General features: G+C 45.5%; 5 protein-coding genes and 1 pseudogene across 17 annotated transcripts; 3 read left to right on the forward strand and 3 right to left on the reverse strand.

The window, feature by feature from the left end:
* Positions 1 to 202: 202 nt before the first annotated feature.
* On the reverse strand, positions 203 to 4,546 carry LOC141968873 (CMP-N-acetylneuraminate-beta-galactosamide-alpha-2,3-sialyltransferase 4-like; annotated as a pseudogene).
* An 85,683-nt stretch (positions 4,547 to 90,229) lies between these two features.
* ASTN2 (astrotactin 2) lies at positions 90,230 to 451,163 on the forward strand. 6 transcript variants are annotated; one of them, XM_074924050.1, is made up of 24 exons: positions 90,230 to 90,618; positions 146,755 to 146,942; positions 181,596 to 181,980; positions 182,516 to 182,518; positions 200,755 to 200,904; positions 209,225 to 209,332; positions 223,437 to 223,583; positions 235,438 to 235,605; positions 247,823 to 247,907; positions 248,077 to 248,151; positions 248,600 to 248,737; positions 284,291 to 284,441; positions 297,655 to 297,821; positions 299,807 to 299,995; positions 319,800 to 319,924; positions 320,355 to 320,459; positions 321,954 to 322,133; positions 345,272 to 345,537; positions 357,582 to 357,715; positions 358,878 to 359,026; positions 416,032 to 416,173; positions 441,418 to 441,518; positions 442,764 to 442,947; positions 450,254 to 451,163. In XM_074924050.1, the coding sequence occupies exons 1-24, from the start codon at positions 90,288 to 90,290 to the stop codon at positions 450,489 to 450,491; spliced, it is 3,909 nt and encodes a 1,302-aa protein (XP_074780151.1). In that variant the 5' UTR covers positions 90,230 to 90,287; the 3' UTR covers positions 450,492 to 451,163. The 6 variants fall into 6 exon arrangements, with proteins under 6 accessions (XP_074780151.1, XP_074780152.1, XP_074780150.1 ...); XM_074924051.1 differs by having other exon boundaries at positions 248,612 to 248,737; XM_074924049.1 differs by lacking the exon at positions 182,516 to 182,518.
* On the reverse strand, positions 329,941 to 335,943 carry TRIM32 (tripartite motif containing 32). Of its 5 annotated transcripts, XM_074924060.1 has the most exons (3): positions 335,704 to 335,721; positions 334,057 to 334,633; positions 329,941 to 333,015 (listed from the first exon to the last, which is right to left on the reverse strand). In XM_074924060.1, the coding sequence occupies exon 3, from the start codon at positions 332,946 to 332,948 to the stop codon at positions 331,005 to 331,007; it is 1,944 nt and encodes a 647-aa protein (XP_074780161.1). In that variant the 5' UTR covers positions 332,949 to 333,015; positions 334,057 to 334,633; positions 335,704 to 335,721; the 3' UTR covers positions 329,941 to 331,004. The 5 variants fall into 5 exon arrangements, with proteins under 5 accessions (XP_074780161.1, XP_074780158.1, XP_074780160.1 ...); XM_074924057.1 differs by lacking the exons at positions 334,057 to 334,633; positions 335,704 to 335,721 and adding an exon at positions 335,892 to 335,943; XM_074924059.1 differs by lacking the exon at positions 334,057 to 334,633 and having other exon boundaries at positions 335,704 to 335,799.
* Positions 451,164 to 459,774: 8,611 nt separating the features above from the next.
* PAPPA (pappalysin 1) lies at positions 459,775 to 642,844 on the reverse strand. Its single transcript, XM_074923417.1, has 22 exons — positions 642,045 to 642,844; positions 615,487 to 616,555; positions 589,993 to 590,138; positions 585,224 to 585,517; positions 580,967 to 581,159; positions 574,325 to 574,446; positions 568,266 to 568,773; positions 551,045 to 551,173; positions 549,351 to 549,442; positions 536,738 to 536,934; positions 518,488 to 518,601; positions 517,945 to 518,080; positions 514,116 to 514,329; positions 504,583 to 504,751; positions 497,849 to 498,032; positions 495,040 to 495,250; positions 494,307 to 494,478; positions 490,804 to 490,951; positions 488,055 to 488,164; positions 481,198 to 481,269; positions 477,284 to 477,382; positions 459,775 to 466,296 (listed from the first exon to the last, which is right to left on the reverse strand). The coding sequence occupies exons 1-22, from the start codon at positions 642,439 to 642,441 to the stop codon at positions 466,189 to 466,191; spliced, it is 4,884 nt and encodes a 1,627-aa protein (XP_074779518.1). The 5' UTR covers positions 642,442 to 642,844; the 3' UTR covers positions 459,775 to 466,188.
* Positions 642,845 to 1,026,877: 384,033 nt separating this feature from the next.
* Positions 1,026,878 to 1,099,528, forward strand: TNC (tenascin C). 4 transcript variants are annotated; one of them, XM_074923684.1, is made up of 27 exons: positions 1,026,878 to 1,027,035; positions 1,052,086 to 1,052,678; positions 1,053,633 to 1,054,946; positions 1,056,701 to 1,056,964; positions 1,057,816 to 1,057,931; positions 1,058,015 to 1,058,171; positions 1,058,788 to 1,059,057; positions 1,060,193 to 1,060,378; positions 1,061,100 to 1,061,189; positions 1,061,903 to 1,062,166; positions 1,071,944 to 1,072,216; positions 1,074,272 to 1,074,544; positions 1,075,657 to 1,075,929; positions 1,078,269 to 1,078,544; positions 1,080,844 to 1,081,116; positions 1,082,592 to 1,082,864; positions 1,088,297 to 1,088,419; positions 1,089,692 to 1,089,835; positions 1,091,001 to 1,091,120; positions 1,091,564 to 1,091,707; positions 1,092,529 to 1,092,659; positions 1,093,615 to 1,093,747; positions 1,095,607 to 1,095,758; positions 1,096,516 to 1,096,612; positions 1,097,326 to 1,097,487; positions 1,098,730 to 1,098,893; positions 1,099,392 to 1,099,528. In XM_074923684.1, exons 2-27 carry the CDS (start codon positions 1,052,216 to 1,052,218, stop codon positions 1,099,500 to 1,099,502), a joined length of 6,246 nt encoding a protein of 2,081 aa, XP_074779785.1. In that variant the 5' UTR covers positions 1,026,878 to 1,027,035; positions 1,052,086 to 1,052,215; the 3' UTR covers positions 1,099,503 to 1,099,528. The 4 variants fall into 4 exon arrangements, with proteins under 4 accessions (XP_074779785.1, XP_074779786.1, XP_074779787.1 ...); XM_074923685.1 differs by lacking the exons at positions 1,075,657 to 1,075,929; positions 1,078,269 to 1,078,544; positions 1,080,844 to 1,081,116; XM_074923686.1 differs by lacking the exons at positions 1,071,944 to 1,072,216; positions 1,074,272 to 1,074,544; positions 1,075,657 to 1,075,929; positions 1,078,269 to 1,078,544; positions 1,080,844 to 1,081,116.
* Positions 1,099,529 to 1,132,037: 32,509 nt separating this feature from the next.
* Positions 1,132,038 to 1,148,574, forward strand: TNFSF8 (TNF superfamily member 8). The gene is made up of 4 exons (XM_074924023.1): positions 1,132,038 to 1,132,232; positions 1,138,795 to 1,138,840; positions 1,147,562 to 1,147,633; positions 1,148,177 to 1,148,574. Exons 1-4 carry the CDS (start codon positions 1,132,038 to 1,132,040, stop codon positions 1,148,572 to 1,148,574), a joined length of 711 nt encoding a protein of 236 aa, XP_074780124.1.
* The last annotated feature ends 4,859 nt before the right edge of the window (positions 1,148,575 to 1,153,433 follow it).

Raw genomic sequence — 1,153,433 nt, forward strand, 5'->3', positions numbered from 1 at the left:
TCCACCCTGCACCACAGCAGTCAGCGGTGGAAACCAGAGGCCAACAGAGGAAAGAGCAAGTGTTCTGAACCTCAGGGGTTCATCTCCCACCCCACAAGCAACAGGACCAACTGTGACCTGCTCAGAACAACCTGGAACAAGGGCAAAGCCCAGATGGGATCATCAGTGGTGTCTGGAGGGGACAGCAAGCAGCACAGCCCTCTCAGCAGTTCTGGGCCTGGAAGGAAGGGCTGGCTGTGTCACCAATCATCCCTCACTCGATCATTTTCAGCCAGTTCCTCTCGGTGGTAGTATTGTGCTAAAAGAGCTGCAGGGACAAGAGAGGCAAAGTTATAGATTATTCCTTAGAGTCCCCCTCACCCTGCCCAAAATGCATCAGATCCTGCCGAACCCAACTTTGCCTGCAGCCACTTGCAGGACTTCCACTGCATAGGGCCCTCATCACCAAACTAGGACAGATGAAAGGCACCCTGAAGGTGCCAGCGTCTGTGCCCAAGCTGCTCTCTGAGAACAAAGCATATCCCAACATGTTCCCCTGGCATGTCCCAGCAGGAGCTTCCATGGGTAACACCAGCAATAGCTACCAGAGCTCTCAGCTGCTTGACTTCCAGCTTTGACCAGTAGGTTCCCCTATAGAGAACACCTTAGTTTGAAGAGGAGGTATTTTCTACCTCTTTTTTCCATGAGTGACCCATATTGTAATAATATATTGGCGTAGTATTGTCACGGTTGCCAGGGTAACCAAAGCCTGCAATATTGACCTCTTGGCACATATGGAGGGCTAAGTTCAAAGCACTGATTCCCGTGGTGGCATATCTCTAGGAAGGGAAAAGAGAGAACATCTGTGTAGGATTTCAAACTCATACTTGTACAATACTGACACCAGCAACACCTTTGCAGTGGGACCAGTAGCTTCTTCTACACTCGATACAGCAAAAAAAACCATAAATAAAATAGAATAGGTGCATGAACAAAACTCAAACGGGAACATCTTATGAAAAGAGGCTGCAGAAGATGAGGGCTCATGAACATATAACCTTTGGGTTCATAAAACACAGAGCTCCATGGAAATCAAAAAGCTCTGAATGAAAGAAATCAGCACACTTTTTAACATCCATGACAGAGTCTATACAAGGTCTCTGCATCTCTTTCTTTTCCATGTGTCTCTGTGTGTATTCCCTGCTGGCATCCCTCATGTGATAACCTCACTTTTAATCCATGCATTAAATTCCTGTCCCTGACCTGTGTGCTACAAAACTGCCTTCTGCTCACATAAAGCTAACGTGACCGAGTACAACTCAAATGCTGCCTTAAAAGCTTGTGACTAAGCAGCACAGCCACCACACTCAGGTCCCCCAAGCCCCCCAGGCACTTTGCACTCCTCTCCTGGATTGTCCCACTTTGCACTTTCCAAACATTTTAGCAAGGAAATGTACTTTTTTTTTACAGCATTGCCTCAGCAGTCAGGAGGTTTGGCATTTAATCTCTACACCAGTCAAGAGTCAGTACATGACCTTGGACAAGGTTATTTTACCATACCAGGCCTTCAAGCTTCTGCATTTGTTGCAGATTATAAACATCCTAGTAGTGCCTGGCAGGCTTAAAGTTAATTAAAGATTGGACAGCACCATCACAAAGATCGTCAGGACCAAAGATAAAGTATCATTAGATTCATTAATGAAATAATCCTCCATCGTGCAGTGAAGGGGAAATCTGTGCTCCAGAAGCAGTGGGCATAACAGCCAGCCTCAGGCCAGAGATCTGTGAGAACAGAGTGTTTTAAGGAATGCCAACCAAAATTCCTCCCATTTTACACAAGCTAATTATTAGTAATGGTCTTCAGACAGGGAAAGCACAGGCACTTCTGTGAAATTGTTTATATGGACAGCTGCTTGTCACAAGAACCAGGTTTTCTGAGGTCTAGAACTAGAGACAGAAATGTAACTCTAAAAAGGGATTTGAATGCAAAATGGCAAGAGGTGATGGGGCAAACTGGAATGAGAATAACACTGCAGTGCACTGGGGAAAAGTCTTCCTTTTATGGGTAGGAGCAGAGCTCTCAACCTGAAGCACCATGCTATAGGAAAAGACTGCATTTACTAGGGGTAGGTACTAGCTAATCTAATGAAAAGGTTTTCCTTCCCCTTGCATGGCACTGAAGCAGTAAGCTGTAAGGGAAGACACAGGACACTGATGCTCTACTCTCCAGTGCAGTATCATACCCTACTTGACACGTCCAGCTGCAGCAGTTTGTATATGGCTTCATGGGTGACATATGGGTTGAGAATTCGTAGCTGGGAGACATTCCCGTTCCACTCCCAGGGGGGCTGGTGCCAAAACCCCACCTTGATCATTAGGAGAAAGGCAGAGAGATACCTGACACATGCCCATGTACACCAAACAGTGTCATGATAAAGATCCCCGAGTTAGCTGTGGTCTGCTGCTCTGGCTGGGTCCTCAGAGGGACTCAGCAGAGTCTGGAGGAGCAAAGGACCTCCTGGTCTTTTCCACTTATTCCCATACACCCGTCTCCAATGTGGCTGAGACAGGGGTCTTTCTAATTAGTGAAAAACAAGGTCTCAGGTGCATTATGCAGCTCATTAAATATTTCAAAGATACATGATTATTAGAGCTACTGAATATGTCACCACAAATAACCTGGTTTCAACCTTCCCTTGTTAAAGACATCTCACCTTATTCCTTGTTTTCAGTAATACTTCCCTCAACCAGAGGAAACCCAGGGGCTTGAATGGGACAAACACCATCAGTGTACCATTGCCATGGTTTTCCAGAGGGTTGGGCAGAGCTGATTCAGGGAAGGAAAGGCAGATCGTGGTTCTCTCACCCATATCCTTCTTGTGCTCTTTTACTGGAGCATCATTTAATCTGAGAACCAAAGCCAGAATTTGCCCAGTTTCAGACTCACTTGTTCCCAGCCATGGAGGCAGCTGTGTGCTGTCAGATACATGACTGGCTGCAGGAACTCACTTGAGGGCGCTGACACACAGTATGGCCCAAGCTGGCAGCCTGGTTCCATGGTATGGGGCACCTCGCACAGGCACACAAATAGTTCCTTGTAGTAAAAAAGACAGACAACCACTATTTTTCAGACAGGGAAGCGAGGCACAGAGAAATTAAATTACTTCCTCTAGTCAGAGGAAAAATGCATGTAGTCCTGTAACACTGGGATTGCCTGCCACTCCACTGAGCTGGAGGTGGCTATCCAGCTCCCCAGGACAGCATCTCTGAACGAGTGGTACAAATTCCGGCTCCTGCAGTGCATGTGCTTGGCTATGAACTGCAAGAAAGTTATTTTTGATTACCTGAGCTGATGCATCCTAGATGTTATGTTTGCCAGGTGATAAAGTCACATGCACATTATCACTCCTCAGGCCCTGTTTACCTGGTAAGGCTTTAGTTAGGATTCAGTACCTTACAATAAAGTGGTGAGAGTCAATCACTTTCCCAAAGTGTTGGCCATGGATGGAGTAACTGTTGCTGACCACAATGCACCTTTGGCACCATAAACTGGCAAAAGAATAGACTGCAAGAGATGAAGCCCTTCTCTGTCAAGTACCTCCACCAGGTTACACCAGCATCCCCTAAGGCCCTTTTTGATGTTCCCATGTAACTGCTGGGGTGGCATCAGAGGAGGGAAGCCCTGACTAGTAGGACTCCAGCTGTATCCTGGATAGATGGGTCTTATCTTAGCAACCACAAGGCAATTCATTACCATTGACATACCAGTAAAATTGGGACAGATCTCTAGTTAGGCAGAGGACACAAGATGCTAAAGAAATGGAGAGAATGTCATGTAGATACCCAGCAGCCCACTAACTACGAAGGTGAACCTTTGCCTAAGGCATGCAGTATACAGTAGGGAGGCTACAGAATTATTCTTCTCATGAATGAGGGGAAAGAAGAAAGGCCCAAATGAAAGTGTTTGCCAACAGCTGCCACAGTCTACTTCACTTTCTGCTCTCCATGAATGTGGGTAGGCAGAACTGAGGGAGGAACCCAAATTTCCAAGCCCTGGACTGTCACACTTGGGATGGAGTTAGAGAAAACAGATGGGACGGGGCAATACTGAGAACAGACATCAGGGTGTGACAGCAGTTAAACGGAGGGAGCTACGATCTAGCAGCTTAAGTTTATCAGTACAAGAGTTGCCTGAAAGGACATGTTTAAAAAGGAGAGAAAGAGAAACCTACTGAGAGAGGAGATGAACAGTGACAGGAGTGAGAGGCAGAGAGGGCTGTGAAGTTGAACACTAAGAGAGAGAACTTTGAGTTGCTGCAGAAACCAGGGCTCCCAACACAACTGTCACTTCCCTCACATGCCTGCTCACCCAACACCCATCTCCAGCCAGCCTCATACCAGCAAAGATCCAGGCAACTCTTGCTGAGGAAGAAGCTGCAATGTGGTAAAAGCAGAGAGAACTGGAAGACAAAATGTTAAAGAGTCATCTTCAGGGAAGACACGTGAACCCACCACTGCCAATGAGCTCACTCTCCTTTTTCTTCTGCTCAAAAGAGATAGTTTTCATACTTCCATAATATGCCAGGACATTTTATGTGGGAGAGCCTGCTTGAACACCACTCTTGTCACATCCATCTGTCCAAAATTAGGCATTTTTCCATATAAAAGGCATGCATTTTATGACCAGCACTACCAGCAACTGAAGCAGGTCGGTAGTACCTCACACTGAAAAAGGCAAAAGGCACTGACCCACTCAGTATCTTCTCTCCATTGGCATTTGGTAACTTCCACAATGGTTCCTGCTCCATCCACAAGGGCATTGCTGTCAGCCTTCCCCATTCCATCCCTCCTGGCACAGCTAGAGCCTGGAGTTAAAGCACCGCCCTCTTCCTCCATCACCACCATCATGGTCTATGACCTCCTCTCAAAGGCATGCCATCCAGTCAGCCCAGATTTCCCCTGGCGCACTCTGGTGCCCAGCTGCATTTCCATCTCCTCTGCAGCATTCAAGGCTGCCCCATAAGGTTCTCCAGCTGCACAGTGTCCATCCAAGACATGACAACTCTGAGGGAAGAGCACTGCAATACCTGAGTTCTGCAGCCCGAAAGGCAGTTTATGGAACCACAGAACTTTTTCAAGTTCTCTTATGAAAGGTCTGTCCATGAGTGAGTATAAAGATTTGCTGGTCAGGAAAAGCTTCCAGTGAGATTCAAACTTACCAAGAGACATTCAGAGAGGCAGCAGTTTAGGGGTTTGTGGAGCAGTCACAACAGTGTCAGACACAGGGACTAGGGCAGCTGAAGCAGGCTGCGTAACGAAATGCTTTGGAAAGCTACTGAGGTACCCTGAGGTACTTCCCAGAAATGACCCACATCTTTTAAATACAGTCCTTGCTGCTGTTTTTAACTCAACATCTGAGCAGCAAAATCTCGTTTCTCTCCAGTTCTGGCCCCCACTTCCTCTCCCTTTTCCATCACTCCTCTTTCTGTACGTGTTTGGGGAATGCTTATTCATCCTTTAATTGTTTATCCACTAGAGGAGACAGGGGCAGAATTCCATTTACGTTTCCAATTTCATTTATTCATTCATTTAATAACAAAGCTCATGACACCCATGACAAAGCCTCGCTGCACACTGATCAGTTCAACAGCACATCTTTTCCTCTCTGATTGTCCTTCAGAGGACATTTTACGCACGCATCTGTATCTCATCATTCTGCTGGCCTGTTGACTCACTCGTGATGGTGTCAAGATGCCACTGTGCAACAGTTAGCTGAACTTAGCTCTATTTCCCTTTCTGCATATCTATCTGCACATGTACCCTAGGCTGACAGTCTTCACCCATCAGCAGCCACTAAGACACTGATTCATCTCTCAACAAAATTCCCCAAACAAATGAGACATGGCTAACAAACTTTCCAATAAAAGGCTTTCTCCACACAAACCGTCTCTGGCAAGCACCATGATGCTTCCTGTGGAAGAAACAAGGCTTGTTTCCTATAAATCTTTTCTAAGGCTTTCAGACTGTGGCTTGAGAATTAGTGATAGTTCAGGAGGTCTCTTAAAGAAGTCTACAAATGTGGGGTTTTGAGCTTGTGTCCATGTTGTCCTGTCTCCCAGCTCCTGACCACTTTGGTCCCATGAACAGCCAGTCCCCACCCCCCCACCCCCGGCGTTGAGCATGTAAAAGGCTCCTTTACACAGAGGAATTTAGGTGGAGACAGATGGACAGCTAATGCAAAAGTCATGTCAAGCTGTTCAGGACCTTGAACAGCTTGAGTTTTAGAAAATCATTGGCCTCATTCATTCCTTCAGATAGGGACAGGCAACGAACAGCACTGTGGGATGTCCACAAGGCACTCTGGAAGTGACTGTCAGCATTGGGGAATCTCTGCTGGAGTCTAGCTAAGACATCTCCAGGCTCACCAATGGTGCTTCATCCTGCTACTTTTCTGTCTGCCCTGCCTTCAAGTCACTGCCAGACAGAACAACAGTCCTCCAGTTCCCCAGATTCACATTACTGGGTGAGCTGTTTCTCACCCAGGTTTTATCCTGGGAGCGTGGTTGTCTCTTCTTTCCACAATAATGCATTGTGCCCCACCTCTAACCAAGACAATGTAGCACTGAGGTGAGAAAAGGGAAGGAAAGGTAACTCACTCAATGTGACTTTCATGTGAGTTCATCACAGAGCAGCACAGGCTCTGCATGCACAGACCCGCAGAGACAATGGAGCGGCTGACACAGGGGCAGCAGCCCCCCGGCCGCAGCAGCACAGCTGGGACCACCCCACTGCACAGCCCACAGGACCTCTCCCCGCCGCCAGCACCTCCCGAGCCCCTGCAGCCTTCAGACCTGAGGACGAGCAGACCCTGTTTCAGAGTTTGGAGCCTCCAAGTGGCTGTATTTGAGTTAGCCCCTTGCTAGACAAAATTAAACGGGGCCTTTTTGTGATGAGCCCTTGGAAATGCAGCATCCTTTTCCCAGCAGATAAGGACACTTGATCGCAAGCTCAAGCCTCACAGCACTCCAGCAATCACTCATATCAATCTGTAAAATGACACGATGGCAGTGCACAGAGGGGAGGATTGACCATGGCACTCCCTGAGCCGGTCAAGCCCTCAGCCCTTCAGCCTGGTCCCCATGAGGCTGGCCTGCCCCAAAGCCTGGCTCCCCTTCCCTGGCACCCGCAGCCCTCCTGGCCGTGCCCGCTGCTGGCGTGAGCCATGGAGTCCCACACAGACAGCGTGAGCTCCCTCACGCCTTTCTCTCCATAACTGTCAGCTGGCTGTTCCTCGGGATGTCACAGGGGACTTTGAGGGCCATCAAACTGCCCCTGTTGCACTAAGTGATCCATTATCCCACAGACAGGCAGTAGGATACAGCTGCAACCCACACCGTGGTTCTTCGGTACAAAGCCCAGAGTACAAAAGCCCTTGCTGAGATCAGCAGAGGCTCATCGCAATAAGAAGAAATGTACATGCAGGAGAAATCCTCCCAGGCTGAAATCAAGAGGTTCATGCCAGAGGAAAGATTACCCAAAAGCAGTTCTGTAACACGGACGATAGCTTGTCTGAGAAGCTCTTCACCTTGATCAAGGTGCTGTACTGATTTAAAGCATGGGCTCAGCTCACACCGAGTGCCCGGCTCTGCGCAGGTGAATTTGGGATTGCAGATGCAGAAGGAAAAACGTCCTCCATCATCTGCACCCATCTAAATAAAATGACACTGTTGGCATCTTGGTCATTAAGCAGCAGCGACTTTCTGTGACAACTAATCAGCCTTTCAATGATGGTTTGAAAATAGAATTGAGTTTCTTTTATTCTTGGAGGGAGATCACAAGCAGTTACATATGCTTGTACAGGCACTGTTTCCTGGGTCTTTCCTGGACCTCCTACACACACCACAGATGCTTTCATCAGCCGATTGCTTCTGGGCTGTTATACATACACACCACACAGGTAAACACCCACCTCTGGGCCCTAATCCTGCAAAGATCGCAGCAGCATTTATCAGAGGGTGACTGCTAGACCTCACACACACACAGAGGACTTTAATCTGTGTATCACAGAAGCACATTAACCCTGCTCTAGCCTCCCGCAGCCTCGTGCACACATATCACAAGGGGTGCAGGTCTTGCACGGATATTTGCAAATATTAACACTTTTGAAATAAGTTATTCCTCATTTGCCCTTGCTGCAGAGGCAGCATATTGGGTGGACACAGGGGAAAATTCACTTTACAATCATGCAAAACAACAAAAAGATTTTTACACTTTGGGAAACAAGTCGCCTTTTAGATGCTTTTCTACTCTCCACACACCCAAAGACATCCAAGATGACTTGATTTTCTAAAAATACACACAAAACAGGCACAGTTAAAGCCTCTCTGGAGAAGCCCAGCTTTGCTAGTGACAAATGAGAGTGCAAAGCCTGTGCACAGAAGAGCTGCATATGGCGGGGCTGTCTGCAGACGGGGGCTCAGCGTTTGGGAAACACAACTGCTGGAGCAATCAACACGCAGCTAAGGACGGACACCGTACCTAGGGCCTGTGCTGCCACTGCTGATGCCATGTAAGCCCTCCCCATCCAGTCTGTGGGGACATGCAGTAGGGCTGTGTGTGTCTGATTTACTGAAACATATCTCCTGCCTCCTCTTTTCTGCCACTTCCCATTTTGGGGTCTCTCCAAGTGAAGACATCAGTGGCCAGGAGGGTCCCCTCTTCCTGTACAGCCCCAGCTCAGCAAGACCCTAGGGCAGGGGGACACACTGGTGAATGGTGGCTGGGAGAGAGCAGGGCTCGGCATGCTTTGAGGTTTTCTTACCTACACAGAGTCAGATCACCAGCTTTTTCCACTGGAAGAAGGCAAAGAAGACTATCCCCACTACAGATCTAGCATTCATGCTGTCTCCACGCACATCCTGCGAAACAGTGGAGACAACACCCGTCAAAAACTGGGCTGACAAACTTGCACCTGGCACTTTTGCAGAGACAGGCAGGCTGAGCGTCCTGCAAGCCTAGACTTTCAAATGCCATGCCTCCGTCCCTACAGCACTGCTCCCCCCCATGCTCTGTCTGCTGGCCCACAAGACCCCCATGCACAAAGGGGAGCAGCTGTGTTGGGTTAAGCCCTTCTCTCACTATTTTGCTGTGTGCTCTGGCCAGCCAAGGCAGTAGATAAGCACTCAAACTCCCTGCCAGCTTAGGCAGGTCCCACCCGTACCCTGAGTCCCAGAAGCAGGCTCTGAACCAGAAACAGCAGTCAGGATCAGTGCAGCTCATCCCACCAGCTGCACAGGACCACAGTCACAGCTAGCGTATCCAGTCAGCACTGGAGGCACTTACCCGCTTTCCCAGGGATGTTTCCTTCTCATAACCCCACAGTTTGTTCCTCCAACAAGGGAAAAGAGAGTCCCGCAAACTGTCGCTTTGACTGTCAAGAATGAAGTCCTGTGATCAATCCTTGTAAGCCATGGAGTTTGTAGTGTTTAGGTGTCTGACTGACAGCCTTAATTATATAGGTACAGCGTCACAGCTCAAAGAGACAATTGCTGGTTCAGGCTGGTGAAAAACAGTAATAATGTTCTCCTGCCTTAGAGGGATGGTGCAGAAAGTGAGAGCTCAGTTTACCCATCTGATGGTGATCACCTAATTATCCTCAATGAGCTAGATACAAATCCCAGTTTAGCAGGGGGAAGCATGTTGTGATACTCCTAATCCATCCTCTTCCCCCTACACTCTGGCCTGGAAAAAGACCTTGACAAGGGTGATTAATCCATGTAAGCAGGTCCGTCTGCTCATTGCACCCAGCTGGAGCACCGCTGTCCTCTGAAACCCAGGGCTGGCAGCTGCTGCTCCCCGTGGCCATGCCAAGGAGCTCCAGTGATCCCCGGGCTGTGGGCCCTACCTGCAGTGCATCAGGGCTGGCCTTGAATGGGTAGCCCTGGCAGCCTGGTATGCTTTGGGATGTGGGTTTTTGGGTGGATGGATGTACTTTAAGGGAAGGGTATTGGGAATGTTTCCCTGTAGAGGGAGCTAGCTCACCTCTTCTGGCTGTAGACCTAGTGTGGGCAAGAGAGTGGGTTGAGTGGGTGCCCTTCACAGGCTGCTTCACCTGCTTAAAAATACAAGGAAAGACTTCTCTTACCGCTTACCAGCAGGCAAACCCTGCAGACTCACACTGAACTCTTACTTACAAATGGCGTCTCCCTTTCTCCTGCTCTGTCAAACTGCAGTCGAAACTAGATGCAATGTTTTCAGTCTCTAGCTAGATTTAGGGAGAAAATCTTCAGGTCTGAGCAGTTATTTTGTACCTGCAAGTTCCCATCCCTCTCATCTGTCCCTGGAATTAATATCAGCCTGGCACATTTAGGAGTTTCTTGCTGTTTGCTGCTGCTTTGCTTTTCCCGGGGGCAAGCTAAAGCCAGGGGAGAGAGAGCCGGTACAAGGAGTCCCATAATCAGATACAGCAACCACAGGGATTGATTTAACATTTTGCTCTTAAGTGAAGGAAAGAGGGAGGATCAAGGTAGGTAGAAGATCCTATTTCCTCCTTATTCTCTAGACACGATCATCTGAAATGAAGCTATTCCATCTGTCCTGCACCCAGACTGGAGCAGGAGCTGTAGGAGGTGGAGGACAAGCAGTCTGAGAAAAGGTCTCTTGTTGCTTGACAGAAATGCAACTGGGTTTCTTCTGCAGCTGAGGCTTTTACCAGCACCTCCCTCCTTGCACTGAGCAAAATAGTCCCTAAATCCTGTGTGCATATATGCAAAATATGTCCTGGCTGCCAAAGATCTTCATCTGCCCATTTTGACTTTTCGCAAGCCTTTTAGGAGTCTTTCCAAAGAGGCTTTTTTCTTTTTCTGTGTGATTTTTTTTTTCTCTCTCTTTCATTTTAATTAAAGTATTTGTCTCCACAGCAGGAAAAGTAAACTATGCAGCAGGCAATCTTGATATATATTTTAAAAGAGGAAAAAATATTTAGCAAAGCTATTATCTTCAGATATGCACAGCAGCAATCACTAGCCCTGTTCCTAGAACCCAGAAAAATCAAAGAAACAAGGGAAAAGAGGGATGCTATTCCTTAGGAACTAGAAAAAAAGTGCTGAACAAGTTTGTGCCTAGAAATGAAGGGTCAGATTTTTGGCAAAGAAAAAAAATTCCTTTTAGCAAAATGCGGGAGCTTTTCCCAAAGAAACTCCAACTGCTGAGGAGTATCTGAACTCTTTTGAAAATCTCCTGCTCGGTATTCTCACTGAAGAAGGGCTGGCTGCTAAACACTAGTGAAAATCTCATTTTGTCTAAGTCTAATTGGGAGCCGAGTGCTGCTGGAGATGTGATCTGGGTTGTGTGTGCTATATTCTGTGCTGTATGCTGCTCTTGGCTGTACAGGCGATCTGAAGGGGAAGGGGCCAATTTACTATTCTGTGCCTCAGTTTCCCCAATTGCAAAACAGATTATCACAGTTCAGGCTACAAACCTAAAATCACTGTCACAGAGTAGCTACGAAGAGTCCCTGCAGCAGACCAAGAATAACACAAAAATACAACAGAGATGACGCACTCTCCATTCTTCAGAGAGCAATTGATTAGTTGAGCTATACTGTGATTTTTGTCCATCAGAGATTGCAAACTTGGAAAAAAAATGGCCTAGAAAATGAAAGTGCATTCTTGATGATTTTCTCTCCTTCTTCGCACACCAACCCCAGCCTCTGCCTCCCCTGTTCCAGAAAAAAAAAAAAAAAAAAAAAAAAATCATCAACTTCTCTAAATATTGTTTCTCTCACATCAGCCCAGCAGGAGAGGCAGAAATCAAATTATAACCACTGAAATAACCATCAGCGGTTAAGTGCCAGGAGGGTGGGTGGAGACACTGGAACATTTTGCTTTAGGTTTCCAAAAAAAAAAAAAAAAATTATCTTTATTAAAATAAACAAGTGCAAAAGAAGAAACAGAAAGAAAATCAATCAGCTGCCTTTACAACAAGGAGATATCAAGCAAAGAGTGCTCCATAGAGACAGACGAGAGCTGCAGGAACCAGACTCCCTCTCTCCTTCTCTCTTGGAAGAGGTTTTTCTTCCCTCCTCTCCTGATTCTGTGCTTTCTCTCCTGGATATATGTCTTGTTGCTTATGGAAAAGTCCTAGAGAGAACTTTTCCCTACGGGGACAACAGGAGGAGGAAAAACAGAGCCATCCACCTTGTGTCCACCAGATAATTCAAGACAACCTCTGTGAAGAGGATCACAGTGTTTTCGATACCTACAGGATCTGTCAGTAATTTGGGCAGAACTTGCTGAGTTTATGCCTCTTCGATTCTTTGTAGATAAGAACAGATAAATGCAAGGATTCTCACATCCAGATATTTTTACAGAGTTTATCTCCTGCAGGGATTATTTCAGGAAAAAGCATGTGCTATATGGAAATGCTGTTGCAGCCTTCCTCTTCGTCTCTACGGCTCTCCCTGGTTTTTGGCTAGGGGATCGGTAACTTCAGGAACCAGCAAACTAACAAATCTGCTCGCTCTCTTCCAAAACCCAGATGCCAGCCAACAGGATATTATCATGCAAAACCTGCACCAGGATTTGATTCCAACCGGTGTGTATTTGAAGACCATCCCTCTGCCTGTGTGAGCTTAGGAGGTGAAGCCAGACGACAGACGTGGCAGCAACAGGGTCTGAGTGAGCCCTGGGCACGGGCAGCTTTCCCCAGTGCACCCAGGCAGATGCGTCTGGGTCACATTGGCTTACAGGCACCGCTGCCCAAATTAGCCCTATACCCACATCTGTCTTGCTGCCTGGGTAAGCACAGCTGGTCTCTTTGGGCAAGGTTGATTTGGGCCTATACAAAGAAGGGAATAGTCTCAGGTATGCCAAGACCAGGGACCCCGCCATGTACAGCTGTGAGGAACCACTGCAAAAGCATCTACTGTGCGTTTTGGAAGATGCCAGCTCCTGAATACACGCTCAGGCCCACGTTGCAGCACTATATGTGCTTGTGTCTCCTCTGGTCCCGAGGAGATGGAGCGATCCTGAGGCGGCAGCCAGCAGCTTGGACCAAGGCTTTGTCTGAGTTGGGGACAGCAGAGGACTGGGCATCGCCGTCCCCAAAACCTCCCTCCACACCTTGTCCCTGGAAAGCCACCCCACCTGCAGCAGCTTCAGCTTCATCTTCACGGAGGGGTTAAAAATCCAGTTTTGTTGCAGAGGAGGCTGAGGCGGTTTCACGCTCCTGCAGTGCCATCATGTGCTTTAGGTATGCACTGCAGAGACACTCCTGCCTGGCAAAACTTGCAGGGGCCAAGGAAGCAGAGGAACGGGTAAGCAAAACCTCAGTGTCCCTGGGGGTCCCTGGAGGTGGCATGTCCCGACTCTCAGCATGACCACCAGTAGTGGGAAGCCCTGCAGCCACCACCACATGCACACCGAGGGGCAGTTGCAGGGCAGCCCGGTGCCATGATGCTCTCTGAGCAACCAAATGTTTCATCAGTCTTAAATGTCCTTCAGCACAGGACTGAAATCAGCCCCATATCCTACGGAGCTGTTGAAGGCTACAGAGATCTCAGTGGGGAATAGCAGAAGATCCCCCAGCAAAGGAGCCATAGAGTGGAAAAATGGGGATTTTGCCATCTATTTCACCTGGAAAATTCCCCATCCTGGAGATTTCCCAGCAGGCCCTTCTCACTGCTTAATGAACCCTGCTCCAGCCATGCAGGTCCTCAGCTCCTGTCAGCGGGCACTGTGCTGCGTTGTTAAGTGAATCCATGGGAGTGAGCACTCATTAACAACACCTGCAAAAGGCATCATGATGCCTTGACAGCCCTATGGTGACAGCTGCAAAGTGCCCTGATCAGTGACGGCAGCAGCAACTGGCAAGTGCAACGTGGTCTCCTGCCACCTTGGGGGACCTGGGAAGGGGACGTCTGGCAGCAGAGCAGGGGACAGAGGATCCCTGCACCATGCACAGCATGAGGAGGGCAGGGCACATGGCTGGCAGCACTCGGTGTCACTGCATTCCCTTTGCTTGCTGCTGTCTGACTCCCTGGTGGGAGAAGATGCCTTGTGATGCTGCAGCCATGTCTCTTAGGAGCCAAACCCTGTTTGTATCTTCTCTGCGGTCCGCTTGGGTCCTGCCCCTCCACAGGGCTATCACTGTCCTTCCACAGCCTGTTGCTTCTTCCCATTCCCCTAGTTCCATCCAAGGCATGACTCCAAAATAAACCCTCCTTTGGTCCTCATGTTTTCTCCCATTGTCTGATGCCAGCTTTCCAGCCCGAAGCTTTGGCAATTCATCCTGACCTCTGCAGCTCTGGCCTTTTTTCCTCCTGACAAGCAGCAAGATACGCAAGCAGGCCCTGAAGCCTAACCAAGCCCTAGCTTATTCTTCAAGGAAAAAATGAGCTATTGCAAGAGAAAAATGAGCTAATGCAAAAAAAAAATCAAACCAAAACCCAACTGTTGGGGGCAGAAGCCCTGCAGGGCAGGTGGAAGAGGATGGATCTACATGCACTGTCAGGCTCAGGGAGAGAGGATGGCTCTCACAGCCCTGGGGTATGCACGTGCTTTCCCACATCTCCCCAGCTTGTGGTCCAGCCTGACACAAGCAGAGGGGAAGATGTGCACGTCAGGAAGGCCTGGTTTCCCCTCCAGTGTCCCCTGTTCTGGAGCTGGAGCCCAAAGCTCTTGCAGCTCTCCCTGACTGTCTTGCCCGCACGATGTCCTGGGGCAGAGGCTCTCCCAGCGAGCACTAAGCCCCTGGAAGGACACACTAGGAGGAAGCAGCTGGAGAGCAATGAGAGAGGAAAAGCCTCTGAGGGCTTGTTCTGCTTGTGCCCGGCAAAGGAGGCTGCAGCTGGGTCCAGCCCTACACACTCAGGGCTGAAAAGCAGATGCTGTGAGCAGCACCGCTGTGGGGACAGACATGGTGGCAGCACGGGGTGCTTCTGGCTTCACAGCCCTTGTTTCTCACTTTTGCAGTCATCAAGAAAATAAATAAAGTAAAAAGTTTTCAAAAGCCCCAGAAGGGAGGAGAGCGTAGTGGTCTGACGGGAGCCAGGGTGAACAACATAGGGCACGCCACTGGGTAGCCATGCTGAAGCTCTGGGTTGTGAAACCAGCTGCTAAAATAGCCATGGCCTGAGATAGATTTTCTGGTGTGGAAAGGAGAAAAATAAGTCCTGGTGGTAGTAGGTGCGGGCGGGCAGGGGCACAGGGCTGCTGCAGTGCGCAGGGCCTCCCCTCCAGGCCCGTGTTTTCTCCTCCTGCCCCGCCAGCCCGGGCAGCCCTGCAGAAGGGACCCCCTGCCACAGCTCAGGCCTGGCCTGGCCCCCCCACAGCGCGGAGCCGGCTCTGCTCTGCGGTTCCTGCCTTTGCCCTCCCCGCAGCAAGTGGTCCCGGAGGCCGCTCCCAGGGAGGGGTTCGCATTTGAGTGTCCACATGCTGCAGACCAGCCTGCAGCAGCTCTAACATTTGGGGGCTAGGAGGGCGCCTTGTCCTTCCTCGCCACCCAGCTGGCGTCCAGGTGACCTTAGTCATGGTGGCCTTTGTGTCCCCAGAGTGACAGCGCCCCCCGGCCTGTCACGGCTGTGAGGCACTGCGCCCAGCAGCCCCCACAGGCCTGGCAGCCATTTTTAGCCCTGTACCATGCAGGGCCATCCCCATTTCCCTGCCCTCATGGGGCACTGCAGACCCCGAGGCAGGCACGGCCATGGCAGGGATGAGCCAAGGGCCACCACGGTGGTTTGAATCCCTTCCCTGCCCCAGCTGCCGGCCATCCTCACCCCGTGCTGGCAGCACGTACCTCTGCCATGGGCCCCCCGCGCATCCCCCGGGCTGGGGGATGAATCCCTGGAGCTGATGAAATTGGCCCACAGAGATGGGTGGCTGGGCGGGGGGTGTGTGTGTGTTTTTCTGAGAAGCTGTTTTTTCATGCTGTGTAGGTGCTACAGCCTCAGCAAGGCGTTCCCTGGAAAAGGGAGAGTAAAGGGGTGACTCGTCACCCCACAACGCCTCGTGGAGAAGCAGAGGGGTGAGGTGGGATGTTCAGGGGATGATGTTCCCATGGAGCAACTCGGCCAAACACCTTCCTCTGTCAAAGCCTTTTTCACTGAAATTTTGACTTTTTAATCCAACTAACAAGGAATGAAACTATTTAGACCAAGTGTTATAATTAGCCTTGGCAATGCTCCCACCTCAGCACCCAATATATTCTTGCTTTCCTCTCACACTACAGCTCTCTAGCTGGTCTACCTTCACTACAATATGTGGCTTTGGCTGGCCATGTTCAGTTATTACTTTTTAATGAAAAAAAAAAGATATTTGGAAGAAAGTAGGTTCTTTGCAATCGAATAATAAAAAATAAAGGATCTGCCCCAACCAGATTCTGACAAAAATTTCTACTCAGACGAAATTTATGCCAGTGTAAATGGATGAAAAAAGTTATTAGAGTAGAATCACAATATTTTACATTCATTTTATAGCAGTCTAAATGACAGCAAAAACATAAGCATAATTAGGGGTGTTCATACATTTTAATTTCTTTCCTCTTTGCATTTCCTTACCTTTCCTAGCCTACTCCATCTGGAGGAAGGTTTCCAGCCAGACATGCCTGGCAAGGAGTCAAGGGCAGAGGGATGCCCTCAGACCAGCGTCCAGGGCTGATTTTGGGTAACAAGAGAGAAAGAAAAGCAGGATCTGCTCAACCTCCTGCTCTTTATTAAGGCTTTATAGAAAAGCACTGTGGTAGAGAGGATTGTGTCCATCCCATGGACACCCTTAACATGTGCCTTTTATCACTGCAAGCCAGAAACTTCCTACAGCTAAATAATTCTCTGCCCCTTCTCTACTCAAGCATATGTTTAATTTGAAATCACACTGACAATGGTAGGATGCAAGCGGTTTTGCTTAGATGCTCTCCTGACGTGGGTGTCTAGCTACTGATCAGCCCTATCCTTTTGCCTACTCCCACTTTGAGTCACACTTCCCAATTTTTTTTCCTGGTGGTGGTGTCTATTTTAATAGATGGGAAAGAGATGCCTCTTCAGACTTACTGTGCTGCAATCAGCTCCCTCCTAGCTAGGAGCTGCTGAATTGCTCCTTTCTAATTACTCCTTGCATACCCAAAAAACTTGCAGCCGGTGGCGCAGTGGGAAGAGACTGGTTTTCAGGTTCTCCCCATGACTGGAAAGGCAGCAGGCAGCCCCACGTCTTCTAAGCATCCACTACTCCCGCAAGGGCCAAGCCTGTTGCAGTGTTTTGGCCCAGAGGCAGAGAAAAACCAGCTTTGATTAGAGATAAGCAGGATGTTTTCCATTCAGAACTTCCAGAGAGATATTAGACAGGATCAATGGAGCAAACCTCTCTTTAAACACCATCTGCAAAAGACAGAGATCCAGAGTTAACAGGGAAATGAGCTGTCTGACACGAAAGTACTGTCCTTTGATTTCATCTTATCCCTATGCCAAAGCAACCAGCTTAGGAGCGCAGCGTGCTTTGGCGTGTATGGAAGCATCCTTCTGTGGTTCAGAGACTTTGCACAGGAGCTGGGGGAAAGCTTGTTCTGCCCTAGAGCAGACCCACGCCAGCAGGGAGGGGGGAGCTCTGAAGCGGCAGTTTGCCATCACGTACCAGCTCCTGGCGTTGATGGACACTGCTCTTAATTGCACTAACCCCTCTTGAAAGCAGGCTAAGCCCTCCCTGTACAAGTGGGAGCTTTTGTTTCACATATTTACACAGGATATCTGCAGGACGGCTAAAACAAATCCTGGGAGCAGACAGAGCTTGAGGGCTCTGCCAGATATCTCCTGGTAAATTGAGCTAAAATGCTGCATGACCCTGGCTATCTGCTGGACACTGCCATCCCACCGCAACCGGCTGATCCCACCTGGATCCATCTGCTGGAGCTCTTGCTCCCCATGCCCTGCCAGGAGAGGCAGAGGAGGAAGCACGAAGGCACCGCATGCGAGCTGCCAGCCACCCACTTACGTCTGCCAAACTTCCCAGCGCGCTCCCCCAGCCCAGATGAATAGTGTAGGTTTGGTCACGCCACTGAGGAGCGTCACCGCTTCAAATCATGAGACTGACTTAAAAATAATAAACGGGGGTAAGTGAAAAATGCTCACTTCCTCTTCATTTCCCCAGGGTTTAGGAGGGTTTTGTGAGCCTTTAGAACTCTGGTTTTCAGGTTTTTCTGTGACAGCTAGAAGTTTGTATTTGCTTTAGTGAAACTGTATGACTCTCTTGTAATTAAAAGGTCCCAAGAACAGGACTTAGAACTTAATCAAACAAAAAAACCAAATATCACTGTATTTGCAATAAAGCCCACCAGAACAGGCTGCAGTAAAAGAAACTCTTTGATCAGGCGGTTTGCTTGTCTGTGCATTTACAGGATTTACTGAGGTGCAAGAGGAATGGATGTAAATTGACATAGGGGAAGGGATGTGTTTTTAAGTTATGTAAGTAATTCATGTAACTTCAGCAGAGGGTCTTGCTTTCTGTATCATCCCCTTTCCACTGCAGCTCCATCAGCATCACCTTATGCATTTGCAAACAGATCATAATACAAGTAAGGACTCTGTCTCCTCTCCAAGCTCACAACTGTGGGTACTGGAGGCTGAAAGTATCCTTGGGCACGCACGAGCTGACATGCCCTGTGAAATCAGACTGTCCACTGCAGGCTTACCAGTTCTGATCTCCATTAGCCCAGGCATCTCTGTGCCGCTCCCTGTTTTGTGAGCCAAACATGTCCAAGGGATGGGAGGTGAAGAGAGAATGATTTTTCACTGTCTTTTTAATGCAAGAACTGGGAACATCGAGTTAAATTAGTAGGTGATATGCTGAAAACAAAATAAGATATACAGCTTCACAGAGGAGAACTATGGGACTATTTCATTGAAGATTTTGTGGATGCTCAAAGTTTGCATAACTTTAGAAAATGACTAGGCAAGCTCATGGAAGAAAATTCCAGTTGGAGCTAGAAACCACAAAGATCTCACTGTGCTGCAGATTGCTGGAGGCTGCTAGAGAAACAGCACTATATGATTGACCTATTCCTATACGTTTCCCAAAGCACACACTGTTGGTCACTGCAGGAGACAGAATACTTGGCTGGATGCCCTTGTGCTCAGACCTAGCCTGGTCATTCTTTTTCCTTATTTATACCAGCACATCAGCACTTGAGGGAGGCAAGATCGGTGCCATTGAGAAGCTGTTGTCCTGTTTTCTGAAAAAAATCCTCCTCTGAAGGCTGAGTCTCATCAGGAATCAGTGGTGGGACCCTAGGATGGCAAGTCAAGGGTCCAAAGACTGTCTGAGCAGGAACATCCCCAAAACAACTATCAGGGCTTTATTAATAGACAACACTGTCAGGTGGCTTGGATGAAAAACTCATTCCTGCTATCGGCTCCAAAGGCTCATCCTGGCAAAGAGTGTGACTGCAGATTGTGAGTGTCTGTTTCCTTTTCTTTGTTTCCTTGTTGTCTTTTTTAAACAATCTGCCAATTCATCATTAAGAAATTAAATATTTTATAGCTGCTGTGATGCTGATGACAGGTGCCAGATTGATTGGTTCTGGCAGAGGAAGTTTGCTGCTCATTTCTTCCCTTTGCAGCAATAAGTTATGTGCACAGGGGTAGAAAGAGGGAAGAGCTGAAGTCTCCAAGCTGTCCAGATCTGACCCAATAAAGAGTTTAAAAATAGGTACAATCTGGAAACATTTTGGTGCCAACAACAACAATAACAAAAAAAGCCCAGCTAGTGTGGCTGCATTTGCTAGTTCTTTACACAGTGGGTGGAAGGGGAGAGTCCTTGGCACGGCTAGCAGAGATGTCAAGGTTGCCCTGACTTACAGGGCCCCCAGGACCATGCTGTTTCAAACCAGCCACAGTGCTCCAAAAGGAATAATCATGTAATTAAGCCACTAGCCTTAGAGCCAGAGACCTTGATCTCTGTTCTGGCCTCTGCTACTGACTTCTCATACATCCCTGAGTCACTCACTTCATCTCTCTCCTGGGGAAATTAATACACCTCTCTTTTTGAGCCTGGCCTACCTCAGACAGTTTCTGATTAGGAATGACCTTACCTCTACAGCACTTGGCACATCAGGGAGGCATCAGCTGGTGTGGCCCAGCAGATCTCCCTTTCCCACATGCAACCTGCCTGCTCTTCCCTTAACGCCATCCTGAACCCCTCTCATGTCCTGGAAGACAGGGGATTTGGGAAGTCTGTGCCCATCTTTGATCACCTCCGCCTCCTCCTTCTCCACTGCCTTTCCCATAAGCCAAGTTCCCCTGGGGCAACCTGGTTTATGCAGCACTTGGCTGTGGAGACAGACGAGACACGTTCCCAGAGATGACACTAACAAGATTTACTACGTGACTAAGGCTTGCAATCGGTGGTGATAACTAGAGAATTACCCTGATAAATATTTGATATGATTTGGAGAGTAATAATAGATTTTTCTTGCCTACGATTTCCATCAGGAAGAAGCAAGGGGAAGAGCTGCTGAAAAGGGGAATGTAATTGTGGCATCCGTCTTTCTGGCTGAGGTTACCCGTCCTTTGCAATAGATCAGTGGGGAACAGGGCAGGGGGGATGTTGAGGGGCAGAAGGTGACAGGGCATCCCTCCGCCCCACCGCATTCAAGATCTGCTGGTAGGTCTGTGGCTGGGGGAGGTTTGAGTGTGTGACTCTGCGTGTGTGTGTGTGACAAGCCAAACCGAAAGATGGAGGGGGAAAAAGGAAGGGAGGCCAGAGAAAGAAAATGGGATTGAAAGATCCAGGGCAGCAGTGGAAAAAGAGCTGGGCTGGTGATGGAGTGGGGGAGCTGGAATGCAAAGGAGCTTTCTCCATAGTGTTGGGTGTGAAAGGATATGAGGGCTGGCTGCTGCTGCAAAGGCAGGGCATCCTTTTGTAAACCATCTCAGGGTGTGCATCCACGGGCAGGTGTAACCACAGTGTAACTACACTGTGCCCCTGGCCAGCCTTGCACCAGCCACTGCCAGGCCAAGGGAAGGATTTGTGCCTGTTTTAAGGAGCCCTGGTCTCAGGCTGCAGGGAACCCTGATCACCTGTAAGCTGCACCTTTTCTTTAATGAGAGCACCACAACACCACCAAGTCCCAATAGGATTTTAACACATCAAAGCCAAGATATTTTGTTAACATGCAGCTCAAAGCAGCAAATATCTCTGTTAGAGAGGGTCAGAGCAGCCAGTGACACACAACATGGCTTTGAAGAGTGTGAAAGCAAATCTTCCCCTTCTACCACTGGCACAAGATGGTCTCAGAGGCCCCTCAGTTTTTGCTGTCATTCGGTATCATGGGCAGCAGGACTGCAGTGCTGTGCTGGTATCAGGTCTCCCAGCACACCCTCAGCAAAGGCCAATAACTGGCACACAAGGGTTCAGTTTCCATCTTGCTGCATCCACCATAGAACTGTGCTTAAGACCATAGGTAAGTTTTCATTTCTGAGGACTCACATTTCCTCACAGGGTCATTCACACACAGGACGACCCTGCCGAGAATCTCCAGCTAAGGATCTGGGATACCCAACACAGTGGTCCAGTACAGAGAGACCCCTTTCCTGGCTCTGCCACCAACCCGCTGTGACACAGAAAGCAAGTCACTTCCTCCCTCCATGCCCTCATTTTTTTCCAGTGCTTCCTCTGCCTCATGTAGCTGTCCCCTTTGGAGCAGAGGTTTGACAGTGCCTAGCACAGTGGCACCTGGATCTTGAGTTTCCAACAGGGTATAAATTGCTGTGTCCTGATTCCCAGAGAAGCTGTCACAGGTAGAAGCAGCAGAAGCTATCTGCCTTTGAAACAGTGGGCCTCCTTTCACTTTGGTGCCCAATTTGAGGCCTCTGACAGTAAGTGTTCACCTCATTCTTTATCCCTGTCCTTATTTTGCACTCAAGTCATTACTCAGGCTGCATTCAGTGGCATCAGCTAAAGGAGATTTTAAGATAATGCAGGGAAAGCAAGTGAGAACAAAGATCACAGCAAGGAAAGTGGTACTTTGGCATGTTCACATAACAGCTACTCCGTCAGGTGGAACATGACAGTTATTGTAGGAATCTCTTCATAAACCCTAATACACACTCAATTATATACTCTTAAGATTCTCTTTTTGTTCTGTGTCATTCATCTAAAGAAGTGTCAGATGGAGAAAGGCAATAATCCATAGAGACACCAATTCATTTTATCCACACTCTCAGGGGTAGTTATTAATAGCAGAGCTGCTGGTTAATTGCACGTGTCCTGTTACAGGAGATCAATCACATATAGAAGAGCTTGAAAACAACTTAGTGTCATTTTACACAGAACTGTTTAGTCAGGGCTACAGTCGTGTCATTGCTGGACTTGTACAACCTTTTGTGAGGGTTAAGATTTGCTACGGTTGAACTGTCCTAGAACCATTGCTTCCTTCCCTGAGTTTACACTAACTCTGGTCTGTGTGCACAAGCTGGTGTTATTCTTTTGGGTTGTAAAGCAGACAAAATCTGAGGGGCCAGGGCTTGCAGTATTGATATGCACTGCCTTGATGTCTTCCATATTAAAAGATAACAGGAGGAAAAAGCCAAAGGTCTTTTCCTCTGCAAGAGGCTGCAGTCAACATGGTTGTCTCTTCAGCAAGTCAGCAGCAGGAGGAGGAAAGGGAATGCACAGCACATAACACTCTGCTATTGATAAATCACCCATCTTTTATTTAGGATCACATAAAGTTCCTAGGCAGGGATCGGGATCTTGTTGCATGAGATGCTTCACACACATACAAATAAGACTTCAGGCTCTTTTTTTTTTTTTTAATATAAATAATAATAACTCCACAATGAAATCAGATGTGAAAAAGTGGACAAGAGGAGCCCCATCAAAGACAAACTCCATTTATATCTCTGATCGTGTCGCCAAATCCTAGTCCAGTATCCATCACTTCCAGCTCCCAACAATCTTCATGGGCTCTTGAAATGAACAACAATTTCCATCATCACATAGTAAAGGTTAATCTCCCCTTCAAGCAATCATCTGCATAAGAATGAGTTTAATTTTAAGGGATAGGTCCTAGACAATAAAGCTACAACTTACGCTGCTAGGCTGAAGACAGATTCAGACAAGCAAGGCTCTGTCTACAATGATGGATTCATTCAAATCTGAAGAGCTGGAGTTGAAAGAAAAATTCGATAAAGCCTTCTTGATTTTTTCCTTTTCTGCCCATTAAGTTGTTGCCAGATGCCTTAATTAGATATTATTAACAAGAACATAACAGACAAATTAAACCTACTCCATGCTTCACCTCATTTGGCCAGTAAGGTAATTTTACCCAACTGTGTTCTCTGGAGGGTATGGGATCTGTCTTATCTGTTCTCCTCATCTCTGAAATAGCTCCAGATCTGGGCCCCAATTCTGCTACGTGTTTGAGCATGAGCCTTGCTCTAAATCTGTGGGTTGGTGGGATAGGCATTTCACTGAGTTCAGACAGTTAGCAAAGATTTTCCTGTCTCATCCTGAAACCAAGATGTCAAAAAATCACATAGAAAATGCGGCTGCTAGGACCCTGGACTAAGTAATTTTCTTTTTTCTAAGCCATACACCTGCAACCTGTTTTTACAATACTGATACAGAGGGGAGGTAATTCTTATCCTGATGCAGAGAGAGAGGTATACAGGCTCTGAAATGAAAATATAATTTAGCTTTTGTCTTCATTTCATGGAAATATGTTAGCAAAGCATCTTTTTGAGAGGGGCACCACTGTGCATCACCTGCAAGTTCAGTTCTGACCTTTCTCCATCCTCCCCAGCAGCGATCCCACGCATGGCACTTAGCAGCAGGCAGGCAGCTAAAGTCTATCCCCTCTGCTGTACAGCCTTGTGCCCGGCTTGGCTTCTGTGCAGCGTGTGTAATAAGACTGGATGGCCCAGGTGGAGAAGACAGACATGGCTCCATTTCTTACCCCTCCTGCGTGGGGATAAGACTCTCTAAGCACCAGAGAGAGGAAAGCCAGACCCTTGGAGCACAATGAGAGAATGGGTCGAGTGGCTTCGCAGTGTGTGGAGGAACTAGAGAAGTATCATGAAATAGGAGAGGGCTGACTGAACGCTGGTTCAAGCACTACAGCACCACTGAAGTCACTGGCGGTAAACCAGTTCAGAGCAGCTGAGGAGCTGGCCATAAATGTGTATGTGTTTGGGAAACTTGTATGTTCTGCCACTAAAACAGACTCCTAGAAAGGCTGCCAGCTGCCCTCCTGCCCTGGCCTTTCTCCACAGAGCCACTTCCATCTGTCTGTGCTTTGAAAAGGTTGCGGTGCCATGGCCTCGAAGTGCTGGGCATTGACCTTTTCTGGAGCCAACAAATATTGACACGCGGAGGTTTGCTATCAACCTGCCAACACGGTGATCCCACAGGAAGGGCGGGAGGTCTTCCTAACCTGGTAGCTCAATGCAGGCAGGGAGATAAATCATGACACTCCCCATAAGTATCTGTAAGAGGACTCGGGCCCTAGCAGAGCTGGCTTCCCCATACAGACCTGCTCTAGGGAATGCTCCTCAGCTGCCAGGGCAAGGAGAGGGGCAGGGGCAGGAGCGGGTGACACAGAAGCCACCAGGTACCTACCTGTGTGCTGGGCTGAGACACCTCTGATGGAGTGGGGAAAGGATGCTCCTGTCATTCAGATACAGGGATCGGATAACCTGAATCTCATGTCATGTTGAATGAAGCACCAAATGCTAAAAACTCCTGATTACATTTTACAGCTGTAGACATTGACTTTGGATCCTTTTAACTCCCTGTGCTTCAGTCTCCTGCTCTGACAAATACAGATTATGGCATTTTTTTAGGAGGAATGGCAAAGGTGGATCCAGGAGACACGTGAGCCACTCAGTGGACACAAGAGCACCACCAGCTGGGGCAATTGGCCAGGCATGAGAACATAGCATGGGAGCGAAGGTGCTCTTGCTGCCCTAACTGCTTGTCCCCATCCTCTCTGAAGCTCTCCAGGCCAAATCCTTCCCACCAGACTCTCTCATGTGATCTGTATGAAAAGAACTTTGGTTAAAAGAGCCGGGAGCTGCAGACAGGGAAAATAACAGTGACAATTACAATTTAGCAGAGTTCCCAACATACAGGGGAGCATGTACATCAAAAGGACAGGCTGCCCATGCAGCTCTGTTAAAGAGATGGGGCAGACAGACAGGCAGAGCCCATATCCAAGGCATGATGCAGTCCTCCACCCACTTGCATACAGGGAGGTTTGCATTTTTTAGGCGGCAACAAGTCACTGACAATCCCTAATCCACAGCTCCTGCTTCTTCCTTCCTCAGGGCCCAACAGGTTCCCCAATGCCTGGCACCTGATTACATAATCATCACAGCAGGGGAAAAAAACTTTGTAAAAATTTCTGTAAACAGCTTTTTTCCCACCATGCTGGCATCTACATGTAATTACAGCATGTGCGCTCCTGGTCCAAAGCTGAGAAAACCTGCAGGCTTACCAAAGCCTTCCCCTTTCTCCCTCCCAGTCCCTTCCAGGGACATATCACCTTGATTGCTCAAATCTGACTGTTTCCCAATCTCCTTTCATCTCACATTGACCTCCCAGCATGGCAGGCAGCAATAATCAAAGCTGTGACACGTGTGATAGCCCTGTGCCAGACAAGGCATTAACAGTTCCTTTAGATTTAAGCCCAGTTCATACTCACCCAGAAAATAGCCTTCCCAGCAAGCTCCTCAAATCCATAGTCTGTTCGTCAGAAACCACTTGTCCCAGTTTCACAAAAAGCCTGAAAATGAGGCAAATGTAAAGCCAAAGAAAAAAAGCATATGCTGGTTAAAATGACTCTCATGCAGGAGCAACAGACAGGAGGGGAAAACATGCGCTGTGCCAATTGTATCGGCACACCTGATTCCAAATGCCAGCTTACCCTCTTTGGGCATCTTTAGACAGCAAACTGCAGAGGGGATTGTCTCATATGTTGATAAAAGTTAGGAAGAAAGTAACAAGAAATGCTAACCCAGAGCAGTAAAAATATGATAGCACAGGATCGCAAGCAGGTTGCCAGGACCCCAGACAGATAGCTTGTGTTCTTCTGTTCTTACACCATGCTAACTCTTCTGCTGGCCTGATTTCCCTGATTTTGTTACCTGTTCTGGCAACATTAGCATTGAGATTTTCCTCAATTGTGTGCTACAATCATAATTTCATTTTCCCATGCAGATGAACTGATTCTGGCAGGAGCTTGAAGGCATTCTCAGGAGCATCAGGAATGAGAAAGCTCCAGAATACTAGGGAAGACTCAAGGGAGAAGGTGCCCTGCCTGGAAGCACATGAATGTCAGCAGACCTCCTGGGTTAGCAAGGCCAGCCCTTGTCATTGCAGGTATAAAAGGAAAAGCTCAGTTCTCAAAATGTTCTCTTTTGTCCCTGTATCTTCCACCAGCAGGCAGGGAACTTCTCCTAATTCTGGTCTGACTGTGTTTATGCCCTAGCTGCTTCAGGAGCTGTATCCCATCAGCTTATGGAGCCATTTTACCTCTCTGGAGCTTCTCCCACGTCAACCGGTGTTTTACCAAATTAAACATGCTGTTCCTGACTCTTCGGCTCTCCTCTCTGTGATATGTTTTCCATCTTCTATATGATCTTCCAGCCTTCATCTTCATTCATGCAAGGTTAAGCTTATCCATCTTGACCTTAAGAAGGCAGACACACAGTCATTGACACCATTTTTTGTCTACATTTGCCGCAATATCCCTCCTGATATATCCAAGAATAGCATTTACCTTTCTGTGCCTGACATCTCATCAGTCTGCAGTCACTTAGACCACACAGTCCTCATCATCTCCTGTGTTATATCTGAGGCTATCACAAGCTCTCAGATTTGTGACCTGTCATCTCAAACTTTTTGTTTTCCACCTCATTTCAATTATTCTTATTCTCATTTAAGTTCTTTCACACTTGTACTCTCATTCTCCTCTTCATTGCCATAACTTCCAGTTCTGTGTCACTGGGCAATTTTAGCCTCAGGATCCTGCTTTCACTGCCAAGACCATCCACAAGAAGAAAATATCAGTTCCAATACTGTTCTGTGAGAAACTCTTTTGGTAAATTCTCTCTAGAGAGTTGCGCCTCACCTTACAGTTTACTAATCCTCCTTTCCTCCAGCTTCACTAATAATTTCCCACATGGCACCTGTCAGATACCTTACTGAAGTATAGATAAAGGAGATCAGTAGCATTTCCTTTGTCTAGAAAATCAAGTATCTTATCAAAACAAAGCTATCATGTTCAGCTGACACAATCTACATTCCGTAAACCCATGTTGCATCTTATCTCATTTCCACTTTATCTCTGGGTATTTAATTGTTCTTTTCTCCAAAACTCACTTTGAAATCTCCAGTCAAGGTTAGACTAAGAGGCTTATTATTAACTGGATAACTTTTACTCCACACCTTACTACTTCTACTGTTCTCTGCTCATATGTCATGACGCCTACAAGACTTTATTAATCACCTTTTCTGCTGGACCTACACTTTAATGTGCCCAGGGAGCTCAGTTCACTCAGGTGCAGACCAGCATTAAAGCCTGGTTGGGAGTGTATCACAGGAGAAGGGAGTTGCCTAGGTAAACTCATGGGGGTGGTGGGATGTGATGAACAAAGACAGAGGTCTGTGGGAGGAGTATTTGGGAACCTGGGCTCTCATCATAAAAGTGAATAGAAAAGAGGCTAGTCCTGCTGTTCATGCAAACATGGAGTGTAGGGTATTAACAAGGTGCAACTGGGCTGTTTTGTTTGTGAGCAGCTTTACAAATGTTAGACTTATTAGCGATGGTTGTCAAAGTGCCACTTGCAAAGTTCCCCACTGTCGGAAGCGACTGCCAGAGCTTTAATGTTAATTGGACAGAATGTCTCTGGTTTTGAAGAGAAAGATGTGATTAATGAAACAACTGTTAACGAGGCTGGAGGAAAGCAGACCCTTCACCTTGCTTCCTTTGAGAGGAGGTAAACAGCAACTGGCTTTGGCTGCCCTTAAGAAGTAGCTGATTGAGGACCCTCCTTAAGAGCAAGGCCAAAACTAAGCCACAGAGATGAATTCAAGGAACTCAAGAGGCATAAAGGTGCTTCATGACTCCAGGTGGAAGCAAAACATTCTCAGCGTCTTCTGTAGTTTAATAACTGGGCAAATCTTCCTAGGTTTATCCAAGATTCAGAACTGACTAGAAAACACAATCCTGGACCTTAGGTATCTTTGACCCAACACAGGTTCTCCATGGTCTTTTACACTCCGTGACTTCATGCTGATCTAGCATGGGCACAATTTGCTCTCCTCATTCAGAAGTGGCTTTTATGCTTATACTGGCTGTTGGGTTCCATATTTACGTTCACACAATTGGCCGGAGGAATAGGTATAGTTCCTCCTTGGATATAAAAGCTGAAGGGGATGAAGTGCTTTTCTTAGTCATTCCTGATCATTGCCTTTCCCTATTCGTGGACCCTTGATCTCTGCCTATAAACCCTCTGGCACTGCCATCCTCCCTGAATTTCAGATCTGCTTCCTACAGATTTCTGAAGATGCCCATCACAGGACACAGAGCTGAAAACAGGCAGGACCTTCATGCACCCTTCCCTCCCTTCTAGCAACACAGTCCCTTAACATACACAGGCTAAAATATTTCATATTGGTTTCAGAGGGAAAGCACATGATTATGCACAGGAGTATCCAGCTCTCCTTTGACTTTTGTTTCCAATTTACCTTATCCTGAAGGGGAAAGTTGGAGCATTTGCTGCCTAAGCCCTACCTGAGTCTTCCTTCTTCCCCAGTGAATTCATTGGGGCATCTCTATGCAGTCATCAAGCCCCATCACCAGCACTCAGGTCTTAATCTTCCTCTCCCTGTAGTCAGCAGCAGAACTCCAGACTGACTTCAAGGGGACAAAGATCAGGCCTCAAATGTCTGCCTCGAGCAGTGAACTAAGAGTTCTCCCCCCTCTCATGATGTGCTCGCACTCTGAGGTCTCTGGTCATTACTCTCCTTGCTGCCTCATTACCAGAATGTGCCATTAAAGTTTCGCTCACTTGAAAATGATCTCTTATTATCTCTCCATGGAAATTGCCCCGGCAACAAGCTTCCTTCAATATCTATCAAGCCAAAGAAAGCCATTAGAGAAATTACAGCGAGCTGCATGGATGCTCACGCCCCTTCCCCGGCAGGTAGGCTCCCCTGGCACATGGTGCCACGTCTGCACGCTGCTCTGGCTCCATCATGAGGCCAGTGGAAGAGCAGCCAAGTGTCTCTGTCAAGGTCCCTGTGAGGATGTGGTGGAGGAGACCTGGGGCCCAAGCCAAAAGTGGTACCATCTGGGGCAAGACCACTCCCCACAGAAAAGGTCATGTGCTGGGAGCCTGGTCCTCTGTGCCCAGCACCACAAGCTAAAGAAGAGGGAATGGCCCAGACTATCTGTGCAAGGATGGATAAAGGTTCCCAAATAATCCTTTCTGCTTTCATTTTGAAGCGTGTCCCATGAAATACCCTGAGTGTCTCCCCTCTTCCTTCTAGATGTCCATAGTGCTGTTTGTCTGGGTTCGTCGCACCAGGCTGCCTTTCCAGTCCATGGGCGCAAGAGGCATGTCAAGGGCATGATTCATTTCACCTGCTTTAGACAACAGCACAGGATGAATTGCACCTTGGAGGTATCTGTTTCTCTCCCCTGTCTAGAAAAGAAGATGAAATAGCTCACTGCTGTAGGTATCTGTGTTGCCAGATGAAGCAAATTCACAGTGTGCTATTTCCAGAGATGCCAAAGCGTTTGGATTAGGGACCTTGAAAAAATCAGTAACACCAAGTGATTACCTGTTTCCAAACTATAACCCAAACCTGTGCAGAGGGAGGACTTTGTCTCGTGATATCTGAGTGTTTGACAGGGGAAGTATCAGGCTTCATCAGATTACTTGAGGCTGTATTTGATATTTTAAAATGTTATAAAGTCCTCTGAATTCACATGGGGTGTCAGCAGACCAGGTCTCAGGTCCTTCTTTATTCTGTACTCCCTCCCATGACTCCAAGTCACAGTGAAGGCACATGGTTATTATTTTTACTTCTATTTCTCTCCCTCAGCAGAATAACAGCACTGGCTTGTCTGCCACCTTTGACAACAGCCTAAGTATAAAACACTCGAGGCATTTTCAGAGAAACAAACTAGAAACAAACTGTGGGAATGGGGCCCTGCTCTGCCCTTTCTATCACCAAACTCTGCAGGTTGCATTTCCTCACTTAGGAAAAGGTTTGATTTGCTACTTGCTGCCCTGAAAATGGTGAAAGGAAAAAGAATAGGGGCATGTCTTCACTGTCAGTCGGAGGTCTGTCTTCAGTAAGATTTTTATACTAGGAGCTGCATTACAGCACCTCCTTGCCAGGCACTGGATAGCATAAGCAGTGTGTCTCCACCACCAGGGTTACATCTTGCCTTTAGCTAAGACATACTAGAAGGGAGGATGGCAAGAGGTTATCTTTCAGGCTAGTGACAAGGGCACTGGGTTTGAGTGATCATTATGCTAGAAGCGTAGACTGATCCCCAAGGGTGTTGAATGTTGGATATCTGTTTTCCTCCAGTCAGTACTGTAGTTCCTTCCCGTGCTACACAGCCCTCTGCTGCGTGTATTCTCCTGCCTCTCTGCACATCTCTCTATCATGAAGGCTTATGCCTCCCATGAAATTCTAGAGCTTCCTTGTCTCTTTGCCACCACCTTTTGCAAATATAGGCCATTGGGCTCCACATTAAGCAAGGGCTGACACATATTTGTGGGAGCAGCTGGCTCCAGAGAGATCTCCTGCCTGCTGATTTTCTGGATCTTATCTTGACTCTATTGTCATCCATGTCAGACATTTGCTCTGGTACTCACAGCCTTCCCCAAGCTGCTCTGCTTGGTGATACAGCCTAGCATTCCACCCAGGTCCCCAAGGGCTGTAACTATCCCACTAAAAAGTAGCTCAGATACCATGACCCCACCTTATTCCATTTGTACAGCTCCCCTCATCAAAATGCTTGAGCAAAGTGGTGTTATGGCTTAGCCCAGGAGAGGAGGGAAGAGTGAGAAAGAGATGGAGGAAAAGGGAGACTGAAAGAGAAACATGAAATGAATAAACAAAATCAGAGGGATGCCAGTACTGAAAAGCAAATTGGAGATACGGGCAGAGAGAAGCAAACCACGGGCATGTGTCATGTTCTTGGTCACATCTGTTAGGAGACAGCAGGTTTCTTGATAGAGCTTCTCAGAGCCTGCCTGGTGTGTAGGTCTCCAGGAAGGCTCATTTTTGGTGCTGGAGCTGACTGTACTGAAGTGGAAGGTGTATGCAGGGGGAGTGTTGGGAAAACACGTTTGCATTTACCCTCACAGGCTTGCAGCCCTAACAAATCTCATCTTGGTGGTTTCCCTTGTCAGTGCCACTGAGGTGAGTTCATAGGGGAAAAAAAAAAAAAAAAAAGGCTAATCTTATGCAAGAATGGACAGGTTTTGCTAAGCACAAAGCGGGTCTCTGGAGGCTCAAGCAGCATTTATGGGACTTGGTTTGGACTTCACAGCCTGCTCAGCTGCCCAAAAGGGATGTGGTCTGAGATTTTTGTTAGCTTACTTGGTCATAAAACAGCCAATTAAGTCTGAAACTCCCATGAGAGGATTTCATTTATTTCAGCTGGACCCCATATGTGTTCTCCTTCTCCAGCTGGCCAGCAGCCAGGTCTGCTAGAGCAGCCTTGGTGTTTCCTGTACCTGGAGAGGCTTGTAAGCACTCCGTTGGTTTCCACTTACACTCTGTAATGGGACTGGAAGTCAGGACTCCTGGGTTCCTTTCCTGCCTCTATCTCTGCCTTGAGGTATGACTTCAAATAAATCATTTCCCTTCCCTGTGCTTGCCATCTGTGAAACACAGCTAATGATACTCTCCTACCTTTTAAGATTGCTTTGAGATTCTCTATAATCGCAGGGTAGTATTATTGTAGCAGTCGTTCTGGACTTTCCCAGCTCAAAAATTATTTTCTGAGATCTGATTGTGTTGAAGGTTGATGTTTGCTGATCTGAGGCAGAGCAGTGGCCAGAGGGTAAAAGATCAAGTGATAGGACATGAGAGGTCTGGGATCAACAAAGATTATAGCATCTGAGGAGGGGTATGATCAACAAAAGGAAAGATCCAACTTGGTTAATATTATGTCAGGAATGGTCTTTCCAATGTGTTAGTCACCAACAAGGGGATGGGGTCCTTTTCTTCTTCCTGATACCTGTTGGGAGTTCTGGTTTTGATACTCCAGAGTGGTGAAACATCCAGCGTAGTACCCGGGCTCTTGATTGGTAAAGATAGATAGTCTAGCAACATATTCAACTCAAAGTAAATCTTTACTTATTGGATCACATTAGATCATCAAAATTATGATAGCAATGGGGCTTTAAAATGTTTTTCCAGGCATGAGGATATTGAGTAGGCAGTCACAGTACTGCTCTATCGCTTCAGGGAGCAGACAGAAATGTGATCTTTGGGAATTGGGATTTGAATATTCTGTGTTAGGTAAAGAGCCACTGCCCATGTCTCCCAGCTGTTGAAGAAAAGGTTTGGCCAAATTCAGCCTGGATACACTTAGGCTCTAGCACAGTATGTTCTGGGTCATTTCACACTGGGGAAGATGTCAATGTTTAATTGAGATTGAAAAATTGAAGGGAAACAAAGGCAACTGAAGGCCTAAATGGGGTTTGTCTATGACTACCCCGGGTGGCCAGAATTCTCAGAAGGTATTTAGCCTGGGGAGGAATGTTAATGGCAGGAGTATTTTAGAATTATATGAGTTATAGTGAAAAGGAATTTATTGCTCTCCTTACCTTATCTCATAATATGAAAACTATGGTCTTATTCTGTTAGATTAATGGTTAGGCAAATTTAATACAGGTTAAAAGAAAAAAAAAACCCACCACACCACACCTGATGTACTGTGTAGTCAGTTCATGTAATTCACTACTGCAGGAGGTCATAGAGTGATATGCCATAGTTGGAGTTAAAAAAGAGCTCTGTAATTTTACAGCCATTAAGAGCATGTCATTATACCTGTGAATGGGAGAATGAAAATCTCAAACTTCAGAATGCAGAAAAAGAATAGCCTTAGGAAAGAAATTTCCCCATCTTCTCCCATCACCTTTCACACTACTGGGGAGTAGTATTAGACTGGGTTATTGCCATTACCCTTGGAATTGCCTGCTGGCAGCCACCATAATGTATGCAGGTGTTCACCCGTGCAGTGAAGCACATCAATGAACATGGTCTCATTCAGCTTACTGAACAATGCTACGCTTCCTTCCAGGCTCTGAGAGCCCACTTGCTTATTGGTTTAAGGAAATGCTGCCTGTACCCTGGAAAGCGACAGCCACACCATTCCCCACAAGCAGATCTCCATCTCCAGCAGGTCTGGCCAGCAGCAGATGAAGAGAAAGGCAGTGCAGTTTTGGTGGTACTTGGTGCTCTCCAGCTGATAGTCCCTTTGTCCTGTAGAGGCTCTTTTGTAGTTGACATCTCAAGGACTGGGCCTCATGGTTTGAGAGGGAAGTGATGGGTATTCAGCAAGGCACTTTTCCCATGGGGAGTCAGTTCCACATAAGGCAATACTTACTGGGCTTCCTAAAAGCAAGCTGGAGGGGACTGTATCTCCATGGAGGCAGACAGCAACAGGAGCTGCCAGAGGTCTCCATGCAAGTAATTTTACCCTCTAGATTTTCACAAATCCATGAGATCACATAAGCTGGGAAATCTGGACCTCCTTTCACAGTTTCCTTTTTCCTGGAAAGAACCATAGTGTTTGATTCCAATGTCATACCCCTACTGTCTACACAAACAGCTCCTCACGTTTAGGTGAGGAAGGCTATCATAGAAGGGCATCCTGGGTCCAGGAAAGGTGCCATGCATGTAGTAAGAACTCTGTGAATAAACGGGACACTTTCTTGGGTGATGTATCTCCATGTCCCTTAGTTCATGGTTCATCTGCACCTTTGGGTGCCAAGCTGCAGTTTCCTCCCCAGCAGCTAAATGGAGACAGTTTGGTTTGTCACATTCCTAAGAATTAGCGACACATGGGAACTCAGTGCCTTTTCCGCCTGCCTTTACCTTCAAAAATGGAATTAATCTGGATATAAATTGGCATTGTTTTCTGTGTTGTGTGAGGAACTGGGGAACAGAATCATGTTTTAGTCAGGTTCTAATTTGGTGGAGAATTAAAGCCTCATAAATAAGGCACAGTATTTATTCAGCGTGTTTGATGAAGACGTGTTTCCTATAGCTCCAATACAATCCTTTTTGTTTTTACAAGCAGAGCACAGTGAAACACAAAACATTTTGTAAGCCATCAGCACACGAAACTCATGGCCCATGTGCTCAGCTGGTGCAAACTGGCACAGATTAGTGGCTGGCAATGTAAATGCATCCACTAATACTTCATGAAGAGGTGTCAGAGCTGACCTTGCTTTGCTCTCACACATCTCTGTAACATTGCTCCCAACTTGTGCAGTCACACTTTTATATCCCTACAGCTTCCCCATCTCCATGTGGAAGCCTTTGCCAGCATGCTGGCTGTGGGGGAAAGGGCTCACAGCACTGCAATAGTGCAGTGTGAATTATTTCCTCCCCTGCGTGGCTGAAAACTTGCTGTGCCACCTACTGCCTATATTCATGGGGAAATGCAGTTGGATGCTAAGTAGTAGAAATGTGCTGCAGAACATCTCCTGGGTTTAGGTGAGAGATTAGCCTCCAAACCACCAGAAAGGCCTTAAGCAGGAGCAGCCAGTAAACACAAGTAAAATGTGTTTCATCCAGCCTCATGGCTCAAACTTTCCTTCTTGCTTCCCTGGGCTTTCTGGCTCTGCTGAGACTGTAAGAGGGACACACACCTCCCTGCTCTGTGCGCTCCGGCTGCCGGCTCTCGGACTCTTCCGCCAGCCTCGCCAGCATCCCAGGGTCCAAATGGCCTTTCTCCAGCTCAACTAATCTGTCACTGCTGAATCTGTCAGTTGGCAGATAATGTATGTGCACGAGCTCTGAGGTGGGCAGGGAGGAACGGCACAAACCCAGGATTTACAATGCACATGTACAGGGGAGGAGGGGTAAAAGCTGCAAATGTGATGCTTTTCTCTCCCCATTTATAGCAGGCTCCCCAGCCCATTATAGGGGGAGTAGCCTACGGGAGGCTGGTGGGTTTGTAGAAGCTTTTGCTGATACTGAATTAATCCCAAATTTTCCCTGTCTCCCTGCAAAGTTCCTCTGCCCCCTGAGCAACCTGCATGGCTGACACCTGCCAGAAGATTAAAAGCAGGGTGTGTGGGGCAAAGCCATCTTATCAGGAGTTATCTTGTGCTCTCCTAGGTTGGTTTGGATAGCGCTTCCTCCCAGCTCTCCGTGCCCGCTGCTGCGGATGAGCAGATCTGCAGTCACGGGGTCCCCTTGTCAGATCGATCCAATGTTGTAAATCCACAAGCTGTGCGTGTGTGTGTGCACCCCAGAGTCCCCAGCTAAACCCCATCCACACAGTGCAGAGGAGCTGCAAGACTGGACCCTGTGTGGCAGGAGCCCAAGTTGGCACTGCTTCAGCTGGAGACCATCCACAGTGACAGGCCGTGTTAAGGCTGTGTTTCACAGCTTGTGAATCCCTGTCTGTGCCTGGATGCCTCTGGACTCAACATGGCAACCAACATCCCACTCACACCTCTAGCCTCACTGTTTAACAAAGCTCCTTATAATTAACTGTCTCCAAAAGTCCTGCCCCTTCACACGCAGGCCACCATCCCCTCCCAGCAGAGCAAGCTGTCCATTTCAGAAGACATGGATCAAACGCCAGGCAGGACTTTCAGTAAAACATATTCAGAACGATCCTACGGTAAGAAATTATGACAATCCCTGCCTCAGAGATCAGTGACCAGACTCACAAAGCAGTAAAGCTAATCTCTTTGTATCAGTGGTAGGATGAATCTGAACTCTTGCATCCATGTCCAGTTACCTGGGTATGTCCCATACCAAGATGCACAGACCCACACATGCCCCGAGAAAGCCCGGGAGCTTTCCTGGCTGTGCGTTGGAGCAAGCACTGCCTAGTGCAGGGGGCAGACCAGCTGAAAGGCTTGACACTGAGCTGATGAACAAAACAACACGCAGCATCACTGCAAGCACCATGTCAGACGGGAAGATGGAGCATGCCTTTGTAAGGCACACTTTAATTGCACGGAGATGTCACGGCTCTTGTGGTGCCATCTGAATTACTGTGTCAGCTGGACACTTATCACCAAGAAAATAATAAACACTTAGGAACAGGGTACATCAGTAGATGGCCTTTGAAACAATTTCAGTTCCCCCACCAAAGGAGCAGGTGTTTCTACTTGATGCTCTTCTTGTGAAGCCAGAGAGGCAGAATCCTGCTGCATGTTTCTGGTGATACAGAAAGTAAACAGTAATTTACCACCCACTCTGCTCTCAAGTCCTTGCTGAAGAATTGGGACCTGACATCACCTCCCTAAGACTGACAGAAATTGGGAATTACTCTATGTCGGTCTGGCCACTGTAAAGCTGGCCTGAGGACTCTCTTTCTTCTGCGGTGGCCCCAAAAGTTGTCAACCTTTGTGTTTGGATTGGAGGTCAGGGTGTTTTGCTGATCTACACCTGCAGATTTTTTGAAGATTTTAATATGGTAATTACAGACAAACCAAATTCTCCTGTCCTTTACACTCAGCTTCTCCAAGCACTTGCTCCCTCCCCAGTTCCAGCTCTTTGGAGCAGGTTGTCTGTGCATCTCCTGCAGGATTGCCTTCACACAGTTAGATCCTCAGTCAGCACAGGGACAGCTGACCCATCTGCTTTGCATGGTGGTGTTCCCTCATGGGAGACTCAGTGGGATCCCTCTCTGCTAACTTCAGCTGACCAGAAATCAAGCACTTGTTATAAACCAATTGTCTGGACTTTTTCTGTGGTCACTGGACAAAGATTGGCATGTCCCAGGATAAATTATTGCCATCATACAGTGGGTGTCTGGGGGAAAAAGAGTTGAATTACCACCTCATTAGAGCTATGCAAAACAGCAAGAACATGAAACTCCCTTGATTTGGCTAAAAAGCTTGATCTGCCCCTGGGGTAAGTTAGTAAAGCTCTTCTAAACCATGCCAACAGCACATTTGGATTGATCAATAGCCCTGGCTCAGCTATCCTTGATATGCAGGAGCACTCATCTATAGCAATTACCTAAAAGCCTGGGAAGGGGAGGAGATCAAGTAATTTAGCAAGGGGACGAGGCCTTTGCATTGATTAAAAAATGTAATGGGATCTTTGAGATGGCTTCAAAGTTGCCCCTTGCAGTACTTCATCAGCTGGAGGCAGAAGTCACAGCGCTGCTGGGGCTTTGCCTCTGTTCTCCAGCCCAGCAAACCAAATGTAGTCAGGGGACCTCTCTTAGGTGAAGACAGCGCTTTGCTAACTACAGCCGGGTTATGACAACAGTGGATCCGAGACTGAGAGAGAGAGAGAGATGTGCCAGGGATTAGAGAGCATTGGGATAGAAAGAAGGGTAGGGCCAGCATGTTTAAATCAATGGAACAATCAGTCGGAGGGTAAAGCAATTTCGAGATTAGGCCTCATTTATGGAAAGCAGTGATCTCTTTCTGATGAGAAAGCCATCCCAGCCTACTATTGTAATCTTACCTCTGCTCATGCAGTTTCCCTGTGTCTCGTGGCTGACCCACTTCCTTCAGCTCCTTTGCTTGTTTCCTTCAAATGCAGTTTTAGCTCCAAACCACATAAACACCTTGTTTAAATTGCTTTAATCTCCAAGTGCTCTTTCTATTGATTTGAAACAGTTAAGCTGTCAATCAGCCCTTTCTCTTCACACTGTGGACCAGGGAGGAAGATTAAAATAACAAACAAACAAGAGGCGGATGAGCAGGGAAGTTAGTCTGAATTTTGCAGCAGGTGCTAGCTCTCAGGAGCCTGGAAATGGGTGGAAATGAAGTCCTTCCAGATGCTGAAGTCTGTAGAAAGGCCCTATCCAGAATGCAGGGCAGTGCCCTGTTCTGTCAGCTAATGCATTCAGACACTCACACTGCTAATCTAGGACCTGGATATGTCTTCATGCTAAGTGTTGTGCAAATAAATACTTCTAGGAGACATCCTCACAGTCTTACGAAGTTTGTAGTCAGCATTGATAAGACAGATGGAAAAAAAAAAAAAAAAAAGATAAGACAGGTAAACAGATGCACAGAGAGAAAAAGTAGTTTTTCCAAGGGCAGTGCATGAATCCAAAGAAAGTCTCCTGATGAGGATCTAGCACCTCATAAAAAAACTCAGTAAACACATTCAGGGTGACTTTTTTGTTCAGCAGTGAGGGAGAGAATGAACCTGCACTCTTACAGGTACATACAGCATCAGAACCCCAGCCTGCCTGCAGCTCTGCCCCTGAAGGCTGTGCAGAAATGCCACTGAGGAAGGACATACGAGCTGGGCCACTGAAACCGCGGGAGCTCTTGCAGTCTGTGGATACATCCCTTGGCACTTTCCCTCACTTGGATGGCATACCAGGCCATCTGCACTCAGGACAATCCTGATAGCAACCTTGAAGCAGCAAGCTATTATTTCATCATTACAGCAAGGATAATGTCAGGGCCAAAGAGGCTGATTGCTGCTGGAGACGTCAACGGTCAAGGAAATAAGAAGGAGAATAAAGAAGAGGCATGGCAACATGTGGCTTTGCAAGAGGTATGCAGCTGGCTTAGCCTTGCTCTAGTCAGAGTATTGATCACTAAAATGAAGCTGAAGGTGTCCAGTTAGTCTCTTCAAAGTGTAAATGCACTGAAGTCCAGTCCAGTGCTAGTCACACACACTGAAAATCCATCAATTAATCGCATTATGCAAAGCCAATATTAGACAAAGCAGCACTCAGATACTACATGGGTTTACTCTGCTATGCATGGGCTGAGGGGAAGCCCCTCTGGTGACCCACTTCTTCCTGCTCCTCCCCATAAAAGTTTTTTTACAGCTCTCATGAGAGGGAAAACAAATTTCCCAGGACTCTTCCCCTTGCACCCAGTGCAGAGGGATTTTTCAGGGAAATGCTTCTCTGTCACTGGGTGCTGAAGCCCTCTGAACGTCGTGGCCTGGGAGGGACAGCAGATCAGGGAGATGACAACTTCGGAGGGGCTGGAGGGACCCAGGGGTGAGAAGCGGCGCTTGCAGCAGTGCTCTGCTTTCTCCAAGGCAGAGCTGCCAGTCCCGCAGCTGGAGCACACAGGGATTCCTGGAAAGGATTCACAGAACAAAGAGGACTGAAATTGATTGGGTCATTCATTTGAATGTTTAAAATAATAATAATAAAAAAACCCTCTTTGAATGGGTTTCTTTCCCCTCAAGCAATTCAAGCAGCTGCTCGATTTCCATTTGGCCTCAAGATCCTTTTATTGATATGCTATAAAAATTTGCATGTGGTGGAAAGGTTGCTGGAGAGCTTGTGGTGGGAGGGTCACACCTTTGTAGCTACAGGGGCTGAGCAGATTTTACTTTCTTCTTCTGACTTTTGGGAGCAGGAGTGGGAATAAAGACTAGGGCAGAGGGGTCACAGAGAAACTAGCACAGATAAAAAGAGAAAAGATCACTGCACAAAATGAAGAGACTGTCCTACAGACAACAGTCTCCTACAATACATTTCACTAGTCCACTCTCAAAAGGCACCAGTGTTAGATAAAGAACAAGGTGAAGGTCCTACAGGGAAAATACTAGGTGATGAGAAGAATAAAGATGGCATAATGAATTTAAATAAGGGGTAGATTTAAGGTTAGATGGACAGCTGGCCTTTTACTTCTGGCTATACAAATACCTCATTTTTAAACCCTTACTAGTATTTTTTGGTCAAATGGGAGAAGGGGAAGGAAGGCATCAGAGGGATTAATGTGAGTTTTGGCATGATAGGCAAGGCTGGGGGTGGCGGGGGGGCAAGCTGCTTCTGCACGGGGGAGCTTCAGAAAATCCTGACACCTCACAGAAAACCTTCTGGAGGCTGATAGAAGACAACTCTACACAGGGAGCAGTGTAATACAGAGAAGGAAGAATATATGTCAGCACTCCCTTTCTGATGATAGAGCAAAGTGTCATTCCAGGAAAACAAGCAAATTTCAAGGAGGGAAAAGAGAGACTATAAAACAAGTAGTCGGTTCTTTTTATATACAAAACACACAGACGGGATTGATTTCATGATTTTAGAGGACTTCAATCACATGAATAAAGATGGCTTTCCCCAGCTCCCCTCTCCCAGTTGTTCACAGCTGGCTGGCAGCCATCAGACAGCAGCAAGGGCCAGAGCACAGAACGGAGCAGCCAGACTGACACTGCTGGATGAAGACTACAAGAACAGGACAGAAAGAGGCCTGGGGAGAGGTATCAACTAAAATAGAAAAGGACAGCACCAGGGCCACAGCACAATGACTTAATTTGTGGGTTCGTTCTGCTCTGTAGGGGTGGGCTGATGTGACACCCACGCACTGAGCAACAGCTGGCAACATCTGCCACAGCTCCTCCTCTTCTTCAGCTTTCATACACTTGCTGTCCTCATCAGTTCTTCTTACTTCTCCTCCCCTTGCACTTCCTGACTGCTGCAGTTTGCTTTTTTTAATGAAGTCCCTTATCGGGGCTTCAAAGGGGAGGTGCACAGAAGTCAGGAAGAGGAGGGAGTGGTGCCTTCCAATCTTTCAGGTTAAAATTGCAAACACACACATATGCATACACATTGAAAAAGCAAAGCAAGGAGGGAAATCAATAGCCCTGGTCAAAATTCATTTTCAAATCTGAACAAAACTTGTGATTAGTAGAGCCCCACAGAAGCTACTCTTTCCAGTCTTGATCTGATCCTTAAATGTCAGCCTTGCAGAATCATAGAAAATTAGGGGTGAGCAGGACTTCAGATGCCACCTAATCCATCCCCTTGTCAAACAGCCCCATATGCATGAGATTCATCAGTAAATGGGAAATGCCAGCCCCTTTTTATGGTTTGGTGCTGTGTTTGGACTAGAAAAATGCAATGGGAAGAACCTGCTTTCTTTACTGAATTTATGTCACTCCTGAAGGCCAGTGTGTCCCAGGATCTGCAACGCGAGCAGGGCTGATCACATACTCGGACCCTCCTCATTGCTAGCTCTGCCAGTGGGCTTTAGCATCTTCCCCACTGGATTCAAAAGGAGTGGGAAGAGTTGAGAGGGAGGATCATGTATGGAGGAGGAGTAAATTCTGACAATTCTAATCTTGTCTCTAAAATCAGGTGTTGTTTTTTTTAACCTGTATTTCATTAAATGACACCTTGCTGCCACAGCCAATAAATAACTGGTGATGGGGTGGGATGGTGGAGAACCAGGCCGGGATAGATGGGAGTATATGAGAATGGGAGAGAGAGGAAATGAGGGAAATAAGCTCTGGACACCTGAGGTCATTTCTGAAGGTGGACATAACTGGTGATTAGCAAAGTCCAACTTAACCACTATTATCTCCTCCCTAGCTTGCGATGTAAATGTCAGCTCCCTGCAGCAGGGAAAGGACCACTAATGGCTGCAGCAAAGCAAGGAGAGGCAAGGAACTTCCAAATGAGCTTGACATTTTCTTAACCTGAAACAAATGGAGGCTGTGAAAGGCCAGGGAAGGAACCCATCGAGTGACTGAGAGGGCTGTAAATGAAGAGCAAGACCTCGCTTAAACACAGCCATTTGTAATGGGCTGTCGAGCTGTGACAGAGGGTGAGTTGTGGGAGTTTGTGTTGGGAGGGGGTGCCAAGAGGGTGGGTGGAGGAGCAGATGTGTTCACACTCCCTTTTGGCAAAGAGGATAATAACACTTGCCTTCTTTAAAGGGAATACTGATGACTAGTTAGTAAGCCTGGGCAGGGATAGGCTCACTATCTTCTCTGAGGGCTTTCCCTATGGCAGGATTTGAGAAGCAGGACCTCTAAGCTAAATAAAAAAGCTACACAGCAGGAATGATTCCCTTTCTTGCAAAACTCCAAAGAAATTTTTCATCCTCCTTGGGGCAAAAATGAGTTCTTAAAAATTTATGGGCTGAACTGGGAGGGGGAGGATAACAATCAGGTTCCTCCAGATGAGTCAATATATTGATGATCAGAACAGTCACCTAAGACTTGGTAAGTGCGGATCCAAGTCTTTGCCTCAGCCTGGTTCAGAGCAAGGCTGGTGTAAGTCATAGCTCAGTTTCTCTTTGGGTGACAGTCACACGTACCTCACCACTGTGACCCAGGTCAGCATCTCTCTGCCCATTAGACTTGTCCCAGTTAGGAATTCATCTAGCCTGGTTCATCCCCCCTGCAAAAACTGATGCCAACCCATGAGTATTTTCCAAATAAAATCCATTTCAGGGAAATGAAGGCATAATAAAGGCTCTGTGCTGCTGTGTCAGACCAAAGGTTCCTTCACCCCTGCTACAGAGCAAACTGTAAAGCTTCAGAGAGAGTCTAAGATCAGGACACATAAAGAACGACCCTTTATGTCAGCCAGTTTCCAAAAGTTACACCTCTAACTGCATGTAGTTTGTGCCACTGGAAGAATACTTGGGTTTGAGGTGCACCTCAGTTTACTAAGTCTCCTGGAACTTTCCTTGAATGAACACAAAGTCACCACGTTATTTTTGCTGCACATAGGTACGTGTATGGTTTTGAAAAAGCTGCATAGTACAGTTCAGTGGAGAAGGATAGACCATATTTTATCACAGATCCGCTTGTAAGGTTCATTATTGATTTTAATGTACCTGTGCCAAGAGGCAACGACGGGCACAGTTTTTTAAGGAGAAGGAAGGAAGATTAAATATACTCAATCCTTGTCACCTTAGCAAACATTTATCCATCCGGTTGTGTGTGATGAGAAGTCTCTATTCCAAAGAAGGAATTAAATTTTAATAGGACAGAAACATGTTTGTAGGGCTGTCATGGCCCAGGATTGGAACAGACTACAGCACTGCAGGGAAACACCAGAGGCTGTTGACAGAAGAAAATCAGGTGATAACTTATGCCTGAAATGACTTATAGTGGGGAAACAGGTGATGCAGGACAGGACTGATGTGGAGTGTCCTACCCACTGAGAGAAGGGAAACTCCCTGCTCAGGAAGGAGGCAGAGCAGCCCCTGTCATTACCTTGGCTGTAGCTAGTGCTCACAAATGTGATGCCAAAGTTACGCTGCAAGCCAGAAAATCCCAGTACAGACAGCAAGGCTCCTCACTGGTCTATGTATTCACTGCCATGGGCTTCCCCAGCAGCAGGACTCAGTCCGCAGGACTATGTTTACAAGTAAGCCTCCTCCCTTCATTGCAAATGGTCTTTGCTCCAGCTGGGGAATGTTTAATCCTTCAAGGTAATGCCAGCCAAGCTCAGTGCTAATGAGAAGGTTAATAATCTCCTTGCTTGGGCAGAGAAAGGCTAGCAGAGCAGGTGAAACCTTTCTGGGCTCTTCAGGTTAAGGCCAGGGTCTTTGGGGTCAGACTGAAGCGTGTGATGTAGCGTGTACTAATGAACTGGACCAGTGGAGGCTGGCAAACTGTTTGGGCAACTCGTACCTCCTCTGCCATGCTCAGTACCACAGAGTGGGCACAGCAGAGGCTGCTACTCTCCCACTGTCCCGCTGTACACCAGGGTTCACTCCATGCTCCAGCAAAGAACTCACTTTACCTCCTGCCCTTTAGTGGCCTCCACAGCTTCTTACTTCCAGTCATTACCAGCCACGGTCTGGATTTAATGAGGCCAGAGTTCACTGGATGAAATAAATGCAGGTCCCCGAACCCTCTAAACCAAAGCTAATGAAAAATATATGCTCACTCACTCCCGCTCTCATTTTCACATCCTGCAAATTATCTGTGCTAATGCACGCAACACTCTGCTCCTCCGCGGCTTCAGATGCTGAACTTTGAGTCTTTGTCACATCAGCCGGCACCAAGTAATTCCGTACAGAAGTCTGACATTTCCAGTTGAAAAAAATAAATTGATTAAAATTCAACAGGCATGTAGTGTTCAGCTTTTAAAGGTCGGCGAATCTAAGGAACTATCAACTGTAAAATAATTCAGCATTTAGAGAGGAGGGGCAGCTGGGGGGGTCCTGGGAAGAGGGAGGGAGCGCAGAATGTTAGGATCATTTACTGCCTGCATTTCACTGTCAAGAACATAATTGCAGGCAATTTAATTATAGTATAATGGAAAGGGTCCATCTTTCTGAGCATCACAGCCAGATCCTAGTTTGCCTCCCTGGGTCCTGTGCAGTGCAGGCGAGGGGAGGGGTCTCTGACAGTGACCAGGTGTTCCTGCGGGTGACTGCCTCCAAAGGGATCTTGGAGAATGAAGATGGGTGATATTGTTTCTGCTGCTTCTCATGGTGGAGACTGGATCAGGCTCATCTGAAGGAGACCTGCAGTCAACTCCTGGAAGGAAGAAGGATCCAACTGTTTGGTGCAATAGTGGCAGAAAATCCCTACTGAGAGAACTGCTTCCACATGGGAAGTATGAATTTACCCAGGCACAGGTCCTCTTTCTAGCACACTGCTATCTATTTGGTCCCGCATGTCTCCTGTGACTTCTCCATTCCTAGGAGGTTCCACTGAATATGGAAGCTAAGAGGGCCAAGCACATCCCTGTAAGTGAGCTGCAGAGATGAGTACTGATCCCAAAGGAAACCATGTCAGCGTTTCAAGAGCTGCCCCATCCATCTCACTTCATTGGAGGTCCACCAAGACCCAAATCCCAGTTCTGCCATCTGGATTTTGCTTTTTGAGGTCTGTACTACACAGTTTTGAGTAAGATCAGGTTAGACAAGCAGGAAGCAAAGCCTCCTTGCACCAACATCGATGGACCACCAACATTTACATGAACAAGAAACCTGGACAAGAAACAGAAGTCTTCAGCCTAAGCCTTTTTGACAGGTTGCAAGTTACTAATTAGGACACTTTCCCTTCCCTTGCCTGCACTGTACATGTATAAATCATGGTATCTAATGCACGGCTTCTCTTCCTTCTCCCTTATCCCACTCTCTAGTTACATTTTTTTGTTCTTCACACCCTTTTGTGCATGAACTTGAGACCAGCTTTTTCCATCCTGGAACATGTTTGGTTTCACTGTTAAGTCAAGAAATACATCCCATGGGAAACATCTCCTAGAGCTTAGTGGCAGAGAGAGCAGAGGAGGGGTTGGAGCCCACCTGGGTGGGGTTTGGGGTAGCAACCTGCGGGCAGTGGGCACTTGGCCTTCTACTGGCTTCTGACCCACAGTTTAGCAGGAAGCGGGCAGTGTGATGCTCTGATTGCCTTTCCCAAGGACAGGTTCACAGCCTGTTGTACAATCCAACTGTGACCCCTACAGGTCTCTGAAAGGAGAATACTGATCTCCTCAGAGGCAGGCACAAGGAGAGAAAGAGAAGGATCTCCCCTGTCCTTATCACTCAGTGAATATCAGGGTACCGTTGATATGCCTGTGATTAATTATTCCTTGTAATATCAAACTCTCCCCTCACACAGGTGTCACACCATTGATTTTAGTGGGGACAGGAGCACTGTGACTGAAGGGAGAAACATGGTCCATCAAGTTGATGCTGAATTGTGCCCTTCAGGCCAGAAACCGCGAGGACTCAGCTCCAGGGAGCAGAAATGCACATCAAAGAAGAGCAAAATGACTCCTGCTGCAAGTTGGCTGTAGGAAGCTTCTCCAGGGGAAACTGTGACTCAGCAACAGGCCAAACTAACCTTGAAAATTGAAGTAAGGGGAAAAGAAAGAGAATGGCCATCAGGCACTTGCTCCATCTATCGCCCAAATGCTGCTGTGTGTCAGTACAAAGGAGAGGCAGAGCAAAGGGAACACTGTGTTGTCTCCATTTAAAATGCTCCCAGCCTAATCTTTGTTAGCTCTATCCCCGGGCCTCTGTCTTGCCTTGTCTCAACAGGAATCCACTACAGTTCATCACTACAAGCTCCTGCTAAGCTTTTGACCTCACTGGCACATCACCAGAGAAGTCTCCCTGCCCCTTAGCCTGCCTAGTGAGTCCCTTCCACAAGCAGTGGAACACCCACACACCCACACTATCTCTGCCTGTTGTATTAGCTCAATAGAAGGATTTGGCTCCTCCATTTCCACATACAAGACCTGGAGCTCCCTTCTTCAAGGCCACACTCAGCCAGCCAGTCTCCAACGTACTACGTACTTCTCCTGGATCATGGTGAATCAAGTATCAGCTCGATTCCACATATCACAAGTATCAGCACACCACCAGGCTGCATGGGCATCTCCCCACCTGGTTAAGACCCTCTAGACCCTACCCCTTCTGGCAGGAAACCCTATGGCCTGAAAGCTGCGCCAGGGAAAGAGGAGGAACCCCTGCAGCTCCGCATCCCGCCACCGTGGAGCTTGCACAGCCTGGAGCTGGGGAAGATGGGTACCACAACTCCCCGCGGAGCAGGGCTTGCTGATGGCAACACCCAGGGCTCACTCATGACTCAAGCTAGCTGCTCTGCCTCCTTCCCCCTCCCACTGATACGCAGCAGCCAAAAAGCACCATGTTGATTATTCAAGAGTGGACTCTTAACAGCTCTAATCAGTTGATAATCCAATAACACACTCAGCTGAGCTGCACTCTCAGCTCCCAGGTCCCTGCCGCTGAGCGAACATTTACAGCTGCGTCGTGTTGATAATAACTGCCCAGCAGTCGGGAGGAAAGCTCAGCAAATGACTCTCTGCCCACTGCTGCCAGGTCAGGGGCAGACCTCCTCCCCATCTCACCCCTGCCTTCCCCCAGCCCCTCTCTGCTCGCAGGGACCGCAGGCTGCTGCCCAGTTGGCTGCTGGTGGGGGTCCTGTCTTTTGCCTTGTACACAACTGTGCAACAGCCCAGCTCCTGGGATCCTCGGGAAAATAAGTTGCCTGTTCTCTTGAGCTACCCCCCTGGCAAAACTGCTTTAAATGTAATAAATAAAAGGGGAAGCATCAAATCCATCATTCTGAGGGTATTTGAAATGCAAGATGCTAGGGATCAGCCAGCACAGCCTCAGGCCCTTTCAGTTCTCCAACACTTCAGCACAAACTGTGAGCGTTCAGCCTGGGTGGCCTGGAGCCAGCAACAGGGAGAGACAGTAAATGAAGAAATATCCCTTCCTCCTCACCACACCAGCTTTCCAGCCCCAGCCCCATCCTGAGGCAGGCAGAAAACCATTCACACCTGCTTCTCACTGCTTTCACAGCCTGATTTCTCTGGCAGAGAGGCTGGCTGAGGCTCCTGGCAGTGTCCTCTCTCAGCCTCACCTTCCAGTCATCCATTTTGCTTAACTCCTCCTGTCTGCCCAGGCCCCTCTGTGGGTCTTTGCCACATGCTGGGAGCTGTACTCAGCCCCCTCCTGCCCCATACAGGGTGTGCCTGGCCCTCCCTCATTAATCAATACCCCTCATTAGCCATATGATCGTAGATGGCTACTTATTTCCTCCACGTGTATTGTCAGGGCTGCACAAGCAAAAAGGTGTGGAAAGCCATTTCTGGGCCTAAATACAGATTTTTCCATTAAGAGATTAAACCAGTTTCCCTGTGCACTGAAATTAAGAGTTGCATCTGTGTGTACATGTGTATGTGCTTGCTTGTGTGCAGGAGTTTGTATGTTCAGAGCATATCACTCTTTATCTCCTGAAACACTTCAGTTGGTAGATTTACTAGACAGATGAAAGGGTGTGAAGAAAGCTGCATCCTACTATAACCCTTTCTTAGGTACCTGAAGAAAAAAAATAAAATTAAATAACACAAAGCAGGGGGGTTCTTCATCACCAGCTCGCATAGTCCCCGAATGCCTCCAAATAGTTATTTTGCACGGGCACCCCTATGGAGCAGGAAAATGCATTGCTTCTAGTAATATTAAGATGTTCAGGTCTAATGGAAATGAAAATGGGGTTGTTGTTCACTGGGGTGTGTGAAAGGGAGGAGAGCTGGACCTGGTCTCCTCTGCAGCAAGGGGACAGTGGCCACTATTGCACCCAGGATCCCCACACTCCTCATGGGTTTGTGCTGCTCTTTTCTCTCCCAATGCAAAACTTGACCCTGCTCAAACCCCACAGTGGGACATGCTAGTCTGCTCTCCTCCCCTTCCTCCTCTTCCTCCTGGCAGTGCTGCCACCCAACCTCAGGAACAGGTCTGGTTGCCCACCCTCACCACAGCCTCCTGCAGCCACCCAGGAGGGTTCCTAGAGGGGCTGTGGAGGCGGGAATCAGCCCACACACACACAAACCATCACGCACCTGCTTTGCTGCACCCCTTCCACCTCTCTCCAAAAGCCAGCTTGCTCCCCTCTGCCTCTTCTCCTGGCTGGCCCTGTCTCGTCCCCTTCCCTGCAGACCCCACTTAACCCTGATGTCCGTTCCCTGGACCTGCGTCAGGAATGCACTGTGCTCTCCTGTACTCAGCTGGTGGGGCTGGCTGCAGTGTCTCTCCCCTGTTTTGGCAGGTCTCTCTCCCATCTCCAACCTCCCCTCACTCCCTGCAAGGTCTTTCCTACAACAGGTCCCAACCAGCAGCTCTTTCTCTCCACTGCTTTTGTTCCCTGTCTCCTCTGGCACTGACCTCCATGCCAAGCTGCCAGTCTCAGGCACGAAGCGGTTGGTATTGCCTCTCACCCCCCAGAGGCAATGCCCACTGCTGCAGTATCATCAGTACAGGTCGGTGGGAGGGGGACACACACATCCTGATAAAATAGGAATGCAGCGGCCAAAAGAAAAACTTGTTAAAATCCAGAGCCCAAAGCTCCTTCTTGCCTGCATAGAACATGCAGCGAAGTCAGTTCAGTGTTTCCCCTTGTGCTGCTTATTTTGGGTAGAGTGCAGATCCTAACAGATTGCGATAGCTCTTGATGGGGCTGTTCTGCTCCAGCATGTGTGTAATACCCTCTCTAAAAAACAGTCCTGCCTGATTATATGCTTAGGCAGGAGGCTAGAAAAGCCCCAGGGACATTGAGAGATTCTCTACAGAAGAATCTGGGAAGAGCTCCCTTCTCCCCTCTTTGCAAAAATCTTCACAGCAGTAATGATGTGCAGGGGGGTGGCTGGGGCTGCGGCAGATGTGTCTGGAAGACAACCTGTCTGGGGGAGCAAGGGGCACGGAGGGACAAAAAGGAGAGGAGCTTGCACAGCACATCTCCAGGGGAGCACTTCCCTGGTGGGGGCTCTTCAGGGCTGCAAAGTGCAGCTGGCAGCACCCCAGTGCCAAGTCTGCGCGAGTGAGTTGAGGCCAGATGTGACCTCCCCACCAGTGGTTTTGTCCAGGCCGTTCACTCCTCTCCAGTCCTTTCCAATTTTACATTAACTGGGCCAGTGCACAGCAATTTAACATGGGCCATTTGCACTGGCCATGGAAGGTCCATGTAGGTCCTGACCAGCCTCGTTTCATGCTCCAGGCACAGGGCTAATCCACCGGGATATGATGAACTGCCTTCACCTCCTCTCTCCCAGGGCCAACCTTTCTGATGCTCCTGGGGTCCATAGGACCAGGACCTGAGGGAGGGGAAAAGACCCACCTGTGCATTAAGATCAGCCCCTGCCCAGGTACTTCCCTGTACTTGGATCCCCTTGGATCCCCTTTTCTGGGGCTGAGGAGATGTTTTGAAGCAAAGTGTGATGGGTGAGGATGGGCAGAGGGTATATGGACAGCACAAGAGCTGGGTGCATGTTCTGACTGGGGCTGGAGGAAACCATGCGTGATAGCACTTAAATATCTCCAGGGCTTCCTCAGCCCCTTCTCCACATTTGGCCCTTGATCTCTTCGGTACATTCACTCTGCAGCCTTGACGAGGAGGGGCCCAATTAGTGGAAACAGCTTTACAGCAGAAACCACTGGGCTGAGACTCCCAGCTCATTTCACATATGGCTGGACCCTGCAAAGCCATCAGCTGGTAATGGTTTCTCTCAGCACTGTGATCCAGTAGCCCTGAGCTGAAGGCTGTGTGGTCTGTTACAGTCCCCTGCACCACCCACCCCATCCCAAATACCATCCCTCTGTGCCAAGGGCATCCCTGCTGGGGTGTGGTGAGGGTGCACAGCGGTTTCTCCCCGGGCTTTGCAGAGAACTTCCTCGCACAGAGCCCCCAGTGAGGAGTTGCTGCACTGATTTTCCAGTGTGCTGAGGAATAAAGCCCATCTCTCCACGGCCGTCATTTCGGCTGAGCACTCTTTGGGGTATATTTGATTTGAGCTGTGATAATCAGGTGTTCCCCTGGTCCTTGGCAGACAGCGGCTCTTAATCAGGAGAGTTTCTGTTGCGAATAGTAAAAATCATGCAGGCATCTCCCCCGAGGGCTGTCACTCGCTGCCTCCTGCCCCTGGGCATCACTCACAGAAGTTGGGGCTGGGAAGGACAGTGCTGGTCAGTTTGGGGCAGGAAACATGGAAAAAGAGAGCACCAGCTGTCAGGGATCAAGCAGCAGCATGGAGGTTTTGGGGTAGTATCTCAAATATTTGGGCAGTACCTGGCACGATGGGGACCCAACCATCCTCCAGGAGCCCGTGACAGTGTCCCTGCTGCCATCTCCTGCACTGGCTGCACTGAGGAGCCCTGCAGGGACTCCCTGGCTGTCCCCTGCCAGGATCGAGCCCATGCCTGGGCAGGGGTTTGGCACGACCTGGCCCACTGGCACCACTGTGGTCTGCTCTGCCGCGGCGCATCCGGGGCTCCCAAACTGAGCTCGGCGTCGCATCCCCTCGCTGCTGCTCTGCCCCCTCCTTCCTGTCATTCGGTGACATAATGGAATCAAATTAAAGCCCCATTTACCAGTTTTATTGCCTATTATTTATAATACTCCAGCTCCAAAGTGCTGTTTTATAGAGTGCTTAAGCTGCCATTGCTGGATAGAGTTTGCCATAAATGTCTCCACATGCACAGAACATAATGTCCTCGCGTCGTGCAGGAAAAGGGAAGAGATTATTCTCAATTATTTCATATAGTCTGTTTTATTGTCTTATTGTAATAAACTGTCATACCCTACAACACTTTAAAATCAATAGTTTGCATTAAAAGTAATGAAAAGTAGTTATTAATCCCGCTTAGTGCTTCCGCTCTTCCGCTCACCGCGAGGCCCTGGAACAGGGAGCAGGTGATAATTATTCATTTCCGATCAATAGGAACATTTCCCAGCGCTCCTGTGTGTATCGCTGCTCTCGCAGCTGTGCGAGTTAATGATAATGGAGGGCAGGGGTGGAGGTTGGGGCTTCGCTTTGCCTCAGTTTCCCCCCATCATCCGTGCCCGTGAGACAAAACGGTTTTGTTTGAGAAGCAAGCTTGGGTTTAAATGCAAACAAAGCAGGGGGGTTATTTAGTTTTGTTTTGTCTCTCTGAGAGCTGCCAGATTTACGGCACATGAGGGATTTTTTCAAACGCAGAGATCAGATACACGGTATGGACTTGTGGAAGTTTTTTTGCTCATCACTGGCCCAACTCAGCTAACATCAGGCTCTTCTCCTTGACCAATCTGTGCGTCCTGGACATTTGGCCAGCAGTGACTGGGTTACTGCAGGGCATTTCTGAAGCCCCCATCAGTGCTGTCTCACAGGCCCTCAGTTTGAAGGGTTATATCTAGTTCTCCGGAGCCCCAAAACGCCCTCGAGAGACACTGGATCCGTTGTGGTGTCCACTCATTTACTGCACGTGTGTGCACAAAATCTGGGTGTGTCGTGACCCGAAAGAAACCCGTGCTTAGGGTTCCACGTGCATGCTCATATATGATGTTAGAGACCTTGTAAAGATTTAGAGGGAGCCTGGACTCACTTATCCCTGGAAATGTATGAATTACCAGCTGGACACAGACCCAGCGTCTCCCCAGCATAGAGAAGCATCCAAACAGCCACCACCAGCTGTTTCCAAACCTAGGCTTTAGGTCTCCCTCAGGTCAGCCCCTGGTAATCTCCAAAATCTTGGATTTATGTATAACTCTGAGGCATAGACCTTACATTCTGCAATAACAATCCACATCCTCCATCTGTGGTGCAGGCTGGACCTCCATGCTCCCTAAACACACCTCTTACATTCCTCTTATGTAGCAGCCAGGGAAGGCAGAGTTGAGCAGAGAGGCATGATTTTGCTGGTACTCATGGGCAACTCATGGTGATTTTGGGACCCTGCAGTGAGGTATGCAACACTGGGCAAGATGACCCAAAATTGACTTTCTGCACATTATCCCTCTTTGGTTCATGTCTCTTCAAACCATTGTTTGGGACATGTGAGTTCCTCCTAGCCGTTGTCCAGTGTTACGACAATGTGACACGCAGGTCATAGCACATACTGGTACTTTGGTAAAGCAAAATGGCCATTTCCCAAGGGCATGCTTTTATGTTAACAACTCACTGCATTTGCACCAAAGTGCAAATTTTCATTTTCCAAAAGCTGAATTTTGTTAAACCTACATGATGGGGTTGTCATACAGGCTGAACTCTCTGTCACTCCACATCTCCAAGGAAGCAGGAACAGTTATCCCTGTGCTCCGTACAGAAGCGTAGAGAGGAGAACTGGCTTATGCAGGAGTCAAATCCAGGAGCACGAGCCTGGGCACCTTCTCCCGAGGCAGTGCCCTGCTCCAGGCTGGGGCCTGTGCTGGTACACGTGGCACAGCTGGGAACAGATGCTGAGCAGAGCTGAATTTCAGCTAGGGAAGGATGGAGAGAGCAAACAAATGGATGAAGAAGCATGTTGAGCATCAAGACTATTCCATTATTTTTATTATTTTTTAATCACATTTCCAATTGTTTTTTCAATGGGAAAACCCAGCTGGTTCCTTGGATTGACTCTGTCTCTGATTCAATACAGTTGTAATGAAAAGAGTCCACTAGCACTTTAATTGTCGTGATAAACATCAAAATCACCCATCCACCTGCACACAGCTCCATGGCAGGCCCATTGTATCAATATCAGAGCAGTATTTCTTCACCACCGCTGTCTGCAATAACTAAGAAATAGAACAAACTACTAGTAAAACCCAGAAGGAGTTATCAGCGCTTGATCAGATCTCAAGAGATTTTTTTATTTTTAATAAAGTCCATCTTCTTCCTTGTTTGTCAGAAGCACTTTGCTTTAAATGTTGTATGAGCAGAAGCAGGAATTACCTGTATTTGTATCCTCTCAGGGAAGAAGATATAACCAGGCATTTCCACCCCTTCCATCCAAAGATCTCAAAGCAGTTAAGAGCGTCCTTACTCCAGACAAATGGTTCCACTTTTGTAGGCCCCAAAGCATTGATCTGCAAACCCAAAGAGCCACAGCTAGCAGGAGCCCAAGTCAAAGCGAGCTCCTGGAGCTCGGCAGAGCTGACTCTGACCAACATGCACAAGGGAGAGGCCAAGGGAGGAATAACATTAGACCGCCAAGGTAATGACTTCCAATAGAGGTAAAACATCCTCCGTGCATGCTGCTTCTCATTAGCTGTCAAGTACAGATATAGGTGTCTAATTTAGGGGTCTTTTTCATTTGATGATGCCATTCTAAGTGTTCCTAATTTCTGTATGTTTCTGGCAGAGCCAAGAATAAGCCCCCCAAATCAATAACCTGTTCTTGCTCTGTAGACATCCCAGGAAGGGGACTGGGGGACAGCCAGGCACAATGGGGAGCTCTACCAGTGCTGTTTCTGCTTTGCTCTTTAATGGCCGACCCAGCCATGCCTCACCTTGCCCTGCTTTTCGCACAGTCTCCTGCACTGGAACCTCATTTCCCAAGTGTCCATGAACAACAGTACACCTGTGCCTCCCAGGTCCCTTTCCTTGTCCCTAGGTAAAGCACCCTGGCACCATGCAAGCATCCTGGGTGTCATGCGTGGAGAATAGGGGGGCTCTGCTGCCCAGGGACAGGATCTCGGGAGGAGATGGGGAAGGGGGTCCAGCTTCCCATGCAGGAGCCTTAGCAGTGTGCCAAGACCCAAGTGTGTTTGAAGAGAGAGGAGGGAGGGATGGCAGTCACTCTCCTGGCAGCTCACTGAGATGGGTGGGAAGGATGGGTCTTTTTTCCTACCTAGACGATAGGGCTTTAATCTGGCTTTGACATTATCTGAAATTAAAATCGAACCTGACATGTGGACAGTGGCAGAAATGAATTACACCTCTCCTGCCGGTAGATAATCCCCTTCTAATTCCCCCGCTTTATTCAGATGGGAGATGGTTTAAGGAAAGAAGAGGCAGGAAATATTTTCCCTCTCCCCATCTGCAGACAACAGCTCTTCCAAAGCCTCTCCCTGGCACAGCCCTCCCAGGGCTTATCTGCCAGCTGCCAGGGCCACACCAAATCAGATCACCCAGCAAACTTCTCCCCCCGATGAGCAGCACCATCATCTCCACCGTGCGCTGATACAGCCGATCTCAAGACCAAAGCAGAGGAACTGTAGAGGGGTGATGCCTTGGTGCAAAAGGGAACAAAGAAACAAAGACTTGAATACTGGAACAAAGAATCGCAGAATGAGGACACACATGTTAATGCACAATAGCTTTATGTCTTCTTACCTACCTTTCCCCACCCTTTATCTGTGGTTCTCTCTTGCACAGCAACACCTCATAATTTTTTCATTTTCTGAATTACTGTGGCTGTGCTGGCTCATCGCTGCCTTCCCCGTAACTTCTGAACCTGCATGCTGGTTTCAACCAGTTTAACGGAGTAGGTAATGCAAATTTATCATGTTCCTACAGGTTGCATAAGAAATAGGTGGCCAAGTAAAGGAGAGAGACAGGAGCATGTCTAATACATCAGAGGAGCCACAAATGGCAGCACCACAGGAAACCTGGCTGCTTCTGTCCTGCTGCCCATGCAGTAAATTGCTCACTACACCCCTGTGCCATCCAGCAGAGTATTTTTACCTCCATCGACCAGCTGTGACCTCCAGACACCAAAAGACTCAAGGGTCTGCAAGGACAGACTGAAGCACTGACCTTTGAAAGCTGAAGGTCGGAAGGACAGGGATGCCCCCACCCCGTGCTCCACCCGTCATTGCCACCTTGTGAAGGCAACACCACCATGGTGAGGTGTCCCCTGTACTCTTCATGCCATCCCCAATTAGCACATGTGAATCTTCACTACCCCCAGGCAGCTCTGGCCTCTCACAGGAGCTATAGCAAGATGTTTTGGCCTCTGAGCCCCTTCATGCTACTCCCTGTGAGAAACTGTTCCTATCGTCCCTTTTTTTCCCTATCTCTGTGGAGCTGTTGCCTTGGAGAGAGCACACAGAGGCTGATGTTAGCCCTTATTTCTTCCCATCTCCTCCACGCCCTGGTTCTCCCTCATTAGACTCCCGAGTTGCTCATGCCCCAGTGTCCCTGTGACCTACAGCGACCCTGTCAAATGCTCTCTCCTTCCCACCATTGAGCATCTTCCAAGCAGGTGAAGGCGGAGGGTGTGAAAGCCTCATATCCCAAAAAAGCAAAGCTGGGAGACCTGAGAGCATACCCAGAGGAAAGGGCGATGTCAGCAGGGATGCTCTTACCCTTTGGCCCATCACTGCAGCTCCAGAAGGACATTGGGGCATGGAAGTAAGGAGAGACGAGATTGATGAGCTGTGTGCTCCTTGGTCACAGGCTCAAACCTATCTCAGAGCAGTATTCACTGAAAGCAGGGGCAAGTCAGTGCTTTTAATGGCTGTGTAGCATCTCTCCCTTCCTCAGCCAGTCTGTGGTGAGCAAATACACACTGAACTCCTCCACCACAAATGACCATTTCAGCAGAGGAGATATGATTAAGGGCAGCAAGATGTCCTCACTGTCCCAACAGCTGAATACCAGCCTGTGGTGCATGCACCAAGTCGGTTTGGCTCAATGGGGCGAAAAGTAATTTTTAATGTGAGTTCTTTGTCTGTTTGATGAGAGCTTCTGCACAGGAAGGAATTATTTACGGAGCCCCTCCTCCATCCACAATTTCCTCTTCCCCAAGTCTAATGCAATCCCTGACTGTGAGTGAGTGTGGGTAAAATTATCTAGGAATTTGCAGCACAATTCAATTTCAGAGCCATTCCAGCCAATAATGGCTGTAAACAAAATATAATATGTAATTCACATAGTAATATCACCTTAATTACATTTTTTGGAAGTCTTTTCTCTCTTGGACTCTCCACCCTCTAGCTCCAATAAGCATATCTAAAACTAGAGACAGAACGTCATACATCTCTTAAAACATCACAAGGGATGGGAGGGAAATTGCAGGAAGAATAGATTAAAATTGCAGGGAATTTTTCTCTTTTTGTGGAGCAGTGTTCTCGGCATCACCTTTGCGCGCTGGGTAATTGATTTTCCATGGAACTCTTAGAGGCTTTTTTTTTCCAATTTAGTTTTTGAATTTTAAATTAATTTCACACTAGTCAGCTGGACCTGCACATTGACATCTCCTTTGTTATCCTCAGAATAAGCATAGAAAAGAGACAGCAGAACTGAGTCCTAATCCACCTGTCCTACAGCTACGCCTGAATCCCACTGTATGCTATGTAAACACAGATGCTTACCCATTCTCATGTATCTGGTCCTAGAAATGGATAGGCCATACTGCCCTACATAGCTCTTTGTTGTGATCTTCTCAGAGAAACATAGATCCTAAGGCCAAAGGGACAACCTAGTTTGACCTCTGGTATAAGAGGCCATGGGATTTTCCTGCATCCATACCACTGTGGAGTATAAGCTTTGGAAAAAATAATCCAGTCTTGATGGGTGGAAAAATCAAGGGCTTCTACTGCACCATGGCAAGGAGGCAAACTTTGCAACAGGTACCTGATGTAGCTTTGTCATGACACCTCTCTCAGCAACACGCCTGTATCTGACCAGAGAGCATGAGCACAGTCACGTTCAACCCTTCACCGTAGAGTCCAATGGGCACCTCATCCCCTCTAGCAGGGTATAAAATCCTGAGACAAAACGGCAGCTCTGGGTGAACCGCCAGTGTATTGCTGACCTCTGCATCGCAAGTCTCCAGCATCTGAGCTAAAGGATGCAGTTCCCTTAGCAAAAGTTGTCACGGGTTCAGCAGCAGCTCCGTGTGACCCAGACGGCACAGCAAGAGGGTACAGATTACACGTGCACCTTCTGTTGGAACAGCTGATCCCATCCATGGTGGTAGGAAAACAGCTCACAGCACCTGTTGAGTGCGTGCTGGAAGGAGCAGTATTTGACAGCAGCTGCTGCGCACGGGCTATCTTCATAACACGGACACAAGTCATAATCTTGACTGAGATTCCCAGCAAGAGGCTAACCGGGAGGCTGTAGCTAACAATGCACACAGCTGTGACTTACCAAGTAAGAGCTGAGCCAAGAGCAAGAAGCCATTAGAAGGTAATAGTGTGAAAACACTAATGGCCTAGAGCCAGATTTGAATTAACAGTCCGGGAGAAAAGAAGCTTATCAACACTTCTTAGTTCCCCCTTTGGTTTGTTACAGGACTGTAATGCTGTCAGAAAGCTGGGAGAAAAAAAGTGGCTTATGCTGTCAAGGATTCTGCCCTGAACACTGCAGTGCATTTAACCTCTGCTCGGAAGATCCTCTGCTCACTGGTCTTCCAGGCTGGGAGAGTAATGAAGAGAGGCATTGAACGGTGGACCTAAAAATTAAAGACCATTAGGGCTTCCCGTATGAATTTACAGGCAACTTTGGAGCGTATCGCATCACAAAGACATATGAGTGACTCAGAGTGAAAGCAGCTTCTACTTAATTCTCCCCGTTTCAATTACACAAACTGAAAGCAATTACCCACTGAGTATGCAGGAGAGCCTGTGCAAACGTCAGTGACAGATGCACATGTGATGGAGTCCATTCCCGGAGACCTCCTCTGGCATGCACCTGAGTCAGCATCTACCACAACATGACCTACTTTGGGATGGGACACAGGAGCTGGGTTTGTGCAGCCTTTTCCTTCCCAGCTCCCGCACGTCTTTCTTTACCCTCTTCTCCCAGCCCTGAAGCCTGGTTTCCACAGTGGTAGCCCATTCCACATGGCAGGGAAGGCAGGGTGTTGGAGAGCCCCACACTGAGAACCCCCGTGGTTAGAGGCTATATTAGCTATAGAAACAAAGCACAATCAGCACACCTCCTTTTCGAATCCCTGACACCATCGGCCTGTACCTGCTGTCCCTTCACAGCCTGAGCTTCCACAGCTGCTCTCCGCATCTCTGTTGCACGGTCTCACAGGTACCAGTTATATGCCAGGTGCTTTCTAGCTCAGCCTCCTCTGGATGTGACTCTGCAAGGCCACATATTGGCCTGATTCCCTGACACAGATGGTCTCTCCCCCTCCTTTCCTTCCCTCCCCACAATAAATATGAGGTCTCTTTGCGATTCTGCATTCTGGTGTGACCGTCAGCACTGGGGTGAAACCACTTAGCGCAGATGGCAGATTATCCTTCCCAGCTGTTCCTAGGTGACGTAGACCTTTTCTAACTTCATCACTCTTCAGTCGTGGGCTCCTCTTCCTCCATGCTGCCAGTGAACCTCAGTGCCTGGATGAATCTGAGTTCCAGTCCTACTGGGTCCCAGTAACTCCCAGGGATGTCAGTAGGGGCTACATTCAGGCTGAAAGGACAGGTCCCACCACAAGCTGTCTTTTGGGGAGTTTCCATTCTCTAGCCTATGCTTTCATCTTTTAGTTTGTCTCTCTTGTCAGAAGTTCTTCAACCTCTTCAATGGAGGGAGTTCACAGAGGTTGTCACAGAGGACTACAGTCTTGTAAATACACATGACGTCTTATATCTCTCCTTTGAAAAATCTTTTTTTTTTTTGCTATCAAAACAAGTCAGTAAAACACAGAAAACATCTTCCGGAGATGCCCTCAGGGCCCCCTTATTCTGCCTGCTCTGAATGTTTCATCTCTTGCTGATGCTTTGTCTGCCATTCTCTGTTCTCCATCTACACTCAGTAGTTCCTCAGCTATGGTCCCAACAGAACAGCACTTTCTGAGAAGATACCAGACCAGCCTCCAGTGGCTTTACTTATAGTTAAAATAGCCCTTCTTTTTCCACTCCAGCAATGGTCCTCTTGTCATCATTTTACTTGGAGAAGGTGACTAGATCTCAAGCTGAAGAGGACTGATGAGAGGACAGATTTTCTTCTTCATGAAGGGATCCATCTGCTGCCTCTCTTCCAGTTAGGTGAGAAAGCCCAATATTTCCCCCAGGAGGAAAACTCCAAGTTTTGCAGAGGGGTTGCTCAGGTAGACCAAAAGTGAGGTCTGTTCACCCCTGTGTAGGAGCTGGCCCTGATAACTGCCATGGAGAAGCAACCTGATGACTGGCCTGTATCCACGAAGTGATGTTCTGTTACCGCTTTCTGCTGGCTGGTTCCCGTGACCCAGGGGCAGAGTGTCAGAATGCCAAAGAATGTCTCATCCACATTCAGCTTTTATCCGTCTTTCCTTTTCCAGTGCTGGATGCATCCCAGAGCCCAGGTCCGTGCTGGCTGTTCGCTCCTGCTCATGAACCTACATCTAACCTTCTGTGGCACATGGTGCTGATGGCTCCCTGGTGTGTGCTTGTGCTAAACATGAAACAGACTGCCCTTTGCTCATACCTCCAGCCTCCCAGATGAGGACAGAAATGTCCTTAACAGTCAGCTTCAAATAACCTTGCAAGACACAAAGTATGTGCCATTTCTCCAGGGAGACTCTACCTCCCATCCCCTATATATTGTGGGTCAAAGCTCCAGTCTACATTTGCTCAGATAAATGCAAACCTTGGGAAAACAATCAAGAAATGCCATTCATTATTGAGGGGGAACTGGGGAATAGATGGAAATTACTGGCAAAATGACTTGAAAGCCCTCCCGTTTTCTGAACATTTCTCTTTGGTTTCTTGCAGATTTAAAAGGTCGCTAGGAGCTAATGAACCTCAGATAGCAAAGCTGTCTCTTGTTTGTTTGTCATTTTGAGTTTTTCTGGTTGATTAAGATCCATGCTGGCAGTAAGGTATAAAATAGCAAGTTTCTGTGTGTATAGTGAGGTCACATTTCCTACCCTGAAAAACTGCCGAATTTACCAGGAAAAACTGCGAATCCCAAGAACTAACAAGCCAGTTCTCAGCAGAGGACACTTCTGTGTGGTTTTGTTACCAACTTTTACATTTTTATTCCTGGCTCCATAGCCTTTCAACAGCATCCACCAATAGAGTGGTGCACCAGACAGGTACCCTAAGACAGGCTCATTCTAGGGCTACCGTATATTTGGGAATGGTAAGGTGTGTCTTCTTTCTCTACCTGAGACCTTGCTCTGGGGTGAACTTGAAGACTTTCTTTGTTTTTCTGTCAGGTCACTCACTTGGAGTGGTGACAACAAAAGTCCAAATGCACAGATCACCTCCACAGCACAGGTGCAGAGAGCCCAGCACATCTGGACACATGCCCCCATTCACATTTGTGCTGTCCCGATGCCTGGTGCAACGCAGTGTAGCCATTGCTTCTACACATCAGCAGCCTGGTTGTAAGTGAAAAATGATGGAACCTGCAAAAATGCCCATTGTTTGGGAAGCAATTAGTTCTGTGAAAAAGTCCTGCCTGGTGAGGCAGATGGATGCAGGACATGCTGGTCTGCACATACTCTGCAGATGAACAAGAAATATGCCACAGCAGAGCTGCTGAGTTACGTGTACTAGTAATGCACTGGAGCACAGGAGGCTTGATGGCTCCTGGATTTGTCAGATTCATTCTCGTTTGCATTCATGCTAGCAAATGCTAGTCAAAAGTATGTTAATATCTCTATTCACTACCATGTCTGATGACTCATGTTAGTCCTGTCCCACTGGAGAGTCCTTGAAGGCCGATTCTCTTGCTTTTATCTGTAGAATCATGTCTCTCTTACAGCTCCAGCTCTGGACCCAAGTGACTATGCTAAAAAAAAAATAAAAAATCAAATTCCATTTACCCACTCCTGCTCCCAACCTACTCGGAGCTAAAGGACAAACACATCATTGTTCTCCTTCCTTTAACCTCCCTGTCGAGGAGAGCTCAGGGTTCGCAGCACAGCGCTGAGCAACACCCATTGTTTCTGCTGAAACCACCGGAGAAGCTAAAGGTGCCTCAGCATTTGCTGAACATCAGACTTCTCCCAAGGGCTGTTGACTGAAGTGGGAACTTGCTGTTTCAACTCATACCACAAGTAAAATAACCCTGGGGAAAAAAACGTCTTTTGTGATGGAACCTTTTCTATCTGTTTTTATACTAACTGCACCAGTTTCACAGGCACTTCAGGGGATCCTTCAGACATACCGGTGGGTGCTCATTGGTTTGTCAGTGACCGTGCCCACTGCAGAGCTAAGAGAAGCTTAAGCAAGTGAAAAGTGATGTTACAGACCCAGCTCAAAATGCTTCAAGGGTTAAGGTTTGCTTCCACTAAACAACTCAGCCTGCTCAGCCTCAGAGCTTGATGTGGTTGATATACGGAACCATTTCAGGCCCCAGCCACAAGGCCCTGTGCTCATTTCCCACCAGTGCCACCCTGAATGGACAGCACGCTTTTGAGTGCACCTACAATGCAGGTGTAACGGTGAATCTTTATCCACCCACAGTGCTACAGAGCTCATCATTGAAACACAGGGAAGGCTTGGACCAGAGCACAGCCAACATCTGGGCCAGCAAACCGTGACCACTTTGGATATATCTACATTACACTGCAAAGTACTGACTTTAATGGGCAGGGGTGGGTATCCTGAAGAGAAACACCACGAGGAGTCTGAGTTTCCCTGTTAAGCTCAGCATCTGTTTTTCATGTCATGGAAAGCCAAAACGGTTGTGCGTCTTCACAGCCTGCTCTGCACCCCAGCAAGAAGATTCCCGTTATCTTTCCAGCGAGCAGTCAGCCAACGTGAGGGTGTGTTTGCTCTCCAGTCCAGGCATGCCCAGAATTCTGGGCACACAAAATTTGGAGCTTCTTTTGAAATTCTTGCCTAGCCCAACACAGAACTGTCTTGAATTTCCAAAGCAGTGAGCGCCATGGAAAAGCAAATCCTTTTCCACCTACTCCATCAGCTATGGCCTCCACACTCACCTTTCCCTGCTGTGAGCAGACCTCTGTAGAGTGACATTACCTCACCAGCTCTGACCCTTCCACTGAAATGCATCCCTGCTCCCACAGGGAATGGGGAGCAGATGTTGAATCACACATTGCAGCACAGCAAAATGGTGCAGGCCAGGGAGAGAAGGTGGATTCCACACTCCAGTGAAGCTGCAGGATGGATTTTGGTAGACGGAATGCAATTATCCCAATCATAATTTACTCAAGACATAAATCTTTTGAAATAATAACAACATTTAGCACATGTACAGCATTACACATGTTCAAAGCACAAATGGTAATGTTTATGCCAAAAATGCTTGAACTTCTAATAATTAATTACGAGCAAGGAAATTGCATAGCTGAGAGGTTTTTTTTCCAGCTTTAATTCACAGGGGCAGCTTTTTTTTTTTTTCCAGGAAAACTTTGCTCAGACTTTTTCCCATCTTTTGCAAATCCCAGCTTTCCTCCCAAAGATCTGTCAAATAATTAAAAAACAAAAATCCCCATCCTATAAAAAAAGACTGCTGAGTCTTAGAAAAACAAAGAAAATGAAGATGTGATTCTGTAAGTGGACCACTTTTTAAAACTAAGTGGCTATAAATAAATTAGACAGCCACTTACACATATATTTTCTATATACATATATATGTATAAAACCCACAAAAACTCATACTTTGGATCGAACCTTTGGTCCAGTCCAGCTCCATCCACCTCAGATAGCAGTACCTAGCTCATGGTGACATTTCCTATTTCCCCAGATGTGAGATCCAAAAAGGAACAGGTTACATCACCCCATAGCTTAAAATACACATGGAGATGGCTCTAATATATACAGGTTGGTAAGCTTCCCCTTCAGCCTCCTGCTCCCACCTCTGATTTCAGGAAAGCATGGGTGTCATTTGAGAAGCACATAAGGGATCAAACCTTATAGTTATGGAGAGTGGAAGTGGAAGAACCCCAAACCCCCATCAGCTGGTCAAAATGGACACGCTCCTGAGGCTACCATGAGATTTAACCTGCCTATGCACAGCTTGTCTACAAATCCAGACCATTCATACGCAAAATTTGGTAAAGGGAAATTGCTTGCAAAAGAGTCTGCTCCATAGCCAAATGCATGCGATGAGCCCTGGTTTTCTGAGCCAGATTGGGATTGTGCTGAACAGCCAGCTCTCACTGGAGCAGCTGGGGGAGTTTGGGATGTTTTTTCATGAGAACAGTAGGCATTGTGATGAAAAAAAAAAAAATGAAGCCATGTCTCTGGACAACTCTTGGAGCCAGAATTCATTTCTCGCCCTCTGTTCCCCTAAAGCATCAACAATGGGCAACGTTTTGAGTGCTGGTGGCACATTGGCGAGCTCACCAGAGCTCCAGGGCCTGTTTATCATTTGTATATTTACATAAATTTCCATATGGCATGGAAAAACAATAAATAGAGGTGGGAATGTAATTTTGTAATTTTCCATGTATTTGAGGTTTTTTCCCTGCAAGTGACCGAGCACTCCCTGCCTGATTCGGCGCAAGGGCCTAAACCTTAGCTTTAAATTAAGCACGTGCTCAAGTGTCTGGGGCTGGAGTGCTGAGCCTTCTGCGCTCTCAGAGAAGCAGCCCAGGGTGACAGCAAGAGCACAGGCATTTTTTAACAGCAGGGTACATCATCTTATAGATGCTACGAGGATAGGAACCTTGGAAACAGGCTGGGATGGAGAGAGAAACGGCTAGAGGAATAGGCTGGGCCATGGTGCAGAAGCAGGTAGATGTCTTGTTGAAATGCAGTTCGTGCCTGGGCGCTGGACGTGCATAGTAAGAAGGCTGCAGCCTTGCCTCGATCTGGCAGGGAGCACACCCGCGTGCATACACACAGACACCACGTACACTCAACACACACCAGGCTGGTTCCCTGGGTCAGCCAGTTTTTATTAACAGGGGAGCTTGAAGGAAAACCTGAAGTATCTTAAGCCCACCTTCCAAACTGGGAAACAGTTTGGCCCTCAGCCTGCCCCAGGCAGGGATGCAGAAGGAGAGGCAACATGAGGCCTTCTGGAAGTGGGGAGTAAAGAGAGACACAGTAATGTCCTGAAATTATTATTTTTTAAAATTAAAATCCAGGAAAACAAACAAAAATTCCACCAACAATGGCACTATCAAAGTAGCAACTTTGGTTTAAATACCTTTTCTAGGCACAATTAAACTGAGCAGGCTGCTTGAACTTTTCCCGCAGCAGGATCCTGGTGGGGTTAAGGCTTTCTGAACTCCCTCTGCCCAACTTTCTCCCCCCTCTCCTGCTCAGAGCTAGAGGGGAGACTGACTCATTTGGTTAAAAATAAAAACACTGCTATCTAAACTTTAATGGCTTTGTTTCTCGTTGCTGCAGGCAGTGGTTCATATGCATTCCAAACAGCACTTTGACTGCAAATGTACCGTTTTGGAAGCTATTCCACCTGAAAAACAATATCTTCCATCTCTCTGCCTTGCACTGTTGGGGGCTGGGAGCACACCCGTCCTGGCTCTGGCAGACACCGACGAGGTGGTGGGGTGGAAAGGAGAAAAGCGGGCTGTGGCGTGAGGATGACCCTCGCTTCAGCCACTCTCTGCCGTCGCTGGAGAACCCGACGGCAGCCTGCGGACGGCTGGGGATGGCGAGCCCTGTGCTGAGGCACTGGAAGAGAAGGTGTTTGAAACGTTGCTGTGGGGAGTGATGCCAACCCCTGCTGCACCCAGGACTTACTGAGGGGCCAGACCAGCTCTATCAGAGACGATATTCTCCCTGCACACCTCCCACCCACGGGCTTCCACTGACCAGAGGCTCCCCTGCACACCCAGAGCAAACTTTTGACTGTAGCCCGCACTGATGTACACGTCCAGTTGAATCTTCCCAGCCCAGGGCTCAATGGCAAAAAAGAGGGGAAAGCTGGAGCTGGGGGTTGTTCTCCTCCCCAGCACACTCAGGCTGCACCAGCACTGGCTGCACACTCGGGGAGCCGCCGTTGAAGCCTCTCCCATGACATTTTCTGTTCTGTCAGGACAGTTGTGTCAGGCCACGTGTGCTATCACCTGCCCAAATGCTACAGCTCCATGTTGCTGCAGGACACAGCAGTCTTGCAAATCCACGCCTGGACGCGGCTGAGCCCACCTGCGGGGCTCCTGTGCCCGCTCACAAATGCAGATATATATTCCCCTTGCCCACACAAATCCCACACAGACCACAGGTCTGTCTGTGTTTATGAAGGGAGTGGCCATGGCCAGGTCTGGAATAGGTAGTTTGTGCAATTGTCATCACTCCAGCCCTGTGCTTTAAAAAGCAGCGTGGTTTTGCCGGTGGCCTCGCTTCTAACGTTGAGTTGCTCAATTTTTTAGGGTCTTTTTGTCAATCCTTTGAGTGGCAGTTCTCCGTATTGCTCCTGCTCCATGGAAATCAGTGACGAGCCTCTCACCAGTTTTTACTTTGTGGGATCTGGTTTAAAAGGGACAGACAAAGCAATATGAGTTGGGGGTCACAAAGGGATGGTCAAAAAACCGGTCCTCCAAGGGGGTAATGTATTCGTTTCATGCATATAATGACTTTCTGGTGTTACCCTAGCAACTAAAGCTCGGAGATGATGCAATCAAATTTGGGAACGATGTGATTAGAAATGACAGGCAAGGGGAAACAAAGGGAAGCAAAGTTGCTGTGGCAGCTGGGATGCAGCGCTCAGTGCGTAATGCATGTATCGGGGCTGTGAGACATTCTTCCAAGCAATTACACTAAATATCATATTCTATTTGCCAGCTAATTACAGAATATCATTCAGAGCCTGCCGTCCAGCCCATCCCTGCTCTTCCCACTTTGGTGAGGCCCAGGGAATGGTACTCTCATTAACCCGGCTGTGTTTGATCTGCTCTTACATTTTCACTTGGCACTTGCCCAGCACAAACTACTATTTGCTTTTTCCCCCCTCTTTGCATATTCTCTTCCCTACATCACTGCCCCCTCATTCAGGGTCCTGCTGCTCTCCCTTGGCAGTTACACATCCCTGTCTTTGCAAGGATCCCTCCAAGGGATCCTACCGAGGAGTGCTTTGCTTTGGGCTGTGTGTGCGTGACTGCAAGTGCTCAGCCAGCCTTTAGCCCCACATGCAACAGCCCCAGTGGCTCTGTGCACCACCTGAGGTCTAATAACTCCATAATATAAAGCTTAAATATCATTTAGGCCTGCACTGCTTGAGCACAGCTGCCCAGATGTTCTGCTGGCTTCACCCCCCCACATGATTTGATGTAGGATCCATTGCTAAGCCATGAACACACAGCTTCACTGCACAGCATGAGGGGACACTCCGCCTACCTGAAAGAGACACCGCAAAGAGGTTTGCTGTCACCTCCCTTCTTTGGAGGGGGCGGCGGGGCAGGGGTGCAAGATGCCCATGAGCTCTGTCAGACCCATGCTTCAGGCTTGACTTGTTTACCTGTGATGGGGATGCGCTCAGGGCTCTGCCCCTCTGCTCCTGGAAATAATTGCCCTGGAAAGGAGAGAGAAACAGGTGGAAATATAGGGAATAGGGATTTGCACTGTAAATATTACTGATGATTCATAATCCCTTTTTCTCAGAATTTCAGGTTTCTTAACTATTATCCCTCTCGCAGGAAGCCCCAGCTGTTCTTCTGACAGGTTTATGTGACCCAGCAGGCACTTTTCATTCATTTTCACTGTAAAAACAACAGGCTCAATTCTCTATAGCTCAGTACCTGGTGGTGTCATTAGCCTAGTGCTGAGGATGAGGAAGGGGAATGGGAAGAAAACACTGCTGCTCTGATCTGACACCTCTTTACAGCCATCCGTGCTATCCTCAGCCATCGGACGTATTTGACAGCAACCAAGAGTCACCTCAAGGGTGCAGAAACCAAATGTTTCTAAAGAAGCACTGAGGAGGACACAAAACAGATGCCATTTCTCTCCCAGACCCTCTGGCCTTGTCTCCACTGCTAGAAAAGAATAGGGTGATTTGAAATATGCATTATCTGACATGTTTTATGATCCCTGTGGTGACAGGGTATCTTGGTGGATGGTCAAGATGAACCCTGATGTTGTCTCTTATTAGCAAATGTGTCCAGAATAGAGCACGCTGCTACTAAGTTAGGATTCTAACACAGGAGTTGGCCACTTGGTAAATGTGATAAACTGCATTTTTTTCCACCCCATGTCTCTGTTTTGGGCATCCCAAAAAGATCCTTTCCCCTCCTCCCCAATAACTTCTCTCCCAGGCAGAGAGAGGGGAAGGAGGTCCTGACTCACCTTATTTCTCATATTTTTGATCTCTCTAGAAAGCCAAAGAAAGGGCTCCAGCTTCCATCACCCTGTAAGGGCTCTGTGACCCTGTGCTCACCAGGAGAATGGCTAGACCTCATCATAGCCTGCCACGTTCCCAAAAACCTCCAGCTTCCCTTTCCTCTGTTTTAATGAAGGTGATAACATCAGCAAGGTGCCAGAGGGGACAGTGAGGGTGGGGGCCAAGGACATCTCTTCAGTCGCACACCTACATCCCCGGGCGGGCACCCAGCCTGGCTCTCTTGGGCCGATGCCACGGGTACCACTTCCATGCCGCACGCTTCCATGCCCAGATGCACCGCTGCTTTCTGCCACCCCTGCAAAGCAGCACTTCCACACCAATCTCCTTCTCCGGCAGCCCTCTGCTGCTAGTCCCCACCTTGCATCCAAGAACAAGTTGTTTGGAATGGCTGGGACTGGGATGCAATGAGCCCCGGCAGGTGTCTGTGGAGCACTGTGGGTCTGCAGAATACGGACAGCTCGACCCACCTTAGGATGAGAGAGAGGAAGAACAGCTGAGAAGGCAGCAAACATAAACGGGGGAGCTGCTACTGCCAGATGGGGCACGGGGAGCCGAACTTAATTTGAATTGCTTGCAGGCTTAGCAGCCAGGCAGAAAGAAATCATCACAAATCCATCTAATGCAAACTAATGCTGGTCATTAGAAAGCAGGCTAGAAGAGCGCTGCCTGCATCAGGGAAAAGACATTAGGAAGAAAGTTTCTGAGCAGGTCTCTGAGCCAAAATAGATCATCTCTGAACAATTTACTCCTCATCTACTGTTGTTCTCCAACCTGGGGAAGGGAAGGCAAGGTTGGTGGTTTTTCTTCCCACAAAGAAAATGTACCCCAGGATGATCTCGCTTGTACCGTGGCCAGTTTTAGCAATGTTGGGCAGGAGGCAATGCTTGTGGCTGTCAGCAAAAGCCCAGTCAATCACCATCACTTAAAAGCAGAGTAGCCCTTCCCTCCGTACATGCATCAAGGGTAGTATCTGTAATTGGATTTGTGCAATTCTGGAATGGAAAACAGAACAGTCCTGTCTGTGACAGGTGCTGACCACAGCCCCCCTCCCCACAAACACAGCTGCCACAGTGGTGGTTTAACAAGAAACGAATGCTTTTTGATGACCATTTGTAACAAATAAACAAATCAATAATTCCCTCTCAGCTGCAGACCTTGGATGAGTTCTCCTAACCCTCCTGGCTGCTAATGGAAGGCAGAAGCACAGCTGAAGGGACATCATGCCATTAGAAAGTTATCTTTCAGAAATAACCTGTCTTTCCCCAAAACAGCCCCTTTGATTATTCAGAATGGCTTCAGCATCAAGGCAGTCTCCAGAAGTTTTTCCACACCTGCTGTCTTGTACTTCATTTCGCTACACAGGATGATTTCTTAGCACTTAGTATTGGGCATCAGTTGTCATGTAAGTTGTCTTACCAAAGACTGACAAGGAAAGGAAACTGATCTGTAGGAAATGGCCTGTTCTCAGTCTAACCCCTACACATGGTGGTGTCGGGAACGACTAGGAAGGATGGACACTCACCCTGCAGTCTGCTATCACAAGGTGGCTGGGAGCCCTGAGGGGGAAAAAAAAAATCACTGGAAAATGCTGATGGAATTTTGCAAAACTTTTGCCAAAACACATATCATCCTTTGATGGAAACTGCCATATTCCTTCAGCAGTCACCTTCAAAGCCTCCCCCTCCCAGAGACAACTTCACAGTGTGAGTCTTCCACAATTAGGGTATCTGACACCCTCCCATGGTCACAGGGGACAGGAGCTCCAGCTCAAGGACACTCCAGTCAACTCACAGGTTGAGAAAGAAAAAGGAAAAAAAAAAAAAAAATTCAGGCTTGAAATTGCTCAGCATGAATTTTTTGCTTTCCTGAATCAGGATGAAAACTTTCTGTAAGTCTCAAAGTATCAACCCACTGTAGGAGCCTGTGAGTGACATGCAAAGAGCATCTCTTCTCTCCTCATGCTTCAGCTGCAACACGTCTAATGAAGGCAGACAATGTCTCATTACTGGAGCTGAACTGAAATGGCTCTTGGGGAAATGGCCTCTTGTTTTGAGGTCTCTTCAGGGGCAGGAAGGCTCAGAGGAAACAGGCTACCGGATGGGAGGTCTTGAGAGCAAGAGCCTTCAGGAAGAGTCTGTAATTCTCCGTGGGACTGTTAGAAAATCACCCCCTGCTGTCGCTCTCTATGGGCTTTAAAATGAGATTTCAATAAACTCTGTTAATTTTCTATAAAACCCCATCAACTGAATTTGCATTGAATCCTATAGTACTCTCACAAACTGCTCCAGGGAATGATAACCTGGACTTTTGCCAAAAAAAGAAACTCAGCAAGTGAGACTTTCCACGAGAATTGATTCATAGACCACCAGGCTGGACAAGACCATCTCTTCCCCTGCCCAGCCCCTCCTATATTTTGAGCCAAAGACATCTATCTTTTTTCTCTACCAGGGCTCACTCAACATCCCACCAGCTAGCATGCTTTGCACAGGTCTGTTTGACCAGTATAGCTCTAAACTGGGTGAGCATTTCTTCTCTACTGACTCAGCAGACATGACACTCTTGCCCACCACTCCCAAGGAAGGAGGAATCTGTGGGGTGCTGATAGACTTTCCTTTCCTATGTTAAATCCTAACACCTTCATGGAGCAGCAGGCGCTCAGCAGGTTTTGCCTGCCTGATACTCAGCCTCTGGAGCCAAGAGCAACCAGCTAAGAGGAGAGGGACTATGGAGAAGGCCACTCAGTGCCATCAGTCCAGCACTGGCCTCTCTGCAGTCCATGGGGACGATGACAGCTGTTGTAGATCGAGCTGAGCCAGTTTTAAACCATCCGGCTTGGGCATGGGTGCAGCTGGAGCAGGAAGAGTTTCAGCAGGAGCTGTGGAAGTCAGTGAGGAAGACTAATAGGAAGGTGACTAACCTTTGCTGAGGGCCAAAGTGCCCTAATGCCCTGCTTACACCGCCCATATTAACAAATACAAAATCTTTGTGATGCTGGGGATAGACTCAGTCGGTATTTCACTGCCCAGAACAGGTGAGACTTGGAAGCCATTGTCTTGCCATAGCTCCAGGATTTTGTCCCCCATGTAGGTGTGGTTAATTATTAACCTGCGTTTTCAGATAATGCCTGTGCTGTATTTTAAAAGCAACCAGTTTTCTTTCCTGGTGTTTTGCTTTTTCTTCCTGCACTTGCACTTGTAGTTATTTCTATCCTCTCTCTTATCATCTTTAGCCTGCTTTATCATAATTTGCAAATTACAGGAGTTAGAGGTAGCAGAAGCATCATCTTTTGCTGCTTTTCAGTCCCAGAAATCCACCAAAGCAAATGCAGCACAGACCACGCACGTTAGCACACCGTGACCTGCACACCAGGATACCCTGTCCAGGCTCTCGGTGGGGAAGGAGTTAATACGTTTGTCTTGCACAACGGAGCTTGAAGCCAGACTGGGCTCAGCTGGAGAGAATCACTTTATCAGGAGAGGTTATGAGAAAAAGAAACTCTTAAAAAGACTCTCTAGCAGAGTGTAGAGCTGGTGGGGAGTTGTGTCATTTGGACCTGGGAGCAGGTACTTGTTGTGAAAGCCTCTGTTGATCTCTTTTAGGGACAGATTTCAGTGCTTGGCGCTCACCATTAAAGCTGGGTTTTTGAAGGCAGTGGCAGGCAGGGGCAGAGTGGCACAGAGAAGGGACTTTGCAGTCACGCAAAACTTTTGATGTTCTGATTGGGAACAGCTGAAAACCTCCATGTTCTTCACACAATCAGAAGTGATTATTTTTTTTTAAATTATTTTATAAAAGGTAAATATTTTTTCAAAGAGTTAATTAAATGCTTGTGTTTTGGGTCAGTCTGCAGGTTTAGCTTGAAATCAACAAAAAAAAGGAAACATCTGGGATCATGTAAATAATGTTTGACTTTTATTTCTTAAACTTTTCCTTTCTGGTGTGAGATGCATGAGTGATAGTTCTGCTAAACACAAGCTTCTTTTTTTCTTTTCTGATTTAGAAAAAGAAAACATTTAAATATAGGTTAAAAAAAATCACTGAGCTTGAGAAAGGAGTCAGACTGAGACCGAGGCTGCGGCAGAGTGCAGCCCGGATTGCCAGCCTGTTCAGTACGTACGGATGGAAAAGCCGGTGTCTCCGTGGAGGACCCCAACGCACACACGTTGTTTCCCAGGGTGAGCGCTGCTCCACCAACCTTCTACCAGGAAACCCACAATCCTACTTGCAGCCCATGGTTTCTCCTTGCAGCTTCTATTTAGTCACCCCAAAATGATCCTGTCTTATCTCTTGTCACATAACATGGCGGTCCCAGCACGGAAGGCTGTCACCAGTCACCATCTTCAAACCTCACCCTTTATGTGCAGGATCAGACTCACACTCACTAGCGTTTAATTTTGTGACTGCTATTTTGTGACTGTTTTGCCACTGCTATTGAACTCCCCCTCCTTTTTCCTAACATGCCAAAAAAAAAAAAAAAAAAAAAAAAGAGGAAAAAAAAGAAAGAAGCTTAAACATATTTTGCGGTTAAACCACTTTTTTTTCATGTTGGCTGGTTCCCACTGGGCTGAAAAGCAATAAAAAGTCAGGAAGAAGTATGGGCTCCCCTCTCAGCTTTGTCATATGGATGAATAGCACAGTAAAAAGCGCTGAATGCTATCGGTTAAAACGAACTCACTGCTCTTCCAAGTACATTTTGCAGTGCTCTGATGCAAAGGGGTGGGGGGGGATCAGCTGGTGAAAAACCTCTCCCAGAGATGGATCCTTTGTCGGGCTAAAGATTTTTGCATTAAAAAGAAATTCTGGTTATAATCACTCTACACACAGAAACATTTTCAGTCCTCCCTCCCTCTGCCCTCACCCCCCTCACTTTTCTGTTTCACTGCAATAAATCTCAAGGTAATGTAACTTGCAGCAAGGCTATCTTTGAGCATCTTGGAGGCTCTGTCAATAAGAGTCCAGCAAGTAGTGGTGGAGTGCAAAGATCCTCTTATTATCTCACTTTGCAGCCCTTCCTGGGCATTTCTGTTCCTTGTGCTCCTCATCAAGTCCCTGATCAAGTTGATAAGAGGGGGGAGGGGAAGAAAATATAGGGGGGAAATAGCAAAAATAGATGACAAGACCTTGTACTATTTCACAGTTTCACCTGGAAAATACTCTGGTCTAGAATGTTAATGTCTAATTGCAGATAAAAGTAGATGAGCAATTTCTGGAGAATTTCCCATTAAGATACTCAGATACTTAGAAATCGCTTCTTAGCGGGGTTTTGCTGGAGCAAGCTGAAAGCAGTTCACTTCAGGAGAAAGCAGGCTCCATTGTGTGAGATCCTTTTCCAGCATCAACAGCCAGACTGGAGCTTTCAATAAAATGAGTTTTTCTTTTCTCTCTCATCTTCTCTCCCCCTTCCCCCTTCCCTCCACCTTTTTGTTTATTAGAGTAAAGCCAACTTATCAAAACCCAAACCTTCCCGAAGAACATCTCCACTCTGATAAGATGGTTTAGCCTGGCCAAGAGGGATATATGGCTAAACCCTCTTACAAGGGGAAGGAGACTTCAGAAGAGCAGGAGATTATCCAGGACTATTGAGCATCTGGTGCTCAAGCCACCCTGATGACATGGATGCTGTAAAGGCCAAGTCTCTGTCAGGTCGATCAAGAGCAGGGATTTGAATCTTGGTCCCTCACGTAGCCACAGAGACCCTGACAACCAAGTGCTCTGGAGAGGACAAGTTTGTCAGTGATCTCCGGTTCAGAATGGGATGACATTTAAATTTTAACCAGCTTTAGAGGTTGGAGAAGCCATTTTCTGCTCAAACCTACCCAAATCCTTTCCCTTCTTTTGTCCTTTTTTTTTTTTTTTTCCCTTCCAAGAGATGAAGCCTAATATGACCACCTGTTTCTATGATAAGATAAAAAGAGTCTTGAACGAGGGTAAAACCAGCAGTTTTATAGACGTACCACCAGAGTTGTTGAAAGGGTCTGGCTACAGACACACTCCTGCCTGCACAAAGGCTTTAACCTGGGCAACTATGGCCAGCCTCAACCTACAGTTGAAGCAGAGAGCAGTGTGTCCCGTGGAGATGACGAGTGGCTCTCAGTGAAGAAGAATTCGATGCTTTTCCTTCCAAGTTTTTATCCCTTGTCTAAACATAAATTTTCACAGATCTGCTTTCACTGGTGGGAAATTAAGTGTTAGGGTTTGGGGGTTTTTTTGGTTTTGGTTCTGTCTTTATTTTTTTGATATTCCACTGTGGTTGGATTTGGTTATGCTTCACTGGGGAAATGCTGAGGAAAAATAAAAGAATGGAGTTTTATCCTTTGGTATCCTCATAGGATATTTTTATGCCCATCCCATTTCACCTATCATTACACTGGACAGCCAGAAATAGTGTTGGGGTGTTCTGGGTGGACTGGGGGTTTCTGAATAAGAGAGGCACATCACTGTACCCCGGTGCTGGATGCCGTACATGACAGCCAGTACAGGAGGAGGTGAAGGAAGCTCACCCTCCCCTTGGCAGCCCTTGAAAAGGAGACACCAAAAAAGAGGGATGTAGTGGGCCTCAGCCACTGCTCAAGGAAATGCTGCATTGCAGACCATGGGCTGAAGGGACCTTTGAAAGGTCCAAGTCCTGCTCAAAGCAGGTCTAACTTGGGTCAGGCTGCTCAGGGCTGGTCCAACTGAGCTGTGAACACTCCCAGGGTTGGAAGTTCAGCCAAGCTCTATTCAACCACCCATGTTGTGGACATTTATTTTTTGTGTGTATCTGGTTGAAATTTCCCTTGTTGCTACTTGTGACCAATGCTATTCATTCTTTGTTGCAAGAAGAGTCTGGCTCTGATTATGCTGGAATTCAGGTGGGAGTAAGTCGGACTTGTGGAACTTGGCGCTACAAAACAAACCACAGAGGGCAAGGGCTCTGGAGGATTCAGAGAGTGATAGACAGATAATGGACATCCATAGATAAGCGGATAAAATGCTTACAGCGGATATAATCCCTTCTGTTCCTGGTGATAAACCAGCTGCTGAGTGACAGAGGCAAGGAGGAAAACCCTTCTGGGAAGATTATTCCAAGCCTGGTGAATTTAAGCTATGGATACTTGCAGAACTGGTTGTGGCAATCTCAGAGTCATTAGTGGTTATCTCTGGAGGCACCAGAAGATTGGAAAGGTACAAAAAATGCTTAACTTTTAAGAAATATTGGGAAAGTGGGTGGAAGTGGGGAACTATATACTCACTGGTATGTCCATGAAAAATCCTGATAGAAAGATATGACTACATTTATTTACAGGTATCTGGGAGGTGCCAAGGAGAAGAGTCTCAGTGGATTTGTCAAGGACACCCATCTTCAAACACCTTTGTGACGAACCGGAGAAACGGACTGAAAAAATAAGAGGTTGAGATTCAGCTGGGGCAGCCAGAAAGTAATAAGCCTAGGGCTGATGAGCTGTGCAGGTGAGCTAGGCTTCAGTTCAGCAGGAAAAGATCTAAGGTTTATTTTGTATCACAGTGATATCAAGCTGGTACAAAAATGACAAACATCATCCCAGGTTGTATACGGTGGCAGATGATACAGGAGACGTGCATTAATCCTATGGACTGGTGACACCACAGCAGAACACCATGGCTAGACGAGTTACCACATGGGAAGGAAGAGGTGGGAGCATGGAACAGGTATCAGGGGGAAGCAACAGGAATGATGAGAGTTGGAAGAAATTATTCCCAAATTTAAAAAATAATCTAGAAAAGAAGGAAAGTGGAACATTAGTTTGGATGTTGCGAAGCTTGACCATAGAGCTGGTTTTGGAGGGAGAAGTTGCGGTCAATTTCTTTTATGCCTGGGTCTTGGACTGGACTGAAAGTTTTGCCAAAGTCAATGCCTGGGAAGGGCAGCTCAGAGGACACCTGGGAGAAGAGATTGCTGGATTTATCTGGGGTTTGGTGGGTGGGTGTAAATAAAGCTTAGGATATACTCAGGCTCTGCGTCACTGGAAACTGCGTGGCCCCCAGCATCTGCTGCTGCACTGCAACAGGATAGCAGACAGGCTGGGAAAATGTTTAATTTAATGGTTTTCCTTTTGTTAAATGGCTCCTGCTGCCTATGCAGTCCTGACAGGAGGAGAGAGGAGTGCCAGAGCCATGGTCACCTGGGAAGTGACACAGTGGAAGCCTGCTGGGGTGGGATAACTGGGTCCTCACTCTTGTCAGCGTCCCAGCGGCTGCTGGCTGCTCAGCAGCACTGGACGGGGAGGATGGGGAGGCTCGAGCAGAGAAGAAAGAACCCTTGCCCTTGGGTTCATCCGCTGCTATGTGGGGTCTTGTTTTTTTGGTTTTAAGGAAAGAGATCCTCCAGCACCTCTCATGACTGCCACATCTCCCTGGTTTTCTGGGTCAAAAGATGAAGAGGCACAAGAGAAGGCATTCAGCAGTCTGGCAGCAAGCCTGAAAGCAGCATCTCCACCAGAGAGCGGCAGATAGCAGAGAAAAGTCCTGTTGGACCATCCCAAATGGACTCCCAAAGTCTGAACAGAGAAGCCTTTGGCTGCAAGCAGTCTGCGTAGAGCTGATCCATCCTGGAGACCCTCTTTATTGAGTGTCTGGGGGGAAATAACTTTTTTTCCTTTGCAGAATCACTGATAGAGAAATGGGAGCATACAGTAGCTACTGAGAGATGGGCAGAAGCCCAGGAGAGGAGTGGAGAGAGGGCTCAGCCTTCCCCTGCTCCTCGGTCTGCTGGCAGGACCAGTGCCAGACAGCCCCGTGCTGCTTCCAAGAGCCAGGCAGCAGAAAATGATTCATGTCAAGTGAGTGTGAAATGGTGTGCAGAGAAGTCAGCCTCCTATTGTCTGTGTCCTCGGACGGCTGCCAAGCCCGGTGCCTTGGTGAAGGCAGGGAGAAGGAGCCCAGGTTGGTTGACATCTGCTCTACCCAAGCTACAGCAGAGAAGGAGGCTACAGGGCAACATGCTGTTCTCCTTCCCTCCCACCCCTGGTTGTTCCCGGGATGTCAGCAAGCTCCTCCATTCGTCCTGAGAGCTCTGGACTCTTGGTGGCAATTTGTCATCTCTGGTCATCCAGCAGATTGCACCACGCTTAAATCTTGACCCCAGCTGTCTGCACACCACTGCAAAACCCACCACGGGTACTCGTAATCAGCTCTGCAGTGGTGTGAAATGCAGAAAGGAAAGGCTTTATGGCTTGTGGGGATCTCCTCTCATGCCACTAGGCTGGTGAGAATGAGGCAGACCTTGATCTCACCTGGGAGTATGGCAGAAACCAGGAGAAACCTCTGGCAAGACTCAGAGCCTGTGTAAGACAAAGAGAGAAGAGCGTGGGGTTTCTACATTAATTAAGGGGATAATATCCACACTGATGAAAAATATGGCTTATAGCATCGTTAATGTATGCTATCCTAACATATGCTAAGTCATCAAAAACATGCCATTTTAAAAATATCCAGCATGCTTGCAGTGAATATCAGCCCATGTTATATACACGCTTTACCAAAGACTTTCAGTCTCATTTAAAGAAATCCAGGAAAGATTCTGCTTTCTGTAACCCAAGGGCAAGCCTCAGTATCAAAAGAGATAACATCCGTGGCTATAAAACATTGTGTATATTTATCCAGACTCTAAAGGCCATTTTTATAACTTCAATCTTGGTTTACTTTTCAATACTCTTATCTTTTTTGCCATGTTTTGGAAAATATATAAGGACTGGCTATTGGAACATGCAGCTTTGTGCAAAATATTTAATCGAAGCCCTTAATTGCAAGCTGTAAATGTAGTAGTACTGACAGATTGTAAAGCCAGAAACCATTTGGTCAACGCACAACAGCTAACAAGAGTGTTTCAGCAAAGACCAAAAAAAAAAAAAAAAAAAAGATAGCATACAGGATAGTATTTTAGCACAGACATGAGTTTTATTGCAAGAAAATAAACCTTTCAGAAAATTTAGGAAAAAGAGGAATGTAGGAATGTGTTATCAGATCCATAAGGCATATGATAAAAATCAGGCTTCTTTTTATGTAGGAAAAAATATCTATTTTAAGTCAGCCGAAAGAAGTGATATATTATTCTTACTGAAAGTAATTTTGTCTATAAACACTTTCAAGACTTCAAACAAAAACAAACCCAGGACTGGAAAACAGTCTCTGGAAGATGTTAGTTACTCCTGTTCAACTCGTTTCCTCTTGTTGCTGTAAAGCTTCGTTGATTCCTTAAATGTTTGAAATGACAAGCTTCTCCTGAGATGTGCAGTTGCAAGTATTGTGCATCTGTGTACAGACATTCGCAAAATAACTTACCCGCTGCATTTACTACATGACTGGTGAGATGCTTTATGTACAACACAGCAAGGTCAGATGATACTGCAGCTGGTTACTACTACAGCAGTAGCTGAAGCATAGAGTATTTATATTAATTGGGGAATTAGTTTTCTGTCAAGAGGCACCTCACTAAACATTGTTAAGAAAAAAAGGACAATAACTTTTTTAATGACTGCTCAAGTTTAAAGGCACTCCTTAAGAATTAATTAAATTAAGAAGACCATTTTGAATGCCGGAAGACTTTTTTACATAAAAGTAAGGTTGTTTGGACCTACTGGAAACAGAATTTCCCTATTAAATCCTGATGAAACTAAAAGAATGACTCAGAAAACGGACTGAATAAAAAAAAAAACTCTTAAGATGCTCTGAGAATTTCCCAGTGCAAGAACAAAGGCAATTAGAAGTGTACTGCATAGGCATTCAGCAGATTACATATTCATGAGCCGACGACATTACCAGGTCCTTCCCTCAACACCAGTGAAGGGATGACAGCAGTTAATTTGATACTGAATGTCATGTTACCCTTTCCACAAAGCAATGGGATCCAGTGTGGTCTGAAAACTCTGAACTGAGCTGAACGCCACGTTATTTGTCCCGTCCTTTGCTCTGTGTCCTCGCAGGCTCGGTGCGCAAGCAGGACAGTTCAGCAGAGCAAAGCACAAGAAGGGGCAGCCACAGCGTGGTCTCTTCCCAGCCATATTTTCACGGATGAGAAGAAGCCATAAAATACCACCGCAAAATTTAATTTGCATTTTTGAGCTGATTTAAGGGATTATCAAAATGCTCTTATAATTCACAATATTGAGAGCTTCTCCAGTAGACACCAGACTGGTTAGAAATGTTTTCTTGCAATGCAGAATCTGGCTAAATTTGTGATATGGGGCAAGATAGTGTGATTTTATTCAGATGTAAGAACTTCAGTATTTTTTTATATGCTTTTCTTAAGGTGGATTTTGCTATGGTTTCTTTTGAGTAAGTGACTTAAATATTTGCCCTGACTTCACAGGGTTTACTTAAGATTATTCACATTTGCTATTACTAGCTGTTTAGATTATCCCTGATATATCAAGACAGGATTTACAAGACTCCCCCCCATGTGCAGACAAGCCATGTCTGCACCTTGTTTTCTATTTACCATTAAAACAAGATTACAAATCATTTTAGGAAAAAGGTACTTAAATCCCCTCCAAGAGTAAATTCACTCTTGCCATATATAATCTCTGTTACAAAGTCTCCTCAGAGAGAAGTACAGCGGAAACTGTAACTGGAATAATCATCATTTATTGCTTATGATCTCCTTTGGTTCAGAGTTTGCTTTTGCTTTCTTTGGCAATAAAACAGCCACAAGTCATTCACAAAAATTGTTGTGTTTGTTCTTTATTGAGACAACTTTTGAGGATGTGGCGAATAGTGGCATCACACCTTTGAACTGCCATGAAAGGCAATTTTAAAGATGGGGCCCTCCTTGTGAACCTTCCTTTTAGCTTTCAGCAGTTCCTGAGGCAAAGCCCAGCAACCGTAGACATCATCTCTAGTCCTGACCAGCCTGAAAGTTCCCTTCCTACTGCATGTGGGAAAAGGGAATATTCAGCACCTACCACTTAAAAAAACTTCCCTTGCCATTGGGGTGAATGTCAAAGCACACCACCACTTGCCATGCTGGTGGGACCCTCAAATTCACAGAACAGTGCTACCCAGAGCCCCAGGACCATGCAGAGCCACAGAGCCACTTCCAAAGCCTGGCTGCACTCCATTACAGGAACAGTCTGTCCTTGGGAATGAATGGTCTCTTTCGTCACTGGAGACTGAATTACGGACATCATCTGCCATGGAGATGCATGTGTGCCCTGTCCCATGGTGTCAGGGCCTGGAGGACTAATGGGCTGTAACGGCCTGACCAGCCCCACCTACCCCAGCTATCACAGGCTATATTTAAGCCCAGACCCAGTACTTGAGCCTCCCTTAGGCCATGGGGGGGCTGTGTCTAGATCACTCATGGTCATGCTGCTCCTCTGTGCCCTGTCCCACCAACTGGCCTCCTGGAAGGATGCTGGACCTGCCCTGTCCCTACAACCTTCCCTGATGCTGTGGGTTTTCAGCAGCTGGTCCCACTGCCCTGCTCAGGTATAGTGGGATGGGTTGGGGGGCTTCAACAACACCTTGGCTTCTGGCCCTGAAGGAGCACCAGCCCTTGTGGCACCTGGATGTGGGAGCCAGAAGTGCCAGCTGTCTCACTGGTCATTGACCAGAGTGCCTCAGGGGGCTAGGGCAGGCAGGGAGAGGAGACAAAATCAGCAGTACTGCAACCCAGGAGGTGGGGGTGAGTCAGAGCAGGGATTCCCAGGTGGCTTCTTCTTTGTGGGTCAGTGTTGCACAGTGGAGCTGAGCCTTCCAGCCCACCTCTTCATGCACAGCCTTTCTCCATGGAGGTATGTGTCCTTTAACATATGTCATGGTGACCTGCAGATGCACTGAGTAGGTTTATCACAGTGCTATGAGCCCTCCCTGAAAGCTGTCTGCCTAACCAGGACCCTTCTGCTGTGCTCATCCTCCTTAGGCCGTGGGGTCTACGAGGAGGTCCCCGCCGACCTTGCTTTCTGGGGTGGATGGGGCAGGAGAAAGCTCCCTCATGGGAGAGCAGTTTCTCAACCTGTTGGCCTGTGTGGCAGCAGCAACAGCTGTGAAAGGTGATTGCTGTATGTTTTGGGTTTTTTATATATGTGCTTGAAGGGGCTTAGAGGAGAAAACCGTCTGCAAACTCAGTGTTTACGCATGCTGCAAGACCCTGCTTGTGCATCACTGCTTTCCTCTCCCCTTGCACTCCCTTTGCTTGTCTGCGACTCAGATGCTCTGCCTGGAGCTGCTGACAGAGCTGATCCCTGCAGAAAGCTGCTGCTCCAGCACCACAGAGCCTCTGCATCCACCCAGGACCATATGTACCCTGGTAAAGTGAGCCACGAGCATCTCCCTGCAGCTCCCAGCCAGAGCAGGAGAGAGGTGGGAAGGCTCTGCGGCTCCCTGCTCCGTGCTGTTCGCATTGCTGCGCTGCAAAGGGTGTGCAGATACTCTTTGGAGCGCGGGGGCATTGCTGGTGGCTGAGCAAGTGGGCACAGCGGGGCAGGGGCTGCCGTTTATTTTGTGCTCGTAGATCAGACCCAGCACTAAGGGCTGTTCCACACGGCGCTGGATAAACAGTGGGTGAATTGCACAGATCTGAGCTACCAGCTTGCGTATCTAATCATATTTCTAAAAGATGCCAACAGAGGGCATCCGCTGCCAGACACGCAGCCTGCAAATTCCCTGCTGCAGCCCCTGTGCCTGGCTTCAGATAAAGAGCATCTCAGGGGGTTTTTTTAACCCTCTCCCACTTAGGCTCAGGTTAAGCTTTGTCAGAGGTTTTAAGCAGATGAGCTTTTTTCAGTGGGTGTTTTCACTTTCCTTTAGAGAAAGAAGGTGGAGGGATTAACAATCCACTGCTGCAGTCTCTTGGTCAAGGCAGGACTTTGATAATTAGTGTCAAGGGCTCCACACAGCCTGGCAGAGCAACAGCCAGGTTCAAAGTGAAGGATGTTGTCCTCTGCAGCTGTAAACAAAATCAGAAGCACTGCTGTGCTGGCATTGGAGGAGAGCAGGACATTTCATGACAAACATCCTGGCTTTGGTGCATTTAAATAGCCAGTTTTATTTATAGGTGTTTATTCCTGGCATTTAATCTCCTTGTTTCATGTCTCTTATGGACAGACAAAAAAGAATTGAACTTCTAAAGCCTGCTGCTCCCTCTGGTAAATAGATATTGATGTCTGGGCTGCGGAGCAGGCTCACTCTGAGCACACTGTCACTCTTATTTTCTTAAGACCTCACACCAAAACATCTGAGATGTTCAAAGGTCAGGCAGCCTCTCTGATGGCAAGCCTGTGAATCCGGTTTTGACTGTGGCAGCAAAGGTCCCAAGGCAAGGGCTTGTGTTAGGCAGGGCTCGTGTGAGGGCTAGGGATGGAAGAAGTCTTGTCAGAGGCTTCCTTCCTGCAAATAAAACCAGCAGAAGGTTAATAGGTGCAGGATCTGGGCAATTGTGCCTCTAAGCCAGCTGGAAACAAGGGCCAGTCTGAGCTGGGTGAGAGCTTGAGTGTAAAGATTCTAAGTAATAGTTTTTAATGGAAATAGGACAGAGCACAGGACAGATATTCTGCTCCACTTAGTTGTGTATTTCTTTTGAATCAGTCTGGTTGGAGTGTGACCTCTTTGAGATCACTGAGGCTGGTGATTGTTGGGCTCCCAGAAGTTTATTCTGTTCTAGGGTTTCCAGCTGCTTTGCACACAAAATGGAGCAAACGCCTAAAAAATCAGGATGGCTGGTAGGCCTGGATAGGATAGTCATCTGTGCTTAGGAAAGACCTGTCTCTGCCTCATGAAGCTAAAGCTGATCCAAGCTGTGCCATGTCTAGCCTGGTCCTGTAGTATCTGTTCTGGGTCTGGTTTAACTCTTGGTGTGAGAACATACACCTTTCACTTTCCAAAAAGTGCCTACATTTTCATTGGTACAGCTTGAAATACACGAACATGATGTTTTTAGAAAAGGTGTTTGCTTGCTTTGATTATTTAACCAGGGTTTCCCAAATGGCCAAAAAAAAAAAAAAATTTGCTCTGTACATGTAGGTCATCTCTACTTCATATTATACATTGAATAAGGGCCAGAAACATACAGCCAAATTTGATTTATGGACTGCCATAGAGATTTAAGAAATTTATGATTTGATTAATCCATCCCATATATCTTTTTCTTTATTACCGGTAATTCATGCTATACATCACAGCCTTCTGAGCAGTAGCTTGGCTGCCTGATGCATGCCAGTGTTTCCTAAGGGTTAAATTATGTGGTGCACCAACCAGACAATAAACTGTTGTGATCTGCTGGTTAAATATGTATTCAGCAGTACTGGAGTCTGACTTACCCAATAGATTTGTTCCAGTTTACCAAGTGAGTATGTATTTAGGACACGTAGTATGTGCAGAAGAACATTATGGGGCGGGAGGGGGGTGGGTGGGTGGGTGGGTGGAAGAATCTTTGCAAAATACACTGATACGCCAGGGTGACCAAAGCTTGTAGAAAACGAACAGGCATCTGCAGTGCTCCTAAAAATATATGCTGTGCCTATAGACAGGGTGACCAGTTCTTCTGCAGGGGGGCTGCCTGGTGACAGTCTTTAGTAACAGGGTGAGGAGCCTTGGCAGCGGGCTTGGCTGCTGAGCACTGGTCCCTGCTGGCAATCTTTGTTTTCATTCAGAGGAGGTGGGGGTTTGGCATAGGGCAGGAAAAGCAAATCAACTAATTAATTCAATGAGGGAATAAAAAAATAACATACCCCAGACTGAATGAGGATGTGACCTGAGACTGTAGATGCTTTTGCTGCTGGTAAACATGTTTTCTGTTTTTTTCTTAACACTATCGACATTTTAAAATGATCAGAATATTTCAGAGCGCATTTAACAAGACAGAAGTACTGGATTTCAATACCGTCAACTCCAGAAAGCAGAAGGCGGGTCCTAAATTACCTTCAAAATCATAACAATTTAGGAAGTGGAATACTTTCTAATTTGCCTTCTGTGTCTCCAGCTACTCTAGGTCACCCAGCTCGCCTCCTCCCCTGGGAGCAGGGCTTTGAAAAGGAGACACGAGGGGTGATTCTGGCTGCACTGGGGGAAGCAGCAAGCGCACACCTGACAGCCCTGGAGCACATTCCCTGTGCTGGATCCAGGTGTGTGAGCTTCCCCTGCCTGGCCCTGCTGCAGCTGCCTGGGGGGCAGGGGGACCCCCCTCCCCAGCCCCTGCAGTTCTAGGTTGCTGCAGCGGGGGAGCGGGGATGCCAATTAGCAGGAGCCCCAGTTTCATTTTGCAATGAAGACTCCTGCCTGACAGGGACCGGTGGGAGTCGAGCATGGTTTCACCCAGCAGCCTTTAATGATGCCTCAGCTCTGTTAAGCTGCCCACGATTTCAGCCAGCCACCTCTTTCAGAAAAGCCCTGCATCTTCATTACCTTCCCCTTGAGCCATCTGGTCCCCCAACCTGACCTTTTTAAAAAAGATTGCTTAAAAAAACTGGAGCAGTCCCTGAACAGAAGACCTTGTGTGTCATGTTTAAGCCCAGAGCAAATTTTTATGTCCAAGCTGTAAAACCTTGAAAATAAAGATTTATAATTGAGATTCTGGCTGAAGCAGAGTGAACAGAGATGGTCTAATTAAATTCTGTGGTGGATATAATTAACCCATTTATTCATTTATTACCCTTTACACAGCTAGTGCAGGCTACACCATCACCATTTGTTTATGAAGAACCTGTTACCTGGCTGCTTGGCTTGGGCTGCAGAGCAGCCAGGCCCACTGTGATGCTCTGGAGGGGCTGGTGATTCTGTACAAGCAGGTCTGCTCTGACGGGTGCTTTTTCAGAAGCCAACCCAGTTCTTGAATGCGAGTCAGCTGAGAAGGAGCAGTGTGGAAAGCAAAGAGACTCTGGGTTCGGCTTTGGACTCTTGGGCAGAGCTGACAGGTGACTTTGATCAAGTGCAGTGCTTTGGGAGAAAAGGGTTTGGGGGGGTTTCAGAGCAGAGCGGTGTTGTACACACCCGGTACTGTGGCACTGAATTCTTGCTGTGTGCTGTCGAGGGCTGCTGTGATATCCATGCTGACATGTGTGGATTTCTGCTTTCTCTCCTTCATAGTTCAGTGTGGAAATGGTACTTGCAAACCCATAACACAGATAACTACTCACACATCCTTTGGGAGAGCCTCATCTGACTAAAAGCCCGTTTGCCTTTTCCAGAACAGAGCTGTTTCTTTTCACCAAAGACTCATTTTGCTTCACTTTCTTGCAGCCATCACAAGAAAAAACAATGAATCAACTAGAGATTATTTTTCATGAAAGTTTAATCAGGCACTGTCCCCTTCCTGTGCCTGTGTGAGCAAACCTTGGTGAGCATGTAGGACTTGAACGTGGAGTAAAAACTGCCTGCTTGCGAGGCAAGAAGTGCAGGGAAAAATCCTTTACTTGCTGGCATCTATCTGGGCAGACTGTCCTGGTGCTGATGCACTCTCTGCACTTTAGCCTCTGGGTCCCTTAGCCCATCTATTTCTTAAGCAGTGAAATCCAATACCTCCCCCCACACCACTCTCCCCTCTCTTTCCCCTCCCTTTGTTGCTCCTTAATATTTCATGCATCAAAGAAGTTTCACTTGTAATGCAAAATCTGATTAATTAAGTAGAGTGCAAGAGTTACATGCATTTAAAGTTTCTTTCATCTTGGGAAGGAGAGGAGCCATGCTGGAGGCTGTTATTGCTCATGAGAGAGTGTCGAAGGGCAGGCAGTGATGGAGTGGCTACGTGGTACTGACAGGGGGAAGGGATGGCCTCATTCCCTGGACTTCGGCTCAAGCAACAAGCTGCTTTCCAGTTGTTCCTGGGTTCCCCCTTCCTCCTCGAGTGTACTCACCAGCCAGGCCGGCCCATGCCTCCATCTGGCAAGGGGCTGTCTGGGGAGGGGGCCTGGCTCCAGGTGCTTGAGGAAGGGGCTTCCCTTGGGGTGTGCAAGGTCCCTGCGCAGTGTGGCTTTGGTCCTGACCGTGCCGAGCACGCTGCTGATACCACACACATGTTAACATCTGGCTAAAACCCAGCGTGAGTTGTAAAGAGGGAGGTAGTGCAGGATGATACTACTCGGAGGAGGAAAACTAGAAAATGTGCTCATGCCATGGCAATGGGCACCTCAACACGACCTTCCCACTTGGGTACATCAAGGCTGTTACTTGTAATGTAACTGTTTAGTCTGCACCTCAGCCCAAAATGCTTGGTGGCCTTTCCTAGCTGTACAAATCATGCAGCCCCCTGTTACCACTCCAGGTCCTTCTGAACGGAGCTGAGGGTCTGTTCCCAGCGCTCAGCGGTGTTTCCCAGCTCTCAGCGGTGTTTCACAGCGATCAGGTAAAAGGTAGGAATCAACTACTTGTATTTGAGAAGGGAGGAGGAAATTCAGCTGCTCCTGGCTGCTGAAGCTAGCAGGGTCCCCTCAGGGTGCTTATCTGGAAGTGGTCAGGAAGCTCCTAGTCTGATGCTGTGTCAGAAAGACAACATCTCCTGCAGCTCTGAGCACAGCGAGGGGTCTGTGGGCTCACTATTAACCTAGAAGCAAGAACGTCACCTACTGAATTGCAAAGGGCACTTTCCGCATCCCCTCGCTTGCTCTCCCAGGAGGCGTTTCTCTGAATTGCTGACCCAGCCTGTCTCTTGCTTTGCTTGTGAGAGCTGACAAAAGCACAGCTTGAGCAATGTGGTCGTCGACCACAGTCAGATACCATATGGCTGCGGACCAGCGTTTGTACACCGCAGCTCAGAAACAAAATTAATTTGGTGGTGTTTCCTTCAGAATATAAAAACCCTTCTCACTTCTTCAGTGGAGTTACTGATGCTGATGTGACTCTTGCAGGGTGAAATATAAGCCTCTGATTACATCATAGCTGTGTGACTGACTTTCTCCTCCACTTGCTAGCAGTAGGATTTGCGATATGCATTACAGACGTAAATTGTTCTTTATATTGTAAATACATAGTGCATTTTAATGATTGCTGCTGTATGTACATATCTTTGGTAATAGGGCCAATTGAAAACCACTTCAGAAAGCTGCTATTGATATCTTTGCAATAACTTCCTCCTCCTCTGTGCTAGCTAATAAAAGATGCATTAGTTCTGGGTGTCCAGAAATTCAGCTCACAGGATTGAAAGTCAAAGAACGCTTCATCTGTGACCATTTAAATGAGAATGACTTCTTTCTCCCCCTTCCCCATCCTTTTTAAACTTAGATAGTATAGATATTTTCAGCATTTTCCAGCAAAATGTCTGCACAAAGTTCTCCACAAAGGCATGAAATCATGAGTTTCCCTGAATCCCACTTGGGGTATTGTCATACAGAAGAAAATGACCCTGGGGCTGAGCTGCTCTGCCTGGGAATAAGAAATAAATTGAAGAGTGTCTCAAAATTCCTGCTAAAAAAATCCACTCAGGTGAAAATTGGGAATGAGTGTAGGCAGATGCAGACATAAGGTAGGCATAGTTCAGCGTAGCCAAGGTTCCCAGTCTACATGACACACAACATACGCTCTGTCTACTTCCAGAGGCTGCTCCACCTGATAACAGCCCACTATTGCCACTCAACAGCGAAGAAACTCCCAGCTCAAGCCGAGAGTGTCTGTGCTTTTTGTACCAAAACCCCCATGCTTGGGACTGTTACAGAGATGATTTCCACAGCTCTCAGTAACTCTTTTTATCTATTATGGTAACAACTAAATATTTTCTTGAGTTTCTGTAAGTAAGAGAGTCTACAAACCCCAAGGTGAAAAATAGAAGGGATTTGCCCCCAAACTGCACAGTCAGTTAGCAGCCGAAGTGAGAACAAAGCTGATGTCTCCTGACAACCCATCAGATCCCCCCATCACACCCTACCCAGATGGGTCTTGTCAATGTAATGTGTTTTCACTTGTAAGACAATTTCCATTTTCATGCCGGAGTTTCTGCTAGGAACGGCACTTTTTGCTGCTTTCTTGGCCCTGATGCTATTGAAATCAATGGTCGGGCAGTCGCCAACTTCTCTGAGGAAAGGCTGGATCCATGAAGCATAAGAAAAAGATATTAAAAATGGCCCACATTTAGAAATAGAAATTTGGGTTATGGACTATGCAGTTAGCCTGAAAATCCACAGTTTGTCTGGACTTAAAGTAACCCAAAATTAACAAGTTTAAGCAAACTTCCATAAGTGTTCCTAGAATGTTTTTCAAGTGAAACTTAGTGCGATGTGCTTTACCTTGTTTGTGCCGTTTACTTTTCTTTTGGAAGCTGCTCAGGTGGGGTAATAGAAATCCATTACTTCAGTTGTAAGCCAGGACTAACATATTTCCCTTTGGAAATACTATTGGTGGTTTTCCAACAGTGAAGTTCTGTGTTTAGCTCAGTTCTTTGGAACTAAAAAGCAGTGGAATCCTTTTCTCCCCAAAATTAGAACAGAGATTTGCATTTACACTGGGAAGAGTCTGACCTAAATTGATGCTTAATGTACCCATTTAAAGGCAGCAGTTTTCAGAACTTTGTTGCCCTTTATTGTCGTGTCCATGTTTGTACAGGAGGACTTTGCAAAAATCTCAGTGTGCTTCTCAGAAGATAGTTATTAGCAGTACTTTATGAATACAGGCAGGAAGGCAAAATAGGATTGAATGATGTATGTAGAGCTGCTCAGATCTTTGGGTGGGGGCACTGACAAGACAACCCCTGAAGGTCTCTCCCAGTTCTATTTTCAAATCTCTCAGGATTTGCCCGGAGTCAGACAGTAGCAAAGCAGGCATTTAAATCCGTGTCTTCTGATCGTTGCTTTCCAGCTCTTAACCCTGAAAACATTCACCTCATTGCTTGATGGAATGTGCTAGATCACAGAAAATTTAGATACACCTAAAACATGCGTCCTCATCTCCATTTCAGCTGGATCCATGGCAAAACTAAAGAAGAAACCCCCACACCCCAAAGCATGCTGCCCAGAGCTGTGACAGCAGCAGGCATCTCTGGATCCCGTTCCCACCCCGAGGACAACCCCTTACCAAAATCCTCTGGTGCTCGGCAGCAAGAAAAGTCTCTACTTAGGGCACACACACAGAGTTGTGCAGCAAGTGGCTACAGGGAGATCTAAGTTAACATGTATGGGGCCTTAAAAAGAAATAGGTATTTTTCTTTTACAGGATTTCCAGTTCTAAAAAAGTACAAAAAATGTACTTCACCTTTTAGACATACAGCCTACTAGTGTGTCTTTTTGCATATCTATGCAGCATTGTGTCTTTGCTCTTTTTGCCTAGAAGAATTTTCAAAGCTAGGAATAAGAAATCTGCACACACCCTGCTAATGCCTGGAAAGCAGTACACGTACTGACAACAGCCTAAGCCTGTCCAAAACTTACCCTTTCCCCCCTTTAAAAAAAAAAAAAAAAAAAGGAGGGGAAACAACTTTTACTGTTAGAGTTTTCCCAACCAGCAGCTGACATTTAGGACTGAATTTTTGCTTGATTATTTTTTTCCATCATGCCTAGAAATGTCATCCCTCCCAGTTAGGCGGACTTGGGGACCCACACTGAACATTTTGTAACTAGCTGCATTTTTGCCGGTGAGCACTTTTTGGTTTCTCTCTATTCCTGTAGCTGGAAATAGGCTCATGCTGACACTCTTAGGGCAGGGGCTGCAGCTTCTTAAGGCTGTGAGCTGGAGCTGTGGCTGCTCCTGGAGCGGGGACTGGCCCCCGGGAGTCGGTCTTGAGCTGTTTTGTTTGCTAGATTTCATGTTCTTTGCCATTCTGCCCTTGTGGTTTTAACATTTGATGACCTAGGTATCTCAGAAGGCTGTTTTGCCTCGATAGGCATGTGATGAATTGATCTTAATTAGCTTGTGGAAATAATATAAGCCTGAGCATTAAGCGTGCTTTGTTAGGGTTTTGACATCTTCTTTTATATGTACATCTACAAATAAAATCAGGTAGATTAGCAGTCACTAGGAAATTGTTGTTGTGAGTCACTGACTCATAACCGCCGTAGGCTGCCTCTCCTCGTCGGGGTTAGTCATGCCCGGCCGTGGGCAGGGGTTCAAGCGGCTCCGGGGCTGGGGTTAACCGTGTCCGGTTTGTCTGCAGAGCCAGGCTCTGCCCCCAGGCTCTGCCCCATCGTTCCAGTTTCCCTCCTGGAAGAGCCAGTTGGCTCCGTGTGGGCTCAAGGCAAAGCGTGGGCCAAAACCACGGCAGTGGAGCAAATCTGGTTCATCTTTGAGCACAAACTCCAGCCCTCAAGTGGCACCGGGCATCCCCGCCAGGGGCGGATGGAGGAAGCTCTGCTCAGACCTCAGCATCGTTTGTTCCTCTGCCCCCCCCCCCCCCCCCCCCGGTTGGTAGAAGACCAGGTCAAAACTCTTGGCTGGAAGTCACCGCTTTGTCATCACAAGCCATCTTCGGGTGCCCGGGATCTGGAGGATCTGGGGGTGCCTGTTCACTTATGGAAGGGTAGTAACGGGTAAAAGCTCACAAAAAGCCCATTCGTGTGCCGGCGCCCGCCGGCGGTTGCCTGACGGGGAGGGGGCACCCGGGGGTACGCGGGAGGGAGCCAGAGCCCGTGCCCCGGCCGGGGTGAGACGTGAGGGAAGCCTGGAACCGGGGACTAGAAGAGGGAAGAGGCGATCGGTGACGCCCGGGCGGCAGCGGGGGGGCGCAGGCCGGGGCAAGCGAGGCCGGGGCGGGCTGGCGGGCGGTGCCGAGCCCATCGGGGCGCCGGAGCAGCGGAGGGGCCGCCACAGGTAGCGCGGGACCGGCGGGACGGAACAGCGTCCGAGTCCCGGGGCGCGTTCGGCGGGGGCCCGTGTGCCTCCCCCGGCCCGCGGGCCCGTCGGCCGCCGGGGAGCGGCAGCGGGTCCCCGCAGCGGCGGTTCGGCGGCGGGAGCGGGCGGGGGGCGGCGGCGGGGCGGGGCGGGGGGCGGAGCCGGGCGGCGGCGGCGGCGGCGGGCTGGGGCGGCTCAGTGCGCCCGGCTCCGCTCGCCTCCCCTCGGCTCGGCTCGGCTGGGCTCGGCTCGCCGCCGCTCTCCGCGCCTGGCTCCGGCCCGGCATGGCCGCTCCGCCGCGCCGCCGCCTCCCCGCCGCGCCGCCCCCGCCGCCGCTGCTGCTGCTGCTGCTGCCGGTGATGTTGGGCGGCGGGCCCGGCGCGGCGGCGGCGGCGGCGGCGTCGCGGGAGCCCCCCGGTCCCTGCCGCGTGAAAACCGTCACGGTGTCCACGCTGCCGGTGCTCCGCGAGAACGACATCAGCTGGAGCGGCGCCCCGCCGCCCGCCGCCGCCGCCGCCGACTCCCGCTTGCTGCTCTTCGTCCGCAGCGAGCTGCCCGGCCGCGTCGCCGTGCAGGACGACCTGGACAACACCGAGCTGCCCTTCTTCACCCTCGGTAGGCGCCCGCACCGCTTCCCCCACCGCGGCCCGGCCCGGCCCGTCCCGCCGATTCCCTGTCGTCCCGTCCCCCCCCCTCCCCGCCATCCCCGGAGCATCCCGGCTCCGGGCTGTCACCCTGCTGCGCCGGGGTCCTTGCTCACCCCCGCCTTGTCATGGACAACCTGGTTGTGGTTTGGAGCTCTCTAACCCAGCCCTTGCTGCACCCTGTTGTTTTTTGCTGGTTTGGTTGTTGTGGGTTTTTTTTTTTGTTTTTTTTTTTTTTCTTCCCTGCTGGGGGGGGGGGGGGGGATTTTTTAGCCGGGCCTGAGGGCTTCTACCTTTTAAAAGCCCTGCGAGTAAAGCGGCTCCGCTCAGGCTGTAAAGTGATGGGTGCTGCCTCTTGGGCTCCAACTTGAACGCTTAGCCCCGGCGGAGGTACCACCGAGCCTGCGAGCACGGGAGAGGCTCTCTTTTCTAGCCAGAGCCTAATTTTACAAACGCTTCGTCTTAATTCTCGAGTCTCGCTCTTGCTTCACGCACAACTCCAGCGCCTGGGTCTGTGGCGAACGCCTGCAGACTTTCCTCCGATCTCGGCTTTTGTGGGGAGGGGGATGGGACTAGAAATAATTCTGCTGTCGTACTTCGGTCTTGATGCCGGATCCTCTTGTCGCAGATGGGGTGCCCGAGCTGCCTCTTGTCACTTTTTTCCTTTTCTGTGCCTCAGTCAGCCTGGAGATCCTCCGAGGAACTGCTCAGAATGCCGAGTGGGCAGCGCGGTGTTTACTCTGCCAGGTCACCGAAAGGTGCTTTGTTGATCTCTGCGTTATCCACTACAGCTTTCTGGCTTTTCGCTGGCTGAACCGGGGATAATTGGCGTACCCGCTTAACTCGAGATCCTGCTTGGCACGGCTGGGCTGTGACTTCGGTGCCTCGCCCCGTGTGCCCCACGCGTGTCGGGGTGTGCCGAGCCCGTGGGCACCACGGCGAGTCCCTTCCCACACCCTGTGGAAGGGGCTGCCTTTCGCTGGGTGCGATGTGCCAGCCTAGGAAAACGGCTGGCTGTGTCTCCCAGTCCTGTCATTTTACCTTCTGTGAAGCTTGATTGCAGCAAGTGCCTGTAACAAATAAGTTGATGTTACTTCTTGAGCCTCTCGGGTTCTGGCTTTGCAGTGTGACTTCCTTAGACACGGTTGGTCAACTGCAAAAATCCCAAACAAACCAGATACTCTGTTACAAGTAATAAAAGTGAAAAATCAAAGGTTTGATGCAGTAGGAATGACATTTACCTGGCTGTGATTAAAAGTAACAAGAAGTTTCATGGTTCACCGAGTTGAGTTTTCAGATCAGAGTACAGTTTCTTCAGGGACTGGGTGTGAAGTGAACACTGATCTAAATGTATCAGAAGGCAAAGAAACCCCTCTGTGTGTAGCTGAGGTAATAGCTCAAGTTGGAGAAGAGAAATTTGTCTTGATAGATCAGAGACATGATCTTGTATAGCAAATCCTATTTCTGTGAGTGACTGCCAGTAAAGAGACCATGTCTTGGTCTAAAAAATTCTCTTTAGCTTGCCTGGGATATTGGTTATGCATGCACTCTTGAATATGTAGCATGTCTTGTGCAAAATTGTGGGGTTTTTTGCTGCCCCTTCATGGACAAAAGATCCCAAAAGGTCCCCTCCTGCTTCCCTGAACCCACAGGCATCAGGCAGATTGGAAGATAAATGGAAGCTTTGCCCACGGTGGGATGGCTTCATCACGGTCCTGAAATTAATCAGCATGTTGCCTCCAGAGAAGGTAAAACACTTGTCCTTCCCCAAGGTCTAGCTCATGAATTGCTGTGGATGCTCAGATATTTCAAATTTGTTGCATTTCTTCCCGTCTCCTGGTGTGGCAACTGAGTCTCCCTCGCAGTTAACTCTTCTGGGTGAGTGCTACAGAGGCTTTCCGCTGGCTTGTTTGTCTAGTGCAGGAAGCCAGGCTGGAGTTTGCTGTAGTGGTTTTTTCCCCCTGAATCCTTTTCTAAGTTCATCAGTGGTTGGGAGCCCGAGAGCTGCTGTCGCCTTGTAATGGGCTCTTGGAGGTGAAAATCACATTACATGTGGGAGGTCAGTCGAATGGCTTTGGAGTGACTTGGGGGTGGGGATTGCTTTAAGCGGTGGCTTCTCTTTGCCAGAATCTTTGCTAGCCCTTATCGTTACTGGATTTCTGATGCTTACGTGTATTTATGCATGTTGCTGAGCGTGTTCAGCAGCTGTCTGGGCCAGAGCTCGGGAAGACAGGTAAGAGCTGATGTCCTGCCGATTGCAAATGTGTGGAGGGCTCCTAAACGTCTCTGAGTGCAGGCTCTTGCTGCTAGCAAAGACTGCTTTCTGGCCTCATGGGGGGGTAAGGATGGGGTGGGAAGCACACACCTCAGGACAGCTACCCTGATTGGCATCCTGGAGGGATTTTTGAAAGAAAAAGAAAAAAAAAGAGCATAAAGCAGGCAGAGATGAGTCCTGATGCTGGACTCTGTAGTGAAATAAGTTGAGAATAAATCGAGGCTGCCCTGTTATGCAGGGCTCAAAAGTCTTTCCAGGCCAGGAAGCATGAAATAAAACATTGCCTTGCTTGGTGGTGATGAGTTTGTTTAAGCGCTGTGTTTTAGCAGGCAGTCTGTAGACCTGGGCCTGCTCAGCAACTCCCAGTTTAGTAAATCTGATGCTGAGTGGTTCCTGTGCCTCCCATCACTCCTTTGTGCTAAAGGAGGGTGGGGGATCTGTAGCTACAGGCTGGCAGGTGCCAGAGCCTTGTCTGCAGCAATGCGAAACTTGGAATTGTGGAATCATTTAGCTTGGAAAAGACCTTTGAGACCATCGTGTTCAAGTGTAAATCTTAACTGCCAAGTCCACCACTAAACCAGGTCCCTAAGGGCCACATCTTCTGCTGGTTCTTTTTAAGGGCACCGAGCTAAAGTAGGCTGAGTAGATGTTCTGAGTCGGTGGCTGGTACAAAGCACACGCAGTGCTCTGTGTCCCTTTTCTTTAGATTCCCTCTTTAGGGAGGAAGCAACTTTTTCTGTTCCTGACAATATGGAATCTTATTCACTGAGGTCGGAGAGCATCAAGCGAGAGCTTCCAGGGTTGCACCGCTGCCTGCGGGGCAGCCTGGTCTGCAGGGGCGGCTGCATGGCAGGGGGGGGAGCAGCACTGGGAAACCCCTCACCCCACGGCACCTGCCAGCATCACCAGCACCACCAGCATCACCACCAGCAGCAGGAGCAGCCGCCGCTTGCTCTCCCGCGGGAGCCTGCTGCAGGGGCTGGGTGCCCGGCGGTGCTGAGCCAGCAGCCCCTGCCCCTGCGGGAGAGGCCGGGGGGGCATGATTTTGTCCTGTCCCAGCAGAGGTGGAAAAACTTTGTTCATTGTGGCCTCCCGGGCTGCAGCAGGGACCTGCTGCCGCGCACCCACCCTCTCCTCGGGTTTGGTCTTCAGCGGGGTGGCTCCATTTCTGTATTTCCGACGCCTCGGTTTATTTTTTCTCTCTTGCGTTGGAGACGAGAAGGATGTTTCTCCCCCTGCCCCCCAGTTACATTATTAGAAAATCACCCAGCAAAGCACAGTGGTGGCAGGAAATGACAAATGTAACTTTGCCCCCTGTGCATTATGAATTGCTGTGCATCCCCTTTCCTGAAAAAAACATCCTGCCCTTTCCTTAACCTTGGATACAACTGATGCTTTGCGGTATTTCCCCCCCCCCCCCCCCCCCTCTAATTCTTCTAGTGTTACGCTGGCAAATGGTGCAGCCTATCATTGACTTTATTCTTGTACAATGAGGTCTCTCTAAGGTATGTATCTTGATTTAGTCAGCAGCCATGTGTTCTGTACAATAGCTGCTCCACAAGCAGCGTAGCCTGCCTTAAGTGCAATTCAGGGAATGAAGCAGTTAGCTTCCGAGCTAATTTAGATGAGCTCTGTCTATGTGTGAGCAGATATATATAGAGGAGAGAGAAGGAAAGAGGCAGACAAATTTTCACCACTGCTCTTACCCGGTAGTGGCTTACATAAGAACAGTTTACTACACACTTTTCATAAATGGCTTTAATGGTTGCTGTGTGACGGGCGTCTGCAGTGCTACAAGGTGCTTTGTTTCGGTGGTTGTCAGGAAAGGTGCTTGTGCATCTACATTACCAGTGTCCCACTGTGGCCCCTCTGCGTGGCTGATGGTTACCCCCTGCTTCTCGAAGCTGTGTAGCTCCTCCATCTCCTTGGCAGTTCGGTGCCACTTCTTCTATCTTCTTTCTTAACTTTTCCTGAAGCCATCTTGTAACTTGAACTTCTTTTCCTCTTTAGCATAAGAATACCTTAAAATAAGGAAAAACACTTAGTTCCTAGCAGATTGTTTGAATTTACTGCTTTTTCTGAAAATACTTGAGTAGGGTTTTGCCACCCTCACTTTTGTCTGCGGCTCCTGTTTTTGCAGAGCAGGTCGGAGAGGCTGGAGGGTTACCTGGGGAGCGCAGGTGTGACTGAAGCTTTTTGATGCTGCTCTTCAGAAGCACCATCCTCTGCTTTGAGTTGGCCTGCAAGGTGTGGAGCAGCATCGTGCGGGTAGCAGAGAGAGAGCGTGCCTGGCGTGACACCCTGCTCGTCAGGGCCTGGCGTCTAACAGCTGGGTTCTCTTTGCAGAGAGAAGCTGATGAGCAGAGTTTTGGTTTCAACACCTCCCTCTTCTGTTAACTGCCTCCTGCTAGACTTGGAAGAGCTGCACTGCATATCTGGCCAGAGGTCTGGTTAATCAAGTGCTGGGATTTTTTTTTGTTTGTTTTTCTTGCTGTTCCCAAGGTGGTCCAAGGGGTGGAGAGTCACATCTTCCACCAGGCAGGTGGAGGGAGCCAGAAAGCCTCAGCGAGGCGGTACAGTGAAGATGAGCTGTGTCGGTGGGCTCCTTGGGATAGGGACTGGGAGGGATGTAGACCTGAGAGCGGGGGCAGCTTCCCTTCCCCTTCGTGCCCATCCACAGCTGTGCGTGGCCGTGTGGTTTGGCCCAGGTCCCTGGTGGTGGTGGCTGCCTGGGGTGTAAGAAAGAGGGAAAACCTTCTGGGAGCAATCTCCTCCCCTTGTCTGAAGCTATGTGATTACTTAAGCTTTCCAGGCCATTAGGCTCTTTTAGTTGGAAAGGGAAGGAAGGAGAGCCTGGCTTGGGTGGGGTAGTGCTGGGGATGTGGGTCCTGAGCTCGAGGTCTGCCCTTTGTAGTTGCAGGAGAGGTGAGCTCTGTAACACCCAAAAAGGCTGTAGGCACAAAATGTCTATGAAAATGGGTCACTCCTCACATGACTGCTCCCCCCACCCCAAAGGCAAGGTTGAACATGGCCTGTCCAGCACGGTGGGGTGTGGACTTGAAGGGATTTTGCTCTGTCTTGGGTATTTTCTGGGATGAAAATCCCAGTTACTGGGAATCTGAACTGAGTGGCAGGCTGTACTCGGGGAGTTGCTGCTTTCCAAGAGTACCCGCGTTGACCAGCTAGTGGCAACAGAAGATTATCTATAGAGAGAGGAGCCGATTTTCTGCAGCTGAACTCTCAGGCTGGAGTAGCCGGAGGAGGCTGACAGCTGGGGATCCCCTCTGCTCCCCGCTTCCTCCCGTGTTATGGCAGCCGGTCTTCCATGATGTCAGTGTGCCAGAGACCTTTTATTGCTCTTCTGCTGGAAGGAAAAATGTGCTTTTCTTTGGAATAAGGTGGGGAGCTTGCATTTCTCCGTGGGGGCTGGGGAGCTGAGTGACCTCCGAGTGCCACCATACAGATAGACATTACCTCCAAAACTTGCTGTCTTTTCCTTTCTAAGCCCTCAAAGTGTGAGCCCTTTGTTCTGCCTCAGTGATACGGTGCTGATGTGCAGTGTTGGCTGGCTGTGAAACCGGGTTGAGCCCTTGGGCTTTCTTGGTGTAACAGGCGTTCAGGCGTGGGACTGGCTGGGGCAGGAGGAGAATAAATTGATGCCACTTGTGGAAACGATGAGATATTGATCTTCTGCTGCCTCGACATATATGTTAGCAGTTGCAGGTGGCTTGAGAAACACCTACCATCACACCAAAATGCCTTGTAAAGTGTGGGGGTAGACTGGGATTGGAGACTGAAAAGAGAAGTGAGGAAAATAGAAATGCCTTGATTAAATCCTGTCAGCGTCTGTAATGCCCACAGTACAGCTTGTGTCGGGAGTGTTGTTCTCCAGTTGCACCCATCTGCAATGGGGAATGATGAGCCTCAGCCAGTCTTCCCAGTGTCCCCAGTCCTGTCCCTGTCACTACTTATGGGGTGGGTGACGGCATCGAGCAGAGATGATTCTTGTGCATAACCAGCTTAAGAAATGGTGCCACTTAGAAGAATTGAATGCTTGTGCCGCTGCTCGGGTCTCGGCTAATGCGGTTAAGGTTTCCAGTGTCCAGACAGTATGGAGACACTTAATGGTATTGAAGAAGCAGAATGACATGTGGAGGGGACAAGCAGTGATCTTGGCGCTTGCATCTGCACTGGCTGGGTGAGGCTTTCTATTTGTCTCCTGGGAAGGAGTCAGGTGGGGGAAAAAACCCAAAAAACCCAGCGTAAATTACTTTGGCCCATCAATCCCTTTGAGTGTCTGCTCTGTATGCCGTGGGAGATGCGCTGCTCTTGAATGCATCCAGCGTGCTTATCCTGCTGCCGTCCAGGGAGGAAGGAGGGATTCCTTGCAGGAGGAGGTTGGGCTGCCACTGCATGCAAGAAGATGGGGCAGATAAGATTTGGAGCCAGGGCTGTCTGTGGGCAGAGGTGGCTGGTGGGGAGGACGACAGAAGTAGGAGTTCCCCTCTGTTTCTTGTTATCTATTCCCCATCAGTATTGCAGCCCTCCCTCTGCGCTTCCACTTCTTCTGTCTCTGTGCAAGACAAAGTCTGTGTGAAACCACGACTGGCTTTGAAAGCAGCAGCAAAAGGGGAGAAATTTTCCATTAGCAGCATCAGCAGTAAAAGAGATTTTTTTCCCAGTCACCTGGTAACTGCTGTATTTAGTAAGATTACTGAGCTGATGGTGTTGCTCCCAGGCATATGCATGGGACTGATCCTGTTAAGAGGCGAGGCAAGGGCCAGCGTGCCTGGCCGCATGCACGGAGGTGAGCTGGTAGAGCTTGGCTGTGCATCTCTGTTGGGTGAGGAGAGCTTCTGTGTGGGAGAGGGGACCTGCTGGGCCCAGCACCCTGCACGCACCGTCATCTGCCCTTCCTGTGCACACAAATGGAACAGAAATTGCATCTCCAGCTGCACTAAGGAGCTGCAGCGGGGGGAGCGGAGCGTGGCTCCCCGGGGCTGGGTGCTTGCTCACCCTCGAGTGGTGGAAGGAACACCTGGCTCCACCTGTCTTTGGGGACAGACTGTTTATTATGGTGCCTGATACCTTTGTTTCCACAGGTCTGATGAGATATGCCTACAGAGGGGCGCTGCCCCGACTGCAGAGACCCTACAGACTAACTGGGGATGTGAACCTGCCCTCCCAAAATCCCACTGCAAAACTGGGGTGCAGGGTCTGGAGACCCCAGGTTTGCTCCCAGCCCTGCTGTTGGCCATGAGCATGCTCACAAGAGCTCAGCTGTTGCTGATGCGTTTGAGGTTTTGGTTCTTTTCGCTTTTTCCCCCCTCACTGATGTCTCTCTGTGGGCCAGCGGGGTGGCCTCGTCGGCGGCTGGAGCCCTAGCAGAGCTGGGCTCCCCGACCAGCCCCGAGGGCTGCTGGCTGCCGAGGCACTCGCCTAACATGAGCTGGCGTTGCAGAGTGCCTGCGGCTGCCGCAGTCGCGGCTGTGTCTGTCCCAAGGCTGTTCACAGCCCGTATCCTTCCCTTGCTGCTCTTTCTGGTTCTCGAGCGATTTGCGTTCCAGGGAGCACAGCACATCCCTAAAATATGGTATCAAGTGACAGAAAATAGGAGTTGGCAACAGCATAGGATTTTTTTTTTTTTGCCTTTAGCCAACTGCTCAGAAACATCAGCTTCTTGATGCAATGCTCCCATGTCAGCAGCATGCGGTGATGGCAAACGTGGGGCAGTTTGTGTGCAGGAGCAGGGAGGAGGGCTGGAGCAGAGCAGGTTCCCTCCAGCCCAGGACTGACACCTGCTGACACCAGGTCTGTGTGCTGAGACTGAAAAGTTCATGCTTCCCGTGTTGCTGTTGCTCTTGTTGCCTGGGGCTCTGACGGGAGCTGGGCTAAAAGTTGATGCTGCTAACCGAATGAATTGCTTGTGCACTGTGCACCCAGAGATCTCCCTGGGGCAGTTCCCCACTCAGATGGGCTTCCCAGGGTGAAGGGGCTCCCGTGGCAGATGCTGCCAGTTGTTCCCTCCTCAGTCGCAGTTACTCAGTGCTGCCTTGCACGGGCTGCTCTGTGGGGGGGGAGGGAGATGAAAAGCCCTTTACCTTGGCTTGCTGGGTCTGAGCCACCTCTGTGGTGGGTTCAGCATGGGTGGTGGCCCTGGAAAGCATTGGGGCTTCTTGGAACATCCTGATATGGCCCTTTTCTACTCTCATCACACTTCTTTCTTGTCCTTTTTAGCTCTCACCTGTTTGAACTAGAGGGACTTAAACTCTTTCCTGCCCTGTAACGTGCCCAGGGAATTCCTTCCAGGTATCCCTGAAAACCCTCCTGTTTGCAACATGCTCCCTGTTCCCCCACCTCTAATATCTAAGGAAATCCAGATGCAGAGAGGTGCCTGGGAGGAGCAGGGTATTGGAAGTGGTTCAGAAGGTGGATGCACATTCCTCTCCCTCCCTCCCATGCCATTCAGACTGGGCAGCCCACGGTCAGGCTGTGTCTACAGACTAATTGGTTTCATTTCAGGCATCAATTAGGCTTCCAAAAAAAAGTGAAAATAATTTTCCTTCCCTCACTCCCAGGAACAGATGAGTTTGCAGAAGAAACAGCCTGAGCCAGAGCAGGGTGCTGGGGTTTATCATCGTGTGCCTGGGGCTTTTGCCGGTTCAGGCTCTGGTGTGGCCTGGGATCCCCCGGCCCCAGGGCCACCCACTGAGTGCAGCAAACATCTCCCATCATCTCCTGACCAGAGGAGGTGCTCGAGGTGGGCAGCTCTGTGTCTTCTGGGGGATTCCGCTGCTGGGTACCACTTGATTAAGGTGGGCACAACTCATGGGAGCCTCCTGGCCCTTACAGGGGACAGCCTTTGGGGCAGGAGGCTGTGCAGTAGGTCCAGCTGAAGAGGGGGGATGCTGTAGAGGAGCCGATCACAGCAGTGGCATTTTGTGGATCCAACAGGTATATCTGGGAATAAGACAAGTTGCAGGCGGAAGGCACATCCAGCAGTGATAACATTGGCCTTATCTGTGCAGGCAGGTCCTCGCCCACTGTTGCTGGAAGGATGCTGGCTGCTCCGTCTACCGTGTTCACATCAGGGGCTTCAGCATTGTTCATCCCCCGCAGAGCGGAGGAAGGGCTGTAGGGGTGCATTCGTCACCTGAAGAGCCCCCAGGCTTCAGCTGAACTTTGTGTTCTAGCAATAAAACCGTGCTAGGAAATGTGTGCTGTAACAAAGCCCATGGATATAATACATCCGTATCATACTGTACCTTTCATCTTGAAGGATTCCCAAGGAGCTTTACAAACTCGGTGTGCTGCAGCCTGCCAGGGTGACTGAATGCTATCAGTAAAGGCTGCAGTCTAATCTCTGTGGTAGCATGTCCCCCCCGCTCCCCCTCGCAGGGGAACTTTATGAAGTCTGATCTCGGACTAGCTCTGTGCCGAGTGTTTACCTCTAAGCCCGAGTTTCTCAGGAGAAAAAGGAAAACCATGTAGCTGTTTGTTATGCAAAACCAGTGAAGAAATATTCTTCCTGGGGCAGTAGGTGTGGGTGGGAATTACTTTTGAGCAGCTTCAACAGCTTTGGATCTTGGCAGAAAAAGTGTTCGCAGGGGAATGTGCCCTCCATGCAGCCCAAGAAGGGGGATAATAAAGTTTGAGCACTTGAGAAATTGCTTCTGGGCATAAGCAGGGTGGCAGAGTTCAGCTGACGGGCTTCCAGGCTGCTGCTGGGGCAGCTCGTGGGAGGGAGACTGTCTGCCTGAAATGCTTGGTGTGTGTCTTTTGTCACCCAGTGTCCCCTTCTGTCACCGCAGAGACAGTTCCTGAGCCAGCTGATGGTGTGTCCATGTCCTGCAGCCTTTGGCAACATTTGGGCTGCTGCTGCCTTCCACCACCTGCAGGGTGGGAGCAGGGAAGGGCCATGCAGCCCTCTGCCTCGGTCACCCTTGGTGGTCTCCTGCTCCAGCTGGGTTTATTTTCATCTACTCTTGGCTTACCTGCAGCTGTGGGGACAGTGGGAGGCATCTGAAGTTGCTGTCAGTGGTGGCAGAGCCTAAAAATCAAAACTGAAAGTGGGATAAGGGGCACTAAACAAAGCTGTCAACAGAGGCATATGCTTGAAAAGCGGAGGTTAGCTCGAGTCTATTTTTGTTTGGAGTGGTACACACTTAGCCTGTTTTGTTTAGCAGTTTGTTTATGGGATGTATTTTCCCATCCTGTGTAGCTCCTCAAATGTAGTTATAAACAAACTGTAAAATCAAAAGCAGCCTTTACGTGTTCCTGTTAAATGCATCGTGGTGCACAGGAGATCCAGGGTGTGTGGTGCTGACAGGGCTGAAGTGCTTGCCAGCCCGAGGTCCTCAGTTAAGGTGGACACAACACACCAGTGTGGGAGGTTATTTTGTCATGTTTGAGTCTAGAAATTGCTATGGGCACCCCTGTGATGGAGCGGGGACACCTGAAAAGCACATCAGCCTTTGCATCCGTTTGCTCTTGCATTGGAGGCTCCAAGGTTTCTTGTGCTCATCCCTGCAGCTGCCTCCTTCCCTGGACCCTGTCGAGATGGTTCCTCAGGAACGGGATGTGGTGTTGCCAGTGTAGTTCATGGATTCTGGACGTTAAGAGTCTTCAATATCGATTGGATTTCAAAAAGGAAATAGAGGTTTTTGGTCATTTTTATTGTAGTTGTTGCAGTTGCACGCCTTGTGCTGGATCAACGGCTTTAATTTTTCTGAGTGTGATCAGAGGGGCTAGAACTGTATTTAATTAAATAGCAACAGCCTCGCCTTTTACACAATTCAAGAAACCAGAGCTGCTTGAAGACACAAACCCCATTACATTGCTTTGCATCTTATCACATCCCAGCGCTGCTGCTTCCTCCTCTTCTGTTCTTTGCTCTCCCAGACAAGCAGCACAGTTGTCCTTACTGTGTTCCTGGCTTCTGCTGCGTCGGAGGAGGAAATCCATTATCCAGTGGCATGGCAGCTGGGAGGGAGGTCGGGGACGCTGCCTGTAGGGGCTGCTCGTAGCCAGCTTGGGGTCTTGCCGGAGCAGCGGTTTGCACGACAGACACGCTGCTCCTCGTTGTACTCAATTTTATTCTGCTTTTGTAGCAGCCGCCTTTGCCGCTTAGCTGACAAGCTGTTCCTTAACATGCCGGGGCCCAGCGGCGTGTGGGAACAGGGACAAGAGCTGGGATTTGGGCAGGATGCAAGCTCTGGGAGCTGGAGGTGTGGGGATGCTGCCGGCCTCTGCTTCTGCTCCCTGGGAGTGCGTGCGCTGCCCAAAATCACATGTGCTGCCCAAAATTGTGTGTGCCGGGGGAGGTTTTCTCTGCTGCCTGGGCTTGCTTTAAAGACTGTTGTAAAACCTTTTCCCTCCTTGTCGATGAAGGGTTTTACAGCGTGTTGCGATGGGCCACTTAAACGCAAAACAGAAGGAAAAAGTCCTGTTTGGAGCATTCCTCCCAGCTGTGCCGGTGCGACAGCCCAGGGCCTGCGCTGGGGTGAGATACAGGGTGTGTAGGGGGTGCTGAAGAAAAGCAGAGCCTTGTGAGAGCGCTGAGCAACCTGTTGGTATTTTCCTGTGGCATCTCCCAGCTGCACTGCCTCCCCAAAACCACATTGCCTGCTGCTCAGCAGGCTTTTCTGCTGGTTTGAGGTGTGCCCCAGGTCATGTAAGCCTAGTATTTTAGTAGACCTTGGTCTCCAAAGCCTCTCTCCAGCAGGAACGGTGCAAGTTTGTCTGTGGATATGTGGCCCACGGCTGAAACAGCTGCTCTGTGGTCATGTCCCTGGGCAGAGTGTCCCGAATCATCCTGTGTCCTGCAGCCTCTTTCTGAGGGAGCTGGTGTGGGAAGGCAGCTCCCCATCCCTGTGAGCAGAGAGGGTTTTGGTTGGGAAGGAAGGTGATGTTTTTGCAGTAACTCAAAAGGCATGGGTTTTCTGTGGATGTGGGGCTGTGGTTTTTAATCACTACTTGCTCTGATCATCTCTGTACAAAACTGCTCTGAAGGCACCTAAGGGCAAATCAGCAGGTGTTAATATTCTTCTCCTTTTGCTGTTGTTGGGTGGGGGAAGAATTTGGATTCAAGAAAAGCTGTTATTTGAAATGGTGCTTCTTGCCTTAGCTGTGACAGCTGGAGGGCAGGTGAGACCTGGGCGAGAGGAGAGGTTCTCTGTTTAATTTGGCTGGTATTGGCCATGGAGTGTTTCCCCAGTCTTCTCCATGCTTTCGTTCTACCATCTCTATGCAAATATTTGCAGCAGTTAGGGAGCTGCCCAGGGAGATTTTTATTCCTCACATGAACTGAGTTAAAGTGAAAGGTTGGTCCAGGAGAATGGTCCCACAATGGGCAGAGATCCACCTTGTCCAGCAGCCTCTGCTGTGGTGCCAGCAGCTGGTGAGGAGCAGGGCACGGGTCCCTGGAGCATCCCATGGAGGTTTGCTCCTGTGTTCCCGCAGGATGCTTGGTTGCACATTGCTGTAATAAGCATCTGTGTGTCCTGACCGAGCCGAAAGGGTCCTGCAGCACCTCCCCACAGGCTCCTGCATCTCCCTCCTGCATATCTGTAACACTGGCCTCTTTGGGAAGTCCCTCAGCTGATGGGGATGCTGCGTTGTGCCGTGCACAGACAGACTGCAATGAGGGAAGAGGGAGGTTTTTCTTTGAGGTCTCACGGACACGCTGAGTGCTGACCAGAGGCCAGCACAGAGGGAGGGATGCTTCTGTTAATTAGCACTAGATGAAAGTAAAACTTGTCTTTATTCAGAGAGCAGCTTGTTCCAGTTTCATCGCAGCCCCTCAGTTCTGAGCTTTAAAGTTTGGTGTATGTGTGAACAATAAGTTTGGAAGGATGTTTTGAAGCCGAAATCGCAGCATTGTTATGAAAATGCTGAAGGGAAGTTGTGACACTGTTTTGAAGATGAAAGTATTTTTACAATCTTAAACTGACACATTAAAAAAAAAAAAAAAAAAAAAAAAAGTTTGCACAAAAGACACCTCTCAACAAGACTTACCCCGGCCAGAATCATATGTGACCTTCCCTGAAGACTGGTGAAGGCACTCTGAGGTGCTGCTGGCTTTAGTTGTCATGTGGTGACCCTGCATCCAGCATGGTGAAGGGAATGGTTCCTCTTGGTGTTACTGGTGTGTGCTGGGCAGGGCGAGCTCTGTGCAGCCCCAGTGGAGGGAGCGCTGGGTGCTCTCTGCCCCGTTGGGTGCTTGATGATGGATCAGTGGAGCAGCAGGAGGAGGGCATGAGATGAGGAGATGCTTGATGGAGCATGGACATGTGCCCAGCGATGGCCTCATTACTTCTGACCACAGCAGGCTTGCTGCAGTTGGAGTTGGTCTGTGAAAACAAATTTTTCACAGCAATTTAGCAAGCATCTGCAGAATGGATTAGCCAAACAGCACCCTCTCAATGAGGAGTGAGGGGGGAGGCTGGGGCTGGCCATCTCTGGTGCCAGCTCTGGGCTGCTCCTGCTCCTTGGCTGAGCCTCAGGGCTCCTTGATTTGTGCTGGCTCATCCACAGGCACTGGGGGAAGCTGGGCTGGGGGTAGAGGCTGGCCATGAAACGCTGTTATCAGGAGGGGGAATGGCCTGGTGGCTCTTGACTGGCTCCCCCATCCCAGTGTTGCATCTCACCAGTTTAAGCTGTGGTCACTTGGCCCTGCCCAGCTGCTCATTTGGTGCCTCCTGCATGGAGCAGCCTCTTGCACCCATGAAGATGTAGCATACAGAATGTGTCCGGGGTGTTTGATGAGGCTGTGCTAAGCACACCTGCCCATTGCCGGCTGCCTGCAACTCCTCTAGGCCAGGATGACCAACAGCATTGTTGGTCACTCACCAACTACCTTTTTCTTGGGATTTTCTTTTCCATGGCCACCTAAATGCACCAGTTTGTAGTGATGACTTTTTTTCTTTTTAATTCCCATTAAGCTCTAGTTTCCATTGTGCTCTTGCAGATACCCAGGGGCCTCTGAGAACCTGCCCTATAATTAAAAGCAATTTATTACGGTGTCTGAGGGGGCTGTGCGAGTTACAGGGCCATGAGCCCTGGTCTGCTGCATAAGAGCTGTCAGGCAGTTCCTTCGTTAGAAAATAGACACCAAAAATTCCTCTTCCGCCCCCAACTTTGTCTTCCTGCCAGCCCTGGATTCCAGATTTATTTAAGGGTCTTTTCTTTTGGGCTTAGGTGGGTGTGGAGCGTGTATTTTTTGCCATGTGAGTCTGACAAGCCCTTGGGGAGGATGAGTGGGTGTCTTGAAGCGTTAGGGAGGAACTTGGCAAGTGCTGCAGCTCCAGGGATCTCTTTGCATTTTTGGCTGCATCTGCTTTTTTATCCTGCTCTTAAACTTTTCTGAACCAGCAAAGTCACACCCCAACAGCGCTGACATCCAGGAATAACGCTGCTCCCGTTCCTCGAAGGCCTAGCCACAGAGACTGCATGGTTTCTGTGGTTTCTCCCAAGGGTGCCAGCTGCTGGATGGTGCTAGATGGGACAATCCTGGGCTCTCTCTGCCCAGCGCTCCAAAATCTGAGTGTTAGGTGTGGATGGGGATGGTCTTACCTTCTCGTCCTCTGCTCTTGGAGGTGGGCAGGAAGGTGCTCAGAGCTGGCTGCGCAGAGGGGCAGCCATACGTGGGACATGCGTGCCATGCTTGAGTGTTTCCCATAAGCGAAGGAGAGGCTCTCCTGAGCCTCCTCGAGGTGGTGTGTTTCTTGTTGTGTCTTGTTCCACGCTTCCAGCTTGGTTCCTGGCCTTGTATAATGGATTTGGGATCTGGTTTCAGGAGGTGAAAGCAATCTCTTAGCTGTGTTGGAGGTTAGGGGGAAGAGCTTCCCTCCATGATCTTTACTGTACTGTGGTTAGAGGAAGCATACATGAGTGTGCAGATCCATTTGGTGGAAAATACAGGGCTTTTGAGTCATTCTGTGATTTTTCTTCTTGGCTTTGCTATTTACGCATGAAAGGACCTTGACCGAGTGAGCACACCTCCCTATAGCTCTTCCTTGCCCACTGTTTGCAAGAGCCTGGAGGGGCTCCCTGTTTGCATTACTGAAGTGGTGTAAAATTTCTGTGTGGAGGTGGGAGGGAGGGATAGACCCTCTTGGCTCCTTTCCTGCTACCTTGCCTGCAGGCTGACAGTGCAGGGAGGGCTGAGGAAAGGAGGCCAGTGGAAGCACAAAGCCAGAAGTGGAGGAAATGGGTGGGTGGAGGAGTGGTAAGTGGAGTTGACAGACCAGGATCCACTGGTTCTCTGAGCTGGGGAAGGGCTGCCCCATGTGCTTCTCTAGCCAACAGCCCCTCCCATGGCTCAGCAAGTGGCTGGGCATCAGGAGAGCAGGATGCTGCTGTCAAGTCTGATGGCTGTAACATGCCATCCCATTAGGAGTTGGGGTTATCTCTCTGCTTTAGTGTGCTAAAAATGATCTGCACGATTGAAAGTTCCCCTCCTCTCCCCCATGTGCACACACATCTCCTGTGAGAGAGTGACAGCTTCTCTAATTAGGCAGTCAAGGAGGTAACCTTAGCAACTCCACGCTGGTGCTGGGGACCATCTCCAGCTGCCCTTGGAGATGGCGTGTCTGGTGTTCAAATGGCCTCTCACGAGGACAGGAGAGCTCTGTCTGCCTGCACGCCCGTCCTGCCTCCCTGACACCATTTTGCATGGCTGGTATTATCTGCTGTGCAAAGCAAGAGCCAGCATGGGAGGAGGCACCTATTATACATCCCATCACCGCTTGCTCTGTTCTTGTTGATGCACGAGCTGGGTGCTACCTCCCGCAGCTCTGGGGAGAAGTGTTCTGGTGTCTGTGGGCAGTACTGGAAGGGAACTGGTGCAGAAGGAAGTGCTGAGCCTGCTTCTGCACTGGTGATGCCTGTGCTGCAGTGCGGAGCTGCATGGGGGGAAGCTCTGGAGATCCAGGAGAGCAGGAACCTGCCCTCCAGGAGCACAGTGTGGGGCTTGCACTTGGCTTGTCTGTCTCCTTAGGTTGCAGGCAGCAGAACTGTGCTGGGCGGGGCTTGGGGGGTCATTGTGAGCGCAGCAGGGTCTGGGTTTGCTGCAAAAGGACCAGCGGTGTCCTGTACCCTGGGAGCCAAGAGCCTGCCCGTGCTGCAACATCCCCGTTCCTCCGTTCTCCCTGTCTGTCATGTTTTAGCCTAGCAGGCAGCTGAACACCACACAGCTGCTCGCTCGCTCCCCATCCCCACAGCGGGATGGGGGAGAGAATCAGAAAAAAAAAAAAGTAAAATTTGTGCGTTGAGATAAAGGCAGTTTAATATGACAGAAATGGAAGGTAAAATTATCACTAATAATAACAACAACAATTAATAATAACGATAAAGGAATTATTAGAATACACAAACCAAGTGATGCACAGTGCAGTCACTCACCACCCACCGACTGATGCCCAGCCAGTTCCTGAGCAGCAGCCCCCAGCCAGCTCTCCCCCTGGTTTATATACCGAGCACGATGTCATATGGTGTGGAATATCTCTCTGGCCAGTTCGGGTCAGCTGTTCCGGCTCTGTCACCTCCCAGCTTCCAGTCCACCCCCAGCCTGCTCGCTGGTGGGGTGTGGTGAGAAGCGGAACAGGCCCTGAGTGTTCTCACCCAGAACTGAATCCTCTTGAGGCACACATCGGACTTCCCCATCCTTCTGCATTATCCACCCAGTGCACCCAGGTCCTTGAGCAAAAATAATCCCATGGATGGGTTTGCCTTTACCTGAGGCAGAAATAAGCCAGACTGTCTTCCCCACCATATTTTTTATGTGCACTGCAGAAACTTTATCCCCTTCTATAGTATGTAAAAGTTTTGACCGGGCAGGGACAGTTCATTGGGCAGATCCCCTAGTGTTGACTAACTTGGTGGCTTTTGCTAAATGTGTATCCCTTGTTTGAAGGTCCCACCCCCCCATTGCTCTCTGTAGTCTGTAGCAGTCCATTATATCGTTTGATTTTCCTGGAGGCTGGCAATTGATAGGGGATGTGATTTACCCGCTCAGTGCCATGATTGTTGGCCCAGGTGCCTATGAGGTTGTTCTAGAAATGAGTCCCATTTGACTCAATTCTGTCTGGGGTGCCATGTCACCATCAGACTCGCTTTTCAAGGCCCAGGATAGTGTTCCGGGCAGTGGCATGGGGCACAGGATATGTCGTCAGCCATCTGGTGGTTGCCTCCACCAGTGTGAGCACATGGCATTTGCCTTGGCGAGTTTGTGGGACTGTGATATAGTCAGTCTGCCAGAGAGTCTTCAGCCGCTTGGCTTGCTTGATTGCAGTGCATGTTTCACATTCATGGATAACCTGTGCAGTAGTGTCCATGGTCAAGTCCACCCCTCGATCATAAGCCCATCTATATGTTGCTTCTCTTCCTTGATGACCTGAGGTGTCATGGGCCCATCAGGCTGTCAATAATTCACTCTCACGTGGCCAGTCCAGATCCACCTGAGCCACTTCAGTCTCAGCAGCTTGATCTACTACTAGTTGATGTTCTTCAGTGGCCCGACTCTTGGGTACATGAGTGTCTACATGACGTACTTTCACAACCAGGTTCTCTATCCAGGCAGTGATATCTTACCATAATTCAGTAGCCCAGATGGGTTTGCCTCTGCGCTGCCAGTTGCTCTGCTTCCATTGCTGTAGCCACTCCCACAGAGCATTTGCCACCATCCATGAGTCAGTATGGAGATAAAGTACCGGTCATTTTTCTTGTTCAGCAATATCTAAAGCCAACTGGATAGATTTCACCTCTGCAACCTACTTGATTCCCCTTGTCCTTCAGCAGTTTCTACGACTTACCCTGTGGGGCTCCACCCCTCAGTTTTCCACCTTTGATGTTTTCCTACAATACGACAGGACCTCCCCGTCCCTCTGTCCTCCCTGCCTGGGCTGACGTGGCACCTGCAGCACTGAGGTTCCCTTAAAATCTGAATGTGCCTCCTGCTCTGTGGGCTCGAAAGGGCCTTGGCTACTCGAAACAGTGCTCAGAAATACTTCTTTTTTTATAGCAGCTGGGAGCAAGCCAGGGCGAAAATGAGCTGAGGCCGCTGAAGGGAGATAAGCTGAGACGTAAACTGTGATTTTCTGCCCTGTGAGCCCTATGCATGGATTTCATCTTTTAATGGAAGTGCAGTAAATAAAAGCCATTTTCACAATAAGCTGAGCAACAGGTCATAAGCGTCTGAGCCACTGAAATTGATAGAAGGGAGCTAAGCGTAACAAATCTCCCAAAATTGCACCAGACTCCACTTGTATCTAGTCCCTTCCTGCATCTCACCAATTATAGCAAATGGCAATTATTTCTGAGCCAGAGCTTTCTCTGAATAAAACCTCAGTCAAACTGCAGATGCTTTATCTTCTTTTCAAATAGATTTGTACCGGAGGAAAAAAACCCAGTGGGGAGAAATCCCATTTGAAGGGGCTTTCCCTAGCAGTGTTTGCAGAGACACTAGATGCTGGACATGTATGGAGATGTAAATTTGACCGATCCAGTTTGCTGCCCCTGGCTGAGAGGGGGAATCAGGGAGATGTCAAGCATGTTCTCTTTCAAATGTCACTTGTGTCTTTGTTAGGATGAAGTGTGGGCTGGGGATGTGCTGGCATCAGCCGTTGTGGTGTGACCCACTTGCTGGGATGCTGCTGTTGATGGGGCCCTCGTGCAGCACTGACTTTTTCTCCTCCTTCCAGTTAGATCCAGTAAGCGGCTGTCTCTTCCCAGTGCCCACCCCAGGGCACTGTGCTGGTACCCAGCGATGCTTTTGGGGTATAAAGCAGATGCTCAAGTCCATGCTCAGAGTAGATGCTCATGCTTTTGTCCCATATAACCTCTATGCTTTTTTTAGAAGCATCTCTGCCGCAGAGCCTTGGGGATGCACCTGCAGTGAGGATAGTGCATGGGGTGAAATTTCCTTGTCTCTGCACCAGTTTGTCCAATTTGGGGGGGTTATCTGGGAATTTATTTGAATTTATTTGCAAGCGCTTTTAAAGAGGTGCTTATTTAATACATGGATATGTGGCACCACTGGTTTTACTTGCTCGGTCTCCAGTCCAAAGTCAAATAGCCTGGTCGTCACTGTTGCTTCTGGCTTTGTGGTGTTTGAGCAAGATGTCCCCAGTGCCACGCAGACTGTAGGGCTCACGGAGGACGGCTGTGCAGGTGGCTGTTGGCACGTGTGTGGTCACTTCTTGGTCGAATGGCTGTGCCGAGGCATGAGACATCTCAGCCCTGATGTTTTTCTGTACATAGGAATGAAGTGCATCGCTCAGGATTTGTTGGAAGTGTGCTCCTACTGTTAGATGCTGCTAGAGATGCTGACGAAGAAGTGCCACAAGATAGCGGGTGTCTGAAGCTCAACTGGCTTTCTGATTGATGTCATTAGTACTCCCTACTGAAAAATCCCTGGGAAGTTGGCCACTTTCTGTCTCTGGATTTCTCCAGAAGTTTTAGCTGAACAGTTTCTGGTTGTGTGTGTAGAGGCTGATAATGTGGCATCCTCCTGGGTCGCTGAAAAAATTGGCAAGGTCTTGAATTGCCCAAGGACTGATTTGTCTCTTGGGGTGTTGTTAGTGAAGTGCATCACTCGAGGTATTTTGCAGTGCCTGGAAACCTGTGGGACAGGGAAGGGAGGCTGCAGCGCCTGCCACGGCCCCGGGGCGGCTGCTGGGCAAGACTTTCCTAGCACGGGTTGAGATGAGAAATCACCAACGGGGAGCGATGAGCGTTGTTCAATGTTGCATCCTCCCCTGTCATGGGGGAGCAGGGTTTGATTGATTTACTCTGTGTTAGTTTCGCATGAAGAAAACTGTTCGGTTTGTTGTTGTTTTTTTTTTTTTTTTTCTTTTTACTTTAGACTTGGGAATTAATAGTTTTTTCTCCCCCCTTGGAAGGTTGTTAATGAAAAGCACTGAACCAACTTCTCTTCAATTTCATTTGCTTGCATGAGCTGGCAGCCCCCTCTAAACACCTCCCAAAAATATATGTCAAATATTTGCCGAGAGGCTTCCAGGGCTGCCTCCAAACTGGGCTGCACACACGATTCTGCCTGCAGATAGTCTCCAGAGGCTTTGCAGCTTGGTGCTTGCAGGCAAATACATGTCTGTGTGGCTGGAGTCCCTTTTTCAGTTTGGAGAAGGAGCATGTGCGTGTGCAGTGTCCTCGTGGGCACTGACTTTTTCTCCTCCTTCCAGTTAGATCCAGTAAGCGGCTGTCTCTTCCCAGGGCAGCTCACGGGGGGTGTTTCTGGGGAAGGCAGCCCTCGGAGTCAGTGTGAGCCCTATTTTTCCGATGAAGCAGCAGGTAGAGGGGAGAAACATGAAAAGCTGTGAAATGCCGTATTTCAGACCTCTCTTGGGCTTTCCTGGTGTGGGGAGGGAAGGGTTGGCTGGTGACAGGTCTTGGGGTGATGAGGAAGGCTGGTGCTGCAGATCCCCAGCTGGGAGGGGAGGTGAAGGGTCTGGATGGGCAAGATCTTGGCACTGGCCAGTCTGTGAGTGCCTGTTTCTCCAAACTCTGAAAACTACATGAAGTCTGTGCCTGTCTGTGCCTTTCTGTACCCCCATGCCTTTCTTCGGAGAAGTGTTGCAGATTATTAATTAGATTTCAGGTGTTCCCCAAGTAGCTTTCTCCTTCCCACGTGCCTGTGGGGAGCCCTACCGTCATCACCTCTGCTGCCGTGGGACAGCGCAGTCACTGGATTTGGAGCTGCTGAACACAGCCCTGCTCCCTGCGGGTACCACCGTGCTGGTTTATCTGTTATCAGAAGCAGGGAGATGATTGGGCTTTGCAATCTCCTTTGCCATCTCTCTGCCACCTGAGGCACATCTTGCTCTTCTCTCCCGGTCCGGCAGCAGCCAGGGCTCTCAGTGCATCCCGCTGCAGGGATGCAGCTTCATCATCCATCTTTGGAGTCTCCGTTATCGGCAGCATTAGAGGCAAGTCAACTAAAATACAGGATCAGTGTGGTTATTCAGTACATCCACCTTCCTCTGGCAAGCGGTTCAGTGTGCGGAACACGTTCGTTTACTCGCCTAAACAGAATTTCATCGTCCACCTCCTGCGGTGTGTAATGAATCCAGCTGAAGATGCCCGGCTCCTGTAGCTGCAGCAAACCGAAGCTCCCCAAGATTCTCCATAAACTGCGACTTGCTCTCTGCTTCTTGCAGAGTTTCTGTAACGCAGTTGGCCCCCATGAACCTCTTTTCAATTTGGGAAGCGCTGTCTTTGTTTCCTTTTGCCTAGCCAGCTGTAATCCCTGCCTGGCTGTGCCCCTTACGGGATAGCTGTTTATTTTCCTTAATCTTTTATGAAGCGCTTTTATCATAAGCTCTCTGAAAATCTGCTGAAATTAGACCCTCTAAATCACCTTCATCTATTTTAAAGGCTTTCTTTTGCAGATAATACTGCCAGGTTGCTTAGCATGCCTCTTTTCCACCATCCCTTAAGGAAGTTGCATTGCCTTGACCTGTTTCAGATTATACTTTGCTGGCTTCTGTACTGGCTGACCCCTAATTAGACTCTGAGTGAAGTTCCTGCTCTCCTGCAGTTTGGTATTTAGCTTTGCAGTCCTGGAGCCATGGTCTTCTGCTTTTTAAAGAAAGAGTAATACTAATAAAAAAACAAATACTGCAGCTGCTTTACTGTTTACACAACTTCTAGGAAAAGCATCCACAGCTTCGTGGATGTTGTGGGAATTATGTTAGTGTTGGGTACAACTCTGTACCTGAGCTAAGAAGCCTTTTCAGATCCAAAGGACTGAAATTAGCTTGGCAGCCAGGATGCACAAGCTTTGCTGAGCAGCTACAACTTCTGAGAAACCTCACCATATGCCTCTGAAGTAGCTTTTCGGATAGCTCATGCCTCGTTTGACTTGCAGGGGCATTTTTTCCTGGAGATGTTGACTCCCATAAGGTGGGGAGAGCCCTGGAGGAGCTGGCTGCCCATATCCAGTGGTCTTAGGTCAGCCCTTCTCTGCACAGGGAGGAGGGAGGCTGGTGCACAGCCCGGCACTGTGCCGGGAATTATTTTCTTTCTGTTTTTGTAAAAGAAGCCCATTCTCGAGGCACAGGGCTTGGTCTTTCCCTGGTGTGAAAGCTTGGGGAAAAATAACATTGGTTGACCAGCTTTCTGTTTTGGGAAAATAGGGCTATTCAGAGCAAAGCCCCCCCACCTTGCAGGCTCAGGCATAACTGTATCCAGCAGCTGGAAGCTGCAATTAGATAAATTCAGGCTGAAAATGAAGCACAAATCCCCAAATGAAATTAACTGGCCACTGTCAGGTGGGGGGTCGTGCTGCGTGATTGCTGTGATCTCTCCTGCCTGCCTGTGTCTTTGGGAGCGGCTGGTTTTGGGAAGAGCTGCTCATGTAGCAGCTCTCTCCTGCACTCCAACTGCTGCAGGGCTACAACAGGCTGTAATATTGCTTTTTTTCTTCTTTTTCCTACAAATAAAACAAGCTTCTTCCCAGACTTCTCAGGAAGGGCAGGACATGGGAGGGATGTCTTTGAATGGAAACATTCATCCTCCCCTGCATCCCTCCTTCTCCCCCATCCGCTCGCTCCTTTCTGCAAGGTTAAATGGCACAGCCAAGAAGAAAATTGAGTTTTGGTGTTTGTGCTCCCGAAGGCTGTTCTCAGTTGGGGAAATGTATCACCCTGCTGGGCTCTCGTGCTAATCCCTCCTGGGATCGCTTGGCAGCTGGGAGGCAATGACACAGACTGAATGGGTTGCAGCCGGTGCTCCTGGTGGCCTTGGGTCAATGGGATGCTGGTCCCATCACGCACTTAAAATGGAGGGGCTATCTCTAGAAGCAAGGATTTATTCACTCTCTTTGGCCTGGCAGGGATAATTTGGGATTGCAGGGAATAACTAACCAGATTTCCATTTTCTGAGGCAATGCCAGGTAAAAATGTATGAGTCTAATTTTTTTTAAAAATCATTTAAAAGAAAAGAAACCTCACACCCTGCACAACGGGGTGGGCTGTACATTAAAAATAGAGGTTAAAGCCTAGGAGCAGAGCTACAGAATCCTTGTAAGAAATAGTCCAGACATTTTCCCCAGTAACGTTAGGGTGAAGAGCCATTGACTCCAAGACAGGCTTGTAAAAAAGGGAAAATCGTGTTGTCCCCCATCCTATTACCCCAAGTCTCCTTTCTCGTAGGGCTCAGTGAATTCTTCTCTAATCGTACAGGGTGCCATCAGCTGATGGGAGACGATCTTCTGCATCCTTTTGGCAGGGTGTGGATCAGGCTATCCAGGAGATAGCCTCCTGCTGAAGTGTTGTGTCTTGTGCTGTGCTAATGAAGAAAGATGCTTCAACAGTCTCAGTTTTCATATGGGGGGAAATTGAGCCCATGTTGCCCATCAATGTGTGTATATATATATATATATACATATATATATATGTATGCGTATATAAAAAAGCATATTTAAACATGTTGGCTAATACATTACAAATAATTTTTATTGGTTACACAAATTACTCGCAATATTGCTATGGCTGTATTACAGCCTAAATTTTCACTTGATTGCTACCACATAATCTTCAGCAAATAACCAAAGCATTCTAACTTAAATATTGTCACAGTATCCTTTTAATAGGCAAATGAGGTAATTATAACCTCCTTGGATAATAGGATAGCTTCCACCTACCAACATGTATGTAATGCATTTTGCCGATTTCAAGCTGACTTTGGAGATCTGCATTTTCTTTAGTGGTGGTTCTACAATGCTTGAAAAAGCCCTTCAGCTGGGTCAACAGGGAAGAGATGAACACGTGTGTCCTGGTGCCATCCTTCCTGCTGAAGCTCTTATGAGGTTGCTCTTGTCTGGGAAGAGTTTGTCCATGGAGAGTGGATAAACTCTGAAATAATGTGCACGTTGGTGGCTCATTTAGGGATTAGTGGCTGAGTGGAGCTTGTGGCGAAGCAGATATTTCTGGCATGATGCTGGCTTTATAAAATGAAGTCAAATCTCTTGCAGCCCCAAAAACTGAGATCTTCTCAGGTTTGCTTTCCAGCTCTGCAAATTGAGTTATGTGCATGAGTGGCAGTGGGCAGCTCCAAGCTGCTGGAGTCCTGGGGGCTGCAGGCAGCTGGTGCTGGGCATGGGCAGGGGTTGGCATTACAGTGGTCTTTAGTGCCCACCAGCTCTGTGGCATCTGCTTTGTCATCTTCCCCTCTGAACGCCCCCCTTGAGTATTCATGCTCCCCGTGAACAGTGTGGCATATGGGGAAGGGCAGGAGCCGGAGGGGTTTTTGTTTCTAGCTTGTCTGTGTTAAAGTTTTCTTGGCCCGGTCTCAGGTTTGCAGAGAGGTGTTAAAAGTGGCTTTCAGCGGCTTGGATCTTGAACTGGTGGAGTGAAAGCTGGCAGCTCCGCGTTTGTTCAAATTTCCAAATGAAGGGATGGGTGCTGGCTTGGCTGCAGGAGCTGTCGCTGTTGGGTGCGTGTAGGGAGGGGAGCCTGGGCTCAAATTTTCCCCAAGTTACCTGCATCCAGGGAAAGGAGTTGGGATGCAGAAGGTGCCTGGGATGGAGGCGCTGCCTCTGTGTGGGATGGCTGGCTGCCCTCACGCTGCCTGCAGTCGCAGCCCAGGGGGATGTGATGCGCTCAGGGGAGCTCAAAAGTGGTCACACAGTGTGCATCACAAATTCATCCCCTGCAGCATCCCCTACTCCTCCAATCTTGGCGGTCCATGGCTTGTTGAGTCTCGGGGGCATCCAGCATTTGCCAGAGCAGCATTCTGCAAACCAGTGTCTCCTCTGTCACCATGGTCTCCCTGACGCTCCCTGCCTCCTGTGATGGATGCTGATGGGGAAGGAAATCACAGCTGCAGAATGAGCTGTGCTGCTGTACCTTGCCATCACCTAAGCTATACTTTTTTTTTTTTGTGCTCTCCTCACACCCTGCCTCTGATGATTGTAGTGGGGAGAACGCCTTGATTGCTGACAGCTTCTCAGGAGTTGTGGCACAATTGAATCAGTTCCCTTTCAGTGCATAGAAGCCCTTCAAATTGTAATCACAGGCCATTCTCCATCTCTGCATTGTGTTCGGCAGGCAGCTGCGAGCCAGCGCTGTCCTTTTCCTTCTTCTCATCCCTAGAGCCCCCTGGGCTGTTCTGGCACCGATCCCCTTGCTCTTACCCCCAGCCAGGCTCCTCCTCAGTGGGTAATTGCATGCGCCCTGTGAATAAAAATTGTGATGAGGTGGGTTGGGATGGCATGGCAAAGCCAGCAGGAGTGGGTGAAGTGGCTTCTGGGACAGCCAGTACCAGCTGGGTGAGGGGCTGTGGGTTAGAGATGTTGTGCTTATGCATCTGCATCCTTCTCCCAAGTGGAGGGGTGGAAAGTCCTGAGTTGGAGGCAAAGTGAGGGTGCTGCCAGGCTCCTGTCTCACCTGCCTTGCAGCCCAAGGCAGATGAACGTAGTGCTCAGAGCTGTAATGCTGGCTTCAGGGTGGATCTTCTCCTTGGAGCAATCCACTTTTTGGGGAGAAGCCCCAAGCATGAGGTGGGGACAACCACCTCTCTCTGCCCAGCCTGTCTGACCACACAGGAACTGGAAGAGAAAGTAGAAATGAGCCTCCGCAGTCCTGGGAGCAAATCCATCTGCATCTTCCCCTGCTGCTCTTCTGAGTGTCCCAGTGGGGCTGTGAAAAGGTGACCAGGAGCCAGGCAGGGCTGGACTGGTGACACCTAGAGCTGGGAGAGTTCCCCCACTGGGTGAGGCAGCAGCAGCCCTCGGTGCCTTGTGCTGGTGCCGTGGGGCTATTTTATTGCCACATGTCAGCATCGTGTTTCCTACCCCATCAGCCGAATTTCTGCTGCTTTTGCTGTCTTCTTTCTCTTTCCTTGACCCTTTGCTTTCTTTGTGCTGCATCATTTTTGCTTTCCTTGGCTTTCCTTTTGTTCACCATCTCCCCCTCTGTGTCTTTCTGCTCTCTTCAGAAAGTTCCCAGCCTCTTCCTTCCCATGGGGCCATGCCTGTGCAGGTATCGGCAGGACCAGAATGCCGACTCTCCTGCCCCTCAACTCCTGTTTCATGTGAGCAGGGGACTGAGCGCTGCCTGCTGCCTGCCCAGAGCTCACAGATGCAGCAGAGGGTCAACGTGTCAATGGAAAATTGAGTGCGGAGAGAATTAGGGCAGCAAGGCATAATAATAAAACCTATTGCTGTTGAAACCAAGCCAGTAGAAGCTATAGAGGAAGGGCTTGGTGCCAAGTCTAGGGACAAAAAAGTATGATTCAGTGTGGCCCTGAGCTCATCTGTCTGGAGGTTAGGACAGGGCTGGGATAAGGCTTTGGGCTTGGGAGCAGCAGGGAGCTGCTGCCGGCCGTGGCAGAGCCCCGGGACTGCGTCGCTCCGAGCTCAGCCTCTTTCCTTTCCCCACAGATCCCAATGCCCACCACCCAAGTGGTGTTTGCTGGTCTGGTTGTGGTCAGGAGTTGCTCTGTTCCTTCCCCGTGGAGGTAAATCTGAAAAGAAAAAAATATTTAGTAGGAAAGAACAGCTCGAAAGTGGTTCTGTGCTTTGGCGGGTGGAGGGCAGGTTTTGTTATTCTGCTTGTGCTCACATTGCATGCTTTCTTCAAGGGGAAAACTGAAAACTTGTTAAACTTGAAAGGCCTGAAGTCCCCAGTGTGCAGCATGGCTGGGGGTAATTGCTGTCATGTCCTGTAAGTGCAGGACATTTGTGTGTATTTGGTCTGGGAGCATCGGTCCCGATTCAGGAATGCAGCTCCGGCATGTGCTGTGCTTTAAGCACCAGTGTCACTCGTGGAGGCTTCAAACCAATGCTTTGCTGAAAAGGATCCAATAAGCTCAAGATGCTGTTTGCTTTGTTGTGATTTTTTTTTTTTTCCCCATGTTGGGAAGAGGAACTATCTCAAGGTGGCAGTCAATTAAAAAAAACAAAACTAAAAACCTGGCTGCTGTGATCCGTCGTTCTCCCCCCCACGAAGCCCCATCGGTTCCTTCTGCATACAGAAGCAATGTTAGCAATGCTAACAACATCGTTATCACAGACGGTGTCTTTAAGGCAGCCTGGTTTGTCTCCAAGGCTTTCAAACTTTCTTTTGTCCCAAGAAGTCAAAGTAAATTGTAGACAGCCAGCTAGAACATGCATTCCTGGGGGATCTGCTTTCCTTGACAGATAAGCAGGCTTTTTTGTTACACATTGAGGTCTCAGAGTGTTCCTGAGCCCTCTGACTGTACAACTGTCATCATTATGTGCTGCATAATGCACGATGGGACGTACTGGAAAACCAGGTCAACAGCCAGAAAAGCGCAGGCATCGCTGGTGCATCCCGCAGCATCCTGCTCGACATTGCATGGCATGTGGAGTAGCATCTTGAGGCTTTGGTGCCTAATAGTAGCACCCGAGCTGGAAACGTAGGGAGAGGGACCCTTTGCTATAGGACAGCTTGACCTCCAGCTTTACACATGGCTTTGTGCTGGCAGAAGCCTGGGTTTCCCCGGGAGGATGTCCAAGCCTCTTGGTTAAGCTAGACTTGGAGCTGGGGAGAGGAAGGACCCAACCCTCTTCCCATGCCATAGCTGGGAAACAAATGGCCCCGACTTCAGCTTAAAGATTGCGTCCTCACATTGACTGGGGTAGAGCAGCTCATATATTCTTGTTTCCCTAAATGAAGGATGCACTCAAGCAATTGAAAACAACTTCTGGGACAATCTTGTTCCATTATGTCTAATGGAACCGGGTGTACGTGGCGCGTCGTGCGTGCTGATATCTTAGAGAAACAAAGAGGGATTTTCCCATTATTCAGAGAATGGATGAGACGTGAAATGAACTCCTCAGAGGCGTTTCAGTTTGTCACAATAGAGCAAAGTGAGTCACGTTTGGAGGATTCGGGAACAAAATGTGTGCAATTTCTTGTATTCCCCTGTTTGTGCGCTCCCTCCCTCTTCTGTCCCCCTCCTCCCTTTCCCGTTAAAATTTGGTAGCAGAAACCCAAACCCAAAGTGCACTTGCTTATACTCTTAGAGTCATCAGTAGAGGTTAGTCTGCAGTCACTCTCCTCCCTGGACAGGGCTGCAGGAGAGGACCTCATCGGCTCAAGCATCAGCAGATGCTCCTGAAATGGAGCTTTATTTGCTGTTTTGTCAGTGAGCCCAGAGGAGGCATTTGCTTGTGTCTTGAAAGCTGACAGTGACCTTGAGGAGTAGCTGAGCCAGTGAGCCAAGGCAAGAGCATCTCATCTCTTTCAAATGTGGTAGCTGGAGCATTAAGAAATAACCAAATACCCTGTGAACTGGAATAATTAATCTCATATTGATATGTAAGCTAATGGATTCAATGAACTAGGGGATGTTGTATTTGCAGCCCTGGGACTGCTTCATGTTTCCCAGCCAGAGAGGAGCATCCAAAACTGTGAGAAAAGTTTTCCCTTCAGAAAATATAATTTCAGTGAAGAAAGTGGTGGTGGGGGGAAGCACTTAATTTGTACCCTCCGGTTGTCTGAACTAGGAATAAAACCACCATTTTACTTTGAAGTATTACTTTTCATGGCTGAATTGGAGGAGGTTTAGGATTTTGCTGGGCAGGTGTCCTGCTTCCAGCTCTGCACCATCATATATGAGGGATGGGGGACACTGGTTTGCTGTCATCTTCAGCATAAATCCAGTGAAGGCACTTGCTCAGCAGCGCTGCCTGTTTGAACGTCTTTGCTTTGGTGGCACTGAAACACTTCCAGAGGCCAAATGGTGCCATTGAGAAGGTCTGTCCCAGCTCAGACAGGGGTAGGTACCACCTTAACGCACGTGAGGAGCACCACAGAGCTGCATCCTCCCATAATGGGGGCCCTTGTGCCAAACCAGGCAGTGCTTCCAGGGGCAGTGACCAGCTGCCTTACCTGGGTCAGCACTTGCTGGGCACCCCCCCGCTTTTTGGTTATTTATGCTTCTGAAGTGAAGGTTTTTTTCTAAAGCAAGGCAAGGAGCCGGTGTCAGGATGGTGATGCAGAGGCCAGCATGGGCAGCAGTTTTCTGTGGTCTCTTGTACAGATTTTGAAGGGGTGTGGAGTCTTTGTTTTCTGGCTGGCATGAAATACTGCAGTTTGTTTCTCCCTAAGCGTGTCATTTAATTTTCTCATGCAAAAATGCTGTCCAGAAATAAATCCTTTACAGGAGAAACTTAATTAGAAAGCCTTGGACATAAATCTGTCGCAGGGCTCTTTGAGCCTCCTGGATCCCATCCTGGCCATAGGGGTCCCCCGCCAGGGTGAGGAGGGGGGACTTCCCCTGGAGTGGTTTCTGCCTCTTGTTGAGCTCCTCTTTGCTGCACCTGGGTTGCTGATTAAGAATTGCCTTGAAAGGCATCTTCAAACTCTTAAAGGACTGTTTCCCGACTTAACAAATCAATGCATTAAAATCTATAAATATTTAATCACTGTTTGCCCTCCAGTGAGGCTGGCCTTGTGCCTCTTCCCCTCCCTGCTCCCCCTGCCACCGGTAAAACCCCTTCCTGCAATGCCCAGATAATCTGTTTGCTAATGACCACTATATAACCGTGCCCCTTCTTCTCTGGTAGCAGGTGGTCCATAGATGAAACAGCCCCCAAAGAGCATGGCAAAACCCTGTCTGGGTTTTCTGCTACAAGCAAACCAGCAAGTGCAATGACAGGTTGAACCATACAGCTTGTAAGGGTGTGGGATTTTTATTTTTAAATGTTCTCCCTTCTCTGTGAAGCATCTGCCAGTGGTTTGTCTTGTGTGTAAGGGTTTGAAACTGCTCCTTCACTATATGTGGGGTAAGCAGGACGGGGTGTGTGTGACGTTGGGAAGTGAGGGTCCAGCAGGTAACTGAGAGGATGAGATATTTCCCCTGTTACACAGTGGCTGGTTGCAGTGCCAGACACTCCCGTGCTGTACCGGCAGGATGCTCATGGGCGACCAACTGCCCAGCCGTATGCCTATTTCTGTGCAGGCTGTGGCCCTGAATTGCAAAACACAAACCAACCCCTAAGCAAACTCTTGTAATTCTCTAGAAAAGAGAGACAAATAATGTGGCTTATGAAAGGGGTTCTTTATCACTCTGAACATTCCCCCCCCCCCCCCCCCCCGCAATTAAATTCAAGGTCTTGTATCATCTGCTGTCATCATTCCCAGGGAGAAGCCGTGGATGTGACAGCAGCAGTGTGCTGGGAGGAGGGAGCCAGGCTGCACCCTGAGCTGTAGCAGAGGTGGGAGGGCAGCCTGTGCTGGGTGCTGTGCCCGGACCCCTCTGGGGAAGGCTGCTGGGGGGCTCTGGGATGAACTGGGATGTCCTGCCCTGGTTGGGATGACATACAGGGAGCAGAGGTGCTGTTGTGGTGCTCTGTGGGTGCAGAGAACCCAGTTTCCCGGCAGGGCTGGTGAGGCTAACATTGCCAGTGCCCACACTAGATGGGGTTTTGCTGCGTGAAATTCTTTGTGGGAGGAAGAACGGGGCAAGTTTTACAGGGAAAAAAAAAAAAAAAGCATTTAGACAAATGCTGATAACAAGTTTTGTAGCAGAGAAGGAGCAAAACCTCCCGGCCTGAGCTGCAGTCTGTTGCTTGTAAGAGCCTTCCCTCTCCTCTCCCCCAGCTCGCGAGGTCGATGGTTTCTTGCTGCGCTGGTGCGTGCCTGCAGCGTTTGTGTTTTCCCTGTTACTTGTTTGGAAGATTTCTGGGGCTGTTGGCCTGAGTTACAGAAAGAGGCAGGCCTTGGAGCAGCTGTGTTGGTGGTGATACCAGGACTTGGCCAAGCTGGGCACAGGCTGCTGCTTTCCTTCGCTCTCCGGCTGCGCTTCCCGGGGAATCTCATTCTCCTGGCTCTCTTCTCAACACTTAGCGATTTCTTAGCCTTTGCCCATCTCCAGAGGTTTGGCTGTCTTTGCCTTCTTTCCTGAAAATGTGATATTTGAGGGTCTGGGAGATGTCAAAATGAAGCCTTAAACTGGGCAGGAATGTGGAGGTGGGTGCTGGTCCTTCTCCAGGCTGTTCCCAGCAGATGGGTGCCCCGACCAGCAGCCTGGGGGGTTGTGTAGGGAGAGCCAAGCCCTGCCTCGGGGGTACCAGAACTGCATGTTGCTGGCTCTGTGCTTGTGTGCTGTAATTTTGAGAAGTCCCAGCAATGTGGATTGGCTTTTCTGTGTGTTTGGGTGTAGATGTGTGCCCTGAGATGCAGTGCTGGATGCCTGTTAATGCTGGCCATCAGTGGCGGGTCCAGGATGAGGCTGGATGATGGCTTCCCCTGTAGGAGCCTCAGTAGGGTGCCCCCTTGTTGTGTGCTGTAAGTGGCTTCATCTGGAATTTGCTTTATTTTTATTTCTGAAAGTGAAAATGATAGAGAACCAAGTATGTGGGGCTGGCTGGCTCTGTTTCAGGGGCTTTTGTGGAGCCTGTGGAGAGCTCAGAGAAGGTGGAGGTTGGTGGCAGGAGCCATCCCATTTCAAAACAATGAAAGGCAAAATGTCTTGATTTCCCCCACCCCCTCTCCTGTAATGGGAAGGAAATTCCAAAAAATCTCATCATTACAATTGTGACACTTCAGTTCCCATTTGCTCCAAAATTATCTTTCAAATGTAGTTCAGATTTCTCCAGCAGAAGACCTGTCAGAGACACTCTTCCAGGACAGTTGAGGAAGGGAGAAAATACTGAAGCAGCATCCATTCCTGATATCTCTAAGGGAACTAACCGTGGCACATTTCAGCTCCGGGTGCCTGTGCTGTGTTCTCTTCTCCTGCAGCATGAATCCCAAAGGGGGACAATGTTCTGAGTATTGTAATTTGATGATAATAATTCAGCATTTACAGAATCTTCTATCTCTGAATAACAAAGCATGTCAGGAAAAAAATATTATTCCCTGTGACAGGTGGGGGGATGAGAAATGAAGTCAAATGAGTTGAGCTGAAGATCCGGATGTGAAACCTGGGATTTCTAACTTCTGAGTTGGCGGGTTTTACTTTCCCAATGCTCCCCCTGTACCCCAGCTGCCTTGCAGGGGGTGTCAGGCAGACAGCTGGGTGCTGATGGGATGCTCTGGGTGCAGAGGTGTTGGTGAGTTTGCAGCCCTGCATGCAGTTTGCTGGCACATCTCTGCGTTGGGCTCTGCTGAAGGCGAAGATGCCAGCAGCGAGGGGAGGGTGTCCCAAAGCTTTTTTTGTTTACTTTTGAAAAGTAAACAAATGCAAGCTTCCAGAAAGGATCTTGATGCCATTTCTGATCTTAAAAATATTGCAAAGGCTGGTTTTGCAGTCCTGCCCTTGAAGCAGTGTTCAGACATCTGTATGAAAGTGATGTCTGTATTATCGTTATACCTAATTGTTCAAACTCCTTATCTACACGACTTCTCATTAGGTCATTTCAGAAGTGAGGATGGGGGAGAGAAGGGAGGGGGGGTCTGTGGTAGTGAGTCAAACCCAGGGACTAGAACAGAAATTGTCTTATAATTAAAGTTACGGAGCTGCTGCTGCAGCAGTGTAATTACTAATGGGGATCAGTGAAGTGCAGATGAGGAAGCGTAAGCTACCTGGATTTTGGTTAGCATCCAAGCAGGACTGAGGAGGCAAATTGATGCTGCTTGGGGGGACAGTTGGGGATGAAGTTGAGGGACGAGCAGAATAAAAGGAATAGGGAAGTGCTGCTGCAGCTCCCGCAGATATTTCAGGCTGGATGCGTGGTGTGAGATACTCTGCCTGGGTTTACATTCACACCCTCGGGTACGGTGAAGGACCTTGCAGTCCCCCCCAGCTGCTGCTGGAGGGGCCACTGGCACGTGCATGTGTTCCACTCCAAGAACAGCCAACCTGTTGTTTGTGTGAAGGCGACCTTTTATTTGGTGAGCGTTGGCCTCTGCAGCTTCATTTCATGCTTGGTGCTCAGAGATCAAGGGCTGTTTCTTTCTAAGACCTTTACTAAATGCTCTTGAGTTAGTGGAGCTGAATAGTTAGCACTGGGAGGGATGAGGGGGAGATGTTTTTTTCCCGGCCCAATACTTGTGGCTGTTCTGTTGCATTTCTCTGCCCCTTCCATGTACATGCTGCCTGGTTTTTATTTATTAATCTTGACCAAGTGTTGGCTTTTGGGAGGGTTCTCAGTGGTGACACAATTAGAGCTGTGCATCCATAAGTGCTTAGAAATGAGCAGTTATCCATGTCTGCTCCCAGCAGAGGCCGTGGAGTCGCAAGCTGCCGAAATGAGCTTCAGTGACCCCAGTTTGGCTCTTGTGCTCGGGGTGAAAAGGAGTTGTTTTTATTTTCGCTTCCTATATGACCGATACCATCTCTTCTCATTTGGATGCTCTTTCTGCTGGTCTTTCTGCCCAGTTGCTGCCTGAAGAAAGGAGTAGAGCGGGAAGATGAAGAAGATGGAGACTCCCTTTTGACAAGGAGTCATATGGAAAAGACAAGGGGTAACAGGTACATGTTACTTCGGGAGAGATTCCAGTTGGACACAAGAGGAAAATTTTTCACAATGAGAACAACCAGCCACTGGAATAATCTCCCCAGGGAAGTGGTGGATTCCCCAACACTGGACACTTTGAAGATTCAGCTGGACAGGGTGCGGGGACATCTTTTCTAACAAGACCGTCCTCTTGCTAAGAAAGGTTAGACCAGATGATCCTTGAGGTCCCTTCCAACCTGGTATGCTGTGATTCTACCTGTGCTTGGATGTGACTATGTTAATGAAAGGTACCAAAAGCCTCCTCATCCTCCACCCAGGGCAGGAGCGTGAGATATGCTTCTCCACTAGCAGAAGTTAAACTGGTGAGAGCAATGACTGTTTCCTGGGTTAAGGTGGAGACGTTGTTCCTGCTGGCGTGTCCTCTGCACCCGGCAGGGACCGAAGAGGGCTGGGACACGGGGAGTGCCAGGCTGCAGTAACTAGTGCTAACGCGCTTCCCTGCAATATGCAAGACGCTTACAGGAGCAGTGGGAATTTCTGCCTGACCTCAGCTGGTGTGATCAACTGATGCCCTGAAGCATGAAAATAAATAGCTCTGACTCATAAGAACAAGTGGTGCAATTACTTTAGCTAGGATAAAATATTGGTAAGTATCTAATCCTTCTCTGTACCGTGTGCAGAAGCGAGTACTTATCTCCCTGCTGCTGCTGCTTCCCCACAGCCACACAGCTCCATGCAAACAAGGAGCCTCTTAAACTCCTCTTGTCTTGGTGCATCTGTTCCCGCAGCCCTTGCTCCGAGCCGGGGCACTGGGAGGGAGGCACAACCCTGGGGCTTGCTGCCAGTGGAAGTCCTGTCTCTTAGTTCGGGGTTATTTTGTGTCTTTGCCTTAAAAAAGCCGGGCAAGAGAGAGTGCCTGGAGAAGGCTTTTAGCAAAAGGCATGTTGAGAAGGACAGGAGGCAGTGAGGTGAAGCCTGAGGAGGGGTCCCTGGCTGTCGGCCAGCTGTGGAGCGTGGTGAATGCAGGCACCAGCAGCTTTAGAGTTTCTTCTGCGGTCACGGGTGTGAAGAGAAGGGGCTCATTCTGGCTCAAAACGGGGTGTTTGGTCTGGCCAAGGAGCTGGCTGGCAGCAGTGAGGGCTTGGGGCCGGCCAGCTTGCCTTGCCTCTTCAGCCTGGGAGTGGTGGAGGGGAGCTGGGACTCCCCACGAGCAGGAGGTTTCAGGGGTGACAGCAGTGAACCCCATTAAACAACACATAGAAAGTAGATTCAGATGTAAACGTAACTTTTTATTTATCCCCTTAATATTGTCCACTGTTGTGCCTCTCCCCTGGATTTGCTAGGCACTGTTTTGTGTTTTAATTTTGATTGCTAATCACTGCAGCTGATCTCGTGCTTGGCAGTGGGGAGCCCTCCGCATCCCCTTGCCCCACGCACGGGCACGCACCTAATCCCTCCTGACCCACAGGTGACAGGGGCTTTATACCAGTGCTGACCCCAATGCAGAGCTGTGATTTTTACAACTCAAGCATTTTCTTTCTTTTTTTTTTTTAATAGACTTGGCCCAACAGTGATTTAATGATCTTTTTCTATAATTTAGGGGGTTTTGGCTTTGTTTCAAGCATTCAGTATTTGAGAACTAATTGTCAAATGAAACATCAAGTTCACAGCAAAACATTTTAAGGTTTTTTTCCTTAACGTTTTCAGCAAACAGAAAAATGACTTAATCTCATGACTGTGCCCTGATGTCTTGGTAGCGCTATATCTAGACAAATGTACATGGCAATGTATTCTTTTTCTTTTTTCTTCCCCCCCCCCCCCCCCCCCAATTTCACAGTCAGCAGGAAAATAGTCCTGACTTCAGCTGTACTCTTAAAGCATTAGCATCTTGCAAGGACCTGACCCGAGCAGCTGGAGGTGTGCAGGTTACTGCTGCGGACTGCCCATGTGCTTGCTGGTGGCTGCATCTGAGCGTGTCTCGCGCTTTCCAAGGTTTCCTGCAAGGAAACCAAGGACTTGCTGTTGAAGGAAGGCTCTGTAGAATAGGACTGCCATGTTCAAACCACCCTGAGGCAGTCTGAGTCTAGTTTGGAGTAGACCTAAAACTGAGGTTAAGGATCCCATGGTCCAGTGCTGCCTCACCGATGTTCCCCATCCTCCTCTGAACCCTGGTGCTGTTGGGTGGCTCTGGGTTTGCCCTTTCCCCCAGGTCTCCAGGCTGTCATGAGCCTGGGGAGGTGGTGGTGGCACCTCAGACCAGATGAGCTCTGCCTGAGGAGAACAGCATCTCCTGGGGCTCGGAGAGGGGGATGAAGCACTCCCAGAATATAAGGATTTGCTTTTTTTGAAGGAGACTAAAATAAGCTATTTCTTATAACTGCTCCTCTCTGGAAGATGTTTGCCCATGGGAAAAAAAAACCAGCCTGGAGTACAGTGCTTTTTAGATAGCAAATAATTGGTGAGACAAGGGCAGTTTTCAAGAGCTGGAGGCCAGCGTTGTACCTGCTCAGCACCCACTGTCAGGCCTAGGTCTCACCAGAGCTCTTGCCACCCAGCAGCTTGAGTATTCCTGCCAGGTTCCCCGAGCAGGGCTTCAAACTGAAAATGTCTCCAATGCACACAAACTAATTACCGACGCCTGCCCCTGGAGAGTGTGTGTGATTTGAGCTGCGAGCCCTGTATCTTGATCGTTCCCTGGGAAAGAAACAAAAACAGGCTTGTACCCGCAGTCCCCATGGACTTAGGAAGATGTGCGACTCAGGCTTGATTGCATTTCTCTGTCTGCCACTGTGATATTAAAAACCTTTAATAAACACATTTGGAGCACAGATTGATGTGCCTCTGCTAGGCTCACTTTGGGAGACAAGTGCTGAAGTTCACTGGGACGGCTGTTTCTTGCTGTAGCCCCAACATCGTCCGGTCCTGGCTGTGAGCTGGGCTAACACTGGGAATAACCAGTTTCCCAAGGAATAATTTATTGGACCTTAATGCTAAGGCTGGCCAGGAGGAGATCAGGCTGTTCTGTGGCAAACCTCCATGCTTCAACGCTTCTGAGCCCTTAGGAGAGATAGATAGGTAGATAGATAGATAGATAGATAGATAGGTAGATAGATAGGTAGATAGATAGGTAGATAGATAGGTAGATAGATAGATAGATATTTTTCCCCATTCAGAATGGGGCTGTGTTGATCTGCCTGTCTTGTGCATCACAACAGTTATGTTTTGCAATTTAGTGGTTTTCTTTTTTTTTTGGATGTCTTTCTGATCAGAAATGACAAAAGCCTCCTCATGGCACCCTACAACCTTCTCACTGAAGTGCAGACACCCTGGGAAGGTTTTGGCTTGAGCAAAGCACACCCTTCTGATGGGAACTCATTAGCTGCTGCTTTTTCTTTCCTCCCTCCTCTCTTCCTTGCTAGAATAAAGTGGTTTGCATCATTTTTCCCCTTGTTTCAGCCAACATACATGTTTGTTTCTCCTTAATTACCTGGGTGTCAATGGGGTGCTTCATCACTGTCTCTCCTCAGCCGGTTCCTTTTCATTTCAATATGGAGCAGATAATCAGAAGCTTCAATTGCAAATTCTGCAAAATCCTTCAGACTTGAAACTGGAAAGTAACCCAAAAATGACCTTGAGATGACTTTCTGTGTCCGTGGAAATTAAAATTATCTGGACTGATTTGACTGGCCTGAGGGGAGGAAGGTATTTAAAAAAAAAAATAAATTGACAAATGAGCCAGGAAAGTTTCGAGTGTCTCAGGTGAATGAGAACATTAGAATATGTATTAGTTATAAATGCTCTAGTGCAGGGTGTCTGAAATTGTTATAGGAAAATAATCTGTGTGTATGCATGAGGAATGCGTGTGAGATGAGCATGACTGTGGTAGGAATGTGACCCTGGGAGCTGATATTCCTGCAGCTGGGAGAGAGCAGAAGCCCAGCATTCTGCGCTCACTTACTGGGAAGCTCGAGTGAGTTAGCTCACTCTCCTGCACTTTGCTGTCTGTATGAAGATTTATTTTGGTGGTGCTGGCAGCTCCGCTTGAGCTTGACCCTCACTTTTGCTGTGTATTGCACAAACGTGGAGAACTGCAGGGGTCTGCAGCTGGCAGAGTGAGGGGACGTGGCGTACTCTGGTAGGTGTGAAGCACAAAATGGCTTGTGCAAGGTTGTGTAGGCTGGTCCTCATGGAGGCTGTGCTTCAATCCAGATCCCCTGAGCTGCCGCTGCTGCATCTCACCCATGAGACATCTTCCATATGGACAAACAAGCTGACGGACACAGGAGGGAAGGTGGCTGGAGATGTGCATGGAGTTGATCCTCTTGGGATTTCCCAGGCCCTTGGCTTTTGCTTTGAGCAGCTGCATTCCCAGGGCAGTCACACACTGATGTGACACCATGAAATGTCACCCTTGCCCTCATGTCAAGGGGACTTGTGTCCCATGACAGCCTGGTAGAATAGCTGTCATCTTCTATCTACTGCTTGAGCTTGCTCCTTGTCTTAGCTGATGTCTGGGGAGGTGAAAGCAGACTAGATGAAGGCAAAGCAGCCAAAAGTATGTGTCTAGAGAAGGGGAGGTGTTGGGTGCATTGACTTGAAGGAACCTGCCACCTCACTGATGGTGAAGGTGCATTGGGGTTATGTGGCAACTCCCATTCCCTATCCCCCCTGCACTGCTCAGGGGGGAGGAGGTAGAAGAGTTGGGAATGAAGGAGCGCGAGAGCAGCTTGGTGGGTGTATGGCAGCAAGGTTAACCCCCCACGGGAGGCAAGAAACATGGGTGCAAGGATGAACTGTCACCCAGCCCAGGGCAGGGTGCCTATGTTGAGGTTCTGGCGGTTGCATGTTGGAGGCTGGTCCCAGTCTGGAGCTGCCAGAGAGGGGATCCCCGTGTTCTGCAGCATGAAGGGTCTGTGCTCTGTGATGGTCCAGCCCCTTGTTTGGTCTCCACAGCTGCTTTGTGTTTGCCTGTGGACTCATTTGTCGTTTCTGAGGTTGGGCAGCAGCATTATCTTGACAAGGGAGAGATATTTAGAGGTCTGTAATCCATGCTTGTCCATCCTAATTACTTCCCTTATCAGCCTTCAGGAGAGTAACTTTACAGTGGTAATTAGTCCCTTCAATCCCACCCTATCTTAATAATTAACACTGAGTTAGAATGGGAGGGGGGACTTTCTGGTTTCAGCTGAAAAGGTCCTTCTAGGGGGAGAGTGACATAAGATGTGTTAGCAGTCAAATGCAGCCTGTAGAGGACAGCCATGAGGATGGCACGGGGAGGCTGTGTGCTGAGAACCTGTGGGATGATAACAAGTAGCCAGCAATGTGAGCCAAAATTGTGTTTATATAGTGTAAGTTTGGATGTTTTATTAAAGGAAGCGCTTGGCAGGCGCCGGGGATGCGGTATCGGAGTGGTGAGCATCTGCGGTTTGCATGGGCTTCACCTGGAGCTCCGAGCATCCAGCTCTGCTGAAAATGAGCCCATTCATCATCTCTAGTGTTTGAGACACAGCACAAAAAGGGCAGTTTGACCTAATACTGCCCTGTAGCAGCTGCAATTACTGGAGTATAATTCATTTCAGATGGATCCAGAGATTTCTTTCCATTAACATCCAGAGTGAAAAAAAGAGCGAGTGGGCATGATTCTCAAGCCAGGCGATGATCAGCCTGACAGTCATCACAGGCAGGGGATAAGTTGCATTTTTTTGGAGGCAAAGGGCAGGATTAGACCTGGTGGGACTCCTGTGTGCTTCTCTGGGAAGACACTGGTTTTCATTTCTCGTGTCTAAATGAGGATCTTAACCCTGAGTACAGATAGCAATATAGTGTATGATAGCGTGTCAAGGGTGGCCACGGTGGCAAATCTCTTGCAGGAGAACTTAATTCTCAGCTTTTTCCAAGTAGAGTGGCTTTAGTTCATAAAGCTCAGATCTCTCTGGAGTAGTGTGTTGGGTTCAGTTATGTCCTTTCTCAGGAGGCGGCCAGCAGGAGAAGTTTGCAAGAGAGTGAAAAGTGGGGGCCCAGGAATTATTCCATTTTCATATAAATTTTAGGACATACTGCTGGTGTTAGTTTGGACACTCAGTGTTGCTCTAACTTGATCATTTGACTGTGCCTATTGAATTTTATGTTTCTTTGATATCAGTTAAGTCTCAATTCAATCTTGTTTTGTGCTGTTTAGAATGAAGCTGTTAATCAGCAAGGTGGGTCTGAGGAGCAGAAAGTGTTTTTGCATGCTATGCCAGTTCTGGGAATGAATGCAGCTGGGATACCACTGCTCCAGGGCTGACCTCCGTCTCTGAGGAGCCTGCAAGTAAATGTATGTAAAGAGAGGGATGGAATTGAAATCTTCTTTTACGCTGCTCCTTTCATTTTCAGACATCTTCTATCTAACCTGGCTCTGGGAAAAAACATCTTGGTTTTTATTACAAGCCCCAAAGGCTCATACTAATAGGTTGGTTTAGAGCTGACAGTAATACCTTCCAGAAAGCAAAACCATCTGAAGGCTGGACTCTTGCCACCACCTTCTCAGTATTCCTGTTGTCGCTGGTTTTTTTCACCTCTACCCCCAGTCTTTTCCCTTGTGCTGGAGCTCCAGAGCAGACCAACTTCTGCCAGGTCAGTCTGTCCAGGTTAACCATTGGACATGGCCAGGAGGGTCTCAGGTCCTGATTCAGCCCAGGGTTTTCAAGTAAGGGTGCAGGGATATGCAGGGGTAACCTGTCTGAAGAGCTTCCCTCTCTTCCTATGCCATTGACATGGAAAATATATTTTCCTTGGCTTCTCCCAAGATGAATTTGATCGCCACTGTACAGGCAGTGCCAGGAAGGTGTCAGGCTCTGATGGATGGACAGAGACACTAAGCTGTTGGGTAAGGATCCTGCTTGGTCATGCCCCTTGGCTCCCTGCACTGCCTCTGTGCTGGGGACACAGCTCCTCTGCGGTCCACGTTTCCCTTCCATCATCATCATGCTAAACTGAAGAGACAGCTCCATTCAATAATTCATAACCTTACACAGACTTTGTAATATTTAAAAGAGGGAAAAAAACCCTTTGGTTTTCCCTTCCTCTAGGCTGGAGGTAGAGGAGCAGAAGTGATGGAGGCTGTTGGGTTCCTTGGGCAATGCAGCGTGTCTGGCTGGATGCAGCAATGGATAGAAATGCCTCTTTGCAGCCAGATGCAGAGACTTTCAGAGCAGTAGGGATTTGGGGCAGGCAAAAGGCCTCTGAAGTTGTGAACGTGGTGCTGGTGAAGGCTTTGTGAGCGACCTGTGCAGGGGCCAGAAAGAAAGTGCTGGCTAGGATTTTACTGTTTTGTTTGGTTTTCAGTGTATTTAAATGATTCTGATACTCTAGTCTCCCTTTCAAATGGGATTTGACCATTCAGAAACTGTAATGTTGCTGAAGAACAGCAAAACTGGCTCTTAAGCAATCTTGTGATGAGTTTTGAACAGTTCCATTCCTATCTGTTTAACTTAGCCTCATGCAATGACTGTATAAACTATTCTGCTTCTTTTGACTATAAGGTAAGATTCTGAATTTATCCTCCACCTATCCAGGCTTATTTTCATTCTTGTACAGACTTTTCTGAAATCCGAATAGAGGGTGCTGTGCAAGTCCAAACTGTTTGATTGTTTAGAAGTCACTGGAGTATCTTGTGTTCATTATTTTAACAATTGGGGAGAGGGTTTTATTTTCTCCAGAATCATAAACACAATCTTCAGTGTGTTTTATGAAAACAATAAAGCTAAACTCTAATAACCACACATTTTCCTTGCTTTATGTGCACACATCCTTGGGGAACAGGGCCTCAAGGACTCGTCTTGCTCTGCTTTTAACAGAGTTTTAATGCGCTCAAGTTGGTAAGTGGTGAAGAGCTAGATTATGAATTTGCTTTGGTACCTAAAGGAATTTTCTTTGCCTTGAAAAATGCTCAAGGTGAGCAAAAAAGGCACCTCTGGAAGTTAAAGCCAGTGACGCAACACAAAGATTTTAGATCTGTGATCCGAAAATCGGGCTTCATTTAAATGATGTATATTGCAAACTCCTCTGTATGAGGACTGAGGACTAATTAGCTTTCTTGCATCTCTTTCCTGCCCTGTGAATAATACTGTTTTCTTTTAGAAGAGATCTGAGGCTCTCAGAGGTAATTTATAAAGGAGGATACTCTGCTACAAATGAAGAACCAAAGCGGGGAGATGAAGGGACTCAGTTCCTAAAGTATTTAGCCACCTAATGGAATTTTTATTTTTGAGTGCAGAAGTAGGTTAGGGCCCAAGCTCTGTCTGTGGTGAGTTCTCAATCAAAAAAAATCACTAACGAGATAGTTTTCATCCAGAAGTGTTGAGAAATGCAAAATACCATGGAGATGCTCCAGTTTTCAACACTTTTCAGGAGGTGGGGGTGAGAAAATCCCATCTTTTGGCTTTTCTTCAGAGACCGTGTGACCAGGTGGGTAGGTGGTCCATGTGTGCTGTGGTCACCCTGGGACAGCAGTGGCCATGGTCTTGGCCAGGCCATGCCTGGTGCTTGTTCCTTCACCCTTTGGTTGAAACCTACATTCACTGCTTCTGGAGAGGATAGATGGAGAGGTTATTTCCCCCCCTCCCTCATGGGGAGACTTCCATATGGTCTTTTTTTTCCGTCACAGACCAGGATAAGGTTCAGATTGTCAGAAAAGCCTCTTAGATCTTCATGGGAGCAGCTTCTTTGTTTGATTTCAGTGTGGTGCGAGTTGGACAGCAGGCTGTGCCTCTGCCTTCCAGAAGCCCCAACAGGGCCAAGCAGATCCATAAATATTGGAATTTATGTATTTCTCTGGGGTGAGTGGCAGAGCCAAGGGTTGAACCAGGGGGCTCTGCAGTCTCTGCTCAGTGTGGCAGAGATGGGCACTGTAAAGATCTCCAGGCTCATCCTTGCAAGCACCATGTGCTAGGATTAGGAACACTACTGTGGGGGTCATCAGGAGAGAGGATCTATGTTTGTAGATCCCAAAGCCTCAACACCAAAGGGCTGAAGGAAGGTGGACCTGTACACCCAGTGCACAAATGATCTTGGGAGGTGGAAAGTTGGCAGGGAGGAAAGAGGAGGAAATGTAAGGTGTTGCTGCTGCTGACAGGCAGAAGACAGTATATAGATGCAGACAATGCCTCCTTTATTGGGAGGTGATTGCTTTGAGCCAGCACTGTGAGTGGACAGGCTATGGGCCCCATGCTTACGGTCCTGGGCAGCAGGAGTTAACTAGCGTGGGCTTTAACATGGCAGGGCTGCTCAGCACCATTGCCTTTTCAAGCTAACGTGGAGTTCTCGCGTCCAAAGTCCTTTGATGCTTGTCTGAGAGTATCAGGGCTCTCTGGTTTCCAAAAGGAGCTCTCCGCAGAAGAGTGATAAATGTGTTTAATTTTTGCAGAGCTTGTAGCCTCGTTTTATCCCAAGATCCGTCTCTTGAGGTTTTATTAGCTGATGGTGTCTGTAGGAAAAAGTCAAAGCGACTAGACAGGAACAGCCATGGAATTGATGTAAGAAGCAAGAGCATGTTTTGGAGATAATGTTTCTCATTCTCACAGTTGCTACGTGCTGAGTTTAGGCAGTGCATTTCCAGTTCTGCCATAGTTTTACAGCTGCTGCCTGACAAATATTCCTCCGACTTGCCTCCTGCTTAGGCAGAGAGTGAGTAGCACACTCTGGTCGTGATGGGTCCCCTTCTCTGGTCCATGGGCGAGTCCCTGCTGGGTTGGAGCACAGGGACCAGTGACAAGACAGGTGACAAATGCCCTCCTCCCCTGTGTGAGGCTCTGATAAACCTGGCGCGGAGGAAAGCTTGGCTTGGCTTGCTGGAAGCTCCAGGTGGCAGGAGGGCCCCGTCTGCTCTGGGTGAGCTGGCGTGGGGACATGATCACCCTGCCTTTGAATCTGGGAGAGAGACAATTTGCAAACATGTGTTGATGCATTCCCGTAGGAAGCTAGGCACTAAATCATCACCTTGCAGCTTGCATGCAGATTCATCCAGGGAACCTATTTAATTAGGGGATAAATTTAGAAATCAATTATTATTTGCAGAAACAGTTTCTTTCCCTCTAATGAGGCTGCAAGGATTCATCCCCCTCTGCCTCTTTCCCATGACCTTTGTGTATGCAGATCAAGGGTGGAAATACTCCATGTCTCCCCTTTCTCAGTGTAGGTGGCCCTTTCTGGGCAGCTGCCATACAGCTTTCCCTGAGACTCTGTTAGGACGGCAAATGGGGGTACAGCCACAAAACCGTGCTGCGTTTGGATCTAATGGTGTGCTAATGATGGGGGCACCAGGTCCACTGTTAACGGGGACGTGGATTAGCCTTTCCTAATGGGGTAGGGGATGGGAAGTGGTCTGAACTTGATGGGAGGGGGAAAATAAGGGTGAAGGGCTGGAATGGGGTGGAAGGCCTGTCGTTAATGATGGGAGGGAAGGATGGGGGGCAGGAAGAGCCTCATGAAACATTTCCATTGTTGGAAAATTCAGGGCAACCTGTCTGGGGAAGGAGTGGGACCGTATGGGGTGTCGTGGGTTGATGGTGAGTTGGCATATGTCCTGCAAAGCTGAGTTAGGGCTGCAGTGGCAGCACAGCTGGCCCTCCTCTGCCTGTTTGGAAAGATGTGGCACTGGTGGGCTTGAGCTACCACCAGAGCTGGAGGAACTTCTGGGCAAGCACAGTGGCTGGAGACCTCCCCGTGCCTGGCTCAGGCTGGGACCCACGCGGCATCGCACCCTGGCACCATCGCAGACATTTCCCTGACCCCTGCCAAGGGCTGGCACCCCCCAAATTGTAACAGGGTGTTGTAACAGCCTGGCCACCCCTGGCAGCATGCAGGGTTTTCTAGCGACCCAGAATTGCTCTCATATTGCAGCAGGTGAAGCACTTGTTGCGTGACGTGGCTGGCACACCTGTGACTGCTTGTGTGGCTGGAGAGAGGGACCCTGCTTGTGCCAAGCTGGGCTGTGGAGACATTGCTGCTTTGGGCTTCGGTCTCTGCCACTTCGTTGCTTCTACACTCTGACAAATTGCTTAGCTTCTCTTTTGCCTTACTTACTTTTAAATGGGGAAAAATTATTTTGCCTACAGGCTCCAAAAAGCTTTAATATATATGGTCGCTTTTATTGTTTTGGATTTTAATGTCTCCTCATCTTACGATGCCATTCTGAGCTCTCCAGTGACTTCCCCGTGCTCTTAGATCAGCTGCTTTAAGTCCAGTTCATTTCAGCTCGAGTCAGTCCAGAGAGAGGTGAGGATTTTCACAGCTACGTCTCTGTAAACCCTTTTGCTTCTGGCAGCCTGATGGTTTGCAGCCACCCACCACAGCCCTTTGCTCTGGGGCTGAGGCTGCCCAGGTCGTCTGTCCTGCTCAGGGGGGGTCTGGCACCCCGGGATGGCATCCTCCGGGAGCAGCAGGCTGCTCTTGCATAGCCCTCGCTGTGCTTCTCTCCTTTCCTGCAGAAACCCAGTGGTGCTTGGCCAACGGGAGGCTGTCGATGTGTCCTGGGCTGGTGGCATCCCTCTGGGTGCAGGGGTAGATAAACATGAGAGGTTCTCCTGGGTTAAGGTGTGTAATACTCTTAGAGAGAAGTGAATTTTCTGTGAGGTTGTAAGAACTTGTTTCTGTAAGAGCTGAATTTGGGGTTTGTGTGTAGCCAAGACAGAACCTGGATACTTGGGTGGTTCATTAGGTACCTGGGAGGCTCGGGGACACTGAAGGCTTTCCAGGGAGCAAGCATTCAAAAGTGACTCCCAGGAAAGAGATAAGACTCTTAATCCTTTTTAACCACTGTGTATGTATGCCTTGACAGCAAGGGAAGGGATTTGCTTAGTTTAGGAGCCCTGTCATGATGCACATGGAGGGGCTCCAGCAAATGTTCAGTCCTGGTAACTGATATTTTTGGCTTTTTGGGCAAGGATGTGCCCAGAATTTTCAGGCTACTTGGCTTCTGATGCAGCCACCTGGTGCTCCAGGTGACACATAGGCTGAAGAGCCCAAGTTATCCACTACCTGTTTTTTTCCTGAAAATGCCCAGCCAGCAGCCAGCTCCTCCACTTTGCACTGCTGGCTCCTTCTCCTTGGAAAAGGATGTCCATCTCTCAGGAGGTAGAACCATCCTAGTGTTTGTCTCTCTAAAGGCAGAAAGGCCTCCTCTTTCCTTCCCTGCTTTCTTCTTCTCTGCCCATTCCATCCCTGTACGTGGGGAGTTTCTGCTGGGACCCCCCAGTGCTCAAGAGCTTATTGGGAGGGGAGGTCCATGGAGGAACCATGCTAGAAAAATTACTTTGCTTCACAGTTTGATCAGTGCCCTGAGCTATCAAACTACCTTATCATTTTAAGAGGTATGTTTCCCAAAGAGAGACATTTAAAAATGCACAGAGGTTATAAAGCACTTGGCTAGTTTTAATCAAGCTCTGAGCGATGCTTACCCCTTGAGGCCGGCACCGTTCACTTGCTCCCCAGCGCACGCTGTGCAGAACGGCAGATGCTATAAAATGAACATAGTGCTCTGCTTTGTTGTGAAGTCTGCCTGGCTTTGCAACGCTCTTCCAGTAACCTGAATAGGTCACGTTGTCCTTCTGCTCCTGTTGCAGCTTGTGGGGAAGAGAAGCACGGTCCCCGCTGCCTGGTCTGTCCCTTCGCCTGTGTGACAGTCCTCCTCTGCCCCTCAGTGCCCATCCTGCTGTGCCGGGCTGCCCTCTGCCCTGCTCCACTCCCAGCCCTCAACTCCTGCAGACACTCCCAAGTCAAAGAAAAAGTTTCAATCACCACTCTCACCCTGCATAGGGAAGAGACTGTAGGGGTAGTTATCCAAAAATTGTTTTTCTTTGCACAAGCCTCATCTAGTGTTGTAATGACTCCTGGGCCTGCTCAGCTGCCATGGCTTCTGTTTGAGGTGCTGCTGGCTGTGCTGGAATAAGGCATCACCACCCCAGCCTCACTAGCTAATGCCTGTGTCAAGGGAAAGAAAGCAGGAGGGATGTGAGCAGGCTGGAGCTGACTGAGCACCTTCTCTCGTTTGCTGTGGGACTTGAGTTAAAATATCAGCAGAACCCACCCGGCCCTGTCTCCACGTGCCAGCGTGTGCTGCCCACTCGGGGACCATGTGCTGTCACTGCAGGTGATGCATGGTGCCTTGCCTGCACGGCTGCCTCCCTCGTGCTCCCTTAGTTTCTGTGAAAAATCAAGCAAGTGGTTATCTCACACAGCAGCTCTTGCACAGTAGCCTCTGGTTGTGTCATTAGACATTTCAGATCCGTTCAGGCTCCAAGCGAAGCTCCAGTGTCACTGTGCAGGCAATGATGTGCGGTGGTAGGCAATGGCACCTCCAAGCACCAGCACCTCTTCTTAGCTGAACTGTGTCTGGGTTTGAGGATTAAACAGGGCCTTTTTTCTTGCCCACATACCTAATGAAGGCTTTCAAAGTTTGTTCCCCTGGATGTGCGTAGAAATAGACCCTCTAGTGCTTGTAGTGGTCCTGCAGAAGCCCAGCCGGGGTTTTCAGATGTTCTGGAGTCCCATGCAGGATGCGACAGTGATGGAGGGATGTCCCATGCAGCAGTGGATGCAGGCTGTCACCCAGAGCCCGGCAGACCAGGTCCCTGCAGGGCTTAGGGCTGAGCAGAGGTGCCTGCCCTGATGCAGCACATCTGCTGATCCCCTGCACATCACTGAATTTTCCGAGCCAGGACTTCCCTACTGTCTTTATGAAAACCTGCCTCATTTAATCCATCCTTGAACTAGCAACAGGCCAGGGCTGGCAGTGTTGTGTGCTCATTACCCACAGAAAAGCTTCCTCTTCAAAGACACTGGTTCTATTAATAGTTGGACCATCAAAAACTGGTGCTTATGCCTTTCAGATAGACTTTTTTCTCCCCATTTATCAGGTCTCTGTCTTGTTGGTTTTGAGTATCTGGAGTAAGTGGGGAACAGAAGACTTTTGCAGCTTTCCTCATTCATCTCTACAGCAGCAGCTTCTATGGTTTGGCAGCTCTTTCTCCTGTGACAGGAGGAAAGACTTGGCTCTTCCTTCTTTCTCACTTCTTCAGGTGCTTCTTCAAAACTGAGCCCTGTGTCTCTCTTGGGTGAGCCAGGAGGCTCCAGAGAAATGGCAAAGCTTGAGCTTTTCAGTAAAACCCTGAAGCACCTCCAAAGCAAACTCCCGTGACTTAATTGAGGGATTGGGGAAGGAGGGAGGGCAGCTAAACAAAACCTGTGCGTCGAGGCACCATGTTCACACCCATCCCTCTTACAAGCCTGGCCCTTCCTATCTGCAGGATATGAAAGAGAGGCTGTAATGCTTAAAGTCATTTTCCTTTGCCTTTTTTTGGGGCAAAGGCTGCATCAGCTGGGTGGATGGCACTGTTGAGGGGCTGCGGCTGAGCCCCCCCCAGGGCTGCTCCAAGCCAGGATGTCTCATCTCTCTGAGGAAGCTGCACCCAGGAGCGCTCTGCCGCCTGTTCTTCCAGACCTGGCATTTCTCGTTCAAACTGAGATGACCCTTCGTGTTGAGCTGTGTGTGAGTAATTTCTATTGGATTGGCTTAATGTGGAGTAGCACCGTCTGCCTGTATGCAGTTGGCTTCCACTGCTGGTCAATGGGAGCCTCTGCTGACAAGTAAAAATGGAATTGAATGGAAGGGAATTGAAAGTCAAAAGGGCCCTGTAATAATTTTAGAGTGCCTGAGGCGCCACGCTGAAGCCCTGGCATTATAAATAAGGGTAATGTACTAGAGTCTGAATTGCAATCAAAGCAGCTCTAAGAACGTGGAGCATGTGCTGAGCTTCTTTAAGGTGCGTAGAGTCAGATTATGATCTGTAGGCAGTGCAGGCAAATCAATATCCTCTCACTGATGTATATAGGGACCTTAAAGCCTGCGATTAGAAAGGCTGAAGGGATGTGGGGATGGTGCAGAGGGCTCCAGAGCCAGGAGTGATAGAGCTGTATTGGAGCAGCCTGACTCTCCGGTTGTCTTGAAGTGTTTCCAGGGGCTGAACCATGGAAGGAGCTGACTGTCCTCCCTGCTCACCCCCGTCTCCTCTCCTGGATCATCTGTGTGGTGATGCAGGCTGCTGAACTCTTCCTGCATTTCACAATAATTACATCTATGTAAAGTGCTATATTTAAAAAAAGCCAACCCCAAAAACATGCTTATCAATAAGGTTGGTGGGAAGACAGGAAGAATCCCAGTGTCCTGGCTGAGTTCACTGTTCCTGACATTAACTGGTGTAAATCCAGTACCATCACTGGGCTCTTGAGTGTGACACCAGCTCATGGCAAATTGCATGGCCTGCCCCAGAAGGGCTGGAGCAGAGTTGGAGGATCGGGCAGGGGAGTGTAAGGATTGATGTTGGTGCCTGCTGCAGCTGGGTATATGCTGTGGGTCACCCTAGGGACAGCTGGTACAATTGCGTGGCTCTAATAGCTCGATGGTGAAAGGCGATGGCAGCGAGGAGAGCCCTTCCTGATTGGGACTCACTGATATCAAGTGCCGGTGGCTGAATTTACCGGCTCAGTGCATTTATTCCCTCACATCCCTCTCAGACACTGCGCGTGTCCTACTTTGTGCCATGTGCAGGATGACAATCCCTTTTTCTGCAAAGGTGAATGGGCTTGGGAAGAGCACCAGCTGAAGGGGTGCCTGCGTTGTGCGTGCAGACGTACTGACAAATGATTCTCCCGCCAAACTGCAGCTGGTGGGGAGAGTTTTACTGATAAAGGGGTGTAAATCTTCAGGCCCACAAGCTGAGATGTATGTGGTAGGCTTCCAGCTCTTTCAGAAACAACGGATGCTGGTGTTTGTGAGGGAAGAGCTGCTGGGGTGATTGGGGCTCCTCGCTGTTGCCAAAAGCATTGACAAGCTCAGCCTGGGAGTCACCCCTGCACAGGGCAGAGTCTGTGCAAAGCCCTTCCTAGTGTTTTCTAAAAAGTCTCTAGGAAGGCATTTTGGCCAAGGCACTGTGAAGCTGGGAGCAACACCTGGTCACAGCTTTCTGTACCTGTGATGCCATACCGGCGCTGTGGGATGGGGCTGTGTGCTAGCTGGGTCTGAAGGTTGCATGTCCTGGGGCTGCACAGAGGCGTGTTGTCTGCTCACAGCAGTGACAGAGCAGGTGTTGGTGGTGTTGTGCTGGTCGTGTGTCTGTCACCTGCCTTCGACGGTGCAGAGGGTGAGGTGGTACTGATGATGCTGTCCCTGGCAGTGGAGGGGGTTGCTCTGCCCCAAGGCTGCCCCGTGACTGCCCTTGCCCTTGCGCCTCTCCAGCTTGGCTGTGGGGAGAGGCAGGCTCTCCATCTGAACTGAGGAGGCTTCCTCATTTCTTGAGTTCCTGCTTACCTTTGGATCTGCCCTCACCTTCAGTCATGTTGCTCTGGTTGTTAGGGACCCTTCTGTGGCAGCTCAGCTCTTACCACATCTATGTGGTCTTTGAGGTAGCTGGTCCCAGTAGCATGCCTGTAAACCTGGATTCTTGTTCTCCTTCCCGGCAGCTTGAGCAAAGCCTAAACAGCCAAACCCACTTCACTGCAAATCCCATCTTGCCCTGGGGTACCTGACATTTTCCCTGTCCAAAGTCAGGCGTGCAATGCTGCTCGCAGAGCAAACGAGATGCAGAGAGGGTGTCCCAGCCTGCCCACAGTGTTGGTGGGGTGCTCCGTGGACCACCCCAAGGGCAAAGCTCCCTGCAGCCCTCCTCCATCCAGCACCATCCCTGGACACGCAGCGTGTCCCAGCAGACACACGCATGCTGAAGCCGCTCCTGAAATGCCCAGCAGGTGCAGCACTGTGTTCCTCACAGATGAGAGACTTTGAAAAGAGATGATCAGAGGGAGCTTGTAATCTTTTTTTTCCCCTCTTCTTAAACTTCTGAGCTTCTCTATTACTTTTTACGATGTGCAGCTGCATTTGTTTGTTGCCCTGGGGAGTATTGCTGGGGGAGCAGGGGCATAGATGCAGAAGGGAAGGAAGTTAAAAAATGAGCAGAGGGGAAGGAGGAGGGGAGAAAAAAAAAAGAACTGAACTAATAATTGGGCTAAAAAACCCCACCACATATTGCCACCAAAAGACCCAAACCCTTAGAACTGTTAGGGCCTGTTTGACAGCAGAATAGTCCCCTGGGGAGCATGGGGGAAGCCCCATTACTCGAGTCGTTTTGGAGCTAGTCTGCACAGAGCGCGATAATCTATTCTGCAGGGAGCAATCCTGTGCTGGCAAGGGCACTGGGGAGAGCTCTCTGTTTATGACTTTCTGCATAAATTTGGTTTATTAGCATAAGTGGTAGCTAGCACCGAAGAATCTATAAACTAACACTTCACCGAAGGTTGGCGCCTCTGGAGAACATTAACTCAGGAGAGCCCCTGGACTAATAGCGGGAGAAATGGGGTTTCAGGATTAGGGGTGAAGCATGGGCATGAAGAGGATGACGCAGTCGTCAGTGCTGGCTTTTTGTGTGAGATGGGATCATGTTTCTGAGCCTGCCGTGAAAGGAAATATAATCGCTAAACAGATCTCCAGCTATTCCTCTGCCGGCAGATTAAGAGGATGAGTTGTGCAGGTGAGCTGATGAAGTCTGGCTGCAGGGTGCAGATCCTGCTGGGATGAAGCAGGTGGTGAGGAGAAAGGCAGAAGGAGCCTGGATCTGTGCACTGGAAGTTACTCACAGGCTTCTCAGGCATCACACCAAGGATTTGGTCCTTATAGTAAAAGTTGTCCAGCAGGTCCCAGGGTCTGAGCAGCGCTGGGGAGCGGAGAGGAGGGGAAGCGCAGGGAGGGTTTGGTTATCTGGGGGTGGGGAATCACGCAGGGATGAACTGCTGTAAGCAAAATGGCTTATTTTAATAATGACCTTCAAGAATTAAATAAAAATACAATAATCACGGTAGATTAGCAGGAACAAGCCAATTAAATACAAAACAGGCTTTGTAAAACGCCATGACAGATAAGGCAGGGCTGCAACCTCCGGAATAACTGATGAATGTTGAAGCATTGCGTAAGGTCGTGGGGGGGGGGGCTGGGGGAGCTGGTGAATATTTCAAGCCTGGCAGCCTGCCCCAGAGATGGCAGAGGTGAAATGGCTATCTCTGCCTGCTCTCTGCCTTCAGTAAAACAGAGTGGGAGGGGGTGGAGAGGAGGGAGGAGGTGGGTAGGGCAGCCAGGAGCCTGAAGGCACGGAGTAACAATCCTCCAACTTTAATATCTGCTGTTGCATTTTATATTCATCATGTCAGCATAATCTGCTTTTATGGGAATCGTCTTGGTTCCCAACCAAATGCATTTAGGTCCTTTTGCTTTTAAGTTTGATTGTAATACAAGCTGAAGACTTCAATGAAATGTTTATATGTAAGGGTTGTGGCAACAGTGAAAGGAAAAATGGAATTAAGAGAATCAGTTGGGAGGGATCTTGCTGCAGTTGCTGCAGTCCTCTGCCTGCCCCTGTGTTGTCCTGGGTGAGTGACCTGGTGGGCATGAGCCCAGCTCAGGGTCTGGGCTCCAGGAATGGTTTTGTTTGGATCGCTTGTTTGATTTCTAAGGAAAACATGGTAATTGTATTTTTCTGGAGACCCAGAACTTGAAGAAGGGCAGAAAAAGAGGAAGTGCTTTCTGTGCCCTTTCTTTAAATTCAGACCATGGTCAGGGGATGGGGGAGGTGGTGCTGCCTGTGGGCTCAGCTGAGCAGTGTGGTGGGAGATGAAGGGCAGGTGTGATGAGTTGGGGGCAGACGGTCCGGTGAGGCTGGAGAGGAGACGCCTCTGCTCTGGGATGGAGAAATACACTTGCCTGTGGGCTTTGTATGGGGAGGAGGGGTCTGGCTGGCTGCTGTGGGGAAGGAGGACCCTCGTCATCCCTTCTTTGCTGGTCTCTGTTGGGTGCAGTGAGCAGGTAGGAAGATAGCGTGACAGATATTTTGTGATCTGTTTGACTGTTTTACTCAGTATTTTACCCACGAAGCTGTGTTTGAACCCTGTCTGAGAACTCCCCATCTGCTAGATGCCAAGATTTTAAATAGCTATTGCCTACAAGTGCTTTTCCATTGCTGCCCGTTTAAAACCTTAACTGTATCTCATTCTGTTTTGGTGCAGGAATACCCTTAATTTGTTCCAAAAGCATTTGAAAGCTCTGATAACAGGCAATCTTGCTGCAGACTATTGCATCCTTTCTGATGGACGGGCTATCGCTCCTGTAACTACCGTGTAGATAGTGGAGTGACAGTGTGTGTCCAGTGAAACACAGGCAGTATAATATTCATGTCAAGTATATGAGGCCAAGAAACTTTCCTGTGTTTAGATATTGAAGGGTTCAGCAGCTAACAGGGCTTGAAAAGGCTTTTATTTTTTTTTGTGAGAAGCAAATCTGATTGAAGGCTCATGATGTCCTGGCAATGCTGTGAGTAGTAATGGCCAGGTTTCCTGCAACACGGGCTGCGGGGGTGAAGAACATACAGGTATTTATAAATGTATGGTAAATGGTACCCAGGCTTGGCAAGCCAGCTTTCATCAGAAATTGCCTCGCTGCTGGGTTTGCTTAAAATTGTGAAACGAATGTTAAATTGAAGTTTCTACTTTTGGAAGAGACCTTTTGAAAATGAAACAGGCTTATCTTCAGTCTAGGCTAAAATCCAAAAAATTGCCTGTATCTCAGAACTCTGCAGAAATGTTCTCTGTGATCCTTTTAAACATCCCATTCAAAAATGTATGTGCAAGGGAAAAAAACTGGGGAAACATTGACCCTGGAGGCTTTTTCCCTAATGTGATGTAGCCTTTGGGAGCCATAGCAGTGGGGTTCTGGTGGCACCCGCATCAGGTCTGTGCTGCGGGCTGGGCAATATAACCTCCTTGGCTGAGCTCTTCTGGAAAGGGCTGTCTGCTGCGGGGATGTGTGTGATGAGTGTGCAATGCTGTAAATCATCCTCTCCTACAGGTGATTGTCCCTCTGAACAGAACTAAGATAGCTTTGCATGAACAGAGTCCTGTCTCTTGATGCTTCTGTGCTGTCCCATGGGCTGTTTGCCTTGTGGAAGAGCTTGTGATATCTATCCCAAAGCTGGGTGAGTGCTTTTGCTCCTGCAAGTAGCATTTGTTGCAACTTTAATTAGACAAGGAGATGCTTTTCAGTACAGACCTTTGAAGTATTGCTAGGAAGACGACTGCAATTAAGCAGCCCTGATACTCCTCTCGCTTTGTTCTTACTTTTACCACTCTAAGAAACCTTCTCCTTTAGCCTCTTTGGAGGTGAGAGACACAAGACTCACTTCATTAGATTTCCAGGTCTTGTGCAGGCTGCTGTCTTGGCAGGGCTGGCCTGATTTACAAGGTAAAGAGTACAAGCAGCACCTCTTGCTACTGATTTGCTTCAGCAAAAGACTGTTTATATTAAAGGAGGGAAGAGATTATTAGGAGCGATCTCACTGCAGTGACAGGGAGTTCATGTGTCCCCTCCAACGTGCAAGTGTGGGCTCTTGCTGGATCCCATGCATGGTCAGAAGTTGTTTAGTTTTTCTCTTTTGAGTGCTCAGATGCGCCCAGAGATTGGTGATAATGACCGGCACTGTGCTGGGGAGGCAGCGATAATGAGCACAGCCCTCCAATTAGATTCAGGTGACAGTGCAGCTGCCTCAGGTATGTCAGTAGTGTAATTAGTGAGGTGCTGAATCAGGGAGTTGGCAGTAACGGGGTAACCTTGTCCATGCCCTCAGCTGGGTTGTGCGGTGAGGGGAGATCCTGCAGGACCAGGGGTGTGACGGGGACTTCTCTGTGGGCAGGGGGTGGCTGGCTCCGTTCTAACCCATGTTGGAAAGGGAGGAGCTTGCTGCTGGAGAATATACTGATTTTAGGGGTAAGAAAAATTGTTTCTGAAGGATTGAGAGGGTTTTTTTGCTGGGCTGGAATGTGGGTCTGTAGAAGTGGAAAAGTGCCTGGTCTTCTAGCCCGTGTGGCTGCTCATGAGCCAGCACCCAAGTGTCTTGAAGCATCTTGTCTTGAAAGGGGTGGGTAACTCCTCAGGACAGCTTCAGCCAGGCTTGCTCCTTCCTTTGTCTCCGCTGCGAGCTGGAACTGGATGTGCTTCTGTCCAGCTGGGTTCATGAAAATGAAAGTCAAAATGCCACTTTCATTCCCTGGACACTTTGCCTGCAGGGGAACAAGCCCTGTCCTCCCCGCTGACCCTCATGTGGGTAATGCTCTTTGGCCAAGGTGTGGAGAAGGACCTTGCTGTGATGCCAGGGGAACCTGAACTCATGCTGTTGGCCTTTCTGGAGCAGACATGCCATGCAGGCTGTACACAGCCTGTTACACCTGATTGCTCTTCCCGAATAGGAGAGAATTGGATTTGGATCACAAAGCGGGTGATTGCTGAAGCCGTGGGCCCAGTGACTAAGAGGACCTGACTTCCTTCCCATTGCTTATATTGCAAATGGAAAAACAAACACAAAAAAAAGAGGTGGTGGAAGGAGAAATATTTTGGCTCATTTTGTGCTAGTATTTTTTTTTCGCTTTTGATTCGGCTGCCAAACTGCCAAAGCAGTTCTTTGCAGAGCTCTGTTTAAAACTTGATGGGCAGCTGTGGAGCTGTCAGCGCCCCTGCCTGTGTCTGCTGCTGCCGGGCTGAGGCAGGAGCTGCTGCCGAGGCTCTGTCTGTGACAGAGGCTGCAGATCAGGGGCTGTGCTGTTGGTTACATGGTGCCTGGATTGTCCAAGCCCCTTATTAGTCAGGTGTGGTGCCCTAAATCAGGGGAAGCTGCCACAGTGGATGTGTGTGCTGGGATGCTGTAATTCTGGCTCCCAGGGTGCTTATGCTGTAAATCAGGATCAGGTGGATGTAAAACTAACAGGAGGCTGCAGAAGACAACTGACAGACATGCAACCCCAATGTCAATAGATATTTGTCAAGTCTTGTGCTTATCTCTTCTTGCTGGTGCTCATTAGTCTGTGCTGGGAATGTCCCTGTTAAATACAGCTGTAGTGCTACCTCGCAACCTGGGGGAAGGTTTCTGTTGTAAATGCCAGTAGAGCATGTGCTGGTGTCTGTGTTTTGGCTTGCTTGGCACCAAGTGTCCTCCCTCTGCCCTGTGCTGAGCGGCAAACCTCCCTCGGGCTTGGCTGCAGATCTCTAGGAGCTTCTTCCAGCCTTTTTTCTGGGAGAGCTCTAGGATGTTAGCAGCACCCTGTGCAACATGTTGTTTACAGTTGTTGCCTTTCTTGTCTAGAAATCCCAAGGCACGCTGTAGCCCCTTGCTTTTTATTAAGGAAGATAACTCTTACTGTTAATATTTGGGGGGAATAGCAGACAAATCCAAAAAACAAAGCTCGAGCTCATCCTGCAGATCAGAAGCAGTACTAGGGGCAAGACTCAAAAGTCCTGATTTCCAGAACCACTAGGGATACTGCCTTTTAGCATCATGGAGAAGACTGGTCCTCAGTGTCCTGTTTTGTCCCTGCAGAGATGTCGGGGACTGTGGCTGACATTTCGCTGGTGCACTGGAAGCAGCAGTGGCTGGAGAACGGCACCCTGTACTTCCACGTCTCCATGAGCAGCGCCGAGCAGCTCTCCCGGGCCACCCCCCCCAGCCTCCAGGAGCCTTCGGAGATAGTGGAGGAGCAGATGCACATTCTTCATATCTCAGTCATGGTGAGTCAAAGTTGCCAATGGTCTCAGAGGGGACAGAGGGCCCTCTGGGAGGGGACGGTGGCTGGCAGCCAGGTGGTGATGGGAGGGTGGTGACAAGGAACAGGTTGACGAGTCCAGGTTGCAAATGTCCGTGTCCCTTCTCAGCCGGGCCTCCAGAGAGATAGAAATGTGTTTGAATGGGCCAGTAAAAAAGAGTGGTTGTTTTTTTAAGAAAATTAAATAAAACAACATACTGGAGGAAAGAAGCTGTGGGGAGAGTGACAAGGGAGCTTGTGGTTCCTCCTAGAAACTGGTGAGGTGTCTTAGTGGAGTATTTCTCCTTGGTCTTGCATTTGGGCATGTGCAAAAGCAAGATTTTGGGCTTGGTCATTTCTTTATGAATCTTTCTGAAACTGAATTTTACCTATCTAATGAATATGGGCTGTAGCAGGATCCTTCTCTTGCAAAGGATGAGCTTGGCCTAAAAGTAGGAAGATGGGTTCAGATGCTTTAAATATCTCCATCTCAGGTGTTTATGTGACCTTTTATTAACAGATCATATATGTGCTCTGTTGCCTTTTAAAATGCTTACTGCAGCATCTTATGAAGTGGTTGCCTACGTATTTGGATCTGGTCCATCATTCCTCTGTGCTTTAGAGCTCCATCTGTAAAATGGGACTAAATGTATTGTCCTTTAACTCCCATTGGGATAAACTATCCCGTCAATGACAGAAAAAAAACAATGTTAGGCTTGTAGATCCTGTGTATATGCATGTCATCTATTTGCCCAAAGTATTTTACAGGATTGGGGGAATCCCATTGCAGCAACCCTCTGCAAAAGGTGATTCTGTACATCTCTTGCAACCTGTGTGTCATCTCCACAGTTTCTGTCCTTCATTTTGGAAGGAGGAGCAGAGATGCTGGCTGCAAGAAGCCTTTATTTTTCCATTTGAACATGTGGCTATTTTGCTTTTACAACTGAAATCTGTTTTTTTTGAGCACCTCAGCTCTTTTCAGTGGCGCTTTAGATTGGGCACTGAGTGCGTTTGAGCACGGAGAGAGGCTTTGCATTAAGGCTGTTGGGTGAGATGAGAGGCAGTATGATAGCAGGATGGCAGAAGGGAAAGGAATTGGGGACTGCAGCTTACTGGGCTGGATGGGGAGCATTTCTTATGTCCTGCTAAAAATGTGTGATGGAGTTTTGAGGGGGAAAAAGGTAAAACTGTTATACTTAGAAAATGAGCCTGAAACAATAAGTGAGAGACAGAGCAAAGAATGAAGACAACAAAACCCAAGTCTAGGGTGTGAAAAGCTGGATCCTGGGTTTGAGTGTGGGATTGGTTGGCTGTTGTGGACAAACCCGACCCATGGAGAAGAGGCCTGTGGCTGCAGGGGACAGTGGCTTTGGAGCTTGGTGATTACTGCAGTTGCTTGAAATTTAGATTTTTCTTTAGTAGGGAGAGATTCATTCCTGGTCCTCAGACCTTGCTGAAACTGATCTTTCTAAAAAACAACGTAATGATTGTAATGAATTGATGCTTTGGAGAGAGAAATTAGTTTCTTTGAGGAGTTCCTGCCCAGAGCCTTCATTTGCTGTATCTCAGAGTGCAGGAGCAGCGATGCCAGTGGGCTGGAGCTGAAGGCATCGCTGTGCATATCGCAGAAGAATATTTTTGCACTCTAATTCTGGGCTAGCTGGTGAAGGTATGCTTTGCCACATCTTGCTGAAGCTGATAGCATGGGAGCATCTCTGGCATTGTTGTGAGAGTTAACTCCTGCTCTGAGCCTCTCCTGCCCTGCTGCAAAAGCACGGGAGAGAAACAAATGTTCCTCCTGTACAGAATGAGCCATAATTCCACTTTCTGTATAAATCCTGATACCTTGCAACAGGTAGGGATGTGGGTCTGGGCTGCATGCGTGTCCCTGGGGAGGCAGAAGCCCTGCGTGTTTCTTCCCTGGGTCAGGATTGCAGCACAGACTTGAAAATTTGCCCAGATTTTTTAGAAGATTCATTAACTTTTTGAGTGAACCCGAGCCAAGCTTTGAGTTACTAACAGAAGATAAATGTGCATTTGGTTGGGGTTTTTTCCCCCCTCAAGACCACATGGAGTTCTGCAGCTAAACTAAAATTGGGCAAAAAAGTCTTTGTTTCTTGGGTGAAATATTTCATCTGAGACCCTGGGCTCTGTTCAGGCTGCTTTCCCACGCCTTTACTTTCCTTCCTGACCCCAGCTAAATTGCATCCCAGAGAGCCCCATCACTCTTGCCCTCCCCAGCAGCAGGATTCCCCGGCTGTGACAGATCCCAGCGTGGGGGGCTGTATGGTACCCCTCTCCTGTCCTCCCCTGCGCCCACCGTGTCTGTATCCCTTCTCCTGCCTCGAGATGCAAGTGGACATCTCTGTGTCCTCCTTTACAGGTTCTTAAACACTTTTCCTTCTGCTTCCTGCCATAAAGCCCGATGTCTCCTACATTCTTTCTATAGACTAAAACACTGTTCCCACTACACAGGAGGAGTTTCAGCCCACCCCAGCACTGCCTTGGCATTCAGGTTCTGTGTGCCCTGTTCATCATCAGCCCAGCATCTCGCTACGGGGGACAGGAGGAGACACGGGAAAGTGCTTCCTTCCATCTCCTTTAAGTGGCTGTAACACTTACTTTTACCTGTCTCCTCATCCTCTGGCTGAGTTATAGAAAGCCGGGGAAGGTTTGCCTGGGGGATCTCACTAATCCCACGCTTAGGGAGTACTCTAGCAAAGCTTTATTGGGCAGCAAGACATCTCCAAGCTGAGCTCCCTCTGATGGGACCGTTATTTTGGATTTGTCTAGATGTTTATGACTTGGCTGGTTGTTCCTGCTCTGCTTTGAAAGCCAAGACCCTCTCTGTGCTGTGTGGGGGCTCCAGGGGGGGTGTAAATCTTGGTTTTACTCTTCCTTCTAGTGATTTTGGCTGTCAGTGGGTGGCTTTCTGGTTTGGGGAGGGTTTGCCTCCAGTGCAGCAGGAAAGGGACCATGAGTGTCCATCGCCCTGTGTACATGGGGCCGCTCTGTGCCCCTGCAAAAGCCCTGGCCAGCCGTGACACACCTTCACACCTCCCTTCCCAAGCTCAAGGGCATCTTTGACAGCAAAATAATACTTGATTTTTATTTTTTTTTTCCTTTCCTCATTGCTTTTTCTTAATCTCTCCCCAATGAGACATAACATTAATTACTGCAGTTAAAGGGAATTCAGTCTCCATTACTGTCTGCCACCCCTTTCCTTTTGGCTTGAGCATCTGAAATTTGTCTCCTAAATGAAAAGAAGGGAGAAAGGGGGGGGGACACGACACCAACAAAAAAGCAAATGCTAGATTTTATTTATTTACCTTTATTTTTTTTCTCAGTGTCAAGTAGAAAGAAATCAATATTTTTGTCATTATGCCTGTTGTGTTTTTTCCCCATAATCTTAGCTGTCATTTGGGTTTAATTGTGTTGTTTCCTCTTGTGTGGAAGTAAATCTTATCTGTTTTGGATTAAAATTCAATGAAGGTCACAGCAGCTCGAAAACTTACCAGGCTGCAGCAATTAATGTTCATTTGGCTTTGATAAATTGGAATGTTCCCCACAATAGGACTGGAGTGGATTTCAGAAGCAATAATTCTTCCATTAACTCAATGATTCCCCATGTGATGGAACGTCTTGTCACTGCTCTGTTTGTCATCTGTCACTTCAAGGATCTGGGCATATGCCTGATATGATTTATCATGATTATTGGGGCTGCTTGTGTCAAAACATTTTAAACCACTAATTATTCCAGCCTTGTAAATTGCTGAATTTAACAAAACATAAGAGATATTTGGTTTTGTGTTGTTCCCCACCATCTTGTGTCTGTTTAATTATTGCTCTGTGTGTTGGTAAATTCAGACCCAGGGCCGTGTCCAGCAGCATTCGCTGTAGATGGAGGTTTATTTGCCAGGCTCTGGAGAGGTGGAGGGGGGGTATGTGTAGGACAAGCATGTCTTGTCTCTGTGTTGTCCGACCTCATGGACCTTTGATAGGACCATTGCACCCAGCAGCACCTCCACCCTGCTGGCGAAGGGATGGGTGGTTTTGCTTTCCTTACACTTGTGTGAGTGGTGCCAGTAAAAGCCCTGGCTGGGGGAGATCAGAGTCGGGACTGTGCCTGGGTGGTGAGCGGGTGTGCGAGCTGTGTGCAGCCTCTGCTCCATCTCCAGCAGAAATAAGGTGGGCTTTTCTGAGAATGGCAACAAGAAAAAGCCTTGTTTCATCTTGTACCAGAGCCCTGCAAGGAAGCATTTTGGTGTCTGGAATGAAAGGTGACCAGACCTCATCAAACTACTTTTTTTATATTATTATTTTTTTTATTTTTAACGCCTATTTCTGCTGGCTGTTACTGGCAGTAGACAAGTTAGCTGTTAGTTTCTAGGTCTCCCAGTGGATTTTTTTTAGCTCTTACTTACATGAGTTTCCTTTTTTTCCTCTTGCTCTTATGTATCCTGATGTTTCTGTTATGATCAGGCATTGGTGCTCTGCTCCGTCAGCTTCTGAGCTGGGTATAAAGAGTGCTTTTAAATGCTTCCCTCTGGTTTAGCCTCCTGCTCTGAAGTGGGACCAGGGAGGGGTCCTGTGGGCTCGACGCACCGTGCAGCGGGGTCCCCGTGAGCACGGTTTCTCATGGCTGCCTGGGCCTGGGGCAGCTCTCTAGTTTCTTAAGCACTGCAGGAATATCCAACAGCAAGTGAGGTTTTAGGAGCTGCTACTGTCTCCTTTCTGAAGCTTCCATCAACCAGTGAGGGCCATGACAAATGCATTCATTTGCCTTCTTTTTTTTTATTTTATTTTTGCTGCCGTAACCCATATCACAACTCTCCCTCCCTTCGTGCTCCGCTGCTTGTTCTTCCTCGAGGACCCTGTGTCTCATTAGGCTCTCAGCTTTCAGCTCGGCTGCACAAAGCACCGTGTGTGAGTGGCATCGTGCCTGTCCGCAATCATTGGGGTGTGATGGCAGCTGTGCCCTGGCAGGATGAGCCCCTCGGTGCCTCAGCTCCCTGACACAGCATCCATCCAGTGTGTTGGAGAGGATGGTGGGGTCTTCTCCAAGCAGCTGTGCAAGCCCAACTGCCTTTCTATCTGCGTGTGCCAGCTAAGAGTTATTCTCCCTCCCATTAATGCGTACAATATCATACCAGGGCAACAGTGCTTATCCCAGCGTGCATGGGAGGGGAGAGGAGGCTGAAACCCTTTGCAGAGCTGGGGCTATTCCCATCCTCCCTCAGATCCATCTCTGGGGGGGATCGCTCCAGGGCAGGGCCCCCAGGCTTTAGACACATGCACATGTGGGCTCCTTTAGCTCCGATGTTCCTCTGCTTGCACGACATTTGAGTGGTGCCTTGTTTTCCTACCCAACAGTATTTTGTCCTCCTTGGTGCAAAACCCCCCAATGGATTTACTTCCCTCCTGACTGTGTGCTCACAGCTTGCATGGTGGCGTGTCCTGTGGCATGGCTGGCGGCTCCAGTGGAGCCCAGTGCTCCAGTGGATCCAAAATGTTGTTTGAGCCTTACTCTGCCTCCTTGCACTGTGGCTTCCTGATGGCAGCATTGAAGCTTCTATCAGCCAGCTCAACTGGAGGTGGAAAAAAATATGGTGTAACATGAGTAATGAGGTAGTGAAGAAGGCACAACATCTGTGCCATCATTTCTGCACCAGGAGGTCAACCAGATTCATAAAACATGCACTTGCAGCCTGTGATATGTTTAGGAATTAATTAAGGTAGGGAGAGAATTGCTGCTGCAGCAGATTTCCTTATCTGAAAGGTATTAAAAAGCTAAACTGATCTCCAATGAGCTGTTTTTATTAATAAACAAAGCCAGAAAGAAAAGCCCTAAAGCCCCAGAAGTTGGGTTCAGTGTGTTCCTGTGTGCGAATTGCATTCCTGCTCCTCACATGTGGGTGCAGATGGACCAGGGAGCATCCCCAGGTCCCTGGGAGGCAGATGGGAGCCGCAGGTTCTGTGCTGATGACAGACCAAGCCCTTAGCACCTTGCCCAGAGTGGTGTCCCATCAGCAATCCTCCCTGGTCTGCTAAAGGTGGCCCTAAACTCATCCCTGAGCTGCTTTGGGGTGGCCAGAGCTGCTGGCAGGACTGAGGCGGTGGGGCTGAGCACTTCCAGACTCTCTCGATTTGGGGACTGGAGCTCAGCACAGCTGCAAGCTAAGCTTCACCCTTACAACCTTTACCTGCCCTGTGCTGTCCAGAGACCTTGGAGGTGATGGTAAAGTCATGCAGGTGCTGGGGGAGGTTGCTGGTGGGTGAAGCTAGAAGCAAGCCTTCCAGCCCTCTCACCCCAATACTGTTGGTGTCTGCTCTTTCCCAGGGTGGGGACGTTCTTTGGCTTCAAGTTTCATTTCCATAATGTGCCATTAACCAACTTTTTGTAGGCTGGGAGAAGCAGCCTCTTTCACTCCCCCTCCCCTTCTTCTCTGCTCTCCTCCTCCTTTGCAGAGACGATATAAACCGGAGACTAAATGTAGGTAATGATGTGCTCTTGTATTTAGGGAATTCATTTGGGGGGATTTGTCTTTAAAGTGTCACTTTTGTGACAATGGCACCTGTTATGTTAATAATTTTTCACTAACCTCTCTGTTTTCTACCTTAGCTACTGTGAATACATTAGACACTTTATAGCTTTCTATCTAGCAGATTTTTTTTTCCCCCCACTGTGTTAAAATATGTAACTGGAGTCCTTGATTTGCATCTCTCATAAAGCAAGGCTGAATAAATACTCTTAGTTCATCCAAACTGAGCAGCAAACTAACTTTTTTGTGTCATCCCCAGAGCAATCAAAGTTGGTACTGGGGGAAAAGCAGCTATAGGAAGCGTCTGGGAGGGGTTTGGTTTTTTGCAGATGGCATCGAACGCGTGGGAGGGATCCACAGCCTTAGAAAATTCCCAGCCTCAAATGTACTGAGAAAAGAGGATGGAGGGGAAAAAGTAAGAGCTCACTTTGGAAAGGTGGCCCATACGGTCTGGGTGTGCTAGAGCTGGAATGGAGATAATGTGGTGAGGAGATGGAGGAAAAAATGTGGAAGGAAGGTTTTGGAAATGAGGTGAGGAGCGTCAGAGCAGCGTTAGCTCGTGGCTCAAGGTGGGACACGCAGCAAGGCGTCGTGCGCGTCTGCCTTCGCCCCCGTGGCGGGTCCCTCTGCTGCTGGCGACAGCACGCAGTGTATTTTTATCGCGCGGTGCGCTGGGCTGCGCGGGGAGTTTGCCGATTTCAGATTCTTGTCTTGAACTTGTTCCTTTCCTTCCTCCTCCTTGCTTTTCCCCTTCCCACCATCTGTCTGGGAGAAATACTTGTGCATCTACAGCGCCGCGGGGCGTAGCTGGTAGCTTGACCTTTTCTCAGTGCTTTTTCTCTCAGCCTGAGCGAAGCAGATGGAAATGCTAGGCTTTGGTGGGGTAGCTCTGCCTTGGCTCCGGGTTTGCAGAGCAGTCGGAGAGGAAGGAGGATCCCTGTCCTGTGCAGGTCAGGTCTTGCCAAGCTGCTGGGCTCCTGGAGAGAGCAATTCCATGCGGGAGCCCAGTGCTAATCCTGTGTGTAAAGTGCCGGGAGTATTTGATCGGTACTTTTGAAACATTGACGTAAACACAGAAATGCTTTGCAGTTACCAGCCTAGATTTAATCGCTTTAAACTGCCAGGCTAAAAACCGCATATGGCATTAAAATTGTCACGAAACGTTAATCCAGGAAAACTCCTGTGGCTGCCGACTTCTCTGGGAGGTGCGGTGGTGGCTGGGGGCGGACGGGCCCTGGCTCCAAGGTAATTGCTTATGATGGAGAGTGTTTTCCCAGGCTGCAGACATCGCACCACCTGCCTCGGGGTGCTTCTTGGCCGGGTGACAAGGATGCTGGCAGGGTGCAGGGTGCTGTCCCCTTGCCGGCGAGGCTGTGCTGTGCTGGGGCACAGTGGGGACGCCGGGCACACTCCTCACCTCCCTCCAGGACTAGCACTCTCTCTGGCTTTCTGTTGGTACAGCACAGGCTCTGACCCTGGGGATGCAGGGAGCAGGTGCTGGGGTTTGCTTTTTCTGTTTCAACTGCAAGGAAGAGCCTGTGGGGTTGAAGGCAGGATTGTCTTCAGACAAGGAGCAAAATGTCTTACTTTTTTCCTTTAAACCTTGTGTTACCTGCAGATCTTGCTTCTCTCAGTAGTTATTGTTGTTTGAATGCAAGTTAGAAATGTTTGCATCAGTTAAAATGTTGTCAGTATTAGGCCCTCTCACATGTAAAGGTGAACTGTGATGAACCTCATGCAGAATAGCTTAAAGGTGGTTGTGAAAGATTTTACATTTCAGCACTATGAAAGACTATTTTCATTTGGTTGGCAAATCCCAAAGATGGGAGTAAGTGTTAATGACAGGATGAAATGCAATATCATATTTGTCCCTAGAAATAAGATGTTTGCTTTCAGTTTGGTTTTTTTTTTTCCATTTAAAAATAAATTGAACTTGGTTTCGCAAGGTAACGTTATACTGTGAAAAGGCAGAGTGCTTTTTGTTCAGGAAAGTGTCAGAATGAAATGTTTCTACTCTTCAACACTTTCCGTATCCTCCCCAAAACCACTTATGCTTTAGTTTCAGCTGATGTGAAACTGTCTGAGCAGATAAACCATCCCTTGAAGAATCTTGCCAAGCTCTTCGTGGAGTAACTGTGCCTAACCCAGAGAGGATGTGCTGCCGTGGGGGAAGGTGGTGTGGGTCTGTGATCACCCACCATGTGTCTCCAGCCTCTGCAGCACCTGGCCCCGGTGAAGGGGATGCTCAGATATCCACCAGCACGAAACAGGAGGAAGAAGCTCATGAATATGTGATTTTCTCTGATCATCATAAGGGTGATAATATAGCGGACGACTTTTTTTTTTTTTTTTTTATGAGCATGTCTGGATCTTGCTGCTGTAGGAAGTTGGGCAAAATTCCCACTGGCTTAATTGGGAGCAACATCAGGCCAAGTGTGGTTATTTTTACCTGTCACTGCTCCCACTCCGCCTTCTCCCTCCCACCTCCATCCCCCCAGACAAGAGGGAGCGAGCTCCATTTCAGCCTTCAAAAGGTTTCTTCCAGCTCTGAGCAGCAGCCTTGCATTCAGGATGTGCAGCAAAGGAAAACAGAGGGGGAAAAAAAGTAATTATGCTTATTTTTAAAATCCAGTTATCTAAAACTGCAGGAAAATAATTATTTTTTGCAGGGAACTGTTAGGGCTGGCTGGGCTTTGCCCTGGGTGGGAGCTCCCCAGGGCCAGGCTGGATTTTGATGACAGTGGCTGGAGAAGGGAGCGAGCGGGAGTGTCAGCCCCAGCTCTGCTGAGAAACGCTCAGCTTTCAGGGGTTTGGCACTTCATTTGTTGTGTTGCTCTTTATCCAACAGGGAAACTGGTTGTTTTCCCTTCTAGCTTCCTTCTTTCTAGCTCCTCAGGGCAGAGGGAGCCGACTTTTTTTTTTTTTTTTTTTTTGGTTGAGGAGGCAAGAAACCCGCCTGCAGGAGGATGACAGCAGAGCTGGCTGATGCTTTGGTGATGTCAGGTATCTCCATTTCCGTTCCCAGAGGCATATCTGGTTAGGAACTCATCGCCAGGCACCCCTTAGGCAAGCTTGAGCTCTCCTGCTGTCCTGGGCATTGTTTTTCTCATTGCACCAAACTCATGAGCTCAGTGTGAAACTAAGGTGGTGATGGCAGCGATTGCTGGGGGAGCAGAGAGCAGCCTCAGTGTTGAATTTGCTGATGCTTTTGCAAGCGTTGGAGCATTTTGGGAGCATCGTTCTGCAGAGGTCTGTGTTGGTGGGTGGGTTTGATAAGGCAGAAGTAAAGGGACGGGCAGCCCCGCGTGGGTGCTGTGAGCTGTGGTGGCGTGGCAGCCGTCAGCAGCGTGAAATTGCAATGAGGGGAACGGCTGGATGGAGGGCACTGGTTAATGCCCCAAAGGGAGTCTCTCGCTACGATTAAGCTGCAGGTTTTGCTTGGCCTCTCCTGGAGATCCATCATTATTCACGCCAGCACCAGGCCTGTCAGACTCCCTCTGCCGCAGAAATTAATGATTTGAACTCACCAACCAGCTCACATGCTGGATTCAGCTCAGCGAGGCAGGCGAGGGCTACGTGGGGTGACAGCAGAACGGGGTACCGGGGTCCTGATCCCATACTGCATCCTTGTGACGGCTGGGACCTCGGGGATGGTGAGGGCAGGGCAGCTGCTTCTCCCACCGCCCTTCCTCTTGGCAGGGGCTCAGGATGTGTAGCTGTTCGACACTGTCCCTCTGGGGACCCTGTGGGTTCAGGCGCATCTGCAACCCCCTTCAGCTGTGTGCAGCCTCACGTCGTTGGGCGATGAAGGGTGGGGGGTGTAACTATTGGGGTGCTGGTTTCAGAGAGTGCCGTGGGATGGAGTGGTGCGCTGCCAGCCATCCGTGGTATGGGATTAAATAAGAAAGAGGCTTATTTACAAACTGCAAACGAAAGCAATGATTGCTGCAAGGCTTATAGAAACAAACAGAAATGAGACAACAGAGCCAGGTACCTCAACCTATCACTGGAATTAGTGCCAAGGATTCCTCTCGCCCCAAAGCATCCAGCTACCAAGCTGTGAGCTGCCTTTGGGCTGTGCGGCTGAGGATCCACTTATCAAGGAAGGTTTGTGCCCTTAGGCTGAGGTTATGGGAGCGGATGTAGATATGACCGTGCCCTCTCTGGTCGGGGAAGAGTGTAAGCTGCCAGTGAAAGCTTTTCTGCCCACCTTACGTGCCCTGTGAGGAGGGGCTGGTGCTGTCACTGCCTGCAGCTCCTGGAGCCTGGGGTGACACAGCCAGCTTGTCACTTGTCCTGTTTTGAACCAAATATCTTGCAAACCAGTTGCCTGATGTGGTGGTTGGGCCTTGGCATGCTGGTGGGGCGGACAGATCTTAGCTGTCTCTTTGAGAGCTACCTTGACCTTGTCTCAAGGCATCCTCAATACTGGTTTGGGGCCACCCTTTCCCCGCTCCACCTGGGATGCTCGTGACTTCTGCTAGTATGAATGCTGCAGCACTAGCTGTAGTGGAGCAGTTTTCAATTCTCCTCTCCGTGTACTTGAACCACCTTTGCCACGCAGCCCAGCTCATCATCCTGCTGTCTGGGGGCCAAGGAGAGGAGGAGTCAGCCAGGTTGTTCTAGTAGCTGCTGCTTAGTCCTGGGAACTGGGGAATAACCTTGCCAAACCAGAGGAGTGAAGTGACCTGATTCTTCTCCCGGCTCAACCTGTGCTCCCTGGGAGGGAGGAATGAGATGGGCTGTTTGCTGGCTCGTGTTTCCCCTGCCCCCCTCCCGGCAGGGAGCTGGGGGTTTGCATGAGCGTTTCAACAGCCTGCACATGGTCTGCAGGGACGGCTGAGGCTGACGTTAGGCAGACACACAGATCCAGACAGATTTTTTTCAACCAAACTGCTCCTACTTTACGATACTGACTGCTTTGGATTTGCCTATCACAGTCCCTGTGTACCCCTGCCCTGGACTTCATACCCCTCTGCCAGCCCCAGCACCCCACACCACCGCCAGGCAGAGCCTTCGCAGAGGACTGAGGGTGAGCTCTTTCCCAATGGTGTGGCAGTGGTCATCCTCAACCAAGATGGGGAAAAACATGGGGGAAATATTGACCTTGGAAGCTGCAGACCCTTGAAAGGTGTGTGACTGTGTGCCCACCGCTGGACTTGGCTGCATGACTGGTGCCATGTGGCAGGAGGTAGTCCTGGCTGGAAATGACCCACGTTGGCTTTGGGCCACTTGTGCTCCACAGGCAGGATACCAACATCCTGGCTTTGCTAACAGAGCAGATTTTTGTGGTGGGGGTGCTGTGTGCATGTGAGCAGTCTGCTCTGCTCCCTGGGCTGGCTCGAGCTTTCCAGGCACTGCACGGGGTAGCTGAACCTCGAGAGATACATGATGCTCAGCTTGCCAGCATGATGCACAACGATGGGAAGAGCACCTTTAATAATAAAGTCATGTGTATCTTTGCCAACCACCATTTTAAAGTGATCACACTTCAGCAGACCATGCCTTGCCTGTGTCTGGGTGTCTCTGCTGGCATACTATCTCTTGCTGGTCTCCCTTTCCATGCTGGGGTGCTTTCCCATCACCTGTTCCACTGCAGTGGCTGGGTGGGGGTTATACATCCCTCCCTGGGTAAAACCATCCTGTTTGATGGCAGGTGCTGCCCTGCAGCTGGAGGCAGAGCTATCACCTGGAGGGAGGATCTGCACGTGGGTGCTGTGCTTGGATTGTTCCTGGGCTGGATGACTGGGGTTGTCATGGTTGCTCTTATAATTGGTCTCCTTCCTTTTTTCTCCCTTGTAAAAAAAAAAAAAAAAGCAATTAAACGTTGGACTCATCCTGCCTGTCCTCACCTGAGAAGCTGCTGCTCCCACCTACGATGCTGTGGCCGCAGAGGCTTTTGCCCTCTCTACCCTCTGGCTGCTGGCGAGATCCTTCCTGCTGCAGCCACCTCTGTGGGGATTGCTGTGTATGCCAGGGAGGGGAGAGGAGGCTTCTCACCACCCCACCTTTTTGGAGCATGAAATTTTTTGGCAAAATATCTTATTTCACCCCCATGCATTCAAGTCTGTCAGCAGAGCAGTGCACCCAACAGCACTTATCTATGTGGGCTCGCTGGGGTGAGGACACTGGAATGGGTGCAATGCCTCCTTGGGAGGTGGAGGTCCTGCTTTTGGGGGCTCTGTACAGCACTGTGGGGTGCAGGGGGGGCTGTGCAAAATGCAGCTGCTCCCTCCTGCCTGTGGAGGAGGCAGTGGGAGCCCTGCTTTCCCTGTGCTGGCTGGAGGATGTGGGGAGGGTGATGACTTTGCCCTGGCCACCGAGCATATCGATGGCCCCAGGTTGTGTCTGCTCACCTCCTGCCACAGCTCCATCCCCTCGGCTTGGCCATGTTTCCCTTAGCAAAACAAGTAGTGTGGGTTTTTTCTTTCCTTTTTAAAGGGCCACTTTTCACTTTTTTTTCATGCTCTTCCTCCTTGGCATGCAGGTCAGCAGGGGGAGGGAGCCTTCAGCCAAGCTCTCCATCACATGTCCCTTGTTTTTTGTGTGTTATTTTTTCCCCACTGCTGCCCTTGCCAAGGGAAGGACATTGTATAGCTGCTGAGACTGGCAGGGGCTGTAATGCTGCCTGCCAATAGCCTCGATGTCTGAAAAGGCTTAGGAAATCCAAGCTCTAAATTAGCTCCCAAATCTTCTTCTTTCCTTTCTCTGGTTGGAGCGCCCTGCAGAGCAAGCCTCAGCTCCCCTTTTGTCTCTGGGCTCCCCGGCGAGTGGCTGGCTTTGCAGCGGGGCTGGGGGGGCTTTGCCTGGGGAGAGCGGTGAGATGGCCCCGTGGGGATATCGGCAAGGTCTTCAGCCCAGTGCGGCTCAAGGCAAGGTGGTGGGAGGCAAATTTCTGGCATCTCTCCTCCCAACCTTTGCCACCCCATGGCCCTGCCTGGCTCCCTCCCTGCATCATCGCTTCGCAGCGCTCGTTTGGCGAGTGCGTTGGGGTTCTCAGCTGCAGCGCTGGAGAGAGCAGGAGGGGCAGCACGGAGCTGATGGACGGCTGCCGAAAGCCTCCCCGGGGAGGTGGGAGGCCCAGCCTATGCTCACCCCGAGGATGCTGCCAAGAGCAGGCAAGGTCGTGGCATCACTGGCAGCGCATGCAGCTGGGACATTTGGGGCCAGATGAAGCTGGAGGAGGGGAGCGGGAGGTGTGCTGGCTGCCTGCCTGTTGAAGAAGACAACTTGTATCGTGTCCAGCTGTTCCGCCCCAGCACCTCATTTCTGACTTTGCCAGGTCAGTCAGTGAAGGCAGCGACTGCTTCTGCTGTGTTGTGAGATGGGAACAGGCAGCAGCTCCATGTCCCTGTGCTCTGCCGTAGCAGGTTGTCTGCAGGGCAACTTTTTTCCCAGGCCCTTGGTGAGAGGTGGTTTTGTGGCAGCCAAGCCTGGGGGAGCAGCTTTGTGGGGCAGTGCTGTTGTGTTTTGGCATGGGGGTTTGTCTTTTGCTTCTGCTTTCTCTTCTCTTGAGAGAGAAACAGGAAGGGCTCTGCTTTGCTGTGTCTCCTGGAAATTCAGGCTTCAACTCTGCAAATGCCTGGTGGTTCAGCATCCCCACTGACACTTCAAGCTTTGCCACCAAATACAAAATGTTCTTTAAATGTTTCCAACAACTCTCTGTAGGTAGCTTTTGGTACTCAGGTGCTGGGAACAGAGCAAAGGCATCACATCTGATATCCTCTCCTAACCCCAAACTATCCCATCTTGTACCTTGTACCTTTGCCTTCGGGTGAGGAAGGTGATTCTTCCCTGGAGGGCTGAGCATCGCCAGGGCATGTCGAGGGAGGTGGTGAGGCTGGGCTGCTGCCATGAGCATCACTTCTTCTTGGGGCCCTTGGAGGTGGCACGTGTGTGGGAGAGCGCGAGCTCTGCAGAGCAGCCTCGGGCACTGAAGTCTGCCTGCTTCATCCTAGCAGAGGGTGCCCTGGGAAATGGCGGAGGAAAATTCCACTTCTACAGGCATGTAACTTGGTTTTTTTATATATATATATATATTTTTTTTTTTTTTTTAAAGGCTCTGTCAAGCTCCTATTCTCTCTCCCCCCTCCCCATGCTGTGCAGCCAGCTCTGAAGCAGAAGTGATATTTTCTGCCAATGCAATGATTAGCCTTTCTGCTAATGACCCAAGAACGGTGTCCAAAATAAATGAGCCCAACCTGCTCATCTTATTAGCCAAATGATTGCAAAGAAAGAGGAAATATCTGCAAAAACCGCTTAGGCAGCTGGAATTTGGAAGCATGGCGGAGTCATTGCTCGTAGTGTGGAGTGGAGCCATATGTCTTCGCAGAGCTGGTCCTCTCCTGGAGCAGGGAGAGCCCCTGTGCTATCAGGGTGGTTCTGCTCATTCCCTGCTCCCCCTTTTGCAAGGACCCCCAGAGGGTCCAGAGCTGTGGCTGTCTCTGAGCTCTGCTGGTTCCCAGGGCTGAGAAGCTGGGGATGGGCAGATATTTCTCCTCTTGTCTTTCTTGTCTGGTTTGTGGCTTCCCAGATATTTTTGATGAAAGGCAGCAGCGCTGGGATGTTGGTTAGGAGAGCAGCTAATGTGGTAACTGGTACTAAGTCATTCTTCAGGAATTCTTATGTCCTTTAGGCTCTGCTCAGCACACTTGGCAAGGTCATGAAGCATCCTTGTTACACATGGGGAGGGATAAGGAGCAGAAAAGGATGGTTTCTGTAGAGAAGGGAGGTGAAAGGATGCTCTTGTGATGCACCTTGTAGATCATGGTGATGCTCAAGTAAAACAAGAGCTCACCTTGGGAAGGGTTTTCAGGCTTTGTGTAAACATAGGAGAGAAATGGGGCTGGGTGCAGGAGAAGGGGTATGTCACAAGGAGGGGTGAATATGAGGAGAAGCTGAAGGGCTGGGTGTGACAAAGGCTTGACCTTTGCTGTGGGACAAACTCGATTTGAAAGGTGGATTGTCCACCCAGTTGCTATTCATGCATCTCAGTAGGTCTCTCACCAGCTAAGAGGCCTGACCCCATGTGAGGTTCTGCAGGGTTTGGCAGTGATGTGGCTGTCCTGGAGAAGGGCCCTGGGGGCCTGGGCTCGAGGCTGAGACAACCCCTGAATATGTAACCCTGTAGCCTTGAGGCTGTATCACATCAGAGGATGTGCACAAGTCTTGCGTCTTATTTGATAGCAGAAAAAAATGCCCTTGTTCCTCTTGTCCCCTGGAGCAAGGGCAGCTGGAGACCTGGCTCATGATGCATGAGGCCTTAAAAATTGCTGAGGAGGTGGAGGAGGAGGTCATCCTCCTTCCAGCACCTGGTGTGCACACCATATGCTTCCCTGACCTGTTTGGTAGCACGGCGGATGCCAGCTCCCGTGCGCCTGCTGGCTCGCTCGGCATCACAGCTCATGGGCTGGAGCTGAGGGCTGCTCGAGGGGTCCCGTCACCCCCTCGCCATGGTGGGGCCGGGCATCCCACCGGGACTCTTCAGCAGGCAAATACACAGAGCTGGCGTGTGAGCAAAAGCACTTCATGCGTCTTATATGTCTCTGTGTGTGTACATATATGTGAAACACAAATTTCATGCAGATGTGTGTATATAATTTTTACTGATCTGGGATCTAAAGGGTGTAATGTACAGAAATAGGAACCATGACTTTTTAATTTTTTAATTTAACTACATTCATATCTAGCCAGTTCTTTGCTCTTTTCTGGTTTATACAGACTTAAATTGTGCCTTGCACTTCCTTCTACCTTTCCAAATTGGTGAGGGAATTGCTAATTGTATGTTTTTGTTCTGAGAAGTTTCAGGTTTAAACAATTATCTGTGCTGGAAAACATCTTGACAGTGCAAATATTGAAAACTCAAACATGAAGTGGATAAGCAAATGACCTTTGCTATCTTTGCGCCTGTCAATGTCTTTTATTGCACTGAATGTCCCTGGAAGGCTGCCTCCCATCCCTGGGGTTTGGAGGTTGGCAAGAGCGGAGCAAATGGAAGTTTCACCTGTATGCCCCAGGCTGCACAAGTGGAGCCATGCTAATTTTTCACTGTCGTTTCTTTAAACAAGTTTTTCAGGTTAATGCTGAAGTAGTTTGGCTTTGGAAGGTGCAGGGTTTTGTGACTGCAGGGTGGGTTTTGTTTTGTGTGGGTTTTTTTTCGAGTGGGGGAGCTGCTTTTTCAGTACCTCAGACCTTCCACGTGTGCCTACGCTGTCGATGGCACTGGCATCTGTTGGGATGCTCTGGAGAGTACTGCCTTTCTCAAGGGTTTTGCAGGGTGAAGGTTACTTTTCCACAAGATCTCCGAAGTGGAAGGGATTCGGAGAGGTCATTAAAATCCCTCTCTCTGCCCTGGGGCAGGATCAATAACCCTTTGTCACTGGTGATGGATGTTTCTCTGTCCTGTTCTGCAAGACTTCCCCGTCCCCTCAGGCAGTTCTTCCAACCTGGGCTGTCACAGATTGGGGCTTGGACTGTGGCTGACCCAGGGAGGAGCACCCTTAAAACCCAATCTAAACACGTTTCCCATCCAGTATTCTGCCTTCAGCCCAACCTTACAACCGCCTAGTATTTCCCATAACTTTTACAATGTTTGGACTGATTTAAATAAGCAGGTGGTTTGAAGTGATTGATGGAAATCCTTTTCCTGTAAATGTTTAGCTCTGAGGATTTAACTTCAAGCATCTCACTCATGATAGCGAGCAGGAATGCAGGCTGGCATCCTCCCATTGCCCCAGCATTGCCTGCGGCTCCTCGGTCAGAGGTTGCAGACACACGTGTGTGGACGACTGCTGCTGCTGCTTTTTATGAAGAGGGGTCTAAGCACTTTTATTTTCCTTTTCATGTTGTCCCTTGAAAAATGGAACATGCCCATGCTCCACATAGCCACGTCTGTTCCACTTTCTCCACGGACTGGGATGTTTGGTTCCTGAGGCAGGGGTGGTGGAGAGCTGCAGCCGTTGCCCAGTCCCTCGGTTGTGGGTTTTCATTCCCTAGGGCTCCTTTTTGTCTGTGAATGATATGTTCAGCGTCTTGGTTTTAAAACAGACCCCCCCGTTTGGCTTGTGCAAGGGCATCTGGCCTTAGATAAGTAACTGAGCTGCTCTTCTGTGGTTCCCAGCACGCCCTACTGAATTTATCCTTGGATTTATTCTCATCCCACAAAACAGGGGCAAGGCTGTTCCTGAGTTGCTTGAAGGACACTGGGGTGCAGGGAGTGCATGATTTTGAGGCCAGATACGGCTGTGGCAGGATCTGGGCACTGAGCACACATCTCCACAGCCATTCAGTGCCCTGACCCAGCGGCTGCCCTCCCTGAGCCTGCCTGGGCAGAAAGCCCTGAGCTTCTGATGTGCTTTGGGGAAGGGGTGACTCTGGGCAGCCCTGTTACTCTTCCTCCTAAGGGGTCTCTGGTGCATAGCAAGGTCCTTGGAATGGATAGCTTGGTGTCCTGATACCTGGCAGCCCTAGCCAGCAGTGAGGGCTCTCTTGGGGTTGTGGTAGAAACTACTGTGTCCCCCTCTCTGCCCTGAGCTGACAGACACGGGTGGTGGCATGTCACCTTAAAGCGGGGAGAGCTGCTGTGGTGCAGGGCAATGCTACGGCGCAGTGAAGCATTTGGGTTGCTGAGCTCTTCAGTGTCAATGGGTAGAGCTGATGCTCAGTGGCTGTTCTGCCAACGCACAGCTCACCTCCGCGTGGGGGAAGCCCAGAAAGCATGTCCAACATGGCAGGGTGATCACCGAGAAGAGGGGAAAGCTGAAGCCTGGTGCAGGTTATTGACCCTCTTGTGGGACTGTAGGTCTTGCTGTTTTTATCCCCATGTGTTTGAAGCTTGGGACTGTTGTGGGGTCGCTTGGTCCCTACCAGTGGCATGTGTCATCTCTTTTGGTGTAAGGGTGGAAACTGTTCATGGCAGAAGCTAATGGTAGAATTGTGTTGGCTAGGGAGGATCTTCAGGCTCAGTTGCACTGTTAAAGATCATCACTGACATGTGCGAGGAGGAGAAGAAGGAAAATGAAGGTGGAAGTGAGGAGTTGTGGTAAACTATCTTCAGATCCCCTAAACCTTGAGGTCCTACTCTGGCAAGACACCTTGAGGTCCTACTCTGGCAAGACACCTTGAGGTCCTACTCTGGCAAGACACGGTGGACACATGGTGCTGCAGCTCAAGGCCTTGTGGCACATCTCCCCAGAGCAGCCCTGCCTGCTGCTGGCCCCGTCAGCCCTCCACTTCGGGACTGCACCCGTGCTTTAAATACCCAGAAAGGGGTCTTTAAGCACCCATTTGCAGACTGGCCTTGTTCCATGGTGAGCATTTACGGGCCAGGCAGGGACACAGTCGCTGAGTGTGTGACTTTAATCACCCAGTGCTCCTGGGACAGGCTTTCCCTCTCCTCTTGCTATCCGGGGCTATCACGTTAAATTGCCTGCTGCAATTGCTTGGCTGTCACACAGATTTTTATCTCTAGTGTCCTTTGGAAAGGGAAACCTGGGCTGTCACTGGGAATGTTAAAACGATCAATGTTTTGTACCTGGCAATGGGAAGGAGCAGCTTTAGGGCTTGTGACAGTCTGCTGCCTGCACTGGCTGTGTGTGGGCAGCTCTGCCTCTTCTCTGGAGGGCTGAGCATCCCAGAGGGCCAGGAGGGGACCAGCAAGTCTGCTGTGGCATGGCCAAGCCCTGCTGGTGGCTGGAGGTGGCTCAGGTCCTTGGCTGTACCCTGGGATGAGTTAAGGGAGAGGGGCTGTGGTGGAAGCAGGACCTGGAAGCAGAGGGGAGGGTGTGCTGCTGCTTGTAATGGGGACGCAGGAGAGGGACCAGAGTCCTGGGCCTTATTCTTTTAATTGTTTTCTTGCATGTAGTGGCTCTGGCCCCATGTGGGCTCCTGAGTTCCCGTTTGTGTGCTGCAGCCTGTCCCAGCCCTTTGCTGAGGCTGTCAGGAGAGAAGAGCTTGTTTTGAAAACTCCTTGATGGCGAACTTCTGCCTGCCCTGGAGGGAGGGTTTCCCTCGTTTCCCTGGGCAGGGCTGGCTGTTCTCTCTGTGGTGTCTCAGATCCTAGGCTTGGTTGTGTGAACTAGCCCTGCCACCCCTGGAAAATCCCCACTGGTGTGGAAATTCTGGCTGCAAAGCCCCGAGGGAGGCCAGGATGGGCTGTGCAGCAACAGGGGTTGGAGGACTGTGCCTTCTTGGCCACAACTCTTGGTGAATGGCATCCCAGCGTAGGGTGCCATTGCTCAGGGTGGTGTCTAGCAAGGAACTAAACAGCTTCCTTGTCCTCTCAGGTACTGCTCTGCTGCGGTGGCATGTGAGGCACCGATTTCACCTGATTTTGCATCCAGGTGCTCTCCAGCCATGGACTGGAAGGTTGCCTTCACCCACTGACTGGGTATCCTGGGCTCCCTGAGTTGGGTGCTTGCCCAAGAAACTGTGCAGGCATGGACCAGAGAGGTTGAACCAAGCTTCCAGTGCTCTGTCTATACACCATACTAAAGCACTCCGTTCTTTTTTTGGCTTCCTTTGTCCTGTGGGAAATTACTCTGATGAAAGCCTGAAAGGAGATCAGATTGAGGACATCAGCTGGGCGCCTGGGGACTGAGAGGATCTTTTTGTTTGGAGCAGGGGGAGGGTTTAAAAGATGGAGGAGCCTGTGCAGATCTGTGCTGCCTCTCAAACGGATGGTTCTCTCTACCCCGGGGTCTCTCTCCTGCCTCGCCACCCACCTTCACCTTGCCACCTAGGCAAGCTTCTCTGGGAACATCCGACTGTACTTCATCTCCCATTAATGGTTTCTCCTCAGGCAAAGCTGTTTCTTCTGCAGGAGGCCAGGCCTCCTCTGAAGATGGGAGCACTGTCTGGGCTGTGCTTAATTTAGATTCGATGTGCACTTGTGAACTCAGCCCAGGTGGCAGGACAGGCACGGTGTTGGGCTGAGCTGTGATGGAGCTGAAGCTGGATGGGAGGTGATTTTCCTGCCTCGTACAAGATAAAAACAAACTGCTGGGGAGTGCCTGTGTGTGACAGGATGGGTAAACAAACCAAAGCTCAATGCCCACCACCTGCACCAGGAGCATCAAATCAGGAGTGGAGAGGTGCTTTGTGAGTCCAAAGGTGTGGGTGGAAGGGCTTTATTAGCTCCATTTGAAATATTTCATCCTGATTCCCATTCAGCTATGGAATCTAACTTTATTTTAGCTTTAAATTTAGATTTTCAAAACAGGCCTGTCAAATTAGTAAAAGGAAATTTGATTAGAAAATGGCAGCAGTATTGAGATCTTTGTTTTTCTCTGTGCACGCGATTTGGCTCAGAGATTGCTCTTAACCAAAAATACCCTATTGGAGAGTGTTTTGAAGCTAATCAACACTTTCCAACTGGGGGAGGGGGGGTTTTGGGGAAGCAGTTGGAAAATTCCAGCCACTGATTCCCCAGCCAACGGCCACCCCTCGACAGGGACCTGGAGGGTTGAGCTGCGGGGCCAGGGCTGCGGTGGTGTTTGGGATGACTCGGGGTCTGGAGGGAACAAGGAACGCAGAAGAAGGTGGGATGGATTTGTGCCTTTCCCCGTCCTCTCCTGCTTGCTCCCATCCCTGTGTCTGGATTCAGCTGTTTGAAGTCTCTGAGGACACTGGTGGTCAAGCCTTGATGCGGCTCCTGGAGCTGCCTGTCCTGCGCCTGGGGGATGCTTAAACTGGGGGGGGTTGTAAGGCTGATTTGGGGTGGAGGTGCAGAGCTCTTCCCTGCCTGTTAACACCAGCCCTCTGTCCCTGCACCAGGCAGCGGGGGGAGCCCATCCCAGAGGGCGGGAATTGAGGGGGAAGGATGAGGAAATTAATTGAACAGTGGAGTTAAATATCAGCTAATTAGAGCCATGGGTAGAGAGGAGGGCTGGAGAGTTGGGAACTGCCATGCCCAGGGCTGCCCTGCAGAGCCTTCCTGGGGGGATAAAGGAGATTTTGGGGGTCGTGGGGAGCAACTTTCCTTGCACAAAGCCTGGTTTGAAGCCTGTTTGCATGAATGAATTACTGCTTGTCAGCTGTACACTCAAATTATATGGCCGTGGTTGGCCCTAACAAGCCCCCACTGGTGTCACTCAGTGGGTGAGCAAGGTGGGGTGCTGCAGAAAGGGGGCCCCAGTGCCACAGGGCTCGTGCCATGATCAATGCTGCTGTTGGGGGCAGAAGGCTGGGAGCAGGTAATGGGGTGTCTGGCTGGGTCCGAAGTGTCCGTGCTTGCCCAGTCCCTGCCTGCTGCTGGGGACGGTGCCACCTGCCATTGATGGCTGAATTCACTCCACGATTATTCACAGATGCTGCAATTACGCTGGCGACACCGTGTCAAAAACCTCACGGCAGCATCGGCGTGCATGCGGGGATGGGAGGGGGTTATTAGCCTGTTATTATCCATTTACCCAGATATCCCAGCTAATCAGCTTTCAGATGGAGAGAATTAATTGGTTTCGTTTGGAGCACCAGGCATGTTTAATTGAAATGAATTCTTTCGCATTTCCAAATGGGCACTTTCTCAGCCGCTGTTGGATGGGGAGGGGGGGAATGCAGCCTTCCCACCACGGACCCTCATGGTGCAGTGCAGCTGGGCTGCAGTGAGCCGGCTGTAATAGCAGTGCCCTTCAGTCCTCTCCCCATCTGGGAGGGAGCTCTCATTTCTCCCTGCACACACCCCACTTGGATGCGCTCCAAACCCGCTGCTTACAGCTGGGCTGGGAGCGCGTGTCCCAGATCGCTTCGGTCCCCTGAAGCGTGTAGAGTGGTGCATAGTGGGGAGCTGGGCAGCTTGGTGGCACCCAAGTGACATCACTGTGATGCTTGCTGTTTTCTGGGGGCAAGGGTGCAGCTGAGGGATGGAGTCAGGAGATGAGGGTCCCCAAGACTGAGTGGGCACCTCTGCGTGCAGGATGCTCAGGGCTGTTGTGAGCTGTGTGCCTGGAATAAACTGTCTCTGTACCTGTGCTGCTGTGTACCCTGCTCCTGGTCTCACCCAGGATTTGCTGCAGCACCACTCAGGCTGCGGAGCTGGCCATACAGGAGGAGATGTCCAGGTTGAGTGGGCTCAGATTCGGGGGGCTGAGCAGTGCCCTGCAGCCCTAGCAGAGGTGGAAGCAGTGGCAGCCAGTGATCTGTCCTGCAGGAGATGGCATCAATTCCGCCTGTGAGGATGCAGGGAGAGAAAATCCAGCACCTTGGTGTGTGTGTGTGTGGCACTGAGTGAGCCCATCAGCTCCCCCAAACGCTGCCCACCCCTCTGAGCCACTGGCCTCTACCTGCTCTGGTGTTAACTTCTTCTAATTAAAGGTCTGTCTCTTTGCAAAAACATGGCTGTAATTAATGCTGGTGTAAGGACTGCTGCTTGCTTTGTGGAAGCACAGGTGCTCTGTAGAGGTGCCCTTGGGTAGGAGGGATGCTGCCCTGCCCTGGAGAGGGCTGCATTTGGGTGGTCCCCATGGAGTCCCTTCAGGTCCCATCTTCCCAAGTCCTACTCTATCAAGGGTGCAGGTTAGCTTGGTGGAGGCTCAGAAATAGTCAGAGGCTTTCAAATTGTGATGCTTTAAATCCAGACTGCTGAGAATGGGAGGACTGGACTGCCCTAAATCACTGCTCCTTCCTCAAAATGTACGGGTAAATGTCCTTTTGGAAGTGTTGGCATCTCGGTACCTATTCGGAGTCGCCCTCCTACAGAGGAAGGATGTAGGTAGGAGCCCTGGTTTCTGCCACCTCCTCTGCTCTACTCCTGTTGTCTTTGATGTCCTGTATCTATACAGAAAATAGATGGACTTGAATTGCAAGTGCTTTGGGATGGGGACTGTTCCCCGGGTGTGCAGAGTTCTCCAGAGCTGAAGGTGCTCTGGCTGCACCCTTGGGGGTGCACAGGGCCCCTTGGCAGATGCAAACTCGGCTTTTCCCCTCCCAGACTGGTGGTTGGCACTCCCTGCTTGCAGCTCAGTCTCTCCTGTGGCCTCGTGCCACTTGAAAACAAGTGAGCAAAATAAAGCGGGTGCATTCCTGTTCTTTTGTATTCTTGGCTTTCAATCAATACAGCGAGAGGGCTGAGTTAAGGAGTAGCAGGGTTTCAGCAAGACAGCTTAGCGTGGTGTGACATGCTGTGGAACAAAAATGTTTCTGTGGACCCATGGGTGTGTAAGCGCTGAGTGTGGGAGCTGTATGGCAGGAAAACTCCTGTGCCCATAGATCTGCTTTTCCACTGCGCTGTGTCCCGAGGTCTTTTAGAGGCACCAGACCAAGGGCTGGGTAACAGGAACTCTGTTCTTGGGCAAGAAGACAAAAAAGCCCTGAAATACTTGATAAATTTTATATATGTGCGAAATCCTGGTGAAGTTAATGGGAGTTAAGTGTATGGTTAAATGCTGTACTTAACTGGACTCTTAATAACCCGGTAGGAATAGCTGTGGTGTTTTGGGACAGGAGGAGGTTTGTGGACTTGCTGAGCTTTTTTGATCTTTTCTTTAAATCGAAGTCTTGGATTTGCCTGCTGTGTGATGCATGGAGGGGGTCAGTGCATTTTTCAAATTGTGTGTGTGTGCAAATGGATAAACTTTCTTTTTTTTTCCTGGTGTGAAGTGCCCCAGGTACCAGTAGAGGCTCTTCTCTGGCGTAGGGGGGTGTGCAGTATGTGACTCCTGTAGCGTGAGTTACGATGCCAGAATTGCAAAGATGCCAAATGCTCCACAAAACACGTGCATGGAGCTTTTATCCCTGATATTTTGTTTGAATACCCTCCCTCTCCCCCTGGAAAGCAGTGGTTTGTGTTGCAGCTTTTCAGAAGGATGTTCATTATGCTGAAATATTTGTGCTTTAAATATGGTAAGGCAGGGGTTTTTTTACACAATAGGCTGGATCATTCCCAAAGAAGCTGCCAGCTATGGGATCAGTAATAAACCTTTACAAACACTACCACCACCACAACCAGCTCATTCCCTCCATTCTTATGTGCACAATAGCACCTTCCCATCAGTTCCTTGCTCCATGAATTGTCTGGAGATGTCTATAAATAAACTCTAAACCCCTTTTCCAGTCTCTTGTGTGTCTTTGCTCCAGCCTGCGTAGAGCAGCAGCACACACCAACACAGAGACCTGGCTCATCAACAGAGCTTGGAGATGTGGGCTACTCTGAGTAGTCCTTATTCTTTAATGTTGTGGCGAACTTTTTCTCCCTGTTTTGCCACCTTTTCTGGACAACTGTCCAAGATCTGGCAGCCATGAGAAACTGGCTGGTTAATTGAGCAGAAAGGTTGTTGTACCGTGTCACTCACCAGCACTTGGAAGCTGGAGGCACAATGTGAATTGTGTTCATGTTCTCTCATCCGGAGACTTGCATCTCTTATTAGATTAATGTTTTTTTAATATATGCAGAATATACAGTGGGAACAGCATTAATTCGCACTAATGGTTGTGAGATCCACTGAGAATTAACTGCATTTTTTGTAAATTAGTGAGGAAGCGGATAAACACAATTATTAAAAAAACAAGAAAGGTACTTTTGCAACAGCAGTACATGTTACTCATTTATCTGACAAGTGTTCTTTACTTTTAATTATATTTCATCACTTGCTAGCAAATGCTCTGCTGGTAGAGATTGTAATAATCCTAGTAATTTGAGACCTTGTTTTAGTATTTGTTAAACCTTTGGAAGGGGCAAGAAGCAGCCGGGTAGTTCAGGTATCCCGCAGTGGCTGTGATTTTGGGAAACCCAAGGCAATTGCCACTCAAGCCTGCGGTGGCTCCCAGAGGCCCCAGCTGATGCTTGGGTACATGAGCTGTGTACATGTGCTCCAGGAGATGCTCTTGCCTCTTGCTGTCCAAACAAAACGGATAAACACGGGGCAGGAGCAAAGGTAGGACCTGCACCACAGTTTGTGGTGGGAACTCAGTGGTGGAGGTTTGTGGATGGGTCTGAAATCAGCCTGAGGCAAAGGCTCCTGAAAGATGTGCAGTTTCTCTTGAATTACATCCCTTTTCTAAATTAGTGAGTTTGGCCACATCCCTTCTTCACTGTGCCACTTCCACAGGCCTTTTGCTGTGACTGATACCACGCTGCTCTGTCCGTTGGGGCCAGCTGACCAGCAAGTTGGCTTCTCCATCAGATGCTAAAATGGATGTTATATTTTTTTTTTTTTTTCCCTGGAGGAAAAGGCACCAGCTCGAGCAGAATCTGTGGAAGTGTTTCGGCCTCTGCTGAGCAGGGGGTGAAGCATGAACGTGACAAAAGAGGCTCCAGAAAAAGAGTGGTGTGGCTTGGCCGGCACAGCCAAGGACATCGTGCTGGGATGCTCTGCCATGCTGGTGGATGGAGCGCCTGCACGGGCAGAGCTTAGTCCACATCTCAGGGCAGAAAAATCTGTAAAAACCCCATGAGATGTTCCCATAGGCAGCACCATTTTCCCCAAAACAGGAGCAGAGTGACACAGGTTTGGGTTCCCATGGGACCGGCTGTCCCTGCACAGGGCTGTGTGGGTGCAAGGTGCAAATCTGCAGGTTTGTTGGAGGGGTCTTATTAAGAGGGACCCCCAGGTGACCATCTCTGCTGCAAGACGGGAAGTTCTGGAGGGAGGAGAGGTAGGGCAGGGATGTGTTTCCCACTAGCATCAGGCAAAGCAAGCATGGTCAAATTGTTGTTACTGGTGATTTGAGTAAATCCAAGCCTAAACGGAGACTTGGAGGACTTCACTGCTCTTCTCTTTCATTTGTGAAGGTATTAGGGCCACAGACAGTCTCTTTGGTGGTCTCCCTTGTTATTGGATGGATCCCCATTTGCCCTTCCCCTGGCAGAGGCTGCCGTTGCTGGGATGCACCTGCAGGGCAGCTCCGCTGGCCTTTGGGATGCTCCTTGCCTGAGCCGGGTTGCCTTGAGCAGCTGGGGTTTGGGCTCTGGTCTGAGACAGTGTCAAGAGGGACATTGCATGGGTGGTGGCTCTGCGATTGCTGGGTTTGAGGGACTTGCCTTTAGCCCCATGTTTAATTGCAAGGTGCTTTGTGTGTTGGCACAGCCCTGGGCACTCTCAAACTGCAATGCGTGGTGTTCCTTGCCTGTGCTGGGAGAGACTTACCATGGATGTGGTGACCTTTTTTTTTATTTAAAAGCAAGGTTGGTTGTGCTTAGCTCAAGTGATTTTTTTCCTCCCTTTTGGAATATAGCTAACATGCAATTCATGTACTGGGTGTAAATGAGCTGAGCGGGGTGAACATGTGCAGGGGTCTCTAGCAGGCTTGGCAGGGAGGAGGGATGGGGCTTGGTAATTGAAACTCCTTGGGAAAAAAAAAAAAAAAAGCAGCTTTTGTTTTTTGTCTCAGCTTTGCACTTAGCCAGCCTGCCTGCATTAGGGAAACATGAGCGCAAACGCACGAGACCTTATGCATTTTAAAATCTTCCCTCTCTGAGGGCAAGCTCTGGGTTAGCGGGTCAGCCGATTTAGGTGAACCGTTTAGCGCGCATTAAAATCACAATTTATGCAATCTGTGCTCTGGCTTTAGAAAGAGCTAGCAATCAGGTGCTTAATAAAATCACCTCCAGTTCTCCTCTTTCAGTTCACTGCAAATAAATGTCTTTTTTTTTTTACATCATAAAAATGGATTAGGAGTCATTTTGAATTGTTATCCTAGCAAGATGTGCAGCTCGGGATATGCAAGCATGTTCAGTGTGATTGAGGGTTGTGTATTTTGGTGCTTGCATACAGCCAGTGCCTGGGAGACCATTCAAATAAACATTTACCGGAACATTACATTGCATGTCTGAACAGCGCAGAAAGGCTGATTGGCAGGTTCACTCCTCCTTTTTGTTTCCGTTCTTGGATGAAACAGCAAAACAAAATTCAGCGTGGCTTAAAAAAAATAAAAAAATATATGGAAATGTGACTTTTTGTCTGACTCATTTTTTATTTTTTTGATTCGGAAGAGTCAGAGATTTTAAAGTTATGGTTCCCACAGCAACTGTAACTCTCATCTCTTGTGCATGTGTTACACTTTGCAGGACTGTATACGCTATTATATTTATGCCCCGTGCGTGTACATACGGCATGGCAAGCAGAGCAGCTGCCTATGAGGGATCTGCGTGGGCCTGATGGAGGGATCCTGCAGGAACCCTTCCTTTTAACCCCCTGGGCCCGATCCAGCGCTCCTTTGCACCTGTGTAAGCCCATTCAGAGAGGGTGGCTCGTAGGGGCTGTCGGCTCTGGGCAGGGTTAAGTGACACAGTTGTGATAACAGCAACAACAGAGACAGTGCCCCATCGTTGCTGGAGCTCAGTGATGCTGCAAGAGCCATGGAAAGAGGGAAAAAAAGACATAATAGAGTTCTCTTTGGGCCACAATTCAAGCAGCCATCCCTGCTCGGCAAAGCGCTGAGGCGTGTGCTATAGTCTCATGGACTGTAATGGGAATTAAACACATACTTAAAGTTAAGCGTGTGGTTAAGCACCTTGGTGAAGCAGTGCTTGAATGGGGATTTGAAGCGTACAGGGAGAAAATGCTGTATTTTTTAGTAGATTTGCCCTGTATCATTGCTGTCTTTTATGGAGAGGTGAGGTCGAGTGGTTTTGAGATCAGGACCGGGTCCAGATTTCTTTGGAGTACTTTTTTTAATTTCTTTTTTTTTTTTTTTTTTTAATCCTGGTGTTCATCTCTTTCTTGCCAGCCTTCATGCTGGCTTGCTGTCTGTCCTTGGTCTCATCCTCATGCTCTACCTCAGTTTCCCTGCCTGATGCTCACCTGCCCATGGGCCCGTTTATGACAGTGTGTGGGGGCACGCACTGTCAAAGGGTGGTTGTGGTTCATGGACAGGGGCAGGCAGTGCACACTCCAGACAAAAGCTGCCTGCTCTCAGGGAGGGCAGTTGGCAGGACCCCCGCATCCCCATGGCATTTTGGGCAGGAGACCTCCAGTGACCAGGATGTCCCAGCTCTCCTGGGAGCATCGTGCTTTTTGCCATTATGTTTCTTCTTCAGTGCTGCAGGTCATGCTCCCAGATTATTGTGCCACCTATGCAGGAAGAGAGTAAGCATCTTTCCATCCCTGGTTTTCATTGTCACATCCCTTCTGCTGGCAGAGGCTGTGTGAGGGCCAAGCAGGCTTGGCCAGGTCTGTGCCTGCGGGAGCATCTCCTGAAACAGGATCCCAGCACCTTCCCAAACTCCAGGTGCTGCTGCTCCATTTCTGTGCATGAGTGCTGCTTGCCTTCTTGTAGGACATGTGACTGCTTCCTACAAAGTCTGTTTCCCAAATCACCGTTTCTCTCCTTTTGTCTCCCTGTGCTCGTTCTGTTGGTTCCGATGACTCCTCCCTGACATCGAGTGTGGTGTGTGTTGGTGGACCGTGTGATCCGGGGCCTCTTTCCCCTGCCTGTTTCCTCTCGCCACAAAGCTGAAGGGATGATGATATTTCTGGGACATCTTCTGCCTTTTTAAACTTGTTTGGGACGGGCCAGCATGTATGGGTACAAGAGAGAGAGGATGGAGAGGCAGACAGATGTGCTGTGGGTGCAGAAACTTTGATTTTGCAGGAAACAGCCAAAACTCTCCCATCACAGTCATGACAGCCAGAGGCTGGTGTTATCCCTGCTCTGGGGAAGAGCACGCTATATAACATGCTTTCCCCATCCTGCTGTTTCTTTAAAGCTGGAGGAATCGTGTGCCATGTCCAGGTATGTCCTGTGTCCCGGGAGGGCAAGGGAGCAGCAGAGGGGTCATGCTAAACAGCGGCAGTGCGCAGGAGAGGGAAAGCTCTGAGAGATGTCTGCAGAGATCAGCCTTATTTTTCATCATTAATGATCTGAAAGAAGGTGCAAACAGCATGTTAATTAAGATTTGCAGAAGAAATATTTAAATTGAGAGGTGCAGCAAAAAGAAAAAGAGCAATAAGGCACAGGAGTCCTAGGGAGAAGCTGGTGTGGTGCAGAGGTTTGATCTGGAAAGGGAAGCAGCAGACACTGCAGTCCAGCGTGTTAAATGTGGTGTTTTTCTTCCAAAAGCGTGGCTTTGTTGAGGTGTGGGGGTGCCTGGCACAGGGTATGGCCTGGTGAAGGGAACTGCTGGCAGAGCTGGGAGGGAGAGGCTGCCCCCAGCCAGCCTGGGCACCAGTGGGTGTCCTTTCTGAGTTGGGCTGTGGCTGGGAGCACTGGTTGCCAATTAGCAGACAGTGTTATAGCAGCTAACACGGATGATCCCATCTCCACTTCTGGTTGCGGTCTGCCCTGGGACATGGCTGTGGAGGATCTGTGCCCAGGAGCAAGCCTCTGCCTGGTGAAATGGCATTTATAGGGTCTCCGTGCTGCCATTGGCCATTGCTTTTAGTTAAATTAATTAGAAATCTGTTAGCTCAAATTACAGCCTGGCTAAAACCTAATGCAAATGTTTGCTACACCCGTTCATTGAGCATTGCTTTATTATATCCCTCAGCAAAGGCGGAGGCGAGCCAGGAGGGGTTTGCGTACCGAGCTGCAGAGGTCCGAGACTGGGTCCATGCTGGTGGCGTCTCCCCCTTCGGTGCTGTCAGGTGCACGTGCCTTACCTGCCCGCCTGCAGCCAGGGTCTGGTGGTGCTTTCTGCCTCTGGGTTGACCTGGGGAGGGATGAAATTCTTGAAAGAGAGGTAGGATGCTATGGTGCTGAAATGTGGGAAAGACAAAATTGGGGGAGTGGAAGGCTGGAAGGGACTTTGGGGTCATCTGCTCTATCCTCCAGTGCTGTACAGGGCGCAAGAACTCCCTGAAGCCTTTATTTCTCATTTGAAATAAAGCATAACTTTTCAAAAAGCATCCAGGCTTGATTTTAGGGGAAAAAAAAAAATTGACAGTGATGGATAATCCACTACAACCCTTTGTAAATTGTTCTAGTGTTTAATTACCTTCATGACCAAAAAGAAAAGAAAGGAGTAAGTACACAGTGTGAAGAGCTCTGAGAATTATGTGGTTATTGCTGATACCTATTTGCTTACTGTGGTTCGCCTGCTGGAACGCAGGGCGATGTGATGCTCCAGTACCGGGGTCCCGCTCGCCCCAGCTCTCTGAAGCTGCAGGGTGCAGTGGGGGGGGTCTTTGTGCAGGGTTTGTGCTGGGCAGAGCCCAGCTGTCCCGTGGGACTGCACTTGGAGCGATGGCCCCAGGCTGTGAGAGCCCTGTTTCACCCAGCAGCAGGTCAGTAGCGATGGGGCTGATAGCCAGCACAATGTGGGACAATAGTTGGTTTTGGATGTCGTGCGGGAGCAATAGTGGCTTCCAAGTTGGAAAAGAAATAGGGATATTTTTTCCCCCAGGGCAAAACCTTGTATCGACATTCAGAGGAAGCAGCAGAAGGAGTTTGGGGTGGCGCCGGGCTGAATGCTGTGCTGTGCTGCTCCGGTTTTGCTTTGACCTGTGGAAGGCATTATTTGGTGTAACCAGTCTGCCCAGCCCAAATCGTGTTCTCCACCAGCCTGGGGCCTTCTTCTGTGATTTCAGCCCTTTTTGGTGTGGTGGCTGGCAAGACTCTTAGGGCTTTCGTAACAGCTGGGCTGCGTCGCTGCGGTTGTGCTGTGTTTGACGGCAAAGGTGTGGGGCTGGAGGAGTCCTGTGGGCAGCCACGCCACATCCACCCCGCTGTGGGGAGCAGAGCTGACAGGGCAGTCAGGAGAGGCAAGAGCCTCTGGCAGGGAACTTTGCCAAGACCCCGGAGGAGCAGCAGGACTCCTTTGTCTTTCCACTGCTTTGGCACAGTAGGGTGGTGGCTTGTGTTCAGAGAAGCACATGCATCCTCTTATGCTCAGAAATTGTTCAGCACCTCAGATGGATGCCCAAACAGTGATCGCCCTCCAGGTCGGCAGCCTGGCAGCCTTCATAATTTATATGAGTGCCCAATCTCTTGTGCTTTGAGGTGGCTTCTTCCATCAGTTTTCCTTCTGTGCTTCAAGTAAGTCCCAGCCTTGCTGCTTTCTAGCTACAGCTGAAGTTTGCTCCAGTGCCACGAGTTCTGCAGTTGTGCACATGCATGGGTTGTCCCCACCAGCCTTCTTCTTCCTCTTCCTCCTCCTCCTCTCCTGTGGGTCTCGGCAACCCTCCAGCCCTGGCGGCTCCCTCCCGGCCGGTGCAGGGCACGCCGGAGCGCGGCGGGAAGGACATTACACGGGAGAATATGCATGTTCACAGCTCAGAGGATTAAAGGCCCGTGTTCTTATCACTGCAGAACAGAGTATTATAAATCCAGCCTTAGAATACCAAATCCCCGTGCGGCTTGGCCATTGTTTGGGAATATTAAAAAGCTCAGAGACAGAAATAATCAGTTTCCGAATGACACATTGTCAAATAAAACATTTCTCATATTATCCCTTCCTTCCCCTTTCTCTCTCCCGCTCCCTCAGTTGGATAATTTAACATGAAAAATAGATTAAAATGAGGCTGGCTTGAATGCCTCCTAAGTTTGACTTTTTTTTTTTTTTCCCCCTTTTCCCCAGGAAGCTCTCCCGGCGTGTGCAGCGTGGTTAAACAAGCAGCTGCTGGCGTGGGGTCAGGGACGAAAGGAGCATGTTGAAACTGAGCTGCCTGCTATGAGCCCATGAGTCTTCACCCCAGGGGTTGGCACAGGCACCCCAGCGTTTCCCAGGCAGAGAGGGGGTGTCTCACTGGCTGGCAGAGCACAGATCTCAGGCTCGTTGCCAAAGGGTGCAGGAGCCTGGGCTGGGCTGGGAGCTCTTGGCTTCCTTGAGCCAACCCTGTTGTTCCTGAGCCAGAGGGGGGGGAACAGCATGCTAATAACCTCTGTGTTTTTACACCTTTTTGTAATTTCTCCCAAGCAGAGAGATCTTTAATTTAACATGCTGACAGGTTTACCTGCTCTAAGCCATTCCCAGGGACAGACACAAGGTGAGCCCTGCCAGGCAGATGCATGGCCCCAGCACTGCCGCGGGTGCCTGTACCCCTTCCCTGGGTCCAGCTGGCAAAGCTGCTTCTCGTGCAGAGCTCTCTCAGTCACCGTGGCCTTTTCTGAGCATCTGGGCTATCTCCAGCTGAGCTTTTTCAGGAAGTCAAGTGCTCGTGTACCTCTGGGTGTGGAGTGCTCTGCCCTGCAGCCACTTCACAGTTGCAGAGCACCCAGTGGTGACATCCAGTGGGGTGGCTTGGGGGCTTGGTGGTGAGGCCTTGGAGAAAGCTTTTCTCAGTAGTTATGTCCATGAGTGTTGTTCTGAAACCCTTCTGTTAACATGAGATCCCTCGCTTTGCTGGAAGGATGCTGGCACACAAGCCAGACCTGATTTTGCAGTGTGATTCATCATGATTTAGTTCATGACCCTGCTGTGTCCTTGTCACCAGGCCTCCCTTCTGGAGGGTCTGGTGTGCTGTGGTTCCTCTTCTGCAAAGCAGGCTTCCGAGGAAATGGCCCCTATTTGGTACCGAGGGGTGTGGGTGGCTCACACTGGGGAGCTCCTGAAATGCTCTGGGTTTTCCGTGCATCAGGTACTGTGCAAACCTGAGGAAACATGATTCTGCTCTTCCAGGCTGAGGTGTCCACACTGACTCTTGTTTCTGAGCATGGAAGGCCAGGGAAGGTCCTCAGCCTCCTGGTCCTTCAGTTGCTCTGGTACTGCAGGGCATGAACCTGGTTGGCTCAGTGAGCTCTGCCCTTCTCACACAGAGATCCCCGAGCATCTCTTGGATGCTAAACCACCTTTCCTGATGCTGTGTATCACCTAAATTAGGGAAGTCGAGCTGAACAATGTCCTCCTGAGTCCCTGAGCCCTTCTCTCATTAGTGCCAGTTTAGGGGGAGAAGTTGGGGGGTTCCTGATGGGAGGTGCTGGGCTGGGCTCCTCTCTGTGGTGGGTCGTGGTGCTGGTGTGGTCCAGGGAAGCAGCTCTCCTCTGCTCCTGCTCCCGAGTCCTCTCCCCCAGCTAACTCATCCTGTGCGCTGCAGTTTTCAGTGCTGCCTCTTTACAGCTGATCCTGTCTACATGTCAGAGCCATGCTCCAGGTACAGCATGGTGCTTTGTATTGAATGCAGATGAAATATTTGAATGTCTCCACTTTGGTTTTGCACGCTCTGTAAAGTTCTGGGCTGTGGCATCCCCTGTGCCAAAGAAACGCCTGCTCTGCCCTGCCTGTTCCACATCACGCTGCAAAGCCCTGATTGCTCACGCTGCTCTTGATTTACATGCCCTGCTTTGTTTGTCTGCCACGGGATAAAATTGCTCCGACACTGCAGAGATTAAGAGGCTGGAAGCTGGCACACAGACGGTTCCTGCCTGCCTGGGACTGAGCAACTGTGGCCGAGCTTAACCTCCAGTGCAGCCAGAGACAGGGCTGGCCCCTTCGGTGCTTCCCAGCCTGGCTTCCCTGGGAGGAGAGCCTGCTTCCATGGACATATAGATATTTAGGAAGTACATTTTTTTGGTAAATATTTTTTTTTTTTATGGTAATGTAGTTGGGAGCTGTACTGAATAAAATTTGGAGGTGGGGGAAGAGGATCGCTTTGCAGGGAAGGTCTTGGTCTGGAATACATTGCGCGGTGCCCCCAGGTCTGCAGCTGAAGTGTTGTTGAAACCATAGGCAAATCCCAGCCAGAAATGATGGAGATGGGGTAACTGTGCCCTGGGGAGCGGCGGTTGCGTGGTGCCATTCGTTGCACCGTTGTTTGTGTGAAATGTTGTGTGTCTCTGCTGAGACTTTACTGCTCCCATGTTGGTGGCGGGGTTGTTTTGATGAGGTTTTTTTCTCCCACGTGGTGGGATGTGATTGTCTCTTTTCCCGTCTCCCCATGCAGGGCAGGAGGGGAAGCTTGCCCACCTCAGCCCCTGTGTGTGGGGGTGAGTTGGAGGGCTGGGTGTGTGGTAAGAACAAAGTCCCTGTGAGAGCGGGCAGAGCTGAGCTGGAGATGTCACTGTGCTGTCCCCAGCTAAAGGCCACCTCTGGCACCCTGCTCCACCTGCCCATGACGTCCCACCCCAGAGGTGGCTGCTCCATGAACCCACCTGTGTGCGGTTCATGGAGTGTTGCTGAAAGGGTGCTCTGGGGTGAAGAGGACAGGGTCCGTGGACGCTGGCTGCAGCACCCCCTGACCCACCCCTGCGCCCCATGCACCCCCTGACCCGTGCCCTTTGCTCTCCTGCAGGGTGGGCTGATCGCGCTGCTCCTGCTCCTCTTGGTCTTCATGGTGGCTCTGTACGCCCAGCGGCGTTGGCACAAGCGCCGCCGCATCCCACAGAAGAGTGCCAGCACGGAGGCCACCCACGAGATCCACTACATCCCCTCAGTGCTGCTGGGCCCCCAGGCCCGTGAGAGCTTCCGCAACTCACGCCTCCAGGCCCACAACTCGGTCATTGGGGTGCCCATCCGTGAGACCCCCATCCTGGATGACTACGAGGATGAGGAGGAAGAGGAGACCCCACGGCGGGCAGAGCCCAGCACCAGGGAGGATGAGTTTGGCAGCCAAGTGACACGGACGCTGGAGAGCCTGGGCCGGGGAGGGGAGGAGAAGCCTGACTACGAGAAGAAAGGTTTGTGGTTTTTCTCTCTCCTCTTTCCCTCTCCCCATCCCCTGCCTGGGTGTCTGTCCTGTGTAGTATCACCTAGAGAGGGTGGCTCATCCCTATACAGCTCCTGTGGCTGGCGCGTGGCTCTCCAGGATTTGGTTCTCAGCTGCCATCTACAAGACAGTTTGCAGACCTTGTCCTGGAGCTGCCCTTCCTGAGAGGGGAATCGCCTCTGGGTGGTGCTGGGGAAACTGAGGCACAGTAAGCTGTGAGCCTTCAGCTGTTGTTGCTAGGCCCGAGGACCAGGTCCCTCTGGCTGTGCTTTGCTGGTGGTTCAGGTGGTGTAGGAGCGTGTGAGCTGTGTGCTTGAGAGCTCCACAGAGATCTGGATTCATAGGATTTGACCCGTCTCCTTTGTCAACATCCTTTTCCAAAACCGGTCTCCCATTTTCAATGTGTACCTGCCCGGCATGATGAGATGTGAGGCTGATGGCTCTGTTCTCAGGCTTGGTGGGATATCTGGTCCTAGCGATGGCGGAGACTGCTGTGAAACCCGCAGCAGGTTAGGGGCTGCCTGCCTGGGGAGCTGGCATTTCCCCAGGGAGGGGAGCTGCTCTTTTGCCATGGGCTTGTGCAGCGCCGTGCATGGGGCAGCACAGTCACTCCTGCTGCTCCAGCAGTGCTGGTGAGCGCGTGCTCCCACTGTGCGATGGGCTCCTCAGCAGGGTGGCAATGCTGGGATTCATCCTGACTGCTTGCTGTGGGTGAGTGCTAGCACGTGTGCATCAGCCAGGCCAGGCTTTACTCCCCAGGTGGCAGGAGCGTTCATTGCCTTGCTGTTGAGTTGGGCATCACTTCTCATGACTGAACATGTCGGTGTGCTGGGGCTCTGCCAGCCTGCTGAGGTCAATGATCCTCAGAGAGCTGCTCCATAAAGTTGTATTTTCCACTGGTGGCAAAAGATCCCCTGTGCTTTATTCTCTGGGCAATCAGACAAATGAATCTGTAGTCACCTGCAAACAAAGTCACCAGGGCTGTAGGTTTAAGGCAAGCACACAGGAGCCATGTGCGGAGTTGGAAACGGCAGATCAGAAAGTTCTCACTGCGGGAAGAAGCACAGAGCTGAACCCATGTGGATCCAATGGATCGACACAGACCTCGAATGTGACCCGTGACCCGTTTCCTGCCCGTGGTGTTTGGAACAGCAGGTAGAGTGTTACGTGGCATCTGTAGGTCAAATTAGAAAGAAGCCTATACAATTCCATAAGCGTGTGTTCTGGCTGCTGCCTGTCCCTGTGGTGCTGACTGCTTGTAAGGTGTAGCAGTGGATAACGCTGCTGTTGTAAGGTATAAATCCCCTGGGAGTAGCAGTGGGGAGCTGGGCAGGGAGAGGCTGGGCTGGGGTGCCTGTTCCTGAGTAGGCGAGGTGCTGTGAATGCTTTGTGCCTTCCCTGAAGGCACTGGGCTGGGATTTGGAGGAGCTCTGGTCCCTAAGGGTTTCCCCTCTCTAAAGCTCTGCCCAGCTCAGAAAAAAAGTAGCAGTGGGGGTCCCTCTGGGTAAAGTGGTCCAACAGGATAGATGTCTTATTGGGTCCAACACGGCGAGTAGCCACAGGTTGGTTGCAGGCAGATGGAGCAGAGGGGAGGCCGTGCAGCCAGGGTTTGGCAGTGCTCCCACAGGCTGAGCAGTTGGGGAGGCGTGTTACCGGCTATCAGCCTGTGTGGCTTCTCCTGGGAGAGGGGGAGACACCAAACCCTGGGTGACAGGTGCTGGGGGTGACTTCATGCACTACTGAAGCACTCAGGAGCTCTAGGAGGACGCCAGTGCAAGAGCCTCTATAAGGCAGTCTAGACTGGCTGCTCTTTATTCAGTTGTTCCTTTAACCGAAAATAAAACTTGTGCTGCCAAACCATCTTGTTCTGCTCTCTGCACTTGGAGGACCGTCATGGAGAGGGCCAGACAGGGCCTGGGTGCCCCCTTGCTGCCTGCACGTGGGGATGAGGGACCAGGGGCTGCATGGGTACAACTCCTGACTCGGGGGGGATGTTTCTCCTGCGCGGAGAAGAGCAGCTCTTTCCCCAGAGTGTTTCAGCTAGTGCACACTTGATTGCCTGCATTTTTAAAGTCTGTCTCAGAAGCTGCAACACCCACCTCTGCTTATTGAAATGTCATTAGAAGCCATTTAATATTGTTCACCTGCAATGCACAGTAAAATGCTTTTGAATAAACAAAAACAAAGTACATTAGTGCTGATTGCTGAGTGACTCCAGCAGGAGCGAGGAAGGGATGCTCTGGCTCATTCTGTGCAGGGAAGGGGCTCCTGGGGTGATGCTGGACCATCCCTCCCTTCTTCCCGTGGGCGTGTGGGATTCCCATAAGGACTGAGTGGTCCCTCTTGGAGCACCCACGGTGGCAGTGCTGGGGGACAGGGGCTTTCTCGGCTCTGCGGAGGAGACTGCAGCTCTGAGCAGCAGAGCCAGAGAGAGCCCAGATGATGCGCTGTGTCTGGAAAGCAGGTCCCTGCACTTGCAATGGTCGTAAATGGTGGCTGAGGTGGTGTTTCTTCCACCCTTAAAGTGCTTTTTACTCATCCCTCTTAAAGAAGGTGATTATGATGGTGATCGTTATTGTTGTTCAAACAAACATGGAGGTGCCCAGGGATCTGTCTGCCGTGCTCAAGTGCTGATGGGAGCATCCCTGTTGGCATCCCCCTTTGTCTATGGCTGGCTGTTACCGGCCTGTGGTGTTGAGATGTTTCTCCAGCCCTCTGCTTGGTGAGAATCAACAAATGAAAGCCTTCATATATCGTAACTGAGCTACCTTTTTTATTATTTCATATTCTCTTCTTTGTTTTGCTTTTCTATAAATTATTTAAAGTTGTATGAGTGGGGAAGATGGCAGTAACTGCATTTCAGTCCTCTTCAGAACATAATAGTAAACAAGATCTAGGGCAGAATATTAAACTATCTGAGGGCTTCAGGAACTGGCAATAAAGATCTTCTTATACTGACTGAAAAATGCCCCCAAGCCAGGGCTGCAAGCTGCCTGCAGGGCCAGGGCTACCCCACACTGTGAGAGATGTTCACAAATGCTCCCACCAGTTCAGCTCGTGATGCTGCCGGGCTTAGCACCTTGGATTGAGGCAGGTTTGTGCCTTGCCTGGTCTCATCTCCCAAACCATGCCGGTTCTCTGTGTGTTTCCTCCAAGATGGCCACTTTTCCCCCTTGGATGAGGCTTTGCTCAAGGAGTCAAGCTATGATACGTGCTAGTTACTCCTCTCTGCTGAAGCTGGTCAGAGCCTGGATTGCCAAGGTTGAGGTAGCTGTAGTTCAGATCTAGGATTTCTAGACTAGAAATATAAATATAGGTGCTGTGGGCTTTGTGCTCTGGCCTGGTTTGCAGACATGTGGGAAGCATGGTGATTTGGGAGGCGCAGGACGTGCCGTGCACGCAGGCGCTTCGCCTCGCCTGCGGGCAGCAGCTGCAGCCGGGATCCCGTGGGATGTGGCAGGTGGGGTGGAGAAACTTGGCAGTTGGTATGAACAGACATCACATACCTGGAGATCCCCAGGGGCTGGACATCAGTTCTTCTCAGGCAGGGTTTTACGGTTGAGTTGAAGACGGATGCGCCCAGGGAAGCCCAGTTGGAACATGGCCCTGGCCTGAGGATGGGGTCAGCCTTCCCCCCAGTGCCAGGCTGCATGGTTTTGGTGCGATCACCAGGGCCAGGCAAGGAGTTGTGCCTGTGTCCTGAGGAGTCTGTCAGCACCCAAGGGAAAAGCTCTCCCTGCTGCGCTTGCAGTTTAGTTCTGTGCTAAGGCATCAGCTGGGACTTGTCAGCGGACTCCAAACGGTATCATCGCTGGGGCTGTCACTAGAGGCTCTTTCAAGTGTCACTTCCCAGCATTAATTACCAGGGATGGCAAATCCGATGAAGATGGAGCATTTCGGCTCGCCCTCCACCTGCCTGCACCACTTGCTTTCCCCACATGCCGGGCAGTGATTGATTTGCAGGTGCTGGGTCGTGCCGGTGGCGGGTGTTTTTCATCATTTGGGATTTGTGCACCCTGTGCTGTGTGGCTGTTGGGCTCACTGGTCCTTCCTACGAGGAAGAGTGTGGGGTCTTTTATTCCCCATGTGGAGCTTCTGGATGGATCAGATCAGGCAGGGAATTGCACTGGATGATTCTGCTACGTACAGCCCTGCAGAATGGGAGAGAAGTCCCTGCCCGGGAGGTTGAACAGCACAAATGTTTTGCAAATTATGGGCAAGCAGAGCATGGATCAGTGAGCCAAACTTTCCTCCCAAGTCTCAGGCAGTGCTCTGCAGCAATGCGGATGGGAGGGCTGCTCCCGCATGGTGCTGGAGCATCTGAAGCGAAGCCCTGCACAAACAAAACACAGGAGCAATGTGCTGAATAATGACATCTAGCAACAAGCGCGTCTGAGTGATAAAGTTAATGAAATTACAGGTTCTGACCTGATACCAGGCTCTGCTGTGGGTAGATAAACAGCAGGGCAAAGATGAGATGTTTATTTCTCCCTAGCTGCAGTTGTAATCTGGATGCGCTGTGCAGGGCCATTAACATTATTACTGTTATGCAAAATTATTTTTGACTTGGGGGGGGGTGAAAAAAAAATAAATAAAGAAAGAAAAATCCCCCAACTCGCTAGAAAATGGAAAGCTGACAAAATTAGAATTGCAGCAGGAGCATAAACTGACCTGGTGACATTGCACAGAGCCCAGATGAATTTAGACAGAAGAAAAATCTGAGGCAGTTTAAGAAGAAAAGTAGTCTTTTTCTTTATTAATGTAATAAAATGAAATGGAGCAAGGGAGGCAATAGCCAGGCAGTCCTAATTAGCCAGAAGGACCCTTTTGTGCTGGTGTGGAAAGGGATCTGTGCTGTCTCCTCGTGGTTTTGGGTTCTCTCTGGCAATCAGGTCTCCGGAGGTTTCATGTCCCATGGGTGTGCATGTTGCCAACTGGGGTCTGCTGGTGTGCGGTGCGGTTTCTGGGGTCTTGGTCTTTGCTGGGGAGCCCCCCATGTTCAATCCCAGTCCCCACGTGTACACAGCGTTCTGCGATTAATGGGATTTGGTAAATTTGTGCAGGTGATGTTGCTGTCCTCACCGCCTCTGTCCTCACTTCTCTGAGTAGTTTCCAGTCTGTGCTCCCGATGATTTCTGCTCTCCTGCTTTTCCTGAGCAGATGGCCTCAAGCTCCAGCCCTTTGGGAATTCCTAACTTGCTTTTATCTTTTAATATACCTGGCTCTCATCTTTACTGACATGGTTTAATCCTACAGTGGCAGGAGCCCGTTGCTTCTGTCCATGGAGTGCTGTTAGAGGGGGTTTGGTCCCCAGTCTGTCACAGGCAGCACCTCTACATCCCCAGATGGGGTGTGCTGGATGCACAGAGATGGAGTTAGTAAATGAAGGCAGATGAAAGTCCAGCAAGTCTGAATATGGGGTTACCGACAAGTTCCCCAACGAGAAGATTTTGCCAAACCAAATCTCCTACGGATTAGTGAGAAGCAGAACTTCTGCCTGGTGAAAACTGAGGAGAAAATAGATGTAAGAGTTGAAAAATCGAGTATCTGCAATTCCAGTCCTGCAACAAAGGACCCATCTTTATTTTCTCAGTTTCTTTCATGTTCAAAAAAAGAACTTTTCAAGCGGGCCTTTTGTGTTGGCTTCACAGACTCTGCAGTCTGGGTATGGCCTCCAAGTCTAGACAGGAGACAGGACTTATTACCGATGGTACCGATGATTAATACCGGAGGCATATCAAAGGTGTGGTTGTGCAGTCATCTTGAATTCATATCTCTTGGACTTTCTTCTCACTGCTGTGTTAACTTGGGTAAACCTCTGAAGTTTCTTGTACTTAATCCATGGATGCTTTTCTCTGTAGCAATAGCGAGAGTTTTTTGAGCATGCCTGAAAGATGGTCTGGCACCCAGAGTGAACATGGAGATGTAGATCCAGCTCCACTCTGCCACTGGCTGCTTTGGTAACTCAGATCATGTCACTTAATGGTCCAGTCTTCATCTGTGAATTTGAAAGGGGAGCCAAGCCAGACAGAAGACAGGGCAGCATGAAGAAATGTGGAGAACTGCTAATGTAGGGCATTGTTGTCCCAGCAGCCTCCCAGCCAAACTGTGTTGGGTGATGCAGTCCAGGAGAACTGTGGGAGAAGGGTTTTTGGCAGGGGAGACAAACGGCTTAGCTTTGAGATAACAGCAAAAGACAGGCAGGGGAAGTGTCCTGGTCATGAGGAGAGGGAGCTTCCTATGCCACCCACCAATGCTGGAGCATCATCTCAGTCATTATATTCACCTAGCAGTGAAGGCTCCTCTAGGGGAGAGGTCAGGCAGTGCTCTGGCCTGAGGTTGAGGTGTCAGGACATTTTGGGGGCTGAGATGTGGAAGAGGAGGGCAGGTAGTTAAGCTGTGCCCTAGAGCTGCTCATCATTGCAAACAGATGATCTCTTCAGTATCTCGGAGGTGAGATCTAAAGACAGGGTGTGAGTCAGAGGCGATGCCCTCATAACGGCCGGGATGATGGTGCTGTCCTGCGTGATGGAGAAGGGAGAGCCCATGGGCAACAGGAGCGAGGTGACAGGCCTGATGTTGCTGTCCCCAAGCTGACAGCCCAGCATCTTTGATGGGTCATCGTTATCTGGCCAGGCTCGTGGCTGTCTGTCAGCTGGGAGATCCCATGTGCTGGGTCGGGCTGTCCCTGTGCCGCCGTGCCAGGGCTGGGAGCCACTCTCTGCAGCTGCTGTTCACTCCGGTAGGCAGATCCAGTGCCATCCTGAATCTGACCATTAACCAGAGGCTCTCGGAGCCTTTAATAAATAAAATGATGGCTTAATGTTTGCTGGGGCTGGAGGCTAAAATGGGACAGTACGTCAGGCTGGCATCTGATATGTCTTGGGGCTCTGTCTTCTTTCCAGTGACCTGATGGGATCATGACCCTCTTTGTACGTGATCAGCTTTTCCTAGCTCTAATCCCCGCCAACTCCTTGTGCAATTTACAGAGACCTTTGAAAATGTATATTCACGTAGTCTGACAGTGGAAAGTGGTTTTTTGCAGTCCGGTATTCCTGGCTGAAAAACCCGGCTGCAAATTTCAGCTTTAAAGAAATAATAATAATAAAAAAAAAAAAAAAAAAAAAAGACGCCCAACAGGGTAGGAATCGGGTCCCAATTCAGAATTCAGGAAGGCATTTAAGCATGTGCTTAGCTAGTGTCTCTAGTTATTAGAGAAATTAAGCATGTCTTTAAGTCCAACATGCTTAATTCCAACTGATTTGAGTGCATTAATGAAGAGAATAGAGGCCCCAGTTGCAGAGGTTACAATGGATACACCATTGGGTCCTTCAGTTTTATGGTGATGCCAGCTCTGACTTTAATGTTGATTTGAAAATGTCCATCCCTGCCAGGGAAAAGCTTTGGTTTCCAGAGAGATAAACACAGTCATAATTAATATGACTAATTGCCTTTTGAGGTCTGAACAGAGAGCTACCAGGCTGGAGTTTTAGGTTTGATTTGATGACTCCATCACATTGAACTGGTTGCCTCCATCCCAAATTTGTCCTCACCAACATGGGGGGAGGGAGCAATTGTCTCTTGGCCTGGTGGTCCTGTGGGACATGTTCCCTCTCCCTTACACCCCTCAAGAAAGTGGCTTAAGGCAGCATCACGGACATGTGGGACCATGCCCAGGAGGTCTCCCCAAATAAGGCCCATGTACATTGTCCCTCCTGCCTCCCAGCAGTAGGTCAGAAGGGATGGAGAAGCGCCAGGGGGCCAGTGGCCTCTTCTGGCCTTGCATCCCCCCTGGCTGAGGGTGGTGCTCTGCTGGCAAATGCTTAATGACTAATTAAGGCTTAAACATCTCAGACCAACCAGGGCTCTTCCTGGCCCACAGCAAGTGTTGCTGTGGAGAAAAGACTGGTAGGTTGGATTTCCCGATGTGGTTTTCTCATTTTTCTCCTCTCCGTTTGCCTTTGCTATATCCCCACTCACTAATTTCGTGAGACAGAGGAGCGAAGAAGCAGATGGAAAAGCAGCTTCTGATGGTGCCTTAGGGAATAGAAGAGAAAAGGGGTGTTTTAATAAGCCAGTATTTTGCTGAGCATCTCGAAGGGATGACAGTTTCATGAAGTCTCACTGGCCTATCACTGCTTTGCAATGCCTGGGCTGGTCTCACTCTCATGCTACACGACATCCCATGTGAGGACAAAATACCCTTGGTCATCCCCTCTCCCGGCCACAGCTGGGTGACTTGTGGCTCCTCAAGTCAGCAGCAGCTCTTTTAACGAGGGCTTTTGCTGGGTTTTGCGGAGCTGCTGATGTCTGGTGGAGGTGTGTGTTGTGGCAGTTTCGTGAGCAGTAGCCCTGATTCCCCAGATGTCCAAAATGCTTTTCGTCCAGGCGAAATCACAAGCTCATGGAAAATAAGCTGTGAAGTTTTTGACTGTCCAAGAAAACAAGCCATCAGGAACTATATTTATATAAATGCCAGGCACGCATTGCTCATCACTTTGTGTATCACTATGAATGTTTGATAAAGCACTACATTATTTAAGGTGTAGCTGGGTTGTAGGCCAGTTGTTGACCAGGATTAGCTTTGAGATTCTTTTACTTTTTTTTTTTTTTTTTTTTTTAGATTTTGCATCATGAAAAAAAAATAATATGGTGTCTGTTTTATTCCCCTTGGGAGACCCTGGGGGATATTGAGCGCCCTCCCCTGGGTTTCTGTGCTGGGTTGCATCTTGCAGCTGCCTTGTGTGTAATGCAGAGGACCTGGGAGAGCTTCAGCTCTGCCCAGGGCTGTCCTTCCATGGCGTCAGCATGGAGCAAAAACCTGTCACCGGTTTCTGAAGTCAAGCTGACCAGGAGAAGAGGGCGTGGGGCCTGTGTTGAAGGAGAACAACCCCACAATATTCCTTATTTCTACTGGAAATACATAGATGCTAGTAAGCGCTCAGGCAGCCCCTGGGATGCGTGGCTCAGAGCTGAGGCTGCGGCAGATCCTGTCGCCTGCGTGAGAGTGATGGGTTCCTCTCAGTCCGTGACACTCAGCTCTTCTTCACCTTGGCTTTTAGTGGCACTGCGGCTCTGCCATCGGCGGCGGCGAAATATTCTCCCCATTGGTCCTTCCCAGGCTTATGGTTTTTATGAGGAGGGGAGCAGGGAGGGCAGCTGCAGTGCCAGCTCTTCGTTCTGTTTGCATGTCCTTTTCCTATCAGTTGTGTTTTACCTGGCTACAGTGCCGAGACAGTTAGCTTTGTCAGCTGGCTCCTAAGGAAGATGGATCGAGGCCGGGCACCTGCACTGATATTAGGTCTGCAGGCACCTTCCAGCCCCATTTATCATTAGGCAGTGACCTACCCGAAGGACCAGCAGGAGAGGAAACTTATTAAAAAGGTGCTTCAAATCAATCCTTTCTGACGGCCCCGCTGAGTTACAGCGTTTGCTGCAACTCACCCACTGGGTCCTGCTGGGTCTGACTGTTTTCAGCCTCACTTCTGTGCTTACATGGCTTGGAATTGGTTTGCTTTTGATAGCCTGGGCTCTCCAGGTGTTCCCTCAGCTCCAGGTCTTCCCCTGAGCCAACAAACGGGCTCTAAGCTCCTTCTTTCCTGCCTGCTGCCTGTACCCACCTGCTTCCCGGCGTGGGAGGTGTTGGTGCCTGCCACCACAGGGCAGCTCCTTTTGGTGGCTCTTTTTGGCGGCTCTTTTTGGCATGGCTGAAGATCCTTGGCCCCATTTCAATATGGGTCTTTGGTGGTTTTCCCTCTCCTCTGGGTTGGCATCATTCCCTTGTTCCTCCCTTGTATGTGACACAGAGTTGCTGGTACTGTGAAAAGGTTCCTGCTGGGCAAGGGAAGTTTAATTTCCAACTGATAAATTTGTTCTGCACCACGCTGCTAAGCAGGGAGTTGGGTGGTGGTTGAGACTGGAGAGGGGCCCCCATGTCATGTTTCCCACCCACATTTGCTGGCTGTTGCTGTTCCCTGCCCATGTGGATCCCCAGGGGTGCTGGGACTTGCTCGCACTCATTTTACAGATGCTGAAGTGCTGCTGCCTCCAGGTTCATCAACCAGCTGCAGTTCCTCAACGAGGTGGGATGGGGCTTTCTCCTACCCTCGGTGGTCTCTGCCCCAGCTGGCTCCATGGGGCAATTTTTCCTCAGTATCTGTGGAGTTGTAGGAGATGTGCGGTGCAGAGAGGGAGCTGGAGGACAGCACTGTGCTCACGAGCCCGCGTCTCTCCTCCACGCAACATTAGCCTGGGCCTCTTCGTGTTCCCATTAGCACCAAATCGGGAAGCTTCCTCCAGAGTGTTCTTATTTAACTTTTCAATTATTTTATAACTTGAAGACCATTAGCTGCTGCCGAGGGTCTGCCCATCTTCCCCGCTCTTCTCTGCTTGCTGCGTAAGCAAAAAAGTTACGGTTTCTCATTTAAAAAAAAAAAAAAAAAGGTAAGTTAAGGGCTTTATTAGAGTGGAGATGATGGGAAGCGGAGTCTCTGGTGTCCTGGACCTTCTCAGTGCTGGGGCAGGGGGAGATGTGACAGCATCCCATGGCCAAAGGCTTTTCGTTGCAGAAGGAGAAATGGAGTAAAGGGACAAATCATAGAATGGTTTGGATTGGAAGGGAACTTTAAAGGACATCTAGTCCAGCCCCCCACACTGAGCAGGGACATCTTCAACTAGATCAGGTTGCTCAGAGCTCCGTCCAACCTGGCTTTGATTGTTTCCAGAGACATCTAACACCTCTCTGGGCAACCTGTGCCGGTGTTTCCCCACCTTTATTGTAAAAATTTTCTTCCTTAGATGTAGTCTAAATCTACCCTCAATTAGCTTAAAATCATTACCCCTTGTCCTATCAGGCCCTACTAAGTCTGTTGCCATCTTTCTTATAAGTCCCCCTTAAGTGTTGAAAGGCCACAGTAAGGTCTCCTTGGAGCCTTCTCCTCTCCAGGCTGAACAACCCTAATCTGAAAATTGGTGTTAGGGGAGAGATGTGCTAGAGAAGTCTTTGCCCTGTACAAGACCTGAGGGTTTCCTAGTCAGAAACAGCTCCTAGAAACGTCAAACCTAGCTGGTAGCAACCCAAGGAGCGCAGAGACCCATCTGCTTTTGCAAGGTGTTCGCAATGCAAAGGTGCAAGGCAGAGGCGGGGACCGTTGGACTGCTGCTCTTAGGTGTTTGATCTTTCGCGATGTGTTTATAATTATATTGCATTATCTTAATTACCAATGTGGGAAGTAAGGATTGTGGTGGGGGGAAGGGAAAGGAGGAAAGTAGAAAGGCAGGGAAAGCGTGGGGTGACAAATAACTTGCAGCCTCTCGATGGGGCTGCGATTGTGGTTGGAGTTGGAAACGATGCTATTAATACAATGCTTATTCATTTCCTATAATAAAAAAAATGGAAGTGCTTTGCAATTACCCAATTCCGAATGAAATTAACATTCCGTGGCATTTTACAGTAAACGGTTAGTTTGCACACATGAGTGGAGGCAATTAGCTGGGAAGCGATTGAGCGCCGTGACTGGAGAGAGGATGAAGAAGGGTCAGGGCAGCTGGTGTTGGGTGGGCACTGCTGTGGGCTCGGGCTCTGGATGCCCCTTTCTGGTGGGTGGGTGGGATGGGTGTTTCCCTGGGTCCTGCCAGTTTGAGGAGCAGCTCACCCAGCTGCAGCAAGGACAGGAGCTACAGATTATTTCCTGCTCTCTGTAGATGGGGGGGAAATGGCAAAGCTTTGTAATAAAGAGGAGAAGTAAAGAGTGAGTGCGTGGTCAGAGGGGTGGGGTGGTGCCCTGATGCTCCCAGGGTCCCCATCCCCATTCTGGGGTGCTAAGACAATGCAGGTCTCCATCACCCTCCTATGCTGCATGCCAGCCTCCCCCACATCCCCCTTCCCCGTCACGTGCCCCAGGCTTTATTAAAAACCAATGGCGCTTTTTTTTTTTTTTTTTTTTTTCAGATTTGTTAAACTACTGAAAACTTATGATCCTATCAGGGTTTTTTTTCTTCCCCTGCCTCATACCAGATAAGGACTGTGCTGGCTCTGAGCCCGGAGCTGAGGGTGGTGGAGAACAGGGTAGGGAAGCAGTCATCTCATGAATATATGAAGGAGGAAAGTACATTTGTTCAGTTTCCTTCAAAGGAGACATCTCAAATAAAGTTTTATCTCTGCTTCTGCTAGCCTCCCCCTCCAATTTACAATTAAAATCAGATTTTTACGTATAAAAATCTATTTTTATAGTGAGAGATTTATTAATGTGTATAATAATCTATTGATGTATTAATACCGATGTTAAAAAAAAATTTATACATTCTCTATTTTAAAACTGAAAAAAAAAGGTCCGGGGGAAAAAAGAAAGCAAAAGTCGAGAAGGAATACAAGCCTGTTTTCAAAATAATGCTGCGTTCCCATATCCCTCTGTTGCTTCATCTGAAAACCCCTCTGTGTAAAACCGCTTCTTGGAGAGAGATGGATCCTCCCTGGCGCCGTGTCGGCAGGCTGGGCTGGGGGCCAGCTCTGGCAAAGTGCCGTGCCACCTATGTCATTTCCCCTGATGGGTTCACCTAAGGATGGCATGGAGATGTACACCTTGCAGGAGGTGCTTGGTCCCCTGATGTATGGGTATGTGTGGCTATTTGTGCTTTGTTTTGATGTTTACATACACATATTTTAAATATATATATATCCGTATCTATATATCTGTATTTCCTGAGCTGGTTGTGTAATGCAGCCAGCAGTCTCCCAGTGTTTCTTGGACACGCTGTGCCTGCACGTGGCATGTGACATGGACTGGTGGAGAGGAGGGGACCAAAGGAGACAGAGACTCTCTTGCTCGAGAGGTGTTTGAGGGGTTTGGTGGCTGGAGAAGGAGATGGAGAGGTGAAATTCTCAGTGTTTCTTGTGTCTTTGCCGTATCGACCGTGCTCTGTGGCAGAATATCTCTCTCCAGATATGTTTGCATCCCAATATGTGTGAAGTTGTTGTACAACTCTCTCCCACTGTCATCTCCTAGGTATCGGTGTAATTACCTAATTTTATGCTAGTAAAGCTCTCTGCTTTCTGGAGCTTAGTACCTTCAGGGTGGCACTGTTGAAAATCAGTCCACATCCCAGTTTCAGAACAAACACCGTTGCTTATTTCATGCTTCAAAAAGCAACAAACACCCATTATTTAGAGCTGGTGAGAAAACAGGGTTTCCACCATTGAAAACTTCCAGTATTGTGAAATTTATGCTTATCCCAAGTAGAATCAGAAAGTTGATTTCTTGAAGTACTCTGCAGAATAGAAATTTCCAAAATACCAATCCAGAAACAAAGGAATGTGCTTACTGAAACTCAGGGGTTTTATTTGGAGAAAACAATTACCGTGGTATTAAACCATGTTACACAAAGCTGATGTTTACATGGTGTGTTATGAACGTGATGATGCATTAGACCTTCCAAGCCAGTGTCACTGATTCCCAGGAGAGCACCTTCCCCTGTGCCTAGAAAAAGCAGATTATTTGAAAAATACTGGAAGCAGTTGGTGAGAGGGCAGGAGATGGGCATGGAGAAGAGCTGGTGTCTGAGAGGAGGGGGCTGTGTCCTACGTGGCCGTGGGTGTTGTCATGAATGCATGCACATGTCAGGAGGTAAAAATCCCACCAATTTGACTTCTTATTGTACCCAGACTTTTTCATTTAATCCTTGATTGAGTTTGATGTATTCTTGCAAAACACTGATTCTAGCGAAGCAGCATGCTCCGTCGAGCAGCTTTTGAGCTGCTTTGTGAGTTACTCCTCTCTCCAAAACTTTAGGAGCATTTTAAGCACTGGTAATGTTGAGGAATTGATTACCTGCCCTCTGACACTCAGAAATCAAAGAGAGGGATGGCAAAATGAGATGGTTAAAAACCGGTATTTTTAAAAAATATGTTTTACTCAATACCTAGTGTGGGAAGCTCTAATAGAAGCTGCTTTGCCTTTCTGCAGTCTTCTTCCTTCACCTGCAGGAATGCAGATGTGTGTGAGGAGCACAGAGACCACTGTGGCTCCAGGGACTGAAACTTTAAGCGAAACACCAAAGGCTGTGAGACTCAGAGGAGCTGGCATTGTTGAAGACCTTAAGCATCACTACTCTGTTTTAATATGCTGCAAAAACCAAGCTGTGAGGCTCTCCAGCTCTCCCAGCTGCCCAGCGGCAGCACGAGGTGTTGAGCCGGGTTTGGGGAGAAGCTGCTGCCCTTCCCCTGCCCCACCGGGGTCTAACGTAGCATCGAGTGGGGCTGCCAGATATAGGGGGGGGGGATCTAGGATCTCTGCGGGGTGCAGAAGCGTTGACTTAGGCTGAGGGCAGTTCTCTGGTGTGTGGTACAGCATTGGAGTCTTTTAAGGCTATGTCTGAAGACCTTAAAACATCTCTGCGAGGTTGAAAGCTTGTTTCCAAGGGCTGTGGGGCACCTTCATTGCCATCAGCTCCATCTGGGCTTCCCAACCTCTGCTGGCAGTGAACAGGTTGCACAAAGGGGTTTTGCAGTTCCTTGTCCCTTGTGCTGGACCCTCAGGAATGTCCTGGGATGGCGGAGGCACCATCCAAGCGCAGCCGGTGGAGGTGGAGGCACGCAGCCAGCGCACCTTCCAAATACAGGTTGTGGGTAGTTGCGCTGCTCTGAGCCTGGGACTGCGTTTTGGAGGATCCCTCCTAGGCACTGAAGCTGGAGAGATGCTAGTTTTGGTATCTCCCCAAAACAACGCCCCAAACCCAGCCTATGAGTCTGGGAAAGGTATGGTTCTCCTGACTATGCTGGGAGTCCCTTGAGGACTGAAGAAAGTGCTGCCGCTTCCCATCTCTGTTGCAATGTATTTTTACCCAAACGTCGCTCATATTGTTCAGTTGATGACTTTTTTTTTGTTGTTGTTGTTGTAATTTTTAAGCCAAACAACATATTTTCCCACTGCAATTTGTGCCAGCGAAAAGGAAGAAAGGCAGGCTATTGGTATGAATTGTTTTGTGTGAGATGTGCAAACGAATAGGGGAGCCATAAGGAGAGAAAATCGCTTTCAAAATAGTGTATGGGGGTGGACAGGAGGGAAGTGTACGAAGGGAACATGTAATGTGCTTTACAAAGGTATGGTGACCTTCAGCTGCATCCTTAAATTGCTGCTGGAGATGGAAGCTGATTTTGCGGAGGATGAAGAGCCTTGTGCTTCCTCTGCATCAGCTTGTTCCTGGGGTTGTTATGCTGCCAAAGGCCCTCGCTATAGGATGGGGTGAGATTGAGATCATAGTGCTGTGCCAAGACTCGGGGTGGATCTCACCAGCTCTGCCAGGCTGGAGAAACTCTCAACGTGATGACGAAGATGTGAGCTCAATAGCCATGATGGATTTATCTCCTGGAAACCAGGGATGGAAGAGAAGGCGGCTTGGCAAGCTCAAGGAGAGGACGGTCCCATCGCCTCTAAATCTGCGTCGGGTTCGGCGGTTGTTGGGAGGAGCTGGTGCCCGGGTGCTGGCCATGCGGCTGTGTTGTGCTGGGGAGGGGATTGTGTGCTGGCAGCTCTGGGAGCCGCTGCCTGAACCCGTGCTGGGCACACGCAGCCTGGGTGGGTCTGTGGGGCAGAGCTGGGGTATTGGAAGCTGTAGTGTGTGTTCCCAGCCTTTCAGAGCTATTAAAAGCTCCGTGGGAGATGGGAAGGCTGAGCATGTGTGCAGTGCATGCGTAGCATGGCAGCGCGCGTGTGTGAACTCGTGTTTCCCGTGTGGTTGTGTGGTGACCACAGAGGCGTCAGGCCGGGTGGTGGGTTCCTGCCCCTGGCTACCGAGGCTCGGCTGCTGGCTATGGAGATCCCTCCATGGCAAAACCCGGGTGGCAGTTTGCGGTGGACTGTGTCTCTTTTATGGATTTGATGGACAACCCCATAGTCGACAGGGTCCCGGCAGCCTCGGTGAGTGCCGTGCCTCATTACGTTACGGTGTGTTGGTTTCTTCTCCCTCCCTTTTGCCACGGTTGGCAGCGCATGAAGAGTCTGTCCTTCATCCTTGACCCCTGCTGCTCGTTCCACTGAAGCCCAGCTACCTTTGATTTGTTAGTGAGGGTTTTCTCCATGCTGGCCATGTCGAACTCCGCTTGCTGAAATCATGTCAACAAGGTTTTATTCTTCTTTTTTTTTTTTTTTTTTTTTTTTTTTAATTTTTTTTTTTTCATTGCTCAAAACCCCCAAGCTTAGGGGTACAGAGAGCCCAGTGATGTCCTGGCGCACACAAGCTGTGCAGAGCGGTGAGATGCACCAGGTTTTTGCTCCCATTCTTGGAATAAGTATTTGTAACATCATCTCAAATAGCCAGTGACTACCGGGACCTCTCCCCATGAAGGTGCTGCTCCCCCCTTACTTTTGACGTTTGCTTCACTGATGAGCGTGCGAGCAGATGCCTCTGGATGGATGTGCCAAGCGTGGTGGCCAGATGGGGTACGATCATCGTGGCACTGATTACTCTCATCAGCCGAGCAGGGACCACGAGAGAGCTGCGACCTCGCTGTGTTCTGTTGCTAGCTGATGGCATGGCCCCCTCCTCCTCCCCTCCCGCGCTCTCCTTCTGGCCTCCTTTCGGTAAATAAGCCTCAGCCGCACGGTTCCCAAGCTCCCTGCTCTACTTGCACACATTATCTATCACACAGCCCCGAGGTTCAAATAACTTGCCATCTGTTCATGGGGAGGCCCTGCCACGCTTGTTCCTGGGTGAAGGAGCTGTGGGGACGGGCTTCCCCCAGCAGACACACCGGTGGGGTGCTGAGCTATGCTGGTGCTGCCACAGCATCCTCTCCCAGCACCTCAGAGGAGCCCTGCAAAGAGGGGGTTGGATGTGTGCTGTCAGGGCTGGGAGTAAATGCTCTTTGGAGACCTTTGCCCACTCTTGATTTCTATTTTTTCCCCCTGCGATGCTGCTTGCTGGGGCATCTGACACCGCAGGATCTGGCTGCGCCTGCTGTAAGTGTCGGGGGCTTTGGGGAGCTCTGCCTTTGATCTGTGGTGCCTGGGGGAGCCTGGTGTTGAATAATTGGAAGCTGTAACATAGCTGGTCCTGTAGGCCACCTGCTCGTTGGAGCTCTCCTGAAATGGTTCCCACCTTCAGTGCTTTATGCAGACACAGGTTTGATCCTTGTCCCTCCATCACCTGGTGCAGCAGTGCGGGCTGGTTCCTCTCCTGAGCCCACCCGATGCGCCTGTGCCCAGGGGCACAGCAGCCAGTCTGCTCTTCCCCTGTGCTCCCCTCCAGTGGCTCCATCAGATTTCGGTACCTTCTCTGCAGCCTGTAAGGGTAGAAAAGCACCCTGGGGTGGGCTAAAGCCTGTCAACCCTGGGGAGGCTGAGGACATTGCCCCTGGGGAGAAGGAGGGGGGGAACTGCAGCATGAGGTGGCCAGGGCTCTCCCCTCCCTTCAGCATGGGTGGCTGTTGGAGGAGTCTGCTGCAGACTCCACGTTTAAGTCAAATCCTTGTCTAGGATTACAAATGTCTTGTCCTGCATGGCCAGCTTCTCATTTTGCACTGAAATGGACCCTGCTACATGCTGTGAAGGGAATTAGAGTCCATGGTCCGGAGCATTTATGCACCCTGAGCTCACAGGGTGCCCAAGGAGCTCCACACAGATCTGATAAGTCTCTGGACCCAGAAGATGTGGTGGGGTGATACATCATCCTGTAACTGCTGGCAGGATGGGGAGTTCCAAGGTGCTTACTTATCCCTTACCCTTATCCCATAGCGGGTAGCTATAGGGCAGTGATCCCTGCCAGCCCCACATGGGCACACTGTGGGCAGGGTGAGCTTCAGGAGCTAATCGGAGGGACTTTGTCACTCTCAAAATGAAAACAGGACAGAGGTTATGTTCTGCTAATGAGTTTATTCAAGGATCTGACAGAGGCCAAACTGTTTGTTAAACCTGGGAGACCTCTGTGGCCTGCAGGAAGAGAAACCTTTTGATCCTGAATTTCATCTTTGCTCTTTGCGAGTGGTTTCATGATTTTCTGTAACTGCATATTGTGCAGGCGGGTGGGGAGTTTCGTAGGACAGTTCTGGAGGTGTATTTTTCATAGTACTGGGTAGGGGGTGTGTGAGAGCAAGGAGGGAAGCTGCTTAAACATCAGTAAGCTGTGATATGCTGTGGGGTGTTGTAGCAAGCCGATTCCTGAGCTCAAGTGCTGCTGCCTGGTGTGTGAGCACAACCCCAGGAAGACCCCAGGGATTCCTGCTGCAGCTCGGAGCACACCTGGACTGGCCATACATCATTCACCTGCCTCCCACCCCAGTCTCGCCGTTGTTCCGTAATCCCCAATTTGCCTGCTGGGGAGTACCTGACCCCGCAAAAGGCTGCCAAGCCTGGGGTTTGACTCCAAGCCCCTGAGACAGAGTTAAACTTGACCTGAAGCCAGCTCAGTTGTGTTTTGAACCTTTCAGGCTGTACGTTTGATAAGGGCACGATGCTTCCAAGTGCCCTGTGTGCAGATGGGGGAAGAAGCAAGGAATAACACAAAATACTGGAAAGCAGTGTGAAAAATGCAGCTTCCATAAACTCACAATTTTCTAATTTCTGTGGCTTTGGTAAGACTTGGGAAGTGCTGGATGGGTCCCTATGGGTGACTTCAGAGGGTCTTGGCAGATCTCCTGCCCCAGGACTCAGCTCTGGCTCACGCTGTCCTCTGCAAGGAAGGGGTTGTACGGGCAGTGCGGACATGGTGGCCTGATCCTCTTTTAACCACAGTCCCTTTGCCGGTGTTGCAGCTCCCGAGGTGACGCAGGAGACGGTGGAGTCCCTGATGCAGAAGTTCAAGGAGAGCTTCCGCACCAACACGCCCATTGAGATCGGGCAGCTCCAGCCTGCGCTGCGCAGCACGTCCGTGGGGAGACGGAAACGCCGGAGCCGGCCCCGAGGTAGGCTGCCACGGTCACCGGCTGCTCCTCTGGTGCCCTGGGTTTAGCCACGGCTGGAAGAGTTTGGCTGGGGAGGAAGGCAGGAGCTCCTCACCCTCGCTGCTGAGTGTGGGGACTCTGAAGTGCCCCTCTGTGATGGGGTGCAGAGGGGCAAACCCCACACAGCATCCTCTGGATGGTCTGATGGAGGTGCTTGAGAGTGGTATCACCTTGTGTCCCCTCCCAGGGATTTATCCAGGTCTGGTGCAAGTTCAGGGTCCCTGACAACTTCCCTGGCTAACTGGGGTTTGTTAGGAGTGAAATATGGTTTCTTGGCATGTTTTTATTTCGGAGGAAGGGGTGAAGTTCATTTTGGTTGTAACATTACTGGGACTTGTCTTCCCACTTTCCCAGTGCTTAGGGCTTTTTGGATTTTTTTTTTTTTTTTTTTTTTTTTAGGAGCCACAGAGAGGGTTCATGGCTCTAAAGGCTGTACTGTGCAAAAGTGCACTGGGGGGGTCCTGAGTTTTATTTGCAACCTTGATGGCCATTGCCAGCTATACCAGAGCAACAGGAGGAGGTTGGCTGGAACGGCCGCATGAGCAAGACTTGGTCCTTGTGTTGCCTCTCAGCAAGGGAAACTGTCCTCCTGTGGCTATTGCTGCTTAAAACCATAATGGCTGTGGGTTAAGCGGTGAGTGCTGAGGCTGTGAGGAGGGTTTGGATCCAGATTTCCAGCTGGGGAGAAGGAGGCAGCATCTGGGTTCGTTCAGGGATGATGGGCAGGAAGGTCCCTTGACCATGGTCTGCCCAGCGCACTGTGGGTCTTTGTGACAGCGCTGGGAGCTGGGAAGAAAATACTTTTATTTCTATTTACTGTTGGTTTTAGTTTTAATTTATTTATGAGTCTGAAATGTGATCTTTTATTCTGGATACGTTTTCCTGCAATACAGGCCTGGAAAGGGCTTTTTTTATTATAGCTTCACCCATAAATTATTCACTTAGTGTGAAGAAAATGTTCTGACTCTTTAACTGGTTTAAATTATTTGGTTTGTTTTCTAGTAGTTATTCAAATACATCTATCTGGATTTTAGCGTACGTGTGTGGGTGATTTGGGGCCCACAGTGACTGTCTAGTGAAGTTTCCCTTAACTTTTGAACTACCTGAAGGTAAGAGGCTTTTTAGTCACTAACGGAGCAAGTCAATTAATTGTTGCAGCCGAGCTTAGGAGACATGATGCCCAGCTGCAGGCAGAGCCTCTGGCTCTGGGAACAGAGTATGACCCCAGGCCAGCTTAGTTTGTCCCCCATCTCTAGGGACACGCACCCTCCATCTCCCACCTTCCTGGGCTGGTGCTCCCCTGCCTCCCTGCAAATCCCCATCTGAGCCATGCCAGGGCAGGGGGAGGCCTTCCCTACCCTCAGCCCATCACCTCTTCCCAAGCCCAGCATCCCTCTGCCCATCAATGGCCACAGAAATAGTGGATACCGGGACAACAGAGCCCTTGGTTGCTCTCTATTTCTGCCCAGGCTTGTGTTTCCTCAACACAAGAATTGGAGACCAGCTTGCCCCCAATATCTGCTTGAGATGAAGAGCCAAATGTCCCCTCTGGCTGCTGTGCCCCACTTGGTAACCCACTGGTGGTGCTCAGCAAGGTCGCTCTCCATCCCTCCTTGCCACGGCCACCAGCACAGGCTGTCCTCAGCCATGCACAGTTAAATCTGGGCTGGCCAGCAGGTCCCCAGCAGCAGGCTTGGCCAGGACCATGTTGGAGAAACCAAGTTCACAGAATCATCTAGGTTGGAAAAGACCTTTAAGATCACCTAGTCCAACCATTAACCTAACACTGACTGTAAATTGTCTGCCTTGGGACTCTTGTGCTGCTCCTGGTGGGGAAGGGACCACCCTGGGTGCCAGAGCATGCCCAGCTGCCTCACCACAGACCTCCCCACCGTGCCTGTTGTTGTATTTTGTTCTCCTGCTGTCTCCTGGGTCATGGGTGTGCATCTCGGATATGCTGGGGTGCCTGCTCCAGCAGCCCCGTGCCAGGCAGGCTCTCGAATGCCTGAGTTGTGGGGCTGGGAAGGGCTTCAGCAGCAGGATGTGGGTGAGTGGAGGTGATGGGGAGGAGCTGGGCACCAGCACCTCGAGCTGCTCTGGTCCTGAGCTGGTTGTAGTGGTCCCAAAGGTGCTGCAGGGAGGGTGGGGATGTCTCACTGCAGCCCTGTTTAGCAGGTCTCAGCTCTGGTAGAAGTGAAGAGGGTTGCGGAAAGGGAAGGGCCCAGACAAGCTGGGAAGGTGCCGCTGTGGCAGTTCCCTTCTCTGCACCAGGAGCAGGGTGAGTCCCCATGGTGCTGGTGCCCAACCTACCGTGGTTGGGTCTCTTCCTCCCAGCAGCTCCTCCGCAGATGGTTGCATGGGCTGTTGGGGATGGTGAGGAGCTGTGTCTGGCCTTCATTGCCCGAGGTGTAAAGTAGCCCACAGACTTCAGGGGGGGACTGTGACTTTTGAGTGTCTCCACGTACAGGAGCCCTCACTGGCACACGCTCAGAGTAAGATTTCAAGGTCTCAGTCATCAGAAATCAGTGAGCAGTCCCAAAAAACAAGCCAGTTCCAGTGTCTCCAGTGGCAATCATGCTCCCCACAGCCCCATCCCATCCTCTTTTCCTTTTAATTTGAATTTCTTTTCACTTGTGGAAGCCATGCTGCTGCTGGTGAGGCCGGATCCACACCTTTCCCTGCACCTCTCCTGTGCTGGAGGTTTTGTTTTAACAGCCCGTGGTTAATTGTCCCTCCGGTGGGTGAGCGGTTGGAGTGCTATCAAACGTTAAGGTTAAACGATGATATCACAACTCACGATGTTTGCATTTTACATCCAATTGCAAACACAAACCCTTTGCCTCATTAATCCTTTGCAATCTGTGGTTTTTTTTTTTTTTTTTTTCCTCCCCCTAAATGAAATTGTCCGTTTGGGATGCATTTATTTCCTTCTAACAGCCGTGTGACAGTTCCGCTGATGGAGTTTGCATCCAACTTTGTTACTGGGTAGTGACAAGTCAGCCTGACGGATGCATGTGTGTAATTATTTTCTTGCGGTTCGATTTAATTAATGCTTAACCTCATCAGAGCCCTGCAGCTGGAGCGCTCTCCCTGCAGGAACGTGCACAACAAAAAGGATTTGCTCCTTTATGAAAGGCTCCGAGAGGGCGCCAAGTGCTGCTCCTGCAGAAGGACAGGATAAACCAAACCAGAAAACAAACAACCTGATGCCCCAGCCCAACAAAAACAAATCTCGGATAAGCTTTGCCTTGTTTCGCTTCCCTGCACTAAGTGCATTTAAACTGCTGCCTATTGCTTGTCATTAAATCTGATTCTGCGCTAAGTGTTTCTAACAGCTCTACAAAAGGTCGCATTTTGCAGAGAAGATCGACTTAAAAAAAACCCAACAAAACCAAACCCAACAAAAAAAGCCCCAAAAAACAAACTAAAAAAAAACCAAACACAAAACCAAAAACCAAACACCAAAACCCACACCATCCTCTCCATTTACAGTACTATATAACTTTATTTTGGCTAATGCCTGAATCACACAAACTTTCTCCCCGAACACTTTTATTGAGTGAAGCACATTTAGAGTTTATAAATAATGGAGAGTGATGATGATAAGAGCCGAGGTGCAGGACGACTGGGCTGTGAAAGGATGGTATTTGCTGAGGCCTGACAGTGTGGCAGGGAAGGATGCTGCATCCGAGAGGGCCTGGATTTACTGATTCCCAAAATGTATCCAGGCTGGTACCCAGAGCACCCCAACGTGGCTGCGCTGGAGCGGGGTTTAAACCGGGAAGCGATGCCCAGGGAAACGCGGGGAGAGGCAGTGGTGCCGCGCCCGAGGATGCGGCTTTGGCCAATGGACCAACCTGCGCTCCCACCCCGAGGGCCAGGTGGGGTGTTGGGGTGCAGGCCTGGGAGGTGGCCTTGGGGGAGGCCAGTTTGCACAGAGAGGGGGTCTGGTGCCCTCTCCTGGGGCAGGCCTTTAAAAGCACCCTGGCTCTGAGAGTAAATAAGTGATTAATACATTCTTCTGCCTGAGACGCAATGCGCTGTTTATTGGGGCTGTGACTTCTTGTGCTTTAGAGGTCTTGGCTGTGCCATAAGTTGCCCATAGTTACCCCAGGGAGGAGAGCTGTGGCTCGGCTGGGCTCGCCCATGGCCTCTGTTTTTGCCAGGACGCCTCTGCCTCCCGCCGCACCTGTCCATCTGTCCCACGGTGTCCATGGGCCATCATCGCATTTTGCTGGCGAGGCTTTTTAGGCGTTCATCTGGGAGCTTTCACCTCATCCAAGTCAAAGCATCACATCCGGCTCGTTGAGTTGGTTCTTGGTGAAATGAACCCCTTCATAGCTGCGCAAAGGCTATCATCTGGGATCAGCGCGGTCCCAGATTTCCATGGTGGAAGGCGTGGGCCATCACCTGGTTGCTGCACCACCCACCCTGGGGTGGTTTTTTGGGTGTAGGAAGAAGGAAGGTCAATGAGGAGAAAGGATTTTCATCAGCTGAAGCCAGTGTGTGTTCGTACCCCTGCTGCAGTGACAAACTAGAGTGTTTCATTTTTAAAGGGCTTTTTTTCTTTATCCTTTTTTTTTGGTGTTGATTGGATACATTTCAAAAGAAAATCTTTGAGTATCTTTTTTTCCTCCCCAAAACTGCATCCAATGTACCTTTCCCTTGCCATCTTTGGTTTTTCAGTTGATTGGTGCTGGTTTTGTTGGTTTTTTGGTTGTTTTTTTTTTGTTTGTTTTTTTTTGGGGGGGGGGAATAAATAAATTGAAAATTTTCACTTGGCTAATTGCATAGCTCTGCATCACCCTGCCAGCTGTCAGTGCATGGACCTCACTGCAGTGCTGGGGAGGGGACTCCTCATCTGGTTTTTACTGGGAAGTCCGGGAGCAGAGGAGCCTGTGGAACACTCAGGAGACTGCGTTGCACAGGGCAAGTGAGTGTGGAGGCGGAGTGAACCGAACACAGCCAAGCAGGGAGGTTGTGGGTCTTTAACACTGTGGCATGTACAGGATTTGGCCCTTTTTCTGGAGAGGAGTGGTGCAAAAAATCCTTTTGCATTGGAAGTGGGGCTGTGCCTGTGGGGCAGGGGGATGCACAGACATAGGTGCCACCCCAGGTGGCACTGCTGGGGACAAATATGAGAACCCACTCCTGTTATAACATCCAGCTGGGAGGGATTAAGTATCTGAGGTAAACCTGGCCTCAGACAGGAGTTATCCAAATAGCTTCAGTTACTTATTTCTTTATTTTAACTCAGTTTTGATTCATTTTGCATTCACAGTTGTTTCCCTGAGATACTCTGTAACCTTTGGGGAATGTCAGGGTTTTTATCTTTGTAATGACAAAAACACATCTTTAAAAGAATACACATGGTTTTAGCTAACAAAAAGCCTTTGGGGATGGCGGAGCCTCTAATTCCTGTATTTTATTTCCTTAGTCCTGCTACCATCTTTAATTATACCATAAGGAGAGGTGTGTGCCTTGGCACCCCGCCTTGCTCCCTGCTAAATAAATGTCGCACTCAAAATGAGTGTCCTGCCTCGGTATGTGGCTGAGTTGCGATCTATTTGAATGGATTAACAAGCTTGTAAATCTGCAAACAGGATTAGAAGCAAGAGCATCTTCCTTGAGCTCCCACTCCTTGCCCATACCCCCCTCTCCCAGGGTGTAGGTGAGGGGGAGCTTTAGTTTTTCTCAAATATAAATAGCAGGAGTAAACTAGGTCTAAAGGGGGTGTAGCTTCTTGTGGAAGATGCTGCAGAGAGCTGCTGGTGTGTTACAGGTACTCAATGCTGAAAAGGTGCTGTTTCCCTGTCCTCTCTCTTTTAAGCATCGTATTCTGCTTTGTAGTTGTTCCCAGCGATTAGGATCTTTTTTCCTCTTACTTGTTTTTTTTCTCCTTTTTAAAAAGAAAATGAGTGCTGACCAGGCAGGGCTGCTTGGCTTTAATTGGGTGCTCTCCCTGTTTCTCCCCATCAGCAGCTGTGTGCGGGTGCTCTTTGCTGTGAGCGTCCTTGGCCCCTCATGCGCATCCTCATCCTGCCACGAGCATCCTCAGCCCCATGCCTTGGCGAGCAGCCTGCCCCGGAGGCTGGCTGGTGGAGCTGGTGCAGGAGGTGTTGTCCCAAGCACAAGCATCTCACAGGGATGCTTTGGCAAGATTTTGGGACCAGTTAAACATGAAATCAGTTTCATGGTGGCTACAGGCTGCCTCAACTGGGCTTTGGGACCCCCAAAACCATCGCCAAGATGAGTTTCAGCATCCTTAATAACATGAAGGGGTAAAAGCTCATCACTTGGAGTCATTTAACTGCCCTGGGCTCATATTTCCAGTCTGAACTCTGCCACGGCGTGTTGGGTCAGAGGAGATGTTTCCGCTGTGGGCTGGGGACCTACGCCGGGTCTCCCAACTCCTCCTGTATTTATACATCCTGCGCAGTGCTGGGTAATCACAAAATGCAATATCGCTGTCACCAGCTCTCCGAAGACATCCAGCCTGAGTAATTTAACATGTCAGCGCCATCCATCATGGAAACGCAGCCGGCAAACAAACATGGGGCAGCCAGAGGGGGCTGGGCCGATGGCTGGTGAGCGGCCGCTGCCTGCACCGGCTGCCTGGTCACCTCGACAGAGTGTGAGAGTGGAGTGAGCACCAGAGACCATGGTCTGTGTCCACCTCAGGCCATCTGCCTGCACAAAAAGGGACCAGGTCTGGCTCATGGAAAAGTGGTGGAGGGACGTGCCATGTCCTGCCTGCGCAGCCACCACCTGGTCCCTCTCCCAGGCAGAGGAAATGGCTCTGCCAAGCTCCAGCGGTGGGAGAAACCTTCCCTTAGCTGGTGTCTGCCTCGCAGCCCAGCCCCGGCAGCACCCACAGCAGAAGAGCCCATGGCACGCCCTGCTCGGTGGGAGAAGGGGATGTGCTGGGCTGCTCGCCCAAGGGCCTGTATTAGGAGCCTGGGTTTATTAAGATTTTCCTTGCTGATGAGAACAGGCCCTATTGGGTTTATCACTCCTTTGTGCCCTTCAAAACCCCAGTCCCTGGGTGTGGGTGTATCATGACATCAGATGTTCGCTGTGATACAGGGGTCTGAAGAGGACCAGTGGGAGGTTATGGTTTGGGGTACGAGTCTCTTAACCCCCTAGGCCCTATGTCCAAGCACTAAATGCTGCTGTGCGCAAGCGCTGACCTCTCCTGCTGCTTTCAGGAGGAAGAGAGCTGGCAGAGCCTCTTCCTGCGCTTCCCCATTGAAGCCCCCCCTCCCTCCAAGGGCACAGCATAGCCAGGTCAGGGCATGGATGAGCCAGGAGCCACGTGCCGAGCTCCCGGCGTCCCTCTGGCTCCTGCCAACCACCTCTCATCGTGGTGATTAAGGATTTCAGAGGGCAGAAGGCACCACTCGTTTTCTGTTCTACTGCCAAGAAGTGGGGAAATTGTGCTTCTGCCTAGAATAAAGGATTTTTTAAAAACAGTAAAATATTTTAATGGCAGTTTAAAGGGCCACTGACAACCCTCAGAGGCCTCTTTGCTTTAAACTCTGCAAGGATTGAAGGACTTCTGCCAATTAGAGTCTGTGTCGCTTTTTTAAGCATCCATTGCTCCTTGGTGGGTCCAGCTGCTCAAGCGAGCCGGGCTCCTCCGGCATTCCACACCATCCCCAGCTCTGGGAGGGAGATGCCCAGTAAACCATAGGCCAGCCCTGCTCCTTGCCCCAGCTGTCAGTACTGGCTGCTGCAGGGATGCATGTTGCTGGCCAGAACAGCGAGCTGGTGGAGCAGATGGGCCAAAGTGATGCCGAGGGAGGGAAGCCAGACCCTCGCTGTGTGGTGGGGTCCTGAGTGCCCCCCAAGGGCTGTATTGCCATTGTGCCACTTGTCTCTGATGGGTTTGCTTCGAAGCAAACACCTAAAATCCACTGTACTTCACCAGGTAGGTGTCTTTGGGGAGAACAGCTTCTACAGTCAGAGGTTTCCTTTGTAAATGCATTGCAATACATTTGTAAAACACATTCCTGGGGGTAGAAAGCATCTTTGTATATTCACATCGCAGGTGGCACCACGGAGGTCTTGATTCTTGATGAGGGCAATAAGAAACCGAAGAAATCACGAGTGGCAAAAGCCCCTGGTTGCTTCTGGTGACCCCAAGCACCTGGGCTGGGAGCAGTGGATGCTGGCCAAATCTGGCAGCTCTGCTAAGGAGCCCCCTGCTCCCTCCCCTCCCCTCCCCGCTGCTGCACATCCCAGCTGACAAGGCTGATTTTTTCCTCTCTACTGTTTGCAGGTGGGATCGGGTTTGGACGTGCCAAAGGAAACTCTGGTTCAGAGGCAGATGATGAGACCCAGCTAACCTTCTACACTGAGCAGTACCGGAGCCGGAGACGAAGCAAAGGTACAAAATGACATAGGCACTGGTGATGCACATGTGTGTAAGAGTAAAAAAATAGTTGAGCACTTCAACGGTTTCCATGGGTGATGTCGTCTGATACTGCATGAGTTTAGGTAAGGACCACAATACAAGTCTGTAGTGGTAAGAACATACCAAGATGTGCTGAGTGTCACGCAGCACCATGCAGGAGCCATAAACAGCATTTCCTGGTGATGTTGCTGATGTTCTGGGTTTCTTTGCTGGTTTCTACTATGAGTTACATTGCATACACCCTGGCGCTTCCCTAAAGCTGCACCGGAGGATGGTGACTACGTCTGTCACCATCCCAGCGCCAGTGCAGCTGTTGGGGATGATCGCCTTGGCAATTACTTGCTCAAAACTTCTGTTTTCTGCCCTGTATTTCCCATATAAAGCATCCGTCGGATGGAAATTACCCAGCCTCCCTCTCAGCACAAAGGCAATTAAAAGGAACAAATTCAAAATGAGGCCTGGGGCAAGGATTTATAGACTAGAGTCCCTTCAGGCTTTTTTGTGAGCTAGAGGAGCTGAGAAACTGAAATATTATCCGCAGTTTGAAATTAGCGTCCACGTTTTCTCCGCTTACGTCATGCTGGATTGTTTTTGTTCAGGACCCTTAGACCAAGCTCTTTGGTGGAGGACAGGGCGAGCCTTGCTGCTGCATTTGAAAAATCACTGTCAGGAAATAACTATGTTGGGAAGCAATTTAAAAATTGCACAGTGGGTCTGCTCCCTCCATTTGTTTTCTGTATTAAGCCGGGCATCGGCAGAGCACAGCACGCCAGATAGATACTTGCTCCCACCACAGCAAATGCAGCTCCATTTGTTTCAATGATTAGGTATTCCGATAAATGCTCGCAATGTGTTTATTTGAATGTGAAATTACCTCAACACCTCTGATCAGCTTGAGATTGCATATGGGAATAAACACACACATGCACAAGGGTGTATTACATTTGTTCCTGCCCAAAGGAAGGACATTCAGGTGGGTTTTTTTTTCTTCCTTTTCCATGTGGTTTAGAACCATGAGAAGTTCTCGCCGAGTTTAAAATGAGCTTCTGATGAAAAGCAGGGAAGGAATTTGCGTTGAAGTTACCTGTTGAAGTATGAACACAACTGCGTTAAGGGGAAAATGATGTGTGAGAGGAGGAAGAAATTGGTTGTGTTGCAAACGGGGACAAAAGCAGTGGTCCTGAAAAGTCGATGGTGCAGGGGAAAAATTTCCCAAATGCTGAAGTAGTTTTTTCAATGAGCTATTCTGAAATATTGAGCTGGGTGTGAAAGTCCTTGGGTACTTTGGAAAAGTCACTGCATGAGCAAGGTGTGGAAAACTGTGTTTTAATGAAAAGCGGATAAATCTTTTCTTTCCCGCTGCCTTGACGCCATTCCCCGTGAGGTCAAGTGCTCTGTCAGTCTCTCGAAACATGCTCGTGTTGGATGCCAGGTACAAAGCTATTCTTATTGACATATATGTTGGCTTTGGGTTGTTTGTTTAAGATTCCTTGTAGGGCAAATATAAAGGAATAGATAAATGAGAAGAATTCCTTTCTTTTCCTTTGAATAAGCTGTTGTTCACCTGGGTGACTTTGATGACTGGGTTTGAAGGGAATTCAGGGGGAAGAGCTGCCTTGCACGGTTGCACAGAGCTGACTGTTAGATCTACATTAGCGTTTGAGTGATGCTGTGAGAACCTGGTTTGTTCGTGTTCGGTGGTGGCTAACCAAGGGAATTGTCTTGCATAAAGTCCCCATTGTATTTTCCCTCCTGTCTAGCTAAATTTTGCCATCACTGCGTCCTTGAAAGGAATTTTCCATTATCCTTTCATTGACTCTTCTCTCCCTTGTGGAAGGCAAGCAATAGCTTAGTGGGAAGTCACAGTACCAAACTCATAATTACAAGTTCAGCAAAGATCCATAATTGGACAAGATCATAACTCTAATAGAGAAGGATGCATCGTCAGATACGGTTAATTCTTACAATGATGTTCCCGTATCGATTTCACCGTGGTTGTGTGTCATTGCAGGTGCCGTGTGTTAGTTATCAGGTCCAAGGAAAGAGATTCCTCAGGGTCTCTCTCAGATTAGGTTTTGCAGGATTGAGCCTAATTACTGATACTGTCAAGGCATTGATCCCAGCCGATGCGATGGGAAATTTCCGCTTAGGTGGTGGGTAGGTTCAGTTTTACTTTGAGCTTTGTTGAAGCCAGCTGGTTAATTGTTCGTGGGCTTTGTCTCCTGTAGAAGAAAGACTGCAAGTTTCATAGTGCCTTGGCAAGGGATCCTAGAGGGGCATTCCCCTAGGTAAGTACTGAGTGAGGGAGAGCTTGTTCTGGGAGCTCAGGAGCAGCAGACCTGTTGATACCTAGTTTGAGAAGTAAATCTGATCAGTCTGAGCACAGAGGCAGAGACAGCCAAAGCATCACCTTCTGTGGTCCCAGCACACTGTACCACGTGTCTTCCCAGCTTCTAAATCCGTGGGATCCCCTTACACTTATGTTCCCTTGTCTTTGGAAAGTCTCCAGAGAAGTTGGGGAAGGGAGAGTGTAAGAAATAATGCAGAGGAGACTTTCCCATGGAGACTTGGTCCTTGTCTGCTGTTGGGCTCAGCCCCATGTCTGGGATTTGAGTTAGGAGAGGCAGTGCTGGTCACTGGTGTCTCCAGGGAGCTGGCTCGTGCCAAGAAGTGCTCTGTTCACACCCATCTGCAGCGAGGCATCCCTTTTCTTCCTCACAGCCCTGTGCCCATGCCAGCTCTCCACCCTCTGCTTCTTTCTAATGGATCAGGGTGACCTATGCTCTGGATGGCAGAGCTGACAGCAGGGCTGGTGTGCAGTCCCAAGGGAGCTGGAATTTGGACTTAACGTCCTGCTTTTCCAAATGAAACAAGTCCTGAGAGAGGCTGTCAGGGCACGTGGAGCTCTGTGCTTGGAGGCAGGAGGGACACTCAGCTGGAGCTGGGTTTGGTTGGTTTGCTCCTTCCTGCCAATCCTCCTTGTAAGATTCTCTATAAATCAGATTTTCTTGCAGCCTGTTCACAACAGGGTGATTCCAGCCTGCACCCCAGGGCTCTGCTTGCTGTGGGGGCTGGCTCTCCCCTTTCCCACTCCCCTGGGAGAATTGGGAAGTGTGGGAACCTCCTCGCCTGCTGCTGTGGTACGTGGATGTGGATTGCTCTTGTCTTCAGGGCTGTCAGTCATTGCACCTTTCACCAGCGCTGAAGTCTCTTCGAGAGAGAACCTGCCAGTGTTATAGAGATGCTGATCCACATCCCCAGCTGCCCATCATGTGCAATAGCAAGCTCTGGTACTTCCTTGGTTCCTCTCTTCTCCTGAGCAGCGTGGGATGTGTTCAGTCAGGTCCCCCTCTGAGTTCGAGAGGAAAATATTAGTAGCAAAAAAGCCCCCCCAGACCAGGGAGGCACAAACCTTGCTTCCACAGTGCTTCTGCTCCATCCCCACTTCTCCAGGGTGGTGTCTGCCTCCTGCTCAGCAAGATATATTCAGCTCTGGCTCTGACTTCGCAGTCCTGAGCTCCCCAGGTCGCATGCAGTGCCCACCCAATGGATGTTCAAATAGAGAGAAAGAGGGGAGGGTTGAGGGAAAAAAGAAGCAGCATCATAACTCCAAGGCTGTACCAGGCTCCCTGCAGCAGTGGGCTGGCCCCTGTGCTCCCTGCTGCCTGGCTCCTCAAGGACTCGGTGACTCTAAGGAGCCTCTCCAGCTCGCTGGGGTGGGGGGAGCCGTGAGCGAGCCTCCCCCACCTCTGTCTGCTTCATCGGGCCCTGGAGAAGCTGCTCTGTAACACAGAAATGTTCCTGCTCTTTTAAAGCCCCTTCTAGGAGAAGGTCTCAAAGGGTTAAATGAAGAGTAAATCAGCATGGTATCTGGTCTGCAGGGCGGATGCTGTGCAGCTTCCTGGGTTAGGGGAAACCGAGGTGAGGAAAGTGTACGGAGACCCTGTGAGGGGCTGAGCATCCCAATCCCAATTGTCTGGGAGACCCTGAGAGCCTATGGCTCCTCCTGCAGCTTGTCCGATGTCTGAGCCCCTGGGACCCGCTGGGGGTCCTGTGGCTGCTGGCGAGCCCGGGGACCGGGGCTGATCTCGCTCCCCCCATCAGGCAGAAAGGCTGGGTACAGAGTTGCTGGAAACCTTGATACAAAGCAGAGCACTGGGTGCAAGCGCAGAGCGATGGTGTTGATATGATGATGGGTGAGAGGTGCTGGAGGGTGCCCCGCACTGTGACCCAGCTGGGATCTCTCCTTGAACATCCTCAGCTGGCTTCTCCTCTTCAGGGAGGCCCTGGCATCTGCTTCAGCCTGAGCCAGACCATGCCGAGCTCGTTCCTCCACACTTGTGTCTGGGATCGCTTCACCCCTCTCGGCATTGCCTCTTTTGCAGCCTGTTCAAAGAGGAGGGGGGAAATATCCCACCCAGTTTTCATGCATAGCTTTCATTCAGGGGGTACCGTCCCATCCCAGCAACCTGCTGCCATCCCAGGGGAGTTCCCCAGCACCCCAGAGAAGGGAGGACGTGGCTTTGGGATGCTCTTCAGCTGACATCGCCACGAACAAGGCATCCAATTGTTTCCATATCATGCGGTGATGGTTGAGACAAATTAACAGCGTCCAATTATGTACCTTGGATTGGTGTCAGCCGCGTGCGTGTGCGCACATGCGTGTGCCTTGCTGGCTGGCAAAGTCTTCTGAGGGCTGTTAGAGAAATGAGAAGCTGAGCTTTGATCTGCCTCTGTATTTGGTGTTTAAAACAAGGCCTTTTATAAGGGAATATTAGGTATTCGGAGTCTGTTACATATGAGGAAGCTTTGCTTTGATCCTCTCCTGTCTCCAGAGGCAGCAGACACTTATTATATCATGGGGAACTAAACGAAATACAGAATGAAGTTTGGGTACCGTTCTCCATGCTCTGCCGGTGCCCCCGGCCCTGTCCGGGCTGAGCGAATGGTGCGGGCAGCGCCTTGCCGCATCTCTGCCCTGCTCCTCGGGGAATTGCCCCCCCCAGGCCTGCGCTGGGCTTGGCTCCCATCCCAGCAGCCTTCTAACTGGGGGGCTGCTGTCAGGAAACAAATGGGAGACAAAACGTGATAAAGCAAATGTTGATTTGGGGCGCTTAGAATAGAAAGAGGGAGTAAGGGGTCTGTCTGGGCCTTGTGCTGTCTGTCTGTGCTTAGGGAGCCTTCGCCCTCCTGCTGGCACTGGCAGCCCCTGCCCGTCCCCTTGTTGTGCCTCGGCCCGTGGTGCCGCCGGCCCAGGAAGGGGATGCAGAGCCGCTTGCTGCAGGGACAGACGGAGGGGTCAGTGCTGGTGTCTGGTGCCCACCCAGCTGGTTCATGGCGTGTGGTTGCTCTGTGAGGCCAGAATGGTTTGGGTTGGAAGGGACCTTAAAGATCATCCAGTTCCAACCCCCTGCCATGGGCAGGGACACTTCCACTAGCCCAGGTTGCCCAAAGCCCCGTCCAACCTGGCCTTGAACCCTTCCAGGGAGGGGGCAGCCACAGCTGCTCTGGGCAACCTGTGCCAGTGTCTCACCACCCTCACAGGGAAGAATTTCTTCCTTATATCTAATCTAAATCTGCCCTCTGTCAGTTTAAAGCCATTACCCCTTGTCCTATCACTACATTCCATTGTAAAGAAGAGCACCCCAGAAGGGACAACCGGGGTCCCATGCAACCTGGACATCCCCAAATCCCTGGGGCTGAGATGCCTTCCTGATACAAGTCTTGTCTTTCCCTCCCATAGCACCAAGTTATATCACCCTGCAGCTGCACCCCTGCCGCCCAGCCCGCTGCCACCCCCGGGGCAGTGGTGCTGATGAGTGACACTGTTCATTTCCAGCCTTTCTCTCAAAAGCTCTGTCACAGATGCTGTTTTTCCAGCGAGCAAACAAACGTGGTGCTTTTGCATGATGGCTTATTTTGCTCGCAGAGCAAGCAGGCACTGCATCAGCACATAAACACCCCCCAGAGCTCCTCACTGTCCCTGTCAGATTCCGTCTGTGCAGGGAAGCTGGGCTGGGGTTGCTCCAGCTGCCTCCTCGGTATGTCCCTGGCGGCTGTAGGTTCGGTCCTGCCCGTGCCCGGGGTACTGAGGCTGGGGGAGAGGGGCCACTGGAGGAAGCTGGATGCAAGGCGTGAGCTGGGGAGCAGAGGGGTCTGCAATTAAAGCGGTCGTGGAGCCGCGGCAGCCACAGGCTCTTTAACTTCCCCGGACTGTGCTAGAGATAACAGCTTTTACATCTGTTCCTGGAGGCAGTGTGGGTCTTTATTTATTTATTTTTTGATTGTATCTGATACAGCCTCAGCGAGTAATTGAGTGTTTGAGAGTGAAAAATTATCTCTCTGGCTTGGCCCTTATCTTGACAGCAAAGCAGCACTTTTAATTTAATTTTGTTCAGAGCATGTGGGTAACAAATTCCACTAATCGCTGTGCTGTCGCCCTCCGCATGGTAACGAGCCTCTTGTTTCCCAGGAAGCGGAACATAAACACGGTGCTGGCTGCGGGCGGGAGGAGGGCGAGGGTTAGTGCCAGCTAGAAAACGAAGACGCGTTTTGGTGCCGATGCTTGGCATGTCCGTGACGCGATGGATTTGTCTTCTGGCTGGAGCAGGGGGAGGAGTGGGAGGAAGCAGAGGGTGGTGGATGTTGTGCTGTGCCAGTGAAGATCATCTTTGCGTGGTGCTTGGCTGTGGGGGAAACTGAGGCACAGAAAGAGAATGCCCTGACCCTGGGGAGCTGCTGCAGGGCAGAGATTTTTATTCTCACCCTGGTGTGTCGTTTTGCATCTATTCCAAAAATACTTGAGGGAGGAGAAAGATGGTTTGATTGGGGTTTTTTATTCGCATGTCTGGCTTTGGAGGTCCCAGCCCACTTCTCAGATCATGGGAAGCATGGTGGAGGTCCAGCAGTGATGGGCAGCTCGCTGGGTGCTGGGGCATCTCCTGCCAGGTGCTCAGACCTCCCTGGCAGCCTGGCCTCCACCACTGCTCTCTTCCAGTCTCTGAAATCAATTCTGCTGTCTGACCAGCCCTTTGCTCAGTGAGCAAAATCCTCCCTGGGCTGTGACTCAACACAAGCTATTTCGTAGATAATGATTACTTTTTTTTCTCTTTTTTCCTGTAGGAATAATGTTTTCATTACACTGTATTGAAAATTGCTTTCCCTCCTCCTTAAAATGAAGCCTTCCACTCACATTTGCCTTTGTGTTTGTATATTCTAAAATTGGGACTCATTTGGAGTTTAAAACAAAAAAAGATCAGGCCTTAATTCCAGGAGAAGCGTTTCCATTGATTTGCGTGAAAGAAGATTCCAGTGCAGGCAATCTCTGCCTTTAAATATGTAACTGTTTCTTTAATGTGATTTTATCTTTACCGATTCAGCACCGAGAACATGAAAGCAAAACTGACTTCATTGATTTTAATTGCTCATGCCCAGAGAAATGTGAAAAATTTAAGAGTGCCAGGAGAGCACATTGGGTTTGCACAAATTCTTACCCCTTTGCTGTACAGGGGTAGGTCTAAGACCTGTGGGCTGGAGAACTTGCCTGGTGGTGACCCGGTGGTGATGGAGCTGGTGGGTCAGCAAAGACCATCTCAACCTGTGACACCTTGGTCGTCTCCATTTCCCCCCTGCCCTCCGCTGCCCCTTTCTTGCCCAGCTTCAGGGCTTTTCTATCCTCTTCCCCCCTTCCTCATCCTCCTCCTGTTTGAAATTTGCTGGTGGCGTCTCCCTGTGAGCTGCAGGCACAGTGTTTCAGAGCAGAGGGGGAGCACCACCAGCAACTGTATAAATAGGAAGTAAACACATTTATTCAGTATGAGGCATTAAAACTCCAGGAGCACGTAAAGAGCTGAGGCTCAGGCTGCTGGAGGAGTGAGAGCTCGCCGGGGCAGGCAGTGCAGGCTGCTGTGCACACCAGAGCTCAGGCACCAAACCCTTGACCTCACCACAGGGTCCAGCAGCCCAACCCCGACCTCCCCGTGGTGGCTGTGCCACCCCTCGGCATCTTTCCCTCCCTGACCCACGTGCCAGGGCTGCATTTTCTTCAGCCCCCTGTGCCGTAATGGAGAATGCCTTGGCTAATTGCTAGTGTGTAATTCATAAATGTTAATAGTATTAATCTGATTCAGCGTATGGTTAGCAAGATCAAATCCTCTATAAATCTAGAAATGTCTGATCTCACCCTTCTGCTGCACAACGCAGCTGTCTTTCCTTCTCGCTTCCCACCCGACCCTTCTTACGTGCACCCCTTCTCCTTTCTTAGAGGTGAGAAGATTCTCCCTGGGGGTCTCCCCCAGTGTGGGGGGAGCAAAGCTGCTGCTTTGGGGCTAATCCCCATCCTGCTGACTCTGGGGATGAGGCTGGAGACGGCCCTGTGCCCAAGCCCTCACCCAGATCCAGACTGTAGCTGCCAACACCTTCACTTGGGATTTGTCCAAGGCAGCGATGAAGAAGGTGCCTACTCGAGGAGAGGCTGAGCCCAGGCATTGTAGAGAGAGCATGCAATGAAACGCCTGCTCGCACTCTCACCCCACTGCTCAGATGCTGGTGGGGGGGTCATTGCACCAACATCCACCCCCTTCCAAAGGAAGTGGCTCTGGGGCAGGGTGGTCCTTGAAGGCTTGATGGGGACCATGGTGCAGGAGAGCTGTGTCTGGCTTCAAGGAGGATATCCCATCCCATCCCATCCCGTCCCGTCCCATCCCGTCATGTGTCTGGTGTGCTGGAGAAAGAGGGACCATCCTGATGTGGAGGGGTTGGGGGGGCCCTGGTGTGGGGCAGGGAGGGGAGACGGGCAACACTGCTCCCCGGTGCAGGGGTGCTCCGTGGCAAGAGCCGCCTGCCAACACCGCTGCTCATCTTAATTGGTGTTTGATTTGATTCGACATGATCTCTCGCTTGTAAAACACCTTGAGATGTTTCTGTGTGTGAGGGTGTCCTGGAAACGCTGTTGTACCATATTAATGAGCCTCTGCTGGAACATAAAGAAGGATCATTAGGAGCGGCCAACTCCTCTGACACGCCAGCGAGAGTGGCGTGTGCTGGGAACAGCGCGGGGATGCGAGACGGGCTGCGGCGGGCTGGCTGCTCCCCGGGGGTGCTGTGGGTGCTGCTCGCCCTGCGCCGGGCGCTCCGGTACGACGGCCGGGCGCTGGCGGCTGCGCCGCGCGTTGCTAAGCAGTTCAGGCACTCGCTGTTCTACCGCTCGGTTTCCCCAGCCCTGTCTTCCTCGGGTGGTAGAAATACATTTTAATATCCGAATAGCCGCGAAATGTTCTGTATTATGCTATTATCTCCGGGGGGGCGGGGAAGATTGCAAAGCACTTGGCGTTTAACACCCACATATGGCTAACACCATGGGCTGTGTGCTGATAAAGATGGGGTAATTAAAGTTTATTTTTTTTTATAGACTAATCTCCCAAGCATGTATTTATGAGCCTGATTTAGAAACATCGTATTACCAAGAGCACGGGATATTTGTGTTGCTCGTAAATCCATACGTGTTCTGAACATACCTTATTTTTTTTTCCTTCCTAAATTTAGGCAGCACTGCCAATATTAAAAAGAAATGAGCTCGGAGTTTTGTTGGGTTTTTTCCCCCCCTTGTCCTCTAGGTGGGCAAGGGAAAGTGTACAAAGCAGCGAGTAATTAACTGCACAAGGAAATGATATTTCAAAGGAGACACGGTGCATTTGGAGGGGCTGTTTGCAGAGTGTTTACACCAGTGGCTTTGAATTTATCTTCATCTTGCAGCAGGTGCAAAATCTTCAGGGAAACGTGGTGCTTTGCAAGCTGTTTCTGAGCTGTCTGCAGAGGGACCCACATCTTCTCTGGGAGGCTGCAGCCGGGCTAATTGGCACTGGTGTTTAAGGAGAGAAGAAAAATCCTGGGTGGGAAAGGTGGTGGTGACAGGAGCTCCTCTGACCATAGTCCTGGCTGATGCTGCCGTTAATTGCATCACTAGCAGGAAGCATCTCGGGTATGATTCTGCCCTAAAACAGAGCAGTTTGCCTTTCTTTTCTACTTTTCTGTCCTTTGCTCTCATGCTTTTCCCCATTCAAAAAGAAGTAATTTCTTCTTATTCTTCGTCCTTGTTGTGTGTCATGCTTGCTGCTTTGCCCACTCCTTGGGCACAGGTTTCCCGGGTCTTCCTCCCCCGGGACCCCACATGGGCCATTGCTTTCTCCCCAAAACAGCATCACTGAGTGCTCGGACACCTGTGCTCACTCTGTTGCAACCATCCAAAATGCAACAGAAACATGTTTAATTAAAACTATGGAGAGGTCATCTCAATATATGAAGGATTTATTAGTGCAGAGGAAACAGGGGAGTGAGTTTGGTCTCAGCTGTGCTTGGTCACCACCTTCCTCTTGGGCTTTTCGGACCCCACAAGACCCAAATGAAGACTTGTGTTGGGTGCTGAGGGTCTCAAGTCCCATCAGCTGTCTATGTAGGTCTTGCGTTCCCCTCCCCCAAACTTCCTTCTCTTGGTAAAGGAGGTTGATTCCAGCTCATTTGGTGGGCCTGGCGTTGCAAATCTGTACTTCAGACACCTCTCTGAAAGCCTAGAAAAGACAAGGTGAGGAGGGAAAGAGCAGGCTTCAGCCAGGTAGAGCTCTTGTCTGCACCGTTGCTGTTTATTTTAGTGCTGCCCGAGTTACCTAGCTGGGCTTGGATCCCCTTCCCAGGCCAAGGAAGGAATGGATCATTTTCTCACCTCTTGAACAGGAGCATGAAGCCCTGGTGAACCTGCTGAGGTTGGTTTGGTTAGCAATGTCTTGCTAAGAATACATGTGGTTTTAGAGGCCTGGTATGAAGCTGTTTATCTCCAGATGGGTGTTTAAACCCAGCACAGGAGTGCTTCTGCTGGGGCATCAGTGGTGGGAAGAGCAGGCAGAGGGATGGAAAATGGGACCCATGTCCCTCTCTTTAAAGAATGAGGGAAGAATCTGCTTTTCCAGCAGCCTCCCTTCAAACCTGGTAGCAAACTGGTCGTGAGCAATAAAGAGCTGAGCTGGAAATCCAATTTCTGCTCAAGCAGAAGACCCGTGGTTTTGGTTCAGTTGGTCAAAGCCAACATCAGGCAGTTCTAGAGGTCAGTAAGTAGTGCTGTGATGGAAACAAGTGGGGAGCGGGAGGCAGGGGAGCAGGGAAGGTAGTTATAGGAGACTTTTTAGCACATTTTCCTTTTCCTTGGGCAGCCAAGCTCAAACTCATTGAGCTGTAATGGGCCTTTTTGCTGTTTCAAGCTCCTGTGCCCCTCTCTTCTTAGTCACGAGGGAAGAATCAGCCATGTGGACCGATGGGGATGGGAGCTCTCAGATCCTAATTCCTCCAGCTCCACTCCAGCTGCAGTATGGTGAAAGCTGCCATTGTACCTGTGATTCAGGCTCTTTGTGAAAAGGGGATAATACTCGTCTAACACGTAAGGGATTTGTGATTTAATGTTTGTAAAGCACTTTAAGACCCTGGATTGAAAGGTGATTTATAATGGTAAAATCCAGTGTTCTCTGGTCTATTGTATACTTGACTGTGTCCAATTATCCTGATGGAGGCTTTTTTCCTTGTTTTTTCTTTTTCTTTTTTTTTCCTCTCTTTTTACATTCTCAAAGTAACTTTAAGCAAACGCAGGGTTTGTGGCAGGCACAGTATGCCCAGCGAGAGGATGAGTTTGCCTCCCAAGGAGGTGCTAACTTATGCTGATGATACGAATAAAGATTGGGAAGAAAAAAAGGGGATCGCAAGGTGAAGGGCGCAGGAGATTGGCAATAAAGCTGTGAAATGGGGGTAGGAAGGGTGTTTAGATGATGCATGCATAAGGAAAGTAAAACATGCTTCATAAATAATCAATTGGCATACTCCTGTTGGTCGCAGTGATGGGGATATTTGCCAGCAGATCAGCCAGTTCCCCTGTCTTGCAAATGCTGGTTGGAGCATCCAGTTTGCAGGGGATGATTTGGTGAGACACGCTGCCCTGCCTGGAAAACGCAGGTCGTGCCGAGCATGAGATCCCTGCCCTGGCGCCAGCATCTCTAACAGCAACTTTGGTCAAATTACAGGGTATGCAAGTGCTAACTTGCTGGATGTATTTCCTGTTCAATTTTCAAAGTGATGCTTTTTAAATCTTGCTTTGCTGATGAGATGGTCAGGGCCAGGGAGCAAGAGGGGAGAGTCTGTATTGCCTTCCAAAAATAAATACATGTCATTGCCTGAATCCTGAGTGGAGACACGGTCAGGTCTGCCGGGAGCTCCATCATCTCAGCTGCATCATAATAGACTGTGCAGCAGCTGGGGTTAATTGCTGGTCTGTGCCCTCTCCTTGGCATTGCCATACTCCCCAGGTGGTTCTTAATCGGTGTCCCAAGCACTGGTGAAGTGAACTGGATGCTCTGCGAGGTGTCTGGCATTAGCTTCGAGCAAAGCAGAACACTGATGTGAAATGCCCGCTTAGGTGGCCGTGGGGGATGCGGTGCAGTTGGAGCAGTGGTGGAACAGCCCCCTGTGCCAGAAGGGCTGGGCAGGGAGGGACCGGTGGTGCCCCAAGGATGCAGACTCCGGGGCTGCTCCCTTCTTGGGCAGTGGAGACCTGGTGAGCACAGAATCACAGAATCATTCATGTTGGAAAAGACCCTTGGGATCATTGAGTCCACCCATCAGCCTGACTCTACAAAGTTCTCCCCTACCCCACATCCCCCAACAGCTCATCTAAACGACCCTTAAACACACCCAGGGATGGTGACTCCACCCCTTCCCTGGGCAGCCTATTCCACTGGTGATGGCATAGCGGTGGCCTGGGGACAGTTTCTCCTGGTCATCTCCATCAGTGGAGGGTATCTCATCTGGGCACGTGGGCACTCCCAGCCTGTATCCAACAAGAACATCCAAATCTCCTGGGACAGCCAGGTCTTTCCCAATGACTCTGTATTTCCCAGCTTCACCCCCTCCCTGCAGAGTTTGGGGGTTGCTCTATTCCACCCAACTGTAGTTGGCAGTAATTCAGTCATCTCAACACCACACTGCTCCATGAAGGTTTCCTGGTGGGTTTATACCTGTTGCTGGCCTCTGCAGATGCTCAGGCTCCTCATTGGCTTGTTGGCTTTTACCTAATGCTTCAAAAAAATTCACATAAAATAGAAGCCACCAACCAGGCCTGGCCAAGTGTGCACATCTGAGTGGACCCGTGGGGTGATGGGATCCTTCTAACCTCATGGGTTTATTCCTTGGTGCAGGCATCCCTTAGCCCTGGTGACAGACATATGGCCTTTGAGACAAGGGATGGCAGTGTGACAGTGACACACATGCCATGCAGGTGCCAGCTAGGGGTTGGGTGGGCTAGGTGCCTGCTTTGGTGCCTGACTTTTGTGTGTCAGAAAATACTGTGCTGCTTTGTGGGAGGTGCCTTGAGCTTCTGCACCTGACAATACAAAGCCTGTTTTGTAATAGCTCCTCCTGTCAAAGCAGCTGGCTCTGTACGTTGCTTTGTTGTTCAGCGTAGTTCCCCTGTGATGACTGAATATTTATATATATTTGTGTAAATAATTAACACTCGTCAGTGCTATGTAGCATCTACAGGTGTAGATTTCTCCTGACATTAAGGGAAAGCAAAAGATGCCATGGTCCAGGCAGTCCTCAAATTTGGCTTGATTATTTTTTGTGACTTGACAAGATTTGTCAAGTTAACCAAGGCTGACAAGAAGTGAGGGTGGCTTCACCAAGGGAGCCTGGCAGGGGTGGTGAGCGGCTCCAGGGAGGAGGGATATCCAGGGAGATGGTCTGCACAGGGTCCTGAGCAGGTTTTCTCCCTCTTCTAGGAAAACATAGTCCCCAAGTCTGACATAACTCTGTGAGTGAAACACCATGAATGTTAAAAACCCAGCCAAACAGGGCGTGGTGGGAATGATGGGGTTTGCCGGCCTCGGGAGCTCTTCCAGTGCTGCTGAGATGATGTCTCTGTTCTTAATGCCTGCCCTTCCCCGGGGTTGGGGCTTTCCTGCATATGCATGGGGAAGGGGGGAGGCTGAGCAAGCCTCTGGCACAGTTTGCCTTTTGGCCACCCATCCCTCTCTCTGCCTTCCAGGTTCGATGAAGAGCCCCATCAACAAGACAGCACTGACCCTGATCGCAGTCAGCTCCTGCGTCCTGGCCGTGGTGTGCGGCTCCCAGCTCTCCTGCCCGCTGACCGTCAAGGTGACACTTCACGTACCCGAGCACTTCATCGCGGATGGTAAGACCCTTCGGGGACTTGGACCCCCTTACCTCACCAGTCTGTTTGGGATGTGGGTGTCCCTCTCTTTGGGAATTGCCCCGGCTGTGTTTGGCTGCAGGCATCCTTCTTCCCAGAGGAGAAAAGCACATCTGAGAGCTTGAGGCCAAAAATCTCAATCTCATCTTTTATCAATATTATTATTATTATTATTACTACTAATTGTATGTGATGGATATTCCTGTTTTCCTCCAAACTCATTGATGAGCCCTGGGAACCTGCACAGATAGACGTCCTCCTGTCCTGCAGCAGCAAAGCTGCTCATATCCCAGCCACTTGAATCAGTGCGGAATGAAATTGCTAGAGTTTGAGCAAAGGCAGAGATGCTTTGAAAAATTAGATGAGGGCTGCTGTCACTATTTATTGCTTTCTCCAACTGGGCTCCTTGCGTTTGTTGTGTTTCACTGACCTTTTCTTTATAATGTGCAGTGAGCGTCGAGTGCAAGTTTTCAGTAACATGAGGGCAAATTTCATTTTCTTCCAGCAGACGGGACCCATTATTCAGTCGGTTCCAATTCCTCGTCTCACTGCTTGGGGTGTGCGGAGGGGGCACTTTTTATCTGCCAGAAATGTGCTGTATGGAGCCGATACATCACCAGCTGCCGGGGTGTCCCGGTGTGGCCAGCCCCTGTGTAGCCCCCCACTTTGGGGGCTGGGAGAGAGGACAGCTCTTGGGGAGATTAATATTTTAGGGAGGGGTAGATTGTTAAAGAGGTGCAGCAGCACGGCAGCAACAAGGGGTGATGGAGAGGGGCTTAAACCATCACCCCATGGTGGGGAGGGACTCACCAGCATGTTTGAAGTGGGATTTAGCCCTGCAAAGAGTGATTTCTTATTGGCCATGATATGCATTCGTAGGGTGTTACCTGCACTGCAACACTGACAGAGCACGTGCTCTCCCCAGCCCCACCACTGACCCTCTCTTCCTCCTTAACCCCACTTCTATGTCTGCGCCTAACAACGCTTATGGGATGGGTGTTGTGTGCAGTGGGTTGATGTCCCCGTGCTGGTGTGCAAGGCGGTCTCTGCTCTGATCCCCGAGGATGCTCCTTAGCCGCTGACTCTGGAAATAACAACTGAGTCTTGGAGTACGTCGGCTATCCCAGCGATCAAAGCTTGGTCCTTAAAGGGAAGACTCGGAGAGCAACTACTCTGTGGTCTCAGATTGGAGGAATCTGAACATCAGTGGAGTGGAGACACAAAAAAAGCATAACTTGAAATAAGGGACTTGTCTACACCTTGACCTGTTTTTAAAAGGTTTAAGGATTGTCCAGGCTGCACATAAACGTTCTGCAGTCTTCACAGATTGTTATTCCAAGTAGCAGGAGAACAGAAACTCTTTTTGTACTCGAATAATGAGGCTGCTCCAGTGTTAACTCATGTCCCTTTGAGATGGGCACTGGCCAGTTCATCACTGAGACTGGGAGTTCACAGTTGGTTTTGGTACTTGCTGAAGGTTGGCCAGGAAGGCAGTGAAGGGCACAGGACCTCGGCATCCTGCTCCCGCCCTGTGGGTCTGGCCCAGGGAAGACAGCATGTCCTCAAAAAAGAAAATAAACCAAAATGCAATTTGACTCTAGAATGCAAGTGAAAAGCTGAGCCTGTGCTTGTCACTGGGAAGGGGGTGGCAATGCAAATTATGCAAATACAGAGAACACTCGAATGGAAATGACAATGAAATACCAATAAAACAGATTAATATCTTTGAAACTGGGGGAAATGGGATGATCTCCAGTCCTGACTTAATGACTTTTCTGAAGAGAAAGTGGCAAGAGGACTGGTAAAAACGGTTTGGAGAAGAATTAAAATGAGCTTTGTAATGAAACTGTAAAATATAATTACAAACTGCGAAAACTTTTTTAATATTTTTTATGAGAAACAGTCAAATTCTTCACACAGAAGCAGCCAAGACATTTTGCAGTGACTATCACTTTTACTGAAATCTCATCATTTTATGTGATGGCAGAGTCCCTTGCCTGGGAAGAGAAAAGCTCTTAAAGTTGTCCCTTCTTTTTGAATAACAACAAATCCCAAGGCAGCACCCAACTGGCAGCAAAATATTATAAAACATTTAAAGGCATCACAGAACTGAGCCGGGTTGGGAAGTTTTAATGATACCCAGGAAAAATGTGTGTGGCTGTTTGCAGAGAGGCTTGGCGCCCAGAGTCTCACGCTGGTGGAAAATAGGGGACTTGCTCCTCCTGGTGATCTCCTGGGTGGGTTTAAACCTGTTTTTTGCCTGGGTGCAGAAGGGGCATTCCCATGCGAGCAAAGGGACGATGGAGCTGATGTCTTTGGCCTGGCCGAGGCTGGGAGCTTTGATCAGTCTTAAACCTGCCTCTCACGTGGCACCTCATGGTGTGCACCACGTCTTGTAAGAGCTGGCATACACTTAAATAGTCTGGTTCCTGACGCTGTTCTCTTTTGTATTTTGCATGATGATAAGGCAGGCTCTGTGAGAAGGCAGGGATGGTGCATTCACGGGAGATGTTCCTGTGTGAGAGAAGGATGCCCTCTCGTTCCTTTTTGAAATGCCGTATTTCAATAGATGCCAGTAGCCAAGGAAAATCTTAAAGCAGAGCAGCTACTAACACCTCTGCAGGAAAAGCCAAACAAAGACAGAGTCTGAAAGAAATCCCTCTCCTAGCAGATGAAAACTTGTCTTTGAAGGGAACTTTAAATAGACGCCAGCCAGCTCCAGAATGCCAGGAGCCAAAGCCAAGCAGCGGGGGGCGGGGGGGAAGCCCCACCAAATATCTCCAGCCTTGGAGGAAAGCAGCTCTCCCCTCTGCAGCAAGAAGTGGCATTAGGGAAGGAAGCTCACTGGAGTCGCAGGAGGGGAAGGACTGGGACCAGAAGCCAACTGGCAGCAAAGGCTGGGAGGATGTATTCCAAGCAGCAGCATTAATAACCAGCCTGTCTCTATTGCTCTTGTTTCTCTCTCTTGGTTAATTTTCCTCCTTTTGTTCATTTGATGGGGTTCCCCCCCCCCGCCCTGCTCCTCTCCCCTCTGAGCAATAATTGCCTGGTTTGTACAGCTGCTCTGCCTTCATTTCATGGGGTGGCCAAAGCCTGGAAAGCCTGGCAGAAGCTGCGGTGGCTGGCAGGGGAAGGCTGGGGGCTCCTGCCTCTGCGAAACGGGTCGGTGCCTCTGAATCTTCTCTTAGGGTGCAATGGTGGGAGCATCCTCCCCTCCCTTCTGTTGCTCCAGGACATTATGTTCTGGGGCAGCCTCTGCCCATGCTGAGTAGAAGGCATCATTCTGATTTTGGAGACGGCTCAGATTTATAGGAAGACTTGTAGTGGCTTTTATGAGGATATGGAAATGCAAAGCATTATTTAATGGATCCTTTAGCCGTGTCAAAGGGGGAAGAAAGCAAAGAGAACCCCTCCATCTGAGCAATAAAACCCCTTATGAATATGTGAGCCACTCAGCTCTACACATTCAATAGTTGTTTGGTTTTTTTTTTTTCTTTCTTGTAAGTAATCATTCAAAAAGTAGAGATACAGCAATGGGAGCAGCTTGCAGGGAAGGCAGGGCTGGAGAAAGATACCCTAGAGGACTCAGCCTGGAGTACGTCCTTGCTGCACAACAGTTTGAAATATAGTATCAATTAAAGCTTCCCATTTTTACAGCCTGCGAAGAGGTTATATATGGTGTGGGTGGATGTTTGTATGTGGATACTTTAGTGGGAGAGGTAGGTGAGATCCTTCCGTGCGTACAGAAGGAAGCAAGAGCTACATTTAGCTTGGGGCTTGTAGGGCTTCGTTTTATAAGTGGAAATAAAGTAAAGGGCATAAAGCAGGTTTCTGTCACTTCAAAGACATCTCAGGGCATTCACAACCTCCTTCCCTCCTCTTCTGTGCTGTGTGCCAGAGGAGATGTGATAATCCCTCAGTCTGAAGCCTCGCTGACCTACGGGCTGCTGGTTTGTTGGGGCTGGCGAGCAGAGGCACCGCTCGCGCAGGCACCGTCCCCGCAGTGGGCTCTGCTCCGAGCTGCCCGCGCTTCGGCTTCAGCCCTTCTGCAAACATGGGTGCATCCCCCAGGATGAACATCGCCCTGCAAGCAACAGGGAGAGGAAAGCAAACCCAGTCCCACCCTGTGCAAAGCCAGGAGAGCAGTGGGAGGTGGAATTGCCACTTGAGACTGCTTTGGGTTTGAGTGTCTGACAAGATGGCAGAGTTGGAGGAAGCTTCTTTGTGGCTTTTTTTCTTTTTTTACTTTTAAGCTTTGTGTGTCTGTCTGCCCGTCTGAACGATGACGTTCTGTAATTGTCACGCAGCTGATCAGTAATTGTTTCATTTTAAGATTATTTCCTACCTTCCCCCACTACTGTTTCCTCCAAGATGCCAGTGGTATTGGTTGCTGCTATATTTGCAGCTTGTGTTAATTTTCCCTGAAGATTGCTGGAGCTCTGCAGACTGCAATTGTTGGACTCACAACAACTTCTCATTTTAGTTTTAATTAAATGTGTTGCTTTAAATTGTTTGCTTTTGACACCTCCTGCTCCATCTTCTGCAGCCCTCAGAGGTGACCAGGCATTAGCTTGTGTCTTCAGGCACTCTCCCGCGCGTGTGCTCAGCACGTGCTGCTTATGTGGCTGCAGAGAAATGAGCAGCGGGAGGTGGGGGACCGGCTCCTTCCCTGTTCCTTTTTACATCAAGGAGAAGCTGGAGATGCTCTTTGATTTATGTATGAAGCACCCCAGGTTTATACCAGAAGGATGGAGAAAGGGATCTGATCTCAAAAGTATCTGAGCTTTCAGAGAGATACTGCCACTGGTGATGGAGATGGCCCATGTTCTCCAGCTGGTCCCAGCCCCACTGGCCCCATCTGAAATCAGTAGAGGGAATTTGCTGGCTTGAAATCAGGGTTTTTTTTGGTGCTGTTTTCTCCCCACAGAGTCATTGTGCTGCAGTGGTGCCTGTTTTGCTGTACAGAAACCTGGGTCAGGGCTTCAGCAGAAGCAATGCTTTCCTGTTGCAGACGCAGTGTCAGGTCTGGCTGACCCAGACCCCATGTGTTTCTGATAAGGTGGCTGTGTTTGTGGGGCAGCTTTGCAGATTGCATTTAATTCCATCAGCTCTTAATCACCAGGTCACCCCATGTCTGCACTACAGTTCACTCTTGTTCCTGCACCTCTTTGGCTGGCAAGAAAATGTGAGCAAATGGCTGCAGCGTTACCAGACGTGAACTCTTAAGTATTAACATGAATTTATAAACTGTATCAGTGTGGATCAAAGGGATTCCAAGACGGTTTTACGGCGTGAACACTCTTTGCATGAAGAACTAATAAGATTCCGGAGGCTGAAGTACATCATGTTTTTATCGTGCCTTTGACAGGCTTGTGATCCTGCGCTTGGCTCTTCCCAGTGCCAGCCCAGCTCCGCTGGCCACGTGCCTGCTGCAAGTGTGCCCGGCTGCCAGGGCAGCTCGGTTTGCAAGGGAAGGCAAATGCCCCGTCCTTTCTTCTTTGCAGGATTCATCGGAGTAAAGAAGGGGGGATTGGTGTTGATATTTGGATGGTGTCAGCCGGGGCTGGTTCAGAGCTGGGAGTTGTTGCATCCCGAGAGAGGCAGGATGTGCCCACCACTGGGGAGGTGGCATCCTCCTGAGCTTCTACCAACACCATTGCCCCTCTGATTTGGGAGGGATGGTGAGGGAAGACTGCTGTAAGGCACAGTGTCTTCAACCAACTAACCTGTGCCCTTCTTAGATGGAGAGGTGCAAACATTGACTTCTGCATCCGCAGGGTGAGACCCTGCCTGCTTGCAGCATGCTGGCGGGTCAGTCCCGGGAGGCTGGCTTAGGCCATGCCTGCTTTCGAACAAGAATTCGTGGGAGGGCTGCAGCAGTAGTGATGCAGCAAAGTAGTGAGGGTTTTTGGAGGCTGCAGAGCTAGGAACATGCTACTTCGCTTTATCATTCTCCCAACAAGTAGCATTGCTGATGTGCAATCTCTCGGTGAGTGGTTCCTGTGGCGTATTAACTTTGCATGTGCTGCCTCTTGGTTGTGTTTTCTGCATCCTGGGAGGATGTTTCGTCTTGGTGCTTGCTGAAAAATCTCCATTCTCACACACTTTTTTTTTTAAAGCTTATCATAGCTCATCTGTCACATACTTTGTGATGTGATTAGATTTAGGCTGGATTTCCCTGAACCCTTGTCCAATATCTAGAGAGCATCCCTGAGAAAGAGCCCCAGGCTGGAGTGTGGGAGTTGGGAGATATGGAGCATTAAGGAGAAGCTTTTCTTCAGGAGTCTGCTTTCAGTCTCAGCCACTGCTGGCCCAGATGCCTCCTGAGGACAGAGATGTGCTGTTGCTAACATCTGCGCAATGAAATTTTCTAATAATGCCATGGGAGATCTCACTGCAGCGTGAGTTTGACCACAAGGCAGGGGTGGGATGATGCCATCTCGCTTCAGTTTGGGAAAAGTTGGCCAAGTCACTGCCTGCTGTATATGGTTTCACATGCCTTTCTTGTGAGAAGTTCAACCCTGACAAACTCAAGATTGACTATCAAGAAAACCCAAAGAAAGAGTCTGTCAGAATTATCAAGAAAGTGCCATTTAACAATTAAAATGTAACCCTGCTCCTCCCACAGGAAAGATGCTTCTAGTCTGAGCTATAATTACATACAGATTTGTATCACTAATTTGCTACTGCTATGCCAGAGTGAAAGAGCTCTGGCAGGATTGACAGCGTTTCTAAGGGATGGGGGTCTCTGGGTATGATCATCAGCGGGTTGGGGAGCGCTGGTGTGAGCAGCCCACGGCCGTGCAAGTAGTTTGTGTGCTGAAAATACATCCTTGAGTCAAGCACTGTGTGTGATATAAACTGTATGTGCTTTGGCTGATGGAAGAGTAAATGAAAGGCGTGTCCATAGGCTTTTGTTGTTTTAAAACTTGTTATCATAACTTTCTGTTTAGGCATTTAATCTTGTTCAAGAGGGAAACCACTTGAAAGAGATGACATGGATAGCCTGGATTTTAAGATGGTGTGATACTATCCCTGGATTATAATTAGAGTATAGAATTAAGAGTCTGACTTTGAAGAATTCAGATTATTCCAAAATTGCCTAGTTTTGTGCTGAGCAGGAGAGGGGTGGTAACGCTGAGCACTGTGTTAGCCTGTGAGTGTGATCCTGCAGCAAGCCTGGTTTGCTTCCTTAGGTCAGTACATGTGTGTCCTGGGCATCCAACATCTGCCTGGTTCTTCTGCATTTTCTGAAAGAAATTTAAGAAGCAGATGTTTTCCTTCCCTGGGACCCGAACAGAAGAGCAGGAGCTGATGAATGGAAAGGGCTGATAGGGAAGGAGTTGTCTCTTTGGGAAATGTTCTTTCAAGTTTAACAAGGAAAAAAAACGGTCTCTGAAGAAATCACATAGGATTATTCTTTGTACCTATAGAATGGAGCAAGAGGGATAATCCTTCCTCTGGTGTTTAAAAAAAATCTGTAACAGAATTATGTATGATGGTATGATAGTATAGGGATGGATACATTAATAACAACCTGTAGTATGACCTCCTATAGCTTTCCAACACAAAATACTAATTTTAGATGAAAAGGAGTTTCGTTGGCCAAGAAACAGTGAATGGACCAAAGAAGACAAAAAGAGCAGAGGGAGGAAGAAAAAGAAATTCTTCAAGAAACATTATTTTTTGATCTTTTCCCTTGGGAAAAAAGAGAGAGAGGGAGAGAGGGAGAGAGAAAAGAAAAGCCAAACCCTTTTGGCTGCCTTTTGGGCGCTTTGTTCTTTCCCCTTGTTAGATATCTCATCTGAGCTGTTTTATCCTGTTGTGTTCTGGAAAATGATTTTTGAAATGTCAGAACTTCAAGCCTCTTTTGTCAAGGCTTAAGCATTTCCACTGAACTTTGAAGGAGACCCCAGCATGAGAGACATGAACTTTTGATGCTGCCTTAACTGATCTGGCTTTGATCAGCCTTGGAGAAGGAAGAGGGGGAAAACACACGCATACAAAACCCAAACAAATCAATCCCCTGAAGTGCTGGTGGACCTTGTGGAGCTGGGAGGCGGCTGTGTGGCTGTGTACTGATGTTCTCCATGGCACTGCAGTGATGCTCTACGGTGCAAACTGACTCGTAAAACCAACAGTGCTCAAGACACGTCCCCCAGCGGGGATTCCTGGGAGGAGGTGGCTGTGGTGGGTAGAAACCTGCTGTTTTGTTGTTGTATTCTCTTGTTTGGTTGACACTGTACTGATGGTTGCTTTACCCTGAAGCTTAAATGTCTCCGTTTAAGGGTGATTTCCCCAAGCTTTTGAGTGGGAAGCTCAAAACTTGTGCCTAGGAGGAGCCCTGGGAGGGGCTGGGGTTGACAGCGGAGGGCAGCGGGGTAGATGGGCTCTCTGGGTGTCTTTGGAGAGTATCTTCTCCCCAGGCTCTGTGAGCACTGACTGTAGGTGTGCTTCACACTGGGTGCAGGTGTGGGGGCAATTCGAAGGGGTCAGAGGTCCTCCAGGCAGGTTTTCAGAGGGTGTTTCCGAGTGGGGTCTCCCCCTCACTGCCCCAGTGGTGTGAGCCCCTCAGGTTCCCCATTCCCCCTTCCCTCCCCCTTGATTTCCCTCCACTGAGAGACTGTGCATTGGTGAAAACAAACCTGGATGATGTTCCCAGCAAGCTAAATATGTTTGAAATGGCTCTTGCTTAGAAAATGTTTGTTCTCGGTAGTTTCTAAGAGGATTTGATACTCAACCTGCCCTTTCCGAGCTTTTCAAGATGGTTTTGATAAAGTGCACACTGGTGACTTTTGAAAACTGTTTTCTGTGTGTGGATTATTTGAAAATAAAGAGAAAAATTGTGTGAAAAGGCTTTGAAATCTTCAGAATTTTAGCTTTTGAAATATTTGTAAAACGCCTTTTCCTGTTATTTTTTTCTCAGGCAAGCTATAAAGGAATCAAGGTTGGGATGTTTGTGTTTTCAATGGGAGTGAAGGTGATGAGAGTGTTTGTGAACACCTCTAAAAATCTTACCCAGCTGAGCAGTGACATACTCAGCTTCAAAGATGTGAGAATTTTCCTTGCTGGAAGTTGTCCCCTCCCTCCTAGGAAGGAAGGAAAGTGTTTACAATTAACTAAAATCTTTCATTTCCTCGGGTTTGTTTTGTTTTGTTTTTTCTTAGACTGAAGTAGGAAAACCTCCACTTTACAGTAAACTTGAATTCAGAGATTTTGGATTTAAATGTTTTCACTTCTGCTTTTTTTTTTAAACTTTTGATATTGAATTTGATTTCTTAGTCAGACTTACTAAGTTCAAAACAAGTAATTCATCTTGAAAATACCAGGACTTTTCTTTTTTATTTTGTTATGGTTGCATTATATTTGGGAAGGTCTTTCTCCATACAGAATATGGCAAACCTTGATCAATTTGCAAGTTACTGAAAGCTTCTCAGATTTATGATTTTTCATGGCCACCAAAATTCTGCTGAAAGAGAAGTTATTGGCTCCTGGCCAGGTGCCACATTTTCGTGTTGATTTAGGAGGTACTTCCATAAATAGGTAGTTCTTAGGTTTTTAGAGTTCCAGCAGCAAACAGGCTGGGTTGTCCAAGGAAAATGAAAATTTGGCTGCAAGGCCATGAATGTGCTTCCTCCTCCCCAAGTTCTCAGCACATGGGGCTGGTGGGAAGCTCCAGAGGTCACCCCTCCATCGCCCACCCCGACCCAACCCAGCTCCAGGGCCAGGCTGCTCTGCCAGCCTGAGTCACCTTTGTCTTTGTGAATACTAATTATATGACTATTTTATTTCTGATTTGCTTCTGTTACTTTCAGGCTGGCTGTATTTTAACTAGAAGTGGGGTTCATTAAGTAGGGATTTAATCGAGAGCTGGTGGTTTCACTCTTCAATCTTTGGGTGCAGAGGGAGTTGTTTGTAGCTGAGCCTCAAAATGTGCTTACGTGCCTCCCGAGCCTCGCTCTTTATTAGGGAACTACAAAAATAAAGAAGAAAGCAAGACTGACAAGTTACTACATAGGCACGTACACGTAAATAGTAAACACTCCCAATGGGTTCACGATGCATTTCTGTTTGGTAAAATAAACCAGCAATAGTTATCATTGGTATTTAAAGCTATCTTTAAATATTAATGGAAAAGAATGATAATTAGAAACAAAATTACGTGGCTCTAAGGTACTTCTTTGTGCTCAGCGTTTCAATGCTTTCCACTGGTGCTGTGGAGTTTACCCGGCAATTTTCTGCTGCCGTGTGTCTGATTGAGATGTATCCTGCAGCCTTGGTGATGCAGGCTCCTGCCTTGCTGTGTCTCTAGAGCAGCTGGATCCTGGTTGTCTAATTTTCATTTGCTTGAACAGTCAGTAGCTTGACAGCCTCCATTGGCTTTGAGTGTAGAGATGCGTCTGTGAATATGTTTACGGTGTATAAACAGTATAAGTGTAGAAGATTTAAATTCGTGTGAAATTAGGGCCCAGATTTGTATGGTGCTGAGATCTCAGGATGCCTGAAAATGGGGTCGCTCGCTGGGATGCTTGACTTCAAGCTTTGCTTTTTTTATCCTCTGCATGGATAATGTCGCATGGGATGAGGTTTAGAAGGGCTCCTTCTTGCTGAAGCATCAGTGATTCTCTTCAAAAGGAAATCAGGAATTTGTGTTCAAGCAGGTTCGTGTGGGGTGGTTGCTGCTATGGTTTTTTCATCCTACTTTTTTAGTCACTTGGCTTTTATTGAGCCTAAATCTTATTCCATGCTTAGAAAAATTATGTCCTAGTCCTTTACTAAATGGTACAAGCCCTAAGGTTTCATGAAAATACACCCTGGGTCTACAGGCTTGCCATCCTTGGGTGATCCCTAAGAAGGATTTGAATCTTCAGATAGTGGTTGCAAATTTCTGGTGCTTAGTGGAAGGATGGCTGTGGGTTTCTGGGCTACATGGCCGTTCCCCTTGCCCACTCCTCTTTGAAGGTTTCTTCTCCCCTGCTTTTAGAGGTTTTTAACCTGGTAACTTTTGCAAAACACCACTTAATGGCAGAGGTTTTTTGGCTCCCCTCTGATCTGTGCAGCACTATTATGGAGGCAGTCTTATAATCAATGTAATTGAAGATCAGAGTTAATGAGGACCTCTGTGCCTGCAAAATCCCCCAAGCGATGCTGGGCCTCAGATGTTAGATAAGGAAATGATTGGGCTGAACTGAAAATCTATTTGGCTAATTAGATGATGCATATTCCCAGATGCCAGTGGGGAAAAATACATTTCACAAAATAAAGAAATGTAAGATTTTGTAAGAAAGTGTTTTGGGCATGAATTCACTTCTCACTCTCAGGAGGAAGAGGGAGAGGGAGTGTCTCTGACATGAGACATATGTGAAGTTGTGTGTTGGGCCAGTTTCACTCACCTTCAGCTAAAGAACTGAAGGGGGAACAGCCCATGTTGCTGCTGCCCATCTGTGTCCTGAGCCTGGCATCCAGGCATCTCCCGGATACCACCTGCATGGGCTGGGGAAGCGATGCTCCGATCTGACAGATCAGAATAATTACATTGGTCCATATTTCTGCAGAGATCTGGGAATCAAATCCAGTATCTTGTGATGGTGAGTAGGGTAGGGTAGGGGACTGTGTGGGCAGAGAAATGTCCCAGCTGGTGAACCATGCATTGGGGCACATTTGTATGGAGAAGAATGGTCAAATAAAGTTCTTTGGGTCCAGAGTTTGTGAACTCAGTATTACTTTGCTGATCTTGACATCACAACAGCTCCTGGGAGTATTCTGATATTGGGCCAAAATGCACTTAAAAATAAATATTTACACTTAATTAACATACTTTTTTCCCTCCCTCCAGGCAGCAGCTTTGTTGTAAGCGAGGGGAGCTACTTGGACATCTCCGACTGGCTAAATCCAGCTAAGCTGTCCCTGTACTATCAGATCAATGCCACGTCCCCCTGGGTGAGAGACCTTTGTGGACAGAGGACCACTGATGCTTGTGAACAACTGTGTGACCAAGAGACAGGTAAGGGAGGCTGGGGAAGAGCGAAGACTTTGCAAAGCTTGGAGATGTGAGGCAGAAGGTTTGTCTCTGAGTACTTCCATGCCTGCTCAGCTCACCTCTGCATTAGCCTGGTGTTAGGCACAGAGGACCAAGAGGTACCAGCAGGGTCACACAGTGGTGACCCCCATCAGCAAAATGTAGAGAAGGTGGACGCAAGGCTGGGGATTCAAAATGGTGGTACTATCAGTTCTTTGGTGTGGCAGCTGCAGGCACGTGGAGTTTATCTGCTTCTGAGTTGTGCTGTTTTGCTGTCCAGTCTGGAAAACCTACTCGTGAGCTTGCCACATCTCCATCCCTTTCTTTTTTTGACCATTCCACTGCAGAGCACCATGTTTTCCATTAGTGCTCCTGCCTGCTGGTCACCTAGGTTGGATCTCTCCTCCAACCCTTCCTCATAGAGTTGTTACCTGCCATCTTTCCTCATCTGTAAGTGGCCTTTTTGCTGAGCATATTCTGCTTACACGCAAAGGCTGCCCTTGTGAAGCAGTAGCCAGCCCTGCTGGGACTCCAGGCAAAGGAGAAGTGTCACCTTTCCTTCTGGTCTGGGTGCTGCTGGGTGACAAACAGGGATCCTGGAGTCTGCAGTGGGCCAGGAACACAGAAAACAGCAAACACACAACTAGTGAATGAAGGCAGAGGGTCTGCATGGGTGGGAACTTATTTATGTGACCCCAGGCAATGGCTGGCCCTCAGAAGGTGACATTTCCTCAGCTGGTGTGGGTGACAGGACCTTGCACGGGAAGGTGGCCCGGGGACTGCTGGTTTTTCATAACGTGGGGTGTGTCGTGCCCTCTGCAACATCGCTCCTGCTCCCAGTGCCTCACCTCAGGTGGGATGCCTTCTTGGTGGCGTGGAGACAAGTGGCCCTGTTGCTCCTGGTATGCTCTGCATCTAAAGAGCACAGGACCCCCCCGTCTCCTCGCAGAGAAGTACTGCTGCCAGGTTAGCCCCAGCTCTCCGCGTGAGCTGCTTCCCTCCTCTCTTAGCAATGAGAGTTTCTCCACTGTGTGTTTGTGTATGAGACTCGTGGCTGCAAATAGGGGTGTTTGTTGCTGGTTTTGCCAGCGGTTTGAAGAGGGCTGGCTCACAGAGGAGAAGGATTTTCCTAAGCCTCCCACTGCCATGGACTGTGACATTTTTACCTGGCATTTTGAGAGGGAGAAATCCCTCAGAGTCATGAACGCACCATGGGCTGATGGCGGTGACCCTATTCTCATCCCTCCCTGCTCAGCTGAGATGCAAATACTGAACTTGGTCTCATAAATCCATTTTCCTGGTCAAGACAATGTTCTCTTCTTATGCTCCTGTTCCTCAAGGAATGTCTGTGCAGAGGCACTGACAGGCATCGCTGCAGCAGAATGATTACTCTGGGTGAATTCCCCGCGTAGGTGAGCCCTGGGCATCACCTACAGTCCCAAGGAGGGCTGGGGGGTGGCAGCAGCTGCCCTGGCAGATGGAGACGATGCAGGAGGAGGCTCTTCTCATCCAGATGTCACAGAACAGAAGGATTGTTTCAGGCATCAGCAAAATGCAGCCACCTCAGCAGGAGAGGGAAGATGCATTCAGCTGTCCCCTGCTTCAGGGCAGAAGGACAGAAAAAACTCTGCCTCCAGCAGAAACCATGGGGAGACTGCATGGAGCCAGACCACGACTTCGCTTTTGGAAGAGCCCTGTGGCTCCACTCACCAGCCCCACGCCATCCTTGGCACTGAGCAGGGCTGGTTTAATCCCTGCACGGCCTCCGCTGCGAGGAGCGGCTGTTTTCCAGGGCTGGCCCAGCTGCTGCTCCCCCTGCGTCGCCAGCTCGCCGGAGCGGCTTGTTGCTCTCGCTGGATATCCCACGCTTGAGCAGGATGTGTCAGATCTTGTTTGCAGGGAAGAGAGCAATGCTCGTTAGCCTGGGAAGTGCTCTGCTTTGGCACTGCACTGGATCCTAACGTTGCCAGCTGCTTTATGGCTTCCATCTCTGGTTCCCATCCTCCCTGCTTACCCATGATGGGGAGGTGAGGGCAAAGCAGCCTTGATCTGAACCTTCAGGTTCCTCACCCAAAATCTGTTGATTGGATTCTTCCCCCTCTCTCTAGCTGGGAGTTTGCATGTGGATAAAGCAAAATCTTTCTCCTGTCCACTCCAGCTGGATCCACAGGAATAGAGCAGGACTGGCCAGCGGGGCTGCTCATTTTCAGATCCTAAATCTAAGACCCCCTTAAGAGGTCCAAATTTCACAAGACCTCAGCAACCACCTACTGAAAATTAGACCTCTGCAAGTACATATTTGATACCCTACCCCAGGATGTAGCCCCAAGCATCGCTTATGTTCATCACCATTGACCAGCCCTTAGCTGGTGAGAAGTTTCTATGTCAGGCTAGGAGCAGACCGTAACTCCATGGTGCACTGCATGTATTTTTAGATTTATTTTTATTAATGTCATTCTATTTCTAAGGGTGATTTATTTTTATCACCATGAGAGACGCAGGTCTGTGGTTTTACTATGGGACATAAATCCTGCCTAGATTTCAACCTTTTCAGGTCAGGGATTTTATCATCTCTGTGAGCATCCCAGGCGATGGGTGCTGGGGGGTTTCCCCTGCCCTCTGTCCTCTTGGGCTAGGCAAATCATCCATGAGGAGGATGGACTGAGGTTTGTCCTGTCTGGAGGATTAAAGCCTTGAAGTTTTCCTCTGTGAAGAGCAGCAGAGCCAGCTTTGAGGTCCTTCAGCACCTTTATAGCTAATCTGATTTCAGCCTTCCCCTCAGAGCCACTCTCTGTGGCAGTGTGGGTACAACCTTGTCCCAAACTTTCCTTGCTCCAAGGTGTAGGCAGTCCTCTGGGCAGGACTCATCCTTGGTGGCAGTGCCACAGGCTCCTGGCAGATGTTTGGACAGAGGCCCCCAGGTCACGTATGGTCTGTCTGGTGAGACTCAAGCTGTTACCCCTTCCCAGTAGTGAAGATCTCCTTTGGGTTGGAGTTTTATGTAAGATCTCTCTGTACAATGTGCTGACTCATGACTCCAGCCACCAAGTACTACTTCAGTATGAATAATAATCTGCACTGAAAATGGAGGCTCTGAAACACTAAGAAATGCCAAAATACATTTTTGCTTGCCTGACCTTAATTTTCCTTCCCTTGTGTCTTTGCCGTGTGACTCACTCTTTAATTAAATGATTGCTGCCCCCTTGACAAATTTCAAACTCTCATTGCAAAGCATCAGCTCATCAGGGCTTTTCAGAGGGAGCACCAACATCTGCACATGAGCAAAATATCATCTTTCTCCTTCCCCCCTGCCTTGGAAATGGCTGAGCCTGTTGGTCTGACATGACTGCAAATAAAAAGTAAATAGATGCTGCTGAGGGTCTTCCCCCTGCAGATGTGACATGGTGGCTGTTCCCCAGCAGCCACATCAGATGGGACAGGTACCTCGCCAGGGTCAAGGTGTGGTCCTTGGCTGAAGACATTCAGCCAAAATGCCCCATCCTCTTTGGCAGGCGCTGACTGCGCTGCTTGAAGCAGGGATGAGGAAGTTTCTCATCTTCTGGGACTTGCAGTCACCTCTCCTCACTCTCTGTATGCTGGACAGGTGTGGAGTACATTGCCAGCTCATACCCCACACTGGGATACCTTCATGTAAAATCCAGGAGTGCTCGCTTTTTCGCTGGCCTCCCTTACCGGCACAGATAACGTTTGAGAGCCTCTGTTTTCAGCAGCATATGCAAATCCTGATTTGTGAGCACAATTACCTGCTTTGTATGCACAAAACCGATTCACTTGCACATTCTGCGGGCATCGCTTAAGAGATCTGCTGGAGAATCGGTCCCTTAGGGCCAAATGCTGGAAGAAACAGCCTCTGATTTTGTGCTGTCAGGCTTGCCGGAGCAGTGGCATAAATGAGATGGATAGCTACCTTGATTAGCAGGTGCAAATGCGTTGAATTTTTTTTCCTCCCTCTATAAATCAGGCACTTCTCCATTGAAATTCTCTCCTTTGCATCCACAAATGGCACTCCCCAAAGCAGTAGGTATGGGCTTGTAAGGACCAAATGAGATGTGGTAGTGAAGGGTCTTTTCTGGAAATTGGCAGGAGGAAAGAAAAAAAAAAAAAGGTTTCCATCATCTTCCAAATGGGCTAGTTTGTCACCAGAGCCACAGATGGTGTTCCTGTCCAGGTAGGACAGGGGTCTTGCTGGCAGGAGACGGATGAAAGTCATTTTTAAACAGAGCCATTTTTTAAAGGCAACCTGTTAAGGGAATTTGGAGGTTGCAGAGCTGAGCATGTAAATCAGGAGTTGACCAACCTTGGTGAGGGTGTATTTGTGTTTATGAAAACAGCCATTTTCTCCAATAGTTCAATTTAATATCATGCAGCTTTTGTGCACATCAAGTAATATTTGTTTGTTCTTGTGCACTTCTGCTATTTTCGCTGTTGGAGGATCCTAGTGTCTTTATTGACTTAGACTTTTATAAGATGAGGTTCTGTCTCTCTAAGGTATGGAGTTTAATAACTTGGTCAAAATCCATGTAATATATGATTTCTTTTCATGTGGCGGCACAGCTTGCCTCATGCACCAAGCAGGGCAGGAGGCAGTTAACTCCCAAGCTAATTTAGCTTCGGGCTGAAGTGTTATACATAAACAGCAATCAAAATGCATGCCTTCGAGGGGGCTGAGTTAAGGTTATCTGTGCTGGCTTTACACTCTCATTTTCTGCCATTAGACTGTTTAATCCCGCAGCTGCTAATGTTCTTGTAATGGCATTTCTGTGCTTGTCTAAAGACCATGGAGAGGTGGGAAGAGGAATGAGTTTTGCGGTGTGGAGCAGCTCCTGGGTTCCTCTCCCCAGCTTGACCCATCCCACCAGTGCTGCAGGAGGTGGATTCTCACCCTACCCTGGTCAGCTCTGGGGCAGTGTTCACCCCAGAAGATGATAGCCGTGGCAGGGCTGACCACCCCTGGTCCACCACCCTTGGGATCTCTCACTGCTTCCTTGCATCAGCCGTGCACTTGTGTCCAGGGAGATTTTCCTCGGTGGCGTGGCACAGGAGATGAGCAGATGATAACGAGAATAAAATCCACACAGAGTGTAAACCCAGACACAATCCTTGGAAACTAAGCTTGTGTTTAAGTGCTGTGATGGGTCTGTGTGAAGAGGGTGACTTGCAGTGGGAGGAGAGGAGGGTTAACTGTCAAATTAACTCCAGGTTTTCCCTCTGTACTGTGCCAGGTTTCTGGGCAGGAGCCACCTTCCATGTCTCATTCCTCAAGAGCTAAGCTGCTTTTACTGAAATTGCATTTTCCATCAGGATGAAGAAGAGACTCAGGTTTGGAAAATGCCATTCCTGAAAGCCAGGGAAAGCAGGTAGCATGGGCAGGAAGAGCTTTTCAGAGAGTTTCACCGGGAGCTGATGCTGCCACCTCAATTGCTGGAGGAGCCATGGCCTCGGCCAGGGGCTAATCCATATTCATGCAGTAGCTCTTGAAGACATCACTTGTTCATTGAAGTTGGGAATTTAATGAAATATTAAAGTAGAAGTGTTCAAGGCCAGGTTGGATGAGGCTTTGAGCAACCTGATCTAGGGAAGGTGTCCCTGCCTGTTGCAGGGGGGTTGGAACTAGATGATCTTCAAGGTTCCTTCTGACCCAAACCATTCTATGATTCTGTGGTTAAGATGCTTATTCATCCTTGCCTGTGTTTAATTTTCCCCAAATTTCCTCAAAAGAGGCCCTTGCTCTGCCATCCTATAGAGCACAGCAAACATTAAGGAAGGCTTTTGTTGGATTTTTAAACTTTTCTCTCATCCATATCTTCGTCAATGGGAAACCCTGGTGCCAACCCTTGTTCAAATGTGTGTCTTGTCCCATCCTTGGTGAGCTAACCCTCATCATTGCATTGCTGGGAGCTGCTGCTCCCCAGGGAGCAGCACTGGGGCGCCCGAGGAGCTGTGAGATGCTGTGCTCACACCTTCCGCAGCCGGTTTGAGGCTGGCACAGGGAATGCTGCTAGCAGATAGTTTGGTGTTTTCTTGGTTTTATTTAGGCCAGACTGCAGGCAGAGAAACTCCCATCTGTGGGAGGACTTGGTGGCTGAGATCTCTAGTAGGGTTCCCAGGGTTTGCATTTCTCTGGTAGAGTAAAACAGCCCTTGGGAGGAGGGTTGGCCACAAGGAGAGGTGTTGGTTTGGGGGGCCCATGGCACCTCCCTGTGGGTTATTGTACTCTAGGATGAGATGCAGGGGTGCAGCCAGCTCTGCCTGCATCACGGTTGCTGTAGGAAGGGAGGGAGATGGACAAAGGCAGTGAGCATCGCACGTGGTTCAGAGCAGCGGTGGGGACCGTTGGGACATGCCGTGCCCCAGAGAGAGCCCTGCAACCTCCTCATGCCCCAAGGGTCCAGGACGCTCTGCAGGGGTGAGGAAAAACAGCCTGTGAGATGTGCCCATGGGGTCGCAGTGTGCGCTTCACGTGGCTGAAGGACATGACATTTGATTCACCCATGTCTCAAAATTTCTGTGGATTCTGGATGAAGTTGTTGTTTCTTCACCAGGAGCTCAGAAAACTTTTGCAAAGGATAAATAAACACAGGGCTTCCTCTGGACGTGGTCAAGAGTGAGGTCTCAACAGCCTCATTATGGGAGGTTGATGGCCATGGCTGTTGGGGGGATGGGGTGACTTCTGTCGATCTGTCGGCTTGTGCCCACAGCTGGTGCTCAGGACTGGTGCTGGTGCTCCTGGGCATGGCCACCACCTCGGGAAGGACGTACTGAGGGACAGCATTGCTGGGGGCAGCACAGGGTGTCCCATGTGGTGGCAGGAGCCCAATGTGGGAGCATCCAGATCCCCTCTCCCCCAACGGGAGCTCCTGGGCAGTGGTTCCTACTGTGGGCAGTGGTGACAAGGGGACATTGCCCTTGCCATGCACCGAGCTGGTGTGTGGGGCAGCAGCACCCAGGTGGGAGATGCCTTTTGCAGCCGCCTTTGCTCTGGGTGAGAGGATTCAGGCTGTGCAGCTCAAGCTGCTGATGGGGGCGAAGGCTTTGCATCCCTGCAGCAGGGAAGGAGGGGGGACCCTCAAGTTCTGCCACTTCAGAGCAGGCTGGTAACCCTGGAGATGGCTCTGCGCTTGCCCAGAAGAGAGGGGCTTTGTGCCGTGGCCCTGCAGCAAACACTGGTGTAGTCAGGGCTGGTGGGGCGGGCAGCCGCGGTGCTCAACGGCTGCCTCTGTTTTCCAAAAAATGCTTGGCCTCGGCTTGCCGCCCAGCGCCTACCTCCCTCTGCGGACCCTTTCTCCACCAGTGCTGCGATGGGTGGAAGGAGGAGAAGCAGGAGGCAGTGTTGGGGAGAGAGCTGTGCTGGAGTTCACCCTGCTGCAGGGATGGGGGCTCTGCAGGGAGACCGACCCAGCTGGGCTGCAGATCCACCGGGGGAAGGGGTGCTGCAGCTTCCCGGCTCGCTGGCACTGAGGGTTCTTTGCTGGGGCTGGGGTGTCCCCTGCGCTGTGTGTGTCCAGAGAAGAGGGGACCCAAAAAGCTGGGCCCAGGCTGTGCATCGCTTTGGGTGGGAGAGGCAGCCTGGAAGCAGGTGTGAGCATGTACAGGCAGTGCTCACACAGGTCAAAAGGCATGTGTTTGTGTCCCTGCAGCTTCCAGGAACTGGCAGCCACCCCAACCAGGGTCCAAACTTGTCCCCAGGATGGTGCCTTTGTGTCTGGGGCATGGCCCCAGCAAAGCAGGGCATCCCTCTGGGATGAGGACGAACACCAGTGATGGAGGTATTGCCATGGAGGAGGGAATCACGGACACCAGCAGGGCCAGGAGAAGGTTGACAAGCTCCACTACTGCCCAAGCCCCTCTGACTCCTTAAATGAAAATGCCAGTGACAGCAAAAAGCAGCTTTCCCAGGAGTACAGGGACCCTGGGAGTCTCCACTTCGTGCTGTATGCTGGGCGGGTGCATTAGGGGGATCTTGCTGTGTTATCGCTGCGGATCGACTCTCACCCTAATGATGCTAACAGGATTTCCCTGGCACGCTGCAATTCATCCCACAGTCCTGCTCTGCTGCTTCCCAGGCAGAGCACGGGGATGACTATGGCAAGTGTGAGTGTAGCATGAGACCCTGTTTCTCCTTTCAGGAGGAGCAGCAGCACGGTGCAGCGGGCAAAATGGAAGAACAGTTCTGCAACTTCCAGCTATATAAAAAAGGGAGTAAATCTTCCAGCAGTGCTGGTCGAGATGCAGCAGGAGCCAGAGGGCTGTTTTCCTCCATGTAGTTGGCTGTGCACCGTGCCTGTGCCACTGGAGCTGATGCGCTCAGTTGTGGCTTGTGTTGGATTCATTTCCTTCAGGCACGAGCGAGCCTCAGCATGGGCCAACCATGAGCCAAAAGCCACGGATGCTAATGGTGGCTGCAGACTGCCCCAGCCCTGCCCTTCTGCAGCTCCAGCACTAAAGCCAGTGTGAAGCACTTTGCTCAGAAATGGGCAGAGGGAGCTCACATCTGCAAGTGGGAACCAGGTCGGTGTGTCCTTACATTGCCCCGTTACTCCAGGTGAGGCTCCAGATCCTTCTCACCTTCCCAGCTGAGGGCAGGAGCGATGCCTGCAGTGTCGTGTGGCCAAAGTGGGCTGGAGCTGCACGGCTGCTTCTCCAGGTCCCTCCCGTTGCCTTGCTGTGCCTGCCTCTGCCTGGCACCTCGGGCTGAGCTGGCACTGGTCTCCTCCACCAGCCTCCATGGGGATGAAGGCACAGCAGGAGCAAGGTTGCAGGTGAGATGTGTCTGCGGTGTTTGGGGACATATCCTGCTGCTTCAGACAAGGGTTCACTCTCCCTGAGCAGAAACTGATATGGAGGCTGTGTCACCTGTAATTAGTCATGGCAGCGTGTGATGAGATTTTGTGTAAGCGGGGAGACGGGGGGGGGGGGCGGGGGGGGATGGAGAGCAGTGCTGCTCTCCCCTTACCCTTCCACCTACCTGCATGGTGTCACATGAAAAAGTTTTCTGAGCCTTTTGCTAGAGTTACTGTGTTGCATTTCCTGGTTTATGCATCTTCTCTGCACAACAACTCCCCTCCCAGTATTTTGTTTAATAACACACTGGAAATATAACATGGGACCTCCAGAGTGGACCACCGGGACCTGCTTTCACTTAAACTAGGTGAGCAGTCATCCCTTTTGCTGTACCAGCTCAAAATTTGCTGTGGATTATCCGACCGATTTGTGGGTTATGAATCCAAAGGAAGAGGAAGGACCATACACGCCTGTGTTTTTACCATGGGCAGGTTGCGGGTTGGTGGCTACGGAAATAGGATGCTTGTCACAGTGGTTTGTAGATCCTGATTCATTTGTCCTCCCCAGCAGCTGAACGCTGCACAGAGGCGTGTGCAGGACCTGTGGAAATTGCATCCGGCTTCAGGTGCAGTTATTTGTCAAACTTGGTTATTTTGGTTGACTTTGGCTGTAAGCTCAGGTTGAATCCTAACTTAGCCTAAGTGATGCTGAGCAGATAACTGTGCCTGTCTCGGAGGCATGCGGGATTTAGTTGCTCTGAACAAAGGCACTTTTGTTTTGTCTTTTGGTAGTTTAATTTAGCAACATGTTGAAATCTGCTCCTTAGAAAATGCACTTACCCTGAAATGGAGATAGAGGTACAGGAACCCCTGTTCCTGCCACTCCGGAGTCTTTATCAGGTGTTTCTTGGTCTGTGGGGATTAGCCTGGCTGGCTCAGCATCCTCCCTGGCTCAGCATCACACCCAGGGAGGATGGGGACAGACTGAAAATAGGACTAGCTCAGGAGGCCAAAGAAGGAGGGTGGATGCTGATGGGGAGAGAGCAAAAGCTCACGAAAACCTGTAACAGCAAAATAGATTCTGCTGTGGTTTTTTTGAAACCCACTAACTGCCCATTCATGGTTCTAGATCCAGAAATAGATCCTAAACCATCTGTCCCAAAGAGGTGGAGTCCCATCTCCTCCAGCAGACTGTAGCACTCAGCTGATCCCGCACTGGGAGCCTCTCTATCCAATTTCTAAAACTGCCAAAGGAGTGCAGATGTCCCTGGAAAACCTGGTCCCAGCAGTCCTGGTGAGGGCAGGTACCTGTGCCCTGGGTGGCTTTCCCTGGTGTCCCGCCTCTCTGCCCCCCTGGATCTCCTTCCTCCTCAGCTGGTGCCACCGTTTGCCCTCTCACTTACTGAAATAAACTTCCCAATAAACCTCCCAATAAAGCCTCGAGCACTGGCTGTAGCTGTTGAAACTCCAGGATTGGAGTCAATAAAATCAATATTTCTGCAGGTTGATAGAGTTTCTCCTTCTGACACCAAACTGACGGAGCAGTAAACAAACCGGCGGACAAAATAAACCCTCCTGTGCTGCGGGAAGGGGGTTCACTGCCCCGGCACCTCCAGCCATTGATAAGGAGAGAAGCATTTGGGCCATTTGATGCCAACCTCTGTAGGTGGTTTTTCCCTATTTGCTCTAATTTCTGTGGCAGGAGCTAAGTGCGAGCCGGTGCCCCAAGACTCCCAGCTCTGCTTCGCAAGCACTTTGAGATGTCTCTCATTTGCAGAGCATATATTTGTTATGTAATAAGCGCCAGGAATTAATGATCCGCGGCACGGCTGGGGAAACTTGCGTACTAAGCACCCAAGATAAAAATAACTTTTCTTTTTTTAAAATCACTGATGGAGCCATTAGGACCCGCGTTTTCTTGCACCGAGACCGCCCCAGCCCCCAGGCACGGCTGAGACCGAGCAGGGGCTAGTGCTGCCGTTTCTCTCCCAACTCTTTCCTTTTGGAGAAGCAATGTTCCTGCTGCTCCCGTTATGAATCATGAGGTTAGCAGCTTTTGACAGATCATAAATCAGTGCTTCGAAGTCGCTAGGACAAATCCCAGGACATTTAATCTTTAATATTAGACGTGTTTAAGGCAGTGAATATTTCATGAAGGTGCTGTTGCATTTTAGCACATCATTAGCCGTCTCTTTCTTCCCCCTCTTTTTGTGCCTTTCCCTTTCCAGGCTGCTCTTCCTCAAAAATCTCAGCAGCTGAACCCCTGTCTCGCTCCCTCCTGACAATAAAGCTCTTTACTGTAATCCCCGCAAGGCATTTTAAGAACTGGCTTAGGATCCCAATGAGCACGCAGGTACCTGCCAGTCTGCATTACCACCATGATGGGGGTACCCCCCCCCAGGTCCCCACCTCTGCCAGTGTTTACAGCTCAGCCTGCTGCACCTTCAGGCACAATGGGGAGAGGAGGGGAGGGGGAAAGAAAACCACTGGCAGCAGCTTGCAACAGAAACTCCACGTGCAAATCCAATTAATCTTTTGATTTTGCTGTTTCTTGCTCCGGGTTATGTATTTCTACCAAACATGGAATCAATTTGGGCCAAGCCCAGTCAGGTTTCTGGTGCGGGAAATGCCTTCTCCTGCTGTCAAAAGGGTGTAACAGGGTGAGCCAGCACCCCGTAAGTGAAGGGGAGTGGGGCCGAGAGCCCTGTAGCTGCGGGCTGGGGGCACGGCGTGGGTGCTGCCTGCGGAGGATGGAGGTTGGGGGGTTTCTTCATCCTCCTGTGGGAGTTTGGGCTGCAGGAGACTCTGCCATCTCATCCTGGTGCTAGGTAGCAGGAGCAGAGGTGGGAAAGGGATGTGACCGGGGGGGGGTTGGGGGTGTCCCCGCACTTGGGAAGTGCATGGGAGGGGACGCTGGTTCTCCTCAAGCGAGGTCATGATTTCTGCTGAGCAGTGAACTGCGGGCCCAGAGCAGCCCCTCTGCCAGGGGTGTGGGCAGGGCTCAGCAGGACCAGGGTGGAGGCCGGATCCGTGCGGGCACGTCTCTGTGGGGATCATGGGGTGTTCTTGGAGGCTATCGGGCAGGGGTTTGCTGAGCCTGGAGAGCTGCAGGGCTGCACAGGAAGAGGGGTTAAGGACAGACCTTTTGTATCATGGAATCCCATCCCCGCCTACTGTGAGTGCTACATCATGTAACCCCCACTGGAAAAGCTACAGGTTTCTTGCAGCTTTCCACATCTTCTCATCTCCTCCTCTGCATCTGCTGAAGGTTGCAGAAGAGTCCAGAATGCTCCAGATCCACAGCAGGGACCAGGAATGACTGTGAACAAGCAGAGATGGGCAGCAGGGGAGGAGGTTGCTGATGGTGCAGAGAGGTCTCATCTTCTCCTTTTCTCTTTTAGGAGAGTGCAGCTGCCACGAAGGCTATGCCCCAGACCCTGTCCATCGCCACTTGTGTGTGCGCAGCGACTGGGGACACAGCGAAGGGTAAGTGGTGATACAATGTGCATTTGTTCTGTCCTGGCCCCCACATTGGTGAGGAGCCCAGTTCTCGTCCCCACTGGCCATCACCAGTACCAAGGAGCTGGGACCAGGCTGTGCTGCTTTCCCTGCCGAGTGATGTGCCATAGCTGCTCTTCCCCTCTCTGCCTCCCAGGCCGTGGCCCTACACGACGCTCGAGCGGGGATACGACTTGGTCACAGGAGAGCAGGCGCCAGAGAAGATACTCAGGTGAGTCAAAGGATTGTTCAGTTTGGACAGGTGGGAGGGGAGAGCCTGTGAAAACATCCCGGTGGATGCTACTTCTTGGTCACTCCCAGCTCCATCTTGTCATGCTGGCTGGGGGGCACGAGTGTCATTTGCCTTTGACAGACTGGAGAGATGTGTTCATATTCTGCAGACAGGGAAGTCTTTCCTCCTCATCCCCTCGGCTGGACACGGTTCAGCAGAAGTGAGGGCAGTGCACACAGAATGTCCCCCTGAACTAAAAAGAAGAGCTTGACTATCCCCATGTTCTCCCTGTCTCATCTCTAGCTCTTCCTCTCTCATTTGGCTTTCAGGACAAGACCAAATAATTGACTTATCCCATGGTGCCAGCACTGCTCTGGTTTCCAAGTAGTCAGACGCAACCATTTGCTGTGGACATTCTTGCTCTATGACATATTTGTCCTTATTCCAGGTCCACCTATAGTTTGGGTCAAGGCCTGTGGCTGCCTGTCAGTAAGAGCTTTGTGGTACCCCCCGTGGAGCTTTCCATCAATCCCCTCGCCAGCTGCAAGACAGATGTTCTGGTGACAGAAGATCCAGCAGATGTCAGGTAAGAAGCAGATTTCTTGTTTTCCTCATGCTTGAGTGACTACACTGCTCTTTAAATTGTTATTGAAGATGCAGTAATTTCTATGATAAGTTTGATTAGTCTTCTTCCAATAAGAAATCTGATGTGATAGTTCTCCAGGGTCTTTTGGTCCTGATGGGTCTAGGCTAGGCCTGTGTATATAGCTCTGAAGCATGCCAGTCCAGTCAGGTAAATTGGTATGAACCTGTGGCAAGGCAATTATAAAGTGGCTTAAATCTACTGTGAGATTGCATAGCTTAAATTGATGAGTTTGCTAGTATGGAGGTGCTATCATCTTTCAGAAACTCACACGTATATCACAACCACCCAGCCCTTGATAGTCTGCTGTGGTGCTCATCAAGGGCCAAGGTCAGAGCCATTGGATGAGCCATGTTGCTCATCCAATTATTAAACAATTAGAAGGTGGGGTTTTTTCCTTCCTCAAGTTTAGTAAATGCCTGGATATTTGGCTCCCCTCTTTTGGCTAGCTGGTATTTTAACCAGATGTCATTGGACTTGTGACAGTCTCATTCAGAAGTGGGACCTCAGAGAGCATTGCAGGAGGACAATTGCCCTAGTGAAAGGAGAGGCTGTTTGCTGGGAGATGGGGCTGAGGGTGGGCAAAGGGTGGTCCCTTGGAAAAGGAGCCAGGAAAAATGGTTGTTTTCTGTGCCCCAGCTGGAAGAAGACCAGCAGCCTTTGCCTTGGAGGAGAGTGGCGGTGGTGATTGTTCTCCTCTGGTTTACAAGGGTTTAATTCCTGAAGTATTTAGTGTGTATTTGCCTCTCCCCTGTGAAATTAAGATCGAGCATGTGACTGTTGGGTGTCAGGGAGACTGACTCCCTCCCTCCCTCCCTCCCTCCCTCCCTCCCTCCCTCCCTCCCTCCCTCCCTCCCTCCCTCCCTCCCTCCCTCCCTCCCTCCCTCCCTCCCCACTGCCTTCTGCGAGACTCAAGACACAGTTGCCTGACCTGCAAGTTCTTTGTGCTGTGAATCATCTTCCTGGGCACTAGTAGGATCCTTATGTCCCCCAGCCCCTTCTGTCTTGTCTTTTCTCAGAGGGATGGAATGGTGGATTTCCATTCTTCTGTCCCATCATCCTGGCAGGGCTGTGGTTGGAGCAAGTGCCTACAGAAGTTATGGCAGAGCCAGGACTGGCATCCAAGAGGTCCTCACTTCCAAGTGTGTTGTTGTTGCTAATTAGTGCTTGTTCCCTTTCCTGCAAAAAGAGTGATGATACATATCTATCCCAATTTGGCTTTCTTTGGAACATTTTCTTGTCAACAGAAGACTACTGCTTTCCATTTCAGAAGTTGAAGGGTCGCCTTATTTTATGTTAACATTTTCCAAGCCAAAATGCGAGGGGAATGTTATTTCTTTCTTGCCTCCCTACATCTTCATTAAAAGTACCTTAGTGGAAGTAGAGACTAGGAAGCTTGCTTTCTGCTCCGGTGCAGTAATTGTCTCAGGGCACTGATGCTTGTGGAAGGGTCTCGGTCAGGATGGATGAATGCCAGGCAGGAGGAGGGGAGTTTCAGTCATGGAGGCTGTTGCCTGCTCCCCTCATAAATGGAACCTGAACTGAGAATTCCAGGTATAAATATTGGAGTCACCCAGGTAGAATAAGGGAGACGAGTTCACGGCGCTTGTATCTTACATACAGAAGATGCTAAATTATTAAAACTTTAATAAACCTAATAATAAATATTTGATGTTGATTTATGGAAGGTTTCAGAGATACAGTGAAAACTGAAAAGCTATCTATTATTTCTGCATTAGAACTTAAACACTTCTCAGATAGGGATCAGGCTGCAAGCTTTGGGCTCCTGAGCACCCTGAGGTGGGTGGAAACCAAGGTGATACCACCTGAGCAGAGCATGATGGTGTGGAGGAGCTAATGCTGGGCTCTTCAGGTCCACTGCCGTTGGTGAGCAGGGGTGTTGCTGTGTTTGGTGTTCACGAGCATCGCATTGGCCTGTTCATGGATGCTTTCACACAATGACAAAGGTACTTTTAGAGCTGCTTATCTTGCAGCCTCTTTGCTTTGTCCCTCTGGACTGAGACAAGTGCTGGGAGCTTCTCAAGAGAGCAGTAATGCCACAGTTTTTGGTGGTTCAGACATCCAGGTGATGACCTGTAATGTCAGACCTACCACTGGAGGTGAATGTGTGCTGTCTGTTATGTAGGTGTTCAAACACAGCCATCCCTTGGCATGGAGGGGACCTGTTCCCCAGGGCTGTGGGACCATGGCAGCACTGCTGTCCCCCCATGCTGGCAGCTCCTGCGGGTGGTCCTGCAGCACTAGAGCTCTAATACAGTCACGTCCCCATGCCAAGGGGCAGGTCCTGGGCTGTATGACACCAGCTGCAACACAGCCATGTCTCAGCACCTGGAGTGCCGTGTTTGCTGTCCTGTAATGCTGTAATGGTAGCTCAGTCCTGTATTTCTTCTGTCTTTAATAACGAGCGTGCTGCATTCCTCCAGACCTTTCATTAGTCTGACACCTTTTGTCTCCGAGGTCATCCGTCTTGAAGAGTTTAATGGAGGGAAATTGCAGAAAGCATGGTTTGGAGAAAACGAGTGATGAAGTCTTTGCAACTCAGATTGTTAAAGGTTCAAACATGAAGATGCTTGAGTTGGTGGAAGGAACAGGTGGGGCTCTGCCTTTCAGCAGCTCTCCAGAGAAATCCTGACTCCCTGCTGCTTCTCCAGAGGGATGCTGTTCTCTGTGTGTCTCACTGCCGAGCGGTACAACGAGCTGTACGCAGCGCTTTGGTGGATGGGAACGAAGGGCCCAAGCCTCCTCCTGCTGCTGCAGCTGAATCATTAGAGAAACTTCCTACAGATAGGAGCCAAAGGTCTATGTGCAAACATCCCACTGGGAATGCTCCTGTGTATGCTGGGGCTTGAGCAGGGACAGGACTTTGCATGCAGAACTCGGTGGTGGAGGTTTTAGGGCTATGTGTCATAAATTAAGCACGAGGGTGCTTAGAGTTAATGAAACTTATATGTATAATTTATCAGTAACCATATTGAGCATCCCTTCCTCGACCCGAGTCAGATCCTCCGCACAATGATCACATTGGTCACACGTCTGGAATCGTGGCAGCCACACTAAACGGTGACGTCTTTGTTCATAGGAGGTTGGGCAGCAGTGCTGCGGGGCTCTCCCCCCACTGGGAAGCCTCTGGATTGGGCTGGAGGCCAGGTCCCAGGGTGGGCAGACTGCCTCAGCTGCATATCCCCTGCCAGGACAAAAAATACCTCCTAGTCCCACCATGTCTTGCTTGTTTTCAAGACCCATCTTTGCTTCTCTCTCCCCATTACTCCCATCCCTCTTTCTTATTTGCATTTCACCCATAACCTGATGGTAAATGCAGGAGTCCATTTTTTTTTTAAACAAATTACTATTAGGTGTTTAATCCTTCCGCTGGCATTTCCTAGACACTTTGCTGTCTCTTTTTGGCCCTTTAGGAGGTACCACCTGTCCTGTGGGACCAGGAATCGCTGCAATTCTGGCAGCATATGCTGCTCTGCCCCATCAGCAGCTCACAGGAGAACCCACACTCACAGTTCTCAGGTCCCACCACTGTCAGCACCGAGTGTCCTGCAGGGGATAATAAAAACAAACATCCCTGTGGGGGATAATAAAAACATCCCTGGGGCACAGCCAGCTGAAGGGGACCAAGAGGAGAGATAATATGGGGGGCAGAGCATGGCACTGGCAAGCGCCTGGTGGTCCTGGTTCACTGTGCCACCCGGTCTGCAGAAAAGTTGATAATTTCTGGTGAGTGGCTATAAATCAGAGGCGCGAGCCTCAGCTGCCGCCTGACATGACATATAGCTCTATCGTTATGGCAACCACAGAAACAAATAAAAGGCTTGCCTTCACTTGACAAGCCTTTGAGATGTCCTGATGGAGAGACAAGTGTTCAGCGGCAGAATGAATTCTCTTGAACTCGCTGTCGATTCATCTTCGTTTTGCTCCCAAGTGAGCCCCTTTGCTCTCTGAATTCTTTGCCAAAGTACAATCAACTGGACTTTTTTTTTATTTATTATTTGTTTGTTATTTTATTTGCACTTCTCTCAGTGGCAGAGAGCTCTGCTCCCCAGCTCTGCACCCACATGCATCCTGTCTTGTGTCGAGGACGGGAGCTGGGCTTTTGCTCCCTGCCTGTGGCTTTCTCTGGCTCAGCCTTGCCATGCCCTTGTGACAACACTGCTGCCTCAGTCTTACAGGCGTTTTGGAGGGATGTTTTGGGGCGGGTTGCAGTGATTTTGGCACTCATGATTTTGGAAGTCAGTGCTGAGCACTGCTGTGTGAGGGTCCCTTGGAGCAGAGGAGGATCAAGAGCGAAGTGGATGACAAAGGCAAAGCAGATCTGGGCCAGGAGAAGGAAAACAGTTTTGCTGTGGCTGCACCGTTGCAGCAGAGCTCATCTGCCCTGTGCCTTAGCCTCATGCCTTATCTGCAGCAGTGCAAGAAAATGGGTGCTGCTGCAGGGGAGCCTCACTGAGGCTCAGGAGATGGGCTGGATGGGTCCCCGTGGGCAGCATGCTGGCGGAGTACAGGCAGGAGCAGGTAGAGGGCACCCTGCCAACTCTTCTTGCCATTCGGTGTAGGAAATGCCATGGGAACTTGGTCTTTTTATCCCCCTTTTCTTTCTCCTACTCTCCTGGAACAGAGCAGACTGTGATTTCTGGATGTTTGATGCTGGAGGGACCCTCAGCCGGGAGGTCAGGGGAGAAGGGAAGCCCCTTTTTCAGGCTGTTCCTCAGCAGGGACTGGGGGAGCTTCCTGCAGAGCCTCTTGCTCTGTTGGTGCCAATAAAGAGGCCGCAAGTAGCTGGCAGTCGGTGCCCGTGATGAATGACTGGCTTCACATGATGGAGCAAATTGATCATTGCATCACCAGGCACAACTTACTCATTTCTGCAAAGAGGGCGATTCATTACTGTGCACATCACAGAGACACTGTCATCCCCACAGATAACGTCCCCGCCGCTCTGGCCTGGGCTTCTTATCACCCCAACATGCCGTCATCTCGCAAAAAGTGGTGGAGAAGCAGCTTGCAGTGCTTAACACCAGGATAAAGACAACCTTTGGCCTCATCCTCTGGAGGGAAAGGACAGATGCTTTACATAGAGGCAGCCACCAGCCCCTGCCCTGCATCTGTCAGCTTAGCATCATCCTGGCTGCTTACTGAGATTTTTCCTGCTCCCTGCCTCCTGCTTTGATTTATGAGAGCAGGTTAGAGGAGTCAGGTATGGCTCACTTGGCTATGGGGTGACTAAATGGAAACATAACCTTGTGGCAGCCACCAAAGGATGTGAACAGCAAAATGAGGGGCGAATTATGGGAGTGGTACAATGGGGAAGTAGGGGCATACAGGAAAGGCTGGGGAAAAAAAAACCTGGGAAATTGAGCTGAAATTGCCCAGGGAGTATCTAGGGTAGGTCAGAATTGAAATGCGGGTCACCTAGCACCTCTGGGAGGGTGCAGGGACCTCACTGACATCAGCCCGTCTCTTCCTGGTCCATTACCAGCTGTGGGTGATCTTTCATGCCCAGAATCCAAGGGACATTTCAGCCCTCCCTCTCTGGGGCTTTTAAATAATCCCTGCTATGGTAATGCTGAATTTCACTCTCTCTGTGCTCTGGTCCTTTGTTCAAACCTGCTGCATTTCTGAGGTCTTGATGCTGGGCTGTAAAACTGTACAGAAAATGATCAGACCTCTTAGGGATAGTGGATGTAAATTTGGACCTGGCTCGTAGGCAAATCCATCGTAGGGAACACCAGAAGCAGCTACAAGTTTGGCAGCTGAGTGATTGCGGTTCCTCTCGTCCATGGTGCCGCAGAGCCCAGGAGGGAAAAACAACCCAACGAGCGAACAGATTTTGTTTATATATTTATTGAGACAATTAAAAAAACCCCAACACCCGCCAAATATGCAAATGCTGTCTCACACCCAGACTGATTCCCTTTAATGTATCTGGGATCTCCCATCACAGAGCAGGGTTTGGCACTGGACTCTGTGGCTGCCCCTTACGCCAGACCTGCTGCTGGAGCTGTGTGTCCGTCCGTCCGACCGCCTGGAGCGGGATCCATGGTGGAGCAGGAGTCTGCTGGTGCTGACACAGACCGCGAGTACAGAGGGTTCGGAGGGGGAGGCAGAGGCTCTAAAACACTGTGCTGATGTGCACGCTTAACAGAAAGGATGATGCAAGGCAGTGAAATCAGACCTTGGGTTTTTCAATGAAAGGAGTTCTGTCATCCCTGTTTGATGATGTTGTTTGTTTTTATGTCCCTGCCTTTGCTTTCTGTTAAACATCGGGTGGAGTGTGCTTTATAGCTGCCTGTTCAAAGTGCAGCCCCATGGCCTCTCTGTTTATACAGCCTGTCTGTACTATTTTTCCTGAATTACTTTTTCCCCCTATTTGGGTTTTATTACCTTTGCCTTTTTGTACATCTCCTGCCTGTGAAGGTTTGCAGGTGGGAGAGGGACCAGGTGGTCCATCCCCTGCCCCAGACAGAGGTGGCTGTGTGGCAGCGTGGTGCTGGGACAGTGGGGATCAGTGCCAGGCTTGGGACAGGGAACCTCTGCTCTCTTCCTCCTCCTCTTCTTCCTCCTGTGCTGGGGAGGGAGCTGCGGTGCTTTTGGAAGGGGTCAGGTTGCTGGGGATGAACAGAGCGCTGCAGGGACAGTTTGTAGTGCAGGTACTTGAGCCCCAGCAAGTGCAGAGTATTTGGAGTCAGCTCTGCCCTCTCCCATTTCAGAGCAAGCTGACCCACATCACCTTTACCCAGTGCCAGTCATGAGTGTGCAGCTGCCAGTCTGGGGCTGGGACCTGTGCTGGTGTGTCACTGGGGACAGGAGAGGGACAGCAGAGGGATGAGGACAGAGGCAGGAGCAGGAAGGATGGGATTTCCTGAGCACCTGGGGAAGGATGCTCCGAGTCCCTGCCCTCTCCCCCAGGGCTGTGTTCCGCAGTTTTGTGTTTAAGACACCAAGATGCTTCAGGCTGGGCTGGGACGATGGCTCTGGTCCAGTCTGGATGCGCAACTGTCCTTCAGCTTAGCTGTGTCACTGCATGGTGCGGTCCAGGGTGGGGCAGTGACATTGGGAAAAGGTTAATACCTTTTCTTCAGCTATTTCTTAATGCAGCATAGTGGAAAGACCTGGCACCATTCCCCAACAAGTTCTGATGAGATTTCAGTTGCCTTAAACTTGCCTGATGTAGGACCATGCTTCCTTCCTCAATTTTATCTCCCGTAACTACTGTTGGATCACTTCATCCAGAGGACAAAACTCATAAAATTCAGCCAAGCCGAAACATTCCTGGGAGTGCGCCAGGGACCTGTGACGGGCTCCACAGCTGGTGTGGGAAGGAGAAATCATCTTGGTAGAGATGATGGGAACGGAGGTGGACATGAACAGGGGAGCTTTGTCCTTCTGCTTTAAGGGCGCCGTGTGAAGGCACTGGCACTGTCCCTTGCAGGCTTGAAAGGACTCTTGGAGAAGATGGACCCCTAGTTTATTTTTATGGTTTTTTTTTAATTCCTGAAAGGAAGGGGGGATGCACGTGTTCTGCAGAGGAACATCGTCCTCATCATGGAGAGATGAGGGAAGGCAGCATCTCTGTGCAAACCAGACAAAACTGAGGGGGAAAGCTCCCATTCAGCTTTCACCCTGGGGCAGGCAGTTCCCTGCTGCAGGCAGCGACCACAGGCAGCGTGGCTGCTGAACCCGGCAGCGTGGGCAGCCGGCGCTGGGCACGGGGACAGCCACAGCCAGCGAATAGGGATGGCCATGCTTTCTGAAGAGAAATGAAGTTAATTAGTTTTGTCTCCTGCTCCTGAGCAGCCAGGGCTGGGGTGATGTTTCTGTTGGCTCCAGTGGACTCAGTACAGTGCCCCACTGCCACAGCTGCTGCCCCGGAGGGGTTTGCTCTGCTCTGGGGTGTCACCCTGGCTCTCAGGGTGATTTATTAGGGCCAAATGCCCTCCATTCCTACTGCTGGCCTTGAGGCAGCTGAGGGACCCACGGGCACTGCACTTTGCAGGTGAGTCAGAGTAACTTCATTCGTGCCGTGATGGTCCATCTCCTTCCATGCTGTTTCCAGATGCAGCAGAGATGCTCTGCAGGCTCTCCTTGGTTCCCCGACATCCAGGCAAAGGAGCAAAAGCAGCTCAAATGAGGTTAGAAGCACCTAAAAGCTCAGCACGTGTCTTAGAGACAGCATCAGAGTTGTACAGAGCAGGGACGGTGTACTGTGTGTGGCATTACTCATCGCTCAGAAAACCTCTCTGTGCTTTGCCGCAGCTGGCCGGCAGGACCGCAGCTGGACCGGGGACTGTGCGTCAGCTGCAAATCATCTGCCCGTTGCCTTCGCTCTGCCCAGGTTTTGTATTGTTGCCCCTTTTTGCCTGTTTATTTGTTGCTTACTCAGCTTCTCCTTTTCTGATTTAGGTGTTTATAAGTACCTGTCAGGTCTTTTTCTGGTCATCCCCAAATTGGGCTGCTAGCTACAGGGCAAAAAGCAAAAGCTTTCTTGACTTATTCCTGCTGCTACATGTTTAAAGCCCAGAGGTTTGATGGGTGGTGGTACTTTTCTGGTCACTATGCTGGAGTGTTAAGCAGAATATTATTTTGAGGGACTAAATCAAGGAACAGTGTAAAGCTGGAGAGGTTTGGAAGGATAGCCAGGGAGTGAGCAGGGGAAAAAAAAAATCAAGAAAATTAGGTGAAGCCCTGCAAAAAAATAATCCCATCTTGGGAATTGCCCTGCTTTTACTGCCTGAAGAATTACTGTGCCATAATCAATTCAGCTCTAGACATTTCCTGCAGTGTTTTTGATATAATGAGGTGCTATTGGCTGCAACCAAGTGCCTTTTATCATAACGCAGATGGGTGAAGTTAGGGACCCGCTGCCACGCCGTGCTCGGGGCCGGGCTCCAGGGGGGCTGAGCAGCACTGGCCGTGGCTGGAGCAGAGACAGGGGAGGCCGTGCTGGGAGGAAGGGATGGGGATGATGATGTTGATGGTCTGTGTGTAATTTATCTAGTGCCTGTTTCTTCTCCACCAAAGGAAACGAAAGCGGCTGGTATTGAGCAGGCTTTGGAGGGGAGGCAGGTGGGAGGTGAATGGCCCCCTGTTGCATCTGGGGCACATTCGGGTCTGTTGGCACTGCGGCTGGATGGGTTTGGGGGAGAACATCTACCTGTCTCCTACAAACAGGAGGTCTGGGTGTTGCATAGCCAGGTCATTTGGTGCCAGCTGATGTTGTGACACCTTATACGTCAGGCAAAACTAGCTCAGGCTGGGGTAGTGTTCCTGATGCTGCTCACCCCCCTGGGTGGTGGCTCTGCTGTGGGCTGTCCCTTGCCACTGCCTCCCCACGTCCATCCCAGCCCTGCCCTGCCATGGGGCTCTCTCCCAGCAGCAGCTCATCAGGAGCCCTGCTGAACCCAGCAGCACACAATTAAACACCAGCTAATACTTCCCTGCTACTGCGGAGGGCTTAAAATGACATAAATGAAGAAGCTGAGAATTAAGGCAGGGTACTGTGTAAATATGCACTGAGATTTTGCAGTGAGAAGTCTCTTTATTCAGTTCAGTCCACATTTCTTTTTTTTTTTTAAAAAAAAAAAATTAAAAAATCTGTGTGTATCAAACACAGATAGGCCAGAGTTGGAGATGTTGGCTTTGAAATGTGGGTCCTCTGGATTTGGACCCAGGTGGGAGCCATAGCTGAGTATTTTTTAAGGGGTTAATGATAAAGTTGTGGGTGGTTTAATAAAGGGCTCCTTGACTCATAGAGTCCAAGGGGTGATTATGTTGCTTATAACCATCCATACCAGCCACCATCTATATGTGTAACAGGTCCTTGGTGTGTGTTAGGTCTCACCTATCTGAGCAAATGCTGTGGAGCAGCTGCTCTGCACTACCTCCTCAGGGGGATGCTCTGAAAACCCTGTGGGAACGGATGGAGTTAACCCACCTTGATCTTGATCTCAGCCCCACTTTTATTCAATGTGTGCCCATGCTGACAGCCCGTAGTCTGCCATCAACCCTTTATTAACTCCAAGCCTGCCCTTATTTTGAAGCAGGACCTTTTGGAGGCTGGTTTCCTGGGCGGCAGTGCCTGCAGAGGCTGAGTGCTGTCTGAGTGGGCAGGCTGGGCAGTGCTGCCTCTCGCCCACAAGTGTTGGTAGCAGCTGCTGACCTGGCTCACTGCCCGGCCATGCCCGAGGTCCCTGCGTTGGGGCATGGTAGGTGTTGAGTGGCGGTACCCAATTTCCTCCTCTTGTTCCGTAGCGATGCCTGCCTTTGGGGAAGCTGTGGGGTTTTGCTCACCTCCTGCCTACAGCCAGTCTCTGCGGTAGCACTTTATCTATAAGTGGTTGGCTTCTGTTTGGCTCCAAAGGACATTGACTGTTGTTCTACTGTCAGCTAAAATGTGCTTAGACCTGCTCTGAGTAGTTGTGATGGGGACCACTGCAAGTCAAGACTATTTATTCACTATGGATGGACTATTCCAGCATATCCATCTCCTTAGTTCTTCCTTGTCCTTTCTAAATAGGCAGCTCATGTTCCCTGTTCCTGCAGGGAGCTGTTGATGGCTCCGGTCATCATCCTGCATCTCCCCATGAGAAAGGAGACCTGGGGACAGCAGGGTGTGGTACTCATTTTATTTAAGCCCAGAAGCCAGTGCTAGGTGTGATCTGACTGCTGCTTTCCCTTGCAGGAGCTTTTCAAGGACTTAAGGTGGGAGCAGATTGTCCCTCACTGATGTGACCATAAGGCCAACCTGAGCTTGCCCTTGCCACCCTCCCATATGGCTGGGTGCAGGTGGAGGAGCCCTCCTGCATTTGTGTTAGTTTGACTCATTGTCAGGCTAGGGTGATGACGTGGAGTTTTTTGGGGTGAAAGCCATAATTTCTAGCAATGCCCAGTACCCAAACATAGCTGATACATGATCTTGATAGAGGAGAAGAATTAAGAATGGCTGCCATTGCCCTGAAGGGCTTTTCATGGCATCTCATTTGGAGCTTGGGGAGAGTTTCAGACTTCCCTTTTCCCGGTAAAACTGGGATATGCTGCATCACAGGCAATTAATTTTAAACGGAAACCTCCTCTTTTACTGAAGTCTGGTTTATAAAAAGAAAAAAAAAAGAGAGCTTTTAGTCTGAAAAACTTCATTGCAGTGAAAATAGCGCCTGGCTCACTTATAAAGCACAGGTGGGCGGCAGATGGGCTCAGAAGCAGCAAGGGTGGACGCACGAGGGGACACTACTTGTATTTGGGGAGAAGCCATGTTAACCTGCTGCCCGGCTCCAGGGTGGAAAAGAAACCACAGAAGTTCCTGCTGTCCTCTTGCCCGTTCTCAAAAGGATCCAAGAAACTGGGGGGGGGGATTGAGTGGAAATCTGGCAAACGGTGCAGGAAGAAGCCCTGTTTGTTGTGTGCCTTTTGTATTCATCAGCTGGGGCTTTGCAGGGATTTAAGGAAGCATGAAAAGATTTCCTGCTAAACATCTGGCTCCCTGGTATTTTGGCAGCCTGCTCAGAGAGCACTGTGTGTGCTCAGGTTGCAGGCAGAGGTAGGAAGGCAGCAGTGGCTTTGCCATCCCTTTGCTGTGGGGATGGTGGACCCAACCCCACCATTGCTTCCAGCACGGATGAGCGGCTGTTCCTGTGGAGGCTGTTGTCCTCCGTCTGTCCCTGTCTCTTGGTGTCATTCCAGCTGTGCAGCTGAGGGTGACAGGGCATGCAAAGAGCTGGGAGCATCTCCACAGATGCTCCAAACCCTGCCACAGATGCTCCACCCTCCCACCCCCACCCCCCTTTCCCTGCGTCACCCAGTCAGACAGATGGAGGGTGTTCCCAGAATAGCCCAAAATAATCTAATTTTTGGGGACTATGTGGGTTTGGCTGTGCAAAGCCCGACTGGAGTAGCTGCAGCAGGTAGCTAGAGCAAAGTCCCTAAGCTCTGACCTCTCTGCAGCAGCTGTGACAGTCTGACCTATGTCAGCATGTCGTCTGCTATAAAGGGTTTTCTGAGCTTTGTAAGGTTCATCTGGTCTCTCCTGGCTTTCCCGGTGGGAGTGGGACTGTGAGGGACGTTTGAGCTGGGAAGGGTTGAGCAGTTCAGAGGGAGCTGACCTGGTTTGCAGGGCCAGCATGGCATCTCCGTGTGTGGCATTGATCCTGCTGGGCTCTGGGTCAGGCGCCCACGTGGGCTCTTCCTTGGAGCAAAGCTGTAAAAATAAAACCCAGCACCAAGTGCTGGGCAACCTATTTAAGAAATTCGCATCTCTGCTCTGACTTGGTGCCACAGAGTCCTGGCAAAGTCAGTCCCATGTCCTGTGCCACAGCCCCCAAGAGCTGCTGCAGTCCCTCCTGCACAACCATGCAGCGTGCTGGCCTCGGCCCCACGTGTCTCGCAGCGAGGGATTTTCACCCACAGTGGTAGAAATGCTGCTGCTCTGGGAAGGGCTGGGATTTCTCGTAGATGATGTAGCTGCAGAAGGCAGAGGAGGACACACGTGTCATGCTAGAACAGCCTCCGTGGCTCAGGTGGAGCCGTTTCTGTGTGTGTGCTCATCCTTAGTTTTGGGGGCTGAAGCAGCGATACCTGTGGCATCTTTCAATCGAGCGTATGTGCATGCAACCTCTCACTCAGGGAAGCACAGGTCCCTGCCTGCCCGGGGGAGATGCCGTTAACAGGACAGCTGGGACATTGGTCATAGACCCATAAACCTCCTGGGTGGCTGCTGCTCTCTGTTTCAGTTCTCCTGTTATAAAATCAAGATTTTTTAAAGTAGGATTACCTCTCAGAGACACTGTTTGCAGGGAGATGGCTTTGGCACTGGGCATTGCACTGGGCATGGCCCCACAAGACTTGCTCTGGCTCTCTGAGCTGGGCAGTGGGAGCCTGGGTGGGAAGAGAATTCAGGTCCCATGATTTAGACGCTGGCAGATTTTGCTGCCAAACTCATCCATCCTCTGATGAGAGCACTAGTGCAAATATCAAATAGGATCAATCCCCAAAGGGCTTGAGAAATGGTGCTGAAAGCTCCCTGTCTCATCTTCCAGCACAACTCAAAGGCTGCTTTTGTACGGTCTCTAAGCCACCTCGCAGTTTCATGTCAATCCTTATCCACGGTTGCTTTGCTAATAATTTCCCTGCATCACTCTATCTAAAGTTATCTGTTGAAGTCCAGACAGATCAGGTATTTCCCTTTCCTTAAAAAAATAGTACAAATCCCTTTATCACAGAAAGGTAAGTGGTGAATCTGATACACTGTATAGTCAACAGGTAGACACAGAGGGAGGGAACAGGGACCAGCATGACACCTCGCTGCTCCCTGTCCCGGCTGCTGTTCATCGATGCCTGTTGATGGGGGTGACCCCCATGGGGATGTGCCAGCTCCCCCACCACATCCATGAGCTGTGCAAGCCACCATTTGCACACCCAAGAGCTTCTAGAGCTTCAACAAGCTTCAAGCCTTCCTTGGCTCTGCCCATCCCAAAGGTCTCTGGTCCCCTCTGTGATCCCTCCCAGTGCAGAGCCTCCCCTGACCTCCCTGGAGCCACCTGAGAAGGAAGCGTTCCTGCCTTCTCCCAGTGACAAAATCAATACCAACGGCCTCCATTAATATTCTAGGAATGGCAGAGAAGATTGACTGCCTCATTAGCAGGCATCGTGTGAAACTCTGACAATAATTAACAACTCAACGGTCTTATTTGCTGGCCTATCACAGAAGTATTCAATCAAAAATGTAATTTGCTCGACGCTCCCATTTACCATAAAGAGAATATTCCTTCAAAGTTTTAAATAGACTAATTAAGAGGGAAGAAATACAGGGAAAAAATTATTAACAGTATAGTTTTAATGGGAAATTACTGGAGCGTATTAATAATGCAATAACCATTTTTAACAGCTGTCTGTCAGTTTGTGGGCCGGGGTAATTAAATTAGTCACTAAAGGGTTAGTCAAATTAGGTGTCGGAGAACAGAGCTAGGGCTAACGAAGGCGAGTCAGGTTTAATGCTCTGGCACATGAAGAAGGACGAGATGCTGAAGGAGGATGAGATGCTGATGCTCACGGCAGGATCCCTCTGAGGTCCCCAGGGACCGTGCAGAGGTGGGGAGCCCCTGATCACCCCAGGCACGAGCATCTCGCCTCGCCTCTCCTCGGTTTAGACGAACCTGTTGTGATGCGAGGAGCAGGGCAGAGCTAGGCGTTGGTAAAGGCTGGGTTGTCTCTGGGAAAATAATAATAAGAAAGTCTTATCTGAGCATGAGCATGGCCCAGGGTGGCCTCTGTGACGTCTGCTTCAGCCTGATGCTGCTCAGGTTTTTAATCTCTTTCCAGGAGCCAGAAGGCAGCTATGCAGGGGCTTTTTGGCAGTTTCTTTCAAGGCTTTTATATTCTGCGGGTTTCAGGCTTGCGTTCCCCCTTCCTCCATCCCTTTGCCCCTTTTGAAATGAAGCGCAGTTAATTTTGGATGTTGCCGAGCCTGAAAACACATCTTTCTTGCTGCCAGCCTATTAAAAAATATATTTACAGCTCTATAAAGCAAAGCCAGCTGTCAAGGTAACATCCTGCTGGCTCCTGTGTGTTCTGGGCAGAGGGTGAGGATTTGGAGAGGTACTTGCTTGTGTGATTGTGGTGAAGATTTTAAGCCTAATGGAGAGATTCCTGTCTGAGAAAATCATTGTGTCCAGCCTGGGGAGGTGTTCATGAGAAGCACAGTGCCTGAGGAACCTGGGATGCTTGAGTTCCCAGCCAGGGGATGCTGCTGCCATTCCCTTTTTTTCTCCCCTCTGTAAATCAGGATGGGGCGATGCTGGCCTCTGGGTCTGAGAGGGAAAGGATTATTCCTTCCAGTGTGTTTTTTTGAGATGTCAGACATTTTCCCCATTTTGTACTGAAGTAGGACCTTTTCTATAGCCTCTGTGGAAAAACAAACCACCACAAAGCAGTAACCAAATCCCAGAGAAAAACCCTCACTCATCAAGATGCACGAAACAGTGTGGGGGTTGGGGTGTTTGGAGGGTGTAGAGGTCTCTGAAACCATGCGGAATTGTTTCAGAGATCATGCAGAGAAATTTCAGAAATCATGCAGAGCAGTGACATAAATTTCCATATATTGCCTAAATGTCTGGGCTTTTCTGGGCAATTTTCTTACTCTGATTTTACGTTTTTTGCTCTCAAGATCTGTAAGTGATCGAGGTAATGGCAAAGCCTGTACGTTCCCCTGAGAAGTTTCAGTTTTCATGAATCAGTGGGAGGTTTGTTCTGGAATTCTTTCTCCCATCACCCCGATTTGAAATTTAACTACAGAGACGTCCCTACCCGCCCGAAGTGCTTGGGACTTTCTGCTTCTCTTTTTTTACCATTAAGATAGATGTAAAGCAAGCAGTTGCTTTAACTGGCTGATTTGATGGGAAAATGTGCCCCGCATGGCATGCAGGAATCAAATAAATACCCAGTGGAAGCAGCTCTGGTTCAGCTGTTGGCTCCTCACATTGTTTCAAGAGGAGGATCACAAGAGAAGGAAATGGTAAAACCCACCAAAACACCTCAATATCCCAACAACTGTGAAAAAAAATGTTCCCACCTATATTGCAGCCCGGATGGGCAATTGGGTGAAGGCAGACCCTCCTCTTTCTCACATGTTGGAGAATTACAAGCAGTATAGATTATTTTAATGGCCGTTATTACTTCCAACTGTGCCTCCACCATCTGTTCTTCCCCAATTATGGTTGCAAAAACCCAGCATGTTTCTCCATTCTGGCAGTATAGGATGAAATATAAGTGTTGTAAAAGGGTGTATATTCTTTCAACAACATAGTTGGCACCTATGATATTTTGCTCACTCTTCTGCATTGGTCAGGATGCTCCACCTGGTTCCTCTGCACCGCTCCCGGCCAATGCCCGGATCCACGGTGGCAGAGGAGGCCACTGATAAAAGGAAGAGGCTGGTGTGCAACATGATTTGTCCAAGCTGTGTGGGGCAGCTGAATTATTAACACTGACCAAGTGTCTAAGTGCTACAAAACTCGACAAGCACCTCTTACCTCCAGCACAGTGATAAACAGGATTGAGACATGGTGGGAGGGAGTGAGTTAAGACAGGACATCAAAGACTGGATTCCATCAAGTAAATCATGCCATTGCTTCAGTAAAAGAGCCCCTAAATGTTTTATTAGGGATTTTCAACAACTACCAAAATTAAGATGGAAGGGATGAATTATTAAAAAATAGATTAACTAAACTAGCCTCTGAATTAAACATGAAAGGTACCTATCGGGAGCGGCGTGGCCACTGTGTGTGCAGGCATCCCAGTCCTTTAGCTGGGCACGGTGGAGGTGGCCTGGAGAGGGGGAGCAGCAGGGCTGGGGGGATGGATGGCTGCAAGCTGCTCCACCCGGTTGGGGTTGCACTGCCAGGGCATGGAGAGGCTGGCTGTGGGGTCAGGAAGGCAGAGTGCCCGGTGCTGCACAGGCATCACGGAGGGGGCTCTGCCTCGGGGAGATGCAGGCTAAAGAGGTGCAAGGTGCAGCAAAGGAAATAATGTTGGCCCTCAGTTAAATAATGTCGGAAACATAGGTACAAAAGGTTAACTTGTCTGAAGTAGTTGAGCCAGGAACTGAACTTTCTTTTCCGATGAGCTGGTCTGCTGTTACCAACTCAAAACTGTCTGTGGCAGGAGAGGGACTGAGCCTGAACACGACTCGGGGGTTATGGTTGGCACTGGTCACTCTGGACCTGCTCCACCAGATTTGATGCTCGCAGCGGGGTAAGGAGGTCTTGCAGGGTCGGAAAGCCCTGGGGTAGGGGCGTGCTCCTGCAGTCCCTCCTGCCTGTGCACCTGGGAGGACAGGGACACAGTTTGGGTGGTGCCAACAGCTGGGCACAGCTGGATCTGCCCTGGTCAGAGCAGGGGCTCTGTGCCTTTGAGTGATTCAGGCGTGTTGTTGTGCCCCCAGCTTGCTGTGGGCAACTTTGGTGTCTTGTGCTACATTTCTCCCACCTGTCAAATAGAGACAACATATTAATCCCGTACTAAAGTGGCCGTGTGATCCGAATTTGCTGTTTAAGTGCCCTTGCAGTCCTGACATTATGCATGCAGGGCTACATCAGCACGTGAAGGTGAAGCACAGGCAGGAATGGGAGGTGAAGAGGTGCTGTTGTGGTCTTTGGTTTGTTTTATTCCAGCCCCCAGGAGAGTTGGGAGCATTGTCTCCAGGTGCTAAGCACAAAATGTGGCAGAAATGCTATTTGTTTGTTCTCCCTCTCTTTCTTCTTCCCCAACATATTCAAAGCTGTTACTTGCAACTCTACAGTCAGACTCTGGTGAATGCAGCGGTAGTACGGCTGCTGGGAACAATTGGCAGTGGCTACAGTAGCACTGCTTTAAGGTACACTCTGATGGAACAAGTAGAGGATTCATTCATACTCGTATTAAACCACTGTTTTGTGGTTCTAGGCAGCTTTTCATCTTCACAACTCAAAGGAGCATTAATTAACTGCACGGCATGGTGGGAGGTAGGTGGCTGTTGTTGTCCCCGTTTTACAGATGAGGAGTCTGGAGTGTTGACACATCCTGCGAGTTGCCTGCGGTCGTGTGGTAATTCATCTGAGTCTGCAGCCGATCCAAAATGCCAGCTCCCACTGGAGGCTTTATTCCTGGTGATGCTCAATCCTTGTCTCCGGTGACAGAGCAACCCCTTGGGAGTTTTGAGGTCATCTTAGTTTCTTTAAGCAGAGTTTGGATATATAGAGGTGAATATTGCTGAAGTTGAATTTGAGCCTTCTAATGTGAATTAGGCTAAATGCTGAAAGCAGGTTCATTGCCCTCAGGCCAGTGATAGGGCAGCATTTCAGCTTTGCAGTGCTCCTTCCATCGAGAGAAAAACTTGGAGAAACAAGTTAAGCTCAGTCTTTGTTATAATCCCCACTTTTTGCAAATGCATATAGAGAAGCCTGTTTGGGTGAAATGGTAAAAATACAACAATCGACTGTTTTCTTGTTTGTAAATCCTCAGGTTTGCCTCTCTGATGATCTCTACTCCCAAAAACCTCCTACTCAACACTCTCTGAGGGTTGCATTCACAGAGGCTTGCTTGTGCTGCTGCATATTGGAAAAATCAATGTTTTAGCCCTCGTGTATGTAATCAGGAGTCTTGGCTTGTATTTTGGGAGAGAGTTTGTCTGAGAGGCTTTGGGTAACCCTCATCTCTCCTTGCACACGGCATCAGGTCAGCATCTCTCTCTGCGTGGCTGCAGTGAGAAGCGAGTCAGGCTGAGAGGTCACCCCATGAAGAGGAGAGGGGTGCACAGTGTTGGGGTGGGATCAGCCCTGCCTCACCCTCCGCCTCCTCTGAGAGCCCACGCCATGCTCCTGGCACCCATCAGAAGATCTTCATCCATCGCTCCCTGCCCTGGCAGAGGTGGTGTGTGGGGTTTGTGGTGGGACCATGGAGTGACACTTCTCTGCATGTCTGTCTCTGGTGCCTTTCAGAGGAAGCAAATTGTATTCTGGGCAACCTCCTCGGCCCCCCTTGGATTAGCATGAAAGCCTTTCCATTTAGTCTTAATTAAGATAGACACTAAAATAAAGGCTGTGAGTCAAATGTGATGGGCAGGAGAAGGAGGGTGGTCCTGTAGTGTGCGAATGCTCTTCTTGTCTTCCCCTCCTCCCCCCCCCCCCCCTTTTCTCCTGTCATCAATCTCCTGTTGCTAAATGTGCAGCCAGAGAGCAGGTTCCCCGGCAAGCTTCCCCTGATAGGTTTTGACAGATCTAATCAGGCAGGAGTAGTGACGACCACGTCCCGCACTCCTGTGAATTGCAGTTCAAACTGAATATCCTTCACCATGACACTGGCAACTGAAATGAACTTGATGGCTGAGATCTGGCTGGCCCAAGGGGAGGGATGCTCCCATCCCATGCACACCTGCCTGCAGCTCCCATCATTGCCCGCGGGCTTGAGCCCCCGGTGCATCCCTTGTAACCTCTGCCATAGCACAGCTCTTCTAAATGCCTTTATGTGAGACACTTAGTGCCAATAATTGATCTCAGGGAAGAGTCTGCCGGGAGGCGTAATCTCTTCTGCTTTTAATAAATGCATATATTCTTTATGTTCTGCTTAATAATGCAATAGCACAAAGGTTTACAGATAAAGGGAGGGTGGCTGTTCTGGGATGTGTGGTATCAGAGTGAGACTGGAGTAGCTCTGAGTTAAACTTTGAAATCAGTGTGTGTTTGTGTGTAAGCACAGTGCTGCCACTGGTTTAATGCCGTAATCTGTTCTTTAGAGGTGCTTCAGATCACGGGTTATTGTTGAGATGGGGTAGGCTTGTGAATAATAAAAAAACCCAAGCAGAACAAAATAAGGACGTAGATCTTCCAAAATGATGTTTCCTTTGGAAACCGGAGTCTGGGACTAATGAGCAACCCAGGGAGTCCTCACAGCCCTCAGCATTTCCACCCCCAGGCCCCATTAATAGCCCTGCTTGGCAGACCTAAACTAGGGTAGCTACAATGTCAAGTGACTAAAAGACAGGACAGCACAGCAAAGACAGTGAATCCTGTTGTAGGCACTGGGGCTTTGGCATCTTACAGGTTTGTGTCTCACGGTAGATCTGTGGTGTCTAAGATAGCTCAAAGTGCAAGGAATTTTTTTCATAGTTGAGGCTTCTGTCTCTCTCAAAAATGGTGTTTTAGCTATCCAGGGCTACAATTGAGCTCAAGACCTTCCCTTTCCTCAGGAAGGCCAGTAACAGGTTCCTTCTTTTATCCCTGGCATCTATTGAAAGTAGTTCCAAGGACCGTAGGCTGGGACTGATTTGACTGCGCTTAGGAGTAGTTTAGATTATCCCTAGATCTGTATCTCAGCTAGTCCCTCAAGCTGCCCTTTCTGATCAGTGGAGATCTGATCTGTGGAGGTCAGGGCACTGATCAGCTCTTGCTACAATTCTTGATCACCTTAGGGCTGGGGAATCATCCCCAACATGAGCTGATCTCCCCCCGGTGAGTCTGGAGGAGCCCAAGGTGACCAGTCCTATGCGTATTTTGGGTTACCTTGGGGTGGATGAGCTGAATCCCATCCTTGGCATCTCTGAAACCTGGGGCAGGGTTGGTCTGACCGCTTCTGGACCAGCAGCAGTCAGGTCTTAGCTCAGCTCAGGCTGCGTGTCCACTCTAGAAAAATACCATTGGCACCAGCAGATGCTGAGTTGCAGAAATGCAATCCCCCATTGTCTTGTCTTGAGATTTGGGTCTGGGGTCTTTTTTAAGCACATCAGACCCAGTCCCACAGCATAGTCCCAAGCCTCAGCAGAGCCAACACGGTTCCTGCCTCCCAGCACTGAGCTCCCAAGTGAAACGTCCTGTCCTTGTGGGAGATACAGCTGCGTGCCCTGCTTCAGCCTCTCTGCCTTTAACCCTCTCTCTTCCTCAGGTAAATGATGATGTTCCCAGTTCCACATTCAACTCCTGGCTCAATTTATCTTGTTTATTGACCCAAGCAGAAAGTCAATGTTTTCTTCATCTGCCATTTGCTTCGATGGCAGCCAATTTGGTGCAGCAGAAACAAAAATGGATGCAACAGAGTTCAGTGCCAGATTTTTCTCCTTTATTGCTTTTTTTAAAATGCTGATTATCCTTTTTTCTGAACACACCTGGCCCTGGACACAGCTTGGCAGCCTTCACTATATGATATGGCTGCAGGCAAGGCTAAAAATGTACAGCAATTACCCCACGAATTGGAGAGCCAGGAGGAAGCCTGCGGGTCAGCTCATTACAGACAGGCGATGCTGCAACCAGGGTTGCCCTCTCCCTCCCGGTGGGTGCTGTTTGTTTGTGAAACATTGGCCTCTGGGGGTTTCATGTGCATTTGAAGCTCTGTCTCTTCCTCAAAAGTCTGAAGGTGATGCTTTGCAGCTGTTGCCTGGATCAGAGATTTTCTGGCATCGCACCGTGGGCTCCCAGGGGCTGTGGTTTGTGATGGGGGTGTGAGAGAGGATGGGGAAAGGCTTGCTCGTCTCTCTGACAGGTTATTTGTAATACTCCAGATCAGGAAAGGTTCCTTGAACTGCATTGAAGAGAGTTGCCCCGAGTGCAGGTCTAAATATCGCTTCTGTCCCAAAGAGTTTGCAAGTTGGGGACAGCGTGTAGCTGCTTTGAGGTCTGTCCAGGCAGTGCTTGCTGCTGTGGTGGCACATCTTTGCAGGGGAGAGAGAAGACAAACCCTCCTGGCAGTGTGTGTGTGGTTTTAGGACATAGCCAAGGTGATTTAATGGGATGTGGCTACTGCACAGGGTGGTCCTGGCCTTCCCCCAGTCACCAATGCCCGTCACTTGCCCCATGCCAGCAGTGGCATCTTGCTGATCCTGGGCTGAGCTTGTTCAGGGATTTAAACTAAGAGAAAACCCTCTTTTTCTTCATGGGAGAAATTATTTGCTCAGAGGAGCAAATCTCCAGGCAGGGGTGAGATGAGTCTCTACCAAAGGCAGCAGCAGATTGGGGCGCTCCTCACCTTTGGGGACCAGACTCATGGAGGTGGTGTCCTTGGAAGGGCTCATGACTAGTGGCTTACCAAGAAGGGTGCTGCCCTTGTGACAAACATGGCTGTACTCTGAAGGATTGTTAATGGATGCTGGACACCTGGGGAAACACAGTCTGCATTGGGTGCCTAGATAAGAGCTGAGTCCTTTTGAAAAATCTGCCCATATGGATGGAAAATCCCTATGCAAATCTCTCCCCAGGTATAAAATTAATTGGATTCCAACTTCAAAGAGTACTTCTGGAAATGAGCTGTAAATAATCTAGTTGTGCCTCAGTTCCTCTGTCTGCGGACATTCACCTGGCGTTTTCAAAGCCAGTGAGCATTGCTGATAGAAGGTGCTATATATAGCAGCAAAGCTATGCATATGTGTATAGGTATGCATAAATGCATCTCTGGTAACTGACCCAGGTGTGTGATGTTTTCTCAAGTACACCTCATAGGTTTAGTTCTCCAAAAAGCTCTAGTTTCGCTTCTGATGGACTGTTACCCTCTTTCCGTGCAGCTGTACACACCCCCATGCCGTGGGACACTTGCTCACCCCGTGACATGTCTGGGAGCAACACAGGGAGCAGGGTAGGGTGGACAGAGTCTGGTGATCCCTGGGATGGGGAAAGGTTGGTGAAGGTCACCCATCTGTGTGGCTTTTGGGGGGTTCAGATGGATGGAGCTATACTGCAGAGCTTGGTGTTGTCCCTGGAGCCCCACGAGGATGCTGAGCCACTGCAGTTTTCAGGAGCTTGCTCCTGCATGGGCCATCCTGCCTACAGCAAGTGTCTCATCAGGGCAGGGACCTGCAGTCCCAGTGCTTATCCCCTGCCTAAGTGGAGATGGCCGATCCTTGGCACCCAGTTTTCCCAGGGCCCTGAAGCTCTATTCCCAGCGGATCGATAGGAACATCTGTGAAAAATCAGGGCATGGATATTTGATTCTGCAGCCCTGGCTGTTTCCTATTTATCTAATCTAATTCTATCGGCATTTCTAAAGTGCTTATCGCCACCGCATCTAAGCACTTTATACGTATCTTGAGAAAAAAAATCCCAGTTGCTGTGTAATGAAGAGTTGTCGAGTCTGGGATGTGGCTGGTCTTGGTGCCTGGGTGGAGGGTAACCCCCTCCCTCTCCCAGTTACCCTGCAAAGTCCAACTTTTCCTGGTTGAATCTCATGAATTGCTACAGAGTCAGGGCCAGAAGAGTGCATTAGGACAGAAAACTTGCCCAAAATACCCTTGAATGCTATAAAAGGGAAAGAAAACCCCAGAGACTCATTTGTGCCTAAGCAGATGCTGAACTCTGAGTACCAAGGTGGGATTTTCAAGCTTGCCATTGCAAAATGCGCCTGATGACCAAAGGCAGACGCAGACCACCCCAATGTTGACTCTGTCCCTGTCACCCATGGGGCACTGTAGGACATCTCTGCCTCTGTGGGGCTGGGGGACAAGCTGTGGCACTGGGGGAGCTGTGCAACTCCATGGGGCTGGGGCACAGGAGCAGGGGATAGAGCTGGCACGTGGACTGGGGTCCTTCCAGCTCCTCTCTGTCTTTCTGTCCCTGCTGAGTTCCCACCAGCAAGCAAATTCCCAATTTCTAGACTGGAAAAGAAGGGTGCAGAGATGGGAACTGCCACAGCCAAGCTTTTTTGGGGGGCTAGAATATGTCTGGTTTAAATGGGAAAATCCTTTAGCTCATCCCAGGTTCATCACTTTGGGATGGTGAACAAGCAGTGACCTGAAATCTTGGTTTGCTGATGGCTGATTATTTTGAAGGGCAAAGACAAGGGGAAGGTGTCCTTTCCTTTCTAGCATCCGATCAGGTTTGTGTCGGGAGCAGATACAGGTGAAATAGTGGTGAGATGCCCAAGCTCATCACAGCAGGGAGATTAATGGCTTTTTTCGCCACGCCACAGAGTCTATGAGAATCTATGTTTTATTTGAACCAGCCCAGGCAGGGCTGCAATCACTGCCTGATACTGGGGTGGCCTGACCCATCTCATGATGTTTTCAGCCTTTAATAATTTAGCATGAGAGATCCCAGGCCTTCTGTCTAGGCTTTAGCTTGATTGCTTGTTTTTCTAAGATTTCTTTTTCTCCCCCAGGCAAAACTATTGCAGAGGATTGAGGCAGATGTTTTGTGGAGGGTCTCTATTTTACAGGCAAAGAACCGCCTTAATTTGGCCAGCTTAAAAGTGCTTTGAAAAACTTGAATTGCTGCACACGGCGTGAAGTCTTGTTTGATTTTAGCAGCAAGAGTCAGCAGCCATCCTCTGTGCCTGAGCACAGCCGAGCATCCCCGCTCCGCAACGCTGGCCAAGGGCGTAAGGGAGTCCAAAATACCAAGTCTGGGTCTAGTGGAGAAGGGGAATGGGGGAGAAGAATGGGCTGTACTGGGACAAGAGGGGTAGAGGACAGCAAGTGGGCAGGTAGGAGTCTGCCCAGGTGATTTTTGCCCCGGGCAAAGTGATGCTGTGTTCTGCGCTGCTGCTGAAAAATATCCTCTTTTTCCAGACTGAATGTCTTCCCCTTCCTCCCTGCCCAGAATAAAACCCCTATTAGGCTCCTCTTCAGCAAACATTATCAAGTTTGCAAAACTCCAAAGCCAGGAGGTGCCAGGGTCAGTTTGCTGTGCAGCCTTCAGGCAGCCCCTCTGTGCATATACATTATGAAACAATCTTTAATGGCATGATCATATCCTAGATTTTCACCTTTGCCTCGCTCAGCACAGCCGATGAACCTGCTCTGGGAATGATCTGCATTAATGTGGAGCTGTAAAAACTTCAACTGAAGTCAATGAGAGCTGTGCTTTGAGCAAGGGAAGTGTCATTTAATGCTAAGCACTCTGAAAAATCAAGTCTAAATGTCTCAAATTTGGTGCGTGTAATGTAGTGGATGTTTTTTACATTACCGTGCCTGGGCCTTAGCTCCCCATCTGTAAAATGGGGATGATAACAGGGAGACTGGGAACTTAATCACTTTATTGGTTGTGAAATACTGCTGCTTTTTGGTGTTGAGTAAAGCATAGCAACCCATGAGGAGCTGAGTAATTGCGCATGCAGAACAGCATCTGAATAGAGTACAATAAAGTAGAAGCTATGTGTCCTCCAACCAAGAGAAAATAAGATTCTGAGAAAGCTGCAGAGGAAGTTGTTTGTAGGGTGCTGAGAAGCCTGCAGGTGTTCATAGGTACCTGGGGTGGTTTTTGGGATGCCTAAAAGCTGAGAACCAGCCTGTTTCAGGCACCCAGAGGCACCTGTAGCTCAGCACCATCACCTTTGGTGTTAGGGGAGAGATAGGCCCTTCAGATAACACTCCTGTATGTGGTCTTGCAATCAACACCTTCATCAAAGTGCATAATTACCAGAGACTGCATTAAGGTTGCCTTGGCAACCTTAGTTCTCCCATTTTCTTAAGTTTTGAGTATGTGACATTACAACCTTTATAATTTTCTTTATGATACTTTTTCTGCCTGCACAGACCTGCGCGTACCTGCGCTGCGTGGCAGTGGCTCCTGTTTGCAGGATGTCTGATAGACTTCGATGTCTCAGCAGCTTTGCAGTGCCCATCCTATCTGCAGCCCCGCTAACAGGGGCTTTCATTGGAGACTTGGTCTGGGTCTGCATTGCAGAGCAGATGCTCTGCAGGATCCCTTTGCCAGCAGAGATCCCACCACCGTCCAGGCAGAGATAGCTTGGACTTGGCATCCCCCATGGAGGGCGTTGCTCCCTGTAAATTTAACAGTGGGGTGCTGTGTTTGGCAGCTGCTCTGGGTTTGGGTGACTGGGCTGTGGGAAGGGCTGGGTTGGATCCAAGCTGTTGGTTCCAGGAGCAAGGGGGGGATGATAACAGAGCCCATGTCACTTCCCAGCCGAGCTCCTGCAGCACTGTGATCCCCGTGGAGGATCTGGCACCAGGTTGGCCTCTCCTGTCTTCCTGGGTCCCTGCCCTTGGTCATGGCACATGGTTCTGGGGTCAGAACTGGTGGTTTAATCAACATCAAACCAGGTTTCTCCCCCTACCACCCCCCCCTCTCTTCTCCTATGGCACAGTGTGGTTTTGCTCCATCCCTCTGGATAAGCCCACAGGCTGCTACCTGCATGGTGCCAGTGTCAGTGATTAGTTGGTAGGGTTGCTAGAAATATTTTTGGATGCCTCCTTTCATGGCAGCCTGCAGAAGGTCTTGCCAGCAGCATCAACCAAGTCTGCTCAGCTGAGAGCAGCTCGGCCGTGGCAAGCCACAAGCCCTCTTTGTGGTCTCGCGTTTCCCCTCTGAGCAGATTTTTTTCCTTCCTTGTTATTACCATGTTATCTCTGAGCATAAAAAAATACCCTCCAGTTGCTTTTTATTTCTAAACGGAAGCCAGAAAGTTCACTCTTACAAGTTCACTCTTTTGAAAATAATATTTTGAATGGATGGGAGGGAAGGAACTGCTGGACAATCTGAGCTAGTTAAAATATTCATTAGCTTAAAGAAATCATTTGATAATTTTAATTTATGTATTTTTTAATTATGCATTGCTGCCTTTACTGATAACCCCCATGCCAATAGTGTGATCTATTTTGCTAGATAAACATATTACTTTGTGAGTTAGTGTGCAATTGCTATCAATTATTACATACTACTACTGCTGATTCTGTGTTGAATAAGCAGATTCCACTACTATTAACTGTTTAATTTACTTATAGGTGAAGCTGCCTAGAACATCTCACTCAGAAGTGTTTATTGGTAATTGTGGAGGTGTGAGGGGCCAGGTGGCCTCTCACTGAGCCTGGAGCTTTCTGTTCCTGGTGGTCTAAATGCTCTATTTTTCCATTAGTTAATTTCTTAAGATGTTGAAACTGTGCTTTTCCTGGCTTCTGGTTTGCTGCCATTTCTTGAAATTTTATATTTCACATTATAAATTTTTCCTTTGCGGATGAAGTTTGGAGGAGCAGCGTAGGGAAACGGATGGGTCGGGCTCATCTTAGATAACTTTGCATGCTTCACAACTTAATAACTAAAGTTAATAAAACTGAATTAGGTATGTCTGGCTCTGGCTGGTGATATAGTCAACAGAGGGAAATGGTTTCCTTTGAGGCTGAAAACATTAGCTGGGGTGTTAGGAGCAGTTGTGGTAATAGCAGCAGGGAACCGGGGCTCTGCAGTTGCGTGGGAGAGGAGATGTAGTTCTGTCAGTGCTGGACACCTTCAAAACGGGGAGAGTTACATCCTCTCCTTAAAGAATTAGCTCCTGATGAAGCTCATTGAGGAGCAGGTGGAAAATGTGCAGGAGCAGTTTGCCCAGTGCAGCGTGGTGGGGCTGAGCCCCTGTGACCTGCTAGGACGTGGCTGTCGAGGCTCCAAAAAGATATGAAACAGGAAGATAAAGCCTGGGACCTTGACAATGGCTGGAAAAGCTGTATCTTAAATAAATGTATAATGGGGTGGTGGGGATCTAGGGCAATGCCCCTCCCTTTTGCCATCATGTGCTGGGGTGGGACATGGTGCTTGGCAGTGCTGTTTCATCTCCTGGCTGTTGTCTTATGTGCTGGGTTTTCTGTCCCACCAAGGTCACTTGCTGTGCTCCAAGCCCCTGTACAGTCCCATCCCATCCCATCCCATCCCATCCCATCCCGCCTTTTGATATTGAGGTGCCTCACACACAGGAGCATCCTGACAGTACTGCCACCACGTGGAAAATGCAAACCAATGAATTTGGGATTAATTACAAGCCACAGTGAAGCGGGCGCTGACACATGTAATTTCCAGCACGCTTACTGACCGTGCTTTATCATCCCTATTAAGGCTCGTGCACCTTTTCTTAAACCTCCCGGCACTGGGGTTGCCTGGGAGACTGAGCCAGCACCGCCTGTGTTTGCCTTTGGCTCGTGCGGAGTTGAAGCTGCAACCACAGTGCTTCCCTGAAAGAGGGGAAAAAAACACTCAGAATTAAAACTGTCTAGTTTATCTCATCTGTAACATCCTGGTCCTTCATACGGCAGAGCCACGCCACTTCCAAGGGGCCTGCAGTGTGATGGGGGCTTCTGGTGAGCCCCGGCATCCCCTGGGACGTGCGCTGCATGTGGTGGGCTTTCCAAGCTCGCTTTTATTCCTGTGTGTTTGGTTTCGCTTTGCTTTGCTGTAATTAAATTTCTGGCCCTTCTGGTTGCTGAGGTGAGCTTCAGAATGCTCTGGCGGAGTGATGGTTTTATTGAATCACTAGCAAATTATTGAAGCGTGGTAGGGAATTTTTCACACTTTCAACCTCAAGGTTCTTGGGAGAGTGTTTTTGCAAGTGTTTATTATAGTATTACCACAAGAAGTGAGACTACCCAGAAAATTTGTAGTAAGCAGCTCATCAGCTGTGGTATGTCAGCGTAGCTCCATTGAAGTGCCTTCTCCAGTGTCACTCAAGTAAGGATGATTTCTCCCAGTTTAGGATCTGGATGGTGAGTTTTCTTCAAACCTCCCGGCACTATTAGAGTGGCTGAAAAGTGTCCGTGGGTGCACTGGACAGAAACTAATTTTTTCTGCATAGAATTATAAATCTGCTGCATGCACGCACATCTTCAGGCACCACACTAAAGAAACGTGGTTGAAGATGTGAGCTCAGGTGTGCCAGAGTTTCAGACTGTGAAGCCCCCAAGTTAGAAGCTGCCACCACTTCATCAGGTTCTCCAAAGCTGGGGCTGGAGATTAAATTTTCCAGAGCATCCCAGCTTGGTCAACGTGCAGATGGACTTACTCAGAGATAGCTCATGGTGTAGTGCTGCAGGAGATGGTGGTTACATTCACTACAGATGTGGTAAATGGGTGCAGGAGAGGGCTGTAGAAAGAATGGTCTCTTGCTGCAGGAAGAATTTTTTAAAAAAGTGTTGAAATCCTGGAAAAAAAATATTCTGTTGCTTTTAAATTGGAGACCACTTTTCTTAGGTGACCATTTATTGCGTGTTCATCGTAATTTGGGTGTTTAACTGCATGGCCCTCTGTACAGAACAACTGAGCCTGTGGTGCAGTCAAACCCAGCTGGAATTGTACTGTGAACACGGGAAGTGCTGAAAATGCTAAAAATAACTTTAAAAGCATCTCTAGTTGGACATCCAGCAGCAGTGAGCACCTTTAATCCTGATCTCTTATTGTCTTGGCTCTTTGTCTTAAGTATGAAGAAAATAAAACCCACTACAGAAGCTGTGAGCATAAAGTAACATTGTGTATGGTGGAGGTCCTGGGCGGTGAGTCCCCAGGAGAGGAAAGCCCCAGGAGGAGGGACGGCTCTGCCTTTGCAGGCGGGCAGGAATGCCACATCCTGAGAGCAGGGCTGGGGCTGCGCGTGGTGGTACCAAGGGGTCCCGAGGGATCTGCCTGCAGCCAGGGTCCCAGCCCCATGTGCTGGTCAGATCTCGGCAGTTCGTTTCTGAATGCTGGGCCTTGCAGATGCAATTTGGTTTTTTATCAGTTTTGTGTAATGGTTTTACAAAAAATGTGATTATGAGTTTTGCAGTACACCCTCAGTGGGGGTACGCATGTCAGTCAGGCAGGCGGACCCTTTGTGCCCATTTCTGTGATAAATTTTGCTGGTCATTGCATGAACATACTGAGCTCTTCCCAGCCTTAATAAGCCCAAGCGCCGCAGTGCAGGATGCCAGGGATGAAGGGCTGAGTGAACTTTGCTTCTTCTATAATTCCCCCTCCAATTTGATGTTTCAAGCTTGCAGCTGAGAGCACCTACCCAGCTCACCATGTTCCACCCAACGTTTGCAATTCATGCCTGGTAAAGAAGTTTTCAACCCACGTGGCTGCAGACAAAACAGAGGCAGAACCATTTGCACAGCAAAAAGGCTCGTGCAGGTCCCACTTCCCCCAATCCCATTAATATCTCTGAGCGGATTACTTTGAAACTCAAGGAAGAGTTTAGCAACCTCACTAATGATTTCAGTGCTAGCTGGATTAGCAGAGGAAAGCAAGGGTTTAGTGGAGGAAAAAGAGATGTGAGGGAGAAGAGAAAAGGAGCAGAGGAAGACAGGAGTGGAATAGGTGAGAGCACAGGTGACGCTCAGACAGAGCATTTGCTGGGGAGGAAATAACCTGCCCATCACATGGATGGAGACTTCAGCTGTTTCAGGTCTGGGACTGTGTTTGGAGATGACTCAGAGGTGTTCTTCTCCAGAGCAGGCATCCAGCTCCTCCTGGAAACTGCCCCGGAGAGATGGGTGCTTGGTTTGAGCTGCACCCTTAGCACATTTTGGGGCTGGATAGGGCCATCATGGGGTCTGGAAGGAGGGGAGCAGCCACAGCTGCCATGTGAGCACCTGAGGGGCAGAGGGTGAATGTCAGCTATAGGTGACATGACCTGATGGGGCAGGGAAGAAGGGTGAAAGGCAGAGCATGTCCAGGTTTAATCCCTGGCCGGGCATAATGGGAAAAGGGAGAAAATGTGCACAGGGAGGAAACCTCTCTGGTGGGGTCTCAGCAGTGAGGAGACAAGCCGTTTCTCAAACCTTGCAGCATAGCAGAAATTTTGTGGCCAGAGCTTGTCAAAATTGCTCAGGGGAGCCACTGTCGGGCTGAAAAATGCAGCATCTGAGTGTAAATCCATAGAATCCTAGAACGGTTTGGGTTGGAAGAGACCTTAAAGATCATCACTAGATGATCCAACCCCCTGCCATGGGCAGGGACACTTCCACTAGCCCAGGTTGCCCAAAGCCCCGTCCAACCTGGCCTTGAACCCTGCCAGGGAGGGGGCAGCCACAGCTGCTCTGGGAAACCTGTGCCAGTGTCTCACCACCCTCACAGGGAAGAATTTCTTCCTCATATCTAATCTAAATCTACTCTCTCTCAGTTTAAAACCGTTACCCCTCGTCCTATCCCTACACCCCCTGATCAAGATCCCCTCCCCATCTCTCCTGCAGCCCCTTTCAGTCCTGGGAGGCCGCTCTCAGTCTCCCCGGAGCCTTCTCTTCTCCAGCTGAACCCCCCAACTCTCTCAGCCTGTCCTCACAGGGGGGTGCTCCAGCCCCCTGAGCATCTTGATGGCCTCCTCTGGATGCGCTTGAGCAGGTCTGTGTCCTTCTGATGTTGGTGCCCCCAGAGCTGGACCCAGCACTGCAAGTGGTGTCTCATGAGAGCGGAGCAGAGGGGGAGAATCCCCCTTCCCTCCAGTGTGTTGACTGCAACCACACAGCTTGGTGTCATCAGCAAACTTGCTGAGGGTGCCTCGATCCCACTGTCCATGTCTCCAGCAAGGATGTTGAACAGCACTGGCCCCATCACCAGCCCCTGAGGAGCGCCACTCATCACTGCTCAACACTTGGACATCGAGCTGTTGACCACAACTCTGAGTGTGACCATCCTGCCAATTCCTTATCCACTGAATGTCCATGCATCAAATCCATGTGTCTCCAATTTAGAGACAAGGAAGTTGTGTGGGACAGTGTCAAATGCTTTGCACAAGTTGAGATAAAATGCTCTGTCCTGGTTTGCAGGTGCATGAGCTCTTAAATTCCCTGTTGAGTGGGGTCTTGCCAATGGAAGTAGGAAGCAGTGTGAGGTGGTGGACACGAGGCATCCTGGCTGGGCTATGCTGGGTGATTTTGGGCCCTCTCTGTGCTCATCCCTCCTTAGGGATGAAGCTGCAGTTGACACAGCATCGTGCCTTTTGCTGCTAGTGGGCCCTGTCTCTAGAAACTCATGAACCCCAAATCCTTCCCCCAATCCATCTCCAAACACAGCTTGGGGAGCAGATGGTAGAGCAGCACTGGTTTAGTCCCCAGCTCACAGCCTTTTCTTTGTTTTTCTCAGTGATGGTTAACTTTGTGAGACACTGAAGTCTTTAGCCATTAGCAGGCAATAAAAAGGGGCAGCTGAGTTGACTAACACCCACTAATCCCCTTCCAGGGTGAGCTGGAGGGAAGAACCACGTGAAACTCAGGAGCTTATTCCAGGATGAGTGCTTTGTAGGCTTTAAGAATTGCATCGTGTTGGTATTTCATGAATAAATAGCCCTCACAGATATTTGTCACTGAACCTGCTTCGTTAATGAGGGCCTGGAGCAAAGGGAGAGGATGGAGAAAAGTATTTTTGAGGGAATCGAGGTGAACACAGGTGATGGGAGGTGGCGTGGGTCTGGGTGAGGATGGGTGCCATGGCCTGCACCCCGGGAGCTGTGCCCAGTCTGGTGGAGATCCCTGCTGTTGTGTATCGTGCTGATCATTTGTGGCAATAGAAGTTGTTAGAAAAAGGGCTTTTACTGAGGCTGCATCCTCAGTGGGTCCTGGTAGAGAAGGAAGTGCATTTCATTTCTAAGCATCTCATTTGTGCGTCTGCGTGTATCTTTGGGAGGGCTGGAGAGTTAAAGAATGTGCATGTGGAGAGAATCTGGCACCAGAAATCAGGTCTCTCGCTCCAAAATGCCCTTTTTGATGGGGCCTGGCATCTGCTTTAGGGCAGTAGGGAATTGCCCCTGGGTGCTGAGCTCTGCCTGGTCCCTGCAGTTTCAGTGCCTAGGTCTGGCCAAGGCCACCAGCAGCTTCCCCCAGCTCTCTGGTGTGCTCCAGGCCCCGCGCAAACTACGGAGCCCGTCGTCTTCACCCGGCCTTGTCAGAATGGATCCGGGGTTACTCAGGGAAACTCAGTATGGGTAGATGGACAACAAGAGAAAAGAGTTCTTCTTTTGCAGGCAGCTCATTATTGCAGGGAAAGCAATTCATTCATCAGGACTGGCGTGGTCTGGCGTGTCCAGGCAGTGGGGAGGGACATCTGCCACAGCAGGCACGGCGCAGCGATGGCCGGGAGCTGCCGTCGCTCCTTGGCACTGCTGCTCTGGGGCCGGCTCTGGGATTTGGGGGCTGGGGGCTGTGGTCCCGTGCAGTGGGCAGGATGGGCAGGGGTCACCCCTGGAGCTGTGTGGGTGGAAAGTCGTCTGCTCCGTGCCATGTGTCACCCCTCCCATTGCCACTGGGGAAGGCAGGTAATTAATTATTGCTCTTCATTCCCCAAAATTCAAAGGGGCCACTGAGGGTGGCAGTGCCAAAGGCTGGGCAGCGCCTGCCTGCACTCGGCCTGGCTCCACCAGCCCCTCTGGAGGCAGATGAAAGCAAAGTTTGCTCTCAGCTGGCTCTGAGCATCTCATCAGCCCTCTCATCTGCTGACATCCCCTTGTCAGGGCGCCATGTTGAAGTGATGCTCCTCTAATCTAACGACAGCCGACGCAGAAGCCATCCAGCTGAGCAGCCTCCCTCCATCTCCAGGCAGTGCTGTCACCCCGCTCCTCTCACAGGTGACATTTGAACACTTCCCTCTGGCTCTGCTGCCCCACCTTCCAGAGAGGTTAATATTTTAATACTCTTAATGGCTCATTCCAGCTCGGCAGCCCCTGCCCGTGCTTTGTCAGGGATCATGCATTATGCCAGGCACGATTTTGGAGAGCGAGGTTCATGTTCCCATCCTCCGCCCTCCCGAGGGCAGAAGGTCGGTTTGTGCTTCCAGGTTTTAATTAAAAGCATGACAAGCTGCCCCTGCCAGCCCTGGCCCTGGAGCACAGCACCGTACGGGACAAGCTGACTTCTCCCAGTAGCACTCCAGAGTGACCCCGACCAAGGATCCAGCCCCAGGGGCTCTTTCCCACCACCCAAGGCAGCTGTAGCTCCTCACCTTCTCCCTTCAGGGACGTGGGAGCTGCAGAAGGGCCTGGTTGTTTGGTGGCCAAATAGAAAAGCCAGGAGGGAGGACAGGGGCATGGTTCTCCTTGCAGTCCACCTACGATGAGCAGCCCCTCAGGAGGACCAGATGGGCCTGAGCTTTTCTGGTGGGTGGTGGAGGAGTTGTCATGTTTTGTTGTTTTCTTAAAAAAATAATTCTCCCTACATTAATAAACAGTGTTTTTGGTTAGTAAATAATATGCCCTTTCTCTCCCCTCATCTCTCCAGCAGAAATACATGCCCTGATCTAATATATTCTGCCTTTCTCACTCCCTCACTTCAGAGGAGCTGCAAATTCTGCTGGGAACAGAGTGCTAATAGAAAAGGGCCTCTAAAGATATTTGAAACATGACCAAGAAAGGACAGAGGGAGATTCAGCTCCAAATATGCTGGAAAATCTAGGAGATGGGCCAAGAAAGGGGGAATATCGGAAGCATGATTGTCCAGAGGGAAAAGTTAATTGTGAAGCATTAATTGGGGTGCAAGTGGGCAGTGCAGACATGAATTTGCTACGTGGGGCAGCGATGCTGCTGGAGGCACCACGGTGGGCACGGAGCTACCCTGGTGCTGGGGTAACTCGTCCACCATGATCCATGGTAGTGGAGAAGCTGCTCTCCACCTCCATCTGAGTGGGGATGTGCCAATTTAGCTCTTCTTGCTGGTTTTATGGTGTTTTCCTTGTTGAAAGTCCCAGCTTCTGGAATCCTGTGTTTTCCTGCAAATCTGCAATCTGCAAAATCATTACTTCAATACTGCATAGGGCTTTATTTCTTTGGGTTTAGTCTCTGGGTAGTTTCTAGCCCTCAATTATGCCCTAAAGACTCAGAAAGCAGAAGGCAAATTTAGGGGAGGAAAAAACCCAACCACCCAGTGATTGATTTATTTTTAAAATAACATCATTTTTTATGCCAATCTCTTTTTTTCTTTTTTTTTTTAAAATGTCTGACTCATGATTTTTGTGAGCGTTTGGTGTTGGCAGGGCTGTGTGCGTGAGTGTGACAGCGTGTGTGCGGGCAGGGGCCCGCAGCTGATAGATAATGCAGTGCTGGTTCCAAACAGCAGTGCTGTGGTCTTCAAGGGCTGATGAATATTCCTTCACCGCTGTTTCATTTCCAAGAAAAAGTTTTTAAATTAAAAAAAACCAAAAAAGGGCAACTAGCACTGGTCATTGAGTCATTTTGTGGCTTTTTAGGTGCAGATGGGAGAGCGGGGAAGATGCTACAGGGGAATAAATCCCCCTGTGACTGCTGGCATTGCCTTAGGGGGTATTTTAAGGTCAGAGGAGTCAGTGCTTATTTGCAGCCTCCTGTGTATAAAGATCTAATAAATAGCCTGTGGAGGTCAAGTCCATCTCCATCACTGACTTGTTCTGTGACCTTGGGTAAATCACTTTGTCTCTCTCCTGTCGGTAAGAGGGTGATGGGACCTGTTGCCCAAGATGGGTTGCAGGTATCAGTTAATATATAAAATGTGCTTGGAGGATGAAAATGCCTTGGAGACGCTTAAAGCTCTCGACAGGCATCTGTGTTCCCTTTGCAGGAACCCAGCAGAAAGCAAAGTGCCTGAATACTTTGTCACAGACAAAATCTGCTGTGTGTGCAGCTTGGAGAGGCAGGGCTGGGGGCTTCCCAAGGCTTTACATGGCCATTGAATTTTGTAGGCATTTATGCTTCTGGCTTGCTTAGGAGAAGGGTGTCACAGTGTCCATGTGGGGCTTTGCAGAGCCATCGTGGGCTGCAGCAGTGCAGCAGAGAGCTGTGCCTGCACCCATCACTGTGTCCCCTGCGCCAGCTCCCCCGTCCCCCAGGACCAAACAGGAATGAGCTTCCATATCCACATCCCAGCAAGTTTCATATGGATTTGAAGCTCTGGCAGCATCTGCAGGTGATGGACAAGATGTGGGTGTGTGGGCAGGCTTGGCCCAGCTCTGAAACATTCAGAAGGAGTTTTGCTGTTGTGGATTTGCTGCTGTCTAGTATAGGGTTGGATTCACGCACAACTCCAGGCTACTAATAAAGTATCTCTTAGCTGCCAGTTTGCAGGAAAATGGTTGATAGTATCTTTGAAACCCCATAACTAGTTGGTTTTCATCACGGATTTGACTTATGCAACAAAATTATTCTATATAGCATAATCACAAAGCCTTAATTTTTGTGGGAAGCCTCCTTTTACTCACTTTTGCTAACCAAAATGATGTGATTTTGCCAGAGCAGCTTTCTTTGTGGATTGCTCTGCCCTTGCTGTGTGCTGCCAGCTCCCTGCCAGCCCTAACGGTGCTTTTTCTCTCCAAGGGAAGAAGCGATGCTGTCCACCTACTTTGAAACCATCAATGATTTGCTCTCCTCCTTCGGGCCGGTCCGAGACTGCTCCCGCAACAACGGTGGCTGTACTCGCAACTTCAAGTGTGTTTCTGATCGCAAGGTGGACTCAACGGGCTGCGTGGTAGGTACCGTGGCTGCTGGCCCACGGGGCTGGCACCTGGTTTTGGGGATAAGCCAGAGAAGGACGTTGCCTGCACCCCTTCTGGGGATGTGGCCCAGGGGATGTGTGTGCTGGTGGTGGATTCCCCCCACCCCTGCAGCTTTCAGGGCAAATCACATGTGTCTTAAGGACCTCAAGGAAGGAACCCAGGGGCTCAGATGAGCAAAAAAAAATGCTTGAGGCTGATGGTCATTTTCCTGCTTGTCAAGAAAGCAGAGGCTGAAAACAGTCTCACTTCTTCTCCTGCCTTGTGCTTCCCAGCATGGGAGAAAGATGAAGCATCTCCCCATATTCTCCACCTCTGGACCCCTCAGACACCCTTAGAGCTTTGGTTTGTTTCTGAGCATGCTCACATCTTACCAGACAATCAGCTGAGTCCCAGGTTTTGCAATCCCGCCTCCAGAAGATTTCTTAGACCTTAGACGATTAGTTTTGGGCAGAAACTCTGAATCGTTCCCCGCTATTGACGCACAGAGGGGTTTTGCCATTCTTCCAGATGGGAGCAGCAGAGCTCAGCACCTCTCCCAGCTCTAACCCATCTGCCCCAACAGCAAAGTCACCACTTCCCTATGTGTGGCGCTTGTGTGAGGCCAGTACAACATGTGATGTGAGGGCAGAGCATTGGGAAACTGGGGGAGACCTGGAGCATCCCTTCTCATCTGTCTGTTGTAGGAGCCTCTGCCTGCCAGGCCGTGGGGGGTGACCCCTGATGGGGTCCAGAGCTCATCACCCACTCTGCCTGCCCACTGCCCCAAAGCCCCCTGAAACCCCTCTGCCCCTTCCCCTCCCTCTTGCTGCAGACAGATTGCCCATCACCCCATCCTTCCCATCTCAGCAGAGGCGGGAGTTAAGTGTCTCTTTATTTATTGAAGATGTTTATACATGGTAGCCGGGAAAGGTCAGGCTGGAGCGCTGCTGTCCTGGGGGTGGCATTTTCATTATCCCCTTCTCCAGTCACTTGTTAAGGCCATTTAGTGTGACAGCCTGATGTGTCACCCGCAGCGCCTGGTGCCATCTCCCCCTTGCTGCTCCTCACCCTTTACTCCTTTCTTTTCCTGTTGTCATTTTCTTTTGTTCCCTTTTCCAGGAAGCAGTTGCTTTTCTAGTCTTTTGAGCGGGTTCCCCCCGCTTTTTGGATGTTATTTTGCTCTGAACACCAACGTGCCTCTCAGACACCATCAGAAGCCATCAGGACACTGGTCGCCCCGTCCAGCTGGGAAGAGATGCCTCTTTTTAAAAGTCAGGATATATTAAGATATATTAAGATAGAAATTGTCAATAAATTACAGGCCCAGTGCTAGCCACGCCAGCACGTGGAGAGGCAAAAATTGAAAATGGTGTCACTCGAGGAAAAATAACAACCCTGTTTCTATAATACCTAACTGAGGCTTTATGCAAAGAGAACAAATCATGTACAGCGGGGGAAGAAAGGAGAGGCAGTGGGAGCTGTTCCCCTGGGGTGTATCCCCTCCCTGAGAGCTTGCAAGTGAGAGTGACACACCGGGACCATGGGACCCCCCATTCCCCCACATCATGCCAGGCTCCTGGGGCCGTGCATCCCACTGGGACAGGAGATGGCCATATTGATGCCTGTCTCTCCTCCCTCTGCTCTTTGCCCGTTTTTCTTCCCACTGCAGGAGCGTGAAGCTGCTCTGCCCCTCCCCACAGCTCCACATTGTGGGGTGCAGCCTCCCCAGCTCCCCAGTCCTAGCTGCAGCCTGAGGACAGCAGAGCTGAGCCTCCTGGGGGGGGGGAGTTTGGAGATGGCTGCTGCGCCCCTCCTCTGGTCCACATCTCTCCCTGCTTCTCATTGGAATGACCCCAGGAGCACAGTACTCCATCCCTCCCAGCTCTCTCAACCCTGTGCAACGTTTTACACTCATCACCTGCTTGTAGGTCCCCAGCAATGGCGGGGGAGCGAGCAGAGGTCTGGAGGACACTGTCTCATGTTTCTGACTGTGGTCCATGGCCGTTGTCTGGGGAAAAGCCTAGGGGCTGGGCAGGCAGCACAGTCCCCAGCCCCAGGTTGTGCTCATGGTGCTGAGTGGGGTCGCACATGATGGGAGTTGAGTTTTGGAGCTTGCCACAGCCCCTGCATGTGACCTTGTGGCACCTTCAGCACCAGTCCCTGCACTGGACAATACGTCCCCTCCTCATCCCACCCCTGCTCCTGGAGCCTGCCGGGTGGGAGCTGGCCTTCCAGCACGAGCAGGGATGGGGTCATTTGCTGGAAAATTGCAGGAATGTCAGTCAGTTTTAAAGCTGAACTGCTGTGAACTCAATTTGCCAATTTGGTAAGTGCTATGGGCAATATCGGGATGTAATTTAATTAAGCTATCCCCTTTTTATAGAGTTCAGGGAGCATTCACGTACTAATTTTAGCACTAGGTTTGCTTCAGCTTTACTCTGGACACTTGTTTCACAAATCATGACATGTTGTTAATCTTTAACAGTCAACAGTTTATTAATTTGCAGAGGACCACAGAAGTATATAATCAGTGGTTCATCAATCAAAGCTAAATCCAACAAATGTTCCAGGCAGGTACTGAGCATAAAATATACATGCAACCTTGTAAGCAATTAATACACAGCAGAGCAGGAGCCTAGCAGCTGAACCAGGGAACAGCACAAATCTCGGAGATTTCTCATTCCTTTTATATATAATCATCTGTTACCAGTTCCTTCGTGCCCTTAATACAGCTTACAGTAATTCTGCGAGGACTCAGGATGCATTTATCTTTGGACTTTTTAGCAGCGTGGGCTCTGCCATTACCTAATTGTTTGGCCTTAAAAGGACTTGGTTAAAAAGTCGAGGGTGGTTTGCTTGCAGCTCGTGGTGGAGTCTCTCTGAGGTCAGTCTCCTTGGGCTTATGAAAGAGAACAGAGGATGTCACTTTGCTTAGTTAAATGCTGCCTGAGAGGTGTCACCTGGAAGACCCCAAAGGCTCTGCAGTGGGGACCCCATACAGAGGGGTAACAGCTCCCCAACTTCCATCCCACACTTCCCATTGGGGTCTTTTTTCTCCTCATTTCATGGCTTTTCTGTTATTTTTACCTCTACCCAGTAGATGGCATTAGTGCATAAAGGTTTTCTGCAGTTCTTTTCTTATCGGAGGCCTTTTTTTATTTAGATGATTTTAAGAAGTATGAGCAACAACCTTGCTAACTAATCCTTACCTTGCAACGTAACAAAACAATCCCCAACCTCTAGAAAACCTGTTTCCTTGCTTCTTTTATTTGTTGCACCCTAAAATTGCTGTTGGATCTGGGGAAGCCTTGGGCATTTCCCAAGAAAACAAAATCCCAGTGAGCTTCTCTACATCTGGTGGCTCTGCACCTTGAGTGCAGTATGCATTACATGCCATCACAGCAAACCCAGAGAAACTGTGCTGGGGAAATAAGTGAGATTATTGCCAGTAAAGGAATATATATCACTGATCCCTTCTCCTGGCACAGTGGTAGCTGCTTAGCCCAGGGGGAGGATGCTAAAGGAGGGAAAGGACTTAACCCTCATGTATTGGTGATTTATAATTTGAGATGAAAACCTGTGAATTGGCCCTGAGGGACTGAAGGAAACACCTGTAATGTAGTTTAAATTCAGGTTTCCCCACCTGTCTCTCAGCTCAGTTTTGTTTGTTGATGCCAGTTCTCTCATCTGTAGAGGGGGAAAGTGGGGGGGTTGCTTGCATCTGCTGCCCCATGGCTGTGCCTATTTGCAAGCCCTGGCAAGGCAGGATTACAGCCCCAGGGAAAGTGAGCTTTGGTCTCAGCGTGTGAGCTGGATGAGGAGGTGGGCTTCCCACCCACCCCCCCCCCCACAGTGCACATTGGGCATCCTTGGCATCACTGTAGGAGGAGGTGGCAGCAGGTACAAGTGTGCAGTGAAGGTGTGTGTCTGAGCCTGGGCTGCCTCTTGGGATGGGGTTTCATCAGCGTGAGCACCTCCTGGAGAAGCAGAAGGCATGAGCTGCCCAGCTAGTGATGAGGAAGCAGCTCAGGGTCCCGTGCTAAGGTAGCAGCAGAATGAGGCCCCTTGTTTTGCTGCAGCAGGGTGTCAGTGGGTCGGTGCAGGTGGTGTGGTCTGATGGTTCTGCAAAGCCTGACTTTTAAGTCAGAAGAGAGTGAATTGTGCCACAGAGGCCAAAGATGTTGCGCATGTGGAAGGGCTCACAGCATGGCTGTGCTCCAGGATCTATCCCACCTTGGGAGAGGTGTTGGCAAGATGTAGGAGAGCCCACTGAGCCCAGGCAGTGGGCACTGCTGTTCTGCACAGACATGAAATCCTGCTGTTCATCACCATCTCCCTGCTCACAGGCTGAGGTTCCTCTAGCACAGATTTATTTCTAATCTGAGCAAGGAAAAAGTATAGTTTGCCTACAAGGATGATGTGAACTGCTCCTTTCCATGATCAGTCAGGCAGGAGGGAGTATGGCTCAGCCGTGTGCAGAAGGGAGAGCATCTACCAGAGAGTCTTTTAGTGAAGTTGGGACCCACGGTGACACTAGTGCAGTGTCAGTCCCAGCCTTTTTAGACAAAGAAGGAAGAGAAATTTGGCATGGTCCACAGTAGCATATAAGCCTTAACGCAGCTGATCTGGAGCTAATCCTTCTCTTTTGCTCTGTTCCACATCACAACGATGGGCTGCTCCTTAGCTGCCACAAAGTGGGGCAGAGAAACAGCTTAATTTAAGAGTGTAACCATTTCCGGGAGAAATGGGATTAAAAATGAAGGAGCAGGGCAGTGGCTACCTCTCCAGTCTCCTCCTTTGAGCACAAGTCACCCAGGGGTGGTTTGGGGTCTGTAGGGAGTGGGGAAGTATTTAAAAATGAAATAGGTAATTCTGAGAACTGATATTCTTTAGGGGAAACTGGGTATTTGGGAGTTCCAGCCCAAATCAAAATGCTATGCAGAAATCCCCCACATGTGAAAATTCTGATATTTTTTCATTCAAAACATCTTCTTTCTATGAAGGAGGGGGAAATGTTTAATTCCAACATTATCATCTGGAGTTTTATGTTATATATTGAGTTATTCCAGTGTACAGCCTGAAATGAAAACAAAATTAGGCAGTGGAAACCAAAACATTTCACCCTTGTCAAAATTAAATGCTTTCCTAATTTCCCAATGAATTTTGAGATGTAATTGATGGAATCCCACAAAGCACTTAAGCTTCATCAAATCTGCATTTTTCTGACAGACAATTGTTCATTGAAAAATAAAAACTCATCTGTCCCTGCCTTACGAGGCACCTAGATAATTATGTTAGAGATGCACACGCAAGGGGGGAGCTGGGAAGGAAACCATTCTCCTCGAAGCAGAATGCATGTTATGGTTGGAAGCAGAAGCCCCCTGAGCAAAACAGCAAGCCCCCTTCCCGAGGAGCCTGCAGTTACAGATGTACCTTGTTAAGGCAGGTAACTACCTGTGATGAGAATGGGATCTGAGGGAGAGAGAGAAGGAAAGGGTGGCAAAAGCTGCTGGGATCGGTAGCCAGCCACAACAGGGAGTGCAGGGGCAGGTGGGGACTGCCCATCTGCTTCTGATTTCAGTGCTGCAAAAGTGGTTTGCACCATTTCAGAAAGCGGTGGCCCAATTTAAAAGCATGTGAAGTAGCTCAGGAAGCATCAGTGTCTCTGCCAGCACTGGGAAGAGGTGGTCTGGGTGATAAAATCCCCATTTTCTCCAGCATTGGCTTTTTCATCAGCGTTCCTCAGAGGGCTTGGCTGGCACCAGCCCTTGCCCCTCTGCTCCCTGGTAGCCTTGAGATGCTTCATGTGTTGTGGTTGCAGCTCTGTTGGGTCTTTGGGTTTGGATTGGGTCATAGGATTTGGTGTGTAGCATTGTGGGTGGTCTGTACCCTGGATGTTGGGGGGGGGGGGGGGGGCAGGAATTGAATTTTTGGTTTTCCAAAGGTTTTTGGAGAGCCAGCCTCTACTGTGACTAGGAAGGGAAATGCCCTGATGGGCAGGAGATGCCAGCACACCCCAAAACGGGCTGTTGGTGACTCCTGGAAGGAAAGCAGCTGGCAGGTTTCCACTAGCTGGATTTCCTTGCTCTGGGAGCTCTGAGCACTTATGTCTATGTACATAGTGTCCCACCAGCTGCTTGAAACAAGTCCATCCCACTTTGAATTGAGATGCAAATATACACACAGTGACTCACCCAGAGGGTCCACGTGACAGCTGTGGGGTGGCCGGTGGCGAGGGCACCCTGCCTCATTGCCCAGAGCTGTGGTCTCCTCCATGCAGCCCCCAGCTCGATGTCATGGGGGGCACCAAGCTGAGGAGCATGAGATATCACAGTGTGTGCTCGGGAGCCTGGAAGACAGATGGGTTTGATTTTCTGAGGCTAAAATAATGATTGATGATCTTGAAAGGGGAAAGGAAACAGGGGGAAAGAAGGGGAGGGGAAAAAGAGTGGGTAGATAATGACTGTTATTTCAGAAAACAGTTGTAATGTTTCCCTCTGGGAAGGATGCTCCTCTGCAGGGGGGTGTCGGGGAGGGGTCTGCCACAGCTGGGGTGCTGGTGAGGACACTGCTCGGAGGAGGAGGTGAGGCAGGAGTGGCTCTGGAGAGAGACTGCCCTGAGCCGATGGGCACTTTAGCAACCAGCTTTTTGGCCTGTTTTAGTAGTATATTAGGAAAGAAGAGAGAAATCTCACCCGCAGAGACTGGGCTGTGTACAGCCAGACTTTGGTCTTGCTGCTGCTGAGCAGCGTTGCTTGCCAGGGGCCTTCTGGGCCGAGAAAGCAAAGGTAGAAGTTGTCCGAATATATAAATATATATGGACACAGAGGAGTTTACTGCATTTGTATCATTTCTGAGCTCCAACCAGCAAATAAAATACATGCCAGTGCATAGTTTGGGGCTCATTACAATGCTGGCACTTGCTTGTACCTCAGCAGTGCCTCGGATTAATGTTCTTGTCTCACGCTGAAGAGGTTCCTCGGTGAGGAGTGAGGATGGCTCTAAACAAAGTGGGGTCATTAGAGACCCCAGCACTGAGCCACCGGCCGTTCTGCAGCCTCAGGCCAGCGGGGCTGGGGATGCAGCTTGGGGAACCTGCACCAGGTCCTGGGTCTTGCCTCCAGTTACATCCAGACATGGGTGTGTTGGTGCCCAGAGTAGCACCAGGAGCTGCAGGTTGGTGGAAGCTTCCCTGTGCAGTTTTGAAGAGCCAGGGAGGAGCCAGGCTTATCTGTGCCCAGAACATCACCTCCCAACACCCAGTGTGGGAGAACTCTCTGACAAAAAGGCTGCTGTTGTTGAGAAAACAGAGCAGAATAGTAAAAAGGGCAGTTTGCTCTCTACAGAAATACTTTATTAAATATTCTTTTTTTAAAACATAATAACCAAAGAGAGTAGCTGAGCTGAGAAGCCCTGGCAGGCAGCTCAGATGGAGAGCTGGTGTCCTCTCATCTGGGGGATCCGTGTCAGTAATGAGACTCTGATTTTATTTCCAGTGACCCCCTCACCCGTCTCACTGCTAATGAGCTTTGTAAATGAGAAAGTGAGCAAACGCTCCTTTTTTCCCCTAACATAAGCAGGGACTTGTCCAGATACTTATCTTCCTAAGACACAATCTTGTAGGGGTTTTGGTGGATACTTGCTTTCTTTCCCCTTGATTCTCCTCCCGTTGCGTTTGCCCTGGCTGTGCTGAGGATGGTGGCAGTGGGCAGAGGAGCTGTGCCGAGTCCTGGTGGCAGGAGGCCATGCAGTGTCACAGGCAGTGTCACACACTGTGCCGGGGTGACAGCGGTGGGTGCAGGCATCCCATTTCATTCTGAACCTCAGTCCAGTGCCTTGGCAAGGCTGGCTCTGGTGGCCTCCTGGTGGTGGTGGTGGGCCTGTGACAGCAGGTCCTGGCAGCTCTGCCACTCCGTGTCACCTTGGAGAAGTCATTTAAAAGGAAAAAAAGCCCATTTCTCCAAAAAGCAGATAAAAATAGAACTTTCTTATTCAGCATATCCATTCCCTGTGCGTACCTGGAGTCTGTTTGCTGACTGCAATCACAAAAATAAAGACCTGGGTGCTCTGCCCAGCATGGCTGGGAGGGAACAACCTGGTGCCTGGCTGTGCTGTCATCCAAACCCCGCCGAGCTGCTCACCTTTCCTCCTTCACCTTCACAAACCTACCAGCAGCAGCAGGATCAAGGTGTTGTAGCTGTGGGTCATGCTTAGCCTGCAGGACCTGTATTGTCAGTGCTAACCACAAGAAGACAGGAAACTAAGTTTTCTTTTCCAATCCCAAGAGCAATTTTCAGGGCTGGCTGTTGTCACAGAGAAACCAAATCACTCCTGTGTAGATGAAGTGGATTTGCAAGTGGAATTACATTTGTATGGTAACGGATTCTCCTTGGCTTTTCAGAGCAGATCCTGAGCTGGAGTGTCCCCCTACATCCCTTTTCCTCACCTTGGTGTGGATTAAGTACCTCTTCCCAAACTCTGAGATATTTTTGCTGTCGGATCCATGGATGAAGGATGGTCTGGGAGTTTGAAGCGAGTTCCAAAACAGTGCAGGTCTAACGTGGCAAACCACAAACAGCTTTTTCTCTTGAATAGCTGACTAAGAGTTTGTAGGTTCTCTTTGCTTCCCTGGATAAATGGATCCATCCTGAATCTGGATGAGGGTTACACAGAGGTGGCTGGCCAGGGGCTGCTGGGTCACCATGTCTTGCCAGCTTTCCTCCCATTGGGGAGGGATGTGTCACCCCGATCGCCCAGACAGAGTTATTGACCAAGTTGCTTATTGATTTTCTAATCATTTTCCAACACAGCCCCCCATCCTGTGTCACTGCCAAAGCAGATCACAAATTGAACTGCAGCTGAATTGATGGGGGATTGATTAAACTTGCCGTAATTATTGGTTCTCTGCTGCCCGAGCCAGACGAATCAATGTCAGCAATAACAGATCTGGTCTTTTATAAAAGCCCAGCAAACGCAGAGTGAGCGCTGGTTTTGTAAGCCTACCCAAGAGCCCAGACCAACCCTTCAGCACAGCCCGGGGAGTTGGGTTTAGCACAAGCTGGCTTTTTTCTGGGTTGTTTCTGACTGCTGTGGGCAAGAACATAGTTGCATGCAAATGAGCTTTAGTTTTTCTGTTGGTGGGACATCCAGATTGCAAATCCTCTGCTCCAAGGGTGGGGAGATCTGTAGTAAAGTTTTACTGTGCCCAGTAGCTGCTCAGTCCACCTCTTCATCCCTGCAAAACCCTCTGTTCAGGGGGCTGGCGTTGTCTCTCCTGCCTTCTGCCTGTTGGTTTTGCTGGTTGGCACTAACTGCAGAGCTCACTGGCTCCCCTGGCTCGCTGTCCCTGGCATCTTTGTCCCCCCCAGCCCCACCAAGCAGGGACACCTCCCGTGTTTGTGCGTTGGCTACCAGAGCTCTCTGTCACTGGAGAGCTTCTTGCTGCAGCACAACAGCTGGCTGGGGAGCTGGCTCCACGCCGAGCCGGGGACGGATGCAAGCCGGGGATGGATGAAGAGGGGAGGGGGTGCTTCCTTTTGCAAATTTTGTGCTGAGCTATTTGCCTGCCATAATTAATGCATATTAGGATGCGTAATTACAAACAGAAAGGAAATACGTTTCGTGGTGATTAAAAGCCAAAACTGGAGGAATATCCCAAGGGCTTTGGTGACCTGCTCATTCAGTCCTGGGGAAAGAGCCATCATCTTCCTCTGTGGGCTGGGGAAGATGCTGAGCTCAGCACATGGATCAGTGCCAGAGCGAGAGGCCCAAGTGACAGCTCAGAAAGGCTGAGACTGATCCCCTGGCTGTGATCCTGTAGCGCCCGCTGACTTCAGGTCCCATCCATTTGCCTTCAGCGCCCTGGAAGGTCCCTTGGGAGCTCCAGAGGGGATTTTGGACAGAGTCCCAGACCTCCCCATCCTGTCGGCATGGGGAGAGCAGCAGAGAGGCAGATGCGGTACCATGGAGTGAAAGATGCTGTTCGCAGTCAGCCCTCTGTGTCCTCCAGGGAGACGCGTTTCTGCCAATTTGCACAGCTCTAGCAGTGGGGCCGGCCGTCGCGGAGGAGCCCACAGGAGATAAGTGTTGTATCTGCGGATTCAGAAACACACTTACCCTGGTCCTGTTTCCCAGGCAGCTGGGCAGTGAAAAGCACAGATTGTTCTAAGTGTCCTTTCCTCCTTCATATTTATTCTGTATATGCAGCAAGAAAGCTTCCTGCTCCCATGTCTTCTGCTGCTTCGTGCCTAGGCAGGGCTACTGTTTCCCAGGCTGTCTCTCCAGGGCCCTGCCTCTGCCCTGCCTGCTCTGAAGAGATGGGCAACGTCCTAATCCAGAGCCCTTTGCTGCCAGCATAGAATCACAATGTGATTTGGGTTGGAAGGGACCTTTTAAGGTCATCTAGTCCAACCCCCTGCAGTGAGCAGGGACATGTTTGGCTAGATCAGGTTGCTCAGAACTCCATGCAACCTGACCTTGAATGTTTCCAGGGATGGGAACCCTGGAAACATCTACCACCTCTCTGGGCAACCTGTGCCAGTGTTTCACCACCCTCTCTGTAAAAAATTTCTTCCTTATATCTAGTCTGAATCTACTCTCTTTTAGTTTAAAACTATCACCTCTTGTTCTAACATCCTTTGGCTAGAAAAGCCCTGTGCCTCCCACCCTTCCCGTGCCTCCCCTTCCCACCTTATCCAGTGCCTACAGGGAAGGTGTGAGGTTTGCAAGGTCCCTCGGAGCTGAGGGCACGGGAGCCAGTGAGGCATCTGAGAGACATCAGGCACGGGGCTGTCTGTGTCATCACGGTTGTGGCAGGTGGGGCAGAAGCAGCTTTGATGCTGCTGCACCATAGGGAAATGGCACAGGGTTTCTAGGAGATGGAAAGAAACTTCTCATCACTTGGATGGGGACTCCCTGAAGGATCTTTCTGCTGTCCCTTCTGGGCAGTTTGCTTCTTGAGGAGCCAAGAGTGAGCGAGGCTCAGCAGCCCATCTCCTGCCAGAACCCTGCTGGTGTCAGTGAGCGCAGGGTCCAGTGTCTCCTGAACTTTTATTAATATGTACAGCATTTTGCTCACACGAAAAATTGATTTTCTTTTTTAAGCACAAAGTATAGCCGTTTTATAACCTTTCTTCTGCTTGACAGAGGCCATTTATAACCTGCCTTCATCACTACCTGTACAAGTTCCAGTCTAACTCATCTTTAAGAAATTCCATAATGCATTTTTAATTGGGAGCTGCTCCTAGGCAAGATTTATTTGTTTTCTCAAGGACTGGCCTTTTTGTTATTGTTTGCGTGCATGAATGTTTGGCGAAAAGGGATAAATAACGCAAGTGGAATAGAAGAGTGCTTTAATCTGGGTGACAATTTATTGATGGCGTTTTCCGCCTGCTAGCTTTTATCTTTTGGGACAAGGAAAGCCAGCTGGGGAACTGGAATTAAAACCCAGAGCCAGATCTCCAGTTTATGTGAATCAGCATTGTTCCCTTGGCTGCAGAAAACTGATGAGCCCAGCCTGTGATCCTGTCTTCTCCCACCTCGGGCTGGCCCTGCCCGCAAGGTACAGTCAGCATGGGTTTAGGAAAGGCAGGTCCTGCTTGACAAACCTGATCTCCTTCTATGACAGAGCAACCTGCTTATTGGATGAGGGAAAGGCTGTGGATGTAATTTACCTGGACTTTAGCAAGGCTTTTGACACCGTTTCCCACAGCATTCTCCTGGCAAAAATGGCTGCTCGAGGTTTGGACAATCGCACACTTCGCTGGGTAAAAAAACTGTCTGGATGATCGGGCCCAGAGAGTTGTGGTAAACGGAGTTAAATCCAGCTGGCGGTTGGTCACGAGTGGTGTCCCCCAGGGCTGGGTTTTGGGGCCACTCCTGTTTAACATCTTTATTGATGATCTGACGAGGGGATCGAGTGGACCCTCAGTCAGTTTGCAGACGACACCAAGTTGGGTGGGAGTGTTGATCTGCTCGAGGGTAGGGAGGCTCTGCAGAGAGATCTGGATAGACTGGAGCGATGGGCTGAGCCCAACTGGGGGAGTTTCACTAAGGGCAAATGCCGGGGGCTGCACTTGGGCCACAACAACCCCCAGCAGCGCTACAGGCTTGGGGAGGAGTGGCTGCCAGTCAGAGAGGGACCTAGGGGTGTTGATTGACAGCTGGCTGAATATGAGCCAGCAGTGTGCCCAGGTGGCCAAGAAGGCCAATGGCATCCTGGCTTGTGTCAGGATTAGTGTGGCCAGCAGGGACAGGGAGGGGATCTTGCCCCTGTACTTGGCACTGGTGAGGCCGCAGCTTGATTCCTGTGTTCAGTTTTGGGCCCCTCACTACAAAAAGGACATTGAGTTACTCGAGCGTGACCAGAGAAGGGCAACGGAGCTGGGGCAGGGTCTGGAGCACATGTCCTATGAGGAGCGGCTGAGGGAACTGGGATTGTTTAGTCTGGAGAAGAGGAGGCTGAGGGGAGACCTTATCACCCTCTACAACTACCTGAAAGGACGCTGAAGAGAGCTGGGTTTGAGCCTCTTTAGCCTAGTAGAAAGCGACAGGACAAGAGGGAATGGCCTCAAGTTGCACGAGGGAAAGTTCAGACTAGATATTAGGAAGCATTTCTTTCCAGAAGGGGTTGTTGGGCGTTGGAATGGGCTGCCCAGGGCAGGGGGGGAGTCCCCATCCCTGGAGGGGTTGAAGAGTCGGGCTGACCCAGCGCTGAGGGATCTGGTGGAGTTGGGAACGGTCAGGGTGAGGTTCATGGTTGAACTGGAGGAGCTTCAAGGGCTTTTCCAACCGAGATGATTCTGTGATTCTCTGCATCTCAGAGGAACAACAAACACAGAGGGTTTGTTTCTCCAGCACTTTATGCAGCAGGTTGTCATGCTTTGTTCCACACTGGCTTGAGGCTTCATTGCTGTGTAAATTTGCTGCCTTGAGGATTTCACTCTCCTCCAGAGAGAGGATGGGGAGTGAGACTTTCACAGCAGACCATGTCCTTGCCCCTTCTCCAAAGGCTGTACGAGTGATGCCAGGCCCTTGGGGCTGCCCCTTCTGTCACTCAGGATGAACCCATCTCCTTTTGATGTAGCCAGAGTTCAGCAGCACTGACTCTTGGGTGGGCTGTGCCCTGGGAGGGCACCCACCAGGCCATGCCTCCAGGGTAGCTGAGGACCCACAGATGACCTTACCACATCCCATCTCTCACTGCAGTGCCCCGAGGACCTCCGGCCCATGAAGGATGGCACCGGTTGCTACGACTACTCAAAAGGGATTGACTGCTCGGATGGCTTCAATGGCGGCTGCGAGCAGCTCTGTCTCCAGCAGACCCTCCCTCTGCCCCACGACCCCTCATCCAGCACCATCTTCATGTTCTGTGGGTGAGTCCCCTCAACGCTCCTGCATCTCCCACTAGCAGATGAATAACCCAAGTCCCTTCCATCCCTGACAGCCCTCCTGGGCCACCCATCCCAAACTGGCATGCCCAGTGAGGCAGCTGGGTGCCCAAGAAAAAGCTTGTTAATGGAGAGAACTTCCAGCAGGGAATAGAGGCACCTGGTTTGCCTGTGGGCAAAAGCGTACAGGAGTGTGAGAAGCAATGTGAGCAGATGCACCTTCCTCCTCTTCCCGACTGTGTGACGGTACAGTTTGATGTGTGACTCACCGTGAAGGGACCCAAAAATTGTACATTGCGTGTTGGAGGGGGAAGGTGGAGGATTTGTTTAAAAAATACTACTTTTAAATTTTTTTTTTTCCTCCCCTGTGCCTCTCTTAAAATAGAGTTTCATCCCTGATTTTGGCTGGGATCCTATAATCCTACACAATTTAGCATTTTCTCTCAGGAAAATCTCCCCGGCTGCAGTATGTTCTAAAAGGAGCTCAGTGATTATCTGGCTTTATGCTGCACAGCTGCAGCCAGCCATCCATCGCCCGCCCCAGCCCCGGTGCTGGGGCTCTGCAGATTGCATCCTTTGGCTGGTTCACACTCTCAGGCACACAAGGCGCCTACTTCATGTCCCTGTGGGAAGGATTAGGGCAAAGAAAGGGAAAAGGAGCCCTTCTGGCAAGGAAAAGCCCACAAGTGAGAGGGGGAGCAAATTCCTAACAGAAACTTCCAGGAGCATCCATCAAGTCCTGATGCTGCGGGTGCAGCAGAGACCTCATGCAGCCCTGGTCGCTGGCTGCTCTCTGGGGAAGAAGAGCCCAGGGAGCTATGACCCTGTCAGCTTTTCTCTTTTTTTATCCCTTTTTACTGGTTTATTGGTTTCTCCCCACCGCCACCTTCTTTTTTTTATTATTGTTTAGTAGCACAGAGCAGTTGAGTCACTAAGAGAGAGCACGTTGCCTGCACCGTGCCTGCAAAAGGGGTTGGAAGTCCATATAGGCACAAGCAACCTTTCTGGGGAGGGTCTAGAAAATCCTGGGACATTACATGGTCTCCATCTGCACCCACGCAGGGGATCTGCATTTCAATCTTCCATCCCCAAGGGCAGAGACTGTTTCCCTTTCCTTTTTTTTTTTTTTTATAATCCCTTTTCAAGGCAGAGCTGCACTTTGGGAACAGGCAAGGAAAAGTGCGACAGACGGGTGGGAGTTTCACTTGCGGCAGTAAAATGCGGTAGAGGAATGAGAGAGGGGAGCAAGACCAGATAGGTATGGGACTGATGTTAGGAGAGTGCTGTGACTGTGGGGAGGAAGGGGCAGGCAGGGAATGGAGGTTTCCTTGTCAGCTGGGAGCCGCAATGCTGGGGAAAAGGCTGGAGAAAGAAGGAGGGGAGGCAGGATGAGCACATACGCAAAAGATGCCACTGATGTCTACAATGTCTGTCCTTTGATCATATCCTTGCTGCCTGCCTCAGTTTCCTTTCATGTCTGCTGAAGATGAGTACATGTTTCTTACCCACAACAAGCTTGAAAGTGAGACCAAGGAGCAAAGGAGCAGCCACATTGGAGCTGTTTCCTTGCAGGAGGAAAAAAAGGCAGGAGCTCGATTAAGCTTTGCTCTTGGCTGGGGAATGTTTGTGCCTGCACCACAGCAGCGTCAGAGGGCACGGGGTGGGCAGGGGCTGTCAGTGACAGCTGAGCAGAGGATGCGCAGTGGGCTCAGCTCTGCTCTCCACTGTGGCTGCAGGCAGGCAGGGTCACGCTGCTGCAGGAAGGATGGGTGCTGGGAGCCGAGCCCTGGCTGCTGCTCACCCAGCCGAGCTGCTGCAGAGCACATGGTCTCTGCAACCTCTGCACCTTCCCGGGTGGGCAGGTGTTGACAATGCTGGGCCGGGTGGGCAGAGACTCATCCCGCAGCAGGGCTCGTGGGGTGGCAGGCTCTGCGCCTGGCCCATCTGACACAGCTCGTGGTGCTCCTCAGGTGCGTGGAGGAATACAAGCTGGCCCCGGATGGGAAGTCTTGCCTGATGCTGTCTGACATCTGCGAGGGCCCCAAGTGCCTGAAGTCGGATGCCAAGTTCAACGACACCCTCTTTGGAGAGATGCTTCATGGCTATAACAACAGGAGCCAGCACGTCAACCAAGGGCAGGTGTTCCAGATGACTTTCAGGTATGGCCCAATTCTGCTCCTAGTTTTGGGAACATCGGGGTGGTGAGATGGACCAAGGTCCATTGGTACAGAGCCAGCACCTCTGACACGTTCACCAGGGGAGGAGAGCAAGAGGATGACAAGCATCCGTGGTTTTCCCTTGCTCATCCTTCCCGCAGGCAGCAGCATAGAACCCTCCTGGGCCAGTGTCTGTCTCATCAGATGAGTGTTTAATCGCCTTTAATGGGCTTTTCTCGGGAGTGTTTCCTCACCTCTTTCTCAACACTGATGTCCTTCATCTCTACTATATCCTGCAACAATGAGTTCCACTGTTTAATTGTGTGAAGGAGTTTAATTGTATGAAAGAGCATTTGCTTTGGCATGTTCTCAACCTATGCGAGCTGGTTTTATTCAGTGCCCCAGGTTTTAGTACTGGGAGGAGCTGTGGATATGGCATGAGGAGAAATAATGTAAGCTGAAGGTAGATACCCCAGAGTGCAAGTAGCAGATAGCAGGGGGGGTTGGGAGTGCCAAGAGTCAGATGCAGGTGGGGAGAGCAGGGTTCGAACTGTCCAGCTCTTCACCCTGCAGTGCTCCTGGAGAACTTCCTGGTAGTTGCTGAATTTAGGGCTGGAAAATGAGTTGATTTTAAAATTTTTCTTCAGTTCTCCTGAATGCAGCTGCATTTTTGGGTGTAAACCAAGGTGGGCCTATGAGTTTCAAAGCAGCAGTGCTGATCATGGTCCGGAGAGGATCCACCCAGACAGGACTCTTCCTTGCCCAGCATCTGCCAGTGCACTGAGGGTTTCTGTCCTAGTACGGCACCGAGACCTCATTACTGTCTCCGATTTTCGCTGCAGTTGTGGGTGTTCATCACTGCTGACCATGGTGTTTTTCTGGATGCTTTTTCCCCAGCTGAGTGCAAAGCCTTCCTAGCTCTGAATTCATGCCGAACTCTGGCCTTTTGCTCTATTGATGGCAGATGAATTACGAGCTCCACCAGCACAAAGGCGCTCAGAAAGCTGCAGCCAGCGAAGTGCTTGGAGCCAGCAGAGCCACAGCCTTTGCTAGAAGTGAGAATTGACAGTACACGAAGGCAATTTTCCCAGTAGGCTTCTCTTTGCTTTCTCTTCCTCCCACATTACAAGCATCAGTGCGTCTACCAGAGCAGAGCCAGGGCTGCAGAGCTGAAATTTTCCATGAGCTTGTGGGTTGAGCATGTTTGGGGTCTTCAGAAACTCCCCAAGCCCATCTCTTGGAAGTGCCAGACCCGAATGGGCTCCTCTCAAATAAGGTCCAGCCCCAGCTTGTGCCATCAGACCCTAAACACTGAATCTCCCTTTGCAGAGGCTTAAATTTTCTCTCCGGCTCATCCATAGCCTGCCCTTTGCTTGCACTGGAAAGCGGGAGGGTTGGAAAGCCACCCTTCCCCTGCTTCAGCCAGGGCTGAGGTCTAAGGGCTGCTTTGTCACTGCTGGGAAGCAAACACATCCCCTGTCCTCAGGGCTAAATTCCAGCTGGAAAGCACCCAGGGTTGCCTGTGGTCTGATTTATCAGGGGAGATGTGGCTTCTTCAGGTCATGCTGTCTGAGGGCATGCCGGGGATGGAGGGTTTGGGCAGTTCCAGGCTGGACCAGGAGTAGTTCCTGCCAGGGCTGCTCTTGGAATAAAACACCTGCGGTGTTGAGATTGTATCTTCCAGGGGTCAGAGCCCAAAGTGCGCTCCCTGGGGTTCTGGCTGATAGGTTTTCAGGTTAAAAAAAAAGTGATCTGTCCTCCTTCCCACGGCTGGCACAGCTCCTGCCTGCGGTGGCCGGGGTGCATGCAGTGATGGGAAGCTTTTCCCAGTGGGTTCTGCACAGCAAGAGCCTGGTCCTCTGTGCGGCCTCACCATAACAAATAGGGTTTTAACTGCCCAGCATTGGCTGTGGGACTAGCCCTGGGTCTAACAGCTATGAGGGGCAGGAGAAAGCAGGTCTGAAACAAGAGCAACCTGCAGTTGCTGCAGGTTGTAACATGTGATACGCTGGTTTGGAAGAGCTTGGAGCCTGGCGGGAGGCAGCACGTCTTGCTCCAGAAATGCTTTCGGCAGCCTGGAAGGTCACCACGGCTGCCCTTTCCTGTTTGAATGTAGCCTGTTGGCTCCGAAAGCGCCAGGCAGTGATGAGAAGGGCTCACTTCCCCACACGCCGCGTCCTTCCCCGCAGCCAGGCTGCCCGGTGTGTCGGAGGGTTACACCGTAGAAGCACCATTACATCATCTCCTAACAAGGGAAGAGAAAGAGGTTAATGGAGAAGAAATTATTAACTAAAAGATGTAATTTGCCTCTGATTTTCATAGATATTCAAGAACCTCTCTGAGCATTAAGACACCAGCTGTTAGAGAAGCCCTTAATTTGGTGCATTTGAAACATAGCAGGAAGCTGCCTAATACCAGGGATTAAAAGCCTGTTTCTGCAAAGTAGGAGCAAGAACCTGCTATCAGAACAAGGGGCTGAGTATTTTGGAGGGATTTATAACTGCTGGGATCCTTTAGCTATGCAGATGTGACAGTCCTTTGAATGGTGTCTGCTTCCCATGTTGCCGCATCTTCAGTGTCTTCAATAAATAGGATATTCTCAATCCGCCAGGCATGTCAGCATGGTGTTGGGAGGAAGCCTTTGTGCTGGGAAAAGCTGTCTCTCACACCCTGGTCTGGGCAATACCCACCAGTCACAGTGGTATTTCCATCCCGTTGGGGAGGTCTGTTTGCCACCCAATGGCCTGCAATGCTGATTAGAGCCTCTGCCCTCCTGATGGCTGTGTGCTTCTCCTGACCATGGCTTGGCACAGCACCAGGACGGAGCTGGTTTAGCACCGATGGCTTTGCTGTGTCCAGCCAGCTCGGAAGCATGGGGCTGTGCTGCCAGTACCTTTAGGACACAGAGTAAGGATGGTGTTTGATGTAACCATGTGGCGCAGCAGGCTGTTAATGAAATGGGAGAGCTGCACAGCTTGGAGGCCCCAGACAGGAGAGCAGCCTGCAGTTCTGCTCAGTGCTGCTTCAGGTTTTGGTTTCCCCCTTTAAACCTCATTGTTTTAACCAAGGGAGTCAGGCAGCACCTGAACACTTCGGTGGCATGACTGAGGAGATGGTAACGCCCAAGGGAAGGCTGGAGGTAGGAAATACTGGCTGCTGCAACCAGTGTACCCACAACAGGGGTTGACAGCAGCCAGAATGGTTCATACTGGTGTGTGCTGTCTGTGCCGCAGCACATTCACACCAGCACTGGTGCAATATCTTGTGTTGCACAGAGCCTGTCCCTGCTCACGCATCCCTTTGGGCTGCTGCCGAGGACCCTTTCCCCATCCATCAGCGACAGGGAAGCCACAGCCCAGCAGGACGTGAGCACCACGGCATCCCTGCAGCTCAGCTTGAGCCTCCATGAGTTAGAAGCTCTGTGGACAGCTTTTTCTGTACTGAGGTGGCTTAATAACAGCTACTTATCGCTGTGGTGGTTGGGGTGCTCGAATGACCTGTTGGGCAAGCTTGGAGGAGTGCACCACGTCATTACTGCTGCTGCTGTTTTATTGCAGGGATTTAAATCAAAGCACTCCTCTGGTGATGCTTCTCCTGTGCGGTCCCTCACGGGTGCTTTGGGTGAGGGGCAGAGGAGGGATCTTTCATCACACACCAGAAATCCCTGTTGCTCCTTCCACCGTTGAGCTGAAAGTACATTCAGAGCTGCTTTCTTCTGGGCATCCCTCTATTTTTTAACGAAAAGGTTCTTCCCTTTGGCAAAATGCTGTGCAGTGTTAATAAATGGATGGGATTGGAGCTGATTTATTCCAGTCACACCTCTCAGTCTAGCCAGGAGGCTCAGCGGTGGATCCAGCTCGCTAAAGACTAGATTAGAGCGATTTTACCCCCATTGCCTCACGATGGGGCAGAGCCCAAACTCCATGCCATCCCCAAATCACCTGGGGATTATTTTCCAAATGGGTTGTTTCTTAGTTCCTTATCTGTTTTGTGCCATCTCTTTGCCACAGGGGAATAGAGGTTTTTGTTTAAGAGCTGTTTGCAGCTTTAGACTGTTGCTTTTATGCCATTAATATGGAGAAAACTCAAATTACTACCCGATGAGCCAGCTTTACTCACTGGATTATTACTGCATGGCAAACGGGATGTCAGAGCAATGCACGGCAGAGCGCTCCCCGGGGAGCAGCCATCTGCCCTACCCAGGATCCCTTCCCATCCCTACCTCCAGCTCTGCCTCTTGTCCTGATTCTTACTCTGGCTTGGTGTAGTCCCAGGACACGGGGAGCACCTCGCTCACCCACACAGCCCCTGTTTGATTCCCACCCCCCCCAGCAGAGATGCAGAGAGTCTGGCATGTTTCTGGGTGTTGGGGGCAGGTAAACAGCCAAAATGCTTTGGTGGCTGGAGTGGGGAGAGGATTTGTGTCAGCCCTCCCTGCAAAAAAACCTGCTGAGCACTGTGTTCCCCTCTCCCTAACCAGGGAGAAGAGCTCTGGAGGATGCAGGGCTGCCGTGCTGTGCCAAGCACCTTCCTGCAAATTGGAAGCACCCTTCCCTCTGCAAATTGCTCCTCAGAGGATGCTGTTCCTCACACCCCCACCTCTGAAACAGGGTTGCTATCTCTTTACAGCCTTGGGAAAAGGAAAGGTTGGATTGGAGGTGGTTCTGAGTGCTGGCCAGTACTGCTGAGCACAGCACCGAGGTGACTGGGGTGCCATGGGCAGGGACAGGCACCCGCTCGCCCTGAGCACTGCCAGCCCAGCAGCTGGCTCTGCCTCCACACAGCTACGTTAATGCTGTCAGGCAGCGCGCTGGGTCGCTGAACTGATGCAGGGAATTGTCATAATATTGATGGGGAGTTTGGCAAGTTAATTTTAAATCTGTCACTCCTTCCCCTTGCTGCTTCTCAGCCCTTAATAAACTGTTGCGGCAACGGCGGGGCGTGCTGACAGCTCGGTGCCATCCCTGCCGGGGGGCTGCTTTGGGAAACAGCCCCACCCCATCTCTTCCTCCTGCACTGGGGGAGACCTCATGCAAGCTGCACCCGGTGCCCCCATAGCTGTGGGTGCTGCCCGGGGCCGGAATGGGTGCTCAGCCGGGGGCAGCATCGCACCTGGGTGCGGGAGGCTGCGGGGGGCTTCACTGGTGTCACTCCAGCCCCGGTGAGGATGTCCTGCCTGCCCACAGCATCACAAATGTAACATCTGTAACTAGTTAAATTAACGCTATTGATTTTTTCATATTTTTTTCCCTCTCTTCGAAACCTCCAAGCACAGAAGTTATAATTGCGCTGTTTATTATTCCTGTGCCGGTGAGCTCGGCGCCAGCCAGTACCCCAACGCCTTGTTTACCTATTACCCTTCAGGCCGGGATAACGGATGGATCTCTTTTCCAGTGGCTGCCTTCCATTTCATTCCTCTTTTTATTATTTGTTGCTGCAATTCTATTACCTGTTCACAATTCTGAAGCCTCAGACATACTAGTTGGAAGCAATGATGTCTTTCCAAGCCAGGCTAATGCCTCAGGCCTTGGTCCTCAGTAGCAGGTGAGGGGGTTATGAGCAGTTTAGCAGCTCTGGAGCTGTTGTGAGATTCGATGCGCCGTGCTCTGCCCTGCTCTCATCTGTGCTGTGCAGGATCGCTGCCTGCTCCCCACCGGGGATGCTGCCAGCAGAGCAGAGATGCCCGGTGCCCACTTACGGCCATGCCAGACGCAGTGGCTTTGCAGCCCCCAGAGGGCCCCCATCTGGGCCGTTTTTCCTCAGTCCCATTCTTTTCCACCTCTCAACATCCTGGCTGCTTTCTTGAGTTCATCCAGCCCTTTTCAAAGCCCACAACAGGTTGAACATAGACATACGCCATGTATTTTGAGCGCATCTTCACTGGCCAGGCTAAACATTGACATTTTATCAATCCAGTCTATAAATGACTAATGCAATTAGCACAGCACCCCGTCAGTTAGGTTACTGTTGCATCCTGTATGCATCAGCCCTGCTCCGTTTCAAAGTTAGCATCCGACCGAGAGGGAGAACAGATTGTGCGGCTTTGAGCTGGTATTTCCGACAGTCTGCAGCCACATGCTTCTAACTGGATTGGTAGCAGTTTTTTATTCTTGTAGCAAAACAAAACCAAGTCTAGGGCCAGTAATACCATAAAGACAATGTAGGGGTCCAGGGTGGAAGAATTTTTTTAAAAATACACTGATTAAGATGTTAGTAATAGAGGTATTTTATGTACTAAAGGTTTTCAGACTCGTTTTGTGCCTGGTGTGGGTAGGATTTAAGGAGTGGGCCAGCACATCCTCGGTGAGCGTGGGCACAGCCACCGCAGCCGCCTCCTGCTCCTCCTGCCCCATCCCTGCTTTGGCTGTGCCCCTGAGCTGCCCCGTTTCATTCCAGTCTGTGCAGGCAGCAGGATAACCTCTCACGGGGTTGATCTCTGCTGTTTGACCATTGTGTACGAGAACCCCATCGCTCCAGCATGTGCCTGAGCTCTGGGGAGTTGGAGGGATGGCCAGGGTGGAAGCTGCTGCCAGAACCGGAGCCCAAAACCAACTGAACAAACATGACTTGGGGCTTGCTCTCCTTCCCCAGCCCCTCCAGCACTGCCAGGCAGTGTCTGAAGATGTGCTGCTACAAAGAAATAGGTGGGTGTTAAAAAGTGCGACCAAACACACCACTGTTACGAGGCTAAGGAAAAGCCAAGCAGCTTTCACCTCGGTCTGTGCTCCAAAATCAGTCTTTGCAGCCATGCAGATTGGTGAGTTGATGTTTCAAAGGGTAGCTCGGGCTCCAGAGATGGGCAGCGAGGGGGCAGAGCTGGCACAGGGCCCTGGGAGATGTGGGTACCATGGGTACACACCCCAAACCCACTCTGCAGATGCAGGTGCAGTCTAGAGCAGAGACACTGCTGCTGGAGATGGTACCAGCACCCACTGAAGATGATGGAGAGTCGCCCACAGGCTTTTGCTGGGCTCAGGGACCAGCCAGCAGTGGCACAGCTTTCCTTTCCTCCAGCAGAAGAGCTGCTGCCCCCACAGCGAGGGGTGCTGGGGACCTGCTCCCCCACCCCAGGCCTCTGGCTCCCCACTCCCCCCGGGCCCTGGCAGCGCGTTTGTGTCTGCGCAGATGTTTGTATTCTCTGCAGCTGATGAAAATATTCATTATCTTGTTAGCTGCTGCGGCGGAGGAAGTTCAGATTTGCATTTCCACAGCTAATCACACAGCGCAAACAGAGCCTGTCACCCAGCAGCGCTAATTGGGCAGAGCAGTGCTGCACCCAGGCAGGGAGCCCTCCCTCCTGTCCTCCCCACCGCCAGTGCTGCCGTGCCAGCGGGGTGCCGGGGGAGAAGTGCCGGGAGCAAGGAGGATGATGGGGTTTCTGGGAGTGGGAGGTGGAGGAAGGCAGCGGGCGTTGGGCGTGGGCTGCATGTTAGTTGGGTTGGTCAACCAGCGAGGAGGAGTCTGGTCCCTGGGCAGGATGGGAGCAGGCAATGGGATCCCCGTCCAGGAATGCTGCTGGGCAAATCAGGTGTGTGTGGACATGGGATGGTCGTGACTCCAAGCCCTGGGGCTGACAGCTTCTTGTGGGATGGGAGGTGAAGATTCCAAGGGATGCTCATCCCTAGAGGAGCTGGTCTGGGATGCAGGCTCCTCCTGCAAGGAGCCTCCCATGCTGCCATCAGCCTGTGGCCCACAGGGGACACCCACATCCCCCCACGCAGCTGTCAGGGGGCTCAGTGAGCTCTTCAGGGTCCACCCTGTGAAAAGATGGTGACACCCTTGTCTTTAATCCTGAGCATGAGGAAAGGGTAAAGGTTTAAGAGAGGGGACATGGACCCACACAGGAGAGGAGGGACCAGAGGTTGCCATCAGGCACTTACAGAACGAGAGCAGGGCTCTGCCCCTCCTGGGTTTGGCAGAGGTGTGGTGATTTGTGTGCCATCCCCTCCTTGTCACTGCTCCCTTTGTGGTGCCTGGTACTGCCAGGCCTGCCTTCGCTTTTCCGAGCTCCCAGGGCACCCAGGAAGTTCCCCCTTGCCCCGTGCTGTGGGGAGCAGTCTGCGGGATGGACTCACTGACCTCCTGGCCTTTCCCGTCTCTGACTTTTATGATACTAATTATAGCTGGTGTTATTGCGTAGTTAATCTGCATTATTAAGAGATGCGGTGGAGATTGGTTTTAGAATAATAACAGCTCAGATTTATAGAGTGCCGTTCATCCCAGGGGGTCCTTATTGGCTTTACAGCCTTGCAGTGGTATGCAGGCTTGCAGAGAGGAATTGCTTCTCCTTCCTTCCTCACCTGACATGGGATGCAGCCGCTTCTGGGACGTAGGGACTCAGCACCCTCTAGGGACACGTGAAAATAAGGGTTATGTTCAGCTGAAAAGAAAGAAGAGAGTGAGGTGGGAGGGTCTGAGGCAGTAAATTGTAATCACCCAACTTTAAGCCATGATAGCAGGGGGTTTTTTTATCATGCTGTGAGCACTTCTTTGGTGGTCACCATTAGCATGCTCCAGCAGCACCTCCAGGGACAAGGCTGACACTTACCAGCCCATCACTGCTCTTCCTCACTAGTGCCAGCACTGGTCGATGGAGATTCCCCATCCAAGGACTAAATCAGCCTGACATTGACTTAGCAATGCGAATCCTTGCTCCAGGCAATGCAGTCATGAGCAGGCGCCGGCATGGGGATATCTGAGCGCTCCACAGATATGCCAGCTGTCGAGCCATACCTGCTTCCGAGTTAGCAGCAGGGCTTCGATGCAGTCCTCAGCGCAGCAGAAAATCTTGTCTTGCTCTTTCCTGTCCTGAGTGATCTCTCCAGAGATGGAGGATTTGCCCTTCTTCATGCGTCGGTCCTGTAACTCATGACTCTTGTCACAGGCGATTAGAGATAGAACAAGAGGGAATGGCTTTAAACTCCAACAGGGGAGGTTCAGACTGGACATTAGGAAAAAATTTTCACAGAAATAGTGGTCAGAGAGTGGAATAGGCTGCCCAGGGAGGGGGTGGAGTCCCCATCCCCGGGTGTGTTTAAGGGTCGTTTAGATAAGATGTTGGGGGATGTGGGGTAGAAAGGAACTTTGTAGAGCATGGCTGATGGTTGGACTCAATGATCCCAAGGGTCTTTTCCAACCTGAATGATTCTGTGATTCTGTGACTGTAAACCTGAAGGCAAGTGCTGGGTTTGGGCCCCATCAGCTGAACCCATTGTGCACCAAAGGTGGTGGACAAGCTATGCTGGGAGCGCTCCCATCCCCTGCTGCATCCTACCCGGAATGCACATGGGATAATGCAGGAGATCTCCTAAATCTTCCACCGTATCCAGTTCCTGGGCAGTGTGACCTGGCTTGGATGCTCAGCCATGGCTCAGTGCAGAGGAATGCAGGACCAGGTGGTGGGGACTGACCCAGCATCACTCGTCCTCCTCCTCGTCCCCCAGCGATGCTCCCTTGCCATTGTGCACTTGCCCTGCCCAGATTGCAGCTGGGCAAGGAGTCATCTCCCATGGGTTGTTGCCTTCAATAACAATTTTCTTGAGATGAAATCTCAGGGCCAGTTAATTTCTCCTGCCATGGCCCAAAGAAGCCTGGTGCAGGCAGAGAAGCCTGTGTGCCCGTGCCCCAGCTTTCCGGGGGATGGTGCCACTCGCCAGCTGTGCCCGTACCTGCAGGCAGCAGGCAAACATCTGCAAGGTGTGATGGCACTGCCACTTGTCACCAGGCAGCTGTGCAGCCTGGGTGCGATGGCCCTCAGAGCTGGGAAGGAGGAAGCAAACTGGAAAGTGCTCCAAGGCACCTCACTGAGCGCCAGAGTGGGGGCTGGCTCTCAGCACCCACCTTTCCCTGGGAGGATGGCAAGGGCTGAGCTCGCTGCAGGTGCCGTCACCCTGCCCCGGCTCGCCTCACGCATCGTTTGGTGGCTTCCTTAATTAACTTCACACACAGAAACATGACTTTGCAGATGCGGTCGCAAATCCCAGCTAATTCACCATATGCTCTGGCTGCCTGACAGCACTGGGGAGCTGCTGCTTACGGATGAGTCCCCAGCTCTGCCATGCCTGAGTGCTGCCTTCACCTTCCCTGCCTGTCCCTGGCCCCTGGGGGACACGGGGCTCTGCATAGCAGCTTGCTGCAGAGTGGCTGCAATGGTCCATGCTGGCAGGTTTGCCGCTGGGCAGAGCCGTGGGCTGGCCAAGCATCCTTGGGCGGGCACTGGGCACCACTGGGCTCACCCTGGGCTTGGTCGAGCCTGGCGCAGGGATGTGGGTGCAGCTGGAGCCCACACTGGCGTGCACCAGGCCTTGTGCAAGGGGGAAGTGGGAGCATTATCTGCGTTGAAATGACTTTGTCGGAGTGCCAGCATATGAAATGTGTGGTGATATTGCAGCCCTGCCACTGCCTGTGGCTGTTTTTCCTTTGCTTCTAATGACTAATAGAGAGAAGACAAAACAATTTCTATTAGTTTCTCCTACGCCGCAGTGGGTTTCTTATTTTCCAAACCTCATTAGAGTTTGTAATACCATGGTGGTAGTCAAGAGCAGTCCGAATCACCCTGGGGGGAAAGAAGAACCGAAGAGATATGATGTGCAGCCCAGTATTAACACTGCTCCTGGCTCATTTCCAAGGTCCCTCCTGATTCCTTTCCAAACTCTTACGCCTTATCTCCATCTTAAAGGTTAACGATGAAGCTTAGGAGAGAAAAAAAAATGCCCGAGATCCCAAATTGTTAAAGAGAATGTATGTGTGTGCTGAGCAGAGAGCTGGGTCTGCATTTACATTGGAAAGTCAAATATTATTTAAAGGCCAACACTTGTGCTTCCCAGGGTGTTTTGGCTGGGATGTGAGTTTCCCTGGAAGAGCTGCTGGTCCAAGGGGCTGCTGGTGTGTGGGGAGGGCACTGGCTTCAGGTTGCCATGCCCAAATCCTGTAGGAACTGGATGTAAGTCAGGCACCAGCTTCGTGCCAGTTCCTTGGGGAGTCCCAGCATGTAGTCCTGGCTCCTGTGAAGTCAGTGGGAGTTTTGCATTTGTTGTCTTGTTAGAAATAATAATAATGAAAGTGCCAGGCACGGAGCTGCTTGAGCAATGCTCGGGAAATGATTGCAAACAACACCCAAACAACCTGCACAAGAGGACCCGCAGCCTTGGCTCAGCTCATCACTGAAATAATCATTCAGAGGAGGTGCCAGCCCAGCTCTGGGTCGCTCAGGCATAGAAAAACCATCATGTAGAGAAACCATCCCCAGATCATCTCACAGTGGTGGATGGCACAGGAGTGCCCTGGTGGGCAGAAGCTCCCTGAGCTGCTCTAGGAGGTCTGTCTGTCTTCTTCTCCATCCAGATCGTTAAAAAGCTGAAAGTTGCTGAGCTTATGGAAGCCGACAAGGTCAGAGCCTTTGGCTGTCAGCAATGGTGAAGCTAATGGAGGGAGACACCTTGAAGAGCAGAAACATGGAGGAAAACACGGATCCTCCTGGCAGACACTGAGCAGCGCCAGCCCTTTGCAAACAGGCAGATTTCTCACCAGCCACATCAGCTTTTGGGCATTTCCCAGACCTTCCAGTCAGAGAGGGGTGGCACATGGCTCAGATGTGTCTTCCTGGCCCTGTCACTGGCTTGCAGGATCAGGACAAGGCTGCTGAGGCCCAAACCCAGCCAGATGTGGGCAGTGGTAGAACCACTGCTTATCTGGCTGGTGAGATCAGCCAAACCCTTAACACAGAGCCACACAGGGAGAGAGGTTTTGGCTACTTGCTTGTTTGCTTTGCCCCTGCAGAAGGAGGAGAGGAGCAGAGAGGCATGTGTGGAAGGGCTTGTTCTGGGTGATGGTGCACCTAAGTGACATGACTTGACCAGGACAGTAGTAAGGAGGTAGCAACTTGAAGATGCAAAGTGCTGGGTCAGGCATATGCTGGGTTGTATTTCATCAGCTTCCTTGCTGCTTCTCCAAGCAAACAGTCCATCAAACAAGGAGGTCTCCAGCAGTAAATGGAAAGAGCTTGGAGCCTGCTCCATCAGAGGGAACAGACTGTTGGTGGAGTATTCTGGGCTGTGGTCCTGACACAGCTAGGAGATCTTACCTGGGTTCGAGCATTAATGATGGCAGCTTCTGCTCCAGATCGTGTCTCCGAGCTCGTACACGCTGCCCTCCCAGGGGATTCACTCTGCCAGTTTGGGCTTCCAGGAGCAACTTGTGCCAGAGTTACAGGCAAACAAGAGACAGGTTGCCACTCTTTTCCCTTCCTCCAGCCACGGGCATGACAGCTTATTTTTTCCTTCACTCTCTAACCCAAACATAGGGGGTTTTGACTCTTCTTAAAACTTCTCGCAGAAAATCATGTTTAAGCTTAGGTTAAGCATGCGAAATTTCAATCCCAAAGGGAATAATATGTATATTTGCAAAGTTCTGTAAGGAGCTGAAAACTAGAGCTTGGCATGGGATTCCTCTTGCAGCCCTGACTCTGTAATTAAGGCATAAATCCAGCTTTGCGTGCCTGCGTGCTGCCTGCTGCACAGGCGCCAGGCGTTGCTGTGGGAACCGTAACTTTCCAAATTTGTTTTTACTCGGCACTCCGTTTCAGCCTGTTCCCAACAGGCACTCCAGAGGAAGAAAGATCCACAGCCTACCGCAGGATTTCACCCACAGGAGACATGCTTTACTGGAATAAATAAATAGCTGTATAATAGGAAGCAGGACGGGGAGGATAATAAAAGGTGATAAACGGGCACTGAAGATGTCTCCCGGACCCGGCATCTCAAGATCCAGCAGCTGGAGAGGCTGGGGAGTCTCTTGGGGTTCCTCCACATGGCCACAGGCACTCCACCTGAGCTGCGTTGCTTTTGCTGGCCAAGCCATGTGCCAGTCCTAGACCTCCTCCAGCAGCACGTCGCCCCACTGTCTGCCTGCTCCAGCGCTCACCAGGGTGCAGGAGGGAGATCTCTGCTCCTATTGCTTGCAGCTTCTCCATCGCCCCATCTCAAAGCAGATTCCTGTGTGTTTCCTTTAGAAATGGCTTCAGGAGAAGATGCACTTTTTCTCCGTGGTGGTTTTCAGCCACAGGGGTGGGCACCGCTGGCTGGGTTTCCCTGAGTGCTCAGTGGTGTCGCTGGGGCTGTGCGGACCAGAGGAGGGCTTTAGTGTTTGGGGGATATTTGGAGATTATCTGTGGAAAAATCAGGTTGGAATGGTCCAGCGTTGGAGTAGCATGGTGCTGATGGACATGCAACTCCCAGGGCGCCCGAGGGAGGGTCCTGCTGCTGACCCAGGCTCAGGCATGAGCAGCACTGAGAGTCAAGTTATCAGTTCAACAGCTGAACTAAAACCCCAGCAGCGGCATGCTTTGGATTACCGTGAAATGAGTTTGATGTTCTGGTATGCTAACGGAGAATGGGAAGACAGTGACAGTCTCTGCTGAGACTTGCCTTTAGCTACTGGGGAGATGCAGAAAGCCCCCTGGGAGCCATGGAGGTGGCGGCAGCACTGTGGTGGCAACTATTCATCTTTCTCTGTCTATTTTGTACTTAAAAGAAACAACAACCAAAAAAAATCTCTGCTCAGGTTCTGCAACAGGTTCAAGCAGAGTTGACAAATAGCTTTGGATCAACTCAGTTCCTGGTTTATGGTGAATAAACTATTCAGTGGGAAGGAGTCCCCTTCCCTGCCTCTGCTGGGGACCAACGCTGTTCCCACCACCCACATCCTTCTGTCCAGCTGTCACTGCTGTCCCAGGCCTTAAAGTTCCATGCCCGGATGTCATTAGCTGACTGTCACCATCATGGTGCCATGGCTGGGGTCCCTGCACAGCACCACATGCTGGTGGCACAGGCACTAGTGGGGTTTGCAGCTCCTGCTCCCAGCCGTGGTCACTGGTGACAGCCACCACCCTTTGCCTGGTCCTGTGGCTCTCGCTGTCCCCTCCCACGCTTTGGTGTCTCCAAATTGGGTATGACGAGGGAAGAGGAGCCCCGATAGTGCCACTGAGGGCTTCTCGCAGCAGTGCTGGCACAGCTTTACAATTAGTATTCCAGTGCCAGGATGAAAGAGCCGTGGAGATGGAGCTCACAGTGTTTCGCTGGCACTGGCTGAGCCTTTTTCAATGCCTCCCCATTACAGAGCAGGTGACTTTGCTGCTGCACAGCCCCAGCCCCATGGGAGAGAGGGAGTGGGGGCACAGGATGGGGGTCCTGGTCACCCCCAGCCCCACAGAGGGTTTGGGGGCAGGTCTGGGGGCTCTTTCCGAGGGTACGTGGAGGGGGATGGTGCTGAGCACTGCTTGTAGAACATCCCGCTGGCTCTGAGGAACACCGTGCTTGTCCACAGCCCAGCACTGGCATGATTTACCTCCCCAAAACACCTTAATTTAAATGCTAATTCTCCCTGAACTGAGGGGGTAAGGCAGCTGTTGAATATTGTCGGGCTGTTTATTGCTGGTGCTGAAGGGGGGCACGCTGGGGACGTGGCAGGGAGGGATGGGCAGTGTGGAGACAGGGCTTATCCACAGCATTAGGGCTGATGGAGGTGATGGCTGTGGCCACCCCAGGGAGATTCAGGGGGGCACAGGCAGCTCTGGGTTGGTGCTCTCCTTTCTCCCCGCAGCCTGGTCTGGCCACACATCGTTGCAAATGGTGTTTAGGGCTGACAGTGGGGGAGCTGGAGGGGGCTCCAGGGCCTGGCAAAACCTGACCGGTGTCTCCTTTTAAATCCTGCCTCGTTATACAGGAGTGGGACCTCACTAAAATTAATGACCAGTAAATTTGGAGTAAGTAACTGCTGCTTCAGAGGGTTTGCATTAAGCCTTTATAATTCACTAGTGCCTGAGGTCATGGAGACACGTGGGGAGAGATTTACGGTGTGATTACCTTCTCCAAAGTGGCTTTGGAAACAGGACACCCTCTTTTCTGTTCTCCCAGTGACTGTAGATCAATTTTTTTTTGGTGACGACAAGCTAAAAGGAAGCTATTTCTGAATGTCCCCATGTCAGATGCAGGCTGGGCTCTTGTGAGCTTACAGCCACCCCAGCAGGAAAGCTTCTCTGAGGGAAAGTAGGGTCAAAATCTGGCACTAAATAACCTCAAATCCATTGTGTTCTCTCCAAGCCATTGTGGGACAGAAAGAAGTAAGTTCAATGAATTATTTTTGCCAGAGAAGGCATCCTCTCAGACTCACACAGCAGAAAGTGCAGGCCTCGCATAGTCACTTTGCTGAACATAAGTACGCCAGATGATAATGTGATTAACATTTGTAGCTGTGCTAGCTCAGATAAGGGTAATTAAATCTCACACTTCAGGGCATCAGCTAATCACTTGTGAGGTCATTTTACAGGTTTTTTTGCCCCTTCATGAATGTATTTGCCCGGTTGCTGCGATGCCGGCTGTGCATCTGCTGTCAGTGGCGGATGGAGGCAGGAAGCTCCAGGCCAGCTGATGCTTGGATTTATGATGGGAGTTGTACAGGAGCAAGGAGGGTCTCTGAAAGGGTTGGCAGGCAGAATCTGGCCTTGAGGCTGTGTCCTTTGGGAGCAAAGTGCCAAGGGAGGAAGCCATGGCTGGCTGAGCTGAGGAGAAGAAGCTACTCCTTCACCCAGTGCTCTTGCTAATAGGAAGATGAAATGAATGTGAGTCTCCATCTGATCTTTCACTACTGCAGGCCAAGATCCCACCATGAACTTGGCCCTGTCTTTCAGCACCTCAGCAAAGGCACAAGGTGCCCCAGAACTCAGCAGAGTCATGCCATGGACCAGGACCTGGTGGCTGTGGCCCCATCCAGGAGGACCACAGCACTCTGGCTGCTCCCCAGTGCCTGCATCAGGCTCTCCTGCCCCCCCTAAAACCCCCTGTTGCTGAGGGATGCTGTGGCATGCTGGTCCTCTTTGAAGGCTTCCCATCAGCTGCGTGAGATGATAGCAGGACTGCGAAGCACAGCAATGCAGCCTGATGCTGCACCACGCCATGGCTGTATTGCATGACCTTGGGTGTATTATTTGTCAGATTTCTTTTTCCCTGAAAACATCTCTAGTTTGTTTATCTAGTTTCAGAAGGACAGGAAAACACGGGCACAGCAGGCTCTCGCTTCCTAAGCCCTCCTGGTGCCTGAGCAGCCTCTAATTGCCTTTACCCCACTAGTACCCCGAGACAGAAGGAGTTGCTGTGTGTTAAGTGTGTCACCTGAGGCAACGGTTGCATTTTATGACTCGGCCAAGGTTACATGAAGTGTCCATCAAAGCCAAGATTTTGAACTCAGTTTAATCCAGGTGACTGCCTTCCTCCTCAGCCCACCCTGCCAGTACAAGAGCTCAGTAAAGCCTTTGGCCATTTGACCTTTCCCAGCACTGAGACTCATTTATCTGGAAGTCTGCTCCTTCCAAAGGCAGGGACGTACTCAGGGTCAGATGCTACTGAGGGACCAGAGCTGCGAGGGAGAAACAGTATTTCTTTGTATAATGACTCAGTATTTGTAAAATTCCCCAAGAGATGTTCAGAGCCCCACCAGGAGAGTGCAGCGAGTCGATGGGCAGATTCAGTGTGTGTCACACTGGAGAGACCAGCACGCTCACTACTCCTGTGAGTATGGGGCATCTGTTCCGTGAGGGCTGGGGAGATGCTGGGGGGCAGAACAAGAGACAGAGGAGGATGCTGTGGGGCTAGCAGGTGCTATTCCCATCAGAATAAACCTGGTTGCACTGCTGGTAGGAACCACGAGGTCATGAAGGTGCCACTGTGCCGCTTGGCAAGAGCCCAGGTTGAACCCCTGGGGAAGTGCCAGCGGCTCAGCCGTGCCCCGGGTGGAGGAGACAGGTGTGGCAGCACATGCATCGAGATGCTGCCACATCCCTCCCTCATCTGTGTCCCTGCCCCTCACACAGAGCCTGACGGCTTTGATCAGAGCTTCCAGAGAGCACAAAAGCCTGGCAGAAACTCTTTTTTGTGCCTCTACGGCGAGCAGCGCTGCGAGCCGCAGGGTTATTAATAAGGGGCGGTGGAAGAGGAGCGGCAGCCCTCTGCCGGCTGCGGCTCCGTGGCACAGCGACCTCTGCGCCACCCCGCGCACCAGCCGCCTGGCACAAGTGGGTTTGGGGCTCCCCTTCATCTTGCCCTCCCAGTTTGCCTTCCTGCACCCACAGCTGCAGTGAGGACTCAGCACAGTGCAGGCTGGCAGGACTCTGCAGGGGGGCTGTTCTGTGCCCAGACCCAGCACCCAGCAAGAGCTTCCCCCTGCGCAGCCTTGGCTCATCCCCCCTTTGGGGTGGCAGGGAGCAGGGGGATGGAGAGGAGGAGGAAGGGAAGGGGTGCAGGAAGAGTTTGGTAGCAAAAATGCATCATCGAAGTGCTCCTGGAGTCTTGCCTTGTACTACTGCTCCCTCCCATTAAGGGAGCATGTTGTGGGCAGGCACTGGTGTGTATGCCCACGCCTCAACTCAGTCTTGCCCCTTGTTTTTCCTCGACCTTTTGACTGCGGAGCAGTTAAAGCAAATGTCATTACAGCAAGCAGCACCGCAGAGCGTGGCTTTTCAGTAAATACTTTTTCATAGAGGCGTCAGCTCTGAGCAGCAGCCACTGCATGCAGGTTCCCCGCACACCAGCGTGTGTCTCCTCCTTAGCTGCCCGCACTTGGGCCACCACCCCAGGGGCTGTCCTGGCACCCAGATGAGCTGGGCTCAAGCCCAGGGACAGCTGGTCCGCAGGCTTGTGGCAAGGGTGCCTGTGGTGAGATGGTCTGGGGAGTTCACGTCGGGGGAGGAGGAGAGGCTGCTTCCTCACATCTTCTCTGCCCCATGCTCAGGTGCAGGGTGCTGGGTTAACGCAGTCTTCTGGTGTCTGCCAAGCCACATGTTTCTGTCCCCCACAACTGAGTTGTTCTGGCACTGACAGGTCTGTCCCCTCCTGTGAGGTGATGGGAGAGGGCTTGGGAAGGTGCCACCAAGCCAGTGTCATTGTCTTGGGCATCCCCTCCTGGTCCTCTCAGAGGTGGATGAGGACCTGGGCAGGCCTCTGATGTCACCCACCTGTCCCTTGTGCTCCCCGCTGGCCTGTTGGGGAGGGGACAGTCCGCATGCTCTGGGGTGGCAGGCGGGGTCAGCACAGCTGCATCCCGCTTCCACAGTGCAGCATCGCACCTCTCCAGGGCTTTGGGATTTGGTAGCCCCGATGCTTTTCTCCCTTTCTGCTGAGGCAGAGCAGCAGAGACACCGACATGCTCCTTCCCGTGTTCCCTACCGATTTACCTAATTTTGCAGCCCCTGATTCCCACCACCCACACAGCCCCCGGCTCCAGCAGTAATTGCAGTTCCCTATTTGCATCTCTAAGACAGCAAAGGGCTCAGAACAGCAAAGCACTGTTCTGCCATGGGGATCCCGCACTCTGCGTGATCAATAGGAGATTTGTGAGCATATGTGTGAGAGAGAGGCTTTTTCCCTCAGACATATAAACCACTTTCTCCATCAGTACCTAGAGGGAAGCTCCTGAGATGCAATAAGGTGCCGGCAGCTTTGAGACACGGGTGCAGCAGGAAGGCAGGCTGCTGCCTGGTGCCTGGTGGCAGAGCTGCCTTGCACAGCCGTGCTTGGCCCCACTCGTGTGTCCCCACCTGCAACTCCATTCTGCCTTGGGGCCAGGAGCATCCCCAGGCTGTTTGCACAGGGCAACAGCCTCCTGCTCACCACTGGTGCAGGTTGCACTGGCCGTATCCCAGCCCTGGAGCAGCGCGAGGGCCCAGGGAAGTGCTCCACCAGCTTGGCATCTCACTGCAGTGGGACCCTTGGAGATGGCCAAGGTGGCCCCACTTGCAATATGATCATGGGGTGATGGAGCATTCCCCCCAGGGACAGGCTGTGGGGGGTAAATCAGGAAGGGGAGTGAAACCAGCAGCTGTTTAAAGGAAAAAAGAAAAATGCAGCTGGGGCAGGCATGAGCCTCCCCCCAGCTCCTGGGGCTGACCTGATTTTGCAGGAACCTCCCTTTTTTTCTGCTCTGCTGCCCTTTTGTCTCTGCACCCAGAGGATGTAGAGCCTCCTGGCCTATATTTTGGCTTTAAGATCAATATTTAAAATCCCCCCTCGTGTTTCCTTTGCGCAGGCGTGAGGCATTTCACTTGCTAGGGGTGGTTTGTCTCCCAGAGAACTGTCTGTTCACCATTTCAAATAATTTCCCCGGTATCGTTGTTCTAGAAACAATTCATTAGGGGCCTATTATACAATGTTATACCTGCCAAGGTTAGAAAAGATCCCGCATGTGTGGTAAAATCGCACTGTGAGCTGCACACACTGACTTTTTTTTGGTGTCTGTCTTTAAATGTACCTTTTCCTCCTTTTGGAGAGCCAGGGATCTGGGCACAAAGCTGCGGCGGTGATGCTCTGACTGGGGTGGGGAGCCACAGAGGGCCTTGGTCTGATGCTTAGTCATGGTCCTGTCCTGGGAAGATTCTGCATGCGGTGGAAAGGGGAAGTTTTGGGGTGTAGCAGCCATTCCTTTGTCCTTGCTGCCGTCTCACCCCTCTCCAGGGACATACTTTGCAAATCCAGGCCAAACCCAGTGGCCGAGTCCCCAGGCTGAGAGCAGCCCCGTGTTGCCGGAGAGCTAACGCAGCCACAGTCCATGGGGAACTCATTAAGTATCGCCTCAGAGGGCTGCACAGCCGGGGTGGCTGGCGGTGGGGGCTGCAAACCCCATCCCCTGTTAGGCCTCCTGCTCGTGGGAGATGTCCCTCGCCCTCCTGAGCCATCCCTCCCCGTGCTGCCGGGGCAGCTCAGCCCCCCTGCCTGGCCATGGCCTGCATCGTTGCTTTGCAGTTGTCTTTTTCTCTCTGCAGGGAGAATAACTTCATCAAGGACTTCCCCCAGCTGGCCGACGGCCTCATGGTGATCCCACTGCCCGTGGAGGAACAGTGCCGCGGCGTCCTCTCAGAGCCCCTTCCCGACCTCCAGCTTCTCACCGGTACGAGCTGCCCCAGGGCTCAGCCCCGCTGGGGGCAAGCGCAGGAGCGCGAGCCCCTTCTCCCACCCTGGATCCCAGCTGGTCCCCGAGGTGCGTCAGCACCTGCAGTGTCTCAGGGTCCTTCATGGCATCCCTGCGGTGTAGCTGGGGCAGCAGCAGCGTACAGGCTGCGCGCGTCCTCCCCAGTACAGCAAGGCAGGTCCCCCCTCCCTGCGAGCTCCGGGCAGCCGCAGCCATCCCAGTGCTGGTCCTGCCAGCCGCCCGGGGGCCCCATGGTGTGACCGCCGGAGGAAGTCACCATCCCTGCTACCATCCCGTTTCTCACCCCGGTGGCTTGTAGCAAAGCAATTGCTCCGTGTGAGTGTAAAAGCCTTTCCCGGATCGTGACTGCCGTGTCGGCAGGGGCTGAGCACCAGCTCTTCCTTTGCAGGGGATATCAAGTACGACGAGGCGATGGGCTACCCCATGGTGCAGCACTGGAGGGTCAGGAGCAACCTCTACAGGGTGAAGCTCAGCTCCATCACCCTCTCTGCAGGTGAGGGCTTCTAGCGGCAGGGAGATGCGTGCCTACGTGGTCGGGTGGGTGGGTGGTGGTCTTCTGCCCCAAGGCACAGCTGTGCCGAGCATCTCACCAGCATTTCCCACCTCCAGGCTCTGCTCAAGCAGTAACTGGCACTCCCAGCACTGCTGCAGAGGCAGGCAGAAAGATTTTTCTCCTTTTTACAGGGGGGAAACTGAAGCAGGGAGTTTGTGCAGCTCAGTCGCACAAGCCAAAAGCTGAAGTCAGAGCCAGGATCAAGCTAAGAGGCAACACTGCGGGGAGGATTTATGTGGGGGGGTCTGTGTGTATGTGTATGTACAAAACCCAAGAAGTTATTGAAAAAATGTAGTTTCAAAAGGACCCAAAGTGCTTGTAAATGCGGGTCATATAAAGCAGGGAGTCGCAGATGAAGAAGGGGTGGGCGGGAGGATCCTGCAAACGTCAAAACATTTCACTTCCACATTTTCATAGCTACACACTTTGTTTCAGAAATGCTGAAACATTTTGTTGCGACCTGAAATGTTTTGCCTTTTCATTTCAAAACAGCATTTTTTATTTAAAAATCAACCTGTTTTCGAATGGAGAAAGAAAAAAAAAGATTTAGTGCAGACAGGCTGCACAGCCCCAGGATGAAATAACCTGCTCGGAGCTGAACGAAATACTTAGGTTGAGCTCAAAATGAATTCTTCTATTTTTTTATTAAACCAACCTTCTCTTTCAATAACCAACCAACCAGCCAGATAACCTCATTTTGGTAACAGTTATGACGTATTTTCTTGCAGTATGTTTTCAGTTCCACCACTGAGCCAGAACGATGATATCAGCCAGCATTAAATGATGCCAAGGTGCTGTGTAGTCACCAATGCCTCCATGATACTTCATCTCCGTAGAGCAGTGAGGGGTCCATGTCCCGTGCCAGCAGTCCCCTCTGTCTGCACAGGCACTGCAGGGCACTGCTCAAGAGATGTCCCAGACCCTTGTGCACCCACAGAGCAGCACCTCAGGGCTATCTCCAGCTTTCCTAAAAACAGTTACCAGTTGTGAAGGATACTGGGGATCGTCTGCAGTGCAATCTGTAATAAATTTGTCCTTATACCAGGAGAACATATCTAGTTATGGTTCCAGCAAAGCAAAGGCCAAGCACATGCTCTGGGGGGACTGTTGATGCTGTCCCAGCAGCCTGAAAAACAGGTCAGAGCTGGTGGGAGGGTGTTTGGGTGTGTGTGTGCGTGCATACCTGGAGATTGGAGAAGTCTTTTAGGGAGAGGAACCATAGAAGGATGACAGAACTACAGCCTGGGGTAGATAGCAGGTTGTGGATTCCAAAGGATCATGTAGACCCTGGAGTCAAGAGAGGAGGAACTGCACTTTGCACCCACAGGGGGACTTGTATGTCTCAGGCAGGGGATCTTGTGGGTCTTCTTCCCAACGGGCTGTGGCTGGCAGCCCAGGCTGGCCAACCTGCTGATCCCTGCCTCCCTCCCACAGGCTTCGCAAACATCCTGAAGATCCTGAACAAGGACAGCAGCCGGGAGGAGCTGCTCTCCTTCATCCAGCAGTTTGGTTCCCACTACATCGCAGAGGCACTGTACGGCTCCGAGTTCAGCTGCACCATCCACTTCCCCAGCAAGAAGGTCCAGCAGCAGCTCTGGCTGCAGTACCAGAAAGGTGAGGAGGGCAGCGGGAACGGGCAGGGGCACAACTGCTGGTTATCATTCGTGCTGTTTTCCATCACCCTCTCTTCCCCATGCATACACCGTCACCATGCTGGTGAGTGGGTGCAGCCAGCAGACTTGTACCAAACTGGTGCAGGAGATGGTGACACGTGTCTGTGGGCAGCATCCCTGAGCCAGGGAACCCATCCTGCCTGCTCCTGCCCCAGCTGCTGCACTCTGGGTCCCTCCTTGCCCGGGGTGACCTACTTCACCACCAGCCCCCTGCCCCACTGTGGTGGGCTCCACATGCCGGGGGTGCTCGGGGTCGGGTGATGGAGATGTGACATAATTGAGCGGTCTCAGAATGGCTTCTTTTTATTGCTTGTGACAATGACAGTCTTTAAGGAAGTGTATTAAATCAATAGCAGACTCATTGTGCTACACCATAAATAACGAGACACATCATTAAACAGGGCAATAAACTTCAGGACTTTGAAGTAATACAATTAGGTTATGTTTATAAAAACTCCCTTATCGCTGTAGCCTTCCATTTGCCAATTCATCTCTCTCCTCCAGGGAGCTGGGGATATTCCTGGCTCTGATATTTTTCTGTTGAAAAACATCTGTGGTGTTTCATAGGGCCTGTCGTAGGGCTGATGGTAACGGAGGCCATCAAGGCACTTGCATCCTGCCCCGCAGGCGCTGCCGAGAGCAGCCTCACTTCATGTGAGCCAGCGGACAGAGGTGTGCTCCTGCCCGCCGCCTCTGTTCCTTTCTGCTCATTTTTTTCCCTCCGCCTTCCCAGCGCACTCGAACTCGTCTTGTAAGTGTATTTATAACACCCTGTACTCGTTTGTTTGGGTTTTAAATAGTGATAAATGAAGCTTGCTGTAGCAATGCCCCTGTTTAGCAGGACAAAGCGTCGTGGAGGTGTGTTGTTTACATGCTTGTGATGTTAATTCATCACCGGGGCACACTCCCTGCAGTCCCCAGGCAAACGTGTCACTGGGGAACAGACCCGGAGTGGCTCCACGGTCCAAGTGCTGTTGCTGCAGACACAGGGTTTCTTCTGAGATGCTGGGTGGGAACGAGAGGTGGATGCTGCAGTCTGGGCCTGGCGTGAGCATCGCCACTGTCTCACAGTCTTGGGGGCCAGATGGGAGATGAATGGTGGTAACGCTTGATCCGGTGGTGAAATATCTCCCATTTCTGAGCCCCCACCTTCCCCCTGGCCAGGGGCAGTGGTTCGCCCTGGAGCTCAACCACAAAGCCCTGTGGTGGCACAGGGCCTGAAGGCGAGCAGTTCCTCACTGAGAAAATAATTTCCTTTTTAGTCCATGGTATGCAGCTGACCGAGGCGGGCTCCCTCGCTCCCCACCCAGCTCCCGCACGCACCCCTGGAGCTGTGCCCCTCCCGTGCTGCTTGCAGGGCTGCCCCAGCATGCTGGGGAATCCAGGGCATCCTTTCCCACCACCGACAAAGCACCAAAGTGTTTATGGGACCCCAGGGGTCCCTGGAGGTTTTGCATGGATGTCCTTGGACATAAGCACTGAATTCCTGACCATGCAGCATTTGGCTGTGGGGTGCTGGCTCTGGCCTTGTTCTTTGTACGTGGCTCCATCTGTGACGTTGGTAGCTGGTGGGGTTGGTGAGGTTGAACTTTGGGGCTGTCAGTACTGCAGAGGGGATGAATGTTGTACTTAGCTCTTGGAAGGCCAGAATATGCTCTTGGAAGGACATCAAGGATGTTCAGGGCTCTTGGCGATACCAGGGGAGATCAGCTTTGTGGACAGAGAAGAAGGTGTCATGGGAAATCCAGGGCTCTCTCCTGGAGAAACCCCAGTTAGCTAAGAGAAAGAGCTTGCTGTTTATGGTAGACGGATTTTATTCCTATCTTCCCCACTGATTTACCCTCATTTTGCCAGTGACATAAGGAGGACTGGAATAAATAGTTCCAGATAGACTGTTCTGGATGCCTTCTCCACTCAGAAACAGCTCTGGCCTGCCGGGCTTCCCGCTGTTAGCCAGCCCGTTTCGGAACTGCTCAGAGAGCGCACATATGCATCATCTCTAATAAATACAAAAGTAAGGGCAGGATAACCATAATTTGTTAGTGAACAAAGCAGGTCAGAAGAGGAGGGGGAGAGGAGAGTCTCGGGCTAATTGGAACGGCACCAAATATGATAAAAATGCACATTGCAGCCTGTTTTCAGCATCGCACAGAATTATTTTAATATTTTAATCAACTTCATAAATCAATCGGCAGGCCTCAGGAGGAGGCCTCCGCCAATAAAATGCACAATCTGCGTGTCAAGCCCTAATTGAAAACATGGTCTCGAAGAAGAGACTGCGCCGCTGGCAGCCGGACTCCTTGTAAAGTGCCGGGCCAGGCGCTGGCTCTCTGCCGAGGCTGGAGCAGCCCAAACGCCGCGCTCGCAGCCGACACAGCCGCCCATGACGTGGGTTGGTGTCTGCAGAGCTCTGCCTTCAGCCAAACGGAGGAGAAAGCGATCCAGCTCTCGCCGGGAGCAGCAGAAAGTTGGTGCCTTCTCGCTGCCTGGACCCACCACCCTGCCGGGCTGGGCGGGCTGCAGGCATCGCCCACGTTTGCAGGCTGCTCTGCCTGTAGAAGGGCAAAATGTTCCCCTTCCTCCTGCAAGTAGATAAGCTGTGTGCTGGGGGAAGGTGAGGGAGCCTCCTGCCCTTGTTCTTAAGGATTTGCAGGAGTGAATCCTGTAAATGAGAGCAGCAGAGAGGCACGGAGGTGTGCTGCCTGCCTGCATGGCTGCGGCACACCGAGGACTGTGCTCCTTCCAGGGCAGGCGTGGAAACATCACCCAGGCTCACCCCCAGTGTCTGTATTAGCCCAAGAGCAAAGACAATCAAACCCCAATTTTCTGTCATGCAGAGTGATTAAAAGCCCCTGTTTTGGGCTTCTTGCTCTGGCTCTGTGCAGCGAAGCAGTGCTTTAACTCATCAGAGTGGCATCCAAGTAGGGACCTTGAAATCAACCTGGCCACTGATCTGTGCCACCCGCGGGAGCCCACATCAGTTTCCTTTCCCCTTAAAGCCAGCATTTAACACTGATGGCAGCTGATTATGTTCGTACCAGTGGTGTGAGCATCTTCATTTGGCAGCTGGACCAAACGTTATGCCCTCAGCCACCTCCAGTTGTGTGTAAGAATGTGGTGGGTCTGGCCGGGATGGAGTGAACTGGCTTTGTCGCAGCCCCTGGGGTGCTGTGCTTTGGATCTGTGGCTAAACCAGTGTTGATAACACCCCAGTGTGTTGGATGCTGCTGAGCAGTGCTTGCACAGCATCCAGGCTTCCTCTCTTTCCCACTCTGTCCCTGAAGCAAGTAGGTTGGGGTGAGCAAGCTGTTGGGAAGGGACACAGCCAGCACTGCTGACCCAAATCGGGCTATTCCACATCACTTATCAGCGATAAAACTGGAGGTAGAGGCTGGGGGTCAACTCACCACAAAGACAGTCACAAAATGTACAGGAGGAAAGAGAGCAATCCCTCCATCCAACAAATCCACCTGCTAGGGACTGCTTCAGTCCCTGCTAAAGGTCTGTCAGAGACTGGTTGCTCTGTGGCCGTTTGGTCTGGCTGGACGAGGAGGAGGAGGAGAGCTTGGGTAGGGGAAGGGAAGAGCTGCTCTTCTGATGGCAAAACTGACAGCCCCAGTGGGATTTCCCCAAGAGCTGTCCTAGCTTGCTCATTCCCACTGTGATACACAAAATGCAGAACAAATGTCTGTAAGTGCTCTGGCACTTAAGAGAAAATGGAGACATTATCAGCAGTAACACGGAGGGTCTCATCTTGTCAAGCATTTGAGTGACAACTTTCCCTTCACATGGTGCAGAATAGCTGAGCCTCGCTGTGGGAGACCTTTGTTCTCCAGCTGGGAGAAGTTGGAAAAAGAAACGGTGTGCCAGTGGCATGCTGCCGTGGAACAGCACACAGGCGTGTGGAGCTCCGCTCCCTTGCCACCAAGGACCTGGGAGATGTGCGGCTGGGGAGCGGGAAGGGTGCTGATCTGCAAGGCTGGAGCAGATTCAGAGGGTTTCACTACCCAGCTGCTAGGTTGAAGTAGTGCTTTATGCCTGCACTGAGTGAATTGTCTGTTTTTCTTGCATTTCCTAAGATCTCTAGAAAGAGGTTCCTTGGCTGAGGTTACCCAGCCACGCTGGGCACTCCACAAGCTGAGCTTTGAAAGTGGCTGCTACAATTGTGAAAGATGTTCCCTCTCAGTAACAGATCATTTATTAAAATAGTCCATGGAGGGGCTGTGCCCTGACACGTCCCATCACACTCCCTCAGGTTTTTGACCACCAGCCTCTCTGATACTTGCTGCTCTTCTCTTGGACCATATGTCATTGGTTGTATTTACCTTTAGGAGGTTACAGTTTTCGTGCTTTCTTGTGATCTCAGCAGTTTAGACAAAAGATCTCCAAAAATACAAGCCGCATTAAGGATACAGCCTCAAGCTCTGCTAAAATAGCAGTTCATATTCTTCTGAGTAGGGTCTGTGGATCCCTTCTGTCTCTCAAGGTCTCATTCATCTCCCTTCAGGTCTGATACTGCTTTAACACAATTAAGATCGAACTAGTCCACAGGAACCTTTTGTTTTCATTTCCTAGACACAATCAGGTGCATTAAGAAAGCTGTAAGGCAAGCTTTGCATCTATTAAATGAGATAATAACTTTCCCTTGTACCTGCTTGGTCAGAAGTAAAGCATATGGAATTTCCCAGTCCTTGAGATCTGTTCCTATAAACAACCACTCTATTATCTTTGTAACACTCTTACTTGCTCGTGGTTTATGTCATTATATTTATTTCAAAACCTTAGATTTTGACATTTTGTTCAAAGGAGGAAAAAACAATCTAGCTGGTTGCCGTGAAATTTAGTTTAGACTAAAATATGTGCTGTGACTCAGTCTGCTAAATGACCTTATGCACTGCTCATTGTAATCCAAAATTGCCAGGCAAGTAGAGTAATTAGTTGTGCAAAATGAAATAACTTTAAATCCTCTCATTGAGTAATGACCCAGAAAAATCACTTAAGCTATACAATAGAAAAGGCTCAAAGCATCTGGCTTTATTTTTACTTTTGTAGCTCTGCCCCCTTTGATTAAGAAACAGGCTCTCCCCCTCGTCCCTTTAGAAACCCTGGCTGTCGGTTGCTGCCCAGAACAAATGTTGGCGGCTTAGTTGCCGCTGCCCTAAGAAATCCTATCTTCTTGTAAAACGGCAGGGTAAATCTAACAGCACCAGCACGGCAGTTGTTCTGCAAGGATCGTATACGTTTGATAAACCAGCAGCTCGTATCTGTTTAAAGAGCTGCTTCATGTCATCTGAGATGAGGCCAAGTGATAAAAGCCCTCACCCAGATCAGCAAACCCAGCTGGGTAGCAGGACCAGGGGAGGACCTGCACATGCTGCTGACGTACTGATACCTTTGAATGCCGAGCGGCAAACTGCTGAGCTCTCCCTTGGCTCCACCTAAATACATTGTTTCTAATAGGATTTTTTGCAGCATTTATCAGAACGATCCAGAATAATAGGTGAAGCCTCACAGCAGCCCTCCTACCAGCCCCAGAAAATACATCACCTCTCAGCAGGGCAGAGCCGAGCCAGAAAGCCCTCGACGAGCCTGGGACGTGGGTGCTGCAGCCTTCAGCCAGGCTTCCACATCCCGTTACCGAGCGCTCAGTGCCAGTGAATTTGGGCCAGACCTTTAAAACATCAGGTATCAGCTACAGTGAAAAGTAAGATATTGCCCTTGTGGGAGTATCAGTGTGACTTAAGACACGAAACTCTACTATTTGTTTATGAGGTGGGTAGGGAAGTGTCAGATAAAGTTACATGAGACCTGCCAAGGAGATCAGATTTATCCTCTGTAACCTGATGGCATAAAAGGGGTCTCAAAGTCATCGTGTTCCCAAGTCTAATCCCCACTGGCCATAAAATCCAATCTGCCACCAAAGGGAGGAGATGAAGTGTTTTTAATAAGAAAATGAGTCGTTTGCTGCAATGTGCTTTTAATTGGATCAATTTTTCCTTTATTACACAATCTTTAAAAACCAAACACATACGTATAACCAGACAAACTCTTTCTCCAGGTAGAGAGCAGAAGCCAAACTATTTCATCACAGTCCTTAATTACTCCATTTCATCTTGTTTGGCAGACGATTACAACATTGTGTGGGGGCACCACAGCAAGAAATAGAGCTCTGCAAAATCATCTCGCAGTCACTGTCGAGTTTTGTCAGGGGACATGCGTACCCCAGGCGAGGGACAGCAGGTTTTCTTTTTCCCTTTTCTGCCTGAAACCCAAAACTAGAAAAGCTGCAGGCGACACACACCCCCAGGCGCCGATCGCAGTGTCCTGGCCCACCAGTGCATCGCAGGGTAGTGTTATTTTTCTTGAATCTGAGTGCGAAGCAGATGACAGACGCTTTGTTTGAACTGTGTAACCAGGAACAGGCTGGGGTAACCAACTGCTCAGTTTACTGGACCAGCTTTTATGTCCCTTCAAGCACTCCAGGAAATGTTATTGCTAGTAGTGTGATGTTTATTGCAAAAAAAAATAAATTCATTGGAACAGAAAATGACAGAGGTACATATTATCATAGATAATATTGCTTCAATTATTCAGGTCCATGGTAGCTTCCTGCTTGGAGCAGTTCTTAAAAACAGCAGAAATGTTTAAAAGAGATCAGTAGGAGAGGAACTGCTATTACCATAATACTGGAAAAAATGCCTTGAGTTACAATGTAATTAACTGCAGAAGGGCCCAGTAATAGTCATCATCTCCCCAAAACATAAACACAAGATGAGATTGGCTCCCCAAATTGCTGTTACAGACCTTAGGCGACTGCCCCCTCCCACCCAAAAAAGAGAAGCAGAGAATGTAAATAATAATGTGCAAGTTGGTGGCCTTGGTAAACACACGGAGCAGCTCAGGAGGAAGGGGGGGGGTTCAGTTCCCTTGGGGTCCCTCAGCACCTGTGCTAGAGTCTTAGCTCCTACTCCCTTCTCTGCAAGCTTTTCTCAGCAAACTCTAGCGAGAGAAATCAGAAGTAGCCGTGATGGAGGGGCACCTCCATCACACAGCTGGGTGTTTGTTGTGCTGGCCCTCTTCAGTGCTTTGGCTGAGCAGAAGAGGGAGAGAAAAAAAAAAACAAAACAACAAAAAAACCATCACCAAAATCTGCTCCCAACGTTTCTTCTGCAAACCCTCTAACTGCCAAACAAGTGGCCAGAGCAGCAGCGGCGCTGAAGCCTATTTTACTTTGCTGTTTCAATAGGGGAATATAGATGGGAGCTTAAAAAAAAAAAAATCACCTGTTGCATACATGTAGCACAAGTAGCTAACAATTTGCTGTAGCACGGCAGCCACCATAAAATCAGCTTTTATGTTGTCTGTCGTGCCCCAAAATTTGCAACTACGTTGTTGATAGCAACAAATAAATGCACTGCAGTGTAACTATTATTTGAGGCAGATTAACATGCTACCACTGTGCCCTATTTAAATGCATCTTTCCTTCAATAAACTATTCTAGGCGAGCAGCACCACACTGAGGTACACATTTATCAGCCAGGAGAGTAGCACTGTGGGGGCCTTGGTTCACACAGCTGCAGTTTTGTGCTTCATTTGGCCTAAAGCCGTGATGAACATGAACTCTGGTGCCTGCTGGTGCTGTGAAAAAAAAATCTGAGGAATGTAGTGTTTTGCTGTGCAAGGGAAAAAAAGGCAATGCACCGATGGACGTGCTTCCAAGTATTAAAATAAAAGTGAAAGTTCCCCCCCCCCCCCCCCCCCCATCTCAGCAGTAGCTTGCACAGACAAAGTGCAGATGAGTGGAAACCTATCGCTAAACGCAATGGCCTGGAATGCAGAATAGTGAAGTGCAGGTGAATGTACAATATGCTGCATTTAATCTCATTTACTACAACCTCCCAGTCTGACTCTTCCAGCCCTTCCCCCCTCCCCCTGAAGCTCTAGATACCAGACGTACCTTCCAAAGACAGTTTTCAGGATACATTTAATAATAAAACAACAGCAAGTATCAACCATAGGTTTCCCCTCTTCTTTTTTTCCTCCAGCCCCCTCCCTTTTTACCCCCTTCTACCTAGCAGAACTCCTAGTAGTACAATAAAAGCCCTGTTGCCATCAGAGGGAAGTTTTCTGGCTCAGCTTGGTCTCCCATGATTGCACAGTACTCACTTCACACTGAACAGACACGGTTCACAAATGGCACGACAGGGGCGATCTCCTGAATACCAGAAAAATGGAGAGAGAAAACCCTCCCTTGTCAGTTTGAAAGTAAAGCTCCATCTCTGTGCAGTTTAAGAGGGCTATTTCGTTTTATGCAGTGCTGCAATCAGAAATTGCTTTCTCTAGTAGTTGCCCAGACAACTGCTACCCGGTTCCTTGTGAGTACCACAGCAAGAAGAGGATTGCCTCTCTAGTCCTCCAAGGGAAGATGATTTAGAGCAGTCAGTCAGTGTTTATGGCACAAAGAAAGATACAACAGTTGAAGCTGGAAATCTAGGAGATGTGGCAAAAGGAGAAGGTTTATGGAGTGACCAGTCATTTAGGAAGGAACCAATACTCCAGAAGGATGGATCCTTTCACTCATGCTTGTTCTTTTTTACTGTATGGATTTTATGTAAAGAAGAAGAAAAAGCAGACCACCACCACCACGTAAGCTATTTTGTTTCTAAACACAAAGCATGATGGCCTCTGTGCCAAACCTCCTTCAGTTACAGCACAATCTTCCCGAACGCCTGACACCACTCACCACTTCCTGACAGATTAGAGGCTGGAAGAATCTCTGCTGCCAAAAGAGGCTTTCCCTAAAGACATGCCTTTAAGGAGTGGAATATCTTCTCAGATGGTAACTGTAGACCTTAATGCAATGATCCCAACAGTCCAGCACCAGCAGCTGCCCTTTGGGAGTAATGGCGATACCGATGGGACAGGTGAGTCCTTCCCGGATTAAGATATTATAGCCACCTCCTTTAGGAAAATGCAGGATTTCTTTACGGCTGCTGTCAGCAACAATGAGGTCTCCCCTGGCATCGACGCACATCCCAGCAATGCACCTGAAATCCTCATTCTCAGAGAAGAAGTGGCTAATCTGGCGTCCCAGCTGTCCATCAGGGCCAACGGAGCCAATTGAAAAGCCTCCTTCTAAATGGTGTTCGTACTGCCGGTTCTCCAGGTTAAGCCCCAGCCCTTGAGTAAAGTATATGGTCCCCTCAGCATCGCAGGTGACGAACTTTGGGCGCACTGCGCTACATAAGCAACTGTACTTCACCACCCCCACGCCGCGGTCCACCGTGAAACACCAGAGTTTGCCCCCTTCCACGTCGGTCACTACAAACTGCCCGGAAGGCAGAGCGGCGATGCCCCAGGGCTTGCTCAGCTGGCTCCGGTGACATGCCACGCAATGGCCATCCATGGTGTAGACCTTGACAGAGTTATCGTAGCTGTCAGTCACACCTATCAGGCCGTGGCAGTTCATGGTGACAGAAAGGGGAGTCAGATTGGGCAAGTCTGCTCCAAGGAAACTCAGTACAAAGCTATCAATTCCACTAGGGCTCCGGCGAATCTCCTTCAGAAAGCCCTTGCGAGTGAAAACCTGGATCCGGAAATTGCCTCGGTCTGCCACAAGCACCTCGCCTTGCAGGGTGACGTGTAGGCTGACGGGGAGGTTAAACATCCCTGGCAGGCTGCCCTTGGAGCCCATCTTCTTGATGAAGTGACACTGCTGGATGCTCGTGGCTGCTTCAGGCATCCGTGGCTTGGCTGGTGAGGAATTCGGTGTGCAGCTGGCCTCTTCTTGCACCAGGTCAGGCTCCCTAAACAATGCTGATGAGGATGCTGCAGTTTCCATCAGCGTTTCCTCTATGTTAACAGTTCGGGGTTTCTTCACCACCTGCCCGATCTGCAGTGGTCCCACGTGGCTCACCTTAAGGAGTTCAACCTCTTGGAGAGTCAGCTCCCTTGGGAGACTGTTTGTCAGTTCTGGTTCTTCCTCGTCTGCTGCCTCCTCCAAGAGAGCTATATCTCCCTGCTTTATTTTGGCAAGGAAATAGTCACAGCGAGACATTATCTGCACTTCTGCTAAGTTCAGCAGATACGCTTGCTCCTCCATTACCTGATTATTGACCTTTTCCACTTCAGACAAAGAGGTGGTGAAGAACTTGCGTGACCTGGCCAGTTCTTCCTGGATCTTGCGCTCTTCTTTGCTGTAATCTTGCAGAACTGCTTTGTATCTAGATTGCAGATCTCTCGAAACACCCTCCAGAGATGCTTTTCTTTTCTGCAGATCACCCATGAGCTCCCGAAGTCTGGCAAGCCTCGTCCCAAATTCCCTCCTACGCTCTTCAGCAGCCTCTTTGATAGCAATGACTCTATGTCCTTGGGGCATGTGCGATGTCTCCTTGCACGGCTCACATAAAACCAAGCTACAGCTCTTGCAAAAGTGTCTCGGCAACCTTCTCCCACAGACCTTGCACATGAGAAGACCCACCACTTCCCCCAGTCCCGCAGTGTCTATGATCTTCAGCACAGTAAGATTGTCAGTCAGCTGAGCTAGGCTTGTGATCCGTGTGATTTTGCTGCAAAAGGGGCAGCGTATCCCATTAATGCTGTTTGCTAGGAGTTTCTCCAAGCACTGCTTGCAGATGGTGTGGCCGCAGTGTAAGAGCTTGGGTCTCAGGTGCTCCTCAGTGAAGGACTCCATGCAAATGGGGCATTCCAGAACCTCTCGCAGCGCATCCGAGTTGAGGTGAGGAGCGGCAGCCATGGCTTTCCAAGGCAGCTCTAGCTGGTACAAAGTCTTGTACTCACATCTATTCCAAGGTGTTCCAATTCTGTCCAGAAAGAAAAAAAGAAATGATTTATGTTATCACCAGCAGTTACACATACACACAATTTATTTCTGATTTATCACCCAGCCCTGGAAAAGAGAAGCCCAGTTAGCTTTTCCACGTTTGGAAAGGATGGATTAGTCATAGCTAATGTCAGAGTGGGCAAATTCCACAACTAACTTGCAGCTCCTACTGCAATGATTATTCACTTGCAAAATTTATAAGTAGAACTGAAAGAAGTGTAATGGCAGCAATAAGGAAGCCCAATAGATATTGATGACTGAATCATCTCCTCATGGTGCCCATCTCCCGCTGCCAAGCCTCCGAGTTTACATAATTTACTGAAACCCAGGGAGATTAAACCAAGCATTCAAAATGTTGTGCATCAAAAGAGGAACCAGATGGTGCAACGCTTTAGGACATTAATATATCACCTCTGGAGACCTGCATTCAGATGTGACATCAGATACAAACGCGCTAAATGTGGTTGCTTTACTCTGCTTTTCCAGATAGCCAAAATAAATTTTCAAGGTTTCATGCATTTGCCAGAAAGTGAAACCAGAAGGAATGATTTGTCAGCTTCCACTCGTTCTGGGAGTGACTGTACATACTGAAAACACAGAGCAAAGATTTTACGCCAGTGTATTTCATTAACCTCTGCCATGCTGCATCATGCTTCAGCATGCAAATTAAACACAGCTCGACGCAGCAGTGTTCGAGCAGGTATTTGCAGTAATGGAGTTAACAGACAACTCCAAACATTCGTTAATATATACTACAAGTGTTCACTGTTAGTTCTTGAACTTAGCTTAATTGCATATAATTTCTCCTTATTTTACAGTCTTGCAGCGTTCTTGTATTCTGGTTCAGTTTTATACCACTCTGGTTGCCGTTCAGCTTCAATCCAGGTTTCTCCGTCCTCACATCGCTCACAGTGGGGAGCAGATCCCAGCAGCTCTCTTCGCTGAAGCAGCCATCCATTCAAAAGGAACAGAACAGGGTTCACATCATTAAGTTATTATTCAGTAGACTGGGTTTCAATACCTTTGCTATTGCATTGCTTGGCCATTAAAAGAAATGGGGAAGAAAACATTTCTTCTAGGGGGAGGGGAGGAGAAAGAAGTAGTTAGTCTTTAAAATTAAGAGACAGTCACAGAGGGATGTGAACAGCCAGCTTTTTCTGAATAATGGCTGCATGCATGCAGTGCTCTGGCTTCCCTGCTGGGTTTGCCTGCTTCATCCTCGGGAGCGTTTCAGACAGAAAGGTTCACGGTATTTCAGTCTGCCGTTTGCTCAAGTGGGAGAATACAACTGCAATGAAGAAAAGTTCTGTATGTTCATACAGAGAATGAAAAAAAATCATTGTAATTTATCAGCTGCATTTCACAGTCCTTTAAAGCCCATATTTCAGGAAGGAATTCAGTGGTGTAGCAGAATCTCCAAGTACCAAGCTGGGATCTGATCCTCGTCTCCACGATGGCAGGAGGAGCGTCACATCCCCAGCCCCCGGGCGCAGTCCAGGCACTCACCGCCGCTGGCACTGAATACGCTTCCCTTTTCTTCTTAGCTGTATGTCAGCCAGGGAAGCAGCAAACTAGGCACTGTTTCTTCTTCCCTTCCTCTGAGGGATAAAAAAATCTGTATTTTAAAACGATTTTTAAAAATGAAACACAGGATATCAGATCCGTTATTCTTATTTTCCTTGGAAATATGTCAAAAGACTTGCTTAGGGAAGGATGAGGGAGCAGCACAGACACCAGATACACCAGAGATTTACATAAAAAGCCACCTTTACAATAAGTATTTTCACTGAAGAACAGTGGCAGAGGGATTTTGTTTAGTTTTAAGTTAGGTTGGGTTTTTAGAAAGATGATTTGTAAGCATTCTTTTCATGTATAAACCTCTTTTATCAGAATGTCAGCATGTGCCTTAGTAATGTGAAATTATTTTTACTGCTGCACTTTTATCTTTATCTCACACTCGGTCGTGCCTTCATGGAAGTTTCCTTAACAGTTGTTCTTGCCTATCAGTCCCTCCCTAGGCAGTTCCTCTGACGCAGAGCAGAGTATTGGAGAAAGCCTCAGCTGAGGATTAAGCTATAAAACTCTGTAAATTATGTGAGTTTGGTTTCCTTATATTCAAAAAAATTTCCTGCCATAGTTTTTCTTCTCACTCTGTAGCCTTTAGCTGGCGTGTGCAGCGAGACAACTAGTTGCACTTGTAATTCACAGCTTGTGTCAGGAACAAGTTAAAACCACAGGGTAGAGCTGCGCAACCCGCCTTGTGCCTCCTTCCCCCCGCGTTTACGGCAGCCCCCGCCCGCAGGCCGCGAACCGCCCCCGCCCCGCCCGGCTCCGGGGGCTCCTGCTCGGGGCAGAGGCTCACGGCCGCTCTCGCGTGTCGCCCGCGCACCCGAGCGGGGTGATGTCGCGGACCGAAGCGCAGCCGCGGGCCCGGGGCAGCGGGAGGGCTCCCGGCGGGCAGACACACGGCTTTAACGGCGGACGGACCGGCGGGACGCCCGGGTCGGGGCAAACCGCCGTTTTCACCGCAGGACGAACCCGCTCCTGCCCGCCCCTCCGCAACCAACCCCGCCCTCCCCGCCGCCGCGGCCTCCGCGGGCTTCGGGCAGGTGCCCGGGCAAAGCCCGGACCGGCCGCGGCCTGAGGGGGCTCGGCGGGGCGGACCCACCTCAGCGCGGCCGCCGAGGGGCTCCCACCGGTGGGGAGCGCGGAACCCACAGGCCGGCAGCGCCCACCCCGCCGCGGCCCAGGCGGGGCTGCCCGGCCGCCCCCCCCCAGCCCCGGGCCCGCGGCTCTGAGGGGTCCCCGCCCGCCTGCAGGGGGCGGCGCCGCGGCGGGGCCCGGGCCGCGCCCTACCTGCCCGCCGCTCCCGGGCCGCGCGCCGCCTCCCGGCATGCCCCGCGCCGCCGTGACGTGTGCGCCGGGCCGCGGAGCATGCCGGGAGGGGGAGTCCCGGGAGGGGGAGTCCCGGGAGGGAAGGGCCGGGGCCGCGGGGCTGCGGGCGGCGGAGCCGAGCCGAGTCGAGCCGGGCCGGGCCGGGCCGGGCCGGCGGGGTGGTCCCGACCAGCGGGAGGGAAGATCGGTGAGGGCGGCGGGAGCAGGGACCTGCCCGCGTGGGGCGTTCCCAGGTCGGTCCCTCCTCCGCGCTTGTGCTGCTGCTGTTTCTATCGAGGAAGGTGAAAAGAAAACAAGGAAGCAGAAACATGTTTTATTTCGGGCTTTGTTTTATTACGTGCAGTGGTTTATTTCCGTGCCGTTTCCCTGATCAGCCGGTACTGCAGCCCCTTCCCCCTGCCCTTCCCTCTGACGGGGTCCGGAGCGTCTCTTGGGTTTTGCGTCACCTAATGAAAATTTGTTTTTCTCGGTCCATTTCATAAACTGCATTGGAGCAGCCTGTGGAGTCCCAGGAATAAAAGGACTATTTTTAGGTAGAGAATAGCAAATGTAATCAGTTGATTGGGTGCTGTGCATAAATACTGCCAGTGGATAGAGAGGCAGCTGCAGTCGCTTACGCAAGGACTTGCTCAGGGCACGTCCTGGTTAATTTAATTCCTTCCCCACAGTGGCCCCAGTTCTGGCACTGGTGGCCAGCGGTCGGTGCAGCTGCTGTGGCACAGGCAGGAAATTACCAGTTTGTGGGGAATCGAGCAGTTACAGGGTTTGCTCTCGATCAGAGGAGAGCTTGCGTTGGCCGGTCATTCGCCTCATCTGCTCACGCCCGGGAGGTAGTGAAGGATGTCATCTCCCTTACACCCGCGCTGGGCTAATGACCGGAGTCATTAATCATAGAATCAGTCATTTCCCTCCTGCCTCTTCCCTCCTCCACCTCGTCCCTCCAACCTTTATTTCTGACCTCTCCGCCCCTCAAACGGACTCTCACGCTGCCTGCAGGCTAGCAGCGGCAGCCAGAGGCAGGGCTTTAGCCACTGGACCGTGGCTCTGCTCTGCCCTGGCGTTTCTTGGGGTCGTGCTGGTGCAAGGGATGTCAATAACACGGATCCCGTTCCAGCTCGGCTTTCACTTCAGCCATCATGAGACTGCTTGACAGATGGCAGAGAGACCAGTTTTACTGTGACCCTGTGGCGCTGCACAGATTAGGAAATGTCAGGGCTTGGGGCTTCCTTTGTGGGAGCAGGGAGAAGCCCAGGCCTGGGCAAGCGGGTCCAGGGGAGCCATGTCCTTCACCCACCAGCCATGCCACTGCTCCAGTGCCACCAGCAGTGCCGCTGGTGCCAGCAGCGTGCAGGCAGCATCCTGCTATCAGCCCTGCTCACGTGCTGATGTGCAGGTGGAGGTCCTGAGGCTCAGAGGAGTTCGCTGCCTAGAGAGGAGATGAGATGAGCCTGCGGTTTAACCATTTCCCATAAACCCTGTGGGTGGTTTCTCCAGCGTGCGGCGCAGCCGGCACTGTGCCGGCAGCTGTGGGGCTGTGCCCAGAACTTTCAGCAAAAGCTGCAGCACGTTTCCAGTGCTGCTTGCTGACCTGCGCCAGCAGCTACCAACCAGCACTGAAGAAAGCACTAGCATAATGCAGCAACTCTTGCCACCATCCGGTTTTGGTATTTTTTCTACCTTTTTAATACTAGGATAGGGTAGGGTAGGGTAGGGTAGGATAGGGTAGGGTAGGGTAGGATAGCATAGCATAGCATAGCATAGCATAGCATAGCATAGCATAGCATAGAATAGAATAGAATAGAATAGAATAGAATAGAATAGAATAGAATAGAATAGAATAGAATAAGAATAGTTCAGTTGGAAGGGACCGATATTCACGCAGTGATCAGGAGCAGCAGGGATCAGTAACGTGGGCAGCATATGCACTCAAAGGCAGAGAGAGCAGATGTAAAGCCTCATCAGGGTTGCAAAAGCAAATGAGTGAGATTTACCGTATCCTGTTTTGTGCCGTGCTTCAGGCCCTGAGCAGCAAATCTCAGTGGGACCCCCTGCAAGCACCAGCGGTTTTCTGGGGGTATTGCTGTGCCCAGGGAGGGCACAAGGGGTAAAATCCTGGTTTCTGACATCACCAGGGAAATGCTCTTTCAGGCCCTGATGCATTTCCCAGTGAATAAAAGTGGACGTAAGCATTGAAGCAGAGTGGTCTGGTGGATTTTGTAAGGGTGCCTATACCTGAAAAATGAACAGTGTGAGAAAAAAAATAATGGTAGGAATAAGGAAATAAGCTTTTAATGAATCTGAGGGAGATTCATTAAATCTCCAAAGGACTCTGGATTTGGTTAGAGGTGATATGATGAGCCAGTAATGTTACCCAGCATGTCAGAGTATGTGCCATGACAGGGAAGGATGGGGGGGGAGGCTGTTCAGCCCAGGACTCCGGTCACCCGAGCCCCTGGCAGGGTGGTGTGTCCCGAGGGGCTGCCCCACGCCAGTAGGTCTCAGACATCCCATGGGAAATGGATGTGCGGGTGCATTGGAGCAGAGAGGGAGCCAGTGGCCAATATGGGTCTTACAGAGCAGCACATGGCTGGTGGCAGCAGCAATCTGAGAGGTCCTGGAGCTGCCCTTGTGAGGCTGAAGTGGCTCGGAGGAGGGGGGTGAGCACTGAGATACTGCCAGTGATTGCATGAATAGAGCAGGGCTTCTGCTGCTCTCCTGGGAGGCAGTGCAGGCAGCAGGGTGGCAGTGGGGACCGTGCAGGGCTCTGCAGAGGTAGTTCTTTGATAAAGCAAGCTCCCTGATGATGCCTGCACAGTCCTATTTTATAGAGGTTTATCAATGGTCTCTAAAATATTTTCTTAATGCCACAGGCTTGAAAGTCTGTAAAGGTCTCACCTGACGCTGAGGGTTAGCACAGAGCCTGCCTGTCCAACCTGCGGGCAGAGGAGATGGTCTGCCTCGGGATTCTCTCAGCCGGTACCTTCGGGATCAGCCCCAGGGCTGCGGGGCTGCTGTGGGCAGGTGGGGGTCTCGGTGCAGCTGAGCACAAGCACTGTGGTGAGGCTCTTCCTGCTCCTTCCAATTGGGTGTCAGGGTACTAAGAGTCTGCAGGGTCTGTGTTTAATTGAGTTGGATTAATGGGCTGGGAGCAACGGGCAGAGCATCAGCAGGGAGAGGGGGGTTTTCAGCAGGATGCTGCTGGGGGGGCAGAGGCAGCAGGCAGCTGGCAGTGTGGAGCCCTCCGAACATAATGGGGGGACAAAAGGGGTCACAAACCGACGTGGTCAGGAGATTATCCCGTGTTGGCACTCAGAGATGTTACACATTTGGGTTGCCAGGCTCGTCTTTCCGAGACGGGGGGCTCCCTGTTGGATGATGCCCCGGAGGTCCCGGCGGAGGGGGCCGTGGGGTGACAGCGACAGAGCGAGCGGTGGCGGGATCTCCAGCCCGAGAGCCATCCTCCCGCGGTGCCACGAGAGGGCAGCAGGTCCTCACGGACCGCCGTGGCCACAAATGCCCCGCGGTGGCCCCGCCGTGGCCAGCCCCACGCTGCCCCTCGCCACCCCACGCCGCCCCTCCGGCTGCTCCGGGGGGCTCGGCGGAGGCGTCCCACGGGTGCGCGCCCCTGGTTGTTGCAAGCCCCAGCGTCCACGCTCCCGGTGTGTGCACTCGTGTGCTGCATCCCTTTCGGACAGGCTTTAGTCACACCTTCACCCAGGCTTCCCACGCGAGGTGCTGTGCCAGGGGGTGGCTGCGTTGCCCAAAAGTCGGGTGGCGGTTCCTGGGGGAGCCCCCCCTCGCCCCGGCCCACGTGTGACTGGCTGCGTGGCGGTTTGGCACAGCCGGCCTGAGCCGCTGCCGGGACGGCGTTTCCTGGGCAGCAGCCGGGGCTGGCACCGTGCTTCTTGCAGACCTGGATACGTGTGACAGAGGAGCACTGCTGGCTCCCCTGGACATCGCGCCCACACCTTCCTCACAGGTTGAGTTTGCCCGTCACTAACAGTGCGCGGCATTAAATCTGTCCAGACTCTTCATGGACCTGTTGGTTACCGCACTGACAATATCTCACTGCAAGAGAAATTCTCAGGCAAACACAACTATTGATTTTCTTTCTAACTCCCTTTCGATGTATTTGCCAACAAATGGGGTATTACTCCGCCAAGTAATAAACGGTCAGCCTGTGCCAGCAGATGTGTATTGGCCATAAATCCCCACTGCCCTGCCCCTGGTGGCACTAGTCTGTCCAGCTGGAGGGTGGTGTAAAGGGGAGGTGGATCAGAATTACCACTTCTTTGCATGAAATGCAAAACCCAGGTCCTAAATCAGGCCCAGCTGAGCAGCAAGTTGGTGTCTGTGGTGTTAACCTGGTGAGCCTGAAGGAATCCCTACCTGGGTCTGTTCCTGATGTTCTTCATTCTCTACGTTCTCTACGGCTTCAACTGGAGAGCCTTCTCCTCTCCTTGTTCCAAGCATTTCTGCTGTTGAAGAGCTACCACATCCTACCCCTGATGTGGCTGCATTCTTGTGGCAAGTGGAGTGATTCCCAGTTTTGGAATTACTTGGGATCTTTTGGAAGAGGTGCTGTACAAAATGCTGGACCACTAGCAAACCCATCATCTCCTGGGAGCTGTCAAGACAAAACAGCACTCCAATACAAAAGAATTAGGTAATTATGCTTTTGTTATTGTTGTAGTAGTGGTGTTATCGTGCTTCCCTCTTGTCCAAGCACTAGGAGGTGCTGCCGGTAATGCTGGAAGCATTTCCCCACATCTGCAACTGGTACATCCCAAGCAGGGACCCCTTCACGCTGTGCAGGCAGTCACCTCGTACTGTGGGGTTATTAAATCCTGGTGGAGCAGAGAGACAGAGCCAGGCACCCCAGCAGGCGAGCGGTACCTCTGCACACTGCGCTGCTCATCCTCCCTTTCTTACGCAAGGCTTGACGCTTGGCGGAAGGCTGTTATTTTATTTGTTTTGTTGTGGTGTTGTTGTTCTTTTTTTTAAAAATACATATTTCAGACAAACAAACAAACTAATAACTCCCACAAGTTGCCGTGATGCGTCTAACCACATCCGCGACGCTGTGCTTCCAAACAGATGTTGCCAGGATTCAAGTGAGTTGCCAGCAGCATTAGCGAAAGCATGTTCAGATGCGAGGGCTGATAAGGAAACCCTCTCTCCTCGCTGCTGCCGCACTGCAGCCCCTGCAGCCAAGCCTCAGCCTCCTGCCAGAACGGGGCCTTTGGAGCACCCTAGTAGCAGTCACCTGCAAAATCCTTCACTAGGAGCAAAGCGGAGGCTTTGCAAGAGCAATCTGAGTGCCCTGGGAGGTTATCCAGTTCTTCATGGGGTTTGTGCAATGTGGACCTGAATGCTAAAGCTGGATTTACTTTGGACCAGACCTGGCTTGCCGTGAAGACAACAGGAGGGTTTCTGTTGGCTTTGCTGGCAGCTGGAGATGGCATTGCAATGGTATGTTGCAGGGTCTGGTTCTGATTCTCTCCAATCCAACAGCAAAAACTTCCTTTGACTTCATCAGGAATAGGCTTGGGCTGCCCCTATTTTTGTTCAAGAAGCAGCCAGTCAGCTGGGCCTCAGCACTGACGAACAACTAGGTAATAAAAGCCAGACCGAGCCTCCAGGAGCATGCGGGGGTTTCTCCAGTTCACTGTCCGGTTTGCTGTGGGGAATGTGGGCTGGCCCCCGAGCCCCCTTCTTGTGTGCATCTGAGCAGACAACTGAAACTCAGCTCAGATGTAGGAGAGAGGGAGATAGAAGGACCCTGATCCCTTCTCCCTCGGCTACAGTTGCAATGGCAGGTCCAGGAGTAAAGGAGTGTGTTTTGGGAGAAGATACCTCCCAGATCTGAATAACTGCTCTGTGAGATGCTGTGAGTGGTGAATGATGTGGGTGCAAATAGAAGGAAGCACAGTCTCTGTCAAGGAAATTACCAGCTTTCTAGGGATGAGGCACCTGGAGCTGATGCTTTCTACCCCCTGAGCAAGCAGATGAGAAGCAGCAGTTCCTTCTTGCTGCCTCTCCCTGCTCTGGAGGAGCTGGCTCACAAGCAGGTTGTGCAGCTAGCACTCTCGGGTTTTAATAGCAGAAATGGGGTGATTATTTTGTTAGGACTGTAATTAAGCCCCCAAAGCTCGTTCCACAAAAGCTACCAGGAATTGCTATCCAGTGCTGATGACTTCCAAGTGCTTGTCTGGATGAGAGCTGGCAATTTGGCAGTGAAGCCTGTCTCCTTTTGCTGAGCCACGTCCTATTTCACTTTCCTCTTTTGGAGTTGTACCCAGAACCTTTTCGGTACAAGGGAACACTGTGGATCCCTTCCCAGCAGGCTGAACCAGTAAGCTCGGCTACAGTAACCCCTTACATCCCCAAGAAGCTGGTCTGCAAAGTGATCCTTTTCCCCAGAGTGTCTGGGGTTCAACTGTTAGAACACGGATCAGACAGCCGTTTCTACCTTACCTGTGAAGTTTGCTCTGCTGACGACTGTCCCATGAGTAGGCTCTGTGGTTAATCTGTTGCTGAGTGCATGGCTGCTATGGAAGGGGAGCTGTGCTATTCACACAGTTTTCTACCCTACTTTGTTTGCAGACCTCTATGCTTTTCCCTCTGTAGCTCCATTTGACGGCTGCTGCTCCTGAAAGGGCTTTGCTCCATCTGGGTTTCCTTCAGGAGGAAGGAGGAACCCTCACTTTCATGTCAGTCCCTTTGGAGAACTCTTGAAACCACCACCTCCACCACCCCCGGCTAGAGTGCCCTTTCCTGGGAGCGACAGACGAAGGAGGTGGCGGGTGGTGCGGGATATGTCGGATGAGCTCATGTTCATTTTCTTTGCTTGCTAAAAGGGCTGTGTTGTCCGGGTGGATGCTGAGGGACGGCTCTCCATGTCTAGCCCACCATTTGCCGGGAAGCTGTGTCCTTTCCTTCCCCACGGTGATGTGTCTGGTGGAACACCACTGCGTGGAGCTCCATCTGTATTCCTGTATGGGGCAGTTCATGCAAACACTTGAATCTAAGCTCTTACATCTGCATCAGTTGGGGGCGTCCCTCAGCATGGGGCAATGCAGGGAGACTGGAGTTAGCACTGTCCTGCAGATGGAAATTCTTACTCAGAGGTTTATTTTGCTCCTTACTTGCCTCAGCTTGCTCCTTGCAAACAGACCGTAACTGAGGAGGACCAAGGGAGGTTTCTCTTCCTGCTTATTTGTCCCACTGCTTACTGCTTGTTTGTACTTGAAGAGCACTTGAGCCCACAAGCACTGTGTGCCCATGCATTGTGTGCCCTGTGCTTCAATGCGGAGAGGGTGGGTGACACAGGGGGAGAAGCACAGAGCAGATGGCTTGGAACAGAGCCTCCCACGAGGCATTCCCAGAGCGGTGCTCTAGCAGCTGGACCGTGCTGCCCATCCAGCCTGGGCTGTCTCCAGGTCTTCCAGGTGTTGGTGGAAGCCTATATGAGCGATTTGAACAATGATTTTTCAGAAAACCTTTTAGAAAGGCTTGCTGTGCGCCACATCTCCAGACAAGCCTTAGCTAAGCTTAGGCTAAGCCATAGCGTGTGTTAAGGACACATCCAGACATTTGATGCTAGTGGTCTCTAATTCTTAGCTATAAAGCCACTGATTCAGGAAGGCAGGTTTGATATCCTATTGCCAATCATGAGATAACTGATTCCACTTTCTCTTCAGCTCTGTGTTCATGTTGTCCCTCAAAGCATGGCTCCAAAGCTTCCTTCCCCATCGAGGATCTCTGAAATCACTGCTTCAGGTCTGGTGAAGAAGTTTTTTAGCCTGGAAGTGGCATTGTCATCTTCTTTCTCTTCCACATGTAATTTAGTAGTAATGTTAAAATATGTTACTCTTATCCAGAAGTGAGAAGAGGCTCATGGTATCTCCGGTAGCTTCCCTCTTTCTGAGCCACACAGTTTGTCATGGCTTCATGGTTTTCCCTTATGAGACTTGAGGTTGCCTGGAGCTGCTCTTCTAGAAAATTATATCTCCCAAGAACCAGCTCCAACTCTCATTTTCCATGTCTGCGTACACCACTGTCTCCCTAGATGTTGAGACATCTCCCCACAGCCATGTTTTAGTTTATCTTAGCAACTGCCCCCCTTTTATTACACTGAAAGACGGGTTGGTTGGAATTTGCTCGTTCTTTCTGTGACAGCTTTGATCCTGCACACAGAAGTGTTCCCTGACAGCCAGACAGCAGGGAAGGGCTGTCCCTAGCCTGAAGGGCTTTGGGAGTCATGAATGAATACTGTGTTTACTTGTATTTCTAATTGACTAGCGCCTTGCCAGATCAGCTACATGTTACTGCAAGCATTGAGACAATCCTCCTTCTTCTACAGCTCCTTCTTGGGACCGGGAAGTTGTTGCTGGAGGCAACAGCCATCCAGTTCATGGTGTTGGGAGCCTCATGTGGGCACAGGGTAGAGAAAGGCTTTTCTTCTGTAGGTCTATCACCAGGTTATGAAAGTTGGGCCTTACTTCTTGGATCAACCCAAGAGGAGTGTTTATAGATAAGGAGTTTAAATAGAAGTGTACAGGACAAAGATGGGAGTCCTGTCTCCTTTGCTCTGGGTATCACCAGGTGCAATACTTCCCTTGTCTTAGTGAGCACTTGGATGAAGGCAGAACAAAGTAAGGCTCTCTGGGTTTATGGCCTTGTGGTTAAGGCCACAAGAAAGTTTCACAATGGATTTTAAAGGACTGAATATTTCCTGAAAGCCAAGTGCTGACAGTTTGGTTTTGGTAACGTTTCCATCTGTTCCCCATACAGTGAGTTTGTTCTGGTACCTGCTTAGCCCCTCTGTCAAGAGGGGGTGATAACTACATCCCACAATGTAGTCTCTGCAGCCTTCTTTGGGTCCATCCCATGCCCTGGATAATGTGTCACCTAAAAGAGAAAGCTAAGGACAACAGGGACTAGAAAGGGCTGGTGTTGGGTGGGGGTGAGGGCACTCAGCTCTTTGACCTGGTCGCTTTGGAGAGGTTTCTCTTTGGCAGGGAAGATACACTTGGGTGGTTTTGTTTCATTTTGAAGTGCAGAAAGTGAATATGCAAGTTGCAAAAAAAAGGAGAACATGGTCAGTTCTGTCACTCTAGAAGTGCTTGTCTGAAAATGCTCACACTTTGTACCCACTCCCAAGCAGTGACCTGCAAATCCTGTTTTTCTCCTTCTTTCCTTGACCTTTCTGGTTTTCTGCTCCCACCTGGCCTTCAGCACTCACATTTATCCTGGCTGCAGCAAAGTTTGAGTTTGGGAAGACGACTGTGCTGAAATTTTTTTAATGTTGTTTGGTTTCTTCCCTTTCCCCAAACCAGAAACAACTGAGCTTGGAAACAAGAAGGAGTTGAAATCCATGCCCTTCATCACCTATCTCTCAGGCCTGCTGACAGCACAGATGCTGTCTGATGACCACCTCATCTCAGGAGTGGAGATTCACTGCGAGGAGAAAGGGCGCTGCCCATCCACTTGCCATTTGTGCCGGCGCCCCGGCAAGGAGCAGCTCAGCCCTATGCCGGTTCTGCTGGAGATCAACCGAGTGGTGCCTCTGTATGCTTTGATCCAGGACAACGATACCAGGGAGGTGAGTGAGCCGGTGATGGACCAGCTCCGCCACTATGATCCCGCCTTAGTCCCCTCTCAAGTCTGCCATCCTCTGCATAGATGTTGGGTTCCCCAGAGCAGGGCACTGGTGTTGTGTCTATGTTTGGTGGGGAACGCCTCAGGATGGGGTCAGCGATGGAGCTGTCAGATCCTGCTGCCCACCACCTACAGCCCTCACAGACCCATGTCTCCTTGCCTTCAGTATGGTGAAGGCAATGCCATAAGAAGCCGGGGCCACGGCTATTCCTGGTGTCCCCCCCCAGCAGACACCAGTGGGCAGGATGTGCCCTGCGGAGGGGTCTTAGGAGCCAGGCACCAGATCAGTCTTTCCCTCCTGGCTCTGAGATCTCAGCCATAGCTGTGCCAGGGGTGGCCAGAGCCCTGAAGGGCTCCAGTGTGGCTTTGCAAAACACTGGTGCAGAGGGAAGGAATAAGCAGCCCCTTGGGACAGTCCCGCAGCCACAGGAGGTCACTGTTACTCCAGGAGGGACCAGCCGAGCTGGAGGTCACCCTTCCCTGGGGCTGGGCTCCTCTGCCTCCTGCAAGAACTTAATCCTTATGGACACTGATTTCTCACTTTCTTGGTTCACTGCCACCCACCACCCTCCTCCGTAGCCTTCTAACTCCAGTCTCAAGTCCAGAAACGACAGATCTGCTTCAAGTCACTTATTAGCACTGAGCCTGCACTTGATTAAGATGCCGGGAGTGATCCAGTGCGCAGCAGCTGTGGGTGGGATACAGAGGGAAGCAATCCTAGCACCTGGAGGTGTGACCACCAGGAGTGGTACTTCATACCCTTCCCAGATCCACTGACAAAAGAGCCCCCGTGCTTCTCCTGGCACCCAAGTACTTTATGAGAACTGTCCCTCCTTGTCTACCTCTTGATCTTGTTCCTGCTTTCCCATCTCATCAACCCTCCTGGTTCTTCCATACAGCTGAGCCTGACTTCCATACCTCAGTTCCTCTCTCTTTCCAGCTATTTTCCTCAAACTCCCTTTCTCCTGCTATTGTCTCATCCTGCATCGTTTCCCCACCTGTGTCTACCCTTCCCACTGGGTAGTTCTTGTGTAGACATTGATCTGCCCGTGCCAGCACGTCCAAGGCATTGCTGGGTTGGGACATTACAGGTACAGGGATAGCAGTGGGAAAGTTGGTTTCCCTCAGGCAAGAAAGATGTGCTTCCCAGCAGCAATCCACAAGATGTTCCTTTTGGGGTACAAGAGGTAGGTCAGCCAGTGGGGAGGGGGTAATAGCAAGAGCAAGTAGAGTCCAGCAGAATCTGGGGGATCTCCATGGACCCTGCTCGCCACCAGTTCCCCTTCCAAGCCCTGTGCCCAGGTGGCAATGCCACCCTGCCTCTCTGACTCTGGCTGCAAGGCCCCCTCCTTCTCCTCACCTGTCCCCCCAACCCTGCCGACACTGCCTGCTGTGCCAGGCTCACTTGGGGGTCCTTCTTGTCCTGGGCAGCTGGAGCCTGTGTTTCACCAGCAGCAGCCTCCTTCCTTCCCCTCCTCCTTCCCCTGGCTCCTGCAGAGGGCTGGCCCCATCAGCTGCAGCTGGAGGACAGCCCACATTGTGCTTTCTGCTGAGGTGCCGGGAAAACCAGCAAACACGCAAATAAACAAAATCCCAATGAGCAATAAACAAGAGAAGCCCCAGACATCTTCCAGAGGGTTTCATTTGATGCTTCATTCCTCCTCCTTCTCCTTCTACCTGCTCACCCAGAGCATCTCTCACAAGATGCTCTCGTGGCATCGTGAGCTTGGGGATGAGGGATACCCGTGGGGACAGGGGCATGGCCTTCCCCTTGCCTTCTCCCATTGGTGGAGAGGGAGGGTGACCATGAAAAGGAAAGGGGTCTAGGGGTGGTGGAAAGCTGCCACCACCACAGGGGCATCACCCTGTCACTGAGACCCAGCAGTGTGCCCTGGTCCACTGCGAGCGTGCCAGCAAGCCACTGGCTTGAATCGCTACCTCGCTCTGCGCACTGGGATAGGCTCCCAAAGGGCAGGTGCTGTCAGGAGCGTCTTGTGGATGGTCTGGATGATGAAATGTCTTTTTTCAGCATCAAGTAGGAAGCCTGGGGGGAGATCCCAGGCACTATCAGAGTGGCGTTTGCCTGTGGCATAAACAAGATTTGCAAATGCCTGGGCTGAGTCAAGTCCTGAACCTCTGAGGAGCATTCATGTGGACAATACTGAACTGATACAGCAAATGCTGACCTTACAGGAACTGCAAGCAGTTTCCAATTCCCCCATAGTATTAAAAAAATAATAATTGTAAACAATGAAGGTCTTTCTCTTTGCATATATGTCCACATAGGTAATTATATATGTGTATGGAGAGAAAGCAAAGTCAAAGTAAGGTGGATACTAACATCTATAAAGTTCGCTGAAAATTTTCCCATATAAGTGTAGCAGCAGAGATGAGGCAAGATACAGGTAAAGGCATTTTGCCCACTTCAGTACATGTAGGTTTTTTCAGTAGGTTTGGCTTTTCATCTGACTCAATGCAGTGAGTTATGCACTTTTTAAAATTTACAACTACCACACGGTACAAGGCCATGTTCTCAGTTGCTGATGACCTTGCCAGACTCTTAAGTGCTGGGGTTTAAGTTTCCATGCTGGGTGTCTGCCTTGGACTGATTTGTGATTTTTTTCTATGTGTGCATGTTTGATTTCAGCTAAAACTGACCATTTCCAAGAGGGAGATTAGGTGAAAATATATTGCTTTGTCCATATAAAATAAGTTAGAAAACTCTTTATTTCTATGTCATTGGGAACTGGTCTTTTCTTCTTGTTTGAACCAAGGGCTTGAAATTTAGAAGGGCTCCAGGAGTCAGGTTTTGCCTTTTGCTGCCCACGGAGCATTTGTCCTGAGACATTTGTGCTGTGAACTTAAGGTAACTCTCTGCTGTGTGTGATCAGCAGGGGCTTGGTCTGTCTCCCTAGTTCTGCTCAAGCATCGCTCTTGCTCCCAGCAGCGGGGAAGAGCAGCTTATTGGGGCACTGCCAGTTATTGATGGCCCCTCTTTTCCTTCTTTCATACAATGAAAACTATGGATTGACCCCCTGCTAGGAGATGTTTCTGTTTCCCCCCTGTGGTTCAACAGTGTTAATCAGAGAACTGGTACGGTCACTGATAGCTGCAGCCTGGCTGGGGACTTTGGCAGCGCTGTGCTTGAAAGTCTAAGCACCTTTTGAAAGGCTTTGTTGAATGGCTATTTCATAGCTGTCATGGCTTATGTGGCTGTGGGTGGAAGGTTTCACAGAGTAAGGATTGCTTGCTGGAACAGAGGCAGTGCTGGAGTCCTCTCTCCACCAGTCCTGGTCAGCTGGTGAGATTGAATTGGTCCAAGTAGGTCTATAGTTCCATTGCTCTTCAGTCTAAATGCTCATGACATGAGTTCAAAGGATGTAAAGAAACAGAGAAGCTATGACCTTGGCAGTGACTTCTGGGATCTGCATTATGTTTTGATTGATACCGTCTCCCCCCATCTCTATTCTGCTTCACTTGGTCTCTGCAGCAGTGCAGACACCAGAGCAGTCCCCTGTTGCCATGTCCAGATGAAGCTGGAGGACATTCTCCACTACAGAACTGTGGAAGAAACCTCCACCAGTGTCAGTGGCTGACCAGACCCAACTTCTATCCAATGTGGAGCTTTCTGCTGGCAAATTGCCCCTGACACCTTGAGGGCAGGATGCTTTTGGGTGCATGTGATGGAAGAGAAGAAAGACATGGTGACCGTGGCTGATTTCCCTCTAGCGAATATCCTGGAGCCAAAGAAGACGAGAGCCAGACATCACTCCAGCCAGAGTGCCAGGCTGTGGTGGCCTTCCTCCTCCACCATCAACACAGTCCTGGCTGCCTTCACCCCATGGGATAGGCAACATGCTTCTTAGTGCCCAGCATGGACCTGGAGTCCACCAAGGGTACAGGCTGAGAGAGTGAGACCCCAACTTTGCATACTCTACAAACATCCATATCCCCTGGCTGGGCTGCGGGAAGGCAAGCCAAGCAGCTCACCCTGAGAGGCACCAGGAGGAGCGGGGATGCTTTGTGTCCCCCATCCCTCCCACTGCCAGCACCAGCCTGGAGAGTGGCACCAAGACCTGGAAGATTCAGTGCACCCAGGAGCACCTTTGACAGAGATGCACGTGTGCATGGCCGGAGCCACAAAGCAGCTGTGGCCAGCGGTGGGGAAGAAAGAGGCAGATGTGTTCAGCAGTGTAGTCCCTCCTGGTTGTGGTCTGTTCCTTTCCCCCCCCCGAAACCCGAAACAAACACAGAGCTGCTCCCGCAGAGCGGCTCCGCCAGCTGCAGAAGTGCTTAGAGGGTGGCGTGGTGAGGGGGGTGCGGAGAAGGGAGGCAGGAGAGATCAATCTCTCTCCTGGTGGGAAATGGACTCAAACCCCTGTTGTTTGTATTTAAGGAGACAAATGGATGTGGAGCCTGGATTTTTAGAAGACCCCTAGGACCTTGATTTAATTCAAAAATTGAGTTATCTCAGCATTTGCCTGCAGCCACAGCCTCCTTGCAGCACACATGATCCAACCTGCGGTGTGGAGGCTTGCTGGGGGGCACGTCCCCTCACTGCCCACCCCGTTGGCCTTGGCAGGAGCCTGGCATGTGACTGGGACCTTGGCAGGTCCGTCAGTGAGAGCTGCTTCACTGCCTGTGCATGGACCACGGTGTGCTTGTGCCAGCAGTGCTGCACGCTGGGCACCTGCAGAGCCCCCACTGGGTCACCGGCTGGGACAGCAGCTCTTGAGGTTGTAGTAAAATTCCCCATCACTCCTTCCCACCCCTTGCCTGCGAGCACCCGCTGGCCCCATGGAGCCATCTCTTTCTGAGTAGAGGATGGCCACCACTGACCACTTCAGTGTCCCCAGGGTGGCCTTGGCCAGGGCGCTGGGAGTGAGGACCAGGGGAGCTGCAGGCAGTGAGTGTGCCATGCTCGTGTCCCAGGGGAGCGCTGCGCCGGCTCCAAAGACTGCCTGGGCCCAGCCAGACGGGCAGATGGGTTATCACGGACCAGAAGGCTAGCTGGGATGAAGAGAAGGAAAAGCACCTTTTTCATTGTCCCATCCTCCATCTTTCAAGCTTCTTACTCTCAGCTCACTCTGAGGATGTGCTGGTGATGATGGAGCATGTGTCCATCCCCTCCCTGGAGGGGCGTAGCTGCTTACAGATGATGGCAAAGTGGTGGTGGCTGTTTCAGAGGGAGCTGCACAAACTGGGGTTGCTTTTCCTCCTGGATCCAGCCGATCTCTGTGCCCTTGCTGCTTGCTTGCTCTGATCTGCTGTAGGGGAGAACTTTGTAGAGCATGGCTGATGGTTGGACTCGATGATCCCAAGGGTCTTCTCCAACCTGAATGATTCTGTGATTCTGTATTTCAGCAGAAGTGCAAAGTGTAGCTGGTTTTGATGGTGGTTCAGGTCTGGGGGGTCAAGGTTTTCTTGCACTCACTGTTTTAAGGCACAGTGTGACGGAGCCATGCCCTGACTATGTACTTGGAGCCCTTCTGTGCATTTTTACCAACCCTGATTCACCAGGATAGAGGGTCTAAAGGCCCCACAATGGGGTGGAATTGTTCATCATACCTCCATCGCAGCCTGTCCATCAGGGCAGTGGGGAGTCCACCCTTATCTGTGTGGTCTGGGCTCACTGTTGCAGCTCTCCAGTCCCTGGGCAAGGAGCTGGAGTATCCAAGTGTATCACTAGTGCTGTGACCCCCCCACTTTGGTGTTGACATTGCCCTCAAAGGGCAGAGCAGATGAAAAAGAGCACATCTGAGAAATCCGGTGCTGCAGGAGCCTGGCACTGTTGCCCTGAGACCCCATGGTCCTGCAGCAGGACATTGCCTTGTCGGGCATTGTCTGGGCTCTGCTGCTGGCTTTGAAATCATGATTGTGCCTTGGAGAGGAGCCCTTCACTCCACTGGGTAAACATTGCCCATGTGGCCATCCCGGTTCAGCCTGTAGGGAAGCAAACCTCTGTAAGTGAAGGCCAGAAACATGCCTGGAGGAGATTGGTCCTAGACTTGAGCAGGACTAGGGGAACCATGAACCTGAGGGGGAGGGACAGAGGAATTGAACCTGGAGAAGTCAAATCTGGACTAGTTTCTCAGGGAAGAGTTTGGCCATACCCCTCGAATCCCATTCAGGAGGGCAGATACCTGGGCCCTTCCATTGCCCTGTATCTCGGGGCTGGTTCTCCTGACGTCCTCTGTCCACCTGGGCCAGGCAGGAGGAGGGTGAGGTTTTGCAGGATGCTATGGGGACAGGGTGAGAGGCATCCCTGAGGCCATGGGCTCACTGTGGCCCCCCTATAGCACCCGATAGCAGAGCCACTGGAGAACAACGATCCTCCCTGCACATAGGCAGCCTCCACAGAGCAGCCTCTGAAGGAGCGGAGGGCCGGTGCCAGGGATTTCTTTTTCCACCGCCAAAACTGAAAGGGAGGCAGGGCGAGTGGAGACAGTGTTTGTATTGTTGAGGTGATTTTTTTGTTTTGGTCTGGGGTGCGGGGTTTTTTGTTTGGTTTTGCTTTGTTTTAATATCTGCTAATTGGCTCTTCTCCTCCTTGTGCACTTGAGCATCCTGCTGCAGCTCTAGCCCACATCCGACTCGCGTTACCAGGGGAAGAATAGCCGCATTGTAACCGCCCTGATGGTGCTATAATGGGGAGCTTTGTAGCCGAGGTGTGAAAACGGAGCCGGCTCCCCAGGATGGGACTCTCACTGCAGCGTGAAGTCTTTTATTTCCCCTGCTGCCAGGTTTTACAGTGTCCTCTGCTGCTCCCTCAGATCCCATAAATAACAGAAACCAGGATGCTGCCCACCCTGGGTCCCTTCCAGCACCCTGACCTTTCCGGCAAACCGCTGATGTGCCTTCCCAGGATGAAGTGCTGGTGATCCTGCTCCCCAGGGACAGGCAGCCGGAGGCAGGGAGGGTGTGAGCAGCACAAGATGAGATCACCTGCCAACAGCAGTAGGGAAACTTCATCCTCCTTTGCTGTGAACCTGGAGCAGACTTTCAGACGCGAACTGCATGATCCTGGAAAGAGTCTCTGGCCTGGGAAATCCTTAGGTTTCCTCCCCTTCTATTTTTTTTCCCTCCCCTCCTCCCAGAGATGTCTAGTCTTAAGGAACAGCATTTATCTCCTGTGAACAGCACTGGCATGGAAAGCTTTTCCTCCAGCCACCCTGTCATCATGGTAGCATCCCATTCACACTGTGAAAACCCTGCTTGAGCCTGCATCCCACAGTCTTCTTTCCCTTGATGTCAGTATTGCTGTTGCTATCTACAGACTACTTGGAGCACAGCAGTGTGTGGGAGCTCCGGTCAGTGGCCCTGTTGTGTCAGGCACTGTGTGGGGTGGCATCACTGGGTGACTGGATTTGCTGGTGAGCAGAACAGGGCTGCACCTCACCAGGCACCCTCTGCCTCCTGCCTGCCCACGAGGGAAGGTGGTGATGATGTTCAGGAAACATCATTCTGCAGATAGGAAGGGACAGAATGTCTCCCTTGACTGCTGTGTCCCTGGACTTGGGGATGAGCCTGTCCGCTGGCATGACCCAGCCTGCTTCCACTCTTCTTCCTTTCCTTCTACATTGAGAAAACAAACAAGCCAACAAAGACCAGGGAAACCAGTGCAAAACCCAAAATGTACCAAATTTTTAGCTTCTAGATCATCTCCACTGTTTCCAACACATCTCTGTCCAGCCTGCATGCTCATTTGTGGTTGTTTTTTTGTCTCCCTGTATTTCCTTAATTTCTCCAGAAACTGAGGTGTGCATACCAACCACAAAGAAACCTAGACTCAGAAACAATTGAGCCAGACTTTTATATCCCTGTCAGCCATGGAGAAGACCAGGTGTTCACAGATAAGCACCCAACACATGTCCTTTCCAGTACCCTGTTCGGAAACACCAGCCCCTGTGGTGTGTGCTGAGTCCTGCATATGCTGATCTGAAAGGTTTCTTCATGTCCTATAATTTACCTCTCCAGGGATGTCAACAGAAAACCCACGGTCAGAAATAACTTAATGCTTCTCCCTCCATCAGCCAGGTCTGACAGAGGACAAAGGAAATGTTCTTCTATATTCTGTTGCAGAGTGTCTAAGCTATAAAACTGGGCCAAATGGCCTCCCCCTGAGCACAAATAACAACAGGAGAAAGATCCATATGCAATTGAGTGTAGGATAAATGTGCTTAGCTGATCATTCGTTTCCCTAATATTTTTTTATGAATAGGCTTAACTTATGGTAAGATGGGACTTTATGGTCCTGTAAGTCTTGCTTGTGTCAAAACAAATGAACTAGCCATCCTATGGGGGAACTATCAATCCAATATATGTGTGTGTATGGGTGTGGGGAGTCAGACCTATTATACCTTTAAGAGCAAATTAGATGCTGTTCCTATGATTCATAATGCTATATATCTAATGGCATGACTCGTCATCTAGAAAATAAACGTTTCGAGCCAGTTTCTCATCTCATAAATTTCCCCTCTGGCACTGAAGGACATAAACTAAATGGGCTGACTCACAGGGAAACAATACAATTTGGATACTTTTAAATGAAAGATAAAATTGCCTTAGGGCACAGAGGGGCGTTGAGATCCTGGGGAGTGGTTGGCAAGCGCAGGACGACGCGTTGGGGGCGACTCTGCCATCCCCAGCTTGCAGAGCTGGTTGAGTTTTCCCAGCTCAGTAGCTTGGCATGACCACCATGGCAAAGCATCCGATGTGGAGATAGTCATGTTGGAGATGGTCTTCTTGTTGGACGTGGTGTCTCCTGGTAGGGAGGAGAGAGTTTGCTGCACATTTCTGAGCATGGCGGGAGGGAAGGTCAGGAGATATGGAGGTGCCTGCTCCCGGGCAGGTGATCCTCAGCTGTCACAGTCCAGGGAGGTCCCTGTGCATTCCCACCTGCAGCTCTCCCAAGGGCTGCAGCTGCCCATGGGGCAGGTCTCAGCACCTTTGCTGCAGCCTTTGTCCGTTGCTCTTGGTCTTCCTGTGGTGTTGGGCTCCTGGTTTGGGTGGCAGCTGCTGTTCAGGGTTTGTGAGCAGTCCTGTACCTCCTGGGCTATGCTGTCAGAAGGAGAAAGGGGAGGAGAGGTTTTCCCATGGTTTCCACCTGTGAGGAGCATGTGCCTGCAGCGTGCCTTTGGGGCTGGGCTGGCTAAAGCTTTTCAAGGAAAGGTGACTTCAACTGCTGGACTCTGCCAGGGTCTGAGAGCAGCCTCTGCCACTGCAGCCAGAGCCTGGAGTGGTCTGGGGGAGGCAAGGGAAGATGGAGTGGGCTGTGTGTGAACTACAGCAAAAGTTGTACCTGGCTTCAGGGCTGGGAGGACCACAGAGTCCTCGAAGCTCATGGAGACCCTCCATTTGTCCTGAACTTTTAGTGGAGCCACTGTGTGTATCACAGAGCAGGCTGGTGTCTCCACAGAGGGTGTGGAGCCTCCCAAAGCAATGGTGAACATCTTCCTGTGGGGAGCTTCATCACTTTCTGCATGATCTTATCCATTTCCCCCCATGAGTTCGCTCTTGCCACTTCTCCACCCTTTCAACACACACTCCTCGGTATTGATGGGAAAATCCTGGAAACCACTGGCTCAAAATCCTGCTGGAAAGCAAGGGAAGTTGAGTCCTGATTGCCTGACCACCCCTAGCCTGACCCTGATGTCAGCTGGCTCCTGGAGATGGGAGGCAGGCAGCAGCCAGCACTGAGGGCTAAGCCGTGCTCTCTGTAACCCAGTTAGTGTGCGTAGGTGCGCTCGCCTTAATGAGCCCAATTGAAGGACGCATCGATTAGCTAACCTCGTTTGTGTGAAGGTTGACACAAGGCAGATGACGGCTGGGTACCTGCAGGATCTAATTAAAATGTATGCGAGGCTGGGCAGGCAGAGCAGAGGGGATTGCTCATCCAGCCTTGCACTTGCCAGCAGAAAAAAGAAAACAGAAGGAAGGAATTGGCTATTGGATTTGGCTAAAGGGCACGGATGGTGCGGGTGGGATTTCTTCCCTGGGCTGGGGATGCGCAGGGAGGAGCCAGGTTAGGGATTAGGGAGGGAGTGTGCAGAACACGGGGGTCAGGGCTGAGGACGGGGTGACAGCAGAGAGGTGCCATTGACGTGACAGTGCAGCTCTTCCAAGGGTCACCCAACATCTGTCTTTGTCCACAGTGCATGTCTGTGCCCACAACATACCTATTTGTCCTGCTTCCTACAGAGAGAACATGCTTCACCATCCATCTACATGCATCATTTTCTGGTTTTATCCTGCACAGACATGCTGCTCTCTACAGAAATGTACCTGCACCCTCTTATCCATGTGTCAGATAAACTCCTCTCTGTCTTCCCTGCTCACCAGTTACTTTGCGACACCCTTTCCAGCCCCGTGCTTCAATTACATTCTAAAAAACAAAGTAAAATAACATCACATTTTCTCTCTTTCACATATTTTTTCCTTCTTCTTTTTTTCCTTTTTTTTTTTTTTTTATTCCCCTTCTGGAACAGTCCCACTTTGTAAATGCCTGGAAGCAGAAAATGTTTCAGACGTGAGAGCCTCGAGGCGCCTGTTAAAGGTGCTCAGGGTGTTTGGGGAGAGCAAAAAAACCCTGGACAATGGGAGCCCTGACGTCAGGCTCTATTTATACCTTCTCTTTTCAGAAACCTCCCCGGGATGGCGCTTTTCCTAGAGTTTTCTGCTAAATGCCACAGCCACTGGAGCCGTCCCTGTCCTCCTCAAAGGGCACGTTTTTATCTTTAAGGCGTAACCTGGCAGCTCGGGCGGTATCGCTGGGGCCAGGCATCCGCAGGCGGCTTTGAATGGGCGGAATAGTGCTGCTGTGAGCTGGGCTGCGTGGAGGCTGGCAGCGAGGCTGCTGTACGTGGATGAGGACCCATGAAGCATTTCAGCCCCAAAATGTGCCTTTTAAAAGGTCAAAAGCATTACAAAGAGGTTTGTTTTAGTGGATGAAGTTTTGGTGTTATGATTATTCTAGCAGGGTGTTGTGGCTTCACAGGCTTGGGTTGAATATTGGCTATGTGTGTGTGCAGGGAGAGATGCTGTCTTCCAAGCTGGAGGTTTAATTAGATATAATAGGCAAAGGATAGCAGGAGAAACCACCGTAAATCCATGCAGTCTGAACTACAGCAGGGTACAGAGCGAGGGGTGCCCCATCCTGCAGCATGGGGACTGATGCCGAGTATCCTGAGCTGCGGGTTGAGCCCAGGGAAGACACCGTGGGGTTAGAACTGAAGGCTTTGGGAATTCAAAGTGTTTCAACCTCAGACCCCAGCAGATAAATAGCAGTTATTCTGGGGATCTATTGGCATCACTAGGAGTGGTCAGGAGGGCTCCTGGTCATGCTGAGGACAGCCTGCAGAGGGGACACTGCCCGGCTGGGGAACACCCTGCAAGTATTTTACAGTTTTTTGTTTTTTTTTTTCCTTCCAGATACTGCTATTTGGCTTGTGAGTATTCATTATGCAAATGAATAAAGCAGCAATCTCCTTGCAGGAGGGCAGCTCATATGAATAACAAATCTGTGAGAAGGATGAAAGTGGTCTGTGTTGTTGGGGATGCAGGAATTACTTTAGTCTTAGTGGGGATAGAAACAGGCATGGAATGGGCATGTGGAAGAGTTTTAGTGTGCACAACAGCCGTGTAGAGGTACCCTACGTATGATGTCCAGTGTCACAAATGGGCCTGAGTGTTTGTTTCTGCAGGCAGCTGAGTCCCCACCCCAGGAGAACCCCTCTGTAGGGTTGTGCAAACACTCCCCATCCCCAGGGATGAACCAGCATGCAGGAGCTAAAGCACGGGGAGGTGAAGGGATTTGTCCAGGGCCATGCAGAGAGTCCATGGCAGAGCTGGGGAGGACATCCCTGTATTTCCAAGTCCCAGGGCTCTGTGCACGTGCACCCCTCATGCTCAGCACCACGGGGCCAAGCCACTGGCTGGATTTCACTGAGTCTTTAGCACAAATGTTCACGCTTTTTGTTCTCATGTCAGGCTTTCAAGGGAGCCCTGATGAGCTCATACTGGTGCTCGGGGAAAGGCGATGTTATTGAAGACTGGTGCAGGTGTGACCTCAATGCCTTCGATGAGAATGGACTCCCGAACTGCAGCCCTCTCCCTCCGCCTGTGTACGTATCAGTGTGAGCCCCTCCCACGGGTCACGGCCCCCTGGCACCAGCCCCTTTCCCTCAGGCTCAGCCCACGGGCACATCCTTCCTCTCACCTTTGAGCCCCGGGGCCGCAGTCCAGCACTCCTTACTGTGTGACTGATGCCTGTAGGATATCCTGGCTCCGGCTGTGGCCCTGGAAGGTTTCCTTATAGATTTTCATCACCTGATTAGCACGGGCTTGTAGAATGGGATTTCAAATGCTGAAAGAAATGGAATTACGGTGCAATTCATTGTGGCTTGTCAGAGCAAGAGCAAATCAGGAGCAAACTGATGGGGAATTAGCTGAGAAAGCAGGAAGACTGGCTCCAGAGAGCCACAAGGAGCAGAACACCTTCTTAGTGAGCCAATATCCTCGGAGAGGATTAATTTCCCATCCTGAGTTCAACAAACATGCTTGTATGTTTGGAGCCAGACTCTCCACAGCCCTGTATTTTGTGTTGTCATTTACCCTGGTGCAAAGAGAGCAGATGCCTTTGCACTAGCATGGCCAGGAGCACAAGGCTGCTCTGCCTTCACCACAGGGTCCCTGATCCGGGCAGAGCTCCTGCACAGCTGCTCTGCTTTGACTTGCACTCACACCCATCAGAGCCTTGCTCATTTGCAGCTGGGTAAATTCACAGCCACATCTGCCCCTTCTCCCCACCGTGTGCCTTGGCTTGCCAGTGATGCAGACCGGACCCTCCTCTCCTGTAGACTGCCTCGCTGGGTTACATGAAGGCTAAGCTGGATCCTCCCTTTCTGTGTTGCTCCTGGGCAGTTGGTCCTTGGTTCCCTGTGGGGCTGCCAAAGCTTAGCAGTTCTCCCAGAAAAAGCAGTTCTCCTGCTTCAGATGGGATATTTGGGGTTGCGTGGTTGTGATTGCATGATCTAGGCTTTTCCAGGAGCAGAGGGAAGTAAGGACGCCCATTGCAGTAGGCTGGACCCAACTAATCTTCAACTGGAAGTTCTTCTGTGCTCACCTACCTGCTCTCCCCTTGTGTCCCCCATCTTTGTGGGTCTATGTGCACATCCCTGGGTATGGGTGTGAGCCCTGCCTGGGGTTGTGCTGCTTGTAGAGGTGGATTCCTCCCCAGAAAGGGAGCTGATGTCTTATTTGGTTTGTTTCCTGTCTCCTGCCCAGCCTGCGGCTCTCCCCCAACGTGGAGCCCTCCAGCACCGTGGTGTCTCTGGAGTGGCTGGATGTGCAGCCTGCCATCGGGACGAAGGTGTCTGACTATGTCCTGCAGCACAAGAAGGTGGATGAGTACACGGACACAGACCTCTACACAGGTAGGTGTGGCGGCCGAGGGCGGGATCCTCTTGGCGCAGAGAGCGCACAGTGACGCGTCCTGTGCCCTGCCTGGCCGGGAGCTGCTGCTTGTGTGGAGAACGGTGCATAGAGCCAACGTGCTAGATGAAGTATCAAACCTGCTCCATTCACGAGAGATTTCTGAAGAGTTCTGTAGACATAGGTATTTGAGGGGAAGTGGAAATACAAGAATGCAGTGTGGCAGAAGGAAACGATTTGTTCTTTTTGGGTAGGAGAGATGTAAGTTGGAGTTTCTGACTGAAGTGACTGTTTGGTCTGATCGGTCTGAAATGCTGCAGGATGGTGGGTGTGGGAGGAAGGTCAGTCCTCAACAGCTCAAGGGCTTTACTAGCCTGTTCCAGTGAGTACTGCATTGTGTGCCAACCTTTGAAAGGTCACTTAAAGTTGCCTTGCCCACCTATCAAATTAACTCAAAGCCTACAATATTTAAGAAGATCATTTAAGAAGCACAAAACTTCTCCAGGGGAACCTGAAACTTCCCTGGATTGGAGTTTTGTTCCCAGATCAGGCTTTGACTGAGTGCTCTGTGCCTTGCAAAGGCTTTGTCAGCAATTCAAGCCATGCTCCAGGAGCTGCTGAGCAAGGTGCAGGGGTGTGAAGGAGGGCATTTGACAGCACTTGAGACCTCAAGTGATGCTACTGCTGCATGGAAAGCCAGGAGAAACCTCCTACTCCTTTTTCCTTAGGGATTTTAGATGTAGTTTGTTAAAGAAACTCATGTGACATGTTAGGGGCAGCCAGTGTTGTTGACCAAAGCAGAGATTTACCTGTATGTGAAGGCTCCTTCCCCCAGATGCCGGCTGTAATTTCATCCCCCCCTAGGTAAGGGAACATGGGAAGAAGGTTTCCACCTGTCATGGGAGCAAAGCTCTGCAACAGCTGCTGCTTTGGGTGATTAAAAACCTCATTTGTTTTAAGGTGGGACCTGGTCAACTTATGCAAGGCATGAATATCCAGGCTGCCTGTGAGGACAAGGGACCAAACTGGAGGTAGGGACAGGGCTGGCAGTGGAGGTGGAACCTGGCTGTGCTCAATGCAGTCTTACAGCTTCCCAGACACCCTGGCAAGACAAACGGGCAAGGGCAATCTCAGGAAGGTCATTCAGAGCAAGATAGGGACTGCACCTCAGTCCTGAGGTCTTGGTCAGAAGCTTTCTCAGCTTGGGGTGGTGACTTTTTTCTTCTCCTCACTCACTTTGTAAAACCCTCTGAGCCAAGCCCTTCGCTGCCTTGAGCTGCCACAGAGCAAACTGCTCCACCTCATGGCCACAGTGAAATTTTCACCCTTTCTATTCATCTCAGGCCCATCAAAATTTTTGTCCTATAGGAGCTGGATTTTTGTCAGAGAGAGCCAGAGCCCCACATCCTGAGAGGCTCTGGCTGTTTGTGGAGACCCCTGTGAGAAGGAGCTCTGGTTCCTGGCTCATAAACCAGTCCTGTCCTGCAGGGGCTTTCTCCTACACCTTGCCAGCATCCATTTCCAGAGCTGCCCTATGTGGCCATGGCCCCTGGGTTATGTTTCTAATTTCCCAACATGGAAGAAGGCTTGTTCTTTATCTTGGAGGGGCACCCTCCAGTAACAGAGAAAGAAAACAAGCCACCAAAGGAGGGGCTTTGTTTTGGATGGGGATTCCAGATTGCTCACACATCGATCAGGTGAGACCAGACTGGGGAAACATGGGGTTTCTCCTTTGAAGTGGCTGGATCTTTGCCTGGCAGACAGAGTAGGAAATACAGATTATTATTATTATTTTCCTTTTATGACTGCCATGTGTTTGACAGGCGATTGAATTCATTGTGGGGAGCTGCCCTCCCCTCTCCCTGCTCTGGGGCACTGTTCGGGACAGAATGACCCCATTAACAGTTAAAGAGAAAAGCCAATGCTAAATCTCTCCCTTTTTTCTATGTTGTTTATAATCAAACAACATTCCTTCCTTCATTCCTTTCTTACCCTGCAGGCCCCTAATGCCATATGACTTGATTCTTGAAAATACCTTGCATAGGTTTGCAGCGATGCTGACTGCTACAGCTCTCAAAGGCTTCACCCAGCCAAAAATCCTGTCATGGGCATCCCCTCACCATCATCACCCACCCGTCATGCTGCAGCCCATCTCCATCGCATCTGAGCAGCAGCCACAAAAACAATGTCAACCCAGAAGGAGGAAGCTTTGGGATGGGGGTGTGGGATATGAAATTTGGGTGGCTCTTGATGGATATTGGCAGATTTTCCTTCCCTGTTGGTGTCCTGGCTGCTGGTAGGCAGGAGCAGGTTGCTCCCATTGCTGGGAGGTGCAGCATGGGTGTTTGCAGTGTGGCAGTGCTGGGCTGGGAAGTTTGAGGGCTCTTGAGGCTGCTGCCATTCATCCATTGGATCTCTTGAGTTTAAATGTGTGGGTTATTTGTTCTTGTACAGGGGGTTTTGTTTGTTTTATTGCAGTTGTAGATAGTTCTTGTTGGGATTTCTGGCATTTGCTGGGGCTAGAGCTGTGCCAACCTGCTCTTCAGCCCCATAGCAAGCTGGATGGTTCCTGGCTCCTGCTTAACCTGTCTTCTGCCTTCCTCCTGCCCCCAAAAGCCTCCAGTCTCTCACTCTTGCAAAACTCCTTGGCCTCCCCTTTGCTTTGCAACTGGGATATGTAGTCTTTCCCATGAGCCAGAAAATATTTGCTCCTCTTCTTCTTGGAGCAGAGTCAGGAGGGAGTTCTGAGGCTGGTCTAGTATGCATCTCCTCTGGTCCCTGCTGAGCTCTGTGTGGGGCGGTGATGCTGTGGGACGGGGTGGAAGGAGCCGGGAGCTCACATGGGCTGGCTGCCCCCGGCTGTACATGTTTTTTAAAGAGGCTTGTTACTGGTGCTTAGAAAAACACAGCCTTTGGACCATCTGAGGCTAATAGGAGGTGAACTTGTGTGTGAAACAAACCACGCTTTCAACACCAGCGCGTGGGGAGCGAGCGTCTCTCCACTCAGGAGCCAGCGGAGAAGATGGAGAGCAATTACATCCCAAACTGTTTATTAAAACTTGTGGAAATTACTCATAACTCCATGTGTGCGACAGCTTTGTAGTTGAGTGATGCTCTTTGTTTGAACATGGGGCTCTCGAAGAGGGCACGAGCATGTGTGTGTGTGTGTGCGCGGCCGAGCCCGCCAGCGCATTATGTCATGGACGAAGCAGGCGCTGCACTTGAGAGAGGGAGAGGGAGAAATGTGTTTTACAGGGTGAGGTACAAACTGAAATGGCTGTGAACATCTGGAACTGATATTAGGCTTGGAAAATGTTTTCTGTCACTCCAACACTCCTCTGGAGGAAGGTTTCTGAAGTTAAGAAGCTCCGAAGGGGATGAGGGGGAGGGACAAGGGGATAACATGACCGTGGCGCAAAGTGCTTTTTATGTTTCAGTTCTGGTTGCTATAGCCAGGCCATGTCCCTGCCTGTGCCGGATGGTGGACCTGGGCTATCACCATTGCTCGTTGTGGTGGTCCTGGCTTAGAAGGTCCCCTGCATGAGCTAAGCTCCACTGCCTGGGATGGTCCTGCATGGGGAGCACTATGTCCTCGAGCCTGTGGTGGTAGAAGGACAGAAGGATCCTTGCCCTGATTTTAAGGTTGGGAGCTAAGAAGCTGAGGTAGGAAGCCTCATCTGAAAGATGAGTGGTGAAATCCTTGGGTGGGAACAGACCTGTGCCTGCTTTAACATGACCTGGACCATCTCTAGGGCCCACCTGGGAGGTTGGACCCACCGGGGCACCAGTGCAGGTTAGGATAGCTGCTGTGAGTGTGCAAAATGCAAAGTTTAAAAATAAAAAAGTGCTTTGAATGTGTTTGTAGTTCACACACAGCATGTCTGGGGATGCTGGGGGAGGACAAAGGGTTGGACTTCCACTGTGTGATGAATTGGGGTCCATGGGCTTGGCAGGGAGTTGCGTCGCTCCTGGGGCGGTGGCCATGTCACTGCTGTGATCCTTTGTAGCTCTGGGAGTCCCTTGGTCCCTTTCTTGATGTCGGTCTCCGTGGTGCATTTTTCTTCCCCTCCTGCCCACATCTCTGCTGCTGAGTCTCTGAACACACATCTGTGAGGGACTTGGGGGGTGGCCACCACGGGCCTGCGAGGAGATGGTGAGGAGGCCTGGGGAGGTGGCGGTTTGAGCGTGTGAGCTGTGAGAGTATCTCAAAGTACTTTGCTGGTGATAAGTCAGACCTTGCACACTCTCAGGTAGGAATGTGCTCTCCCTTGCTGTGCAGATGGAGGAGTAAAATAAGACACAGAGATAAAATGCTTTCCCTGAGGTCACAAGCACAGGACCCTCAGCACTGAACGGTACTCACCTCTGAGGGAAGAGAAGGGTGCAGGTCCTGGATCCCCCAGCTTTGTGCCCTGCCCTGCGCTCACTGCTCTGTCAGGGGCCACAAGCGGGCCACTGAACTATGCAGCCCCTCCCAGTCATTCCCCACCACCACAGTGGTCAGCCCTGTGGCCATGCAAAGCACATGCAATAGCTGTACTCCTTGGGTGTGCAGCCATCTCCTCCTGCTTGTGCTTCAGTATCAAAGCAGGTGGAACTGGGAAGATACAGAGAAACAAAGTGTCACTTTCTGTCACTATGGTTGAGGATGACAGCAAGTGCAAATGCGACATTGCCACAATGTGCTGCTTTCTCCGTGTTGCTGCTAGCAGAGCACAAAAGGATTGTGAGGCTCTACCTCTCCCCCAGCCCATCGCCTTCTGTCCTGTTCTGCGTAGGCTCTTACGCTGTGGTTTCCTCCCTTTTCTGTGGTACCACTTCTACAGCTCCATGTGTGTCGACAGCTGGGTCAGTGTAGTTGGGGATACTGTGTGGTATTAGCTGAATGAAGTATACAGCAAAGTAGTGCACTGCTCATTTGCTTTTATACAGCAGTGCTGCTATTGGTCACAAGATAGCCTGTCCCACAAGGACAGGTGAGGTCTAAGCAGAGACTCCCAAGCTTTATTATTTCTCATGACATCAAGGGATCCTGGCTGCTTCTAGGTCTCTTTGGGCAGTGATCACATTTGTAAGAAGAGGTAGCCCTCATCCAGAACAGCTGGTAATCCTCAAAGAAAGGAGGAGAACAGAAACACAGACTGCTGCATGAGCTTGTTGGAGATCATGTAGACCTCCGAGCAGGAGAATGCAGATCTGTCAGCTTGGTCAGAGTCCTCTACTACACCAGGGCCTCCATAGCCAGGACTGTGGCGGGGAGAAGAGCTAGCTGGTACGCTGGGGAGGGTGGCTGGAGAATAGACTGGGTAGAACGATGTACAGAAGTTGAGGGTATGGTTATATAAAACCTGTGTGCACCACCACGCCGCTGTTGCAGGCTTCTCTGGAGCAATGCTGTTTTGCAGAGGAGTCTTTGAATACACATCGTGTCTATAAAAGAAAGCGAAAGAGGTCAAACCAGAAGGCTTAGTGTTTTGTACGCTTGCAAGTTGTGCTCTGACTGGAGGCTTGAGAGTATCTTATTTATAACTTAACTCCGTTCTGTAGAGCATCGTTCTGACGTGTCTGGATGGCCAGGACTGTATAGATATAGCTATGGCAACTGTCACTTCCAGTACACCCTCTTGTGTGCAAGCTGTGCTGCTACTGTCATGTGAAAACCAGTGATAGTCTGGAAGAAGAAGAGAAAAAATGCTCTGGCCAGAACAAATACTGTGCCTGTCAGTAATGAGTCAGTGCAATCTCCATACAACACTCTTGTTACATGCCTTAAAATCATTTTCAGAATCCTGACTTCCAAACATGCTGGGCACCACAGAGAGTAGTAGGAGTTGACACTGCCTTTAGGAAGCTGTAGGAGCTTGAGGTCCAGCCAGGAGTTGTGTAAATACATGAATGTCCAGAGTTCTAATTAATGCCAACAAAGTGTGGAGGATATTCAAACATGAGTGTTTAAACCAGTTGTTCTTAAAGATGCTGATGATCCTGAGTGTGGGTGATGGTATTGACTACCTCTGTAAAGCCCTGTGAAGGCCAAGCTCTCTCTATAGAGAGCTATGGCACCTGTTATTAATACAGGTGCCATTTTTATAGATGATTTTTGATTTGTAAGTTGACTCAGGGAATGTAGGCTCTGCAGCTGGTGGATCACAAACTGAGTCTTGGAAAAGAGACCACAGTCTCCACTGGTTTCGGGAGAGCAGCTCTGCTCTCCCTAGCTGTGATACCAGACTGCTGCCCTCGGCGCAGCGATGCTGGTGGTCAGGAAGGTTAGTGCTCAGCCTGGGAGCAATAGACAGCTCCCAGGGCAGCATCTCTGTGTTTGACTCGATTTCAAAAGAGATCCCTGAACATCACCAAAGTAGAGGTGGACCTGATGATGGTTTTAGCTGGTGACCCACTATTGCCAGTCCTATACTCACTACTTGGTTGTCTCTACCTGCTCGTTCCTTGGTGATCTGCCTGGTGGATTGCAGCTGGTTTCTCAATGCAGGTGTCTGGCTGATCACAACCACCATTCAGTGGGGACCAGCTCACTTACGTGCTGGGAATGGAAATGCAGCAGAGCTGCATCTGCAAACACCTGTGTGCGGGGAGCCTGGCCAGGACGTGGCTGTTGCGTGGAAGCTGTCATTGCTGCTGCCTCTCCTGTAACTAGCGTGCGGGTAAAGATGTTTTCAACACCCAGAGTACCCTTCTTGAGTGCTGAATCCACTTCACTTGTTAGCGAAAGGAAAGAGGTTTGGAAAGGAGCCTTTGAAGAGAAGGTCAAGTTTTTGGAAGCTGTTTCTTGGGATGTGTTGTGTAATAGCACCAAGCAAATGCTTAGTTTTGGCCATTACACTCGCTGTGAAGCACTGATTTCTCTCCCACTGGGACAGCTGTAGTTATTTCCACCTACCAGTGTCATTTTTGTATCCTGGAAAGCAGAAGGGAGGTGGAAGGTTCTCAGCTCTCAATTAGTGTTGAGTCAGTTGCTGAAATATTTTGTTAATTCACATTTCCATATGGTTGTTCCAGGTTTTTTATTTTTATCTGCCCAGACACCTTTTGGACAGAACTGGACACTGTCTTTGCATTCTCCCAAATCACTTCATAGGTGGAGAGCTGGGACTGTCTGCCCATTCCCTGCTGACTGCGGAGGATGGAGCAGCCTGGATGGTGCCACAAGTATGTCATGCACTTTAAGAGCACAGTGTTTGCCAAGGGCTTTGTGCTGTCTGTTCAGAGCTACCTCTCCCTCAAAGCAAAGGACAGCTGTAGATGCTTCCTTCTAGCTTAGAAGGCTCTGAACTTCTTACATGGCAGTTAAAGAGGCCAGTTATGTCGGGTTTTTACTGGTCTGTAATTTTATCCTCTAGGATTAAGTTTCTCCTGATCTGGAAAAGTCAAGGCCACAAATCCGTCTTGTCAGAAAGCATCAAAAGCAAAGGCTGCTAACACAGTCGGACGGATCATGGCATGTGAGTGCAGTTCGGTGGAACTTTTTCATAGGAGCCTGTATTAACTAGACAGGCTTTTCCAATCAATAAACTGTGGCTGGGATTTGGAGGGAAGCTCAGTCTGTGTTTGCAGAGCTGGCGCTTGGCAATGTAGCCATGAGGCTGTGGGGCAGTACGGCCCTGCTCTGGAAGCAAACTGAGCGAAGTACATGGGGTCTTCCCTTTGGATGGGCTCTGAATGACGCCCAGACTGTGATTCCCTGCCAGGTTAGGATCTTCTTGGAGATTTTGCATGTTCCTCTCATTCTAGCCAAAGCCTGAGATGAGATCCTGAACGGGATGGGGAATCTGCTTTCCAGTCCTCTGGCTGCTGTTGAGGTTTCCCATGTGTTCAGCTTTGTCAGGTGGCTGAAGTACAATCCAAAAAGTTAGACAGCGTCCCTCCACACTTCTCTGGAAGGAAATAAGGATAGGAAAGGGATCCAAGGAGGCATAAAGACTGCATTGGAACAGCCTATTCAGTCCTGTCTGAAACTTCTCAACGCCAGTGCAGGAGGTACTCTGGGGACATTGCAGTCGTTCTGGGCTGTGATCCTGTCTGTTGCCTGCTCTGCCCTGACAGCATCAAGGCTGCTGTAACCTGCACCATTCCTCAGATACATCTGTGTTAGATGGCACATGATGGTACCTGACCTTTGTCCCTGCTGGGCTGTGTACACTGTGTCCTGAGGACCATCGTCCTCCACCTCCTTCCTCACCAAGACAATGGGGGCTTCTTTTGTTGGGCTCAAAGTGGGGCAGGTCAGCCATTCCCCATATTGCTTTGGTGTGAGGGAAATTAAGTGAAAATGGAGAGGGATTAAACCTTGAGTCAGGGGATTTGCCAATTAAAATAGCTGCTTCTCCTGCAGGTTTCATGTGATACAAGAGCAGAGAGAGACCCTCCCCATTTCCCCCGTGACCCCATCCCAGTTTGTTCAGCTTGCTAGGGATTGAGATCTCTCTCTTAGGAGCGAGGGGGAAGCTGGGTCTAGGTTACATTTCATGCTGTTTAGACAGGATAAACCTTTCCTCCCTGTAATTGGGTGATTGGACTTGTGAGCTTTCTCAGATATTAATCTGGAGACCCTAGAGGGGGTCAGATTAGGTTATGGAGACATAATAGGAAATACTGCTGTGGCTAGTTTGGGTTATGGAGGATAGAGTGGCTATTCTGCAGCATTCCCCTGCTGAGTTTCCACTGGTGGGGCCTGCGTGGTGGGGTCAAGGAGTGGTCTTATCTCAGCATCAGGTTGACTTGGTCTTTGCTGGGAGCGACTGTCTCTGAACTCTTTCCACCCCTGTAATCCTGTTCTTCCCGAGGACAGGTCCATGACCTCTCCTTTGCCAGAGGGAGGGGTGGGTGGTGCTGACCTGCCACTCGCAGAGGAGAGAACCTGTTTTTTCAAACGGGCATCATATGTCCAGGAACCCTGGGACAGGAAAAGTTTCCTATTCTGAACTGGTGGTGTTTGGACCAAGTAAGATCTTCCTCCTTGCTAGCCCATGTCATACCAGTCATGGGGAGGGGAATGGATAATCCTGGAGGGGATCGTTGAGAGCAGTGAGTGGTTAAGTGCATGTTTTCGTCTGTCCCATGGGAGAGATGTATCTGGGGAAGGGTGTCATGTTGGTTCAGTCAGAGCCAGTGAGATGAGCTCGTCCCTGTGGCCAAATGAGTGTTTCACAGCTATACTGGTTAGGGATGCTGCACTGAAACAGCATCCCGAGGGGTACTGGAGAAGGGAAACCCACCATGTTTATGCCACAGACCTGTTTGGTGTGTGCGTTAATACCTCCTCCTGTTCCTGTGTGCTGTGTCCAGGAGCAGCTCTGCAGTGTTGCTGGACACGAGTTCTTCTGATACAAGCCTGGCTCCAGGCACCGGTCTGCAGCACTCCTTCCAGCCCTCGTTTCTATTTATTAACAGTGAGATGACAGATAGGGGATGGTCATTAATTTAATAAAGGAAGTTTCTGATCACAACTACAGAAAAAAGGTCCTGAGGTTTTTTGTGGTGGTCTGATGACTCACCCTGATAAAATAGGGTGACACTGGGATAGGAAATACCTCAGTGGAGCTCAAGGCATGGCAATGGCTCTTCCTACGTAGCAGCCAGGCTCCTACAGTGATCCTTAGCTGGGCTGTCCTTGGGACTGACCTCACCAGTACGAGCATTGCCCCCGCTGAGAAGACCTGAATTTCAACTCTAGAGGCCCATGGTCCTCTGCAGCTAGGTCACTTCGCTGGCTTTAATGAGTCCCACTCTTTGTTTCCCTAGTGTTGGCCCTGAACACCTGCCTGGGGTGACAATGGAGTCAGGAGTGTTGAGATTTGGCTGAGGAACCCTGCTCTCCATCTCCCCCTTTGTGGCACACTCACATGTGTGCACACTCGTGCAGACACTGAGAGCAGGAGTGCAGGTGCTAGCAGCATGGCTGTGCTGTGAGAGGAGAGCTTGTACACAATCACAGATAATACTTGGTTTTCCTTTATTCTGTGCTGTCATCTGCAGAAATCAATAAATCTCACCAGCTTCATTGTTCAGCCTGGGAAATTGAGGCACTCAGCAGTAACAGCCAAAAATTTTCTGTGGACTTTAAATTCAGAAGAGCCAGTTAAGAGCAAGGGGTCTAAATTCATGTACAGTTAATATTTATTGTGCTTGATGCTCTCAAGCCTCAAAAGTTCACACTTGGCTGCAGATAATTTTCAGATCTCAGTTTCCAGTTCCTCTCAAACATTGGTCTTGTCTTGGTAGATGGAGAGTGTCAAGCCCAGGTGCATGTGCCTGTCCTGCTGGGGCCCAGGGCAAGCAGGAGCCATAGCTACCCCCAGGCATCGAAGAAGCCACTGGGTCTGCGCCGTCCTGGTGCACAGCTCTCATGGATGGGGAGGTGGCCATTCCATCTGGGTGCCCTGGGCTCTGCCAAACCCTCTGGAGACAATGTGCAATGGCTGTGGGGACTGTACCCCCTTGGCACCCTGACTTCACCGGGGTCCCTGCACAGCCCTGCAGCAGATGGAGCTTCCTCTGCCAGACAGCCCCAGGCCAGTGTGATGGTGTCTGGCAGCACAGCCCTGTCTTGGCCGCCTGCTTTCTGGGGACAAAGCCATGAGACTGTTGTCTCCCTATTTAAGCTAAGGAGCTTTCTCTGAAAGCTCCCCGACCGTTTCCAGTCCTCAAGGATGAGCTCAGAAGCAGCAATAGCTGCTTAAAATTGGGTGCAGGGGCCCCTAGACCTAGCGAAAGACTCTGTGTTCCCCTCCCGGTGGGGCTGGGAGGACTTTTGGCTCCTGATGTGCCTGGCCCCAGCTCCCAACCTCCCTGCTGTCTGCTGTCCCACAAGCGGGCGGCTGCGGAGAGGCATGCCGGGGCTTGTTGGGAAAGGAGCGTGTGAGCTGGAGACATGGCCTGTGATGGGAGGGGATGCAGGAAAGTCTCCTGATTCACCCAGGCAAGGCTGGGACAGCGCGGGAGCTGGGTGGCTGGACAGGCGCTCCTGGCTCGCCCCAGCTGTGCGCCGCCAGGGTCGGCTGCTCGGCATCTGCTGCATCCTCCAGCCGCAAACAGCTGGCGTGTTCATCGGGGACACGCCAAGCTGCACCGGGACCGACCCCGCTTCAGCACGGCTGGGTCAGCCAGCTCCCTTCGGCTTTCAGCCGTGGGCTGATCCTGCACCCTGGGTGCTGCAGTGCCTGCGGGGAGGGTCCTCTCCGCTGGGGTACCCCACAAGCAGGGTGCTGGAGTGCACCTCTGCCCTCCTCTCTGCTTGTACAGCCGTGAGCAGACAGTGTGGTGACACTGAAGCTGGGCAGTGGGGTTGGGGTGGGAAATGCCTTCCTCCCTGCCCCCCGTGCTCATCAGCTGACCTCCTTGAGCACGTGATAGATTCCCTTTATCTGCTAATATTAGTCATAAAACAATCCAGATCTGTCGATAATCCTGTTAGAGCCTTTGACTCTTGCTTCTGTGACTCCCAGGAGCTCTAATTACGGATACTCATGCTGCTGATTAATGACTTGATTCATCTTCAGTGGCACCAGTTTTACATGTGAAGTCCACTTTCCCCCCACAATGATTTGTGCAAAGGGGAAATAATCCCCGTTAAAAACCAAGAGCATAGAAATGTGGCGTTGGCGTTTTGCCTTCATCTGGCCTTTCTGCATCCTGTCCATCCTTTCACTCATCTCCCCCTGGCCTTTCATCTCTGAGAGAACGACCCTAATTGCTGCATGCTCTAATTCTGCTGCACTGTAACCCATAAATCATTCCGACGCATGGAGCATTTTCATGCTCCTTAACAAAAGGAGCGGGATTTTCTCCTCTGCTGCGTGTTTTACAAGTGACTAATTGCATCAAGGCACTTTTGAAGCAATGACTTCATCAATTGCTCATCCTGCAGACGCACTGCTGGTTATGTATGCTTGATCAGAATCCTACATTTGTTAGGATTAATTTATTCTCCAATCATTTTTCTTCCGCCACAAGGACAGGAAAGTTGAGTGATGTTACTTGCTCAGCTACGTAAGCACGATTTCTTGCCTCATTACTGAGCCTGAGATATTTTTGTTACACGCTGAAACTTCTCCAAATGAAAATGAGTAATGTTACGTCGCAGACAGAAGTGCTCCCGGGACACTAGAGAAATCAAGTTATTTCAGGGTGCCTACAAATTGGCTTTCTATCTTCATCATCTTCCTTTCTAATTTTGCCCCCCTCCCCCCATTTGTCACAGGGCACATGTCTGCATGAGCGATAGCACATCCTAGGGCTTCGTACAAAGGGGGCCAGGTGGGGGTAAGAGTATATATTTCTCCCAACTAAAGGCCACCCAGAATGGGGGGTTCTTGCTCTAGGTTAGCAAATCTTTACGAGGCTGCTGGCAAATACACTGGGTGTATGGCTGAGCGGGAGGGGTGTGGAAGGGCTGGCCGTATGAGAAAAAGGATGTAGTGAACAGAGGCTGAGCATCTCCAAGGAGGAGGCACTGTAACTGGTGAGGACAGAGAGCAATAAACACGGGCAAGTTCACACATATTTGTAAAAGCTGTGGTCAAACTGTTTTGAAAAAGTAGTGGCTGATAACAACTGCCAGAAGCCCTTGACTCAGCTGCTAACCTCCCAACCCCTGAAAGACTTCTCTTTTGGGAAGGACAGAGCTTGTTTGCATCCAGGCAGGAATTTTGCCTCAGCTACTTCCAGTCTGGTGTTCATCTGCCCTTAATTCACTGCTGGCCTCAGCAAGTGCCTGGGGGGGAGGATTTTGCAGCGTGGCTAGTGGACCAAATGGGGTCATTTTGAACCAGAGTTGGGTTGAAGGCTGTGGTCTGGGGGTGCTGTGGCAATACTGGAGAGCCTCACCTGGATGATGGGCAGTGCTGGGATGAGGAGGTGTAGGAGAGAGGATGGAGAAGGAGCACTGGGGGTGGGTGGTTTCCTTCTGTTGTACTGTGAAGGAGTGCACCAAGGCCCATGTAATGTGGAGCTTGTGCAGCGCTGGGGAGCTTGGGTTTGGCAAGAGACCAGAGAGAAGTCGGTGACTGTTCTGGAGAGGTTGGAGAGAGGGCAGCTCTGGACCTCAGAGACGTACCAAAGCCCAGAGCTGTACAGAGGTGTGCTTGTTTTATTTTGCCAACAGCAAGCTGGCAAGACATCAGCTGTTTTGATGGCAAATCTGCTGTCCTGCTGGATGTCCAGCCTCGGTTCATGTCACGTGTAATAGGTCAGCTACTAATGAGCAGTGGAGCAGAGACCTGATCCCCAGCTGGCACGGAGCCCCGCAGCCCCGCACTCCCTCCGGCCCCACGTCTGGGGCTTGGGTTGGGGTGGACGAAGAGGGGTTTTGCTGAAAAAACGTGTCAAGAAGCAAGGGATGCTGGTAAATATGGGTATTTGCCTACAGAGGGGGCTCCTGCACTGCCCAAGGCCGTCCGGGCTGGGAAGGCAGGAGAAGGGATGCAGCGGCTGCCAGCTGACCTTTCTCAAACAGTTCATGGGTTTCCAGAGCAGCCGAGGTGTCAGCGGTGTAGAGCAGTCACAGCTTCCCAGTCGCTGGAGGAGGAAGGCAGGGGGCACTCGAAAGGGGAGGAAAAGGCTCCGTCCTGGAAGGGTGGAAACCTTGCAACCTATTAACCGTTTCTCGGCGGAGAGAGATGGAAAGCAAACAAGGGTCTGCTTTTCTCCTGTGCCAAGCTTGCCTGCTCCCATCCTTTCTGCCCTTGTCTCCTGCCCCTGCCTGCCTTCCCCTCCTGGCTCCTGCGAAGGCAGGACTTAGGATGTTGAGGATTTAGGTGAAAAATCAGATCTGCCCCACCAAGCTGAGCAGACCTAAACCGAGCAGCATGCTGGAAAGCAAAAGTGTGCCTCCACACCCAGAGCCCCAGCCGAACCCATGGTTGTGTCTCTATGCAGAGCCCTCACCTTTGATGAAGTCTCTGCAGTCAGACTTAATTAGTAGCCAGGCACCCACAGGAAAACCTCTTTCAGCCTTTCTTTAGCCAGCATGTAGCAGGGTGCTCTGTATTGTAAAATCTTTACTTGCTGAAAGTGCATTTGTCTCAAGCAAGGGAAGAGGCTGAGTGGCTCCGCGGCAGCCTAAAACTAAGACACTTTGGCTTACGGATGACAAAGCTTGGGAGTAAATTAGCAGGCAGAGTCTGTGAAAGGAAATGTTTCCTTAAACGTTTCCATAAAAGCTAATTGGCCTGTAAGAGCAGCGTACCTGTGGGCGCGCTGCCTCCCGGGGTTCAGGGCTCGGGAAATCTATTCCTGGCTTGACTAATAATTTTCAGTGTGACTTTGAGCAGGTCATTTCAGTTCTTTGTGCCTTGTTTTCCCTCTCTCTGAAGTGAGGAGAATACTCCCTTCCAGAGCACTGATAAGGTTTAAGTACTAAAATTTTATTACTCAGTTGAAGATCCTTGGCAAAGGGATATTATGCAGATAGAAGGTTAATGATGATGATAGGGAGAGAATAAAAAAAGAAATTGCTGTTTTATTTTTATTTTGTTCTTTAAATGATGTTTAATAGCCAGTTTTCAATTCAGGAATAAAACCCAGTCCTCTGTGACCACCAAATTATCTTGCAAACACTGTTCTTTGTGCTCTTAAAGCTTGCAGAGAAAGTGAGGAGCATACCCCTTCCCTCTGCTCTTAGGAGCAATAAGCAAAACGTGTATTGAGCAGCTGATCTCCAGTGAGATTTTTTCTTTTCCCAATTAGAAAATTTGTCTTGATTCATGAATAATGAAGAGAACACTTCCTGAGAGTCCTCCACCCGGTGTTGTGGGTCTGTAGGGGTTGATGCTCCCCACTGGGGTGACACCCCATTGCACTAGGCATGGTGGGTGTTGGGGCTGCTCCTTGCCCGTGGGCTGAGCAGGTGGAGGAGGATGGAGGGACCTGCCCGAAGTTGGTAGGAAGTCAGGCAGAAAGGACAAACAGGACTTCATCTCTGCCAGAGGGAATTAAAAGCTGAACTGAGCCATTATCCCCACAAATTAACATTGTGCCTTTCCAGAAGTATCTCTAGGTCAGCACGTCCCACCACTGTGGTGACCTGGAGAGCAAAGGTGCCCCTTCCAGGAAAAGAGCCTGTTAGTGTTTGCAGTGATGCTGCGGGCTGGGAGGGATGCCCGCAGGGTGGGTGCCCACCCAGCTCCTTGCTGGCCCTGCCCATGGCGCCTGGCCCGGCTGGCCACTGCAGCAGTACTGCTGGCCACCCCAGTTTGTCATCCTCACCACAGCCACCGTAGGCTGTAAATGTCAGCCACAGCGAAACTGAGCACAGTCTGCGGCTGGGTGTTTGCTTACTTATTTCTTTTTTCATTTGTTTTTTTCACAAACATTAGCTACGTCAAGAATGCCATGTTCGTCACCCCCAAACTATTACAAAAGCTAAGGTCAAATTCATGGAATAGTTTTGGCTGGAGAAAAGAACAATATAGGCCAGTTGGTCCCCAGTGGGTGAAGGGCGGGGGCTGGAGGATGCTGTCTCCTCTTTTTCCGCCGGTTGTGGACGAGGGTTTCCCATCCCAGTGGCATTGTCCAGCCATGGGGTGGAGGCCACATCTGTGAAGATGCACTCTTGGAGCTTGTGCTCTTCTTCATGCTGAATCCCACTTTGAAGAAATAGTGAGATGTGGTTTGTTAGGGGAGCTACTATCTCTTGTTAGGCCAACTGCTATACCTGGAGAGGGAAACCAGGAAAAAAGAACCACCTTTGGGACACACAGTCCTCCATCAGTCACACGCTAATCCCAGACACCATCCTCCTACCCTTCTTATGGCTCATTTGAGAGGCCTGAGACCTCTGCCCATTTTGCCTGTCTCCTCATGTCCTATCATACCCCTCTGGTTGCCCACACAACCTTCCTCTGATCCATCCTTCTGCAGGACCCCATCGCCTTCCACTGAGCTCGTTGTCCTGTTTTCCTTCCACACAAATTTCCACTTCAGAGATTCTATTCCCCCACCTGGATCTTTGTGTCTCTCACAGTGAGCTCCACTCACCTCATCCCACATGCACAGTGGCAGCCTTGCGTCTTCCCTGGGATCCCCCATGGTTCTGCTAAACACAAATAGCTCCAGCCAGAGGTCTGCAAGACTTCTGTGGGTGACGGTGCAAAATGCACTCGAGGCACTGCTTTTTGGTTCTCTGTGCAGTTGCATTTAATTGCAGACAGTTTCTCCCCCAGCTTGTCTTTCACAGAATCATAGTATAATTTGGGTTGGAAGGGACCTTAAAGACAATCCAGTTCTCCCCCTGCCCCCTCTGCCTTGGGCAGGGACACCTTCCACTAGCCCAGGTTGCCCAAAGCCCCGTCCAACCTGGCCTTGAACCCTTCCAGGGAGGGGGCAGCCACAGCTGCTCTGGGCAACCTGTGCCAGGGCCTCAGCACCCTCACAGGGAAGAATTTCTTCCTTATATCTAATCTAAATCTGCCCTCTGTAAGCTTAAACCCATTACACCTTGTCCTATCCCTACACCCCCCGATCAAGATCCCCTCCCCATCTTTCCTGTAGCCCCTTTCCGCCCTGGGAGGCCGCTCTCAGTCTCCCCGGAGCCTTCTCTTCTCCAGCTGAACCCCCCAACTCTCTCAGCCTGTCCTCACAGCGGGGTGCTCCAGCCCCCCAGTCACCTTTGTGGTGTCCTCTGGACCCTCTCAAGCAGGTCCGTGTCCTTCTGCTGTTGGTGTCCCCAGAGCTGGACCCAGCACTGCAGGGGGGTCTCTCTCACAAGAGTGGAGCAGAGGGGGAGAATCCCCTCCTTCGACCTGCTGGACACACTTCTCTTGATGCAGCCCAGGGTATGGTTTGCTGTCTCTCCTCTTGGGAGGTTGGGTAACACAACTGCAGCATTAGTCCATTTTTTGTGAAATGGCTTATCCCTAGAACAGACAAGAACCTTTAGCCATGGGTTTCTAGAAGAGTGTTTCTCCACTCAGGTTTTGTCATTGAACACAAGTCCTGCAGGGAGCTGGGTTGCAGAACGTGGTGATGCTTTCTACCAGCTGGCCAAAGCATCTGGCAGAGAGAGACCAGAGCCTTGAGCCAGGTCTGAAGACCTTATTGGACCCTGTTGGAAATTAATATTCAATTATTGGAAAATAATTTTCTATGGCTCCCATTGGAAAATAATCTTCAATGGATCTAAAAGCTTCCCCAGTGAGGCAGTTCAAGATCTTTTTTTGCACTTGCAAGCAAACCAACACCAAAATTGCCACGGCCACACCAGCTGCAAGACATTAGTGATTCATGAGCCCTTAATCCAACTTGTGTCAGCACAATAGGAAAAATCACTGTAGGGAGATGAAGGAAGAAACCAAATGGTCTGTCTTTATCCTCCTTTTCAGCCCTGTGATGTGGGGTTATCCTGGCATGTGTCTCCCCATGGAGACTCTCGCTGGCAGAGTTAGTGTGCCAGTTCCCTCTGCCCATGGCAGAAGCTGAGTACTGAGGAACAGCAGGGCTTGAGGCTTTGTACGGGCTTTTCTTCGGGGCAAGAATACAACCCCACATCCTGCATTCAACCCTAAAGTGTTGGTCCGTCACTTTTTCCCTTTGCTGTTCACCTCTTGAATGTCTCTGAGATTTTCCCAGCACTTTAGATTTTATCACCTATATAACAGGGTTCTAAACAAGGATCCTTGCATTGTCCCCATCCCCTCATCATGTTTACTCAAAGCTCTTTCTCAAAACTTTCCCAAAAAGCTGCTGTTTCTCCTCATCCCCATGCCCCTCTCCCTCATTCCTCTATCTCCATCTCCATTTTCCTGGCCATGTCTGGGAGGGATTGAACTCTGAGTGCAGTGTCTGTACTAGAGAAGGGAAGGGGCCATGCTCCCATTAACTCTTCCACTTCAATAAATACAGTCATGATGAATTCGTTGAAGATATGGGTTGATTTGGAGGGTTTTTGCCAACTGTTTCACTATGATGGTGACAGTATTTCATAGGATCATAGAATATCTTGAGTTGGAAGGGACCCATAAGGATCATCATGTCCAAATCCCTCAAGCAGGAGTTGTCTGCTTATATGTATGTGTATAAAATCTCCCCCAATCCCTCTTGGGATGTTGAGGTGCTACTGAAAAATGAAATGATTGAATACTATTGCCTAGCAAAAGGTCACGTTGTATCAGTAAAACTCATCTTTGTAAAGAGAGAAGCTCCGTCTACCTCTCTGTTTAAGAGCCAGGCTGCAAGCTGTTGCCAGATGAGCTGTTTGGGTATTCGGTTTGTGTAATGGAGGATGGGGAATCACAGCGAAAGGCTGGAAAGGAGATCCCGCAAGGTGTGGGTTTGCCTCCTGCAGCCTCCCTGCCTGTGCCCTGGCTCCTGGCACTTGCTCGGTGCTTATTCATACCAGGAAGAAACCCAGCCCTTTTTTGACCTTAAGTGATGTTTTAGGATTTCTTTTATTTGTGAACCTTGGCTTGGCCTTCTGCCGCTATTTGTCTCTCCAAAAAAAAGGATTCTGCTCTTTCAATTTCTGTGTCCAATTTGTGGGGGGTATTACCTATCGGGATCAGTAAATAGCTCATCTGACTTCGTAATACTTAGCATTTAGATAGTGCTTTCCACCGTCAGAGCCCTTTGCAAACTCACAGTAATCCTTCCAGCACCCCTCAAGTTAGGTAAGTATAACTAATCCCAAACAAATAGCTTCAGTGTGGAACTAATGTAGAGAATGCATAAGAGTAATTTAAGGTTTAAAAGAAAACTAGTGGGTAATCTTGCAACAAAATTATAAAAAAAGGGCAGAGAGAAAGGAAAAAGCCCAAGTTATTGAATGTGAAAGTTAAATCAGACTTGAACATGCTGATAATTTGCATTTCAAGTAGCCAGAATAGGATGTAGACATTACAGTTACTTCATGTAGGTCCTGCCATTTGGAGGTATGAAATACATCAAAGCTTCAATAATACATAAAATAATTAAATTAAATTAAATATGCCCTCAAGTTTAGCCTTTTTGTACATGTTAGACCTTACCAGATTTTTCATATAATTTTTTTGAGTCTTGCAAACATTACTGAATTCCATCTTTTCTGTGTGTTTAATAACTGTATTTGCTTACTAGTTTCCAAATTTCATCCCCCTCCTGCCTTTTATCTCTGATGACTGGGAACATGAGGAGGTTTGCAGACCTTTATTAGTAGATTCGTTGAAGTGTCTTGTGATTTGTGTGTCTTGGTTCACTTTTTTTCCAAGTCCGTTTGAATAGATGCATTTGGTCACCAGGCAGAACTCATCAATCCATGTTCCACTGGGGATAAATTTCTGAGAGAAAGGCCTCAAAATCAGATTCCCTTTGGAACCTGAGGACCTGATCTGTGTTCTAGACGATGACCTGCCTTCTTGTGCATCCTGCACCATGTGCCAGAGACTACATTTGAGGGGCATGTAAGGACGAAAGCTGCGATTAGAGGCTTAGATTTCTGAGTCTGATGACTCAACAGGCCACCTCCCATCTGCGTGGATGCTGGACCAGACCTAGGGCTCCAGCAGACCAAGTCTGCTGTGAAAACCTATTTGCCTGTGCAAGTATTTGCCCATCCAGGAAATCTTGTGGACTGAGTGAGCTGGCAGTTTCCTTGTGTGTATCCTCTGAATGGGTCTTCTCATTTAGAAGATGACCCCTGTCTAGAGGCACCTCTTTGCTTTTCTTGCACCCCTGCATTGCAATTGCAACGGACCCCTGTGTTGTGTAAGATGTTGTGTGATCAATCAGGGCTTTACAGAGCAATTTAGCTGCAGATGCTATTGCAAGTCACAAGTAGCTGTAGAACATTGCAAGGACTTTTTGCAGCATTTTTGTTGCTCTTGAGCATTGCCCACTGATCCAGGTGCCTGCCACAGAACCAGCACTCACAGCACTGGTGTGTGCCAAAGCCCCAAGTGTTTCTGCTGCCTTGGCTTGGGTTGGAGTGGGCTGTGGTCACCAGGTGTGATGATGCTGATGTGTGACCCTGGAGGAGGGCTGCCAAGGCTGTGGGCAGTGCAGGGCAGGACTGAAGTGTGCTTGTGGGTCCTGGCGTGGGAGAGGACTTAGACCTGTGCGTGGGGCAGGGGGTGTGTGGGGACTGGGTGTCCTGACTGGGGCATCTCAGGAGTGGAGACTAAGCACGGGGCAAGCTGTGGTCCAGGCCAGGCTAAGCTACATTAGCAGAACTGCAGAGGATGCTCTCCAGGTGCTTTTCTCCCTTACACTCCCCTAAATCCAGAATCCACTGCCTCCTACCCCAGGTATTTCTAAGCCATTATGTGTTTGTCTTAGACTTTTCTTCCCTGCCATCCTCAGCCCCACATTTTGAAAAGAAAGCAATGAAACATGCCTGAAGAGTACCAAGCATGACCATTTATTGCAGAGTTCAGGCGAGTCAGGAGAGAGTCCACCCCTCCCTCGTGCCCCCAACTCTCCGCTCTGCCTTCTGTACCCCTCTGCTGCTAACTTCTCAAGAAGAAAGAATAATAAAGGTTTGGCAGGTCTATTCACACAGCGTAAAATTGAATTAGCGGAGGTATGTGAGGAACATGGCTCAATTTCCATGGGGATGAGGAGATCTTTATCGCCACCCCCCCAGGATTATCCTGAGCAGCACAAAGCCACTTTTGGCACTGGCAGGGGGCATCCCCTGTGAGGCTCATCAGGGTAAAATCAAGGTGACATCCAAGTTGGGCTGGCCTTGCTGGGCTGGGGACTTAGCCAGGATAGGGAAGTGAAAGGGGAGAACCAAGCTCAGGGGAAGCTGAGATGAATGTCTGCAGAGGTGCAGGCTGGAGATTGGTCAAGCGATAGGAGCCGGGAACCCCCCCATTGTTTTCTGCACCCTCTCCTTTGACGAGGTTCATCACTTGTGATACTCTTTGAGAAAACCATGGGGATTGAGGTCCTGAGCCATGACTGGGCCAGGAGGGACTGCAGCAGGGGCAGGGGAAGGCAACTGGAGGAGATTACATCCTGATCCCAGAAATAACAGCACCGCTTTCCCTATCCACTGCTGATGAGCTCCACCTCCCCCTGCATTCAGTGTTAGCTGAGAAAATGTCCAAGAGATGACCTGTGGAGGTGTTAGCCCAATTGCAAAGAGATCTGTCTGTCCCAGAGAGGTCCCTGCAACCCGTCCAAAAGCTCATCAAGCCCAGTGCACCCCCATCAAACCTCAGGGAAGGGCTGAGGCTTCAGCCTGAGCGTGGGTGGCAGCACCACAGACCGGACGTTACGGTGCTAATGACAGGGGAGCAACGGGAAAGCAATCCCAGCTTTCTGGGCTGATGGGCTCCACGTTCGCCGCCCTGGACGGTGAAGTGCAAAATGGAAAGGAAAAGCGGGAGGGAAGAGCCCTGCTTGAACACACGCCCCTGCGCAGACAAGCCAAGCTCGGGGGCCAGGCGGCTGGGAGCAAGCGGCCTCTTTGCTTCCTCCCTCTCCACCCCGGAGGGATGTGGCTGGGTGGAGATCTGGACAAACCTCTTGTCCTCTCGCTCGCCAGAGCAGCTGAGCTGGGGCAACTGGTATCTAACGCCGGCGCAGTTCTGGCACCAGCAGCAGCGACAAGCATTGTGCATCCCTGTAGTGCGATGAGGGCCAAGGAGAAAGTCCTTGTGAGTGGGATGGGAGAGTGTATGGGATGGGCATGCTGTGGCTTTAGGATGTGCAGGGCAGGGTTTAAAGCAGAGTCCCATCACATCAGGTGACAATTTATCTTCTCATTCCATAGACAGGATGGGAAATGGTACAGGGCCAAAGGAAAGGGGCTGCTCGTATCAGAAGGACACCCTAAAAGGTGCCATGCAGCATCCTCAGGAGAGCGAGCCCGCCAAGGGGTGAGGAGCGGCAGGGTCCTGTGTGGGCAGCTGATGAAGCAGGGAGGCTGGAGAAGCCGCCCAACCCTTTGGTCCTCCCTCCTCCATCAGCTGGATCTACCATTTGCAGTGTCTTTTTCCCACCTCAGAGCTATTTGTCCTCTGCTTCCTGTGGGAGGGCAGCGGCCCAGTTCTCATGAACAGCCCTGCCAGATCTGCTCGCCGAGACCTGCCCATCCCAGACTGGGAAAACCAGGCCCAAAATACCATGCGATGAGCAGATGTTCCCTTTGGGTTACTGCCCATCCTCAGTATCGCAGGCCAGGCTCCATCAGCACTGACCCACGCGCTGCACGCTGACAAGCTTCATTTTTATAATTCAGAAAAGCCTGTTTCCTTTAGGTGTGACCCTTCACCATCTTAAAAGTTAAATTTCTTATTTTCCAGAGACTTGGGCACAATCTCTGTGGCTGAGACCCTTCTTGATCAAGCCTGGCCCCTTAGGGCTTCTTTCACACCTCTGTTGTTCCCTGAAATGGCAGCCAAGGACTCTACACACTGATGTTTTACTTTTGCAGTGAGGAGCTGCTCCCTTTCCAGCATGTGTAGTTGCTGGTAACCATACGCTATTCCTGTACAGAACCCGTGTGCAAGGATCATGCAGAAGTTGACATCCAAGCATCCTCCAAAATGGGTGGGAGGGCTGCAAAAGTCATTTGGGGAGCTGCTGGGGAACCCTGTGCTGTGGCACTTCACCTGTTAACCCCCTTCAGCAAGATGGGGTTACAGTAAACTGGTCTGGCACTGCACATTTGGGGAATGGGTGCTGGGGAAAGGCAGAGCAGCATTTCACCCCGCTCAGTGGTTTGCATAGCACTGCGGGCTGCATCGGCAGCAGAGCCAGGAACAAAACTCATTGCTACCTTTGGGTACTGCTGGTCTTTCCTGCTCACCATCCAAGGCAGCCTCCCCCCCATCCCGCGTCATCGCAGGACCCCTTTTTGATGCCAACACACTGGATCAGGTAGTGAAATGAGCTTCAGTTTCCAGACTAGCAAAGGGTTAAAAACATCTGGGTGCCTGGGCACGGTGCTGCTGCCCAGCGGCCCCTCGGTGCTGAGCCGGGCAGGATGAGGAGCACAGGGGCTGTCTGGCCACAGTGCCAGCTCAAGCCCTTGGCATTTCCCCACCACACGCCTTCCCTTGTCCCCGGGAAGCAGAGCCCACAGCCCGTTTGCTTGTTTGGTTTCATCCTGTAACCAGCCTGTTTATTGTTCTGAAAAGGTTAAATTGGTCAGGCAAAAAAAAAAAAGGGATAGATTTTTTTTTCTTCCCCTTTCTAATGAGAGTCTGGGGACCTTTTCCCTGCTGACGTCAGAGTCATATCCAATAGCCTTTGCAGTGAGGCCTGATTTGCAAAGGACACCCTAGGGAAAAGCAAAAATCTTGGTGAAACCTTTAAAAAGAAAAAGCACCCTTTGAGACGATTTTCTGCTTCTTTTATGTCCTGATTTCACCTTCTAATTACTAATTCCTTATTTCTTTTTCTTTTTTTCCCCTTGCTGAGGGAAGGCGGGAGAGGAGGGCGTTTGCAGCCCCCCATGCACGCACACGCTCCCCGTCTCTCCCTGCGCTTGGCTCTCCCCCCCAGCTGCCATGCAAGGAGAAGCCAAGCCTGAGCAGCTGGGCTGCTCCGTCCTGCCTTGGCCGGGAAGCCGAGGGGGCCCCGTCTGGGTCGCTCTGCTCTCAGACAGCCCCAGCCCTGCCATTCGCCGTGTGCGCCCTGCCTTGCCGTGCTGCGCCGCGCCCTGCCTTGCCTTGCCTTGCCCTGCCCTGCCCTGCCTTGCCCTGCCCTGCCCTGCCCTGCCTTGCCCTGCCCTGCCCTGCCCTGCCTTGCCTCGCAGGCAGGACAGCACAGTGCCCACTGGGCAGTGGTTCAGCATCAGTCGGCATGGGGGACCATCACCTCCCCCTTCTCACCCGAGGCAGGTAGGCAGGAACAGGCAGTGCCAAGGTGGGGTTGTGACTCTGCCTGTGCTCCTGTCCATCCCAGCTTTCAGAGCGAGTGTCCCATGTCATGCCCAAGCTGTGCCCTGCAGCCCCGCTCCTCCCCCCGCAGCCATGCCCTGTCCCTGCAGCGGGACCAGCGAGGGTGTAGGTGGCAGGGATGTCATTTTAGCTTGCTGAACACCACGCTGGGGAAAGATGCCAGAACGTCTCAGCTGGAGACTGATGTCCTGTGTTTACAGCGAGGCTGTGGGAGATGCCCACGCACTCGCTGGGCACTGGTGGGGGGCCTGGGGGGAGCTCTTGGCCGGAGGTGGCATTTCTGAGATGCTGCTGTGGGCACCGTGGCTCCCTCAGAGTTGCAGCCCACGGGCAGCTGTGGCCGTGGTCAGGAATTTGACTCAATGCTCTTAATTACCACCCCGTCACAAATGGTGACTTGTGATCCCATGTGCCCAGGCTGGCCTGAAACGTTCTCCCCAGGGGTGAGGGGCTCCTTATGCACAGCTGAATCATTCCATACCCTCTGAGTGGAGGTTCTGTTTTTGTAGAAACACTTTAGATTTACCATTAAAAGTTCAGCTGTCTCTTTCCCCCCTGCCCGTGCTGCCCAGGGGTGGAGGATCCCAGCAGCCTTGCAGCACCAGAGCTGCTCTGCCCACCGTGCCTGCGTGCAGGGGAGTGAGAGGGAGCCCACCACCCCTCCACACCACAGTTGAGAGGTGCCCTCAGGGTGCTTGTCTCCCTTTCTGCCTGAGAGAGGGAGACTGGGATGTGCGGGTGCCCCCAGGCCTCCCAGACATGTTTCTTCAGTGGTTTTCTGGGTGGCTTGTTTGCTGGTTTTGAGGACATTAAGAGGAAGATGTGTTTCATTCTGTTTATAGGTAGACTCAATGAGGTTTGCTGGGCTCAGAGGTTGCTTATTTGGAGACTGCAGGCTACTGCTGGGTGCAGGGCGATGGCATTTGATTGCACTCCTGTGTCCTGGAGGTGAAGACAATCTCTTTCCCCTGTGTGTTGAAGCAGCCGTGGTTTGGGTGGGCTGTGGTGTGGGTACAGAGGACCTGGCTGCCCTGGGATCCCACCTGCGAGCAGCCATGGGTGCTTCCTCAGAGGACAGGGACAGCAGCGTTTACGAGTCCAACAAAAAACCTGAAATGCAAACAGTGCAAATTAAATAGAAGTTTAGTTCTGGGTCCAGACTTAATGGCTATTCTCTTCCTAAGGAGTTGAATCTTTTCCCGGTCCGAGTATTTCCAAACTTTGAGCAAGCTGAGCTTCTGCTCTGGCTCTTAAGCTTTGCAGATTCAGTCTCTTTCCTTCTTTCTCCTGCTTTGCTCTGGACACGGTTCAGCACTAAGTAGAAGATCTGGGTCCAACAGCCATGCTTTCCTCATCCTCCCCAAAGCTTTTTCTGAGAGGCAGCAGTCAAACTGCTCAGGTTTTATGTTCTGAGCCCAGTTTACCTCCTTTGCTCTGCTCGGGTGTGCAGGGCTCCAGGCATGCCAGGCTGCAGGGCGAGGTGCCCGGGTGTCTGTACAGACACCAGTGTAGGGGGACAGTTGCACCTCACTGATGCAATTAGCAGGACTTGCTATGAACCTCTCTAATAAGTATCTCATTGCCTACTAAGTGCAGGCCATGACCAGGCACTCAACCAACTGCAAATGTCATCGGTTTGACAAACCTGCTTGTTTCTCTGCTGAGTGCTGGCAGTGGGGAAATCCTGCTGGGGAAAGGTATCTCCTGGAAAAAAAAAATCCCTCTGTGCCCTGATATTGGGAATGTTTGTATGTGGGACTCTGGGTGTGGCTCTCCAGAACTCTCTGCACTGCAGACCAAATACCTCTGCAATAAAGCAGGTATCTCTGCAGGGTGGAAAGAGGCTTCACAAGACACAGAGGACAGGGTTTTATTATGAAAAAATGCTCAGGGTCTCATGTGTCTATCTTAGGGCAAAATTTCTTTCATCACTCTTTGGAGTGATTAAAATAGTGACTGGCTGGCAGTAGGGGTGTGATAATGAAGGACCCAGAAGTGATTCCTGCATCTTTCATGCTGTGTGCAGTCCTGAGGATGCTCCTTTGGGAGGAGGTCAGGTAGCCATAGCCCAAGAGTGGGATCTGTGGGGAAAGAGCCAGTGGGGAAGGGCAATGCAGCCCTGCAATGGTTTCGGTGCACGATGCGCCGTGCTTTGCCACCGCAGCAGCTCTGCAGCTGGTGGCAGGTCTGGGGACAGCCCCATTTACATGAGGGCTGTCACGACACAGACTGGTGAAGCAGCAGGGTCACAAGTCACGGCACCAGCCCCCCGGCACCGAGCTGCTCACCGTGGCAGCCCCAGCCGCCGGCAGCACAGCCTGCCCCCCGAACAACTGCAGTGCCCGCCTCCTCCAAGAAAAACATCCCGGCTGCCACAGCCATTGAGCAAGAGGCTGGAGGGGGTGAGTGTGGCGGCGTGACACAGGCGTGGCAAGGAGGTCCCGGCGATGGCTCACGCTGGGCTGCAGCCCCGGCTGTCCTCACGCTGCGCTCCTCACTGGAAACCTGCTGTCCAGCCAAGTTTGTCACAGAACAGACGCAATACATTGGGAAGGTTGGGAGCATCCTCCAGCTGCCCCTCCTCCTCGTTTTCCCTCATGTCCCTTTTTTAATTCCTCCCCTCTGGCCCATCGTTGATTTTTGCTGCTTCTTCTCACTTTGGAGTTACCTTCAGCAAACACCGCTGCATCCTACCCGAGCCAGGCAAAAAAGCAGCTCCAGCCCCGTGGCCAAATGTAGGCTTAGAGGCACAGCACAGACACAGCTCCATTAAGCCAGGCTGAGCCTTACGGGAATCGTTCCTGGCCCAGGCTTGAAAAACAAATATAGCACGTTGGTTTGCTTTGGCTGCGCCAGGAGGGTCACACAGGGACACAGGTTTTCTGTTCTGATGGGAGGCAAGGTCCAAAGAGCAGCGTAATAGGCTGGAAAGCTGTGGAAATGGTATGTCATTATTTACATGTCAGGGACGGAGCCAGCAAAAGCTGAGGATGGGCTTGTAGGAACGGTCTGGGTTTGTGCTCGTGCTCGTCACGTGCATGGGAGACGCAGGGCAACACGGAGGCTGGTGGGGTCTCAGCCACACGTTCAGCCAGAGCAGGTCCTGCAGAGCGGGGACAGGTGAAAGCCCAACCCTGTCCTGCAAAGGGAAGGCTGAGTCCCGTCCATCCGTGCTCACACCGCTCCTCTACACCCGCTTGGCCATCTCAAAGCACGATGGCTCTGCGCTGAGTTGAAGCATCTGAAGGTTTGCTGGGTTCTAGCAGAGGCTTGGCCATCGTGAGCCTGCCCCAGGTGTGTCCTGCCTTGGGTGCAGCAAGGGGCAGGTGCAGAGGCGCTGGCAGCACCGGTTCACTCCAGGGATCTTTCCTGAGCTGCCCCGGCCATGGGCTTTGTTCTGCCCCTTGCCACACAACCTGGGCAATTAGACTTTCCTCCCAGTTTTGCTACATCTAAACTGTTTAAATTGCCAGTTCTTTGGGATAGGAATTATTCATCCATAAAGCATCCAGCATGTGTTGGTTATTATTTGGATACGTTATTATGAGTCAAATAGGCAGTAATAATTTATGCTGGAGCTGGAGCTGACCTTTGTACACCAGGGAAACCAACCTGAAAAAGGAAAACAGTGACGACATCCACTGTGTTTACTGACATTTTGGCTTTTTACTGGCATGTTTTCAAACACCAAAAATAGTCAGTAAGTATATTCTCTATAAGTACACATAGATACAGTGTATAAACATGATATATAAGCACAGGGTTTAGTTCTGTGTCTTGGTTGTGTGTTTATATATATATTTATATACATATAAAAATGCAGGCATCAGGTTTGCAAAATTAATATCTAAATGATTTTCTGTTTGCGTGCTTTCTGTTTATGACCAAAACATGACTTCCTGTTCTTTCATAACCCAGCATTTAACTGAAAAACAAAAAAGCCATAAATCTAGATTATATATAAAAACTTCTCATATCATCTGCAGTTTACACTAGACTAAGAGGAAAAAAAAATGCCTTAAAGTTAATTTACCATTTTTATTGCTGTGTTTAGGGTTGGGGGGGGAGGCAGAGAAATACGGGCTCGTACCAAGATTCAGTCTTTGATTTTATTTCTTTTCTTTACACCTCCTCTCAGTAATTTCAGTGCTGGTTGCTAGCCCCGTCTAGGAGGTGGGCATAGACGTGCCTATGGGCACGCACGCATGCACACACAATCTCTCTCCTCTCTTTCATGCTCACATCCAACCCAGCCCATGTAGACGGCTCTTCGACGGTTCAGTCATCACCTTATAAATAGCTTTTCCTTCATGTACTTGGCCAAGTGCATAATGCAGTGAGTGATACCCAGAGCTCCTTGGATTCTGGTTGCAGGTTTGTTGCTGAACCATTGGGGGAGTTTAAGCTGTTGCTTCATCCCTTAGATCCTAATTCATCCTTTGGTTTGCTCTTTTGGGATCAGGAATTATCCAGGACAGGGTTCATGTCTACATACCCAGCACAACCAGGTATTAATTAAACCCAGAGAGGGCCTGGATATTCAGTCTGAAGGGAAAAGAGGTGTGTATGTATATATACATGCATATATATACCCAATATGAATGTATTTAATTATGACCAAAGGGAACAGTTCCCCTTCTTTCCCTCCTATAGTCATTTGAAATATTCCATTAAATAAAATCTCCCCTTTACAGCCCCCTACCTCCTCTCCCTGGCCCCTCATAAAACCCGCTTAAGGTTAATTTAGAGGCTTTGTTGTGCGAAAGTGAAAAGTTTTTTTTCTTCCTGACCTTTTAAAAACTTAATATTTTTAACTACCAGTGATTGTCTTTAAAAAAGTCACTTTGAAAGCTAAAATTGCATTGTTCCATTCCAAAAATGTTGTAATGGGGCAGTTTTCAACACTATCAAAGGGATTGCCTTACTTTGTTTCCCCCAACCCAAAATTTCTTTGAGCTGTACTCCTGTTTCTAAGCCTGTTATTTTTAACCAGGACTTTTTTTTCTGAACAACTGGTTTTGACCTAATATTTCTAACCAGTCCTGCTCTTAACTACAGCCTGGTCCTTTGGGAGATGCTGTAGTTCACTGGAGGTGGCCCAAGCCTTTTGATGGAGTGAGGGGCACCAATTTTGGGACCCTCTGCATTTCCCACCAAAGCTGCAGAGGTGAGCAGGAGAGGCTCTCAGGCTTGGGCATGTCCCCTGGGTGGGTCCCAGAGAGCTGGTGGCCCCCCAGGCACAAACTGGGAGCCCCCCTCACTGTTGGGCATGAGTACATGTGTGCAGGTACACACTCGTAGCCTTGATTTATTATTATAAGTTTTTGCAAGCCCTTAGCTTCCCCAGGTCAGCCAAGAACATGTCCTTCTCCTTCTGTACCACAGCTCCCCGTTGGCTTGGCTCACCGGAGGGTTTTCATGTTTGCTCCTGTGGTCTCTCAAGACAAAAGGGCTGGGATTTCTCCAAGCTCAGGATGTTTTTATTTTGTTTTACTGTCATTTGGTTTTTTTGCATCGTCCTTGCAAGGTGAGCCACTCCAGCTGACATGACATGGCTACAGACCTCTCCTCCTTCCCCCACCCATTTCTCACGCGGAAAACCTGACAACATCCCTCCCTGGGTGTCTGGAAGCCGCAGGAGCCCCTCTTGGCTGCCCTGAACCCTGTATCGTGAACGTGCTCAGAAATAGCTCCAGCAGCACCTTTCTTAAATCATGTGTATTACATGCAGCCTCGATGTTTGTTGGGAGGCCACTGGAATGGCTGGGAGGGATTTACCAGGTCCAAATTCACTTGACAGAAAAACAAAATTCCAGCGTAATTTTAACCAGCTGTGGTGGGAGAATGAAAGAGAGAGAGAGGCAAGGAGAAGCAAAGCTCGGTGTGGGGGGGAGCACGTGGGAGGGGAGGTGGGAGAGGAGTGGTGCTGCGAATGGGCTTTGAGCAGCATTTGTGCAAAGAGGAGCCTTGGGAGGCCACCGCATTGTGGACTGGTGACGATGGGGACTCAGTGTCTGCCCTGCCCCATGGTGGCTGTTGCCTCTTCACTGTCTGAGGAGGTGATGCCAATGGCAACGAGGCAGCGCTGGGGTTGCTTCATCCTGCCGCACTCTCGTGGCATTGCTGGTGTTTGCCTGGCTTTGCCGAGGGGAGATGCTCTTTCCCCTGCTGTACAGGACAAATCCTATTGCGTTCATACTGTCTTTGGTACCTCAGTGAAGAGGGTGTACATAATGTCAAAGAATTTGCCTAAAAATCCAGTTGATGTTTAAAAAGAGAAAAAAAAGTTTAAAGACAGAAGTGCTACATGAGTTCGGTATTGTTTGATATTACAGAATGAGCATAGCATGTCCTCCAAAGACATATGGCAAACAAATACACTTAGTTTCAGTATGATTTTAATTTTAAATTTAATTTAAATAATGTAAATATATATTTTATAGTGTAATAATGCATTTTATACATGTATACGTCGTATGTATTTTGTAAGTATAATTGGAACTATGCAATCTTAAATTAAATATGAGCTACTTTTAAGTCTGACTCTGTGAGAATACATGTTCATGATTTCAGAAGGTAGAACTTACGAAGAGAGATTTTTTCAATAACCTGAAATGTTAAAAGACATTTTTATTACTTTTTATTATGTTTCCCATCCCCTGTTTCCATTTTAGACTGCATGTACCAAGTGAGTCAAACGTCTGATGAATCCGGGGACTCCTGTTTGAACCCTATTGCTACGTAATAATTTTTCCACATACATAAAACATAAGTTTCAACCTCTTCAGCAAGCTGCCAATGAATAGCACATTGAAACCAGGGAGCATACACAAAGCTGTGCCCGTGTCGAGATTTTTCAGGATCAGGGCTATGTGTTATGATGCCTAAATGTTGGTGAAACTGGGTTCTTGTAGGACATAAATAGAGGAGAACATTCACACCATTTACAAGAAAATGCTGCAGTGCTCTTGCTGGTAAAAGTACCCAGATGAATGCTGTCCTGTGGGGAGGGAAACCCTGCTGAATTGAGAAGAAATTCCTTGGAGATAAATGAGCTGAGCATCCTGAGTTTCCCAGTGATAATTTCTATGGAAGTATAACAAGTATTTTTATTTTATTTTGGTTTACTTTGAAAAAAAAAAAGTAGCACAGCATTGTAGCTCCATGCTGGGTTTTGTGAGGGCTTCCGTATGCACCAACCTGAATGCAGGCAAGAAATACAGTGTGGTGGGGTTGGGCTGGAGCAGGAGGGCCATGCAGCAAGGGCAGGCGGTTGGAGAAATTTGATGGTGCAAAAGAGTCTTTTAGGGGGCAGTTGTCCTAGATGTTCTACAACACATGAGGATGGCTGAGAGTCCTTGTTTCTCCTGGTCTGCCCCCACAGCAGTGGTCTCCTGCTGCCCCGGTGCTGTTAGGGAACATGAGGTCTGAGACAGTTGTGGCTGATGTTCTTGGAGCTTCTGAAAACCTCAGAAGATACTGCTTGTCCCATTGGCTATGTGCCCATAGTCCCCTTGACTATGTGCCTGCCCTACTTTCTCTCTCAAATCCTTTGCCCTTAGATGTTACAGTTTTGTGAAGGCAATTATATGACACTGGGTTCTGCATCTTCTGGAGACGGACACCTCTTCCTACCCACGTGCAGCCTGTAGATCAGCTCTGTCTAATCCATAACTCCAACCAGTGATAGAAACTTGACAGAAGTCAACTGTGTGAAAGAGAAACCCTGCTAGGTGGAAGGCAACTGGTTGGGGTATGGTTAGACAACCTTCAGTGGTGTTATCACTCCCCATTTGTGTATTTATATGTTGAGTGTTTTTTGAGAGCCTGATTCAAAAGAGGCAAGCGTTTAGAGGAGCTGTGTGACTGCTCCAGTGTCACACAGGTGAAAGTGGTACCTCCTCTTCCTGGGAGCCAAAGGCTGCTCATTCAGTGTGGCTTGAGAGCTCTAGGAGAAACATCTCTGCATTAAAGATGCCAGCAGTGACAGGTGACATTTAGCACAAAGCCTGGAAGGTGATCTCTGGGCCCACTTGCCATAACAGCTCTGCTGACCAGATAACATCCAGCTGCCTGTTGACTACTGCATGTTCCCCTGGACCACAGCACTCTCACTTCTCTTTGCAATGAATGACGTGTTCACTGTCAGACCAAATGGACAAACCAGGCCTCATATGATTATTTTTTACCCCAATCAGCATGAGTTACTTTGCTTCCATCTGCTCCTTCACAGCTGGGGAGGTCATGAGTGAACCTGGGGGACCTGGGGAGGGCAGCTTTGTCATACACCAAATGGTGTTTTACCTACAGCAACCTCTATTCAACTCAATCCTATTTGGTACCCAACAGCAGGGAGACTGAGAAATGTCAGCAAATTAGTTGGGATGTTGATTTCCCATTGATTTCTGAGGTGCCCCTTTCCTTTGGCTGTCCTGAAGATGTTGACATCACCACTTCTGGAGATGCTGCTGACTTAAATATGATTTAGCGTGAAACAACCGAGCTTAGATGTAACATGTGTCTAAAAGGATCTACCCTCCCCTGAGAGCCTGGAGGTGTTGACTCTCTCTGATCACTCAGTCCTGGGCTCTCACCCATGGATAATTATGTTCTTCCATGGACGATCCTGAAGGCCAAGTTCTGCTGGAGTGGGACGACTTGCAGGTGGGCAGTGGTTAGCTCTTCACCTCATGCTTCCTACAGCTGTTGCTGCAGCCACTCTTCAGTTTTCTGTCTAGGGAGGGTTGGAGACAGGGAAAAGAAAACCTTGACGTAACTGTTCCTCCCTTCCCTGTTCGGTAGCAGCAGTGAAATTCATGATCCATTCCTGTTGGCACTGAGCTACCCTTGATGGCCTCTCACAGGAGCGCTCAGGACTTTGACTCAGTCCAAGGGGTAATATAAAGCAAAACACTTTGTACCTCAGTCCATAGTGATCTCTGGACTTGGAGCTGGGCTGCTATGGTGACAGTCTCCCTCGAGATGCCTAAATCAAATAGACAGGGACACATCATCTCTGGTCTCTCAACTTTTTCCCCGTTGCCCTCCCCCATCCCATCTAGCTGCATGTTCTTTGCAAGATACCTACCACTCCCAGCCGGTAATGACTTCCACATGGGGCTGGACCTTGTGGACAAATCCCCTGTAACAATAGGAAATGTTCCTTGGTCTCTCATTGTGTCTGTCTTTGGGAAGGAGGAGAAGGCGTTGACGACAAGCCGAAGAGCTCTAATATTCCTCCCGGACAGCTGATTAATTCCATCCTCTGTATCCGCTCTGGACCATCCCGCCCCGCCCCGCGCCTTCTGCTTTTTATTGTTCTCTCCACCTGGCTCCCTCTGGCAAGGAAACCGATGGGATTTCGTGCCACGTGGAGCTCCAAATGGAAAACCCTGACAGCAAGAGCCTTTGCTCCCCCCGCGGTCCAGGCCCAGTGGCTCTTGCTGGAGGAGGAGAGGCTGCACCTTCCTCGCAGCCAAGACTGAGCGCTGGAACGGGGACGCAGCATTCCTCCCCGGCACGTCTGCTCCCGCCTGGGAGAGACAAGACCTTGCCTTTTCCCACTCCTTCCCCCACCATCGGGATAGCTCCTCTCTTCACAGATAGCTGCAGCTTTGCTCTCCCACTCAGACCTTCTTCCTACATATATGGGCACATTCATGCTTAGAAACAGTCCAGGCCTCTGCAGGGATGTGCCCACCCTTGCCCTGAAAATTGCCTGCCCATTGCATGCTGCAAAGCCCCCCATGCTCATTCCTTCCCCCGCTCCTGTCATTCGTTCACCCACACACTGATGTAGCAAGTGCTTCTGATGGCTCCCACACCCAGCTGTGGTCACACGCGCACGCAGAGGTACGCAGGTTTGCACGCTCACTTGCATGTGTCCCCTCACTCTTTTGCTGCAACCTGGTTTTGTCTCAAGCACTTGCCATTCTCTCGCCAGATGCACTCTCCAGCCTCGTTGCTCAGCTGTGATCCATGGAAGAGGGGGAAAAAGAGAGACAAGGGCATTTTGATTATGATTATGGAGTTGATTTATTAGAATCATTTTAAAACACAAAGCCATCTGTGTGCCTTTTCCCCATCCAAGATTTATAAAAGACGAAACCATCCATCTGACCCCCAGCTCTCCCTCCCCTCCTCTTCCCCCGCCTCATCCTCGCCTTCCATTCTCCTCTGTGGTTCTCTTGCCAAAACACTTGCCCATACTTAATTCTCCTCCCAGAGAGACAATGCTTTGCATTCTTGTATTGGAAGCCAAAAAAAAGACAATTCTATTCTGTCTCTGCTGTGCAGCTTGGTCTGCTAAGTTGCTTTCCCGAGAGTCTGTGTTTAAAACGAAATAAAGGTAGAGGAAAAGACAAGTTGGTGCTGAAAGGTGCTGGAACATCATTGCGTGGGGGTAACGTTTTCATTCACTCCACATATCAAGCAGCCACTGGCAGGCCATCCCCAGGCGGGTGAATGGGACTCAAGCCTGTTCCAAAGGGCTCACCTTTAGGGCGGAAAGACACTTTTGGACTCTGTTTCCCATCCTTCCTTTGCTCCCCTTTGAGGGCCTTGGCTCAAGCCCCAGTTTTTGAGGGTTGAGGTGTGCTGACGGATTCTCTGAGCAGGATGAGCCAGTGGCTGAAGTCCAGAGCAGGAGGAGAGCCGAGGTCTGAGTCTCCTGGAATCACGTTGTGACAAGCAGGAAGAGGCTTAGCCCTCCTCTTCCTCACTGCTCCGCTTGATGCAGGTCCAGCCTCCCTGGGGTGCTGACATCAGAAGAGCTGTAATGATTTGTGTCTCATGAGGATTTGCCTCTCCCTGCCATGGCCGAGTCTTTTCACCTCTCCATGCCTCCATTTTTTCCAGATCTGTGATGCCTTAGGCATTTCTGTAGTCACCAGAAAAACTAAATCAGCTTTACCAACTGGCACTTAAGGATTTTGACATTATAGTGCCATCATCCTTCTCGTGGGGCTGGAAGGTAGGGAGCAGATCTAAAGCTCTGGAGCTCCTGTCTTAGATGGAAGGAGGGGTATTAGCTAGAGGGAGTATTAGCATGCAGATTGTGTGAACTAGAAGCGATCAAGTGAAGTCTGAGATTACCTAATGCATATTAGCCTTTTCTTATTTACATGAGGGAAGCATTTTCCTCAGTTTCAGCAAATTAATTTGTAGCCAGTGTCCAGCATTGGAAATCGCAGTGACGGTGGGAGAAGGTCACGGGCGATGGCGATTGCAATCCTGAACAGCAGTGTTTTGACTTTGGTTTTATTTGTGTGTGCTTGGGTACAAACAAAACCTTTCTGGGTTTTGTAACTGTTCTTTTGAACTTCATCTTTCCATATAAATCTTATTTTTATGTTGTTAGTGATTCCCATATGAGATCTGACATTTGTTATTTGATACTGGCAGAGGAGAATGAAACCTATTAGTGAAGGCCCATGGGTTCAACAGGATCCTGGGGAATAAGAGCAGGACTTGTGAAAAGACCTGAGGATTTAGTGTCACTGTCATCCACTGGAGCTCTTGAATCTCTTTACTGACCTCTTTCTATCCACAAAATTGTCTGTTTTCAGTTTCCCTGGTTCCAGGTGTATATTCATCCAAGTTAATGACTTACCCACTTTGTTGTACAGTAAATCACCCAAGTGCTGAGTGTCCTCCAGGACCTCTTCACAATTCCCTTATGTCTGCTTAGAAAACATAGGTATAACCTCATGCATTTCTTTTGGAAAGAATGAAAAAGGAGTTATACTTAGAGCACAAAACTGCTGTGGTTTGTGTGGCACCTCTTTTCACCAAGGTCCTTCTCACTCCTCCTCAGGAAAGACATCTTGTAGAGGAAAGAGATTACTCAGCTGGCCTAAAATCTATCAAGAATCGTAGGAGAGAGCTGGAAGCGAGGGTCCTCCAGGCCTAGAGCCAAATAACCCTGCTTAAACCAACCATGACAAAGGTCCAACCATCAGCCTTCCCAGAGCATCCACATCTGCACTGAAACACCCGCCATGAAAAGGCCTTAAAGATGACCCTTCAGTTTGTGTATCCCAAAATGACTGAGGACAGTGAACACCCACATCTCACAGATTCTTCTTCTCAGATGAGAGTGCAAAGATCCCTGGTTGCTCCACAAATGCCGACTGAAGAAAGGGAATTTCCAGCCCGTATTCCCAATGCTCTCAGCTTCTCCCTGTTGATTTCTTTTGAACGCGCCGTTCATCTCCGCTTCCCGTCCAACGCTGCTGTATCATGGTTTAAACAGCTGCCACGTCCCACCCTCGAGGCAGCTGCATCTCAGGGCTGCCTGGGGAGCGCAGGGCTCTGCACCCCGATGCTGGTCCCCCTGCCCGGGCAGGAGGCTGCACTGCAGCACTGAGGGCCTTGGGGTGCAGGTCTGGCTGGAAGGACGGGATAGGACCATGCCAGGCCATTGCCCAATCTTCCTTCACACTTTGTAGTCTGGTGCAGAGATGCCTTTTCTCCTCGTTTTTTTTCCTCCCATTTTTTTCTTTTTTTTCCTTTTTTTTTTTTTTTTTTTTTCCTTTCCATTGGTTGTTTGGATTAAGGGGCCTTAAAGGGGCCAGACATTTTTTGTGTTCTCTCATACCCTATAAATAACCGGCACCTCTCCAGTGCTCCAACTCCACCCTTCAGTTGCAGATTCCACTGTCTAGCTGCCACCACTCCGCATGGCCTTTCACACTCTTCCTTTCTATTTAATATGGAAATATTAGTAAAAAAACTTGCTGTCACCAATTCTCCAAGAGGAGGGGGGTGAAGGGAGAGAGAGGTGGGAGGCGGGAGGGGAGGACACAACCAGCCAAAAAAAGTATCTGAAGGAATGTTCTTCTCCCTCCCAGGTTTACAGCAATGCCTTTCCATCCAGAGTCATCTGTTTTGTTTTCCTTCTCCCTCAGCCTGAAAGTGCTGCAGCATTATCATGTAATGTTGCTTAATGTGACCAAAAGCTTCAACGAGTCGCCTCGCGGACCGCAAGCATAGCCCAAATTCCAAGGCAGCAATGCCTGCGGCATCTCATTAAAGTGGAGGACTTGCAGCCCTCTGTGTGTCCCATGAATGGTTGTTTGGGGTTTTGGTTTTTGTTTTTTTCCTTTTCTTTTTTCCCCCCCCCCACCCCCTTTTTTTTTTTTTTTTCCCCCCAACTGCATGCCACCACCCCAAGTGCCGGGCAGGGATTTTGTAACTGCGCCGGCATATCTGGGAGGTATGTGTGGAATCTTTCAAATGCTTGGTCAGTGCTCTGTGGTTTCCTTTGAGCAACTGCCCACCCTGCCAGCTCCCACCATCCATTCCCAAGCCCCCTGACATGCAACTGGTTGCGCCATTCACGCCGGAGTTTCACATGACAGTTGTCTCCTCCAGGCTTCTTTTCTATTCCTTCCTCTTGGCACATTTCCTGATGCTGGTGAAGGATCAGAGGGTAGTAGCCCTGAAGACAGAAGCAGTCTTGAAGACCGTGGAGCAGACAGAGATAAAGGAGAAGCACTTACCTACCAAGTGTCTCAATCCAATTTAGGAAGTGAGATGTGAGACCCTCTTGGCGCTAGATGGTGCTAAGAATTTGAGTGAAGGAAGTGGGATACTCCAGCAAATGGTGATCTACATGAGATGTTATTCCATCAGTATTTCATAATGTCTTGTGATTTATTTTTCTCGTCAACCCTCTGTGGGGCAGGGAACTTTTGTTATTCCCTTTTTGGGGAGGTAGATTTGAAACACACAGCCCTGGAGGTTTGCTTGAGCATTGCTAGTTGTCTGGGCATTCCAGCCCAGTTGGGGCATAGTGGCCAGGGTGATGGGCTCTTAACTTGTGGGTGCAAGCTCCCATGTACTGATGTCCATGTGGTTCTGCACAGATGTACTGGTGGGTTGTATTGGCTGCAATTTTGATCAGAGTAGTTGAGACTACGTGGATGGAAATGTGGACCTGTGGGATGGTGTCTCACCGTCTTCCTTTCTGAAGCTCAGTCCACATCCCCATCTCAGTTGTGCCTCCTTGATGGTGTGTACAATAGAAAATTCTGACTATGAGACTGGTTGTTTCCATGCTGGTTTATCTGTATCCTTAGGCCTGGGCACTTCCTCGTTAACATCATCTGCCTAAGCTGCCTGGCCAGACCCCCACAATGGTCAGTGAAGCTGCACAGGTTTCCTCTATGGGAAATCCATTTCACATGTCTTCATTAAGGTTTTCTGGGTGTGAGGAATCACTGTCAGGAGATACCCTTACGTTTCTGTTGACTAAAGGAAGAACCTAAATAGATGCCTGGTTTGGAAAGGGCTAAAGGGAAGTAAATCCCAGCCAAAGTGATTTATTTGGCAGCCTAAGAGCTTCCCTGCTTTCTGCTTGCATGCCACACCAGTGGGGTTACCTGCTGAGCAAATGGCAGCATGTGGTTATTGTTACCGCCTGCAATTAAAAAAAATTAATAGAAGAGAAACCCCAGTGCACTAAAACAAGCAAAGCAGCAAGGCCTGTTCACACAAAACAGGTCATAACTTGCCAAGAAGCTTCTGTATCACTTTATTACTAGATTTTATTGTTTCCTTTTATCTGTTTTTCTTTTGTAAGAGCTGAATCCTGCCCCACAAAAGTCATTGAAGTTCCAAGTGCATTTCTGCAGGTGGGTGAAGCTCTTTAATTCAGGCCCTTCCCCATGCAGTGAGATCTCTGTGCATTCCCCTGCATGGCCCTCTGCCCTTTCGGCATTACTGTTGCATTGGTGCTCGATGAATGCGTTGCCTCTCCCCTGGGCTGCAGCAGGCATCAGGCAGTTGGGAAGTGTTAAGCAATGTTTTTCACTGCCTGAGTAAGTAGTGATGAAGCTATGGGCTGCCTTTTGGCTGGGGCACCCTCATCCCCCCCTTTGGGAGGGGTGTACATGGTGCGGTCCAGTGCAGGAGCTGTGAGGGGCTGAAGCATCTCTGAGAACTCAGGAGAAGCCAAATAACCTCTCCGTGGAGTGTATGCAAACCAAGTACTGCCGGCCTTGCAAGGCTGCCAATTTGAATTAAATTTCTAATGACAAAATTGTGTCATTAATGCAGTGACCACCCTGTCTGCCAAATGCCAAGTCCCTGCTCTGAACACTGGGGCTTCACAACAGAAGTTGTAAGTTGGTTCTGGTTTTGTGACTTTTTTTTTTTTTTTTTTAACAGGAGGAAAACTATATTTTTTCCCGAGCTGCCTTGTTGGAATTGGCTGGACTTTTTTTATCTGAAACTTTCCAAAAAAAATTCAGCCTGAGGCAGATACCCAGTGTGGAAAATTTCAACCCAAACAGTTAAAGTTTGGCAGCGTGGTAGGAGCTGAGCATACGGAAAGTGCTAGGCCAGTGTGCTGAGGCCATGCTACCTGCTCTGCTTGGGGGCCTGTTTTCATGGGTGTCCCCGGGCAACTGAGCATGGGTCTGGCCTCATGCAGTGATGCAGTAAGGGACAGAAACACCTTTACTGGCTTTGGGGAGTCTGCACGCTAACCATACAGTCACTGTTCATGGTGGGAGCCTGCCCAGTCGCCTTCATAGAAACGCTGCAGTGGGATGTGCCGGGCAGCTGGATTGCACCTCGCTGCTGTCAGGGCAGGGCTCAGGTCAGTGGGAAGGATGGGTAGCTTAAACCAGGAGATGAATCCTCTCTCCCTCTGATCCCTCTTAGCAAACTGAGGGTGACACCAACTGCTGGCTGGTGATGTTAACCCTTCAGAGCTTGCATCCAAGACGTGTGCTCATATCCCAGTTGCACTGGTACGTATCTGCTGTGCTGGCGAGAGGCTCCCAGCATGGGCACCACCTGGAAGGGGAGCAGTTGTTTATCTTCCCTCCATGGCATCAGCATCAAGACAGAGCCATGTTTTGTCCTGGTGCCTGAGCAGGGCGGGCACTGGGGGCGAGTGCAGGGGAGTGCCACTTCTGTGCGAGCAGCTTCCCAAAACCCTGTGGCCTTCCACCTTTGCAAGCCCCAAGACTCCTCTTCTTCCACTCCTCCTGTTGGGTTCAGAAAGGCTTTTGTGCATCTAGGGTTGTTTTTTCTTGTTGTTGTGTTTTTAATGAAGCGTGCAGCCTTTTTGAGAAAGTGGCTAGTCATTTAAGAATCTGTTTGGATTTCTCAGGGGGGCAGCATGCATCAGGCATTTATTTCCCCCAGGTCACCTGTGGTGGAACAGGATGAGGGGCTCTGCTCTCCCCTCTGCCTCCCCTCTCAGTGCCCCGGTCTCAAAAACCCCAAACATAACCTAGAACCAAGTGCCAAGCCAAGCCTTCAGCTTTTCTTGTCCCTGCCCACTCGCATCCTCGCACACAGATGGACACTGTCCCTTTCACTGTTCCCTCGGTGGCCACCAGGAGCCCCATCACCTGCCCTTGCCAGCCACATGGGGATGGCCGCACACACAGGATAATGTGCTACCACTGGTCAACCTGGGTGATCGCTTTTCTTAATTAATCTGGCTTTCCTTCCCCCTCATTTTTCATTTCCATCCCCAAAGGGTGACAGAAAACACCAGACACTGTCAGCTGTGCTGCGCAGGCAGGCAGGGTGACATCAGCTCTTTCCTTTGGGATGATGCTTTACAGTCTAGCTGAAATTTTTAGAGCCGGCTTTCATTAAAAGTGGCTTTTGAAAATGGGTAAGTAATAATTTGCTAAATCAGGCCCTGAAGTACTCAGTTTAACAAATTCTTACTTTTTTTTTGTTTGTTTTGGTTTTTTTTAGAGAATATGTGTAAAGGGAAGCCCAGTTTAATGAAAAATGGCCAGGTTGGATCAGGCTGGATGTTAATTCCAGTTCAGTGTCACCATCATCTTCATCATCATGGTTTAGTCATGGTCTTATTTACATGTTAATTGAACTGATGTGTCAGTAAGTGTTATAAGTACAAAATTGGGTAGTGTTTGTTTTTTTGCTTTTGCACTGTTGCTTTTGCAACATTTGTTTAGTTTTCATTCAATGCATAAAATATGAAGGGAACAAAAAACTTATGCACATTGTATCATGTAATTAGACGGGTAACCAGATGTTAATTAATATATGAATATCGTTTTTATTTCCAATCGTCTGGCTGTGGTTTGAGCAAACCTATGTCCCCCAGCTGTTGCTACATGAGACACAGTCAGAGCAAAAACAGAGCTAGAGTTCAGCTGCTCTATTCCCAGAGCACAGACTATTACCCCAGCTGAAAGAGAAGATGCTTTTAGGATGTGCTGTCCCCAGACATGACACAGCAGTGTGACATTCTCCTTCTATCCAGTGGAGGGCAACAGGGGACATGCTCACAGCCATATACCTCCCGACCAGGTTGGGGAGCCAGGATGCTGGGCCTTTGAACCCTGCAGAAAGGCATCCAGGTCTTTTTTACCGGACACCACAGTCCAGTGGGAATTCTGCTACCAGGCAGTCATTATTTATACACCAGCTATGTGGCTCTTGGAGGAGTCCCTGGAGATTTTCAAAATTCAACTGGATAAAGCCCCAAGCAACCATACCCTGGCTTTGAAGCTGGCCTCACTTTGAAGCAGTTTAACTGGAGACTTTCCGTGATTCTCTGATGATGAGGCAGGTAGTGGGCCACCACATTCAGCCTTTTGCTGTCAAAGGATTTGATTCTTCTCTGTTTCAATTGGAAGACCCTTTCTAAGCTGATCCAAAAATTTTCTTTCCTTTTCTCCAGCTCTCATCCAGCAACATGTGTTTGTGCTGTGACCAGCCAGTGCATCCAGGCATTTCTCCTCATTCTTTGTTTCTACTTGCAGAAGTTTCTGAAAACAAAAGAGCTATTTATTGTCCATCTTTAAGTTAATTTGCATTTTTAAATATTAAAATTCATTCCACTTGCATTGCTATAGCCATCAAGATCTTTTAATTTCTTTTGACTGATCCTCTGATCTCCTGTGCACTAATAACACATTCTACTTCATCAATGCTAAAATCATTGCTGTATTTCCAGTGAGAAATAAGGTTGATTACAAGCCTGATCATTGAGGAACTCTTCTAGTTATCACTCAGTTCCCATCACTCTCTTTGCAGCACTGCCTGTTTTCATTTGTCCATTACTTAGTTCCTTACCTGCTGTATAATTCTTCTACTAATTCCCATCTTTTCAAGCTTACCTAATAATTACCCATGTTGTGTCATGGCTGGTGTCTCTTGATACCCAGATAAATTAGATTGTACCATGCTTCTTGTGTCTAGGGAATGAACTGTCTCATTGAAGAAGTACATCAGGTTCATCTCACACAATTTGCTAAACCCGGGGTTGCAGTTTATTCTCCTTGCCTCCATGTCATTAACAATTCCTTACTTTAAAAGACAAAAAAAAAAAAAAAAAAAAAAAAGAGGGCTTGATAATGAGATAATTTTCCCTCTCAAAGCTACACCTGTGCCTTGAATATCAGCAAGGAAGGCCAAGCTATTCAACCTCTTTGACCCATCACATCATCCATAGGTGCATTGACTTTCTCAAGGCATCCCATCTTCTGCTAAGTCAAGACAAAAGTCCGTGACTTTCTCTAAATTGCTTGTGAACTCCCTGACACTGTCTTTGTCTCTGTTTTTCCTTCTCTCCTCCCTCCCCACCAGTAGCTGGCATGAGGAGAATAACAGTGGAATCTCCCACATTGCTGTGGTCTGAGCAGGTTTCCCTCACATTATGTCTGAATAAATATTAATAAGAAAAATGGAATAAGAGCTCATTGACAAATTCGGCAAATATTTGCCTCTGCCTTCCCTTTCCAGCCACCTGGCTCCCAGAGGAAAGTTTTGCCCTTTCTCAGACCAGAGCATTCAGGAAATAAACACTCGGTTTATTTTCTTGGAGGAGGAGGAAAATGAAAATAGCATGATGGGGCCTGAAGCCCACATCTCACATTTTGTGTGGCTGGAAGCAACTTTAAACTGCTGGCTTGAGCAACAGCTTTTGTCTGTACCTTCAGGTGACAAGTTATCACAGAACTGGCCAGGATGGGCTTGAGTCATATAATATCACAGAGGGATTTGGGTTGGAAAGGACCTGAAGGATACCTAGTTCCAACCCCCTGCCATGGGCAGGGACACCTTCCACTAGCCCAGGTTGCCCAAAGCCCCGTCCAACCTGGCCTTGAACCCTTCCAGGGAGGGGGCAGCCACAGCTGCTCTGGGCAACCTGTGCCAGTGTCTCACCACCCTCACAGGGAAGAATTTCTTCCTTATATCTAATCTAAACCTACCCTCTGTCAGTTTAAAACTGTTACCCCTTGTCTTATCCCTGCACTCCCTCCCCATCCTTCCTGTAGTCCCCTTTAAGTACTGAAAGGCCACTATAAGGTCTCCCCAGAGCCTTATATGATATATAATATATATCTATTATATATAACGATGCCCATGATTTCTCCTTGATGACCCCTAGTGCTTTTCCACACCCTTGGAGGGACTGTGTACCAGAAATCTCCAAGAAAAAAAGACTGAGTCTTCAAGCAAATCTTTGCACTTGAAAAATTGAAGCCTTTGTTTTAACAGAAGCAACGGGCAGAAGGAATAAAGAGAGAGAAAATCAGGGATGGTAACGATGCTAGCTCCCTTGGGGATGTGGTTCAGGAAATTGTAGCTGTGGTTGCTAGCAGAGACCCAGAGCATGGTCTTTGGCGACAAACTCCCACCTGGGAGGTGGATTTTGTCCAAGGCTGCTCGAGGACTTAAAGGATGCAGGGGCACCCTGACTTAAAAATATTACTTCAGGGGTCAACTCATTTTTACTTACTGGGATTTGGCTTACTCACAACTTGAGTAGATGCTGTTTTGGAGAGTGAGAAGACAAAACTGAGGAGATTAAGTTGTGTTGTTGCAGTGCAGGTTTCCAGCTGACCCGGGTCTTTTGGTGGGGGTTATATTTGTTCCTGCTTTTTCTTTTATTTCTGAATAGAAGAGTGGTTGGGGCTGGGGTAAACAAACAGGGATGAGGAAAAACAAGATGATGGGAGGTATGACAGTGAGTCAGGAAATGAAAATAAGTTAATTGTCACTCTGATTTCTCTGCTGGCTAATTGGATGCCCTCTGGGAGAGGAAAGCCCATTGGGAATACATGGGGTTCAGGGCAGTGGACACCATAAATCAAATACTGCAAAAAGGCTTTTCTGGAGAACCACACAATCCCGTGTCTGGGACATTTTCCGAGTGTTTCTCTTCTTGTCTTCCTGCTCAGAGGAGCTGCACTGCACCAAGCACAATTTAGAGCTGGGCTCTCGGCTGACACAGATCCCTCCATTCTCACTGGTGCCAGTGGAGCTGCTGCAGTTTGTATCAGCAGATGCTTCAGCTGTGTCACTGACACAGTTGTCTCTCTTCTTCTTTCCTCCGAGGTCTTGCAGAGGTATAGCAGAAATGATACTTTGATCACTTGCAGTTATTCTCTATGACAGAAGTATCAGACTGTACAAGACGCTTGGTTTAATTTAATAGCAGACTGCTGGGGGAAACAAGCAGGAAAACCCAAAACACAAAAGCTAGAGAAGCCACCTTCTTTAGAGCATCGGTAGAGGCAATTCCTTAGTCAATAGCCTTAAAGATCTCTTATCGTCACATTACAGCCAAGTTCAAAGCCACTGGCATGCAACTCAAAATGTTTATAAGGTTTCTTTCCCCTCTGCAGAGTTTGGGAGTGTCATTGCTGAGTTTTTGGTCTGATGTGCACAGCTAGATTAAAAGGCTGAAGAAGCAGAAGGACCTGAAGCAGAGCCCAGGTCTAACTGGGTGAATTGATCAGCGATCAGCTCGGCTTCTGGGAAAGTAAAGACAGGAGGTCCTCAAACAGCCAGAATGGGAGATTGAGGTTCAGGTAGTTCTTTGGCTTTAGTGCCATCTACAACCCATTGCGACTGGCCTCCACGGTCCCAAGCAAAGGTGAAGAACATGGTTCCACCCCAGAGGAAGAACTACCTCTCCAGCAGCTCAGTGCAGAGACTGACACAGGGCAAGACATTTGCAGCTTCCCATGGGAGCTGACCCTAACCCACAGCTACGTGAAGGAGTTTGGTGTGAGGGCTGCCTGCCTTCCTCCAGAGCAGTAACTGGTGGTGTTCACACCATAGGCCATCTTCTGACTGAGTGCCCACCTTTGGGTTTTCTCTAATCACTGCCAGCAGAGAGCTGTCTTTCAGACAGATGCATCCTTGCCTGGTTCCTGGCCATGGCCACACGGTAGCTGAGCATCCCACAGCTCCTTCAGCCCAGCCTCAGCCGCCTCCCTGCCACGAGGCTTAACTCCAGGTGCTCACTGGGCAGAAAATGGACAGAAATTGTTCCCGGGATACCACGTGGTGGCGTTCCTTAGTTCTCCAAGGATGGAGTGGTGGATTCTGCCATTCCCTTAACAAGACTGGCTAATTATTTATTACAAAAGAGGCTGCAGGAATCTGGAGCGGAAACTACTCCCCAGGCCAGCTAACTCACACCTAAACACGCCAGGCTGCTTTCATAGCAGAGCACATGACGGAGCAATCAGACCTGCTGCTGGGAGGCTTGTAGGAGTGGGACCAGTGCTATTTTATGCATATGTGTGAGTGTGTGTGTGTGTGTGTGTGTATATATATTTATGTATAAAAAGTGTGTGTGTGTGTGTATATTTTACTATGTTAAGCTATAAACTGTATGGGTTAGGTATGAATTAGAACCTTATAAAATGTGTTTACTCATTCTGTGTAACTCAAAGCAGGGATTAAACAGTAGGAAAAACTGAGCGGGAGAATTTTCCAAGCAGAAAAAGTTTTACAGCTCTCATTGTGAACTTGAGAGGGAGGATTTTTTTTTTTTAATTTTTTTTTTTTTTTTAGTATTTAGGGTTTTTTCAGAGCAAGTGCTTTGTGTTTGAATTTTTATGGTTATTAAGTAAAAGTTGGGGGGTGGCTGAGGAAGAAGGATGAATGGAGGAAGATCAGGAGAGCATTCTGGCAGGCAGAGTTCTCCTCAGGCACCTGAGCCCCATCCTCCTCTCCATCTCTTGTGACAATGTGCTTTCTGTGCCAGTGGCATGCACGACGGCCTCCCCATGGCATGCCGTGCTCCTAAGCAGGCCCTGCTTTTCTCATCTACTTGAAGGCATCTTTTATGGGGAAAACAGAGTCCTATAATGCTGCCATGGTTAAAGGGAATGGATGCAGGAAAGGAGTGGTGGCAGTGGAGAGGTGAGGCTCTGCTGAGCATCTCAGGCAGGGAAAGAAGAGAGGGAAGAGAAGGGGATGGGGATGGATTGAGGTCTTACAGCCTGTTTGCCCTCCTTATAAACAAAGGCTGAACAAAGAACTAAGGGAATAATCACATCGCTATCAAGTGAGTCATCCTGGGTCAGCTTCAGCTGTGCTGTTCGATAAAGAGCAAGGTGCATGAACCCAGAACCATTTCATTTCTTATTTCCTTCTCTTCTTGGATACAACTTTCTTTCCGCACCTTCTTTTACCTTCTAGTTCTTGCTGCCTTGGTGAATCATCTCTGCCTGCAGGACTGGTGACCCATGTGCAGTTAGCAAAGCCTGACTCACTCTTATCCTCTACTTGTTATTTCCACAGCCTTAGGAAAGTTGGGGTTTGGTTGTTGGGGTTTGGGTTGGTTTTTCTTTTCCACTTCACTTTATGAACATTTTCCAGGGGACCAAGGGAAGGGAGGGAAGAAGAGAGACCTGAGAGGAATCATTGTTTGGGTTATTTTCCCTGCTGCTAAATGTCAACATTCTATGCTTGATGCTTATGATAGGGAGAAGCAGGGCTTCTATTTCAGGCTTTGCAAGGGATGGGAGAGACTCACCTTATCTCTCTAACATGGCCCAAGCAATGTTTGGGTTCTATTTACGGATTTGAAGAAAAAAGGGAAGTGATAACCTTGCCGTATGAGCCAACAAGGGTTGACTACCCAGCACTGGCTTCCCTCGTCAGCACAGATCCTGGAACAGCCCTGGAATCCATTTACCACTTGGCTTAATCCTGCTCTGCTCATTCTGGGAATCTGTCTTTCATCGTCTTGAGTGGTAAGATGTTGCACAGTTGCTGGCGATGACATGTCTCCAACTAACCATCCTAGAGTGATCGGTGATCTCGGGGATGGGAAGCATGCCCAGATACTTTGCTTCACCAAGGACATCTAGGAGTCAAACAATTGTTCCCACCAAAGGCCCTTGTCTTTGATGAGATCGGTTCCCATTGACATTGTCCATCAGAGCTGTCCTGGCTAATAACAACTCTCCTTTCCTGTGGATGCCAAGATTGATTTGTCTTGGTTTCTGGGGAACATGGCTGAAACTCAGAGCAGAAGGCATTTGTTCCATGCCAGCGTCCTGCTGTGCACTTACGACAGATATCCTCAGTGCTTGGAGTGTGCTCACTTGTGAAAAAGGGTTAATAGTCTTTCAGAGATGAAAGCCAACTATTAGTGGTTAGAGACCTGGGCTGGGGCTCTGGGTTGTAGCCTCAAATTTGCCTTTTGCCTGATACCTTGAAAAAGTAATTTCCTTTCTTTGTGTCCCTGCTCCTTTGCCTGTCACCTCTCTTGGCACTGCAGCCTTCTGTGATGCAGGTGTGTATTGTAACAGAGCTCATGTCTTGGCTGAGGGATGTAAATGCTGCCACCTTTCTGGAGATATTAATGGCTTTTGTGAAGTGCATTGAAGTCTCTGGGTGTCAGGGACCTTGTTGACACGTGTTTTGTCCTCAAGGAGACAAAATCAGATCTATTGAAGAAATTATAGGTTGTATTCTGCCCTTGTGAGCAGCAGGACTGTGCAGTGGTGCAGAAGATCCTGTCTTACCTTGTAGTCTTAGTGGGAAAGATGAAGTGATTACTGATATGATGATGGATGCTGAAGTAGACTCCTCATGGCCAAGAGATTCCCAGCTCTTTCTCCTCTTCACTGACTTGTGTCTTCTAATGAATCAAAACTTTGAAGAAACATGTTAACTTCATTATGGGGAAATCAATAAGTGAATGATTCATTAGCTGTGTTAAGAAAGTTGTTGTGAATATAGTAACGCAGTTCCTTGTTCAAGAACTGATGTCAACTCTTGCATATGTTAGTCCTGACCAAGCGGGCGTTTTCTAGCTTATGAGTTTGGTCAGATAAGTGCTTCTTTTCTCAGCTTTATCCTGATACTGCAATTGGCTTCTCCTGTGATACCTGCTTGGTTAAATGGAGAGTTATGAAGAGGCACAGTCAAATGACATGCTGTCTAGTCTGAATCTGAGGTAACTGAACATATCTACAAAAACATTTAGAACTCACTGTGTTTGGACAAGTTTTAACCTTGGTCCTGTGAGCATGTACATTAGTTTATCTGGCACACGAGTGTAATGCAACATCTCACATGGATGAAGCTAAACATGTGTAAATATTTGCAAGATATGGGTCAATAATTCTTTGGAAATCATAGCAAACCAGCTCTCTATTTTCTTATGCAGTGTGGTATTCTCCTATCCGTCTTAGACAAGTGATCTGAAATGTCTGTAATAATCATTATGGTGTAGTTGTTCCAAATAGCTCACAGCCAGGATGCAGAAACTCAGCTAGTGTAAATTGTTATTGTTCCATTGACTTCAAGGGAGCTACAGGAGATTTTATGAACTGAGGATCTGCCCCCACATTCTCAAATGTCCAAAACTGCATATTAGGGCCAAACAAGAGGTCTGCTTCCATGCGGGTCCCTCCATCAGGACCAATTTTTAAAGTGTTCGTTGGCTAACAGGCTGCAGATCTGGCTGCAGTTGTGTGTGCTGAACCCTTCAGAAAATACTGGTCCAAAGTCTTATCGCTAAGTCACCAGCATCTTCACCTATTACCTCTGTTTAGAATAAATGGGACCCAACAAAGAATATTTTGTTTAAATTGGTTGCCACTACAGGTAGTGGTTTGGTCAACTTTCCAGCACTGAGCCATGAAGTGTAAGAATGGACCAGGAGCAGGGTCAGGCAACAGTGGTAATGTAGAAGAAATTGGCTGATCTAAGAAGTCAAAAATTTCTACTTTCCCAGTAAGTGCAAGGAGAAGTGAAGCACAGACCAGCTGATGGCTTTTCTTCAGATTTAAATTAATCTTATTTGACACAAGATAATTATGGTTTGAGTGATTAATTGCACACTGAGATTCTTTCGAGGAAATGCTCTTTTCCCCTCCTGCCAGTCTGGTATTTGCATATGTGTGTAAGGCTTGGTCTCCAGTGGGTGCCAGTCAGCCACTGCGGTTCTGTGGGGCATTAAACTACTGGAGCATTTGGTCATAAAGAGCTGAAAATAAAAGAGACTGCTCAGCAGAGCTGGAAATGAAGGACCTGACCCTATTGTTTGTCAGGTCTCCCCTGCTTTCTTCACAGACCGTCATGTACTAGGCAGGTTTGTATGTCAGACGTGTTGTAGGTGTGTCACCAGGGCCCACTTGGACTGGCCAGAATCACCTTGTCATAGGCATCTCTTTAAGAAGGAGCCCAGGATTTGTCCTCTGACATGTCTTATGGTGAAAACTGCTCCCCTTCATGGTTAGACATCTTAATCCCAGCAGAAGATGGAATGTCCCAGTGCTCTGGACTGATGGAGCCCAGATCCTTGGTGCCATCTTTGCATCCAAAATTTGGGAGTCATTTTCGGTCAGTAGCTCATTCCCCTAGGAACTGCAAGAATGCTGTAGCTTTGGTCATTTAAGAAGAAAGAGGTTAAGGTATGGATTTTGTTGCCGTTTCTGAAGTATCTGACACATCAGTTTATGCTGTAGAAGAGCGGTTCTGGGGCTGTAGCATGGCTGGTGGGATTCCTGGTGAACATAAGACTCTGTGCAGTCCCTGGATCTGCTACAGACTGCTTACTATGGGACCACCAAGTGGTCTGGGCCACTGGTCCAGTGTTTAGGAATCTCTAAAAGAAGGTAAAAATGAAAGGAAAGCAAGAATGAGGGTGAGAACTACAACTGTGGTGATGAGAGTGAGAACCAGATCTGTAGTGGACAAAATCTTCTGCCAGACAAGAAGTATCTGAGGACAAAAGTTGTGCTTTGTCTGCACCACTCCCAGCACAAATGGGTTCCCACTTTGCCTTGAAATCAAGTAACTATTTAACAAGCTGCAGAGCCCAAAACAAACTCCAAGGGAATTGATAAATTCACTTGGACTCTCCACCATGCTAATGTGAATACGTGGCTTTGAGATTGGAACTGGCTCATGCCTGGATGACTCCAAGCATAGCAGAGTCAGCTTGCGTCTGGCTGCGGTTGACCCTTAGCAACCCAGTGAACCTTGAGAAATACTGGAGGGCTCACAGCACAGGATGAAATGCATTAATTCTCACTCTCCTCCAGCAGCATACTGCCTTGGGGGAGATGGAGAAGGTGATGCATTTTTACATGAGTTGAAGCAGTTTTTCTGAGGTCTTAGATATTGACTGTGAAAGAGCTGTGATAAGCAGTCTGTGGAGAGCTCAGGTGAAGGAGCAGTGAGTCCTGTTGATGACCCTAAAAGAAGAATACACTCATCATTAGCCTTGTGTATCATGTTTTTAGAACATTGCAGCTCATCGAATTTAAGACCATTTCCTTCTGTTTGACTGTCTGCTTTTGATGAGAACAGTGCAAGACAGTCCATCCTTCAGTTCCACATGGTCACTCCATATGCAGCAAGTTCTAGCCCCGGAGAGCACCAGCAAAGCCATTCAAGGAACTTTTGTGGCACTTCTTTGCTCAGCTAAAGCTTTGCTCCTTAAATTTAGCCATCTACAAATGCAGTCTTCCATCAACAGAGGAACTGGGAAGCCCAGAGGAGAGATCTTCTTCATTATTCATGTGTCTAATAGCATATAGACATAGAAAGCAAATTCCTCCAAAATTCATAACTTAGGCAAGGTGAAGTCATTCAGAGAAGTACTGCAACCTGCACCTTTGTACAAATTGGCAAGTGAGGCACAAACTGTGCCTAAAGTTGCACAGAAAAGTCAGTGACTTTTCTGTTTCAGCCTAGATAACCTGTGCCCAGCCAGAAGGATTCCCAATGGATGTGTCTTTGAGAAAAGTCAAGACAAGGAAATTAGTTCAGAGGCTGCAGGCTTTTGGGGCATGGGGCTTAGGTTCCCATCTAACACGAGAGGCTGGCATGCATGGATGCTCCCAGACTGTGGGCAGGAGATTTTTTTAGTAATAACTAGGCCTTTTTATTTCTTTTATAATCTGGCAAGCCATGTAAGGAAGGAGGTTTTGACATCCTTCCACCAGGATCAGTGGGGACGGTTTTAATGATCTTCTAGGCAGCGAGACAGACCATCTGCTGATGTAAATCAGAACAGCTCCGTCGCCTACAGTTATGTTACGCTAATTTAAATCAGGCCGTCATCTCCAAGACAAATCACCTTTCGCTGCCTATTCCCGCCAAGCGCCAGATCCGAAGCACATTAAACCCAGGTACAACCTCATTGTGGAGGAACCGCCCTGCAAGCCTGTGCTCCCCATCTACCCGTCCAAAAACCTGGTCCAAGCCTTCTGCTCACAGCCCTCCTCTCAACCTCCCCTCCTCTTCCACAGAGCCCCAGAGGAAGAGGAGGGTGGGATGAGGACCCCCAAAAGGTGACAGACTTGGAGGACTGAGCATGCCATTTGTTTCTTCATTTCAGGAACCAAAACCTGGCAACAGCAAAGTGGAGTAAGGTCTCTTTTTCCATCTGCTTCACTGGCATTGCTCTGGAGGTCACTGCTGGGGATGGAGGGCCTCGCTGGGCCCCATCTGCCTTCCCCAGTCTCCCTCGTTTATGCCCACTTGGGCCTCTGACATTCTACTCTGTTTTTCTTTCCTTGAAAATGGATCGGGAATTGGGAGCCGCTGCGCTGGAACGCGCCTGTTCCCCATTACAGCTCCACCGGGGCTGTAACACGATCATGCCTGCTCCATACCCACACAGATATTTATTTATCCATACAGGCTTTCTCCTTGTTTTCATTAAGTTAGGCAGAAAAGGTTAATCTTTCTTCTGCTAAAGCTTCAAAACCAACCAAGCTAAATAAAATATGATTTCTTTCATTTCTTTTTTAAAGGACACTCTCTCTCTTTTATTTTTCCCCCCCTTTAAGTACCAGAATGAGGTCACAGTCAGAGATGCCACAAGAGTAAATTGAAAACAGGTTGAAAAAAAGCAAAAGGGAGAAAGACGGAGAGAGAAAACCACAATCAGAAGAAAGTGTCTGGTAACGTCGCAGGGTTGGTTTCATCCAGTCTAGTAAAGAAGCTGTCAAGACAGAAACATCGGTGCCTTCCTACATTCCCCTTTGTGCTCTTTCAAGGAATCTCAAAGGTGAATCGCAGCAGGGAGGTCTCTCGTCTTCATTTCCACTTTGGTTTGCACCACCTGGGTTTTGTCAGTGCTGCTCGGCACAGGGACACAGGCTGCAGGTGTGGGAATGGCTGTGAAGGTCCCAGAGCTTCCTTTTGCATCTCTAACATCCTGGAGGTTCCTGGCCTCGCTCTCTTGTTTAGTCTGGTTGAACTCAACGCAGTAATTCTTGTTGTCTTTGGTGGGATAGTTGATAGGTGATTCATCCTGCCAGCCATCCACAACCACTGGGCACTGGAATGGGTCACGGTGGAAGGACTGAGGCAGTCTAAGACCGCTGGATGCTGCAAACAAGCAGTCTGAGCCTGCTCCCACCCATTTTTGTTTCTCAGTCCCTATTCCTGCCCATCTGAGCCTCCTACCACTAGAAATGTCCTCGCTCGAGAGCAGGTTGCCAGCTCAGCCTTGCAGACAGGCAGCTGGGTCGGGAGTGTCCTCCTCCTCCTCCGGACCAGACATCAAGTTGAGTGCCCAGGTGGCTATCCCAGAGCCATCACCAGGGGGTTGACCTATATGTCTTGGTGTGGCTAGACCTGGTGTGGCCAAAAGTTTGCAAAGCTTCACAAAATGTGGCTAATGCCCCTGCAAGCTTCAAGCATTATTTTCCTCTGTTTTAGGGAGAGCTCTGACTCACCACACCAGAATCAGTATAAGATACATGTTTACAAAACCAAATTGAGGAGGAGGGCCAAACTCCACAGCCTTGTCTGCAAATGAGAACGAGGCAGGAGTGTGGGGTTGCACTGGAGAGAGAAGGAAAATGCCACCTAGAGAGAGCTGCATCTTCCTGATAGAGCAGAGATTGATTTTCAAAAGCTTCCTGGGGAATTGGATGGTTTGGGGCAGAGCAGTTCTGGGAAGGTATTGGCAGGGAAATAAAGGGGAAGAAAGTCTTGCAGGGATTTGGTGTACAGCTGGCAGTATCAGCATCCCATTGCTGAGCACAGCTGCTCTGTTACTTGTAATCAGTGTGAAGCAAGTAGCATCTTTTGCTCTGTACACAGCACTTACCATAGTGATGTTGAGCTCTGGTCTGGATTTTTTACTACTGAGAAGTGAGCACAGGTGAGGCATCCTCACAGGAGCTGGTCATTTGTCCTTGATATCTGTAACAGCTTATTGCTTTATTTAGCGTGACATCAATTATTTATTACTATTAATGAAGGACACAGATGGCTGTCTGGTCAATAAAGTATCTCCTACTCCACAGAGATGATCTACTTAGCTATCATTTACTCTGCAGAGAACCTTTGGATTTTTTCTGAAATTTAATAACACGAGCAAAGATACTACAGCAATCTAGAAGGCTTGTGCTTTGGGGCTGCTTTGGGAGACTGAAATCCTTCTTTATATTTGCTGGCGGGGTGTGCGAGAACACAAGTCTAGATGGGAAAGAGAAACCCCTTTGCTTTCCATCACAAGCTACTTATCCATATAATCCCTTTTATAAAGTGATCAAACTCCTTCTTAAGAGATAGTTAGGTTATTTGCCCTTCTCAGGAGGAGACCGTTTATTCATATCCGATTTACTTTCTCTTGCCATTACTGCCCATTAGCCTAAATATTTCTTTTCCATCTGAGTGCCTGCCTGTTGATGTATTCACAGAGTCATGTATCTCTGATTGGCCTTTCTGTGTCTCTGCTTGTATGGCAAACTTGTGCTTTTTGTTATTTCCCTGTGAAACCTTCTCTCCTGCTTTTCCTGTGCCGTGTTCATAAATGCAGATGAGCTAAACCATCCACTGAGCTTTCACCGTGGCCTCGTGCAGTTAGGTCAGTATTCTTCTATTGCTACAACCTCCCAAGACCACTTTTCCTCGGAAGGGCATTGGAACGCACCTGTTGCATTCCAATGACAAGGTCCCAGTCGAAATCTAGGGAATAATTTGTTTTCTGATCCTAGGGCAGGATTTGGAAATTTCATTTCGGCTGCTCTCAGAACACCATAGACTGAACAAAGAGAGACTTCTCTTCTGTGAGATGAACAAATAAGGTTGCTGTGTGCTCTACTTTGCCCCGAGGAGAGCACAGAAAAGCAGCTCCCTGCATTCGCTGCGGATTGACAGCTCTGGGTAGTCAGTTTGTCCCTGGGGTGTCCCTCACCCCACCCCGCCTCTGCTCCATGGTCCGTGAAGTCTGGCACCACCAGCAATCTCACTGCTGCTTATACAGGTGCAGAAAGACTCCCAGCCTTGGAGTTGAGGTTTCAGCACCTTTGCTCGCATCTGTTTTACTATTTTCATAGCAACCTCTTTGCTTTTGTTTGATTGTAGTGGGGCCAACGAGAGGGGAAAGTTCCCCAGAGGCTCAGGACTGAACACAAAGCACCCTCTTGCTGTAGGGATTTTATTGCAAGGGTTTTGGCTTAACCCAGGTTGACACTGTGTTGGCAGACCCTGAAGGCTTCATCTCCTCCTGTACAGCGAGACAGAAACACACTCCACAACCTAGGCGGGTCTGGTCAGACTCCACGGGACACCAGCCTGTTGTGTGACCCAGCCAGCGCTGTGTTTTGAGGCATTGCTCATTGCCAGCCTGCCCCTCTCCCCTCCCAGCCACACGGAAAGACCGTGAATGTTGTTGCAAAGATGAACACTCTGAAGTTAGTGGGTGCCTTAAGGAGAGATATCTGTGCAATTTTAATACACACTTTAATTCAGTGGTTGTACCTGACGCTTTCCATCCCATTTCCAGTTTCCTGCAAATCTGCTTGCATCCTCGGCACCTCCTGTGTCAGGCCTGGGTTATTCTCTCCCATCCCATCTCTTGTGTTCTCTGGCACAGCTGCCCCGACTGATGCTCCCTGTACCCATGGACTGCCAGTCCAAATCTCCCCCCGGTCTTGCCCGGTTGCTCATCAGAGTCTCTCTGTGCAGCTGTTTTCTTGGCTACCCCGCATCGGCTGGCTCTCAACCTGAGTGCTCTGCAGGAAGGAGACAGATCCCACAGTAGGGACCCATGGGATGATCTGTCCTCCTGTGAAGTTTCTTCCTCGTCAGAAGGGATGTTGCTTGTGATCTGAAGAGGCTTAAAAGCTCTTGCTCTAGTTCAGCAACACAGTCTGGTCCTGCTTCTTTATTATGTGTTCGTGATTCATCTGGTTTGAAAGTCACGGCAGTGTCTGTTTGCAGTGACTTCTGGTGACGGGGAGTTCCGCAATCCAGCTTGATGTCATATGAAAAGGGACAGAAATGAAAGTTGGAAACGAGCAATAAGGTTTTGTTTGTTTGTTTAAACCATAAACCCAGAGCTAAGGGGCTTGCTCAAGGCCATTCAGTGCTCATGACTTCCAAGCAGTGATTTTACCACTGCCAACCCAACCTGCCTGTTGAGTTGACTTGGGGTTTGCTTCAGACCCGGGGCTGGGAACTGGGTTAAACTACAGAGACTGGTGACAGAGCTGCCTGAAAAAAAGTTTGGAAAGAACAAGTCATGCTGGGAGCATGAAAATGAATAATTAAGGCTTGGATTCCTTTAGGGAGGAAAAGAATTTACTGCAGCTCTTTTCTCTAGCCAAGGGGGACATTTGTTACTGAGTTGTATATTTTGAGACAAGATGCAAATGTGGTTTGGGGGCGCTGGGACGGAGGGGATTTTTTCTTCTACCTGGGTAATCCAGCCACACAGTGAGAAGTTCTGGGCTGGTTATACCACTGGGTTATTTCTTATGGTCTGTACCAAGAACCTAGACTTGTGCTTCATCTCAGTAGTCCTCAGTCACTTTTGCTTTTAGAAAATAAAGAAAGTGCTGAGAAGGGAATTCTCCTCCTCCCTCTGCTGTGGTGTCTTGACATTTACACATGCACAAGGTTCCCAGCACAGCAATCTGGGCCCAGGTTTGCTTATACCGGCATAACTCTATCAGCAGCAGCAGTCCTTTCTCTGTTTCCCATCAGTGGGAATGGGGGCACAAGCAGGGCAGCTGCTCTGTTTTTTTTACTGCTTGGTACCTTGGGCTTTCAGTCACACTGATGTAAAGTGGGAATTGAATGCAATGAGCTCTAACTGATAGACAACCTGCCCACTGCAAGGAGACAGGTTGCACAGCAGTGGATAATCAGGCCCAAAAAGCTTAATAAATGAAGTGTTTTTAGATTCAGCTGGGTCATGATCTAAGTGTTTAATAAGCTTTATAAACCAGAAGACAAAAAAAAAAAAAAAAAAAAAAGTTTTTCAACATTTTCAATTAGTTTTTTTCTCTTTGAATCCTTGTAAAAGGGCAAGTGTCAGAGCTCCAGGAGCTGGCAGAGTGCACATAAAAGGGAATGCAAAGTTACTAATTTTCATTGAATAAAAAAAAATCCTCACAAAAAAATCCAGCACATTGAGAACAATTTCATCTAAGCTTTAAAAATGTTTCCTTTCCTGATAATCTAACATAGCAGGAGCACATTTCACTGTGACAGTTGATTTTGGAAAAAGACCACATCCCCTTTCAGAATGGATGTGCAGTAGGGACAGAAGAGCCCTATCTAGCCATGCTTCCAGCTCTTCCCGGGACCTGGAGCACGTCCTTGGATGGTGGCCTCACAATGTGGTGTTTACAGTTTACTGTACTCTCTGTGAGTGCATCCTTCCACTGTCCAAGCCATGGCTCAGAACCGACCCTGCTTTCTGCAGTGGGTCCCTACTACAGCTGTGGCCCAGGTGTGTTTTCTACTTGCTCTGTCCACAGGCCATACTCTCTGTATAGATGTGGGGCCATTCCTACCAGCCACAGCCACCTGTAGTTTGTTGAATGCCTGTCCTGTGTAGACGTGTTCCTGCAGTGTTTTTTAAATGGTCAGCAATAATTTTGCACCTGTATTGATGTTTCGGTCTTGCTCGTCTCTTTGCTCTCCAGGAGAATCCTTGAGCTTTGCGGACGATTTGCTTTCTGGCCTTGCAACATCCTGTGTGGCAGCGGGTAGGAGCCATGGAGATGTCCCTGAAACCAGCCTCTATTCAGTCATTTTCAAGTGCCTGGAACCAGATGGTCTGTACAAGTAAGGAGAGGCATGTGGGGAGGTGCTGGGGGCAAGAAGGGATCTCCAATGCTGTCTTTTAACTGTTAGTGACATTTTTGGTCAGCACTATGTTACACCAGACACTGGGCAAATGATGAGACTCTTTGTGTTGCTTTGCGTGTTAGGCTCAGCTAGTGAAGTGGAAAACCAGTATCTCCCAGTACAGCACTGGAGGCACTGGGAGTCTGTGGGAGACTCCACTGGAATAACTCACATTTTCAGTATTCTGGGCTCTCAGGTCCATGCCTGGTAGACAGTGTTGTCTCTTACGAATGAACTGAGCTAAGGTTGTCACGCTGAAACACGTTGCCAAATGCCTGGTGGACTGAAATAGCCAGATGTCAAAAGTGTGATAGGTGTTGTTTGTGTAAGTCAGTAGAACCCATACAGCAGATCAGAGAGACATGAAGCCCATCTGCCCACTACCCAGTTACTTCTGCAGGGAAGGCTGGCCATGCCTGTGCTGATGCACTTGACTCTTCTGAGATATTCTTTGAGCACATGGGATTGGATTTTCTGTTTGAATCCTGTGGCTTAATTAGTGTCCAAAGCAAAGGGATAATTTCAGGATATTAATATTGACCTTTCCTTCAGTATCATTTGGAGGGGGTCTGGGCTTTTCAGTCTGTCTCGTTAACCAATGCATCCTCTGTCTTGGGGGGGATATCAGGAGTCAGGACAGTAAGAGAGAAAAAAAATAGAGAAAAAAGGCAAGGAGATGGAGGAAAGACAGAGTAAGCAACAGAGAAACACCCAGGGCTTAATGTCAGAGTGACTGTAATAATTAAAACACATTTTGCAGTGAGTAATGAAACTTTTTATGGGACCACAAAAGCATTTAAAGCAAGAGCTGGCAAATGGTCTGTCAGCGAGAACTTTTTAAGATCTTGATTAATACTTTCCCTTTGCCTCCCCTTCCACCACCCCCCAGTTAAGTATGTTGACAGACTCCAAAGGAGGAGAAGCTTTTATTGCACATCTCTTGAGCAGGGCTGTGTCCAGGAGTAGGCTCCAAGTGATACCTCTTGCCATTTAATAAATTTATAGGTTTTCTTGTTAAATATATATAATGCATAAATATAATTATTAATATCTCTGGGAACTGAGTTTGTTCTGAAAAGGTGCCAGGGAGAAGCTGGAGCAACCGCAGAGTTGCTAATAACCTGCCGCCCATAAAATCAGCTGGTTGTGAGCTCCCAGCCGTTCAGCTTACGGCTGCCAGGGGCACCGGGCGAGGGAAGAGCCGCTGGGTTTGGTGGAGAGGGTGCTGCTGAGGTGAATGCACGGAGCTGGGAGCCAGAAGGTCTGGCTCTTGGGCAGCCTGGGCTGACAGATCATCTTCCCATCTGCTGGGCAGGGCTAATTGCACTCACCCATTGCTTTAGGGGTTCTGTGATCTATTTCCCAGTGTCTACAAAGGACTGCGAGAGCTTTGAGTGGAAGGTAGAAGATTTTTGTCCAGGGTTTTGTCATCCCTATTGTCAAAGCCAGCCTTTTGCTTCACAGCCATGAGGCACATTGCCACGGAGGGGGTAAGCAGAGTTGGTGATGCCCCACATCCTGGGGGTGGCTGCGGGCAGCTCCTGCTCTCTGTGGGTGCCCCTGGGTGAGGGACAGAAGCTTTTTGTGGGGAGCCAGCAGGCAGCAGTCCCCTGGCACTGAGGAGCTTTGGACCTCATGCTTCTGTGGGGACAGGCCCTGGGGTGACGCATGGTGTTGGCTCCATCCCACTGCTAATGCTCAGCAGGGCTTGGCACGCCATTCCCAGGGCTGTGCACACTTACTCTCACGTGTGTGGACACATGGTCATGTTGGCATCTGTGGGACAAGGACCCACACTTCTGGGCATCAAAAAAAAATGTGCATGCCGACATGCACACCCTCCTCGACATCTGCTGCTGCTTGCCCCAGCACACCTGCGTGGACCAATACCCTACTGCTCCACGTGTCTGCACGCACTCCATGGATGCAGGCATATCCAGCACACACATGCACACATTTGCTCCAACCTGAGACTAACCAGCATGTGTTTACTGAGCATCTGTGCATCCTCAGATACATAAGCACACGCATTAAGTATTCCTTTGTTCAGATGTCCATACAGTTGCAACACAGCATGAAGGAAGCCAGAATAGTGAAATGTGAGGCTAACACTCTGTTCTGAGCCGGTGCAGATGTAACAACAACAGAAACATGGGCATGGGGTCATTTCTTAAATTGAATTTCTTCTGCTGGTTTCATTTGTTTCTGTGGAAAAATATCTACCTTGGAATTCTCTGGCCTGGGTATAATCCCGATTATAGCCACTCAGCGGGGACCTGTGCTTTTCTCCTGGCTGTTAGGTGAGCACACAGAGTCTGCAGCATCAGAACTCTTCAAAAACAAATGCTTTTGCTTGTTTAGTAGTCTGAGGGTATCACTGTGATCCACAGAGGGGACTCTGAGATCATGGAAGTCTCCTCTGCTCTGTAAATGTGTCGGATATCCTGTCCTTTTTCTTCTGTAGTACCTACAGCAATTACACTCTGCTGTTGCTGTTTGTTTGGAGTATTACCAGCCTGAGATCAAAGCTGGGCTTGAGTATGGAAAACAAACCCAAAAAATACTCTACAAGCAAACAAATAAACAAAGTCTGATTGATTCCTCTGCTTTTGAGACTTCTGTCATTTCAATACATACTAACAAAAGAACAGATTTCTTTGTCCTTTGCAATTGCAGTGTGATGAATATATGTTACCTATCAGCCCTTTTCTTCCCCTTGCCTGTAGTACGTTGGGGTTGAGATGCTAGTCCCTGCCAGAGGGTTTTCAGAGGGCAGGTAGTTCATGTCAACAAAGATGTGTGTGCTCTGTAGGCGTATGGACACGTGTGGACGCTCCTGCTGGCCTGTCAGACATGGGTACCTGTGCGTGGGGATCCATGCTGCAATCATGTGAATGCACTCGTGTGCATACACATGGGGACACTAAGGATGGTCCTTGAAGACTGTTTGGCTTAAGTTCTTAAAAACCAAAAGTCTTGTAATTCTTGCAAAATGCATCACAGGAGAGGGGATTGCTCTCCCCCGAGGTCAGCTAGACCAGAGCAGTCTGTCAAGCTTCCTCCCAGGTGGATCTGGAAGAGGATGGGGTGAGAAAGACAGAGGGAGAGACGTCTACGTGTCTGTTACATGCTCATCTTGCATGGGCCAGACAGCCCAGACAGCGGTTAATGCCAGTCAGACTGATGGTTTGGGAGCTTGGGAGCACATGCTGTGACAGGCAATTTGTGATGCACCAAGCACCAAACACTAGTCAAGAGAAGGGGCTCTGGCTTGTCTCAGGGGTCAAACTCAGCCTGGAGGACTGAGCTTACATTGCTCATGGCTCTTACATAGCTCAGCACCCTACAAACCAAACTGATCTCCTTACTGTGGAGACAGGAGCTTCCCTCAGGCATCCCATAGCCTCCCTGAGCCTTCAGCCCAGCTCATTCATCTCAGCTTCTCAGCCCGTTGTTCCTTGAGTGCCTCAGGATGCCTCTTTGCTGAGCTGTACCTGATTGGCTGCTGGAAAGCAGCTTTGCCAGCCCAGCACGTTTGTTTCAGATACTTGGGGAGACACCAACTATCCTTCAGCCAAAAAGGGAAATTTTGGAAAGAGAAATGAAAACCCCCTCCAGCTCCTCAATAGAGCTGCAGTGCAAACACACCAACTTCTTCCCTGCACCACAGATACTATAATTATAGATTAGATTAAATCCCAGTGTTTCACTTTATTTACATTCCTGACCTAGCCTATTCATTTCCGGTGTTTGTGCCAAGAATCAGCACAAAATTTACTGGAAATAATATGGAAGTCATCAGGATCCCTTCCAGAGCCTTTCCTTGGAGTGTGTTCATGTGCTGAGAAGGAGCCTCGGGTTTGCATTCCCTTTGCTGGCTCAGATAGGCTTTCCCCAGGGTGATCCTGAACCAGCCCAAAGGCTCTGGGAGATCACATTTTAGGAATGTTGGAAAGGTGGAAACACCTTCCTAGGGGATGAAGCTTGGGCACTGCCATCAGATGGGAGGGGGATTCAGTTAGACCTCAGAATGACAACACAAGGCTCCCATCCACAGCCAAGACCCACCAACACCTTTAGGGTCTGGAGGCCATCACCAGCATGGCCAGGCTTAGCCTCTGTCATCATATGCTGGCTAACAGTGAACTATTTTATTTTTTTTTTATTTTTGGCGAGCTTAAGCAGAGAGGCAAAGGTGTTGAGTAGGGGGAACCCATCACAGCATGGAGAGACAGCAATTGCAATTCAGCAAGCTGAATGCGCTAAAGGAGCTGGCCCAGAGCAAGGCTGATTAATGTTGACTGACCTCTGCCTTGTGCATAGCTGGGATAAAAAGTGGAATGGAAACCCTTGGTGCTCAAGAGTGTGCTAATGCTGGCAGCAGTCCGCTGCTCCTTATATGATACTAATTGTTATTGTTGGTCTTCCGTCAGGAAGACACGTGAATTAGCACTGGAGCAATCGGAGACAGATCCCAAATAGCTCAGTGGCATGGGTTAAAACACATCTGTTACAGCCCTTGGCTGAGTCCCCTGTGTGCACAGGAGCTGTGCTGCTTCATTGAATCCACCTCTTCTATTCCGCATGCTCTCCAGCTTCCTGAAGCCGGGCGGTGTATGGTTGTAGTTTCTTCTCAGGCATTCCTGGCTTGCGGAAGTTCAAACGAGGCAAGTCAGGAGTTGAACAAGTGTTTGCTAAATCCCAGGCTTGTGCTCTAAATTCAGGCTCGTCCTTCCTCAGCAATTTAGGATTGCTTCAGAACCAGGCTGCCCAAATGCTGGCTCAGGTGTGTGGTTGTTTTTGCTGAAGAAAGCCCAGCACCGAGCTCTCGGGCCCCGTCTGTGTGCAGATCACTGCAGTGGAGGTGTATTGGCCCCACGAAAGATGGTCTGTACGGGGAGGTCAGGGGCTCAGCAGAAGGAGGTACTCTCTGCTGATACTAATGAAGTTCCATGCATGGAGAAAGGTTGGGCTCCTGTTGAAGTTTCCAACATTAGAAGGGTACACTGGCCATGGAAAAGACGTTCATGCTTTCTTCATGGCCAGTCAAGGTGCTGGAGGCCCTTCCCAACTTTACCATTTACTCTACTGAGTGTTTGACGCATATCATTTTGTCTCACTTTCACCTTCATCTCTTTGCCTGTCCCCTTCATAAGCTCAGGTTTTAAGCTCTTTCTCGCTATCTCTGCGTACAGCCCAGCAGGGTGAATCAGGTCAGGGCCTCCAGGTGCTGCTGCAGTGTTGCTATACCGACCATTTGCCATCACTCTTCTAAAAGTTGGGTTTGTGCCTGAATTCTTCTTTTGATCTGTCTCTGCCACCAGTATTCAGCCACCTGGGACAGATCTGGAGTCAGAAGGTGCCTTCCCACTGACCTCAGTGGAACATTCTTCCCTAGGATCTGCAAAGTGTATGAGCATCTCCCTCCTTTTCACTGGAAAGGCCAGGTTATCCTCCCCAAATTCTCTGCTTCTGCTCATACCTCATGCCGTAAAGAGAAACAGAACAGTCTTTGTTGCCTCTCACAGCCAACTCCTCACGCCCCTTCTTCAGGACATCCATACTGAAATAACATTCTTGGTTTTGTACTAAAAACTCACAGCATCCAAATCCCACACTTGGCTGCATCCAGGTCCAGGTCCATTTGCATTGCTCCTCTGGGGTGGCTGGAGGAAGGCTGGCAGTGGGGGAGCGAGGAGGAGGTGGAGACATGGACAGGTTGTTGTATAGGGTATTGCAGCTGGGGGAGTGTGTGAACACAGGATTCTTCCTGGAAACGATAATGGGCTGGAGAGAAGGAGTTTGGCCACTTCGTCTGTTGGTGACAAATGGACCTTTGCAGTTTCACCTTTTCCCCATCACCAGTCCCTTATCACCAAAGCTTTACAGTTACAAACTTGGAGAATATTCTTATTTCTGAGTGTCTAGAAACCTAATGCTACTAACAGATCCGTCCAAGTCTTATCTCATTGACTAATGGGAGAGCGAGTACAAGAGCTGCAATACATATATCAACACAGGCGTTGCTGGCTTTGATTTGCCTCTAAGCCAGCAAAAGCTGCATTGTGCTACTGCGTTGGAGTAATTTGTTTTGTTCATCAGTTCTCTGTGGTATAGAGAACATTTTTCCTGAAGGCTGGAAGGCTGAGGGCCATGTTCATTTGATTCTTACAGTGGGGTTTGAACACTCCTCCCTTCCAGGAGACAAGGAATCCACTGCTTGCCATGGATGTTTCTTTTATCTTGTAGGGAAGAAGTGGATCCGGAGAAGGGCAGATGTTTATGTTCTTGTTGGCCATGTCCTAGCTAGGGAAACTGAGGCAGAGAGAGGTGGTGTGACATGCCTGAAGCTCTTCAGTGGGCTGGAGCTGAGCAGAGTCAAGGGACGCCCTTGCTCACACTTCATATAAGCCCCACTTCAGGAGAGCACTTAAGAGACTTGCTTTTTTCTTCAGGGAATTAAGCAATGAACCCTGTACAAAAATATGGTCTTGTCTTCCTGATTTCCTTGTGCTGTACGGAACCCAGGTACCTGAGAGTGCACATCAAGGAACTCGAAGCATGCCCTCGAAAATGCTGCTGGCTGGCTTGCTGTCTTACACTCTTCCCTCTCTCTTCTTGTTGTTCTTAGTGTGTTGGTGGTTTGTTGTTTTTTGTTTGGTTTTTTTTTTTTTTTTTCCCAGCAAAGCCAATCTGGCAGCAAAATTACTTTTTTGCACAGTACTAGAGACAGCGGGAGATGCCACTTTGCCAGCTGGAGTTTCCCCTCTGTTACCAGAGCGCAGATGAAGCTCCTGCCACTGCACCTCCATCCTGGGTGCTTGGCAGGAGCAGTGCTCACTCGCCTTGTGGCGGGCAGCACCAGGGCTTTGACACCAAGAGGCAGTGTTACATCACATCTGCAGCTCCACGTCCTGCTTGCACTCTTGCTGGGGTGCACACAGCCCAAAACAAGTTCTGCCCATGCTGATCCTGGAATTTAAATTATGGGCAAGCGTGATGCAGAGGGATCCAAGCAGGCTGTGTGCAAGCCAGCCCAAGCCAAACGTGTTTGCTTGGCAGTCCCACGGCTTTACTTCTGCTCTGCCAAGCCAAGAGGAGATCAAGGGGGTATCAGACAGGGTGCAAGCCTGGGCTGGAAGGGCTGGTCTGCAGCAGGATTGGAGCTGGTGCCTTAGTAGTCGAAATGCTGGGGTTTCAACCCCAAGCCCCAAATGAAGGTTGACATGTGGGTGATTCCCACAGCCCTTCCCACAGGGGGGTGAGTTTCCCTTTAGGCTTCCCTCCAGGGTGCTCTGGCCTGGCAGACAGAGCCATGGGGTAAAGGAGCCCCAGGGGTCTGCAGTGAGTAACCCAAGGTCAGGGGTCCCACGGAGGGATAACAGCTGGGACCCCTTGCAGGAGGGGCAGTGTCTGTGTGTGAGGTGGGTGCCCTGTGCAGAGTTCCCTGTTGGGGAAGGACCTCCCGCCTCCCTGGGACTGGGCTCCAGTCAGCTCTGGCCTTTGTAAACGTGGGCTGTGCAGAGATTCAGGATGTGGCTTCCTTGGTCTCATGTGTTTGGTTTGTTGACTCGGTTGTCTCCCGTCCCTTCTATGGGAGACTGCATGTCACCATTTATTCCACCCATTGTTGGTCGTGTGGTGTCGTTGTTGGGGTCAGGGGGATTGATGTTGATTATGTATAACCTGACTGACTTGTTTGTACCCCCAGCGCTCACCCATGTACTGACCCTTTTGTATCAAATACAATTTGGTTATTGGTTCATCTTTATGCTGGCTGTGTCCTTTATGCTAGGCCTGATAACTGGCAAAACAGTAGTACAGTGCTGGTGATGTTTTCCTGCTTGGGTCTCTGTTAGGGTGATTGTCCCTTCACTGTGTGTTGTTTTGTGGCTGGATAGCTCTTGTACACCCCGGGCAGAATTTGTCTCTGTAAAATGATGGTCAGATTTGCCACATGGGGGTTCATGTGTCACTAGCCAACACTTTGATGTTTGGGTGGGAAGTTTCTGCCTCCTCCTTTGACTGCTTCCCTGCATCTGTAGCAGCTCAACCTGGTATTTGCAGACAGCTCAAGATTTTAATAGGCTAATTCTAGACTTAAGGAGTGGCCAAAAGCAGCTCAGCTGTATCCGTTAATACTCCTCAGGAAGGATGTAACAAGCTGCTCTGGAGCCCAGGTGTTCAGATACTACTGCACCCACAGGGCTTGTCTGAATTTAGAGCCATATCTACAGTCCATGGAGCAAATCAGCTCGGGCAGACTCTGGCTGGGACCCCAGGTCCCAAAAGCTGGAGATATTTGGCTCAAAAGGTGATGCTTATCCAAATAAAAATCTAAGTCACAACATAATCCTACTTGCCCATCTTTTTCTCCTCGCTCTAGAGGTGAAGTTTGGGTGCCATTACCTACAAGATCTGTCCCAGCTCAGACCAGGAATGTGTGTATATCTCATATATGGCCTGCAAGTCCATAAATCTAGTTAAATATTTCTTGTTTGTTTTTTTCACCTGCAGCACATCCCACCCCATCTTTTTCTTGTAATAACGACAGCACCCAACAGTCCCTCACCAGACTTGTATGCCAGAGAGTGCTTTGTTATCTTAATTTTTTTTTTTTGGCTGTGTATTTTAAAAACCAAATAAAATCTCTTTTAATCTTTGACTTGCAGAAAACATTACATCTGTAAACACTCACCTCCTGATCATGCCACACTGGAGTTTAGGAGCACACAACAACCCCTCTAGCTGTGCCACCCTTCTTCCCCTCAGGGTTGCAGGACAAAGCTGTTTCCCAGCGGAGGGAGCTTGTCATGGGGGAGCTGTGAGGGTGATGGAGCCCCTGAACAGGCAGCTCCTGAACTCAACTGCTTTCCAGGAGAACTTGAGTGACTTTTAACTTATCCCTTGGGTTTTGGGACTGTTTTCCCCCTCCAGAAGAATTTTACTTGTATTTTCCTGGTTTGAGGATATTGAGTGCATCTGGGCTTGTCCATACTCACATTTTAGACCGTGAGGTCTGGTCCAGACCCTGCTGCAGTCGACAGGAGCTGTTATTTCCCTAGACCTCCGTCAGCCTTGGGCTCTGGTGATGGAGCAGGAGTGGAGAGGCATGGCCTGCAATTGCTGTGCTGCAACTCCTGCTGCTTAACTCTTTTGCTTGTCAGGACTAGACAGGAGTGCCCACATCTTGGGACCTTTGTTAGCTGTATGTTCTGAGACTTGAAATCCCTCAGCTTCACAGGCTCACAGTCCTCGTTGCCTGTCTCAAGTTCTGTTAGTGCTTCTGCTCCAGAACCCATGTTTGCAAAAGTAGCCAGTAAATTCAGACATATCCATTTTGGGAGCATCATCTTCAAGGCTTCACTGTCAGAGCCACAGCTCCCATTGGCTTCAGTCGAACTTGTGTCGGAGTAGGGCGGTGTAAAATGGAGACACTCAAGGTTAGCAAGTAACCTCAAAGTAGCTGCTTCTTCCTGAGTTTTCCCACCTGTAGAATAAATGTCTTAAAACTTAGCTACAGCCTTTGCTAGCTTTCCTATGCAATGAGAACAGCATAATAAAATGGGAGGGAAGCTGAGAAGTAGCTTCTTGATTGCAGAGGTGGCACCTACATGGTGAGGTGGGACTTGCCATGGGTGGTGCTCCCTGCTGGACCTGTGGCCCACTTGGTCTCCCCATTCTGATGCCACCTCGTACTGCCAAGGATATTTGCCCTGAGTACTTTTAGAGTGATTGCTCCCAGCACACATGCCCTCATCGCTCCTGGTCACCTCACACACACACTCGCTTCCCTCATCAGGAATGAGATAGATCTGATTATACAGCAATATGGTTTCTGTTGTGAAAAGGGGAAAGAAAATACCCTGGATTTCATTGAAAACCTTTGCAGCCAAAGCTTATGTCATAATTTAAATGTTTCTAAAAAAAGAAGTAGGGTCTGAGGGTTGCTTTCTGTTCAGGACGTGGTGGGGCAGGGTCCTGTCTTCACTAGAAGAGCTGATGGAGCCGGGTGTGGGGACTTGCTGCCGAGGCAGGAAGGGGTGCGAAGGGAGCCCCAATTCAGGGAGCTAGGTGCCGGGTCACTGGGAGGTGTTTGCCCATATGCCTGGGGCCACTGGCTAGGCAGCCCAGTGAGGTAGTCTCAGGTGCTTACCTTAACTCAGCTTTGGGCTGTCATACCCCTAAATCAGGGTCTGTTGCTTTTCTTCTCTTGATTTCTGCTGGGGAAGCTGCAGGGCAGTGCATGGCAGCAGCAACCTGAGCTAATCTCATTGCACAACCCTAAACAGAAGGGCCTGCAACCAGGCCGGGGTACTTTCATATTTTCTATCTCGTTTGTGTCACTGCAACATCTCAGTCTTCCAGCCTTTCTGTGACAGGGTGTGGGGCGAGTACGTCTCCTGCACAAAGGATACTCTACACCTGCCAGTGCCAGTTTTTTGCATGGCGGGGGGGGGGGGGATGCTGGGATGTGCTGCTGGGTCTCTGGAAGACCCAGCCCAGGCTGCCGGGGGAACCTCTAAGGAGAAGCACCCCAAACCAAAAGGCTTCTTCAGTGCCCTTTAACATGTCACCACTGGTGTAAGGGAAAGGATTTCAAGCTGTTACACTGCCACAAGTGGTACTCTTGCCCCTGCATTGCACTTCCCTTCTTGCAGGAGCATCCATCCTGTGTGGGCAAACATTGATGCATGTCCCTGGCTTGGGCAGCCTGTTCTCCAGTGGAAGCTGCTGTCTTAATAACAGCATCTTCTTGCTAAATTGTGATCTTAGTCGTCTCAGAGCAAGTCTGGGATAATGCCTGAGTCACATCAATGTGGATCTCCCTACTTTATGTCCATAAAGTAGACCAAGACAGAAACAGGGACTCTGTCTCATTCCCACCGTCTGTCTTTCCTGCCCAGCTGGCCTCATCCCCATCAAGGCACTATGCTGGGGACTGGTGGGGACCTGAAGCTGCTCATGGTAATCCTATAAATCCAAACTTTGCGGCACTGCCACAGGCTGTGGTGTATCTACCTGAGTGACAGGATGCCTCTGGGGAGCATCAGCACGACCAGTGTCACCCTCTCTGTCCTCACGGCCTTGGGGTTTGGGGGGGTTGTTAAGTTTGTGTACATTTTGTGGTGCTGTGACCCCATGGGTTCTGCCTCTTGTCAGCACTGGACCTGAGTGCATGGAGATGTACAGATGAGGACCTGTGTGATTTCTGTTCATACTGTTTATGGGTTTGGATCTGGAGGGGGGGGACGGGACACCTCACTTTGCTGGGGGCCTTTCCCATACCAGCAGCAGAGGCAGGTACCTTAGTGCTGCCCAATAGCCCCATAACTGACCATCCCATAACCCTTATCCCACAGCATGTCTGAGGTGAAATCATGGCCAGCTCTTGCTTTAAATGACCTCTGGCTGTGCAGGTGTATTTTGAGGTGTCTGATGCGGACACCTGTGGCTGTGTGTGCATGGAGCAGCGTGTGATCTTGTGGCTGGTTCACCCCACGCTCTGGCAGGTGAAGCAAACCCTTTACACAGGACTTTCCACATCGTTGCAACCAAGAGAGCTGCAGAGAATGGAATATCCTGAGTAGTGCTGAAGCCCAGCACAGTGCTGCACCTCGAGTTCCCTTGGCAGTGTACCCTGTGCTATGCTCCCCAGGCAGCAGCTTGCAGTGACATCCCTGTGGCTCTCCCCTTGCCTATCCAAACCCCCTGATCGCTGCTCTGGCAGAGCTGCCTCAGTGCAGCCCACCCCATGGCATGAAGCCCACCCCATGGCATGAAGCCCGCCTGCATCACCCCACACAGCTCCTGAGCTCTTGCAGGCCACCTCCAGCCTTCAGGAGAGCCCTGGCTCGTACCTGCTGCCCTGCCACTGCTGAATTGTTTTCCAAGTGGAAACATGAGTTGAAGTATTAACTCCACAAGGGCCTTTCTGTGCAATGCACCGGGATTAAATATTTATGTTGGCAAAAAGCATGTAATAGGCTGCTCAAGATCAGAGATAATGAAATTGAGGTGTGTGGAGAGAGGCGAGGGCGGCGGGGGGCTTGAAGGAGCAGAAGGGAGAGGGACCCAAGTGGGTTGAAGTATGTGTGCATGGGCGATTGCTTTTGATTTTATTAATACCACACCTGTTTGTGGGGGGACTCTGGTCCCATCACTGGGAGCTCTGCAGTGCACGAGGGAGTGCAGAGATCAGCCATCACCATTTCTTGCGTGCACACCAGTGTCAGGCAGGAGTAATTGTCACCCAGGTGACTTTAACTTGGAGCCATCTGAAGTGAGGTGGGGCAGGGACTGTCCTGGAGAAGATGGCTGGGTGGGGAGTAGCAAGGGATGAGACCCTCTCTGTGTCATCTGCAAACAATGTACAATCCTAAATCATTAATAGCAGTGATATAGGATCCCTCGCTCTTCCAGACCGCTGCAGTCAAGGTTATTTACCGGTGACTGTATCCGATCAGGCAGCAATGTGGTTTGGATTATACGGAGGGTTCCTGATCGGGTCAGGAGGGTGGTCATTACAGAGACTGCAGCTCACTGAGCGGGGAAGGCTCATGCAAGGTTCCATGGTGGGTGTTAACTAAGAGTCCCCTGAGGATGGGCAGCAGGGGTGCCCAAGGGGAGCAGACAGAAGCGAGGTGTGTGGTGGGGAGGGCACTGGGCGGTGCAGGAGGGACTATGCGCTCCTCTGTTGTGGGAGGAAAACATGGAGCGTATGCAACAGCAAAGGGCGCTGCTCTTTCTCAATTTATTATCTTTATGAGACAACAACATCTCTCTCTTTCCACCCAACAACAAATATCGCGGAAGGCGGTGCACGGGGGGTGCACTGTGCTGTGGGACCGTGGCCAGTCATGGACCCTCCAGGGAGGTATGAAATGAGGCATGAATGGAGCGTTAGGAGAGAATGGAAACACCACTGGCTCCCAGGCCAGCTCTCTTGCGGGGGGTCCCTTGCTCACGACGACAGCGCTGCCTCTCATAAACACGCATTTCCTCATCCCCATTTGTTTCTCTCTCTTGTGCAATCTCTTGTACCAGACGGGATTGGGAGTAAGTCCCAATGGTACGTGAATGTGTTACAAAAAACCTTCCCACCCTGCCACCAACGAAGTACTGAGAAATAACAACAGGGTTTGAAAGAAAAAAAAAGAAAGAAAGAAAAGAAAGATGGGGGAGCTGGATGGATTTGCTACTGGCCATGAGTTATTATTCTGGGTGTAAACTTGAGGGCATGGCTATGCTGGTAGTTTGCAGCATCAACCAGCACTCGGAAGCCCCCACTGTGCTTGGTGCTGTGCATCCCTCTAGGAAAGGAAGTTCTTTCCCCAGATTACTTTCCTGGGTGAAAAATGTGAGACAAAAATAGGGGCAAAGTAATTTGGCTGAGAACACATAGTGCTTAAACCAAGAGACAGTCCCAGCTCCAGTCTGCCTGCGCAGTGCCATCCCCTGTGCTGGGTTGTTTCACCTGGGGTGTGTGAGGAGCGTGGCTGCACCCTGCTGCCAGCCTCTGCTGTCCATGGGGATCGGCCAGCCTGCCCTTGAACGACACTACTTGGATAGAGCACAGCCAGGAGGAGGTGCAGGAGCAAGGGCAAGTCCCACTATCAGACACAGGAAGGCTCCTAAGCCAGCAGTAGAGGGAAGAAGTCTCTTGGACCTGGGCTGGTGGAGCAGGGATGAAGACTCTGTGTAAGCTCTAGCGGCAGAGGAGGAAAAGCCGCTGGGAGTTGCAATCCTTCCATGCAGAGGGAAAAGCAAAGGAAGAAACCTGCAGGGAGGGATGCCTCCAGAGCAGTGTTTGCAGGAGAGCGGGGCTGGCTCCACACCTCCAGACACTTGCAAGCACGGCCACTGCAATGACGAGGTCCTCTCCCAAAATGCAGGGCAACAGGGCCCTGGTCCCAGCGGAGGCCTGCTGGGGGTAGCAGGGCTCTCACTCCGGGCTGGTTGGCTGTATAGCCATCATTTCAATAAAGAAATGATTAAAAGGGGGTGGGGGGCGGGAAAACCCAAAACATCTGTTTTACTTCAAATCAGGGAAGATTCCTTTGCTTCCAAGGAATGTGTAAATCACGCCGGGCTGGGAGATGTACATAACCCTGCCTGAAAGCTCCTCTGCACTTCAAACGAATTCTAACGTGCTTACTGGGATTTTGTTTTTATTATTTGTTTCAGGCCCCCCTTCCTTGTCCTACCCTCCGCCCTCCCCTCTCTGTCTGCCGGAGCTGTGAGAACCTCCCGCCCGCTGCCAGCCCCTCGCCCCGTCCCCCCTTGATTCGGGGCCCTCGGGGCATGGGGGCAGCGGCCACCAGTGACCGCGGGCCTGGCTGGCGTCCTCCTGCCGGGGCTCACTGGCACGCACTGCCCCTGCCTTGCCACTGTCCTCCCCCCATGCTGTCCCCATGCTGATGTTGCGGGGCCGCTGCAGGGACCTGTTGGCTTCCCTCACCGCTCCCGCAGCCCGGCACAGGGCGCGGGTGCCTCTCACTCAAGGGCTGGCACATTTGGATCCTGCCTGGGATGCTGCAAGCGTGGCAAGAAGAGGCGTCCCCCTCCTCTGAGCTGTTCCCTTGTGTGCTGTTATTGTTGTCGCGCTTTGTTTTGCTTTGTTTCATGTGGAGGGTGAAGCTAGGGCTGGCCAACGTTGCTGGGGACAAACCCAACGGAGATAGATGATAGATAGATAGATAGATAGATAGATAGATAGATAGATAGATAGACAGACAACCTCTGCTTGTAGAGGGGCATGTCCACCTCCCCATGTCAACCTACTAAGGGGACTCTCCCTGTGCCAGAGGGACCACCCTGGGGGCCTAGAAGAGGCTCCGCTCCTTGTGGTTCATGCAGCCCTTTGCCTTTCTTCTGAGGCTGTCGAGCAGGAGGCCCTATTGTGGCGGCTTATATAAGAACAGTCAGCCATCGACTCGCTTGACGTGGACCACCCACTACTCCTCAGATGACACTGTCTTTTGAAGTCGTTACCAGCCTGGGCTGGATTTCAACCAGCAGCCCAGATGGAAGCCAAGCCCCCAGGAGGATGAGAACAAGCCCTACCATGGGGATCTCCAGGGGTAACAAACTGTGGAGTGTCTGGTTCTTGTTTACAGTGACTGTGAGGTTGGGAGGGGCAAACATTTCCCAATTTGCCAAGGGTCACAACCTTCCTCTCCCCCCATCTCCCCAGGGCTGGTAATGGCCAAGCTTTGCAGAGCATTGGTAGGTTGAACGGCTGGTATGGTTAGCTGTGAACATTTCCATTGTGGAGCTCACTGCAGGGGTCCAGGGCCTCGCTTGTCTCTCCTTTCTCCCTGGCACAACTGGAGGAAGAGTTTGATTTATTCCCTCTTTCCTTCTGAGCAGCCTTCTTGTCTCCTGCAGCCGCAGCCTCCCTGAGCCCTGCTGTCTCTTCACGAAGGAGGACTGCAGCTGTCCAAGGAGTAGCCCAAGGAAAGTACTAAAGTGATGTGTCTCTCTTGGGAGACCCACCCAGCATACAGGACTAATGCTTTCAGATGAGGCTGAAAGCCACCCACCCACAGATCCATGCAAAGAAGACACGCAAAACCTCAGAGTAATGACTGAACACGTAACCTTTGCAGAGCTGGGGCTGGAGTCTTCGGGGTGTCTGTGGCTGAGGGAAGAGGGGCAGGGCTGTCCCACACCTAAGGGGAGAGCAGAAGGTATTGCAGCAGGAGGGAGAGAGGATGCAGGTGCTGTGTGGGGGTACCCCGTTCCTGGAGCAGAGGGGGTGTTGGTGGAGGGGGGCTTGTGGAGAGCTGGAGGGATTGATGGGCATTGCAGTGCCCTTGTGAAGGCTGCAGCAGGACCTGAGGAACATGTGGGATGCAGAGCCTGGGGAAAGCCCTCCTTGGCCATGCTGCACCCAGGACAGCTCAGTCTATCACCAGCTCTCGCTGACGTTCTGCAGCTGGAGCAGGACGAGCCCCTGCGGTTTGCAGCCTCCAGCATCAATCTGAGCGGTGGCATGGGGGAAATTGTTCCAGCAGCACCAGGAGTCAAAGACAGCTTGTTTGACCTTTGTCCGAGGGCTTTGTTTGGGATCTCCTGGTGAGTCCCAGCAGAACAGGGTCTCTGGTGCTCAGCAGACTGAAATGAGCTGCTTTTGCTTCACTGGAGACAAAAGCACCAGCCCGTAGTGCCTCAGCACCACCTCCTTCTGGTTCTTCACTCCACCAAAGAATATTAACATTCAGATTCCAGGTGACCTGGGACCTTCTCTGGCCTTGCCAGGCAGAAGGGAGCAACACCTTGCCCCAAGCCCTGAGCTGGGCAGTGGAGATAGTGAATTGCTGGGACAGTTCTTGCAGCATTGCTTTTATAAGTCCATTCTGCAAATCTTCATCCTCACAACCAGCCGGATGAAAACAAGCACACAGCTACCAAGAAATACAGACCTCAGATACCCTCTATCCATCCTCCCCAAAGCTGGAATGACCATAATGATCCTGCTTTTTCTGCCATCGTCCTGTCCTCAGAGTTTAGGGACCGTTCCTGTGGGACACCCTAGAGAATCTACTGAGCACCTTCAAGATAATAAGACTTCTTGCTCCTTGGAGTCGCCTAGGAGCTGAAGCTCCAAGGCTACAACATAGGCTGTGTTAATGTTATCTTGTGTCAGGGCAGCTTTTTTGGGTGGAAGGGTGAGGGATGAAGGAGTAATGATCTGCTCCTTGCCAGTGGTTACAAGAAGCAGAGGTGACAAAGGAGGAATGTGGGTCAGGGAGCACTTCTGGTGCTCCCAGCCCTGGGATGGTGAAGGCACCCTGGGGACGCAGTGGCTAGGAGGGCTGCACTGACTGTGCTGCACCTCCCAGGTGAAACTGTGGCCCTGCTGAAACAGGCTGGCATCTTTCCCTCGACTGCAGTGAAACACGTTTTTGCCCAAGGCAATATTGGCACTGCCTCCTGCAAGGTGTCCTGCTGGCAAAGGGGCTCCTTGTGGGATCTTGGCCCTCTAACACAGGTATCATTCAGGAGCAGGGCTCCAGGGAACAGAAGGTGGCCTGTTTATCAAGGCCCTCTTTCACAGCCATGGCAGGACTGGGAATCGCTCCTCTGGTGGGGTTTATTGACAGGGTTTTGAGGGAAATCTTGGGAAACTGAGAGATTGCAGCTGAGGCTGGGGAGGTGAGTGTCCTACTGAGGATTTCTCTAGCATGGAGGCAATGGATCCAGGCAGTAACAAGAAATGGTCATGGGTTTTAATTTTTTTTTTTCTTTCCCTTTCATCCTTTTTTTTGGATCTTGTTCGACAGGGATCTGAAACAAAAAGAGATTGATGAAGTGGTGTAAGGAGCGAGAGCTGAGCAAATCTGCATTGTAGCTTGGCTCAAGGCAGGCAGCGCCTGCCGCGTGTGCAGAGGGGGCTTGGGGGACCTGTGCTCGCACCTTGCCTACTGCAAGTTTTGGCTCTCCATGGCCTCGTAACTCAGAGACAGAGGGCAAGCCTAGGAGACCTGGAGCAGCATGGGATGCCAAGCCAGTGCCATGCAAAGACAGCATTTCAGTGCCAAAAGGCATGAAGCAGCATTTTCCCCTTCCTTGGCTCTCAAGCTGGTACGACTGTAGCCAGGCTACCTCATTCGTGTTACCTGGGGATTGACCTTGTGTGGAGACATGCTCAACAGTCTCCTACAAGCCTCTCCTCCCCCTTGTCATCTCCCCAGTGCCACCCAGCTTCCAGGGGACAGCAGCCACTGCCTCAGAGAAATCCAGCTGCCGTGTTAGAAGGCCACTAATAGTGCTTTAGTTTCTGTGTCCCTTGTCGTGCAGGGGTGCATGGCAGCTGTGGCGTTTGTGGTACGTGCAGTGGGTGCTGCAGAACACCTCTATGAGCACAGTGGTTGGATGCTGTGACACCAAAGTGTCACTGTCCCACACTGCGCCCCTGTAATGCAGCAGCATTAAGTGGCCCTGCCCTCTGCCCTGGCAGCTTCTGTGAGAAGTACTGCACTCTCAAGTCAGTGGGTTTGAGCATGGATATGACATCAGCTGTGACTCAGTCTAATCTTGCAGTGCAGATAACACTGGGTGACTTTCCCAGGGTTGCCACAGAGCCACAGATGGACCCATGGCTGTGCAAGGCTGTCCCGAGCCCCACAGCTGCCCTCACTGTCTCAGAAATCAGGTCTCCTCTGCCCTTTTCCAGAGGTCTTCTTGAACAAGCAGCCTCTTACTCTGCAGAGCAGCCTGTGCTCTTCCTCCTGCCAGGAGTATTTGATGGGCACTGTTCTATACGCTTCCAAAAGGCATCAGACACCTGAGGCATGTTGTGGCAGGTACATTTATTTCCCTCCATCTGACAACTGTGGTCTCGTATTGTTGGGAGGCATCTGTTGAAGGATAACGATTAGTCTCGCAGCATTTGCTGTCCTGGAAAAAAAGGTGTGAATTGTGAGAACAGTTTACTGACAGCCTCATGTATTTGTGTAACGGCAAAGCTTCAATACTCTGGTGTGGCGCCAGCATTGCTGCTAACCTGTTCCTCCATCACGCTGATGGGAGCAAGGTCAGTTGTCACAGATGGTTAAAAGAAGCCCAGTTATAAAAGGTATTTTTCTTGGGTGGTAGAACTGTGCGGAGAGCTTTCTAAAAGATGTTATTTTCAAGATGGCACTATCCACTGTCTCCTTATTGCAGTATAGGCTCTGTGGAAAGGCAGAGCCAAAAACAGTGGCAATGCAAAACAGAAGACATCGGTCCTTTTGCGGGAGAGGTATGATATGTAATCAGCAATTCTCTGGGTGGTGGTAGCAGGTTGGTGTCACCTCCCTTGGTGCCTCTCCCCAGCGTCCAGCAGGCACTGGGCTGCTCAGAGCCTCCTCTTCCAGCAGGAGCTGCTCCCACCACACTGGCACAGCCTGAGGTCACAGCACAACCCCTTGTCCCCAGCCCTGCCCTGCATTCCTGACAGGCTTCAAATGCCCTAAAAGGAGCATCTGATTGCTGTAATACTTGTGACAGTGCCAGGTCCAGGGAAACTGCACAAGGATTTCCACTGCCCTGTAAAGCTTAGCCTAAATCCCAAGCCTCTGGTAGGGTCTCTGGTGGAGATGCAGAGTGGTCAGTCCTGTGCCAGGGTACCAGCCCACCTCGCTATCTGGCACCACGGACGTGGGCACGACATGAGTGATCAGCCTGAAGTCAGGACCTAACAAATAGACCAAGAAATCCTCTTCTTCCAAAAACCACTCCCTGCTCATTGTCTGTTTGGTATTTGACGCAGAGACTGCGGGAGGTTGTTCTCATTTACCTTTCTTAATTATTTGAAATCACAGAGTCGCCAATAAGCTAAACTGCATTCTTGTGCCTTGTGTCGATGGGCTGCTTTTTATATGATTTGATTTATTTTTAAATTGTAATGGTTCTGAATTAGGAATGCTTGCACTAAACACACACCCCCCTTTCCATGCTTACCCAGATTGCTGCTGGCAGGCGAGCCCCGCTCCTGTTCCATGGCTGTCAATGAAGGTGTCTGGGAGGCTCAGCAGGAGATGTATGAGCCCACCGTGGGGGGACGGGGTGGGAGAGTGCCCAGTGGCCCTGTGGACCACGCACACCCCATTGCATGTGACGGAGGGTAAAACACCCCTCAGCACCCCTGGACTCCCTGATCTTTCAAGAATAGTCTTTCGGGGAAAATATTTGTGTGAATTCATTGACATTTTTAGCAGCCAGGAGATGCTGAGGTGAAGGTCTGTTGCTGCTCACCAGGTTGATGCTCTGCTGTGGCTATCAGGACAAAGAAACACACATACCATCTCAGCCTCCCTGCCTCCTCCTCTCATCTTGGTGTCTGGCAGCTGAAGGTACTAAAAGACTGGGAGAGAGCAGTGCTTGTCAGTCCCCCGAGCACAAGGGTGTGCACAGTGCTGGGTGCAAGGTTCACACCCGCCTGTGTTTGTGGCACCGTTCCTGGCTGTGACACTCTCACGTGCCTGAGTGCAGGCACAGCCCGAGCCTGGCTGGTCCCAGGTCCCTCGTGCCCGGTCCCCATGTTGAGATCACCAGGAAGGGGGGAGGTACGGATTGCCAAGAGCTGGTCCATTGAGGGCTTTTCAGCGGAGGTCTCCAAATTGTTTTTCAGCTGGAACAGGAAGCGAGAAGGACTGGCAAAGCCAGGGTGTGATGTGTGTGTGTGTCAGCACGCTGGACCAGCCTCAGCAGTGCAATACTGGTTGCGTGCGAGCCCAGAGAGCCCGAGCTGTGCAGAAGGCAGGGATAAGTCATGACTGCCCAGAGGGTGACGGCAGGACATGCCCATAACACTGAGGGGATGCAGCCTCAGCCAGGTCAGGATTTGTGTTTTCATGCTCAACATCACGGGTGGTGGTACCCATGCTGTCGGGAGAGACAATCCATCACACCCTGTGTGTGACAGCAGCCAGGTCTTCCCCGGAGCTAGCAGCAAAAGAGAGTCCCGTGCCTGCAGGACCAAGGCGCCAAGCCCAGGCTTATCAGCCGAGCTCAGTCCAAGCCCTACTGGGAAGAGCATCTTGTGGTTGCACCAGTTTGGAAGGCATTAGACTCAGCACAGCCTGGGTTTGCCACACAGCCGCTACTTTTGGATGCAGCCAGCTACTCGTAGGCACCTGGTTTCTTAGTGTGGGTGTTTGGCAGCTGCAGAAGTGCTTATTGGACACCTTATTGGACCGTTTTCTCTGCAGCCCAGGCAGCCCATTTGTGGTACGGCATCTCACTGAGCAGCTGCACAAGCCCAAAGGCTTCAGGAAGAGCAGCGCACAAGACAGAACAGAAATGCCTGTGGTATCTCTGTAGGATATAAAGGAATCAGCTGTCGAGCTAAAGAAGGTCAGACACAGAAGTCTTTATCTCCCTTCCCGCAAATAAGGATCATGAGTAAAGCACTCAAACATCATGAGCAACATGAGTGGGAGTTAAAAAAACATGAGCCAACGTTGTTGTCTATAAATAAATAACATGTTCTGGGGTTTCATTCTTAGCCTTACAGTTTCGTGCCTTTAGAATTTTGTATTTCGGGTTCTTTTTCTCTGCACTGAGAAAGAATAGAAACACATTTTTCTATTTTGGGGGTTTTTTTAAACACAACTGTCAATCTTCCACAATCATTGGATTACAGGAACTGAAGCTTTAACAGCCCCCTCCGCTTTCTCTTCCTCCCCCAAGAAGCATCTTGAGTTTCTTCTGCCAACATTGGATGGGGTAACTACAAGGAACGTGTTATTGACATTTCGTGAGGCCATACATGAGTTGCTTTGTATCTCTCTCTAAATGTTTCTTCGGGTCCCAATAGATTTCAATTTAATAGTAAACATTTAAGCAGCATTACTTTATAGGACTTCATATGCTGTGTTTTGCTGCAGAGGTGGCAGTGTTTCCAGGCATGGAGGGGCTGATCTCTTCCAAGAGCATATGTGCTTCTAGTGGTCAAATGCTCTTTGGAACCTCTTTGGGGAAAATATATCTTGAGTATTTCTAGAAGAGCAAGTGTTCATGTATGATCTTGCTGAAGGCATGGGTGAAAAAGAGGGTCATCTGTGAGACAGTAGCAGGTAGCCTCAAGCTCCTTTGGAAGGCACAAGGAGAACATGAGAAAACATTGTGGGGAAGGTTTATTGCTAAACAAAACACCTCCAGGTTATGAAGGAGGCTCTGCCAGATTGTAGCTACCATATGGCCTTCCAGGTTGTCTGACGTGGTTTCATGCACTGAGTGTGGGTCTGGAACCTTTTCATTTCTGGCTTTGACTATACCCCAGAGATCTTCTGCCATGGGCAAAATAGTCAGAACTACTTTGGCCTCATTTTTTTTAAAACAAATTACCAGGGTTGGCATAATCAGGTGCAGCTCCATCATCATCAGTGGGGATGCTGCCTGTTTTGGTCCTCAGCCCAAAACTCTGTAGATGGACATGTGGCAGGAGGATCTCCACATAGTGTTGCAGGGCTGGACTCCAGCCCCCTACATGCTCTGTGTAGCTCTCTCAGTTGTTCTGACTTGAGTTTTCCCATTATTTACTGTGCAGACATCCCCATCCCTCCTGTGTGGTGGTGGTAGTCCCTCTCCCCCCGCTGGCTGCCCTCTTTGGGCCCTTTGGGTCCCAGCCTGATCCTGTCCTTGCCAATGGCTCATCTCCTGCATCTGCCAGAGGTTTCTCTTAGACGCAGCAAGCAAAATCTGCCTGTTAATGCCGGGTTTACTCTGAGCCGCAGATCTTTGCGCTCTCTTCTCTTAATTGTCTGCTTCCGGGAATAAAAGAAGAAAATAAACCCCAGCACTCTGCACAGTGCCATTAACTGGCCATAAAAGTGTTTTGCTACAGAGAGGCTGGGTGGTCAAGTGGTTTGAGAACAAGATTGGAAACCATCATCTCCCAAGTTTCCAAACTGTTCATGTCACCGAGCCTCTCTGGGGCACGAAGCTTTACCCCATATGTCTCTGTTTACCATTGATAAAACAGAGCTATTAATACTGCTGTGCTTCAGGGTGATCTTTTGGACTGTAATTAATGTTAAAACCTTCTGAGATCACTCGTTGGAAGGAGCTAGAGAGGTGCAGAGGGCCTCATATTGCTGGGGCTGCCAGCTTCCACCAGAGCTGAGTTTACTGGTGCTGATTCCAAAACATTTCTTTCAGAGAGAATGGAAATGAAAAGATTTCCTCTAAGGTTGTTGAAAGAAGAGCGGTTTCAGGTGAGGTAAAGCAATTTTTTTTTTTTTTGTCAAAAAATAATTTTTTACCCGATGAAAATCACTTTGATTCTGATGTTTTTCCATTTACGGTTTGTTGTGGTTTTTTTTTTCTTATATCATCTAAAACAAAATGATGAAATGAAGGGCTTCTTTGTTGATACATATTTTTTAACTCCGGCCTGACCAGTACAGATGTTCTTGCTCTTGGCAGATGAGTGACTTTGTTTCTGTGTGTGCTGGGCAGAGGGGAAAAGAGCAGGCAAAGGTCTAACACAGGTCTTTAACGTCGCCCAAAGGGTGGATGTGCTTTAACACCCTGCCAAGCAAAGATGCTTCCTCCTGACCCCACTGGCAATGGAATAGGTGATGTGGGCACTAATTGCTGAATATTACAATTGTGTTTTGATAAAAGTCTGCCGTTTTTCAAGGAAAGTGCTCTGGCACTGATTGCCTCAGAGCTAATGGAGCCTTACTGACTGAGCCGCTACGGGCAGAGCAGAGGTTACACATTAGCTGTGCTCATCCATTTAAAACCGAAAACAACACAGCCACTGTGGCTAAGCAAGTGACCCCAGGATGGGGATGGAGATCAGCTCACAGCAGTAACCTGCTTGTTAAGCCCTCTTACTGCTTGTTGTGCTTATGTTGATGAGCAAGAAGAGCATTTCCCACTGCTGAGCTCCTGGACAGGTGACAGGACTCCTGGGGTATCTGCCCAGCTCTCCTGCTGCAGAGCTCCTTGTCTTGCTGGGGCTGCGGTCCCCCCACCCAATACTTGGTGCCCCTATTTCTGTTGTTTTCTGGGTCTGGAAAGAGGGGGATTCATGCTGCCAAGCTGCACAGTCATGTACCTTACCTGCTCACAGCAGGAGGCTCCTTACTCACCTCAAAGCCCTTGTCTGCTGAAGGGAGGAGGAGGGATGGTGACTTCTTTGGGATGGGATGCAAAGCCCTGAAGTTAGACTGCTGCCCTGAATTTGATATTACCCTATTGCTCTGTTGCAGTCCCTTAATTATAGCGGGAGAACAGCCTGTGTGTGGTACTTGTGAAGTAGCACAGTGTGGATGTCCTTCCTGAGATGCTCCCACTCTGAGCAACGTTCCTTGTAAATTAAGGAAAATGATGTCATGCCAAAGAATTAAATAGCATCTCCTTGGGTGAGCTCAGCATGTGGATCCCCTGCATGCCCCACCTTTGTCAAAATGGGAGTTGTCCCTACACACAAGTGGGTTCCTCGGCAGTCTGCTGGCATCCTTTCAGACACTGAGTATTGTTAAGAAACTAATGCTAATTGCTTGGAGAGAATGTCTCCTGTGCTGGGAATTGCTACCGTGCAAATGTCAGCTCTTATCAGCCACATGTGGGGTGTGCAGGGCCAGCAGGAAGCATAGAGAGGGGCTGGTAGTGCTTATGTGTGGGGTGAGGAAAAGGGAGACATTGCTTCTGTCCCCATTAAGGATGCTAAGGAGTTAGGACCATTTCTTAAGTAAACATACTTCAGGGTCTCAATCCCATTTAATCTGCAGCTGCTTTTATGACACTCTTTGCACTCACTTACAAGAGCTGCTTGGTTTTACCTTAGGATAAGGAGCGGGGCTGTGTTATTTCTTGGGAGCTGGGTACCCTGCCACCAGGCATCTCAGACCTCTGAGGGGTTCAGGCCAGCTCCTGCACTTTGTCAAAGCCAGCTCGAGTTTCTGTGCTTGGCTCAGAGTGAATAAATACGAACTGATGCCTTTTGGGAGAGTGGACTGCAGATTGTTGCCCCTGCTGCAAAGAAGCATTCTCATTTTGGAGTTTTGATACTCTGGACCAGGACTCCAAGCTCAGCATCCAGGGATGTCCCATGCAGCCACAGCCTGTTTTTTCAATGCTTCATCTGGCACAAAAGCCATATTTTACTGTCAGATGCTCTCCATTAGCTTCAAGTGTGAAATTATCATTCCCACACTTTTACCAACCCCACCCTGGTGAGGAAATGAGGGAGAAAACAACCTCGAGGGCCGTTCACAGGATGTGTACGAGCTGTCACTTGTCAGCACAGAGCCCACTTACGGCAGGAATTACTGCTCCGTTCTCAGGAGGGCTGGACAGGAGCCCAGCTTGCAGACCCCACAGTGGTATAATGTTTGCGTCCGTGCCTGGCAAAGCAACCCCAGAGATGTTTTTATCCTTTCACAGTCAGGCAGCTGTGGGGTGCAGCCCTACAGGGCTCCCAGGGAGGGGAGTGAGAGGAAACAGCTCTGCAGACATGGGGACATAGTGGCCTGTCCCCTGGCCCTGTCTTCTTTCTCTGGGTACTCTCCTGGTCTAAGCCCAAGATCGTCTCACGCCTCCTTGAGATGCCAAAACTGACTGATAGGAGCCTGGACCACATTTTTCCTTTCTCTTGTGGAGGCTGGTTCCCATAACAACCTGGCGGTGTGGGACTGAGGGATGAAGACATTATTTTCCTTTTCCTTCCTGCCTTCCAGATTTACCCTCTACGCGGTGGATACGCGAGGGAGACACTCAGAGCTGAGCACAGTCACCCTGAGGACAGCCTGCCCGCTGGTAGACGACAGCAAGGCAGAAGGTCAGTGCTCAGGCGCCTCATTTTCCACGACAGAAGATATTTCCTGCTTATTTTGCTTTTCCTTTATTCATTGTACTCCTGCAAACCCCTCCTTTCCCAGTGTGAAGGCTCCTGTAAATTCACCCATGGGCACAGGGACATTAATCAGGGTAGGGGTGACAAACTGCAGGAGTGTCCAGTAGCAGAGTCCGCTCATCTGGGCAGCTGGTGGCTCCTGTGGTCCTTTGCCACGCAGCGCCACGGCATCCTTCCCTGCGCACGGCCATGGGAGTTGATAACGTGCATTTGACACACGTCCCCTGGAAACAGAGCAAGCTCATCTTGCAAAAGTGAGAGAGGCAGCCCTCGCTGGGCCTGGGGCGGTGAGCAGCATGGGACACTGCTGGCTCCTGGGGTTTAAGGGGGTGCTGGTGGCAGCTGGTTCGGTTCTGAAACAGAAATACCCATAAAAGCCCAACCACTTTTGCACATTTGCATTCTTCAATTTTGAAACCAACCCCATTTATTCTTATGCCCAGAGCACTTGGCTGCTTTTAAATTTAAGAAGATTCCTCTAAGTGAAAGTCAGGTTACCTGTTTTCTTACTTGCTTGCTTTCCATTTTGAAAACCATACAAAAGAAAGTGTTGATTAATGCTTTGTTCCATGTGATTGATAAGCATTTCCAGGAAAAATGAGCAAATGGGAGACTAAAGAAAAGGAAGGAAATTGAGTTTTGTGCATTTTTCATTTCCAAAAAGAGATCCTCTTCTATAGAAGAGAGTGTACTCTCAATACATCTGAGTTTCTCTAGTAGATACCCACAACGATGATGCTCTGTATTTATGGCTAAAGTACCATCTTGTTATCAACAGTGTTGTATTTTTCCTACCCTTTAGCATCATAGCTATGCAATTGCTTTTGGTTTGGTGAATTAAGGAAGAGCTTGCTTGCCCTACCTGTGAGGATAAGGCTGCATCTTCCTGTTCTGGCAGCCTTTCTCCTCTCCTTCTCCTGTTCCTTCATGGAGTGTTGCTGGAGTCTTTGGGGCTGCTCCACTCATGCTGGGCACTCGCTGCAGTATTAGCTTGAACAATTACTAAATGATCCCCAGGTCGTTAAACCCTGCTGCAGGCAGCCCCAAGGGACAGGCAGACATCCCAGATGCCCGCCTCTCCTGCCAGCCCTGCCAAGGGCTTCGCTCCTCCTCCTCCTGTGTTAGCACTTTCTGGCTGCTCATTAATCCCGTCCCCCTGATCCTTTCCAGAGATAGCTGACAAAATCTACAACCTCTACAACGGCTACACCAGTGGGAAGGAGCAGCAGACAGCCTACAACACACTGATGGAGGTCTCCGCTTCTATGCTCTTCCGAGTCCAGCATCACTACAACTCCCACTACGAGAAGTTTGGAGACTTCGTCTGGCGCAGTGAGGATGAGCTGGGGCCCAGGTACCTGTCCCTTCCCTGCGTCCTCCCCTGCCCCTCTGTGGATGTGTCCCTCCGTTGCCTTCTCTTTGTAGCTGAGAGAAGTCCCCTTTTGGTGTTCACCAACCTGTCGTGGCCTCCCCTAAGACCACCAGGTCCCACTCAGTCTTTGGATGAATGTTTGTGGAACACCTAGCAACCAGCCTGAAGCAGGCGGGTGATATTCCAGATGAGCTGGGCGTGTTGGAAAAGCTGGGGGGTGGAGGGAAAGGGTGTAAATTAGGCCTGGGACAGAGTGTAAACGAGGACTGACTCAGATCCTGTTCAGTTGTAGAGCCTTGGTAGATGAGGCAATGGCTGCCCTGGGGTTCAAAGATGCAGGGTGGGTGGCTGGAAAGGGTGACTGAGGGAATGAAGTGAAAATGCAGCAGGTACGTATGTGTTGAGTCATGTGTACAGTGACAAACATTAGGTATTGAGAGCTGCAGTACAGACACAGTTGTATACCTCGACGGTATTTGAGTAATACGGGGCAACTCCATCCCTGTATTGTAGTATTTGTGCACATCAAGTAGCCAGGTAATGTGGAGCAGCAGAATCCCTCCTGGGCAATTTTTGGTGGAGCCCACAGGTGTCAGGGAACATGATGTGTCCTCCAGGACTGCCCCCCCATAGTGAGATGGATTCCGCACCCAGGACAGATCCGTGCCCCATCCTGCATTCAGACTAGCTTCCTCCACACCTAGACAATACTACCTGTGGACAGCCAAGGAGACGACCGCTCACCCCATGTGTGGCTTTGGGCACCTGCTACCTCCTGGTGTGGTTGGGGGGGTGTGTGGCAATGCAGACGCCCTGCTGCAGGGGGATTAGTTGTATGTGAAAACAGTTTTGAGCCCCCAGAAGGGCAGAGCTGAGGTGCTGGTGAACAGATTATTACTCTTGTGTGCAGGTTGACTATTTGATACCATCAGAGAGGTCAGTGGTTGAGCAATCTACATGCAGAAAATTTGGCTCTTCTAAATCATATGTTTCATGGACATTTCCTACTATTTATTTCTCTGTCTATCAGACTTGACATATATTTATTCTCACAGTGATATATGGTTGCCATACAAACTGTAAATATTTCCAAAATTCCCTTTTCCACCTTCCTACTTTCCTAAAAGAAGAATTCAGCTTGCTGATGTAGGCACTAGAAAGGTCCTCCTAAATTTTAGCCCTGTGGTGCCCCTGACACCATACAAGAATGCCAGCGAGCGCACAGCACCTCATCTGTAACCTATATACAGCTTTATGCTAGAAATATTTTCTCTTTATTCTACAATTCATGCTCTGAGGAGGGCTGGGAGAGAATTGTTTCTGAGAGTATAAAGAGGAACCTTCCCAGAGGGACTGCATCCGCAAACCCCCAGTGTACGGTGAAAGGAGTGGTAAGACTCTAAGAGATCACAGGTACATGAACAACATTGCATCCAGGGGGCTGGCAGTGTCCCCTCAGTGTCCCATCAAAGGCCAGACTGCTCCCAGCCCCTTGGGAACCACTCAGCAAGAAATGCTCAGAAGTAGCTGTATCCCTGTGGCCATCTTGAGATCTCTTACAGGATTCAAATAGCCTTGACCTGCTTGAAGCTTTTAGAGACACAGTTCATCCAGTGTCATCATCTAACATGTTCCCTGGGAAGCTGGAGCAGAGAAAGATGGAGAAATGGGGTTCTTCAGTCCATGAATAACTGGAAAAGATTTTCCTTCTCTCCCTGACACTCCTATCTGCTTGTTGGGCATGGCTGAGGATCCATCTGTAATACCAGGATGACAGCTCCTCACAGCCATTTACACCCATCATGGACATAAATCCAAGCTGGCCTGAAGCTTGCCCTCCTCCAGAGATGACCTTGGTCATAGTTGCTCTGGTAGTTCATTAGCCTCTGGCACAGAGCCATTCTCACCCTTCCCACTGCCTTCTTCCTTCTTTGATGACACTGCAGACTTGTTTGTCCTTTTTAATTGTTCTTCTCTCTCTAAATCCCTGGGAACCATCAGCCTCTTCTTACACATCCTTATTTCCTCTGTTACTTGAGATCCAGCACACTTATTGAAGGATGCTGTCTAACCTGATACCTGCATCAAGCCATGAGATTTGCAAGGTGACATTTAAATTGTCTGTATTGCCCAAGTCTGTACTAAGCTACATCTGGAGTCAGTGGTCGATTCGGCTGCTGTCTGCCTTCCTCACCAAGCCAGATGAGCTCCTAGCAGTGCTCGCATGCCCCTGTTCTGTACTTGAGAAATATGGGACTTGCAGCCAAGGGGAAGCATCTATAAATGTCGTGACAGCCAGTGCCAGGCTCTTGACAAGAGCAAAGCTCTGCCGTCCAGCCTTGCTTCTCGGGGAGCTTGGACAGAAACGGAGGCACTGATGTAGCAGGAGGCAAGTGAGGATTTGCCAAGGGAGGCCATCTCATAACACAATTTTAATTGATGAACTGTTCTCCTTCTCAGGGGGACATTCATTTTCATACCTTGCAATGTTTATCAGATGAGCCTCAGCTTCACAGTAAATGTTCGCTCATAAAACTGAGCGACAAGAGGGAAGTTGATTGCCTCCGTGTAATAAATACATCACACCGGAGTCCTCGTGAGCCCAGTTTCCATGAAACTCACAGGTTACTGCAAACAGCTGCTTGCGAGAAGGCACACTGACAGCCAGATGTCCCAAACAGACCGTTTACATTAAGGAGACGTTAAAAACTTAGCTCATAGGTGGCCCTAAACCAGGACTTTCTGTAGTCATCAGCGTCTTGGCACCTGGCTTGCCTCATCCTGATAGTCTCCTTTAGCAACAACAACCCCTTTCCTGCCCCCCCCCATGCCTCTTACAGACACCAAGCGATCTCACAATGTTTTGTTCCAACAAAACAGAAGAATCTGTCTAAACCAGTGAAGGTTTAATGCTACTGTGCATTCAGACCTTCGGAGCTGCGCAGCCAGAGAGCTTCCTGACACAGTGATGGGGAGATTTCTCTATTATTTTCTCTTCCTGTGTTTTCAGGATAATTCTTATGACCACTGCAAACAGAGCCTGGCTTTTAGGGGGAGACAGGACAAGTAAGTTAAAAATTTTCCTTCCATGCCCCTGCTTGTGGCTACCAGCAACAAAGGGGTCAGGATGTGGCATCAGCCCAGGGCTCACAGCCTCTCCTTTGCTTGAGCAAGTCGCCCAGGCAGCCGGGATGGCTGCAGGAGACGAAGTGCATGTCCAGAGCAGCTGCCTTCTGGTCCGAGAGGGAATGCAATGTACTGATGGGAGGCTGTGATAAGAGGCCATTGAGTCCTGGACTCATTGTCCTTCCACACGAGGGTCTGACAGACCCAGGTCAGTTCTCAGTAGAGTGGAAAAATCTCAATTTATGACAAAATTGCCCTATATGGGAACAGAGCAGCCAGGCAGCCACCCTCTCCCCACAGCAGTCCTGGGAATCTGATCTTTCCCTCCAGCCCAGGTATCATTTCTTCTTTGCTTCTTCAGTTCATTCTCTTAGCACCTTCCTCCTAAGTGAGCTAGGGCAGTGTTTTGCTGGCTCTGGATGTGTTTTCATCCCACACCAGCCATCAAGGTGAGTGACCACTGTCCCCTGTGCAGCTGGGGGACAAATACCCCTGTGGGAGCAACCCCCAGGGCTGGGCGGAGCAGGAGGTAGCGTGTCTCCTGCTCTTGGACATGTCCTTGCAGTGCTGGGACTGGCAACCAGGGACCTCGGTGCCCAGTCCCCTGTGCAGTCACTGCACTGCATGCCTTTGCAGTGGGGCCACTGGTTCATGCACAAGCCCTCGGAAAGTGCCCCAATAGCAGACACCCTTTCCCCTCCCCTCTCCTCTCCCCCACCATGCCATGAGGTACTGCAGAGGGAAGCAGCCACGTAGAACCGTCACTGTTTTTTTAATCCCCCTCTTCATCATTTATGACTGTGGCTGTGACCTCCTAAATCCATCACATAAGTGGAGACCAAAATCAGTCCCTGGCTGGCGCCAACTTAAAACAACAGCCCCTGTGGCAGGCACGTGGCAGGTGGGAGGGCACTGCTGGCTCGTGCCAACATGGGGGCACCCCTCGGCTGGGCTGTGGGGTGAGGGGAAGGGGGTTTGCTTCATCCCTTTGGGAGCTGAGAGCTCAGGGTCTGGCCACAGGCAGTCATGAAAGTGACTCCCCCCTCGCTCACTCCCCTGCCGTCCTCTTCTGATTCCTGCCCTTTAATAAGGCAATAAATTACCGTTTCTGGCAGGGATGAGGTTGGTCAGCATTTAGGAAGATTTCATTTCCAGTATTTGAAAAGGTGGTCGTTCTGACCCGACAGCCCTCCACAGGGAGCACTTGGGTAATACCCAGGGCTTGATTTATGGTGTTAAATTGGCAGCCCAAGAACTGCTCCTGTAATTTATTACCCAGCCCTCACCAGAAAGCCTCTCTCTTTCACAACCCTCCCCTTACCCGCTCTGTCTCTTTCTCCTTATTTTTTTAAAGAGGGAACAGCTGACAGCCAAAAGCTAAATCTAACATTTACACATGACTTCATTACTCCACTAAAATAAATGACTCAAATCAGTGAAACCCATCAAAACTGGGGCTTTGGCACTGGACACTGAAAGCGAGGGGCCTGATTCCCTCCCTCCCTATCACCCTGTCTCCTTGACTTGCTGTACAGTGTGTTCTCAGCATCCTCGTAGGGCCAACCCCTTTTGTGCTGCATCCCACCCTTAAACATTGTCTTTTTCCTGTGACTGACTGCACTGAGCACGACTGCAGATGCAGCAGGGATATGGAGAGCAGATCCATGAGGAGCACAGCCTCTGGCACACAAGACATCAGCGGGTCTGGATGGTTTGACCCCTGGACATCTTGGCAACTTGAGCTGCTCCTCACATGTAGGAATGTTTGCCTAGATGAGAGACCTGAGTATGTATCAGGAAGCAAGGACAACATGGTGATTTTTAGCAAAATCTGGAAGATCATGGAAGTCTGGTGGAGGAAGTAATGAAAATGGAAAGGTAAAGAAGGCTGAGGGAAATGGAGGCAAAGGCAGGTTGTATGGGATAGAAGTAAGAGAACGGCAAAGAAAGCTATGGAGGGTAGGAGAAAGGTGAAATGGTGAGAAGGAGGAGAGGAAGAGAAGAGCTTGGCCAGCAGACACGTGTAAGTGGGTGCTGGGGAATCCACTCCTTGTGTTGTTAGTGACCCACCAACTGGGTTTTGCCTCAAGGGCTGGTCATGGCCACTCATTGTCATTCCCCTATTGCTGTGGCTGGGAAAGGCCTTGTGGCAAGTTGGAGTGGGAACCAGTCTGGGGGGAAATCCAAGGATTGCTTGGTTGTCCTTCAGAGGGACAATTCACCTATGTTAAGTGCAGCATTCAGGTCCACGGACACCGGCACAAACACAAGAAAATGGGCTGGGGAAGGGCCAATACCCACTTTTGGCAGTAGAGCTGATTTACAATAAATGAGGGTGACTATGGAGCTATGGCCTTAGGGAGGTGATGGTTATCCTTTTTGATGAGGAGGGTATTCCTCAAATGCTCTCCCAATCACTGTCAACTCACATGAAATTCTGACCATGGCCCTGTGCTTGCTCAGCCTTCCTTGAAAAAAAAGGGAGAATCAGCGCTGATGTTAAGAAACGATTTCTCAGCGTTAGGATGGGTGAGCACTGGAAGGATCATCAGCGCTTGGCTCTAAGAACAGGTTAGGCAGATATTCATCAAGGCAGGTTGATCCCATCAAGGAAATGACACAGATGATGTGTTTTGGTCCCTTCTAGCACCAGTGACTGTGATTTGCTGAAGTAACTGTAGTGACAGTCACTACAGACTTTGATTTTCAGCTGAGCTTAGCTTTATTCAATCAGCCTTTACTGAAAGCATCTAATGCCATCATAGAATTTCATAACTTCTTGGCGGCAGGCGTCCAGCAGCAAAGGACCTGTTCTTGGCAGTGTGTCAGGTCTCAACATGCAGTGGGAGTACCAGATGCTGTAGAAGGTCAGATGGCTGCTATGGAGAGTAGCATCAGTATTCTGTCAGAGCTGGGCACAGCTCAGCCCACAACATCATTATTATGTGTGTGTGTGTGTGTACAGCTAACGAGGCTCAAATTGCCTAGTCAGGCTTGTCTTTATAGATCAGATCGATACATGGATACCATGTAGTGTTGTCCAAGGAGGGCCAACTCGCTTTGCTCTTGCCTTCCCCTGGAAAGCTGACCCTGAGCCCATCACCCCCAGGGAGGAGCGGGGAAGCTTTCCGCCTGCAGCCCTGGAGGAGCAGTGGTTTCCTACGGCATTTCATCCAGTCTTTCCACTCCGGAGGGAGAGGTCTGTAGCCAGCGGGGGATGCCGGGATGCCCTCTTGCCTCCTGCCACCGTCTGTGCCCTCTGCTCTGGCGCTGGGGTGACTGGCCAGCCCTTCCCTGGTGTCCCATCCCCGGGTGCCTGCTGATGTGCAGCCGCATCAGGCTCCCGGACCCCCCCGGCTGGGAGCTCACAGCCCAGGCTGAAACACCGCTCAGCTTTCATAATCAAATAATCCCCATGTTTATGCCTCACTGACTGACAGTGCTGCCCTGACATATCATTATCGGGAATTTACATTCCTGCAGGAACTGTGAAATCCCCTAGCCTCGAATCCAGAGCTTTCCTGTGGCACCAAAGGGAGAGGAAATAATCTGTGATCTTGAGACTTTCAGACCACTGAAGTAAACTCTCTTCCCCTCCCTTTGTTTGATTTAGCACTTTGCAGACTCCCACAAGGGGATTCTTGGTTTCTTATGGGTTTATTTTGTTTTGTCTTAATATGTTGTGCTTTTTTTCCTCACTCGTCTAGTGTCAGTCCTTTTGGGCCATTTGCCTCCTGGAGACTTTAGAAAACAGGAAAGGAAGGGCTGGGCTCATCAGGCAGGAGCACTAAGGTGCTGGGGGGCTCACCAGGGTGCACGGGGGCCAAGACATGGGCTGGAGCCTGCCAAGAGCACATGGTGGTGGTGATGATCATCATCTAGCCAGGGGCAGACAGTGTCCCTAGGGCACCGAAACTGTTTTAGTGGGTCAGACCTGGGGTCCCTCCAGGCCTGTTGACCTGGTGCTGTGAAATAGTAGATATACCAAGAACTTTGGGGCAAAACAGAGCTTCTCTCCACTTGAAACAAGGAAGACAATGTGTTAGGCAATGGGTCTTGTCATTCTTGTCACAAGACAGAGCTGGTGTGGAAGTCCCGGCTCTTAGTCTCCTCTTTGCATTGCCCGCACTGCTCTGTCTCTCTCTCTGTTTGCCCCCTCCAGGAAGGCACACCTGATCCTGAGGAGGCTGGAGAAGGTCAGCAGCCACTGCTCGACCCTGCTACGCAGTGCCTACATCCAGAGCCGCACCGAGACCATGCCCTACTTGTTCTGCCGCAGCGAAGAAGTCCGGCCGCCCGGCATGGTGTGGTACAGCATCCTAAAGGACACCAAAGTAACGTGCGAGGAGAAGATGGTCTCCATGCTGCGCAACACGTACGGGGAGTCCAAGGGGCGGTGAGGGAAGGTGCGGGCCTGGAGCTGTGGGAAGCAAAGGGACTCCGAGGAGTCGAGGACTCGTGATGTGCTGAGTGGCTGGTGGGGTTCGGGGTCGGGTGGTGTTTGGAGGGGGTGGAAAGGGACAGCGAGGCCAAACAGGACTTTCTCACGCAGACGACAGAGAAACAAGAAATCAGCAAGTTGGACTTTAATTTCTTTTCCTTTTTTTTTTTTTTTAATTTTTCAAGAGGAAGAAAAAAAAAGAAATTACCTAATTTGACTCAGCATAAAAGCCTCTCCTTTTTAATCTTTTCTTACTGAATTTCCTGGACTACATGCTCCAAAACCCTGGGAGAAGGAGATACTCGCTCGAGGCCAGGGTGAGGCAGAGGGGAGCTGCTGGGCCCAGGGTGACCCTCTCTCTCCCTGCCTGCCCTGCCTGCCCTGCCGCCAGGCAGGAGCTGAGGGGCAAGGGGCCCCGGTGCCGTGGTGGCCGAGGACGCCAGGAGGAGGTGGAGCGGGTGGCCAGTGACACTGTGCTGCTGGCAAAGGTCCCGGAGGGGGATGCCAGGCAGGTGCCGGGACGCTGCAGGCAAGCTGGGCTTTTGTACCACTTCGACTCGACGGACCGGCTCCGTGCACAGCCTTCGATCGCAAGGCTCCCGGCAGCTTGTTCTGTGCATTAAAGATTCATATTAAGTCCATCTTTGCTGCCTCCTTGGTGTTTCTTCCTGAAACCGTCTTACCACTGCTTGGGCATCCATAAGGTTTCGGGACTGGAGAGGGCATCACCGATGGCTGTCCCCACGCTGGGATGTTGCTGAGATGAGGGGCTGTATCTGGAAACCGACGCTGACCCCAAGAGCTGGACGTGCAGAGAGGAGGGGAAAGTGCAGCCTCTTTGTGCAGGGTTGTCTCCTTCCCCAACACCCAGCTCGGCCACCAGCCCCCGTGGGGGATGGAGGCGTGTGGGAAAGCCCAAGAAGGAAGCCAGGGGCTACAAAGACATGGAGAATCTGGTTTCTTTTACTGTCAGATGTGGGTTAGGCTGGCACGAGATCCCTGTGGGTAATGGATTTCTCAGCCTGGTAGCCAAACCAAGAAGTGCGGGAGGGTGAGAGGGGAAAAAAACAAAAATCAGATCAGCTCAAAACTATTGCTTTTTCTTTTTAAAGCAAAACAACAAACCTGGAGGGGGGAAAAGGGAACAGTGTGAATTGAATGAATCAGTTTCGGTTTTGCCCAAAGAAAATAGTTTTGTTTAGTTTTTTTCAGGTCATTTAACCCTTTAACATAAAAGCAAACAAGCAGAATGTGACTTTCCACATGAAAATGTTTTGAAACCAAACAAAGGTGCAGGATTTGATGTGGAGGAAGTTCAGCCAGAGACCTTTTTCTTCTTGAGCTAGACCTATTTGCCTGATTTGCACCCACTCAAATAATTCTGATCATTTCTCCCAAGCTGCTCTTTTTTCTTCCCACTCTTTGATTATGTCTCTTCATCTGTCTTGTGCCACGTTGATGTTGCACACTGGGAAGCCCTCCGGTACCTGGTCAAAGTCCCACTGCAGTTCACAGAAAACTTTACCTTGATGTAGCTGTCTGTGGAGCATTGCAGGTTGCTCAAGGTCTTAATTTTTCAGCTAATTCCCTTTTTCTGATGGAATGGGAGAGGACAGTGACACTCAGGGATCTGGGCTATGGCCACTGTGTCACAGAGGCTTGTACAACACTGAACACAAGGGTCATGGAGGGACCATGATGCCACGTATGTTAAAACCTGTCTCAGCCCCCAGCGCTGCTGTGCATGATGACTATCCCTTTGCCCTTCCGAGGTGGCTGGTGGCCACAGGGTTTGGCTGTGGGGATGAAGGAGATGACTGTGACTTGCTGCAGACAAATGTGGACTTTGCATTTGCTTGGCAGGAGGTGCTGAGCCCCAGCGTGGCTCTCAGCACCCATCCAGCATCCAGCACCAGCCAGGCCTGGAGCAGGTCTGCAAGCTGCAGAGAGACCGGAGCTCACAGATCTTGCACCTCCCAAAACGGGAGACACTGGTGTGGGAGGAGGTGAGGCAATATTTGTTCAGCTTTGCTATTGTGTAAAACAAAACACAGCAAAACCCTTGAAGTGCAAATGCGCAGCGTCCGGGCCGGTCCCTGGACTGGGGTTTCTGGCACCACTGAGCCGCTCACTTCATGTGCTGCCGTGACACTGGATATGCACTGCTGGGCTGGGTGGGGGCTTTAAACCTCTCTTTGGAGACCCTGGTGCAGATTGACAGGTGGGTGGTGGCAGGACGGGTCCCTGGACGCGGGATGGCCAGAGCCAGCAGCAGCCGCACAGAGCCCGGCTGGCCCCGGCCCGACGGCGTCTTGCTGCGGGCGCCGGGGGCACCTCCAGGTGCTTTGAAGCCGTCTTGTTTTCTCAGGGCTCTGGCTGGCAGCTGTGCCTTTCCCTGTATTTTACAAACATGGTGTTTTATTTTGTTTTTGTTTGTTTTCGCTCGGAGATGATTCATTTCTCTTGAAAGCCCCGTGCGGTGTGTGCTGCGATGGGGAGCAGCGCTGCGGTTTCGCCGCAGGCGAGAGCTGGTGTTGAGCGACCTGATGGACAAATTGTTTGTGTTTTCTGTAACGCCACTGACAGGACTGGAGGCAATTGTAGGTGTGATGGGGCTAATGCTACTCGTGGGATTCTTGACCATCCTGAGTGTGGTGCTAGGCGTTAGGAATAGATGCCAGGCAACGTACAGGGCGGCTGGCTGGATGCCCTTCAGCACGTTTTTCTTCCCCACGGTGGTATTTTTTGCACCTGGGGTACCCATCCCAGCAGCCTCTCTCGGCAGAGGGAAAGGGCAAAGCACACAGCATGGGGCTGTTTTGCTGCAGACAGTGGTAAAAAGGAGACCTTCAACTCTGGTAGCCCCAACCTGCTGGGAACAAGACAGGAGAAGCACAAGGACAAGCTGACTGTCCCCCTGGCTCGGTGCTGCAGCTGTGTCTGCTGCAGAGACCAGGGGCTTAATTCTTGCTGCTTACCTTGGAAGGCTGCTGAAAAGCTTTGCTTCGCATCCTTGGTGAGGCTGGCTATTGCATACAGGTACATATACAGAGCGAGTTGTGTGTAAGCCTGTGTTAATATGTACACAGCAGGTGGAAGAGTCTAGACTCCCAGGCAGGAAGGCTGTGGAGTTTGACGGCTATTAACCTGTCGAGAAGCACACCTAGCTCCCAGATCAAAGCCAGAAGAGCCTCTGGCTGGTGATGCTACCCGGCACGGCGTACCCAAGCCAAACAAAACCGAGGAATTCATCGAGGTTACACATCCTCCGGCACGCAGCTGAAAGGAAGGGTCTGTATTTTCTCCCTGGAAACTTTGGAGAATGTAACCCTCTGGCTTTCAAGATAAACAGTTGTAGTCACAGCCTAGCAATGCTGGCAGAGGGACCCGTGCCCTGCAGTGTGTGCACACATGCACACACACACATCCCCCTGCCATTCCTCTGCCTCCTGTATGGAAAAGAGATCCTTGCATCAAAGCAAGTTGCTGCTGCCCGTGGAGCTGGTTCCTCTTGCCAATCTGTACCCCAACTTTGCTCTGACACCAGCCAAGGCTTTGGCAGACCAGGTGCCAGTGCTGTCCTGCGTGGGGAGAGCACCAAAGGGTAGATGAAACATGAAAAGTGAGTGGGGAGAGGGGCAAAAAGATTCAATCATCCAGGTTTAATAGATAAACTACCCACGTCCTTTTGCAAAGCTGAAATTATTTGCCTGATAGTACGAAGCAAGGGCAGGGAAGAGAAACCTGGCATCAATGATTCCTGGATGGAGTCACCAGCTTTAGGATGAGTTGAGGTCAAAAGGAGCAATCCCCTCCATGTGCTTCTGCAGTGAGTGCAAGTACAGGTAACAGCATCCATAGTGCAGGCTTCGGTGCATGAAGGGTGTCCACTGCTCCCTGCACAGCCTGGCCCCACTCCCACCACCCATCCCCCCCCAGCACCCTGTGAACTCCGAGTCAGCACCAGGAGGTGCTTTCTCTGCAGAGGCTGCTCATGCTTCACCGTATGTGTGTTCACACTCTTCCTTTTTACAAACATATTCACTGCCGTTTTCAGCATCCCTTGAACATCCCAGCGGGCACACATCCTTCTTCAGGGCACCCCAAATCTGCCACTTGTTTGGCAGCGCAGAGCTGGTGACAGCCGCCGGTCCCCTCCCAGGGCTGCAGGGGACTGTCCCCTCCCCAGGGGCAGAGTGGCCCTGAACAATCCCCATTGTCCCCACGGCCATTGTTCCCCACCGCCCCCATCCCGGGCCAGGCTGCAGCTGGCACCATGCACAGAGGGGCTGATTGTTTGGGTTGCTGTGCCACTGATGACACACTGCCTTGGGACAGCTCCTTCCCACGGCAAAGGCCTCCGGAGTCAAGTGCTGCATTTGCTTCTTTATTTATTTGTTTGGTTTCTGCTTTTCCACTTTTTTTTTTTTTTTTCCTTCATTTTTTCTTGGTTGGAGGTGTCAGGCTCGGCTGAAGCTGGGGAAGAAGCCAAGGGAGTGCCAGGGGCTGCTCAGCGTGGGCAGCCCAGGTCCTCTCCACCACAGGGGGTGCCTGGGATGGACAAAACCTGGCAGTAACACCAGTGCTGAGCCATGACAGATGTGACAGATGCCTCAGTAGCCTGTGTGCTCACATCTGGTTGTGCTGGGAGGATGTAAACTGCATGTTGTACTTGCTGAGACAGAGGCAGGATTAGCTCTCCAGAAACTGAGCATCACCAGCGCGAATCAATTTGTGAACTTCAAGGCACAAAGGAAAAGATTTGTGTCTTTTTCTAAGCACACTTGACCTGTCTGCCTCCCCCAGTGTTGGTGGCCGTGACATTAAGCCAGGAGGGACCATGGTGGGGGACATGCCTTGGGCAGTTCTGGCCTTGCATGTGCCATTCACAGTGCTGGGGTGGGCAAGGCTGTGCCCAAAGGGCTCTCGGCAGCTCCCAGGCACCAGGACCTGCAAAGGCTTCGAGGAATGGTTTGAGTCAGGGTGGCGTGATTCAGCTTCAGCATCTCATATGGTGCTGGGGAGATTGGAGGCTTTAAAAGCTTGGGTGGAAAGTTTGAGCACTGCAGTATTAAGGAAGTGTGCAATAAAAGGATTCCCTTCCCTGCTCCTGCCCACCCTCCCATCTCTCCAAGCCCATTTAGCAGCCACTGTGGTGTGGCGCCTTTGAACCTTATGGAAACACAGAAGTGTCAGGGCTCAGGCAAAACAATGTTATTGGGGTCACATGTTGAAACGATTTATTATTTTAAGTGTGTCTGTGCTACAAGGTGAGTGCCCAAAGACGGCACTGGGGTTTGAAGTTCATCCAGAACCATACCCATATTTCATCTCTCTCATCAAAAACGCCAATGAACCTGAAGTGGAAGTTGGTTCATCCCTGTGGGCTGGATGATGATAAAGGGGAGCAGCCATGAGCTTAGATATGGGGCCCACAGGCTTCTTTAAAGAACTGTATGCATGCGGGAGTGATTTATAAACCGGTGAACTGGCAGGTAACATGTTAAGAGCCTGGGGCAGGGGGGGAATAGCTAGAAGCGACCATGTTGCTGTTTGGACTAGTACTTCATCGTAAGTAAAGCAATCAAAAAGTTGTGAATAACTTTTTATCTGAAAAAAAAATAAAATTATTTCCATGAAAGCTGTTTTTAACCACTAACAATCCTCCCCAGGCCTGAGAGAAGTCAGCCAAAAGATTCTCAAGACCTTTAAAACTATTTTGACACAGTATTGCCTCACTTGTACTTAAAAAAATTTAAGACCCTGTCCCTTTGGCTGCATTTTATCAGAGAACTTAGGCCAGTTGTTGACTTGAATGATGTAGGCAGCTGTTATTCCAATTCAGGGCAGAGGGAAAATGTGGGGCCACCGCAGTGTCGTGGTAGTTAATGCGCAGCAAAAAGGAGAATTCTGGCTTGGGAACTGCTCACTTTTATTCACCTCCCAGGTGTATCTGAGAAACTGAAAAGCTGAGGAAGTGGGCTGGAAAAGCCCAGGAAAAGATAGTGCTGGACCTCGAATGTTTGCTGGGTTTGTGTGTGTCAGCGAGCACACGGGCACACATCTGCAGCGTATGCACCAGAACGTCCATTTGATCTTCAGATGCCCTTGCTTACATGGAAAAAAGTTTTGTTCTATACTTGTGAGAAGTTTGCTTTATATTCCAGTCTTTCTACAGAAGCTTTTTTTTAAGCCTTTGTGTCTTTTTTGTCCAAATTGTTCAAAGTTGCTAACAGCTTCATTTTCCCATTACCACAATTACCAATGCCATACTTGTTTGAGAAGCTGTGGCTTTCAGCTGGGAGAGGACTTTGCCGTATGAATTCAGAGCAATTTCCCCAGCTTTCATATATAATTAATGCAGTCAGCTCCTTTTGATTTAATGCAACCAACAGGAACCACATCTTCTGTCACAAGTGCCTCACAGTCACTTCAGCACGTGGGCCTCTTGGAGAGGCTGGTGGCCCAGGCTGGTGACTCTGAGTGTGTCATGAGACCTTTTGGGCTGGTCACTGCACAGCAAGGTGACTGGCATTGCTGCTATGGGGCTGAGATATTCAAGCTGCCTTCCTTGCCAGGACTCAGCCAGATTTAACATTTGCTGGTGGCCATGAGCCCTGTTGCCATCTTGCAGGACTTTCTCAGTGCATGTATTGATTTAGTTTTTTTACCCTCTTCCTCTCTTTAGTGATTGATTTCCAGACAGACACATAAACTGGACATAGAAACTGTTGTTTTGACTGTGCATTTCAATTGATTGTGCTCCAGTGGTTGAGCACATGTGGGAGGAACAGAGCTGAACACATCTCAGCAAACGCAGCCCAGCGCAGCAGGGGAGAGCTGCCCGCTGTTTGCTGGCTTCATGGGTTGCTCCTGTCTTAAGATCCTTATTAATGCTTAATAGATAGTTCAACACACAGCCAATTGATTTGTATATTGCTATAGAATCACAGAATCATAGAACGGTTTGGGTTGCAAGGGACCTTTAAAGGTCATCTAGTCGACCCCCCCTGTAATGAGCAGGGACATCTTCAACATCACCAGGTTGCTCAGAGCCCTGTCCAATACAGACACGACCTATTTAATACGTTGTTTATGGGCCTTTTTATCTACAGTGCGTTCTATTGATAGGGCTGTCTGCGACGTGCTTATACCCTATTAATAATGCATCGGCCATAGACAAGGATGGTATAGAAAGCGTGATGTGCTCCTTTTGTCTTTCTCTCCCTGCTCAATATATTGCAGTGGATTTTGACAGTTAAAATGCCAAACATTTTTTTTACTGACTCACTTATGCCTGTGTAAAAAAAAAAATAATTTATTCTCATCCTTCAGTCTATTGTCCCCAAATGTCCCATGGATTGTGTGGTGTGGAATTAATTTATTATTCAATCCACAGGACAGTTATGCACTATGCTATTACTGCCACATTTTAAAGGGGGCCAAGATGGTACCAGCCAGGACCGTAACTACATCAGGATGGCAAATGGAGTGAGCTGGCATTACAGCCCATTGCTGACTAAAGCAGATGCAAAGAGAAATGTGTGACAGGGAAAGTATAGTTGGTATTTAACACTCCTGCCCCCATGCACTCCCTCCTTCTCTTCTGCCTGTACGCCCAGCCTCCGTATCTTACCAGGGCTTTCCTAGGGAGTTAAATCATTAATGAGTTTGGGAGTTAACTGGGTTAAAAATGACTCACTTTACGATCAGGGGTCAATAACTGTCAGGGTTAAATGGCACCTATCCTGGCTGCATGCGCATCCATAAGGTTTGGAGATGTTAATGCTGAATCAATTCACATTTGGAAGCTGAATCGATACAGATTTCTCAGTATAACAGTGTAGAGTCCCTTTCCCTGCCTGCCAGAGCAGGGTCTGAGCAGGCAGCAGGCTGGGTCTGGCACCACAGCCCTGGCCCTGGTGTGGGGGTCCCGCTGGAGTAATAACGTGGGGGGGCAGCATTGACAAAGTGGGACAACACATGAGGACCAGCATAGCTGGGACCAAGGGGAGGCAAAGCCTCAGAGGGAAGAAATTCTGCCAAGCTGGTGGACCAGAAGAGGGCCAAAGGACTTCGCCATTAATGATTATCAACTTAATTGCCCAGGGACGCTGCCCTTGGCTGGGGCAGGTGGGCTGCACAAGCTGTGCAGGGCTGAGCCCGGGGCTGCTGCAGGCTTTGCTGGACCTGCAGCTCCTCCAGCCCACCGTCCTCTCCACTAACACCTGCTGTGGCAACAAAAAGCCACACTTTTGGTGTTGAAGAACCAAAAGTTTCTTAATCCAATTCAGGTTGTTCCACACAATAGCCAGAACTGACAGCCCTGTAGTCTGAGTCCACCCCCTTCTTTTGGACTGTGGGCATCAACTGAGGTGTGTCCATCACTGCACGGACCAAAGCGATGTGACTGGGTTGCAGAGTCTCGTTCTTCCTTCAGGAGAAAGACGTGTGTCTTCACTGCAGGTGAGCCAGCTCTGACACTGCATGTGTGTGTAGGTGTGTGTGTATTTATACAGGGCACGGGGCTTTATCACCGCCAGACGTGCATGAGCTCACTGTGATACCTTACAAGGCCCTGGTCTGGCGTGGGGGGACTGCAGCTATCTCTTGACCACTGGAGACTGCCTTATCTTTATCTGTATGTTTTCTTGTGTGTCCAAAAGCCACGTGCATCGGGATTTCAGCTCTGTGGCACATAGCTCTCAGCCTTCCTTCCCTCCTAGGTAATACCCCTGAGTCAAGGCAGATTTCCACTGGGACTTGTTTTCTGCATGACCATGTTCTACACGTGATGGAGAGTGTGAGCAGAGACCACGGACAGCTATAAAGAAGTAATTCTTTTTAAAATGAGAAGCATCCAGCCTTCAAATTTTTAAGCATCTCTGACACCAAAACCTGCCCCAAGTATCAGCATGCCCCAAGTGAAGCAGGACCTGAACCGCCTTGGCAGAACCAAACCCTCTGGAGGTGAATTGGGCTCTTGGGCTGACACGTGGCTCTGGCCAGCGCTGCCTCCCTCCACCCACTGCAGCCCTTTCTCCTCAGGGCTGGCAAAACACCGTGATTTTGCAAAACCCCTGCCCAAAACCGAAACGCTGGAGCTCAGCAGGAGCGTGTGGACAGGCACAGCTCTGCAGCCAGATGTGGGACACCACGGCCACACTTACCACCCCCCGGTACCTGGTGATGCTCGGGTCCGGCTCAACCGAAAGCAAAGGAGACATGGCAAGAGCAAGCGGTCCAGTTCAGAACTCTTTAATACAAGCTTATATTGTTTGTGTTTCTGATTCTCTGTTCTCCCAACATCTGGGGACATTAACCCTCATATGTGTGTGAGCATGTGTATGAAGATATATACAAAATCACACAGTTAAATATTTAAGCATACAAGGTATTATATATTTATATAATATAGAACTTTAGGGTATAGGAATCAACAATGGCAAAATATTTCTGATGAATCTGACATAACTTTTTTTGAGTGAAACATGACCTGTTTTTGAAAGACCAGAGGAAGTTGTTGCTTATTAAAAGAAAGAGAAAAACCTGTATAAAGACATTCTGTGAAAATGATTTAAAAAACATCATGAACCAAAAAAAGGACAACTGTTAAAAACTGTATTGAAAAAAAAAATAAATTAGATGAACAATTGTGTAAATATAAATTAAAAAAGATGACAATCTTAATAAATAAGCTTTACTATTTACATCTTTATATATTGCTTGGAGACTTAAATTAGATCCGTTAAAAACAAACGAACGCAAAATAAAACCCAAAATCGGAGCAGCAAACGTACAGGCGTGAGGTACAGAATTAAGGGTTGAACTGTATTTTGCTTGTTTCTTTTTTTTTTTTTTTTCTTTTCTCTTTTATACAGTAGACCAGTAGAATTCTTGTGAAAATAGATCCTCAGCACTTCATTGGAGTATTGGTTGACGTGGCTTCCAAAAGGTGCCAAGAAAGATTCCATAATAATAATAATAATAATAACCGTAATAATCATAATAATTATAACAATAATAAAAAGATACAATATGATACATAAATATGGAAGAGCAGTTGGTAATATGAATACATTTTTCTCTAGACGAGATCACAGTTTTATTTGTAAATATTACACTGATATATATATATAATATTACACATATAATATTATATATATATCATATATATATTTATATATATATTTATATATATAGTATGGCTCAATCCTGCTCCCAGTGAAGTCAACAACAACAACAAAAACCCCCGTTGACTTGATGGGAGCAAAATTCAGCCTATCTTCTGCAGACAGGTAAGTAATTACAGAGGCCGTACAATGCAAACTCCGCAATGGTTCCAATTCCCTCTTTAATTGCTGGTGAAATGTTTCGTTAAAGCCCTGGTTCTTTGCACTCAGAAGATGGAAACTGGTGGCTGAATTGTGGCCTCACCAAATGAAGGAAAAACCAAAAGACCAAACCAAACCAGAATGGGAACCAAAGACAACTTGGACTCATTAGCTCCGCATCTCAACCTAACAGGACTAACACCACCAACAAGTAGCACCAAGACTCCTCGTACAACTCCTGAAGCCAATCTAAGCTGTTGTTTCTGGCCTCAGAGGAAGCATTTATTATTATTCTTAATGAATCTTGGATGTGTAGATCAGGCAAAAGGGGAAAATTCAGTTTGCCAAACTAAGACAGAAAGAAAACGTTAAGCCCCACTTTACTCCTGCTAAAATGACCAGGGTTTTGAACACTGGTTCCCTGGGTGGCTGGAACAGCCCAACACCAAACCCCTACTGGCCAAATTGACCATAGCTCCAAGGAAAAATATCTTGGGCCACCTGGACCTGCTCCTGCTGATGTTTTGGTCATGCTCCCACTGAACTCAGTGGTCAAGGTCCTCCAGTGGAAAGGGGACTGTCCCCAGGGATCCGGTGCATACAACACACGAGGTCAGCTGGAGGCATAGACGCTTCCGCGTCCCCGGCAGGGAGATGGCTTTCCTCAGAGGATGGGATGACATGGAAAAATGCAAAGCAAGTCAGCTCAGTTGCACCACTGAGACCAAGATGGGGCCCACAACCATGAAGACATCACAGGAGTATCTAAGCCAGGCATATGGTCCTCTCCCAGTGATACAAACATGCCTATTAACACTCACTGGGGCATCCAGGGATCAGGCAGGGGAGGGCAAGACGCTGCCGAAAGGCTGGGAATTTCCATGGCATCCAGAAAAGTTCAAAGGCCAAATCACCAGCTCTGAAACCCCTTTGAGCATCCCAGCCTCGGCTGACTTGATCCCATCCCCACCTGTCTTCTAGCTTGGCCTCAAATGGAAACAATGGGCTGGAGTGCAGGAAGGGGACCGTCAGCACCCCCTTCCCCGCTCATGGGAATCACCTGTCTGCTCACGTAGCAGCTTTCTCCTTCCCTATCTCACTCCCAGTCTCTCGCAGCTCTTCGGGATTCGGACTGTGCAGTGCTTCTGAGTGCAGTAATTAGAGCACAGTGAAATACTGGTTAAATGCGTATGTACAGTTGGATAATGTAAAAATAAGCACAAATACACACTTAAAAAAATAATCTGGAAAAAAAAAAAGAATAAACTCTGCCCCCCTCCCCCCACATACAACAATATATCGGGGAAAAAAATACCTTAGCCTTAGTTCCTGGACTTATCACAAAGCACAAGGAAAACAAATCCAGACAATGTTATAAAACCTCACGGTACTTCTAGGGAAATCTACACTTAAGTATCTAGCTCTCTACTCAGCTGGCAGAATCAGTGTTTTCCTTTCAAACACAAAAATAGGCTTTGCTCTTCTTGGATTTGGATTATGCGGGTTTTCTTTTCTCTTTTTTTTGTGTTTTTTTCTTTTTTCTGTTTTCTTTTCTTCCTCTCTGTAAAGCCTCACTTGTTGTTAATTTTTTTCCCCACTTGAATCAGTTGCAGCAAGAAACTTGTTGGCTATTGTTTTTTTTTTTTTTCTCTCTTTTTTTTTTTTTTTTTTTTTTTTTTTCTTAAACACAGGTAAAACCTAGAACAAACCGACAGTTACAACCAAGTGAAACCGAAACCGGAAGGGAGGTAGCTGGAACCTGACTCCCAGAGTCCTCTGATGCCATCCTCCTTTCTCAGCCTGGGGGAGGGGACGGCAGAAGATGCAAGAAAAGCAGCAGGACACCAGCTCAGCCCATTTGCGAGAGGTTGGGGAGGGAGAGGGGTAGCAGCTGATAAGAGTTTCCCACCCCACCATGCACCATTCACTGCTTTCTGCTCCAGCTTTCCCTCCTGCTGGCCATGGACACCACCCACAGCCAGGAGGCTGGCTGGTGGCCCCAGGTAGGGTGCAGCCTTGGCTAACTATCTGTGACAGAGAAGATCTTGGCACTAATGTGACCTGGACTTCATGAGCAGCTAAATTACATCAGCATGAGCACCCTCTCCTGTTGCCCCAAGCTTCTTGTTTGGTGTTGTCCTACACCACTTTCTTGGTGGGTGGAGGTGGTGGGTAATGTCCCTCTCACCTTCCGCCCTGTGGCCATCACGGCCATGGAGGGCCTTTCCTAGGGACTCCACTGGGCATTCAAGGCCCTTACAGTGGTAGATGTTGCAAGACCATCCAGCTGGCCTTGCCCCAGGGTGGGAGCACAGGGGACAAGAGCTGAGCAGGTGTCCATGGCCCATGGCTCCCCTCTCTGCATCCCCCCAGGTACACGGTACAGCACCTGAAAAGCAGAGGGCAAAGCTTTGCCCCAATGCGATTTTTTCCCAATGGAAAAAAACCCCAAAAACATGCCATTGGATTTAACATGACTCAGAACAGATCTCCTTCTGCTCCTGGTTCTGTCAGCCCTGTTGGAGGACATGGACAGTGCCAACACGGCAGTTGGAAAAAAAATCAAATAGCAGCATTGAAAGCCTGCCCGTGGGAAAGGGAGTTGGGTCACGCCTGGTCTGCAGGAGTGAAGCTGAGGTGTGAGGCTGTGCTGGCAAGAGGCGACTGTCTCCTTTGAGCTGAGAAGGACTCCAAATCGGCAAGCAGAGGCCGGCCCTGGCTGGGCAAAGGAGCTCAACAGGCCCCGAGCTTCTGCGAGCCCACAGCAGCAAGTGGCAATAATGCTTATACAGATCTGTCTCCCCTGGGCAATGTCCTAGGTGGGAAAAGCAGATGGAAAATCTCCTCCATGCTGAGCTGCGTAACTGAGAAGGGGATTTTGAAAACTCAGCTACAACAGGATGAAGCAGGACCTGAAATGAGGCTCCTTGCTATGGTGAAACCCAGGTGGGGTGGAGGGGGGACATCATGCCAAGATGCCTCAGGCATTGAGGACATGATGCATTGGCAGCCTGAAAGGCTTTTGAGGTTGTGAGCTCTTCTGCTGGGCTGGATGGCACATGAACAAACTGCCAACACAAAAGGGGAGGACAAAGGGACCAGAAGGAAGCAACCTTTTCACAGGTATTTACTTTCACTGGTAATTAGATGGCAAGGGGCAAAAGTGGAAGGTTTCCCCGGGCCCAGTTTTCACCACTGCTCTCTACACTGCAGGACGTTCAGCCTAACTCCACAGAAGGAGCCCTGATCCCACCACGCCTCCCCTTCCTCTCCACCCCTGCACAGTGGGGGCAGAGCCATCTGCACAGCCCCCGTGGCCAGCTCTTCTTCAAGAATAACTAGGAGCTTCACAACAGAGAGCTCCTCACCTTCTTATGACAATCACCTCTCCAGGCCTCTACATTTTATTTCTTGACATTTATCTCTGGTTTAATGTGATAGAAACAACCCCAACAGTGGGTGACAAGAGCCTGGCTCCTTGCACCTACAACTCTGTCAGTTTTCCATTTCTAGTTCTCCCACCCATTTTTACATCCATCTTCATGAGCTAAATGACCCCGTCCCTTACCCTTCTGCCTTGCTAGTGTGCCTAAATGTTCAATCAAGCAGGAGTAGGGAAAAAAAATCTCTCCAACTTGTCTTTACCCGGTAGATTTTACAAGTCAGGAGAATCCCAAGGAACAGACTTAACACTTGGAAGGACGCTCTGTCAGATGTGCGTTCTTCCTAGCAGGAGCCTGAAGCAGCAGGAGACAAGCCCAAGCCACACTGGAACGATCTCTGGGATTTCCATGGGATGGGTTGTAGCAGCAGTGGTAGCACGAGATGCACTGGGCATCTCAGTGACTCAACATAATGCACCCTATGATGAAATGAATCCTCAGGGGTCTGGCACAACATGTTCCCCTCTGGGCTGAAACAGGAGGATGGAGCTATATGATAGGGAAGTGTGAGGTCTGCTGCAGCTAATGCCCTTCCTTCTGGAAGTTTACAAGCAGCTAAGCTCCTGGTCTATCAGAACTCTCTGACCCACTGGCCTGGCAGCTTAATACTGACAAATATGGCCAAAATTCTAATACTGTCTCCTGTGGTCCTTTCCCCACAGCATGTGCCTCCTCCTCCTCTTCTCCTCTCCTGAGGAAACAGGAGCATGAAGCGGTTGCTGGATACAGACCACAGGAAGAGGAGGGTGGAGGAGGTCTAGAGAACCACTTGGCTGGGTGGAGACCAGAAAGCAGATTCCTTTGGCTGGCTGGTGTCCTGTTTTCTTGCCCCAATGCTGAGGAAGAGACCAGAGGGTTTGAAAGGCAGGTTGTAGGTAAGCTTTAAGGCAGACTGTTTGGTTGCATGGGGTTGTTTTTCACCCTGTCCTGACACAGTAAGGAAACTAGTTGTATGGGACATAGCAGCAGGAGTAGCAGCAGCAGACATGCTCAAATGACAAGTGCGGGCGCGAATTACCCTCTCTGCTCCTCAGAAGCAATCATCCACATTCCTTGATGCCAGTCCTTAGACTCCCCACTCCTTGACTCCACCACGGGACCACCTGCCCATCTCCACACAGAAATGTCCCAGCAGCCCTGCAGCTTGCAGGCAGGCTACTAGGGGACTTTTTGTTGGCTTTTTGAGGGCAGGGGGAGAAGGAGGAGCTATACAGAAAGGCCACTGCAGTCTGCTGAGCTCCCTGGCTGGAAGTAGCATTCCTGTGAGGAGCAGATGCATCCCATGTCTCGAGCTGGCTGGGCGTCTGGCAAGTCACCTGCCAAGAGGCACAGCCCTGTGGAGATCCCACCCCAACATCAGTGCCCCGAGCATGCGATACCTTGGCATTCAGCATCAGAAAAGGCTCAGCTTGGAGTCCTCCAAGAGCACAGCCTCTTCCATGAATGGTCTGAGTTGTGAGTGCTGGGGAGGGGAAAGTGTTTTTGCGTTGATCATAATCTCTCACTCTTTCTCTCTTTCTCTACTTATTTCTATAAATATGTGTACATAAATAGCTTGTTTCTCGCCTTGAATCTAGATATGAACTGTTCAAATTAGGTGGGCATAACATGCTGTTTTGATACATGAAAGTCTTCTCGACTTGACTCTTGGTTGTTTGTTTCTTGTCATCACTATTTAAGATATAGTTAATACATAAACCCCTACTTTGAGTTCTCCTTGGACAAAAATTAAAGGCAGACTGGTTGAATTCTAAGGGTCTCTGGTGCAGAAATGCCATCCAGTTGAGCAGCTAAATGTTAAAAACGATACCAAAAGGGATGTGGTGTCTCTCCTAGCCTGCCTTGAGCAGTGTGGTCCTCCATTCCATGTTGCTTGGCATTACCCAAGACTGAAGCCACGCAAATCTTTCTGATTGTGCTCTTGGGCGTTGGGGTCCCGGCAAGCACACTCTCCTTGTAGGTCACAGGACATAGGGAAAGGAGTAACCTGGGGAAGAAAACCAGAGACACAAAGATATGAAGGAGGGAACACACTCTGAAGAACAAACAAGACCTCTGAGTGATACCTCCAGAGATCAGCTGCAGTCTTTAGCTATGTTATGTTTTACAGAGATTTATTTTAGTGCTGAGATGGTGGTGTACTGACACCTCAGGTGAGAGCTACCTGTCCATAAGAAAGGCTGTGAAAAGTGTAAAAAAGAACCTGTTCAACTCATGCAGTCAGCAGATACTCCCTTAACAGTTCACCTCAGGCACATGAACATAGATGGCTGGGGAGACGTGTACTTCTCAGGCAACTCTGGGGCTTTTTGGGGTATTCACCACAATGCTTGGATCACATCACACTGTCAGCTTCTTCTGAAAAGCTATCCTTACCCCAAAGGTTACAAACGCTAAATGACAGCAAAGTTACAAACCCCTCATCTCACAGGACCAGTTCAAATGCTCACCAAACACTACTGGGTCCAGCAGGTCCCAACTCCAGCCTCCCCATAGCACTCCTACCCACCTCCAGCTTGGGGGTTTTGGTCAACCCTTCTCCTGGGCCATAATCTCCCCTCTGTAGGGTATCATTTTGCAGTTGGGCCCTATGGCTTGGGTGCTGCTGCTGTGCCCAAGTCCATTTGTGCATTTAACTATAAATGTTCTTGCTTTCAATTCCCCAGGAACTGAACCAAACACTACCTAGATCAGTGAAGCTGCAGTCCAGCAGAGACTTCTCTAAATATCTGTTGTGTTTAAGGTCAAGAGATGCAGCTAACGGGCACTGAGGAGCAGCAAAAGAATGCAACTGAGACTGCTGCATGCACGATCTGTCATCTGTCCATGATCTCTCTGGAGAAGCGTGGGAAGGAGCTGAAACAATTGCCTGCAGTGCCTGGCTAGCGAAAGTTGATTTTGGCCTATTGCATCATAGTATTTACATAAAGAAAAGGGGGTGGCACTGGAACAGTGTCTTGCTTGCCCTGAAGTGCATTCCCAAGAATTTCTCCCATCTGCACAGTCTGAGCAAATGACCTCATTCCCCTCCTTTACACTCCTTCCAAGTCAGTGCCACAACCTGTTCAAATGTTCCCGGCGAGGGCTGCACGCGTGCGCTCTGTCTGCTTCCCTTGGCTTTGCTGCCACATGTTTGCTCTCTCTTTCATAAACACTTTTCTCCAGGCTATGAAGCCTGGGTCTGCCTGTTCCTTATGTATCATCAACAGCACATCTAGGAATGTGGACCAAGCACTATGCGTGAACACGTAGCTGTCATTTCCACCTAGGCCTTCCCTACGTGTCCCTGCATGTCCACCTCTAGCGTGCCTTTCTCCTGACGCACACAGGAGATGGGATGGAGGGGTGTGGAGCTCTATTTCACAAGTGGGGAGCCTAAGGCAGGGACATGCTGACAGAGACATTAAATAGCCAATGCTCATCACCAAATCAGGGTTTAGAGATCCTCCTCCCCTTGCTTTTGACTTCATTCCCAGAAGACCTGACCCTCCAGGTAGAATAGGGTGATGACTCTTCATCTAGACATGGCCTTCGTGACTTACTAAACAACCAACCAGTGAATACTCTGAATCTACAGTTCTGCAAATGTGGAGGTTGTAAAGAGAAGGGATTGTCCAAAAAGTTAAAAGCAAATTAATTCAAATAATTGGAAACTAAAGAAATTTATAAACTGCAGAAAACAATAGGAGCTCAAGGGTCACTTGATCCAACAGCAGCCAGCCAGAGCAGGACTGTCTCGTATCACAGTGTTATGAGTATTCTTAGATAGGAAAACAGAGAAGTCTGCAAACAATGGGGTTTGGGGAGGAGGCTGAGGAAGAATTGTTTAATGACTGAATTAAAATACTGGAAAGGAAAAAAAAAGATGCATAAAAAAATTTACTTTTTTTGTTCAGTGTAGAAGGAAACATTTTGGTTTAGATTATCTCCCACAGTTCAAGTCTGACCTTTCCCTCCAAGACATACAAATAAAAAAAGTATTTCAGAGCAAAAGTTATGTCTTGAAGTAAAAACTTATTTCACTTAGAAAATGCTCAAACAAAACATTTAAGTATGTCTGGAGTTTTCCCCTATTTTTATTTTTTATCCTGAATCATTCAGTTCAGTCTGGATTTGGCAATGATTTTGACTTTAAAAGTCCTCCCTGTTGTACAACAAAGCTACTGGTTGGAGGCGAGACCTGGGAACCCGATTCTTTCATTTGTCTTGATCAAGCTTTTTCCTCTCCCTGGCGTGGATTCACTGTGTGTGTCTGTAACAGTCTAACAAAGGCGGTGAAGTGGCCCCTGCATTCAAAGGAGAGACAGGCTCACAGAGGAGTGGATACACCTTTTGCATTGAACACAGGACAACCACACACCCCGCTCAGGCATTTCAGTAGTGACTGAAATTAGTTGTGACATCCTACTGCACTTTGTCTCTGCTGCTGGCCATGCATAAGTGGGACAGTGAAACGTGTTGCAGGCCCAGAGGTCCCAGAAATATCCTATTTCACCTGTGGGAGCATCAGAGCCAAGAGTGAAAGCCCTGCACAGCTGTGTCTCCAAACTACCAGCTCACGTTCCCTTAACCTACCCTGTGGGTTGTGCCTTCGAATAGTGGCCTTCGAAACCCAGACCGGCATGAGTTCAATGTTGCCCTCTCCTCCCATTTCTACTTGTGAATCTCTCGTTTTCCCCTTTGCTGTCTTACAGGTCGCTGTAAGCATGTGCTCAGCACTGGAGCAACCTGAACAAAAGGTGCACACAAGAGACTAGATCATTACTACACTGCAGCCAATTTCTGGTGATACGGAGCCACTAGAGAAGAATGTCTTGCCATGTGTTGTCCTGTAGAAACCTTCTGCTCTCCTAATGGTCATGGACAGAGAGCAGAAGCTTTCTATCTGGGGCAGAGCTGTGGCCCCAAGAGCAGTTTCACGGCTCAGCAGCAGTTCACAGCAGTGGGTAGCCTGAGCATAAGAGTGTAATACTGATCAGATTAGCCTTATTCACTTTATGTCTCTTACAGATTTTTTTTAATGCAATTTGGTTTTTACAGTGCTATTGTCCAGATAGATGAATTGTTTTGACTTATGGCAGTGAGCTCCAGAGATCAGTTTTCTATTCTGTGAAAAGGCAGAGATTTCTATGGGTAATGAGCACATCCACAGTCATATTAGACAAGACAAAATTCTCCAAACAGCAGTAATACAGGACACTTTAAAAAACATCTACAACAAATAGACATTTGAGTTCCCCAAGGACCTGATTTCCACAGGTATTTAGGGAATCTAACCCACACATGGCATCTACTAGGAATCTGACAAATACCCAACTCAGAGAAACCATAAAACCCCTTAGACGAAGGACTGTCTATTGCCTTGGGCTCATACGGTGATAGCCCTCTGGAGTACAAAGCCTTGAATAAAGCTGCTGGATGTGCTAGAAATAATAAATGCTGAACCTTTTTCTGAATGATAGCCCATTTAGGTGTGGAGCCCAGATATACATACTGCAAGATTAACTGCTTCTTTTCTTTTTAAATAGGTCTGTGAAAGCCCAAGTCATTAACAGAATATATGACCTATACTGAAATTTCCAGATATACCCATTGTAAAGCCAGTATTAAGGAATTGGCTCCTCTTTCTTCCACCCGCCAAGTCCTGCATTTCATCTACATCTATCTCCTCCTGTAGAAAACTGGGTAATACCTAGGAGGGCAGAGAGAAAAAGCTAAAAATGAAGCTTAGGGCCTGACTTGGTCATTTGATGAAGTAGTGCATGATATTGTCTCCTCAGACTAACTAAAATAGGTTGAAAAAGGCACAACTGAAGAACACAGCTCCACATACCTTCATGCACCCTCTACACACACACACACACACACATATTTCCTGGAGATGATCCAGAACAGAGCCATGGCGTGACCCAACAGCACTCAAGGGAACATGGGTCTTACCTGAATCACACTGGGCCACAGACCTATATATCTTCAACAGAAAACAGACATCACCTAAATCACGCCCATCACCACAAGAGTGTCCACTGCATGACACACGCCGCTCTGAACCTAAAGGAGCAGTTGCAGCAGGTGTGGGTTTATGGGCTAGGCCAGAGGCTAGCACAGATGTTCAGGGTGCAGTGCACAGGAGATCTGAGACACCCTCACCTTGACCAACCCACTGCGATGCTAGGAACCCATACTTCTATTCTTCACCAAGGTACAGGAGCCCTAAGCATTCTCTCCTACACTAGGCAATGAGACCTTGGACAAAACCCAAGCTCCCTCTTAGAAACACGGTCACATTTGTCCTTGATGGTCCTGACTATGGGAACAAAGACAATGATACAACAGACCAGTGCAGAACTAGGATCCAGGTCATTAAATGAGTGAGAGCCACAAATACTCGCTACACGGCACCTATCTGAAGAGGCTGGTGACATTCCAAGACAGATCCCTGCTGAGAAAGGCCAGTCTGTAGGGAACTGGTGGGCATGTTGACAGGAGAAATCCCAGACAGGTACAGGGAGGGATGGGAAAGGGTTCTGTAAAGGGTCAGAGCTCATCCCTCACACAGGCTCGTATCAGGCTGCCCCAGCTGTACCTCCCGTCCAGCACACTTGGGGCTGGTTCACAGCAGCACTGGGCAGGCAAAATCAGGCCTGGAGAAGGGCCTGGGTTGCAGGCGAGGAGGGGGAAGCATGGGAGGAGGGCTGCAAAGTGTTGGGAAACAGCCTGTTGTTAGATTTCAGCCCTGAAGTGTTTGCGAAATCTCCCAGACAAGCCTAACTGGAAATATGAAGGTCCCACTGCAGACAGAGCCTCTGCGGGCGAGCGTGGCATGTCGAGATAAGCGTGGCAGGTCGTGCTGAGTGTCACAGCCCCGCGCCTCCCGAGACACTGCGGCTCAAACGCTGGGGAGCATTTTGTTCCCTGACAAGGCCCTTGTGGGACAAAAATGCATCTTGTAAGGGTCTTCTCAGTGGTTTTCAGCATTTAGGTCACCAGGGCTGTTTTGAGATAACAGAACAAGAGTGAGCCCCCTTTAAACTGTGGGGGCTGGTATGCAGGTTCACACCTAGGGCACTGCTCCACAGGGCCTGGGAAAGGCAAAGATGAAGCTCACAGGAAACCTCCTCTCCAGGCAGTATATACAGTTTTAAAAACTTGAATTTTTGTTAACTGCCCTGCCATAAACCAGGCTTCCCCCCATTGAAACCAGCAAACGTGGTGTAACAAGATGTAGCTCAGCTGAACCCAACAGATGCTCATCTCTCTCCATTGGGTACGGATCAGGAGCAGCCCCAGCAGAACTGGTGGCAGCAGGATGGCCCAAAGCCAGCAGGGATCCCCGGGAAATCCCTGCCCCCATGGTTCCCCGCATCCCCGCCTGCCTGCTGAGCCGAGCGAGGGAGCCCCTTTGCCAAACCACACGGAGCTCAGTTGCTCAGCAATCAGCTGCACTTCCTACCCTCGTGCTACTGATTGTGCAAACATGAATGTAATTAGTCTAAATAATCACCAAAGATTTAATAGGAGCCAGACCACCCAGAGGCCAAATAGCTGGCAGTGGAGCAGGGAAGGTTTGTTCGCTCGCTTTTGTAACACTTGCTAATGAAGTGAGGTTGGATAGCAAAGCAAACACCCTCTGCTAGCACGTCCCCTGGGAACGCTGTATGTTGTGGGAAGCCCCACGTCCCTTGAAGCCAAGAACGTTCTCTCAGGATAGGCAACATGTGCTACTACCATCACTGCTTTTAATTTATCGCCGCCTGGAAAGCCTCCCTGAGTGATTATGAAACCAAGCTCTGAGCCCCAAAATAAGCTCCCATCCCAACCAACCATGACTGAAAATGCTCCTCACATGGCAAGCAGCTAGGCACTGAGGCTGCGACCAAGAGCTCATGGCTAAGCGAGCTCACCCACACGCCCGGGTGAACCAGCGGGCTTGGAGCGCGCGGCAGCGCTCAGCCGCTTCCAGAGGCTCGAAGCGACACTCCGCACTGTAGCCTTCCTTCCGCCATGCTCCCCCACCAGTCATTGCATCTTGCCCGCTAATTATAGAGCTGACAAACACACCCAGCTGGGGACATTCAAGTTGTTGGGAGCAGCATTGTGGCAGGAACATCCGTTTTTCTGGATGAGCAGAATTTCCTCAGTCAGGGTGGTCACTTCGGCTGCTGATTGCGCGAACTGCCACCAACCTGTGTTCTGCCGACAGAGCAAGACCTGAGATTCCCCAAGACAGGTCTGTGTTGCAGTTAGAGACCTGGGAGAAAGCGCTTATTTCTCTAAAATACCAAGAAGTGGTTACTTCTGTTGTCTTAGGGGTAGGAGTGCAGCAGACCCCTGTTTCTGGGAAGACAGGGACAGTCTTTGGAAATCCCTGCTGGAGCCAGCAGCAGCCCCTCAGTTCAAAGCTCCTTTCTTTAGGTCTTGAATTCTCAGCCATAAAGTCTCTGAAGAGGTTTTGATAACTTGCCTATCTTTTAGATAAGCAAAGCTTTGGATGAATCCCACACAGTCCTCTATCTACTGCAAGTACTCATTTGTTTTCCGCTGAGGCACTTGCTGGTTTTCCTCTCCAAGGTGTTGGACAGAAATGTCAAGAGGCTGAAGGGGCGGGACGATTTTCTTTTTCTTTTCTAAGTGCTATGGGGCAAAGCAGTTGAGGGAAAACCTGAGTGATAACTGAGTGAGACAGGTTTTTCTCATGGGAGCTGTAGGTTTACCCCTTATGCGACGAAAAGGAAAGGCAGAGAGGAAAGACAGATGGAAGTTCACCCTTTCAAATGGTTTAAGTTGGGGGAATTTTAAACCAGCAAATTTTGTGTATTTAAATCTGCAGGGACCGGACTGCAGGATCTTCAACTAAGCAAATCTGCAATCTGAGTACATAAGCGGAGCCTAAAGAGAGACATTTCTGATTTCTGCGAGCTCTTTCTAGACAGCCTTGTCCAGGGAAAACTGCTAAAAAGGAAGGGGAAAAGCAAAGAAGTGGAGGAGAACAGCGACTGGAGGGAAATTTCCTGAAACAAATCAGAAGGAAATAGCCATAGTGTCTCTCCCTGCAATGCCACACATCACAGGAGGTCCTCACAGGTGGCCACCAGCCCAGAGACAGCCAGTTATGCCCAGGTTATTTATTTTTCTCACTTTAGCAGTGTCACGTATTTAATGTTTTAAAAAATAGTATCTCCTTTTATCTGTGGCAGGATACAAAGCAAGAAGCAGCTTCCTAGATCAGCCAGGCAGAAGGGAGCTGGCAACCTGTGCTGGGTCAGGAGGGTAGGAAGATTAAAAGGAGATGGGATTTTGCTTTGTCCTTCACGGAAGACTTTATCCCCTCCAGATACACAACAGAAGCTTGGAGGCTGGCTGACAATGGCCTTCCTGTCTCTCAAAGCTGCTCCTGGGTCATGCACAGGGCAAGCTGTGCACAGTGCAGCCCCGTCCTCTGCCCCAACTGCAAACCCTGCCGCCGGCCCCTGCTCCCCTCCCAGCCCACCCACCCGGGGCAGCACCGTCAGGACACACGGCCCTGCTTCCCGGGGTGGCACTCGCCCCTGCGCCAGCCCTGCCTTCCCACCACTGCACGGGGATGCTGATCAATTAGCGCACAACAAATAATTAAGCTGATGAATGTCTCTTTTTCCCGCTTGCTGACTGCAGTTGCCTCGAATTTATGCCCAGAATATGACTGAATTTATTCATTGCCATTTGTAGCATTGAAAAGAGGTCTTTAATGATTTCTTTTAAGCTCTCTAGCCTGATTGTGAATAGTGCAGGGCAAATAATACTCATTATTTCCTATCTAAGCAGCAGCACTGATTAGTCGGCGGTTGGTCAGATAAGTCACACTGCTCTGTTCCCCCCTCGCTGCAGAAAAGCACAAGGTCATTTGTTGCTAATGCTCAAATGCAAAGGGAAAACATGGCCTAAGCGAACACTGCATGGAAGTCTCTTGTACATTTTCAGGGCAACAAAACAGGAGCATGCAATGTCTCACATTAAGTAAGAGAGCTCAGAATGAAAGTGAATAAAGGTTGAATAATTTTGCTTTCACACAGCCTGATTCACAGCACTGTGTGCAGCTGAAAGTGCGTTTGGGAGGGTAGTGGGGTTGCAGTGAAACTTATGTCTTGACAGTTTGCGGACATTAAAGATCTGAAGCCAGCTCTTACTTGCCTGTTAACTCCTGAATCTTCACATGATGCAATGTTAATCTTCACCCCTTTCCTAAAATAATGTGTGGAGTTGCTATGTTCTGTTAAATGTGAACCATGTGTCACCTCAGCAATGGCTGCAACGGTGAAAAGATGATAAATCTTAAGCTTGTAAAATGTCCTGTGACATTCTGGGAGAAAAACAGGTGTTGCATAAATGTTAGACATTTATGGATAAACTTGCATGGGCCTTAAAAGACTGACACATCTGCCACATAGTATGTAACCCTGAAAGAAAAGGAGCAAAGCAGCCTCTTTCATGTGTCTTGCTCTTTCTACAACCGTATGAAAATACATCCTCATCTGGTATTGGAATTAACAGAGCTGGACTCACCCCTCCCTATGTCTCCTCCAGGTTTTTGGCTTTTACACCCAATGTGTATTTTAAAACTGTGCCTTTTTAAGTAGGTGGCAAACTGTGCTGGAAGGATTTGGTATGCGGAGTATTTTTATTCAGCTCCCTTTTCTCTCACCTTTCATTGTTTTTCCCTTTGGAATATCTCCTGTAACGCTCCACTCATAAACCTCTTCAAAGGGAGGGCTGTATTTGAACAGCCTTGCCTGAAATCTGGTCTCAGTCAAAGGCCTCAGACGGGAAAATAACTCGCAGAGCTGAGACTCGCGGCCCCACGGCTGCTGCCGCAGGTGTCGGCGGCCGCTTTGCAGGCAGAGAGGTGCTGCCTGCCACCTCTTCGGCTTTGACACCACAGGCCCGCCGGCTGGCTTATTATTCCCCCCTTTACCCTATAAATGTAATAAACTGGGACTTAGCATCTTGCTTTTGGCATGGAAGGTCTAAGGAGAAGGTGGTTTTCTCACTCCTCCCGAGTGCCTTGTTCAGTTCCTGGGATGTTGTTGGTGTTTTGGGAGAGAGAAGATTTTGTAAGCTGAATGTGAGCCGAGGAAGCGATGGGGTCTGTGGTTAAGCCCTCAAACTGTGTGATCTCTAGGATGGTTGTTTCTAAAATATAAACTAGGGCAAGTCTAGTTCCCCCAGTCACAAAGACAGAGTTCCCAGTGAAGCCGGTGGAAGCAGACTTATCTCCAAAAAGCTACAAAACCTCCCCCTCCCTGGGGGAAATGCATCAGATGTGTGACCAGCTGCCTGTCTCCGAACCACTTACCCTTTGCATCGGGGAGGTTTAGCAGAGAAACCAGTAACTGACTGGGCTACAAAGTGCTTTCCCCCTCTTGGGTGGTCACTTCATTTCTAGGTGGCAGTGAAGCAGCAGATATTTTGAGCGTGATTCGCCTGGCTGGTAAGTGCTCACAAATCTGTGCAGATCCCAGTCTGTCTCAACTCCCTGCCCATCAATAAATTCTGCTCCCAAACATTAATCCTATCCCTCTCCCCCTCAATTTGGCACTCACATCCCTTGTGTTTCAGTCCTGTCCCCACCCCAGCAATACATTGTGCCCTTAGCTCCCATCTTGATGGGGCTGGTTTGGGTCGGTCCCCTCCCAGCCACCTCACTTCCATTCCTCTGGCACCTCCTGGGATTTTTCATCCCCCGCTCTGAAGCCTGGAGGCAGGGAGATAAAGTTTCTCAGGCAGGCTGTTGTAGGAGGAGAAGATCTATGCCATGCTGAGCTACTGGGCACTTCCAGCTCTGTCCGCCCAGCTGGTGAGGCCAGCAAGCAAGCTGTGCTTGCCCTTGGGCTGCTCCTCCCAGTCAGATGGAAAATCAGCCAGAGATAGGAATCTCTTCTTGGGGATGACACTGAAGACTGAAGATGACACAGACAGCCGCTGCCTGTCACCCCGCTTGTCTCTGCAGTGGTCATTTCAGCAGGGAGCCCCGTATGGGCTCTCCATGTCCACTTCACCCTTGGGGGCGTGAGAAGATCACCTGCCCATGCTTCCCTCCCAGCACATGGCTCGCAGGGCCACTTACAAAAGGAAACAGCAATACAGGGGAAAATTTTTCCCAAAAAAGCACCTTTAGGAAAACTACCTCTTTCCCCACCTCTTCCTCAATTGAGAAGTTAACTCCTTCCACTTGCCAAGACGTGTCCACCTCCCTTCCCCAGTGTTCCCAGATGAGGCAGAGACAGCCCACAGTGCTGTACTCATCAGAGATCTCTGGGTGAACCAAGGAAAAGAAGCCTCCAGCCAAAGCTGTCTTGGAAAGGACTGTTCCCTGCAGAGAAGTCTTTTGTCCCTCAGCTGCAGTAGCAAGGACCTTCCCCCTCAGATGGGTGAAATGGATGATGTCATACGCTGAGCCCAAGCTCCCTTGAGCTTTGTTCTTTATTAATGTATATCAGATACTTAACACAGATGGATTTTCATTCTGATCTACACTCACATTTTGAAGACAAGGTAAAAATCTCACACAGCAGAGGTTAAAATTTTCTTTTCTTTTTTTTGGGAAGCAAGCTCAAAATTTGTCCTGGTTAGAAACAAATGAAATGTTGTACTGCTTCAAACACAAACAGTGGGCAGAAATGGGTGTTAAAGAAGCATAAAAGTAGGGGGATGTGTGGAAACAATGAGAATGAATGAACGCCTCTGACTACCTTATTTAAGAACCTGCCTTGCACAGGTATAAGGCAGGTTATGATGAGAAATGCACATGCAAATCAAGAGAGAATTTCAAAACGAACCAGTGCCTGTGGCGAGCTGGTGCCTGGACTGAAGGTCCTTCTGAGACCTTGGAGCAGCTATTCTAGCAATACAGCTATTCTAGCAAAAATAAATTTTTTCCAGGTGCAAAGCAGCACTCACCAAGGAATTCCCAGTGAAAAGATGAAGGGGCATCCTACCTTTTTGGTCTTGACTGTTGAGGCACAGCAGTCCCCACCATCATAGTTGCAGAAGGCTCGGTTGTTGATGGAATCACAGTAGTTGTCCCCCATGAAAGGCTGAAAAAAGGAAAAGCAGAAAAAGGCTGAGAGCGTGAACATGGATAAAATCTGAAACAGTATGTCAGAAGGAAAACATGAAGACTTGAAGGAGCCATACAGTTTGTAACATTATCAACTGCCCTGAAAAGCAAGAGATAATTATTCCCCTCTCCCTTCAAAGCAGACAGAAAAAAAAGGACATTAGATGGAAGGGAAATGAGCCCTTGTTGGCTCTTCACATCCCACATAAGATGATGCTTCAGGAATATTAATTGGACTAGGCCCAGAGACAGCATCAAGGCATCTAAAATTGTGGCACCTTTTGATAATTTTAAGCTAACCTTTCAAAACTATGTGGGATAAGAACAAGGTTATGTATAGCAGCAAAACTGCCTTACTTTTAATAGCTGTACTTTTCACAACAGTTCTCCTAACTATGCAACAAGTGTCAGAAATGAGGGCACAAAACCTATCACAAAGAGAAATGGAAGTGGTCTGAGCTCAGCACAGGGACCACATGCTCTTGTTCTCCGACCAGCAGTGACTGTGTGCGACCTTGGCCATGACACGTAATCTTCCTCCGCTCCACAGCTCAGAGCTAGGATAATGGCAATTATTCAGAGGGACGCTGTAGAGAGCTATTAAGTAAAATTCATAAATCACCTTGAAAAAGAAAATGTGGTCACTAGTCTGTGCAATGTGATCACTAGTCTCTGTGCTGCACAGGACCTGAATAATAATCACGATTCTGAAGAAAAGGTTGAAGTTTGATTTTTTGTTACACATTGGAGCCCTCTTGGTCAGTAAGTATAGAAGTCTTCCTTGGAAGTCAAAATTGCCTGGTGCTAAAAAAGGCCTGTGCCAGGTATCAGAATCACAGGCAGCAATGAAAGCTCAGAAAAATGGATGCTCAGAAGAGAGCACGGCCATTTCTCTGTAACACTACTTACATGCACAGGCTTATGGGGCCATTCCCCTTTTATCTGCTCTTTGGAAAATTCATTTAATCTGCACTGATAAAAACACACCAGGGACTTTCCTACAAGAAGGCATCATTGCAGAGCAGGTGGGGAGGCTTGTGAAGGTTTCCTGGGAGGATTTTGCATCAATTTCAGTACCAGACTCTCCCTGATGATAGGTACCTGAAGAACCAGCCATGAGAGCTCGTCGTGCTCTCCCCAGACAGAGCCACGGCCATGCTCATCAGTACTGAAATGGAACTTGTGGAGTCATCCAGACTTTTTTGCAAATTTTAATATTTCTGTCAGGTTGTAGGAAATCCAGGTAATGATGGTAATATTGGGCCACAGCAGGACTACCAGGAGGTGACTGGCTCATTGCGTGTCACTTGTTGAGCTGCATGCAAATACTGCAAATGCTGACAAGGAAATCAGAGTTACAGGGTGAGGCTCCTATGCCTGTAAACTGGCTTAACTCCATTGACTTCCACAGAGATTGGCTTATTTATACAAGCGAAGACTTTGACTTGCAAATGCCCTTCCAATTTAATTAATATGCTAACAGTTAATAAGTAGATGGAGAGATATTTTTATGCCAAACTGGTCATATTCAAAAACGTGCACTTTGTGCAAACTCCCAGGAAGTTTTGTAGGCTTCTCCGTGTTTCCCTTGTATTGCGGGCTTGTCAAGAAAGGCTTGGCTTTAATTTTCCATGCCTATGCCTGTATCCACCTATGAACACTGGAAAATCAGTAAAAGAAACTTGTGGAAGAATTTCCCTTTTGCTCACACTGGCACAGAGTATGTAAGTCAGTCCTTTGGAGGAGAAGAATGGGACAAATAGCATCTATTCTCATTTGGTACCAAAATCCTCATTTTGGAGGCCTGGCTGTGGAGGGTGAGGTCTTTATAGGTCTTCATTCATATCTTACTGCTCCTATATTTTTTGGAAGACTATACAGGTACTCCAGAGGGACTAGTTTTCTACTGAAACACATCAGTTAGCTGCCGAGAAGTACGGGGCTGACTCATAAACCTCTATTCCTGCCACTAGGGAGCGACAAAAAATCACATTGCAGCAGCAGTCTGGGTTACCACTGCGATCGCCAAGAGTAAAATAATGCCCTGCTTACAGCCTTCTGTTCAGGGAACCCTCCCTAACGCTAAGGATATTAATACATTGGGGATTGTTATCAGCTTAATGGCCCAGTATTATTGACCTACTGGCTTATTAGTCCCTGTTTCCATAGTCATGAAAAAAGGCTTGGTGAAGATGGCATTTCTTCTGAAATCTTAATGCCAGAGAACGAGCTCTGGCCCATCTGTGGATCCTGGAAGCAACATGCTCTAAAAACGATGCTGGAGGCCATTATCAGTCGTCTGGGCAAAGCCTTCCAAGATGATAGATTGCGATGCAGTGACACTGCTGAATGAATGATGAAAAGAAGAAAGTTCCTATTGATGCAGAGGGGTCTGGCAATTAACAGTGATGGAAGGGAAGAAAATGCTGAGAAAAAGCATGTCAGTAATAATGGCTTCTGGTAAATTATTACATCATTGCAAAGTTTGCCTCAGTAACAACTGTCCTTAAACAGCAGGAGAATGGATACCCAATGGCGCATCAGCACCTGAATGGCATTTCTTAATGGTCGCTGGATGTTATTTTAGCTGTCTTTGGAGAATAGGGGCGCCCAGCCAGCCTGCATGAATGCAATGCGTGAGATGGCTTATGACATTCAAAGCACTGACAGCAGAATGCTTTTCATTTAGGGAACAACTAGACAGAAACTATTACATTGTTGGAGAGTTATTACCCTCTTGGGCCCAGCATTTGTATGCGAAGGAAACCTGTCTTTCACTTCAAGACAAATCACATCGCACAGCAGTGTGGTATAGAGTTTCGTGTCAGATTTAGGGATTCTGTGCCACGTTCTGCCACTCCGGGCAAATAACTTCAATGCGCTTTGAAAAGGCGGGTTACTGCGTGCTAAGAGGCCAGTGCTGCAGAGAGTCAGGAGATGTGGGGTCAAGTCACAGGTCTTCCACTGCCCATCCATGTAAGCACAGCAGCCATCTATCTATCCCTCTGCCTGGGAGCTACTCCATTTCTAAAATGGGCACGAAGCTTCCCAGCCTTACAGAGGTACCACAAGGATTGACTTCTTGATGGAGACTGTATGTGTGCCATGACCCACAGAGAAGTGCTCCAGCCCTCTTTAAACACTGGTAGCATCTTAAGACTTCTCAGACTTTTCAAAGACTGTTACTGGCAGAAACACATAATTCAAAGTACTTGCTTTATTCAAATAACACACAAGACCGTAAAATGTATCACATCTGAAGTGTAACTGGATTTTTCTGATTTTTTCTTCTGGTTCAGATGGAGGTGCACAGGGGAGGGATGCGTGATTTGCTCACTGTCCAGCTGTGCTGTCCACTCAGTGGTATCATTTCAGCCTCTGGCTCTCCTAAAGTTTATCTGCACACACCTATGCCCAAAGCCTTGCTGGCCTTGGAAAGAAGTGGCCTCCTAATAAGATATCACAATCAAGGAAAAACAACTGAAGGTTTTCTGCAACTTCTCAGAAATTGCCAGATCCTGGGAAATTCTGACAGTCTACCAGTGTTGTTGAGCTAATTGATCATTTATCTCCTGTGAGAGTCACCCACCATTGGCTCTAGGAAAACCACCGATTTCACCACTAAGTGTCAGAACTACACAGGAGATCACAGTCTCTTTGATAGGATATTCAGGGCAAAAGCCTCTTTGCCCCCTTGAAAAACAGCATTTACAGTCCACGTGACTGCAGCAATTATTACCATAACATTTAAAAGAGCAAGCACGGACCACCTGAGCTAATGTGAAAGCTCACCTCACAGCCTTTGACACAATGAATGAGGGAAGGGTGAGGGTACCACTTGAGTCCCGCCGTGCAGACAACGCTCTGGAGGGCAGAAGGAAAAAAAAAAAACACAACAGGTTAAGACAAAGAAATCAGTGTACAGAAAGTCAGTGTGCTGGCTCCTATGGCTCTCCTGTACTTAACCAATGAAGTTCAGTTCCTAACACCTCTTGTGTTCTCAGGACCTGGCTGTCCTCCAGGTATTTACAAGAAGTGTTGGACTTGACACTTGCAATAACAGAACATTTGAGATTAAAATAATATTTAAGGTTCTCCTAAAATGTCATGTCCAATATTTCACTCATGGTGGGGGAACGTGGCAGGGAAAGGCAAAGGCACAGGTCCACTGTCCTGCTCTTGGGTAGGGGGGAGACAGTTCAGGAATTCATTTAGGGATTTCTTTGGAGCTGTGAAGCATTGCTCTTTCGCTACCCATCGTACCTGTGCTTCTTGAAGATGGAAACAGCTAAAGGTGGACTATCGGATACATTTTCACACCAACTCAAATAAAAGCACCTCCCACTACACACCCTCAGAAAAAACACTAGATAGGATAGCATTATCCACTACATTTTACAAGCTTTATAATACTTCCTGTACTGACCCTGTTTAGGGATTTTCCACAAGAAAAAAGTTGGAGTGCCTAGTTTTGGGCAAAAATTATGTCTTGCCTACTCAATGATGACACATCCAGGGCAGCCATTGTTTGCCTGTAGACGTAGAAACTTAGATTTTAAGAGTGGATGAAAAGTTTGGCCGGTGTGTGGAGATGGCTGTTCAATACCATGGAGGTCTAGGAGACACCAGAACGTCAGGAACAATGTTCATCTGGGGTTATTGTCCATTGATAATGGACACTACAACTCCAGTGGGGCAAGACGAACACATAGGCGCTCACCCAAAGACAGGGGTCAGGGTTGGACGGAGGCCTGGGGAAGGAAGGGATTAACATTTGGGAAGACCTGATGCACAAGCCATCCCTTCCCCTGTTTATTTGAGGGCTAATTTAATCCATCTGCAGGGGAACCTCAGCATGTTTTTACAGTTTCTGTCATTTGAGGCTTACCTGGCGTGTGCTAGAAAAAGGACTTTTATACTATCTGACTTGGGCTGTTTATCTTTCCGATGCTCTCGGATTTTCCACTATTAGTCAAGCCCGGCTTGCCCCACCTGCCTCGCAACAGGGCCTGTCTGTGTGAGTGAAGAAGTGGCCGGGCGAGGGGGGAGGACGTTGTTTATCCCCTGGGAGGGAGGCTGCAAGGTGCTGGGGCCCTGCGGTGTCAGACATTCCCCCATAGCACTCTTGACAGACAGCTGGAGATTTCCAGGCTGTTGCCTGCCACAAATGGTGAGATTTATTTTTTTTTTTTTTCCCTCTTCTGTTTATTGCACTTCAGAGGGAGAAGAAAGGAAACTTTTCTAGGTTTCAAAATAAACAAGGCCAGTCAACAGACTGGGAGGGGGGAGAGTACAGGAAACAGTTCAAGAGCATTTGAACCCAAGAATTAAACCAAAGTAGAAAAACTCAGGCATTTGCCTCCTGTATTCAAGGCCAGCCAGACAATAAGTAGAAGTACACTTCCAAAGAGCATCTCATATTCCTCTGGTAAGAAGCATCAAACCTCTCAATATGTGTGAATGTGTGTGAGCATGTGGAGCTAACAAAAGAAGCCAAATAGCCCTGAAACAGGCTCTTAAGAAAGGAGCTTTCCAAGTGAGAGCAGCCCCTTGCAGCAGATGCACTGACTACTCTCCCAGTCCTCTCAGTATTAAAAACCTAGCACCCTCCCTTAGAGGAATGGATGGAAGGTGAAGTCTCTGCTAGGACAGTGCTCTCCTTGGAGCTCTCACTTAAGGTCATCTTCAAACCCAGGGGCTGCACAGCCTTGGGCTGGACATCCTCCAGGGAAAGGGAGCACAGCCCCAGGCCGCTCTCCATAATGTAGGAAAGCCAGCTGACCTTGTGCTAGACTGGGACATGCACGCTGCTCTGGAGTGGTACCTGCCAGCGGCTTAGTCCTGGTTATTGCGTCCTCTCCTTGGATCAAAATTTGCTAGCAGAGACCATTAGAGCTACTCTGGCTGAATTTAATCCTGCAAACATTCATGGAGCTGGAAGCAGAGTACGCCCAGAGAAGGGCCCTCGGCCATGGTCCTGGCTCCTCTTGCTGTTTTTCCAAACCCTGAATTCCCACCGCCTCAGGCTGCTGCTGTGGTGTGTGCGGTGCAATGGGATGGGAGAGGAGGTGTGGGGAGAGACTGGGTTGGGAAACTGAGAAATTGGGGATGATTTGGGTTGTTGGGCATCGTTCCTGCCTCTTGCAGTACAAACGGGCACACAGATGCCATAGGGTTTTGCATGGGGCAACTGAGATAAACAAATGTATAAAAAGCAAGCAAGGAAGGGTATAGGCAGCACTACTGCAGGATGTGACCAGGATCTGATGGCATCAGCATGCACAGAAAGGAAGGTGGACTCACAAGGCCAACAAAGGATGCAGTAGGAGGGGAGTGGAAGGACCACATCCCACACGTGCCAGGCGGTGCACAGGGGATAAAGCCCATCGGGCCGCTGTCTCAGTGAGCCCCATCCCTTCCCTGTGCTGGCATGTCCTCCCAGTCGCTGCGGTGACATAAGTTGCCCTCATGGCCCCAGCTCCCCTAGTACATTGGCTTCTGCAGCGCAGCTGCCCTCCGCGCAGGCCATGCTGTGCAGCTGGGTGTATTGACTTTGGTCCTGTCCCCATCCCAGAAACACCATCCAGCCACATCTGTGGTTTGCTGGCCGTGACTCCATCTGCTGCGAGGGGAGAGGAAGCTGGGATGCACTCCCACAGTAGGTAACAAAGAGCCAAGAAAGCAAATCAAGCTGTCATTTTCTCCTTGTGAGGGAAGACCTAGTGCCTCCGGTCACAGCGCTTCCCTCCCATGGTGGGACTAACACAATGATGTCAACCATTTGCGGGCTGTGGGGGGGATTAGGTTTCCCCAAGAGAGGCCAGTGGACAGCTCTCCTCCACCTTAGATGGGTCAAGTGTCCCCCAGGGCTAAAGCCCAGGGACTGGCATCTACTGGTCTCAGCTAACTCTCTTCTCAGGCACTAAATGAACATGACAATTAACCGTGGGCTTAATGTGGCGGTGGTGAGGGGATCGGCCGCTGCCACCATGGGAGGGGAGACACGGTGCTTTGCGGCTGTTTCCTCCTGTAGCTACAGATGGGGTGGGAATCCTGCCTTCCCAGGCGCTGAGCTGCAATAAGTCATTCCACCACTCTGTGACTCAATTTCCCTGACTGCAAAACGAGCCCAACACTCACAGAAAGGGGAGAGGGAAAGGAAGGAAGGAAGGAAGGAAGGAAGGAAGGAAGGAAGGAAGGAAGGAAGGAAGGAAGGAAGGAAGGAAGGAAGGAAGGAAGGAAGGAAGGAAGGAAGGAAGGAAGGAAGGAAGGAAGGAAGGAAGGAAGGAAGGAAGGAAGGAAGGAAGGAAGGAAGGAGGAAAACTGCAAAGCTTAAATGAATAAGGGAGTATTTAAGACGAATTCCCATTAATGACTTCTGGACATTCAAAATCCCAGGTCTTGCAATGCGTATGGGAAAACACATCACCAGCAGTCGGGCAGCATCCCAGGCGTGCGGAGGGGCCATGGCCCTGATGGTATGCAGGGTTGGGGCATGCCAACCCTTTCGCAGCTGTCCCAGGCATGCACGTGCTTGCACAGTATTTGGCCTGTTCCTGCTCAGCACAAAGGCAAGGACCCAAATTCAGACAACCTAAGAAATTAGGTGTCTGCCTTGTTTCTCTGCAGTCAATGGGAAAGAGCTGTCAAGCTGTCTTGCTGAGATATTTCACTTTTTTCTCTCCACTGCCTGCATAGTCAGTCTTGGCAGCTCTATCTATAGGTGTCTGCAACAGCTCGCTGCCCCTTGCACATGCACGGCAAATGGGAAATTGTGGGAACAGCAATGGTTGCTCTGAACACAGCCCACTGCAGAACAACAGACACACAGCAGATTTCAGGTGATTGTTTTTTTCCTGCTGAAAATACTGATTTGGAAGACACTGCCAACTTACACTGACTTTGGCAAACTGTTTCAGACCCAACAAAGCAACTCAGCCTAAACCAATTGTGAAAAACACAGTAATATTTAGACATTTTTTGAAATGAAATATCTGTTGTTGTTGTTCCTTTGAGAGGACATTTCATTTCTAAGTTTTTTTTCATTTTCATTAAACGAAAAGTTTAAAAATTCCTTGGAAATGAAATGTTATGTTCAAACCAACATGTTTTTCCTCCAATTTTTTGGTTCACCAAAAATCACAACAACAAAGTCACTTTGATTAAGAGTAAACATTTTTTTTTTAAATTTGACAGAACTTCGAGTGAACTGAAAATTCAAATGATTTGCAGAGCTCTGCTCTAAACAACCTCCAGAGGAAGGATGGTTCCGTCTTCCCACTTTGCTTCCATAACAGCTGTTGGGTGAGCAGCTACACACAAATAATTTTTTTTCTTGCCGGCTCTCCCTGTGTTTTATCTGTGCCTGTCCTCCCAAAGGTGAGCTCCACAGATCAGTCCTGCCTGTATCTGCTTCTTATACAGCACTCATTTGTACATTACTTGTGCCTGAAATTAAGTAACTAGAAGTGTTTCCTCTGCATCGCTTTAATACTTCGAGATCCACAAAGACTTGCTGTGCAAATGCAACCAGGTGCTTGCTTTACTGGTATGGCACAACAGCAAGCTCTCACTGACCATAAACAGCAACACATATTATTAATGCTATGTAACACATTGCCATGGGGACCTTTCCCTAAGGCATCCCAGTCCCATCTCTCCAGGGTCTTCCTGGACCCACCAGCAGCAGCATTTCCTCCAGTGGCACCCCACGAGGCACCGCTCCCTGGGGGTGACATCCCCTTATCTGCAGGGTTGACTAAGATGGATGTTTTACAGCTACCAAAAATACTCCCTCCAGCATGTCTCAGCATCATCCCACTCATCTCCTAAAGGCTCCCCTCCATCTCAACACAAGTTTTCAAGCCCAAATCTCACCCTCTAGTTGCAAAGTGTTTGTGGGGTCGAACTTGTATCTGCTCACAGCCTCAAGCTCTTGCAAGATCCTCAACATCAGGGCAAAAAAGGTCTTATTTACCACTGTACCCTTGGAAATCATGATTTCTCCTCCATCCTTCACTCCCCTCATCTCCCCCTTTACTACTATATGTTTTCCCTGCTGCCTAATGAGCCCTCCAGAGACCTGCAGGTATAAAACTCGTTACAGCTCCCTCTGCGTACCCGCATCAATAAACGACGGAGTACAGCAGAGAACGGGAGGGAAGCTGTCACTTTATTTCACCATGAATTACAAAACCACTTTAAAGTCTAGCACTTGGGAAAGGGCCACTGAGAAATTGCCCCTAATACAGAGATAGGGGTTTTCTTTATGTTTCATGCCAGAAACTTGGCAAAGCCTAGGCTTAGGCAGTAATATAATCTTGGCGTCTGGAGTGAATGGGAAGCTGGGAAGGACACTGTGAGATTGTCGTATTCTCTGGATTTAGGCTCCCCACCCCTTTCCAGGATTTATTCTATTGCTCTGTGTGAAATAGGGAAGTATAAAGGGGCGGAGATTCTTGGAGCAGCTTGCTGTCCACAGCCAAGACCAGACTGCAAAAATCCCAAACCCTGGGTACATATTTAGGCATGCAGAGAAGCAAAAGGACTGTCAGAGCTGCTCCGGACATGCTGGGGCTGTGTTGGCTGCCTGTTCTCCTCCTGAATGGAGTTCAAGTGTGTAAAACAGACTCCTGCAAAAACAGGGCCAAGTATGTAAAAGCTGACCGTGTTTGCTCAACCACCACCAGCAACCTGCACCCTGGTGACACGCCATGTGCCAGTGTCTTCTGATGTGCACTTGAGCATGTCCAGCTAAACGTCTACACCTGCAGAAATACTGCGGAGGCACGAGCACCTGGTTACAGGTGCAACCTGGTTGCAGGAGGGCACATTTGTGTAGATGGCACAGGGGTTTTCAGGAAGAGGTAGATGTGTGTGTCTCCTACTGGTATCCAAGCGTAGACATGAAACCAAGCAGTTATTTGCTGCAAGTGGCACGTGTGTGCAGGGGCGAGCGTGTGTGCAAGGTGCTGTACTTGGGTGTGCATGTCCCCATCCAGGCAGACCGGTGTGGCGGGCGCTGGAGGACGCGCAGGACGGGGTGTCGTGCGTGGTTAATGCTGCCTGTGCATTTGCAGCAGGCAGGAGGAAGAAGTGGTGACCTCTGGAAGGGGCTGTGCTGAGCAGGCATCTCTCGCATGCGGGCGAAGGGGTGGGGGGAGGACTCAGCCAGCTCTGCTGGTTCGAGAAATGAAATACCCTCTGTATCAGCTTCTTTTGTCATCCAAAAGCAGTGCAGAAAAATCCACCCCTGCCACCCGAAGAATGTAAAATACTGAACATGAGGAAGAAAATAAAACCTGGCCAGTGCCCTTTCCCTCCCTGTCCATCCCATCTTCCTGTGTAATGAATCATGTTTCCAGATCAGACCCACTGTGGGTGCAGGGTGGATCTGAGCACACTGATTTGGGGCCTTTACCTTGAACTGACTTTCACTGGGATATCACAGAGAGAAAACAACTCGGAGAGAAATCCACCACGTTACCAGAACAACATGCAGAGACACATTAAAAAATCAGGAATTCTTTTCCGAAGGGCAGAATTCCCCATGTATTCCCCTCATTGAATCAACCATGGGTAACACTATACACTCACTGCACATAAACATGCAACAAGGGATATAGTTCATGAAATTGTCAGGCACTGACCTTCACTCTTTGAGGGTTCATCCAGTGCTGGATGTCTTGCACAGTCTCGTTCACACGCAGTAGGATGGGCTCGTGACTGTGATCCAGACATGAGGTGGTACACTCCGTGCCTGCATGAAACATGGAGAGGATAAAGCTAAAGCATAAAGCAAGCAGCTTCTGACCCTTTCAGCATCCTTCCAGCTGAAGGACAGGATTAGGGCTCATTTTTCCTAAATTGCAATTAGCAGTCAACCATAACTATCACATATCTTCTAGCCACACATGAAGTGCTGAGTACAACCTTGCATCTCAGCAGGAGATCGTGGGGGTGGCAGATATTCCAGGGCCTCTTTGTATGAGCTGCATATCTAGGTATTTCTCTGGCTATTAACTCCAAGAATGGGGTCAGGTTTTGCACTTTCAGATCATCAAGAAAATGTGAAGGTTTTTCCATTTCTACCGCTTTTTCAAGCAATGGCACTGATTAAGCAGAGGCTGTCAAACTCATCTCACCTATGACATAACAAAAACCTACTGTTTGATCTGTCAGATTTACAGACCTTCAATAACAATCTTTCAGAGGGTGACCAAGCCTAATGATATTGCAGACGAGCTATCACCTAAGTCCCACAGTCGATAAGAAGTACACAGAGAGGTAATGATGGCTTTGTTCACACATAAACCTGCTTTTTCTCTGATTAACTGTCATGCCCAGTGGGAATCCTGTCCCTTCTTTATTAAAACATGCTGTGATACTCTGCAGCAATATCCCAGAGCCCTGTGGTGACACAACCGTAAGCCCTAGTGTGTTGGACCATTACCATTTCCCCCCTGGAAAATCACTCTTGAATGGCACAGCTGCTGCAAACATGTCATTAGGATTTCTGCACTCCAATCAGCGCTGGGGGAGGAATTAATCTCTGTACTGGTTTGGAGAGCTGAACCTTTGGCTCAACACACACCTCAGCCTGGAAGGGCAGATTAGGTGTCTGAGGAATTACCGAAGGTGTGTGGGATTCATAGTGACCACGACTGGATGCTATTATTTTCCCCACCTGCTTCTGCCTCCTCACGTACTCCCACATGGAGGAGTCAGCGGGAGCAGAACAGACCTGGGCTGTTGAGCCAGCAAGACAGGGAGAGCTTGGGGTTTGTTTTGCTTTCCCAGCGCAGGTGATAGTGGCTCCACCGACCCACTGGATGAGGCCCACTGACACCAGCCCCATTGAGAGTGAGCGGCAGGAGAGCACCTTCTCAGAAAGATGTCAATACAAAGAAGAGAAGAGAACCCCAACAACCCAAAACGTGGTGCTGGGCGAGCCTCACAAAGTGTGTGGTATGTCTCCATCTGCTGAGGATAAGAGCCAACGGCTGCTGTGCCCTTGCCAAGCTCTTCCTCCCTCTCCAGTGAGAGCCACACTCTCACAGAGGATCTGGCCCGTTAAGTCCCTCACCTCCATGACGGCTTCATGGTCCCATCCCGGATCAGGCCCACTGGACCTTGCATCTGGGAGAAACACGTGCTGCTGGCCACCCCAGCAGGGCTGGGAGCGGACTGAGGGCTGGCAGGCACCCGCCGCGTGGGTACCTGCAGACCCTCCTGCTTCCAGCACTGAGATGCTCCCCTCCAAACCAGGAATTGGTATTTGTCTCCTTGCAAAAAACCTGGCCAGCCCCAGGAGGTAATCTCGTCTCAAGGGTAAAACGCCTCGCCACATTAAGAGTCGCCAGAGTCTGCTTGCTGCTCGCTCTCCCGCGCTCCACCACGCTATTTACGCTTACGGAAAGGAGCGGGTCGGAATTGTTTTGATATATGATCTGTAATTGGCATCATTACAGAGCGGTGATCTCATCCAGGTCGTGTTCTCCTCCCCAGGGAGGGAACACAAGGAGGCTCGTGGTCCCTCACATGGCTGCAATATAATGAGGGAGCCACGGAACGAGGAAATTTCTCCAAGTTCAAAGGGACAGGCGGAGGGAGGAGGGGGTTGTCAGGGGCTGGGAGTAGGGCTGCAGGAAGGGGCCTCACAGGTCTGTGCGGGCTGCAGCCCTTGCAGCAGGGAGACCTCAAAAGCGGGGGCTGAAAATACAATATAGTGTGTAGAATTCAGTGTGTAGTCTATCCAACCCTCTGCCTGGGTGACACAAAGCAAAGCTGAGCGCAGGAAGCCATCACCCTTTGCAGAGTGACCAGGCACCCCAGAAGGAAGGGAGAAAACAAGTGTCATATCAACAGGGATACTCAGCTGGTCTTATATTCTTTCTGGAGAGACCTGAGTTATCCTGGTGCTGCACTCCCCTGCCAGCTTCCCGCCTTTCAGCCTCTGGGACATGTGTGTGTGCATGTGGTTGAAGGAGAGGGACATTACAAAAGTATAAGAGCAAAGGCAGGTACAATCTCTCCCTGTATTTTGAGGACTGGATGCGTCTCTGGCATACTCTGGCGTGCTGGCTGCCCATTAAAACCAGCTGGCCAAGAAGGGACACGATGAAACTGTGAGCACTGCAAGGAGCAGGCAATCAGAGTATGTTACGTGATGCCTGGCCTCTCAAAGTTTCATGTTTCTTAAAAGCAGTTCCCTGAAAAGCCTCCCGCAGCAGGCTCTCACTCAGGCAAACAGGTCCACAGGAGAAGGTGACTTCAAGGACTGCAGGCTCCTTCCTTCCTCTCGCTCATTGCCATCCTCTTCCTCATGTCCTGTCCCAGTGCTCCCCGCTCCCCCCTGAGCTGCATCCCGGGCAGAGGCCGGGGTTGATGCACACAAACCTATGCCGTAGCCGCCGGCGCACTGCAGCTTCAGGTGGCTGTTGAGCTGCGTGGGCAGCGCGCACTGGCCCTGCATTTCCCTGCAGAGATGAAAGGAGCCGCTCCAGGTGCCATCCTTCCGGCAGTGAATCACGTTGCTTCCACGGCCCTGGGAATGAGAGAAGAGGATGAGGATGGTCACAAAAACAACAGCAAGGACAGGCTGAGAAGTGAGAACTGGACAGAACTGAGCTGGGAGCAAAGTTCTGCTGCAGCTGGAAGAGTCCCCGCTTGGGACTGCCAGCCCTGGGGGGCAAGACGGAGGTTTTTTCCAAAGAATAAAAAAAGGGAAACCTGCATTGCATACAGAGACACACCTCTTCTGTGCAATGTAAGGTCTTTACATGGCCCTTGCAGGTCTCTACCTTAAAATAGACCCACTCCAGTAGCGATAAAGTTGCATTCAACCCATTTGCCTTCTTTCTTGTTGAGAGGTTTGTATTGAATGCAGACAACCTTTTCCCTCTTCCCATTTTCTAACTAGTTGTATCATCTTTGTCTCGAAAAAGAAAGAATCCCCAATGGCCATCTGAAGGAGGAAGGAAAGCAGGACACAAGCAGGGATGCTAAGCAGGGCAGAACGTGCTCTTTAGAGCTTGGCTGCCTTGAGTGACAGCAAACGAAGAAGCTGAGACAGACACGCACAGAGGCAGGTGGAAAGGAGAAAAAAATCCTCTGGTGTGGGAAGGGGCAAGGAATAGAATATGACATTTCTCTTATAGAAAAGATTCTCTGTATGATATTGAAGAATGAATACCAAAGTCCGAGGGGAAATATCATGCCCTTTAGAAACAACAAAGGAGTGCACAGGCAATCTTTTGTCAGATCTACCCTTGTGGCATTGGGGATTTCTGCACAAGCTGTTCTGCGGGATCTGTGAGCCTAACTGCCATGGGGTAATGTGGGACATTCAACAGGAGGATGTCTGGTGTGGCTGGGCTCCAAACCTCCCGCGGGGGCCTTGCTGGGTGGGAGAACCATGCAGGATCTCTGCTTCTCCTCACCCATTTTACATGCCAGGCATGTTGCCTGCAATCTACCAACCCTGCTCTTGGATATTGCGCTGGGTTATCTTTGGGGATCCTTTAGTGTGCTGTCTGTGCTGGGATCCCAGCAGGGCTGCCGAATTTTTCTTAGGAGCTCTTCCCCATGTCCCGCACCCGTTGTTGCACAGGGGTCTGCACAAGCCCCTGGTACCAGCATGGAAGACTGGGCAGCCTTCAGTGTTAGTCTTGTCCTTAATAGCCTAATGCTTTTTTTGATCTGCTTTTTTGACGAGCACAATGTTTAGTGAGACACAAAGTGGTCTTATTGGCAGACTACTGCGTGGGACCTGCTTCCCCTTCTCTAGACATCTGGCCATTGCCAGAAGTAATAAGAAATCATATGAAAGGATAATGGACCAGATGGACTCAGGGTGTGATCCAGCTTGGTGACTCTCACCTAAGGGCCAGTTTGGCAGAGACTGATTAATTTAGACCTGACTGTTCATATGATTTGTGCACAATATTCAGAAATGGAAGACCTTTGCTCTGGGTGCCAGGGGAGGTACCTGCTTAAATGACCATTACGTTCCTGGTGATTAAGAGATGCCATATGTACAGCTGAGTAATGATCTTTCAGCATGGTGACAAATTCAGGAAGAGATTGCTAAGTGATAATTGAACACAATTTGCTGTTTTAGCAAGTGTGGTGCACTTCCATTGCAATTTGCATGCCAGGGTTCAAGCATGATTTTTAAAGGTGAGCCATGAAACCTGATTTATGTTCCTAGAGCTGGCTGTGCTTGAGGGTACTATTGTACAGTTTCTGCAACATACTTAAGAGTTCCCAGGATATCCATTGCTATAGTAACATACTGTCCATCATTCCCTGACCTGCAAAATCTCTTGTGAAAATCCCTGCTGAGTTTCTTGCTTGGATGCAATGTGCATTATCACCTTATATAGCTGAGAGAGACTTAGTGGGGTTTAATCCTTAAATAATTAACACCTCTCAAGTGGCTCTGGCTTGTGCCAGGAGTCCTCCCTCTTTTTCTGTAGTCTATTTTCTGGGATATCTGGAAATACCTTTCTCTGCAAATCCCTTTCTCAAGATGTTATCTGCTCCTTTGCTCAAGGTGCTTTCGCAGCTGAACAGTCACTACACTCTTCCTTACAGTGAATAGAGACATAGCTGTATCTCTCACTTTCCACAGCTCACTTCACTATTGCTGTAACCCTGACTCCACTGCTTGCTCCTCAACATGTCCAGCTCATTTAAGAGCAAACACAAACCCCTTATACCAATTGCCACTACCCTGGTGGCCCCAGTTTCCCTGCACTGGCAGCAGTGGTACATGTCTTCAGCCAGTTGACCAGTGGTAGATGCACAAAGCCACAGATGCTGTGTCCCAGAGCTCCCAACCAAACTCTGCCCACGCGTGCAACTTTGCATTTCATGAGGCTCATAACCTCATGTAAGTCTTATGCAAGAAAACCTTTTCCAGGTGCCCTGATGAAAAACCCGAGGGCTCTGCCTGTTGTCCCCGTGAGGAGGGCAGGCCAACCTGGCAGAGAATGGGGCAGCAACTGGCTTTTAACGTTTGGAGCAGGTATCAGAGGTGTCTTTCAGATCATTGGCTCTAGGGCAGGGTTGGCCCCTTTTTAATATGTCCTCGGAATCTGGAATGACATTAAAAGGCCTTTGACAGAGCACGCCCTGCTCCCTGCAGTGCATGTAGTAGCAGCAGTTTCTACAACCCCACTTTCTCTTCCCAAGCGTATTAAGCAGCAGCAGCACTTCTGGGAGGCATTACTTATCTCACAAACTATAATTACCTCTGGTGAGGAAAACTAAGCATTTCAAACAAGATACTAAAGGCCAGACCTTCTCATATCAGTGAACGCAGCTCATAGGAAGTCAAAGGCAACATGCTGATTTATGCCAGGTAAGGATCTGACCCCTGATGCCAAATGACACCTTCACAGCCAGAAAAATATGAAAGTTCAGAGGGAGTTCACCTGAATAGTTGTAATCCCTATAAAAATTAAATTATAATATGGCACACATACATATAATGATAATGAGAAAAAGCATTGGAGAGAAAAACAAGGTAAAATGGAATGAACAAACAGGACAAGTGCGGGCAACTCATATCCTATTTACTTTCATTCATTACTCCTTATTTTCTAGCTAGATCACTGAGCCACTGAGACAGGCATTTCAGCCACTTGTCTGGAAACAGTAAGTCAGTCACTGTTAGTCCTCTATGGATAACAGTTTATCATAAAAATAGTATTCCCTGGCTCTTCACAGTAGCTCTCTCCCTCTACTTTAACTATGTATTTCCCTTCTTCATTTCTCTGTCTCTAGTCTCAGAAGAGCTCAGTGGCCCTTGGCTCCTCCAAGATCAGGGTCCTCAGGGAACATATGAGAAAACCACGCTTGTATGGGCTGAGATAACTTGAGTAGGAGAGACTCACCGACTGATTGTCATCATCTTCACACTTGATCCGGCACTCACTGTTGAACTGGAAGCCGTTGGAGCACTGGTAGAGCCCATGAAACTTGGAAGGTGGAGGGTCGCAGGTAACGGGCACACAAGCGCCTGGCAGCCACGTGCCGTCCTGCGTGCACTGGATCTTAAAGGCTCGCCTTTTTATGCAGAAAAAAACCAAGACCATTTAGAGACTGGCTGAGTCAGCTAAGAGCATCTAAAGCCTCTGACCTCTGCTAGCAGGTTGCAGGGGATGGGTGTGCTTGAGCTTTTAACACTTGGGGAACAAGTCATGAATCTGCGTCATGAGGTCTCTGAGCAATAATAACGATTATTTGCAAAGCCAACATTGAGCTGCCCAGCCCGGCCTAAACTCCTCTTTTGGCCTTGGCCACATCTCCCAAAAACTCCACTTCCAAGGCTTGTGGGCTGTGGTTGGTTTGAAGTGGGTTTGTGCAGTCAGAAATATACGATAGCACTAACCCTTTCCTGCAGAGTTTCAAAGGGGACTCCCCAGGCTGCATATCAAAGGGTATTTCTAAGGTCGTCTGTTTTTTGATTACTGGTTAGGATTTTCAAAGAGGCCTAAGAGAGCTAGGTACCTAAATCCCCCTGAAACTGCACAACTATCTGCATGAAGGAACTCCTTACAGCAGGTTATAAACAGCCCATCCCTTTCCCCAAATCATTTTAACACATGGCATTACTTTTTCACGTACTTTCTTGCTTTTCTGGAGGATCCAGGGACATGGTAACCTGGTTTGCATTTGTACTTGCAAAACGAGCCCACTTTGTGCTTATCTTCTCGGCAACGAGTAGTCTGGAGATCTGCATTAGGGACGACGGAGGGTGCCCGACACATCAGCTCACACAAGGCCTCTGGAAAGGACCACAGCCCATCCTCCATGCAGGTCAAGTTGCTGTTGTTTCCTGAGAAGAACAGTGATCAAAGTTAACAATGTTCAGCAGGACTTTTTTTTTTTTTTTTTTTTTTTTAATGTCATTACACCCATAATATATCAAAAGGCACCTCAGCTGGCTTGACAAATTCAACTGTGTATGTTCTATGCATTTTCTCTTTCTAGATGATGGCATTACCTCATTAAGGACTCTGTTTTCAGATTACAGGCAAACAGTGCTTATTTCAGGAAATGCTATAGCATAGGGGAAACAACACTGGCTTTGTAATCTTTTGTATTTCTCTTCCTTATTTTGTTCTTCTCTGAAAGGAAGCTTGCTTCGTACATCAACCCCCTCCTCCCCAAAGTCATGGCATTAACAGAGGGTTTGGTGCCATTACATTCTTCATTCCGTTTCTGTGTTATATCTCCTCCCTGAATCTGTCCTTTTTATTTCAATTTTGAGCCTTTTGGAGCAGCATCTGTTAGTGTTAGAGTCACTACTCCAACACAATGAGGAGCCATTCTCAGCTGGGGACTCTCAGTCCTTAGGGACTACTGTGATAAATACGATTCATAATACTCATTAGAGACTCATTTTCCTTAGGAAGCTTTCTTGGCCAGCACCTCAAAGGTAAAAGGTACAATAGATCTATTTGCCTCTGCTATGACCTACTTGACTTCAGAAGGTTAAGCTAAAAGTAGCCTAGTCTCAGTGTATTTTACATTCTTTGTTATTTTATACTGTATGTTGAAAAGGGATAAGCTTTTCCTAAGAAACAAAGCACAGCTATGAGCCACTAACCCTTCAAAAATCCCTAATACTCTATTGAAATCCCCGAGCATTGCTGCAGGAACTCTTCTCAACCCACAAGGCATATTTTCAACAGTAAGCCAACTTTGGAGTTATCCAAAATAATACTGACAAACTGCTAACCCCAGAGCAATGCCATCTCTCTAAGAGGGAAGGAAGAGAGCCGGGGCATGAGGCTGGAATTCAAAGAAGAAAACAAAAGGCTCTGGAGGGCTCAGGAAGGTATGTGGAGGAGCCCTCCTGCCCTACCCACAAAGATAAGAGAAGCCGCATTAAATCAGCCCTGGCTTTCTCTCTCCCATCCCCAACTGCAGATGATTGCAGAGGTATTTTGTGCAGAAGGGAGCTCTTTTCTAGAGCACCAGCATGCTCCTCTGCTCTGACTCATGCAGCAGCTCTGCAGACCAGCCATGGTGATATCATACTTGCCACTGCAAAGTGATAAGCTGTGACATTACCAACAGTGGCTGTCATGACGTCAGTGATTGAATTAGGCGTGAGTCATTCGAACGCCATTCTCCAGAAGCTTAGTGGCAACATCTATTAGTCATCACTGATGGCTGTACACCAAATGTTGCCTTTACATCACAGCTCACTGTTTCTGGACAAAAGTGAAGTGATGCTACACAGCACAGCTGAACCCCAACCTCGGGGTTGGTTATTATCCCTCTAGCTACCCTGCCAGAGTCATCAGGTGAAGCTCTTGTTGGTCATGACGGATATCACTATTTTCACTGCCCCCTCAAAAAAATTCCAGGCATTTTCAATGAAAAAACACCCTTGTTGAAGATGAACCTCTTGAGTGTATGAACAGAGAAAGGGGATTATTTGATTAAAAACCCCCCTTTGAGTAGTCTTTCACTGTGTGCTGTCTGCTTGTGGTTGCTGTCTAAATCAGAGTTAAAAGAATTTAGCAATTTGGTTATATATGAAGAAATCAACATATCTTTTCACTGAAATGAAGAACACTTCCCATGCCTCTTATGGGGTTTGCAATGAATCCTGGCAGAAAAGGTGATACCACCTGTACAAAAAAGCTTATACAGCATTTGTACCTGAGTTGGTAACAGCAGCTAAGATTATTCTACTGTAAGGTGACAAGTTAATTTGGCTCTAATGTTCCTTCAAATTAACAATGATATCTTTTCTTGTTTCCTGAGTACCAGATCAAAAAGGGTAATGTTCCAGTAAGCAGAAGAGTTGATGGTGCTGAGAAGATGATGGGGATGCTAGCAGAAAAGCAGCAGGGAAGATGAGGGAGAAAAAGAAAGAAAGCAGCGGAGTGTGTTATTTTTAAGAAAAAAAAAGTTGTAGAGAGTCCCAAACAAGAAGAGGAGACAAAGATCAGAGGTAGAGCAAGATAAGGTGATGGGTGGATTAGGTAAAACAGTGATGGGGGACTGTGCCATTGGGACATAGGACTTTTCAGTCCTCTCCTGCCTTTCCAAATACATGGAGGAGGCATAGAAGGGAGGCAGACAGAGAAAACAGAGAAGGCATGGGAAAGAAGATGAGAGAGTTCAATTTGATTTATCCCCATGACTTTTCCATGTTTTGGTTGTATGGAAGCAATATTCACTGTCATTACTGCCTGGCCAACGGTGATCAAGGAAAGGTCAAAGGAAGGTAATAGAGAGATGCAAAGGAACTTAACTTTTAATATAAATAAACCTTCCCATAGAGTCTCATAATTCTTCATACTTAAAATATCATGAATAATTCTAAAACAACAGCAACGGTAACATACATTACTAGGAACAGTCTGTGTTAGCTGTGCAGCTATCCTTAGGTCACTGCACAGACACTCTCCAATACCTTTCAGAAGAGCAGGAGGTCGGCAAGTGAAGGAGCATTTCTTGCCGAAGGTGGTCCCCTCGCTGCAGTTGAAGGTGGCTGGGTAGACGTGGTACTGGTCAGGGACACCGCAGTCCACAGGCTCACAGGTCACCTGCTTGTTCCACTTCCCATCCACGCAAGTCATGGTGATGCTGGACTCCATCTAGAAAAAGACACATGCCTACTGCCACCACAGCCAGCAAGGCAGAGAACAAAACCATTTCAAGCCTACTAACAGCCATTATTTTGGCTCACAAGTAAGGCAAAACTGGGCCTGATCACTACCATCACCATTTGGACAGCAGCTACTAAAACCACCAAGGTCCCACAAGAAGCAGCGTCAGAGAACCAGGATGTATTTGTCATCTCTGTGGTGAGACACCAAACTGCTTCAATATAAGGAGTGGAGCACTACAAATAATCTGAACCCGTGTCTCTAACGCCTCCTGAGACAAACCGTCAGGCTGCTGCTCTGCCCTGGGATGAGAAAGGAACGTGCGAATCTGAGCTGTTTGGAGCTGACAGCTATCCCTGATCCCCGTCACCTTTGCAGTGACACAGCCACTCCAAGGGGACCCCCATGTGCTGCTGAGCAGTCGAACTCACTCTCAGGTTTGAAGTAAAAGCCAACCTGACATGAACCCTTTTGGGACTCCCACCCAAGGCTCGCCCAAGAGGTGTCAGTCACCCTTGGACTGGGGTACCAGGGGAGGTGGCCTGGGCCATGTCAACATTGTGTTCAGATACTGACAGCTGCTGTCATGGCTTCTACTCCCAGAATGGCCCAAGGCTCTAAATGAAATCAGGGCCCTGCTGCCCCGGGACCAGGGACGTGCCCGCCTGACAGACAGACTTCTTCCTGGAGGAGTTTGCAATGGACAGACCCAAGAGCATCCTGCCCATACATTCACCTGGCACTTGAGAGGTTGAATACAGAGTCAGTGCCTGCGCTCTGACTTCCTTAATGTCACTCTACTTTCATAGCTACACAGAAGCTACACTGCTTTGGATTTGAGGGATAATCCAAACAATGCAGCAGACTGAAATCCTGAAGTGCTAAGGAGAGAGAAAAAAAGGGGGGGAGGTAAAGGAGCCACCCATCCAAAGCTAAGATGAAGAATTTACTGGGTGGTTGAAGGACAAACAGATGTTCGCAAAGAGAACAACATATCCACTTTCAAATTAAAAAGGGAAAATTTTTTAAAACTAGAAGTGAAGAATCTGAAAGTAGGCCTCTTCCCTCCATACCCAAATAATGAGAAGGACTGAAGAAAAAGAAATGTGAGAAACCCAAACATGAGAAGGGGAAGATACCAGTGAGGAATCTGACCAAGCCATACAGCAGCACTCCTCTGCCTCCAGGGAATATTTTATTCAGGACTGGTACGCTCACAAGAGATTTGCACTGCCGACCATTGATCTGGGTTTATAAAAGGAAGGGGAATTTTTCTAGCACACATCAAAGGGACCTGGATTCCCTTTTTGCAAAAACACCCTAATGGTTTCAACAGAAGTTCAAACCTGTCTCCCTTTGATATATGGTTGTATTCAGAATGGAAAAAGCAGTCCCAGAGCTGAGAAACTGGACACTTCCCAAGTGGGCACAAAACCCCTTTTCTAGACTGTGGAGTTTATTTAAACAGGGAGCACTGCTGATGGAAAAAAATGTCTTTTCTACAAATTTTTGAGTAGCATATTCTGGGATTCTTGGAGCACTCAGGTGAAGTGACACTGTGTGGTCTCATTCCTAATCATTTTGCTCCCCAGTGGTTATCGATTCTGCCTTTGCTGCTTATCAGAATATCTGCACCATTAAAAAATATATGTATTCCCTAATGGTTGATGACTTGAAGATGCTTGTGCTTCCAGGAAGTTGTGGTGTGATGGCCCCAGGAGAGGGACGACACAGCATAACTCCACATCTTCATAACGCATACACACAGCAGCAGCAACGCTGCAGTTGCACTCCAGGCTGGGCTGCTCCGGCATCCAGCAAAGCCTCCATTTCCCTTAACAGATGCTATCATCAAATAACACCCCAGCACTGTGACTGCTGGGCACCTTGACAGCAGGAGGTTAAAACATAAAACCAAGTTATTGATGTCAAGGGCTATCCAAACATTACAGAAAAGACACAGGTCTTGCACTGTATCTTGCTGGATGCTGGATCCACGTTGAGCACAGGGAAGCTCCATCAGTGACAGGAGATTCAGCTCCAAGAATTCAGTTATTACTGTCGGTGTGATCTAGTTTAGGAATAAATGACTGATCCTTCTAGCTGATACTGGCTGCTGGGACACATGCACAAGGGAGTTTCTCTTAATGACAGGGCTGCACATCAGATGTGTTTCTACAGAACACCAAGTAAACAGCACAGATTCAGAATCCCGAATATAACACAAGAATTTAAACAGAAGCAATATCTGTGCATGACAGTCACACCTTACAGAAAATGGGCAAGAACGTTTTGCCCAAACTAATACTTGTGAGAGTATTTCAGCTGCAGCCATGGTCTTTGTTAGCAGAAAGCTGCAGGCGATTACAGCCCGCTGGAAATGCAATGTGCCTGGGGTCACCCCTCCTTGGAAGGGATCCCTCATTAGAGCTATACTCCCACTGCACTGTATTTCTGCCCCTATTCTAGACCTTGATGTGGGGGGAAAAAAAAAAAAAAAAAGAGTGTCTCCATGTTTTTATCTCTGGGTTTTTCCACATTCCCAAGAAAACCACTAATCAAATCTGGAAGAGTCACCTCCTTCCAGATCCATATGGCTTTTCCTCTTCCTGGTACACTGTCAAGGCCATTCCCATGCAGAGAAGCTGTGCCCATGTGGGTAAGACCCTGGCTTCTCAGCTTTTTCCAGTAATTTGTTCCACACTTTGTGTGCTGGAAGCTGAGGTTTTCAAGGTCAGACATAATAATGGCACATTTTAGAGCATGTCTATCATGTCATCACCTCAAGCAATGGGAGCACATGCGTTTCTGCAGCAGAACATAACAGAGAACGTTCCCTGCAATGGAGACAAAGACTAGTGGCTTTGATTAAAAGCACAGAGGACAACCACACCACGGAAATTATTGCAGATGGCACCCAACAGCTTTCAGGTTCTCCCTCTTGCAGTGTCCTGCCTGAAGGTGGGATCATTGCAGCGCCCAGGGGCAGGACCCCAGGCTGCTGAGCAGGAGCCCGTCTCTCCCCACCACCACGCTGTACCTTGGGGGTATTTCCGATGGACTCAGCCTGAGCAGCGCCGCTGTCGGATCCAGCACTGGCTCTTAGAGGCAGCATCTGCATCTGCCTTTGCAGAGCTCCCAACCAAAGCCTGAGCAGGCACGTGCCTGTTTCGCCTGTCTGATCTGACAAGGTCACCCAGCTCACAGCAGTCCATACGAAGCACTTGGCTTCCTCATCTGGTTTATTAGCTGTCACTTTGGGCACTTTGTGCTGCTTTGACTGGCATCACAGCAACCGCTTTCCTTCATGTCCTGCCTTCCAAAAGAGGCTTACGCAAGGAGGGAGGGCGGGCGAGGAGGAGAAATACAGTGTGCCGTACAGTGAAGAGGATGCAAACTTAAACAAATCTGGTGCCAGACAGATTTGTTTCTTGGGACTTTTAACAGCCTGGGAGAATTCATGTCTCCTTCCTGCTGCCCAAGATCCCAGCCGGCTCCTTCTTCAAGCGATGCTTCACGTGTGAAGTTTCCTCTCCTTAAAAATGAACAGCTGTGCCCTTCCCTCTAAGTATTCTTCCACTTCTGCCCACTACTGTGCCTCTAATTGAACCCACATGAGCCGCGCTTTCTTTTCCTGGCATGATTGATGATGCCTTTGCACAACATTAGGGAGCTGCTGGGTTTTAAATAACACCTCTTGACCAGAGCAGCAGTGGTGGTAGCTTCAAGGAGAGATGACAACAAGTAACTGAATGAGTGGGGCTTTCAGCAAAGGACAAGGGGGAGGAAAGCAGTGAAAGACAAAGGGGGAAAAGGGGGAGAAGAGAAGAAAGAGTGATGGAGTTGTCAGGGGGGTGAGAAGAAATCAGGGGGAAATAAAAACATCCAGACATCTTCTTTGTGAGAAAGATACATGAAGGATTTTGCTCCATCACTATGCAAACCCTTTTTTTGTTGTTGCTGAAGTCCCTAAATGAAGATGAGAGAGAACCCCGAGTCTGCAAACAGCTCAGTCTTTTTATTTTCAAGCAGCAGTTTCTACTGCACATAGTCCTGAGGGGTTTTAGGGTTTGGTGATTTTATGGAGTTTTAACAGAATTTGGGAATGGGAGCTTCTCAGAGAGCAGAGATGAATGAATTTCTTGCCCTAAGACTGATTAAAATGGTGGCTTCAGAAGAGACAGAGGCCAGAAAGTGCAAAAACTGTTAAGAAGATTTTCAAAGACCCCTTAGATATAAAAGATTGATTTGAAATGTGACTTGTGCCCCTACACCTCTGAGGTGCTTTTGAAAATTTTGCTTTTACTTCTCTGTTCACCCTTTTTTTTTCTGCCTTTCAGTGAAACATGGAAGACAAATGTGGTTCAGATGCTAAACCAGGGTGTTTTCACTGGTCTGTCAATCATCTTCATCAGCATGCGGTGATCATGGGCCACCAATGTTCAGTCTGCTCTTTGAGACATTGCACCTCACCTCAGCCTCCTTCCTACCCAAGAGTATGAAACATCAGCATATGCAAAGCTACTTTCCTTCCTCCTCTTCCTTGTGCAGCCCCCACCACTGGCAGTTCAATAAGTAAAGAACAGCTCTAGACCCTCAAATGTCAAAGCAAAATATCCAACTAAATGACAACTGTGAAACAACCAACAATTTTGTGTAAGGTTCCTCAATCACAGCAGAAAGTCCCTCTGACCACAGATAACAACCCACATGGCCTATTTTATCTCCAAATGCTTGTGATCAGAAGAGGAGCTGAAGCTGGGAAGCAATTGTGGAAGGAGGACAATGCAATTCAATAGAACACAATATGAGGAATCCAAACCAAGGATTCTGGACTTTCTCAGATATTTCATTTCTTGCCTACACATTCGACAAGTTCTGGCTTGAAGCACCTGACACAAAGAAATAAAACAAGATGATAGTGAAAGAAACTGTCTGTTCCTTTTCAACAGATCTCTGAAGCACATAAATAAACTTTTAAAACATGTGTTTAATGTGCTTAGCTGAACATGGATATCTTTAAGATGCTCCACTACTTCCCTGATTTGAACAGTGAATGCACAGCACTGAGCAAAACAAAGGCACTGGCCTCAGGGTTTTTATTGGTGGAAAAAAGACGATGAAGTGCAATAGTAGACCAGGGTGAGAGGAAGCATGTTGTAATAGGCAGTGAATCACGTTAGCTAGGGGTGCTAAAATCCTCCACTCCTGTCATATGAGTCTGATCAAGGCTCTGAAACCAAACTTCTCAGAGCAAAACCATATAGAGTTGGCAGAGTCTCCCCAAAAGGTACTTCTTGCATTTAAATAACACAGTGCTGGTGAAACATGTTTAGGCTGTTTTATTTGGTTTGGGATTCCTGTGTGCTCAATGTACAGATCCTTTCCAGCTATTTCCTGGTTCAGCCATTCAGGCTCGTCTGAGAACTTGTTTTCTGTTCTGTAAAAATGCTCAGCTGGAGCTGGGGTTCTGGTGCTGATGCCAATTAGGGTGGAAGAGGCCCAGCTCGCGGGGTCCTGTATTTGTTTTGTAATTGAGTTGAAAGGGCTGACTCATTCCCCTCCACTCTGTCTCCCTCCTCTGCGAGCTTATGAAGAACACAGTATTTCACAAATAGAGACAGGCTGCTGAGCGTGGCTGCCTGCCCCCAGCCCTCCCCGGCCCCAGATGTGTGCGCTGCCCTGACAACAGGCCACAAGGTGCTGATGGGGAAGCCACCCCCATGCTGCACTCACGGGATCCAGCAGCATTAGAGACAAGAGCACAAACTGAGGCGTCTGCCCTGCACCCACGTACCCCGTGCACCCCGCTCCCAGCAGTATGCCGAGGCTGCGCCATGCTGCACGTACACCTTGTCCACCTTCTCCAACACAAAGGACCTGCATCTCTTTAACGTTTAAAGAAATGGATGGTTTTCCTCAATACCCCACTCTCCGCATCAAGACATGCTGCTTTGTAGGACTGGATTATTAATGCATAGCTTAGAGAAGATGGGGAGCACTCCCTGGCTCACTGGGGTAGGTTTTTGGTGCTTTGTTTGGAAGCAGAAGGGTTTGGGTGCTTCTTCCACCCCCCTGCTACCACGCACTTCTGCAGTGTCAGGGTGTGGTTGGGAGCAGATGGACTGAAACACTGCAAAGGAGTTAAGACATTGTTAGTCTCAACCCAAGGATTAAAAATGAGATATTTTGCCCAGAAACTGGTTGTGCAAAAAACCCAAACACCCCGCCTGCAAAAAAACAGCCCAAAAAACACTGTTTGGCTGAGTAGAGACAGTGAGATCTGAGAAGGCCTAAACATATATTTAAACCTTTTGGGTTGAAAAATTTATAAATTTGGGGAACATCTGAGCTTTGTTCACTGTCAGTACCTCCTCCTACAGTCAGACGGCTCCTATTCTGATGAGAAGCATTTGGATAAGAACTTGTCCCAAAGCCGAGCTGAGATTTTGGGGTTTAGGCTGGGTTATTTCTCAATTTCTCCACATCTCTTTGCCCAAGCCTGTCTCGTGGGTCATACAAAACCAGCAGAACAAACCTGACTCTTGCTGAGATCATCGTCTCGTTGGACTTGCAAAATGTAGCCTGTCTTGCAGCTCACATTGCACTGGGCACCGTTGTACCACCCGCCGCCGGTGCAGTTCAGCAGTGCGTTCTCCATCTCCAGCTTTTGGCAGTCGGTGGCTTCGCAGGAGTAGTGGACACAGCTAGGTGGGAGACAAGAAGTGGTATTTTTATTCAATTCATTTAATTCATCGCACAAGAGCAAGGGTGCCTGACTGACAACCTCATCACTTGTCCGGCAGCAGGCACACAGACCATAATGAACCTGACTTAGCAAAGGGCTCCTCACCAACAAGCACACCCTCTAGTTATGTCTTCTGAAGGACAGGGACAGCAGTAACGGTGACGACAATGAAAGTAAACTACAGGACTTGTGGCAAAAGGGAAGAGCCTGCCAATTCTGCAGAATTAACTTATCTTCTGCAATATTCAACTGCACTGTGGCCTTCCTGCTCCTATACCTACATGTAACCATCCATCCATCCATCCATCCATCCATCCATCCATCCCACGAGAGCACTAGCCCTCCAAGAGCAGTCCTTATGCCCTATCCAATTTTAAATCTCTGCTGAATTCAGGAGTGCCCGATATTGCTAGCGATAAGTGTGCATGTGTGTACGTGTCAGGAGGGGCTTCTGTGATAGACACTCTTATCTTTGAGAAACTCGATTGAAATCAACACATTCATTTTATTCCACTTCACGAGGAACACCAAACATCAGCTGTGTAGCTGTGTTGATAAGCTCTTATCAAGCTCAGCGGCATGCTGTCATTTCAGATCTCTTTGGTTGCTGTCCTGCCATCCATAAAATGTTTCCCTGGACGGAAACTGCTTGGTATTCCTACAGTAAATTATCGTAACACTTAGCACAAGTTGTAAAAAGAGTTTTTTGGTTTATTTTCCTATACACAGAGATTTCTGGTTGAAACAAAGTCTTCCACCATCTCTGATGACCTGAGTCAAACCTTACAGCACATGTTCAAATGTGAGTATGAGGCAGTCTCTCAGCTAAAGGGCAATGAAAATGCTTAAAACATGAGGGGAGATTCAGACTAGTTATAAGGAAGAAATTTTTTACAATGAGGGTGGTGAAACACTGACACAGGTTGCCCAAAGAGGTTGTAGATGCCCCATCCCTGGAAACATTCAAGGCCAGGTCAGATGGGGTTCTGAGCAACCTGATCTAGTTGAAGATGTCCCTGCTCACTGCAGGGGGGTTGGAGTAGATGACCTTTAAAGGTCCCTTCCAACCCAAACCATTCTATGATTCTACATGCAAAGACATTTTGTTGGTTTAGAGAAAAACTTTCTGGGGTTAAGGATTCCTACAATGTGATATACCTCTGCTAAAAATTAAAATTAATTTAAATTAAATATAGTTAAATTTATTCTGAGGAGGGAAAACCTTGACTTATTTCACCATCTACATGGGTAGGGAAGAACCTGAAACACAGAAAGTTATAGAAAGGAAGGAAAGCAATAAGTCAATACACATATTTTGAAATGGATTACAAACTACTCCTGTCTCCTAGAAAAAGGGTTAACAGCCACCAAAAACCCATCCACCTTAGTAAGGACAGGACTTAGCATGTACACGGTGTTTTGCTGTGTTCAAAGCATTGTGCAGACATTATCTAATTAATTTTCATGACACCCCTGTGAGACACCTGGGCTGGTATTGTTATCTCCATGTTGCTGATAGAGAAGCACATCTGCACATGTCTCTACTGAGCTCTAGATCAGATTAAACGACAGTATTATGTACCTCCACAACTCATTTCTCTGTCCCAGACTAGCACTATATGGGAAGTGCCTGATGCTTGTAATTTAAGGTTGCTTGTTCAGTGGTGGCCCTTCCCTGGAGTGTGATGAGCCATAAACAATTTCTACATTCAGAGAGATCTTATCTCCTCATTGTGCACAAAGTATTGCTACTGACAGGACTGGGGAAGGAGAATTCCATCTCTGCATTGGCCAACTCAGTACCCTTCTATGCAACAAACAGTGCCCTGTCTATCAGCACTACAACTGTGATGCTCATTACTTCTGCAGAACAAATGACCCTCTGCCAGAGGGGACCTACACAGTGTGATCCTGCCTTCGGTAGGATCTCCCTGCCCTATACCAACGTTTTCACACATATTTTCCAGTCACTGCAACTCACAGCTTGACATTCAAATTTAAACTGCCATTAATTTCACTTTGCACCGATCAGTAAGACTCTGGATGGCACAGTGGAAGAACAAGTGGACAGTATATCCCGGTGCCCAGGTGATGTTCTCTTGCAGGGAAATGAGGTGAGGAAAACAGCCATGTGCAACTGTCTTGTAAATGCCCAAGATGAACCACCCAGGAGCGTGAAACACAGACTTCACTGTTGCGGCAGCAGCCCCCTGGGGCAGCCTCACATACCACGGCTCCCTGAGCAGAGCAGAACCTTACTATTGACCTCATGGCACTGCTGGTTGAGTAAGTCACCAATTAACATTAGCAAGAATATCTGAATATGGATGTTGAGTGTGTAAATGATGAATGACGTCTTGCTGAACCCTCCCTACATGTCCCAGTTACCCCTACCCACGAAGGCTGTCACTTTGCTCCCCTCCATTTTTCAGACAGTGAGGCTGCAATACAAGTTCCTCCCGTGCCAGGGCTCCAGTGACGAGGAAGTTGACTCATTGAGGAAAAAAGCGAGCACTATTGCCAAGCCATTCTCAGAAGTACATATTGCAAACCTTGACTGCCCATTGCAAAACTCCTGCAAAATCTGAAAATCCTTTTGCACTAAAGTTGGAAAAATAAAATAATAGCAGACCTATTTCATTTAATACTTATGTGAATTGATGTGCTGCACATTGATGTAGCACTGAATTCAGGCTTCAATGGCTTCAGAGGGAAGGATGAACCTAAGAAAACCTTTGCAATTTGCACAAAGGGAAATCTGGAGCAACGTCACCGCAGTCAGTGGCATTGCTTTTCATTTCCATCAATGTAAAGGAGAAAAAGAATCTGGTTTCTTGAGTTCGTATCAGGACACCAGATGAGCAAGCCTGGGCTTAAAAGTCCTACAGAACTGAAACGCCACAGACAAAGGCATTAAGAAACACTTATTGTGATGTTCTTCTTTCTGTTTACAAGTCCCCTTGTGGTCTTCTTAAATGGCCAGGGAACATTTTTAGCCACCCCCTCCAGGCTCCAGATTATGCCTCGGTTAGCAGATCATCTGGGCAGCTCACTCTGTCTGTAACTCTATATGAATGACTTCAGTGACAAACAATACAACCATTCACTTTTTGTAAAAAAACAACCACTGCCACCAAATGTTTCCAATTTAAATATTTCTGGTTCTCTAGCTACTGGTTCCAATTTGGTATCAGCTACTGTCAGCCGTAAATCCCAATGAATTTTGAAGTCACGATCCTGAATTGAGTTCTGCAAATGCAGAATTAAGAAGGCGAAATTAATATCTCCAAGCAGGAAGTTTAGACAAAGAACCCATCCCATCCATATTGCAGAATTGTGGGTTACAGAAGCTCTTGCATGGGTACTGCCATTTAGCAGTGGTTAATCATCACATGCTCCAGAAACTTCACATTCCTCGGGAAAGAAACAATATAGAATATCTGAGAATGAAATCACTTCTACTTTATCTCATGTTGATTCCTGGCATAGGACAGTTTACTCCATTTTCTTGCAATCAAAATTGGGTGACTTCATCAAAACTGCCTATCTGAAATCACCCCTGGTCTATCCTAACTCCCCAGATGCACCAATTGCTTTCCAGAGTATGAGCTGGTCTGCATGAAAGCTAGACAAGGGACCCAAGGACCACTCTAATGATTTACTGAGCTACATGTAATGAACAAATGTCAGTGCCAGGGATATTCCCTGACAGTGTTTGCTTTACTAGGTCCACCTCAGTATTCACCTGTTCCTGTTCTTGCCCTGCTGGTATATGAATTCCTAAAGCATCATTTTCATACCAAGGTGAGTGCAAAGAGGACACGTTCCACTGCCTGCAGCGTGTTGAAAGTGCAGAACAAGGCAGACCATTTCAGTGATGTAAAAAGCCCTGAACTGAATTAGCTTCACATGTAGGCTGAAGTTCTGCACCAGTTCCGATTTTATTCAAATCCATTCTGCCCATCCCTAATCTAAATGAGCTCAGTCATTAGCCTCTAAATCTTTATTTCTCTGTGTCAATATTGGCCCCAGTTCAGCAAGGCTCTTAAACATGTGCTTAACTTCAAAAGCATGGTTAAGTCCCACTGATAGATTTGACTACAAGGGGATGTAAGCGAATAGCTGAGGGCTTTGCTAAATTGGGGTCTTAGTGACACAATCCTAGAAACATTTGTATTTTAACATGTTTATAGAGAATTCTAACAATTAAGTGGAACTCTTCCTTCCTCACACAAAAACAATCCAGGACTTCCTCTTTTGAAAAGCTTACAGCAGCCAAACTTTCTTTTCCTAACCCTGGGGTCAAGCACTTTTCTAAGAACTCATCTTAACGTAGTGCCCTAATTACTTGTTTCCTTTGTGATAGCTCCAACACATATACATGCATAGGTGAGCATAAAAGCTCGTGGTATACACTTGTTATGAGAAGAGCCACACCATTATCTGTTGTGAATAGGAAAAACTTCATTTCCACAGTCCAGGCCAGCCTGGGCTGCAGATCTGAAGCATACTTTGGTTTTGTTCTATACCACCATACTCACACATGTGTAGCCTTCTGAGGGTTTTTCCTACAGATTCATCCTTACAATGGGTTTGTCTTCTCCTCTGTAGAGATTCCTCTCAAGGCAAGAGCAGGTTCTATCTCTCTAATCCAAGCATTTTAGGAAGCAAAGGCTGCTAGGCACATTCCTTGTAGAAATAAAAAAACCTATGAACTGCAAATGTGGTGATGAATCTTCTTCAGTCTTCAGCTACAACATGTTAGTCTCCTTGCACTAACATGAAATCTCAGAGAACATCTACCTGAGTCCTTGGTTCTGTATGGGAACCAGTGAACCTGTGCTGACTGTGCCACTGGAAGAAGGATCAAGCCCTTTCCTTTTAGGTGTTCGCCTTCAGATCTGGTCCATGAGAGTGACCAGAAGAGTAGCATCACCTATGGTCCCTTCAGTGGTCTCACAGCAGTATTGTCACCCAGACTCTGATAGTGATCACAGCAAAACCCGAATTCAAACTGATAGGGTCAGGGATGTTGGATAGACCCAGACATTTACAGAAAACATTTGAACCAACCCCAGGTAAGCTGTGGGGGAAGGAGAGGCATGAGCTAGTATGGCCCCACCAATGCAGGGCAACGTTATCCCAGGGACTGGCTCTGCCTTCAGCCTGACTGCACCCTGTTGTATGAGATATTCCTGCCCGGGGCAGGGGGCATATTGAACAGATAAAACTCTCAAAGCCCCTTTGCCCTGGCAGCCTGGAAGGGGGACTATGCCTGGGCGTTAGCAGCCCTGCAGGTCTCCCTGCCAGAGTCTGTCCAGGCAAACAAAGAAAACGCATCGCCTTCCACTTTAATAAAAGCCAAATGATGCCGTTTGCCAATTACCAAAATGGGGCGAAGGTTAAAAACCCATTGAATTATAACACATGTCACGGACCAAAGCTTCTATGATTAACAGTTCTGTGAGAAATTCATTAATTTCACCAGAAGCAAGCTGACAGAGATTGCGCTTAATGACAGAACGCAGGGCAGGGGAAAGGCAGCCGAATTGGGAAAAAGAAAGCTGCATTAAATCACAAAAAAAAAAAAAAGAGACGAGGAAATCCTTTTATTTCCCTCTTATAAAAAAGGAAAAAAATAACCAGAGTTATAAAGGGTGGTTGCATTTGTTCCACTGCTGAAGATTTATCTTCATCATTTCTTACTGGGGAAGCTGACAGCAGGAGAGAACGAGACAAAGAGAAGAGCTGGAGTGGGCTATGTCTCCTTGGGGTTTGTGTTTGGGGCAGCAGAGGGTGAAGCTCAGAGGACAGCCCTCCACAGAGGGCAGGTGATGGCATGTTGGCCAAGGGTGGGTCTTGCTCTACAGTGCTGGTCCCTGCCATCTGTCAAACACCCAGATGTACACACTTACAGAGGAAGGTAAACCCAAAATCTCCCCTGCAGAAGCAGGTTTGCAGCCATAACAGTGAGCTCGTGCCAAGATTTAACCAAACAAAGGAAAGGAAAATATTTCTGCTACACCAACTAGAAAGCACAAGGAGCTGCACAATGTGGAGCATGGACGGTGGAGAGCCACGGGCAACCAGAGCCCACTCCAGGGGCAGGAAGGCTTGTCTTCATTACGGACACGGAGTTCATGGAGAATCAGAAAGCTGGAAAGTCCCAAAATCCACAATTCTGACAGCTGAATTGGGGTGTCTACCTTGGTTTTCACGCCTCCCACCTGCAGTTTTCAGGAGAGGACCGAATGGCACCAGGAGGGATAAGGAAGGGACAGGTCTTGTGAACACAGCAGGGAAATGTCACTGAGGGAAAGCAGCACTGCACAAGAACTGCCTTGCCAGGGGTGGGAGATCCCCAGTTGATGTTTTCTGCATGGTGAAAAGGACAAAAACCTGATTTCTGCTGTCAAAGGCAGCCCTAGTGCACCAGGTATTTTTGCTGCTCGAGTGACTGCAGGGTGGGAAATTATACTTCTGCTTCTGCATACCCAATTTCACCGTCCACTCCACGATGCTAAATAGGAAATAATAAAAGTGTAATAATTTGAGCTATAAAGTGCAAGAGAAGAACTAACTGGGCCATTATCTCTAGTTAAGGATGCAGTGTGAAAATAAAGTGTGTCGTTTTACAGCACATCTCCAGCAGTGAGGTAAACTTTTGCTGAAAACAAAAACAGCCTGTGGTCAGCTGCAGCAGAAAAACCAACAACTGGAAAAATACAACTGGAAAGTACGGAGGGTTTTTTTGTTTTCAAACCCTCTATAAATGTCTTCAGAAAGATGGAATGGATTTTCAAAAGAGCTAACGATGACTGAGAACAACTGCCTATAAAGTTCAATGAGACTTTTGCATTTAAGCTCCTTTTTCTCTTCTAAAATATTAACTGTAATTCATGTTTTAAGAAAGAAGAGTGAGCATATGTTTTATTTTCAGTTATTAAGTTGTCACTAACCCATGGGAGTGATCCATTCACCCTCAAAATAAAAGCTGTGTTAACTTTTAAGGGCTGATATATTTCTTTTCCTTCACATATTTAAAATCTGCACCCTTGCCTAGAAGTGTCTATATCTGCCTATAAATCCTCTCCAACCAAAATAATTCTCCTTGAAGAGAGAGAAATAATATCTCTTGTAGAGAGAAGCCAAAAAGCAGTCAAAAATATCCAAGTCGACCTAAGGAAAATGAAAGCGGTAAAATTGATGCTTACACATAGGAAGGAAAGCTCCTTTAAAATTAAATAAATATTTACAAAAATCATATTAGACAAATGCAACCAGTGGGGAAAGAGGAGAAGGGAAGGATGAACAGAGTGGGACTGATACTCAGAGTCTGATGGGGAGACTGTGAGCATGGGAGGCCGAATACCTGCATCCAGCTTCTGAACTGGTTAAGAATAAATGTTAAAAATCCCTCTTTGTTCTTCCTGGATTGGGTAATATAACAAAGAAAAAAGATGGCAAGTAACAGCAAAAGTGTCACCTATTTCCTGGCTGCACAACTTAATGCACAACTTTCTCTACATCTTGGATACCTGAACTGCTTAAGAGTTTCTTGTAAGCAAGAAAGTATATGTGGTCACCCAAAAGGATCCCATCACAAGGCAAATTGGAGATTTTCCACTGTAGCACTGTCATCAGTGGAAAAAATCCCGCTGATTTCAATTGGCTTTGGATAAAGGCTTTATTTCAGAGAATTTCTAGTTCCTTGACTGACATGGGAAACTTTATGATCAATCCAGCATCATAACCTGCAAGACCTAAAATGTTACTTTGAACGAGTGAGACTCTGATGGAAGATTTTGGGAACAAGAGGGTGAGATGGTTCAGTGCATCACAAAAACAAAACAATGCCAAAAAAAACCCCAAACCCAAGAAGAAAAAGAAGAGGCAAATGTCGGGTGATTCTTCTTCAAGAGATTTCTAAAGGTTAGTTTGCTGGGCTGCAGAGGCTCACTGAAGCTTTGCCTAAGGGGAATGCATTTTTTATTAAGGAAATAACTTTCTAAACACAGAGCACTTCTAATTTCATAAGTGAACAAATGGTTCAATTCCTACTGAAAACTTGAGAGGGAGGAATGTGGTCCTGCGTCTCAGCCCTCTCGAGCTCCCTGCTGCTTCTCACCATCTCCTTCCAGTGGATCTCGCTCACTCTTTTTCTGTTCCCGCTTCTGCACTGGGATTTGGCCAAACTTCCAGAACTAGACTTCCCATTTGAAACTCGATCCTGCTCTCTTCGGGCCTCTGAATTTATACAACCTATTGCACAGAATGATCAGACTCCCTGAATCTAGGTCAGAACACACTGACTGGAGTGATTTAGCTATAGATATACTCCTTTTTTTTTAAAAAAAAAATTTTCTCTTCCCTCTCCCCCTTCTCACCCCCCCCGCCTTTCCTGGAATAAAAGCAGGTCCTAAAACCAAGCCAGAACATTATCAAAAAACCTGACAGCTTGCTTAGGAGGCTGAGCAGAGGTTTGCTGGGATATGCAACTTGTTTTACTATTGCTGCCGCTATGGTATGACTGCTCACAACTTTGAATTCACAAAGGAAAAAAAAAATAATTATTCTTTCAGGGGTTTTGCTAAATTCTCCCCTCTTCTTTTCATTGCCTCGCTGAAAGGATCCATGAAGCTGCTGCACCAGAGGCCACGAAAGGTCACAATCTCTGTGGGATGCTGTAAAGCAGAGACTGAGAGGGGTTGGTGGTGATCTATTGATGTGTCTGTAATAACAACAAGAATAAAACGGTAGCCATAAACCTTTCATCCTGGGGGGTCCCACAGAGCTTTTCAGAACGTGGGCCTGATCCAGAGAGGTACTGAGGGCTCTTACCCAGCCATAAAAGCACCACAAATGCTGGTGGCCAAGGACCCTCTGCCCAGGGCCGAGCACCTTGCAGGATCCGGCCCCACCAGGGCACAAGCATCACTTTGTCTCCGTGCCACCGCTTCTGTGGGAGGTCCCTGTAGCACTTTAGCAGCACAAAGCAGTTTAGAGTGAAGCCGGTGTGTGAGTAGCGAGAAAGATGCCGTACTGGGGAATGCATGGAGAGTTAACTGGCCCCAATTCCAAGCTTGGGATAAAGGAGGGAGGAGAAAGGAAGAGGAAATAATTCACTAACAGTATCCCATGCGGGTTAAATGTCCCATCCATCCTGATCAATGAGAACACTGCCGGTTTTTTACCAGCGACACAAAAGGGTCAGCAGGGTTCAGCTGCTGTGCCCCTCCTGCCTCCTCTTAACCCCCGGCGCAGGCGGGCGGCGCGGGGGACGGTGGGTGGCGAGGCAGAAGGAAGCAAGCTGACAGGCTCACCTCTGCTCCGCCGGGCTGTAGGTCTGTCCTCGCTGGCAGCTGCTGATGGTGATGGGGTCGAAGTTGTGGAAGGAACGCAGGGCCACCCCAGAGATGGCCACAAACTGGGAGCTGAAGCTAATGAGGACAGCCTGGGTGTGATAAAAAGGGTGACTGAGGTCATGGATGACGGGGATAATCAGGGGATTGTTCCTGCAGCTCAGGACGTGGACACCTGCCAGAGGAGAGACAAGATCAGAGGAAGGGTCAGACTTAACACAATCACTTCCCGAAGCCGTGGGCACTTCAGAAGCATTTCACCCATAGGAACAGACCTATAGAGCTGAAAAGTTATGGTAAGCTGCCTGGAGGGGCTTCCCAAATCGCTCTGGAGAGCTTAGCCGAGAAGCATATCCCTCCAGACAGCTGAAGAAAGGCTGCCATTCTCTCCGCGAGCACGGCAGGCTCTCAGAGCAGTTTCTTTAGACCACAGCTACGTTCCTATTGTGCTCTGTTAAATCAGGAGCAACCATCACGGAGGAAGCGGAGTCACACTATTGTAAAACAGGTCTGAGAGGACAGTTGGAGCCTTTATACCGGGCATCAAATGGTGCCGGCAGGCTGGGTGGCTTTGTGCACCGTGGGCAGTACACCACTGACTTGTTTGTAGCTGTGCATGTCATTAGCACTCAGTGTAAAACTTTTGCATGAGCTCTACACCAAATGTGCCCAGTTTTGATTTTTTAGATAGTTTTCAGCCTCAGGGTATCTTGCTCTGTTAAAAAAGGCAAAGATGGTTCTGAAGAGAGAAAGGAGGGTGATGGGCCCACTAAAGATTTTAGAGGTGATCGCATTTGAGAAGAAAAAAATTGTGTCTCAGGAAAATAAGAGTGTCTCAAGAGGTCGATGTGCACAGAAGCACCAGAGAGGTGACAAGGAGAATTCTTAATCCCTTTCCTTCATCAGAGAAGGTACTCAGTGATACTTGGGAAGAAATTCCCATCCTCAAGTAGAGGCAACCTGAATTCAAATGGGCCAAATCCATCTCAGGGGTAACTCAAAGGACAGACAGCTGTCGGCTGGCCTCAAAATTCATTAATTGAGATTCACGGCCCGACGGCTGCCTGCAAAGCCCTGCCTCCGCAGCTCCATGGCATCGCTCCGAGGATCAGCTTGGCTCCAGCTCCATTCACTTCACTGGAGCTCCCCCAGCAACAGCTTTGGCCCAGGCCCTTTGGCTACCCTGATACACTTACGAATCTGAAAATAAAATAAATTCTATTTGCATGTTTAACTGGCTCAGGGATTTCTATTATTTTTTTTTTCCAGTTCAGGTTTCTTGACTCAAAAGGGAAGAAATAAAAAAGTTTTCATTTTTCTCCTTAGAAAGTGATTTCCTGTGAATTAAGACAGACTTCTGACCACTCTCTTTAAACATCTACCTCCCACCCTCTACTTAAAAAAATCTTCCTGTAATAAAAAAAAAATAAAATAAAAACCAAACCTCTTTTTGTTTTGGTCTTTACCTGACCCTGAAATAACCTCCCTTGTCTACTTGCCTCCCACAGGTCTTTTGATATCAGCTCCTTGTGGAACGGTGCACGTTTCTCACTTACAAACAGGTGCAGTTAATACTCGAAATCCCGGGTTCCCAAATTCCTTGGAAGTTTCTGCCTTCTCTGATGGAACGCCAAGAAAGACCTTATGGTATGAGGCTGTTTATTCACTTCAATTTCATTCCTTGCACTCAGGTGGTGTCCACAACAAAACAGATCCTCAGAGCTGTGCTGCAGTTGCTGGTGCTTTCTGACCCCGACAAGGTAAACGGGGGCTGAACAGGTCAGGTTCCTGTAACTAACCTGCCCTCATTAGCAAAAAGCACTCAAGATACTGCAAGTGCCCATGGCAGGGGAGTTAGAGCTGTCTCCATTCTTGTCCCCGTTTCTGGAGCTCTGTATCCACCTATTCAATGCTCAACAGCTCTTTCAAAGTACCCAGCAGCTGAACCCCACTGTCTACAATGGCTCTGAACTCATGGCGCTGAGGTGTTTGGCAGCCCAACCTCACCATCTCCTACCGAGACTCGGAGGCTTCTCATTATTTTCTGGGAGTTTACACGGTAAAAACTTGCTCTGACCAAGGTGGGAAACTGCACTTCTGGATAGACTGCATTTTGCTCATGGGAGTCTTTAGCACACTGAAGACTGATTAAGCTTTAAATAATTGCTACTTCCTTTTGGGCATACTTTTAATTTGCCACTAACTTCTGCTTAAGGCTGGCTGACCAGCTGCAGTCAATCCTGCACCCAGTGCATGCCGGTTTGCATTTCAGCTGCAGTTTCTAGCTTGCCATGGTGATAATTCAAACACATCAAATAAAATATCTAGGAAGAGGATTTAATGCCACACCCAGAACTCAAAACAGAGATCAGGAGCTCTGCCTGAGCAAGAAGTTCTGGGTAACCTATCTACACCTCTCCTTTGCTCCAGGTCAGCCTCTTCTGAAAAGGTCAGAGGGGCTTTTCCATGATGAAGGCAGCATTTCAACTGTGAAGATCTCCAGGCATCAGTCTGAGCCATGCCAAACTCATGTTGCAACTTCATCAAGGATTTCAAAACCCAGCCCTCAGTTTCCTCTTTGCTCCTCTTTCTTGTTCTCTTTCTCTCACAATCTGTCTGTCTGTCTCTATAAAATGTCGCATTAAGTATCTGTTGGCATGCTTTTGTCTCCATCATTTATGTCTCAGAGGGAAAGAGCTATGAGCCACTGTTTTGCAAAAGGAGGAGGATAAGACTACTCCAGGGGCTCTGGCAACTGGGAGCTATCCTGACTCAACCTACACAACATGCTACGAATTTTGGTTTGTTCTTGGACAACAAACACCACACATACTTTCTTTCTTTTTCTCCACACCCTACAAAATTATATATTACCCTGGACAGTCATCCAACTTCTGTCACTTGTGTGTGTCCATTCTCCTCGCCACTAGTAGGACATTCATTTGAGTTTCAGCTTGTCAAAATTGCAGTTATGGTAAAACAGAAATTTGGGTGAGTGGGTTACATTTCCTTAAAAACTGCTCCTGGGACTAGATGGTCAGCATCTTCCCATGGGAAAAAAGGGCCAGGGAGAATTGAAAATGGATTATGCAAGTCCTATCTCGACACAGAATTGGGAGCTTGGGTGAGCTCCTTGGTCCTGGAGCTTAAATGCAGCCAGAATCAACTCACCAGACACAACTTTCCCAGGTTCAGGGACCTGTGCCCATGGTAGAGATAAAAATGGTCTATCCTGGCACTTCAACACAGCTAAGAGGTCCACAGCCTCTGTCAGGAATATCTGCTTGAGGCCATGCAAGCAGCCCCGCAAGGGCCATGGTGCTAGACCTGCATCAAACCTGAAGTACTTTGCATGAAAGATTTTGGTCATTAAACGGGTGCAGAAACCTCCCTGCAAGCAGAACTAGAGATCCCACCAACTACACCTTGCGAAGCAGAAGCGTTTGCTGCACCAGTTGGTGCAGGTCCCTCACTCTCAGCTGACAGCAGTTCACCTGTATCACTGTCAGTGTCTCTCCAGGGAGGTGCTGTGCATGGAGCATTCAAATAGTGCTTATTTTCATGACTAAAGAGGAACTAGTCACTTCTGAACACATAGTGAACAGGTATGGAGAAATGTCTGTATAAAATGTTGCACATTTTCAACAAACTCTAGGAAAACACAGGTCTTTGAGCACTAAGCAAACACTTTTTTTTTTGTCTGATCCTGGAAAAACTGAGCAAGAATATCGGTCAGTTTATGGGGGTACCAACAGATCAAGCAAGTGAGTTTAATAAAATACAGTCTTACCAAGATCATGGCTTTGCTCTTTGGTGTCGAACAGCTGCACACCGATGGTCTCCTGCTTCTGATCCAGATAGTAGGTCCCATCAGTGACCAAGTGAACTAGGACCGCTGCAGCTACCATAGGCTGAGAAAAATAAGCCTGGGAAAACAAAAGCCCCATAAAGGCTGAGGTGGAGAACTATGATGGGCTTTAAAAAAACTCAAGGGTCAGTCCAGGACTTTAAAAATAACAATTCCCATCCCAGGTCACACAGAAGTCTTCTCTTGCAATCTCTCCACACAAACTAGATAAACTTGAGTCAAACAGCCCTGCAGCTGGAGGCTGTAACCTCTCAGAAATTCAATAGCCTTGTCACAGGAGGGGACTTCACTACTGACTCTCTAGACAGTGCTCAGAGGCTTTGTTTTGCTATTTTGCACTAAACATACTTCAAAGAAAGGAGCAGTTTGGCCCTGGGCAGGCTGTCCCATGATATTTTGCCCGTTGGAGAAACTTTGTACAAGCAGGCAAAGAGGATGTGTCTGAATGATACATGTGCTTCCTACCTTCAGCCAGAAAATGGTCTGTGTCATGTGTGAGTACTGGAAGTTGGCTGTGCAGGGATACCAGGCATACTGAGAGACACCATCGTTCAAGTCAATCACCTTAGTTCGACACATCTGTGGGAGAAAAAAGAAACACCAAAGCGTAGATGACAGTAAGGAAGTATTATGACTGTTTAAAGTGGGGAAAAAAAAAGGCCAGGTGAGCTGCTAGAATAAAATAATACACAATAATGACGTTTCTAAATACGATGAGATTATCCCAAAGTTAAGTTTCCAGGTCTTCCATCTCAATAAGAAAAATTAAAACGTGTAAAAAAGACTCACAGCAGCTGGATAGCAGCCAACATTTCCTCTTCATTTGATAAGAGGTCTTTGACAGCATTCAAAACAACTTTGCTGCCACCCAAATGGACTGTCACTCTTCCCACTGGAGTCAAAGTGTTGATCACTTCTGAACGTACCAACTCACAGCACTGACAGTCTGCTGATGCTCTCCACAGTACTCAAGCAAAGCTCTATTTAAACCTGCGTCTTACTGTAACCTCAGGGAAGCCACAGATGGCCATGCAAACTTGGAAGCAAGTATAGCCAGGAAAGTCCTGTCTCTACAAGCCAACTTAAGCAAACTAGTTTCTTGCTTTGTTAACTAGTTTCTGTAAGTGGAATCACCTTCTTCCTACATCGACAGCACTTTCCACAGCAGTCAGCAGTGAGATTATAAGCAAACAGCTCTTTTCAGTAAAGAACAAGTAGATGAATCCCAAGGGCTGGCGTGGATGAACAGCTCAAAGAATAAAATGCCAGAATCCAAGTACCAGAGAGCCTTGCAGTGCCATCAGTATGTAAGATGTGAAAATGAAGCTGCAAGAAATGGTGGTATTTACCCCCAAACCACACTGCTCAGTGAAGCTGCTTCAAAAAAGAAATGTGCATGACCATAGCCTTCATTCCCCCAACAAACAGGAGAAGGGAAAATGCCCACCATACAAAAGGCTACAACTGCATTAGAAGGATGCCTCCGGCCAAAGCTCCTGGAGCATCTGAAGGGTGCCTGTCAAGATTCACAACACTTTGGTGAACTCAGTGACTGTCACTACCAGAGACATGGGGATAGAGAGAATTCCTTGTGGTCCCACAGTATAGTGGCAACAGAGATATGAATATAACCCAAGAGGCCAAACCATCTCCAGCAGTTGTGCTCGCCACGGGAGAGCCTAGGACTGACCACACAGACCACCTGCGCTAGGTGCTAACTGGAGCTATGCACTCCTGGGGACAGTATTAGATTTCTTTCCAACACCAGAGCCTGAACTGAGCAATCAGGCGGTGATGTGCTGTCATTAAAGCTGTTCCCGTAAGCAATTTTCCTGATTATTGAAACAAAAAGAAAACCCTGAAGTGAAACAAGAGAATTAACAGAGATGTTTTTAACCATTCAAAATCCTGTGCCCAATCAGTAAGTCTGCATGGAGCTGCCCTCTTGGTCTCGGCAGGCAAAGTCTGGGCAATGCAAAGAGAGCCTGGGATGCCTGGGAATAAGAAACCAGATTGGCTAAAAGTGAGGTAATCACCTCTATAATCTGAGTCTCTCAAGATCCAGCACAGAGGAATCTATGGGCAAAACATAAATCAGCTTTAATGGGCTGGAAGAAGATTTTTAGTTTATTTATTTTTTAAAACAACTGGGACCAAGCTTCATTGAGGCTAGCCAGTGGATAGTGTTACATTTTACAGCAGAGCAAGGCTTTACATAAACTATCTTTGGCATTTGAAATCCAGGCCAGCAATTCGACATGTACCATTTCGCAATTCTCCCTTCTTGCATTTTCAGCAGCCTGACTCTTGTTGGGAGCATGGTTTTTATTTTAATACCTCTCCAGCTAGGGAATTTATCTTACCCACATCTGCAATTTATATGGTCAGAGAGCTCTTTGACATGAACAAAGGTCTCATTACTTTTATATGATTTTGTTCTTATTCTTATGTCTCCTGCTCTATTGGTCCAAAAAGGTGGTTGAAAGCAACAAAAGTACTGACGTTTGGTGCATTTTAAGTGCCACTTAATGGATGAGTGAAAACCTGTATTAAGAAATCACCCAGACCTTCACCAAAAGTTTGAATCAAACCCAAAATAAACCCCTGCTGAGGTGGGTTGGAAATCTCTGATAGCTTTTAAATGCCTTGTTTGATTTGTGTGCGTGTGTGAACTCTAGCACTTTCTGCTTCTGCCTGAGAATATTAGCAAAAATCTTAACATTGCATAAAGAGCCTGTGTTTGAGACACGTGCAACTGAGGTGTGCAGACTCAGTAGACTGGTTGGGTTTGAACAGGTTAGATAAGCTTCCTCCTGCTGAGGCCGATCCATTGCTACTCAGATAAGTGTTTCAAAGTGGTACTGAGGTAAAAAGTTCTTTTAGCAGAAAAGTATAATTGAGAAGTGTGGGAAAAGTCTAACAGAGATGACATTAGGAGTGGCTACAAGAGCCTCTTCTACACCAGCTGCTATCTAGTAAACTTGGCTAATGGCAAAAAAGTTCTTTAAGGTTTTATAATAACAATCTGATTGGATAAACAGTCCCTATCACTTACAGATTATCATCTCAATAGGCTCTAATGCACATGGTAAATACGTCCCCTTTTCAATTCTACCCAGTTCTTGAGTGTCACACCACAACTGCGGAGAACCACTTACTGGAAGAGTCTTTCACACCTCTGCTTTTAAGGCATCCCTAGAAGATGGCAGCAGCGTGAAGACACTTACTAATGCAGTACCACCACTTTTAAGTTACAAGTTCCAATGGCCTGGAAGACAGAACATCATCTCTCCTCACGGCTACAAATTCATAGGAATTTATGCTTATGAGAAATAAATTATTTGCTAACATCCTCCGTTTTGCTACAGTGATGCAAAACAGCAGCTAAAGCACCTGACAGCTGTGGAGGGAAGAAGGGATAGATGTCCTTTTCATTTCAGGGTGTTACCAAACACTAAAGTATTTGCTTTGAAGAATGACAGCATCATGCAGGACTCAAAACTTTGCTCGCTGGGGCTTATCCAGGTTCTCAGACCCACACAGCAACTGGGATCCACAGCAGCTTAGTATCTGCTCCAAAGTATTCGGGGACTATTTGTGTCTGCTTACTGGAAGCCCATGTCATAGCCCTCCCTAGGAAGCTGCTTTCAATTAAAAGAACTGATGTCTGTTCCTCTTGGAGGTTCTAATCCAGCTCGTCTCCCTCCCACACATTTTGTACACAAACATCGAGAGACAGAATGAACAAGGCCAGAGAGCACTGTGGGATCTTCCCACAAGAGGGAATGCCTGGAGGATTCCCTTTGACTGATTTATACAAGCTCTTGTCAATCACAGGGACAACATGTTCTTCAAACCGCCTCTCCTGTTTTCCTTCTCTTACTCAAGGGGACTGAGGAATGTGTCAGCAGAAAGGGAAAAGTGATATATTGGGAGTGCTTGGTTCATTGCCACATCTAAAATGCATTTACTATTGCAATCAACTCCATTTCCTCATAGCGTTTTCCTTCAAAGTAATATGGGAAAATTTGCTGAAGAGCAGATTTTGGAAGGCACCCTTGTGAATGATTCCCAGCCATGCCATGACTTCAGGCAATGTTCAGTTGTGTTGATGGGCTCCTGCTGTAGATGGAACTACAGGTTAAGGATCATTGAGCCTGTGGACTGGGCACTGGGCTCGGTCTCAGCCTGACTGCGCCCAGTGCATGGCCCCATTACAACCTTCTGGGCAGCACTTGGCTTCTCCAGGCCTGAGGCCCCCATCTGTAAGACAAGAGGGATGTTCCCCCACATGTCACAGGTATCTTGAGGATAAAAGCCATTAGCCACAAAAGGTGCTCAGATGTTAGGAAGAGAAGGGACAAACACTCACATAATGTGTGAAGGACATACCGCCTCACAGGAGCGGGTTAAATACAAACAGTTGCCATCCCACTCTGTCCTTCCCATCGAGCAAGCACAGCCAGACACCACAGGCTTTGCATACACTGGTGGTTCTCGTCTCTCACATTGTAACATCAAAATAATTCTAAACGCAGACAGGCAAAGCTGCTATTTAAACTAGAACGCTGCCCTACTCAGCTCTGGCATACAGCTGATGCCACGGTTGGAGTGGACGTGCCTGTCTGCATGCCCACGGGCGGCTGTAAACAGAGCAAATCTCCAGTGCACAGACCTGTCTGCTCCCCAAACCCCATCTGTTGTCCCATGGTGGGGCTTCCTCCAGACCATGTCTTCAAGCTAAGTATGGCCGTGAAGGGCCATAGTGGGCACTTGGCCATCAGGCAGTAGGGAGCAACCTCCTTCTGGAGAAGAGTGGAAGTGGTTATCATGCCCCCAATGTGAGGCTGCTGCCTCTCCTGCCCTCCTTTCTACTCAGGACTGTGCTGCTGCCACTTCTGCACTGAGACAGACAATGCTGTGGGTTTCTGGGATGAAACAGGCTATACCCTGTCCCATTTGCAAAACAGCAACCACAGAGCAAGCAGGAACAGGATCTATTGGTAAAACCCACAGTACCATCTATTTGTGGAGTACACAACATCCTGAGTGAGGTTGTACAAGTGCACAGAAAAACTCACAGACTGATATGAAACCCGTGGAGGCACAAACAGGACATATTCTGTTGTTTGAAGATCCAGCTAAAGACCAGATTTCAACCATAATACTGAAACTTAATTAATCAACAATTTTTAGCTGACTGCTCTTCAAAATGCTATTTATATTTAACTCGACACATGCCAGAGAATCCCAACCATGACATAAGCAGCATTTTAACACATCCCTTACAGATGAAAACTTTCTCTCTCCATTGCCAGACATGGGGGTGAGCAGTCACCCAAACCTTTTATTCTTAAATATGTTATTGTTCTTGCAACCTAAGGTTAATCTTATCCAAGGATAAGAAACTATGGTGCAGTTGCTAAATATCAGAAAGGTTCCTGCTTGTTTATTGCCCAATATTATAAGGCAGCTTGACTGCCACATGGACACCACCCAGTCTGCCGACTGCAGCACAGACCTCCAATCTGTTCTGAAAGCTGTTGCACTGTTCTTCTCATTTAGGCTGGGAATTGAGTTGGAGTTACAGAAAAATGAAATTGCCCACATTAGTGAGCACTGAACCGTTAAAAAGGCCACCATTTGGGTTCCAACAAACACCTCTAAAACCAGCCAATTTCTATGAACCTCAGGAGCCCAGAGAGCTCAGATAGAAACTGTACACACAGGCTTACTCAAGGGACATCAGAAATTTTGCTCCAGGTTTTATTCTAGGTTCTGGTCAGAAATGCTTTAGGTCTAGTCTTTATTAGTGTTCTGAATTTGTCCTGTCAGAAGATTTGAGTCAACAGTTGTCTGCCCAGCTACGGAAGTCAGCATTGCGTCATTTCAGGTTGGCCTGTAAGACTTAAGGAAAGCATTCAAAGTTACTTTTTCCAAGCTGGTACATATATTAAATTTTTATGCGCACTAACAATGAGTTTAAAATACTCTGTTGTTGTAAAAAATAAAATAAAAAACCAAAACTAAATCAGAGACTCGGCAGCATGAGTTACAAGCATAAGATGATGAGAGAAAGCTGTGTCCTCCCTCTTTCAATAGCCCTCTTACCTTCTAGTCTGCTACTTCTGTCTCAGCAGCAATTTTCCCTTACCTCTGATGCTCATGAACTGCAGCTTCTACTCCAAACCTCTCCTTGTCCTCTGTGTCTGATAACACAGTTTTACTAAGTTTTGTGCTCTTTGTTTGCTTTTGCCTGTTTTCACTGGGGTACTTAAAGGTCTGATGGCAAAAGATGAAAAACTGCAGCATGTCCTGCTCCAGGACAAAGGCATGCAGGCAGGTGATCAACAGAAAACCTTTATCAACTGGAAGCTGATAAAACTCCTGGGGTAACACACCGATGCTATATTACTCCCAGATTCAGTTGGCTCAGAAGTAAGAGGAAATCTCATCTGTCAATTTTACCCGTGTAATGAAGAACAGGATTTGGCTGTGGGACTGGGAAGCAGATTATGTCTCCTGCAGGACAAAATAAATCCCCATTGCCAGTTGCTATGTCCAGTCTCCGCACAGCCACTTCCCCTTTGAATCTGGAGTAGTCGATGGTGTCTGGACCTTGCAGACTTAGTATTCAGTTAGCATGTTACTACAGATTTCTTAGCACAGAGCCCCAGTTTTCAGCTGAAGGTTTGGCTGGATTTTTTAGTAATTGGAAAGTGACCTATGCATGCACAAAACCACTACAGCTGATATGACATGGCATCAATAGTTCATTTGCAACGTGACATGATGATAAATTCCTTATTTTACAATAAAAATGATAGCTTTCATTTCCAAATGGAAATTTCCTTGGGTAAAGTTTTGGATGTAAAACAGGGCTGTGATTCAGAAATGAGTGGGAGATGCAAGGGTTATTTTGTTTTGTCACATAAGTGGGTTTAGTTTCGGGAAAGTGGATAGGAGCTACAGGGATTTCCATTAAATGATGGCCCAGATTGCATGTGTATTCAATGTGTGTTATAAACTTTTGCTTTCTCAAAAAATGCAGTTATTCCACTTCCAAAGAGTCTGCATGAACAATATATTTCAATTTTTAAATCACACAGACCTGCATTCTTTGAGCTTTCCTTTGAATTTCTGTTATCTCCAGATTCAAAGCAAACTTCATTTAAAACCGGTGAGTTCAAATCAAAATCACATAAAACCATAAACTTCACATGGTATACCTGAAAAAACTGTAAAGCAGTTCTGACTGGCCCTATCCCAAACCCACATTGGTTTTGACATCCAGCCAGGTGTAATCAAAATATCTAGGATTCTAGCTGGACCTGTGGAAAAAACAATACAGTTTTGATTTTAAAACAAAACCCTAACCAGATGATTTTGCATGGTTCAAAGGATCATGCCAAAGACATCAGTTGAGCCAGAGCAAGAAACTACAGAAAGAGTGAGAAAAAGAAGAAATAATTGTGCTAATGAGGTTTAATAATCATCTCAACTTTTACACAAGCCCACAAGTAAACACCAGCATTTGGAGCTTACAAATGCAACTTGTACTTGCTCCTGTTTCTTCTGCAATTCAGTGATGCACAGTGAAAGGATGCAGAAGCAAGTTACAGCTCCAAGTGCCCAGCAACATAGAACACTGTCTCATACAGCACATGTGCTCCTGTTTAGTCATATCAGACCTTTGCTATTTCTTCAACACAGCAGTAGGACATAAAGATGCTGCTCTCAAACAACAGTATCTTCCACCCTGGCATGGTCAGGACCTCACCTAGGAGGCGTAATTCTTAGAATTAGCCCAAATTGAGTTCTGCTATTATGTTCAATAGAAACAGCAGCCAAATGCAGACAGCCAGCATAAAGAAACAGCGCCCAAACAAGACCTTGTACCTTCAGTTTTGCAAACACCAGCCTCATTAAAGCTAAAAGACATTTTCAATCCACAGCAAAAGCTCCTGTCTACAACTTCCACACTGCTGCTCACAAAAGTGTAAAGGCATTATAGACTGATAAGTGCTTTAACAGACTGTATATCCATCCACTGGAGAGCGAGGTTAAACAAATACAGTAGCCAGAACATTATTGTTGGCTGCACACTCGGGTTCCCAAACTGCCTGTCTCTAACTTGAACCAGCTAGGTCCACTAGAGCAAAGCCTGCATATAACTGCGGGCCAAGGCTGGCTGTGGGGGTGCTGCGGCAAAGGAAAACAATCCCATCCCATAAGCTTTTACCACTGACAAGTACAGCAAAAGCTTTTTGTTTGCGTTTTTGTTTGGTTTGCTTTGGGTTTTTTTTTCCTTCTTCTTCCTTTGACTGAAGCGGCTTCATTTTGGAGCAGCTGACATCAGAAAAATCAAATTGTCAAAGGCAGGATGTGCACCACACTTTAGGAGGATCTTAAATATATTTTTATTATTGTATTAGTGGATTCGACTCACTCGATTCATTGTAGTTTTGCTGGTTTGGCACTCCTGCAAGGCAAAGCAGGATTGGGCTTGCTACAATCCACTTGGTAACATCCCCTCCTTCCTTCCCAAAGCTGGTCCTATAAATTTGCTTGGATGAAGAAAGCACACAGCTAGTTAGAGAAAGCCCAAAAGCAACAACAACAAATCTCTAAAGAACTTCAGCTCGATGAGGAGTTCTCCATCACAAAAACACACTGTCTGAGGCGGACAGAGATGCTTAGAAGCCCTTGAGCCACATTTCTGATAGAGAGACAAATAAAAAAATTAAGCCACATCTTTTTCAGCTATCAAGGAAAAAGAAACAACGATGCTTTTGTTTCCAGCACAGTAGGAGTAGACCCTAAATATCCCTGTACATGACCCACCACCCCTGAACCACCCCAAGTGCACACAGGGCATGGGAGCAGCTTCCAAGAGATGTGAGGCAACGCAGGTGCTACCACGAGCTCTGAAGATTGCTTGCTAAGCTTCGCCTGCGGCCGAAGCAAACAGCCGTGCAGTGGTTAATGTCAGCTCAGACCACATGATCACATTCAGGAAAGGTCAAAAGAGGGATTTTTCATTTAAAAACATCTGTGTGTTTAAAGAACAAAACTTTCTCATGTGTAGAAAACCAGGGGTTTCCAGCGCTTTTATTTTCAGAGTTAAAGTCATGCTTTTCAGCTTTGTTTAGGGTTATGGACCATGTAAACATGCTGTGTAAACCACATGCAACCCTCATCACACAGCGTTTCCACATGCAAGGATAACTGGGGGTGCAAATCTCTCTCTCCCTGGCTCCTTCTCCCTCTTCAAGCAGCAAAGCTTCCCACACTGCACTCCCAGCGAGCCAGCCAGACACCCAGTTGTTGTCCTTCCCTATATGAAGACGTACTCATGCCTCTAATCCTAAGGGTATAAGCCTGCTCTGGGCTGTCATCAGGCCTTAATTGGATACATCCAGGGAGATGATACATTGGGAAGAGGCCCTGAATTTAATAGTGAGAGGGAAGGCTGCGGTGGGGCTCCCAGGGAGTGCGGTGGAGGGGGGACAGAGGAGAGCTACCATGTGCTGTCCTGGGAGCTGAGCACAGTTACACCTCAGCAGGCAAAGCCTTGCGGTTTCCCATCCAACTAGTCAGCTCTACATCAGCATGCATTAAGATTAAATCCTGTGGCTTGTTTTTCTTAATACCTGAAGGCACAGCTTGTGGTATGCAAATCAGAAGGTTCCCCCTTGCTTCATCGGGATTTTCCTACTGAAACTGCAGAATAACAAAACTACCGCCACGCAGACAAATTCCTCTGACTGAGGTGGACCATCCAGGCAGAGTCTGTAGAGCAGCAGCCAGTTGCTTCCTCCAGCCCGTGCACATCTCCACCCAAGCAAAGGTTTGGCTGCAGTTGTCTGGGGAAGCCTGCTGCATCCCTCTAATCTCACAACAGCCCTGGTTGCTCTGATAAACCTCAAACTCCAACAAATTAATCCAGAAGACCACTTGGAGCATTTCATCCTTGATGTCCCAGGCTAACAGGGGACTTCACAGAAACTCCCAGCTGCTCCCAAAAGAAGTTACTGTGGGGATTAAAGTACAAGCATTGTCCGTGAACGGAAGCTCATGGCTCCTTCAGCCTCACTGCCTCCCAGAAGCAGTCTATGGGAGGACAGACTGGGAGCACAGGGGATGGAGGAACTCAGAGCTGCCAAGGCTTGGCCTTTCCCACCAGAAACAACTACAATGGATCTGCTCTGCTAGAAGGGCAGATTTTTCAAAGACATCCGGACCGAGAAAGGTGGAAAGAAGATCATCACAACCCTATGCTTCAGCTTCTCTCTGCCAAGAGTGATGATGCAAGGGTAAATTAACAGAAAATGGGAAAATAATATCCACTGCCCAAAGTGCTAAGCGTAAGGATTTTGGCCCAATGATCAAAGGAGCTAAGCAGAACTTGATGTTCTCCTGAAATAAGGTCTTCTCCCAGTGAGGAGGTACATGCACAGACAGATAAGGGCACTGATCATGCAAATAACCATTTCCTGCTCTGCATTACAGTTTGCAGCTGGACCCTGAGGCTACGGTGAAAACCCAGGCCTGGGGGAGGCTCCAGCTGATAGCAGGGGGAGCTGGGCCCACTTGCCAGACAGTGAATTATGTCCTCTTATCAGATTCACCACCGAAATGACCTCAGAGAAAACTGTGATCCTCCAACTTTACAGGCAGTATTTCCAAAAACGAGCGATGATTTGGGGTTCCTCAACAGTTACAGCTCCAACTAAGGCAGTATGATTCAGGAAAGATTTAGAGCAGGTCAAGAGTTTATCCAAATGGTCTGCAAGTTGTTTTTTTTTTTCTTCTTTTTAAAGCAGATACTTATTTGAAGGTAGGGACAGAGGGTTTGACTCAAGAGACCTTCAGGACAGTGCTGGTTAAGCACCATCCTCCAAAAACCATGCCTTTTAGAGACATCTCAAGATGAACACCCTAAAATTCATTGGCATTCTAAATACGAGGTCTCTTATGACAATGCGGGCTAAAATGTCTACAGTACTCCGAACAAGTAGTGCAGACAATCCTTCATTTAAAAGAAAAAATAAATTCTCCGCTCCTGGCATGAGAAAGTTTACTTTCAGCTTAAAGAAATGATCGTGTGGTTTTGGGGATGGCATTCCGTTCTGCTGAAGAATAGCACCCTGCCTGCCTGTATATCTGTGGCTTTGTAGCTACATTACAATCCTGGAGAGCTCTGTTTACATATTTTACATGTTTTCTTGTGCAGAACATGAAACCAAATTACATAGTAAAGGCCATTATGGCTTCACTCTTGCACCCTTTTCCATCCCCTCCTTCCGATCACTTGTTTTAATTCTATCCAAAATAATCAACTCAGTATTTTTATCTGCCCTTGATTGACTGGCAATGCTTCAGGCAGGTTTATTTGCTGTTGCACAGGGAAATCACGCAAAAGCTGGTGAAGCTACATGCCAGGGGGGTAGGGAGAAGACGGCCGGGGCGGGGGTGGGATGAGAAATGCCGAGAACCCTTCATGCATGAACAAAGCAGACGTGGCGATGCATTTATGCAAAATTGTTCTGCTCTGAATGGAGAGGGACCCAAGACAAACAACCCGGATGGGATGCGGGAGAGCTATCCCACGCTTACGGCTGGACATGCTCTGCATCTAAAGGCTTGTGAGCAGCAACGGCAGACGGAGAGACTGGCAGGTTGAGGGGCAAGGGCCGAGGAGGGGGGTCTCCTTTCAGAAGAGCGCATGCTAACGAGCATCGCTGCTGTCATGGGGTCTGGCTTTCCAGCTCACTGATGCCGGGGGGGTCCAAGCTGTTTTCTATTACCGCGTGTAATCTGGGTGGGTGGCTGGGTGTACAGCATATATGATCATAGAATGGTGTTACTTCCTAAAGAAGCACATAATCCTTATTATTATCCAAGACTATTCCTTTCTTGCCTTTCTTCTTGCCTCTAGCAACAACAAATGACATGGAATTCTGCTCTCATTTCCTTAGTGGTAAATATCTCCTGGTCCTAGGAAGATGGGACCAATTTCCGGCACCTGAGGATTTTTGGTTTGACCTTCATCTCTGAAAAGGTCAGACTGAACCTCTCTTAGAGCACTGATGGCTGCTTTGCTCTCTGCATCATCCTTTGTTTCTTTTATCTATTTTCTCTACAGTACACAAAGGGAACACAGTGTACCAGCCCCTGGTACTCACTGTTCTGTTTCCCTTAGATGACTTGCATATGTGTTCTTGAAAAATTATTCTAAAAACTAAGGGGGGAGGGGAGTGGAAAGAAGAAAATATCCCTTGAGTGTTTGGCAAAATTGCTTGGAATCTCCTCTGACATCTCATTGTGTTCTCTCTGTCCTCCCCTTACACAAATCAGCCAGAGGCTACAACACCAGCCATGGGGTCTGCTGGTTTACTACTGCCAGGAGCAGAGGAACACTGGAAGATGTGGGGATGGAGTGGTGAGAGTGAGGGAATCACTGCCTGTCTTAGCAGGGAGCAGGCAGCCAGGTGATGGGCAGCATTCCCTTTTCTCCAGCCAGCTCTGGATTAACTTTAAGGGTAACACTCTTTCTCAGCCATCTTTCTGCCACTCGGTCTTTTTCAAGCCAGCCTGCCTAGAAATCCAATTTCTCATTTCATTTTGCTTCAGAGACTGAGCTCAACCCTGAACAGGAGCCATGGCACTGAAGTTAGCATGTATCTTTGTAGCATCCACTCTTCTCATGGACCATCTCCTCCAACGAGGGAAAGCAGCACTGAAAATGTGTGAATAAAGACCAGTGGAGTTCCTTTGACAGAAAAGTTGCAAAATCCAGCTTTCACAGCAATACAGGTGGGAAACAAGGTTTCTAGCCATTAGAGCAAGGAGTTGGTGGGACAGTTTCCCAGTCGTTTTGTACTGGTAATGAACTGCCAAACTGTGCTAGGATAAAGACTGATTAATTCACAAACAGGGTGATGTGAGGTGGCTGACAGAGCTAAAACGCAGATTTAATGACCCCAAGCCCCTTCCAGGCCTCTGGTCCCAGAAAGCAACTCACAGCAGGCCCTGAACAGTTTTCTTTTTATCCAAGATAACATTTCCCTTTCAAGACATCTTGAACTTCCTAGTCCTGGGAGCATCTAGGCTCAATAATGTCCAGTGCCTGCAACATCTCTGAAGGATATTGAGGTTTAATCCTCAAACAGTAGCTTTACCTTTCTGTGTTCTAGTTTCCACCTCTATTAAATGGAACCAAAACCAAGCAGCATGGCTGTGATAAGGCTTAATTAATCCCTGTGCATTGAAAAAATATGAAAAATATCATCCATTAAGCCAAGGAAGGAGTAAATCCAGCCTGAATTTGCCTGACAGTCAGGGCCAGGCTCATGATGCAACTCTCCAGCCTTCAGGCAAAAGACCAAATTGGCTGGTCTGTAGTATCCGGGGGAAGGCTGAAATAAAGACGAAGTTTTGGACCCCCTTTAACTAAGTTTAGACTTGGAGACTCTGTAACCTAAGATGAAGCCTTTTGGTGGATCAGCCAGTACTGGAAATGAGCTCAGACGCGTACGGCAAACCTACATTCCTCTTGCGACAGTCTGTGCACAGTGTCCAGTTCATCTTTTTCCAGAACTGGTCTCTGATCACTCATGGTTCCTCCATTAATGTTTTTTCTTAGTGGGATTCTGCCCTCATCCTCCAGAGATTAGTGGTTCAAAGCCTGGCTCGACTATAAATAACAAAGACATTTGCAAAGCAAATCATCTTATTAAAAATGGGGATTTTTTTTATCCCTCCAACCACAACAAAACTCTTACCGTTGAAGAGCAACAGGACTTGGCTGTGAATTGGGAAGTTCAAAAAGGGCCACTTGCAGAGCCGACAGACAGACACCCTCCCTCTTCTCAGCAAGATCACCCCAAAGGAAAGGAATGGCTTCTCCATTAAAAGTTGCAGGTTTCCTCTCTTCCCACTCCTGTTCAAGATTACTCTATTTGTTGGCTTCGCTGGATCTTTGGGGAATTATCTTCAGCATTATATTTATTAGGCAGAATAAAACTGCATGGCAGAGAACTTCATCATCTTTCTTTTCAATTTTCTTATGGTATTTTCTTACCACTCTTGGAACCCTTGCTCTACCATGTTATTTCTTCTAGTAATCAGAGTATTTTTGTGCTCCTGTCTTCCCATTTTGTGGGCAATTTCAGACATACTGCAATTCTAGACATCTTTCTGCTGCTGGTGGAAGAATAGGTTTGTTGCAGTGAGTCTGGATGAATGCAATTGTGGGAACTGTAATAGGGGCAGGAGGGGGCCTCTGTTTGTGGGAAAGATGTAATAAGAATCCTCTTCCACAACTTCTTACTCCATAGCAGCCCCTGTGGGGTACCCAGAGGAGGATGGGGTGTGTTTGTCAGTCCGGGAACCAAAACAAATCCCAGGATCTGCCCGTGCCCAGCAGCCTCAGGAAAGAGTCCCCTTTTGGTTAACTGTGTCTGAGCTGTGTGTCTTTTTCTATACAGGGGGAAACCAAGCTCAAACAATGGCATAGGGAGAAAAAAAAATTATTATATATATATGGTTTCTTGGTCTAAGCAACTTCTGCACAACTGGGAGGAAATGCAATGAAAGACGTAGCTACTGGGGGACTGGCTCTCTAAATCACCAATACACACACCAACTTCCAAGTCTTGAGCACACATTGCTGTGACAGGGGTAACGAGGTCAGCAATAAGCCACCTAAAGATCCATTAGTCCCTTCTTATAATTCCCTATTATAAAGGACCAGAGGGAAACTGTAGACAAATCAGTTTTCCAAAAGCAGGAGTGCCACCAGCAAAAGGACAGGAGAAATGGCCTCTCCATCCTCCTGTGTCTGCTCTGCACCTGCCTGCCTCTGCTCCTCTCGCCCAAGCCACGGAGTGACCCTCCTGAAACAGGCCTTTCAGAGGCTTCCTCCAAAGGCACAACTGTGTAGAAAAGACACTTTAGCAAAATAGGCAAATCCTTCCTGCTCGGTGCAACCTACTCTAGAAAGAGAGACTAACATATAAGCTAATGCACTCACCCAGAGTAAACTGTGGCAAAACAAAACTGGTCTGCAATGAGAGCATGGAGACTGAGTGGACTAAGGCCATTGCAAGACCCTGGTTTCTTGAACCCTACAGGACAGCCAACTTATTACAGTGACCTAATGCACACTGCATGTTCCTGCTTAACGCTCCTCACTGATGCAGCTTCACCAGTGACGATATAACAGGGATTGTCTGGGTAGTCCATGAGTTGGCTTTTAAAATTCATGTCTTGCCAAGCCCAGGTGTGCTTAACTCGGTGTCAGGAGGTCATGTCCCACCCCCTCCTGCTTACAAGGAGGAGGTTGACCCTAGCTGGGTACAAACCAGACGGGGAAATAAGTCCCTGGGGACTTCCAATACAGAAAAAATTGCAGCTATTTACAAAACAGATCAGCTGAAGCACCCTTTGTCTGTCTGTTTATGCCTACTGGATCCATCCTTCAGCTAGTATAAATCTGCGCAGTGCTACTGCCTTTTTGTAGTCTTTGCCAGTATACACCAGCCGATGACTTAATGCTAGCATCAATAATCTTTAGCAAAGAAAGGCCCCAAGAAATAAACAGTGCTGTAGAAAACCCCACACAACCAGTACATCAACACTGATAATATTTCAGACACAGTGGATTGCAAGGAGAGGCTGTTTACAAACTCACAGCAAGAGTGGTAGGGAAAAGAACAGCTCAAGAGTGTGCAAAGCCCTTATTGCTGAATTCCTCCTGCAGTCGACAACAGGTAGCAGCATCTGCTCCAAGATCTGCGGAGGACGCCAGAGTAGAAATCAAACTGTAAAAATATCCTGCATCGGTGCTCGCATTTCTGTGCTGGTGCAATGTTGCTGACTGGTCCTCTTTGGCTTTAAATATGATGCTGTCAGTACTGAGAATATTTCTTAATCAGCACTGAAGAGTGGCTGCCAGGAAAGTAGAAGTGGCTGTCTATCAGTCTTGCTTCTGCAGAAAGAGCGATTGTTTAAAGAGGGGGGCTGTTTGACCTTTCCCTTTTTCAAATGTGTATCTCTTCGCCAAGACTGTGTCATTCTTTGTAAGCGTTTTGTTGTTCAAAACAAATCTTATACTGTGAACTTTTTTTTCCCCTCCATTAGTATGTTGCCATTCAGCAGCCTCATACTAACAAGTAACGAGATCCATCTCAAAATAATAAGCAAGTGTGGGCACCCTACTTCTAAGGGACGACCAACTCTGCAGAAACGGGCGATGTCTGAGGTGAACCGAGCAAAAAGGTGTGGGGTGGTCAGTTTGCAGAAGCAACCCTACAATAATAAGGAAGTGTTCTCTGGCTAGTGCTCATATACAATCCTCCAACTGTAAACAAGTGCACGTAGGCAGATATTGCTGAGATATACCACAACAACAAGCCAGCCTGCGATGCCTACTCACCAGAAACAGCCCAGGTAAAACTATGACAGTCATGCAGAGAAATGGGTGTTGAGATGTCGAAGGATAAGAAACATTTCAAATCATGAAGGACATACTTAAAATGCTTTAAAGCACCTTGAGAGCACTGGGGCAATTATGAGAAACAGGGATGGCTAACAAACAGGCAGCTTATGTATTCTGTATATTGCTGTACACTGCACTCAAACATATCTTTCATAGCATTCTTGACGAGAAGCCAACACAAATGCCACTCTGATTAATCAGGAAACTACCCAGCAACAACACGAAAAGTTTGCACAAGACCAACAAGCACACAACCTACTCTGAAAGATATCTGGGTGAGGAGAGGTGCTCCTTTCATCAATACAAAAAAACCCCTAAGGCTCCATGCTTGTGCAGATAATGAAGCCAAACATGTTTACACACCAGCGATCATTACATGCAGTGATTAGAGGAGATCTTAGGTTAATTTTCATCTCTGCTAGCTAACAGACTGATGACCTGCTGCCCCACCTAACCTCTCTGGAGTGACAAGTCAGGTGCTTTGACAAGCCTACGAGGCTGTCTTGTTCCTGGGGAAAACAAAGACTTTCTCAACATATATGATTAAAAAGGTCAATGAACCCCACGCACTCAAACTGGTGTAATAGGACCAGCTGAGCTAAAGCAAAAATTCCTTTTGCTGGAAGTAAATAGCACACTGTTATCTCTCCAGGGGCCAGGCAATAACAGGAGGCATGTTCCCATTCACTCTGCCAGTGTGTGATATGCTAGAGCTCTGCCTATAAATACAACAGATTTTTTTTTCCTTTTTTTTTTTCTTCTAACAAGGCTGTGACAACTTCATCTCATCTGGGTACAACAAACACGCTTGAGTTGTGGCTACACAGCAGGGCTTTCTGTTGTGTGTGTGCGTGGTGGTGTTTTTTCCACCACAGGACCATATGTTACCTACTGCACGGCGTGGCTGCGTTTCCACCAGTGCATTAGGAGAAAATCAGGGCAGCTCTCAGTGGCGGCTGCATGGGGACAGAGTGCCTGGGGACCTGCAGATAAAGCAGCACCTAAACTGGAGACTGTGGCCTTCGGACTGTGGTACAGCACAGGGAGCTCCAATGAGAAAGGAGTTACAAAGGCACTGGTAGGGGTCCAGAGGAAAGTTCCTTTTACAGTGTGAAATAATAAATGAGACCATGACAAAAAGGCAATACTGGGCTCAGGAGTCTGTCTTGGTACTATGCCAGCTAACCACGCTTTGTGCATTTAGAACTGACCTGGTCATTAATTTGTTACAGACTTGTGCAATGCGAACAAGGCCAAGTCTCTTGGATAAAGATGTTTTCTCTTGCAAGCCAACTGGAAATGCTTAGCATTTACTATTCACAGAGAAATCTGCTTGTCATATCTGTGACACGGCATTCCTCTTTGCACTGCCCGCTCAAGACACCTCCCAAATAATTAGACTGTAAGAACAACTTTGCTGCCTCAAACCGAAAGTCCACCTAATCCACTGCTCTATCTCTAGCAAGGGACAACAAGGATGCCGAAGGAGGAATATACAAAGCAGCTCTCATATATGATGATCCTTTCCCTGCTGTATCCTCTAAAAAAACAATAATAAGCAATGTGGGCTTTCCTGAGTCAGGTTGCATCTGGACTGTTGCATCTGCATCGTGTACAGGTCTGTTTTCCAGGCATTTATCTAATGTCTTTTTGAACTCATTTGGATCTAATTCTCTCAGGGAGACAAAAGGTAAAGTTATGGTAACTGGAGCTATTTATGTTACAAAGGAGACATGTAAGAAGGGGGTTAAAGCTAATGAATGGCTTTGGGAATGGATGGGACCTTTCTCAGAATAGAACAATAGGGTGCTTTTATGAAACTCTGAGACAGAAAACACAAAACTATTAAAGAAAGAACACTCTTTTGTACTATTCGGCATTAGCCTTCAGATCTCATCGCCACAAGATAGTACCCTGTGCTAGCTGCAGAGGGCTTGCCTAGTCTTTTAGGTGATGTTAGTCGAGGTGACTCCAACACCGCTTACTGAATCAAACAGGCCACAACTTCAGCCAGTTTTTAGTTGGATGACTGGCACTGAATTTCAACTCTTCACAACTAATCAGGCTCAGAATGAGGGAAACTGGCCTTCCTTGGTGAAGCAGCAAGTTAACAGGCAGGGGTAACATCACACATGAATGCTGACCATCTACAGTGTCACTCCTTGATGGACTTCACTTTCCAGGAGAGGAAAGGGAGTATGCTTCCCTTACCTGGGTTGCTGCTGGCTGACCAATGACCACCCATCCTGGACACTGCTGGTCACTGTGATGTGAGACAGAGACATTGGAAGCCCACTGATCAAGGAAGCCTTTGGGAGTGTAAACTCCACAGTCTTTGATGCTGGTCATTTGCTCAAATTCCTCGCACACTCCATCACCATCATGGAAATAGCACCTGCTGGGTTCATCTGTCAGGAAAAGCAGAAAAGAGAAATCACAAAGGACTGGCTACACATGTCTGAAACCTAGTTGCTAGGACCAGATAGCATCAGTGGTCATGTATCTGCTGGACCAGGTCACTGGGAAGTGAAAGCATTGGTCACTTCTAGGCAATAGCAAGGTGATTAGAACAAAGCCAAGCAACAACAGTCAACTTCTATATGGGCAATTCCCCCAAGATATTTTCTAATGTAAGGGGGTTTCTGCTTATTTTCATCTATCTCCATTTAAAAGGATTGAGACAGAAAAAAGCAGAAATAGAAAATACATAGAGAGACAATGTGGGTGTTGGCATAATTCCACTGACTTGGATGGAAAAATGCCAACAGAGGGTCTGGTCTACAATGTTTCCCTTCTTGTTTTTAAAAAATATCTGCAAAACAACAACAGCAACTGTGAATTTAGGGATAGCAAAAATTTCCAAGCTCACGGTTGTAGTGACCAAAGGGCCAAACAGATCTGTTTATCCACAGAGCAGATACAGTATACACAGTGTGAGGGTAAGCTTGCCACATACACACACCGCTTCAACCAACATGACTCAGATTTGACCTGAAAGGATCAAAAGCAGCAGAAGACTTTATTATCCTTGTCCATTTATTCTGTGGCTTCTCTAATGAGACTGCCAACAAAGATGCCAAATTTTTGAGGTTGTTTCTGTAACACTGGCCCATTAAAAACTGAACTGAGATCCATCTACTCTTTTCAAACAGACTGCATAGCAATAATGACTTTCAGTCATTAGAGTACTCTGTGAAATGGAAACCTTTGACCTGTTGGTATCCTATTTTGTATTGTATTATCATTGCCAGTCCCCAGAGGTATCCAGTTCTGACAGCCTGTTGTATTTTTGTCTGGCAAATAAGCCTGCTGAAAAAATGGTACGAAATTAGCCAGGGCTGCTCACTGGACTGATGGAAATGATCCCTAAGGAGAGTCCTGTTGGTAGCATTGGACTATCTCAAGCTAGGTGTCAGAAAATCCAACGGCTGCTCAATTTTGAGCTACTTCCAAACTACTAAATCCCCTGTTTATTTTTCCTCCTAGTTTACACAGTGAAATACCATCATGAGCCAGAAAAAAAATCAGTTTATTGCAATTCAATTATTTAATGACTTTCACTCCTTTTCCCCTCCCTTCCTCCCAATCCCCTGTGCAAAATTCCAGGTCCTTAAAAGAGTGTGAGTTTGAAAGAATGGAGAAGTCTATCAGGGAAGAAAGTCATTATGGCTTCATTTCATCATGACCTCTGTGGGCAATCTGTGTACATGGATAAGTGTGGGGAACTCTTGTATTTGCTGGGCCACTACTCCGAGCTGGTGAAAAGGAGCCAGCGTGAATCTGGAAGCCGTCCAGCTGCATGAGCGCAGCCTTGCGTCTGAGCGAATATTCCCGGGGTGGTCAAACTTCTTGACCCTACATGTCACATCTTAAAATCTTCATATGGCTGGAAGCCACCAAATATATACCACACACCTCGAAGAGCTGGCAGGAGGAGCAGCTTGGGAGAGTGCTTCACAGACAAAAGATGACAATGGCTCCCCAGGGTGTCCCATTACTCCAGGGTGGGAGAGGGCTCGGTGGATGTGCAGATGGGCCCTAAGGCAACCCAGCAGTGCTGGCCCCAGCGGCCGCTGCCTTGCCTCCTCCCACGGCAGGATTGCCCAACAGTCCTGATGCCAGCAGGGCCCTGCTACTCCTCATCTGGTATTGACCCAGCTGGGAACATGTGCTTGAACTACTCATGAACCACAGTGCCCCAACAGCCCCGGCTGGGACACCCCTGTAACACCCCTTGGTTCTCTGCAGGGCTTATCAACGCTGGCACAGCATGACACCAGTGTGGCTCCTTCACCCCTGGGAGAGACACGCTCTGTGTCTGGCCAGCTCAAGGAAGGGGCAGAGCGAGCATGTAACCATGATGGCCATAGAGTCAAACTCTTAGTTCCCTGATCTTATCTTTCTGCATCTCGTCTTCTGCTCCTCTCTCTGCAGAGACGTATCAAAGCGTAGGCCAGGTCTCTGCTGTACGCAGGAACAGTAGGATAAAGCTGAGCGGCTCACCCACCTCAGAGCACTATGTCCTAGTTTGAGTGAGAGTCTCAGTAGAAATCTCTGAGAAATATTCAGCCCTGGAAAGACTGTGGTCAGCAATCAAAAATCCTCAAAAACAAATCCCAAACCTATGAAAATACGTATTTTCAGAAAAAGAGTTTCTTTGTCATTTTATGAAAAGTGGTTTATTTCTGTAAAAAGGAATAAAAAAAAGGAAAATACCTACCATATTAAAAAGACCCAAGCTTCAACCTATAAACACATGCACAGATATACACTTACAGTGGAACACCAGCACCCAAGTGCATCCTGCTACACACCCACACTGACAGAAACACTGACACCCAAACACATGTACGTTCTCTTTACACATCCCCAATGCAGCCACCTCACCGATGCAAACACCCAGAAACTCACAGCCTAATTTTAGGCATATGCATTCAGACAGTGTTTCCCTGGCCTTTCCTGAAGCACTGACTTATTTTCACAACAGGCCCTGAACTAAGTACAACATTTATATAGCAACATACTCCTGCACTGGCTCCAAATGTTCCCTCCTAATGCGATGATAAACGTAATGGGCTTCTGATAAGATCATGTGTTTGGGATAAAAGAATACTCAAGACCTACTCCAATCCGATGACTTAATTCATAGTCACATGGATGGGAAGGCAGCCTTTGAATAGCTGTGATCCAGGCCAGTGTGTGATCCTAACAGAGGCTAATTTGTTCCTGATTATGCTTAAGACCCCAATAAATCTGTCTGCTCGGAGTCTGCAAAACCCGAGGGAGGAACCGAATGGAGAGCCTGAGATGTCTGAATTAAATGGAGACTGCCTAAATGATTAACAAAGTCTTACTGAACTGCAGTGTCATGAGCCCTTCTGCTGTGCTAGTCCTGGAGAGAGGCTGCACCCTGCCCTCCATCGCAGCGCTGGCTGGATGACACTGCGCACAAAGGCTGAGGGATGAGGTACCCGCTCGCCTTTGTGTGCTTTGAAAAACGATGGGGGAAAGCGGCTTTACCGTTTTCTTTCAAGGAAGATCTGTAAGTCCTACTATTGACATGCCATCCTGAAGCGTTCAGTGTCATGCTTTGAGGGGAGTGTTGGTTAGAAGAGGGGAAGACCCTTCCTGCCTATAAGCTTCCTACTTCTGAGTAATGGCAAAGAGGAGGACTTCTTTAAATCCTTCCCAGACCCTGGTGAGGGGACTGATGAGGGCATCGACCTATGCCAGCCAAATGTGGTGCAACACTGGGTGTGCTGCCAAAAAGAAGCAGAGACTCTTCCTTCCGCAGGTACTAAGCACCAGCTCTGACTCCTGATTCTTACTGGGGTCTTGCATCCTTGGTAGGTTACATGTTGGGCTTTACACTTTAATGAGCAAAGTGAAGAACGACCAGATTGTTTCTTCCTACGATTGCCCTCACAAAATAAAAACTAGCAAGCTTCTTCCCTTTCCACAGTGGTGTGAACACAGCTCAGTTAAATCCGTAGAGTCCTACAGGCTCAAAGTCGGGGAGGGCAGTGTCAGGAGTGATATATTTCTAGGAAGCAGTAGCTAACATCTTTATTTCCATAATGGTACAAAATGCCTTTTCTGTTCTCAATTACTGTGACATGAAACACATCCAGAGCCTTGGTAATATGAATTAATTTTTGTCTCCACAGATGTCTATAGGTTCCTAAGATCTGTTAAAGGTCATAGTGATGCATTGGTCGTGTATGGCCTGCATCATGGACTATGTTCATCAACACCATTGACTTCTCACTTCAAAGTTGAATCTGATTTGAAGGAGATATGGAGGAAGGGAACATGAAGGAAATCTGATTTGTTCTCAAGGAAAAATGGCTTCAAAAAATTAAAAAGCAGTTGCCTGGAAATCCAGCTGAAACCTAGAACAGCAAAATGTCTGCAGGCGTAGCACCTGGCAGCAGGAGACAGCATCTCTGGGGATTGACAACAGATGCTGAAGGATCCTGAGCTGAACTCAGGGAACATGTATTCATTCAGGCAGCCCGAGCTCCTTTTTCCTGACAAAGTTCTTACTGAAGGCACAAAAATGTTGGGGCCAAAACAATGACCCTCTCTTGCCCTTGCTTTGAGAAAATGCAGCCTCTGATTCTGCAAGGATTTCTGTGACATCTGGGGATCCCCGAATGCTCTGTGGCAGCCACCAACCTGGAGAAGGGGGATTTGTTGGGGAAACAGAATGGCAAGGCCTGGCCTGCTTACTGTTGCAGTTGTGTTTTGAGATCAAGAATGATCTTGGGGATCTTGTGTGTTACACCAGAAAACGATGCAAACTCCGTGTGTTCCTGCTTCTCAGGCTGAACAAGTGCAGTGCAAAAGGCAGCCTTTTGTATTGAAATACAAACTCCTTCTCTGGGATTCAGAAATGGAAGGATGCACAAGGTAAAGAAGAGGATTCAGAGAGTGCCTGCCGGACAGGTCTGGATGAGCAGGTAACTCCCCATCACAGTTAACTGTTTGACGCGAGGCAAGAAAATCGTCAGCTAAACAAATGAAGCCTGGTACAGATTAGGAAGCAGACATGCAGGATATATGCTTATCTGTGATAGGCAGCCTTCCACCTCATTTAAAAAAAAAAAAAAAAGAGATTAAGAGATCCAATTCATAGCACAGGGCACATCCTCTGATGAGGCATTTAATGTCCAAGCTGCATAGTCAAAGTGCTGGGGACAGACACTTGGGGCAGCTTCCTGTTTTCAGCTAGAACGCAATGATTGGCATCAGCATAGTCTTCTTTTGTGCAATAACTACTATTTTTCAAAGGCCAGACAAAAAAAAGAGTATTTTTAAGCTCAGCTGTTTACTTAGGGATGTTTCCAACTATAACAAGCTTCATGCCACATAACTATTTGTCCAAAAAAAAAAAAAAGAAAAAAAAAAGGGGGGACAAAAATGCAGAAGCATTGTCTTAGAGTAACAAACTCCTGGAACAGAGCAAGCTTTGTATTTTAACCCCTGAAAGGTCTGTCCAGGGGTGTGTGGGCCTTTTCAGACACGGTGAGGGCCAAATCACAGGCTCACTGAAGTCAGCAACTTCTGCAGAAGCAGGATTTTACCACCACGTCACTTAATCGGAATCTCCAGCACTGGTGTTTATGTTCACAGATGAGAAGAAACGCATCCAGAGGTTTCTATCACAAAAGGAGAAATAATTCCACTGCAGATCACATGAACCTGGCGGCTGAGTGATCGCAGAACCTGCTCCATTTATTTCTATGGGAGTTTCACCTTTGGCTTCAGTGGGAAGACAGTGAATAACATGGCCTGCTTCCAGGATATCTGCTAATCTCTTCTTTAATATTGAAGAAGCCAGAGACAGAGATGTTTCCTGCTACAGTAAAATATTCGAGAGTTATTTTCCTTCCTGGATGTTCTGATGTGAAAAGAGGAAAACCATTACACGGAGCTTGGGCAGACCTTTCCGAATAAAGTTGCATATCAATAAATTGTGACATTTTCCTTCAATGAAATAAAACAGACACCTTGGAAATGAAGACAACACGGGTGTTGCAATCTACTGCAGAACATCCAGGGGCCTTGCAGGAGGCTTTTTTTCTGTACAATATGACAATCGTGTCTGAGCATCTCCCGAACCGAGCAGGCGAGCATAATGCATTTGTGGAGTGTGGCTCCCTGGTAATTCAGCTGCTTCGTGGAAATACATTCCTGGGCTTGTCCTTTGTCTGGCGTGACTCGGCTCATCGGTATGATATAGCGGTTGGAGCACAATAATTATGCAATTGATCTGCATGCTGCAGACAGATACAATTACAACTCCCTTGCAGAGCCCGGCACTGAAATTTGATATTTCGCCTCCAAGAACATGAGCCTTTGTCACTTAAGCGAAAGGATATTTTCCATCACTGGCAGTGGTAGTAGGACCTTATCTGCTCTGCGGCTAGCCAACAGGAGCCATTGTGGCCTTCCCCCAACCCTGGGCAACCAGGCGTGTTATAAAAGCTCTACAACATGCATTCTCTCCCCACCTAATCTTGTTTCCCTCCCTGGGTGGTTGGATAAATCAGAAAAGTGATGCTGAGAATATTTCAATATTTCCTCAGACTTGCTCAGATTTATTAGCTAAACTTGGAGACTGTTTGACTGAATCTTGAGGCTTCTGTCACACAAGGCAGCAACCACTATGACCACGAGAAGGCGAGCCAGTGTAGCCCTGCTTGACACCTGGCCCGCTTGCTTGGGAGGCTGGGAAGGAGCCCAAGAGAAAAAACCCAGAGGTGCCATTCACCAAGGAAAACAAACTGCTTGTTTGTGTGTGTGGTTGGATGTTATTGCAAAGGAAGGTCTTGTGCTCAGCATCAACCTCTGAGCACAGCAAGTTGCTGCTGAGTCACAGAGGATGGTCTATAGAGGGAAGTATGACCAGCCATGAAAGCCTCTCTGATCCATGGAGAGTAATGTGTGAGGGATGCAACAAGCAAAGGAGTAATTCTTCTGCCGGGCTCTCATTGTAGCTTTGTCCTAAAAACCAAAGCTGGATTGAGCTGGGCTGGAGTCACTGGCCTAGGGAAAAATGCAGGCAAATACCACCCCAGCCCACATTCTCCCCCACAAAAAAGCATCTGTCCTTTGTATTCTGCTGCCTGAGATGCCTGCTCTCTCTGCTCTGTGGCTCAGCTGGCCCTGCTAAGATTGCACTATTAATGATGACAATCTGAAAATCACTTTAAGAGACTTTATGACGATGCTATGATTACTAACTTGCCAAATGACTGCTTAGACGTTTTAGAACATGTAGCCACACTCCCATGAGCTGCAGGAAACAGTCAGCTTCAAAGTATTTGCCTTAAGCTGAAGGATTCACGCAAATATCATCTGAATAGCCCCGGTTAGTAAATTCATTGCTATTTGCTATGAAATTCTGCTACAGAACCTCAGCTTCTTTATCGACAGCAATACTCTTTCCCCAGCTCCTTGGTCAATGCTTTAGTCTTATTGATGCCCTGTGAGATGCCGAGTTTTGCTTGCAAGGTGGCTCGGTTTCTCCCATGCTGTTGTTCTACTGAAAGCCCTCAGCAGGGTCAGCCAAGGCCTATTTAATGTTCGTGAAAGAAGGCGAAATCACCATTAGCTGCTGCGTGGGGCCTCGGTTTCAGCAGTCAAAGCTGTGTTCCTGTGCAGGGGTATGAGGAAGGGAGGGGGAGAGGATGGGAGCGAGGCGCGCTCTCAAAGCATGCCCACAATGAATATGGATGGTCATCCATCAATTTATTTTAAGCACATTACTCCTCTGTCAGAAAGGGAAAAAAAGGAAAAAGAAAGAAAGAAAAGAAAAGACATATAAAATTAGGTTTGTGTCACTCATTTAACACTGCAATTTCCCTAGAGGATTATGCACCAAACAGAGATAGCAAGCTCATGAATATTAATCATTTCCCTGAATGCAATGCAGCCCACCAAACAATAAGATTAGGGGAAAGTGCTATGCTTAATTTATGGATAATGGGAGAGGTAAAAGATAGAGCTCCCACAAAGGTAAGGCTCACAGCTGGAGGGAGAGGCCTCTGAGGAGGAGAAGGACAGATCCAGATTTGTAAGGTAGCAAAAAAACATCTGAGGCCAAGCAGAAGCGAAAGAAAAGGTCTTTAAGGATCATTGTCAAATTAAAATACTTGTCCCTGAACAACCACTGGCAAATCAAGCTTCAAGCATGCTAGAAATTGGTAGTAAATTCAAGAGCTAGATATATTTATTTTATCCTTTCCTCTACTCTGCACCTTTTCTTTGTATTTTACATCTCTGAAGCCCTGATCTAACAAACTACAGAGACATGTGCCTAACCTGAAACGTTCACGTTCTTCAGCGGGACCACGCACATGTGGAATTTAGCAGAAGCGCTGCGCTGATTTGCTGTAAAATGGCTTTAGTGAAGAGTCCCTTATAAGCAAAGGAGATAAAGTATAGCAATAATAACACCAATAAGATGTGACTAAAAACCCCATAAATTACCAGGCAAACTTAAGGGTAGATAGAAGTTCAGAACCTACTTTCCCAGCTGTGCTTCGATGTGTCTATCAGTCTTTACTCATCTCTTTTCATATTACTTTCTCTCCCTCTCCCTTCTTTTTTATTGATCTCTGCATCTTTTTTATCATAGCCTTCTCTTTCTTCAGCACTGGTGAGCTAAATCAATGCATAATGCACATCACACTCAACAAAAGGAATGCAAATGAAAGCAGCATTCTTTTTCAATGTCCACACATATATCTAGATGCATGGGTACAATGTTGGTGTTGGGAGAGTGCATACCAAGGACAAGGTGCTCAGCTGCTTGTTAGACACCCATTTCTCAACCATCCGATGGGAACGGATCAAGTGCTAAAAACCTCTGGGTTCCCACAACTGCAAATCATAACTCTGATGACTGGGGCCCATTTTACACAGGACACACAGGCTCGAACTTGGCTGAGATTTGCAGTAATTGCCAAAATCAGTTATCCCGGGAGTAATCAAGAGCAAGGTGAAAGAAAAGCAGCCAAGAAGTAGGAGAGGGGTGCATCAGTCACAGCAGACATGACTTACAGTCGCTTGATCCTACAAATCAAAAGGCAAAGTGAAACTTTCCCCATGGGACCAAATTCTGTGCCGAGGGGATAAAATATGCAAAATCCACTTTGCAAAGGGGGGAGAAAAGTAGAGTTGGTAAATTTCAGGATGGGGAAGGGTGAGCGTACTGCAGAACTTAAAAAAGGAGTACTGCCAGATGCTTTCACTAATTAATTAATTATTCTCATTGTCACTCTTCAGCATGTTGCAGGAAGAAACTGCTATTAATCTTATCTGTTTTCTGTTACTCGGCTTTGTGTTCAGAGAAGGCCAGGACAGCCTGACAGTAAGACCACACAGTTTTCTTCCCTGCCTCCCTCCTTCCTTCCCCCGCGCCCCTCCTCCCACAGCAGAGCAGATTGATCCACTGTTATCTGATTAGAGAGGAAAGGAGGAGGGAAAACAAAACCGAGGGGAAAAAAAGTATAATTTTATTACAGGCACTAGTGTAAAGTGTCTTGAGAGCCTTGTGCCATTTATTCAGAGGGAAGTTGGACCAATTAAAAAAAAAAAAACCATAAACCTCATGATCCTAATAGGCAAAGGGAACAACAGAGTCAGAGGGACACCTGCAGACAGGCTGCCTCCACCCTTGGAGATATCCAGAATGCAGCTGGACATGACCCTGAGCAACACGCTCCAACTTTGAAGCTGGATCTAACTTTGAAGTTGGCTCTCCTTGGACCAGAGATCTCCAGAGACTCCTTCGAACCTAAATTATTCTGTGATTCATGGCTCTAAATCTAAAGCTCGATGGTGTTCGTGGGCTCTGTTGTATTTCTCTTCTGCCAAGTGAGGTGACTTGTGCAGTCCCTGCTTTGGAAGGGAGAAACCCGCTCGGGCTTTGCTATCAAACTTCCTGCTATGGAACCCCCCAGAATGATGCCCCTTCAGCCCTGCCTTTGCAAACAAAATGTTTAGTGATTATTTTCAGCCCTTTGGGACCCAATCCTGCAGACAATTTGTGACAAGCATTGCATTCGCTGTTGTGGTTAGATTTGCTGAAGTCTAAAGAATGCCTCGTGTAGTTCAGAAACATGCCTGGAAGGCAGCATTTGCAAGATCAAACCCTGAGGCCCCCAATTCAGCGAAGCCTCTGAACATGTGTTTGAGGCTCACTGAATTCTTTGATGAAGGGGAGTGATTCCCGGGGCTCTAAACAGCTACATAATACAACAAGAACATCACTGCAAAAATAACACTGTCTGAAATAATTACTTGGTGTCCTACAGGATTATAACATGTGTTAGCCTTGTAAACGTGGAAATAAAGAACACTTATTTTGCTGTGCTCCTCAAACAGGGACCCATGCATTCCATATTTTCCAAGAAAACACCACACCAGTCTCAAAGAAGACTTTTGTTTGTCTAAAGGCAGAGAATTGGGTCTGATATTATTTGTGGAGAACAAGGAATTTCTGCTCTTTTTAATTATTATTTGTTAGGTAACATGGACAGCCATTCACTTTCCCAACATCTTTATGTTTTCTGGTGAGATTTTAATGCTTGATATGTTAAAACAGAATGAAAATCAGGACCATTCATTTGTATAAAAGATTAGCCAGCAATTTCTCTCTAGCTCTTGATGTCACAACTCAGGGGGGTCCAGCACCCACAAAAGCCAACAGAACCTGTTTCCCAGATGATACTACCTTCTCCAAACCTTTCCTAGGGACTTGATGAAGGCAGAGTTTGCCCCAAACCAACAGGAGCTGCCCTTGCAGACCCTGCCTGCACACTGAGGCCACCACCACCACAGCAGCTGCACACCACAATTGTAAAGTTACACAACAAAACATTTGTGAGGTCTGCAGACATGCACCTTTCCACCAATTCAGCTAATCTGATTCACCTAAGTGAGTCCTCACATTCAGTATTTCACAAACAATTTAATTTCATTCACTTTTGTAATCCAGGACCGGTACAAAACCACAACCATGCAAAGCCCACGACAAACAAACAACTTTTTATCTCTGGAATTCCCCTTTCCTTTTCAACACAAGCAAATCTGAAAAATCACTTCCTCTGTAACAGCATAGAAAAATCTGTGTGTATGTTTTAGTTGCTTCATCTTCTAATCATATTGCTGTCAGACAGGGTTTTTTCCACACTCTTAACCAGCCCTGTTGCTGGTCCTGGTGAAGAACAGGCTCCTGCACTCACCTGGCAGGACACTGCTGTGCAGTCTGAGGCTCGGGACATCCCACTCTGACTCCTGCCCATGGACTTGGTTGGAACATGATGCAGCTCCTGCCCAGCCCACACAACGCACTTTCCCTGAGAACCCACATACATGGGGGAGGACCCTGGTTACGTCCTAACGTAACGCTGGGATGTGTCAAAAGCACAGACCTGGACCAAGGACCCCAGACCTGCTGTTGAGCAGGACGATACAGATGCAGCCTTGCTGGAACCAGCCTTGCACTACGCCTGACTTTTGGAGAACCCAAAAAACATTTGCATAAGTGTTTATCTCACTTTCAAAATATTATGACTAATATCTCTCAGTGCTTGAGGCTCTAATGCAGCAAGTTACTTGAAACACAAACGTAACTCCAAGACCACCAATAGTCACAATTAGCTTCGACCATAAATACGCTCAGATTTCAATAGAACTACTTACATATGTAAATATGTAAATAAGTACATCACCAAATTGGGCCTCAAGTCTCACTGCGTGGGATGCTGAAGTAAAAATGAAGCCGTTATGATGAGACAAGCAGTCCTCAGCTTACCACCCAAGGGAAACATGGTGCCTGTGAGGTCCTTTATATGTTGCTCCAGGCCCAAGAGATAATTGTCAGATTGCCAAAAAGAGCAAATTTTAGTCCTGCCACCATTATCTGCTTAGGACTGATGCCCTGAGCTGAAGGCATGGGATCACTAGATGGGACAGAGTATTTGCTTGGTCAGTCCAGATAAGGAATCTCATAAAATATCTTGAGAAAAAGCTGACCCTTTATAAACATTAACTCTGGTTTCAGAAGCTCTGCATGTTTCATCCTTCCCCAAACCTCACCGAGCCCTGGCTGGGAAATGGAACCATACAACCAAGGGCTGCCCCACAGAAGGTTCAGTGTAAATTGGTCTCCATTTCCCTTCTCTGCCCCCAGCATTCCTAGAGAGTTTAATAAATATGTAAAGCTCACAACTGCAGCCCTGCTATCCCCGATAGCTTGAGCATCTTCCGGCCATTGTGCTTACAGGTTTTGCTAATCAGAGCAAACCAGGCTTGCAAATGAAATCTGATTAAGTAGTTTTCACCTCTGAAAAAGGGGATTAGCTAGACCTTTGATCCTCAGATATTGATTTGCAACTCAAAGGAGGTGTGACCTCAGCTGGACTTGCTTCTGGTCTCAGTCCCTTCCCCTTTCACTCCTCCTCCTGTTTACTAGAAAAAAATCAGTTCATGTCTTCTCACGCAGCCAGATCTAAAGCCTATTGAAGCCAGTGGAAAACCACCCACTGACTTCAATGAGCTTTGGATCAGTCCCACAATGGCTGACTTAGCCTTAAGTCCCAGGCTGTTTCAAAGCCAGCAGAACCAATTTCCCATCAAAATGACCAGAAGCTGGGAAGATATGTTCGCCTTTCAAACCTACAAATTCCACTTTTTTCCTTTCTTCCATGACAACTCTTCAGCTGGAAATGCTGAAAATAGTGTTGATTTTATCCTTGCGCTCTGCATAGAGTCGTTGCCCATGAGTGGAAGGGTTCTGAGACACACTTACCGATGCAATTAAAGGATAACTCCTGCAGGCAGAACAGGGAGCAGCCATCACCGTTGATCTTATTCATATCATCACATTCTTCTCCCAAGTCTCTGTAGGCAGGGCACACACAGGCAAAAAGGAGTCAGATGGCAAATGGCATCATCCCGACAATTGCTGCAGTCCCTCTGCAGAACCCTAAAGCCCTGAAATCCAGCCTTTGTGTGTGGACCCTTAAAATACCTTTCACTTTCTCCTCCAGCCCTGACTTTCATCATTCCTGGTTCACAAGCTTGCCTGGCCACTTCTCTCCTGCACATGTGGATACCACTTGCTGTTCTCTGATGAGGATATGAGCAACTTCCTTCATAGCTGGTGTGGCTGCAACTCAGCAGGTGAAGAAAAAGAGAACAGGAATCTCTGAAAGTCTTTGTATTAAATCTGGAAGGGCCAAACTGTGACCCCAGCATGGGAACAACAAGGCATAGAGCCTGGTGCTAGGCTATTCCAGGTGACAGCACTTGGAGGAGAGCAGTCAATGGGGAGCAGGTGGTGTCGGGGACAGGGCCCTGCCTTGTGCCAGCCCGCACAGTTGCAGTAGTGTGGGGGGAGAAAAGTGCAAACCAGATGAGAAAGGGGTTGCCACAGCTGCAAGTGGGGCCACAACCAACCAAGCTGTGACACAGTCTGGTTCCTGCTCGCTCCTGAGGCAGCTCAGCTATTGTTCAATGCTTGCTGCAAAGCCACAAGTGATGTTTGAGGAATGTGCAAACATAACAGTAGGAAAAAAGTTATGGAAAGCAAAATTAATGTGTCTTTCTCCACTTCTCTCTCCAAGACTGCCCTGGATTCATATGTCATTTGATTGTTCTCTTTGATTTCCCTGACTGTTGGGCCTCATCCTGCAAATACTTGCTACCAGGTATATCATCTGACAGAGCTGTACTATGTGATTGCTGATCAGCATTATTTCAAGAAAATAATACTGGCTGGAGTAAGCACTTCCTTGTTGTTACTTCCATCATTTAAATAATTAAATTATCTAATGCCAGGAAGCTTTGAAACAGGTGGCCTTAAGATCCAACATAGTAAAAGAATAAACCCTAACAGAGTTGTAAATGATTGTTCTGCATTTTCGGTAGTCTGGGGATTGGTGGACGGTGAGCAGGAGTTGCTGACTGCAATTTCCAGCACTCTCCCTCAGAGGCCAAATCTATCACCTCCCAATGCATCCCAGCTCTGGTGGTTGGTCAGACAAGAAGTTGCACCAGGAACCTGGCTCACCAGGGGCAGGGCTTTCCCCTGTCCACCAGTTGCCAGGGACATGGGACTTCATGTGTAAGGACAGCATCAAAGGCTGTGTCAACTTTTTCAGCACTTACTCCAGCTCCATACAGGAAATGTCATATACATGTATAAAGATATGGATACACAAACAAACAGCATAAACAGCATACAGCGTACTTTCATATCGATCCCGCTGTCTGGACTCCATTATCTGTATCTCTGTCTGTATCTACTGGTGCCAGGATAGCAGGGCCTAAGTTCCAATTAAATGTCATCATCCTGGTAATCATCAAGCACGTGAGTCATTATCTACAGATGAGAGCTAGCCTAGACTAAGAAGACATCAGAGGTCATCAATTCCTTTCTAGTCTCAGATTCTGGCTGAGGAGATGTACCCAGATTTATCTGTTTGCTCACTCCAGACTTACATTTGGATAATCCCGTCTCCACAGTATCCACTACCAGAGATGTACACAAGCGCAGGGGAAGGCTCGCTCTCCTCCATCCCAGAAACAATGATGACCTGGTACGTGTACGTGGTCCTATCGCTCAGTTCCCTGCAAGACAAAAAGAAATATTAAGTGATCGGTACAACAAAGGCAGTAGCAAAGGGCAGAGAAGGAGGTACTGAAATGGGGACTGGCTGCCAGAAAAGCACATTTTAGTTCAGTCAAGTCCTCAGAATATTCCTACCTCATTCTGATGGGATTAATTTTTGGTTGGGTGTTCTTTTCCCAATCAGCACTACCTATGTCCATGCTTGGTTTATGCACAGCTCTGAAATAGGTGCAACTCTTGACTATATGACAGCTAAACTATTTGCTGATGAAAATCACACAGTTGCTGTGTTGCTGTTTACACCTATACCCACTGTAGAGACTGCACTGGCACCATGGCAGTGTATCAACCCTCACCATGTGCAGGGGGAAATGGTAACAGCATTTGAGAAACCAGCCCCATGCTTCACTGAGCTCAGCCTCCAAGTACTGCTACTCCTGTCTTTCCACAGCAGGGACAGGAACTTAAAATACCCTGCAAACACTGATTACTTCCTCAACAGCCCTGCGCTCAATCCAGCTGCAGCTGGAACCAGTGGGAATTTGCCTATTGATTTAAGACAGAATTGGACTGGGGATGTTTCAGTGATAGATAAATAAGTTATCCACTTTTCATACAGGTATTAAAGCAACAGAGTTAAAAAGGAGAGCACAAAAAAAATAGGATCCACAGCACTGCATCACAGTATTAGCATTGAAATATTCACAGAAGGAATTAGCATACTGTTATGTATTTATGCAAAGCCATAATTACCTAAATCCTGTGCATCTGTAAATGAGGAACAATTTTTTTATATGCAATACAGAAATAATAAAGTGCCTAATATAAATGTTTAGCTCTTTTACAATGTCTTTTACATTATCAGAACTCAAAACGCTCCACAAAGAAACTCATTACCATTATCCTCATTGTGCTGATTTGTAAAGCCGTGGAGCGGTAAAGGCAAAATGATTTGCTCAAAGTCATCAATCAGGCTAATTGCAGAGCCCATAACACAGCCCAGCTCTTTCCTGACCTGTGCCAGTCCTCTACTTACTCACTCATAGTGTCCCAATTACTGACAGTAATATACATGTCTTTTTGTCACAGAAACTTGGTCAAAAAGCATGTATTAATGAAGTGTGTATTGTGAAGAAATATGTCTACTATGCAGAGCAGCAAAGTCATTGAAGTAGATATCAATGGACTGTAGTCACTGAAATCTTCAAGTTCATGAAATAACTATCTCCTTATAACATTCATTATATTAACAAGCATGATTTAAACTCCAATATCACGCATTATATTTTACAACAAAGCTGTTTCTCATGGATACTATGCCTGCAAAATAACTGTCATTGAAAGAATTGCACATGAACAGCACTGGGATTTGATTCTTTGTTACCTCACTTGAAACGGGGAGTGAAACTCAGTGGAACAAAACCACAACACAACTGGCTTTCTCATTGCTCCTTCACCTGATTCCTGTCGCCAGTAGGCTGTCGTTCCTGTTAGCTGAAGTTCAGGTAGAGCAAACACTATCTTAATTCACCTACAGACTGGAGAGACAAACATCTACCTACACATTGGTATGAGTGTTTATTCAATCAAAGTGAAACATTTCAAACTTCTGCCCTTGGGACCTGCTTAAAACAACTGTTTTGGGGAAAAAAAAAAAAAGTAAAATGATAGGAAATCATTTAAGTGGACAAACACACACTGATGTATAATACTGAGCGTTTCCTCTAGATTTCACTCCTGGATAAATCCACTTATTAAGACAGGAAGTTTCTGATATTTACTGATGAAAGGAAAGCAGAGGCAAGCTTTGATTATTAAAGAACAGTTATTTCTCAAGTTCCTTCTCAAAACCATTCGTAAAATATTTAAGATTAACTAATATACTTGCAGAAATGTGGATTTTGTCACTGGGGATCTGTTAACCACAAAAAAAGGTTCAATTCTTAGAAAAGATTGTTAACAAATGAACAGTTTGGGCAGCTGTAATAGCTACAAAATAAATAAATCCATGCTGCTTTCTGATGCGCTGAGATCACACACATGAGTACAAAACAGTAGTTTTCAGATTCTGATTTTTCATGTGATTTCCACCGATACCCACAGCTGATGGGCAGGCATTTGGCTAACAGCAGAAAGCGTGCCTCTGCGAGTGAGTTTTAGTATGTGGGAGTGTTTGTGTATGCTTGTGTGTACATGTAAGCAAAGAGAAAACAGGAAGAGTTCACATTTGTTTATGTACAAGGCGGGAAGTCGGCAGCACATAATGGAAGAAGACATAGTACTAAATTAAGCACGGGAGAGAATATGGTGTTTATCAATTATTAGGTGACTGGAGATGAACGTGTATGTGGGTAATAAGACAGAAAACTGGAAATGAAAGTTATTAGCTGGGGAGAATGCCGGCATATTTAACTCTATGGACTGTGAATGAAAAACCGAGTATGGGGGAAGAGGACCCTGGGGACGTCGGAGAAGAGTGACTGCTGGTTTGTGGCAGTGAGCTTTGGTCTAATCCTGTCACCTGCTACATGCTGGCGAGGGGAGATTTCCAACTGCAGCCTGCTGCTCAAAAATGGAAAGCTTTTGGAGAAGTGTTATGTCCTAACATGCACATGATCCTTATAGTTTAGTGACAGGAAAAAAAAAAAAAAAAAAAGGCCATTTCTTCTCTGAAATAGAAGTAGAGCAAAATACCTGACTTCTTACACATACGTTTAAGTATTTGCACAGCCTGGCCTCCCTTACTTCTACACAGCTTGGGTACAAAATAGCTGTTAAGATATTTATTCTCACAATACCCCATGAGCTATGAATGTAATGTCCTTGTCTTAGGTTAAAATACAGAGAAAGGGAAGACAAATGCCTAGAGACATATGGTCCCTGTAAAGCAACATCAGGACTGGGAGCCAGCTCTCCAGTCCCACACTGCAGCCGTGGGGTCAGTCCTCCCCATCCTCCTCCCGGCTCCCCTTTCACACAGCCCAGTCGAGAGCAAGCTGGAGCTTCACAACTTTCCCCACGCTGGGGACAGCAGAGAATCCCCAGGCTGTCACACCCAGGAGCAGCACCAACAAACCAGCCGTGCCTGGAGGAGATGATGTGCACTCCAGGGATGCCCTCCAGCATCACGCAGTCATAGCTGGAGACGTGCCTGGACTGGAGCACCAGAAAGTCACCTTAGAAACAGAAAGGCAAGCCATCGCCTCCAGCTCACCCTGGCCTGATGCAACTAGTGGCAAAAACCTGTTTGAGCTGGATGTGGCATTTCACGTCTCAACAACTGGAACCTGAGATACTTATATCCTGAACTGTTAAATATATCATATCGGCAGCAACTGAGAGTTTTAGCATTCCTTCACAGTACCCACATTTCGGAAAAATATAGCTGCTAAAGGGATGATACGTGCAATACTTCAGGCAGTAATCCAGTACCATAGTGAGGGAGGGAGGAAGGAATGCAGGAACGAAGGGGAAAAAAAAAATAATAATTTATGCTTTCCTATATAGTTATGGAGCACCAAGGTCAGTACTACAGACTGTATCTGGAGATGTCAGAAAACAAGCTCTGCTCCAAGTAGTGATAAAAGTGTGATTTTTGACCATTTATTTTCTCTCCCGCCTTCCCTCGGAGCTGATGGCACACTAACAGCGATATTGTGCTCTTTCCACTCTGCTGTCAGGCAGGTCCAACACACGCCAGCTTCGTACGATGCTACTTAAGGAAGTGAGACAGAAGAACATCTTTAACATTAAGGATGTGAACAAACACTCTTTTAAATTTATATCTATGGTCTTTTAATGACCTTTTCGAGAACTGAGTAAGCCGCATTGATCGCTGCAGCTTCCGCCCGTGGGGAGGCAGTCTTATTAAAAAGCAATGACTCAAGCCCTCTGCTTAAAGGGGGAATTAGGACGTGCTGTGTGAAATACCACGAGGGCAACTTTCCTGTCTGCTGTGGCGAGTGACAGATCCAGGGTCAGAAATATAAAACCCTCTAATTCTTTTCCTGTTTTTACTGGGGAGGCTGGGCAGTTGAGTTAATCTTGCTGTGTCCCCCAGGCAAGGGACCTATGCTTTCAGTTTGGGTGTTCCTGTAAAACTTACAGGAAAAATTATACCTCTAGGAAGTTGTTTGCTGCTCAGACCAAGGTGTGTTTAAAGAATCACTGAATTTACAGAAGCAACACGCATGCCCTTGAGTGCCGGCAGACCTGCAAGGGCTGGCACTGCCCCAGCCACATCTGCTCTGTGCCCACTGTAGGGCTTCAGCATCACAGCCCACACTTGAGATGCAGTGAAAGCACCGAGGAGAAGAAAACATCCCATGCTTCTCTCCCTACTACAATGGCATATATGCTTTTCCTACTACAAATAACAGCAGGGAGGGGTTTTATCCAGCAAAGACTTCTTTCCAACAAAATTGAAAATATCCTTAAGGTTGATATCGGCTCCTGCCCTGTGAAAACATAAATGGTCAGAAAGCAATACAGACAGTGTTCCTGTTATTTAGGGACAAGACAACAAGGTTTTAGGCATCCCCAAATAAATTATGGCTGTCACAGGCAGTGACATGTGAAACAGGCAAATTCCACATCTCAAGCACCCTCAAGAAGGACCCATCTTTCTTTGACCTTAAGTAGCCACTAAACTCTTGGGCCAAAAGAAAACATTTCCTAGACAGCTCTCCACAGCCCAGAAGGAGCCCCAGTCTGCCAGCAACATCCCCGTTTCCCTCTAACACTGTCACCTTTGCTCTTCTTCTCTAGCAAGGAAGTCTCACCGAGAAAACAGGAAATCTGCTGGCAGCAAATAGCAGTGACCCCACATCTTCACTTGTTGGAGTGCTTTGGATCAGCTGCTCAAGGTGGACTGAGTACAACCACACATGGAAGAACCAAAGGTCTACGCCGTCTCTTGTCCTGTCCTCCGCAGCCTGGAGATCTCCACATGCTGCTCACAGACACTGAAACACCCAGTGTCATTTACAGAAATCCTGAATTATCCCAATTATCCACTAACTCAGTGAAGTAGCTCTGCATCGCTCAGACATGTTTAGAGCATCCCAATCCCGGGCATGGAATCCAGACTCAACGTTTCTAGATTGGAGGAGCTAACATCTTTCTCTTCATTGCCACTTAGAGAATGGGTCATTGAACTGTGCTGGGTTTTACCTCTCAGCAATACCACCGCAGTGTTTGCAGGCTCCCCCATTCTCAGGTGCTCCAAAAGCAATTGATAAAGAGTAACCCAGGGGATGAGGTTCCTTTAGGACAACCTGAACAGATCTGCTCCCCAACTCACATCCTTTTTCCTGCATCACCATTGACTGCACAAATACGTCTGTTTTCTTCTTTTATCTCCTCTCTTGCACACACTCCCCCTCGCCTTGCCTTTCCTTCTTTTAATAAAAATGGCATGAGAAGCACGGCAGAAGATAATGAAGAGAATTCCTGCCCAGCTCTGCAGTCAGGAGAGAGGAGGGATGGGATGCTGTAAACAAAAGAAGGACGTCAAAAATCCTGAGCTCTTGCAAGAGGCTGTTTTTTCAGCTGTGGTCCGATCTCTTGCTGTTTGGATAAGCCCAGTGACATGGCAGGTGCAAAGGCCTCAAAACAAAGTCTCCTGCCTCTCTCTCAGACACCAAGCTGACTCAGAAGACATATATGCCGAGGAATCAGCCTCAGAGAGGCTTTTCTCACTACCCATGGTAAGATAGGTCCCAACAAGGGTGCTGGGTTTGCTCTGTGCCCTCCGGCTTTCTTTTTTTTTTTAATGATTTGTTTGTTTATAAGCAAATCAAAACAGAGTAATTGAAGCATTAAATGAATGCTCATGGGCTAGATGGGACAGTGGGAACTGGATGGTGGATTTCTGCTCCCAAACCCAGCTTAAATCTGAGCTGGGTATTTCCAAGGAAGAACGACAGAGCATCCAATGACCTGAACAGATAATCTCAGCTGAACACTTTGTGGGGTGTGTTTTATACAATGAAGTTGCTCTGCTATCTGAAGCCCAGAGTCTTACCATTCAAGCAGTGACAATAAGACTATGCCCAAACTCAACATTTGCTTCTGTATCAGGAAGGTATTTCCAGCAACACCTAAAACAACCACCTTATGCACTGATGCAATACCATGGAGGCCCCATGTATTTGAGACTGAAGTCACAGGTTGAAGGATTCAGTCTATTGGGAAAAGGAAAATATCTGTTGCTCCATAAAATACTTCTATGAACCAGTAACCGCCAACTCATAATCACCACAAAATCAAAACAGGCAATGAGTGTGCAGCTCTGCTATTCCTTACACTGGTGTAAATCTCAAGCAACTTTAGACCTCAGCGAAATCCTCCAGGTTTAAACCACTGGAACTCAGCTGCTCATCTGTTCCTCCAAGTTGCCAACATGTGCACTTGCTGCTCAGATGAGCTCCCTGACTGCACAAGATGTCCTGGGGCAGGACTACACAGCTCTGAAACCCAGGTCCTGTTTAGGTCCTTCAACACCCTGCACATTTGTCTTTTATAGAGGAAGCTCTCTCGCATCCTTTTTGAAAGAACTGTAAGTTTTTAAAGTCACAAATATATAGATATATATGCAACTGATTAAGTCCAGCAAACTTGGATATAATCATCCAGGTATTTGCTCTGGCACCAATTTAAAACACAGTAGCACATTTAATCAAAACCAAAGTTTTCAGCCAAGGCCTTAAAGATATTTCTTGTTTTTCTCAAAGGAAAAAAAAACCAAATATATGTCAACAGATAATTTTCTACTTTCATGTTTAAACAACAACAACAATTATGAATTTTTAAAGTGGATGATATAAATGGAGGATCTAAATGAGATTGGGTTACAAATCCCAGGATAAAGTAAATCCTAGAGGCCCAGGGCTTTACATGGGTGTTTGCACTAGACAGGCAATTTCACGGCAGCACACAGGTTAAGTGTCAGAGCACCTGGTTGCTATTAGAAGCAGGGAAGGAGGGGGAAAATCTGTTGTGTTTGCTTGTTCACCACTGTGATCAGACTCTAAGCTAAGACAGGAGTGCTTCTCATCATGAAGCTCAGATGTGGCCGCTGCAGGAGGGAAGGCTGTAATGTTTTGAACAAGGAAGGAAAGATGTGGGATATGAACTGCAAAAAGCCCTATTTCCAACCAGTGGAAGCCAGAACTTCTTTACTGGTTTCAAGGGAACAGTGCCAGTATCCACCACTTGACGATAGTGCTCTGGTGTACCAGGGCGGCAGGGAGAAAACAGTAACACAACTGGCAGGCAGGTTAGAACAAGTTAATTGCTTTAAAGGCCATCATCGTCACTGGCGAACCTTTGCCTGTTGCATCGTGCCTCTTGATGAGCACTGCCTGATTACTCACACTGTTAACGACATCCTGGTTGTGCCGTGGCTTCTCCATGCAGGACTGTCATCACCCCATCTGCACAGGCTCCACCGTGGGTTCAGACCACACTGCAGGAAAGTGCCCGATGCACACCCTGCACAGGGTCTGAGACCCCAACAACCACCCCTCAACTTTTGCATGTCAATTGTTCATCGCCAGGTCTGGGAGCACTTCAGCTGCTACCCTCACCCCTATGCCAGTTTGTCAGGTTTGACTCTCCCTGTGGGCAGAAGGCTCTTCCCAATTTAGGGTCATCAACTTGGCAAAATAATGTTCTTCAGCTTCTCTGAATCCAGACTTGACCTCTAGGATTTCCTTTCAACAGGCCTGAGCCAAGACCTGATTTTCAGAACTTAATACCCTCCCGTTTCCATGTAATCCCACCAAAATGGTAAACAGAGCCATGGGAGCAGACGCTCGCAGTGCCTGATCCAAAGGCTCCTGAAGCCAGTGGAAGTTATTATGTGCATTTTCAGTAGGGCTTAGATTGGGCCCCAAGCGAACACAGATGTTTGCAGTTTTCTCTGGTTTTACCTCTGCCATCCCTCCTCGCCAAAACTCCACTTTGGAGGGTAAGAGCATGGGGGCTGTGGCACTCCTGGGGCGCTGCTCCTCCGGAGGAGGGAGGGAGGGAGGGAGGGAGCCTATATGTACATGTGCATATGTGTGAGAGAGACGTATGTGCTGGCACGCACGCCGCATAGCAGAGCACAGAGATGGGCGAGGAGATGAGGTGACTATTCCAAAGGAACATTTTGTCATTTCCCTCCTTAGGGGCTCTGTGTTTTGCCTTAAGCCACTTCAGATTATGAGAAATCCTACTAGCTGGTCTCCAGTGGGATCTTTAATGGTTTAATAACTGAACATTACTGAACATATTTCCACTAGCCTCTTTCTAAAATCCCATCATGAGCTAATTTCCTCTATTGTCATTACATCTGCAACTGGTCTTACATTTTAAAAAAATCTGTACCACTGTGAATAAATGATCTGGTTTACTGCAATGAACTCTCAGGGCCAGTATTTTTAGCAGTGGCTGATAACTTGGGGTGTCCAATTCCAGGCACCCTCTCTGGGGCACAATTTGCAGAGAAGAATGAGATTTATTTCCACCTTGTTCCTCCTATCACAAAAGCTCTAGGAGAATGCTGGAACCGGGGCATCAGCACAGAGGTGCCCAATGTCACAAGACAAAAAAAGTAAAAGATTCTGGCCAGAATGACTAAGATCAAGTTCGGGTGAAGCAATCACACGATGGGTGCCTTTGGGCCTGCAGTGTGCTCAGTATATTGCATGCCATGATACACCTCAAAGGCTTCTGTCTCGTCTGTCACTCTATCCAAGGAGGTATTAAGGACAGCACAGGTATTTTAGTCTTACTGCAGTGTTGTTTTCAAATCCTTGCCTCTTTGAGTGGCTCCAAATTTAACAGAGACTTGGAATTTACTTCCTAGGAAAATATATTAAAATAAAATGCCCAGGAAATGATCAGGCCAATAGTTCAGTAAAAGTAGCTGAAAAAAGCTGTACTGGCTGACACTGCTGATAAAAAGGTAGGTAACACATTTCTGCTTCTTCTGCGGTATTTGAGGCTCACTCCAAGTTTTACAAGAGAGTTATTTTTAAATTGTTGCATAACACATGTCTGTCCAATATTTCTTTCCTCAATCAAGCAAAGAAATGCATTTGTTATTCCTGGGAGATTTCTGGTGCTTCTTATCTTATTTAGAGCCCAAAATAAAGATGCACACAAGAAGGCAAACATCAGAGAGAAATTATTATCCATGAGATAATGCACAGCCTAATTTACCACATATCTGAGACTGTTTCACCTGCAATAAATTATTTTGCCCAGCAGGAAAAGTCCTATCTGACCTTCATTTTTGTTTTCCCGCAGCTGAAAACTCTGCTACTACTTCTAGGTCGTGAGTTCAAATTCCACCCTGGCTGGGAGTGATTAAATATATCAATTTCTAATAGTATCTATTTGGCTAATAATAGGACAGCCGTTAATGTTCACTTTTCCAGGGACACTTGCATATGGCTTAGTTGTAGTCTACAGGTCTGATCTCTCCGCAGCCTCTGTGTCTCGCGCGAGAGGCACACTGGAGGTGTGAATCCAACGTAGCAGCAGTCCTTGGGGCACCCCTGGCTGGAGCAGAGCTGGCAGAGCCGATCTCAAAGCAAAGTCTCATTCTCCAAATGGGGCAGCCCCTTCCCCGGCTCTTCCCATGCTCTTGAGGCATGTCTTTGAGAGAGGCTGGGGGGGTCATTCACAGCAATCCAAACCTTCAAAGATAGACCCAGGCTGAAAAATTTCTCTGCCCTGCCCTGTCTCAGGAACAAAAAAACTATAAAGATTTAAACCTCCCCTTACTACCTTATTCTTGCATCATGTGCGGCCGAGCCAGAACAGGAGCTACGGATTTTGTCAAGTGCCAGCTATAGTTACAGCGTTACATAAGAAACCGCAACAGCGAAGAATCACAAATCTATCACTACAGCTGGCACCAAATGGCATCTTTGCACAAGTTTAGCAGAAGAGCTGCCTACTGAATGGGCACAGACAGCCAAGTTGTTCTTTCACTTCTCCAGGGCAGGTTAAGGCAATTTGGCAGAGGGTGGCAAGGGAAAAAAATGCTCTATCTGTTCTGTGTGTGGGGTCAGGAAGCAGGTTTTATGCTTCCACAAAGACAAACAGGCACCTTTAATAAAGAAAGCAAGAAAGAAGGAAAGCCATCAGAAAGTGGCTTCCAGCTGTCAAGTCACATCAGCCAAGTGGAGATGCATAACCCTGAGAACAGCAGCACTGCTACCCTCTAACATTTAATTGTGAGCTCTTTGAAAGAAGGCACCTGGTGTATTCCTTCTGTAAAATGCCCGGCACGCTACTGGCAGCTATAAATAATAACAACCTCTACCCCGGTATTTAGCAGTACAACATATGTGAAGAAAAGATGCAGGAACAGTAGATGAGAAGCAGTTTTCCTCTTCCTGGCTTACCAAGCCCTCAGTGTAGAGCTCCTGTCTGGCACAGGGAGCAGAATCAGTCATCCCTGGTGCCTCCCTGCGCAGTCCCAGCTCCTCGCTGCCATGCAAGCCACAGATGAGGACACACTGTTTGTGAAGGGAAAGAATTTTCCCGGGGGACAATGTCAGTGGTGAAGATGCTGCTGGGTGAAGGACTCTCCTGCCTACCAGTACCTCACCTCTGGTAGGGTCAGATGAGCCTATGACCAGGTTCCTGCTGTTGGAAGGGAAGGTGTGGGCAGGCAATTGTCTTATATTTTTCTGTTCTTTCATCATGGGAAATTTTCAGGTTCATTAAGCAGAAACAGGGCAATCAATACTGGCTGCACGAGGAGGGAGCTGACAACACAGCCAAGGCTAGACATGGCCTCAGAGAGGCGAGAGAAGGGACGATGTTTGCTAGCAGATCACCAGCACCTCCACTGAGCTCTGGGACTGCTGCGCTGCCCTACACCAGCTGAATATTAACTTCATAATTTTGCCAAAACTGACCACAGGCAGCTCTGATACACTCAAAGCTCTTCACTGACACGTGGAGGCTTTCGAACAGTGACAGTGCAGCTGCTAATCCAGCTGGGAAACTCAGGTCAGAGAGGAACAACTGAAACATTCACATCCTTAACACAAGGACTCTGGATGAAGAACTAGGCAAGAACTAGCAGTGCTAGTGCTGTACCTGAAACTGAAAATCATAGGGGTAAGAAAAACCTGGTGGGATAGAAGGGTGTTTGGTTCTTGGGAAAGCCCAAAATAGCTTTGTCCATGCAGCACTGCAAACTAATGATAGGGAAGCTCTTAGGAATGAACAAGAAAGTGTGAATAAGAATAAATCTGTTCCTGTAGAAGCTTAGTAAAAGTGTTTTTACTGGAGACGAGCTGTAAACTTTCATATGGATACAGACAGAGATCTCTAATACACTACTAGAGAGAAATAATACAGAGAACTATGTAATTAAGGGAAAGAAACCTTCTAGATGCAGACTAGAGAAAAAATGCTTTCGATAATGGTAGGTCTCTGGTACTGCTAGGCGTGACAGCAGGGATCAAATACTTAGGGACTCAACAAGAGATTATACTATTCTGTACTTCTAGTACCTCTAATAGGTTGGATTGAAAGAGAAATTTGAATGAAACTCAAAATTTGTCTTTCAGTTATCACTTTGAGGTTAACTGACAAACATCTCTTGCTAATAAAGATCTGAACCCCAAGAGTCCAAGTATCCATAGACATCAAAGTTGTGGTAAATAGGTCCAGTCAATGCAGAGAAGGATGGAGTTATAATGTAGAAATGACTAATTTACAGGACTGGATGTCTACAAATGTTATAAGACAATATTGTGCATGTAGGATCAAGAAATTCAGAATAAGCTGGGAGCACTGCAAGTGAGAAGGGAAGAAGCAGTTGGTTGTATTTATTCAATTGCAAAACAACTACAAAACATCAGTGGGATGTATCCACAAAAAAAAAAAAAAAAAAAAAAGCACACAAGGTCCTTGCACGCATCAAGGCAAGGCATTTCCCGGGTAGCTGGGTAAGTATTTGTGCACAAGGACATCTGGAATACCATATACAGTTCTAAAGCCTGTTGGGAATCCAGATGTGTAGCATGCCGATATCGCATGGACAACCCCACAGCTCTTGCAGATAAATCTGGGCATATAAAATGCTTTCTTAACATTTCAGTCCTATCTTAGATACTCCCCAGTATTTCCTGGCATATCAAGAGAGGTTTGGCATGGTAACTGTGGAGGAGGGGTGAGCAGAAGATGGTGATAATAAGGGCTTCAGCTTTTGGTGTCGGCAAAACATCCACCCAGAGATCTGTATCTTGTTTGGGTGGAAATATGGTGTTAATTATCTTCATGACAGATGGATCTGGCAATTCATTTCAGCTGCTTTAGATCATACATTCCTCTGGCTGGTAGACCTTCAGAAAAGAGAGAAATTGGTCTTCAAGATGAAAAAAGGAATGACATAATAAGGACAGATGTCACCATGGAATTTTAGCGTTGCATTCGGCAAGGACTTGAGTTTACATATCATCATTGTGATATTCTTATTTCCCCCATCCTCTGTTCAGCTGGGCCTGTGTCATGTGAATTCAGTCTTCCTATTGAGTTCAGGGGCTAAAAGGCACACCAATAACTGGCTGCAATGAACTATTGCTCATTATGAATAGCCACTGCTGATTCTCCAACCTCTATCTTCATAGTTGTAGAAAGCTTCAGGCTAAGAACTATTTTCCATTTCCTTCAACTACCCATCATCTGGGGTTTCTGACAAGTCACTAACATGTCCTTCTGACTGGATACCGATAACAAATGGCAAATGCATCAATAACACAAATTGAGAAGCAAACGACTGTTTCAGGTAAACTACAATGCTAAAATACACAAGTGCTAAGAACCCATGAACAGTGCCACAGCAGCCCTCCAACTGCCTGCAATCTTGGTGATGCTAATCTCTCATTCTGCAATCACACCAAGAAGCTCGAGTGAGATCTGCACTCCTCTGTCTTAGGTACAGAGTTAAAACACAGTAAATGACATGGAGTTTACAAGTTTAGAACTTAATGGGACTCCTGATTCTAACAAAAAATTTTAAAATACTGTACTTAAACAACTGTACACAGATGATGACCAGTCCCCTCCAACTATTATTGAGCAATAGAAAAGGTTTAGTCATAGAACGTAGGTGTAAAATAGCCAAAACTGAGAATAAAAACATATTCCGTATATGAGAAAATGCAGGTTTCTCTCTCAGCCTCTCTTTTTTCTTTCTTTTTCAAGTATGAATGCAGTATCTCCAGGTGTCATTTAGGTACTAAAGCTCTAGTCAGTGCAGGAATGACTCAGATGAATATGTCACAGGACAGCATACTTGCTTCTCAGTGATGTTCAACTCTGCAAAACCAAAACTCATACCAGGGCTTCATGCTGGGATTCTTTCTAAGGCTATTTCCGTCAATGCCTTTGTCTTGAAAAAAGCCTATGGATTAATACCACAAAGATGATTTGATCCATTGCTGTCCACCATGTTTTGAGGTTTCCTACAAAGTCTGTGGCAGAAAAGTTGGGAAAATTTCAATTCTAAGAAACTTTTCTGGTTATTCTGACAACTTTCCAAAGCTAACCTCGGTGTCTCTCGGCTTGGCCTGCCAGAGGGGTGACCGTAGATCTCACCGGCACACCCGGCTGCTCTCTGCTCATGGGTTTAGCTACTGAGAGTGCCATGGGGAACACGAGCTGCTCACTCAACTGTCCTACTGCCAGAAATGGTGACCCCCATGGCACCAACACCTGACTGTACCTGTGATGGCCTCAGGAGAGCTTCTCTTGGTGGGTACTCTTCTCACTGAGCTCTTAAAAAAATCAGTGGTTGCTACAAACAATGGCGAGACCAACGATTACTTCCCAGATGAAAGGATGTGAAAGCACTATAGTAAGGGCAAATTGAGGGGAAAACAATTACTGTGTTCACCATTGTGACTATCTCACACATTATTTCTAGAGAACAGCCAGAGTGAGACCCTCTATGTAAGAGCACAGCCTGAACTTTGGATTAAATTGTGAGCTGAGACTTTGAGATTTGCAGATGAGGCTCCTTCCTTATCACTTGCTGCAGTGTGAAGACTCAGCAGTTCTGTGCTGCACCTGGCCTGACCTCTTTTTTTCTCCCCACTGATTTATTTAGCTTTCTGCACTCTTCCTAGACTCTGACTCTCATTTTGTATCACAGATACGAGCAATTCTGGCTGATCATACTCAGTGGAATTGAGTGTATCTTGCCTGGTTTCTGTAAGGTCCAAGGATAAGGTCCTATCCCTTAGAAATGTTTGTTAGCATCAGCTTGAGCCAAGAGCTGAGATTAAAATTCAGCTGGAGAACAGAAGGTCTGGCATTATTTTGCATTTCTTAATAAAAGGTTTCCACTGTTCGAGTTATTTACTCTCCTCTGTGGAGCACCCAGTGCTGACTAGGCAAGGGCTATCCGTTAAAGGCTGTCTCTCCTCTCAGCTTAAAGAGAAGCTCCCTCTCTTTGACGGGAAGAAGGTAGGAGAAATTAATTTTTCTTTCAGCATCACCACACCTGGGGAAAGGATCTTGCTCACAGATAACAGCGCAAGCAAATATTTCCTTTGGGAGAAAAAGAGAAAGTGAAGATCAAGGTCAGAGGACGCAAGAGTAAAGATATGCCACTGCCTTCAAAGTAACCTTCCACAGAACATGGGGGGGTGTCATTTTATTTAATACAGAAAACATGCAAAGGTATAAAGGAGGGGTAACTAGCTTGGGGCTTACAGAGAGATAAAGGGGCTGCAAAGTCTGGTTGCACAGATATGCTGAATTCCAGCTGCACAGAATGAGACAAACAGGCAGACACAAACAGGTCAAGAGAGTTTGCATTTACCTCTACATATATGTATCTCTAGGAGCACAGCCCAACACCTCTGTCCCTGACTTCCCTGAAGCATCTTCCCTCCTTCCTGCTTACGGAGTATAAGGACTGTGTCTGCCCTTTGCACAAGGTGCTAATGGAAAATTCATCTTACCTTTGCCTCTACCACACAACCACAACCCCATGCAGAGTTTCAGCGAGTTTCCTGTGTCTCAAGGTGTGGCCCAGCAGCAGCCTGGACATACAGCATCAGTCTACAGATCTGCATGACCTCCCATCACCAGAGGATACAGATCAGTGCTGAGCATATGTGCGTATTAGGATAAAAAAATCACCCCGCTTTTCAAATTTCAAACACATGCAGAAGTCTCAAATCAAACCCAACCATGAGTGCTTAAGAATCTGCATCTTTGACTCCTCACTCTGTGACTAAAAACTTCATTTTAGCTTTCCAAGTGTCTCATCGCAGCTCACTAGCAGGATTTTCCCTGTACTCCCTGGAAAGACACAGACAACCTGAGGCCAGCTAGACTAGAGGGTTTGGTTAGATTGTCTGTGTCAGGCTCCAGGAGCACCCGTTTCTGTCTACTGGTCACAGCTAGAGCTCAGAAAGACTAACTTAAGTTTTAGGTCTGGTTTTTAGCTGGCTATGTAACTAGGTGAGACATACAGACAGGTACAGTAATGTCACCCCATGTGGTTTATTCATTGACGCATGACAAACTGTCGTTAATCCCTGGCTACTGATTTAATTATTAGAGCACCCTTTCACTTCAGCTAGCCATAAGCTAGAAGTGACCCACAAAATCGTAATAAAAGACAAGGGAATAGAACTCAGAATACAAGTTATGTTTTGGGCTTTTTTTTTCTTTTGCTTTTTTTTTTTTTTTTTAAATTTTCACATTTTGTTATGAACGTGAAACTGGACCTGTTTCTGTGGGAACTTGTGCTAAGGTATGCAAATATTTCAAACCAAACCAGTCCCATTTTCCAATGAGAGTGGGCCAGGTTTCAGGCAAAGATGCTTTCACAGCAAAACCATGGGAAAATTCACCATTTTCCATGTTTCCAATATGCCAATATTCATCTCATGTTTAAGTGCCAGCAATTGTTGGAACAAGGCTACAACCCAAAAAAGCACTTAAGCACATGCTTAACTTTTAGCCCATGAGTAACCTCAGTGATGTCCTAGGTCTTGTTTTTATATTCACTATTGTTAGTTATCTTGAATTTTTAAATCCATAGGGACTATGTGCATCGTCTGAGATGTATAATTGGGCCATGAAGGGGATGGCAGCTCATGATTACTGAATTGTTAGTTAATCATTTTTATTATATTTAAATATGCTTTAGAAGACCATAATGATGTATGCTTCCTTGATATTAGCTCTACTAATTAGATCATCTTTTCTAAATTAGAGTGCAGTTTTCTTAGCAGGTTTCCTTTTATCTGGTGTTCATTTTTCAAAAGAGCTTCATGTTGTTCCCACAGATGAGTGAATCATTTCCAGGGAATCGTGTTATGCAAAACATGTTTTTCTTGCTGCTGTAGAATGTCTATGGGTAGATCATAGATCTCCTTGAAATCGTTAAATATTTTGAAGTTGGTCTTTGCTCAACAATCATACATTCCTTGACTAGATGAGCATAACTGCATCTGGGATGAAACTTGGTCCCTATAACAAACTAGCACATTACTATGTCAGAATAATCCCGCTCCAACACACTTTGTTTTAGTGACACACAAAAGCAGAAAATGAAAGTGGCTGGAATACATTTATATCCCTGAACATGCAAGTGCATTTTTGCATTCTTTCTTCAGAGGTTAATTGGTGCTCCAGCACTGAAAGCCATTGTCTCCTTCTCCATCAAAATACTACTTCCAAAAGATTTCTAAGGAAATTATGAGCATGTTACTCCAGAGGTCCCCATTTAGGTTATCTTAAACTTATTGAACTTATCATAGCTCAGGTAGTTTGCAATACCCTTTCTGGTTAAGCAAAGCCTGAATTTCATGTCTCTGCACAACTAGCCTGGAAATTTCTCAAAAAGTATCTGTGAAATCTCAGGCTATTTCACCTGAGCATGATGCTCCTGGTTCCAAAGAGAAACTATGAGAATATTCTCTTGGTGATACTTGGTACATCTATCTAGTTCAAAATCCTAACAATCAATTGTGATGCTGGACATTAACAGGATGAGAACAGGTTATTGTTTTTCTCTGAACAAGTCTATTCAGCTCTCTGGAAAGCAGTACTTACGTGTCGACAAATCTCCTGCTGAGGTTTGAGATGACAACTGGAGATCCAGATTGGAAAGGAGGGTCCCGAACTACTTTGTACTGGATGGGTTTGCAGTCTGCACACAGCGTGCTGTGGGGGACAGAGCTCAGCATGGCAGCATCAATTTCCAGGTGCTCATCCAGAGTGTAGATCTGGATCCCATACACCTCCTCGCCCACTTGTCCTGCATCCAGCTTTATGGTCAGTGGGATGTCGCAGAAGACATTCTGTGGCCCGAGAGAAATGTTCTTCCCACTGATGGTGAGCAACTTGATGTCATTCACTGCTCCGCTGGAGTCCCAGTCTGGGGAAACAAATGTCACCCAGACTGTGAGGGACTCTGGAGTCAGGGGATAACGAAACTCCAGCTGCAGGTAGCAGCCCTGAGGCTCAGGACAGGCTGGGGGCACTGTGTGTTGGTTGACTGCTGAGTTGGGACTCCATGTTCTGACACTGGATTTACAAGGCTGCTCAACATCAGGGTGCCCTGGAGAGAAAGAAGGAAGCAAAAACAGGGCACAAAAGATGTTAGAGAACATGGATTATCACTGGCATCAGTCTTGAAAGACAATCGGGTGGCAGAAGAGCATATCTGTCCAGGAAACTAATTATTTAGTTGAGGAGAACAGGCACAGCCAGCACAGAGAGAATGAATATAATGCCAACATCCCTTGGCAGGGTGAGATGTAAAACCAGTTTAAGTGCCCAGCTGGACTGGACACCACACAACACACACTGTGCCAGTGCATCTGGTCCTGTATTTCCTATTTCTAGTGCCTTCCCCTGTGCCAATGGTATTTTCTACCCCTTCCACTTGGTACTTTACCTGATAAACAGAGTCATTTTGCCTTCAGTTCACCTCTGTGCTCCTACTTGTTCCCTTGCCTCTCACTCTAAAATACAACCTTTTTCTCTTTAACAAAGACAAGAAAAGAGCTTTTGTTGATTCCAAGAAGCTGTTGCACTGTGCTGTTGAGGGGCAACTCCTGTATCATTTATAAGCTAATCTAGTACGTTGTGTGAGACCCCTTCTTTTGGAGGCACACAGAGCACAGGTCTGAGCTGTCTCTTTGCACTTTTTGAGATGAAACAACAGGCACTTGTACTTTTACATTTCTCACTGTTGGCTATATTCAACTACATGGGAGGTATTACTAAAAACTAATGAAAGCCACAATGCTTGCTGGGTTCCCAAATACTATGGTAACATTACAATTTGGCACAGAGTCATGGACTGCAAGATCCAGAAAGGTCAGATGGGTGGAACAGTTGGTAACAGAATCCAGTGAGAGCTATAAATTCCCTCTTCCTTCCCAAATAATCACACGAAAAGGGAGCAAGCAGGACCGGGAGAAGGCAAAGTACAGAAAAGAAGAAAGGGAAAAGATAAAGAAAGGTAACAAGAGGAGAGAAATGGAGAAGGCAGAGAAAAAAAAATAATAAAAAAAAAAGCACAGATGTTTGCAACTGAGGAAGAAAGCAAGATAAAGCACTGGGCAAACATGAACAAACAGGACATCACTACTAATTTAAAGAGAAAAGGGCAATGTGTGAAGGTTAGTCTTATTGTCTGTGATCCAATGAAGTGTTAGAAATGAGCCTCCTTTGTCAAGGATAAACAGCACAGGGAATTCTCCTGTTCATACCAAATGAACCCAGGTGCAGAATAGATTTCTTGGTATCTCAGCCAGTCCTCCCTATGACCCAATGCAATTGTCCTGCAGATGAACAACTTCTAATGCTTCTCCCTCACCTGCACATACGCCATAGCCCTCCTCTTCTCCTCACATGCCACAGAGTAGTAGGAACACCACTAACCTCAGCGTCTGGAGAGACCACAGCAGTGATATATTTTGAAGAAAGCCAGAGTTCCATTTAACACGCTCAAGTTTTTTCCCCCTGGCAAGCTTGCAAGTACTGCATAAAATCATTCTGAGCAGCAAATACCCCTTTCGACTCACATTATCTCACAACGTTTGCTGCCATCCGCGTGTGCTTGGCTGGGCCCTCTGACGACTTTCTCACAGACTCACAGCAAGCTCCCAACTGCAGCCCTAAGACGGTATTTTTTAACCCTAGTATCTCAGAGGGCTTTGGAAAGATCTGTGAATCTTACTGCTGCCATCTTGCAGACAGGAAAATGGCTCACAACCATCAATGTTTTCAAAAGTGATCTCCACCTGGGTTCCTGCAAATTTACCTCTGCCCATTCAAGGCCTCTTGTAAGACTGAAAGAGTGAATAAACCTACATGTTTTGGTAGATCAGGGTGTGATCCCTGGAACTACACAAATTACGACTCAGCCTCCAGGAAGTTTAATGCCGCTCACTGCCCCAAAATGGGAGCTTGATTGTAGTCATCCATAGACTAAAAACCTCAGTGAAGCTGAGATAAAGAGACCCTTTCTTAAATATCATCAAACACTTAGACCTGGGTAAGGAACATTCATTTAATTGTGGAAGAGGATGGAAACCTTATTCCATGCAACTCTACATTTCTAGAGATGGGTAAATACTATGAAGATTACAAATATCTGTATATAAAAAGAAATAGTGTAGTAGTTATTCTGCCCCATGCACTGAGGTTCTGAAAATCCTTTGGCTTATGAGATCATGACCAAGATCAGTCATAGAACAGCATCTCATACAACATCACTTCTTCCCTAACACAAAATGTGCATGTGAAGTTTGTGAGGATAAGCCAAATCCCATCTCCTGGTTAGAGAGCAGGAATGGTAGGCTGGGAGGGAGGCTTCCCCCAAATTGTCAGCCACAGGCACAGCCTAGTGTGTCAACACAAGCCTTCATCACGCAGTTAGGTGAAGTGGCTGGGATGAACGTCCCTCCATTGCCCCAGCACATGGACAGAGACTGGACACACATGTATGGGGAGGCCAGCTGGGATCAGCTGCATCTTGGAATGCAGCTGCTGCCACAACTACAACTCACCTGCTACATTTCTTAGGTGTCAAGACAAAGGAACCATCCAGTGGGATTCTAATGTTCAACAGACAATTCCACTTGCAAATACAGAATGAATTGCTCTTGAGTGAAATACTGGCCACTGGAAAAGGCAGGGCACTAGAGCAGCCTAAGGCAGCAAATTTTTTTAATTCTCACACTTCTCTCAGTCAATAGTGGGCCAGGCAGTAGGAACTGACTGATATATGCATATATTGCACAGTAAGCAAAGGTACTTACTTGGGTTCAAGCCAAAATCACCTTTCATATATAAAAAACCCCTTTGACCAAGTTATGGAGGTGCTGTTAGGTTTGTTTATCTAGCTGGTGTTGCTGGTGAGAATCCAGGTAGGTTAGAGCTCTCTTGCTCTACGGTGAAGGTGAAGAGTGAATCAGAACCGCCTGATCTCCAGTGCCTTCCCACAACCACTGCCAAGGAGCAAAGACCCCCTCATGCAAGAGGCACAACTGGCTGAGAAAGAATCACAAAATATCTCAGCCCAGGCAGCTGGGCCCCACCACGCTCAGGCACAAGCAGGGCACTAGGAGGGACACAGTCCCCACGGCAGAGTTTTGCAATAGGCAAAACCAGCAAGACCACAGCTGGTGTCAGCTACCTGGGGTAACCGCGCAGTGTAACAACACCATGAGACCTCAGAAAAATGAAATCAGACCAACAAGGTTCAGAGCTGCTTCAGAGACACGTGAGAAATGTGGTTTTCTGGTAAGAAGCTGGATGAGTACTACGAAACATTTTCCATGAGTGTCGTCTCAAATTTTAAAATGAGTTCATTTTGGCCATGCTTATGCCTCTTCTGTATTCACTTTCCATGAACATTCAAGCAGTGGAGATTTACACACATGAACGCTTGCAGAAAGTGAATTTAAAGCTTGCATGCTTGAGTACTCACAGATAGACAATTAAAAAAGCCAGACAATGATCTAACTGTGCTATTTGTAACTCAGACCAAGTGCAAATAGGCAGAGATCCTGAATGTCAGGGAGTGTGGTAGTGATGACAGAAAATTACAGAGCAACAAATACCATACACTTGGTATATTTTCTACCCTGAAGTGGAGACAACTTATTAACGTAGTAAGAGGATAGGATTCCCAAAATTTCTTTCCAGAGCAATGGCACAACAGCAATTGAATGAGGCAGATAAGGATCAGACTGCACCCTTCATAGCTAAGAACATGCAGGCACACACTGTAAGAAGAGGAAATTAAATGCAAAATGCAGCTGAGTAATAAATCTTAGAGTAGCTTAGTTTCTCTAGGAATGATGCCGCTGGCAAGACGTGTGAGATCTAGAAGTTTTCAAATCAGAGCTCGCTGGAGAAATTTTGATGGAACTGCGTATTTCAATGGAATATGCAGTTCTTTCAAAATCAAAACACTTTGCAAAATTGGGTTTGTTTGGCCAAAATTTTATTCTGGAAGAGAAAATGGGAAGAAAGTTCTAACAATATTGGAACATTGTGTATTGACATTTTTGGAAGAAATCGTTTCACTTTTGCACTTTGAAATACTTCTCATTTTGATATTAAAAATTGCTTTTGCCCTAGATTATATACTAAAAGGGGATATAAAGTCAAACGTCATAATTTAACTGAAGTTTATGAAAGAGGAATTATATGAGCTAAACAAAACATTTTGGCCAGCCTCAAACACTTCTTGTTTTTAATTTTCCTTCATGGAGAATTTCAAAAGTTTCAGGTTTTGTTCCAAACGAAATGAAGTTTCAAAGTTTTGTAATCCTTGGCTAAGTGGAAATTCCACCTTCCACCCTGCACTACTACTGCATGTGATCCAAACTTCGCTAATCCTGTTTACTTGATAATCCAGTCACACGCGTAGCCAGAGCGCTGCTTCCCAGGACACAGCTCTTGAACAACATCCCAAGGGGCAGGTGCGCTGTGCCTGGCAGCCTGGGCCCTTCGATGTCCAAACTCGGGGAGGGGAGGTTGGAGTGAACTGCAACCTCTTTTGGACTTTCACCCTGGGAATGGGTGTGTAGGGCAGAGGACACTTGCCCACACACCTTGTCCCATCACGCAGTGGGGATGCAGCTTGCTGCACATGCTGATTTTAGGACTAGGGAGGGGTCCTGGGTGCCCGCACTGCATATATCACCCTATTAGCTTACAAAGAATCTTCCCGGTAGAATAACTCCCATGTACTCTGCTGCAGGACAGAGAAGTGCTTAATGTAAGAAGGTATTTGTATAATGAGTTTGCAGAATCCAGGGATTGGCCTTAGAGTTCACGGAGCCCACCTGTGTGTTTACAGTGAAGTCTGGGCCCAGAGTGTGCTGCTCCTGAAAGGAATAGCTTATGCTGGAGGGATTGAAATAATATTCTTCTCTTAACAAACTACAATTTGTGATTATTGACCTCTGCCTGGTATAATATGCTCTACCACATCCACCTACTTATGTAATGGAAGATACATATGGAAGAGAGTTAATGATGGAGACGTAATGGCATTGTACGACCCGCTCTGCAGACCATTCTCCCTCCAACGTGCTCTAAGAGGAGCAGTAAGCATGACTTGAAAAACACCCTGAACTAGACTGGGCTTGACGTTGTTGCCTATGTTCATGCTGTAGAGCACTTGCCCAAAGGGCAATCTCGCTCTTCTCAGCCTGCCTGCTGGTGCAGCCACTTGCGACTCAATGCAAGTGAAGGCAGCAGAAATCAGGCCCAAATAAATAACATGCAATTCCTCACTTCTGGAGTTGGAGTAGAAGGAGTAAACAGCTCCCCTGAGGAATTCATCTGGCAGACGTGAATGGTCAGCATTTCCTGGCACTCCGCTGCTTTCTGAAATTCAGGTTCAGCTCCTGGAATTCATTTAATTCACGGGCAGGGTCAGGACACGGGAGCCAACACACAGGTATTTCAGCCAGTGGCATTACTTCAGGGCACAGCTTATTCATCTGTCCTCTAGTTTTGTTCATGCTACGTACAGGTATAATCAGCCACTTTCTCCCAGATCTTCCCACTATCTTTGTGACTCTCCTTTCTCTCTGTCTCGTCCTCCCCGGCACGTCTTTTTCCCCAGCCAGGTGACTCACCTTCTGCCTCCCGTGGGCTCCAGTGCCCCGAGGGGTCGCAGGGCATCGGAGAAGAGGCGCTGAAGGCGTATTGCACCAGGACTCTTCCTTCCGCACACAGATCACATGCTGATCCCACTTCTCTAGGAGGCCAGGAAAACAGGAAAACACACCAACTTAGTAACAGCTGAATGAGCTGCTTATTCAACTATATTAAAAGCAATAAGACTTAGAATTCAGTTCCACTTAACCCTCTTCTCTCAAGGCACTGACAGGAGTGCTTTCCAACACTGACCTTCTGTAGGTTTGGGCTAACAGCCTTGTAGATGGCATCTGTGTGTCCGCCATCCAACACAAAACGACAGCAACCTGTGAAATCATGCTCAGCTATATATATATTTTTTTTTTTTTTTCTTCCCCCCTGCACTACAACTGGATCAAACCCTGACAAAAGAAAATGTGTTGCTCAGTGCGCTCAGTGGTTAGAGCAGAGAAACTGGCCTCAGGAGATTACAGATCTATTTCTGCTCCCATCATGGACTTATTGCTTGAACTTGTACTGTCTTCAGGATTGTGAAGGCCTTGGGCTTACTGGTGATTAGAGAAGAGGGTAAAGTCCCAGACTCTGGGAACATCAGACAAAGCTGCTTTGTGAAGCACATCTTTGCTGAGTATGCAAGGACCTGCTTTTGGAGGTGTATCACACCCCAGATCATTAGAAGACTCAAAAACGGGTGGGTTATGATCGTACAGAAAAGAACATGTCCTTAATCCTTTTCGTAGTGGAAACTGGATTTGATACCTGGCAGCTCTGGCACCAGTGGATGGCTCTTTCTGAACTGGAACATCTTACGGCTCCATGCCATCAGATGCCATGACATGTCATTAAGAAAGGCACTTCACTGCCCAACACCAACCTACACAACACATCTAATACCAGCTACTGTCAATAAAGTACTACCAGCAGAAGTGATTGAGCAGGAAAACCCAGTTAAACAGTGATTCACAAACATTTTTGCTAATACATTCACAAGATCAGGGTTTAAGCTGATGTGCACTGGAGTAACTTTAGTATCTGCCATAACATTAGGCTGATTTATAGCAGCTGAGGATGCAACTCACACAGTTCAGCTTTATGTTCCTTGGGCTCACAAAATTTGGAACCGTGTATGGCCCAGAATGTGTGGCTATTCATCCCAGTAAATTGCTTACTATTCAGAATTCATTATTCTGCTTTAAGGAACGCTGCCTACTCGAAAGGAAAAAATTCATTATCTTAACGATTAAATCCACCTAGGAAAGGACAGAAGCTTTAGGCATACCATTTGTGCGTAACACATAGTGTACTCCCTAAGCTACCTAAGTATGGTTTGAGTCATCAGTTATTATAATCAGCTATGCAAATTTTAACCATCTCCCATTGTGCGATTTATTTCAGCACTGCCTTGCGAAGGGCACTGTGATCCTCAGGCAGGAGTTATTCTGGATCCTCAATGAGGACACCAGGACTGTAAATTTACTCTCACAGCCCTCCCAGGCTGTGTGATCTCCTTTCCCTTTGGTGGTAGCGACGACACACACTCAGCTGCTCCACAGCTTAGCGTCTCCTATTTGTTGACAGGGATCTATTTGAAAGACAACTTTCTGTTGGGTTAATTAGGTGGAAGCAGGGATTGTCAACGGCGGACTTGGAATTAAATCGGTGGTAAAACTCGTATCCATTTCAATATGGCCCACAGCCACCCCTACAGAGGGATGGTAAATGACTGAACTTGCACAGTGCAGGAAGAGATGCACCTGCTGAAAACCTCTGAGGAATAAAATGTGGCAATGGTGCAGAATAAAGAAAAGGGAGGCAAAGGTGCCCTCCTCTTCCTTGCACAATCTGTAACGCTGGTATTGAACAAATTTGGGTATGTTGCGAATAATTTCTCTCTCTGTCTCACTTCACCCACCTGCACTATTGCTATGACACTGCCTCCCTGTTTCGTTTGTCAGCTGTCTATTTAGCAGTGGTTTAAGTGTCTAACTCAGCTTGCCTAAATAATATATGCAAAAAAATTCAAGAATCCAGAGTAAAAGGTACTGAGAAATCAAAATGTAGAATTATGGTGCAGTTGTTTTTCAGACACATCCACCAATAGTCAGGATAGAAGTCCCTGCAATAATAATCTTTCGGTTTCTCTACAAAGAGACTCCTGCATTAGCGCTTGGTCCTGGATGAGGACAGGGCTTTGAAAGCCAAGTTTCCACAATTAGGACTGCTTTTTACTCAAATTAGCAGCTATACAATTTCATCACAGGCTGCCATGGTGGAAAAAACTGTAGGCTTATGGACAAACATTTCCTTTTACCAGCAAGGACTTGGAGGTAAGAGAAATCACAAGGAGCATCATGTGGGAAAGGCAATGAGCAAACTTCTCTTTTTACTTTTCCAATCTGGGAGCCAAACTCAACCCTGATGTAACTCCACTGGCTGAAAGGAGTTACACAGGGGATGACTCCCGGGTTAAAGTTTTTGGTCTGCAGACTCTTGCACACAAATCCTACAAACAGTCATGCATGTCAAAACTAATTATGGAATCGCATTTACAGGCTTATGAAAATCTAAGCCAGATCCGTACACCTTATGCAGCCACTGACATCAAGACAAAATGAGCGTAAATTGATTCAAAACACTATTAATTAGGAACGATAGCATATCTGACACCTTATACACTGGTGCACATGACTCCCCAAAGTGCAGGGTAATGGAAAATCTAGACTTCTCTGTTTTCTAATAAGCCAAGTGCTGGGGAAATTCCAGCTTATGAAGTTCAGAGCGCAGGAGGAATTCATCCCTACAGCATGATATTTCAGTGAAGTGGATTCAAAATCTGAAGACACCTAGTGAAAAACAGACAATTCTCCTCAGGGCCAGCACCAGTTCAGTGGGCAACTCAAAATCAGTAAAAATCTATCATTCCTTTCAGTAAAGAAATGTTTTCAGCCTGTTTTCAGCCTAAATTGTATCTGCTTACTTGAAATTCAGAATTGCTGCTCTCCCCTGAAACTTTTCCAGTGAGGTTTAAGCAAGTGATTATCAAGTCCAGCCGTCTAGATCTCGGACACCATACTGACCAAAATATTTGCTTGCTAAGAATGAGATAGCATCAGATTCGTGGAAATTAATACAGTCACCTCAATGAAAACTTGGAAGAGCAGATGCATTCAAAGTTTTCTGCCCAAGCAGTATTTGCTGCAGAATCCTATTACAATAACTGTTTACATCCTGCCTACGCATATCAAACAGGAGGCACATGAATGGATGCTTAGCGACAGCAGATGAACGCATCTAATAGATGCGGTCAGGAAATGAATAAAGTTTTCTTTTTCTCACTTGTTTTCACTTGTTTTGTTGGCTCTATTATTATTTTATTATTACATATTATTATATGCGCATGTGACGTTTTTCATGCTGGTTTTTAATGGCAGGATGGAGAATGGTAAGTATTCCAATCCTGTGTGTAGTAGCTACAAGAAGAAAAGCTGGTTCTTGATATATTTGATTATTAGAGATGTTTAGAAGCTCAACCAGCTGCTGGAATTTAGGGACAAACACATGCTGGTAAATTTATGTGCAAGTAAATAACTCTCTAAAGTAATAAAGCAGACACCAACTGAACAGGTAAGGAGGGTCTGTCAGGAAGATTTTACTTCTGTACACAGCTCGTGTAGCTACTCTTGCCAAGTTGTGAGGACACAGGATAACTGATTCCAAACTTACAAGTACTATGTGTTAGCGTTACTGTCTGTCCCCAAATCCACATAATTATGCAATTCCTAGAACCGAGGCCCTAAGGGAAAAACACCTAATACTGCGGCACCTGTGGCAAAGTTGCATCTAAGCAGGTAAAAGCCACATGGTCTTTGCTTCCATGCTTCATCCACCTTCAACTGCAGACCTGTCAGGACCTCCCCCACAGACACAGCCAGCTCAGTGTTACATTTTTAAACACAAGGCTAAATTTTCCCTTCCTGACTTTCATTAAGCAGAGGTCACTGCCTATGCACAGCTCTAGAGAATAAAAGGGACATAAAAGGAACTTGAGTTACACTGAGTGCGCCTACAGTAGCATGGTAATTTGGATCAGGAGCAAGCTTTTGAAGTGAAACTCTTCATCTTCCCCACTTACAGCACTTGGAGCAGTCCTGGAGCATGGAAGCTGGACCCAGTTTTGCCTGAAACCAGAGTGGAGATGTGTGCCAGGACCACACCTGATGTGCTCCAACTGCTGATGCCATGGGGCCAGGCCAGAAACAGGCTGAAGCAACCCCCCCAAAACCCCTACAGTGTTGACGTCAGGTCTTCATTAGCAACTGTTTTGCGCTAGAGATCTACTTATATTGGGCCACAATACTTGCTAATGTAGCCAGAGCCATTCATCCTTTTAAGGCCCTTTTACACTGTCAAAACAGCATGGAAGGGGCCTCTGTGCATTAGAAACCAGGCCCAAGGCACTCAGCAGTTGAGTATCAGTCTTCTGTTTTTTACATGAATAGTCCCATTGAAGTGAATGAGTTTATTCATTCAAGTGAGGCAAGTAAAATTTGGGCCATGGTGTGCACTTTGTGTAAAAATATCTGCAAAGATTTACAGTATTCCCACACACAGATAAGATTATACTTGGCCAATTTTACCTCCTACTTGTCTTGCACAGTGACCCAATTTTACAAATTGATACAGGCATGTATCTCTAACTGAGCAGCGCTGGACACATCGGTACTGGAAGTTCAGCACGCAAGCTTTTCCAGTATTAGTCACTATTATGTTACTATCATCCTTGTTTTGAGTAATATATCAGAAATTTGGGCATGTTTTAGACAGGATCATTTATATATTTCAGTGACATTTTTTAATGGTCACAACAACATTTCTTTATCTGCTAGATTTGGGAATCTCATTTTAACAAGGAATTGGACTCAAAGTATTTGAGGCTGTCTCTTTAAATCTCTTCAGTAATACTGAGCACACAGATCTGAAAACCCAAAGGACCTTTCTTTTCTAGAAAATCACTATTTATTTAACATATGATAACTCTGTTATGAAATTTTAGATTTAGCAGGCTATCCACTGTATGTTATTTAAGAAGCAACTAACTAGGGGTTATTAAGAACATATTGATTGAGTTATAAGAAATATGTAATAAAGACTATTTAGTTACATAACAATTAACTCTGCATCAATGTGTTCTAAGAGGCAGATGGTATTTATTTAACACACAATAAGTATCTTCTGAAATCTAAATTAAATTGGAGAAATTTAATTTACCTAAAAATGATTATGGGATAAAAAAAATTCTGAATTAATTTTCAGGAACTTCACATAAGTCCTTTTCACACGTTTGGAATAAAAGGATTTGGTTGCAAAACTGCAATTAAAGCAAACACTGTTCAGAGCACAAGACCTCTCTTTATCAACTCCTAACATGATTTGATTGCCCTCCCCCGTATTAATCTGCAATAAAGCTGGAAAATACAATCTGAGCAGAAAATAACAGCTATCTGACTGCTCAGAAGACGTGCAAGCTGGCCACTGAAATGGCCATGGCGTCCTAGCAGTGCTGGAAGGAGTTTCATCCCTGATGGAGGCAGTGGCTTTCAAGGTGCTCTCGCTGAACAAAGCAGCAGTGCTGAGACAGCTCTTTGGGTGCTAATGTGCTTGTAAATTCGGCCTCCTGTGATACATACTGCTACAGTCCTGAAGGACACTCGAGGTTTGTTCTCTATAAAATAACAAAGTAAAAAGTGAAGAAGAAATGCACACAGGGAAGGTGAGTTAATGGTAATGCGAGAAGGTCAATCGTTTAGGAAGTTCTCTGATAGGACTCCCATAGCTCCCCTGGCTCATCCAAGTGCTGCATACTCATTTACACGAACTACCCAGTTGCTCAGGTCAGTGTGGGGTAGAGTTGCTCCACCTACAAATTGCAATGTGGTGCAACTGTTGTCCAGAGCCCTACATTCATTTAATTTTTCATTATTGGTACCACATAGCTGTGTGCCTACAGACACAAACGCACACACATATGCTGACCTACATGCTCTATGCAGGGTGCGGCAAGATGACACTCACATGATATTCAGGGTTTTAGGTCTTTGACTCTGCTTTGTTCAATTCCCATCTCAGACCTGCAGCTCAGGGAAGGCAGCAGCACTTGTCCCTCTCCCTGGTCCTGCCACCTCCTTGACCTGTGATACTCCACCATCCATGAACTCTGTTGCCACGGGAGCAGAAACATGATTCACTTTGTCCTTGCAAACGTAATGTGCAAGAGGAGGAGGGAAGAATGTGCAGGCAGAGCCGAAGCCCAAAAGTATTTGTGAGCAGAAATCACAGGGCCAGAATTGTTGATTGAAAATTCCTCCCATAACATATGGAAAAAGATTTGCCCTTTACATGTCAAATCAATGGCCCTCAACTGAGTGCTACAGGCTGAGAAAGGAAGAGCAGAAAACAGATCAATAACCTCCTCAGTATGACCAATTTAGGAAAGAGTCTTAATCCAGACTGAGCACAGCACGTGATAAAGCTGCTCTCCTGGAGTGGGGCACCGGGTTGTTCCCCTGTTTCTCCCCTTTTCATCCAATTCAGTGCAAGAGTACAGAGCAGCGCGTGATCACCTTTCAAAGAAGTGGCCATCAATGGGCGGAAACCACTCCAGGGTGACAGAGGTGGAGGTCCGAGCCACAATCTGGGGGGAAATTGCAATAGGAGCCGGTTTCTTCGCAGGCTGCCAGCTCTGATAGACGAGGTCCAAGTAGCAGTGCATCCTGGCCACTTGGTTGGGCGTGAAGGAGTCGGTGCAGTCATCATCTGAAATTAAAACAGAAGCCACATCAACCACACAGGAGATAAGGTGGGAGCAAGAGAGAGGATTGCAACCCGTGAATGGCAGCTTCTTGCAAAGGCTGGGATGGATTCTTGCAGCACTCTAAAGTTAATGGCCTGTGAACAAATTAGTGTAGCCATCACTTGTGGAGGCAGGTGAAAGGAAACAAGTTAAAAAGGAAAAAATAAATCAATAAACATTCCCTCCCTTTGGTCTGGGATACAAATGAAGCACCTAGAGGTCATCCCTAGATGAGACACAGACACATTGAGGTCGAGAAAGAGAAAGCCTCAGTGCAGCACCTTCTGGTCAGAACTGGGGCTACCAGTGGACCTCTGGGCTTAGAAGAATTTAATGTCTAAAGACTCTCTCTGAGAAAGGATAAAAGGCCAAAGGACAGCTAGTGTTAGGACAAAGCACTGACTGAGATTCATGCAAACTGTGTGCAAGAGACTTTGACAGATTTCTTAGATTAAAAGAACACAGAATTTAAAAAATAAATAATTTTTTAAAAGTTCTTAAATCTTATAATGAACAAATAAAAATGTTCCGAAAGATCAATTTTTTAAAAAAAATCATTACAAACACTGATTAAAAAGGTACATTTTCGGTGCAGTAAAATAATTTCTATTAAAAATATCTCCCATTACCATCATGATTCTAACCCCTTTCTGAACTTTTCATAAACATGTTTGATATTTCAGATTTATTTTTCATTCAAAATGGAGAGATAATTTTGCTGGAGAATTTTCCATAAATATTCATTTCTCATTTCATCTGTTTTCCCCAAACATGATTTCGCAACAAGAACATGTCTAGTGCCTTCTGAACACCATACAACTTTACAACTTCAATGCCCCGGAGAAGTAGAAAATGACTATTTGTCTATTGTGCAGATCACAGAAGGAATAAATATGTTGTGCAAAGTCACCCAGAAAAGCTATGCTGGGGAACTTGATGCTAGCACTTTAACCATTTTTCTGGTACTCTTCCCATCAGATGAAAAGCTCTTGAAAACAGAGTGTTTCTTCACATGTGCCTGCAGAGTTCGTAGCCCAGTAAAACTCAGTCCCAGATGGGACCTCTGCACGCTGTTGTGATACAAACAACAATGACAGTTTTGCACAGGTCAAGCAATATACTTTTCTGGGAAGATGCAGGTCACCGAAGGTTGCTCAGAGAGTTGCTTTGTGTGCGTGTAAGTTGGAGGTTCAATATCGTAATAGTGTTACTAGATGCTCTGATGTCGTCAAGTCCATGCCCTGTGGAACTCAAAAGGAACAAAAAAATATGAATTTGTTCTAAAGAAAAGTGTGAATTTGCTGGCTAATTTAAAACCTTACCACATCTTCCCTGAGATGCAAGCAAAAGGAGACCGCTTCGGTTGGGATCCTGCTCAAACTACAGCCCCAAATGCAGTCTTACCACAGTAAGGACATGTTCTCCTGTGTCTCTCCTAATTCCACTGAGTAGTGAACCTCTTCTCATCAAACATGCACAGCAGATAGACAGACTCCACCAGCTTGAAAATATCTACAAATCCCCATGGGTATGCAAAAATCTGCTTTAATATGACATCTCTGGATTTCCTCAATAACTATTGATGGTCTATCCCTGAGCATGCTGTAAAAGTCGTAAATATTCTTCACGGAAGCACAGAAGAAGACAAAGGCCCTTAATAGCCATCATAAAGGAACAATAAAATACATATAGGACAAAACAGTGAGACAATGGCATGGGAGAAAGATGACCTGCATTCTCGATCTGTGTAAACATCAGCACAGGCTGTGTCCTGGGGGAAGGGAAGGGAGGAGAGGGGAGGGAGAAAGGTATTTCACTTGACCACTCGATTTCCAGAAAGGTGCAAGATCCTCAGATGAAGTAATAATTAGAGAAACTCAAGAGGATGATTATTCCAACAGAATTCAGAGGCAAAATTCCTGCTGATTTCATGAAGAGTCATCTAAAAGATTAACTTTTTATTTGGGAACACCGTGGCTATTTGGACTCGTAAAAATAATTTACGAGTCCAATTTCTCACAGTTCTCGATCTTCTGGACATCATAACTTGTGATTTCACAGGAAAATAAAAGTTACCCTTTAAGTCAGTGCTTTGCTACAGAGCTGGGGGTAACTGGACAGATTGATGTTAGACAGAGACAGACAGACAAAGAATATGATTGAGCTGTATACGAACAGCAAAACAGAAAGAAAAGCAAGGCAATGTTTAGAGCTGCATGACCTCAACCTAGGTGTTTCAAAGGTATTTCTACAGCAATTTGATATCCTGATATATTTTTATTCCACTGGCAACAACAGAAAAGCAAACAGATTCATGCATGAGCTCTAGAGATACCTATCATGTCGCTTCACTTGATTTTTCAAGAAAAAAATAAAAGGTTTCTGCTCAGAACACCAGCACATATGTAGCTCCCAAGAGCAGACAGGTATCTCTGTGGTCTGCCTCTCTGTCTCAGCTCTCGAGAGAATTGGCAAGGCAAGTTCTCTTTGGAAGAGGAGACCTCAGCGTTTTGAAACAAGCACGCTCCACCCCTCATCACACACACACAAGCAGATTTGGTGGAGGGCTATTGTCATCTGAACTGGCACTGGCTTATTTGTGTGATGTTACCAGGAGGCTGTATCAGGCAGTAAGATTCTCTGCCCTACCACATGCACAAAAGTGCACAACAGGCTGAGGAGCTGCCTTCGTGCGTGTGTGCTTGTCCCTGAAAACACCCTCTAAACAAATAGAGAAATAAAGAGAAAACTAAGCATCACTTTTAGCTAGTGCCATGAAGGGCATAAAAGCATTTCTGTTATAAATCATTTCAATCTGTGCCCCAGATGACATTAAACACTTTGTTTCTCTACAGTTTTATTACAGAATAAGCACTCCTATGACCTTCTGAGTGGGCAATCTGTGTTTTTGCCTGGAGTGTAAAGGTGCCCTTCAGTGGCTATAAGTATATTGGTCACCTTTAAAATGTTGTTGATGCTGTCAGCTCAATGTCACAGACCTTCATCACGGCTAAACCCTGTGACCCAAAATAAGGGGTAATACGAGCCAAGGTATCCCCTGTTCTTTCTGGGAAATAACAAAAGATTCTTCAACTCCCCTTGAACTTCCAGGAGTGCAGCAAGGACCCCAGCCCACCCCTTCTGATGGGCAAGGGTCCCAGGAGCTCATGCGCTCTTTGTGTTACACTCTGTTGGTAGGAGTGCCACGAACCAGCCCCCTGAGCAACAGAGCTGTGCCTACAGAAGCCTACAGAATTATAACTACAGAATCAAGCTTTTGTTTAAGCAGCTTATTCCTCTTGGAGGGGTGGTTTTACCACACTGATATGGAGCCTTTGCAGTTGCAGTCCCAGCACAAAGCAGCCCAGCACACTGGTAGTCTTTGACCAGAGAAGCAATCCTGATCCAGGTACCATCCCAGGATTCACATTCAGAAGCTCAGATGGCTGAGATGAAACTCAGATGTGAGTGATTCCAGCTGAGCCACAGTGGCTCCAAATCAAACAATAAATATGGTATTTGAACGGACACCTGGAGGCATGAGCAGGTCTCAGTAAATGTCTACCTATCACAGGTTTATCTCACAGCCTTGGTGGCATCAATATTCATCTGACATTCAATATCTCCTTGGGAGAGGGTAAACAATCTCTGAATTTGGGTTTTTCAAAGATCTCATAGATCAGGCATCCAGATCCCGAGGAAATAGGGTGTCAAATTTGCTGCAGAGCCTTTAGAAGCTGTTTTCTTAATGCTGATCTCATTTCTTCCCTCCCCCAAACCTTCTGCCTGGTCTTCGCATGAAACTGTGTAAAGTTGGGGAAAACTGGGAAAAAAGAACAGGAGAACTGGAAGGGATTCTTGAGGCCATCAAATTTGATCCCTCATCCAGTCTGGTCCCAGACCAATGGACACACATGTCAGCATGAAGCCCCACATGAAATGGACTGTAAAAATCAGAGGTAATACTGCTATTCTTCGTTCTTGCCCAACCACAGACACCACCAGCAAACCAAGGAAACCCAAGTACCTGCATAGCTCATGAAGTTACTGAACGGCGTGTTTAGGAAACTGTGAAAACCGCATGTGTCATTGCCAGGTCCGGGATCCCCACAGAGCTTGTGCTTAGGAGCAGGGTTGGTGTCACTGCAGAGGTCCCCAGTCTCGAAGGAGGGCTCGGTTTCCATGCACGGATCACTGCAGGAGAGGATCTCTGAGATTCCCCGGAAGACGTGATAGAGCCCCAGGCTGTGCCCAATTTCATGGATCATTGTGTGTGTGTGGCCAGGGATGCCATAGAAGGAAGGATTCAGCACAATGCCACCTGCAAGGGGAAAAGAGAATAGCTTCTATGTTTGCCTTGTCTTCCTCAGCACAGCAAGAGAAAGGGAAAAGAAGACAATCCTGAGGGCAGATCCACTGGCAATTCATGGGATCCTCTATAGCATAGACTGCTTTTGGCACAGTCAGGCACACTGCCTAGCTCAGAGACACTGCACAGCAAGGTTTAATCTCACCCCTCTGGGCGTCTAAGGATGAGGAATCGTGGGGAAAAGCCACAACAAACCAGAAACAGAGTGTCAACTGGTCTTTCAACCGAATATGCTCAGTTTGGTTTGTTTGTTAACTTGGAGAAAAAGCTTACATGCAATTACTTCATACTGTGCAATTTCAAATAATTTAATGGGCTTAAAGAGAATGACTCTGCCCAGATAAGTGTAAGGAATGTATTTAATACCAGGAGTCAAACTAAACATACCTGGAGAATTCTCTGTATATTATTCCACAGGGTAAATATATAATAGAAGCCTGTTAAGTTCTGAAATGCCTTAAAAATCGCAGTAGGTTGCACCGATATTTGCAAACTAATAGCTGGACAAAGAAAACAGAATACACCCAAGGCTGGAACAGTTTTTGTAGGGTGTGCTCTGATCATACAGACAGCTTTGAAGTAACTGTCAGAAACACACTCTGTTCAGAAACTCAGACAAGCCTAGTTTGATCTGAACTGCACAGTCCACTAATGAATATGCATAAGTCTAATGTGTCAAAAAATATGAAATCCTGGAATGTGATAATTCTAAAAGAACTGCATGGCTGTTAAATGTGCGCAAAGAAAACCAACAGTGATTTTTTTGTTGTATAAATTATGGGATGTGTAGATAAGCAAATGGTAAATTAGTGAGGCTTTACAGTATATTGAATTAATCATAAGAATTATATTTTTAGCTCAGATGTACCTTTGGATTTATGATATACTTCATATTTTCTTTATTTAGCTTGTTGACCTCAACTTTTCCGAACCTTTTGTTTAAAACCATTTGTGTATACTGCCTACCGTGAGAACAGGAGACTGCTTTGTAAAAGTTACAGTGGGAAAATAAATCTTGGACATGGTGCACTAATAATTTAGTGACAATGAGGAGAGAAAAGGTTTTGGCAGGAGAAACTTTATCAGTGACTGTAGCACAGGGAAGATGAGATCTCCAGGTTCTGATGAACCATAGACTCTTCCTTCTCATCTGCCTGGAGACTTGATTGCAATAACCATGGAATTAGAGAAAAGTAAGACCAAGAAGATCTTAAGAAGTCATCTAAATTCTACTCTCAAACAACACAGGACCAGTGAGGTCTATACCATCCCTCACACATATTGGCCTAACATCTCTTTACAACCCCTGATGACACTAGCAATCAATTTCAGCCCTCAGCATCCCTATGGCTGCAAGGATTTAACTCATATCTAACCTGAATTGATTTTTTGGCAGTTTAAGTTCACGACTTCAAGCCTGCCTCACACAGATACGAAGAACAGAAGATTCTCCGCCCCTTTCATCAGCTTTCATGAGATTGTCATCATCCCCACTTTAGGCTCTTTTCCTTCAGTCTGAATAACTAATCCATTCAACCTTTCCTCATAGCTCAATCCTTTTTCTAGACCTCCCTGACTATTGTTCTCCTTTGGTTTTCCCAGTTGTCTCACATTCTCCTCCAAGTACACTATCCAAACACAATACAGTATTCCAGCTGAAATTTTATCAATGCTGAAGAGAGAGGAAGGACCACTCTGGATGTCTTGTGAGGCCACGTGCACAGATAGCAATAGAGAAAAGACTTTCCCTTTGTGCATGCTCATGTGAGGCTACATGCACACAGTGGAGTCATATGTACAAATACATATATAGTACCCTAAAAAATCAACTGAAATTTTAAATACAGACACAAAAGAGCGAATACAATCAATCACACTGCAACATCATGACTATTACGCCACATGTAGCATCTGCACATCCTTCTCACAGCACTGAACTGTTCCTTACACCAGTTCTCTGCAATCCCAATTAACTGTGTACAGACCTACCAGTATGCAACCACTGCAATCCCCATGTTCCTTGAATCCCTCTCTACCCCTTCATACAATACAAGCTCTGATTCCTCTGGTGCCTGGTCTCTACCCAGGTGGAGCCCTTTACACCCAGAGAGCACCCTGGCATATTTTGTGGGGGTCTCTTTCCCAAAGATAATTTCAGAGTTTGTTTTCCAACGGCAGGAATATTGGTGAAATTCCTCAGAAGGACGTGCCTTCAAAGTAAAGGCTGGGTAAATGGTTCTGGCATTGGACAGCCCTGAGGCAGCTGGAGAGGGAGATTTTATTTTTGCCTTTGTTGAAAATTTATATTTTTCACAGCTGTCAAGAATCTAAATCAATTGCAGTTTTACAGAAAAGATAAACTCCCTCACCCAGACAATCTCTATCCCAGCCTTTAGATCTGCACCACAGGACATATTTCATATTTTTTATTAAGTACATATTGGATTTATAGAAGAGAGTAAAAAAGATTAAAGATGAATTCTTACAGACCAAGCACAGGTCTGGGAGGGCTATTATGACAGGAAATTATGACCATTATTTATTTATTTTTACTTTTTTTCCACTGCAAGTCAACTTTAAACTGTTGACTAATGTATTTTTTTCTTGTGAGATCTTTCTTTGGTCAATGAATTCTGTCAATACACTGTAGGAGCTGAATTTAAATTGTTTTGCTCAGGCATGATGTTGACAATTAGCTTAACGAAGTGACAGAAGAGCTCATCAGGGCTTTGGGCAAGCCCCAGCCCTCTTGCAGAAGGTTCTTCTTGGCACTCTGGTGCTCTCCCCTTGTTCTCTGCTCCCTCCCATGACAACACTAAGGGAAGCTGTGAAAATACTCATTTAGGGGAGGATCAGCTATATTGCAGCCTTATTTCACTCCATCAGTGGCACTAGGGCTAATGTTTCCCACCAGCACCCCATACTGTTGCTCAATCAGAAGCAAACAGAGTTACTGTGGGGTTAGTGCCAGAGCAGGGGGCTGTGATACTACAAAGCCTGGGTGCTGGTCAAGGCTGGGGTTAATATCTAGCTTTGGTTTTGCCAGAATTCGTTGCCATGGGGAATGCTCACTGGCAGGCATTTACAGCATCTTCTGGTTTGGGTGCTCCCAGCAGGGGCCCATGGAGATGGGGCTGGAGGCAAGTCAGAGTGGAAGTGGCTTCTCGGCAGGAGACTGGATGTGTGTCAGTGCCGCTCCTTGGGAAGGGAAGTTTGCTCACACTTCTTCCAGAGCAGCTGCAGAGCTGGATGTCATAATAAAGTGTTTACTAACTGAAGTAGGGCAGCCAGCTTCAACTGCTTGGTCTGACCATGGAGCCTCTCTCAGCTGTGGAGACAGAGGACTATAAAGAGATGTTAACATCTAGGTCTCGGTGTAATGTATTTTTGAACATGGAAAAGCCTTCCTCACTGATGGCTCGAGTTGTAGTTCAACTCTCATAGTATGCTTTAGAATAATAAACACCATATTTTGCTCTCCTCATCTAGGTTTGCATTTGCCATGTCTTTTTTGTTTTGCTCAATGTGGGGTTGAGTAATACAAAAACTAGCTGAAACAGCCTTTCACAAAGACTGAACTTGGCTGAAACTAGACTTCACTTGCAGCCTAGGAAGGTTTGGACAAGCTGGAGAAATATCTGGAAAAGCTGTGGGAATCCCTGCTCTTGTAAGATGACCAGATCAGGTTTGCAGCTTGAGGGAGGTTTGTGCAGTTAAGAGAAGTACATACAGACTCAGTCAGTGACTTCTGAACCTTTTGAGGTTCATCTGACATTTTGCAAGGAACACAGGTCCAGTGGCACCGCAGGTGTCAGGGCAATGAGTCATTTGGGAGGTTGCACAGCTTTGTCTGGATCCCTGGGCTCCAGCAGCCGTACTCAGCAACCTAGTTATGAAACATGCAGGGCAGTCTGCAGGGTAATGAACTCTTTCCAGTTCCACTCAAATGAACATTAGAAATACAATCTCTCAGCAGTTTGCTCTTTTGCACATTGGTAGAGAAAAACAGCAACAAATTTTAACTATGGTCTGTGAGGAAAATTAACTGAACACGTCCTAAATAATGATCAGAATGTAACAGGCTAAGGTTAAAAATTCACTTCTGTCTAGCATCCCTGCACCTATCCCCCCCAATCTTCTTCGCAAAGTGCTCCCATGGAGTGAATGCCCCGTAAAGTAGCTTCACTTAAAAGGTGAAATACTTTCAGCTTGACATCATTTACAAATACCATAATATGCTTTGGGTTTATAACCTAATATTTTCCTGGTTGTGAGCCAGTATCTGGGAATCGTGAAATACTTTTTTTCCCCTGACTATATATTAGAGGAATGATAAGAAATCAGAACAGAGCTTAACGCATATTTGTCTTTCCTTCTCAGTGTCTCAAAAGAATGCTTTACAAAGAAGAAACATCTTTATCACTCACCTAGATGCATCAAGGCTTCCTTGTCCCAGGGCCAAGTTGCCACTCCAGCCAGCTCTTCCTCGGAGGAATTGGCAAAGAAGATGTTGAGGTGTGTGGATCCATCCAATTTGAGTATGTTCTTTAGTTCATTGACATCTAAGTATGCTCTGTAGAAGAAGAAAAGCTTTTTTTTTTTCTAAAGGTGACACAAAAAGCAACAAAGTATTGAAGAAGTGCTGCAATCCAGGCAAAGATCTTACAATATCCTGCATATCAGTCACCTGAAATATTTTAATAACCCACTCCCAAACTTCAATTACATTCATATAGTGAATCTCATCTAAGGACTTCAGGCCATTGATTAACTAAGGCCACAAAATCCAAGGTAAATACATAAAGCTGTCTACATTCCTAAGATAAGTATAGGAATCTACTTATTATGAATGTAATTAACCATGTATTATGGTCAGTAAATCTTTTTATATCAGCAGTTACCTTGCACATTTCCTCTAAGCTGTTTATTATTGTTACCTCTAATTTTCCTCCACAATAACAAGTTTCACATCTTCAGGCTGGCACAACAACTAACACCAGCTCAGGAAGTTACTCCTTTAGCACCAGTGGCAGTCACTTGTGCTGAGGTGCACACGGTCTAACCCTGACATAGGATGCTTGGTTGGGAATTGCTATTTCCAGCAAGCAAAGTTGTGCCAAGAGGTCTCCTTGCATGAGATCCCCGCAGGAGTGGTACCATACCATGACATAAATCCCTAAGGCTCCCTGGGTGTCCCCTCACCGGGTGAGCAGTGTTTCTTTTATACCTTTTGAGAACTCTGGAGGTCAGTTACAGAGCAATCTGCTTGCAGACAAGCAAAGCCAAACCCTTAAACCTGACAGCCGTTGGGAATGCTTTTCGCACTTCTTTAAATGAGTCGCCTTTGTCGATACTGGAATATCAGAGCTACTTGCCAAAGTATGTACCATGGTGCCACACTGCTTTCAGTGGCACCAAGATGCTCTAACTCAGAATAAAGTGGGAGAAAGTGAAGCACAAGAGTAAACCCATTGGTTCCCTGTTTCTAGCTCACATTGTCTTTTTGTATGAAGTGTTGTGCTAACACAAGATGTAAAACATGGGTAATTTGTACTATCGTCACTTGACAGGTGAAAACAACAGAGATATAGATCCCACTGAATCAAGTACGGTTGACTAGACTGTAAGGCAAGGACACTACGATGCTCTTGAGCAGGTTGATTCCTGCTTCCTAAAGTCCCCCTTTCTGTGTGTGTATAGGGCTCACGGAGCTCTCACAAACCAAACCCACTCGCATTCAGTAAGTAAGGAAGAGTTCCTTGCATACTTTGCAAGGCTTTCGTTCCCAGAAGGGTGAAGAAAAAATAGGGGAGTTGGCTCAGCACCAAGATCTTTCTGTCCTTCCCTGGAGGACTCCCCAATGGAAAACACATTCATATTTCCACAATAGCTTCCCCTGCCACTTGCTGAAGTCATTGCCTCCAAAATAGTTCATGGCTGGGTGTCCCCAGGCCCTCGCTGACTCATGGAGGAAGACGTGCTCTTTGGGGACACCAGTGGAAGGGTATGTTTCCATTTCATACAGTGTTTATCTTCCGATCAAATGTGGATGACATCCTGAAGGACAGGTCAGCACTGTGACCCTATACACATTTCTCATCTCTCCCCTGTTCCCAACACATCTACGGAAAATACACAGATCTTCCTCTTAGCTCCTCAAGCTTGATGTGTGCATATCTGCACGATGTTCTGAGGCTGTGCATAATCTATTTCTAGGATCTTCTTTGTGCCTTTGAAAACATCTTTTCCAAACGTGGGCTCATACTTACACATCTCCACAAGCAATAGTTTGAAATTACATATAAGAGCTAATGTGCATTTCCAAATGAGTAAGCACACTGGGGGAATATGTGACGGAGGGTGTGTGCATGTGAAGGGGACGATGTGTAGGTCTGCACGTATGGCAGCATCAGTAAAAGACAGCGAGCAAAAGCGTAAGAGAGAACGTGGGAGTGATGTGATACTTTATGCAAGAGAGAAAAGGACAGAAACAGAAGCACTGCGTACCTCTAAGTAGAAAAACGTTTGTGTTTTGTATCACAGTGGGAAGGAAAGGCCCACTGTCTGTATTGAGACTGCGGTTGTTGACTCTGGATGCAGATGCTTTACGGCGTATGCAAATCCCTGTAGGAGTAACTATAATCAAACTCCCCTCCTGAGATTACCATTTTTAACCTCGCTCTTCTCTTATGGTTTCAAATAATCTAAACTAATATTTCTTTATTCTCAGCTGTCTCTTTACTTATTGTTTACACAATCCAATCCCCACTTATATCCTCAGTGCATGGCCACAGTTGTGCTCTCACTTGCATACAGACTATGTGCTTCGACATCTAGGGCTGTTTTGTACATGGATTATTACGGCAGACAGCATCCAGAGCAGACAGCATTTAACTAACTGGCCAGTGATGTCAGTGCATCACCAAGACTGAACTCATGTCTTACGTAAATCCACTGTACTAAGTCAATTGAACTTGGTTTTATAGTATTTCTCTGACCACTGCTTCTCTGCTAGCCAACAAAAGTCTGTGAATGAGCAGAATATATTCAAACAGTGTAAGAACAGAATGCTAAGAGGAGTTTTAGCAAAGAGTCTGCACAGGAGTAGGTGTAAACAGATCATGCTTGGGAGGAAGCAAATGCAAACCCCTTTGTAAAAGCAGACAGCAACCCCCAACACATAAACATGCTCAAGCATTTAGCTCAGGCAAATCCCTTGTAAGCGTGTGAACATGTGCCTGCATGTGCGTGCATGAAGGGAGGCGTGAGTGTGCAAGCAAGGGCTTGGATTGTGCACACATCCAAGATCGCCAAGACTACGCATGCAAAGGATCCAGCGTGTGTGCGTGTGTGTGTAAGAGATAAAAACACAAGCTGGAATTCCATCCTCTCCTTCCTCCCCATGTTTCTAATAACCTCCCATCCCTATCCATCATCACCACATTCCTACACTCAAGGAGGCATAAATTAACTACTTTTGCAGTTCATGTCCAACTACGTAGCTGCAGGCAGCAGACCCAACAGTTATCAGGTCAAAACAGTTTTCAGTTGTTGAGTTGGACTAGGCTGACTCCCCCCTGCTGCCGCGGCTGCTTTGTTATCAGCCCAGACTATCTGACCCAATGCAATCTGCGAGCATTGCTTACACTTCTCAAGGTTATGTGGGTCCCCTGATAGAGGACATAATGTCTGTCACATGGGCTCGTGCCAAAGAGAGCCAAAGAGCCCAGCCTTTCCAGCACTGCCAAACTCACATTTCAAAGACATGAGTGCAGTCTTGGAAAGGGATCAAAGCCTTTCCAACTGTCATTAGAATATTTCCTTTATGCATCTCTCCGTGAGTGCCAGCAACATATTTCATAAAATTCATTGGCTTGAGATGGTACCTCCAATATAAACCTGAATGGGGGAACTGTCAGGGCAAGTCTATGTGGAAAACAAAACAAAACCCAAAGCACAACAAAACACGTGTAATTCCTGTAATGGAAAAAACATACGATGCTGTGAGTGTGCCTTGCTCAAGAAAGCCTAATGAGCCTATTAGTGCATCATAAAAGGTCTCCTTTGCTGGAATCTGGTTTAGACATAGAAATTCTATGGGCTGTTTAAGGCCATTTGGGACACCAAATCATATCAGGCAATGTGCACATTCCCACCCAGATCATTTCATCGACTTATTTGTCCACTGCACAGCTTCAGTTTGCTTTTTTTCCTCCACTGCAGTGTAAAGAGCCCACCGAAGCTGTACTGTACGGCAGCTCGCCCTTATGCAGTAAGCCCCAGAGCCGGAGCAGTAATGTGTATCCCGTGCAGTGCTCCAGTTTCAGTCTCATGGAGCCTTTAGCTCATCCAGCAGTGTCTCGCGCCTGCCCTACCCACCACACAGCCTGCCCCATCCGTCACACGAGCCATTATCCCTGGGCCTGTCTCATCTGTCAGGCCCCTTTCCTGTCCATATGGGCTGTGGCTTCCCGGCAGCAGGACTCGTCCCTGGGCGGCGAGGTGAAGCCCCCCCACCTGCCCGCAGGGGCCTCTGTGAGGAGCTCCCTTCTGCTGGCCCTCAGCTCCCAAGCCAAATCCAGCCACAAATCTCTGCCACTTAGCTACAAACTCATTTGACAATGGCTTTTAACTCGGTTGGTATCAGGTCTAATGATATTAAATCTGCCCTTGGTGACTAGAGTTGAGTAGTTTTGTAAGTGGGCTGGAAACTTCCTTCCCCGTTTTCCTCCAGGTCAGAGAGTGGCTTTCCCATGTTTCCCTAATGTGGCTGGGGTGCAGCCTCTTGCACTAGTGGTTGTTTTTGCAAGGAACACAGAGTCTTCCAGCCCTTATTGTTAGGAAATGTTTCCTACTGTTTGCTCTGAGTTATTCTCTATTTGACTTTGTTTTGGTTTTTTCCTTCAAAGACAAGTGTCGCTTTACAGCAAGAAAACAAACAGGGTACTTAAGGGATTATTTGCAAGACCCCACCCAAACACAGAGCAAGAACTTTGCTATCTGCTCACTATGGAGTATGGTCTCCAACTGCCTGATGAGTTTGTTAGGAATAAAAGGCGCTTCATTTCATCATTAAAAAAAAAACAAACAACAACAACAACAACAACAAAAACAAAAACAAAAAAACAAAAAACACAACAAAACAAAACAAAACCCCACCAAAACAAAAATGCATCTTCTGAATTGGAACATCAGCCTCGAAAAGTCTCTGGTTTATCTCTTGACAGACAATGTCCTACCCTTTACGTGACGGGTTCAACACATGGCAGGACAGAGTAAATCTGCTGGAATCATAAGGACCCAGCTCATCACTCTCCTTCCCAAGACTCCTTGTTTGTGCTCTCAAAGGAGCTGTCAGCCCAGCTTAAACCACGGTATACAGTTAGCAGACAAAGAGAAAGCTTTTCTGGAGAGCCTTGGCAACCCTCGCCAGCAGCCTGTGACAGATCCAGGTGTGGTTCCCAATGTGGAGTGGCTAATATGTCTCAGTGTGTTCCCTTTGTCCCTTCAGCTCCGATTTTGGCCCCAGGATTGACACTAACTCATTAGAGCAGCAAAGACCACAGCAGTTGGTATGTGGACGGGCACTCACCAACTGTCTGTCCTGTTTGTTCAAGCAACATGGGGGGCCCGAAGTTTTAGGGTACAGTGTCCATCTAGAGATTTTCAGTATCTGCAGTGAACAGCAAGGACAGTTTTGAGATAAATGATGCTCTTCTTGAAGATAATGGCAAGAGCTGTGAGTTCAACAGCACTGAAAGCTGACCTTGAAGTGGGGCCATTCGGCACATGCGTACAATTGTAATTTAGCTTTTCCCCCTGTGATTTCTCAGTCTTGGGTGGTTAGACATGGAACTCTCCTTTTGGAGACACAGTGTTGATGCCAGTGCACAAGCTGCCTTTTGCCTTCTGTCATAGTCACAGAAAAACAAGTCTGGAAAGGGTGTCCAAAGACCATTGCTGCTAGCCCTCCACCCCAAAGCAGGGGCATCTCTATATGTCACACCAAGCAAATTTTTATCTAGCTCATAATTAAGACCACACATGAGAAGGACTCTACCACTGCTCCAGCAACCTGCAGCACATGTTTCAATACCTTTACTGTCAGAAAATTTTTCTGAAGGTCTACCTGAATCTTTTTTGCTGCAACAGATGTGCATGAGTATTTGTCTCGTTCCCCACAGACAAGAAGATGCGATGATTCCCTTCTGCTTTACCAAACCTATTACTTACTTGAAAACTTATTATATCTCCTGTAAACCATCTCATTTTTAGGCTAAAACCACCTTATTTCTTCAGCCTCTCCCCACTGGCTATATTTTTTTAAGACCTCCGGTCATTTCTGATGCTCTCATCTGCACTCTCCACATCTTTCTCAAAGGCAGGTCATCAAAGGAGGACACAGTCCTCAAGCTGAGAGCTTATCAGCACCACGTAACTGCTACATTTGTCCTGTCTATCACCTCCAACCTGACATAAAGTACACAGTAGAGATTTCAGACCTACAAACATTTCTAACATTTTTTCTTCTTTTTTGCCTAAAGTGCTGCAGGTCTGTCAAAAACCTGAACAAAAAAAGACAAACTACAAACCCTCTTTGGCGGTGGATTTGCAATAAAATTTTTGTCTGACCTGATGTTAAAGATCTGCCTTTGCTGGCAAATTTAATTTTGCTCCTCATTTCAGACGGATTGTCATAAATCATGTGAAGCAGGAAGTGTGCCTCATCTACATTTAGTTTAGTGTTAATTTAAGACACTGGTGTAAGTGTAGTAAAAGTCATGATAATTTATTGATAAAGGTATAAATCTTTCAGTGATTGGGACAGAGCCTGAAATAGAGTGGAGCCAGAATATTACAAGTGAAAGGCTTCAGGTCCCAATGTAGATCCAGATCGCTGCCTGTGTTCACACTGAAATCTAAATGTGTAACTGCAGTTCTGACCGCATCCAAACCAGGCAGTCACTAGGTCATGTTCACAAGCATAAATTGCAAGCACTGTCAGCACATGCAGGCTTGGCAGCTTTTAAAGAATTTTGGTTTATCCACTGCAGCAAAACGTCCTCTACAGCCCCCAGTTTTGATCTCATGTTGCAAGAAAGGAGGAATGTTTTGGCAAAAAAAAAAAAAAAAGAAAAAGAAAAAAAGAAAAATATAAGGATCCAAGAAAAGACACTTGGGATAATTGTTCAAATATAAACCCAGCTTCTTAGGTAGGTTTGGTAGCCTGTGCTGAACTCTCTATCACTCCTTGTGACACTGCTAATGCATTCAGGTTAGTTGTTTAAGGCTGGACGAGGTTTTTTTTACATCAGTGGCAGGTCCTACAGTTAAGACCGACCCTAAGCAACACGTATTACAAAATAAAAGCCCACATGGCTACAGAAGTCTGAGTGTTCATTGATCCTACGGTGCCCTCTTTTTCAAACTGAATTAATTCCACCATGAAGCTAGTGAGTCAGGCTTTACTCACTCTATGAAACAAGATTTATTAAAAAAAAATATAGAAAGAAAATAAAGAGTTTTACTGTGCAAAATATGGGAATCTTTTGGGTCTGTGATTTCTTATTCCCGCAACAGACTGAGAGCAGCTCCTTGGTGTAAAGTATAGAGTTTTTACAATTGTCAAGTCATCAGTCTCATTGAATTTGCTTTGAAATGCTGACTTTCCAGCAGGACAGTCCTAGAAATAAACACATTCCTAGTGTAACATTTTGCGCTATAAATCTATAGGACTGCAAGGAAAAAAACCTCTCCATACATAAAGGAAATTATTGGCTACCAAGTTCTAAAAATCAGTATTATCATCCATAGAACCCTAATGGTGCCCCCTTGATCAGCCCTACCTGACTTTCTCATGAAAGATCTCTGAATAAATGCTACAGCTTTGTTTCATGCAATTGCTTATAGATAGCTTCTGGGTGCTGTAAATGCAATATCTATTTAATGGGCTGAACCACAGCAACAGGTTGGAATAAACCTGATGACTGGGCTACTCCAAAACTAACTCTGGGTCTTCTTTTGCTTTGGTTCATGTGAGCTTCCACTTTGAGCCAACTTCTGTTCTCACTGGGCTGCACACATGTATCAGCACTGACTGATGTATTTGCTCCAGTGTAAATCTAGAGTTACTCAGAGCAAAATTTGATTCTCAAAGTGGAGTTTCAGGTTCAAATCCAAAATCTCAAAGGAAACCTCAGTTGAAATGACCAATTTTTGCCCAATTTCTGGCCAACGCAACTTGCTTTTTTAAGGAGGGAGGCGGGTTTCCTCAGATCTCCACACGGATTCTCTAAAGGTTTGTAAATCCTTGCCAAATCCTTCACAAACCTGGGCTGAGATTCAGAAATACAGTGAAAACAGATTTTTTTTTTTTTTTTCCCCCCAGCACTTTTGCTGCTGGTTCTGGCCAGGATAAGAAAGAGTAGAGGCTCAGGGAAAAAGAATGGGGAAAAAGATGATGCAAAAATTTTCAAATGTCAAACATGTTCTGTCTGAGCTCTGGGCAAAAATTTGAGGTGGCTGTTAATGTACACAGAATTATTTGTTCCCTCTCTTTATCCTCCCAGGCTTTACTACCCAGTTCTTATACCAGAGACCCCATCTTTATATAACCTTTATGTAGGTTTATAAAGAGTTGCAGTGCTACAGACCATAAATATGTAACCACTGAGCCTTCTTCCTTTGCAAGGTCTACGTCCAAAAGCGGAGCAATGTTCGAGTTCACTCATGCAGCAAGGACTGAAAAGCCCAGTTTCCTCATACAACCATAAAAATAATTAGGCTAACCAACTACACAGAACTAGGAAAAGATATGATGCTTGGCCAACTTGCAGGAAGAAAAAAGAAAACAAAGGGAAAGCCTTGGCAAAGAGAATAGTGATCTTACTGTACAATTAACTTCTGAGACAGTGAGTAGGATTAAAGCATGGAAGATTTCAAGACGCATCTCTTTAAAATAGCAAAGCATTATGAAACATATACGCACATTTCACAGACCTTTGAAATCAGCAACACTGGCAGGTTTATTTGTTTTGATTGTCTCTTTTTCTTTATTTTACTACTTCGGTATTTTTTTTCTCTCCTTTTCAAGACTAGAGCCAAATGACCCATGAGAAATGTACTGTAATTTGTCTGTTATCCATCCCTCATCTCCATCTGATATTCCCTCTGCCCTGGTTACCCTGATGTTTTTCCAGACTCTACAGGCTGAACCATTGTAACAAGGAGAAAAGTCAAACGATAAAGAATGAAGTGGCGTAAGGATATTTTCAGGAACCCGTTCTGTTAAAACAGATTTTCTTTGCTGCTTTTCCGAAAAACTCTTTTGGCTGCAGCAAACCTCATTCACGTATACTCAAGAATTAAAATCAGCATAGGAAGGTGTGTGTATATATATATATATATATATTTCAAGCTATTTTAACCATCAATTACACTGCTTGGCACTTCCACAGTGCTTCCCCTCTGGGCCTCAAAATGCTTCCTAAACATGAAGAGAGAAATTCCACTCTGGTCAAAGCCCTGACACCAGCCCTCTGCACCGCTCCAAACCTCATCCAAGGGCTTAAGTGCTACTAAAGTGGGACAAAAACCCTTGCGCTGGGCCTCCCCTCAAGAAATTTTACCATGACTAAAGAAGCCATGAAAAAGGCAAATGGAATAATTTTCCTTGTCTTCCGAAGGGGAAAACTGAGGTAGAGAAATGGAATAATTTGTTCAAAGTAACAAAATCATTCAGTGTGACAGCTAGGATTAGAAACTCGATCTCTTGAGCCTATGTTCTGTGATAATATGGATCATCTTTCTTTTAAATAAGCAGTGGCTTGTGTTACTGATCCTTTAAGTTTTCTGCTGGTGGCCACTAATCATATTTTACAAGCCTTCACTCTTATTTTATAATCTTTTACTCATATTTTACAATCTCCAAAAAAGTCCTAAAGGTCTGGTACTCAGCACATGGAAAGTCAGAGCTCCCTTCAATAAGCTGGTCCTTCCTAAATCCCTTGGCTTTACTGTTTCTGAAGACAATATAGCACATTTACTTCATAAACAGATTTTCTTGGGGCACCAGGGCTCTGCTTTCAATGAGTGAGCAGCCACCGTTCTAATAATATTTGGCATTTACATATCACCTCTCATCCCAAAGCTTCCAAGAACAACCAACAGATACGTGCATAGCACACTGCACAATAGTTCAAGTAAAGGACATCTTGGTTTCAGTCACCAGAACAAACCTGATTTTTTTATGTAAAGCACCAGAGACCAGGAATGCAGCCTGTCATCACTCCCTTGAATCAGGTCAAGAGTTAGGTAGAGCCTCTCTTAACCAGACTGGAAATTAGAGATCAAGAGGAAACCTGAGGCTCTGACACAGAATCTTCCTTAATTACAGAAGTAGCTCATAGCAACTCTCTATATTAAAGTTGTCTGACTGTTTCGACTACTAATATTCAACTCCAGCCTGTCTTTCTCATCTCCAGTCTAGTGGCTGTGGGGTCACATTTGCCCAAGCAAATGCCTGGCTGGCATGACCCTTGGGAATCACGGTTGGGGCAGCCCAGATTTGGCACTCCTGGAGCACTGGGAAATGCTCTGTGTCCCCTTCAGAATCCACAGAAAGCATGGTGTTACCCTGCTGCGTGGATACTGCCCTGTCCTGGGATCCACCTACCTGTGCCATCTGCCCTTGCTCTGCAGCTGCAGGCAGGCAGGATGCGTCAGGACCCTCCTTGGGTGGGCTCTGGTGGGAATATTTGGGATTTTTAGGGAGCTGAACACAGGTCAGGGAGCACTGGGGCCCTGGGGTGCTCGCAGTTACGCTGCACAACTACTCAGCCCCTGGAGAAGGGTGACATGTGGCACTGTCCCTGCTGTGGTATGCAGCTGGGACTTTAAGGGGCTGGTCCTTTAGCATCTTCCCTAATTAACACACAGCAAAAAATGCAAGATGAAAAAAAGAACATCAAATTCTTTGCTCCTTTCATTTCACTTTTTGACACTAATCCTCCCTGCACATAAACCCCTTGCCACAGTGAGATATACATTGCTATTGGAATGAACAGCAACTTGGAATCAGGCCGACATCAGCAAAAAAATAAAATAAAATCACATATAACCACAAAGGACCTAGCATGTTTATTACAGATACTTCTGGAGTTGATGGGCCAAAATAGCCAGTCCAAATATGCATCTTGCAAAACATCTCTTCTGCTTTGGAGATGCCGCTGCTCTTCTGTTTTTGTTTTTACAACTCAGGGACTTCCAAATCTCATTTTTTAATCTCCTGGCAGCACTGTGCATAAAGTTGGTCCTGCTGCAGTCGGAAAATCATCAATGCCTTATGATTAGGGTAATTCCAATTTTCCTCTTTTCTGAGGAAGAAATGAAAACCTGAATCTAATGAGACTGGTTGAGATTTCCTCTTCTTTCATCTTATGCAAGAAAGGGTAGGAGGCACCAAAGTGAGATCACAAAAAACACAACCCAGTGATGGAGACTCCCATTCAGGGAAACCAAGAAAAGTTTGGGCCCTGGCACTAAAAGCCTCACATTTTCAAAATTCATGAGATTTTTTTCTCCCTCTTACAACAAATGACTAATATTTAGCTCTTCTTGTTTTCTGTTTTTCTCAAGGGTTATTGATGGGTCATACCTATAACTCTTTTTCTTCAACAGTGAAGTCCTGAACGTATTTTTTTAAGGAAAAGAAAAAAGATAATTGAATGGTCTGATTCAAAGAACCACTAAATATTATGAGATCTGTGAAAGCTGGTTACTCTTGTTCTTTCCCAGCAGTGAAGAGATTACAAGGAAACAGAAAATGTCAGTCACTGAAACAGAATTTCACATAAGAACATTTAGCTTTGAAGTTTCCAGAATCCACAGTAAATTGCCAGGTGATCTGGCAGAAACACCAACACACCTGAAATGAAAATAGCTCAGAGTTGCAGAAAGAAAATATTGTGGACAGTGCTATTCTCTAAATGCAACTTTTATTATTATTATTATTATTTATTTATTTATTTCTATTCCTGTTCACTAGAAAGGGAGAAAGAAAGGAAAAGAAAGAGCAGGAGAGAGGGCCTAGCAGATCATGACTTTGTCAAGCAACTACTGCTGTTGGGAGATGAAATGTGGCAGCAATGGCTGTAACAGGTACCATTAACACAATCAACTCTCCAACACCAAAACCTTGCTCCTCATATCTCTCTTGAGGCAGAAGCAAGCAGTCGGAGGAAAGATGTAAATGTGCCTTTTCCAGACACCAAAGAACTTGCAGACTCTGTTTTTTAAACCCATGCAGGACCTGCAACTTCTGCACAGATACAAGGTAAAGCAAATAACGTTGTACATGTGTGTTTCTGAGAGTGGATGTTTCTTGAATGGAAGGGTATATCAAGCAGAAAAGGTCCTCTATCCCTTAAGTAAAGAGTGGGCAGCAGACGCATCTAAAACCCAGGTTATTAGTTGGATGGAAGGACATTTGGGTTGCCTCACATATGGATCTGCTAACATGTGTACCAGAAAACAGGCACTATCAGTCCAAAACATAAGGCTGATTGTAAGCATTCCCTGGAGAACACATTTCCCAAGACCCTACAAAATTGGACTGGCAGCTTATGAAACGTACAATACTGATCCAGCATGTAACAGTAAACTATAGGAAATCATACCCATATATTTGGCCTTCAGACATGAGTGCAGAAATTGCCTGATTTGGCACCACAAGCCTGTGGATGCACTTGAATCAAACACAGGCCTCTAGCAAAGGGCTACGAGAATGCAAAGATCTGTTCTCTATTGTCGAATACTAACACAAAAAGGGGAAAACTCTAATTTTCCTTTATGACCAACTTCTGCCATGAGTACGACTGCTATAGACAGGCCATACATTAATTTCCCCATAGCATTTGCACCCTCTGACACCCTATTTGCATATCTCAACCACACATCAACTTTCGCTCTCGTTTGCCGCAGTAATTTATTGGTACCGCATCGCTAACAACTACCACAGGACCTAAGATCTTGATGACTACAAAACTAGCTTTGCAAAGATCCAGGAAAAATTGCAGGTTGTCATTTTTGTCCACTGATTCCCACACATAGACCCTGAATTATACAAACCCGCATTTATAAAACGTATGTTAGCGTGAAATGTCTTGCAGCTCACTGTCAAAGACAGAGGGGGGCTGTTATGAATTTCCTCACTTCCACAACTCCTCTGCTGCCAGCTCAAGTACATCTCAAGAACTTTGCAAAACCTGACATCCTGCCTTATTCAGTTACGGGGGAAGAGAAGGCATTGCAGAACCCCCTTTTGGACTATCTCCTTCTGACGGGTTTCTAGATCAAAACTGGAAATGCTTCAGGTATTGTTTCCAGATGGATAAAAAAAAGAACTTTGTGTTTGATCACGCTGAGGATAGGTTTGAGCCTACATTTTTAAGACAAAATAAGATATTTTGAAGCAAAAACACATGAATAAATCTATCCCCAGAAGTAAAACTATTAGAGGAATTCTGAGTGTATGAGAAGGCAGCCAGGAACTCCTAAACCCTTTTCTGAATCCAGCTGGGTACAGGGGGGAATCAAATGGCACGGATTTCTTCAGGCAAACTGGGAGAAACACTCTGATGTGTTTGACGGAAGCACTTTACTCTGTGTTTGGAAGTTTATCATGACCGATCAATTCTGGAAGAATTAGTGAGTGAGCTCCGGTTTTTGGCAGTGACACAGTCGTGGTAAAAAGGCTAGAGGCAAAAGGGAAGTAATTTTCATAATGCTGTGAACTGTTGCCATCAATCCTTACCCAAAACATTTCTTCTACTTACTGTAGTGCAGTGCTGTTCTGTAGGAGCTTTCCTCTTAGCTATTGCCCTTCGTCTCAGGAAGGCTCTTGACCTCACTCGTGCTCTGGATGTAGAGATCCAAGCCAAAGACCAAAGTCTTTGGGAGTTCAATCTTTCTATGGACTTCAAAGAGCTTGGGATATGTAACTTAGTCCAGACGGAAACCATAACATACGTTTGGAACAACATTGTATATGTAAAAATAGAAAAGATTGAATGACTGTTAAGGAATGCAGTGTGATGGGGAAGCCTGATGTAAATTGTGCATGGCATTTACATGCCTATTTTCAGCCTCTAACCTAGGTGCTCTGAATCCTAGTGGAAGCACCTACCTTTCCTCCAGCAATTATAAAGATTTTAAAATTTAATTCTCTAAATCATGTCTATGCTATGTGTCTATACCTGCTGCGAGCAGATGGAATGACTGTTCCCCTAAGGAACTAACTGAGCAGCGACTACAAATAGCCAACGCTTATCCTCAGCACTTAGTGCAACAACATTGAGACTACACATTTTGTGAGGAATCAGCAACTCACAGAATTAGTCCTTAACAGAAAGCAAGCCAAACATGAAAGCAAAATAAAACCCCTTAACCAGAAATTCCAAGTCCAAACATATTCAGGTATTTTGAATAATATAAATTTGTGTCATTCTTAATATTTCTCAGTCATGCCTACGTTTGCGCTCGCTGGGATTGAAGACAGGAATAGAGCATCATCAAGCTTGGGGAAATCAGAGGATCACAGAAAAATGCTGTTTTGTAATTGTTCTCGAGCAGTTCTGCAAACCTAAGCAGTTCAGACAGTTTGGAAACGTTTCCATACTCTCTGATGCTCATGTGAAGCAAACTATGCTCTGGCCTTTTTGACATCTGCCCATGTTCTCTAAATGAGTGTATCGTATTTCTTTATTTACTTAGAATTTTTCAGCAGTTAATCTCTCCCTGTCTCATTTTTAATTAAATGAAACAAATAAATGAATCAAGGAAACACAAAACAACTTAAGGCAAAGCTTTTCAAAGTGCAAAGGGAATTTTGATACCCACACGCTACTGACAGTCAGTGGGTCTTGTCTTGGGAACATAATTCCCTTTTGTGCTGTTGGAAGGTGCACAAAAACATAACATGATTACAGTGATGGGTTTATTAATTGATATCATCAGGATTTTATGTTACTTAATCAGTGAGCTCTGACTGCAAAAGAAGCTTAAGCTGGCATTGCTCACTCCTTTCTGCTCAATGCTCCCAAACCTGCCTTCTTTCATATACAAATATAATTTGCGAGTCCGACACGGGCACAAGACTCATTACATCATATCATGGAAATTAGAAATAAATCAATAAACAAAGAGGCAAACTCCTTATCAGCTCATTCCTACCACACAATGTAGAATTCTTCACATTTTACCCCTAATCCTACGTCTGATCAAACTGAAATGTCTTCAGGGTCAGGAATGCCTCCGCTTCCTTTTGGTATTTCTTTCACGGTCTAATCGCATCTCAGAAAAGCTGGTATTTTGTTTCTATGTGTCTTATCTTTATCCTTTGTATAATTTGTGCTGTTTAATGCTAAAGAAATAATTCAGCAACATACTTCATGCAATGGCAAGGTCCTTAATGGAGGAGAAATGCTAGCATGGCCTGAGTAACAGATTAAATCCCCTTCTTGGCATATTCATTTTACTGTGTCTTTCAGTATAATTTCGACATGGAATTTTCCTGGCATAAATCACACAGGTCTCCCTCTTCCCCTCCACACCACGCTGCGTAGCTCTGTGTTTTGGTAAATCTCATCTATTAATAGTTGCCCTATGTGGCTATAAAAAAATACCTCAGTAGTCAAAAGCCAACCCTTGCTAGGGAACAGCTGTGGATGCCTGAACGCACGCAGGACCCGGCATCACACAGCAAAGCCCTTTCTTGGCTCCATGTCAGAGCAAACCGATTAAATAAGGCCACAGTCAAGCTAACGGAAAAGGAGCCCCTTCCCTGCAACAGAGGGAAAGAGAGGCCAGCTCCACCACTAGGCTGGAGAAACATCAGGCTATTTCCATTTTCTCACTGACATTTTCTTTTTCCTTTTTTAACTCAGCAAACCCCCCTCCCGTGTCTTCCTCACTCCACCCTTTTGCCAAGTCCCAATAAAATCTTGCACTTAAAGAAATAGGACAAAGACGTCATCGCAGTGAGTATCAAAGGTCGCGGGGTAAATTTTAAGGTCTAGTCTACTTTTTTTTGTTTGATTGATTTAACTGATTAAAGCATTTCTGCTCTTCCTGTGCTTTCAGCAGCATCCTGGGTAACTCAGGGGAAATTCAAACCAACCAGCTGTGATCTGTATTACAAAGTCAAGGCTGGAAATACAACACAAGGATGTTGACGGGACCTTGTCTCCCAGTTAAATGACAAAGTGCTTTTCTGTGTCAGAATGAGAAATATTCAGCTTAGCAGAGTATACAGGGTGTTCCTCATCCTCTCAGCGCTTCAGGCTACCAGTTCCATCGCAGAGGGGCAGGTTGGTGGCAAAGTACCAGGCTCCAGCAGCAGGAATCTTCCCCAGATTTCCCTTTGAATTTTCATTTGCATTAACTACAGTTCTTGAAAATCCTCAAGAATTGCTGAGTTTCAGGGACTTCCATGCAAAGTGTCCCATGCCACAGCCATCGTGAGGGTTGGTAGGGAAACGGTACAGGAGCCTCAAGTCCTCTTGAAAGCTCGGAAACCAGGCTCAGGCTCTCAGCACTTACAGCACACCTGGTCTGAAGCTGCAGGCACTTACAAAGTCAATGTCACATAACTTCAGCACTTTTCAAATTTCCCTAGGGACATTTCACTAAGATAAATTCTCCTCGCAAAGCTGATGGGGGATGATTTGAAAAACCAACAGGGTCTTGTGTTGGGGAAACTACCACAGCTTCTCACTGAAGTCCTCAATTTATTGACATGAGAAGGACATAGCATGAGAAGCAAACGTATTCCATATTATCTACTGGCAGTTCGGCTCAAAAGATGCATTTTGAGGCAGCAGAAAGAATTTTATTCTCCAAAGCCTTGTAATTCAACCCTGCTGAAGCTGCCGTCACACAAATCAGTGATGACACATCTTTTCAACATCTAGGTCCAAAATTATTTTTAAAAGCATTGCAGGTAATTGCCACTGCTGTCATTCCAAACCACGGCTGTTTCCACTATTTTACCATCACTGATGTAACCCAACAAGTGTCAACATGGGTTGCTTCTGCAGTTACTGAATTAATGGAAATAATACATTTCACAACAAACAGATCACAGATATCAGTGGCCATGACCAGACCTTTAACTAGCATTTACATGAGATGTTCTATGTTTTCAAGGTTTGTTATATACTACACAAACATCTGGGTACCTTCTAAAATAACTGGTCTGCAGGGTGCAGATTTTATCGATCTTTTTCACTGGGGTGGACTGGCCACAAGAGTCTTTAAAACAACGGTAAAAAAAAAATAAAATTGCTGAACCTAGTTCTCCTGAAGAATTTCACAAACATCAAATCAGGCCAAAAACTCTAATCTTGGTTTCAGTGGGGTCCCTTTTTAGCAGGGGTCCCTCTAGCAGGGTCCCTCCTTTAAAAGAAAAAGGAAATTAAAAATGAAAAACAGCACTGGGGAAAAGTTAAGTGTGTACTTCTAACTCACACATGCCAGGAAATTTAGAGTTAAAGGTGAAACTCCACCCTAAAGAGCTCCATACTGCAGATATTTCAGTGAACAAACATAACGTGTTCTGAAATACAAAGACCCAGTAGGGTGCACTAGGTATGGAGTTTCAGCCTTCACTCCAAATTTCCTGGCTTTTTGGAGCTTTATTAGAGTTTCAGACCCCAAACATTTAAGTACTCCAAGAAATCTCTGTGCAGCTCACCCTGATGCTTTTGGAAGCTGAGAACAAGCACTCTGATAGCACAGCCACCCATCCATTATTAATGAACCTGAAAACACTTTCTTGCAAATTTATGTTAATTTGGAGTGCTGAAATTATGTGCAAACTAGGTAGTTTCAGTTGAGTTACCCTGAGAAACTCCAAAATTGCAAATCTACTCAGAACAAAACTGAAGGACAGGATTTCATTGACCCAGGCAGAGCACATGCTCGTAATCTTCCTCCACTGTATGTGGGTCCTGTAACTCCGCTTCAGCCAGGGCTGCAATCAGGCAAACACAGAATTGCTTTTGACAGTAGTGGTTTGTATTCCTGGTCTAAACACTCTACCATGTTGTGGGGTGGGGATATATCCATCCTACTTCTCAATGAATCTGGCTTTAATGGATGAAAAATTACTATGGCTATCAACATCACACTTGTTTACAACACAGCTTTTATGAACACATTTACAAATATTGAAGTGGTTCCAGCGTTTCTCAGTAATCCTAAAAAATCTGTTGTGAGGCTCTGCATTGTTGCATTTCTGGATAGCCCTAAGGAAATTATTACCAGCAACATCCTGTAGCCCCTCTGATCATCCATGGTCTTCATCCTTCTCAAATATGTACACGGACAAAGCTTTAGGACTATATGACGGTTTCAGTGGGTGTCTTGATGTACACTTAATGGAGAAGACATCACGCGTACTTTGAAACTGGCCTCGCCAATCACTCTGCACAGCATATCTTAGTGGTAGACAGGTGCAAAAGTGATGGGACAGCTCCCCACTGTCCCGATCCTGGGGTGTTAGAGGGACAATTCATTCTTCTCGCTTCAGTTAAAAGATAAACCAAGACGTTCACTTCTTGGGTTTCCCCTAGTCCCAAACTGGGCAGAGGAGAAAGCAATGAGCGTCCTTGGGGAAAGAAGGAAGACAGAATAGGGAGGAGGCAGACAGGGACTTAAAACATCAGGAACTGGTGCCAAAGAAGTTCAAACAAGGGCCAATAGACAGACTGTGCTTCATGCTGTTGCCTACAGACGTATCTCTGCATCCTTTCTCCTTCAGTCTTTTACAAGACCTTCCTCTTTTCCATCACCTTTCCATTTAGTTAATCCCCTCCTCGCTCTGTTCCAGCTATCAAATTTAAACATACATACATACCCAAATCCCCTGACTTACACTCTTCATACTTCTGAAATGTCCCAACAGACCAACAAACTAAAAAAAGGAAGATTACCAAAAATTCAAAAGCGATGATTTCTTGAGAGATTTTTTTTTTTTTTTAACCAGATCAACTGATTAATTTGGGGGAAAAAAGGATAAGTTTTCAAGCTCATAAACCCTTCTTTGTATTATTCTTATCTTTTTTTTCATGACACTATTAATTGGCTTAAGAGAAGACCTCTCCCCTGCTGCTGAAACCTGCCTTACTTGTAAGCTTCAATTCTCCCAGCTACATCAGGAACATCATTGCTTTGAAAGTCATAGCACTGGCACACTATTACCTGTTTCTTCTGTCCAGAACTTGCAACTCTTCCCAGTCTTTCCATCACATCTACTGAGGCTGCAGGCAAGTCCTCATGGCATAAAGGTATTTTTTTACCCCCAAAAATAAACCACTTACAGAAATTGCTGTTTTCTGAGTAATCACACTTGTGGGTTGGCTTTCTCCCCTGGCATTAAGTTCACAGGTATCGGGCAAGGTAGAGCTGCTAGGGCAGTATTCATTCCTCTGCTTACATCGACATTTTCAGCTGAGTCTATATAAAGAAAATTCACCTTATCCCTCTCACCCCTTCTTCTGAACCCTGTGAACCCACTATGTGAAGGGACCAGTAAAGTCGAGGGTTTGAAGAGTGGCTGCACAGAGCAAACTCCCCCAGGACACAGCACTACTCAGCATCATCTCTTCTGAATTATTTCTGTACATTTCCACTGGCAGCAGTAGTGAAGGGATTGTAAGGAAAAAACCCTCAACTGAGGTAATGTTTGCCCAAGCCCAGCAGTCCACGTAAGAGGGAAAGTCAAATGCACTGTGCTTACGGGTGGTGTAAATGGAGCACGGTGGAGGTGCCTGCTCTGTATTTCCCCAGGGAGCAGCCACTGCTTGCAAGAATTGGACTGAAACTCCTATCAGAAAAGAAGTCCAAAAGATAGAATGGGGATTGCAAATATAAGTATTGCACCTGGTTAAGCTTGCCACAGAAATAGCCTGTGCTTTGCATCTTTCTCTGTGTGAAAGGTGCAACCTCCTGAATTTACAGAAGGCTTCAGCTGCCGCTAATTAAAAACGCAAAGGGCACCTCACACCCACTACTGAAGAGAGGTTGCACACAAATGGATATAGGAGAAAAACAGGGTGATTAATGCAAAGCCCCACAGCACTTGAAAGAGGCATGTTGGACGTGATCAAACTGTGGGTCTGTGTGTGAGACAGTATAATTTGAATTGATCAGCAAAGAGAATAAACCAGCATATATACACTGCTACTTTTCAGAGCATGGGAGGGGATGAGCTCCACCTTGTCTGCTTTAACAGAGGCTGGTGAGGGGTTGCTGGAGAGTGGCCATGGGGCAGCGGGTCCTGGAGGATGCAGTGCTGCAGAGCAGCGAGGGGCAAATTCAGTCCTTGCCAAATCTGCAGACTCTGCACTTGCAAATCTTCCATGTGGAGTTCCAGAGCCAGAGCCAAATGGGTCTGCATTAGCACTGAAGAGTATAATAATACTTTAATCTATTGTCTCCCACAAGGATTCTTAATGATCTCTGATAGTTTACTCCATAGATTTTATAGGCTGTCTTCATTCCAAGCATCCTGCAGTTTGACCAGACAGTGATCTTTTTACATAATGGATAATGTCCATGAAAGAAACCATGAGTCCTATGAGTCTTGGGGAAAAAATGTTTCTTGAAAAAAACTGTTGGAAAAGATGACTGTGGGTCAAGCTAAATTGAGCAAACTCCTACTGTTCCTAGGGTGTGCAATCGTATACGTAGAAATAGTTTCTTTAGTACTGAAGTCCTGTCTATAACAGAATTCAATACTAGGCTTATAAATGTCAGTTGCTAGCATGGGAACAGATGCAACTCCTCCCAGCTGATTAACATCCCTGACATCTGGAATAGAGGACAGAATAAACAGAAAGAACAGAGGATTTCCTGTTGGGATGTGGCTTTTGGGTGACAACTACCAAGATACAGCAAATCGGTCCTTGAGACTGTTATCTCTCCACCTCTGAAACAGCCCTGGGGATGGTAATTAAAGATCTGGACATTTAACACTGAATCCCTAGACAAAAACTCAGGTATTTTCTATACGTCTGTCGGATACCTGTGCGAATGCAGAAATCTTTGATGTCAAGAGCTGCACAATGGTCTCTTCGAGGCAGGGGATTAAGTTCTCAAGCTTCCTGAATTGAAGAGCTTTGATGAATTTCTTCTGTTCTTTTTAGTGTTTAGGATTAAGTGGAAATTAGTCCTCTATTGGGAATCGAGGAGTATTTCTTACAACTCTTCTAGCTCCAAGAAAAGGGCATTAAGTCTGCCTCCCTCCTCCAGAGTGAGTTGACCATATTTTGCAAAGAAGCCCCATGAAAAGATTTCCAGTGGAAGAGAAGGAAAAAGAGATAAGAGCCTGATCTGATCAGAAACTCCATGGAGGAGCCCTGAAGTGCAGCCACAGCTCAGCCATCTATACAAGGTTGACCTAGGCTGTCGATTAGCCGGCCACCGTCTCCTTCCAACACTACTGCTGTGATCCACATGGCTGAGCAGAGTGTGCTCTTCATACAAGGCTCTGCAATACTCATTGCTGTTCAAAACCACTACGGAAATTTCTACAACTTGTTCAAACGTGTATTCAGGGTCTAATTTACGTACGCCTGGAATGTGCCAATGCCCTTAATCTCGAGCGAGCTGATGTGGTGCAACGCTAAGCTTTTCTGAACTGCACAATACAAGTGTTGGAAAAGGTCGCAGAAAAGGGTGAGATCAGCAGGACACTGGACACTCTTAGGTTTGGTGTCACCCTGAGTCTGCAGGAGCTTGTTCAGCTCATCCCTGTCCCTTGTTTAGGCAGAACTGAAGGGTTGTGGGAGCCTTCAAGGCACACATGTGGATGTTTAGAAAGCCTGTCTCCAGGGTCAGTTATTCTGAGGGGATTTCCAGCAAGTGTTCAGTAGATTGTATGAATCGAGGGAGTTTGAAGAGACTCCAGTAGCTTTTACTGTTTCAGGAATTTCATCAGTGTTTTCCTAAGAAGGCATCAAGGGGAGTGCTTTCTTATCTGCCCATGCGATCCTGTGGTGAAGGCTGATGTTCAAGCCCAATATTACATAAAAGGAACGGCTCAGTTAACCATAGTATGGTGCAAGAATTTGCCACATCAAATGGCACTTACGGAGCATGATTTCCTATGAACCCTTGCTGTTTGTTTCAAGTTTTTTGAAAAGGAGCCATGGTAGGTGTCATGAGCTCAAAATCTTCCCTATTTTGTAACCAGCAATACCCCAAAAAATACAAGGAATGTGTCTCTCTGGCAAGTGTGTTTATCCTTGCTTCTTCCCTTTGTATTGGGCCAGACTGTATGACCTTAGCATGTTCTAATTTCCCAGAATTAGAGAAATAAAGAAAAGCTTAACAATATTTGTAAATCTTGTGCTGGGACTAAATACACTCTTATGAAATTAATAAAAAGAAGTGAGGCAGATATTCTTGGATAAAGCCTGCTGTGTGGCTAATGATAAGCCGTCCTTTGTTTCTTCCCTGTAGGCTATTAAATAAGAGGAGAGATGGTCTAGTCGGTACCACAATGTTTCCAGCTTTTCTGTTGAGCAGTTGTGAGAGGAGACTCCCCATCCATCAGTCCTGTCTTTCTGAACTGTCCTTCTGGCAAGCTTCTTTACAGATATGTCACTGTACTTAAATGTCTATGCACTAACATTGCTGGTACCTGACTATGGCACAGAATCTCAGCTCTTTGGAAGAAAAAGTTTTTGGAGAGGTGCCAGAAAGAGAGGTTGGAAACAAAACAAAACAAAAAACTCTGCTGCTGGGATCAACTCTAAAATCACCATAGTTGCACCACAACAGTGATTGAAGGACACCATCAAAATACCTGAGCACTTTGTCCAAGGTGCCAAAAGGATCACAAGAAATTTGAAATGCAGACTGGAAGTATCTTGAAATTGTTCCAGTGATATTACATCTGTGGTTGCACGAAGTCAAGAAGCTTCCACAGAGTTTTTTTTAACAAGACACATAGCAATTTTGTCCCAGGATAGAGGTTTGATGGACTGGAAGTGACTGGAAACGTAGACATCATCTTTTGGGGATGAAGAGGGTTCCTGTTTATAACAGCATTAATCAAGCATTAGCACTTTTTGGTTGGTTCCAAAGGACAAAAGTATTTGAGGAATAAACTCTGTGTGGTGAACAGCTGGCTACAACTGCTGACACTAAGGATGTAGAAGGGACAAAACCCTGTAGCATCTGAAGGCCCCTCCAGTACTAAGGAAGACTGTGAAGAGTCTTTACAGCACAAAGCTCAGGAAACTTTTTATCGGTACCATTTCTTCTTTTTTTTCCACTCTTCTCACCAGACTGAAGGCTCTTTCCCTTTCTTCTGCTATTGTTAAACTGAACTTTGGCAGAGGAAATACCTGGAATGAGCTGTGAGCTCTCAGTGGCTATGGAGATGTCTTCACTGATGTGGTGTGAGGCCTGCACTAGAGGGGACTGAGGACTCTTTGCCAATGAAAGTGATGACAAGAGGGACTGGTGATGCAAAATGGGCCCAGATGGTGCCAACTGAGTCACAGATTTTGACTGAGTCACTCATTGGCATGGAAATCTCTCTCAAGGGGATGATGCTGAGGGGAATACCAAAGCAAAACATAGAGCTTGAATCTTCACCCTTTTAGTCAATGAAGGCATTGCTGCCAAAGCCACTGCCCCAAACCTGTATTTGTTAGCCTAAATACTCAAAGCACTGTTCAGCCTTACAATTCTCATTGATAAGTCCACAGACCCAACTGCCATACTGAGTGCAAACACCCATCATAGTGGTGGGTATGAGCTTAGCCCAAGCACATCAGCCACCAAATAAAGGCTCCAGAGAGATGAAGTACCTTCTAGTGCCCTTCTTGGATTCATTGCCAGTGATCAACGCTGCCTTGCAACACACAAGGATAAATAAATAAAATCTAACAGAGGATGAACTCCAACATCTTTGGAGGATCTGTGGATTTTCTCAGGCTCTACACTGTGGAGGAGGACCTTCAGGCCTCCCTCACTGACTCCAGTGTGTCAGTCAAGAGGAGGTGCTGCTCAAGCCGGAAGGAACATGTAGAAGATCTGTGAGCTCAGTGTCATGAAATGCAAATCCTCCAGACAAGTTCAGCAAGGTGGTTGTATGGCAGGAACATAAACTGCGTACGAAAAGCAACGATGATGTGTTAAGGTAACTTCAGATTTTGGAACTAAATTTCTTGCTTGCGCTTGTGCAAGTACAATCTGTGCAGCAAAAAGACTTCATTTGAAATAGAAACATCTTTGTATGTCAGAATAACTTTAAGGCACAGTCTTAAATCTGTCAGCTAACATTTACAAGGCTTTTCTTGTTTCATTTTGTATGGGTATTATGCTGGTCACAGAACAAGTGATAAAAGGGTACTATCAGATTAAAAATAATGTATTTTTCTAAAAATTGTCATAGCTGTTATAACTAACACCTCGAGTTCTCAGAACTACGGTGCTAAAACAATCCAATTTGCATTATGCCTTTGATGATATTTGCTTAGTTGTGTTCCTCTCCAGTTGAACAGTATTAAAAGATTGGTATTTTTCCTTTCAATATTTTCAATCATTAGTATTTAAAGTATTTCCTCATTTGTGCTTTGTTCACTGGCAACTGACTGAAGTCAAGCTGAGCTACAAGGATTTTTTAAAAATCAACCCCACTGGAGTTTAAAAAAAATAAATGGAAAGGAAGCATTTCTTTGCAGCTTAATTATGTGTATTTAAGGCTCCAGTAGAGCTGATAATGTTGTTTAAAAACTTCTCTCTTCTAAGGAAGTTACAAATATAGCCTGAATTGTTATAATGGCAAGGACTCCAGAACAGCACATACTTTCCCTCTTAACCTGAACTTTAGTGTTGACAACACAGGGTGTTCTGACCATCTAGAGGTTTTCCCCCATGACTCCATGAATTGCCTTAAACAACCTGTAACATGGGATACAGACAACAGAATTTCAGCTTTAACCTTCATCTTCTGTACGCTTATATTTCTAACTCATTCACAGGATACACTTTTTTACTTAAATATAACAACTCTTATCTGAAGATGTCCAAAAGCAAGTTGGAGAATTGTGGGTACATGGTATTCAACTGATGCACATTATTCAAGGATGCCTCTCTTCAGACTACAACACAAAGAAGCCTTTAGCTGAGGATCTCAGGATTTTATAAACTCACTCCACCCACAGAAAGTTGCCCTGCCATTTGCAATGAAGTGCCACTACCCTCGTTTTCATATATATAAAAAGGGGAGCAGAAGAGTTCTATTACCCACCCAATGTGTGAAAAAGCACTGCCAGGATCCTTGTACCCACCTCCCTGCTCATAGCCCACAGACTCAGCTGTCCCTCCACAGCCATGCTTACAGAAAGCTGTACTCATGGCACTAAGAATATAGAATAACCTACCTGCCTACCTTCAAAGAAGTCCTACAGAATTAAAGTCTACCTAAGAGTATTTATGTTCTGTTCCATGCCTGAGGGGCTCTTCCCTCTCCACATACATATGAGCTTTCTATGACATCCAATACCCACTCCTAAGAGTCTACGGTTAAAATAAACTGTGCAATGCTACAATATACTGTTGATAACCAACAACTAATGGGTGTCCCAAAGCTGGCATCTTTGATCTTTAGCACTTTCTTTAGCCTAGATGGAGAATACCAGTTCAATGGTAAGACACTTTTGAGACCATTACTGAGATTGCATTTGGATAACTGTAATGTAAGCCAAATACTAAGAAAAAAAATATTAATTACAAACTCCAAAACCCATAGTGACAACCACACAAGGGTTCAACAGGCAGCAGGCTGATCAATACTAGGCAGATATTCATTAATATGATCATGAAAAGTTTGAAAAATTGCCTACCTGTAAGGAGAATATGGGTCAAAGCACGTCTTGGTGACTTCTGTTATCTCTGGGTTACAGCATTCTCCACCATCGAAGTTGTATCTCTCGTAATTACAATCCATGTCACACACACCATTCTGCTTCTTCTTGTTGAAGAGCGCGTGGCGTACGTGTCGGCAGTCTCCGCCGTCGTACCCAGTCAAGGTGTGGTTGCACTCAGGATCACAGTTCTCATCTCCAATCTTGCTGATATCACAGTTAGCCAGGATGAGTCGGTGGCGAAGGGAAGAGTTCTTCACCTCCAGCACCTCCAGCTCCCAGGTGATGTTGTAGCGGCTGAAAGCCTCATTTAAATGCTGATGCTGGAACTCAATCTGCTGCCGGCTGACGGTGGGGTTCTGGTGCTTGTCATCGTAGAGATTTACCACACGGTAGCGAACGATTTTGTTGCGGCGGAAGCTGGGGAGCTTGTTGTAGCTGGCGATTACGTCTGTGTTGTCACAGACTGTCTGTCCGCAGAGAGGAGGGTCTAGGCTGGTATCCAGCAAATAGCCATGATGATAGCTGAACTTGCTCTGAGGACTGCTGCCATCCTTCATGGGAGACCAGGTGTTTTTCACATTCAGTAAACTGTCTTGAAGAACTAGCTGAGGTAGAGGCGTGTCTTGTCTGTGAATTGCCTGGCCCATGTCCAACAAGATCTCCTTCTGAGACCGGGCTGTCCTCCAGAGGCTGAAGTGCTCTACATAACCCCGATAGTTCTGGTTCAGGGCATTTCCTCCAACCATGAGCACCTTGCACTTCAAGGTCAGAAGACTGAAGATGCTGCCCACTTGCTCTCCGCTTGTGGCCACCTGGGCACCATTCACATAGAGTTTCATCAGGTGCCCGTCATACGTGGCAGCCAGATGCACCCACTGGTTGGGGAGGTAGCTGCGATGTGCTGCAATGGTGGTTACTTTGCGAGCACGGTCCGTCTTCAGAGAGAAGAAATAGCGGGGGTCTCTATTCCCCTGGTCACTGATGGTGTTAATCCCCAGGACCCATCCTCGGTCACGGGAGGTGTAAGAACATTTGTCATACAGTCCTATGTGCCCCCAAAAAAGAAATATGAATAAATAAGGATGACAGAATGAAGAAATTACTCTTTAAATTGTATTAATCTCTCTCTATATGCATATACACACTCTCATCTACGTGTGTTAGAATGTTAGTGTATGATTGTGGGAGGTCATGTTAAGACTTGCTATTAAAGGTCAAGATTTGCCACTTGCATGTACAAATGGCATTCCCCTTTCCTGAACAAAAACCAAAACTCTTTTGCAAATTCCTATCAGCAAAATGTTGTGCTGTGCATTTGGTTCTTACCTTCACTCAAGCCATATATCATTAGCTGAAAATAAGAGCAGTCTTGAGAACTAAGCCTTGTTGATCACACTCATACCTCGCACCCCTGAATTCTGTATTCTAATATAATCCAGGGGAGAAACGGGTGTAAAATCTAAGTACTGCACAGTTGGAGAGACACTGAGCAGCTTCAATGACCTGGATGGTCTCAAGCACCCAAATCCTACAGCGAGAGAATGGAATGTGTCCAGGCTACCTTCAAATTCATGGCCAATAAAAACCAGTACAGAAACGGCATACACTGGTATGCTGGATGTGCTGAACAAGGTCTATACTACAGCAGAAAAGGGCAAGAAACATGAATGATGGACAGACACATTCAGAAAGATTCCTGCTCCCTCACACACACACTTGCTAACAATTCGGTGCACCACGGGGAATATACACTCATGATTTCTCTCATAGACAAAGCGTGGATCCACACCTAAAGCTCTCTCAACCAGTCTTGACAGCTCCAAGTGGTGAGAAGAGCCCACTGCTACTTGGTTTGGGACATGAGATTTGTCAAGTTAAAGACATAATTTTCCATCTTTCAGTTCTCAAAGGCTGCAGGGACACCCCTCAACTGAAAAAATAATCGTTGGAGCCTTCAGCACCAAACAGTCTTTCTACTATCAGCGCATAGAAAACAATCCTTCCCCCAAGCCTCCACTTCCAAAAGCCTAAACGAAAATCATAAATCTCTGACAGTTCAGTCCTCATGAAAAGACTAAATATCCCCTTACCTCACCCCTGCACCCTCACCCTCCCAGCACTACCACCAAATAACATCTTCTGCTTCTGACGAAGTTGCTCAACAGCCATCTGTTAACAATCACTCATTAACAGTGCAGTCTTGTCTAGTATCAACAGAGCAAAGGTTACAGGAGCATTCACTGTATTTTTCCTCCCCTCTCCCAGCACCCACCTTCCCCCCACTCCTCACACCCTTCCCCTCTCCTCCTCCTCCCCCTGTAAAAAAAGTCTTCTGATGGGAAAGTTAAAAAAATTTAAGCAGGACTTTTTTCTGCATGCTGGTATTTTGCTAGGGACTCTGAGCTCCCCCTTTTCCTGTTTCCTTTGGAAGAGAGATCCCAGGGTTCGGAAGGTAATGTGTTTATTCATCTGTAGGGCGCACTCAGTTCAAAACCTTTTTGAGACCAGCTTTTAGTTTATACTGCTACTTCTGATCACGAGAAAGGAGAGGAGGAGAAACAGGGAAGGAAAAAACAAATATGCTCAAAAAGATGACATATGCTGGGATGGATATTTACCCGAGAAATTTGTGACACGAAAGCCAAAGCTACCAATGACCTGGAGTCTGTTTTTTAAGTGGTTTTATATTTTTCTTTATGGAATAAATATTTTTAGAAAGCATTCATTTTCAGATGTATGAGAGCCCATAAACATCTGTATTTTTATGAACCTCAAATGAAGGTATTGTCCAACGATAGTGGGTGGATAATACTGCAATGAATGAGAAGACAGCTGGCAAGACAAGTCCCTCTTCCAAATAAGTCATTAAAAAATAAGTTATAAAAATTTCATAATAAGACCATTAGAGCTGGTCAGACATTTTCTAAGAGAGTTTTTGCCTATCAAGAAATGCCAACATGGCGAGAGCGGGGAAGGTGATGTAGAAATGGGCTAGTCCCAACAAATCTTTCTGAGAAGCTGCGGGTCTTCACCATGGCCAGGGTAAGCCCGGGGACTCCCTCGGCTGTTTTGACTGCCAGCACAGAAGGTCAGCCCAGCCCGGCCATGCTCCCCACTGTCTCCTGTCACCTTTGCTGTCCAGCAAAACTGCAGAGCACAGGGCAGCTGCACAAGCTCCACCTGTTTCTTAAGGCATCCAACATTCCTGCTGTTGGACGGGCAGCTGGAAGTCCTCAACAGGCTTCTGGGGTCTCCAGCTTTGGGGAAGTCCACCATACAGTCTTTAAGGGTCACTTTTTTTTGTATTTTTGTACTGACCAGGGCTGGAAATATTCTCCCAAAGAACTAATAAATAATTGTGGAATGGAAATTCAGGTTCCTAGCCAGCATTAAAGAACATCTTCCTCTCTCTCTGAAGTGCTGCATGATGCTAGTGATTGACCTCAGCTGAACAGATGGAGCTGCTGGAGGAATACTACAGAATAGTAGCAATCCTCCCTTGCCTTTGAGCATTTAAACCCTGATGTGATGCAACGTGTCTTGAGTTTGGCTCAAACAGCTGCCATCAATTCAAGATTTACAGGGAGCCAAAGGAGGGCAGAAAAAGAAAAAAAACAGTGACAATAGGGACACCACTGAACATGCCAGTATGAAAGCTGCTGAACTAAAACAGTCTACTATTCCAGTTCCTTACATTTTCTAGTTTAGGGCAAAGGTCATTACTGAATCCATATGCCACGTACGGTATTCTTTTCTCAAACTTTTACTATTACAGACATCCAACTCTTGATGAAAAGATGGATTGAACACAATCCCTTCAGCAGCAAGACTTGTTTTATTATTCTTAAGAGAAAGGAAAAGAGTGAGAAAAGGGATAAGAAACCCACACTCCCTATAACTTGCAAAGTTGTACCGGTTCTTTATGACCTTCTTTTGCTTGTGTGTTATACCTACTTTCCCAATCCCTCACTTACTTTTGGCTTCAGATTAAGAATCCTCCGGCTAAGGGAGTGTCACTTTTCCGTTTTGTCCCCAGCACAATGAAACTAATTTCAGATGGGACTTTGGATGTCATAATAAAAGAATTTATTGCTTCTTCTATGACAACTAATAAGGGCAAAGCCATTGGAAGAGGGACATGTGAAATAATTGCCAGAACTTCTGAAAACTGAATAATTTGATGTTTTCACAATTTATTTCAATTTAGTAAAAGGTTCCATAGCCATGAGTTATTTCTCAGACATAATTAAGAACATTTTAAACAAGAGGAGGCCTCTTTTACCCCAAACAAGGCTGGTTTTGAGTAAAATCACCCCTTACAATGGTTGACACTCCAAATTTCAAAATTCAGCTGTGACCACAACCAACATTTACATAAAAACCATACAGAGTTTAGATTCTCATTTACACTGAGAATTCTTTACAATAATGCGGTAAAGGACATTTTTAGCTACTTAATATCCCTTTACAAACCAAGAGTGGTATAAAGAGGCCTCATGGTAAGTGAGACTTAAGCCAATGACTGCAAAACCACAGTTTGGCGAATATGCCTGAAGTTTCTGAGCCAAGAAATGGTGCGAAATAAAACTGGTGTTTGTTTTCCCCACAGCAATTAGATTAAAAAAATATGTAAAAGCTTCATACAGCAGCAAAGAGTTTTCCTCACTTCTGCTTGCCCTGAGTTGCTAGAAAGGGATGGAGCTACAGCTGCGAAGGATACTGACAGCCCTTATAACTTCTTAGTCTGAAAGATTTTTTCCCTGTAAAGCTTCTGTTGCTGAAACCCAAGGGATTAAAACGGAATTTTATTTTTTATTAAAAAAAAAAAAAAAAGAAGAGGTGCTAGTTCAGCTTTCCAGTAAGAGGCATTGGTAACCTTCCTTCCCCACAAAGGAGTGAGTCACTTTACAGACAACTCCAGAGAAGTGCATGAACAGACTAAGATGCCACGTTCCTGTATGTTTGGCCAAAGACAGACTTTTGATGGCCCACGAGGCTCCTTCCAGTCCCATGACATTTGTCCCTTATAGCAAAAGTAAATTCCTAGGCACCCAAAGACTGGGGAGCTGGAAAACTAAAATCCAAAGGCCGAAAGCCAAAAGCCAAACATGGAAAACCAGAAATATAGTCTCTCCCTTTTCTTACAAGTGAAATCTCAGTTCTCCAGCTACTGACCCACAACTGCTCCAGTAACAACTCTCCAGCTGAACTCTTCTAGGAGGGCCTAACCAAGTCCAGTGTATGATTTATATCCCAGTTTGCTTTCAGGACTTTGCTGGGGACTTAAATAGAGCCACATCCTCACAAGGGCCCTGTGCACTGCACAGGATTTGGCAGCATGAGCACAGCGTGTAGCATCCGCTGCCGAACTTCTGGAAGAAAGTCCTGGGTGAGGGCACGAGGCACTGCTGTAACCAAACTCACGATGCTGACATTGGAGCAGATGTGTATCAGCAGCAGCCACAGAGAAACGGGAACTCACAGCTAGAGGCTGTAGCTGCTGGAGTCATAAGTAGCACTCTGCGGGCAGAGTTTGAAAGAAGAGAGGCTGAAGTAGCCCATGCAAGCTGCTGTAATCCACTTTAATATTATCAATAACAGACTCCAGGCTTCCCTCCCTCACTTCAGTGCCATTTCTTGCATCTTGCTAACAGCAATCTTCCTGCTAATCAGCCTAGCCATAGAATTACTTGAGAATTTAATTCTTTATGCAGAAAAAATTTCCCCACTTTGATGCACAATTGGAAAAAGAAAAAAGAAAAAAGAAAAAAGAAAAAAAAACACCAAAACAAAAAACAAAAAATAAAATAAAGAAAAAAAAATAAAAAGAAAAAATGGAAAAGAAGGACTTGTTATTTTTTCTGTTCCCAGAGCTGAGAGGCTGGGGGAAGGGGAAGAAGGAGGTCAGTTTGACTTTGAACACATCAGGTGTGCTGCGGAGCCCGTCACAGTCGTGCAAGGCAGAACGGAAAACAGTGCCCTGCACTTCTGAAAGTTGCCTGTGCCTGTTTTGCTGGGAGACTCCAACCAGAGGTGACAGGACTCAGTTATGAAAGGGGAATTTAGGTCAACAATCAAAGCTGCAGTCAGGGGGCCCAAGAACAGGGAGCTAAAGGTTGGGGCTGTTTTTTTCTTTAGCATGCTTTAATCGTTTAGTATCAAAGCACAGAGGAACGCTTGAAAGAGCAAATATTCTACAGGAACCTATAGAAAGCTTTTATCTGTCCAGAGGAAAATAATTAAAACCGACAGATTTGGGTTAAGTATCCCCATGTTCCATGCAATTGGATAAGTCAGCGAAGATCCACTGGAGCAGTTCTTGAGTTCTGCACTGGATATTTCATGGTATGACGTTGAACCCAATATAGTTTTACAAAGGGGAGAAATAATCTCTCCTTTCCTTTGCCGTGCTTCCCCCAACCCCCACTTCCTTCCACAATAGTTAAATAATTCAAAGTCCAGAGTACTTAAGGCAACATCTCTGTCTATACCATTTCCAACACAGCTAAGAGGCCTCCTGAGGTCGCCCCCCGAGACAAGGAGTGGCTCAAGCAAACCACCTGAGACTTGCTCAGGTGGCAATGTACTACTTAAGCTGGCAAAAAGGGGATGTTTGCTGCTGCTATCAATCTAGCTGAATTCACACCAGATATTATCATTTACAAGCTATGCAATAGGATTCAGAACTAAGACAGAAGGATGGAGTTCCTTTTGTTTTGACATTAAAGACAAGATCTTTATCATGTAGAACTACAGAGCCTAATACAGCTATGCCTATTTAACATTGAGAATTTGGCCCAAGGCTCTTCGCAATATCAAAATCTTTATTACCATTGCCATTACCATTGCTATTTAGCATTAAATTAAGCATATATTCTGTACCATTTCTCAAATTCCCAGTCACTCATACGCTCAGTGAGATACCTTGAAGCCTGAAAACAGGGAGGTGAGAACAGCTAAAACAGCAAAACATGAATTTGTAGTGGCTGGTTAGTTATGAACATTACATAAATAATTCCCTTCTGATAACAAAATCGTGTAGGCTGCAACAGAGCAGCCACTGGCATGGACAATCATATTAGTGACACTTCACTGAGCCTATTGTGAGAATATACCCACTAACAGTATATAAGAGCTTACTGCAGATAGATCTGGTAGGCAGGGGCTAGTGAGAAATTATTAGATTGTGAGGATTTTGAGGTATAAGTGAACACACAACGCTGCATAACCAGATGGCACAGAGGAGCAAGCTTCAGTCCTTGCAGTATTATAACAGGGTCACCCTCGGACTGGGTATTGCTTTTGCAAGGGCTCCTTTGTGTACAGCATCAGCGTAAACAAGTATTAGTGGGAAGGTTGGCTTCTTATCTACATCTCCCTAAGCATTTCACAATAAAGCTGCAGAACCAGTGGAGACTGGTACTCGGTTAACAAACTGTGACTGTTTATGATCTAATAACTAGGTTTAGGTGGGCTTTTAGATGGATAGCAAAAAGCACATCCTTTACAAGGGTCAAACTTCAGTCCCTGCTATAAAGTCTGGGACCATGGGAACATTTCAGAGAACAAGAGTAACGATTTTCTAATATCTACAAAACAATATATTTCTCCTGCCTTGTTCTCAGAAACAACTGAATATTTTTGCTTGAAGCTTGGAAAACCAGTATGTGTCCATGTTATTAGAGATGATCATAACACTTGCAGACATAGGGACAGTATTAAGATAGTACAGGCAGGCTTTGTTTGGATACTACTTCACTTAAAGTCATAAACTCTGCAGCCATCAGCATGTTCCTTCAGAGAATCACTGGTGTATGTCATAAATATGAGAGGCTTTGCACCAGTCTTGAGTCCGACAAGCATTCAGGTTGGTGGCTGCCAGTTTTAGACACTTTACTGTGGCCCACTGATAATAAAGCAGAGTTTAGTGTTTATGAAAACCCAGATATCCTTCAAATATAGGGTTTTCATAAACTGGAAAACCCTCAGTAAGTTCATCGGTTTGGCTCAGAGGGACGTTAAGACACCTCTCAACTTCCAGGCTTATCTCTGCTCACTGATCAGCAGACCCAAGTTACGAATTAACCATCCTATTGTAGCTGAGGCAGTGTATTCACCTTTAGAGAGATCCAGCATTAACAGCATTCTCACTTTAAAAGCAGATGTTGCAAAATACACGGATACATATCAAGAGGCATGCATGAAGATCATCCATCTTTCACAGACACATGCACAACACACACAAAACTGGAAGCACACGCAAGCCTGCAAAAAAGGACATAAATACAACGGCACACCAGCATAAGGGTCACTCTACACACGCAGACAAACGTACCCAGCAGCATGCTCGGTGGAACATACGTTATCTCTGCTTCCACGTCTCCTCCTTCCTGCACTATTAGCCAAATACTGATTAGCTATCAAAGCCCTACAGAGAAATTTACTCTCGTGCATGCTAACACGGAGTGGCTTTCCTCCCTTTGGTAAGAGTTAATGCTTGAGAGCAAACATAGACAGTATCTTCTACGGAAGGAATAGACACACAAGTACCATAACTTCCAGGCAATCTAAATGATAAAGGGGTATTTCTGGGCTCCTTTTAGAAAACAGCAGAGAGAATCGATCATAAACTGGGTCAAGATAGGTCAGCATACCTCAGAGCAGATCAGATGGCCAGAGCATCCCAGGAGGAAACGTTCTCCTGGAAGGATTATTAGGGGCACATCTGTGCCATCAGATGACCGTGCACAGTACCCATCAGCGCACGGGGAGTTCAATATGGCATTTCCTCTCAATATGTGCCTTGTGCCTGACAAGCACCGCGACTCAGTCAGCTGCAGTGGCGGCAAAGCCCCACAGTCACGCTGGAAAAATGCCCGACATGCTGCCCTACGGAACCCCCTCGGTGGCCAGAAACACGGAGCAATGAGAAGTGGAGGCCTACGCGTGAGACTGCTTGTGGTGCTGATCAAAACACACAGCCAGCATTGAAGGGGGGACAACAACACAGCTTGTTTTGCTTTTTAGAATTCCCTTGTCTCTGACCTTTACAGCAGCTTTAGGGCAGCACTGGAACCAGCTGAGCAGTTACTACTCCCAGCTGCAGAGAGAAGAGCTTTTACACCATTGCACAATGCATGTGTGTTTGTGGGGGGGAGCTTAGGGCTAGAGAACAAAGAAGGAAATCTAGTGGCACCTAAATCAAACATGATGATCAGTGAGGGAGTGGGAAGAGAACCTGGGGAGCGGGGACAACCTTACAACCTTCCCAGGATCAGACAGATGGCCAACATCCACATTATTACAAAAACAAAACAAAACCAAAAAATTCCATGAATGCAAACTAGGGCACCCTGCAAAGAGACTGTAAAAATCACATCATGATACCTTAGATTTGTCTTTATAATTGAGGGGCATTTCCACATGAAACAGTTCTAGTTATTTAATTGGATTTTGAGAACATTCTTGGGCAGATACTTTGTGAATGCAAAACTGAGTAGTTCCAGTGAATTTACACTGATTTATATCACGCAAGGTCTTTGCCTTCGTGAGAATTAAATATCTTATTGTATAAATATCTTAGATCTTTTCCAGACTCAAATATCTTATTGCATCTGGCTTTGCCATATGACTGCATCTTTCCTGTACTAATAGAAACAACTGAGGAATTTACCAATCTTATAAGGAGCGTCTCCGATGCAATACTCGGAACAGCATGCACTAACAGCAGGCAGAACGGAGCTCATTGTGCCTGTTTTCTGCTGTCGCTTTTGAAAGGGATCCGGGCCTTCTCTAATCATGACTATTTCATGCCTCAAATTCCCCGCTCCATACTTGCAGACAAGTTCCAAACCCATACACAAACCACAGAGATATTTCTGCTTTCTAGGAAACATCCTGCTGAAAAAACCTGCCTCTCTAACATGATATAACTATTATAGTATGCATTCCAGATAGGCTGTAGTCACCACATACTAACCTAAGTATATAATTTTAGAGCTCTATTTTTCTGCTCAGTTTGAATCCAATTTCATTTGTTTTGGTATGATTTTCCTCCTGGAAATACCTGAGCTTGTATTTTTGCCCTACAAATATCAGTGATCACTTGATCTGTGAGCACAAATAAATAGACATCTAAAAGAAAATTCTCACACAGATACTCATGATGTCTTAGAAGTGTACAGAAACAAATTCACACCTATTAAACCAAAGGCTGTAGCTGAAAATTCAGGCTTTAGTTCTTAAAGGACAAGATGGGACAGCGATGGGCAAACGTCCAAAGGGTCATAATTCTACTTCGCTTTCCATAAGCGTTGCCAAAGTCAAATGCTTCTCAAAAGTAATTGACCTTCTCAAGTCTGCAGAACTCAGAGAAAAATGTAAAAGAAACAAGCTACCTTGGAAGATTTTTGGCAATTCTTGTGTTTAGCTGAGCAGCAGGAAATATCGTATGTCCAACCTTTCTTGTGTTATTTCAGCCCTTCCACTTCTGGTTAAATTTGGAACCAAAGAAATTAAGACTAACGAAATAGCATGTACATGTACTACTTTCTCTGTGCATAGGCCTATATATACACGTGCACATGGGTTTCAGGGAGCAGACTGGGGCATTTTGAGCACTTGGCTTAAATCTGAATTTTGAGGAATAGTATCCAGCTAGGGATGGCTCAAATGAAACGAAATCCTGTCTCAAAGCACTAATTACCTTTGATAGGTCTTCGGTCTATATTTTCTGTTTGCAACTGAAGCCAAAGTCACAGGAATAGGTCATTACAACATAGAGCCTACAAATCCTTCTGGACTGCTGTTCTGCCCTGAGACTGTGAGACAGACCACACAACAAGGAGATGACAAGCAAAAGTCACCCCAAGCTTATTCTCTGCCTTCTCATTCACTTCTTTGTTTTTAATGGATGTCTGCTGTGTTAGCTTCACAGTCCTGACATTGTCAATGCTCCAGCTTCCAGAGGGAAACCTTGATTTTGCTCCCCGAAGTTTGTATTCTAGAGGTAAATTCTTGGCTTCTTTGAAGTCAGCTGTAGAACTCTTACTACCTTCAGTGAGAAAAGATTTCAGTCTTGCTTTTCGGCTTGTCTTCAGACTAGCACACTGGGCTGTCATTGCTGAGCACACCATTGTGGTTACAGGTGACAAAATCTAAACAAGATTAACAACATAAGAAACAGAGCCTGATAATTCGACTATAGTGATGCCCAGGAGACCCTACAAAGAGCTGGAAATATTATAGTCATTAGAAATATCCTACCAGTCTCAAGGAGAATCCATAGAAATGCTGGAAAATTAAAGGATTTTAAATGAGCATCCTAGTGCTACCTGTACTTTACCGTTGGCTTCAATTATTTTTGCAGTAATAGCTGTAAACCTCAGAATAATCTGACATTAGAAGTAAGACACAATACAGGTGAGGACCAAACTAAGTCCTCTTTAAAGAACTTTGAATTGGGAAAAACACCCAGATTTAATTTGAAAGTTATGGTGACAGACCTTTCAACTCAGAAAGGTTTTTCAAAGATTGACTACTCTCAGGGCTAAAATGCTGCATTTTCTCTGTGTTCTGAAGTTGCTTAGTCTCCATGTGCATCCATCGGATTTACTTGTGTCATCTATCATCAGATTTCCAACCTCAAATTATCAGATTAATATTCCTCAAACATATATTTAAAGATTATGATGATCAAGTCCCCTCTTAAGCTTCTTTAGGCAAATACTTTAAGACTTTTTTATAAATCATATAATTATTGTCACTGTTATTTTTTTTCTCTAAATCCTCTTCCATACAACATTCTTCTTAAACTGTGGACACCAGAACTGGACGAAGTGCTGCAGCAGCAGCTACTCCAATGTCAATACAAGGATAACACAACCTCCCCAGTCCCGTTCAATGCTTCCTTGTTTACATAGCCAACGATGACTCTAAACCTTTGGCCACAGCATCACATTGGCAGCTCACATTTACATGCTTTATCTACTCCAACAGGCAGTTACTCCTACACATTTAGCTTCCAGGTGAAAGACCCTTCCCCCACCATCCACCCTTCATGTATGACCTGCCACCCATCTTCCTGTATGTATGACTTCACATTTGGCTTTATGCTAATGCATACTGTTTGCATGTTCTCAATTTTTGAAAACACCCAAATGAGAGTCCTGTTTTGGTCATTGTTTACCACTCCCTGAACTCTGCAACATCTGCAAATTTTATCAGCACTGATTTTATGTTTTCTTGCAGGTTGTTGACAGAAAATATTAACTAGTAAAGAGCCAAGATTGCATTGTGCTGAATAGGAGGGAATGTGGCCAGAGTGACACTGTTCAGGCAACAGCTCTGTTTTTCAGTGGGGGAAAATAAATACCTGTGATACTCATGAATACGAGCTTACACAAGTCAAGAGAAAAAAGATGGGACAAATAGATAAGTAGGAGATTGGCAAGATATGTCTCTGTCTTTTTGTCTCTTTGGCATTCTACAACCTCGGTCTTCTCATTAGAGCAGCAGAGAGCTGCAGGGACCTAGCACGACCCTGGCCAATGGGACTTCTTGGCTGAGCATTTCTTCTTTTCGGTACAATAGAGGCATTTGCTGTTTACAGCATCATACATGATCAAAGCACTGCACTGATGATATTATCTCATCCTGACAAACAGCATCTCTCTGAGGGCTGCTGAGAACCATTACCCACCTTCACAGATGGAAAGGACAGAGCTGAAGGCACCTCAGAGCAATTGCGAAGTAGCAACTAAAACCCCAGAGCAACCTGTGCACCTCCAACCACTATGCCACAAAATAAGCAGCTTGAATTAGCAGAAGAGAGAGCCTGCTTCTCTCTTGCACAGCAGTTTCATCACTGCTGAAACAAACACCCTTTCTTTCTCCCAAAACATCTAATTTATCGCTGAAGGAAATCTCTGTTCTCTTTCCGAAACCACCAGCCAAAAAGAAACCTCTACCCTTTGCAACTGCCGCTGTTTTCATCTCTGCCAACTACTCTCCGTCTCTCCTTCCCTTACAGAACATCTTGTTGCAATGCCCTTCTATAGTAATTTTCATATAAAAACATGGGTCTCGTCAAGCTTGCCCTGTCACCAGTGTTTGACAAGTGTCAGAGAAACCCCATAAAAGCCAGACTGTGAGTTCGCCAGTGCAAAGGACACCATGTGTTGAACACATTGACAGTTCTCAATAAATAACATCCCTGCTGAACAGCTGGTTGGATTGCTTGGGTTTGGAAGAATGTTGGCCACATTGCCTACTTACGTGCATCGTCCTTGATGATGCACAGAAGATCCTGTGCATGGGGAGCGGAAATACATCACTTCCAGAAGATACCGAAGTATTTTTTTAAAAAAAATGTATCGGGACACAGGTTTATGGTCACTTTCAGACATACAGATGTGTAAGAAAGTGTTGGTTCCTTGATATAGGTGCAAGAGACATTCATCCGGAGGGAGGGGACATGAGAGAGGGCGATGATAGGAAAAGCTACCCTAATCTCATTTTCTTCTTCCCTCTCTCACGAAATACACAGCTCCCATTTCAGTTAGTGCATTCTTAAGTATCAGAGCACAGAAACTGTTCACCAAAACAGCTTGGCTTTCACGGTGTGACACAAAACACATGGTGGGGCATAAAGGCCCTTGCTTCTGTCTCTATCATCAGCACTTGAGGCAGAGGGAGGAGTTTGGTCCAGTGCTCAGACTCCTACTGCTGCAAGGTGGCTTCTCCCATGAGTGCAAGTGCTCCTGGAACGTCTTTGCTGCCAACTCCCAAACTGCAGAAACCTTTGGAGAAGAAACACAGACCCTCGCAGTATCATTTGCCTCTGCGAGATGCAGCTGCTGTTGCTTCCCTCTCTGGCTGTTCCATGGAGCCTGCAGGTGTTTGGATACAGTCATTTCCCAGTAAAACTGGTGGTATGCTGATGTTTAACATAAAATAAAATAAACCCCTAGTATTACAGCATATAGCTGAAGACCACCCCTGTTTGAGCATTGCCTCTGGTGAGACATAGAATGTAAACAGTCTGTTTGATTAAACCATCTCTAGCAAGAGGACTTTGGGGAATTCCAGTCTTTCCCAGTGCAAAGAGCAGAAGATACTCTGCTCTTCATTAATTCAGAGCTCTTCAAAGGGCAAGAATGAATCGCTCAACTTTCCTCCTAGGAGAAACTGTTGATAGTTATCCTGGATTTCTTGGAGGAAGCTCACCAGTATAAATCAGGTCCGTTTCCACCCCACCCCCCCCACCCCCACCCCCTTTATTTAATCTGTTCACAGGCAAAGGGATTGTGCAACAACTGATAAACTTTGTCCATGCTGCAACACAAAACGCTCATTTCTGATTGCCTTCCCCCCGCTTTAGGGTGGGAGGTGGAGAGACCACACTGGAATAGCCTTACAGATAAGGCCATTAATTACATTACAGAAAATATTTGTACAATAAGAGAAATTGCTCTTTCAACAAAAAGCAACAGCTAAGACTTTTTTAAACCATCACATTTTAAGGTATGGAGATTCTGCCAGCACTGGAGACCTTTCGTAATACATCCAAAAACTTCAAGACTCTTTAAACTAGTAGTGGGACCACAACTATCACATCTATTATATCTGTATAAACCCCCTTCTTCCCAATTTCCAAAGATGCTCCTTATGGAAGAGGGGGAGCCTGGGATGGTGACTTGAGTGCTGTACTGATACCACACCTCTGCATGAGTGAGGAACCACAGCCCTGACAAGTGCTGCTGCCCTACTCCCAGAGCTTCTCTTTATCAGATAACTTTTCCATCCATTTTGAGTAGCTAGAAGAGCTCTTTAGAGGATCCCAGTGTCTCCTGGAAGGAAACAACACACAATTTCCTCGCCTCCTGTCTGAGAACACCAAGGTGCAGTACTAAAGGCACAACCCAGGAGCAGTCACAAGAAAATGGACTTTTACTTGGGTTCCCCCTGTGCTGTAAGGGGTTTTGTGGACCTCTGGAGGAAATTAAAGCATTTTGTGTTTTCCAGCTGTCAGCACCATTACCGTGCCCATCTGTCCCTTGCTCCAGAGCTCATGGTGACTACACAGTTCCATGGTATCTACTTCCTTGGGTCCTATTCATTTCTACCACCTTAAGCTGGTGGTTCTGTGAGAGTGATGTGCAACATCAGATGTATCAGCCTCATGCCCAGACTATAGTAGGACAATTATCCTTTGGGCTATTTTAGTCCTTTTACAGCCTTTGCGCAACTCAAGAGCAACAGTTTTGCCAGGAGCCAGAATCTAGATTTCAGTGTTTAAAAAAAAAAAAATAAATTAAAAAATCACTGGATTTATCAAGAAAAAAATCTACAAGTTCATTGAAGCTACCCTTCCTGCTCGGGGTTCCTGAATACTATCCACACGGATTTTATTGCAAATTGAGACTAGAATTTTACTCCCTCTTTTTTCATATTTTCCATGACGGAGGGAAAAGAAGAGAAAGACGCATGGTTAGACAGACAGGCAAACATCTCATCAAAGAAACTCCTACAAGCAGATGCAGAGTAGGAAACATCCAGCAACCCTGCTGGCTCCAACCCACTGCCTGGACTTGAATGCATGGTTGATTTTCATTAACTAACTTTTCTTCCTGTGAACTTCCTCTGAGGGTGTTTGTTTATAAACAGAGGAGGGGATATTATTGCTGGAGATGGGACAGTATGGGAGGGGGTGACAAAGTTTAGGGCCACAAGACTGGAGAGCAGAGTTCAGAAGTGTTTGTTGCCAGAAACACAAAGGGCTCACTGTAAAACTGGTATATGGCCTAATTTCACAGTCTAGAGGGATTACGATAGGTATATACAGAAAATGCTCCAAAAAGTAAAAACAACCCCACATTGTACAAATGTTTCCCACTGCATCACCATAACCATTACACACCCAAATTAAAGCATCAACAGCGGTGACGGCGGTTGGAGGTTGTTCTCCATGACATCCACTTCTCAGCTTGTTCATTTTCCCCATTTCATGCACTCTGTCTCTGCCCCAAATTCTACATGTTCAGCAGTCTGGAGCAGCCCCCCTGATTTCCTCTCCAAAGGAGTTACTCTAGGTTTACATTGGTGTGTTCAACAGCAGTCTGGCTTGTACTGCTCACCCTTCCCTCTGCCAAGTACATGTTTCAAAATCGTGTGCGTAATGCGTTTAGCTAACATTTGCTTTTTCTCCCAGTATTCCTTTTCCCTCTGAACATCTCCATTCATGATCACAGGAGGCTTCCAATTCTTGTCTAGTTTATGCTGAAAATAATTCTCATTAAATTATCACTGGTGAAAGGTGCTGTTTTGACCTCAGAGAGACTGCTCTGTTTATCCGCAAGACAGATGCAATGTAAGACAGTAGTAATGCGAGCTCCAGATTTCAACCTTAGCACCTCCGACTTTACAAACACAGATGCTGCTGAATTCAGAACAAAATCGTGTGGATTGTATGATGTACAGCCTCCCTGTTGATGCTCCTGACAGAAACACCGGTCAATTAGCCATGAGAGCGTGCACTAGATGATCATCCCTCTCCAAAACAGTCAGCGGCACTAACATGCTGTGTGCAAAGCCCCTGCTGCAATCTCTCACCTGGTCCATATTTAACTATAGGGTAAATGAGTTGCTTCTACCCTTAATTAATAATCTGAGATATCCAGAGGCAGATTTTCAGCATTTCCTAGGAAGGTAAGCAGTTATGACTTACATATTTTACAAGCTGTTTCGTCAAGTCAATATATTAATCAATGTGCAGATGTATCAAAAATATCAAAGTATTCCGATTTAAATAAGAGTACTCTGAACTAAGGGGCTTCGGTGATATTTGCTTTTCTCTCTCATTATGGGCTGCATATGCTGTTCCATTTGAGAAATACAATAATTCATGCTGATTCAAACATCACCAGCATGTCTGGTTCAGAGATATTAATTCCAGAACATCTGATTTTCTGCCACCTCCAAAGAGCTCATGTCACAAATGCCAACTGCCTTCTTCACCCATTCCCCATGCTGCCAGTGCTTTCAGCAGTGTGACACCAGGTAAGAGACTTCATCACCACCGTTAGCTCAGTACAGCAATTACCCAGCGAAGAACCATCAGCAGCTACAAGGAAATATCCTACAAGAATTGGGGTGTGCTGACTTCACATGAAGAACCACCTAGGCTGAGGAATAACTGTCATCACCCCTAAAAAAAGAGTTTAACAAAAGGCCAAGCCTGCTGGGCTCTGTTTCTAGCTCTGTCACCAACACACCACCACATCTTGGACAAAATAGAGCATCCCTCTGTTCCTCAGTTTCCCTGACTTTAAGGTCAATGTTATCTCACATCTGAGAATCTTATCACTGCCATCAGCAGGATGTTTTGAGGCATTTATCAGGACTACAAAACCACTATCCTACTGCAATGATAAAGGAAAATAACAGCACTAGGATACATTAGTACATGAGAAAAAAAACCAAACAAAACAACCTACATTCAAAACTAAGTAACATTGGTAAACGTGAAGGCCTCTCCTTTCCATTTCTTCCCTTGTCTTAAATAAAACAAATAATGGTGATAAGATCTCTTTCCTCAATCCAGTGGATGATCTTTGTGAATATGCCTCCAACACTAACAGCAGAGAATAGGCAAGGGAGAAGACGAAGGAGGAAAGGAGCCTGCAGCTGATGCTCGGTGTCAGGAACAGGGCTGCTCTTCTCCCAATTCCATGACGACAGAAGACTCCTGGGAATCAGATGAGAGAGGGGAGGATGGGTCAGAGGAGAGAAATCCATATGGGAAAGTGATTTAAAGCAAATAAAGAGACAATAAATTAGATAAGGAAAAGGAGGAAAAACACAGCAGAGGGGAGGAAGGAGAAGAGATAAAACAGCCCTAAGTATCACTCAAAAGGAAGACTCAAGGAAAGCCTACCAGACCCCAGGAGTGGATCAGCAAAGAACAGAGTGGTTTTCTTCTCTAACACAGAAATGTTTTGCTTTCATGAGCTGGTATCATGTCTCACAGATGCTGCTTCACCAGGCCCGTTCCAGATGCTTCTCAGTTTCACTTCACCCTCACTCCCTCTTTGTGAGAACAACTGCTCGCTCCTTGTTTGTGTACTGCTAGGATGGATATTAAACAGAACAATATCGATAATTCCCGGAAATATGCATGAGCATATGCCTAAGCACACAAACACACAGCCTGCTTACCCTCGGTTCCCACAGTGTTTCCAACACTAGTTGGCTGAAGCCACCAAGCGGGTGGCCACCCTTGGTCTGAAAGGAGGGGATACCACCCTCCTGCGGCAAAAGAAGATGAAAACGATGGAGAGTGTAGGGTTACCCACGGCACACGCTTGCTAGGAAGGAGGAAACCAGCAACTGTGTGGAGCAGGAAGAAGGGAAAGGCGGGGGAATCAAGGACACCAGATAGTAGAGAAAGAACTGAGACTATGATGGTGATAAGAGAGGGTGGAGAGATTGGACGGGGAAGTTACACACTTACATCACCCAGCAAAACAGAAAACTGGACGGCGTGTTTTGAATAAAAGCTCTCTTTAACACTGGAAAAAAACCCAACAAACTAACCCCCAAAAAAAGAAGAGGAAGGTTGAAAGAGACAGAGGCCAAAGTAGAATTTGGAGTATGGCAAAACCAACAAAAATAAACATGTCCATTGCCCCTGGCCAACTTCTCTGACGTTAGGGCTTCACAATTTTTCTTCTCTTGTGTCCAAAGCAAGAAAGGACAGCAAAATAAAGGATGTTAACAAGGACCATGGAAGGGTCCAGGCTGTAGAGGAGGGATGCAGAAGACTCTCTGAAATCAGAGCCTATGCCAGAGTCAGACAAGGCTAATGGTATTTTTTCACGATCTTGAACAGGTTTAGTATCAAATCCATGCTGCCTGCATAAATATAACAACATTAATCCAGCCCTATTCTCATCAAGGGATTATCTGACTTATATTTATATTTGTTCACAGTTGTAACTGTGATACAGACTGCACCTTCACTTGGTGCTGGCAACCTTATGGATGTTGAACAGTTGTAAACTAAGGAAATTGTTCTGATCACTATGAACAAGGATCACAGAGAGCAAAAGTCTGGGATAATACATTGTTCTCTTTTTAACTCACCTTTTTCAGTTCTGCTCTGCTTATGTTCCGAGTAAGAGTACTTTGACTTCATGGATGGCTCTGGGGAGAGTAAACTTCATAATAGGCACTAACATCAAATCAAAGCAGTTTACAAGATCTGCCACTTGTGTCAGAATATGTGGAGAAATAAACAAGCTGCTCTTCCTTGATCATTGGAGTTTAAATGCTCTATTGATCTGGGAAAAAAATCAAAGGTGCTTTGGAAATTGTGTGTGTGTGTGCATGCATGCTCACACCAGAGAAAATGAAGAGAAATGTAGGGACAAGCAGAAATTAACAGAACAACCAAGCGTTTCTTCTCCACAGAAAGCTGAAATAAAACTAAGAATCATATCCAGATGTCATCTACCCCAAGGTAGGGAAATACCCCTGGAGCGATGTAAGTATGTCAGAAGAAAAGTACACCTTCATCTTTAGAAGTCCCATTTTTGGGGAAAATAAACAAACAAAAAGGACAGCACAGCCAATTGTTCTGTGCCCAGAACAATGCATGAAGTAAATGTCCAGAACCTAGGAAATAGAAAAGTTCAATATATTTTGCATATTTGAAATAAGAAGAGTAATATATAGTGATCACGTAAAGGCAGTATTAGATGAAAAATTTAGTAGTATGGAGAGAGAAGGTTAAATGAAGAAAAAAGATGATATTAGACTAGCTCATATAGTTCAGAGAAAAATGTACAGGGTTTTTCTCAAACAAACATTTTCAGAATAATCTGGAATACAAGATTGGAAGAAGTAAAACTGTAGTAAAGTGAACGCATTCATTCTTACTATGACGGGATGTAGGAACTGCCACACAGGCTAAGACCAGAAAAGGGTGGGAAATATTTGATAAAATATTTTTCTCAGGAAAAAGTGAAATTAATCAAAACAGTCTATCTGTGGGAAAGGATCAGTTCTGGCAAATATTCTAACTTAAAATTTCAATAGAAGTTTCATAACTGTCAAAACACCTGATTCTTTTTTAACTTTCTGCAAATAAGAAAGCTGATATCTTTAACCAGCAAATGTTTTTCTTTCTCATACTTAACACTTTTCTAAACCAATGCTTTGGATTTTAGGTACTTAAGATGTTGTCAATCTGTCCTTCTCTTTTCCTGTCTTACGTTATAGCGGTGACTCTTGGTCTTAGCTAAAGATCTTTGGTTTATAGTAGAGCACTGGGAAATTTTCTGTGTCCTGTGCTATATCAGAACCTACAAAGTGGATATTCTGTGAATGTTTGGACTAATTATCTGCTGTTATATCCCTGACGCTGCAGGGGACTGAATTTGCCAACCCAGGTGGTCCCTTCTCTGCTTCTGCTCCTATAATTTCTATCAGAGAAAAGAAAAGGGGACCTGAAAAAACAACGGCTAAAATTGGAAGCAAAACTATTATACAGGAACATTTCAGCTGACCCCAGTCATGGAAGGGTTTATTTTTGTTTTTTCAATATGTCTTTTTGAAAAAAGCCACTATATTTTGGCTCTTTTTTCTGGCTCAGGCCAGCATGAGCAATGAAAATCCAAGGTGAAAGCGCTCAGTTAATCCCATGGTCTCAAGAGCACCTAAACCCCATTGGTCCTGCAGTATTTCTGTGTTAAAGCTGCTCGGGCAAGCGTCATGGCTGCACCTCTCTTGCGACAGACCTGTGGAGTTTGGCACCTATGTCCTGAAGGAGTCAGACCTGGACTCCAAAGGCGGCATTTCTCCACCAAAAATCCCTGCTCCACCCAGCTGGCATGTCCCGGCTGCGCTGAACCGGGGTCGGGCCCCAGTCACCAGGGAGGTGTCTGCCAGCGGCTCGGCTCTTTGCTGTTGGACGCACCCAACCAAGGATCTCTCCCGCCCTTGGCAAAGGCTGACGATCACACGAAGCTCGTGCAGCAGCATCAGAAAACTCCTGGGCCTGCTTTGAAAGCAGAGAATTGTCCCATCCTTTGTGAGAAAAGTGAATGGCACCTACCTTAGTGGGGAGTCAGGATTAGTGTCACCCCTCCCAGCCACTGCAGTGCTCAGGCTGACCTCTGGGGTTTGGGACTGAAAAGCGCATCCCTCACTGTGCCACGTGTGGCTGGTGCTGATGGTGGGCATCTCCACCTCACGCAGCATCGCCGTGGCCTCAGGATCCCCTTGGACATCTGCAACGTTCCCCTGGCACCACGTGGGGAGGTGATGTGGGGACCCGGAGAGCAGCTTCAACCTGATGCAATAACTTTAAAGTGTCTGAATCACCGACCAGATCTGTCTTTCTGTGATGGCTTAGCGTGCGAAGGCTCTCCAAGGGCTTCTTCTCGCCCTCACCACCGAGGCCTGCCTGCTGCAGTTCTGCTCTGCGCTTCTCCAGACGTCTCCACAAATCCCTGAGGAAAGCCCTGCTCCTGTTCTCTCTCCAAACACCATCCCCTCAGCTTGCTTTTTGCCTCGCATGAGTTTTTCTAACTGAAACAGGCTGGCTTGAAATAAATCAGGCCGAAATGAAGCTTGGAGAAGCGAGCTCAACCTGGGACACAAGTCCGTGCCTACAGGAGACAGCCATACATCATTTAGGAATCTAAATTTACCATCCCTCATGCACAGAGTCAAATTTTCCTCTTTCTTTTATTACCTTTTTATTAATTAGAGCAGCCTACATGTAAGTATTTTAAGACAAAAAAACCCCAACTTTCTTCTAACTGTGCTGTTCTGACTCCAGTGTGTAGCTGGTCAAAAGAATAAGATCGGTTAAAGTTGGAAATCTTATGGAAAGAAGGCTTTTTTTTCTTTTCCAACTTCTGCCTGTTGTCCCGGCTTCCACAGGCTGAAGGAAATGTGCTGTTCAAATGTATATATTTAGTAAATGACAAGCTATACCGTACTTTTTTCAGTGGCCTATTAGCCAAGCCTTATCCAGATCCATCGTTATGAAGTGGCTCATCATTTGAACCCATCTACAGTGAAGCCAAAACCACATAGTTACCTGTAGCCTTCAGCAATGGTGTGTTGGAGGCTTGTCACCCTGGAGGAGCATCTGGGCAGGTGTCCAAGCTCCTGTCACTTTGTCCAGCCATTATGCCACTCCGCCCGTCATGCCCATCACCCTGGGACCTGGCACGTGCCAGTGCTAATTGAACAACAGAACTACCAGCTCTATGTTTGACTTGTGCTACAGTCCTTCATTCTATTACTTCGTTACAGATCAAACCAAGAAAATGCATGCAATTAAAAAACAACAGGCTGTTGAAGATAAGAAAATGCTGCATTATCTATCTATTACTTTAATGCCAGTGAAATTCTGAGCAAGCTCTTCTTGAAAACATCCTCAAGCTCCCAACACACATGCTCTAAGGATCAGCTCTGGGGACAGGACTCACCTCACTGATTCTACCCCAAGTGTATTAAATCAATACCAGGCTCCAAAACTTCAGAAGGAAACCAAACTAACCCCCAAAAGTAAACATATATTCTTAAACCCTGTGGAGGGAACAGACAGATGCAGTGTCAATTACGTATCTTTATAATTGCCCACTTATTGGACCCCGACACAGATGTTTCTCAGTCTCTTACACACAAGAGCTGTGGCTTTAAGTGAGCTCCTCTGTGCTGATTTTGGCATTTCTTTCCCTTTGGATTCTGCTGCAGTTTTATGTTCATCAAGGACTGAAGTTGGGAAAACATAGGCACTCCCTTACATATGAAGCTTTATTAAGTTGGGATCATGCTCTCTGTTGGCAGGCAGAGGAATAGAGAGACAGGAGAATGAAACCGGGAAGGGAAAAAAAACCAAAACAAAACACAAATAACTTTCACTCTTCAGAGCAGGCACGCCTTCTTACTCTGGTTCCCGCTACCGATCATTCATCCCATTCCTCTCAGCTCCCAGCCAGTAAAGAGTCAACATCTCATTCCTACGAAAACATGAGCTATCCCGCTCCTGAACCATATAACCAGAAAACACACTGACAGGGACTCGGGAGGATCCTGTTTCTTAGGATGGAGTTGCATTTCCACAGAAGAACTGAAATATCTTTGATTACAACAGAAGCAAGGTCAACAGTGCTTTGAAGCGTCTTATTTTGCATGGCATGTGTATCACCTAACTTGACTAGAGCCTGGACCTTAACTCCTTCCTTCACAACTGGATATGTATTCAAAGACTCTACAGGGGAAAGTGCACAAACTTGCATGATTAATACCATGTGCACATGTGTGTGTTTGTAAGAGGGATGTACTGTGCTGTGTGGTAGGTACGCGCATCCAAGGAGTGTTTGTCCAAGAACTGTGTGGCCTGGGGAAGGAGGCAAGAACGCAGGAGCTGAGAGCTGGCTCTGCTGGAGAGCTGCACCGCGGGAGCTGCGCAAAAGAAGCACAGCCCAGCTCTGAAAATGCTTCTGAGCTTTTGCGTAACACAGATCAATGGGTCAGACTTCTACTTTCCCAACAGCTTCCCCTGACAAATGCCAAAACAGATATCAGTGAAGTCAAACAGGGCAGCAATAACATCACTGCCAACCAGCGTGAAAATTGGCAGAGCCTGGCACCAAGGACTGCCTATCATCAGAGACAGGGCATGGCCCGGCACAATGACGAACCCACTTAACAGCGCTGTAAAATTAGCCATTTATGAAAACAAATTGAATACTGCAGCAGAGGGTGACGTAAGGAGAGTTGGCTCCAGACAGAAACAGAAACTCCTGTAGCCTGGATTAGCAGAAGAGCTCTGTTATATCAGGGCTCAGGCGTAGAAGCTGATAACAACTTGGGTCCTACATGAGATTTTTAACAGACACAACAGGCCTCCCCTATAGGCACACATGCGGCTCCTACATGACCTGCAGTGACTACTTACATGCCAGCAAGGAGGGATGGAAGGGGAGCAGTCAACACGGGCAGAAGCTGGGGGGGCAGAAAGTAGATGAAGATACAAGGAGGACTCCAAAAGAGAGATGTCTTCCTCTGCGCTCTCCCTCAGATCTGTACAATCACACAGTTTCCCACTTTGCAACTGGGACAGAAGTTGGGGAGAAACTAATTTCTGGTACTGTCAGTAAATTTGGCCCCGTCCCTGGTGTCTGTCCCCCCCCAAACACCCAGAAGGGCTCTTGATTTCAGTGGGGTCCTACAGATGCAACTTCAACAGCAGAACAGGGCTCCTGAGTCTGTCACATCCCCAAACAGTGAAAATGAGAAAGCCAAGAGTTTTGGCAGCCAGAACCCTTGATTTCCTCATTGAGGGAAGCATAATCTCTCCCTAAGCTTGCTGCAGGTCTGGGAGGCTGTGGTGTGCGGAGGATACTCCGAGTGAGTTCCTCTTGGACCCCTTCCAGGTGTTTACACACAGAGCCAAACCTGGCTCCTCTTCAAGAGTGCGTGCGAGGAGGGGGAGGGGGAGCTTAAAAATAAAATAAAAATCACAAAGTCCTCCGGAGCTGAGCTGCAAGCTCTACAGTGCTAAACTGGGGCATTTCTTTTCATTTTTCACAGTGGAATATTATATCCATGCATAAAATGGGTCAAGTGTTATATACAGGCAACAACCCAACCTCCCCCATCCAATTAAAGTATTTTACTACAAATGATCTTTGTGTGTGTTTGTTTAGGTTCCCTATTGTGTGAATCAGAGATACTTGCACCAAAGACAGACACGGGGTCTTAGATGTTGGATTAAACACATTAAAAAATACACTGACTGTGTTTTGCCACTGATGAGATCTGTGTGAACCCAAATTCTGTCTTTCCTATCTTGAAAGGGAGGCACTTTGAGCCCTGGGGCTTAAGTTAAGATTGGGAACCAAGAAGAGTGGAGTATGAGAAAGCCAGGGGAAATAAAACAACTAATAATCTGTTTCACCTATGGAATGACTCAACTGCCTGTCCTGCTAAAGGCAACAGGGACCAGCCCATGTCCAGCACCTCCTGCCCACCCCAGCAGCCACACACAGAGTGTCCCCCTCCCCACAAGTGAGCAGAGCAGATGGGATTGGGGAAAGTTAAGGCAATACACTGCTGAGTTCATCTTAGGTTTTGTTTTCCTTAGGACAAAGCAACTTTCTTGCAAGGGGACAGTCACGCAGGTCAGGGATGGGGCAGCGGCGATGGAGAAAATCGAAGGGCAGAGGCGAGCGGGGCTGGCGGGAGCAGCCGCGGTACCACCGGCACAAGCATCCGCTGCCTTCTGGTAGGAAGTGACTCCGGTTAAAGGGGAAATCCTCCCTGTCTCTTTAAGGCATCCTAGGACATGGAAAGTTTGTACTTTCAGGGAATCTCCTTGCCAGAAGAACTGTAAAACATGTCTTCCTTCCCCCCCCCCCCCCCCGCTTTCTCTTTGACTTGTTTTCTTTTTTTTTTTTTTTTTAAGGGCATTTCCATTTTCTATGACTTCCTTCAGAGCAAAGATGGATGTGGCGACATTTATAAGGGTTTGTAACCCTCCGAAAAGTATCCAATTTCACGACAACTTTGCTGCACTTTATCACTAAAGCGAGGAGAGGGCGGGAGGTGGTGGGAGGGGGGGGGGAGAGGGAGTGAACGCAAGGGAAAAGAACCCAAATTGATGATGGGCTCATAAAATTTAAATAAGAAAAGTGCAATATTCCGCATTATTGTTCAGCTCAGACAGCTTAGACTGGTAGCTGCTTTGAGTACTAAATGATTTTATAGGGCTATTTGACCTTACAATCATTTGTGTTACACTTGCCATTTCTAAGGGGAGACAAAAATACTCCACACATCCTCTAGCTGCAGTGCTAGTCCCAGCCCTAGCTGAGTGTCGAGGGGTTGGGAACTTTATAAACTCATTTGATTCATTTGAGGTTTCACAATAGCCAAAAGTTCCTTTATAGCTTTTTGGAAACCACATGTGAACATTGCATCTGAAAAGGTAACAGTGAAGTACACTCAAAAGCTAATAAAAGTAAGGAAATCGTATAGGGACCTTAGATATGCGTTTCTTTGCAGCCACACACTCGACACATACATTTCTTTTCATACATACATACAAGCTACTTTCAAACGGTCTAGTGACAGTTTTCCAACCTGAAAATTAGATAAAAACCCACTGTAAAAGCTCTCTCTCCTATCTGCATCTTAATCCGTACACACAGAAATAAAGAAACTACCCAGGATACTGCCATTTCCCTATGCAAAAGTTTACATAACTTTTTCTGTGAGCATCTACTTTCAGACAGTTTGCCGAGCTCCGGTTATTTCACCGAATATATATCTAATAAGCGCAGCCGAGCGTGTTTACACACGCACTCCCCTCCGTCTGTAGGTCGCAAGGCACACACGCACGGTTCAACGTCCACACACAGGCACTACACACACGCACGCCTACAGCTGCCTGCTCTGCCGGCTCCCGCAACGTAAAAGGGATGCTGCAGCCACAGGCACCACGAACTACCTACCTGCAATGACAGCCGGAGATCTCTGTCCTCCTTCAGCTTTCAGCCACACTTGCAAAGTGAAGGCATCTCGGGGCAGCTCAATATCTGCCTTCAGCCGCAGCTGATCACCTTGTCCACTGAAATAGAGCGCCCTGCTCGGGGTGAGGGACTCCTCGGCGTCCTTTACCTCCCGCTGTTGCCTCCTGCGGGGGCCGTGCCCCGGCTCCAGCCCCGCAGTGGAGCGCCTTCCTCGGGCTAACCTGGTGGCACAGGTGCCCGGGGCAGTGTGGAGGAGCTGGCGGCTCTGCCTGGTGTCCCTTCGTGCCCTGCGGGAGCGCTCGTCCATCCCACATTCGGGTCCACTGGCTAGGGCTGTACAGAGAAGCGCAAGAGGCAGCAGCAAACTCCAGAGCTGCATTTCCAATCTTCCCCCCCCTTCTCCCCTGCAAATCCTCCCGATCTGCCAGCTTTGGGCTCCTCCTTGCCTTGACTTTCTTCTCTTGTTCACCCTTCTTGGTATTTGCTCTTTTTATAACCCTTCTCAGTTGCTTTTTCTTTTCTTTTTTTCTTTTTCTTTCTTTCTTTTTCCTGCTTATAGATTTTTTTTCCCCTTAAAACAAATAAAAATAAAATAAATCAAAACTCCTTCTTGGTTGAAATGTATTTCTCTGTTCTTCCTCCTCTATCTGTCTTCTTCTCCTCTATTCCTCCACAGCTGGAATTCCTCTCTCTTCTTTTCTCTGCTGGATTTTCTTCCCTTTATTTTTTTCTTCTTAAAAAAAACACACACACACTCTCACACACACACACAAAACAAAACAAAAAACCAAAACAACACCCCCCCCCCAAGCTTTCTCCAAGACTCAGACCCACTGATTTCCCTCCCCCCAAAAGATGCTCTAATCTATTTATTTTTTTGGCCTCCTTTATAACATAAGCCACAACCCCCTCCTTCCCCCCAACCTCCCCCCCTCCCTTCTTCTCCACAAAATGAAAGAAAAGAGAAAAAGCCCCTCAGAAGATGAGTAAACAAGAATATGCTAATCTACTCTAGGGTGCTCCACCTTCCCAATTGAATGATTCCCATTAAAACTGCAGGGATCATGACTAATCAATCAGCTTGAAGGAGCAGATAGCTCCAGAGGTTCAAACACTTTTGCTGTTTTCTTTTTCCCCCCTTCTTTTCCTCTCTTCCTCTTTCCCCCTATCACTTTCCCCCCTCTTATTTATTTTTTAAAGAAGACAATCAAGATGAATGGATCAATGTGACAAAAATCCTGCACCCCCCTTTTTGCAATCTCCCCAGCTTTCTTTCTCAGTCCAGTCCAAAACACACATTCCTATTTTTTTTTCTTGGCAAAAGAGAAAGCTATTTCTCCTCTCAGACTCCCCGTTGCACTTTGCTGGTAAACCTTATGCTCCTCTGCAGCACATAAAGAGTCTTGAAACTTGAGTCTCAGATATTTTTTAATTGCTTTCTTTCTTTCTTTCTCTCTTTTTCACTCTCTCTCTCTTTTTCTAATTCTTTCTTTTCCTCTTATTATTTTCTTAAAGTTATGCAATCAGCCAGGCTCCCCCTTTTGTGGTCCCCCTCAGTGCAGTTGTGTGCAGCTAATCCAAATGTTGCATCAAAGGTCCCCATCGAATCATCAGGAGCTAAAAGGAGAGAAGCTTTTTGAAGAGCATTTGCCTTCCAGAAGCTGTAGCAACAGAGCAGGATTTGGCTTTCGAATGCTCCAAAGACTCCTGTTTTTTTTTTCAAATAATAATAATAAAAAAAAAATATTAATTTTATTGGTGAATTGAGTCAAAAAATCCTCTCTCAATATTGCTAATTTTTCAGTCTAAGGAATTCTGCTCCCCTGGTTTCCTTGGCTTAGTTGTAGCCACAGGTAAGATTCTGGCTGCTTGCTGGTTTGTAGATCTCTGTTTCTGAGCTGGGACGTTTCTTTTTTTTTCTCCTTTTTTTTTTTTTAATATTTTTTTTCACTCTTGAAAGATCTCAAAAGCTCCCCCTGATGGCAACAAAAAGGATTTTTCTAAGTACTTAATAAGTGGAAATGACTTAGCAGTAGCACACTCTGAACCTACGGGCCACTATTCCACTCGGAAGAAGTCCAGTAGAACCAAGTTAAATTGCACCAAATTCAGTCACAAGCCCAGTAACCCACATCATCCCCTTCCTCCATCGCAAAATTAAGGACTGTCACACCTTATCTTCCTATAAACTTTTCACAGAAATCACGCAAGAGAGTTTTCCTGGAACTGTAATCTTTCTGCTTTTGCAGATTACCCTATTAGTATGAGTTTGTTATGACTACTTACACTTAAAATATACATGATAAAATTAATTAAAGTAGATTTTTCAACAAGAAATAGTTGTTGCATGCTTCAAGGCTGCCAAGATTTTTATTTTTTTTTTTTCAGTTTCTTACTAATTTGCAAACACTCAAGAATGTACAACTGGCATTTTCAGAGATGCTGGATATGTCCAAAAGTCCCACGAGAAGTCAACAAGAACTACAGCTGAGCAGCCCCTCTCCAGCCATGCAGACCTTCCCTCCACAACAGCTCTACTTACAGGAAAGACACAAATTACTGGCAACATCTCCAAAGTTTTTAATAGGAGACCTCAAAGCAATTAAGCCTCTCAACAACCAGGAGGAAAATGTTAGCTAGGAAACAAACTATACCACGGTATAAACTCCCATAAATGTCCCGAGGAACTCAGAGGGATGCAAAAAAGACACTTACGCATATGTGTCTGCTCGGCAGAAACAATTTAAGATCAGAGCTAAAGTACTGCAATTTACTATTCTAATTTAACGCATAGAGGATAGTGCAAATCAAAGAAAAAAAAAATTAAAGTGAACCTGTTCAACTTCAAATAAGAGCTAAACCAGGAAAAGTCCTGCTGCCAGGACACTGTTTTCTCCACTTGACAACTCCCCCAAAGTCCCCGGGAACTTTGCCCACGTCGAGTCTGGAAGAGCAGGCTCTTTAAGCTAAATAATGCACGTTCCAGTTTTTTCCAGTGGAAAAAGCTAATTCTGTGAAATCACAGTGTTTCTTAGGGACATTATGATTTGGCTGATATCATCAAAGAAAATAATCGAAACATTTCAATTTGATAGCACTGCACCATTTCATTTTGAATGTATTTGACCTTCTATCTCTTACAGTATTACTGGAAAAGAAAGGGCTTCACTGTGACCAAAACGCAGCACTTCCATGCATCTGACTGAAACTCCAGTAACAAATTCTGGGGTATTCTTGCTACAAAGGAAAGGCCCAAAGCTCAGCTTTCTGTACTCACAGTAGACAGCAAAAGTAGGAAAAGATGGAATTTACTTCTAGAGCATGAATTACATGCTCTGTCAGTTTTATTTCTAAGACATGGCAAAAGCATAAAGAAAATGTGATACATAAACTCTTGAGTCCTGAGTGATAAAGGACAGAGAGTGGAAGAGATGCGATTTTAGGAATAATGAGTAAATCTGGGATTCCTTAAGTCTGTGGGTCAGATCTAACTTCCCTGACAACAGATGAAATTCTACCCTGCACAGATGGACGTTTATTCTCTGCTTAAGCCAGTACTTAAGTGATGTACGGGCCTTCTGGCAGAGGGGTTTCTACCCAAGGAGAATAATCCTCCTGTTGAACTCGAGTGGAGTATTCTCCTAAGTAAAGGGAGCAGGATATTGTCCTGCATGTAGAGGTATTTTCACAAGAAAAAGGAAAAAAGCAGCAAACCCTAGATACACATATAGAGACAAGAATTAAAATAGATATTTATGATATTATGCCAAAAAAATAGCATTGAGCTACATGCTGTATGCAGTCATTATAAGTAGAAATACTCAGCAGGAATCTTAGCTGAAGCTGCCAATAACTCCCAGGTTCAAGACTAGAGCTGAGTGAATAAATCATAACAAATAATGGTTTTGTCAAATTTCGACTTTTTTCCTCCTATTTGCAAGCAGACTGCAAAACCTCTCAAATATGTTTGAAATTATATGCCCGTTTCTTCCTCATACTTAGTCTTTCTCTAAGGCCAATTAGCACACAATTTACTGGAATGTACACATTTTCACATTTGTTCTGTGTTAATTAGGCAAGGAAGGCACACTGCATTATTTTTGGCTCCCCAGGGGTCAGGTTTAATCACTCATGATACAGTAAAATTACTAATTTTACATATGATGGGAGATACCACTGCTTGAAACTCTCCTTGTGAAAAGCAGTGTTGGCTCTTCAAATTACTCACATGAAGGTCAACTAAAAACAATGTCTCTTGAAAGTCGAGCTGAAAAGTCTGCCAGTTACAGCTGAATCGAGGCCCTACTATTTTGGGCAAGTAGTTGTACGTATTTGTCCTTACTGTGCACAACTCTATCAATCACAGCAGGGGCTTGCATGGTTTTTACCCCTCACCGATATCCCAATCAAGTTCCTCCGAACTTGGCTTGGGTTGAGGATGGCTGAAATGCAATCCAACAGCTACTCTGCTCAGAATCAGACAGGGCCCAGACACCAGATTTTAATGCAACGTGTTGGATTCAGGGAATATTTTATGCAATCAACAATGGTATGATAGGAATCACACTGCCTCCACAGAATAGCAAGGAATGAAACCCAAAGAGCCGAGAATAGCTTCAAAGAAAAAGGGATTTGGGGCATTCTGTGTTGCGAATCCCATAAAGTCCAGCACCTCTTAGGAGAGAGACAGACCCATTCGCTTGGTGTCAAGACAGTGAGACAGGGTTGCGTTAGGTGGAACGCAGCTACAGCTCCTCCTAAGCCCAAGAAAATGCAGAAATGCTAATAACCGAAAAACCAACAATAAAAAAATGTCAAACATGTTCAGCCCTGGAAAAGATTTAACAGAAGACCTCATTTGGACTCAGTGTAAATTGGCCAGTTTTTTAAATGTTTTCTCTATCTGTCCATCCTCCTCCCACTTTAAAAAGGACAAATGATTAAAAAGTCTGTATGCTGCCTTTATTATCACACTCCATACTAATAACAATCCTGATTTTAAGGTTCCTTTATAAGTGTTGCCTGCATACTCATAATTCCATACAACTACGCTAGCTGGAGCAGAAATCAGAACACCAGCACTACATTGCCTTTATTAGTGGGTAAGAGACTCTTCTGCTGATGTCCCCCACTTGTCCCATATGTAAGATACACATTATGTTCATTTACATCAATAAAACAGCTTCATGTCAGTTTGAAATACACCATTTAATCCAGAAATGTTTACTGAACAATTAAGAAGTGCAATAAATGACAATCAAGACTAAACATATAATTGATGACTTCATGAAGGTATCAGTAATTTTATAAGGTAATTTGCAGTCAGTGGTTATAAATTCCTTTTTAAACCTGACATACCACTCTTTTTTGCCCTGCAGAGAGCTGTATTTCCTAACAATACTGATGCCTGTTCGCCTGGAATTTGGTTACTTTATCCTTCAAATTTCCCTCATGAAATATCATATTTCCAGAAAAATTACATATTCTTTGTATTTTTTTCACCACATTCTTGAAACACATTCTTGGGGGTGGAGCAATAATCTCTATTCTACAACACTGTGGTGAGAGCAAAAAGACACAACAGATGATGTAAGCAATGGGGCACACTCTTCCTCTTCAATTAAATCATGCAAATGCTGATTAATTCAGTGGGTCCATTTTAATTTGGACTGTATACTGCAATTCTGGGTGTTCAGGATGGCCTGCCCAGATGAAATCCTTGCTCAGGCATGAAGAGAAGAATAACCACGGACCTCGCCTATGTGGTGCCCAGTCGCCCCTCCAAGGCCATGTCCCTGTGGGCCAAGACACACACGTGAGGATGCACAAGGCTTATGTGAGCAGCCCCAGCGGGTCCCACGGGGTGACTTTGGGGCCAGGCCCTTTACCTCTCACTTCTGCAGGGCCACATCCCGCTACCAGAGAGCACCACACAGGCAAAGGAGGCAGGTTCCGAAAGCAGCAGACTGATGGGGGCAGCAAAATCACAGCCTAAAGCAAAAGGTAGTGAGAGGAGGAGGGACCTTCTGGGTCTCCGCAAGTGCCCACAGCACCATGTCCAGCCGGCCCCACACCACTGGGGTGGCCAAGGGGCTCCCCTGCACACCCCCGGGAGGAGCAAGCTCCCAGCACCCTCCCCAGGTCCTCCTGGCATTGTCACTTATCAAAAGCCCGGCTCAGAGACCCCTACCCCTTTTGGACAGGTTTAAAACCCCAACAAGAACACAAAAACTCTTTGCCCAGCTTTCCCCTCACATTTAAGGTGACTGAAATGATGCCTATTTTAAAAATCTGTTTGCCCAGAGATTTAAGATCCTCAGATGAAACCAGGATGCTGAAACCCAGAACCGTAGAATAATATTTTTATCACTTCTGCACTTCTTGCCCAATGAGGAATTTCTGAGGGGCCAAGAGGAAGAACTATCAAATGCTGCTCCTGAAAAAGCAGGTAAAACCCAGGAGAGTGCACAAGGAGATACCCTGATTTTCTGGAACACAAGATGTGTTATGGGGTTCCCAAACCATCTCACCCAAAAGTTCTATGTCCTCCAGTATTTCCAGGGTTGGACCAAAAGCTAAAGGAAGAGAATTAGACCAGATTGTGCAGGAAAGGGGAACCAGACAAGCAGTCAACTGAACAGGAAGGGAAAAAACTCCCTGTGATTTGCATGTCCTAGTGATTTGCACATACTGGTAGCTGGTTTATGACCTGCAGGAGGAGGACTGCACAGGGCCGTTGCTTTATTCACCCCTGAGCATATTCAGTTTGTTTGGGCTGCCTCGCTGCAGTCCGTAACTCAAGGGAGCTGTATCCATGACAGGACCCACAAGCCCACCCTGACATCTGCCAGAGCCACCTCAAATCCATCTCCAGGATGCACAGGAGTACTCAGGCTCCCAAAACAGCCACAACCAAATCAGGAGGGCCACAAGGGAGGAGGAAAGACTGTGTCACTGAACCAAACACTTAGCGGACAGCACCAGACAGTCAAGCAACTATAAAACAGAAAAGATGGGGGCTCACCCATTACACCGGGGTCCCCCACCTTTGTAAACATATGGTACATTAGCAGACACATTCTCCCCCAAGAGGGATGTATCCACAACAGAAAACACACCACTGCCGTTGCTGTTAATTAGTCACCACCCCATTGGCAAGTCTCAGCCAAGAGGTCAAGGACTGGGTGAGCTCTGGAGCCTAAACTATCCTCTTAGACCTACTAATGTTTTCCCCACAAGATAAATAGCATCTATGGGTGCAGAGAGGGGAGGGGGGCTGCCTTGAAAAGGCATATGGGGCCTCTGCTAGCAGGGTACCTGTTCAGAAGATACATGGGAGGTCATCAGTCTTCCAGTGCTCCGCTCTGACGTTTTCCTGTAATGTTTTAAAAGTGATGTATGGCTAAAGAGAAAGAGGTCGTTATCAGCTGTCCTGAGGAGGAACACAGCAGAAGCAGCGGGGTGGCCCTCCAACCTCATGCGCCAGGGTGGGCTCCCCCGGGCAGGGTGGCATTGGCCACTGGAGGAGAGGGGGGTCTGGGAGGTGGGGGTGGAGAAGAGGGTTCTGCTTGCTGCTCTCTGAGCAGTCAGCACATTGTGGTACTGTATCAGAAAAGCCACACGAGATGCTCTGAAAGCCAGCAGGAAAGTCTGATGCTGGCACGTAAGTATGCACGGGGAGAGACAGGAAGCAGGACTCAGACAGGCAGATGGAAATACACGGCTCAGGAATAATCTAGAAAATTCAAACATATCAGTCCATGTTTTGATGTTCACAGACACCATCTACAAGAAAGTTTAACATGCCCAAATGTTTTTCCTAAACTAAATTTCTGCTCCAATGCCAGTACTAACAGGATTAACATGAGAAACCTGTTGTGTCTTGCTATTGAAGAAGATAATCAAGCAAATGATAAACAAATTGATCAAGAGAAAGATACTGTGTGTCATTCTGCAGCAAGAAAGCCAAAAGACAGAATTCTGAGGAAAAGCTTCTCTGCATTTGAGAGCTATTCCCAGTGAAACGGGATTTCCCCTTTCTGCTTTCATTTGAATGGCATTTGAAAAACACAGCTGCAGAGTTCCATGCACACAAGGTATGGAGCCAAGTGGGGAACCCTCCCAGGCCGTCACAGCCTTCAGCAGCAGATCTGAATTTAGCCGTTTGTCCTGTCCTCACAGTACACAAGGCCCAAGTCAAGTCCTTGACTCAAACGCTCGCAAGCTTCAACAGGCATCTGATCCTCATCCGGACTGGGGTCCTCGAGACCACCCATAAATCAGCAGTCAAAGGCAACCTTCTGCCCCCAGCTGACACAGGAGGCTACATCAGTCCCAACACAACGCACCCGGTGTCTGACCCAACCTCTGCCAAACTGCGGATTACACCTTAAACCTGGACTTCAGAGCAAGGCAGGCAGGATCTGGCATCGCAGAGCAAGGTGATCACCCACCTGCCTGGACAATATAATGAATCTTTTCAGTCATGTGCTTAGTTTCAGATTTTGAAAAATCTCATCATTTTCTCTGTCAGTCCCTTGCACCTGAAACAAGCACTCCAGAGTTCTCCCTTCCTGATCCCAGCCACGCTTTGCCATCCTCATACCTGCCTTGCACCCCAGCTGCCTCATCTTCCTGTGCCCCCCAATACTCTGCCCACAGAATCCACAGATATTAATTGATTTGTCAAAAGAAAGTTCAAGCAAGGATGTATTAAATCAAAACATTCCACTCATACCTCCCAGGCTTCTCAGTGCAACTGAGATTCCTCAAATACGGTAAAAGAACAAAACAAGACAAAACAAAACAGAGAAGGAAAGAACAGAAAAAGTGGAAATAGAAACCAGACGGATGAAAAGCAGAAGGAAAAAGAAAACCAACAACAAAACACAAATAAGTTGGAGGACAGCCCTCACTAAAAGCTGCAGGTTGGGTTTTTTTGTTAAGAATTTGGCACCAGTGGCTTTCTGTGATATGTCACTGCATGAAATAAATAGAATAGAGCAAGCATTATAGGAAACAACTGCCATATGTGAGGGTGGTGGCAGCCTGTGCTTTCCCCGCCACCCCCTATTGCTTTCGTCTGCACTAAAGCTCCGTTTAAACTAGTGAAATCCATCTCTATCTGTCTTAATGTATAAATACATTTTCAGCCAAGACCCACCACTGGCTGTAGTTGTATGGCAACTCTCAATCGAAATGTCTAAGCAGGGTTTTGACTTTATCCCCAGCTCATTGTTAACGCATTTAACAGGATTTTCAAAAATTCCCTTTGCTCTTTGAGGTGATACCCGGTTCTCCAGTGATACGTAGCAGATCTCTCTGATGCAGTACAGCTCGCTATTGAGTGTCAAACCCTGTTTGCCCACTAGCACAGAAAAACAGAAAACATCATATGGACAGCTATAAAAGCTGCAGAGAACTGGATCTGAGAAAACTATAACCTTGTTTGTATTGGAGGATACTTCACGTATCCTAGTTTTAAAACTGCTTGTTATTGCACGAGTACGTCTGTGCACAGAACTGGACATACTAAATGGACTGGACTGTTGAAATGGCAGCTCAGATACACTGCTAAGGCAGGTAATTAAACCGATGAGTATGTGAATGACCTGGTTAAGAATCTCAAGAAAATAGAAAATTCCTCAGGAGGCAAAAACTGGAATTGAAATATCAAAATTTATCCTGTAGCAAAAAATAGCCTCCTTTCATTCCTTTGCCACCAATGCTTTAAAAAAGAACAAGGAAAAAGAAAAGTGCATCAAATGAAAACCCAAATAATACATGAAAACATTCTCCAAAACTAAATAGGCAGAGAAGCACAAAGCCCTGTATATATTCAATACTATTTTTAGAAAACATTTAAACCTACAGACTTCAAAATTAATTCTCTAAAGTACATTTCTATAGCGCAATACAAATCTCCTTAAATTCCATAGTTCACAATATTTATACAAGAAGGTTCCCTTTGCTATTAAATGCTATAGGACCTGCCCAGAAAGGTTAGCAACTCTTTCTAGGATATCAAAATCTTTTCGGTTCAGTTCATCACTAAGAAAAGTTTGGACTGATTTTAATTTGATCAGACTTGAGTTGTTGTCAGAATAGTTTACTGAAGAGATTGTGAAAAATAGGGAGGCTTTTTGGTTCACAAATGAAATCAACTTTGTTAGGAGTATTCACAGTATTTCAGCCCTTAAAATGTCATGTGCTCCAAAACAGTACACGCTTTGTGGCAATAATGTATTGCCAATTGTTAATAGGAAAAGCTGTACGTGGAATTTACAGCAATCACTTCACGGGGAACGCAGGCAGCTTTCTCACTAACGGTGAGTTAGGTGATAAGCCCCACTGTATTGGCAAATCCACCAAAATCAAGAGCTATACAGGTATGTTGGTGCCTACCTTTCCAATTATGTCAGTGGAAGTGAAGGATTTAAGTAGGAGTTGATGTTTACAGATTCAACTGGTAAGTTCCTAGAAGGTTGCAGTGATAGCTGTTCTTTTTCCAACCTTGTCATGTACGGCCAAGGTTATCAAGTTGATCTGATCCTTTTTGATCGCCTTCTTTGATGTGATTTCTTGGAGGACGTCACGAGCCTTCACTCCTCAAAAATCTCACCTAGAAACCACCTGAAGGTATCAGAAGGGAGCAGAGGGACCAGGGCAGAGGTGCAGCAGACAAAAACATCTGCTGACATTTATTATACAAGTTCAAGCCTCCATCCTTCTATGCGTCTTTTGCCAACACTAAATTCAGCAAGACTGCCATCAGAAAAATGCAATTGGAAAATGAGAAAGATTATCAGGCTCAAGAACCAGTACTTTAAACCGCATCCTATATTGGGCTTTTGTTTCCTCATTCCACTAACTTACTTTTACTAAGGCTGATTGTAGCAATGGCATGAAATTAAGAGAGAGAGGGGGAAAAAGGAAAAAGAGGGGAGGGGGGGAAGGAAGAAAAACACTCTCTGTTTGTTTAGATTGGGTCACATTGTGAATTTAGGTTTCATTTTTCTCTTAATTTTGTGCAAAGATTGGCCTTAAGAAGAAACACATTTCTGGAATTGGGAACCTACAGCATGGTACAGCTTTCAAGACACCATGCCAAAGTGTCTCTTTAATTATTTTTTAGATGAATTTTCCTTGTTCTGAGCTAATGGGTAACAGACCATGTCACAAAAATATTCCACATCCCTATTTATTCAGCAGAGGAGAGTTTTTCCTAAGAGTTTTTAAGGGATTTAAAAACTATAGGCAGAGAGTCCTTGGAACCAATGCCTGCACACTGTAGGCATCTAGTTCAGGTTCACTGGAGCTACATTCAGCCAAGGACTTCCAGTTTCAGGTGCAATTTAAGATTAAATTCAGGATGCTCAGGAGGCAACAGACCTGTTTGCTCTCCTCTGTTACCTCACTGCCTTCACATCCCAGAGTAAAACCCTAAGAGAGCTCCTAGAAACTATAGGTACAGCTTCAACAAACCTTTAAAACAAAATAAACCTGCTTGAGCAATTAAGATGTTTTTGATGTTTAAAAATACTGAATGCATGAAAATTAACAGATACCCCTGAGTTATCTTCAGCCAGAAAAGCCAAAAGAAACCCTGGAGCAAGCCATTTTCAGCTACAAAAGCTGCATGGCAGGAGTAACTGTAGGAAGTCAGCTGAGAAGCTTGGCTCTGGGAATCTCTCAGCCCCTCCGGGTTCAGCCTTCCTCCTCAGGAACCACTGCCAGGGGGCACCTGAGGCAAGAGAGATGGCCAAAACTGGTGTAGGATACTGATGTTGGGCGGCCACCCAATGCCTCAGCCACCTCAGCTCTGGGGGACTGGGTGGGATGCTCTTTCTGGAGGAAATCACACTTTTCTCTAACGTAAGTCCTTCCCAAAAGGGCTGCTGAAGCCAGCCCGCTTTTTGTTCTCAGTAATCATTTTACCAATATTTCAAAGGCATTATGTAACTGAAACAGTGTAAAGTTATTGCTACCGACATTGTCAATAAATCATTAACATTTCTTAACAGGAACAGCACAACTGTTCATGTCATGGCTGTCTCATTCACTTTCAAATCAAAGCTTTCAAATTAAATATTCATTTATTATTAAAATATTAATGCGGTCCCACTGTTTCTGTAACAAATATTAATTTCTTATGGCATTTCCAGGCAAATGCATATATTATAAACTCTGCCTCCCACAGGAGGTCCCTTTCCCTCTTTCAGCATTATCCTGATACGGGGCCAGGAAGGGACTTGGAGAGAAGGAGGGGCTGCCTGATGAAGGGGAAGCAAGGTGGATAATTTAACTTAAAGTGTACCCCATTCCTCCCCTCCCACACACCTTCCCCACCCTTAGATCAGGATATCGAAGGCTGCCATTATATCTCCCGCCTACAGAATGAGTCATTCATACATTCAGCAATTCCTGTTGGAAAAACAGTGAATGCCTCTGTCACCAGAGCCCATTACAGAAATTAAACTTTGCAAATCATCAGGGAGGGGCAACATTTAAAGTCTTTCAAGGCACACTTCTGGTCTCTCTGGTCTCAGTAAGAGCAGAATTGATTTGACAATCAGCTTTTACAGACTTAATGTCTACGGTAGGCAGCACGCACATACCCGGGTAGGAAGTAGTTCAGAGGAATAGACCACTTCTCTCCTGGATATTTTCTTTTTTTTTTTTTTTTTTTCCAGTGGTTCATCTCAGGCAAAAAGACACTGAATGGAAATCCACAGTGGCATTTCCATTGCTGTACCACAGCTGACATCTAAGACTCGCACGAAGAGGACCTCTCGCCCATCTGGCTCCTGCCGTGTGTGACGTGAGGGTCCCTGGAGGCAGAAACCAGGGAGGGCAGGGAGCCAGGGGGGGCCGCAGCACCCCAAGCAAATCCTCGAGCTTTCAAGGATTTCACTCTGTAGGAAACCTTGATTGGGAGCATTCAAAGGAAAAGCTAAGATTATTCACTGACAAATGGTCAAGACATAACCCCATTCAGAAAGGCTAATTTTCTGCACAGTTTACTATAATTACTTCTGTTGCTTGTAGCTTCCTTATCCCTCCTCCTGAGACCATTAAATCTACGCTACTGTTCTTCAGAGAGAGGAATAAAAGCTCTTTGGGCTTCAGGCTCTTTAGTATTTTCTCTCATTATTTCTTTATCCAGTCATGAGACATCCTGGATTTTGTTTGGGGATTTGTTTGTTTGTGGGGGTTGTAGTGTTTTTTTAAACCAAGTACTTCATCTGCATAAAATTCATTCACTTGCATTCTTCAGGGGAAGGGAAATTACTTCTTGTCTCAATTTGTCAAGAGCTTTTTGTCATTGTCAATTTTCAAAAAAATCTGTCAGTGCCAATTGCCAGACCTCCCTATCTCTACATCTCTTACATGCCTGTGAGGTCTTTGAGGCAGGGATAGCATTATCAAGGCTTAACAAAGAGCTTCAAGCACAAGTGAACACAGGTTGCAACTGAAATACGCTGGTGCTGGATTTCAGACTGGTGGTTGGATGCTGACTTTAAAATGATGTTGGGAGATTCCTTCCTCAATAGGAAGAGCAAGAGGCACCACCCTGGAGGTACCATGTCACTTTATGCCTTTCTAATCCTGCTACATGCCAAGTCTTTGTGTCTGGGTATTCATTGCCTGAGTGCTCAATGGGATTAGAAAAGCTACTTTCTCAGTTTATGCTGAATACAAGAAAATCTGTTAGCTCAAATGGGTTCTTGGCTTTCTTTGAGGTCTGCCATCACAGGACATGTTGCAGAAGCCATATATGATAGTCACTTAGGATTGAAACCACAAAGGACTACCTTTGACAGTACTAACTTGGGGTACTTTTATCACTGAGAGAGGAGTTTGGATGCCTGGTCTACCAGAGGGTGTTTCTGCTTGGCAATCTTTCTTTCTGTGCAAATCCCATACAATGACCATCTTTGGCAAGAGTGCTCCTTGGCAGAAACTAGTGACATGAGCGGTGAATGTAATATCGGAATTGTGTTTCCTTAAATTCTCAGAGATCACATACAAGGTTCAACCATCACATCCAGGAGAAGCACGAAAACCCACCGATTCAGCCAGGCAACCATCTCACCCAGCCATCACCCCTCCTCTCCCAGCCCTGCCCCTCTCCCTCCCCTCTCAGCAACCGCCTCCCGCTAAACCCATCACTCTCCCCTCCTGCCAAAAAATTGTTCCTCTGCATCTAGCCCCAAATGTAACATTCACCTCCCCTCTTCTTTCCCTTTCTGTAATTGCATCCTTCCCCTCTCGTACTGTCCAACTCCTCCACATTCATTTTCTTTCTCCCATTACTCTCACTTTCCATTCTCTCCCCTCATCCTTCCCACTTGTAAATGGTACCTGTCCTTCTTTATATATCACTTTCCCTTTCTCCCTCCAAAGCAGCATCCAGCTCCTGGAAGCATTCACTGTCTATTTTACCTCCTCTCTGTAAAATACTTCCTGACTTTTTTTTACTTTTTTTTTTTTTTTTTTTTTTTAAAAAAAAAGGATGCTACATAAAAATAAACTATATTCTTTTTTGAAAGTCCCTGTGACCATTAAACCACCACACTCAGCGGTGAGTTTTTACAGCTCATCATAAAGCCTCCTGCAGTCCCATTATAGTTGACTAAGGGAATAAAATATGGTTTGAAAATAATCCCAACAGTCTACCATTACTGATCTCCTCCTGTGCTTCTTAACTGATTAAAAAAAATCAACATATTAGTACTTTCTCCCCAGGTTTTCAGAGCAGCTCCCAAAGGAGATAAAGGAAGGGAGAGCATGCAGGGTAGCTCCAGCTGAATCCACCATGCTGGTTACCAGTCCACGCACAAAACAGAACGGATGCAACGCACCCAACCACTCGCCTTGCCCTGCGATGCAGAGGCATCCAGTCACACATTTGCTGCCGATTAAGACACCTTTGAGTGGCATCAGGCTAGTTTTTCGATCAGAGATCAGGGACGGTACAACAAGGCCTCCAGAAGGGACACAAGAAACCGAAAAGGAAATAAGCGTAGGAGCAGCCTCAGAAGCAGACAGCAACGCTGGAATGGGCCCCGGGCTTGGCTGCAGGACCAAGTGGACGAAGGCACCGTGGGGCCCCTCTCCACGGACGTGTTTTGGGGTGGGTGTGCAGGAGGAAGCGGCGCAAACATGAAGCATGAGTCAGAGCCACACCTCGCAAGTGGCTGTCACCAATGTCTGTTATTGTTATGCAGGAGACTCTGGCATTAGTGGGAAGGTTTTCTGGGCTGTGGCCAATGAAGCGATTGCTGTGGAGGATATTAGGTGTAACAGGATGTTTTTCTAGCAAGGGCTAAAGGCAGAAGCTATGTCATTGCTTTGGCTTCCCTTCTTCCACACCTCCACTAGGGATGAAAATGGATCCCAAGGTGGGGAAAAAACTTTGAACATGTCAGAGTCAGCAATTCACTCTCAGCTTCTTTTTGAACAAGTTATTTAAAAGTACTAATAATTGCATTAGGAATAAGCACATTTTCCGGCTATCCAGATCACTCTCCCTCCCTAACGCTGGCATTTCAAATAGCTGTTACAGAGTTATACCATTACTAGATTAAAAGGATGTCACATGCAGCCTCAATTATAAATTCAAGTGATTGTATTAAGTGAAAGAATCTCCTAAAAATAATAATGTTAGTTTTATAACATTATCCTCTGCAGTTGTAGCATACTCTATGAGCAGTAAGGAGAATCAGGAAAGCTTTACACTCTGTATCAGAAGGTGGGTAATGTTGGCCCAAAGTTTCTCTTTACTTCTATGTGATGATTCTCAAAAGCTTTCATACAAGAGAAATGCCAGATGACCAGCAATATCTACAATAGCACAGACTTGCAATTTTTCTCAGCTGATCTCTAGCTTCTGTTCCTTGAAAAATAAAACAGTCAAAAAATCTGCTACTTAACCACCAAATCCCTAAATTACTACCAGTCCAAAGGATCGCACTACATCACCATAGCACAGAGTGAAGCAGGGGAGGTGAAGGGGTATCTAGAGTTGGCCTTATTTTGTCCCTCACCAAGGCCTCTTTTGCCACTTGCACTGCCTCTCAACCTGTCCTATCTTGAGCTTGGACCAGACAAAAGTTATCACCTGCTTTCCCACAGATACTGAGCAGGGTTCAGCATGTCACATTAATGTCACCGGCCCTACTAGCATTCTGTGAATGGCTCTGGTTTTGCTTTTAACATTGGTAATATTCTCCTTCAGCTATTAAATGTATACACGCACTCATTCCTGCATGTGCTCTACTTTCTGACATAGTGAGTACCTAGAAAACTTCAGCATAACAGGGGGCACAAAGACAACATTTGATTAAGATAAGCAAAAGGTATAATCTTCAGTCAATATATCACTTCTAGGTAATTGCTCTGCAAAGGTAAAAGGCAGTCCCTTTCTACATAACTTGCAAAGTGTATTTTAAAGATAATTATGATGGTCAGACATCATCTGGTGCAGGAACATTTCTTCCCAGCACCGGAGAGCAAGCGGTTGTTCCCTACCTTCATTCTCTAGTTTTCTCCATTTTGCTTATCCCAATATCAAATTAAGTAAACTCTTGACATTTTCCTTAGATCACTTACAAACCCCAAAATGTTCAGAGTTTGTTTGAAGGACTGTCCCAAAACTTCAGATGCTTTGCTGCCTCTGCTCTAGGCTCTTCAAAATTCTTCAAAACTCAAAGGAGGGCAGGAAAACTTCCTTAGGATTTACATCTTGCATCTGGTTGAACTGCGATGCCCTCAAAACAGCCTCTGACACGACATTTTGACATACCTGGTCCTGTGAAGCCAGGAATTGCAGAGGTCTATACAAACTGAAGCTTTCTGAAAAGGTAACTTGAATCTAAATCCCTAAAACACTGGGCTCACAGTGGAGACTGAGTTAAACCAAAGATTTGGGGAAGGAGCTGCATTTCCTTTCTCCAAACATGTATCACCTATCCTTAAGCTCACAGCCTGCCAGACAGACAGGATTATACCTTTGTATATCAGTTTGTGCTTTTCAGCTCAGTGGAGGTAGGCTAAGGATGATGATGCATCCACAGGAAGCTGCCACGGCAGAGCTGTAAGAGTTATTACAGTGACAAGTGGCTACTACCTGGCCACTACCCAGGAGAAAATAGTGTATTGTGAGCTATCAAAAACTATAAGCAGGGATTTTTATAACATTGACAAGGAAAACTGCATTTTATAGCCAGGTAATGACAAATGTATATTTGTATCAGAACCTGACACTTTACACAGTGTATAATGTCATAGACCCCAAGACACTAAATTTTTTACTATTTCAGTTTTTTGCCATATCATGGTTTAAAAAAAAACCCAACCCAGCCATCTGTTGCAATTATAGCAATGAATTACACCACCACAGATGGAAGAAAATTCATAAGGTTGCAGAGTCAAGATTTCAGTGATTAGGAAATCCCTGAATTATGCTTGACTGTGCAATCAAAGTTTGTTCCCCATGTGCACACACACTACAACAATGTCCTCAACACCACAATCACATGCTCCTTTATCACATGCTACTTAGGGCTGCCTCACTCATCGCACAGATCCTTGTTCCAGGAATGAACCAGGGTGGAGACCAAATGAAGCTCTATTTTTGGCACGTGAGCATGGACAGCAGTCTATTCCTCTACCATGCAAGAGCAGGGGCTCCAAAACCATGCAACATGCACAGTTAGGGAGAGAATTAGCTGCAAATTTAGGACCAAAAAAATGCACATCAGCAGATTGAGGCCCCCGCATCATATTAACAAATGTCAAGGTTTTTTTGTGTGGATGTTTGAGAGTTTCACATTGAAACAGCTGTGAGTTTGTTTGGTTTTTTTAATGGGTAATACAAAATAATTTCCTCCCAATTTGTTCCTGGAAAGAGAAGACTACTTTGGCTCAAATGTTTTAAGAGATGAACCAGCAGGAAAAATTTCAGCCTGCATGAATAACTAAAAAATGTCATAGTTTTATATTGAATGCACTAGAAAATCATAATCTTGGCTGTTATCTCTCACATGGCCTATTCTCAGAAACAGCTATACCTGAGGGCATTTGTTTTAAGGTAGATTTGGGGTTTTGTTTTGGTTTTGTTGTTTTTTTAAGCCGTAAGTGAAATTCTGGACCATGCACAATTCTCTTGAAGCTATATAAAATTAAGCTAATAGTTTTGGCCAAAAGAGATGAAAAAGAACAGAAAACAAGAGAAAGAGTCCAAATGTTTCAGTTCCAACTTTTCAAAATGACGGGATTCAATTTTTCACTCCATGTGAAGTTTTGAGACCGAATTTACCTTCATTTTATTTTAAATCACTGCATGTCTACATTCAATGCTTTATTTCAAGCTACACAAAAATTGTTGTCTAATCTGATGCCCTCCGCGTCTTGAGGGGAAGGCACTTCACGAGGTGGCAGTGACAAGAGGCCATGCAACAAATCTCACCAGAGCTTTTCCGCAGGCTGAAATCTTTTCTATGCAAGATCTGCAGGAGCCTCTTTCCAGGAGCATTTGGAAACACGCTACGCAGAGGAAAGTATTTCTAAGACTCTGGTTATCTGAGGTTCTGCTTTCCCTCTCTGGGTGTGGTTTGGAAGATGCTTTCCAGAGACATCCTCCTCCATCATGCAGTCACTGTTGTCTGCATTAACACCTCCATATTTGGTGAAATTGTTGGTTCAGGATACCTTCTGGTAGTTAGCTGTCCAATGCTGACCTCCATTAGCAGAACTTGATTAGTTGGGACTCTCTGCAAGGATGTTTTGGTTCATCTCTGGAAAGCTTGCAAGAGATTGGGGAAAAGGTGTTCACCAAAAGTATTTCAATGTGGTGTTTTGCCTGTCCTTTCAGCAGCCCAGGGATCACTTCTTCCAGCGGCAACTCATTATTATCTACAAGTTATTTGTTCCCTCCAGGAGGGGAGGAATTGTCCAAATTCATTGTACAGCTCTATGATCCTGATTCTAATTGGGCCTGTTTATAAATGAAGGCATCCATCACCTTGCAGACGAGAGGTCAGCTCTAGACTTAGGGAGGATGCTTATTCCCTTTGCCACGCAGGAAGCACAAGTCAGATTGTGCTATGCTATCAATACACTCAGTCTATTTTTCAGGAAAAAACTATAAATTTTTCCAGCAAGTGCATTTATTATAAGTTTGTTTGCCAAGTGGAGCGGTGTTGCCTTCCTTCTTGATTATGGTGAAGTAAAAGTGATTTTGTTTTAAATGGGAAAACAAATGGAACAGATTCTCCGGTCTTCCAACCCTTGCAGGCACCTCTGGTATGAGGTTTATCACTCAGCAAGGGTGAGGGGGAGGAAATAACTTTTTTGGACGCCCCTTGTTACGATATGGACAGCTGATCATAATACAAGATAATCCACAATGAATTATTTTTGACAATGTTTTACAAAACTGTCACAATGGAATGCAAGTCAGAGAAAAAAGCTCTAGGCCAAATCCCTAGAAAACATAAATCGATTTATACTGGAGAATATGCCCCTTTGTCTATAGCTTACAGAATTATTCATGCCAAATCACTTAATAGAGAAGTTTGGGCTTTTTTCTTGTTGCTGGATAAGTTACTGAGGAATACAGCTGTGCTGGTTCCTGCATAAGAATAACCTCATGATGAGATCCAGTCTCCATCGAGCTCAGTATCCTGCCTCCAACTGTGTCCAGGGGGCAAAAGGCAGCAGAAGGTCCTTCTTCCATGGGACAGAACAACAGATGGGACCTGAAGGTTAACCAAAGCCCCCTACTTTTTATCACAGATTAAGAAGGAGCCAAGTACCTGCATCACTGTGTGGCTTTTGGCATTGTAGTGCACCGGTAACTGATTTTACATTTCCCTAACAACTCTCAATTTGCTAGCCATGCATTCATTTCTGCCTGCCACCTTCTGCTAGACCAATGCTGAAAGCATGTGTGCACATGAAATGCGGAGCTATGGGCACACCGCTTCTGGGATTTTAGATGAAACAGCTGCATTTCACTGGCAGAGTTAAAAGAAAGCATTACCTATTTCTCTCATCTGAGACTGTAAGAAACATTCAGAGTGGGATTTCTTATCTACTAAACTTTCCGAGGGCTGGCCTGAAGGACGTGGGCACTGTTTCCTTGAAATAGCACACAGCGTATTACATCAGGCTCGTGTCTGTCCCAAGCTGAACTACGGAGTAACTGGAGAATGGAAAAACGCTGCCAGCGCCCAAGTTGCCTGTTGCCACCTCCCACTGTAAGCTCCTTATCTGGGAAGTGCCTCGTGAATCGGATGGCAGAGTTTCAACCCACGAGCTGCTGCCTCTTCTGGTGCCCGTCCTGCCCGAAACTGCCCACGGCAGCCACAGAGCGGATCCCAGGCAGGACAGCCCTCACCCTCACACCTCGTCGCCAGAGGAGGGACAGGGTGAACGGCCAAGTGCACAGAGGAGGATTGGCCTTGCCAGGCTTTCGTAGCACTGCGTATAGGGCAACAGGATTCTGATAAGGAGGGAGGGGGAACGACTAATTTTGCCATCAGATGAAATAAAATTAGCTTAGGTGAGTAAGGGTGTCTGGCTGGCAGACAGCCTATTTCATATACAGGCCAGTGAGCTCAGCTCCACGGCCAAGAAAACAGTGGGATTTGTATTTTAAAGTGCTTTGTTAGATCAAGTGCTCATAGCCAAAGCTGAGAGCAAGTCGTAGGGGGAGGAATGGGGTGGTGGCAGCTGGGAGTCTGGCAGCTGTGTGATCTCTGGGGGCTACAAATGAACATGTAAATTTCTATATTAAGCAGCAAAAGCATCCATTAGAGTAAAATTGCTCCAGCTTAATTGTTAGATAGGCATGTTTGTTAAAATACAATTTAAGCAAGATCATATCGTTCTTCCTCACTCAAGAGTGTATGCTCGATAACGTCGTTTGTCAGCAACTGCCTATTATGTTAAATAGCTGAGGAATTGCTGGATATCTTTCTGCTTAGATAATAACATTAAAGTTTCTTGAAGCATTTTAGAAGTCTGACTAATCTCTTTGTCTCTCTATTTTATTTTTCTAAAGTGAATTTAGTGCTGGTGAAAGGTTCCAGATTGACAGCCCTGGAGACAGGAGCTGATTGCTTATCCACATAATAGGTACAGTCCAGACAGCTGCAGCATGCGTCCCGCTCCCTCCCAGCCGCTGGGTCTGGTCCCTGCACCTTGCACTGTCACTGGGCACACTGAAGAGTGCCTGCAAGGCTCTGCTGCAGGTGTGACGGTGGTGGGCACTCACACAGGTCATCCAGGGTTTCGCCAGGTTAACCTTCTCGGGTTCCCTTTATAGCCAGAGAGGAGGCTATAATGAATCGCCCTCCAGAAGAACCCTCAGCAGCCTCAGTTCATCTCATCTACCTCCTTTTGACTATTAAGGGAGCCTTGGGACTTGAGGCTTATGAAGGTGCAGTTAACAGGGAGTCTGTGGGGCTCACTCATCTCCTGAGAAGTTTTTGGGCAGGTGCCTTTCACTACACACAAGCAAATACTCACAGCTTCAAACCAGTCTTGAAGTCCAAGCCTTGAGCAATGCCTGCAGTGGAGAACTGGCAAAGACATGGAAAATAGCCTTTGGTTGAAACTGCCTAAAAATGTGCAGCTGGAGCCAACTAAACAACAGAGGATTTGTTTGTTTGCTTCTGACAGGTACAGAGCTGAAAGGATCTGGATGCCTGGACAGTCATCAGCTGGCAACAACACTCAGACACCAACAACCCAAGATGTATTTGAATGACAATCTAGTTACAGTAAAGCTAATGATAGGTGGTACTAAAGCCATCCAAGTCCCTGACTCAAAACATCACTCGGCATTCAGCTCTCATTACTGGGCATTCCCACATAGTGAAAGATTTATGCATTTGTAGGAAGAGTATCATACTGCAGGAGACATGACAAGTTGTGGGAAAGTACTTTGTTGAGGATGCAAGGTAGAAAAGACACCTCTGGAAAATGCATTGGGCTACAAAAGTCCTCTTGAGTACTTTACATATTACACCATCAGATTTTCTCCTGCTGGCATCACTTGAAGGCCTGCTTTGGCAAATCCAACTAAATCCATGCAGTGCATGGAGCAAACAGGTAAAAAAAGCAGCAAATCTAACCGAAGTGGGTAGATCTGGATGCTATCTTAAGTAGATGAGGAGGATTTTTCATTTGGCTGTCATTCCTGTTTTCCTTCATAGAAATGTGATTGCTCTTTCGATACCAATATGGCAAGCAAGGAGGTAACAGACTAAAAGAGGCTGTTACTTTTTCCTAGTGGATGAGGCCTTTCCTTTCTCCAACCAACTGCCTCCAAACATCCACATTCAAGCTCTGTATCACTCAGCTTGCTTCTATGATGAATTGGGACAGTTTTCAGCATCAACTCTTTGTGACAGCCAGAGTGAAAAGCAATCCTAGGGAAAAGCATACTAGATAAATGACTTTTACTCAACAATTCTTAGGTTGCTCTTGAGAAACTAATCATTGGAGAAGGGAGGAGGATAAACCACAAGCTCAGAAAGGAGAAAGGTTTTACACAATAGATCCTTGTTTTCCAAAATTTCCCCAACCAAACATCACAGTGGCAAATTCTATACTTCTATTTCATTTTTTTTTTCTCTAAGAGGGAGAATATCTACATTCCCAGTCCCATAAAGACATATGTACATTATAAATATATACTTATGATTGCTCTTTCATGCAGATACTCCCAGGATGCAAAGTTTTGTTTATACACAACAACCTTTAAAGAATTGGGGGGCTGACCTCTTACATGCTTATTCACATGCATTCAGACATTATCAATTTCATTTCCTATCACTGGAATATTGCAATTGCAAATAATTTCGCTTTTATCCCAAATATTGACTATTCCAGGCCACAGAGTGAAATTGCAAACATTTTGGTTATAGCTCTAAGCAATACACACATCGTAAGTGCAATGAACTGAGCTCAGTCCAGTCCCAAAATTGATTTGGCTTCCACACCTCTGCAAATTAGGTTACATATTTCCATGCTCAAGCAAAAAAACCAACCTACAGCTTTAATGCTTAATATTTAAACAAAGTGCTTAATGTTTACACACTAAGTTATTTTTCTAAATTTAAACCTTTGCCTAAGTTAGACAGAAAATAGTAGTAGGTGAACCTCAAACCATTGGAAGGTTGGGTCCAGTTCAGAAGCTTATCCAAACCCCTTCTGTGTTTAAAAAACATTGGCTTAGAGACTTGAAAGAACATGAGTCACCTGGATGCCACTCTAACTTATTAGAGGCCATCAAACTTTGAGTGATGGTCCCCAAGTTCTCTTTCTGATCACCAATTTGGCTATTGCTTTCAAATTTAATGATGCTGAGTCACACTGATGATAAAATCTTTTGGAAAACCAGTTTAATCTGTCAGAGCCACAGCCAAATGTAGGTCTGTCTGAGCCATGCCCTGATTTGCTCCCATCTCAGCCTATTCCAGTCCATCCTGGAACATTCCCTAAGGCCACAGCTGACGCAAAGGTGATACAAAATTAATAGATCTGCATTTGACTCCCCAGTCCTTCTATTACCAGGGGTATTTCAGAAAGGGCCTAACATTCCACCTGCAGCACCCTTCTGTCAGTTCGGTTTATGTTAAGAGCCACAGAAAAACGTCAGATCAAACCCTGTGGCTAATGCAAGATGTACATAGTTGATGTGGTAGAGTTATATAAACCCACGACAACTACATTTACCCAAACTACACTCCAGAGCTGGGCAATGCACTATAGGAAAACAGTTTTTCTCAAGCCTGAATGTACGTCCTCTGTAAAGAAAAAATGCAGCCATCCTTAGCAACTTATCTCTAGAGACTGTCCAAAGCCTTAAAAGGCAGCTGTGGCCAGGTCTGGGTGAACTCAGGAGCCTTCAGAACATCACATGGAACTGTTGTTCTGTTAAAACTCACCATTAATCCACCAGGTTGAGGCATCCCATCTCACTTTATCTAACTGTTTATTGTAGGATGATATGATCCACCACAAAAATCACATCAGCCTTTATACACCAATAAACAATTTAAAGAGTCTTAGCTCAATGGTCCAGAAATAATAACCATTCTTATCATTGAGAGATAAAGGAAGACAAGAAAAGTTAATAAAAAGGGAATAACCAAGCTTTCTGGGGCCTAAGCAGAACTTGATCTAGCTCAGAGTTTCACTTAAGTCTTCTTCAGCTTCAGTTTTAGTGGAAATAAACCTTGATAGTTAGTTAGTGCCATTGAGTTCATAGAAAAAGTCCACCATCGGATACGGGGTGTTTTGCAAACAGCAAGCTGGTAAAGCATGATGCCTAAAGAAAAAAAACCAAAACCAACCCAACAACAAACCACAACAAAAAAATCCTGTTTATGCTCTTCTGACATTACCAGAACTCTTCAGTGCCTTTATCATCTTCTCCATTAAAACTGCTCTTCCTTCACGGAATTACCTAATTGACATCTAGGCCAGCATCACCTCTCTGCTGTCATTCATTTTAGGGGGGAGGGCTGCAGTCATTCACATGCTTCCAGAAGCAGAAGATTGCTTCCACTGGCAGACCATCGGGTTGCTTTGACATGGTGAACCAGCTGGGGACAAGTCCACTGTAGTGGGAATTTGTCCTTAGGTATTTATGCTTATGGTGATATCATTCCAAACAGAAACAGAAAAGAGTTACAGAGAGAGGCAGAATATAAGAAAAAAATACTGCCTTTAAGTAATGGCACTAACTTACACCAAGATTATCCATCATCTGTGACGCTTCTCTGGGAATTTCTGGACCAATTCCTGTCACAGCTTCAGAGAACGAACCTGGGCTATGAAAGGACCTAAGTTGTGTTCTCTGATGGCGACATCACAGAGATCAAATTCACTCAAGGGAACCCAAATAACCTATTTTTATTCCTGCAACTTCTGGTAAATTTTATTTCTGTGACTTGAGGTGATTATTTTTCCCTTTTGATACCATTTTCAGTGCATGCCCTTCATCTCCCCTGTGGAGCCAGCCCAAATGTCACAGAGACTATTAATGGTGTATACTTAACACACATACTTACAGTATGTTCATTCTCAGGGAGACTAAACATTATTGAAAGGTTACAGCATTTATTTTGATGTGTGTCTGTTTAACCAATTCTAGAAAATGTTACACAAACACAAAATGGGCTTTCCTTCCCTGTTCCTCACAAGCCACCCTGAGCCATTGATTTTTAAACAGAAATCCTCCCTTAAATCAATGAGGAATTAAAAACCTGATGCCACAATAAGGCACATAGAGATAGTATGAATGTACAGCAAACAGATGTGTAAAGGAGAAAGAAACGTTTCACCCTCACTTCCTGTAGTCCTACTAAAGCCAGTTTCCAGCTTCAAGTCCAGCAGTTTCTATCAACTTCGGCTGATTTCAGGGACCACCTCTCCAACAGTAATATGATATTAGGAAGAACCATCAGTTTGGTTCCCCACTATCTCGATTCTCATTTAACCGATGAGATTTGGATGGATTTCTTGTGATTCCTAAGGATTTCCTGTTTTCACTGGGACTGGACATAACAGTCAATAAATACAGCCCTTCCTGTGGCCAAGTCACTAGCAAGGAGCACAAGCATGGAGAAAACACTGAACCTGTAAACCACTGGTTAGAATTTAAATTTTTGTATTATCCCAGCTGTGGTTTAGAGAGGATCTAACCATGCATCCATCCTTAACAGTCACCACTCATCTGAAAAAGTGAGTTTAATAATCCCCACTGTAGCTGCGAACAACTCTATTGACTCTTATGTGTTATTTCAAGAGAGTTAGACCGTTAGAAAAAAAAAACACAGATAAAACCAACCAAGTAGTTTCCGCCTGTTGCCTCAAACTCTGTATAAAATCACCAAGATTTAGTGCTAGGGAAACCCCACATCACACTTCAATGGACTGCAAAGAAAGTCAAGGGCATATGAGGCCACAGCGAAGTCGGGTGGTTCTATTTATCATGTGCTAGTTCCACGTTGTTTTACCATACTTTAGGAGTTGCTCTTGGGGAATACATCCAATGCCATCAAAGCAGAGTGCTAGCATAAACACGAAGCCAGAATCATAAAGCGGTAGCAGCTACTAATGTTCAGAATATTAGGAAAGCTAATAAATAGGTTCCCACAGTATACATCCCCAGTCCAAAAATACAACCTTCCAATGCCAGTCACCAATTAAATTCAGCATCTTTTCTTTATGCTGGAAGAAACTGGACTGACTGGACTCCGTAACCAAAAGGTCAAATGTGAAAATAAACTAAGGTAGCCCAGGCTGTCCTTTCCTCAAGTATCACACTGCCCTGACACCTTGTCCTTGGACTCTAAACTGCTCTTTTTCTCAGAAACTCACCTTCAATAAACCCACCGTTCACCACCTGCTTCTTACCTTCCTTCTAGCTGACAGCTAGCACAGGCATCTGCCCAGGCACTCCCCAGACCTGGAGAAGCTGGAGCAGCAAGGAGGTTTGCTGCTACGGGCAATGAGGAAGTGGTGTCAGAGGCCTCATGGCTGGCGTCTTAATTGCTCCCAGAGAGCCCTGTAATCCTACCTGTGCCTTCTCCAAATGGACCGGAGTTGTATCTTGGGTGATATTATGGGGTAAAGAAGGAGCTTGGAGTTAGGCCAGTAGAAGTAGAAAAAACCAGCAGCCAGTTCTACACCTCAGCCCCTCTTCCTGCTCTCCATACTGTCCTTGTGTTCACACCCGTCTCATCCCAGCCCTCCCAGTCAGTCAGACTGGGAAGCTTTCAGTGCACTGCTTCCAGCTGAGCACCCTCGGAGGAGATAAGAGGAAGAGGCTCTGTCCCTCACCTGAACACAGCAATCCTCAGTCCTCAGGAGATGACCTTGAAAAAAATGCCCTTCCCAGGGCAGGCAGCCCAGTGATGCTATGGAAGGGAGCTTAGCAGCTCTTGCACAAATAGCCATTGGCATTTTCCTTTTGCCAAGATTGCAGCCTTAAAAATAAGTAAATAAAACAGAAACCTAGGACTGGCAATATATCCATTCCTTTGCCAGTCCTCAGAGTAATAGGGAAGGTTGCACCTTCTACTACTGTAAAAGAGGGTCACTGGGGCAGTAGTTTCCAAATGTTTTACCATTGGCTTCATTTCCACCTGGAAGCGTCACTTCATGTGAACTTGTTGCAGGCTCATGAGCCCCCATTGTTCCAGATCTGCTGTGAACACGGCCATTGCATGGGGTGTTCACAGTGACCCTTTCCTATCACAGCATCCCATGTTTTCCCTGTTCACTAAGGACATGTAGGAGTGTATTTGTGGGGACACCCCCAGCATAAAGAAATGCCCTTCTTTCACCTCAAAAGATGACTGAACCAGAAAAGTACAAAAATTTAAATCCAGCTGAAATAAAACAGGAACCATTCTCAAACATAACACCAAAGCTCTTACTGACAGTTAAAAAGCAAATATTTTCATAATTCATTTTTCAATTTCATGCCACCTCTGCACTAATTATTTGCGGCCAGGATCCTGCCTGCCAAAATGTTACAAAATGCTACCAACCAATGCTACGAGCTAAATGTTTCGGGGGAATTCTCCCACAAGAGTCCCAGAGCCACAAGAAACGATGGAGGCAGATAGGCTTCGGAAGAGCCACGCAGAGCACTTCATGGACGCTTCCCCGCTTCCCCGCAGCAGGTCTCCAGCCCCCTAAAGTGCCCTCCCTCTGCCCCAGCTCCTCCCCGTGTTTGCAGCAGGCCTGGTCCCGGCAGAGCCTGCCTTAGAGGGGATATAGGGCCCGACGGGGTGTTCAGCAGCTCTACGCGTGCAGGGCTGTTCAAGCAGAGGAATCAAACAGCTGCATAGTTTCTGACCATCTCAGCATAACAACCCCATGTCGATACGCGGAGAGGAATGCGGAGACCTCAACAGTGCCTCTCGACACCCATCTGTTTTTTAGAATCAACTTCCCTGAACTCCTCTGCAAACTATTAACACGCTCAATGTCCAGTCGAGGGCTAGGTTTTGTGTGTGCGCTTTAATTCCAAAGTAAACTCTTTGCCTCGAGAAACATGCAATACAATAAACTAATTTCAGTTGAGCTTAGTTTAATCTTTCTGGGCTTTTTGTTGTTTTGATCTGATCCCAGAAGTGGAAGTCTGGTTTAGGTATCGTGTTTTTGTTTTGTTTTGGGGTTGAGGGGTTTTTTTTTTTCCTCTTTCTGGGATTTGCTCTCCACGAGCCAGATTCCTGGATTTGACAAGTTCTGTTTTATGCTACTTACACTGCCACCTGCACAGCCGGGGAGAGATTTAAAAGGCCGACTTCCCTGTTGGTAAAAGCAACAACAAGAAAACAGAGAGCTGTGTTCAGGAGAGGCTGAAAGGAAATTTGCTTCCTTTCTTCGCATTAATTTACAGATGTGTCCTTCCCCATTTTCCTATGCCCTATCCTTGTCCCTGGCCAATGTTTTTCCTCCACCTACTGCACTTAAAGAGTTCTCCTGCCACACTAGTTTTGTTTAATAATCTTCTTTTTTACACTTACTGATTTTGCAAACTGCCTGAAGACAAAGTGACAGGGAGCCACCGAGGTAGCCAGGCTGCCTCAGGGCCACTGCTGTGGCAGTTTCTGCTGAGCAGCATCACCTCCGTGTCATCTCACCAGGCCAGGAAGACCCAGAGACCGCAGCTGTCCCATCAAGAGTCCAATGACGTAATTAGCCCAATATTCAGGGAAAATGAGGCCAAACTTCGCTGACTGGTGATGTGACTCACGTAGTACAGAGAGTCCTGCATGGGGTTGAGAGGAGGTTCAGGAGTCCTGATTAAAAATCTCTTGCGTGGCTGAACAGACCACAGCTCAAACAGGAAGGGTGGGGAGCAAAAGTGAGGGAGCAGAGAAGAACGAGGTTCAGTGCAGCCCAAACCCGGCAGCATCAGCCTGGATATTTAGGCGATAAGCCTAACGTACACACTTCTGCTGCAAATTTTAATTTTGGAAAACCAAAGGTCAAGGGATTGGAAGTTTTGCTCAGTTCCTAGTAAGGTCTGCCAAGCACTACTGTAACAACCCAGCCTTCTGAGTATGTTACAGGCACAGCAATGCAAAAGGAAAAATAATACTAATAAAAAAGGTACAAGTAATCCCTTTGTATAAAAATAAAAGCAAATAATGCACTGTAAATATAAAAGCTGTTTGGAGAGGTGAGACCTTATGTTAGAACTGAATGGGATTCTCCAATACAGTGTACAGCTCAGAAAGCTGTCTTAGAAAAAACAGTGTTTTTCTGGATTTCTCATTCTTTCAGAATTGTATCACTATTTAGAGTAAATCAATTAAATTTAAAAAAAAAAAATCTTAAAAAAAAAGTAAAGGCCAACCATTTCTAAACATAAGTGGGACCTTTCCTTCAATCTGTGTACCCTTCCCACTCCCTCTAGGTTCCCTCCCTCCCTCTTCAGATAAACCGAAGTGAATAAGCACACCAGGATGCGAAAGCTGAACAAAATGACTAAGACCTCGATGTGTAATAATATGTCTGTACTGTAACTAGACATAAACCTTTTAAAAATTCAAAGTAAGTGACTCAAAGCTATGGAGACTTTTCCAAACACCAGACAGAACAAAAAAACACACATTAGGATATTTTCAGTTAAAGCAATTACATTTAAATAAAACTGCTTATTATTGTAATTGCAGAAAAGCTCTGCAATTCAGTTTGGCTTCGATAATGAGGCATTGACTGAGAAGCATCCAGGACACACTCTGCCTTGATTTGACATCTGTCTCCCTCCAAGTCACTCATCTTCACCCACTGCAGATATAAGGACAAGACAGTTATTTCAAGCAACTGCAAATTAGATGCCATTTCAAAAGAGCTTTGATTTTGTACAGAAATCACAGCTTCTTGTAAACATTATAGTGCTCATCGGTCTGCCGCGAAGGAGGCAGTGCCAACAGGTAGGAGGAGAAACGGTGGCTCCTGTGCCACAGATACTGCATAAATGGGGGACTAAAAGCATGAATTGCTAGTCTGAGCACAGTGTAGGACTGAGACCCCTAACTTGTGTGCCCGGCGTGAGCAGACTGCTGCACAGCTCATACAGCAATGAGTGGCACCCAACCCCTCAACCCCACAGAGAGACAGCTTCACAAACCAAATTCTTCTTCAGCTATCAATTTTCAGCTAATGAACTTGTAAGAAGACCCATATCCATGAAATGTAGTACAGAGAATAACTGTATTCAGTATCAGTTGATCAGATAGGCTTAAAATACCTTTTTTTTTTAAAAAAAAAAAAAAAAGTAATGTAATTGAATATTCAATCTACACTTGACAAAAGATAACTCCACATCAAGGTACTCCTGGAACGCAAGAATGCAAAATATTCTGCTCCAGGCCTAATCCTGATTAGGTGCCGTGGGCTAAAAGGAAATACTTTTTAGTTCTGTTACAAAACATGAATAAACAGAAGGCTTGGGTAACACAAAGTGAAAACCCCTGAGTAGAGATTCCAAGATTTACCCCATTAATCATAAATTACTAAGAAAAACAAAATATAAAATAGCTGGCTTTGTTTTCTTTGGTGCTTGAAAGAAGCAGCAGCCACAAAAACGTAAGGATGGATGATAAAATAGCAATGATCGTGTAGAAATTACGTCTAGGATATGCATGGCTAATTGTTCATTAGGATGGCTCACTTCCTAATGGAAGGGCCAGGTTGTGCAACAGCTTCTCACAGAGGGAAGGATTCCCGACACAGCAGTCCCACTGGTGTCGGCAGAGCTGGGAGACGCCCGTCAGGAGCGGAAGGGCCCGTGGGTCTGACCCCGCCGCTGAAGTGATTCAGGCAGCAGGGCTTCAGCTGTCCTCCTGGGAAGCTGTGCTCAGATCACCAGAGCTGGAAGCGGAGGAGTCCAGTTAGATCATCCAGTTCGTTTCCCTGACAGTGCAGGTTTGTCTTCAAAGACGTTTTCTAGGATTTTGTCCAGACTGCTTTAAAAAAGCCCTAAACAATGGGATTCCACCATCATGCTGCAGTGACTATTTCATAGCTCAGTGCCCTCCGCTTGTAAACATGTCCTGATAACTACATTTGTTCTGTTTTTTTCCTATGTTATTCCATTATTTGTAGCCCCAGACAGTTCTCTTTTGGGCAAGGGGATGGCACAGAATTAAAATTCAGCAGGATTCACCTTGTTGGGATTGCAGCAGTTTATCCCGTGGGGACAAAGATTCTCTTTTAAGAAAATAAGTACAGGACTTTGCTCCAGGAAATTGGATGTCCTCTGGATCTTTATGATCTTAGGAGAGCTTGGACATCAGCTCAGCAGATCTGCAAAGGTTCCCTACAGTTGTTGCTTCTTTCAGTCCTTGTCTACATATTGCCGCCTTGCTTTAGGACCACTGGGGAGATTCAGCCCTTTCCCTGTCCCCTATCTTCCTTATTTACAAGCTCCATATCTCACAGTGACACTACACCCTCCCCTTGGATTTCTTGATGCCTTTACAAATACTCATTTGGCCATGCCAATATAAAAGATTCTTCTTTTTGTTTTGTTCTGGATGTAGGGTTTTCACTCAAAAAAACAGTGCATACGGTGTAGCTGACTCAGTCTCTTTAGGCTCTCTTTATCAAGCAGTTCTTACCACAATGCTGTATGAATCCTAAAACTCTTACTGATAAATAATGCATTCTAGCAAAATATAAATCCATTTCCTCCTATTAGCTACAATTACAGCCTAAAATAGTAATGGAGGTATTGGGTTACTAAAGCAGCCGTGCTTTCATTAAGAGCATTCACCATTCAGATCGCACTTTGAGCCCAAATAGGATAATTTCACATTCACCTTTCCTTTGGTCATCATCCCCCTCCACTTATTGGCACTGAGAGGTTTACCCGATTTGCTCCTGCACTCCCTTCCAGACCATTGCAGGGGCTAATGACTGAATCAAGCCTTCCTTTGCCTGGGTTATTTAATCCCACCTGGGCACAATAAATGGGAAATCCCCAGCACTCTTTACAATATTTGTAGCGCTGGGACACTTTTACGACATTATTACAACTGGAGCATTGTTGTACCTTCAGATTTTTAGAGAGGTCTCACTACTAGGAATTTTCACTTGATATTCAGCCTGAGTTTTACTTATTTTCCTTCCACTGCCTACAGGTTTGCCTCTGTTGGCTCAAACTAGACATTTCTGTTTCTCTCTAGTATTTACGTGTTTGAAGATAGTTATCATATACCTACTTAGTCATTTTAAACCAAGCTGCCATATTTAGCTCTTTTTAATCTTTTAATCGTAAATCATCCCACCCGGGTCTCCTTTGCTAATGTCAGGAATGTTTCCCTATAGCTCCAAAAGTGAAATATGCCTCTGTTACAAACTAGCTTGTATCTGACTGCAGAGAGAAGGAAAAATGGATTCAGAAATACAAGAGAAAAGCCGAAAGTCCCCTGGCAGGTAAAATTCCCATGAGTCCAGAGCCTCATGCCTTACGTTCCCTGCTTCAAAATCCTTAAAGAACCTCGGAACTAAGCAATGGCATATCAAAAATACCCAATAACGCACCTAATCATTCATGTCACTTATGACCCTTGCCACTTGAGATCAGGACATTTCCTTCCTTGCACTTGGTTAAATGTGGTTTTAATCTGCTTAAATTGCATGACAACATGGCACAACGCAAATGGGCGCATGACCCAAGCGATTTTTAAAAGACCTTATTACAAATGTGGTTCTTTGCCATTCGGTCAGTCAAAAGGACTGGGCCACATCTTGCCTTGACCTTGCTTAGGCTCTGAGTGACGGAAGGAAAGACAAGAGACCCCAAATCCTTTTCCCACGTTGCTGAGCATGAGCTCCCTCCACCTACCTTCAGACATCTGCTGTAGGAGCAGCTTTCCTGTCTGTCCTGCCTTTGGAGCAAGGCCAGGTTGCTGTCCCTTCCACGGACAAACGAAACGAGTCTCTCTGGGAGGCAGAAATGCTTCTGCATCGCTCTGCCCCAGCCTGGCCCCAGGGGTGCAAGCACACCCATACTGCACACTTGCCCAGCTGCTGCCTGGGTTCCCTTCTGACCCTTCGTCCTCACTTTTCTAATGGGATGGCAAGTAGGCAGCAGAGTTCCCAGGGTAATTATTCTGCAAAACAAATCACTCAACTTCTTTTTTTTTTTCTTTTTTTTTTCTTTCTTCTTTTTTTCTTTTTTTTAAAAGAGTTAATACATTGGATTCCAGTATGCAATCAGCCAAACATTGCAGTACAACTCTAAAAGACAAAACAGCATTTTTTGTCTTAATACATTTCTCCCACTGTTCACTTGTTTATAGGATTCAGTCATTCTCATCAAGTCAAACCTGGCACGACTAACTCCGATCCCACGTTCAACAAAATCGCTGCTGTGTTTATATATCCAGGGGGACTTTTCAGAGGGGGAAAAAAGCACCTCCAGTATGTTAATTCCCAAGGACTCGACGATTAATGAACTAATCTCATTACACGTGCCGGGGGCAGAATCCTGGTAGATGAAACCTGAGCTAATGAATTAAAGCCCAAAAACTCCTTTGGCTGAATAAATGTGCTTTTAATTTCAGTTAACCTTTCAATAATAATCCTTCAGGATTTTTTTCCATGATGCTTATACTTTCTGAAGATATGTGACTCCTCTTGGATACAAGCTCCTTTGTTATTTTATTTCTTGGAAATATTTAGCAATGTCCCAATAATTTCTTGTTAAAAGTGTATTTGCTTTTCCTGTCCTGAAGGTTGTAGCTGAGTTTTCCTCTCTCTATGGAAGGCCCTTGGCTTTTTACTGAATTTTTACTGCTGGGAGTAAACACAGAATAGGAGAAATGTTTGCCATATGTTGATATAATGGTCACATTGTGGGAGGGGAGCAGAGAGGAAGGCTGGCCCCCTGACATCATGGTAGAAGTGCCCTTTTTCACAGTTAAAAGTAGGCAAGTAAGTTATGGTAAATAAAAATGAACTTGAACTTTCAATAAGGACTTCAAAGGAAACCTAAACCCACGTGATTACAGAAGATGAAAAAAGATCAATTAGCATTCCACATGTTCAGAGACCTTAGTCAGAAAGACACTGGTCAGAAAGACACTCATATTATGAGCAACTTATGCTCACACAGGGGGACCCCATACAAGTCACTTTTTCCTGTGGATACCTTAGATGCCATATTGGACAGCAGTGAGGAAACAGAGGTGGAGATCTTTGAAAATCTTTCACACCCATTCCTATATCGCTGCACTTTCTGTTCAGTTTAGGTCCTTAGCAGACTCCTTTTATTTACTATTTGCATATCATCCACGATAATGTACACAATACTTTCTTAGCACTTTTGCATATTTCCATAATAAATTATGATTGATCTAAGTACTTGTACCAGAATATATTGAGCGAGTCACTGATTAACCTGCTGCTTGAGAGAGTTGGTTAAGTTAAAATGACTAAGTAGGTATATTAAAAGAGTTTGGAAGTTTATTCTGGAAGCAAAGAGATTTATTGTCCTACCATTCAATACAAGCTGTGCATGAACAGTAAACATGAACAATCCTCTACTTCAGCTTGATCCTCAAAAAGACTGACAAAGGACCAGTAATTTTATGACACCTGGGTGAAGAAAAAAAATCCAAAAATTTCCTCTGCGATTTTACACCAAGACAGATACTATCATGTAAAACACCAGGTGGGCAGGAAGGATCATCACCTTCACGTCCACCTAGCTGGCTATGAAAAACCTGCTTGGGAAGAATCAGTGGACAGATCTTGTTGAACTCTGGAGAGAAAACACCCTCATGTCCTGTGTACACTACAGTTTCACCTTGAGATAACCAACTCAATGTAAAACATTTCCCTTTTTCAAAGACAGTGCAACTTTTCCCCACAAACATACCTCACACTTCTGAAACGCGCTCTGATGAGACAGACGCACTCACACCCACCATCCTCATTCTATTTTGATTTCGTTAACACCTTTTGATAGCTTACATTTATTTTACACTTCCTGGCCCCATATCTTTCAGCCACGATTTTCAAATACTTTTTAAGTTCTGCAACCCCATTTATCAAGAGTGGGAGACAGGTAGGCAACTTTTGGTCAGCCATCAGATAATCAAAATGTCAACCTTTCAAAAATGCAGAAAATTAGGAATTAAATCCCATGACATCAGGGAAGCACCTGACAGAGAGAGAGGAGGGAAGCACCAGGGAAACAGATACATAAGTGCGTCCATTGAGATTCTGCTGGCATACCCATATGCACACCTTGACTGCTTTGATGTGGTTTAAGGCCCTAAAATACACTCTTTCAAGTGGAAAAACTTTATTCTTTCACAGAACAAAGAACTTATCACTGTGAGAACGGGGCAGAAACAGCCATACAGAAACCAGTGAACACGCAGAATCCCCGAGCAGCCCCTGGATGCTGCGCTGGCAGCAGCACAGACCTGGCTTTGCCACCAAGCTTCGGTGTGACCCTCAGCAAGCCACACCAGCCTCCCTGCATGTGGTTTGTCTGTCTGGCCCATGTAGACCTGAATGTCAGAACAGCACTACCTACCCGAGGCCCAGATTTCCACAGGCACTTCAAGATACCGCTGCAATATGAGCATTCATAGCTTAAAAAAGCCTTGTTTCAGACTAAACGCTACCCCACAGACATGTGCAGGTTTGCTTGAGAATAAGGGGGGTGTTACCTCATGGCTTCTCTGCCTCTCACTCCATAGCAAAAGTGTTCGGTGAAGTATTAAAAACATGCTAAAAGGAAGCGAAGGGGAAGCAGGAATGGATGTCGGAAGGGATTCCTCTGACATACAAGAAAACAAAACACTGCTGCCTGTCTCGGATGGGTAGCAGCGGGCGGGGGGGCTGTGTCCCAAGGCCAGGCAAACCCTGCTGCAGGGCGCCATGACTGCGCCAGACTACGCAGCTCTGGCAGCACCGAGGAAACCACCTCACTCCTCTGATACCCTCCCCCCTCGCCCCACTTCTTTTTCCAGGCATGCCACTAGAAAATACCTTCTAATGATATGCCTCCGCTGGTGAAGTTTACAAATAATTTTTTCAGGTGGGACGGTGGGGCGAGGGTGGCTGCCCCAAGCTCTTCATGTGGGTGCTGCGTGGGGAAATGGTGGTTTTTGTTGGCATCCCTGAGGCCTGAGCCCCTCGTGCCGGGGAGCTGTGGGAGGAGGATGGTGGGCTTGCCTGAAAGCAAGCACAGGCTTTGGCAGGCTCACGGCAGCCGACCTTCCTCCCGAGACGCGCGCACACACACGGGTTTATTCCACATGCTGCCGTTGGCTATTTCAGCTATTTTTTCCCCCTAGACTCCCCCTCTGTCAGCTCCATAAAATAATACATAAGTATGTGATACCTCAGAAGTTGGACGGGGCGGTTGCGAGCAGAAAAACCGCTATTTTAAATTCACTGGAAAAATGGGTTATAGATTCTATATTTAAATAAAGGTTAGAACAATAAAGCTGCAGGGTTTTTCCACAGTAACTCTCACCTTCTCAGACAGTAAATGCTGAGTAACCGCTCGGCCCTTCTCGCCCGCTCCCTCCCGCGCCCCGGCCACGGGGCTCCGGCTTCCCTCATGTTTACTGAATGTCTGCAGCGATGTCGGGGCAAGCCACAAGGCCGCTCTTTTTTGGAGACCTTTCCACTTGTCACCACATTAGAAAAAAAATTAAAAGGGGGAGGGAGGCAGTGGCAGCCGCCCGAGCGTGGGCCGGACCAGGCGGAGGGCTGCTCCAGGCTGGGCTGGTGACACTTCCACCCGCCTCCAGCCGGGCTGGGACACCGCTGCACTGAGGGCCAGGAGCACAACGAAGGATCCGTGCGGACGGGAGAGGGGCACTGCCTATTTTTAGGCAGCTGGAGTTTCCACGAGGATTCCTAAATCTCTAGTTTCATTAGGGCGGGCGTGCTTTTTTAAGAACAGGTCATTTGAAATTGTGGTTGTGTTGCTCTACTTCTTTCCCTTCCACAGCATGAGGCTCGTGATATAAATAACAAACCTATTAATTAAACGTGTGAGCCTGCTGTAAGACATAAATAAGGCCCAGCCAAAAGGCTGGAGCCAAGGTGAGGAACAGGGGCAATGGTGGGGTATGGCCCGGCACAGGGGTAGAACGGCAGGGGCCAGTGACACGGGGCCTGTGCAGTCACTGGCACTGGCTGGTGGGTTCAGTGATGGACCTTTGCCTGCTCTGGGCTATTTTTCCCAGGCTACAACAAAGTTGGATTTATCCACTCAAGCCACTCGTGGTCCAAACCTATTTGCTTCCCGTAAGTACACAATTTCTATATGCTTTGAAATAAACAATATACATTAGAGTCAAGCTCTCACGACAAGTCCTGTGACATTCTCACTGAGGTCTTCCAGTTTTAAGCCTCACACGGCACTTACAACTGTCCAGTGATTTGGCTTGTCAGCTCACTGGCATAGGCACTTGTGCACATTACCCTCCTGACCTCAAAATGACGATCCGCTCCCCTCCCACCCTTTCTATTTTTTAGTTTCCCCCCCTTCCAGCCTGACAAGGCTAAACTGTCTACTTACCGTTCCCCACACAGCAGCAGCAGCTGGGAGCATCTGGCATGGGACATATGGAATTTAATTTCCCGATATTTACATAGATTGAAACAATTCCGACTCCAGACTTCAGAAGGCCTGTTGCACCAGACCTCAAGGCAAAAGCTTTCAGTTCATTTCATTTTCCTCCTCTTCTTTTGGCAAATGAGCTGGGAATACCAGTTTAAAGTCTGCACGGGCTTTAGGATGTTGAAAGATACTCAAATCCTTGATCTATAAGGCTTACAGGGTAAATGCTGCTTTTTTGCTTCTGGGGAATCCAAAAGGACTTTTAAGAGCTCTAGCCACTTTAAAAATGTCTTTTTTCAATGACCTTGACTAGATTTGAAACAGCCCATTTGAGAGTTTTGCACATGTGGCTACAGATAAAAGTTTCTTTGTAAAAAAGAAAATAGATGAAGGGAAATACTTGGTTGTACAAAGGAGAATGAAAAGGGACATGTCTAGTGCTGACTGCAGGGCCAGCGCTGCTGCTCTGCTGCTGTTGAGCTGAGAGTTAAACCAGGACACGCTCCTGAGCAAGACAGATGCTATATGAAAATGGCAAAGCAAAATGTGGCTGAAACACTGTACTCCTCCAAAACAGTTGGTTGTCTTTGCTTTGCCAGTCAGTTACCATCCATGACTTTTCCAATAATTGCAGAAACAGAGACTTTAAAGGTGATGGAGTCCATTATCAACAAAGAATTGCCAGGGATGGCAGCACACCAGTCCAGCTTTGCAAAATCCCTCTAAAATCCCTCTTGTTACAACACTTGAAGAGAATGGCTCAAAAATCCTACCTTATTTTAAGGACGTCCACAACATTCATCAATTAGGAAAGCAGATAGAATGGCTTGCCTTTTTTTTAAGTGACCACATTCTTCAAATGGCAGTTGTGGAAATGTGAATACCAGCAGTATCAGTCATGGAGCTCCTCCAGTGTACAGCACTGGAGGACCTCACACACTGACATGCAATTTGCCAGTAAAATCCCTGTGGCTGAGCTAGAAAGACACTATCGTTTCCTGGGAGAGTTCATCCAACAGAAAATATGTCTGTTGCTTGATGTATGCACACTTTTTTAAGACAAAAGTGATTTTTTTGAGAGTGCATCAGGGTGAGGATAAAATACGACTTGGACCTTCAGATTTAGTTCTGGATTTAGATTTCTATGCTCAAAATGGCAACCTGAAAACTTCCACCCGCCCAAAAGGTACCTCACTCAGTTCCTTTGAACTGCCCAAGCTCTTCCAGTTTTGCTTTTTTGCTTGCTCAGCTGTTCCATGAAAAACATCTAAACAACCTTGGAGTTACAGCTGGAACTCAAGTCTCCTACCACTGGCAAAGGCACTTTTTACAAGGCCTCAGAATTTTTTCCCTCCTTCTTATCCAGTGACTCCTGAATTCTTATTACGAGACTAGCAAAACTAACTACAGCTCTGGAAAATGCACCCAGTGCAGAGCAACCAGCTCCCTGGGCAGAGATCCTTCTGCAAAAATGGCGATTTCGATCTGAATTCTGCCAGGCAGAAGAGAAAACTGAATCTGGGTCTCCAACGTCCTGGGTGAGCATTCAGATGCAAGGTCATCATGTAAGAAAGGGTCACTTTAGGGAATCTGACGCATGATGAGAATCAGGTCTTCGATCATTTTCTAAAAATGCCAGTCTCTCTGCTAACACCACTGTTCAGGTATGGCCATCGCCAGGGAGGGTTTGCAGTACACAAGGCAGATCTCCACTTGTGCTAAATTAGAGCAGTTGAGACTGGAAAGAAGTTTAAAATCTCCACTCCTAATTGCTTATTTAACTCGCTTGTTAAATTTGATTTTGTACTTGTGTGCCAAAGGATCTCCTTGTTATGGACTTTTTAAAAAAATCTAATAATATATAGTGTTTTAATATTGGGTGCGTTCAACTTTTGTTACTCTATTTAGAGGACCTTATTATACTTTTATTGCTATTAAAGAACTGTATTCTCCTTATGATTATTTTACGGGACTCTAGACAGTTGATCTGGATGCTGTCTTATTAACTGTACCAGGTGGTAGAAATGCCAATTATCCTCTTTAATATCAGTAATTCAGACTACACGGCAAGGCTGACCTCAGCGTCTCTCATGCCCCAGGAGGAACTACGTTATATCACTGCATAAGGGGTCAGAGATGAGAGAGCTTCTGACGAGGGACTTTCACTGTGTAGATGAAAGCATCCTGATTAAAAATTATGCTTCCTGCATAACTCTGCTGTTCTCACACTTTCCAAACCCACAAAGGCTGCTTTCTAAAGATGGGTAAAATGATCCCTGTATGGTTTATGTAATATATTTGCTGTGTAGTTTTAGGGTTTTTCAGGATGAAAGATACTGTAGTACAGTCAAGCTTCAGGACAGGTTGTTTAGCATCCAAAAGTAATTGGTACTGAGAAGGAATAAAAAGATGGTGAGATGCCCCTAGGCTGCTCTAAATTGGGCTCCAGAATCTGTACATAGGATTTACACTGTCTCTATTAGCTTAGTTCCCAAATACTTTTTATAGCGTTAATGCATTTTGTCCTCACAAATCCCTAGGAGGCAAGAATTTTAAAAAGCAAACAAACAAACCAAGAAGTCGGAGCATACCAACTGAGAACGGAACTCTGAGCGATGACTGTGAGTGCCTCCACTCTCACTGCCCAATTTGAGATTAAAGAGCAGAGGTAGGTCACAAACTCAGGTCCTTTCAAAGCATCTTATTTTTAGGAGTCAAAAGCTGAATTGCTTCCTTCTGACCCTCAAACATCCATTAAATAGCCTGAAATTCCCAGCCAAAGACCCTGAAGGCCATCTGTGGTGGAGCAGGGAATGAAATGCCCGTCTCCCATATCAGAGGCCCCTTACCACTTCCTCCCCTAGCATCCCCCAGGATGTCACGCCAGTCCAGCCACTCACGCTGGATGGCGTCACACCACTGGAAACCCCAGGGCAAGGAAGGCAGAATCAACCCCAAGGTATCCCCAAACATTCGTTGTTTGTCCAAGAACAAGAAATTTGAAGCCAGCTTTCTGAAAGCCTTGAGCCCCAGAGTAGATGTGAAATGTAGACTCTATTTTCACAAGTGTTCAGCACGCAATCTATTGAGCTCTTCTGAAAATCTGGACCTTATTTAGATGAGAAAATGAGAGCCAAGCTCTTTTTAAAAAAGAGGGTTTAATAGAAATGTCTGCCGCCTCCTATTCTTAGGCCCCTAAGTAAGTGGTGCTGGCTGTGGTGGGAGCTTGGTGGTGCATGGCTGGTGACTGGCTTTGTCATCCCAGGAGATCCTATGAGTTGCAAAAACGTTCATGAAAAGCCAACAGAAAAATGTGCACAAACAGAGCAGACAGAAAAAAAAAAAAAAAAAAGATCAGCTTCATGCTACAGCAAATGTTCAGGGAAAATGTTTGCACAGGTCTAGTGTGAACTGGTTAAAAGTCAAATCCGAGTGCTGGTCTCCTGGCAGCTAAACCCATATTACAAAATCCCATTGCCTTAGTTCACTTCAGAATTGTCTCAGCTACTCATTCCTATATCAGTGGGAAATTTGGAAGTGACTTTGGATTTGCAGTTTCCTTTTGATAAATGTATTAAAAATACCAATATAACAGCTTTTTATATCATAATAAAAATACATGGAGGATTAAATCCTGCCTAACTCTTGCTGACTTGGAAGCAAGTTTGCATGCTTTCCTCACATCCAGATTCGATTACACTAACTCTTAATGTACAGCTTTGCCAGAAATGTTTTTATTAGAAGAAATTGCACTTGGTCCAGAATGTGGCAGCAGGAATGATCTCTGGCATGCATGGTAACAGGCTTTTTTCACCAATCTGAGATCTCTGCATGGGTTTCTAATTTCAGCCGGAATTGAGTTCAAAAATTGGCTTTTGGATCAGCAAAAGATTGGACATGATCATAGGTAATGCTGGACTTTAGAAGTCTTGAACAAAAACTTTTGGCCAATAGGCTTTTGCATTATGTTCCTCAGCTGGGAAGCTCTCTGCCAGAGTGTACTCACATTCACTCTTAACTTGCCTCCTCTTGTTACTAGTGTGTATTTTATTCCTTAAAACAACTTTTTTAAACTCTTTCCTCCCCAAAGTAATTTAGCTGCATCTGGCATTGTATTATCTATCCCAAACAGCTTTTAGAAGTATTGATAATTTTGTGAAAGGCTTTGAAGTAGCAGCTGTGAAAGATACTGCAGAGATGAAAAGAGATCGAATGGTTGACAGTCTTGCTTCTTTTTTATTGGCTCACTTTGTAGTACTACTTAATTTAGTCAATCAACCAGATATCTTTCCAAAGCGTTTTTTTGTGCGAGCACCTTTGGCATTATTCACAGCCAACATAAAGTGAACCAGTGATGGTTTTGAACAGTAAATGATGACTATTGCACTCATCTTTCCATCAGATGTGTGATTTTAAATAAAAAGTACTAGAATCCTTCCCATTGCTTTGCTGGAAGTCGGCAAAGGCCAAGGGAATGTGTCTCCATGCATTTGCACAGTGATTCTCCATGTCCTCCTTGGGTCCTGTGGACAGAAGTCTACTACCACTAAAATGAGGCAGTTGGAATGTAAGACTGGAATTAACACAGTGCAGGACTGAGATCCATCTAAATCTTCTAGCTGAGTGAATTCTGTGTGGCTGAAGACTCCAAGGAGCACAGGCTGCAAGATCTGTAAGTAATTGCCAGAATCATGTTGGGAGTTAAGATTAAAATGAAGGACAGATTGAGGTTTCTGAAACCAGCCGAGAAAGCCTAGGTCTCAATCTTGCTAGATTCCTGAGGCGGTCGGAAGACACTTTAATTACATGATCAATACAGTTTCAAAGTAAGCGCGGAAGCCACAATGACTCTGAGGGCACAAACATTATTTGAAGGGTAAAGTGAAATCCCGTTGAAGAAAAATGTGAGATCTCTGCTTTAGAGAAACCAATCAATGCCTGCTCAGTCTCCTATGTGTCAAGTTTAGAAACATTTGAAGACATCTGAAACGGAAGTGTAAAGACAATTATGCAAAAACTCAGCAGTTTTCCAGATCCCTGAGAAACTGTACAGTGGAACAGACAATCACCAGCAACAAATTCATCCTGCTGAGGCAAAGCAGGTGCCTGAAACATGGCACTGCTTGTTGCAAAATCATGGGACTCCTGTCATGCAGAACAAGGCTTGTAAGCAGCTTGTCCCCTTCTTCATAGGCTGTTGCTTCCTTATACGAATTAATGAAGATTTCCTTTTTCACTGAGAAATCTCTGGAGCCAATATCCCAAGAAACACATTAGACTGAGATGCTGCAGGGGTAAATACGTAACTTATCCTGTCTTTACCAGTTAAGGTAATATTCCATAATTACAGCACACAGAGCAGAGAGGATAAAGGAGCAATAGCAATGATCCCTATTGATATTTATTTGTTTTTAGAGAAAATGCTGACTTATTGAACAAAACACTATTGTTTTAAAAGAAGATCAAGATGGGATTCGTGAATCTATTTCAGAATGCCCTCTAACATGTTTAAGGTACCCACCTAGATTTGACTCAAGGCCCAAATAAAGAAAATAAGTACTCTGAGTCATCTCAGTCCAAGCCACTGGACAGTGATGGTTTCGGACGGATGTAATTATATCCTTCCATCTCCCCCATCCTGAAAAATGTTAAAAGTTTTAAATCTGAGAAAAAATGAAAACAAACATTAGAAAGTCAAAAAATGTTTTCTGTTGAATTGAGTTCTAATTTTCATGCCAACTGTAACAAAAACATTGTAGAAGTACATGAGCAAAGCCCAGACTTCCCAGGCTGGAACACAGTACTGATCCATCAGATCAGGGCCATCACAGTCAGGTCCCTCCTGCAACAGACAACTGCATCATTTAATCACTTCCAGAAATCTATCACTCTCCATCTTAAAACCACTGCAATTTTCAGCAATTAAGTAACACCATCACAGTATAATGCAGAAGCGTGGTGTCAGAAGGAACGACTCTGAAGAGTAAATATAAGGTTGGGAATAAGAGAAATTTAGTTGATGAGGGTAAAAAAAGATAAGCTGGTAAAGAAGAGATTTTTCTGATATGCAAAACCCTCTGTCTCTGCATTCCCTCTTTCAATCCTTTTTACATTCTGTCTACTTGAGAAATAAAGTCTTTGTGGCAGGGACGGTATCAGACTACATCTAGAGCAACCAGCTCTATCTGACATGCCACTCTAAGTCAGTCTCACTAAGTCCTTACACAGAAAACCCAAAAAAGAATTACACTCATCCTTGTCATGCCCCATAGAGTTTTGCTGAGGCTTTGAACAGAGCAAGAGGCAATGAAACTTCCACTGAAATTCAACAGGATCTAGACGCCAGCTTTTCTAGGATCCGTGAAACCTCCCCACTAGTATAAAAAATTCAAAGTACTTTTCCCTTCACAGTTAATTCCTCTTGCCCAGAACTTGTCCAGAGTTAAATTTTATGGACTATGTATTTAGGGCAGACACATCCAACAGGATGATAAGACATGTCCCTCCCAAGGTGTCCCTAATTCCCTGCGATTACAGAATGAGGACACTGCAGGTTTTTATTGCTGATGAACTCTAAGAGCAAGAAATTTTCTCTGTACTTATTGAGAATTATAAAGATGCAAGGGTGATTATTAATGTGCACCTCATGCATTTGCAATTATGCAAATACACATGCAAATTAAGCACAACCTTTGGGCTCCTGTCATGTTGCCAATGCTTCCTTCTGTGGCACAGATTTTGGATACGCTCCTTGCTTTAATATCAGGTCTTACACACAGGGCCCAGATGTTGTAGGATTCTGAGCATCTCCTAGCCAGCCCGTAATGGCATGGGGCTTCCTCCAACTTCAGCAGATGCTCAAGGCTCTTCATACCATCCCCAAATCTCAAAACCTCCCCGGGACAGGTTAGGAGAACACCAAACCCACCACTCACAGGGGAATCTTTGAGGTAAATCACTGATATGTGAAGAAAAGCAGTGAGCAGTGCCCCAGTTTGCTGGGTCTGTAATCATTCAAGAGATTATTTAACGCTGTGGCTCACAGTGAATCTAGAGCGTATGCCCACCTTTCTGTTTAATTAAAGCACAAAATGTAATTGGTAATTTGTTTGGAGGTTCTCTTGGGATGCTGAAGAGCAGACCTGTGAAGGAAGCCAAGGAGACGCAGTGTGCATGCCGAGGTGAAATTCATCTGAATGCTCCTCACAGTGTGCTGCCTTGGATGTACAGATGCAGTTCTCCCTCTCCTGCTACCCACCACTGACCAGGAACTGCTGAAAAAGCATTAACCCACCTCCTAAAGGAGTAAATCTGTTGCTTTCATTCCTCTCCAGCCGCACACACATTGAAAATTTTGATAAATGAACAGATTATAAACTTCCTACAAGAACAGCTGACTGTACATCCAAGTTATTGTACTTCCACCACGCCGTGGTGGTGGGAACCATTGCTGGGGCAGACCGTGATCCTCTACATCTGAGAGCCAACAGGGGCTGCAAGCATGTCTCAAGAATGTTTCTCAGCCCCTGAAGGTGAGGGATTAATTAAATGACTTGGGCTGAGCCTGAAGCTGCACCCTGCCCTCTCTTTCCTCTTCAGCTGGAAGCGCAGGTAGACTTGACACATGGATCCCATGGCATCATGATGCAGATATGATAAAGGTGGAAAGCCCATTGTTTCTTCCAAAAGTTGTACAAAGCACAAAAATCAGAAAAGAAAGACTATCTCTTGTTACGCCAAAACAAGAATTCTTCTCACTTTTAAGTCACCCCTCTGGTTCAGTGACTTTACTCCTGAGCAGGAGCAAATAGAGGTTGGTCCCTAGACCTGAGGAACGGTAAGAACGAGGAGTGAGCAGGCACATGACATCCTGGGTATTTTTCCCTGCAATGCAGTCTGTGCTGTGCATTCCCTCTCTTCAAGAGATGTTGAAATCCAACCCTGATTTGACTCCCATCAAAAAGCGCTAAATAAAACTGCCAGATCACAAATGTGCGCAGAGAAAAGCATTGCATGGGAGTACTTACAAGTACAAGTGACTACTGCTAAGGCAGTCTCTGTATGAGTCTCCTACACATCCAGATCATCCCCCAGAAGGGAAACTTCTTTAAGGGAGGACAAGAACAAGAAAAAAAATATCAAGAAACAAAACAGGGGTTAAACACAAAAAGGCCTGAAAAAATTAACTGAGCAAACATTTGGCAGAATATTTTTAAACTTTCTTTGGTGACTCTGGGACTGCAAGTGTGGGTGGAGGTGGAGTATAAGCCCTGAAGAAATCCTTTCCCAGCCAGTTATCTGCAAGGCAATGTCAGTGTGAAGAGTTTTCTACTGTGCTCAGGACAGCAAGGGACTTCAAGTCCTAGCCAGGGCCAGGAAGGATTGTGCAAGCGTCTTCTGGATCATGCTCTCACTGTCCTTCTCATCACAGCAGTAGTGGACCAGTCCCCTAATTCTGTAGAATCAGAAACATGCTAAAGGTTTCTTTTTAAAGGGACTTGGATCCGGGAAGAGCTCTGCTCTCAAAATACCCCCCACAAATATGCCTGGTTCCTAATTCATGCATTTCTGGAAATCTTGCCTTGCTTTTTAAAGCCTGTAAAGTCATTTCTTCCCCTCATAGTGCCGGGGTGTCTAGGAAGAGTCTTCCCTGCTCCCCCCATCCCACCAGCTCAGGTATAAACAAACCAACAGTGTCAAACAGAAGATCGTCTATATCCTTTTCATGACCCTCCCAATCATTCACCTTCTAATGCAATTAAGAGTGAGGGCTGTGAAATCCCTGCCAAACCACAACTCTTTTTTTTCTTGCCCTGCACTGGGACTGCCACAGTGCTTATTGCTTCTGCAACAGTGCCACTACCAGTGACTGCCCCACCTTTCATGCTGGGAAATGCACAAACACATGGGGAAAGGAGGAAAAAATGGAGAAAAGTAAGCCAGGATTAAAGAAGCCCTTCTTACAACAAAGACCAGACATGCTGCTGCAAACTACACTGACTTAGTGAGGCTGGTGTCTTCCTCAGCTATGCAAAACAGTTGAAAGGAGAACACCATGCACCAGCCAAAATTCTTCATGTAACAGGATGTCATCACTAAAGCCAGAGACATCAGAAATGTGCCAGATGACACCAGAATTTGAACTCTGAAGCACTGCTGTGCTGGAACGTACCCGTCAAAAGAGCCCCTTGGATCAACGTAGACCAGTGTGTGTTGAGAAAGTTGTCATAGGTTGAAATTCAGAAGAAACTGGCTCCGTCTGCTGATATACTTTGTTGAGTCTACACTTCATAAAAAATGCAGTGGCACCATTCAAAGCATGAGCAGCATAATTCATCATCAGCTAGATACCATATATGCTCAAGTAACGGACGCAATTTTGCCCTCAAAAACCCAGGTGCAGCAGTGGCACATGCTAGCTTAAAACTGTCAAGAAATCTATTGCTCGATATAAATCAGGGCTTTGAATTCTATATAGGAAAATATCTTACTCTTACCATGAGCATCTAAGTACCCGTGTCTACTCAAACTCCTGGTTTGCCTGTGTCCCTCAAAAACATGTAAAGATCAGTAGAGAAAAAACAGGTCATAAACCAAGATTTTCAAAGCAATTACAGATCTAATTCTCAAGCACTTACAACTCATTGTTGGAAACAGCATTTCAAAAGATCTCAGAAACAGAACCAACCAGACGTTATTTCTTTAGTCACATGCAACAAACTCCATTAGTCAACCATTTTTCTTGACCCAACAAATAGCATAGAGTGTTGAAACCATTAATATATACAGATGGTTCCAAAACCTAGGATTGGGAAATGCCAAACATATTTTCATCAAAGTTGTACTTCTAAAATTTTCCATTTAAAAATCAGAACACTTAACTGAAACAGACAATCTTTCTTCCCTTTCAGAAGTGTCTGGTTTGGTCCAATCTTAACGTGTTCTCAGGACATGTGTCTAACATGGTTCAACTGAAGTCCATTTAAACACCTTGGATGGGGAGTGCTCAGCTCCTGCCATCTCCTGTTGAGACACGACCTCACCGTCCATAAAGCACCTCACAACATACAACACCACACGGACTTCGCTGGAAAAAAATAAAACTTTGGGAACCAGAACAATGGTAACTTCAGTCTTGCAGCTCTTTCACGTTCACTTTCAAAAAGGAAAAGTAACAAGCCTGGGAGGCTGCATTACCGCAGGCACCGATCCCTCAATATGCATGTGAACTCAAGTAACCTCCTATTCATCCAGTCCCTAAAATAGGAAGGCACAGTTCTGGACAAGCATATTGATCTGGATTCCTGTAACTATCCCTTTGAAACACAAATAAACTATTGTTAAAAAAACCCCAACAGATCTCAGTGTGTGCTCTGGTTCCTTTGCAATGTGTACTATCTGACTACAATCCATCTTGGCAGTGGAACAGCTACGCAGACGTTCTTCTGAGCCAGCTCTAATGTAAAGGGATGCCAAGTATGTCTTCCCTTTTGTATTTACAGTAATAGTTTCAGCTTTCCCCACCGCTGGGAGTGCTGTTGGGGATCAGCTGGCAAAAATATACTTATCTAAAAGGACCACTGTAATTCTACTTGAAGCTGAAATGTTTTGCAGGGGTTGTCGGCAAGGACCTTCTCCCACATCAATCTACAGCAAGTAATGTCATGGTGCTGTCACTGGCACGAAGCTGACAGCAAATCCTGTTTCTGCCTCTTCCCAAGCCAGACTATCTGCTGACAGACCACTGGCCTCAGTTTGGCTCTCGTACACTGGTCTGTGTTTGGAGTGAGGCTTTCTGGTGCGTCTGAGCTGTGCTGTCTGCTCTGGAAGTGGAAAAACAAGGGTAATCTATCACAGAAACGGGTGCTTCAGAGAGACAGGTATACAGATGTTTGAATCAAACAGTGCTAAAACGCAGCCGGAGTATTCTGGCCTCCAGGAGCTATCAAGGAGTGGGGAGGGACATTGGGAAGTGCACCGCATCACTGCACTGAGCAACCCGCAAATAGGGTTGTTCTGTGGTAGTAAAATTTGCCAACTTTAGGGCTGCTTTACACTGCAAAGCCTCGAACACGATGTCTCCAGCTGACCTGACAACACGGCTGACAGGTCACCTCAAAGAAGCCAGTGCAACATTGGCAGACAGACTGGACACTAACTTTCATGAGGACTTCCAATATCTGAGCAACAGAAAGTTTTGTTGATGATGATCTTAACTATGTTAAAAACAAGAGCTAGAGACCAGTTTTCGACTCGTTTGAACTATGGATGGACCCGCAGGTCTCAGCCCTAAGCAAAGCACCTTAAGGGTGCAGATGACAGGCTGAGGGTTGCACACAGGAGAACAAGCCACTGGCAAGGGCTTGGATTTGGCAGATTGCTGAGCAGGACTAAGATTACCGTTTTTCACACAACATAGATGAGCAAATCTGCTCTGGATTTTTAAGGAATCTCACCACTCTACACCTCTTTTCTGAGCATGTACAACAGCCTGGATCGCAAGGTCGTACCAGCTGTGGCCTCATCTGCGCTCATACGAAGGAAAGGCACAAATCCTACACCAGCATGATGCCACATCATGCTTGCTACAGTTTAGCATTGCATCCTCTCTTAACAAAACAGAGAACACACTGAAGATCCCTCTGCACAGGAGCCGACAGAGGGAGAAATTATTTTATCTTTCCAGGATATATTCCTGAGTGTTGAAGCTCTGCCCAAGGCACTGTGCAACACAAAGCAATCACTGAAGTCTGTGGAAAGGAATTGCGGGGAGTAATTTCTCACTGCTAACAGTGAACTCATCTTAGAGAAGTTTGGGGTGCAGGCAGTCTGAAACCAGGCCATGTCCTCTCCATTAAAATGGGGCACAACCACCATATGACTGCCATGTCTTCTCAGTACTGTAGAATAATGCACAGTTTTTGCCACAAGCCTAAAACTCCCACCAGGATTTCAGAAGGACTTTTTTTGGGGGTTGTTTTTTTTTTTTTTAAGGTGATAATTCATGTAAATAAACCACCCCCCACAACCATTTAACATTTAAGTTATTATACCATTATCCTAATTTATATTTTGTTAAGCCTTAGGGGATTTAGCTGAGAGCACAGATCCATTGCAGCAAGTGCTATAAAGACACACAGTAGAAAGCAGTCCTTGCTTCAATGAATTTACAGTCTGAATAGACAAAAGGCAGGAGAAAGGCAGAATTATTCTCCAGGCCCTACCAAAACAGCCAATAAACTTACCCCCACTTCCTGCTGACTTATGCTCCAGAACGTCAGCTTTCATTAAAAAAAGCAACAACAACAAAAGACATTTCTAGCTCCTGTGGTTGTAAAAAGACTCATGAAGACACGCTGAATTAATGCAATCACATTTACCCGGCTATGCAGATGACTTCAGAAAGAGACATAGCCATTCGTCTCTGACAGGGCGCAAATAATTACAAATTTCTGCAGCTGTAGACTTCTCCCATTTCAGTGCAGCGACTTTTAGCCCCTACCTCCTTGTCTTACTTCATCCTACCTGAAGTTGTGACTTATCCTCCATTTTTCCTACCCCAAATCTCCATTAATACGCATATTTCCATCACTATTGCAGGCAGTCAGCGACTAAAAGTTTTGGCTGCCAGAGCTGGTGTCCTTCTTACATTCAGCAGCAGGAGAAGCACAGCACCGTTAAAGGGGGGGAGTTTGAAGCAAACTGCGCTGGAACCAGGGCCCAGAGGAACAGACTAATGGGAATGAGCAAAGAGGGAGAAAAAAAACCCAACAAAAACCTCCACCATCCACAGCAATACCTCTTCCTGAAAGTGCATGTTCTTTAAACATCCACAGTCTGGGGGATAAAGGGAATTTCATGGAAAGGAAATAGAGCAACCTTTACCACATTGTTTAGGTTTGTACCACAAAACATGTGAATCACCAGCAAGCATTGAACAGAGCTCGTGTGATTTGTGTCAAAACTAGATCTTCCTGAGTGAAACTGGTACTGTACCCTCTACCTTATCCTTCTTTTCTGATAGGACATGTTGTGCGCTAGTAAACCTTCCTACCCGTATACAATTACATGTGTTGAAAGGACAGACAGGTCTTCAACCAAAAAAACCCCAGTCCTGTATTCTCTTCTCATCTTGAGAGGACGTGGCCAACCAAGGTGATGTTGGGAACACGACACACTTGGGAACATACTGGTGCTTTCACCACCTGCTGGCACGCTCGAGACAGATCCAGCTCTGCGAACTGCTCCTCCCCTGCCAGCAGGAAATAAATCTTGTGGTTGTAGAGTTGGAGAGTGAATCCATATTCAGTTAGGAATTTATGGTGACTTTATGGATCCCACAAATGCTTCACTACCACCATTTTCTGGAAACTGTACAATTCCTGCAGTTCATTCACTGCATTCAATTGCCTTTTTTCAGGGAAGCACTTCTAATTGCTTTTTTACAGATATGGGTTTCTGTAAAGAATAGAACATGGCTCATACTGTATAAAATGTTACCATAGACTTTTCAACTATATATAGCTTTTACAGCTAGTTTTAATTTCCCCGGAGTATTCATCCCAAAGGGTCAAATCTGTCCCTCATGTAACTCCCATGGATACACACCAGTGTACTTGACACAATAATCACAGTGCTACAATTCAAGAAAAGTTTTCTCATACAATTTCTACCATCTCACAAGGGCCCTTTCCTCTCAGCCACAATGAAATGTATAGCAGTAAGCAAATACCTGTGCAGCCTGCATTGATTTACAGATATACAAACACTGTTACCAGCCCCTATATCCCCATGGCTGTTTGTTTGTTGTTGGGTGGGTATTTTTTGTTTTTAATATTGCATCGGATTGTTCCACTCTTTCCCTGGGAAACATTTGTACACATTTCTGCACCACAAACACTGCAAAGCCAGTATCAATTTTCTTCCTTTATATTAGCCCCTCTGGTACCTTTACATTAACCCAGAATGAATCACTGGCCTCCCAGTCATTTCTTGCTACATACAGTTTTGAGAAACGGTATAACTCACATTTCAGAGAAGGCCTGGTTTCTGCAGAAGGGTTCCTCAACTGCCAAATAGCTGGTGTGATGGCTCACGCGTCCTCCGTACATGCATCCCATCCAGCCGGCCCCTGGCAGCTCGTTGACTTTCCCTCCCAGCTCTGCATCCAGCGCGCCGGTGAAGAAGCTCCACTGCAGCTGGTGCGACACACACAAGGAATGGCAAGGTGACTCCAGTCCTCCCACCAGAATTATTTGTCTCCATCAAACAGGGTCAGCTTGTACGGTCAGTTTTCACTGCCAACTCAGTGTCCTTTCACTGTCCAAACTGCTGATCGTTTTCATTAGCTCTGTCACCCTGTACAAAGAGGGACATGTTTACCCTGTATGCTCCTCACCAATAGAGCACCCAGCTCTGTCAAAACAGCCCAAAGAAAGACACAGCACCTGCAGGCTGAGCCCACGTTGAACAAACTGCACATCCATGGCAAACTCTGGGCAAGCTAATAATAAAAAAGTGCCATAAATGTCTGTATTAGACCAGTAAAATGTGAGTTGTGTTTTAGACTGTAGCAGACTCAAATGGATGAGAGTGTCAGCCCAGCATAAAACCCAAAGCTTAATGTATCTTTCACAGTGGTGGAAGAAACATGGGAATACAAAGGACGTATCAGTGACCTGAGATTTAAGTCCTGCTTGGTTCCCTCCTGCCTGGTCAGCGGAAAAGGAAAACCCAGCTGTGAGTGCAGTGGTGTCTGCTCTTCTCACAGGGGACCCAGAGCAGGCAAAAGAATGTGACAGTCAATACTGAATATTCGTTGTCTTCCTCTGCATTACCACCAGCTAACTGGAGAAAGACCCATGTCAAATTTGCTACCTTCAGCATCTCTGCTGAGGCCTGTGAATGTCACCCTCAAACCCAACGAATACTTTCCAAAGTGTCTTCTTCCCCTGCTAAAGGAACAGTAGTAGCAACACAGAGACACCAAATGACCCAGAAAACTGAAGGGTGTCTAAAAGGTGTGCCTTTGCATACCAGAACAAAGCTGAAAGGAAATTTAAGTGACTCTCTAGGAGCAAAGAAAACAGGAAAATGGAAAGAAATCATGTATACAAAATAATAGGACCTAGCAGAGAAAAGACATATTTTTTTGATCTTCCTGGTCAGAAGTCTCCTTATTTCATCGGTCTTATTCACTCCACTCTCAGATGTGTTGTTATCCCCATTTAACTCATGAGAAACTGGGGCGTAATAGAAGTAAGTTGTTTTTGAAAGGCCATGCAAGGTTTGTATGGCAGAGCAAGAATAAAATATTTACAGTGATAAACACCCAGGCCTTTCTTCCTTAAGGCACCAGAGGGCTGAGGTATTGACTTCTACAACAAATTAGTCTTGACAACTACAGTAAATCTGTCTCACGACAAGAGTATTAGGATCAGTCCACTACAAAACATGACATAAATCTGTCCCTTACAGTTTGAAAAGGTGTAGATTTGGGTATTAAACCCATTGAAATCTCCCATCACAAACCCCCAAATCTCATGAAACACATCTGTTCCTTTCAGGGCCTGACTTTCAGATAGCTGAGGTCCATGAAAACTTTGATTCGGGTTAATACTTTTAGTTGGGAAAATACAAGACTGAGATTCAAGAAATGCAGTTTTGGTCCATAGCTCTGACATGATTTTGTTGTTGCTTTTGGACAACCAAGCCCCCTTGTCTGCCAGGTTGGAATAGCTGCCGTCTTGTCTCCTTAGCTCATAAGTTCTTCATGGAGAGGGTCATCTCTACAGGAATACACTGTGCACTGGAGCTCAAGCCCTGAATAGGATCTGGAAGTCAGGTCACTTAAAATACAGCTTAAAATGACATCAGATACATTCTGATATCCCACACAATTCCAGTATTAACTAAGGTTTGGTTTGGGCTTTTTTCGGTGAAAATTCCAGCTGGAATCTCATGTAAAATGCCAGAGGGCTCCCCACGGTGGGGAGACAGTGTGAGCTGAAAAAACAAAATCATTCAGTCCATGCTGGTGCCACAGCCCTCTGCAAAGCCACACTGCTGATGCTGTCTGGCTCTCCCCGAGCCCGCCTGCACAACTCGCTCACAGCAATGGGCAACACATTTCCAGGGGGGTACTGTGAAACAAAACTGAGCGCATTTAAAAATGAATGTGTTGCTAGTAATGTAATCTGCATTAAAGAGCCAGTGTGAGCACTCCATTGGTAATATACTACATGCATTTGTCAACCAAACACAAATCTGTTTGAATAGATTTCTTGTGGCCTGTTATTTATGAGGGGAAAATATCCCCTAGTCTCGGGGCTGATGAGAGCCCATACTTTCCCTTCTAATCTTAACTGCCTATTATTAGCAACCCCATTTATAGAATGCCCCTCTGCCTTATATATCCCAAGTACCCCAATTTTCCACTCTGCATGGGTATGCGGCAGGGGAAGACACAGAGCAGTCAATTACTGGCATTTCAATGTGCCTTTTGCAGCACACTCCTACACTTGGGATAATCTAATTACACAGGGCAGAAACCTCACCCAACCATATATTTTCCTTAGACCCTGTTGCCACCAGCTACTTTTACTCCTCATTGAAACAGAGTCCCCCTCTTTTTTATTTCCTCCTTCTTTTTTTTTTTTTTTTCCACATCGTTAAAAATTTATTATTTAGACTGATGATGACATCATCTGGAAAGGGACCCAGGCTGCGGTCATCAGGGCCTTTTTCTGCATTACAGTGAAGCAGTTTCTCCTCTCTCCCTTGCAGATCATTAATTTTTAAAATAGAGCTTTGCTTTAAATATATACAGCTCATTTTGCTTTCAGCTGATGAGTCAGAGGAGCTGTCTTTCAAACAGGTCGGGTGCCCCGCGTGCCATGCTTCCTGCCCAAACCAGCACGCACACTCCCAGATGAAGCTCGGGCTTTAAGGCTCTGCACGGAACAGGAGGGAGTTTCTGTGTAAATAAACAAATAACTGCATTTACAGGCTGACCAGCTTTCCTCCGCCATGCATCCTGAAATGGCTTGGAGAGTGCAGGCCTGGCCCTGCAGGTGCTCCTCAGGGGGAGGATCACATTGGCTTTGCTGGCAGTATTTTGTTTAAGGGAAGACTCTATAATACGGCTCTTCCACCAGGAACACGAGCAGGTTTCAGCCCAGCATGGGCATATTTCACCATACCACGTTGTGTTTTTATGGTGACTACCCCATGAATCCTGACACTGCCCTTCTGAGAGCTGTGGTTTCCTCTCGCCTTTAGACACCAAGTCAGATCTCTGCATTATCTGTAGGATTACACAAGGGATTAACCAACCAAATTCTGGGTATTCACTGCTTGCCTCCTAGACCTGAGGGACTGGACCACATCCCCTTCAACCAGGCAGCGTGGGCAGATGCATACGGTCAGAGAGTGGAACAGGCTGCCCAGGGAGGGGGGACTCCCCATCCCTGAATGTGTTTAAGGGTCGTTTAGATGAGCTGTTGGGGGATGTGGGGTAGGGGAGAACTTTGTAGAGTCGGGCTGACGGTTAGACTCAATGATCTCAAGGGTCTTTTCCAACCTGGATGATCCTGTGACTCTGTGATTGTGTTTGTGAGCCCACAGCTCTGCGGGTTGGCTGACGGCAGCGCCCAAGGCAGCACACAGAGCCCTCAGCCATGTCGATGCTGTCCCTGGCTGTACCCATCACTGCGCCTCACAGCCGGATCCAGGATGGAGCAGGTGGAGCCCGGCAACACAGAAGCTGCAGAGAACTGTGTGCCTGTAGCGTCCCAGCTTGCAGGGAAACACCTCCACCCCCGCAGAATCCATCATCCAAATCTCACCTTGTCAGGAGCAGGAGTTTGGGTAGCAAAACCCTGCATTCATCCACTTAAACTTTAATCCAGCCCTAATCTACAGGGAGTGGCTGCTGCTTGTATTACCTGGGGGGAACCATGATTTTCTTCAACTGCATGTATTTCTTCATCCTTTGGAATGCACAAATCCTTGCAAGCATTTCTCTACTTAAGGCAGTATTTTCCTGCTTGCAAGTCTCTTAAGATAAAATAGATTTTATAACCCCCATACACATCTGGGTATTCACTGAAGCACATGGGATGGATGTGCAGCCACCTTGGAAACACTTTAACATGACATTACCATTAAGGAGGAAGACATAAGACATACGTTATCTGAATGAGGATGCGGGACACACCTGGAGAATGGGGGTGTAAACACCACTTACTTTTAGATACCTGTCTTAGCCTACATTATGAGGCTAATCTCTAGACTTCTTAAATACTTAGTGAGGAGAAAAAAACACACTTTCAGAAAGCAAGCAAAAGAAGAAACTTAATTTAGATGCACTCTCCCTTCATTGACTCAATGGAGAAAGAAAGTGATGGAGTGAGCCTCCTAAATAAGGTGTTATAAATAGCTGCAATCAACACATAGAAGAAACTCACTTGAATAAATGTCTGACCAGGGCAAGGTGTTGCTCATCCAGCACAGTAAAAGTTGCCACGGGTTCTTTAATGAGCGCAAGTGGCTTCAGCTTTGGTTTTAGGTTTACTCCAAGCACAACACCAGTCCTCAAACTGTGCTGGGGCACGAGTTCAGGACAGGTCCATGAAGAACAGTGCTCCTCATTCAATCGTGTCCAGCTATTACTTTCTTTAATGCCTTGTTTTTCACTGAATTTTCCACATCCTAGAACTGGCCCATCCCTTAGCTTATGAGCACTCAGAAGCTACCGAAATCCTAGCATGGTATGCACGGATTCAGGTTTAAGAAAAACAATTTTGATAGTCCTTTAATATGTTATTATATTATTATTATATTATTTTCCATAACTCTCTAGTAGATAGGCAGGGCTGTCAAAGTATGTAGGTAGAAAACAGTGTCATACACAGCTTCTGAGAAGACTATGAAAAGGTCAGCAGTATGAAGTGGCTGTTACATGGACATGTGCTGTAATATTTTCTTGGAGTCGGTGATCCAGTAATACAGTTCAACAAAATCTGTCAGAACAATCCAGAATACCTTGCTCACTCTCAAATCACTGCTTTCCCCTCCTCAACCTGACTCTTTACAGGCCCAGAGCTCCCTCCCCACTCTCCGAGCTTCCCAGGGATGATCTATAGATCACCCAATTATCCTTTCTTTTTAGCTGCAACAAAGAAAATGGGAGATGGAGATGAAACAAAGAACAAAAGTAGACAGCACAATCAAATACATTTCACTGCACTTAAGAGTTGTAACTACAAGAAGTATTCTCCAAATACAATTTCTCCAGGGAATGGCAAAGGCAGAGAAGGGAGGGTAAAATGCTAGATGGTCACAGATGGAAAGGAACAGCTTATAAGATAATCTACAGGTACAAGTAGGCTCTACAATGTGGAAATTTTTAAGAAAAAAAAATAAAATCTCTATTTCAAATTTCAGGAGAGAGCCTCTTCCAAAACTTACTGCTTTTTATCTACATCTCCTGGCTCTGATTCTCCTGTTCTCTCTTCAAACTGTGAATCCCCCTTTCCTAGACCTCCTGCTGCCCTCCATGGAAGACCTCTGCCACCTCTGCCATCGCTACTCTGCCCTTGCCAAGGGCCTCCCGTTCAAAACCTGATTCTCAGCCCCACTGTGCGGGAACCTTCCCACTATCTGCCACGAGCCTGTGAATTGGGCCCCAAGTGTGCTGCTGGAGGAGAGAGGGAGGCTTTATATACAGCAGAAAAGAAGTTAAAATGAATTAGATTATGGCCATATTAATTCAGGGCACCCACCCAATCCTTTCATTAGCTTGATTCTCCTGCTACTGTAGCAATCTATAAATGTTATGAGCTTTAAATGCTCTATGTACTTTAAGCTTTATAGGAGACTACTATTAACAGTTACACAAGTTGGGAGGAAAGAGGGATGCTTTATAGGGTTATATATGAGCCTGTCAAGGCCATGAATATACAACCTTATGCTAAACATTCCCAGAATTTGGGATGAGACTTTCAGATAGTTCATATCAAACAGCTCCCAAGGTGACATCCAAGGCTACATTTCCAAGAGTGCTCAGGTCCCACCGGCAGCACGTGAAGCTTTCCACCTTCCTGGCCATTCATTGCCTCAGAAGACGTTACCTGACTGTGACCAGGTCCAAAACACTGAGCGATTCAGTCTAACTCTTTACCCTGCAGCCCAGACAACCACAAGCGTGTGGTTAGCGAGGGTTCCTTGAACTTCTGAACTCTACTTTTTTCTCTTTGGTGGGGAATTAAGTGGACTTAGTCACACAGAGCTTCAGTCAGGGGTCTTTGAAGATGAGGAGCTGGCAGTGATAACGCTTTGTGTGTATGTGTGGGGAGGCATTTTTTCCTCTTAGTCCTGAATACCACGTTCAGCTTCTCAATGAGAAAAAAAACAGGGATGAGGGCAGCAGCCTTCATACGGTGATGAAATCACTTCTTTCTAATCAGTATTGGAGCCTCAGCAGTAGAAGACCATCAGGTCACAACCTCATACCTTTTCCAGTCATAAATTTCTAGATATCTCCAGTAATAGGCCTGATCTCAGCTTACAGGAGCTAAGCTTTTTTTGTTCATTTTTCTCAGAATAGCCTTATGGAAGAACAGCTTCTTTACAGGCAGTACCCTAAATTTATAGAGCTTTATCTCAGCCACTGACTGACCATTAAATTCCATATTTACATCTATAACCAAATGGGTAAACAAGTAAGTACAGTAATTTTAAAAGTCAAGACTCCATTAACTTTTATGTAACTGAAGATGAGATGAAAGGAGAGGCATCAAGCCTAGCCTTGGCATGCTTTCCAGGAATAAAACTACGCTGCTTTGTTACCTTCCATAAAGAGATCAGGATGAAAGTTAATCAGTAATAGTTTCATTCCCTTTTTAAAAATGAAGGGTATTTACTAAACCAATGTTTTTTCTCTCTACCAGTGGCTGTGTTACCAACAGATGCCCATTCTCAACCTTCTACCTGAACAACAGAAAGTCTCAAAAAACCAGTTTCAGAATAGGATATGTGTTGTAATCAAAACACATGACAGCAATAGGGGAAAAAACCCAAGCGCTTGCTCACAGTAATAGCTATTTTCCTTTCCTCTTAAAGCAACACAATGAAGCAATTACTGTACACTATACTTCCACAGGCTGTTTCAGCCAAAGCAATTGGCTGGACGGCTTGGAGGGGGCTGGAGGTGTGGCACAAGAAAAAGAAATAACTCCTACCAGATATGATTCACTAACACAAAAACATCCCCGTGGTACCTCTTACTTTTCATAGAATGAGGACAGGTTTTCCACCAGCCGCGTTTTCCGATTAGAGGAATTTTTCTGTAATGGGATTGATGACATAGGTGTCGGTATGAAAATAGGAAGGACCTCAAAGGTTACAGCTAAGCTGGGAGTCTCCTTGTACCTGAACCGTTGCAGATTCTCAGAAAACTCCTTGTGGTCTCAGGAGGACGTACCATATGGGAAACCCTTTAATTTACTTGAGAAAGGAGAACTCATTCATGGGTAATTATCCCTCTGGAATTACACTGAATGGAGAATATATGAATAAACATAGAACAGTCCTTGTTAGGCGAGCCGTTGTGTCTTGCACAAACATGCACCACCTATTGCTGGACACACGGAACAGGGAGCCAACAGATTAGACCAAGGAACATCATATAAATTAGAAATAGATTAAAGAACATCATATAACTGTGTTCTGTCTCCAGGCATCAAATTATGCGAATCATCATACCCACTTTAGACATATATATTCTAAAACGTGTCATTAGTTCTGATAGCCTTTGGCAAACAGCTTTGATACGAGTGTGCCTGTAAATCGGTATTTGTTTTAAAAGTATTAAAGGTGGTATTGGCAGCAATTTCTACATTTAGCTTGCTTGGCACTTTCTTTTAGAAAAGACTCTTTAAGTCTTTTTTTGGAAACTTTAAAAAATTATGAGACACCCACTATAAAATTAAATTGAAGGACAGGCAGGTGGGAGAGAAATACTATTAACATTTTTCTCCATGTCAGCAGGCACTAATAGTTCAACGTTTTGCATTATAACACATGAGCTTTTGTAATTGTCTCACAGAGATGAAAGTTTGATGAGACAGATCTGAGGTTAGGGGTGTCTGAGATTTCCATCTGTCATCCTCTGGAAGTTTTCCTAATATCCAGGTTGTTGTACCTCAGCAGGGAGTCTGATGCTGCAACGCTGAATGCAGTTAAAGGTTGTGTTGGTCTGACAAATGATTAAATTACTCTATAATATATTTGAAGCATTATTTCAATATGAGGTTACATGTTTTTGCAATTTTGATTCACGCATGCTACTCGCAGCTCCCAGTAAGTTCAACCAGAGATGTGAGTGGTTGGTACATCTTAGAGCCAGACTTTTGTTAACCATCAACCAGTGGGTAGTATTCCTGTAAACAATTAAGCAGATGATTTCTTCTACCCCACAGCTGTGCTACCACAGGAAGTGGAATGATCATTGTACACCCGAAATGTGCTTTGGATGGATAAACACAGAGAAGCATGCAACTAAGACACAAAATGTTAATATTGTCTGACTCTTTATTTTTAAATAGGTGATAGAAAAACGTCAAAAAGCATAAACAGTAATTTAACCGCTCTTTCAAATTAATGAATCTGCCATAGGATAAAGTTCTATTAATACCAGATCTCTAGTAATGGATAAAACCAGACCTAGATAGATTAATTCATAAAAGAGAAACAATACCCATGGCATTGGCAGGAATAGTACATGCTGTCAGAAAATGGCAGGAAAATTCATAAAACTGCTACAATAAAATAGCTTATAAAGATTTCTATCTTATAAAAATATAAGGAAATATGAGAAAATATATTAACATGCAAAATTCCAAACTAAAAGATGCCATTGCATGCCAACATTTATTTTCTAGCTCATCAGAAATTGCTTGCAAACTTTGTATAATGAGGAGTAGGAAAGCAGAGGGAATAGGAAAACAGTTTCTTACTTTTTTTCCTTTTTCCAAATCTCATCATTTTAATAGTATTTAGAAGAATGAGAAATTTTTACCACCTCAGTTCATCAATTTTACATCAGTCAGTGTAGCCTAAACTTGACATTTATAATCTGTGGATATTCCACCCCAAAACAGGCATGGAAGACCTAAAAGATTCTCGTACAAATGATTATGTATGTCTTTTCTATGCTTCTTACTGCAAATGGTACATAAACTGAGCGGTGAGAATCACACCTGCCTGTCTCAAACACGTAAGAGCACATCACCTGAGAATGCCATATTGAAATGTAGCAATACACAGCACTGTCTTAAAAGATCTGCTGATTTATTGATGTTTATGCTTTCATTTTAATAGCAAATATCTAGTTTTGTCTCAAACACATGCAAATAAAGTCACCCTTTATGTCAACAAATTATGTTTTCTGTACTTCATTTTCATGCCAATGGGAAAGATGTTGCAAGAAAAGTAGTTTGAGGATGGTCAAAGAGAATTGCAATTAATCTGCCAGAAAGAGTTATGGTAAATATTATTATTATGATTATTAATGATTTGTAAAGCGCTGTAAATCTCCATGACAGTAATTACGATGGTTTGTATATATAAATTTGGCATTCTGCATATACAAGCACTTGGGCTTGAACTCTTCCTAGATCATTAGGAAACTAGAGGTCATATCATTGGTCACTTGAAAAGTAATTTCCTGCAGATTTTCAGGCGATTCTCAGATTTATCCTCACTGTAAAAAGGTACTAATGATTTCTCCCCAGGCAAACCACCTTACACAGAGGCTGTGATTAACAGCCCTTTCAGTACAGTGCCCCAGAGTTGCAGAAGACACGGCAAGTCTGGAACCCCTTTTGTGTCAGTCACAAGGGAAAACTGGGTGGGTACAGCCTGCCGGAGATGAGGAGGTGGCAGGCTGAGGACCCATGTTCTACATACGTTGGTAAAGTTTCCAAAGATAAACTGAATCTGTGGAAAGCATTAATCTTCAGGGGGCTCCTCTAGGCTATGTGTCACTTTAATGTGTTGTGAAAGACAGTGGGATTGAAATGATCTGCCGTTCTCATGCTGATCCTCCGTGCAGAGGAAAACCTCCAAGAGAGGGGTCTGCTTCTTCCCAACTCCCTCTCTCCAGGCTTAGACTCAGATCTCTGGAAATCTGTGATTCCAGGTAGGGGATTCCCACAAAGCATGACTTGCTGTTAAAAGAGGAGAGAGGCGGGTTCCCATCTCTTGCAAGGAATCAATAACCTTTCTGCTGGCAGTTGTTCAGCTGCATTTGGTGCTCTGCCCTCTTTTTCAGTAGATTCCTGTTTCAGTGATAAGCAAAAAGGACATTACAAGTCAATTCCATTGAAGATTAAAACCAAGTGTCCTCTGATCAGCTAAATAAGCACTTTCTGCAATCTAAATGCCCGACAAAAATAATTCACCTATTCCATCATCTCTCCTACTAAAACGCCCGACCTTTTATCTCAGCCAAGAGCTTCGCTGCCCCACGCTTGCAGGAGCACCCCTGGGAGCAGCTGGAGGTGTGAGGGGGGAACATATGTTTTGCAAACACACAGCAGAGTACAGCTCTTCTAAGGGAATGGACACACACGGGTTCAACTGATGCCAGCGTCTGCAAGGCAAAGCAGTAACACTGATGTTGAATCTCACTACTCAATGCCGCCTAAACAGGGAGTGCCCGAGCTAGTTGGGCTCTGACATGACATTATTTCTCTATCAAAAAATAAAATAAAGCCATTGGGAGTACTTTATCCACTCTATTATGACTGAGTTCAATAGCCTTGCGATTCCAAGCTTTGGAGTGATGGCTTTACGAGAACATCAAAAGCGGAGAGCCTGACCAACCCTCCTGGATACACACACGCTTCTCCTACAAGGAGCCCTGAGCGGCTGCAGGCAGTGTCCATTGGGAGCTTCCCAAAAGAGAGCCCATCCTGAATTATGAGCGGGCCCACACACGCACACACTCAACTTCACAGTCCATTGCTTTCCCAGGAGCGGAGTCTGTGCTGTCTGCACCAAGGCAATATATCTCTTTATGGCCTGCCAGTGACTTTACAGAGAGATAAACAAAGCATTTAAATCAAAAGGAGATGGAGCAAAAGAAAAAGTTTGGCACCCCAGAACACATGCCGCTATTTATTTTTTAACCCTTCATGACAAACAGGAAAGCAAGGAGTTTCTTACGCAGGATCTGCCAACTGACAACCACAGGAGAAACGGGAAACCCAAGGGTGGAAATATAAAGAATTCTCCTAAACTTCAAAATTTACGCAAAATCTCTGTTCAGTGAAGAAAGGACTTGCACTCGTTTAAAAAAATCTGAGGAATGGATATAGCATTGAATTGAGCTGGAGGAGATGGCACTAAATTGAGCTGTAGGATAAGCGGTCTTAAAGCAGAACAGTCTGAATTTGCAACCCAGGATGTGATGCAAGAATGTCTTTGCCTCACCAACATCGACTGTAAATTTAGGGGGGCAAGGAGGAACATCAACTTCATGTGTATAGAATCAAGAATGAGACGGTCATCCAGATGAGAGTCTATGGAGGTTCTGTGATATAAATAAAACCAAAATAATACCAAATCATCACATATTGTCCTGAGCTGCTTTTCAACTGTGGAGCCTTTTGGACAGGCAATAGCAAGTAGGACCATAGCTCCATCAGTGACTGGATTTAATCATTTTAGAATTCAGTGGAAAGTTGACATTTTCAAAGGAATAATAATCCAGAGCTTCTACCAAGTAGGAAAACATCAGGAGGACCCAAAGCATCCTGGTGACTCATTTCTTTACGAGTTTCATCATTTCCCTGCCCCATAGCATGTTTCATGGATGTGGGACATGATTTGTATATTTGGTGCTAGAAGAATGTCTAAATCAATTGAACAACATCCCTCCCTCTTCATATAGAGACTGAAACTCCTTCACCTTTTCACTGAAAGTGAATATGCTTGAGGTTTCCCTTCATTCCCTCCTAGAAAACTTCTTCTGTCAGCAAGACAAAACCTCCACTTGTACCTCCAGAGAAACTAGCCCAAATACTGCTCAGCAGCCACTGCTGTACAGAAGTGAAAGAAAGCTTGTTGGGATAGATTTCACAGGACCAGGTCATTCAGCTTCAGACAAAAAAAGAGGGTAAGGGCTTAGGGGGTGCCCATTCACTCATGTAAGCCAGTATCTGCTTTTTTCATACCCACAAGACCAAGCCAGATGCTTCCAGATGTGTGCACAAACTGCTTGAAAAGCCACCAACTTGTGCATGCAAAAAGGTTATCTGTGTGAACATGTACAGGCCACTTCTTCATCTCCAGCTCCCTGTTTGCAGCCAGAAAGTCTTCTTTTTATGAGAGGGTATTTTCTAAGAAGGCAGGTTCTTTCACTAAAATTCTAGCCCATACAACACAATCTTACGTCAACCCTCCCAAATCCTTATCCAAGTGATGCTGCTATTATAAAAGGCTTGCTTCAGGTCAGGTTACTGCATAAGATGATTTGCAAAATTAAGAACTAGAATGAGAATGAAGCTGCAAACCCTTTCCCACCTGCCCAAATGCTCAGAGATTTCCCTCACCGCAACTGCACAGCAGCTGAAACCCACCAGCTTCAGAAGGACTATTCCTGATTATACCTGTGTAAAAGTCAGAGGCCAGAAGTCCAAACTCAGCCCAAAGTAAAACAGATTCTCCCTTGTGCCCGTGACCACAAATCTCACCAGAGCAATGCCAGCACCTCAGCACAAAAAGCTGCTTTTCAGATGCTTTCTGGCTGCTTTCACAATTCTTTTCACCCAAAACTCAGAGTGCATAAGAACAACTCCATATTCTTCTGAGGTTTTTTTTTTTTTAATTATTATTTCTAACATTTTGGGGTATTTTTTTTTTCTCTGTGATCACAGCTGAACTTCCTACTACCCCAGAGGGAGTAGAGAGCAATAACTTTAAATGGCCTCGTAGATGCAGCCATGGCCTCAAGCCAGCACTAATTTCCAATCTTTTTATACTGAAGAAAGAGGGTGAAGAAAAAAAGGAAAAAAAAAATGGAAAAAGGAAGAATGGAAACCAGAAAAACCAGAAATATCCCTTAATGCTAGTGAGAATTGGAAAGTCCTGTTGGTGGTTTCAGTGACAGGTTTAAGCTTCTATTAAAAAAAAAGAGAAGAATTTGGAATATCTGTTTAAAATGAGAGTGAATATTTTTCCTTAGACACAGAACATGCTTGTGACATCCAGGTCTTTGCGTTCTGCAGGCAGGATGGAATTTTACTGACCAAATAAAGGATCGTCACTACTTAAGCACAGCAAACATTTGTAAAAACATATTAAACATGTCATAAATTAACTGAACTTGGGAGCCTGTAAACACTCACTTGAACTTACAGTTCTTTGATTTCACCAGCAGAGCCAGATATCTGGATACCCAGAGGATCCCAAATTCATCCCTTAACTTGAGAAAGCATTGGCTTTTTAACTCCTTTTTCATTTTCTCAACTCCTTTGGGCCTACTTAGTCTACTCACCATCCCTTTCCCTCACAGTGGGTGAAAATGAAGAGCACTGTGGAAAAGGTAACTTTCTGCAACACCTTCCCAAAAGCTCTCAATTTCCAAACTCAGACTTTTACCATTATTGGGGAAAAAATGCATTTGCAGCAAGTGCTAGTCAAGACAAAGTAAAACTTTATATCACACAAGGAACAGATGCAAATCAAAATAAAACTCCAAGAGGAATTTAGCAAGGAAGTATGGAGTTACCCACACAGATATTTAGCCAAGAAAATGGAGATACTCCTGTAGAGAGCACTGTGACCACAGCCTCTGAGAGCCGAAGCGCCAGGCTGGCAGCAGCGATGTGCTCAGGTCTTATCCCTGCTGGAGGAGACATGGGTCTGGAGCACAAGCTGCGGACTGATGGAGAGCACAAGCACCATTTCCTTACAAACTGGTCTCTACTACAGTTAGGTCCCAATGAGTTCCTCAGGTGAGGATGGCCGCACTGCATAATAACATCATGTCAGCACAAGGCGACAGAACTAAAAGATGCTGACAGCCTTCTAATCTGTTTTTTTCCCCACTTTGTTGCCTCCCCTCTACCTGAAGCACATGTTTAATCTTTCCATGCAGCAGCATCACTCAGATGGATTCAGCCTGCAGCCCTGCTCACCTTCTGGTCAGGATTTCTGCATAGGAGTGGAAGGTAGGGCTGAAGCAAAACAAGAGTTAAGAGTTCAGCATAATACTACAAATATAACACGGAGTTAAATCTAAATTGAGGAGGTCTGGCAGGTAATCCAGACTTGGTCCAAAGGGAGTTACAGAAAGAACAGTAATATGCCCAAAGGTGTGAGGAAATGCAGAGTATAAAAATTAACAAGTCATAGAATCTTAGAATGGTTTGGGTTGGAAGGGACCTTAAAGATCATCCAGTCGCAACCCCCCCTGCCACAGACAGGGACACCTTCCACTAGCCCAGGTTGCCCAAAGCCCCGTCCAACCTGGCCTTGAACCCTGCCAGGGAGGGGGCAGCCACAGCTGCTCTGGGCAACCTGTGCCAGGGCCTCAGCACCCTCACAGGGAAGAATTTCTTCCTCATATGTAATCTAAATCTGCCCTCTGTCAGTTTAAAACTGTTACCCCTTGTCCCATCCCCACACCCCCTGATCAAGATCCCCTCCCCATCTCTCCTGCAGCCCCTTTCCGCCCTGGGAGGCCGCTCTCAGTCTCCCCGGAGCCTTCTCTTCTCCAGCTGAACCCCCCAACTCTCTCAGCCTGTCCTCACAGGGGGTTGCTCCAGCCCCCCTGAGCATCTTCGTGGCCTCTTCTGGCCCCACTCAAGCAGGTTCGTGTCCTTCTGATGTTGGTACCCCCAGAGCTGGACACACACTGCAGGTGAGGTCTCATGAGCGCAGAGCAGAGGGGGAGAATCCCCCCCTTCGACCTACTGCCCACACTGCTCTTCATGCAGCCCAGGACACATTTGGTTTTCTGGGCTGCAGACACACACTGCTGGCTCATACTGAGTTTTCCATCCACTAATACCCCCAAGTCCTTCTCCTCAGGGTTGCTCTCAATCCACTCCTCACCCAGCCTGTATCTGTGCTTGGGATTGCCTCGACCCATGTGCAGGACCTTGCACTTGGCCTTGTTGAACCTCATGAGGTTTGTATGGGCCCACCTCTCCGGCCTGTCATGGTCCCTCTGGATGGCACATCCCTTCCCTCCAGCGTGTGACCACACCATACAGCTTGGTGTTGTCAGTGAACTTGCTGGAGGTGCCTCAGTTCCATGGTCCATGTCATCAACGAAGATGTTAAACAGCGTTGGTCCCAAGCCGACCCCTGAGGAACGGCACTTGTCACTGCTCTCCACTCATTCGATCATATCAAGTAAGGGACAACAAAAAGAGATCCCTTGTCCTTGCACTTTGGTTTCTTTCTGTCCTGTGTTCAAGCTTTCCAAATTCACTAGAGAGACTCTGACAATAAACAAAATTTTCTTGTGAGGTTGCATGTCTTGCATCCCCTGGAAGAGGCAGCAAGCCACACTGTCTCCTTTTAATCTCAGTAATTAGTCTCCATGGCTGTCAGGCATTTTATTGCCTTAGGTGATGCAAAACTGAATCTGGATTCCTAAATCACGGCCATCAGATCCAAAGTTTAACTGCAGACAAAACAACAAATGTTAGATTCCCCAAAGCCTGCCACTAAAGCCAAGAAAATTGCTGCTACTGCTTCTAGTTCAAAGTCTTCCTATCTGCCTTGGACAATCCTGGTGAGCACTAGATAGAAAACTGGAACAGCAAAGCAGTAAAACATGGTCAGAAATAACAGTAACAGGAACTCCTTGGAACAGAGCTGTAGGGCTGATGGGACAATTAATGTTGGGTGACAAAGTGCTTCTTCATTGTCAAAGATACACAAGCATTGCTCCACCCACCATTTCAAGTCCTCAATAGGAGAGCAATTTCCAGACATCTAACTCCTACTGATTTCTCAGTGATTTGAATGGAATTAGAGCCCAGACAGTAGTCAAAGAATCCCTCATGCAGTCCCTTAAGCTTTTAAGTGCATAAGGAACATTTAAATACAGGGTAACAGAAATACGTCAGGTGACCAGTTCCCTTCCAAAACTGGACTTTGTTTGCCTGCTTGTTTCTTCCTAACTATTGGACAGAGAAAAACAACTAAAAATCTGGGCCGGTGTGCCTAAACCTCCCACACAGACACCTCGCTCACCCCAGACTCCTTTGCACAGAGACCCAATGTCACCCGCAGACTGGCAGCACAGAAGCAGCATTTCTCTTCTGTGGCAGCAGGCTCAAGGCCACCATGTGAAATGTGGCCCTAGGACCAGATGTTGCCTCCTAATGTGCACATGCATCTTTTCCCTCCCAATGCCGACTGCTCCTGTTGGTCTCATGCCAAAGATCCCCTCATGAGACACACACACGTCCCTGTTCTTTCACCTCCCTGCACTGGGGTAAGTTGGGAGTAATTCTTTAACATCATAATTGCTCGGGTATAGTTGTAAGTAAATCAATCTCAGTGTGCCAAAACGTACTGTAAGTTTAAAATAAGTAAAAAAAACCAAAACAAAATCAAAACACCCAAACAACAAAAATAGTCAATTTTTCAGCATTTTATATCAGCTGTGGACCCATGCAGAAACTGAGGCAATTTGGTCAAAAAAACAGATGTTAACTGAGGAGACGCATCCCGCAGTGCAGGTCCTTGGCAGTAATGAACAAGCTGTGCTAAGAATCTTGTGCATCTAAATTGCCTTTAGAGGAAAACTGTCCCTGAGAGCAAAGACTGGAAGGTATTTGGGACAGGGACCAACTCAATTGCTCTTTGTATAGGATGCCAATGCCCAGGCACATAATTCCTAATTATAAACAAAACAAGAAGATTGTTGTCAGGAAAGATCACACTGTAGAGAAGTTCTATGTAGGAGGCTTAGGGTTATGTAGGTGCCATTCCCAGTCCTGGCAGGCACCCTTTAGAGGTCACTTTAACACTCTGAAGAGGCTGTTTCTGCATCTGCGGAGTCTCATCAGATGGCCTTGCTCCATCAGACAGCTTGTGAGCCTCTTGCTTTGAATGTGGTTTGAAATCCCCAAACGAAGGTGCCCAGTAAGAACAAACAAACAAGAAGATAAATTACTGATCGCCCAGCTTTAAGCTTCTGTTTGAAAAACAACACTGAGAAACTCAAGAGATGCCATCGTGCAAGTAGAGTGAATGAGCAGAGCTGCACCTAGCAAGAAGCCCAGTTCAGCCAGAAGCTCACCTGAGGGCAGCAATGTTTCTGGGGGAGACACCTCACTGTTTTTTTGGAAAGTGCTTGCACAGGTCAGTATTTTGCCGGGCTGATCCGAGGCCAGTGAGGAAAATGGTAACTGTTTCTTTTTTTTTTTTTTTTCATCTCTTCCCTACATCTCCTCCCTAACAACTTCGGCTGCAGTCACATTCTATTTTTTCCCCTTACAATTGTTTCAATAGATTCTTTATGGTTTATGGGTTGGTTTTTGGTGTTGGTGTCCCCCACCCCCCACCCCCCCACCCCGCCTTAAACTGAAGCCTGAAAGCCTGAAATATGCTCTGAATTAGGAAAAAGCTCCATGTCACTGGGGATTGGACTGCTGCTGAACTGTTCCGTGTGTGTCTGCGCGCAACCTCCTGGCCAAAAATGCCTCGGGGGCTCTCCCTAACTGTTGGGGTCCTAAAAAGGGTCCGTTTCTCCTGCTTGGCCACCCTCCGAAACGGCTTGGTGTTGGGGGGGAGGTTTCTCCACCCCCACTAACACCACACTCCCTCTATAGCACATCTGTCCAAGCTTGCTCACTGCTGGCCCTTTCCTTCCCCATATGCTACAGGCATTTTTGGCCTGACTGAATCCTTAGTGCATTAAGCAGGAGGCCCCTGGTTCAAGAAAGCTCCCCAATTTATAATATGTAGTGCAGAAGAAATGGTGTGCGCAGCAGTGGGGTGAGAAGAAGGGATCAGCAAGGAGAAAAAAAAAAAAAAAAAAGGTGTGTTTGGGGAGGGGGATCATCTTGCCTGTTACCTTTATCAGAAAAGAAGTAAATTGACTGCAGGAAAGCAACACACAGCTTTGGCTTTTAACCTTTTGTGTTCCCCAGGCAAAGCGTGAAGGTGGGATTTTACAGAGGCTTGCTGCTTGTAAGCACCAAATCAGAGGTCTCCTTGGTTCATAAAGTCTCTGTCTCTAGTTAGGGTAGTTTATACTGGGATGATGCAGCTGTGTAGCAAAACAGGACACATGAACACACACCATCGTTCCCCCTAAGAAACCTTCTGGATATAGCTTTGTTTGGTCCCAGGTTTAAACCTGGAATTTGGGAAACAGTCGGTGCAGCTGGAAAACATCCCGTCTGGATTGTGCTGGTCCAGCCCTAGCGAGGGTCATGCGCTGGGGCAGCCAGCTCCACTGCGCAACCTCCCTCAGACCTACCATCAGGCTACCTAATTCTGCATCCCAGCTCCCAATGCTGAACACACACATCAGCAGTGAGGACTCAGCTCTTGTTACTTGGACAATTGCTTCCTGCTGCTCAGACACACAAAGGAACACCATGTAAGGGAAGTCAGGGTGCCGTGAAGGCAGAAAAGCTGCCAACCTCCGCTTCTTCTCTCACCTTGTCATTAGGGTGATTCTTAATAAAATTATTTAACGGCCAATGTACAGGTATCCAGCACACCATGGGCATTTAGTGGTGATGGTGGCCTTGTGTTTGGGTTTCCCCTAACTGCACAAGCTGGGCTTCACGAGATCCCTGGGGGAAGGCAGTTGGCAGGGGGATAACACGGGGCCAGGCCGCCAGCCCCTGCTCGGCTGCACCTCACCCAGCAGAGCCTCCCCTCTAGGTCAGCACAGGCCAGTCCTGAGGCATCACTACAAAAGCATTTCAGGTTGAAAGGGCAGAAATGCGTTTTGTTCTTTGGTTTTGTTTTTTTTTTTTTCTAAACAATGTCATGAAATTTCAAATGCTGACAGTCTTAAGATATTTGGCCTTTCCAGAGGCCACTTCCATTTACTCAAAACCCATGTGCAGCAACTATGCTTACACTACCTTTATGTCCCCTTTAGACTTCTAGGTTCATGCACGAAAAACAAATCCCATTCAATGACATTTATATTCTTCTAGTCACAATTCTAGAAAGAAAGGGGGAAGACAGGATTACATCCTAAATTATCCTTGTTTCAGCAATGAGATGTTCATCAGTCTCAGGAAGCTGTAGGTGTCTAGACCTCTTAGGCACTTTGAAAATCCCAGCCTGCCTTGAACTTCACATCAAAAAGTCACCTCTGATTTAAAACAAGAGGACTCAGTTTCCTGGAAGCAGTGTTCATCTGCTACTAGAGAGCCTGGGAATGGAAAGATGTATATGTACCATCACACCACTTCGGTTGCAGTTATCTCACAGTCAACTGTGAATAACAAATTAAGCCGTTTAAAAACCTAAGCACATTAATTACTAATCACAGCACAGTGAAGAAGTAAAACAAAGGTAGAGAAACGTATGAGAACCACAACACATCTGCTGAGGAAAACTACAACCAGGGCAGGGGGGGAGTCCCCATCCCTGGAGGGGTTGAAGAGTCGGGCTGACCCAGCGCTGAGGGATCTGGTGGAGTTGGGAACGGTCAGGGTGAGGGTCATGGTTGGACTGGAGGAGCTTCAAGGGCTTTTCCAACTGAGATGATCCTGTGCTTCTGTGATCACATTGAACAAATCTTCCCAGTTGTCTACTGTTCAAATAGCAGAGATGAGGCACGCACAACACTTGCCTCAAAACCTGAAGGTTATTTCAGTTGAAAGGGCACCTGGCCTGGTTATATAAACTGATTATCTTATATAATACAGAATAACCTTGATGTAACTACTTAACCTGACTTGTTCCTTGCCTATTGTAAGACGTATAATAGTCACCTTGCACAAGTATTAGATGAATAAAATCTGTCATGATTATAAGAACGTAGATGCATCTACAGCATCATCTCTCTGAAAAACACAGTAGACAAATGATCAACACTCCATCTACCTGCCAATTGCTAATATTTTATTCAGTCTAATCTTTAAATGCACTTACAAGTACAAACTAAGCTATAAGAGCCAGAAGACAGCCAAAGCTGCAGTCTAGCCTGTTCCCTCACACCAAGGGCAATACAAAATAGTCCTAGACCATCCCTGACAGATTACTAACTTGCTATTCAAGACCTCCAAGGAAGTAGATCCAGTAACCTTCTCACACAGCTTATTTTAGTACTGAAATATCCTTGAAGCTAGAAACTAGAAAGCTTTTTCTAATATCAAAACTAAACACTTTCTGTTAAAAATTATGCCAATTATTTTTCTCCTACTCATTGCTGCTATGAAGAACAATTCATCATCATTCTCTTCTCTTTCTAGCAATGTTTTACATGTTGGAGGAATGTTATCACGTCCTGTCAGTCTTCCCTTCTCTAGACTAAACAAATCCAGTTCTTTCAATCTTTCCTCATAGGTTGGATTTTCCAAACCTCTTATCATTCCTATGGCTCTCATTTACTCCCTCTCCAATTTGTCAAGATTTTTCTTGAACAGCACAACCAAAGCAGAATGCAGCCAAGGCTGTATGAAGGTTGCCTGAAAAGCAAAATTTACCCCCGTTTTTTTACCCACAAGTCCCGCTAAAACTCTCTGTTGCATAAGTTGTCTTTTCTGAAGCAGTTTTATGATGTTATATCATGTTCAGTTTATGATTTTCTGGCACTCTGCATCCTTAATTATCTTTTCTTTTTTAATACTGCTTCTCTTGCAAAGTATTTTCTGTTTTGCATTCTATTCTGTACTTGCATTTATTTCCTTAACCATTATGATTTGGTTTTATCACATTTCAAGTTGTTAATTTCATATAACCAGGTATAAAAATCATTCAGAGTTCTGCTTCTCCTTTCCACAATGCTTCAATCCCACCCAACATAACCCCAGAATATTTCTTTGTATGCATTTTAAACCATCATGAAAGACAGTCACTGAAGTACTGAGCACTTCCCAACCCAGGGCAGAGCCCTGAGGGGCCCCATTTGATATGCCCTCCCACCTTGACAGGAAACTTTCTACATTCACTTTTTGAGTCTTAATTGACAACTAGTCATGCCCCCACAATGTGGCAATTTGGAACGGAGCACGTATCTCTACTTTGACCATGAGGATGCCACGAATGGCAGTATCCAAAGCCTTACTAAAAATCAACAAACATCAAATCCATTTCTTGTTTTTTATTTACTAGTTCATCTACCCTGCAAAGAAATTGTACTGGTTTGACATGATTTGCTCTTGATAAATCCATATTTGCTGTTTCTTATTAACTTCTTATTCTCTGAGTGCTTGTAACAACTAATTCTAGAAACTTTTTGGGTATTGAAGTTAGTTTTACTGTTCCATAATCCCCCTGGTTCTCATTTTCCCCCCATTTAAAAATAGACCTTATGTTTACCCTTCCCAGGGCCTCTGGCTCTACCTTGGTCATCTGTGAACTCTGAAAGATAATCTCTAATCACACTGGGATTGTTTCAGCTAGATCCTGAAGTACTCCAGGGTAGATTTCATCAGGTCCTGCTGAATTGCAGAATATCTAAATTATCTAAATTTTAGCCAGCGTAGTCTTTTGCTATTTTAGATGATCCCCTTGTTAAAACTGACTGCATTAGTGTACAAACAGAATCAACCTTTTTTTGGAGAAGCAACCAAAAAAGGCATTGAATACTTCATTCTCTGTATCATTTGTTATTTCCTCTCCTTCCTTTTTAAGTAATGCACTAACTATTCTAACAGTTGTTGTTCTCATGTTTGCATTTATGTTTTTAAGGGGTTTTGACTCAGGGACTGATTTATGGGGGGTAAAGTAATGCAAGAGCAGATCTGTATTAGCTAGAAACTCAGATACTGTGAGCAGATGAGTTTATGCGTAATTTTTGGCTTAAAAAATAACTCAGAGCTATTTAAATTAAAAAAGACAACATTCTCCTAGAAATTAACACAAGTCTAAATAATATAAATACATATGCAAAAGCTTCTGCTTTCCTTTAAGAAAGTTTATCATGTAATGGGTATACACAAGACCATGTGTGTATGCTTGTGCCTGTGTACGAGCTAATGACCCAAAGCATTTTGAAAAGCAAATTTATGTGTTAATGTGCTCAATATATAATTTCTCATCTAACTGACCGAATCATCTCCAAATACATTTTGTCCACATATGTCACAGAAAGAAAAGGAAGATGATGACAAAAGTACACAGTGCACTTTGAAAGCAAAAGAACTCAAAGTTAAGTACTTTTTTTTCCAACTGTAGCCATTAGCAAGAGATCCTTGGAAACCCTGAGGGTTTTATGAGGTTTGATGAGCTCTTAATTAGAAATAGCTGAAATGTGAACTGAGGACTCTGAACACTGTGTCTGGATGGAAACAGAAGGCTTCCTTCTGCCTGATTTCCTACTTAAAATAGGCTTATGTGCAAATTCGATTAAACCTGGCTAAGAATGATAATACTAAAGTGGACTGGTAGCACAGGGCCAAGTGTTTCTGATACAGACTGATTAAAAAGAATTTCTTCCCAAACTCAGACCAAAACATACTTTGATCAGAGAAGCAGGTAAATAGTTCAGAAGCTGGTTAGAGGCATCAAGAAAGGAAAGAAGGATAAGGCTGGGTCAGAGGAGGCCAGGAAAAGAAAAGGGGAATTTGAGAAAAGGAAAGAGTCAAGCAATCACAAAAGCTCTGAAAAGCATCTGGGAAAAAATCCCAGATTTTCAAAGAAAACCCGGTGCCTAGCTCTCTTTGGAGGTCTCAGCCTAAACTCTGAATTGGTGTAAATGAATGTTTCCAAGGCAGTATTGCCACTTCCTCCAGACAAGCTGCATCCTAGAAGCACAAAAGAAATCTGATTACTGAACTTGCTTGCCTGTAGCAGGATGATGGAACATCTTCTATCTCCTCTTTATTAACTCACAGACCCCGGATATAGAAGCCAAACTGCAGAGCACCTGGAAGCGCTGCAATCCTCTGCGCTCTCACAGCAGCCTCTGAATACGCTTACAGGAGCTCGGAGAATGTTCCCTTAAACATCTGAGGCTTTTTATCTATTTCCAAGCTGTACCTGAAAGCAATACATTCATCTCCTGCATATACATCTTAACTGTTTGCCTTTTCTTTGAATTTCAGGCCGCATTTGATTAACTCTGCAAAATATTTTGGGACGCAGTCCGTCTGGAACAACACACACAGAGCAGGTTATGATTATGCAGGGTGAACCCGCTCACTGAACATGAGACAGATTAGCAGCTATAGTAGACAGCCAATCTATTTAAGTCTTCTTCATTTCATTGTGATTTAATTTAATTAAAATACTGTGGGTTTTTTCCAGTGTATTACTTGAAAATCGGATTTCTTTTTAACCCGAAAAATTAGTATTATTATTTAAGAGTGCTCCTGTTCTGGACAAAAGCCCTCAATATTTTTGGTTAAAATTCTAAATTTTCAAAAAATTCCAGCTTCTAAAAATTACACCTCTGATGAGGATGATTCTTGTTCCCCATCCAAAGCTGAAAAAAAAGCTTAGAAATTCAAGGTTAAAGACTCTGAAAGTTGGTGAAAGACTTCTTTTAAGAAAATTACAGGCTGAGAGCAGAGTTAATGTTGTTTCCACTAGAAATATTAATGAAAAATTTTTGCTAATTACACACTGCCCTTTGGTTTTGCAGGGCCGTTCAGGCCCTTCTGTAGCTTATGAACATTTTACAGCTCCTACGAAACATCTGGACACGTGTGCTGGCTGCAGTGTCTCTCTGAACAGAAAGTGTGATGCTAAGGAAAAGAACTTCAGAGCAGTATTCAAATGATTGCGTGCAAAAATTTCCCAGGGGAAGGGGTGTCCTGCTCATGTAAGGACAGCAGCCACACCTTTCCAAACACCTTCGTTTCCCTCTTCAGGACATTATCCCATGCTAAGCTGCTGGACGCAGTTTTGGAAGCTGATGTGGAACGAACTGGGGGGGCGGCGAATGAATTGCATGACAAGCAGAAGAACTCTCCTCTAGCTTATGATTTCAACCTTTTGCTTCAGACAACCGAAGATAAGTATCAGCAGCTGGACCCCGAGTAAATCGCAGTCACTGAGCCTGTGTAAATACTGAGGTTTCAGAAGAATGAACTTATGCCAAACAGCTTTGTGCCGGGGAGGGGGGCAGGAACGCTCTGCCTTTGCTAGAGGAACTCCCGCATCTTGAAACGCCCGTGGACATGTCCGAACAGGCCCAAACTTGCCCGAGGTTAAAGCGAAACGGAGATTTCTGCCTTTTCAGCCTGGCCCCTCTGTTTAAATTGGAGTGATGACATCAGAGGAAATGAAGGATCAGGGACAGAGAGGGAGGGAGCCCTCAGAGACTGAGACCTGCTCGCTGCAGAGTGCCACAGCTCAGCCGGCTTTCACAGATCAAATACCTCGGCTTTAACTTATGCGTAAGTTGGCAAGAAGTTCAGTCCCCGTGTTCAACTCATGTACAGAACAGAAGAGTGATTTGATTAATGTGCATAGACATATACGTGAGGGGAGGGATGGGAAGGAAGAGATGAGAAAGTGTGCTCTGGAGGCTCTGTATTAATTAAGGACTACTCTCCAATGAAATAACTATCTACAGAACTGTATCACAATTCCAATTACAAGGCCACCCGTAACAATTTTAGCATCTCCTGCCTAGGCTCCTGGAGTTTTCCACATTAAGCCAGACAAAGCTCCTTGCTCCCTCCCATCACCAACCTCCCAGGCTTTGGGCACAGCTCCTCAAACCTGCCATGAGGGTTACAGAGCAGAAGACACAACAGGGTCCTTATGAAAGCACGGTGGGTATATTAATTGGAAACCAGGGGCCAATAATCAAAGGCAAATGGGAGTCTGACTCCCGTTAAAAAATCAATGGGAACTGGGGCAGTGGCTTAGCTGTCCTTAAACGTGTCCTCTGCACCATGGGGATTTACTGATGGAATACTTGTGTGCTATAAGGTAAACCCAGATTATATGAACTATAGGTTTATTAGTTTTCCCTCTGCTCTGAAAGATCTTTAAGCCTCCTTGTAACTCTATATGTGTGGGTACACCCCTACACCTGGCTCGAGCTCGTCTCTGAAATCCGGAGGCATCTGTATGAGAGCAGGGTCTCCCAAACAGATCCCGTTTCAGGTCTTGCCCAGCCTAATGTTAAAAAAGCTTATTTAATTATTTCAATTTCATAGAATCTCATTTTACCAGAGTTTCAGGCATTCCTGAATGATGGGATGATGGTAAAATTAGACTTTACCTGTCTTGTAACATTTATTCTGGTATCCTGCAACGTGCTGGGTATTACAATAGAAGGGGAACTAAGCCAGCTCCCTTCTTCCCTTTTTTTTTTTTTTTCTCTGATACGAAGACAACTTTGGTGGACTGCAAGATAAGTCATACCCCTTCATCCTTCATGCAGAAAGTTGCTCTGGCCCGAAAGGTTGCTTTTTTTGCAACATTATTGTACTCAAGAGCTTTACACTAATTGTTCTGATCAGCAATAACATCTTCTGTTTTGCCATTTTATGGATATTATGTAAAGTAAAAGGACAATGAAGTAAAATGGATTTTGTCAAAGCCACCAAACCATTACAAAAGAAGATTCATTGCATAATGGATGCCCTTTTCCCCATAGGGAAAGAAAAATACCCTGGCTTCAGCTTAATTTTTTTGTTTTGTCTGTTTGATATCTGATGCCTACCAGAAGGATTTGTAAAGAAACCTAAGGCATTTAGACTCCAATTTAATGGGATTTAAGCATTTACTTCTGTTGGAAATGTTCGAAAACAATATGCTAAAGACCAAACGAACTACTGAGTTTTAATCACCTCCAAACTTGGATACCTTCAACAATAACACACTGAAAAACAGTAGAAAATTATGGGGCTGGAAGCAGCAGAGTGCAAATGAACCCGTCCGTGCCCTGACTTTCCGAAACATTTCAGACTATTAGTTCTCAATAATTTCAACTGGGGCTGCAATTACTAAAGACTTCTGAAAGTCAGCTGTCAGCTTTTAAAGTGTTATTTTTTTTTCCAATAATAGCAGATGGTTTGGAGATACAGTGGCTCTAAATGCTCATTTGAGGAACCTGAAAATTCCAGAAATAGGAGATTTTAAAGCTGACAGTCAATTGATAAGTTTTGAGACTATTCTATGAAGCTGAGAAAAGGCGAAAAGGAAAGATCAGGAGGAGACAGTGAAAGAGAAAAATATGAACAGGCTTTCTCAAAATAACCAGAGCTCTGTGGCAGTAACAGGGGAATAACAGAACCTGCTCGGTGTCTGACTCCGCTACTTCTGCCTTTACTCGTGTTGAGTAGTAGCATTTGTTTCACTGAAATCAATCAGCCTGCCTCTGGAGTCAGCTGTTATTTAATTTCACTGAAGGGAAAGGGCAGAATCAAGCCAGTAAATACTATCACGTTTATAGATATGTTTTGTTATGTTACATGAGAAATAGTAGCATGGGACTGCTGGGAGTTTTCAGACTGATAAAGCTGTTATCATATTTCTATTTTTCACTGGGGAACTGCAGCACCAAGAGATCAAGGTCATGTGTAATAGAGAGAGCTTAAGGGGTATTTTACATATGAATAACTTCAGGCATATGTTTAAGTGTTTATCTGAACTAGAGTTTCTACAAATGGCCTAAGACAATACAGATCAAGCAAAGTCCGCAGCAGCGAGCATCAATGAGCCCCAAGTAGGTGTTCAGAGCTATAATTGCAAAACCATAAACTCTTTGCAGCGATAGCTCTATTAATGTCATCGTTTTCTTGTCCCTAAAGAACATTTCTGCCCCTTATAGCCCATCTAGCAAAGGAAAATGAAGAGACGTGAGCTCCAAGTTCCTCTCCATATCTTATCTAAATACAGCCTCTTAGTTCAAGAGCATCGCACTGTCCTAAGCCTCTCTTTAACAAGAGATGAGAGTTTTACCTGAAGTGCTTCAGTGACTCTCTTAGACAAGTCTGAAGCTCTTGAGACTAGTATTAAATGCAATAGGTGTTTCTTCTGCATTACTCAGATCCTTTGAGAAGTCAAAGGGAGAAATGAATATGTATTCTATATGTCAGCTGGTTATATCAAAGCCTATCTGTGTCTAATTATGGAAAACAATCTGCCTATGTGAAGTTAACGGGGAAAGCTCTAAACAGATGTTGATTAAAGAGTGCCTCTGTAGAGTACTTTTTGAGAGGTCATTTTGCTGAGTTTAGATTGAGATGGATGAAGGTGAGGTATTTGGCAGTGAATTGCATCTTTGAAGAGAGTGACGAGATCAGGTTTTAGTATGGAAGCACAGAGGTTGCGGTGACATTCATCCACAGGGGAGGCAAGTGGAATTATTAAGAGAACGAACAAACTCATTCGCACAAGTGAGAAATCTTTCTGAAGTGAGTAGTCACATTTACTTTAAAGATACGTATGAATGGAAAGGTTAGTCTGAGTCATGCAAGAGAGAGAAAATTAGTGAACTTTTTGCTGGAGATAATGGCACAGAGAGGATATTCAATTTCCAGTGAAAGTCTCTTAAACTATGAGCCTTTACTTCAGATTAAATTCTTCCATACCTTGAACAACATTAGGGTGAATATGTTCCATTAAAGATTCTTCAGAGCCCTGAAAGTACTATCAAAGGTCAATCAGCTTACCCAGCTAGTTTTTTAGTTCCCCTAAAACACCAGTATTGAAAATAAAGCACACTGTTACCCTAAACAATTTGCAGATGATGGGCCCAGCCCTTTGGTGATGGAAAATGATAGATCTGCTGAGCAGAGAATTTGGCCCATGTATGCAAGCCTTCATGGAGATGATGCCTGAGATGGAGCGAAGGAAATGCCACAAGTTCCTCTCTCTCAAATGATGTTGGCACTCCTTGTGACAATCCCGGCAGATTTATTACCTCTCTGAAAACATCCTACCGTGCTTTATACCTCTTTGTGGAATAGCCACCATTTACTGGTAGCCTGAAGCCATTAGGTAGAGATGGTCCTTTCTCTTTTCCTTTGATTTCAACAAACAAAAATCCAATGTACAACAAAGAGCTGCAGATAGGAATTCCACTGAATGTTTGACTGTAAATGAAACCCTCAGTAGCTTATTGCTTGGAAGTGAGAGCAGAGGTTCAAAAGTAAATGCACTTTGTCCAGGACAGAGCATTGCTAAAATAATTTCTGACAGCCTGTGCCAAAGCACTGAAGTCAACAGACTTGGCTAATCCACCCTGATAAATGCAACAGTTACAAAAATAAGTATCTTCAAAAAGTAGCTGGGAGCTGGCCAACACGAACAATCAGAAGACAGCCACACTCAATGCCCCTAAAGCCTGAAACAGTCAATAGAAAAAAATTACCTTTCCAGTGACATTTCTATCAGGAATGGCCACCTCACTTGTGACTAGCCTATTTTCTGCTCCAAAGGGCTATTAGTGGGTACCAGCTATACAGCTGTGGACTCTTTCCATAAATTCCTTTATCCAAACCACCACCAGCCCTAAAAAAAACCCAACCAAAAACCAACCGGAATTCAAACTGTTCTACAGGACGTTCTGCTTTCTTTGCTGTTTGTTTGGTATTGTTGTCACCTCATCACTTAAAGAGAGATGGACGGAACATTTTGAGGTGACTTTTGAGCCCACTGCATCAACACTGGAAGTAATATGACTCTCGTATTTACTAGTTCTGCTGTATTATTTCATACAGAATGGAGAATGAAAATATAACTTAACTATTTTTTGGCAGTTTATCTTACTTTTTTGGCAATTCAACTTACTTCAAAGCATATTTCACTAAGTACAGAGGAAGAGTTGCCGTGGAGAGAAATGTATAAAGGAGAAGAGTGAAATAGATAATATATTTAAGAACTGTCTTTTCTTTTGGCCCACTTCCCATGGAGTCTTTCCGGCTAATTTATGTGGTACTATGAATCTCAGAGAAGTCAATGGACCTCTTTGCAACTTCCAGAAGAAGCCAGGAAAGAAAGATGCAAGTACTTGTAAGGAAATCCTTGAATTTCCAACAGCTTTTTATGCAGTGGCTTAATGTCTAGACTCTTTCTTGGAATGAAGGCTCTGGATCATTTTCCTTTTTTCCCCCAAGTACTGCCCTGCATTACTGCAAGGCATGAAGAGCCAGCATCTCTCAAACTGTATTCATTGCTTTCATTAAACTTGTACCTCACTTTCAAACTTTATAAAGTGTGATTATATTATAAAAAAAAAGGAAAAACGATATTTGATCAGTATTGATTTTAAAGGTTTCTGACTAGTTCTGCATTAAACAGACTTTCAGAATATAACAGTTCAGCAAGTGATTACCATCTTGCAACTAGGCCTTTATTTCATAATTTCATAAATTATTTTATATACCTTTTCATAGAAGATTAAGCTGTAGCTCTCCATGCAGTGTTGCTAATCTCAAATTCATTGCGCTGTCAGAGCTTGCGCACCCTGACTTAGCTCCATTACAACCATTTCAGTCAGCAGTACATCCCTGGCCTCCCTGCTTCAGCTCTGCTGCTGGAGCAAACTCTATGCCTTACAGAGGATGACAGTTTACTACAGTTTTGCTTAAAGAGACTTTTCTATTTCCTCAAGTGTTAGCAATTTCTGCTTTAATATTTCAGAGACAAGCACCCACTCTGGTCCAACCCTGGGCTGAGTGCAGTCTGTCTGTCCATCACCAGCAAAGCTACACGATCAACAGCACATCCAGTTGCCTTTGTTCCCATCCTGAACTTTAACTATTGCCACCAAACATGAACCCAGAATATATAGGCATGATGATACTAGGAGGAAGCACCACTTATCAATATTGTCTATTTATAGAAGGAGCCAAAAAAATCACATCCCATCACAGATCCAAACTCACATCTCCATAACCTCAGCAATGCTACCCCAACCTGTCACTTCTACACACAAAGGTCCCTCATCCTGTCGGCAAAGGAACTAACACAGAATGGGTCCCACCAGAGTAACTCAGTCCTCTAAAGCAGTTCTATAGATATTAGCAACCGTGGTGTCACTGTGCATCCACAGTAGGAGCCTGCAGTGATTAAACAACCAGAAGTTCCCAAGCATTCTTTATTTTAACCACAACTTCCGAGTTTAAAGTATAGAACAAAGTCATGGTGGCAATGGCAAAACATTCCTTGTCAGGCAGCTCTAAATCTGGGATGCATGAACAGGGGTTGGAGACAGCCTATTTCTTAATTCACACTGTAGTTTCACAGAGCTGTTGTCTATTAATTCTGAGAGTCAGTGGTCTGAACTTGAAGGAGCACGGGATCATCTAGATAGCAATGCCAGTACCTAAGGCAGTGATGAAAGCGAGAGGCTTAAATTTAGAGAAAATGTGGGGCAGCTTTGGTGGAGGTACACATGCTTTGGCATTGATGCTTTATTCTCCCTGGTTTATGTCAGCAGCAGCACCAAAACTCTGCAGAGGTTTTTCAGGCATTGTCTCCCTTTAGCTATGGATCCTCATCATGGGTATTAACACTGAAATAAGATAATCAAGATATGAAAGGCCAGCTCAAGTTATCTCCTGCCCATAATGCACCCCACCAGATGAGCCCGAGTGACAGGACCAAACCTCAGAATGCATCATGCATTATGGATCACTTCTTGCATCTCTCAGGCACTGCATTCTTACATCACTTCTTTACAGGAGGCATGAGACACGAACTAATATATGCATGTCTTAGCACAGTATGTAATGCAGTGAAGTCCTGACCTTGTTCAAAGTTACTAAGTGCTATTAATATATATAATGGAAATAAATATTAGCCTTGCTTTGCAGATCGAGCAACCTGAAACACAAGGCCCCTGGGTGATTTATCAGGACCGACAGGGAGCCAGGTATCCTGACAATTCCTTTTACTCTAAGCACCTGACCAAGTTCATTCCCATCCATCCTAGGGCTCCTGCAGGGATGGGGGGGGGAAATAAAATCATCTCTAAAAATGTTCCTGCTTTATCAGCAAAAAGAGGTTGATAACAAAAACAGCTCAGGCCAGACAAAAGCTAATTGAAGCATATGGGCTCGTGCAGATACTTAGAAGCACTGCCTTAAAATAGCCCAGCAAGACTAAGAGATGAATCTTCCTCGAGGACTGCAATAGTCAGACAAGGAACTGGCAGTCAGCAGTAAGGCTTGAAATGAACCACGATAAAGTATTTCCAGGCAGGTCAGGCACCTGCTTCAGACTTTCTGAAAGGACAATGTGGTCTACTGTGCTGAAAGCAGCGGTGGCGAAGAGAACATATCCCTAAATCACTCTCCTACATGAGATGGCTGCCTAAACTTTCCAGTGGGCAGTCTGAGTCCTACCATACTCTTGCCTTAGAGCCAGCCTCAAATATATGTATGAGATCATGGGTACGGAGGTGCTGTTGATGCTGCACTGAGGTGACCTTCTCTAGAACCTTGAATATAAATGGAAAACACCATAGGCGACCAGACAAAAATTTGACACATTGCCTGGAGAGAGAACAGACTGTTTCAGTGCTTGAAAGAGGAATGCTGCTGCATGGCAGTAAGTAATAGGTAGCATCCATTAAGCAGGATCTCTTTGGACACAGATCTGGGGGATAAGTTTTCAGTGTGACATTGAATTCTTCAGACACTGTAGTAGGCATAGCTTCTTTAAAGGAAATTTGGTCAGAGGAATATAAGCCATTTCCAAGCATGAACAGAGTACATTAAAGCACTGACTCAGGCTTTGATTCAGAAAAGCACTTAAGCACCCTTCTTGTAAAGGGATACTTCTCAGCGCTCGGACCTTGGAAAGGAAGGTGTATTGTGGTCTCTTTGGCTCAACGCCACGTATCAGGGCATAAAATAAACCTCAAACTAATGCAATTAAGGAAGAATCTTTCACAGTGGACATATTTAATCCATTACTGCCCACTGCAGCAGCTCTTGCACCTAGAACTGGTCATTGCTAGGAGCAGCACACTGACTAGACAGAAGAATGATCGTTTCGATAAAAGCCTTGTCTGAAATATTTAAGAAAAATAAACTGTATTGCTTTGCACTGTCAATTTGAAAGTGATGACTTTGCTCTTCAGCTGTGACAGTTTTGCCTGGGTTCATAATGTGACACGCACATAAACAGAGGCACAAGTAACACAGCGCAAGAAAACAGCTTCTATGGACAGAGGAGCTTCTTGCCAACAGCATCAAGGGGTAACAGAGCCCCGGGGGACTGTGGAATTTTGTGCATGACAGCAGGGGTGTGGGAGGTAGGAGCAGAGGTAGAAAAAGGTTGACTTCTTATGAAATATTTCATCTAGAAGAGGAAAAAGAAGCAAACCAGGGGAAAAGAAAAACCAAACAAAACCACTCTTATTTCATAGCTGGCTGAACTCTTTGAGAAAAAGATTACAAAGAATCTCACCAAAAGTTACCTTTTCAAAACTGTGCTAAAACTTCCAAATTAAAGAACAACCTTGCGACTGCATTCATCTTTACTGTGAAAGCATCAGTGATAGTGATATCAAAGATTTTAAATCACAGACTCATTCATCTTACAAGCAAAATTCATTTGTAATTCCACAGCATTTTATTTCATGATGCACTAGTTCAGTAGTGCATTTTGCAATAATAATAAACTAAAAGCAACATGAGATGTCAGTGCTGTAACTTGGCTGTTAAATCTTTTCTTGAAAGTGCTATGAGCTTGCCAGAATACTTGGTGAGAGATGTCAGGGTTGCAAATTGACACAAAGAATTAACCAGTTTCCATTATATATTACAGACCTTTCTTTTAGCTATTTCTGTTATGATTAATCTTACAATCCCTTTGTAAATATTTTTATTACAAATATTATTATTGACATTAATAGTCTTATTGTAGGACACCTATAGTTCTAGTTCAAATTCCAGTTTGAATTTGATCCTCATTGCTCATGCTGTAGACACAACTTCCTCGTGTCTCTTTTCCTTCCAAATATTATGTAGACATAGTGATATTATACAATAACAAGAAAATAAGATGAATAAGGTAGGGAATTTTTTTTCCTTTCAGATGAGAAAATTGATCTTCAGTGTCATAGCCAGGGTTACATGAGGAGTTAACAGCAGAATTAGTTATTCCTGTTCCAGTGTCTTAATGATGCAATCATCCTTCCTTGCCAGTTAGCTCTCCTTATAATTACAGTGTACAATGACGCAAGTTTTAAGAGTATAGACAAGCACAGAGCTAATAGCATGTTAAGTGGTCTGTCAAGTAACTGCATCAGCTCTCTTGAAGTCTGTCCGTCTAGGGATGTACTCAGAAGAATGTGACCAGGGCAGCTGCAGATGAAGAACATCCAGTAAAAGTCCTAAGATTAATTTGCAGCCTAATTCATACAGTTTCTTTCCTAGTTCCCAAGGAAGTAGATATGTTCCTCTCGAAAGTGTGAGAAGGGTAGTGCAGAACTTCCCCTTGGAGCACTGATGCAAAGTCAATGGATGCTTTTCCATGTAAAAAACTTCAGATTTAACCATGTCCTGGAATGTGCACAGACCGAGCTTGCTCATCTGTCATCAGGAGCCAATACCTCTCTGGCTCATTTGTTGTTTCTGTCTTTAGCCTCCTGTGACCAAAATTACTTCTGGCCCTGGATGCACAAGAACAGTTTGGCTTAGAGTTCCTGAAAATCCATCCCCTATTTTTAAGTTTACATGAAAAGAGAGAGCAGTGCCACCGAATGTGATGGACTGTTCTATGAACAGGGAGATCCTCTTACACTGCTGGGCACAATCTACCTGCTGGTAAGAAGTGTCAGCTTAACAGTTCGTCCAGATAAACCTTCCTGTCTGGATTGACTTTCAGCTTCCCGAAATATCGTGCAAAAATACTAGCACTTACCTTTTAGATGTTGGTTTAGAGCAAGGGTTGGCTAGACAGAACTGCCATCCCTGGCTTGCTACGAATACATGCTACAGGTAATGGCACAAGGTCTCATTCTCACTGGCCTTATTGGTACTTTCTTCAGCCTCTGGACACAGACCTTGCAATTTAAATTTACAGCTTCTTGTCCTATTCTTCTTCTCCAAAAAGAACACATTTCTTCTTACATGCACAGGTACTTTATGCATTTGAAGACTTATCACATCCTCTCTCACTCTTTCTTCTTAGATAAAATGAGTCTAGTTATTCAGGATTTCCTCAGAAATCACACATTCTGTCTGACCACCCTGTAAACTCCTAACCCAGATTAACTGAGGAAATAGGAAAGAAAATCTTGCATAGCTTTGCCATGTTATTAAAGATTTCTCTTTTAAGGGCAATGAATGTCTTTGCTGCCACTCAAGCTCCTGCCAAGAGTCTCTGCAGAACAGTTTATTTCTGATTGAACTTTTAATAAACTCTTTGTTTTTCTAACTTGCTCACATCGTCATTAATGGCTATTTATCTACTTCTGTAAGCCCAATGAACAAACATTCATTAGTGAGACTACTACTGGAACTACCTGACTTGCAGAAATCAAGAGATATTATTGCTGGAATATCTAGGTACCATAAATAAAGACTGAGACAAATTATATTAAGTGATATAGAAATAAATGGAAAGGAGAGCTCCTTACTAGAAGATCTAAACTAAGTCAGAGGAGACAGGAGATGTAAAATATCACCATCACTCCCATTTTACAGGCAAATAACAGAATATAGAAATGAAACGTATAAAAGGCTCCTAAGCAGTCAGGGTAACAGGTAATTTCCTAATTGGATCCTAGCCCTAATGAGTTGCTTTGGAGGTCTACTCAGTCTCAGATCAACACTTCTGCCACACTCCTTACAATCCTTTACAGTTTCAAGGGAAAAGGTCTGCTTCATTCCTCATGGAAACAGCTCCATTTTCAAAGGCCAAAGAGGCTATGAAGGCCATAAACTATATGAAGACTACAATGACAACAGGAACACTCTATTGAAACAGTGAAAGGTGTAAAGATCATCTTGTGAAAGGCTGAGATAAGATCATGCCCCTTATGCCCAAGAAAACTCTCTCAATTTAACCACCGATTTTTATACCCCATTTCTTTGAGCTTTCCAAAGCTCTGCAAACCAAGTCCAGAGTTTCATTATTTATTTATTTGGGATGCTGTGTGTCACAGTGACACATTGAGAAACTGGCATCTGCAATTTTCACATGTCAGAGTGACTGTAACTTGAACTGACAAAATAAATTGCTGTTCACACACTCCCACTGACTTTGTTATGTCCCTGAAGCCCTAGGCCTATTTTTTCAATTAAGATCCCCCCGTCTTCCATCCCCCCTCTTCCTACTGCAAAAGCACAATGAACGGCTGGCAGGAGAGAATGCAACTTCCACAGCTGGCAGTAGTTGACTGGGAAAGGCAATGGCATTGCTGATACAGAGCGCAAATAATTTTCCTTAGCTTTTCAGGAAAATGCACACGTCTTTCCTCCATCAGCTAATGCTACCAAACCTTTCCAAGTTTGGTGCGCAGAAGACAACAGGGCTGTGTCAGGTTTGCTGTAGCCTTTTAGCTCACAAAGGGTGTGGAACAGTTCTACCAGGACAGAGCAATTCTCAATTAAAATGAGTGGAAAATTTCCTAATCAGGAGATTAAACTGACCTCTTGATCACAGGGATGTCAGAGATCTGAGTTCAGTGAGAAGCAATACTCATCTCCCTAGGAATGGTGGGTAATAAAATCTCACATTTGCTCACATGGTCCATCAAGGGAAAATAATGTTAAATAATGTTAAAGACTTGAGAGTCCCCTAAGCTTTGGCTCACTGAAGTCTCAACATGAACAGTTCCTGTCTCTCCTTTGCCTAATTTCCCATTAGTGAGCCTGAGCCATCACCTCACTTCCGACTCCTACCTTCATTCCTTCTTCTCCTCCAGCGGGCATGGAAAACATTCCCTGCTCTGCAGCGGCGCAAGCCAAACAAAGCAAGCGGCAACTATTTCAAGCACCAGAACTAGCATGGCTCATGAAGCAACACTGCCCAACTTTCTTAGTGCTGGGACAATTATATCTCGCCTGAGCCCCTGACTTGGACTCCGCATCGTCGTCTTCATTTGGTAAAATGCATCACATACTCCTAGGTGCTACCAAAAGAAAACATACTTTGTTTAACACTCCAGGTTGACCCAAGTTGTTCCCTCATTTTGTAATCCTTTCCATTTATTTGAGTTGAATTTGGAGCAACAAAACCACATGTGGCTTGCATGACGTTTAATTGCAAGTACTTCACACACTTCTAAATTCCTTCCTTTCGTGTGCAGTACTACATATTTAGTCAAGGACATGTTGGGGAAGGTCAGCAGGAGGGGAGAAAGAGAAGAGAAAACCATCTTCTAATGTATTGGCCATTACAGAAAGAGCCCTGCTCAACCACAAGAGCTAGTCATATGTATGAACAATTCTATATTCCTACAGCAGAGCTGAAAGAGTGAACTCAGCTGTCTAAACAGCCGCTTACCGGGCAGTTGTCAACTCGGGGATGTATCTGGGTGTCTTGTGGCCTAGGAATTTCTGAGAACAGAACGGAACTGGATAACAAATAGGGTTATTTGGAAGCTTCAAGGTTTGCAGTAGTGACTATCTCATAAAAAATTTCTCCTTCTGGGGCATGAGACTACAAAGAACAACATGGTTCTGTCTACCCTAGATGAGCCATGAACAATACTGCAATGAAAAAATCAAGGGAAGGACAGAGGAAAGGAGCCCCATGTCTCCACAGAAAGGCACTCTAAAGGAGTGGAATATAAAATATAAAACAAATGAGTGTTATTAAACTAATGCAATTATTCAGGTAAGTGCATGAGAACAGTCACTGTATTTCCTAATTGTCATTCTTAAATGGTACGATCAAAACCAAGGTAAAAAACAAAGAACAGGCTTCATGCTCCTCCACACCTGGGCCCACCCCTTAGCACAGATCACCATTTCTGAGTGCCAGAGTAATGGCTTCTAGTCTTCAGCTCAGTTATCATCCCAAGATTTCTGTGCTGTCAGCTCCTGGTTAGCTTTTTCAGGACCAGTCAGGAGCCTTCAAACTTGTTGCCATTTCATTCCGATATTTAAATGCATTGGGAGGGGTGAAGAGAGATTTAAAACTGGAACAATTCTTTTCTATGAAAAATTTAAAATTTGTACTTTTTTGGTCCAAAATAGATGAAAAAAATTTCTCTCTAAGGCTTTCCCATGAGACATAAATATTAACCTCAGAGTCGCTCTTATCTGTACCCCTTGATCTCAGGTTCCTGAACTGAACCTGTGGCTACCCAGAGGGCTGCGCACCCGTGCTCCTCCCAGCCCTGCTCCTGGATGTTCTCGCAGGCAGATGTATGCACGCACATATGGATCTACTCTGGTCTGATTCTGCCCTAATTTCCACAAGAACAAATGGGAATAAGGCTTTTTTAGCCAACTGAGTCTTGCACAGAAAGGATGAGAGATGAGTGTTAAGAACAATGTGTTCTGCTCTCCAAAGCGATTGAGGATGAACTTGGTGAGAGCAGCTAAAACGGGTGTCTAACAGGGAGAAGAGAATGCGTGAGCAGAGACATCTCTGAAATGACAGCAGGAGCTCAGCATCCCTTGGGCACAGAATCCCACATCTCTTGGTGTCATTTCAAGCCATGGAAATGAAACTTTCTTCTCAAGTGGGCACCAGCGGCACCTTTGAAACTTTTGGTTTCATGCTAAGGAAATCGAGGGCTGTAGTTGCTCTGCCTTTAACCTTGAAGTGAATCTACTCAGAACAGAAATTGCTAACTTGACAGTTGATGAGAGTATATTACTCTGCATCTACACAGCAGGTACAACAAAAATAGCAATAATATAAACTTCTTGCCATGGATTCACTTCTCCTCAGCGCTCACCTTCAAACTACCTGTGGGCTTTTTGCTGTGCAACTAAGGCTCATCTGTGTTTTCATACCCCCGTGGGAGGTGTACACAGGATAACCAGAGGAACAAGGACAGACTGGAGTAAGTACACACACACACCCCTCCATACAGGCAGCCCAAGGTTCTAGAAAATTCCCTGAGAGTTTCTGAGGTCAGTGTCTTGCTGCTTCCATATTCACCCCTTCCTGATGCACACAAAAACCCTGTTCCCATATGAAAGCATGAACTGCAGATGTACAATAGAGAGAAATTTAAACAAATTTCCTCTTCAGAAGAACTGTCCAAAGAATGGTCTGATTCATGCAACTTAACTATGACTAAAGGCACTGTTTGTGCTTTGAAAATGTGCTTAGGTGTTGGCAGCCATCTCAGATCTTTGCAGTGTGTCAGCAGGTTATAGATTTGAAGACCAAATTAAATCTTTCAAACTCAATGCCATTTCAAATGAAGGCCTTAGCATTTGAACTCAGCAACACACACTAGAATTAGAGAAAATACTGATTTGTCAAAAACAAAGGTATTTTTCAGAGGTGCATTTGTTTTAGCAGAGAGATGTTTCTTCCTGCCCCCTAATTCAAACTAAGCAGCAGTAGCTGAGTGATTACAATACTCAAATTTGTGCAGGTTGAAGACCTGTCTGCTTTTACAGAAAGCACCTGAATTAAGTACTCACCATGCTACGTGAATTGGGTTGGGGAGTGGGGGAAAATAGCAAAGTTCCTTTTTTGGAAATAGAAGGAGGAAGGACACGAAAATAAAAAAATCTAGTTTGTGATTTTGTTCTGTAGCAGAATACATGTCTGAATCTCTATGTCACCAAGCTAGACCATGTGTCATTCAGCAAGCTCCTCTAGCAGAAGTACAACTGCCCCATTAAGAGGGCATTCAGTGAGAATTCTGCAAGGCTGAGACTGCCCCGAGGTGCTTATCAGTCAGCAGCAGCATGCACAAGAGATCCCATCTTTACCAGACTGCATCTACCAAACATGTTCACATAGTCTTTTCCAGGATGCAGCAAATTTTGTTCTCCTACTGTGATGCATGCTACTTAACAAGTTATACACAGATGGTAGCTTAAACATCGTATTTTCCCCAGAAAACCTTCATACTGTCCCAAATCTTCTCTGACCACCTCCTCTGGAATACTAACACGAGCCACCACTGTAATAAAGGTCTCTATGGCAGGAGAGCTGGACTTGCCTCTGCTCGTTTCCCGAGATGCTGCTAAATCACATCACTCCTTCCCCCGCCCTTCTTCCAGAGCAAAACTGACGGAAGAGCAAAAGAAAATTTCAAGGTGACTAAAAGTCCTGTGTTAAGTATGAGACTACACACAGGGGTTGTGGTATCACAGCAGCCTTGGAAATGCCCATGAATCCCCAAAGCTTTGATTTCAGCATTAAGTAATGCTGGTCTGAACATTCATCCGGAAATGCGCACTGCACAGAATTTTTTACGTAGAACTTTTCTTTTTCAAAAGGTTTGCTTCTCCCTTCAGGTCAGGAGACTAAAAAAATGCCAAGAACATCGGATTCACTATTTGGGTCAGTCCAGTAATACATCTCTTTCGGCACCCTGCCTGACAGATGAGTTGAGCCAGCACCAGCTGCTCCAGTGGTAAATATGAAACTCTGCAGTAGGCAGTTATGAAACAACCTTGGTAAGAGGAGGTTTCTTGCTAGCCTTATCCTAACCCCTATGATTTAGTAGCTGGCTTACACCCAGAAGTACATAGCATCCAGAAAAATGCATATACCCTTTTTTAAATTATCCTAAGATAATTGGTTGTTCTCATTAGCCTTACATATTTTTACCATGGTCAATCATCCCATAAATTGAAATGCCAACTGCTTATTTACATGTCAGGGGCAGAATATTCACAGTATTTAATAAATACTTGATGTTTATATTCCATCAGGCCTCCCAGTCCAAGTCTGACCATGCTTTACACATAGCAAGAGACGGTATCTTCTTGAGCTGGAATATAAACTGTCCAGTCTGAACTGCTGAGCAGCATTGCCCCAGTTGAGAAAAGATGCAGATGAATGTTTTGGACAAACTTAGCTGCGAGGTCTGTGACAGAACAAGGAAGACTGGCATTTCCCAGGCTACCTAGATCAACAACACTTTTGCACGCTTTTGTGGCTGGCTCACCATGGTGTTTTGGACCATGGAGGAAACCAGCTTCACAGCCGGGGGACAGCTGGTCTGTGCAAGAGCCTCCCCACTCAGTGCAGTAGCCTCAAGGCAGACACGCAGGGAAAACTAGGATAAATTTATGGACTATTGACAAAGCAAACATGTCTGAAGACTCTAGGAATATTTTTCAGAAATGGTTCTGAAAAAAGCTGGTCACAAAAGGAATCAGACATGTCCAATATATCACGAATCTCCTATACATATAAATATGTGCATGTATATATCTGTGGATCTATAAGTATTTATATGCCCTGGCTTTCTCAACCAGGTGAAAATTGTCCAAGCAAAACCGCATGATGTTTTTCTCTGCTGTCATGTGCATGTAAATGTTGATGAAAAATTTTCACTGCTTTCCTCCTCCTCAGAAAAGAGTTAGGACAAGGGTATTTCTCTTGCCTGGGGAAACACACTGTCAGTTATCTTCCATTTATCTGCAGAATTCATAACAAACACTTTTAGTGGTTTTTGAGCAAAAGCTAGCTTTTTTTATTTAATCTGCCTTTCATTCCTTCTCCAAAGCAGAGGTAAAAATAAAACTATTTTCACTTTCTTTCCAAAACAGATAAGATTTTCCTTTGCTGGCCTGGTGCTCCCCCACTCCATTTAGCACTTGTTTCCACTGCTGGGGAGAGCCATCTTTCAGCAGAGCTACTTTTCCTGGTTTACATGGAAAGTATATACAAAAGCAAGAAGCACTGATAAGAATAGTTAGGACTAGAAAGAAGCCATCAGCAATGCAGCAGTTATATTACAGCAACATAACAAAAATCAGGTCCCTTCATTGTATTACAGCTTGTACTCATGCACAAGAATGACACGCTCCCTGGGACAGGGACTCATAATAAAAAAGACAAGGAAATAAAATGGTGAAGCATATTCTGTTCTTAAGTGGTCAGTATTTCCAGAGTAAAAAATCCGGTATCTTTTTTTTTTGAGTGCAAAACAGGCTTTTGAAGGATTCATTCAGATCTCCCAAATGCCTTGTTATTTTATCCTGACTCAACAAAGAAGCAAACACCTTTGAACATCCTGATCCGAGTCTTCTTACACTTAATATAAAAGAGTGAGCCCTGGATCATGGTAAAACCTGGGAAGTACAGGGAAGGTCCAGCTACAGCATGATTAATGCACCTTCCTCTTTGTAAGTAAACAAATAATTAGCCCTTAAGACTTTGTTTAGCTTCAAACCTTTGCTTGAGGGTTCAGCTTCACTCACTACATCTCGCCATCCTTTCAGAGAACCCAAATTTTAGCCACATTTGAGTCTGCACAGAAACCAAGGGGAATGTGACTGGGGGCGTGGGGGGGTGGTCAGGACCAGGAGGGGGAAGAAACAAAGACGTTTTCTTCAGGATCTGAACATACAAACTGAAACAAAAGATCCTGTGAGGTGACACCATCACCTTTCTCACAGCTCTAAAAGCTACATCAGAGCCCAAGGCAGGAGGAGAGCAAAGTAGCAGCCCTGAACACAGCTCAAACATATTTGCAGACGCTGAATCAGGTGAAACTCTTCATGATCATAACATAGTAAACATCATGCTCACTCCTATCAAAACTGGAGGCCTGTGAGTTGAAAGGGAAAGTCTTCCTTGCATCTTCAAGACATAGAAAGAATTTCAGGGTGGTTGTACAATTTTTTTCAAGTCTCCCACCTCCCTCATATCTCACTGAACAAGAGATGTTTTCCCTTTAATCTGCAATGCCACCTTGTGGCTATAAACAATGAGAACATTTAAAAGACATCAACATTTAAAACAAAATTCTAGGTCACTTTGACCAGAGATAAAAGTACCACATATGTAAGACAAACACTTGATGCAGGAAGACAGAAGTCATCTGTGGATGTCTGCATTTTCTTGAAGCTAGTGTTTGATCTGTATGGACTTCAGTGATCCAAATTCATAGCGACATATGGACAAGAAGATTATATAGGTCCAGCGATAGCTAATTTCATTGCATCCTCTCCCTACATACTGTCAGGAGGCAAGTGGATAGACAGTCTCCTTGGGAGAGGGAAGCAGATTTTCTTCTGATCCCTTGTCTCTTATTTCCTGTAATCCTTTCACGTCAGCCCTTCACTGCTGAAGCACACAGCCAGACTGTGCAGTCAAGGCATAAACAACGTTCCCGAGCCATAGCACGGACATGTGCTGAAAGCACGCAGCGATTGTCTGAACACCTTGGGCATGTGCAGATGCTGCCTTCAGCTTGCCCACTAGTCACTTCTTGCAACAGTAGGAGCTCCTTCCCACCAAAGATTTACAACCCTCTCAAGAACGGCAGTCACAGCGACTTCGCCAGACAAAACAAGATTTGTCCCAGGTAGAACCACCTGCCTGACAGACTAGTGCTGAGAGAGGACAGCAGTTACAGCCACAGCTTTTAGCTGTGTGCTACGAAAAGCCCCAGCTCCAGTGTCATTCCCAACCCCCCTGGATCTAGGCTGTTCCAACAGCCCAGTTGGACTCTTCTTTCCCCCCTTGTCTCTCAAGAAAGGCTCATTCTTTAGGAACATGTGCCTTCTCCAATAGCTCCTTCAATCCAAGATGGAGTGGAACATCCACCATCTTCACCTTCTTGGGTTATGCTGGGAGATGCACTGAGGTCCCTCTGGACAGGAAGACCTGGCTTAATTCAAATTGGACACTCTTAACCTGTCACAGGGTCCAGTATCTAAAAACTTAACAAAATTCAGCAGTTTTCTTCTGAAAGCCTCAAAGATATTTTGAAATAATTTAGCATGTCTCCAAGTCGCCTTTTGAGCAGACAAATATTCTTCCCATCTCACAGCTGGCAGGCCAAGGCACACAAATACTAAACCCTTCTGGGTAGGGAGTAGCTGCCCTGCTATGCACAAAAATTATTGTATTTTTAAGCTTTAAAATACGATTCTCTCAGGCAAATTAGGAGCAGCTGTCCCTCCCTGGGACAAGTTAGCTTCTCACAAATATTTGGCATTTATAATACTCTTGTCCTTTGGCCACTGGGCCTGGTTTGCAATTAGGCCTGATTTTAAGACTGAGTAACCAGGCTATTGCTCTGGGTTGCTGGGGCATGAGAAGTAGTACAAGGCTAAATTCAGCAACAGTGCAAGTCAGGGCATTTGCAGAAGCTAGACGGAGGAAACCCCATCACGATGTCCACCCAGATTCCTAATCCAACAAGGTTTTCATTCGCTACTCTTTACATCCTGTGGAGCTGTTTGCACCTGGGAAGAAGCTGGTACAGACTACTTACATTAACACACATACATCTAGTCTACCAAGTTGCCTTTCCTCATCCACTCTCAGCCAGGCAAACACGAACCACCTAGAGAGGGGGTTCCTCTCTCCTTGGGAAGCATTTAGCACGTTACTTCACGGGATTGAGTATGAAGAAGTCTCCGTCCGTGCTTCTGCTGGAAACTCCATGGAGCCAATAGACTTCTTTTAAGAGACAGCACTGAATATTGGCTGGTATTTATCCTACCTTACCTTATACACTTATCGATGCTTTTAAGTAGAAAGCCCGTGAGGTAAAGCCTAAAGTAAGTCTTCTAGATCCCCACCCTAATCAGCACAGACACAGTAGCCCTCCTGAAAGTAATTACGATCTTAGACAGACTGAGACAACATTTCCGTAACATGCTTATGATGTCACTGAGACGCTGCCAAAGACCTGAAATCCAAATTGAATCCAAATCCAACTGAAATCCAAATACATAAATCTGCTGCTGATTCCTGTCCACAAGACCTATTGCCATGTCACACAAGGAAGTTGGATGGCTTTGATGAGAGTTTTGGAGTGTTATTCTTATCCCTGTTATCTTGTAGGTGTTTAAAAAAGGTTGTTAGAGTACTTGTTCATGTACTTTTCCAAAAATCGATGTTAAGTTGGTGGATCTCTAGCTCCCCAACTCCTCCTCTTTCTTCTTTTTTAAGAATATTCACTGTGCTAGTCTTTTCGCAGGCTTCTGATTCTCTCCTTTACAAGTTAACCCCACTTTAGCACTGAAATATCATCTTTTCTTTTCTTTTTTTTTTTTTTTTAAGTTTTCTAAAATTAAATTCATAATTCCCACCAACTTGAAAACACCTAAATTATCCAGGTTGGCCATAACCCATTTTCACATATCTAGGCTGGGACCTTACTGCTTTATAACTAGTCCTAATTACAGAAATCATGCAATTAGTGTTGAACTTCATATAAAGAAAAGGCATTAAACAATTATCTTCAGTGCTGATATGTTGATAGCTTCCCTTCCCTATTGTATAGCGGAACAGCCTCTTGTAACAGTGATACATTATGATATCTAGTTACTGCCAATGGCTCTTAAACGTTATATCTTTATTTAGTTCTTTGGCCTTTCTGATTTTGTCTATGCTCCCGCTACACTTCTGTTCTCATTCTGGGAGCCTGACCTAGTTTCCTCTTATTGCATGTTTCTTTCTTGCATTTGAGGTCAATGACGAGCTCATGATTAAAGCAATTTAGTCCCCTACTATACTTTCTGAATGGGATACCTTGAACTTGTGGCCTTAAGACTCCCTAAGGGTCTGCCAGCTTTCCTTAAGTAATTTTTCCCTTAGCTCACGCTCTCAGGAGATCTTTTTGCCCAATTCTTAAAGTCTATTCCAGTTACCCTGCTTCCCTGAAAGCTTTTTTTTTTTAAATTTTGCTGTGATTTTTCACCATATAAAATACACATATTTTGCTTTACAGTCTTTGTAAAAGCCAATAATCAATTGATAAATGTATTTATTTACATAATACATGCTTAATAAAATGTAGCAGGAAGGAGGAGTAGAAAAACAGTGGTAAGCAGCAGTAAGAGCAGATTCTGTGAACACCCAAGTACTTTAGCTTACCAATATATTGTACTGTACGAATACAGTATTTGCCAAAGCCCTGTGTTAGGCAGTGTGCATTGAAAAGATAGCTTCAAGTTGACAACATGTACCATTTTGACCAGAAGAGATACCTAGCCAGAGAAGTAATCATTCATACCTCTAACTCAGGCAGTGCTATTTTGAACACAGGTATTTGAAGCAAACTGTGCAAGCACAGAGGGGGAAAAAAAATCTTAAGTAATTGATCTAATTAATCAATTTAACAATGTTACTCTTGCTGAGCATCTTAACAACTGGAGATGCAGTGAATTTTAACAATGCATGCAGTGCATATTTGTTCACCTTCAGGATACAATGGAAACATAGATCTCCATCCACAGCAATGAAAAAAGCCATGAGCATGAATAAAATGAATCTGTGTAATATCCTCACACCAAAGGCTGAAAATAATGCATGGTCTTTCTCAAACTATTCTGCATCAATTAAAAACTTAAGCATGAGGATCCACACTACTGGTCTAGTTTGAAGGCTTATTACACTTGCCCTACTCTTACAGTGTAATTAGCAATCACACATGTTACCTGGAACCTGCCATAAGGCTGCAAATGAAAAAAGAAAAGCTGGATAAATTCTAGATAACAAGTTAGAGACTTCTGTGGTCCCAAAGTGGCCCTCTCTGCCCCATTGATATTCTTTCTCGGTAGTCACCCAGGCATTCGCCCCTTCTGGTGCTGAAACAATCTGCTGCTCCAAGAAATCTGCTTAAGAATTAAAAAGCAGCAGGATACTTATTTCAGCTCTTTCTCATTTACCAGGATTTTGTGCCCTAGTCATGAGTTAAGTTGCTGTTTTCTAGGACTCTGAATTAGATGGTAACAGTCCTTTCTTCCTCCACCTCCTACTCCTCGCTCCTACCCTTATGACTTTAACAAGTGGGCTGATTGCCACATAACTCAAACTTTGCAAACAGAAAACATCACTTCCAACTGCTATTTTCATTATTTCTGTGCTTTCCAAAAGAGCACCCTCACACCTTATTCCTGATCACCTTCTGCCACATTACTGAAGTCCTCTTTTTCCTTAGGGACAGGGGTAGCCAGTTATCAGCCCCAGGTTTGGTGGAGCCCTGTATAATGGTCCAACTTCACAGTTCAGGTAGCCTGTGTCACCACCAGACCTGAAGACTTCCCATCTTCCTCCAATATATTTCAATAGCTTAATAGTTCATGGGGAAAATATCACAGAAGCAGTAAGAGCAACTGCTTTTTCTCACTTATTCTGTGATTAAGTGTGGGTGCCAAATCCTGGACAAACAAATGAGTTCTTTGGATAAAGAAAAATGGAGAGCCACTCAAGTTGGCTGAATTACAGGTGTTGTCAATGGAGCATTGAAAAAGTTCATCTGGGGATATATACAAAAGTCGTTGCACTCTACAGTCACTGAACGTCCTTTAGCCTCCCCAAAGAGGTCAAGATGAGATCGACAAATAAATGCCATTCCAGCAAATGAGTGTATTTACTTTTTCCCAATGTGGTTTTAAAGTGCTGGATCAAGCTTGTAAACTCTCTCATGCCTAATACACGTATTTATGCAAAGTTTGATTGGTCTCAGCCTCCCAAAGACACCTGAAGGGGATGCTGAGATAAGACAGCCCTGGCGTCCCCCTGCATCCCTTACAGTGAAACAAGAAGCAAAATGAAGCATTAACTTTGAAACCTTCAGGAAAATGAAGCAGAATAGATTCACTTGTCAGTAATGTCCGTACTGATTAATATAAATGCACGTGGTAGCCAATATCAGAGCGCGCTATGTGGATTTATTTACATAATTATTTGAGAACTCACCCTCCCCTCCTTGACTTTGATGTTTGGTACATATTTATTTACACAACACTGCACTGCCAAACAAGCCAAATGTTTTCCAGAAAGACATCAGAAGAATTACAATTGTTTGAGCAGTGGTTATTTCAGGATGATAAAAACAAACTCAACTCAAATCTATTTAGCAACTGAAGTGCTTTCCTCAGATCACAAACAATGCTGCTGCTGTCCTTGCGTGGTCACTGACCTTGAGTGGCTCTGAAGTCACCAATGCAGCTTGGGAAAGAGCTGTCATAGGTATAACTCAGGCAGAAGATGACTGCTGTGTTCAGCAATGTGGGAGTGAGTTAGGGACAAAGTCCTAATTGCCCACGGGTGCTACCGATAGGGAAGAAATTTTGTGAGATGCTCCCTCATAGAGAATAAAGAGATGAAAGTCTGGTGGCTTGTATGAACCTGTGTCTTGATCACAGCTTATCTGCAGATCTTCTGGACCCAGCCAGGTGCATCAAAGCTTTATTTCCATCAAGCTACAAAGCACCAGTGGGCTCCTGTTACACCAAGAGACATCACTGCTTAATTTTGGTTCTCGACACCTTAGCAAGTCAGACCACAAGTATGCCCTGCCAGTAAGGGGACGTGCTGTATATTGTCATTTATATGTTCTCCAACCCTACTCCACCTAACTCACGCACTTTCACAGCGTGCACAGCAGAGACCCTCATGGGATGGTAGAAAAACGTACTCTTCTGGGTCATGACACCACCTTCACAACGCGTGAAGCCTAAGCCCATCTTTGCCCCACGTAAACACAGCTGGTGCAGCTCACGGGGCTCAGCTCCGACCGGCGCGAACACAACACTGTCGCGTTCCTGTCATGACACAGTGAGAGTGCAACTAGCCAGCATTCACTTGATTATTTCATTATGCTTATAACATTTCTCATTAGTTTGCTGAAATTATTTTAAAAAACCCAAACAAAAACTCTCACAAGTTAAATCAAATATGGGGAAAAAAGTTAACTAAACTTTCCATTAGTTTCAAAGGTATCAGTTGGAGTTTTTGGCAGGGGAGGCTCTGGTTTTACATTCATCTGGACACAACATGTTTTTTTTCCAGATCCTAATTGATCACTAGAGTTACTCAGCACACAAACAATGCCTGTTGTTTTGGAGCTGATTTCTCAACCTATTATGTGTATTCCTGTTTACAAACAGTGGCTGCAGCATGCAGAAAATCTGCAGGGGACTTGACTGCACCCACTTAACTCTTCTGCCTGCTTGCACGTAGTAATTTTCCATGTTCACACCAAGTGTCTGGAGCAGAAGTAAAAACTGAACCTAGAATACCCCAAATTGCTGTTCCCCAAATAGCACTGGATTTGGGAGGGAGGGCGGTGTGGTAAATGGTGAAAAGAGCTCAGAGGAGTAGGGGAGATAACATTGTAATGCTTTTAATAATTATAACAATTGTCATAACAACATGATATGGTGGCACAGGCTTTAAACATGTTACTGAGTTTATATTCGGAGCATATGCCTAAGTCTTGAAGTGCTCCTTTGGGGAAAAGACAACCAAGTAGGAGCCATCAAGAAATCCAGCCTACAGCTAGAGACATCAAGAAGCAAGGAACAGAGTTCTATCTATTTGCATGGAAGTTGCTTGAAGTTTTGGTTTGCACAAAATCATGGGCCCAGAGTTTTGTCTTCAGCTCAAATGTGAACAGAAGTGCTCAAAAGCACTTGAGTGTGAAAAATCAGCCAGAATCATGGAGTTCTGCCTGGCTCAGGAGAGGGATCGGATTCATGTAAAATTATAGTTCAAATTGGGTTCCACCCAAGATCATAAATCCACCTAGGTTTGCCAATAGGATTCTGACTGTCAGCAAATCCTTTATTTTGGCAATGCTGGATAATTTCAAGAGCTTCAGAGTAAAACTCTGAGGGTTTGCTCGAGCCATTGGTCTTTGTGGAAAGAGAAGGGGGTAAGGGCCAAGGACACCCCTGAGAACAATGTACACCCCAATAACCTACCCACATGGGGAGTGCCATGGCAGGGAAAAGGTCTCTGGGGCATTTTTTCCTCCTGATTGGCACAAGCTGTGGAGCATGTACTCCTGCAAGACAGGTCACAGTCTGTGGACCATGTAGCCCTCCAACATCTAATCTGGGGCTTCTTCTATCTCCACTGCCACTGGCATCTCCCCTTAGCAAGTTATACAGGTAGATCAGCACCCGAGTCCCAGTGGAATTAGAAGGCCACATTTTTTAACCTCTGTGAGGTCCTGTAAATATAAATACCATCCCCTAAAACCTCATCTAGCAACTTCCATCCTCAGTTAGAAAAATACATCCTCTACCACCACTCCAACACAGGCCTTATGCATTTAGCCAGTCCCTCAGCAAGAGAAACACAGACTGGACTAGTGGGGGGAAAATGGTGTTTTGAAATAAAGGGATGATTAGACAAAAAAATCACTTCTCAGAGCTGCAGGGACTTACCATTTCGCCCCCAGCATATGGTGGCTCAGGGAAGCAGCGTTCACAGTAGTATTCTTTCCTGATAAGTGGAAAGGGCCCTCTCATATTTCCATTTCTTTCTGCAGTTTAATACATGGGGGCTGAGGCTGTGACCATGACCTCAGCTGTCTTACAGTGTTCCCCCCCCAGGGAAGCCCCACGCTTATCCTTTAAGTGAGTATTAAGTCTGCACGCAGCTCTGTGCATTGAGAAAAATCCCAGCACACATTTCTCCTCTTCCACCCAATGCAAAACAAGGATTGATTTTGCTCCAAGCAAGGAGGAGCATTTGGAATATAATGAAGTTGGAAAGGGTGGAGTGGGAGTACAAAGAGATGAGTCCAAGCTCAGCATGACAAATGGTATACAGGACCACTTGGTTTTATTATACACTATCAAATATCTGTAACTTAAACAGCAGAGCTAATAAGCATGCCAATGTATATATTTACATTGCCTGAAATGTGCACAACCCTGTACAAAAATTAGAGTGCAACTGTTATGATCAAGCCATTAGAGAAAACAAAATCAATCCAAAGCATAGACCGGCTTTGCTAACAAGCTCCCTGCATTGCTGGCTCCCCTTTCCTCAGAAACTTTTCAGCAGAGCAAAGCTTTACTGACCCCAAAATGAAGAAACTTCCACAGGAAGCCTTAAGAACTAATTGTAATGGTACTTCATCTAGCTAAAATGCAAATAAAATAGCAGCCGTGAGAAATACAGACCATGAACCAGCATCGGGGGTAAGAGGGGAGTTAATTCCTTTTGTATGGATGTAAAGGTAGACTAGACTTTCTGGAGTTCTTTTGGCAGTGGATATGCCGTATCTGCCTCCTTCCAGTAACCTAGAGTGATTTCTCTATTGCTGTTAGCTCTGGGCAGAAAAGGTTTTCAGGATTGTGAAGATTCTCTCTCCCACCCCCATGGCCAAACCAGACAAAAAAATCTGAAATGACAGAAAGTTTGTATGAAGCAAAAAGCTAATGAGGAAAGGGAGAAAAAACAAGTTTGGGTGAAGTGGAATGCTCTCCTTTTAAACTTTAAAGATATTCTGGTTTGCTTTAGATTGCTTTTACTTGATGTTTCTTTCTCTAAATTTAGCTTAATTTTAGCTATTATATAATTTAGAATTCTTTGTTGTTGGATAAAAGAATATCTATAAAAAACAGAGCATTTCTCATGAGAAATTTGGAATAATCCAGATTATTCCTGTCCATGAAGATACTAATATTTTTACTGAAATTTTTCCAAACCAGTTCTGCCTCTTCATGCAAAGGGAGAGCTGTTCATAAGTTTCAGATGCTCAGTTTTGCAGCCTACATGACCTTTCTTGCTTGCAGATTTTTATTTGCATTAAGATATTCAAATAGTGTAAACTAGTAGCCTATCAATAAAACACTCTTAAAAGGATTTTAGGGGACTACGTGTTTTGCAGGCTCACCTGCAGGACTGAAAATCTGCACTAGGCAGTCAGGGGAGTTCAAGACAGCCAGCACTTCCCTTGACAATGCCCATTTCTCCTATTTCTGTCTTGTGAGGATGACAGCCAGCTTTGCTGTAAGATGTTGCCAGGCTGTCTGTCTCCTAACACAAGGATGTCTCAGCCTCCACACAACCAAACACACTCGACAGAACAGCACGCTGCGGTAGCACAGGGATAGGAACAACATGCAAGGGCAGATGGGGAAGAATGAGCAATTTTAAAGGTAACTGTCTCTTAAGGCCAGCAAAGAAAACCTCTTCTGGACTCAGAAGATGGTTTAAATGAAGAACCAAGTGCTTGACAAAGAGATGGAGATATGCCCCTGTCTGATTACAACTTGAACAGCATGATTGAACACATCCTGGACAGATTCCTAGCAGACAGAAATGGGCATTCACTAATTTACATCTCCTGAGGATCCACTTCTCCTCTGCTATCGTGTCAGCTGGAATATAAATAAATCTTAATGTAAAGAATAAATTTGCATGGCATTTTTATCCAGAAGGACCCCAATGGAACATAGTTAGCACTTTGTCTGCCATCAAAATATAGTTGCCACAAAGGTCAAGCACAGCAGCTCCTCAGGTACAGTAAAAGAGATCAAGTTTATCGTATCCACTGGAAATTGCACGAAGGAGGCATGGTACAAAAAGTTTATGCCTTTGGGAATTTAGCCGGTACACTGGGACTAAGTCTTTGATATTTGTAAAGATCTTTTCGTAACCCAGAGGTAGAATTTGGATTTTCCAGATTTCCAAGGTAACTTGCTACCGTCAGATCTCTCCTGAACAAGAGTACCGTGTGCCGGCGATATAGCATCAAACCATGAAGGCAGACTGTCTTGCTACTCAGTAACTCCTGCTCCCATCATCCGGTCCGTAGTTAATTCTGCAAACATCTCCTATCCAAGTTTTCCTCTGGCCGTCGTTCAGGCTCATGTGCAAGCGAGGCAAAACAACACACATTTTCTCCTGGCTATATATGTATGCCAGCAGATGTCCGAGCTGAGATTTTCAAGATGCATAAGGTCTTTTGGGTATGTAATCCCTCATGTAAAAATCCCTTGTTTCCTAAAGCAAGACTTTCAGCCCTGGAATCACATATTGTCCAAAAAGAGGCATCCAGTGCATTTTAAGGACAAGGTGTTTTTATCTGAAACCCTAAATCATCTTTTCACAGCAGTGAATTACTAAAACTGTTATTGAGTAGCTCCTGAAATGAAACAGAGGACTGACCCCTACAATGTCTCAAACGAACGTGAATTCAGGCCAACAAGGTCAACTAAGAGTCACTTGCACCCTTTGCATTCTCACAGCTCATTAGGAAACACTACGGAAAGAAGCCTACACTGTGGCAGTGAATAGTACAGGAATTCAGGAAAGAAAAGAATATTAGGTAATTTCATCTGACCATTATCCTCGGTAAGTGCAATTACTAGAAAAGGGCATTTGCTGCCTGCCTGCTGACATGTACCATTCCTTCCCACTTAACATTAATATATCCATTGCTTTTATTAAGCAAATAACCAGAGCCTCAATCCAAAATTGGACCCCCATTTTGTTAGGTATTACAAATACAGATATCTGGATGTCAGTAATGGTCTAGCAATTCAGACATGCATTGAGAAGCACTGCAGGGCTCCCAGCCCTCTTAGCAGTATTTTCTACCACCCACTTAAAACACAGCTTTGTTTCCACAGGTTAATTTTCTTTAACTTCATGGGTCATTTCCATTTATTCCCCAAGTTTATCTAACTAGCTATTGTCCCTTTTTCTGATATATCAACATTAAACCATAATATCAAGATCAAGCAAAATTATTTTTAATAACAATGAACAGGAGAAGTAGAAATTATGATCTGTAGAAGCACTACTGTGCCAAGTAAAGAAGAGTTTAGGCTGATATTCCTGCAGAGAGAAAAATGTTCAGTGTCTGCAAAACCAGTTAAAATTGTATTTTCAGCAGATTCAGAAACGTAAACACTTGACATGTCTGACTTGCATTTTTTGGCATTTCTTTTGGATTTTTCACAGATTTAAAGGCAAGAATCAAATTAGCCATTAACCCATCCATTTTGAGCAGCTACCATTTATCTCATGCACCAGATCTTGTCCACAAATAATTTCTTGAGAGCCAGGTTAGGGCAGAAAGAAAATGTCCAGATACAACCTTAGGGCAGAAATCATTTAGATAACTGTAGTAGTAGTAGTAGTAGTTTGAAAATGTATCCTTCTCATAGATATCTTAAAGTCTGGTATTGCACAGACCTTACTGCAAGATATATATCTCTTTGAGATATTGCAAATATGGTTTCCTAAATTGTATTTTCACACCAATCTGAGTCCTACTGGTGATACGTCTAACTCAAAAGAACAGGCACTAATAGCCCACACTTTCATCCAGCCTAGCCCCTATTATAGCTTTTTCGTTATAAAGTATTTAAAGTTTTAATAAATGTTTAATTAATGCTTAAAATTAAGCTAAAACATCTATTCAACAGTTCTCAGCTGCTATTAATATTCATACCAGAGCTCTGTGATTAATGCATACAGGGCTTTTATGACCTTTAATTCAAATCCTGAATCACTGTTTGATTTGGCCATTGTTAACATACTTTTTTGTTGGCTACTCACAGATTGTTTTACGGTTTTGAAAGCATTTGAGAAACACTGGTTCTCTGTGCAGAACAACTCTACTTAATTAGCCTGCTTTTAAGAATGTAGCCTGCTTAAATTTTGAAGTGTCTGAAAGGCAACAAGGGACAATGATTGTTATTGCATAACGGTTTTTTGCCCAAGTGCTAGAAATCAGTCGGATCAGGATTTTCATGATGCTAAGTGCTGTATAAATACATAATAAATGAAAGTCCCCATTTCAAAGAACACATCTTCTGAAGAGAAGACACATACATAAAGTCTGCTGAGCCAGCTCTGCCTTGGGCTGGTCTTGGCAGAGGCAAAGGACCAGTAATAAGGTTTGACTCCAACCAGAAATGGTACACTAGAACACATGCTGGTTTATAAATATGCTAATACCTTAAATTGTATTGCTATCATACCAGCAACTGGACAGTTTATGGAGAATAAATGAAATAAATTGTCTTTCTTTATGCAAGAAGAATAACCTAGCAGTCATAGCCTGTACTCTTATTACTTACAATTGAAGAATATCAGCAAATAATACATTGGGCTAGCCAGTACAGCATTTGCATGATCAATATATTAAGTGCTACATATTTAGTGTGCAAATGTATATATAAATATATCATTATGCAGAAAAAGCGGTTCCTTATAGACGCATAAGCCTCTTTGCCCACAAGTGCTATAAGGCCCCTCCTCAAAGAGCGCCCAGGGAACGACTTCTTATTGGAACTCTGTACATGTCTCACGGGTGCTAACCACAGTGTGGTCACATGCCACCACCCACAGACTCTGTGTTGTCCCTGACCAGAACCTGTCTGGGCTGACTTCCCAAACCCTCTGAAGGGAGAAGCCCCCTGGACAGTGGCGCAGCTGAGCAGGCTCCCCCGATGAGCCAGGTGAGCCACGGAGGAGTGTGGCACTATCAGCACAGCTGCAGAGTCCTTCCCTCCAGCCATCTCATGCACGTGCCGCAGGGTGAGGTCAAGAAAAGAGAAACTGGTAGTGACCTCCGAGAGGCAGAAGTTAACAGCCATAATGTGGAGCCTAAGGACGCACAGACCAGGGTGCTCCCCCCAGCGTACTCCCGCTCAACTCTTACACAAGGGCACAAAGCATTTGCCACTCTTGGGGACCATGGACCAGACCTGCCAACACCTAGAAGCACAAACTAAACACAACTCAGTGGAAAAAAGTGCTGTTGGTTTTGGCATTATAGACACATAACCATGAGGATAACTGACCAGAGGCTGTGCCGGATCCTCCACTCCTACCAATCTGTAAATCAAAACAGGACTCCTAATACCCCAAGATTTGCTCCTGAGGAGAAAGGATTCACTCTGTGGAGCTACTACAGTTCATGTTACAGAAGATCATGGAACTTACTTCACAATGATCACTTTCGGGTTTTTTGATCCTTGCTTCTTTATTCCACATTACAACCTGATAGTTGTCTAAGGAAATCAGTAAGCAATCCTTTCCAAATAGTATTTTATTTTTGCAAGAGAGAATGCAGATGTCAATATCTATATGAAAAATAAGTTACTGAAACACAAAGCAGTGCACTTGTAGGAACAGCGTAGGAGGAACTGTGAGAAACTATGTCACCACATTGCTCTTTGGTTTTGGGCAGATCCAAGTTCCCCTCCCAATTTCTGTTTCAATTCTAAGCATTTTAAGACTCTCACATTAGATGGAAACAATACTCAGCATACTGAAGTCCAGATTCCCATCTGGGACTTAATGATATTGTAATAATCATCTTAATACTGAGCAATGTTATAACGCAGAAATTCAGCACTATGGATCTTTTCCCATCCCTTGAGGTACCAGTCTTACTGATAAGAGGAACGTGGGAATTCAACTCTTCAAACTTCATGTGTCTCATTAAAGGAGTAATTTATAGTCTCTCATTAGAGAAAGTGATTTTGTTTTAAATTGTTGTGCATGAGAAAAAGCCAACTATGAGCAAGGGAATTATCGAAGGTTACGCTTGCTCCTTTATCCACCAACTCCAAGTGGGATTAAATTGCCTTGATACAGATTCAAATTTAATTTCAGAACAATGCATCATATTTCTCTGTGCAATATCAATCTGAAGAAAATAAATTACAATAAGCAAAAAGGATATAAAAATATGATATCAGATATGACTTGTCTCCACTTCAGCTGAATGACTTTATTGTTAGTCAAAAAAAGAAGTGAGTCATTTCTCTATCCACTGAACTTCTGACTCTGATACATTTCAGACGCTGATGCAAATGGATGGAGCTCGGGGTGAGTCCATCTGCCCCCCTTCTTGGAAAATGTTGAGGTTTTGATCAGGACTACAATGACAGCAAAGTTTGCTGGTGCTATTTATTCATAGCCATAAATCTGACCAGATTTCATTCTGTGAAAAAGAGTTAACTTGACTAGTTTAGCATATGATTGGTACTTTCCACCACTACAAAAAAAAAATGTTTTTTTAAAAATGTATTGCCACAGTAAGTATACTGTCTGTTTACTACTGTTGAAGAGAATGACAATATTTCTTCATGTTTAGAAAATTCATATTATTCTTTCCTAGCATTTGGTTGCTTGAACTTAATTCATGATACAGTTCAGCAGCCTCCAAGAACTGCAACTAAAACAATTTACATTTGAAATGACCCTGTATGAAGTATCTGCAGTGTGACCCTGGTCCTGCTTCCTCAAGTTAAAAATGACCCTGGAGATTGATGTTGGGTGGTACTTTTTAGTTCATTTTAGGACAGGATTTATTCCCATGCAGACATCTACCACAAACACCTTTGCTCCATAGACTACCTGAGTGAAACTTGTCTATCCCAAAGAAAATGCAATTCCATTACTGTTCTCTGCTAAGGGTATTAGTTTAAGCCAAGTAATTCATGCTTTTAGTTTTCCTTTCATAGTTACAGCTTCAAGCTTTTGGACATAGTTTCAATTTCGACTAACAGCTAATATTGTGTCCATCACAAGTGTGGCTGTTTCAGAAAAAGAATTGCTGTGGGATTCAGTAAATTAGGATGAATTTTTTTTGCCTAAGAGAAGCAATAATTTCACCAGACAATGTCTGTAACATACTCTTTCCCACCCCCACAAACCATGTGCCATGGAAAAAGTCAGTCAGTCAGTTATAACAGCGAAAGTCACCTCCTAAATTAGGATGCAATGACACAAATTTTGGTACTGGATCCCACTATTCAAAAGCAGAATTTTCACATCACTGATGGCTTTTTTATTCAGGCTAAATAGCAAGGCTCTAAAAAAGATAAAACCTAACTATTTGCATCCTGCAACGTAAGTATAAACAACACTGCTGCAGGGTTGCACAGAGATACTGTCCTTGTTGCCTGCACCTGTATAACAGATTTGTTTATTTTTCAACAAACATACAGTATTCTCAGAGATGAAAAAAAGAATAATTTTTAGTTCCCAGTATACTTAGGATACTATAGGTTATTGCAGAGTGAAGTTTGTATCATAGCAGAGATGGCTGAAATTATTTTTTAGATTAAACAGTTTTCTTATGGGGAAAATGCTTTTCCAAACACATCTTTTTTATTTTTTGGAAAATTGTTGACACTGTTGAATGCTTCCATTGGGAAGAATTGCAACTTCAACTCCTTGAAAGTGCATAACTCTGTAAAGGTTTCATGATGCTAATTTTGTATTGGTTTGCTTTTACCTGCTCTGACTCCTCTTTGCTTTTTGTTGCAAATGCAACACACAGATCCACACACAACCTGTGATCATCGCTGAGACACTGAAGTATCTGCAGAAGAGGGTGCACAAGAGATAAGAATTAACCTACAAGGACAGGCATGAATGTGCGTGTATTGTGTAGGCACGACGAGAATCTATGCCCAGCTCTCACACACCTCAGAAGCAATTTGGTGGGTCAGGACAATGAAAGCTGTGGCTGTTACACAAGACAGAAATTACTGGGTGGTGAATAGGGGCACCATACCTGACAAATGCACGTAGTGAAAAGAAATGATGTTTCAGTCTGCTTGCCAGAGTGAGCATGAGCCTCAGGATCCCCCAGAATAATGAGTTTCACATCGCACGCAAAAACTGTGCAGCTCTCAGCACACACTTCAGCATTCAAATGGTTTGTAAATTTTGGTGCATTTTTCTAAAGCATGTGAAGAAAAAGCTACTCTCCTAATTGCTGGTTGGCTCACAAAGACCCAGTAGCACTGGAGAAATGAGATGGCAGGAGTCAACTGCTCTTCTTGTCAACAGATAACCAGCACATCCACCCTGCTGGCTCCTCACCCTTTACAGAGAAATTGCTCATTAAAATGGGGCACAGCTCACAAAGTATATGCAAACTTTTTAACTGAAAACACCCTCCAGTGCCATGAAAACAGAAGGGGCTTAACCGGACAAGGCAAGGCTGACCTGTCCCTCCAGCCCCACCACGCTGCACCGGATCCCGGGGAGGCTTCGGCCCCATCCAACAGTGTTTATGTCCCAGCAAGATGCAGCAGCTCAGGCAATGGGGGAAAAAAAGAGCAAAGGCATACAGCTTGACAGGATACAAATGTCTTTTTGCATCTTTCCAACAAAGCAGGAAACTGCCCCTTGAAGCTTTACCTCATATACCCCCTTTACTCAGAAAAATACCGGTTTTGGCATTAGCAGTCACACATAACGTGGATAGCAGCACGCAGGCAGGGCTGCACGCTTCCCTCGGCTCTGTGCTCTTGGCTCAGGGAGAATTCGTTGTGAACTAAACATCCAAAAGGAATAAACCCTCCCAGTGCTCAGAATAGGACTTTTCTCCCTCTTGCTGCTTTGTGCTCTCTTCCTCCCTTTCTTACTTTAAGAAATACAGAATATGTATTTTTAATGAGAATACAGATTTCTAAAGAACAGAGTATGCAACATTTTTTTCCCCTAGGAACATAGCAACTGCTGTACTAGCACTGACATGAAGGAGAACGCTTTTGAAATCCATCTGCCAAGAGAGTCAAATCAGTATTACATTGACCATAAACGCCTCAATTATGTCTTTGGGTTGAGCATTTGCGCTCACCTGAAAAGTCTGTACATGGCAGGGATAGCGTGACAGCATTTTAAAAATCCACTTCTGCAGCTAGCTGCACTCGGGGGCCAAAGAGACATGAATGTTTCATCTCCCTCTGGCCCTGAAGAAGAGGAACCACACGTAGGAGCTCTGGGGTGGAACCTGCACTGTGCATCTGTAAATGAGCACCACACTCAAACCTTCTGCTGCTCCAGAGGGATCTGCAGGAAACCAGAGCGAGTTGCAATACAGGGGGAAATGTGCTGTTGCTGAGCTTCTAAGCTTATACAGTGTATAGAGGGATGCCAAAGAAATAAATTTAATCTTACAAATCTAAGGCTTGACCCAAAGCTTATTAAGGTCAGTGGAAAACCTTCCACTGATCTCTCTGAATTTTGATCTAGGTACACAATACACTAGATTAAACTAGCATCACTATCATTTATTTTTGCTATTGCAGCTTCATGTATATAATTAAAGTTGTAGCTGTTGGGTCTGTGTGACCTTCCTCCACTAAAATCCCAGGTTGCTTTGGCAGAAAAAATGGCTTCCAGATTCTAGACTTTCTGACTGTAAGGAAAACAAAGAGTTGAAACTTTTATCCAGGATAAAACAAAAAAACTGAGAAAAAAAAGACACTAATCCTAAAAATCTCCATTCTGTTACAAAGAAAACAACACAGAAAAAAATCCTAAAGAAAACAAAACAATATTTTTCTCTACTATTTGGCTAAGAAATTTGTTTGAAAAGTTCTCCTAAAGCATTTTTGTACTTTGACACTTCATACTATAGATATTGGCTCAATACTTCAATACCAAAAAAATAGACTCAAACACCTTTTAGCACATCATTAATCCTGATCAGAAAAAGAAGAATTAGTCAAGTTGCTGGGGAAGACTCCAGTAAACAAATTGAAAATCTTCACTCAGATAAGATTTCAACCAAGCCACTTGGGTACCAACACAAAACATGCAGCACTTGTTTGGCTTAAAAATAAATAAATGTTTTTCTTTAGAAAAAAATAAGATAAATAGATTCGATCTGTGCAAAATTAAACCCTAAATCTGGAAAGACAGGAAGTAGGAAATGGGTGGGAAGAGACAGATAATTCTATACAAACAAAAATATATGTCAAGTAGCCAGAAAATTTCCTTGCTTAGAGAGGAACAGAGGGCCAGATCCTCGGCAGAGATAAATCAGCCCAATTCCATCAAAATCAAGGGAGACAGAGCTCTTTGCACCAGCTGCCAATCTCATCCACCAACCAAAGTCTCAACCAACTTGTATTTTGGGTCCTACAAAAAATTTCCTCTTGGAGCATAAAGCCTGTATTTATCCATTGGCCTTCGAAAGTATGCACAGCTGTGACATAAGTAACCCCTGCTCTGTTTTTAAATGTATGCAAACATAAAACGAAGAAGAAAAACGACATTAAAATAATGTTAAGGATTTGGCTTGGGGCCATCAAAGCTAGGACATTCCAAGTTAAAGCTGAAACGACATCCTTAACCTTAACTCACCCCATTGTGCCTGGGTATTGCAGCTGCTGAAAGGGGAAAATCAGAGCGGTTACGGTCTGGCGTGTGAATGAGTGCTGAGGGACTCTTAAATCCATGATTATTTGGCTGCCGCACACCACGCACTGGATCCACGTGCTAGCAATCCTTATGCAATCTTTGCTGGGAGAGGAAAAGAAATATCCCTCAGGCTGCATTTGCACAGTAACGGGACTTCTGGAGAAAGCAAAAAGGCCACTTTTTTAATTAATGAAAGATCTATAACTGTGCTTGTGAAGGGCATGAGGAGCAGCAATGATCTGAATTGTGAGCCCAGAGTACCTGTGATCAGTGCATGGACTGGGGAACCTCCGTGCGGCAAGGGATGCTGGGGAAGCAGCAGGTGAATCCTTCACCAATCAGTTATTTTTCATTCAAGAACTTTTCAGTAAAGGGTCTTTCTGACAAAAAGTTACACTTAACAGAAATTTTTGCATTCAAACTTTCAATAAACCAAGCCCAAATTTTCTGAAAGTCAAAACCGCTTTTTGTTTCCAGAAGGAAAGCTGAGATACTGGACACACTGAGGATTTGGTTGAACTGGATTTTTATTTTTTATGTAGTTACTCGGTTGGGCACAGGTTCCTTCACCCTCTTTTTTTGGTTTTTGGGGGGTTTTGTTGGGTTTTTTTTTTGTTTGGTTTGTTTGGTTTTGGGTTTGGTTTTTTTTTTTTTTACACAGTCTATCTCTTCCTCCTTTCTTTACCCCTAAAATGGTAGAAATAAAAATAGAGAATAACAGAAAAGATGAAGTAAGACGGTAAGAAAACAAAGACTATCAACACAGAAATCCTTCAAGTCCAAACTTAGTCAATGCCATCAGTGCCTTAGGAGAGCTGGAGGCTGTAGGTAAAAGCAATTGTAAAAACCTCTTGTACATGCACAACTGCATGCAAATAAATAGCTATACATAAATATTTGTAGTTTATCCTAATACTTGCTTGACTTAAATAATAAACAACTGTGGCAAAGCTGGTCAAGAAAGTCCTTACATTTTTTTTTAAAGAAGTCCAGATAGTCCTTGAGTTAAAATAGCTGGTGAATTGTCAGACTCAGACTACCAAGACCCTCCCCAGTCTGATTTTCTGCAGTTCTCTGACTGGTCACACATACACCTGACTATTGGTTTAGCGCATCCAAAAAGCCCTAGGTTCTTTGAGACAATCACTAAGAGTTGTAGCTAAAGTGCAAACTGCTACTGAGATAATCTCCCGCAACTCGTTTCTGTAATCAGCTTTGCTGCTGTTTCAAGCAACCATCAGCATCCACCATCAGGTAGAACCCTGGGCCCCGTTCTCTCTTTTCCTTGAGATATAGGAGAGAATACTTCCCAAAGACTCGATTTTGCAACTCAGTGTTTTACCTTCCAGGAGTATGCACAATAAAAGGTATAAGCATTATTTTTATAGATTATATTACTATGTCTGAGCCTCTCTGCTCCACCGGGGATATGAAAATAACTGACTTGGTACAATGAACTCTTCATATTTCCCTGCTTGCACAGTACTAGTAGATTTATGCTTATGTAAACTCAGCCCTGATCTCAGGGGTGAGAAGAGACAAGGAGTAATGGAAAGACCTGAGGGCTTAGATGTTTTGCTTTGCCACAGCCTCCATCTGGATCGTGCCCCTTTGAACGCTGTGGCAAACCAGAGTAAATTAGAGTAGCCTACAGAATGGGGAGGGCCCAGATGCTTCCATCAGACCTGCAAGGAACAAACCATGTTTAAGACAGCTTTAAAGTGACCCCAGGACATAGCTCTAGTGATCTTCTGTAATGAGATGGACAATCAAATGGAACCGAAATGCTCACAGACAGGTTCAGGGTCATCTGCGAGGCTATATTTACCAAGGACTAGTTTGTTCATCGAAAAGACTTGTGCAGACTCTCCACCATCTCCTCATTATTCTCACTCCCCAGCCTTTCTCTGCTGCTGCTGCCAACACTTCATTTCAATATGAAGGTAGTGGAATGGCACAAGGATAGATTGCAATAATAATTTAATCACAAAAAATAAGCTCCACTGAAGATACTGATGAGTGGTCATATTTAACTGTCTGGCTATTATGTTTGATTAAAATACAGTGAAAAAATATTAATTAATTGGGCTAGTTACATAGACAGCTTTATGTCCTGCAGCAATTCATGTAATAACAAATTGATTTTTAGCTGAGTGAGACACTGCAGGCTGAAGAAAAGGAGAAACTGGATATAGTGCCTGAATGCATTATGTATCCTTAGTCTGAAGTTATAATGTATGTGTGGCATAAAATGTTGAGGAGAAACACAGAGAACAGTTCCTTCAGTGGGAGAATGAAACCTAATTCATTTAGTTCCCTCTGAATATTTAAACTCCCCCATTTCACATTCATGTAATTTCACTCTCACTAATACTACATGCTGGGCAGACTTCAATATTAAAACCCCCAAAATAAATTTACAATACAGCGACAAGTTAAAGAAGTTTTTATATGGAAATGCCGCCAGCTGAAATAAGGGACAGTTGTATTTCAGCTCCTAACAGACTGCTCTGCACAACCAAAGTCACGTCCAAAAATAACAGCACCTTCTACCACTCTTTACAAGCAGAGCCAGAAAAAAGAGGTTATATAGATAGAAATCTGGTTCAGGTCCCTAAATCAACTCTAATGGTTTTGTACCATGACTTCAGCGGGATCCTGCTGGTCGTGCGCCCTGCAGTGGGGCTGCCGCGCAGGGACCCCAGAGGGAGGTGATGCCTGCACACAGGTCTCCCGTGGCAGGTGACCTCTCGCACAGCGCTTCGGTTCGGTCGCCGCGAGGCTGGCCGGGCTGTGCCCGCAGCCACGCACCAGCCGGGGGGAGCCCGACGAGCTGAGCTGCTCGGGCAGAGGAGCACACTCACAAATTGGGATGTTGCCACTTTTATGCCCCGATGTAAAGTCCTTGATCTGCTGTTGTACTCGGCATCAGCAGGTCTGCTCTGGACTCTAACCCTGAGAGCAGCTTAGAGAGAAACTCACCACATCGAAAAGGTGGGAGATAGATGAGGAACAATGAGAACAGCTTCAGGATTCTACAGCATCGATATTACAGGAAGAAAGATGATGAAAGGGCAGATATGCACATTCAGGGCAGAAGGTAGCTGCCTTCCTGCCACTGATACACTTACCACAGCACTGCCTGTGCTTCGCACAAGAATATAGGTTTTTACGGGGGAAACAATGAACACAGAGAAAAGCGAGGGGTTTCAGAAGAAAGCAAGCACTCATGTGAAAACTGTCACAGCTACTTAGGAAATTGAAAATATTTTCCATCCTTGCCTGAATGATTATTTCCAGATTTTAATTATTTTTCAGTTGTCTCCAAGAAGGATACATGGCTACCAACCTCATTGGGGACTGAGGAAATAAGACTGTCAACTGTACAGAATAGATCTGATCAGATTAAGAGATATTTCGGATATTGAGTATAAGAATTTGACAAGGAAGCCAGAACAGTGTATATGTTTGGAAACGTGCAAAACCCCAGAGTATTTCTGCAAGCTCATGCCTACTTCACTGTGATGCTTGCACTGAGTTATAAGAACAAATAGTTGAAGTATGTTTACCTCTATATTTGACTCTTCTCACTATTTCCACTCTCAGCATCTGCATAAAGCAACAGCCAGTTTCAAATAATCCAAACAGAGCTGAAATTCACTTCAGCAAAAATGAAAGAACAGAAGAGAGCCTTAAATTAGTTATATTAACCTAGAAAGGGGCCTCAGGTATAACTGTAGATAGAGGGGAAAACCAAGGTCAGGAAAATGAGGCCAAGCTCAACCAAACTCAGAGGAGAATGACTAGGATGGTAACAGACCATATTTCAGAGCACATGAAGTATGAAGAGCAGTAGGGAAAGATGAGTTTGCTCTACCTGGGGACTAAAAGGATGTCTCATCAGAGTCTTCAAGCACCTAACAGGGTGGCAATGAGCCAAGCTCTTCTTAGAGATTCAAAGACAAAGAAGAGGAAGCACACAGGTTGCAGTAAGAGAAATTCCAACTAGAAAAGTAAGAGCAAGTACTGGAACGGATTTGCCCAGAGAGACTGCAACCTCCATCCTTAAAGCTAACCAAACCCCAAGTGCACAGAGCCCTAAGCAACCCCATCTAGCTTCAAGCTTAGCCCTGCTGTGAGCAGGAGGGTTGGACCAGAAACACTCAAGATGTCCCTCCTCACACCCAACCTAGTTATTCTATGATACATTTCATCTTCTATTTAGACAAAACTTTCCCTAAGAGTAGAGGAAGCCAGTCTTCTAGAAACAGAAACAAGATTTTAAAAAACGCTCTGACTTGAATACGAACACAATTCAATACAAAAACCAAATCCTTTTTATGTCACTTAGTGTACAGCTGTGCCTCTGATGGTGAGTACACTTAACAGAACCCCATGTGAAATAAGAATACTCTTTATAGTGGAATTTGATGCCTTTGGTTTGGTGATACAGACAGAATGAACAAAAGCAATTGAGAAGGGATTGGCAGAGAACTTAGCTTTAACGTGTTCTTCACAATGGCACAGTGGTTATTTCAGATCCTCTCAGAACAGCGATAGGACAAAGTCCAAAACTGCATGGGCAGACACTGGCTTCACTTCAACAGCAATCAGACACAAAGGCAGAAAGTTTACTGAGTAAATGAATGTTTCTGGTGGCTCAGCATCTGATGAGTTTGATCAGAAAGCAAACAGTAAAGCTTCTATCCTTAAGGCTCTTCTGCAGTAAGCTTTCACATAGAGCTATATATATAACGTACTGTGTGGAAAAGGAATGCGGTGTTCGATGTGCATTGCACAACCTCTTGTTTCCTACACCCTCCTCCTCAAGCAATGCATTCATTCCCCAGAGGAATTTTCCAGTCTGAGGAGAAAAACAAGCCAAGAATGTGTTAAAACAGGTGTTTCAATCAGCTCCGGGTACAATCTTAGTACAACTGAGGTTAAAAATATTTGGGAATGATGTAATAAAAAGATAATAAGTTCTTGCTGTATATTCCCCTCCACCCACACAGTAAGACGGTCTATGTTGAGGTTGTCAGTTGTTCTCTCTTTTCATAAAGCACATGCTCAGGTTCAAGGGCCACAGTCAGCTCTGATTTTTGCCAAATTAGGCTAGAACAGCCCAGGATGACAAGGAATTGGCAATGGCAAGTCCAGACTTTGAAGGAAGGAGGAACTTTGTGATAACATAGCACTGTTTGGACCCACTCCTGCCGTGGGTGCTAGCACCAGAAGAAGTAAGCAATAACCAAATAAGCATTTGCAGTTGGAAAGCTGGTTCGTTGGCAGAGTCTAAAGAGCCCACCAGTCGAACATACCATGCCATCCATCTCCATCCCCTGCACGCTTTAGTCTCACCAGTGATACATGCCCATTAAATGAAAACTGATCCTCTCTCTCCGGAGCACACTTGTTGTGCTACAGACAAGAGGTGCTGCTAACTTGCCTGATTAACATGCGAGTGTGCTGCAACACACATCGCTACAGCTGCTACCAAAACCCTAATGGTGCCCAACTGATGATCTCTGTAGATGGAACTTTGGAAGAATAAGAGCTCTTCATATTCTCTCTACCTAGCACTGGAGACAAAATCCTTGTGGGCTTGCAGTCAATTTTCCTGGGGTGTGAAGTTTGCTAGTCAAAGTGTACCCCTAAATCAGTACTGAGGTATTACATGCATTATTACTGTTCTGTTTGTTGCCTCCATAAACCAAACTATTATGTGGTTTGTCATGGCAAAGTGCTTAGGGAGACTCTCAGCACAAAAATCACAATAGAAAAGCCTGTTCCAGATGAAATGAAGGCTGTTAATAGACAGCTCAGATCATTTCCATCCTGTATCCTGATCTTAAGAAAGACCAGACTGCTTCACTTGGAAAATATCACATCATTTTACATTCCACTCTCCCCAGCTATAAATCATTGTTTAAGACCTACCTGATTTAAATTTGGAGAGCATCCATCTGTCAAGCTCTACATCTCCAGCACCTTTTGTGCCAAACACCCGCAGGTGTTCTTATCAAATACTCACATTAACAGCTCAATTAATTATGAGTTAGCCAGATCAAACAGGCCAGCCTCTAGCTTGACAGGCATCTGATGTTCAGATATCCTACCTATGCAAACTTTACAAAGTCAAGCAAATTCAAATTCCAGAGGGCTCAGATCAATACCACATTAAGATGCTGAGCTTATCTCGTCACTTGAAAAACTCATGAGAGTGTGTAGAATCTGCTGTTTGTCAATTCATCTATGGAATTAAAATAGAAAAACAATCCACTAGATCTTAACCATTTGATATGGTAGTAAAGGACACAACCGTGAGGCAGAGAAGTGTAAAACTCCATGAAGCCAAACGAAAGAGTAAGTGGTGCTTGCTAGATGCGTGTTTTACAATGACCACAGGGATGTAAGCCCTCTCAACTGCACAGTATCTCAGAGGACAAGACATTTCCTAGCAGGCACAGGGTCTGCAAATGGCCACCCAGCTCTGTTGCTCCTTGCAAATCTCAGCCTAGCTAGAGAGAGAAGTTCCATTAAGAGGTTTTTCATAGACCACTTTCAGCTGCCTTTCCCACCTAATAAACATCCCTGAGGGTGTTCACCAAGGCTTCACGAACCAAATAAAATCATCTACTTTCTGAGCCCATCCCATTCACTCTCCAGGTTAATGATGCTGGGAAGAGGCAGAACTCAACATTGCTCCAAATTTAAGCTCTGTACATGAGATGACATCCAAACTTCTGCAGACATCTACTGCTTACTGCTTTGGGATCCTTAGAAGCCCTTAATGTTCACATAGTTTGGGATACCCCTGTGTTTAGATAAGAGGCCGGATAAAAGCTAAGGTATTAATCCTGGCTGCAAAGAAATAAGAGGAAAAACATACATTGAGATACAAAGCTAAAAGTCCTCAGCATTGCAGAGTTCCAGGTCTCAGACCTATGCCGAAGTCTGAGGATCTTTTCCAGCTCATGCTTTTAATTGCTTGAGCTTTTTCAATTCAAATCTGTCAACTACAAATCTGTAGTTGAGTAAGTCCTGATGCATTTATTTTGTTGTTGTTAATGACATAGGCTTTTATTTAAAGCTAAGGAACTGAGTCACATATGCCTCAGTAAGATTAGTATTTAGCATTTATGTCAAATAATGCTTCCCAGTTTCCCAGCATATTACATGTAACGACTAATCAATCTTCCCAGCATACGTATGAGATAAGGAAGTATTATCTTAGTAATGTATTATTGGTCAGATCTCACATGCCTAAGAATAGTGAGCAATATTCCTTCATTCTAGTCACTCCATTGAACTGCACTGACAAAATCTATGGGGAAATCACAACAGTTTACAGATTTGCATAATCTGTTCTTTTATTTGTATTCTACCTCACATTTTGCACAAAGTAAAGGTAGGCTTTTTGCTGGAGTTTAAGGAGGGAGGAAGACTCTAGCTGTGGTTGTGTTGGTGAGCAGACACCAGCAGCTGGCCTGTACCCTGTGTGGGCTTTGAATCCCTCATGAGCAGCCTACAGACTGCCTATCTGGGAACCATGCTTCCCATCCTGCAGAGATCTAAGCAGCTGGGCATACCCAGCAAACATGGTCCACTGTTTTCCAAAGAGCATACCAAGCTTGACCTTAGCTGAGCTTGTTGGTCTCTGTGCAGACCACAAGTCCTATCCTCAGCATGGCCTTGGGGCAGGTCTCTAGATGCAGTTCAACATGCCACACTTCCAACTCTCTGTGAGGGAGGGCCAGTGTAGACACGCTCCAGCTTCTAAATGTCTGTATTTCAAGATAGAGACCAACTTCCACACAACACTAATCTGTTCAAAAAACTGAAGGGGTTGAGGAAGCCTGCAGACACTTTCAAACAATTGTGTGCTTTACTGCAGTTAGAAATGTCTAATTTGATAAAGCTCACAGGGCCCTAAATATTTGGCTTTGAATTCCTCAGAAACAAAGATATCAAGAAAATACAGTGATTAGCACGTCTGCACAGTGAGGGTAGGTCTTTTCCAAGGTGATACAGGGATTCTGTGGCATTACCACCACCTGAATCCAAGGTACTGGGGTTCAAGCTTTGACCAACTTCACCCTTCTTCCTAATTCATACGATTTGATGCCACTGCTATTTATGGTTTAAATGCAATCATATGCCAGAGTGCTTTGTTGGATCTGGGCCTTCTGATTGACCCTTGCCATTGCCAGCTGCGTACTGAGATAACAAGAGAATGAAACACATAAAGGCTGGAAACATCAAATGGGTCTAAGGTATTTTTATGGCCAATTCTTGCCAAAAATGTGGAATTCTCACTGGGTCTCTTGAAAATTTCAGCTCAAAGATTGCACAGCAGGGCACAACAGAGGCATCAAACCAGCATGAACCACAGGAAGTTTCTCTGTGTTAGAGTCAACAGCGGAAGAGAAGATCCTCCACAGGGCGATTCAGGGCTCTGGCGCATCCTTAAATCTCTTTGTAAAAGTACATTTACAACAGTAAAAGATAGAGTGTCACAAACATGCTAATTCTACCTGAAGCACCGATTTTGACTGCCACAGGAAAATAAGTCAAGTGAAATGAAAATAAAAGTAAATAATTTTCTATTAAGTTTAGCTTTTCCTCATTCTTGGTTGCTTGTTTTATGATACATTGCCTGTTATGATCTTCCACGAAGAACCTTTACTTCATCCACAAGGGCCTTCCACATAGCTGAAAGTACTATGGTAATTGTTTTCCTCTTCCATTATCATTTATCTTTTATAAAGATGTGTTAACTATGACACTTGCGTTTGAAAGGCAGTTTTTCTTATTGAAAGCTTAGCTTCAGAATAATGGGAAGGATTAGCATACCTCTAAATTGTCTCATTTCTTTAGGAAAACATGAGAGATAAAAGATATTTCACACAGCCGGTAAGTACCCCATTTAATTAAATGAAGTAGAGCACCTATATTTCTTAAAGCATACTTCTGAATTTCCCAACTATAGGTTACTCTCAAGAGTCTCAATATTCTGGTCTCTAACAAGCAGCTCTGGAAGACATTCAGAGCTTTTTACAAATCTCTGGAGTAAAAAAAGAAATTATCTATGCCTCTGTGAAAAATACAAAGGCCAAAAAACTTTTTGAAATGAAACAAATAAGGTATCTTTTTCTTTGCTACAGAAGATTGTAATGACCACAAGTGAGTCTTTCCACACACAGTCCTTTTTTAAGTCTTTTAATCAAAAAATCTGAGAAAAAAAATCTTTCTGAAATTACCTTTCTCTTTTCTATTTGGGTTGTTTGCTTCTGTCTAAGGGAGGGGAAAATTGAGGTTGTACCACTTGAGCAGCAGCTTAGTGCAAACTGTAACTAGATATATCAGACTTGTAGGAAAGAGATAGATGGGAATGTGATTCACCCACATAGCTTCTCCAAGGTAACCAGGCAGCGCGTTTCCTTTGGTAAATTTGAAATCCCCATGTCTACTTAACACAAAAAACAATGCAAAACTGTTTGTCACAATGAATACTAAACTTAAAGAAATAAAGTGAATTATAACCAGGGGGAAAAAAGTACTAAATTGAAAGTTTCATACTCTTGTGGAAACACGAAGACAATCAAATTTTATGTGCTTACAGATACAGTACATATGAGCAGGAATCACAGTTTCTATAACATCAGACTTTAAAAGATGCTTCATGCATCAAAGTTCACTGCTAATAATTTTCTTCAGTGGACATCATGAGGGTGAGAAGCGAAGAACTCAGATGTAAAACTGACTGCAAAGTGATTTCAGACACAGAACATGAGCAAACTAAAGAGGCAATCTTTTCCCCTACCCCTTCAAAATCCATATCCATGACAGTACCTCTGAAGGTCATTTGTACAAAGTATGTCAAGTGTTTCCAACAGATGTATGATTTTCAAGTGGGCACTGTTTCTGCTTCATGAACATTGTGTCACACAGTTCTAAGGCACAATGCATTGTAATTTTTCACAATAGGATTAAAAATCACTTGGATTCTAAATGCTTTGGAGCAAGGGACATCTCTTCAGCATTTGTACAGTGCCAAGTACAATGCGGGTCTTATCCATGGCGGAAGTCCCTCAGAGTTACAACATTAATAAATTCTAATGTCTTATAGAAGTCTGGGGTTGAGAAAAATCAAACACGTGCAGCTTCAATTAGCAATACAGGGCAGTATGTTATTAATTATTCTCATGCTTAAAATGCTTCAGCTGCCCAATCAGGGAGCAGAAACGATCCTATGTCACTTGGGCAACCAACCACACCACAGGCGGTGGGAATAGAAAACAGATTCGGGCCTGAAGCCTGAACACGACCCCTCTGAGCTGCCTCCGAGTAATTGCAGAACAACAAATGCTCTGAAAGCAAAGCAGGGTTGATTTGTAACTATTTAACAACTATAAAGGCATTAAGTTGTTAATACTGTTTGTAATGAGCATTTTGGCCAATTCCAGTCTTGAGCATTCAGGAGTCCTGAAAACAGCACAGTGATTTCTGCCAAGCTGCAGCTTGGCTAATTTCTTCCTTACATCCCTACCTCACAATTTCATTATTTGTAGTAAAGCAAATGCTGAGCTGGAATAAGTCAGAGCAGATTTATTCATCTATGGAAATACACTAATTTTTACCAGCTGAAGATTAGCACCAGAAATCTTTGCTCTCTGTGATAATCATTAACTACATGAAAAATTACTTAAATCAATGCTGACTTCTTTAAACCATAAAATATTTATCACTTCTTCTATTCTGCACTTCCAGAAAATTTGAAGTTTTTTCATTGAGCTAAAGCTCATGTCCCCCATTTTTCCCCTTGATATCCTTATTCAGAGCCCCGTGGAGCTGGCACATGTGCTGCGCTCACCATGGAGGTGACTTGGAATTGCACAGGCTGAAAGAAACACTCTATGTCTTGGTGCTCTCTCTTCTACAAGGAGTATCAGTTTCCATTCTGCTTCAGCTAAAGCCTGGAAAACAGCAGACCCAACAGTTTCTGTAGCTCCAAGTTGTTAAGCAAGCTACAGTTCCAGGTATAATAATGTCATTAAAAGGAGTTAGAAAGAGTACACAAGAATGAAATTAATAGGAAGAAAGGCCTGGGTGGGCAGTAAGGGGAAGAGGAATCATGTGTTTGACTCCAGAGACTTCGTGGTGATTTCTTATTGAGTCTTCTTCCTCTCTTAAGCACTAAAAATTACTATCTGTTGAAGTATGGGGCTCTTTTGGCAAGTTTCATTTTATATCTTTCTTGAAATTTCCTTATGATTTCTGTAGAATGTACAATTAGTGAAAAAAACATTCCTTGCACAGTGTTAAGATACTACTGATAGCAGAGAACTGTGCACCAGAACAGAAGCCGTCCTTTATGGCTTTCAGCTTTATGTTACTCTGGTGCCTTATGTGCTTATCTTTCAGTATAGAGAAGGGCTTGATATCCACCCGTAAAACTGTAACATCACGCATTTAAAGTGAGTAAAGGGAAAGCATAAAAATGCTCCAGAGCTCCAAATATGCAACTTAATACAACAGAATCAGAAACTTGCTGGAAGGGCTGAGGTTGACGGAGTGATTCACCTTCTCCTGCCAGACAGTAACCCCATGGCAGCAGCACAGGTAAGTCTGCTCTGCACAGGGGTGTCTGGAGCTGGAGCTACTTCAAGTCCTGCCCTAACACACAAGTGACTTGAGCATCTGTTCCCTGTCACTGAGTGGTGTCGGTCAAGCATTTCTACCTATTAGGCTCCAACAAACTTCCATGGTGTCAAGGAATAAAAGATGAGTCCTAGGATTCCGCTAAGCTATGAGTGATGTGACTTGTCTGAAGGCCACCTGGCACTTTCAGGACAAAAAAAAAAGTTCAAGCAGCAATAAATAAGCAAGAAAAATACACCCAAAGCTGTAAGGTATAGATAGCAATAACAAGAACAAGCAATAATACCAAGTTACCACTTAGCAACAGCATTCTCTCTACAACAGTGAGCACATTCTCTGCTTTAAAGAGACCATCTCCACAACTTAATATACCTTTTTATTATTAGTAGTGCCATTATTGCTTTAGAACATGCTAAGCATTTCAGAGAACAAATAAAGTCTTTGCTCAGATGGATGTTCCATACAGCTTATGATTCAATGACACAGCACTAATCATTAGGCTCAAAGAAGTAAAACACTTGAATATTCATCCAATGCTTATGCCATTTCTGTCTGCCAACTTGGACTGCAAGACTTTCACAAACAGCCTTTTAGTGTCTGCCCTTCCTCTCGTACCAGGAATGCCGCAAGAACGAAGGCAGCTGGCAAAACTGAAAAGCAACAGAGAAAAGGAAAACACAGAAATAGCTAACCACAGTTTTGTGAACCTCAAACAATCAGAACAGAAAACAAAAGAGAAACGATACACATTTTGGATTAGCCTTACTCTGTATTTGTTATATCCATGCTGATTCTTTTACTCTCTATGCCAAACCTAACGCTACCCCTAGCGTCAAGCCATACTGTATTGCAGTTCAGTGTCTGAGCAAAGTCCATCAAATTCTGGGAGCCTCAGACATGGTAAACTTGAGGAAGCTGCCTAGCATAGTTCAATCTTTGGATGAGGGAACAGGATGATTCCCTAGCCCCAGAGGAAAAATGTGAACCTTCACCCATGAAAAGGAATTCCCCTTCATGTACAGTCTGTAGGGAGAGTCCTCCACCCTGATTCCTGGATACTGGCAACAGGCTGAGGGCCAGCATCATGCCCTGCCATGGCCTTTACATGGTCAACATGGGAAATGACTAATGGAAACCACCATTTTTGGCTTCTCTCAAAAAGCAGCTAAGAATAACTTATAGCTATGTCAATCCACAATTCTGACTAGAGTAAGAATACCCCCAGAGGATAAGAAAACATGAAAACTGTAGGGACAGATCAAGTGGATTCCCCTAACGACATCCCCGCTCCTCCTTGGAAATTCTTCCTTTTTCAGAAACAAGAGTCACAGGGTAAACATGACGCTTGTTACAATGGCGCCTCTCCCCATTGAAAATAGACACATTCCAGCAAGTCCCTAAAGGAAACAAAGAAAAAAATAAACACGCATAAAACATCAGCACTCAGGGGCAAAGGGAATATAACCAGAATGGGATATTTGTAAAGAAAAATATATAGGGAAAAGGACTTTGCCTCTGACCTACAGCATCCCATTGAGAAAGATGGCTGCTTGATAAATCCCATAGTCTTCTTATAATGGAGTTACAACTAGAAAATACAGATAAAGTAAAAGCTATTGAAAAAAAAAATCTTCTAGAAGAGATACCAGTGAAACCCCCAGGTACTAGAAAAAAGCCCCATGCTTTGACCAGTTCACTGCAGAGGTGTGCACGACCAGGTAGATATGGAGAACTCCTTTAACTCCTTTTTTTTTTTTTTTTTCCCCTTGCATCCAGGGGGACCATCCTGGTACTGCTGACACCCAGGCCCTGCAGGCTCGACATGGCTGCTACAAGCCGTGACCATACCATTGGGCAAGGAAGGGTCACAGCAATGCCTCTGCCCTCCCAAAAGCCAGGGAACGCCTCACACAGCAGCTCTGAGACAGCACAGCCAAGTATCATTTCCTTCCCAGAGCAGTAACTTCTCAATCCAGCCATATTTATTGTACATTTCCTACTCCAGTTTGCTCACAAACTGAAATTACTGCTCGGCACAAGTATGAGACTGTATTAAGGATACAAAGCATCAGGCTGCCAGTGCTCACCCTGCACCATCACATCTCATGGTGCAGGCAGTGGTTACTCATGCGCTGTCACACAACAGCACACACTTCACCAGTGATTTCATAGACTCACAGAGTGGTTTGGCTTGGAAGGGACCTTAAAAGGCCACCTAGTCCCAAACCCCCCTGTCATGGCAGGGACACCTTCCACTAGCCCAGGTTGCCCAAAGCCCCGTCCAACCTGGCCTTGAACCCTGCCAGGGAGGGGGCAGCCACAGCTGCTCTGGGCAGCCTGTGCCAGTGTCTCACCACCCTCACAGGGAAGAATTTCTTCCTTACATCTAATCTAAATCTCCCCTCTGTCAGTTTAAAACTGTTACCCCTTGTCCTATCCTTACACCCCTGATCAAGAGCCCCTCCCCATCTCTCCTGCAGCCCCTTTCAGCCCTGGGAGGCCGCTCTCAGTCTCCCCGGAGCCTTCTCTTCTCCAGCTGAACCCCCCAGCTCTCTCAGCCTGTCCTCGCAGGGAAGGTGCTCGAGCTCCCCAAGCATCTTCGTGGCCTCCTCTGGCCCCACTGGACATGGACCCATTTGCACAAGACAATGTTGGTACAACTCCTCTGTAGTCTAAAAAAGCTCATTCTTGTCACGACAGATCACACAGGTATGTCACATAGTGGGACATGCTCCTGGCATCCAGCTACACGATACAGCACGTTCCTCTGCCCTCACCACACAAGTAGCTCTGTGTGTATCACCAAAAGCATGCTTGTCACAGGGCCAGAAAATGAGTGTCTGTTACGTGAAGATAAGTATTTTTTTAAAAGTAACTAAAAGCAGCATGTATGAAAAATGCAAGATAATCCCCTACAGCACCTTCAACTATAGGAAATTAAAAAGCTGAAGTGGGAGCTATTACCAAGCCAACAACGGCGCACACAGAGCATCGCTAGCTCTGCAGCGAGGCTGGTGGGGCAGCGACTGCAACACAGGCAATACAGATCACCTTCCCCTCCTTGTTTTGTACTCTTTTACCCTGTGAATGTTACCATTTCATTTCAGATTGGTCAAAAGCTGTCAAATTATTGATTCAAAATACATGCATCTTTTCTAACAATATTTTTTCCCCCTTCAGTTGGGGTAATGGATAGGTGAAGGGCATTTTTATAAGCATTGTTCAAATACAGTCCTTCTTCATAATGGAAAGCATTTTTTTTTTTTTCATTTCCTACTACGTACACCACCAAGCTTATCTGCTTTGCAAAGATGAATAGCTGAGTCAACTCTGCTGGGATTCAGCCCTCTAGGCTTAAACATTATGAGTGCTTCCGTCTCCCTCATTATCTAAAACAATTAGTAGGGAGAAGAGAAAGCTGCATTAGAGCTGGCAGTGTCCTATTCTCATCCCTTGGTACAACATCTCTCAGAAATGCCTATATTTCCGTGAGCTGATCTTAAGCCACAGATATTGGATCCAGACACTGATTCATACTGCTATCAATTCCCCTAGCTTGAAGCTGGTCAGAATAAGTGATGCAGTTCAGATACATCCATAAAGGAGGCCTGAAAGGCAGTGAGCTTTGATTCAAATCTGTCTGGCAAAGTCCCAGAGTTTGGGAAAGGGGCTTTCTCATCTACTCCAGTTGGGTTCATCTCTAATGTGCTTGCATCACCACACTGTCAGTCCAAGACAATTAAAAATCAGTAATTTTAAACCCCCCAAATCACCTAGATCCCAGGGAGAAAAGGCTCAGCTACAATTCAAAAGCAGCTCAGGGCACAGAACAATAACTGCAACAGCTAAAATGTTTCGGAGGCATTTGCCCTCGCCTGTTTAGTACACACCAGGTTCACTTGGGAAGCTGTGTACTGAAGTTAGGAATAGAACAACTTAGACTACAGTGTAATATTCTTGATTAAGTATATATTTAGGATATGTTTAGGGATCTTGATGCTTTGATAAAAAGTGAATTTTAATCCCATTTAGAGCAATAAAACCACTTAAGTAGTATCTTTCTTGGAAGCCTGAATCATTGCTCAAGCTAAGCCTGATAAGTGTGTCACTCAAAATGGCCTCTTTCTGCATTTAGGGTTGTTAAGTGCAAAATAGTGCCTTCATTTCTCAGTGAAGGCTTTATGTCCAGTTATGATTTACAATCTTGGAAACTATTGTCAGGAGAGCATCAAAGGGATTCTATGAAGGCTGTCAAGAAAGACTGCCAGTCTTGAGAGCGTATCTCATTAACCTCCCCACTAGGCCTGGAACAGGGTTCTTTTATACTTTATTCTGAGGTTTCAGGGAAGAGGATATCAAGACAGATCTTCAGCTGAAGGGCAGCAGGCTTTAAGGTCTCTCTGCTAGACTTGGGAAGACAGGACAACAAGTTACCTTTTCTTCAGAAAAGGGCTGATGAGGCAGTGAGCAGGATATGGAGTTGGCCTGTGGTTTGCCTATTCTCTGCAGATTCCCCAATCTCTTTTATTACCAGGACTTAAAGCTGCACTACACAGAGCCAAGGGGGATTTGAACTTCACTCAGCAAACCAGCTGACTTTGATGGGAATTACTCAAAGTTCACGTAAGGGCTGTAGGACTGGACAGAAAGAGGGGAAAGAGTGGAGGAGGATATTACATTCTTGGATGTAAGTTGTTGGCTAAAGAACATATGAGATGTGAATAGCCACTAAAGAGCATACTCAGGCTGCCTAGATTTCTCCCGAGTCCCTTTGCCTCTTGGCTGGCTTCAGATTCAGGTCTTCAGATCTTCATGCAGGTCTCCAGAGGATTTCAGTAGTGCCTGGATTTTGATATAGCCTAGGCAGAGAGTTGTAGGTGAAATTTAAACTCTGAATAAAAGCCTAAATGGATCATTATTTCAACCTCCCCAGCAAGAGCTGTTTACTCTTAAGGGAATGCTTAAGAGTAGAGCCTTTACACATTTAGCAGCTTCATTTGCTTAGCAATAAGGTGAACTTATTACGAGTCTATGCAGCCTCTACTGTTTTGGGAGAAACTTCATTACGGCCATCCTTACACAATTTTTCACACCTCTTCGCTTCACATTAATGTATTTTCTAGATAAATAGTAAAATAGAATTCATATTACCCATTACCACATCAGAAGAAAAGGGTGCAGATTTTGTACTTGTGCTATTAAACTTCTGTGTGAGCTTTGTAAGGTGGATCTAACCAGATGGGCAGATTTGGCAGCTCTTAACTCGCATTGAGCCATAGAATGTGAATAGTTTGGGGCCAAGGTACTGGGGGTGTTTGTCTTCTAAATCTCTAGTAGAAAACAAGCAGACTACAGTCAGATTATAAACAAAGTACAGGAAAATATACCAGAATATTTTATGCATAACATCAGTGCAAGCCTTCACCTAAATGCAAACTCAGACTTCATGTGCGTGCATGTGCATTGACCCTTAACCTATGGGGGCCATAAGCTGCAGCACCAAAGCACAAGACATCAGGCAAGGAAGATGCAACTCAGCATTCAGCTCTCTCACGGCTTTATGGATAACAGGAGATTTGAGAGCCATAAGTTCAGGGCCACTGTACTGGAGCTTGGAAATAATACATGCTTTAAGAAGTTTCTGTTTTCCAGTTTTGAATCTCATCCTGAGTAGAGAGCACTAAAGAAAAGCAGTGTAAAACAGGTGAAGCTTACCAAAGTTTGTACACACTTGCATTCATTATTTGCCAGATGCTTTCCAAAAATGTAAGGAGATGAAACCCTGCACTAAGAAACTCACAGTTAAAGAACACATAGACATATGTGAGACAGAAGAGGAAAAAAAGGTGATTGTATTTGCTCCACGCTAATCACCATTGTAACTGTGGGTCTCTATGAAAATATCTGTTACAGTGATGGGGAGAGGTGCTGGAGCAGAGATACACAAGGTATCTTTAATCTGGTTTGCTTGAATACCGAAGGCAGTGAAGCAGGAGCTGCAGACATTAATCCTCTGCATATACAAAGCCTCTCAGATCCACTTTGTGCATCTTGTGCTGAAGTCTGGACTATTAAGGTGCAGATCTATCAGCCCCTGAGTTACCTGGACTGCTACACTGCATGCATGCTTGCTTCCAGAGTAGTGTCCCTTTGGACATGGATGGAAGAGATAACTTGTAGTAACTGCACTGAACCTATTTTGCAAGCTCAGCTTAGTTTACCTTTGATTAACTTATTTTTGTGTCAATACTTCTCTATCCCAGACTGCAAGGTCTGGCTCAAAAAAAACCCCAACCCCCAACCCTAAAATACCCAAACGTGTCCCAAACTCAAACTGCCTTTTACTAACCATTCTGGCACACAGGGAGCCTCCAACATCATCGAAAGCCTACCCAGCAGGTGGGTTGGATGCTTCACAATAGAAAGACTTCTGCCTCTGGTGTTTGATGCGTTTGAGGCCTCTGCCAAATAGCGGGTGCAAAAGCATCTCTTTTCCCTGGACCCTGAAAGTATCCTCCTTGCCAAGAGGAGAAAGGCTGCTGAGAAGAGAGCTGTGCTGGCCCATTTCAATAATTGATGCTACAATAAGAGTTTTGGCCTGGTTCCTGGGGAAGACACTGCATTGCACCTAGGTACCAGGGGCTTATTTAAGTGTTCATGCTCACTGGGTCCTTCCTGAAATCTTTTCTGAGAACTGTAAAGACAGCCATGTATTTCCCCTGAGATTTAAGACAGCACCAGTACGAATATTACTTCTTCTCCAACCCTCTTACATGACACATCGGGCTTTAAAGCAGCCATGTGTGACGGAAGTTACCCTCTGTAGACAATCTCTCCCATGTTGCTGGACCTTCTCAAATAAAACCAGCTTCATCAGATCTCCAGCATGAAGCCTGTCAGCATGTGAGAGGATACACTGTCCTGCCGCTGTTCTTTCTAGATTCAGGCAAATCAGGAATAACAGTACTGAAATCGGGTTATATAGCTGTACATGCTGTTTATGTTTGTTTACTGCAGAGATCAGTTTCCTGGCTACCCTTTTGTCTGACAAAGCATTTTCCTGTGCACTGGGATTAGCTCAGAAAAGCTCTCTGTTTTGCAATATAATGCATGTACATGTATATGAAATGGAATATAAATTCCATGTATGTATATGCAATGGAATAGACCTATATTGTATATACAAGGAACGACTGCAAGGGTCATTCCATGTATATGAAGAGACTACACACACCCTACTTAAATCACTCTGTTACCTACCCCATCCCCACATAACTCCACACTTTACCAATTGAAAAGACAGAAAGTGAGCACATTTTTCTCACTGCAGTCCTGAGGAAGAGGAAGGCACAAACAATCCCGAATAATATGGCACATGGCAAAAGGGAACATGCAACCTGTAGCGAGCTGGTTGTTTTGTGAGACTATTAAGAGAGCAGAGCAGAAGTGTCCACACAGATTCACATTAAGAACAGGCTGGTTTGATCCTTTCATGCACAAGCACACTAAGTTACAAAGAAGAGTAACATCATGCAACACCTGCAGACTTGTTATGTGCAGGCTCTCTCATGAGCAAGCAATGTGAAAACATGCCCGTTTCACCTCATTAGTGGTGCTCCTCTGTGTATATCCAGGGGGGTGGGGGCTGGGGGGGGAATCATTATTGATAAAGAAATATAACTTTCCTTATCAATAAAATAAATGTCTTGCCTACTCAAGTTTCCTGGAAGGTGTAGTTTTATACTCCCATTAACTGTGGTGCAAAGCACAGCAGCAATGGGAAGGTAAAGACCAACTGATAAGGCCAGGACTCTGGGCACAACTTCCCCTAAACTTCCTCTAAACATCCAAATTATAAGCAGGGTCGCTGGAAGACAGGATGTTTCTCAACTCCTGACTACAGCCAACAAATTAACTGTAAAGTCTGCAAGAACGACTGACGCATCTACAACCCCGACAGCCCAGCAGCATGACAGCCCTCTAGATGCCATCTAAGCTACCATCAGTACAGGAGGAGAGAGCACCCTTCTGCAGAGGAACAGCGGAATGATGGCACAGGTCACTGTCAGATGTCTCCAAGAATTTAGCTTGTGTCATAGCTTGGTAGAGGCCAGATCCGGAAGACTTTATGACCTGCTGCAAATTTGTGGAAGATGCATCTGAGGAGAGGACTGATTAAAAGGGTCCAAGCAGCATTTGATGTCTCGGGTTTGGAGGATGTTAGAAGAGATCTTTGTAGTCTGCTTATGGATTTTATAAGCCAAGATAGAGCTTAAATGGTTTCAACTGTGTTTTGTAATGTAGTAAATACTAAAAGCCAAAAGAAATGGTCTGCATTTCAAATACTAGACTTCCAATGAAAAACCTGTATTTTCTCTTTTAAGTTTTCTTCCTCTGCATTTTTAAAATCCAATAAATGAATATACACTAAATGGGGCTGATAGTGGGGAGCTATTGATTCTAAACAAGATCTGCCTGTGAAAAAGAGAGCTAAATGGGTTAGAAAATAAGAGAAAATTGATGTCTGAGGCCTCAGACAGGAACATTTCCACAGAAATGTAGTTCAGGCAGGTAATGCTAGGACAGGGACAGAAGAACATGTGTATTTTTCTGTCTGACTTGCCCTTAATGTGAGGTGAACGAAATTTAGCACTGCCTTGCTCTTCAGCAGCAGTATCAGTTTTTTCAGACTAGCCTCTTTCACATCAGTCACAGCATTGTTCACACATGCACAGGAACCAGCATGATGAAGCCCTAGGATACTCACAGACTACTTACCATGCTCAGCTTTACATCAGCTTGTCAGTTGGTGCAAATCAGCACAGCCTCCCCAAAATTGATGCTGGAATTTTACCCCAGCAGCAATTTTAAGCCTTTGGTCTAACACCGGTGACAGATGTTTTCGTAGTCACGGGTCATTGGTGCACAGGTACTTTTAGAGGGCCCAGTTTCGATCTCACTGGCATCACACTAAGGCAGGAGCAACTCCATTAAAATTGATGGCACAAATTCTCAGCTCATATTAAAAAGTCACCTCCTTTAAATTACATGAACTGTGTCTGTAGAGCAGCAGAAGCATGTCAGGACAAGCATTTGAGTTCCTCGGGAAAAGTCTGCTGTATCCCTTTACCATTCTGTGTTTGCAGAGAAGGCTGGGGAGCACCATCTGTGCTGCCTAAACGCGCACTCTTCAAGAACCTCTTCTAGGAAATGATCAGGTAACCAAGAAAAATTTTAAGCTACATAAATTACTTTCAAGCCTGATTTTGGTATTTCTTGTTATGGAGGTCTCAGCGCAGACTGCTGTTCCACTTTGTTTCTCAGTATAGGGAGTTGTTCCAGTTGTTTTTAATCAAACTGCTTAATTACAAAATGCTGGGGGACTTACTGCTTGCTTTTCAAGTTTATTCATTAATCTGTGTTAGATTCTGCTCAAATGATTATGGCACCAAGCCAGTTTCCTTCACAAAACTAACATTTAAAGAAGTAAATAACTGAAAATGGTTAAGAGGCATAATTATTTTTGTAATGCAACATCTAATTAATCTGCGAAGCTCACTGAAACAAGTGCTAATTGAAGAGAATACCTTAACAAGATTTTCAAAAGGAATGATTAGACACGGTTAGGAATAGGGATTTCGCCATGCCAGTAACTGAAATCAAGCTGCAAAGTCACTTTCACATTTCTATATATAAGATAACCGCAGGCAGGGGCTGAGAAAGGCTTCTGTCTCCCTCGCATGAGCGGCCTGATGCAACACATCGGTTGTTTGCGTCTGTCTGAGGCATGACACGTTAGCCATTATCAGAGACAAGGTCCATCTAATCTTGTATCATTCATCTGTTTTCTTGTGGCAGTTCCAATATTGCTGTGTAACATCAGAGGAATGTGATAATGAATAACTGACTCATGATGAAGCCATCATCTCAAAAGCCTTCTATGCAACTAAATGAATTAGTGCTTGGTATGAGCAATATCTTGATGTGACTAAGCTCCCAAGATAACTCAACCGTTTACCCATTAGCGAAGCAAACTGGAACCAGCCCAGAATTAGGCTTCTGGCAGAACACCTTCAAGGTAATTTCCCCATAGCAAGCGTGACAAGCATGCCCTCAAGAGATGTGATCTCTTATAAGAAAAATTGGAGAGAGGACAGTGCTATTGAAAAAAAAAATATGGCTGAAATCCTTGCTCTACTGAAGCCCCAGGAGTTTGTTGAGGATTTTAAAATCCTATTCCCAATTTTTCACCTTGGAAAGATTCAATACTGGAGTTCAGGAAGCCTACTGCAGAAAAATGTCACCTCTTTCCTTCACAGCATCAGCACCAAGCTTGGACAGAATGCATTTGTCTTGCCTAGGAGATGTGCTTGTTGGAGGTACGCATGGCACTGAGGACTGCCATCGTGTGGAAGCAAACGTGACCAATCCTTCACCATGACTCTACAAACTCAGTGACAGCTCACACTTTTCAGGGAGAAGAGGGAATCTTTGGATTTCCTGAACATTTAAAGCTAAATAATCATCACTGGCTTCACGTATTCCTTTTTATATTTTGCTCAGGAGATTTTTCTCTATCTTCAAATTCAACTAATTAGTCAAATTTTTGTAGTAATCATAACTGACATAAAAGATCAAACCAGCCTCTGGTATATGGTTCTGATTTCAGCCACAATCAGCCAGTTACTACACTTCGCTGTTACAAGCCAACTATTATGACACAGGAAAAAACATTGAAGTGGGTTCAAAAAAACTTAGAATACGCACCCAAAGTATTAGCTCTTTCCCAAATGAGTAAACATAATAAACCAGATTTTGTTTACACAGTAAATGTGTTGGAAATAAGAAACGTGCAGAATCTACACTTAATTGTCTCAAAGTGAAGAAAAGCTATGACAGATCCACTGTTGCATGGCTTGACATGTACATAAATGGACAGCTGCAGTTTGAGATGCTGCAGAACTTTTTTCAAGAAGCCTGAAACGGTGTCTGGACTTCTTATTCTTTTATTACATTTTTAAGTTGCTCTTTTTTTCCCACATATTTAAGAAATGCTTTCCTCATGATTTCTGTCCCTCAACTAATTTTGTCCATTGTTGAGTATTAAAATAAGTGGTTTTGCAGATACAGCCTTTCCCTTCCAGTATCTCTTATCACAGAAATATTGGCTGGGAGGGACCTCTCAGTCTCCCGTTCAACACGGGACCATTGCCAACGCTGGCTCAGGTCAGCCACAGCTTCGTCTAGCCAAGACTCCACAGCCTCCAAGGATGGCGCTTCCACAGCCTGTCTAGACAACCCGTCCCAGGCCTGTACTTCCTTTCTACTGAAAACTATGTTCCTAATATTCAACTTGCACCTTCCAAACAGCTGTTTTACAGCCATTGCCCCCTTGTTTTATTATCTGGCACAACTAACATCTCCCTCATCTTGGTAACTCCCCTCCAAGTAGCTGCAGATTGCTAGTAGGGAGGTGCTTCATCCCCTCTTTGCCCAACTGAAAAAGCCCAGCTCTGAGAACCTCCCTGCTCGGTCGCATACTTTTGGCTCCCAAACATCACAATAGCTTTGTGCTGGATCTTCTCCCTTACGCTTGGGGAACTGAAGCTCTCTGTTTTCAGTGCTCATGTACTGCAGGAGAATGGGGCAAACTTGAAAAGGAAGGAAACAACAAATTTTTTGCACTTCAGCAGGCGCCTACGTCCTGAAGCTATATCTTACTAAGAACTTTCCCACTTATTTGGGCAAATGTAGGATCCCAGCAGCCAGTCCTCCAGCTGGCAGTACCTGACAGCTTTGGCAATTGTGCATTATCACTTTACAATTGGAAATTATGTTGCCGTTGGATCACCAAGTACCCAATTCATTCAGAAAAAACAATGCAATACAACTGAAGTAGAATAAATTAGCCTTTATCCCAGTTTTCTCATATGGGCCTTTTACAGCTGTTACATTAACATCCATCTGTCTATCGTATTTCTGATGCCATTCACTGCTATCATTTTAACAGCTACAGTCTCCTTTCATCCAAATGAAGGATTTGTGTGGGAACAGCTGGACCGCTATGCACGGCTCCCAGTCCATCACTCCCTTATTACTGCAAAACATGTAGAGAGGCGCATAGCTTCGTGTGCTGCTTCACAAGATTTCAAAGAAAAACGTGGCTTCCATCCAAAAAGAGTTTATCATGGTTTTGCCAAACCAAAAGGCTCAAAAATCACAAATAAAGCCAGCCCCAAAACCATGAGATTGATTTATTTAGATGCTTCATTCAACAACTCTTAAATAGGAAAAAGATGCTGAAATACTTCAAGGATCTGGGCTTTAATACCTCACAAATGATACTGAAATCACCCTCTCAGCTCTGCCAGCATTTAGGAAGGTTTTTTAGTCTCACTTTAAGGATGAAGGACTGAGTGAGAAATGTCAACAAGGTCTGACAATGCTGGTGAAGCAAAACCTTTACTCCCCTTGATCTCTGTGCCTCAATTCAGAGCCACGTTTGCTGTATGACCCTTACTTCTCACTGCTTCATCAGTCAGAGATCTGTTGCAGGAGACGCCACAGGAGCACAAAACAGCAGGAGAAATGCCCAAGATAGATTACAACTTCATGGACTTATGAGATGAAAATGGAGATGATGCAATGCACAGAATGGTCTGGAGGGCAGCTGCACAAAAGCTTGTTTCATGGGAAGACATACACCTTGACCTACCTACAACAAACAACAGAGAGCTCTACTAGTTTTGTCTCAGCAAAGCTACTGATGTGGTCCAAAACAGTCCCTGGCAACTTCACACCATGACAAAAACCCACAAAACTTGAGCGTGCCATCACCTGATTCAGTGTGGTGACCTCAGGTATACCTTCTCTTTGGATTACTTGCCAACCTTAGTATAAAACTAAAAACTACTGTAAGAATCATTCTTAAGCTGACCTCAAACAAGCTAGAGCAGAACAAGTACAGCTCAGCTTCACACCTACAAGAGAGACAATTTCATTAAAGACCAGATCACTACAGGTTTCTGAGTGGTCTCACACACAGTGAATATTGCTGCTTTCATCGGACATTATGCAGGACCTTTTCATGTAAAGTTTCCAACACTTCAGAATTGGTTTGGAGTTATTTGCTCAGTCTTGTGGCCTGAGGAAGTAACAGAAAGCAATTAAGCTTTTTGTGTTACTATTTTAAAAGGAATCCTCAATTTCAAGTCTGTCTCCAACACTTTCATTGAATTCCTTCTTTTCATTTGAGTGGAGCTAAATTATGTATTGCTTTTGAACCAGAATTCATGACATCTTAGGGAAACAAACTGCTGCACAAAACCAGACCAAAGGTCTGATGGGGTTTCCTGAAAAACTGAGGCAAGTCAACAGCCATTCAAAAAAAAAAAAAAAAAAATATTCCCAAGGATTGACCCATAAAGCACACAAGAAAAGCAGGCAGATGGGGAAACAAGCATCCTTTCACCTGATCCCTGCCCACCCACTATTTCTAATCTAGTCCAAAGATCCACACAGATTTTGCTCATTCCAGCTCCAGCAGCCATGGCAGATCCCACATCAGCAGGAATAATTCTAATATAATACAGCACACAGCTTTTCCAAGAGTACTATGAACAACTAATGCCACATTAATTACTGTGTGAGAGCCCCTGTTCAGATCGATAAAGATTGGAGCACAAGTCTGAAAACTGCAGTAACCAAAAACCTGTTTAGCGTGCAGTAAGCGGCGCATTCACCCTGCATGGCTCAGCCTCTCTCACCCTCTTCTGACCTCCAACACACTCACTCCATACATACCATTTTGTTACTGACAAATTAAAATTCAGTTCACATTCCTGGAGACTTCAATCACAGTGCTCAAAAACCCTGCATATCTCAGCAAATGTACTCATCTTCCAGTTCTGAGATGATCACAATTTTTATTTTTATTATTTTAAATGTTCTTGCCAGTTTCCATTGCAAATCATGCAATGTCTGGTGAGCAAATGAAAGGGTACAATGTTCTCATGCTTGAGAAAGACATTCAGTGTGGGAGAAAGTTTCTTAGAAGTAGCTACACTCTTTTTCTAAAAAGAAAAATACAGTACATACTTGGAATAGAATGAATAGAACAGAAAAGATGACATTAAGACAGGGGTGTAGGGACTGTTTTGATGGTGGCCTTAAGAGCTGAAGATGTTGCTCTGCTACACTGGTAACAGAGAAACATCTGGGTAGAGAAGGAATCAGAGAAAGGAGCCTTTATTACAAGCCCTGGTGTAAAAAGAGAGCGTTTACTTGCTAAAGAGAATACAGCGAGTTTTTATGTCCAGTTCATACAGAAAGTCATTATTAACATCCTTACACTATGGCTGCTGCAAGCAGATACACTCAAGCTCCAAACTAAACCGAGCTGATAGAAATAAACTTCACCTTTCATGTGTGGCTTTGCACAAAACTTCAGCTGTTGCCTCAGCACACTACTTGTGTTCAGGGATTCTGCTACATTTTACAAAACCAGAACCTGTAGAAATTATCACTCGTCAGCAGAATGAAAGTTGGAGGCTATAGGTTAAAAAGCTTCTCTTTTGATTATTAGTGTGCATAGCCCTAAACAGCCATCCTTTCTGAATTTCAGTAACAAACAGTTGGACTTTTACTTGATAATCCTTCACTGTACTGAGTCTGGGATTGCAATATTTTGTGTCAGTACCTGCTACATGGGGCCAAGTGTCCCTCATGCTTACAGGAAGCCTAAGTTACACATCTTCACACAGCACACTGCAAAGCAGGGCTAGAATCTGCAGCTCAGTCATTTACACTGAAGAGTGTAATCATCCACAGTCCAATTTAGTGACACTTTAGACTTCTGCTTTGATGGATATGACTGTGACACGCAGGGCAGCTGAGACTTATGTCTTTGGGAACAGAACAGCATGGTACAAGTTTAATGATATTGTGTAGTGATCTATAGTGCATTCTTTTCAGCCTCTCCTTAATTATAACCGTACACATAAACCTATACCATGAACGATAGCCTGACAAAGAAAAAACGGATTTGGGATCTGTAGAAGTTTCAGTTTGGCATCTTCCAGCAGCATGAAATTGAATGAAGCAAATCGTATTTTAGACCATAAGCAGGGGGTGAGGATGTGGGGGTTTTTTTCCTATCCAAAAAACTTCTGAATATGATCAGCTTTGGGAGCCAAGCACAAGCTAAAAGCAATTTCACATAAATACAGGAAGAACCGATGACAACACTTGGGAATAATCACAATGAGTCAAAGCTGCAGAAGTCTTCCCAATGCTTCAGGATCACTTGGAAAAACAATCTCTCATTTTCCAAAGACAGTAAGTGATGATAAATGAGGACACATTTATTAAGAGAGAACTTTGCATCCAGTTTTCCTCTCTCAAATCACAGCAGAGGATGGGGTCTCTGTCTGCTCAGCACTCTTCTACTGCAATAAGCCCAACTTGGTCATGGGACCAAGATGTGACTAATAACCTCGTTAACAGATTCATTTAACACCTTGAAGGCCCTTGTAGCTCCAGAAAAGAGAGCAAGCAGAAACATACTTACTTTAAAGAAAACTCATCTTCTCATTTAACCTCAGTTTCCAGAGGTTCAAACAGAAGAATATGCATGTCTCAAGGGAAACTCTGAAGCTCAAAAAATGTGTAATTAAAACTGGAATATATGAGAGTGCTGAAGGCTGCCATTGCCTCTGCCAGGATGGGCATGAGCTTTAGGCAAAAGATTTTTCTCCCTGTAATCCAGTTAATGACACATGGGCCAAACCAAAATCCAGTAGCACAAATGAACAAGGCAGCTGGCAGCTCCACAGCTTTTCCTCCTGCCATGGATTGCCACTGTCCTCGTGCACAGTGTTCATCTCTCTTCACCTTGTTTTTCCTCACTTACAGGACATAATCGCACTTGGTTCCCATACAGGACTACTGTGAATTGAAATTCATTCAGACTGGTTGAGAGATGATATGGGAATGTAAAGCATCAGCCGCACCAGAGGAGCCTGCAGGCGAGATTGAGCAGACAGCCATGTGCTAAACCCGAGCAGAGTATGCACGGGAGAAGAATTACATTCGGGTGGTGGCACAGGGGAAATTATGAAAGCAATTCAGAAGCATTGTAATAAAGTACAATGCACTGTAGTGCTGCTCAAATTCAAAACAGGAATAAATTCTTTCATATGTTAAGTGCTCCCTGAAGTACAGGGCTGCCTAAAGCATGAGGCCCTGTACGGGGGCACAGTGGTACATGCTTAAAGCTGGGTTTGGGTGCCTGACACAGAACTGCAGCTGAAATTCAAACTGACATGCCCACGGCTCCTTAGCTGTCTGAACCACAAAAGCCAAATTAAACATTGCTTCAGCTGGAGCTTACCCTTTGTACCTTTAAAACCATTATATTAAAGAGCAGTGTCATTTATGAGCTGGCCGTGGGGAAGGGCAGGTGTCTAACACTGAGAAATCATTTCAGCTATAGGTGATAAATCCAGTCTATAAACTGAAAGCATCCAAAGTGAGCTCCACATTCAATCCCACCTCTTCTCTTTCTTTTCCAGTTGCCTTTGCTGGGATAGATGCTGAGCTCCCAACCTGAACAGTCTCCTTTAGTGGCAGTGGCACAGCTGTAACCTGAGGTCACAGCAGCATGTTGCTGGCAGCTTGCTCCAATACCTGCTGAATTCAATGGAACCCTTTCAGGGGGCTTCAGCAAGCTTTGGTTTACTCCCTAGGTGACACTGCATGTCTTTTTTTTCTTCTTTTAAGCTTCACAGTATCAGGCAGTTAAAAGTGTTATTTAATCTCTAGCCAGCTTGAGTTGACTTCTCAGCGGGAAGCTCAATCTCACCATCAGACCTTGGAGCCTTCCGCTGTGAAGCAGCGGGGAGGAACATGTGTCACTTGGGGGCTGTTTGAATCATCATTTCCTTGGGGATGGTTCAAGTAGATTCTGATATCTAAACAACACAAGTTCACCAGGGCAGAGAATGTATCTCCTTGCCTCCTAACTCGCCCACTGAGAAAACAGTCTCGGAGACTAGTTTGATCATAAAAATATACCTGGCTATTATCTGAGTGTGCAGGAGCTGGCCCATCACTCCTCACTGGGCATTTAGAAAGTGGGAAGGCACAGAGCCACTAAGCACTGTATCTTCAGAAGAGATATTTAGCAATAATAATACCAACAACATAATAGGTCCCCGTCCCTCCCCAAGAATCTCAGTTTGTCAGTGTGTTCTGTTCACATTCAGTACATCCTCACGTATTTCAAAATGAAGTCTTAGTTTCAATGGCCTGACAACCGTGTATGGCACTGCCTGTTACTCATGAATATACAAGCATATTTACATTGCAAGAAAGTTACTGTACATATAGATCTTGCAGAAACAGAATATAAATTTTCTCCCTTTCATAACAGCCTAAACTGAAGATGACATGAAAACTAGGATGGAGGAGAAAACCCAACCAATCTAGAGGAGCAATCTGCTAGTAGAACTGGTGGCACATCAGCAGCAATACCAGCAATGGTTCAGAGGAATGATTTACAGACCATTTCCTAAGAGGACACCTTCCCAGCAGGTTCCAGTTCCTCCTTCCATGGTGCTAAACGAACAAAGATGAAGGCAGCTGCGCAGTACGTGCTGACTGCCCTCTCTCCAGCCACCTGCACCAGGGGGATCCAGAGCAGCTTGTTACAGCTCTGCTGTCCCAGCAACCGCGGAGCTTGCTCAGTGCCTGAAAAAAGCCCATCAACATAATTTCCTTGAACAGGGCAGGACTCTCTTACCTACAAGCTTTCTGGTCCTGCTTTCCTCAGGAGGAAGCTCTCCCCTAGAGTGATAGGCAATGGGAAAAGAAGATGCATATGTTACCTCACAGGTCACTCATAGTAAACTATATGCATCCAGAAATAAATGGAAATTTGCCTGTTGTTGAAGGATACTCTGATGTGTGTTTGTCATTTAGTTCTTCCCAGAATCATCAACATCACAGAACCACAACACTGGGCGTACATTAGCTTCAGTGCCTTGCAGCTTGCACTGTTACTTGGAGAGCCACTTCTCAGGCTGTTATGAACCAAATGCAGAATCCTTTTCTACCAGTTTCGTACCCCCGGCATGGCAGGCCTTTTTCAGAAAGATATTTGGTCTTAGTTTAAAATACATATGCTTTGCTGTTAAGTAGCTTTTCTTCAGTAATGCTTACATATACAGTTACACTGACTGAACATACTTAGTTTGTAAAATACAAACTGTGTGTTAAAGGAGACTTCTGCCTACTGCTTTGAGTCTCAAGGTCTATAATTATTGAGTGGCATTTTTAGGTGTCACACTAGGCCCACATTATGCCCATCTGCATGAGTGGTCTCATTTCCTTACATTTACAGCCTGCAAAAACGATGAATAAACTTTGACTTTATGATCTTTTTTTTTCTTTCCAGTAAACTTCAGATTTGTAACTTGGCAGAGGGAGCCATTGTATTTAACCACCTGTGCAGACATTAACTAAACACTTGAGCTTTAAAACCAAGAAAACACAAAGTGCTAACACTGCTTAGATATATGCTTGGTTACCTTCCAACTTCTCTTAGCAAGGCAAGGTTGTGAATGTGCAGCACCTTCATACAATCTCTGCTCTCCCTTACTGTACAAGGACGTGGGAGTGCTGCCTCGTGCAGGAGGATTTACGGTGTTAGAGCCATTCCCAGGGAAGAGTCACTGCAAGGAAAGGTGCACACAGGGCTTTGGGGAGGTCACAGCCTCTCTCTGTGCAGTGCTTACTTGACAAAGGTTGCTCGCAAAGTGGAAGCCACAGAGATTTCACAGCTAACCCCAGCAGGGGTTTCCACTTGTGTTATTGCTAATATTTCATTGAAAAACACCACCAGGCCTGAACAAAGCAACAGCCTTGTTCTGCAAGGTACTTCACATGCACTTGGTCACAAGTGGCCCCATCTCAGAGACCTGTAGGCTGTACTGACAACGAACAGAAAACAAATTTTAACCACATTTCATAGGTGGGAAAATTGAGGCCTAGAGGGAATAAAGTGACATAGTGTTGGCTACACAAGTCATTGGCAGAACCAAGATTTGAACCCTGGTACACCAGTTTTAAGATCCATGCCTTTACTCCAACACTGTTCTTAGCTACTACTCGAGAAATAAAGACCACAAGAACTGGATGCAGATAAACACTCAAACTCCTCCAAGCTACAGACACAACACAGAGAAAAGCATAACTGCAGGAAAGGCAAATCTATACCATAACCTGGGCCCTTCTTGGACTCTTCCCAAGTCCTTGCTGTTTAACACTCCAGGGACTTTGATTTCAGAGTTGTCAAGTTTCAGTTAATTATTTCATCAGGCTCTAATCTGACTCATTTCTTCCGTATAAGCCACAGCAGTGCATGTTGTGCCCACCTATGGACTGGATATATGCAGCATTATCTTTAAGTCTGAGTCAGTTTGATAGGGACAAAGCTAACAGGCTGAAGGCAGCATCCTTTATATCGACTGCCCTGGGCTCTGGCTGGACCTCCCCAAACCAAATCCCTGCTGACTGTTGCACTGCACATAAAACCTGTGTCATTACAAGGCTCTTCCCTTGTAAACCAGAGCTGAGAAGCCCCTGCTAAATGGTCAGTTCAGAGTCAGTACAAATAAACTGACATTGCTCGAAAGTGAGATCATTGGCAATTTATTCCTGCCCGAGCCCTACCAGAAAGAAAACAGTGTTTCATGTTGGGGCTTTTTCCCTCCTCTCTCTCGCTCTCATTTCTCATCTCTTTGCTATTTCCATGTGCTTCCCACCACACTGTGATTAATCTTTTCTAAGGCCTAAGGGACTGGAGTAAAGAGGTAAGTCAGACTGTATCAAAGACCCTACACAGAGGCAGCCAGGATCTGCCCCAGCCTTTGTGGGGCTGCAGCATTCCAAGAAACATTTTCCATCCTCAGAAGTTATAGAGAGTCAGAACTTTTACAGCTCATTAGTAAATCATTAATGAGATATTCCCTTTACCTCTCAACAAGGTCCTTGCTTCCCTCCTCCAAACCAATCCTAAAATCCTCCTGTGAAAAAGAGCATTTTGTTTTCAAGGCCCTGTAAACGCCAAACTCCTTTTCTTCCACTCCCCAGCACAACATTTTCCAAGAGCTAAATTCGAGCCCGCCAAAGCTACTGCCAGGGAGGTGCAGAGCTGGAGCCAACCTGCTTGGCACAAGCAAGGGGATTACCACACTATGCCACACACATACCGTGCCTAAATTCTGGCTTTCCAAAAAAACCCACCAAATTATTAAGAGCTGGAGCCCTGGTGAAAATCTGAAAGATATTTGACTCCAGCACCGATCCTAAATCTACACAAGAAACTTGCCAGTCTGGCCACTGATGTCAGTTAAAGTGAGTAACAGGGTCAGCTTCTGTGGTGTGTGCCAGTAAAAGCTTTCCCAGTGCAGCCATATAAAAGCATATTTATCGGCACTTTTCACTCACTAAATAGTTATCAACTAATATCAGCAAAAGTAGTTTCTGTCAGTATAAATTATGTCTATTTGATGAGGATCCTGGAGGCACAGGTGTATTAGAGGAGCAGGTGTAAAATAGGTCTTGAGCTCCTGCACAGAGACATAATGTGATATTTTCCAATAACCAGTTGCAAAAAGGGTTCTGTGCAACACAGATGAGTGCTGCAGGATCTGAACACTTGACTGCTTGAAAAGAAATGGGCTCCTGCCAGGTACCCAGCTCCAAGAAAGCCTTCCACAGGATTTGCAAGGAGTTGGGTTGTCTATCAGATCCAAAACTTACAACATTACACTTGGCTTTAAGAAATGAAAGTTTAGAGCTACAGCTTGTCATGTGACTTCTAATTTTCTTTATATTAAGAAAAAAAAAATCTCCCATCTGTATCTCATGGCATGTTAGCATTTATTCCTAGCCTTGCCACAGACTCAGAGTATCTGCAAACATTTACAGTGTTTTGGTGTGGTCATTCTTGCAAAATTATCAATAATCTCACACTACTTGACAGTATCCCTGAAGTCTGAGCTGCTGACACCTTCTGATTGAAAACAGAATTCCCCGCTGAAGAAAAAAAGTCTGTCCTTGGTTTGAGAAAGAAGTCAGAAAGTATAAGGTTGCTGAAAGATTAGAAGTAAAAGCAAAGAACTCCAAATATGTTATATATTTAAATATCACAGGGAGTATGGTACTTGGCCATAATGTTTTAACATATCACTGATAATAATGGGACACGTAAGCGCTAAGCCTGAGTCAAAAAGTATCAGTGCCTACAAGATGACTGGACATTCAGACTTCAATTTAGTTTTGTGTTTTTAATGTAAAGCCAAACCAATTATATCCCACATAGATTTGTCTGAAGAATTTTAACAAAAATATTGTAAACACCAGAATATTTCACTCGGGACATTGCCTCCTGTGACATTACCTCTCTCAAACTCTTCCAGAGATCCTCTCATGCCTGTGAGTCAGGAAAACGTGGTTAGATCCCGCCTGGGACATACAGTTAATTTTTGCATGGGGCAGGAACCGTAGCTTTGGTTATTCAGAATAAACAGGCCAACATCCTAACAATAGTGCAGTAGTCATAAAAGCCACACAAACTAGGATCTTGCATTCATTATATCCCTTTTTAAACTTGAGGGAGAAAAAAATAAATCAGTGTGAAAATAGACATTGTCATACAATGTCACAGGAAGGAGGGACTGTTTAATAAGCAGTTTCTGGTACCAGTAAAGAATGATGCTGAACTGGGGCCACATTTCAGTGATGTGGCACCAGCTGCCTTGTGCTGCTCCGTTTTTATTGTCCTTATTTTTCGGATGAACCTGGGCCTCGGGGCAGAAAGTCTGCCTTTTTCTGAAATATTGGGTTATCAGTATTTTTGCAGGTACAAAGACCTAAAGTTAAAACCCAAAAAGACATGTCTCATGCATCCTGGTAAAGTGTCCAGCACCCGCGCAACAGACTTTTCAAAATTTAATTAAAGGCTTGGTCCTGTAGTCTCCTGCCTTGATAAATGAACATTGCAGCTGCAAGTCAGGAGAGAAAAAAAATCTTTGAGATGCTTTACTTTTTTGAGAACATTAAGATGGCAGCTGCCAGCCTTTTTTAAGAGACTACTGAGATGCCCTAGTTATTGAATGGAAAACTACACAGAAAAGCAAAATATTTCTCTACTTGCCAAAGTGCAAAGAGGGAAACCAGACAAGATTGAAATCAGCAATTTTACCCTGACAGTGACATCAAATCTCTCCTAATGGAACCACATGCAACATAAAAGTGATCTACTGCCAGGATGCAAGTGTTCTGGTTGATTTCAAATCAAACTAATTCTAATATCAAAGTACAATTGGTGGAGCCCTTGTTTATGCATGGCAAGAATTAAATCCAGAACAACCATTCATTGGAAACTAAGTACTTTTGCTTGCCATCAAAGTTCTTTGGAGTTTGTCTGCTTTAATCTTTCTGGTTTTTAATAAAGACTGGATTCTCTGGTCATCACCTGTAAAGGTCGACTTAAACATCCCTGTGCTAGAAGTGTTAACTCACCCCCACGATGCTGGTAGAGAGAAAAGCAAGAGCTTTTTCAGGCAGGTTGCAAGCAAGATGGATGAGGTCCCAGCCCATCATTCCTGGCCAATCTCCCTGCCCAAGTGCCCAGCACACAGCCCCACTGCCTGTCCCTCCACCCCAGACCTCCTGCTGTCCCTCCACCATCCCTCCAGGGCACAGAGCAGGCCCCTCATCCACTGATCCCCACCTCCCTCGTCCTTACAGGGACAAACACCTTCATGACAGAGGGGAGGGGGACAGCAGGGAGACATGCTGCAGGGATAGACACCAGCTCAGGCACAAACATCTCTACCATCCACACTGCAGGAGCAGGCCACGTAGAAAGGAGATTTGAAGCTATCAAGGAAACAGATAAATACCAAAATATTAGCACAAAAGTAGGAACAAAGGGGTACATTAGGAAAAAATAGTTTTGAATTAGGCCACGGTCATGCAAACCAAATGAAGCAAGAACAGCTACAACTAGTTAACAGCCAAGCAAAACCTGCCCATTAAGAGATATTTGCATTTTGCAAGGGCCCAGAGAGACCTATTTCTCTATTTTATTTCTTCAAACATCTTTTTTGAGGGAAAGGGTAATTTAGCTCAAATTTTCCTTAGATTTTTCTTTAGTGGGCACAGTCTGGTTTTTATTGGGAAAAGAATAATCTTTTCAGGAAAGTTATTAAAAAAAGCAAGCCATGTATGTTCCATTAAAATTTTAAATAAGATATGAATTCATTTGCAAAATGTGAAGTGCTAATAACCTTGGCATATTTTAGTCAGATGCACTTTAAGAAAAATTCTTTTCTCCATGAAAAGCATTTTATATGAACAACTTAAATCAGCTCTATTAGCAGTTTTAAAAACAGGGATGTGGTTATGAAGACAATTCCAGCCAGAAAAGGGCAGACATTTGTAGGGGAAAATTAAGGGAATGTAAATCATTTTCCAATAAATATTCCTTGCAGAATATTCAATTCTATGATATACAATACTGTCTTTTTCCAGAGATATTGCCTTTCCTCCCTGTGGATGCTGAAAGTGATTGCAGTATTAAGTTTCAATTGATTGTTAACAAAACCCCAAGCCTGTTCCTACTTTTGATTCAATCCACTTAGAATAGCAGGCTGAGCTTTTCTAATCTCATTTTAATTTTCCATGGGGGACTAAGTGTTCAAAATCCTTGCGAAGGGGCTGGAAGTTTCAGCTGTAGGATACAACAACCCAATTCAAAGTCAGTGCAGAAAGACTGTTGTTTAGACTAGGTCCCTCGTGGCCTCAGCATGCTCTGGAAAGTGCCCTGAATTACCATCTTTCTCATAAAACAGAATATCATTCTGCCCATATCTGGCCTCCACATACAGTTAACGCTCAGCCTTTGGAAGAAAAGGGATCACAGGAAACAGCCTTAAGAGAGCAGTCTCACATTACAGCTGCCTGTTAAGGGGCAGCAGGACTGTTTTTCTTCAGTTCACTGTAGGTGATGCTGGTTTGGAGTCCCCTGTGCCATGCCACCTTTCAAGACTTTTGCATATCTAATAACTGCCTGAATCTTAACCCGTGCGTCCTGTGCATGCAAGGACTGCAAGGGAAACATGACAATTGTTCCCCAAACCATTTTCTTGACCTGCCCTGCACTACCTACATCCCTTCATACCTTCCTCACCTTTCTGTCTCTCTCCATACCTGGCAGGACAAAAGGGAGTTACCGATCTGGGCAGATTCACTATCCTTTCCACTGGCTTTTGCCTTCCAGAAAAACAAACCACAAAAACAAAATAAGCAATAAGGGCATCCCAAGTACTTTGATTTCTTAAGTCCTGTGCAGTCAGGCCTGGTTCCTGTAAATCTCACACTGGCTATTTAACACAAACTGTCCCACCAGTCCCAGAAGTGCCATGGTGGTGTTCAAAGAGAAATTTCACGTTTGGCAGATGTTTGGGGGCAGCCTTGAAAGAATCGTTCGAACAGCACACATCCTCCTTTAAAAATCAACCCCTTAACCTGCAATTTCACTCTCCTACCCTACCTTAACTCCCTTCCTCTCTGCATACCTCTTCTCTGCAACCTCGACATTTTCAACATTAATGGCATAAATACAGGAAATTCCAGCTGCATGTTAAAATGAAGAGGCTTTACAATAATGTTTCAGACCAGCACATCAAACTATGAATAAATATTCTTTACAGCTCAGTGCTTGACCCCGTATACAACTTTTGGAGTATATGATAAGACACACAATAACCACAAAAGTCACATTCAACAACTCAAGAAACAATTCCAGTAGTCCAGCACCCAAACCACCCCGCAGCCAGCACCCTGCAAAGCAGCGCTCTTCAGTACCTCTCTGCAGCAGCTTTATTCTTCAGACTTAATGAGACAGATGCAAACAGCAGGCACTTATTCTCTAATTAACCAATTTGGCTGCCACTTTGTGATCATTAACCCAATGTTGCTGGGTCAAGATTGCACACAAAGTATTTCTTCCTTCCCTGCACTGCCTCCCTTTCAATCCTAATGTATGCCAGGCTTTGAAATCAGCCGCTTCCCTCCATTCCCCAGCCCCCACTGAGCACAAACCACCTTTGCTCACTCACTGCAGCACCTTACAGGATGTATTCTTCAGATCTAAAAATAAGCTTGTTAGATTATTTGACAGTCAAAAATTAAATGAAATTGGAAGTAGTAATTATTTTCTTGATTATTTAATACGGGCCAGACTTTTATCAAAATATTTTGACATTAGAAGATTTGTGAAAATAAATAGGCAATCAGCAAGTCATTGCTAATGGAAAAGATTTTTTTTTTTCAAGGAAACAAGTATATATTACCTGTCATTGCCATGTGAAGGCCTCATGCTTTAAAAGATGATGTGTTAACAACACTTTATCTAGAAGACAGCATAACAGACAGATCAACATCACCAAAAGACATATTCATGCAGTGCCACACTGAACATGGTGGAGGCACTTTATTGTAACCCCAAATTAGTGAACTTGTATGTATTTAGGAGTTCCTGAGGGGCAGAGACTGGAGTACAGGTCTCTGCTCAGGTTAATGAGACCACTAATCACTAAAACAGTGCCTAAAACCAGTGAAAAGTAAAACTTCACATTCATCCATCCTCCTCCTTTCTCAACCTAGAAATTCTGGACAATCTCAGCAGGGGAGCTAGAGGGCATTTGCTTCTCAAAACATTAATGCCAAACATGAATAGGGGTCTTGACGACACTGTGCCATCTATCACGTCAGTACTTTAAACTACACAAGCTTAGGCAATCTCATGGCCCTCCTCCTTCTAGATGAGGTATGGGACATCTCCTGTCCAAGCCAGATACCTGTCATAGCTGGTTATGCTCATTTTGACTTGCCACTTGCACTACAAGTTAGTGAGTGCCATGTTAGTGGAACATTTCTTGTTTCATATCCAGGTAAACCCTGTCTTTCAAGATCTTATGAAGAGTCTTGGGATCTGCAACAGATCAGCTGTTTAGTGTTAGCTATGAATACACGGTGCCAGTTTGTTATAGCACAAACAGCTGCTATAATTATTTGCTTCTCCTTTCTTAAAAAGAAGAGGAATAACATACGAAATGGATTTTATCTGCTTTAGGGATAACATTAACATCATTTTCCTATGCTTGCCTCTTTTTTGGAACTGGTTTGCATAACATTTCCTAGAAATACGCTCCATATGTACACCAGCTAGCTACACCAACTACACCGGCAAGACATTTCAACTGGGGGCGATTCGGAGGCAGGGGGAGGAGGGACCCATCCACATGCATTTGTTAACACCAACAAAGATGGGCTGTGGTTGAGCCAGGTGAATTCTTCCAAAACAGCAGGACAACTCCCATCAGACTTACACAAACTAGGTCTGGAAAGATTACATTCAGCACAAAAAACACACACCTCAATTTGGAAAGGCCTCATTTAGCATCTGGTGTGGTGTGTCAGATTCCATTTGAGATACTGGGCTCCAGAGACCAGTGGGAGAAAACAACACACTCCAGAGTACATGTGTAACATGAGGAGTTAATCCCACACAGGCATTCATCTTTTCAAAGCATATATTTCTGACAGTTTTGGAAAGCACGCTTACAATTTCCATAATGTTTGAAAACATACAGACACTTTCTCTCAGTGTCACAGCGTCTTGAACTTCTGAGGCCCTTTTCGTGACACCATAAACTTCTCCTTGGAAGCACAGTATGATGTCAGAGGATGTAACAGTACAAGAGGTGAAGAGGAAAGCTGTGGGAGCATTCACATAACTTTTTCTGGCCTAAAAAAAAATAAAATAAAAACCGGAGTTTGATCCAAGAACATTTTGTTCATTTGCTATACAGGGGTGCCTTTTGTATGAGCACAGACTGTTTTGTGGACTCTGGTCCTCTGTAGTCACCATGAAACGGAAAATATACAATGAAGCTAGTGATGTGTTATCATCTAAGATTTCTATGAATGCTATTTCTGTCTTATGTTCACAGTGACTGCTGGTCAAACGTTCATCCACTACAACTTGATAAAAACAGGAGTTTTAAAGAATTATCACAGATATTTATAGGTTATTTTCTTTTCTCTCTTTTATCCTGTCTGCACAGTTGGCATGATAATGCTCATTAGTGTTCAGGTTTAAGTGAATCTTCCAGAATAATGTTTTTTAAAGCTGCTAGTTTCTCACACATTCATCAAGGTTAAAAATATCCATATTTTTAATATACATACACTTTGATATCATCCAGGTGAGCCAAACAAGTTTTATGCAAGCATAACTGAACTGCCATATCTGTCACCTTCAGACTTAACTTGTGCCATAGTTCCAACAGAGATTTAATGAACAAGTCAAATTTGATGCAAACTTTCAGAAGTTTCACAGCTCTAATCAGCAAAATAAAAGCGTGCTAAATAATTACCGGAGTGTTATCTGGTATTTATGCCTGTAATCCCCCAGATGAAAGAATTAGATTTCACAAGAATAGTCTTTAATACCGTATACAAAAAAGAAAAAAAAAAAAAAAAAGACATTATTGCAACTGATTGAGAGCAAACATTGAGATGTTAATGAACACTGGACTGTTTACACCTCAGCCCTGCTTGCCCCTGTGAAACACTTCTCTTACATGACCACATTGGCTGTCACCAGGATCAGGTTTAGGGCTAGCGATGCTTGAGTATTCCTCTCCCCCTCCTTCAGCACTCTGCTTTCGCCCACCATTTATTTATTCCACACTTTTCAACCTCTGTTCTCTCATTTCATCACAGCCTTTTCTGCTGGAAATCATCATTTTAGCAAGCAAAAGCTCACAAATAGCAGCAAGTACCTAAGCCTCTGAAAAAGGCCTCCTACCCACTCAGACAGGGCACTAGCACTCAAACAGAAAATCACCCCCATCCGTTGAAGTAGCCTCCATGGACGCCGCTTTATAGGGTTGTTTGGTTTCAGGCCTTTGTGGACCAGGCTGAAGCCACGCACGTTTGTACATCTGTAGGACGGAACTCATGACCCATAGCCAGGACCTTCTACTTATTTCAAGTACACTAATGCCCTAAAGTTAAAAATATATTTTTAAATAAGGGCAAAACATTCATCTCCATCCCTACGACAAACAGTTGAGCTGTCTCAAGATTCCAGAAAATCTGCAGTTTGCATATAGCACTTACCCAAATGAATACCGCTTCAACAAATTTATTAGCCTCTGAACACAAGCTATCATTAATAACAGTATTGAGCAACCTTAAAAGGTGTTGATGCTATTATTTTTCTCAGTTTAATCTTGCAGTTTCAAAAACTCACTAATAAACAGAGCTCCAGAGGTAGTGAATACATTTTGGACATTTCAAGCTTTTTTTAAAACCTCAGGTAGAGGACAGTCATTCAGCACATCAGCTTTATCAGCCACCTTCCACTGTATCATTACATTGATATTCACACCTACACAGACACACAACTACTTGTTATTAAAAAATTAAATATAAATCAAACAAAACAAGCATCTCAGCAAGGACATGTGGACTTCAGCAGTAGAACATGTCTCCATATGCCAACAGAAGAAAAGGAGAGAACAGATGGCTTTCTTGCTTTGTCTTCATACTGCTTTCATACTTACATACTTCACGTTAATATTTTTATCCAAACTCACAGTGATTAACAATAAAAAGAGACAGACGGAGAGTTGTATTTCACTCTGTAATTAGACAGACACAATGAGGTGAGTTCTCAGCACGGTGCAGAGGAAAATAAAGCATCCGTAGCTCCATTACTGATATTTCTTATGCACAGGGGAATAACTTCTATTCCAATATGTGCAATAGAGATTAGAATTTAAAAAACACTCAGACCCCAAAAAAACAGGGTTTACAGTGTTATTAATGAAACAAAATACCACAAGGCCTTCTTTCAGGACAAGACTTAACTCTCCCTTAGTTTTAAGCACTTGCTTACGCCCCTCATCATTTGGAGAAGGAAGAAACAGACAATGTCCTATTTCAACGCTACAAATAACAATGGACTTGCTCTTTTTAAACAGTCTGGGTAAAAAAGCTGCCATAAACCCATTTTTAATCAGACTTCAACATCCTTCATGAATGTTTTGTGCAACTGAAGCATCACTGGATGAGTGCTGACTCCATCGACACCACAGCGAGCCTGGGCACGTGGTACAGAGGACACCACTTACATGTCATGAGATCCACTGACAGACTTGTAATCACACATGGAAAACAAAAGGAACACAGCTTTGGGAAAGACACAAGGCTCTGCACACAGGCCACAATCCCAGGGCCAATCTGCTGAGATTCCCAGGCTGTGCAGAGAACAGTCTGCCTCCCAGTGCTGTGAGAGCACTTTGTTTCTCTGGGTTTGCTCGTGACTGAGGTGCTGTCACATGAATGAGTCAGGAAGGACTGGTTTATGGCAAAACACTTGAGACTAAGTTACATATGCAGCAAAAAAGCCCACTTACCACAGTAATGAAGATATTTGTGGTTTCAGACCTGAAGGCAAGAGCACACGCTCGTATGACCTAGTTCAAGAGACACAGTACACACAAAGGCTGTACAGAAGTGACCACCCTGGTCACTTGTACTCGAATTTAAAAACTGACGAGGAATTAGGATCAAGGAAAACAAGCCATGAAAGGGTTTACAAGACTCTAGACCCATCAGAGTCTCCACACTGTTGTTGGGGCAGCAGCTTGGCATGCTAGGCACACATCTCACCTGCTTTCTATGACGTTTTTACTGTTAAACAGTTTGTGCTTTCTGAATGACAGCAAAATGATAGCTAACTTACTATTGCAAGACAAAAATACAAAGGAGGTGCCAAAAATAACATGAGGTCTGTTGTGCTCAATGCAAGTAGCAGGAGCCCACAGCCGAAGTCTGAACAGCCACGGCAGAGGGGGACAGCCAGCAGCCGGCACAAGGCGTGCAGGACAAGATCCGATGATTCAGCTCTTCTGACAAACTCACCCTGCTCTATTTACAGCAAAGCACAACGACCTCTCATGTCCCTTCCTCTCCCCTCTTAGAAGCGTAGGGATTGCTATGGTGACTGACTAGTGGCCCAACAAATTTAATACCCTGCTGTCAACAGTAGCTGGTACTCAGTGCTACAAAGGGAAAAATACAACAGCTCTGCAGCAGGCAGTTACAGAACAGCTAGTCAAGAGGGAAAGTTTCCTCCTAATCCCCTTGCCATTTGATATTGGCTTATGGCTTCAGTAGCAGCCGACTCAGACCCTGCATGAGGAAGTATTTGAACACAAACATTATATTAACATGGGCTTACAGGCACATGCTCAAATCTGACAGACTTCAATGAACTGTTTCCCTGCACAGAGCCACGCTCCTGATCTGCAGCGTAGGGGTTCAAGTCACAAGGGCTTGACTTTCCCTGCAAGAAACACAGATCTCTGAATAACACCAGTTCCTCACATCAAAAAGACCTGGCCCATAATGACAACACAAATACAAACGCAATTCTTCATCTGCCTTCGACAGAGACACAAATCTGCTCTGAAGAGGTTCACAGATTTCCTGGGAGCTGCCTCAGTCTGGACCTTAAATGGAGATCCCTGCACATACACTCCTTGCAGAAGCAGGTAACCCACATCAAAGAGGTATGTAGAACAGAGTGGTCTGGGGTAGAACTTGATGTAATTATCACTGGCTTTGGCCAGACTTCAGCCTTCAGACTTTAGCCAGGAAACAGTCAGTACCCCTTAACTGGGTCAAGTTTTCCAGAGGATTCAACACCCATCACTGCCAGAGTTCTGGTCTCTCTTGGAAACTTGGAATTGCCTCTACACACCAACACCAGCGTGGCGGACAGCACTGGCCCAGGCAGATATAAGAAGTACCCGACAGTCTTTTAGAAAACTATTCTGGAGCAAGACTTCTTTTCCAGTTGTGATGGAGAACTCTCTCAGTCAAGTAAAACAGCATATGGAAAACCCCCAGCACTGCATGTTCTCATAATTTTTGGAACACTGTAAATATTTGAGTCAGTAGATCTTAATCCATAAACACAGCTGGACTCAAGAAACAATGATGGTAACTTATTATAATTTAAACAATTGTGTAACAAAACAAACCAATGATAATCACTTTGGTTTTCTAAGGACAATAGGCGCAACCTTTCCACAAAGTTAACATGATGGTACATATAATTATATAAAAAAATAAACTTACATATGCTAAGATAAATTATTCTCAGCTTTTAAAGAGCACTATAGAGGAATGACAGTGGAGAAGAAATGCTTTATGGTGCAAAGCCAGAATTTCATATAATGTACAGAACTGGAATGGTAACTGCCAGCCAAATGACATCCCTTTTCCCTTCTAACCTCTTCCAGAACATATTAGTTTAATTGCTTTATGACCAGGAACATCATTCCTCCAAGTTCACCCTCAATGTAAGCCCTTGTGCACACAGTTTACATACAAAGAACTAGTGGCTGATGTCTGCTGTGATTAAGGAGAGGAGCCTTTATCCAAACTGCCTAAGAACAGACCTGGGCAGTCAACTCACATTTTAAACAGGTTAAATGGGGTTTAAGTTCTTTCCTGAAAGTTCAAATAAGTTCACTTCCTTCTTATTTCCATTGCTTCTTTCCATTTTCACAAGTGTTTGCATTCAGCAATATAACCTAGAAACAGAAGTAAACACAATATGGTTCAAATCCATTTCAGAATTGTCCTAAGCAGGGTGCTATGCTGAAGTTTTTACCAGAAATGTAAAGTGCATTAAATTAACACCAAAACACATAGCCAAGCAAAAACTATGCAAAAATAAAATAGGATTTAAGTGCACACACTTTTTTGAAGCAAAATCCTGATTATGGCTATAAACCCTTTATTATTTTGCTGACACCAACATGAAAAAACTCCATTTTTTTGGAACTTATATCCAATTTTCAAGAGATGAGATTCCTACCCAAACTTCTAGAATCCAGAGTGCAAGAGAAAACTTCAAATAAGGAAGGGTAAAACTCTTTAGTCAAGTATTGTAAAAGTTTTATATTTCAGAACGGCAATAGTCATAGTACCAGAATTTGGCCCCCTTGTGTGTACCCCTGAGGATTATGGTGGATAGGCCTGTAAACCAGCTACATACATACCAGGAGCCCCAACTTCCAGCTCTCAGTGAAGCCATCAGTGCCACATAAAATGAGAAAGCTGACATCTGAACTAATCCCTTCTACCAGGAAAATTCCTAGTTCTAAAATTGCTAGTTCAAAAAGGAGCACATGAGCAAAACAGTGTTACTTTCCAGCTCCCTCCCTTGTAAGAAGACAGATGAGCCATATTAACTGCACCTTTCAAAAAAAACCCAAAATCAAGTATGGAAAACGTCAGCTCCACAGTACAAGTCTGGCAAAGTTATAATCAACTAAAATCAGGATCTTATAATAGGAACTGACAGGGAAATTCTAGCTACTTGTGCTGCTTATAAACGCTAACATTATCTGGCAAAGGGCTGAAGCCACAAAGCTGAGATCCAGTTCTGGACTAGAACTTTCCCAAGTTTTCAAGGAACTTTGATAAAGGAGTTTAGTTTGGTCCAGGTGGAAGTATACATAAGTCTTTCAAAAATATATAATTAGAAGGTCTAAGAATGGTTAAAGGTTCAAAGGAACTCTTTCCGTTCAGATTAAAACTTTTTTTTCGATAAAGAAAACCACAATACAAGACGGTAATTTCAGTGCCTGACATGTGACCCCTAAGTCAGTATGCTGTGCTTCACACCAGAAATATTGCCTCTTCTCTATTTGAATATATTAGAGCATTCTTTAAAATTGGGAATAATAAATCTAGAACAATGACCACATTAAACCAGACCCTGTTTGGCAGGGCCTGCCAAACAACCATTAACAGCCATTTATGCAAGTTCCTAAATGGGAGATCATTCATTGACTTGCAAATGATGTCACCCTCCAAATGATGGAACATTTCTTTCCTTTTGTGGCTTTGCCATCCTATTTCTGCAAGGCTGCCAGGCAGGTAAACAGAATTCCACTTAATTTGTCTGCAGTTTAAAAAAAACAAGAAAACAAAAACACCACAACCAATAAACAGCCTACATCTTGTCCATTGAGGCCAGCTTTTTGAAAGATGAGTACTTAACATTGGCCACCTAAATCCTAATTTAGGAACATAAATAAGTACCCTGGTTTTTTAAAGCCTTTAAATAAGAATCTTACGCTTCACAGTGTTTTCCCATTCCATGCTGTTCTTCAGTAAGGACCTCGAGGGGAGGGAGGGCAAGGCAGAGAAGGGGAACATTGTGCTATCTAGATTTATTGTCTCCCAGACTTCGGTCCACTTTCACAGCAGGAGGACTGGCTAGAGAACAAAAATTCTGCTCCACTAAACCTTCCAGCATTTTGAAATTTAGCTTCATTCCACATCACTGTTGCAGTACAAGGAGAACAGTTCTGCAAGAGATTTAGGGGGAGGTGAGAGAGTGACTGACATGGTTGAGAACAGAGAATTCAATCTGCTTTAATCAGCAAAGCAATTGCACCTTATCCATCTTCCCAAGCCAACAGCTCTGTCACAGAGCTGCCCCAAACCTGAGGAAACCTCCTGATGAGTATCTCAGGAAAACTTATTACTCCAATTGGCTTAATGCTTTCCACAAATGGAAGACTTCAAACAGTAAACAAACTTCTAATCAAACCATTCTTGGCCATCTCTATTTATAGGACACAAGTAGTTTTCCTGCATGCAAGCTGGGACCTGACAACATGACAGCATGGCTCCAGCACTACCACCATTAACAAGAAGTCAGATGCAGGAACATTTTCTCATCATTTTCTTCACAACAGATCTGTGGTGAGAGCTCAAGGGAAAAGAAAGGAAGTTGCTTGAACTTTCAGAATGGGAATGTCAGAAGCACTCACCCTACTCCCACTGGGGTCAACAGCAGGAGAGTGGGCCAAAACTTTCAAAAAAATTTTGCCTTATATGTATCAATTTCAGGAGATGAGACACTGAGGAGCAATCAACAGATATCTCCTCTCCAGACAACAGCACCTAGACTCTGGTAGAAAGCCCTTCTCCATTGCCCATCTCGGATGGTGATGAGCTGCAGACCACTCTTCAAGCTTCTGACCGCCTTGACACAGGTCTGCCTTCACCCTACCTGAGGTACCAGAAAGAGCCAGGCAGCACCTCAGACCTCTTCCTTTGTCAGTGCAGGGGCAAAACATCTTCCAAAAGGATCTTCCCCAGGGCCAGAATGTGCATACCTATCTGTACGCCTCTTATCTACAGTAGGGCACCAAGGCAACTGTCACCCAGCGTCAGTGAAGTAAGTGCCAAAAATTAAATGGAATTAATGAAGATATTGAAATCTTTTCTCCCACTGCCACACAATAATTAACATTTTTCTGAATCTATACCATCAGCAGGATCTTGCAAGCACTGCCCCAGTCTTATGGGGACAGGCATATAGCAATGGGGATTTTTCTACTGTCTTCAGTAGGATCAGATTTAGGCCAAGACTAAAATTCGAACAAGAGTTAATTGGGCTACATTAAGTTCAAAGTTTGAGCCAAAGTACTCTCAAGCCAGTCTTTCCTCACTTTGTGGTTTAAATGTTTAAGCTGCCTAAACCCATAGACATTGCAAATTGCAAACAGTTCCAGTTGAACCTAACTTCTGGATTCTTCTTTTCCAATTCTTGTACTTTGCCTTATTTAGTCTTCCCTCATTACTATTTTTGTAAATTATACACATCAGAAATAGTGAGTCACAAAAAAGTACATAAATAGCTACTTATGTTACAGGACAGAATCCCTCAATATTTTCAATTTGCTAAATGACTGATTGCTGGGGCTCTTGATTTGTTATTTCTAGAGTGCACCCACCATGCATCCAAGGCAAAGCAAGTTTTGGGGGTGGGAGAGCATTGTTTTTGACTGACAATGATCCAAAGCAAAATTTGATAAAAAGAAACATCAAACACCTTGAGACAATGCAAAATAACAGATTTTCAAGTAATTCAGATAATAGGATGCCATTAAAGAAATAAAGTGAGTATGAAACAATCCAGGTAAATTTGAAAATCTCTGGCTGGGTATCTGAAAAGAAGCTTGTTTCAGCTAATTCAGTCCATACTCAGCACACTTGCAGTATTTTTTTTTTTTTTGCTGAAACACATGCACAGCAATCTGTGTGTAACAAATTCTCCATATTTCTGTGCTTAAATAGGTCACTGAAAGGCAACGAGCACAGTGATCTATGCCTTTGTACCCCCCAAATCCTGCTTTGGCATTTCATCTCTGCTTAGCTGAGCCTTGATCGCATGCACAGCTTGTTTGCAGCAAGTCTTAACAAGCCTGAAGTTGACCATGCATTTAGGAGTTCATTTGTATTTTATGTTCTGAATTCATACACGGAGCGTTTTGACCCCGATTTCCACAGAAGCAGACTCAGGAAGGCTGCTGTTCCTAACAGGATGGTCCAACGTGAGGAGTGTGCAACTCAGATTCCAAATAGGGTCTACGTTATCTCCTGCTTCTTTGCAGACTGCCTTTACCTGACAAAGTCACTCTGCCTTCTCTAAGGCTGAAGTGGCATCAGCTGGCCAGGTTGGGGGCATCACATTAAGCCACTGTCATGAGTCAACCACACATCCTTCCCCTTCTAACTCGAAGGATAATTTGTTGGATAGGACTCCTAGGCTAAAATCAGAGAGATGCCAGGTCCCCCGGAGGCAGGGGTGGGATGTGATAAGATCTCAGGGCAGTGGAAGCCACCAGTACCCGACAGGATTGCATTCTGAATTTGAAGAGCTCCCTCCCCTTAATGCTTATTCCAAAATGATTTGCAGATTTTCATAGAAGTGCAGCGGAGATGAAAACTACGCATTACTAAAGGGGAAAAAAAAAAAAAAAAAAAGTGAAAATACATTTTCAGTTAGATTTCGAAAAGTCAGTGAGACAACAAAATATGGAAAAGTTATTCCAGATGGCAAGAACGTACTTGAGGAATTTCATTTAATCACATTCATGCAAGATGTTTTGATTTGGATGACATGTATCAATTGCATACTTAAATTAACAGTCCTTCCTACTGAAGTAAATGTAAAGCTCCCAGGAACAGGAAAGGGTCTCCTTTTCTGTGCAAGTGCAAGTGCAGTATGTATGGAGCTGACAGTCTTTTTGTTACTCTCTTGAGGAAAAGCAACGGCTCATCAAGACACTGCAAGAATGTGTCCATTTTGAAAGCAGCCTCAAGGCCATTTGCCCACCTGGGTCATCAGGTTTCTGCCCACTGAGCTACCAAGACAATTCCCTCCTCCCATGCCCTACCTGATAGGTAGGATGGCCAGGTCCCAATGCCTTGAAAATAGGTGTGATGGGCTGAGAGGGAGAAGGAAGGCACCCTGGATAAATATGAAGGTTCCAGCTCCTACAATCTGATTCACATTCAGCAGGACCCCAGTGCTCCTGCTCCAGGGTGATTCGCCAAATGGATGCTCCAAACGTGTGTCACTACGACTGCCCAAGCCACCCAGCTCTCCTCAAGCAGATGGGCAGGGTGGACAAAGTCTCTTGGAAAAGTCAAACAAAACACTGAGATTCCAGTCGGAAGGGTAATTTTGTGTTCCACCCAGGTTTTCCCCATGCTGCAGTCATTTAACCCACCTTCCAGAAAAACCTAATGGTTCCAAGATGACCATTTCATTTATATATATATATATATATATATATATAAAGTGCTGCATCCCCATAATGAGACAGGTAAAGTTACAAAGATCCTACTTGCCTTAATTTCATTTATAAAAGTCTGGGAAGGGAACACAGGTAAGATGACCTAGCACATGACCAAGTCAGTGTCAGAACTATTGCACAGATTTTCTACATTTCAAATGAAAACATTTCTATCTCTGAGGCCATAGCACCTATCAAGTAGAACATCAGAAGTGGATTATTTATTTACAGAGGAGTTTTCATTAGGAGTTTAAACTCAGTTTACACCTAAAGGGCACATCAAAGTTTTTAAAGATGTGGACAATTTCAGTCACCTCCAAAACACTGCAAATGCAAACTATCTTTTTGCACAGCTCCTTCCTGCAGCTGTACTCTGAAGGGAGATATACATATACGTACAGGTATGTATATTAGTTATTACTAGAATAACTGTAATAAGGCCTTTTGTTTGGCGACTGTCTATTTCTAAGAAGTGAAGCATGATGAGATTTAGCTTGCCAGCTGCACATTTCACTTTCCCATATCCCCAAACAGAGATTTAAAATAGCCTGTTTATCAGATGTGTATCTAACTCGTATTCCACTGTGAGGTCTAAAAAGGAATTTCCATTCCTACAAATGTCCCCCTTGTGAGGCATTACCGTCTGTTCTGATCATTGTAAAGGGTCCCTCTTTCCTTCTAGTCCAAAACCCACTGAAGCGTTTCTTTAATGACTGTAAAACAAAAGGCTAGAGGCTTTCTTGCCTTAATTTATATACAAATACATTACCAATTAAAAGGTAACTGTGAAGAATAGAGCTGATAATGGAATGCCTTCTGCAACCTGAACTGTAGCACTGCTACCATGACATTATAATAATTAGTTAATCTACCCTCTAATTTGTCTCAATTTGCATTGGCAGACTAGAAGCTGCCATCTACATGATTTCTCACTGAAAATTCTGGTAGGAGAAGAAAAAAAGACAGTTTTTCCCACCACCCCCACCCATTCTGTGCATAATCTTTTACCTCTTCTCCCCACCAGCAATGTAAATCTAGACTACATCTCCATTAAGACAAATGGAGATATACTCCAGATGCACTATGAAAGTAGAATTTGGCTTAGTACCACTGAAATACACCAAACTCATGCATTCAAAAATGCCTTATCATTGCTGCCAGCCTGCTGCCTATGCTCTTGTTCCACTGCCAGGTTTAGCTGACTGAAGTTTGCAGCAAACTTCTGTCGAACAGAGGCCTTTCTCTTTCCCTTCCACGCAACACCACCCCCACTTGCAAAGGGTCTGTGGTTAGTTCATAAATTCCCCCATTATTCCTCTTGCTATTCAAACTCAGGCAGATCCTCCCTTCTCACCTAAGCTGCTCAGATGGATGGAACATCTGTGCATCAGAAACGCAGGGGGTAAAGAGGAGTTCAAGGCAAGACTGTACTTCAGTAATGCCCCCATATGACTTAGATGCACATTTCTTTCCATCAGGAATCAACTATTTTGCTACCACACCTGTGCAGCCAGATGTCGTACAACAGTAATTCAAGCCATAAGAAAGACATTTTAGAATCTGTATGCTTAAAAAAGGTAGAGACGAAAATTGATAAAGATTTTATCTTCCAATTAGTTCACGATCTGACAAAATACAACTTGCCTTTTCAAGAGTTATATTTACCTGTATGCACAAGAGTTGTGATACCCCTTATTTCTCAAATCAAGCTCCATTTTGATTGCTTCCATAAGACAAAAGCCACCGTTACCGAAAAACACAAGTACAAAGTGTACAACTCAAAGCAAGCATTTGCCAAAATGTTAGCCTGCAGCGCTTCTTTTTAAACAAACATAAGGAAGCGAGATGACCTTTAAATCACTTCTTGACATGTACTAAATCTACAGAAATTAGAAAGATTCTCTGGAAAGACCTGTATAATTTTAGTACTCACAGTATATTTTTAGCCTATGCTAAGAATATTTTGTATACTGATAGAATGCTGTATGCAGTAAAACTTCTGGGATTTTGTCAAGCTTTGAAAGTCTAGGGTTTAGGTTAAAGGGCAGTAGAAATAGTAGGTGGATAACTTGAAGCAAGCAGGAAATAACCACCATAAGCTAATCAAAGTCTGCATCACCTGGGCAACATCCTTTTATTACCCCCATCCTCTTATCCTTTAAAAGCAGAGCTTGAGGATTCATTAGTAAAAACTTTTCTCCCACCCACCCCCTCTGCTCCTAAGACACCAAAAGCAAAGGGCAAGCGACAGGAGTGTGGTCTGCAGGCTGCACAGGCAGATCAGAGCAGGCAGCTGAATCAGAGCCCTAAACCAGGATGAGCTCAGACATCCAATGTTCACTTTTCCCAGTGAGATGAGTTCTGTGCTCAAATGGAAGGTGGGTGGCAGAAGAACAAGTGTCACAGGAACTGGTGATGCTGAGAACAGCATAAAGAAGGAAAACAGGCAATGCAGCTGCTGCCTAGCAAGAGCCCCAAGACACCTTTTGCATGTATGGGACACATAAGTTGAAGTGTATACACGCAGTCATGTAGCGGGGGATTTGCTGAAGATCTCTCCTTAGTGTAAGCAGTTTGTCTCAAAAAGGAGATTTGTTTCTTTGGGAAGGAAAAGATTGCAGCTAGTTGTTCCAGTCTGAATGCAAAGAGCATCCTTCTTCCCTCTGTATCACTGACGAAGTGCGATGAGCAGCAAGCTTCAGCCTAGCCTAGCTCCATATGGTTTCACAGAGCTGCACCCATTTGCACCAGCACCGAATTCGGTCATGGTACCACATAAGCTGTTTGTGAGAGCTGTGAAGAGGCATCTTGTACTACAGTCCGAGACATGATGGTGTAAAAACACCATGGACTTGCACACAAAAAGACAGATGGAAACTGGATCCAGTAGACACAGGTGACTGCAAGTATTTGCATCACAAGTGCCAGCTCAGACTAAACTAGATAGCCTTAACATCACATCTAAATCAAAAAGACAGACCTGTGCAAAGCTGGAGGAAGAGCAGACAAGGACAAAATAGAACACAAGGAGAATTTGAAAGAGGTTATGTTTCCTGGACCATGACAGCAAGTCTGGAGAACTAAGGGGCACAATTAGCAACTTTACAGCTAATAAGTAGATCACTTAAGAAATGCAGCACTGCGAAGACTGAAGAAAAGTCAGAAGAAGGGTTAGATGCCATTCATTGAATATACAATTCTTAAAGATAAGAAATTAAGAACTGCCAACACATTTCTCCCAATTTCTCACTCACACGTGTGTGCACTCCCTGCAAAACTCATACAAGCAAATCTTTCAGAGTTTGGAGAGGCAGACTGTGCTGTCACTTGTTCTTAACTAGATCAAGGAATTGCTCTACTCAGTTTTCTAAGAGTAAGAGTGCCGACCAGAGATGGATACATGCACATTTAGCAGTGTCTCATTCAGTCTGTGGCAACTACAAGTTCAGTGTCTTAATTTTTCTCCTCTCCTCCTCAGGGCAATTCCTCCTAGGAAATACCAGCAGTTGCCAACTCCCTGTACTAGTTACCAAGGATCCTCCTGTGGAATACCTCTCCCCTGTGCACTACAGTCAGGAATTTCACTTCACAGCAAGATACTTATGAGTAGGTCATTGCAATAGACAAAGCACATGGGTGAAAACACCAGGAAAAATGAAGGACAGAAACAACTAAAATTCCACATGGCCTGATCTTCCAGCCCTGCAGTTTGTGAAGTTAGTTTTCATTAGACACAAATACTTCAAGTATAATGACAGAAGTTTCATGTCTCTGTTTTTGTCCCGTGTAACAAACTCCATAACGGGCAGGATGACAGAAAACCCTGTCCCGAGGACCCAGCTCAAACCACCATTTCAGAACAGATCCAGCTCTCACAGCAAGTACTGCCTGTTCAAGAGACATCAATGATGCACACAGTCATGAAGTTAAGGCAGAGAATGTTTTGGTTGTTAGTTCAAGATGGTCTCAGAGCTCTGTGGTGACCCAGCTGGTCACTCCTGCTCTTGTTTGTCCGAGCAGCAGAACAGTCCACAGATCACAGTGGTTATGAGTAAGCAAGCATGTATGCATTTCTGTTGACAGCATCTTCCCAGAAACATTCACAGAGCCTGACTGGTACGCATAAGGTCTTTAGACTTTTTTCAACTATGTTATACCTATATATTTATAAATCTCATTTCAGATGAAAGCCTGAAATGAGATTTATTTTCCTCAGGCTTTAGATAACTTCCTGTAGACAAAGATGTACAGAAGCTGCTGCTTAGCACAGGGTGCGTTTATTGCACGTATTTAAGGATTGCAAATAAGAAATTCTTAGCCAAATATTTCCACCCATGGGGTGATGTGTTTACATACCCTGTGGTACACGATCAGCAGTTACTTGGGATATACTGTGCCTCTAATGTTTGAAACCTAGCATGCCACATGCTGAGAATCAGGTAGCCTCAAACTGTTTGACTTCACTGAGAAACACGGTTCCAGATGTGAAAGAGCGTTATCTTCCCTTTTTAGAGATGACTTCCCCCATGATTCCCTTTTTCCCCTACTTAGAAATCTGAAAACTGAAGTTAGCAGAAGCATAGTCAGGAAATAGAAGAAATTATATAGCTTTGTCAATATGGAATACATTCAAATTAACCAGAAAAAAAAAGTTACCAAAATAACTACAAAAAGAGAAGGGCTTATTTTTCAGAGCATGGGGATGAACCAACACATTCCTAATACACAGAGACACCCTAAGATGCAAGCCTATAAGCTTCAATTGTTCTTGCCATCCCAAGCCCTGTATTTCTAAGCTTTTGATGAGATACAGCAAGAGACATTCAGCTCGTACATTAGGGCTTAAGGGAGACCCAAAACATGAAGCAGAAAGTATTTCAGGAAGAACACTCTTGTGCTATGAAGTCACTTGCTTCCACAGCAACGTGGTGCTCTCCTTTTCCATCCACAGCTGTAAAGTCCACTGGCATTGTACCCAAAGTACTTCCTCATGCAAGAGGTGACCATCTGCCTTTGTGGTGGGACACTACAGAGACTCAGCTCTTGAGTAAAGCACTTACCCAGAGCAGTATTTAACCACGCTTCAGTTCTGAGATAAAAGCGACACTGACCCCAAATGACTTGCCCAACCCTACGGAGTTCACCTCTGTCATTCTTTCCTGTCCTCTTCTCCCACCAAAGCCCACTGTTGAGCAGGCCACGGCTGTCAGCCACGCTGGTCTGTCAACATTAGCAGCAAAGGCCGGGACGTGTTCAGAATAAGGCACACTATGGGGACAAAGGCAATCAGGGTTTATGTAGCTTCCTGTCTCCATCACCTCTGGGGAGTCTTTTACAGTTTGTTTAAAATGACATCTGCCTCCTTATGAAATCCTGGAGAGTTCAAGCACCTATTGGTCCCTATTACCTTACCTCGATGTCCAAAAGGCCAAGACTTTAATTTCTGACTACACTCTGATACAGATCTCAGCACATAGTACTTCTTACATAATTCCTTATTGGAGAGTTGCACACATATCCTATGCTTTAAAAATTATTGTTTACCTAAAAACTGGAATGTGTTGTCCACCGTAATTGTTTGAAAGGCTGGTGCTACCAGCCAAGAGAACTGGCAATAGGCACAAGAAAGGATTTTGAGAAAAGAACTTTATTCTTTGTGGAAGGCGGGAGCTGGACCACCCCTTGCAATTGTTGCTAAACATTCAGGGATCCTTAGAAGGCAGCTCAGTCATTGCCGTGCTAAGGGAGAGCACAGCTACACACTAGTTAGAGCTAATTAGGCAGAGAGGAGTTACTGCTGTTTCTATACAAGACACGAGTGGAAGCAATAGATCAAACTCAGATCTTGAACTCCTGTAGTAAACACAAAGCATATCAGGAGGAGCTGCTGGCAAGCCCAGCATCTGAGAAACATAGGAATGTGCTTGTGACCCCATCTACAGGCATCCTAACAGCTTCTCTGAAATTTCACAATCAGGGGGATGTCCTAGATAATGGATGGGAGCCCAGCTGCCCCCAGATGAGGGAGTTTCCTTTGTGCACGAGTCCCTAAGTTATTTCAGCAGCATCTGGCAGTGACGCTCTTGTTAAGGCTGCTATTTATAAAGCCTGATTGTTCGTTCAGGGACAGCTCTTGGCATACGAGGCCTCAGGAGAGCTGGAGTGATCTGGTTAACAAAACATCCAGCAAGCTGGGAAATCAAGTCTGCTTTTGATTTATAATGCAGCAAACTAAAATTATGATTTGCCAGGCTCATTTTGGCACTCTCATAATTCAACTACAGTTCTGATTATTTTCTAAAAAATAATAATTAAAACCCCACCAAGTTTAATTACCATAATTATGGAAATACTCAGAGTGAAAAGGACTTGAAATAATGAGGCAAACTCGCACAGCTCGAACTCCACCAATTAACAGGATGTTAGGTTTGTTAGACAAGTCTCAGCAAAGGAAAACTCCACTGGCACCATTGCAGCAGGAGGGACAAACCCACCTCGTGTCTAGGTTTTATTACAAACCTATTGCACCCTCTTGTGCTGAGGTAGCAGAATTACTTTGGCTAGGCTGGCTTGAAACTAATTGCTCTGCAGCACTTGACCTTCAAATCAGCTCTCCTGCAGCAGGCTATGGCAAAGCACACAGCACCCTAGGAGCAATATGTTGAGGGCTGCTAGGAGAGTCCAAGTGATGAACTAATTTTCTGTGCAAGGCTGAACATTACTGACTTCCGAGCTTTTGTGGATCCCCTGGATCTATTTTTCATGTGACCTCAGATTTTTGTTAGACTCAAATGATACCAGAAACTTTAGAACACTTGGTAGATAGAGCATCCCACAAACCTGCCTGGCCAGACAGAGCTGAACTGCACCTCTGCTGGGTTTCCTAGGAGGGAATAAAGCTAAACAGAGACAGAGGATATTCCTGTAAAACATGAGTATTTCTTCTCTTGCATTGGTACAGGCCTCATGTAGGGGTGTCACATCTTGTGTTTGGTGCTGCATTTTAAGCAAAGCACAGGACTGGAGCAAGTTCAGAGGAAATTAGTAAGAACAAGATGTCTAAAAAACACTAAGAGATGAGGCTGAATGATGGAGGAGTGTCCTGTCTAGGAAAGATCAGCGAGTTCCCCTCAGTGTTCAACTAGGCAAGAGGGAACAAAAAACAATTTTTTCTCTCTGTTCCTGGTTGATAGGACAAGGAATAACAATGCTAATTTGAACCAAGGGAGATTGAGGTGAAATATTAGGAAGACAAAAATCTCCTCAATCTGTCTGTTAAAGTACTCCCTCACTGCAAATTAAAAGCAGATCAGGCAGGTATGTCAGAAATAACCTAGGTAGAACAAATACTGCCTTGAAGCAGCAGGCTGAATTGCATGATTTCTTGAGGTCCCTTCCAGGCTTGTTGCTATTGTTTTCAGCTCTGGAATTGTTCCTCTCTGATTAACACCGAGGCTTGTTTGCAGAGTATCACGCACAAGCTTGTCCAACAGCTAAATAGAAAAGTTCTCTGGCAATCACATACACAATCCCCAGCACTGTCTATCTCCTGCTGGTAACACCAGAGGTAATGCTAATTTGCGGCTCCTGATCACTGTGAAAACAAAACATTTCTAAACATTTCACTGTCTTAACTGCAAATTTTAGTCTGAGTTAAAGCTGGATCTGCTACAGCATGAAAAATATTTCAGGTACAGAAAATCCATGACTGTCTATATCAATAGACTAAATAGAAAGCAGGATCCTCAGCTGCTGCTCTCAGCATAGTGCCACAGCCTCCCTTAAGCCAGTTTTGGCCCATTTTTTTCCTGAGGTTAAAATCTAAAGAAAATATACTAAATTACAAAGCTTAAAAAAAAAAAAGGGGGGGGGGTGGGGAGAGGGACGGGACACAAGATCACCATAATGCTTCAGTTTAACAGGGATAACCTTCCCTACATCTTTTCCTCATGAAGATACACTGCTGCAGCAGGAGTGGGGGGATGTGTTAGAATTTTTTCTAAGTGCTGATAGGGAAGTTTCCAAAGCCTGGCTCTGGCTCAGGGGCGGGTAGGACGGGCCTACAACAATTGAAACTAAATTGCATTCTAATCCATGAATCAAAGCGATTGCAATTATCATTTCAAGGCAGGTGAAACAATAACAAATAATGAACAAAGAGATGTTTCAAGTCTTTGCTGATGCACTCTCTGTGCTTACTGCAGAAACTGCTAACTGGACACATTTTACCCCGAGCCAAGGTGATTGCCTGCGATAGCCTCAGTTAATCAAGTCTGAGAAAAATGAGAGTGTAATCTCCTGTATTGTAAAGTAGTATTTCAAACCTCCTCCAGCATGCACCCAATGTAGCTTTTGTAGTCTTTTGCTTAGATTTAAAATAGGAGAACAGAAGCCACGTATGAATTGGGCCAAATTGCATGTTGGCTCAGAAGCAGTGCAGTTTCTTGAACCCCTCAGTATAGGTTAAAAAACCCACATAGGTAAGTAGTAAACTATATACATCTTGCTTTATGTGGGTGTATGGTACACCATACGAAGCTGTCTGCATTGAAGACTTGACAGTTTTGACAAGATTTACATAAAAATTCCTATTACAGACCTAGATTGTTGAAGTGGGTTTTTGTATTATTATTATTAGTCGAGTTCCTAAAACACAGGTTTCTCCCCCATAAAGCAGGTATCTGCATACTGATGACACGTTCCTCTAAAAATTTCTTAGCAACTCCTTAGAATTGGTTGCAAACCACAGGTTTCCTTGTATGCTTTTCTTTGCCTCTCAATCCATCCAACCTCTGGGCCACAGCCCGTCTCTCGCAAATGAGCCATCTTTAACAGCTGAACTTTCTCTTAGCAGCTCAAGAGATCCATAGCCCAGAAGGAAGAGGTGTTACCCACAGCCAGCACCGTAGAGGCCTTTCAATATTAGCAGCAAAACCTTGAACTAGGCTCAACGGTCAACAGAAGGGCAACGTGGAGAAGAGGCTGAAGCACCCAGCTCCCTGGCAGTCAGCCTTTCTACCCTCAGACTCACAGAAAGGAACAGAGGCACAAAAGGACAGGGGAACAATGAGTTTAAAACCAAACTGGGATGAAGGCTTCAAGATGTAGGTGGATCTCTTGGGGGCCTTAAGCTGCCAAAAATTGTCCCTATTTTTACTTTCAGGTGCATTGCAAGTGCTAAGGCTGCTGCTTACACTATCGAGCTGTTGATTTTGCCTAACCCCACACAGCAACTCATTTTGAACAGTGCAGTCTATTTTGCAGGAATGATGATTTGTCCAAACTCAGTTTTTGTTATTGGACTGAATAGAAACAGCCTTAACTAACAGTGGGCTTTTGGCAGGACCCGTACAGAAACCCAGCGAGTGTTATTCAACCCCCAGTCCTCCCAGCTCAGCCTGCTATTAACACATATGCTAAATCCCCTATCAACAGTACTAGAAGCCATGTAGGTAAACTGAAAACAAAGCTGGCCCTTTCAGATGAGCTGATGGAATAAGAGTGCTTGCCTGCAGGAGAAGAGAAAGGGGAGGGGAACTAGCTAAGCCTCAGGCTCCAGGGAGTCCACGGGTGGATGATTTCTGGGCACCCATCCTGCTCTTGTTCTCCTGGAGTCCTAGGGCATTAAGTTCACATCCATGTAGAGCTCACGCTGCTTTGGATCCGGCGACAGTGACGCCCCATCTAGCAGGGAGAGCACTTCTCTGCTGACAAGCAGCTGGGTCAGGACCCAGCGATATCCCTGCTGCAGCCCCCACACCGGCTGTTTGCCTTGGCCAGGGCTGCAGGCAGCAGCTGAGCTCAGCAAGTTGCATTTCGAGCACAGCACCATTGCAGCCGGGGTTCTTCGCTGGCAATGTGACTCATGCTCCAAAGGTCACCTTCTTCTCCATCCCCTGAGCCAGAGGGGAGGAAAGAGGGGAAAAAGGAGGAGCAGAGAGAAAGGGAAGCTGATTCTCACCACAGCTGCAAGCTCCAACTCTAAACTGCTAACCCCTTTGCTCCTCGGAAAGCTGACTCCCAAATCCCTAGGTGTTTCATTATCTCTTCTACTCCCTCCCAGAGTTTCTCTCAGGTAATTGTTCCCACATAGCATCTGCTTCAATTTGAACCAGCTTCCTCCTTCACTGTAAGGTTTTTCAGCATAAGCAAGGTGATGGCTTTGCTTCAGCTCCCTTGTTCCCTGCATAAGCAGTAAAAAGTCTGAGAGGCAAATAAGCAAGTTTGTACAGGGACAAAACCCATATCCAGATCGAATGGGAACCACCATCCCCAGGGGAAGCTGTGTTGTTTGCAATGCCGAGAAACAGACTGAGCACAGAATGGGAAATGACCTCTACCAGCCAGATAATGAGACCAGACACTGATGGACTTGCCTTTAGACCCCATCCCGCTCACACACATGCTGCTAAGATTCCTCTAACTCCAGGAAGAACCACGGAATTGTCATTCCCACATCACTGCTGCTAAAGTGGTGGTTTTCAGGGAAGTCGCCATTCTTGATACAAACAGAAGTCAAAAGGAGCTGCAAGAACTTGCATCTTCGGTCCTGGTTAGGTCATCGTAACCCTTGCAAGACAAGTGAGGAATCATGAGCTCATCCCTTGGCAGGAAGGCACTGACTGTAGTTTGCAATATTCATAGTAATTTGTGTAATTTAATGCAGAGGGTGAAGTTCTCAGCCAGGGTAAGTCAAAGCAATGTCAATTTTGCACTACTGAAGCAGCTGGGTCAGCCTGTTAACAAAGAACTAAACTCTTTAAAAAAATTTCCTCTATTCACCTTGAAGAAGACCCCTTTAAAACTATGTACTGTTTTTAGGTTTCTGTACCTGTCAGCTAATTGCTACCCAGTCAGTGCTGTAGAAGGCAAAGTGCTCTCCATCATGGCTTTGTCTGATTAGATCTGGGTAAACGGAAAAAGCAGAGAAAGCATGGTTCAAAGATATTTTAATCAAGTCATTAGGATGCACATGGATAATCATGAATCTCAACAGACAACTAATTATAAAAATAACTCAATTACTAGCTTTTTGAAGTGTAACAATGTTCACTGGGCCAAATTCAATACTGCTGTAGATTCCTGGAAGCACCCCCGTAGCAGAGGGGAGATGGTCTATCAGACCTCTCCAGCTTTTCCCATGAAAAGGAGGCTTAGTAGCAGGCAGGAATACTTGTCATGGCTTTCTGTATTAAGCAAGGAGTATTACTAGATAACAGGGCACTGCAGTGAAGCACCATGGCAGACCAGATTATGAACTCTGTATTCAAAAAGGGCAGACAGATGAAGGAGACTGAGTGATGCAACACATGTGCTGGTCCATGAATAAATCCTCCCTTTTGTCCATTCAGGCAGCATCACTCCTATTAAAAGGCAACAAACCAATCTGAAAAATCAGGCTCTGATCATGGACACGTACATGCCCGTGAAGTTCCCCGAGTCCGGCTGCACATCACTGAATTTGGACTTTGGTCCCTATCCTTTTCTTCCCCACTTCCTTGCTCAAACAGGCTGCTATGGAAGCCAGAAGGGTTGTTTCCTGATGTGTAGGCCCAAGAAAGCCCACAGCTTCCTCCTAGACTAGGTCCTGGGAAGACCCCACTCTGGCTAGCTCTCTTGTAGCAGCTTTAATATCACCTCCCAGGAGAAGAAAGGGACATGATTCCTCCCACCCTTGCCACCAATCCTACACCAGCCACAGTCCAACCGTGGCAAAATCAACCCAGCTTACACAAAATATCAGGTCCAAAAGGTTTTATACTGAGCCTGAGGCTTACAGCCATGACCTACAGCCACCACTGCGCCTGCGAATAATTTGCTTTCATAGAAGCAGGCCTTTGGATCTGCTTTTAAACTGAAGTCCAGCAGCTGAGTAGGTGGCCACTTAATATCTCTGGGTACTTTCAGAGAAGATTAGGTGAAAGTCCAAATCCAGGCTGACATTCCCTCTCTCTGAGAAACAGGCCTGCAATAAATAAGGCTGCGTGCAAGTTGTTGTTCCTGCTATACTGCTCTACTCAGCCACTTACTGCCAATATGTTCCTCATTAGCACTCTGGGAAGCTGCGAGTGCATAAGGCACTCTGTGCAGCCCCATTTTTATTCTATTCTCAAACACATGGAAACACTTTAAAAGTAAGAGCCTTGGGACCTGTGCAAGGGCGACAAGTGACGAGATGAGGAGAGGAGACCAGAGCCAGCCCCTGACAAATTTGAACCATCCAGTCTTTAATCCACAACAACCAAAAAAATTGATGCTAAACAAACCTAACCCTTTTCAGAAAGGAGATTACATGTGTAATGGAAAAATTACGGGTATGGGGAGTCTGGCCTACGAAAATTGGTTAAAATTAAGAGCCTTCAGTTTGCTTTCCATGATTAATGGAACTTCCCCTACATGCAACTCAGTCAACATTTCCATCCCCCTCAGAGCCTATTGAGAGCCCCCTATTTTTTTAATTTAAGGAATTTTAAGACTTTGTATCATTTCCATAACTTACTGTGACCAGCTGATTAGCCATTTCCCCCCTTCAAATACTATCTCCCTCATGAGGCAGAGCTGGCAACCAGGTGAACGGAGGGGTATTGCCTTCATATCTCCTACCTGGGACAGCCTTTAAGGTCTTTTTCAACCTAAATGATTCTATGGTTGTATGATCTTCCTGATAGTGCCACTGTAGCAAGAGGCAAGAACCTCAAAGGAGACACAAAAGCAAGACACAGAGTTGACACGGTTCTTGGAGAAGAAGGTAGCATCCCTGTACTGTTGGGCCTGATGGATCATAGGGGTGCCCAATCCTCTCCATAAGTGAAAGGAGGCTTCACATAAACGAATTTCTAATGAAACAGCTGAGCCTTAGCACGAGACAAAACAGAAATAGGCCATTAATGCCAACCCCATGGGACTTTAAGAGTTAAAGCTGTGGGAAGAAATATTTGTGCATGTGCTTTCATGCCAGTGGAAACATAAGAAAAAGCCTAAACTCTCTGCACTGGCACAGCAGGTTCAGCTTTGATCTCTCAGGAGGTTCATTTCCTTCATTAGGCTTTTCTTAAAATTCACTTTTACGAACCCTTTTAATTTCCCCCCTGCACGCCCCCCCCTCCAAGCTTTTTTAGATTCATTCAACAGAGGGGCAGGGTGGGGGAGGAGAATCTCATTTAATTGCCACTAAACCTTACCTGAAGCTGCTAGTCATGTACAGGGATGCTGGAGCTGTTCATTGTGCAAGTCACAGGAACCGAAGGAGGGAAAAACCCCACTAAGGCAATAATAAACCATTAAAAGGAACAGAGGGAGGAGAGGGAGAGGAACAGAACCACAAAGCACCGACAAAGGAAAAGGTGAGGCAGTACAGGGAACAGCAGGGAGATCTCCAGCAGAACTTGGCTGGTCACTGCTGCAAAATAAGCAGAGTACTTAAAACACACATCACCCGTGGTCTCCCCTCTGTTTCATCTCTGTCGGTGCTGGATAGCTGATCAAACCAGAACCTCTCCCCATTTCAGGTGTCTGCTCTGTAAATACAGTATGATGACACCACCCCTTCCTTCATAGCGGGGCTGCAAGACTTAAAAATCCCAGACTAAAGCAGTTTAAAGGGGGCTCAGCATCATCCAAGTTTCAGCACCAAGTTGATTACAGCATTTGAGCAGGTGATTTATGGCTGCTGTTCCTGTAAGGAGAAGCATGGGAACAGAGGGGCACCCTTTGAAATGTCTTCCTCTGCTAGCTGCATCAGGGAGAATTTGAACTCTGCATTTATTTCTGATGAACTCATTGCAAAAAATATCATGTACACATCATCTCATCTGGCCTGTATGCAAGCTACAGGTGACAGTGTTGAATTCACTTCTCCAAATGGAGGTCTAGGTCCTTCTCAACAGCATGCCACCTTACACCACAAAAGCTTTTTAATAGCAAGGGATGGAAGGGTATTGCCTGGGTTGCTGAATACAGCCCCCCGCTATAGCAGTCTACTGGAGTGTACAATTCTATTCACAAGAAGCAGCTTCATTTTAACAGTAGTTTGTAGCTTTACCCCCACTATTCCTATTGAAAGCTTAACTTCTTATGATTAGCCAGTTACTTGCAGTAATTTAAACAATGAAACAATCAGAGCAAATTGTAAGACTATTCACCAGCTCATTCATGTAAATGAATTTAAGTCCTTGGAAGCAGATATTGTTCTTAATGAGAAAACTGTCCAGATTCCTGCTTGGGCTGTAGTGAACCCTCAGGGGTTGTGTCCTCTGACATGAGGCAACAATCCCCATTTTGCTCTCTCAGCCTGCTTCTACTAGAGGAAGAAAGAAGTTGCCTTTCTAGACAATTTCCAAGGGACAGATTCTGGCCTCAGACAAAGGAGCATGAAACATGAATTCACACAAGGAAGGCTATTCGGTCATTCTAGTTTTAAACCTAGCAGAGATGAGGTTCTGCCCTGCCTTTTCATTTCTGATGTTCACTTAATTCACTGTAACATGAACACAACTGTATTTAACAGGATTCAACAACTGCAATAGCTCACAGTATTTCTTTAGTCCTGGAAGCACAGGCCTCTGCTTTTCTGCTACATCAACCCCAGGCCTCCCCCCAGCCCAAACTCAATTTCAATTACATTTAACAAAGCTAGGTGGATGGGCAGCATGAAGTCAGATGAAGTTCAGTGCAGACAAATGCACGGTAATGCACTTAGGAAAGGATAATTTGAACTACACAGGAAAAAAAACCCAGAATGCTTTTGCGAGATAATCATCTGCTGCGCACAGAGAGGTAGGGAACTGAAAAGACTATAATGGAAAGAGATGGCAAGTCCTTCCTTGGGAAGCTGTTCACCCCAGCTCGCAGTAATCTGAGCTCACCCTAACTCTTGCAGCACTACAGCAACAGAAAAGCTCTGAGAGATCACAGAGAGACTTCCACGCAAGTAAAGCTTGAATGGAGTTTGAGTCTGGTGCAGTACAGGAAAGGACACATGAAAGAGCAGCTCTTTGTGTGCCTTTGAGTCAGAGCAAGATGGGGTGTCCTGGGTACCCAGCTGCAAACCCCGGGGCAGAGAGACCTCTCCCCAGAAAAACCTCAAGTTTAGTCCAGATCTCCAGGAGACATGAAGCCCTATACAGTCACTGGTGAACAGGACCCACAATATGCTGACAGTCATTTCACAGGACAGGATCCCGTGTCAAATGGATTCCACAATGAGGCGCTCTGCACCTGCAGTGCCTCAGCACATCAGCTCTGAGACCCTCAGCTCTGTGTGCTGGGGACATAAGCCAGGGTGGCCATGGGCACACAGACCAACTACTCCAACCTACACTCAGCAACACAAAAAGCTAACCGAACATCAAGCTCTCCACAATGCCATCTGGGTTTCCTGGGGAGCAGAAGCAACCATACATGCAGCCTCTCCCAGCACACACTCCCGCTCCCACTGCCCTCAGCCTGTGTCCACTCCCCACACACCCAGGGGAGAAGCTACATCACTTGCTCACACCTATACAGTGGGGTGGAGAGCAAGCCTGGCTCCTCACCTCCCTGTTTAGTGCTTTAAACACCAAGATCTTCCCTTCCACACACATTCAGGGGTCAAAAGGAGACAGCAGAGATGTGGGAAATGCAGCAATGCCTGCTCAGGGCTTTGCTAGCCTTCCCTGGCTGCCTGTAAGCCTATGGCCCCACCAGAGGGGGGGCCTGCAGCCCCACCGGAGCATCTCCCAGGCTGGGCCAGGGCCGGGAGAGGATTTGGTGAAGTGTGGGGCCATCTCATGGCAGAGCCAGGCAGCGCCAGGCAGAGCATCCGAACGCGGCACTGCTCCGCTCCATTCATCTTCCGTAATTGAATGCGTGCCCTAGGGGGGTGCACTGTGCAGGGGCGAGAAGGAGGGAGGGGGAACAGTATTTATATTTGTCTTCCCAGATTTAGTTTGTCTTTATCTCCAGCTATTTTGAATGTCATGGGGAGTTAATGAAGACATGCTGTGCATCTGCAACGCATGGAACAACTTCTCTCCTGTCTCAGCATATTAAATTCCTTCTTACTTACACGAGAAGTTACAGGGAACGAACAGACAAACCAAAAAGAGAAAAGAGATAAAAGAAAAGCAGAAAGAGATAAGACAGTAGAAGAAAAGGAGGAGAAAACTTCCTTTTTTGATTTCAAATCTTAAACTTGGATCACACAGCATTTCTAGCCCCTTTACCTTCTCTCTCTTTGATTGGACGTCAGCCCTGGAAGAATTGTCCCGTCCCTTTGGCAGGACATAGGAACAGTCTCCAAAACACCCTATTAAAGATCACTTTGTTCCACAGTCCACTCCCCACTACAACGCAAGTCAGGGTGAGGGCACACAGCAGAGATGTATCCTGAGCTGCAGCACCCTCTCCAGTGGCAAGTGGCACATCCCTGACCCCTGATGTAACGTACCTGCAGCCACCAGCTCTCCCTCCAGAAACGAGGAAGGACATGCCATACAGCAAGACCTCAGGACTCCCACCACAGGCACAGATACTGCTCTGCAGCTGGATATTTTTAGTTGCTCTTCCTGTACTACAGACAGGAAACTGAGGCAGACAGCACACACAGGCTCAGATCTATAAAGGCTTTCTGGCCTCCAACCTCTGTCTTAAGACAATCCATGGCTTAGATCTTGCCAGTCATTTCCAAGAGAAGAGACACGGCAGTGGCAGAGAAAAGCCCTTTCCCTAGGATATCCCTTCCTCAGCTCTCCTCTCACCCTTCTGGGAGAGGCAAGAGTACAGACTTTCCTTAATCATGGGTCTATTCTCTTAGAAATTAAGATCTTCCCTTTCCTGGCACTTCCCATCCTCTCTCTTTCCCTGAGGCAAGATCTGGCACACCTTAGATGTTCTGGTTTGGCCTGAAGTTTTATTTAGACTGCTCCTTGCTTTGGGGATTCTCTGTTTATATCATCGAAGGGTGTTAATAAGGGCAGAATGGTTTCCAGATCCACACCAGCTGACTGGATTTCCTGAATCCACGCCATCTGTAAAAACAGAAATGTTCCCTTCTCCTTGTACACACAGATAAATGCATTAAGGCTAAACCTCCGGGGGCAGGAATACAGGAGAGGTTTGGACTTCTGGCCAAATGAAACCCAGCGAGCTCTGGAACAAGGTACAGAACTACCATTTTTAATATGGAGGCTCAGCTGAAGACATGAAAGATCTCATCGCTCTGCGGAACGGACGGAAGAGTCTGACATTTTAAAAGAGCACACTAAGGGGTTTCTGGCACCTCTCAGATACGTCTGGCACTGGCCACCCTCAGAGACACAGGAATATTCAAGCTCAGGCCCTTGCTGGTATTAGAGCACTTGTATATCCCTATCATTCAGCTCTTCCATTTCAAGGCAAGCTTCTCTGGAGTCACTCAGTCACACACCACAGCACAACGCACTAATCCAGACGCTTCTCAATTACAGGCAGCACAGCAAGAGAGGTGCTTGGGAGATGGGACACTTGGGGTCCAATGCCTGGGTTTGCTGATAGCCTGGGGTCTGTCAGCAGGAAGGGTTTATTTCTTGTAAGCCTGACACCAGTTTGATATCAAATTCCCAGTTTGGAGTGAACTGTACACACCAAACTGGGAACTGAAAATCTGATGTCCCAGCCAAGACTGCTGGCCTCTCTCACCCCAAAGCTCATCAGGTTCACACAAAAACCATAAAGTTATCTAGGCACTGGTGTGCATAGGTGAACACAGGGCTAAATCAGCTTCATTTTTTCATTATTTGTTCTCCCCATCCAACACAGCTAAATGTTGCCCAGACTCTTAGGAAGTGACGACTAGCAGTACAGCCAAAAAAAATCATTATTCTAATACACCACAAAAATCACTCTCAAGTGAAAACAGGCTAAAGCATCAAAGAGTTAGGCTGGCTGAAGTAACATCAGCAAGCAGCTTCTAAACACTTGCCAAGAAGCAAGCCAAGGGGGGTGGGGGTGGTCTAGGAGTTAAGTCTTTTATCCAGGGACGTGCACCCAGAACTAGTATGTCTACTGGGTTACCCCCAACTGCATCAGCTCAGTGCATCTGATGAGCTCTGCATAGAAGGGGAGGGGTAGACTTTACAACCAGGAGCAAGAGCAGACCTACACAACCTACACTCTTCCAGAAGGAATGAAGTGTCCCTCAGCCACAGCATATCCCTTCCTTCACTCCAAGTTGTTCCTTTGATAAAACTAGTCCTGTTTTTTTTTTTTAAAAAAAACCCACCCAACTAGGGATGAAGATGAAGCAGCTAAACCAAAATAGCAGTGAGCAGCCAATCTACAAGACCTTGCGAGTGCTCCATGGGGATTTCTAGCCAAAAGAGACATGTATCCCCCACCCTCTGCATCCCAGCTACAGAACCAGGACACTTCTCTTTCCTCTTCCCATACCAACAGTACTCATGTCTCTTCAGTCTGATTTGGGGCTGGTTCTGGTCTTTACTGAGCGTTCAAAGTCACCTCGCAGGCGAGGAAGCGCCTAAGGGAGCGACACCACAACGCCCAGATGGGATTGTTTCATCCCCCAGCACCATCTGCTCCACGAACGAGCAGCAGCTCTGACCGCTGAATCTGACCACAACATGTCTGCCTAAAGCTCTCAGTTCCCAGACAGGCTCGACAGCACAGACCATTTAATGTCAAGCCTCTTATTTAGTTGCAGTGGAAATGAGGATATTCCCCTTTGGAAGCTTCCCCCCTGCCCCAGCTCATTGAAACCCAAACACCTGGTTATTGTTTTCTCTCCTGTGAATAAAAACGCTTCCTACAACACACATCTCCTGCAGCTACAATACTGCAAAGGACACAAAACATTAAGCAGTACAATTCAGTCGAATTTTCTTTGTTACAACATTAAGCTACCGACACCCCAAAATTGGCTGTGCCCTGACACAGCAGCATCTTGCACATGTACAGCAGCCACTGAATAGGCTGCAAATTTGGCAGCAGCACTGCTGAGCGCCTGGGGAGCAGCAGGGCATGAGAGCTGGCTCTTAGCTTGGCTTCCGAGTGCCAAGAACCCGTGTGTGTTTACAACAAATCCAGTCACCAATTTGGTGTTTCTGAGGAATTCTGCTTTATGCTAGCATAAATGCTGCAATACTGAGATTTTCAAGGTCTTCAATCCTTGATGTGTTAAGAACTGCAGCTCGAACCCTAAAATAGAACGATACTGCTCACATTATGCCAACACCTTGTTTAGCGCATGACAACTATTTACCTCAATTAAAAGGAGCAATTTGCTACACAGTATTCTTAAAAATCACCAAGCTCCGGAAGAGCAGCCCTGCAAATACTGGCCAGAATCCAAAAGCACTCTTACTCTAATACAGAACTATACTAATGCATATACATGAGGTTTCATAACTTAGATCCATATTCTGTAGCTTCCATCCCATCAAATTAGACAGAGATCACAAATGCAATTATTTCAGATCCAAATGCAACACATGAACTTCATTATATCTGTATATTTTACCTTCGTTAACAGAAAATATGACCATTCAGTTTGATTTTGAGAACTCTGAAATTCATGACATGCCAAAAGCCACTAATTTTTTGATAATTAGCTCAGTTTGCTGCTCTATATTTTGTGTTCATTGTAATGAACCGCATTCAATAGCAATGGACCATCTAATCCCAATATCCTCTCTCAAACAATAGCCAAGAACAAGCATTCCCATTTTCTTTATACCTTAGCCAGCCTCCCAAAAGTCACTTTATATAGTTTATGGTTTAATTGAAGCTTAAAAAGTATTCCTTTCTGGGGGGTTTATTTGTAGTCATTTTATTTAAAAAAAAAGCCACACAAAAACCAAACCCCCCCCCCAAAAAAAAAAAAAAAACAACTCACAAGTACCAAATTTATTGTACATGTCAGAAGCTTCCTTAACCTGTTTTTACTTTTATACTAAAAAGTTTATTATCTATAGCAATATTACGCCTTCCTCCCTGCCTCAGTTTCCCTAATAGGTAGCACTCAGGTGATCATACAGTAACTGCTGTGACTCAAAACTAACAGAGTTCTACCCATTACAGCATTTCATTGTTTCGCACCATTGATTTCTTCTCTGAAGTAATTAAGAGCATGAAAGACAGGAATGAGCCTCATTAACTGCCACAAGTACAGGCATCCTCCAGCCCTTCCATGAACCTTCCCAAGGAGCCAACAACTCACTGCTGGACACACAGGCATGTGAAAGAGCAGACAGCCTGCCTTCCCTGCCCAGCCTTTCACATGCTGCGCAGCCCAGCGAGCTCACTGATCTCTGATGGCCAGCATGTGCAGCACCAAGCACAACAGGCATTACTTTTGTACTAAGCTCACTAGATGATAGTAACAAATCCTGTGTTCCGGCCTGTACAAATTGGAGAGACTGGGAGAGAAATGCAGTGGAGAGAGCTACACGGAGCTATCAGCTCTAGCTTCTCTCCCTTTCCCTTAAAACCCACTGACAGTCTCTCAGAATAAAGTAAGCCATTTGCTCTATCTCCCTTATCTTATTGTACATCAATTTGCTGAAACATTCATGGGATCACTACGCATTTCATTTACCCTTAAGGCCAACCCCTCTGCTTATTAAATTAAGAAGATGAATGAGAGATTTGCTCTCTTGCTAGCAGCCCAGGGGATTCATTAGTCAAGTAAATGATTGCACTTGCCTCAAGTTATGCTACTGCAATGTTTGTAATGTGTCTTCTGATCTCAGCTCCCCATGCACTTTTTGGAAACAAGGTTGGCTTTCAGACAGGTCACATTTAATTCCAGACATTTGACTTCAGCAAATAGAAATAAAGGCCTCAAATTCACTATCCTATTCCTTTCCTTTGCTTAGTCCTCCAAACATTTCACAGAACAGACACACAAGGGGAATCAAGAGCTACATGTAAGCTACCAACAGTCATCCCATTTATGTCTGTATCAAGCACAGTTACCATTTTAGCACTGACACAAAGTACAGGTTTGCGTACAGAGTAACACACTGCAGTAACAGAACTGCACTGGGCAGAAGGGAGCATTTCCACACCACCAGGTCAGACCATTAATTAAGCATAGAGGTAACTGTTAACAAGCTCCCTTTTGCCTTCCAGAAAGGAGCTGGCTCCTGGAAACTGCATCCAGAGGACACCAGCATTTCTGTATGCGATATTAGGAAAGCAGAAAGAAAATGGCACCTCAGAAAAAGGTTAAAATTCACATCCCTGTTAAACTGCACTGAAGCATAGAGAGGAAGGGGGTTGGACCCAAATGAACTTGGGGGAAGAGTTGTCCTCAGTTTTCCAGGGCTATTCCATAAAAAGCAGAATATGGAAGAACAAGCCCCACCATCATGGGTGGGTGAGCACTTCAGCAGTGTGATAAGCATCATAGAAGAGATACCCTCTGGCAAACTACAAGAATATAAGCAAATAGAAGATTGTAACTCACAGGTTGTGCTGCCTTGTGTGGGGACTACTGGAAACAGCCTGCCACCTTGAACACTTGGGAAGTGTTACAGCAAAAGGCACAGTTTCTGTGTAATGGACCTGCAATGAAGCATATTCCATTTTTTAGGAATGACAATAGCAAAAACCCTGGTACCTGTCACCTGATACAACTCCTAGAGATGCCCAGGCAACTGTGCACTCTGCTACAAAGCTGCACAACTGAGTCTGAAACATCAGGCATTAGGAAAAGTGCCCAGTTCTTGAAAGCTTCCCAGCAAATCTGCAACCAACCAGAAATGAACAATTTTGGGATAGCTCTCTTCCCAGCATTGCACCTAAGTAAAGCAACACAACAGGAAAACACTTTGAAACGTTCACTCCCATGAAATGCATCACAGCTGCAGTAGGAAATGGATGTTCTGCAGCCTGGGAAAGGAGAAGAGTAGGTGCACTGCACACCAGAGGTACAAAGGAGTGTGCAAAACAGAGAAACTAATCTAATGGCAAAAGCAGTGAAAAGGGAACTGAGGGGTCTGAGCTAACATAACCATCCTCCCTCTCCTTGCCATTGCCCATGAATCAAGTGTATATTTACTTCACAGCTTTGCCACAACTTTCTCATCTGACCTTCCTGAGTGATTTATATCCTGCCTATAAATGGAGTAACATGGCAATTCTGCTGCATCTGCAGAGTAAAGGCTTTAGCCAGGACTGATTTCACCCAGGGAACATGTCCAGAGTTCACACAACACAAGGCACATCCAGAGCTACCTTTGCTTGAAGCGGTATCAGAACCCAGTGCACAATGAGGTGCCACTCCAGGGAAGGACAGAAGACAAGTCTGACAAATTCTGTAGATACAAGTTCTACCATTTACCAAGCAGCATAATTAGGACAAAGAATAACCTTGCAATAGCCTGTTACGCAGATTCTGTGGTGGCCACAGATAACTGCAGAACTCCCTTTCCCCTTACCGCTGTCTGCTTTAAAAGAAGCCATGCATCCTATGGCTCCATGTCTCTTGGTCACATCGTCTGCCAAGAGCTCAGGCAACTCCACCCGGGAGAGGGCTTGGTCCTGACTGGGTGGATCTGCACGGCAAAAGGCAGGAGACAGGAATCACCCAGCCTGTGTATGGTTAGGATGTAATATTCCTTACCCTAAACAGGTGGGAGTTAATGACACTGTCACAAGTCAGGAATCTGTCCTCAAATCTACTTCCCATCCGAGCTTTGGGTATTGCCGACATCTAGAAGACTGATTTTGAACACGGGGAAAATCTCAGCCACAACAGGCAGAGATGCTGGAGTGTTCTGGCACATGAGCTGCCAACCCAGGGAGGCTCCAGCTCTGAACAGGCTCCCACCTTTCCAGGCAGATGCGATGTTTACACACATCTGCTCCCGTTTAGGCGAGCCCGCGCCTCGGGGGGAGCCGGACCTGAGCAGCCCCGGACACCCGGCGGGGACGGACCCACGGGTGAGAAGAGCTGCAGTGCCCTCAGCCGTGGGCTGGAGGCAGCTTTGCAGCATTTGTGAAAGGCATTCCACATCCGCGGTCTTCAGCCTCCCCCTGCTCTGAAGGGAGCCCCCCAGGGAAGCGTTTGTAACCGCACCGACCGCCCTGGCAGGGGGACGCGGGACCCCGCGGGAGTTGAGGCGCTCCGCTCCCTTCACAGCCCCCACCCCAACAGCCGCTTTTTCCTCGCCAAACACACAAATTTAAGGAGCTGCCGCCATCTAGTGGGACTGAATCCCCCCCCCCGCCATGGCCCCGGCCCGGCCCTCACCGGCTGCGCGGGCGGGCGGGCGGGCGGCGGCCTCCGCCCGGACCCGACCGGCCCCGGGAAACCCCCGGGACACCCTCCCCGGTCCCTACCTCCCGGTCACCGCGCTGCTCTCCTCCGGCCTTGGCCCGAAGCAACAGCCCTCTCCCGCCAGGGAGGGACAGGCCGGGGCTCACCCCCGGGAGCCCGGTGTAACCCGCCGAGCCCGCCCCGAAATCCTGCTGGACCCACCTGGGCCGGCCCCGCGCCGCCCGCGGCTGGGCCTGGGCAGGCTGCGGGCTCACACGGAGGCACAGCGGGCTTGGGGGGGCCCTGACCGCAGCCCCTCGCCGGCCCGGGGCAACAACAGCCCCGCAGGGTCCCGGCAGGGCTGCCCGCCCCCCCGGCTCCCCTGGGGAACAAACCGCCGCGCCCCGCCGTGAGGGCCCGGTGAGAGGCGGTTGGGTGGGGGCTGAAGGCACCTTCTGCAGGGGCTGAGGAGGGGCGGCGGGTGCTCCTCACTCCTACTCCGGGATTACTAGATGTGTTCCCAGGCTGATGGCTTGAGGAGAAAGTGCAGGAGGAAAAGCTGTTATCTTGGAAAAAAACCGTGGGAGGCAATTGTGCTGCTTCTAAAATGTGGGACAGCACAGGATCCCTGGGACTGTCTTTGGGCTCCCGAGGGGAGCTGTGCTCCAGGGCTGGATGGGTCACCCAGCGGCTCTGGTTCTCCTGGCTAAAGGGAGAGACAAAAAGGAGAAGCGAGGTCTCTATGTGGAAATGTAAAGGCAAGGCAGGTGCCATAAGAAAAATGGATGTAACTACAGAATCACAGAATCAGCTAGGCTGGAAAGGACCCTGAAGATCATCCAGTCCAACCGTTAACCCAACATTGACAGTTCCCAACTCCACCAGATCCCTCAGCGCTATGTCGCCCCTACTCTTAAACCCCTCCAGGGATGGGGACTCCACCACCTCCCTGGGCAGCCCATTCCAACGCCCAACAGCCCCTTCTGGAAAGAAATCCTTCCTGATATCTGGTCTAAACCTTCTCTGGGGCAACTTGAGGCCATTCCCTCTTGTCCTATTGTTTATTACTTGGTTAGAGAGGCTCATCCCCAGCTCTCTGCAATCTCCTTTCAGGTAGTTGTAGAGGGCGATGAGGTCTTCCCTCATTTTTTTTGTGGAGGGGACAGACGCAATTAAATTAAAAGGAGACTGGTTTTAGGATTTTGGAGAGAGCTGTGTGGACACAAACAGTGGAAGGAAAGTCAAAGGTAAACATGCAAGAATTATGATGGTGTAAATATGTTACTTCTGCTACAAAAGCAGTTACATGTTATTTCAGACAACAGCCTCTCTCTGCAGTTTCGCACAGAGTGCATCTGCAACGGCATTTCCCTGTGCCTGAAATCTGCACAGCACAGGTTTATTCAAAAAGCTTTTGAGATTACTTTCTTATCCTGAGAACAAGAAGGGGATTCGTTCCAGGGACAGAGCATTAGCTGCAAGTCACAAAATTCAGTAGCTAATATCAGTAAGAATCAAAGTATTTTTAACAGAGTTGATGTTAGTAATTTTAGGGTGTCTTCTGAAGAGAGACATAAAAGGAACTACAAGGATTTAGACTAAAGTCTCCTCTGCAGCTAATGGAAAATTCCCATAAATCTTCCATTACGTTGAGTTTAATGTCTGCAATACAAAACCTTGAACATGCCTGGTTCAGAGCGCCCAGTCAATCACATCTCTTACTGGGATTCAGATGGGGGACATCCAGGGAATTATCTAAGGAGGGAAGACCTGCAAATTGTCAAGTTGCTCTGCCGTGGTCTAATACTGGTTCACGTGTCTCTCCTGGGACGCTGATACTGACTGGCAGTGGTGGGTTTGCTGCAGGCATCTGTGCAGTATTGCAGGGCTTTGGTGTCATCCCTGTGATGGAGCTCCAGCATCAGTGACAGCAGTGCCACCAGGTCTAGTGTCTCAGGAGTGGCCCTCATTTTGCTAGGTGTGAAGTTAACTTTGGGTTTGTGTTGTGGTGGTCTGGTAAGGCAAAGAGACACCTTGATACAGGGCCACTGCAGACAGTGAAATTATGAGTGGAAGGGCCAATGTTGCTCCAGGTGGTTACACTGCTGCATTTGCATGTGTTGTGTACTGAGACTGAAGCTTGTTTTGTGGGATAAAACCCAGAAGATGTGAGTGGTAACAGAAACTACCTGTGCATTATTAGCCAGACAATTCTGTGATGACAGTCAGGGACTAAGAACAGCACTGGGAGACAGATATGCAATTCCTGTTTACTTCAAAAAGGAAAAGCAACCTAGACCAGATTTAACATGATGTACAGTAACAGCAGTCACATACTTCTCCCTAATGCAGGGTGCTCTGTGAGCCTCAGATGCATTGCAACCAGATCACACACACCTTTACTCCTGCTGGTCTCAGAGCCTTCAGCATAATGCCTGCTGGTTAATGTGAATAGCCAGTGAGGAGGAGGATGCTCAAATCACCATCTTGCCCGGGGACTCAATTTTTGGAAGCTGATGCCACTTCAGACCTTCAAATTGCCATTAGAGTTCCCTCCCCTCACAGCTCTTGGAGCTCTGCCTGATGTGCCCTCGAGCTTTCTGCTATGTTTTTAGCAGGCAATTTGTACGGTCAAAAAGGTTGATCACACTGCTATAATTAAGATTATATCAATCTAGCTTAAATGACTTTACTCATTTGCATGCCTGTTACAATCATCATCTTTGCTATAACAGCTTTTGCCTTTGAAGCTGATGGAAAGTCTCCACTACTGCTGAGCTGTCCTGGAAGGGGTAGGAAATTCTGATCCTGCCGAGGCAGAGGTGATGGTGGTTTATACAATGTGCCACCTTGCTGACACCAGCACATCTGCACACAGGCAAAAGCAGGAGGAAAGAATGCACCAAGGTTCAGGCAGCACTTGAAAGCTGCAGAATTTAAGTTTTTCTTTACATCCCAGAGGTTGCATGTCCCTGGGGACCCGAAGTAGGTCTGTTTATATAAAAGTTGTACTCTGTTTCTCAAAGACAAATTTGTCGTTGCTGTTTGGTTCCACTGCACACACCAACATATGGTCTCACGTGTGCAAAGTCAAGAGCAAAGCAGCAGCACTAGGCAGGAGAGAGATTAAATGTCCTGCCTATTGCTCTTGAGGATAAATGTACCATCCTTGGATCTGAATGCAGATATCAAAAGCAGTTTCTGCTACTGCACCAGGCTGGGAGGGCGACAGAGGGGGAACTGAATTAATTCAAGTTGCCTGAACTGAGTTTCAGGCAGGTCAGGCTTAACGGGGACAGAAAAGAAGTGATATGTAACGTTCAGAGGAATGAAAACATAATGTATCAGGGATGCTGTTACATCCTATATGATGCCTATATCTCCTTTTTAAAATCAATGTCTAGGTACCAATATTTGGGAGACATGCTGGATGCACCATGTATGGGGTTTTGCAATTTCTGCCTCCAATGTACTTCAGCAAGAAAGTAAAGGGAATATTTGTTAGCAAAAATACAACCACCTCCTTGGTTTGTTGATCACTTTCTATTGCAGTTGTCTTCTTCAGTAGGAGCTGAAAGCTTTTGAAACTTGAAAAAGTATGTTACTCTGACCTTGTTTTGGAATAATATCCATGTTTATAGCTCCTGTCATAGAAATAACCATGATTTCCTTTCCAGTAATACACCAACGTTCAAACTAAGCCTTGAGTTTCATGTGCTATTGTGAGAGTAGCGTCTCTGTTGCAGCCATGTCACTGCTCCCCAGACCTGTAAACATCCCGTGCATGTACAGAGTGTATCACTGATATCTGATATAGCTACAGAAACAAAATCTGTTTGCCTGCAGGCCTTTTTCCTGTGTTGAGACTTGAGTTACTGGTGAATGTTATGAAATTTCAGTGAAGAAGTAGGATTGGAGAGCTCTACTGATCTTGGGGATTTTGAGAGCTCTTGCTGTCCAGTCACAGCAGTAAAGCTGTACTGAGACTGCACAAATGACTGTTCAGACTCCCACCACAAATTATTAACTCATCTGAAAAACAGATAAAGAAGAGTAAAAATATTTTACTTTGTGTTTTGTTTTGCTTAGACTGGCTCTGAGGAAGGATTTCTGTGCAGAAGGGGCTGTTGGGCGTTGGAATGGGCTGCCCAGGTCAGGGGGGAGTCCTCATCCCTGGAGGGGTTGAAGAGTCAGGTTGACCCAGCGCTGAGGGATCTGGTGGAGTTGGGAATGGTCAGGGTGAGATTTTTGGTTGGACTGGAGGAGCTTCAAGGTCTTTTCCAACCTTGAGGATTCTGTGATTCTGTTCTTTGCTTTCAGGTAAAAAAACTGGCAGCCTCCCATCATCTGAGCAATACTATTTGCTACTAGAAGGATTTGTTGATGCCTATGGGCTAGTCCAGAGAAAAGAAGCTCTGAGCAGCAGAGACCCTCCTCTAGCTCTAGCACACTGTGCCCATGGCTTAAGTCCCATGTTGAAGCCCCATGGTTAGAAGCTATTATTATTACCATGAGATTTTGTTTTACTGTACCTACTTACTAAAAATTGAGATCACAGCTCTCAGTCAGGGATCACCAGGGCAGGTGCATTTTTACCCAGGTATGAAATCCATGGCTGAGAACTGTATGGCATGTGGCTGACAGATAGATGCAGTGGGTGGCTTCCATGGCCTCCCATCTCCCGAGCCCTGAATTCAAATTGTGGTGAATGAAAATAGGTTCATGTCTGTGCTTTGTTTTACAGCATGGGAGTTCTGGGTTCGGTCTCTCACAGGCATTAGCACAGTTCAGCACTCCTGGGCAAAGGACATGGCGGGAGGTGGGGACACAGAGGGGTACAGGCTCTGCAGTTCACAGGGGTTTGCAGTGGGAGAGGACAGGGTGCCAGCACATCGCCTGCACTGTGCAGATGGGCAGGTGGGACTGGGAAAAGAGAAGATGATGGATGGATGGATGGATGGATACTGGTACGTACTTGCACATGCTATACGGTCCCATATTTTCACAGGCTCACAACATACGTAAACATAAAGGGAGAAAACGAGCACTCCAGCCTTCATGAGGGTGGATTAGAGCGCTGCACTATGCAACTCACATTCCTCCTCCATCCACCTTTTTCCTTTTTCATCCCTAAAGTTCGTACACATACACTGGCACTTGAATAACTACTTTCAGTTCTGGGCTGGAGTTGCCTTTTTGTACATTTTCGGTGGCAGACACAGTACTCTGCAATGTCCGGAAGGTGGCAAGCTTTCAATTCGCATTGCTCAGTGCTTCCACTCGCTTCCCCAAAGCACAGAGTTTGAGGAAAGCTGGGACTATAGAGCCCTGTTTGTTCATGCCGTGAAAGCCTGTGTCCAAGTGTATGTGTGTGAGACAGAGGGAGAATTGCCCGTGACTGATTAGCAGTGTGAGTGACAGGGAAAGCAGTGTTCTGCTACAGACAGTCACAGATAACAGGCCATTCGATTTGTCATCGTCCAGGGCGAGGCACTGGGAGACAATAGTCAGAGAGAGACTTAGGCTGCAGCATTTTCCCAAGCTTTCTGAATACACTGATTTTGCCAGAGCATTCTGTGTTGAGAGGTGGGTCAAATCCATTCCTATCAAAAGAAAACAAAACCAAAATGGTTTTGAGAAAATCATGCTCTCCCTCTGCATGTTGGCATACATACTTTTCATTTTCTCCATCCCATCCTGTTGAGCGGAAGCAGTGTTGAGCCACACAGACATGTCCTTGCAGGGCAACAGAAGAAATGATGCATTTCTGAGCACATGCAGCACTAAAGCAGCATCTGTGTATTGTGCACACATGGGTGCTGAAGTGAAGGACCCCACTTTGTTTTACAGAAGACCTACTCTAGTCACCCTCCAAATGATGTATAGGCTACGGCTCTGGGGAGGGAGCAGCCATACCAGTGTCCTGCCAGGCTGTTTCCTCCAGCAAGGGCAGCTTCGCCTCCTGCTCTTATTTAGGCTCCCCTCTCTTCCTTATTTAGGCTGTAACCTCTTTGGTTCAGGCATTGACCCATATGATGTTGTTTGTCACAGAGCCTGGGACATTCTGGTTCTGTTTCAAGGTTCTGAATGTCACTGGCAGGCAAGAGGGACCTGGGGTGGCAGCGGAGCTTCCTGGCAGTTTGGCGTCTCCTCAGAGCCGTGCCATCTCTGGGGTGAACCCCGTCCCCGTGATGACAGCATATGCTGCTCAGAAGGAAACCTTCAGAGGGGCTTCTCAAGCTTTCCTGGCAGCACAACATGGAGGGCAGCAGAGATAAAGAGAACTCATTTCTTCCAGATAAGCTTAAATTCGGAATATGTAAAGCCAAAAAAAGGCCAATTAAGCAAAAAAACTTCAGCTACCTATGTGACACTAAGTAACACAGGGATGGTAATTACTACTTGGGTCAGGTGTTAACTACTAATTTAGGATCAGCTCACGATGAAGCCTTGGCACTTGCTCTGTTGCTCTTTCCTAGTGAAAGCAACTTCCAAGGTAGACAGTTAAAAAAATAAGACAAGCATGACAGCATCCCTCCTCTGCTGGCACTGCAGCAGAATGAATTTCCCCTTAGCTCCCACAGTGAGTAGGTGTGGTGGTGGTTCAAGGTTTTTATGGATTCAACCAATTTTTTAGGCCACTGATAAGAAACATATGGAGTGCAGCTCAGGTTACCTCAAACACGTCTTCAAGAAAAGCACCATGCCAGAATCGCTGCTTCCTACATCATCCAAAATGAGCAACAAAAATATTTCTCTCTCTTTTGCCTCTAACCTACTGCAAGCTGCTGGTGACATCACCAGACACAGAAGTGGAGCTGGAGATACTCAAAAATAAGATTACAGCCTTCCTGTGCACTTGGGGGTTCATAATTACATTTAATACATGGTTAATAAAGCCTACAGCCTAGTCTGTTCTTCTTCCTTTTTAGAGCCCTTCCTACAGCCACAGAATTTATTTTCCTTAGATCTTCACCCTTTCCCCAGAACTCTTCCCATCACCCTATGAAATCTCCCCCACCTGGAAAATGTATTTGAATACACTATTTGAAAAGACAAGCAGGACAGTCCAAAAGAAATAGCTGCTAACAGGGCAGGGCTCTAAACCTTTCACATTGCTGAAAAAGAACCCCTTGAAACCAGCGTGGGATGCCTTTGCAGAATGGGGCAACTTTCACCAGAGCTGCTTCCAACAATCCCAGCCTGAGAGCACTTGTTACTCATGGCAGCATTAAGCTGGCTTCTGTTAATTGTGTCAAACTGAGCAGTAATGGACAACAGCTTCTCCTATTCAAGAGCTCTCCTTTGTGGAGAAATCTCTCCTGCTTTTCAGGGCATACATGAGACACTTGGGAACAGCCCTGGCAACCCTCCAGCAGCTCACAGAGTCCCTCCTGTGCCTGGAGGGCTTTGTACTCCTGTCTCTTACCACTACACAGAAGTGTGTGAGCTAGGGGGAATGGCATCACTGAGGGTGCTCTCAGTCTACCAGGGGTCCTCTTCTGCAGTGTGTGACTGGGAGCAGAAGGTGGGAAGTAATATCTCATCTCCTGGGCAGTCCCTCCACTTGTTCACTGACTTGTTCTCCACTTTCCTATCTAGATAGCCTAGAAAAGGTGGAGTTATCCCAGACTGGAGAAATAAAGCCTAAATACTGTATAACTTAGTGGATAGACTTGTGAGAGCTCTAAGATGAGCCCTTTGGCAGAGACACAAACCCAGGCTTCCCATAGCCTCATTGCATTCACATGCACTTGCCACTGAGGTATTGGAAAAAAGAAAGCACCATGACTCCAGGCATGCCAGTGCTCCTCCAGCCAGAGCTCAACTCTGAATACAGCCTGACATAACAACAGCCTGGGGACCACTGAAATGTGGTTTTCTGGCAAAATCACTATTTGACAATTAGAATACGAGATGGTCCATGCAGGTCTGATGTGGAGCTTCAGATCTTCTAAGAATCATCCTGAGAGGCTAGACAGTAAGGTAAAGACAGGAAAAAGACTTGGGCAGCTCTAAATTAAACCAGAGGCTGTACCAGTGTCAGCACAGGAGTATGAAAGACATCACTGCAGGTTACCTCTGTGAATTCACACAGTCCTCAGCTTTGCTCTGCAACACTTCCCTGCAGTTTTGAACCTGGGCCAGACCCTTCCAATTTCAACTTCTAAACTTTTGCCTTAACACCAACAATGTAGGAAGGATCTCAGTAGTATAGTTATGTAGTTATAGTTTAGTATAGTTATAGTATAGTATAGTTTTGGAGAGGCTTTAAAAATAATAGTTTCCTTGAGGCATAAAACCAATTACAGGAGTTATTTCATATTGACTTCTTCCCCTCTTGACAGTGCTTCATGAACATAAATCTTTTTGAAGGTAAATGTCCTCTGAACTACAGTAAAATGGCAAAATAGTCAATAAAAGGGCACAGATTTTAGATCAGCCAAGATGATTTTAGCCATCCACTCTGAAATCTATTAACAAAAATCTTGGGCTCAGTCTCTCAAGCCATGCAAAGAGGAGCAGTTTCCATCTGGCCAGTGGAACAGGCTCAGCTTAGCTTTGAGGACAAATTGTGTCTTTAAAAAAGTAGAAAATTATTTCAACCATAGGGCTGCATTTGGGGAAATTAGGGCCAGCTCCCAATGTGGCTGACTTTCTTCCATCATCCCGTGTGAAAGAAGCAAAACCAAGAGCAGAAGGTAATAGCTCTTCAAATCCTCTCCCAACCCCTCAGTGGGTCCAATCCCGAATAAACTCACCTCTCTGAGTTTATCAGAAAGGGCCAGGCTGCAAATTTCAAGTTTTAGTTACAAAGGGAGTAAAGATCTTCAAAGAGTTTACTTGTCATTTTGGCTTCTCCGTAGTTTCAAAGTCAGATTAATTCAGATGCTGCCCATGAAATTTTACAAATGGCAGCTGCTGGGGTCTGACTGCTTGGCCTAGGCTTGAACCTCTGTTGAAAAATCTGCTCTTCCATGTTAGTCAGCAGAGAATTAAAATACATCATCTGTCCTTTTGCCTCTAGGTTCCTAGGTAAAGCTTGGCAGCAGGGCTGGAGATCATCTAACTGGCACAGAACACAGGGTGCTTAATGTGCCTTTTCCCTGCAAACAACTGTGAATTTAGGAGAGATCTGAAGGAACAGGGCTTGTGGGACTCTGGGCTGCTATCGCTTGAGAGCATCTGCACTTCTGTCTGTCATTAGGCCTGGCTTTCTGCCTGGAGGAAATGAACTCTGGGCTTTTTCCTAATAGACATGCAACCAATCCAAGTATCAGCATCAATTACTGACAGACTCATCAGGGATATCAGCAAATGTGATTGCCCTCAGAATTAATTGTCCTCACTGAGAAAGCGGTCTGGCCAGACTGTCCGAGGGAAGCCAGCACTGCCTATTTATAGCAAATGAAAAATTTGGACAGACCTAGATAGGGAACTTCGAATGTGTGGTTTAAATGTAGCAGCTGAAAAGTTACCCTGTGTCTGGGAAAGCCCGGATGCATATGCTTTCTCTGCCTCAACTTTTGTCCAGGCACAATGGCACTGGCTGACTTTCCAGGATTTCTACATAACTCACAACTCAGGCAGGGCAGTCGCTCAGACCAGCCTGCGAGTATCTGGAAATCCTGAAGAAATGCCCCCGGTGCCTAGTCAGATCAACCATGGCATTTGGGGAGAGGGGACCACTGCTCTGGGCTCACTCTGGATGTGCTATTCAGATCAGGCTGCCTGGAGATCCCAGCGGGAATGAATTGGTGCCCTCGGTGCCTCATTCCTTTGGCTATGGAGACCCAGGGCGCAGACATCTGGTTACCATCCTTCAGCCAAGTGGCAAGTGGGAACTTCCCTGTTCAATGAACAAGAGGATTTCACTAAAATACCGAGGACACCTTATCACAAGTGAGGATTATTGTCAACTTCTCTCGAAGTTGCTGGGCCCAGCTCCATAGCAATATCGGGACTGAGAAGCCAGATCCTGACAACATCTGTCACTGCTTGGAGTGAAAGAAAGGCCCTAACTCCCTGGAGGCACATGAATTTCTGACTGCTGTGACACATAAACATGGAGTTCTCTTCAAAACGGGATCAGATCCACTTCAGTTCGTGTACATCTATTTGCCAGTCTAAAAATTGTATCCAGTCACTGAAATTAACTTCTGAAGTGCACTGGATTTTATAGACTGAAAACAATGACTTCATGGTAAAGCGGCATTTGATTCCTGCATGAAATATTACAGGATGCCATTTTTGTAATTTCCTCCTCACTTGATCATGATAACACAGTCCCCTAGGCACTGGAAAGCCAGAGAATATGTGCCAAGTGGAGGAGATGGAAATGGGAGAGTCGCCAGTAATACAAAACACAGTTAAGGAAACAGTGTTTGAGAGTGATTGTTGTGTGATAGGGAACGTTTTGTCTTTTTTTCTTCATCAATCATTTGGAGTTTGAAGAGATAATCCTTTTTGAAAAGCTTAGAAGCCATTTTTAGACCTGCTTTGAACCAGCTTCCTAGCGGAGCTTTGCTCACCTTGTAAATCCCTTCCTCTCTAAAGTTCTAAATGCAACAGCAACAATAAGAAAAAAATACATACCTCCACCTACCCCTGGCCATTCAAAAAATGGTAGGGACAGAAAGCAGAAAGCACAGCAATGTTGTTTGTATTTAGGTTTAACCCTTTCTCTTACGATACTGGTGTCAATCTATTCTTTTGCAATGAGGCTACTCATAGTAAGGGAAGCTAAAAGCCAAGTGACACAGTACTGTAAGATGGACTAGCCCATATTTTATTTCAACAGTTTACAGTGATAATATGCTTAAGGCAACTACAGCTAGTTAAGAAGATGGAAAGTTCCTGCCTATGGGGAAGTTTATGTGTGGTTCTAACACCTTTCCCAGAAGAAAAGGAGCGGCCAGTGTGCTTTGGAGTACAGATTTAATGCACATGCATTTCTAAACAGCTAATTGGAAACAACATCTGAGGCTGATGCAGTGTTGTTTCTGCATAATCATATATAGCAACTAGAGCATGAGCTGAAAGAACAGTTATCTGCTGGCATTTCGTGGGGCTGTGAAGATACCTTGGTCAATACAGACTTATCTGCCATGGCCCAATCTTATAACTGGAACAACGCTGCCTTTTATATAGCTGTGTGACTCTGTAATGGGATAAAATTACATCCTCAATTTTCAAACAGATTACTCTTGCTGAAAGATGCACCACAGAGATGAAGCCAGAGCCTGCAATCCTGTGATTTGTACTGCTACAAGACAACAAAGAATCATAAGGCAAGTTCTTTCTATATAGCACCAAAAAGGTGCTGTCATATAAAGAAAGCCAGGTATCCTTTGAGTTCGTGGCCATGGTCACCAAAATCATCTTATAACCCTAACTGTCCAAGTAAAGGTATTTACATCTCCAGGTGTCTTGAGAGATTCACCAGTAAAGGACGTGCCCCTAATCCACTCTTTTTTAACATCTTTAATACTGTGTAGAGGACCTCTTCCTGATTTTTTTTGACATTTCAAAACAAAAAGCTTTGAAAATAAATTGAATGTATTAGGAGATTATTAGAGCTAAAGTCAGGCCCCTTTAGATTGCCACCACTAATAATCACTGGGGACATTGTCTGAGGAGGCAGGATGCTGGGATTTGTGTTAAAGGCCAAGAGATAGGTGTCATCTGAGTTCTTGAAGAGACCTGTTAGTGTCCAAACCTGCAAGCTTGTTCTACCTAATTCTGACTAAAATCTTCAGCTCATTTGTGGTATTTTCGTCATGTTTATCTACAATCTCAGAAAATCTCCAGGTCACCATGAGATTTTAGATGTATCTAAACTAGCATTTGGAAAACAAATATCCTTGTAGATGCTTAAGGTTGGTCCACAGTGCTCCATCCCAGCATATCCCAGTTTCAGAGATCAGTCATCTTGTTGAGTGCAGTTTCCCATATGAAAAGTACAGAGGATGCTTTTTTTTTTCCCCCAGCACATTCCAACTTCCTGGTTGCCCAATGGCCTGGGCTTCTGATGGCAAGAGAGGAATTGAAAAGAAGAGATTACCATGCTGAGAGATAGGCACTGGTAGACTGGAACATAACATATTTGACTGCACTTGCCCACTTACATAAATGGGTACACGGGATGTGCTAAAGCATGGACACGCTCAAGCTTGATCGTCAAGGAAGATCCAAGGTTTACCCAGAGTGCTGGTAAACAACATGGAGAGAAGGTACCTGAGGACTTAAAAACAGGGTCAGACTCAAAGTGACAGTGTAAATTATTGCATTTTCATTTCCTCTGGCTAGTGTATCTTTCTGCGTTATTTCCCACTGTGTAGGCAAGCAAGTACCTCTGTGTAGTGTCACGTGTTGGTATTGGCTTGACTCAACTAGTGGTAAGAGAAACTTGCTGAGGATGAGCACATAGCCAAGGGTCAGACTAATCTTAATTTATTAATAAATGCTTTCCAATTAATTTGCCTCTGCACATGCAGTGATTCAGGCCTGGATGACTCTGGGGAGCTCAGAGAGTGAATCACACATTTATTCCTTGTTTTCTCTATTGTTTCTCTTTCAATGAGTCCTCCTGAGAAGGTGCCAGCCTTCCTTCACCTCTGATGGGGCTTGTTCATGCTCCTGTTGATGGCAGAGGAACTTCTGCTGCCAACTTTAACAGGGTGGGAAAACTTACTATATGTGTTTTCAAATATTTCTTCAGCTTTGTGACGTTATCACCTCTAGTGGGTTTAGAAAGGTTTCTGGGCTTGAGACCAAATTTGTATCAAGTAAAGAAGTCATCATTATCTGAACTGGGCCTTGATTCCTCCCCAGCATGCATCTGCTTTGGTGATAATCCCCGGGAATTCCAACAAACACCTATGGCCTCCCAGAACATACAACAGCTGCCCTTAGCATTTTAGAGCCATACACCAGATGTGGCATTAAGACCAGGGAAGGATATTGTATTTTACAGCCAAAGAAAGCCAAGGCTATTCCAGATCTATACATAAATTGCCTCCTCTGTGGAGAAAGCATTAACTTTCAGCTCTTTTAGAAAATACACTGAATAACAGAGATGTTTTCATGAAGTTTGTCTAATGTCCACAATGTAGATGGACTAAGATGCTATAGTAATAAGAGAAAATTCTGGAATGGAAAAGATGGCCAAAGAGTCAAACAATAATCTGGATACCATCTGAAGTAAGAGATGTCAAAACCAAAACTGAGACATCATGCTTTTTGAGTGTGAAGGGAATTGAGGATTGGATTTGAATGCCAGGATCTCCTGTACAATTTTGGCTCCTGGCCCTGTGAGATGAAATCAGAGTTATGTGGAATTGTTGGAAGCTAAGGGCGCAGTGCTGATCAGGAGCCTGTCCTTCCAATGAGGGCAATGTGCTCCCAGTGGACAGCAAGTGAGTACAGAAAACACACAGCCCAGCATTTCTTTCAGCCTTTGTTAGGACTGGAAAAATATAATTTTATCTTGTGAATGTAGAGAGTTAACGATTTTTCCTTCTGCTCTGCAATGTCTACCATTAGCAGATTAGGTCTTTAGAGTATTAAAAAAATTAAGTTATTTTTAATTTATATTTAACTGATGAACTCACACAATCTGTGATCAGGAATTCAATAAGGAATTATCGAGAAGTAATTTTTGAATCTCGCCTCCTGCTCGCAATCGACTTGAAAAAATAAGAGCATCAGAGGGATTTTTTTAAATTAACTGGTAATCAAAAAATGCACATTGATAAAATCTTACAAATATCTAGTATTAGTGTTTGACTTCCCATAAAGTTAGCATTGGATAATCCAGCCTTAATCAATACTGTTTTAAGAGCAGGTCTTTAAACTGTGCAAATTCCATATCCAAAGACAATAATAAAGTGCCTACCCTTTACATCACATGGAAGACAAGAAATCCTAAAGAAACAAAATGCTAAACAATAGCACCTTTTTTTTCTCTTTTTTAAATGACTGATAAATGGGGCAAGGAGAAGTGGGTAGAACAGCTTCCCATCCAACAGCAGCTCAGAGACAACACGGGACAGAGAACAGAGAACTTCAGACTCATTCTTGACTGGATCATCCCCACACCTTAGGGGCTCGTTACACAGAGGTATTTGTGCGCCTGTTTTAATGGAGCATGTTAGAAAGTGTGGTGTTACCTACTTAGGCTCTGGGTGCACTGTCTTTTCTTCTATGTGGCAACTTTTAAAGCAATTCAAGAACTAATTCAGTAATGTTAGATCTGAGTCGTAGAAAGAGAAGCGTAACTGCTGGATTAAATTGCTACTTTACAGGCAAAAGTTACAAGGATTTGGGATACTGGTGTTGAGGGACCTGGCATCAATCCTCTACCCTGAGCATGGTGATTTATACAGACATCATACAAACTTTACAATAGGAGACTGGCTTGGAAGATGAAATGGAGGAGGGCAACTGGTAAGTTTAGAGGGCAGCTTCCCACAGTAATCTGGGCTTTACTTGGAGGTCTCCATGAGAAAGCAAAACATGGTTGAGATCACATCCCAGGCTGAACTGATAGAGAAAAGGGAATCCTTCCACAGCTGGAGGCTGATCTATACATATAAATATGTGAAGTCACAGCTTTCATTAAAGTCTATCCATCACAAGTATCTTGGCATGTGATAACTCCTCTCAGTCTGAGTGATTCATAGAAATGACCCTGTTTTCAACAGCAAGGGAGAATTTGCAAGATCTTAGCTTGGCAACTGGCAACACGAAGAGTTTAGCAGAGAGATGGAAATAATGTACCAAGTAGAAAAAAATGTGGGGGAGGATGTGTGCACTAAACAGCTTGGGAGTTTAGGAAAATATCCAGCCTCCCACTAAGTTGCTATGGGGTAATTAATGAAATGTCTCATTCTCTCCAACTTTTCTTCCAACCTTTTCCTCCCCAGGGGCATGAGCTATCATCAAAGAACATTTTTATTGGGCTTAGTAGGTTAATAATGATGGATGGTTTAAAAGCAGCAGGTTTGGAACCCATCTCACCTCCCACTATTGAAAATTAATCAGAGCACAGTTGGCCAAAGTGTAGGTGGAAAGGATCATAAGGTTTCTTTGGTCCGTTGGTGTCAGCTGGCACACCAGTATACAATACAACTTATAGTAACATTAACAGATAGTAGCTGTGCTACGAGCCGATGACACATGGTCATCAGCTTCTATTTTATATCCCCTTATTGTTTTGTGTGAGCTGACAGATCACCTGCCAGTCTGCTCACACCATGAGACTCCAGCTGCCAGACTACTCAGTTTGAAGCACCACACATCAAGAAAGACCTGGAAGATCAGTTGGAAGGAGTCCAAAGAAAAGCAAGAGGAATGATCAGAGCTCTAGAGAATGTGACCTGTGATGAAAGATTGAAAAGACTTGGTCTATTTAAGCCTGGAGAAGAGCAGGCAAAGGAAAGACATGATAACAGAGCTCAGATATGTGGAAGGTAACTGTGAAAAGGAAGAGAATAAAACATTCACTATATCCATTGTGTAAGGGACAATAAGTCATAAGTTTAAAGTGTAGCTGAGGAAGTTTTGATGAAACTGTAGAGAATGCACAGGAATAGTAAAGCCCCTGAATAAGCTGTGTAAGGAAGCTGTAGATTTGCCAAGGTTGCAGGTTTCTGAGTGCAGACAGGTCAGACTGCTGTCTGTAGACAACATTTCTCGTATAGTCAAACCAGCCTTAGGCATGGGGCTAACTACACTATTTCTTAAGGAACCTTTCAGACTTTTTCTGTGATCTCTGTTTAAAAAAAAAAAAAAAATTCTTCTATAACTCCAAGTGAAGGACACAGAAGAAACATATCCATCAACAAGAGTCAATGTGGACAAAACAACTAGATACTAAACTCTGAGGGATAGCAATACCCAGAATTTCTTAATAAAATCATATTTTGTAATTGAGACTGCAACTTAACCATCAGATGAGACTGAAAAACATGTAAAGGGTTATTTGTGGGATGACTAGAGACTGGGGCTAAGGGGAAAATAATGTTCCATTCATTCATTTTGAAAATATTCTCATTAGTAATTGCCCCATTTATAGTTAGAGGAAAACAGAATGTTCAAATTCCTGGCTGCAAAACAATTCCCTAGTTGCAGATAAATATTGATATTGGCTTTAAGTCAGTTTACAAAAAGAAATGGAAAGAAAACAACAGCTCCAGTGATGCCTGTCAGGCTTTGAAGCATCTTTTGAGAAACTGTTGAGTGTCATTGTGCAGGACACTAAGTCAAAACTATTCACTATTAAGTCTGATCAGAGGAATTCTGGAGAAAGACCCCGTGGAGCCAGACTGCTCCTGCTGGCAGTCCTCAGCCCCTTGCCCGTCACAAGCAGCAACAGCGTTTGTACAAACTCACAAAAACGGATGGATCTTCAGACCAGTTCCCCAGGGCTGCACTCTAGGAGTGCTTCCACTTTCCAGGATTGAAGCCCATGCTTTGGTTGGGCATTTGGTGGGGACTGAGAGTAGAAATATGGGGCCAGACCCGGGGGGATGCCTAAGGGGATCAACATCCATATTATAAATACCTTCCTCCAGTCCCACTGTGGGAGCGCTCCAGATCCAGTCATGCAGCATCCCTGTCCTGACACACCACCTCTGGGAGCTTAATGGTGTGAAATGGTATAGAGAAGCCTGGAAAGAAATACCGAATTACTGTAGTTTATGCTCCTTCATTTCTGCTTAGACATATATGCTTCAGCTTACATGGGTTTGGATTTCAGACTGCCATTATATTTGGGGGTAATGAGGTTAATGAGCCTCATTAAGCAGTTTTACATGGGTTCATGATCTTTTTATCTCCTTCCTCACCCATAACCTAGTTAGGAGTTTTTCGAGAGCTACTTTCTTCCCACAAGCTGTGTAATGCATCACCCTTCCAAGCACATAATGTTCCTTCCTCTCTTTTGAGGAAAATAAATAATAAACACTAGTAGTAGTAGTAGTAGTAGTAGTAGTAATTACAATAATAATTATGCTCTGTGACTTTGCCTCCCAGAGGTGCCCAATTTCTCACTCTTCCCTACTGCTGGGTCTTCATTTCACTGAAGTCTAAAGACATCTTCTCTGAACTCTGACCTTCATGCCCACAACAGTCTTTTTCCCTGAGATGAGAAGCCAGAAGATCCTACACACTCTCAAGGGCAAACAAGCCATAGTTCTCAGGAGAAGGCAATGGGTTTCCTAAACTCAGTAGCCACCAGACTACAGATGTGCTGGCCGACCCATGCTGCCACCAAGCCTTTCACAGGAGATGGGGTGCACCTTCAAAGATACTGGTCCACCAGAGAATGGAAATACACAGAATTTTAATCATCAGTTGGCTTTAAACAAAGGAATAGGCTGTGACAGTGCCAAAGGAAACAAGTATAAATCCTGATGTGATTATTTACTGCATATTTACTGGTACTTCATTTATCTATCAGGAATATCTGGCAGCTTTTATTTGTAAGATATGGGAAATAGCTACAAAGAAAATAGAAATGGCTTAAGTCATTCACAGGCTAGTTGCAAACTAATCCAAATCCTCATTCAGTAATGTCTTGTAAAAGTTTGACTACTCTGTTCTCAGCTTTGTTCCTTTTTTCTCTTGGGGAAGTCCCAGATTTCCTGTCAGGGTTGGATATCAGAAAATATTACAAAAAAGTCCATTTGCTAGGTATAAGTTGCTATATGCAGATCTCCTAGGGACTTTCTGTAATGTTTTGGAAAAGTCAATTGCCAGCCTATGCCTCAGTTTCCCCATTGGCTGTAAGGCAATAAAGACACATAACTACCTCTCTAAACTGGCGTGTGTTGGTCTGACATATATCCTGTCAAATCCAGTGGGAGTCCAGACCCCTCAGAGGGTCAGTCAGTGCTGTTGGTGGTGCACACTTGGCTACCTGACCTGTAGGTATCTTACATTCTGGTCACCAATACCCAGATGACTTCTCCTGATCTGCTTGAGGACAGCAATACTCAGGGTTTTCCACTCATTACCATTACAAGGATAGGAGGACAGCCCCATTAGCTCAGAAAGTCATTATGTGAACAGGAAAATACCTCAGACCTACTGGCTAATCTCCTTAACTGGTTCTTTTTTCCTTTTTTTATTGTCCTGACAGGATATGTGGAGGAGAAGACACAGTTTGGAAAGACAGAGCAGGACAGCACACAGGGGAGACAGGGCAGTCAGGAGACAGGGGTTTTGCTTTCCTGCTCCACCACGCAACCTCAGGCAAGTCACTTAACCTCTGCCTCCACTCCCACTCCTTGGTTGCATAGCTATCAGACAGCTCTTCACCGTGTGGGCAGCCGCAAAGCATCCTCAGGGGGGAATCACTAGAATACCTACTCCAACGTTTCATGTGGGCCTGGCCATTACATTTCAACTAATTATTCTTAACCAAATAATTTGTGTTTGCCTAAAATGTCTCTTCAAGAAAGGCTTTGTTTGAAAACATCCAGGCAACACAGAATTTCTCAGACAGATTTATTCAGCTTCAGATCTTTCTGCTGCTTCTTATTTTGCTGGATAACCGAGGAACTCAGCATGGCCCAGTATTTTTTTTTGCCCCCCCAGGTATGTACTTACATAACGTATTGACTTCACCTCTCAATATTTTCTTTTACCAGTTACACAACTTCATCATTTTATATTCTTGTTCTGAAGCATTTTCTCAGCCTTCATGTAACTTCCATACCTTCCTTTACAAGCTTTCACACTTCCTACAGTACCAGAATGACATGTCACAGTAGAAGTTTTGCAGGAGATGTAACGGCCCAAGACATCAGAATGAGGCAAGCTTTGTGGGGAGAAATCATATAATTTATACTTTATTAGATCAGCTGATGGAATTAGAAGGAAAAGGTTTCATGTACATGCTTTTCTCTGGTTTTCAAGTTCCAGACCAGTGCCATAAACCCAGTCACCCTTTTAGTCCTACTGTTGCTCCACTTATGCACAACCAACAGTATTAAGTGTCTTTGTCTCAGTGGGAAATAGACTGTCAGATATGCTGGCTGGTTTATCTGCTCTGCCTCCTGCTCTCTGCCAGTCACTAGTGATACAACAAAAGTCAAGGGCATGGTATCTTGAGTGACGTGTAAGTCAATCATAATAACTAAATGATGGGAGAAAGACTCTGAAAACTGTTTCTGCTTTTCAAAGGGAGAAAGTTTGTCTTGGCAGAAAAGTGAGATTCGTGTGGAAGATTTTAAAATGTGTGCTGAAGATTTTTGACAGCTGATTTCTGCCTGAAAGGTTATGTGAAATTCTGCTATCCATAGCTGTCATGTCATCTGTGTTTGTTAAAATCTTCTGAGCTCCCTGAAACACATTTTAATCTCTGGCATGTCCAATATTCCCAAGCGTTATTCTCTGAACATTACTTTTCTCCTTCTGATTCAGCCCTTAGACTTGTCTTCTAGTTGTGGCTAAAAATGGTTGTGCCTTGCATGAGACAAGCTGCTGTGCAATGCAGAGCAAGTCCCAAGTGTTGGTTTGAAATGTCCAAACAAACACTGAAGCAAACAGTGATGCTGGGAGCATGCATGAAAGGAGAGGGGGCATCCATCAGCCCTGGCCAAAGCCCTCTGCGCTTTTCTCCATGACCTTGTATTGCAGAATTACGGGGTATTTACTTGAGAAGAATTTTCCCCATTTAAGAACCAGAGGAAGGAACTAAGGCGTTCTCCCACTTGATTTACATTTTGGATCCTGTTACTGTTGTGTTTTTTGTTTTTTGTTTTTTTTAAATTCAGCCACTGTTGGGAGGATGTAAGTGTTATGACCCTGCTGTTTAGGTACATATGGGCATCACAGCACCATGTCCAACCCAACAAACTGACCCAAAACTGTGAACCCCAAGGATCTGGCACAGAGACTCAGAGAACTGCTTGGCAGCTAAAAAACTAAGGGATCTCGCAATAACCATCCCAGAGGCATCCAGCACTGTGGAAAACCTCTGATTGTACAGGTTGGGCGGGAAGAGTTTTTCTAACAGAGAATGTAAAAAGCATTGGGGACAGAAAAAAGGGTGGGTTTGGGCTTTTGTCAGTTTTATTTTGTTGTATTCTCAATCTAGGAGTAATTTTTTTGATCTGGCTAAACCAGTTGATTTATTCCTACTAAGAAGATGAAGTGAAAGATTTTTTTCTCTGTCCTAGGCCACCTTGGTATGTATCTTCTCTGACACTTGACATGCTGCGTGTAATTGCCACATCAATACACGTCTGCAAATCTGACTGCTCAGAACTTTGTCCCAAGCACTGGAAAACTACTGCAGCCTGAGAAGTATAGCTAATAGGATCCATCTGCTTTGGAGACATTTTTAATTCCTATGATTTACTCATTAATTTTCTCTTCTCAATTACACACAAACGTCAGTGGGGAGAACTGGAAAAAGAGAAACAAGAAAGGAAAAAAAGAGCCAGCTGTCAGTGAGGGACTGCATTTCATGTTGCAGTCACTAGCTGGCGTGATCCCCACAGACATTGCAACACGCCCAGGTCCCCAGCTCTTTCTCAGAGATAGACTGTGAAATTAATATTTTTAAAGAGAAATAACATAAAAAGGGTGGATGACTGATCTGTATATGAAGAGGCGATCCAGAGGTACTATCAGTGGATTAGATGGACTGATTTGCTATCATTAGGAGCCTCTGAATGAACAGACCAGCCATCATCAGTTCAGTCCCAGCCATAAAGCCATACACTGAGACCTAGACAGGGGAGAAGTTGTTTAGGCAAAAAAATAATCAAAGTGATCCAGCAAAGAGGTAAGAGCACAAGCCCCTGCCTTCCCCTTGCCCCTGCAGGAATGTACACCCTCCTGCTTGCCCCTGTGAGGCTGATAACTTGCCCTGCAAATGCGCGGCCAATACTTCAAGTCTTTCATGCCTTGTTGCTTAGAGAAACTACATATCCAGCCCCCGGATATGGGGGTTCTAGGATATTTTTATCCTAAACATAATTTATAGTGGTCGAGTCACTTGTGCCTGCGCTGGCGCCTCCCTGCCAGGAGTTACACGCAGAGGATGGTCAGCAGCTCCCAGCTGCATCTAGCACGGAGAATCACAAGATTTTATGACAGTTTCTTCAGTGATTCAGCAAATGAGGCCTGTTTCAGACAGACTTAAGTCCTGCCTGTGCTGAAAGGAGGACACAAACTGTCTCTAAATCTGAAAATATCTATTCACCCACCCTGATCTACTACTGTGCATGTGTCATGCAGCAAATCACTGTTGCCCGCTACACCTGATACACCTCTCTGACTTTTTTCCAGTCTGAGCTGCTTTGCCCCAGAAATGGCAAGTAAACCTCCCCCATTGCATGGTTTCACCCCACACTCACTTTCTGCTCCTTTGAGCTCCACATTTAGTTACTTCTTGATTTTACCTTCACTGACTCCATTAGTGAGGCACCTCCACAGCCCTCACAAGGGTCTGGGGTCACCCCCAGCTGCTGCCTCCCCAAGGGGCTGTTTGAAACCAGGAATTTCTAAAAAGCTGAGCGGTCTAGACTTGAGCCTTTCCTGGAGTTGTGGCTGATTCCTGAGGGCATCACTTAGTTTCATAAACCCCTTACCAATGCAACACAGAACAAGATGTAGGAGAAAAACAGCAACCAGAAGAAATCACTGTTTTCTCGTCATATAAGGAAATTATTTATGCATTTCCAAAAGGTGCTGGGCCACACTGAGAACCTTTTTCAAAATACTAAAAAATAACAAGGAACACTTTTCTCTCTAGGTGAACATGTAGGCCCAGCTTTTAGCACCCTGTTACCAGTAAGCAATCAGCAAGTCACACAAGGTAAGTCACACAGACATCCACTGCAGTATTATGTTACTGGCACTTTTTATATATTCCAGTATTTTTCTAATGTAGGTCAACCTTATGAATACAAATGTTCTTATCTTCACTTTGAGAAAACATACTGAAATCTTCATTTTGCCAGTAGGAAACACAGAAATAACAAATCTAAGGGCTCAGACACACCAAGAAGTTGCTGTGTTGGCTGATTTGCAGCCCTCAGTGAAAGGTAACCCACAAAGGTTTCCACAGATCACTCTCATGTTACAGCATGCAGAGGCCAGTCATCATCCTGTAACTTGCTCTCTTGCAAGGAGCTGAGGCACCTCATTTCCATGGAAATCAATCACAACTAAGCACTGAAATACCATCTGAGCATTTACTGAGGTCATCTAAGAAGTCTTCAGTTAAACCTTGACTTGAACAGTCTTTTTCCAAGCACCATGACCAGTGAAACATTCTCCTTTACTTGCTAGCTCTGAAACTTTTACAATAGCATCTAGAAAAGAAAGGTAACAATCTGAGGATGTTTGTGTGACTTTAGGCTACTAATAAAAATATGTAGTAAATTAATTGCAGATTATTAGCCACAGTGTTTATGTGAGGCAGTCATTAAAAGAAATTGCTAAAAAAATATAGACATTTTTATTTAAAACTTTTTTCTGGCTTTATTTTTGTTTACTTTTTAAATATTATTTTTTAGTATCTAACTGTTAATCTTATTTCCAATTTTAAAAATCCCATCAGCAACAAAGCCAAGTTGGACCACACAAGCTGCATTTCTGCAAGCTTCATATAAACTGTTCTGCCTCCAGTTCTGAAATCCAAAAGGCTGACAAACTCCTCTCATATCCCTACTCTTGATTTCTAATAATCTCACCATGATGCAGGTGTGAAGTAAGAAGGTGTTTGATGTAACCTGGTTTATGAGGCCATGATTAATAAGCCAGGGAATGCTGTAGGACCCAGGAATGCTTCCTGGCTCCCAGGTCTAGGTGTAAGTACTGGAAAAGCTCCAACTCTGTGACAGGACCAAGTCTCAACCCTGCTCAGCCCTTCCTGCACTTCAGTTTCCATGTGAAGAAACACAATCCTGTAAGTTAGAAATGCTCTAAACCGTGCCTGAACAGGCCCCCGAGGAGGACAAGAAATGCAGTTTATTGCAGGGCACCAAACAGATGTAGCCATACAGTGACATAATCAGGGTATAAGTGACATTCACACTATTTCCTCGGGTCTGTGTTTCAGCACTTCCTCTTCCATCTGAAATAGTGCATAAAAGGCAGTGCCTTAGCACCAGGGAAACCCGGGGGAGAGGTGAGGGCAGGCTGTCTAGACACACATTAACACATGCTCTACCTCAGTGGCACAGACTTGTGTGTACTTTCCTACTGTTGCAGAAAATATGGGCCAAGGAAGACACCACGAGTCAGATGCTGATCTCACTCATGTCATTTCCCACACATATGATCAGGGATTTCTGCGCGTGTCCTGGTTTAGTGCACAACAGGAATCTTGAGCTCTGGAGTCATCAGTGCCTCTCATGTGTGGCTGACAAAATGCCAGCCAGGAGTTTTTCCTTGGTACCCTGTCATGGTTTAACCCCAGACGGCAACGAAGCTCCACCCAGCTGCTCACTAACTCCCCCCTGGTGGGATGGGGGAGGGAATCGGAGGAGTAAAAGTGAGAAAACCCATGGATTGAGATAAAGACAATTTAATAGGTAAAGCAAAAGCCACACGTGCAAGCAAAGCAAAACATGGAATTCATTCATTCCTTCCCATCAGCAGGCAGGTGCTCAGCCATCCCCAGGACAGCAGGGCTCCACCACCCCTAACAGTGACTTGGGAAGACAAACGTCACCCCTCCGAACGTCCCCCCCTTCCTTCTCCCTCTCCCAGCTCTATGTGCTGAGCATGCCGCCATACAGCCTGGGATATCCCTGGGCTCAGCTGTCCTGGCTGTGTCCCCTCCCAACTTCTTGTGCACCCACAGCCACTCGCTGGGGGGTGAGGAGCAGAAAAGGCCGTGGCTCTGGGCAAGCCCTGCTCAGCAGTAATGAAAACATCCTTGTGTTATCAACACTGTTTTAATCAGAAATCCAAAACATAGCCCCATACTAGCTACTACGAAGAAAATTAACTCTACTCCAGGCAAAGCCAGCACATACCCTCTGCCTGGATAATTACAGGTAATTGCTAGGGTAGAAAAAGCCTTGCCCACCTTCTTTTACAGAAATCTCTTGCTTAGGGGTCTCATACATTTTCTGTAATAAGTACTGAAAACATTTTGGCTCTATCCACTTTAGTAGCCAATGAGTTTTCAATCCCATGTGAGGGAGAAGGGACTTACTTTTGACAAGTGTTGTTAATAATGAGTCATTTTCTAGCACAGACAGTCTCCTGGGTTTTAACCTATAGCTTTTTTTTCCACCCCACTTAGTTCCTCCCGCATGCAAAGTAATTTGGCTCTGCAGAAGACCTGTCATTGTTATTTATGTATCCTGGACCTCTAGTTGTTCCCCATCTCTCTCCCATTGCAGCTTGGTTCTGCATGGGAGTATCACCAGGCAGAAAACAAAACACTTCAAAGAAAAGACACCATTACCTTCCTCCTCCTCCTCCTGTATGAGCTCCCAAGGTGAACTCTGTAAACTCCTCACAGTTCTTGGCAAAGTACCAGATCAGTAGGAAAGTAAAAAAACCCACTGTCTTCATATTTACTACATCTTTATGACATGAAAGCACTTGCTTTTCAGTGTTACATTTGCTCTATATTTTCATTCTCCTGTTTGTGCATGGAGGATTTGAGCTTAGAGGAGGATCTGAAACTTGTGCCATCTATAAGTGCTGTAAGAATTATAACGCTTTCTGGCAACCGTGCACATTCGTACTCTTTCTCCCACAGCCAGATAACAACATCTCTCTGCAGAACATGCAGTTGGTTTGGTGCCCTCACGAGGAGCATTCCCAGCACAGAGATCACTGCCCTAATGGCTAAGGCAAATGGATGATATTCATTCTGCCATCCCAAGCACGCCTCGGGTCTTAAGGCTCTCTTATTTAAGGTTGTGTGTCAAGACAAAGGCTGTGTTAGACTCTTCGTGTGGCTACATTGCCTAAAACAACAGAGCTGCAATTTCTGATGGGATTTAGGTGTTACTACACTATAAATAATAAATAGCAATTACAACAGAGACATTCATAGAAATATATACCCAGATACATATACTTTACTTCCCCTATCATTGTTTATTTGCTATGATCGGGCAGTGAACTCAGCAATGAAACCCATAATTAGATATGCGCTGTATTTTGCCAAAAATACCAAACAGTGTAATGGGTTTCTTTGTATATATGTGCTATTTCATTGCTGTTCCTTACTGAATTAAATGACTTGACTGATATTTTTTTCATCAGTCTTAAAGGCAAGGCTAGTGCTTTCACTCTCTGAGTAGCGTTTGGATTTTAAGAGTTGGAAGACTCAAATCATGTTTCCGACATTAGGTATTAACTGCCCATCTGTGGTTAGGCGCCTGTGGGTTGAAGCAACGTAATTCCTTCTAGTTTTGAATGAAATATCTGTGACTGCTGCAGTCTGCACTGTGATCTCAAACAGTTACCTCTTCCATGGAAGATAGAGAGCAACACCATACTCATACCTGCTACAGGCAAGCAGAGCACTGAAGAACAAACAACACTCACCTAGAGCATGTACCGTGGTTCCTGCTTTTTTGCATTACGTGACAGAATGAACACGGTCCCCATGGAGCTGGGAGAGGACTGCGTTGCACTGGAGATAGCTCATGGTTCAGAAATGGCTGCAGCTTCGAGCAGGCTCTCCCCTGCTGTCTAGTGCTTGAAGACCGCAGTGAAAATGAATGCAGGTCAGTGAGTCAGTTGCTTGAATTTCTTCATTTAACCAGTTATGGGGATGCCATATGTAGCTGCTTCACCTTTTAGATTTTCCCTCTTAAAAATGCAGAACTTGCCTTCCACACTAGTGGTGGTGTAGATGTAACTGTGCAGGGGATACCCTTCCATACTTCACAGTGCCCTCCAACAACAGGAGCCACCATACAGTGCAGCTACGTCTTATGCTTTAGAACAATGGACAAAATGACATTAGTACTGTACATCCCCACTTTGGAGATCAGGCTTTCTTCTGAAACTTCGTTATAATCCTCCAGCCTCGGGAGAGGATGCATAGCCTGTCCTATGGATGCCTGTTCTCAAACTTTTCCTAGGCTGCATTCATGGTATCCTTTGTATAGGCACTGAACTTACTCCTGCATCATGTTGAACGCCTCCTTGGAGGTGCTGATAGCTCCCTTGTTTCACTGCCTGCAATGGGAGGAAAATGGTGCAGCCGAATGTTTATAGTGCCATAAAAACCAACAACAGTAACGAGGTGGTGACATGAGCAATGCAGTATCTGCATGGCTCCCAAGCTCTGCCTCTGTTCAGCTGATCCATCATCACTGCCTCTCCGACATGGCACTCCCCCAACACTCTGGAAGGAAATCCTCGACAATCATTTTATTAATAAGGAAGCAAGTACCAGCTTAGAAATGAAGGTGCTAATTGTGGCACATCAGCAGCCAGAAGAAACAATTCCTCTAGGATCACACACATTAATCTCCCAGGGCTGCTGGTCAGAGTGAGAGGCATTCCCTCAGTGGTGCTGACAGCTGCTAAGACGACAGCAAAACACTCTGCAAGCATGACCATTAATGCTGCCAGCCAGGAAGCTGGGGATTCACATCTCTGGCAGATCTCAGTCTTCAACATTTGCTTGTTGGATAAGTATGAGGGGATATACTGGAGTCCCTTGCAAGCAGGAAAAGGGATAAAATGGCTTTCCATGCATAAATTGCTACACTGGTGAAGGGAAGGCTGGGTTAAGCAGCACAGCTCTGAATGGGCCATACTTTCTGGCCCAAAGCAACTCTGTGATGCTATCATGAGGTCTATTGACACTGATGTTGAAGATAAAAGGTACGGAGTAGCCATCGCTATTTTTATGATCAGGTTGTTGGAACATATGTCTCAGTTGGGTATCTCAGTAGGGAGTATCTCCAGGGAAAGATCTCTGCTTACTTGTGTTTCTAGTTCTATCTCCTGTTCAGCTATTGGACTACGGCCAGTACTAGATCAAGGCAGCCAAGGCTGAGGTCCCCTGGGGACAGTGATGGCACAGCCTCTCTGGTTACCTGCTCAGTGCTGCACTATCGTCCTAGTGAAGATGCTTTCCTGCATGTCCATTATGAATATCCTACCCCACAACTTGTGGCTGTAGCACACTTACAAAGAAGTAACCGAAGAAAGTAGATTTGGTCCCCCAACTGTGCATATGTATTTACTTAAACTAAGGACCTCAGACCCAGTTCCCAGGTACTCATCCCTACACCTCTAGTGCTTCCACATTCACAGCAGTCACAGCAAAAGAAAGGTAAACTGGAGACTTAACCCTGCATGATGGCAGAAATTTGTGCCTTGGAGAACAGCAGATTCTAAATCCATCCAAATTTCATTAACCTTTTTTAGGGGCAAATACCTCCCCTCCTCCACATCCCAGGGCCTCCTATTGTTTCTTAAACTCATGATGATGTTTGGGACTGTGTCAGTGCTTTTCCAAGCTCTACCAGCAAAACTGAAACTGCGGCTAATCTCTTCCTTTGCAAAACTTCCAGTTAGGGATATTCTGTCACAAGGAGCCGGTATTAAGTGAGGAAAAAGCCCAGACTGCTATGCCAGGTGCTGGGGCACATTATGGATGCAACAATAGTTTACACAAATACAGCTACATGTCTGGCTGGAATCAAAACACATTCCTTCTCTAAGCTGGCAGCTTACCTCTGTCTCCTTCTGCAAGACCCTGACTGACCTCAGTGCCGAACAAGCCCCCATCCCATCTCCCTCAATTGACTCTATCCATCTATTATTTTGAGACACAAATAGGCTGTCTTGTCAATTAGAAGTTCCAAAAAGAAGGGAAACTTGCTGCATCAGTCAAATTCCTGCACTTTTCTTGTTCTAAGTTGTAGCTGGGCAAACTTCCATAGAGCCCAGTAGCTAGACAGCAAAAAGAAACGGGGAAGGAAGAACAGGGTGGGGAGATGCACACAGAGAAAAGTTATGAATTAAAATTATAAAATGGAGAATAAAGGGTAAAGTCTGGGGAAGCAGAGAAGGGAATAGAAATAAAGAGGGAAGATGAGGGGACAAGGAGAAACTTTGAGAAAAGTGGCACATAGTGTCTGCCTGGAGAGTTACCACAGATTTAGATTTCACTATTAAAAAAGGGAATCAATGGCTGGCCCCAAGCCTCACGCTGGCAGCCTCTGCTGTTCTGATCTCAAGACCAGCATCTGTCAGCAATTTTCAAGAGGAACCATTAGAAATCACAATGTTTAACAGTTTGTCTTGGCCCCCTGGAATTTTACCACCCCCATCAGCTACTGCAAAAAAAAGCAGGGGGTTAGAAGGAGGAGAGGGGAGGAGGGTGGAAGAGAAGAAGGAAGGGAAAACAAAATGGTACTTGTAAGATTTAATGTGTGCCTCCCCCTTTTCCCCTGCTTATATGCCACATCCGCAGAGGTGATATATAGATGGTGGTTTTGGCCTCGTTCCTATATGCGCTAACAACACGGATGCTGGTTTAGAGGAGAGCTGGCTGGAAATTCCTCGTGAGCGGGCTCCAGGCATCTCTGCTGGGGAGCCTTCCCGGAAGCAGAACAGACCCAGAGATTTACAGCACTTTGCAAAGCAAATTGTTCCTGACACTCCTGACACAAGAGTGACTTCTGCGCATCTCACATATAAATCCAGCAGAAAGAGAGATGTAGCATTTCCCAGAAGTGGTTCAGTCACTTGGCTACCACCAGACGATTTATTCCATCTGTTCTTCTGTCCAGACCTCTAAATAGCGAACCACAAAAGGCAGTATGGGAAGTGGGGAAAGGGAAGAACAGTTTCACAGAGCATTTTGTCAAGCCTGGCTATGTGCGGTGCTCGGTGGTCAGCTCTGGAGGGGACACCTGACAGTCACAATAAAAAGGTTTTTAAATAAAGTGTTCAAAGGGCTGGTTCTGCTTGGCATCAATAATGCTGCTGAAACAAAATTGAATGAAGGGAAACAAATCGTTGCAGTGAGGTTTGAATGTGTTTTCTACAGTGCCAGTAGCGTGAATTGAAACCGCTGTGCTGAAGGAGAGACTTACGTGGCAGCTAAAGGATGGGCTGTCCAGTGGTAAGTAATGCTGTGCAAGTAACTTAGACGGACCAGGATCTGGTGTCTGGTCCATTTTTCTCTAAGTGCTGCCTCAGTTCAGCCCCAAAGCACCAAGTGCTACAGAGATTTAAAAGTACACTGAAGACTGAGTGGGATTACAGGCCCAGATCTGAACTTTGATGCTGCCTCAACATCTACATGAGCTCAATATCAGTTACATACTTCCAAGGGGGTGAGATCTGTTTGTGTCCATCAGGTTTATGCAGTATGAACCTCACACTTCAGTTCTTGTAAGAGTTAAGTGGCGCCTTAACAGTTGGACTTGATGATCTTAAAGGTCCATTCCAACCTAGATGTTTGTATATTCTCTGATACAACATTAGCTGTGAGGAATGGAGGGGAATCTGGACTTTGACTTGCCATCCCCAGAGACCAGGGAACTGTAACCTGAGTTCTTGTTCCACTCTAGCAATGAAATGCATTGGCTCACAGACCTCTGACTTTTCAGTGATATTTTGCTAGAATATGGCTAAATACTGAGATTTGAAAATCTACTCCTGGGCAGAAGGCCACATTATCAGTGTAATAATCTGATTTATTCTTACTGCCCAGGGAATCCTACTGCAGGTTTCAGACCAACCTCAGGACCCCTGTCTAACATCTGTCTTGACCTCAGAAGAGGTGAACACCTTTATCAGCTAGATGGGCAGATTGAGCATGAAGTGAAGGAAAGACTCGGGGAAGAGGTGTCTCGGCCTACGCTTAGTTTACAGTGACTTAAAAACCTTCCAAACAGAAATGCCAAATAAGTTTTAGAACCTTCCAAATAGAGAAGAGCTAAATGAGTTTTTCAGATCCACTGGACACTTGAAGCATGTGCAAACACAATGTGACTTGCAACATTTCATAGCTTGAATTCCAGCAACACCACATAACAAAATACAGTTTATATAATGTTTTTCACACCAGGAACAGGGTGACAGACAAGTGACATGGGCAGATAAGTGTAATAAGACTAATATTAAGCAGTTGACATGGCCTTGTCTATCAGATCTTGATTTGTCTACACATGACATTTGGAGTCTACCCAAATTTTAGAAAAATGTCTGTGGTGAGCTAAACTAATCTTGGCTACATTAATCTTACAGAGAAGAGTGGAAGCTACAGATATCAGCCTGTTTTAGATTACTGAATAGATAACCCCCTATACATTTGGTTCATATCTGAAAGATTCCACCAAGTTTTACTACTTGGTTGCATCTCCATTTTCATAGTCAATTAGCTAAATAAGTTGTCTTTTAATCATTTTTTTTTTTTCACTGAAAGAAAAAGTGTTTCCTGGTTAATATGACATAATTCAGGATTTTAGAAAGGAACAGAGAAATCTTAGCATCTGTTTTCACATTGCCTTGACAGGGACAGACCTCAATTAAGCATCTTATTAAAAGTGTCTCCTCCTGCAGTATATCAAGTCTCAGTGCTTTTGCTGAAATTTAGAAATGTGCTAACCGCAGACTTGTAGTCCAAAGGTGACAGAGCTGTCAATAAAGTAAGTAGTACGTGCTAGATTAGCTGCAAAGGAGATGGATCATGGAAACTAAAGAAGGCTGTGGCAGCTTGGCTAGTATCTAGGAACACTTTAGATCCAAGTGTATTTGGACGTTTACTGGGGAAGTTATCTAGTACAAAATATTCCCAAAATCAGAGCCAACAACTTTTAAATTCATTTGATGCTTTTTCCGTGTTTAATTTGCCATTAACTGCTTCACTTGATTGATGATGGCCTTTTAGTTCTCTTGTGGGTATCTCTGATATCCCAGGTTCTTACCACTGCTACAGTTAGAATGGTCTAAGTTACCTTTGAGAATCAATCAGCCTATTTGGACACATGGAAAATCCAAGAATTAAAAAAATAATTTTTAAAAAGATCTTGAGTTTTCCAGCATCATTTTGTCTCCTCAAAAACGTTTGAAAACATTTGCAAATGTATAAACAGAGAGCTTGTTTTTCTAGAGCAAATCCCTGTACCTGTTACAGTCTATTCATTGGTTGTCCTTGAACCAGACCCTCAGCCATCACGAGCCAGTTGCACTGAGGAAGTCAAGTAAAGCAAGATTGCTTTACACCAGGCAAAGACTTGGTCCATCACGTCCGTCCTGTAAAAACTTATTGTTTGTTCAAATTTTTTATAGATCATAAATGCCTGCCTTCACCATCAGAAGTATGCAATACCTGAAGCATTTACAGTTTCTTACAATGCATAAACTTCTCTCTCCCTTTGGAGCTGTAGATGTTTGATACCTTCCAGTGACTCATCTATGTAATCAATTCAGAAGAGAACATTTCTGGATAATGTTGTCATATTTCCTAAAGAAAAACAAGTAATTCAGAGCAGCAGATAAATTAATTCACTGTGGAAGTTAAAGTATGTCTTGATTTCAACACAGCAGTGTGTACCAGTGTAAACCCAGGGATTAAGTGACTACATCTAGCATCCCTTGCTGGGAATAACTGAGCGATTTCTTTGGATTTCTTCAACTTTAATTCCTCAGAAACACTTACTGAAATTTTTTTTTGTGAAGCAAATCTTTTTCTGGTTCTGTAAATTTGAAACAGAGACCTTAAAGAACAGAAACAAACTTCAATCAGAAGCCAGCAGATGGAAGATGTATTTTCACATATGCGCCGAGTCACTGAAAGGAGTCCAAGAAAAGCAGGTGTATCTCTTTTCAAGAGCATTGAAAGTAAATTATAACCATGCTCTGGAATAAAAAGAGTGCTCCACATGGCTGAAATAGATACCTGCACAGTGTCATGAGTTGAGGTTTTGACCTCCTTGTATCACTAAGACCAGACATTTATTTGAGTTTATGGAAATTAAGCTCCAGAATATCACCAGAAATCAGGGATGTTGGTGAGGTCTAATGTGATATTTCTATCCCATTTAAACTTCTATGAATTCTTGGTTAATCTGTTACAGGTAATTAAAAGGTAATCTGCTCACTCATTGCTTTGAATTGTGTGTACTGCTAAAGGTTTCAAAGAGTATATTCCATCTTCCACCCCAAAGATAAGTGAATTGCAGTGGGAAGATGTCTTTTTTACATCTCAGGTAGAGAAGGATGAAAAGAACAGGACAGACACTAGCACCATTGGGACTGCTGGGTAAGGAGACAGGAACTTCCTCTTTACCCACAAAATGTGTGCGGTAGTGGCAGGTTTTGGCATGTTTCAGCTGGGCTTCAACACTGTGTTTTAGCCACCTGGGAGAACCAAGGCAAAGCAAGTTCAAGCTGTGAGTACTCTTTCCTGCAACTCATCTGTTGGTGAATGGTGCCAATATCACTGGTGGGCTTTAGGGAGAGATTTTGGCATATATCCACCAAGAACTAGCTGAGAAACGGTGACCCCACGTTACTGAAAACAGCTGGGGTGCTCACTGCTATCTGCTCCTCGTGGCAGGCTCCAGCAGCTGGTCTCCAAAACAGACCCTTCAAATCCTTCCTGATCCACCTCAGCACAGAGCCAGCTGTGAGCAGTGGCTCAAGTGGTTCAAAGCACAGCAGGAGCATCCGTGGGTCACAGCAAGACTTCAGCTTTATGGGCAACATCCTGTGGATATCTCGTTAGATGCAAATGAGGAGCCTTAAGAGACTTCAAAAACGGAAAATAAGGCCTGTAGCTGTACTGCAGACGTAACATCTCAGACACTTCCAAGCAGGGTGAGATATCAAGAATGAATGGTGAGGATGTTTGCATGCTTTCATTTATGATCCAGAAAAAAAAAAAAAAAAAGTCACTGCTGATCAAAATGTCCAGGCAGAAAATTTGTGAAAGTTCCATGGGACTGCAGTGCAAGGTATATCCCATGGAAGCTAGCCATATCCAATGTTCTGGTATGGACACCACATCCAAGGCTAAGCTTGGCATAGTAGAACACCAGTCTGCCAGACAGTAGTGACAGGCAAAGGCTGCAGAGACAATGAAGAGGCCTCTAGAACACCATGTGACCTTTGAGGATATTTCAGGAGACTTTTTGAATCAGGAATATGAACTACTCTCATCTGTACAGACATATCTCTGTTGTGTGGTGAGGTGAGCAGCACCAAGGTTGGTAAAAAGAGTTACCCTGACAAGTAGCTTATATTCATTCCCATTCACATGTTGCTGGGATAACTGGAGGCATTTCCTGGAGTTCTCTACCCTGGAACCAGCTGGTGCTTCTGGATTCCTTCCCCACAGGCCTTAGTGCCGCTATGCAGATACAACTAAATACTATAGATAGGCTGAAGTCACTGGACAATAGCCAGTCACAGCATTGCATCATGGATGACATTGGGATATTAGGAAAAATTTCTTCACTAAAAGAGTTATTAAGTATTGTAACAGGCTGCCCAGGGAAGTGGTTGAGTCACCATTCCTGGAGGTATTTAAAAGATGTGTAGGTATGGCACTTAGGAACACGGTTTAGTGGTGAATTGGCAGTGCTAGGTTAATGGTTCGACTCGATGATCATAAAGGTCTTCTCAACCTCAATGATTCTATGACATTTGGAAAATATTCCTTTTAGTTCACATGTCTTTGCAGTGTCCTACTCTCAGTTCTCTCACAGATGCAACTGCCTCTGCAAGTGTGTTGAATCACTGAGTGACATCTCTGAAATGATTTTATAATTTGCCTAGAACATTACATAACAGGAAAGAAAGCATCAAGGGAGTCTGAACCACAGTTTAATTTGTTCCTTCTACCTGGAAATGATGGGTCAGATTCGGTCTCCCAGACGGGTGCAAAATTGTGCACTTCATGACAGTTATTATCTTGCTCTTCATAAAAATGCAATGTGGTCCTCTGTACTGTAGACACTGGTGATGTGCATGAAAGCATGAGCAGAGCCAGCAAGAGGGATGGGGCAGGGCAGTAAAGCAACATCTCTCTCCTCTTAGGGCCCATCCCATGCTTGGTAGCACAGTCTGCACCACACTTTTGTCTATGTCCTGCCCTGCAGCATACAATGGTCTCATCCTGTGATCTCTCTTCATTAAGCTCTCTTTACAAAGTACCAACTGAAAAAGCTATTTTACACAAAGACCTTTTAACTCCTCTCCTCTTGCCTCCTTCCCTGCAAACTCCATTAAACTCCCTGTCCCCCTATCTCTATGAAAGCAAGCTGCTGCAGAAATAGAAACTCTGCTGATGTCAGTTAATACAGACCCACTGACTGTTACGGACCTGCACTCACATACAATGATGTGATTTGCTGATGGTGCAAAATTATTGACGTTCATCAAATTACATCAATTTTTAGCAGAGTATCTTGCCTTCAACCTAAGGGTAGTCTAAAGAGATTGCAAAAGCTCTATTTAAAAGACAAGTGTGGGTGATACTGTAATGCAATTATTCCCACCAAACAGGGGTTTTCTACATGAGGAACAGGGACAAAGACGTCCTTAGTTGCAGAACACTGCATGGAAAATTTTCTTTTCCTCCTCCAGTGCGGGTGGTAGAAGCACACTTGTTAGATCTGAAGTAATCTGAGGTTTGAAAAATGCTGAAATTTGCACTTCTGTGCATCTGTTATGAGATCACCAGAGCCTGTTGATTCACAGAGGATGAAGCTGTCTCATATCTGCTCCTGTAGGAGAGTCTCCCTGGGAAAATCCAGAAAGGAGAAGGAGAGGAAAAGGAAGCCCTGCAGTCTGTGGTTTGGGAACTTCCCCTGATGCAGCAGGTGTCACCTGATAGCCTGTGTGTTCCATGTTATCAGTTTTCACTGCTATATAATGGTAGTATAAAAAGCAGAGCAAGTAAAAAAAAAAAATAAAAATCACATCCCGTTGGTACAATACTTGTACTTTTTTTAATTCAATGTGCAGCTCTTCAGCAACAGGACATAGACAGGGTCTCCTGCCCTGTGATATTTCTTACATGACAAAAGGAAAACAAGAGCTCTGGCAAGAGCCAAGGACATCCCCTGGCTTGGGAGACAACACCCATAAAGAGCATCCATTGGAAATCCTTCAACACTGGGCAGCAGGCCTACATGTTGTGATCTGCAGGAGGAAAACAGGGTCATGTCTTAACTTGTGTTGGTCAGCAAAAAACGCAACACAATTCTGAAATCACACGCACCAAGTGGTTAAAAGGAAAATTCAACTAACAGAGGAAGTTTCTTTGAATTTACTGAAATGTGATAAAATCTTTCTAATCAAAGTATTTTATTTGGGTTTTAATACTATTTTGTTCAAACCTAAACTAATCACTATACTATACTTCACTTTCTCAACCAAACCAAAAAAACCAAAGACACTCTAGTTGTATTTAATGTTGGTTTTGAGGGCAAACAGCACTGATTAATGATTCTCAAACCATGAGCAAAAATGAACAAATCTCTCCTTTTATTGGGAAAATACCCAAAAAGTGGTTGGAGTGGATGTGCTTGAGCTGTTCTCCTGGTATGACTTTTGTGCCCTCCATTTTTCCACAATCACTCCCTGCCACCATTCATCTAATCCTTTACTATATTGTGGTGTCTCAGAACAAAGACATGAATAGTCAGAATCTTACTATTTAAATGTAGGTCATGATTTCCCTGCTGTGGTCACAAATTTAAGCATCTCTAAGAAAACATTTACAGATTTAGCTTCAGACTTGGGTATTAATTGGAAGAACTGGGAGTGCAAAGAGGTCCTGGCCAAAGTCAACCAAGACATGAGGGAGGGAAGGAATGTAAGAGAGTCTGGAAAAGTTTAGCTGCATGGTGCTTAGAGTCCAGAAAGTGCTGGGGATGAAAAGACTGGAATCGCGAATGCATTTCAGAGATGACAGTTAAAGCTTCAGTTTTATCCTTTAAACCTTTTTTGCCCATTTCATGTCAAACATTAGCACTAAACAAGTCTAAATGAACCATCTTATTTTGAAGCTGCCCTAAAGAGTACCACAGCAGTGCTCAGACTTTGAGTTGCTCTGTTTCTGAGAAGTGCCCACTACAGTGCCACAGCAGCACAGAGAAAGAGGAGGGACACTGCCTTGTCAGCGTACCCTCACCTCGGAGACATTGCCAGCACCTACACACAGCATTTCTTGGAAGCAGAGAACACCGCAGCACGACTGCATGTACTCAAGACTGTCATTAAAGAAATCCACCAGTACCCTGCTGGCAGCTAAGAACACAAACCTAAAATCACAGGCTTTAATTTGATTCCGAATGTTTTGATGAAACATGAAAACTGACCGATTTCTGCAGAGGTGGGAGCTAAAGATAGATCTGACCAAACTGACACAATCAGCAGGACGCTGGGTTAGACAGCCTGGCAGTGTGGAGAGGGGTGTAACGATGGGGAAGCCTCCTTCCAAAGAGCGACAGGAGAGCAGTTGTATAGGAGCCCTTCGTCACTTTGGATCTACTTCTCTCATAAGTCCTGTACTCCATAAGCCTCTAAGAAAAACTTTCTGTGAAATGCTTTGCACTTTGGCACTGAAGGATCTCATAACGCCACCAGTTCCAGACAAACTAGCTTCAGAGAGCCGCAATTTTGTGAAAGGGAGTTTCAGCACCAACTCCTTCCCAAGGAAGAAGTGGAATAGGGCAGTGGAAAAAGTTGCCTATAGAAGCACTAAAATAGTAACAGTCTTACTGTAAAAGAGAATGGAAAGGAAAATCTGCAAGTCAATGAGAGAATTCACACATATAAATAGAAAAAGGCAGATGTTAATGAGTCATTGCTCACTCAAAGAAATAAGCCATTTGCCTTTTCTTTGAGTCACTGGCACATCCTGCAGCACCATCGACCCCTTGACATGAATCATTTTTAACAATTCATTACTCATACAGTCTTTCAGCCATTTAAAATCTCCATGAAGGATTGAAAAACATGACATCATCTCTTGTCCATGCTATTCCCTACCTGAAACGTACACTGGCTGCTGCGGGGGTTAGCCCCTATGTATGGGCAGGAAGAAACTGAGCTTGTACGGGGGCAGGTTTTAGGCTCACAAACAGACAAGGATTCCTCTGCTTGCTGTCTTTAGTGGGTGCTCTGGGACTGTAGTTCTTTATGCTTAATGCAGACCCAACAGCATTCATCAGCCATCAGCAAAAAAATTGCCTAAGCTAGAAAAACCTCAAAAAGTGTGATGTTATTGTCAGCTCCACCAGAAAATACCAGTTTCTCATTTCAAGTCTACTGCAGTAGTTCTCAATAAAACTATGAAAAAATATGTTTCACAGTGGTATGCAAACAGACATCCAGAGGTGCTCCGGGGTCCAGATGTGAAGCTAAAGGGATGATATAACAGGGGAGGAGAGAAGAACCAGGAGATAACATGAATCTTCCCAATGTGCTTACCAGCTTCTAGGCATGGTGGTCTGGCCTAGCACTAAGTGCTTAGCACCAAAATCTATAGACTGAAGTTTTGCCTTTGTAGAGTATTTTTTGGTTTTTTGTTTTTGTTTTGTTTTTTTTTTTTAGGATTATTTCAGGCTGCAGGATAAGTTACATATAGCATATGGAGCATAGAACATGCTGTTCTATATAGCGCTGAATAAGCAGGCATTTAAAGAATGCAGCTAGGAGAAGTAACTTATTGAAATCATATGTTATTTTTAGATTGCATATTTCCAGGCCAGCTTCCATCAGCTCCACTCCCTTATTTTTCGGTCTGGTTATCACAGGCTATCTCGAGGTCCCTCTCTCTGCCAGATTTCTGCGTGAGCGTTCCCCTCAACAACTTGCTATAAAGGACACTCAGTCCTAGGGCATCTTTGGTCTACAACCATGGATTTAACCTCAAACCAATGTAATTTTTCTCTCAGGACTTTTTTTCCTACCCTGCAATCATGCTTAGCTTTTTTCCCAGGACCATGATGCAGTGATGTCAGAGAGAAGCAATTTCCGATTCACAAGGGCAGGCAGGGGCAGTGATACCTACTAGTTGCCATACTGCCATCATCCCACAGTGTAGGAAAGAGGCACTAAAAATTAAGCCAGAACCAGGATCCAGTTTAGGACCATCTCCATCCCAGAAGTCACTCCAATGCTTGTGAGAAATGAGCAGTGGATGTCATAGGGAATTAGGATAGGAGAGAGAATTGTTCAGTTACTGATTTCATACTGATTTCAAAAATAAAGAGCTATGAGAGAGATAAAAGATAAAAGATATTTTGCTGCTAGTACATGAGTTGGACACACGCTTTAGAGAAGGCTTCAATCTCAAGGCTCGCTGAAATGAGGCATTTCTGGTATGAATTGATCAATGTTGCTTTGTAGAGTGAAGCAGTAACACTCCTTTCTGTCATACAGTAGGGTCTGCTTATGAAGAAGAAATATTGAGGAGAAAGAAAAGGTGACTTTAAAAAGTGAGATGGGAAGGCTAGTAGAATATAAGTTATGAATTGTTTCTTACACACTTTCAATCTGTCTAGCCATCCAAAACCAAGTATGGCTGTCAAACACATTACCCAGATAACTCCTAAAATAACGGGATTATAATGTATTCTTTTTTTCCCACAACTTGAAACCCAGTTATAAGTTTAAGAATACTGCTATCTGCCTAGTGAGGAGGATGAAGGTTGCTTGTGGACATCCTGGGCAAAGATGTTGTTTGGACACTTATCACAGAATGCAATGTTATGATTGTTATTTCAGAAAAGGGTGTATCTAAGGTTAGACAGAAATTTATGGGGAAGACCTGCATCCTCTGTGAAAGACTATAGAAGAAGAAAACATCTGACAGAAGTTCGGCAAGATAGGTTCTTTCCATCTCAAAACTGCACCCAAACTAGTTCTGGCACTTACACCATATGAACAATTTAACCCAGAGAAAAAGGTCTTCTCCCAACAGACTGTTTCAGGCAGAGAAAGTGAATTGTTTTTGAATGTTATCACTTAGTTACTCCCTCCTACAACTGACAAACATCACCCAAGACTTGTAATTGCTTTCAAACTTTAGTCAGCTGCCATGGGGAAGAGGTTGGAAGACCATAGATGTTGGTTGACAGAATAATGGAATGGGTTCAAGCTCCTACGAGAAGGAACATGTTGGGTAAGATCTCCCTGTGACTTGGTCCTGACTAGAAATGAGTTTTATTCTGATTATTCAAGCTATTTACATCCTTGGGTACTGAAGAAAACAGAATATTAGAAATCTTGCAAATAATCAAAAGGCAAACATCTCCCAAGGTCTCTGGGGTGTCAGACACATTTTCCTAGTCAGCTTGCTCAGAATTTATAGACTCGGCCTTTGTAGACACTACAGCTGAATGAAGGTGGGCATTCACTGTACTCAACAGGAGCCAGGAAATCAGTCAAGACCAAGCCTCACTGTAGTAGATAGTATATAACAAATGTGATAGTCAAAACCCTGCATTTAAACATCTAACAATCTAAACATAAAACAAAGACACAAGAGACCAAAAAAAACCCCAAACACCAAAACCCACAAAACAAAGCAGCAAAGGAAGGAATGAAGCTGAGATAGAAACAATTTCCACAAAGGTACAAGGGATAGGAACTTCAGTTAGGTCTTCACCCTAAGTCTCCCCTACCTCCCTTCTCATGAAGTACAATTTTGCATTTAAAGATGGAGATGAAACTCTGTGACTCATACAGCAAAGCCTTGTATAAGTCACTGGTATTATCAGTCTTACTAAGTTGAAACTAGAAAGTATTCTACCAGACTACATCATCTTCCAAGCTGAAACAGCATCTAGAAATTAACAGGTTTCACCACAAATCAAACCACTTGTGAAGCTGGATATTTTGAGCGTCAAAATATAAGCACAAGCAAACTGGAAAGGTTTTGCATGTAAATATGGTTGGAATACCTGGTTCTAAAAGCAGCTGTGCAAGCATCATGATTCTGATTTGGAAATCAGTAGACACTTGTAAAGTACTCTCTGGAGACAAAATTCTCCATGACAGTGTTGTCTCCAACAAATACATATTGTTTGTGAGAGGAACAGATTGCAGGAGGGACAAGTAGTAAGACACAATTTTCACTTCTAGATAACAGGCTATGTATTTGAAATCAATTTATTTGCTAAAAGGGAATAAGCAAAAGGTCTATGTTGTGCTGTTTGTAGGAAAATGTCCAAGTCAGCACAAACACCTTAGTTACAGTTTCTGAAAAGAGTATTATTTTTTTATTAATTGCTGCAGAAGAGGTTACCTGTGGGCCAGCATGTAACTGAGCCTCCCAAGCTGGACAATCTTTTATTAATACCTAGTGATCTACCCCTTCTGCAAACAGGCAGAACTTTTGGTCTCCAGGACTAGTCTGGCACCTTTGAGGTTACCCAAGTGCAAAGCCAACAAAATACTGCCCCAGATTTGCCGCTGTCGCCTTGCCTTTGAACAAGGGAGAGTCTGAGGCTACTGAATGGTGAACCACACATGCAGCTGAAAGCTCGAGTCATCTCTAGTCTGCCCACAATTTAACTGCTATTTTAGTTAAAGCAGATCTGTAGTCAACATGACTTTGATTTAAGGTTATCAGTGAAACAATCAACCACAGTAACTGGTAAGTTATTAAACAGATGAATTGCTTCATTTTTAGAACAGTGCACAACATTTTTAGCCTGGTTTTGCCTAATTGTGATTCCTATTGACTGGCAGTTGTAAACCCATGTTCCCTGAAGAGCTCTTCAGGTTCTGCTCTCCCACCCTTCAAGTGTTTTCCTTCCAGTTTCCATGGCCACCACTATCTCTTAAAATAATTGTGACTGATCACTGATTTCCCAGACACGAGTCAAAACTCCAGGAGAGCCAAGTACTAAAGAAAGTGGTGGTTTAGTCATTGGTTTAGAGGACCAGGAATAAAAAAATTCCAAAGAACAGACAGCAAAGTAACATGAGAGTATTATTGTAGAGGTAAGCAGTGTGGCTGGTATTAGATATATGGAACCAGATACGTCAAGACACAACCATAGTCAGTATTGTTACCTTTCTGCCTGTTTGCTTTGATACCAAAGTCTGCAAACTGAATACTGAGGTGACTCACAGTGCCCCTTGCTGGTTAGGAATAAGACAGAAGACTCAAAAGAAGCTTATTCATATGCCACTTGAAAGTAGACACTTAAATGAGTATTAGTTCAAACATCTGAGGATATTCTTAAAGTAGATGACCAACACAACCCCTTCAATATATACAGTCTTTCCTCAGAAAGCATTAGAGTTACTTGGTTCTACTGACATCTTTGCAGAATAAGGAATATTTGGGATGAATTGGTAATACTTGAAGAAAAACCTGCAGATCTGACTCCTTGCAACAGCTGTAACTGAGCATTGCGATTCAGAATAGTCTTTTTAAGCCACCTTAAACAAAAACAGCCTTCTCAGCTCATCTGCCTATGGTTTCTATGTCCTACATTTAACTCAAAAATTTAAACCACAAGAAAATAGACAACATGCCAAGGTGGTTACAAGAAATTTTGTAGGGACCTTTCTTATTCATAATCCTTTGAATACAAAGGGAGTTTCTTCTCCTCTCTTTACCAAGCCTCTGGCTGACTGTCCAAGTATCTAGCCATCCCTTCTAGAACAAGATCTTTTTAAGACTACTATAGAGGGAATGAGCAAAATATCGCCTCTAAGACAGTTTCTGGACTTGAACAACTATGTGTCATTTTGTATTTTCTCAGTGCCACTTGAAGACTTCTCTGCCCCCAGTGAACCATTTCCATCTCTGCTTAAGGCATTTGGCATTATAGCTGGAACCAGCTGTACACATAGCCAAGAAAACAGAGAATTGCAAAAGCTGATATACACTGGCCTTCGCTTTTCTGTCTCTCTGGGAAGATGATTAAAGGTCTAGTAAATGTCTCCAGAGCCCTGCATCTATAAGCATTGATGAACTCTGCCCAAAAAAAAGAAGCTTTCTCATTGCTCCTAGCAAGGAAAGACTGCAAATGGGGGTCCCGTGAGGTTTTTCCAAGGAGCATGGGGGAAAAAAGCATGCAGTCTGCAGAACAATAACCACAAGACAAAGAAGGCAGGGATGCCTCTGAAGTCCAGGTCAAACACAGAGCAGGACAGTAGGAACCATAACAGGCCCCTTTGCGTATCAGGATCAGAGATGACCACTTCACATCCCTCTTCCACCCCTCAGCGAGCAGACAGATTAGAAAAAAGCAATATAGTCTAACAGAGACACACTAGACAAAAAGTAACATCAATGAGGCAGATATGAGTTTAAGATATCTTTCCTCCCTTTCTCTCAGTAACTCCTACCAGAAAGATGCATCTGATTCTTATGCCTAATTAGGTTACCTCTGTCAAAGCTGCTACTTTCCATGAGAAAAACTTTTCTCTCTACCATGAGAACATACCATCTGTCCCTACTCCAAGTTATTTCATTTGGGTTAAAAAAACCCAGACATATCCTGCACTGAATTAGTGCTGTATAACAATAGAAATTTTAAGACTTCTACTTCATTTCTAGGAAGACTTACATGAAGAATGACTTGCTGGAAAAGAGAAGATGATCTCATAGCTCTGGCAAGTGAATACAGACTTAGACTGGATATCAGCTTCTACCACCAAGTACCCCACCGTGGTAAGATAAGTCATTTCAGCCAGGTGGCCACTTATTTTGTGCTCCTTGTTTGACCTGAGCCCCAGGAGCCTGATGTGCTGAAGCGCTAAGTGCTCACAGCTGCAGCTGAACTCAATGGGAGCTGGGAACAAATAACGAGCTCTGTACTGCTAAGTGCTCAGAAAAAATAAACAGTCTCTTGGGATCTCTCAATAAGCACCCAAAAATTAGAGGTTACTTAAACCCTGTGTCCCTATTTCCCCATTAGTCCCATTGTATCCAATCATAATGGAAATTAATATGAGTTTTGTAAATGCAAAAATGGTGTAGTATTAGGCACCACAGGAAAATAGCCAACAGAAAAACTCAGAAAAGACTTGAATATTATCCAATAAATAAAGCATACCACCGATCTAAACAATAAGAAGAGTAGTTGTTCATCCTCATCACGAGAAGTACTGAGTCACAATGGGGAAAAAGTAATCATATTTTTTGAAGCTGTACCATAATGTACGGATATATAAAAAGACCAAAATCAGGTTACTTAGGAACTATGTTTCTGACTTTTCTCAGCTTCAGAAGGTTTGGCTTTGAAACTTTAAATACATAAAAATAAGTCCAAAAATACATGTGGTGGCAGAGATCTTTGCCACTGAAGTTAATGGCTACAGTAGCTATAGTGTAGCTAAATCTTTTGGATAACTCTTAAAGCTTCTAGTTTTACCATCTTACAGAAGGTGAACGAAGTTAAATCCATTTGGCAGCCGGTCATGAGTGGTGCCCCCCAGGGCTTGGTTTTGGGGCCACTCCTGTTTAACATCTTCATTGATAACCTAGACAAGGGGATGGAGTGCACCCTCAGTAAATTTGCAGATGACACCAAGTTGGGTGGGAGAGTTGGATTGATCAGCTCAAGGGTAGGGAGGCTCTGCAGAGAGACCTGGACAGTCTGGAGCGATGGGCTAAAGCCAGCTGTATGAGTTTCACTAAGGCCAAATGCCGGGGGCTGCACTTTGGCCACAACAACCCCCAGCAGCACTACAGGCTTGGGGAGGAGTGGCTGGAGAGCTGCCAGTCAGAGAGGGACCTGGGGGGGTTGATTGACAGCTGGATGAACATGAGCCAGCAGTGTGCCCAGGGGGCCAAGAAGGCCAATGGCATCCTGGCTTGTGTCAGCAATGGCTGCGTGGCCAGCAGGGACAGGGAAGGGATCTGACCCCTGTGCTCGGCACTGGTGAGGCCGCACCTCAATAACTGTGTTCAGTTTTGGGCCCCTCACCCCAAAAAGGCCATTGAATGACTCGAGCGTGGCCAGAGAAGGGCAACGGAGCTGGGGCAGGGTCTGGAGCACAGGTCTGCTGGGGAGCGGCTGGGGGAACTGGGGGGGTTCAGTCTGGAGAAGAGGAGGCTGAGGGGAGACCTCCTGGCCCTCTGCAACTCCCTGCCAGGAGGGGGCAGAGAGGGGGGATGAGTCTCTTGAACCAAGTAATAAGTGATAGGACAACAGGTAAGGGCCTTAAGTTGCACCAGGGAAGGTTCAGACTAGATATTAGGAAGCATTTCTTTACAGAACGGGTTGTTGGGTGTTGGAATGGGCTGCCCAGGGAGGTGGTGGAGTCCCCATCCCTGGAGGGGTTTAAGAGTAGGGTCGACATAGCGCTGAGGGATCTGGTGTAGTTGGGAACTGTCAATGTTGGGTTGATGGTTGGACTGGATATCTTCAAGGTCTTTTCCAACCTAGACAATTCTGTGATTCTGTGAACTGTCTTTTGTAGCTTTTAAAAGAAGTTTTGCTTAAAAAAAAAAAAAAAAAAAAAGAAGAAGAAAAAAAAATTCTTCAGGCACAGTGGAAAGAAGAGAAAGAATGCCAATCAAGGGACTGAGGTAGCTAAGTGGATTTCAAGCCAGGAGGCTGTGGTTTGATTCACTACTCTAGCACAGATTTCATGGGCGGCCTTCTGAAAGTCACAATACCAAATGCACAAAAGGGATTCCAATGACAAAGCTCAAGGTGCACTGGGTCTCTGCAGCAGAGCTCTATAACCACCAGAACCCACCTCCCCTCCCTCTCCCCAGCTTAGCTCATTGATCAGCATTATCATGAGTCAGTATTCCTCTCCTCAGGTTTCGGAGTGGTAACCATCTTTGGCAAGCCTCTCCATCCAGGCCAAGCCAAGGCATGGAACACTCTCATGAATGGTTTTGAAGCACAGAGTATTTGATTGGTTTTAGTCAATGGTCAGAGAACTCCAGGATGGGAAACAGCTCAGTGCTATCCCGGAGAATGTCAAGCCCACATTTCCCATCACTCTGCAGACTCTAACCTCAGTGGTTAGGACACATAAGAGCTTAACATACAGACACATTTGGAAAGGGTGTTTTTCTCTCCTGCCCTTCTGGTGAATCTGAAACCTAGACTGACACGTTGTCACACAGCCTATAAAGAGCTGAATCAAATTTGAGGACTCTTAAGCTCTTCAGTGTCTGAAATACGGATCTGTAGCAAAACTAAGAGCCAATACAATCCACATACCCCCACAATGCATGTTCTCCTGGCATGCCTTCATAACACATTCATAAACAATTTTCTATTTAGTAAACTTTATTTGACTAGTCACCTGACTTAAATTCTAGCCTTTCACAGATTCCTGCATATCATCTAAAATAACTCTCAGTAAGAGATAAGGCAATGGCATGAAGACAAGCATATTAATTCTAATTATTTCTGATAATACTCTCATTTGAAATAGATGTTAATACTTAGCCAGCTCTAGTTAGTTTTCCAAAAGCAGAATTCCAAAACACTTTCTTACCAAAATCAGCCCTTCTGACCTCAGGTCACTGCATCCCCAGACAACTTCCATTATGTCAGAGCAAACAAGTCTTCTTAAGTGGGCTCCAGGGAACAATTCTTAGATTGGTACTTTCCAATGGAAGTACTCTGTTTTCTCTAAAGATCTAGGGAAAAGATGTCTTTGCTTTCTCTCTTACTCAGAGTTAAGAAAGCTCATTAAAATATTAAATGAGGCTAAAGAATTTTGTTGGTCACATTACTTGCCAATTGTTCTTTTAATTTGTTGCTTTGTATGCAAAAATAAAATAAAGTATAAAATCCAAATGCAAACACACTCATTTTCTATGCTGGCAGAGTTATTTACTCATGCTTGTGACAGCTGAGTGACCTACTTTTATTTGCTCGTGTCTCAATGCCTCTGTGGTAGGAGGCACCACTGGAATGTTAGCACTGTTTAGAAAGGGGTGGTTATCTGAAAGACTAAATTAACCTGGGCTATCTGTGAACAGCTACAATTCAGAAGCCAACAAATATTTTAGTTAAAGGCAACTGATCAATTACAGTGCAAAGCCTTGGTTCAGAAGATGGATCCGGGAAGGTAAGTAAAGGTGCCACTTTAACCAGAGTCTGCATCATCTTCTTGATTACCTGTAACTGGTAACTTTAAAAAACTGATCTTCAAAAAGAGCTGCAACTTGACTACAGTAGGAATTGGATCTTCACAGCAGTTGCCAATGTGAAGTCTTCTACTCACTGGTTCCAGAGGCTACCCATTTTTAGTGTGAAAGAGTGAAGAATACAGCATTGCAGACATATCCAATACTGTTTTGGAAGTAAAACTTTCAAATACTGTTTTAAGAAAGGCCAGCAGCTTAGCTGCCATATTTCTCCTCTCACACACATTTGCAGAATCTGTGAAGGCCTTGTGTATGTCTTAAATTACTCCAAATCCTGAACTCTGAATACAACAATCATAAGGATAGCCACATGTATGAACAACCCATCTTTCCACCCTTCAGAGAGATATAGCACAAGGTAAATATTAACTAATAAGGAGCAAATGGAGATGTAGAAATACAACAAGATTAATTATTTGGTAGATGGTGGTAACCAAGAAACTTTGATTGAAAAAACAGGCAAGTCTGTTAAGTGAACTCTATCTTTAGTGGTCACATCCTGATCTTTCTTATACACTCTCCTTGTAGGCAGTTTTCTCTCAGCCCTGTGAAGAACACAGAGACCATTTTCTTTGTTTACAACATAATTTCACTGACTTCTGTGGAGTTATGCAGGCAGTGAATTTGGATCACTCTGTGGAAAACACTCTACTTCCCCTGAATAAATATTATAAAAAAGGTTGGCAGGAAGGAATCCCCTCTGAAAGGCACTGGAAAGACGGTGCATCTAGGAAGAGGATTTTAAACTTGGCAAAATAACCTACAGTAAACGCTTACTTGTGCCAGACTTTATGCAATCAATTCACTAAGACAAACAAAAATAAGTTGGATTTGTTTTCCTCATATCTTCAGTTTCATCTTGAGAAGACCAGTATGTCTAACAAGAAAATGCAACAAGCTACGTCCCACTTCCCTTGATTCAAGAAAAATTCCAGGGCTTGTGAAATCTTCATAAGCTGCAGCTGAAGTTTCTGTAGAAAGCAGGCTTCTTCTGTCCCTGCTGCATATGCAGTTACCATTAATGTCACTGGGAGTGCCACTGCTAACAAAGATTAGCATTTGGCTCTGGGTAATTACCTCTCCCTTAGCCTTTATTACAGGCTGGGCTATTCCTGGTTTATGCAAATTATCCAGAAAATGTTGTCCTTTAGAGAGTGGAATCAAGGGGTGTGCTAATCAGGACCCATAATACAGTGAAATATTTCCAAAAGGGACCTTCTTAACCCTATTTTAGATTTTCCTTCAAAGACGTCTTTCGTATGTCTATATGTCCTCGAAAGGTATGTGAATTTGTCATGAAGTCTTCTTGCATACTGGCTTTTGTGAACTGACATACTGCTCAGCTACAGCTGTGCATTAAGCAACCAGCATTGGCTTTGGATGATAACAAAGCCCTTCCTCCTATCAGCCATTTGGTGTGTAATCTGCAAAATGCCAAAAGATCTAAGGTCACTTAGTCCTCTTGAAATGAATAATTAAACTGCTACACTTTGATAGTAGTTCATTACTGCCTGTTAACAATGAGGCTGCCAAATGAACAGTTATCATGTTAGGAACCAGTTTGAGTTTACTGCTTTCTGCCATCATAGCTTTTTCAAAGTTTTAAATATAACAAAGAACCTTGAAGAATGTATGACACCGTTTGTGGTAGCTAACTCCCCATATAGGTGAACACTAGAAAGACGTGGTACAGCACAAAGGTAGTTCTAAAATCCTTTAAGTCTTACTGTATCCACAAACCCCCCATATAATATTCTGGAGAGGGAAAGAGACACTTGATTTGCTCAGTTACCACATGCATGCCAAGCAATCGCTACAAGCATCTAGAAAATTTGACATGCTTACGCTTCCATATGACTGCAAAATTGCAATAGATAATCTTTTCAGTGACCTTCATAACCACCAAAGCTAGAAAGACAGAAGCTCACCGGGTACTTTATTGTATGATAAAAGAAAAAACAATAGGTACAGGTCAGATAGGAGTACTGAAGCTTTGAAATCCTTCTACATTTATTTTGGGATGAGGGGAAAACTTCAGCCATTCTGGTAAAACATGAATAGGCTGCCAAAATTTGTGTTGTAACATTGTTAAAGAAAGATGTGTTGTTTGTTTTTTTTTTCCTTCCTATATGTATTTCTCCATTTTTCTTGAGACTAGGGAATCTTGCAGTAGCAAGATTTCAAAGAGAGAATTCCATCTCTTTCAGGAGGTTTCAACTGCCATTTTTTAATACATGACTGAAAAGACTTTATTAAACTTTCATAATTTGTGCTAACTACTCCTCTATTACGGATTTTTAAGGTGCTTCCCACCGCACCTTTCAAGCATCTGCAAAGCATTAGAGAGCTCCTTAGTGATTTAGAAAGGGCCACATACGATTGCACTGGGGAGCTTTGGTATTTCTCTGCTTGTGTTGATCACCTAGTAGGTTTTAATGTCTGCTTGATGGGTTTCACTTCTTGGTGCAGTGGACAAGTATGAGTGTCATTTTTGTATACAGGGTTGCTTACAATTTTTCAATGGAGAAGTGATTCTTTTTAAAAGAATTGCAGCTGCTTTCATCTTGAAGAGTATCCATTTTTAAATGAAAGATATTAAGAACATCTGGCTAAATAATTAATGAATATTTTGGCAGGTCACAGCTGAAAAAAAACCTCTCTAGGTATTTGCATCCCTTGCTGATGTGTCTTTCTCAAAGGAAAACTTTTTCTCTAGAACACTGAGTTTTACATGAAAACAATCCCCTTCTTCCTGCTCATTTATTTGGCCTTATTGCTAATATCATCTTGTTATAGGGGGAGAGTTTCGTAAAATAATAGTTTTGTTACACTGCTCAGACACTGGATTCACGTCATCTCCCATGGAATTCTGTTTTCCAGCTGGCTTTTGGCAGTCAAGAACATGTTTTCCTCATCTGTCACATACATGGTCCTAGACTTCATGTTCTTTGAAATTTTCTACTGTATGCTAGTCCTCTGTGGTGGGTTGACCCTGGCTGGACGGCAGGTGCCCACCGAAGCAGCTCTATCACTCTCCTCCTCGGCTGGACAGGGCAGAGAAAATATAACAAAAGGCTCGTGGGTCGAGATAAGGACAGGGAGATCACTCACCAATTACCATCATGGGCAAAACAGACTCCACTTGGGGAAATTAGTTTAATTTTTTGCCAGTCAAATCAGAGTAGGATAATGAGACATAAACCCAAATCTTAAAACCACCTTCCTTCCCATCCCTCTCTTCTTCCTGGGCTCAACTTCACTCCTGGTGTCTGTACCTTTCCACTCTCAGTGGCACAGGGGGATGGGGAATGGGGGTTGTGGTCAGTTCATCACACGTTGTTTTTTGCTGCTGCTTCCTCCTCAGGGGGAGGACTCTTCACACTCTTCCCCTGCTCCAGCGTGGGCTCCCTCCCACAGGAGACAGTCCTCCACGAACTTCATTGCGAGCCCTTCCCATGGGCTGCAGCTCTCCATGAACTGCTCCAGCATGGATCCCCCCTGGGGTCACCAGTCCTGCCAAGAACCTGCTCCAGCCTGGGCTCCTCTCTCCATGGGGCCACAGGCCCTGCCAGGAGCCTGCTCCAGCGTGGGCTTCCCACGGGGTCACAGCCTTCTTTGGGCGTCCCCCTGTTCCAGCATGGGGGGCTCCCTGGGCTGCAGGTGGGTCTCTGCTCCCCGGTGGAGCTCCCTGGGTGCCGGGCACAGCTGCCTCACCAGGGGCTGCTCCACGGGCTGCAGGGGAACCTCTGCTCTGGTGCCTGGAGCACCTCCTGCCCCTCCTGCTTCACTGACCTCCGTGTCTGCAGGGTTGTTTCTCTCACATACACTCACTCCTCTCTTCTGGCTGCAGTTGCTGCTGCACAGGTTTGTGCTTTTTTCCACTTCTCAAATATCTCATCCCAGAGGTGCCACCACCACCACTGATGGACTTGGACTTGGGCAGCAGCAGCCCCATCTTGGAGCCAGTTGGCATTGGCTCTGTCAGACATAGAGGAAGCTTCTAGCAGCTTCTTACAGAAGCCTCCCCTGTAGCCCCACCTCCACTACCAAAATTTTGCCACGCAAACCCAATACATCCTCCCACACATTTTTTCCTTTCAATTTTTTTTTTCCATTTTGTAACCGAGCTCTGACAAGGACATACTTGTTTGCAGGAAAACAACTGGCCAGTGAACTGCCTCCCTTTAGGCGAAAAATTCTTTACTCTATAAACTTGTTTCCTTGTGCTTTATTAATTTTTCCATATCATGATAATGATCTGCTAACCTGAGTGAGAAAGGGGCCTCTCTTGTGCACAAACACCCACTTACAGCCTTCTGTAACAAAGAGTTACCAGTGGAAGTGCTGTGTTTATATACATAGGCTCAGCTTTGGAGAAACATGCTGACTTTATTTCTCTTGTGTCTGGAGTAGAGTGAGGCACGTTCCAGTTGAAGTCAAGTAATCCCAGAAAATCCCTGAAATTTTAGACTTTCTGGAAGAGTTTTGGAACATCCCCAAAGGCAAACAGAGGGATTTTGAGAAGCATTCCAATACTCATATGAAAATGATTTTGGGGAAATACACACAATGCAAATTACTCTAGGGATTATAAGTCTTCCAGCAAAAGAATTCCTTCAGCTTTGCATTCCTTGGATAAAAGGTTGCAGAAATGAGAAAGTATTATAATCTCATTTTAGGGTTATTTGTTCTGACTGATAGAAGTTTCAGTGCACTGACAGGTGAGGTAAGTGCTATGTGGGCTGTTCATAAGCATATAACAGAGTACTGGCTTCCACATTTCTGGAAGTGTATATTCATGCTTCTTTCTTAGCTACCTAAATATCAATGATCTTGATTCTCCCCTAAAAAACAGAAGGATAAATCAGGAATAATCCTAGTGAGATCACTCAATTAAGCCAGTTTAAGCAGAGAATCAGGCTTTAAAAAACAGTAGCGAGTTTTGAATTTGCCTTTTCTGTCACAAGGCAAATACAAAGGGCATGTGATACACTACTGGATCGGAGAGGTCCAGAAGTCTCTCTTCACTGCTAATATGCAGAACAGTCAGGCCCCAACTTTTTCACCAAAAAAGAGGAATATCTTAATTTGGCCTTATAAGAATCTTCCTATCCAACTAGAGAGCTCTGTACACACATTAAGACAAAAGTATTAACAAAATGAGGCATGTTCTTAGTAAATTTGTTACAGGCAAACAACATATTAATGTTGAAGTGAGCCAGCAATTTTTTGGTGGCCTATTTGAAATGAGCTGTTGGTTTTGTTCCATTTTCTAAGTAGATACATGTCCTCATTAAGTATGTGCAAAATATTAATACAGAAATGGGTGTAGACCCATAATTCCAGGATTTTTCTTATTTTGGTTGTGATTTGGAAAACCAATCCAGTTTGGCAAAAACAATTCGTTCTGTATAAAAATCTGTTTAGCAGAAATGGATTTCTTTCACAGAAAATCCTGTGACTCTCACACAAGCCAACTGCATATCACAAAGTGACCTTCAGCACTGGTCTTTATTCCTAATTTACTAGGAGGATAGAACTTTTAAACAGTATTTGGGAGATAACTGAGGCTAAATTATGACATGCTTCCTAGATTAGACCATGCATGGTCTTTCTGCCAAGCACCTTATCTGAAATAATTATTCTTTTCTGGGGGAAAGACAACACCATCATGCTTTTTAGTTTCTAATCTATTGTTTGTCTCATTCCTTCCTGCTTGCTAGATAATGAAGACTTGATCTATTCTGTACTGAAAAGAAAAAATTTAGTAACTTTAATCTCACTTCTGTTCCCAGATTTCATTTCTCATCTTTAGCAGTCTGAACATCAGAGCTCACACTCCTTAGGACTGTGCCTGAAACAGGAGGCAACTCTGCAGTGGAGGGGCAAGGAATTTTTACTTTCCTTCTGCTTGAAGCTGTTCCACTTTGCAGACATCATTTAGAGTTCTTCGATTACACAAATGAGGGGGTGAGGATGAACTTTTGCCTTGTGGCTAGAGAAGGAAATCAGATCTTGATTGTACTGTCTAGTCTGAAGACACTTTCATTTAAGAAGAGAACAACACAAAAAAGACTTTCACTGGAAAAGACCTTCTTCCAAGATATTGAAGGGAATGAGATGTAAAACACAGCCTGTCCCCAGTGTTTACTGACTTACTGGAGGTGAGCTCAGAGCTTTTTCCCCATTCTCAGTTCTGAAGCATCAAAGCCTTTCCATGCAGTGTATATACAGAACAGCAGCACTTAATTCTGCGTTCCCCAGTCCCTTATGGAACTTGGGTGACAGTACCTACCAACAGATATTACTTAAGAGGACACAGCTGGCAGAAACAACTAGCAAGAGGCAGAGGTAAGCTGCCTTTAAAGTGTAACCTGAGTTCTTATGATGTAACTAAAAGTCTGCTCTGGCTCCTGAAACTCATGAAACACTTCATCCTCACAGTGTTGAGACATGACACACATTATCCAAAGCCTCATTTAATCAGCTTAGGAACCTGAATAAGGCTAACAAGAAAAACAGCTCCCGCCAATCCGCTCTCCGGAGTTTTTGCTTTCTAAGCAAACCAGAAGAATTATTCCCAAATACCCCATAATGTCACAAGAAGAATTTATCAAACTCACACTTTCAAAGGTGTACTTCTCAGTGGTGAGTGCCATATAGTTAGTCCCCTCCTCTCACTAGGCATTTCTTTAGGATATTTTAGGTCATTCAGAATTTACCTTCAATGTATCTGCATCCTGCTCACATGCATTTTAGCAGTATATGACTGGGAGGAATCACCTGGATCATCAAGGCTGATTCCCTGCTACTGCAAGCAAACTTGTAATGGAGACTCTTTCATAAGTCTGTGTCCAACAAGCTCATGGGCATGCTGGCATAGATATCCAATGCTTTCATAGTCCCCTTTGTCAGGGCACAGTAATGTCAGATGCTTCCAAAGGGATGGGGAGCCAGGAGTGATCCTGGGGCCAGCAGAGCAGGACCCTCACCAGCCCGAGCAAGGTGAGCAGGACAGGTCAGGGAGTAGTGTCCAGGTTCAACCAAGAGTCCCAAATCACTAGGCAAATTCGTAGTGATGAATCAGGTTCAAGGCCAAGCCAGGAGTGCAAGTCAGGATTAGGTTCAGCAATGGCAACAGGGTCAGACACAGCCCAGTGATCACAGACAGGCCCATAGTGACAACGCAGATTTGATGCCAAGCCAAAAGGTCAATTCACAGGTCAGGGTCTAGATCAATGAAATCCATGGCTCAGCATAGCTGAGCTAGAGACCAGCAATCCTACAACACAGTTTAAACTAGGAACAAAATCCCAGGACTGAGCTTAAATCACCTCCTGTGGGCAGGGTGGAGGCCTCAGGAGAGGCTGGTCAGGGCTGTCAAGTTTATTAGTCCTCAGGGCTCTCATACCCTCACAATTCACATGCACATTTTTCCTCTTTATTTCTCTGCTTTTTTTTTTTTTTTTTTTCTTTACTGTGGTAGTCCATAGTGTTTGTGGAGGGGATATTGCTCTGGTGAGACCTCCTCAAACTGGTGGGTGGATCTTTCATTGAGAGCTGAAAGGGGCCAAAGGTAGACACTTAGCTGATCTCTGCCGGGAATAGCCTCAGTGCTGGTGGCTTGAAGCAGTCGGAGTTTGCTCCCTGGACTGGAGGACTCAAGTCAAAGCTAGTCAGTGGAGCACAGCTGCAGGCTGCTGGGCTGCCCACAGCCTTTCAGGCAACCCAGGCCCAGGCTTTCAGATACCTTAGTTCAAGAATAGGACAGGCCATGGAGTCTGCTGAGCATCAGCTGTAGCATTGCTGAGTTACTCTGCTCAGTAAGCAGGTCACAGTCTGCCTCATAAGCAACAGTTTCCCATGGTCAGTGACTGAGGCAGCCTGCCTGCTTTTGCCACAACACCACTGTTGTGCAGGGCAGTGGAAGAAAGTAAGGTTCAGTAATGTGAAAGCAGCACCACAGTGTAGCTTTTCTCAGGTTGTCTGAGAAATAACTTAGGACCTTTGTGGGGTTAGTATATCGATAACATGTTACTATGCAACCCATCTACTAAATGCAACACAAGTTTTCACTCTACGCCAGAGCAGAAGTGTCCACATCTGTACAAGATCAACTTTCCTCAGCAGTGACAAGAGAAAGCCGTGCATATGTGCTGAAGAGCAAAGGTGACTGTAGTGGGTTTTGTTTGCAAAACAGCCCATGGGAGTAGCGTAACCAAGTCCCAGTGAACCCTCATGGAATTAAGGGGACTAATTCCCTTACGCTTTTTTAAGGACACCAAACATTAACAAATTACGTAAGATGACAGCAGCAGCATTCTTAACCAGTGAGTATTCCCACTGTGTTTTTCTATTCTCACAGATAATTTTCATCTAAGATGTTACTCATGCTGTAATTCAGTCATGGATTTCCTTCTGGAGAAAAATATTTCATTAACATTTTGTATTATTAAAAACTCCAAAATGAGCATTTAGATATTTTAAACCTAATTCCTAAAACAAAACAAAAAGACCACAAAGACAGGACATTTGTAACTAGGCCTCGCAAAGCAGTTTATCTAAAGACGATGGCTCAGACTAGTTTCTAGTGATCCTTCACCCTCTGGGACAAGATGATACTTTTACTTAATGCTGTAGCACTCCATAAATATATTTCTTCTTTTGAAGAAGATGCTTTAATGGTTAAACAGGTACTACTGAACATGTATAAAGAAATCATATTCCCATCCTTATTTTTTACATGGGAGACGTGGCTGAACATACCCCTCCAACCTATGTCACTGTGAAAGGCAGAACTTTCTAGGATAAGGAAAAAGATGCCACTACTCCAAACAAAAAATGTAGTCCACTGTGTTATGACAACTTTCTGAGAAATCGCTTGCCCAGAGTTGCCTAGGAATTATAAGCTTACAGTGTTGACTGATGATGTGTTTTTTCTGGACAGTTCAGGAAGGTCTCATGTACATCCAACCTGCTCACTGCTGCCACCCCTGTCCCATTCCCTTTGGGTCTGTACAACACCTTCTGAAGCCACACACTGACCTGGCTAAAAAACTCCTTAAACAAAAATAAGTTAATTTTAGGTGAGATCACTTTAGCAATCTTGTTCAGAACCATGTGTGGACAGTTGCCTCAGTGTTACTGAGGGCAAGGAAACTGCAGTATGCCATTTGAGATTTCTGCAATGAGCTTTGCTGCCAGAGAAGACATGTCTGCTTATTTCTCTGTTTTCCAGAAATGAATGGGAAATGGTGCCCTGTCTTTCTGCCCTGATCTCTCCTCACTGTTTGTTCAAAACATTAAATAAATTACATGCTCTTCCTATTGAAAATCAGAATGAAAAGAATGAATGCTGATTAATTTTTTGAACTTGCAGTCTGCAAAAGCCCCAGTGTGCTAGATAATCAACATTTTAAAATGTCAAGTGCTGTTCTGGGTTCATTTAATATGTTTGGTTTCTATTTGAAAGTCTAGAACAGAAGATTTAAAAAACCATAGTGAAGTACTATACTTTAAAAATTTGGGGGATGAAGTGGCTTTCTGCTCTTTCAAAGCTGACTTTTGTCCACAAACTCCGTGAAATTTTTTTCTGCAGTACCTGATAATATGTGATAGTTTATAAGCACTTCTAACACAGGCCAGTTCTTTTGTTATGGCTCAAGTTCCTGTCAGACTCTTAGATGCCTTCAGAAGAGCACTCAGTTAACCCAGTTAACCCAGAGAAGTTTTTTAGGGACACTAAGGCACATTCCTCACTTCTACAATTTCATCTTGGCTCCATGTTAACCTGACCTTGCGCACATAAAGACTCTACATATTAGACGACGGATGGTCCACAGGCCTTGTCAAACCTCATGCATCATTCACAACCCATTATTTCTGAAGTGCTGTTAGAAAGCAAACTCAAACAATCTTTTTTCCCAAACTGCCCTTTCACCTATGGCCTTGGCAAGCTTTAAGCGCAGAGCACTCCGAAAGCCTCTTCAATTAAAATGACATGCTCCAAATGGATTTTCAACTGTTTATTTCAGTGTGAAGACTCTCTTCTCCTGGATCTTATTTTGGATCTTCTTCCAGTAGAATTTGTGATGCCCAGATGGTTTCTAAATAGAAACGGATTTCCTCCCCCTTCTCTGTCTCCCTTTAATTCTCCCCTCTTTTTGAACATACTGAGAGACTGACATAGTTGCAAGTGATAGCCAAGACAAGGAGACAGCAGTCTCATGAATGGAAATGAACATGAGCCAAGGCACCCAGTTTACTTTTTCTGGGAGACTGGCCTCTGCAGTCAGACATCAGGAGGACGCCAAATAATGAAGTCAGCAGTTGTACAGATGCCTTGGGTTTGCGGCCATGCTCAACGTATCAAATCTAACTAGAAGTTTTTTTGAAGGCTCCTCAGAAGAGGACCGAATGGTGCTTACTATACTGTTTAGATACAATCATTGCTATGTCTTTCTGACCAGACTGGCGTACTGCCTGTCACTTAGGAGACTGTTACTATTGTTACAGCAAAATTTTTCCTTTCCACAATGAACTTCACTGCTTTTTATGGTTATTTTGAATAAAGAATAGTTATTTCACTACTGGACTCTAGGAGCAAAAGACGGTCCACCTACCCCTAAACCATCACATTTCCCAAATCACTTTTGTCAGGGAGAGAAGTATTAACCTACTTGGTGACAATCACAAAGGATATTCCTGTTCTGAAGCTGCTTAGCCAGGGCCGCACAAGAAGCTGCTCTCTGAACCAGAAATTTAACACTGTGCTCTTGAGTTGCACTCTAGCATTCATCCACTTCAGCTGTTTTCTTTGTCCTGGTGAAATGGAACATCTCCTACTCATTTCTAAGAGGTCCAGTCTTAGGGATTAAAGAAATGGAGTTTGACCATTTTATTATCCACATTAAAACATCGTTACTGACTGCTGGAACTTCTGAGAGCTATGCTGGCAAAGTTACCTTTTCTAAAGATGTGAAGCAAACTTGTCAGAAGAATGAGGGCTCCCCTTAGCTGCACAAGATTGAGGAAATTTTTTAAGGAAGTCAAATTTTCAGTCCCACCCCGAGACTAAACAATCAGAGGTAGACACCTAGCAGCTTGGATTTACAACACCAAGTCATGTAGGAAGAAATCAGTATCCTCCAGCTTTTTCTGAAGGATTAAATCTAGATGGAACTCCTGGGAACTACTCTTTCACTGATGAATTTTAAAGGAAACTTTGATAATTAAAGATCAGAGTTCCAATGCAGTTCAGTTCCCATTACATCTGTAGTTCTCAGCTTCACACTATGACCATGTGAGAACAACTCTCACAAACACTTATCTTGCATTTCAATATAAAGAAAAAGGACTGCCTACTTACAGAGCTGCTGCTTTCCCTAATGCTGATACAAGCAAAAATATGAGGAGAAATTCACACAGTTTTGCTAAATGTATTCCTGATTTGCTTTCATGATTTTTATTGAGACAGTCAATTACATCTCATGCTTTAAGGCTGCTGCTGCTTGCCTCTATGAGTCTGGAAGGGAGCGTGACCTCTGCATGCTCCTGACATCTAGCAGCTCGGGCACAGTTTTGTTTCCTGCTGCTAATAACAGATAATTTCTAGCTGTCTCCAACTGGTCAGAGTAGAACAGTTGTCAAGGTTGGTACCATATCTTTACTATTTGTTTTAACTTATCACAGAATCGTCTTGGAAAAGACCTTGAAGATCATCCAGTCCAACCATTAACCTCACACTGACAGTTCCCAACTCCACCAGATCCCTCAGCGCTATGTCGCCCCTACTCTTAAACCCCTCCAGGGATGGGGACTCCACCACCTCCCTGGGCAGCCCATTCCAATGCCCAACAACCCCTTGTGGAAAGCTGTAGTCTTGATCATATGTCCAGGATTGTCAGGTTTAGAACTGGAAAAAGTTTTCTGGCAATATTCCCCTGCCCTAGGAAGTACAGACTACCTGCACTGACCTGGGGTACCACTGTGGAAGCTTTTGGCACTGCTGGTGCCTGTTCCTCTCCAGTTCTGTGACTCACAGCAGGTTAATTTCTGGCTTAAAAGTAGTGCAAGAAGACAGAGAATCAGAAGCAGTATGAATTTGTGAGCGGATGGAATGTCCTATTAGAGGATAATAAGCCACTGAGCACATTCTTCCATTTCTCTGGCCAATTTCAATTAGAAACATTAAACATTATTGGCAGACACAAAGAGACAGTCAAGGTAAATAATGTAGTTTATGCTTTGGTTAATTAACTGCCTGAAGTACCACCCGTGAAGCAGATAAATCATACTGGTTTTCTGAGTCCTGACTAAAAAAAGGTTAAAGCAATATTTTAAACATTACCATAATCTAATATGTAAACAAATGTACAGATACTGCATTCAAGAGAGCTGTAACAAAATAACTGTACTGCTATGGGGACTGGACGTTGACTGGATAAATGCCAGCATGTTCACTGCCCTGAAAATAGAAGACCAGAAAATACACATATCAAGTTAATGATTTATGTCTCCCAGAGGCAGGTATCAGTAGAAGGAACCCCTAGAAGGCACAAATAATGAATACATTGCCTGTAAGAGAAGTGTTTATTTCTCCTTCTAGCAGAAGGCTATTTCATAACAGAGGGAATGAGAATTAGATATTCCTCCCAACATTCTGAGAGGCTTACTGATGCTCCCCAGAGGACTGCCTGTCTGCAAGGAATCTACACAGTGAGGGTGGCAGGTACTCCTAAAGGCAGCTGCATTTGTAAGTGGGTGGGCTGGTAAAGAGCAGAAATCAGGGCTGGCAAGTTTGAGAAAATGGTGACTGGAAGCACATACAGGAAAGCAGAACAGTCTAGGGAAAAATATGGCTGGAGAGAGATGGGAATAGGTGACTTGCTAGAGAAAGGTCACAGCAAAGTACACAAGAAAGGTTTTGAGAAAGTACAGAAGAATTTGACACAGGGCTGACTAATGACTGGATTTTTCACTATACAATGCATCCTTCACAAGCAAAACATAGTGGTTAGCTTAGTACAGCTGTGTCAGTCAGCCCTGGTAAAGGAAAGTAACACAAGTGGAATGCCTGGCAACCTCTTACTAAACTAGTATCTTTGCATGTCACTGCACTGTGCCATTTAGATAGCCAGCATTTGTCTTTAGCTCATAAACCTAAAGTGTAGCCCAATGCACAATGTAACTCCAGCCTCAGGAAACTCCTCTGTAGTCACACAAGTTGTGGCTACCCTGCTAAACGGAGCAGGGTAAGCTCAGGGGCTCAAACACTTGTGGTTACAGTCAATACCAGGCAACTTTTAGCTGTCTCCCATGCACAGTCGTGTTCTGTGTCAACTAGCAGTCTTCAGGCAACACCTAGACTCAGTTCTGGGATAAACAAGTTCCAGAGCTTATTAGAGTGCACCAGGGTGGTTTCCTGACCTTACACTACTCCCAGAGACATTGCACCCTCAGGAATTTCCAGTATGCGTTCACAGCACATCCCATGGCATGAAGCATCTTTATGTTCATACTATGAAAACACCATTTTGATGGGCTACAACACAGTTCTCATACTATTTCCAGCATCTTGAACTGGAAAAAAAAAAAAAAATGCAAAAAATAACTATGTGTGAAGCCACACGCACACAACAGAAAACCCAGCTGTACTGTGTGAATGTAGCCAGCCTGTGTTCTTTGGCATCTGGATGAGTAAGCTGCTCATGATTTGTTTAGTAAGGAAGAATAGGTCTCCAATCCAGGAGCTTACACTCATACAGGCTGTATCCTGAATCTACAGTCTGGTAGTACAGCAAGTTTTTTCAGGACCCCAGATCAATAGACAGGATTCTGTCCATGTGTCCAGCCCCTGTGTCACAATCACATGGAGCTTCCTAGAAGGGCTTGTTCAAACAGTGTTCTAATCATAGAAAAAAATAGAGCTTCATCCAATTCTCACCTATTGTGTGAGTTTAAGGAGAGCATGGTCATGGACCATTCTCACCCCATTCCTAATTTGTCTTTGTTCTCACCCCATCCCTAATTTCTTCCTCCATTTAAACATCTGCCCAGAAAGAAAGACTCTGCCCATCAGCAAGTTTCTTGTACCTGCAAGGAACAGTTTCTGATACCTCTGTTTCATGTCAACTTGGAATCTAACCTTATATTTACACTGGTGGCATGTGTTCATGCCTAAAAGTGCACTTGGAATATCCAACAGCCTATAGCTGTCAACAGAGTTCTTAATAGAGACATATGATTAGTATATCCCCAAGTAGATGCATCCCAGACTCACATGATGACCTTGAAATCCCATTAGGAGCAGCTTAACACATTGACAAAAACCACAGGGAGAGAAATTACAAAATACACATGTAAAATAGATGCTAGAAAACCAGTATGTATGTGGGATGAAAAAAACGAGAGGGGAATAAAAGAACTCCTGGAATAGATATGAACCCACTAATAACAGTAGTATTAGTTCACAGGAAAGAATACATATGATATCAGAAACCACCAAGACATCTGTTTATTTTAATATTAAAGAAGATCTTCCCTAAAGGACATGTGAATGTGCTGCAAGAAGTCTCCGAACAACTTCAGGCAGGCGGCAACAAGATACAGTTACTCAACCACAGATTGCCTGCAGACAGTGAATCAGGCTCTGCAGAGATCCCCACTCAGCACCCCGTGGCGCAGGGAGTGTCGGATCCACTAGGCAGAGTCTAACTGTGCGTGTGGGAAACAGTTGGGCTCTGCAGACTGGCTATGGGCTGTGACCTAGACAGAGCATGGAGCACGCTCATTCTGACGCCAGCATTTGTTGCTCACGCTAAATGAGGACAAATGGACAATAATTGTAGATTATTCTGCTTCAAGCTGGCCTGTGGTGATAATTGTAACTGGTACCCGTGCAGATCCATGCTGAACTGGAGTCTGAAGTAGTGAGGTACGTTTGGAATCATCAGAGGGGATCTGGCGGGGTGTAAATCACACCCTAGCTTATTTTACATTAATATCCACATTCCTCTGATCTGTTCATTCATCTAGCAAAAGTCTAAAACAAGCCATCTTATTCACAGTATGACTTGAATTCAGTCAGGCTATCCATGAATGACTTTAGCTCATGACCTACAACAGACACTGGTACAAACACTTCCCTCAGATACACTGATATAACTCCTGTTATATCCCTCAGATCATGGATATTTTAACAAACAGCTGGTAACAGAAGTATTTAAAATACTTGTCCTTTAGACAGAAAGTCAGACCTTAAATATAAGTCTGCCTGTGCTGGCAGTGAATCGTTTTCATGGGCATGTAGCCAGCTGAAGTGAAATCCGTGCAGTTCTGAATATGCAAAACTTGCATAGCACGAGGACAACTTTGTGCTTCAAGCATACACTGATCGCAAGCTGTAGCCAGAAATCTGTTTCTCTATATGGGATATTACAAAAATATCTTTTTCATGGTCCCAAACAAAAAAAATAGTTTAGAGAGAGAGGTCACTGGCAATATCAATTACTGTTTCTCCTTCACTCCCTGGACGTTTCAGAGTAACTGTGGTCTGCAATCGTGCTGCAAAACAGACTGACTAAACATGCTCAATCCCCTGCTCTGGTTCCCAGCACAGCTCCATAGTCAGCTGTGGATGGAAAAGGAAGAATGTTTTAAGTAAGTTTTGCTACTCTATGCATCAACTGGAACAGGAAGGATATATTTAACAGGAAAAGATAGAGGAGCTGCGCTTTGGCCATTGCTGTTCTGTTTTGCTGTTATTGTACTTTCATTTTACAAAATAGTTTTTTTAAAGCAAAGTCTACGAAAAGGACTACAATTTGGGTTTTGTTCTCCAAAAGCTGTGAAAATTTACTTTGGAAAAAAGAGACAAAAAATGAGAGAACACCACCCAACAGATGTTAGTCAAGGTGGTTTCTATGCTTGGATAATATGGCTATGAGTATGATACAGGAAAGTCTATAATCTCCAGCCTAAGCTCATTAGATTTTGATGTGTCCCCAGGGAAAATGAGCAGAATGAGGCTCACTGTTGGTATAACTTGATTTCAGGTCGTTAATCTTTTGGATTCTGGAAAGATACTTTCTGATGAGAGAATACAGATACAATAATCAGCTGTGGTGAGATGTATGAGATTGAAGTTCCCTAAAAATATTTTTTAATTAAAAAAAATGTTGTCAAGATCCTTAGAATTTCCCAGTAGAGTACACCAAATAAATAGTCGTAGTTCTCAGGAAAACGCCTGAGAATTTAGACATCCCTTTCGAATTAGCCAGCATCTAGGTTTGACTTTATTTTATAGACAAGACTTTTTTGTCAGATGCTTCCTTATATTCATGGCACTTCAAAACACCCTGTAATGTGCAGAGAGCAAGTCAGGTCACAAACAAAGCAGGTGTTCTCATGACCTCTTAGTATGCATCCAGTTTTCTCTTGTGCAGAAAGAATCTGACTAGGTTTATGCTTTCTATAGGCCAAGCTTCCATGTTTTCCCACGTGGCCAGTTTAAATAAGCAGCTGGGTTTTTTTGTTGTTGTTGGTTTTTATTTGGTTGAGGTTGTTTGGGCTTTTTTTCAGAAGCATGCAGAACCTGATTTCAAAGGACAGACACCTTCTTCAGGTGCCTGCATGTTTTTGAACACAAAAGTCTTATTAATTTACCCCTCTACCCCTACAATCTTTTTTTTGTGCTGTCACAGCTCAACTCTATTCTCTTAGCCTCGGGTTTTAAGCTAACAAATCCATTTTTTCTGCAGTACCACTTCCCATGCATACATTAGCCCATTAACTGTATTAAGGTCATTGAGAGTTGTGAAGATAAAGTCATCGTTTATGAGATATTATTATGATGAAGGCAACCAACACAACAAAATATATGTGGCACAGACCCAAGAGGGTCAGGTACTGGGAGCTGAGTTGTGGTATGGGACTGGGGTAGTGGGCTGGGAAGAAAGCCCTGGCCAGCCTGCTGCTGGTTTGGAGCAAGCTTGATCAGAGCCAGACCAGGTGCCGGCACTTTGCACTACACTGTGCAGTGCAGAAACATCTCCAGAGAGTTTCCAGTATGCTGCGGATTTTTTTCACTTTTTATAGTTTGTCTTCTCTAAATTGGGCAAGAGTAGGAGAATCTTGAGGATTTTAGCTTCAAAAGTCAAAGTCATTTCCATTTTTATGGCGGCTTGTACGTCAGGGTGATGAAAGAGGACATTTCCATCTAGCCTACAGCACTTTTTCCTGAAGAACAGAGTGTAACCATTTTACAGCTGAATGTTTCACTCTGTGCATGCAGATTCAAAAGCCCACAGAGGTCTGCCAAAGCCAACAGTTGTTGTCTTCAAACATAAATGCATCATTCTCATTTAGTATTAAACTAAAACTTTGCTGTGTCTGTCTGGTCAGTAGAGATCCTCCTCTTCTGTGACAGGAATAGCAGCTCAGATCCCAGAGACATGTTAATGTCTCATTTATCTTCTATCAGCCTTATTCCCAGGTGTTGCTAATCTCCCTGGGATTCTAAAAAGACTTTATAAGGATGATCTCTGGACTCAGGGAAACAACTTCTTATTTCCAGGATGGCAGAAACATGTCCCAGGACTGTAAAAAAATAAACCCACTCACCCACCCCCAGAAAAAAACCCAGGCAGAACATGTTTTACTTTAAAACGGGATACTTATGGCAGGCGTAAAATTAGTATGCACTGGGCTGAGAGTGCTCAGTATGTTTCCATTTCATGAAAGATGTAGTAACATTTTTGTTTGCTGAAATAAGCTAGAAGATCAAACCCCCCACTGAATTCACTGATCTATGATACATGAGATGCTAGGACAGCACTGAACTCTCTGATACTGACAGACTTATAAACAGCACATCATTAAAATTCAAAAGGAAGCCTCTGTGGAGTGTATCTGTCCTTTGCATAATAACATCCTGAGAAAGAGATACTTGTTATCTTCGAGTCTAGAATCACCTGAAGTAAAGGTATGTGTGCCAAAAGCACTCAGACATGGAATTATGCTACAGCATTTTTTAGAAGCCACATTAACACATTGAGCCTATCCTCATTTTCATTGATAAAAAAATCTTCAGATGTATTATGAAGGCTAAAAAGCCTTGTCTTGCAAGGCCAGAAGTTATGGTAACTGCAATGAGGGCTTGGGAATGAACGCTGCTTTGAACTTACTGGAAGAATGTCGAAAGAAAGAATTTGTCAATAAAGTGTTGGGTAAGAAACGGCATGAGAAGGAGACAGCCTCGGGGAAAAAAACCTGTAAGGAAATATCTCCATATAAACTTTATAGAGGGTTTTAACTAGCAGAAAATGTGAATCAGTTGCTCTCAAGCGTAAATGAACACAGCTCCTCTGACTTCAGGGAGCTCCTGACATACTACCTGGGTTTAATAAATGAAAATGAGGTGAAAATATTTGAAATCCTAGCTTTACTCAAGTCAATAGAAATTTTTACATTGCCTTTTCCTTTGATCCAGAATTTCACTTGAAAGATTCTTGTATTTGTATTCACCAATAGAAAGGGAAACCTGGCAGCAGAATGCATGATCTGAGTATCCAGATATAAATCATCCCCTTCCTTTACAGTTTTGACAGACAAGCTTGGAGAGGACATGTTGGAATAGAGCTAATGAGCACAATATTTTAGTCACTGTTTAAGCAGATAACAGATCCTTCGGGACCTGTTGAAGATGTGGCCACCCAGAGCACAACTTCAGAGGTTGTTGAAGATGCTGCTCTGAAGAGAAGCATAGGCTGTTCTGAGGGGCATGTCTACCAAGTGTGAAAACAGCACTGAGACATACTGTGAATGAAACTCAGAGAGAAGTAGATTTCAGTTGCTGAATATATATCTAGGATACCAGGTAGGCTGTTGATGTTACAGCTTTTTAGCTTGGATACCACTGCCTAAGTGGATTACAGCTAGTTCAATTTGTCTGTTCACGCTGCAGTTGGATCTCCCAGCTGCCATGTCATACAACCAAACTTACACCAGTTTCATGACTCTGGGAGCAGAAGAGGCTTATAAAGCTTTGGCCATAAAGATGTCACTTTCCATTGAAAATGGTCTCATTATAGCAGGAATTAAAAGAAGAGAACTGAGCAAGAATGTAGTAAACAAGCAAGAGGACACAGCGAGTTTGTCATAGCAATCTGAAGCACTCTGGAGCGAGCACTAAGCAGGACTCACAGGCAGTGCTCTGGAACACAAAGCTGCAAGAGCACAAAGACCAGAAGAGCAGGGTGATTTTCTAAAAACCCATGATGAAACACTGCCTTTTATTTGGCTGCCAGCTTTACTAACTTCCCAAAGGCACTTCTTTGCTAGCCTGGCTTGATCAAATGTTTCCCAGCATAAAACAGTACCTCTCAAGACAGATGGATCATCCACGACCTTATGCACAAACTGAGGATAATATCTCCCAGAACTACCACAAGCCTAAAAATATTAATGATTGTTTATAATACTACAGTGAAAGGGAATGCAAAGGAAAAGATCCGTGGGCAACTCTCCCACTTTCCAGTCCTAGTGAATTTTCTCAGACATGCATCCTGTGTCTCATTCACCTCAGAGTGCTTTGCTTTACAGGTTCTTATAAAAAATATCTTCTGCAGAGGCTGTTCAGGATGCTGCCCAAAAAAGCAGAGCAAGTGCCCATGCTGCTTCTGGATATGTGATACTGCCTAGCACAACAGGGCTGCTGTGAGTGACCACTATATCAGATTTAATTAAAAACTCCAGGCTAGCACACAAAAAGAGCAGTGAGGAATGCTCCCAACAGCAGAGACCAAGTTTAGCATGTCAAGCTTTGTTACCAAATCTTTTCATCTTCCTAGGCTGGTAAATAAAATAATTTCCAACCTGTATTCAGGAATTACTGCAGAAAATTCAAGGACAAGGAAAGAATGGAGAGATGGAGTAGGAAAAGAGGATGGGAAGTAGTTTTGTGTTAAATAAAAGTGTGTGTTGAATTGATATTTTGTGTACAAAAACTAATGGCCTTCAGATGTGGCTTTACAAATTACAATATCAGTAGAAAAAAGTCTTTTAAATGTTAAGTTTTCCCTCAAGATTCAAGTAAGCATTCATGCTGGCTGCTTCACTTCATTCTTTCCCCTAACTTCCAAGCTGAAATGTCAGCTCAAACTCTATTTACAGTCCCTCACTTTAGACTTTCCTATGGCACTGTTAAAGCAACATTTGAATTTCCATTTCTTCAACTCAATGAAAAAAAAACCCAAACCTTGGATATATTAGATACGGGGATTAAAACTGTTTACTGCTTACATGTCTCCTAGTTGTTTTGTCTAAAACAAAGGGATTGGTTCTGCGCATGATTCTGATGTGTAATATCTAAGCTATAAAGTAACACTAACAGGACTAGAGCATGCTGAGAAAAGTTTACCGAGAGTGTTTTCCTGTAGGATATTTATCTGCAATAATGGAGACAACTTCTCCCATACCCTTCAGCAATGGCACATTTGAGAGATGGAAAATTCTGAACTTCAGACTTCAAGTCGATACACCCCTAGATGTCTGAGATAGTTTTAAAAATAAGCCCAAAGTTTCCTCAGTCATTCTAGTTTTTTTGGAGAGCAGATCACTACTGCTCTTACTGTTTAAATGCAGAGCGGTCCAACTCTTACCTTAAAAATGTGTCCAAACTTTTATCGGATGGAGTTATTCTAATGGCCATAAAATATCAGATTATACAAATAGCCATGAGAACTGCCAACATGGATTAAAAGGGACTCAGTCTTTCCTTCAGCTGTGCCTTCTAGTGTATGCATCTAGGAAGTGGGGATGACATAAAAAAAACTGGCAACCAGTATGCCAATGGATTTTAAGTTAATCCAAAGCCTGTATTTATACTGCTGAATAGGGAGGACCAGAAACCAATATCCAGTTCTAACATCAGGTTTTGCTTACTGGCTCATACCCGTGCATACAGCCAGCCCTCTGTAAAGCAGACTTACCTTAGAGCTTGCTGAAGTGGTCCAAAAGAGAGTCCAAAAGAGACTCAACAAAGCAGCATGGACAACCAAGGGTCCTTGATTAACTGCCCTCCCTCATTTCTGGGACCTCCTCTATTTAGCAGTACAGATGTACCAGTCGTGCATTCACACATTCTCTCATTCTGAGACCATTTCATGTGTGTTACTGACCCACCAGTTCGCAGCCATCTATTCCTGCAGAACCCATCCAGCCACTGTTGGAAGGTTTTATTTGGATTGATTTGAATGGGATAGTGTAACATCAAATCTCTAGCACTAACCATTTTAGGCTTAGTCTTGTTACTGCTGAGTCTAAAACATGCTGTCTGCAAGTATTTCAGAACAGTTTCAATTCAAGTACTGCAAGCACAAGTATTTCGGAGCAGGCAACATAGACATAAAGCAAAATCAGATGGATTTAAAATCTTCTCCTGAAGAGCATCCAATTTTTTTTCATTGCTGAGCTCAGACTCCTTTTGTGACTTTTGGGCCTCCCTCATACACTGAATGATCAGACATCATACCTCGATCCATTTATCTGCTCTTTCCTTTATTTCACTGTCATTTTGTATCAAGTGAAGGCGGGGAGAGAGAGAGAGAGAGAGAGAGGAAGGAAGGGAAACTATAAAGATCACCTCCTTACATTACTTGCAATCTCCTTCTTTGTTTCTCTTCTTCCCTTTCTTCTGTTAGCACAAGGGTAAATTCTCCCCAGTGAAGATTAGGGACCCTCTGGGGATCTGTGAGGAGCTCTGCAGAGCTGGGAAACAGAAGCTGTCACAACCAGACTGTATTACAGCAAGAAAAACATATAGCAGAGAGCGCTGACATAATGTTGCACCTGGCTTGTCACTGTGCCTGGCAGAGTTTCCTCTGCTTTGTCAAGATACAGAACTCCAAACCCCCATGAAAGTCAGCACATATCGTGTGGACACTGCTACAGAGGAGAGACCTCTCAGTACTATTTCAGGTCAGCTAAAAGAGCCATCAAAGAGCTGATTCTCACTGCAGACACCCAGGACTGATGCTTCACCATAATGATGTTTTTTTCCACCCCCTGCTGTTTCCCTCCTCTGCCTTCATATCTGTGGTCTTATCTGGAACCATGCACTTGGTCCATGCTGTGATAAAAGGTTAACATAATAAGTAACTGGCAAAGCCACATACTGGCAACATCTGATGAGTGAGTCATTCTTGCTATAGGAACCATTTCCTTTCACGTGGTAAAAAAAAAAAAAAAAAGAGATATAAAGAGTATAACACAGAAATAAGGAACATAAGGAACTAGTCACTCAACTTCCCATAAATAATGTTTCTTCCTCATTCTCTTTCACCAATTGACTTGCATTCCTTGCTTTCTCCCTTTGCCACCTAAGTTCCCAGCTCCTGGTTCTAGTAATTTGTCAATGAACTGCAAAAGGAGCACTGTGAGTCATACCAAGCCCAGACGAACAGCAGCCTATGGGGAGCCTTTTCCCACTCCAGAGGGGAAGATTTTATTCCCTGGCTTTAAAAACTCAGTGCAATTAGAAGGGGAAAGAGGAAAAAAGTTGTTCCAAACATGATGTCAGTGTTTCCACTACTTCATAGGGAAACCATGTCCCCCTCATTTTAAAGATGACATATTAGTGCTTATTTTCCTGTCAGTCGTGTGTGTGTGAGGAAAGGGGAGGCAAAAGGGATAAGGATTTGCTGGCTTCTTTTAACTAAGTATGAAAATATCAAGAGCCTGCAGCAGCTGAGAAGTGGGAAGCAACTGGAATATATTTGAAGAGAACACAGCAGCCAAGCAAGCTCCATAACAGAAAGCTCCCTACACTGAAGAAATCCTGAGGTGGCTCAAACACTACAGTTCTCAGGGAGCCCTTCTAAATTCCTAGAGTATGACGTCAAATGATGCTGTATTCAGAGGTTAGTCAAGGGTTAAAAAGAAGAAAATTACCTAGGTGCAGAACAACTATCAGTACAGGGTATTCAACATTAAAAATACAATTATTTTTCCATGCCCCCCAAGTATGATGAAAATAGCTGTCGAGTGTGGTTAAGATAAAGGGCACATACCTTCAGTGATCAAATCTGAACACCTCGTTTCTTAAGTCACTGTGTAAGCTTAGGGATAGCGCTGAGGGATATGGTTTAGTTGAGAACTGTCAATATTAGGTTAAGGGTTGGACTAGGTGATATTCGAAGTCTTTTCCAACTGAGATGATTCTGTGATTCTGAGTATAATTTAAGGTGCTGGTCTTGTCCTATAACAAAAAGAGTTTGCTTACATTTGATCCCCAGTACCTATGTAAGATGTACCGGAATGTTTGGCACAGTTATATGAAAATGCATGACAGAATGTAAGCTGTCATATAACAAAAGTTGGTAGAGCTGGTAAATAATACAACCCCAGGTGCAGCAAAGCCCTGCAGCATCTTCAGATCCCTGGGCTGCTAACACTCCAGAAGTCAAGGCTGATGGATCAAGAGAAACCGACAGGTCCACAAACATTCGAACACCAAATTTTGGGCTTCTCTTGCATCTGAAGTTTGTTTGCCCTTTTATTTCCAGGGGCATCAGTCTGTTTGCCAGACCCCTTGTCACCACTGCCTTCAACCACATGCTGCTCTTCCCACCACTTCTCTCTTCCTGCACCTCCAGAGCAGCTCCCCATCATGTCCCTTTTTTGCATTTGCTGCTGTATTTTATACCATCTGCCTTGTGACTGACAGTTTGGGTACATCCAAGGGGAAGCAGCTAGATCTGTAGATAATCCCCCCTGCACTGTTTCTGTGTGCTGTGCATTTGTGATGAGTAAAGTGGAACAGTGCAAATACACAGCAGTTACAGTAGCGCTCAGGCAAAGGTGGAAATGCCTGCAACTAGTATCACTTTTGTGAACATCTTTCTCCCCCCCCCTCCTTTTTTTTTTTTTTTTTTGAAAACAGAGTGTAATGCTTAAATTCCTGTCCCCCTTTCTTCCCTCTTATCCTGCAAAGTTCAGCAAGAAATGTGGTTTTGTTTATAGAGGTAAGGAATGAAATCCATGTTTCAGCTTGACCCTGTCTGCCCCATTCCATTAAATACCATTCCTCAGACTTTAGAAACAAAGAATAGAGGGATAAAGCCTCTCTCAAACACACACACCAAGTAGCATTTTGTGTTTAGCATTTTCACACTTATAGATTGCTTTTCCTCATTTTGATAGTGACTTTGCTTTTTTCCATAGAAATAATACACAGTAATCCTCTCTTTCTTTTCAAAATGGCTTCTGAAATCAGAGATGATATCCTGCCCACTCCAGAAGGAGTAACTGCAACATATGATTTTCACTTTATTATGCTTTGAGTTATGAAGCCATGGAAGACTGTCAGAGAATGAGACACATGTCCTCGCAATGTAATACTGCCTCCACAGCCATCCCAGTGGACGCTATGCTACAGGAAAAGACTTGGGAAGAGGGGGAAAACGCCTTTCCCATCAGCAGCTGGATTCAGACACTACCTGTGATTCAGCTTTCTCTTGTGGTTATAGTGAAGTAACCCTGGCTAAGATAGTGCCCAGGGGACTTTAGGCCATTTGTTCAGAAAATTTAATCAGGCACAATATGATCCATTGTCCTCTGGTGCTTTATATTAAGGAAAATCAAAACCAGCTTGTAGCAGAGGTTAAAGAATAGACATCTTGCACATGCATGTAGCCATTATCATCAGTCAACAAAATGTAACAGCCACATGCAGAATGGTAGAATAACTCCAGAAAATACTTGCATTTCTAGTCTTGTAGCAAAGGGAAGGATCTGTCTGTGGGATATAGGTTCCTTCTACCATGCTCAGATGCCATGCAACTTAGCCTTCCCAGGCTGAACCTGTCTCTAGGAAGAGAGGAAAGCTCAGGAGTTTCAAACTCTTCAAATGGTTAACTGTGACTTACAGGAGACAAAGCTTGTCCTAGTAGATCACCTCTGCTCTCATTTACTATCAACAGACATCCCTGGGCAACTACTGTAGTACCACAGTCATGTTAAGGGAGTTTTCCATACATATGGAAAAACAGGAAGACTTGCTGCCACTTGAACACTGAGTTTGATGTGGGACAAGGGAGCTCTTCCAGGCCATGGGGAGGGCAGTGGAAGTAGTAAAAAAGAGGATGATGAGGAAACAGGAAAGGAAGAAGAGAATCTTAGCTCTAGGAAATAAAAAGGAGACACAGAGTGGATAAGGGAAATACTCATGAATTCCGAACACCAAACCTCTGGTGTTTTCCCTTGCCCAAATAAGCGAGAAGTCATGTATTTCATTCACCTTTTTGTGTTTACTGCCACTTGCAATTTATCTTCCAAACTACAGCTTTGCTACAGCTACAAAGAGTCATCAAATGAAACACTACAGGAAATCTAGTTATTTTATTCTATTCCATTTCTTATCGAGGACAAATTATATGTTTTTTTCCTGTTATTTTATTTTCAGACCACCTGCAGTTTGAAAGAACAACTCAGAATATAGGAACTAGTATGGCACAGAAGATGGGCATTCAAATTCTGCAGGGTCTAAATGCTTAACCATGCGTTCAGTTCAAATCCTCTGATCGTGCTGTGGGAACTATTGTACTCCCAGTTCCTAAGGAACATAATTCCGATTTTTTTTTTTTTCTCTAGGAAATCTATTTTCTGTCATACACACACATATACATATGTTTGCTTGTGACTACTGCCTCTGATCTTCCATCCTTCCAGTGTTACATTCACCATGTTCTTGAGAGCACTCCAAGTCTCTGTGGCCCATTAAAAGCAGAAGTCTCCAAACTGATCTGTGGGAAGCTGTTCATGCATAAGGGCAGACGTGCTCACTAGGAAAAGTCTTGTTGAACCATTAACGCCAGAGCAGTTCCATGCAGAAATACGTATTTAGTCCAGATAACTAATACTGGAAGCTATTTCCCCAGCAGTTTGGGACGTTTTGAAAACCATAACAAAGTTATAAAGCATGAAAAGACAAAGATGAAATGCTGTTTCAAATTATCAAGTTTACTCTCCTTAAGGGTGTGTAAAAGACAATGGCAACCCATTAAGAAACAAGAACCATCTGAGTTTAAACAAAACTCAAATCATGTGACTTTTCAATTAACAGGGGTGATTACACAATTGTTGTTCTGTTATATAAGTAGGCAGACTATGTTGCCTGTAAATAATCAAGTTAAAACCTTGACGGTCCAAAGCTGTAAACATCCTCCCCATAGGGAGTCCAAAGATCTTTTTGAAAGAAGCATGAACCTCATTATACTAAAAATATCTAAAGTGATTAGATTTGTTATGGGTAATACCTTTGCCGAATCTCCTTTATAAACCTTATTTTGTTTTTAATGATACACAAAAGCCAAGAATACAAATCTGGTAAACATTCTTGCTTTCAGAAAGATGGGCACTACGGTGAAAGCCTTTTTTTCCTGAATTAGGACAATTTCATCTTTGCAAGGATTTGCTGTTTTAAACTGTTAGAGACTTTCAGTTATGTTTTTCCCTACAAAACGAACAAGACATCTTCTGTCCAGCTTCATCTGACTCTTGTAAAGAGTAGCATGAAAGAAAGCAGATAAAGTTCAGTAGTCACAGGAAAACCTAGTGTTTTCATCTTCTTAGTTACAGTCTGGAAAGTTGCTGTAACAACAAAATGGCAGCTGAACATTGCATTCAGGGAGCTAAATGCAGCTGTCACATATTGTGACAGCAGTGCATTTACATTCGAATTAATGTGGAGAGAGCTTAGATGCATAGAAGTGTAATAGACATCAATAGAAGTAGTATTTTGATTCCCTAGATGAAACATCATGATTCTGACCCTGCATATCACTGATATTCAAATAAATGAAAAAATCTCCTTGTAACATCTGGCCTTAACTCAACAGCTTTTTCTTCAGAACAGTCCCAAAGTCCTTAAGTGGTCCTATGAATCCTAGTGGTAAGGGAGCACTTCACCATCGTTAATACTGCTCTAGTGTATCAAAGCAAAATACCATTCCAACTGCATGCAGATCTGAAGCCAAGAAGTGATATTCAGGCCTGAGTTCCCTTAACCTTCTTTCTGCATGCTAGACCCCCTCACCACCTTTTTGACCAGCTGGAATCTGAAATAATCTACCTGTGTCTCTGTAGAGAAGCAATAATACAGACTGCAAACACTCTTGTAGAATGGTCCCAGCATGCTCAGCAGCTATACTCTGAAAACTGAGCTTCAACTCAGGCGTTAACATGAAATCATTATTGATATCAGCTCACAAAGTAATGAGATAACTCTCACCAGGTTTTCCTTACCTCTGATTAAAATCGACAGCAGCTGGATACCTAGATAGCTTTTAGAAGTTGCACAGCCATCTTAAAAATCAAAGAAGTCTGCAGGACAGCAAGAAATCTTACAGCAGTATTCCCATTCCTCAATATTCTCTCTTCTCTAAACTGAGTAAAGTCAAAATTAAAATCCAACTCGGACACCCTTTCCATGGAACTTTGTGCAGAGTTTGTTAGATTCTTCCTAATCTGGTCAATGATCCCATGTTTGATGCTGAAAGCAGAATCCAGGCTTTTGATATTTAGGCTGAATGATTTACATAGATCCCCTAAATATACCCATAAACAGAGCTTTCAAAAATCTGCAATAAGACTCATCTAAAGAGTAAAGGCCAGACTGACATAAATCTCAGCAAATGTGTTTGGTTCAGATGAGCCTAAAGAAGCTTGAACACTGAGCTAAATCTGTTTAATCTGGAAATCTCACAAAGTCAGGCTTTCTTGAAAGATTTGTAGTACTTCCTTATTTTCATGTGGTCAGAAATTACTATAAGAAAAATGTCTTTTCAGGCTATTTCAGTATTTCAGCTTTATGTTTGGGCCAAAATCAAAGCTGCTTTAATTTTATTTTCAATAAACTCAAACCAGCCTGTTAAAAAAAAAAAAAAAAAAAAAAAAAAAGCCGTTAGATTTAGGTTGATGTATCAAGATTTGCCCCATAATCCAGAATAGAACACTTTATATGCTTTTTGACCTTTTTTCTTATTAATCAACCATGTTTTCATTTTACCAGCCAAGTTTTTAACTGGTATGGCCAAGGTAGTTCCCTCTTCTCAAGATAACAAATTTTAGACTCCAGACTTAGAAGGGGACTCCTGCTTACGTGCTTCCTCCCACAATTCACCATGACATTTAGCCATCTCTGAGGAGCCACCCTGGGGCTGCCTGAACTGTACACAGCTCAGGAGCAGCCGAGCAGTCACTCTTCCCTCAGAGGGAAGCTCTTGTTCAGCAGCAGAAGTGCCTTGTGACTTTGAAGTAAACACTCTCAGATGCAATTCTCTGGTGCCCATTGACTTCAGCAGGCCTTTTATCTGCCCCAGATGCCTGCTAATGAAAAGGGGTTGCTGCTACTTCTGCTAAGTCAAAAATCTGAGTGGCAGCAGTGACTCTTGCCAATTCCGGATCTAACTCTAGGAAAGTTGCATTTTCCAACCCCACCAAAAGAAATGCTTGTCACATTATTCATACATGTGGTCTCTTACCATATGAGGAGGCAGGCTGAGAAAGGGACAAGCCAACGTTAATATTTGCACAAACCAACCCGGGCCAGAATCAGAACAAGTGAGACAGTATGTCCTTGAATCTCACAGCAGAGACTACGCAACGAGAGCACCGTTGAGCCAGCAGCTGAGGGGCTCCCAAGGATGACTGCTCATGAGCCTGAATGGATATTTTGAACCCTGAGTTCAAAAATAAATAGTCTTTTGCCACCAGGTCCTGCTGCCCCTCTGTGGTTCCCTACCCATATCGCTTCATGGCAGTGGGGTCAGGGGGCAGATGGAAACACACCATTTTCCCCTGTTCCTTCCCTAAGGACATGTCTCCCTTTCTGGAGCAGAGTGGAGCTTCCTTGCATACAGGGTCACAAGGCGGTGACAGATGTGGGGGTAGAGGCTTTTCCTACACTGTCTCCTACACTCCTACATCCTCAATAAAATAAAGAATACGCCTCCCTGCTCTCACTGCCACTCCATGAGTATAGATTGCATTCAGATTCTTCTCAATGTCTTTCTCTGAAAATGCAAATTGCAGCCAAAACCAAAGGGATCTTATGCCATATAGAAATGTTCTGTTGTTTGGAATTTCTCCTTGTTAACAATATGTCTTTGTTAATAAAGGCCTGTGTCAGAAGCATGTTGCCGACCTCAGGATGAATAATCAAATATTGGAGGGAATACTCTGGAGAAAAACTGAGAGAGTGCATATGTTTCTTTTCAAAAAAAAATAATCAAAAAGAAAACACTTTATTCAAACAAGCTACAGGATATCCATAGGATGTTCTGGGGATTACAAATAAAGTTTGAAACTAGAAGCGATAGGGCAGTTGTTATGCCTCTGGCTAGAGGAAAATAAACTACTCCAGCTTGATTTAGCAGAGGGAAAGGGCTCTAGAACCAAATCCATGGCAGTGAAAATCTAGTTTCCCAAGAGCCAAGATCCTGGCAGAGAGCAAGCATCACAAAATCCTACCTTTGGTGCCAAAGGAATATTCCAGTTAATGAAACAGGCAGCTTGGAAAAATCTGCTAGATTTTGTAAAAGATGCCTTGAAAAAAGTTTGTCCCTTCTAGCAATATTTCTAATCCCCAAAAAATCTTTACTGAGCAGGAGACCATTCTACAGAGGAAAGGCTCATCCCAGAGGACTCCTAGAGATTAATCCAGAAAGGGTGCAAACAAGTGACTCAAAACCATGGGGAGTTTGGTCTGGCAAACAAGAGCCAAAAGAGTGTGATAGGGATGCTTCATGTTCCAGGAAGGACAGACTGGAACAGACCACAAACAGATGAGGAAAACATGGATAAAGTAAATGAGGAAAAAGAAATTTAAATTTTAGGAAATCTTAGGAGAGGGTTAAAAAACTGTTTCAGATGAAAAGGCAGGGGGAAGGGGTTTGTTTTCATATTAATCCAATTCTCTAACATAGCTTGTTATTTGGCAATATAACACAGTGCCATAATATTTAGAGTGGCATTCATGAGTGTACATGCTAGGAAAGGAGAGAGTTAGGTAAAAAAAGGCTGTTGGCACAAGAACTTAATCTTGATGAAATGAAGTTCTGCAGCCTTGCTCAAAGTTTTCATTAATAAATGGCCATAAACTGGGAAGGAATATGCTAGGGTTGGAAATAAGAAAGATTTTAACCATCATAGATAAGGTTTTGAAACAGCCTCCTCACAGGAGCAGTGGGACTCAGTCTTGATTTGAAAATCCATCTTGATGCATTCATGAATGCCATTATAATACAGATGCCTGGCAGAGCCAGAAACAGGACATGACCTTGAAAGACCTTTCCAGCCCTTTTTCCTAGCTCCTCCAACAGCATGGCATCAGTCAGCCGACGTCTATGTTTGCTTTAGCACAGGGCTGCACTGCATTCTTCTCAACTCCCCAGACTGAAGCAATTTCATATCCACCAGCTGAATAAAAAGCAAAATCATTTTTACAGGAAATGCACCAGCCCTTCTTTCATGTTTGGACTGCAATATCGAAAGGCCTATCATCCAGCAGCCAGCGTGGCTTTGTTTGAAACCTTCAATAAAACAAACTTCAGCAGCATTTTGGAAAGGTTTCATTGAAAGAAAGGGCTGAGTTTCAGATGTCACACTGTTTCCACAACTAGATTTCAATTGCCTCTTTCTGCAAAGGTCAGAAATGTTTAGTTTCACAGCCTTACTCCTGCATTCATCCCCAAAATTAGGATGATTTGTAAAATTTGGATCCATATACCCTTTGGGCTCCAACATTCCCCAGAAGGACTCTAGTTGAAGTTAAGTGCCTCATCAAGACCATGCATAAACAAACCTTGCTTTTCTACAGTGTCTTTACCATGGTCGGGAAGAGAATTTGTTTTCTCTTAGTTGGGTAGATTCTAAATGTTTGATATGTTTTTCTCCACTACACCCTGCTCTTGTTAAAGAGTTAATGAAGAGCACCAGATTTCAGATCCTAGCAGGGCCTTGGAGTTAATATTTCATGACACAAACATTGGTCAGGCATATATCATTTATTTACATTCTGGTTAAGTCAGTAGCCACTTTCTGCCACAGTGACATGCAACAAGTAAAGTAAACTGCATCTGGGCTTTCCGAGATATGGGAGCTGACAGAAAGTGGAGGTACAATAGCATCCTGCCAGATGCTCACCAACCTTACTCCTGATGGGTTAAAATTTCTCCTTTGCCTAGGGCAAGCATAAACACCACGTTCAGTTGTCCAAACACAAATGTGGGATGTACCCAAAAAGTCTTAGCACAAGGATTCAGAAACACTGTCCTCATCAGAGTGAACTTTAAACATTAAAGGAAGATGACTACTTGAGTTCATGCTATTTTGTGTATATTCCCAGTGCTGCACAACTGAATTTGCTCTCTTTAGTCTTGTTCATTATGAAGAATACTTTACAAAATCTTCACTGCTTTAAAGAACTTACACATGAGAACAACTCATTAAGTCTCTGATTTTGTGAACACGAGCAAATTAGTAACTTCACTACAGCAAGCAGGCCCTGTGACAGAAAGCTTCCAGATGACTGTTTCAAGTACATCAGTAAACCTCCGTTCAGAGGGACTGAAAAGCAATCAATCAAAAGATTCAAACCAGTGTTTTGCATAAAATCAACAGCCATGACCATAATCCTTTTTTATGACCCAGAACACTTAACAGCTCTGCTCACACTACACATGTAGTTTGGGCCTGAGCCCATTCTCAGAGCTTGCTCGTCAGACACCTCAGTCCTAAAACCCACCAGCCTCAGAGCCTTCTTCAGTGAAGACTTCTTCAGCTCAGCATAGGCCTTCTCCTTTTCCATGCATTTCAGGTGGGTCAGACATAGGTGGGGCTCAATCTGCTGTAGCCTAGTCCACAGCACTCCCAAAGCCTGTTCTTCCTAAGCTTGTCACTGGTTTTGTTAGCCAGCGTTACTGCCAGTAGCCAGTTATGCATGGAGGAAGGAAAAGGTCTTCTCTTTCCTTTTCTCTTGGTCCTAGAGGGCTTCATATCATCCCAAGCCAACTGATATTTTGGCAGAACTTTGTCAGTAGTTCAACCTGTGTGATCAAAACCTCAGCCATTGGAGCTGCATGTATAATCAAAGTCCCCTTAAGGTCTGAAGTTAGATTTTCTGCATGAAGATGACCATCATGTGATAGGATGAAGCTCTAGTTTGTCCTTCCAGAAAAACACTGGGTTTCATTCACCAGCGTGAAAAAACACACAGAACTTGTTTAGATTCTAATGCTGTTCTAAGCATGAAGAGAACTGGAAGAAAATACTCATGTGCTTCCCTCTGGGATATAAGAACATCATCTATTTCTGGAAAAAAAAAAAAAAAAAAAAAGGCAATTCAATTTTTACCAAAAGCTGAAGAAAACACCAAACACTATCTTTGCAAAAAATGGGATATGGTATGTCGATATTTTAAATTACTTTTTGCTGTTAAAAATGTTTTTATTTTAGTAAATTCTTCTGTTTAAGAAGGGCATACTGGAAAGGAAACCCACATAAGGATGTTCTTTATAATATCCCACTGATTTGAAAGGATCAGATTTTCTCCCCTACAGATTTAGTACTGGCATTAATTAACCGATTTCCAAGAAATGTTGGACTCTTCTGTTCTTAAAACTCTCCAATGACAGCAATTCCACACAACCCTAGGCAATTCAGTGCCTCAGTCCCCTTAGAACATCTTTTATAACATATTCCCTAAAATTTCCTTTCCTGTGATTTAAATCCTTCACTACTATTCTTATTTATACTGCACATGGAGAACAGTTTAATCTTTTGCAGCTAACTTTTATGTATTTAAAGAACATTATGTCTCTCTCAGTTCTCCACATTTAATAAACCCCATACTTTCAGTCATACACCAAAGGTCATGGTTGTTTTTAAATCTTTGATCATTCTTGTTTTTCTCTTCCAGCGTTCCTCCAATTGCTCTTCATCTTTCCTCAAGTGCATTGCTGTTCATGAAGTCCTGCCCACAAGGAAGCAAGAAGCTTGGGATATGAAAGATCTGAAGACAGGGAGCAGTGAGACAAATAAAACCTCAGAACAAAACTATAATATCAGGAGGATGTTTGCTCACAGTACTTCTGGTACCTCAGGATTATGAAGTAAAACCTCAGGGTGCTTATCTTATCTGAATATGTTTGCACATTCTTAGCACTGAGTCAAAGCTTCTTTAACCAGAGTCCAGCTCTGAGTTTAAATTCTTTGAAGTCAACAGTAGCTGATGCCTGGCTAAGTCAATCTTTTACTTTTAGAAGCAAGTCTGTCCTGTTATTGCTTTCCCTCCTCTCCACTTTTGCTGGTTTAACAATGCAATTAGTCTTTCCTGATTTCCCTTTCCTTAAAAAAGTAGATGATGAGAGCAGGCATCACAGATTTTCTTTACTATAATGTGGGGAAGGGGGTGAGGGTATGCAAGAAATGATGCACAACATAGCATCAGGTTTTATAAGCAAGTTGGATGAGAGTGAGTGACAAAAGAGATGAGACCCAAGTAGAAGGGAACGTGGAACAAGCATAGGGTAAGTGATGTGATTATCTGGTTTTTACTCATTTTCATGAGATTTAAGCAATCCAGAAAAGTTACAAGGTCAAATCCCATATATATATCTAAAGCAAATATCACCAGATTTCAGAGAAGAAACAAAATGCTAAGGGACTCCACTTTGACCACAGAATGGGTTTCCTCTCATTACTTTCTATTTGTTCCTCTTCTAAAAACAAACTATTCTTCCTCCAAGGAGGCAGATGAGGATTAAACAATGGAAAATGAAATCTTGTTTAGGGGTGAGGAAATTGTAGGTATCATTTCACAGCAGAGACATCCATTTACAGGAGAAAGACTGGTCAGATTGGATGACATTACCACATGGCTACCATCCTGCTCCACAGGCATGTTGGAGAGCAAAGCCTGATATATTTAAGCCTCACATCAATCATACTAAGCTTGCACCATGAAAGAGAAGGAAGAGTGGACAGAAAAACATACTTTTTCAAGTTCTGCTTTCCTTCTGCTAAAGCCATTCACAGAGGCATCATCCACAGGCTTAGATCCAATTGTTTGTTTTTTAACGTAATTTTTTAACATGACTATGACTATGTTAAGTGGAGTGTATGTGTGCATACACATTCCTGTAGGAATGTTATTTACAGAGGAGGATTAATGTAAGCAGTTATGCAGGCTCTGGTGATCTAGTCATTCACCTTAACTAACCAAGGAGCCTAAACACATCCATCTCCCTCACTCTCAGATGTCTGAGCTCCCTGTGCACCACTCCTTATTTCTAAGTTTCCATTCACTGTTCCCAAAATGTTGATATATTGACTAGAACTGCAAGAACTGTTTTCATTTCTTTTTCTGAGTCAGAGTGAAACTTGCCTGCAAACTAACTAGTTGAGTCACTTTTTTTTTTTTTTCCTTTTCTGTGCCTGCACCCTGACCACAGAAGTCCTTTCCAAGCTTTTCTCCTAAGCATGCTTACTGCCAGTTCTACCGGGCTCCTGTTCGTAACCTTAAGCCAGGACTAGGTCACTCAAAGTGCTATGCTTTTTCTCTCTGTGCCTCTGTTTGCTTAAGCTGCTGAACAAAAAGGTCAGCCTAGTTTAGCAACAGACTTTCTTTTTTTTCCCCTTCAGCTTTTCAAAGTGACATGTTGCCTTTCAGCTTTTCCTGCTAGCTGAAAGATAGGTCAGGGAAAGAGTCATGATTTGCTAGCCCTTGTGCTTGAACTTGGCAGGCAGTAGAGTTTTGTATAGCACCTTCACTAACTTCCCCACATACCAGGGATTTACATTTTATATGAGACAGTCATCACGCAATTGTACTGTGCAAGGAAAAAACAGAATAATTTACATGTGGATTATGTAATTAGATCTTACAGAGACTTACACACTGATATGGCAATGTTTCATATCCATTTGCACTTGCTTTTGAATCAGAAATAGTAAATGGATACCAGGCAGCAGAAAATGAAGGCAATTATGTGTTATTTCTAAGCATATTTATAACATATACATTAGAAAAACTTAATTATCAATAACGAGATGCTGAGCAATCACAGTAGTAAAGAGGACTGGCTACTATAAAATATTTGATGGAAATATGAGGGTATTCATCAGTGCCAAATGAGATGCCATTTACATGAAAATGAACGCAGCGGTAATTCCCACTAGAAAGTAACACCTCTCACCTCCTCCTTTCTTCTACAGTATCATCATTTATTACTTTTAGTTGTGCATCATAGACACAGAGGGAGTTTCATTATACTGTGTAGCGTTGAAACTCAGGTGAAGGAAGTGTCTTGACACAGTGAACTGTTCCAAGCACAATCATAAAGCAAGACACATACAAAAACTCCCCCCACACCCCATCCAGTGGAGTCTGCTCTGCTTTCTTCTCCTCCCAGAGAAAACAGCTGTTCAATCCTAAGGAGGCCGATCCAAGAGCAGCCCAGCCCTGAGGCAGCACCCAAGCAAGGCACAGCCTGTGCCCCAGCAGCTCCAGGGGAACCCCTGTGGGAATCTGCCACCCACTCCGTGGCACAAGCAACAGCAAGGCAAAGCACCTCCCAAGTGGGCAAAGCACCTCCCAAGTGGGCAAAGCACCTCCCAAGTGGGCAAAGCACCTCCCAAGTGGGCAAAGCACCTCCCAAGTGGGCAAAGCATCGAATAAGGGGCTTCTCAGTGTTCTCCTCTGTTAGCTTTGCACAAAAAGGCTCCCCATCATCCTGCCCAGCCAGCCTCCTGCAGCAGCACCTGCACATGTGGGATCCCCACATGGCGATCCTGCCCACTCCCAGGGGTGCTCATGACAAAGGGAGTGGGGCTGCCACCAGGGGAGCCTGGCATTTGAATATGGATCCAGCTTATGTGTTCTGGTTAAGTAAAGTTATGCTTTTCATGTATGGATAATAAAGTGCTGTGTACCAGGGAGCTGGAGGCCAGGAAAAGCCCTAGGGATTAGGACTTACCCAAGTCACCCTAACAGCTTGGAGTAGCTGGGAAACGGATTTTGGAAGAGACAGGTGAAAAGATGTCCTTCAGATGTGCCTTCTGGGGAAGAAAGAGCCACTTGGATTAATCTTTTAAAGTGTTTTAAGTCTTGGAGTCAAACAGAGCCTGTGATGTGAATGCTGAGGTGGAAGCTCTAAGGAGTGCGAGCCTTGTGAAGGCACCGTGGTGTACTTTCTCCCATACTACTCCTGTATTTTGCCTTTCATCTTTCAAAATACAAGAATCTGAGGGTTCCCTTTATTTCTCTCAGCAGTCTGCTGTATATCAGATCTTTAACACATGCATAGTCATTTGAATGTGTCTTTGAAATATAGAATTTATAGCACATATGCAGGCCATCTGTGCATGCATGCACATTTCTGACACAGAAATCACACTCAGGGATAAGATAGCCCTAGGTAAGAGTGTCTGTAGCTCACACTGGCCCTAAGATCACTTCAGCTGTGAAAAATCTACTAGAGATCCTAGGAGAGCACATCTTACAGGCCAGAAATGCACCTCCAGACTTAATCAGCATTTACATTTCCTTGGGGGACTCCAAAGTACTTGTTTCTGGTCCTTGTGTGCAGCCAGCAGGACCTGGTGTGAGTTTTGTCTGCATATAGGTCTAGGTTATTGCTCAGGTTTTGGTTTTTCTCAGTCTGTCCTGAGTGGTTGATGCTCTTTGTCTACAAACTGCAGCAACCTTGAAAATGTTCTACATTAGGAGAACTCTCCACTTTCAAATATAACTTTACTTATGAGTTATACAGAATGTAATTAAACTAAAAGTGGGACCCTTCAGATAAATAGAAGCCAAAAAACTGTTGCTATAAACATGCTGTGGGCTTTCTGCCCGCTCGTCTCTTGAGCCAAGCTGCTTTATTTGCACACTGGGATTCTTAAACCCAGATGTACACCATGGGTGAACTGTGGACCCCTGTGGTGTCAAACAGTGATCCTTAAAGAGGGGTTTATCAGTACATTCGGAAAGGGAGAAATAAACCACTGCCCCCCCCCCCCCCCCCCCCCCCCCCCCCCCCGATTTCTTGGTGCTGGATAAGCTATGGCAAAAATCTGGTTTGCAATTCACTCCATGGTTATCTGAAAGCCTTCTCTACCCAATAAGGAGATCCTCACTGCCTACCCAAAGTAGTTGTGTGAGCTCCATGCAATAGATCACTCTTAATGTGCTTGTTTCTTCATTGACTGTAATACAAGCTACACGTTCCACTTAGACTAAATACCTAAATTCTAGACATCAAACTGAGGTTAATACTTTCTTGTATGCCAAATATCTGCAGTTCATGACCCAAGCATTTGTAAAGAACCTATTTGGGCTGAGGCGAGATGCACAGCTTGTGCAAGATAGACAGCTAGTGTAAGCCAAATGAACATGCAAAGACACAAATGAGCACACCTAGAACAATTTTCAAAGATATGCCACTGAATTTTGTAAAAATAGCCTTGAACATTTTGGGGAATTAAGAAAAAATGTGGAGATGCAACAGTTTTTTTAATGATTATAATGATTGTGTTTGTCTTAATTTCTCTAACTTCCTGTATGCTATATGTGACTGTAAGGGGAATGAATGAGCTAAAACCTCATCCCAAGTTGAAAGAGAAGGAAGCAGAGGCGTCTGGACCTCCTGAAATACAATGGAACAACCTATGTTACAGCTTCTCCTCCTGATTTTCCCCAACAAATACCAAGAAAACCATGGAGGCAGACAGATGATTTTTAAGAGCAGGGACAGATAAGGTGGAGCCAGGATGAGACAGGACCTAAGGAGTACTTGTAGGCTTCATCTTTAAAAGTCCAACCACTGATTCAAAAGGGTATTCTGTCAAACCCAATGCTGGAGATGATCTGGGGTCAGTCTTTAAGTCACAGGAGTCAGGCAGTTCAGTTTGCATAAAAGCCATGCCAAGACCTGGCTGAAAATGATATGCAAATAACATAAAAGTGGGGTGCCCAAAATCTGCAAAAAAAATCTACAACGCATTTTCTTTTCTTAGATGTTTTACCCTTGGTCTTAAGTTTTCTGAGTAGACCCCAAATGAAAATTCTGCAAAGTGTTGCTAGTCTACAATTACAGAACAGGGAATTTCATAGATGGTCCAGAGGCAACTTTGTGATGAAAACCTAATACCACCCCTGTTTCCTTAGGCTACCCCTAGAATACACAGGGGAGCTACATCCACAGCTGAATGTGCAGAAAGATTTCAGTCCTAAACATTATTTTTGTTGTGAATTGGTCTTGTTTAGTTTCTGCACACAGTTGGTTTTGCTCACTTATTTTGAGGAATTTGTAGGAAAATCCTTTCAACCATTTTTCAGTTAGAAGAACACAATTATTGCCACATACTTCCCACACACAAATACCTCGTAAACAGCTGGAACTTTTAAGTACAAATCTTGGCCAGGCAATAGCCTTGTCAGGGGTGTTTTAGACATGGCTAAAATAGATATTAGACATGGCTACAGTGAGTCAGTGTTGCTTTGCCCAAGCATTAAAAAAAATAATAATTAATCACAGGACTGCCTTAAGTCACTAGATTTTTTTTCTTTTAGCTTCTGTTTTCTCTACAGCTATAACACCTTAAATCAGGGAAGGAAAAAGATGTTCATATTCAAATACCATACTCCAACAGTTGGGGCTGTAAAGCAAAATTAAAATATTCAATATGTGATAAATCATGAGAGCTGGGAACTTAGATGAATTCAGTTGAAGAAGAAACAAGTTAAATGATGAACTTTAAAATGCCGTTCACACCACACATCCAAAAGTTTGACTGCTTATTTTGTGGTTTAGTAATAACCTGTCACACCCATTCTGCTACACAGTCCATACTTAAAACCTATGAAGGACAGAGGGAAGAGTTACAGGAAATTCTTCTGCAAGAAAAACAGTGCAGGATTTAAATCTGGCTAGGACAAGGACACTTGACAACACCGTAAAGGGTCCCCCAAGTAGTAAGGGAAAAGTGCAGTAATAATTACATTGATGCAGTTGCAGTGTGGAGAACGATTCCAGTATAAATTACATTTTCATATAATTCATAATGAGATATTCATAATCATTCAGATAAATGCTTTTTCAGATAACAAGAAAACTTTTTTCTTGCTATCTTTTGCTAGTCAAATTCAATATGTTTTTTTACTGTATTCCATTCTAATCAGTGATTTAGGAGGAAAACGCTTTGAGAGGGTTTAAAATTTCCATTTGCTGTGTTCAAGCTGGAATAAGGATTGTTCTTTGAAGCTGGTTAAATGAGGGGACCGATAGTAAAAAAATAAATTTTCAGGGGGATGCTGAAGCTCTTTGCCAATGCACCTTGAATTTAACAGGTAGTTTTGGACAGAGTAGTTAGGGAAAAACCTTTGAAAAGATCAAAATGCTTCCATATGTGAGGTTTTCAGCCTGGTTTGCTTCGCTTTGTTTTCCAAATAACATTTTCTATATATTTTGGTTTGAAAATGAACATATATTGACTCAAAAGCAATGCTTTAAGTCAATTTGGGTTTTGTATTTAAAAGATTAAATAACCAAAAGAAAAAGATTCAACTCCAAGAGAACAGATACAGATTGATGGAAAGTGGATTTTCTTCAGCTGGTGGAAAGAAAACACAAACGTTTATTTTTCTTATCTTTCTCTCCATTTGAACTAAGGTGACTTTGCTTCTCTCCTTCCTTCCATTATGCTATACATAAAAAATCATTTCACCCCAACATTTGTACCTGATTTATACTCTCTTCTGGAAAGCAGGTGTTTAGGGAGCATGGAGATTCCTGTTATTTCCTACTGAGAAAGTCTTGATGCTCCCTGCCTGCACAGAGCCCTCTCTGCTGCTAGCAGGCCCCATAGAAGGGCACAGCCTTTTAACCTAGAGCTGGCAATGACAAGCAGCCCACAAAATGTTCCTTACCTGTCAGAAAGGGAAGATGACCTTGTGCTTGCACACAGCGCGGCAGATGCAGCAAGGGAAGAGGGCGGAGGCTGTGAAGCCATTTCAGCCTGAGGCGGTACCTCCACGCTTCCACCGTGAGTATGCGAGAGGAGGCCTGTGAATATCGAGGTGGGGATATTTCTGAGACAGAGTTTCAGCGTTCCTGTCAAGGCACAGCGAGGGCCAGCAGAGGCCATGGGGGGCAGCAGGATGAGGCCTGACGAGGGGAGCGGGGTCTGAGACAGCCCAGAATGGCCACAGGGCCGAGGCGGGCCCAGCCGGCCTGGAGCCAGAGAGCAGCACCCACAGCACTGCTGGGGCAAGGGCTGGAGGCCCCAGGCTGGAGCGGGCTCTGGCAGGCCTAGAGTGGCTGGTCAGGGCTGACAAGGCCTGTTGGGGCCCTCATGGCCTTGCCATGGCCGTGGTCAGGCGGGGTCAGGCAGGGTCATTAGTGCTCTCCTGGCCCTGACAGGGTTTTTCTGCTAACAGCTGTGACACAAGCATGAATGTCCCAGGATGTGGAGTTTATCGTAGTGCCCCAGATCCCAGACCTAACAAGTGGCCTGAGCGGTTCAGCTGCTCTTACCATGAATCTGTGCTTCCCCAACCTGTCTGCATGTGGAAGAAAAATCAAATGTGTTGCCTAGATGCACCTGAAAGACAGAATTACCACAATAGAAGGTAAGCAGTCTTTTGTTTTTAAAACAGTCTTGTGATTTTTGGAAGCTTCAGACTGGCAATATTTGCCGTACATTGAACCCATCCACTTTTCCCCTCCTTGTTTTTCTTTTGTAGTATTTCAGTGTCTGAAACACTGTGCTCCAGTAGATGTCAGAGACTGACACTGATTGGGAATCTAGAAAATAAAGTGCATTAAGTTTGCACATCTGTGATTCCATTTATGTGTAAGTTGTGGGCTAGGCAGGTTTTCAGTATACAAAATTATAACTGCCTTTTCTACTCATGTAAGAGCTGAGAAATACGGCTTTGATCTTTCATTTTTATTTTGTTAGTAAGACTCTTGCACAGCATTTATTTGGTAATTTTTAATTTGTTTATAGTCCAGCTTGCTATTTATGTTTTTCTTTAAAACTGTTTGCAATATACTGACAAAGTTCCCTTGCTACATATCTATACAATACCTAGGGCAAGACAGTTTTCCCTGAAAAGCCTTGCAATTATCAGACACTTCATTAATTGAATGGAGAATATGGCAAGTTCACAGGTGAAGATCTAGTCTTGACTAGACTCCAGGTACTCTGCAGCTTTGCCTCTTCTACTAAAGAAACCTTACATAAGTGAGGAAAGGGTTGACAAGCTCACTACAAGGCTAATAGGCCTCAATGATATCAGATGCAAGTGTTAGGGTTTTCCCCTTTTTGGTTTGCCAGTAGAGGACAAGGTTTAGCTGAAAAGGGAGTAGGAGAGCTGCCTGGTGGTTTGTGGTGAGAAGACTTTCTGTCTAAGTCCAAGAAAACTTACAGTACTCTCTCCCTGTAGGCTAAAATGGTGTTTATTAATTTGTCTAGCTGCAGTTGACTGTGGCTTGTTTTAGCCTATATGTTGTAGAAACACGTTTTGTGCTGAGTTTTTAGTAACCTGGAGGTGTGGAATGGCCTTCAGGTTAGAAAGTACTGCTGGCTGAGAGGTTGATCTGGGAGAAAAGAAGAGTCTTTTCTGCTTCAGTATGGAGTACTGAGTCAGGCCTTGGTTTCACCATCTTGCAGAAGCAGTTGTGCTGTTGTGAAGCTGACTTTTTTTGCTGTTCTAGGAGGAAAAAAAGGATTAAAAGGAAGCAGGAGTGGCAAGTAACATAATGATGTTAACTCTGAACTGCTGTGATTTGACATGGGGTCTAACTACAGGCAGTCTCGGTTTTGAAGATTAAAATTAAAAATAAAATGAGGTTGCAGTCAGAGGTATTTTAAATCACTTTACTTATGTGTATTTAAAAACACCTGTGTTCAAGTTCAACCATGTTGTCTGCATATGTCTTTAGGGTGAGCAGAAACAAAATCTAGAGGAACAAAAGTACTGGATGAACTGTGATGAGTGTGTCAGGGCCCTGAGTCTACCACTAGGCCCTGATCAGCCTCACCTGCGACCCCCTACTAACACTCTGCCCAGGGTCCAGAAAACCCATTTAAGCTTGGGTCTGGACCCTCACGTCTCCTAGAGCTATCTTATAGGTATATGTGTCTCCAACCCTTCTTCTGGCCCTACGTCCTCAGTGGACTTTGGACGCATGGAGGCATGTTGGTTATCTCCTGGCAGGACTCCTTTTGTGTGCATGTGGGTAGTTCGTCTCCAGTCCTGTCTTTGGCTCTGTATCTTGGATAGACTTTGTGACTATGCTGTAGCCTTGTTTCCAGATCTGTCCTTGGCCCCGTTTCCTTTTGCTCCTGACTCTGTTCTGTGGTGTAACTGACCCTTGCTGACCCCTGACTAAGTAAAGAAAATGTGTGCTTTCTAGATGTATTCAGGGACTTTGTGTCTAACGTGATATGTTTAATCTTTCAATATTTTGAAGCTATATAAGCTTTACAGTGTTCATCATGGTGATGTAATGGTGTATTTAATGTGGCTACTGCTATGCAAAACAACTCTTAAGGCGTTTTATTTTTCCTCTCCGGAGACTTAAGGAAGCTGTTTTTATATGCTGCTCCTTTCTGTCTGTATTCTTCTTTTTCATTCCTTCCACATTACATGAGACAATAGGTGGGAATATGCAGCCAGATAATTTATTACTGATCTGTCAGAGTTGTTCAAAAGTCTTTCCAGCTAGGAATATAAATTAAGCATTTCTGTCCTTTCCTTGCCTTTAGTGATCTGAGAATACTACTGAAGGAAAGCAATGCCGTGTCTAACTTTCTTATGAACATTAGGTAGCATGTACAGAAAGATGACATATGGAGGAGTTTTTTTCTCTTACCAGATAGGATTGGATTAATCAGTCATGTCTATGTGACAATTACTGGTATAAGTTTTTGCATTCTGCCTTCCGAAAACAAGTCTCCTTATCTCCTTTGTTTATGTTAGGACTCTTTGTGATCCACTTTCCTCTTACTTTAGGAATATACAGTACAAATCTTTCTCTTGCTTAATTTTCCTTTCTGTGCCTGATACTTCCTATGTTTGATTGTCTGGGATAAAATGAGTTGAGAGTATCAATTAGATGTTAACCTTTCCAGAATTATGACCCTGATAAATTCTCATTCTGATGCTTTCCCAGATATATCAAGGTATTGTTTATAACCAAACCAGGATGGCAGGAGTGTGTGTGTTTAAAAGCTGGAAGCTAATGTTATATATATTCATTTTAGGCTTGGGGAGAGGGAATCTTGTGCTAATTTTTGGGCCAGTCATAACTCATCTTAGGCCTTTACCTCCTTTGGAGCCTGTACCAAACTACCACTAGTTGGGTTAAGGAGTCAAGTGCATCTGTCACAGTAGTATTGTCAGGTGTATGTGCTCTGTACTGAAACAGGATATCATTTGAAGAATTTGTCACTTCTCCTTTCAAAAGAAATCTCCTCCTACAAAGAAAGGAGATGGTTACAAATGGATACTGGCTTTAAGTAGGAGCAAAATACACACTTCTCATGGTATAAACTTAGAACTTTTAGTTCTGCCTGTTTCCCTCTCGATCAAAATGATGTGAAGATGCATCTGGAGTCAGAATCTGGTACCAAGTCTACATGTGCTGTGCTAGATGCATGAAGGTATTTATGCCTTTCTTAGAACCTGTATAGCTGCAGAGTGTATCAACAAGTTCTAGTTATTCTTAAGAAATTGGTAGTTTTGCCAGAACTGGTGGTGCTGAATCAGGTAGGTAGTTCTACTGCTGTTGGTATGTGTAAAATTAAGTACCATAGCGTATCTGAAAGTGACTCAGTACTGAGTATCTTGTCCTCTAAAGCCATAGCACTATTACTAATAAGTAAATAAAGGAACCATCAGTGAATTTCTTTCAAAGAACATCTTTCCACAGCCTATTTGAGTATCTTTCTGCTGACCTTAAACACAATGGATTAATCCAGCAGGTAAAGTGACCACTTTCCTTAGGCATGAATTTGAACTGGTTTCAAAGTAGAATAGTCCATTGGCTTTCAGCTGCACAGCTTTTGGGGTATGAGCAACTCCCTGGTTTTGTGTCAAACATTTCTTTCTAACAATTTAATTGCATTTCACCTTTTGGGGCATTCTGAAGAGATGGCAGAAGGCATAACAGACTGTATGCTCTATCTTGGTAGTCTATCAAATATGTTCAGGCTAGTACTCCTGTGCTTATTCTCAGAAATTGTCACCTAATGTCACCTTTTAAATTATGACTTTTTGAGAAAGCATTGTGCTGTTGGAAATGTTCCCAGCTGTAGCAATAGCAGAGTGAATGCTTGTAGGATTCCATACTTTTACAGTCCCTGTTGGATAAAATTCATTCTATATCGAACATCACTTAAAGGTATACATGCAATAAAATAAGATACAGTGCTCATTCTCATGGAGTTTAATTGAACTTGAGGTAACCCAACACTGAAGTTGAGCAGTTAACTTCCAGAAGTCATTCTACTGCATTTAGAACATAAACTTTCACTGGAAGCCAGCAAGATAGGCCCTTAAGTGTTGCAGGCAAAACTCTTTCAAGAGTGTACAGAGCAAGCATCTGTGAGCCATGTGTTCCTTTCCATCCCTTCCTAGGTCCTATTTTACAGAGCAGCTGAATGTAAAGCAGCTGTGTTTTTTGATTTCAAAATCTTGGTGTCCTGTGCCCTGGACTGAGTGTGTCCTGCGGTGATGTATGTATCACAATGTGTAGTCAACACTGAACTTCATAGAGGAAAATCAAGTGCTGTGTACTGTCTTCCTGGGTTCGTTTTTCTGGAGTCTTTTTACCTGACAGAAGTAAGGGGCTTGTCTACTTCGCTGTAGTCTCAGTGGGGAAACAGCCTAAGGATGTGCTTTCCCCAAATATCTCCTTTCTGGACTTTCTATTAGACCTAAACCTTCAGTGTCACAGCAGTTGCCAATCGTCTTTCACATGCATGTTTTGATGACTCTAACTCTGAATGATGTTTGTTTTCAGGTCAAAGAGTGATATTCACAGCTGTGAGGATTACTACTGTGAGTGTTAGGCACTGAAAATAGTAATGGAAATGTTTCAGGGGAGGGCAGGATCCTCATACAACTTTTACAACTCTATAAAGAAAGGATAAAGTAGATGCAAAATGTTCTGCCTGGTAGCACTCTGCGTAAGTGTTAAATGACAGCATGTATGCAAGGTGACAGACTACAGCATCTGTGCTGTAAATGCCCTGAAATTAAATGTTCTCTTGCATTATTACAGTTAGTCAGACTGCGAAGATTAAAATTAATCATAGATGGTTTGGGTTGGAAGGGACCTTAAAGGCCATCTAGTCTCACCCCCCCTGCCATGGGCAGGGACACCTTCCACTAGCCCAGGTTGCCCAAAGCCCCGTCCAACCTGGCCTTGAACCCTTCCAGGGAGGGGGCAGCCACAGCTGCTCTGGGCAACCTGTGCCAGTGTCTCACCACCCTCACAGGGAAGAATTTCTTCCTTATATCTAATCTAAATCTGCCCTCTGTCAGTTTAAAACTGTTACCCCTTGTCCTGTCCCTACACCCCCTGATTAAGATCCCTCTCTCCTGCAGCCCCTTTCTGCCCTAGGAGGCCGCTCTCAGTCTCCCTGGAGCCTTCTCTTCTCCAGCTGAACCCCCCAACTCTCTCAGCCTGTCCTCACAGGGGGGTGCTCCAGCCCCCCTGAGCATCTTCGTGGCCTCCTCTGGCCCCGCTTGAGCAGGTCCGTGTCCTTCTGATGTTGGTGTCCCCAGAGCTGGACACACACTGCAAGGGGGGTCTCCTGAGAGCGGAGCAGAGGGGGAGAATCCCCTCCCTCGCCCTGCTGCCCACACCGCTCTGGATGCAGTCCAGGACGCTGTTGCCTTTTCTGGGCTGCAAACACACATTGCTGGGTCATAGTCAGTTTTCCATCCACTAATATCCCCAAATTACTATATAAAGATAGGATATTGCTGTCATCCTCCCTGGAAATATGAGGATGTTTTAGAATGTTTTTTAATAAAATAGAGAAATAAATATTACTAATGGGGCTAACAGAACCAGCTGTATATAAGAAGGCCTAAAGTTTCTTGCTCTTTGTTTATATTCCTAGATGTCAATGCCTTCCATCTAAAACTTCAGAGAATAGCTACCTGTCTGGCTTATTGTCAGCAGACCACTGTTTTCACAAAACTACATTAACAGAAGAAAAAGCCTTGTTTCTGTGTTTGGTTGGGTTTTGGGTTTTGTGGGGGGGTTTTTGGTTTTGTTTTTTAAACCAGCTCTTGTGCTTTAATTGCTTGTCAGAGTTCAAAGGGAATAACCCCAATATTTGTGAAGCTGTTCTTCATATAACTCATGAATCTAACAAACAATGCCTGGTGCTTACAAAGTGTGACAAAGCCGTCTTGATTTCTGGCATTTCTTGACTCTAAACTTCTCGACTTTGTAGTTTCTAGTACTGTGATACTTTGTCCACCTGTGATGTTTGTACAATGCCCAGTATTTACAAGTCGTCAATTCTTTTACTATCATTGCACTTTAGATTACTCTGTTTTAAATTGAAAATGCAAGCTGTTTTGGTGTGTCCACTTTTGCTCATTTTAATATGCAGATTTGAATTATCAGATATTATAAAATCTTCAGCATGTTTTATTCAACTAGTTTTGTTGCAGTGACTAGATAGGTTTTCTTGGTTTTGAACATAAACTGTTCTTGTCATCTGGGGGAGGTGGGGGGTGGCAGCAAGAGCAAAAGTATTTTAACCTGGCAGCAGTACCAGAAACCACAACTTTGATACATTCATTTAAAATGAACTTACTAAGCAGAACATGATGTAGAGTAATGCCACGGATGTGATAAGAAGCTAGACTGGCTATAGGATCTTACATGAAAGGATGTGCACAGCTCACTTGTGTGCCTTGGAAAATCCTGACTTCTGTCACAAAGAGGTGTGTATGTGTGTGGTGTTTTATAACTATTTCCAGGAGGACCACAGTGTGTTCTTTTGGGACTAATGCGGTGTGGTGGAGGCCTGTTATTCTGGATGATATTTACTTGGTTTCTTTCATTATGTTGGTAATTTTGGCACAACAAACATGCAACTGAATTAGAAAAAAAAAAAAAAATCTGAACATGAGAAGGTGGAAGTAATTGGGTTTTAGCCTGTGGTTTCTCATTCTCATCCATGAGCCCACCCTGTCCTCAAAGGAATGCTCTAGGACACTCAGTGCTGCTGGCTGGAATGCAGGAGGTTCGGCCCCATGCTGGCTTCCCTGCCTGTGAAAGATTCTGAGGATTGGTTTGCTATCATCTCTCCCTGTTGAGAGGTTCCTGCTGCTCCAGAGCTAGGGATACAGGTATGCTGCTAGATTCATTCCAGGAGAGGGTTTGCACATGTGCATGAGGCAAGGAAAAGCCTAAACTGGTCCTCCAACTGAAGATCTCTGTTTTGAGGCTTATTTATTGATTTGATGGCAGCTGAAAGACTGATGCTGTCAGCAAATCCACTCAGTTCCTTATGGATATACTAATAACAAGCTGCTTCCTGATAAAACTAAAAACCAAACTGTCAGGAGGCAGTAGGGTGTTGGTCAGTCACTGGACTTACAAGAAGTCTTGGAAATGTGCTTGTTCATGCGAGATGAACTTTCATAATTTGCCTGCCCAGAGGAACTGAAGAAACTTCTCAACTCAGATGTTCAGAGAATCAAGGTTTATTCCAGAAAAAATGAGTAATGTCGAAACACTGTGTGTCCCAGCTCTCTAGCTTGACACCTTTTTTTAATTTTTTGCCTCCTCTGCTTTGTCTCCTTTCCCCATGGCACATCTATATCCTCCCACAAACATTTGCACAAATGGCTATGTGCAGCTGTGAGCTTACCTTCTGCCTGTGATTCACTGAGCCGCCACACAACTTACTCAAGAAGAGCTATTTAGCTGAGGGAGCATTTGTCAGCATTCATCAGAAACTCACCCTCATGCCTCAGAGAACATATCATTTCACCCAAGATGGCCTGGTGGAAATATGAAGGATAAGTTCAGTAGTTGAGATAATTATTTGCAGGCTGCTTATGTTTTCCAGCTGCGCAATTTGTGAGGGTTTTGTGTAAGATTATGCTTTAGCACAGTTAGGGAGGTTTTTTTTAAATACTAACTGTTGACCCAGAATCAATACAAATTCCTCTAACCCTGTTTATTCTGAAACTGTTTTGTAACTAATTGCATTAATCACCATTAAGTTTCAGGTAGCTTAGGTATGCATCCTTTGTGTATGTAAATATGAATGTGGGCTGGAGATACTTTGATTTCAGTGGTTTATTCTTTGTAAGTGGAAATGTTATTAATGTTTTAATCAATTTTACCCTCAGGTCTGAAGAAATTCCATTTTTCCTGTCTGGTCTGGTGCAACTGAACGGCCATATTTTCCAGTGGTCTGTGCTCGGGAGCTTTGTGGTCATGTTCTTTGTTTTTTTTTTTTCCGGTGCTGCAATCAACATGTTCATTGTACTTGCAAGAGGGAAAGTAACTACTCAAAATGTTTTATTTGCCAATAGGGCACTGGCTATCAAATCTAGATTTAAGTCTGATCATCTTCCAGATTTTGGCTGGATTTGGAATTGGGAGTTTTGGCCAACTACTAGTGGAAAGGTATAAATGGAAAGATGGCAACAGCAAGGCACATCTTACTTCAGTATATATCAAGTTCAAAGGAGCAAGTTTGGAGTTGTTGACTGCTTTCATTTCACTTAGTCCTACTGGGAATTGATTCTCTGTTTCTTGTCATGATGCTTTCATCAAATGAGAGAAACAGCTGTGCTTGCAAGTGACCCAGAGTGGATTACCAAGAAGGGATATGCTGTACAGGCTTCAGTGGCAACTAGCTACAGGAGGTGGTAGCCTCAATCTTTCTTTTAATTGGCCTTGTAAGATACAGTGGAAAATTAGAATGAAACTTCTGTCTGCTGCCCCTTGCAGTCTTCCATATTGGAAGGATTTGATGGACTGTATGAGGGAATCCTAATTAGGAGAGAAAAAAGATCAGAAGTTTTATTTCCCAGGCTAATACGAAGGAATACACAGAAATAAAATCAAGATTCTCTCCCCCTTTTTTCTAAAGATATCATCCTGAGATCACTGTTGTGTGTTTGTGTTTCCATACAATAGAAATGTTTTGGCCCAATGAGAGGAAAGTCCCTTCTGAGTATCAGTAACTTCAGTGATTGCTCCTCTAATAGTTCTGTTCATGGTTGGTCTGAGCTCTCGCTGAGAGCTTTGTGCACTGCAAGTCCAGTTAAGCCCTCTCCATCCCATCCACTTCCTTTTTCATGGCCTTGCCTCCCCATTTCTAGAGGAGTTAGCACTGGCTGTTTCCTGTAGCACTTTCCACCTTTGCAGGCGGGTATTGGCTCGGTGATCGGTGCAGCGTGCTCCTGGCTGCATGCTTACAGGGGATTGCACCACGAATTGGTGTGGTGGATGAATAAGCCTCACCTCTGTTATGCCAGAATTTGAAGACCATCCACAACAAAGAGTATATGTCCGGTGGTGTCTTGACCTCATAACTGAAATAGGTTGGAAGAAATTGGGAATCGTGAATGTACCAAGTACACGGAGGTTGAATAGCTTCATCTTAATAACTTTCTGCCTGGCCGCTAGATATACTAGTTCACTGTACCACTACATACTCTCCTCTTTCTTATCGTGGTGTACATACTTTCAGAGGGGAAAAAAATATTATGATCAGGGCTTTGACCAGCTTAATAAAACTGATTTGACTTTAGAAGTTTTTAATTTTTGATGGAAAAAGCAGCCATCCTTCATGTGGACTATTGAGGATTCCTGTATTACTTTGTACGTCATGAGTAATCGCTGGTAGAGATCTTGCTTTTGTAATTCAGTCTGGCCTATAAGGCACTGTTCTGGCTTGCATATTTTTTGGCCCACTAAACTATGCCTTAAGATGCTCGCTTTCTGTTTGTTTTCAGGCTAGAATCAGTTATAGTTCAGAAGCCAATAACATCTATGTGAATATTTAGAAAACTCAAGTGTTTTGTTGTCATGCAAGGTTAAAACTATGTAAATTACCTTACTGACCTCACAGGAGTTTCTGCTGAAGAGTGCATGTTTTGTTTCATGTAAGTACTGTAGAATACCCCACCATAAGGTCAGCTCTTGAAAGAGCTTTAATCAAGGTCTGTGTGCTCTCCCTCCCATGCTGTGAAACGTTGCCTGGGTTTCAGTGAAAGCTGAGGGTATCTGGTGAGGTGAGATTGTGTAGTAGGCAAATAGAGTTTTAGGAAAATGAGTGTCAGAACATGCCATCTGGTGAAGGAAAGGGCTGCTCTTCATCCTTGCCGTGTGCTATTGACAAGCACGAGACTGATGATGTGAATTCACATTTCCTTGTGAAAAGGCTGATGATACTTCTCTTCGATATGCTTGGCTTTTCATAGTAATTTAAAGAGTCATTTCAGTTTGATATTCATATCACCTTATGCTTTACAACTGTGATGCAGGCCTACATATACACAAAATGCTTGTGGAATCTCACAGCCATCTGGGCCTCCCCTTGACTTGGTTTTTGAGTCAACAACATTCATGTCTGCTGTCTTTGCTTTTTGGAAAGAAGATTCTAGTGCAGGAATATATCACCCTATCACATGCCGAGTCTTCAGTTTTTACTGGCATGGATGAAGTAATTTCCATCTGGTATGATGCTTGTACTGATCTACAAATGTGTTAACAGCTGCTGCTTCCACCGCTCACTGTTGGGATATGGTAGCATTGCAAAGAACAAGGGCATGTGCTGCTCAACAGGAAGTACTCACTGGACTCCACCCATGGCAAGTAATCAAAGGTTGTTAGTGGAAAAAAGGGTTTGAAATATAAACTCTGAATTAGTGAGTGTTGAAAGACTTGTTTTTTCCATGTTTTTAACCTGGCAAGATTTTCAGATGGACAGTAATCACAAGACGTCAGAGTGGCAAGGGTCTCACTTTTGAAAGATGTTTTCCTCTTTTTTTCTCTCTTCAGCTGATGCTTTCTTCCCTCCTTGAGATGGAAAAACTGCCCTTCAGTGAAGGTGTTATTTACTGTAGGCTGGCTTATTTTTTGCAGCAGGTGGAGCCCTCATAGCTTTCCAGGCTCCCTACAGATAAACATTCCCAAGTTTGATTAGAATCATGCAGTACAAAATTGAGATTTTAAACTGAGACTTGGGGCTGAATCACTGGTAGACTTAAAGTTTATTGGAATCAGGGCTGAGGCTTTGAGCTGTTTGCTAGGCTTCTGTTGAGAGTGGCAGCTCTTAGTTCAGCTCTGAAGTTTCAGCCAAATGGTAAACAAAACTGAGGAGGAACATTAAAGTCAGAGAAAGGCTGTCCTTTGTTGATGTCAAGTCAAAATCTGAAGCAACAAATTTAACCGAAAGAATGTAACCATGAGAACACCTGAGTATCTGGAGTCTGCATTGCAAGTTTTCACTACTGACATAGCCATTTTGGGAATTCAAGCTATGCTAGTAGTGCGTTGGCTTGAAACTTGAAGTTCTTGAGGTCTCCTTTGATGGAAAATCTTAAATGAGATAGAAGTACCAATAAATTAGCTTCTTGATGTATGATGGAGACTATAGCTACTGGAGCAGGCTGTGCCATTATCAGTTTATTGGTGGATTCAGGGGCTTTTTAATTTTATTCTTTGGTGCGCTTAAATATGAATCTTTACAACTAGCATTGAAAAACCTTTTGGAATAGAGATTTGTGAGGGAAATGAAAGGGCAGCTGTTTCCAGGGAACCTGGTTTTCCATTTTGTTGTCAGCTGTAGAACAGTACGGTTCAGGTGAGCACCACAGAGAAATGGGGTTTTGGTGTTTCAGTGTTTTTAGTCCAGCCTGGAATGGATAGAGGGAATATATTTGCACTTCAGTAACATGAGAACTGACTTGACTTTTTAGGTTAAGGCTCAAGTCAGGTATTTCATACAAATTGGTGTAGTTAGCCATAACAACTGCAAGCTTATCCTACAGCTAGTGGAATAATGCCCAAAGCAGTGCTTTATATATATTGTTGCAGACCAAGGGGAGGCATAACTCTGTTTTAGACACCAGACTCCATATTTTGTTATTGGTTTTTCACACCCATGTTTCCTTAGGAGGTAAGGTAAACATAACTTGATCAATGCTTAATTTATTGCCCGAGAAATAGCACTGGAGATCTGGCACTGAGTCAAATGTGAGTGGAGGGGCAGTGTTTTTATGCTTAACATGAGTGAAATGATACTTGTAATATATGTATGAAACAACAGGGAGAGGAGGGCTGGAGTTTCCATTAGCCAACATGATGATATTTTTAAGAAGTTGTGTCTGGCAGATCCATTAGCTGCTGTTACAGCTTTCAGGAGCTCTTAGTAGGACTTAAAACATCCCAGTGCTCTGACCCCAGAGCACACAGCATAAAGAATTGGAGTTCCTTTGCTGCAGCGAATAATTCATCTCCATCATCGTGCTGAGAGGAAAGTGGGAATAGCTATAACAGCATGAAAGGATGTCCGGAGATCTGTGTTCCTCCCTCCCTGAATTTAGTCAAGGATGTTGATGGTAGTGTGTAAATGGGATTGGCTGAGAACTGGTAACATTCTCAGCATGTGACCTAAGTCCTTCAGTTTGCAAAGGACATGTCCACTACTGACTAAGTCAAATGTCAGTAGGAGATCTTAACTATATTATAATTACTTATGAACTGATTAAAGGGTTACATTGTTTCTCAGACTTCTGAAAAATCATTCCTGGATTCTTCAGACTTTATTTTTTTGGGGGGGAGTGAGACCACCTATCACTACAAAAATACTTCAGCAGCAGCATCTGAATCTGAGGACAACTGCATAACTCAGGTGGTCGTTGCCAGATCTGGGGCAGAAAGTTTGGTTGCATCACTCCTTTTGCAATCTGGAGTTACTCACTAGGAAGCAATGCAAAGCAAATGTCTGATGAGTTAAAGGGAGCCAAGCCAGTAAATCAGCTTGACATCTGGCCCTCAGATACTTGAAGTAATTAGTTGTGTCAAAGTAGTATATTTCCATGGAAGATGATCTTAGGAATATTTAAAATTATGCATACTATTACAATAAAAATAGTCTTGGTTCCAAAATGAAGGTCTGGATTTGAGTTGTCTGCAGCTCTAAGCATTAAAGAGCTTGATTCTGATATGAGGTATACATGTACAGTCAGCCTCTCTACCTCCCATCTGGATCAAGACAGACTCATTATTTCATATTTGTGAAGTGCTTGGTGTGGAAGCCTCAATATCACCAGTTCTCAGCCAATCATATGAAAACGAGGAGCTTGTTTTCATATGGTATGTACTCAGCAGGTCCACCTGGGTTGGAGAACACCAACCAGGAGGAACAAGGATGTAGCCCAGTACCCAGGTAGCAATCTGTAGCTTGCCTAGTTGGATTAAATTTCTTGCCTGCATTCTCCGACTGGTAGTTTTCATGTGTATCTGTTACTTGATGAAACAACTGTGAAAAAATTTTCAGATCCCCAAATGCCATCATATTCCTTGATTGTCAACATGGGGAGCCTTGACCAGAAAGACAGAGAAGTGAATGTTTTGATGAGATCCATACATGGGTAATTAAGCCAGGGCATGGTTTTAGTTGCAAGTACTGATGTTCCAGGAAATGCTTGGCAGTATGTGTTTGAAGTACATATTTGAGCTGAAAACAAGGAAAAAATAAGTGAATTGATGCAAGCTAAAGCTAAAAAGATACTTGTTTTTCTTTCTCTGACTTGAAAACTGTATAGTTCTAGAGTAATCTGCCTTTGAAGTCTGTGGTGAAAATAAGCAAAGAGAGTTTGCTGGAATACTTCATTGCCAAGGAAAACAGTTATCAGTTCTCCTGAACTAGTGATGAGTCGACTGTCTAGGTTGCTGGTGTACAGTCTGAAGAGATGGGATTGGCACTATAAAATTAGCTTATCAGTTATTTGCCAGTGTATGTCACTGCTGGTGTGACCCAAATGCCCCAGGCTAGTTCACACTTTTTAGATACAACCTTAATAAAAATTCAGTGTGTGTGTGTCTTCAAGCAAAATGAACTACATTTGTAAAATGTCTAGTCAAAACTAACAGATACAGCTCGGAGGTCTTCGCTATCACATACGTAGACTAAATTGCATGGCTGTTACAGGGAGTAGATAGCTGAAGTCTCTTCTGACAGACCTTACTAAAATTTGTCTGGTTTTGAGAAAGGCGCATGTGGTTTCTGATCAGTAGTGTGTGATCAGGGAGAAAAGATGCACTAAAATCAGCAAGACTTTTTTAAAGTCTGTGGTATGGTTTCTTGGTGATAAATTAATTTTGAGAAAGAGGGGAAAAAAGAGTATCATTTGTTTCTGCTTACATCATTTGCACTAGCTCTAAGAAATATGCTAGTTCTTAGAGGAGGTATCCTGCTCTTCCCTGGACTGTATCACCTTTTTGGAACTTTTTGGAATAGTGGGTGCTGTGCAAAGAATCTCTGCATTATCTTCCAGTTTTTCTTATTGCCCTTAAATCTTGTGCCAGTTGTTAAACTTATGTTACTCTTATCTTTAGTTAGATCTGGTTTATTTGGCTTAGGGAAGGGTAACTTATTCCTGTAATGAAGTCATTCAGAAAACTGGTCCTTAAAGGTCAAAGAACCTGGTATGTCTCTAGTATGGACACACTTCAAAGGTACATTTTCTGTGCCTGATAACTGATGTGGTTGGCGATGCCTGGGCAGGGACGTGACAGCGAATGATTCTCTGAGCAAGTGGAACATCTCTAGGCTGTGAAAGCAGCATCACCAGATCTGAAGAACCACATCTCTTGTTCCCAGTGAAGGCTGTGGAAGGCAGTAAACAGCTGCCTTTTATCTCACAAATGCTTTGAAGCACTTGAGGCAAAGTATTTATGCTACTGGACAGTTTGTTTAGTCAATGGACCTTTTTTAATTCTTGTTTTTCAAAAGAACTGAAAGTGAGTGACATGTATGTGCCTTAGTATATAAATAAGAAATGCATGACTCCTCATGGCAGTTAGAATTAGTAATGCTTCACACTGTTCTGAACAGTTTAAGGAAATACTGATGTGTGTGCGCCAACAGAAAATAAACATCAATTAAAGGGAAAAAACAGCTGCTTGATCTTACTTAGTTCAGGTTTAGATAGAAAACCTCAAATGGAGACTCTCTTTAAAGTGTGCCACTTCTGGTATTAAGGGTGATAACCTCCTAGGAGGGGTAGACTAGCACGCAAATGTGCATCTTTGCTGGATTCTGAGAAGCTGTAGGAGTGAGATTAAAAATAGGTCTGTGGAAATCAAAATATTTACAAAGATAGTTCCGCTTCTAAACAGCCTGTTTCCAGAACAGAAGTCACATAAGTCCAGCACCAGTGTGAGACAGGGAGATTCAATAGCTAGATCAAGTATGGGGTGGAGAAACCAGGCTGTGCAGCTGGTTTACAGCAGTACCTATTTAGTCATCTCTTGCAAGCCACATCCCTTGAAAAATGCTTCCCATCTGAATTCAGGAAGCCCTGACCAAATTCAATCTTTTGGCTGATTCAGCACTTTCCCCAAGGAAGTTGTTGCTTCCAGTTACTTTGTATGGGCTGACTGAGGATCTTTCAAACAAAGCAAGTCAGTCCTGGAAAACTCTGTAAGACATTGTGCCAGGACAGTGAAGAAGTTATCCAAAAAGCCAACACCCAGGTTAGTCTGGAAGACTAAATGGACAGAAAGCCCAAGGCTTTGCTGGTATCTCTTCTGTCAGTTTAAGTGCCCGGGGCATTCTGTAATGTGCTGCATTGGTTCCAAACAGTTCCTGGGCACCTTCAAGCTTCCTGGTCTGCTTGCGCCTAACTTTGGGTATATAAGGAGTTGATAGCAGGCTCTTCTTTCTCCTGCCCAGCCCCTTCAATTACTTTCCTTTTCAAATCTGGAGTTTCAAATGCGATACTGGCAAAAAAATCCCTGAATGTCTTCACAGGGTGTTGCATTCTAGTGAACAGCTTCCAAGTTGGTATTGTCTTCTCTAGCTAGATAAGCAGTTGGGCTGAAGCAGTGGGACAATGTATGCATTCCTCCTTTGGCAAGTTACTTTGACGTGCTAGCAAAAATATTTAAGGCTCCTGTTACTCTGATCAACTTTGTAGGACTTTTGTATGTAGTTGCACATTTTCAGTTTAAGATGATGATCCAGACAGTATAACTTTTCTGGAGAAAGCACTGATACAGTAATAACGTGATCTCAGGTTGTACTTCTAGGTTCTGTGCTCTTTTTTTTTTTTTTTTCATGGCTTTCATCCAGAACTCTGAAGTTTTGGATGCCATGGAAGATGTTCCTATGTCCTAATTCTAAGAATTGTATTTAATTTCTAATAAGATAGAATTATTTTGGAGGAGGGTAGACTTCCAGAGCAAAAGGCATGAGGAGTAAAATTATCTAAGACTGGATGGGGAAAAAGTGAAAACGGAGGTTTTAAAATCCGTTAAGAATTATTTTTATTTATTTTTTTTTTCTGGTGGGAGTTCCAAGAACCAGTATAATTCAGAAAAAATAATGATTTTTTGGTGAAGTAACTGCAAGTTAGGTCTTGAAAAACTTTGTCTACTTCTGTTTCAACTGAAGTTTGGAGGCAAATAGAACTTCTCAGGGTATCAAACTATTAAATGAATCTATCATAATCCTTAGGAGGGTATAAGAAATGTTTTATTTGGTATCTTCTAAATATGTAATTCTTTCAGATTTTAGATTATTTCTTGTTATAACAATCTTGATGGATTTTTTTCCTTGGAAGTTCCTTCAAAATATAAATGAAGTATGCTTAATTTGGAGGTCAAATGTTATTTTGGATCTGTCCAAATTTTAATCTGTCAATAATGTTTTTGCTTTGAAAATCTACTTATTACTTGTGGTACTTTGGAAATTCTAAAATTGTGTCCTTTAAATATACAAGTTAATCTCAGTGTGTAAACTCTGCAGTCAATGCTGCAATTTTTGCTCTGCGCTTTAATACTTGAGATCTGCTAGAAAATTTGTTTCCAGGTTTTCTTGCTGGATGAGGTTGTTGTACATTGCTACAGTTAGGTAGGAAAGATCTTTGGGCTGAAGGACAATTTCATCCCTGCTCAGATGGTTCATGTATGATTTTGTGTGGGTCTGCATTGCTTAATGACGACTTTCAATCCTGTTCATTCACTAAAGCAAGCTGTAGTATTGAAATATCTACAAGAACAAATAGACAGAATTTCGTTCTGGCAGCAGTCATTTGGGGCTTGTAGATGTCCTCGTAGTTCCTAGCTGTACTGAAATCAACAGAAACGCTTCCTCTGGATCCAGTGGAATCAGAATATTTTGACTGTTTTCATGAACTGCAGAGACTCTTTGTGGCAGGTACTGTCAAGATGGTTAATATACCTATAGATCTTTAATGGTTTTGTGGATTTTGAAGACCAAGGGAACTAAGGATGGCAATGAATAGGGTGAAGGTCAGATTTTTACCTTTTGTGGAGTTATCTTAGAACAAATTATATGCTTGAATAGGCTTTTCTCAGTAATTTGGGCTACACTGGCTGGCAGAACTTATAAGAATTCCTGAAGGCTGTTTCTTTTGTTGTACAGCTGAGATAGCATCAGCTATCCAAGGGGATCGATACTGACGAGTGAGGAAATCTAGATAAAAACGATTAATGTGTCTACCCTAACAGTAAATACCGCTTTTCCTCGAAATCAGGAAACACAAGGTGGCGTTGCCGCCAGGTCTGTGAGTGGAGCGTGCTCGAAGGGCAGCGCAGTGGCTGGTCTGTGGCTGGTGGGCAGGGGGGAAGCAGACAGATGCTCGCACATGTATTTTGAGTCATGTACGCCCGAGGACGCTTGTTATAGGTCAACGTGACTAACGCAGCTGAAGAGATACCAAATCTTTCAGTTTTTATAAACTTGGTTTCAGTTTGCAGTGTCCTCTGCTTCAAAGTGGTGCGGGGGGGGGGAATGCAAAGTAGGAGCCTGCCTTAGTTACAGGTCTGAAATTGTTGATAGTGTTAGATGTACCACTGCTTCATTTCAGCAAATGCCCCGAAACTCTGACAGGGAAAAGAACCTGGTTCATCAGGCACTCTTTTGTTTTCAGTGTGCTCCCAAGTGTTTTGTCTTTGTTTTGGTTTTGTTAGGGGTTTTTTTGGTTTTGTTTTGTGTGTTGTTGGGTGGTTGTTTGTTTGGGTTTTTTTTATTAAACTGGGTTTCACAGAGCACTTGAGTTGCACAGAACATTTCCAGGCTCCAGCTCCACTGAGTGTTCTCTGTGTTGAAATCATGCCTCTTGCTCCTTTTCCTATTCCTGTTACTAAAAAGCAGTAACTATCAAGAGCAACTTAAGAAGCTTTTCTTATAAATAAAATCTTTTTTAAAAGTTTTTTTTTTTTAGAATGACTGAAACTTCAAGTTATAAATTTAATTCAGTTGTTGGTGCATTTTAGGTTAGTTCCATGCTGTAAACTAAAACTGGTCACTGAAGAGAAAGCAGTGAGATAAAATCTAGAAATGTCTGTGTTCCGTTACATGGCTGGTCCCTAATGCCTTCGGAAAATCTGGAATGAGTATTTTAATAGTCATCATTTTGTGATGAGTGTTAGAAACTCTTGTGCAGAGCCTGGGTAGTTAAAGAGGCATCACTGCTTATCATCTGTGCATCTTTTGCCATTGTAGAGGTGATCTATGCTTATGCTCTTATGTTTAGGAATTCACAGCTCGGGTAGCTTGCTCAGGGCATGACTGGCAGTGCTTAGGTAGAAAATTATACAACAGTAAGAAACAGTAGTCAAAATGATGAAGTCCAGTTCCTTGTAATACCCTGGTCACTTTATGTTCCAGGGCTCTTTCAAGCACAAAAAAATAGTTGCTTTTCAGTGACTGACTGTAGTCTGCCTGTTCATAGTGTATTAAGCAAACTCCATGCAAAGCTCTTGTTGGAGCATGACTGCCGGCGAGTTGAGCTGCCCTCTTGCTTTATGATGTGTGCTGAAGGGAGCTGGAGCTGATGTGTGCTGTGGAGCTATGGTTATTACATGCCTTTGAGGCAAACACACCTCTGGGGTGGTATCAGTCAGGGCTTTACTTTGGATTTTGTAATGAGCAGCTGTAAATTCAAGAAGCCTATCCAAGTCCATCATGATTATTACTGCACATTAGGACAGCTTTTTAATCTTAGTTTCTCATGGATAGAGTTCTCTCCTTCAGATTTCTAGTCTCTTCTAAAAATTTTTTTGAGAGATTTTAATATCTTTTGAGATTCTATTTGATTGGTCACCTATGTGAGTGCAAATGCTATTCCTCCCCTTATACTTTGCAATGGTACTGTTCTTTCACAAGCAACACTAATATTAGACCAATAAACTGCATGCAGAATAAGTCTTTCTGCTGTGCTTGATATATACTGGTACAATCTAGAAGGAAAATACGTTCAGAGCAAGCTTTTTCTGGTTTCTTTTAAAAGCAAAATGTTTAGTTAATCTTTGATGTTTATGATGTAAATTTTAAACCTTTACACAGAAAGTGAGATCCGAGTTTCGTTGAATCTAGTGCATCCACGCACAGTGTCTACCTTCTCTTTCTTCTGACTCTTGCTTACCCGTTACAGGTACTTTAGATTTTCATGCCACCTCTTTTCCTGTGCTGTTAGGGGCATGTGAGCTCTGTGCATGCTCTTGCAGAAATAAGCAAGGTTTTATGAAGAAAAGACAGCGTTTGACAATGCTAAAGGCAACAAAACAAAGAGACACTATTGATCAAAGAGGTCTTGCACAGTTTCAAGGACAAATACAAAGACAAATGCTGGGTTTGTTCCAAACTAAAAAAAAATCCTCCAGCTCTACAGAAAGAACTCTGTTCTTTACTCCACCTTCCCAAGTTGTTGAGGATTTACGAGTGCTGAAGGTACCGAACACTTTTTCTTTTTCCATTGAGATCCCAGGAGTCTTGCCTGACCACACTGCCCTTCCTTCTGAATGGTTTGTCTTTCTCTCCCTTTGTTGTCAGAGCATCTTTAAAACAACTCTGCCTTGTTCACTGTGTTGAAGTTGGCTGTCTAAATTGTAGCTAAATCAAAAACATAGTTGATGATTTGGACAGATACAAGCTGTGTGGGTTTCTTGCCAGCATTATATTTGCTTTTGTCTTCATAAAAAGTAGTCCTGAGAGATGCAGGCTTGTAACCAGTAAGAGTCTGACAAAGGCATGTGCTTTTATATAGGTTTTTTTTAGAAAACTTATTTTTCTAGTCAGTCAGCTTCATGAGTTATTTCAGGCCACGGCATGTTGCTCGCTTGTTGATCAGATGCACAGCATGATAATGTCTTGAAAGAAAATGGCTTGTTTCTGGCCCCTGCAGTTTTTTTGTAATTGATTGCAAGTGACTAAAATTGTGCAGTGTCCACCCTGGGCAATCCTTCTCTGTGTCTGTTTTACTGATGTGGTGGATGTGAGAGCCCATGCTGGGAGCAGGCTGTGTGGATTGCTGAGAATATAGATATGGGAAAGGTGAGGCTGCCTTATTGACAGGAATGTTTAGATTGTTCAGCACTATTTAAGAAAATGGAGAATATGAGATATTTTGGGAGTCTCCTATCAACAACTTACTTTGAGCACGTGACTGATTTCAGGCACCTGAGTAGTCTCAAAAGATTAATGAACTTGGGGAAAGTGTGACTGTTGTACGGGGCTTAAATGGCTTGAAGTTGAGTCATTATTTTATGTGTATTTCCCATGGGATTGTGGGTATGCAGCTTATTCTCTGCCTCAGTTTTGTGCTGATGAAACTGGTAAGAGCATTTAGTAGTTGCAACACATTAGATACTGTAGTTTGTAAGCCCTACATTAACAGGGGCTGTGTAAAGGATTAACACAAACGAAACTGTGGGTAATCCTTGTGGTGTTGCGCCAAATTTCATTCAATTCTAGTAGTAAGAAAGCAAAGCTGGTATGCAAGATGCAACTTGCTGAGGCAGAGTAACGGATGGACTAATTAACAGCCTTGGCAGAGAGATCATTGAACTTACTGTGGACACAACGCTGTAGCTTTCAGGGCTCTTGCGTGCAAAGGAAGGCAAGGCAGGCAATCATATGCTAGGAATTTAAGGTGCCAAGAAGTTTTTCTTTAAAGCAAGGTAGCAGTAAAGTAAGGTGGGAGTAGGAAAGAAAAGAAGGTACATTTGCCAGCAGCCCACTTTAGCACTCTCTTGGAGAGGACTAGGTAATGAAGTTCCTTCTATATGTAATTTGGGGTTTTTTCCCTCCCGTGTGTCAAAGTCCTGTAAAAGCAGACAGCACCAATAGACTTCTCGGTGACTTGTTATCCATGCTGTTCCTGAAGGCTAGAGTTCCTGTACAGACTATTCAGAAACTTCTGAGTGCAATTAATCTGTTTCATTTAACAACTGTTTTCTTCTGCTTTCCTTTACCTTACAAGGCAAACCAGCCTAAGCAGTATTGTGAAGAAATATTTTTATGGACAGATGGGCTCTAAAACTGCCATCTACCTAGGAGATTAAGGACATACTCAAATATCAAAGAAGGCTGATGTTAAAATTACATACTCAGTAGACCCAGGAGTCATTTGACAATGTCTGCTTTTATGTAATCCTTCATTCCCTGCGCTGGTCTTGTTGTTCCCAGGATAGTGGATTGTTCTTACTTTTCATCATCTTCATGAGGCATCATGCCTATTCTGCCTGTCTGGTACATTAGGACTTGCTGATTCCTCTGCTGGTACCTGAGGCAGAGTTTTCTACTTTGCTCTCTCAGGTTTAGTACTGCACTACTTAGTGGTGTGGCTTTGGGATCAGAGCTGGTTTGGCTGGCTTGGAGCACGGGCATGGCTGGCAGGACACTGGCTTGCTGAGGATGAAGACAGAGCCATGTTGTTGGCCAACAGCCACCAGGGATATAAGGGATATTATATAAAATGATGCTGGAGGTCCCTTCCATTAGCTGGATTTAAGTATTTATAGGAGTTAATATACTGAGGTAGAACAAGATTATTATTTGTCTTTACATCATAGATCAGATCAGAGTAGGGAAGAGAAGAGATCTAGGCGCTCCCCTGTGTTCCTACTCTTTTCCCGTTAGTGCTAAACTGTTGTTGACCCTGCTGCCTCCCAGCTGGATGTCTCTGCTCATCTGAGCCTGTCAACAAAAAAGGGCAGGGAGCTGTAGGATGGATAAGCCTGGTAATGTATGCTGCCTGGGCTCTCCCTCTCTGAACTTCCCCTGGAGTTGCCTTTCACTTTTAGGTGTGCCTTTCAGTTGGGGAGCTAAAGGCCCAGTGAAGGCATTTTCTCAGTTGCATTGTTATTTGTCTTGAACTATTCCAAAGCCTCACTCTTGTTTTTGAAAGCTGCAGTCTGTCTGAAGTACTTCAGTGTTGCACATCTTGTGAAGCTGCCACAAGGTTTTATAGCAGTTCTGCATTCCTTGCCCAGTTGCTTCACTGTCTCAACCACCAGGCCCAGGTAATGCTTGTCTGGTGCCAGCACTCCTGGTTATAATTTATCCGTACTTCTACTACTTCCCTTCTTCACTTCCTCCTTTTTAAGACCAGTAATATTTGGATGGTAATTCTAGCCTCAAGGCTTGTATAAATTCATTAAAGGTCTAGCTTTTTGAAGTGGAATTAATACTTTGTTAAAGCTGTTTGTGTTCTGGGTCATGAACCATCTAATTGGAGGCCTGTGTACATCTGGGCTGTGCTAATTAAAGCTGCCTGTCCTGGAGCACAGAAGCAGAGGCATCAGCTCATTGCACAGAGCAGCTCCTCAGATCTGAGTTGCAGAACAACCTATAGCTTCTGTGCTGGATGCTGATTGCCATCACACAAACCTCCGGAGTAGAAGCACGTGTCTGCTTGTGTAGTAATTTCCTATACTCCAGTATACTCAGCTTTAAACCTCCTTGAGGCATTTTCCCTTGAGGCTATTTTCTTTGAAGAGGTAAGTTTGATATGGTATCTAATTCCTTCCCATAAGCCTGTGTTACAAGAAATCCACCATCTGGGGATGGAAACTGTGCATCTTCCAATCATATATTTAGATCTTTGCCAGTGCCTTCAAATGCTGTATCCCTGGCTCCTGATTGCATTCCGTAGGGGCTATAGCACAAGATTTCTGCTTCTGAAGTACATGTTTCCAAGCCAAAGTTCCTTATTAATGCAAAAATATAGCTGAAATTGAAGTTGCTTCTCTGGAGTTTTGATTTTGTGTTTTCCTGTTGATTCATGATCAGAACTTAAGTGGGAACAATACAGCTAGAAATCATGGAGTTGCTAAAGGTGCAACAGTTTGTTGTTTCCAATGTTGACATCTGCTTTCAAGATCTAAAATCTTCTGAAGAACCTCCCTGTTAAGTTGGCTCCTTAAAAGGTCTTGGCACCAGAGGACTAGGTTTCTCTAAATTGCTCAGCTTGTTATAGACCCGCAAATGGCTCGACTTTCCAAAATTATTCTGAATGCTAGAAAGTATGTACTGAATGCTCAAAAAAGCTCTGGTCTTCTGAAAATAAACTTTAGACACTCTTGTATGGACCGTTCTGGTGTGCAGACATGACATATCTCAATTATTAGGCACGGATCCTTGTTTAATGCCAGCATGTGTGATTTGCTTACATAGGTAAGAACTTGCTGTGGTGCAAGACAGTAAATAGGCAGCAGGAGTAAAACTGGTTATAACACACTCTAATCACGCTAACCTGAGCTAAACAGATGATTCAAATGAAAGTTTATCTGAATTTTTAAAAGTCTGAACTTTACAAAATGTAATTATAGTACTCTAGGGCAAGATCTTTCTACACAAGCGACAGTTGAGATGCTGAGTGACTGTGGCAGTAGCTCCCAGCTCTGCAGCAGGCTTTTACATATGAGGTATGTAGGAAACAGTATTTGCCATTTTGGCATTGTTTGTATATCCCCTTGAAATAGCCTAATTCATCCATTATTTTAGGGGAATGATTTATAGATTTCATTCTTGGTGTAGTGTAGCTTACACAAGGCAGAAGATGTCTTACAATCCACAAAGGTCTTGAAGTCCATCTGAACTTTCATCCATAGTAGCACAGTGCTAGCATGACACTAGCAGCTGAGCTTGCGGATCTTGAACGTTCAAAAGCATCTGATTTATGTGAAAAATGCAGAATTTCTAGAGAGAATACAGACCACTCAAGAGGAAGAAGATGTCCTTTAAGAGAGTTTCTCAGATATTAAAGAAGTAAAGGATCTGGATGCTTAGGTAAATCTGCTTGCCTGGCTCTTGCTGCCTTGATGAAGTGTTTGAGTTGTACAAATCATTTTTTTAATGGTTTCTGAAATAAAATGAAAATCCTTTGGGATCAAACTGTTCTTGATAAACATCTCAGTCTTTTAAGAAATATTTCTGGGATTATTGCCCTTTAAATTTTAGGCAACCTCTCTTTAGTGTACTGCCTTGTTTGGCTTCAACTCTCAAAACCATTAGAAGAGATTGACGTTTTGAAGAAAAAATAGAACTGTCCACAGCTACTCCCACACCTTGGCATTAATCTACAAATGGTTCTGGTTGTCCTGGGCTGCTTTTTTTTTCTTTTTCATGGAAAAAAGTAATTCAGGTCTAGTTATCAACAGCAAAGTCTACTGTTCAAAACATTGAGGCATCTTAAGTCCCTATATGGGTGAGTTTTGGCAGTAGATTACTTTGATTAAATACAAATCAGTCAGGAGGTTTTTCCCCTTTCTCAGCATCTCTTTTGGCAGAGCCTCCATCTGTGGTTAGTGTTGGAGAGCCTGGCTGCTGTTTCAAGCTGAAAAGAATGCCCATCGTGGGATATGGTGAATAGCTCTATTCATAAGTCATCTTGCCCTCCCCCTTCCTCCCTCCAGCAGTGCACTCGAAGTCTCCAGGATACTGGTGCAACCTTGGGTATAACGTACTGAGCGGCGTGGGGAAGAGCACGGTACAGTCCGTCCTGAGGGATGGAAGCTGCACGTAGCTGCTGCTCATGAAGCTCATCAGAAAAGGAGTTCCTACATCTTATTCTTTATTTCCTTTCTGAATGTAACCCTGCTAGCCATCTTCTCCAAGGTCCGATTCTTTACACTTATGCAGTCTGTTGGCTCAGTTTTCTGCCCTAGCAGTCTTCTTGTATGTGTAAGGAGAAGAAGCATCCTCTTCTTTGGACACAGAGCCAATAATATGGGTAGCTGAAGGAAGTGCCTGCTGTGTGCCTCTTGTTACCTTGCTTGGCACAATAAGGACTGCTGACCCTGGACTTGGGAAAGGACTTCTCTAAGGATTTTTATATTGAAAAAGCTTCTCTTTCATTTTACACTGTCATGAAACTTGAGAGTTTGAAAGCTTGGCAAACTGGCAAGCTACTCTGTCTTTTCTTGTATATTTTACCAGCAGAGAAGAAAATGTGGGATGTAGGAGGGAAGGCAACAGAAGATGGGAGGGGAGAGGATATACAGGAGTAGAAAAAATTTTAAGAGGTAAAAATGGAAGTGAAACTTCCTGAAACTAACTGGTGGAACAGCGTTGTTTGAACATGATGATGGAGGCCTTGCCCTGTCACTTGCTTCTCTCTCCATCCACACTGTTCTCCTGTGTCTTGTCCTGATCCACCAAACTGTGTTCATTTGTTTTATAGCAGATTTACTCTGCTATACAGCTGCAGCCAGTTTTTCAGTTCACTGGGCTTTCAGCAAGAGTGTAATCTTTCATGATGATGCTTTGCAAGAAACTGTGGATACCTGTATATGGATACCTGTATATCCTCTCAATTTGTGAGGCTTTGAAATATTTGTCTATAACTTGTACTGGCTTATGAACTGACACTTAAAATATCCATCTAGTTGAGTTCCTACAGAGCAAAACATCTAAATTCAGGAAAAATCTTCCTTTCTCTCTATTTAGAAGAAGAAAATATGTTATAATTAATCCTTTACTTCTCAGAGGTGTGGGTGACCAAAATTAAAAGTCACTTTCTTGCAGACTTTGCCCTTTGTCACTCACCAGGGAAGTAACTTTAAGAAAGCTGAGAATGTCACTGGTAGTATTTGAGGTTGCAGACTTACTCAGAACAAGAAGTAAATAAATTTATTAATAGAAGTATATAAAACTGAGAGACCAGCACAATGTACTAAATAACTCCCTAATCTGCTTGAAAGAGAAAGGCAGATCCATACAATCAAACCGGAGCCCACTTTCCTTTGTCACTGGGGAAAAATTTGGTTGTTGAACGGTCTTCAAGATATGACACTCCTAACAGAATGGGTTATTCTAAGTTGCACGGAATTCATCCTGCTGTTTTCTCTTTTCCATGCCCATATTATGCACGACTCCATAAGGCTTGTTGGGATACCTGTTATGCTTTGGAAGCATTGAGGTATCAATAGTGCCCAATGGAGTTGCCTGAAATATTGAAAGAGCTGTGCTAGCTAAAAAGCAGTTGACCTGGAGCTCCAAGCTGCAAATAATATTAGCTGCTTCGAATGGTCAGGGTTCAGATACTAAAGCAAACTTCATAGGGACTGTGGAGTTTTTACTGGCAGTATCATGTGTCAGGTAAAGTAGGTGTTGTTTAAAAATGACCAAATGAGACAAACCTGGAAACTTAATGAATTTGTTCTTAAAACAATTCTAGCTGTCAACTGAGAATGACTTTGACTTGTGCTGCTGTATTTTGTCAATATACTTAGATGGAATCTGTGTCCTATGTGACAAAGGAAGAAAGCTCTTGTGCAGACTTCTTCAGTTCAAGGTGCCCAGTTTCCTTGAGTTTGACTAGTAAATATAAGGCATCCTTGTGTTCTGCAGTGATGTGGCATCCTTGTGTTCTGCAGTGATGTGGTGATGGTATTGTGGCCAAGTCCCAGGTATTAGCAGAGGATCCAAAAGGCTTCTCTAGATAATTGTCCACCCCTGATGACTAGCAGGGAAATCCTACTTGCTGTCCCCAACAGAGGTACTCTCCTCTATGATAGACATTGTCATGGTGTCCAGGTTGTCATCCAGTAAAGCAGTGATGATCTATCGTACCATACCAAGTATAGCAGCCCATCATGGAGCATGTGTGCAGCACTCACTGCCTCTTCATTCAGCCTCCTGGACTGCACTGTTCAAATTTTACTTGACATACTGGTGACAGTGACACCTTGTAGCCAGGGCCCAGCTCAGAGCCCTGTTAAGGAAAGCACTGTCTTGTGCATGACAGGAGACAGTCCTTGTCTTGAAGAATTTCAAAATGTGGGTGGAAAGTATCCATACAAACTACCTGCTTGATAGATGCATTGTGGCTCACCTTATATAAGGTTGTGGCACTTAACCCTTGAAGTGGCAGGCTGTAGGTGAAGCACATATTAGATATGAGTTTACTGATAACTAAAGACTGCACTTGTTAGCTCTAACTTTCCTGTCCATTAATACTGTTCACAGCACTTTATGCTGCCTTTCATGTGGAAGTATATACATATATCCCTTATTTCAGGGATTCATTGTCTAGTCCTGCATGAACTGCAGCTGTGATAGGCTTTTGGTGTGAAGAATTGGCAACAGAAATACTAAGAAGCTTTCAGGATGTCATAGTGAGGATGTCAGTTAAACTGTACCAAAACATAATTTCAGCATTCAGTATACCTCAGTTCTCCTTTCCCCACCAGACCCAAGAAGTGTCCTGTGACAGAAGCTTGAATTGGGTTTTTCTACTTTGCTGAATGAGCTGTTCTGATGTTTTCTTAGGATTATATATGCTTCCAGAGGTAGTTCCAGTCAGATGACTGCGTGTTAGTTGGAAAAAGTGATCTGAAGAGATGGCGGGTGACTAAAGACTGTTTGTTTTTCATCTAGAGTTCTGATTTCACAGCTGGAGAAAGTCCTAGCACTTAAAGTCACAACTTCTCCTTCATGGCCTGCTATTTAATTCTGCAGGAACATGCTGAGACCAGCTAGGTAAGATTATAGAATCTACCATTTCATGAGTAGAACTTCTCAAAGCGGGATGGAGGCTAAAGACAGAAAATGGGTTGTGTGTTGTTCTCCTCCCTCCTGCTTGGCCTGAAGGTTTCTTCCCTTGGCAGTCTGGAAAATGTCCCTCTTGTCCCTCTAGTCAGTCACACAATAAAGCACTCCTAAACATTTGGCTGCCCTAGGCAGCTCCTTGTTCTTCCTGCACAATAGAGCTCTGTTGCATTAGCAGTCCCAGGTTCAGTGCTTTTTATTTCACTGTGTGACCACTGTGTATGTTTACAGAGTATCTCTTCATTTAGGAATTAACTTGACTTATCTACACGTAAGTTTTTCCTGTGAGACAGCTGGAATGCACTAGCAAGCAGCTGAGACCAACACTAGTAGAGCCAGACTCATAGGTCTGATGCTAGATTTTGGGGAGTGCTGTAGTCTGCACTACAGTAAGCTGAACTGCTCTGAATTCTTTACTTGCAATTGGTGGGTTTATTTGTCTGGTTTTGGGGCACATAAAAGTCTGTCGCTATTATTAGAGGACTTAAGTGGTACTTCAGTGAAGTGGCATGTTTCTGTGCTACACAACTTGTGTTTTAACAGAAAATGGTTCTAAATAAATCTGCAGATAGAAGTAGTACTTCACTAGTAGCTCTACTTCTTTCTAGGACAATGGAATTAGTGATTAAACTGAAGTTATATTAATCGTATTTTCTAAAAACAGTCCTGAGAAGGCTCTTAGCAGAGCACCAATAACACTTTCTCAGTGAGAAAAGCACAGAGCTCCTATTGTTGTAGACTGAAATGCTGGTTTCAATGACATCTTAAGTAGGTAACCGTATGTGAAGAGACCCTTTGATATTTTGTCATGCATACATATGCTAGTGTACTAATCCACTGAGTGATACTGAGTACTCAAATAATAGTAGGCTTTTAAGTTGTATCTTTCTCTCTTGAGTTGTTTCATAGTTTAAAACAGTCTATGAGTGTTTACAGAGCCAGACTTATTCTTCTCCCTTTTGTCTGTCCCTTCTTCAATTTTTCCCAACTACAAGAAGAGCTGTAAGTGCTGAGTATCTCTGAAACCCCAGTCTAGTGATCCAGGCCATAGTCCTTTTTCCTGTAGTCAGTTGGCTGCCATGAAAGAATTGGGCAATAATAACTAGAGAGCCAGGAACACTTACTTCAGATGAACAGCATGCCTGAAAGCTGACAAGCTGTGGGCTGAGAATTTTGCTTGGAAAACTTCTTAAGGAGTTACTGGGAGAAGTGAATTTTCTGAGACCTGCTTTAAGACAAGCCTGAATTGCATAACTTGTGATATATTTACAGAATGACCCCTGAGGGAAGCTGCATATTTAAATCAATAGATGTATCCTGTAGCCCAGCTCTCTCTTAATGATGTCTTTGCACTCATGTGAGGACAGATGTAAGAGAGAGAAATACTCTTTTGAGGCTGGACAAGGTTGGCTGACCACTCAGGGTATAAGCATAGAAGACTTGACCAGTACCCTAAGCATCCTTCAGTTAAACAGTTCTTTTTAAAGGCTTGACAATAACTGCAATGGTTTCTTATTTTCTTAGTTTAGAAATGTGAATTAGCATCCACTGGGCAATGAATCCTGAACTCTTGGCCTATAGGCCAGTTTTTCAGGATGTACAAAAGCTTGATCCAGTGTCAATAACTTTGGTAAGCTAGAAAGCTAGAGGTAGTCCTCCTCATTTATTCTGAGGGCAAGCAATCGGTTTGACTCTTACTGGCATCTCACTCTTTTACCTTAAACTGCAGTGGGTAGGTCAGTTGCTGTTGGGTGCTTCACAGCTGCATGTCTTAATTGCAAAGGGTGGTTATCCATGCTCCCCCTGATATTCCCTTGCTCCAATTACCATAAATAAAATGAGAAGTAGCAAATGTGTCTGGAGTCCAAAGTCAAGTTTAATTAAAAAAGCCTTATAGCTAACTGCTCCCAGGCCCATGCAAAAATTCTGATAGCAAGCTTGTGACTCATGCCAAGGATTGCTTATCTCTGCACTGAACTTTAATCACTTCTCTTCTGTCTACTTTTACCCTTTTCCTAGAGGTTCCTGGAAATGTGAAGCTAGTAACACATCAGACTGTAGTCTTTCCTCTGCATGCACACTGAACTGGTCTAATAAGAGACAGACTTCTTTCACTCCTTTGGAAGGACACATTCTTCTGGTGGAAATTGTTAAGTCTTTGAGCCTTAAGCCTGGTGCTGCAAAATGTTGCTGAACTCTCATGCCACTGGCAGCTAGGCGTACTTGCCCAAAGGGCAGAATCTGTGCTGAACAACCAGCATTACCAGAAGGGAGAATTTCCTACATCATCTAGAGGTATCGCTTTCTACCACATGGGCTCGGTGCTGGCTGCTTCCTCTCTGTTCTCTCTCCCAAAGGGCTGGGAATCCATAGCCTAATTCTCTGTGCAGGTACAGTGGGGCACCCAGTCACGTTGCCGCGTCAGCCACCCCTTGCTCCTTCCAATATTATTTATTAGGAGAAGAGAGAATGGCTGTGTATTTTTGCTGGTTATGGGGTTTGCTGGCCAGTGGACAGCTAGACATGAAACACAGAAATCCTGAAATGGAAGCAGAACCTGGAAGTTGCATAACCCTAAACCTGGAGAAATAGAAAAGTTGGGATGAAAAGAATCAGTGTGGGCCAGAGGTTAAACTGGTCAGTGGGCTGTAAGGCAAGGCATGGATGAGCTCACATGGCCAAAGCTGGCAGAAGCACTTGGGTACTGTTGAAAGAAATGTTGTTGTAGTTAACACAGTGGAAGCTTCATAAGTTGAAAGTCACTAAGGAAATAAGAAACCTTGGCTCCAACGGGAAAGGCGGTATGTGAGGGTGCCTTTGTTCCATTCCAATTGGTTTTCACTTGAGTTACTGTTTCATCAGTGCTATCCTTGAAACCTTGGCTGTTATCCAAGGAGGAAAGCTAAAAATGATGGGGGGTATAGAGCCCTTTCAAAAAGCTTTGAAACAAAGCTGTTGGTAACCTCATGTTATCACAGAGGTAGCAGGTTAGAGTAAGCAATTTTCACGTGTGTCTGAACTGTTGCATGTTACAGCTTTTTTTGTATGGATTTCTAAGTTTGCTTTGAGAAGTCTCAAATCCTTAGTGTATGGTGTGGTCCCTTCTGGGCTGCTTTAGGAGTGTAATGGTACTAAGCATATTTATGGCCAGTTATAAATCTTAGTGATTGTTGCTCCTCCTGGAGCTGTAGAAGGAGAATAGAGATAAATGACTGCCCTTCCACAAAAGATCTTTGCCAAAATTCTTGCTGTCTGCCTAGTCACCCACTCGTTTTGGAAAAATTACTTATCAGCATTACAGGAGCTTTCCATATATAGAGCTATTCTTCAGCCCTGCTCTCCTACAAATCTATGCATTAACTCCAATTTAGCTTAATACATCTGGCAGTAAAAAATCTACTCCTTAAAACAGAGAAAGGTTTTTAAGTTCCCATTGATCTGTGGCTGCAATGTACTTGTCACTCTTAACTCTTACAGACTATACCCATGTAGCTTGAGCCTGTACCTGCTCATTCTGTCAGTGTAGGTTTGGGCCACTTGGTAATCCAGGTTGGGGTCCTAACCAACATAAACTGGGTGCGGAAGGTCGCACTTCAATTTACTTTAATTGGGGATGAATCAGATCTCTGTTGCTTGGAGACACTTATTCTCAGTAGGCATTTGAAACAGCAGGCTCTGTAGGAGTTAAAAGACACTTGAGCTACAGATGAGAACTGAATTTTGTCTTTGCCTTTATGATTTGACTTCTCAACCAGCTGCCTCTGACTGAACAGGGGAAACTTTCAAATCCATTTGAGGTCTCTGGATGGCTGAACACCCTTTTTCTGAATTGGAGTCAATTGCTGTTTCCATCCTGCCTAAAGGTTTATAGTCTGAACGTGGAATATTGTCATCTTCCCCGAAGGCTGACTCCGCTCACTGGAAGTAGGACTTGAGGTTACCACCCAGACTTGAAACACTTGCCCAAAGTTTCTGATAGCTTCTGGCAATATTTGTTCTTGAAATAAGAACTTTTGTGGTACTGTTGCCTTCATGCATGCTTCTGCTGTGCTCTAGGCCTAAAACACTTGACTATAATTTTTGAAGAAAAATCTATCTTGTCAACTGCAGTAAGGAAAAGGGTTGTTCTTAAAATCTAAAACCAAATTTAAGATTTTTTTTTTTTTTTTTTTCTATGTGCCACTGGTACTAAGCCTATCAGAGTTCAAGGAGTGTCTGGATGATGCTCTTAGACATATGGTTTAGTTTTAGGTAGTCCTGTGAGGAGCAGGGAGTTGGAATTGATCCTTATGTGTCCCTTCCAACTCGAGATATGGTATGATTCTATTGTATCATAACATCTCCCCTGAGCCAAAGGAGGTCCTTGCAACTACGAATAAGAAAAGCCATGCCTACAGCATGGTCCAAGGTAGAAGTATGTAGTAGTTCTAGGTAATGGAATCATATGGGCTGTGGAGTTCTGTCCAAGTTAACTTTCTCACAAGAGAGCACCCAGCTGCTCTTATCTTGTGCAGGCATGATTGCTATAAGAATCTGAGATTGTGTTTCAAGCAAGCTTGAAGAAGTTGCCTCTGCAGCTGTGCTTCATTCTGCAATATATGTTTAGGCCACAGAGGGTAGCCCTTGTCTCTAAGCAGAAAACTGGAATTCTGTTTATTCTTGGAGCAGGTACAGCACAAGTGTCCATGTGCTATTCTGAAATGGAAAAGCTGTGTAGTTTTGAGAAGAGAAAGCAAGTCCTTATGCCCACCTTGAATGAATGAAGAAGCAACATCTTGTCCCTTGTCACTTTCAGCCCATAGACAACAAGGAAGGAAAAAAGTAATCAGGTGAATACTAGCTGCTAACTAATTTAAAAATGCATATAGAGCAACTGTAGCTGGGACAGTCTGGCTACACAGGGTTCAAGTGTGGCAGCTCCTGTTCTGAAGCAGACTGAACATGGAGATAACTTCACTTGTATTGACAAGTTCTGCCTCTTGTAAATGGTGGCAGATACTGGATTACCAGAGCTACAAGAGGTAAGCCAGGTGTCCCTCTTTACTCTTGTTAGCTCAGAGTGAGCAGAATTTACAAGGCCAGGTCACAGGTGTTTGTCATGCAGTGAACTGTAATGCACAGATTATTGGTTTCGGTACCTTGTGTGGGGCTGTGGAACTGGTGACAATAAAATTCCATCAGCGGTACACTTAGTGAGTGCTATGCATCTCGGAGGGCTACAGTTAGTGGTTTTTTGTTACCATAGGATGCTCACTCACAACAACTCATGATAATTTTAACATCTGAAGTTGTGTTTAGGCAGCCGTGTCTATATAACATCTAAATTTGTCCCAAGTTCCCTATTGTTTTTCATTAAGGGGTTTTAGGAGGCCAGACAAAAGAATGCTACATAAATGAACAAATTGTACTCTTGTAATTCAGCTTTACTGATACTCTTCAGCTTCGAAGCTGAGTGGTGAACTTCTTTGCTATCCTTTTGATTTCTCTTCTCTGGAAACATGCTTGCCAGTTGTGGGTATGCTGGAAATAATATGTGGGTACAGACTTCTGAACCAAGCTGATGTGCAGAATATGGACAGAACAGTACAGCTGCAAGCCTGACCAGCAAAGCAAATAGAATTGCTGATTGCTGTTGAAATAGAAGTGCCAGTGAGAAGGCTATCATTAAGTCCAGGCTGGCAAGAGGTATGGCGTCAGATAACTGGGTGGCTTTGGGAGCAGCTCACAGAGAATATAGTGATGATTAAGGAAACATAAATTGGCTAGCAAAGCCGGAGGAGGTGGACTAATGCATAGTCTGGCTTTCCAAAGCTGACCAATTCCTCAGGAAAACCATAATTGCCACTGAGCACCAAGGCATACTTCTTTAGTTTGGCCAGACTCATGTTTGTTCAAATTAGCAAAGCTATGACTCTACACTGAGTGATTCTACACTGTTCTTGTCAAGGCTTTTCTTCCCAGAGGCAAATGCCTGAGCTTGAAAGGAAGACAGAAGAAAGACTTCACATAGCTGAAGCTACAGGGAGCTCTTACAAGAGGTCAGACAGAGGTGGTACAACTTGCAGGCTGTATGTTTCCTTATTACTCCTGTATGGAACCTCATAACTTGTTAAAGCGTTTCTTCTGAAGGCACCTAATCCTACATAGTAAGGGAGAGATGCTGACCTCGCATCCTGGAGTACTGAGGGAGTCATACTGCCGCTTGTTTGGATGTTGTGTTCTGAAGTTTATTCACCAACTCTGATAAGAAAATGTGCCTTCTTTTAAACTTTTTCTGGCTTAATATTTAGCTGTCAGTTTTTAATAAACTTCTGCCTTGTAGTAGCTTAAAAGTCATTTAATACCTGGTAGCTTTTCTTCATAAAGATACTGGCGCTCAGTAATTAGAAGGGACCCCAGTACAGAGTCAGTGCTATTAGAGAACAGGTTTATTTCAAAGGGAGCATCTGAGGAGAATTCCAGTTTTGGATTCAGTTCACTAGCCTTAGTGTTTAGTGCATGTCTGGGCTTGGGAGGGGCAGGGTATGGCAAGAATGCATCTGTGCTATATTTCTTTGCAAAATGAGTGGAATAGGTGAAGAATTTGTTCTGAGGAACTTGGATATTTCTTACTACTCTGCATTGTTGTGGAAAAATACCTGCGGCTGCTAAACAGCTGCCGCCCTAACAACAGGAGAACAGAGAACTTGGTCTGCATTCAAGCTGTATCATGTAGTGATTTAAATGAACATGGCTAAACAGTTGTCTTAATGTACTCTTCTTACTTTCCATTTTCTTGTTACTGGCTTTACATAGTAGGTTGTTGTTGCATTGTGTCTCTTTTTCCAAGTTTTTTATAATTTACTTTCATGACTGTATTTTAGCAGTAGTACCTTAAATTGTGAACTTTTTATGGAAGCACTGGCATTATGCAAGAATTTGCCTTTCAGTATGGTATTCCACTTCATAGTACGGGGTTGTGTCTGCATAAAGGAAGAGGTGCTTTGGCCCTGGTGGTTTTGCTGAGGAGGTGAATAATCAAGTTCTACAAATTAAGCAATGTGCTTGCACCAGGGAAATGCTGATCTACAAAGACAATAGGTGTTTATTACTAACAATGTGTGCTGCTGAAGGAGAAGGGAGATCTAGCTAGTGAAAATATTGTAAGGATGTGCTGAAACAGCACTGCAGAGGCATAGAAGAGACTAAGTGGCCTACTTTGCCATTTTCTTACATCAGGCTGTTCAGTAAATCTCACAGTACCCTAACAAGTCACCTGGGCATGCCTTCTTCCCTTTTTGTGCTCTTTTTTTTTGGAGTTCCTAGAAGCTGTAATAATCACTGGACCATAATCATGTGTTGCTATGAACTGATCACACTTGCAGGATCGTTGGGTGATAATTCATTTGCATTGTTTTGTTACACAGAGCTTCTTTCTTTCCATTCCCTTCACTTTACTTTCTTGCTGCAACTCTGCTTTTTAAATGTAGATCAGTGTGCCCTGCTCTATCTGTAAGGCAAGATGGGATGAAGTTAGGCCTCGTATACTGGTCTAAAAGTTATGGGAAGTATTTCCAAATTTAATGAATCTAGGAAAAGTAAGACTAGATTTTGTGTGTGTGCATAGAATAGCTGGATCCAAATTTGCCTTAAAGCTGTTTCAATACATCAAGTTAGAATTGTGAATGGGAGTATATGACAGTGGTGAACAGGGTAGACATAGGTTTGATGCTGTCTGTTGGAAAGCCCTGTGTGGGTTAGTTCCAGAAACTTTCTGCCATCATTTCCCTAACCTTATTTGCTGACTCAGACAACATTTAACATGACCATGTAACACTGAGATCCCTTTTTTCCTGCTTTGCCATCTTTTCAGACTCAGACAGCTTGTCCAAAGAAGAGCTCTGGGGGACAGGGCTTCAGTTCCACTTGTTTGCAACAAACCAATATTTGTCATCAACAATGACACCCAGTAAATGACTTCTTGAGAGCCAGACCTCTGAGAAACTAATCTCTTGTGGAATTCACTGTTTCTGTCCAATGCAGATATCTGTCTGTGCTGAACACACTGATCATAGTAGATGCAAACTGTGCCTGCCTGCTACTGAGTACTCGATGCAACAAGAACCAAATCAGTATGATAATTCACTGGTACCCTCATGTGTTCACAGCCAGTTGTTGTTGTGCACATCTTGTAAACCAGCCTGGGTTTATTTGGAGTTTTCTTTTTTCCTTTTAGGTTGATTAGGGATACAGGCTTTTAGGTTTAGGGATAGCAGGCTCTTTAAAAGAAGTCCAGTAGCTTCTTTTTGGTGCACTTTCACTTCTGTAGTGTTTTAAGAGTGTCACTGCATTACATGACTAATAACTCTGAAATGGCTTTCATCTTCTCTCCAGTGGTAACACTATGTACACAGTGGTGTGTGTATTTTGGGAGTATTTTCTGCTCTGTTTGCATTATTTAAATACAAATACGGTGCTACAAAGAGAAGGCTATAGAAGAAGGTGATGAGTTCTTTGCTTGTTTTCTCAGTGAGCCTAACAGCATCAGGTGGTTCTGGGGCTACTACTGTCTTCTCTATAGGACAGTTCTACTCTTCGAGAAAAACTCTAGGTTTGCACTTTGACATATATACCCATCTGCCACAACAGCAGCCCCATCATTATGCCTAAAGCTTCGCCTTTTCCTGCTATCTTCACCTACGCTGATCGCAAATCAGATACTTCTAAAGTCAGTGGAGCAATGCCATAGCCCTCTTTACTGTTCCTACAAAGGAATAGGAAACCTTAATTTGTTTTGTAAAATTCTGTGGATTTACACTTCCTATGCAGGTTTTCTCTGATCATTACTTATATGAGAAATTTGACAGAATTGTCACTGTTTCTTATTTCATGTCTAAAAACCTGAGATCTGAAACTTCAAACCTAATCCATGCAAAATGAGAAGAAATGATACTCCACTTAAGAGACAGTCAGCAGAAGTGGGATCACTTGTCACTAGCCTTTCATAATTTTTGTCCTGTGGCTATGAGTTTGGCTTGAGTTTTTAACTTTTGCTGTACTGAGGTGAAGAAATTAAAAACTCTTTGCCCAGAAATGGAAGAGGTCTTCATGTAATGTATTTCTCTGTTCTCCAGTGGTGCACACTTAAGTGAATGGCATATGGTCAGAGTTGTACATGGGATTTTATCCCAAAAGATGTCCTGTTTCCCCCTATCTGTGCTACTAACCTCACTGTATGATAGTGCCCCAATGACTTCAGTTCCCATGCTTTGTCTAGTTCAAGATTGGAGAAGACTGTTCTCATCTCCTGAAGTCCATTCTGTTGCTGCACTCAGCCTTCCAGTGACCAAGGACTCCAGCAGCAACCAAATGCAAAAATAGTAGCATCAAGTATCACCTCCTACAGGGCAGAAAATGATTTCGTGAAGCAGATTCCTATGCAACCCCATCTTGGATACTGTAGTATCCTAAAAGAAAGAAGGGGAAGTGCTTTAGAAAATGTGCAGCTCCCCTTGAGCCCTGACCTTTCCAACACAGGTGCACACTGTTGGTTATGATGTCTCAGAACTAGTCTGAGTGCAAGTGCCTCCTGACTGGGGCTGATGCAGGTATATTTGTCAGTTGGAGCTCACAAGTAGTTTGTTCTTGCCTAGCCTCAGATATGGGGAGCTGCTGTGTAAGAATGCCAACTGGATAAAAATAACTACCGTTTTGCAGCTACCCTTTTGCATTGTAAAACTCATATTTTATTGGGGAAATGAGGCTTTCTTGGGTTTTAGGCAGACTGGGATGGTCTGATCTCAAGCAGCATCCCATCAAAGACTAACACCTGCATATTACAGTGGCACGGTGGGAGGAGAGATGGGGAAGCAGAAATGAGGAAGAACAGTGTTCAAAGAACACTAGCCTCATTTCAGAGGAGGAAACAACCCATGTAACATGTAAAAGCAATGAGTTTTAATAGCTTTTAATATGTTTTTAAACATTTCCATCACCCCTCTACGTTTTCAGACACAGCTTGGCAATAAATCAAAGTAAAAGCAAACACATGCATCTGAACTAGCCACTAGGCTGAAATAGAAATTAAACACTGAAGGAGGCGGGGGGAAGTACAGAGTTTACATCAGGGAGGTTAAGGAACAGGCAGACAAAACATTCAGCAGCAGGGGAATACATCCTGCTTTCATTCTGGCCTGATTGGAAGCCAGCACTAGAAATGGAAACTTTTTGATTGCAGTAGCCAGCTACAGGCAAGTGAGCTGCATAGCTTGTCTGTATTGCTTCACGGGTGAGATCTACTGGGAAAGTGGTGGTGCTTAGGCTAGGTTTTTTAATGACAGCCTTCTCCAAGCTACTGCAGAACCACTTGCTGACTGAGGCTTTCTTCCACCCCTCATTTGAGGGAGAAAGTATGAGTTCATTTCTCCTTTGCCGTTTCTGCCTTTTGCTTTGCTTTTGCTTTGCTAGACCTCAACAGATGATAATCAGAGCTTAATGTTATAGTGATATTATCTCCATAGCATTGCTTTAGAGGAGGATTTTAGGTCTGCACTTGTCCCCTGTTTTAGTTTAGTATAGAAGATCAGTTGTACGTGGCCCTTTAGGATCAGCTACAATACTGTAAGACAGAGGAACCATGAAAACTTAAATTACAGGATGCATTTAGAAGGTTGAAATATCACTAACCTTTCACTTTCTGTGCACTGTTCTTGTGCTAAAAGTCTATTTTTTTCTTTGATAGTCACCTTAAACTCAGCCCATCCTTGTGATTTCAGTTAATAGCTTCTGGGTCTTCAGTAGCCTAATGGTGCTTTCTGTTCCTTGGGAGCTCTTCCCCAAGAACAGATCCATGAATCAGTTGGGTGCACTTTGTCCTGCTTAGAAAAGTGGATAAAAGGTAGCAAAGAGGAACAGTCCAATTATTTATACTTTTATGATTTTCTTTCAGCTCTCTTATCTACCCCATGTGATAGTCTCCACTTCTAGAAGAATTTTGAGAACAGTGTAATGGGACAGTCCCAGTCACGATGTACTTGTAGCCTAGACAGGATAAGGTGGAATGTACGCGAAACTTCAGTGACCTTCTAAAGGCAACTCATCAGGCTGAAACTGGTCTAAGCCAGGTTATCAGAGCTCCTGTTCAACATGGTTTTTGATAATATATGCTATAAATTTGAGAGTCTGCTCTCATATATTCTTAGAGCACTGGCAAATTGAGCTCTAGTAGGTTCAACAATGTTATTTTGCTCATGCTTTCCCTAGTCAGCCCTTAGCCACAGGAGGTGTCCTGCCTTGCCAGGGCAGCTGAATGGGATGTCTTTGTCCTTGTTGCCACAGTTAATAGACTAGTAACTTCACGCAAATCTGTCTTCAGCAGGCTCAGAAGCTCTTCGGATTCCCTCCTGCTGACAAAGCTGTGGATCTCCTTTGAAGTTTTCATCCATAAGTGTCTGTGCTGAGCCTTTACTGCTCAGCAGCACCTGAGGCATTAGTGGTAACATTAAGTGAAAGGCACTCCCTTGTTTTATTAGAACTAGAGTTTCAGGCTGATGAAAGCTTTATTTCCTAGATTGGAAAAAATAAAAATCATTGGGTTTTCAGCCACAGCCTGTACTATATTTAGAATGTCTTAAATCACTCTAAGCTCCAGATTTGAAGGGGTTATTGCAGGCTGTGTGTATGTATTCATATGTGTGTGTGTGTTTGTTTTTTTATTGTGAAAGACTAGTCAACAGGGATTTTGTGGTTCTGTTTGGCAATGATGAAGTAATTAAAGTGCATTTTGAGGAATGGTGGGGAAAGAAATTATGAGAGCCAAGACTGGAAGAAATGGAGGAGGTTGGGGAGTTATTGAGAATAACTTACTAATCGTTCTTCCCCTACTGCTCTTGCAAACCTAAGCCTTTACCTCACAAAGGTGGAAGGCTGCCAAGGGAAAGAGAATCACTAAGATTACACCAAACCCTACAGTCCTTACTGAAATACATTAAAAGCCAGAAGAATACCCAGACCGCCCTGGAAGGTTCTATGCAGTTCCTGTAGTGACTCATCCAGAAAGATTCCCCCCATTGTCCTATATTTTCCAGCCTGCCAGACAAATAAATACTTTGCAGGATATAAATGTGTATACCTACGTGTGTATGTATGCCATAGCAACAGAGTTCATAGTGGTTTAAGGCTTTCCATGTCAGGCATCTAGATTAAGTGCAGTACTCCGCAGCGACAAAGAAATGCCAGAGATATTCACAGCACTGTCAGCTCTCAATATTCAGTTTTAAGTCCCAACATTCTGGAAACTTGGTTTCCTTTTCTGAAGTCTTGGAATTTTGCTTCATGTAATTAGGTGAGATGGTGAGAATTTATTTTTCTTTCCAGTCTTACGATTTTTCAGCCAGGTTCCCCCCTTTAGGGATAAGGAGCATGAAATTACTTCCCCTTCTGCCAATCCCAGATATTTGAGAGTACACAATTCCAAATTAGCATATGCTTGTATTGGTATATGTATTTACAGTCTGTCTGATCAACTTGTCAACTGGAGGCAAACACACAGCTCATGCACATCAGTAAGCAGGCATGCAGTGCCCCTTGCAAGCCCTGCCAAGGGGAGAGTGGAACATCAGGTCACTAGGAAGAACACGTGCTGCTATGGAGATCTGCAGTTGCTGGACACAGTGGAGCAGCACGTAGGTGTTTGGGGAAATGTGATTTGCCAGCAATATGGAGGGTTGTGGGAAAACTGAGTGGAGTTCAAAATTTGGTTTGGATACGACTGTTGTGATTAATTTACCTCAGAAGTCACTACTGGGGGTAGAGAGAATGAAGGAATTCTGTGCAAAGCTGTTCCTTTTTCACTTCAAAATGCATCTCTCTGCTTTCTGTTACCAGCTCAGAGCCAGTTCAGGACAGCCAAATCTGAAGAACACCTTCTGTCAGTAGTACATGAGTAATAAGGGTGCTTCAGGCACTCTGTGGCTGCAGAACTTCTGCAGGGACTTTGCAGACCGCTCACTATGCAACTTAAGCTTTGAGCAGTAAATATGACTGAGAAGAAGAAAAAACATATAATTAAGAGAAACCTTATTTTTTTAATTTATGGAGGGCAAGACCTATGTCCCAATAGCAGTTTCAGTTTCTGTATTTTAGTGTTCCTGCATACAACTTTTGCTGTAATATCCCAGATATTTCATATGTGTTGCTACTGAGCTTGGCTTCTTCCATGGAAAACTGTGACAAACTCTTGCCTCAGACATACATAGTTAGACAATTAGTAGAAAGAAAGAGGGAGGGGAAGGTGGGGAAAGAAATAGGTGTGCTGAGCCCTGGAGCTTTCCCGTACTGCATATATAATGTCTCCTTTCCTTAGCAACGCGGGAATTTACATGCATACATCCTTCTGAAACCTCCTTGTATTTGTTAAGGTATCACCTCTGCTGAAGGGTTGTTTTTTAAATTAATAATTTGCTACTTTCTATTTATTCTGTACATGCCAAGGGTTTGAGTCAGAGCTGTGCAGTCAGATTCCCCTCAACTGGTTCTGATTAGAGGCTGAGTGATGGAGCAGAGCTGGAATGGCTCCAGCTGGATTCCATGATGTCTCGACTTTAATGTAGTTAAAAATCCCAGACCTGATGGCGTAGTTTATTGCAGTGGACTTTCACCTTGGCTTTGGAGCTGTAGAAAGCACAGCTTTCTATATGTTTTTGCTACTATATGTTTAAGCTAAAAGATAAAATTAATTACTGTTATTCTTTTTGGAGCTAATTGCATTATTTATCAGGAATACTACTACTAATTACAGTAGCACCACAGACTACTTTTATTAATAAAAGTAATTATTTGTATTAGTTCATTAATGGACACAGTCTACCCTTTCATCTTTTAAGATTGTCCTTCCTCTAAGATAGCTGGTTTCATATCATATGTAAACACTGTTCCTAGCAGTAAAATGATCTGTTCAGAGGGGAAATTGGTATGTATTGAATGAACTGATTCCACCTAATTTCTCCCCTAAAATCACATTCATTCTTGTGACTTTGCTTTGTATGCAACTCATCAACTAACTCAGTGTAGCTGCAGACTGAAGTTTTTGAAATGGAGAACCAGAAAAGAAAAAAAAAGTCCTCTGTATTTGTTCTGCCCAGAAAGTTATATCCCCCTGTTTGTATACTTGAACTATGAAGCATGTTAGACTCATGAACCTCTCAAATGCTGAAAAAGCATTCCAGCATAGGGGTTCACTTGTGTAAACAAATTCTTAAGATTCATCAAAACTTTATATATTTAGGAGTTTAAAACTGTCTTACTGCTAGAGGTAAACTAGAAGCTGTGTCTAAAACAAGACTATGGAACAGATCATAACAATTTGAGATCAAAATTTTTCTTACTAATGCTATTAGCAGTTAAATCTTTTGGTTTTACTATTCAGCCAGTGCTGGTCTGCTTTTTGGATGTAATTAAGGAAACCACTTTTGTACTTTCCCTGCTTTCAACCTTACAGTTGAATTACTTAAATTAGACATGTGTTTAAAATTGTTGTTGAATTAGGACTCTAATCTTTTATCTTTTCATACAGAAAGTTTTCACTTCTGTGACAATTTGTATGGTGGCAAACTTTAGCTCGAAGGAATGGGCTACATGTTAATGCACATAGTGATGACTTGGGAGAATTTGTATGTGCCTGCACGGGACCAAAGGCGGCGTGTAGGATGTGCCAGATGTGAATGTCATATAGAGTGGGGCTGTTTGTCTGAAAGTTCTGGGCATCTGATAGCTTCAGCTGCTGAAAATCTAGAAGCTTAGAATTCTGGCCAAAGGGTTTAAGTTGGTGAATTTATTTCAAGTTTTTACTTCACCTGACTTCAACTCCCTTAGAGGGATTCACTGGCACTCACTTTTTAAAATTTTTTTTTAAGTATTGATATGCACAGATTTTGAAAGCCGAGATACATATATTTGTAAAGCTAAGCAAGATGCTAATTTCTATTTCAACTGTTAAATTTAAACACACAGAGAACTTTGTTTTGTAACAGTGATTGACATGGCAGAACAAATTTATGTCTTCCTCCATAGATCCATTTGCAAGGGCTGACCAGAACACTAGGACCTCATAGTATTAAAGGCATTTGACATTGAAATAACACAGGTGAGTGGCTTATGGTGTGTGTGTGTGTGTATATGTATATGTTCTGATAGTGCTTATGTTGCATGCTTGAATGATTATATTGATAATGTCTGATAGAAAATGCACAGATTGATTTGGGAGCCAGTGCATTTTGGTGGCAGTTTATATATTCCTCAAGAGAACTTTCAGTGCTTAGACACTGGTAATTCACCTTAGCCTGGGTTTCCAGAAAAATATATGATATAGTTCTTTGTATTTTATTTCTTGGCACACAGCATTAATTTGAGGGCCTTTTTAATGCAGGAAACCACACAAGATATTTCAATGACATCTGGGGAGGAGACATACTTCTGTTTTTTAAAAAGTGGGTTTTTTTGGTTTTGATATTTTTCCCAATAGTCTCTGTATTTTGGTCCAGCTGTAGGACTTTTTGTATGGTATCTGGCCCAAAGCCTCTTGAAGTTGGTGGAAAGACTCCCACTGATTTAAGTAGGCTTTGGATAAGGCCCATCTTTTAGGAGAGAGCCTCCTTGTGTTGATTGTCATTCTCTCCTCTTATTTCTTGCTGCATAAATTACAAGGTCATTTGGAGTCTCTGTGTTTTGTTGAAGGATGTGCTTAACATATGGAACTCTATTCAGCCAGTTCGCTGGCTCCCTTTTCCATGCTAAAAAAATTCAGAGAAGTAGTACTCTCTACTGAATGTTACTGAAAAGGTGATGTGTGTAGGACCTTCTCCGTGTTTAAAAGTTAGCCAGACTTTACAGTGGAAACTTTTATACGTTTTATACAATCATGAATGGGGGAGCAGTGCATACTAGCTGCTTTAACCTACTAACGCTCCAAGGGATTCTCTCTTCTGTAGAGTGAATGACATTGAATAATGTTGAATTGCTATAAAGAAACCTTTCATATATCTGTAAGATGTTGACATTAAAGGATGAATCCTGTAAAGGATTGAACTATATTCAGAATCTTTGCTTGTGACTTTGGGCTAGAATTTCACCTTGAAAATAGACAAATTTCTTCAATCCCTGTATACTTTGTCTCAGTAGTCATAGCATTAACTTTTCATAAGCCAAGTGATGGCCCTGCTTGGTGTTATCATATAGATACAGCCTACTCAAACCAGTGAATCACTAGAGATATGCTATCCAGTAAGTGTATGTCTAACGGTTTTAGATACTTAGAAGTCAGATGTATCTGTTTTCCTTTCTGGTTTATGGAACATGTTTTGGTGCCTGCTTTTCATCAGAAGGTGTGTGGAAAGTAGATATCCTACTGTAGAGAAGGAAGTACAGATATGCAGTCTGCTGTTACTGAAGTTCATGATGGTATAAAATGCAGAGATAGAAATCTTTAACAATTTAAACCTAAACCATGAGAGCTCAGCATTGCTGAACTCCAGTCTGCAGTCTTGCAGGACCAGGATTCCTGAGTTCTTGATTCTCTTTGTCAGTGAGCTGTCAACTAGTATGAAAGTGCAAGGGATTTCTTTTTATAGTTGGTAAAATTAGTCTCCTTTAATAACTAATACCTCAAAATAGTAGGACTTACATAGATAATAAAACACATTTTCCTAATTCTGTGTATGTTCCTTTGATATTTTATTTTAAGAAAATGGCAGTTTGCTTTAGAACTGAATGTAGTAATTTCATCTGAGTATGAAGCTCTTTGCTATTTACAGCCACAAAAATATGTCCACAGCCATTTCACTGGAGCAAAAGATGATGGTCACTTAACTAAACAGGGTCACTTAACTATTGTGGATTAAAAAAATAGCTGAAGAATTACCTCCATGAAGTTGCCATTATTGAAATAAAAGAAATGCTGGAACTTTTGCAAAATGTAAAGTCATTTGTAGGCTAGAAGTTTGAATATCTTCAGTAAAGTTGATGAATTTCCAAGATCTCTGGCCTATGTAAGTGTGTGCTGTTCTAATAACGTCAGTGAGTCTGTCACTCCCTACCAACAGCCCGACTGCATTTATGTATATATTATCACAGTAATCCCAGCATTAGTTTCAAAACTTGACTTCTGTAACCTTAAGCTGTGTAGTTGTCCTGACAAACAGGAAAATGTGTTTTCCAGAGCCTCAAGGCATTGGCACAATTACCAACTGCTAAATATTTTGTAACACTTAAATATTTGCCCCAGGCAACAAAATTTAGTGGATTTTTGTTCTTTGGACCTTTGCAGGCTAGTCAGGGATTGTTCAGTTTCTTTATCAGGATGACATGCCATTGTACCAAATGATAACAATTTTTTTTGCCTAACAGAATTTAGTGTGGCTGAAAGCCCTGCACAGAATTGGCTAGGAATTGTGTGCTAGACATGACTGTTTCGACTTCTTTTTTCCACCTGTTTTCTTTTGTGGCTTAGATCAACATACATATCAAGGGCATCAAGCCTGGTCACCATAATGGATCTTTAATTAGGCAGTGTTCTCATGAGATGCACTTCCAAAAAGCTGGGACGAAAGTCATTAGCTGACTTCTGGGATCTGTGGCCTGTATCTGGCTTCCAAGCAGCTGTTAGGTTTAGCAGAAAAATTAATGCCAAATGTTGGTCATACAGAAATGTCTTATCACAACTTGAGGCAGTGAGATAAAAGTAGAAGTCTGTGAGGGTGAGATGAGCTCATACAAAGCCATTTCTTTTTTACAATGGGGAGAGATCAGCTTTTTGAAATCCTGTGTAGGTTAGTCAGAAGCTGTTGTTGTATAATAAATATAGATGTGTAGTTTCCAAGGGGAGTGATGACAGTGGAAGTTTTTAGCCTGGAGTTAGATGCTGTGGGGTCTTGCCCTAGATGCCACAGGTTGGGTTTTTTTGGTGGTGTGTTTGTTTTTTTTTTTTTTTTTTTTTTTTTTTTTTTCAAAAGGAAAACAACAACAAAAAGCAACATCCCCCATCCTCAAAACAGGAGTAGTTATTTATAGCTTTTTCTACCCCCAGGCTACTTACATGGGCACTTCTTAAGATGTCCTTAAGCTTTGAAGGACTGTACAAAACATACAGTATCAAGCTGATCATTGTTTTTAACAGGCAATGTTGTCTGACTATTTTATAGCCCTTTTGGCAAATGCAGCTTTTGCTGCCTGAGCAGAACAAATACTGGCTGAGTTCGGAGTTACACTGAGAACACTTCTTTAAAGGAAGCTGCAAAAACTTCATATGTGTGAGGTCCTAGAGAGTATGTGGTTATGATCACAAATGTTATCTTTAAAGGATTAATTTGCTCAGTCAAAACTAATTTGGAATAAAGTAAATTGAGTGATGTGCAGTAGTGTAGATAAAGTCCCATAGAACTCCTCACTTCTGGGTGAGAAGCTACTGATGCTTATCAGAAAATAACTGGCTCAGTTTCCAGTTGATATCTTCCCTGTGGAAAAACAATTATTATTGTTGGCTTTCCGGCTTCTCTCTTGCTGTGAGGTAGCACACCCAGGATATAGTCTAGGCAGTAATTTGCCAGATTATCTGCTGAGTAATTAAAGTATTGTGTAAAAATGAACCAACAGGAGGATGAAGGTATTGATCATTTAGAGAAATTAAAGTAATATCTGTGTTAAGGGACAAGGTAAAACCTGAGGGGTATTGAAAAGTCTAATAAAAAAAACAGGGTATAGAAACTGTTGAGGTGGTGTACGGGGAGGTAGCTACTTCCAGTGCTAAGAAGAAAAGTAAAGATACACAAGAAAAACATTGTGGAAGTATACAATTTCTTTGTGGAAAAGACTCATAGGAATAATTTTGGAAATCCCATCCATTGCAAAGCAGAAAACTGGGCTCAGCCAGTAATAGAAAGTGCCTCTAGGGACCATTTAAGAGAGGGCAAAGTGCTGATTTGAACATGGGTAAGGTCTTAAGTTTTTCTCACGCAGACGTTTTAGAGCACAGTCAGATGTGCTGCTGAAGATGATCTAAAGCAACCTGTTTAACCACGCTGAAAGCAGCTTGGTTTTGTTTAGTTTGTTACAGTGTCTTGTATGTGTGGTCAAATGAGGAAAAAATAAAGTGCAGTCAGGGACAATAACTGAAGACTACAGCAAAACTTGCAGGTCTTCAGATCGTATTCTTAATGAAATATCTCAGATATATTTTACGAATGGGAGACTAAAGACTAGAGGTGAAATGACTGATCTAAAATGTCAGTCAGGTAAGCGGTGCTTAAAGTCATCCTGTTGACTCCATGTACCATACCATCCTCAATGGGGTTTTGTTTCTTCGCAGCACCTGCAGTTCTGACCTTCAACCCTGAACAGGAATTATTGTCTAACACTATGTACAGCTCTCTATCCTTTGCTGCAAGAATTCTCAACCATTCAACGTGTGTGGGATTGTCTAGGGTCTAGTGAGTTTGATTACTCTTCTTAAGAACTATCTTCACCATTTCTGGGACCCTGATTCTAGTCCTAAGGTTCAAATAAAAAAAATTGTCTACTAATTTAAAAATGTGCCACATCGCTAACATGTCAGATGTGTGCCATAATCCCTTGTCATTTATCCTTCCTGATCTGCACACGTATTTATATATGAGACTAGAAATACTGATTTGCACCTGAGAAGCCTTTGCTTTATGAAATGGTGTATTGTTGGAGAGGGAGAAGAGTCTGTTTTAATGGGATTTCATGAGAAATTTTTGTTTCTTGAAGCACTTCTGGAAAACTCTGTATAATAGTGGGAAATTTTATCATTGTCCTTTTTTTTTAATGGCATTGCAAGGATTAATTTTATCGAGACAGGTGTTCAGGTAGTAAAGTAATGAGATGATAAAATTGCTGGAGAAATAATTTAATAAAAGTAGGTGCAAAGGTAGTCTGACAGATAACAGATGTCTTCATCACAGATCCTAGCATGTGGTTTCCACCACAGGAGTTTGAGATCTTCTCTTTTTGGAGAGGAAAACATAATTAGAATATCTATTCTGTTTCTTCAGAGATTCTGATTTCATTGGCTTAAGTCTCTCAAGGAGTTACTGTCTTTCAAGATCTATATACTGTGTTTAAAGCTCCTGGAAGTGGTGCCAAAGAACCATGAGGAAATGGAAAAAGAAAAGGGGATCCTGTTCTGTAAAGCTGATGGAACTGTGTGATATCATCATGGTTAAAGCTTTTCTCAGCAGAAAAGCCCACAAGCAAGAGAAACCTATCAGGAGTGTGCATCATCTAGTATATATACTCAGCTGGTTAAGTTAAATCGTATTGAAAACAGGGTCTTAGTACTTGCGATATAGGAATATATACAATCCAGTTAAAAGCAGAGTTCAGAGAAGTTATTTGAGCTACAGAGGGTTTGGCTGGCAAACAGGAAAAGGATTAAGAACAAGCTGTTTCTTGCCTTTCTATATTTATCACTGTTAACAGATGTGAATTTTCCATGAATAGTTTTAATTATTTTTATAGTTAAACTACAGTTGCTCCAGTGTCAAAGTGTTTGTGCTTGGTCAGCCTCTTGGTGCTTTCACTGTAGAGAATATAAGTAAATTTTAAAACTGCATAGTAGATCTGATCTGATTTTTTTTTTTTTTTTTTTTTTTTTTTTAGTTTTGCTACAGTTCCAACTGTAGAGCAAAACTTCAAATATTTGTCCCAACCTGGAATGAAAAGAGCTTATGGTTTTAGGCCAACTAATCAATATGCTTGTTTGCAGTGAACTCTAGATGCTTGTGATAAGATTCATTAAGAACTTTGGTAAATTGGGTTAGCATATCCATAATGTCTGCTACTAGTGTTAGAATACAAACTGTAGTCAAAAAGATTGGGCTGACTCTTTGTAGTTTCTGTTTTTCTCATGTTAAAAGACATCTCAAGAGAAAGAGACTGTTTCATTCCTTTACTGATGCTCATACAGCCCTTAAAGCTTCATCTAAAGCTGACGGAGTTTTCATAGTGAAAGTACGTTCTGATGTGACTGGTTCTCTGCTCTCAAAAAATATGCAGGACTGAGTCAAAACGGGAGTTTTGATGTGCTGGATAGTTTGGGATACAGATGAAGTTTGTTACTTCATAGGAATCCTGTTCTAGATAAGACAGGGGAAAAATGGATCTTGTCTCATCTCAGGAGCTTCCTTTGTGGAAAAGTACGTGCCTGGACTACAGCCGCTTTTAAAGCGTGGCGACTAAACCGGACAGCAGGCTCGGGAGGTCACTGTGCGTTGCAGGGGAACCAGGGGAAGCTGTCGCCCCCGAGCCGTCCCCAAAGGGGCTCGTGGCTCCAGCGCGGGGCTGTGGGCCCGGGCCCGGGCCTAGTTTCAGCACCGCGGTGTGGACAGCGCCCCCGCTTTAGGCCGGTGGGGGCCGCGGGCACGGGCCGCGGGGGAAGCTCTGCCCCGGCCGCAGCACCTGGCCCAGCTCTTCTCCTGGCGAAGCCTGTCCTTGTCAGCAGTTTTGCCCTGGGAGCAGACATCGTGGGTTGCTGCTTGGTATTGGAGTCTTGTGCAGTTTATAAGCAAGGGAAATAGGTGGAAGGACGGACATTCTTCAGGGTATAAAATCTTATTTTAAGGAAGTTAACCTGCAGGGACACTTTATAAAATATGGTAGATTAATAGATGCATGCACTGACACACAGAGGTTGTCTCCTATTGAATTAAACTAGGCTACACTGCCTGTTTGAAAGCATTGTGGGTTCGGCTTTGAGGTTGTTCCCAACTCAGTATTCACTGGCTGATTTCTGAATTGGCCCATGAGAAATTTAAACTCCTTGTTTAAAAAATACTGGCCCTATGGCAATACCCTTCATTATAGCTCTGAATATTCTTTGTAAGTCTGAGTCCAGCCCTTTCTTTAAAACTATTGCTTTGAATGGGAAAAATAAAGGTCTTCTGTAGGAAAAAAGTACTGGGATATGTAAAACTGTTGTGGTTGGGGGCAGAGGGACTTCAGCTTGCTCTTAAGATAAATTGTTGCAGCATTTTGTGGTAAAATTCTACTGCTCTAGTGGCCCTGGGTAAAATATGAACACCTGGCCTGAAATACAGCCATGCCTGAGGGCTGAGGAAGCAGTGCCTTCCATTAAGCAAGAGATGATCAACTAGAGTTTGTCATAATTCTGTTTGTTGATGCGTTACCTTTTTTTTCATGTGCTTCCCAATTTATTAAGGGCCTGGTACTACACACAGGACCATATAATGTTACATTTTGAAGTTCACCAGGCCCAGCTGCAGAGTTGGGCTTTAGTATTTTTATCTCAGTGAAGAGTTCTAGCCCTCCTCCCTGTCTCACCCTTCCAATGCATCAGCTTTCTGCAGCACTGCAGTCCCAGCTTTCATGTGGTTACCTCATGTGTGGTCCCTTTTGCATAACAACTTAACCAAAAGTTTGTAATTGACTTTTAGGTATCATCCATGTCCCTATTTTGTACTGAGATTTTGGGCTTCGACTTATTTGTCATTAAATCTGCTGTTTTCTTTTTGTCATCTTTGGCAGAAATTTGGAAAAACTTGCTGTGAAAATAAATCTTGATTTCTGGGTCTAAATTTTCTCTTGCATTCCAGGACACTCTGTTCCAAAATTATGAGGTTTTGGTTCTCTTTCTTTAACGTTAATCCCCAACACATGTCACTTTCTTCATAAAATTACAATAAATCGTTGTAATAGACTTGTTTTCCCATTTGGTGGGGAAAGAAACTAAACATGGCTATTAGTTTCAACTGTCAACCTATTGAAGAGAGATAGTGTTGACTGTTCCCTGTTACTGTATGTAGCATATGCAAACCTCTTAACTCTTGATAATTTTATAGACAAGCTAATGAAGTGTGACTCCAAAACAGTATAGGAATCACCTATAACTGTGTAGATACGTCTTTTTGAGATCTGTTTCCTGAGCATTACCTTTGGTCTGCCTCACGAAGATTAGGAAGCTGTACATGAGAAGACAGAACATTACCTCTGCTTATCCTTTAAAAGATAAGTATGGATGTTGGTGTATTCTGTCAGAGACTTTTTTTGTATAATGAGTCCTGAACATATAACTGGTCCAACAAGAGGGTTATACAGAACTGGGATCTCATTCAAGCACAGGAAGAGCATAGGCAGTTAGCAACTCAATACAAGACACAAGGGTTTTGGTAATGCAGAGAGGTGAAGGTAAAGTTAAAGCATATGTAGAATTTTAAAGTGGTAAACTGAGGCATCGATGGGGGATTTCAGCAACAGCCAATGGTGGTATTCAGGACTACAGCTTTTACAAAGAAAATGGCAATTTGAATATTGTTTTTGACTTAACCAGAGTCATGGAGGGATTTTTTTTCTTAAACATCTGAATGTAAACTTCTAGATTCTCCTTCCTTTCTGCACTTCTGTTGCTGGTGCTTATATGCACAGACAATGAAGAATACAGCCTAACTTTCTCTGCTTTGACCCAAGTCTCACCAGCAACCACCCTTCTCCCTCTTTCTAGTTTGACTCATTCCTGTGTTTCATGGATACGGTTCTTGGCTCTACAGGTGTATTGCAAGCCAAGCAACGGGTCCAGTGCTAACGCAGTGCAGCTGTAGAAGGGAAGCTTTGATTAAAAAGCCTGAAGCAAAAAATTCTTTGCTCCTGGAGGCTGGCAAGTGGGGAGGGAAATGAAATTCAGCTTGGGCTCTGTGTGGTTTCTTGTTTTTCATATATGAAGATACATTCAGGCCACTGAGCGGTGCACTGGCAGGGGGATTTTCTGCCAGGTAAGAAGACCTTTGTCTGTCTGGCTGCATGCTAAAGAAGCCATCTGTCTTGCATTTGGCCGCAGCAGCAGAAAATACAGTGTGCTTGAGGCAAAAAAAGGCTGACCAAACATCTTTTGGTGTAAGTTGATTGAAATCACTGGCACTAGGCACAGGATGAACTTGAGACAACTTCAGAATATGTGAATTATTTGAGCTAGAACTTTCTGAACACCGAGCAAATGTTAATGTGTCAGCCCAATTCCCTCTTATGGTAGGCAAGTATTATTTACTGTCTTCATTTCACTGACTGGAAAATTGAAATTTCAAGGGCTTCAACCTCAGTAATCTTGATATAAACTGGAACTAATTCTGTTTTTGTGGTGTTACTCCTCACTAGTGCTGATGTAGGTGAAATTTGAAAGCAGCTTTTCTTTTTTGCCAGGGAGAAGTGGGACAGCTTACACAAGCAGATGAATCTCCAAGAAACAATGGTGTGGTACCTGTTGATACTGGCATATGTGCTCAAGTTTCATTCAAAATGCAGAGTCTTATTCATTGTTGCTGTACTTATTCTGCTGATGCAACCTCTGCCTGGGTGATTACTGTTCGCTGGCTTCAGAAGTTAGCAGGTCTGCAAAAGTATCTGTCAGCAAATAAAAAGCTAGGCTCTAAGGGAAGTGTTTTAAAACTAAATCTGAAGCCTGCTGGAATTTGCATTAGATTCTTTTTTAGTTGCATCAGCTGGGACTATATTGTGACTGCTTGACACTTACCATTTACTAATGCTGAATGGAATACTAATTGAGAGAGGTTTTAATAGAGATGTCAACTGTTCAAAGGACAGCGTTTGACAAATGCTGGCAAGTATTTTTACAACAATTATTTTACATTAAGCTTTTCATGTAGACAAATCCCAAAGTGCTTTATATTAATCTTTTTGAGGGAGGAAGAAAGAGTTGTGATTTGTTCTTGCCTTTAATCATTTGAAACCCTCTGACGTTCTGTCTGTCATGATAAAAGTCCACTTATGAGGTCTGCCAGAAGAAAGAAAAGCTCATCTTCTATGTGCAGGGTATTATGGAGCAATCACTCAATCCATAATGTGCAGCCACTAAGTGTCTGTTAAGTTCTTTTGCCTTTGTCATTGATTAATATGTTTTATTTGTGTTTAGACTTAACAGTGGATAGGGGATATGTGAACTTCTTTCATGAAATTACATCTAAGCTACAACATGTACTGTCCTGCTTATATATAGAATACATCAAACACCGAAATCAATTTTAAAAACAGCTAATTGGAAATGGCTGTAAAAATGGGAAACAAAACAACATCACCCACCACCCCCTGAAATTCAAATGTCACTTCTAATGAGAAACACACTTAGAGCCTGGTAAGATAACACTACTCAGAACAATAAATTAGCAAGTTTTTCTATATATAGCTGTGACTTGACCCATAAAAACTGCAGTTAACCCAGAGGGAATAGTGGTCTCAGTTGAATAAGATGTTGCTCTGAATGCAGGGCCCTGAAGTTTAGAGTTTAACTTGCTGCTTTGAATGGTAAAAAGGTGCTTGAGAACTCTTTTAGCTTTGGTGGCTGTTGCTTTAGTGCAAAGCTTAGCAGCATCACACTGATGAAGACCTCAGTGAAGAAACCAACAAGGGATCAGAAGTGATCAGAGAGAGGAAAGACTCAAGATGTTTTTTACCTGCTTGCTCATCCAGTGGTTCTTGCAGATACTTGATGTCCTTTTTACCATAATTAACATAGTTATATCAGAGGATTTCAGTAGTAGTAGATTCCTACTTCCTACAGAGACAAGTAGGGAAAAGTAAAAATTACTGTGTGAAATTAGTGTTTTGGATTAAAACTTGGATTATGAAAATTAATGTTTTAGTATCATCAGGAAGCTGTTTCTATGCCTCTCCTGTGGAGAAAGAAAGGGTTAATGCATTGATACACAGGAATTTTTTTTTCTATCAGTTTAGCTGTTATATGTAGGCAAAGCTTCATTTTGTAAGCTGCTGTTTATCCAACATTCTATGAGACATCAAATCATGCCAGTTTGTTGGAGATAATTACTTTAAACAACAACAACAACCCTCTATGTGGTGAAGTTTCCTTTCCTGTAGTGATAATCCAAAGCTTTTCCAGCAGAGGAGAATTGCTATCTCAACATCTTTGGTGGCTTGCCAGTTGAATATGTGTAATACTTCAGTCTCAGTTTGTCTCAATTTTAGGATTTTTTTTTTTTTTTTTCCTCAGGGGTAAGACCAAAATTCAGAAGATGAGTTCCTTGCATTTTGTGTCTACATTAGTATTCCAGTGCTTTATAATTAAAGGATTTATTTATAACCACTTTGGCCTCACATTTGATGTTTGAACAATCCCTATTCTCCCAATGTGTTCAGATGTAGTTGTGTTAAATCAGTGCAAAATCAGTTTATGTGATGTTGCAAGATTAGCTGACATGTGAATCTATCTTATGATTTCAGTAAAAATGTGATCTAATAAAAGCAGTTGGAGGGCTGATATAATAAAACTACTAGAAAACTGTTGCTTCATTAATTTCTTTGCATGATACTTCATCCAGTTTTGAATTGGACCCTACAGTCTGGGTATAGATAAGGCCCCCGTCCACGATTTGATGAAGCTGATGAGTCCACTGGCCCCAAACACACCAAAAGACAAAAATCCCTGATTTACTTAAAAGAAGACTAGAAGAGACATTTTAGAGCTCTATCCTCTGTTGGGAAGGAGAGAAGGTTGAGCAAATTTAATGTCATTAGCAATTTGATCCTATAAATATTATAAACATTTAAATGTCAGCCCTCTTGGGAGGAACACAGTGCTACTTTCTGAAATGACATTATGCTAGAAAGATGCTATTTAAATTTTTGCAAATGCTGTGTTGCAATTTGATCTTTTTATGCCTCACCGATTAAATTGACTTTCTGTAAGAAAAATAGAAATTCATCCCACATCTTCCAAGATCAGGTTTTTATAACAGCATTTAAAAAAAAAAAAACCCAACCCAGTGCTTTCAATCTGCAGTATTTAGTTTGGATTTTTTTAGTAGCAACTCCAGTGTCACACAATTCCACCAGCTTTTCATCTACAGATTTTTTTTTTTTAGTGTATGGAAAATGTGTTTCCTGATCATCTTAGCTCTTCGTTTCAGTGCTGAGTTGTTATAATGAGCACAGAACCTTCTTTCCCTGCTTATCTGTTCAGATTGCGAGAGCCAAAGATATTAATGAAACTTCTGTTTTAGAAAATGCTTGCTACTTCATAGCAATGTTTTGAGACTTCATTTTATAATGCAGTTTCAAATATAAAACTACACATACTGAAAGAAAAAACTTATGAGGTATTGATGAAACCAAGTCTTCGAGGTAATTGATTCAATATAGTCTGTGAATTTTGACCACTGGATTCAAAAGTCTATATTGAAGAATGTTGAAGAACGCTTTAGTTTAAAAAACTTTTTTTTTCCCTGCTTTTTCTCACGCTAAAAGTTCAGAGGATCAAATAAAAAGTTTACTGAAGTCCATTTCTTGGGAAGTTGATTGGTATTTTGTTTGTTCAACTTCAGTTCTTCGGCAATTATTGTTGCTTTTTAAAATTATTTTTTTTTTCCCCCTCTCTAGAAATGCTGGGGATACAGTTGTGCTGGAAGAGCATCACAATAAAATAAAAGTCGTCTTTGACAACTCTGTCTTCACATGGTCAAAAGGCCTTTCCTCCTTTCCTTATGGCCATATTTGGCCTGGAAGAACACAATTACTTTTTGTTTTGCTGACTTGGGAGTTTTCTTGGATATCGTGTTTGACCTTGTTTACTCAGAAAGAGGAAGAAATCCTCAGTAACTCGACTCATTTCAGATAGACAATAGCTTCTGTGAGTGAGGAATTCCAGCTGAGGAGGACTGGCTACATTACTGACCTTCATACAGTGCTATAATTTTGTGAATTGCTGCCTATACAGTGTTGAAGCAACAGGGCTTTTCTTATTCCATTGTTTGATTTTGGGAATAGAGGACTTAAAGGCTTTTATGCCTTCTGCAGAAAAGTTTCCAACAATTTCATTTTTCTCAGTGACTTGGGTTATAATATAAGAAGCAAAAGTAAGTCCGAACTGGTTTTAAAAGAGCAGAGATGGATTCACTAAAGGAAGTGGGAAATTAAGTCATGTGGCTGAGAAGCTCAAGTCCTTGACTATGGAAGAAGCTAGGAATTTATTTATGGTCAAAATGTTAAAGTGATCAAGAATATGTATAATCATAAGCAAAGGAGAAAGCAAGATAAAGGGAACTGGTAAAATCAATAAATAATTTGAGAATGTACCTGGCAACAGTAGAGCCGCCTTCAGTGACTTTAAGTGCAGGGTCCAAAAGGACTGAGGAAAAGCTGCTGTAGAGGTCAAGAAGTGTAACAGGAAAAGGACAAGTGTGGAAAAGTAAAGCTTCAACCAAGCTTGAAAGAAAAGAGGTAGAGGGGGAAAAGAGCAACATATGAGAACAGAAAGTCTGATAACTATGAAATAAAGAATAAGTACATGACCTAACAATGTGAATTTAATTAACATAACATTGAGAAGTAGACCCAAACTGCCCCTAAGGCATCATGAGTACTTACTACTAGGAGGAAATCCCAAGTGCTTTGTAGTTGCAAGGGAAAAGTCACAAAGACTATCAATAGAAAATGCTTGTTAAAATACTTATTCCCAATCAAGTTGGGGAAATCTCCTTCGTACTGATTTGTAACGTGCCTGTGACTTGCCAGTGCAGTTGCTGATCTGCAAGTGCACTAATAATGGAGCTTAAAAGTATCTTAATCACAAGACAGCATCCCATTGCTACTTCTGCTATCAGAGATGTCCAACCACTTTACAAAGATGGTGGTTTCTGTTCTCTTAATTTACGGACTGGGATACAGAAGCAAAGGGCAAAGCATTTGCAGAATGGTTACTGATTTTTAATGTCTTCAGTTTAGATGGTTATTTTAAGGTGAGTTTTCAAATTCGGTCATTTCTACTGAAGATGCTAAGCCAAGTAAATAGCTTGAAATTACTGCACACAGTGGGAGCTGAAGGGATACAATTCAGACCTCCCACTTGCTGTACCCTGCTCCGGTGGGGCTCCATGGGGCTATTATATACTGCACTGCTTAAAATGCTTTTCAGGCTTTTAATGCTCATCAAGAAATACCAGTCTGTCTCCAGCGCTGCACTCCCCTGGGGCCTCTGACTGATGGAAGTGTCATATTTAGCAAGAAGTCCAGTGTTTATTTCTGATGTTATTCAGCTAGTTTCCTTTCACTCTTTCACTTGTTTTCTTAACTGCTTTCCAACTACTCCACTTAATTAGGAGGATTAATACTTCTCAGCAATAGAGCCTTCCTTTCCTTTGGATTGTGTGCAATTAAAAAACCACTGTCAAGAGAAAGGGTGGTCTTTATTGCTTAGACAATGGGATTAGGTATTTGAAACTCAAGGTATTGTGTGACAAGTAACTAAGTCCCTTTGTTCCCCATCTACAAATTCTGGATAATTATTTCCCTATCCACCCCTTTCTTTGCCTACCTTGTCTGCTAAGACTTTGAGTTCCTGGGAAGAGGTAGTCACTTCAAATGTGTTTAAAAGCTCTTGAGAGGGATCTGTCATTTCAACACTGCTGGCTACTACTTCTGCAAGAAACACTGAAAGACAGTATCTCTCTGTTTTCTGTCTTTAAAAAAAAAAAAAAAATCTTGTTCCTCTTCCCTTAGACTCTATAAATATTTATATATTTAAGGAAACACATTGGTCATTCCCCCCACACCTGTTGTGCCTGGCAGATATCAAGAACTTTCAACATGCCATAAGCCATTTCTCAAAAATGGTTTTCTTTAGCTTTGTTGCATTCATCAGTTTGTCACCTCTTCTTTTTTTTTTGAAGTGATTTCATCATAGTAAAACTGCCTTTCCAACTGTGATTGGTATATTCCTATTTTGGGACAATTATTCCTTTTATGATAATTTTTACAAACCGACTATGGCAGGGATTTTTGAGGTGGCATTGGCTTTTGTCTGTTTTTCATGTCAATTTTCAACTTTTTTTTTTTAGATGCTTACTCCAATAGATGTAGGCTGAGATTCTGAACCATGCTTATTTGTTTGGGGTTTTTTGTCAGTACTTTTATCAAAACAGTTACAATTGGATTAGCAATGTTTAATACTCCATCACAAGTGCAGGCAAAAGTTCTTCGCATGTCTTCTACTATAAGTTTGCCTTGGCTGAAAGCTGTTCGGCTTTTTGATGGCAAAATGCATTAAATTGAGTCAGCTTTTATGTGTATTTGAAATACAAAAACTCCAAAGCCATTGTACTGAAAAGGTTATCCTGTACTGTAAGTATTTCACACATGTATTCATGATGGGGGAGTACACTGAAAATGCCATATGTTTAAAGTAAAGAGAGTCTCCATCAGTATGTTAAATTTCTTAGAAGAGCTGTGGAGGTCCTTTTTCCATTACAGCCCAGACGTGAGTGGCATAGATTATACAAGGCCTCTAATTACCTTTCCTTAAGCTTCAGAAAGACCTGTAACACTGCCCTGTGGCAAAAAGCTTTCTCTTTCTCATACTCAATGGGTTATTGTGCTGTTTCCCTCCAGCTGCTTGTCATTCTGGAGAAGTGCTGACTGGAAGGCAGCCGGTTTGCATATGATAACTGACACTTATTGCTTGAGACAGACAAGGGTGTAAATTCCCTCTCTCTTGGGAAAGGTGATGTTTGTGAAAAAACATAGGCCAAGCTCCTGTCCGTCACTGAAAGATGAGCTAATCTTTTCCCTTGACATCGTGTGAAGCTGCAGGCTGTGGCACAACACCCCCGTTCTCTTGCCACCCAAAGTCAGAAGAGAACAACTGCAAAGATTGCTTTGGCAACCATCCTCCCATCGTTTGCACTAATTTGCTCTGGGTCTTAGAGTGCTTTGGGCTGGTTTCTGAAGCTATACTCTGTTTCACTCTGGTCTCACGATACTGAGCTAATGGGATTTGTACCCCAGGACAAGCTGGGGGCAAGGGAATGTTCTTCACTAAACCCTCTGCTGCTGGAAGGGAGTTGAAAGCAGTGCTGAGCTTCTTGATGTTCTCCTGCTGACTGACCTCTGGTTTCCATAGATCTGAAGCAAGCTAAAGAGTTGCATAAAGTTTTTCAAAAAACAAAGCAGAACCCCAAACTTAACTCATGCTGTTTAATTAGTTATCTTTTCCCTGTTTCTCTGGAGCAAGGTTCCTGGCTTTTGATCCAAAACCTGTTACTCAGCCAGTGCTGTACAGTGTATATCGTTTTATTGTGATACAGGACAATAGGACAGGGTGTTTTAAGCTTTATTTTACTCCATTTTAAATTAAATCAACTAAAGGTATGAATGGTGCAGTTAAAATTAGGCATGGTCTGAAGTCCATAATGTGTTGGCTGGGAGATATTCCCTTAAGTTCTTCTGTTGTTTTTTTTTTTTTTGTAAATTTTTATTTTTTAATAGTAAATAAGGCAATTGAAAAAATATTTTTCAGTGTGTACCTCTAATGAATCTACTAGTGGAATGGCATGTGTAGACAATACCGAGCAGCTGTCTATGAAACCTCCTGATAAAGGCAAAAAGGTCCTTCAGAGATACTTCTTCCTGTGCGTCATCAGCACAGCAACAAGTGCTGCTGTTAGCTCTCTGATCTATGGAGAGATGGTATGCTTTCTGTGGGTGTTTTTGTGCATACATTGCTACTGCATCTGTTGCAGTGACTCTTTTCCTAAGCAGAAACGAGACAGTGGTTATAAGTTGCTAAGGATGGCAGATGTGGCATTTTTCTAATGACAGATTGTGTAATTACTGGCACGAGTCAGATATTTTTTCCATTGAAACATTTTTATCAAATATTTGAAAAGCCCTGAAAATACTTCTCTGGGAAGACCCATGTATTTTGAAGTAGAGCTTAATTTTAAGAGTTTCAGTTGCAAGTTTTCAGCTCTCTAATTGAGGTTTCAACTTTTCTGAGGAAAGCACATACTTTATTTTTAGGGAAAACTATGAATGTTCTGTACTCTGAGGTTGGATTAATTGTTGAATTTCTCAAAGCTTTTCTGCTAAACAGTGAAAGCATAAGTACTCATTCTTATTTCTGTGCCTTCTTAATAAGGAATAAGTAATTAATTATTTTGTGAGCCCACAACCCAGGACATAATACATCTACATGAAACCTCTCAAAGTGACTTGGAATTTAAGGATAAATTCAGATTAATGATTTCCTGTTAAGATTCCTCTCATAGGAAAGGTCACGCTAAACAGTTCCCAGCTCCCCACACTGTCACTCTGTTAATTTGTCCTTATTCTTACTGAACAACTATTTGGGAGCAGAGGTTTTCTAAACTAGATCTGCAAAACAACACAAGGGGGGGAGGGAATTACAAAGAGAGGTGGTATGGATTTATACACTGGTACATGTATTAGGTTAGCTAATTGCAAGTTATTTCACAGACCTCGCCTAAAGTGCAGTCTAATGAAGAATTACATTGTCACAACTGAAGGAAAAAAACTAAACCCCTCTTCCCAGGATATTAGAAACAATTTATTGAGGGGGAAAGGGGGTAATCTCAAACTGAATTTGCCAATGAAGAAATTGAACACAGAGCTGCTCTCAAAGACTTCCTTCTGCTGATGAAAATAAGATGGCCCATGAATAAACTTTGTTAGAACAAAGTTAAGCATAAGGACTGTAAGGTTTCTGATGTGATGGTGCTGTGGTGTAGAGACATCACAGAATGTTTCCTGCTGGGAGAATTGTAGAAATCTGTTTTTGTTCCCAGTGAGGGAAGAATGGCCCAGGAGAAAATGTAGCCCATGTGGATCTCAGATTTATTTTTATAAAATAGGAGAATTGGCTCATGCAATGTTTTTTCTGTGTTTCACAGCAAACTTGGAATTAAAAAGTTTTTTCGGGCCAGAGCTCACAGACATATTTTCCTTGTAAAATGTGGGACAAAACTTTAGAAAGCACTGATCTGTTAATAATGTCCTCATGTGGCACTCTTCATTGTAGCTCTCAAAAGAGGTTAGCACCATTATCCACACCTTGCATAGGAGACACCGAGACACCTAGAGGCCCCTTGATTTGTTTGTCTCCCCTCTACAGGCTGCTGGAAAGCTGGGACTTAGGGTGTAAAGGGAGCTTGCTCCTGTACGTGGGCATGCAAAGCATAATGGGAAGAATTAGAACAACTTCTCAAGAATGACTCTGACCCTAGCTCGGAGGGAAGGTGATTCCTGCTTTTGGATTCAGATTGTTTCAAAACATTCCCATTCTTGACCTGCAGAAGGTATGCCCCTTCTCACGTCATCCCCAGCCAGGGTTTAACCCTGCTGAACTCCTTTCTAATTATATGCGATCCACTTGTTGGTAAATCGTGGGGGTTATGCCACAAAAGAGTCTTAAGGATACCTTTTAGAGCTATTTGACAGTCTTTTTCCAACCGGAATGACTGAGGCTAAGAAGAATAAGCCTTTTTACGCAGCACATGGATTAGTCCAACTTGAAGATCTAATTACAAAGCAAAGGAAACAGCTTTTGCTGTTCCCAGAGTGCAAATGTTGTCTTTCCAATTGCCACATGTTCAAGCTGACATCAGTCCCTGTAAAAATGTTTTGTGATGTCTAGTGAAATGGAAGGTTTCTGCTGCTTAAATTCTGCATTGCTGCAGGGAAGCCAGCAGGTCAGGGTTTTTGCATGAGTCCAGCAGATCCATGAGGGTACCCTGAGGTGGTAATGGGACAGCAAGATGCTTCAGAGAGGGGTATAGCCCATTGTTGCCGGCTGCAATGGCCTGGCCCAGCTCCAGAAAGAAGCTGAAAGGATGAGAGGAAATCAGGAGGGAACTGGGAGAAGGGTGTGGAGAAAGAAACTGGGTTGGAAGTAGAAGAAAAAAAAAAAAAGACACTTTAATTGGGAACATGATGGATTAAATAGATGGATTGTCTGAGCAAATTTTGCCTATTTATTTTTGGCCCTGATCTAGATACCTAGTTGAATAAAATTATATTTTTAATATTTCCCATTGCTCTCTGGAATGAAACAATCCCTTAAAAAACATATTTACTGCAAATGCTTGTTGTGCTTGGGGTCTCAGTAAAGAAAGGCAGAGAGTCATAAAGGTGGTGTTCCTACCTTCTCTCTAGGCACACTATAGGTTGGGGCATTCAGTCAGTTGTAACATTCTGGCTCAGTTTTGTCTTTTTCCTGAAAAGGTTCAAACCTGTAACTCCCGCATCCAAGCAAGTACTCTAATTATCAGGTTATAACTTGTTGAAGTGGAAGAACACAGTTTCTTCCTGCTGGAACATGGCAGATTTCCAAGCAGAAGGAAGATCTGTGGAGCATGTGAGTATAGAGGCATTCCTGACTGCCTTAAACAGGCATTTGGAACCTGGACAGAGAAGGGTGTTCAACCCCGATCGCTTCCCTTCTGTGTTTGCTTTCCTTTGAACTGGCTGTGTGCAAATAAAAATGGGGAACGGGCACTATTATGTCCATGGGGGTATTTGTGATTTGTGAATCAGCTGGTACTATTTGGTGAAGGTGACTAAATCTTGGGCTTATAAGACTGAAGGTCTTGGTGGATCTGCTGTTCACTAGGAATGCAGCTTGCTATTTTTTACTTGTGGAAAGGAAGGCATAATTAAAGTGTCCAAATGGGAGAAAGTCAAAGAAGGCATTTCTGTAAGAAATTAGGACTTAGCATGAAAGGATCTGACTCCAGCTTTATCAGACTGTCTCCCTAGTGCAGCCCATACAGCTTTGCTGTTGGACCCGTACTTCGTCCACCTGATCATATAGTACACACCTGATGGTGCGTATTTACTTGTAAGGAGCCACAGTACCAAGCTAGCTTCTGCATCGGTTTTGGTATATCCTTAAGTACAATTGCTCTCAGGTTTGAGTGTGTGCCACAGAATACTGGCTGGCAGATCAACAGAACAGGCTGTATGTGACATGGGGTCATGGCACTGCACTTCACACCCTTAGGATATAGCAGCAGGCTGTTTATCTGCCCATAGCTGAATCCAAAGTCCACATCTTTAAGCAGCTGCAGTATGGGTGGATGCAAGGATATGAATTTGAAACAGTTGCCATTATCCAAACTAAGAGGTAAAAGTCACAAACACAAGACCAATCAAAGAATTGAGGAAGCAGGCAAAGTGTTTTCCAGGTTGTCACAGGTTATATGGTTGTGTGCGTGTCCTCTGTTTGGAAATAGGAATTGTTTAAAATCAGTGAAGCTTCTTTTTGAAGGTGTGACACTCGTGGTGATGCTCTGCTAGAGTTACCTTTCTATTCTCATCTCCAGGAGGGACTGACTGATATCCTGTGATTTTTTTTTTTTTTTTAAAAAGAAAATATTAAAAGAGGTGTTGATGATGATTTATTGATGATGCAAGGGATAGGTGTGGAAATTATGCATCTATTTCCAAATTTTCTTCTTTCAATTGTTCTGAATGTTTTTCTTTATTTTGAGGTGGTAGTTTGGGAGAAGACAGAGAGCATATATGCTTTAAAGGGAGCGAGAAACTGAGTTTAGCTGTTACTATCAAAATGCCTTACGGAATTTATCAGGGATGAAAATAATGGGATCTGAACAGTTGCAAAACCTAGACACAGTAAGGTATGTGTGTGGTTTCTTGAACAAACTCCAAGCAGTCTTTAGTGGGATTATGCATTTCAATCAAATTTTCCTTAAAGGTGAACACATCTAATAGCGGCCTTAGGCTTCTGTTATTCTCCACTTTCACTGAAATAAGATCGAAATAAATGAAAGGAATTGAACAGAATTAAAAGTACAGTTATGTTTTGGGAAACTGGGCTCTCAAATACTAGGAAAGATAAAGCATTTTGTTTGAAGTGGTAGGCAGAGTGATTTACCTGCACACAGCCTTTCTCAGGACAGAGGTGACAGCGGATCAGAAAACAAATGAAAGTTTAGCTTCCTGCCTGGCACAGGCTGAGCCTGTCAGCCCACGAAGATGGAGGTGTGGGGGGGGCAGCGGGTTATCCAGGCCCATTCACAGCTACAACTGGAATGTAAATAGTCTGTGGTCCTAAAAGAAAATGTTATTTTGCCTTGAATTTAAATCTACCGCTTCAACTTTCCAAGCCCTCAAACCTCTGGTGTATGTTTTTGCCACTGCAGCCCATGGGGAAGTCTATTTTGCTATTATTTCCTTCTGTCTCTCAGCCCTCTGAAACGTTTCTCCCATTTTACCCTGCCCTCTGCCTCCCTTCCAGCCTCCGTAAGCAGCTCGGGGAAGAATAGGAGACTATTAAAGAAACCACTACAAAGAGCTCACTGTGCAAACGCCCTCCAACATCCAATTACAAGACACAGCACTGCATCTACAAGGCAAGAATTGCCGCATCTGCCCTGCAGAGCCCTGTCGAAGGTCAGCATCTAACAGGAGTGATCTCTTCTTCACTGACACTTTTCATTCCTTTCTGTGTTTCTAGTGTTCCCTTCTGTCACTGTTACCCAACAACTTTTCTTCCACCTCCCCTACCACACACCATAAAATTATTTTTTGTGTAGTCCCCATTCATATGTCTTCCTCTAGAGAATATACTTCTCCATGAATTCTCTGGAAAACTGCAGTAGAACTTTGTTGTCTTTAAAACACTTTCTCTTCTTTTTTGTTTTTTTTCACCCCCCTTTCTTCCTTTTCTCATAGAGCCCATTGAAAAGAACTATATATATATATTCCAGCTGTTTGAATTAAGTGTATGGCACAGTTTAGTTTTTACTTAATCCAGAATTTATTAAACCATTCACTGGGCCCTTTGTTTTTTGAAAACTGTTTTTGCATTGAAAACAGACCAAGGAAAAAAAAAAAAAAAAAAAAAGGGCAGAGGAGGGACTCTGAAGGCATCTGAGAGAGCAGATTCTCTCTCGTAGCTGGAGGTCTCAACTGAGATGTTAACTAATCCTTGCAGAGATTTGCAGTATTCCTGAGTTCAATGACCAGACTCAGGACTGTGTCTGAGCCTGTGACGGGAAGATCTGTGATGGGCAGGGGAGCAGGCAAGGGAGGGGTGGGCAGCAGTTAAGAGAAGACCACTTAGACTTCGGCATTCTCAAAATAATGTTGACCTCAGCTTTTAAACTCTTCTTTCATCTGCCTGGCTTGCGTTTCATCTCTTCACTTTGTGTAATTTGTTTTTATCTGGATTTTTTTAAAGCCACTGTGCAGGATCAGATAAATTCAGTGATAATTGAACAACATTTGATTGTTCTTCGAATAATAAACAGGAATTGTGTTTGTTTTGGCAGCAAGAAGGAAGGGTCTTACATGGGCATACTTGGCCAAAAAGCCATAAAAAAGGACGTTTGTACAAATAGGAATGATACATTTTCTGTCAATCCTCAAGGGTTTGCAAACTGAATGTGAATATGCTGTAGCAATGCTCTGCTGTAGTCTGTTCAGCACGACAGAATGGCTGAAGGAAGGAGTGGGTATTAGAGTACCTAGCTTTTTCCTAATCCCCTCTGATTAAACTCCAGATGTCAAATAGCAGGTGTTACCTTTTAACTTACTCCTCAATTCAAATTCAATTATTCTAATGTTTGTTCTTCCCTAGCTGCATTAAGGCTCAGAGTTTGGTACACTGACATAATTCAACTTTTTAGCTTAGTACAGTAAGAGACATGTAGTTGTAGGGACAAAACTGAAATAGTGTTGTAGGGACAAAAACTGAAACAGAGTTGGTTTGTTTATGCAGCTAATGGCCTGGTTTAGTCTCTCGTCTACTATATGAAAACATCAGCTGAATAATATTCTTGCAAATAAAATAACTTTGTAATGTCTAGATACTTAGAGCTTCCCTTGGGTATTTATGTCCCTGAGAGAGGACCAGCCTTGGGCAGTCAGATGGAAATTACAGAAAACTGCAATGGAGAGGGGAAAAAAAAAGTGTTTCCTTGTTGTTTCAGACAGAACTTTCTGACATGTCCTTCTTTAAACATTTAGAAAGAACCCATAAAGCTGTCTTTCAGTTTTAGCTAGCCCATCATAGAGGGGAAACCCCTTCCTTTACAGTGGAAGCCAAATATTTTGGTGGCACTTTAACCACTTAAAAGGAAACAAACTTCTTCATCAGAACTTGTTTCGAATGTGATTGTATTGTGTTTATGTATTGTATTTCCAGACTGGAAACAAAATCCAAACAAGTCTGGAATTTAATCAGTTATGAAGGGCATAAATGAAACCATGTGCCTGGGGCCAGCTAAGAGACACCCAAGTGGCAGCTTCTATCTTTATCTAAATTTGGTATATGGTATATTCTACTTTGGGGGGCAGGGGGGCAGCACCTTGCTAAAGAATTAAGGCTCTATTTTGGGACCAAGATTTTTCACTACACCAAGCTTTTAATACCTCCATACAATCCCAATGAATAAAGTTGTGTAAAACCAGATCACTACTTGCGTGTTGCCTCGTCATTAACTACTGTTGACACCTAAATGCACGAGTACTCTGCTCCCCTCGAATGATGCTGTCTTCCTCTAGCCTGTCTCAACTGAGAGTGCAAAGCACAGAACCAAGTTTTGCTTCTTATAAAGCTATTGTCAGCTGTACCTTGGCAACTTCCATATGGATCACATCCTATATGAGCGTATCTGCTGTCTTGTGTGTGGCTGATTTCATCCTACTGCCTTTGAGTGACCCCCATGGAGAGCCCAACTGCAGATGCCTTGGTAGAGACATGGATGTTTCTGATGAGGTATGTGGTCCTGAGAAGGCTAGCATAATAATTTTTTAGAAGTTATTAAAAGAGCCAATTTTTCATCATTTTTGCTACTGTCTTTAACAGTAAATTCATCATACTGACTTTGCTAGCCCTGCTTTGAGTTTTGTCTATACACAGACTTGTGCCCATTTGTTAAATCCTTAAACAACTTTTGCTAAACTCCCTTGTGGCCGTGCCTGATACGCAGTAATTTACTGATGCTGAGTATGACCATGGATGGTTACAGTGCAGCTCTGTGGGATATTTTGTTGTTTTTTCTGTGCATACTTTGGCTTAATTCACAGTGGATGTTGTAGGGAAGATTTTAATTTTGACTGAATAGGAGGCATTCTTTCAAAGCTTTTCACTATGTTAAAAATCCTCTAGCTTTATTATGTTTAGTGTCTGATGTTAGCACTAAACAATATTTTGATTTGAGAGCACTAGGTGTTCACCTCTAACCACTGATTGCAAGGTGAGGGAAAACAAGCAGCTGTTGAATTCAGCCACGTCTGCTGAATACTCTCGAATGATATGTGGGGTTATATAGCTCTTAAAGAGAAAAATTGCAAGGGTCTGTATAAGGGCTATTTCATTACTCCCCCTTGGTGAGATGTTGAGACAGAAAAATAGATCTGTCTGAAGAAATGCAGAGCCCGGCTCTAAGGTTTTCTGCATCTATTTAAGTGCTGGCTTAAGCCACCTGTGTATGAATTGGTTTCTGTCTAGAAGCTGTGCAGCCATGCTGCTGTGGCTGCAAACCTGGGGCTTTGGGGGTTGTCTGAAAGGGCCCGTATGACTATTAGCCTGAAGTGGGGTCATGTCTTGCCAGCCTCAAATATGGGCAGAAGCTCGTGGCTGCTTGCAGAGAGTGTTTACTTCAGTGAATGCAAGCAAAGAAGATGACCACTGGTCCCATATGTGGGGTTCGAGGTAAGAGTCACGGTGTGTCTCTGCCTGTGCTGTGCTTCACCAGCCGGGGAGAAACAAGTCTGAGATAGCTACCTAAGGCACAGCTGAAGAGACTAAAGGAAATCCTTTTGATGTGCTTTGACTGCAACCTACTAGGATTCGAAGAGGAGAGAAAGTAGTGGATCCTAAGTTTCAACTATCCACAATCTTGGATTAGGGTTTTAACTCAAATTTTAATTGCCTGTGTTTTCAGCTCTGGAAGCTGCGGGTTTGCTCTCTGGAGGAATGATTTGGATGGTGTTTTTTCAACAGCTGTTTATGAGGAACTGATTCCCCTGCAAAGGTGAAAACATGAACGTGGCAAATAGCAAATGCCAGGCCCTGCTGTAAAGAAATCTTGTACCACAGTTTGTCCTCTGTTCCTCCATCCATGGCCCTGTGAGTGAAGGTCCCTGGTTCCCATATTGAAAGCTCAGACATAAATGCCCCTGATTAACAGCTGACTAATGTTCAGCTGACAAAATAATTTAAACAGAAATCCCAAATAGTGGAGCTTATTGGGTTCACATTTTTGGTTCAAATGTAAAAAGCGTAACGGAAGGGGAATTGTTGTTTTGATTCCATTCTTCTCATTTGCTTTTAACCTAAAAAACAGTTGGCATGGAAAAAGAATTCTCCAAAGACTCTGAAAATAGCAGATCTGAATAAGCAGAATATTTTGTAAATGAGATAGCACAAGCACACACACAGTATCCCAGCAGTAGTGCTCAGAGAGAAGGAACATCAGCAGTCACCTCCAAGGAATGAAGGCATTAATCTCAGGAGCAGAAAACAAAGAACAAACATTGAAGCAGACACCTAAACATGACTCATTACACCATTTGTCTCGGTTAATATACTGAGACAATGGACCGATTATCTCAGTAACATTGGGTCATGTTATACCCAACAGCATGTGTGGAGGAGGAATTACCCCCTCATCACCATGAAGTAGTATACAGTGCTCTCCTTAGGCAGTAGCTGAGTCATCAGTCATGAAAGAGGAAATAAATCCTGAAGAGGAAAAGTGGTTAAATTGGTTAGAGCAAAGGAGCAAGAGCTCAGGGCTGCAGGTCCAACCACTGGCTTTAGAATGACACACTGAAGCCCTGGGCAAGACATCTAACCTCTGTGCCTTTTTCCACAAAACGAGATAAATTATATCTGTCTCACAGGAAGGGCTGCCTTTTGACTCTTGTTATTGAACAGTGTCTCAGTCATTGCTGGATACGTATCTCCCCAGTCCTATGAGGATCCAAAATTTCTAACTTAAAGCCACAAAACTGACAGGGAAGTTAGATGACTGTCCTAAGGTAGAAAGAAGGCACAAACGACATGGACATGAGAGAGGGGAGTGAGTACTAAAAACAGGGAGGTAACGAGAGTTTGACCATTAGGGGCTTTTTTTCTTTGTTTCACAGTGACATATACAAAGGATGCTAAATATGTTCTGCATGAGAAGAAATGTTTCTTTTGATCAAGACACTGATGTTCCAGTACAATAATTAATGTCGTTGACTTGCAATTTTTATAAGAAACTTTTTCATTTCCAATTCCTGTTCTGTCTCCTAGAAACCATAGGGTCAGGGATTTATGAGCTTTACTGTTTTTCTATTTAGCAGGGATTAATTTTTCTTGGTGGAGGAGATTGAAAAGGGGACTTGTACTTACTTCTCAAGCAGAGAAGTGAGATGATGCTTGCTCTGATTCTGTATAGCTAGGAAAAACCTGGTAAATATATTTCAGCTGAGGCCAACACTGCTTTGGAAAATAATTTCATTAGTGAAACAGATTTGCAGAGGCAGCAAGGTGGCAGAAACCATCTTTGTTTTAGTACTTAATGAAGGTGGGGCAGCTGTTTGTAGTGTTCCTTCTCTAGTGTAGACTTTTAAAGAATATGGTTTATCCCCTCATTCTATATCTGTCCTCAGGCTACTTTGGACTGTGGTATGTTCAAGAGCTGGCATAACCTTGCAAACTGACTTATGTTACAGTGGATGAGATGAAGTGTTTTAAACTACAAATTCATTACTGGTGTTGGCACCAAAGCAATACGTCCACAGAAATGTGCATTTGCTTGCCAGGTGCCTGGTGCAGGTACAGATGTTGATGGGAGTTGCAATGTCGTAGGGAGAAGAGGGCCAGCTCTCCTGAAGCCCAGTCCTACCGACATGCAAGAAGAAAGAAAGGTAAGCATGAATGGAAATGCTGAAAGATTAATGCACTATCCCACTTTACACTGCACTACTGTTTTCCTTTGAGCCTTTTGCACATGTAAATTACCTAAGAAAAGATTTAAGAGTATAGATTTGCTGTTGGCCTTTGTCATCTCTGTGTGTCACCTCTTAAATCATTTTACTTCTGTCTTTCACTGAGCAATAGTGACTCTCCCCCTCAGACTCTGCTACACTGTCTTACTAATGTCTGTTTATAAAAGCTGAGCTCTCACTTCTGAATTTCTCCTTTTTCCCCTCTATGGTATAAAATGTTTCCTTTTCCCTAAAAGACTCTCCAGAAACCCTGTGTGTCTGCTTGGTTACCTGAGCCTTTGCCAGATGTCCCCTCAGGATCTCAGTCTGTCCATTAAGATGCCACCATCTAGAATCAGGCCTGCCAGAAACAACTCTCCAGTTACATTTTCAGACTATGCATGCTCTTAGAGTCTTGTATCGGACCCAGATCTCAGTCTTCTTGTATATTTTACCTCTCAATAAAGCTTGTTTCTCTTCTGTTTCTTCCCTGTCTTTGTCCCAGACTTTTCCTTCCTCTTCCTCTGTCTTGCATTCCTTACACCTGAGAATGCTTCTCCATTACAAAGGAGTAATAGTTTGTCATGACCTAAACAGCAGAGTAAAAAGATTCTCTACAAGCAGTGTGGAGTCAAGGGCACATTTTCAATGACAGTGCAGATGGACTTTCTTAGCACTTCTTGTGCTCCAGGGTAGCCTGACATGAGCCAGTTCAGATTCATATCAGTGGAGAAGCAGGACATAGTAACTTGTGCCCTGTTAAAATTGTTGCTACAGGTCTGACCCACTCAGAGAATGAGTTGGAAACTGCCTCAGTCCATGCAGATAGGGTCTAGTTCAAAGGTAAGGCAAGATTTTTAAAGGGTTTGCTACACATATATTGTAAGGTTGGTAGTGGACTTCCACTTTCTGGGCAAGTGGTTGAAAGAAAGAAAAAAAAAGTGTTCTGTCATCTTATTTTTTACAAAAATGGTAAAGTTGGCATATACCAACAAGTACGTATGACAAAATAAATAATGTTTACACATTTGGATGAGTGAATATTCATAGAAAGATTTTGGATCCATCTCTGAAGTTTAGTTTGGTTTTTAGAATCTCCCCTACCTTATTCTATGTAGGAAACATAACTGAGTAGGTTAGAGACTGCGATACTGTCACTGACCTGGAGCTGCATCTTGCTGTGAATATGCTGCCAACAAGTGACACAGGTAAGGAGGGGAGGTAGAACAATCACTGTTGGTAAAGACCGGCTGCACAGGGAATGTGTGTGAAACACCGTGCTGCGATGCTGTACAGGGTTCCGTGTGTGCTTGCAGGCTTCCTTTGTGGCTCCCTTTGGTTACTATTTGGATACTACTATTTCTTTTCCTGCTGGGAAGGGGGGAGTTTCATTCCTCAATGCACAAACCCAAGGCAGTTTTCTGAATGAAACGGAGATGTTAGCTGGTAATCCAAAGGAATGGGGCACATAATACTCTGATTTCCTAGTTAGTTGCCTGAAATGAAGGAGCCCTTTATTCAGTGGTATTTTTAAAAGAAACAAGTCAGTTCTAGTGTGTTTGCATTTTCCAGCCTATGCCAAAGGGGGTGTCTCTGTGTGGTCAGTCCATGAATAGGGTACCTTGCCTATACAAATAGGTAACGATAATCCCAGTTTAGGCATAATTTTGAGTTTCACTTCTGATAGCAATGTGACCGAAAAGTATGAGGTAGGCAGTGTTTGCATGGAAGGTAATGATTTCCTGTGAGACAATAATGTCTTTAACAGAAAAATATTTCAGGAGGGAACAGGATCACTGCAGATAGTTGATAGCTTTTGCAGGGGTTAGTGTTGTTAAAGCAAACACCTCAGAGTGTTCCTTAGAAAAGTTACTTTATGGTTGAAATTGTGCATTGTGTATGAACTAATTATGGGTACAACAATGCTGAGCACTTCCAGAAACTCCTAACTAATTTTTCCTTAAGGGTGGAAAATTGCTTAACATCCAGATGTGACAAAGGGTAGGGAAACCTAAACATATTTGCGGGGAATGTAATTGTAACAAAAAGCCACCATGACACCATAAAGCTGACAAGAAGCCTGCTGGTTCCTGAGTTTCAGGCCATTGCTCTGGAAAGCAGGTGACGGAAACTCTGGTCCTCTGACTGGCTTTGTTAGCTCTTCTCAGATTGTTTTAGCCCGAGCACAGCAAGCAGGACAAGGCAGATGGGGAGCTGCTGCCTTGCCGTAGCTTTTCCACCAAATATAGTTATGGAACAAACTGAGAACCAGACAACTAAAGGGTTTCACCATCTGTTGCAAGGAGATAGAAGACTCTGTGAAGTTAATTACTCTGTGAGTTTCTTAGGAAAAAATCTCTTATTTAGCAAAACTTATATTTTTGGGTTTAGAAGGAGAGTTGTGGTTTCTTGCCTGTCTGGTCAGAGGGCAAGTGAGCCCTCTGGGAGGTTAAGAGCTGCTTTCCTCGAAAGCTGCCCTGGCATGCCTGGGTTGGTTGTTGCTTTCTTCTTGCAAGTGATCAGCTGAAGAGGAGACAGTGTTGAAAACTATGTGAGTTCCTGTCTTCTCCTCCAGTTCATCCCCACCCAAACCCTGGTTCTCCTGCTGGTTCTCCTGAAATCAGTCACCACCTGCAACATTGCCTGCCTCAGAGTGTGTTCCCTGGGGTCCTTGACTAACTGTAGTGGGGAAATAGCTGAGAAATAATGAGAGAAATACTTTGTGGTGATTGAGTTCCCCTCTCTTCCTCACGAGTCTTCAAACGGTAACTGCCTTGGCCTTTTGAGAAAGGTCAGTAAAGCCTTTAGAACAGCACTGAGTTTGTTGTTTTCCTAGGGGATGTTCTGTGAGCATGGTGCACAGTTGGCCAAGCAGAATTGTGCTTTTGATTGTCACAGCAAACTGTCTTTAAAAGAAGTAGCAGAAAACCAGCAACATTAGTGATGAGTGCGATTTGGGAAGAGATAATGCTCTACCATCTGCCAGGGTATTTTGCAACCTGGTATGCTAAACAGTGGATCTTCTAGATAAATCATCTGTTAAAGGCACCTAGGTAGGGCTTAGCAGTTCTTGTGGTAAGGATCAAAGCCTAAAACCTTCTCCAATAACATCTGTGCCTACAAGTGTTTGCTGACAGAAGTATTAATGGCAGAGAGCTTAGCTTTGCTGAGTTCCCCTGCTCTTGTTTATCCAGTGAAGCCCAAAGGGTGAATATGGATCTATTTATATTTTTAGAAGTTTGTTTTGGAGAAGATGACTATGCATTAAAGCATTCATTTCTTCTATTATAGTGCAAAAAAACTACAGTCAGAACTTGTTTACAAATCAAAATGTTTGAATAGAGACTTACCTGGGGAAGCACTCTAAATCCAGGGAGTGAAGAATATTGTGGTTGCAAGTTATCTCTTTTAATTAAGAAAATGAAACAAATCACATTGCATCCTGACCTTGTAGTTGGTTTAGACATTCAGATCAACTTTGCTCTTGAGTACAAGATGAGACTCTCATTTCCTTCCCCACTAGTGAAGAAAAACGATGATCAACATAAAATAGCAATTAAGAGCACTAAGTTCCCAGAAGAAGGTGCTGTACAAATGGCTTTTGATTGCTTGTTGATGTCTGTCTTTTTGTTTTGGTAATGAACTCTTTCACAAAGACTTTAATCCATTTTATGTATTTATTACTTGACTAAGTAATGAGGCTTGTTTCTTTTAAAGACACTAAAACAAAATAAACCTGAAATCATAATAAAAGCGGCTTGATAGTTTTCAGATGTGAAGCTTGCAACAATTACTTTTTGGCCTCCTGAAACTAGATTTCTCCAAGTGGTGAGGTTTGCTGGACAGTCTGATCTGCATTGTTGGTGTGACAGCTGTTCTTTCTGCAGGCACACTGAAGACCTTCAGAGGAAAGAGCAGCTGGTTCTTGATTCTTATAAAGGTATTTTAAAAACAAACAAACAAACCCAACACCAAACCACCTCCAAACAAACAAAGCGAAAAAAAAAAAACCCAAGGGAAATAAGAAAAACAGGACTACTATTAATCTTCAGATGTGAAAATGGCTGCAGTTCTTTGGCCTCCTGAAACGGGATTTTCCAAGTGGTTTGTTGTGCTTGACAATGTCTTCCTTTTGGCAGCAATATCTCCAAAAATTCCCAGCCATCCACTGCTGATGGTGTTTGCAGGAAGTGCCAGTGCTCTTTCTCACAGTCAAGCTGCAAACACTGTCAGGACTTTGTCTCTAACAAGCTGCATGCTCAACTTCAAGCAGAGAGTCATTTTACTAACAGAAAAAGGCTGAGTGGATTATTAGGAATTTTTTAAAAACTTGGTGCTAGTAGATTTCCAACATTCTTGAGAGTGGAGCAGTTTTGATTAAACTTACCAGAAGAGTTCTCTCTCCCTAACTGGAATTGGTGGTGAAAGTCAAAGGAAAGCGTCCCAGGTTTGCCAGTGGCCTCGTGGATGAAGTCAGATTCGAATCATCCTTTTTTGCAGAGGTGATTTGTGGTAACTCTGTCCCATTTAAGAGGGTGGCCAGGTCATCAAAACCTGCATTTAGTTACTTACCTAGAAGTGGTGCAGTTCTGATAGGAAAGACTGTCCTGCTGATTAAGAGACTTTCCTGAGATGTGACACCGAGTAGTAACTTGAACCTACTTTAGCACAATTCTTGGGAGTGCAATGGACATTCATTTCTTAGGTATTTCTTGGGTTTTCTATTTTGTTATCTGAATAGAATGAAAAAGTTTTGATTTTATCCTGTTGTGCCATGAAAGAAAATCCCTCTGAAGTTTTACCTTTTCTATAAAATGGATTCTTTTTTCCAGTCAGCTTTTGTAATGAAATGTTCTGATGTTGCTGCAGGTTCCAGAACGAGGTACAGAGCACATGTGAGCTATTGTGAATATGGTGACTAGTGCCCTCTTGTCTGAATTAATACGTTGATAAATCTGACATTCACTGAACTGACTGCAGTGGTAGTTCTCATTGGGCTGCTCTGATCTAGTTACTGGAATGCAAGACCTCATGATTCGCTTTATTCTGTATTGGGATTGCCTCATATTATGGGTTTGAAACTGGATGTCAGACACGAGTTACCCTCCTTCCAACATCCCACTTGCATTCCCAGAGAAGTTTGAGTGTCAGTGAGATTCACATCCTAACTGCCATAAGCAGCCTGCTGTCCCGTGCAGATGCGGCACTGACTGGTTTTAGCCCTGTGCTGTAATGTGTTAAGCATCTTCGTGTTGGCCTGACTGAGTAGGACTCTGAGAAATTTGCAGTGACGTATATTGCCACTGCAAATCATTTTTGTATGCCTCATATGGAAGAATGGGGCCAAAGACATGCTCTGCACTAGAAATGAGCAGAGCATTTCGGAGAATAATGTTGGATTGATTTGGTTTAAATACTTGTAAGTTTTGAGGTATTTTGCATAATCATTTTTGAGTATTGCAACTGTATTGTTGGATTTATCACCATTATTATGAAATAGGAAAAATTCTCAAGTATCTCACAGAAAGGAAGTCACAATAAATTGAGGTTTTCTGCTCAGAATTTTTTTTCTGATATAATCTTAAAAAAAGCAAGTGAACAGGGAAAAAATAGGTTGTAAGGAGAAAAAGAATCAAAAGGACAGGATCCTTCCAGAAGTAAAAAAACCCATCAGATCTGAAGCATGGTTTGGGGTGAAAGATGCTATTTTTGAATGTATGTATCCAATTAAAACTGAGATGGAATTTACATCCCTTACTGGAAAGTTGCATGTACTTAATTAACTAACAATGGAAATGAAGGTGAATGATTAAGGCAAGATTTTCTTTGCTTTAATAACCAAGAACATTACATTTAGGAGAAGGGGGTATGGTGTGTAGGCATTGCAGAGCATCCCTGCAATTTCATTCTTATGTAAAAGTAAAATTTGGAGAAGGATTAGCAACCACATGGGGCAATATAAGGAAAGATGAAGTAATGTTATCCCTTCTAAAAGTATGTGGATTTAAAAAAAAATCTTATTTGAGAAAAGTTTTAGGATTGTTCCCCTCATACCATGACAAGTGCATTATTTACAGTCACTTTAAATGTAAATGGTCTATGAGCTCTTGAACAGTGTCAGCAATGACTAAGAAAAAAGATGAGTTCTGCTTTTCTGAGTTCAAATGGAGCCATTGTACAGACATGAACCAAGGCCAGACAGACCTCAGGATCTTGAAAAGCTGCCCTGCAAGTCGTGGTAGGGGCAGTCTTTGCTTAATCTTCACAAAAGTGACTTTGATAACTAGCCCTTTTAAACTAAAACTTTTCTGGAAGTGATTTTTTCCTTTTTTGTGAGAACAGAAATCTGGCTGAATGTTCATGCTGGTATCCCACTTGGGCTCAGAGTTTAATTTATGAGTGAAAAAGATCACTTTGTCTTTCTGTTTCCTGAAATGCATGTTTTCCTACATGTCTTTACTCCATTCCCTTCAGTAATTTGTTCTGCCTAATTACACTGAGTGTCACAGCACGAGCAGGTGGTATGTGCTGCAGAGCTGTGCTATCCATTTTCCCAACCAGAAGCTGCTCTAGTGTCACTAAGGTTTCCATACGGCTTGTTTTGCAACTTGTTCTGTTTATCAGAGCTAACATTTTCTCCAGCATACACTGATTTTTCTTTCTGTCAGTCTTCCAGTTCAACTATAAAAGGACTTAACAAGAAACTCAGCGAGTTTTCACTGTCCCTCAAGATGTTTTGCTGAGCTGTTACACAGTTTTCAGATTCTTGTGCTTTACATTATAAATCACTTGGTATAGTGCATCTAACTGCTGAAGGCAGCCAGCTGTATATGCCTCATTATAAACTCTCATGCTATATCTTGCTCACATCTTTGAGCAGTTTTCTAGTTCTGCTGCAGCTCATTCTTGCAGCTATGCATGTTCCTCAGGCAGCAGGGCCAGTACCGATGGAGACAAAACAGGTTCTGAGTAAGTCACTATTGCTACTTGAAACATCATGTTGTTTTCTCAATGAAACAAGGACTGGTGGCTGACACTAGGGAAGGTGCCTGATCTAGTTGTTATTCTTTTTTTTCACTCTAACTGTGGAAGCAAACATAAGCCTGTGCATCTTTCTTTTTTGAGTAGGAAGTATGAGTTTGGTGAGTGTGGAACTAGTTTGAGTAACATAACTAGTTCAAAAAGAGTTAACCTCTTTATAGTTGTCTTAAATTTAAATCAAATCTTGGCTTTTTATTTTTCTGGAGTACATATTGTGTGAATTTATTTGTATGTTCTTGGCATGCTTGTCATATGCTGGAGCAAAAAATCCCCAACCCTTAGACAAAACAACTTTCTTCTAAATCAAAGAGGATCTCCTCTCCTTGGTAAGCAAACCACTATTTTATTTTCTGTATTTGAGGTTTGAGTGGCATGTAAAAGGAGATTGCACAACAAACCATGTTCTTAATTTACAAATGAATCAACATCTTAAGAAATAAGCCTCGTAAAACTCCAGCTAGCGTATTGATATACGCCAGCTTTTATTGTTGCTTTGTTGTTTCTGAGGAGGCGCCCAGTCTCAATCTTAAAGGAAGTTCACTCTCGTTTTCTAGCTATGAGGAGCAACATAAAAGAGCAGGCTTCATGATAGAACTTTTCTATTCCTTTTTTACCTTCTCTGTCTTGGGTGACATTAAGGACATGCTTTTCTCATGTAGATTCTCATGTGAAATAAGAATTAAAAATGCCTACTAGATGGATATTTCTTAGAATCTTGATAAGCTTAAAAGTAGGCTAGATTATTCCTCTACTCTTGCAACACAGGTAAGTAGGTAATCTTGAGAAAACTGACTCTGCACATCCAAGAGAACTTGATCTTACATTTCCAAGCATGAGAGGAGAATTTGCTATAGACCTTGAGTACCCTGCTGTCCCTCTGAGCATGTAAATCTACTGCATAGGTACTGCAGTTATTCTTTATACTCTCACTCAGCTGCCAGGTTGCCCTGGTTTACCCCAAATCTCTGAATCTTAATTTTTTACTCCTAAAATCAACAGTGACTAAATTTCTGCCAACTTATGTTCATCCATGACAACGCTAACAAAGTTGGCAGCTCTGTCACAGCTAAGCTCTAGTACAACCTAGATGTTGCCTTCTCTAACTTGTGTGTCTGATTCAACAGCTGAATTTAGAGAGTGCTTTGACATGCTTGGAAAAAACTTCAGGTGAAAGTGTTCCCACTTCTACCCAGTAGCTCTTTAACAGTCTTCTGCCTGGATTCAAGAGTTGGATACAGTCTTCTGTAGCAGCTTATCTGGGATGAGTTGCTCTCCCATTCCAAATGCTCCACTTGATATGGAATATGATACAAATATGGGAACAGCTTCTTGTCTTTGCTCCCAGAAATACTTAGCTAGTGACACAAAGCAGAGCGAGTTCTTGAGGAGAAACTGCCAGCTGGTAATTAGTGACTGCTGTGGGAGCTTTGACTCAGGGGTTCCCATCCTTGCTCTAAATCCAACAAAGCTGGGTCTCGGTCCTAAGTGTCCTTCACCCTGTATGTCTTCAGCTCTCGACTTTGAGTCGAAGAGGATAGCACTAACTGTTGTCTGCTCAGTTTTGCGTCAGATGGGATTCACTTGCATCGGTGCTCTCTAGGAGACTGTTCTGGAGATAAGCATCTCCTTTCTGTCCAGAATTAAACACTTCAAACTCCACCTCTCTCCTAGTCATTTTTAATATCTTAGTGAACTGCTGTTCAGTGTACTGGCTTCTTCCTGCAAAACCTTATGAGACACCTCCTTTGTTACTGTGATAATTAATGAAGTGTTTGCATTTCTCAGTAATCTCAAATGGCTAGGCATAGGATCAAGAACCTGTCCTTATTTATCTAGTTCTTTGAAGATTTTTTTTTTTTTTAATGTGAAGCTTCTCACCTCAGCTGCAGCTAGAGACATTAATAGATTAGGGTAAATTAAGTGTTGACATAAATGTAATTGAAAAAGTATAAATGAGACAGAAGTGGAATTTGAAGTGATATTTTTCATCTTGCTCAGAAGCTTGCCTGCTTTTCTTGCTCTGAAATTGAGGTATAAATCCCACTCGGCTTGATTTTAAAGCAGCATCTCCTAATCTTGAAAGCAATTTGCTTTGTGACACCCCTGTAAGGTAGGATTGATGTTGGGGTTTCCCAGGTGAGCAAGAGTGGCATGAAAGGACTGTGCATCACCTGAAATCATACAGGATTTCTCGTGGGGGAGAAAATTGTTGAATTGTTGAATACACAACTGTGGCTGGTACCTTAATCTCTAACCCCTTCATTTCTGGAATGAAGTTTCTATATATGGGAGAAGAGTAATAAATGAAGGTTAAGCAAAGCTGAATCCTATGTTGTTAATGTATTTCTCAGCTAAAGTTTTCCACTGTTCCTACAGTCATCTTTAAGTATTTCAAGTTGTTGTTAGGGTTTTTTCTTTTTTGCATTGTAATATTTTCGTTAGCAGTTGGGATATCACTGAGCTGATGACAAATACCAAGAGTTCTCAACAAGAAAGACATGACCAAGGCTGACATTAAAATTCCATCTACCTCTGCCTTTGTAAAAGAAGGGTAGGGAAGGTCCCCCGTGTCTTCAAATCTGTTTCATTGCAGTGAAATGAGGTGTTCTTATCTGACCTTGAGGGAGAACCTCAGTCATGTGCACCTGGGCAGTATCCCTGGGTCAGAGCTAGCATATTCGCCCAGGCAGGATTACTCAGAAAGTCTCTGTGATTTATGAAGGTACAGGAGATTGCACTATTCCAAAAGCCATGTGCCACAAACTTATTACCGGATGCACAGTCACACGAAAACAATTGTTTAAATGCTGAATGAAACTTCATAACAAGGCCCAAAGCTCCCCATTTATGGTCTGACTGGAGCCCCAGCTGCGTTTTTGAGTGATTTCCCTGACTTCATGGTCCAGAAAGCGAAGCTCCAGCTGTGTTTCTGGGAGAAAGATGTCCCGTGTTGCCCCAGGAGTGCCGTGCGGAGGTGGCAGAGGAGGAGGAAGCCACCCCAGCCTGGAGCACCAGGGACGTGCAGAGGAAGTGACTGCGCATCGCCTTTGAGGGGGTAATGTCAGAGGAGGAGTGAGCTAAAGCCCTGTGAATATGATTTGGCCTAGGGCCACGCAGAAGCTAGGAATGACCTTAAATAGTAGTCTAACTTGTGTTAGCATGTGCTGCCTGGACAGCAGCTAAGGGACATCCCGGAGTGCTGACTCACCAGCTGCTGGGGTGAGAGCTGGCAACACCACGGCTTGCACAATGTGGAAGATGAATGCTGCGTTATTCATCACTGTTCAGGATGGGATGCTGTAAGGTGTCCAAAGACTCTTGCAGGAATTGACACGTCCCAGTTTCCTTTGCATCAGTGCAGGGAGTCGACGTTGCTGTGGAACAGCGGCTGCTGGCTACAAACTTCAGCAGAAGCCACATTCAGCTGAAATCTAGATCAGACTCTGGATGTGCTGCTCTGGTGTCTGATCTGCAGCATGGATGTTGTCCTGCTGTTTTAACAAGGAAGCTTCATGGGCATTTCCATTCACAAAAAATTATTGTGCTTCAGGGGGAAAGACTCATCTGTTAAAAAAAAAACAAACCAAAAACAAAACCTACACAACAAAAAAACCACAACAACAAGAAAAACCCCCAAACCCTCTCATTTTGAATAAAGCTTACAAAACCTGTACTTGGATGTAGGTGGCAAGGCTTTGGTAGTGGGGAGGCTGCGGGGGTCTCTGTGAAGAGAGGCCAGGGCTCTCAGCCTGTTCCAGCCATCTCCTGCTGCCTCCCTGCAGGGCACAGCTGGGCTACGCTGGTGGTGCCTCTGTGAAAAATGTATTTTTAAAAGGAGCAAAACACCACACAGGCAGTGAGGATGAGGAAAAAAGTGTGAGGAAGAAGTCCTGCAAACACCCGGGTCAGTGAAGGAGGGTGGGGAGCAGTTATTTCCCCATGGTCTGTGGAGAGGACCACACTGCAGCCCCTGGAAGACCCCGTGCTGGAGCAGGGGGATAGTGCCTGGCAGGAGCTGTGGCCCATGGATGACCCACACTGGAACAGGTGAAAATTGTGAAAAGTGTCAGAGAAGAGTTGTTACGGACTGACCATAACCCTGCATTCCCTGTCTCCCTCTACTGCTTGAGGTTGGGGGGGAAGCAGAGGAGTCAGGAGTGAAACTGAGCCAGTGAAGAGGTGGTTGGTGTCAGGAAAAGGTGTTTTAATTCATTTCTCACTTTCCAAACTTATTTTAACTGGCAATACATCAAATTACTTTTCAAAAAAATGTCTGGTTTGTTTATGGCTGTAGTTGGTAAGTGATCTTCCCATCTTTTGCAGCCCTCAAGTTTTCAGTCTTGTTTTCTTTCTCTGCCCTGTTGAGGAGGGGAGTTTTCTGAGTCCCCTAACATTTAACCAAAATCTCGTCAGGAAGAACCAGTGCTTCAGCATCCACATCACCACCAGAACAGCCACCCAAGGCCTTGGCAGCTGCTGCACCTTCCTGAGAGCCTGGGAGGTCTGTCAGAAGTGCAGGAGGTACCGTACAGCTGGAAGCTTGGTAAGCACAGTTTACAAATGCACGCTAATTCTAGATGGGAATATAATGTTACCTTGGGCTAATAATTTTAAAATAAATCATATGAATCAGACACCTGCCTAGGTAATCACCCTAGCAATTTCAAAACAAACAGTAGTAACCTTAAAATTACTAAGAGAACCTAAGGAAAATGAGGACCTGTGTTGCAATTTTGGAGAGTATTTAAGATTATGTCTACATGGTCCTTTTGCAGACAAACATGAACTTGTTTACCGCATACACTGAACTGACCAAAAGATATATGACTGGGTAGGACTCATAAGCCTGAACATGTCACATGTCTGCAGACCTCATTAACTTGGGCAAAACTATGTACCTGCAAAAGCTCTGCCACGCAAGGTTCAAAGGGGCTTGTGGCTGTCTGGACCTGAACGTAGGTGTAACCAACTCCTGCCTGTGTGCTGGATATCATGTCAACATATCCAAAGTGAATCAAGAGCTGAAGCTTGATCAGCAGTCCCTGAGCTGCCCTGGTATCCACACTGTTCAGTGATGTTTGGCCCTCAAGCTGGTTAGGGAACATCTTCCAAACTGTGTGTATACATACCTTTCCCTCAAAGCTATGCATGCAGCTGACTGAGCTGCTTGAAATCATCATCTGGATTCGAGAGAAAAACAGTAAACATGATTAAATGGATATTAAAAGGAGTCTGAAGGAAGGAAAAGGGCACAGACACCCATATATCTCACTCTGGGGTATCTGCGTCAACAAAGCCAAAAAAGCAGCTGTTGGGATTTTTAGCAGAGAGCTCTTAAGTGATGATGTCTTTACATGAAAATGTGCAGTTAGCATCCTGCTGTGATAGTATCAGCAGCTGCTTCTAGCTTCAGCCATTCTCTGGAGTTCAGGCTCCACATGCAAACCAGCTGAACTCTGTCCACATCGAGGGGGGAATACTAGGCGCTTGGACTGGCTTCCCTGCTCTCTAATCTGGAAGAATCAACAAGTTCACAGCTCAGGAATGCTCGTAAGAAACCACAACAAGGGAATATGAGCAACTGCAGACATGGAAAGTCTGTGCACCACAGACCCAACTTCCCTGCAGAGAAAAGGAAAAAAGAGACAAGAGGTGAGGATGACCCAAAGAAGAAAAAGCTCCGGGATATCTGACTCATCTCCTTTAAGGGGTCTTAAAGCAGCACATCATGTTGCTTCGTATGGAGAAAGTGGGATTTCCTGGTGGCACCTGGTGGCTGGGGCAGGTCTGGTCCCTCTAGCCCTCCCCTTGGTGTTTGTGAGCTGTGGTGAGCGTGATGCTCACGTACATGTGGCACTGTAAAGGCTCTGCAGCTGCACCTCAGGGAGGAAGGGCATTGAAGAAGGAAGTGGCTCCCAGATGACTGGTGAGCTTCAAAGACACGTGGCAAAAAGGATTTTATGCCACAGATCTGTAATTTTGCAAAGAACCAAACCTTCAGTGTGTGATTTATTAGAAAAAAAACAACAAACAACATAACAGAGAGAGAAAAAAGAGGAAAAAACCCACCATTAGAACTGTTGGATGCCAGTATAACCTGTTTTTTAATGGTATCTTTTCTTCATGCATCTTACAGAGCACTTGGGTGTTATTTTGCATGTAAGAAGATATAAGCTATAAAAGGCAATTAGTAGAAGAGTTTCTGGTTTTATAGATCCTAGAAATATGCTAGCTCTGCACATTGTTTATGATTTTTCTCTTAGTCCAGTTTTTTGTTTTTTTCAAAAAAACAGTGACTTTGGATACACAAAACTGGGATGGTTGGTACATATATGCAGGTATGTACAGAAAAAAGCATGCTGTGAGTGTGTTTAAAAAAGAAAAAAAAAATACAGACATTTATCCATAATGGGAATGCTGTAATTTCTTCAACATATTAACAGATAAAGGACACAGCAAACAGCAAAAGGAACACCATAAAAGATTTAAAGATTTTATTTTTTTTAACACTAGCCTCACTTAGTTTTTGATTATTTCTTTTTCCAGTCAGTTGTTTCTAATGGAAAATTACAATGTAGTCTCAAACAACTCGAAGTTGATTAATGTGAACGGTAATTCTGATGTCACAAACACATGTTTATAAAGCATGATAATTATTAACAATTGTAAAAATTGTTGTGAAACTTCTTTTTACTCTTTTCAGTATAGCTGTGTAAGTACCTACAAAGGACAGAATCCTTCAGCTGGGTTATGGGAGAAATTCTCATGTGGGACCAAATACCACTTTGACTTTGGGCTATAAAATAGCAAAATCTCATTTCATGGACAGTTGTGTTTACATCATAGCTTTTAACAAGGGCTGTCCCAGCTTTGACAATATTCTTTTCATGCCCCTAACAACCCCCTATGCTTCCCAGAGCAACTCTGTATCTGCAAAACTTCTCTGAGACTGATAACCCTGTTGACTTCCTGTCTACAAAAGAAAGCATGCAGGAGGTTGTTGCTCCTGCTAAAGAAGTCATGTTGTCTTGTTTAACAGTTTCACATGGTTGTATATCTAGACACTGATGCCCTAAAAGCCATATTCTTCTGAAGAAATGCATACTGCACATACTTGATTGTCTGAGTCATAACACTGGTGCCAGGACTTCAGCTTTTCACTTCTATTTATTCACCAAGGGAAACCTAAAGTACAAATACACTGGATGAAAGCCTGGCTCCAGTGAAGTCAAGGACAAAATTCTCATTGATTTCTGTAGGCAGAGAACTTCACTTCTGTGCTTTTGGTTGTACTTTACTGTTCCTGGCTTAGGGCTAAAGTGACATTTGAAAAGGCTCTGTTACCCATAGTGATGATGAATTCCAGTGGCACTTCCAAACACAGCCCATGTGTACAAGAAGCATCTGTTTCTATCCTGAAGAGCTTGTAGCTTATGAAGTAAGCCAGATTCGAAGGAGTGGGCAGTGAGGATTTTTTTACCACAACACATACTTGGACCTTGAGTCTGTTTGAAGCTCCTTTATGCCAGGCCAACGGGGGGAAAAGGTAAATGTGGCTGACCTAAGTGTGGATTAGTTTTTAGCAGCACGCTTTGGTAACAAGCAGTCTTCGTGCAATGAAACCTGTGCCCACCTGTCCTGCAAGGAGAGGCCGTGCCCAAACAGCCCAGGTTTTGATGGTTCTTTCAGTCTGGAACAGCCCCTTCATGGTGCAAGCTGCCCAGCATACATAGCAGCAGCACTATGGTTACTCTAACCATGTGCTGCAGGACCTAGTTTTGCTATTTCTCTACAGAAGTGAAAAGAATTATTTTGGATTATACTGTAGTGAGGGAGCTGGACTTGGCTGTAGCCTTCTTATTAACACATTGCAAGGGCTCACTATCTTTTCATGTGCTTTGTCAAGTACAAATTCTGATAAAGAATCTTTAAAAAAAGACCCAAACAAAAAGCAACAAAAAACCACAGACCCAAAAAACCCCATGCACTTAGGAACACAAAATTTCAAGAAAATAACCCAAATATCTTAAAGTGCTTAGCATCTGAGTTGAGAAAGATCCATCGGTTAAAAAAAATAATACTGACAGCTCCCCAGTGCCCAATTAATCATTTGCTTTTACCAACAGAGACTCACAGGCAGACACAAAAGTGGAACAGGAAGGCAGGAGAAATGAAATGCTCCTTTGTCTTGTGGCTGAACTTGTTGCCCTTGCCGGGACACAAACAGTTCATCTGGGCAGAGAAACCCACTGGCCCACTTGGCATCCTGCAGCTCCTGGCATGTGTTAAACAGGTCGGTAGGTGGTCTGGCACAGGCCTCTTGGACGTGCTTTCTCACAAGGTTCCTTGCTTTGCAGGGGGAAAAACAGTTCAACAGAAAGATCTTTCCCATAGGGTTCATAAACTGTTTCATGGTACTTAGAGTACTCCGTTACCTATGTAGTTAAACTTCAAAAATGCAGATAGATTCTGTAAGGCTGCATAGGTATTTCAGTGCTACCCCATATAATTTCTATGGAAATCTGTTTTGTCTCTATGTTCTATACCATTTTAATAGAGAAATTATAGATAAAACAGAATTTCTACATTCAGAAATCACTACATTGTCAGGTGAAATAATCCAGCTGAAACCTTCAGCCAGTCTAATTGAGAATCACAGTGCTGCTGCTCTCTGCCTTAATACCTCTCAGGGTGCTTTGGCTATGAAGGCTGTGACACGTTTCACTTGCCTACTTCAAATCTATGGGGGAGTTGATTATGCTGGTAGTTAAAGTGTCTTCTACTGCTTTATCATTTTTATTGTTATATTATTATTGTAGGAATATATTAATCTTTATATAAATAAAGTATGCCTGATTTACCCTAAACTCTTGGAAGAACTTTCAGATTTTAAGTGGGGAGTCAGATGGAGGAAGGATGTGGAAAATTGAGGACATACTGGCCCAATTTGACACACCTATTTTGTGTCAGTTTGGTGTTAACTCTTAGCGCTTCTTTTTTCAGAGGTTTTTAGTGTAACAACTGGCTGGTACTTGAAAGGTAACAATTTTCCTCTATAAGCCTTCACCTATATGCAGCGGTGGGGACGCCAGGCCATGACTTTCTGAGGCTGTGAGACATTGCTGACGTTGATAGTTAGAGCCTCAGCGGTATTACTGCTTATCAGCTGGATCAGAAAAAAAAATGACCCAAGGTGGAAGGTTGTTTCTTTCATCGGTGTTTAATCTGGCATGCTTTCACTCACTCTCTTCCAACATATTAAACTGGTGCATTTTGCATGTAATACAGAGGGACTGTGTGTGCTGATGACCTCATCAGTGGGTAACTCCTTAAGCAGATACAATTTTATTTCATTTCATAGAATTGTCTGACATTTTAAATATTTGAATTTACTTCAGTTACTGTTTAATATAAAGTGCATAAGGTATGTACACCCTTGCTCTGTCAACTCCTTGGCTGATTGTTTTCTATGAACTGGCTTTAGATGGATTGTTCCCCGTCAGTGGAAAGGTAGAAAAGTGGCCCAGGGTTATGAAGAGCCCTTCCCAGTCAGTACGTGAGCTAAATGAACTATTCTGTGAAATGAAGAAATAGGGCTTTAAATATTAAGGGAGTTTTACTGGAAAAAGTGTCAATAACAACAAAGTTAAAAGGGCTTTTGAAGCTGTTTGAGATGCCTGAATTCTGTCAAGATCCAACTTCAAAATATCTAGACCTTAGTTTTTCTGTTCTCATATCTTTAGTGAAGGCACTAAGTTGCCTTCTTTCATGAGGAACGTTGAGTCTATACACTCAGAAGCTGTCAGGCAAGTGGGTAGTGCAGGAAAGAGGCTCCTAAAATACATATGAGCAACAGCTTTTCATTTAGAGTCTGTTCTGTCTTCTAAACCAAGAAATGGAATGTGCTGCACAATAAGCTGAAAAATTTTAATTACTTTTTTTTTTTTTTTTTTTAAATAAAAGGGTGTGCAGAGAATCAGCTTTGTGTCCCAGTATCAAGCATGGTAATCTCCATGAAAACTGAAGGCCCAGACATTACTACAGCTATCTTAAAACCATTGAAGATTTCATGAGTTCCACTGGCAGACATGAAGTCAAGTCAGCAGAATATTTCTGGGAGATGTTCCTGCTTCCTTTCCAGCCAAATGTACCCGCTTTGTTGGTCTGGGTTGGCCTGAATCTTAAAATGTTTGCATCTGCTTCCCATTACTGCCTCCTTCATCGTGAATTCCATAATGTCAGCAATGTTTCTGCCTGACTAGCTTTCGTACAAGTAGATAACACTATTCCTTAAGAATCTGTTCCTAGGGAGAAAAAAAGTCGCTCTTTTCCAAACAATTGTCAAGAGCTCCTAAGCCTTCTGGAGCATCACAGAAAAGCAACTTAATCCTGTGCTCTGCAAATGTCATGTTGCCTTGATCTCTCTTAACAGGAATTTGTTAAGTTGTTGCTACAACATTTTCAACAATCATGTCCTGTGTCATTGCAGCGTGCCACAAATCACATGCAGAGAGCTGTCGGGAGTAACAATAACATATCAAGGATGAAATGGCTTAAGTCCTGTGTGAAGGATACAGTGCCATAATTCCAGATTGTTCATTGGGTTTTCTCTGTGTGCTTCTACTGGATCCTTTGAGACTGAATTAGGTCATGGATCTGTAGGGGGGGTGGAATTTGCTGTGTAGAGGAAAAAAAAAAAAAAAAAAATCGAAGTTTAGTGTAGCTGGGGCTTGATGCCTTCATAAGAATTTGGTGAAAGTAGTTCTGCAGTGTGACCTAGTCTGCAGCTGCAGAGCCAGCACAGGGAAAGGTAATTTGTTACTGCCTTGCTGTTGGGGCAGAGCAGAAAACAGACTATCTCAAGACTTGTCTTTCATGGGATAACTACTGCCATTAAAGTTCATTCTTGTACTTTTTTTTTTTTCAGTAAATCCTCCTATGGACATTCTTCAGAGTGTCTTCATGCACTTTCGGTTCAGCTGCTTCCACACTGGATTAAGGTAAGCCTTATAATGGCTACACAGACAGGAGTAGTCCATCGCGTACTGTACAGCATGAGCTCTAACCCAGCAGATGTGTACCAGCTCTGGTTAAGGAACTCTGTGTTAAAATGGCATTGAAATCCCAGGTAGTGCTGAGAAGGATGTATCAGCTTGGGTTTAGAGCTGGGCTGTTATAGCTGTGGATTTGCTGGCTTGTGACCTGCCACCATGGGTTGCAGGTGGAGGAAACACGCAATTTGCTTGCACGTGCCCTTGGATGTAAACTGTTAGTACAGCACAGGCATTTCTGTGGGAGAGTAAAAGCAAATTAAGTAGTTCGCAGTAGTTTTTGTGAACATTTTCTTCCTCAAGGCCAAAGGCCCCATCTCGTCCTTTGCTCAGAATGGGTAGCTTACTTCCAAACTCTCTGCAGCAAACCTCCCTTTTCCCCTCTGTGTACTAGCCAGTTGGAAAGAGGAGTAATTGAGAAACCACTTCTCTCTCTGTCACATGCGTGTCAATGTGATGATAAACGTGATCTTTCTTGCAGTTAGTTGTAAGGATGTAGACCTAGATGAGCAGATCTGTTTTGTTAGTAGGTTTATCTGAAGGTTCAGGTACTGTTCAAGAGATTACAGGTATTTTTGTTATAGCTGTAAAACACTGCCAAGGTATTTACCTTCCCATGGAATTTCTAGGTAATGCCTTGTTTCCTACAAAGTTTAAAATCCCTTTATTAAGCAAAGACTAAAATAGTATGGCTTCATTTAATTCTGAAAGATCAGCTGTGCTGAAAATAAGCAAAAGATAAAGCATTCCAAGCTGCCTCATCTTTTTTATTGACTCTATTTTTAGCATGTTTTCCTAGGGAAATGAGACTTATACAACCTACATATTTGTGAATTTAAGCATCCAGCCTGCCTGGCATGTCTCCTCCCCTGCACTCCACGTATGCCTTCAGCTTGAACATATTGTCAGATTCTGATCAGATGTCTGAGGCGTGAAAGTCCTGATGTTAGTAAATCTGTACACGTTCATGAGCCCAGTGACTATGCAGACCAGAAGAGCCAAATTTGTGCCCACTAATGGAGAGACAGGAAGAATTTAGCTGTGACACTGCTTGGTCACAGTCAGCTGGTCAGTCAGCATGTATGATATGTACTGCCTGGCCAGTCCGGGCTCTGTCAGTCTTAAATAGAAACAGAATACGATGTCTTATGCTTGGTAGAAGTATTGTGGCAGGGAAGGGCAGAGGGGGAATTTCAGGATCAGAGGACACAAACTGATAGAAATTCGTTCTGTTCCGCTGCTTCGGGAACAACTTTTTTGTAAACAGTGCAGTTGTGAACTGTGTGTATGTATTTGGAAGGGTAAGCTGCAAGACAGGATGAAGATTGAAGTTGTGGTTCAATACCCTAGGGCAGGTAACTCAAGTGGGCATTAGTACAATTTAGAATCTTTTTTCAGTTTGTACAGAGATGTTTTATTCTTTTCCTGTGCAAGGAAAGAAGTTTTTTTGTAAAAGTTCAGTGTTTTTTTAATAGGCAAAAATAGAGTGAGAAGACCAAAATGTTCATCCTTATAGAACGTTAGGGAATTCACAGACATGGAATGATGGTAAGAGAGAACTACTATGATCCACTGAAGATGACCTTCATTTTAAGATTATATGAAAACCTTTACTAATGTATTTTTAATGCATATTTATCCTTTGTCACCAGTAATTTCAAATGGTTTACAATTAGGCATTATGCTTGTATCTCTACACCTGCTAAAACTCCATGATATAGGCCCTGATTTGGCAAAACTCTTAAGAACACGCTGAACTTCAAAAATTAATGTGATGTTCATGAATTTGAAGATTTTGGATTGCAGTGTTTTTTTGAGTAAGGGTAAATACAGACACATACTTGGGGTTCAACATGTCATATGTCAGGGTCTAGGGTATCACAGAGGCATTTCCACCTGTACGTTGTCTGCTTTCCATATCTCTGCATCACCGTCTTGAGGAAAGCCACTTTCATGTCTCTGTTGTATTAGAAGCCACTGACTCCCTTCATAATTCAGATTAAGTCTATGATATATGAGGGAGAGGCTTTTTTTTTTTTTCTTTTCCCTTTGCAGATGCTATAAGTATTTCTTTTGACTATAGTTGTACTGGTTTTGTGTTCTTACCTATGGTGCCAGTTTGTCTTTTAAATAAGGATTTAAATTTGAGTATTTTTCAAACAAGCACCTGGTAAAGATATGGGTACCTCTTGAAAGAAAATGGTCTGAAGTGTCAGAAACCCTCACAGATTTTTTTTTTCTCTATTTTCACACATAGGCTGTGCTCTGAGTCTCAGGTCTCTGTGATAATTTATCTGCTATAAAACATTTTTATTCTATCTTTCATCTGAACAGTATCTTTGAAATCCCTGCCCATTGCTACTCTGAATGTTGCTTTCCCAATGGTCTCCACACAGAAATCTGTTTCAATTAGAGAAGGAAATCCTCTGAAATTAATTTTCCAAACTGATTTCACCTCCTTTGTTATTTCCAGTGGTAAAATGAGACTTTATAGCTTCTGGGGTTTGGCGGGGGGGGGGGGGGGGGAGACAGACACCTGAAGCAGGGCCTCTGCTAGGTTGTGAGCATCAAAATCCTTTCTTGGCTCTAACCCTAGAACCTTGGCCAAAGGTAATGAAGTGAAATAATAGGATAAACAGCTTACCCCAGTCCTCAACTGAATTTTTTACAGATACATTCTCCTGGAGTGAGAACCTTACTGAACACATAAGACTTCCCTGTACAGCTCTTTTATTTAAGAAAGTGGTTTTCAGGTGTGAATTCCATTCATTTATCAATGGTGACTCCCTGACACCAGCTGTATGACAATACCCGTCCTATGGAGGGGACAGTTGACAGTGGATGTAGAAGAAAGTGCTTCTACAGGAAGGAGTTAGGTAGGCAAGTGGGCTTTGTATATGCAATTACAGATCATTAGTTGTCACTCAGTGAGCTTATTTTGGTCTAAGTTCTACAGTGAAGGATACACAAAAGGTGCAAGAAGAGTCCTCATCTCTGTCCTGATGAAAACATTCTTCATTCCTGGAAAAGTAAGTGGTAAAAGAAATATATTTATTTTATTACGTTGTTGGGATGAAGTGGGAGGAGGTCCAGTTCTTCTATCAGGGCTGTGAAAAAATTTGTCAAAGTGATTGCTTTGTCCATCCTACCCATCGAGGACCTCTGGGATTTGCAGAGAGCCTGAGTCTTCTGTCAGAGGGATCTGGACATCTGCAGAGAATTAATAATATTACTGATTTTCAGATATACCTGCTAGATGCAGCAGCCCACCATCACTGTGGAAAAATAAAAATTAACTTTTTGTAGAGAGGATTAAAGGAAAGCAATTTCTCCTTTCTCTTATAAAGTAACTGCTAATCAAGATTTTAAAGAGAGCTTTGTAGAAAAGGAATTCCCCATCTGGAGGAAAGATGTGGTGTGTGGGTTCAGGTTTTCTGTTATAATAACAAAGCTGTATAGTCTTCTAGCTGATTTTTGCAGCTGAATCACTGAACCAACTGTTTTGAGGGGTGAGAGGAAGGCTGATCAAGAATGGTGCGTAATGTTCTTAGAACATTTTCTCAGGGTCTTGCAGTTAGATTATTGTGTCATCTCAGAGAAAGGGCAGCCTGGAGGTCATATCTGGTATGGGAAACCCCAGGCAAGTCTTTTAAAATAGAAAGGGCAAATAAGAATGACGAACTAATGAGAGAAGGCCAGCTTGTTACTCAGCATGACTTCACTAAAATCAGCTGTGCCGTATCAGAGTAGAGCCTGGCCCTGAATACAAATACATGTGCAGCATGCTTGGACTATAGGATGTCATATCCTTATGAAGTATAAATCCAAGGAGAGATTGTTCTTGCAGACCTTCCTCATATAAATAGTCTGTAATCACATGAATTATCAATCTGATTATTCATATAAATAAAGATTAAGATCTGCTGCACAATTTCATGTGTGTGCAATTCACAGTAGGGCTATGAGACATGAAAAGAGGATGCCTACTGATGTGTTTGGAGGCCAGAGTGTCTGTGGCTGAGACATGAGCATGTGTTTCAGTGTGGATAGCCATGCAGTTTGGGACATTAAAGAAATGATTCCTTCATTCTTCATATCCAGAATATGCATCAAGTCAGCAGTGCTAGGCTAGCAGCATCTGGCATGCAGGGTGTGTGGTGTTTCAAGAAAAGCAGGACAGAAGGACACTTGAAAGCAAACAAAAGGTTGAAACAATCTGGCTCCAGGCAGCCAGAAGGAGAACTTGGGTTCACCATGTGGAAACACAGCCAACACATGCTCTAACCCCAGGCTGTGTGACGTTTCACAACAGCTATGTAAAACAAGGACTCTTTCACACTTCAGTCCCCCCACAGCTATGGGGTGTTTCACTGGGCTAAGTGTTACCTGACTTTGATGTTCTCCAGACAGACCCCATATTTGTTCATGTTTACACATTTTGACAGGGAAGGAACAGCTCTGCTTAATATCCCCTGGGTTTCCTTGCAGCAGTTTTAAACACTGCAGTGCAAATAACAAACCCAGCAGGTCCTACAACTCAGTTCCCACCAGGCAGTTTGTCTCTGGCAGGGCAGTGGGTGAGAGCACAGATTGCTGATGTAGATTTCAGATTTAGAGTCTCTCCTGCATGCAGATATTTGGAAAGATCCCATTCCTTCCAAATAGGGATAGGAAAGTGATGGAGAAGCTGTGATAGGCCAATCAGCTCCCTCCTCCTCCTTTCCTTTTTAATCCTTCTCAGCATGTTTCGTAAATACTTTTCACAGTAGCTGGACGTTGAGGAGCTATTCCAGCATACCAGTCGCAGGGATATACTGGAATCATAGAATCACAGAATCATTTGGGTTGGAAGGGACCTTAAAGATCATCCAGTCCCAAACCCCCCTGTCATGGCAGGGACACCTTCCACTAGCCCAGGTTGCCCAAAGCCCCGTCCAACCTGGCCTTGAACCCTTCCAGGGAGGGGGCAGCCACAGCTGCTCTGGGCAACCTGTTCCAGTGTCTCACCACCCTCACAGGGAAGAATTTCTTCCTTATATCTAATCTAAATCTGCCTTCTTTTAGTATAAAGCCATTACCTCTTGTCCTATCCCTACCCCACCCCCCCCCCCCAAAAAAAAAAAAAAAAAGGGTCCCTCCCCACCTTTCCTGTAGCCCCTTTCAGCCCTGGGAGGCCGCTCTAAGGTCTCCCCAGAGCCTTCTCCAGCTGAACCCCCCCAAGTCTCTCAGCCTGTCCTCACAGGGGGGTGCTCCAGCCCCCTGATCACCTTCTTATCAACCAACACCTGCAAGTCCTTCTCCTCAGGGCTGCTTTCAACCCACTCATCGCCCAGCCTGGATTTGTGCTTGGGATTGTCCCAACCCATGTGCAGGACCTTGCACTTGGCCTTGTTGAACCTCATGAGGTTTGCATGGTTCCACCTCTCCAGCCTGTCCAGGTCCCTTGGGACCTTCGGGTCCCCCTTCCCTCCAGTGTGTGACCGCACCACACACCTTGAATCTTTTGAGGGTGCCTCGATCCCACTGTCCATGTCACCAACAAGAATGTTGCACAGCACTGGTCCCAACACCAACCCCTGAGGAATGGTACTTGTCACTGCTCTCCACTTGGACATCAAGCTCTTGACTGTAACTCTTTGAGTGCAACCATCCAGCCAACTCCTTATCCACTGAGTGCTCCATCCCTCAGATCCATGTCTCTCCAATTTAGAGACAAGGATGTTGTGTGGGACAGCGTCAAATGCTTTGCACAGTCCAGGTAGATGATGTCAGTTGCTCTTCCCTTATCCACCAGTATTGTAACCCCATTGTAGAAGGCCACCACATTTGTCAGGCATGATTTGCCCTTAGTGAAGCCACGTTGGCTGTCACCAATCACCTCCTTATTTTCCATGTGCCCTAGCATAGTTTCCAGGAGGATCTGTTCCATAATCTTGCCAAATACAGAGGTGAGACTGATTGACCTGTAGTTCCACAGGTCTTCCTTTTTTCCCTTTTTAAAACTGGGGTTTATGTTTCCCCTTTTCCAGTCAGTGGGAACTTCACTGGACTGCCACAACTTCTCAAATATGATGGATAGTGGCTTAGCCCCTTCATCCGCCAGTTCCCTCAGGACCCACATTTTCCCTAGTCTTCCTTTTATCATTGACACACCTATAGAAGCTTTTCTTGTTGCCCTTAATGTCACTTGTCAGATTTAATTCTATCAGGACTTTGACTTTCCTAACCTGATCTCTGACTGCTTGGAGTTTCTCTATATTCCTCCCAGGCTACCTGTCCTCTGTAGGCTTCCTTTTTGTGTTTGAGCTTGTCCAGGAGCTCCTTGTTCACAGAATCACAGAATCATCTAGGTTGGAAAAGGCCTTGAAGATCATCCAGTCCAACCATTAACTTAACACTGAGAGTTCCCAGCTACACCATATCCCTAAGCACTGTGTTCATCCATGCTGTCCTCCTGGCATTTTTGTCTGACTCCTCTTTGTTGGGATGCATCACTTCTGGGCTTGGAGAAGGTGATCTCTGAATATTAACCTGCGTTCTTGGACCCCTCTTCCCTCTAGGGCTTTATCCCATGATACTCTACCAAGCAGATCCCTGAAGAGTCCTGAAGTCCAGGGTAGGGAGCTTGCTGTATGCCCTCCTCTCTACCCTAAGGATCTTGAACTTCACCATTTCATGGTCACTGCCCTTGAGCTTCATGCTCTCCACCAGCCCCTCCTTGTTGGTGAGAACAAGGTCCAGCATATCATCTCTCCTCATTGGCTCCTCTAACCTTTGGAGAAGGAACTTATCGTCAATGCATTCCAGGAACCTCCTGGATTGCTTATGCTCTGCTGTGTTGTTCCTCCAACAGATATTGGGGCGGGTGAAGTCCCCTGTAAGGACCAGGGCTTGTGAATGTGAGGCTGCTCCTGTCTGTCTACAGAGAGCCTCATCCTCTCGGCCTTCCTCGTTGGGTGGCTGGTAGCAGACCCTGCTATAATGAATCCCATGTTCAGTCAGTAGTATCCTGCCTTTAATGTCATATGTGAATATGTCACTAAATCCCAGGTTTGTGGAATATTTGGCTTTGTGTAGCTGATGCTTTCTTTTCAGTGTTGAACTTAATTCTGATTTGAGCCTTTATATATAATAACTGGGATGGGGCTAATGTACTGAACAACCTTGGTCAAATTTTGTCCTTGATTGCATTGTTTTTACTCAGTATTTGTCTTACTACAGGCCCTGCTTCAATCTGTTGTGTCATGTGCAGATGACCTGGAAAGCAAAGTAGTTCCTGCCCTGAAAAGTTGGAAGAAATAAAGGACTTATAGGTGTGACTGTATTTCTGATGGGGAAACTCAGGCACAAAGAATATTAAATGATTTTTCTATGTCTTGGGAGTAATCAGGGCATTTATTGCAAGACTGTCTTTCCTTATCCTTCTGAACTTTGATCATATTTAGTATCTTCTTTTTTAACGATTTTTCCTTTTGAGTTAACAAGGAGAAGCAACAAAGAAACCAAAAGTGAACCTGAAATGCATATAATCTGTATACCTAAGATATACAGCATGCCTTCCTCGAAGGACCTTTCATCTAAATCCTGGGAAGCTGGTTTATCACTAAAGGGAATAACAAAGAATTACTGTTATCTGAAAGACAAGATAAGGAAGGAAGGAAGGCAAGGAATATATATGCATGAAAATGAGTAGTGGCTTGTATTAGAGTTAAGCTTTTCTCTTTGCAAACAAGCAACAAAGAAACATTTGGTTCAGTGAATTCCAGCACTGGTATTCCTGGTCTTCTAATCTTTTTGAGAACTTGGGATTTTCTTGATTTCTCCTTTTTTTTTTCTTTTTTTTTTTTTTTTTCCTTTTTTCCTGCTCTGAATATTGTAAAATAGAACATTGTGTCATACTTCAAACTGGAATCCAAGTCAAAACTTTATTTACATTCAGGATCAATGAGGTTAAATGCAGCAAGCCAAAACCTTCATTAAAAGGCAATTTCAGTGTCCAAGGTGCAAGAATGCAAAGAAGCAGCAACTAGAAATAATACACTGCACTGCTGAAATTACATGAGTGTAGTTCTGTCTAATAGCTGTATTCAGAAATACAATCCAGTCTTACTCGTAATTAGAAATACAGGACAAAACTGAGAGGGGTAAAGCCTCATTGTCTCTAAACCGATATTGTCATAAAACAAACTGGTCTGCGGCTACTGCAATAGAATCAGTGTTTGGCTCTAAGGCCGGGGTTTTTTTTCACTGTGCAGAAGATGAAATGAGAGTGGATAGTCTTCGTCTTCCCAACCCAAAGTTTCTTCACTCTGTAAATAAACTATGGAAAAAAACAAAGCCCTGGGCCAAAAAGTCAGATCCATTTGAAGAAAGCACCAATCTACTCAGTTTATACAAACATAATGGGTAAAGAACTGTCACATGACTGGAACTCATTACAGTTCATAACTGGAGTTAACCTGGCATGCATTGGACTGGGAAATAACCTACCCCCAATCTTCTGTACGAGATCAGACAATCAATATCAATCCTTAACAAGGCACAGAAAGCTTAGTGAGGCTAAGGTCTTTCAGGGAGTGGTGTGAGGAGGGTGTGTAAGGCTGTGTGTGAGGCTTTGGAAGTTCAGGAGGGACTTCTCAACTAAACCATGAGAAACCATAGCAACCGAAGTAGACAAAACAGGTAGTCTGGATATCTCATAGTATACCAAGGAAACAAGTGGTGTTATGAGGTCCTAAATGTAAAGTATATACAAAACTTGATCTGCAGCTGATGAAAATTGGCTGAACTCTATTTGAGCAATGTTGAACTGTATTGCTTTATATTTCATCGAGTTCTCTGTATTTGGCAGTGTAATTTAGGCTCTCTGACACACCTAAGTGTAGATGGGTGGATGGAATAAAAAATGATTTCATTCAGTCAGTTGTTGTAAATATTTATGAACATAGCAATCATTGGTAGGGAATGCGTTGTTACTTTGCATTAATAAGAACGAAAAGGGCAAACATGACCAAAGCTCATGAGGGCAGATTTATGTAAGGATCTGTTCTTTGCCAGATCTTAGATATCCTCCTGAAGTTCTAGACATGTAGGTAAATAGGTCTGTTTCAAGCCAAGAATTATTCCTGTGTTGATATTAATGTACTGAAATATTAGAGGAAGTATTTTGGTTTGTTGAGGGCAGAAGCTTGGTTTCAGTGATGTGTTTGTTCCCTGCTGGCTTTAATAACCCCTAAGCCTCATTATGCCTTGTGCTTGGGGTCCCAGCCTGTATGACACTAATGAAACAGATTTCGTGATGTAGGTTGTAGTCAGCTGAATGTGTAAGTGTCTGAAAGTTCAGGGTCTGACAGTTATCATGAGTCATCAGGAAAAAGTAACCTTTAACTTAAAGGTTGGGAAAGGGTTGTTGGTTTTTTCCTTTTTGAAAAGCTGAAGCATTTTTTTCCCAGATATGTCAATTCCAAAGGAAGTTTTCTTCTAGCTCTGCCTTGCCCAGAAGCCACACAATCCATTGCAGACTTGCAAAATGATGAAGGATTTGGTTTGGCTGAAGCATCCTCCTGGGTGCAAGGAGATTTGGCTGCTTCTGGCTTTGTCACAGACACTGTATGTAACCTCATTTATGTCATTTGGTCATTATTTTGTTTTCTGTCTGTAACTATACAAAATGCAGTGTGGGTTTCAGGTAGAGGATTTTTGAAAGGCAAAGAACAGTACTAACTAACAATTCATTATTTTACAGGCTCAACTTTCAAACGTAGCCCTATCTTATTCCAGAAAGGACTTTATTGTGGTTTGCTATACTGGGAAGAACAAGATCTGTATTATGGAATAGTTATTCTTTCTCCGTTATGAGACTATCTATACAAACATTGATTATCTTACTGAAGTAAAAAAACCTGCCACAATAATCTGAAGTAGATAAAGCTCAAACCAAACATCTTCACTTGCATAGTTCTAGCCTGACACCTTAGGGACCTCTTTTGTAGGCACAGATTCATTTGTCAGACTGGCTAAACCCTCTACAAAACCAGATGTGTTTAGCTTTTTGGCTTGCTGTCCTCTGGCTTCCAAACTTGATTCTTGGAGCGAGCATCAGGAAAGGATGTCACCCACACCCCCCCTCCCCCACCCCACCCCCCTTTTCCACGGCCATCTTCTATCTTCCAGCCTGCCCTGCCGGCACCTGTCTCAGCAGCATGTGATTCCTGGAAGTCTCTACTCACTGGTTATGTTTCAAGATGACGGGCTTGGCCATATCCTGGCCTGTGGAACTCAGTGGTAAACATTCTCATGAAAGGCTTACTGTCTGTCACAACAATTTGCTAATCTGTTTATAGCTGGGATTCTTACAAAATGAAATCAGTCCCCCACATAGCCTTTTCATCCAAATATCTCCAAGAAATAGACTTGATGCTTTTGATGACATCACTTTGCTTGCTGCTGCTTAACTTGATGACTGAACAATATGCCTTCAGGTTTTTTCCTACTTTGGAGCTCACAAGATGTAAGAAAAATTATAAGGGTTCTTACATCCCCTTTCCTTATTGCAAGAGAACCCTTAATGAAAGATGGTTCAAGATTGTCTGTTGGAAACTGGTTTGTAGTAAATGTTGTCCAGACAGCATGAATGGGAGCCAAAGCCATGTTTGTTGAGTACATTTGAAACTGCAGTTTGTTAGGGAGTCATTAAAAGGTGACTATTAACCACTCAAATGATTGTGCTATTTCTGTTATCCTGTGTTACAAGTTTGTGATGACTCTGTAGCTAGAGAGCTTATGGATGTCATTCATGCCATAACTGTGGGGCTTTTCCAGCTGCTTTGAAAGAAGCCCTCATGGAACTCATTCAGAGTTCACCTGTCCTTCCTGTCCTCACATATTGCCAGCAAAACAAAGAGCTAATTGTACTATAGCAGGCATAACTTCCACGTAAGCTTCAAACTGGGTGGCATGAGTAGTAAGGACTATTAAAATAAATGATAGATTTTAGTACTGAAGAGATGCCACATTATGTAGCTACAGTCTCCAGTAGACTCTCAAAGCTAACTTCAGCTGCAGCCTTCTTATGACAGATATTATCTGTGTCACTGAGGTGAAAGCAATATTGTAAGTTACACCTACATTTTTCTGTGTGGATGCATCCCAAGAACACATTAGTGTGCATGAACACAAGCCTCTTCCACAGAGATCATACGGCTGCAAGGCCAAGGATCACTGTCACTCTAGGGCAGGGCTAACCTAGAAGCCTCTATAAAGAAGCTGATGTGACAGATCTCAAAATGACTCAGTAACTGTCAATACAGAGTTTCCCAGTCTTTGCTGAGGAAAAATTTGCAAAGATTCTTAGCAACATTATGCTATTCTGTTACTTACATTCTTCTCTTAACTGATATAAAGGGATGAGTTTTACAAATCTGTGCACAGCTTTTAAAAAAGACATATTATTTATTAGCAGTTTCCAATTCAGCTGTGTTTCTTTCTTTTGTGTTCAGAGTGTATTTGAAAGTGCCCCTTAACTCAACAGAAGTCAGTACAGCCAGTCTGGAATGACCATGGGAAATGGAAAAGCCCTAGTTGTCTTGCTGAGGAAACTCAGACAAGGCTGTGTAATCAGCCCAGAGCAGTTCTGCCTGCTCTGTGAAGAGACCCATGAACTGTAATACCTGGCTCAGGTGCAACCCGAGCCCTGGCAAAAGGGGAAAGCACAGGCCAAAAGTCATTCCAGAAAATACTTCATTTTCTAGGAGTTTCTTGTATTTGGCAAGTATTTTATCTTTTATTTTCTCTTTCTATTGAAAGAGCCAGACCCTTATATAGAGTCTTTGGGTATATCTGTTCTACAGGTCAGTGGTGTGATAGTACTTTAACCTTGACTCAGCTATATGCATATAAACTCCCTAGTTCTGGTTGTAGGACTGTAGTGGTGCTCAAAGAGGGCTTCAATACTCTCCTGGGATTCTGAAACACACCTCAGTGACATCTATGTTGTGAGGCAACCTCTTACCAAACAGTCTGCATGGAAACTTCAGTTTCTATGCCTTCACATTCATTGCCATCTAGTCTAGAACTAGTTGGCATAAGTTGCCTTCACAATTTTTAAATTACAGTTTGTCCAGATATCAAACCCATGTTGCATGTTTTTTAAAGGACTCAAGAGGCTGCAGCTGTTTGCAAGAGCTGTATGTGATACAGGGATAGTTTATGAAGCAGGAGAAGACATCTTTACAAGCTGTTTCTGAGCCTTCCCCTGGATGCTGAACTGAGGTTGAATGAGGGGACATATGGCTTCACAGTGCCTGGCTGGTGGAACAGAAGGTATTGAGGGCCTGCTCCTCTACCTGTCATTTCCACTGCAGATATGAGAAATAAAATAATTTTGACTATGCAAAGAGTGTAAAATGAATGAGGTAGGATGTTTCTCTGAGGAGATTTTGGCATCAGTCTAGTGTCAGTTGCACGTGCTGGACAAGTTTATCCTTGGGCATAAGGTGCTAGGGGTTGCTGAATGTGCTTTGAGTCCTGAGGGTAAGAGAAACATTGAGTTGATACCTAAGACCTCCTTCCCTCCTTAATGTTGTCATTGTGAATGTAAGCCTTTGCTTCCAGAAAATGTTTTTTCTGTAGTTGTCTCTCTGGCTAATACCTGTCAGGATCTGGTGAGGGGATGTCGTGGTTTAAACTTGGCTGACAGCCAAATGCCACACAGCCTCTCACTCTTCCTCCCCCTGCCCCAGGGGACTGGGGAGAGAATTGGAGAGATAAAGTCACTTGTTGAGATAAAAACAATTTAACAATTGAAGTGAAATAAAATTGAAATAATAACAACAATAATAATAGCAATAACAGAATATACAAACGAGGGATGCACATTGCCATTGCTCACCACTCACCAACCAATGCCCAGTGCAGTCTCAGCTAGTGAACCCAGAGGAGGGAAAATCCCAAAACCGCAGTCCCGAAGGAGAGAGACAGCTTCCCGGCCAACCTTCAACCTACTGAGCATAGCATTATATCATATGGAATGTTCCACTGGCCAGTTTGGGTCCATTGCTCCGGCCATGCTCCCTCCCAGCTTCTTGTGTACCTGTGCACTGGCATGACACAGGAAGCTGAAAAGTCCTTGATTTCTTAGCAAGAACTAAAACCATGTGTATTATCAATATTCTTCTCATACCAAATCCCATCCTGAATCCAAAACACAGCATTACTCTAGCTACTAAGAAGAAAAATTAGCTCTATCCCAGCTGGAACCAGGACAGAGGGATATCACATTAAGTCAAGATATGACACTTCATAGTTATTTGGGACTGGAGAGTCTGGCACTAGCCAAGTGCTTTTCCAATTTGGTGATGTACATTGTCTCAGACTTGCATGGCATAGGTGGTGGCATTTCGTGTCCTTTGACCACCTTGTCCGGAGAATGGAAACTGTTGATTTTGCACAGTTATAACTGACTTCAAGATGGGTCTGTAATCAGGAACTTTCATCGGTGAACCTGGAAAACTAAATAAGTTATAGTAGTTTTTATTAAGTCTTCAAAACTCTTCTGAAGCTTGCACTTAGCACGCAAAGGAAATGGTGCAAATTATGCCTAGCAAGTCTCATAGTTCTCTGAGGAGAGCTGGGTCTCATGCTGTGCTCAGCCTACTTTCCAAGCCAAATTGACATGGGGGCATTTGGAGAAAGCTTTGTCGAAGCATCCAGATTGCTGATGTTTTCTCCAAATAGACCTATTAACCTGTGAAGGAATTTGTGATTTGCACACCCTGAGTTGTGAGGGTCCCTTAGCCACTTTTTCAATGATCACATTATTCATATTCTCGAGGTAAAAAAATATTCCATTGACGTATTATGTCTCGCCTTGTGTTTCCTGATACTATATAGGAGACCGCACCTCTGCATTTCTGATGTCAAATTTGACCACATTTAGAAACTTTCTTTCTCCAGGTGGAATATAGTCTATTGACACAGTTGGCTTTTTACAGTGCGGCGAAACATTAACCGCTTCCTCTCCTACGGTCTAGAACATCAAACTTTTGACCTGTCATTTAGGAGGCAAGATCATTTACATCAATCAAAACCTGAAGTAATGTCACGGTTTTTAGGCAAGCTATTTTGGGTTTACACCACTTTAAGAGCAGAATTTTCTCTTGAGTAGTCCCCTTCCTCTCAACCTCTTCCTGCCTAGTTAAAACATTGACCTTTTTGTAGGCTCCCACATTAAATCCACAGCAGCCTGGAGGTCAGGAGGTTCTATGTTATTGTGGTAAATGTATCAACTCACTCTGAAATAGATTTGCCTTCCATCAGATTCTTCTTTAATGCGGTAAGAGATTTAATTTCATGGTTAAAAAAATAAAATTAAGTAAAAGATATGTGATACATGAGGAACTGAGGAACTCCATTAGACTGTAGGAATATTGGAATTGCCAAACCAGGTCTAGACAGCAGTCCAGGCAGTCCTGTAACTTGTCTCTGAAATGGTTAATTATGGAACAAATACCTCACTTCCAGTGCTGCCTTGAGAAAAGTTCTGACTATCAGATAGTCCAGAACATGGAGAGAAAATTCCCTTCGAAATAAGTGCATCTCATACATTCTCGCCTTGGCAAAGTTCATTGAGCTTAAAGGAAACATAAGGACTAGAAACAAAAAGCGAAAGGGAAGAGCAGATGTCTCTGGGCAAAATAAGCACATACAGAAGTGTGTGTATATGCCTGAACCACCGCCATCCTGTGCTGAACCCTCTGGCCAGCCCGTGGGCACAGGCCAGGGCAGTTTTTTGCTGGCAGTGGGAGGAGAGAGCGCAGCAGCGTAACGCCCGCCGTGTACCAGGCTGTACAGCGGCCACAGTGCGGGGGGCTGGATGTGACCCTAGGAAATGCTGTGCACAGGGACTCCCAGACTTCTGCAAGCTTTTCATCATCTGAGTCTTTTATGCAAAAGAATTTTTGTTGGTTTGTTTTGTTTTTTATACACAGTACAAGAAGTATTAATTCCCTGGACTGCTTTCAGAACAGAAAACCTGAAAGGGGGCTGTTGTTCCCCTCAGTACAGCTCTCATACCAAGTGTGTCCTTTGCAGTCAGCTTCTGGAAAGGAAACGAGGTAAGTTAGAAAACTCAGAACATTTTGTATGTTCCTTGCCCTCATTACTGGGCTGTTTGCTTTTGTCTGTCAGTAGATGTAAAAAATGTAAAATAATTTTTTCCTCTTTTACTGAGAGTTAATTTATTCATCTTTACCACAGTGTTGGAACAGGCACAGGTGCCAAGAGTCACTTCCAAGATTATATTTTAATAACTTCCTCAAGTGTCCCTTAGCCTGAAGATGCAAATTGTTTTACTGAGGCATTGCTTGTTATTCTCTCTGTACTTGGGGTTTTTTGCTGGATCTGAGACCCCCTGAATCCATGTCTCTGCTGTCTGAGCCAGCTGTTGAAAGGAGTAAAATCTATTGTACCCTCCTTCCTGAATTGTAATGTGTCTTTAAACATATGCACCTCATAACAGAGGGCCCAATAGAATAAAAAGAGTATTTCTCTCTAGTTCTCTTGCTATCATTGTCTGGCTGCCTGCTCAGGGGCTTCTTACTTTGATGTTTTTCAGTGCTGTAGGACTGTGACACCTCCACTAAAGAGGACATAGGCTTGCTTATACCTACTCATGCTCCTGACTGGTTAGAAATGCCTATTAATCCTCCTAAATGTGAGTATTGACACGAGTCATATTGCATTCACACGTGCATGGGGCCCTGTAGTACAAGGGTCAGTGCAGGAAGGGTTAATATCCCCATTACATCCCTGTCCTGAGCACCTGAGATCTAGGAGTGTGGATGGGGAGGTGGCACAAACAGGAAAGGTGCTTTCTGGCCCCATGAAGCCTTTCTGTGTTGCCTCACCTAAAGGAGGAGCCATCACTGTTTTAATAGGGGCTCAGTGCCATTTCGTGGTAGTCTCTCAGTTGGGGCTGAGCATCCTCTACCTGCAGAGAATGGAGATGCTCCAGCTCACTTCTACCACCTTATGAGATACTCTGAATGCAAAGGAAGTTATCTGACAGCTTGTTTCAGCAAACAAAATCATTGTTATTGCCAAATGCTTTCCTCCTGGCTTGCCTTGGGGTGGGCAGGCGGGGGAACACCCGGGGCTAATGAGAAACAGGTATTTGTCTGCAGGTAATGCTGCCAGACAGAAGCCCTTTTGCATCTCACAGAGTCCACGCAATCTGCAACATCTGAACAAGCCCCATGGGGAAAGAGATGAATTTTTCACACCTGTTTCTCCAAATTTAATAATAATAAAAAATTCCATGGAAGCTCAAGAAGGCAACATTCCAGTAACATTTCGCTTTTACTGACTGAAATTTCCCGTAAGATGGGCCTCTGGGTATAGAATGGAAAATCTTTCCTCACTCACTTCCACCTCAGTACTGGGTGGACGTATAGAGTCTGGTTGCTTTTTTATTCTTGCCAGAGCTGCTGCAGTAGCTCTGTGCTTGTTAGTCCCGGGTGCCATGAAGTCAGAGCCACGAGTCTCCCCGTCGCAGTAGGCGGTGGGGGTTGGTAGTTTGTTCCAGGGGACGTTCCTAAGCCCTGTGTCACTTCATTACACAGCAAATTGGGAACAGACACCAGCAATGTAGACAGAAGAAATAAAGAAAAGAAAAAGAGGACTCATAATACTATCAGAGAAGTATGTGTAAAGTCCGTAAGTGCTTTTGCACCTTGGCCAAATGCCAAGTTGAAATCCAAGATGCTTGATGTGTTGAATTCAGAGTTTCCCACCACACTGCTCGTTTTTTATATTTTCTTTTTATTCAGCAACAGGTAGTGAGGTCCCAACTTTACTGTGTAGCAGTTACCATGTTAAGGTTGTGGAAAACTACACTAGGAGGACACGGGTTGAATTTGGCTATAATTGACTGGAATTCATGACGCGGAGTATCTTTTGTTGGCTTTACAAAATGGAATCACTTCCTAACTGTAATGAGCAATCTTGGACATGATCGTTTTGGGATACTAAAGCACTGGCTGTTACATGAGTACTTCTAATCCTCATTGCATAATGGTGTCTGTAAAAAGCTTTTAAAGAAGAAATAAAATATTTGGAATTTGATACCTATCTGAGGTATGAGGTTCTGAGTCCTCTGTTCTCCAGGCATCAGTTTTAGAATTCAGCCTTGTGGGAGGCACTGCCTGTGCCAGAATAAATGCAGTAGAAAAAAACTCTCATAATGCAAATGTTTGCCCTAAAAATTTCTTTAGATGAGAGAAACCTAACTGCACTCTAACAAAATGCAGACTGTTCTGGAGATGACAGATTAAAGCAGAGCTCTACAGTAAGAACTCTTTTTTTTTTTTCTTAGTTAGATCCTCATTTTAATTGTGTGCTTCTGTTCATTCCTTATTATAGATAGCGACTGCCATTTATTTGGGGTAATCAAAAAGATTAATTTATCCCTCTACACAGAAACAAGACTTTTCTGATCTGTCTTAATTGTTTTGAAAATATATGTATTATTAAATTATTGATACTGATAGTACCAAAAAAGAAAAGAAATGTCTGTTCTTTTGTGAATTGAACTTGTATATCCAATTAACTTCAGTTTTGTAAGTGAGGCTTTGGAGGAGTATTTGCACAATATTTTAATACAACTTACACTCTGAAAGTATGGGAATAAAAGAACTGTATTTAGAATAAAAGCAGCATACATGATTTCTGTTGTTCTGTTGTCATATAAATAGGTTGCAAGCAACCTTATTTCAGTGTGGAATGATTTGGATTATTCTGTTGTGGAAGGTTTGCTCTGAAAGGCAGATAATCTTAAATCTGAGCTGAAAAAGATGGTTGAGACTAAGAGATAAGGCTTAAACAGAATTTGATCTTCTGTTGTTGATGTTGAGAGCCCCAAACTCATCAGGAAATAACAGGGTGCTCCTGGGAATGCAGGAAAGGCAGTTGGTATAAGGAGTAGTCAGTTATGCATTTTTCTGTCTTACTCTGGCATATATTTTGCTTCTGCTGTGTTATCTGATGGACTCTAGTCTCAGTCTGGAGTGGACTACACTGCCCTATTAAAGATCTGAAGAAATAGGAAATGAGAAAAGGTTGGTCAGAGCTCAATTACAAACTTGCATTTTTTTGTTAAATTCATGACTTAATTGCTTTTGAGAAATTAACTTTTAAAAAAAAAAATTATCAAAATTATTACTAAGCCTGGATTTCTAAAGATACAGAAGCAACATAAGAAGTGAGCTAACCCATTTGAAGAAGTCTGGGATTACAGCTGTGTTTAATAAAATCTGAGTTAGCTATAGAGAATGTAAGTAAGCTAAATCCCATCTGCTTTGAGGTTTCCCTTTGGTCCCAGAAGCAACCAAACGCAGGATATGAGGAGAGGTGTATGGGCTCCTACCGGAAATGCTGGGAAAAAGGCAAGGAAAAAAACCCTCCCTCTGCTCCTTTGGTCTGCTTTTATGATGTGACCTCACTAGCGACACGGCGCAGTGTGTTGAGTGATGCACAAGGAGAGAGCAGAAAGAGCTTGTGTCCCCCCTCGCTGCCATATAAATGGGATCAGAGCTCTCTGAAGAGCCAGCGTCACCTCTCTCTTTCCCCAGTGCTTTGCTGTGTCCATAGATACCTTGGATAAAGTAGGCACCACCAGGCATTGGGCTGGTAGGACTGTGCGCCTGTCTCTTCACGCCGGGGTGCAAACTGGAGATGAACAGCAAGATCAGGCAGGACATTTCTGCAGAGTCTTGTGAGTGATGTGGGATTAATCATGCAGCTGGTGCTTGCCAGGCTTTGACAACTTGGATATGATATCCCAGCTGGTCAGGGGGCAATTCTGAGAAAAAACAGAGGAGAGGGAGACACTAATTAGTACTTTTCACTGCAAATTAGCAAGATTGGAGCCAGGGAGTCAAGTAGAAATTCTCACAAGTCTGCTTTTCCTTGACCCTGTTTCTTGTAACATTATCAAGAAGTGAGGCAATAATTAGGCAAATGGAGCTGTAAAAACCTCTTTGATAGTACTCGAGGAAGCCAGAATTATATTGCAGGGATATGTCTATTGTACCTACCAGCCCCCGTCCTCTCTGCTCCTGGGATATTGCTCTTGAACCTGAGGTTCAACATCCAAAGTTAGTTTTTCCTTGAAAATAAACAGATTAGTTTCAGCTCTCACACTGAAACACTTCACTGGTCTTTTCACACGTACAAATGCTGTGCAGGTCAAACAGCTCTGCTCTCTGGCTTATCTCTCCTATTTCAGTGAACGCTTCACCTCTTCAGCTGATTGCAGAGGCTAAGAATTACAAAGCAAATGATTGGTTCTTCATCAGCGAGGTTCCTGACTTTCACTGATTTTAACTGCTGCTCATTCCCAAAAGCTGGATGGAGAGGTTAAATATCCCCATTGGCTAATCTGTGACCATGATTTATTAGTTTAAAACAATTTTAGGATATGCTTGAAGACTTGAGATGCAAGTGTCTATGACCACCATGAACAGGTAGATTTAGTTTTTTGGGGATATTTTGTGTCTTCTCAACCACAGCTCGAGTTTTCTGGTACTTGGACAGACAGCTTTCCTCCAAGGTTTGGGGCCTTCTTTTTTCTTTTTGACTCAAAGGACAGACAAACACATCTCTTGCTCGCTGATCAGGATGCTTTGAGTAGAAATATTTTTCCCCTCTCTTTTATGTCAGCAGATCAGGACTGTCTTTGTAAAAGCCAGTCAAACTGTGCAAGATGGGCACAGTGTGTCTGCTTATCCTCCAGTGGTCTTTTATGGATGCTTTTGATAGAACATTGATTGGAATGCCTACTGTGAATACTAATTTGTCTATATGCTTGCTTACCTTCACTCACAGGGCTGCCAGTGATGATATGATATTTATAAATGTGGCTAAACAGCAGTTTTTATTTCATTTCCAGAAAGCATATAACTGAAGGTCCTTCTGTCACATTTTTCTACAGTGTCTAAGACAGCCATTGCAACCAGCTTTCTACTTTAATGGTTGGACATGGTTACCTTGACAGTCAGTGGTCTTGTCTCTCCAGTCAGCAAAAACTAATCACTGCACAGTGATCCCAATCCTCGTAAAGCTTCTCTGTTGTTATGCTGGGAGGGGTTGCATGTGTACATTTGTTATGGGTTACCTGGTAAATAGCTAACCAGGCCAGGGACAGCTTTTAGACTAATTGACAGCATTGACTGAAGCATGAGTGGCTGGGTATTAGAAAGTCTTGAACCTTGTCTTTGATTTGTCAGTAGCAGAATGAGATCATGTTTAGTTTTGGTGTAGATCCCCCTCAAAAAAGAAGTGCTGTAGTCTTTGCCAAACTTGTTTTAATAAACTGTATTGGTTTTGGTATAGCTTATTGTGCCATAGGGAAAGACTGTATTACCTTTAAGGTTGCATTCTTTTTCTGTTTAAGTTCTTCGACGTTTTGGGGTGAAATGTGCAGTTGAGACTAAATATGCTTAAACTCGTGAAACCATTTCTCTGTCTTTTAGTTACAGCACAGCATGTTTCTCACTATTTAGAATCATTTAAGGAAGTAATTAGCTACCAGAGTTAAATCTTCATTCTCCTTTTTCCTAAGAAACTAGATTTTATGTTCAGTAGCAGCAAGGGAAGCTATGTCTGTGTGACGGGTGTACATTCCTGCGGAGCAGTCTCATGCTTATGCTAAGTGAGTGGTCCATTTCTGGCAACCAGCTGGCATGTCTCTTAATGACTGAACATATTTTCTGGGAGCAGCATCTCACTTGGGGAAGCGCTTCTTTCAGGTACCTTTTACTGCAGGGCCCTTCAGAGCTATCACTTAGTCCAGGACAGCATCAAAGATGAGGGAGTGTCCACAGCTTTTGTGCTGGGGTGTGGAGGAAGTGTATGGGAGGTGTTAATGTGGCATAAATGAGGATGTTTGGGTAGCAAGTGCCATCAAATTCCTACCCAGAATTAAGACAGATTTTTATTAAACGAACCATACTTGATATACCGAGATAGAGACCACAGGAACATTGTTATCAGTCTCTGTGGAGAGCTACATTCTTCAACTGCCATGTGCATTAGATGCCTCCATCTCTATCTAAGGGAGTACACAGGTAGAGCAATCCTGTAGGCTACCTTCCTCCCAGGCCAACCACCTTGTGATGATAATTGGGTGAAATTGCATCATCTTTTCTAACAAAAGGGTTCTTTATGTGTGCTCGCATCTGTTGGTGCTATGTAATTATTCCCCCTTCACTCTTTACTAGCATTAGGAATCCTCCTCACTGTGTACAGAGGTGGCATATACTGCCAATGGCTACTGTTGTATTTGAATATGTTTCCTATAGAATGGATAAGCACTACGGACCTTGGCTTTCTTAGTTTTGTTACTTAAGCTTCAGTAGGGAAGCTGTTTCTGCAAGACATTTAAGGATGTGTTTAACACGATTAGCTGTAATTTGGACGTCAGTAATCTTAAAAACATGATTACAATGAAGTGCACATAAGTATTTAGGGATGGATGGAAGCCTGTGCTTAAATATTTCTATGAACTCAAGCACTTAGAGAATACAAATTGCTGTGACATGGTATAAAACCTTTAAAGCAGCTGAGTTACTTTCCCTGTGTCATCTACGGATTAACCACTTCTGAGTAATGCTAACATGCTGATAAAAGCTTTATGCCATCCCACATAGCGAGCTTCACTTTCTCATTCCTTAGCAATTTGGTGTAGTCTTTGTTGTCACCCTACCTTGATACACAGTGAAAGTCATATTTTGTCTCATAAACTTCTAATAAATTCTATTGCAAATAATAAAAGCTAAAGATATTTATGAACATTAGAAGTCACTCTGTGTCACAGAGTCTGACACCAACAGTTTGGATGGAAAATATTTATGTACTGGCATAGTTATTATTGTCTATTTACTATTTTTTTGTGAAGCTTTGATTTTTCTTGAGTGAATTTTGCATAGTGCTATCTAGATCATTATTGTAAATGTTTGTGGTATTACTACAACAAATTCTTGTCTAAAGTATATTATCAGTGTGTTGATGTCTACCTTGCAAAGGACATTTATTCTGGAGATCAGGGAAAAAGATGATTGAGGTCATCTTTTCAGAGCATGGCAGACCTTGCATTAGCACCCAAGTAGTCTGGCTCCACTCTCAAGTATCCCTTAACTGTTAAACCAGTTTGAAATAACTTTATTAAACACCAACATTTGCTCAATTACCTCTTTTTTGTGATTAAGCTTGTGGTCTTTCCAGCTCATGCAAATACTGCCAAGACATACTTAGCTCTTAAAAGAACAGTTAAAGAAAGGCTGAATGGATATCTGTCACACCTGTCTTCCTGTGTAGAGGCAGTACACAAGCCCACTGGGTCAGCTCTCAAACAGCTGCTTCCTATTTCTTCATTTAGGGAATGGATGCAACCCTTGGGAAATGTCCTGATAATAATAATAACAATAAATTCAAATAATAGAGGAAATTTCCTTTGCCTTTTTGGAGATCATCTCTCAAAAATTCTAAAATTGACAAGTATGGTTTTGTAATTTAGTGTTTGGTGTGATATTTAATATTTTAATAGACATTATGGGGCCTCAACTTTACTGTCTTTACATGTGCAGTTGATTCTACTGAAGTTCTCAGTAGTGCTGATCTGTGCAGCAATTGGAAACTTGTACTTTCAGTTTCTGCATTTGTCTATTTAGGTCAGACTTCCCCTGGGTTAAGAAAGAGCTTCTGCATTCTCTGATGCCAAAACAGTGGACACCTTTCCTGCAATTGTCAGGATCATTCCAGCCTCAAAGCAATGTTGTCCTCAGCATGGTTGAACATGGTCATACCAGTGTTTATAACATTTGGGAAAGGATGGTCTGTGTATAACTATAACAAATCAGTGTTCTCACCTAAATATAAGCACTGGGCAAGTAGCTAGAAGTTTGCAGTGCTTGAAAGCCCTTATTCTGTATGAGAGTAATCCCATCAGTGAAGGGAGAAAATTGGTGTAGAGGCAACATGAATTGCTGCAAATAGATATTTAAAGCGATATTCAGATATTTTCTGGGGAAATAAGTTGAAATTTCTTCTTGTATATTGAAGAATGATTGTTGAATGATTCTAAATAACAAATGTTATCACAAAAAATCAAAGTCTGTTTGAAAACGATTGTCAAGTTAAGTAGCAGTGAATGCACTGGGACAATGATTTGCTGCAAATTAGTGGGAAATAAATTGAAAAGCAGCAGATAAGATGGTAGCCCAAGAGACGAAGTTTTAGCAAGATTGAGAGAATAGTACTCAATGTAAACTAGAATTAACTGACCTGTACTTGGCTACAGTCATAAAGGGATCAGGGTAATACAGATGTAAAGGCAAAAGTACTGTGAACTTGGTTCTGTACCAGTGAAATATTGTGAATGTGGTCTCAAAAGACAGAAAATGTAGGGAAAGTATATTCACTGAAGAAGTATTAAAATGTCTCTGGAAATTACTTAAACTAAAAGTATCAGCTGAAAGGATGGAGCATCTTTAAAGTCATGTCCCCTTAAGGATCAACCCTGGGATATTATAGTCTCTCTTTAAATCTTGATTTTTCATGTTCCTCTTAAGTAAGATAAGCTGTCTTCAGCAGGATGCATTTCATTGTGACTAACTTGGTACTGTTTCTCAAGCTGTCTGGCTTGGCTGTCTCCATGCTGTGCTCTTGGGTGCTGCTTTTGAGCAGCATCCTACTCTAACATTAGTTTTCTTTGAGAAATATGCTTCCTTCGAGCCACAGGCACCGAATACTTCTCCTGGCTCCTAAACTGGTTCAAATCAAATATCTGTTTCCTGCCCCAAAGCAGTATCACCTGACCATTTATGTTTTGTAAGTTATATTCCAGTGGCTCACTGCATTCCCACCCGCATGTTACTGAAGTTGGCTGCTCTATGTGTGTAGCAGACTTCCCAGGCTGCGCTAACAGTAGTGTTACTTCCCCCTATGTTCATGTCTTCACTTTCAGGGCAGCTTTTACTCTCTCAAATATGTTTCTACAAAGTAGTAGGACTGGGTGAACCAGCACAGGTATTAAACTGGAACTGTAAGTCTAATTACCTGTGTTGTAGAAATTTTGTCCCAAGGTAATAATGAGCATATTTTTTGCAATTCACTAATATTAAAAAAAAATATATATTAGTTGGTCACTTTTATGCTTTGTAAATATCAAGATATTCCTAGATTTGTCTATATGTTATAATCTTCTCTGTGTCTTTGAATTTCATCTCTAATACAAGCTTGTAAGTGCATAAAAATGTTCAGTGTTCATTTAGTTTCTCCCTGTTCCTTTCATGTAAAAAAATCAATTGCTATCAACATTTATCTAATGAAAGAGGATACCACAGGGCACAGAATTCAGTTTCAGTCCTGCTTGTTAGAGATCACAACCTAAAGCTGTCTTTCTGATTAAAATACTTTCTCCCTGTTCTTTCATGTTATCATTTGCTTGTGACTCAGTGTATCATTCAATGTTCGCAACTGAGTATGATTAAGGATGGGTGATTCCAAAAAGATAAAACAAGAACAGGCCTGAACTCATATGGCGTATTTTTTACCTGAAACTCATCTCATATGGCATATTTTTTTGAAGTCAGGTAAGTGGGTGGAGAATTATTGGAGAAAAATTTAGTTTAAATTTTGATTTAACAACTGTTGGCAGAAAAGCTAGTATTAGCGAATGCTCCAAAAACAAATCCTGCAAGTTGCTTTCCCCAGTTTACACACAAGCTTTAACTATCTTTAGACTTGCACGTGTGGACAATGAAATAAAATGTTTAGCAAACGTCTGTAAAATAACTACTGAAGTAAAAGACAGTGAATGGTTCATTTAATGGGGAACCATCTTCTTCTGAGTGCCTAACAGATTTTATTGGAAAAATTGTCTTACATCTCACATTCATGTTTTGGCCTTGAGTACACGTTTTAATTGAATTTCACAGGACTATATAATTGCGGGAGAGCTGATGTAGGCTGGTATCAGGACCAACATGAGAATATTCTGAGAATTACACAAAATTTGGAGACTTTTTAGTGGCTATATACAGTAACCCTATTGCCTGTGAGATTGAGATGTCCAGAGTAAGATTTACTTTTATGAAATCAGCAGTCAAAGAGGATCTGATGCTTTTACCAGGGATTAGTCAACATTTGTGTCCCTCTATCTGATAGAGTCTCATTTCTTCTCTTAGGGAATGACTGCTGTGAAACACAGCGTGTCAAAAAATTAACACAGAAACTGGAAATTAGTGTTCATAAATGGCTGATACAGACTCATCACTGATTTTACTGAAGCTTTTGATCTCTGTTTTTTGAACACTTCCATAATTGGTTGGAGAAGCAACATGTGTTTGCTGGAAAAATAATTTGTAAAAACTTCTGGGAGGTTTTGGGAATTTTTTTTGGGGGGTGGGGAGCATTGTTTGATTTTTTTTTTTTTTTTTTCATCAGCATCTATTTGGAAATGACTAAAATTTGTGCCTTATGCTGAGGAAGGGAGCTTGGCATGAACTCAGCGATATTATTAGACACAGGAGAATATACACATGGGGTCAATGTTATGTATGAAAGCCACAGCAAAGAAAATTTAAGTAGTTTGGTGAGCAAAAAAACTTTACTTTCTGTGGTCTCCAAAAATGATTTAAAAATGGTGATTCAGAATTTCAGGGTCAGGAATTCTCCCATCCTTTCCTAAATGTGTAGGATGGCCCAAATCTTCCCAGTAGTGCTGTGCTCGTGAAGCAGCAAAAAGGAAAAAATCCTGAAAATGATGTGTGAGTCAATGGAGCCTGGGAAAGGCCAGCTGAGAGAAGATAGGTTCAGAAAGAAACATGATCAGAAAGGCCTGGGTAGTCAATTTTTATCCTTATGAGCATCCTTGTTCCTGAGTAGGATCCCACCAGCTTCCTACTGGGCTGTCCCATAGCCTCTTGAAATCAGTGTATTTGGTAGGATTTCGTGTTTTCGTTGTCTTCAGAGGTGTTTGGATGTCTTGCATTCTAAACCGTCAAACAGAAGAGTGATTTCATGTTTTATCCTATAAAACAGACCTGAAAGTTAAAGCTTAATCTTCCTCTCTCCTCCTATGCCGCTGTTCCCCACCCCAGCCCTCCCCCCAAAAAAACCCCAAACCAAACCAAAACTAAACCAAAAAAACCCAACAAAAACCAAAACGAAAAACAAACCGGAGTGGCTGGGGTGTGGTCAAGGGAGAAGTAGATTTTTAGTATCCAGTAGGAGAGAGATCAGTGTTAATGAGAGCCCTTTAACTGTCATCTTTACTTTTTGCCACAAGCCTGAAGCTCAAGGGTAGTCAGAGATAACAAACACCCCTGGAACGGTCCCAGATGAACCCTCTGTGTGTTACTGATAGCTCTGGGATGGGAAGCAGAGAGAATGTAATGATTGAGAAACCATAAGCCTCACAAAAGTGTCTGGATTATCTTTACACACACAGCCACGTAATCTCTTTTTATCAGATCTGAGAAGAAAGGGAGTCCCTCCTGTGTCATTCTCTCTGGGCTTTTATATCTTTTTTTAATCTCTTTTTATTTTTTCTCAAGAGCCTCTCTGGAGAGAGCAGGAGTGCAAAAGGACGTAAAGGAGATCACAAACTTGAAAATATGGGGATTTTCCAGATTGTCTGTGTAAATCTGAATTTTTTAGTTGATCCCAGTGGAGTGGAGTTGATTTACACTAACTGCAATTAGACACATTACGTTCTGTAGGAGTTTCTGGATGTGAAATCCTGCTGGTGATTCCTCTGGTTTTATTTAAGTTTGCTACTCTTTCGCAATGTTAAAATATTGGGGATGAGGGGATAAAAGCTCCTGATAATGTACTTCGCTGATGCTGTAAGGAAAATATTCTGCTTTCTGAGTCATTTGCCCTGAGCTGACTTTTCTTTTTTAATGGTTCAGGGGTTTCCTTCTTTAGCCATAAATTGCATGCAAATTCTTTTTTTGTATGTGTGCCTGTGGATGACAGTGTGTGTATGTGAGTGTGCGTGTGTGTCTTTCAGAAGCTAAGCCAAAGAGCGAGGCTGTTCCTTTAAAGCAAAACTGAAAAAAAATGCCTTCAGGCATCCTATTACAGTGGAATGAGCCAAGGATCAGGATTTGCAGCTCAGCTATATAAACCCAGCAGAATCTGGCTGATCTGACCAGTTTGCCTTACTGTCAAACGTTTCTGTCTTTCACATGCTCACAAGCAAAATTAGACAACGCAACTTCTCTGAGTTTTGACAGGACGGCAACAAAGTCAGAAGCCGATAGCTGACTTTAACGTATTTATTTCATGGAGACTGCTCACAGCGGGATCTAATCTGTCAGAGTCTGTAAGGTAAGTCTGCTTCCTTCCTGAATTAAAGAATCAGGAGCTCTTCTCCCACACAAACTTGCAATGACACTGTGTTCTGTCATGACCCTCATAGTTAGGACTATCAGTCTGAATAGTCAGGGATCTTATCAGGGAATATTTTTGAATTGGAGCATGCCTGCCTTTAGTTTGTCTTTATTATCTGGTGTAATAATAATGTAAGAAATATCTCGATGACAACAATCTGATCCAATGAATGAATGAAGGATGAGTTAATTGAATGCTGGACATCTGCAGAAATATAGTCAGAAACCTAATTGACAGAAAGGGTAGAAAATCAGATTTGGGATTTCTTCTTGGCTACTGAAGTGATATAAATGTTTTCCTCATCCTCACCTCGTGTACCAGACTAAATCCACTTGCAGTTCTTAAACCTCCCAGGTAACTCCTCTTCCTATGCTATTGTGTGTGACTTGAAAAGAGTCAAGACCTTTTTCTTTTTTAATTTGCTGTCTGCACACTTATTTGCACTGAAGCCTTTGTCACCTTCCTCCCTGCCCCCACTGGGCTCCAGTTTCTTTTAAAAGTATGGTAACATTAGTCTGCAGTGGGGAGCAAAAGACAAAGGAAGATTCAGCTGGTATCTGGTTACCAGTACTTAAACGGGTGGGTTCTGGGCAGTGGGAGGGTGAAATTCTCCATCATCATGGAAAAATGGAGACACTTGCTTTACAGTCTGTCTTAACTACTTGCTCCCTTGTGCACTGAGTTTTTCTGCATGACTGTGTCTGCACTTACCAGTTAGGCTCAAATTGACTTAAAATACAGAAGCTGACTGGGAGAAGGTGATCACACTTTGCTTTATTTAGGAGCTAAACCCACTTACTCAAAACTTGGTGTTACATCACCTTTGCAGAGTTTTCCCTGCCTGATTTGCTCTCTGGAGACCAAGGAGGAGAGTTTTGGGCAGTTTTCCTAAACTTCTAAAAAGTCTGTATCATACTATGCAGGAGAAAGATATGTTCAGATTGAAATGATGGTGACATGTCCTCTTGCACAGTGAAGACATAAAATTAAAAAGCATAATAAAGTTATTTATCACGTTTTCTTTCATGAAAATAATAGAAACCAATGAAGTGCATGCAGTTCTATGGGCTGGGTAAAAGCCTTATTGTCAAGCTGTTGTGTCTGGTTTTATCTCCCAGTTTTGTTGTTTTTTTGTTGTTTGTTTTTTTTTTTTAAATCATATTAAATAAAGGGAATTAATTTTACACTTCTCCTGATTAACGTTATATGTGTGTTTTGTTTCATTATGCTGAATTTGTCCATTTGCCTTTTAAAGCCATGAAATCTTAAGCATGCTGTAGTTCAAGAATGAGCTGAACAGTGGGGGCTAGCGACAGTCCTTGGAATTCTAGGAAGGCTTTCAGAAAAGTGTTACGATGTCTTTCAGGTTTTTTCTTACTGCTATTAGAAACTCAGGAGCAAATGTTTGATCAAATGAAATTTGGCCAAAAGAAGAGAATCTGTCTATCTGCAGTTCACCTTCCCTGGCAGTGAATTTTGAAAGTCTTGGAAGAGTTACCAGGGTGTTCCCAGTGCAACCCCTTTGCTACCCCTCTGCAGGCTGCTCAGGAGAGGATGTGCCTCTGAACTGAGCAGGGCAGTACCAGCTGCAAGGGGGCAGAGCGGGAGGGATGCTGCACAGGGGACTGCTTGCCCCCACTGTCACGGACCATTATCACACTCACTATCGTCAGCAAATTGCTATTCGTTTCCCATATTTTTTGCTCATTAATTTTATCCTCTGGCTCCTTTCAGCCCAAAGAAAATTCTTTGGAAGTTCCAGTCCTTAATCCTATAACTACAGTTACTTTATCAGTGTTTCCAAAGCTGTAGAAGAGCCAAAGGATCTGCTGAAAAGTGTACAGCCTGCAGATTAGAATGTCATGTCTCGTTTGGAGAGGAAGCTGATACTCTGCTGAAGGAATCTCATCCAGGTACATTGTGGTGACAGGCATACAAAGAGCAAACCAACCAGATCCAATTCTTCTGTGGAAATAATGATTCTTTACGATGTCTGAACTTACTGGGAGTATCCCTAAACTCAGGTCAAAAGGTGCTCCACAAAATTATGAGAAACTGTGTTAGCAGGAGATTTTTTGTTAATAGAAATCTATTACTTCTTTTGATCCCAGCTGTTTCAGACTGGATCATTTCTCCTCAATATTCACTTAAACTTAACTATCATGTTGCTAGAACAGCATTTCTAAAGGTGTTTGAAATTCAGATCAGGTGTCTTATTCTTCGTATTACTGCTTTTTATAAAATATCTTAAAAAAGCCAAAGACTAATCATGTATAAAGATGTTCTGACTTACTGTAATGAGACTGTCAAAGTTTGTTCTTGAGTATTGTTTCACTTCTTGATAAGAAAATGGGATTAGATGGCAGAGTCTGTGCTTCTTGGGGCTTTTTCATCCTCAAGAGTGAAGCAGATCTGAGGAGCAAGTGTGGGTTTGAAACAGCGATGTTGCTTTGGAGTCAGAGTTTTAACCCTTTCATCCCCTCTGGTAAAACCATTGAAATACTAGACCTGCTTGTGCAGTTCTCTGACATTTTACTCGTATAGCACAACAGTACATCTGTTCATCTGGCTTTGTAGGGTGTCTTCAGAGGTCTGAGTGGTGCTAAATGGCAATGAAATGTACTGGATTGTATAGTCGTTGTCTGGTGTAAGCAGGTGTCCTGTATTGGCAGATCTATAAGGGAGAAACAGTGTTCGTTCAGTTGGCTGTTTCCATTAGTGAACCCTGGTACCTGTTTAGGTTGAATATTACATTTGGAAGTAAGCAGAGGATGGTGTCAGCTTCGTTAGCTACACATTTACCTGTCCTATCTGTGTGACATGCATTGAAACATGAGAAATTCAGAGTGGTTAAAAATTACTTTAATTTGAAGCCTGTGACTTGATATATTCATCCTTGGACACATGCCATTGCAGTCTGCTAAGCGGAAGGGCCATTGACAGTTTTAAGGTCCAGTGTCTCATAAAGCTCTAGGCTTAGAAATGGATGACTTGTATCACTAGAAAGTTAGAAATCTCAGCTTTCCAGTCACAAAAAGGTATTTGTTTTGAACTATGGCAGTTTGAGATATTGGTCTTTCAAATTGTGCTCTGATTTACCAACATGCACTTTCTCAGACTTAATTTCTGGTGTGAATTTAGCACATCCATCTCGAAGACTGATCTCTGTTATCAGAACCAATGGTTATAAACTACAGAAGTCTGAAGTTACTCTAAAATGTAATAGCTACCCATAGCAGGTTTAAGAAGTCACTGATGTAACATTGGAGAAAAAAATCATTGTTGCTGAAGTAGAAAACTAAGGAAGATACCAACCAGAGTGAATTATGTTAATGAGTAAATATCATCACCCAGGCTCAGAAACAGGCAAAACTAGTACAAGTATTTGTAGGACTGGTAACTAGTAAGTTCTGGACAAGAAACATCATAACTTATGCTCAAGAGCTGGAAAATAAGGGATGTGTACAGATTACTTATAAGTTTATAAGATGTAATTTAATTCATTAAACTGCTTGATATCAAAGTGGACTTGCTGTCCATGGCTTCTATTGGTTTTGTGTAGGAGTTTATTGTAAGTTGATGATGTTGTTACTATTGCTACAGCATTTTAGGGCCTCATTGTATTAGAAAGAGGGAATAGACAGAACAAGTGATGCTCTCTGCCACAAAGAGCTTACAATTGCTATTATTAGCTGTTCAAAAAAGTCCTTTGTGTATCAAAGAGAAAAAAAAGAAGGAAGAAGGCAGTTCTTTGAGAAATGGGACTACCAGAAAGAAGGAAAATGAACAACCCTGAGAGACAATCTTGAGCCATCTCGGTTTCCATCGAGCTCTGGGGTTTATACAAATGTGAAACTTCCCCTAACTCAGTGCTTACTGTCCTCTCATGCGTTCGACCCTCTGTCCAATCTGAGCTGAAGTTAAATGCCTTCCACATGTGGGAAAAGTTAAAAACCGGGCATTCTTCCAGCTAGTGAAATCTTTCAATGTATGATGTCACTAAACTGTGTGGAATGGGCAGACTGGGGAGGAGGAGTCAGAATAGGATTCTGCCTGACAAGAAATGTCTCCTGATCCAGCAGAAAGTGGTCAGGCATTGAAAGAAGGAATATAATAGGGATCCTTCTGCTAAAAGGACAAAGTTTGAATTACTTAGTGTCTCTTTTTAACATTCACTGGAATGATATATGTGCCCTTATAACTAGACATGGCCTTAATGTAATATTTTACTGGATTTCTATATGCATCATTTATCTCTCTCTTATATACTGCATATCCTGTTACTGACAAAACAACAACAAAAAACCCCCTGCAGCTTCAGAGAGTATATCTAGATATAGACTTCAAAGAATATTAGTTAACATACATTATATACCATAAAGTACCCCTCATAAACAAATGTGAGATTTTGCTGCTCAGGTTGTGAGTCAATGAGAATAACTTTCCATTTATGTTTTTGTTTGGCTTATGCATGAGTCAGTCACCAAAGAGAAATTCATCCTGAGTTGATCTTGTTGCAAGAAATTTCCCCAAATTCACATCCTTAATTGTCTCGCCACTGTAGTTTCAATTAAACTAAGGTGGGATGTTGCCAAGTTTTCAGAACTTCCAACTAGAGAGTGCCTGTGTACGAATAGCCTGTGGCATTTTGTATTCTTTGGGTAGCGGAGAACAACGTTGCCAAGTTTGTATTCAGTCATCCATCACATATTAGCCTACTGGAGGTCCATTCTTCCCTAGCAATAGGGGAGCTCTGCTTCCTACTTAGAAAGATTACTCACACAGAAAGCTCTTTCCCCATAACCAGAATCGCACAGGGAAGAGAAAGGAAGCTTTCTTCAATTCATATAAGTGCTCGGTTTCCAAACTCTTGACAAAAATGATATTGTTTCATGCTTAGAAAACATATTCTTTTTAGTAATCGAGTAGAAAGTACAGGGTTACAGGGTGATAGAACAGACATCTTTAATACAGAATTTAAAAACAGTTGCTTGAATCATATGCACAACAAAGGTCTATTGTAGTGGTCTGCCTCTTCCCCGTGCCAGGCTGTAGCATTGACTATATGTGTATAGATACTGGCCAAGATACTCAAAGGAGTCTGAAATTGGGTGCCTGGGGAAATTCCACTGTAATGATTTTGCTTCAGCTAAGTACTTGAGCTGTGCCTTGTCCCAAGATGCACCAGAACACGATAAGCTCATAAACCTAAAATTACAAATGCTACTTTTCTTATGGGATTAGGAAATTAACCATAATATTAATCTAAACTGTCTTGATTCTTCTTTAAATTTATTCTCTTTCACACTATTCTGGCAGCACAAAGCTAAAAGAGGATGTAAATATCTTCTTCCTAGTATACGTGAAAATAAAATTGTGAGATCGTTTCCCTGTGTACCCGTCAGAACTGGCTAAACAGTTATTTCCACAGTCAAGGAACTCCTGCTGGAAAGGGATTTATAAAAAGATTTATTTCCAAGAAAAGACTTAATATTTCATTCCTAAGAAATTAAAAGAACTGGAAACAGATTTTGTCCATCAGTTTTGGGCTTGTCTTAAAGACAGTATGAGGTGTTAGCAGGTGAGAGATCCAACTGTGAGCTGAACACCCTTGTGACTGTGGTTTTCTACCTCTTTGGTTTGATGAAAAGCCTTTATTTGGACAGGAAAGGTTCGCTTTCAGTGTGTGTTGTACACTTCAGTACAAGACCTTAATGGTTATCTTCCTTCTTGGCCGGGAATGATCTCATTTTGTCAGAAGTCAGTTTGTTTGTTTCCAAAGGAGCTCAGTGTCCACTTTGCACTGGTTCTTTGTTTTTACGGGTTCTTTTGGAAAGCCAGCCTCTTTTGGATGTGCTGAATCCTCCTAAATAGTTTCTCTGTGCTCTGTGACAAAGGTCTATGCCAAGAAAGATATAAAGGTAGCTTGTGATGTGTAGGCAATCCATTCCTCTTAGTGAGACACAGTGTAATGCATATTTTTCCTTTACTTGTGGCTTGTACTTCCCTTCTGCATTGCTTGTACTACAGTAATTCAAGTCTGACTCAGAATGAATGCTGCACACTGTAGACTACAAGTCAAATGAGAACAGGATGCATATTAAGGGAAAGGTCTCAGATCATTTTTCTTATTGAAGTATTTTGGCAATGTAAATAGTTTCCAGGAAAAAATGCTGGCATTTCCCATGGTGAGAATTTCTTATGAATGTCCTATCTACTTTTCCAGTTTGGTGGCCAAGTGAAGTGTTTATAGGAGGATATACCATCTACAAGCCAGGGAATTTATGTTTCCACTGCCAAGTGTTAATTATGATGTAGACTTAGACAATTTACAGGTTAGCAAGTCAATCACAGTGGTCCAGCACTACAAGTGATGCAGTTCCTGGTTTGACAGAAAGACTGCAGGACCTAGAGAGAGTGACATTCTCAAATGCATTAACATTATTTGTACTTTATATGCCATTCTCAGGCCATTATTTCATATACCGTTTATTTGCTTTCATAGTAGTACACTGGGATTTGACAGGGTTGCTGGCGGAAGCGAGGAAATATGGTTTACCAGCCAGCCTCTCTTTCCACAGCCAGGCATGTGTGCCTCTCTGTGTTTTCCCCATCACTGGACATGGTGCCTAGGCGTTTGCATGTCTGGAAACTCAGTGTCACTGCCTCATCTGCGTTCTCAGAAGCCCTGTGCTTCTGCTTTATGTAATGCCATGTCAGTGCTGAGGAAGGTAGTTTTGGACGCAGAGATAATTTGCTTTGGTTTGGTTGGGATCCCTCTAGATTTGCGTCTGATTAGATTTCCACATTACCAGTGGTCTCACTAGCTCTATTCAAATGGATGAAGTCTCATCTGTAAGAAAAGGGAACTGATCCTGAATTAATAAAGTGATTTCCAGGTTGTGGCCTGATGCTGTTTATGTTGCTCAGAACATGTGTAGAAACCCTTAAACCATAAAACTCACATTTGATGTAAGAAAAGTGCAATTCTTCTAAATAGAAATATGCTCTATATATCCTATAATCCTGTGTTCTAATATCCTATTAATATGCCCTACTACACTGATGAAAATGGTGCCTTAGTGTAAATAGAAACTGATCTACGGTGCCTAACTGCAACAGTTTCACCTGAGGAGAAAGCTTTTTCTGCTGGCACGAGGAATTATTATTTCATTTTGATATGGGGTGTTGAAAATATGCATATAGTATGCTAGCTTGGTGCTGTCTTAATTACATAGTAGAGAAATTTCTTTTTGCAGAGAATACCTTGATCTGATCTGATTTGGCTTGTGCTTAGATAAGTCGTAGAGTAGCACAGAGATAAAACCAGCCTGACTGAGAGGAAATTAGAATCCACAGAGCATTTTTCATGCATAGAGTGGCCCTTCATTGTCTGCATTATTCCTTGTCCGCTTCACTTCAGCTTGCATTTCTGAGGGGATGGTTTTCTCCTATGCAGAGTTCGGAGGCTGCCAGCCAAATTCTCATGTGACACAACTGCATTGATTTCACTGGAGATCTGTTGCTGGATAATTGAGCTCCACATCCCTTCTTTTATTCCACAGCTCAAATTGCTGTCAGCTAAGACTTTAGCACAGACAGGTCTCGAGTCACTGTGGGTTAAGAGAACGAGGTCAGAACGCTGTTGGTGGAGGTCTCTCAAGTCTCCCATTAGTGTAACAGTGCCCAATTTGTTGACATTTGAAGCAGCAGCGCAGATTTTTGTCTGAGTTCAGTCACCATTGCAACTAATCACTTGCTCAGGGCTGTGTATATGGCTGTATTTTCCATTACATTACATAAGTGCTTCTGCTTTGCATCAGAGCACTGAGAAACATCCTCAGATTTAGAAAGTCTATTCTCTTTTTCCAAATGCCTTGCACTCAATTTGTTTCATATTTTGTGAATCTAATTTATATTTTGTCTTGCCAAGCCATGGTTGATTTCACTCCCATCTTCACTCTTCATTATGTAGTTTGTTCTACTAAGAGCTTGCTACCCTTCCCTAGGTTGCCAAAGAGGCAAATTCTTGATGCTACCACATCTGACAGAACTAGGCCAAACAGATATCTAGCCTGGGGGCTATTACTGGAAGTCAGATTTCAAGGAACTCCTTCTGTGGTCTTGTGAGTTAGAAAAATGTGCACATTCCTGCAGATTTCAGATGCTAGTACCAAGGACAGAGGAGCTCTGGCGGGGAGGAAAAGCTGCCCAAGTAAACTAATAATTAGTTTAAACGCAAAGAATTGTCTGGGGAAGGGTTACCCATATGCTTCCCCAGCTTCTTTTAAGATGATGACCAAAGTTTGCTAATGATAGGAGGCAAGTAATAATATTTCTGGTCGCCAAGAATAGTACAGGCTTTTATGACTGAGTTCTGAGACATTTTTAGAGATGTCATTTTCAGTGCTTGAATAAGTATATGGTTAAATCAAAGTAAAATGACAAACTGCATTCAAATAACTGTAATGAATTCTGAAAGTATCCTGCTGCCTGCTGACCAATATAATTTGTAGCAATTCATACTACTTAAACACTTTTAGATGTTCCAGACTAATATACATGTAAATTATTTGTGCTCTTAGTTACAGCAAAGTCATTAAAACAGAATTCCTCATCACTTGTCTCTGTATGTGACATTCCTTCAGCTAAAATCACTTTAAATATGAAAAAGTGTGATGCTGGGTGTATGGAGTAGAATTTTGGCTAACCTCTTCCTTCTGACCTCCAGGAGAATTTAAAAACCCAGCTTCACCAGAGATGCTGTACAAAGCAGTGTTGTCTCAGTGTGCTTAGCCTATTCACTTGTACACTATGTGAGTATTGCTTAACATGTCAGCGGTCTATGGTTCTGTGGTCAATGATCCTATTTTCACCAATAATTTTGGTAAATTTATTCATTTGGCATCTGCTTTTTGTAGAAGATCACCTATTTATTCACCTATTCATATTATATTTATCAAGAGTACTGATGATTCATTTTCTACCTCTCATTATCTGTAGAAACGCTGATGTTTGATACCCCAGTTGTGCATTTTAGAGACAAATGAGACTGTCCAAACTTCTATCTCCAGAATTGGCTGCTGCTTTGTTTTCAGAAAGTCTTGCTCAATGTGAAAGGAGTGGGAAGAAAATTCAGAAGTCCTGAATTTCTGCTCTTCCCATCCTATCGCAAAATCATCTAGAATTTTGTGAAATGGTCTCTGGAAAACCTATAGGTGGTTTTGGAAGAAACACTGTGAAGAAGGGTCTGGAAATGAAGCGGAGCTTTGTATGTGGAATGAACCTAAGTTACCGTGATTCATGCAAAAACGCACACAAACCTCATAGTTTGAAACTGCATCAGCAGAGACCTCAAAATAATTCAAAGTGAAGTCTCTAGTGTCTACCCAGAAAATAATGAACTCCTGACAAAGTGTAACTTGGCAAAGAAACTTTCCAAAGACAAGTTTAGAAAACTGTAGATCTTTTCCAGCTCTGCATCTTTGCTATGAGGAGGAAAAAGCCAAGAGACCAAGCAAATGCTTTTGCTATTAGGAAAGGCTTTATTAAAAGGTACAGTCCATGCTTAGGAGGCAAGAGTGATTTCTGCTGTGAGATTATGTGCAAAAGTTGCTTTTGCTGTGAAAGGGGTTTTTTATATTGGAAAAGGCTCTAATCTAGGCTTCAGTGTCTGTGGCAGCTCTGCTATGGACTTGATTCAATTCCATATTTAACAGTCCAGAGTTCTACATGTGTCTTCAGAGACTAATGGGTAAAACTCGCTTCTGTGCTGTAAATGCAAATGGGGGATTCAATAGGAAACTAAGCAAAAGGAAGGTGTGAACACATCCCTTTTGCTTTCCATGGGGTCTTTCTGAGATGACCCATTTCTATAGTTCTGCTTTTGTTTTTAGAACAGTGACAGTTTTCTGAGTCTATTGTCTTTGCTGCTGTGCACATCACTGATGTGTCCTGCTGTTTCTAATGCACAGGGGTTTTTTTTGTCTAGGATGTATCTGCTAGTGGCTTTTTTCTTCCAGCTCTGAAAGCTACAGAAAGAACAGAGATTGCTTTCCAGACGGGAGAAAAAAAGCAGATGCATAGTCCTGTCTTTTTTTCTTTTTTTTTTTTTTTTTTTCTCTCAAGTTGGTAGCAAATTGCTCTACTTGGCTGATTGCTGTGCACCCTGCCCTGAGTCTGAATGCAGCTCAAAAGCACCCCACTGACCGGCTTGTTTTGTTTCTCTTTTCTGAGTTCCCATTTCCAGAAATTGATGCTCAAGTGTTCAAGCTCTTAACAAAAAAACCAAGCTCCAAGGACAGACTGAATTCCCTTTTAACTTGTGGATCATTTCAGTCACTGGGAGCTACACCAGATAGGGTTGGTGCTAGTTGACCCATATTTACCTCTTGTAATTCTCTTTCTCTTTTTTAGTTTATATGTAACACATTTGAATAATCTGCCCCATAAAATAACTATTTTGTTTCTTGTGGCTTGTATAAAAATCCTTCTGTGGTTTGAGCTGGATGTAGTAGTATTCTCTACTTCCTGTCTGAAAGTATGAATCACTTCAGTTGTGTAACAGCAGAAGACGTTGCTACACAACAGTAGGTACAGCTCACCATGGAGCAAGATTGTGTCTACAAGTGCGTATGAATGATTCCTCTGATTTCATAAAATGTCTGGAGACTGTTATAGATGAAAGGGCATTCTGTAAGTGAACTAGCTGGACCCGTGTATTTTGTTGCAATTGCAGATTTTTCTCAAATTTTCTGGTGTGTTTCTCTGTGGGTTTTGTTAACCATATCATTTATTTCCATGGATTCTTAACATTATTCTGGTAATTGACTTGGCACATCCTATATTTTGGCTTCAGAATAACTCTTCAATTTTCTATTGTTACCCTAGAATTTTGAGCAGTCGTGTAGCTATCTGCATATTTGCTACACAGCTCTGGTCAGACTTTTTTGATCAGTAAAAAAGACATTACCCTACTTGCGACTCTTTTTCTCCCTTACATTACAGGGGATAACACTCCAGTTCTTTGCCTTTTACTTATGTATTTTCTGGCAATTTTATAGCACTCTTCAGCAAGATACTTAATTATGGAAATGAGAATGGGACTATGAGGTCCTTGCAATACTTAATTCACTGAGACATACATTCCCCCTGTGGGGTTTTACCAGTGGATAGACCGAGACACACCAGATGATTTATAAAGTAATTTCCGTGCAGGATGCCTGAGTTTCAGACCTCAGTTCTAAGCATGATACCACACCATTAATCCCAAGGTTGTGAGCACTTTCTGGAGTCTCTGCCGAGAGCACGTGGATCTGTGGGAACTCCACACATCCAGCCCTAACAAGCCAGCTCTATTCAGCTTCGTTTCTCTCCTCACAGTTCAGAAGATTCAGAGATGGCACATTCTTGGTTAGGAAGCTTTTGTCTGAACTACTGTTGAGAAGTAGTTTTTCCAGGCCTGGGGAATCCATTCAGTGGGAGACCTGTTCATTTCTCACTTTGCAATGATACTATAACTGTCTGTGCCTCACTGTTTTGTTGAACTATAACTCCCAGATGAACATATTCTTTGGCTGCCCTATATATCAGTACATCTCAAACTTTATTTCCATTTTGATTTTCCCATCAGTCAGCAGTAGACTCCCTAGTAAGTCCATCTGGCAGTTTGTATTCCCGGTTTTCATAAAGGAGAGTCTCTGATCTCCAGAAAGATCCGTCCTCACAGCACCACAAACCAAGGCTCTGTGGTAAAGCAGAAATAAGCTGCATGCTCCCTTGCCTGCCACCGCCTTCCACATGTCCCTGCTGGACAAATCCAGAAGATAATTGTTCATTTTCTTATGCTGCCTGAGCAGCAGGGCCCAATTCACACCAGTGTACAAGCCACTCTTGTAAATTGTCAGTTGAAATTTATTTAAAACAAACAAAAAAAACTCCAAATGAACTTTTCTTTGGCTTTCTCAGCTCAGCTTTCAGAGTTTCACCTTTTCACATAATAAAGGGAATAAACTTAATTTGTAAAAAAACCCTGTGCATTTTATAGATGCAGCATTTTAATTTCCTGGGCTTTGCAACTCTAAGGCAGAAAGAAGGAGCAACATAAAACATGTGAGACATTACTTCAGTCAACCTACTACAGATTGCATTATTCCCTTGAACTCATCCTTTTACATGATCTTATCCTTATTTTGCCTCAAACAAAAACTGTATTTTAAAAAAAATAATACTGAGACGTATTTTTAGATGCTGTGAATCACTGAAGTGCCGCAGGTCAAATTCACCAGCTGGTCTAACATGCCTTGTAGGAAAAGCGAAAGTGGAATTGGTTAATATACCAGAACAGTACAATCAAATTAGAAAACTGAGAAATCCTGGTATCTGTCTCCTCAGCTCCCCCCCTGCGCCCCCTCCCTAGCTCTTCTTTCTTCTCTTTTCTCAGTCTTTCAAGCTGTTTGTTTCACATCTTGAGCCAAGATGATTTCCAGCCAAACATGCTGGAGGGTGCGGGAGGGAGTGTTATTTATCTGTAGTTACGATACTTTTTTGTATAATAAGCAGAACTTGCGTTGCAAACAGAAGAATCAGTGTCCTCAAAGACAGTAAGAAACAGGAACATAATTGGACAGTGAGTCCATCAATAAAAAGCTTTTTGTGTTTTGAGCACTATTTTTGAAGTATTTTGCTACGAAAATTCAGTTTGGTGTCTAATGGTGTTTTAAAATGCACTGATGTGTCTTACTTCCCCGTGGGCATATCTCTGCACATTTAGAGGTGTAAATGAACATAAGATTTTTTTTTTTTTTTTCTCCTCTGGTCCTGGGATGAAGAAGAGCATGAGTTTCACTTTCATAATACTTTTCACTTAGTAGTTGAACTCCAGCCTGCTCTGTGTTTTATTAGAAAAAGGAGGTTGAAGAAATGATTGAGGTGGTTATTCTTTCAAAAAGGCCATTTTCTTCAAAGCAAGCCATAGCAGAAAAATTACTGGTTTGAAAGAACATTTCCTCAGAAAGGTTTTTCAGGTTAGGATGGAATTTTTTCTTGAGAAAGGAAACTCCTGAAATGCTACTGACTATAGTTTTCTTTTTGCTGAGTTTTCAGGAATAGACTGAAAAATGGCATCTTTCAATGGCAAAATATGAGTTGTGAATAAACTTTCAACCAGTTGTACCTGTTACTTTATCATCACTTGGTCACAGCTCTTTTATAGTGCTTTCTTCATGGAGCCAGCCTTTGTACGTCTGTTTCGTTCCTCAGGCATCCAGTGGAGAGGACAGGAAAATACTGAATGCAATAATCCAGAATGAGAAGCACTGAGATTTTTTTCTAATCACTGATGTCACCAAATAACTAATCTGAAATAATGTTATTCTAATAAGTACAGGTATTTAACAGTAAATATTTTACCATTTATAGGCATTTTTGCGCGCTTACAGGTAAGTTATTGCAAAACAACTTGAGCTTTGCTCTTCTTAGACTTCAAAACCTAAGGCAACCCTGGGTATATATCCTGCAAGGGAAATTACTAATAATTTAGTTCTAACTCACTCTTTCCTTGCTCTCAGAGCCGAGCTGGTGTTCCTGCTGCATGGCCAGGGGTACTACAAAGCATTACAAAAGTTGCCTGAGCTGCAGGATGAAAAATAATCTAATCCAAAGGGCTAAGTCTTTCTGAAGTCAAATAAAAATCGAGGGCACATTTTAGTGTACCTCCCCATAACAGAACAGAAGCCCAGTGTTTTGGTAAAGGATTTCAGTGCTGCAGAAGGTAGGTGCTGTGTCACTCCAGCAGTGAGAAGCATATGATGGCTTCTAGGGGGCTTGTGCTATTTGGATAGTGCACTGTGATCCTTCAAGGTGAAATTTGCCACATGTATGTGTATAACTAGTATCTGCCACAAGGTTGGGCTCTCTAGAAAATTTGAGAATAGATCAAGACCTTTGTCCTGTCATGTGAGAACAAGTAATCCCTTTCTTGTGCCTCTTTCCCATCTTATTCCTCTCTCCTTTTCCCGTTGGGTAAAGTGAAAAAAAACCCAAACCCAAAACAAAAAACCCCAAAAAACAAAACCAATTTATTTATTCACTTCTCAATTCTGCCTGAGACTGTTTTTTAAAGACCCTTCTTTTGTGAGTTTAATCAGATGCTTGATAACAGAAAAAGCGTTGCTAACTAACCCGGGGTACAAAGAAGCCCCTTCAGAGGAACACATGACCTCATCGACAGGATTACTCTATCACATGAATTCAGACTCCATCGCACACCCAAAATAAATGTTAGGCTCCATTTGGAGTGAAGTGCTTTATTCACCTCCATTCGGCGGGGCATATGCTTTGCCAATGTCTTCCTCAGTCACTGGGATTAAACATGTATGGAAATTCAGCACAAGAGGCAGATTTTCCTGGTCACAAATAGCCTGCCTTGCACTCAAAAGCTGCTGGCTGGACCGTGCCTTTGGGCCATTGCCCTCCTGGAATCAGTGAGCTCTGGCACAGGTTTGTAGTTGTGGAGCAAGTCTGATTTTCACTCCCAGCTCCCATTGTCTGTCTTGGTATTGTTGGCTGCTCAAAGCCTTGGCAGCCAGGAGCTGACTCTGGGAACCCTTGTGGGGTCACACACAGCGCTTCAAAAACTACCTCTTTGCCAGAAGGTGGCATGCATCCCTCCCTGATATATAAGTGACACCATTGTATTGCCTCGATGCCTTTGGGGTCTCTAGCACCTAATACTGGACAGCATTGATATCCTTAGGGTATCCTTTTTTTTAGCCACTGCTCGGGAATTATGTGGATTTCTAACCAGGTGCTTTGAAATGTCAGTCTGGGTGTACAGACATAGCTGTTGCCCCGTGAATGAAAAGGAGGGCATGGAGAGCAGTGCAGCCTCCCACCCTGGCACAACAAGGTAGAGCAGCAGAGACCGTAGGGTCTTGAAGAAGAGGCAGGAAAGGCTGCTGCAGTTGCTGAAGTAAAATTAACTAAAAAAGGCAAGATCCTGCCAAGTCACAAGCTGGAGGCATATTTGATATAAGCCGCATTATCCATAGTTAAAGTCCCATGAGCGTGCTGAAAGGCAACACATCTGCATTTATTTGTTTCTAATTATACACATTTAACAGTATATTACATGAGAGATTAAACACCAAGTTATGAGCATGGTTTGATTAATTCTGCATTATGCATCTAAGTCACTCAGCAATTATCTTCATTCTTTCTGAACTCAGATAATTGTATTAATTCTGGTGGTACAAAAAATTAATTATTAAGAGCTTTGAATTCTTGCGCTTAGTACAGGTCTCCATCTGAGTGTGGTTTGCTGTATAGAACTATGACGTAATGCCACGTTGGATGCTTCTCATAAACAACTGTGTTTAAATAGCCATAATGCTCTGGTACAAGCCAAGAGAAGCTGGGATATTCTAGGATTCAGCAGATGCCATTTCCTTAGGGTCTGATTCTGTAAATATGAATTCTGCGTAGCACTTGTGATACCTGTTGGTGGGACAACAGATGTTGCAAACCCTTGTTCTTGAGGTTTTCCAATTGATATTCATGATTGTTTTCATTAAGCGAGGGTTCAAGCTGTAATGAGAGCCTCGTTACAATACATGCTGTGCCTTTATGTTTTCTTAAGGGACAGCAGGCTGCTTTTTAGCATGACAGCCCGAATGTACAAGTTTGAAGTTATTGGCAGGAGGCAAGGTTCAGGGGTGGTGGCCCCTCACGGACCCTGAGGAGCTGTGCTCGGGCCGTAAGCAGAGCAGAGGCCGTGCAGGTTCTGCCACATTATTTGCTGCCCTGGCACTGCTGGTGGTGCAAACTGCAGCAGGGGCTGTTGCTGCACCTCCCCAACACACTTGAAATTGAAATCTTCTTATAGTAACGCAGAGCATTTCCATAAGACTAATCTTTTTAAAAACACAGGTTTATTTAATTTTCTCCAATGGCGGCTGGCCTCTGGAATGGCTCCAAAGGAAGCACTGAGTTTATTCTATAAATAATTGCATGGGCATGGCCTTAACAAGAGTATCTTACACTGAGCGGCCCTAAAAACATGGTAGTTGTTTCAGAGCAGCTCTGCTCTAGCCAGACTGTAATTTCCAAAGGGATCTCATTTGCCCTTTTCACCATCTATCTTGTCTACTGTCTATCTGTGCCCTGTTTAGAAGGTGGCTGTGATTAAACCTTATTAAGAACTGTAGCCACTTGGCTACTGTTTTTAAATATACGTGGGGTTTCCTCTAATATGTGTAGTATATAAAAGCATTAAGAGACAACCCCTAGCATGAAGATCACAGAACTTGGGCAGAAAAATCAAGAGCAGGAAAAGTCTTTTCATAGGGGGTAAATTGAAGAATCTCTCTAGAGGAACAGTTGAAACCATTAAAATAATCAAATAATTTAGTTTACTTATTTGCACTTTGTTTAGGGTGCACATCTCCCATAGACTTATTAGAAATTGGGATGATAACTGACTTGGCTAAACTCATGCCAGAAATTAGGACTAATCTTGGATCTCACAAGTCCCAACACAGTGCCATATTTACACGCCTGGCTCTCCTCTGAGTTCTTGCTCCTTTGCTCTTGGTGGAATAACAGTAGCAGCACTAGTATATTCAGGCAGAATTTCTTTGCTTTTCTCATCATCAGCCAGGTAATTCCTAAGACATAGAAATCAAAGAAGTCTTTAGGACTGTGAAACTGGAGGGCACCTCTTGGTTGTTGAGATCAATATCCTGTTATTGCAGATACCTCCTCACATAATTTGTTTTTCACTTCTATTTAATTATTTCATGTTTTTAGCAGTCATTTTCTCCCAGCTGTAATTCTGCCAGCTGACTTAATTTTTCTTTTAATTCATGAGATTTGCTCATTATGTTTAATACTTCATTGATCAAAGGTGTTACTGATACTGGAAGAAGACCACCTCTCATCTCTGAACTTTTGCCCTGCTTTGAAAAACAGCCAAACTCATTGTTTAGTTTGGAAAGGTCTGTTCTCTCTCTGAGATCCTGAACAAGGATAGACCTAGAGAGATTTTCCATGGCTAAGAGTACAAAACTTTTGAAACAAAGTAGTTTATAATGGAATAATCATGCTAATTTAACTCAAAATAGTCACTGTATGACAGAAGGTTTAGTCTCTCATGGGGCTCCTTTTATGCTTATCATTCAGAATTTGCCATAGCTCTTTCACATTTTTATGGGTGTTGGCTTCAGTAGGTTATTTTTCCTTCCCCTTTTGTGACACTGTCATGCTGATGGCTTTGAAATATGAGCCTTTGCTAAATTCTAAATTGTACACAAAGCAATTAATTAAAATTCCTTCCAAAACAGCCTTGGCAAAGCCCTGTCTATGTGCTGCTTTTCAGCCAAGGTAGAATGGGCGGAGGCTAAAATGAATCCAAATGGTTTTATTTAAAGATGACGTACAGTAGGGTCTGTGAACCAGAAACTACAGCTTCCCTGAAGTAGAAATGTAATCTAAGAGCCAAAGCCAATGATGAAAAATTAGCTGGAGTGAAGAGTTCACACTTCACTGGGTGATGTTTAATGCAGGATCTCATGGGCTGGATGGGGCAAAAAATATCTGTGTATTTGTTTTAATTGCTGTTCTCTGAAACAGTCTGAGATATAAATCTGATCACAATTCTAGTGATCAGTGATCACCAGGATCTAATGTAGGGTTCAGTTTTGGTAATCAAAATTTTGTTTTGTTTTTATTAGTAATTCCAGTGGCAAGGGCAAAGCCATCAGAGTGTATGATGGATGCGTTCTGCACATGATAACTCTAATCTGTGAGAGCTCAGAAATCAATCATGGATTAACTGTGCAAATCAGTTCCCATCTCTGCATTCAAAGTGCCCTTAATTTGTCAGTGTTCTCAGTCCCATGAAGGGGGCTGCTCTTAAATGTGTGGTGCCAGCACTAGATGAAAATCAGGTGCCTTCAGGGTGTATCCAGAGCTCTGAGTTGTGGATGCTTACCCACATCAAACACAAACTGCCAGTTTGCCCTTAAATAAAAAGGGTTGAAGTCATAAAGGCAGACTTATGAAAAGGAAAGTGTGGTATTAGGGTCTGGTAGTGTAAGGTGCTGTAAATGCCTTCTGGGAGGTGCTTGTGTTTGAACTACTGTGATGGGACTCAGCAGAGCTGGATCAGCTTTGTCAGTCCTGCAGTGGGTAAAATACTTTGGCCTAAATGCAGAGGCTTCTAGGAGCTCGGGTGTCAGTGCCAGCCTCTCTGTGTCTCACTTTTCCACATTTAAAGTGGAGGAAATGACATTTTATTTGTCCACGATAATTACAAAATCTGTTGCAGAAAAGGGTTTCTGCCATGCCTACAGCATACATGGATGCCATGGGGCCCTTGTTCTGGCACTGCGGACATCCCTGATTCACTTCTATAACAGAAAAGTGGATTTTAGTACCTATACCTTGTATTGTTACACTTCATAATTCTCTAGTTAGCAAATGTGTTTTAAAACTTCCTTCCCAGTTGTTTCTTCTCTGCCTCTTTCTCCATGCCGTTGTTCCAGAAGGTACTTTCTCCCTCTTTTCACTATTGCTGGACATCCACAGAGAGCAAAATCTTTTTGGTTAATACTTTTTTTTTTCCTTTTGACTTCCAGGAATAGGTTCAGTTTGCAAATCTGGAGCAGGGTTGGATGGCAAAGGCTTTCAAATGAGTGTTTCTGCCTTTTGCTATTTATATAAGGGAGGGTGTCACTGAGTCTGGATCCATAGTTGTTTCTGTGTTTTCCAGATGTGGTATTTCTGATATAGAAAACTGTAGAGTATACACAGGATATTTTTTCTTCATGAACTGGCCATGGAGGCAGAAATGAAGTTGGTTGAATATAGATTACAGGTAAGTCTTCACAGTGCAACTTGTAAACTGGATGGATTACAACTTATCACGCTGCATTTTATCCGTTAGAAATTTTGGGAATGAGGGAATCCGTTTCTTTCTTTCTTCTTTGATAGTTATGATCCTCTTCTCCTCTCTTCATGCAGTTGATTTAAGACTTCGAAGAAAATTTCTGAATTATGAGTATTTTCCTTTGGCGCTTCACATCCTGAGGGCTTATTCATGTCTGTGATGTCTAATTGGTGTTGAAACAACTGCAGCGTTTCTTTGCACACATGTTGTCTGTGAGCCTTGGGGAACACAGTGGATTTTCTGAATTACTCTAGATTTGGCTGCCTTAAAATTCTTCTCCTTAGAATGAATACAATGTAAAAGAAGATGACAAAAAGTGCAACAATTTGGCTTTGATCATGTCTGCTGGAGAGATTCAGTACTGAGGGTTTAGGACTGTTATGAATTTCTACTCTCCACTGTGATTTAATGTAGGCTGGCCTACAGTGAGTGACCCTGCTGATTCCTTTGCCCTGTTGGAATTGAGAATGGAAAGAAAATTATTTTCTGTAGTTATAAATGTATGGAAGCAGCAGTGGAAGATGATGAAGTCAGAACTGTTCATGTTTCGGCCTGCCATGTCAAAACTTTCAGCCCCACCCCAGTCTCTTTCTTTGAGAATATTTCAATTTGCTTCACTTGTGTCTGAAAAAATCCCTGGGGCCTCAAGAGTCACATGCTCTTGGCAAAGGTTCTTTAGCACTTTTTCTTTAAAAGGTTACATCTTTTGAAGCCTTGCCTTGTAAAAATGCACTCTGGCAGACAGTTTCAATTTATTAATCCTCTGTAATAGCACTGCTTATATTCCTTGTAGTAAATGCACAAATTCCCCGTGTCTGCAAGGAGGGAGTATTCCAGGTCAGATCAAATTCCTAACATGGCTCTTCTGTCTGTATGGCAGTAGATAAAGAGAAGAGCACCAGTGATGATGCCAGTGCCTACACATGTGCACTGCTGGATGCCCAGTCTTGAGGGAACAGAAGGCCGGATCATGCTTTGGTGGAAATTCTTGAAACATGAAGTTTCTTCAGTTAACAGATCACAGAAAACTATTTTAGGTTTAGCAATTAATAACTTAGAAATGCACCATTTTGTATTTTCTGTAGAGGGCTATGGCTCTTCTCCAACTGAATCTTCTTCTCTGTCAGAATCCAGCCCATTAGTACTTTTATACAGATTTTAACAAGATGTGCTTGAGTCCAATATATGCTGACAATATTTGATCCCCTCCTGCTGTAATGTTGGAAGTATCTGTTTAGGGAATTGTTTCCTTTTTTTCTCTCTCTTTCCCCCTGCCTTTTTAAAGTCTAATTTTCAAGTCATGACTTGTATGAGCAAATCTAATCAGCCTTCTGCCTCCTTTAAGAAGGACAGCTGAGATACTTTTTAACACCTCCGTTTCTTCATTGCTGCAATCTGTTTTGATTAAAATCACACAGGTTTCTCATTTGCATTTTTATTGCTCCACATACCCACAAATCGTCTCACAACTCTGCCACTCCTGACTTTGCAAGAGAGACTAGAGTGCTACACTAAAACTTTAAACTATGCAAACATTGATTTAGTTTCTCACACCTGCTGGTTTCCAGCAAATATGTCTTTAGGGAAGGCAAATATTCATACATTACCTATTCCCCAGGAGACAGGATTCCTGGGTTTTTTCAAGATTGATTGAAAATTTCCTATTAAGAAGCAAATTTATAATTATATTGAAATGTCCTGAGAAAGTTCTGATATCAGGAGGGGGGCAGGAAGTGGGGGGAATGTCCAAACAAAAAAATAACCCTAACATTTTTTCAGCTTTTGGCAGCCAGACTATGATGTGCTTCCAGAGCCTCAGATGAAAGGGCTGCAGTGTAAATTAAAATTATTCCTTTCCTTTGTGCTACTGGCAGTCCAACTTACTTCCACCACATATATTGCTGGTTAACGATCAGTATTTTAAGGAGTGTTTTTTCTAGAAATGGTCTTTTTTTTTCTGTTTGGACAGCATCTAACTTTTAAAGTTAGTGTTTATACAAGACAAGGAAAATTTTTTTCTTGAATCTCTTTCTCCATCACCTGGTACTGCATAGATGCCATGATTAGCTTCTCAATTTGTTGTCTCTATTCTTTTTAATATGCCAAAATAACTCTAAAGGTAACAGTAGCATGCTCTGATTCAGCCAAGACCAAGGAATAGAAAGGAGACAGCAAGTTTTGGCTGTGGCTGGGATGAAAAATATGTATTATCTTCATGCTCTTCTGACTTGAACTTGAACCTAACTCTCCTTGCAGAGGTTGAAAACTTTCAACATCACTACTGCCACGGTGGTTGAGCCATTGCCAAACACCCTCTTCCCATGTCACATTGATACGGACAGCACATTTATCAGAGAGAGACTGACATCTTTATCCTGGGCACCTAGACCAGTAATTTCAGATATATCACTTGCTAAGTTTATGGGCTCTAAAGAAGATCTTGCACAATTTTTTTTTAAAAAAAGTACTCTTACAATGATAGCTGGTGCATCAGTGTTAGTGATCCAAGGTTTCATCACTCAGCCTGTACCCGCACAAGCTGTACTCAGCTGGGTAAGGCTACCTAAGTGTTCTTGAAAGTGAAGATGTGCGCAGCAGGCTGCAAATGACTCTGAGAGATACAGTCTTGGTTCTGTTTTTTATCTGGTGCCAGTATGCAACTCATTAAGTGACAGGACTACAAAGTTCTGATCAAGGAAATTTAAGACGTGTGTGAGAGGCCACAGCACCTTTTGTTAATGTTTATATTGGTTCTGCCTAAGGGAGCAGGAGAGAAGTAAAAGATAACTCTTGTCCAATGAGGGTGATGGCTATGGGAAGGTGCCAGTGATCATGCTGGGAAAACACAAGCTCTAGACTTTATTGTTCTGCAAGACAAGCAGATTATTTTGCAGACCAACCACATAATTATTGCCAAGATTTTTGAAGCAGTTGTGTTGTAGTCAGGCTGACAGGAGGACATGGGGGGCACAGTTCATTAGGATGAGTAATATTCTGTATTAGACAAACCACTTGTAAGAAATGGACACATTCTTGGTCATAAAAGCCTTTCAACATATCCGAGAGGTATGCTACAAACATTACCCAGCTCCTTTTATACGTATTACAGCAAGGTGAAACTCATGATGGGAAGGGTAATCTTCTTTTGCAAACCCTCGCAGCAAGACTTTTAAGTGCCTGTAAATAATCCAGCAGCTGATGTCTGCAGAGGAAATATAAAGAGGATGTCTCCAAGGGGAAGATTTAAAATACAATCTATGTGAACTGTTTTGAAGGTAAGGAGATAAAGAAAAATGAAGGAACAACAGAGCCTGACAGTTGCTGTGGCTTCCATTTCTCTCTGGAATGGCCTGCTCCTGGGTGGTCCATTGTGGTCTGAGCTGTTGTTTAGATATGTTTGAGGAATGGGAGTTGGAGTGAGGGATGTAATCTTTGTTCTTCCAGCCAAAAATATGGCTAATTTGTAAATATTTGTAAGAAGGTGTCTCATTTTGTAGATCTCAGATCTAGGAGTTGAGCTTAGCTAATCATGCTGGGTCCTTGACAGATCAGATGCGAAACACCTGATCTGAGTTAGCTCAGATATCACACTAGGTGTCAAAACACAGAGGTCACAGATCAGACACTGGGGAATGCTTCTTCTAGACCACCACAATGCTGCTTCATGAAGTTGAAGACACTGTCAGCCAAGATACATTAAGTCTTCCAGTATCATCTGCAGGCTGAGAGGTTTGGCTGAGTTTAATGCAGTGAGCACCCAGTAAAAGTAAATGTGTTCATGTGGCTTTCGTCAATAATGAAGGTGACAGTGGCTCTTGTCAGAAGCAGGATTTTCATTTTCCAGGCAAAAAAATCACAGTTTATACTGTAATAAAATGATAGGTAAACTCACATCAGTCAGCCAAAAAACACAATAAATTTTCTTTATTTGGGCAAGGCCCACATTCTTGTCGGTTGGGACTTAGAAAAACCATAAAGAAATTGATGCTCGTCTTTCACTAAAATTCAGTGAGAATTGGATGCAGAGCTTCTTCCAGTTTGTTCCATTTTCCGTTGGTGATACATCTGTCAAGAAGCCTGTCCTTAAATAACTACTTGAGGATTAGGTACCAATTTTACTATATGACCTTGTTTCAGAGAAAAAAGCGTATAGCACATGGAATCTCATTGCATGCAAAGCAAATTGTAAACCACAAGTGGGAGTGCTTGAGAGTAAAATCCCACTTCAAATACTGTCCTGAACATGTTTCATGCACTGGCAGCCAAATCTAGTGATTGACCTGAGTCACAAATGAGACCTGGACCACGTCTGTCTCTGTTATTCTTTATTAGCTACCTTGTGATCTCTTCTGGTGCAGAGAGGGGTTGCAGGCATACTTGAATAAATGGGGTAAGTGTTAGAAATGACTTAAAGCTGAATGCTTTTCCATGACAAGAAAAAAGCTTTCACTGCTGCTTGTTTACTTCTGATTTATTCCCCAATAAAAAGGGACAAAGTTCCCTCTTTGTAAGCTCAGCATTCTCCACAAAAAAATTAACTTCAGTAAAGTGTCTGATGTATTATTGTCATTCTTTCACAAAAGCAGCTGGGATAGCATGGGGGAAAAAATGATCTCTAGACTTTGGGGGAGGCAGAAGAGTGGAAGAAGGTAGTCTCTCATCTGACAAATGAACTATCATCAAAAGAGTGGAGTTTAGAGAATAAATTCCTGTTTTCTCCATTACTGGCATTTCACTAGTTTACAACTAGTGGAAGCACAGTCACTGACCTAACCATTTAACCAGGCTTTTTTGGGAGCAGAAAGCAAAACAAATGCTAAGATGACATTTATTAGGTGTGCTTGTTTAGTCAGTCCATTAGCTGCTTTTGATTCTTACTCTACGTGCTGAAGGGTTGATTCTGCGTGGAAGTCAATAGATGCCTTTCAGCTCCCCTGGCTCATATAATTTGAAAGGAGCAGGTACAGGCTGAGGAGGAAGAGGAAATATTGAAACTAATAGAAAAGAATGAGTTTCAGGAAGAGATAGAACAGCCCATCCAGGTGCTTGTAACCATAAGCAAGCTATCAAATTATAGCTGATGAAAAATCAGACAGTGGGAAACGTTGCCTGGTGAAAAGGTGTATTGGCTGCTAAAATGATGTTTTTACACCTGTATTGATGTAAAGCTTTCTCTTTCTTGAAGGACTTAGATGATCAAAGATTTTCTTTTCCTTCTCTTCCTCTCCTTTTTGTGTGGGTGTGCACACGTGTATTTCTGTTGCTGTTTCTTAAAGTGTGTCTCCCTTGTTGGAGTCTCAGCTTCTGCTGTGTCTCACTACTTCTATGTTAAAATATTGCTTGCGGTGATACAAGTGCTGACACCAGAACCTTCAATCTGCAGTGTTCTCCAGACACCTCCAGTTATCTCCATGCTGTAGACAAATCATCAGTATAATGAAACTTACTATTAGGCTTCAAGCCCTGGAGTTCAGATTCCCAAGCAACTGGAGGAATTGAAAGCATATGGAAAAGGGCTGCAATGAGCTTAGTAGTGTTGATACACCTTTTGACAATGTTTCGAGTTTCTTACATGGTCCAGCCTTCAGTAGCCTTCAGGCAGTGAACTAATGGGTGAAGGAAATACAGAATTCTAACAGTTGAATCGTAACAGAACTTATATTTATTTTACCTACCTCTGTCTGAACATGGTGTTTTCAGTTGAGATGAGACACAGCAGGCTTCCTTGCCCTGGTCTTCTGCTTGAAGCAGTTAAACTTACCGTGCTCCGTGATACTTGTTTTAAATTGGAAATAATAGTAGCTTCTTTCATGATTTATGTCTTGTGACATTTTGTTCACAGGCACACTGAGATCCTGAAAAGAAGGTCATGCACTGTTATATGTAAGAGCGAGCTCAGCAGCTTGGGTGAAGTGAGCCCGTACATTGAGTAGCACCCCAGCCATGTTCTCTAAGGGTGCCAGCATGCATCCAGTGTCACAGGCCTTTTGTTGGGTGGTGTAGCTGCGATTCATCACTTACACAGCTCCTTCTTCTTCTAGGAAACAGGTGTGCCAGGAAAAGAAAGGATATCCAACTCGGTTTGAACTGGCTCTCCAATTTCTGCTCCAGATTACAGAGGCCAAACATATATAAGACTCCATTAGCTTTGAAAAGGAACTGAACGCCGCAATGGGACTCGCCACCCAGGTTTTGGCCTGTGCAATCTTAGCTTTGCTGTACCAGCATGTCAGTGGTGGACTCATCAAGCGAATCATCCGGAAGAAGCGGGCAAGTGGGCTGAATGTGACCTTGCCAGAGGATAATCAGCCTGTGGTTTTTAACCATGTCTACAACATCAAATTGCCTGTTGGCTCCCTTTGCTCTGTGGATCTGGATACAGCAAGTGGTGATGCAGACCTGAAGGCAGAAATTGAGCCCGTCAAGAATTATGAGGAGCATACGGTGAATGAGGAGAACCAGATTGTCTTCACGCACCGTATTAACATTCCCCGCCGGGCCTGTGGCTGTGCAGCTGCCCCAGACATTAAGGATCTGCTGAGCAGACTAGAGGAACTGGAGGGGCTGGTATCCTCCCTGCGGGAGCAGTGTGCCAGCGGGGCTGGATGCTGTCCTAATTCCCAGGCAGTAGAAGGTAAGGCAGACTGGGGAGCTGCTCCCGGGGAAATTCTTGTGCTGGCTGTAGATCTTGTTTAGAGTAGATATTCAAATCTGTTTCAAGAATGAGCAAAAGTCAACCTGTTAAATTTGAAACGTAATCAAAACTGGGGATGTATTTGGCCAGCTTGCAAGATACGTTCATTCACAGTTTTGCACTTTAAAGAATCTGTGGGTCAGAAGCCTGCCTGGGCCACTTTGTAGCTGTGGCATTGACTGTGTACGGCACTTGGGCAGGGTGACAATCTGTGTCGGAGTTAAGATTAAAGCTCACACAGTCCAAACTCCTGGCTCCACATTTTGTCCCTTGAGTAAGCTGCCAAAGTAACCATTTTCCTTTCCAAGTTTTCTTTAATAGAGACCAATAAAAATACAGCAGGACATAAGGCAATAGACAAGCACAGATAGTTAGAGAAGGGGAGAAAAAATGTATCCTTCTGGCGGCTTTTTAAACTGAGGTAAGAGATTGCTCATACAAGAGAGAAAATACAGGTCTTCCCAGCAGTAATCTGTCCCTCTGAGCACAGAGTCTGTCTTGCAGTTGATGATACAGCATGCTGCCCGACTTTTTGTGTTCTGGAGTGAACTGGTGAATAATGCTTCATGGCGCATGCCCTAATGGAGCAGTCAGGAAAGCTGCTCAGTCAGTGCGAGAGGGATTTTGAGAAGGGCAGAGGAATCCAGCGTGCTCATTTCCCAAGTAGCTGCCAGGGGCTTTTCCCTGGCCTTAATGCGAATTAAAGTGTTGCTGGTAAACTAAATCTCACTGGAGAACGGAGGAGGTATTCTCATTTAAAAACTTTGGTGATTCTGGAAATTTTCTTCTGTAAGAAGCTAGGAAAAGCAGCCCCCTTTTAGATTGTGTGTGCCACAGTGGCCTCATGCATCCCAGAGCCGAGGGGAGTAACGGGTTTCTGGATCATTGGTACAGGTCACCTGGACACAACACCCTATTGCAGCGGACACGGCAACTACAGCATCGAGATCTGTGGCTGCGTTTGTGAGCCTGGCTGGAAGGGCCCCAACTGCTCTGAACCAGACTGCCCACACAAGTGCTTCAACCGCGGCCTCTGCGTCCAGGGCAAATGCATCTGTGACGAAGGCTTCGCTGGCACAGACTGCAGCCAGGCCACCTGCCCATCTGACTGTAACGACCAAGGCAAGTGCCTGGATGGCGTTTGCGTGTGCTTTGAGGGGTACACAGGCCCAGACTGCAGCGAAGAGCTCTGCTCCCAGGGGTGCAGCGTGCACGGGAGGTGCGTGAGCGGGCAGTGTGTGTGCCACGAGGGCTTCACCGGCGACGACTGCAGTGAGCCTCTCTGCCCCAACAACTGCCACAACCGCGGGCGCTGTGTGGACAACGAGTGCGTCTGCGACGAGGGCTACACCGGCGAGGACTGCAGCGAGCTCATCTGCCCCAACGACTGCTTCGACCGTGGGCGCTGCGTCAATGGGACCTGCTTCTGCGAGGAAGGCTTCACCGGGGAGGACTGCGGGGACCTGACCTGCCCTAACAACTGCAACGGCAACGGGCGCTGCGAGAATGGGCTGTGTGTCTGCTACGAGGGCTTCGTGGGGGATGACTGCAGCGAGAAGAGGTGCCCGAACGACTGCCACAACCGTGGGCGCTGCGTGGGTGGGCGCTGCGTCTGCCACGAGGGGTACCTGGGCGAGGACTGCGGGGAGCTGCGGTGCCCCAACGACTGTCACAACCGCGGGCGCTGTGTCAATGGACAGTGTGTGTGCCACGAGGGGTTCATCGGGGAGGACTGTGGGGAGCTGCGGTGCCCCAGCGACTGCAACAACCGCGGGCGCTGTGTCAATGGGCAGTGTGTGTGCCACGAGGGATTCATCGGGGAGGACTGTGGCAAGCTACGGTGCCCCAATGATTGCCACAACCGTGGACTCTGTGTCAATGGGCAGTGTGTGTGTGATGAGGGGTACACAGGGGAGGACTGTGGGGAGCTGCGGTGCCCTGAAGACTGTCACAATCGTGGGCGCTGTGTGGAGGGGCGCTGCGAGTGTGACAATGGCTTCACGGGGGAGGACTGTGGTGAGCTGTCCTGTCCCAACGACTGTCACCAGCGTGGGCGCTGCATCGATGGGCGCTGCGTGTGCCACGAGGGCTTCACGGGGGAGGACTGCCGTGAACGGTCCTGCCCCAATGACTGCAACAATGCGGGCCGCTGCATCGATGGACGGTGTGTCTGTGATGATGGTTACATGGGAAATGACTGCTCCGATGGTATGTCACAATGTCCCTTTTGAACCGCTTCCCTGGGTAATTCCCTGTGTCCATCCAGCAGCCTTGGAGGCTCTGTGAACCTTTTCCATAGAGCTAGGCCCTGTTGCCGCTCTTCTTTTTCATAATCCAAACAGCTGAATCAGAGAAGTAACACCACCAGTAGCAAGCTCTTGGTCTCCCTCACTTTTTAGGGCGATATAGTGTAGTGGTTGCTGGTGACTTTTTGTAGTCAGAAGGCAGCAGGTTGGTAATGGTGATGAGCAGTCCATTTGTTACCTTCAAGTTTGCTTCCACCACAGTGTCACTGGAGCTGTAGCTAACACTGTCTGGGATTTGTCACCATAACCTTTCAGTTTCTCATAGCATCCCTTGATGTTAAAAAAAAAAAAAAAAGTGTCTGAAAGAAACTGTTACACTTATGGATAAGAGGGAGATGTATCCAGAGTATTCTTACTAGCAGGATTAGTCAAAAGAATATGGACTAGACTTTGACTAAAGAATAAGGCTTTGCAGGAATGAGATAATGTAGATAATGACTGTCAGTGAATAAGGAGCCTGGGTATCAAACATTTCTTACAGCCAGGTTCTGGTTCCCAGTCTCCTGCTGGATGGATAAGAAAGGGGTTTACATTTACAATGCCATCACTATTGTAGGAGCTGAAAATGAAACACTCAGTACTGAAAATATACACTGACAGATCCCAAGGGCTCAGCGACTGCTTTGAGGGTAGATCTCTGAGCTGGAGCCCTGGTGGAGTCAGAGTGGAGGCAAGGCACACAGAAAATAGTGTTGTAATATCTGAGTGATCTGTATGAGACAACTGTCATGATGGAATTGCCAGATGTTGCAAATATTGCAGTGCAAGCTTTCAGGATTATTACAAGGCCTTGTCTACCTCTCAATTGCCCAAATGGATTTTTCTCACTAAAGTAAAACTTGATTTTATATCTATATATATGTGTGTGTGTGTTAGATCTGACAAGAGCTTAGAGTAAAATCATGGAATCAGTTGGAGTGGAAACTTAGCTATAAAGCCACATGCTTTGTTTCCCAGTACCATTGACTTTATGGAAATGGATAGAAAATTTTGGCAGCTAGATAATGACAGGAATTACACTATAAATGAAGTAGCTTTCTTTAGTAGATCCCAGAGGAGAAATTTTGGAACTAAGATCTTTTTAGAGTAATCAAAGAGTACTTCGGTCTTGGGAACCTTATAAAAGACAATTAAAACCCTTGAAAAGAAATTCCCATTTTTCATCTCTTCCTCCTGGAAGACTCCTAAGCCATATTTTGTGCTCTTGCACATGCAGATATGGAATAATCTATTGAAAGTATTTACAAAAATAATAATGTTTTATTATACTTTGGAAAATCTGTGCAAACCTCAAGACTTCCAGCTACAAAATCATGTGTTGCTGGCAGTTGAATTAAACATCTGAATCCCTAGGGACCCAGCTATAGCAATCTTGTGCAGTAGCCATGAGAGGAGGGGCTGAAACACAGTCACCCATAGGTTGTGTGCAAGTGTGAGAGCAGAAATTGGCTCATGACTTTTGGAAATGTCTGTAGTCTTCATCAGCTGAACATTCCTTTCTTCAAGCAGCTAATTTGTGTGACCTGTCTTCCCCATTCCCTGTTTGTTAGATGATTCTTATAAACTGCTCCTGGGAAAATGTGAAACTGGGGAAGTCATTATTTTCTGAGCCTTGAAAACTTCTTATAAGTTTGTTTTGTATTTTCCCCTTCATAGTGTCTCCTCCAACCGAGCTGACTGTGACAGATGTAACAGATAAAACTGTAAATCTGGAATGGAAGCATGAGAATCCTGTCAATGAGTACCTCATCACCTATGTCCCTACCAGCAGTGGTGGCTTAGATATGCAGTTCACTGTGCCAGGAAACCAGACAGCTGCCACTATTCATGAACTGGAACCGGGTGTAGAATACTTTATCCGTGTCTTTGCAATCCTTAAAAACAAGAAGAGTATTCCAGTCAGTGCCAGGGTAGCAACATGTGAGTTTAATATTCCCTGTATTCGTTCTTTTGTCTATTCTGTAATACGTATTTATTTGCGTCCCTTTTTTGGGGTATTATTTCTTTCTGATTTTCTATTTTTAAGTCATCTTCTGTTCTGGACAAAGACAGCTTTCTGCACTTTCATTTTCTATTCTTTTCCAATGCCAGTCACTGTGTTAAAAGTACAGTTCACTAGCAATTCTGCTCTCTGCAGTGTCTCCTAACGAATATCATGGGGTCTTCATAAATTAAGACAACTGACTTCTTCATAATAAGGTCTATTTTTAAAATCTGGTAATGTTTCCTTAAAAAATATAAGACTGTAGACCATATAAAAGAGCAATATGAAATCACTTGGATTCAAACTGTTTTGACTAAAATGGATGTTATATTTGCTTTACATCTTCTGCATATTTTACCACAACTTAACTATCTATCTGCTTGTTTGCTCACTTGTACATCTTCCTTTTTGTATTGTGCACACCACAGTCATATCTAAACGTTCCTGACTCAAAAGATGCTCTTTGACTTCTGCCACTGTGGTCATTTCTAGAGTCTTGGGCAGGATCCATCTCACCTAACCTCAAATGTCCATATTAAGCTTCTTTCAAGAGGGGAAAAAAAGAGAGATTTCTAGAGCACAATTTGTTTTACTCTAGGGTGACATCTAAAACAGGTCAGAGGAATGTCTCTCCAAAGACAGAAAAAGTGGCTGTAAATAGGGTTTAAACATTTCAGATGCAGATTCCTACATGGCAGATATTTTTAGTGGTGGAAAGATGTCCCACCAGCGTCCTACTTATGGGAACTTGTTGCTCATGTAACAGAATCCTTTTTTTGTGTCACAGATCTGCCTGCTCCAGAAGGTCTGAAATTCAAATCTGTTAGAGAAACGTCCGTCCAGGTGGAATGGGATCCTCTGAACTTTTCATTTGATGGCTGGGAGCTGGTCTTCCGTAATATGGTAAGAAAGCAGTGTGTCTTGTATGAGTGACAGATCCTGGATTTTTTTTTGTTTATGCTAACTGATTGTTCCATGTGTTACAGAAAAAGGATGATAATGGAGATATAACCAGCAGCTTGAAAAGGCCAGAGACATCTTATATGCAGCCAGGTTTGGCACCAGGGCAACAGTATAATGTATCCCTTCATATAGTGAAAAACAATACCAGAGGACCAGGACTATCCAAAGTGATAACCACAAGTAAGCAGAACCTGTATTTGGTGTAGTGCCACCAATAAAACAGCTGCTGTTTGGTGTAGCCTAGGGAGTTTTTAAACAAGAGAAAGACAAGATCTATACTGTGAATTGATAGGGGGGGTAAAGGGAAGAAGAGGAACTGCTAAGCAAGAATACATGAGGCAAAATTAATTCCTTTCCAACCTATCTGTTTGAAGAGGTAATAAAATTTATATTTAACCAGAAGGTAGCGTGCAGTATGCACTTTTAATCTTTTTCAAAACATACATCCACAGTAACTAGAATTTCTTTCATCCTGATGATATTTGTAATAAGAAATTATTTGAAGAAGAGTTTCTGTTGTGCAGATGGAGAACCTCTTAGAGTTCCTGCTTGTCTTTCCTTTGGCAGCTTCTGATGTTAAATTTTGATGAATTTGCTTCCGATGAATTGACTCCATTTGGCACTTTCTTCTACAGCTATAGAAAGTAAAGGAAGAAAGTGAATGAAGATAAGCTTCAGTTGTAGAAGCCATTCATTTTAATTTTGCTCTGAATCAGCAATTAAAAGCAAAAGAATGTGTATGATTTTTCTGGCAAAACTTCTTTAAAAAAACCACTTTTTTCTCTTTTTGTCACAGAGCTTGATGCCCCTAGCCAGATCGAGGCAAAAGATGTCACAGACACCACAGCTCTTATCACATGGTCCAAACCCTTGGCTGAAATTGAGGGCATAGAGCTCACTTATGGCCCCAAGGATGTTCCAGGGGACAGGACAACCATTGACCTCTCCGAAGATGAAAACCAATATTCTATCGGAAACTTGAGGCCACATACAGAGTATGAAGTGATGCTCATCTCTCGTCGAGGTGACATGGAAAGCGACCCCATGAAAGAAGTCTTTGTCACAGGTAAGAGCCTTGGATACCAATCCAAACCTCTGGGAAGGTACTGCAGGCACCATCAATCTTCCTGTGCTCTTTGCGTCATCTTGCTTGAGTTGATAGTTACTGCATCAACACAGAATCAGCACTGTTACAGAGGTACATGGAAGTGGAGAATGTTTTTCTGTGTCTTATATACGTTACTGGCTCAACAAAATATTTAGACCACCCCCAAGTATCTAAATGTATTTTGAAAATGGGAATTATGTTATTAAGTCTCTTAGAAGCTTTTGTTCACCATACCCTAAATCTCTACTTCAGGAAACAAATGCCTCTGGATTACTTGTCTGTCTGTTGAGCTAAATAACTTCCATGGTTCCGATTCCATTTAAGACCTTATTTCTGTTTGTCTAAATGCATAACAGATTAGCAGAGAACTGCTTTTTTTTTTTTTTTTTCCTCCTTCACTTCTGCAAATGTTTTCTGTCATGCTTTTATAAATTTACCCTGCTCCTTAGTGATCCTGGGAATGTTTCATAAAAGTATGGGTCTCTAAGCATCTTGTCGAGGTTTGATGCATTATGGGAGCTGAGTAAATGGTACATAGAGAAATACTTCCCTTTTCCTAAAAGGTAGTTGTTCATTCAGAGCAGGATTTGAGTCGACTATAGGTGTGAACAGTGAAAGCCCAATGAATTTCTACATAATATTCACCTTTTGTTTTGAGACTTAGAGTTCCTTTCAGCCATGAATGCAAGATATTTACTGAACAGAGATTCTAGAGATGATCAGTGCTTTTTTCTTAGCAGCCTTTTTCCTTTTGAAAGCTGAGGTATTTATCAAGGGAAAAATAGTACTTTCATCCAAATATGTTTTTCCACAAGCCTATTTTGTAATAAAAAATAATAAAATTGAAAATGTTATTTTTGTCTTAGGAGATGAAAGTTGTATTTCTTTCACTGATGTTTTCCCCAAAGCTTGTGAGCTCTCTATTTCATGCTAAAAGAAATCTGCTTGATGTAGTTAAGAATATAGTAGTGTCATGTGAGAGGAACCTTAACTTCAGCTTTATGAATCGTTTCACCTTCTAAAAAGTAGTGTTATAAGAGATTGCTCTCATAAGAGAATTATTCCTATTTATTTATTCATTGATTGATTACAGACTTGGATGCTCCAAGAAACCTGAAGCGGGTGTCACAGACAGACAATAGCATTACTTTGGAGTGGAAGAACAGCCATGCAAATATTGATAACTATCGAATTAAGTTTGCTCCCATCTCTGGTGGAGACCATGCTGAGATCACAGTGCCAAAGGGCAACCAAGCAACAACCAGAGCAACGCTCACAGGTAGGGGAATGGAGAGATTGTTGTTAATGTCATGCTGCTGCCATCACCCTAGAGCACAGTAGTACAGTGAAAAAATGCCTTTTTGGTCACTATACATAAGAGGTACAAGCAGAGCTTACGCATTTTGAGTACAAGCAATTAAATTAAAATACATACATTGGCACACCTGCAGATGGGTAACGAGCCAGCAGAAGGTATGTAGCCATTTCACTTTCATGTGCATCTCTGAATCCCACTAGTGAGTTCTGTCAGTTCTAGATAATTACATGTCTTTGTGGAGATGCCTTCACATCCCTGAGTTCAAAAGGATTTTACATGTGCTAGGGACGGTATTTGCTGATGCCAGTCTGCAATTTTTCTGTGTACCTGAAAGTTGTCTTACCAGCCTGCAAATGTAGATAATAGTTCTTTCTCCATGTCACATGGATGTCTACCTGCTTTTCTCTGGCAGAAGTACCTTGAAAGTAGAAGCTATCTCTGATCATGCATTTACACAGTGTCCAAAATTCAATCTCAGTCAGCCATAGTTTTTATCCTTTGGCATATACACAGAAGAAGATTTATTAACATTAGGTCAGCTGGAGGGTCAGCTGAAACCTCGATTCTCTGCATACACAGGAGAGTATATAACCTTGTATACATTCAGGCTTCCTTACTTAACTAAATGCCTGTAGGCATATTCCATGCACAGGAACCCATAATTATATTCCTCATCTCTTAGGTTTGAGGCCTGGAACGGAATATGGCATTGGAGTGACAGCAGTGAGGCAGGACAGGGAAAGCGCTCCTGCTACCATTAATGCTGGCACTGGTGAGTAGCTTGATCCCCCTTTGTGCTCTGGAGGGAGCAGCAAGTCAAGTGGAGCCACTCTGATGTTTCTTTCATTTCCAGGTGATGCTGTAAGAAATATTTTAGAAAGTTCTTGATTTCATTTGGGTACCAATGAGACATTTCCCCTCAAGGGAAAGAAAAATCATTTCCCCAAAGATCTTGACCTCTGAATCTGGCTTCCTTTTCCTGCACAAGGATCTCTTAATGTTCTGGGAGTTTCATCTTCATAATTACCCTTAATGGTAATTATGCTTACACTGATTACTCAAGCCTTCCTCTAATTGTGAGGGTTTCTGGCAGGAATGGTAGTTGTGGCCAAAAGGCTGATCTGACAAAGAGTGCAGCCTCAGTGATTGCAATAGTCCTGACTGCCCTTCAAATCCAAGATTTTTCTCTCAGTATCCCCCTTTTCCCAGGTAAATTCTCTGAAGGCTTAAATTCTGCCTCTCCTCCATCCAGTGCTGATGTGAGTTTAAGGGGGGATAATTCATTCTAGTGTGGTTTGTCTGTAAACGAGAGTTTCATCATCCTCTACCTATATCAAACAACGAGGTTTCAAAAGCTCCAAAAGATGAATAAGACTGAGCTGTTGCTAGACACCCAGTACAGATGTTACTCTGTCTGCAGATGCCTGAAAAACTGTATCAGGACTGTTTCAGAAACACCTCAACTTTGCTTTTTTTATCCTGTAGATCTTGATAACCCCAAGGACTTGGAAGTCAGTGACCCCACTGAAACCACCTTATCCCTTCGCTGGAGAAGACCAGTGGCCAAGTTTGACCATTATCGCCTCATTTACGTCAGCCCCTCTGGAAGGAAGAATGAAATGGAGATCCCCGTGGACAGCACCTCTTTTATCCTCCGAGGACTGGATGCGGGGACACAATACACCATTAGTCTCGTGGCGGAGAAAGGCAGACACAAAAGCAAACCCACAACTGTCAAGGGTTCGACTGGTGAGTAACAGCTTTTGATGAGTGCCGGGCACCAGGTCACTGGGCAATGACTAGCCCACGTACAACTTCACCTGATTTTGTAAGCCATGTCTGGGAAATGTTTAAAAACATCAGTTGCCTGCAGAGCAGACTTAGCTCTGTCTAGTACGATAGATGTAACTGAGGGATAGCTGTGTATTTCCCTACCTACTGTGTATAGCTCCATGTTCTCAAACAATTCTTGTTTATCCTTTGAGAAGACTCACAAAGAATGCAGCTATTTGTCCTGCAGGAAATACAAATCTCATCCTTTGTCTTAAATGCTTTTTTTTCTGCATTATGTCTTATAACTTGTTTTGTTTTCTACAGCCAAAAACTAAGAGGAAGAGCAACTAGAATATATTTAACATCACTTGTTCCTGCCTAATGAATTCTCTTCACAGCATGCCTTCACCCATCATGCTTCAGCAGGGACAACGGGGCTCTGATGTTGCCCTTTTTCAGTTTTCTCATCCAAAAGCAAGAAGGGCTACCACCAAAAATCTGGTCACAGTCACTGTTTCCGTTGGACACCATGACTGTCACATTTGTCTACAAAGAAGGGGCCCATTTCTGCCATCTCCATTTGTACAAACCACTCCAATTAACCAGTATCAGGGGACTACTCATTGAAAGGTGTTTTATTCTTTGTGAAACATTTTGACCCAAAGCTTGTTGCATACAGAATTATACATTGGTATAGAACACAAATAGGTCCTGAATCTTTACATGTCTGCAGGCTCAGTCCTGTGAGGCAAAGCCTTAACGGCTGTAAGTAAACACAGACAGTGAAATTGGGCTACAATTATTGTCCGTAGCAGATATCAAGGTGTTTATCCTTTTCTCCCCAAAGACCATCTATGAGGTAAACACATGACAGAAGTTGTGGATTTTACTGATCAAAACTAGTTTCATACTCCTGTTAGTGTCCATGCCAGCAGAACCTCTGAATGGTTTATCGAGTGAAGTAACCCAGTACAGCAGAGAGTTACATGGTATGGTGTAAATTACAGAAAACCATCACTACTGAACTACTTGTTTGATGTATGCCAGGCCTGCGTCCAATGTAGGGAAATACTAGGAAGCCTTGAGGCACACACTTGCAAAAGGAAGCTGAAGGTTTATGTGACAGGAGTGAGTAGGCTTTGATTTTTCCAAAGTTATCTGTTTCCCCATCAGTCTGAAGACTGAGTGGTCTCAAAACAAGTGTGCGTAGACGGTGAAAAGACAGAAACAAAATGCTGTGGAATTTCACATTCTGGTCTTTCCAGCACCAACCCCCAAAGTCTCACAAGGTGGCATTTTTTTCCTGATTTGGTTTTTGTGTTTTTATAAATGCATTCATCTGGCCAGTGTATTTGTTTTAAGTCTTCACTCAGAGCAGCCAGTAAACAAAGAGTTCTCCGCAACGGGCTCCTTAGAAGCAACAGCAGTAGTTGACATAACCTGTCTCTGTGACCTTCCTTCTGTGTAGGAATGGACAAATCCACACACGTAAGCATGGGGAGGCAGAAGTGCTCTGTAAGCCTGTAGGGTATAAGACAAGAGGTCTCTCCTTCAGTTTACTTTTCATCCACCCTCAAGTCAGTCCTATTTATCCATGTTCCCAGTACTTGGGAGGTCCTGAAGTCCTCAGGCTAAGCCAAACAAACTTGTTGTTTTACTGTCTCTTTCAGAGCAATGGGGGACCTCAGGTCCACTGCACTGCTGGGCAGAGTTCTTGGAGCAACCAGGGAGAGAGAGGAATGATTGAAGTGGAAAATGCCAGTAGCACAGCTAGGACTGGACTAGCTCTTCCCAGTGGGTGGAGGAGACAGTCCTGCTGTTTGGAGGGGCATGTGCCATCCCTGCCGAACAAGGGAGCCAGGGACTGTGGAAGGGCTGAGAGTTTTTCTTTTCAGAGTTTCCTTTGCTTCTGCAGATTGCCAGTTTTTCATTTTATATTCTTTCCAACCTCTTGATGGTTCAGTCAGGCTTCTCTGCTGGCAGATATTCAGGAGTTTCCCCCACATTACTTTTATTTGTTTGCATAGTGAATTTTCCGTCACTGAGGGTAAAGCTTCTTTCAGCCACAGAGCTGAAGATCTTCTGCTGGTGCCTTCTCACCCCTCTCATCACATTCTTCTTCTTGTCTTTTTATATATATATCAACTCTCCACACACAGACAGCTGAAATGTTCCAAGCTCAGAACATCTAACAAATGATAGGTCACAAAATCTTCCACAGTATAGGATGGCAGCCTTCTGTTTCTTCTGTCTCTTCCTATGGATGAAGTGCAGCTCAGGTTACAAAGTGGAGTTTTTTTAACTGATGTCCATGATTCTGCATTTAAGGGATGGTAAAGATTATTAAGTGAACAGTTTGCTAATTATTATTTTGTTTTTCTGAAAAGGAAAGACTAAGAATTTCACACTGCCATTTGCTTGTTTGTTTCTTTGTAGCTCTGTATAGTCTAACCCTAATGCAGGCAATGACTCCTGATCCAGAGGAGCTTTCTGGCTCTGGGAGCTTTCTTGCTCCAGAGACCTCAGGGATGCAGGAGGATGCACTGAGGGACCTCGTGGTCTCAAGGGTAACAGACCACAGCTTTAGTGTCTCATGGTATGCGAATACAGGAGCCTACAGTAGTTTTGTGGTGGAGTACAAGGAAGTGTCATTGGCAGCTGGGCCCCCTGCAGAAACCTTCCTGCCCAGAGAATCCCTGGGTGCTGTGATTGACGGCCTCCAAGCTAATACTTCCTATAAAATCAAGGTGTATGGATTGGCTGGAGAACAGCGCTCTTCTCCTCTGGAAGCTGTGGCTACAACAGGTACCTCCTTTCTGTTATTAACGAGGGTATCACAAGCTAGGGTACGGCTTGTCTGTTAGAGGTCCCACCCAGCATCGCACTAAAGTTTTGGTTTCGAACCACTTCAGACATCAAAGAAAATGAGCCATTTTATTAGTTGGAGGGATCTTTCTGGCAGCATGTTTTGAGAATGTTACATCAGATTAACAGCTAATCTGTAGGGTGAGCACGTAACCCAGCTCTGAGGAAGCTGAGCACTCAGACTGCAGCTTTGTTCTTTCTTACTCTGGCTCTGGAACTCTGCCTCCATAGCACAATGTGGGTCCTGGAGGAGGACTGATGGTAATACATCAAGCACGAGAGGCCTGTGGAGATAAATGAGTGGACATTAGAGAAACCAAGTGCCAACCTTAAATTCCTCTGCTGAAGGACCCAGATTGTGCAGCAACTGTTGATGAATCGTGGATGTGATACTGTCTTGCCTCTGGAAGTGAGTTGCACATAAGAGCATGGCTTGGAGAAGTAACTTTCCCATTCCGTTGAATGTTTTTAAGAAAGATTTATGCTGTTTACCAAAGACCCTTGTCTGTGTTGTGCGTCAGTCCCTCTTCCTCTCCTGGCTCCTACTGATCTTAGATTGCACCACTCTTTTTTATACAAACTCAAAGAAACATTAGGAATAATAATTAGGTGAGCCAGCTCAATTGGAAACTGCAGTGCTGACCACTGGGAATTTGCCAGTAAAGATTGTTCATTTCTTCAGCTGATTCCTCGGCTGAGATGAGAGTACCTGGAACCTGACTTCAGTGTGAGAATTTATAGTGGTAGCTACTGTAGTATTTCTGGCTTGTGATATACTGCAATGCTTTCTTTATGAAATTCAGAGGTACACAAGCACTGTAAGCCCAGTTTAATCAGCTGGTTGGGAGAGGGGAAAGCCATTTAGCCAAAGGGCTCTGGAAAGAATGCAAATACCTTGGTAGGCCATCATGTCTTACAGTGTGCTTGAGCTGGTGAGACACTGCAGTGAAACTGGCTGATAGCCCCTCTTGGCAAATAATATAAAATCTGAGAGACAGAAGCAAGAAATAATACAGAATACTGTTTGCTCTCTCCCAAGGAACTGGGGAAATGTCCTGGCAGAACATTAACATTCTTTTTAGTAAAATTGCCAATTAAGCATTACAATAAAATTCCTCAAAAGGTTAGCAACAGCAGGATAGATGTATTTAGGCCATATTCAGCTTGAAGATTTTACTAAGAGAACGATATTCAGAAGTATTCCAGTCTGATAAAGAGCATATGTTTGTTGTCCATCCAGTTTCCCTTCTACACAGCTTTCAGCTCTCTGGCATCTACTGTTCATTCATCTTGCCACCATGAATCATTCTATCTGGCTGTCATCCACCCACCTAGGGATCCCGGAGTTCTCTTTCTCTTCTCCCTATCTATTCTCCTAATTGCTAAGTCAAGTGTTTGAACTCCGTTGATCTTGTTATCCTACAGTTTGATTCTTTTCCAAATTTTTCATTATCTGTTACAGTATTCTATCTGCTAAACAATGAACACTGATACTGTCTGTGGTATCAGAGTATTTTTCATATATTCATATAGTTTTCATTTTTCTGTCTGTTGGTTGTTTGTACACAAAGCCACATATTCCTCCATACACATTAGCTTAATGTGGGGTATATGTGCGTTTATATGTGTGCAGAGGGTAGACCACTCTTTCTCATCTATGAATTCATTTGTGGAGTCAAGTCATTAAACCCAAGGTAATATTCAGAATGAAGTCTGAAAAAAATCAAAGGTAATATAACTACTTATAATTACATCTGCTTCATGAGATAAGCTGTACATGGCAACTTCTATGTAGTTGCCAAAATTGGCACAATAAAATTAATCGACTTGTGGCAGCAAAATTTTGAACTAAAATGCCACTTAGGTAGTTGGTGCATCAGTTGTCATGTAATACAGTTGAACTGCTGCTGTATTTCCCATTCCAATTGGAGTAGCCAAGTCCTTGTGTGGTTATACTAGAACTGGCAGGAATCTGGGAGAAATGTCAGTAGGGATGGTCAAGTAAAATGAGGGAAAATGAGAAGCCAGTTTTGATTAATATTACACAAGGTTTTCTTACGAATTCTCAGCGTATCAGGAGCGTAATGCCAGACTTCTTTTTTCTTTTTCCCTTGTATTTTTGTATGTTTTGTCCTCAGTTTCCAGTTCAGGGTGCATGGGTGTTTCCCCGTGGGACCATCCACAGCATGGAGCTGTACCTGTATAATGTCCTGCTGCCCTTCCCTGCCCCTGGTCTGTTCACTCTACCTATGCATGTCCTCTGCAGAAGTACTCCGCAGTAAAGCCCAGCTACTGCTACGCATGTTAAATAGACAGCCTTAAGGCTGAACAAGCACCAGTGCGCTTGCTTAATACCGTAGCCTTTTGCCTGTTCCCAGAAGAGGGAAGAGCTGGTTGGCATCTAATTGTGCACAAGCAGAGGATAGTCGCAGTGGCTAATGGTTCCACACTGCATGGCTTCCAGCTTTGTTATCTGGGCTCAGTAGCCCCAGTGCAGTCAGCTAATAGTTCTGACATTTGGTTTACTGAGAAAGAGGGAATTATGGTAGAGGTTACCATTGCAGGTATGCTAGTGTGATGACAGCATGGCTGTCTTCAGGTTGCAGCATATGTAGGGCCTGGTTCAGATCATGTGCTGGTGTAATTTAAGGAGGGCCCTTACCTAAATCAGGAATATAAATGACATATGTAAATATAAATCACAATGGTTTTACGTTTGTATTTGTCCTGGAGTATATTTTCAAGATAACATTTCTGCATTTATTTTAAAACATTTTTAATTGATCTTTCTCCTCTGAAAACTTTTTTCTGATACATGTGTGAATTTGGAGACAGATACTGAATCCTGAGTAGGTATTAATGCTGATCTGATTGATGGTGGTAGATGACTTGCTCTCTCTTAATTGAATGCAAGTGGAGCATGAAAGCAAGGAAGTCATTGAGGTGTGAAATGATGTGGTTTTCCACTAATGAGGAGATAATTCTGCATGTCAGAAAAATCACCTGCCTGTTGCCTTGCAGCTGTGATCAGAAACACATTCTCTGTGATCTCCAGAGTTTTCAGATTTTCAGAATCTGACTGTACTACAGGATATATTCACAGATCATTCAGCATGTTGAAGGCCAAGTCTTTTTCCCTTCCGTTCCTTTGGATCTCTTTAAAGAAAGATTGCTCAAGTTCTTTCTGTCCTAGTTTTTAGGTAAGGATGTGTGTCCCCCCTTGCCTTTTTTTAAAATTCTGCATGTATCCAGATGGATAACTCCTCCAAGCCTGTTTTTGATTGGATGAGATTTCGCATGCTTCTGCTGTGGTTGATTTCTCAGTCTGGGTTCGGATATGTTTGCAACATTTGGCATGCATTCCACTTATGGTTTGTATCAGAAGCAATAACTGACATGCTGTAGTAAAGATAAAAGGCATGTTTGAGACACTTAGGGTTCCAATCCTCACCGATGTAAATTAACAAAGTTCTTTGGAGGTAATCAAGGTGTGCTGATTTACATCAACTGAGGACGTGCCTGTTTCTCTGCTGGAAGCCTTTCAGCTCATCTCTGTGTTTAATGGTTGTTGTTATGGATCTGCTAGTTAGTGTCAGAACTATGCTGTGCTTGGTGATGCTACCTTTGCTCGTGGCCTGGATTCAGTCTCCAAAAAAGAAGTACCCATCTGTTTTGTCTGGTCTTACAGCTCTTTAATGCAAAGCTCATAAGCTGTTTTGTAGCAGATGTTAGCTGTCTATATTTGGGGGTTTATTATCAGGAAATTTTAACTTGTAATTTACTTCTGTTCAGCACATCTAGTCACAACACCTGGAGAATCAATCAATGAAACATCACTTAATCCTACCAGTCCTGCACCTACAGAGCTAAGCTATTTAACAAACCCCAGCACTGATTCTCACGCTCTGCTTTCGGTGCCCACTGACCTTCCCATCTCAGAAGCCACTGGTGCTCTTCATGACCTTAATATAACACACAGGACTTTCAGTAGTTTCAACCTGTCTTGGGCAGCACAGGATGAGGTATTTGATCAGTTCTTTATCACTCTGAAAGACCTGTCCAGTTTAAACAGAACACAGGAAATCTTTTTGCCGGGAAATCATCGAGAAACAGAAATTACCAATCTCACAGCTGGCACACAGTACCAGATAAACCTTCATGGAAGCACTCAAGGTCAGCTCTCTTGGTCCCTGGAAGCCCTAGCTGCTACAGGTATTTTCTATGGATTCATTAGCCATATGTTCCTTTTCTGCTTTGAAATAGAGAACTTCATTTTCCACTGCAGAAACGCTAGGCTTTGTGAGTGATGCATTTCTTCTTAGCTGTTATTTTTCTTTCTTCCTTTTGCACGGATAAAACTCTTGTTGTGGAATGAGAGCCTTGAGTGGTGCAGCATGGACAATGCCCCATGCAGCTTTTAAGGTGATGTAGCATCAATTCTCTCTTTTCAAATTGCATGCAGAGAGAGACATTGATGCATCTGCTATTTACACGGCACATGAAAATAGCAAGATGCTACAGGCATTTATCTGGATTGTGGTTCAAACACAAGAAAGACTGCAAGGAGGTTACAGTTTGCAGCATTGGCATGGAAGTGGTGATGTCAGAGAAAAAAAAAAGATTGTAACACATTGGGAGTATACCTTTCCAAAAACTTCCACCTCTAAACTCCATTACATGAATTTCATGAAGAAACAGGCCTGTAGTCACAGGGGTCTGTTCAATAATGATCAAAGTACCAGTGCATAAGTTCATATCTGGAGAGCCTAGCTGAAGACTAATGACTGTACCTGTCTACCACCCAAAACCAAACTAACAACATGAGATAAAATATTTACATAGAAACACACAGATTATTTCACACCTACTACAATGCTAGAGTAGTCTCATCTCTCAATGGTTTGTTCTCTCTTTTTTTTTTTTTTTTTAATAAGAAACATCATCCCTTGATATCATTTGCCATGACATTGTCATTGTTTTGTCATATATGTTGGATGCTTTATGGATGAGGCTTTTGGAGGTCTCCAACAGTCCAGTTGGTGCATGATTTTGTATGAGAAACTCTTGGTCCCTAGAAAGCATGATGGGGTTGTGTGCACTTCCATTTCAGACATGCATGGGAAGCAAATGGGAGGAAAAGGGACTCTGCATCTTGGAGGTGAATGAAACTGAGCACTCTTCAGAGAAATCTAAATTGCTTTTAAGCTGTGATGATTACTGCATTACTATAATCAAGCTTTTACTTAAAAAATTTTATCTTACTGTTACTTCTGGGTTAGTTACATTTTCATTTTAAGGAAATGTGTTTGTTTTATAATATTTGTTTCTGTTCCCACCAAAATATCATTATTTCTGATATAACCAATTTCTTTCCTGTCCTGCTTTTTCTTTTTCAGCTAAAAAGTGCTATTTTGACAGGATTCATATTTTGCCTCCATGAGTCTCATTTCTGGTCCTGATAAAGCAAAACAGCTCTGGATTCATGATTGCTGTTTGTTTGTTTGTTTAACATCATTGTGTTGTATCATAAATAATTTCTTCCTTTCTAACAGGGTGGGAAAAGCTCCTCAAAACTTTTGTATTGCAATTTACTATACATTACTGAATCTCACTGAAGATATTTGACTGTGATCTATGAGTGCTCAACTTCTGAAAATATAACCTCAGCTACCTATATAAGGCTATGCAGCAGTCATACAATAAGTCCTCAGTTTTCACAGAGGGAAGATTTATGAGAGTAATGTTGCTGAGCCTAATTTTAATTTATTCCAGGACCCCTTTATCTTCTGCCTTAAAATATGCATAAATCTTGAAGTTCACAACTGACAAATCATATCCATTTCCCTTCGTGCCTCATCTCTTATAAATACTTAGTCATGCAGATTGGAATTATTCAGATAGACTGTTCTTATTGTAATGCTTATGTATAAGAAAAGTGCTAGAAAGTCATCGCAGTCCACAGGTCAGTGATATATCACATAGCAAGATTCTCCATGTAGAAAAAACCCAGGTATTACTCTGTCATTTTTCCATATGACTGCTAATTTTAAGGAATCAGCTGTGTTTCCTCTCTAACAGAGGACTTCACTCTTGCTGAAAAAAGGACCTAAACTTTCAGATTTAATAGCATCAGAGAGTTAGCTCTGATGGTTCCCAACTTCCCTGGCCACCCATGTGATGGTTTATGAGAATGTTGATTTCTTTGAATGCAGATTTAAATTTTAGACTGATATCACTAATTCTGAAAGTCCAAGCTTCTCTGCCCCCAGGAAGGTTTCGTGGACAGAATAATGTAATATACGGAAGATGAATCCATTAAACTGAAGATATGCAAATATGGAGGAATTTTCCCCTTCTTTATTGTTCTGGATTAGAAATAGCTTGGAAGAATAAATAGCATCCTTCACATGGACACAATTAAAAGCATAAATATCTGAATGCCAGGCGCTCTGAACTCAGTGTCTTCCTACCCTTACAACAGGCATTATCGCTGTATTCAGTCACTTCATAAAGGCAAACACTGAGTTTTTAATAGTGCAGTAAAGTGGTTATAGTAATACTTACTTGTCTCATATGGAGTTGTATTTAATGTTGGCAAAACACTTGCAGCTGTAAGATGGTCTGTAAGCTGTTTTCTGTAAGCAGTCTTTTATCGTTAATCTGGTTATTATTTATTACAGTTCTTTCCTTACTGTTCTGTCTTGCCATATCTCTGAAGAGACTTTACAAGTTATCTGGGGCAGCTGAGAATGTAAATGTGTGTGTGTGGGTGCATCTCTCTGTCACTGATGACGAGTGAAATTCATTAACACGGAACATCATTAAATAATACGACATCACCACTAGTCTGTAATATGAGTAACTGATTGACTCTCTGTCCTTATTCAGAGGAGGAACCTGAGCTTGGAAAATTATCGGTATCAGAGACTGGCTGGGATGGTTTCCAGCTCACCTGGACAGCAGCCGACGGGGCCTATGAGAACTTTATCATTCAGGTGCAGGAGTCTGACAATCCCGACGAAACCCGGAATATCACAGTCCCAGGCGGACTGCGCTTTATGAATGTTACGGGGCTCAAGGCCCACACACCTTATATCATCACACTTCGTGGTGTGATTCAAGGCTACAGGACCAAACCCCTTTCTGTTGAAACCATGACAGGTACCTTTTCAAGTCACTCACCCAGACTCATGGCTCCCTTTCTTCGCAGACAGGGATGTGAGCCAGAGCTATTGCAGCTGCTCGGCAAAGCTTGCTCACTGGCTCGGCTTTGCATGGGGTGCACTGAACTCATTAAAGCTTGGCTGAACATCTCTGGCATGGAAATGTCTCATGATTAGACTTTCCAATAAGAGTCTCTGTGCCCCTATGGAGCCCTTCATTTTTAGGAATGCTTTTTTTCTCCACCTCAGAATGACTTGTTTTGTTCCCTTTACTCACTTTTCTGCTGGTTGACACTAACAGCAAAACCCAACTGTCTGTGGTACATGCTTGGGAAATCCCAGGTTGCCTTGTAAAATTATAAAAATCTGTTCTTTATAGCCCAGATAATCAAAGCCTGAGAGTATGTTTAGTTTTTACCCTTCAGAACCTCTGAAATTGTGCATGAGCTTCTGTATAAATACAAACTCAGGGATATAGTGTGTGCATCTGACTCAAGGGCAAGGACAGACACCTTCTTTCTATATGTTCACATATAGAAGAGAACACAAATGAATTCCTGCCAAGAGTGGTGTCATATATTAAGACACATAAGATTTTTAAATAGTTTGATTGGTCTGAAAAAGATGTAATGCAAGAAGAATAAACTCAGCAGAACTACCATGGCATAAAACTGACCTGAAAGAAGAAAGGCAAGCCCCACATTATCAGATACTTCCATGAAACTAATCAAGAGCCACAAAAATAATTTTCTGGCTGATCTTGTGAAAGACAGAAGTTCTAAATGAGAACTCGTCCTTAGCTTTGACTGTGAGAGGTAAATAGATACTTATGTCTACCCTGTATGGCTCACTGATTCTTCCAGGTGTGATGATCATTGGTAATGAACAGGGTATGGATTAATTGGCAGTAAAGGGGCACCAGTGCTCTTCCTTCAATAATTTCTTGTAGACAATATCTGCTGCCTCTGGGCTTCCTTACAGACCTTTGCAACCTCCTGTGATTGTGAGATAGCCAGAGCTTGCTCGTATCTGATTTCCCCAAGCACATGTCACCCAGAACAGAAGCGGATAAAAGTACACTTAACAACTAAGCAGAACTAAAACATGAAACGCAGTAGAGCTTGCTTGTTTCTCTAATGCTTTAGGCAGCCTGGCTTAGGTAGAAACGTGCCTGGCACAAGGCATTTGCCTTGGGCTGTGTCCCGCTGCAGGCTAGAAGTCCTGTGCCTTGAGAGTCCTGAGTGTGAGCTGGTAGCAGATTGCCCATTGAGAATAAACAAATGTGGCCAGACAAAGGAGCCTGTCCAGGGACAAACAAGAAAACAGACAGCATGGGTGTCCTGCCTAAATATGCAATGTGCTCTCTTTTTATTAACGTAATGAAAACAGCAGAAGATGCCCTGCTGAGGTTTTTCCTTTCCCTTTCTGGGTCATGCTCAGCACCCGGCTTTTCAAAATTTTCCCTTCTGGGGACTTCCAATTGTCAGAATTTTCTGAGCCTTCCTGTAACACGGCAGAGATGTCTACAGAGAGGAAGAAACCCCAAGGCAACTATCACTGTTTTGCATTTTGGCTCCAGCTCCAAAATTACGTGCCAGCTTTCATAGGCTTAAGCTGAAAGGGAAAGTAGAAGAGCAAACAAAACACAACCTTTTCCTTTGGATATAGCAATAGCTCTAGTTTTAGCTTCTCCTAAATCTGGAAGCTGACTTTTCCAAGTGTCCCAGGGGCATTCAGAAAAGTTCTTTTGCATCTGTTTTCATGCTCAGACCTCAAAGATGCATGGCTGCTCCTGGAGGTAAAGGGAAACAGCCATAGCTTTAAAGCTTATTTTTCTTTTTTTCTTGCCTTTTTTTCTTATTTAACATTTTCAGATTCTTTAATTTGGATTCTTCCCCTTAGTACCTGTCTGCTTGTAGCAAGCTTTTACTCAAACCCTCTTCTCCGATGGCAGCTTGGAGTGCTGCCAGCATGAGCCGAGAGCAACACAGCATTTCTGACAGGAGGAGGTACAGGGCTCTCCCCTTCTGACCGATGTTGTTTCCCTCCTCAGGAGCACTCCCAGAAGTTGGTGAGCTAACCGTTTCCGACATTACTCCTGAAAGCTTCAACCTTTCTTGGACAACCACCAATGGGGACTTCGACGTCTTTACTATTGAAATTATTGATTCTAACAGGTTTCTGGAGCCCATGGAGTTCAACATCTCAGGCAATTCAAGAACTGCTCATATCTCAGGGCTTTCCCCCAGCACTGATTTTATTGTCTACCTCTATGGGATCTCTCGTGGTTTCCGCACACAGGCAATAAGTGCTGCAGCTACAACAGGTATATGAAACCTACCTCAATGCTAACTTTTCTTTCTTCTAACTCTTCCTTACAGGTTGTACCCCTTTCCCTGCCCTCAGCTACCCCATCAGTCTACCCATTACCAAATCCTCTACCTCAATGTTTGACACCTTCTAAGGAAGACCTGCCGGGGACATTTTGAACTGTGAATGTTAATCCACCATCCCATCCAGCAAAGTCAGTCAATCACATTGTGATGTGATTTCATTCACACAATAAGTTTGCTCTTGTTCAAACGTTAAGGTCGGGGCAACCTCTGACACAGATGAGAAGCAAAACAAATTTCCCAAGAACCAGGTGGGAGATGATTCATTATGTTAGCCTTGCAACATGTGTTTGCATCTGTCACACAGTATAGACACTATTTTTCTCAGATAAGCTGATTTCTAGATACGCTTTTAATCCCGATTCTCTAAATAGGTTTCAGGGACATTTCAGTCTGTGACAGCAGACTCCTACAAGGCAGATGCATTGTTTGAATTCAACTTCAGAATTCAGTTTACATTGGGTGAGAGAGTCCATTTGTCTTGATGTTGGTTAATGAAATAGGTAAGCATTTAGTTGTTGGCACATTGCACATCTCGAGGTTTTAGAATTAGTTTTTCCAGAAAAGATGAGGTTGCCAAATGTTTGATGTGCTCTAGCCAATTACAGTATGAAAGTGAAAGGAGAGGACTAGACTACAGAAGCAGAAGGTGATTCTCATAGTAGGCAGATAATAGCTCATGTTGTGATCATTTAATATCTCTACCAAATTTTGCCTGCTGACATGATCTTAGGAAAAGTTGTCGTAGCAATTTATCATAGCAATAGATTAATGTGGTCAAGGACATTAAGTAGAATATCAAATTTCAGTGATCAGATGTTACAGAATTGCAGTTTCTAGCATCAGCAGATTGTGAATCACCGAATCAGGGGTAACAGGGGCAGGGTGACTGCAGGGGTGGTGGTATGAAAAACATTGAGAAACACAAGGCTAGATGATCTTTGTGACCTGTGGCTCATGGGAATTTGAACTTCTGTATTAATTTATTTTGTTGCTTTGGGTTTTAATAATCGCAATACATTTCCATTTGTTTTTCTTCCCGTAGTAGAGGAACCTCTCCTTAGCAAACTCACTGTATCAAATGCTACCTCAGACAGCATGTCACTCACGTGGGAAGCACAGGACAATGCCTTTGACCAGTTTATTCTAGAGGTCAGAAACTCTGACTTCCCTTTGGACTCCCTGGTGCACACAGTGCCAGGGGCCTCCCGGCACTATGTAGTCACCAACCTCAAAGCTGCCACTAATTACACTGTTCAACTCCATGGTGTAATTGATGGGCAAGGTGGTCAGACCTTGACAGCACTGGCAACCACAGGTATTTCACTGTTTCACCTTCCAGGTTTGCTTTTTTTATCTTCTTTCTTCTGCTGTCCACCGAACTGCTCTAAATCATGGCTCCAACTCATCATCGTTCCTTTGGTAAATTCGAGGGCGATGGATATAAGGGGAGGCTGAAATATGCTGGGCTTGAGAGCGCTTGGAAAAGAGATCTCTGAGACAATGGAAAAGGCTGAAAAAGTGCCCCCAGCATTAAGGGAGCCAGTAGTAAACCATGATTGGTTTTCTTATATATACACTTATCTGCAAGTTCTGTGTATATATAATTGACTTGCTCCAGATGGTTAATATTTTTGAGAGTATTTTTGCACTTGATCTGGAATGAAGTTCATGTTCATCCCACCCTCACTCGCTTTGTTGTGGGTGGGAGGCTTTCCTGTCTTTATCAGCCTGGAGAGGCATCTGCATGTCATTTTGGTTCTTCGTTCTTAAAAGCCAATGTCTTTCAAGACATTTGCATCTCTCGTGGGTGTTTCATGCAGCATGCTAAATGACCAGCCAAAACTGCATGGAGTGGTCTGACCACCTTGTGCTGGTTCTGATGTTCTTCTCTGTCTAGTTATTTTTGTGTTCCCAGCAGGGAGCAGGTCTCAAAAAGCAAGTTCACCTGTTCTTGATGGTCAGCCCACCACTCTGTCACTTGCATTGCTACCTTTGAGTCTCTAAGACCTGTCTTGTTTCACTGGATGTCAGAGCTTTTCCTATGGTGATGGTGATTCCAGGATAGCGGGAGATTACTAAGGCTTGCCTGAAGAGATAATTTCAAAGTATTTTGCATGTAGTGTTCTTTGGAGTCTGGGTATCATCATATGAACATGCCTGAGTGGATGCAAGTGGCATGTGAAGGAATGTGGCCATTTCAGGATGAGGTTGGAAAGGATCAGTTTGTCCTCTCTGACCTGCATGCGGGGCTGATGGCTCCACGCTCGGTTTCCCTGGGTTCTCCACCCAAGCCTGTTTGCTTTGTGGATATTTTCTCATCTCCTTCCCTGTCTTCAGAAGTACCATGCTTACATGGTGACATCTTCACTGTCAGCCATGAAGGCATTGACGGTCACTGGTTGACAGCATGACAACAGCATGTGTCCTTAATTGGGGCCACTTGGATTCACCTGTTCCTAGGCAATTCTCAAGAAGGTGGTGGACTATTATTTAAAATTCTTGCAATGAGGGACGGGAATAAAAGTTGGAACATCTTGCAGCAGTTCAGGCTTTAGTTAAGAAAAGGATTTCATTCTTTCACTGTTCTTTTTGTCAGTGAGATACATCTTTCCTACTTTTCTCCCAGCATGAATCATTCCATAGTTATTTTCCTGTATCTCACTGGCTGCATTTCCCAAGGTGTTCTTGGTTTATACTCAATTGGCAAGAGGAATAGTAGAAAATCAGCCCTGAGAGCAGAGACAGGATTCTCTGACCACCTGATGGACAGGTCATGTTTGTGCTCTCCCTGTGCTCTAATGAATCTTTAATGATTTTATGTTAAATGGAATAGCCTTAAAACAGGATGCTTAAGGAGCTCCCCCCTCCTATAGCCTGAAGGCCAAGTTTCACCCCTGGAAGGGGAGAGATGTGGTTTTGAATTTCCTTTAGCAGAAAAGGAAAGTCTTTGCTTCTTAAGGAAGTTCCCTGACCACTGAACAGTCAGAAAGAAGAGCAACAGCAGTGTTGTGGCTTTTGTTTAGTCTATATTAGATATTCCCTGATTGTGCCTAATCAGAGGATGAGGAACACCTTATCTGTGGAATCCAGGGAGGTTTTGGCCTGAGATTAGTGCTGAGATAATCACTGTTAGTGATAAACTTCATAATAAACTTCATAAACTTCAGGGTCCAAAACAAAGTATCTACAACTCCAGGCAACAGAAACACTAAACAGAAGCTGAACTAGGATTTCAAGGATGTCTGGTTTGGACTTGCCTAATTCCTGCCTGAATCCTACTTCATCTACTTTGGAATTGCTGTGGGTTTGTATTCCCGTCAAATTCCTAGTGCAGAGATCCTGCAATTTGTATGGTTTTACCACAGGACTGTACGCTGTTGGTGCCTCTGTAAATCAGGCCCACATTTCATTAGGAAAATTGAGTTTATTTAAGAAAATTGAATGAAATAATAAAATAAAAATCAGCACTAATTTCAGTGGCTTCTTTCCAAAACCTTACAAAATAGCTCTCGCTATGCTCCTTTTATTACTTCAACCACTTAACAAAGTTAAAACATTCAGCCTTATCTTTAAGCATCTATAAACCTCCACTGCTAATACCCCCAGCCCCCAGGAGTAACGCTGTCTCTTCACCTGTGTTCCTTTCTCCTTCAGAGGCTGAGCCACAGCTGGGCACGCTCACACTCACAAACGTTACCCCCGACAGCTTCAACCTCTCATGGACCACAAGAGATGGGCCTTTTGCCAAGTTTGTTATATACATTAGAGATTCCTATGCAGCACATGAACCCCAGGAGCTTACGGTGTCAGGAGGTGCTCGCAGCGCTCACATCTCAGGCCTGCTAGATTACACTGGCTATGACATTAACATTAAGGGGACCACCAGTGCAGGTGTTCACACAGAGCCCCTCACTGCTTTTGTCATGACAGGTACCTGCTTAAAGGTTTGGAGTCTATGTATTGACTTATAAAAATACATATTCCAGCATGGATTAAAAAAAAAAAAAATGCTCTCTACAGCACTGAATATCTTGTCCAGCAGCAATGGTTTTGTTTGCAAACTTAGTGCAGGGATGGGTCAGACTCGTCGTGTTGACCTTAAAAAATATTTCTAGGAGTACTAGCTTAAAGTGAGTTAAGAGCCCACTGGAGTCTTTTTCCCATGTCTAAATAATCTTTCTTAACTCCTGAAGTTTGAGGGGAAAAATTCCCAAACACTCAGTAGTTACATCTGAAGGATCCAGAGGGGACTGGATTTTAGGACACCTCTTGTCCTGTGATGTCCCCTCAACACATCACTTAGGTCTGAATATTTCGGCCAGATTTTGACTGGGATCAGTTGTATATCCCATGCCTTCTAGATGATCAAATAAATGCCACAGAGCTCACCCTCTGTATTATATGGGCAGTATGTGCTACTAGGGCTTGTCACATAGATGTATGGACACCCTAAATAGGATTAATGGAGAAACTGAGGCCTTTTCCTCTCTTCCTCAACATGCAGTGGCAACACCAGTTGCAGCAGCAGCATCTCTCACAGCATCTAGGCTGCCACTTCTGTAAAAGACAATGTCCATGATCATTTTCCTTAAGGCAAATGGTTGCATTTTGCACCACCTCTGATCTGCCCCCTAATGACATTCAGTCACATAGCCAGTAGTGAGCAACAATGCTTTCAAAACCCCTGCTCTTTTGCTCCACCAGAGTACAAATGCTTGCTTTTTGAAAATAAGCCATGGACATTGGTATTTTGAGTGGAAGCTTCCCACAGCAAGGTAAACATGTGGCACTCTCCACAAGCAGAAGGATGTGCCAGCAGTTCACATAAACCTGCTGCGTGTGGAGTGTTGGTGTCACTCGTCACCTATCCCAGGAAAATAATTTCAGCATTTTGGTCTCTTAATTTGTTTATACATCCTCCAGGAAACAAATCAAAATGTGAATCTTCAGGGTTCATTAGTTAAAACCAAGTAAGCTGCAGAAATGTTTCCAAATTGAGTAAATTTGTGTTGAATTTCTGGCACCCAAATGTGTAAACATCAAAATGTAAGGACTTCCAAATTAAAAAACTTTAGGAGGGAATTTTTATGTCAAATTCTAATAGAACATCAATTTCAGCAGTTGTGAAATGTCAAAACCAAACCCCAAACCCTTTCCGGAGAGAGTTTTGTGTTTAACTAATGGGCATTTTCTTACAAGGGAGTGGAATTTGAGTGATTGGAAGATCAGCTGAGTTAGCTCCCGAGCCAGAGCAAGGTTTGATAAGCAGTGTAGAGAAATACTAGTAATTCCTGGGATCCAGGATCAAGGCCACGGCTTCACAGAGCCAGCTGATCTTGCTGTTTGACTTGTCAGATTTTGAGTGAGCAAAATACACTGAGGAACTATCTTGTGGAAATTTGGTCTTTTTTTTTTTTTTCAAAGACTTGGTGGGATAGTTTGGAGGATTTGATCGTCAGCCTCTAAACTTCAACAAATGTCATGCTGATGTGAAAAAAAAAAAAAAAAAAAAGACCCCTCACTGGAATTTCTTTAAGTTGTCAACATACCACACCAGCAGCTGCCTGTGAAGCTCTTTGGACAGATTATTACTCTGTTCTGTAGTCATTGGCCCCTGCCCTTAGCCAGTGCAAACTCTGGCTTCTCTCTTATGTCCCACAAAAACCAGTCTTGCAAGTATTTAGTGTTTGCACTGGCTATGACCCTGACTGATAAATATCCTGCTTCTGTCAGTCCTTCTGACGTCTCTGACCCTTCCACATTGAAAAGAAAAGCTGGAGATATTCATGTGAAGTAGAGAAGTAAAGAAGCAAAGTACAGGAACTGTGAATGCAAAGTTGAGGCTTGTCCCTGAAGCATTGGTGGTGGAGACAAGTGGAAGGAGGTGAAAGCTTTATGCATAGCACTTCTAAAAGTTTTGGTTATAACTGTCTTACAGTGCATGTGTAACAGAAGAAATGTGCTTACACTGTGAGCTTGGAAGGAATTTCAATGGAGCTTGTGAGCTGAGGTGCTGAGACACCCTTGATGAAAATTGAGAATTGAGCACCTAGCTTCTGGAGGCTCTATTGAAAGTCTTAGTCTTGTGGTCCTAACTGTGCACTTCTGTTAAATCCATACGTCGTGGGAAAAATGTGATTTATGTTCAGTGGAATCTGTGACACTTTCTAATCTGCAATGTTTTTTGCTTCTTTTTTTGTGTGTGTTTTTGCACCTTCCCTTCTTTTAGAGGCCATGCCCCCACTGGAAAACCTAACTGTCTCTGATATTAACCCTTATGGGTTCACAGTGTCGTGGATGGCATCGGAGAATGCCTTTGACAACTTTCTAGTAGTCGTGGTGGATTCTGGCAAGCTGCTGGACCCACAGGAGTTCCTCCTTACGGGAGCCCAGCGGCAACTGAAGCTTAAAGGCCTTATTACTGGCATTGGCTATGAGGTTATGCTTTATGGTTTTGCCAAGGGGCACCAAACAAAGCCCCTGAGCACTGTGGCTGTTACAGGTATTTTAATGTGAACAATTTCTTCCCTTCCACCCTTTCTTTCTTGCTTTTCTTCTCACATGGAAGATGTTTCTTGTAATCCATTTGCAAAGCAAACTTTGGCTTTTGCATCCTTTTCTGCATCGTGGCTACACAATAACTCCTCATGATTGATAGGTCCACCAATGAAATTCTGTTCCTTTTAACTTGATGCTTCCGTTTTGTCTTAATGAGGGATCTTGTAGAGGCGCATGATGTGGGTTGAGGGGTGAAAGTTTCTGGTATGGTCATGCAGGTACTTCTAACCGAAGTCTTTAAAGACAAATGGCTGCATGCGGGAGCTCGTCTTGTTAACAGCTGCTGGGCACATCAGCGTTCTCCAACTTGCCAACTGTCAGGACCTTCAGGAAGAGCTATGGATTTCTTGCCCATGGTCTCCTTTCTTTCACTCTCTCTCTGGGTTCTACCCAAAGACCATCACGTGTGATCATTGCCATCAATAAAGTTGGCATCTCTCTCCAGAAAAACTTAGCTCATGTTTTCAACCTCATCATAGCGGCCATTTTCCAGCAGCACTTGAGCCTTCTTGAAAAATCACTGCAGACTGATTCTCTAGCCCCATAACCACCAAGTCTTATCTGCACGTTGCTGTCTATGCAGCAGTAAAGCTGGGGGTTACCTGATTGGAGGTTCATGAGAAAATAAATAGGAATGTCTTTCTGCAGAAAAAGAAGTGCATTGGAGATGCTGTAAGAGAGTAACCACTCCAGTAGCATTTCTGTAGGTAATGATGCCTGACCATACTGAGCTAAAGATGTTTTGCAGGTAATTAATAACTTTCAGCTCCTGGATCCTCTTGAATGCGTTCTTTCACTAAAGACAGTAGGTCTCGCATTTGGATTTAAGTGTGCTGTTTAAGGGATATGAATTTTCATGGTTCCCCTTTGCTGCTTCAGCATTTGTTTAACATCGAAGCAAAGGATTCATCTGATCAGAAGCATCACAGATGCCCAAAAGTGCATGAAATAAGGGGTTTGCATGAAGAGAAAGACTTTGAAGTGGCTTCTGTGTTGTCCTCCTAACAGACAGAGACCTGACAATATTACAGGCATGCCTGCGGTTCAATAACAAGAGCTTGTTTTTATTGTACATAAAGGTTTCACATAGGTAGCAAGGGAGAAATGCACATGAAACTTACTATTAGCATGTGTAACTTTGCATGTCAGAGGCAAATGGTGTATGTCCATGCAGTGGATTTGCTGTTAAAGAGTGAAAGTTTGAATGGGCCTGCACACACTCACATTTATCTTCTTCAGTATGTGTATAATGCTAATCTTTTTTTTTTTTTTTTTTTTTTAATAGCTGGCAGATTGTTTCCCTTTCTTTGAACTGTGGTTGGATTCTTGCAGTATGCTATAACCAGACCTCAGACAGGTCTCTAATGAACTGTTTAAAAAGTCATTTCTTTTCCCTACTACTGTCTTCTCCATTTTTAGAGGCAGAACCCGAGGTCGACAACCTTCTGGTTTCAGATGCTACTCCAGATGGCTTCCGTCTGTCCTGGACTGCAGATGATGGGGTTTTCGACAGTTTTGTTCTAAAAATCAGGGATACCAAAAGGAAATCTGATCCACTGGAACTAATAGTGCCAGGCCATGAGCGCACCCAGGATATAACAGGGCTGAAAGAGGGTACTGAATATGAAATTGAGCTCTACGGAGTTAGCAGTGGACGACGTTCTCAGCCCATAAATGCAGTAGCAACCACAGGTATTGTCTTTGCAGTAGGAAACACGTAACATGTTCATGCCTGTTTTTTTTCAGCATCTCTCCTTTTCATAGCCAGCTGTTACTGGAGTGTCTGCTGCATGTCCCTTATCCAAGTTACTGGGTCAGTGAGGTGTAGTTACTTCTAATCAACCATCTCAGATTCCTTAGCTTTATCACTGTCTATTTAATGTGGTTTTATTTAATTACTTTCATGATTTGGAATTAGGCAGCAGAGTCTAGCAATTAAAACACTGGCTTTGAGAGCTAAGAAATATTGTCCCTGTATCAGCCTTTTTCAGTCATTTTCTGGGACTAATTACACATACTCCACAATAATTTACCTCTCTAGAAAAGAGATATGACAAAATTAATTTATCAGAGCTATTGAGAAGTTTGTTTATGGCTTGATCAGCAAAGCACCATTAACTTACACTGATCTTACCAGGAGCAACATGTGCTTGATAATTCAAAATAAACTTGAGTTTCTTGCAAAATCAAAGCTTTGAACTCCCTCAGCAGAAATCTCTTTATATTCTTAATATTGTGTGTCAAAAATTCTGATGTAAATTAGCTTAGTGACTTACCCAGGTAAAATCATGCAGAAGAAAACACACAGGTACGACTGCCAACTGATGCCATTTCATTTTAAAAATACCAAGGCCTTAATCCTCAATTGCAGCATACCAATTCCACAAAGCTAGAGTTCTTGCCCTTCATAGTATCGCACTAATGAAGAAACATTGTAAACATAACTGCAGATGTCTGCTGTCTGAAGTTATCCTAAACCTATATATGTTTCTGAAAAATCTCCACCAAAACAGAGCCTCATTTTCTCAGTGTCAGAGAGAAGGAGGAAGTTTTTGGTATTTATAACTGGAATATTTTTTCTTATATTATTTTTCTATTATAATAAGCAGATGTTAGTCAAGTAAAAAGTTCTCAAGGCTTAAGTTGAATTCCTGAGATTAATTTTAACAAAAAAAGTTTTATGATTTGAAGCATTTCATTTCAGCACTTCTGAATGAAACTTTTCAATCTTTTCCCACCAAAATCATGGTTTCAGTTTGAAACATACTTAAATCTAAAGTAAATGAAGCAACGTCCTTTAACTGAAATTCTCTCTTTTAAAAATGTTGAGCTCGCTGACATGAAAACCTAATTTCACCTCAATCTAATTTTGGGAGAAGGGTTACAAGAAGGGGACAGGTAAATTCAATGGGTGAGGAAGCCAACAGAAATTCATAAAAGAGGCATTTGCTCAGCCGTAGCAGTGTACTCCAGACAACACACAGAAAAGGGACAACAATAACTCAGAATTGAACAGCTTTTCCTGAAATAGCATGGCCTCATGATTCACCTTAATGTCTGTGGTGGCAGTTGTTAGCATGGAAAGGCACTTTTCTTTCCAGCTCCACTGACTGCCATCACGTCCCTTGAATAAACAGCAAGGGCACATATACACTCACCCAGACATTTACATGAAGCAGAACATGCCTCCATCACGAGCCACCTTTCTCCAGCCTCATGCGGATTGACTCATAATGGAGACGGATGTTTAAAGTCAACTGCACTTGTTAGCAGCGAGTCCCCATTTTCACTGACTTCCGGATATTTATGGTAAACCACTAAGAGTTATCATTTTCCTCATGACTGCATTCTTATTCAGTTCTTTCAGGGAGATTTAGCACATGTCACCTACTGAAGCAAATAGCCCAAAAGATGTTTGTCAGATGTAAATAGCCCATGGATAATTGATAACAGAGTTGGAGCCACAGAAATCCAGCTAAATAATTTGGACTGCAGGTTACACCACTTTGGGTATCTGGGGCCACCAAGACATCTCACTAGTTTCTTATTTAGGAGTTGATTAGAGAAACACGTAAATATTTATAGCATTTCTAGCCTGATTGCAAAGAAACATTTCTATCCCTGAAGGGGGTAGCTCAGGCTTATATTCAGCCTTGCTTTATTCTGGCCTCAGTACAAGATACAGCGAGCAAGGAATAAATTAGCTAGACAGTCTTTAATTTTATTAGAGGAGATAGAAAATAACAGCTGGGACGCAGATAGCAAACAGACCAGCAAACCAAAACCAAACACTACCATGGAAATGAAGGCAGTAAAATAATCTAGACTGAAGATCCATCTCTGTATTCAACACCCACAGCTTCCCCCTTCTTCCCTCCCCGGGCACGTACCTGTCTATACACAAATGCAGTCTTCGGGGATCGGGTCCACAAATGGTGTAACTGGTGCAGTTGAGGGGATCTGGTTGGAGCAGTGCCACGCAGTTCTCTCTGAGGGTCTGACCCCTTCTCTTTGTACAGCAAACCACGCTGTGAGAAAGGAGAGGAGGAAGGATCTTGCAGTGTTCACCTTTTCCTGCCTCCTCCTCCTCTTCTGTGGTTGACTTTCCTTCTTTCTCTTTTAAGAAGTCAGCAAGGCATTTGATTGATCTAGTGGCAGCTATGGACTTTGGATGAGGAAAGAATGAGTAGGAACAGGACCGGCATTTGCCATTTTCTTCATGTAGCTTGTGTTGATCCTGCAGCTGATAACTTGCCTGCAGGCTGAGATATTCTTCCTCGCTCCCATCACACCAGGAATGTGGTGTGAAACTGCTGGCCATGGGAGTTGATGATAAAGTTGTATCTTCCCACACCCATCACAAGTAGTTCTTCTGTTATTTACTTGTATGTACAAGTGAACAGCAAGTTTTTACCCAGAACTGCCGATGATAATGCTGTTAAAAGGTTATCCTGTTTGGATACCCACTCTCCCTGCCTTCTGCATTTGTCTGTTTGCCATTTTACCCTCATCAATTCTGCTGTGATAGAAAACATTAATTTTAAAACCACTGTAGTGTGAGGCAGCATCATACAGACCTGCAGTGTCTGATTAAGATGGCACAAGGGAGTTTGTCCACTGCTGCTTTCAGAAGGACAGTTGGTATCTTTTGGAAATTAATCCGTATAATGTCTGTGAAGGTGCAATTCAGCCCTTACTGGGGGACCACAACACAGCTGTGTGCCACTTAATATCCTTGGTAGGAAGTGTGAGTTTCATGCTGCTACATTCCTCTTCCTCTAATGGTGTTTCACCACACTGGGAGAGCATTTTTCATCTGAGAGGATCACAAAACACTTCACATGCTCTTTATACTCGCTAAATGCAACTTGATGTTTCCTGTTGCTTAGGAGAAGAAAGCCAGTGACCATATTCACTGTTAGTCAGTAATGAAAGAACAAATTTTTTTAGCAAAAAAAAAATCCCCAAACAATAGCAGCTACTCAAGTATCATGGGTGCTTTAGCAACCTCACAGGAAATCTCATCTGTCTCTCATACAACTAATGGGGAATGATGCTGAAGGATAATGGTAATTGACTGTATCTGCCCATCAGATGAACTGAGTTATTTTATGAGTGACAAGACCAAAGCACGCTGGTTGTTTTTGATGCCTGCTTAATTTTAGCTTTCAGGTAGCTCAAGAAGATGGTTTCATTTGCTCCTTTTCCATTTCCCTGTGCTCAAAGGTACTGGTCTCTTACACCTCTGGGACACGTCTCAGGACTGATTCTTGCTCTGATGGTCCATTACACTTTCTTTGCCAGGTTTGCTCCCAGGAAAGTAGCCGCAGTTGGGGTAGTTGGGGATGTGAAACTCCAGTGTAGTCAAGGCTCTTCTTACTACTGTTTGTTATGCAGCTGTCCACCTGGTACAGAAAACAAGCATGAATCCCATGGAGGTGTGCACAGAAAAGTCCGAGAGGGATGGATTTTGTACTTTATTTTCTGTGAAAGGCTGACACTCCCTGTGTGTATGAAAACTGAGTGCTGGTCCATCTCTTTGGTCTCTAGAGTTATCACTAGTACTTTTCACCAGTTACTAAGAGACCTACAATGTGAAACAAAATCAATGTGATTTTCACTTCTCTCTTTCCCAGGTTTTCTTTATGCGCTTCTGTTTCCTTCAGACTGTACCTAAATCAGTAGAAACTTTGTGTGCAATGTAGCTTTGCCAACCACACCTTTCTTTCTTCATTATCTTTCTTTTCATTCTTTTTTTGGCTTTTCTATGTAAGTAAACCCCACAAACCCAAAATGTCTAGTGAGCTCCAGAGAAATAATTTACATTTTTCTGGAGAGCCCAGTTGTTTTTCTTTCCTTGCCTTTCAGTTGATTTGGTGCATTGCTGCTAGAGCTTTGGGGACACATGGAACAAACAGCCCTCTGACTTCTTTCCTGCAGACACGTTCTTTCCAAGCTATTTCAAGCACAGTCACTTTTTTTCTCCTCTTGCCTCCCTTCCCCTGCCCTCAACCTGTCTCCACCACTCTTAATGTGGCTGATGTTTGGTATCTCTTCTCTTTGTGCTAATGGCCTACTCTCTGTGAGCTGACTATTTTGTTAACACGTGTCAGGGTTGTTTTGGTTACAGTCAAAAAAGTAAACTGGAAGTGAGATGCTCAGTGTAAACTTTGTAGTGGCAGGTCTCTTTACCATTTTCTTTCAGAAGCTCCCTCTATGTTTTGCAGTAGCTTAATTAGGCCTTAAACTGGAATGTTTCAGACGCATGTTGGTTTGCATTTTAAGATTGGGTGATTTGGGCACAACTTGGGCTTTGTTTGCCCAGCTTACTGATCTGATTTATATGGGCAAATGTAGTGCTCAGGTTTATATAGGGAAAGACTGGATTTTATGACAAAGAGCTGCAGTGCAACCACAAGTGCCTTCCTCATGATGGTTGTACTTGGATGTCTTCTGGATGGGTGTGCTTGAATGTACCTAAGAAAAATCATGGTCTCAGAAAAAAATCTTGTCACTTCTAGTTTGAAGCCAAGGAAGTTACAGGAAGTTAGTGCTTGAGAGGATGGACCCTTGATGTACTTGGACAACTGAGTCCAGGTTTTTTTTAGGCATCCTATAGTAGAAACTTTATGCTCAGGAAGAGAGATCTCTCCATTGCTAAGGGCTGCCATTGCTGTGTATCACAGGTAGGACTTCAAGACTCAATGGAAAAACTAAAAATCATCCAAGTGAAACTGAGGTAGAAAAAATGGTAAATATAGTGACTCCTGGGTAATAGAATAGTATTCCTGTAAGTGTTCCTCCATACTTTTCTATAACGCTTAAATGTCTGTTTCTTCTGTGTACATGATATGTAGATATATGTCTGGGATATTTTTTAAGCTATGCACTACCATAACGTTATTGAAAAAGGAGAATTTACACCAAATAGATTGTTGCTGTTAGCATGTAATACAACCATTAACGTGTGGTACTCCCAGCATTAGTGTTGTTTAGGACAGAGTATCGATACCATCAGCTCTTGGGACAGAGGGATAAGACAAATCAGTGTTCCAGCACTAAAGACTGATAAACAAATTATTTACCTTTTCTTTCTATGTGGTGTGTTTGTTCTCCACTGACAGCTGTTGGATCTCCCAAGGGAATTACTTTCTCTGACATCACGGAAAACTCCGCAACAGTCAGCTGGACACCTCCTCGCAGCCGCGTGGAGAGCTACCGGATCTCCTACGCCCCTATCACAGGAGGTAAGTAACTGCAAGGAGGGAGAGGGAGGAATAAGAGAAAAAAGGAGGAAAAAGGAGAGCAGAAAGGGTTTGTTGTGCTGATATCCATCTCTTAGTGATCCTCCCAGATGATCTTGTACAGATCATCTTTTTCTTCCAACTGCAGACCAGGGATGTGGGTGTGCATACATGGTCCCAGTAGCCAACCTCTGTTGGGACATAGTGTCCCACATCCCATGGACGACTTGTAAGAGAGCTCAGAACTAGATGCAGGAGTGGTTGTACCCCTAATAGGTCCACTTTCACAAAAATCTCTGTTCCTGCTGACTCTCCTAAGTAAGGATTTATTTCCAAACTGTCTCATTATTTTGTAGGCACTTTATGAGCTAAGGATATTTGAAATGATGATACTTGGAAATAATAATCGTAATCCATGGTTATAACAGTTTTCCAAGGCAGTGATTTTTCTTAGTACTCCCCAATGTTGTTTCATTCCATCTATTATATCTCTGTTTTAGTGTTCGGCTTAGAAAACTTCCTACACTTAAACAGATTTTTAGCATAATTTAGGGATGTCCCTGAAAAGAAACAGTTAAAGAGCAAACACTACAAATGTCAGACCATGAAAGACATGCTATTGACTAAGACAAGATATAGGTCTTTAGAGAATGTATGTAAGCACACATGCACTATATATTAAATATATAGTGGCCCCACAGAAAAAAAGGAGTAACCCACAATCATAAAGTCAGGCACTTGTCAAACTGCTTTCCTGGAGTAAACATGGAATTTGAAACAAATATATGTCCTAAATCCTCACCCACAAATGCAGCACCTCTTAAAATAATATTTACTAGATCTACTGGCTATTTACTATACTACATCTGAAATGAGATGGGTGAAGGAGAAACTTCCAGCCCTTACCAGAAACAAAGCAGGTCTAAACTGCATCCTCACAAGTGTATGGACTTCCATCTAGAGAGTTCTCTGTTTTCACCTTACATTTTATTTGTTAAATTATATTTTTCTCAACAGAAATGTTAATTTTTCTTACTGTTGGCATACCACTAGGAATGGATATAAACCAGTGTCTTAGATTGAGGTGTCATGGCAGCAATACTTTTTTCCTGAGGCTGCCCTTTGACATTGGTGATTGTAACTAACTGGGGAAAATTCACCTCCTCCTGTACAAGTATGTCCATTTTGGTCATAATGTCTTTAACTTGAAACACATCCTCCAAGCGTTCACTGGAGTATTGTGTCACTAATCCTTGGTATTTGGCTTCATCCTAGGTACTCCAAATGTTGTTACAGTCGATGGAAGCAAGACAAGGACCAAGTTGGTGAAGTTAATCCCAGGTGTAGACTACAATGTTAGTATCATCTCTGTGAAAGGCTTTGAAGAAAGTGAACCTGTCTCTGGCACTCTGAAAACAGGTAATATATAAAGAGGAAATAGCAGGTTTTCCAATGCATTGTCTGTGCTGTAGGAGAGACTTGGGAACTGGAGCTGAAGACCCACGGAGATCCCATTTTTGCTGTCCACACAAACTGTAGGAAGTTTTTTGCCCACTCTTTCTTTATGTCTTTGTATTTCAGGTGAGTATAGAACTTGTAAGGCTCCCGTTTGCTAAGTGCTGAACCAAACTGCAGTGAGACAGAGAAAATTAATGTACTTAATAGTCTGAATACATCAGAAAAAACCTCAGAGGTTTAATTAATACCATTTTACAGATGAGGGAGCAAAGGGCAGCTCAGCTGAACAGTCCAGACCAGTTTCTGTTGTGGACTCAAATGCCACATCTCACAAGTTCCAGACTGTATCCTAATCAGAAAAACATCTCTCTTCTTTTTTTTTTCTTCAATGTAGATTTAACTATCCCTGCAGGAAATGAGGGTCCACTATGCCACTGCTGACCCCACTCCGCAGTCTCATTCATTCACTCTTTTTTGGGGGCTGACAAATATTCAGAGAACTGAGGCACAAAACAAGATGATGAGTATGGGATGATAACATGAAATGTATAACCAATTCCAGCTGTGCTGGAGGCAGATATCTATCCCAGTTCAGGAAGAGCATAAAACTATGTGCAAAATAGAATCCCATGAGGAAGCAAGGCAGGACGTGTGGGGATTTTGGATGGTTGGCTGGCTGTTTGATTGATTTATATTTAAACTTGCAGAGAAGCTGGTGGAAGGTCACAGTGGCTATCAGTTGCCATCACATTTGTTATTTTTCCCAGCTCTGTCTCCTGAGTTTGCTCCAAAAAGCAGACCAGATTTGAGAGCGTTGAGAGAAAAATGTCAGCTCTGACAGAGCTGTTAAGATTGATGGTATCAAGACTGATCTGAGAACATAGTTATGTCTGTTCCCAGCATTTAATCTTTTCATGCACTGACCTCCCTTTCCAGTGGAGGCATTTGATGTCTCTTTATAGGCACTGACGTCTTTTCTGCAGAGCTCCACTATTCCAAAGGGGATCATAACAGCTGCATCAAACAGCAGTGTTTGCACATTTTATATCACATATTTACAACAGAGCATTGCACAGATCCGAGAATGTTTGTCAGATTCCTTCAATCTGTTATTTTTTGCTTTCAGCTCTGGACAGCCCATCAGGCCTAGTAGTGGTGAACATCACAGACTCTGAGGCTCTGGCAACCTGGCAGCCAGCAATTGCTGCTGTGGATAATTACGTTGTCTCCTATGCTTCTGAGGATGGTAAGAAGAATTAGTGATGGATCAGGGAGCTGACAGTTTTACAGCTCTCAAGAGATGCTCAGAAATAGGTGCAGCAATGTGACACCAGGAGGATGGCAGGGGACTGTTATTTGAAGGAGATGCCTTGCTGGAAGCATTTTAGAAATGATCATTTTAGTTGAGCATTCGCAATTCAGACACAAGCAGAGATAACTGAGATTCTTGAAAAGATGGTGTTATAATTCATATGAACACTAGAGAGTGCTAATAGTTTTAGATAAAGAACTCTGGCATTAATTCCGATTCAGTGTAGGTGTAAACAGAGACATGAGCTCTGGGCTTTTACTATTTTGCTCTTGCTCCCAGTGAGTAAGAAGATATCACTGAGTGGAGCATAGAGGTGAGTACATCATGACATGTCTGAATAAAGCCAGGACCTGTTCTCTTCTGTGTTTTCTTCTTAGAGCCAGAAATTACTCAAATGGTATCAGGAAACACTGTGGAGTATGACCTGAAGGGCCTTCGACCTGCAACTGAGTATACACTGAGTGTCCACGCGCTGAAGGACACGCAGAAGAGCGAGACCCTCTCCACCCAGTTTACTACAGGTGCTGTGTCCCACCTCACTGTGCAGAGAACTGTCATCTCTTCTAGTCCCACCTGGCTTACGTTTCTCTAATACCATGAAGTCAGCCAGCACATTGTGTCTTTTTTACTAGAAACCTGAATTTTTATAGTATATGCACCAAATTTTCTCTGGTGGAAGGCTGGTGTGACTGACACAGAAGGTGGGGTTTTGTCATGAATTCCAGAGATTGTCACACAAAGCAGAAGCAGGAGCTCTTCTCTGGGGGCTGTTGTTGGCGTACCAATGCTGAAGTTATCCAGTTGGTCTCATATTTATGGCTTTCAATTAGCATCAATGAAATTATGGACTTTTTTTATTTTTCTTGACTTATCCCAGGGTGTTAACTAAAGAATCAGGACTTGAGCCATACAAACACAGTGTTATGGTCACAGTGGAGAAGGGAAGCTCTAGCCAGAGTATGAAAAATTTTCCTATTCAAAAGAGGCATCAGTGGGACCAAAGCTTTTCTTCCTGGGTATATGTAAATAACAATTTATTTTCTTGTGTGAAATAATGAAAGGCCCAGTTTTGTTTCAGAAGACATTTCAGTGCAGCTGCTTAGAAATTAAAGTGGCTGAGACAAGCCAATATTTTAACTTAAAGAGAATAAATATCTGTATTTTAAAACTTCCAATGGGAAAATTGGATTTTAATCACAAAATTCATGTTGAAATATTTTTTACTTTCAAATTTCTGGGGAGAAAAACTTTGCTTTTCTGGCCTGTTTCAATATACTGCCCATAAGATAGTGTACTAAACTCCATATGCACGTGATTGTAATTGATCTGTTGTCTCCTTCAGGAATGGATGCTCCAAGAGATTTAAGTGCCACTGAGGTTCAGTCAGAAACAGCTGTGATAACTTGGAGGCCTCCACGTGCTCCTGTCACTGGTTATCTCCTGATCTACGAGTCCATTGATGGCAGAGTCAAGGTATAGCACTTGTAAACAAACCGGAAGGGTTGTGCATCAAACCGGGCAGTAGAGATGCTCTGAAGTGTCCAGTAATGGAACATAATCATGTGATTAAGTTAAACGTGGTAGAATACTAAGTACCTGTTTCAGTGCTAGCTTGAACACAATTGCATTTAAAACCTACGTAAGTACTTTCCTCTGTCATATCCTGAAACAGAAGCTCAGTTGCTTCATCTCTCCACAATACAGATAAAGGCACAAGCAACTATTTTCCCTCATTCCAAACCGGTATCATGGAATAAAATCACACACCCCAAAGAACGGAATTCCTCTTTCTAATGTCAGGAGAATCCACCCCTGTGCGGGTGTCTAAAGCAGGCTGAATCACCTCTGAAAGTGCCTCTTGCTCTCCAACAGTTTTATTATGTCTCTACGTGACTAGATTACACTAGATGCTTAAATATGAGTGAGGTGAATCCCAGCAAAAATGACACATGATTTTGAATACCCAGCCTGGGACATCAGAAGGGGTTCTGATTTTCAAGAAGGCAAATTCCCTAAGCATACTGAAAATCAGTCTTTTAAAGTTACAGAAAAACAGCCTTTTGAAGGCCAGGGTATGATATTTCCTTGTCCTAGGGTGATTCTTCTCAGTTTTTTATGAGTTTCACAGAGACATCTATACCACGTGTACGTTCAAGGCATGTAAACATTTATGCTGACTTGTTTTTTAAACCACACAGCTTATACATTATGATGGTAAACTTTCATTTCCAGACAACTTTTCTCAAACTTCTAAAGAAAGGTAGCTTGACAAAAATCTTAGAGTAGAAGTTTTGTATTAAATCATTTAGATGGTTAAAAATACTATAAATAATTACCACAAAAAATTATGTGACAGACTAAAATATGTAACAATTTGAGTTATTATTTTCTCACTGAGATTTCCCTGTATTATTTCTTCTCCCCATAGGAAGTCATCCTAAACCCTGAGACAACTTCCTACAGCCTGACAGAGATGAGCCCATCTACCCAGTACACAGTGAAGCTCCAGGCACTGAACAGATCCCTGAAGAGCAAAATGATCCAGACTATTTTCACCACAAGTAAGGACCTTAGAGCACATGCACAGCTAAAATAACATAAAAGTTACTGCTCTCAGGACAGCGCTGAGCTCTGCAATAAGCAGTCACAGACCTCATAGAAGATTTTGAATCCAACTGTCAGTATCCACTTCACTTGCTTTTAGTGTTGGTGCTAAAGTCCCTGTTTGCCCTGAGCTGTAGTGTCATCTGCTTCCCTGGCCTGGCAGGATGAAATTCTTTTCTTTATATCCACCCACATCACCTCTATAGTCCTCTCTCTCATGAAACGTCCTGCCTTTTCCATGTAAATATCAAAAGGAACAATACTCTTCAAAATCCAAACCGACACCCTGATTTACCTCTGTATTAATGCATAGCAAGTTGTTCAAAATATCAGCATATTAAGACTAAATGAAGCAAACCACACACACACACACACACAGATCAATTCAGTGGTCTGAGGAGATGAATTTCTGGGCAGGTTTTTTTCTCCTCTATCTGAGATTGGTTTTTGAAAAGCCACACAGCACGTCTGTTCCAGCTCTAACAGGACAGCTCTCCAGTGAGCTGAATGCAAGAACAGATTGGGTTCTCTGAAGGTCACTTCACTGCTGACATTAGGAAAAAAAAAAAAAAAAAAAGTTGTTCAGTATTAACTGTGAAACCTTGCCTGTCATTTGTCTCACTTTTCACAGTTTCCAGCCTTTCAGACCCAGTAGGACCTTCAGCCATTTCCATTCTTCCTTCTGCTACTTGTACAACCTTCAGCCCAGGGACTCACAGAAGTGCTAATAAAAATCACGTAGCCCCAAGTCTGCTCACAGCCACTCCTTGTGTAGAGTGGGGTGAACTCCACCAACAGGAGGCAATCCACAACCAGGAATAGGACAAGAATTAAATCTGGATGTATTTAAATGAGGTTTGGCAAATTGACCATAAGCAGGGACTGAATGGGGGTGGCTTCACCCCTACAAACACAGTGTCAGTCTCATTCAGGCAGATGCTTAAGCCTGGCCTTAACTCTAAACAGACATATGTGTGCTATTTAGAGAGAGGAAAACACTGAAGTAGCTCCCTGCAGAGAGTGGCTTTTCTCCAAATCCCAAAGCTAATGCAAATTCCCTGTAGCCGAGGCACAGGCAGGGATGTGCAACACGCTGGAAAGGGAGCAACAGCCACTCTGTGAGCAGCAACAGTTAAAAACCTTCCTATGGACACACTGGAACATCACTTAATTAGACCATTGGCTGAAAAAGTTCATGGCCTAAATGAACCTAAAAAGAAAAAAAGAAAAGCTTTTATTGGAGTTAGAAATTATTCTGACTGCGACAATTCTATTAGCTTGTTGTCAGAAGGAAATGCTTAACAACATTTGCCTGCAGTTTCAATGGTTATTGTTTTGGTTTTTAAAAGCCTAGTTTTATAACATAGTTAATATAGTGCTTGCTAGCAAAATATTTCCAATTTATTTATTTTTGGTTGTAGTCATGTCTTTGTATTTCCTGCTCCCTTTTCTGTCACATCGTCAGAGGTTGGTAGATTTGGTTTTACCCAAAAGTTGCTGTAAACACAGCTCATGCCATTTAAATATTAGCTAGAGGATGCACTCCCATCATAGCAGGGAGTAGTTATCTGGCATTCACAGCACTTCCAAAAGTGTAGACAGATGTGCAAAAGCATATTCAAAAGAAAAATTTACATAATCTGCTGTTTACTGCACATCTTTTGAATGTAGGATAGTAATTACAAGCTTGTTCTTGGGCTCTGTACCTGGCTGTGCCATTGGCCTACAACAGGTTTTCATGAGTCATCTGTATTCAGAAAGTTCCTTGTAATTGCTGATTTCTTAAGGACTGCTCTCTCTTTTTGTGTGTGTGCAGCTGGTCTTCTCTATCCTTACCCTAAAGACTGCTCCCAGGCTCTCCTGAATGGAGAAACTACCTCTGGGCTCTACACAGTTTACGTGAATGGGGACAAGGCTCAGCCTCTGCAAGTCTTTTGCGACATGGACGAGGACGGGGGCGGATGGATTGTGAGTAGGGGCAGAGGCCCTGCACTGCCCTTCATGTGCATCTGCCTGTGCTTAGAGCAGGGGCAGCAGATCCCATCCCCTGCTCATCTGTGGCAGCCCTCATAGTGCTCTATCATCCAAGTAGACCTGACTTGTCTATAAATTTGGGGGATTTTATCTCAGGTAGGACCCCAAGGTGTCTAGAAGTGAGGTTCCCAGCTCTTGCTGTGGGTGGAGAAGAGAGAGGTGTTCCCAAGGGATGGGTAACATCAGCACTCTCTCTCCACTGGCTATAGGAGATGCTGAAATTACCATTTCAGACCAGATACATACCTTCTGAATGTCATACCTTATGAATGACAGTAAAATGCCAGCTCTCTGTAGTGACATCCTCAAATCTGAACATGCCAGAGGGACCCAGGGCACAGAAAGGACAAAGTAGCTGGAGAAATGCATGGCTAGGAGACTGAGGGATGTAGAAAGTCTTGGCTGAGAAATACAGCACTGTGAGGGGCTGTTAAAAAAGCCAAGAGCAGGAACTAAAAGGCCACATCACACAGTGTAGTCTGGGTGCCCAATAGAGAAACTAGAGTGAAAGAAAGCAAGGAGCATTCAACAGACTTGGTACAATTCAGTAATTGCGGTGAGACTGCTGCTTTGGGTGGGAGGAGCAGGGAAGCAGCAATGTCAAGCTCTGTATTTGTAAAAGCCAGGTTGCCAGTGCCCTTTCTGTCAAAGGCAGTCTGTCGATAACACTTCCTGCGTGCCGTGCTTGTAGGTGTTCCTGAGGCGTCAGAATGGAAAGGAAGATTTCTACAAGAACTGGAAGACTTATGTGACTGGTTTTGGAGATCCTAAGGATGAATTCTGGATAGGTAAGTGGCAAGAATTTGATGTGGGGTTTTGTTTGGGTTTTTTTTTAAATCAAACATGAACAAAACCAAAAGACTAGGAGCCACTTTGAAGCTTCCATTTCATGGCAAGAGTATTTGTAAAGGGGAACATAAGGTCTGGGCAAAGGAGGCTTAGGGACAACGTGCTGCGAGGGAGATTAAATGTGCCGGGTGGAGGGCAGTCCCTCCAGCTGCAATTCAGAGATGTCATGCTTCCTGGGACACTCAGCATACCAAACCCATGTTCACTGATGCTCTGTAAGAAGTCAGAAGGTAACCTGAGAAGCAACTGCAAACCTTCTTCTTCCTGTACTCCTAGGACACCTCTAGCAACAAAAGCTTGTGACTCAAAGAAGCACAGTGGGGAAAGTAGATGTAAAAAGAAAATTTCCAAAGATTGTGCTACATTTTCTTTGGTTGTAAATGAAAGACGGTGACGATCACACAGCACAACTTTGATTGCTTTTCCCAAAGAGCTACCTGCTACTGTGATTTGAAGGGAGGACGTCTCTCAATCAGCCTGCTTTTACCTATTTGGTTTTGTGCTACCATTGTGCCACAGCTGAAATAGCTTACTTCCCTCACCAGTGTTCATGCCCTGGTGTACAGGCCAGTGTGACCCCCTTTACAAGGTAATATGATGGTAGACCAATAAAACATGGGGAGACAAATGGATTGTTCATTTATTTCCACAGGTCTGGAGAACCTCCACAAAATCAGTTCTCAGGGCCAGTACGAGCTACGTGTGGATCTGCGGGACAAAGGTGAGACAGCTTATGCTGTCTATGACAGGTTCAGCATTGGAGATGCAAAGAGCAGATACCGGCTAAGAGTGGACGGGTACAGTGGCACAGCAGGTGAGATGAAATGTTTTTTTTCTTCTGATTTGCAATTTCCTCCCAGTTGGCTGGAGGTACCTGTGTGAACATTGCAGATCGGCATCACAGCAGGTACCTGTTAGGTGTTTGAAAATATGAACATATCAATATATTTTATGTTTCCGTTTTAAATCCTCCAGTCATTTAGGTGCCACATTTTATGGCATGCTTATGACAGAATATAAACGAGTATGTTAAACAGCCATATATCTCATTTGACCAATGCTCGACTGTCATTTATACAGCTAATAATAGCTTGGCACAGCGTCGTCTCTTGTCAGTGGAATATGCAGCAAACTCCTGCTATAACATGATTTGTAATTTTGCTGAACAAATCATCTGTCTTTAGTAATCATACTGGGGCAAACCTTGCAGCCTTTATTGAGTCCTCTTCAGGGCTTCAAAGGATTAAGAGATAAATCCAGCTCCACAGAATGTCTTAAAAGGAGATAATTTCATGCTGCTAGGTGCATGAGCACAGAGATGCATGTGTGTGGACTCTGCCCTGTGACTATCACATGAACTTTATGCACATCCACAGAGAGGATATGCAGCAGTAGTAGAATTAGTGTATATTTAAGGCAAACACACTGGTGCAGAGAAGTAGTAGCTGCTATAGCTAGTAGGATTCAGTCCTACTACTTCTTCTTCCAAAGCATTCAGGTCTAAGATTAATGGATGGAGCAACACAGATCCTAAGTCATGAATGTGAGCTCTACTTCAGGCATACACTGAAGGCTTCTCCTACTGCACCCAGACCCCAGGAGTGGGAAGCCTGCAGTAGGCAGACATCTCTCTGTGTTTGCAGCTAAAGAAGATGGGTATCTTTACTTCATGGACCAGATAAGTGTGGAGAGTCCTTTGGTCTTGTTTCACTCCTTGTGGAGGTCTCTACGGACTTGGTTTGTCCCCACTACCTTCTGTACAGGGCCAAAATCCAGTTTTCAGCAGGAAGTGCAGAAATTGAGCTCCATAAAAAACACTTAGTAAATTGGGGATTACGGACTACCTGGAAAAATATTTTTATTTGCCTCCAACAATAAAAATTGTGTACTTCCTTCTGTATTAAACCAAGTCAATTTATAAAAACTTAAGGATACACCCAGGCTTTGTAGACAGTGTATGGCACAGTCCAAACATTTTCTGCGGAATAGGCCCTCTCGTGTAATCTAAACCAGGCAAACCACTGACCTTGCTCCTTCTTCTGTCTCCCCCATCCAGGTGACTCCATGACGTACCATAACGGAAGGTCCTTCTCCACCTTTGACAAGGACAATGATTCTGCCATCACTAACTGTGCTTTGTCATACAAGGGTGCATTCTGGTACAAGAACTGTCACCGGGTCAATCTGATGGGCAGATACGGTGACAACAGCCATAGTCAGGTGAGTTTGGTGTTTGAAGGCTTAAGTAATGCATTAGAGGAAGGGGAATTAAAATTATGGATCTGTCTGGTGGTTCAGCTAGTCAGACATCAGAGCACAAACCAAGCCAAAGGATCATAGGGCAAGATATGGGAAGTTGCTCACAGAAGAATTATTTAATGTCAGCTGGTGAAATAGTGATGGTTTTGTCTAATTTTTCAAGGGAATAAATATCCCAAGTGTGCAAGGAACAATTATAGACTTCAACATGTGAAACAAAATGTTCTTCCTGCCATGAGCCAGGCAAAGAGTGACAGCTCTGGGGGACAGTGTGTGGGCTGGTTTGTACACATTGTGCATGGCAGCGGCCAGAGCCTTGCGCTTCCCAAAGCCCCTCACCTTGGTTGTGCCTCTGTTCCCAAGTTAGAGAACAGCCTGCAACCTGAAAGGAGAGCAGGAAATGCTGACAACAGGCGTGGTGAATGCGTGACCTCCCACACTTCATCTTTGTCCTTGCAGGGTGTTAACTGGTTCCACTGGAAGGGCCATGAATATTCCATCCAGTTTGCAGAGATGAAGCTGAGACCCTCCAGCTTCCGAAATCTGGAAGGACGACGAAAGCGAGCGTAAAGCCCCAGAGGTGGCGAAGGGGCTGCGGGCAGGGTGATGGGGGGGAGGGATACAGATGGGGGTGTGGGGAGATCCTCTGGCATCACTGGGGTGGTGGGGTGTGAGGAGCTGGCAGTCGTACCAAAGCATCGGTGACCCTTGGCCTAACAGAGGCTTCTGCAGCAGCACAAACAACAAGCCTTAAGTGTCTCAGCATTTGCAGCAGAGCAGCTCCAGCTGCCCACCAGGAACGTCCTCCACACCAAAGACAATGATCTCAAGGGTTGTATGTTGGTTTATTAAATTTTATTTTCTCAGAAAGCCTCTGGGATAGATTTATTCCACAGTCTGACTTATCTCTTGGGTGGCCCAGGGTGGGGTGGGGGGAACAGCTTTGTACATTGGTAGTTTGTTTTAGAACCAGCCATATTTTAAACACAGAAAGGTGTACGGTTAATTATCATTGTTATTATTATTATTATTAGTTACAATTGAAATTCTCTGGTTGTTGCAAAGCCTTTTTTTTATATATATATATCAAGTACCACAGAGAAGGAGGGGATGGGAAGGGGAAAGCAGTATGTTTTTAAACTTAAGCATAAGATTAATATTATTAATATAATGACAAATAATAATAATGATAATAATAATAAACTAAGTTTCTGTCATTTTTAAGAGAACCATGCTTTCGGAAACACAGCAGGACAGTGTCTGATTGTAAATTTTTTTATAAATAAAAGCACAATTACTTTAAAATAAATTTCTACCTTCTTTCATACATGTTGAGTTTGTGCATGTCCAGGGTATATTTGCATAGATGAGGAAGTAAAAAAAAAAAGGTTGAGAACGACCAGGCTGCTGAGCCCATATGAAAACTGTTCCTTTTGTCAGTGATTGGTTGTAAGTATTCTGTTGGGTTTGTTATGGTGAAATGCCGGTAAAGATTCGGTTTCTTTTAGAACATATTTCTTTATTTTCCTGCCCAAAAGCTTCTTACGTGTTTTTCTAAGTGTTACTGACCAATGCTTGCTCCATCTAGGTGGGAATAACTAATAGAAGACAAAGAAAGTACAGAGTTGTTGTTAGGTACCGTTGGCAAGTCTGAACACTTGTGTAAATAAAGGGCTCTCTTTTTTTATATGAATGAAAACTATGTGTAGTTCCTCTGTATCATACTCTTCAGCTGAAGACAATAAAAGATCTTTTGTTTTAATCCAGTCTCTTTGCCCTACTTGAAGGTCGCACTTTTCAAACAGAGGAAATGTTTCTGCCTCCTCCTTGGCAGTCACTGGAAAGTGTCTGGGAAGGGAGATGCTTTCAGTTCACAGTGGATATGATCAGCTCTGTGGATGAGACTTAGAGTGAAGTGCTAGCTGTTAGGTAAGGTCACATATGGTTGATTTGACACAGGGTGTAAAAAGTGTGTGGGCATGGGAAATATCACCAAAAAAACTTCAGAATCAGGAGGGAGGGAAGGAAGGAGGGAGGAAATCACTTCCCTTCACCCTTGGGTCTTTTTCTTTTAATATTATTAATTTCAATCCTTCGATTGTTGCATTTCTGAGCGTTAGCACTTAGGAATGGTTATGTCCCAGGGCCATCTTGTTCAGTCTTGACTGATACTGAAGCCTGGTGGCCCCCCCCCTGCTGGAGTGTGCACTGGGACCAGCTTTGCTGTGAGAGATCCCTGGGTCAGCGGGAGTTGCTGTATGGAGACACAGAAGGTGCAGCAGGCAGGAGCGTCAAAGCCTGTGTGCTGTGCTTGATTAACAGGCGTCCCAGCAACTACATTTCAGAAATGCCCAGTTTCTGTAGGTATTTCTACCGTATCTCCCACGAACCATCTTGCACAGTGTGCAGCTCTGCATTGCTGAACCGAGTCTAGGACCACAGACTAAGGGAACGCACGGCATGGGGCAGGGAAATTTGGCTGGGAACAGGCTGGGGAAGTGGGAGTAGTTCCGAACAGAATTACTAAAACACTGGAGGTCTCCTGCTCACACAGTTCCTGTTCCAGCCTCTCTCGGCAGCCCTGCTCACTCTGCCCATCCATTTGAAGCCTGGCTCCCGGCAGATGGCACACGGAGTCCGTCTGTCTGGGTCTGTCCCTGCTCTGCTGGGCAGCACTGGGGGAAATCCTGCAGGGATCCAGCATCGGCCCCGATGCTGCCATTCTTCACTGTTGGCTTCTTGTGGGGTGATGTCCAGTTCTCCCAGCTCCTGCCTGTCCCTGGTGTCTCCACAGCAGAGGAAAACCAGCTGTGTGTAGTAAAGCACGGCTTATGGCCACGCAGCAGGAACTCTGCAAGGACACCAGTTTATTCTTGGCTAGCAGGAGCTAGGTCACAGCAAAAGCACATGTCAAAGAGGAACTTCCATCACGAATATTATTCCATGTACTTTGAACTTCTTTCTTCTCGCCTGCCCCCAAGTGAAGTTATATTAGTGAATATTGTTTGTGGTGCCCAGGAAACATGAGTGTTTGACCTTCCAGAGCACTGGCAAGGGTCTGAGCTGCAGCACTATGCTAAATACATGCTCTGTAATTAATAGCCCTTCTTTGGTGTTTATTAGAGCAGATGATTGGCAGTGTAGAAGAGAACAAATTCAATAATGAAAAATATGCTCCAATCTCAAGATGCTTTTCAAGTTATTAGGAAATGGCACTAAATCTGCATTAACTGGGCACTTGAAAGCTCTTGCAGACTGTTTGCAGACATTCAGAGGAAGAATTGACATTTATGAAATTATTTCCTCATTTCTAGTAGCATCACAAAGCTGACTGTATCTGGCTGTGATGTCATTGAACATGCCAGATCCAAAGAGGGCTGCTGGAAACAGCCTCAGATTTGTACCTCGCTCCAGAAATGACGCAAAGACACCGCACATAAGAGATGGTATTTCCTGTCTCACTGAGAGATGCCTGCTTCGTATTTTTGATGATTACTCCTGTGAGAGAGAAACTAGCAAATTCTGGAAGTTACACATGCCAAAACACCCTTCAGAGCTGACGTGAGCTTCATTTGCTACCAGGCAGCTCCACCACTGGCGATTGTAAGGGATATTCACTTTCTGTTTTTTCTCCCCCCTCCTCTTTCCTGATTGTAGCTTGTGAGAATAGCTTAAAATCACCCTCAGTTTTGAAATCTATTTATAAACCTGACAAGGATGCATCAAATTGCTGTCTGGTTGGTTTGTCAACTTAAAAAACCATAAACCACCTTCGTGCTGGTGTTAATACTTGACGTGACGAAGCAGTTTAGGTGCCTCAAGGGGGCAGGAGAGGAAGGGCTTCAAAAATACATAGCAAGATCCAAGGTCTTAAAGGCATTGAGGGAGATATTTGGGGATGTGTGTGGGATTTATGGGGTTAGAACTGTATCCATAAGGGGTATTTTTGAGACATGTAGATGGAAAGCATATTTTCCAGTGCCACTGTACCTGTCCTCCCTCCCTCAGTCGATGTGTGTGCCCGGCCCTGCAGAGACCCTTATTCCTTCTGCAGTCCTAGCAAGATCTGACTTGGATTTCTTAAGTTTGGGTGAGTGCTTCAAGCCAGTTGGGCAAAAGACAGCTGGATAGCTAATTTTGGGGGACGGAGGCTTAAGTTGATGGACACTTTTACATTATTAAATCCTCTGGCTTTTTGTGGGACTCAAAACTACTAAATGATGGATTTCCTGAATCCAGGCATGAGTGTGCAGGCACGCTGAGAAAGTGGCTGGAGCACTCCGGTGTGATGTGGGAGATGACAGATACTTTTAATTCCTTCCTTTGCCTCACCAGAGTAAGACCTTGATGTTGTTTCAGTTTGACCCCAGGCAAGCACCCTCCTGTGCTGCACCATCTCTGGGAGCAGCTCCCGTACTTCTTCTGATGCTATTACATTGTGTTCATTAGTCAAGGGAATTGATCTCACCCACTGCTGGGCTAAATGTAACCGCAAAACCAGGGCATCTTGCCTGAGCCTACATTAGTGAATAAGGTGTCCAAACTATTGCAGTGATCTGTAACGGAAGACACCTTCTATTTTCCATCTTTCCTAAACAAGGATGTCACTTCATTCAAAATTACAAGTTTGAATTGCTTTGCTTTAAGAGGAGTTGGGCATAACTGGGGGTTAAAGAGCATGAAAACTTGGAATTGATTATACTGTGATCCAGTGGCTGCCCCCACCACCCATTTGGTCTCAGTCTTCACTACCTGAACTGCAGCCTTGAAAAACCTTCTCACAGCTCCGCATTAACTCTGAGGGCTGTTAAACTCTGCAGGAGCAGTACTTTTTTCTTTTCTTTTTTTTTTTTTATTCTCTTCCTCCTCCTCCTCCTTCTTATTTTAATCATTCTTTGTGCTTAACCTAATGAACCTTCTCTGTCAGACCTTGATTAATAGAAAAGAAAACTGAATAGAAATGATTAGGTGTCATCAATAAGCAGCAGTTTGATCCTCCACCCATAAACTGTCAATGTGGTGGCATCAGCCTCACAGGTACCTTACCACTTCATACTTCTGCCTTCCAGGGATGTGGGCAAGGTGACACAGGCCTCTGGAACAGAGCTGGGATTGCTGAGACAGTGCTTGCCTGGTTGCTGCTGGTTCTCTGCACTCCGTCAGGAGATACAGGCAGCTGGAAGTAATGAGCAGATAGGAGACACCTTCGTATAATGTTGCAAATATAGGATCTTGGCAAAATGATCAGGCAAAATGATAAAATGTATTTTATGGCAAGTGGGGGGAAAAAAAAGTATGTAAAACTAAACCTAAAAAAAAAAAAAAAAAAAAAAAGAAAAGAAAAAAAAAGAACACATGAACCCTTAAGCAACTTTAGAGCTCCAGGCGGGGACATCCCCTGTTCAGGATTGCCTTAGCATTTTCTTTGACAAATGTCTGCTCAGAAACCCTCAGGACACCAGTGTTTGTTCATCTGCCCTTTTCTGGGGTATTTCCCCTGCAGCCTCCTCAGGTAAAGAAATCTCAGCCTGTATTGCAATAGCTGCTTTGTGTGGGTACAACATCTGTTTGTCTTGATAAACAAGGTGTGGTTTGTCACCAAGAGACTGCAAGCAAATATCAGCAAAAGCTGCACATATGATCTTTGTTCGTGGAATGCTGACAGCCTCACTGTAAAAAAACACATCTTAATCAGACCTTCAATCTGGAGAATAACATGACCTCTCTGTGGTGAGGCAGCAGCTGATTTAGGTGAGAGGAAAAGACAATTTTCAGAAAAAAAACAATAAAAAGACCATGTAAGAACAGCTCTGGTTTTCTGGGTCATCCTCAGCTGCTCACAAGCTGTTTCTGGCTCTAGCACAAGAAGTCTAGGAGTAGCAACACAACCCTGATGCGATTGTAGGTAAGGAGGTTTTCACTTGACTAGCAACTTTGGTGAGGAATTTCCACAAAGTTGAGAATGAGTCTCCATCCGGGCTTGTATCAATCATGTTCCTTCTGTAAAATGAATCAGTCCTATTTTGCAGTGGAAATGACATCCCAAGTGGAGGATGGAGCAGGAAACTCTAACCACATGCAAGCATTTCAGCACCTTTGTAATTTAAAGGAAGGTTTTCTGGAGGTAGTAGGAGTTGGAAAAGAAAGATAGAAGAAGTTATTGCATTATAGTTAGACTAAGAGGCTGATGTTCTACCAAAGCATGCAATCTCTGTCTGTCTTTCATTCCTTCTACTCCTACATTTAAACACATGCACACTGAAAAACCCACTTCAGCTTTAGTCACTTTTAAAGCGTGGGGAACTCATGGTCTCACTGAGGTGATATCTGAAGAGTTACTCACTTGTGCCCTTTTAGTTGACATTGAGGATAAGGGGTTTCATAGGGTAAAAGTCCCTCTTCATGACCTCTGAAACTGAAAAAGTTTGGGCTGAACTTTTCAAAGGGGTCTTGCAACGTAGGAGGCCCAAGTTGCATTCCTTAGTGCTGATGTTTTGCTTCCCCAACTTGGCTTCTCAGGAGACTGTGGAGAGGAATAGAGGAGACATTTGAAATGGCAGCTATGACTATGCCATACAGACAGGAGCTTGCAAAATGCAACCCCTGCCACCTAGTCCCCCAGTGCAGCTCCCAGGGGTCAGCCCGGCAGGCTCACACTCGCCGCTCTCTGGAGAGGAGCCTCCCAAGCCCACACACAGTGTGCAGGATGACCACAAGCCATGGTGTGCTCATGGGTACGAGGTTTTTTTGGTGTACAACATGCAACGTAACTTTAATAGCTGCTGTTATTCACAAATGCAGGACTCCCTGTGCTTGGATTGCCACAGGGAAAAATTCAAGTCTCGTGTACCTACCTCCCGCCTGCCACGCACTGGCAAAACCACTTCAAAGGCATCTCGCTGCACGATAGCATCTGTGCTTGAAACCATTGAGGATACATGGGTAGTGATGAAGTCAAAGGGCCTGATGATTTTACTAGTTCACCTGTTTGTCAGGTACTTTCCTCAGAGGAAATCATTCAGCTTCCTGTGTTTTTACTGTAAATTATATGCTTCAAAGAGGAAAGAAAGGAAGAGAGCAAGACAGACAGACACATTACGAGGACAAAAACCAACACATGGATAGTTTCAATACAGATAATCCCTTTCACTGCCACTTTGTGGCTCTCTTTGCCTAAGGCATCCCCCTTCTTTATAGCTGTGCCGAAAGGGTTAAAACCAACAGCTAACCTGAAAATTTGTCCACTACTTAAACTGAAACTACTTTCAGGACTGAAAATGCTCATTTCCTCCCCGCCCTTCCTCTGCCTCTTTACTTTTACTTTACTTAGTGCCTTGTCCTTCTATTTCTGTAACTGACAGAGAGAGAAAGGAGAAATAATGTGAAAAAGACCATTTTTTGTCCAAGTGGAAGAAAAAAATTCCTGGCTATGTCAGTAGAGAGCACAACCATTCAGATTTATTCTCAAAGACAATTTTCACTTTTTCATCAAACTAATTATAAAAGTCTCAGCTTTAGGAAGAGTTGGGATTTTTTTATTAACAAGATGCTCTAGGTTTTCATGCAAATAGGATACTGCTTGCAAGGAAGATACTTAGCCCCCCCCCAAAAAAAAAAAAAAAAGCGCTCTCTTCCCTAGAAAAAGGTTTTGAAGGGAAATTTTACAGTAGCCCTCACAGAGATGTTTCAAGCTTACTATGACAGACCCAAGAAGTATAACTGGCTGAGCAAACTGAAAAACAAATCCATCATATTCTCAGTAGGCATATACCCTGAACCATTTGACGTTTTCCCTAGAAAATAAATAGTTAAAATGAACTTAGACCCCCAAGATTCCAATTTTTATATGTTTTAGGTACAAGGTACGTGTATCCTCTACCTTACAGCAAACTGACTACTTGGAAATAACATACCTCACTGCAGTGCTGGCACATTAGTCAAATTAATTGCAGATGATTTTTTTATTAAGTTCATCAGCCCAATGATACAAGTGGCAGCTCTGGGTTTGGGCAGTCTCCCATCAGCCGAAGGAGTCTCCTCTGAAGATCCATGTGTTGATATATTCCAACCATGTGCATACTTGGATACACAGATAGCTGGGGGGCCTTGAGAGGGAGGATACCCTGATTTCACACTAGTGATTGCATCTGACCAGCCTGATCCTTGCTTTCCAAAAGGCTTTCCAAGCACTCGCAGCTCCAGCCGCTGCTCTGAACTCTGCTCACCGAAATGGGTTAAGGTCTCTCAGGTACCAAAATTTCAGTGCACCTGAGCAAAATGTCAATTCTAAGCCCTGCTTCACCCCAAACCATCTCCCCTGTCCCAAACCCTTGGCATCTCACTTGGTTATGGAGCTGAAAAACAGCTCTTTATTGAGGCGCTGCTTCCACACAGAGACAGGAGAGCCTTTCTGCTGCAAGGGGAAACAGGAGTGCTCTGCATATAGAGTGCAACACTCCCCTAGACCAGTGCAGATGGAAGTGTGTGTGTGTGTGTGGACGGTGTAATGTCACTTTAGGTGGCACATCCCTGGTCACTTCTGCACCACCCCATGCAGCAGCGCTAGAGGGTCCAGTACCTTTAGCTTGGTTTTTTTTCCCTGTTTGCTTGGCACAGGCTGGTGTGGGCTGGTGTGGGTTTGTAGAAGCCCTTGGGCTATGGCCCTGCCAGGGCGAGGGCTCTCCCCAGAAGCTTTTGGGGCTGGGTTAACATCCTGCATCCCACCACCCTTCCTTCTTCTAGTTTAACTGATGTCCCTGAAATGCTGGGGTTTCAACCCCAAGCCCCCAGTTAAGGCTGACATGTGGGTGATTCCCACAGCCCTTCCCAGAGGGGGGTGAGTTTGCCTTTAGGCTTCCCTCCAGGGTGCTCTGGCCTGGCAGACAGAGCCATTGGGTAAAGGAGCCCCAGGGGTCTGCAGTGAGTAACCCAAGGTCAGGGGTCCCACGGAGGGATAACAGCTGGGACCCCTTGCAGGAGAGGCAGTGTCTGTGTGTGAGGTGGGTGCCCTGTGCAGAGTTCCCTGTTGGGGAAGGACCTCCCGCCTCCCTGGGACTGGGCTCCAGTCAGGTCTGGCCTTTGTAAACGTGGGCTGTGCAGAGATTTGGTGTGTGGCTTCCTTGGTCTTATGTGTTTGGTTTGTTGACTCGGTTGTCTCCCATCCCTTCTATGGGAGACTGCATGTCACCATTTATTCCCCCCATTGTTGGTCGTGTGGTGTCGTTGTTGGGGTCAGGGGGATTGATGTTTATTATGTATAATCTGACTGACTTGTTTGTACCCCCAGCGCTCACCCATGTACTGACCCTTTTGTATCAAATACAATTTGGTTATTGGTTCATCTTTATGCTGGCTGTGTCCTTTATACTAGGCCTAATAACTGGCAAAACAGTCCCAAGTGCAGAGGGAGCACTGCTGTGAGCTGCTAAATAGTTTCAGCCTTCAGTGAGTCAGCTTGTACTTCAAGAGGTGCTATAGATGCATATATGTATGCATACATGTGTACACCTACTCATATGTAGAAACTATCCATGCTGTGCTTGCCCACAGACCCCCATCTGTACTAGGGTGTATTCACTGTGCACGAGAGAGTGTGTGTGTACATGTGAACAGCATGTGCACACATGAACACACATATACATATATGTATATTAAAAAAAAAATCACAGAATCATTCAGGTTGGAAAAGCCCCTTGGGATCACCGAGTCCAACCATCAGCCCGACTCTACAAAGTTCTCCCCTACCCCACATCCCCCAACAGCTCATCTAAACGACCCTTAAACACATTCAGGGATGGGGACTCCACCCCCTCCCTGGGCAGCCTGTTCCACTCTCTGACCACTCTTTCTGTTGAAGATTTTTTCCTAATGTCCAGTCTGAACCTCCCCTGTTGCAGCTTAAAGTCGTTCCCTCTTGTTCTATCATTTCAAGTCTAGAAGTATCACTGGTTTGGAGACCCCAAAGTGCTACCGGCTCAGCATAAATGTTCAGTGTTTCTTGTTTCTTGCAGCTTAGAAAGCGAGCAGAAACCACTGAGGTTTCATGTGGCAGCAAGGATCTCAGCATCGGCCCTGGCGAGCTGAGAGCAGCTGCCTGTGGCTGCTGGGTCCCACCAGCCCCACACCACCTGCAAGCAGATACCATCAGTTCTCCAAAACATTTTGAGGCACAGCCCCCTCCACTGCTCTGTTAGTGTGGGATAAAAGCATGTTTATCGCTCTTGTTATAGTGTGTTTATGAGTAGGAGTTCTCTGATTTCTGTAGCAATCAGTTCATTCACTTATGTATATGCTTCAAAGTACATTACAGAAAAAGAAGAGGTGACACCAAAGAGGTGTCTCAGTTCTGGGAGGGATTCATTCCAGATCAGAGCTTGCTTCATGTGCCTAAGGCCCGAGCAGCTGGAGAACTTAATCAAAGTAAAGAAACAGTCATCGTGTACTTCTAGCTTTGTTTAATGCTCCTAGATGGAAAGCTTTGCTTCTCCCAGGGAAGGATTTTAACAATCTGTGCCTGTCGAGTTTCTCTCCTTGCTACAGTCTGGCAATTCTCATCAAACTTCCCATCCCAGTGAAGGATTGATTTGGGAGTCTGGGTTCTGGAGAAGTCTGTTTTCTTCGTCTTAGTTGAACATCACCTGATCATGTTACCTATGTGGATACCCAGGGAACTTTACAGTACAGTAAAAATGGAGACACATGGCACCTCTGAGACAAGAGACCAACTTTTCATCTAAATGGGGGGCAGTAAAAATGAGGATTTTCCCTCGGCCCTATCACAACATCAACAAAACCAAAGGCAGGGGCAACTGATGAGCTGTCTGGAGTTGTTAGAACATAGCAAGAAAGCAAATCATCGACATGCTCAGCTGTCTGAACAGTCAGTGCCCAAATGAAAAGTGAGTAACTTGTGTGCATACTTTGTTAGACCATGGATCTGGAGAAGAAATAGCAGAGAGGCTTCGCATGGCTGACTAGCGACCTTTAGTCCAACTGCAAAGCGAACACGATGAGAGTTTAAGGTTTCTGCAGAAAAAAACCTCTGAGCTTTGCATATGTTACTGGCCAATGAAACATCAGCTGCTTCATTTTTCAGCTGAAGGCTGCAGGAGTAGCTGCGAAACCAGAACCTAATGTGAGGGCTTTGCTCCCTCCCAGGTGGTCAGGTTTTCAGAGACTAAAGGTAACAGCAGATTTTGGGGAGCTGTTCTGTACTTAGCATTTCTGGAACTAAGAGCACCTTGCTAAGTGGCCATCTAGAGATTTTAAAACCTTCACTGAGCATCTTATCTTACATTAGTTTAGTTCTGAGATAAGTATCCATGTGGATACAGATTAGGAATCAGATTAAGAGTGTATATAAAGTGAATATATGGTAATAATGTGTGCTGTTCCTGCTAGGAAATTGCTTCTATTTCAGACAAGTGGGTGTATAATGATAGTTTTTCAATCTTTTATTGATCATCTGCATATGTGTGGGTATTTTTTTAATCTCTCTCTCTCTCTCTCTCTCTCACAGAAAGATGTTATCTGTCTCCTGTAAACAGCATGGCAAGAAATGTCCCATCAGCACAAGTGTTTTGTGTGTGATCCTTCAGAGTTAACAACAGTGTCTAAAAGCAAGAATATCCTGTGGACTTTCAGTGCAAACATTTCACAGAAGGCTTCAGTTATTATTATTGTTGTTTGCAGTGCAGTACTTCCTAGAAGCTCCAATGGAGAAGATACAGCTTTTCAGGGGGACCATTGTGTGACCATGTAACACTGTGCCTGGTGTTTAGCCCAGATACCCTTTTCTCAGAATAGGACCTTCAGAAAATGAAGGCAGCATATCTTGAGTACACCATCCCTTAGCACACAAGGGCATCAGTAAGATGTTTTTCCACTGATAAATTAACCAAACACCTAGGCTGATGCGGCACTGCCACGTTTCTTTGAAAAATAACCTTTCTTTCCTGGGAAGACAGGGATCAAACATCGCAAACAGGCTACCTGGGCGAGGGTGTTTGCAGGGTCTGCAGCAGTGGCAGGGAGTGGAGCTACATTTTGTGGTCATCACAGCTCACCCCAGGAGAAAGCTAGAGAGAAGCTGGCAGGTGTTGCCATCTGCAATAGCCAAAGTGAGAAAATAATAAAGGAAGGCAGGCTGTCAAAGAGGATTTTGAGCAACCAGTACTCATGCTAATCCTCTGACCTAGTTTCTGAAAGGTCTATATAAGGAAGAATATTCTCCCCTGAGCAAGCAGCTAATAAGCGGTGCCAGCATCTAAGAGTTTGGAGCGCATCGGTTCTGAGATTCATCTCTCTGTTCCTGGAAAAAAAAAAAATACAAAAAACAGTCTTCAAAAAAGTTGTCCCCCTCCCGTCCCATTTTCTAACAAAAGATTTGCACCTTAGCAGCGCTGTGAGTGGGCACCATGGCCCCAAAGATATTGCTGTGCTTGCCCACTTGCAGGTAAGTTATCAGATGGACTTTGCTGAAAAGGAAAATTCCTGCCTTCAAATTACTGCAGCTTATTTTAATGGAGTTACTGCAAACATGCATCTCTTGTATATACAAGCAGCGATTAGTGCAGTCTTGGCAACATACTCTTCAATTTCCCTTGTGGACTCTTTCTTTTTTTTCATGGTTTAAAGCTGTTTGACAGCCTTAAGCCTACAACCAGTGTAGGTATGTCCAAATCAGGCAGAAAGCCTTCTCACTTCAGCCAGCATGATCACCCTTTGGAAGTCACCTCTGACTTTGGGAGCCTTCATTTCCACTTGGCCAATGTGAGACACTTCAAGGCTTTTTTTTTTTCAGCCAGGTTTAGTTGCAGAATCTTCCCTTTGACTTCCACTGGGGTTGAAGGTACTCAACAAATTAATATGAAGTTTATCAAGTTGGACTTCAAAATGTCGAAAACCTAGATCTATTGTCCAAATCTGATAATTTTTTGGACAGTTTTCACAGCCCTCAGCTCTTATTTCACTGCTTAAATTGGTTCTAGCTGGGTGTACAGCAATTTACTGTGCAAAAGACTTCTTTACAAAACATTCTAATTTACTAAGTTGAGGACTACACAGTCCTTATAAGAGTCACAAGATTATTTTTCATGTCATTGTCCTTTCAAGAGATGCTCCATATATTCTAGTGTAAGAAACATCACAGTGTGTCAGTGCTTCGTACCCATCTATCAAGAAAGAGGTATACCAGAAATTATACAGAAGTGCCTTCCCTTCTGATAGCCCCAGTCCCTTTCTGTAGACAGAGGTACAGAAATATCAGCTCAAAACAGCCTGCTCCTCAGGATGAGGATGTTTTCAAGGCCATTGGGAGAAAGTGAAAACCCATTGTGCAGTGCTGTGGTTGGGGGAAGAGAGATTGTTTGGTTAATTAATCATCTAGTATCATTGATTCTATAACTTTCTTGCTTTTTTGGGTGAACACTTAAGGAAGAAGGCTTTCCTTATATCTTTGTGTGTATAATTGAAAAAAAGCATAGCCAGTTATAGGTGTTCTCCAGGGACATGTGGGCATGGGGAAGAGTGCAAAAAAAGAGCTACTTACTGCCATTCTGTATTTTAAATGTTTTCCTAATCTTTCTTCTTCTTACATTATTTTTTTTTTCCCATAGAGAAATCTGATAGAAAACACTTTATATTGGAATCTCTCAAACACAAGAGACAGCAGCCCCACAACAGACCTCCTCACTCCTGGGGATTTCCATTTTATCTGTGACAAAACCCGAGCACAGAGGCACTAAATGCCCAGTTCAATATATGCAGCAAATCACTGCCAGAGCCAAAAGCACCATCACCTTCCTCCCTCAATTGCCATCCCCATTACTTCAACCATGCGAGCGTCTGGTCTCGTCCTCAGGTCTCTCCTCCTTGAGGCACAGGGATCAGGATGAGCTCAGCACACAGACGAAAGCTGCCTGGCTCCTTCCTACAATGCTGCTGTAATACTTTCCACTGAATGTCCCCTGTGAAAGAAAAAAAAAAAACCCACATGAACGCTAAAGCTTTTTTTTTTTTTTTTTTTCAAAAATAAAATAGCAAGCCCCAGGGGAACATATGACACAATCACCTCCCTCCTCCTGTTCTTTCTGCATCATCTTGTACAACACACACTGCCTTGTGGGAGGACCTCTGAGAGGAATTAGCCACAGGTGCTAGTAAAACTAACCACATTTTTCTTGCAGCTTCATAGCCATCTGCCTTATCAGTGTGTCAGAATCCCTCGGCGCCGCGTGCTCGCTGCAGCTACAAGCAACCCCAAAGCCCGTTTGCTGCCAGGGGCCACCAGACAAGCCAACTGTGGCAGTGCTACAATTCTTTGCCCCTCGCTAACCTTTCACAACACCTACCTGTTTATTAGGCCTTTAAAGCACTTAGGCATACTTGTGGCTTTCTGTAAAACTGCAAAACAAGAAATGTCTCCCGATTCTCAGGAAACCATACAAAACCACACCAAAAATCTGCCAGCTAGTCTGAAGTGTGCTCTCACTTTGCCTGCCTGTATAGGGATGGGGGGACTAATACAAGTCAAAAGAAAAACTGACCTGACATTAACTGAAAACAAACCTAAAAATCTGCCTCGGCTCTTTTCACAAGTAAATATTGTTTCATTTTAATTTTTCTTCATAATTTTGACCAGTGTGGCATTTCCTGCTCTTGGATAAACCTGAAGGTGAAAAAAACCTCTCAAGACAAAGTGAAGATGCTCAGCTTTTCCTGCCAGGCATGGGGGGCAGTCCCCGGGAAGGGCTGTGTCCCTCTGGGTCTTCGTAGTGAGGATGGGGCTCATGGGCTCACAGCCCCAGTCCCCCCATGGGACAGGTAGGGAGTCCTGCCTGTTGCCTGTGCCGCTTCCTCCCAGAAACCCGCAGCAACACCTTCCCCTTTCACCCTGCTCATTTTTAACACCTTTTGCCCCAAGCCCAAACACCAGCACCCAACTCCTTTTGCTTGTTGTCTCATGGGGTTTCATTAACAGCTGGGGGAGGGCTGCTCCTGGGGGTCACAGTCCTGCAGGGTTCATGATAAAGATCACACCTTGCCTTTGATTTTCCTCTCCCATGGTCTGAGATTTGAGGCAGCTGCTCCCCTGTACAGGTGGGCTCTCTGTTTGCTTGGATGTTCAAGTGTCCTGGAGACGGAGCCCTCTTAGCAAAAGTGGACAGCAGCTGAGTCACTGGGGAGAGATGGCTACTGCCAGGGCATGAATCATCCCCTCCCGAAGCAGATATACGAAATAAGGTAGACAATCCCCGTCTGAAAAGTGTCTATTTCTTCCTCTTGATTGCAAAGTAAAGAGCACAATATGCAGGCAAGTCCCACTGCAGATGTGTAAAGCTGGGTGAAAGTAACTCTCCTGTGTCCTCCAAAGCCAGCACCTGCCAAATAAAAGGCTCCCGGTGCTCGCCCAGCTCAGTCTTTGTGCCATAAGAACTAGAGCACAGACTCAGGGGTCCTTTTGGTTAAGGGAAAGCTCCTTAAGGACACCCATCTCCTGCACCCAGAGGGCTGCAGCTGTGAGCTGCTTGGGAGACCCTCCTGTACCAAGGTCTGGTCACAGGGAGAGCCTTGCACAACGGGCCTCATGCTCGTAGCTATTTTTTTGCCAACAAGTGTTTGGGCAATATTATCATGTCCTGAAAAAGGCACTTTTTAGTGCTGTAGCTGCTATTTCACCCTGTGGGGAGCTGGAAGGTCTGGAAGGGGACCAGGCAGAGGGGACAGTACAGGCAGAGTTAGGGGATGCAAGAGATTCTGGGCTTCACAGCCATCCCTAAGAGAGGAGGAGTGAAAGAGCACTATGAAATATTAACTGCATGGAGGCAGCGAGCCAGAGATGAATCCAGTTCTTTATCTAAGAAGCCTAAGGGGCACTCCAGGAAAATAAATCCCTCAGAACATTTAAAATAAATGAAAAGAACATTTGCTTTATACATTGCATGATTAAATTACGGATCTCATTGTCACAGTGTGTAACTGAACTCAAATAGGAATTAGATAAGTCAGGTGAACATCCACTATATTTTGATTGTTGTTTATACTGTCCCCCAAAGCATCTTGTACTTAATTACTGTGCTTGCAGGTGGTCTATTGGGATAGATGGGTATTTGGTCTGATTCAGTACAGTGATCTGATTCATCGCAGTGACCAAAGACAGCGGATGGTGACCTATTTGATGTCTCATTAAGTGGCTGTTGGCAATCTGCATCCACTGGCTCCAGAATGGTTTTACTGTACGTATGGAGCACACCTTTCTAGTGCCTATTGCTGTTGCTGTTCCTGGCACAAAAATAAAATTCCAGCTCTCTCCTTATGCAGCTAATACTGAAAAGGTTGTGGACCTGCTGCAGGGTCCAGGTCATAAGTGGCTGAATTCACAGACTTAACTAACAGATATTCCACCTGCAAAAGTGAGGCCCAGGGAGGGAATTTTAACCTGAAGTTTTCAGGAAGTTATTAACAGTTATTTTCCTATCCTTTCATTCAGCTTATGGTATTCTGGTTTGTGTATGCTATTTAATAACAATGATTCCTTGATGATGGTCGAACATAGCTGAAATCTGTGGTCTGAATTACTGAGAGAGGGAGATCATATCTACAGCTATTATGGTATGCATTGGTACCTTAACTAAGCCAGTTAATGGATGACGAACAATGTGTCCATCACCTAGCTCATGTTTTGGCAAGAACCAAACTCATCAGAAGTGTAAAAGCAATTAATCCTGGATCTGTCTAAATCACTCTTCCATCTTGTCTAATTCCAGTGTTTCAGCACTTCCAAAGGTTTTCAGCACGTATGGTTTCACTTCACCCATTCAGCAAAATTCAACTCAAATTCATGAGCTGGCTTAGCCAACCCGAAAGTACCTTTTCCAATGAATTGATGATTCATTGAACTGTTTTCTCCCAGCTTTAGAGCCTCAGCATTTCATGGAAGCCAGTTCTTTGCTCAGAGAGATGGCTATCGCAACCGATTCCACTGTAGGAGTGTTGAAAGCGCAGGCTGTGGGCTGTGCAACCGTCTAGGGCTATCGTCTGTGGTAACTTGAAGAATTGTGGTACCTCCTCCTCTATCTTCTTTCAATTAATCTAACAGATTTATTGCCATTCAACTATTGCATTCAGTAAACTATTCACTAGGGTTACTCTTATCAGACTTTGCAGTTTCCTTATGACGGGGATGTGCTTTGATTTGTGGATCCATCGTGTCCTCTGTCATGCTGCTTTCCACCTGACTGGTTTCCTTGCTTTTGCACTGTACAGTCAGCTGTAGGTCAGGCTAAATATTCAGATTTTAACATTATAAAAAAAAGAGAGGTAGAAAGTCTCAGAGGTGCCCTATAGAAAACTCCCCTTCATGTAGAGAGTTGCTGTCCCAGCTTCTGGTTTTAACGAGAAAAATGGCCCCCAAACCAACAATTTCCCTACGGAATAAAGCACAGACACCAGTGTCTGTCTGCAGCTCTGATGGAGTAATCAATGGAGGAGCTTCCCAGCCTCTGCCTCTCTCCATGCCAGTGGCAGTTGCCTGCAAGAATGGTCACCTGCTCCCCATGCCCAGGTCCCATGAATCCCGGGCAAGCTGTGCCCTCAGCTGTCTCCCCCCACTGCTGCTCACTCTTCTCCAAAGCAGAGGGGTGAGCAGAAGCTGTGGGGTTGGGTCTTCCCCGCTCTGCTGAGCCATGCACCACATCCTCCACCTACATAGTGACTCAGTCACTCACATAGTGGCAAGTATTTCACCAGGAACTGGCTTTTGTATTTGGGCTGTCCCATCCAGTGCCTGTGCATCACCCCGGTGTCAGCTCAGGGCACACGGCCTCGCTGTCCCCTCTGTGCTACCTTTATCCCCAGTGCCCTCTTATTCTCTGTTCCTCTTCAGTCCCCTGATCATATGTGTAAATGTCCTGTACAGTTCTGGACCATATCCATACAGTCTCTTCATCCTTGGTTTGCCCACACACCTCTACCTTGACACTCATCCCAGGCACCTTGTGGCTATTCCATCACCCCAGCTCCCTCCTCCAGCCCTCTGCCACTCTCAAGCGCCGCATCAAGGAGGGCAGAAGCTGCCCCCTTGTCAGCAAGGCAGCCCAGCCTCTTGGTGCTTTAATAGAGTCACCGATAGTGCAGCAATTCATCTGGGATGTGTGGCTGCATTGTGCATAGTCCTGACACTTTGGTGGCCCTTCATTCCTTTTCCAGTGCTTTTGACAACGTTCCCAAGTGAGATGTAGTGGTGGTAGAAGCAGGGAGCCCTGGCTCTAAGGCATGTCACGGCAGACTTGTCTTCACAAAGAACATCCTTTCCATTCCTGTGGACCTACGAACTTAATCTTTCAGCAACCTCGTCCCTCACCTATTGCTACAGCTCCTTACTTCTCCAGCTATTCCTATATTCCACCTACCTTGCCTGTCTGCTAGTCTCTGACCCCTCTTCTCATGTCTTTGTGCACCATCATCCAATCCTCATTGCACTGAGGTGTCTCTTCGGGAAGCAAAGCAAACCGATCATTTTTCAAAGCATTATGAAATACATTAGATTGGCAGTAAGGGAAGGCTTCCAGAATTACTGAATAAAAGTGCTGACAGAGTTTACAATCACTGGAGAACCACTGGTCATGCAAATATTTCATCAGGAACTAGTTTTGTATTTAGATTGTAATGCTGTATTTTAAGAATAACTTTTATTCAGAAAAAAAAAAAATCCTAGATATATATATCACAAAGAAAAAAATCCCTTTCTCCACCACCAAAGTGTAGCAAACAGAGATCAAAGGACTTAATTTTTTCCCATAGTTTCAAGCTGAATAAATACATTGAATAAATAAATTAGCATCAAGTGAAGTGTTCCAAAACAAAATGTCATTTTAATAGAAAAATGAAATCATTCTATTCCCAAAATGCTGAACTTGCATCTTTCAAGCTTATTAATACGTAAGGGGTTTTTTAATGAAAGTTTTTTTTTATCTGAAAAGTTTTATCAGACTGGCCATCTTTCCAAAAAAGGGGTTTGATTTTAATGAAACAACATTTTTGAGTGAAGGGGAATCCACTGCAATATTTCCACGCGGTTGCACGCCATTTTGGACTCAGAAGACCAGAGTCCCAGGGTGAGATCTGACATGGACCTGCAATATGACTGTCACAGGTCACTTCTTTCAGGCTGGCACTACCCTGATGGTTAAGATTGCCCCGAATGTCACTCTAAAGCCCGCACTGGCCAGATATATCCACAGTAAACCCCAAATATGCCATGGCACCCATAGGATTGAGGTTACCTTGGGTTTGGTGAACCTACTGGAACTTATCTACCAGCTATCACTTGCTGCGACTCTCCCCCATGCCTGGAGCCCAGCTGGGCAAGCAGAAATGCCTGTGGGTGCCACAGGAGCCCCATCTTCAAAGTCTCTGCTCCTGCCAGTCCTCCCTTTCCCTCTCCTCACAGCCAGACCAGCTCCCTGCAGGACCATCCTTCACACGCCAGCACTGAAGGGCTTTGCTGCCCACCCCTGGGGATGCTCCAGGCAAGAAAGAGCAATTTGTGCACTTCAGGCTAGAAGATGGAGCCTTAAAGACCAGATAACCAGTGCTCTGTGCTTTTTCTTCCTATCAGACTTTGCATCGCCTGTTCAGACTGCAAATTCACAAGACTGCCTCGTAATATGTTTGTACAGCAACCAATACCGCATGTTTCCATTGCTAGCTGTTACCACCACAAAAGCGAGGCTTTGTCAAGGCTAAAAAGCTTTCTTAAACAAGTGCACTGATAACCCTGTCTAGCTACTTATCAATGCTTTTGTGTCTCATTGCCAGTTTTTAGACTTTAAGGTCTTTGCGTCTCTGCCTAAATTGCCTTCTGGCAAGAAAATTGCTTATAGGAATATAGATAGTATTGCAAAACAACAATAATCACAGCCGCAGATGAATGGTTCGGCTGTCCCTCCTTCACTGCAGATGAGTGAATGACCTATATTTGCCTTGTGGCTAGCCCATACCTAGTACATCACAGCTTCAGCCCCTGCCCTCCTGTGCTCCATATTGACTAATAATAACAACTCCTTTGCAAGCTGTTTACCACCCACATATATCTACCTCCAAAAAACCCCAGAGGAAATAACATGAAGTAACATGCTTTTTCTATTTATAAACAGAAAAAGATGATTCCCAGTAATAAAACAGACAGATGTTTATCTGCTATGGCAGAAATGTTGAGTCGATTTTTTTGAAATTCCAAATGTGAAGTTTCCTTTCCTTGTGTCAAAGCTGTTTCATATTCTCTCACAACCTACACCACCACCTCTTCTTTCTCATTATCTTCACCAAACTCTTTCCCTCATTCCTTGCCTTGCCTGGCTGCATGTGAAGAGACTGCTCGGGCTCAGCTGGGATGGCAGGGATAACACTGTCAGATGTGCTTGTGGAGCCTTTCTTGAGTCCACGATACTGTTTCTGCAAACTGAGTTCAGGGTGGAAACCCACTGCAGCTCCATGGATCTCACTTGTTCAATGCATCTGGCAAAGGCTTTGGAAAGACACGGGATGTCTCTGTTCCGTTAGTCACCTCTCCATCCTCTCTCAGAGTTTTCTGTCTGAAAAATGGTATAAATAAGTTAGATCTTTCTTTCTTGTTAAAGGGCTTGAGCCCTGGGGTGGAAAAGGCTGGAGTTAGTTATTTCGCAATAGTCCCAAAGGCATCAGCAGGTCCTTCTGCTCAGTGCTGGGTTAAAACATTTCTCTTCACAAAATGTTCACAGGAAAAACAGACAAGTGCAGAGCATGTGTTGGTGGCTTTCCTTACAGCACGGTCATTTGTTCCCTTCCCACCCTCTTCCCTTGGGCTTTTGGCCTAAGAAACTCCAGTCAAAGTCATTACTATCTTCCCTAAAATGATCCTCGGCTTTCAAGGGATGCTTACAGATGGAAGGCCCTGTGTTTGCCCAGCTCCACCCGGGTGACCATGCCTCTTTCCTCCCAGAGCCCTGGGCGAAGGGGGCACAGCAGGGGACAGGGCACCTGTCAGACGGGACGGCTGTGGCAGAGACCAGACGTGAAACCAGATTTCCTTTCAGTCACAGTTTTACCCACGGGCCAACCTCCTCTAGAAAACAGCTAAAACAAAGCAAACCAAAACAAACCAGCTTGTCAAGACACATCCTGAAACTGCCTCATTACATTTAGTGGTGGCCACAGGGGGATATTTTCACATTTTAGTGGGTGCCTCTAACTTTCAATTGTTTGCTGTGTTTTTCATCTGAAGCACTGCTAGAAGCTACAGTTTGCAGTTTCCCATCCTGCATATTCTGAGAAACATAATCTGTTAGAGATCTTCCCTGCTAAACAGATTGCAGTGACAGGAGTGAGCAAAAGTTTTGGGGTCTAGAAAATACCTTTACTGAGACAAATTTGAGCAATTTGGTTTATTTATTCAAACTGAGGAAAGAAGGAAATTTGAACCTGGGTCCATGTGAATTTAAGTTAAGAAAAGGAAAGTTTTAACCAGTGGAAATGAGAGTTAATGACAGATGAGGTAAAGAAAAATGCCAGAAGGCTTTCCTCTTATCTACCTCTCTGTCTGACTATCTGTCAAACTAATAGAAAAGAAGCAAATCCATGAGGCTGAAGTTAGTTAAACATTGGCATGACTCCTTGAAAGAAATGGCAGGTCCATCATGACTTGAAGTCTTTGAAATTAAAGCTAGCTGTCTTTTGAAACGAAATCTTCCAGGCTAGTTGAGTTTCCTGGTTCAGTTGTGCTCAATAACGTAATTTCTAAGGAATTCAGCAAAAGCATTAGTACTGATGTATTCTGGATGACAGAATTGGCTCAGTAGGTGAGACACAGCCTTTGGAAACGTATCCAGCAAAAATGCACACTTTTACTTATATGTCTTTAAAAATGTGCCATATTTCAAGACAAATTTTATACAGTATAATGTATCTCCAGTACTGCCCATCCTTCATCTCACTCCTATTTTCATTTATCTACTATTTGACTGTCATGAATTCAAGGCTGAAGCCATCTTTTACGTGCACAGCCCTTGCTGCACCACACTCACATGTGTGTCAGAGGTCTGAGCTACCAAGTGCTTGATGAGTTCTCTGGCCTGACTTATAAATGATCCAAGTTTTATTCTCTACTGGAAGAGGCCGCTATCAATCAATAAGAGAAGACAGTAGTCTTAGTATTTTCCCAGTCTCTTTAAACCCCGAGATCTAAAAGATGTCGACTTGTCTATGCCATCCATAGATCTCCCACCATGACAAAGAGAATCCTTGATTTTGTCTCCCAGGTATATATTCAAGGCTGAAACTATACTAACAAGACCAATACAAGGGCCAAAACCCTTAGGAGCCAAGGAGGGCCAATAAAACAATCTATTTTCACTTAAAGCAAACTGGGGGTCCACACGGTGCAGAGAACTGTCCCTTTGCAACTGGACATCTGATAGCAAAGACTTTCATTGTCAACCATTACATTCCCAGTAGATGAAAGTGTATAGCTAGCAATTCAAAGTGCATAAAATTATGCTTTTTTTTTTTTTTTTTCAGACTCCATGAAACTTTCATAATGAAACCCCCAAAAAATAGGTGAAATGTATGGTTTAGTCTGGAAACCATGAGCAATTCTGTGGTTTTGCTTAGGTTTGTACTGAAACTAGTCCAAACTAGGTAGTTTCTTCTAGCTGAATTTTACCTAAAGATTTTGAATTCGTTCATACCTGAAACTGAGAGCAAAATCTAGGGGACATGAACCCATGTAGTCTAAAAGAAGGAAAAAGTGTTCGCATGAAACCGCAGGTCAGGTTTGCCGAATTCAACACCACTTCAGGTTGCTCTGCGTGGTGTTTGCTGCTGACTCACTGAACCATGGCTGCTGGTTGGTGGACCCCATGAATCTTTGGCTGATTGTGAGTTGTTACGTTGCTGTGAGAACACACAGGTTCCCAAGTGCTGTTGTTTTCATGGTAGCATCTTTTAAGGCATGGCTGAGTCTCGCCTTGTGGCATTCCGTCTGCTTTGCTCTGATCAGCTACAAATCCACATGTCAGCTGGTAGGCCTCCAGTGTGGAAAAGTCTGGGGAAAAAGCACAGAGAAGTAGTATTGCCAGAAAAATCTTTGCTGTTTGGAAGAGTGGTTCATGTTGATGGGTTCTCTTGATTGTCCTTTGGGAGTCTCAGTGTCCAGCTCCTTCAGGCAGGGTGACAAACCTCCTTTTCCATCAGCAAAACTGGCTGTGTGTTGTATGCCCAAGGAAGTACTAAGACATTTGTATAAAGGCATCAAAGGAAGAAATAAAGAAAATTAGAGAGGGGGGACAGCAACAGATGACATGGACAGGATGGGGGAATTCAAGAACAGACAAGATTAAATATTTGAGCATAAGCCTGCATCAATTGAGACTGACATTGCTAAGGTTCCTGGGTTACATTAATTTAAGAGAAGCTGAAGTAGACGTATCAATGGGAATACACAGAGCTTTTGTACACTGAGAATGGAATCAAAGACAGAAACACCAGATGTAGTTCCACAGAGGGCAAACAAAACAGGATCCGTGGTGGATAAATCCTTGTGGATAAGAAATACAGCTTTGATCAAAGCTTTGGGTATTTTTAGGGTAACTGAGTGAATATACTGGCAGATGCAGTATTTTGCCTGACAACTACCTTTGTGGGTACAAAGAAGGATGGTCACTCAAGGCTGAATATTTTGATTTTACTTTTTCATTCTCCTTATACATTATTCACTGCGACTTACACATTTTCTCCTGGTTACATAAAGGAACAGCCAGTTTTTACAGAGGTGATCGTGCCCTGACACATATGGCTGTTGTGTGACACAGTGATGCCTCAGTTTCCTTATCCTGCTGTTACCGCTCCTCCCTGAATGAACCCACTGAGATAGCTCTCAATCCCTAGGCCATCCTTATCATTTTATTCCCAAACATTGTGCATTATGCTTATTTGAGGGCTGCCACCCTCAGAAGGGTGATGTCAGAAGATGGGTGTGATTTTTCGCAAGAATCACAATGATTAACCTCCTAGCCCTCTGCCTGCTGCTGAAGCTCTTGCCCCTAAATCATAAATGCCCCCAGTCATTTTCCACGCCTTTAGCTATGTATTTCCTGTACTCAGCACTGGTGAGGTGGCACCTCAATGACTGGGTTCAGATTTGTGCCCCTCACCCCAAAAGGCCATTGAATGACTCGAGCGTGCCCAGAGAAGGGCAACGGAGCTGGGGCAGGGTCTGGAGCACAGGTCTGCTGGGGAGCGGCTGGGGGAACTGGGGGGGTTCAGTCTGGAGCAGAGGAGGCTGAGGGGAGACCTCCTGGCCCTCTGCAGCTCCCTGCCAGGAGGGCGCAGAGAGGGGGGATGAGTCTCTGGAGCCAAGGCCCCAGCGCCAGGCCCCGAGGGAATGGCCTCAAGCTGCCCAGTGCAGGGTCAGGCTGGCTCTGAGGAAGGATTTCTGTGCAGAAGGGGCTGCTGGGCGTTGGAATGGGCTGCCCAGGGCAGGGGGGGAGTCCCCATCCCTGGAGGGGTTGAAGAGTCGGGCTGAGCCAGCGCTGAGGGATCTGGGGGAGTTGGGAACGGTCAGGGTGAGGTTCGTGGTTGGACTGGAGGAGCTTCTTTTCCAACCTGGATGATTCTGTGAAGATATCTAGACCAAACAACTTGCCTGGGATGTTTCTATAATCCCTCCCTGGGGACACAAACATTACCAGATTGATTCACCCCACCTAACTCAACTACTTCAAGCCAGGAGGAATCGCTTACCAAGAAAGGACGGTCTGCCTTAAGAATTGGCCTGGGAAGCTAAGAAGTATTTAATCCAACACATTTATGAAAATCTTGCCCCTTTTCAATGAGTAGAGCTTGTGAGAAGCCAAGGAACTCTAAAAATTCACTGCAGAAAAATGCTCATCCAGAGTTGTAAATTAGCACAACTGTAAATTAGCATAATTGTAAATTGCACAGGGCTGGAATCTGAACAGCTCTGTTTAGAGACGTTGATTGCAGCCAAGTGCTACACTGCTCCAAGGAGGGAACGTGCAGCTTTTCTTATGGTGATTTTTGTCTTTAACTACAGTTAGGGTACATTAGAAAGAAGCTGCTTCTTGTAGGTGTCCCAGGCCCAAGCTCATAACCAAAAGCTACCAGTAGCTTCAAACTGACCTTGTGCTAATTGCCGTGAATAAAAAGCTCCAGATGATCTTCATCATTTAAGGCTGTCTGAAACGTGATTCTTGCCTCATTCTTAGGATTTCTACTAATTCCACATCTAGAGAGAAAGCTCTTATCTCCCTGAGGAGATAGGATTTATTTCCTTTTACCATTGATTTTTTTTTTGTGGATTTTGAGAGATCACTTAAGGTAAAATGCCCTTGGCTTCAGCTTTTCTGTGTGTGCTCAGGCTCCTGAGTCATGTCACATCAACTCTGTAGAGGCCTGGGGAACTCTTCAAGGAGCCTTTATGGGCACCAACACCTGAAGAGGGTCCCCAGACTTGAGTGCACAGGTGTATTTAACCACTGAGCCCACATAGAAGCACTTTCAGCTTCTGATGCTTCATTGCTTATCTTTAACAGGGAGATAGAGGAGAAACACCAACATTGACCTACCTAAATGGGTGCTGTGAGGATAAACCCATCCCAGACTGTGAGGTGACATAAGGTAGCTCTGGTACCTAAGGCAGCTAACTGTCACATATGCTACAGTGGAAATTTTGCAAGCTGTTTCCTTCCTTGCACTATAGGGATGGAAAAAATAAATAACTTCACAGTTTCTTCCCTGGGAAGAAGAGTGATGGAGTTTTATTATTTTGAGAAGGTGAACTACTGAAGCCTTTCAACTTGCCAAAGTTATAAATATACTTTTGCCCTACATTCCTGTTCTTCTTGTGATGTATAGACTGCATTTCAAGGTAGTTGCGACTTTGGCTTTTCGCTGGTTCTCATATTATTTCCCAATAGGTTTTAGTGTATGAATGCCACGCTGAGCAGACTGCATATTTTCCTCTTTATAAGACACAGGGAGATTTAGCAGCTGTCAAATGTAGAACGTCGTCCTTTCGTGTGATCTTTATTTCAACTCTGGATACATTATACTGTCAGCTAAATTCAGTCGTGGTGTAATTCTGCTCTTCTAGTGAAGTTTAACCAGAAATGATGTGCTCCCTATGAAGGTTTCATTATTTTCCATCTGACCTGCAGATCACTCATCTCTCTTCAGTCAAAAGCTTTCAACACACTTCTTGTGCACAGCAAACACAAATATTAGCTTTTGACATAAGTCAGACCAACTAGTCTTTAGTTCAGGATTCCACTTCTTACCATGACAAATTACTAAAAGTTTCTTATTCACGGAAAGGAAAATTCTTATTATTACAGCCTAACATTTCCAGGTCAAAGCCTTTCCTAACCTAGACCCTTATATCTCTATCTCCAAGGACTCCTGAGTAGCCTTTTCCATCTAAGAGGCACTGTCATAATTTCCAAAACCATTGCTCGTCTTCTTCCCCAGGTGTCTACATGGCTCACACTCTTCCTTAGGTGGGGTGGGAAGGTCACACACAGATGCAAAACACTTCTCAAGTCTGATCCCGTCCCACAGCTCACCCCACCCCATCCCACCAGCTCATTTGACTGGCTTATCAGAATTACTATTTTCCAGGTAAAACTGTGTGCCCTTTTCCTGAATAGCATGTCAGGTCATATGATCTAAAGGCCCTTTTCTGACTTAAAATCTGTGAATCTTTTACACACGTTGAGTGTAAGATCCTTTTCTGTGATGCCCTGATGGCAGTGCTGCGTTTCTCTGCCAACCCTGGGTATATCTAGATACAGCTGGTTTCGGTGCCACTGCCCCTCATACAACACCTGGTCACAGCGTGTTCTCTCCAGACCTCATCCGAAATCCAGCACAATGAAATGGAGCCGTTGCCTCCATTCGAGTGGGTTTCACTGATTACGGGTATTTATTCACGCCACCCAAATCCATTTATTAAAACTTCCTCCTGCTGACCCAAAACCACTTCATGGATTTGCTCAGGCCAAGATTTTCAGGTATATCCAGAGATTTTAAGAACTGTACTCAGACCAGCAAGTGTCAATGTGCTTTTTCTCTCTCTTAATGAACTTGAAATTGATACAATCCTCTTTCTTTTCGATTTAGACCCCAGAGTAGGCACCAGAGCCTTAATGTACTTCTGGCTCAATTTTTTATTATGCTGCTAGAATCACACAGAAATAGCCTGTTCTTCAGGAAATTATGAGAACCATGCTGGAAATTAAGATCCTCCTGGTGTTTTTCTGGGTTGGGGTTTTTTTTGTGTTTTGTTGTTGTTGTTGTGTTTGTTGTGGTTTTTTTTTTTTTTCTGGTAACAGAATAACTGGAATTTCAGGTATCTGAAATCTCTAGACATACCTGAAAATCACATTCTAAATAACTCTGCGTTTTTATATAATTTAAGCTATGCTATTAATTATGCCATTCCTTCCAGCTTTCAGATTCATGAGTTATAATCTTCATTTTACTCCCAAGTCATTATTCAGAATACAGAGGGGTTTAATACCCAGAAAAGAGCTTTTCCACATGGATTGACTCTTACCAGCAAATGCTGCTGAAAGATACCAAAGATTTTCCAGCAAAGCAGGCAGCTCCCTGGTTTGGGGAGGATGTTGCATGGGGAAAACTGTTGCTGTTTGGGCACTTCTACTGAGCAAATGCAGTATCTGACAAATCTGTGGAAGTTATTGCACTTTTATAACTGTTCCATTTGTACTGCTTTATTATTGCATTTTATTATCTATCCTAATGCCTCTGATTTCTACCTGCACTTTCAAAAGAGATGGATGGTGCATATCACCTACAATATAAAGAGGTGGTTTTCCCCCTATAGCCAATTTTCGGCTAATTTAATATACCTGGTTTTCTATTGCCTTAAAAAGGTGAGTGATATAATTCTTTTGAATAAGGAAGACAGTTGCACAGCACAAATAAACAGTACATAGCTTCCTGAGGAGATAATACTGTGCAATAGTAGCTCTAACCTTTCTTTTTTTCTCTTATTTTCCTCACATCTGATGTCTATTTTTATTCAGTAATTTTATTTGAGAAAGAAAATGAGAAAAGAACATTGCTATTCTTGGAAACCTTCCCATATGTTGCAGGAGCAGAAGGCTTGGATAAGAGATATGCAGCAGCTCCCTCAAAAGACCATTTTATGATGACAGCCAACAATACCATTGCAACAGCTTTAGCAGTGTGATATTGGAGTGTTATTTACTTCACTCTGTGACCAGCCCTGGATTAGGATCACATGAATGGACACACATTCTAATAAATACCATTTTAAAAAACAACGTTGTCAACCCTGACCCAGGCACCCATCTCCCTTGGCTTGGGCTGAGATGTGGAGTACAAACATAACACTGAAGTGTAATGTGAGGGAGTGATTCATCGGAGGAAACTTAAAAAACATTCAACAACAAGATGATTCATACTTTGGGCGCTGATGGCGTTATGCAGTAACCTCAATTTACTGGTTTTGCATTTCCCTATCAAATGATTTAGAAGCGTCCACATGTGCTCGCATGTTTATGTGTGCACTCAGGTGTAACTCAGCTGACATTAAATAACCCTATATTTAGGGGTCTCTCTTTGAAAATAAGAAGCCAAATAGCATCTTTGCTGTCTAAGACCCTTAATCAGGAGGGCACGAGGAATACATTATGGTGCATCTTCTCTGAGCACTCTTAGATCTTGAAAAGCTAAGGACAAGGTTCTGGGAGCAAACTACATGGATGTAAACATGAATGATAATTTTGATGAGAAATTAACTCAGTTCCCACAGAGGATAAAACCAGAAGTTTCTAAAGGCATTGATATATTCACACCCCTGGATTTCAGTGACATCTGGGTACCTATGCATCTTTGAAGAACTGGCCATTAATGTCTTCCAGAAAGGTTTTCAGTTCTCACAGACATAGGGTGAATTTCCACCGACCATGTGGATGGGTTTTCAGTTCTCAGCAAGATCATTTCCTTTCATCAGAGAAGTAGATAAATAAATATTAACAAGAGCCTGGGATATTTTGTATTTTTCTGCTAAAGGCAGTCACTTGCAATATCTGCCAATAAATAACTAGAACTGCTGGTTTTCTGGTTCACTTGTTTTCTCCCCCTTCATCCTTTTGTGCAAAGGTATTTGCTGCAGAGGATGCAGCACATGCCAGTGCAAATACAGGGTAAGCACCTGATATTTAGCCTCTTGAAGTGGAGTCTGTGAGAATTGATGCAACTTTGGTCAGAAGACATGAAAGCAGTGAACTGTGCTCTGGAAATCAGGCATAATCAGGCAGATGCTACTGTGATATGGTTTGTAGAGTGACATTGTCAGGAACTCGAGGGTAACAGCATTGCACTAAAGTTATGTTTGAAAGCGCATCACCACCTACGTGCCAGGATATGCAGACACAGTAGCCCAAGAACACCTATTTAATGGAGAAGTGCAGTGGTTTATTTACTTTCTAAGACAAACCTACAGAAGTATCCACTCATTCTGCAATGTTATCCTGTTTAAAAATTGCTGGCTGCCTTGACAGTGTGCTGTCTTAGCCAAGCAGTATTTCACTTCTACATGTCAAGATATTTAACCCATCACAAAAGGTGAATCATTCATAGATCCTGCTTTTACCTGGGGAAATGTTAGGTCTTTGCCTTTGCTGTCTTGTAACACTGTATAGCATGATATCACTGCATGAATGGATGCTCTGTGCTCCTACGTATTATGATATGACCTTCCCAGCAGATTTCAGCATTTCCAACTCAGTCAGCTCTGTGGGTTTCCAGTGTTGCACTAGTGAGCTAAACAAATGTAGCTTAGAAAATAACAGGCCAAATTTAATCTGGGTTGCACTTGTTTACACAAGTGATTAATTTGTCTGGTTTTCCCTCACTGACCTTCACTGATCTCTTTTTCTTTCGTAGTTATCACCACTACAGTATCTGGTTGTCTACTTGTAGGTAAGTTTAACCCAAGTGCTTTACAGTTTGAAGAGATGACCATGCACATCCATGTGCAATCTTAAAAGCCTACAAGGTCACAGAGTACCATGGCCTCTGCATGCCTCCAAACATGATGTGACATCCTTAAAACTACATCACCATTATTCTCTTGAAAATCGTCTCCCTTGGTGAGGTATGTATCTGCTCAGCCATGAACAAATGATCCTGAACTGTTTTTTCAAGAACAGTAGGTGCTGCCAGTCACTGCAAGGTCTTTGTAATTTGGATTTTCCTGCATTTCAGAACTGTCAAGGAGGGTTGAGGAGCAGTGATGGTGTTAGAGGACGTCCATGTTCCACTTCCTAAAGGGTGGGTTTGGTGCTCTGCAGAATGCCTGCTCTAAGGGGTCAAATGAAATTTCATAGGCAAGACTGTAAATCTTTCCCTTGCAAGTCAAAGGTAATTTCCAGTACAAACTACGGTGAAAACAACTGCTGCCAGTGGCTGTCCAGAAATCGCACATCCACCAGGCCAGAACCATCAGGTGAGGATCCACCTCATCCAACCTGTCAGGCTTGAGCAACAAATTTCATGAGGAAGACCTGGCCAAGTGAAACTATTCTTTCATCCTTAAGGTGAGAAGGCTGCTTCCCTTTGTCTCTGATTAAAATAGATTGTGCCTGTTTCCACGGTGACAAGAGATGCTCTGAAAAAACACTACTTTGGAAATCTATAGAAGCCTTTGTAGTGCTGTGCTCTAGTGATTTTATTAAAGATAGTAGTAATAAAAGTAAGATGCCAGGACTCTGTAATGTCAGGGGTGTAAAGAACTGGATTAAAACAGAAAGGTACTACCTCTGGTTTGGGAGTCCCACAAGGCCAAATCAAAGGAAACTGGAGAATTACACTCAATAAATACTTGCTGTTTCTGTTCTGATATTCTTCCCTTAGCATCTCTTGTTGCTTCCTACCGAAGGCAAGGTCTTGAGCTAGATGGATGTCCTGGGTCTGTGCATGTGGTGGAGGTTTTTGGTAGCAGGGAAGGGGGTTACAACGATGGCCCCTCTGAGAATCTTGAAGCTCCCCCAGCTCCAGGCCCGACCCACCTCTGGCCAAGGCTGAGCCAATTAGCAGTGGTGCTTCTCAATAACATTTTTAAGAAGAGGAGCCTGGGAGGAGTTGTGAGGAGAAGTTGTGAGGAGAACACCTATGCAAACATCGAGGTCAGTGGAAGAAAGGTGGAGGAAGCGGGGGAGATGTGCCCAAGCAGAGAGCCCCCCTGTATCCCGCGGTGAGACAGCAGGGCCACCCCCCTGCCATCCATGGAGGTCACTGGCGGAGCAGATGCTGAGCTGCGGCCCATGGAGGACCCCCCGCCAGAGCAGGGGGATGCACCTGAAGAAGGCCAGGACTCTGTGAGAAGAAGTGGGGGCAGTGTTGTAGTTCGTCACTGGGAGGACTGCAACACACGAGAAGGACACACGCTGGAGCAGCTCAGGAAGGGCTGTGGCCTGTGGGAAGGACTCAAGGACTCATGTTGTAGAAAGTTTGTGGAGGACTGTCTCCCATGAGAGGGACTCCACACTGGAGAGGGAAAGAATGCAAGGAGTCTTCCCTCTGAGGAGGAAGTAGCGGTGGGACTGATGGCAACCCTCATTCCCTGCCCCCTGCACCACTACGGGGGAGGAGGTAGAGAAATTGGGAGTAAAACTGAGCCTGGGAAGAAGGGAGGGCTGGGAGGAAGGTGTTTCTAACGTGTGGTAATGCTTCTAACTGTCCTACTCTGTTTGTTAAATGTTGTTGTTAGTGCTTGAATTAAATTGATGTTATTGTTCTTCCCCAGTCAAATCTGTCTTTTGCCTATGGCCATAACAGGTGTATCAACCCCTTCCTATCCTTATCCCTGTTCCAGAGCCTTCTGTTGTACTTTCTCCTTCCCATTCCTGAAGGGAAAGGGGTGAGCAAGTGGCTGCATGGTGCTCAGTTTCCCTCTGGGCTCAAACCACAACAGTGGACCATTGGTAAGATCCTGTTTGGCCTCTCTGATATCCAAACTGGGAATAGCTGAGACAAATAATACTCCTAGTCATTTTGATCATGTTACATGCATTAACTGGCTTCCATAGATATGAATCAAAATAGGGCACACATCTAACTGTGAAAATTTTCAGAAACACCCAAGTACCTTTTGAGGTGGGCTGGCCAGAAAGCAAGGAGTCATCTCACACAAAAAATGCAGGGTTAGAAATGACTGATCCTTCCACACTGTACTGAAGTAAGAATGTTTCCAGCTAAAGAAATCTTGTTTGAGTGAGAAGCCCTGTGGCTAGGTGATAGTCCCAGGATAGAAACCAGCATTAATTCACTAGCTGCAAATAAGCCAGGGCAGGGAGGTGAATACAAACACCCTCTGTGGGCAAGTCCTAACATCACGCTTACAGGTACTTCAGTGGGACGGCTTTCTTTCGGTGCCTCTGCCTAGAACTTGCGTCCTGCGTCAAAGACATCTTCCTGACACATTTCTATGAAATACTTCAATGAAAATCTCATCCAACATCTCCAGACCTTCACAGACAAGAGCAACGGTCACCAAACACAAAGCCTAGGTCACTTCTGAACACAGCTCTGGAGATTGCAGCTCTGTGACACTACAAGGAAGACCAAGAGGTTACTCTGTGCAACAGGAAGGCAGAGCTCTGGGGTGATTTACTGTACCGAACTGTAGCTGTCCTGAGTATAAAATGAAACAGAATTTGCATAGCTCTCCATTTCACAGAAAGCTAGTGGCGGGGGGAGGGGGCACAACTGATCTTGGTAACTATTCACCTTCTGACATCAGAAACCTCCGATGCAGCATACGAGGCTGCCGTCGAGAAATCCCTGATCAAGAACATGAAGCTCTTTCCCCTCTTCACAGCTGCGTCCTGCTTCACGCCCCCAGGTCCCTCTTTCTTTGTACTACAAGTGATGAAGTTTTTTTTTCCAGATCACATGAGCCAGGATGAAGGGGGAAAATCCTGCCAGGAGCAGAGATGGGCTGCAACTTGAACCTGATCAAGGGGAGATACAGAGCAGAACCCTGAGAGCTATATAAGAATGTGCTCGGCACAAGAGCAAACACTTTCTCGGGTGAAGGACTCTCATGAATCAGCCATGCATGGGAATGAAGACACCGTTTCAACCAGGCTTGGAACCACTAACAAAACATGTTTGTATTTCACCATCGCTACCCTTGCTGCGTTACTCATCTTTGCATTAGCCACTATCATGGTGTTAGTCGTTCAGAGGACGGTAAGAAATTTCTTACTTTATTCATTGTCTCTTTTTCTTTCTTTCTTTCTTTCTTTCTTTCTTTCTTTCTTTCTTTCTTTCTTTCTTTCTTTCTTTCTTTCTTTCTTTCTTTCTTTCTTTCTTTCTTTCTTTCTTTCTTTCTTTCTTTCTTTCTTTCTTTCTCTTTCTTCTTTCTTTCTCTTTAAAATTTATTCTGTAAACCAGTCATTGTCCCCTGTTATAAATGCACACACATGAATTAGGGGAGAGAAAGATGAAACAAAGGGAGAGAAAATAACTTTCAAAAAAAGAGGACCTTTCTCCATGGACAGCATTATTTTCTAGCATTCAATTTCTACTCTGTAAATGGAAGTGGAAAGCTCATAATCCAAGATGCAAGCCACCCTCTGTCTTGCCTAGTTGGGAGAAGAGGTAGAGAGAAGATAGATCAGTGCCTCAGTGTCTGCTACCTGGTTTTACATGTGTCTCCTGTTGCTTCTTTGGAGAGCAACCGCTGTCTGAGATGGTCTGGTCTGGTAGGGTCTACACGTGTTCCTTTGAAATAATGATAAATTTCAGTAACAGACGTAACACAAGGCATGTCTATGTGTGACACTGTGTGTGACTGTCTGCTGGAATGCACCGTGATGTGAAGCAGAGCTCTCTTGAACTACCCAGAGCAGTGGATGGGGCAAAGTATCTCACTGCTGCTCTCCCTTTTGAGAGTCCTGTTCTTGGGTGTGATTTTCAGTGCAAAAGTAGAGCTATAGTAAGGATGATGAGGATATAAGTGAGGCAAGGTCTCACAGAAACAACTGTTCCCTCTGCCTACAGACATTTTTTTCCTTCTTAAAATAGAGGACTGCTCTCAAGTGCATCTGGGGTTGAACGGGGGAATCAGTGAGACAGTTACAGCCAAGGCAGAGGTACATGTAGTTATAAAAAGTGCATTTCTAATCTTACAATGAACTTTACCAGGTTAAAATGCCAGGTTCTACAGTCTTTGAAATCTTATTGCAAAAATCTAAGTGCTGAAGTACCTTCACTACTATTCATAGAATGAAAGCACTAGCATGGGGCTGCTGGGGGAAGTTAGCTATGGAAAACAAAATATGACCTTTCAGCTCACTATTTTCACTTACTAAATTTACCCTCTGCAATCTGTGTGTCTATATATGCACATTACCCAGAAATTAAACCATGAAGGCTTGACTGATACTCCTTTAAGTTTCACCAAAGAGGAGTCATTTACCTGAAATCAGTGTTCTTCTAAAAGAGAAGCAGTTTGGGCACAGTTAGAATGAGACATGAGGGTTTTCAAATGATAAATAGTGGGACATTAAGGGAGATCTTTAAAATAACAGCCTGGGTAATTACAGAATTGCCACAGCTTTCCTATATAATGAGGCTTTCATTTGTACTTATTATGAAAGTAAGCATTACATTACCTCTCCATCAGGATAAACGCAGTTACACTAGTTGCCAGAGAAACAATATTACTGAAAGAGTCAAGGTTTTCATTTAAAAGAGTAATGACATTATTGCAGCTGCTTTGGAAATGAGCTTGGCTAAAGGAGAAAGTAGGAAGCTGAGGTGTGAGACACAAATAAAATCGAGCAGGAATTTTACACTGAGAGAAGAATTTGGCCGTAAAAGCATAACTTGTGTTCTTGCTCTCAGTTCTGAAGCAGCATAGTCACCCTCCATCCATGACTGGTCTTGAATTTCCAGACCAGAGAACAAGTGTTGATTCTGTGAGACAGGTTCCTCAAGAAATTCCAGAGCTTACTCCAAAACCACCAGCTCACGGTCAGATTGTCAGTGTAAGGTTAGGCACAAACTCCTCGGGTAAACACAGTTGTGGCTGGGCTGAGCATCTTGTAGTTTTGACTTCAGCAGCTCCAGGACAAGGCGTCTGGGGAGGTTCTTGTACTTGGACCCCTGTGGATATTGATTCCTGTTGCTGTAGGAATAAGAGCATCACCAATGGCTTAATTATTTTCTTTGGAACTTCTGAAGAGAGGACCAATATTTTGTAGATCAACCACTTGGAAAGATCTGGTTTTCTCTCCAGATGTTGTCTGCTGGATTACAGGAGCGGTGCTCGACCACAAGAGCAATGGTGACAACTTCATGACCTCCCTATATTGAGCTGAGACAGAAACTTTTACTTTCCCCTGTTCAAAGGAGTGTTAGAGAGTCTTAGGGACAAGGCAGGCCTTGTGAGCCAAGCCTCGGGTACCACTGCAATAGGAGGAGGCTTCTGGTGGCAAGCAGAGCACACCATCCCCTAGCCCCCTTGCAGGTACATGGAGGTTGACTGTTTCGCTTCTTTATGATGATTTTACACTTGCCTAGTTTAAGATGAAGGAAGACACATGGGAAAGGGAAAACCAAACTGTGTAGAAGCAAGGCATTCTCATCACGCAAAATCTAGGTGCTCCGAACAAGGGAAATCCAACATGAAAGACCAAAACAAAAAAGCAACTATGATTCCAAAGCTGCTTCTCTGAATCTAACAGCACTTCTAATACACATTATCCCTCCATCCCATTTTTTCTGATACACCAAGAAATTTCCTTTACGCCTTGTTTTCAAAAAGGGTGTCACAGCACGTCAGTGTCACACCTGGGAAATGTCATTTTTTGGAACTAAAATATGTTTTTTGGAACTAACTACATGCGGTGCTGAAGTCAGTTAATTTCTTCAGCTTTCATCTGCAGAAACCCTTAGTTTCAAGCCATTCACTTGCCTTGATCTTTCACAGGTGACTTTATTTTTTCTCTGGAATAACAGTAGTCACTGTATGGTGGTCTGTAGCCTTCGTTTTTCTTCTTAATACTGATCTAAGAGTGCTAAAACCCTCCACCGTTTGCCTGCCACATTTCAGTGCTGCTGGTTATATGTATATATACACTTCTATGTAGATATTTACATATATAGAGACATGTATGTAAAAGCAGTGAAGGAGTATGGACAGAAAGGACTAGATAAATGTACTTTTAAGACACACAGACCCTAGCAAATCTTAGCCAGTACCAGACACCTAGGCCACCTGCCTCTGTGGACAAATTCTGTGTGAACATTGGAAGTCCATAATTTGGGACAGACTGTCACTGCTCTGGATTTTGTAAACTTCATATTTTTAACCTCCAAACTGCATGGGCAAATCTTTTCAGCGCTGTTAAGGAACCGATGTGGTAAATGCTAAAAGTCAGTGTAGTTATTTGTATTTGCTGATGTAGATTTCAAGGAGTTAAAATTGTAAAGCCCCTTTAGCAGTGAGACTGCTGTAACCAGAAATGCCTCGTACAGCACCTAGCACATTCCTGCACTAGCTATGGGTGATTTTTGTCTGCTTAAAAGTAGTCTTCTCACGGGCTGCCCCAATCGGTGCCTATTGGCCCCCTCTGGCGGACAACCCTGACAAAAAACCCACTGAAAATTGCCCCTAAAAGCACATTTCCCACTTGTTGAACCCCACAGGAAAACCACTGATGCATTTTAGAAGAAAACTGCGCTGTTCCAACTCTTGCCGTTGGTATTCTGTACAGTGACAGTCACCTGCTGTCTAGAGGCGTCACTTTAATAGGTTTTGTCAGTACTGGAAAAACTGAATTTCACACAGGGCTCTGTTTCCTGTGATGCTCATTATCAGATCAGCTGCAGGGACAGTGCTCCACTTTCTGGAGTTTTTCATGTCTAGTTTCTACCTTTGCCTCTTGGCAACGCAGGGTCACACTTGCCTTCCCCTCAGCCAGTGGCAGGTAAGGGTGGTTTGAGGCTGAGCAGAAACGTGGGAGAGCCTTGAAGCTTTTTTCCAAATTGCAAAGCTTCCCTCCAGCACAGCAGTCCAAAGAGCTCGTCCTTGCAAAGCTGCTGTGTGGACGTGCTCTTGGAAGAGACCTGGACCTAGTTAAGCTGACCCCAGGCCAGTTTCTGGTGGACTGTGGCTTGGAGGTGTGTTTTCCTGGACTTTCTAGAGGCAGATACACACTTCAAAGACCTATGGTTAAATTAATATTCAGAGTTCTCACACAGAACATTAGAATGACCCTCTAGCAGCACCAGTCTGTCTCAGCTTGGGAAAATTTCTTGTAAAATGATTAAGTGAAAGAAGAAAGAAATTACTTTCACTGGCACCTGATTATCATTTTCTCTAATGAAGAAAACTCAAATTATTCTGGTTGATGAGTAAAGACTGAGATCTTTCATCAGCAGCACCCAGATTACTCCGGACAGGGTGAAACTCATTGTCACAAATTCTTCTTGAGCTGGCACTGTAGAATTTAATCTCTTTGTGCTCCTACTGTTGCCTCTTTGCATTCCAAATTGCAGCATTACATGTGATATTTTTGCTGTTGGAAAAGGAAGAAGTAATGTCAGTAATATTTCAAAGCAAGCTCAAAAGTTTATTTTAATATCTGCTCAATAGTCACTAAAATAAATTGCATTAGTATCTGCTGTTTTCACCCACTGGGAGACTTCCCAGGTGAGAACACAATACGTTAGTACATTTTAATTTTGTTCCTGTTGCCCTGACTACAAAGCAAGCTGTGAGCCATCAGCCTTGTCCTGCATGTCATCTCCGAGGGAGGGCTGCAAGGTGGACACCTCACCGATGTTAATGTCTCAATCACTTCACCAAATATCTCTCTAGAGACTGCTGCCTGATTTCATTTAGCATAATCTAGTTGGGGACAGAGCACCACCTTTCTCCCATGCAAAAATGTCATTAATTCTCTGCAGAGGACAGAAATGCTCATACATTACATTGAAAAGTAATGCCTCCCTGCACCCTGAGCGCGTGTGAGAGGGACAGCTTGGTGCAAGGGCCCAAGACAGGAGATGAGAGGCTCTGGCAGGTAGATGGTCCTTGGGAGGATTTTCAGCTGAGACTGTTCCAGTCCCACATTTGGTGATATGGGTGCACAGGATCCATGAGAGTTTGGGACGGAGGATGTTGTGTAGGGGATAAAAATCTCAGAAATGCGTGTTTATTCAAAGTACAGCTCTAGATTCCTGTTCTTCTCCTAACGCAGCAGCCTTCCTGTACAGCTTAGGAAGATCACCTGGAGAAACACTTTGTCTCAACAGATAACTTCTGCCCTGTCTTACATAGGTGTGGGGAAAGAAAAGAAACAGATCAGCTATTACAGATACCCAAATCCTGAAGCACCTATGACATCTCTGGCCACAGGACAGGGCATTTTGTGTTAGACCAAAGGAGAACATTGTTTTACTGGGATCAGATGCAGCTCTACACTGCAGCCATGGTTGAAAACATGGTCACATTAGGCCAAAGTCTAATTAAAATTCTTCTTAAACATTTAAGACTAGAACATTAAATACCACAGACACAACATGACTTCTATCACTGCCCAGTCATCCTCCTCCTCCCTGCACCACACGTTATCCTATTTGCACCCAGAAGAAAGTGATTATGGTTTAAGACCACTGTGGGTGAAGATGGCTCCTACCATATGCATGTTCTGCCTCATTTCTCCCCAGAGATTACTAAATGTTCTGCCAAAGCTGGTGCCAGCTCCCAACTCTCTTCTTGGATACGTTAAATTGGTCCTGGCTTGCATAGCCTGCACAGTTAGCCCAGGTAGGTGGTATCCAGCTAAGAGAGCCTTTTTTAGGTGAGCCTGAGCAAAACCCACTCCCTGACACTGAAATCATTGTTGGACTCCTGGTGTGTGTGAGTGAAGAGACACAACACAGAGTTTCAAGCACTGAGGCACTACCAGTATCTTTCCTCGGCTGTTGGGACAGTCTGTTTGCTCCTCGAGGGCATTGCTGGATGTTTACGGGCTGTCAGTAACTTCACTTGCGTGCAAGTAATATGTAGGCAAGCACAGTCTTCAGGGTTTTATGTTCATACAGCAGAGAGATGTGATAAAACAAAGAAAGACCACAGATGAAGCCTACCATATGTCACACTTGAAGCACATTTCCTGAGCAGTTTTCAGGCCATGCTGATTGAGAACAATTCCCCATGTCATTTTGACCCTTGGATTTACATCCCAGCAAGAAGGAGGAGACTTGAAGCAGGACAACACTGTCACTCCCAGACCTGTGTTGGGGCTCTACAGCTTTTATTTTCATCTGGACAGTGGCTTTCCAGAGATGGACACTGGCTCTCAAGAGTGTCTAGTCCCCCTCTGTCCTACTCTCTCCAAGCTTTGCAAGCCACACAGTGAGGTTTTCAGGGCTTGTGCTTCCAAAACAGATGCAAGAAAAGATACACACATTTCTTACAGCATTGAGAAAGTTGCTGACTGGGTCAGAAATGTAGATTTTCTATGTTAGAAAAAAAGGGCTTGATGGGGGATGACTGAGGGGGATATCTGGATGAGCTGAGAGCTTGCTGGAGCTGTTTGCTCCTCAACAATCCCTCGCTGACCTGTGAGGCTCTATAGGAGCCTCTCTAGTGCCTGGTGCTGGCTCCCTGTGCATCAGGCTATGTGTTGCCTTCATAGCGCGCAATGGAAACTTCTAAGATCCACTTTAAAGCAGGGTCATACTTGAACATGGGTATGCTCCCAGAATAACCATCCTTCTCTCACTTCTCTTTCAGGCAGCTAATCCTGCCACAGAGGGCATCGCAAAACTTATGAGCACAGGTAAGACACCTAAACATTATATATATATATATATATATATATATATATACATATATGCATTTGTCTCTTTTTTAGTGAAAATATTGCCCAGGATCACAAATAAGCCAGTTGTGCACATCTTAATTTTCCACATAAAGTCTCTTCTTGGTGAAAAGCCAAGGTAGTGGAGGGGAAAAAAAAAAAAAAAAAAAGAAGAAAAAAGCTTTCAAATTACTCGTTACCTCCGGAAACCAGCACATGAGTGAGGAAATAACAAGTATGTCTGAATCTGCCCTGAGGTGTCTCTGCAAGAGAGCCTTTTTGCCAGAGGATGTGAACATCGGTCTATTAGGTCTTATTTAAGGGCTGACTCTAACATATGTGGGCGTAACGTCCCTGTTTTCACAATGCATGGGTGCAAGTGTGTTGGCACATATTTCAAAACAACTGAAACTCCTCCTGTACTCCTCTGACCTGGAGCAGTCATGTGTTTCCTACTGTTTGTGGGGAAAATGGGGAGGGAAGGGGGAAGTCTATAAGGAGCAAATGCAGAGCAGCAGCAAGAGTGACAGAGCAAGACATTAAGACGGGTAGAGTATGAGCACAGGGAGCTCAAAGTAGGAAAAGACTGTCTAACTAGAGTAGCAGAGACAGTGTACCAAGATTCTGCTTTTCCTTAGTATAAATTAGGAGGAGCACTATTTATTTAATTGACATTGTCTCCCTGGTTACACACCAAGTATTTTGACTTCTTGCATACTTGGTTCTGAAGGACAGGAGATACCATCGCCTCCCACTCTACAGATGGGAAAAATGAAGCACAGTGTTCATCTAGAAGCATTAGTAGAATGGAAAATCGAAGTTCAAGGTCCAGAGAGTCCTAATCATGTAACCATCTTTTCTGCAGTGTGTTTTTGCACACAGGTTTTTGGCAACACATACGCTCTCTTGGATAGCTTTCAAATCTGGGACTCTTCTGTATTGGGCTTTTTCCAGCCCACAGGTCTCAAAGTAGTCCCTGCCTGTCACTCTGTCCTTCCTGAGAACTTCCCACCTTGCCTAACGATCATTTTTTATGTTTTACAATTCCTGGAGTAGCTCCTCAAGTCTTTCTAAGTCCTTCTTAAGTCTTCCAGCGCTTTACTTTGTACCTAAAGTTCCTCAGAAATAAAGCAGGGTCTGAACATACAGAGCAGATTTGGATTAGGACGTTCAGAGAGTCACATCACAGCCCCACTTCAGTGCATCCCCAAAGGTGACCAAAAAGGAGCTTTGCAAACCTAATGGTCTGCAAAGCATCAGCCTTGTTGTCCACGGTCCCCCGTGATGATGGAGAGTCCCCAGCAGCTGAGAGGCAGTACAGCCCCAGAGCAGAACCTCTGCTCTCGAATAACAGCGTAACCTCAGAGAAGTCACCACAACTGTGCTGGTTTTCATGGCTGAGTTTCACCACCAGTTAGGAAGAGGTAGTGAAAGCTGTCAGAATGGAGTCTAATGACTGACACAGGAGCAGCCACAGAGACTGTATCTGTAGGTCACTGTCATTTCAAAGCAAAGCTTGAGCGATGCTGGCATTCCCAGGGCAGGGAGGAGAGGTCTCACTAATCCAATATTTTTATATATATATATATACAATTTCATATCAGGCAACCTGTGCCAGTTGCTTTTCCTCCTCATCAGTAGCTGGTAGATTCCAGGCTGGAGTAATGTGCTCTCTCCAGGAATGTACAAGATGCCGTTTTCATTAGCCAGAATCCTTTCTGTCTTTGGGTCAATATCAATTACAGGCACCCTCTTGCTCTGACTTCTGCTGCTAAATCTGAGATGATGCCATTAGTGAAAGACAAAGGAGGGAATGATAGAGAAACCCCACAAGGCAGAAAGAGTTGCTGAAAGCTGTTTGCAATGGGTGTAAGTGCTCTATCAGCCTGCCCCTTACTGCCTGCCAGTCTCTATTGTATGTCTCTGGCAGGGTAATAGAGCATTAAAGTGTGAGTGAATTACAATGGCCTTTTATTTTTATCTTAAAATGCGTAAAGCAGGGCTAATTGATTAATATATCCCAGCGGGTAATTTACTGAGGCCCCCTCGGCAGGGAGCTCTGTCATACGCTGCCAGGCATCGCTTGCTGACTTCTAAGCAGGGAGTTGTGGCGACTGCTGCAAGGTCCCATCCAGCAGCTGCAGAGCAGCAAGAAACAGAAGCATCCGAAACAATGCAGGATGGGGACTGTGATGAGGCTGAAGTTACTGTGGAGTTAGATTTGGATCTGTGCCTGACTCTCAGGCAGCCCAGATGTTGATAGTGTAATTTGGATGTAATTTATACTCACCTTGTTCAAACCAGAGCTCCGAAGCCCTGCACTGTAAAAACGGGCAAGCAAGCAAAAAATCTGCATTGCCAAGTTGCCAGCCTTGCTCTAGCCCTGTGTCAGTACTGACGGGGAGGCTGATGGTACCTACTTCTGCAAAACATCTCAGAGATGCTAGTGGGGGATGCGGGACTGTACTAGTGGGAGCAGCTGGGATGCAGTCAGGCAGAGACTGTAGTATGATGCAAATGGGCAGTGGTCCAGACCTGGCTACATCTCTGAATTAGTTTTGTAATATTAAAGTAGGAAAAACATGGTGATTTAATTTAGATTGCCAGTGAGATTATATTCTATTATTAGCTAAACACCAGTGGGCACTAAAGCAGATTTATAGAAGGTTTACGTTCCTGACTCAGCTGTCATTTCTCAATGGATGGGTTTGCAGGAATCCGCTAGCAGCAACTGAGAGCGATGCAATGTCAGCTAATTAAATGTTTGCGTGAAAAATGGTATCAATCTCCTCAAATCCTCTGTGCCATTGTCAGTGGAGTATCTGAGCAACAGGGGGAAAGAATTAAATTCATCATGAACTAAATGTCTGTGGAAATACTTCTCTGTGGAAACTCATCCGCATTTCATAAATATCAAATCGTACATCAATATGGGCCAGCGAGGTATTATTGTTAGCTTCATTCTGCAGAGGAAAAGCTAAGTCACAGAGAAATTTATGATGTGCTAACGTCTGGAGTTGTTCAGCCCTCATCATCTCCCTGTAAACATTGTAATCCCGGACTGATGGCTTTTCTTGTTATTTTGAACTGCAAAGACATGCTACCAAAATATCTTCTAATTTATAAAAGGAAAAACCTGCAGATACATATGCGCACACACACGCTATTTAAAGATATTTTTGTCTGGCAGGAAGATCCATTAGCAGTTGATGGACAGACCGGGAAAGGAAATCCAGCACCGCATTCGCAGTTTCAATGGAAAATAGCTTTCCAAATACAAATCTGGCTCGAAGAAATGAATATAATACAGGTGGCATTCACCTCCTTGCTACCCTAGAGTAAATCAGGGTGAAGACAGTGAAGCAAACAAATCTTCCTAGATTTGCATCCATACCTCTGAGGGCAGTTTGTCCTTCTGCAACTAAATCTGGTCTCTTCCAGTCTGGCATTGTCCCAGTGCAACACTAATGAAACGGCTGGGCTGTTAATCACAAATCCCATGATAGTGGCTTCTGCAGAAACGGGCATTTCACATTTAGATCTTACAGATTTTTGCCTTCTCAGCTTCAGTACATGTATGTGTTTGCATGCATATATGTGAAACTGTATAAAGTTCTGTCTGCTCCTGGGACGTCAGGGCAGATGAGCTTTGTTTCTCAGTTTGAAAAATTTTGGCAAGCCTGGGCTTGTAAATGCTAGAAAGAGTGCACACACATCCTCCTAGGCGAGCATCCGGGGGAAACTGCAGCTCGACAGATTCCAGTTCATCATAATTGGGGCTGGTTGCTGATTTAATCAATAATGAGATGATCAGTATTGTCACAAAATGCTGAATGTTACATCTTTTGTCTCTCCAATACTTGAAACTCAAGTTACAGATGTATAGATATATATAGATATAAATATAGAATAATAGCTCATGGAATTATGTGACCTATGCTATACTGACGAGCAGTCTAAAGACTTGAACAGTTTTGGCCTTAAACTTTACAAGGTTTGCAGTAGTCAGGTGAGTAGTGATGAGTTCATAAGAAGTTCTTCCTAAATATGGAGGAAAGAAAGGGATACTTCTGAAGTTTCCATTTTTGGAAGGAGGTAAAAGCAGCAGCTGAGTTCAGTCCCCTTTCAATGCACAAGACCAGAGTGACAGTCCTTGTTCTCTTGAGGACTGATGGCACTCGGTGCATGTGAGACAGGCACAGCCACCAGCAGAGCCCAGCTCTGCCACTGAGCCCAGCAGAGGATGTCACCCTGCTGGCACTTGTCACAGCATCGCTCAGCTGGGACAGCCCTCAGCACCAGCCCTTTGCAGGACACGGAAAAGGAAAGAGTTAAAGACAGACACAGCGACTTCAGATAGCTGCTGCTGGGAAATAAAATCAGGCAAATTCTGCTACATCCAGCATACTGACAGATGTATGAAAGCACCTTGCCTAATTTTAAATCTGTGGGGGGTGCAGAGGAATCAAAAGCTGTTGGTTGCCTGCCCATACTTCTTTATTTTATAAAATAAACTCCGGTTTTTGACCTGCTCTTGGGCCTGTCTACACTCAGCCTCCAGCTAGTTGTGATGCCATACACAGTGAAGAGGAATCTCACTGTAAGAGGTGACTGGTACTAGGACAACTTCAGAAATCCCATTTGAGGGGCTTTCCATGTCTGGGCAGCAACACTTTGCACTCTGGCATACCACTTGCAGCTCTTGGTTTCACTGCCCTTTGTCTGTGCTCCCGTTATACATTCTCAGAGGTGGGGAAGCTGAGGCAGCCAGCAGTGAGGAGAATTCCACAGGCAGAGTCACATCTTGGATCTGGCTGGCAGCAGCCCATGTGTCCACATGTGCCACAGCCCTTGGGTTCCTCCTGGCTGGACAGGGTCCTATTGTGGTTTGATGAGTCTTTCCACTGTGCCCCACACGTGGAAATCATGGGAGTGTCAGTGAGGCTGCAGCGCCTCTGAGTCCCAGTCCTGCGGTGCGTCCCCTTTGGCTCAGTGGGGAAAAGCTGCATTAAGCTCATGGAGATAGTCTGGCTGTTTTCCTCATGGCTGCACCCTCTGGATGCTCATCTTATGGTAAAAGGGGTCAGGAAAATTAAAGTAAATTATCTCCTGATAGCTTCTTTAGGACCAAATAGCCTAAATGGCTTCCTACTAAGACTTCTTGCTCATCAGCAGGCTTCCCTAAAGCAGCCTGATCTAGAGCATCTGTGCATCACAGCAGACAATGAAACCAGTGTGGTCTCCTTGGTACTTAGTACCAAATGTGGCTTTGCTTTTCCTCCTTCTCACATTATTTCTGAACTCATCTAATTTACACTGTTACTAGTGCGAAGACAATTAGGAGATGTGTTTGAACATATCCATTGATCAGTCCTGGAACTCTAGTAATTTCAGCCTCTCCTGGCTTGCACTGAAATGTTTCAGCCCTGGGGCCCCCAACATAAGAAGAACATGGACCTGCTCAAGGGGTCCAGAGGAGGCCACGAAGATGATCAGGGGCTGGAGCACCCCCCTGTGAGGACAGGCTGAGAGAGTTGGGGGGTTCAGCTGGAGAAGAGAAGGCTCCAGGGAGACTGAGAGCGGCCTCCCAGGGCTGAAAGGGGCTGCAGGAGAGAGGGAGAGGGACTCTTGATCAGGGGGAGTAGGGATAGGACAAGAGATAGTGGCTTTATACTAAAAAGAGGTAGATTTAGATTAGATATAAGGAAGAAATTCTTCCCTGTGAGGGTGGTGAGACACTGGCACAGGTTGCCCAGAGCAGCTGTGGCTGCCCCCTCCCTGGAAGGGTTCAAGGCCAGGTTGGACGGGGCTTTGGGCAACCTGGGCTAGTGGAAGGTGCCCCTGCCCATGGCAGAGGGGTTGGAATGAGATGATCTTTAAAGGCCTTTCCAGCCCAAACCATTTTAAGATTCTAAGATTCTATTAATTACTTGGAGAAATAAAATTAGAAAACAGTTATAAGCTGCCTCAGCAGAGCAAAAACCGGAAATGTCTCTATAAAACTATTTTTTCTCCATAACTTGCCTTCTCAGAAACGCAGCTGTCACCAAATAAACGGTTTGAACACACACAGACAAAACTTGCTGACATCAATAATTGTAAGTGCCACTTTGAAAAGTACAGCTAGGTCAGCGAGGGGCAGATCTCGAGAGATATCATGAATATTCTGAGTGTTTGGGCTCCTGGCAGCACCAGGCTGTTGGTGTGCAGGCACAGCACTTGGCTTGCTCTGCAGATGCTGCAGGGCTGCAGCTTCCAAAGTCTGCTTGAGCAGCAGGGGATTTTCTGCTCTGTAGGGTAAACCCCCTAAATGCCACCCAGTTTCTGTAAAAATACTCTCCCTTCGTACAGGACACTTGTAATACAAGTGGGCTCAGGGCACTGACTATGCATTACCAGAGAGTGTTGCCACCACTATAAAAGTTTTAGTTCGCAGTAAGTGCCAGAAGGGTTTTCTCCTATCCTATGCCATATCTCCACATCTCTGTAGTGTCTGTGCACTCACTATATTGACATGACATCAGGAAAGTAGACTTTGGTTTTTCTTTGGGGATTTCCAGCAAGGCCAAGCTACTCCGATACATGACTTACTCATTCCTGGAGTGCAGTGAGCACCTGCTTCCCTCAAAAGTGTTTCAGCTACTGAAATCAGAGAAAGATTGCAATTCTTTCAAGATATCCACAGCCTCCTTCTCCAACAGTGAGTCCAGAGGATGCAGTGTTACCAGTCACCAACCGGGGGTGGTTGGTGTATGGGGTGGATCAGATTCTCCATGATTTATCCATCCTCCTGGGCAAGTTCCTCTTAGAAATCAGGACATGCAGATACTGCAAGGGTCTGGAGGTTTGAATGTCTTAGTTTCAGGAATCCTATAAAATATAAGATCCTTGTCTCAGTCTGCATTTAGTAGACTCCTTCTTCATGTAAGGAACAAGAAATATGTCATCTGAAGTCATGGAGCAGCATCAAGATTTAGGAGAACTTAGTTTTGTGTATTAACTGGTCCTTCAGAGACCCTTGTAGGGTGGGTGACTTAAAAGAATTTTATAAACCAAGTCACAGGAAATCTTAGGTGGCTTGTGTACCCTGGGAGAGGGGAGTATAATTTGGTAAGGCATTACTGAAACTCCTTCATACTTTATTCCTGGTATTCAGCTGTAGAATAAAACACAGGATATTCCCAATCTCCCATCCAAGCTCCTGTGCACATCCCTTCCACAGCTCCGGCAGGGCCAGGAGATGTAAAGAAGCAGAGTCAAAGCAATGAGAAATAACCATCCACCTGGCTGGTTGCAGACCCGGGGATATACACTATTCCCCTGAATCTGTAGTGTGTCTGTGTATCCATATGCCTGTGGGCTGCACAAGGCAGTACAGACTCCCCTCTGTACAATCACAAAATAAGGGAGGAATAATCAGTACTGTTCACTGAATGTCCAGTAAGGTGAGAGGAGGGAAAGGTTACACAGAGCAGATGGGAAGGTGAAATGTGGCTGGAAAGGAGGTAAAATGCAAGGGGAAGTGGTGGGGTGCAGGGTCTGGGATGCAGGAGCTGGAATATTGGCATACAGTGCTGGGATGCAGGAGCTGGGATGCCGGGATGCAGGAGCTGGGATGCAGGAGCTGGGATGAAGGAAGGAGTTGGGATGCCGGGATGCAGGAGCCGGGATGCAGGAGCTGGGATGCAGGAGTTGGGAAGAAGGAAGGAGTTGGGATGCCGGGATGCAGGAGCTGGGATGCAGGAGTTGGGATGATGGGATGCAGGAGCTGGGATGAAGGAGTTGGGATGCCGGGATGCAGAAGCTGGGATTCAGGAGCTGGGATGCCGGGATGCAGGAGCTGGGATGCAGGAGCTGGGATGCAGGAGCCGGGATGCAGGAGCTGGGATGCAGGAGCTGGGATGCCGTCCCGGGATGCGGATCGGCGGCAGCCCCGCGGTGCCGGCAGAGCCGCCCGCAGTCCCGGGTGCGGTCGTGGGAGGGAGCCGTTCCCGTGGCCGTGGGACGGAGCCGTCCCCGCGGTCGCTCCGCGGCGTGGCGGCCCCGGCGCCCTCCCCGTCCCGGCGCTTGGCCCCCGGGGACATTCCCGGGGCTCCGCGCAGAGCTGCCGCCTTCGGCGTGGAGGCGAGGCGCTGGCGCTGCGCCTGCCCTCCCTGCCCGGAGCTGTGGCGGCCCCTCGCAGGCAGGGTTCGGCTCTGACCTGCCGACAGCCTCACCCAAAGCCCTGGCGGCATCCGCCTTTTAACCGTGAGAGATCAGAGCAACGCTTAAAAAGCACCCAAAGAGCCATTTTCGAAGTCTGTTCCAGCTGTATGTTTAAAAGCTTCCTTTTATAATTGCACCGCATAGACAATTCCGTTAAACTAAGCTCACCTGCACATAATTTCTGTTTATATAAAAGGGATTAAAAAAATACAATTTTTTTGACTGATAGCTGCAACCTACCATAGCTTTAGGCTGTTATAACTTTACCGATTGAGTTACACTGCTATGAATTCCCTGTGCAGATCAGATATTATCAGGCAAGAACCAGCTCTCTGATGCTGTTCTAGCTGCTGCTCCTTGGTGCTTTGGAGCTGCTGCTGTGGAGTTTGTCCCTGGCACAGTCACAGCAAATAAAAAGTGAGGTGCCAAATGCTGACAGCATTTTACAGTACAGAAACAATCAGGAGTGGTCATTTAATCTGTTGTTTCCTTCAGGGAACACCTCCGAAGACTATTTAAGAATCCTACAGAATGTCCCGACCAGGAGAGCCGCTGCGTACATGAGAGGTCAGTGGGGAGCCCAGTGGAGGACAAGAGCCAGCAAAGAGAGACTATGGAGCAAGCTGTACATGTTATTCAAACCGATTTTAGCGGCAAACAACCTTTTGACCAAATGGGCATTTTATAGGGAAAAAATCCTTAGCTTTCCTAAAATGTGGGTGTGTCTAGAAAACCCCTTATCTGATCACATAAACTTTTAAAAAACTTTTTATAAGAAAAATAAATAAAGAGAGATCTTCTGCCCACAAACACATGAATATGAATCTCCATTATTTCCCTTCAAATACTGCAGAAGACCATTTTCACTGTATCTTCCCATCCTGGGTTTTCCAAGGGCTGTGTAAGTTCTTGGAACTTTTTAACACCCCACTTCCAGGTAGAAACTCCCAGCCACCTGGTCAGAGGCTTTTTTTGAAGCTTCCTGGAGGAAAACCACGGAACAGGTATTTCTGTTTACCAGGAAATACACTGCTGCAAGTCATGTAAGGCTGAATGCAGGTCACTAGAGCTCAGTGGCTCATTTTAAAATTTGTTTGCTTTCCTTTCTAGTGTCCAATCCAGTAAACAGTTCAAAACTGAGCTTGGTCGAGAAGGGTATTTGTGAAGACATCCAGTGCAAGAGCGAAGAGCTGGTGATAAGGGAACAAGGCCTCTACTTGATCTATTGCCATTTGAACTTTCATTTTCCCAACTGTTCAAATAGCCCCACCGACCTCAAGATAGAATTCCTTGTGAATGACAAAGTCAACAGGCAAACATTATCCACATGGTGCGCATCAGAAACGTGCCACGAAAAGACTTTTAAGACCTTGTTCCAACTCCATTTGACATACCTGAAGGTGAAGGACCGAGTATCAGTAACACTTAATCATCCTAAATTCTTGAATGAAATTTCTCTTCCCAATGAAAACGTTCTTGGGGTGTTGAGGTACAATGATGAAATGTGAGCAGCTCTCTGACTTCCTCTTGCTGCCCAGACTTACCTTTCTCTGAACAACAGTAGCCTGCTTTTAATAGGCAACACCTTGTTTTAATTTTCCTATCTTACCTCGTTGCTAGGGTAAACAAGGAACTTTGTGAGTGTCCCTGAACGAAACCTAAAACACTGCAAGACCCACACCTGACAGATTCCTCCGGTTTGGCTCAGGGCAGGATTGTTGTTGGACTATCCAGCATATACAGACCTGCAGTGGTTCCTCAAAACAGTATTGTGTAAATGCAGATTAAAACGTAACCAAATTATGGGAAGAACACGCAATATCAAGACTTTTTGGCTAACAGACTACTGGCAAGGTGCCTGTGCTCAGGAGATGGGGAAATCCTCTTAACTGAATTTTACAGAGTAGTATTTTGACGTGGCTTTTCCAAAAAGCTAACAGTCAATGTTTGTAATCAAGACTTTCTTTACAACTGGAGCATGCAACCACAACTCTGGAGTAGGTTCATGGGCAGATCATATGAAAGCAAAGATAAGGAAATCATTGACTCTCAGGCTGGTAACTAAAAGTCTGGCACAGGACATAGGAGATAGGGGACTTACAGGATATTTCTGTGCTGCATTCTGCTACAAACTTTATGCAATTTACTTCTAAGTGTCTTCCTTTTCACTATTTATCCATCTTTTCTATTTAAATATTAAGCTCTTTGGGGCAGAGATTTTGTATATGCACAGTGTTCAGCCTCTGTTCTCACCTGGGACTGCTAGACCTTTTCATAAGAAATATTAAAATAGTAATCTAGTTGCAAATATAGCCACATAACAAAGTTCATTACAAAATATTTTCCTCAAATACTGTCCTATCTGTTTGACAGTACTCTGCATGACATCAGAGCACATTCCTCTAATGCCTTAACTTTCTGAAAAAATCCAAGATTTCAATCTGAGGTACAGACTTTCCCAGACACAATTTCAGATCTGGTCCTCAACGGAGAACTGTGGTGTTTGGGCAGTCCAGATAGGGTAGATGTTATTTGAGCTTCTTTGGCTTACTGGAAAGCTTAGATAATGATGGATAAAAGAGTAATCTCAGGCACTCTTATTCTATGAACTGCAGTAACACGGGCATTTATCTGAAATTTGATTCTTACAATGTAGGGAGGGAAGGGACCACAAAGTTGCAAAAGCTGGTACCAGTTCACTCTTTCCTCTTTTCCCTTCATCCCTGAGATCCTGCTAAGGTCTACTTTCACTGGTATTTGAGTTTTTCCCCTTGCATGCCTGTACCTTTCCTTTACATGACTAGAGCTTGGTGAACTATTCACAACAAAACATTTAGTCATAGATTTAGTTTCTGGCTTCAGAAACCCAATGTTTTATTATTCAGGCTTCACTGATGTTGTCAACTGATGTAGCTTAGTTAGTGTGAGCACACTCAAAATACTCCTAATAGTAGTAATTTGTTACTTGTGGTATGTCACCAGAAACTAATGGTACATATTGGTGAGGTTTTGTCCCATTGACAAGGTGACTTCAAAATACACAAGAAACTTGCAAAGAGTCATGAGCAATTGATATGTTTCGCTGCTAGAGATACCTATTTTCTATTTTGTCAAACATTGATGAAAACAAAAATTCCTTTTACTGTTAATTGTTGGGGGAAAAAAAAAGAAAATAAGAAAACTAAATCCATGTTTTTCTTTCTTTCTTTCTTTCTTTCTTTCTTTCTTTCTTTCTTTCTTTCTTTCTTTCTTTCTTTCTTTCTTTCTTTCTTTCTTTCTTTCTTTCTTTCTTTCTTTCTTTCTTTCTTTCTTTCTCCTTTTAAAGAGGATAAATTTATTTTTAAGAGTCAGCTTACAGCCTATGACACTGTAACCTCCACTTGGATCTCCTCATCCCTCTGTTGTGGATGAAAGTAATTCACAGTCATGGTTTAGCAGTAAATCAAGATTTTTTAATAGTGTGAGGTGGATCAAAGCACTTAATGATTGACCAATTTAAAGACTGACAAGGTGATCTGGTAGAATATGTTATAAATAAAACAGTGACTTAATTACAGATTTGAGAGTTACAAGATTCACACTAACATATTGCAAGATATTCTAAACCAAAGTATATATATATGTGGACATACGTATAAACACAAAGCACACACAGTGTGGAAATATTTGGATATTCGATGAAATATATAGACATCCACACTTGTGAAGGCAAATGTGCATATTCAAGCACATAGAGAGGTAGAGAGGTGGATGGGAGAGACTAGTCTATAGTTAAAATTTCCCTTTTCTCAAGATTGGAGCAAATAGTCACAATGCGTCGGTATTCCTCAACGGGCAATAATTGAATCTCGAGAAGTCTGACTTGGCCTTGGCTTTGTGGGCAGACGATCTTCAGACCTCAAGGAGTCTGTGCCTGAGAGGTGTCCCAGCTCAGGGGAGATGCTGCCATCCAGGAGAGCCTAAAGGGTCTTACTCAGAATCGCTACTTACAGGGTCTTTTATCAAGTACTTTTCCATTTCAGCCCAACTTGGATGATGGAATATTCTGTTATTTTCCACCAGGTGCACAGTCCCAGAACTTGGTAGCTTTTGGAATTCTGGTATCATCCCCGTTGGGCCACAACCAAGTATAGATGTACTAGGCTGTCAGATGGTGATTGATTGTCATTATTCTTCAGTGACAGGGGACGGGGTGGGAGCCAGGTGTGCTAAGGGGGTGCCTTAACACTCTGGTTCACTGCCTTTCCCAGTTCATTTGGGGTTGGCATGTGGCCTGGGGTGGGGGGAAATCACACTGAGCCGCTCAAGAGACCGGGGGAGAAGTTGCACCACCACACCCTCTGGACCCGATAAATCTCTCATGTCCCTGAATAGGGTTTTTAACCTCTATTTGCCTTCACCTCGATACACATGACTAATGCCCAGAGAAGTTTAAGCAAGTGTGGCAGCCGGGAGTGATAGCTCCTGAATATAGAAAAGGCAGCTAATGAATGAAAATATGCATTTACTCACACATACCACCACCCCCCTTTTTCTGAAGGCTTTGAATTGAAAGAGAAAGACCATTCTTTAAAAAAATAAAGAAGCTCTCTGCCTAGGATGATTTTATTCTATTATTTTTCCAGATGGAGAAAATCCTGACAAAGCCATGCTAAGCTCCTCAGCCCCAGGCTTTTTAATACCACAGGATAAAGGAATCTGGCCTCTACTCTGTTGCCTCTGAGAAATAAGAATAAATGATAGCCATAGAGAGAGCCCATTAATAGTGTGCAATTTTGCCATCAGTTATAAAAATGCTAAATAGCTTTCACTGAAACAATTTCCTGAGCCAAGCAGCAGCCTCCACGCTTTCTGGCAGACTCCAAGTCACTTCACTCTTTCATCCTTTTTCCTCCTCTTATTTCCTAGCTTTTTGAAGAAGGTAATTTTTGACAACAATCCTGTACTAAAAAAAAAAAAAAAAAAAAGAAGGTCCAGGCTGCTCCTTTGCACAATGGCACATGTTTTCAGCAACATCAAAAGCAAAGCACTTTGGGGAAAACCCCATTCCCACAGCCTCAGCTTCACCGTTTGCAGCAGACAAGCTTTTCTTCAGAAGGGTTCTCACTCTTCTGAGGAGCAGCTCAGACCTACCGACCCTGCTCTGATTCCCTACCACAGGGCTCAGTCCATGAGAAAAGGGGGACTACTGAAAGCACTGAAGTCACAGAGAAATTTTGAAAATTCCTTCCCTTGTCCTCAGATGTGGCAAACATGTGGCTTTTTGTGCGTATGATGTATTGCTAACTTGACCAGAAACAGGAAGCACTGGCAGTCTCACAAGCAAGTCTGCTCTGTTGAGGTTTCTTGGCCCTTCTCAGACACTGAAAAAGTTGCACTCTTAAACTGTTTTTCTGCTTGGCTAAGGAGCATCTATGGGAGTCAATATATACTATTACTCAGAATCTTGGTTGATAGGAAAAAATGTATATTACTGGCTTAATTCTGGCTCTTCTTAATTGCTGTAGAAAATTTTAATAGGGGCTTAAACAGAACTCAAGTCAATGCAATACACTTCCATCCGTCAAGTCAGTGCAGTACACTTCCATCCAAACTCACCCAGGGGCAGCAAACCAAAATCAGATCAAGTTTAGTACCAGAGATTACAGAGTTGGATCTGTACTTCAACAAAGCTGTGAAGACTTTGAAACCAGGATTGCAATTAGACTTCACCTCCGTGAAATTGGCCTGAACTCAAACTCCTCAAAGCTCAGATCTGAAAATTAGGTCATGGCTTATCTGACACAGATTTTTATTTAGGCTACGCAAGTGCTTATTGCGGGACTTGGGAGTTTTGCATTCACTTCGCTTCTGGTTTTGTTTCATTTTATTTTCTTCAGCACTTCCCATAGGGAGGAAATATTATAGTACTTGGAGAGAAATCCTTTACTGTGCCATAGGCCAACCAGGGGCTGTGTGCTACCTAAAAATGCACAGCAGTCCTATTTTAAAGATCCTGCTTGGATCAATAGTGGATTGACCTTCTTCTGCAAAGTAACTCCCTGACTCTGTGCTCCTCTTATGCTCTCAGATTCCTTTGGAGAGCAAACTGTATTCTGCAAAATCCTTGATCACTTGCCCATGCTCTTAAATTAGTATTTAAACTACAAGCAGCTCTATTTTTTTCCCAAGTACCTTATGCTGAAGCTAAAGTAAGAAAGAGACTACTCAACACAAATAACCAAACTAAAAACAAAACACACAAATCTTCGCTTTGGGAGACCTCTAACTGGACTTTACTGTCCTCAAAGCAAAACCTCAAAGCAAAGGCAGCTTTTGTAGAAGGAATAACTGTAAAAATGAAGATTCTGATGCGCAACACTTGTGA

Source organism: Athene noctua, chromosome 20, assembly GCF_965140245.1.
Source record: "Athene noctua chromosome 20, bAthNoc1.hap1.1, whole genome shotgun sequence".
In the NCBI taxonomy this organism is placed as follows: Eukaryota; Metazoa; Chordata; class Aves; order Strigiformes; family Strigidae; genus Athene; species Athene noctua.

Coding starts and splice junctions, on each gene's coding strand:
- ASTN2 (XM_074924050.1), top strand. CDS start 90,288: ATGGCCGCTCCGCCGCGCCGCCGCCTCCCCGCCGCGCCGCCCCCGCCG. Junction 200,905..209,224: donor ACGCCGGAGCCGGCCCCGAG/GTAGGCTGCCAC, acceptor TACTGTTTGCAG/GTGGGATCGGGTTTGGACGT. Junction 320,460..321,953: donor CTCCATCACCCTCTCTGCAG/GTGAGGGCTTCT, acceptor TCCCTCCCACAG/GCTTCGCAAACATCCTGAAG.
- TRIM32 (XM_074924056.1), bottom strand. CDS start 333,993: ATGGATGGCTGCTTCAGCGAAGAGAGCTGCTGGGATCTGCTCCCCACT. Junction 333,016..333,859: donor AACCAGAATACAAGAACGCT/GCAAGACTGTAA, acceptor CTTTCTGGACAG/AATTGGAACACCTTGGAATA.
- PAPPA (XM_074923417.1), bottom strand. CDS start 642,441: ATGCAGCTCTGGAGTTTGCTGCTGCCTCTTGCGCTTCTCTGTACAGCC. Junction 616,556..642,044: donor ATCTCCGGCTGTCATTGCAG/GTAGGTAGTTCG, acceptor GGGGGCACATAG/GACTGTATGACAAATGTTCT. Junction 495,251..497,848: donor ACCTCCTGCTCTTCTGAAAG/GTATTGGAGAGT, acceptor TGTTCTTCTCAG/GAAACAACAGCAACTTGACC.
- TNC (XM_074923684.1), top strand. CDS start 1,052,216: ATGGGACTCGCCACCCAGGTTTTGGCCTGTGCAATCTTAGCTTTGCTG. Junction 1,074,545..1,075,656: donor AAGTGCTGCAGCTACAACAG/GTATATGAAACC, acceptor TTCTTCCCGTAG/TAGAGGAACCTCTCCTTAGC. Junction 1,088,420..1,089,691: donor CTACGCCCCTATCACAGGAG/GTAAGTAACTGC, acceptor GCTTCATCCTAG/GTACTCCAAATGTTGTTACA.
- TNFSF8 (XM_074924023.1), top strand. CDS start 1,132,038: ATGTGCTCGGCACAAGAGCAAACACTTTCTCGGGTGAAGGACTCTCAT. Junction 1,138,841..1,147,561: donor CGCAAAACTTATGAGCACAG/GTAAGACACCTA, acceptor TGTTTCCTTCAG/GGAACACCTCCGAAGACTAT. Junction 1,147,634..1,148,176: donor AGCCGCTGCGTACATGAGAG/GTCAGTGGGGAG, acceptor TTTCCTTTCTAG/TGTCCAATCCAGTAAACAGT.